The sequence below is a fragment of the Lissotriton helveticus genome, chromosome 5_1 (genome assembly GCF_964261635.1).
Source record: "Lissotriton helveticus chromosome 5_1, aLisHel1.1, whole genome shotgun sequence".
Lineage (NCBI taxonomy): Eukaryota > Metazoa > Chordata > Amphibia > Caudata > Salamandridae > Lissotriton > Lissotriton helveticus.
This window is the reverse complement of record NC_136065.1, coordinates 330,940,269-332,093,701: the sequence shown is the minus strand read 5'-3', so window position 1 is coordinate 332,093,701 and position 1,153,433 is coordinate 330,940,269. Positions and strand designations below refer to the sequence as shown.

The window sequence follows — 1,153,433 nt, the reverse complement described above, 5'->3', positions numbered from 1 at the left end:
GTAAAGAAATACATACGCACAAGAACAATAAGAATAAAATCGGTAAATGTCCTTGAAAAAGCAGAGGATTTGGGGGCATATTATCAATCATGGCGACAAAATTATCGCCGCTTTAGCTGCAGGAAACTGCCGCTAAAACGGCGATAATGGGCTTGATAATATGTCCTTGTGAATTCCCATAGCAGTCCAGGTTCTGATGTTAACTAATGCGGCGATAATTGTATCACAGTTCTTGATAATATGCCCCTCAGTCCCCAAAAAAGCAGAAAAACGCATGTCTCAAATAAGCAACTGTGCAAGTAAATACTCTGGTGATTCTATTTTAACTTCATTATTAGAACGTATTACATTTGGGACGCAAACAAGCCAAGCTAAACGTATTCAAGGCCACCCTTCAAACATCACCTTTAATTAAGAGTAGTTCTGGAGGAAGGGGGGATAACTCCACGTAGAAAGTGTGTACAACAAAATGAACTAAGCACAGGGCTATTATCAACTTCTAATAGGGTGAGCGGCCTCGGATGGCAAATCATCTCAACTTTACACATAATTTTGTAGAATCTGCAAAGATTTCTATACGACTTCTGGAAGTTTGGGATAAACGACCTGGAAATAAAAACACACACCTTGCAATACCTAGGGCCCAAATTGTGAACACACACTTGTAGAGATACTTCTACACAAAGGTGTAACTATATGATTTAGTAGTATTCATAACAGTCCCATGAGTGCAGGTAGAAAGCTGCATAATTCGGCCCTTACCAGGCATCTGCTTGGAATGTCACAATTCGCAGCTTTCCGGGCAATCTACTCGGAACGTCGCATGACTTTGCTCTTTCCAAAAAGTGGGGAAATGCACCCGAATACACAAATGGTTTGTCTTGGGAAAACCTAGTTTCCATTGATAAATCTATATCCTAAACATCACCTATACATCACCACTGAGGGCCTGATTCACAAATGTAAATTGACACCTTTGTATAAGTTTACTATTTTTTTATTCACACACTACGAGTTAATTGTAAGGCCGGCTGACACTGGCAGTTGGGGCGGTGAACTCTGGACATAAAAAGATAGGCCTTTTCTATCTTTTTATGTGCAGACTTCTCCCTAAACTTACCATTAACTCGTAGTTTTGGAATTAAACTTTCACAAAAGTGTAAGTTTACTTTTGAGAATCAGTCACTGAGTTTGTGGCTACTTCCTTTTCCCTTCCCATCCTTGAAGGGGAGATACTCCAGCCAACAATTTCCGAGGTGCCACGGAATCACAAAGTTTTTCAGAAGTTTGTGGGTGTTCACAAAATCTCAAAACAAATCATACCTTAATCTGATCACTGCCTACCAATGTATAGCATTTAGTACTACATAATTGTACTCAGGCGTCACTTTCAATGCCAAATTACTGAAGTCATTTACACCTGACTAATATACCTTTTTGCATAGCTGTCAGGCAAAGATGGGGCCATTGTCATGCATAAACGCAGGGTTACAAAAGTAAAAGGCTTTGTGAGTCATGTCCATTGTCTTTCAGATTGTACCCTTATGCTAAAAAAAGTGTACATTCTTCTGGAGGAAATGTGGAATGTAGTGTGTGTTTTTGTACTGTATCGAATTAATGACAAGCTTTCTGTGAGTTTGACGGATGCTAACATCTGTAATGAACAAACATAATGAATTTCTGCACTTGGTGCCAGGATAGTGTCTCAAGAAGTGGGAAGATTCTGTGTGTGTTGATTTTGTATTGCCGTTTTGGACGAGGCTGGTTTCTACAGACTACCATTCTGTTTCTGTTGCAGATCAATAAATGGAATATGTCCAAATTCTGTTTTAGCTTCAGTGACAGTACATTTTCAAACTGAGCTACTTGTATACATAAGAACCACCTGGCATCCTTTAAAATATCTAAAATGCACTCTTATGATACTAGGAAAAAATATATCAGTACTTTAGTCACAATTTTTGTATGGTAGAGGGTTTGCTAATGACATCTTGGGGACATTCGGAAACCTTCCATGGGAATGCATTCGGCCTGTTGTTTACCATTGGCATTGTAACTCACATTTGCTTGCTTTCTGTTTGCCCACTCTATTTTATTTAGGCTGTCCAGCTCGAGTCCTTCCCATGTCCGAACCCTATTTACTGCATATTTCCACCAGTGCTCGATTTCTGTAAACAGTCCTTTAAATCCTGTTCTTATCTTGCCACATTTGCTGTGCATTCAAAAACACAGGTCAAATGTCAGACTCTGTCCTCCAGGGAACTTGGTGTTTACTTTTCTTTCTCTGACTTTAAAGTGAGAGGATTTATTTGACAATCATGCTGTCTCCAGGGGAGTGCCTGAGGACAGCTGAAGATGCTATTTTTTTTCTAGCACACAACAAAATGTGGGATTCAGGAGACAGTTGTTAGACTCCAGGAAATTGGATAGCTGCTTCTGGACATCCTTCACAAGAATTTTGTCCGGTGCTGGCAGAAGGGAGATAGGCCTAAAATGTTTGGGCTCTGCTGGATCTGCGTCTGGTTTCTTAAGAATAGGCTGGACATAGGCCAATTTCCAGGTGGCTGGATAGGTGCCCGTTATCAGAGAGGAGTTCCAAATTGGGTTCAGCTGTGAGTTGAGCCATGGGGCAAGTAATTTAAAGAACTTAGCGGGGCAGGGGTCACCAGGCGAATCTGATTTACAATTGTACAATACTATCAGGGATGCCTCTTGGCAAAACGGGCGGAATTCGGACCAGATGCCAGGAGGGTCCGAAGTGGAATTTAGCGTAGCTGATGTCCCAGCCGATGGGAAAGAAGAATAGATAAGTTGGACTTTCTCCTGGAAGAAGACTGATAAGTTCTCACAGAGGGTAGCCGAAGGGGCTATGGTACTGTCCAGAGCCTTCGGTTTGATAAAACCTTGAACGATCTTAAAGACTTCTTTGACTGAGTTATCAGAAGAATTGATGTGGTTAGCAAAGTAGTCCCTATTGGTGTGGAGCCGCACTGTAGGCGCACTTGGCCATGGATTGAAAGATTTACACCAAGCACGTTCCAGCTTCTTGAATATGCTTTTCCAGTTCCTAGTTCTATAGTGAACCATGGGGCAGAGGGTTTTTTCCTGGCAGATTTTGCTGTTCTAAGGGGGGCCACTCTATCAAGGGTTGAGGTGACCCAGCAGTTGAAAGTAGATACATCGCTGCTAGGGTCACCCGTCAGCTGAGGGGGGTCGGGGGGGGGGGGGGGGTGATTTGTAACTCGGGTCCCAAAGTATCAGGGGAGACCTTCCTCCAGTTTCTCCTTTCCTCGTAAGTTGGCCCGGCGCTATTGCCCGAGGATTTGCCAGTCAAACTGAAAGGAATTAACAGATGGTCAGACCAGGTTAGAGGTATTGAGCCTCTACTTTCAAGTTGGGGTCATTAGTGAAAATGAGACACTCTACTCCAATCTATGCCACTCCACACTACAACACTCAACTCTACTCTATGCATCTCTACAACACTACTCCACTCTACCTCGCTCTACCAAACTCCATCTATGCCACTCCATGCTACTTTTCTCCACTCTATTTTACGACACAGTACTCCACCCTACTCCAATTCAATACTCCACTGTATGCCACTCCACTCTTTGACACTCATATCCATTCCACTCTGCTCTATGCCACTCGACTCGACAACTCTCTATTCCACTCTATGCTATTCCACTCTCATATATTGCTCCACTCTGATAATCTACTCTACCCTACAGCCCTCTATTCCACTCAAAGCAACACCCTCCACACTTCTCTACACCACTCCATGACACTCTATGCCACTCCATTTTATAACACTCTACTCCACTCTACACCCTTCCAATCTACCAGACTTTACTCCCTCCATGATGCTCCACAACCCTGTACACCACTCCACGACACTCCATGACACTCCAATTCACTCCTCTCCACTTCACACCACTCAACTGTACTCTACACCCCTCCACGCCACTCCATAACACTCCACTCTGCTCCACTTTACAACAGTCCACTCGACTCCGTGACACTCTCTTTCACCCCACTAACATGTAACCAAGCTGAACAGCATCCACACTGGCTAAAACATATTGGCAACGTTTAATGAGTTGGGGGTGAATCCATCCTACTTCCTGTTGGACAGCCAGCCCTGGGTTTGGGCTTATCCGCACTGTTAGTATTGAGAATGTACTTGTTCCTTCTTGGGAGCATATCTACAAGGAGGTATAAGCACCTTACAACTGTCATGTTTGTTTGATTGACTACGATAGGTACTCAACATCTAGTGTTGGACCAAGCACAGATTGAATAATCTCAATCAGTGTCCGTCCACTTCTTGCATTTTCATTGAGATATATTTCTTCTTCCCCTCCCATGTCCCTTGTCTTAGTTGCTTCTTCACCCTCTTACCCACCCCTTCTCTGGGTTGCTTCATCCCCTCCCAGCCCTACTCCCAACATGTGAGAGAGGCATCATAGAGCTCCCGAATTTTCAACTCTGGAATATCTTAGGTTTAAACCTCTGACAGTCTGTCCTGTTTGCCTTTTCTCACAGGAAGGTGATTTGTACTCCTAACATTCTCTATCATGATGGAGTACTGAGAACATTTGCTACTTCTATTTGGAAAAGGCTTTTGACTAGGCCTGGGCAGAGCTCGCGGAATTCTGGGTAGTTGCCAAAAAACTCAGCTGTATCCCACGAAGTTCAGCGAGTGGGCAAAATTCTGCTTGGCACTGTCCCTATGGTAGTTCTTATGATTGGGTGATTAACACGGATGGAGAATAGGTGATAGGTAATTTAGGATTTAATTTTAGAGCATTTCCTTTTATTGTGCTGATAAATCCCAGGAAGCAGGAAGCACCAAAGATCAGCATTCAGCATCAGTAAGAGGCAATGCGTGCAGGGAGCTGTACAGCTTGAGAGTGGAGCGAGCAGCATAGGACGGCAGCAGTACCCGGAATCTGTGGTCAGAGGGCAGCAGCAGTGCTCCCTGCAGCCCAGAGTCTCACAGAGCAGACAGGTCCCTTAGAAATGAGAGAGTTGTCTGAGAGAGCCATGCTACGGGTTCTCAAAGCTGTCAATTTACAGACTCTGATTCGATAACGTTGGAGTACTGGCTGACTCCACGTATGACTCCAAGGAGAGGGACCACCTGAACGAGAGTCATGAGACTCTACTGCAGGGGCTGCTGGGTGCCCACTTCGACACAGTTTATAGTCAATCATGCTGCCAGAGGACTGGCAGCAGTTGGTGGAGGACTTGGGGGATCTGGACAGGATGTATGACATTACAACGCATGCTTTTACCATGCATGCCTTTACAACGCTGTTTTTACAACGCATGCCTTTAGAGCGCATAGTGCTTTGGGGCGCTGGATAGTGAATAATTTAATTTACTATTCCAACTCCAGTCCCCGTGGATAGTAGGGAAGGTGTTGGATAGTAAATTAAACCTATTCCCTATCCTAGAGCCCCCCCCCCCCAGCGCAATGCGTTGTAATGGTTTACCTTGTAAAAGTTGTGTCGTAAAGGCACTGCGTGGTAAAAGTTGCGTTGTAAAGGATGTTTCCCATCTGGACATGCTGCTGCGGCAGAAGCCCTCGGGTCCATGCCCGGGGAGATCAAGGCCCAGTAGCTAGAGTTCCACGAGGGGGCACTGCTAAAGCTGCAACAGGAGCAGGGAAAGAGGCAGAGATGGAGACTCAGCAAAAAGCAGCACATGAAGCTGCAGATGTGGTTTTGGTCAGAGGCCGCTTCTGCCTTATGCTCCAGTAGTCACAAAGACATCTGCAGTCCTTTACCCTGGTCAAAAAGGAAGATCATCCTGGAGTGATTCTGAAGTCATTGGATGACTTCAGCCAGCAATTATCTGGGGACGTCATCCCAAACCATCCTGAAGTCTGTCCACAGGGGAAAAAATGTAAATGGGATGACTCTTACTGTAATCACAAAAACTATTCCAGGATGGTGTTCTGATGACTTCCACTGGCAGGGAGTGATTACCTTTTACAACTCCACGAATACTAATTGACTACTTCAGGATGAGGGAGAATTACTTCAGGATGGGCTCTAGACAATTTAAGGATGATTGTGGATTATTCCTGGATGATCCTATTACCGCTTTAGGATGGAAGTGGATTACTCTGGAATGATCCCATGATAATTCCAGGATGATTTAATGATAACTCAAAAATGAGCATAGATTATTTAGGATTATATTAGGACAACTACAGCATGAGTGTAGATTACTAGGCAATGACTACATAAGGTCTTTAAGATGGCTATGAAATACTCTTGCAGGATTTTATGCCAACGGCAGGCCAAGTGTAGATAGCTCCCAGGTGATTTTTTTTGCAGAGTTTTATATAGCGCGAACTAGAACCGAACCGAATCAGTTATCAGAGCGCTTTACATAGCACCAGTTACATGAGGACACACTTTCATTTCAGGCACGGGGAGATTAAGTGATTTGCCCAGAATCACAGTTTTTTGGTTTTTTTTGGCATCGTTACCGAGACTCGAACCCAGATCCCCAGGTCCGAGGTCGAGCGCCTTAGCTGTTAGGCCAACCCCTCTCCCCTAATGAATAACTTAGAGTGGCTGTGGATCACTAATAAATCATTACGGGCTGGATTACACCTTAAAAATTCCATGTTACAAGCACATTAGCCGACTGCCAGTATTCCCTTGCAGGGTCCCACTATTAGTTTAGGAATATGGATTTGCTGGTAGGGAAATATTTAGAAGATCACCTCCTCAATGAACCTTCCCGTCAAAAACAGGCCTCTTGGATGCAATATGCCTTCTTTATACAATACCATGAATTATTTGCAATGCCATGAGTTCTAAAGTAAGGCCTAGATTTACAAAAGTGTCACTTAACGCAGCGCGACACCCAAATTTGCTGCGTTGCATCACAGGGTGAGAGCAGGAAAGTGCCATGTCTACCACTCTCCCTCACACCACTGTACCATTAGGCGGTCGAGCACCATGCACACACATTTGCACTATGGTGCAAAGGTGTCTGCAAGACTCTAGCTTAGGTTTTGTACTGGAAGGGCCCCCTTGCAGTACAAAAAAAATACTATGCCTAGAAAAACCTGAACACTTTTCCCATTGTGGATGAGGGTTGTAACAAATACCAATTTGCTCTGGTTTATAAATCCTGAAAAGATTTTGCGTCAAGTCTGCATTATAAAACTTAAGCAAACCAAAAACAAAACTTCCATAAATCTGGTCCCAATTATAAGATCAATATTCTCCTTCTCTGGAAAGATTACTTTTTAAACTCTACTGTGAGATGGGGCACTGTACAAAATAAAATTCAGAAACAGTCCTTTTGGCTCGCTTTGTGCTGTAGAAATACCATATGCATACAAAAGTAGTGGCTTCAAAAATGTTATACATTGCATTCAGATAAGATTAACAACTTGTGCAGCTACTCTCATACTCCTGACTCACTGGGACTTGCCTTACTTTGAGGTACAGAGCATTATCTGAAGCTGTTTAATGAGGTAGCAGTGACAATACTGAAAAAAGTAATGGTTAAATGAAAAAGCATCAAAGGGGATGTGTTAATATGTAATTTTATTGATCTAACACACACCTTTGGCCCCATAGGAGCCAGGATACTGAACAAGAGTACATAGTGAAAGTCCAGGACACTGTTCAAGGGGGGGGGGGGATGCCAGAATACTACAAAAAGGCTTAATGAAAGCCAGCAACTTCAATTTTTGTTTTTAGAGTCAGAGTTTTCTTTAGTCCTCTTCCAGTACTGCAAATCTTTACAGCTAGCATCCTTCTCATAGTTCTGTTGTCCAGTGATGGCCAGCCTTCATCCCAGCACATAGACTTCATAGAGTCTGGAGGAAAAAGAAATAAACATACATCAGAATCATGTTAACATCACTATTTTAGGTTTTTAATAGGACTGAGCTGCCTTTAAAATGTTCCAATCCTTTTATTTCATATAGTGTGCCCAATGAGATATGGTTACAGGGGTTCATAAGTTTAACATTAAGGTTACTTGGTCAAAGAGGTAATGGGGAGAGCAAGGCAATGATTAAGAGGTAGGCAGGAGGTAAAGAAGACTCACCTGAAAAGTGAAGAAACCGCCGCTGTTGACCAGACGCTGTCACGCTTCCTCTGCAAACAGAAAACAATCAATACCAGATTTCAATTACAAAACCATCATGGAGGCAGCCATGTTGAGCCTGAACTCTACTTACAGTATTCTTATTTGAAAAACAGTCTAAAAAAATCACCATACTGACCAGTAATCCAAATAGGAGCTTACAACCAAATGCTAGGAACAGGGCACCCGATCTAATTATTGGGAGAGTGGCAATTAAATTCTAACTCAAGGCTATGCGCCAGATTTGCATGCCATTTGTAGCGCAAATTCTCAATGAGTTACGACCCCTCGCCAATTGCTCTTTTGCAGACAGCTGTTAGTTAAGAGAGAAGTCCTTGTACAATAATATGATCTAGGACCACATATGCAAACATTGGGCCCAATTCACAGAACTAACTAAAGACAAAATCCTAAACTTATTACCATTTTGGTATTCACAGAAGGCACTTACTCATTTCGGTATTTACAGAAGTTAGAACTCCTAACTTTAGGACTCCTAAATGCCTTCTGTGAATGACGAAAGTCTTAAAGTTAGGACTTTCGGTATTCACAGAAGGCATTTAGGAGTACGAAAGTTAGGACTCCTAACTTCTGTGAATACCGAAATGAGTAAGTGCCTTCTGTGAATATCAAAATGGTAGTAAGCTTAGGATTTTGTCTTACGTTAGTTCTGTGAAACGGGCCCATATATTTTGACACTGTATGTATAGACATTTATTTTCATAGTCCTAAATCAATCAGAGTGGAAATTGTGCCAGTAGTGGCTGGGTGTGGTTCTGCTTGGGCAACAGAATCCCCCAATACCAGTGTACAAGTGCAAACAGAGCCATGAGGCCATGCTTGATAAGAACAAAGCAAGGCAAGTATGCTCCATGGCACGGTTCACCACCATGCGGAATGGGGCACTGACCACATAACCTAATGGACTTATGATTATAAGGAACAGGGCACAACTTTGTGTTCCAGACCATGGTCAATGGCTATATAATGTCAGGTCACCAGTTGCTATTTCTTTTTTCAGGTTGTAAGTTGCTTAGTCTTACTGGCTGAGAAAAACTTAGGGTTCACTATGTATTAGCACATGGACATACTTTAATATTTTTGCCAAGGTAGCATGAGAAAGGTAATATTATCGCTGCAAGGGTTCAAACGTTTTTGTAAGACTGAATCTCAATGCACAGCCACGGTTGCAGTGGCTTTCACATGGCCAAGTGATGGTGCAGGTTAGAAATATACATCTAAGACATCCAGAGACAGGAGAGAGACATCCTGTGTGTTCTTTTCCAGCTAGGGGAAGTGACAAGTTTGGCATTTAACATTTGACTGATTCAATGTTGTCCCTTTACAGTTGCATGACTGTGGCACCAAACCCCTTCACCACTAATTCAAACAAATATGCCTCTGGAAATACTATCAGGGCAGAGAGACGGCTTTCCAGGATACCAGTGATTTATCCGTTCCATAACTATCAAAGCATTTGAAATTCGTTTAACAAGGATCCATTCTACATCCTCCTTTCAGTATCTAAAACAGGTAATACTGAAGATGGCCATAATCTATAACACAAAAGCTGGTTCCCAAAAAACAAGGCCCTAAACACCCAGTATTAGACAGAACAAAGCTCAAGGAGAGCAGGGTGCAGGCATTGTCAGTCATGCCCGCTCCTGTTGCAGACAGGGAGCTGGGTGGAGTCAAGTGTGGATAAATTGGACGGTCCGTGACAAGAACGTGGTTGGCATTCAGTCACAGAAATGCCTAGCATTTCCCGCACTAAATTTTCGTTGTCGACTTACCTGCTCGGGTCCTGTTGTCCTGTAGTCGGGAATTCGTGGCACTTTGATTGGACGTCTCTGACATGTTACGGCTCCGACACATGGGTCTTCCTTTTACAGGTCGTTGATCTCTTCTTCCAGGTTCCTGTCCGCATCCATGTTCCCTCGCCGGAGGTACCTGAGTGTGTAGCTCTGTTTCTTCGCGCCTGAGTTTCTTCAGCCTCTCGTCCTGTACAGAATACAATGAGAGAAGAAAGATATACTTAACCAAAGAATCCTCGTCTATCAGGTATATGGTAGGATGATAATGGTATATATGGTTAGAAGGACATAGTTACTTATCTGATTTATCTAATCCAGAGAAAGTGGAAAAATAGTTAATCTTTCGTTTCCCCTATTTAACACGGGCTGGATATAAAGAGAAAATAGATGTAAGTTAGTTTCCTGATTTCTTAAGGAGACGGTATATTCTTATCTGACCCAGCACCGTTTTGTGTAGGTTTTTCATATTACATCCTTTCTAGGAAAATGTTTTTTACCTAGTATTAACTAGGGTGTATATTTTTGGGGTCTAATTGAGTGCTACAGTGGCATCTGTTAAGGTTAGTCCATCTCATTGTATTTTGCAATTATACATATAACTTCTTTTACTATAAGGTGAAAAACTAAGCTCACAAAAAAGGGCCACTGCCCATTCTGCAGAACGAGGCAAACAAGGATGTGGGCTCTCAGCCATGCTGCATAACGAGGCTAAGAAAAAGCAGGGCCCTGGTCGAATGTGCACAACATAGGCTCAAATATCATATACCAGTGCTTAGCTGCATAGAACACATTTAATTGATGCTACATACACTAGATAGGGAGCACTGATCTGTGCCAGCCACAAGCGTTCACATTTATAAGGGGTCACTGGTCCGTGCTTCATAATCTGGCTTCACCCACAGAACTAGCCTATGTTACACAGTAACGTTTAGGGGGACAAAAGAACAATAAATAGTGCCACGTTTTTTGGTTTGCGTTCACTGAAGAAGCCCTGATACCAGGAGTAGGGGCTAGTGGCGTTACAGAAGGACAGCATCACAATACAAAGGTTTACTTTTTGCTTTTATACACACTTTTACCAATATAAAAATAATTATTTGGGCCACCACCCTGACTTGCCTCTCCTCTCGTCCAATTTAAAAAGTAACTTTTTTTTCTTTTCGCTTTATCAACATAATTAACTGTGGCGCTGCCACAGCAAATGTCAGTTTTAACTCTGCAACAGCTGAAATGCATGTTTTAATGGTTGCACTGATTATGTTTACCTAATGTGTGCTTGTGAACGGCATGGTCTCTGGACAAGGCCTCTCCCAGAAGCCAGGGTGGGCGTGGCATGCTGTGGGGCGTCTCAATCATACAGGAAAGAAAGGGCTCGGAAAGAAGGAGGCTGTGTCTGCGCTATTGCTGCATTATTTTATTACACACTGATTGACAAATGCCGTCCAAACAGGAAGCATGGCATCATGAAGAGGGTAGAAAGAAAGAAAAATTAACCTAAGCAATGATGGGGAAAAGACGACTGCTGTAGGGGCTGTGTGCGCTCGTGTGGGGGGACGGCTTTGTAATGCGAAGCAGAAGGGGAATCGAAACGGGCAGAAGCAGCGACTGAAGAAAAGCATCAATAAAGATACATACGAAAGTTCTTACACAAAGGCTATAAGGAAGGCAAGCCCTAGTACACTGTACTTTACCAGTGCTCCTGAGTTTTCATAGGAAGTGAAGCATCGGCAGTGGGAACACAACAGGAGGCAGCAAAGAAGTTCAACGCTGGAATAAACCAATTGTAGGCAGGAATAAAGCGATTTTATCGATTACAGAAGATCTTGCTTGCAGTAACGCTTGCGAGCTGCCAAAGCTCAACCTAAAAATGCATATTTGTTAACCATACGAAATTAATACAAACACTTTAGAAAAACATATACAAATGATTTACATTATGTAGAAATATATTGCAGGATTTCCCAAAACCATCGAAGATAACCATTGAGTCCATTTTGTTCTGGTTTGTCACAGCAGTTAAATAGAGGAAGTACGCAGAATAGGGAGATGAATGGTAAGGGTATGTGAAGCACAGAAAGGGAGAAGAGGTGAGGCTAAATAAGACTGGATGTATTAAAAAGGACTACAGGCAGAACAGTCAGAGCTGAGCAGAAGGGGAGAGAAGCGTTGAAGGGAGGGGGAGAAGGGAGGCTGAAGAGGAGATTAAGACCAAAGAATGCTGGCAGGAAACAACTGAGTGGAAGGGAAGGAGCAAGAGGAATGAGGAAGACGAACCCGGTGAAGAGGAATAAGGTATAAGAGGCAAAATGAAGGACATAGTAGGGTTAGGAAGGCCTAACTTGTGAAGTTTGGGGAATTAAGCGTAATAACCTTTTTTTTTTTTTTTTTTTTAAAGAGTTTCATATAGCGCAAACTTGACCCAAAGATTTCAGGTATCAGAGCGATTTACATGAACACCAGCTTTGTTACAGATGGACACATTAATTTTTGTTAGGCACAAGGAGATTAAGTGATTTGCATCAACATTATACATGTTTGGCCTGAAGCTTTATGACTAGAAGAATTGGGCATGTTTTAGCAATTAAAGCACCAGTGTACATGAAGGGCTCCCATTCTGAATCTTATTTACTCTTTACAAGGATGTAAGCTCTCTGGGTGAAAAGGGATTTATCCTGAAATGGCAGCCCTAACATCTTCAAACATGCACTTGTTTTACTTTACACTTGCTATAAAAATAAGTGGTGGTTTGTGATTGGTGATTGACAGCTATACACAACATAAGTAAAGATGATCAAGAACTGGTGAGTTTTATCAAAATTATACTGCCCATGGTTACATTCAGATTCTAACAAAAAGAAAATACAGTAAAAAAATGAACTAGTCACATTTTATGATCCACTGTATAGTTGAGGATGTCTCTCACATTACCGTTCTTGAATTTGTTATGGTAGACAGGATTACTTGAAAATGCTACATGCCCAACTAATGCACATTTCCTTAAGTGCCACATAAACATGCTATAATGAAAAGCAAAATAAGAGTTTTGTTTAAGGTGGCCCATTTGGTTAACAGACAACAAGAGGAATAATGGGGGGGGGGGGAAATAGTCGTAGGATTAAGTTCTGTAGGTTATATGGCCAAGAAAAATCCTGGCTTTTAATATATTATCAATCACTTACCTTTCAAAGAATCATCCGCAACTTAAAAAGCTCTCACTTCTGCCTGAAACAATGTGCTTTCATTCGGGGATCCAGCAGTGCAATCGATTCAATAGCTGTCATTTCTACTAATAAAGGACAGTGAATTCCTTGAGGGTCAAAGAAAATAATTATTAAGCATATGCATGAGGAAATTAAGCCAAAAAAAAAAGAAAACAGGAATATGTGTAACTGTTACTACAGTGGTGTAAGATCTGTGTTTTACCCACCTACAAGTAGCTGTTTAATGGTAGATGAATTAGAAGTTCTGTTTTTGTAGACTGTTATTGGCAATGGCAAACCAAAGAGGAAATCCATATCAATGCTGATGGAGCGAAATGAAATTCATTGCAGACATGTTGTAGGGTTGACTATTTTAACTCTGAATATTAAACCTCTGTGTGTAGAGACAAAGCATGGAGCATAGTATGCCCTTGCAGACAGGTTCAGCGTGAATAGTCAGTTCTCGAGTATGATCCCATTTGCCATATTAAGTTGCTTGTTTTGACATAGGCTTCTGCTTGTGTCGTGGTATGATGGCGGATAAGTTGTCAGAAGATGCTGGTTGTGCATACCTATAATGGTGAATGTGTTGGATAAGGACATAGGGAGTGTGGACATGACAGTGGGTGAACCTTACCGAAGTGGGTTGATTTGATGTACGATTATGGTAGCTCGCAAATATAGTGGTGGTTGTGTTGGCATATGTCAGTGGTTCTTTGGATAATCTAATCACAGTGAGAATTGTATTAGCTGCAGACTGAGCTGTAAACAGCAGGAAAATAGGCAGAACAGACGGGCCAATACACATGCTTTATTTAGTACATGAAATGTATTTGTAGGCAGGGCAAAGACCCACTTCTGTAACTTCTTTAGCTGAAATCATTAAAATATGAACATTAGGACAGTGATCGAGAATAAGCATAACCTGAAAGATTACAGAAGGTATGGAAATGGACATTTGGGCAGATGCTGACAGGCACAATGGGAGTCAGACACATGGCCTTCTCGTGGCACTTACATCAAATGGAGAACGGCAAAACATTCTCCTTCCAAAAGCCTGTGCTGATCTGGCACTCTGAAGGAAGTGGCAGCTCTTCAGATGCAAATCTAGGCTCCCACGAGGGACAGCAAATCAGGTTGGACCTGGTTTTGGTCACAACAGAAGGCCTCAGCAATCAGCATTTTCATGGAGGGCCTGGCTTCTCAGCACCAAGCCAGCAGTCTCATATTAAAATCACTGTGAAAAAACAGGAGCCTCGTTGAGTACACACTAGCACAAGCATGCCGCCATAAAGGTGTTAGTGAAAGTATTTAACTAAAGCCACAGCATGAAAAACAGTGCTCCTTAAAAGAAGAGGCCAGCGAGTATTGAAGACAGCTGGAGTGTGCTGTGACCGCGTTTGCTTTGCTCTATCCCTTACGCTTTAAGCAAAAGTTTATTTGCCCAAATTATCTGCAGAACCGTATATCTCTTCTTTTCTAAGACGTCACTACTTGAAACTAAGCTTTTATGTGACCATTTTGCATGTACTCGATCCCCCTTCCCAAAACTGAAAGGAAACGGGTATTTTATCTCTGACCCCAATAAAGATCATCCCAACATCTGAATCCAAACACATAGAAAAGTGTAAACAGCTCTTGCCTGCACAAACGTGCAGATTACTTACGCCACATCCTGCTGGAGGCACTACTGGGCTCGTGAGACTACAACAAAGTAATGCCTTTTAAAACACCAAAATACATTACGCGCTATATAGCCTTGGACACGGGGTAATAAAACCCATTCATGGAGAGGATGTGGCCTAACGGCCAGAGCTGCGTATTTGGAGCTGGTGAACCAGGTTCGGATCTCGTCTGCTTCACATCCTGTAATTATGGGCAAATCACTTGTCTTCCGATGCCTACCAACCAATGAATGTGTGTCTGTAACATGATTTTAAAGCGCCCTGATACTTTCGGGACGAGTTCGCGCTATATAAAACTACCCGCAAAAAAAGGCAATCCCAGAACCGAGCCCCGCAATCAATACCTGATACCCCCTGCTAGATAAACAATCTCCAATAATTTCGGTTGCAGAATCTTCCCGCAGCAGTCCGGATAACCAATTTGCAGAAACCAAAAAGCAATCGCCATCGCTCAACTCCCAAAAATCTCGACGGCTCTCACTTTCCCCCGCCATCACAACGTTCACCAAACATGGAAGTGCAGAACTTCCGGCGTGACCGGAAGTGCGTCGTAAAAAAAATCTGACCAGTCCCTATTCTAGTCCGATTGCACTTTTACAGACAAGCGTGTGTGAAAGGATGAGCAATTCTACATCTGAAACGGTAGGAAATATGGATTTGGGCATTTGGCTTTGTCTGAAGTGCTTGTTTGAGCTGCATCTCTGGCACCAACAAGCTTCACACTGCCTCTTTCTTCTTCTGCTTCTCCGTATTGCATTATGGGACATGTAGTTTCAGCTCTAGTACCACGTAACCAATACATATGCATGAAAAACGGCAGCGGAAAAGGTCAGATGGAAATAACATAATTATTATTATTATTATTATTTTTTTACAGAGTTTTATATAGCGCGAACTTGACCCGAATCGGGTATCAGAGCGCTTTACATGAGCACCAGTTGCATTACATGAGGACACCTCCCCGTGCAAACCTTTTTTCCAAACAAGTAGGTGGAAGGCACTCAGTATAATTCTTCCAGGAATTGAAAGACTGCAACAAAATCTGGCAAAAATATATATATATATAAATACTTTTTTGTGCTTGTGCACTAGACACGTCTCACTTCACACGCGAGTGTCAAATTTCTCACGCCCTCCTTCACTGATGCATGCGAGAAAAAACAAACACTACAACAAAAGAAAGCAAGGATCCCTGGCCATGTATAAAGACAGCTCCCCCGGAAAGTAAAAATTTCGGCATTCTCTTCTATTATCGAGAAACGCGCACAAAATTCCACAATTCATAACCTATGTCTATACACAGACAAAAGAAAATCTGGTCCGCGTTCGGTGCTTCCACGCTAAACAGCCCACCGCCTCTCCGACTTCGTCCTGCAAGCAACTTTTATGTGGTCACTTTAAAAAAAGATTTGGCGAACAACCTCACGCATCTTCTAGACCCCGGGGTGTAAGGATCAAATACAAAAAGTGCCCGGAATAACGGATCACATTCTTTACACGCAGTCCTCATGAAGCACGGGCCTGCGCCGACCCCTTCCCTTGAACCCCCCGCCATCAGTGGATGGCTGTTTTGGAGATGTACAGCATTGCGCTGGCAGTTGGGAAAACAGAGCGCTATAGGTCCGTTGCGTGCACAGCCTCACTTGGGTCTGAGCAGGACTTCAGGCGTGCTTTTAAATTCGTTGATCGCTGTAGAGGGTTCGTGTTATGAACTAAGCCAATCCCAGTTTAACCTAGAATGTCTTTTTAAAGACCACTGCCGATTGAATCACACTCACACGGGTTCAAGAGTTGGTAAATATTTTTGAATCTTATGCCAAAAATTGATGTTGCTAGTTTTTAAAGTATGTGCAAGCTTTCTTTTCTGCACATTTTATGCAGCGAAAACTTGCTTTACATGGGCACCAGATTAAATCACCCAAGGTCAGATCTTTTCTCTAGGCATAGGGATATTAAATGATTTGCTCAGAACAGTAGAATGTTAACGTAACGCCTGGATTCAAACCCAGTCCGGTTTGGCTTTAGTGCTGGTGGTGCGACACTCTTTGTTGGCTCCCATCACCAAGGAGAGTTTCTACGAAGTCCCTCATTTTAATATCTACTCAGTGATTCATGTTTTGGAAGTGGGAAATTAAGCGTCTTGGAAGCAGTATGTGTCAGCATCTGAATGTTTCCGCAAAGAGGATTCCTGACAGCACCAGCGCTCTCAGTGCTACCTAGGGTGCTTCTGTAATTTTATTTAGCAGTTTTGCCTAATAAATTGACTTAAAATAATGTACATTGTTAGGGCCCTCAAAATGGAGATGCACATATAGCTGGTCACCTGATTCTACCTACTTTACTAAGCTTTTCCATTTAGCCAAATTGTTTAATCTTATGAAAATCACTTTACTCCACTGTGCATTATTTTAATTGAAAACCAAATCTGATACCACTAAATACATTCACTTCAGTTATACAAAAAAATCACAGAAGTGAGATTTAGCAGGCAACAGTGTTGCTCCAGATACAAAAAATCATTTGCAATGCAATATGTCTCGCATTAGCGAAACTTTGAGCTATTGGTGTTGCAAATGCTCAGATTTGCTTAATGAACTATTTTTGGGCCCGTACTGCTTTCATTTGCTTAGTGTGTTTTTGGGGATCACTTCGGGCAATGTCTTAATTTAATTGGTGCACTACCATGCACATTTACATATCCATTTTTGCCACTTGGGTGCTTCTGGAAGAGAATGAAACCATACCGGAAATTTGCATACAGTTTATTATGTCTAGTAATGAATTCTTCACATTGTGTCTTTGCTGTAACTTACCCAGTGTATGTTTTCTAAATTTTTTTGTCTACTTCCTTTCTGCTCGGAGCGCATAAAAATGTTGCCCAGTTCCAATTCACCAAAATGTGTCTCTTTACATACACCAAATTAAAGTGTCAAGAAAATTTGGTAACATAAACGTGCTGTCTAGTCTAGTTTGCCTTTTTTTCTTATAAAATGTGCTCACACCCTCACACCTAATTTAGTAAACCTACCCGCTAATTTCACAGTTCTTTGCCATTTAATTTGAGTAACTCTGCCCACAATGTTCGATTTTTATCAATATCAGTATCATGCATTGATCTTTTTAACACCCAATGTTTGCTTCTACCCGTTAATATCAGTTCAAATGGTTTAAAAGTCAATAAAGACCAAAAAATAGTATCTAGGGTTGAGCAGAATTTCCATAAATTGCTTTCACGTAATAACATGAAATTTAATGTAATTGTGCGAAGTGGACATCTGTCGTTTCATGCTATATTTTAGCATGAAATTCACCCCAGCATCAATTTTCGGTATTTTGGATCAAGGACACATTTAAACAAAAGAACAGTAAGCAACAGGTGCTAACATTATTATTAGTTCTGTGCATTAGCGGTAAATGTTAACCACAAATGGCACGGTTTGCTTTAAATTTTAAAATGAATGGCACATAATTACACATACTGGCAAAATAGCATAATTTTGGGATCATTCCCAGCATTAAAAAGATCATACCAGCATAATGCAAATTTCCCCCATTCCTAATTAACCAGTGACTGACTCTACACATATTTCTTAATCAGACGTAATGCATATGTGCAGATAATTAAAAAAATTATGTAATATCTTAATGGAGTTCATTGTCCAGTAATCTGCAAATAATTGCAAAATCATCCAACTAGTCAACATGTTAAACATAAAAATGGAGCAAAAACGGTGAATTGGCTCTTCAAGGGTTCAACTGTGCTTGTGAAATATTCAGAAACCCAATTTCTAGTCATGCTCAGATCAGCAGGAACAATTTCCTCTTGTCAAGTAATCAAATACTCATCCTGAGATCATCAGGATCAATCACATCTTGTGAAGTCATCGGGTACTTATTTGCAAGTCATCCTCAGGTCACCAGAAACAATTACTTCTTGTGAAGTCATCAGATGCTCATTTTCAAGTCATTCTCGCATCATCAGGCTCAAGTTTCTAAACTCTGCTGATGACTGCAAGAGCTTGATGATGTCTGATGACGTGAAAATGACTTCTAAAGCAGTTGGATGATCATCCAATGACTCTGGGATGGCTTCTACAGTAATCCTGTTTGACCTGGGTAGTTACTTTGCTTTTATAAGGAGCCTATGCTTTAAAATAAAAATGTGTCAGCAACATATTACGCGCTTTTGAAAAGAGTGTTGATGAGCGTGTAGTTTAGGGAGCGCGTCTTGCCTGACTCCAGCTCTCTGCCTGCAGAGGAGGAAGTCTGATATCTGTGTTCTTCTCTCTTCGTCGCATACTACAGAAGAACTGTTGTGGATGGACTGAACTGTGCTCTTCAGAACATTGCTTTGACGCATGTGCACACTGGAGTAAAAAGTCTTTGGTAGCCATTATGGTAAAGGGTGAGGTGGCGGGCTAGGATTAGGAATGGAATTAGAATGACACTCCGGTAAACGCCGCTCTACTCACAGTTGGCTGAGCTTTTTTGCTGAATTCCGCCCTCCATGCAGAGCGTGGAGTGGCTAAAACTATGTGTACCCCGCTGGCAGAGCATAGTTCACTACCAGCCCTTACTTTTAACATTTGTAGGTCTACAAAATTGCTGCCACCAGCCTGCATCTCCTTTATCCCCAAACATGTACAATATATGTTGCTGTCTTGCTCACTTGCCCCTCCTGGTCTAAAGCATATTTATTTGTAAACAAAATAGTCCTCGAAGAAGTGCTGTAGATATTAACAAGCTCCTGCATCAGATCAATGGCATTAAATGTTTAAATGGTAGGGCGAGATAATTGGTAATATATTATATTATAATTGCGTTTATATAGCACAAGGCTTTGCAGCGCTACATGGGAATTCAGTGGCAACTTGAGCAACTTTCCATAACACACTATGCCTCTCCATTTCACACTACACCACACAGTGCCACTCCATGCCACCCGATGCTACTCCACTCCACTCCCCACAATGCCATTCCACCACCCACAATGCCATTCTACTTCCCGCTGCACATTGCCACTCCACGGCACACAATGTTACTGAACTCCATGCCACACAATGCCACTGCACTCCACTCCAGGTACCAGAGTGACACTCCACTCCACTTCATCACCACACAATTCCACTCCATGCAGCACAATGCCAATTCACAAAAAGAACTTCACTTCACTCAACGCTACACAATGCCACTACACTTTGAAGGAAGTGACCCGATTAGGGCCAACTCGGTCACTCGAGAACATCTCTCAGCCTTCCATACAAATGAAGAGTTGGTCAGGCAGTAGAGAATACAAACCAAAGTTATTTCTTAGTCATACACTCAAGCTGAGTCCAATCTGACCAGCCTTCTTAGAATGCTGTAGAGGGACTGACCCCCATCAACATGGTAACACAAGATATGCATTTCCAACACCCCTAAAGACCCACCCAGACTGGTATTTTCCAGCCTCGGCGCTGATGAACAAAGGAGGTACAGAAAGATGAGCTACCATCCTGGGACCGGGTACATACTATCTTAGTTTCAAGGTTACTCAGCCCGTGCCCGTCTCTCTGAGAGTAGGAGCAGGGCCACCTACTGGGAAAGGCATGCAAAATCTGAACAACCTATTCATTAGTGCAGTGAAGCTCCACCTTGCAGATTGGAAGAGAGAAACAATCAAGACAGCTTTCTGCTGAGGCAGACAGTATGGGACAGAAGATTCTTTGCGATCAAAGTACAAAATGGCGGCTGAATACAAAATGGTGCTGCAAATGCTAACTTAAACTTGCACAATGCTAGAAGGAGTCGGCAGGACACATTCTCAGTCCAACAACTTGACTCCATGCCACACAATGCCACTTCAGTCCACTCCAGTCTGCTCCAGACCAGTACAGTCCACTCCACTCCAATCAATGCCTCTCCAATCCACGCAATTCCATGCCCCTGCAATCCACACCATAGAATGACACTCCACTCCATTTCTCACAATGCTGCTCCACACCATGCCACACAATGCCACCCCTCACCACTCCACATAATGCCACTCCCGTCCACATAATTCCTCTTCATTGCACACACAACATGCCACTCCACACTACTTAATGCCACTCTATTCCACACCACAGAATGCCACTCCACACCAAATGCCACTCCGCCACAAAAGCGCTCCACTTCAGTCCACTCCATGCCACACGATGCCACTTTCCTCCATGCCACACAATGCCGCTCCACTTCATTCCATGTCACACCATACCACTCCCCTCCACTCTGATTCACTCCACTCCAATTCACACCGCATAATGCCATCCCACTTAACTCCAGACCACACAATGCCACTCCATGTCACACAATGTCACTCCACTCCACAAAAAACCACTTCACGCCACACAATGCCACTACATTTGACACTATGCCACATAATGCCACACCAATCCACTCAATGCCACTCCACTCTACTCCACGCAATGCCACCCGATCCACACAATGCCACCCCATTCCACGCCACACAACGCCACTCCACCCCACACAATGCCACTCCACACAAACAAAATGTCACTCCACACCACACAATGTCACTGTACTCCACTCCATGCCACTCCACTTCACACTACACAATAACACACTACTCACTTCACACTACACAATACCACTATACTCCACTCAATGCCACTCCTTTGTACTTCATTCCACTCAATGCCACTCCACTCCACACCACACACACACAATGCTGTTCCATTCTAAACAATGCCACCCCACTCCACTCCACTGCACGCCACTCCATACCAATAGATCTCACATAGACGAAACCTATTGGCTTTGCAAATGCTTGTTATTAGTACATTCCGGCTAACGCTTTGTAGTTTTATTACATTTCTAGCGTGGCTTGGAATTTGATCATTTATCCCACTTTTAAGGAGTGGTTTCCTTCAGTTCAAAGTGTCCAAAGAATTTGGCATGAGAGCCATGGCCCCTGCTTTCTGGGCTTTTGACCAACTTTTCGGGTAGCCTTAAGTGGAAAACAAGTTCTAGTCCAATTAACTTCTTAATGCATCTTACGAGGTGGTATTGCCAATTTATTTTAAGGTACTTTGCGACCACATCGTTGAAAATGGAGGCAGGATTCCAGTGCCATGAATCAGAAAGTGTTCTGAAGAAATAGCACAAAAGTAGGTTTAAAGGCTTAAGGAGAGGAGCTGTGGAGCAAAAGGACCATGGAATGTTTCATTTTTCACAATTATTCTGACAGTCCAACTCCTGGAAAGGCTACTGTTAGTGCCAATGGAAAATTAGATGCGTGTTCTTTTATGGCATAAGCCCGTGAGCAAGGCTGAGGGTAGGATAGGAAACATTTTTTCTCTTTTGTCCAAGTAGAAGGTGGGAGCACGAATCCTGAAAAAACTCTTTATGCTAAAAGGATGATTCATCATTGCGGGGTTTCAGTGGCCAGTGGTTTCAAGGGGCCCGGCCAGCCAAGTGCGGGTAGCAGAGCAATGAATCCAGGATTTCAGTCATACTTTAAAAGGTGAATGTCACAAATGTAAGCTCTACCTACAATGTTCAGCATTGCCCATGAAATTAAAATGTGAAGGCTCCAAAACTGATGATGGGTCAGTATGTTTGAAGGTAAGAAGGACAGACATAGCTTTCTTCCCTGCTCACCAGACATGCAAAAATCGTGTAAAATGCACGATCAGCAGTTTCTATGTATTTAACAAGAATATTGGGGGCTTATGTACAAGCCTCTTGCGCTGCTGCGGCGCCACTTTTAACATGGGAAAATTGACGCACGGGCGGCGCGGGGGGCTTGTAAATAAGCCTCTTGGGGGCAGATTTACAAGCCCCTTGAGCCACTTTTGTGTCACTTTTAACAGGGAAAAGTGACGCAAAAGTGGCGCAAGGAGCTTGTAAATCTGCCCCCTGGTATTTAAAGGGCTGCGTTTTGAATGCAATTGTTTACATCAAAGCACAGTAAAGCCATATCACGTAGAGCCAGTGTAAAGCTGGTGCTAACTCTGAATGTGACCATAAAATCATTGGTAAGGATGGTTTTGCTTCTCGTTACCCATGTAATGCTAAAGATAATTTGCCATCAAATCGCAATTAATGGGTGCAGAAACGGTATTTATTTTAAGAGGGAGTATAAATAAGACCCCTCATGTGCTACAAGCCAACTAGTTGGTTAACTAGTGAGGGACTGACTTGAGTTCAACTGACCATAGTGACTGCCGAGAAGTCGAACTCAGCAACACAGCAGGCTCGGGCTGGGACAGAAAATAGCCCAGGCACCAAAATAAAAGTGGCCCTCTTTAGCAAATGAGATAGCTAAAAACAGAAGTAGACCACGTTTGCAAATTGGGGTAGTTTTGAACTTCTAAAGAGGCTTTGTATACATGTTTTGTAGGGTACGGGGAACTCAATGCATTCGAGCTTTCCGTAGGCAATTTGTGCAGTGATATCAGCAAAATCAACAGACAAAACGACCAACAAGACCATAAAACAGGTCAACAAACAGCGAAGCAAGCATTGGCAAAGCCAATAGGTTGCGCCTATGTGAGACCTATTGGCGTTCCCAATGTTTTTTAAAGAAAAGTTTAAAAAAACTGAAGGTCCCTATGGCCAGTGGAAGTACACTGGGCACAGGAAGCAGTACTTGAGCCATGCTCCATGGCAGGAGCGACAGCTAAAGCACAGGAGGAAGCCGGAGATGAGAAGGAGGCGCAGACCAATAGGAAGCAAGGAAACAAGAGTGATATGGGAGCCAAACAATGGTGAGTAAAAGTAAGTAATGACCGGGCTCTAAGTCCCCTTTAAGTTTTTTTTTCTTCACAAGAGAATTTGCAAGCATGGCACAAGTGCTGTGCAGGCAAGACCAAACAATGGCCCAAACAATGACCTCTCTGGCTAGTCCATTGGGCATTGCTAGGTTGCCCTGTAGGCCAGTCTGATACCTGTGCCACAGATGTTGCTATAAACTAATGGGGTCCAAGATATGGCCAGATACTATCCTGTAATACCTAGATGAAAGCATGTGCCTAATGTGTGAATTTTACATATTTTGCAGGATATAATAGAAACGTCACACAGATCTACTTAATATCATGTTCTTGAAGAAAATCCTGCCTTTCATCTGAAATAAATCACCTCTATTATCCGAGAAAAGTTGCCTAGGGAACCCCTTAGGAGCAAGCACACCACTAAACAACGGAATTACATTCCCTGTGTAGGCTCAGATAAGAATTTAACCTCGTATTTCTTGCTGCTCTAGTAAACAATAGTCTATTTCGAATGCGAGACAAGATAACTATACGGTGCAATAAAAACTAAAGCCAGTTTACTCCAAGGACTAAGGCAAGTCACCCAGCTGCACGGCAGCAGCAGTAGTAGGTACATTTTTGTCATTATTTTGTTCCAAATAACACATGCTCTTTCATGATTCTCATTGTATTATCCATGGAAGGCCACCAATATTCAACTCTAACCCTGCACTTAGATAATGTTTGCCTGAGGTGACTCTCATGTCGACTTTGCACGACCCCCATCCTCACACTGTCTGGGGTGCAAAGTGATCAATGTGCACAACAATGACATTTTCACTTGATAACCCTTTGTTAGTCAGGTTGAGCACGCTGACTGATGTTAAAAATTAACACAACACATCGGGAAGCCTAAAGGCCGACCAACGTGTAATGCAAACCAGCACACAGCAAAGCAAAAGAGCAAACGACAATTGTCATTTCGGCAGACCAGGGCTCTTGCTAGAAACAGTCATCTTGAGTTGAGAGCTAAAAACATGTACAATCGACCTAATAAATGTAACATTTCTCTTAATACAAAGCAATATAATATAACTATGTGAAAGAAGGTTGTTTTTCTTAATTTAATTTAAATATTATGCAGGTGTCTCGATCTTGCCGTTAAGGAATCACAGGGCGGCCTTCCAGGGGACATATCATTCATATACACAAAACCAATTGCATTGTTCTCACAAAATCCTGATTCCCTTGCTAGATTAAAAAGATTACTTACGCTACCGGTAAATTTGCAATGTGCTGCTAAATTCTCTAAAAGACTTGCGATGAATACATTGCCATCAGAAGCCTCGTGCAACAAAAAAAAAAACATTATTTGTATCTGATTAACAGTGGATACATTTGTGACTACATATATGGTTGTTAACATTTCTCTTCATAGATGTATGTGGACATAGTACCAACAGATTTTAAGTATGTTTTCAAACTGATAAACGTATCCTGTGGTTAACCATCAATCACAAATCTCTAAACCAATTGCAACAACAATTTTTTTTGTTTGGTTAAAGATCAATTTTATGATAGCAGATTGCTCTCAAACCAAGGTTTGCATCATGTGGGTAATATAGACTAAAAAGGCCATTAGTGAAGTTTGCTTCTCTTCATCAATAATCCTTTCGTAAGTTTGGGAACATGAAATATATTCTGCCTGAGCTCATCTGAGGGGATTTCCAAGGCTTACACATATCTGTCTGGGACTGCATAATTTTCACACCTCCTGGCTAACTGTGATGTAAAACTAGAAGTGGGAAGCCTGAGGAGTCTATTAGGATTGATCATGGCTCTTCTCCAAGGAATGACTGGCTTACCCGCGAAGGGACCCATTGGGAGGAGATATCCTGACTGCAGTTGAAAAGGAGGAAAGATTTCCCTGTCGGCAGCTACATTGAAGAACTCCACTATGTCCACCCGAACAATGGCGAAAATTCCCTCAGGCTCAGCTTTAGAACGTATTGTGCTGCATTTTCTCATGTCTTTTACACTGAGCTTCCTTTGAAGGCTGGCCCAACTCAGGCACGCCACCATTAGGGCGGTCGCGCCAGGCCCCCGTACACAGGGGAAGGCAGGGGCGCCGCGCACAGTTGTGACGCGGCTCCCTGTCTCCCCTGTTAAACATCCACGTGATTGGTTGGCTGGCCATAAACCAAAAGCACTTTAAGTGCTTCCAGTTCACGCGTGGCAACAATGTCGGGCAAGCTGGTTTGAACCATCTTGCCTGGCACCAAACCGATAAAAGGCTGGGGAGCGGAGTGAGCAGTCTCTGTTCACCGCTCCCCAGCCTTTAGAGACAGGACACGCAGGGACAAGAGATCCTCAGGCTGAGGCCCCAACAAAATTATTTTACCCACCCGCCATCCCCTAAGGCAGAGGTTTCCATTTAATAAGTATGTTTTTTCTGTTTACAGGAGGAGTAATGTAAATTAATATGATGGTTTGATGTTGTTTTCTTAATGTTTGTAATAAAAGAGTTGCGTTTTCTCAAATTAAACAGCTAATTTCAATATAACTAATTTGTTGTTTTTTGCATGCGTTTTTCCTTGGTCAAGCGGTAAGGTCATGATTGGTGAGCATAGTTTACGGTCCTTAGTGGGCATCACCATTGTAAAATGTGGACGCCCGAGGGGGAGACAGAGGGTCTCTCATGGAACTCCAGGGGCAGTTACAGCCGGTAGGTTGGAGGAGTGGGGGGAAGGGAAGTCTCACTTACAGTAGACTGGTTGGCCAATCCCCACACGCACATGAACTCAAGGTCGCATGGAGGCATAATTGCTGCACCCCTTTTTATGGAGTTTAAACGTTGAGGGCATAGAGGGGCCCAGGGGAGGTATCAATCCAGTAAGCTAGGCCCCCTACGCAAGGTCAGGCCGGTAAGGAGGTGTGGACCTAGGTGAATCAGGATCTGGGAACGCCAGTCATTGACCTTGCCGTAGGGATACACAGAAAGTTAATATCTTCACCACTTAGATTATGATGGGATTGGCTCTGTATTAGAAATATGTTAAGGTTAGCCAATTGACACCATGTACCTATCAATGTATTGGACTTTCTGCGTATTGTACATAATGTAAATAAATTGATTATTAATCTTTTAAGATTTTATGTAATAAAATATGGCCGGGGTTACTACGACCCCTAATCCAAACAGTTTTGGTGTTTGCATTGTGTAGCCTTGGGGGAAGTGAGGGTCGGTGAACCTCTCAGGGGAGTGGGGAGGGTCCCTCATTTCACCAAGGGTATATGTCTGTTGTATCTTGGTTTTAGTGCAATGCATCGTCCCTGTGTATCTGTCTTGCTGCTCAGCCAGTGTCAGTGAATATTGGAATGTTGGTATGTGTGATGAAATGATAGAATGTTGGGAATGCCTGGTGGATGAATGTCAGTTGAGAGAAAGGGCTGAGCAGCAAGGGGAGCTGCTCCTGGTGGGGCTTTTATGATTCTGTGATTCAGACTTAAAATAATTAATAAACCTACTTAATCATCATACTTCGGCTACATCTATTTCTTATTACATTTGGCGACAATTGGAACGAACCTTCACCTCAAGAAACCTCAAGAAACTTCAAGATTAAGATCTACAAGCAAAATAAAATATTTTCTAAAAAGCAAATCAAGATTACTGGCACCCCAACAAAGCCTCACCAGTGACCTTCCACCGGTCGCCCTCAACTTTGGATGCGCCAGTTACTGCCTGCATACAGCTTAAATGTATAATTACAGTAGATGCCAGTGCTAAAGGTTTGGGTGCAGTCCTTAGCCAAATAGTTGGAGGTCAAGAATGCACTATTGCTTTTGTTTCACGCACATAAAATGTGGCTGAAAAGAACTATAGCACAATTGAACGTGAAGCACTGGCATGGTCTTGGGCATCCGAGAATTTTAAAATGTATATTTGGGGAACGAAATTTGATCTGTACACGGATCACACACCTTTAATATATATGCTGGGTGATAGTTGTTCAAATAAGGCTTCTTCAAGAATTATAAGATTATGGGCCCGGTTACAGGAATTCAATTTTGAGATAAAGTATATTCCAGGAGGAAAAAATGTAAGGGTGGTTTGCTTATCCCGTTTACCCATTGCAGGTGATTGTGTTGATGATAGTGGGAAAACGGATTGGGAAGATGTGGAGTATGTGTTCACAGTTAGTGACATTAATGAACAATTTAAAATATCAGAAAAAGAATGGTTGGAATGTTGTGACAAAGATGATTGCAAGGTTCAGGTAAAGAGATTTCTCATAGATGGTTGGCCAGGTAATAGGTGCATGTCCATAGATCTAAGATGTTTTGCTCAGGTTGCATCAGAATTGTCTCTAGTTAATAATATCTTGGTTAGACAAGACTTATTTGTTCCTCCTGTTAGTCTCAGATCTAAAATTATTTCATTAGCAAACGAGGGTCATTTAGGGATCTCAGCTACATTGAAGATAATCAAACAGATTTATTGGTGGCCAGGAATTGACGGTCAGGTCAAGAGATATGTGGAAACATGTGCTGAATTTTTATGCTTGGATAAGCATTGGAAAACTTCTACAGCTCCTTTATGCCCTGTTAATTGCCCAAATAATGCTTGGGCAAGAATTGCCCTTGATTTTATATTACAATATACTATGGCGGGAGGGTGTATTAGGCAGCACCAGACGATATGCTGCCTGAGCAGTCTAAAGTAGCCCAAGTCCTCCCATAAAGTCTATTTTTCTATCAGTATCTTCCATCGTGTATGGATGGATAAGGCCTTGAGGATAAAGGCCATTGTTGCCTACTGTTTAGAATGCCATTAGAACAGTTCAGACTTAGGGCCAGATGTAGGTAGAAATGATTTACCGATTCTTAATTACCGAATTTTACCGATTCGGTAATTAAGAATCGGTAAATCAGAGGGGTGGAGATGTAGGTATTCCAGATGTGCTGGAATACCGAATCGGAACAATTCGGTATTTACCGATTCGGTAAATACCGAATCGGTAATGCCCATTCATTCCTATGGGCTTTGAAGCCCATAGGAATGAATGGGCATTACCGATTCGGTATTTACCGAATCGGTAAATACCGATTTTCACAAGGGTGCAGGGGGTGTCACTTTGACACCCTCTGGCCCCCCCAAAACAGGCTCGGGTGCCATGTGGCAGGCATACATGCCCTAAGGGCAGGTCTGCCTGTCATGTGGCATAGGTGTGCATGCACACATGTGCATGCACACCGGAATCGGTATTTTACCATCAAATTGGATTTGATGGTAAAATACCGATTCGGTAAGGCTTGTGGGACTCAGAAGAGTCCCACCTACATCTCAGATTTACCGAATCGGTAAAAATACCGATTCGGTATTTTACAGAATCGGTAAATTTACCGAATCGGTAAATTTACCGATTCTGTAAAATAATGCCCCTACATACCATTTCTGAAATACCGGTCGGTAACGGCCGAAAATACCGATTTTCCGCCGTTACCGACCGACCTACATCTGGCCCTAGATGTTTTAGCTACTGTAACTCAAAACCATGTACTTGGCTCTGAAGAACCAGTTCTGATGGCATTTGGATTTTTTCAGAAGGCATACCTGGTGTAGAATCATTTAAAGAAAAATTGGCGCTTGGAAAAGGCCAATCTTTAAAAGACTGGCACAAAGTACCAAATTTATAAAAAATGTTTTTAGCCTAAATGTTTTTATCTTAACATGTTTTCCCACTGGGAGCCTTTTGTTGAGCAGTTGAAGGTAATAGTGGTAGCACTAACATAACCGACCTTTTCTCCGGGAAGTAGATCAGGAGGCATTCCTTGCTGCTAATAGCTCGGTGACTGCAGAGATGCAAACTAATTTATGCTGAATTAATTTCAAGCATGGAATGGCTGGCAGTGTACACAGTGTTGGTGCAGCATGGTGAATGCATCCCACAACAAACCTCCAAATCCCAAGAATCTTTGAGCGGAAGATGCTTGGAGATGGTGCTAGCCATCTTATAGTATCTGGTATAACTTCCCTCACGTTTTACGGCATCCTTGCTGGCACTCATGCTACAATGTTGCTGCAGCCACTTTGGGAGAACAGCTACTTTCATTAGAGCTTGTTGAAGGACAGTTTGACTACAAAAACTAATTCTGCAATTCAAGTTTGAGTCGCAAAAGCAAATGTACAACAGTATCAGAGACACTGTTAGCGAGTCCCAATGGGGTCGCAAAATGCGAGGCTCATGAATATTTATGCGCCACTCACAATTTGCGACCCCATTGGGCATGTCTGGCCCTCCCAGGAATGGTGGCCTCCTGGGCTCAGCAGACCTTCATGGCTGGGACTGCTTTTAAATAAAGCCGTTTTTTTAAATGCAGCCTATTTTCCTTAAAAGAAAACGGGATGCATTTAAAAAAAAAAAAAAAATGAAACGCTTCACTTTCTAAGGGCAGGCAGTGGTCCCTTGGACCACTACCTGCCCTTAAAAATATTTTCCTATACATTCTCAAAGGTCCCCTGGGGACCCCTTCCGGTTTGCAAATGCTTTATCACCTATTTGAAGTAGGTGGTAAATTGCGACTGTTTTGTGACGGCAATTACGGTTGCAAAACAGTCATACTAGGGGCTCAGACTCGCTATTAGGAAGAGACGTCCTTTAAACACCCCTTCCTAATAGCGAGTCGCAAATCCTAATTAGTGAGTCGCAAATAAATTGTGACTCACTAATTAGGGTTTGAATATGGCCCTTAGGTATTTTTGCATGCTCAAACGGGTCGCACACGTTTGCGCATGCAAAAATACGGCATACATCTGGCCCTTAGCCTTAGAAGGTTTGGACTTTTATGATTGTTTTCAATGTTTTTAACTTTGGGGGTTTGTAATGAAGGAACAGGAAGATTGTAGCATCAGGATTATGATTACTTTTGCTACATATATATGATGTGCATGCAAGGTACATGGGGTGCTTAGTAAGTGATACATAATGTAGTTTAGAAAAGGTCTAATTGAATATTACTGAATGGTAACTACTTTTCAATTGCATAATAGACAAGTTAGATTCAAAAGCAATCAGTAGCAGAAGGTACATATTTTAGACTCAGTTGGGTTTGTTGCCAATAGAGAATGTGGGTTGGAGAGCTTAAAATATTTATTCAATATAATATGCTTGTTTCAGGAAGTCAGCTTCATATCAAGAATACAGTGAGCAGGTTACACAGAGATTGTTTAAGGTGCATCCTTTCATGGATAGGTTATATGAAGAATATTCATAGTAGATTACTAAAATATATTTTGTTATCTTGAAATACCTATTCCGACCTGTAGCCGTCAGTGCATAGCAGAGTGATGAATGAGAGTGGTTATTTCCAGTGTCTCTTTTTTCTCCCCTACCTCATACACCCTTCCAGTTTCTACTGTAGTACTACATTAAGGGGCCGATTACGATATGGCCCGAAAAGGTTTGGAGCCTTTCCGGGCCACATCTTGGTTTAATTTCAGACTGCCGCATTACAATGCTGGTGGTCGGAAATTAAACCGGCCGGTCTGTCCAGCTGGGTCCCGATGGGCTCAAGGAGCCCGTCAGCCAGTCGGAACCAGCTCATAATCCCAAAGGACGGGACTTTCAGCCCTTGAGATTACGATGCATGGTTTCCATGCTGGCCTATCCGCCATAAAAAACATGTTGGAAAGCGTGTTTGGGGGCCCCCAGCAGTGCCCCCTTTTGTGCGCGGCCTACGGTTTGGGCCCGATGGGCCACCTATGGTGCCCCGCTGTTAATCTCTGCACCCCGAGGAAGGCATGCCACGGGTGCAGAGATTAACACCACTTCCCAATTCCCTATAGAAGCATGTACTACGGCCAGTTTACAGCCGTAATACATGCTCCCATAGGGAAATGTTGGAATGTGACCGGTCGCATCCAAATCAGGTGGTCGGGACCTCCAACCGAGGTCGGTCGGTCCCAATTACGAGACGGTGTCGGGTGTAGGCAATTCTGCCCGACATTGTAATCAGCCCCATAATATTGTCTGCTGTCAATGGTGGCTGCTGTGTGAGGAAGAAGAGTGCAATCCTCCCATTGGATTGCAAGGATAGTGCTTCCTTTCTTTTTCTTTTAATATTATTTATTAATTTGTCATCTTATTCAACAGAAAAGAACACATCGCAATAGGTTTTCAGCAGAAGGGTACAATTTCTGTATAAAATATTGCCTTATCACATTTTTACATTCCCAGCTACCTATGTGGTCCAAGCATTATATCAATTTTTTAGCGTTGGTTGTAGGTATTCTTCAAGGATCAATGGGGCCTGTTTCCTCCACACCATTAGGCAAGCCACACTCTCTCCCATCCTGCTGGACATTTTCAATTTCTAGAATAGTTTCGAAGTCCAGGTGTAATAATATTCTGCAGGATCAGCCAGCATAAGTTCCTATATGCAGACAATTTTGAGTTTGCACATAGTTCATGTAGGCCCTAGTTAAATGCATGGAAGACATGTTGTACATTTTAACCTTATATTTTCCACATTAGTTGCATATTTTTATCGGATAACATATATAGTGTGTCCTATTCTTTTTTTATAGAAAATGCAGTATTTCACCTCATGGCTATGTCATAGTTCTATGAAAACACAAGTAGGTGAGGTAGTTACTATTTCACAGTGACCCTATGACAGTGTAAATGGCGGTGGTTCACCTCAACTACTCATGCTTCAACTAAATATTCTGAAGGTCAAACTTGATGGTGTGCTAGACAATATGTTAGAGCTGCTCATCTGGTTTGTAGTTATGGTGTAATCAGATGTGGTGGCCAGGAGCTAGGGGTCTTAATGGACTTGCCTTTTGTTTGATCCATCGGAGATTGTTGTGTATAATGGGGCAGGGTTCATTGAATATGAGCTCTCTAGATAAGCTGCAGAAAGGGACTAGGCATTAAAGGCAGGCCAGAGAGTTTTCCCAGCAGTCTGTGAGAATGGTCTAGTGTAGTCTCCACTTGAGCCAATGGTTATCAAGTCAACGAAGTTCCAGGGGTACCAGGGTTGATCCCATATCTTACCCAAATCAGCATCATGTTTCCTGCTGACTGCAAGGGAGTAGAAACTACAGAAAGTAAACAGGGCTTATAGACCACTTACTTTCTCTTTCTGATGCTCCCTTCCTGGCCTCTGAAACTAGACGTATCAATTGCAGAGTCAGGGGTAATTAGGGGCAAGCCAGGGGTAGTGCCAGCTATCTCTAATTGAAGCACATGCTTGAGCATGTGCTCAGCTCAGAGCAGTGTATGTCCTCCATAAGAGGTAGGGCTTCACTCTGGGACCTAGGTTAGGGGACTAGGAGGGTGTTTTAGGTTACCCCATCTAACAAGATCATCTCTGTTTTTTATATATTGAGTCAGAAGGAGTTGACAGCAGCGGTTGAGTCATGAATGTAGCAAGGTTTTCTTGGGTGGGACCCACTTAAGTTTCTCCTTCAGTCACATGTAAAAAAGTCTGTGTCATTAATAAGATGAGGACCTGCAGAGGGCGCTGTTCAACGATATTTCCAATGGCCATAGGTCTGCACTGAGCATTAACATGAATAGTGCTGAGAGTTTAGGAGCCTCACTCTTCACACACTTTGAGGATAAGGGACTGCAGCCCAATCCAATAGCTTTATCAGCTGTGGTTGGGGAGTGCTTGGTTTGTGGCAGTTTGTACACCGAACAAAATATTTGCAATTTGTTTTTTTTTTGTTAAATTTCCTTTTTTATTTTACCTCTATCCTTCACCATAGGGAGATTCCACGGTCGAGGTGGAGAGCTCCCTGTGCTAAAATAAATGAAAAATGAAAAAATGTAATTAATCTTTATACTAAATTAGCAAGCACGTTTTATATTAAATATTAATGTAAAGTTATTTTATGTTTTTATTTTAAATTAAGAGAAATATAAAAAAACATTACAGCATCATTATTATCTTAATTTTGAATTTTTTAAAATACTTTTCTGAAGTTTACATTAAAAATAAATTCCCACTTAAAGTAAATAAAAAATTGGATTATACATCAATAATTATCAAACGTGATGTATGCAATTAATTAAAAGTAACTTAATTATATTTTAACATAAATTAATGGTACATTTTTTTAATACATTCAAAAAGGATGTTAACATTTTTTATATTTAGATAGTACAAATGCTTTATTTTGGGATTTTTAAACATTAAATTATATTTATGTATATTTGTACCTACTTTAAGTAGTTTAATTGAATTGAATTTACCATTATTTCCAATGTATTTGTATTTTAAGTTCCTACTTCCTTTATTTTCTATGGCGGTTGTTGCAGTAGCAGTGGTTGGCTATGTGTGGTGCCTTTCTCACTACTGTTTCTTTTTGGCAGTAGTGACTTACTCATTCAGCAGGTGGAGCTCATTAAGTTTACACTTCTAAGTAACTTTACACTTTTTAAATAACCACATAATAACATAAACTGCAAACATATTCTGGTGCATATTATCAACATTATAATGGTAAGTATATATATTTCATTGTATTTAACATGGTAATAATTTGAAATGAAGGTTCAATTATGAGTTATACAACTACATTTAAAATAAATAAATATTTATAAAATGAAAGCTCATCTAAACATTAATATAACTTTAAATTTAAAATATATATATGAAAACGTTTACAATTGACTAAAAATAAATGTTAATATTAAATCAGAAAAATGCAATACATTAGTTATACACAGTGACAGTCTTAATTAAAATATATAAAAATTGTAATTTATATTAAAGTATACAATATCATACAGTCGCATGAATTAATAATCATTAAAAAACATATGAAAACATTTTAAATGCATTCAACATTATAAACACATTTTAAGTGTCTAAAAACAATGGACATTTTTAAAATAACAAAAACTAAAGAAAATAGTAAATAAATAAGACAAACCAATAGAAAATAAATGTTAAATATTTTAGACTATAAACAATATATATATCAAATAGGCTAAAAATATTTTAAACTTAATTCCAGGATAAAGTTATATCTAGCAGCCCTACTCCCATCTCAAATGATTTAATACAAGATAAACACAAAACAACGCAAATACATTACTCTAGCCAAAATCCTACAAAATATGAAAAAATGATTACAGTGAGTGGGCAACAATTATGTTTCTAATTCCATTTCAACAAATATTGGGGAATGTGCATACATTGTAGGCAGATTTAATATTCTTACTTCATTATAACAAACATTGGTGAAAGTGCATACATTGGGGGTGGGGGGATTGGGGATCAGATGTCCTATTCTAGCAAACTTTGGAGAAAGTGCATAGATGGGGGTGGGGTTAACTATTGTAACTCCAGTATGAGATACACTGGGCAAAGTGCATACTTGGGGCAGAGTGGGATTGTCATATTTCATACTCTAACTCTAGTCTAAATAATATTGGGTACATTCCATTTATTGGTGTGGTCAACATTTCTAATTCTAACTCCATACTAACAAACACTGAGGAAAAATGCAAAAACTGTCTAGGGGGATCAGAATTAATATGCAGGCTCAAGTCTAACATACACTGATTATTATGCATACTTTAAAGGGTGAGATGTACTTTTTATCTCCAGATCAACATGCATTGCAGAATGAGCAAACATTGGGGGGTCGGGTTCAAATACAACACACAGACATAAAATAGATAAACATTAAACGTTATTTCATAAGTGTAAATACATAATTAAAAAATCTTAAATATAATAAAGCTTAAACATGAAAAGGAGGGGCGTGGCCAAGATGGCGGGCTGAGAAGACGCTCTTACCGCAAGCTCCCGAGACCCTGGAGCCCCTGTGCCGCCCTGTACCGCTGATCTCCCCCGGATCGAGCGGAGGAGGCGCCCGGTGCGGCTGTGAGTGCAGTGGTGCAGCCTGAAAACTTCTGGTGGCCCCACAGACACGGCGCCGCCGCGCCGAAGCAGTCCCCAGGGCGAGTGCCGGCCCCGGAGCCAGCGGAGGCCCGCAGGATCGGAGGCGCGACCCGCCGGAGGTGCCGTAGGGGCTTCGGTGACACAGCGAGGACCGGCAGCTCGAGTGCACATCCATCCCGAGCCACCGGCGAGACCTGGAGGCGGAGGTTCCAGGCGAGACAACGGCGCTCTACCCGAAACGGAGTGGGGGAGGAGCCGGCGGAGTGCTGTCACGCCAGTCCGGGGATCGGGTAGGCCGGGAGGCCTGTCTTTGCGCGCCGACCCCCCGACCCCCTCCCGGAGCCCCTGCAGATAGGTGGGGACGGGCGAAGACCGGGGGGTATCCAAGAGTGCCCCGCTATTCCCATGGACGGTGTAATGGCCCCGCCTGACCCGGTACCGAGGGCACTACGCCAGGCCTGTAACGCGGAGCCAGCACACGAGCCAACGGCCCTGACTGGCGCCGGGCCTTTGCCCCCCCCGGCCCTTCCCTCCGCGGAGCCGGGGCTCAGCAGCAGGGCCGGGATCACCATCGTGGGACCCGTCGAGGACGGGGGGCGCCTCTGGGCCCAACACGAACTTGAGCGGGTGATTGCGGTGGCATGAGCCGACCAGGAGGGGGACCGACCTGTGACGCCTCTCCCTGTGGCGCGGAGGAGTTCGTCCTCGACCCCCGCAGGGGTGCTACAACTCGGGCGTCGGCCCGGAGAAGAGGTTAGTGCCCCAACAACGAGGTGACCTGCCCCTGGACAGAAGGGGGAATACTCTGCTGCCACCGCTACTGGACGTTTGCCATTACCCCACGGTGCAATCGGGCCGACCTGCCGCTGAGGGTGAACTGCTGCACCCTTCCTTGAATCGGCGCCCCTGGGGTCCCGAGGGCTTACCGGTTGGAATTGGTCTGTGAGGTGACACCTGGGGAGGTGCGGTTGCGTGAGTCTTGACCCCTGCACCTCCATATCCTGCTGAACTCTGTAGGTACCCTCCCTCCTGCGGCGCACCCCCACCTCTGAGATGTCGGGCAACAGAGGGGGCAAGAAAGGAGAACGCACCTTACCTGAAATTTTGGGCAGAGGTGCCCCGAGACAGGACAGGAGTCAACCAGCCCCGAGCCCCCCGACTGGCTCTCGGGGTGCGGAGGGGGGAGAGCCTCCAGTAACCAGATCTTTTCTGGAGTCGCTGTTCGGCACCCTCAGGGAGGACTTCCAAACGCTGAAACAGGAGGTGGCCGGGGAGGTCCGGGAGGTGAGAAGAGAGGTCAACTCACTTGGAGAACGAGTATCCACCATAGAAGAAGCTAGCCACTCCCGAGACGAGGAGATTGCACACCTACAGCAGGAGGTCTTGCGGCTCAGAGACCAACAGATTGACCTCCAGGCCCATGCTGAGGATCTCGAGAACAGGTCCAGACGCAATAACATCAGGGTCCGGGGCGTCCCGTCTAAAGAAGAAGGGGAAGATGCAGCTGCCTACCTGAGGGACCTGTTTCGCGACATATTGGGCGAGCCCGGAGACTTCCCGGTGAGAATTGACAGGGCACATAGAGTGGGTCCACCGCGCCGGGCCTCGGCGCCGCCCCCTGACATTCTGGCCTTCCTACCGGACTTCCCTTTGAAGGAGCGGATTTTGCGCGAGGCACGGCGACAGCAGCCAGTGTGTTTCCGGGGACATCAAGTGGCCCTGTTTCAGGACTTATCAACGATCACATTGCAGAAACGCAAGTCCTTCAAGATCGCCACGGACTTTTTGAGAGAACACGACATGCAATACTCCTGGGGCCACCCCTTCAGGCTAATTTTCCGTTGGAACGGGACGCTACATCAGCTTCGGTCCCTCCAGGACACTTGCGGAGTGCTGGGTATCACCGCAACGGATGACGACGCTCCAACGCCTCGCCGCCGATGCAACTCCAGGGAGGGATGGCAGACAGTTCGAAGGCGACGACCCATGCTCCCGCCTCCGTGACCGGATTCTCCCACGATCCGAGCTGAAATGGACAGCGCCATACGGGAGGTATCCAGAGACACGTCGTCTGGTGATATGGCCTTGACGGCCTGAGCATCCTCCGGGGGGAGATCATATTGGCCTCATCGTCATTGCAGGTGCGAGGGTTCTGGGGGGCAGGGGGGGCTCTGGGTGGGCAAAGGTGATGGCTGGACGTCCACTCGAATAACTCTCCACGGACTTGTCCATCATGGACCAGACTGGGACAATGGTGTTCTTTGAACGGTTGGGGTTGGGGTTGAGGGGGGAGGGGGGGGAAGAGGGCAGGCCACTAGACGGGGTGAGGGGAGGCGGGGAGTTGGTTAGTTCGAGGGACGTTCAGAGGGTAGGGGAGGGGGGGATCCGGGGTTTGTACTGTGCTGTATTGTTTTGCTGCTGCACTTGCTTTGTCCTCACACCACTTTTACAGAGCTCCGGATACTGCGCTGTAGTGCTGTTGAGGTGACGCACCTGGGTTGTTGGGGGGGAGCTCAGGGGGGAGGGGAGGGGAGATCTGGGGAGCGCGCTGCTTTGTTGAGTATTGTTGTTGCGTTTGTTTTGCCTTCGCTTCATGCTTGCAGAAGGTTCAGGAACCGCGAAGTCCTGCTGCTACAGTTCCCACACCCCACACCATCCTTCCACGCGTTCCTAGATACTGACGGCCCCTGGGGGCAGGTCAGGCTTGTTCAGCGTTAACCTTACGATTATCATTAATGGCCTTGGAGATAGTTACCCTCAATGTGAAAGGGCTGAACAACCCGGTCAAATGGAGGGCGGTGCTATCCCTCCTTGAAAGCACACAGGCAGACATCTGTCTCCTACAGGAAACACACCTCCTGGCCGGGGATTGTCACAGGCTGCGATCTCCGAAATTCCCAATACAGCTCTTCTCCTCTGGGACTACCAAAACGGCGGGGGTGGCAATCCTGGTGGCTAGGAAATTTAAGGGGGAGGTCCTGCACAAGGTAGCGGCACAGAAAGGGAGACTCCTGGTCTCCCGGATGGGAGGTTTGGTGTTCACTATAGGCACGATATATAGCCCCAATGACCACCAAGATAGGTTCCTGCAATCTGCTTTAGAGGAAGTTGCAACTACCCCTGATAGGCACATAATTATCGGTGGTGACTTGAATATGTCCCTAGATAGGTCGGCACAACGACGTCCACAGGTGGGAGAAATCGCACAGCGGTCCAAATCCTGCTTAGGCGACCACGACCTACATGACTTATGGCGGCGCCTCCACCCTACTGCCCAAACCTACTCCTACTATTCACACGCACATAAAACATACGCGAGGCTAGATCATTTACTAGTAACGGGCCGTTTTGTGCACTTGCGACAGCCTCTGACATAGGCGTTCTTACTTTGTCGGATCACGCCCCGGTAACGGGTACTTTTCAGCTTCCGCCGGTGTCCCTCCCACGAGGGGTCTGGCGCCTCCGAGACACCTTGCTGCACAGGCGATCGGTTGTACAACAAATACGGGACTCGATTGGCGACTACCGACGGCACAATGATAATGGCGATACCGCTAGAGCGACGCAATGGGCCGCCCTGAAGGCAGTGCTTCGCGGCAAATTTATCGCCATCTCCTCAGCTGAAAATAGGGAACGGCAACAAAAAAAGGACGAACTTACGGGCACGGTGAGGGAGCTGGAGCACGTACATCAGAGGACGGGAGCCCCCAGGGTTTGGAGGCAGCTTAAAGCGGCCCGCAAAATGTTGTCCGCTCTGGACGTGGACAGAGCGGAATACGTGGCGTTGCGCCTGAAGCACGCGTACTATACCGGTGGGGACAGGTGCGGCCGGCTCCTAGCGAGCAAGCTTCGTGTTAAACACCAACACCAGCGGGTGAAAGAGCTGTCGGTGCCCAACGGAGCGACAGTCACGGACGATGCTCAGATTGCTGACAGCTTCCGCCAGTACTACGCGGATTTATATGCGGGCAAGCCCTCCTCGTGCAACCCGAGGCTGACTACCTGGCCTCGGTCGATCTCCCCACCCTTGCCAAGGAACAGGCAGACCACCTAGAACGGGACATACGGATTGAGGAGGTAATTACGGCGATTTCCCGCCTCAAGCACGGGAAGGCCCCGGGACCTGATGGGTACACCCCTCTTTTCTATAAAACATTCTGCCAGGAATTGGCGCCGCTGCTGACGCGACTCTTCAACTCCTTTGCGGAGCCGGGAGCTATCCCTCCCGATTTGCTCCGAGCGACAGTGTCGGTTATCCCCAAACCGGGGAAGGACCGGACGGAATGCGGCTCTTATCGGCCGATCTCGCTGTTAAATGTAGACCTCAAGCTGTACACCCAGATCCTGGCAGCGCGGTTAGCACCTCATCTGCCAGGCCTGGTGGATCCAGATCAGGCGGGGTTTATCCCCGGCAGACAAACGGTAGACAACACCAAGAGGGTAGTCCACATTTTGGAAAAAGCTTCCCGTGTTCCTGGGGAACTAATGCTCCTCTTGGTTGACGTGGAGAAAGCGTTCGATCGAGTGCATTGGCCGTACATAGAGAAGGTGCTCTGCAAATTGGGTATCGGTGAGAAATTTCGCACCTTGACATTTAATTGTTATAGATATCCATCCGCAGTGGTCCGAGTGAATGGATGCAGCTCTCGACCATTTGCGATAGAGCGGGGCACCAGACAGGGGTGCCCGTTGTCGCCGCTACTTTTCGCTCTATATATGGAGCCGTTTGGGCAGAGACTTCGGCAGAACCCGGATGCGACTGGGGTCCGGATGGGGAGGTATGTTCACACCGTTAGCTTGTACGCGGACGATGTCATCTTGACGCTTGACGACCCGCGGCGGGCGCTGGCAGCTTGCGTCGCTGAGCTGGAGGTATTCGCCGCGGTGGCGGGTTTTAAAATGAACGTGGGGAAATCGGCGGCCCTTGACATCTCGCTGACCACTGCCACGAGACTCGAGTTGCAGGGCCTCTTTCCCATGCTCTGGTCTAAGGAACTGGTTCCTTATTTAGGCATTCTGCTAGCGCCCTCTTTACCTGTTGTGGTGGCAGCCAACTATGCAGCATTAGGCAAGAAAATTAAGGAAGAGCTGGCCCGCTGGAACAAAGGGACGTTGTCGTTGTTGGGCAGAGTGGCTGCGGTGAAGATGACGCTCTTGCCGCAGGTGCTGTATTTGTTTCGGGCCTTACCTCTGCAGCCCCCAAAGGGATGGATCGGACAGGCCCAGGCGGACATCGCACGTTTCGTGTGGCAGGGCCGCAAACCCAGACTCAAGAGAGCCGTATCCACACTGGCGCCGGAGTCGGGTGGACTCGGCATTCCAGATCTACACAAGTACTTCCAGGCGGCGCAGCTCCGGTATTTAGTGGAGTGGAGCAGGTGGGAATCTGATAAACACTGGTTGTTCCAGGACCAGGCGGTAGCGGGTAGAACCCTACAGGAGATACCCTTCATGAACAGGGCTCATCGTCCCCCCAATCTCTACGCGTCCTTTATCACACGAGTCCGCCGTGAATATTAAGCACGAGCTTACCACCTTTCCGTCTCCGTTCACGCCACTGGTCGAAAACCCGGACTTTCAGCCTGGGATGGAACCTGGAGCCTTCGCGCACTGGCGGGTGGCTAGGTGCAGCGCGCTGTGTCATATATACGGCCCGGAGGGTGCCGTTTCGTTTCAGGATCTCAGCAAGGAATACCGACTGCCTGAGACCGAAGGGATGCGGTACCTGCAGGTGCGACACTGGGCGCTTCAGCCGCAGGTGCGTGAGCTAGCAGATAGGAAACTTACTCCCTATGAGACGTGGCTAGCAACGCGCTCCTTGGACTCCAAACTCATCTCCGACTTATACAAACTCTTGCAGTCACCTCCTTTCCACATTTACAACCCGGGGCGGGAACGCTGGGGAAGGGAGCTGGGTAGAGAGCTGAGTCACAAGGACTGGGAACACATTTCCTACCGCGCACGCCATTCAGCATACCACACCGGGCTCACCGAAACCTATACTAAGATATCCACTGACTGGTACTAATCCCCCGAGAGATTGCACGAAATGAACCGAAACATAGCGAACAGCTGTTGGCGGGAGTGCGGGCAGATTGGTACACTCACACACGTTCTATGGGATTGCCCTCTATTGCGTCCCTACTGGAAGGAGGTCCTGGATGAAATCGATCAGTGCTTTGACATAGAACTCCCTCGCCTCCCGGCCTATGTCCTGTTGGGGTTGCCCTATGGCCTGATGTACCCGCTGTGGTCCAGGAGGGGTAGGCAGATAGCGATCGCCCTGGTCTCGGCGATCCAGAATATACTCATTTACTGGCGCTCCACTACACTCCCCACCATTGTTGGCTGGATACACAGGCTGTGGCACGTTCTAGGGATGGAGAAGTTGTCACTCACGGTAGCGGGGGAGGTGGATAAGTTTGAGGAGCTGTGGCAACCCTTCCATACATTACTACAGTCAGAAATCAAAGAAATCAATTGTCCCCGATATCTCCGTTTACTACGGCTAACGTCCATGACTAACCCGCCCACCTAGCTTGTGCGAGAGGGTTGCTTGACAAAGGGATCGGATGCACTGCAGAGATACAAGGGGTGTGGGACATTCGCACAGCGCGAGAGGGATGGGGGAAGGGAGTTGGGGGTTGGGGGGTGGGGGGAAGTTGGGGAAAGGGGATTGTAACTGTTGAACTTGTCGTCACCGCATATCCACCTGGACTCATGCAATGAAGGTTGTCATCACTGTAGCATCCTGCAAATGGAGGGCGCCCGTGGAGCGGTAGCTTTGCCTTACCCCCTTTATGGCGACTGGTTTTATTTGTTTGTATTGTTTATGCAATGAAGTAATAAAATACTTTAAACCTAAAAATGAAAAGGAATCTTAAAAATAATCCTCCCTCATCTGAAATCCTATAGCGCCAAGAAACTGCCTAGTGAACGTGCGCTTTACAAACAACTCAAAATTCAAATTCAAATAATGGGTAGGTCAGATATGCACAAGATTATTTCTAATTTTAATAATCATATAAATATGAAAATAAACAGTATTCCTCAACTACTTCCCAACATATTCCACAAACATAAAAAAGTAATATCTGTTATTATATATTTTTATATTTAATTATAATTTAACTATTTGGAAAAATAAAAACACTACCCCCACATTCTCTAATAACCCCATGAATAAATAGTTATAAAATAATAAAAAAATATTTGAAGAATGGAACATAAACATTTTAAAATATAAAACATGTAACAATATTTAACATACAGCTTTCAAATATTAATACCCACTGGAAACGGAATACACATCCCTATCAGTACAAAATATTTAAAATAAGTTTATGAACATATTTTCTAACTTTTTTATTGTTAACATGATTTAAAATATAGATATAAATTTAAAAACAACAAAATAGCATTAATAATAAGTTAACACCAATTAAAATAGATTTTAATGGAAATTATCCACCCGGTCCCCAATCAAATCCCACAACCTAAATGTAAAATGTATTAAATAGTTTAAAACTTTTCAAAACAAGTAGACATATAAATACAATTACAAATATTCAGTTAACATTAAATAATAAATGATTTAAAAACACTACGCACTATAAGGATCAATAAACCCCACAACCCCACACTGCCCACCCAATGCCCGTAATAAGCCCAACATCAAATGTTATTAAAAGACAATTAAAAATAACATTCACAATAACATTAAGAAATACAAACATAATAAAATAAAACAAAACAGTACAATTGTAAACTATATTTTAAACTTACCCCTGATACTTTTGCATTCACCATATTTTTAATCATTATAGAATTATCAAACAATTGTTTTAAGTCTATATTTAGGTGAAAGTGCATACATTGGGGGTGGGGGGATTGGGGATCAGATGTCCTATTCTAGCAAACTTTGGAGAAAGTGCATAGATGGGGTGGGGTTAACTATTGTAACTCCAGTATGAGATACACTGGGCAAAGTGCATACTTGGGGCAGAGTGGGATTGTCATATTTCATACTCTAACTCTAGTCTAAATAATATTGGGTACATTCCATTTATTGGTGTGGTCAACATTTCTAATTCTAACTCCATACTAACAAACAATGAGGAAAAATGCAAAAACTGTCTAGGGGGATCAGAATTAATATGCAGGCTCAAGTCTAACATACACTGATTATCATGCATACTTTAAAGGGTGAGATGTACTTTTTATCTCCAGATCAACATGCATTGCAGAATGAGCAAACATTGGGGGGTCGGGTTCAAATACAACACACAGACATAAAATAGATAAACATTAAACGTTATTTCATAAGTGTAAATACATCATTAAAAAATCTTAAATATAATAAAGCTTAAACATGAAAAGGAGGGGCGTGGCCAAGATGGCGGGCTGAGAAGACGCTCTTACCGCAAGCTCCCGAGACCCTGGAGCCCCTGTGCCGCCCTGTACCGATGATCTCCCCCGGATCGAGCGGAGGAGGCGCCCGGTGCGGCTGTGAGTGCAGTGGTGCAGCCTGAAAACTTCTGGTGGCCCCACAGACACGGCGGCGCCGCGCCAAAGCAGTCCCCAGGGCGAGTGCCGGCCCCGGAGCAAGCGGAGGCCCGCAGGATCGGAGGCCGCGACCCGCCGGAGGTGCCGTAGGGGCTTCGGTGACACAGCGAGGACCGGCAGCTCGAGTGCACATCCATCCCGAGCCACCGGCGAGACCTGGAGGCGGAGGTTCCAGGCGAGACAACGGCGCTCTACCCGAAACGGAGTGGGGGAGGAGCCGGCGGAGTGCTGTCACGCCAGTCCGGGGATCGGGTAGGCTGGGAGCCCTGTCTTTGCGCGCCGACCCCCCGACCCCCTCTCGGAGCCCCTGCAGATAGGTGGGGACGGGCGAAGACCGGGGGGTATCCAAGAGTGCCCCGCTATTCCCATGGACGGTGTAACGGCCCCGCCTGACCCGGTACCGAGGGCACTACGCCAGGCCTGTAACGCGGAGCCAGCACACGAGCCAACGGCCCTGACTGGCGCCGGGCCTTTGCCCCCCCCGGCCCTTCCCTCCGCGGAGCCGGGGCTCAGCAGCAGGGCCGGGATCACCATCGGGGGACCCGTCGTGGACGGGGGGCGCCTCTGGGCCCAACACGAACTTGAGCGGGTGATTGCGGTGGCATGAGCCGACCAGGAGGGGGACCGACCTGTGACGCCTCTCCCTGTGGCGCGGAGGAGTTCGTCCTCGACCCCCGCAGGGGTGCTACAACTCGGGCGTCGGCCCGGAGAAGAGGTTAGTGCCCCAACAACGAGGTGACCTGCCCCTGGACAGAAGGGGGAATACTCTGCTGCCACCGCTACTGGACGTTTGCCATTACCCCACGGTGCAATCGGGCCGACCTGCCGCTGAGGGTGAACTGCTGCACCCTTCCTTGAATCGGCGCCCCTGGGGTCCCGAGGGCTTACCGGTTGGAATTGGTCTGTGAGGTGACACCTGGGGAGGTGCGGTTGCGTGAGTCTTGACCCCTGCACCTCCATATCCTGCTGAACTCTGTAGGTACCCTCCCTCCTGCGGCGCACCCCCACCTCTGAGATGTCGCGCAACAGAGGGGGCAAGAAAGGAGAACGCACCTTACCTGAAATTTTGGGCAGAGGTGCCCCGAGACAGGACAGGAGTCAACCAGCCCCGAGCCCCCCGACTGGCTCTCGGGGTGCGGAGGGGGGAGAGCCTCCAGTAACCAGATCTTTTCTGGAGTCGCTGTTTGGCACCCTCAGGGAGGACTTCCAAACGCTGAAACAGGAGGTGGCCGGGGAGGTCCGGGAGGTGAGAAGAGAGGTCAACTCACTTGGAGAACGAGTATCCACCATAGAAGAAGCTAGCCACTCCCGAGACGAGGAGATTGCACACCTACAGCAGGAGGTCTTGCGGCTCAGAGATCAACAGATTGACCTCCAGGCCCATGCTGAGGATCTCGAGAACAGGTCCAGACGCAATAACATCAGGGTCCGGGGCGTCCCGTCTAAAGAAGAAGGGGAAGATGCAGCTGCCTACCTGAGGGACCTGTTTCGCGACATATTGGGCGAGCCCGGAGACTTCCCGGTGAGAATTGACAGGGCACATAGAGTGGGTCCACCGCGCCGGGCCTCGGCGCCGCCCCTTGACATTCTGGCCTTCCTACCGGACTTCCCTTTGAAGGAGCGGATTTTGCGCGAGGCACGGCGACAGCAGCCAGTGTGTTTCCGGGGACATCAAGTGGCCCTGTTTCAGGACTTATCAACGATCACATTGCAGAAACGCAAGTCCTTCAAGATCGCCACGGACTTTTTGAGAGAACACGACATGCAATACTCCTGGGGCCACCCCTTCAGGCTCATTTTCCGTTGGAACGGGACGCTACATCAGCTTCGGTCCCTCCAGGACACTTGCGGAGTGCTGGGTATCACCGCAACGGATGACGACGCTCCAACGCCTCGCCGCCGACGCAACTCCAGGGAGGGATGGCAGACAGTTCGAAGGCGACGACCCACGCTCCCGCCTCCGTGACCGGATTCTCCCACGATCCGACCTGAAATGGACAGCGCCATACGGGAGGTATCCAGAGACACGTCGTCTGGTGATATGGCCTTGACGGCCTGAGCATCCTCCGGGGGGAGATCATATTGGCCTCATCATCATTGCAGGTGCGAGGGTTCTGGGGGGCAGGGGGGGCTCTGGGTGGGCAAAGGTGATGGCTGGACGTCCACTCGAATAACTCTCCACGGACTTGTCCATCATGGACCAAACTGGGACAATGGTGTTCTTTGAACGGTTGGGGTTGGGGTTGAGGGGGGAGGGGGGGGAAGAGGGCAGGCCACTAGACGGGGTGAGGGGAGGCGGGGAGTTGGTTAGTTCGAGGGACGTTCAGAGGGTAGGGGAGGGGGGGATCCGGGGTTTGTACTGTGCTGTATTGTTTTGCTGCTGCACTTGCTTTGTCCTCACACCACTTTTACAGAGCTCCGGGTACTGCGCTGTAGTGCTGTTGAGGTGACGCACCTGGGTTGTTGGGGGGGAGCTCAGGGGGGAGGGGAGGGGAGATCTGGGGAGCGCGCTGCTTTGTTGAGTATTGTTGTTGCCTTTGTTTTGCCTTCGCTTCATGCTTGCAGAAGGTTCAGGAACCGCGAAGTCCTGCTGCTACAGTTCCCACACCCCACACCATCATTCCACGCGTTCCTAGATACTGACGGCCCCTGGGGGCAGGTCAGGCTTGTTCAGCGTTAACCTTAGGATTATCATTAATGGCCTTGGAGATAGTTACCCTCAATGTGAAAGGGCTGAACAACCCGGTCAAACGGAGGGCGGTGCTATCCCTCCTTGAAAGCACACAGGCAGACATCTGTCTCCTACAGGAAACACACCTCCTGGCCGGGGATTGTCACAGGCTGCGATCTCCGAAATTCCCAATACAGCTCTTCTCCTCTGGGACTACCAAAACGGCGGGGGTGGCAATCCTGGTGGCTAGGAAATTTAAGGGGGAGGTCCTGCACAAGGTAGGGGAACAGAAAGGGAGACTCCTGGTCTATAGGGCCCGGATGGGAGGTTTGGTGTTCACGATAGGCACGATATATAGCCCCAATGACCACCAAGATAGGTTCCTGCAATCTGCTTTAGAGGAAGTTGCAACTACCCCAGATAGGCACATAATTATCGGTGGTGACTTGAATATGTCCCTAGATAGGTCGGCACAACGACGTCCACAGGTGGGAGAAATCGCACAGCGGTCCAAATCCTGCTTAGGCGACCACGACCTACATCACTTATGGCGGCGCCTCCACCCTACTGCCCGAGCCTACTCCTACTATTCACACGCACATAAAACATACGTGAGGCTAGATCATTTACTAGTAACGGGGCCGTTTTGTGCACTTGCGACAGCCTCTGACATAGGCGTTCTTACTTTGTCGGATCACGCCCCGGTAACGGGTACTTTTCAGCTTCCGCCGGTGTCCCTCCCACGAGGGGTCTGGCGCCTCCGAAACACCCTGCTGCACAGGCGATCGGTTGTACAACAAATACGGGACTCGATTGGCGACTACCGACGGCACAATGATAATGGCGATACCGCTAGAGCGACGCAATGGGCCGCCCTGAAGGCAGTGCTTCGCGGCAAATTTATCGCCATCTCCTCGGCTGAAAATAGGGAACGGCAACAAAAAAAGGACGAACTTACGGGCACGGTGAGGGAGCTGGAGCACGTACATCAGAGGACGGGAGCCCCCAGGGTTTGGAGGCAGCTTAAACTGGCCCGCAAAATGTTGTCCGCTCTGGACGTGGACAGAGCGGAATACGTGGCGTTGCGCCTGAAGCACGCGTACTATACCGGCGGGGACAGGTGCGGCCGGCTCCTAGCGAGCAAGCTTCGTGTTAAACACCAACACCAGCGGGTGAAAGAGCTGTCGGTGCCCAACGGAGCGACAGTCACGGACGATGCTAAGATTGCTGACAGCTTCCACCAGTACTACGCGGATTTATATGCGGGCGAGCCCTCCTCGGCGCAACCCGAGGCTGACTACCTGGCCTCGGTCGATCTCCCCACCCTTGCCAAGGAACAGGCAGACCACCTAGAACGGGACATACGGATTGAGGAGGTGATTACGGCGATTTCCCGCCTCAAGCACGGGAAGGTCCCGGGACCTGATGGGTACACCCCTCTTTTCTATAAAACATTCTGCCAGGAATTGGCGCCGCTGCTGACGCGACTCTTCAACTCCTTTGCGGAGCCGGGAGCTATCCCTCCCGATTTGCTCCGAGCGACAGTGTCGGTTATCCCCAAACCGGGGAAGGACCGGACGGAATGCGGCTCTTATCGGCCGATCTCGCTGTTAAATGTAGACCTCAAGCTGTACACCAAGATCCTGGCAGCGCGGTTAGCACCTCATCTGCCGGGCCTGGTGGATCCAGATCAGGCGGGGTTTATCCCCGGCAGACAAACGGTAGACAACACCAAGAGGGTAGTCCACATTTTGGAAAAAGCTTCCCGTGTTCCTGGGGAACTAATGCTCCTCTTGGTTGACGCGGAGAAAGCGTTCGATCGAGTGCATTGGTCGTACATAGAGAAGGTGCTCTGCAAATTGGGTATCGGTGAGAAATTTCGCACCTTGATATTTAATTGTTATAGATATCCATCCGCAGTGGTCCGAGTAAATGGATGCAGCTCTCGACCATTTGCGATAGAGCGGGGCACCAGACAGGGGTGCCCGTTGTCGCTGCTACTTTTCGCTCTATATATGGAGCCGTTTGGGCAGAGACTTCGGCAGAACCCGGATGCGACTGGGGTCCGGATGGGGAGGTATGTTCACACCGTTAGCTTGTACGCGGACGATGTCATCTTGACGCTTGACGACCCGCGGCGGGCGCTGGCAGCTTGCGTCGCTGAGCTGGAGGTATTCGCCACGGTGGCGGGTTTTAAAATGAACGTGGGGAAATCGGCGGCCCTTGGCATCTCGCTGACCACTGCCACGAGACTCGAGTTGCAGGGCCTCTTTCCCATGCGCTGGTCTAAGGAACTGGTTCCTTATTTAGGCATTCTGCTAGCGCCCTCTTTACCTGTTATGGTGGCAGCCAACTATGCAGCATTAGGCAAGAAAATTAAGGAAGAGCTGGCCCGCTGGAACAAAGGGACGTTGTCGTTGTTGGGCAGAGTGGCTGCGGTGAAGATGACGCTCTTGCCGCAGGTGCTGTATTTGTTTCGGGCCTTACCTCTGCAGCCCCCAAAGGGATGGATCGGACAGGCCCAGGCGGACATCGCACGTTTCGTGTGGCAGGGCCGCAAACCCAGACTCAAGAGAGCCGTATCCACACTGGCGCCGGAGTCGGGTGGACTCGGCATTCCAGATCTACACAAGTACTTCCAGGCGGCGCAGCTCCGGTATTTAGTGGAGTGGAGCAGGTGGGAATCTGATAAACACTGGTTGTTCCAGGACCAGGCGGTAGCGGGTAGAACCCTACAGGAGATACCCTTCATGAACAGGGCTCATCGTCCCCCCAATCTCTACGCGTCCTTTATCACACGAGTCCCACTGCGTGTTTGGGACGCCGTGAATATTAAGCACGAGCTTACCACCTTTCCGTCTCCGTTCACGCCACTGGTCGAAAACCCGGACTTTCAGCCTGGGATGGAACCTGGAGCCTTCGCGCACTGGCGGGTGGCTAGGTGCAGCGCGCTGTGTCATATATACGGCCCGGAGGGTGCCGTTTCGTTTCAGGATCTCAGCAAGGAATACCGACTGCCTGAGACCGAAGGGATGCGGTACCTTCAGGTGCGACACTGGGCGCTTCAGCCGCAGGTGCGTGACCTAGCAGATAGGAAACGTACTCCCTATGAGACGTGGCTAGCAACGCGCTCCTTGGACTCCAAACTCATCTCCGACTTATACAAACTCTTGCAGTCACCCCCTTTCCACATTTACAACCCGGGGCGGGAACGCTGGGGAAGGGAGCTGGGTAGAGAGCTGAGTCACAAGGACTGGGAACACATTTCCTACCGCGCACGCCATTCAGCATACCACACCGGGCTCACCGAAACCTATACTAAGATATCCACTTACTGGTACTAATCCCCCGAGAGATTGCACGAAATGAACCGAAACATAGCGAACAGCTGTTGGCGGGAGTGCGGGCAGATTGGTACACTCACACACGTTCTATGGGATTGCCCTCTATTGCGTCCCTACTGGAAGGAGGTCCTGGATGAAATCGATCAGTGCTTTGACATAGAACTCCCTCGCCTCCCGGCCTATGTCCTGTTGGGGTTGCCCTATGGCCTGATGTACCCGCTGCGGTCCAGGAGGGGTAGGCAGATAGCGATCGCCCTGGGCTCGGCGATCCAGAATATACTCATTTACTGGCGCTCCACTACACTCCCCACCATTGTTGGCTGGTTACACAGGCTGTGGCACGTTCTAGGGATGGAGAAGTTGTCACTCACGGTAGCGGGGGAGGTGGATAAGTTTGAGGAGCTGTGGCAGCCCTTCCATACATTACTACAGTCAGAATTCAAAGAAATCACTTGTCCCCGATATCTCCGTTTACTACGGCTAACGTCCCTGACTAACCCGCCCACCTAGCTTGTGCGAGAGGGTTGCTTGACAAAGGGATCGGATGCACTGCAGAGATACAAGGGGTGTGGGACATTCGCACAGCGCGAGAGGGAGGGGGATAGGGAGTTGGGGGTTGGGGGGGTGGGGGGAAGTTGGGGAAAGGGGATTGTAACTGTTGAACTTGTCGTCACCGCATATCCACCTGGACTCATGCAATGAAGGTTGTCATCACTGTAGCATCCTGCAAATGGAGGGCGCCCGTGGAGCGGTAGCTTTGCCTTACCCCCTTTATGGCGACTGGTTTTATTTGTTTGTATTGTTTATGCAATGAAGTAATAAAATACTTTAAACCTAAAAATGAAAAGGAATCTTAAAAATAATCCTCCCTCGTCTGAAATCCTATAGCGCCAAGAAACTGCCTAGTGAACGTGCGCTTTACAAACAACTCAAAATTCAAATTCAAATAATGGGTAGGTCAGATATGCACAAGATTATTTCTAATTTTAATAATCATATAAATATGAAAATAAACAGTATTCCTCAACTACTTCCCAACATATTCCACAAACATAAAAAAGTAATATCTGTTATTATATATTTTTATATTTAATTATAATTTAACTATTTGGAAAAATGAAAACACTACCCCCACATTCTCCAATAACCCCATGAATAAATAGTTATAAAATAATAAAAAAATATTTGAAGAATGGAACATAAACATTTTAAAATATAAAACATGTAACGATATTTAACATACACCTTTCAAATATTAATACCCACTGGAAACGGAATACACATCCCTATCAGTACAAAATATTTAAAATAAGTTTATGAACATATTTTCTAACTTTTTTATTGTTAACATGATTTAAAATATAGATATAAATTTAAAAACAACAAAATAGCATTAATAATAAGTTAACACCAATTAAAATAGATTTTAATGGAAATTATCCACCCGGTCCCCAATCAAATCCCACAACCTAAATGTAAAATGTATTAAATAGTTTAAAACTTTTTAAAACAAGTAGACATATAAATACAATTACAAATATTCAGTTAACATTAAATAATAAATGATTTAAAAACACTACGCACTATAAGGATCAATAAACCCCACAACCCCACACTGCCCACCCAATGCCCGTAATAAGCCCAACATCAAATGTTATTAAAAGACAATTAAAAATAACATTCACAATAACATAAAGAAATACAAACATAATAAAATAAAACAAAACAGTACAATTGTAAACTATATTTTAAACTTACCCCTGATACTTTTGCATTCACCATATTTTTAATCATTATAGAATTATCAAACAATTGTTTTAAGTCTATATTTAGGGGTGGAATCACACCAGGTAAAGATGTAAAGGCGAACCTTTTTTATGCGAAAGTGACTGAGTTGGTAGCAGGAAGCATGATGATAGGACATGGTGCTGTTTAAGCAAGGGTGGTAGTGAGGAGTGAGGGAGATGAGGGGTGTAAGTCTTTTTATTGAAGCCCATCACCAAACCTTATTATGAAGGGTAATAGGACAATGTAGCCATCCATGAAATACCATCAGCTTTATGGATAGCTCATCCAACCAATGGCAAGGCACGAGAAACATATAAGGACCAGTGGCTGAAGAGGCTCTCCCAAGTCAACTCACTCGTTCTTTGTACCTCTTATTGTACTGTGTAAATACTTCATGACACGAGGCCTCCCAGAAAGCTGAAGCTGTCAGTAGCAAGAACTGAAAAAGATAGTGAGTTTAGTGGACTGCATGTACTTCATGATTCATGTGCTAAAAACTTGTCAATATATGGTCCTTCATTTGTTAGCTTTTTAGCGTTCTTGCTGGACTGCATTAGACCCACATGTTCTAGTTGAAGGAAAACTAAAACTGAGCTAAAGCCAGCACAGGAGTTCAGTTTCTGTTGTGTGTGCTTCTGCCCAGGAATGTTTTGAAATTCATCCATACTGTGGTTTCTAAATATGTTTAGGTCTGCTTTTTCCTGTTTTCGTTTTAAGGGTTTGGGATGACATACAATCTTCCCCAAAGCAATAAATCTTAGCAGTCCTCCACACTATTAATAGGTGTTCCTGCAAAGGAAGTAAATCAAAGTTACAAAAACATCATCGAAAAATACTGTAAGAATTATTTATGCAGAATCACCAGATGTGCTCGTCTATTTTGAGCTCTGTTTCACATTTGATAGTTGTTTTCCAAATGATCTCCATGAACTTTGTATGTGGGGAAGTTCAACTAATCCTGCATCCGTGCTTAACATATCTGAGTCCTCAGGAGGGGTGTGGAAAGGTGGACTTAAACAGCTTTGGGGATAATTGTTTTTTTTTATTTTGACACTTTGCCATTTTCATCTATTTGGCGAGCTTTTAAAAAAGAGCTGATGAAAATTTTTAAGAAGTACTATTTCTAGCAAAAAAATCTACTTTTGCCATCTGACAGAAAACAATACTTGCAGCATAAACCTACTACACATTTGTTTTGCAGGAAATGTCACCCAAGGACGAACATTTTCAAAGGAGCTATAGGGGCAGATGTATCAACCGTTTTGCGACTCGCAAAGGCCGAAATTCGCAAATGGTTGTTTTGCATGTTTTAGAATGTATCAAAAATTCGCAAATTAAGAAATCGCAAAGATTTGTGATTCCTTAATTTGCCATAGCATTGAAGGAATCGCAAATTTTGCGATTCCTTAATTGCTATGTATGAAGCATTTCTTTTTGTGAATTTTTGTAAAGGAATTGCAAATTACCACCAACTTGTAGTTGATGGTAATTTGCGAAGTCCTCAACAAATGCACAATTTTGCATTTTTAAAGGTGGCATGTGACGCACACACATGCCCATGGGGCATGTATGTGCGCCATATGCACACACCTGTACATTTCAGGGGTGCAGCAGGGTGTCTTTCAGACACCCCTGCACCCCTGAAAAAAATTCTCAAATTGCGATTAGCAAATTGCGAATTGGCAATTTCAGAATTAGTTCAAAATCATTCCTATGGGCCTCCTGGCCCATAGGAATGCATGGGAAATTATTCCTTATTTGCGAATTCGCAAAATGCGAATTCGCAAATAAGGAAGTGTAAGGAATCGCAAAAAAATAGCGATTTTTTTAATACATTCCATTTTCCGATTTCTAAATAGCGATTCCTTAAAAATCGCTATTTAGGAATCGCAAAATTGAATCTTGATACATCTGTCCCATAATCTTGCAGATCGAACATCAACTGCGCACAAATATACTCCCACTAAAGATAGATTTTGTTAATTTTTTGCTTGCAGCAAAACTACTTTTTGATGATGTTTTCCCCAGCTCTTATATTGATTAACTTCACAAACTTTGGAAAGTTCATGATATTTAAAGAGATTAAAAAGAAAGTCATGATGTTGGAGTAAATGAAAATATACAACTCTGTAGGCTCCAAGTCCTAGTCTGTCTCAGAGAATCACTATTTCCCTACTGTTATGGCTACATGGAAATCGTTAGGGGTTCATGCATCAAGAAATGCTTTTGCGAGTCCTTAATTGAGATTATTAAGGAATCACAATTAGGGACTCTCAAAAGCTCATGCATGTAGGAATCACTATTAAAATAACGATTCCTAAACATTCCTTAATTGCGACTAAGCTTCCCATTCATTCCTACGGGCCTACAGGCCCATAGGAATGAATGGGAAATTGCATGCGCAATTTGCGAGTACCAATTGGTACTCGCAAATTGCGCATGCAGTTTCAAGGGTGCAAAGGTGTAAAAATGACACCCTGTTGCACCCCTGAAATGGTGATGTGCACCCATGTGGCGCACACACATGCCCCAAGGGCATGTGTGTGAGTAACCTTAAACCTTGAAAAATGCACTTAGTGCATTTAATTTTTTTTTGGCAAAATACAGACCACGGTAATTTCTCTGTATTTTGTGCCCCCAAATAGCGAATTCGCTATTTCTAAGTGCTTCTAGCATTGCATTTAAGGAATCACAAATTGCGATTCCTTAAATGCAATCGCAATTTAAGAAATTGCAATAAATAACGAGTGCCTAACACTTTCATGCATCGCAAAAGGCGTTTTTGCGGGCGCAAATGGCCGATTTTTGAGAATCGAACCGTTTGCGCTTGCAAAAAGCTTTGATGCATGTGCCTGCTAGAAACATATTCAACTTAGTTAGCGGCCTTAACCTTGCTCAACTTGTTTTAAAAGGCAAAATACGGTGACAACAATGAAAAGTTGTAATACCCTGGCCTGGAACATTTGGCAAACATGCTTCTGAAACACCGAGAAGATCAGGCTCTCTTTTACTAATTTCCCGTCCCAGTACTTGGCTTTAACGGTCTTTCTTTCTTGTAACCGCATCATCTGCACCTCTTGTGTCACTGATAATTTTGGATGGTTGACTATTGGAAGTGCTGGGGCATAAACAGGCATCTGTGCTACCGCGTGCCATGCATTCGATGTACACTGCACAGGCTTGATCGTGTCCCTATGTGTATGAGGTCGTTGGTCAGAGACATATGCCATCAATATGGTGGGCTGTATGCTGTCAGTTTCCACTGCCACGTGTGGAATGTACGCATGTGGTTGTGTCCAGTAGTGTGCGTGTTGTGCTTGGGCACAGTAAAAATACAGTTGTAAATCGGGTGCTCCGAAACAGCCCAGATGATATGGTTTCGTTAATACGGATCAACTAACTCTTGCCGTCTTTCCTGTCCACGTTAGTCGTTGCAGTGCCGACCTTAATTTCCCAAAGAAAGCCTGCGTGAGCCAAATAGGAATACTTATAAATAGATATAAGAAATTGGGTAACACGATTATTTTCTGTAATGCAATCCTGTCAGCTAGCGACAGGGGCATTCGTATCCATTTGGTTATTTGTTCGTCAAGTTTAGTCATTGCCCTTCCATAGTTCTCTCTTATGACTAGTTCCGGGTCCCTATGTATCCACACTCCCAGATATTTCACCGGCTCAGTTTGCCTTTTTAGGGGGTAGTCTAGTGTCGGTCGCGTCGTGGTCAATGTAAGAGGTATGATCACTGACTTGTCCCAGTTTATTCGCAGTCCTGCATACTGTTCAAATTGAATATATTCTCTAATGAGGTTGTTGAGATGTACATCGGGGTGTCCTGTGAAAAGTACCATGTCATCAGCTTAAAGTGAAATGTGAAGGGGCCGAAGTGTGAACTGTAGAGCAGCTTCCCGGTGACACTGTCTAATCCTACAGGCTAGGGGTTCCAAAATCAGTGTAAACAGTTTCGGTGACAGCGGACATCCTTGCCGCGTCCCTCTGCTCACTTCTATGGGGTCAGATATTTGTCCATTTAGCCTAATTCTGGCACTTGGGGCATGATATAGGATCTCTATCCATCGCAAGAATTGCTCCGGAAAGCCTATCTTGCGCACCACTGCAAACATAAATGTCCACTCCACCGAATCGAAAGCTTTCGCAGCATCTAATAAAATCGCTGCAGCCGGCAATTCCGGATCCAGGTGGTGATACAGGGCAAAAATGGTACGTATGTTTTGGGTTGTAGACCTGGTTGGCACAAACCCGGCTTGATCAGGTAATACCAACTTCTCATGTAGAAGCTGTATCCTGGTAGCTGTTACCTTCGCTAAAATCTTTGCATCTATATTTATTAAGGACAAGGGCCGATATGAGTTGCAGCTGGATGAGTCCTTGCCAGGCTTGGGGAGCGTCACTAAGAGTGCTTCCCTCAATGATGCAGGGAGTTTACCCTCCTCGTATGCCTCTTCATATATTGCAGCTAAGTGTGGCACTAGTAGATCTTTATATGTTTTATAGAACTCTCCAAGCAGCCCATCTAGTCCGGGTGCTTTGTTGTTTGGTAATGAATTTATTGCGTCTGTGAATTCATCTTTCGTAATGTGGTGACCTAAGAACTTCCGGTGAGTGTCTGATAGCCACGCGAGAGCTACGTCCTGAAGATAATGGTTGATTTCTTCTGTCGTGGTATGCGTTTGTTTGTCATAGAGTTGTGAGTAATAGTTTCTGAAACAGTTTGATATGGATGTCGTATCATATAACAGTTGGCCTGTATCATCCCTAATCTGTGTGATGTATGCTGTTGTGAGCGAGGGCCAAATTTTGCCCTCCCCATAGTTTTGCGCGATATATCGCCTCGATCTGTATTTTACCTCATCTTCGGCATATTTCTGGTAATCATCCATCCGCTCTCTAATGTCCCCCAGTAGAGTATGGTTGTTTGTACGTAAGTGTTCTGCTTCCAATGTGCTGATATCTCTTTCTATCATACTCAATTGCTACTGAATATCTTTCAGAATCCCTGCGTGTTTGCTGATGCAATGGCCCCTTATCGTTACCTTGAAAGCCTCCCTTAATGTCCCTGCACTCTCCTCAGTTCCAGTGTTTAACTCAAAATGATCAACTATCGCCTTGTGGAGCTTGCTATGGAATACCTGGTCCAACAAGGTGCTACCCCGTAGTCTCCGTGTGAAATGTTGCGGTATGTGTGTGTGGATATCCATTGTGAGGCATAATGGGGAGTGGTCCGACAGTGTCTTAGGTGAATGTTTGACTGTCCTAGTCCACGTACATGCTTCCGCTGTTAACAACCAGTAGTCGATCTGAGACCAAGGGGCCCATTAGGATGGCGGGCGGACTTTGCCCGCCCGCTATCCTGTCGGTGAAAGGGACCGCCTGCCATAAGGGCGGCGTCCCATGGGCAGCATTAGGATGCACCCACCACAGTGGCGGGCGCATCCTGCCTTCCTACCATTGTGGCGGGCGGTGCACTCAGCACCACCCGCCACAATGGCAGGAAGGCAAGCTGTGCACTTCCATGCACAGCATGGAACTGCTGGGGGGTTCCATAGGTACCCCCCATGTGCACCCCCACCCTCCCAGAGACCCTGGGGGCCCGCTACGGGCCCCTGCAGGGAGTCTCCGCATGCCTTTCTGTGGCGGCATTGCCGCCACGGAAAGGCATTGATTAAAGCCCATGCTAATATGGATGGCGGTGTCAAACAGACACCGCCACCATATTAACCATTTTCCGCCCCGGTCGCACCGCGGTGACCACCGCTGGCCTGGCGGGGCCAATCCGCCCGCCATCCTAATGGGCCCCCATCTATTGTGCGTTGTTGATGTACATGAAGTTTTCGATAACATTGAAGCGTGGCAGCTGTGAAAGTAAGAAGCCTGAATGGAAAAAAACAATCACTGAAGCAAAACATGCGAGCGGTGTTGACAACGAGCCAAGGCAAAAGAAAAAGTTGAGCGCTGAAACAAAGAAAAATGGCCAGAAGTGAACTGATTCATGTAATAGGGCCAGTCTCCAGGGCGGGAACAAAACAGCTAAAAGGAAGGACAAATGTAAACTATTAATCAAATAAACCATAGGGATTTTGAAAGGCAGACGAAGGAACGAATGAAAAGCGATCAATGTGCTGAAAGCCCAAAGAGTAGATACAACATGTCTTGAGAGACCATGCATGTGCTGCCTAGGATTGACCTAAACAGACAACAACAGGAAACAGGATGTGAAATCAAGTTATGTACCAAAATAAATTATCAAGTTAATCAAGCATGCATATATTTTCCAGATCGGTCATTGCACCAGTCAACTGTGTTTTCAAGTTTTTCGTTGTTTATTAGGCCTAACATGCATTCTTTTCCTGTGTATAATATGTTATGTTGTTATCTTATACAGATTTGTAGATCACACTATCACCTGGAGGGTATCCTGTTGCTGAACAGTTGTGAGTTTTTGCAAACCTAGGCCCTAGTGGAACTACTAAAAAAGCCAGTTCATCACCTTCTTGCGGTATTCAACAAGTGAGGGGAAGGCTCTTCTATGTAGCGGCAGGTCGTTCCACACTTTAGGTACACTTTAGTACCAGTTGATTCAATGTCCAGATTTGATAAAAAATTTAAGAAGGTGTTAATTAATTTGAAGGGTGATTTGACTGACTGGGTGCTTTTAAAGGGATATTCCTGCAAAGAGAACTTTTACATCTGGGAAATGGAAGTGTCTCATTCATTATGTATATTTATTCCTAAAGGGCATTTTGATTTAGCGCTGCACTTTAGTGTACTAAATGAGTGTGGTACTGATCACTTCCCCTTAAGTGTGGATCTGAGGCCTGCAATAGATAAGCGCTTTAGATCCTAGTTCCCAATTCGGGTGGTATGTTCTAGAAGAGGTGTAGTCAGTTTGGGTGAGAAAGAAGTTGAGCTTGGTGCCCATTTACAAACACAGATAGAAACTGATGGAGTTGGAATGATGTCAGGTAATTTCTGTAATTGATATGAGGAACTTTTCTCAAAGTTTCAGAATAAGAAGATTAATTACAAAACACAAAGGGGCAGATGTAGGTAATCCAAATTTACTGATTCTAAAACACCGAATTTAAATGCCATGTAGGAAAAAATTTGGTAAGTATTACCGAATTGGTACGATTCGGTATTCACCGAATCGGTATTTACCGTTTCCGTAATTCCCATTTATTCCTATTGGCCTGGTGGCCCATAGGAATAAATGGGAATTACCGAATCGGTAAATACCGATTCGGTAATTCCCATTTATTCCTATGGGCCTGGAGGCCCATAGGAATGAATTTGAATTACCGAATCGGTAAATAGCGATTCGGTAAAATAGGGAAACATTCAAGGGTGGCAGGGTGTCACATTGACACCCTGCTGCACCCCTGAATAGTGCTTGTGTGCACATGTGGCACACATACATGCCCTAAGGGCATGTATGTCTGCCACATGGCACTGATGAAAATGCACAGATTTGCATTTTCAAAGGTATCCGGTATTTACCACCAACTAATAGTTGGTGGTAAATAACAAATCCTTAAAGCACATAAGCACTCTTAAAAGTGCTTCCTACATGCCATTTACCGATTCGGTAAATACCGAATCGGTAAATAATGATTCGGTAAATACAGAATCGGTAAATACCGATTCGGTATTTACCGAATCATCCCCTACATCTGAAATGGGTCAATACCGGTCGTTAAGCATGAAATTTACAGAATTTCGGGTTTACCGACCAGTAATAGGCCACCTACATCGGGCCCAAAATCTTACTAGAAAAAGAAAGGTTTAAGATGGTTTGACTCTCAGTGTCAAACATTAAAAAGTAAACTGAGCAGAATGAGTTTGGGGAAAGATGGGCCCTTAGATAGCTACCATATGGAAGAGATAATGAGGACCAAACAGTTACATAGGATCAAACAAGAATATAGATCACTAATTTAGCAGAAAAAGAGAGAATTCTACATGGAAAAATAGCAAACAATGTTTAAGGTGATTCAGTCTAAAAACAGAGGAATTTTGGAAGCTAGTTCAAGATGGAGCAAGCACCGACACGTTGAAAGTAAATTGAATAGTCTCTCAAAATAATTCTTGAACAGAGATGTTGTGGTCAAAAGATCAAAGAGATGATTACTGCGTTATGACTTACTAGAGCAGCCAGCCCAGAAACTTTGCCCACAGTGACTCTATAAGGTCTATAGTGTCAGCGCCAGAATAAACCCATGGGTGATAGTGTGGTTTCCTGTTGTTGTCTGCTTTTTTTATTAGATGCTGTTTCGATAAATCCAAAAACAGATTCCACCTTCTAAATCTGTGCTTCTTTTCGGAAAAGTTATATGCATTCTCAGATAGCTCTACTAGTTATGGCACTTGTAACCAAGGGTTCTTGAGGGTAAATTCATACAGGGAACACTTGGCATTTCAACAATTTACAGGAAGATTGAATGCCGTTTTGAAGAAAGGTAACCACGAAAAATGCCACCACTTATACCTCCGTCAATTATATCCTATGTCCAACACCACCATCTGCACCCAATAAGACAGTATACACCCTAACCCTTCATTTACATTTTTCACTCTACAGAGCCACTGTCCTCAAACACCGACGCGCTAGACGTACCCCATTACCTGTAGCCTACAATTCTACTGTTAACTACATGTAAACCAACAACATTGTATGCCGTACCCAATATTCCGAACAACACCATACAAACATCTATACCCAGTCCCAGACGACGAACTGCACACTTCACCGCCATATACATCCAACAGACCCATATACTATGACCCAACCATAAAACCACCACCTGCATCCAACACCATCACCTACACATCATACTCAAACCACCACTTACATCCTAAACTCTCAAACTCAACGTACACCCCATTCACCATACACCACCACCACATACACTACCAAACTGTGTCCTACACCACCAATTATAAATTACACCCACACAAGACCTACACCATACACTGCCACCTACACCACTACCTACACCTTCCATTTCCTACACCACCACTGGACTGGCATCTATCTACACTCTACATCATTAACTGTGTCCTTTACGCTAATATCATGTGCACTTTATGGTTCTCAATGTATTCTACGTCTCCTGCATCCTTCTGCAGCCCACACCACGGTGCTATAAAACCCCTGCACTCTAGAGAACTGCATACATGCTATACCTCCAGGTGCACATTGTATCACCTATATCTTCCATCTTAAACACCCTCTCATATGCTGCCACCTACACCCTGTGTATCACTCATACCCTGCACTATCTACTTACTAAAGTGCAACCTACACTCCAAACTACAGATATACTATACCCTCCATTCCATGCACCAAACCAACACAGATACCACAAAACCGTAAACCACCTACATGCTATAACACCACTTACACTCTCAGACACCTTCACTTTACTCCCAAACCACTGCCATACACTTGCATGATGATCTACGCCTCACACATACCCTCATAATTAACATGATACAGCCTGAGCAAACTGCACCGAACCTACAATCTGTAAACCCTATAGAGTAGGCACTATTTACATGACTGTGCACACTATACACCCAGTCTGTTCCCCGTATACACCCCAAGAACACCACGAGACAGCCCTACATCATCATTTTTTCAATACATTTTACCCTACACTAAATCTATATATGCCCTGAATATGAAACCACCACCTGCACCACCATCTATACAGTGCACCATCGCCATCGTACACTCATATGCCCTCTGGATAATATATCACCACTTAAATTACCAGATGCACTCTACCCACCCTATGTATAATACACCACATAAATCATCATTTAGAAGACCAATAACAACAGTATCTGAAAATAACACTATCATTTATTAATTATGTTGCATTCTAGGACATTTTGTTAGAGCTTTAGGACCTCCATGTTGATTGCAAACGAGAGATGGTGGGATGTGCGGATCTGGAAATGATGTACTCACAAAGAGGACACAAAAAGGCAAGATGGGGTGTAATGTAGAAGATCAAAAGGCTTTAATCCATTTTTATGACTTAGAATGCCCCTCTCCCTCTCCATAACCAAAGTCACCCCCCCCCCTGTAGCTTTTCCATAACAAATACATGCTTACCAGACTAGCATCTGTAGAGGATAGACTAGAGAGAGAGGGGGGCTGAATACTCATTTCTCTAGGCGCTAAGGGTTCTGGAAGGTCAGAAGCATCAGGCTTTGGGGGGAAGCTCCACAATGTGCAGAAGCTTGTCCCTAGCAATCATTTAACCTGGTGTAGACTTGGCTTTTACTTCAGCGTTCTTGATCTCTCCCTAGGTTGCCAGACGGGTTTCTATAGGGAGATCCCTGTGCTCTGGATAGAAGCATACAAAGGGTGCCAGGGGCCCTCTATTAAGCAAGACAAATGGGCCTCCTGAATATGGTTATTAAGGTGTTAGTGCACATCAGTGTCTAATTTGTAAAAAATAAGTGCTGGTGCTCAACGCTCTGCTCTATTAAATGTCGGCACACCAACTAGCAAGGCATTAAGATCTGTTCATTTACGGTGGGCTCCGAACGCCGCTGCTATTTCTAGAAAAATATCTGTTTGAATTGCTGCCAAGAACGCTGATAATTTTGACACCTTTGTAAAATTTTGAATCTTTTAATTTAAGTAGTGTGCTCTATGTTTTTTCCTTTCACTCCTGGCTCACTCCCAGCGCCCTCACTTCCTGTTTTCTGCACTTCCTGCGAGTTGGCAGTCTAGTGTTTGGGGAATTGACAGCCGCTGTACAGCAGGGCTGAGTGGTGGGTGGAAGGAGTCCTAGGCTTCTTAAGCAGGATGGAGAAAGCATGCGGTAATTAAGATCTGTACCTTCATTTAGGGCTCAGAACGCCGCTGCGCTTTCTAGAAAATTATCTGTTTGAATTGCTGCCAAGAACGCTGCTAATTTTGACACCTTTGTAAAATGTTAACTCTTTTAATTTAAGTAGTGTGCTCTGTGTTTTACCTCTCACTCCTGGCTCACTCCCAGCACCCTCACTTCTGTTTTCTGCACTTCCTGCAAGTTGGCAGTCTAGTGTTTGGGGAATTGACAGCCGCTGCACAGCAGGGATGAGTGGTGGGTGGGAGGAGTCCTAGGCTTCTTAAGCAGGTTGGAGCAAGCACGCTGCGGGTACGCCTAAGGCAAGCCCGGCTGCGCCCGTCGGCGCCCAAAGAGGACCAGGGGCCAGGACCCCTGGCCCTTGCCTCCCATACTCCATAAAGGACCTGTGGTTTCTGAACAAAGGTATGACTCAACTCAATGATGAGGTAGCCACCAAACTGAGGTCTATAGGACTATTAAGACCCTGTACTAACTGCCTAACTCACAAAATGCAACATCTGAGACCTATGCGGATTAATAGCCCTCAGGAACTCAGGATTGCTACCCTGAACACCCGTTCACTACAGAAACACAATCTTGAGGTCTTTTCGTTACTTCAAGGCGACACTCTGGATATTTTAGGCATTACTGAAACTTGGCTTGAAGAATCTTCAACCCCAGACCTAGTTGCAGCCCTACCCCCAAACTATGCAGCACTCTGCCACAATCGACCTGGCAGCTCCAGAGGGAGTGGTGTAGCTTTGCTGTACAACTGTCAACTAAAAGCAGAGGCTCTCTGCGCTGAAAACTTTGAGGGGGCTGAGGTGCTAGGGGCCAAGTTTCACTTCAAAACTGCCTGTATAGCTGTTCTGGTAGTCTACCTTCTGCCACATACGCCACCTAAGTACATTGAACGGTTCACAGAGCCAGCCAACAACATCTGCTCCCGGTACAATGGTGTGGTGGTGATGGGGGATTTCAATCTTCATTGGGATCAGACACCCAAAGATAGCCAGGCTGAACAGTTGGAGGAGGCACTAACTGCCCTAGAACTCCGACAACTAGTACAAGGGCCTACATACAACAAAGGCCACACATTGGACCTGGTCTGGTCCTCCCTCCCTTTCACCAGCCCCATAACGATTAGCCCCTGCCCTTGGTCCGACCACTATTTACTTAGCGGCTGGTTCCAACTTTCTAAGAAAACAGCCAGTCCACCCCCAGACTGGAAAGTGCGGCGGAGTTGGAACCAAAACTGCACCGATGATCTAGTTTCTACTTTACAGGAATCAGCAGCTCCCACACTGACACAGGGAAATCTCGATGCAGTATGGCTCTGACAGAAAGGCTACTGAATGCTATCGATAAGGGAGTTCCGACACACAAGACCAGAATCATGGACAATGGTAAGGGGGGCCCCTTTGTTCAATGACGCCTTAAGAACTCTGACACAAACCCTCCGCCAAAGCGAAAGAGCCTGGTGGAAATCTTATGACCCTTGCGCCGGGCGAGAATATTGTTCTGCGTTCGCAACCTATAAAAAAGCAATTCTATCACGTAAAGCAGAATTTTATGAGACTAAAATCACTGCCGCAGAAAATAAACAAAAAGAGACCTTTCGAATCTTGAAAGAATTGAGACAAATCAAGGAACAGAAACCTCCGTTCTGCCTGGAAGACCGCAATAACTTACAGTCTTTATTTGAAACGAAAGTTAAAGATTTAATAATGGAAATCCACTCCACCCCCAAGTTTCCATGCATTTTGACACCTACACCACCGCCTCGCACTTTCACCAAACCCCTCACCACCTTTCCTACTCTTACGCACGACTCCCTGTCCCACTTAATAGGGAAGGTGAAATCAGGGTCTCCGGCTTACCCTGCCCGCCCAGAATCTTCAAGATTGCACTTCCTGGAATAGAAAACAAGGTACTCTCACTCCTCAATCAATCCCTTGCCACAGGACACGTCCCCTCCAACTTCAAGGATGCACGTGTCATCCCGCTTTTGAAAAAGCCTGGGGCCAGTATGAAAAACTTGACAAATTGTAGGCCAATTTCACAGCTCCCGTTCCTCGCAAATGTACTAGAACAACACGTGCTAAAAACTTTGACCAAACATATCGAAAATAACCATCTCCTACAACCTAACCAGACAGGGTACAGGGCGATTCACAGGACAGAACTGGTGATGCTGTCTGTTCTAGATGAACTCAGACTGAGGGCCGACAAGAAAAAAACATGTGCCTTGGTCCTACTGGACCTATCCGCGGTATTCGACACGGTCAATCATGACCAACTAATGTCGTGGATTTCGGAGATAGGGATCCAGGGCACGGCCCTTACATGGCTTCTCTCTTTCCTTAAAGGCCTCTCCCAGAGAATACAACTGAATGATCATGTGTCCGATTTAGGACTACTTTCGTGTGGGGTCCCGAAGGGATTGGCATTATCACCACTTCTATTCAAAGCCTACCTCCAGCCCCTGGTAGCGGCTCTGAACCATATGGAATGTCAAATATACAACTACGCTGATGACACTCAAATTGTCATTCATATAGACAACTCAACGACAGCCCATACAAGATTCCAAAACATTTTGAAATTTTCTGTTAACTGGATGACGGCCAACTCCCTTAAAATTAACCCGGATAAAACGTAAGTACTGGCCGTCAGGTCAGTCTCTAACCCGTGGAAGGAGCTCTTTTGGCCAGAAGAGCTTGGCACATACCCAGAGTTGGCCGTGCCTGTAAAAAGTCTGGGTATAAAATCGATGCCAAGCTCACTGTGACCCAGCAGGTATTGACAGTTGTGGGAACATGCACAGGCATGCTGAGACAGCTGCGTAAGCTCGCCCCTTTACTCCCCTTCAATACAATCAAAATGGCAGTATCTGCCTTGATACTATCACGCCTTGACTACGGTAACTCCTTGTACATTGGCCTCCCGTGTAACCTTCTGACTAGATTGCAGGTGATTATGAACGACGCTGCTAGGCTTATCTTTAGAGCGTCCAGACGAGCACATGCGTCACCCCTCCTTAAACAATTGCATTGGCTCCCGGTCGGACAGAGAGCAAAATTCAAAGGCCTCTGTATCGCACACAAAGCCATCTACGGCCAAGCCCCCAGCTACATCAAGGACCTTCTTGCCAAATATACTCTGAGCAGTGCACTACGGTACTCCAATGCCAGCCTTTTGGCCTGCCCGCGATTTAACAAGTCCTCGAAAGGAGGAAAAGCATTCTCCTCATCTATCCCCCACATTTGGAAGAACCTGCCGGAGAATATACGCAAAGAATACGCCCTTCTCCCGTTCAGGAGGAAATTTAAAACAGTCCTTTTTGCCGAGGCCTGGGGCGCAATCTGAACTCCCTCTTGCGAAGGTTGGATCTTTGACAGCGCTTAGAGACCTGCTGGCGATAACACGCTTAATAAATAACAATTAACATTAACAATAACAACATGGCTGCGTAGTTTGGAATCCACCTCAAGTCTCTTTAACACACTACCATACATTCCGTGCCCCTTTAGCTCCCTCTTGCAGTTACCTGTTTTCTTCCTTTGTGACAATTTTTCCATCTTTCTCTTCCTCCTTTTTCTCTTTTATGTCTTTTTTCTTCATTTGCTCCCGGGAAGTGTCCAATAAGGAACCATAAGTGCCGTTCCCCCCAAAATGAGTGCCTGTGGGCCTCAAGGGCATCCACCGCCTCAAATTAAGCACTGAATACAGCATACATCCCTAGGCCTCTGGGCCCTTGTGTGATTCCACCCACTGCACAAAGGACAGCTAAATCCCTGACTTCACCACTTGACTCTTAAAGCTCTCATTTGAAACATGAACGGGACTCAGTGTGTGGCCAAATTGACTCAAGGACTCAGTAGGGTAGCCTTTGGGATTGTTGAGTGACTGTTTCATAATATTTAATGTGCTTGGCCTCTCTCGTCTAGATCGGAGTGAATGCGTGAGTGCCTCGTGTCTCTGGCAGACAGTTGGGAGAGGAACAGGCTGGCAGTGGTACCTGAGAGTGCGCAAGGGTCCTAAGCATAAGCCAGTCCTACTGCCAGCTGTTCAAAACACAGCAGTATCCATCTTTGGCCAATAGGAGGCGCCATAGTGGGACAGATGGCATACAGATGCCTTACTTAATCAAAGTGTGGGAATGGATCACTTGTCCTGTACAACCTTCGGTATGCAGGTAAAATACAGGAAATGGGGTGTCCCGATCTAAAATGACCCTCATGCACGTGATGGGTATGTTGACGTTTAAAGCGGTATATCTTGGTTCTCCGCTTTTAGATCACGTGTGTGCATAATCATCAGGTCGATCAAGTTATGCAGCCTCCACCAGGAGGTTCTTACCCAAGGTTGATGCAGTAGTGAGCCAGTGAAAGGGGATTCTAAAATAGTATTAACAGGGGCCACCAAAACCAGGGATTCCTTTATTAGTCTGGTTTTCGGGTCCGGTAACTCTTAGTATGGTGCACGTTGGAACTGGATTATGAGTAGTAAGTGCACTTAGAGTCTGAAGATCATGAATAGTGAGAGGAAAAGTTCTAAAATGGTCGACATGTTTCTGCCATACTGCCTGGTTTAGGACTTACAGGCATTCATCAGGACCGTTAAGTGAATAACGTGAAAGTAATATAAAGTTAGTGCTCAAAAAAGTGATAAATAAAGGTTGTTGACCTGTTATTCTTGTTATGGAGGTCTTAATGTACCTCGCGCATATAATTATTGCGCTCCAGTCGGAATGATTGAGCTTCAGGGGGACTCTTGTGCCCGTCCCTGGCGTCTACTGTGCGCGTTGCTCATGTCATTTTTTTTTTTTCCGGTTTGACATGAGCAACTAAGAGTTACCGGACCCGAAAACCAGACTAATAAAAGAATCCCTGGTTTTGGTGGCCCCTTTTAATACTATTTTAGAATCCCCTTTCACTGGCTCACTACTGCATCAACCTTGGGTAAGTGCATGAGGGTTATTTTAGATCGGGACACCCCATTTCCTGTATTTTACCTGCATACCGAAGGTTGTACAGGACAAGTGATCCATTCCCACACTTTGATTAAGATATTGACTTTGGAAACTGAATGGATCAACATTCTACCTCCCCCCGCACTTGATTAAAAGATACAGATGCCTTACTTCAGTTAACAGAGAGCATACACCAATCTGTACATCAACATACATTGAAACAAGATTTGCCACTTTTCTTAGAACAAACATTTGTTTACTTTTGCTATTCTAGAGCAGCCAAAAGCTGGTAGGTGAAAAGCAACTGGTGTACAATTGCCAGGATTCCTTTGTCACATTGCAATTATCTCTCTGTTTCCTCTAATAAGCATTCAGCTTTCAAATACTTTTTCACTGATTTGTGTATGTATTTGCTGTTTTAGGCATTTGTCTGCAAAGGGAAAAAAAGACTAGATTTCACAGCTTTTTTCAGTATTTTTACCAGTTTGGACTTAAAAATACAGAAAAGGTGCAACCCTAACAGCACCACATTCAATGTGTGATTTAAACAAGTGCTTAATTGCTAAGTTACCTAACAAATTACCTGCCTTTCAGGGGCATTCATTTGTGAGGTTGCCTTGCATTATAACATTGATAGAATGACCATTTCAAGAAGTTCATCTGATTAGTTTCACTGAGGCAAGAGTTAATAAACTGCTAATGATATTTAAGCATCAAACACAACAAGTACATCTGTGGTCGATTCATAAATCAGGACTGTACGTACTGAAGCATGCATCCAATGCGGACAAAGGACGGACTCAGTAGTGGGGGATTGGAGGGGTGAGGGGGTTCGAGAGGAAAAAAAAAGACAACTGAGTGGCCAGCCGGCCGCCGCATCTCCTCCATCCTCATACTTCTTCCGGTCACGGCTGCAAGCAGGAAGCACCCGGGCTCCCAGGCTTCCCTGAGCCAATTGGTCTGAGCTCTGTAGTTCGCCGCTCAGACAGGGCCTGGGTGGCTTTGCATGTTACTCATCAGGCTGTGTAATGTAGCCTGGTGGGGAAGATGAAAAGTGCGCATGACTGTTTGGCAGGCCCAAGAGGGACGGCCAAACAGTCATGTGCACTTAGGGAGTGAAAACTACTCTTACCCCTGCTCTGCCAATCACGCCTCCCCCAACTGACTCTAGGAAAAATAAAATGAAAATAACAATAAGCTACTATCATTTTCTTTTTCCTTTTAAGCAGTGGGGCGACGCTCCTAGCGGAGGAGCAGCCACTGGATGGATGTGTGTGAGAGAGTACGTCAGTAGTCATTAGTTTACAGGGAGATCCTTTTACATATCTTCCATTCTGAACTATTGAGGCCTCAAAATGGAGAGAGACATTTTCAGTGCTATTTCACCCGCCTTGAACATAAATACTAGGGACATCTTTATAAGCCCTGATGCTCTGTCTCACAAGAACTGTGCCGGAAGAACAACGGGGCATATTACCAAGGGTGGCGATAGGCAATTATCGCCGGTTTAGCGGCCGCTAAGCGACGATAATTCTATTGCTCTATTAGCAAGCTGTCGCTAACGGATGTTAGTGACAGCTTTTAGGTGATAGCAAGCAGTTTGGGGCCCGCTTTGCATGTCAGCGATATTTATCGCTATTGACATGTAAAGTGGGCGTCCCCAACCTGTTAGCGACTGAAAGCAGTCGCTAACGTCGCTATCGCCTACTAGCAAGGCAGGCATAGCGATGGAAATATTCCCGCTATCGCCAAAAACCAACGCCTGCTCAGACCAGTTCTTAGCCATGTTATCCAATGGGAGGTGGATAACATGGCTAAGAGCATTTTGTCGCTAATGCGTGAATATCACTGTATTCTCAGCGATATTCACGCATTTCGCCGCTATCGCTGGATATTTTAGCACAATGGAGAAAAACGTTACTAATAGCATGTTTTCTCCGCTAACATATCCAGCGGTAGGCAGCGATAAAAAAAATCGTCGCTAAGCCTATTTAGCGATAAATATCTCTACTTGTTGGTAATATGCCCCAACATTTTCTATTTTTTTTTTACAATATAATATAATTTGTATTTGTAAAACTCAAACATATCACCCCTCAAGGGTTTCAAGGTACTGGAGGTCGTCAGCGACATTCAGTAAGCTGTTGCCCCGAGTTACATGATACTGAGCTGAGCTACCTCCGGCACTGGGGAGCGAACTGTGGGCCCGCCTAGTCAGGCACTCTGGCCCCTGCACCACACCTCTTTTTTTACACCTCTTACAGCCGCACTGTTTTGCATAACGCTGGTAGAATATCAGTTGTAGCACTGATGTAACCTGTGCACCATTTTAGTCACCAACACACTTTTTCTGGTGTGAGAGAAGATTTAAAGGCTGTTGTGGTGCTTTACGTGTTATGTGAGGGAAACACCACTGTGGCCTGAGCTGGAAACGTTTTCCCTGTTCTTGAGGTTTGAGAAAAAATTCACTATACAAGTGGCAAAATAGTTCACTTTGTCAGCGCTTGTCGGGCTTTCTTTTACACTAGTTTGTTTTAAATTAGCTCTCGTGACAGTGATGGATTGACTATATACCAAAGGAGCAGTGCTACTATTTCCATTGGGTCACTTCTTGAGGAAGGGAGGAGGTGGTGCAGTTTATCTTCACTTAGCAGTTTGTTTGCCCAGCCTGTCATGCTGTTTTTGGCTCTCATCCAGGTTTAACTGTGTTTAGGGCCATCTGTGTGGCGGGGCTCAAAAGATATCCATCATTTCACCATCCATCGAACTGTATGTCCCTTTTTACACTGCTGTTTGTCATGATAAGTCACTTACAGTGTGTTCCAGAGGTCATTATGTGGGGCTCACCAGGGACCATTATGTGTGTGGATAGGCCATGCTAAAGATATGCTGGTATTTTGTCTTGTCTTATATTATCTTATTTATTTGATCTTATGTCATCTTACCTTATCTTATCTCAGGGCTGATTTCGAATCACTCCAAATTCTGTAAAGTCTTTGAAAGCAAAACCATGAAAAAAATAACAGGAATTTGTTGAACAAGAACTCATCTATTTTATGACCATCAATCATAATTTAAATCTAAACACTGATTATGAGGTTTTCATCACTGCTGTCACTCAGCGACTAGGCTCTGAGCAGGCATTGTGGATTGCTGCACAGTCCTCTTGTGCCTTGAAGCCCAGCCAGGGCTACTGGATCCAGGGCTGGTGCTACATATGCCAACACCCTTGTTCAGTTGGCTAGAGTGCTCTGTCCCTTATTGAGTTGAGGTTACTTAGTTGGACCCGCACACAATGACGTCTTCTCACCAGTTGATAGTGCTCACTTGGAGCCGATGGTTGCAGGTGGGGACCACCAGCACTCATTTTTGGGGAATGACACTTATTTTCCCTTAAACAACTAAGGGCCAGATGTAGGAGCCCTAATACCGGTCGTAAACGGCCGATTTCGGCCGTTTCCGACCGGTATTAGGGTTTTCTAATGTAGGAGCATGCTTTACAGAATCGGTATTTTACCGAATCTGTATTTACAGATTCGGTAAAATTACCGAATCGGTAAATACAGACTCGGTAAAAATACCGATTCTGTAAAAGCACATGTAGGTAGCACATCTTTGACTGCCACAGGGCTTTAAGAATCGGCATTTTACCACCCAATCCAATTGGGTGGTAAAATACCGAATCCAGGTGTGCATGCACATGTGTGCATGCACACCTGTGCCATGTGACACACAGACATGCCCTTAGGGCATGTCTGGGTGCCACATGGCACACATGCCCCTCTTTGGGGTGCTAGAGGGTGTCAAAGTGACACCCCCTACACCCTTGCTAAAATCGGTATTTACCGAATCTGTAATTACAGATTCGGTATTGCCCATTGATTCCTATGGGCTTCAGGGCCCATAGGAATCAATGGGCAATACCGAATCGGTATTTACAGAATCGGTAAATACCGAATCTTAACGATTCGGTATTTACCGAATCTGAAATACCTACATCTCCCCCCCTCTATTTTACCACTTCTTAAATACCGAATCGGTATGATTCGGTATTTAAGAAGTGGTAAAATAAAATTACCTACATCTGGCCCCTGGATCTGGAGCAAGAGAGAGAAAAGCACTGGTTCGAAAATTGAATGTTCCTTTTATGGCTGTCTGCCGCCTTGGAAGACCACTCTGGGACTTAGAGGCACTCTCGTCTGTCTGTTTGCTGTAGCTGCAGACAACACGAGCAAGCAAAGGACAGCAGTTCACCACTGTAGCCCTACTTCAAGACACCATGTGGAGAAGTGTGGCTCAGGGGTTAGAGGCAGCAGACCCGGAAGCTGAGATCGGTCCTGGACCAGGGTTCAATTCCCCGCCTCGACGGGGTCATGGGCTAAAAATTCCACGGACTCGATAATTCTCGCCCCGGTGCCTCCTCGACTCATGGGTTCACGCTCTGCGACTCTGGGCAATAGCTTGCTTAATCTCCACAACGGCCCCTCGCGGCGGGATGCCTGACTTTCACCTTGTGGATACCCTGCTATCTCACAGGGGAATACCAGGAAGGGTTCCCTAAGCAAGCGCCGGGAAACCCACTGCGGGTAGCTGTGCGCTATATAAGCTCAACTACATTTACATTTAAGGCCCATTTGTGGTCACAATTGGGTTCCCAAATATGTTGTTGCACTATTGGATTTGTTCTCCAAGTGGTCAGAGACCGCAATTTTCTTTACAATGGACTCCTTTGCATGGCGCCCCCACACCCCATGACCGCCTCCTCGATTCTCTCACTGCCACCAGGCAAAGGTGCCCCTAATCTCTCCAATCATAAGTTATTACTAAACAAGGTACCCCCCTCCCCCCGAGGTCAGCCTTCTCCTCCACAGGTCAGCACCCAGTGCAGCCGCACCAGTCGCAGTGCCCTAAAGCAGGACCTGACTGTGGGAAACGAAGTAACCCTCATCTGTTAACCATGGCCACCGAGGGAAAGAAGTTCAACACTGTAGCCCTCCTTCAAGGCACCATTTATATATTATTTATTTATTTAGGTATTTTTATATAGAGCAGACTTTACCCAAAGGTGTCAGAGCGCTTCACAATAGGACCAGTTACGTTACATGAGGAGAATGTGATAAAAGTACATGTTACAGAAGCAAACAAGATACAAGAAGAGGTATAATACAGCAATAGATGGCAGTCACTCCCAAACACACTAGGATGACACTAGTACAGGCATAGAATACAAATTTACAATAGTGAAAGAACTTCCTTGGGGGACTTGAAAGGGCGTGTATTAGTTCTGGACATGTCTCTGTAAGAGAAGAGATTTGAGGTCAGTTTTGAATGTCCGGGTAGAGGTGGTGGTATGGAGCTGTGGCGGAAGCAAGTTCCAGATTATCACCGCATTGCCTGAGAAGAATTGAGCCATCGATCTTTCCCTTTTGAAAGTAGGGGGAGCAAGCAGTAGTTTTTCCGCATTACGAGATGGTCTAGAGCCTCCAGAGATTTTCAGTTTATTCGCCAGGTAGCGAGGGGAGGAAGTGTGCAAGGCTTTGTGGGTGATACAGGCAGTTTTTTTGACCATGCCCAGTTGTGGTGAAGGGAGAGTGCGCCTAACACCTTCCTACAGCATACTAAAAAGAGTGGTTTATCACACTTGCTACCGAACTCTGTACCACCTTTTAATAGCTTTGGTGAAATGAGCATTGTTTCGTTATCAGCCCGGTGATTTCAGTTCCTTAAAAAAGTCAAGAGGATTTCTGAGTGGTGAAATATTGAGAGCCTATAGGGACACAATCGTAGAGTATAGAAGATGAGAGGGAACCCTGGGTCGAGGCCTGATTAGGGTAGCCACATGACCAATATTTTAACTGGCTGGCTAGCATTTTAAGGCAAAGACATGTACAGATATAATGACAATCATTACAATTAGTTTCTAGTTTAACTTTGAAATGAAAACTGAAAGCAGCAAATACACAATGAAAATCTCTAAAATCACTTTCATGCTGTCCGGAATGTTCCTAAGTGTCTTTTCTAAGGTAAACAGAGAAAGAATTGCAGCAATAAAAATGAAATGCAGGGAATGTTACACAAACATTTATTCCAGAATCAGCTCCTGACCCTTTTAAATCCTAAACCATGCAAAAATGGCTTCTTGTCTCACCCTGAACAGGATATACGTAGTAAGAGCCCAGCTTGGGTAGGAAGTGACCAGTGTGGGCTAGTTCGGGAAGAGCTTATTGGATGAAGAACTGAGATTCGTCTCTGATTGGCAAAGGACTGTGGGCACAATTCAGATGATCGTTGTTAACAGCAATGTATGTAAAAGTGGTGTATCAAAGGGAAAATCACATCACACTATAAAAACATAAACAACTAGCAAGTTACTATAACTGGATTCATAGCCAGACAAAACCAGAGACTGGGTATGGCCTGCATGTTGTACAACAGGTGGATTACAGGGTGGACTGGATAAGTTCTGTGTGCTAGCATTTTCACTATCTCTTAAAAAGATATGGAGCTAGATGTACGACCAGTTTTTGGCTGCGCAAATGGGTTTGCGACCCGTTTGCGCATGCAAAAACCTACATAGTCAATGTAGAAACACTATTTCACCAAAAATTTGGACTCACAAAAAACTGGGACTCGCAAAATAGTGTTTTGCGACTTACTATTAGGAAGGAGCATTCCCTGCCTAATAGCGAGTCCCGAGCCATGTATGAATGTTTTGTGACCACAATTGCGGTCGCAAAACAGTTGCAAATTACCACCCTCTTCAAGAGGGTGGTAATGGAGTTGCAAATGAGAAGGGGTCCCCACGGGACCCCTTCCCCTTTGTGACTAGCTCTAAAAATAAATTTCAGGGCAGGCAGTGGTCCCAGGGACCACTACCTGCCCTTAAAAAAATTAAATGAAAGCGTTTCATTTTTCTTTTTAAAAGCATTCTGTTTTCCTTTATGGAAAACGGGCTGCATTAAAAAAAAACAAAAAAAAACAGTTTTATTGAAAAGCAGTCCCAGACATGGTGGTCTGCAGAGCCCAGCAGGTCACCATCCCTGTAAGGGCCAGCCATTCCCAATGGGCTCGCAAATTGCAAGTTGCTCATTAATATTCATGAGCCTCGCTATTTGCGACCCCATTGGGAATTGCAAACAGTGCCTGAGACACTGTTGTACATTGGATTTAGTGCCTCGCAATTTGCAAACTCGCCATTTGTCACAAATTGTGAGGCGCTAAATCCAATGGTCGTACTCTGGCCCATGATGCAGTACAAAATTCTGCGATAATCGGAAAAAAAGTTTTTCAAACTTTTTGCTGAAAAAATAGTAAAGCTTGCTTGGCAAACCAAAGGAATGACAATGAAAAATCATAAGAAAGATTCCTACATCAACGCTAAAAATAAAAAAGTGCTTAAAATTATAATTGTTGGATTATTTTCAACATTCCTAAATGTTTAGAAAGCTAGTTACCTGAAATATGTGTGCATGTCTGTCTCTATCACACGCAACCATTTTTTGTGAATTGTGAGTGTGGATCACCAGGTCTTGACTCCCTCATACACATTTTCTCTCACATATCTCTCAGCAGGCCTTCTCTGTGTTAATGCCACAGTGTCTGCATCTACATACACTTTTTCTACAGCCCACATTAGCATGTTTGCAGACCTAGCAGCATACGTGTGCCTGCAGTATTTTGGCTGGGCGCAAGTGTCCAGGCCTACTACTCTGAATGTCTTGTGGCACAGTCCCCAGGCAGCCATTTCCCCTTTGTGCAATTATACTGTTACGAATAGTCTACAATTATGCAGTGGAAAATGCAGGTGATGTATAATTGCACATTTCTTTTCTTTTTATTTCCTAGGGAAAAAAAGGTTTCTTGGGACCAGCCGCCTGCATCGCCTCCATGTTTGGAGGTGATTCGTTCACCTTCTTCCCCAAAAGGAGAGTTATTTAAGCCCATCGTTGAAGTAAAACTGTAACCATTCTCAGAAGGTGAAGAGTCGGATCAGAGTTTCACGATAGCCACAAAAGTCACTTTGTATGAAGCTGATGTTTTACCCTCATCCTTCATCAAAGCTCTATCTGCGGATGCACTCCCCCCTTATTCACGATTGTCATTACCTCCCTCACTCAAGGCATCCTACCAGAAGCTCTAAAGTTCAACCAGATCCTCCCATTCCTAAATAAACCTACACTACACCCTGTTGACCTCTTCAACCATCGACCAATCACTCACCTACCATTCATTTGCAAGATCATTGAAAAAACAATCTGTGTTCGACTCCAAGGTCTCATTAATGCTAGCCATGTGCAGCACAACTGTTAGTCTGACTTAAAATCACACTGCAGCATGGAGACTGATACTGTACACATTGTAGATGATGCTCTCCTGGCCACAGATGAACATGCCGCATGCTTTCTGATATTATTAGAACTCTCAGCTGCCTTCGGCACTGTCGACCATCCTACTCTCATACGCTCCCTGAAGTCTGGAATGGGATTCACTTGCAATGTCCTTCAATGGTTCTCCTCCTTCTTTTCCACACAATAGATTACTATCACCTGCTGAGCCTGCCAGGATTCTATATAGTCCCCTGTCATCTTCCGCCTCTACATAAAGCCACATGGTGCTCTACTCACAAACAACAGCATCAAGATTCACCAATATGCTGATGAAACACGACTCTCTTTGAAAATATCTCCTTTGCTTTCGGCATCCAACGCCGTAAACAATGCCTGCACGTCATGCTCAAGACCTGGATGTACAGCGTCTACCCAAAGGTCAACCCAAACAAAAAAGAATTTATGCTATTTGCCAAATAACAAAGCTAGAAGTAGTACACCCTGACTCAGTGACATGAACATTGATGGCTTTGAATCCCAACTTTCACTGAATGCCAAGCCTCTTGCATTCACTCTGAACACCAACCTCACCTCCATGGAACATATTGCCAAAACAGACAGCTTGACAATAGCTCTCTCTTCTAAAGAAAGTGAAACTGTTTCTTTCAGAGACTGACTTCAGAAATTCTGTTTAAGTTTTCATACTCTCATATCTGGATGGTGGTAAAGCTTTATGGCCTCCAAGACTCCACATTGGCACCCCTTAAGGGCACCCTACACACCACTGCACTTCTCTGCCTTTTGGCTTGGTTTGTGCTATAGAAATACCACATAGATGCATACTGTGCAATTCTACATACTCGTGGTAGAGAAAAAGCAAAATAGTTTATGCCTTTTGAGAATCCGTTTCTCCATTCCATCTCAGGCAAGCACATGGCACAGCTGAGCTGCTGCTAAAATCAAGAAGTATCTAACTCAGTGCCAGCAGTTTTACTGATGTAGTTAGTTTAGCAGCTGTCACAGCAGTGTTCCTTTCCCTTTTGGATGCTTTTACATTCTTTCTCTCTGCCAGGAGTTCCGGAGCCACTAAAGGCCTGTGGGTAGTTGCAAAAGTGTCCGAAATCTGAAGAACTATTTCAAAACAGGGTCGGACTGGGACAGAAAATAAGCCCAGGCAGCAAAATAAACATGGCCTAACCTTTAGCAAACCTATCAATGTAAGTGTTTTGCAGGGTGTGGGAGAATGCATGCACTTATGCTTGCTGCTGGCAATGTGTGTGGTCATATCACGGAAACCAACTGTAAAAACCGGCCCTCCAGACTATAAAGGCCCATAAACAGTCAAAAAACTGACCCACACAATGACCTGTCAGACCAGCCCTTCTGACACTGCCTGATTTCTCTAAAGGTCAGATAAACCCCAGTGGTATAGTAAAAGTGCCATGAGGCCTTGTACAAGCAAGCAAAATGGGTGCCTCAACCTCAAGTTGGTATTAAGTTACGTCAGTTCAGTGGTCCCCTCAGGAGTCTGGGCACCCATGCCAGTTCACTTGTGCACCATTGATAGCTACACCCTTGTCCAATCCAGCAAATTGTCCAAATTCTACTGTAAATAAGAAATCTGCATCTTCTGAACCTCAGGTTTGGATCGCTCATACGCACTACAGATGCCAAATGTGCCTACTTGCACCATTGTTGTGAGATGCTCTCTGTTGGCTGCAGCTATCTGTATTTTCCATATTCTGCTAACATTATGCTTAATTTATGAATAGCTGCATCAGTGCTTATTATGAGCCGGTGATTATGTTTTTGGACTGGCGCTTATTTTTCCTCATCACACATTTCCTGAGAGCAAGAGAAGGAAAAACACATAGAGGGGAAAGAACAAGAAGGAGAAAGAGATAGACATAACAACATTCAATAAGGGAGAAAGCAGTAACCTGCAAGAGTGAGATAAAGGGACAGGGAGTGTCTGGTATTGATTACAGATGCATGTAAGAAAGTCCACAATGCTGGTGTGAGCCTTATGGCAGTCACCGACAACTGACTGAGCTGGAGTCTTTTCAAACAAAGCTATCCCATAATGTCTGTATGTCCAATAATATATTACATTTTAAGCAGAGTCTCTCAAAGCCTCACATACTATGAAATGTGCATGTTTTGTTGTGATTTTTTGCATTTATTTTTATGAGCCCTCTTAAGCCAGATGTTTCTGGACGTTTTTATTGCTAGGTAAGGTGAATAGAGATTGTAAAGTTTTTTTAATTTTTAAACTAAGTGAAACTTTTGTACAGGTCGTTTCATTGGCAGAGGGATATATAATATTTTGTTTCTAATTTTCAAATCGAAAATAACTTGTATCAGGTCTCTTTTTTCTTTTTTACTTGCAGCACTCCATAAGAGTGCATTTGTTTGCAGACTGTCTTGCTCCCCCATCCCACTTCATGGCGTTGTTACTATATATATACAAATTGACATCTTGTGGTGCTTCTCTTGAATCTAACAGTGACGATGAGGATGTTGAGATAGAACTGTGGAGAGGAGCCTGGGGTCAAGAGATTTCCATTTCACGTCTGTCATGTGCGGCGAGGACGATGAATTTGGACACTGGCAGCAGCGGAGATTCAGGAATTTTGTGTGAGCACTTGCGATTTCCCCGGAGCATTTGGAGTGTTTGGAGGCCCATGTTGAGGAGCCCCCTCTAACTGCTCACCTGGCAAACAATAACATGTGTCCTACCATAAGTCAAACATGCAGATTTTCTAGGGGTAAAAGGTATTTTGCTATAATGTGTAAAAGGAGAGAAGTAAACAAAAACAGGACAAAAGTGGGAGAGAGCCAACAAAACAAAACAGTTGTGGAAAGAAGAACCAAATTTGGTAAGTCAAAATTGGTTATGACAGTCATGTGGAAGAAGAATGTATTCTTGGTGTGTATGAACTTGGTGAAGTAAAGAATGACACTCCATTTTGTGAGGTATTTATTGGGTTATTTATTGGGGACAAGAGTATAAAAATAATGGCCGATTCGGGCGCTAGACTCCCATTGATAGGGCATGATTTATTATCAAAGTTTACTAATACAAAACTGTTACCACCCGACATAAAGTTGGTGGGTTATGGCAACAAGCCTATTGAGGTCTTGGGTTATTTTGAATCAGCACTGAGTTATAGAGGAAAATGTATTGACTCAAAAATATATGTTGTCAAAGAGAATTCACATCTCCTAGGATGTCCACAGCAAAGAGATCTGATAATAACTTTGGATCCTAATTATCCTGACCAGGGTTTAGGTTAGGATTGCAGGTTAATGATCAAAAGGCAGTTGAATGGGCTGTTTTATTTCCTAAAGTTTCAGCCCAGGCTTTGGTTTGTTGAAAACCTTCCTCCACAAGATCATTGTGAATAATAATGTGATCCCCAAGGTTCATATGGTTCAAAATGTACCTTTTGCTATGCATGCTCTATTAACTGAAGAATTACATAGGCTTGGTTAACAGGGTATAATGTAAGGGTGGGCAGAGCTGGCGTAGTGCTTCTATGTGTAGCTCCACAGATTTTTTTAAAAACTATGTGGAGCTCCGCTTTACTCTGCTCTGCTCCATCCTCCCTCCCAAATTCTTTAAAAACGGTTAAAGAAGGCCCTTACCTGAGTGTCTGCCGCCTCCCCTACATGGCCGCTCTTCTTCCTGCTCGTCGCCTCCTTCTTCATTGAATAAAACACTACATTGTACGTCTTCATATGCGCACGTGCTAACTCTAATCTGCCATGGAGACAGAGTTTTGCCTACCTCCGCATTCGCAACGGAGCACATAGTAGACAAATCTCCGCAAACTCAGCTGGTGGAGCAGAGTTACACGCCAAGGTAAGTTTAATCAAGGAAATAGAATTGTCAAAATTGTTATCCCCAGTTGTAGTTGTGCATGAACCCGATGGAAAAAGAAGACTTTGCATAGACCTAAGGGATTTAAATGATTGTATGTGGGTCAATCGCCACCCTCTTCCTAAAATAGGAGAAATGTTTTCGTTGATTGATGGTGCCACAGTTTTTGCACGTTTGATCTATCCAGTGTGTACCATCATATTACATTGCATAATGAAAGCAGACACTAAACTTAATTCATTACTCCGGAGGGTGGATATCATTACAAAAGGATGCTTTTTGGATTCATTTCTACATCTGCAGTTTTTCTAAGGTCAATGCCTGAAATGTTTAATTAAAATAATTAATGTATTAGCAAGATAATATTCTTGTATTTCATAAAATGAAAAAAAACAACACACAGCAATTTTGTACAAGGTCTTATCAATTTTGAAAAAGAATGGCCTAACTCTAAGCATGGATAAATGCAAGTTTGAAATGGACTTAGTAGAATATTTAGGCCATAATAACAGTAAGTATGGCATTTCACCCAAGCAAAGTCTAGTCAAGGTCATAGAAAGTGCTTCGCAACCAGGTGACAAAGATCAACTAAGAACATTTTTGGTCCTTGTTGAATACTATGCGAAGTTCATTCTTTTATTTTCAGATAGAACCAAGCATATGAGGGAATTAATGAAAAAAAAGCAAAACTTTCTGTGGGTTCAACAAATGTACATTACTATTTAATGATCTAAAAAAAGTAATTGACTCGGCTCCAGCATCAGAGACATTTAACACTAAGTATGAATCAGTAATTATGAAGGATGAAAGCAATGTGGGCATTGCTGCGTTTCATTTGACAAAATCACAAGGGAAATTAAGGAGTGTTGCGTTTGCCTCGAGACTTCTGAAATGTGCAGAATTTGAGTATTCCACACTAGAGAAAGAAACATTAGTGTGCTGGTGGGGCATAGAATAATTCAGGAAGTATGTGTATGGAACAAGTTTCAAAGTAATGAAAGACCACCGACCTTTGGTGGATTTATTCACGACTAGTGGTTGTAGAAGAGACACACCAAGAGTTGCTAGATGGCAATACAAGCTCCAAGAATTTTATTTCTATGTAGAATATGTGCCATGAGCTAACAATGTATTAGCAGGCTGTTTGTTACGTTTACCCGTGTCTGAATTGGAAGAGAAAAAGGTTCAAGAAGATGGCATTGAAAAGGCCATATCCATTTTTGAGGTATGGAGTGGATGCATTAGTAATTCTCAGTGGAAAAATGCATGTTTGGAAGATGAGGATATGCAGATGGTGTTAAGGTATATTAAAATTAAATGGCCTAACGGGAGAGATTTGAGTGAGTATGTACTGTCTTATTTTTACATAGCTGAACTGTCAGAAATAAAAGGCTTGTTGTTTTGTGGAGAACAGTTGGTTGTTCCCAAAACTTTAAGAAAAATGGTTTTGAATATGGCTCATGAGGGACATGAGAAGTATGAAGAGAAAGATTGGAAGTGATTTTTGGTGGCCTGTGTAGATAGGTCTGTAGAAAGCAAAGTATGATCATGCATTGAGTGTGCAAGGAGTGATAAGTCTCAAAAGAAAAGTATGACAAGGATCCCATATCAAGACCTAGTAGGGGTTGGAAAAGGATTTCATTGGACATAGACTGATTGTGCACAATATTAAGCTGCCTCACAATATGCGGTCTACCTCAATTCAGCATTCAACAAGGCTACCTCAGGACTCTACCACTACCTCTAGAAGCCTCAGCACTCTTGGACTACCGAATTTGTTTTTTTGCTGAGAACTGTTCTAATATGTTTAACTATCTCGAAACAATGTTGTAAAGCGCTCCGATACCCACGGGTCTGGTCAGCGCTATATAAAATGCCATAAATAAATAAGTAAACATAGCAACTCCCATATGTCTATCAAAATGCCAAGTATATTGTTTAGTGTTAAATGATCAATTATCACAGTGGCTGGAGGTTAAAGTGTGATTGATTTTATGAAAGAAATCTTTGAAAGAGAAGGGTTTCTTAAAAATAATGTGACGGATAATGGTGTTGAGCTAACATCTACAAAAGTGACTTTATTTTTAGATGGGCATGGCATAGAACAAAATAAGACATCAGTATATTATCCCTAAAGCAATGGAATTGTTGAAAGGTGGGTTATGGGTGGGTACTAAAGGAAACTCTACAATTAGCCATTGTTAATGGGAAGAAATGTTGGTTGACTGTTAGACTTGGCATTCTTGGTGTGGTTTCCCTTGACTTTATGGCTCTACCTCCTGCATTTTTTACTTTGTGCTAGATTTTGTTTTTGCTGGCTTAGATGCTTTGGGCACTTTGCCATTGCTGATCAGTGTCAAAGTGCAAGTGCTCCCGGTGTAAATTGTAATTATGATTGATTATCCATGATTGGCATATTTGATTTACCATTAATTCCCTAGTAAAGGCAACTGAAGGTGCCAGGGCCTGTAACTCATCATCATCAAATTACTTTATTCGGTATACAACAATACCATAAAAGTACAATACAATTAAAAAGCACAAGAAATGGAGCCTACTACTGAGTACCTAAACAATTGGTACAAAATGTTAACAAGTAATGGTACAATTCATCATAGATAATGAAGTTAAAAACTGTGCTTACAGTTAGAGAGTCTAAAACTCCTAAACAGTTTACATTCAAAAAGGGACAGTTACGGAACAAGGGAAATGTAAAACCAACATATTAAGGGGAGCCCCCTCGAGTAAAATGCATTTATATAAAAAAGGAAAAGAAATTTAACGACCAACGCCATCCTCCCATATCTTTAATGTTTCTCAGTCTTGCGGCCATCCTTAAGAAATTAACAGTGCAAAAAAGTGTGAAGGCCTCTTGGGACAGTTTCAAAAACAGCATCGCCACCTTTGCGTGATTGAACCTAGCCTTCTTTAAAATACTTTTTAAAAACTACTTCCGTAATAGGGGCACAACAAAACAAAATGGAGCATATCCTGCGGAGACTTATAGTCGCAGCCGCAAGGGTCCCTCAGCTCGTTAGATGTTAAATACCCCGAGGGACGCCCCAGTGTGTGGTGAAGTAGGTTCAACCTAAATCGAGTCATCAGAAATCTGTCCTGAGCATTATAAAAATGAGACAGATAAGGTTCCAAACCTGGGCTAGATTTAGCCAAGAGGTGGGCTCTCACAGACGTTTTTACCATCTCTGTGTCTTCCCTAATGGAGGCCTTGTACTTTAGGAATGCGGACTTGACAATCGCCTTGTCCCAGGCTAACATATTTCTCGGGTTGTTAAAGTAGTCAGTATAACCCAGGCCAGACAGGGTCTCCCTTACATATTTAAGCCAGGGTATATTGTGCCCGTGCTCCCTGGTGATACAATCAGTTATTATCTGCTGGCTCAAAACCGCTTCAGGGTTAGTCCATATTTTGAGCCAGCAGATAAGAGGTTTCAATTGAATCCTATCTCTAATGTAAGTGAGACCTAACTCTTTGTGGATAGAATAGGAAGGAGTGCTCTGGGGGACTCTAAGTAACCATCTAAGGAATTTGTTTTCTTCTATTTGGATCCTTAATGGGTCAATGAAGCCCCAAACCTCGCTGCCATATAGTGTTTTGGCATTACAGATGGCCTTGTACAAGTTCAGGATTTTCTCAGGAGCCCAGCGACCCAACCTGTGTGCAAAATTCATAATTGCCCCAGAAGAGCTAATAAGAGATCTGCATTTCTCATCTGACAGTGTGTTAAACCTGGTGCGGCTATCAAATAAAATTCCCAGTTAAGAAAATGCCTGCACTTTTTCCAAACAGTTGGTGCCGATCCTGAAGTTAAATTTCCTGCCTAGCCTTTTTCCCATCTCCATGAAGTATGATTTGGAGAGATTAGCGGACAGGTCCAGGTTCTCCATGAAGATAACAATGCTATCAATGAGGTGCTGAAGGCCCCGCGCAGTGCGTGACAGAAGCACTGCGTCGTCCCCATAAAGCAGAACAGGGATCCCTCTTCTGCCTATCCTCGGACAGTCCGCCCCTAATGCTCCCAGTGCCTTGTCTAGACCATTAATATATAAAGTAAATGAAAAAGGCGCCAGGATGCAGCCCTGTCTCACTACCCTAGAGCAAAGAAAGGAATCAGAGGTGTCTCCCTCGTCGTTATATCTGACCTGGGCTGAAGTGTACTCGTGCAGGGTACTTAAAATATTAACCAGTCCTAAATCCACTCCCATGGCCCCCAATAGCTCCCACAGTTTCTTACGGTTAACCCGGTCGAATGCTGCTGTGAGGTCCATGAAAGCCAAGTACACCGTCTCATCAATAGCGACAGTGTACTTGGCAACCAGGAGATAAAGGTTGAGACATTGATCAGAGGTTGAGCGACCCGGCCTAAAGCCATACTGTATGTCCGAAATGATGTCGTGTTCGTCTGCCCAGTCCATGAGCCGATTAAGAATAGCTCTCCCATGACTTTCACTGTAACATCGATGAGGGAGATAGGCCTGTAACATTGTGGGTTATCTTTGTTACCCTTTTTGAAGATCTGGACAATTATCGCAGTGGACCAGGAGGAAGGCATGCCTGACTCCACTGCCATGTTGATCACTCTTGTTAAAATAGGTGCCCACAAGTCTACCTCAGTCAATAGGAGATCTGGAGGGATCCCATCCGGACCCGGGGCCTTATTCTGGGTTAAGCCCTCAATTCCTGCTTTTATCTCTCCCAAAGAGAATGGGGTTTCGGCAACCCTTCGATTTCCTATCCCTACTGATGGTACTTGAATGCTTGTACTATCATGATTATAGAGGCCTTGAAAGTGCTCCACCCAGTCCTCTGGCAGGACGTGGCAGACAGGCTTGGATTTATTCTTATCTTGGAAACAAGGTTCATTAATATTTTCCAAAAAGCGGTCAAGTCCCTTGATTCGGCCGCTTCCCTCAAATTCTCCCAAGCCTGGTATTGCAATGAGGTTTTGCAATGTTTTAGTGCCTGTTTGTACCTCCCCCGGCAAGTGGACACCATTGTTTTGTCTTTGGGAACGATCTTTAAGGCTGCCTTCAGTTCCCTCAAGGCGCTAGAGCATTGCTGATCGAACCACCTAGGAATGTCCTCGTCCTCTCTTGGCATTCTACGCCTAAGCAGGCCGTCAATACAATGTGCAACTCCCTCAAATACAGTGATTAGGTCCACCCCCTCTACTGTTGGGTCTAGACACTTCCAGACCTGCTGGTCTTTCTCCATAAACAATGCCCTATAAAATTTATCACAGTTAGTATTTGACCATCTCAGTCTCCTTCCCTGAACGGTGGCTGTAATGGAGCCTCTGATCTGCTTATGGTGAGAATGCTTAACTGAGTCAGGGTCCCTTAAGATCAACACCAGGGGGTTATGGTTACTGAAGGCGCTAAACTCAACATTAAAACTTATAATCCGGCATTTTAAGGAGCTAGGGACAAAAATAAAGTCGATAACAGAGCCCCTTCCCTTTCCTTTAAAGGTTGGGTGGATATGAGGGTCCCCGTCTGCTCCTATCAAATCCATCGTATGAGTAAGGGTGTTTGTGCCCAACAGCTTACTTAACTCATATCCCTCCATGGTATGTTCCATATGCAGTCCCTCTTCCCTTGGGCAAGCGGACCATTTTCCCTCACTGCTAATTAGGTGGGGGCACAAGTGACAATTAAAAATTTCCCAGTAACACCAGTGGAGCCCTTACAACCCCAGTGATTCAATTTATATCAGCCTATATTCCAGCTCTACCATGCTAGCTAAAGTCTGTCCGCCCTTGATGGCATTATAAAAATTAATAAAAATTAGTTTTAGTCCCTTGCTCGCATACCTTGTTCCCTGTGTGCAATCTGAATCCCAGACTAGTGGCCATATGTATCAAGCTAATTAGCATTCGCAAAGGCCGAAATTCGAAGAATTTCGGCCTTTGCGAATGCTAATTAGATAAATGGTATGTATCAAACATGTTTGATGCAAAATAAGGAATAGCAAAATTTGCTATTCCTTATTTTGCGATTGCACTTAAGGAATCGCAAAATTTGCGATTCCTTAAATGCAATGTATCAAACAAAAAATATTCAAAAATTGCCATTAAGATTCGCAAATTCCCACCAACTTCTAGTTGGTGGTAAGTTGCGAATTCTTTTCAAAAAGCTTTTTTACAAAAAACCAAAGGTGCCATATGACGCCCATACATGCCCTTAGGGCATGTATATGTGCCATATTACCCCAAATATCTTTTTCAGGGGTGCAGCAGGGTGTTCTTGAGACACCCCTGCACCCTTGAAAAAATTCCTAATTTGCGATTAGCAAATTGCTATTGGCAAATTGCACTTTCATTCCTATGGGCCTCCTGGCCCATAGAAATGAATGGGTAATTTGCGATTAGCAATTTGCTAATCGCAAATTAGGAATGGTAAGGAATCGCTATTAAAAAGCGATTTTGTACATACATACCGTTTTGTGAATTCCAAATAGTGATTCCTTAAAATTCGCTATTTTGAATTCGCAAAACGGAACTATGATACATATGGCCCTAAGTCCTCCCATTTCCTCTGTAACCTCAGATCCACATAAGTGATTAGGCTACCCTTGGCTCGCCCTGAAGAGAATCTACGCGCTGGGACAAAATACATTTTGTAGCCTTCCAGTGCTAGTGCGCTACAATCTGCCTCCCAGGTTTCTTGCAGACAAATGATGTTAAATCTCCTGATGTATCCTAACCAGTCCTGATTTTTTAGTTTACTGGATAGACCTGCTATATTCCAGGAGATTATATCGATGTTTCCCTGCCCTCCTACTAGTGGGGGGTTAGGCCTTTGATCAATATGCCCAATTAAAGGTGCTGCTAATCTACATGGATTTATCTCTGCATCCAACGTGCCATGGGCTCCAAGACTAAGGGGCGGTGTTGACATCATGGCCATCTCCACAACTATCCCTCCTTTATCCCTGCTGTGGTACACGTCCTCCGGTGCCACCCCTTGTCCTGATGCTGCCCCCCCAGTCAGTCAATCTATTTCGCTTAGGGCGGAAACACTTTGAAGTGGCGGGTAACGATTAAATAACGATACTGGGCGACCCCTCCAGGTCGACCTCAGAGGATTTTGCCTCTAGTCTTCCTACTTAGTACGGTGCATCAGGTCCCTATAAAAGAAACTGATTGGAAGCAATCTGATGCTAGTACCGCCCTCCTCCTGGTAGGTCCCCTTCTGTTGATTGTTCAAGAGTTCTCTGACCATTTCCGGGTGCCTAAAATTTAAAATTACGCAATCTCCCGGGAAACCCTTCCTGCTATTTCCGATCCATGACACTCTTCTGGCCATTAGGATATGTCTATGATTTCTAATTGTAAGTGCTAAATTATTGACCAACCAATGAACTGCTTTGTTGATTAAGGAGCGTGCGGTTTCTTCCCTCTCGTCTCTACATGTCGGGATCCCTGTCAAAACCACTGTATAGGGGCTTGAAACCGGTGGGAGGTCTAGTACGGGTAAATCCCGGGTGTTCGGTACCAGGTCCTCTACTGATGACCCTAGTTCATCAGACTTAGCGGGTCTACCCTCGGGGGGTCTAATTACAGCACAGGTGTTGGGTCTGTGCTCTAGCCTCTCCTCCCTTGTCTGCCCGTTGTCTTCCCTAGAGCTAGGTGGGCCTAGGTCCTTGCTCTTGTTGGTTCCCTCTGTTGGATTCTTCTTTGCCACCTCTTGCCTAGACATGGGTTGGACGTATTCGTTGTTTGCCCCTCCTATGCAATCTTTCAACTGTGCTACCTTGGGGTGTGTGCTAGTCTCAACATCCCCCATCCCATTAGACCATGGCCCCCTCTCCAATGAGGCTGCGGTACTTCCTTGTGTGAGTAGCCGAGAAAGTTGCCCCTCTATGTCGTTCAGTCTCTCGTACTGGGGCCCCAGGTGCGAGGTTAATATTGTATCCAGCTTTTACATTAATTCTCTATCCCTTCCCTGCAACGTCGCTGTCTCTCTGCAGTTCTGACACTGAGTAGATGTTGTGGATACCCCTTCTTCAATGGCCCCCTTCGCTTTCACTCCTCCCCTCTGTCTTGGTTTTATCGGGATGTGTTGTCCCCCTCTCCTTAAGCTATTACCTAGGGCCTTGGCATCAGCTAAAGCGGTGGTCGTAGTTAATGTGCCCTTGGCCTGCAGAGCCTTTTTGGATTGGGTAACCACCTCACCACTGACCCTTGGGGTGAGTTTTTTATCTGACACGTTTGTAGGTATCACATCCTCCTCTTCCCCTGTCCCTACTAAATCAGGTGTCATAGAAATGCGGCCTATAGTGCCCTCCACCTCTTGTGTGGTGTTGTGCGTCTGGTTGAGGTCATCGTCCAATAACTCAATGGCTTGTAGAGATGAGGCCACCCCCAATGATGATGAGATAGTGTGAATTATAGCCTTTGTGGTGGTACTGGCTACCGTGTTGTGTTGGCCATGGGGATCCCAGAAAGGGGGGATGGGCACCTAGCTATGGAGCCCGTGGAAGATCTTTTGTATTATATTAGCTTATCCAACGAGAGTCTCTTTTCAGTTAACTGAATTTCATGGGTTAAAAGGGACTCAGCCCTTGTTAGAAAAGCGTCCAGAGTCCCACTTGCCTCCCCCCACAACTGAGCTTACATCTTTGCGTTTACTCATCTCACAAATAATGGCAACAGTCCCCAAAATATGAAGAGAATTACCCCCTTTAGGAGGACAATGTTCAGTACCTTGTAGTTAGAAAACACTCTGGCATATCTCGGTCCTGCACACCCGCTTTCTGACCACCTCCTGAGTTTTGGCGGTGCAAATCTAGGCCTGTGGATGTTACTAACAAGTCCAATCCCCGACCTTGTTTGAAGTTTCTTCTAATCCTGAGAGTTCTGTTGATCCACAGATAATAATTAACCCCTTCGGGGCTGATGACGAGCTGGGCTCGTCATGGCGTAGCCTCCTCGCACGCTCATGACGAGCCCAGCTCGTCATGAGCCCCACCCTCGGGGGAAGCGCCAGCGCTCCCTCCGAGTCTGCCTGATTTTTTTTGTTTTTGCGGGGATGGCAGGGGAAGACCTTCCCCTGCCTCCCCCCGCCCTCCCCGCCCACGTCATCAATGACGTCAGCGCGCGAGGCGCGCTGACGTCACCGGAGGCTTCCTTTGTTTACAGACGCGCAGGGAAGCCATTTGCTTCCTGCGCGTCGTTGCACAAAGAGGTTAGTTTTGCGGCTGGGGCGGGGGGGATTGTGATGCAACTTGCATCGAGGGAAAGGAAAGGCTTTTCCTTTCCCTCGGTGGCATTTTAGAGGTTTCCTGCTGCACGATCGTGCGATCGTGCAGCAGGAATGTTAGGGATTTTTTTTTTTTTGGTTTTGTGATCAGTTTCTTAGTTCGGGGAGCGGCCCCTTGGGGAAGGGTCGCTCCCCTTGTTGGGGGAACATTATCTATGAAGTCTTTTCTTGGCTGCAATGTTGTGGAAAGGCCGTTTTTTGTACAAAAATGCTGATGGGGGTCATTTATAAAGTAAAATGATAGTGCTCATTGTAATGAAGGATGCAAGTGCCTCTGTCCTTCATTACTTATACTGATGTGTGTTTCTGAAGTGGCTAAAAAACACACCTGTGCTGCCTAGGCAAAGCTCACTAGTGTTTTTGGCCTGATGAATGTTTTTTTTTGTGTGCTGCTTTTCAAACACATGCTTTGTCTCCAGTGACCATGTGTGTGTTACTATGCCATGTGCGAAGGGGTCCCTTGAGTGAGCTGTCCATCATAGTGGGAAGCTCACAAATGTTTTTGGGCTGTTGATTGTTACCTGAATTTGTGCTGCAACTCTAGCGCCATCTTTGTCTCCATTGACCATGTGTGCGTTACTATGCAACTGCACAAATGTGCGCAGGGGTCCCTTGAGTGAGCTGTCCATCATAGTGGGAAGCTCACAAATGTTTTTGTGTTGATGATTGTTTTCCTGAGTTTGTGCCGCAACTCGAGCGCCATCTCCAGTGTCCATGTGTGCGTTACTATGCAATTGCACAGATGTGCGCAGGGGTCCCTTGTGTGAGCTGTCCATCATAGTGCTTGGTGTATGCACGAAACATGTCGACGATAGGAGTTGATAGGTACATCTGGACACATTACGTTTAGGGCAGCCTATCTTTCCACCCCGTTTATTACCACCGAGGCAAGAATAAAGTTTATTGTAAACCTACTGGGCAGGTATTTCACACATCACATAGTCCACTCCTCAAATACACATGCACCACACATAGTCTAATAAAGTGCTCCTACGTAACTTTCGCAAGTCGCAGCACGCCCCAGCCCGTAGAGGACTGGGATGGCCCCAATGATGAAGCATGTCACCGTGGGGCAACCCTGGTGAGTGAGGGGACACCTAAAAGAGGAGCATTTCTCCCCTTTTTTGTACACAATACCATATTTTCACAATCGACCCCAGTGTGTGTTGGTTGTTATCTGAATAAACTAGCAAGGCTCTTAGGTATCTGGAAACAGAGACCATTTGTTCATCATAGTGGGAAGTTCACAAATGTTTTTGGGCTGATGATTGCTTTCCTGAGTTTGTGCTGCAACTCGAGCCCCATCTTTGTCTCCAGTGTCCATGTGTGCGTTACTATGCAATTGCACAGATGTGCGCAGGGGTCCCTTGTGTGAGCTGTGAATCATAGTGGGAAGGTCACAAATGTTTTTGGGCTGATGAATGTTTTCCTGAATTTGTGCTGCAACTCGAGCGCTTGCTTTGTCTCCAGTGTCCGTGTGTGTTACTATGCCATCGCACCAATGTGTGCACAGGTCCCTTGAGTGAGCTGTCCATCATAGTGGGTAAATTTAGGAAAGATGGTGCACTCCGCTAGTTGGTGGGCGTTGCCAATAGGGGATCTTCTGTGTGAGTTCACATGCCTCTTATGTGTATAAATGGTCAGAGACTGTTGAGAGCAGCAGATGGGGAGAAAGAAGCTCCTGGTCATAGGAACTGTTTTAGGATTGCGCTTGTGAAAATCAAGGATGCAAGTGCCTCTGTCCAGCATCGCAGTTAACCACAGTAATTCTGTTGTCCCCCTCCCCATGAGAATCCCTGATGATGTCAGCGCGCACAGCACGCGCCAACATCTTCAGGGATTCCCAGGCGGTCGGGAAGCCATTTGCTTCCTGCGCCTGGAGGTGTTAGGTTGGTTTTGAGATATTTGGGGGGGTTTGCAAAGAGGCTTCAGGGGAGAGGTAAGTGATTTTCCTCTCTTCTGATGTCTCTTTGCAGGGCATTTCTGGCTCACGGTCGCGCACAGCATTGCGATTGTGCGGTGGAAATGCCCTCACTAGCACCAGGGATTTTATTTTAGATTGTAGGAAGTGACCCATTGTGCAAGGGTCGCTTTCAGGTGGGTCGGATTTTAAATTTAGATTTTCTGGCCCCCTCCCCCCCGGTGGGCAAATCAACCCGTACTTTTGTCCGTTTTGCCCTTTTTGATGGCCCATCTGTGTGGATGTGATTTTGGGGGTACATTTGTGTATTGTTTATTCATTTGTTATGTTGTTTGTGAAATGTAGTATTAAATTATTTTTTCTCTTCTTTGTTTTTGATCCAGGCTTTTGCTGTTTGTATTGGTGTAGGTTGTGGTTCGGTTAATGCTGGTTTTGCAGCTTGTGTAGTTGCATGTGCTTGGTAAGTAAATGTTTTTTGTACTATTTTTCCTAGATAAATGTGTTGTTATGAAAAGTGAAGTTATTGCTGTTTGTGTGGCTTTGTGTTTCTTGATTGTTAACTTTTGTTTTGTATTGCTGCTTGATGTGTACTTTGTCTAATCTATACTTGTTTTTTTTTCTTTCCAGTGGGATTTCCTTTCTTTTTGCTGTGTTTCAGCAGAGTAGGTGCTGGTGAGTCTTCTTATATTTGGTTAGATTTGAATTGTTTTTGAGTGTATTGATTTTTGTGTGAAGACTCTACCTTGTTTACTTCTTCCTTTGCACAGTGTAGGTTGTTGTTCACTTGTGTGTGTAGTCTTCTTGATTTGTAAGGATAATGGCTGCTCGCAGGATTACTGCTAAGCAGGTTGTTAGTTTGCTTTTTGAGTCTTCCTCTGACCATGGTCCAGACACTGACTCCGATTCGGAGCTTGAGTTAGGTGCAGAAGATTCAGGCAGTGAGTTTTCTCTTCGCATGGTATCATCGGATGATGATTCTTCTTCTAGTGCTGATGAAGTGCCTGTGGTAGAGAGGGACATTGATGTGCCGGTAGAGAGGGAAGAGCCATGTGAGCGGCAGCCTAGGTCCTCAAGGTTTCCCTTTTTTTCTCGTCAGGAACAGGCAAGTGTGGTAAAGGCTGCGCCCAAAAGGTTTCACATTGCTGTGGTGCGCCAAAGGTTATCTGGTGCTGCTAGTCTTCCTGTTGTTGAGCAGCATGAGGCATCTGGTGCTGCTAGTCTTTCTGTTGTTGTTGAGCAGCAAGTGGCATCTGGGGATGCGAGTTCTTCTGTTGATGTTGAGATGCAAGAGGCAGCTGGGGATGTGAGTTCTTCTGTTGGGGAAGAGATGCAAAATGTATCTGGGGATGCTAGTATTCCTGTTGGTGTAGTGAGGCAAGAGGCATCTGGGGATGCTAGTGTTCCCGTTGATGTAGTGCAGCAAGAGGCATCTGGCCTGCAGGCTAGGGTGGCTTCTTCTCCTCATGTTAGTGATGACGTCTGGGTTGCCCCTGGCATGGTGCAGCCGGAATTGCCAGACTTCACTGGTGTTCCAGGGTGTAGAGTGGATACTGACAATTTTTTGCCAATTCAATATTTTCAATTGTTTTTTGACGATGAGTTTTTGCAGGAGATTGTGGAGCATACTAATTTGTATGCAGAGCAGTATTTGAGGGACCACAGTGCCAGCCTTAAGCCCCATTCCAGAGCTACCCATTGGTCTCCCACATATGTTGAAGAGATGAAGAAGTTTTTGGGATTAACTTTTTTGATGGGCTTGCTAAGGAAGCCATCAATGTCTTCTTATTGGTCCACTAGTCCCTTGATGGCAACATCTATATTTCCAGCAGTTATGACTCGTGATCGATATATGCTTCTTCTTCGCATGATGCATTTTGTTGATAATGATTTAGCGTTGCCACGCGATCACCCTGATTGTGACCGTCTTTTTAAGATTCGGCCTGTCCTTGATCACTTTGTTGATCGTTTTCCTGAGATGTTTGCACCTGGAAGAGAAATAGCTGTGGACGAGTCTTTGGTGTTGTTCAAGGGCCGCTTGGTTTTTAGGCAATACATTCCTAGTAAGAGGGCACGCTATGGCATCAAACTGTATATGCTGTGTGACAGTGAGACTGGATATGTTTATAATTTCAGGGTGTACACCGGTAAGGATTCCAGCATTAACACTTCTGCTTGTCCGTCCACTTTTGGAGTGACTGAGAAAATTGTGTGGGAACTAGGTAGACGATTATTTAACAAAGGCCACCATTTATATGTAGATAACTTCTACACTAGTGTGCGTTTGTTCAAGGAGTTGGCCAAAGTGGGCACTGTTGCATGTGGCACGATGCGCAGTAACCGGAAAGGTTTTCCAATAGAACTTGTTTGCAAAAGGCTTGTGCGGGGACAGTCTACTGCATTGCGATGTGGGAAGCTTCTAGCTGTGAAGTTTTCAGACAGGAGAGATGTTTACATGCTGACTACTATCCATGACGAAAGCACTGAAGCTCTGCCAGTTCGGGGTGAGACTGCTGAAGTGCGTAAACCTGTGTGCATTTTAGACTATAATAGGCACATGGGTGGTGTTGACAGAGTAGATCAGAGGTTGGAACCTTATGCTGCTCTTCGAAAGGCTTACGTTTGGTACAAGAAGTTGGCTATCCATCTTTTCCACTTGGCATCCTTTAATGCTTTTGTTGTTTTCCAGAAATCTTGTCCTGAGTCAAAGATGCCTTTTGTTAAGTTTCAGGAGACTATAATAGGCAGCCTTGTACTAGTGGAACAGGCAAGTGTGCCAAGATTTGGAGTGGTGGAGGAAGTGGCTAGACTGAAAGATCGCCACTTTCCAGAATACATTCCTCCCACAACTGCAAAAGACAAACCCACTAAAAGATGTAGAGTCTGTTGGCGAAGAGAAGTGCGGAGGGAGTCTCGTATGCACTGTCCTGACTGTCCTTCAAATCCTGGATTGTGTGTGCCAGCTTGTTTTAAATCGTACCACACACAAAAGAAGTTTTGGGAGTTTCATTGAGCTTGTAAGTGTACTGTCTGGTTTGTTTTCTGTAATATTTTTTTGTTTGCTTTTAGGTTTGCATTAGTGCAAAGCATTTAGGTTTTGAATTTGTGTTAGCAGATTTGTAGGTTTCTACATTTGATTTGTGGTATTTCTTTAAAAAATTCTAATTTCGATGGTGGTGTGTGCAGGATTGTGCTTGGATTGTTGGTGTGCGTGACAGGCGCTTGGCTGGTGGTGTGCGTGGTCTGGTGCTTGGCTGGAATAGTGCATGGATTGGAGTTGTGCTGGGGGGGTTAGTGGATTTTTGCTTGGCTGGCGGAGTGTATGGTTAGGTGCTTGGCTGGCGGTGTGAGTGGAGTGGTGCTTGGCTGGCGGTGTGTGTGGAGTGGTGCTTGGCTGGCGGCATGTGTGGAGTGGTGCTTGGATGGTGTTGTGTTTGTGGAGTGGCGCTTGGCTGGTGGTGTGCGTGGAGTGATGCTTGGCTGGTGGTGTGTGTGGAGTGGTAGTTGGCTGTCGGTGTGCGCTGAGTGGTGTTTGGCTGGCAGTGTGCATGGTCTGGTGCTTGGATGGTGGTGTGGGTGGACTTGCGCTCGGCAGGCGGTGTGTGAGTAGTTACTTTCTGTTGGTCACTACACACACTGCTAGTTGAGTGACACTCCACACAGTCCATCATTTTGTGTAGTTGCAGTGTCAGAAATGTGGGCGTGTGAAAGTGATGGGCCCTTGAATGGCGCTGTTTGCTGGTGTGAGTGTTGAAATGTGATGGGTCCGCGGCTGGCGGTGTGAATGTTTTGTATGTGTCACGCGTACGAAAGGTGTATGAATGGCCTGTAAAGAGATTGGTGCCTTGACGTGGCTTTACAGCTCACGAGCTGCGAGTCAGTGGTTCAGTTTATCATACTTTCAATTATACGCAGTGTATTTCATTTTTGATGAAATTACTTGCGTATCCAATTGTATGTACTGAATCATCACTCACCCTCGTGCCAAATCCAACCAGTATGTGTGTGTGCTTGCGGATTAGATGGGTGTGCAGTAATAATTGTTTTTTTTCTAATTTCTGCAGTAGGGTGTACCTTGCCCCTTATTGTGATTGTTGTTATGTGTTGCTTTTCCATTCGGATGGTGTCAATGGTCTGGTTTGTATCAGGTATGAAAGGTGCGTGAATGGCCTGTAAAACGGTTGGTGCCTTGTCGTGGCTTTACAGCTCACGAGTTGCGAGTCACTGGTTCAGTTTTTATGCATTTATTTATTGACAGAGCATTTAATTTTTTTGAAATATCTTGTTAATAAAATTTTATGTACTGAACCATCACTCGCCCTCGTGCCAAATCCAACCTGTATGTGTGTGTCTTTGAGGAATAGATAGCCGTGCTTGAATGTTTGACTTTTGAGTAACTCTGTTAAGGTGTGGTATCCTTTTACTTGGGAGAACAAGGGGAGCGCAGGGTGGTAGGACTTTTTTGCCGGCACGGCGATCCCACGCCAAAATGTTTGGAAAAGTGCTATTTTTACCTATTTTTAAGGTTTGCAAGGAGTTCTGGGTAGGAAAACATTGGTGGACCCACACATGCCATACCTCCCTGGACTCTCCCGGGTGTCTAGTTTTCAGAACTGTTTGGGTTTGCTACTTTCCAAAGAATACCACCCACCCCGGGCCAAAAACTCAGGTGCCTCCCCCCCAAAAAATCAAAGTTATATTGCTTCAGGGTATTTTATATTCACCACTGTTAGATTTTGACCTTTTCCTGTTGCAGCCACTATGGCTACCCACGCAAGTGAGGTACCGTTTTTATCGGGAGACCTGGGGGAATGCTGGGTGGGAGGTAATTTGTGTGAGCCCAGTGATGCCACGCTTTCCCAGACTACAACGTGTGAAAAAATTGATTGTTTTCTGCTAAAATTGAGGTTTGCAAGGGATTCTGGGTAAAGGAACGTTGGCGGATCCACGCAAGCCATACCTCCTTGGAAGCGCCCGGGTGTCTAATTTTCAGAAATGTGTGGGTTTGGTAGGTTTCCATAGATGGCTGTCTCGCACGGGGCCAGAAACCCAGGTAACCCCTAAGTCCACCAGCTTTTGCAAGAGGGGTTACCTGGGTTTTTGGCCCCGTGCGAGACAGCCATCTAGGGAAACCTACCAATCCCACACATTTCTGAAAAGTAGACAACCGGGGGCTTCCAAGGAGGTATGGCTTGCGTGGATCCTCCAACGTTCCTTTACCCAGAATCCCTTGCAAACCTCATTTTTTGCATGGTAAAAAATCAGTTTTTTCACACGTTTTAGTGTGGGAAAGCGTGGCATCACTGGGCACACACAAATTACCTCCCACCCAGCGTTCCCCAAGGTCTCCCGATAAAAATGGTACCTCACTTGCGTGGGTAGGCATAGCGGCTGCTTTAGGAAAAGGCCCAATTCATACTGTGGAGACAAAAACTTTACCTTTAGCCAAATAATCTTATTTTTTGAGGGGGTCACCTGAGCTTTTGGCCCGGGGCTTGGCAGGCATCTTTGGAAACTACCAAACCCAAACAGTTCTGAGAACTAGACACCCGGGGGAGTCCAGGGTGGTATGGCATGCGTGGGTCCCCCAATGTTTTCCTACCCAGAAACCCCTGCAAACCTGAAATTTTGGTCAAAAAACCCACTTTTCCATACTTTTTTGGGTGGGATCTCGCTGCCGGAACAAATGTCCTACCACCCAGTGTTTCCCTTGTTCTCCCGAGTAAAATGATACCTCACTTGTGTGGGTGGGCCAAAGGCATGTGACTTAGGCTGGGGTGCTTAATTTGTAAAACGTAAATATGAGTAAAAACTACTTTTTTCAAAATTCATTTTTGGCGTATTCTGCTTTGGGGCACCCACACAAGTGAGGTATCCTTTTACTCGGGAGAACAAGGGGAACGCAGGGTGGTATGACTTTTTTGCCGACCCGGCGATCCCACGCCAAAAAGTTTGGAAAAGTGCAATTTTTACCTAATTTTAAGGTTTGCAGAGAGTTCTGGGTAGGAAAACATTGGGGGACCCATGCATGCCATACCTCCCTGGAGTCCCCCGGGTGTCTAGTTTTCAGAACTGTTTGGGTTTGCTACTTTGCAAAGAATACCACCGAGCCCCGGGCCACAAACTCAGATGCCCCCCCCCCCCCAAAATCAAGGTAGTTTTGCAATAAGGTAATGTAAATTCACCACCGTACAATTTGAACCGTTTCCTGTTGCAGCCACTATGTTTACCCACGCAAGTGAGGTACCGTTTTTTTCGGGAGACCTGGGGGCACGCTGGGTGGGTGGAAATTTGTTGATCCACGCAGATTCCAGAACTTTCCACCACAGAAATGTGAGGAAAATTTGTTTTTTTGGTCAAATTTTTATGTTTGCAAGGGATTCTGGGTAACAAAACCTGGGGGTAGGCAGGCGAGTCACCCCATCCTGAATTCCCCTGGGTGTCTAGTTTTCAAAAATGTATAGGTTTGCTAGGTTTCCCTAGGTGCTGGCAGAGCTACGGCGCAAAAACAAAAGGTAGTCTTTTTGTCCGAATCGTGCTAAATTTCACTGGGAAATTGAGGTGCGACCATGCTGCGTTTTGCGCTGTTTCATGTCGCAGCCACTATGCCTACCCACGCAAGTGAGGTACCGTTTTTTTCGGGAGACCTGGGGGCACGCTGGGTGGGTGGAAATTTGTTGATCCACGCAGATTCCAGAACTTTCCACCACAGAAATGTGAGGAAAATGTGTTTTTTTGGTCAAATTTTTATGTTTGCAAGGGATTCTGGGTAACAAAACCTGGGGGTAGGCAGGCGAGTCACCCCATCCTGAATTCCCCTGGGTGTCTAGTTTTCAAAAATGTATAGGTTTGCTAGGTTTCCCTAGGTGCTGGCAGAGCTACGGCGCAAAAACAAAAGGTAGTCTTTTTGTCCGAATCGTGCTAAATTTCACTGGGAAATTGAGGTGCGACCATGCTGCGTTTTGCGCTGTTTCATGTCGCAGCCACTATGCCTACCCACGCAAGTGAGGTACCGTTTTTTTCGGGAGACCTGGGGGCACGCTGGGTGGGTAGAAATTTGTTGATCCACGCAGATTCCAGAACTTTCCACCACAGAAATGTGAGGAAAATGTGTTTTTTTGGTCAAATTTTTATGTTTGCAAGGGATTCTGGGTAACAAAACCTGGGGGTAGGCAGGCGAGTCACCCCATCCTGAATTCCCCTGGGTGTCTAGTTTTCAAAAATGTATAGGTTTGCTAGGTTTCCCTAGGTGCTGGCAGAGCTACGGCGCAAAAACAAAAGGTAGTCTTTTTGTCCGAATCGTGCTAAATTTCACTGGGAAATTGAGGTGCGACCATGCTGCGTTTTGCGCTGTTTCATGTCGTAGCCACTATGCCTACCCACGCAAGTGAGGTACCGTTTTTTTCGGGAGACCTGGGGGCACGCTGGGTGGGTGGAAATTTGTTGATCCACGCAGATTCCAGAACTTTCCACCACAGAAATGTGAGGAAAATGTGTTTTTTTGGTCAAATTTTTATGTTTGCAAGGGATTCTGGGTAACAAAACCTGGGGGTAGGCAGGCGAGTTACCCCATCCTGAATTCCCCTGGGTGTCTACTTTTCAAACATGTATAGGTTTGCTAGGTTTCCCTAGGTGCTGGCAGAGCTATGGCGCAAAAACAAAAGGTAGTCTTTTTGTCCGAATCGTGCTAAATTTCACTGGGAAATTGAGGTGCGACCATGCTGCGTTTTGCGCTGTTTCATGTCGCAGCCACTATGCCTACCCACGCAAGTGAGGTACCGTTTTTTTCGGGAGACCTGGGGGCACGCTGGGTGGGTGGAAATTTGTTGATCCACGCAGATTCCAGAACTTTCCACCACAGAAATGTGAGGAAAATGTGTTTTTTTGGTCAAATTTTTATGTTTGCAAGGGATTCTGGGTAACAAAACCTGGGGGTAGGCAGGCGAGTCACCCCATCCTAAATTTCCCTGGGTGTCTAGTTTTCAAAAATGTATAGGTTTGCTAGGTTTCCCTAGGTGCTGGCAGAGCTACGACGCAAAAACAAAAGGTAGTCTTTTTGTCCGAATCGTGCTAAATTTCACTGGGAAATTGAGGTGCGACCATGCTGCGTTTTGCGCTGTTTCATGTCGCAGCCACTATGCCTACCCACGCAAGTGAGGTACCGTTTTTTTTGGGAGACCTGGGGGCACGCTGGGTGGGTGGAAATTTGTTGATCCACGCAGATTCCAGAACTTTCCACCACAGAAATGTGAGGAAAATGTGTTTTTTTGGTCAAATTTTTATGTTTGCAAGGGATTCTGGGTAACAAAACCTGGGGGTGGGCGGGCGAGTCACCCCATCCTGAATTCCCCTGGGTGTCTAGTTTTCAAAAATGTATAGGTTTGCTAGGTTTCCCTAGGTGCTGGCAGAGCTACGGCGCAAAAACAAAAGGTAGTCTTTTTGTCCGAATCGTGCTAAATTTCACTGGGAAATTGAGGTGCGACCATGCTGCGTTTTGCGCTGTTTCATGTCGCAGCCACTATGCCTACCCACGCAAGTGAGGTACCGTTTTTTCGGGAGACCTGGGGGCACGCTGGGTGGGTAGAAATTTGTTGATCCACGCAGATTCCAGAACTTTCCACCACAGAAATGTGAGGAAAATGTGTTTTTTTGGTCAAATGTTTATGTTTGCAAGGGATTCTGGGTAACAAAACCTGGGGGTAGGCAGGCGAGTCACCCCATCCTAAATTCCCCTGGGTGTCTAGTTTTCAAAAATGTATAGGTTTGCTAGGTTTCCCTAGGTGCTGGCAGAGCTACGGTGCAAAAACAAAAGGTAGTCTTTTTGTCCGAATCGTGCTAAATTTCACTGGGAAATTGAGGTGCGACCATGCTGCGTTTTGCGCTGTTTCATGTCGCAGCCACTATGCCTACCCACGCAAGTGAGGTACCGTTTTTTTTGGGAGACCTGGGGGCACGCTGGGTGGGTGGAAATTTGTTGATCCACGCAGATTCCAGAACTTTCCACCACAGAAATGTGAGGAAAATGTGTTTTTTTGGTCAAATTTTTATGTTTGCAAGGGATTCTGGGTAACAAAACCTGGGGGTAGGCAGGCGAGTCACCCCATCCTGAATTCCCCTGGGTGTCTACTTTTCAAACATGTATAGGTTTGCTAGGTTTCCCTAGGTTCTGGCAGAGCTATGGCGCAAAAACAAAAGGTAGTCTTTTTGTCCGAATCGTGCTAAATTTCACTGGGAAATTGAGGTGCGACCATGCTGCGTTTTGTGCTGTTTCATGTCGCAGCCACTATGCCTACCCACGCAAGTGAGGTACCGTTCTTTTCGGGAGACCTGGGGGCACGCTGGGTGGGTGGAAATTTGTTGATCCACGCAGATTCCAGAACTTTCCACCACAGAAATGTGAGGAAAATGTGTTTTTTTGGTCAAATTTTTATGTTTGCAAGGGATTCTGGGTAACAAAACCTGGGGGTAGGCAGGCGAGTCACCCCATCCTGAATTCCCCTGGGTGTCTAGTTTTCAAAAATGTATAGGTTTGCTAGGTTTCCCTAGGTGCTGGCAGAGCTACGGCGCAAAAACAAAAGGTAGTCTTTTTGTCCGAATCGTGCTAAATTTCACTGGGAAATTGAGGTGCGACCATGCTGCGTTTTGCGCTGTTTCATGTCGCAGCCACTATGCCTACCCACGCAAGTGAGGTACCGTTTTTTTTGGGAGACCTGGGGGCACGCTGGGTGGGTGGAAATTTGTTGATCCACGCAGATTCCAGAACTTTCCACCACAGAAATGTGAGGAAAATGTGTTTTTTTGGTCAAATTTTTATGTTTGCAAGGGATTCTGGGTAACAAAACCTGGGGGTGGGCAGGCGAGTCACCCCATCCTGAATTCCCCTGGGTGTCTAGTTTTCAAAAATGTATAGGTTTGCTAGGTTTCCCTAGGTGCTGGCAGAGCTACGGCGCAAAAATAAAAGGTAGTCTTTTTGTCCGAATCGTGCTAAATTTCACTGGGAAATTGAGGTGCGACCATGCTGCGTTTTGCGCTGTTTCATGTCGCAGCCACTATGCCTACCCACGCAAGTGAGGTACCGTTTTTTTCCGGAGACCTGGGGGCACGCTGGGTGGGTGGAAATTTGTTGATCCACGCAGATTCCAGAACTTTCCACCACAGAAATGTGAGGAAAATGTGTTTTTTTGGTCAAATTTTTATGTTTGCAAGGGATTCTGGGTAACAAAACCTGGGGGTGGGCAGGCGAGTCACCCCATCCTGAATTTCCCTGGGTGTCTAGTTTTCAAAAATGTATAGGTTTGCTAGGTTTCCCTAGGTGCTGGCAGAGCTACGGCGCAAAAACAAAAGGTAGTCTTTTTGTCCGAATCGTGCTAAATTTCACTGGGAAATTGAGGTGCGACCATGCTGCGTTTTGCGCTGTTTCATGTCGCAGCCACTATGCCTACCCACGCAAGTGAGGTACCGTTTTTTTCGGGAGACCTGGGGGCACGCTGGGTGGGTGGAAATTTGTTGATCCACGCAGATTCCAGAACTTTCCACCACAGAAATGTGAGGAAAATGTGTTTTTTTGGTCAAATTTTTATGTTTGCAAGGGATTCTGGGTAACAAAACCTGGGGGTAGGCAGGCGAGTCACCCCATCCTGAATTTCCCTGGGTGTCTACTTTTCAAAAATGTATAGGTTTGCTAGGTTTCCCTAGGTGCTGGCAGAGCTACGGCGCAAAAACAAAAGGTAGTCTTTTTGTCCGAATCGTGCTAAATTTCACTGGGAAATTGAGGTGCGACCATGCTGCGTTTTGCGCTGTTTCATGTCGCAGCCACTATGCCTACCCACGCAAGTGAGGTACCGTTTTTTTCGGGAGACCTGGGGGCATGCTGGGTGGGTGGAAATTTGTTGATCCACGCAGATTCCAGAACTTTCCACCACAGAAATGTGAGGAAAATGTGTTTTTTTGGTCAAATTTTTATGTTTGCAAGGGATTCTGGGTAACAAAACCTGGGGGTAGGCAGGCGAGTCACCCCATCCTGAATTTCCCTGGGTGTCTAGTTTTCAAAAATGTATAGGTTTGCTAGGTTTCCCTAGGTGCTGGCAGAGCTACGGCGCAAAAACAAAAGGTAGTCTTTTTGTCCGAATCGTGCTAAATTTCACTGGGAAATTGAGGTGCGACCATGCTGCGTTTTGCGCTGTTTCATGTCGCAGCCACTATGCCTACCCACGCAAGTGAGGTACCGTTTTTTTCGGGAGACCTGGGGGCACGCTGGGTGGGTGGAAATTTGTTGATCCACGCAGATTCCAGAACTTTCCACCACAGAAATGTGAGGAAAATGTGTTTTTTTGGTCAAATTTTTATGTTTGCAAGGGATTCTGGGTAACAAAACCTGGGGGTGGGCAGGCGAGTCACCCCATCCTGAATTCCCCTGGGTGTCTAGTTTTCAAAAATGTATAGGTTTGCTAGGTTTCCCTAGGTGCTGGCAGAGCTACGGCGCAAAAACAAAAGGTAGTCTTTTTGTCCGAATCGTGCTAAATTTCACTGGGAAATTGAGGTGCGACCATGCTGCGTTTTGCGCTGTTTCATGTCGCAGCCACTATGCCTACCCACGCAAGTGAGGTACCGTTTTTTTCGGGAGACCTGGGGGCACGCTGGGTGGGTGGAAATTTGTTGATCCACGCAGATTCCAGAACTTTCCACCACAGAAATGTGAGGAAAATGTGTTTTTTTGGTCAAATTTTTATGTTTGCAAGGGATTCTGGGTAACAAAACCTGGGGGTAGGCAGGCAAGTCACCCCATCCTGAATTTCCCTGGGTGTCTAGTTTTCAAAAATGTATAGGTTTGCTAGGTTTCCCTAGGTGCTGGCAGAGCTACGGCGCAAAAACAAAAGGTAGTCTTTTTGTCCGAATCGTGCTAAATTTCACTGGGAAATTGAGGTGCGACCATGCTGCGTTTTGCGCTGTTTCATGTCGCAGCCACTATGCCTACCCACGCAAGTGAGGTACCGTTTTTTTCGGGAGACCTGGGGGCACGCTGGGTGGGTAGAAATTTGTTGATCCACGCAGATTCCAGAACTTTCCACCACAGAAATGTGAGGAAAATGTGTTTTTTTGGTCAAATTTTTATGTTTTCAAGGGATTCTGGGTAACAAAACCTAGGGGTAGGCAGGCGAGTCACCCCATCCTGAATTGCCCTGGGTGTCTAGTTTTCAAAAATGTATAGGTTTGCTAGGTTTCCCTAGGTGCTGGCAGAGCTACGGTGCAAAAACAAAAGGTAGTCTTTTTGTCCGAATCGTGCTAAATTTCACTGGGAAATTGAGGTGCGACCATGCTGCGTTTTGCGCTGTTTCATGTCGCAGCCACTATGCCTACCCACGCAAGTGAGGTACCATTTTTTTCGGGAGACCTGGGGGCACGCTGGGTGGGTGGAAATTTGTTGATCCACGCAGATTCCAGAACTTTCCACCACAGAAATGTGAGGAAAATGTGTTTATTTTGTGAAAAACTTAGCTTTGCAAGGGATTCTGGGTAACAAAACCTGGTGGTAGGCAGTCGAGTCACCCCATCCTGAATTCCCCTGGGTGTCTACTTTTCAAAAATGTATAGGTTTGCAAGGTTTCCCTAGGTGCCGGCAGAGCTAGGGTGCAAACACTACAGGTAGGCACTTTGCCAAAAAAGGGTCAATTTGTAACTGCTAAATTTAGGTGTGACCACGTTGCATTTTCCGCCGTTTCCTGTCGCAGGCACAAGGCCGACCCACACAAGTGAGGTACCGTTTTTATCGGGACACTTGGGGTAATTCAGATTTGTAAATCAACTGTTATTACCAATTGAGCTTTCATGCATTTCTCCCTTTGAATGAAAGACATTGAGTAAAAAAAAAATCTTTATGAAAAATGACCAATAATTCTCATGCTAGTATGAGTATTCCCAACTTTGAAAATGTGCAATTATATACTGTTTCTGAAGTCTATAATTTGTACCCAATTCAGAAATACATAGGTGTCTTTCATACAGATTATTCCATGTATACATTTTCCAAGACAAAGTGCACTATACCCAGTAAATGAAAAAATACCATTGCAAGTTGCTGCTCAGTTTTTGGATCTGGGTTCGTCGGGTTCTTGGTGAAACTACAAGTCCTATATATCCCCACAACCAGGAAGGTCTAACGGATGTAACGGTATATTGCTTTCCAAGAGCTGTCAAAATTAGAAAAAGTTATAGGTGAAAACGTTGAGACAAAAGGCTGTTTTTTTCAACAAAATTTCAAATATTCCAATATCTAACTGTTAGTTTCTATTACGAAACCTTCATGGATTTAGACAAATGACCCCTTTCTGAATTCAGAATGTTGTCTACTTTTCGAAAATGTAAAGCTTTCCAGGATCCATTATTGCTTTCAAACTCATTTCTACCATTAACTGGAAGGAGGTGGAAAGCTCTAAAAATAGCAAAAATAGGCTATGTCCCAGAAAAATGCCAAAACTGAGTGAAAAATTTCGGTTCTCTGACAAAAGTCTGTCATTCCCTGAAAGCTGAGAAAATGGAGATTTCAGCCCCACAAACCTTTTTGTGATACCATTTTCAGGGAAACACCCAGAGGCTTTCATTTGCAGCCCGTTTTTCCCATTTTTCTGAAAAAAACAAAAAAATCACTATATTTTGCTACATTTCTGGGCCCCCTCCAAGGGAATCCACAAACCCAGGGCGCCTTTAGAATCCACATGATGTTGGAAGAAAAGGACGCAAATTTGGCGTGGATACCTTATGTGGTCAAAAAGTTACAAGGGCCTAAGCGCGCACTACTCCAAAACGCCAAAAAAAGCCTCAGCACAGGAGGGGAAAAGGCCTAGCAGCGAAGGGGTTAAGGGGAGTGGCCCAGCCCGGCCTCTTTCGGCCCCTGACAGGCGCGGACGGGCCCACCCTTGGCCCAAGCTTGGCCCGGGCACTCCCGCACCGTGGGAGGTGCAGCGGTGATTTAAGCGCCTCCGGGCGCATTGGGATGACGTCGTCGGTGTGCGTGGCCCAGGGGGTGCTGGGGGATGAAGTCCCTGGTGCCTGTGGCGCCCCTCAGGCAGCTGTCACTTGCGGCAAGAATGCGGGTGGAAGAACAGCCTCCAAGGTGTGGCAGTGCGATGATCAGCTCCCCAGCAGCAGGATAGCCAACAGTAAGTGAGAAATGTGTCCTGTAACTCAAATGCTACTAGTGGGCCTGCAGCACTGGTTGTGCCACCCACACAAGTAGGCTTTTCAAATGTGATTCAGACCTAGCATTGCAGTGTCTGCATGCAGTTTTAACTGCCGTGTCGACCTGGCAAGTGCACCAACTTATTAGGCCCCACCCTTCCCTTTTACTACACATTAGTCATCCCTAGGGTAGGCCTAAGGTACCCCATGGGCAGGGTGTAGTGTATGTGAAAGGTAGGACATATACTGGTGTGTGTTACATGTCCTGATAGTGAAATACTGTGCTTTACGTTCTTCATTATTGCAAGGACTGGTTCTCCCAAAGGCTAATATTGGAGCTGCCTTGTAGAATTTTACATGTGTAACTTTCAATTGGGAACAAGTAGAGATTTGGAGTTTAGGCTCTCTGTACTCAGAATTTAATTACCCACCTTTTAGGAAAGGTAGTTTTTAAATTGTGTGTTTGAAATTTTCACTTTTAGAAAGTGGGTATTTTCTTGTTTAACCATCCGGTGTACCTCTGCCTCTTTGTTTATTCACTATCTGATTTTGGAGTGACAGGAGCTGGGGATGTGCATTCACTCTAGACAGTCACAAGGGGGGTTAAGATGTGCCTGCTTTTCCTGGGTTGCTGATAATCAGGCTGAATAGACCTATCTGCAATTCGAGTGGTGGGAGGAGTTTTCACTAGCACCTGAATAGACTGTAACCGCTCTGCTTAATGCTGTCGCCGCCTCCAGTATTGAAGCTGGACCAGAGAGGACAGAACTGTTTTTACTGAGCTCAGAGACTCTTGAAACAAAGACTACAAAGAGAAAATGGGGTATAAGTATTTGACCTAAAACCCCAGAACTTTAGATCACTTTTGCAACTAAGACGGCCTTGTCAAGAAGACGAGCTGAAGAGCTGCAAGGAGAAGCACTGCTCTTTTGCTGTGCAGTTGCTTCTTCTGTCTGTGGGCAGAGGAAAGGACGGAAACATTTGCCCTGCTGTGGATTCCTGCTTAAACAAGATCTCCAAGAGCTTGATGTTGATCGTGTCTCCTGTTCTGAAGTGTCAGGGACACAAATACCTCACCTGCAGCACTCTTGAACTCCATTGCTGGGAGTTCTGATCTGCTTTGTAGTACCAATTCCAGTTCTGGGCCACTGGAGGAGTTTGCTGGGCTGCAAACTTCAATAAAAGATTCACAACGCCGTCCTGATGCTGCTACCTGCACAGTCATCGTGGTCACTGCTCGCTGAGTGGGCGCAGCACCGACCGCGATGACACCGCAGCCAGACTACTGCCTGCACCCTCTCTGCATCGACTCTGACATCATCTCAAGGTCACTGCCTGCACCCAGACCAAGGGCACCAGTCATGAAGCGCACAAAGCACTGCCCGACCCCTTTCAATGTCAGTGCCTCCCTCGCACCATTCCAAAGCCGGTAACTGACGGTGACTCCCCGAACTCATCTACCTCTTACATTTGTTTGGTTTCGATACCTGCACAAGTGCCACCAGTGCCTACGTAACGTTTGTTCTTGTGCTTGAGTGTCCTCCATATATTGCAGTATTATACCTCTATGTTTACTTTGTACGCTTTTGTAACCGGCACACGTCACTTTTTCCTCCTGTAATGCACCGTTTGCTACCTCTTGAATTTTGTTGGCTCACGATTGTCACTTTTGTAATGCACCGTTTGCTACCTCTTGTTTTTGTTGGCTCACGATTGTCTTTTTTGCTTCATTCAATGTAACGTTTGCTTTTGTATTTTGCTCACTTGTAATGTTCTCATGTATCAGTTCTGTTCCTATTGTGAAGCGCTCTGACACCTTCGGGTAAAGTCCGCGCTATATAAAAATGCATAAATAAATAATAAATCAACACCGCACCTTCATACGGAATCAACGACTCACCGCTGATGCCATCTCACCTCCCCTGCACAGCCCAAACTCGATCCCTCACCTCTCTTGTGTGGACTTGACACCTCACCTCCACTGTGGCAGATAAGGAACCAACGCTGCCTAGTCCCATTGACGTCTCACCTCTGTGACACTGTGCAACATCTTTTGAATTCATAATTTTCCAAGATACTCTTTTAGGGGTCTATGTGACTACGCCGCTGGCCCACGCTCCTCGGTAGGCGCCATACTGTGGGTTTGTACCTATAACAACATCAAGATAGCCCCAGTTGGAGCTATTGTATTCCATGAGCTATATTTTAGCGGCAACCCTTTTAAAAGTCATATTTTTATATATGTATGTTGGATTTTTGTTGTTTTGGTCTTGTTTGGTTTAGATAAAGATATTTTATTTTTCTAAACTAGTGTGGTGCCCATTTGTGGTGTTTTCACTGTGTTACGGTGTGTCTGGGTACAAATACTTTACACATTGTCTTTGTGATAAGCCTGTCTGCTTGTGGCAATCTACCAAGGGGTTGAGTAGGGATTATCTAGAGTGTGTAACTCCTGCATCCTGACTAGAAGGAAGGGTCCCTACTTGGACATCGTGCGGGTCACATCCAGATTGGCTGGTGAGAGATCTAAGTTTGAAAAAATGAGAGGAAGGTCTCCTCTATACAATAAGAAATTGGATGGAGGATTTTAAAGAAGATATAAAAAAAATCTATATATAAAAAAAGATCTAGACAAAAGTTATGGTGGCAAGAGGTTCTCACAAAGAGAGGAGTTGATGTATTTTACAGACAAATCTAGCAAGTATGAGGTTTTAGGAGCCTATGAGAATTGTTAGAGTTGGTAAACAGGTGATAGAATTATCGGATGGTAATGTGTGGAGCATGAGTAAAGTGCTTAGGGATCTAGAATATCACACGGAATGCAAGCATTATTGTCCAAATGTGTTGATTCAGCAGAGGACAAAAACGAAGGGAGCTCATTAGATGCCCAACGTGGTTTCACCAGATATCAAATATGCTGAATATGCTGTCTGTCAACGTTCTCGACTCACTAAACAAAGACCCAAGTGGTTAAAGGACTACCACGTAAAAAATGTTGTTGATCTCAAACAAATGGTGTGTTTCAGGTGTTCAACGGGGGAAACATCCTTTACAACGCAACTTTTACCACGCAGAGCCTTTACGACGCAACTTTTACAACGCAAACCATTACAACGCATTGCGCTGGGGGGCGCTCTAGGATAGGGAATGTGTTTAATGTACTATCCAACACCTTCCCTACTATCCACAGGGACTGGAGTTGAAATAGTAAATTAAACAATTCACTATCCAGCGCCTAAAAGCATTATGCGTTGTAATGGTATGCGTTGTAAAAACAGCGTTGTAAAAGCATGCGATGTAAAAGCATGCGTTGTAATGTCATACATCCTTCAACGGTATCTCATTACAGTACCTTTTTTATGATTTTATTTGTCCATGTGTAAGATTATTTAAGAGGGTTTTCATCAGATAGGTATAAGTAAGGTCAAATGTATTCTCTTGGTGTAAAATATGTTTGGTATGCAACACTGTTTGTTCACTTCTTCATTTGTTAAAAATGGGAGGTGTGTGGCATCTTGGATGGAATCTTGAGGTATAGCCAAGGCGTGGATTGCGCACCAAGATACCAATTAAGACAGTTGTCCCGGGCTCTCTCCGAGTCTCCAACCATGATATGTTTGTTGCACAATAAAAAATAAATAAAATATTTGTATATATATTTATTCAAGAGACGCATCACACAAAGTAATTTATATATATATAGGAATGTGATCAAGGGCTCTTGAAGCCCGAAACGCGTCTTGCTGGCTGTGAAAGAACGAAAATAAAACTTTACCTCGCCTGAATATGCTGTGGTCGGTCTGAGTTCCTGCTTCGCCGTACAAACGGAAGTGGTGTGGAATTGTTGGTGTATATATATATATATATATATATATATATATATATATATATATATATATATATTACCTACTGGCGGTCGCCAGTAGGTATATATAGTTAGGATTTTTTCTCTATGGGTTTTTTGAAAATTCTATGTCTAATAACTTTGGCGTTTGTGGACGGAATCGGCTGAAATTTTCAGGAAAATGGCACATTTTGTTTCTGAGCAGCCCTTGAAAATTTGGGGGGGGTTCGTCCAGTGGGGGCCGAGAAAAAAGGGGGGTCCCAAAACGTGTTTTTAACATTGAGTTTTCCATAGGGCGGTTGGCCTCACTTTTAGCCCGAACGGCTGAATGGATTTGCACGAAACTTGGCAAAATTGTAGGGACTGGTAGCCCGATGTGCCTTTTGTAGGTCTCAATATATGTGCTCCAGTGGATTTTGAGAAATTAACATTTAAAAAAAGATATATATCTGTAACAGCGGACCGGTTAGCGCTCTGGTTCGCGGACTTTTCGCGCAACGGAGCTTTGTGAAGCGAAGCTGATTGGTTCTCCGGCGTCTGTCAACATTCCAAACAGTCCGTAGCGGCCGCCATCTTGTCTCTCGGTAGGATCGAGAGACAAGAGGAGGTCAAAACAAAGGGGGAAATAACTATAAGGGGGCATAGTAGATCCTCGCTGACCCCCTAGGTTTGATGTGGAGGTTTTAAAAGGGCCCCGCGGGGCAAAAAAAAAACAAAATAATAATAATCGAACGGCTGAATGGATTTGCACGAAACTTGGCAAAATATTAGGGACTGGTAGCCCGATGTGCCTTTGCTAGGTCTCAATATATGTGCTCCAGTGGATTTTGAGAAATTAACGTTGAAAAAAAGATATATATCTGTAACAGCGCTCCGCTTCGCGTACTTTTCGCGTTACGGAGCTTTGCGAAGCTGATTGGTTCTCCGGCGTCTGTCAACATTCCAAACAGTCCGTAGCGGCCGCCATCTTGTCCCTCGGTAGGATTGAGAGACAAGAGGAGGCCAAAGCGAAGGGGGAAATGACCATAAGGGGGCATAGTAGATCCTTCCTGACCTCTTAGGTTTGATGTGCCATTTTGCCAAGTTTGGTGTAATTCCGTTCAGCCATTCAGGCTGTAGACGTATGTAAATGTCCTATGGAAAATTGCATGGGGAAAACACATTTGAAAGTGTTGAAATTTAGAACCAATTAAAATGTTACTTTGGTTTTGTATTTGTGTGTGATGAAAGTTAATTGGTTATGTATATATGTCAAATGAGAGGAAACCACAGCCATTTTGTGATACTACTGTCTGAGGTACATTTGTGAGGAATTTTTGGTGGTGAATTTCTGGTGTTTGATTTACAGAGTACTAACACTTCTGCTACTTTTAAAAAGGTGAGTTGTTAATTTGTATGGGGAACTATGTTGTACACTTGAAGATAATTTGAAAAATGTTTTCTGTTATTTATTTGCAGTCCTTCTGTTATACTAAATACTTGATAAAGTTAGTTTTATATTATGTATTACTAAAGACGATAAATGAAAGTGATTATTTTTTTCTGCAATTTACAGCAAGCAATTTCAAAATAAAATGGCTCACAATGAAGAGACCGTGGCAATTTCTTTTGAATTGTCCAACACATTGATTGAAATTGAGAGCACCAATAATGAAATATTGTCACAAGGAGGACATGACTTGTATGATTCCATTAGATTGATTGAAATGGACAGCACCAAGAATGAAATATTGTCACAAGGAGATGACTTGAATGATTCCACTACATTGATTGAAATTGAGAGCACCAATAATGAAATATTGTCACAAGGAGGAGATGGCTTGTATGATTCCATTAGATTGATTGAAATGGACAGCACCAATAATGAAATATTGTCACAAGGAGGAGATGACTTGAATGATTCCACTACATTGATTGAAATTGAGAGCACCAATAATGAAATATTGTCACGAGGAGATGACTTGAATGATTCCACTACATTGATTGAAATTGACAGCACCAATAATGAAATATTGTCAGAAGGAGGAGATGACTTGAATGATTTTTTTGATCAATCTCTTGATGGCGAATTTATCGAGTGTTTGGAGACCATAGAGTTACAAGAATCATCATTGGAGACTTTTAATGAGGACATTGCTGATGAGGACATGTTACTAGTTCTTTCAAATTTAGAAAATTCTGAAGAATAAATTTATATTTAGAAATCAAAAATTGTTTGAGACATTATTCATTTTTATTTTTAATTTATGAGGTTGTAGCGAAGTGATTGTAGTATAAAATGAGACTTATAGTATAGAGTGCAACATTTTTATGTTACATGGTAAGTTTACTCATATTTACTTCCCTTCTGCCACTATATTATCTCCAATGTGTATTTGACATGTCTTCTTCATCTCCGGCCTCCTTTCTCTCACTGTGTGTCTCCGATGCATCTTATCGCTGCTATTTTGTGTAATTACAGAAGAGAGTAAAATAAAATAGTTCGGAACGTGAAAAGGGGGCAAAGTAGAGTACTCCTCACCCCCTAGGCCTTTTTAGGCGGTCCCAAAAGGATCAGTTTCTGCTTTCCTGAGAGATTATGGTATGAGTTCCATATACCACAATAACTTGCATTACAACATGCAAGATATCTATCTCCTATTACCAACTTTTGGAGATATTCGCGCTAAGCGCGAATATCTCCAAAAAGTAACACCTGCCCTGAGCAGTTCTTAGCCATGTTATCCAATGGGAGGTGGATAACATGGCTAAGAGTATTAGCTCGGTAATGCATGAATATCGCTGAGTTTTTAGCGATATTCATGCATTGCGGCCGTTTATTATCGCATTTGCGATAAACCTTGATAATAGTAAGGTTTATCTTCGATAATTTCTGACGATGCTTAGTGGTAAAAAATTGGTTGGTAAGCATCGTTAGCGATAAATATCGCTTAACTTTGGTAATATGCCCCAACGTCTGTTAACGTTCGATTCGAAGGAAATGAGGAAGTGTTGAAAAACATTGTCTGCGCCATCTTGCCTTTTTTGAAATGCCACACTTTTGTCGTGCACGGCAGCCATTTTAGATGTCTTGACCAGACCCACTCTCTGCACGCTGTCGATTCGTAGCATGGCTCCTCACCCTCGTAAGCATCTCCCCCAGGCACTGGTCACCACCGCTCTCTGTCTTATGCATGGGCAATAAACCTTCCCCCATCTGCGCTGCTCTTCCCTGAGAATCACACTCTGTGCCCGCCCGACACCTCCCTTTCGCCCTATTCACTACCGCACCCTCTGACACTCCTCTTCCTCTGTGTCCGATTGTCCAGGCTATCAGCTAGCCCTGCAGATGTAGTTTATGGCTCCAGCTGTAAAGATTCACCCCTCTTCAAAGGAGTTATAGTAGATCAAGGCCCACACCCGATGAGATCCGTCACACCACACGTGTTCCTACTATCTGAAAACCATCCTGTATTGTGATTGGTGAGGGGACCGAGCCTGAAGCGGAAGATTCTAGGAATGACTCTTTGTACATCAAAGTTTTTACAATTATGTGTCACATTAAAAATATATAGCACTCCAACAAAGTAGTAGGAATATAAAACTTTAATAACATATAAATATATACAACAAAACAAAAACAGTAAAAACATTTAAACAACGAAGAGACCGTGGCAATTTCCTTTGAATTCCTGATGAGGACATGTTACTAGTTCTTTCAAATTATGAAAATTCAGAAGATGTTGCCTGGGGGTGGGTCGTCAGTAGCAGTCTGTTGTGCGAATAGTTCCAAGGCAGCAGAACGCGCTGAAATCTAGATGGCACGAAAGTGATGTCTAGTAAGTTGCCGCCCAGCAAATAACGGCGTGGGGCGCCGCGGGGGTGAGTGAGTCCAGTAGGCACCACAGCTATTCTTACCGGCATTGCAGAATTACTGCTGGGGACAATGCCTGTGCTGTAGCAGGGTCACAGCAGAAACAAAAAGGATTCTGTTGAAGATGTTGTTGGTTTTCAATTTGAAAACAGTTCTGGTGTCAACTGCTATGCTAATGTAGTGGTTAATGTTTTGTTTTCTCTAGAAAATGTAAAAGAGGGGGAGGCAGTCCAAAGTTCCGTTAAAAGGGCAAAGGAAAGGATCGGTGGTTTGAACTATCAGTCAAAAAGGGGAGGGGGTGCAATAATTTTTCCTACCGGGTCACACTGTGCTTTCACCGGAAGTGAGGTCTGCAGGATTGTAGTAATTCAAAGTGAGGCTGGCGCCAGCATGGGAGCGCCGACGTCCCGCGGATACAGTTTCGTCACTCCACGGGCGATCATGGCAGTCATTCCCCATCGGGGGTCGGAGACTCCCGCGGCTCCTCTAGAATCTTCAAGGTCGTGGAGGACTGCGGTGGTGGAGTCAACCAGTGACCGGGCCATTTCTTTATGTTGGGCCCGCTCTTGCCAGGTCGACCGCCATTTTGAGAGTTCGGCAGCTACCGGCGATCGCGGGGTCACATGAGCGGACGGGCTCCACCCTGCCGGGCGAGACGTTGCAGCATGGCCACAGTGGAAGAACCGTTATCTAGGTCGTTCCGAAACTGTGCAGCACTGTAGTTGTTAGGATGCCACCGCCTGGAGCGCTGAGGGTGCAGCTGGGAAGCCTCCACCTGGGGAGGCGGGAGAGGCCTGTTCGCACCGTCTCTCCCTCCCAGTGCACCCCACGGCGTCTCGCTTGAGATTTGTTATGGCCGGACCAGGCGATGAGGACGAGGGGGGGGTCGGAGGCATGTGCAAGACATCCCCCTCCAGTGTTGTCGCAGCCATTATAAAAGAAAGAAGTGTCCCGTCCGTCTTCGGGCCGGGCTTCCGGTGGATGTCGGCCGGACGCCCCTGGCTCTGGCCCCATGAACGGGTTTCTTGGTTTATCGGCTGCAGCCGGATCCCGTCGGCCTCTGCCCCCCGACCGTTGGTGGTCGGACCGGAAGAGCATGTGGCGGGACTACCTGCAACTCTCAAGGGCCACCGCGGCCGGACTGGGAGAGAGAGGGGAGGGTCGAGGAGACATTCCCCCCCCCTGCAACTGTTCAGCATTGTAAAGGCAATCCCCTGGCCGGGTCCCGCTGGTCTCGGCCTCTCCTCCGGCTACACCCTACGTTAGGATCTCCTGGCCGAGGCGTGGCAGCAGGACCTGCCTTATATGGGCTGCTCCCGGCTGGGCGTAGCCGGAACCCTGCCCCACCTTGGAAGTTTCCAGAGTGGGGGTGGATGTTCTACTGACTTGCATTTTCCCTAGTCTATCGATTTTTTTGGCGTGGCAGGCGGTGGGACAGCGAGGGGTGATTTGGTTTCTCTTACTGTTTTTCTGGTCTCTCACCACTGGCATATTTTAACGTTTTCTTGTTTCTAGGACATTAATAGGTTTTATCATTACGTTATGTTATCGTTTCTTTGTTCGTTGTTTAATAAAAGTTCATGTTCATCAGTGGCCTACTGATTTTCGTTTTCCTATTTTTTTCTTTCCAGGTTGTTTCATGGTAAAGTTTCTGTTAACAGGATACAGTGATCACTTCGTTATTATTGCATATGTCCTTTTCACTAGGGGTGCTCTCTGGTCGGGCCAGATGACGTATCTCTAGTAAATGGTCCGGGTGAAAAAGGTGCATCAATCAGTGGGGAGTAGATAGGCATGACAGATTACAACGGGGGAGAAAGGTCCGCATTACATACCCTTTCACTACTTGCAAAGATTTTCCTACGTTTATTTGCAAACAGGGAATACCTCCAAAAAGAACTAATTCCCAAACAGTCAATGTTCGGACAATCAATCAATCAATGAGGAATGAAATAGGTACGACGTGTTAAAGGCTTGCGTTACCTACCCTTCACTATCTGCAAAGGGAGATAGAATATTCCTATTCTTCCTCGTTTGCAGGTAGAGAAGATCGTTAAGAGAATTAACTTCGAACAATTCAATGCTCGATTGAAACAATCAACAAGGGGTACTGTGAACACAAATGAACGCCGCTTATATACATACGCATTGCTATTTTCAACAGGTTGTTCCTAATGTTTCTATTTTAGCGAGGTCAAAAGAGATCCCATTAGTGGCCTACTGATTTTGCTCGATTCCTTTTGTTTTTTTACACGATTTTTCGCTATCTGCAAAGAGTAAACAGAGTATTGCGACTCTGTGCTTGTTTGTAAATAGAGAATGAACCAAAGAGAACAATCAATCAAATGGAGAGAGAAGCAGGCACGACGGATTACAAAGGGGGAAAGGGCTGCGTTAACTACCCTTCACTATCTGCAAAGAGAGAGTACTCCTAATAGAAATGAGGGGTGGGGGGCAGCAATCAAAGCAGATCAGTGTGCATAAACACGAAAAAAAAAATTCTTACCACGTACTTGACATTCGACAGCTTATGATATTTGCTATTAAAAAACCATTGAAATTCACTGAAAAAACCATAGGTTATAGACCATATATAGTTAGGAATTAGCATTTACAAAACCTTGAAAATTCACTGAAAAAACCATAGGTTATAGACCATATATAGTTAGGAATTAGCATTTAAAAAACCTTATTTTACTCACACAAAACCATTGAAATTCCATATATAGTTAGTTGCACTAACTATATATTGCGCACCCGCAATCCACTGCTGATGATGTCACATATTACATCATTCATGACATGGTCAGTGACATCACTGATGACATCACTGATGACATCTCAAATGACATCACTGATTACATCACTGATGACATCTCATTTGACATCAATGACCACATCACTGATGATATCATTCATGTGACAATACAATGCATCTCCTCACATTTTAATATAACCTCTGTTTCACCCAGTGTTAAAAACAGAGTATAATTTTTGAAACCATTGACACACCAATACTAGTTACTACATACGTACTCACTGATTCCTACGTCTACACACACATTCACTCATTCACCCATAAAATCATTCATACATACAATCACTCATGTTTACAACACAATCATATGCACTCATACACCTATACAGACACTCACACTCTGCCACTCATCCATGGAGTTACTCACACACCTAGTCAGTCCTGTAAAGAATCAATCACACTTCCATTTTCTACTCTATACAGTTAAACATAGAGCACCTTACGTTTTCAACCATATACTAACACATACTTACTCTCTTATACAATCATTGATACAAGTACACATTGATCTGTACAGAGTCACACACCTCCCAGCCAGCCACACACACACTCAGTCTCCCATGCAAATACTTGGGCAATCAATCAATAACCCATATAGTTACTCATATAGCTACTGATCAACACATGCAGCAGTTTACAGAACAACAGACATAATGATGCACAAATTAAGACAGTTTAGTCACTAACCCATGCACTCAGTGAGACACATTTAATCACTCACTCATACATTCAGTCATGCACCTACTAAATCCTTCGTCCAGACACTTATACATCCACTCATTCTTCAATATGTAAGACATATTTTAACTTTACAGAAACATAGTCACTGGATGTTGTCATCAGTGATGTCATCAGTGATGTCATTTGAGATGTCATCAGTGATGTCATCAGTGATGTCACTGACCATGTCATGAATGATGTAATATGTGACATCATCAGCAGTGGATTGCGGGTGCGCAATATATAGTTAGTGCAACTAACTATATATGGAATTTCAATGGTTTTGTGTGAGTAAAATAAGGTTTTTTAAATGCTAATTCCTAACTATATATGGTCTATAACCTATGGTTTTTTCAGTGAATATATATATATATACTCCTCCAACCGGTTACTGTGCAACAAAACGTCCAATGCACTTTCACCAGTACGCAGACACAAAATCAAGGTCCAAAGCCAGTCTTCAAGTTGTTCTTGTTTTTATTTTTTAAGCATAAAGTGCAGGGGTGCAAAAAAGAACGTCGAACAGACGCGTTTCGGGCGTAACCGCCCTTGCTCACTGTTAGCGGTGATATGGACTGGCTTGCATTTAAATAATACAATGTTGATTTGGAAAAGGGCGCCCAAATGCAATTCATAAACATAATAAAAGGACTTAGCTTGTCATTGGTCACAAAAAGAGATCGTATGTGGAGGCCATATTTGCCTAGTCAAAAATGCTAGTAAACATATTAGTACTGCATGTAAGTATCCACAGATATATACACTTGTTATAAACATGATAAATAGGTGATCTGTTATTTTCAAATGTCAACAATAATAATGTGTTCACTGTGCAAATACACCAATTTAACATTTCTTGTACAAATACGCAATGTTGACAGGCAAGATCAATCTAATTTGCTAACAAACAAGATTTGGTGGAAATCTCATGAGTACGAACAAATTTATCGACCAAAAATTATTCGGTTTACTCTTCATGATTGACATGGTTCATATGAGCACAAATGCTCGGATGTCCTTTAATATGTTAATGCAATTTTTCCAAATGTTTTCTATTGAACCAATTGATCATAGCAGTCACAGTCCATAATAATGAAAACAAAAAAATCACGTTGATAATAGTGAAGGAGTGACTAAATGTCCATAACCAGTTCTGTTTGGACAACTTATGTAGTGTAAGGAAAAATCAAAATGAATAAAACATTAGAAATCAATCTTTCTTCAACAGTTTCGTGGTATTTAAATTCTATTACCTAGGATGTTAAATCACATCCTATTTGCTTTTTAGTTTCACAAAGTGGTTCAAGATCTTATCAATTTATTTGATGATGTTTCATCGGGAGTTACTGACTGTTTGTCTATAAAGTTCTTTGGTTGATACTTAGTACCACAGATTGGAAATTAATGACATATGGAGCATTTAGAGGAAATTACTTAGATCTTCTCCCATGTTCAGACCTCCAGGGATTTTACTGTTGAGTCTGACAATGTACATTGACTCCAACTGCCTTAATTTTTTCTCATAGTCACCACCTTTTTTAGACGTTCTCACGGCGTCTATTACAAAGTAATTAAGCTGGGATAAATTTCTATTGTGATACTTATCAAAATGTCGTGCTACCGGGTAGCTCTGATCACAATTTACTATAGCCCTAAGATGTTGGAGAATGCGTTGATACACAGGCAACTTGGTGCTTCCAACGTATCTCAAGTTGCATGTGCAAGTTAAAACATATACCGCTAATTCTGTTCTGCAGGTATAGTGGGCTTTAATGAAAATAGGTTTGGGGTCAAAGGGGGTAGAATAAGATCTAGTGTTGATGCCAAAATGGCATGCACGACATGAGATGCACCGGTAGAAACCCTTACGGGGTGACAACCAGTCGTCATTTTTTACTATTTCTGGAGAACTGGAAACCAGTTCATTACGCATGCTAAATGCCCTTTTGTATGTCACTGTGGGTTTATTAGGTAAAATGTCCTTAAGTACGGGATCAGTTAGGATCACAGGCCAATGACTCCTTACCAAATTCGAGATTTGGCGAGCTTGTCGACTATAGCCAGTGATTAATCTGATGTCATTACTACTCTTTATTGAGTTAGTCATTTGGGGGTCCATATGGGATACTTCCAACAGCGAGTTCCGATCAAGCTTGTTGGCTTTGATCCTTGCTTTGTTCAAAGTGCTAGTTTTATAGCCCCTAGCCTCTAACCGTTTTTTGGCTTCTTCCTGGTGCTGGTCTCGAAGTTCCACCGTACTACATGTTCTGTGTATTCTAAGGAATTCCCCATAGGGGATTGCCCTGATGGTATGTTGTGGGTGGAAACTTTGCGCATGTAGGATAGTATTTCCTGCCGTGCTTTTCCTGAAAAGGCTCGTAGTAAGAGTGTTATTCACTATTTCCACCAATACATCCAAGAAACTAATGCTGTTTCTACTTATCTCAGCAGTAAACTTTAGGTTAGAGTTATTAACATTGATACTTTCAACAAAAGACTTTGCATCTTCCATACTGCCTCTCCAAATGATAAATATATCATCTATATACCTCATATATTTCACAATGTTGTTATTCCAGAAAACTGAGTGCTCAACCCTGAGGACATGCTCCTCCCACCAGCCCACGTGGAGCCCCGCGTAGCTGGGGGAAAAACATGCCCCCATGGCCACATCCCTCAATTGTTTGTAGACCTTGTTGTCAAAGAGGAAAACATTGTTGTGAAGACAACGTTCCACCATAGTTATTAGCATGGAATTATGTTTGTATAACTCAACAGGTCTTTTATCCAAATAGAACTTAATGGCTCTTAGGCCATCTGAATGTGAAATACTAGTATAAAGACTAGCTATGTCCATTGTCATTAGCAGATAGTCAGCTGACCAAACACACTGGTTGATGTTCCTTAGGAATTCCGTTGAGTCTTTGATATAGGCAGGGAGACTGGTGACAAAATCCTGCAAGTGGTGATCTATATATTTCGAGGTATTCTCAAACAGGCTGTTGATGGCAGAAACTATTGGTCTCCCGGGACCGGTGTTGTTTCTTTATGTACTTTGGGGATGAAATAAATATTAGGCAACACTGGATGGTCTTTGTGCAAGAACTTCATTTCATCCCTAGATAAAAGACCTTCATGCTTCCACCCACTAAGTTCTTTTTGATATGCCTGTTGGATGGATTTGGCGGTCTTAAAGTCAATTTGGGCATAACATACTGTGTCATTTAGATGTCTGTATGCCTCTTCCATATATTGTTTCTTGTCCCAGAGCACGATGTTTCCATGCTTAACGGATTGTTTGACGATTACTGCTTCGTTGGTCTTTAGTTTTCTCATCAATTCATTGTATGGTCTCATGTTGACATTGGTTGAACCTTGTTGTTTTTTGGTTTGAGTATTGAATTTTTTTAGACCATCAGTTATGAGTTCCGCATATATGTCTATGGAGTCTTTGGGCATTGTTGGAATGAAAGTTGATGGCAATTTGAATGGACTGCCCACAGTTTGTCCCAAATCAACATTTTCATCTTCGGCAACATCTTGAGTACTGCTGGTTGATGTTTCATCATTGCTTAATGAATGCATAGTTTTCATTAAAGGAATGTCTTTTGCCTGCAAACCACTTCTCTTTGTGACAGAGACCATAGTTGTGGGTTTTTTCGTTGTTCCAGATCCTTCTTTGATCGCATAATATTTGCGCAATTTAATTTTTCTGATGAATTTAAATACATCCACTCTGGTGTTACCATAGTTAAAGTTACTTTCCGGACAGTAGGAGAGTCCCAAAGTTAAAAGTTGTTTTTCTGCCTGATCAAGTTCGACATCTGTAAGGTTAATAATGGTATTGTCATTTATTGTTTGTTGTTTTTCCAGTTCCTTTTCTTCTGTTGTCGTCCTCTTCCTCTTTGCGCATTTCCTGCGTTGTCTTCGCCTTGCATTCCTGCGTTGCTTGTTTGCACGTTTCTGGAGCGTAGAGTGCTTTTCCGTTGCAATCTCACAAATTCCAATTCTTCTCTCAGGGTTAGTTGACCCAAATCCCCTTCCTCTGTACCTGGGGCTCCACCATCAGAGTCCTCGCTAGTCGGCACCAAACTTTCATTAGATGTTGCAGCGATGGAATCGCCTAAATCCGCAGATGTAGATTGTGTTTGTGGTGGGACTTGTGTTTGCTTGGACATACTCTTTCCTGATGCCCGTTGCTTCCGCAAGTGATCATATTTCCGTGCAAACGTGTATATTTGTCCAAGTTTGTAATCTTGCTCGTCACGGGCAAATTAATATACTTTTCTAGTTTGATTGTATCTTCGTGTTTACTCAAACGCCTTTTGATATCTTTGCGTGTCTGTTCGATTAATGCTTCATCTTTTGCAAAACATTCTTTGGCAAGTTCCTCATTAATACGTTTAATTTCTGAAAGGTCTTTGTCACGATCAATTTTTGCATATTTGACCAATAGGCATAGCAATCTCATAGAGGCTTCTAAGTTGCTCTCTGCCCAATCTTTGAGAAGCATAGGGTTCAGGTTTTCAAAACTAGGAACTAACATGATCCTTAAACCTCGTGGGACCCTGCCTACTTGGTGGTATTTTTCTAGTGAGCGGATCTCCCACCACTTCGTTAGCTCACTCCTCATGTGCTTTTCCAGCTCCTTTAGTAACTTTTTAACATCATTATCTTTATCTGTTCCAATGTTCTTATTTCTGTTTGTATCACCACTTTGTATAACTGTTGGCAAATTCAAAAACAGCTGGTCGAACGCCTCCTCCCGTTCCGGCTCTTCCGACATTCTCTTCTGACCCCAATTAGTTATATATATATGTATGTATGTATGTATGTATGTATGTATGTATGTATGTATATATATATATATATATATATATATAGATATATAGATATAGATATATATATATTACTTTGTGTGACGCATCTCTTGAATGTAACGCCTGACTCTCTGTGCGATTTAGTATAAACACTGGTTCTGTCGGGTATGCAACCTGATTAATTCAAAATATGAATTAATCATTCCAAGTTTGGTTAGTCCTATGGTTACTTAAGACAGAGCTCCAAATGGAGCGTGCTCAAAATGCAAATCCAAACCAAAAAGAGTTCAGGGTAACAATCTGTTTTTAATCTATGAATTAGTTTTTCATTCATAAACACCCTGTTTGTACATAAAGATTAATCAATCAAGACTTATTGACAACTTATATATACTTTATACAGATCGGTGCTTATAGAATTTAGTGAATATAACGTGACATAAAGTGCAATGGTGATATACAAAGGTGATTATTAACAAGTGAGTGAAGGGGGAATGGAGGGAAGCAAACAGTCTTTTTGGCCAGTTCCAGTATTCAATTCTAATTAGTCCAGTATTCCACTTAGGTTGGTCTTGGTTAACTGGATATTCTGTACTGGTCCAATAGTCTTGATATCGTCAATGTTTCGACCCTTTGGGCGCCTTAATTATGGGTCTGAGGCGGCTCTTCTTCAGGACATGGGGCAGGATGTGGCGGTGATATGGCGCCTGTGGGTCAAATGAGTAAGATATCAGGAAAGGATTTGCAAGTGATTAATAAAGGATGCGATGAGTGACATTAGTTAGTTATGCACTCACCGAAGGGCCTTCGTGGGTTAGACCCCAGGATGTTGCTGTGAAAAGGTTCGCCAATTGTAATGACTTTCAGGCTTTGAGGAGATTTGAATCTGTTGAGTCAAATGAGCGAATGGTAATGTATATTACATATCGCTAAGCATTGAAAGTCATTACAATTGGTGATCCTTTCCACAGCAACATCCTGGGGTCTAACCCACGAAGTCCCTTTGGTGAGTGCATAACTAACTAATGTCATTCATCGCATCCTTTATTAATCACTTGCAAATCCTTTCCTGATATCTTACCCATTAGACCCATAGGCGCCATATCACCGCCACATCCTGCCCCATGTCCTGAAGAAGACCTGCCTCAGACCCATAATTAAAGTGTCCAAAGGGTCGAAACGTCGACGATATCAAAACTATTGGACCAGTACAGAATATCCAGTTAACCAAGGCCAACCTATGTGGAATACTGGACTAATTAGAATTGAATACTGGAACTGGCCAAAAAGATGTTTGCTTCCCTCCCTTCCCCCTTCACTCACTTGTTAATAATCACCTTTGTATATCACCATTGCACTTTATGTCACATTATATTCACTCAATTCTATAAGCGCCGAACTGTATAAAGTATATATAAGTTGTGAATAAGTCTTGATTGATTAATCTTTATGTACAAACAGGGTGTTTATGAATGAAAAACTATTTCATAAATTAAAAACAGATTGTTACCCTGAACTCTTTTTGGTTTGGATTTGCATTTTGAGCACGCTCCATTTGGAGCTCTGTCTTAAGTAACCATAGGACTAACCAAACTTGGAATGATTCATTCATATTTTGAAGTAATCAGGTTGCATACCTGACAGAACCATTGTTTATAATAAACTGTATTGCCCAGGTTCTGAGGGATACTAGGTCACCCCATAGTGATTTACATGACTCTCTGTGCGGGCCAGTAGATGCAGAGCTCATGCTTTAATTGAGCCAGGTGCATCTCTTGTTGGTGATGATTAATACAGTTTGGAGTTGCTCTGTTTCTGCTGTGGGATACAATTACTGGCACTCTGTATGATGCCAATCTGTCAAGGTGTTTTGTTGTAAATACTTTTATTTTTAAACCTAGTGGTTTTAAAATGTTGTGTGATGCTGTTATTGCCACTGTTCTCTGTTGAGCTCTTGAAGGTTAATTCAAACGTCAGCTGACTTGTGAGGTAATATAGGGGTATATTTATGTAGGCGTGGCACAAGGGCGACGCAAAACCTAAGTTGGATTTATCAAACCACCTTGCGTGGCCCTGCATGGCTTGATAAATCCAGAGCAATGCAATGCAGCGTAAATCGATGAGTTGAGTTACTCTGCCCCAGGGAGATGTTCCATTGGGGCACGGGGGCATCACACCCATGCCACCGGGGCCCATTTGAAATGAATATTGATTTCTTACTTTATTTGTAATAATACCAAGGTCATTCTATTGTTTTTATTCACCGCAGCAGTGCAAGGCATGCCGGGGCAGTTTGCTGTTTTCAAGTAGTGAGGGTGGGCGGAGTTGGACGTAGGGTGGGGGAGCTTGAATGGTGGTCGTGGCTGAGTGTGACTGAGCTGGGCTTTCTTGGGTTGAAGCGCGCATGTTGGGTTGGACTGCGCATGTTGGGTTGTACTGGTGCCTTGCTCTGTCCAACCCAACATGTGCACTTAAACCCTTACCTGTCTGCACTAAAAGGAGCCTGGGAGGGATTGCATCCACAGCTTCCAAGTCTCCAAAGGAGCGTTAGAAGCCCCTGACCAAGCCAATCCTCGGGCTGCTTCCAGGAAGGGAGCAACGTCCAGATTGGTCTGGAGTCGAGGGGTGGCACTGGAGGACAGTGAACTTTCGTGCAGGCCAGGAATCAAAGTCTCGAGTGCATTCTTCTTTGTGACTGTGAGGGACAGGGCTGGACGGTGAGTGTGCCTGCTTGTTTTTGTTTAAAAAAAATATATGGGGGGGAATGCACTATATTTGATGGGCATATTACCTTATTATTTTTACACTTCAACACTACCTGTTTCTCCCCATCACCGGACACAAAATTGCAACAACAACAAAAAAAACAATGTCTTGCCTAAAGAAGGAAGACTTGTTTTGTGTTTTCCCTTCACAAACCACTTTGTAGATGATTTGTAGGAGCGTTGTAGGAAATTGTGAACATGTAGGGAGACCGAGAGTTTGAGGTAGAACAGACAGTGCGGTGCGACGTGCTCCACGGAGGAGTGGCACCGCATTGGATTAGAATTCAGTCACGTCTGGGGAAGTCAGACTTAACCTCTTGGAAGGATCGACAGATCTAGGGTACACAAAACCACATGTGAGACCCTCCATGCCAGTTCATATGAAAGTTTAGTGGGGCTGTGAATGAGTCATTGTCGTTCCAGGGCACATAGATGGAACTTCCGAGAAAAGGTCAGAAGAGGTGAGGCGTGCTGAGCCACGCCTGACACCCCTCCAAGATCAGCAGAATGAGGACGACGCTGCTAAATGCCTCTGGGTTACTTACTCAGTGAGACGTTCTGTGCTAGGCCCTACCCAGCCCACAGGGTGCAGTCACGTGCATTCGAATGTTTCAATAAATGCACATTTGTACTTACAGAGAGGGGGCAAGGATGGGCTGTTTCATTGCTGCTCGGTTCCTGACACACCCTGGCCTGTTCGGCTCCAGCTGTGAAGCCTCGGATGCTTTTAAAGGCTCTCTTGGCGCAGAGACAGCAACAGAGGGGTATGGAATTCTTAATTTCTTAGTAGCTTCACCCCTTGCCAGCGTCTGTGCTGATGTTTCCATTATGTCAACCTATAGCCCTGTCTAAATACAGCTCAACTAATTTCTGCTCACTGCTGCGTTGCTTTCAGTTCTTTGGATACTGTCCACAAAGCTCTCCTAATGTGTGACATCCATAACTGCATTTTTTCTGTTTATATAGCTCCTAGAAGTTCTAAATAAACCTTCCTGCAGTTCGTTTCCATAATCGAGCTCGTCACAGTACTTACTTTGGTAAGCTGCGGTTGAATCCACAACATAAGACAGGCAATAATAGCCACAAACTGCGAAGAAAGTAGTTGTCACATCAACTCTGTGAAATGTAACCCTTCTTTCACTTCCATTAACTTCTTGCACCATCACTATACCCATAAACCCTCTCTAGTGCAAAAGCCCTCTTCAGTACATACCAAGCTAAGTGGCATGCAGACTATGGGCCTTATTTTGAGCTTGGCGGTGCGGAAGCGTGACTGCCCTGCTTCCGCACCGCCAAACCAGTGTAGGAACTGCCTGTCAGATCAGGAGTTTTCTCCTGTTCTGGCAGGCAGTTCTTTGGCTTTCTCAGGGTGGTGCCTATGAAAAAGGCAAGGCAATGGGAACGTCAAAGGCAGTACCTGCACGGCATGGACTGCAACAGTCCGTGCCTGCATGTACTGGTGTGCATATGTTGTGCCCCCCCTATGTGCATCCACATTGTGTGAGGCACCAGGGGGCCCTGTAGAGCTCCCTTTGTTTCCTCACCACCATGAAAACTGTGGGGGTGAGGAAACTCGTAATATTCTTGGTGGGGCTGCAGCGGCTCCACTAAGCATATTGCTGCCTCAGGGCCGCTGTGCAACTGCCAGGGAACTGTGGTTCCCTGTCAGTGGCAGTGGTTGCAGTGGTCCCAGAGCAGCCCGACCACCCTTGTCATAAAGGGGCTGTCGGGAGACCACCACCGCCTGGCGGTCTGTGGGCCACCAGACTCATAATAAGGCCCTATATCTAGGAACATGATGTGGAAGACCAGAACGAAGAATAATAGATGCCCTAGTTACCGGTAATCTTATTAACTCCTGGAGCTATCTTCCTCAGTCCATTCCTTGCAACATGATTGCATTGTCCCCCCCAAGTCTGTTTCCACTTTCAATTAGAAGGACCCTGTCTCTCTCATTTTACATGATTAAATGGGCACACATCATGTAAATACTAAATTATTCATCCCCAGTCAGAGACCATAAGGTTGGGAGGGTGTAAAGCTAATTTGACCATCGGAGAAGGGAGGATTGCCTGTAAGTAATCCAGCCATTACCTCCTGCAGTCACTTCCTCATTCCTTCCCTCATAACACAAGGATGCGCTAATAAAATTATCCACCGACCGGAAACTATTATAAAGAAATAGGACACCTTTAAAGTCATCACTGCTACCCACTTTTTGCCTATAATGAAGGACGGAATTAGAAGGTACTGCCCAGATGGCTGCCTCGCAGATATCAGTGGCTGCCATGAAGATATCAGCAGGACTGGACCGGCTGTACCGTGTATCGGCCATTTCCCCGGGAGGCTGGAAGGATGGGGGCTGGTTTTGTTACTGGAGGCCGGTTTTGCAGCGGTGCTGCTATATCAGCCCCCAGTAACAAAAGCAGCAGTGCCTCACACTGACAGCAGCCCCAGATTCCAGTTGGCTGGTCTGACAACATTTCCAGGGCTACTTTGTGTTCCCAGGCTACCCTGGATATCAGTGACTAAAGCATCCCAAAATTGTGGCCACGGAGCTGCCTCCCCTCTAGTATATATCCCCTGAAAAAAAAGAAGAAGGGACAGATTCTTCAGCTGAATAAGCAATAGAGATGACTGACCTAATTGAACAGCTTAGGGAGGTAACTGAGGATTTGAGGCCTTTATGACCAGTACCAATATCACAAAAAGAGCATCACAGCATTAAAATTAACAGAAATTGTCCTGAGAACAACCAGGGTGTAAAGGCCTTGTTTTTCCTGAGAAAATGGATTGGGAACAAAATAGGAAGACTTATTTCTTGGTCTAAGCTGCACTGATACAGGACTTTAGGAATAAATTGAGGATCCAATTTAAGAAATGCCCTGGGGGGAGAGGTAAAAGTAATGATCCCTACACTCCAAGATGTTTGGGCAAGGTAATGGTAGCCAGGAAAAATAGGCTGAAAGAAAGAACTCTCAAAGGAACTACTTCCAAATGTTCAATAGGAGAAGATTGTAAATCTGTAAATCAAGAGGAAGGTTCTGAAGAGAAACAGGAAGGTTAAATGATGTGTCTCACTAAAGACATCCTGTAAACAGTTGCAAGGCATAAGGTTCCAGATCCTTTAAATCTCCCTAACGATTTTGGAAGGCTCTAATGGCCGCATATTTCACCCTCAATGTGGACATTGCCACATTCTTGTTGAGGCCCGCTAGATAAAACTCCAGAATAAGGCCCTTTTCACATTTCTAAGGATGAACTCTTTTACTCTGATGTAAAATTCTAAAAGACATATTTAGGATTTCAGAGTAGATTCCCAAAGACATTTTTTAACTTCTCGTGCTCTAGATAAACCTAACACCAAAGGCCTAATTTAAGAGCCGGACTGTCAGGCAAAGCTTCTAAAGAGAAACAACGGGAGGATTGGAAGCTAATAGGAGATGCAGTTGGAATCCATTCACTCTCTTCAGACATTTTCCTGAGTAGACTGAACTACAAAACCCTTGGCTAGAAGAAGGTGATGCCGACAACCCAAGCATTTAAGTAGCGATTCTGCAAGAATGCATTCTTATTAAAGGGATTGCAGTGCTTAATTTGAGCCAGTGGTTTCCGGTGCTGGCACCGGTACTTGATTGTCGACACCAGCACTTTTGACAATATGCCACATGGCAGCGCTGTCTATCTAATTTAGAGATGAGGGCAACAACAGTTGTTTATTTATTCAACATACATTAAAATAGATAATACCTGATGCCCAAACCATTATTATTGCTCTGGGGGCCTGGAATAGTCTGAACTGTCATGCTTGTAGGCGTGTGATGGCAGTAGTTATGTTGATACTGTCATTGGCAGGGCTGGCAGGGGCAATGGGTGGCACAAGCTGTAGTGACCTCCTGACCAAGTCCCTGGCACTTCTTTTTTTTAGAAATTAAGCACTGGGACACCACGTTGGGCACCATGTTGTGTAGTTCCTATAAATCTATATAGGATCTGAGCTTTTAGGCAACATAAACTGTGGGAGTGGTGTCCAGACTGATTCGAGACACCCCCACCGGATATGTTCGCCTGTATACCAGCTAGCTCACAGAGCCACTATGAACTCCTCTTACCAAGGACACAATCGTTTCTGGCAACTATTAAACATGACAACACCGTCCCCTCAGGGATCGTGAAACAGTACAGCAGTTTTCGCTCAGTCACTCATGTTTACTTTGTCTCAGAGAGATACACAAAATACATGGTGGGGACATTTTCAATATGTATTAATTGAACCAGCGTCATGTGTAAAATATGTGTGCTGGAACAACCATAAGGAAGAAACAGAAATAAACAACTATAAGGACTAACAGAATAAATGGATGGTAGGGTTCTGCCATGGTGCTAAAATGATGAAGATATGCAGGCATATAAATACTTTACAGTAATAATGCGTACTCCTATGATGCTAACCCTATCTAGATGTACCTAAATGTCCCTAGCATGTATGTAGGTGTATAGCCAAGAATCCCCCTAGGATATAACCAACCCCATTACCTAGTGTGAGAGAATGAAGGAACCCGTCTTGGTCTGGAGATGGACACCCCGCAAGGGATGTCAGACCACTGCTTGCTGGAGAGTCTGCTTGCAGGAACCTCAGCATCTTGCGTCAGTGTGTCAGTGTGTCAGCTTGGAAGTCTTTCTCCTCTGCCCATCCCAGTAAAGATATGGTGCTTATATACCCAAAGAGGTACCCTCAGGGGTTCTACCTTGCTGTGTCATGTCAGCCAAGGATGACAATGATGATGAACCTTATACACAGTTACAATGCGGAAGATGGTAGTCCTACTGTGATTCTGAGAATCCTCATGCATAATAAATTAGGCTAGTTTTTGGGGAAAACCACACAACATTTATGCAGCACCTAACTAGGTAAAAGGTCAGCACGAACCCATTATGTAGTACAATGGTATGGTAAATGAAGGTGAAAGGTCAGGAGACTACCCAAGCCTATATTGGGGTAGCCTACAAAACATAAAAAACCTCATGCATAACCCTGAGAAGAGATGTGGAATAAACAAAAGTCCAGAGCTGAGGTAAAGAGTCTCCTAAAGAAATCAGCCTGACAGTTATTCAGACCATTGTTATAACCAGACAAGAGACACTTGACATGCTTCTCTGCCCATAGCCCAATTTTGACGATCAGCCCCCTAGATCTGATGTCACTGAGAAAATTGTTACAGGCCTTAATGACAAATTGTCTGCCTGAACCAATACTTCAGAGTTAAGGAGATGGGATTTGTAAGAAATTGGGTTAGTAGTTATGAAGTATGTGAGACCTGCACAAGTAAAAGTTCCACAATTGTCTTCTTACTGGGAAACAAGCACCCCATAGTAGCACTAGACTCTCCCAGGGTAGCGAAGCAGAGAAGTCCAAGGCTTACTCAGGGGAGGTGGCAAGGGGTGGTAATCTTCATCATCCACTAGCACACAACAATAATACTCAATAAATGATTGCCCAATCAGTGCTTTTTCTTTGAAAAAGGCAAAGTACATTTATTACACACACATTACTCAATACTATGCATTCATTTACATGTATGTATGTATATATATATATATATATATATATATATATATATATATATATATATATATATATATATATATATATATACACACACACACACACACACACACACACACACACACACACACAAACTTCAGGCAGAATAAAACAATTTTGGTGACATTCTGAAATCACTTTTGACCTCCCCTACTGGGATATCATAAACCTATAATCACAATACCTCCTCCATTCCAGATTCTACATAAGTGAGCGTCATTTTAATTGAATCAGTCCTTTTGGCTTTTTCAGGGGTACACCACATAAATATACAAGGAAAGCCTAATGGCTTTATCAAAGGGTCACCCACATTATAAGAGAAAAAATCACGTTAGAAATCAAAGTCTTATCACTGGATACAATAACCATGTTTAAGTGCAATCATTAATGTTAGTAAAAGCATTTCAATGTTTATCAAAAATCACTGACAACAATATACTTTAAATAAAGCATTGAAAATCAATACAACATGTGTTTAAGGCTTTTTTTATACACTAAAGCCGTGTTAACTGAAATTATAGGACACATCACTAAGGATCCCTTTCCTCCAAAGGTGTAGAAATCATCCCTGAGTAATTAAATGTATTCCAGATGCCAACCCACAGGAACTGCCCCCCTCCCCTCCCAGGAATAATAATTTAAAAATGCAACGGAGCCCCGCACCCCGTATCACCCACTCTTCCTGTATGGGCAATATAGCTTATTTGGGAGTGCCATAATATTATTTAAAAGGATGGATCAGGCCTGCCAAAGAAGGCTATTTTGACAGGTCGAATGTGCAGTTTCTCCCTGGGTCTCTCCTGAATCTTGCCACTGTGTATTGAGATTCTGAGAGGGCAACGGCCACTTCTTCCAATATAAAACAACTCGTGACCAGCACTGCCCCTTGGATGCTGCATGGACCATCCATTTGTCCAGATATAAAAGAACCATTCTTTCCTCATTGTGTCTACTGAAGGTGCTAACACTTCTGTGAACACCCCCAGGGAGCATTTGAACGCAAAAGGTAGTGCTACAGATTGGAATTTGTAGGCCTGTATTGCAAAACATAGAAACCTTTGATTTTGTGGTCGAATAGGAATGTGAATATCGGCATCCTAATAATGCAGTGAGGCAAAAAAACTCCTGGAGCCGCCATGGTTAGGATTTTCTGCAGATTTTGTATTTGTAATATAACCTGTGGCATGAACTGATTCAAGTCTATGACGTGAAAAAACTCCTAGAATGAGTTTTAACCAAAAGATAATACCCTACTCTATTTCTGATTGAGAATGAGAAACTACGTTCTCCTTGTTGGTCAGCTCCTGAAATTGGCACTAAAGAGCTGATTGCTTTACTCAGTTCTAACTCCTTTATTATTTTAATTTGGAAACTGTAGGCGATCAAAGCAAACTCTGATTGTGGCCTAATCTACAATGCCTACAATGCACTGGACTGTAACAGACTGGGGAATAACACTGTAAAAATGAATGAGAGAGCTTTCTTCCCTGCAGAAGGTTTTGCAAATCCATGATCTTGTCATAGTCAGGATCTGGATGACTTGAAAGAAGGGTGTTAGAGATCTGAAGTATGGCTTGGACACGGTTTGAGCTTCAGTATTTCTCCACAAACAGGCAGGTCTGAGATATGTCCCTAATACCACCTCGGTTCCTGGAATCATGACCATCATGGAATTCCAGGCAGGTACTTAGCGAATTACCTTCCCATAGGCAATGGTTAGGAAGAGAGAACAGGCCATGACGTAGAGGACCTGAAATGATGTTTGAAGAAACCTCTCATATATTGTTGCTTTTCAGTGAATGGACCCGCAAAAGAGGAGCAGGAGTATCCAGAGCTTCAGCCAGAGCAACAAAAAGAACAAAATCTTACAGGATGTAACTTTGGCTTTTCAAGTACTTGCAAATGTTTATGTTGTTTAAAGGCTTTAGAAACCACCTCCTTTCACTGAGAGACAAAAAGTAATTGATCTGTAAATAATAATTTGAATGATCAAGGATGCTTTATGCACAACCTCACCCTTCCAGTTTCTCAAAAGAACTTGAGGGTGCTCAGATATTATAGCTCCAAATCTAGTGCAAAGGCTCTAATCTGGTCGAAGGAGAAATCTAAAAGGAACTTTGCCTGCATTTCCATTACAGCCAGACGATTAGAATTATATTCTTCATTTCACCAAGTAAAGTTTCTTAAAATCCTTGGCTAAAGATTGCTATGCCTGCATGACATATATACCTGTTCTCTCTGCCAAGTTATGAAGCAGTTGCATCATCAGCCATACTAGAGGGTCTTCCCCGATAGATTCCTTACTACGGAGTCCACTTCAACCACCCATGTGGACTCGGTCTCAAATTCCTTAGGGTCATAGGAAAGAAATCTGGGTACTGCAGCCATGGCCATGTCTTTCTATTTCTTTCTTGGCAAATTGGAAGACGAAGATTGGTTTCCAGTGGAAACTGTTCGTACAACAAGGATCTGGCATTAGCAGGCACTCTCCCAATTATGTATTGTTTGTAGGATTACAGTGAGGAAGATATTCTTATCTATGCCCACGGCCAGCTATTCAATAGCACACTATGGCCAAACCCTCCATGCCCACTGGTTTTAAAACAGTTACAAAAAAAGGAAGGAAAAAGTGATGGTCAGTCGGTTCACTAATAACATAGCATACCCCTTCTGTTTAAGAGTATGTGTGCTAGAAAAATATGTGAAGAAAAGAGAAAGTATCTCACGTGCGCACCACCAGAGGAGCTACTGGTTGGTTCTCACCAGCTTGCCCACGTTTTATCATCATCGATAACTTTCTCATAAAGCAAGTGTGATGTGTCCAGTGAAAGAAAACAGTGTATAGAAAGAAATCAAGACCTCATGAAAAAATGAGACTAAAGAAGTCTCTATTAAAATTGGGCTAGACCCACATACAACCTTGTCACTTTTATTTCGAACTGTGAGTCTGCACAAGATTAAAAACACAGCATGTTGTGAAACACTTCAAGGACAGCCAACATGTTTCATTGCCAGTGAAATATTAGCCGCAATTTTGTCAGGGCATAAATAAACCAAGGTCAACAATCACCTCCCTGGACATTAAACATCAAAAAGAGTGACTGACAGACACACAAAAAGAAAAGGATTTGGGTTGGAATAAACACCTCCATCTTTAGGCTACTTTCAGTACAGGTATAAATGAAAAAACGGACGAGAAGCTAAGCATTAGCGACAAGTCCTGTATTTAAATTTGTAGTATTTACCTAGTGGGAGCCATGGGCCCACATACCAGCTCCCACTGAGTCATAGGGATGTATATCATATATACTTCTAGTAGAAACTGGCCAAATAGACCACTGCTACTACTTGACCGGCTCCAGCTCCATGAAACTGAGGTTCCCTAGTAGGCATTCAAAAACTCCAGGCAAGTCATCTTTTGGAAAATATTTGCCTGTGGAATTTTCCTAGTGAACTCCTGATCCGAAGCTGAAGAAGAAGACAGAGAGTATCCCTTATGCTTCTTGCTCTTCTTATACTTAAAATCAGATGATGCAAAAAGCTCCTTCAAACCGGACTCTACATAAGGGCTTTGGGACTAGCTCATTAAGGCCTGCAGCAAACACATATGCTGCCTCATTTCTCCCAGTCCTCCTATAACGCTGAGAATCAGAAGGCACTCGATCAAAGTCTGATATTTCTTCTGACGAAGAGTTCCCATGCTTATGTTTCTTAGAATGCATGCCCTTAGCTAATCGCAGATGACAGAAACAAACAAAAGAAGATGTGTGAATGTTCTTTACGTCGCCTACTAAGAAGGCTGAAGTCCTATAAGGAAAGCCAACAACAGGTCCAGCAAAAGATATAGGAACCCCTGATAAAAAGAAGCATTTAAAAGCAGTTTTACTAAATTGCTTATGAAGAATTAAGCTATAGACCTCAAAACTACAATCCGTTATGTGTTGGTATGTATCATAAAACGTCAGTGGTACAAACGTTTTCCCCTGATAAATCCATTGGTTTCCATGAACAACAGGACACAGGAAAAACTCACTGGAGGGAGACCCTGCCCCAACATACCATCCCTGATCATCAAGGGTGGAGAGCTTGAATCATTACCCAGAGTTCAGACGTGATGACCCATGGCATGAGCTCTCCGGGACAGGTGAGAAAGAAGGCAAGGCGTGCTGTTGTAATCAGAGGCCCTACAGACCAAACCACTTCTCACGCAGTTACACATCTATATAAGGCTCATCAAAGAAGAATTTTCCATCTGCTGGTGAGGCCTCACGGTGATATGTGCGCTATATAAGAACGTTTGACATTTGACATTTGACATTTGACAGGGCGATCCCACATTGAATACTCAACTTCTGAAGTGGGCTGTGGAACCGCAAAGAAGGAAGGAGAATAGTCCAAAGAAACCGGACCAGCAGAAGACAGACCAACAGCAGGAAGTATTTTGTGCACTTGTGCATTTTATCATGTATGTAAAGGTAAAGGATACCTGTCATGCAGTAACAATGCCCTCAGGTTGCAAGGAAGGGGATGAGGAAGTGGTACCAGGAGGAAATGAAGAATAATGGTTAGTATATGGGTAATTATCAAAATCATTCATCCTTAGATACAGATCTCACTTCTAACGAGTTGGACGTCTTTGCTTATTGCTTTTACCTATTTACCTGTATACATTTTCAGCCGCTTTTAGTGTCTGCTGTTTTTTCATTCAGCGAATGGCTAAAACTATTTGTCAACTGTTGGTAGATGTTATCTTTGGTCTTGCGTGTGCAATGCCAGAGTAGCCGCAGACACATAATGGCTTCCAAACAGCAGATTCAAGTATTGGGCAGCTTCTCACCACTTATGCTGGATTCTTATTGGCTAACATGCTTGTTGTGTGAGGGCTCCAGCAGGAGAAAGCTTTAGGAGTGGAAGAACTTCACATGATCACCGAAGGAGCAGGAATGTCAATACTGGATGCAACAGTAGCTCCTCTTTCTGGTACTCCAGATCTGTGAAAGAGGCAGGTGTCTCCAAAGAAGGGTCACGTCGAGGGAAAATTCTGATAGGCATAAAAAAAACTCCTGGAATGATACATTTCAAAAAGATTTACAGGCACTAGTCACCATTGCTTGTAGAGTTGCAGAGGAGCAGCAAATGTCTGAAAAATCCAGACGAGAACCCACAGCAGAATAAACTAGAGGAAAATAATTGGTTCAGAACAGGAAGGTATGGGGTAATGGAAGGCAAGAGAAAAACATAATGTCAGCGAGGAGGCATCAAATAGGAATAGCTCTCATAAAAATTGTATGGTAATTCCAGCAAAAAATACTTTTGAGTACATTGTGACACAGTGATAAGTGAATATCGATGCTTTAAATAGAGATACATAGGATATGAGAAGGGCAGGACCAGGGAGAAAGGACACATGAAGTAGAATCATATTCTTAGTTTGGGAATCCATCATGTGCGTCATTGGAAAAGATTGTGGAGGCATCCATCTTGGGTAGAAAGAAATTCCTTAATGTTTTTTTCTGCCTAGGATGGTGCTAGCCTCGACCGCTCTCCTTTTCTCCTCAAGCTGTGGCCAAAGCCTGACGTTTTCAGAACTCTGAAGACTGCAGGAGTGGGGATAGGACTGATGATCTCAAATCCTGAGCCCCTTCCTCACCAGAGAAATGGAAAGATGCCCAGGGAAGGAAGGCCACTGATGCTAGAACCCAGATCATAGCCACAACTTCCTGCCAGCACTGCAGCCCACACCAGCCACCCGCAGGTGAGCTTCACAGCCCCAGACACCGAAGCCACAAGTCCCTGCCTGAGTGGAAAGCCCGGACTGCCATGACCACAGAGGACAAGTCTGTGCATCCTACCTGGGACACATCATTACTAGTAAAGCCATGACAAAAGGCATGGCCCATGGTTGCAGAACAGAAGAGTCCACACAGGTCTACTTGGAACTGGAGACTGTCCCTAAAATGACGAGAGTTCACATATCTCTTGAACCTCATGGTCAGGAACAGGAAGGCCGTCGACCTATACAGGAGGAGCCAAAGTTTGATGAAAGTATCCAATATGATTTTTTTTGTGCAGTTTTATATATCACAGACTCGACCCAAAGGTATTGGAGCACTTTACATGAGCACCAGTTACTTTACACAAGACCACATTCATTTTGTTTGGCAGGCACAGGGAGATGAAGTGATTTGCCCAGAATCACAGTATGTTGAGCCAACGTCGAGACTCAAACCTGGTTCCACAGTTCCAAAGTCGACAGCCCTGGCTGTTACGCCACATCTTTGAACTGCACAGCTGGAATTTCGGGTGGATTTTGCAACAATAAGGAAGACAAAACAGAAAAGTGACATTCTTTGACGTGTTTGATGACTGGAAAAAGGCAACAATAAAATGATCTCAACTCTTAAGACGGCATCTGTACAGAAATATTTGTGCAGCGAACCAGTCCTTATCACGAGGTGATGAAATGGAAATCAATAGTCTATGAATATATGCATGCATCGCAATTGTATTATTTGCCAAGAGCACGTTTTTGTGCTTATTTGTCTTTGTTCTTTCATGTGCTGTATGAGGTCTGAAGCAGCTGGCACCAAAGGATCAATATGTGGAATCCAAGGAAAGACGTGTAGCTGAAGCCCTTGTAGTGTAGGCAGCAGAAAGGTGACACCTTGGTCACAGAGTGTGTAATTTGATTGTATGCAAATTCTGCTATAGCTCGATATGTCGACCAGTTGTTTTGTCTAGAATGCCTATAGCACTGCAAATACTGCACCAAACACTGATTAATTTTCCTGTTTGGCCACTGGTTTTTTGGAGGTAGAGGAAAGGGCTTGTCTAATACCCGACGTTGTACAAAGGTGTTTCGAAATGTGAGAAATATATTGGTGTTCTACCAGTGCTTAATTTGTAAACAATTAAGTGCCAAGGTTCATGTCATGAAGCTTCTGCAGCTTGTGCCACACATTGCCCCTGCCATGCTACTAATGACAGTAATGTCACAACTACTAACCACCACACTTTTACAAGTGCGACAATTCGCACTATTTTAGGCCCCAAAGCTTTAAGAATGGCTTGAATGGCAGGTAAAAGTCATTTTTTAATGTATATTGAATTAATATTTAACTGTTGCTGTGGTTATCTCTAAATTAGACCTTGTGGCAGACTTTCACAAACACAGGTGTTGACAATTAAGTGCTGGTGCCTAGCATCGGAAACCACCAGCTCAAATTAAGCACTGCCTATGTCTGAAATTATGTTATGCAGCAACCCATACAGTGAAATATGTCTGGGCTTTAGGTGACCAAAGGGTTTGCTTAGTGTTGCCTTTTCTTGATCTGATACTGGAAATGTGGATACATATTTCTCCAGGTCAGTTTGAACTGAAGCACCCCAAAAAGAAAGAAGGACCAATGGCTAGAGTTTGGCAGAACAGTCACTGTTCCTCCGCCATGGTGGAACTAATCCATCCGATAGGCCAGTGGTTAACTGTCTGCTGTATTTAGGGTTTTGACTAAAAGACCGCCATCTGCCATGAAAGAGTAAGGACCCTTGGCTATCCTTCAGTCTTCCATCATTGGTTCCCCATCCTATTTCATTGGACATCCCTCTCTCAACTTTGGTATGGTGGACATTAGTCATCAAACTTAGAGCTATTCGTTGTCAGAGGAACTGAGCAGGACAGCAATGGCAGAAGGGGTTTCTGATGGTGGATGTGTCCATCTATGCTGATGGAGTCATCCGACCCCACGCAACCGCACAAAATCAACACATCAACAACACCTGAGGCTACAACTACAAAAAAGACTCCTTAAACCACAAAAACTATTTACTAGGGGTTGGTGGAATGTTCCATTCTGCCTGCAGAATTTTCGCTATTCCACTTAACTCTGTAATGCAGAGTTCTGGCAGAATTTTCACCCCGTGAGGCTCCAGAATATGTGAGCTGGTGCGCGTGAGTGGGATTTGGCATCCCCTAGCGCGATTTTCTAATGCAGGCAGTCACTGGCATTCGCGAGCGGTCGTGGTCAGTGGGCTGCCGTTCAAGTAGATTTGCTGCAGCTTGAGTAGATTTTCTAATCAAGCGGCAGCAAAATCAACTCAATTGGCTGTGTGCTCTGTGCAACACATGGTGCCATTCACGCTGATTTTCAGTGCTGCTTACCCTACCAGAACCTAATTGCAGCTCGGGCAGCACAAACTGCATATTTTACACCTGTTTGCAGAATTCTGCGGAATCTCACTCAGTTTTTCTGTAACTCCTCGAGCACTGCCTCCCCCGTCATTTAGCACTCATGACACACAGAAGCATCAGAGCCCCTGTGAAACAATATTCAAACATGGTTTGTAGATGACAACCAAGATTCTCAGAAAAGGAGTTAACTGTGATTGTAGATGAGATCATTAAGATTGAGCCCCAGTTGTTTGGAAAACAGGACCAGATAACATACATTAGCTAGGAAGGAAAACATGGGCTAGAATTGTAAAAAAGGTAAGTGCTCTCTTCCAAAACTATGTGCTCACAGGAGAACATCTGCAAGTGGTGGAAAGACCCCCAGAGGAGAGTCTTTCAGAGCATATCAAAAGGCCCTGGAAACTGGCGGTGGTTCTGCCAGTCCAATCAACCTCCCCCTCTGAGGGAAAGGTATTGTTCAATTCCATGCTTAAGGCATTATGTGAATTCCAGTCTTAGTGGAGACTGATAAGGACAAGCACTAGTTTTCTCTCATTAATAAATTCACCTTCTACACGCTCCCACACCATAATCCCTAATGCAAATCTCTCAGTAAAGCCTACCTATTCACACAAGTATGCTACCTGATGTATTTCACAACTCACCAAATTCTCATAGTAGAAACCCATTCAAACAATGGGTAGCATCACCTTTTGGCCACAACTCACACCCTCTCCTATGTGACAGCAACATCTATCAAGTTATTCATCCAACTTTAAGGTGCACTCACACATTTCATATTCAGACGGCATATACTAACTCTCTGGAGCCACATTAATGCCATATAAAAATTAACCAGTAGTATTATGGTGCCCAGATGAATCCATGCCACGAGAACAGAACAGTCTAGTTCTCGATTTTGTTTCACATATCACTGCATTCTTGGCTACTTTTTGTCTTTTCTCTTTAGCCTATTGAACCAACACTCATGCTTATAATAATGCATACAAACCAAGTGAAGGATTGGAAAAAGTGTCACAATGATGTTGTGCATCTGGACAAATAAATAACACACTACTGTGTCACGCGTGATCCTCACCCATAATACTGAGTAGGTTGAATCTATAAGGTAAAAGGGCTTCTCACCTTTAAAAATTCCACATCCACCACCTTATCTACATCAGAGTAGGCATAGAGTGATTTATATATAAGTCCCTCCAGGATATTGCGATGAGTTCTGCGCCTCCTGACCAAAGTGGTACAGCTGTGGCAATCAACTGTGACACACATACCACCGGTAACACTAGACTATGAGTGGAAGGAAAACCTTGGCTAGCTGATTCCCAGAGATTGGGTGAGAGTAGGCAGCAAAAACCTGTCAAAATATTATGTAGGAATTGGAAAGGTTATGCTGCATATTTACTCTGCATTTTGCCTGATAGGGCCAACACTACAAAAGAGGGGAGATTGAGTCAGGGGAATCAGCAGCCCAAGATATATTCCCTCACTCTTGCAAATTGGCTATCTGATTACGTTATCAGTTTGAGCCCTTCTGGGGGCTGTACTTTTGCAACAATTATATTAGCACTCGAGACTGACAAATCGTTAGCTTACACCTCCATCCAGCTACAAAACATAATTGTAGAAAGTAATTCAGACGGTTCACCCAGACCAAATGGCCCTCCCCATGCTTTATTATGTAAAATCCAATCCAGAGTTTTGGTCCAGAAAATGCATTCAATTTTCTAATCATGGTCTGCAAAGTAAGGCTGTGCAAGACTCTTGGAGGGGCGCCAACCTTCATTTTCAAGAGGGCGATAACTCCAATCCTGAAAATGCTAGATGAATTCCTCCCAGATATAGATGCAAAATATTTCGCAGGTCTATTGCTTCAAGATTTGAAATTCTGGGCAACAGACTGAAAGCTAAAATCTATACATCAAACAGGCTTCCATCATGGCAAGGGAGCCGTTTCAAATCTCAGGGCTTTATAAATAATATATCACACATGTCAGGCAGACATAAGTCAAACGCTGCACGCAACACAGTTTGAATGAATTAAGCTCCAACACCAATCTTTGAAAACACAGGTGTGCGTAATCCACACTCTCAACTTTATAAATAAATCCCATGTTAGCCATTCCCAATTATACACATGCTTTGCTGATTTTAAGTCTGCATTTGAGAGAGAGTCCCAAAAAAAACAGAACACCTTTTGGGCAAAACTATTATGTTGGACAATCCAGTCAAGGACATTTTATTATACACTGGCACCTGGATGTATGTGAAAGTTGGTGGCGGCCATTCAGTACCGAGAAAAGTATACAGAAAAGTGATTTTACGTGGGAAGTGTCCTGGGCAAATTATTATTTAATTTGTACACACTGGATTTACCACAGACTTGGATAAGGCAAAAATGCACCATCGAAAACTTGGTGGGAAGTTTTTATCAAGCTTACTATACGTAAATGACGTTTCAATAATGAGCAAACTGAAAATCGCCCCGCAGAAATTACTAAACAAGCTATGACTACGAATCAATCAGGTGAAAATCAATTTGAAAAAAACAAAAGTTGTCATCGTTGGTAAAAAAAAATATTTAAAGAAGGTTCATGACACTTGGCCGGAAAAATGATATCAAGAGATCTAGAATATAAATACTTTGGTGTTCTTTTTTGATAATCCTGGCATTTTCAGACACACAAACAATCGAAATCTCGTGGGTTAGGGCTAGCAGTTCTGTCTCTCTATAAGTATCTATAAAGGCCAACACTTGTGCCCATTTTGAAACTAATAAACGAAAAATTACTTCCAACAATTTCATATAGCTGTAAAGCAGTCTGCAGACATACCGATGCCTACAGATACCGATATTTACTGTATAGTAAAGTGTGTGTAAATGGCACCAGATGCTGTGGAGGGCTTGCACTTCTGGAATGAAGTCAGATAGGGTCATGTGTAAAAAGCATTGTGAATCACACCGTCTCGGCCGTTCAGGTTGTTAATGGCCGATAGCGAATGAAGTCATTTACGAAGTAGTCACAAATTGGCAAAAGACCCAGGGCCTTATTTATGAAAAGTGACGCATCGCTGTGTGAAAACAGCGATGCATCACTTTTCACTGCGCCCTCCTTGCGACACCAATGATGCGTCATATTTACAGTATGACGCATCATGTCGCAGTATTTCTGACATATCTGTAGGCGCAAAAGCGACGCATTGCTGGAGTGTGTCACAAAAGTGACGCAACTCCAGCAATGTGTCCTTTCACATGGGGCAAGCCCCATGTGAAAGGGCCTGCATCAGTCTTACGCCTGCTGTGAGGCAGGCGTAAGATTTTTACGCATTTGAGTCCTAGGAGTGGCGCAGTGAAATCTTATAGATTTCACTGCGTCACTTCCATGACCCTTTCTTGCGTCAAAACGCCCCCATGCATACATTATACCAGGCGCAGGTATAATGTGGCGCAGGGGTTTACAAAGTGACGCATCTACCTAGATGTGTCACTTTGTAAATATGGCACAACAAGGCGCATTTTTTACGTCACTGGTGCGTCACCAAAAGTGACGCACCGGCGGCGTAAAAGTGACGCACTGCCTCATAAATGAGGCCCCAGGTTTCAATTTCAGTTTATTTATTTTGGTATTGTTTTGGGGCGAAGCCCTGTAAGGCAAATAAAGAGAAGTCAACCATTGAAAAACACAACAAAAAAGAATTGAAAGATGTAGAAACTATTTGAAAAATGTGAAAACACAGTAAATGTCAGACAGTGGGGGGAGTTAATATGTAATTAAACAAGCAATGGCAAAGTTGTTAGGTCTGGTGTAGGCTGCCAGTATTATAGCTTTATCAAGGCTTGTTTGTTCCATCATGGTTTGTGTAAAACATTATTTTTGGTGGAGAGTCCAGACCATTACCAAAATAAATAAAACATTTGGCAAAAAGTATACTTTTTTTTCTCTCAAAAACACGTCGACATAGTAGCCCCTGGCACTGAAGGCAACCACTTTGCATGCAGATGTACTCGTTGTGAAAGAGAAGAATGATGTGACTTACATCCAGTGGCTGAAGTGGAATGTCCCATTGCTGTATGCTATAGTGGGTGGGTTTCACTCCGCAGAATTCCGCGAAGTTGCTTAAAAGCTCTGCGAGATTCCATGGAGTTCCACGAGCAGCGGAGTTCAGTATATTGCGCTGCTCATGTTAAATTGTAGCGCCAGGAGCATGTCCTGCCCTTTTAAAATCAGCACAAACAGCGCCACACAGAGCGCAAGAGGGAACTGCTTCTTTCTTCTGCTCGAGTATACTTAAGCGGCAGCTTTCTCAAGACGAGAGGTAGTAACCTGCCATGACCACCAGCATTGAGAACTCTCACGTGGAGGTGGTCTAGCCCTCAATTTTCTGGCTTGCGCTCACCAACTAAATGTTGGCAAGTCCCATGAGAGAACATACTCCGCACACTGCGTTTGGCTGAGTTTTCCTGAAACTCTACGATCCAAGCAAAGAGCTTAGGGCCATATGTATCAAAAAGTCATTTTGAGATTCTCAAATAGCGTTTTTTTGCAAATCGCTACTTGGGAATCGCAAAATGCTTTGTATGTAGGATTAGCAAATAATTTTGCTAATCCTACATATTCCTTAATTGCGAATCGCAAATTGCGATTCGCAATTAAGGAATACCTCCCCATTCATTCCTATGGGCCTGGAGGCCCATAGGAATGAATGGGGAGATATTCGCAATTTTCAATTCTCAATTAGAGAATCGCAAATTGCGAATGCAAAATCAAGGGTGCCAGGGTGCCAAAAGGACACCCTGTTCCACCCCTGAAATGTACATGTGTGCGCATGTGGCACACATATATGCCCTAAGGGCATGTATGTGTGCCACATGGCACTTTGAAAAATGCAAAAAAGTGCATTTTTCAAAGAAATCACAAATTACCACCAACTTGAAGTTGGTGGTAATTTGCGATTCATTATGGCCAAATTGCACATTTTCTGTGCCTCTTACATTGCATTTAAGGAATCGCAATTTGCGATTCCTTAAATGCAATCGCAAAATAGGGAATTGCTATTTTGCGAGGCTGTTACATCCCACTTACCTGAATTGCGATCGCAAACGCCAAAATTCTGCGAATTTAGGTGCTTGCGAACAAAATTTTGTTTCATAGGCCCAAAGTGGGCAAAACTCTGGGAACTCCGCTAGAGGAGCGGAGTCTACCGTCCACCGCTAATGAAAAGTACACAAGGGAGACAGAAGGGAAACACATGCACTCTCATGGAGTGGTTGAAGAAAAATCAAAAAGTAGTTTCCTAAAAGTGAGCGCTGGAAGCATAGAAACCAACCATTCAAAGAGATGGTAAAGAGTCTATGCTCAGTGGGAGAGGCAAACACAAGATGCACAGGCAAGGAAAGCCATTTAAACGAAAGCAGGTAAATAAGAGTAAGAATAAGACAAGCCAGTAGGAAGTGATGGGCAGGCTGTAAACCCATGTAAGTTATTGGTCTGCCCATAATATGTCGTTCTTGCAATTCTGAACCACAGAGAAGACAATACACTGTGATCCACGCATTTGCCTGCCCTTCTACTGAATACAGTCATCACAAGCGACTTCCACTACTCAGCTTATAAAAGAAACTGAACAAAGTATGCTCTTGTAATAAGAATAAATACTGCTGTTTCAAATTCAATTCAGCAGTTGTGGTGTTTACACTATAGGGTGTAAGTAGTGCACACTGGGCAACATCACAGAGAAAACTGGCGCTATTACTAAATTTCTAACTTCTCGCTTCAGTTGAGACTGCTCTCCACACCAATGTGTCCCTAAAAGACATGTTGTGCAGAGGATGTGGCATCACGGCCGGAGCAGCCGACTTTGAAACTGAGGAACTAGTTTCTAGTCCCTGCCTCGGTTCAACCTGTGGTTCTTGGCAAATCGCTAAATCTCGTCATGCTTAAAACATAAATGTGACCTTGTGTAATGTCACTAGTGGTAATGCAAAGTGCTCCAAAACCTTAGGATCGAGTGCGGTGCATAAAAGTAAAGGAAAAAAAAGTTAGACAAGAGCTGATATGAGGCTATACGTAAACCTAAAATTCCGTCCAGAAGCAAAAAAAGTTGCAAGCATTTCTATCACCTCTGACTAGGTGGTTAGTAAGTGCAAAATATATCAGGCACACCCATGATGCGACACACAACTTCACAAATTCAGCCTTATTCGAAATGGGGAGAGTGAGGCGAATTTTGAGAACGTGACAGAGGAGAAGGGGGAGGATTTTCACAACAAAGGAAACCATTTTTTTAGGGGGTGTGAGGAGGATGGTATGCTTCATGCTAAGGAAAAACACGCAGCGCACACAGCACAGTTAAGCTCTGTAAGGTGCAATGTTAACTGCACCTTATGTCCTCTGACAGCGACCAATCAACAATTGCCATGGCAGGTAGAGTATCTAAAAGAATTATGTCGTAGGCATTTTATATTTTAGATGTCATGCTCTTGAGAATTTAAACAAACCTACATTAAACGTCCCTGCAATACCTGAAAAGCTGCAGCAAGCCAAGGAGCAATTTATGGCAGAACGTTTTAAGAAATGATTGGCAGTATTGTCACAAATCATATTTTGATATGCCCTCTGGCTGTAAATGGTCTTTGTCTTACAGACCTTAGCTGCAAACTGTTATAGGCTTAAGATTTAGAGTGCTGTTAATGATTATAGCTTTTATAGATTGAATTTTATGGGGACATGAATTTTCAGAGGGTAAATTGTATTGTCTTAAAAGTCTATAACATATTATGTTTTTTACTTTTTTTAATAGGTTTTATTGTATTGTTTTTATTGTATTGTCTTTTATGGCTTTTTAGCCGAATAAAGATTTTTAAATGACTGAGTCATTTTTCAGAAAGAGAAATGGGCAGCACTCATAGAACATCTTTGTGGTCGGCAATCCAAAAATGTTGTCACAAACTTCGATGCATTTCACCATTAGCTCGTGATTGACACCTACATGCTCGGCCACAGTCCCCTTTGTTCTGACCTTGCCAGAGGTGACCTTATAGATGGGTAATTGGTGGGAGATATTTCACAGCATTCTCTTTCCCAATTCAAACCTGATTCACCTCCTAGGACATGCTGTTCTCCACACGAGTGACAGTGTATCTGCCACCCTTACCTACAGCTATAATGTAGCCCACTTGCAAACCTGTGACTGAGCAGACATTTTGACACCTTAAATGAAGACACATTTTTATATAAAGACTGCATCCATACACGAGCTGCACCATCAGCACTCAGAGCAAGCTTAGCTATAAGTGAGTCACTAGGAGTAGCCGGTATCTAGAAGTAAATGAGGATGACTCAGATGACGGTACACCCTCCTTATCTGCACAAAGGATGGAGTAAAGCTATTCAGGGATTGGATCATAGAACATTAGTGACCAATAACTTCTTTCCTGGTGAGTCATCTATCACATCTAAATGATACAATGTGCAAGTAAAGATATGGCATAATCTCTGTGTTTCTCAGGTGTAGTATGAATGTGATACAAATGACAGAACCATTACCCTGTTGAGCAAGTACTAACACCATGATCAACAAAAATGTAAGTGCACATTAATATGTGGCAACAAAAAGCATCATGTGACAACTATGGCCACCTATTGTGCACTTGGACACATGGAGTACAACTCCCACCCAGCAACAGAAAACACATCTTCGAACATGTGGGCTTACACTCTGCCCTAAAGTTTCTCTACTGCTGATACAAGTGCATCTGCAAGCGGTTGCATCTGTGAGTGATAATGATACGCTGCTTTGGCTGAAGGCCTTCAGGATCTGTACATGGAGGTTGGGAGTCACCAAAGGACACTGCCTGTGACTAATCTAGAGCAAATGTGACCCTGACCAAGCCACTTGACATGTCAGAACGAGAGAACACCATCTTCATTAGTAGATCGGCTGTGCAATTACCCAACATGGAGGACACCAGTGAATCTACTGAGCTGCTGAATTTGTGTTTGTTTGATTAGCTACAGGTGCTTGGTCTTGGTCTGCCTCTCTCTGACAGGGCTGAAGTAACTCAGCAATAGATTTACAGCTTGGTAAACATCTCCAGTCCTTTGCTTTTCTAACATTACCTGTGACACGTTCCATGTGCAATTTTAAGTCACTGCATTCCTCTGCACTAATCAGGGCTCGAGTCGGGGTACCACGCGGGTGGACGGCGTCCCCCCACTTATTTTAAAGGGTCTTACCGGGTGGACGCCGTCCCCCTGCACAAAAGCTGGGCTTTAAATTATAGCGTTATTCCCGACTCGAGCCCTGCTCTTGCCTCCGTTAGATGCGCTGTTTAATACAATGAATAGGAAGGAGCCAGGACTGCCAGACAAGCACCCCATCCCCCTGTCCTAATAACTCTGCGATCTTATCGGCGCTGCTGCGTTAATGGAGTATGTGAGCGCCATCACGTATTTGAGCGTCCCCCCACTTCATTTTTTTCTTTTCGTGATGTCACTTCCTGTCAGGTGGACGCCGTCCCCCCTGCGCAAAAGCTGGGCTTTAAATTATAGTGTTATTCCCGACTCGAGCCCTCCTCTTGCCTCCGTTAGATGCGCTGTTTAATACAATGAATAGGAAGGAGCCAGCCCAGCCAGGACTGCCAGACAAGCACCCCAGCCCCCTGTCCTAATAACTCTGCGATCTTATCGGCGCTGCTGCGTTAATGGAGTATGTGAGCGCTATCATGTATTTGAGCGTCCCCCCACTTCGTTTTTTTTCTTTTCGTGATGTCACTTCCTGTTGGGTGGACGCCGTCCCCCTGTGCAAAAGCTGGGCTTTAAATTATAGTGTTATTCCCGACTCGAGCCCTGCTCTTGCCCCCGTTAGGCACGCTGTTTAATACAATGAATAGGAAGGAGCCAGGACTGCCAGACAAGCACCCCAGCCCCCTGTCCTAATAACTCTGTGATCTTATCGGCGCTGCTGCGTTAATGGAGTATGTGAGCGCTATTACGTATTTGAGCGTCCCCCCACTTCTAGGGTTTTTTCCTTTTCGTGACGTCACTTCCGGTCGTGCCGTCACTTCATGTATTTGAACGTCCCCCCACCTCTAGGGTTTTTTCCTTTCGTGACGTCACTTCCGGTCGTGACGTCACTTCCTGTCTGTGAGCGTCCCCCCACCTCTAGAGTTTTTCCTTTCGTGACGTCACTTCCGGTCGTGACGTCACTTCCTGTCTGTGGGCGTCCACCACTTCTTTATTTAGGACTTGTGCCCTGGCACTAATGGTACGATTTTGGCACTCAAGGTTTTATCAAGTTGACCCCAGTGTTTAGTTGACTGTTGTGGGCCAGATGGCCCGGTATAGCCGCTTTTGCCTAGGAGGACAGTAAGAGGCATTTGATATTTATTAATTTAAAAAGCGCCTGAATCCTCCTGCCCGGGGTATCTCTGCACTATAGGGTTACTAAAGCTAGCCACAGAAAAGGAGCGAATCAGAACAATGAGGTTTTTAGAAGTCTTCTGAACTTCAAATGATCTGGGCATTGTCGAAAGTGAATGGGAAGTTGGTTCCAATAAAAAGCGGCTAGGTGGGAGAAACCTTTACCACGCAGGTGAGCTTTTTTATAGCGTGGAGTAAGAAGTAAATATTTGGTCCTTGATCGAAGGGACCTAAGTGGCAGATATTTGGTAAATGTATCTGCAAGGTAACTGGGACCTAGGCCATAAAAAAATTTGTGGACAATGCAGCAGATCTTAAATCTGATCCGCTTCCGCACCGGAAGCCAATACAATTGTTGCAGAAGAGGGAGGGAGGCCGTTCGGAGAGGGGCATTGGCAACCAAACAAGCAGTGGTGTTCTGGACTACTTGCAATCTATTTAAGGAGGCTTCATTAGCTGAGATCAGCAAAGCGTTGCAGTAGTCCAGGCGGCTTAGTACTAGTGCATGGATAAGAGTTTTTTGAGTGGTTAAAGGTAAGAAAGGGAATACTCTTCAGAGAAGACTTAGCACATGGAAGCATGCGCCAACAGTAGTTGTGGCGTGCTCCTTCATTATTAGTTTCTGATCCAGATGGACTCCCAGATTTTTAACCACCTATTTGGGAGTCGCGCAGAGCCCAATTCCTCTGGCCACCATCTTGGGGACCAACTCACCGATGCATCTCCAAACAACATGATCTCAGTTTTCCCCGCTTTAAGCTGGAGGAAGTTATCCCTCATCCAGCCAGCGATGGCCGTCATGCCCTCCGAAAAAGTAGACTGGACATTGAGATTGTTTTTATCGAAGGAAAGTAGGAGCTGAGTATCATCGGCATAAGATATTGGGACGAATCCTAATTCCTCAGTAATCCAGATGAGGGAGTAACATATATGTTAAATAAGGTAGGGCTTAGACAGGTGATTTGAGGTACTCCCTTAGTCAGTCTTGTAGTCTTAGAGTGGAAAGGGCCTCAATTAATGGTCTGAGTTCTGTCAGACAGAAAACTCAACATCCATTGTAGAACATTCCCTTGGAGGCCAATTTCTCTAAGTCTCCTGAGCAGAGTCTGATGAGAAATCATGTTGAAGGCTGCTAGTAGAAGGTACTTTGGTCCTTGCTGGTGGAGGGTTGTTATCCAGACATATGAGGGTGACTGTGTCTTCATCGCTAGAGTTAGTCAGATAGGAAGTATCTTAGCAGGAGACAGAGGGCTACCTACAGTGAATGGTGAGACTTAGCATGACTAGTAATGTGTGTGAGCTATGTATTGTCGCATGGTTCAACTTTGACATATGGCCTTATTCACTCTTTTATGTCAGAAGGAAAGGTGTGCAAAGTTCACTCACTGGTAGCCTAGCATGCTCACAGCTTTCAACATTGCATGCTTACTATGTTGTTTAGGTAGACAACTGCATTTTCATTAGGAGTCCCAGAATGCATTGTGTTGTAGGATAGCTTATTTCAAGTGAAATTGTGCTTGTTGTCACATTGTCCTTCATCTCCTGTGTGCCTTACATGTACTAGCCATTGCTTCCACGTGTTAAGCACACATTTGGAAAGAGGATTACTTCCGTTGGGGAGCCTCATGGGGGTTGTACATGGTTTACTTATCCAAGCTCCAAGTGCAGAATTCTCCAGTCTGTGTAACACCCCTTTACAGTCTCTGGTGTTGGGATGCTCCAAGGTACTTCTTCTCCTGGCCCGGTGGTTGATGTAATACCAGTGTTTTCAATGCACTTGTACAGTACAATATTTGTTCCCTCTTTTTTTGTTGTGGCCATGTTTGTCTTTGTGGCTACAAATAGTGTTTTTTTGTCAAACAGGTTGTTATGTTTTGTGACACATTTCTTTCTTGGGATGCCCAGTCTAGAATCTTTTTTATGCCTGTCTACATCATCTGCTTTATCTTGGCTTGCCATGCAGTACTTTTATCTGTAGCGTCCAGGACTCTCACCCATGCTAAAGTACCTCTATTTTTACTCCGCGATGCTGCAAATGATGCTCGGATTTTCTGTGATGTGAACAAAGCTCGCTGCTTTGATGATTCGCTTTTTCAGCAATTTGTGAAGCACTAGTGATGATTACAGCAGTGATTGTTTGTGATTGCAGGCAAGTCAGTGTTTTGTTATGTGCACTCAAATTTGCAATTTATTATTAGCAATTCACAAAATGTCCTGTTTTTTGCTATAACTACCTAGCTTGACATATCTTGCAACTTTCTTCTGTCGTTCAGCTAACCACTGGCAAGAGCATCTGCCCAGGTACTAAAAGCCCCAAGTTGGTGGCTCAGCTGCAGAGACCAGATGCTCTAGAATCAGGTGCTCTGGGCTCTAAGATTAACCAAAAACTCTTTGGCCAGGTCTAACAAAAATACAATAAGCAATAGGAGAGACGGAGTGGAAAATTAAGGTTATCAAAGGTCCGAGGCTCCTATGTCCATACTTTAGATGTCAAGATTGTCTCTAACTCTCTCTTTCAACCAATACCTGCTTTTGCCTCTCATCCTCTCACCTGCATCTTTTTCACCCTACCCTCTATAGTGTTGTGTGAATTAGCCATGATGGAACCCATTTGGCTCCTGATGGTCTCTGTAGAACTGTGATTTAAGTGTTAGAGCATAGTGAAGTGAATGCAGGTTTAGAATGTTGAGTTCACAGTTACACGCAGATTAATAATGACGTGTTATACTAAGCTCCACGTGTGGCGTAGTCATTAGCAGGTAACCAGGATGGGGAGGATGATGCGCCCTCACCACTTCTCTTGTTCCTACTTACTATCTCTCAATACTCCCTCATGTCTACAATGTCTACCACTTGGGTCTCACATAGCTAGAATACCCCTCAAAACAATCCTCTAATTTCAACAGACTAAGGGCCTAATGTAGCAGCTGGCATTTCAGGTGACTTCCGGTTGGGGTAGGGGATGCACAGCCTCCATTGACAGCTAAGCCTAGCCCGATATGTTTGCAGTTTCTCTTTCTATCAACGGTTTCCCTTCCCGGAAGCAACTCCCTACTCATGGCGAAGGTAGCTCTGGTAGAAAAAAAAGTGCCAGCAAGTTTAGCTTACCATGGAGGAATGGAAGACCTTTCTGCACTTCTGAAGATGAACCCCAAAGTGGGAGTTTGTCTCCCAACTAGCTCTGCTACATTCCCTTGCACACAGTTTAGTAGCCCTAAAGGTCAACCTACTGGCAATGTTCATGCTTAATCCTCTGTTAGTGTGCGATTTGGCTCTTTCATTTGTAGGGGTGCATTATAATCATGGGTAGTTCACGCCCGCATATAATCCTATATCGTGCTAACATTGGGTCATTAGATCGTGTATTGTAATAACGTGAAAAGTGAAGTGCTAGGTGTATTTCAGTGTAAACGTGAAAAAATCAACACTGCAATTATATCTGGCTAGACGAAAACACTTCATGTCCAGAGTTCATATAGGTAGCGAACAAATATTTTTGCAATCACCGTGCTTATGTAATGTATTAATTTGATTGTGTTCATTAATAATGTTCATTTATATGTGTGCTTTACAAAATTATTTGCCATATCTCCTTTTGGCCGATTCTGTAGGCCTGAATTGTAATTCTCCCTAGATGCTCTTGTATTAGACTCGCTAGTGAATTAAGTATGCATGTGGAATTAGTTCTTTCTCACGTTTCTGTTGCAGGTGGAGAAATTCATCCTTGTTAGTTAGAATAATGTCTTTGTTTTAGGAGTTAGGCTTAGGAAGGAGAAGATACATTGAATGGCGATACTGATAATGATGGACAACGTTCTTTCTCATTGGAGAGAGCCTGGGAATCAAGGTCATCGAGATGAGGCCTGAGAGCATAACTGCCACGTGTAAAATTACCTATGAGGAAGTGGCTTGCTTGAATGGGGTGATGCCTCAATACCTGAAGTTCCTGTATTGAAGTTAGGGACAGAGTCTGGGGACTTCTGCCTTGCCTTGATAGAAAGCGCATTTTAGAACGAGCTCTGTAGCTTTATGCTACTTGACCCATTCCAATGTGAATGGACTTCTTAGGAAGCCTTCACGTGCTGACACCTTTACCAAGCTTAATTAATGAAAGAAGGGGGTTCCCCAGTGGGTTTTTAAGGATGTAGGCAGGCCGTAAGGGGGAGAAAACAGAAAATAGAACAAGGAACGTAACCCCGCCTAATGATGTAATGGTCCTAACAATAGGATCCCAATATATATGGGGTGATTAGCCTAGGAGTTTAGCAGTGCACATGACAAAATTTAGTCAATCCAATTATACTCAACAAAAGGTATTTAGAAAATATATATATATTTTTATTTTTTTATATATTCTTTGGATTGATGTAAAAAAGGTTGTACAAAAATAGATAACATTTCAAATCCACAAGATATCAAACAACATACATTAGTGCAAAAAGGGGATAAAAATAAGAGAGATTCGTTTTACTTTAGAGCCTACCCAGTAACAAAACATACTTCACTCATACTCTCATGTTCACAAATTTCCAAAATAACCTACCTAATATTCTCTCATTCAACTTTCATTCTTCCATGCATTTATTCATCCCTATCGTCCTGGAATATGTAACACAAAGATGGTAAATTTGTTACATAAATCAGAATGTTATTCCAGATAGATGACATTAATACGGCTTTTGATGATTATAAAACAGTACGCCGTATTTCTGGAAACACAAGCCGACGCGCGTTTCGGTGACAGGCCTGAAGGGCCACACCTTCGTCAGGGCTGGGGGTTGTTAACTGGGAGGGAAATGAACAAAGATCTATTATACAATTGTAGTTGTAACGATACAGAAACTTGAGACCAGTAATCCTATGTGCAGTAGAAGGTAGTTTCTATTTCCGCTCACACTGGGTACCGCGAAAAAGAACCTGAGATAATCTTTAAATGGTTCTTTCGTAGTAATGGAAATTTAAGGTGTCACCAAATGCTGGCAATCTTATAGATCCTAAAATAGATGGTCATCAGGTGGCAAAGAATAAGGGAACCGGTTCCAAAATTCAGCAATCTATGATGTGAATTCGCCACACTTCCGGCTATCCGAGTAGGTAAGAGCGGGTAGGAAACTATCAGTCAAAAATCCCATCAGCTTAATGAAGCAGGGTTCACGGGTGATATAGATGTGGATCCGCCGTTTTTCGTCGCTATTGAAATAAGTTGATGGCGTTATTGGGTGATGCGAAATGCCACTGTCTTTTCCGCTGTAGGGAGGGTACAGAGCTGCGCATAAGGCTACCTTCGAAAATAGCGGATCAGTCTGTAGAGGGGGTTCCGCCGATGGACCGCATCGACCTTCCGGCGCCGGAGATAGGACTATATATAATAGCCTTATGCGCAGCTCTGTACCCTCCCTACAGCGGAAAAGACAGTGGCATTTCGCATCACCCAATAACGCCATCAACTTATTTCAATAGCGACGAAAAACGGCGGATCCACATCTATATCACCCGTGAACCCTGCTTCATTAAGCTGATGGGATTTTTGACTGATAGTTTCCTACCCGCTCTTACCTACTCGGATAGCCGGAAGTGTGGCGAATTCACATCATAGATTGCTGAATTTTGGAACCGGTTCCCTTATTCTTTGCCACCTGATTACCATCTATTTTAGGATCTATAAGATTGCCAGCATTTGGTGACACCTTAAATTTCCATTACTACGAAAGAACCATTTAAAGATTATCTCAGGTTCTTTTTCGCGGTACCCAGTGTGAGCGGAAATAGAAACTACCTTCTACTGCACATAGGATTACTGGTCTCAAGTTTCTGTATCGTTACGACTACAATTTTATAATAGATCTTTGTTCATTTCCCTCCCAGTTAACAACCCCCAGCCCTGACGAAGGTGTGGCCCTTCAGGCCTGTCACCGAAACGCGCGTCGGCTTGTGTTTCCAGAAATACGGCGTACTGTTTTATAATCATCAAAAGCCGTATTAATGTCATCTATCTGGAATAACATTCTGATTTATGTAACAAATTTACCATCTTTGTGGTACATATTCCAGGACGATAGGGATGAATAAATGCATGGAAGAATGAAAGTTGAATGAGAGAATATTAGGTAGGTTATTTTGGAAATTTGTGAACATGAGAGTATGAGTGAAGTATGTTTTGTTACTGGGTAGGCTCTAAAGTAAAACGAATCTCTCTTATTTTTATCCCCTTTTTGCACTAATGTATGTTGTTTGATATCTTGTGGATTTGAAATGTTATCTATTTTTGTACAACCTTTTTTACATCAATCCAAAGAATATATAAAAAAATAAAAATATATATATATTTTCTAAATACCTTTTGTTGAGTATAATTGGATTGACTAAATTTTGTCATGTGCACTGCTAAACTCCTAGGCTAATCACCCCATATATATTGGGATCCTATTGTTTGGACCATTACATCATTAGGCGAAGTTACGTTCCTTGTTCTATTTTCCACCTTTACCAAGCTTGCCTGGGAAATGCTAAGTAGGGATGTCACGTTGGTGGTAGAGTAGGGACAGACTAATGCTTTTCACTTACGAACCCCCAATGAAGGGAAATTTTGACGTCGGAGCTATTCTTTTCTGTATCTTGATTCTGGAACAGATTATTTTGTGCATGTTGCACCATCTCAACTTCACTCGTAGGTTTGGCTTTGTATTAGTTCCAATATATTTCTACACCCTCGTCTTGAGGTGCTTGTATGTCCAATTGTTCTCGGCTTCGTAATAAATCTACTAAACTTGAATGGAGTCTGTGATTCTTTGGAGTCATTGTACATTGGAACAGTAATGATTGTTTGGCCAAAGATTTTCCTCCCCTCTGCACTTTCATGCAGACAAAAAGAGACGACCTAGGGTTTGTGAGTAAATCTAGAACGTGGAAGCCAGCTCTTTCTCCTCCATACATTTTTGTCCACATAAGATATCCAAGCCAAATTTGTGTTTTTTTCTAACATCCTGGGGATTCTAAAGATACCCAGGGTTTGTGGATTCCCCTGGAGGGGACTGAGTTAAAAGTCAAAATATAGCCAATTTTTTAATTTTGGGGGGAAAAATAGGAAAAAAGTGCTCTGCATAAAAGTGTATGTTTTTTCATAAAAATGCTATCAACAAACGGTTTGCTGTGCTAAAGTCACCATCTTCTCAGCTTTCAGAGCTGAATCAAAAAACATTTTTTTACAATTTTTCTAAGAGGTAGCCAATTTTTCATATTTTTTTGATTTCAACCTACTTCCAGGTTGTGGTCGATTTCAGTGTGAAACTTAGGGGTGATGAAGAAAAGCTATACATTTTTAATAAGTGGACAAAATTCCAAATTTATTAAGGGGTATAATGTGTAGAGCCGTCAAGGCTTTCCCAAATAAACTAAGTTTTGAAATAAAGAAATATTGAAAACAAGTAGGAAAAAACATCCATTTGTGACAATGTTTTTATCTGTAAATTTTTTCCCAATGGTCGATTTACAAAAACGATGTGCCATTACGTTTGCTAGACAATTTTAGTTGTGGGGATATGTAAGGTTTGTAGGTTCTCCAAGAATCCGAGGTACACAGAGCCAACAACTGAGCTGCACCGTGCAATGGTTTTACATTGTGTATTAAGTATAGACCAATTCATATGGTGAAAAATATAGAGTGAAAAATAAGCATCAAGGTAACCTATGAATTTCTAAAATGGTCACAAGATATGGAATTTAGGAGAAGTGGGTTTTTGTACATCACTGAATTTTTGGGTACCCATAGGAGCATATGATTTAGAGGGTATTTTTTCAAAATGTCTTCTTGCTTGCACACTGGCTTACATTTGGAAGGCACAAATGCAATGAAATCCAATTGGCAACAATAAATATCCTACTATGCAATGCTCATACATGTCTTCTGAAACATATGCCACCTCACTTGCATTGATAGGCCTAGTGCCCCGCAACATGAAACTGCCCAAAACACAACATGGATACATCACATTTTTCCACTCAGAAATGTATACATTTTTTGTAAAGTAGGTAACTGTGGATTTTGCCCACTAGCTCAGCCCACACGTCGGGAAACCTAGCACACCGGTACATTCCTGAAAACTAGACACCTAGGGGGATCTAGAATGGGTTGTCTTCTGTTGCTCTCCCTAGGTTGTTTGACCCAGATTCCCTTGCAAACCTCAAACTAAAAAAACAAATTGTCCTCACATTTCGGTGATGGAAAGTTCTGGACCCTGTGGAGAGCCACAAACTTCCATCCACTCAGCATTCCCCTCTGTCTTCTGATAAAGACTGTTGCCCCATTTGGGGTCGATTATGATGTTGTTTGGAAACTCTCCCGACCGAATCTGGTACGGAATCGTTTCCAACCGACTCATGTTCTGCGAGTCCGACCGACTGATTACGATGCTTCCCAACATCGTTCGGTCGGACTCGTATTGACTTCAATAGGAGCCTGTGTTCCGAACGAAAACACAGGTTCCCATTGAAAAAAGGGGTGGTTGGGGGAAACCATGCACCCTGTGACGGGCACCCCATGGTGCCTGCCACACTCTGCATGAGTGGTAAGAGGCGTCCCTTGGATACCGCCACAGGCCCCAACCAGAGGACTACGAGTGAAGGGGGCCCTGCTACGGGCCCCCAAAGTCATATTCCGATAGCTATTTCATGTCAGGCAGGCCGAATCAGACCATCTGTCTGAATTAGTCATCGTAATCGCTCGTTCGGAAACCGTGTCCAGCTGTAGGAATTAGCCTCGAACGCCTTGGGTTGTCAGAATGCCTTTCGGAACCGATTCGAACAGCCCGAATCCTTGCATTGTACTTGGTTATCAGTAGAGTCGTCCCATTCGGTTGGAAACATAGGCGCCTAATCCCACAGGCAGCCACCACCTATATATATATATGTATATATACTAGCAGCCCGCCCCAGCGTTGCCTGGGGAAGAAAGGGGCTGGGGGCACCATTTGAGGCTTGCGTGCACTCCCGTCCCCGGCCCCCTCCCGCCCCGGCCCCCTCCTGCCCGTGTCCCGGAGAGCCTGATCTTTACCTCAGCCGCCGGTCCCGCTCCAGGCGCCCCGTCCGCACAGGCCGCCACTCTCCAGGCGCCCCGCCCGCACAGGCCGCCACTTCGCCCAGCAGCAAGCAGGGCCGCGGCAGTCCTCCCAGCAGATCGCGATCTTCGGCGCCATTTCCGGAAGTGTTGCCAGGGAGCGCAAACGCAAATGAGGTCATCACGCAGAAGTCGCGGCCGGCGCTACTTGCAAGGGACTACTTTAATTTTATTTCGAAATTTTTTAAACAACGTATATTTTTTATTTTTAATAGCCTATGTCCTTCTGCTTGCCCTGAGGTTTTCAAAGATGTCTTGGGTGTTTTGATTGGTGGTGTACTTTTCGAGTTTACCTGGCTCAAAGGTTTGTGTTCTCTCTTTATAATAGTAGTATAGATATATATATTGATCTGTGATCAAGGGCATCCGCCCGAAACGCGTCAGTTTTTGCTTCTGTTCAGCCTTGCTCAATAAAGTCACCTGCCTTAGAACGGATTCCTTTGAGTCATCTGTTTGGCCCTGGGGACCCGGGGCTGCAGCCTGGCTTTTATTTTGAAGATATATATATATATATATATATATATATATATATATATATATATATATATATATATATATATATATATATATATATATATATATATACATACACACACAAACACACACACACACACATATATATATATGAACACAAGAACCAGCTCCCACAGAAACATCCTTGGAAGAAGGCACGAACTCGAGGCAGTCAGGATACGGCATCTGTTTATTAAATCAGGTCCCCTGCAATCCCAGAGGAAAAAGAGAGACGCGTAAACAAAATCTCCTCCCATCCGAGCAGATCAAGGGACACAGAGGGGCTTCAAAGACAATGTATTAAAACATTTCTGCATGATGCGTTTCGGCGATTAGCCTTCCTCAAATGCCGCAGTTTGCACCAGGTTCGCTTGGTTAGTCTCCTTTTATGTTGCTCCCTCCTTATTAGTGAGGTGCACACCTGAACCGCATTACCCTGCAGAGTGTTCCGGTAGCTCAGTGTTGGAAACTACTGGTCGCCTCATGCAGTATGTCAGTGGCAGAATGTGATTTGCCTAGGCAAGTACTGGATTTCTTGCGTGGTTCAGGAAGAGAACTTGGCAAAAATTTCGGTTAATAAATCGTCTTTGGCCCCTACTTCCAGCCAACCCATTCCGATGCAACGGAGTCTGGAAACGCCTGTACAATGACTGGACCTCACCATGCAGTCATGGTCCGTCTGATAGCAGCAATTTCTCCACTTCCAGAAGTCGAGCGGCGGGTCGCGGCAATCCGATACCTCAGCAGAATTGCATCCACTCATTGCCAATGTGTACCACGATCTCTTTATGGAAGGGTCCTTTGTGCGTGTCACTGGCAGCACGCACCATATGTAAACAAAATCTCCTCCCATCCGAGCAGATCAAGGGACACAGCGGGGCTTCAAAGACAATTTATTAAAAGATATATATATGATACTCGTATCTTGTGCTTTCCCTTCACAGTCAACTCCACCATAAGGAAGGGCACAGTACCACACCGTAAGAAAGCACTCCAGGGTTTGTAGCTTCTTTTTGTGATTTTTATTCTTTTTTCATCTCATTTTCTGAATCAGCAAAATGCACGTGCATTTGGGAAATAGACCTACGTGTTTTGGCTAGAGGTGTTCATCCAGGTCATAGAGTACAAAGTGTACAGTGTTACTTAAAAATGTGTGGGGGGAATCAGGGGTAATTACTAAGCATGGGCGTAAAATCCGCTCCGCTCGCGGATTTTTCGGATTTTCGGCAAATCCGCAATCCGCGAACTCTCGCGAATTTGTCGAAAATCCGTGAATCCGCTCGCGGCGGATTTTTTGCTTGGTTGCGGCGCGCGGCGTGGTGCACGGCGTTCACTTTCCGTCATTTTAGCGTTTGCCGAGTTGTTTTTCTTTGCGAGTGACGCGCCATTTTAGATCTTGCTGCGTGTTCCCGCGGGAGTTTGTCGCCCGCGAATACGTACTCGCGGCTTGCCACCTTGCACAGCACACCTCGCGAGAGTTCGCAATTGCGAACACGTAGTTGCGGCGGAAAGGAACAATCTCGCACTTGCGAAATAGAGATTTTGCAATTTCGCACAAGAAAATCACCAGCAAACAGGATAAACCTTCAGAAAATTATGATTTTTATCAGAATCACTCCTCAGGTTGACATTTGCATGGCCTTTTTTTTTGCAAGGAGTCCATTTTGGGGGGGGGGGAGGAAGGAAGTGCCCCACAGTCTCCAACTTCCTGTTCCTGTCCAGCAGGCTCCTCCCAGTGCTTTGTCCATCTCCTGGTCACTTTCATTTGGATCTGGAGCTGGAAGGATTACTTTTTGTGGGTGCTGCTGGATATTTGGATTTGAGGCCTTTTTGACTGTCTTTGGATCACTTTTGGATTAGAAATCAACTTTCACAAGTAAGTTTGTTTGGGGCATTACAGTTGCTGCAAGTACAATTTTGGAACTTTTTCAGAAAATTAAATAAATTATATTGTGGGTAGCCACAGTATCCAGTAGGACCAGGGTTGGTTATGGGTGCATGATACAACTGTTTTGTTGAATTTAAACACCATTGAGGCCATGGATGGGCTGGGATTGTGCAGATTTTATTGTTTTTTGTCGTTTTTTTGGGCCTGCTGGTGTGGCCCTTTGCCCAGGGGTGGTGAGTGTTGCATGGGCCTAGTCTTTCTGTGGGGTGTCTTCTTGAATTTAAACATAATTGAGGCCATGGATGGGCTGGGATTGTGCTTATTTTATTGTTTTTTGTCGTTTTTGGGGGGCTGCTGGTGTGGCCTTTTGCTTGCCCAGGGGTGGTGGTGGTGCATGGACTGAGTGTGCCTGTGGTGTTGTCTCACTCTCTTTGATGTAAACATCATGGATGGCATTGGATTGTGGTGATTTCTGGCTGTTTTTCTGTTTTTGGGGGGTGTACTGTTGATGTGGTCTGGCCATGTGGGTGGTGGTGGTGGCCATCTTGAGTGCTGGCTGGTACAGGCAACATGTGCTTGGGGTGTAAGGGGGCCATTTTGAGGAGAGGCAGTGTCTGAGGCCTGCACTTATTTTGCCTACTTTTCATCCCTTATGCCCAGGGGTAGTGAGTGTTGCATGGGCCTAGTGTTTCTGAGGGGTGTCTTCTTGAATTTAAACACCATTGAGGCCATGGATGGGCTGGGATTGTGCAGATTTTATTGTTTTTTGTCGTTTTTTTGGGCCTGCTGGTGTGGCCCTTTGCCCAGGGGTGGTGAGTGTTGCATGGGCCTAGTCTTTCTGTGGGGTGTCTTCTTGAATTTAAACATAATTGAGGCCATGGATGGGCTGGGATTGTGCTTATTTTATTGTTTTTTGTCGTTTTTGGGGGGCTGCTGGTGTGGCCTTTTGCTTGCCCAGGGGTGGTGGTGGTGCATGGACTGAGTGTGCCTGTGGTGTTGTCTCACTCTCTTTGATGTAAACATCATGGATGGCATTGGATTGTGGTGATTTCTGGCTGTTTTTCTGTTTTTTGGGGGTGTACTGTTGATGTGGACTGGCCATGTGGGTGGTGGTGGTGGCCATCTTGAGTGCTGGCTGGTACAGGCAACATGTGCTTGGGGTGTAAGGGGGCCATTTTGAGGAGAGGCAGTGTCTGAGGCCTGCACTTATTTTGCCTACTTTTCATCCCTTATGCCCAGGGGTAGTGAGTGTTGCATGGGCCTAGTGTTTCTGAGGGGTGTCTTCTTGAATTTAAACACCATTGAGGCCATGGATGGACTGGGATTGTGCAGATTTTATTGTTTTTTGTCGTTTTTTTGGGCCTGCTGGTGTGGCCCTTTGCCCAGGGGTGGTGAGTGTTGCATGGGCCTAGTCTTTCTGTGGGGTGTCTTCTTGAATTTAAACATAATTGAGGCCATGGATGGGCTGGGATTGTGCTTATTTTATTGTTTTTTGTCGTTTTTGGGGGGCTGCTGGTGTGGCCTTTTGCTTGCCCAGGGGTGGTGGTGGTGCATGGACTGAGTGTGCCTGTGGTGTTGTCTCACTCTCTTTGATGTAAACATCATGGATGGCATTGGATTGTGGTGATTTCTGGCTGTTTTTCTGTTTTTTGGGGGTGTACTGTTGATGTGGACTGGCCATGTGGGTGGTGGTGGTGGCCATCTTGAGTGCTGGCTGGTACAGGCAACATGTGCTTGGGGTGTAAGGGGGCCATTTTGAGGAGAGGCAGTGTCTGAGGCCTGCACTTATTTTGCCTACTTTTCATCCCTTATGCCCAGGGGTAGTGAGTGTTGCATGGGCCTAGTGTTTCTGAGGGGTGTCTTCTTGAATTTAAACACCATTGAGGCCATGGATGGACTGGGATTGTGCAGATTTTATTTTTTTTTGTCGTTTTTTTGGGCCTGCTGGTGTGGCCCTTTGCCCAGGGGTGGTGAGTGTTGCATGGGCCTAGTCTTTCTGTGGGGTGTCTTCTTGAATTTAAACACCATTGAGGCCATGGATGGGCTGGGATTGTGCAGATTTTATTGTTTTTTGTCGTTTTTGGGGGGCTGCTGGTGTGGCCCTTTGCCCAGGGGTGGTGAGTGTTGCATGGGCCTAGTCTTTCTGTGGGGTGTCTTCTTGAATTTAAACATAATTGAGGCCATGGATGGGCTGGGATTGTGCTTATTTTATTGTTTTTTGTCGTTTTTGGGGGGCTGCTGGTGTGGCCTTTTGCTTGCCCAGGGGTGGTGGTGGTGCATGGACTGAGTGTGCCTGTGGTGTTGTCTCACTCTCTTTGATGTAAACATCATGGATGGCATTGGATTGTGGTGATTTCTGGCTGTTTTTCTGTTTTTTGGGGGTGTACTGTTGATGTGGACTGGCCATGTGGGTGGTGGTGGTGGCCATCTTGAGTGCTGGCTGGTACAGGCAACATGTGCTTGGGGTGTAAGGGGGCCATTTTGAGGAGAGGCAGTGTCTGAGGCCTGCACTTATTTTGCCTACTTTTCATCCCTTATGCCCAGGGGTAGTGAGTGTTGCATACTTGCATGTCCCTAGTCTTTCTGTGGGGTGTCTTCAATGTAAACATCATGGATGGCATGGGATTGTGCTAATTTTTCTGTGTTTTGTCGATTTTTTGGGGTGTATAACTGAACTGATGTTCCTCTGTCTTCCATTGCTTTTAGGTGCACAAGAAGACTCAATAGAACCACCAGTGCCAGGAAGAAGTCCTGCAGCGGTGTGTGCAGCATAACGTCACGCGACGTCACGTCTGGACACAGAACCCTCTGCAACTCGTGCAACTGCTGCCTGCTGACCTGCTCTGAAGAAGATGGCCCCAAAAAAAGTAACCCGTAGCTCCTCTAGCAAGAAAGGTGCCAGTAAGGAGCAGAAGAAGCAAGTTACCAAGGACACTGGTGTGCCGCCCGCCCCTTTTTTTGTGAGTAAAAAAAAAAGTATGCCTGCAGCAGCTGCAGCGGGATCTGCTGGGGACCAAGCTGGCAGCAGCACCCCCGCTCCATTGGGCTCAGTGCCACCACCACCACCACGCCAACTTAAGTCCAAGCCCTTGAGTGCTGCAGAGGCAGCCAGTATACTTCTTCAATCACCATCGACCAGTGATGTTGGCTCATCGCAAGAAAGCAGCAGCAATGTCCCTCAATCAACACAGGTTGTTGTAGCTCATCTGACGAGTGTTGAACAACCACAGCGGCAACAACAATCACATGTGCAAGTACAAGCCCAAGTACATGTGGAAGGAGAGGCAGCGCAAGGAGATGCGCATGCAGAGGTGCATGGAGGGTCACAACAAGTGCCCACAATAGTTGTTCCTCCCGAAGTAGGGGCACATCAGGAAATCGACAATCAAGGCGAGGTATCATTTGAGGAAGCCACTCCTCCTGATGATCCTTCATTGTCTTCCACAACCCTAGCAAGGAAGAGATCAAGGGTGGTGTCTACATCCTCTTCAAGCACACCTCCTTCTGATGATACGGATCAAACTTGGGAACCAGCACCACAGCCGTCTGAGAGTGAGGCACACCATGATCCAACAAAGGTACTTAAGCGTAAAAGGAAGCTCGTCCAAAGTCTCAGACTTATGGAGTGTGATGAGGCTCAACAAGAAGTGGCGGATACTGCTGCTGATGAAGACTCTGCCAACGACGACCCAGTCATCATAAAGGTCACTGCAGCCCCAGCAGGCATGCAGCAAACAGACATTTTGACCCTAGCCCGAAGAGCTGCTGCGCGTGATGATGATGATGATGATGTTGTCGATGAGGAGGCAGTGGAAACACCACAATCATTGGAGTTAAGTAGTACACCAACTCGTCCCGCTTCCATATTTCTTTCTGGCAAGAAGAGACCTGCGTCAACCTCGACCTTAATTAGTGGCGGTGAAAGTGGAAAACGTACAAAAGTTGGCCAATCCAGATCCTCCACTTCATCTGGCATTAGCTTCATGACCACCACCAGTATCGCCGCCTCCTCCAGGTCCCACAGACACTTCAAGTCCCCAGTTTGGGACTTCTTTACTGTTTGTCCCAAAAATCCAAGGTTTGCCATTTGTACCCTTTGTAAGCTTGCAGTTAGTCGTGGTAAGCCAGGTAGCAACTATGGTACCGGCGGCCAGAGTGGTCATCTTGACAGAAAGCACGCTGTCCAATGGTTTGCGCACCTAGCTGCGATCAAGAAAGGCCAAAATCAAGGAAACGTTGATGTTTCATCTGATGTTGACGAGCAGGAAGAAGACGTGTCAAACACTTCCCTTACACCCAGTACCCCTCTCAGCAGCACACCCAATGTGAGGCACACTAAGAGTGTTGGAGCGAGTGAGACACCAACGCACAAAAGTTCACCAGCGAGCAAAATTGGGTCAACGAAGTCATTATCAGCCCGTAAATGCTTGGTCCAGGGCAACATTAGAACAATGCTTACTTCAGAGGTGCCATATGAACGCAACCACCCACTGACGCGTCTGTATAACACTAAGCTGGCTAAAATGCTAGCTGTGGACCTTCTACCTTTTTCTTTTGTAGAAGCGGTAGGTTTTCTTGAATTAGTTGCAACGCTCTGCCCTAAATGGAAGGTTCCGAGCCGGTTCTATTTTGCCAGAGTTGCGGTTCCAGCACTACATGAAGATGTGCTGCAGGCGATTGGGGCAGCTTTGCAGAAGAGTGCTGTTCACACAATACATCTGACAACAGACATGTGGACCAGTGGCCCAGGCGATGATTACATGTGCATCACTGCACACTGGGTCTCTTTTTCAGGTGTTATAGCAAAGCTAAACGCAGGTGTTGACCCGGACCAAGTTTTCAAAGCTGCTCGGAAACATGCAACACTAGCCATGTTTGCCTTGGAGAAAAGTCACACAGCAGAAAACCTTTTGGAAGAGTTTGACAAAAAGGTGTTGTCAATGCTATCCCCCCTAAAACGCAAGATTGGTTATGTTTCCACGGATAATGGCGCCAATGTAGTTAAGGCCATGTTACAGGGTCACCATGTTAGAGTGCCGTGTTTGGCGCACTGTATCAACCTGGTAGTTCAAAAATTCTTGAGTGATAAAGAGAGTCCAGCGTTCGAGGTAATGGCCACCTGCCGCAAAATGTGCAACCATTTCAGCCATTCTTTTAAGGCCCGGAAGCATCTGCGGAGACTGCTACTTCAACGTGGAATGCCAGTGAAAGCACTCATCCAGGAGGTGGCAACACGTTGGAACTCAACCTTCTACATGCTTGAGCGTCTGCATGAGCAGTATACGGTACTCGATCACTATTTCTTGACAGAGGCTACATCTCAGAAGGAGGACCTGCGGATGAGTAAGGCGCAATGGGCCATAGTTAAAAGCCTGACAGACATGCTTCGTCCTTTTGAGTTCTTCACGCGTGCAGTCAGCCAGGAGGACTGTAATTTGGGAAAAGCTATCCCATTGTTGTGCATACTGGAGCACCAACTGATGGCGGTTTCTTCTGAGTTTGAAAAAGATGAAAAAAAAACAAACCATTTCATTTTGTCTGAGAAATTATTACATCGCCTACGTGGTGATGAACGTCTTAAAAACATCAACTCAGATCAGCATTACATTTGTGCTACTATTCTGGATCCACGCTACAAAAAGGCGCTGGCAGACAACGCATTCTTTCCTTTCGCTGATGCAGATGTTCAAAAGTACAAACATTGGTTAGCCTGGTCAGCCAAGAGGTTTGAAAAAGAACGGCAGGTTATTGAAGGAGAAGCCAGTACATCAGCATCAGCATCAGCAGGCCATCCGCAGTCACAAGAATCCACTTCTGCACCTGTGGCTGGGGCACAAGTGACCTCTCAGCCGTTAAAGACACCGGCAACTGGATCATCTGCACCACACACAATGACAACACTAACAGTGGCTGGGGAGGAGGATTGGCTAAGTTTGATGGGGTATGGTTCTCGAAAAAATGTCACAGGCACAGCAAAAAGTAAGCAAAGTGGAAGAACAGTTGATGACCTTGAGTCGATGGTGCAGGACTATCTGAATGACTCAACAGTGGTCTTTCTTAATGAGGAGCCATTGCAGTATTGGCATGGCAAAAAACAATTGTGGCCACAGCTCTACAACCTGGCTATAAACTATTTGTCTTGCCCACTCGCAAGTGTGTCTTCTGAACGTGTTTTCAGTGCTGCTGGTGGCATTGTAACTGCCAAACGGAGCCGCCTATCGCCCAAAAATGTGGAGCGGCTGACAATGATCAAGATGAATCAGCACCTCATACCACCAGATTACAAAGTGCGAGAAAGCACGCCACATGAAGACGATGAGGACAGCAACGTAGATGAGGGGATTTTTTCTCTGTTCGGTGCCACTGACCTCATCCAGCCTGAATTCGCAGAGTATGATGACGAAATCTTGTTCTTATTCCCTGACACCGAGCCCTGAAAATGAGACAATCAATCAAGAACTTTCTTTTTCGTCCTTATTCACTTTTATTCCTGTGTGCTTTGTGTCTCTCTTTCTTTGTTTTGCACAGTTAATTTAATTCAAACTTTAATCACCTAATCCCAAAAACAAGACCATCATCAGAACTGTCTTCACTTGTTTGCTTATTGATTTGAAGGTGCCGCAGTCTACATTCCTCAGGTTCACAAGTTCTGAAGAACATGCTCCTCTATCCTCCTCCTCCAGACTGCGATTTCCCTCCAAGCAGAGTGCTGGATTACGCACAATGAAGAAAGACTCAGCACTTGTGGGGGTGTTGTACTTCTTTGCGGGTGAGTTGACGGTTTTGGGCCCATTGCTGTGAAGCTCTAATAATGGACAAAAGTGTTTTGGACCAAATATGAGGTGGAAATTTCTTGCCGTTTTTGCTGACTTGCTTGCCTTTGAGGTGCTCTTTGGCGGGGTTCCGGGGGTTTGTGTGTAATTTTTGGTGTCTGTCGAAGCACTGCTGCGACAGTCTAATCTTGATTGCATTTGCTTTTCAGGAAATCCGTGGTGGAAAACAGGAGTTATGATGATTGATGATGATGACCTAGCTGAACAGCGCGGCATTTGGAACGAAGGCCGAGAGATATTGTAAGTATGAGATTTAGCTTTTTCGCTGTTTGGGGGTGTTGTCGGGTGTTTTTTTGCGGGTGGGTTGGCGCCGGCGGGTCTTGCCTGGGGCATTCCTGGGAAGGTCTAATACCGGATACAAGTGTTTTGGACAAAATCCATAAGGAACAGCCTTTTTTTTGCCATTTCTTCAGACATCTTGCTCAATGTAGCGTTTTGGGGGGCTTCCTGCTGTTCGTGGGTGGGTTGCGGCCGGGGTCTCTGTCGAAGCACTGCTGCGACAGTCTAATCTTGATTGCATTTGCTTTTCAGGAAATCCGTGGTGGAAAACAGGAGTTATGATGATTGATGATGACCTAGCTGCACAGCGCGTTACTTTGGACCGAAGGCCGAGAGATATTGTAAGTATGAGATTTAGCTTTTTCGCTGTTTGGGGGTGTTGTCGCGTGTTTTTTTGCGGGTGGGTTGGCGGGTCTTGGCTGGGGCATTCCTGGGAAGGTCTAATGCCGGATAGAAGTGTTTTGGACAAAATCCTTAAGGAAAAGCCTTTTTTTTGCCATTTCTTCAGACATCTTGCTCAATGTAGCGTTTTGGGGGGCTTCCTGCTGTTCGTGGGTGGGTTGCGGCCGGGGTCTCTGTCGAAGCACTGCTGCGACAGTCTAATCTTGATTGCATTTGCTTTTCAGGAAATCCGTGGTGGAAAACAGGAGTTATGATGATTGATGATGATGACGACCTAGCTGCACAGCGCCGCGTTTGGACCGAAGGCCGAGAGACATTGTAAGTATGAGATTTAGCTTTTTCGCTGTTTGGTGGTGTTGTGTCGCGTGTTTTTTTGCGGGTGGGTTGGCGGGTCTTGCCTGGGGCATTCCTGGGAAGGTCTAATACCGGCTAGAAGTTTGTTGGACAAAATCCATAAGGAAACACCAGTTTTTGCACTTTTTGTAAGTTAGGGTTCGTTAGGGTTAGCCCTAGCAGCAGGATTGCATGTGTTTAGGGGGGTTCTATTGCAACGCGGTTCTGTTGTTGTAGAGCACTGTTGGAGCGATGCTGGCTATGGATACTTTTGCTTGCAGGCAAGTGGTTTGAATACAATCCACGGTCTGTATTTGGGTCTACTGTTACTTTCAAAGTACGTTTTGTAACCATTTTTCTGCTAGGCATCGTTTTTGGAGATATGATTGGGTTCTTCTACATTTTTGCGACTGGCTTTAGTAAGGGTCTTGGTGGGAGCATTGCTGGGAAGGTCAAATTTTGTTCTAAAACACAGTAGTACACCCACCTTGAGGGGAAAGATCCGCTATAATATTTTGGCCATACTTATTGATCCTTAAAAAGGTGACTCAGACAGAGCACGCAATTTCAAAAATATTGTACTGTCTATTAGGGAAATCAAAGTGTCACTTTTTGAACCACACAGCGTACATACCTTTTATTTATTTATCAGTGGTATTGTAATAGCACTTCCTGTTTTCCGTTCAATAATTACAGGCCGGGTTTCAGTCAACATCCGCCAGGCAGGCAGTGGACAGGGTGTCTCTTCTGTCAGTGTTCACCACCACATTGATGGACGAAGCGTCAGCTGGAATGGAGGAGTGCCGCCAATAAGAGGAATTGTTTGCTGCATGCAACTTACTTACCAATTTCAACAGGACAACTCCAACAACATACGCAATACAGATACAGTATCCATTGTTGTCTTTTATTCTATGAGTGTGACTGCTGCATGTGCTTACCTTTACTTTGTAACCAAAGATTGTCTGTAAACTCTGTATCTTCAATTATTGTTTGTCCATGCTCTGCTTTTTTTTTCTTCTCTCAACAAAACCTACCCAAAAAGAAACCCCCATTCCCATCCATTTTACAAACCCTAACCCTCTTCCCCCGGGCTGTGTTGTTTTGCTTGATGTCTGACTAAAATGACATCAATAATTCCACACACTTGCTGGGGAGGATAAGGTGATAGCAGCAACAGGCTGGTGAAGGAATACGAGGATATCTTCTAGACTTACTCAGCTTCAGTACTATATCTTCTAGTAGTAGTAGCCAATGTCAAATAAATTCAACGCAAGTACTAGTTATACTTGCAATACTTTACCATTTGTTAGGCTACATTATGGCACTGTTCTAGTGTACTGTCACCTGCTATTTTCTCGATCGTACCGTAACCGTTGTAATGCTACAGTAAGGAGTACAAACAAGGTTTCGTTTTCTTTTTTTCCATAGGCATGCAACTGCCACTGTGTCACACCACTAGTAACACCGCAATGAGGAAATGTCACCCGCCCAGGAATGACAACGTTAATCCCCATTTCACCTGGAGCCAGCCCTGGGCCTAGCCCTAATTTCTAACACAAATTACAGGTAAGATAAGCGTTTGGTGGGAGGTAGTATAATGGAGTATTATTTCGGAGTAGACAAGAGATTGACGGTTGTACTACTAAAGTCCTACGACTGTTCATGAAAACAAAGTTACTGTTACACCCCCGCCCCCCACCCACCAGACTGAAAAGCAGTAAAAAACAGGTATGGTCAGATAAAGTTGAAAAATATATTTATTTATCCCTAACAAAATAATCTCCCTCACCCACCCTAACCCCAACGATTGTCTCTGAAACGTCCCAAAACGATCCCAACTCCCAAATCCCACCCCCCAAAAGTCTATAAAAAAAGGGCAAGGGACACTCCACTACTGGAGGGTGCTGGTGCTGGTGCATGATGCGGCATGGGCATCATACTCCTTGCGGAGGGTGGCAAGCTCGGAGCGGAGGCCCTTAACCAAGGTCTTATACCTCAGGACCTCCTGCTCCAGGTTGGACATGCGGACTCGTAGGCGGCGTTGGCGTTCCTTGCAGCTCCTGTGGGGGGCAGCTGGTATTTCGGGTGCTTGGCGGTGGCGGTCGGCTTTCTTAGCCCGGCTCGGTCCCGCTGGTTTAGTCACGGAGGAGGATGCAGTGGTCACAGTCGAAGATGTTGCCCCGCTCGACTGCGTGTCCTCCTCCTCCTCCAGGGCCACCAGCCGCCGATACTCGGCGACTGTGGCCTCCAGCCTCCGTTGCCGGGCCAATCTAGCCTGCTCCCTCCTTGTTGTTGATTTGGAAGGAGCAACTATATGAAGAAAGAAAGACATAGTCTGTAACCAATGCTCCTTATTAATAACACAAAGTGATTGAGCCGAAAGTTGGGTCACAGAGTACAAGTAGCAAATTGAAAGCACAGTACATAACTATTGAGGACAGTATCTATGTAACCTCCCACTTCTGCATCCTTGCTCTAACAGTAGTGGTAGTTTAATGAACTAATTCTACGACCACTATGGACTTCCATTACAGTCGACTATGACAGTACACCAGTCTTATTCTTCTTCTTCTCTCTTGTTTAGGGAAATGGGTACGTTATCTTATGCAAGCCGGCAGAATGACATGGACACAGCACAGTGAAGTTGCACCCGAGAAAAAAAGTTGCACACCATGATGATGGAGACAGACTTGCGTTACTGTACCGGTCCAGTACATGCAGGTGGTGAAGCTATTACTTTTCTATTACGGGTGGCACTGAGAATACTCTGTTACAAGGGCTACTGCTTAATTAATTTACCTTTCACCCTACAGTGCAAATGAGTACTAGAAAAGGAAACTGAAGAAGCTAACTAATTTGATTATCTATCACTTCACATGGGACGTATTTAATGACAGATGAGATGACTTTAGGTGCTTTGCTTAATATTGAGTGAACACAGTGATACACCCACACATGAATGACGTACTACAAGTAAACTAAAGTTATTAAGAGAGGTACGGAGTGTCCACCGTAATAACCAGATATATGCTGTGAATGCAAACGCAATACAAAGTACTGCTACTATTCATGGTAGTATTGGACACATTTACAATTTCTTTTCCTTGCCTTCCCTGCACTGGGACGGACGTGCGGGTGCGGTGGTACATGCTCTTCAAGGTAACACTTACTTCACCTGGCGACCATCTACTCTCTCTAGATACACATTTGCTATGTAAGAGTCAGAGAATACCATGCTCCAGGCATCCATTCATTCAAAGTATACGCACACATACAGTTTCTGTTTCACCCACCCAGGCTGCTGTCCTTCCACCCATCCTTGCTTCATCATTGACCCAGCCATGCACCATACCATATTCTTTCCTTCCCAGCCACCTCTGGGTCCAAGCAAACACATATCGTTCTTCTTTGCCAGCCATCATACAAGTTCGCGTCCCACTTACTTACACCCTTCTTTCGCTTTTCATTCATCCCATCCATCACGTTCGTCTAAGAACTTATTGGGATTCTTCTCACCAAAAACTTCACAGCTAAGTCGAAGTACATTTCGAGGAGGCTACTACCTGGTTGATTTGTAATTGTAATACACCCGTGCAGAAAGCACACTATGCAGTCTTCAATCTCAATAAGTAAGGAATATATAGCTTACCTGTTTCCGCCACCACCGTTTGATCCCCCACAGGAACGGCCACCAGCTCTTCTAACGCCGCATCCTCCCCAGAGGCCTCCGAGTCCAAGTCCAACACAGCCACCTCCGCGCTGGCCCCGTCACCAGATGTTACACCTACAAAGTACATTTAAGAAAGTTAGAATACACCACTCACTACTATATAATATTTGGTCTAGGAGAAATGTTAAAAAAACAGAATACAATGTAATAATTTGTGACTGTCTACTCCATAGTAAAAATGTCCCATTTTCCAGGGAAGGCTGTTGTCTTGCTGCACTTTTATGCACAACTGATGAATGCTTGCTTTTGATTTTTAACACGCACCACTTTTTCTCCTAACAGACAGAAGCTTGACTCCTGAGTCCTAAGAACACGACCAGGATCAAGTTCAAAGTAGGTGAGAGTTCGGCTCGACCACAAGAAATGTGTCCAATTAATCGTCAGCACTAACCACTTTTCCGTTTACAGTTAAATAGTTTTATGACAAAGTAGATTTTAATAAATGTGTTTACTTTTAATAAAGCTTTTACACTTAAATAGACTCTGTGGTTTTTGTTCCTCTAGACTAGAGTGGATGAGCTAAAGGTTTTGGAATTTTTGCAAGCATGAGTGCCTCTGACACTTCTTGACTGTGCTGTGACTCCGTACTACTCTCTTGTCCTGCGTACGATAATCTAGAGATCATTGGGGATCTATAATCGGTGACTTCGGGAGCTGAATGACTCTGCCACACTATCTAGTCAGTAAGGAGACAGTGCATAGAGGTATTGCTGAATATAATGGGAGTCCAATGGAATTGCCAAATGTCCAATCTTAGTTAGCTACACAGACAGACTAATAAGAATAGTCTAGTAATACCACAGGGAGTCATATTCGAGGCAGGATAAGAATTTATATCCAGTCTACAAGAAGATCAAAGACGATTTAGAAAAAATCGAATGAGGAACGCTAGGAAAAAATAGGTACTGTTTAGTAAAATGTAAACTTACTGGGGCCAGCAAAGGAGCCCTCGCCTGCCCGATCCTGGCCTGCATCCTCAGCACCCTCCTCCTGTGTCCTCTTGCCCTTGGGGGGAGCTGATGTACAACATGAAAGAAAGAAAAACCATAAAACATGGATGAGATTTTTCAACCAAATCAAACATTTCAAAAGAACAATAACAACATATTTTGGAAAAATAGCAAATAGATAGACAACTATTCCACGGGATCTATCTCATGTGGTATACTACGTTATTCGTATTGCCTGATTTGCGGAACGTTGACTTAGAAAGTTCCTATGTAACTCAATAAACAGACTACTAAAGAGGTTTGCCTAGGCCTGGCACTGCAGGCAGTAGTGCGCAACACGTGACAGACAAAGTCCATCCTGCTTGCAGATCAGTGAATACTCAAACTATCAATCCACCCGCCACCACCGCCACTATTTCTTCTGATAGCCATGTGACTGTCTAAAGGAAGGACACTGGACTTCAGTCTGTTGGGGCTGATTTATAAGTCCCTTGCGGAAGTTGCGGCTGATTTTCCTCCATTGTTGCGTGCCTTTTCTGACGCAGCGGCAGAACAAAAGACTCGCCATGGTGTTGGTGCGGCGTATATATTAAAAAAAAAAACACATATGGGCATATGGGCGATGCATCACGTTGTAAAGCCCTGCGCCATCAGGGGGCGTTCCGGCGCAAGGGAGGGCGTACCTGCGCAGGAACGAATCCTAAAAGTGGCTGAGGGAAATCTACAAGATGTCAATCAGTCATTTTTAGGACAATGATGCATGACTCAAACCCTGCGCGCTTGAAGCCGACGTACGGCTTGATGCAGCATTGGGGAGATAGGGTACCCCAGAGCATTGCTGGAGCTGCGCCATCGTTGGCACGCAACTCCAACAATGCGCTGCCTTTACGGCACAGATGCGTAAGGCTTCTGTGACGTTTTGGGCCAATGGGTGGTGGTGGCATGGCACACAATTACTGCCGCATCCCTGCTACTTTGCAGGGATGCGCCGGTAATTGAAAATATGACCCTTACTGTCTAGCATTACGCAGTTCTTTTCTTTACAGTACACTGATACATAATTTCTCAGGCCAATGAAATGCTTCTGAACACAACATACAAAACAAAGAAGCATAGTAGCAAGCAAGGCTACTGAGAAGGAGAGCAGTGCACCTGAAAATGAAATGCATAGAAGATTTTGAAATATAATTTACCTCAATGTAATCGGCAGCATTATTGCTCTTGGTAAAGAACAAAGATTTGCAAATAACAGAGCAGGATAAAACAGAGTAGTAAATGTACTACTACTACTACTCACCAAGCCCGGGGACCTCTACGCCGAGCGCGTCCAGCAAGTCCCGCTCCCGGTCCATGACATCGGTCCAGCGGTGGGTGGCCTGGTTATATGTGCGCCGGACCCCAGAGATCTTGTACATGGCCCGGCACACCTTCTCCCACCGCTGGCGGCGCTCCCGGATGCCATAGCCGGTCGCGATCTTGCCGCCTCCCAGGATCGTCTTGGGGAGGCGGCGCTGGACATGGAAGATCAGTGCCGCCACTTCCTCCGCGCTGAAGATCTCCCTCGGGACCACTTGCTCCCCCCTTAAACGCCCGCACGGGAGCCGGGCACGGGGTGCGGGACCCTTCCCCTTCTCAGGGTGCTTCCCGGCTCCCTTTACCATGGTCTGGGCAGAAATAAACTTAAATGATAAAGAAGAAATAGAATAGTGAAGAAGAAAAGAAAAGAGTTTAAAAAAGTAGTTTAAAAGTAAATAAAAGCTGCAGAAAACACAAAAATATAGAGCTAGAAAAATAGAGGGTTAGATAATAAGTAAAATTAGATCAAAAAAACTTCAAACAAGCAAAGGATGGCAGAGATTGAGAGAGGATACAGAAAGCATGCCCAGAACCATAGCAATGAATGAGAAACAAGATGGCCGCGCCCGTTCACGACCGCGTGGGTAAGTTCGCGCGAGATTTTCCTTGCGAGTACGCGCGAAATTGTACTCGCGAGCAGCACACTTTGCGAGATTACACATAGCGGGCGGAAACGGAATTACGTCACGCCAACAAGATGGCCGCGCCCGTGTACGACCGATAGGGTAACTTGGCAAACGAATAGCTAGAAGCGCCTCGCGAACACGCGCAAGATCACGCGAACATACACGTCGCAACAAAAACTATTTTGTATTCGCACGTATTCGCGGCTTCCGAAATCGATCTCGCACGGATTCGCGCCCCAAATATCGCGCGAAATTGCAAAAAAAACGATTTTAGCTAAAATGAAAGCAATGAGCAGGTGCAAAAGTTCAAACTTAACATTAGTAACATTCAAGGTAGTGCTTCCTGATGGGCCCCTCCAGAGTTTGCAACAATTCTATGACCCTGCTATGACCCAAACAGCAGGCTCATAGAATAGCACCATAAAGGTCCTGTAAAAAAAAAATTTCACTGCAACAAAAAGCAAATTACAGATAAGGAAGGAAGCAGGTGCCAGCCAGACTGGAACTTTCAAAATTACTGACACATTAATGAAACACAAATTAATTGATGGCAGTTGAAGAAGGGCAGGTGTGCTAGCTTTTTTCAACCACCATAATCTACAGTAATAAATAAACCTAATAGGTGCCTGTGAGGATGTACTAGAGGGTGGCATGGGTGTCCCAGAGGGTGGCAGTGGTGAAACAGAGGGTGCTGTGAACCTGTGATGATAAACCAGACGTAGAAACAACATAGTCGCGGCTGTTGCAAGCCGAAAAGTAAGTTCGCAATTGCGAACTTGTCCCAAAATCGGCGCGAACACGCGCCAACACAAAAAACGGAAAAATCCGCAAATCCGCTAGAGTTCGCGGATCTTCGCGGATTGCGAATCCGTAAATACGCAAGTTCGCGGATTGCCAATCCGCAAAATCCGCCCATGCTTAGTAATTACCCCCATCTGCCCCCTGGGCGGGCAGAAAGACTTTCCCACATTTACTTGTGGTGGGGGCATAGCCATGTCCATGCTGGACAACACCCACACCTACATGTTATCATGCTATGAGATGTAGTAACAGAATTATCATGGTGATAAGGGTACACTATTAACTATAGATTTACCATTCTTAACATCATATCTATGTTTCTTGAAGATATATATTGTCAAGGTACTTATATGTGAAGCTAAACATAACAAATCTCTACTTACCTACAAGTACTTACTTTCTAGTTATCTTAGTCTTCAATATTTTTTACTATGATATTCTTGCAGCATGATATTTCAAGTTCAATGTTGTCTATTATACCTCTGGGCAATAGAAATGTAGAAAACATTGAAAGAAAGAGGAAGCGAAAGAAAGGAAAGAGAAACATTGAAAAAGTGAGATAAAGAGACCGAAATCGATGGGTGGCAGAAGAAAGAGGTGTGAGGTGGAATTGGGGTCAAGCCGCATTGATATTTTTGGGAACCCTATCATTTAGCTACTAAGGCTGTGACTTCAAAGGAAAACTTTTCCACTCCAGTAATGTTTTTTAATTTACTCTTTTTATATTTATTTATTTTTTTACAAATTAAGCCCTACATTGCTGGTTTTGCAAGGGAACATTGTCATGTAAACTGAGTCCCTGGATCAGTTCTACAATGTTTGGTTTCACAACCACAGGTGACACGGGTGAACTTAGTTTAATGCACCAACGCTTGAATGGGTATGCCAGGTTTTTGTAGCCCACAGAACCCCACCCAATGCATAGTTGAAGTGGCGTCAATGCTTTTGGGTTACTAACAGTCCCTAAACAGGGATCCAGGAACACTGTAGTGATCAGATACAAACCTTTTTTGATTCTTGTCAATACCACACACACAAGATGCACTAAGAAAAAGATACTTAAACTAAAAAGGGAGTTCATTTCAACTGGTGGAACCTGTTTCTCAACACATTTAAAATAACCACACAGAATAAGAATAAAACAGTACAAATGCACGTTGTGAACAATACAAATAAAATGAATAGTTCTACTATGGTTGAAATGTCATATAAAATCCTAACATCCTAAAACCTACTTCCATGCAGGAGTAGAATAACTTGCAGCTAGATCTTCTTAGGGAACATGAGCACACTGCATACCTGTTTACAGCAAAGCTCTGTCATTGTCAGGAGTTCAAGGAGACTGTCTTCCCTGTGAAATGCAAACCTGGGTGGCAGCAGAATCTGCTCCTCCCGTACTTGGGGGACGATTATGATGGCGGACGGACCTAAGTCCGTCTGCCACCATAGAGTAGGAGGGACCGTCTGCAGGGGCAGCGGCGGTCCCTCTGTGCAAATTAGGATGTGACCGCCACCCCGTCGGTCACATCCTGTATTTTTATCATTGTGGCGGGTGCTGCTTGAAGCAGCAACCGCCGCAATGATAAAAATGTAAGTTGTGCATTTGCATGCACAAAGCAGCAGGCACCGCGCGGTGCCTGCTGCTTTGTGCAGGCAAATGCAGGGGGGTGCCATAGGTACCCCCCATGTGCACCCCCCACCCCTCCTTCACCCCTGGGGGCCCGCAACGGGCCCCCAAACAAAAATCCGTATTCCTATGCACGGCGGAAATGCCGCCGTGTAAAGGCATGTTCCTCCAGACATCCTAATATGGCTGGCGGTGTCTGATAGACACCGCCAGCCATGTTAGTGCTTTTCCGCCACGGACGGGAGGCGACCGCGGCGGAAAAGTTGCGGACTGAAAAAGGATCCCCCAGCCATCCTAATCTGGCGGGGGGTCTTTTTCAGTCCGCTGCGGTTTTCCCGCATGGCCCGGAGGATGCGGGAAAACCGCCATCATAATCGGGCCCTAGGTATCAACTGTCAGTAGAATGTGCAATATGGCAGCATCTCCTGCAGGCAAGATCTTCTTCTGGAAGTATCTTGCTTACGATAATCTAGGGCAGAGGACCTCTCCAAACAAGGGGTCAGATGGCAGTCCTTGTATACTATATCTTATCCGAGATCTAATCTAAGGATCACCTTAAGAATCTTTGCTATAAACAATGAGCATCAAGATGCTAGACTCAGGTGCATCCTTAAACAATTAAGGTTAAAATACGGCAATTAAGACAGCAATATTTTCGCTATTTTTCCTGCTTGACCTTGTAATTGTGATAACAGGACACTTATTCCTGACTGGTGCCTCATCTGGTGTCTTGTATGATGTCTATATCCAAATGACTTGACACTTTCGCATTTCTTGGAAAAATAAGGATAGACAAAATCTGTGCCAAAGGTCGACATATTGATGATTCTACAAAAATACAGAAAATGGAGCCTTTGCCTACTGAAAATGGATGCAGGCTCTATGTCTTTATATCAGCATTTCTAAAGCCCTCTCTGTTGCCAGGTGCTGCTTCTGCATAACATAATAAGGCAGTATACTCTCATACTTCTCATTGATGCCCCTGCACATTCTTAACCCCTCCAACATTACAAACATTTAAAAATATGAAAGAAACAATGCCCCTTTTGCCATGGGAGTCATCTCTCATGTCAAGGGAAGCATTTTTACTTTTTTACTGCCCCTGACTGCCAGAGTTTTTCGGGAGGTGATGGGCAGTAAGAAATGCTGTATATCCACCCATATAAATTAGGTGGGTGGACATATAGCTAATTCTTAGACGGCCCTTACTTACTCCATCTGAGAAGTTTAGCCACTGTGGAGACAGAGAGTCTCTGACATCGCCAAACTATGGTCTGCTCACTTTTAAATTTCGCAGGTCGACCATTATGTTGGCAGGAAGGGTCCTCCGTTGCCATTACAATGGCACTCTGTTCCTTTTGTGCCAACATGTAAAATGGCACCTAAGTCGCATTGATTAATGATCACATATAACTTGAGACCTACAACACATTCTATATGGTGCCACGTGGGAGTAGCTGTCGGTGAATTTCCCTTCAAACACCATGTTAATATATTGAGACTTTAAAATTTAATTTAATTTAATGATGTGCTTGGCTATAAACTCTGTGAGGCATTGCACAATCACAGATTCTGACTGTGTTCTCATTGCAAGTGACACCAGTCAATCAACACCTGCAGGGCTCAATGTACTATGGGGCAGATTTACAATCCCCTTGCGCCACTTTTGCGTCACTTTTCCCATGTTAAAAATGACGCAAAAGTGGCGCATGGGCCTTGTAAATCTGCAACAAGGAGACAGAACCTCTTGGAGGGCCTATATTTCTTTCAACATTGAATATATCCTAAATGTTTAGTCAAAAGATGCCAAAAAAAGATCTTTGAAATGTTATTCAAACATGGAACATTTTTATTAGACTATTTTGTCATTTTTTTTTATAATAAAATTTTTTTTAAAGACTCATATATAAAAAATACATTGCATTATCATTTCACAAATCAACATTTTACATACATTTGGTGATAGTCCTATCATACCAAAAATTAAACCAGCATTATTAATATAACACCCTTTGGCCCATAAAACTACAGAAACTCTCTGTACTTTAACTTTCAGCACACACTTCAAAAAAGTCCAGCAAGAATCTTAAACATTTATATATGCAGCCTCTTCAAAACATAGGTAACCCCTATACTTATATATATATATATTTCTCAAATAAGGGTAACAGCGCACTACCACAGACCCTAAAAGCACTGCATGCTTTAGGCATTTTGCCAATCACTCTAGGTGCTTTAGACCTAGTGGGTTCATTGTTTCTGATTTCTTCTCTTTCTTCTATCCTCTTATTATGTGGACTAACCTTGTTCTTAGGTCTACCTAACCATACTTAGCAAGAGTGCTAGCTAGCTATGAGTTTTCAGCAAACTCCTAAAATATGTAAAGCATATGTGTGTATTTACATGATGCCAAAAACTAAGATGTAAAAATGTAAAAAGTAAAAGAGTTCATGATACTTATATATTTTTCCTATTTTTTGTTTTTTCAGAATTTTGTATGTTGCCCTCATATTTTAAAGATTTTGTGTCACTTGCCTGTTAGTCTTTTGTCTTTGGCCCTGAGGAAGGTGGCTTTCCACCGAAACGTACGTCGGCCCAACACCCCTGTCTTGGATACGCTTTGGTCAAGTACATCATAACCAACAGAACCACTCCATCTAGGTTCCTATACGTACCCTCTCAAATACACCTTAGAGCTACCACTTATGTTAGTCAATGTCTTGTATAATTTTGTTTAGCTGTATTTGTTAGGTATGTTCATTATTATATTTTGATATTGTGTGACAAATGTGTGTTTTTGTGTCTCTGATCAATAGGATCAATTGTTACTAGAGGGCATTTTTGGTATGATAGGACTATCACCAAATGTATGTAAAATGTTGATTTGTGAAATGATAATGCAATGTATTTTTTATATATGAGTCTTTAAAAAAAAAATTTTATTATAAAAAAAAAAAGAAAAATGACAATATAGTCTAATAAAAATGTTCCATGTTTGAATAACATTTCAAAGATCTTTTTTTGGCATCTTTTGACTAAACATTTAGGATATATTCAATGTTGAAAGAAATATAGGCCCTCCAAGAGGTTCTGTCTCCTTGTTGCATGGTTTGTCTCCCCCCTCTGGGCCTCAAAATATTTGGGAGTACTCTCTTTTTTCATCCTTGTAAATCTGCAGCTATGTGTATTTCATGGAAGTGTTAGTTTCCTGTTTTTTCTTAATTGTTATAACTCTGAGGTTATCGAAGGACAGTAGTGGTATTCAACAGTCTAACAGGTGCAGCACCAACAACTGACCAGGTACAACACCAAAGTAATACTTTAATTTTAAGCTGAACCAGCAGCCTGGAGGTGGTTTGTGGGGTAAGTGTCAACATACAGGCTGCTAAGAGGCAATCTGGCTGTGCTAAAATTCCTTTAACAACAACAACAACAACAGCAATAACAATAATAATAATTATGATAATTATCACTGGTGACTCAACCTGCACCCCAGGCATGACTGCATAGCATCACAGTCTGTGCTTTATTTCTGTTTTTAAAGAGTTTTTCATCATTTTTATCAATAGAGTAATTACACAGAATTCTCTGTCAGGTTTTGCTGCCAGAGAATAAATGTGTTACTTACCAGAGGAAGAAATGTTGATGCCAATTGTGATTATATTACCAAACTGAGATACAAATATTGCAGAAATAACTGCCAGAAATTATCTTACTGTCTCAGACTTTTCTTCTGTGTTTATTGACTACATACTCAATGCCATAGTTAGCTGTCAGGATCCCCAATAGAACTTAATCCCAAGAAGCGGATTACACAAATTTACAACACAATACAGGAACAGAGCATAAATCACAATCACCAACTGGCCACATACATAGCAACAGCATGCTTAGACTATGGACATCTTCCAACCAGAAGGCATGTACACCAACTTACAAAATGGGTAAGAATTGGTAAAACATTCCAGCTTCATTTCTGACATGAAATCATACACCCTCAACACTGTGAATATGAAAATTATCAAACAGTGGTATGAAAAGAACACAGTACACATGACACATCATTACAAGCTCAATCAGTCTATGATCTGTGATGGAGACTTCAGAACTGTTTGGAACTTCTAAAAGCACTGCCAGGCGAATGGCTGACTGTACTACACTATACTATAGTAATTCCATTAAGATAACATATTAAGATGTCCTTTTCGGTGCAACAGATGCAGCACTTTCTTCAGACCTCTCATGGGATCTTTTTATTTTGGGCTGACACCATAAACCTTTCACTGAAAGCTACTAGGTAATGTCCTGGCTACCCACCAGCGGATGTATGACATTACAACACATGCTTTTACCACGCATGCCTTTACAACGCGGTTTTTACAACGCAAATCTTTACAACGCATAGCGCTTTGGGGTGCTGGATAGTGAATAGTTTAATTTACTATTCCAACTCCAGTCCCCGTGGATACTAGGGAAGGTGTTGGATAGTAAATTAAACGTATTCCCTATCCTAGAGCGCCCCCCCAGCGCAATGCGTTGTAATGGTTTGCGTTGCAAAAGTTGCGTCGTAAAGGCACTGCGTGGTAAAAGTTGCGTTATAAAGGATGTTCCCCCCACCAGCACCACTTGAACCAAGCTGCACCTGGCCCAGAAGGTCTAACTAGGCTGCAACTAGTCTTGTAATGCTTGTGTTCTGGTTCAGAGAGGAGCTGGCTTGGCAGGCCAGGCTGGAATGTTCCAGACCAAAGCTAAAATGCACATTGGTGGGTCTATTCACATTGGTGGGTCTATTCACATTGGTGGGTCTATTCTTAAGTGGTGTCGTGGTCAAAAGAAAATTGGTTGGAATGCTACCCCGAGCGGCTGACAGTGGTTAGACTATTTTCAAGTATTCTTCCATCATTTTTTGTGTGTTTTATAGCCACCAGTGACGCCGATTGATTAGGTGCAGCAAATATTGCACTTGAGGCAACAGTGGAGCCTTCAGTGTCTCTGGTGTTATTGTTAAGTCTTCTGAGATGTCATCAGTAATGTATTTTCCTGCAGGACCCAAAAAGACCTGATAAGTTCTGGAAAGGTGTTTCTCTAGTCATTACAAAATGTTTGGCTGGAATTACCTTCTGGACGCCTTCTGAATGGAGCTCATTCAGCACTGTCATCAATACATTGCACATTCTCTCATGCCTCAATGTCTAGCCAGGTCTGATGGCTTTGGTTCACTAATCCACCCTCTGCACGGATCTGGGTTGCACCCAATTGACCCAGATTCAAACACTGGTGACGTTTCATCCTCCCTGTGCCTATAAAATGAGTACCAATACATTTGGCAACAATAATCATCTCCTATACAGTGACAAGATTCCCGAATGAATGTGTCTTTTAACAATACACATTAGATAATATACACTTAGGTTAATTTTGACAGGGATCAATAATATGTTGCTGAAAAGTTCAGCAAAAGTGGCAAACCATTACCAAGCAGCGAATTTAGTGCCTGGTGCAACAGCGCAGAATTCAAGGTTGGATTGGGGAGGTTTAGTCTCCATTAGTTCAGAACATTTGAGTAAAAACACCTTGCCTCTGTGCAACAGAAATACATGTAAAAATGTGTCAGCACCCTTCTATATTCTAATCCATACTGCCACCTCGATGTCACTGTTTCTCCACCACATCCTGAAAGGTGCCGGTTGTCATACTAGAAGCACAAGATTGAATAAACTAGCTGAACCCATCTTTTGGTTTTTTTCATTGAGATGTGTACGTAAGTTCAATATCTCACTGTGTCTAGGAGTAAAGCTGCTCAACACTGATGAGGCCCAGTAAGTAAACAGGAGTAGAAGGTTGCCAATGTTCCGGCTCAGGGGGAGCAGAGTACTGGGATTTCATGCGTCACTGTTCCTAGTACAGTTTCAAAGCTGTTTTGCATGTGGATGGTGGTCCTTTTACGCAGTGGCATGATGAACATCTATGAACTGCAATGGCGCCCCGCCCCAAGTGATTACCAAAATTGGTATATACTTGTGAAGTTTCAGAACTGCTGTTCAAGACCTTTTACTCTTGCATCTGGATGGTGGTAGTAACCGCACTCTAAGGTCTCCCAGACTCCACATTGGCACCCTTTTGGGGCATCCAGCATGTCTCATCCAGGGCCTAGAGTAAAATGATCACATCATTCCCCACCCTGATGGAACTCCCTTGGCTCCCCTTTTCTGCCCGCACCATCTTCAAGATGATCTGCATCATTTACAAAGGCAGCACAACAGCCCCCCACCCCCATTTATCTTACAGGCAAGCTCATCATATCTGGTGGCTCTACACACACCCACAGCCAGGGCACCAGCAGACTGCAGACTAGGAAGTGTAAAAAAAGTAAAAACAAGACAACAGTCCTTTCCCATCAATGCACCCTGGGTCTTGAACAACATTCCTCGATTTGAAACAACATCTGGGACTCAGCCTTGTTGCTTCTACATAGAAAAGTGATGAGAACTCACCTGTTTAAAGAACACCACATCACAATACATTAACCATCCACAAATCAGCTCCCTCTCCTATGACTCGCTGACTTTAAGTTTGCCTGTTACCGTTGACGGTGCTACGCTACCTTTTTTCTAGGTTTGCGCTATAGAAATACCATATACATCCATACGCCAATGGCTAAAATAATTCCATCATTCTACACGTTCTTGTTTTTCCAAATGAGCTTTGCAGCACTATGCTGCCGCGTTCATTCTCAAGGCTCAGCGGCTGGGCCTGCCGCCAGTGAGATAATCAGTTAATTAAAATGCCACGGCATCGTCCCGCCAAGGGCAGCGGGCCTCCAGGGCATGAACGGTGTGTCTCTGCCCTCACTCCTCCTTCATACCCGTCAGTCCTCAGCAGCATTCCCCAGCAGAAGGGCCTATTGTGAGCAAACGGATGACAAACCCCTCCAGCTATGTCTGCTGAATGGGATGCTGTCATCTGAAGGACCTTTGTAAACAGGCGAAGCACTTGGTCTGGAGAGAAAGGAGCCGAGCTTCCTGGAAGCTGCAGCCCACACCCACGCTTTCCCCGGGCTATCGCTGTCAAGCACCCCGTGTGTCTCCTCTATACAGTCCCTAAATGTTGGTTCTTAGCTGAATTAACCTTTGCCCTGCGCGTGAAGCCTCACTCGTCATCTGGTGTCTGCCAAGGGGCTCCTCGTGCGTAACTGCTGCGCGCGCAGAGCGCGGAACAAGGGGAATGGGTACTCGGTGTTCTCGAGCGCCAGCACAATGCAGTCCTTGATCAGACAGTGAAAATGTCCGCCCCTACACACAGCAAGAGTAAACACATAAATGCCCCTTAAAAGTTTATCACAAGCATTCCAGCTCAGACTCCTAAACCCACGCATTGTTTGATGTATCAACTGAGCTTTAAAAAAAAAACATATTCTGCCTGTGCCTGGATTTCGTGGGATGATGCTAAATGCTAGTACCGCAGAAATCCTTGTTTGTGCGGGGGACAGGGATTCAGCCCCCCTTCGTCGCATTTTCTGTGTGGAGTAGTTATCGGGTGCCTAAATATTACACCCCCACAATTTTACCCGCTCAGTTTCTGGAGGTTAAACCTACCAAAATTTACACCTGTGGAAACACGCCTGGTAAATAACGAGGCATGGAGAATTCACAGCAGTAGGCACAAAACAAAATTCCGCAAGTTTTGCTCCATTTCTGAGCTAATTTGAGAAAAGGAAGGGGCAGATTTCCAAGCCCCTTGTGCCGCCGGTGCATCACGTTGCGTAATGCACCGGTGGCGGGTTGTATGATGCTACAGCGATAACTTTTTCATCGCGCGGCTTTACATCGCGGCTTTACATCGCCACCAATACATCGCATATAGCGTTACACCACCATGTTTCACATCGAACGTCGTTGCGACGGTACTGCGATGAATCCTATTGGCAGCATAGCACATCGCATTCCTTTAAATCGCTCGTCAGTACAACGCGTGATCCCGTATCTGATGGGGTGGGGGGTTATATAATGTGTGCGCCCACCGTGCCTGCATCCATTGTGTCTGTACGCGATCCCCCGATGTTGGCCTTAAGTCATTGGAATGCGAGTGAGGTGGTTTCTTAATGCGTTACTGCGTGCAGGGGCGGCTCTAGGCTCATGGCGGCCCTGGGCAGGGAGCGTAGGTAGGGGGCCCCGGAAGAGGGGGTCCGGGCAGGGCGGAGCGCGGAGGCCAGTGAAGAGGGGGGCAGTCAGGGTGTTTGGAAGTGGAATAGAGCTGGAGGCCGCCAAATCCCTGCCAGGGGCCGCCACACAAATATGTATCCATCCTCAGAGGATTATTATATTAAGGATGTATATTGGCGTGGTGGCCCCTGGGGTTTGGTGGCCCTGTGCAGGTGCACAGCTTGCACATGCCTAAAGCCGCCCCTGCTGCGTGTGTGCACGGAAGTTGCAGTCCCGCAATTTGAGTATTCTATCCTTGCGTTTTGTCTCATTGCTGGTGTATCTATAGCCTGGGAGGGTTGGAAAGCCAGTCGCTACCTGAATGGCACTTTACTTCTCCCACCGTCCGCCCTCTGATGCTTCGATGCGAACATTTTAAGTCCGTTCCTGATGTTGTGAGCAGTGCAGCGTGTTGGAAATGTTCCATGGGTACAGAGGATTAAATATTTAAAGCAGTTTAAAGCAAATTTGTGTTCTAAGGGCCCCTCCAAGCTCTGTCTCGGAGGAGGGCCTCCGTTGTTAGAGATTCCCTAGAGGTTTCCAGACTCAGCTCACAAAGCCCTGCGCAGACACTGCTCTGCTTGCAGACGGTAAGATCTGCCCAAGATCAGAAGGCGCGCACAGCTGGGAGGACGACCGCAGATTTGTTAGTTAGAAGGCGGTGAAGGCACGCTATCCCACATGAGATCATTGTGTCTCTCGTCCTAGCGCTTATGTAAATATCTTAACGAAGCTGCTAAAATAATTGGAACACTACTTTAAGAGAACTTTATATTGAATTGTGAAAAGCGTGACACGAGATCACTGCATTTCTCGTCCTAGCGCTTTGAGAAAACACCTTCACGAAGTTGCTACAATAATTCGAACATCACTTTAAATAGAGCTTTGTATTGATTTGTGAAAACGTGACAGCTTGTGATCTGATAATCAAAAATTCTGTTGAAAATCACATGATAACTTGTTTGAGATCGCCGCATTTGTCGAGTTATGGGTGTGAATGATATTTATCCCTGTCGTTCGATAAGACAAGAATAACAAATGGGAGTGCCTGAAAAAGGTTTTTATCGATCATGCAAGATAACTACTCGTTCTAGATCACCATAAGTAGCCAAAATGCTTGTAAATAAAAATACAAACAAATAAAAGAAAATATCTCGTTGTTGGCGTGATAAGTGAACATAAATGCCAAAAAATCCACAGATGACGATTAGTCTTCCAATTGTTCGGACATCTATGGAGGTAAAGGTGTAAACCTAGACTGTGATGGGACCAATGAATTTCTGTGTTTCATTTTGTGTCTAATTCAGAGCGGTGCTCCTCTAATCCTGAGCTGCAGCCAGGTGGGGTGAAGTGCCATCACCACTACAAATGGGTGAGTGGCCTAGATGTATGGAATATCAATAAGCATGAAATGTCATGATTGTGATATCCAGTGATGTTCATCACGATGCACTGATCATATGGATGTGTCTAGAATGTGACATAATTCATGCAATTTGTTTTCTTTGTTCTTTCCATGTTTCTCCTGTGGATGTCGGGTCTATAACACGATACGAAGTAGTACGTGGTGGATTATGAAACCTGAACATTGCAGGTGATATTGATTTTAACTTTCACTTTATAAGCAGTAGTTACAACAGGTCCTGAAGAAGGCATATGAACTATTTCATTCTAAATGCCGAAACATGTTGACCAATATTGCTGACAGATATTTTGTTAAATCTGTACTCTCACTTTGTTTTTAGATTTGGACAATTGAGAAATACTATTAAAAATTACCATTTACTCAATTTATCCAATTTTATTTGCATTCACTTTCTTTTCACTTATATACACACTGCTTATTCAGTAACCTCACATATATTCATATATCCTACATATACCACCCTTATTGATAACACTTCTTTAAAATAACTACACATAGCCTTGATACCATCATTAGGCTGTGTTGTGTTGTCTTGTCTCCTGGGCAAGGAGAACCCAAATGATGTTAAAAAGGGCGGTACAGGACGGTTACTGATGGGAATATTTGCCCATTTGTTTGAGTTGCCATTTGGTAATCACATGTCACACTTATTGCACTTTCGGGTATCCACTATTCTTTTCGTGATGTGTTAGTGTCCGTGTCCACAGTTGAGTTACATGGTCATCTGACCCCTAGATACTGTTTGTATGTATATTTATATATAACCTTGAGTGGAGTTTCTTTTGTGGTGGTCCTAGGGTGTTGTTGCTGTGTGCGCGCGCTAACGCTTTACACATTTCCTCTGGGATAAGCCTGACTGCTCGTGCCAAGCAACCAAGGGGATGAGCAGGGTTATCTTTGGCGTGTAACTCCCCAGCCCTGACTTAGAGTGGTGGTCTCTGCATGCCTTTGGCGCAAGCCTTAGTCAACCAGAGATCCCATTTCTAACATTGGATGGATGGATTGATGGATGGTTGTGTGGATGGATGGCGCATGAATAATAGCTATTTTGTCTCTTAAAATAGGCCATCCCCATTGTCAAGCTTTGTCTCGATATCCAAACACTACCCACAAAGTCAACCCAAGTTGACAACAACGATACAGGTACATGAATGTTATTTTGTAGTGGCTATTCTGGGGTTGGCCGTTATGTCAAAGGATTGGTTGGTGGGTGGATGGGTTGGTGGATGGATGGGTTGGTGGATGTGTTGGTGGATGGATGGATGGGTTGGTGGATTTGTTGGTGGATGGATGGATGGGTTGGTGGGTGGTTGGTTGGATGGGTTGGTGGATGGATGGGTGTTGATGGATTTCCTGGATATACCCTACGTTTGAATAATCTCTATTTTGTCTCTTAAAATAGGGCATCACCATCGTCAAGCTTTGTCAGTATATCCAAACACTACCCACAAAGTAATTCAAACATCCAAAGTTGAGAACAACGATACAGGTACATTAATGGTATTTCCTAATGACTATTACGACACAGAATTGTGTCCGGAAGCAATGGGTTGCATAGTACCAAGTACCTACTCAAACACAGTGGTTATATATTGTAAGAAGAGAAATACGGAGCCATGGGGTCATTGGAAGTGTGTGCAATACACACACTTCCAATGACCCCGTGGCTCCGAATTTCTCTCCTCATAATATATATAACCACTGTGTTTGAGTAGGCGGTTTCCTCTGCTTGAGGTGAGGTAGTTCGCCATCTTTGGATCAGACATATGCTGTAGGGACAAAACAAAAACATGCATTATAAAGATGATATGAAAGACACCTTTTAGCTAATGCCGGTTAAAACGTGTAGCTCTTTAGGGGATCGACTGACTGAGGTTGAGGCCAGAACCCTGGCTAACGAGACCGAAGTGGTTGCTATTCATGAGCGAGTAGAGGCAAATGAAGCACAGTTAGGGGATATCAGATGGAAATTGGAGGATTTTGAGAACCGCCAGCGCAGAAACAACTTGCGCATTTTGGGGGTTCCTGAAAAAAGCGAGGGAGAAGACACCCGTACCTTTATGATAAGCCTCTTCCGGGACTCCCTCCCTGAGCTTTCCAACTGGAACTGGGACGTCGAAGTCCAGTGAGCCCATCGTATGCCTCTAACCCTAAGAACCCCCGCCAAACCTGGAGCATACCCGAGGGCTATTTTAGTGTACTTTGGCAACTTTTTGCTCAGACAGGCGGTGTTCGAGAAGGCCAGGCCCGAAGCAAAGCGCACCTCCAAAGGTGTTACATGCTTTTCACGTCCGGATTTCTGTCAAACCACCGTCGAGATAAGGTGGAGGCTGCGCCAACTAATAAAACCTTTTCAGGACAAAAAAGCGACGGTGTATCTCAACAATCCTGCACGCCTCAAGGTTATCTACGAGGGTCAGACAAAGTTTTTTGTCTCTGAGATTGTGGCACGGGAATACCTTGACAGCCTGAAATAATCCTATTAATGAAAGAAGAGGAATAATATCCTTTTCTCTAAACTGAAGAACAGATGAAGTGATCTAACTTCAGCCTGACTACTTGTGACTATTGAACGATAGGGATGCTGTCCGCCAGTATTAAAGGGGACATTTTGACATTTTGTGGGGTTGGTGGGTCACTTAATGTATAGCATAGCACGAGGTGTTGGTCACGGACACAGGGTTAGCCAGGTAGGCACTCTGAATGATAGCGCGTAGGATTACCTACTATAGCGTACGATATTAACTCGACGAAAGAGCTCTCTTGTTTATTTTTCTTTTTTTTCTCTTAAATCTTTTTCTTTTGCATATTGGTTGGGACCTGATAGTGTGTTGCACCCCCATCACAGTTTTTGCCTTAATTTGGGAGTAAGGGGGGAGGGAACGGGTGGGCTGCATAAGGGGAGGCTGGGTGGGAAGGGGAACAGAACAACAAAAATGAAAACAACTCCATGTCAAAAAATTCGCACTGCGGGAATATCTAGTTTGATGAGCCACAACAAAGCAAATACAAATATCAGTACAAAATGTATGGGTACAGAAATGTTATGGAAAGGAAGTAATATGTTGTTTGAAAGACTAAAGGGATTAAACTATTTAGATTCATGGGGAGGATAACCATCTGTAGTTGGAACATAGCAGGGCTGCATGACAGAGATAAGCGGGGGTGGTTGTTTGAGATAATTAAGCGGAACTCTTCAGACATTATATGTCTTCAAGAAACCCACCTGTCCTGGGAGAAGCGAAACTTACTCAAAATGCAGGGGTACAGTGTTCTGGCAACCACTACCCAAATGACAAATATCAGGGGGGTAGCCATATTAGGCAAGAACCATCTAGGGAAACCTATACGCCAAGCCCTAGATCAATATGGTAGATGGGTGATCGTAGAGCTTTCTCTCGGGGTAACCATCTGTTCAGTGTATGGCTCAAACCTAGACGATCCCTCGGTGTTTGAGAGTCTGGAACTGGAGCTGGCTGGTTGGTCCGGACCACTTATTTTTGCCGGAGATTTTAATATTGCATTTGTCTCTTCCCATAATGACCTAACCAAGCATAACTACTCCGGTCAGAAGCCTAGAGTATTCAAGGCGTTCAGCTCACTCACAATCAGCCACAATCTTGTCGATATTTGGTCCCTTAAACATCAGGGGGATCCAGGTTACACATTCTTTTCACACACCCATAACAAATATACTAGAATTGACTATATATTTACTACTAGAGATATCGCGGGATTAGCAAATATTATTAAACATCCAAAGCTAATCTCGGTTCACAACACCCTGGTTCTCACTATCAATATAACCTGCAATACCAAAAAACCATTTATCTGGACGTTTGATAGGAAGTTATTGGTCAATAGAGACTATATTAATTTTATCAGAAAATGGGCTCAGGGCTACTTTGATACAAACCGCTATGGCGCTCCCAGAAATATCGTATGGGATTGTTTTAAAGCGGCTCTTAGGGGGAAACTCTAAGTTATGTAGCAAGAATTAAGAAGCAACAGACCGTTGATTATACCAAGAAAATAGGGGAACTAGCCAGATTAGAAGCGGCTCACACAACTCTAATTGCACAAAAAACAGATGGGTCAAGCTTATTCTGCCAGATCTTAATTCTTAAAACTGATCTGAACAAGGGATTAACTCAGAAGTCCGCTGAAACTTTTAAAACACATCAAAAAAACCTTTATGAAAATGGTGAAAAAGTTGGTAAACAACTAGCTCTACGAACAAGACGAAGGGCCTCCTGCAACGCAATCTCATCTATAAAGGTAAATGAGCAAGAATATACCCAAACAGAAGATATAGTGGAGGTATTTCAACGCCATTATCAAATTTTTTTTATCAAAATGACATTGCTCCCACTAGGGAAGATAGAAATTTCTGAATGACTTTCTAACCTGTACAGACAATAGTCTAGATAATACCACCAAGGACGATCTTGAAAAAGAGATTTCACTAGCAGAGATTGAACTTGCACTCGCAGAATTAGCATCGGGGAAAGCAGCAGGTCCCGACAAAATACCACTGGAGGTATACAGAATTCTAGGCAAATTTACACTACCTCTGTTACTAGATTTATTTCTGGGGATACAATGGAGCGAAATACACCCGCATCTTGGAAAGTTACCAATATTATTATTTTTGCCAAAAAGGGCAAACCCACTGACTCCCCGTCATCCTACCGCCCAATCACACTGATTAACTCCGATTCAAAACTATATTAAAAAATGTTGGCCAATCGGCTTAGGGAAGTCGTTGCTCAACTGGTCAGCTCGTGGCAACGCGGCTTTATCCCAGGGAAGGGTACCACTGATCATATCCGTAGAACAATCTCATTATTTGATATTATGTCAGTGACGGGTGGCCAGATGTCAATGATTCTTCTCGACGCCAAGAAGGCATATGACAGAGTATCGTAGGAATTCATGTGGGCCATTTTAGATCATTATAACTTTGGGTATTGCTTCATTAAATCAGTTAAAGCAATGTTTGCCGACCCGAAGGCTAAACTTCCAAATTATGGGCTACGAATCGGGCACTATTAACATATCAAGAGGGACTAGGCAGGGCTGCCCGTGCTCCCTGATATTGTTTGCCCTATACATCAACCCTCTGATACTAAAACTTCTAGATAACACCAGAATTAAACCAGTGGTGACAGGACTATTTGAAACTAAAGTTTTAGCCTACGCCGATGACGTCGCCGTTCTAACACCAGACCCCGATGTAGGCATTGCTGAGATTGAGGCGATTACGCATCCATTCGGATCCCATTCAGGATACTCCCTCAATAAAAGCAAAACGGTCATACTATGTACAGGAAATATACAATGTATGGACACCAGAAGAACCGAAAAAGCCACATATTTAGGGGTTTGCATAACCGCTGAGGTTCAAAACATTACCAAAATCAATTATGAACCACTTATTAACTCAATCAAAAGGGACTTAACAAGAGTAAATAGTCTTCATTTATCTATTATAGGGAGGGGGAACTATATCAAAATGACTATTTTTCCTGAGCTATTGTATCTTTTCCGTGCGATCCCTCTATTAGTTGAAGATAATTTTATTTAAATTCTGGACTTCCAGATTTCCAAATTTGTCTGGCAATACGGCAAGATTAGGAGGTCACTTAAATTCTTATCCCTACCATATGATAGAGGGGGACTTGCAATTCCGCAATTACTAATATATTTTTGGGCAGCCTTTCTTCAACAACTCGCGCCAATGATTAACCCAGTATGCAATTTGGATGAGTCGGGCATACCATCAGTATATGAACTAGCCCTTGGCCACAGAGCCAGAGGATCACTTTTAAGGCAACTTGAGCCAAGTTACTACAAAAAAGTTAAATTCAAAATTATCATTGGTGCATGGAAAGTCTGGTCAAAAACTGTAAAGCATATGCAAATCCCTAAACTGAACCGCTATACCCCGCTCTGGAACTCATCTCTGCTTCCACAAAATATGAACAATATGATTTCTGCTAGCTGGGAAAACAAGGGAATAATCTCCCTTCTAGATTTCTTAGGTGCGGATATGAAGTCTAGCTTTTCCACCTTTCAAAATCAGTTTAATATACCTATGACGGACTATCTAAAATTCTATCAAGTAAGAACTGCTGTAAATTCTAAAATGTCTAGTATAAGCTGGGGCAGAGTGCCTCTTATCGAGAACATCCTCAGGCCTTCCACCAGAATTGGCACAATATACACCCTCCTTCATGAAAAAACACCTGACAATATAGACCACACTGAAAATCTATGGGCAAATAAACTCGATAATCCAGACGTTGACATCGATAAGGCCTTAGCATTGACATCACAATTGCTACTTTCCACGAGTCTAAAAGCACAACTTTATAAAACAATATACAATCTTTATTATACTCCAGCGAAGTTGTACTCGTGGGGGAAAAGAGCCAATGATCACTGCCCAAGGTGTAATTGTGGACCTGCCACCCTTCTCCATATGTTTTATGAAAGTGATAAGCTGACACTATTTAAGAAAATGATATGGGAATTTTGGGGGGAGGTTTTTGGGCGAGAACTGCCTGAGTCACTCACTATTTGCATGCTTGGGTATGATAGCACGCTAAAGCTAAATCCGAATGTCGAGGCTATTCTTTTCTTAGGAAACGCGGTATACAGAATTATACTTGCCGCACGATGGAAAGATAGTGATTCTCCGAGCTTCCAAATGTGGCTAACCCGCTTCCTCGGTATATATAATCATGAGACAGCAATATATGCCACCAGGGGGCTGAAATACAAAAGACGAGGTGATAACATTTGGTCCCCTTTCACTGCGTGGAGCAACGCAGTAATCTCAAACTGAAAGTCCTAAACCTCATTTAATATGCTTTATGTGTGGCAGTATATGATCCCTTCTCTTTCTCTTTTTGTCTTGGTTTTTTTTTATATTCAGAAAGTATTTGTTACTGAAGATTTCTGTGCCTTTTTCTTTCTTTCTTTCTTTCTTTTTTTTCAGGCTCTCATTTTTATATTTTTATATTTTAACTCTGTTGCTATTATTATGCGTAACGTATATCTCTTGCTGTATTGGAGTTGTTTTAAGATAAAAAAAAAGGAAGTGTGTGCAATACTACTCCAGCCATTGCAGAGGACGAGCGGTTACTCTGGGTGACTCTGTTTTAAGAAGCACAGACCATAACCACTCGGCCTCTGCAACTGCTATTGAAGTCAGAGAATCGATACATGAAATGAAAGTGATTGCGGGCAATTCCAATGACCCTTGTGGTGCCATTTTAAGGGAGGTATCCCAACACATTCCTGACCATGTGGCTAGTAGTATGCCTGCCATCCCAAATTTACGTCGAATGATCCAACGCAAGAAACACGCGAATCACCCTAAACGCGTGGCACCACACACTTTTGGGGATATTACAATTCCTGTTGAACTCTGTGTTACCGTTTCAAAGGAACAGTTTCTTATGTATGACAATGACAATTGTCATAAGGGCATTTTAATATTTAGCACCCCCCGTAATCTCAATCGCTTGGAGAACAGTGATGTGTGGATGATAGATGGGACCTTTAAAATTACGCCTACCCCTTTCACCCAAATCTACACCATTGACGGGTACGTCAACGACATTGTAGTTCCTTTAGTCTACAGTTTACTACCAGACAAACCATCCTCAACGTACACTGAGTTTTTGTCAGTACTAAAATCCAAAATCCCAAACAAAAGTCAGAGAAAAGTAATCATGGACTTTGAATTACCCATGATAAATACCATAAAGAAATTGTACATGGATACCCAAATCCAAGGATATTTTTTCCACTTTTCTCAGGTGATTTGGCGCAAAATAAAAAAAAATCCCTTATTGAGGATTATGTGTCAGATAGTAAACTATAGTTTGAGCTTAAAAAACTCTCTGGACTTTGCTTTGTTCCTCCTAATAGTGTAGACGAGTACTACACATCGATTACAGAGTCTGAATACTTTGTGGGAAACGAAGATAAATTGTCACCAATATTAAATTATTTCGAAGACACATGGATTGGCCATCTAAGCAGGTTGGGTTGCTGGAGGAAACCACGTTTTCTTGTGGACTGGTGGAACTGCTACTCCACCTGCTTAGAGGGAGGAGCAAAGACAAACAATGCCATAGAGGGTTGGCACAACTCTTTAAACAAAAGTATTGGCAAACCGCACCCTAATTTCTACAATTTTCTTGAGATTTTGCAAAAGGAGCAAAGCTACCAGGAAATGCGCATGTCACAATCTTTAGTAGGCAATCTACATCCACGTGTTTCCCACCGTTCAAAGGAAATGTCTGAACGACTTTTGGAAGTATTAAAACTTTTCACCTTGTCTGTTCCTTCTGACTACCTAGTTTCCATTGCACATGTACCTTATTCCTTTTCGTAAAAAAGTTTGTACTTGTCTATGTTGTATTTCATTTTCTGAATTCTTACTGTAGTGTACCATAATCCTATCTGTAAAAATGTGCACTTTTTTTGTAACTATTTTTTGGGATATGTACCACCGTTAAATTGTTAATGCATTGTGTTATTTTTTTGGGTTGTAACATTTTCTTTGCAATGAAATCCCTAGTAAGTATTTAAGTATTTGATATCAATCCAATGTAAAGATAATAAAAATTGTCCAAAAGTGTTAATTGTGTTTTTTTGTTTGTGACATAACATATCACCTTCATTTATTTGTGTATGCGCCCAGCACCCATCCATCCATTCACCCATACATCATGCACCCATCCATTTAGTCCATATATTATGACATTATTAACCATCCGGGAGCGGTGTTCATGTTCATGTGAATGCGCATTTTATTTCATTGCATAATTTCACTCTGGGACGATGTCCAATCGCGGACATTCAATGTATTTACAGACATCCATCTTGGAGCGATGTTCATGCCAATGTTCAATTTCTTACTGATTCTCATTTCATTTGCATACTTTCACTCTGCAATTTATTGGCATAATTTTATTATTAGTACAGACACCCAGCGAAGTCCATGTCAATGTCCAACTGTAAACGCGCATTTCACTAGGCAATCTATTATTACTATTTGCGACACATGTATTATTTCAGACACCAATTATTCCAGACACATTTATTCTTATTTCAGACACCAATTTTTTCAGACACATTTATTCTTCGCTCATCCATCCGCTCATCCATCCGACATTCATCCTTCAATCCATCCACCATCTACTCATCCATCCATACACCCACTCATTCAGCCACCATCCATCCGCTCATCCATCCGACATTCACCCTTCCATCCATCCACCATCTACTCATCCATACACCCACTCATTCAGCCACCATCCATCTGCTCATCCATCCGACATTCACCCTTCCATCCATCCACCATCTACTCATCCATCCATACACCCACTCATTCAGCCACCATCCATCCGCTCATCCATCCGACATTCACCCTTCCATCCATCCACCATCTACTCATCCATCCATACACCCACTCATTCAGCCACCATCCAACCGCTCATTCATCCGACATTCACCCTTCCATCCATCCACCATCTACTCATCCATACACCCACTCATTCAGCCACCATCCATCCGCTCATCCATCCAACATTCACCCTTCCATCCATCCACCATCTACTCATCCATCCATACACCCACTCATTCAGCCACCATCCATCCGCTCATCCATCCGACATTCACCCTTCCATCCATCCACCATCTACTCATCCATCCATATACCCACTCATTCAGCCACCATCCAACCGCTCATTCATCCGACATTCACCCTTCCATCCATCCACCATCTACTCATCCATACACCCACTCATTCAGCCACCATCCATCCGCTCATCCATCCGACATTCACCCTTCCATCCATCCACCATCTACTCATCCATCCATACACCCACTCATTCAGCCACCATCCATCCGACATTCACCCTTCCATCCATCCACCATCTACTCATCCATACACCCACTCATTCAGCCACCATCCATCCGCTCATCCATCCGACATTCACCCTTCCATCCATCCACCATCTACTCATCCATCCATACACCCACTCATTCAGCCACCATCCATCCGACATTCACCCTTCCATCCATCCACCATCTACTCATCCATCCATACACCCACTCATTCAGCCACCATCCATCTGCTCATCCATCCGACATTCACCCTTCCATCCATCTACCATCTACTCATCCATCCATACACCCACTCATTCAGCCACCATCCATCCGCTCATCCATCCGACATTCACCCTTCCATCCATCCACCATCTACTCATCCATACACCCACTCATTCAGCCACCATCCATCCGCTCATCCATCCGACATTCACCCTTTCATCCATCCACCATCTACTCATCCATCCATACACCCACTCATTCAGCCACCATCCATCCGCTCATCCTTCCGACATTCACCCTTCCATCCATCCACCATCCACTCATCCATCCATACACCCACTCATTATTCCACCATCCATCCGCTCATCCATCCGCTCATCCACCCTTGGACTAAGAAGAAGAGATTTAAGTATTTTTATTAAAAAATTACTTTACAGTAATCCCCCAAATTGTTTAATCAGGTTGGGGTTGGATCACTCCCTCACCAAAATAGTACAGCTGATGTGGGGCTTTACTCCCTAGTAATATATAGAGAGCTGTGGGGTGAAACAATAGTGCCCATGAAAGAGTTTTTGGAATTATTTCGGAGAGGGTATTCTCAGGCTTTTTATCTAATTTTAGGGCTTGTGAGAAGCAGGGCTTATCTCCAATTTGCAGTGGTTGGGGCAGGGCTCAGAGCAAAGTAATATGGTCAGCCTTAGGCAGGGCATATGTTCAAAAAGGAATGGTGGTCTCCTTATGTATAAGATATAAATGAACATCCAGGACATACTCTTAATGGTGAATGGAAAAAAACAGCACCTCCTATGATGCACGAAACCATTCCAACTACTGACACCCACCGGAACAAACTAGATTGACTTGCAGAATGTTTTCGAATTCAAATTTTTATGGATGCAGGTGTCACAACAGTAATTAAAATAAACATTTCTTTTAGTGCCATAAAAGGGAATTAAGGAGCATGAGTGGTGTGTAACTGTCCAACACCAGGCCACTGATACCATTCGAACTAGGACAGAGCATTAGAAACAGCCTCCGTGTCATCTTAGAGTCCTATGGCCGCCGTGAATCCCCGTTTACCTAGAACAGCTTTCTGGAGCACCTTCCACATCTCACATTTCCACAAAGTCTTTGTTTTACTGTTATTGTTACTAATTTGTATAGCATATAATCTACCATTAGTAAGGCATTGTAATGCAATTTAATAGTTCAGGGTATGACTTTTTGCAAATTTCCTCTGCATACTAGAGTTGGGGTTGGTTTGGTAGATATGCCACCAGTAAGCTGAATAAGACAGTTTTAACAAGTTGAGAGAATTTGTTGAGCATATGCAACTCCGACAATTACCACCTAATATTCCATAGTTATGCACAGCAAATAGTTTCCTCTAATGTCACTCATTTGTTCCTGAATAAGATGGATAGCTTGCAAGAAGAAAGTTAGCTACTGTTTTGCCATTAGGTATAATTGGATATTCCTCACAGCCTGACAAAGAAGTGTCACCATGTTCTAAAAGTCAACGCAAATGCACTTAGCAAGTTGGCTGTGTTGACTCACAATGCAAACATTGAAAAGGAACTTGCCAATATATACTACGGAAAACTCAACAATTTCTTGGTGTTTTTTTATGTTTGCTACACATTCACTAAAAAAGAACAATTTCTTGGTGTTTTGTTATAGTATTTGCTACACAGTTTTCATTAACAGATACACAATGAAAGAATAGTTTACACTACAATTGGGCGACATTCATCTTTCAATCCATCCACCATCTACTCATCTGTCCATACATCCACTCATTCAGCCACCATCCATCCGCTCATCCATTCAATCATTCATCCGCTCATCCATCAGACATTCACCCTTCAATCCATCCCCATCCACTCGTCCATCCATACATCCACTCATTCAGCCACCATCCACTCATTTCAGACACAAATGCCTTCCGTTTTCACTCGGCCTTCCATCATTTACTTCGCATTGCCGTCCAAACGCTCGGCACCTATAATTTCATTTTCCGACACAAATGCCTTCCGTTCAAATGCATTACATTTCAGTAATTTCATCTCCCGACACAAATGCCTTCCGTTCAAATGCTCGGCACCATGTACAATAATTTCACTTTCCCGACACAAATGCACAATAATTTCACTTTTCCGACACAAATGCCTTCCGTTCAAATGTATTCCAGAGACAAATGCATTCCATCATCGCATTGCCGTCCAAATGCTCGGCACCCAATTCATTTACATCGTAAAGCCGTCCAAATGCTTTGCGATCTAACAGTAAACGCTATCTCATCGCTTGCGTTGAGATAGCATGCGATGTAACCGCCCCCGCGATGCAAAGGTTGCGATGCGATGGCAGCGCGACATAACACTGTTGGTGTTATGGGTTTTCCCCCCGATGGCGCAGCCTGCTGAGTGATATTTACAAACACAGGTAAAGTCACTATGCGTGACTTAACCCTGTGCTTTTAAATATCGCCCCTGTTCACGCAACACTTTGGGGCTTTATTTACAAGGCCCTTGTGCCAATTTTCCGTAATTTTTAACATGGGAAAAGTGACTCAAAAGTGGCGCAAGGGGCTTGTAAATCTGCCCCTTTGCGTGTTAGGGGTGTGACATGGGTGTTGCTTTGGGTGTTTCCACACTACACCCATGTCTCGTAAATCTGGAAATGCGTCAGAATGCTACGCCACCCTAGGGGTAGCGTAGCGTAGCGAGGTTCAAAGAGGAGAAATGTTTTTGTTTCTCCTCGATTTTTCCTCTTTCACTGCGTGCAATTGGAAGAGCAAACCACCTCAATTGATTGTTTTTGTGCAGGAAGGTGCCCATTCCTGCAAAAAAACAATCTTCCCATGACACACACATCCTTGCACTATGGGTGCCGGCGCATGGCTCCAGTTTGTGCACCAGCGCAGGGGGAAGCACAGATATGCAACTTTGGAACTAACGCAGCGCGGCACAGCAAAATGACTTGCTGCATCGCGCTGCATTCGTTTCTTGTAGATATGCCCTGAAGTGTTTACTGGACTGTGAAAAAGCAAGATCTATTGGGTTTTTCAACCCTTGTGTTTTTTTAATCATATTCAAAATAATGAAGTGGGCAACAAGTTTAAAAAAGCCGAAAGCAAGTGCATCTGCGCCCGTCCGCTCCTTGACTGCACCCAGACCAGAAATCCTGGTCCTGCTCCCATCCACCATTACTTCGCTACTCTCTGGTGTGCTCTGAACCCCGCTTGCCGTACCACTCACTGCTGGCTCCTCATACTGCAGGGGGCTTTCATCTGCTTCTAATTCCGCCTCACCTGCATCGCCAATCCCACAACTCCAACATCCACTAAGAACATACCCCGGCGCCCAACACCACACCCACTCGAACACCTACCAACAGACACACTCACACCCCGACACACTTATATTATGCATGCTTCTTAAGACTCACTTGCCCAACAAGCAAGCCGCGGAGCTCTGGGTACTGCTGGATGACGACGCACCGGACTTCCTCTTTGTCAGGGAAACATGCCTGATCCAACATTAACACGGATATCGCTGCTGCAATCCCCGCTGGGCACAAGATAACCAGGCAAGACCATCCAAACAGACCTGGAGGAGGAATCATCATCTTTTAAAAGGACACTTTTGTAGCGACCTGACGAGTGGGAAGTGGACACTAGGACCCTGTGGGTCATGAGGGAGGTGACCAGGTCACCGGACACCACATCCGGTCAGGGGACAGGAAGAGGACAATATAGATCAGGACGAGCACGGGGACGGATGCGTGTGACCAGCTGCACCGAGTACAAGAATAAAGGATATTGAATATACCGACCTGTGTCCTGCGTGTGATTCTTTGTATGGTGCCCACTGCGTGGACACGACAACTGGCGACGAAGGCGGGATCCGAGCCGACGTACACCTCGACAAAAAGGACGAAGCCATCAGGAAGAACCAGGTGCCCACCCTGGATGTGCACGAAAAGCGGAAAGAAGCGACATCGGAGCCCACCGACCGCCTCTGAGGAAGCACCGGCAAACTGCGGTAAGCGCTAAGGAAAGGCGCGATCTTGAAAGAGAGGCGCGAGCTCTCGCGAGAGTCTCGGCGGCCATTTTAGGATCAGGCGGCTGGGCCAATCAGAGGCGATATCGGGGAAGCGGCCATTTTTGAGTCAGGCGAGCGAGATTTCGATCGCGAAATCTCGCGAGAAAAGGGCGGCCATTTTGGAAAAAAGGACAATAGAAAGAAGGGCCATAGGAATCAACAGAGCGGCCATTTTTAGAGTCAGGCAAAGAAGAAAAAGGCAGAAAAACACAAGAAAAGTTCAAGGAAAGCCTGGAAAAGGCTAAAACAAAGCAGAAAAATAGAAGAAGAAGAAGAAAAGAACAAAAACAAAAGAGACAAAATAGAAAAGAAAATAGAACAGGTTAAAATAAAGTAAAAGAAAAAAAAGAAGAAGAAGAAGAAAAGAAGAAAATAAAAGAGACAAAAGAGAAAAGAAGAAAAGGTAAAAAAAAAAAAGAAAAAAAAAAAGAGCAGATAAAGGGAAGAAGGCAAGAATGGCGGATCCAAAGCCCAGCGCACAATACAGGAGTCCACTACCGTTCAACTTATCGGAGCCACAAGCAGGAATAAGGTGGGAGAAGTGGATCAGACGGTTTGAAAGATATGTAGAAGATACAGATGTAGCAGACGGAAAGAAACTAGGGCTACTGCTGAATTTAGCAGGGGATGACATCGAAGAACTTCTGGTGACACTGCCTACAGAAGAAACAAAAACATATGAAAAACTAAAGAAATGCCTAACAGCCAAATTCGACCCACAACGAAACATTGACTTCGAACGATATACATTTACCGTTGCGTGTCAACAAGTCAGCGAAACACTAGATGACTTTGCGACAAGGCTGAGAAAATTGGTGACACATTGTGAGTTCGACAAATTCGATAACGAGCAAGCAATAAGGTTAAGGATCATAGAAGGCTGTCGCGACACGGGATTCAGGGCGAGAATACTCAAGGAACCGACCTCATTGGAGAACATCCTGTCACTAGCGAGAGCAGAGGCGAGAGCAACGGAACATGCCAAGGAAATGGAAAGAGGGAAGAGCGTTGAAATCGAAAACGCACACTTTACGACACACAGATATCGCACAGACCGAGGGAAGAATGACTGGAGGGAACAAAAAGAGAGGAGACAACTTGAAGGAACATGCTACAAGTGCGGAATGGGATTTCCACACAGAGGCACATGCCCAGCGTTTGGCCAGACGTGCAGAAGATGTGGTGGAAGAAATCACTACGCCAGTATGTGCCAAAGCGCACAATTCAGAGACGACAAGGGAAGAACAGGAAGACAACAAGAGTCGACGGGAAGAACAGGAAGACAACAAGAGTCGACAACAAGGTACGTCAGGTATGTTGACAACGAAAGGAGAAGTTTGTCACGAGAGTCAGGCGAAGAAGAGGAAGAAGAGAAAGTAGAAAGACTATACCACATGTCGGAGGTGCACACAGAACGGAGTGAGGAAGACGAAGCAGGAGAAACAACACAGCCAGCAGACAGAAATACCAGAGGAAAGACGGAGTATGCAAAGATAAGAGTAGGAGCGCATGAAGCAGACTTTGTACTGGACAGTGGTGCAACATGCAACGTCATGTGTGTATCAGAGTACGAGAGAATGGAAGTAAAGCCGACTCTGAGAGCATCCACGGCAAAGGTCTTTACCTGGGGGGCAAAGAAAGAGGTAACCAACCTGGGAAAGTTCACAGAGGAACTGAGGTACAAGGACAAAATAAACAAGGAGGACATTCATGTTCTAAAAGGTGATGTTCCAGGACCATGCCTGATGAGCAACAGCACCGCTCAAACGATGGGCCTCATAACGATGACATATGAAGAAGACAAAAGAGGTACTGAGAGCAAGCGCAGAGAAGACACAGGGACCAGAGAAAGAGGAAGAGAACAAAAAAGAATCATTGAGGGAACAAACACAACAAAGTGCGGCCGTAGAAAGAGAGGAGCAAGAAGCAAAACGCAGGGAGCAGAACAACGATCAAGACGAAGAGAGGGTGGAATAAAGGGAGCAGACGGAGGACAACGGAAAAGCAGAAGCAAAGACGATGGCAGAAAACGATCAAGGAAGGGATGCAAGGGGACAAAGAGACTAAGCAGAAAAACGTAGGAGACAGAGACTGAGGAGAAGGGTCGACGAAACTGACAGACTCTCTCTCTCTCTCTCTCTCTCTCTCTCTCTCTCTCCATCTTTCTTTCTTTCTTTCTTTTCTCACCACGACAACAGGCAAATGCGGTCAAGGGTTGAAGGGGCGGAAATGATCAGGAGAACAGCATCATGAACATTTGTTTGCAACAAAGGGGGAGATGTAGCGACCTGACGAGTGGGAAGTGGACACTAGGACCCTGTGGGTCATGAGGGAGGTGACCAGGTCACCGGACACCACATCCGGTCAGGGGACAGGAAGAGGACAATATAGATCAGGACGAGCACTGGGACGGATGTGTGTGACCAGCTGCACCGAGTACAAGAATAAAGGATATTGAATATACCGACATGTGTCCTGCGTGTGATTCTTTGTATGGTGCCCACTGCGTGGACACGACAACTTTCAACTGCATCACCAAGTCGGAACAAACTACATGAAACAGTTCATCTTTAAAATACAAATCACAGCAAATTTCAACCTGTGCAGAACCCTGGCCTACTACCCACGAGGCCCCTAAGCCCAAATATGCTAGCAACATTAGGCAATTAGTTGTCCTGCTAGCCCTCAACACCAGCACATTCACCCTCGTAGGAGACCTCAATTCCCATTTAGAAGACAAGACCAACCGCAACTCAGGCGCATTCCTTGACAGCCTCGGAAACGTGTGCTCACCCAACAAATCACAGATCACACACATGCTGCCAGACACATCCTAGACTCTTTCTTCACATCCTTCAAAAACATCACAACCAACACACCCAGGCCCATCACCTCGACCGACCACCCCACAATCAGTTTCACAATCAACATCCATCAACAACGAAGAACTACTACAGGGGACTCATAGTGCCAACAGTGGAACTAGCAGAAGCAGATTGGACGCCCGCCCTTCACAAGAACAAACTGGAACTCACAGACGTCCCAGTATGCTACATTGTAAACTTCAACCAGTGGACCACAAACAGCACCGACAACCTGTCCCCACCCCCCTCCCCTATCCACCCACTGAAACAAAGCCAAGGAAGACCTCAGAATGACCAAGGTACACTGCAAACAAAAGGAACAAAAATGGATAACCAGACAAAGGGAAGTGAAAAAAGGCACTTTCAAATCCACCCTGAAAAGATACTACCATCTAATTTGAGAATCCAAACGAAATGCCCTAGACAAACAAACACTAGTTCTAACAGCAGCAAAGAAATCTTCGCAATCATGAAGGATTCCACCACACCCGCAGCAGCCATCGGCAATATCAGTCCAAAATTAAGATCTGTGCAATGACCTCTCAAACTTCTTGTGCAGCAAGATCACAACCACATACAGTAACTTCATCCCACAACTGTCTCATCTGACTCTCACCAGAAGTCTCCAGTGATGAACAAAGGCAACACATTAACCACACAGAACACCATAGATACTGGTTATAGTATTGAGTTCACACAGAAAAATCCTTGGGTACTCTTCTCCATCAGTAAGGAGTAAAATCATGGAATTAATCAAAAGTGGCAAAATGGATGGTAGGCTTACTAAAAAAGAATTCTTGAGCAATAAAAACACTCAAACACCAGTTATATAATCTTACCCAGGATCCGACAAATCCACCTAGACACCCCATAATATCCGGCATGAACTCAATATAGTCTAGAACCCAGAAAAAATAGCCTCAAAATCCCTCACCTTCCACAAAGCATCCTTCTGAGAAAGCCGTCTCGCTCCATTTGCAAATGGAAAAAATGCATCCCCACATAGAGTTTCGTCCTCTGGCTATGCATAGATCTTGCTCTTTTCTGTTTTTCGTGGGATATTACTATGAAGGCCAAGGGGTCCGGACTATCAAGTCTCTGGGTCAGAATGCGACCGTGCTGGTTTGCTCCCTGCCACCGCATCCCTCGACCCACCTGAAAGGACATATGGACAGAACTTGAAGTGGGCAGGACTTACGAAGCTGGCATGCCCATGCTTATTTAATTTTGCAAAAACAGTTCTCATAGATTTTTTGTTAAAAAACAACCATCCCTCAATTTTTAATGTGGACCTTGACATGCCGCTGGATGAAAGTGAAGGAGGGAGGGTGGTAAAGGGCTTGGGGGCCTCCTGTGCTTTGAAGCGGAAGAAGGGACAGAGAGCCAAAGAAGAAACAGGCCATATCACCGCAGAGCCTGCTACCTGAATGAAATGTAAATGATGTAAAAGTATGCACTTGGTTAATTGCCAAATGTAAAGGCTGCATGGGAGACAGTCTAGGCTTTAATCAATGGAGTCACTGAAGTTTTATGGTGACAATAGTTTGTTCTTGAGAATTAATGTAAGGGTGTTATCAGCTAAGTTCTGGAAAGATAGACACACAACAAATGTGCACTATGTACAGTTTGCCTGTTTCTAAAATATATAATTTGAAAGCCCTTGTTTTATCTTAAACAAGATTTTTTTTTGCAGCGCCATATCTTAAAGTATGTGCAATACAATTTTAAAATAATTACTTACATATTCAAAGTGTTTTTTTGTGGGACCTCGCAGCATTATACAGACACTAATCACTAGTGGTTGTATGATGGAACAATGCATTTTATTGCAACACCTGCCTTTACAACGCATGCCTTTACCACATATAACCTTCACCACGTATGCTTTTACAACATATATTGTTGTAAAGCATAGATATATACTGTTGTAAAGACCTATGCATGATAAAAGTTTTCCCTAACCCTTGCCCTCAGTCCTCAAGCTGGTTCCTGGTCCACCTCCACCCCATCCCTTTTTAAAAAAATTCCAGAGCCCTGCCCTAATCCCTAAAAATAGTTTCCTGCACGACACACACTGCCCCCTCCTTTTTAAAAATTACCTGACTCTTCCCTAAACCCTAATTCTAGACCCCATTGTGACCCTCGCCCTGTTAAAAATTACCCAACCCTTCCCTAAACCCTAAATCTAGACCCCCCAGCATTACCCTCTCCCTGTTAAAAAATGCCTGACCCTTCCCTAATCCCAAATGTACAACCATGTACGACCCCCTCCTAGCCTCCAGCCATTTAAAAAAATACCAGGCCCTTGCCTTGAACCCTAAATCTGTCCCCTTGCCCCCAGTTCCTTTAAAAAATAATCACATCAGTCCCAAAAACAATCCCCCTTACCTTTACAGGATGAGGCAACTCTTGTGAGGCACTGCACACACAGGTCATCAAGAGGAAGCGGAAGGATCTCTTTGCTCCTCTAATGACGCCGATAACCTTTACTAGGCAAGTGCAGTTACCAGCATATGACCTCATTGTAATGCCTCGATCATACCAACCCATTGTTAACTTGGACAGGGTTATACATGTTGGGGCCCCACTCCAGAGGAGTATTCGCACCTCATCCTCAATTGCCTTGAAGTAGGAGCTGGGCAACTTATAGGTAGTGTTTTGCGGAGAATAGAGGAAGCGGGTTAGCGTCATCATTTTGAACACAGCAGCTCTGCCCAATAACAAGAGTGGCAATGACTTCCAGTGCTTCATGTCTTGTCTCAGTCGGTCTAACACTGGGGTCAGATTTTTCTGTAGGAAAAGAGAGGCGTCCGAGGTGACTTGGATCCCCTAGTACAAGAAGCCTGTAGGATCTACTGCCACCTCACAGTCTGGCGTCAAGAGCGGTATTGGCTCCTTCAGGGGGTATAATATGGATTTGTGCCAATTCATAGTATAGCCTGAGTGTTTTTCCAAATGTCATGGCTGAAGTAATTTATGGGTCAGTCACATACAGTAGCACATCGTCTGCATATGATGATATTTTCCCCTCCCATTGTCCTTCCCATTGTATGGCCCTCACCAACAGGTCTTGCCTTATCCAAGCCCCCATCAGCTTTAGGGTCAGGGTGAATATTAATGGGGATAGGGGGCAACCTTGGGGGTGCCCTCAAAAGTTTGAACTCTCTAGAGGATTGCTGTCCACTTTGGTCTGTGCCATAGGGTCAGTGTATAGAAGTAGAACCTAGTGCATACATTTAGGGTCCAATCCCAGTTTGGTCAGCACTGCAGAAATGTAGAGCCATCACACTGTACCGAATGCCATCTTGGCTTCTAGTGAGAACACCGACGCTGGCTCTCTCAGTTTAGCCGAGTGCCCCAGCACCCCATAAAGGCGACAGAGGTTGAGAGTAGTACTACAGTGAGGCATAAATCCCGATTGATATGGGTGGACCAGTAATTGAATCACTTTGACCAAGTGACGTGCTAATAGCTTTGCCAATATCTTCATCATTGCACTGAGGACAGATATTGGCCTATACTAGGCACAGTCCTCATGTGGCAAGTCTTTGATCATGCGGCAGCTCCCCTCGTGTCCTACTTTCTTGTTACATAGCTAAGAGATGAGGGACAGATTAGGACTCATCATCTTGTGCAACTCGACTGGTATCACGTGGGCCTTATGGCCATGACTGATTGAAGCTTCCTCATATCAACCCGGCTTTCCTCCTCTGCAGTATCTTCCTCTAAGGGCGCTCTGTCTGTCACTGACAGACAGGGTAGGTGTATGTTGTAGAGGAAGGCCCGAGCATCCTCAGCCGTTGTAGTACCCGCTGGTGAATAGATGTGGGCATAGTACTCAACAAAAGTATTGGCTATACTGCTGCTGTTTCACACTAGCCAACCCCCCTTCGTCTTGATCTTAAAACAACCAGTGTCTGAGCTGTTCCCTCTTATTGAGCCATGCCAAAAGCATACTACCTTTGTTTCCCACCTCATCGAGGCGGTTTTGTGTGGCCCACTGCAGTGCCTTGGCAGCCTCTGTTGCAAAGTTGTCATATTCTCTGCGTTTCAGCACCAGTGTGTGTCTAGCTTCTGGGGTATTTATTTCTGGGAGGAGGCATTCCTGGGTCATCACTTTACGTTCAAATTCCTCAAAATGTCTTTGTTTTTCTTGTTAACATCACACCATATGAGAGATCTGCTGTGCTCTTTGTTTCTGCAGACTTGACCAAGAGCAGGTTTTCGGTAAAGAAATGTTGTGTGCTAGCTAGCAGCCCTTCTAATGTAGTGCATTGCTCCAGATATCAGGGATTGACCGGTGGAACTCCCCCCTCCTCTTCCATTCCAGAACATACCTGGCCTATATCGATGAGTGGTCAGTTATCCCCCTATCTAGGCACTGGACCTCAGAGTAAAACTGTGCATATAGATGCTGCATGAAGAGGTAGTCTATCCTAGATCGGTTCCCATGTGCTCCAGAGTGGATGATTATTGCTGCTCATTGGGATTGTGTGTGTGCCAGAGATCCTCGAGCCCCAGACGTCCCGAAATTCCCCAAGGGGGCTATGGGCTACCTCTTCCAGTCTGGGATGCCATCAGTCTCACTCGTGTTAGGTTAAAGTCGCTGCTCATGACTATCATGCCCTCCGGCAGATGTAGCAAAAGTGTGCTTAGGTCGGAGAAGGTGGTGTGGTGTAAGTGTGGCAGCACATAAATTGTAGAAATATTGAGTATCCAACCCTTCCATGTACCGGATAGGGCCACATATCTGCCCTGCGGGTCCTCCCACATGCGTTGGATCAGGAGTGGGAGCGATCGCTTCACTAAAATACCAATTCCCCTCGAGATGGACGTGTAGCCTGCCACCATTTTGAACCCCCCTCTATCCAGTGCCCGGTAGTTGCTACTCAACATGTAGGCGCACCACGTCAGGCACATGCCGTTTGAGATATTGGAGCACTATCCCTCTTGTGTTCTTGTCCAGGATCCTGTTCACGTTTCATGACAAGATCTTTATGTCAAAATCTCCTGTCATCTCACCCATGGCATATCTCTCATCAGGGCCTCCAGGGGGCCGATCTGATTTCTTGTGTGTCGTGGGGGTCAGGCTACAGGGGTGCGGAATGTCTCAACAGTCAATTTGCATATAAAGTGTCTGCAGACAACCCCACACACTGACAAAACCACAATAAAAAAGTAACATTCCTACTATAATTCCCCCTCCCTGCATCCCTGCTTGGCGGATTTAGAACTGCCCAACCCCCAACATTGCAGCGTGCCTGTTGCCCCAATTAACTTTACCCTAGTTGGGTTTAGTGGTCACAGTATCTCCTTCGTCCCTTGCTCCAAAATCCCTTAAATGTCTTACTGTACATCTTCACCAGAGCAGGGTTTCTTACGCCAGCGAGCCCACTGCCAGTGTCGGTGGATGTGATTATTGTTGCTTACGCTCATTATGGACTGGTTGTGGTCTCATGCACAGGTAAATGTCAATCGTCATCGGAGTTAACCCAGGAAGTTAAACCAGCCTCCCTCAGTCACATCCTCAGCCCCATTCTGTGAACCGCCTTAGCGTGGTGAGCGATGATGTCCCTCACCTCCATCTTCAGTAGTCCATCGATCAAGGTCCGTCCTCTCCGATTGTTGCTGCCGGGGATGATTGTGAGTCTTTGTTTACTTTGCTGTTCTCCATCCCCCTATCCAGTTCCAGGCCTTGTCCGGGGAACCAAACTACCATGTTTTAGCCTCTGCTCAACTTGGCTGGGAACATCATGGAGTACTTCAGATCACGTTGATGCAGTGTTTTATTCACTTTGGCAAAGCGGCGTCAGAGCCACTGGGCCCTAAGCATGAAATGTGGGAAGAAGCTCATGGCCGCTTCTTTGTATCTCAAAGGTGGGCTGTTACATGCAGCCGGCAGGATGGCGTTGTGGTCTCTATGATTAAAGATGCAGGCGATGATGATCAGTGGCACTGAGACCAGCCTCGGGGAGGACCCCGGCACCTTGTGTGCCCATTCAACCAAGAGTTTGATAGCCCTCAGGCGTTCATGATCAGATCCTCTAAAAAAAGGTCAGCACTGGGGCGCTCGCCTCTTTCTGGTACCCCAACCACTGTTGTATTGTTCCTTCTAAGACGACCTTCATAATCTTTCAGTCTCACCTCTGTTTCTGCAGCTTTGGCCCATCGCTCTTCGACTCAGGTTCTTGGTCTTCACCTTGAAGTCCACAATGAAGCCCTCCGCTTCTTTCACTTTGTCTCCCATTTAGCCAAGATCAGCAAGTATCAGAGTGATTTCCGTGCTGCCTGACCTATTTTCGGCTCTATGACTCCACAGACCCCCTGAATGAACTCCATACAGTCACATCCCCCTGGAACTCCCCCTCACGGTGTGTCCTCTTCTGCGGCCCTGGTCTCCTCCTTTGCCTGGCCCCGCATTGTGTCTTTTGAGAGGATATATTTTTCCAAATTAGTTTGTTGGGAGGAACAGGTGCCTTTACCTCCTGTCATAGTGGACCGGAATGTGGTGATCGGCCTTTCGTGGCACTGGGGGTGTACTCACCACTGACATCCTTTCTAGCTATGGAGTCCACATATCAGCCTCTTGGCTTTCCTCCCTTGGTCATCTGCGTGTCGCCACTTGCTGGATGGGGCCCCCCTGGGGCTAAATGCTCCTCTGTTCCTCTACCCACCGGATTACTCATGTACCAGGTGCCTCAAGGTGTGCTGCAGGAGGCCTTACGCCTCCTTGTGAGGCTGGCGCTTCCCCACACCCTCCGCCACTCAGTCACTGGTGGCTAAAGTTCACATGGTTCTCTAGGACCACCACTGTTCACCCGGGGCCCCCTGGTCAAATGCCTTACAGTTCTTCACTGCAGCTCAGCTGCAGGGTCATCTATTCCTGTCTGGCCAGTGGTCCCAGGTCAGGCCCCAACCAAAGGTGCTTGTCTTAGGCCGCACCTTGTTTCTTGGACCACAAGGACTTGTTTCCTACCTCTCTCCACCTGACATGTCCTGGGGGTGGCGATCGAGTCTTGCTCTAGCCCAATGCCTCCCACTCTGTTCACAGCCCCGGGTGGGAGCCGCTGATCCAATGTGGTAGGCAGCACCAGCTCTTGATATCTTAAGCAGCCCACGGTCACAATGGGTCCCAAAGGAGGGTGGAGGTTACCCAAAGTCCTGATGATCAGGCAAGAGTGCGCGTCCACTGCTTTCCTCGTGTCTTGCGCATCACTGCACAATGGAGCAATCTGTTTCGCCTCTGAACGCGAGATTGAGTTCACAGGCTCCCTTAACCGGTAGCATTGCTTCTCGCTCCCGGTGCACAGAGTTAGGAGATTGCGACAGATTTTGCGGGATTTTGAAGTTTGGGGCTCAGAGCCACTTTAGCAATCAGCCATTATGTTCGGTGGTTGGCCATGTCCCCTCACTCTTTGAACCCTTAAGTGTTGCTCATTGTGTGCTGCGGCCCTATCCTCAGTGCCAGATGCTGTTTGCTCTTGTGGTCTTGTCTGTCATTGTGCTTATCTGTTCTGTCACCCACACTATGCAGACGATCCATCAGAGTGTCATGTTTAAGCATGGGCGGATTTTGCGGATTCGCAATCCGCGAATTTGCGGATTTGCGTATTTGCGGATTGCGACAATACGCAAAATCCGCGAATTCTCGCGGATTTGCGGATTTTTTTGGGGGGTGTATGTTCGCACGGGTTTCTGCAAGTTCGCGAGGGTTTTGTACAATTTCGCAAATTGCCCACTTACTTGTCGGGTCGCCAGTTTTGCGAACTTGTTGTTTCTACGTGCCCAGCCTGTTTGCAAGGCTTTCTTCATCACTGCCACCCTCTGTCACCACTGGCACTCTCTTTGGTCACCCATGCCACCCTCTGGCTCACCCATGTCACCCTCTGTGTCATCACAGCACACTCTGGTTCACCAGTGTACATTATTGGGGCAAAGCAAAGCACTGCCATCCTCTGTCAACACTGGCACTCTGGTTCACCCATGCCACCCTCTGGTTGGCACACCCATGCCACCCTCGGTGTCATCACAGCACCCTCTGATTGACCAGTGAGTGTACATTATTGTGGCAAAGCCAAGCACACCTGCTAAGTGCTTTAAGTTTTGCAAACAACAACACCTGCCCTGCCCCAACTGACATTAATGAAGGCTGGCACCTGCTTGTCTGCTCCCTTTCCTTTTTGTTGCAATGTAAAAAAATTTTAACAGGATGCAATGGCATACTTGTAACTATTCTGTGACTGTCAGAGCAGGGTCACACAATAGTTGCAAGTAGGCAACCGGATTCTGGAGGGCCCCTTCAGGAAGCACTACAGGTAAATGGTTACAAATGATGAGCTCGAACTTTTGCACCTGCTCGTTGGTTTTGCTTTTGCAAAACTCGTTTTTCGGTAATTTCGCCCTATTCGCGAGGCGCGGCGTCGTGCAAAATCGACCGTGGAAGCCGCGAACTCGTGCGAGTTACCCCAAGGTTGAGTATGGGCGCCGCCATTTTGTTTGCGTGACGTATTTCCGTTTCCGCCCGCTATGTGTAATCTCGCGCAATGAGCGCCTTGCGAATGCAAGTTCGCACGAGTTCGCGAGAGAAATCGCGTGCAAACTTACTTACATGCACGTGTTCGGGCCGCCATCTTGTTTTTCATTCATTCCTATGTGTCTGGGCATGGTGTTTCTATCCTCTGTATATCTCTGCCATCCTTTGCTTGTTTTAATATTTTTTTGATCTATTTAACTTTTTTTCTATTCTTCTAGTTTTCTAGGTCTATATTTTTGTGTTTTAGGCTACTTTTGTTTACTTTTCAGCTACTTTTTGAAACTTTTATTTCCTTCTTCCCTACTCTTATTCTTTTTCATTTTGTCTCCTTTCTGCTAACACCTGCCCAGAACATGGTGAAGACAGCTGTCAAGCTGCCCAAGACGGGCACCGCAGCCCGTGCCCGGCTCCCATGTGGCCGTTTGAGGGCGGAAATGGTGGTGCCCAGGGAGATCTTCAGCCCTGAGGAGGTGGGCTCACTCGTTTTTTATGTGCAGCGCCGTCTCCCCAGGACCATCGCGGCAGGCGGCAGGATCGCTGCTGGTTATACCAACAGCCAGGAGCGACGGAAGCGGTGGGGGCAGGTGTGCCGGGCCCTTTTTGACATCACGGGGGTCCAGCGCACCTACAATCAAGTGACCCACCGCTGGACCGATATCCTGGACCGGGAGCGCGACCTGCTAGACCTGCTGGGAGTGGAGGTCCCCGGGCTTGGTGAGTAGTAGTAGCAATTTTTTCATCACTCACTACTCTGTTTTTTCTCCTGCTCTGTGTGACTGTGTAATATTGCAAATGTTTGCTTTAACTTTTTTACAAAGAGCAATAATGCTGCTGATTACATTGATAGGAGAGGTAAATTAATATTTCAAAATCTTCTGTGCATTTCAGGTGCACTGTTCTCCTTCTCTGTGGCGGTGCCACTGCTTATTTGTTTTCTATTTTGTGTTCATTTAATTGGGCTGAGTAATGTATGAGTGTACTTTACAGAACTGCGTAATGCTAGACACAAAGGGGCAGATTTACAAGCCCCTTGGGCCACGTTTACGCTGCCTTACCTGACGCACAGCGACGTAAACGTGGCGAATCCATGCGAGTCATGTACAACGAGATGCATCTAAGGAGATGCGCCACGTTAAGGCCTGGGCCTGCGCCACAATGGGTGCGTTCCCACGCAGGGGGGGGGGAGGGGTGGGGGGTGGCGGTCAGGCAGCTGTGCGCCTCGCAAAAGTGCCTGCGTGAAATCTACAAGATTTAACGCAGGCACTTCCGCGACGCTGCTACGTCAATTCTTTATGCCTGCTTGCTTGAAGCAGGCGTAAGGACTGATGCGGTATGTTGAGTATTGGGCAGCCCTGAGCATTGCTATAGTTGCATCGCGCCTGCGACGTGACTCTAGAGATGCGCCCCTCTTTCGTCACGAGATGCGTCACGCATCTGCCTACCCTTGTGCCAGGGTTTGCCGCATTGTAATTGCGGCGCATCTGCCGTGACGCAAGGTTAGTTTTGCGTTACGCATTTGTTCTGGTGCACATCTGGAGGTGTCCAGCTCAGAACTCATAAGTATGCCCCTAAGTGTCAGATTAGCAATTACCTGCGCATCCCTGCAAAGTGTGCGGCACGCCAGCACCACCCATGGTGCGCCGTATTTACAATGCGGCACACCATGGTCCCAAAACGTCACCGAAGCGTTACGCATCGGTGCCGTAAAGGCGGCTCATTGATGGAGTTGCGTTGCAACGATGGCGCAGCTCCAGCAATGCTGCGTCAAGCCGTAAGTCTGCTTCATGCAGGCGCAGGGTTTCAGTGACGCATCATTGTCCTAAATGACTGATTGAAATTTTATATATTCCCCATAGCCACTTTTAGCATGCGTTCCTGCACAGGAACGCCCTCCCTTGCGCTGGAACGCTCCCTTATGGCGCAGGGCTTTAGAATGGGATGCATCTCCCATATGCGTCACGTTGTTAATATACGCCACACCATGGCGCCTCTCTTGTTGTGGCGCTGCGTCACAAAAGTGACGCAAGAACGGAGCCAAAGAGCTGCAAGGGGCTTGTAAATCTGCCCCTAGAGTAGAGGCTCAGGTGCAGTCCTTCCTTTGTAGCCCTCTTTTTGGCTGAAATAGTTGGTTCTTGTTCTTTCTAAATGTTTGATTTGGTTGACAAGGACATCGACAAGCAGCAATCATCAATGTTTTCTGTTCATTCTTTCATGTTGTACGTCAGGTCCGCCCAGGGGCAAGCGGACAGAAAAAGCGGATGCAGTGGCTCCAAAGGAGGAGGATGCAGGCCAGGGCGGCGAGTGCTCCTTTGCTGGCCCCAGTAAGTTTTCATTTAAATATAGAGGACCTATTGTTGTCCAAGCGTTCCTAATTTAATTTTTTCGAAATAGTGTTTAGATAGGAGCAAAATCAATAATACTACTGTTGCAGGGACAATTCTCCACAAACCAAACTATGGACACCAAAGACCAGAGTAATAATATTTCAGAGTGGCGTGTTTGGCACACTGTATAAACCTGGTAGTGTCAGCGGCACGGACTCCTCCTTGCAAAAATTGCAAAACCTTTCGCTCAGTCACTCTAGTCTGGAGGACCAAAAACCACAGAGTCTATTCAAGTTTAAAAGCTTTATTAAAAGTAAAAGTAAACACATATATTAAAATAAAGTTAGCTGGAAATGGAAAAGTGCTTGGTGCTGAGTTGATGAGTAATGGAACACATTTCTTGTGGTCGAGCCGAGCTTTCACCTGGTTTGAAGTTGATGTTGCTCTTGTCCTTAGAAGTCCAGCTTCTGTCTGTTCAGAGAAAAATGGTGTGTGTTAAAATTAAGCAAGCATTCAACAATTGTGACAAAAAAGTGAAGCAAGACAACAGCCTTCCCTGGAAGGAGGGACATTTTTACTTTAGACTAGAGTAGACAGTCAATTAATTTTTCTGTTGTTTTCACATTTCTTCATTCCTAGACCAAATACTAGTGAGTGGTGTAATCTAACAGTCTTAAATCTACTTTGTAGGTGGAACATCTGGTGGCGGGGCCAGCTCGGATGTGGTGGTGATCATTGACTCTGAGTCCGAGGACAGCTCTGGGGAGAATGAGGTGCAAGTGGCCAACGAACAGACTGTGAGGAAGCAGACAGTGGCGGTGGCGAGTACAGGTAAGCTGGATCATGGTACTATCTGACTCTTAGATAGGATATGATGTGTATCCAGTGCTGGCCCAGTGACAAATTACAATATGGTAATTACAGCAGGCGGGGACCGACAGACAGATAGAGGCAGAGACAGAGAGAGAGGAAGACAGAAGGAGAGAGAGAGAGGGAGGGAGCCAGAGGGAGGGTGAGGGAGGGAGACAGAGAGAGAGAGACAGCGAGGTAGAGGGAGACACAGGGAGACAGAAAGAGGGAGACAGAGAGAGAGAGAGGGAGGGAAACAGACATATCGCCTGGGCCTGGTGCAGATGATACGGTTGCTGGTGTGGTTAACGGCTAAGAGGAAAAGTCACTCACTTCTGCCAGATCTCTTTCATATGAAAGAGCACCAAACTAAGGATACAAGTGAGTTGTGGGAAGGGAAATGGTGATTCAAGCGCCCCCCCTTGCCCCTCCCTGCGGACGCCCATGATACTGGCCTGAATAGTTTTGTACTGCGCTGGCTAGTTGCTAGTTGTACTGTGACACAACTTCCTGCTGAATCATTTTGTGTTAATCATATTCTTAAAGAGCATTGGTTACAGATTATGTCTTTCTTTCTTCATATAGTTGGTAATACTAAAACCTCAAAACCGACGAGGAGTATGCTGGCTGTACTGGCCCGGCAACGGAGGCTGGATGCTACTGTTGCCCAATATCGGCGGCTGGTGGAACTGGAGGGGGACGACACGCAGTCCAGTGCATCAAATGTGACATCTGCATCCTCCTCCGTGACCCCACGTTCTGCCGGTAAGCGCAGTGCTCCAGCCAAACGGAGCCGTGCTGGCAGACGCCACCGCCAAGCAGCAAAGGCTGCACCTCACAGTACTGTAAAGGCTCGCTTGCGCCGTGCACTCTGCAGAGTGTCCGACCTAGAGGCGGAGGTCCAGAAATGGAAAGACTATCAGAATGTGGTGGAGGGCCTCCGCTTAGATCACGCCACCCTCCAGGAGAAGTACGATGCCCTGGCCCTAAGGCATGATGCCCTGGAGGCCAAACTCAACTCCGTGCATCCCTAGAGTGTCCCTTGCCCCTTTTTTAGAGACTTTTGGGGGGTGGGAATTGGGAGTTGGGTTTTTGGGGGACTTTTGAGGGACTATTATTTGTTGGGGTTAGGGAGGGTCTTGCGGGAGATTATTTTGTTAGGGATATAAAAATATACTTTTTCAAACTTTTTCTGAGCATACCTGTTTTTTTACTACTTTTGAGCTTGGTAGGTGGTGGTTTTGCAGTAAGTTCATTTAACTGAACACTGTCATCGTGTTGGTTGACGTGTAATAGGCCAAATGTTTTCCAAAGTAAATGCCTGTCACAGAGTTTGTTAATTCAAGAGCCCTAGGACTTTACTACTAGTACCACTGTCACTCTCTCGCCTCTCCGAATACTCCATTATACTACCTCCCATCCAAACGCTTATCTTACCTGTAATTTGTGTTTGAGGGCTGGCTCCACCTGGAAATCACAGTGTCCTAAGGCGTTCTGCAGCAGGGCCCCAACTGGAGTTTCCCGGCGTGGATTTTCTGCAAAACAAAAGCAATCAACATTAGAAATGTGGCAGCGGTGCTCACAGACCCCAAAATCCTAGAAGCCCCACAGACAGCACCCCTTAGACAGGCAAGCGAGCAATAATAACGCCTAAACGTTCATGTGTAATAGGCCAAATGTTTTCCAAAGTAAATGCCTAACCAATTTCATCCCTTAATAGACCTTGCAAGCACTGGCCCAGCCAAGACCCCTGAACCCAAACGCAAAAAAGTAACACTTAGCAAAATGTATTTAAATGAGGACTCACTACTTCCAGACAGTCCCTCTTAAGGGGACTCGTCAACGTAAGTTTCTTCATTGTGCAGAATCCAGGCATCAGCATTACGGGAAATGGATAGGGTGAGTCTGGGGGAGGAGGATAGACGACCAGGACTGAGTTCTTGTCAACTAACTGTTGTGAACCTGAGGAATGCTGCGGTATCAAAATCAAGACAGTTCTGTTGATGGGCTTGTTGTTTGATTGGGTGATTATAGTTTTGTTGTGAATGTGATGAAGCACTTGCTAAAAAAAGAAAGACAGACACACAGGAATAAAAGTGAATAAGGACTAATGTTAAAGTTAATGAATAATTGACTCATTTTCAGAACTCGCTGTCAGGGAAGCAGAATTCGTCCTCATACTCTGCAAATCCAGTCGGTAGTACTTCTGGTAACTGAGGAGAACTCTCCTCAGGTAGGTCGGTGTCCTCTTCTTCCTGCGTGCATTCTCGTACTTTGCAATCTGGTGGTATGAAGTGCTGGTTCATCTTTATCATGGTGAGCCGCTTCACATTTGCGGGCAAGAGGCGGGACCTTTTGCAAGTCACAATGCCACCAGCAGAACTAAAAACACGTTCTGAAGACACGCTTGCGAGTGGGCAAGACAAGTAATTGATAGCCAGGTTGGTGAGCTCTCGCCATATGTTTCTTTTCCCATGCCAATACGCCAATGGGTCTTCAGTAATATTGACCGCTGTTGAGTCATCCAGATAGGCCTGCACCATTGAAAGAATGTCCTCCCGGATTCCTGTACTTTGCACTTCTGTGTCCTTTCTGGGACAAGGAAACCCTAGCTCACTTAGCCAATCCGCTTCAGACATATCGCCTGGGCCTGGTGCAGATGATACGGTTGCTGGTGTGGTTAACGGCTCAGAGGAAAAGTCACTCACTTCTGCCACAGGCACAGATGCAGAAGTGCTTTTTTGGGACGCCTGATGGCCTGCTGATTCACTAGTAGTACTGTCTTCTCCTACAGTTTCCTTCCGCTCTCTTTCAAAACGAATGGCTGACTGAGCTAGCCAACCTTTGTACTCTGTAACATCTGATGTTTCAAAAGGAATTATTACTTTGCCAAACAATGGCTTTTTGTAACGTGGATCCAGAATAGTAGCACAAATGTAGTGCTGTTGTTTCTTGATATTTACAAGCCGTTTATTGCTAACTAGGCGTTGTAATAATCTCTGCGCCAACTCATATGCTTCATTCTTTCCAGCATCTTTCAATTCTGAAGACACCACCTTGACTTGGTGCTCGAGCTTCAGCAACAATGGGATAGCTTTGCTCAAAGAACAGTCCTCCCTGCTGACGTCACGCGTGAAGACCTCAAAAGGACGAAGCATGTCTGTCAGGCTTTTAACTAGCTGCCATTGCTCCACCGCTAGCATCATTTCTGTCGTATCACCACCCAGGTTGTAGAAATACTCATTGACTACTGGAAACAGCTCATGCAGACGCTCAAGCATGTAGAAGGTTGAGTTCCAACGTGTTGCCACCTCCTGGATAAGTGCTTTCACTGGCATTCTACGTTCATTTTGCTGGCGCCTCAGCTCCTTCCGGGCCTTAAAAGAATGGTTGAAATGTGTGCATATTCTTCTGCAGATGGTCAGTATTTTGTCGACTGCAAGTTCTTTTTTCAAGAACTTTTGCACGACAAGGTTCATACAGTGCGCCAAACACGGCACTCTGAAATAGTAACCGTCCTCCATGGCCCTAACTACATTGCTGCCATTATCAGTTGAAACATAACCAACCTTGCAATTTCTTGGGGGCAGCCATTGCGAGACCTTTTTGTTAAAGTCATCCAAAATGTTGGCTGCAGTATGACTTTTCTCCATGCCAAACATGGCTAATGTTGCATGTTTACGAGCACCCTTAAAAATCTCGACCAAATCACCACCTGCATTTATCTGTTTTGCAACCCCTGAAAAAGAGACCCAGTGTGCAGTGATGCACATGTAATCAAGGGCTTGGCAACTGGTCCACATGTCTGTTGTCAGGTGTATAGTGTGAACAGCACTCTTCTGCAAAGCTGCCCCAACCAACTCAAGCACCTCTTTATGTAGTGCTGGAACAGCAACCCTGGCAAAATAGAACCGGCTAGGAACCTTCCATTTAGGGGCAGTGTTGCCACGAGTTCAAGAAAACCCACACCTTCGACAAACGAAAAAGGGAGAAGGTCCACCGCTAGCATTTTAGCCAGCTTAGTGTTATACAGGCGTACAGTTGGGTGGTTGCGTTGAAATTGCGCATCTGAGGAGAACATGGCTGAAATGGTGCGCTGGACAAATTTACTGGATGATGCTGATGCCTTCTTCGACCCACTTTTGCTCAGTGTTGACATTTTCCGCATTGGTGTGTCTCCCAGACTCTCAGTGTGCCTCCTATGTGTTCCGGAGGGTGTGGTGCTGCCAGGGGTACTGAGTGCAACCGGACAAATGTCTGACGCTTCTTCTACCTCCCCGTCATCTTCAGATGAAACACCTAGTATGGGTATATTTTGGCCACTTGCCCTTTGGGTTTGCTTTCCCTTGATGTTTGCTAGGTGCGCAAACCATTCAACAGCGTGCCTTCTTTTAAGATGACCTATCTGGCCTCCGGTTCCATAGTTGGTACCAGTCTTACCACGGCTAACTCTAGTCTTACAAATGCAACAAACGACTATGTTATCATACTTTGCATGGACACTAAAAAAGTTCCAAACTGGGGACTGGAAACTTCTGGTTTTGCCGCACGACATGATACTGGCAATGCCAGATGAAGCAGTGGTGGATGAGCCTTGCAGACATCTACTGGGTTGTGCAATTATTGCAGCAACCCTACTTGAGGGGGTCGAGCTGGATGGAGTCCCCCTCTGGGGAGAAAATATGGGAGCTGTAGGTTTTGTTGAACTTGTAGTACTACTTGACTGCGTTGGTGGTGCTACCAGTGCCACGTCGCCAGGGTCACGCTCAGCATGACGTCGGGATAGGGTATAAATGTCTGTCTGCTGCATGGCCGGTGTGGCAGGAATGACGTGTGTGATGACTAGGTCATTGCTGTCATCCTGTTCAACAACATCAGAATGCACCACTTCATCAAGTCCGACGTTCGGATCCATAAGTATGAGCTTTCCGGGGCCCTTCCTTTTAACATTTGATACCTTTCGCAGCTCATGGTGTGCCTCCCTCTCAGACGTCGGAGATGGGTGCCAATCTAGATCCAGATCATCATCTGATGGAGCGGGGCTTGAAGAGGAACTTCTACACACACTCCTTGATCTTTTCCTTGGTGGGGAGCTGGGAGAAAATGAATCATCAGGAGGAATGCCTTCGTCTTCCTGACATGATACCCCGGCTCCAAAGTCAATTTCCTCCTGTGCCCCTACTTCTGGAAGAACAACCATTGTGGGCACTTGCACCGCTCCATGCGCCGCTACATGGGCCTCTTCACTGACCTCTACTTGCAACTCTCCATGGACCTCTCCTTCTCCGCCTTCTCCTTCTCGGCCTTCTCCTTCTCGGCCTTCTCCTTCTCGGCCAGCTCCTTCTCGGCCAGCTCCTTGCGCATGTACTTGTGCTTGTACTAGTAGCCCATGCAGTTGTTGTTGCTGCTTTGGTTGTTGAATAGTACTTGTGAGATGAGTTACAACCTGTGTTGATGGTGTGCTGCTACTTTCTTGCGATGAGCCAACATCACTGGTCGTTGGTGATTGAACCACTAAACAGGCTACCTGTGCAGCACTCATGGTGGGCCTTTCTTTTTTCCACAAAAATTTAGTGGTGGAGCAACCAGTCTCCTTGGTAAGTGGTGCCACTTGTTTCTTCTTCTCCTTAGTAGAGACATCTTTCTTGCTAGAGGACCTACGGGCACCTCTTTTTGGAGCCATCTTCTTCAGATGTCGGAACAACAGGCCGCAGCAGGACTTCTTCCTGGCACTGATGCTCAACGATGATGCGGAGTTATTGACTTTGTGCACCTAAAAGCAAACAAAGACAGAGGAACATCAGTAAATATATGTTGCATATGTAGCGATTCAATAAATAGTTTGCAAGTAGGCATTTATGAATACACACGTGCACACCACACAATATGGAAATTTCAAAATTAGGAATTGCTAAATTTTTGGGAAACAGGAATTTAACATTGATCCAAGAGAGCACACACAGAGAGGGTTATAGTTTCATGTACCACTGACTCCCCCTGGGCACAATGGGTGAAAGCAAGGCAAAATGGGTGCAGGCCTATGGCACAAAGCTCACTGCCTGCCTTCAAAATGGCCGCTTGACCCCCATCCACATGGCCAGGACCATGCCCCAAAATGGCCCCCACCAACATAGCCAGCCCCCAACCCCTACTCCAAAAAGTCAAAAAACACAACACCAATCAAATCACCACAATGCAATGCCATCCATCAAGTTTCAGAAGGTTTATGCTGCCTGCTGGTGGTTTTCTGGTGCAGAATTGCAATTTTTGCAATTTCGCGAGTGCGAGGTTGTTGCTTCACGACGCGAACGTGGCGAAAAACCAGCAAAATCCGCGAACAGACCGATTCTGGGCCCCCTGGGCATGATAAAATCACAGCACACTGGGTGCAGGCCTATGGCCTAAAGCACACAAACTGCCTTAAAAATGGCCCCTAGACCCCCACCCACACGGGACCAGGCAATAAAATGGCCCCCACCCACATAGCAAGCCCCCAACACCACCCCAAAAAGTCGTAAAACATACAAATATCACCCATCCATGCCCTGGCCAGAATCATGTTAAAATTCAACAAAACAGTTGTATCATGCATGCACCCATAACTAAGCCTGGTAGTTTTCAACTCATGTGCAGAATTGTAATTTTTACAATTTCGCGAGTGCGAGATTGTTGCTGCGCGGGACACGAGCAGTGCGAACACAGGCAAATTTTTTTTTAAAAATCCGATTTTCGCCTGGGCATAATGAAAAAAATCAGAGCAGACTGGGTAGCCCCCCTAGGGCACAAAGCACACTGCCTGACTTCAAAATGGCCGCTTGACCCCCATCCACATGGCCACAAAAAACACACAAAAATCATCACAAACAAACAACATCAACTTATCAACTTACTTGTGAAAACAAATTTCGAATCCAAAAGTAATCCAAAAAGCCTCAAAGCCAAATCTCCAGCAGCATCCACAAAAAGTAATCCTTCCCAGTCAAGATCGAATTCAAAGTGGCCAGGAAATGGACTAGCAGATAAAAGGCAAGTGGACGTTATGGAGTGAATTATGAGCTCCTACGTCCTGTGTAGAATCCCCCTCTAACACGTATAGCACCTTAGCGAGTGCGACACTTTCTTAACACACACCAACCACTTAATATAGTTATTTATTTATTTTTTCACCCACACATACTCATTGGTCCTGCGGAAAGCCAGATGTAAACAAAAGGCCTGGCTGAAACATGTAGACCACACAGGACGTAGGAGCTCATAATTCACTCCATAACGTCCACTTGCCTTTTATCTGCTAGCAGGGGCCCAGACATTAAAATTATCCTTATACCCTCGGGAACTGGGACCCACTGCATAGCTTTTAAACATCACGTTCACACCCACTAATCACAGCACACTCAGTAAGTATACCAGCTCCTCAGTAATCTGGAGTCGCAGCACACCCGGGACACATTCGGTGTCACTGTGGTGGGCCCGATGATGAAGCATGCCACCAACTAGGTTGGTGGGTGAGGGCTTTATGATCAAACCAAATGGTTTGCCCACAGACGTACCCTCTGAGTCTCGCCAACACAACTAAGCTAGTCCTTCCAAGTTAGATGAATAGCATTGGGTAAAAACCACTTTGACAACTAGAGCGGTTTTGGTGTCTTTATTACACCATCATATTCAATTAATTTTGAAAATACACGGTCACTATTTAAATCATGTCAAACAAAGAAGAACAATCAATTTGGTAATTCTTCAGAACATCAATAGCAAAAAAACATTTAACGATTGACAGTTACAAAACCATTAAAATGACAATACATGACAATACAAACATGACCACTCCTTAAATTGTAAAAGAAACAATGGCGGCATAGATTATTTAATGTGTTTAAAGCTGCAGCCTGCCACAACAAGCTAGTCAAAACAATACAATCACAACTGACTAAGTGCCCTGTTTGTGCACTGAGTTACTCTGTGGTTCAATGTGAGTTGCGACTCGCTGGATCAGGTCCTGGATCAGGTCGACGCGTTTCGGAACCCTTATTTTCTTTGGGGTTCTCCTCAGGACCAGGACTTGGTCAGGCACTATAACATATATTAAAATATGGAAATATGGATCAGATTTGTGTCCAAAAATGTAACACCCCTACCAATCTTATTTTTGCAAGTGGGTATGTTCTTACCATTTATGATTGTAGAAAGAACACAGTGGCGGTTACCAATTAATGGAACTTAAGACTGCATGAGTAATGACGTTTTCTACAGAGGGTAGATACAAACTAAGGGCATTGATATGAGTCATTCAGCTTATTTAGTGGTGCACTCTATTAAATAGCAGCAAGTGACTTCAAATGAACTGTACACGGCGCAATAGCAAGTGTTTGTGATTAAAATACCTTAACGGGTAACGTTGCATAAAATTACATGCCTCATGTGTGGCAAAAGTGTGCCAAAGTGGTTTTCACCCAAATGCTATTCATCTAACTTGCACACCCACATTTTATTTTGTTTAAAACTATTTTTGAGGCCTAGTTTGGGTGGTTGTACAGGGCCATCCCCTTCTTGTGTATATGATAAAGAGGGCATCAAGCCTGTGAAAGATTATGAAGTCTGTGATGTCTGGTGTATGGAGTAATGCAGAGCGAGCATTAATGAATATGAGTTGAATGTGTGTTTTGTAAGTTGAGGTTGTGTGGTAGTTAGGGAGATTTCTGTGAGGTTGGGTCAATGTGTTGTGCGAAAGTTATGTCAGTCTCTGAGTTATCTACAACTGTTTGTGATCATGGGGATTGGCAGTATGGGATGCTGAGTGAGGCATATGGTGCTAATGTTGCCTTGTAGGTTTCACTGGAACAGGGGTTTGGCCCAAGGCACTTCGAGGCCCTAACAGGCTCAAACAGGCAATGCTCTTGTCTGTGTCTGCACTTTGCCAGGGCACCAAGGCAATGGTAGAAGAGTTTATTGAAGTAGAATGAAGGCAAAAAATGATGTCAGTTGCTGTGCAGATAGATGATGGGACATCCAATGATATAATTTCCTTGGCAGGTGGATGATGGGAAATTAAATCCTCTTACTTGGGTTCTTCTTTTAGAGATGGTTTTGGCAGGAAACCAGTGAATGCATAAGCAGTGAGTTATACGTTTAAGATACACAAGATTTGCAGCATGTCAAGATAGTAAAGTATGTCTCAAAGCAATTAAATGAGAGGGGTATGCTATGGCATGGTGAAAAATCACAAATATGTACACAAACAGCTGTCTGTGTATTCTGAAGGCAAGAAGGTTGGAATGATTTCTGATGGGTATGTAAAACTGGCAGATGGTACGCAATGGGATGAAGTTAAATTAGTCAAAGTGGATGGAAAGTTCACAGTGAATGGTGAAAATAACAAAAAAGATAGAAAATAAAAGTGAAAAGTCAAATTATAGAGGAAAATTCCTAAACAGTTTTAGGGATATGAAATGCTACATGATGGATTTGCAATTTTTTGCATCTTTACCAATAGCTATTGCCTTACAAGAAGAGACGTGCTGCAGTTTATATGTATTTGCTTCCCTAGAATTTATTACAGATTATCTGTGATTTTATTTACTAAAGGTACTTTGCTTTAAATGTTTGAATATTTAGTATGTAATCGTTCCTTTTGTATTTCAGCATCAGATGCTGATCCAAGACCAGAAACTTGTCTTCTTGTTCGTGATTATAGGTCTTATATTTCTGTAAATACCAATTATCTTATTTGTTCATTTGTTTATTTCTTTAAAAAGTAATGATTACTTTAAAAAAACATAAAGAATATTCCAACCTTTCTGGTGTGCCTGCAGAGGTAGGTTTATTCAGATGCTACAACATGCAAAGGTTAACTTGTTCTGAGATAATTTTCCCATTATACTGGATTTTAATCAGCTCCTGTCTTTCATAATATAAGAAACTCCTAACCTATCTGAGCCTGGACATTAGTAGGAGCAGATGCTCTGTTATCTTTGTCGCTGTAATATCTGTGCAAACTTATGGCTGCCACAAAGAGCATGCAAGATGGAATAGTGAGTGTTAGAAACGGGACCCCCGGCCGGCCAACGCTAACGCTAAGGTCATTCAGGGATCGCCATTTCTAAGGTCAGGGCAAGGGAGTTACACACCAAGATAACCCCTGCTCACCCTCTAGGTAACGTGACGCGAGCAGCAAGGCTAATCTCGGAGGCGATGTGTAAAGCGTTTGCGCGCGCACCCCAGCGACAACACCCTAGGCCCACCACAAAGGAAACTCCACACAAGGTTATATCAAAAATAGCCTTTGTATTATAATAAAAACCCATTAGATAAGACACACACTTTACAATGTGCCAACAGGCACGGGCAAGATTTACAAGGGTTTATGTACAGGACAGGGCCTCCTGGACCACTGTCAGGGGTATGCACTTTTTAGAAATAATACTTGTAGGTATAACACTAGCACATAAACATATAATGAATGTAGCACACAAAATAGTAAATGTAGCACACAACTAGGACTTCCTGGTAAAGGGTAAATACCTCCCACGCAACCCTAAACACTGTAGGAAAATCACGCAGGGAACTAGGACCTTAATATCAGGACCTAAAGGAGGAAAACCATCACCTAAGCAGGTCACTTTTAGCAAAGGGAAGGAAACCTAAACAAATACCTAAGCAGGTCACATTTAGCAAAGGTAATGGGACATCAACAATCCTCTAAGCAGGTCACTTTTAGCAAAGGGGATAAAACATAAAATACCTAAGCAGGTCACTTTTAGCAAAGGTAATGGGACATCAACAATCCTCTAAGCAGGTCACTTTTAGCAAAGGTAATGGGACATCAACAATCCTCTAAGCAGGTCACTTTTAGCAAAGGGGATAAAACATAAACACATTGCACATGAGGCATTAAAACACATTCAGAGGTGCAGGTAGAACATTTGCGCAAGAATCACATCAGCAAGGAAATTACAATGCGCAGGGTACACATAGCACAACACTAGAACTGTCCCTCAGGCCAACTGGCCTCGTAAGGGCTTAAATGCCCTGAGTCTCAATGTCAGGGAAGCTGCGCAGGCAGCACAGCACACAAAGCCTAAACGTAGCAACTGTCCACTAAGTGCTGGACAGTTGTGAATCACAGCTAGGCAAACGTTGGAGCCTCGTGGGCTCAAGAACCACCACTGTGGCACTGCTGAGCCTCTCTGGGCTCTGGGCAAGAACGGGCGCCCTGAGCCTCTCTCAGGCTCTCAACAGGACTGGGCACTCGAGCCTCTCTGGGCTCGCAAAGCAACTGGCACCCTCAGAGCCTCTCAGGGCTTGAAGAACAATGGGGCCGGTTCTGAGCCTCGCAGGCTCGTGGAAATCAAGGTGCCCCCTCGAGCCTCGGGGCTCGTAAATATAGTTAGGGCGGGAGCCTCTCGGGCTCTAAATAACCAAATTGCCCCCAGGAGCCTCCGGGCTCCTAATCACACTGTGGGCTTCATTGGAGTCCCCCACGGGGGACTCAGGATCAAGTAATGCCCCCAGAGCCTCAATCGGCTCTTCACCCTGACGGGGAGGGGCGGGCACCGGCAATGTGCCCCGATGCCCTCCTCCCCGACTCTGCACTCCCGGGGCCCCACTCTGCACTCACCGGGTCTCCTGGGCCGGATGTGTCTCCTCTGCGGGTCGGCGCGGGGCTCTCCTTCACTCGGGGAGCCTCGAGGACGGGGCCGGCTGCTTCCTTCGTCTCCCGCCTGGCCTTGTCTCGCTGCCCTCCGCCTGACTTCCGCTGGGGCCGCAAATGGCAGCGCGGCCCTGGGGGTCAGGAGGCGGGACTTCCGGGTCGCACTAGGCAGCAGCCCGGCAACGGTTTTCAATGCTCCTGGGCTGCGGCGGTGATCACGGGGCAATGCCGGGTGGGCTCCGGCTTTAAATAATAAAATAACAACAGGGCAATGCCGGGTGGGCACCGGCGTCCAAAATAAATATAAAGCGAGGTAGGCACTCGCGATGCGCCGCAAATTCAGGCAAATGCCGGGTGGCACCGGCTCGCACAGAAAGCGCTCCCCAGCGCTTAGGGACTAAGCACATGGCAAAAATGCGGCGTGGGCAGCCGTGAAAGTCAAATAAAGCGCTCCACAGCGCTAGCAGGCAATTAAGCGCTCCCAAGCGCTAGGGGCATGAAAGCAAAGCTCCAGCAGGGTCTGGAGGCAGGCAGGGGGGCAAGGCTGGGCCAGAGCCAGCACACTGGGTCTCCAGGCAGGGAGACAAACCAAGTGGCGGTCCACCTGGCCCCAGCAGCAGCAACAGCCCCCTCAGCTAGGATCCACAAGCAGAACAGAACCAAATGGTATGGGGACACATCCCCTTCTTATACTGTAAATTCTTTGTTTCAGGGTGCAGGGTGGGGGGAAACCAGTTGCAGCTGGCTTGGGAGTACCCTTGATGGCCCAACCACCCCTTTCATTCACTGGGGAGGCTAGGGTCATCAGTTGCACTACAGGGGGGCGGAGCCAGCATTGTGTGGGGAAAAACCCAGCCCATCAAGGAACCAGGTGCAGCCCTCCCCAGCCATCAACATGCTGATCTCACACTCACCACTGGGCAGACCCATCCAGACTTCCTGGAGCCTGGCATGCCAGCCAGCTCCAGCCAATCACACTCCAGCACCCTTACTGCACACATACATCAATGTCCAGAAGTAGCACTTCCCTTCTAGACACATACAAGCCGCACATACCATCGCGCAGCATTCATTCTCACGAGTTCACACATACCAAACTCGAGCCTGCACTCCCCACGCATCAGGAACTAACATGGACACACACATTCCCCATGCATTCCTATGGGAGGACAGGCCAGCCATACTACACGCACGCACTTTACTCTGGGACACAGGGAAAAAGTGCGCAGAGACCCAAAAATCACTAACGCTGGGTCACAAATAAAAGCAAAAAGATTAGGGGTGAACCTGCCCTAAGGGCCAAGTCCAACAGTGAGGAAAAAAGGACAAAGAGAAGAAATGAGGCAACATATCTTCTGCCAGAAAGGAGGGGCTGCTCACATAAGGTACCTGTAAATATCTTTTAAGTTTACGTTAAACTCATGGGACCCTCTTTTCTTTCATGGGCACATTTTACCACCCTGAAGTATACCCCCTTTTTAAGCTCCCTTAAGTCCCACTGCTCATGAGGTATACAATTGATGGGGCAGGGTTGAGATCAAAGTTATGTCAAGATCAATGCTGGATTCCAAGGTTATGACTGAAGGTAGAGGCCAAATAGAAATAATATTCTGTGACTGGAAATTAATTATATTTCGTTTAATAAATTATTATATTTTATATTAACTAGAGCGAAGCCGAAAGTTCCCTAATTTTACATTCTGATCTAAGTAAATTCAACAGCAAGACTCCTTTGTTATTCAGTGATATTTGTGGTTCGAGACTGCTTAAAGAGCACTGGTACTTTAGCCTGAGAAGTTAAAGGGTTAATTGGTGGAACTCCCAAACCTTCTTTCATTAGGGGACAGGACACCTAAGAAGACTAGAACACGAAGGATACATTTTAAAGATGTATTTTTAAATCAAATCCTAGTGAACACAAAATAATTGGTAACCACAATGAAAAGAAAGAAAGAAAACGGCAGCAACAGCATTCACCAAAAGCATAAATAAGAGAAACCGCATTAATTACTTGCTGTTATAAATCTATAACAACCCCACCCTCATTCTGCTACTTCTAAGACTTAATCTCATCGCGCAGCAGAAAATAAAACCTATTTCGAGTTTCATAGATGGTACATACTTGTGTACCTGTTCAAACAATGTAGTCCTATGTCCAATGAAATAGCACTGGCTGCTTTTCTCGTCTCACAAGGCCAGCTGTAATGAAAAGTCAGTGAGTGAAGGCTAAGTGCCTCCTGCCTCAGTAGCCTTCAAGTGAGAATGGAGATATGATTCTGTATGGTCTGACCCAGTGTCTCTCGGTGTGAAGATTTCCCTTTCCCTTCAGTCTGTGTGCTCAATTTTAATAACATAATCTCATTGCTGTTAGAAACTCTTAGCAAAAACAATTAACAGAAAGTGGCCTGTTGCCCTTTCAATTATTTCCATTCTACTAGACTGTGTTATTTTGAATTACAAAAATTAAATGAGAAATGTAGTTGGCAACCTTCTAGAAACTCTTAGAAATCAATAACAAGCTAATGTAAAATGAAGCAGTTATAATTTTTGATTGAATACTGCACATATAAGCTTGATTATCACAATGCAGAACATAATAATTAAACTAAATATGTTTCATATTATTCAGACATATTGAGCATTTTGATTGATTGACTCATAAATGTAACATAAGCAGGGGAATGCCCCAAATGGAAAAGACAAAATACTCATAACAATTTCTTCTATTGTCCGGCACGACCTTTTGGTTTTCATTTCATGATGCTCTCTCGCTTTTGTGCCTCAGTGGATGGAGCAGTGGAGGAATAAATTGGTCCACCAAATGAATTTAATAAAATGGGACAGAGACCACAAATTATGTTTAAGTGTAAATGTCATGTCTGACCTTGTTCTCTATTTACAAATGTTGTTGTCAGTGGCGTGGCCGAAAACATCCAAGTTTTTATTTTATATTTTTTATTTGTACAGCGACCAGCAATGCAGACTGCTGCTTCAGATTGCTTTTAGGTCAGCAAAGAGAGGGATTATGCGGACAAGAAGTTGATTGCCCACAAACCATAGTTCTTAGATGAAAGACCAGTCAGATTATTGAGGTCGTTCCACTGTGGTGCAGAGCATAGGTCTATTGGAACAGGTAGGTCTATACGTTTTCATTGAACTTCCCATGGTCTTTTCGTGCATAAATGATAGGGGTGACAATCTGAGAGGGACTATCCTTGAACAGGTAGTTGCATGTCAAAAACAATTTCCTTTGCTGGCCTACTCTTTGTGTTTCACCATTGAACTTGCACAATTGAAATGCCTTGTGATCTTTTGGCTTCTGGAGCAGAGCACAGAGCTGTGCTGGATGGGTTACTCCCAAATTGTGCCCTCACAGATGTTGCAGTTGATTATTGTTCTTGACCAGCGGCTTGCTGGTGATAGTGACTATTGGTGGTGGCTAGTCAACAGATTAAAACTATGGACCAGTCTCCATCTAACTCTGTGCGTGTACGTTATGGGTTTCAGAAAACGGTCTGCTGTCCTGGATGTCCACGTGCGGTCTAAACGGTGCCCTTTGTGAAGACACCACGAAGGGAGCTCATGATGGGTGTTCCCCTCCGGATTGTCATTGTCTATTTGGAAGTTTATTTGAGAAAGTTGTTTCTACAAAAACAGTTCTAAGCAGAACTTCGGGCAGTGGGCTGTTCTAAACATCACTCCAAGTATAAAGGTTGCACCTTGTTTTTTTTGCAAAAATGTATTTTCGATTGTCTTATTTCGAATTTTATGCTGACATGTTTTACTTCTTTTAATCTTTACTTTGGTTTACGTTTACTTTATTTCCTCTTTTTCCTCGTCCTCTTGCTCTCCGTTGTGCTTGATAGTTTATTTGGTCATTCTTTCTTACCTGTTCACTTTTTCCAATTTGTCTTTTACCAAATGTTTTAACTTTAAATTTTCAGTAGGTAATAATCTGGGAAGTAAAAATGTAGAATGTTTCAAGCATTAGTAGATAAAATGTCAAAATGGGTCCTATCTCTCCACCAGGAGCTCTTGTTGTGCCATCAGAAGAGAATTAGATGTACCTCTCCTGAGCCTATTAGCAGGGGGTGCAATGCAGCCCCCTGCAGCCCCTGTAGTTTCTGGGGATCCACAAGCATTCAGACAACCAACCCATCAGAGAGGGCCCTATTCAGCCCAAGCCTAATGAATATCTGTGAGATATGGTAGACTCAGGGGAACCACTTTGCATTCTGCATAGATGGACCATGATTTTGCATTACACCACTGCCTATTAGCCAATAAATATATTAGGACTGTTATTAGACCCGTTATTTGAAGGTTTATTCTCCTTTAGCTTTTGCAGGGGCATAGCTTGGTCTATAAGATTAGGTGGTTGTGAACACCAGAATTCCCAGAAATCAAGATGGAATATCTTGTTAAAACACTTTATATGGGAAGCAGCTGAACATTTGTTTTTCTTTTAGAAAGAATATACTATCTGGGTAAGGAGAGATTAATTGAGATTGTTTAACCGAGGTAAGGTCAAAATGTTAGGGAGCTATACCGGGGAATCCACCGAAACTTTTTTTACTTTTGTGATCAGAAAGTTTGAGGACTTTATCCCATGTTGTCCTTTTTTGACCAAGGTTAACATTTTTCTGTGCCAAAATGTTAAGTTATTAGATAAATTCAAGCAAGTACTCAAATGAAGATACGGTGAACGTTTTATTTGCAGTAGCCACGGATGGATTGACTTTTATTTGTATTGTTTTAATTTAATTATTATAGCAGCATTACATTTTACTTTTCTTGGTGATGTATGTAATGTATGAACTATAACAAACATAAATATATATGAATCCATGGAATATTGTAAGATCCTGTAAACTATGCAATAAAATATTTAATATGGAAAAGGAAAAGTACTCTTTCGCTCACTATGCTACAGTTTCTATTTACATTTTTTCTTTTTCATTCCTTTTACTTCTATACATCATCAAATGTCCCTGCTGTTGGGGACAGAAATGAGGAAAACTTTTGTCATTCTGAATTTGCTCTGGTCATACTTGATGAAGTTCAACTCCTGGGCGTTGCATTGGAACAGCAAATATTGGTGTACATGGTTCAATGCACATGGTCAAATTGTGTTGAATGTGTTTCAGGGGCCATATTATACATAGTGCCCACATGGACACTACAGGCGTGAGTGCCTGCTTTGTGTGCGCTTCGGGGGACAATACCCGCTCATAGGGCCACTTCTGTAACGCTGATAGCGCTGGCATAGAACTAGCACTTGTGTTATCTCGAGAGGGTGTTTCCTCGTTGGCAGTGCTTTAAATGGGCCGATGAATTTTTGGGCCGTCAGTTCCGGCACTTCTCTGTAGATCGGGAGAGTACCGGTATCCTGATCGACGGCAGGCTCAGGTTATGCCTCTCCTCCACCTCTGGGCAGGGCAGGGCAGGGCTTCCAAGCAGCTTGCAAGTAAATGAGGCGTGAAGTAGCCACCCTTTTGCAGAGTTGCTGCTGAAGATTAGCAGCACCCATTTCAGTGTTCCCAAACTACAGGGGTTTGAGTGGGCTCTTGTCACACTGTGTGATTAACAGGGCATGGTCTCTAGGCAGACCCTGCACTGTCAATCTGGTGTGCCTCGATGAAAGTGCTTTAGCGCCCCTACCCCCACCCCTCTGTCAGGTGTGTGAAATGAGTTGGGGCCTCCAGTCACTAATCCAGTCCCATTTACGGTATGGCACTGGCCCTACCTAGTAAAGTGAGCGGCAGCATGACATCCTCCACCTTCGGCAACGTCAGGGTTTTTTCTTTTCACGTTTTTGTTCAGCACTGTAGCTGCTTCCCTTTGTGTGCCCCTCCAACACTAATTGCTGCATTTAGATTATAACCGCGGCTGCCCTGGGTAATGCGTTCATGGTGCAAAGTTAGCCTTGCCCTAGGGTAATGAATAGCAGAGACCTGCAGTACTCCAGGAATGAGCTCCATGACAACTGGAGATGTATTTGGTTTGAGGAAATACAAGGTGAACGTAGAAGGAAGGGGGAGGGAGGAATGTAAAGAAGTGAGGTGACAGGTGAAGTTAGGATTGCCACTTTTTCAGATACAAATGGCAGATATTTGTTGAGTTCTGAAATCATAAATGGGCTTGGAAATTGTATTTTAACCCACATTTGTGTAAAGTCAAAACTCTGGAGATATATATATATATTCCATCACCAAAGTTTCCTTGCTTGAGAACGCCAAAACACAGTGGGAAGTATATCCTCTCTTTATTGCAGGTAAGTAGAAAGCAGCGCGTTACTTCCCCCATATCCAAATGCGCCAAACATGTTTCGGGCCAACCGCCCTTGATCACTGGTCTCAACACAGGCACCAACAGCTGCACAATTTAAAACGTTCTCTCCGCCCTTTTTCTGACAATGCATTCTGGGCAACAGAGTTCTTTACTATAGTGGAATTCTTTTTCAAAAGTGATGGCAGCCGGTTCTGTGTCGCTATACTGTATTGCCCTTAGTGGGCTGGAATGGGGAAAAAAACTGCAGCGTTCCACTTAATCACCACGCCTGCAACTGGCGGAACTTCCAACTCCACGAACCCTGTGTGCATAGGTCCGCGGCCAGCGAAGTATGCGGGGGGCATTCTCGCGACGAAGAGCGCCGCATTACATAATCCATCACCAAAGTTTCCTTGCTTGAGAACGCCAAAACACAGTGGGAAGTATATCCTCTCTTTATTGCAGGCAAGTAGAAAGCAGCGCGTTACTTCCCCCATATCCAAATGCGCCAAACATGTTTCGGCCCACCGCCCTTGATCACTGGTCTCAACACAGGCACCAACAGCTGCACAATTTAAAACGTTCTCTCCGCCCTTTTTCCGACAATGCATTCTGGGCAACAGAATTCTTTACCATAGTGGAATTCTTTTTCAAAAGTGATGGCAGCCGGTTCTGTGTCGCTATACTGTATTCCCCTTGGTGGGCTGGAATGGGGAAAAAAACTGCAGCGTTCCACTTAATCACCACGCCTGCAACTGGCGGAACTTCCAACTCCACGAACCCTGTGTGCATAGGTGCGTGGCCAGCGAAGTATGCGGGGGGCATTCTCGCGACGAGGAGCGCCGCATTACATAATCCATCACCAAAGTTTCCTTGCTTGAGAACGCCAAAACACAGTGGGGAGTATATCCTCTCTTTATTGCAGGTAAGTAGAAAGCAGTGCGTTACTTCCCCCATATCCAAATGCGCCAAACATGTTTCGGGCCAACCGCCCTTGATCACTGGTCTCAACACAGGCACCAACAGCTGCACAATTTAAAACGTTCTCTCCGCCCTTTTTCCGGCGCTGCTTTCTACTTACCTGCAATAAAGAGAGGATATACTTCCCACTGTGTTTTGGCGTTCTCAAGCAAGGAAACTTTGGTGATGGAATATATATATATATATATATATATATATATATATATATATATATATATATATATATATATACATATATATCCTCGCAGCTTCTGTAAACGGCGTTTTGGACCACAGAATAACGGACCACCAAGCAGCAGGTAAGTATTCCAGGATTCTATATATTCTATATATAGGCAAACTTGGGGGATGAGTACAGCATGGAGGGGAGAACTGGAGGCTAGTAGGGAACAAAACAGTGAGAAAATGTAAGAGACTTGTGGAGAGAGTAAGGCAGAAGTGGCAGTAAGGGAGACAGAAATAGTGAGAGAAGGTTAGAGGCTGGGTAAAGATGAGAGGCAAGCAGAGCAGACATGTGGATATCAAAACACAGAACCAGCAAGAGACAGGAAGGGCCTGGGCGTAGGGAAAAGTGCAGTGGCAGTGCTTTAAATGGCCAGCACTCACAGGTACTGACTTCCAGCACTTCTTATTTGTATCACTATAAGTACTGCTCTTCTCTATTGTGATGAGAGTACCGGTACTCACGAAAGGTAGGCGGATAAGCTGCAAGTGCTAGTGAGCACTAGGGTGTCAGCGTTGGAACCTATCTGACACCCAAGGCCCACTGTATTCCTGAGCTGAGCTGCATCTGAACTATTCAGCGTGGTCTTTTTTTGCATGATGTCCCTTGTTCACCATCACATTGTGTTTGACAGTGGAGGCCCCATTTAGGCCCTGTGCTGTTAATCACATTCACACTATTGTGTGGATTTGTGAAAACTCAGGTATGGAGGCAGCAGGCTGACAGCAGCTATTAAAAAGCTGAGGGAAGTAAGGAGTTTAAAATGGCTTTAATCCCACCTGAGAGTTTGTGTGAGTGTTTGCATATGGCTATGTGCTTGCCTGCTTGTGTCTGCCTGCTTGTGTGTGCCTGTTCTTCTGTGAGAGAAAGAGGGAGAAAATCAGGACACTCTCAGGAGATTTTTTAAGGGGACTGTGTGGAATGCTTTTTTGTCGATGTGTACTTGTTGCTTTCTGTGTTTGTGCACGCTTGAAGAATTTATAGTATTGTGCCAAACAACAACAAATAACAGGATCAATCAATCACTACATTTATAAAGCGCTCTACATACCCGTGAGGGTCTCAAGGCGCTGGGGGGGGCTGCTATTGGTCGAAGAGCCAGGTCTTGAGAAGTCCTCTGAAGGCCAGCAGGTCCTGGGTCTGTCGTAGGCTAGTAGGAAGAGCGTTCCAGGTCTTGCCGGCGAGGTAGGAGAAGGATCTGCCGCCGGCGGTGGTTTTCCGGATACGAGGAACTGAGGCGAGGCTGGCCGAGCGGAGGCTGCGGGTGGTGTGTGTGGAAGCTGAGTCGGTCGTTGAGGTATGTGGGTCCGGTGTTGTGCGGCGCTTTGTGTGCGTGGATGAGGATTTTGAGGGTGATCCTCTTGTTGACGGGGAGCCAGTGAAGGCTTCTCAGATGGGGTGTGATGTGGCTGCGTCAGGGGGTGTCGAGGATCAGTCGTGCAGAGGATAGTATTAAGAAGCAGCAAAAACTACAAAACAAGGAAATGTTAACATATCACTGTTTGGCTTTCATTTTGTGTAATGGGGTAATCTGTTTTGTTGACAAACACATTGTTCATGTGTTTTGATATGTGCTACAACTCGTACAGAAGTCATCATTTATGATCATATCTTCCCATAGCCCCGCCCCTAGCCCCGTCCACTTGCCACACCTCTAGCTCATTTTAATGAGTACCTGCACTTATTGTTTTCCATTTAAAGCACTGCTCATTGGAATGTAGGTGGGATTCCATGAAAATCAGGGAACCACATTTCGTCTTAGCCTGCACCATACTACGGATGTGGGAACAGAGGCAAACAAGTCTTTAGGAGGCGCACTGATCGCGCCCCACAAAAAAGTCATCAACATGCAATTTTTGGGAGCCCGGACCAGGGCAACTGAGAGAAAACCAGAACGGATAAAAGGGCAGAAGAGATGGAAAGCGAACAGTAACAACATTAGAAAGAATGGATGCAAAATAACCTGCCAGAGTGACGCAAAGAGCCAGGAAGTGTAGGGTGGTGGAAGAAGGAGACATGAGGTAAAATCCAGAGGAGCCAGCTGTGGTATTGGATACCCCAGCATTTGGCAACGCCAGCGGCGGGCTTATAAGAAACACTTCGAGCCCCTGTACTTATTTTTTGTATTCACAAATTAAGCTTTCTATATGAGAGATAAACATTTCCAGCACCTTTAGCTCGCATGCTCCGCCCCTGCCCAATGATGCTCTCGAACACGAACTCAGGTTCTCCAACAGGTGGCAAAATGCACACGTTTACTCTCTATACTTCCACAGCTCCAGGCAGGGACCCTTTTCCCAAGCCGCATAGCCAGGCTCTGCTATCATTACATAACACAATACCTCTGTCTCTTCCAATATTGACCTAAGTGTCTGCAAAGAGTTTTCTTTTTTCGCTTAAGGAGAATGGGAATGTGTTAGTTCACGGATGCCACTCGCCTGGAATGTGGGGGCGTGCTCTGTTTGTGTTTATGTTGAAGGTGGGGCGCACCTGGGCTGCAGGGTGCAGTGTGTAGAGGCGAGTCCTTTTCTCAGTTTGCAGTGGAAAAATCCTAGCTTTGAGTTGCAACCTACCACTGATATTCTGTGTGATCTCGGACGTGTCACTCATCACATTCGTGCCAAAAGTCACATCATTTGACACTCGATTCAGTGTTAATAAGTGTACTCCCCTCACACCTGTTGGAGGCATCATGAAGGTGATTTGTGTGCACGGCAGGACTTGAATTGGGAGACAGTACTTAAAAAAAAATATATATATATTTTTTTTTTCTTCCGAAGACAGTAATGAAATGCGAAAAGGGAGCTCTATAACGGAAACACATTTACCAACTAAGGGGCATATTCACAAGCCCCTATCGCCACCACAACGTCACTTTTAGTGATGTTGTGGTGGCGATAGGGACCTCGCCTTATTCACAAGGCAGCGTTAAGCCACTTAACATGGCTTAATGCTGCCTTGTGAATAGGCCTCCTTTCACGCCGTGTTTAGTGTGAAAGGGACATGCAGTGGGGGTTGTGGTGGGCGTTCCACCGCAACACCCATTGATATTTACGCTGCCGCCTATTCACAAGGGCAGCGTAAATAGGAGCTAACACCAAACGTAAGACCAGGAAAACCCTGGTCTTAAATTGGCGATACGAGGAGGAATGCTTTATTTCTCCTCGTTTTGTATTTTCCATGTACACGGAAAATGCAAAATGCCATGGCTTGTTTATGTACAGGAAGGTGTCCCTTTCTGTACATAAACAAACCTTTTTAAAAAAATGCAGTTTTGTAACTTACATGTGTGCTGCTTGAAGCAGCACACATGTAATTCACAAACTGGCATTTTAGGTTTGTTTATGTGCAGGAAGGGACACCTTCTTGTACATAAACAAACCTCCCTGCTTGCAGACACCCTTGCACTCTGGTGCAAGGGTGCCTGCGTTGGCGCTAAGTTATGAAACTTAGCTCCATCGCAGGGGGAAAAGCAAGGCTGCACCATGTCCTTGTGAATATGGTGCAGCCTTGCGTTTCCCGAAGTGGCGGAGAGAGGCGTGAAGCCAAGAAGGCTAACGCCTCTCTGCGCCACTTCCTTGTGAATATCCCCTTCAGTATTTGAAGTTTTCACGAGAAATATTTTGAAAATGAACATATTTATTTAGGCTAGGACCAACCAGTGCTTAAATGACTATCAGCCTGATTCATGTACATGCCGTTTTGCGTGTCCCTAATAGCGAATCATAGCGATTCGCTATTGAGGACACGCAAAACGGCATTCATGTAGGAATTGCTACTTAAATAGCGATTCCTACATGTTCTTTATTTGCGAGTAGCAATTTGCTACTCGCAAATACTCCCCATTCATTCCTATGGGCCAAGAGGCCCATAGGAATGAATGGGGATTTGCGAGTAGCAATTTGCTACTCGCAACTGAGATAGCGATTTTAGGGGTGCCAGGGGTGTCCAAAGGACGCCCTGTAGCACCCCTAAAATGCACTTTTGGACAGGTGTTGCGCACACACATGTCCAAAGGACATGTGTGTGTGCTACATGCAACTTTGAAAAATGCTTTTAAAAGCATTTTTCTGAGTTTTTGCTATTTACCGACAGGTCTGACCTGTCGGTAAATAGCGGCCCCAAAAGTCCAAAATCGCTATTTTGTTTTGTGTCATGAATAGCATTTGAGGAATCTCTATTAGAGATTCCTTAAATGCCATTCCACGCAAATATGCGAATTCTTACATAGCGATTTTTGCATTTGGTATCATGAATACCAAATGCAAAAATCGCACTCGCAAAGGGCCAGATTCTCAGAATCTGGCCCTTTGCGAGTGCAATTTACCTACATGAATCAGGCTGTATATGCTGGGGCCCAGCATTTTGCTCAGAAGCCGATGGCCGGAGATTGTCTGGGTGCCGAGTACCAAGGTTGCTTAGTCTTGATATCACTTTATTCCTCTTTCATCCACCACTCGTTATCCTTTTTTTCTCATCCTTTTTTTCTCATTCATACCGGTTCTTTTTTATCACAGATTTCTCCTTTGTTTCTGCGTTTCCCTCTTTCTGCTTCTGCTTCTTTCCCCCTTTTGAGTTTTTCTCGCCCTCTTGGTCTGGCCAAAGTCTGTTGAGTTAAAATAAGTGTCACATTCACTAAAAATTAGAAAAGAGGCCCCACCTCAGGGGTTTAATGGAGGCCCCTGCAGCCCCTGCGGAGCAGGGGGGGCAACTTTTCATGGGTCCCCAAACCCTTCAGAGGGGCCCAATTCCTCTCAAGGCCAATGAATATCTGTGAGATATCTGAAACTCAGGGGCAACTTTTGACATTTTGCAGGGGTCCCCATCATTTAACATTAGGCCACTTCCCCACCTGCAACCACCAGCTTAACAAAAGCACTGATCGCAATCATTGAGACTCCCAAAGTTCACACCAGAAAGCTGGGTTATATTCATATCACATTTAATAGTGAGTGTCCACCTAGTGTTTGCTTCTCTATTAATTTATGTTATCTGGCATTTGTACAGTGTACAACCACGACCAATGAGGCTTGCATCACAGCACTTTAACAGTCAGAGGGATTACGGGGTTACCTGTATAGTTGGGTGTAGAAGTGTGTGGTTGGATGACCTATGAAGGAAGAGTTGTGGGGCGTACCTGAGCTCTGGTCATGTCGCAGTGCCGTTTAAACTGCTGATGTGGTTGCCAATGTCTACAGAAATTCATGAGTTGAATCGAGCACGCTTCCTGCAGCATTTATTTTATGTACCGTATGAAAAAACAGCAGCATGGTGGGTTTGCTAGGATGGTGGTGCATCATGATGGAATACATTTTAATTGATTTACCTATGCGGTCCACCCACAATTGGTGAGGGTACATGCATGGAAATCCAAACATACCTCAGACAAAGGTCTCAATGGGATCCATTCAGAAATTGTGAGGGAACAGCCCGAGGGGATCCAAGCATAACTGTGCAACCCACGGGGGGGGGGGTGATGTGAGTGCGTGTGTGTGTATATATATTTGGCATTGGAGAGTTATAGGGCATCAGACTGTCAACATGTGGAAGGATGCAGGTAGATCACAGAAAGAGATAAGGGATATGGGGGGTAGATGCGTAAGGGTTCTAGCCTCAAACATGCTCAACTAGGGAAGTCACCTTAGGAAGACACTTTTAAGCTTTGTATCTTTAAGCTGGGTATCCGTAATGGACACCCTGAGACAAGAGGTTAAGAATGGAATTCCAGTAGTAGACGTCTATCCTATTTTAGGATTACATGGCCTGAAGGGGAGCAAGCGAGTCTGGTTGTGCAAGTCCAGGCATACCAGGAAAGGGGGAGGGGTGCAAAAGCAAAGCATAAAATAACAGAGAAGCAGATCTTACAAATCAGCACAAAGGTAATCATCACACAGAGTAGCCTCACACAACAATGGCATGTAATTTGCACCCAAACGCTTCCCAAATATGAATAATCCTATGGTGCACAACAAATGGCACTGAGGAGATAAATAAACAAAGAAAATTCTGCAACAATACTATGTACTTCAACTGGATGACCAATGCTCCTTTTTGGACACTTGCCTTTCTCATGGTATGGTTGAGTGGACAGTGCTTACTCCAGGAGGTTATGTGAGGTTAGACCCTCAAAACAACATGACATGGGCACTAAACTGTAATAACTTCACGTCTGTATAGACAGTGCTTATCTTTCTAAAAGAAGAATTTTATCTACTGGTAAGTACATTGTTCAAAACGTAAAATACAGATAGGAATTGGAAGCCAGAAGTGCCTAGAACCTTCCAAGCCAGAGGACCATGCCTAGACAGTTTTAAAACCCATGTGGGCTATACATTTATTTACCAACGAGCCCTAAAGCCTTGCTGTCCTATTAGAGAAGGGGCAGCTGTGCTTGTTTTTTTTTAAAGTTCTAGTATCTGATTCACTTAAAAGTTCTTTCAAATTGCAGAGCAAAGACCAAAACTAAAGGTAAAGTTAGTTTCAATATCCACAAGTTGCATTTCAGTTTCAGGTCATGGAATTTTCTTAAGGCTCTTGCCGCAAACTGTAAATGATGTTCAAAGGTGTCCAAAGACTCACCACTGAAGGTAATGAAGAGCCCAACCTTCAAATAAAAGAAATTATCTTTTCGGGAGTCTTCATTATGTCTGTGGGAAGATGTGGTCTCGGATCTAGTCACCAGTGTTCAGGAGTCAGTAGGCACTGCTGCTGAAGTTACTGGCTAAGGGTACCAGATTCTCCTAGGTGTTTCTAAAAGAGGTAATAAAGGTATGGGGATGTATCAGGAAAGTGACTAGTTCTGGTAGAGATTTTCCATTGGCCTGGATACCTACAGATTGGGGCGCACTCACAATGGACAACGGGGAGTCTAAGAGTTACTGGACTGCTCAATTGTACAAGTTATTACAGACCCGTGACTTCCACAGGCCATATGTCCATAGCCATTCAAACTAGGAAGAGGTGTCTCATTGTTCTGGAATCAGGGAGAGTCTTCCAGACTGTGGGATGCGGCCACACACCATGAGTCGAAGTTACTTCCTAAGAATGACAAGAAAGGTAAGTACAGATGCCGTATGGAAAGGCGAGAGCAGGGGATAGACCAGCTTCATTCTTTTTATGGGTGAAGGCAATATGTTATCATTCTAATTTGCTTTTTTTCTTCCAAGATCATCTCAGTCCATCAAGGCTTGTCCATACATGTTCTTCCAGGAACTGAACTTTGGTGATCTTTGAGGGCAGTTACCTCCTTTTGTCAAGGACACTAAGGGTCCAATTATGAGTTTCGGTGGTGCAAGGTTGGGCGGTACTCCACTGCCATGCCCCCACACCTCTGAGACTGGCCTCCACCCGCGCACCAGAATACAAGTTATTTGTAGTCCGGCATGGTATTCCCAGGGCGGTGAGAAAAAGGCACAACAATGGGAACACCTCACAAGGTTCCTGCATGCCATGGAGTTAAAAGTCCATGCCGTGCAGGAACTTTTGTGCAGCCACACAGGGGGGCACATTTTATGCCCCCCTGGGTGCATGCACAAGCGAAGGAGGCACAAGCGGCCCTATAGGGCCCCCTTTTTTTCCTCTCTTTTTTTGTTGCCGTTTTATATAGCGCGAACTTGACTCAAATCGGGTATCAGAGCCTTTACATAGCACCTGTTATGTTACATGAGGGCCCACATTCATTTTTGTTAGGCATGGTTGACATGTTTTTTTTTTTTTTGTAAGACCTTTATTGATCTCAGTTAAATATACACGGCCAGAAGCCTACAACCCTGAGGGCCGGCTGCGAGTTATTTCGTCGATTGACGTTGAATTCACATAGCCCTGTAGCCGACAACACTAGGTCCGGCGGCGTAATGCAGTGTTTGAAGTCTTACATTTTATGATATTTGTAGATTACAACAACAAACATAGGACCATAACTTGGAAATCAAAAATACATATCAGTACAGTTATCAGCGTTAACAACTCAAACCTATCGATTCCTGTGTTGTCTTCTCGACTGGGCTTTACGGCACACTACCCACACAATATCCCACCTCACCACTCAGTAAGCATAGGTGGTTCATACATCCGAGTTTGTTTGCAATGTACTCATGTAGTCTGTGAAAAAACTCCAAATGTCCTTGGGTCTTGATTTCGCTGGTAGTTCTTCCTCATAAGTTAATAACTTATCTCTACAACCTGACATGGCTTTCATCCAACCAGATGTCTGTGGTATTTTCCTGCTGTGCCAGCATTGCGCAATCTGTCTTTTGGCCAACAGCAGGGACACTACACAAAATTTGCGTTTGGTGGCTCTTAATTGCGGTACTATTCCCAGCAGACAGGTTCTTATTGTGCATTCTACCTCCACCTCTATCATAGTTGAGACCTTAGTGGTTATATCTGCCCAATATTCCCGTATCTTAGGACAAGACCAGGCCAAGTGTACGAAATCTGCGCCCTCTGTACCACATCTCTTACATCTGTCGTCCTCATGTAGGCCAAATTTAAGCATACGCGCAGGCGTGTAGCAAGCTTGGTGTATAAACGTAAAGTGTATAATTCTTAGGTTACCATTAGGAGTGAGTATTTGTGTTAGTGCACATGTTTGCTGCCATTCTAGATCTGTCAATGGCTCATCCAAAACCATGTCCCATCTAGCTCTAGCTTTATCAGTGTTGTGTGATATTTCGGCCTGTGCTGAGGAGTATAGCCTTGACACTAAGTGCGAGAGATCCTGGGTGGTAATGATCATCTGCAGCGTGCATAGACTCTCAGGTTCGTCGGGAAATGACGGATAGAGTACTTGCAGCGCACGCTTCAATCTGTAATACGTGAATAAGAACATCAGTGATTTATTTTGGATATATGTTAGATTCTCAATGTCTAAGAATTTGCCCTCATGGAATAGATCTCCCATCCGAATTATCCCTGCACGCTGCAGTAGCGACATGCCCACTTTTTCGCTTGTTACCGATAGCGCCTGATGGTAGTGCAATGGCATTGCAGGCGCATACAGTGGTGTTTTGTGTGCAAGGTGCCCCAGTTTCTGCCAGGCTTTGACTGTGGTGTCTATAGTGTTGATGTCTTGAGCGTTTAGGGGTTGTCTGACATGAGATAAAATTGCCGTCAATGGGACGGGTTCTGCATCGCCCTCTTCGATAGCAGTATGTGTGAGATATGGTATCTCATGATACCAATAAGCCGCGTATTGTGCCTGAGCACATAAATAATACAATAAAAAATCTGGCACTCCGAAGCCACCGCGTATGTATGGAAGAGTCAGTGTTTGAAGATCTACGCGGGCCTGTTTGCCTGCCCAAATGAGCTTCAGTACAAGCGATTTTATGCGGCGGAAAACCTCTCCAGGGGGTGTGATAGGAATGTTATAAAAAAGGTACAATAGTTTAGGCAACACGCTCATCTTTACAATCGCTATACGGTCTGCCAAGGACAGTGGAAGTTGTATCCAGCGATGTATTTTATCTTCCAATTTGGAGATGCTGAGCCATAGTTCGACCTTATTACCTCCGCGGGGTCTCTATGGAACATTACTCCCAGGTATCATATGGGGTCATGCTGCCATTCCAGCGGGTATTTAAGGGCAATAGGAGTCGTCGCATCCGTTAGAGGGATGACGGAGGATTTGGACCAGTTTATGGCCAATCCCGAGTGACCCCCAAATTTGATGTGTTCCCTGAGCAGACTATTGAGGTGTGTGTCTGGGTCGCGAACATATAGTAACATGCCGTCTGCGTATAACGAGATATGAAGAGGTCTGGAATTGAAGCGCAGAGCCGATTCTTTGTAGTTTTGTCTTATGAGGCAGGCTAGTGGTTCTAGGGCAAGAGCGAAGAGTAAGGGCGACAAAGGGCATCCCTGTCTCGTGCCTCGCTCTATAGTGAAGACGTCAGACACATAACCATTCACGCGAACCCGGGCGCACGGTTTGGTGTATATCAATGCCACCCATTGTACGAAGCGTTTGGGAAAGCCCATTCTATTCAAAATGGTAAGCAGATAGCTCCATTCAATAGAGTCAAAAGCCTGGCGGCATCAAGCATGACCGCCGCCGCTTTCATGGAGGGCTGGAGGTAGTGCAATAGGGCAAATAGCGGCCTAGTGTTGTGTGATGTCGTTCTAGTAGGGATAAAACCTGCCTGGTCTGGGAGGACCAGTTTAGTCATCAGTGGAGTCAGCCGAACCGCAAGCAGTTTGGCAAGTATCTTGGAATCCACGTTTATAAGCGATAACGGTCTGTAGGAGTCACACATCTCCGGGTCTTTGGAAGGTTTCAGAAGGGCGATTATCACTGCCTCTCGAAGCGTGGGGGGTAGTTCTGATTGGTCGAAAGACGCACCGTACATTTTCACCTTATAAGGCGCCAGGATGTCCGCGTATTGTTTATAAAATTTGTTTGTGTACCCATTGGGCCCAGGTGCCTTTCCATTAGGAAGTGATTTAATTACGTCAGTCACCTCCTCCACCGTGATAGGCAGTGCTAGCCATTCCCTCTGTCCATCTGATAGCCAGCCTATTGCCACATCAGTCAAATAGCTGAGTATTTCCCCCTCTGATCGTATTGGCTGTGATTTGTATAATGTTCCATATGTGTCCACAAAGCTATTCAGTATGTCTATAGCGTGCGTCTGTGGAGTACCATCTTTTGGTTTTAAGCGCAGTATAGCTGTGTGTCCTTTACCCTCGCAGATTTTGTTTGCCAGTACGCTGCCAGGTCGACCTCCCTCACCGAATAATCTGACTGTGTGTTTCCTGCCTAGGTATTTTATTTCATCTTCGACAAATGCTTGATGTTCTGTATGTATGTGGCGTAATTCCCCCAGTAACGCCGCATCTTGGGTGGACTCATAGGCCACCTCCAATTCTGACATACGCGTCTCGCAACGCTTTATCTGTTGTCTAATGTCCTTTAATACTCCTATTGTAGTGCTAATGCACACAACCCTGATCGTGGCTTTAAAGGCCTCCCATAGGAGGCCTGGGTCTTTGATCTCTGGCGTGTTTATCTGAAAGTATTATTTAATTGCAGTACTGATGGTGTCAGCGTAAACAGTGTCAGTCAGAGCACGAGAATTGAATCTCCAGTGAAACGGGGGTGGTGTGTAGTTCGGTATCGTGAGCTTGAGCAGCACAGGGTTATGATCTGACAGTGTCCTTGGTAGGACGCATATATCCAGTGCCCACAATGTAATGCTATCTGTGCCTAGCCAGTAATCCAGACGCGACCAACTATTGTGGATCGCAGTAATGTGAGTGGCTCCCAGTGTGTGAGTATGTCTATGTCCAAAACACATACAGTAAGGGGGGACCCATGGGCAGTTTAATGACCAGCTCTGAATACAAGCCCAACTAACAGTATTCACAACAGAGTACCAGAGGGTCAATAAAAAGACAGGCTAGTTAGTGAAGACAGAACGGGTGTAGCGCTCCCACTATCCATATGATTTCGGGGTAAATGCTAAAGAACATATATATGTGTATATATGTATATATCTCTATGCCAGATCAAAATAAGTATCTGGTCTCTGGCTCCCATCAGTCACCACTCGGAACCGCCCTTCATCATTTGGGGCCCCGAGGACCAACACTGTACCAGATCTCGGTGTATTGACAGAAAGAAGAGATCTTCCTGTAAGTCTGTATGTGTTGGTATTATGGTGCAAACCATATGTGTTGGTAAGGTAGCTGATGGGGTTGAAGAGAAATCTACAGTGCAGTGCAAGAAAAACCAGGAAAAGAATAGGGGTGAATAAAATTGGTTTAAGGAGCAATAATTAATTTATTAGGGTTTAACTCCTAGCACCAATGTTAAAAAATAGCTCAGACAGGGTGAAATTATAACCTGCCTAGTGGTGTGACGTGGTCGACATGTTTCAGCAAACCTGGCTATTAGCCTTGCTTTCTTCAGGACCTATTAGTTACAGCTACTGCAAACAAAACAAACCCAACGTGACAGATAAGTAAAAGAGTAAAAGGTAGTGTAGGAACGACACAGAAAAGTCACCTGAACCTCCAGGTTGTGTCTGTTCCAGACCTCTTCTTACACTCAGCGGCGGGCTGAAAATACAAAGCATGGCGTGAGCTAATCTCCCCATAGCTGTCTACAACAAGCCTTTCTAATACACCTCGTGCAAATTTATCCACATAGGTGTAGTCCAGAACCTGAACTCTTAAAAAGGCACACTGACCAAGTGTAAATAAAAACGTGATGAATGAAATATTTCAAGTCTCACAGGGTACCCCTTACCTGATCAGTAAGAGATAAACACCTCACCTCGCCTGGCTGCGGCTCAGGACTGGTGAAGCACCGCTCTATAAAAAAGGGAGGTGAATAAATTCAAAGTCAAGAATCCTTCACCGTGTAGAGCCTGAATTTAATCAATGAGAGCACTACTTATAGTAAGATGTTAGCATATGATGAGGAGTAATGTCATAGCCATTTTAGCATCAAATGCATGTATCTGATGTTGCAAAATGTGTTTTAATTGGACCCAAATATCAAGTGTGCAAAGCCAGGTAGTGTAAAGCCAGGTAGTGTATGGCGGTGGGTGTCACGTCACCGCTAGATTATAGAATATGCCCAATGTTGCAGGACTCAAATGCCAGAAACGCTCGTATCACAGCGTACGACCCGCCAGGTTCAAATGTTACTTGCAGCAGTAACACATTCCCCAACCATTACAGGGCTGTGAGCGCGTGGGACAACAAAAGACCCAGAAGACCCGTTTTCTATCTGCTTGTCAATTAAGGACTCTATGCTGAGGCTCAGAACTGCGCGCTATTGCCAGGGAGCGTAGCGCGCACTCACCTATCCGTCGGTACTTCCTCGCGGCATCTGTGCCGTCTGGGGAGGTACCGGCGGGATGTTTACACCATGATTATGTAGCGTGTTGACTCATTGGTCCGTTCAGCTCACGTGACGCGCCAAACAGAGCGTCACGCGTCAGCAAAGGAACGGAGCCCCTGATTGGGGCTACGTCCCGGCTAGGTAACCAATAGTATGCCCAGTCAAGGACAATAATAACAAAAAGCTCTGGATAGAGCGCAACAGTTAATGACAATTGACAGAGTGCCCACCGCTTTGCGCGATCTATGTCAGAAAACGATCAAGACACTCCCGGTGGTTGCACTTTGCAGAATCTGACGTGATGCACAGTCATCTAGAATGTTATCTATTGAATGACACAAGTGTCAAAAAGGGCCTTAAAAAAAAAGGGCCTTAAAAAAACAAGCAGTGGCATAAAACAGTATATAATGGCCATGAGGGCACCTATGACTAAGTCTAATCACTACATTGAGATAGTAACTTTGGGATGAGACGAGTGTCATTAGGGCTTTAAGAAAAACAAGCATAGGCAAAGAATAGCCATGAGGGCACCTTAGATACTGTTAGATCACTATACTGAATGGACACATAACACTATACTGAGTCGGGTACACCATACTGGAAAGACTCAAAACGAGGACCAGGGGATATCATCATTCAGCCCCGTTCGGTCGGTCCCCAACTTCAACACCCATTTCTGTTCCTTCTTGTGTAAGAAATCGCTCACATTGGTGATATGAGACGGAATGAATGGTTTCTCCAGAACTGTCCACTTGAAGGACGTGGGTGTATGATTCTGCGTGATGAAATGATTGGTGAGTTTGGTGGCCTGTCGCCTGCAGTTAATAGTACTTCTGTGCTCAGATAGCCGCACCTTTATTTTGCGGGTGGTCATCCCGACATACCTGAGTTGACACGGACAGGTTATGAGATAAATTAATTTGTCACTATTACAATTCGTGAACTTTAGTTGTTTCCAGGGTTTGGAAGTCCCGATGTCTATCTCATTTGTCCTGGAAGTTTGGGCACATGATTGGCAAGTGCCACAGGGGTGGTGGCCGGTCACAGGAGGTAGATCCCAAAGGGTGCCTACAGCTCTTGGCGTCTCACCGAGGGGTCTGGTGTGTACCATCCTATCCCGCAGATTGGGACCCCTTTTGAAGGAGAACAGTGGTTGTGGAATAGAATGAGGGCCTGAGTTCAAGATGGGCCAGCGTTTCTTAACCGCTTTCTTGATATTATGGGATAGTGTGCCAAAGGTGTGTACAAAGGTTAGCCTCTCAAGGGGTGCTTTAGGGGTAGTAGGTTCTAACAGTGCTTCCCTGTTGTTGTTCTTAGCACGTTTTAAAGCTCGGTTGACCAAGCGGGGTGGATATTTCCTTGCAACAAGCTGGTTTTTGAGTGCAGTGGAGTGCGTTCCGAAGGAAATGTCAGTGGAACAGTTCCTTTGGACTCGCAGGAACTGTCCAAACGGAAGATTGTCGCGCATGGACTTGGGATGGTGGCTGTCATATAACAACAGAGAGTTCCTGGACATAGGCTTCCTGTACAACTCGGATTCCAAACCCGTAGATGTGGCTTTAATCAAAAGATCCAGAAAGGCTAGTTTATCCACGCCAATCTCAATGGTGAAGCGTAAAAAGGCATTCCTGCTATTCAACCAGCCAAGGAAATCTCGACAACTGTCTTCAGAGCCACGCCACACCACCAGGACGTCATCAATGTATCGTCTCCATGTTCTTATATGATCACGATAAGGGTTGGACTCATTGAGGACAAACCTCTGTTCGAAATAATGCACGTAGAGATTAGCCAAGCTGGGGGCATAAACGCTCCCCATGCTTGTTCCAGACACTTGTAAGTAGATGTTATTTTCGAACTGGAAGAAGTTCTTCTTCATGGCTAGAGTAGCACAAGCCATGATAAAATGTGTCGGAGTAATGGTATCTATCTCAGTGGAGTCCAATAGTGAATGAATAACCTCCAGGGTTTCGTCCTGGGGTATAGAGGTGTATAATGCCTCTACATCAAACGAAACCAACAGGTCCGTGTTGATGTTGAAATCGAGATCAGGTAATATACGTAAGACATCGGTTGTGTCCTTAAGGTAAGTCGGCATGGTTTGGACCATCGGGCGTAGGAAGTGATCGACAAACGTGGACAAGGGTTCCAGAACGGACCCAATGCCCGAGATGATAGGTCTGCCGGGTGGTGGGCGTTTCTCCTTATGTACTTTAGGTAGTATATAGAAGTAGGGAGTCACCGGATGTTCAGTATTAAGGAAACGGGCCTCTGACTCCGTTACCCATCCTTCGCTCACTGCTTCCTCTGTCATGTTCCGAATCGTCCTTTGAAGATCTGCTGTGGGGTCTTGATCCAGGAGGCGGTAAGATCTGACATCACTTAATTGGCGAAGGCACTCGGCCCTGTATGTCTCGGTGTCAAGAATGACGATTGCTCCCCCCTTATCGGCCGGCTTAATTGTTATAGATTCATCAGCCGACAAGGACTTGAGGGCTTGGTGCTCAGCCTTGGGGAGGTTGCAGAAGGTTTTATTGTCATGTTCAAAGAGCTCATCGATATCCCTTTCAATGGCCTGCTCAAAAGCCAGGACGTTTGCTGGCATTAGGTGAGTGGGGGGATTAAACGTCGATTTAGGTCTAAGTCCAGTGTTGGTCATAGTTTCATCTTGGGCCGGTATCTCTTTGTCCTTAAAGAAGAAGTGCAACCGCACTTTCCTAATGAATTTGGACAGTTCCACACGAGTTTCGAAATGTTCGTTCTTGTGTGTTGGAACGAAGCCCAGTCCTCTGTTAAGAGCCGTTTGCTCAATCTGGGTGAGTGTGCGACTACTCAGATTGATCACGATGTTGTCTCCGTTGGAGTCTGATCTTTGTTCTTGGCCGTGGCACTCCGTAGATTTCGAGTCGTACTCGTTGTCGGCGGAGAGTTGAAGTGTACTTGAGGTTGTGGTTGTGCTGGTGTTTGGGACTGCCCTCTCTTTCTGCCCCGTGACCTGCCACGGCCATACCCTAAAAAAGGCTGCCCATTAAAGTTGGTTTGGAAGGCTGGTGGGAAATTCGGAGGAAAGGGTCCCATGGGAGGTTGGAAGGGGATCTGTTGGTTGGGAGGAAAATTCGGAGGCCCATACTGCCACGGATGTGGTGGCCACCATTGTTGGGGACCCTGACTGTGTTGGTTGCCTCTCCACGATTGGTTGAAATTCCTTCTACCTCGACCTCTGTTAGGTCTAGATTGGTTGTCACTGCCCGAATCGCTACCATTGGAACTGCCATCTGAGTCAGAAGTACCATAGTTGGAGCTAGTTTTGCGGCTATTAGAGTTGTATACTGGTGGAATATATGAATTGCTGGTGTAAGGATACACTCTTTCGAGTTGAAACTTCTCAAGATCTTTCTTGAATTTCTCCATTTTGGTAAATAGGATATGGTCTTTGTAATCACTATTACTTTTGTCAGACTCCTCCTTCTTCTTCCGAAAGATTTTATCTGAGAGGGTAGTTTTAATTTTAGATTCGGTGATCTGTATTTCAATCAGAATAGCATCAGCTGCTGATTTGGAAGTCTTGATAATCAAGATCAGCCAGTCCCTCGTGCAGCGCCAGGCTATCATCGCCCAATTTTTCAGAAACTCTTTGTCATTTAAAAATAGTCTGGGGACATTAGTAACTATGAGCCCAGTAGGGGCGCAATCCTTGCGTAGGTACTGGGCCATGATGGTTCCATGTAGAGATGTTCTGGTCATGGACTTCTTTAGGGCTAACAGCTTTCCCCATTCCTCCTCACTAGTCACAACTGTTTGGGGTGTGACGTCTAATAAATCCGGGAAATCGGCTAAGGCCAATTGAAGGTCTGCGTCATCAAATGACAGACCATGATTCTCCGCCATCATAGCCGCACTACGTGTGCTCAAAGAGACACAAAATACAGGCACTATATAGAGCAAAAAACCACCCACTTGAGGGTGGAGAAAGTGTAGTCTATTTAAGATCCAAACACTCAGACAAACAAAGGGTCCGCAGTCAGGCGACTGCTCATAAACATTCAAAACACATACAGTAAGGGGGGACCCATGGGCAGTTTAATGACCAGCTCTGAATACAAGCCCAACTAACAGTATTCACAACAGAGTACCAGAGGGTCAATAAAAAGACAGGCTAGTTAGTGAAGACAGAACGGGTGTAGCGCTCCCACTATCCATATGATTTCGGGGTAAATGCTAAAGAACATATATATGTGTATATATGTATATATCTCTATGCCAGATCAAAATAAGTATCTGGTCTCTGGCTCCCATCAGTCACCACTCGGAACCGCCCTTCATCATTTGGGGCCCCGAGGACCAACACTGTACCAGATCTCGGTGTATTGACAGAAAGAAGAGATCTTCCTGTAAGTCTGTATGTGTTGGTATTATGGTGCAAACCATATGTGTTGGTAAGGTAGCTGATGGGGTTGAAGAGAAATCTACAGTGCAGTGCAAGAAAAACCAGGAAAAGAATAGGGGTGAATAAAATTGGTTTAAGGAGCAATAATTAATTTATTAGGGTTTAACTCCTAGCACCAATGTTAAAAAATAGCTCAGACAGGGTGAAATTATAACCTGCCTAGTGGTGTGACCACACATACAGACTTACAGGAAGATCTCTTCTTTCTGTCAATACACCGAGATCTGGTACAGTGTTGGTCCTCGGGGCCCCAAATGATGAAGGGCGGTTCCGAGTGGTGACTGATGGGAGCCAGAGACCAGATACTTATTTTGATCTGGCATAGAGATATATACATATATACACATATATATGTTCTTTAGCATTTACCCCGAAATCATATGGATAGTGGGAGCGCTACACCCGTTCTGTCTTCACTAACTAGCCTGTCTTTTTATTGACCCTCTGGTACTCTGTTGTGAATACTGTTAGTTGGGCTTGTATTCAGAGCTGGTCATTAAACTGCCCATGGGTCCCCCCTTACTGTATGTGTTTTGAATGTTTATGAGCAGTCGCCTGACTGCGGACCCTTTGTTTGTCTGAGTGTTTGGATCTTAAATAGACTACACTTTCTCCACCCTCAAGTGGGTGGTTTTTTGCTCTATATAGTGCCTGTATTTTGTGTCTCTTTGAGCACACGTAGTGCGGCTATGATGGCGGAGAATCATGGTCTGTCATTTGATGACGCAGACCTTCAATTGGCCTTAGCCGATTTCCCGGATTTATTAGACGTCACACCCCAAACAGTTGTGACTAGTGAGGAGGAATGGGGAAAGCTGTTAGCCCTAAAGAAGTCCATGACCAGAACATCTCTACATGGAACCATCATGGCCCAGTACCTACGCAAGGATTGCGCCCCTACTGGGCTCATAGTTACTAATGTCCCCAGACTATTTTTAAATGACAAAGAGTTTCTGAAAAATTGGGCGATGATAGCCTGGCGCTGCACGAGGGACTGGCTGATCTTGATTATCAAGACTTCCAAATCAGCAGCTGATGCTATTCTGATTGAAATACAGATCACCGAATCTAAAATTAAAACTACCCTCTCAGATAAAATCTTTCGGAAGAAGAAGGAGGAGTCTGACAAAAGTAATAGTGATTACAAAGACCATATCCTATTTACCAAAATGGAGAAATTCAAGAAAGATCTTGAGAAGTTTCAACTCGAAAGAGTGTATCCTTACACCAGCAATTCATATATTCCACCAGTATACAACTCTAATAGCCGCAAAACTAGCTCCAACTATGGTACTTCTGACTCAGATGGCAGTTCCAATGGTAGCGATTCGGGCAGTGACAACCAATCTAGACCTAACAGAGGTCGAGGTAGAAGGAATTTCAACCAATCGTGGAGAGGCAACCAACACAGTCAGGGTCCCCAACAATGGTGGCCACCACATCCGTGGCAGTATGGGCCTCCGAATTTTCCTCCCAACCAACAGATCCCCTTCCAACCTCCCATGGGACCCTTTCCTCCGAATTTCCCACCAGCCTTCCAAACCAACTTTAATGGGCAGCCTTTTTTAGGGTATGGCCGTGGCAGGTCACGGGGCAGAAAGAGAGGGCAGTCCCAAACACCAGCACAACCACAACCTCAAGTACACTTCAACTCTCCGCCGACAACGAGTACGACTCGAAATCTACGGAGTGCCACGGCCAAGAACAAAGATCAGACTCCAACGGAGACAACATCGTGATCAATCTGAGTAGTCGCACACTCACCCAGATTGAGCAAACGGCTCTTAACAGAGGACTGGGCTTCGTTCCAACACACAAGAACGAACATTTCGAAACTCGTGTGGAACTGTCCAAATTCATTAGGAAAGTGCGGTTGCACTTCTTCTTTAAGGACAAAGAGATACCGGCCCAAGATGAAACTATGACCAACACTGGACTTAGACCTAAATCGACGTTTAATCCCCCCACTCACCTAATGCCAGCAAACGTCCTGGCTTTTGAGCAGGCCATTGAAAGGGATATCGATGAGCTCTTTGAACATGACAATAAAACCTTCTGCAACCTCCCCAAGGCTGAGCACCAAGCCCTCAAGTCCTTGTCGGCTGATGAATCTATAACAATTAAGCCGGCCGATAAGGGGGGAGCAATCGTCATTCTTGACACCGAGACATACAGGGCCGAGTGCCTTCGCCAATTAAGTGATGTCAGATCTTACCGCCTCCTGGATCAAGACCCCACAGCAGATCTTCAAAGGACGATTCGGAACATGACAGAGGAAGCAGTGAGCGAAGGATGGGTAACGGAGTCAGAGGCCCGTTTCCTTAATACTGAACATCCGGTGACTCCCTACTTCTATATACTACCTAAAGTACATAAGGAGAAACGCCCACCACCCGGCAGACCTATCATCTCGGGCATTGGGTCCGTTCTGGAACCCTTGTCCACGTTTGTCGATCACTTCCTACGCCCGATGGTCCAAACCATGCCGACTTACCTTAAGGACACAACCGATGTCTTACGTATATTACCTGATCTCGATTTCAACATCAACACGGACCTGTTGGTTTCGTTTGATGTAGAGGCATTATACACCTCTATACCCCAGGACGAAACCCTGGAGGTTATTCATTCACTATTGGACTCCACTGAGATAGATACCATTACTCCGACACATTTTATCATGGCTTGTGCTACTCTAGCCATGAAGAAGAACTTCTTCCAGTTCGAAAATAACATCTACTTACAAGTGTCTGGAACAAGCATGGGGAGCGTTTATGCCCCCAGCTTGGCTAATCTCTACGTGCATTATTTCGAACAGAGGTTTGTCCTCAATGAGTCCAACCCTTATCGTGATCATATAAGAACATGGAGACGATACATTGATGACGTCCTGGTGGTGTGGCGTGGCTCTGAAGACAGTTGTCGAGATTTCCTTGGCTGGTTGAATAGCAGGAATGCCTTTTTACGCTTCACCATTGAGATTGGCGTGGATAAACTAGCCTTTCTGGATCTTTTGATTAAAGCCACATCTACGGGTTTGGAATCCGAGTTGTACAGGAAGCCTATGTCCAGGAACTCTCTGTTGTTATATGACAGCCACCATCCCAAGTCCATGCGCGACAATCTTCCGTTTGGACAGTTCCTGCGAGTCCAAAGGAACTGTTCCACTGACATTTCCTTCGGAACGCACTCCACTGCACTCAAAAACCAGCTTGTTGCAAGGAAATATCCACCCCGCTTGGTCAACCGAGCTTTAAAACGTGCTAAGAACAACAACAGGGAAGCACTGTTAGAACCTACTACCCCTAAAGCACCCCTTGAGAGGCTAACCTTTGTACACACCTTTGGCACACTATCCCATAATATCAAGAAAGCGGTTAAGAAACGCTGGCCCATCTTGAACTCAGGCCCTCATTCTATTCCACAACCACTGTTCTCCTTCAAAAGGGGTCCCAATCTGCGGGATAGGATGGTACACACCAGACCCCTCGGTGAGACGCCAAGAGCTGTAGGCACCCTTTGGGATCTACCTCCTGTGACCGGCCACCACCCCTGTGGCACTTGCCAATCATGTGCCCAAACTTCCAGGACAAATGAGATAGACATCGGGACTTCCAAACCCTGGAAACAACTAAAGTTCACGAATTGTAATAGTGACAAATTAATTTATCTCATAACCTGTCCGTGTCAACTCAGGTATGTCGGGATGACCACCCGCAAAATAAAGGTGCGGCTATCTGAGCACAGAAGTACTATTAACTGCAGGCGACAGGCCACCAAACTCACCAATCATTTCATCACGCAGAATCATACACCCACGTCCTTCAAGTGGACAGTTCTGGAGAAACCATTCATTCCGTCTCATATCACCAATGTGAGCGATTTCTTACACAAGAAGGAACAGAAATGGGTGTTGAAGTTGGGGACCGACCGAACGGGGCTGAATGATGATATCCCCTGGTCCTCGTTTTGAGTCTTTCCAGTATGGTGTACCCGACTCAGTATAGTGTTATGTGTCCATTCAGTATAGTGATCTAACAGTATCTAAGGTGCCCTCATGGCTATTCTTTGCCTATGCTTGTTTTTCTTAAAGCCCTAATGACACTCGTCTCATCCCAAAGTTACTATCTCAATGTAGTGATTAGACTTAGTCATAGGTGCCCTCATGGCCATTATATACTGTTTTATGCCACTGCTTGTTTTTTTAAGGCCCTTTTTTTTTAAGGCCCTTTTTGACACTTGTGTCATTCAATAGATAACATTCTAGATGACTGTGCATCACGTCAGATTCTGCAAAGTGCAACCACCGGGAGTGTCTTGATCGTTTTCTGACATAGATCGCGCAAAGCGGTGGGCACTCTGTCAATTGTCATTAACTGTTGCGCTCTATCCAGAGCTTTTTGTTATTATTGTCCTTGACTGGGCATACTATTGGTTACCTAGCCGGGACGTAGCCCCAATCAGGGGCTCCGTTCCTTTGCTGACGCGTGACGCTCTGTTTGGCGCGTCACGTGAGCTGAACGGACCAATGAGTCAACACGCTACATAATCATGGTGTAAACATCCCGCCGGTACCTCCCCAGACGGCACAGATGCCGCGAGGAAGTACCGACGGATAGGTGAGTGCGCGCTACGCTCCCTGGCAATAGCGCGCAGTTCTGAGCCTCAGCATAGAGTCCTTAATTGACAAGCAGATAGAAAACGGGTCTTCTGGGTCTTTTGTTGTCCCACGCGCTCACAGCCCTGTAATGGTTGGGGAATGTGTTACTGCTGCAAGTAACATTTGAACCTGGCGGGTCGTACGCTGTGATACGAGCGTTTCTGGCATTTGAGTCCTGCAACATTGGGCATATTCTATAATCTAGCGGTGACGTGACACCCACCGCCATACACTACCTGGCTTTACACTACCTGGCTTTGCACACTTGATATTTGGGTCCAATTAAAACACATTTTGCAACATCAGATACATGCATTTGATGCTAAAATGGCTATGACATTACTCCTCATCATATGCTAACATCTTACTATAAGTAGTGCTCTCATTGATTAAATTCAGGCTCTACACGGTGAAGGATTCTTGACTTTGAATTTATTCACCTCCCTTTTTTATAGAGCGGTGCTTCACCAGTCCTGAGCCGCAGCCAGGCGAGGTGAGGTGTTTATCTCTTACTGATCAGGTAAGGGGTACCCTGTGAGACTTGAAATATTTCATTCATCACGTTTTTATTTACACTTGGTCAGTGTGCCTTTTTAAGAGTTCAGGTTCTGGACTACACCTATGTGGATAAATTTGCACGAGGTGTATTAGAAAGGCTTGTTGTAGACAGCTATGGGGAGATTAGCTCACGCCATGCTTTGTATTTTCAGCCCGCCGCTGAGTGTAAGAAGAGGTCTGGAACAGACACAACCTGGAGGTTCAGGTGACTTTTCTGTGTCGTTCCTACACTACCTTTTACTCTTTTACTTATCTGTCACGTTGGGTTTGTTTTGTTTGCAGTAGCTGTAACTAATAGGTCCTGAAGAAAGCAAGGCTAATAGCCAGGTTTGCTGAAACATGTCGACCACGTCACACCACTAGGCAGGTTATAATTTCACCCTGTCTGAGCTATTTTTTAACATTGGTGCTAGGAGTTAAACCCTAATAAATTAATTATTGCTCCTTAAACCAATTTTATTCACCCCTATTCTTTTCCTGGTTTTTCTTGCACTGCACTGTAGATTTCTCTTCAACCCCATCAGCTACCTTACCAACACATATGGTTTGCACCATAATACCAACACATACAGACTTACAGGAAGATCTCTTCTTTCTGTCAATACACCGAGATCTGGTACAGTGTTGGTCCTCGGGGCCCCAAATGATGAAGGGCGGTTCCGAGTGGTGACTGATGGGAGCCAGAGACCAGATACTTATTTTGATCTGGCATAGAGATATATACATATATACACATATATATGTTCTTTAGCATTTACCCCGAAATCATATGGATAGTGGGAGCGCTACACCCGTTCTGTCTTCACTAACTAGCCTGTCTTTTTATTGACCCTCTGGTACTCTGTTGTGAATACAGTATGTCTATGTCGCCACATATCTGTTAACGACAGGTCCTCCAGCATATGATCTAATTTCGTCCTAGCTTGTTTGTGTTGTTCCGATGAGTGTAAGGAACGATCTGCCCCATCCACCCTGGTCACGTTCCAGTCTCCCCCGCATATGATATGCGTGTCAGTGAATGTCTGTAAGTGACCCCAACCTTCTTGAAAGAATTCCGGCGCATCTACATTTGGACCGTATATATTGAGGAGTGTTATCCGTTGTCCACGTAACACACCGGACACTATGACATATCTCCCGTTAGGGTCCCTAAGTGTATTGTGAAATTCACGCCCCTATGGATAAGTGTTATCACCCCCCTCGAATAAGAGGAGTACGTGGCCGTGTAAGATGATTCCGCCCATCGTTTGCCTATATGTTGATGTGTGTTAGGCGCGATGTGGGTTTCCTGCAGTATAGCCACATCTACATCCCACCTGTTCAGATAAGCAAATACCTGCCTAATTTTCTTAGGTTGTGTAAAGCCTCTAATATTCCACGTTAGGAAATTTAGGTGTGTTCTACCGGTAGTTATATGTGCCGGAGTCATCGAAACGGCCATTCAGTACATGTCAGGAGCTGATAACAAACAGGATCAGAGTCCAAACTCACTGCAGTGTGTGGGGCTACTCGTGGTCGATCAGCCCTTTGCCAAGCAATGCACAGGATCGCAACAGTGTATAAATTTCGAGGTCCCGTAACATGAACAACATCCCTACTCCCCCCCCCACCCACTCCAGCAACCCAACTCTGCCGAAGCCATATTCCCATTTGAGACACACCCTTCAAACTAGCGAGCTTCAGGTCAGTGCCTGTCATAAACCAAAACATATTCGGGGAATACCCTCGTGGAGGTCCGCTTGGGGCACATCACAGCACCCATCCGAATGGGTGTGGATGACTCACTTGACTATGTATGCATACACGTTTGGTGTGGTAGGCTGCCCTTACCCCATGTACCTCCAAATAGAAACTCGAGTTAGGTCAGAGAACAGCAGCACCAATACCCATGCAAATAAGGCACCCATGGCGACAAGCGACCACCGACTCAGGAGCGTCCGCCCTCCGGTGGTGCCCACCAGGTGTTCCAACCCATGCTTTAGTTTGGTAATAAATTGTGCGGCTTATAATTACATGTAATATTTACACTTGTAATATTGCAGTTCGAGGGTATCAGTGATAGTACAGATGACACAAACTGTATATATCGGCGCCTCTGACAAACCCAGGAACAAGGCACTAGTAACATGCGTCGATAGACCGGACAAAGTGTCTTATTTTACCACTCTCCCAGTGTATCACATCACAATAAATGTTCTCTGTAAGGTCCTGGATCAGTGAGTTAATGTCTCCTTGAACGGGGCTTTGATCACATAATAGAAGGCAGGCCGCGTCGTAGATTAATGCCATGTACAGTGACTCAAACGCTACATTAGTTCCACGTCACCAAGGAAACAGGTGGTTTAATTGGTGGGCATAAGAATCATACAGTGTGCCTTGCAGTGCATGGGCCTCCACCCCGGTGTGGGAGGCATCATGAACCTATTGTCAATGTATCTTGCAAGGACCTCACCAAACCCCTAAAGCACTCATTTAAAATCTTACCGCAGTTCACCAGTGATCCTTATCAGCATCATCATTCCGAGCCCTGTTGCTGCTCAACCCTAGCATTAGTCTTGTTGTGTTTCAACGCTTTTTTTACAAAATCCTGCGCCGCTTTAGGAGACGACAACAGCACCGCCTTGCCTTCCCATGTCACACGCAGTCTGGCCGGATACAACATGGAATAGTTGATGTTAAGCTCTCTGAGTTTGGCTTTCACGGATGCGAATTCCCTCCTCGCCTGTTGTACTGCTACGGTGTGGTCCGGGTAGAATTCGAGAGTGGTACCTTGGTATGTGATCGTTCCTTTTTCACGAGCCAGACGTAAGATGGTATCTCTGTCGCGATAATTTAATATTCGCGCTACAATTGGTCTAGGCGTAGCTCCAGGTGGTGGACGAGGCGCAAGAGACCTGTGTGCGCGTTCCACTATGAAGATCTGGGAGAGCGCCTCTTCACCGAATATATCCCTGCATAGTTTCTCCACATATACTTCCATCCTCCCGGTGTTGGTCGACTCTGAAAGGCCTGTGATGCGCACATTGTTGCATCTCGGGCGCGCTTCCAATTCCTCCTCCTTCGCTTTTATCACATCCAGGACGCGTTCCATGCCGGCGCATTTGGTAGTCGTTATGCGCGACTCATCCTCTACTGCTGAGATGCGATTTTCAGCCGTTTCCAGTCTCTCGCCATGCTTTTCTTGTTTGGCAGCCATGCTGTCCATCCTGCAGGTCAGATTATCCAGTTTACCGTTGATGTCTTGCAGGTTTGCCTGGATAGACAACAACATTTTTTCCATGTTGCTGCTTGGCATTGGATCCGCCGGACCGTCGCTGGTTGCTATTTGCTCTGAGGGTTTGGGTGTTTTTTTGCTCTCGAAGGATATCTTCTGCTGTTGCCTGTCAGGTTTCACCATCGTTACTGGCTGCGACGTTGGTGGTTTCGCAGTTTGATTTGAAGACCTGGTGACCCTGCTGGACGCCGTAGTCCTGATGCCCGGGTCGGGGTGTACGCCTGGAGGCTACGTGCGGGATGCCCTTCTTGCTATATTCCGGTAATAGCGCCCTGTGAGTGGATGCACGGAACAATCCGATTGATCCCCTCACTCGTTACTGGGGTCCCGCATGCGATGCTTGTGCTCCCCAGTCCTCGGTGCATGCATCGGGGAGAACGTTGGGCAGTCTCAGCAAAGAGTAAAGGAGCTCCAGACTGGTGTAGTAGTGCCCGGTTGACGCTCGTAGTGACCCCTCCTCGGTCCGAACATAAGCAATGTGCACACGCCCCCTCCCTCTCATGCAGGGCGTTCCATCAGATCTATTCGGCGTTGCGGGGCTGCCGATAGATGCGGTAACTGTTTTCGCGCCGTTTTACCAGCCGCTCATCTGAAGCAGTACCAACCATTCACACCATGGAGTCGCTGTCACGTGGACAAAACCAATGCGCACTACTGACCGCACAGTCATTGGTGAGTAATGTACTGCTTCTAATGCACTTGCATGCCGTTGAGGATGATAATAAAGAATGCGCTCTTTCGCCGGGCACCGGTCACTCGGGCGCCGCCATCTTGTTCCCATATGTAGTCGGTTGCCGAGCGGCCATCGCACTGCGGTCCCCGTGTATCAGACACGCTTTTTGTAAGTATTGTGCGGGGCCCTAGGAATGCAGCATTTTCAGCCCCTCCAGTGTCCTCCGTGATTTTGAGCCACGCTTTACTCACTGTTGCGCTGCGGCGGCAGTTGCGGTGTTATTGTGGACGGTAGCCGCGTCCTCCGCCATCTTGGACTCCGGGTCTCCGCGCTCGCAGACTCAGGCTGTTTTCTTCGAGTTGCGTGTAGTGTCGCAGTCCATTTCTGACCCCAACACGCACGGTGTGTTCATACACCTTGGGGAGCAGTTTTCCGGTGCTTTGGAGGGGTTAGAGGCAGGTACAGGCCATAACGCTATCGGCCGTCCGGCGGAGCTGCGGATCACCCAGCCATTCCACTGTGCACCCCCTAGCGCCTCATGGTTGACATGGTTGACATGGAGTAGAAACCCCCATGTCACCATCAGTGGAGAGGAAACTCATATTATGCTTGGCAGGACCACAGCAGTCCAGCGAAGCATTTTACAGCCTCTGACCTCTGCGCCACCTCCAGGGACCGCCCAACTCGTATTGGGGCGGTCAGACTGCCGGTGTGGCAGTGGCTGGTCTGCCACCGACACACCCACGTGAATCTGGCGGAATTGTAATAGGGCCCTAGATCTTCAGCAGGCAGATAGTTTTCCTTTCTCTACAGCTACAGCAAGTTTGGTTCCACAAATGCCTTTGAAACGTAGACCCAGTTTGGAACAAAAAATAGTGAAGTGGCTATTCTGTGTTCTGCTCATCCAGGGCTGGTGCACACTTCTTCCATGGATGTAGAGACCAATGAAATATTTGCTGGAGAGACCAGTGCTTATCTTCTCCGCACTACTGTCACAAGGGGTGGGGGTGCTGCCAGGACTAATTGCTCTGGGCCTTAGGCCCACTCTAAATAGAACCCTTCACTTTAGCTCAGAGCAAAAGATGAACGAAAGATGTACGGCTCGCATTAGGAAAGAAAGGCTTGGAAGTTTTACCTGTCCTGTTGAGGCAAGTTTGAGGGGGGGTTTTTCCAAACAGAAAGCATCCTGCAAGACATGTGCAGGTTGGCATTCACAGTGCATTGTGTCACTGCCACTTCTATTGTTTAAAAAATATATAATTAACAAATATATATTTTCAATAGCCGTGCTGCACAAATAGGTTTTTATTGTAGAATGAGATGTATATATATTTAAATTCTGAGAATCACTTCTAAATTGACCTTCATTATAAAGCCCTATCAAATATCTATGATGGATCGTATGGGGTAATTCATGTAAGAGTTGACGTGCAATGGCAGAGTTTTGCGTGAGTGTCTGGTGTGGTACTGCAAATGTGCTACCTATAATGACCTAGGTACACTGGCAGACATTTGTGTATGAGTTAATACTGGAATAGCAGGGGATGATGTATATCAGGGTAGGGGGGCACTTAGCGTGTAGGTCCAAGTACACACATAGCTGGATTTCAGCAGGCAGGCCAGGCTTTGCTGCATTGAATGCTGAAAGTATCATCTATCTTAAGTACAACCAAAGAGTCTTGCAGCTCCCCGAAGATATTGTTATTGGAGTGCTGAAAAGAGGAGGGGGCATTGCAGAGGCTGAACGGTTTTACTGGATATTCATAGTGGCCATAATGGATGTTTTAAGCCTTATTTCATTCGTCACCTTCCCAGATGCCCACTAGACAATATGCACACCGTAGATCTTACTTGGTATAGATCATGCCATCCTTCAATTGATCTAACAATACTAAAATGTGGGTAGTGAATATTGATTTCTGATGGTAATTTAGTTCAATTCACAGTAATCTACATATGGGCATAATTCCCTTCTTTGTTTTAAAACAAAGAAAGGTGTTCTTGCGAGTGGCGTGGAATGTCTAAAGAACTCACTCATCAGATTGTTATCGATGTAATTTCAAAACACAGGAGCCCCTTTGGGACTTGCATAATAAATTCTTTCATGCAGTATCTTGGCATCTGAGAGCAGATCGATGGCACAGTCATAGGATCGATGTAGCAGTAAAATATTGTCCCTTTTGTGCTAAACACATCCAGATAATCTCGATGAGCAGTAGGAATCTGCATTGCATCTTTCAAAGGATGTGGAATAAGGCATATCAAGTAAAATTGCATCCTAAAATAAGCATGGGGTAAGCTGTTGTGCAGTAAGGATCTATACATTGAAGGGCCTCTTTTGCCAGTCTGTTTGCGGATTATGCTTGTGCACCCACGAAGTTCCTAATACAATTGTGGAAGCAGGGGCACCAGTCAAATAAAAAACGAACGATTCTACGTGTCTATGTAAGACAGCCATGGTTACCTATACTGTTTCCCAAACAATATCTCCAGAAGTCAATTCTGTACTATCAATACCTCTAATAAGTTCAATTTGTTGAAAGGTTTTGAAATTTGTACTCTTTCTTGAAAGGTCTGGTCCATAAAACATCCTGAAGCACCCAAGTCAAGAAGCTCCAACATTGAGCGTGGGCATGAAGGAATAGACAATTCGACCAGCAAAAAGTAATATCCTTTAGCACTGACAAACTTTCTTTTGGAAGTCTGCACGTTCTGGGTTTGCCCTTCAAGATCAAGCAGTGGTGTTTTCTGGCAGACTGGGATAGTTCTCTAGGAAATGCCTAGATTTTTCCATGATACGGAAACAGGCCTTTTTTCATCTTGTATCTCCTTCCTAGGCTTTAAGGTGTTTCTGTAATTGCCCAATCTGCATAGAATCTTCTGACATTTCTGTAGACTTAGATTCTCATGTTGGAACCAGAGGTATGCTACGAGCCATTCCCTTTTTCTCTTTGCGTCATCGTTTTTTCTACAAGTCTACTTTTAGTGCTAAGCCTATGAGACCTTTGGAATTGCCCACCCCATGGCAACAAGAGGTCAACAGATTACAACAAATGGCGTACAAAGGTATTTTTCGCAGGAGAAAGGAAGCATTCAAAAGACAAACAATCATTTTGCTGGGCTTCCTGAAAAAACCTTTCAATTTGGGTCCTCTATGTAATGTTCAGCTGGACATGGGACAGTCATTAGGGTGTTAGGGAACAATTGTTCAGGAGATAGTCAGGATATATATGAGCAGTGTAGTAAAGAGCCAAGAGGTAAAGGTGGGAGTGGAAAGTACAAAAACAGGAGGTAAATAGAAGGAAAGTGAGGTAGAGAGGGGAGAGGAGGGTGCTCAATGTAAACACGAGAGATGCTGGGTCCTGAAATGTAGATGACATGAAATAATAAACAGGGCATGGAAAGTGGGGAGTGCTTGAAGAGTATGGTTGGAAAGATAAAAAAAAGAATTTTAAGAAATTAAAGAACTCACCTTATATCCTGCACAAAATTGGCAGTGGGTGCCCCACCAAATATTTCTACCTCAGGACCCACAAAAGTCTGTGGGAGCCCTCCTTCCTCAGATGGCTTGACGTGGTCAATCCGGTGGTCTGCACTGGTGATGAATGAAACCAAACAAATTGGTTGCACCATGATCCAGTAATAAATCTTTAAAAAACATCCAAACTACAGAACCTGTCAAAATATAATTAGCTATCGTTCTGTTTTGCTTGGCCTACCCTGTACATCTGGCTGTGACTCCTACTCCAGAGCAAAACCACAAAGTTGACATTTGCTGTCTAATTACTTTCCTGCCTTCACAGAGCATGTGAACAAGGCAGGAGCAATGAAATATCATTATATGCATGAAAACTCTCCAGAAAGGCACAGTTCCACAATTTCACTTCTGCTTCCATCATCGTAATCATTAATAAATAAATTAATGTTTTATTAATTTGTGTATTTCGAGCTTTATGGAATGCTGCATGTCTCATGTTGGTAATTTCAGAGAACTCAAATTCTTGGAATTAACACTCTTGTGCAGTTTCATTACTGGGTAAAAACCTTGTTGAATGTTTCTCAGAGAACATTAGGACCAGATGTATGTCCGTTTTATGGGGTCTCAAAGGGGATTTCACCCACTTTGCGACCGCAAAACAGCTCAGCCCTATGTACAACCCCTATTTTGCGAGTCGCTAACCAATTAGCAACTCACTAAATAGGATTAGCTACTCGATATTAGGAAGGGGCGTGCCAAGGGCGTCCCTCCCTAATAGCGACTCCTAAACCTATGTATGAATGTTTTGCGACCATCATTGTGGTCGCAAAACACTCGCAGTTTACCACCCTTCAGAGAGCAAAATGCTAAAAGGTTGATGAGAGACAATATAGATAAATACAATGATAAGCCAATGTGCAATAAGAGTTCTTTCACAGGTTCTGTTAGTTGTGCGTTGTAGATTCTTTATTTCATATATATTTAATACATTTAAGTACAGCCAACGCGTTTCACCCTTGAAAGGGCTTCTTCAGGACAAAAATTAATTAAAGCAGGGAAGGTTCACATGTCCAAATTAAGAAACACCAATGGAGAGATGCGTCAAACAACTTCCCTTGCTCAGTCCGATACTTCCAGAGTTCCTATAGCCTTAGCAGGTTGGGTATGTTGCAATAACCTCAGTTGTCCTGTTAAGCTTCTGGCATTTCTAAACGTCTGCAAATAGCATTCCGTTAAGTTCGATCTTCAACCCATGTACAGCCCAAAGTGTGCTGTGATAAGGCAATCGCAAACGGGCGCAAATATTTTTTAAGAGTAGGCAGTGGTCCCAGGGACCCTTCAAAAATGAAACTGAAAAGTTTCATTTTTATTTTTTAAATGCATCCTGTTTTCCTTTAAGGAAAACGGGCTGCATTAAAAACAAACTGCTTAATTGACAAAGCATTCCCAGACATGGTGGTCTGCGGACCCCAGCAGGCCACCATCCCTGGGATTACCAGCCATTCCCAATGGGGTCGCAAATTGCGACAGCCTCTTTAATATTCATGAGGCATGTTATGTTATGTTATGTTATAATTTTGTTAAGCGCACAGCTGCCCCAGCGAAGAGGCATCCCGGCGCTGTTAGACTAATTGTACAGATTAAACAGAAGCTGGCCAAAGAAATAACAATCCCTAAGACAATGGAAAGAGGAAGGTCTTAATGGCATGCCGGAAGGTTAATGTGTCCTCTATGCCATGAATAGAGACTGGCAGGGAGTTCCACAACTTAGCTGCCAGGAGCCAAAATGAACGGCCCCCGGCACGGCACAGTTTAATCCTAGGTATGATTACCAGATGTTGTCCCAGTGAGCGCAAGCTACGTTGGGGAATGTACTAGGTTAGAAGAGGCCGCAACAACTCAGGACTTTTACATTTCAAGATTTTAAATGCCATACAGAGTGCTTTAAACTGGATCCGTGCGCCAGTCGGAAGCCAGTGTAAGCCTCTGATTGTGGCTCTGGCAGAGCATCTACGGGGAAGTCCGACCAGTGCTCTAGCTGCCGAGTTTTGGACTCGTTGGAGTCGTAGGATCTCGGCTTTGTTTGCGCCCAGGAGCACGCTCGCATAGTCCAGGCACGATAAAATCGTAGCCTGGACAATAAGCTGCCGTACTGGCGCATTGAAGAACTTCAGGATGGGGTGGAGACCTCTCAACAGGCCCACGCAGGTCGCAGCCACCTTCTTCGTGTGGGTCTGAAAATTGAGAGCCGCATCCATCCACACTCCCAAGTTCTTAACCACTGGTTTTGGAGTAGGCATGGTACCCAGCGAGGCCGGCCACCAGTGCTCATTCCAGAGGGAGGTGTTTTTCCCTACCAGCATCACTTCCGTTTTGCTAGCATTCAGCTGCAAACAATTGTCAGCCATCCACTGAGCAACTGCTGCCATCCAATCTCTGAACCTAGTGGCTTATATAGAAGGCCCTTCAGCATGCAATTTGCGACCCCATTGGGAATCGCAAACAATGTCTGAGACACTGGTGTACATTGGATTTTGCGACTCGCAATTTGCGACTTGCAATTTGTCGCAAATTGCGAGTCGCAAAGTCCAATGGTTGTACATCTGGCCCTTGATGTATAAAAGCTGAGTTATCTTAGTCAAAAGCAACTTTGAAGAGATTCATTTCCAGTATTCTCCTGAACAATGAGTAGTTTGGTTTGGTGCTCATGTTAGGATTCAAAGAGGACCAAAGCCTAGGGCCTTGGTCTTTCTGGGATCGATCCAGAGCTGGACTGGCTGTAGAGGGCATCGGGCATTTCCTCGGGAGGCTGGAAGGGTGGGGGCCAGTTTTGCAACTGTGGAGGCTGCTTTTGTTACAGGGGGCCGGTTTTGCAGCAGTGCTGCAATATCGCCCCCCAGTAACAAAAGGCATAAATCACCCTCCCCACCAGCTCACAGTGGGGTCAAGCAGGAGGGTCTGGGACGACAAAATTGCTAGGGCTGCTTTGAGGGTCCCAGTCCGGCCCTGGGTCGACCTCTGTGTTGTAGTCGTTTTTAGGATCCCTGGGAGATGGGGTGAGCCACCGCTGAGCAGAGATTTCTGACTGGTGCACGGAGGGACCCAGTGCATGCAGATACTTCAGACATTTCTCCAGTGAGCTTTTGTGAGCAGTGTAGCTACCCTTGAACCTGAGCCATGCATCCACCAGCAGCCAGTGAAGCAGGGTTCGACTGTGGCAAAAAATCGACCCAGGAACTAAATTAAAAGTGGCTTCCCATTAGCGAATCAGAGATCTAAAAAAGTGCCCCACATTTGCAAATCAGGCCAGTTTTGAACTTGTGGAGTCAAGCTGTATGGGTATTTTGCAAGTTATGGGAGATTGCATGCATTTGTGTTAACTGCAAGCAATATTTGTGGTAAAATCAGGGCAATCAATAGTGAAAACCTGGCCATAAAACTGGCCTACAAATTGCCCAAAAACTGGTACACACTGATCTGTCAGGCCAACCCATCAAGCACTGCCCGATTGCCCTATGGGCCAGTCACACCCTGCAGTGATATGCTTTTCATGCTGGTCTTTCAGTCCTGGGCAACAAGTACGCATGTTATTTCAGCATTTAAGTAATTATGTTATGTTATTCCAGTTACTCTCCAACCTATCTGTACCAGGCGATGCAGTTTAAAATCAGTTCTTCAGCCTGTGTTTCAGTCTCTTTGATTCTGGTAAAGACTAGCGGCTATGGGAATGGTTGAATAAAAAGTGATGCAAGCTTTGTCGGTGGAGATTTTGAAAACCTGGTGCACATTTTGTGCTACTGCACAAACGCTTCCAAAGAAAGGAAATCATTTTACACGCATCATTCAAGAATTCCAGAATTAATTCCAAATTTGTAAAGCGCATCTTAACACCCCTAAGGGTATCCAAACGCTGGGGGCCGTCGGGGAGTTTAAGTGAGCTTTTGCCTAGAGTCACGTGATTCTGAGCTGAGCTTGAGGATTGAACTGCAAGCCCCTTGCTCTGGAGTCAGCCGCTCTGGCCACTCCGCCACACTTATCCCTCATTGATCTTAAAAATAGAAAATGTAGTAATGCCGTAATCCACTATTTTATCAGCCTGAACATGCAGTTTGCTAATGGCTTGGTAAAGTTATTGAACTTGAAACTTGAAACCAGTTACTCACGAGTCTGCCCATTGAACACACAGTAAACATTAAACCCTTCATTCTTATTAGAATCCAGATGCATGCATCCTGGATTAACATGTTTCTAGTTTGTGCATCTAGGATGGGTGAGCATCTTCAGTTTGTTAAATGCTGAACGTGACTCGTCCAAAAGGTATGGCTGTTTAGCACTTAGTGACTGCCTGGAATTGCACTCTTCTAGCTTCTCTAGGGCAATTGTGGCCATTTAAAGACATTTTATGTGAAGGACTGGCTTAAGAACGAAGCTGTTGGTAGACCTTACGTGATCAAAAGAAGAACTTTCAGGGGCACTACAAAGAGGGACTGTGACTCTGCTCAAAAGTTGGTTCATCTGAGTAAAGCTTTTGATTTGTCAAAAGCTGTGTGCTTCCAGAGAAGGAGTCCATATCCAGCAGGCACATATGATGTTTATCCAGAGGCTTGAGCCAGGCTCTTTATCAGGCAAAGTTAATGTCTATGACCTTTTCAGACGCACACATGCCACTGGGACTGATCGACCTTCCCCACAAAGGTCACACAAATGTCACTGTGATGCTAATATATAGCTAGCTCTCACATACCCTCATCCATCCCACTCCCAGGGGCTGCGTCCTAAAACATGATAACCAAACCTCAGTGGTTATTATGCTTGACATGACAGCGACACTTTTCATGTAGGTTAAAAAAATAATAACACCCTCTGAACCACACACCATACATGGTGTAGCTTGCTATCTGCGTAGGTAGGTGCTTCAGAGCCCCAAATAGGGGTAGTAAGAGCTATACAAATGCAGCAATACGTCACAATACAACTTCTTATAGATTATTAGATAATTATGTTGGTTGCTCAAGTTACGATAGTCAGTGAGATCTCATAGTTTGCTTTGCCAACTATAATGTTGTTTACATTTCTAATTTTGTGACTACATGCCTGATGGCCAACTTGCTGGAAAGGTTATGCCCATAGAGTATGCCTGAGTTGTTTATGGTGACAAACCAAGATTAAAGGTACAGGTCTAATTGGTTCACTGGTAAAATATATGCCCGAAGCCATAGATATAAGCACTTTATTCCAACATATTAAGAAAAAGGTGGTAGGGTTAGCTTATTTTTGTGTGAAAAGCATTTGTTAACGGCAGATCACTGACACAATATTGTGGTAAACAATATTGTTGGCAAATATATTGTGTCAAAAATATTGTTTCACACAATATTGTGTTCCAATAGGTATAATTGCAAGTACAAAAATATCAGAAAAAAAATCTTTGCCATTAATACTGTCCAGAAATAGGCAAAAATATAGATTTTTAATATAAATAAAGTTTAAATTAGTAAATGGTAAATATTTTAATATATAAATTGTATATATATAATATAAATTAAAAATATTCCAATAACATTTAACACTATGGGCCTTATTACAAGTACAGTGGTCAGAGGACTGCCAAAATAGCAGTGGTAGTCCAACCATCAACACCTGGGTGGGTCCGGCCACTGTATTATGAGAGTGGGGGTGGGACTACCACAAGGTCGCCGCCTCGACCGGGATCAAGGATCCCGCTGCGGCAGCGGTCTGCAAATGCCTCAATATGCTGGAGGAGCCGATGCCAGTACAACAAGCATAGTACGACCTGCATATCCTCTGCCCTTTTCATGGCGGAACCCCGACAGACATGCAGGTATTAGGGCCCCCAGTCGAATTTGGGCCAAGGGGTGTGTGCAGGGGAGACAAATGTTGTGCCCCCCTTGAATTGCGCCCTTTTTCCTGCAAGGTTTGGCATGCATGACATGGTGCATGCCATGCCATGCAGGAACGTGCAGTAGGCACTCTTGCGGGGGCAGTCTGCTTGTTAAGCTCCCCTATGAACCTAACAGACTGCTGAAGTGATACCACTGCTGCGCTGCCTGCCACCCCTGGATTTAAGTCATAATCTGGTAGGTGGGCTCATGACGGGCTTTGCAGTCTTCATGGGACCGCCGCAGTGGCCGTCCCATTAGAAGACCGCCAAGCTCATAATAATAGTGTAACATAACTACTCAAATATTTATTTTACATTATATTGTTTTACATTTTAAATGTATTACTATGAACATATTTATATCAGATAACTGCAACAAAAAGTATTGTACATTACATTATGTTTTTTAATAGTCACAATGTTTTAATATGAAAATATAGATGTGTAGATATATAACAATATATTTAAAAGAAAAAAAATAAAACAATGCAAAATAAACATTTATATTAGTTATGTAACAGACTCTCTCTCATGTGTATATATATATATATATATATATTTATATACTGCTCAAGGTTTCCACCAAGTTGAATATAGAAACCACGCACTCCGGGGATAGTTCTTAGATGTTTAATTCAAGTATTTGCAACAGACGCGTTTCGGCGCTCCGCCTTCCTCAATGTTACAAACATTGATGGAAGACGCCATGTTTTAACAGCGATCTCTGCGTGCATAAGTGGTGAAAACAAACAAGGGACTACAATCATGCGCCATATTGGATGTTGTTCACATTGTATGTCACATTTTGTTCAAGTACATAAATAATTACATAATAGCTCATTTACTTCGTTACGCCACGGAAATGCTCAAATTATTTCATAATCAAAGAAAAAGGCTTTTTACGCGCATAATGTAAATTATATGCGCATTACTAGGATCACGTTTACATGCCGTGTATCGGCTAGTTTACACAGCAAAGCCTGGGTTGCCTGTTTACCTATACGCTCCCATCACAGTTCATTATTTCAGCATATATGCATGTCACATTCATAGAACCATTTCGGAATACTATCCCATTTTCTATTTGCAGTGTCCTTTACGGGCAGAGCCATCTTGGTATTCCAACCCAGATTACGATATACCATTTTGCCGTGTATCAGCATGATCATCTGTACTTAACCATAATATGTGACATTTTTAGTTAATAAAGCCGTGAATCGTAATTTGGGAGCACCGCCACGCTGATAACGAGGAGACGACACCGACGCTTGTTGGACTGAAGCAGTGCTTCGGCTGGAGGACTGTGAACAGACCACGTAGCGGTGAGGAGACGACGTGTTTTCTTTTGTATTGAACAGCATACTGGGCAAGACAAAGGGATTAAGAAGTTCTTAATGTATGAAATATAAGCGCAAATTAACACAATGGATGGCGCTATGTTTAACGAAGCGTCACGGCATGAAGCCGTCAAAGGAATGTTCAAAAAGCACAAGGAAGGAACACAACCCTCCAAACCAAGCCCGCCAAACAAACTGACTGATTTGCTAACCACTCAGGAAAGACTGTATGAGAGAGAGGTCAGAAAATGGTGGGAAGCAACCAGTCTGCAACATTATTTGGATGAACGAATGGTACCTCGGGGGTTGAGAGTGTATACGGTTCCGTCATACGAGAACCCCGATCCACAACTGTTGACGGATTGGGAAGAACTGACATCACACTACTGTAAAGGTACCCTGGGGCTCCTGATAAAATACGCCTGGAGTGATCGGGAAAAGGCGTTGATGGAGATAAAAACAATGGAAGAAGAATTGGCGAAGATGGAGGAAAATAAGGAAATGATTGAGACCACGAGGATACAGATGAAAATAAGACTTGGCAAATACGAACAGAAAATCAAAATGCGGAAACAAGAAAAATTTGACCGCGATGAAAGAGACTACTCCCAAGGCAGGATTCTAACATTTGCACGCAAATTCGATGCCCCTAGGAAAGAACTGAACAAGAAAAGTGGGCAGGGAACAACAAGGAGAGTGGAAACCTCGGAATCCAGTGCAACAGAAAATGAATCTGCAGATGAAACAGCAACAAGGGATAGAGGCCAAGCAAGTACATCTACGATGACACCTTTTCAGGACGAATTTCAGGTTATCCAACAGGCATGGCTACGGGGAGGGAAGAACAAACCCCCAGAACGAGAAGAAGCTCGTGTTTTCACCACTTATGCACGCAGAGATCGCTGTTAAAACATGGCGTCTTCCATCAATGTTTGTAACATTGAGGAAGGCGGAGCGCCGAAACGCGTCTGTTGCAAATACTTGAATTAAACATCTAAGAACTATCCCCGGAGTGCGTGGTTTCTATATTCAACTTGGTGGAAACCTTGAGCAGTATATTTTTGCGGGTCCTGTAACCGCATCGCGCACCCGTCTGGGAGTGCTCCCGGAACTTGCAGGGGATTGAGCGTGAAATATATATTTATATATATATTTTTTTACAATTTGTAATATTGTATTTAATGTCTACAGCTATTAATATATTTTTTCTTTTTCTGTTTTCAGTTGTTCATATATTTAAGGTATACATATTGTAATATTTTATTTAATGTCTATATCCCTTATTATATTTTTTTAATTCAGTTTTTAGTTGTTTATATTTTGATGGTAATATATATATATATATATATATATATATATATATATATATATATATATATATATATATGCAGCTCCTTCCTGTACCTCCTTTCGGCGGACACGGAAATCAGTGGACCACCAGAAGTCGCAGGTACGTTTTTTGACCTTTTCTCCTCACTCCTCGCATGACGCAAGTGCCCTTGATCACATAGTGAGCCTGAAGTACGGTGTAGTTTTTATATACAATTGTTTTTTTGAAATGCTATACCATGTGACCACAAACAGTGAAGAAATACTTAGTGCAACAAATATTCATGTAATTCTGGTATTGCGAGGTTGTTGGTTATAAATTGCAGCTTAAATGCCCAAAAATGTGCAAATTTCGCTAATATTATGTGCAAATTCCGCAATTAAAGTACACATCATCTAAAAAACACTAATTATGTGCAAAATACGCAAATATGGCTTGTACAAACATTACAAACCTGAGTGCAAATCACTGCCTAAATGCAGAAACATTTGTGCAAATTCTGCAAAGATGAATGTGAACATTAGCTGCCTAAATGCATTAATGGTATCAAAAGGATCTTGTTTGACCCCTAATATGTATTTACATACCGTAACCAAAAGTAGTATCCATACCTATTTGTCTAATTCTAAAATTAACATGAGAAATTACATATAGAAACCTGTAAAATGACATTTAGGTCTACGAGAAAATGGCCCCTTATCATGCTAGTCATATCTATCTATCTATCTATCTATCTATCTATCTATCTATCTATCTATCTATCTATCTATCTATCTATCTATCTATCTATCTATCTATCTATCTATCTATCTTTCTATCTATATATATATATATATATATATATATATATATATATATCCAAAACACAGAAGGTTGCCCTCAAAAGGAGACGCCACACATGCGGAGATTTAAACCCTTTAATCGAGGATTTCAGGATAGCCATCTTCCACTTTCAAATCCATAATTTGAGCCCAACGCATTTCAAACATCGTGTGTTCTTGGTCATGGGCTGAAGGAAAAAAGGAGGTAGCGGCAGGTATTGCGCTGAACACCTGATAATCACACAAAGTCCCGCCCAGTGGGTGTGAGCTGAACCAGCCTGCTGGGACTTGTAGTTCTGCACAATTCTTACCCCAGTGGGTGCCGACTTGCCCCTCGTAGTAGTTCCAATTAAATCCCCAGTGGGTGGGCAAGAGCGTAGTGAGATTGCCACACTGTTCGTTTTACATCCATCGACACGGACTCCACATTCCATTGGCGCTTGGTATTACCAAACGCGGGATGTGGAATGTGGAGTCCGTGTTGATGGATGTAAAACGAACAGTGTGGCAATCTCACTACGCTCTTGTCCACCCACTGGGGATTTAATTGGAACTACTATGAGGGGCAAGTCTGCCCAACTTTAAATAAACCAGACCAAGCCCCCGCCCCACTTAAATCAACCCCCCTCCACCCTCAGCCCACAAAACAACCCAGATCCCCTACCCCACTTAAAAAAAACCCGACCCCCTCCAGCCCCACTGACCTCCCCACGATCTCTTCTTGCTTCTGCCTGTCGGCAAGCCCTACCACGCATATGCTTTAACCACGCACATATATATATATATATATATATATACCATCAAAATATAAACCTAAAAATATATTAATGGGTGTATACAGTAAATAAAATATTACATTTAAAAAAATCCCCAAACCAGATTTACAAAAAATACTATCAACATGAAAATAAATTATTACTTAATTTACTTCCCACCCCCTATGCCCCTACAAACCTAGCATCCAAACATAAATCAGTACTCCATATTTTAATTAATTAAGCATCAATTAACTAATTAATTAATAATTAGTAATACAGTGTTAACTAATTATTACTTAATTACACAACTACAAACCTAGCAGCCCATAGCAAAAATATTAGTAAAATAAATAATTATTCCACGAATTACATAATTAAAAATGACAGACATAACAGCCTACAAATAACATATAACAAAATAAATCAGTATTAGATATAAAATGCTAAATAATTATTAATCATATAATTAAATTAAATGTATTAAATGATTCTTAATGAGTTAAAATCTAATTAACTTCCCATCTTATCCGCCTACATACCCAACAACTCACTACACCACTATGGGGTCGTTTCCGATTCGGGAAAAACCGCTCCGAATAGCCGTTCGGAGTGTTTTTCCCGTACGAATCGTACCCTGCAACGTCCCCCGTACGTACGACGAAGTACGATTCGTACCAGGAACTGGACTCCGTATGAATCGTACAGAGACCGTACGACTCAAATCCCCATACGAATCTCCCTCGGAACCCGCTGTACGCGACATCCGTATGGTTCGCGGCTAGTTTTTCCGACCCAGCAAGTACGATTCGTGTCGGGTACGCACCGTAAGACCCTTTTTCTACGGGAGCTGAAAACAGCTGTAAAAGCAGAGTTCGCCTCGAAACAGGTACGGAACACCCCCCCGGGTACGGTGCGTACACCCCATGATCGCAGGGGTACGGTGTGTACACCTGCGATCATAAGGTGTATGCACCGTACCCCGCGATCATGGGGTGTATGCACCGTACCCCATGTTCGCTGGGTGTACGCTGCGTACACCCTGCGATCGCGGGGTACGGTGCGAACACCCCATGATCGCAGGGGTACGCACTGTACCCCTGCGATCATGGGGTGTACCCACCGTACGGTGTGTATGTGAGTGTAAGCTTTTCCGTACGAATCGCCCTTACCTGACGTGGACCGTACAAATCGTGTCCTCATCTCCCGGTCCGGATCGTACTCGTCGGTTCGTACGGCATGTGTACGATTTGTACGGAGAGAGCTCCGGATACGAATCGTACGGATGAATTTTTCCAGGATCGGAATCGGCCCCTATATAAATTACTAATAAAATTAATTTAAAAATTCTAAATGATTTAAAATTATAAGCTATATATTAAAAACAATCAATAACATTTATAGAAACAATAGTAACACATAACATTAATATATCAACTAACATATTAAAATAATTAAAAAACATTCTTTTTAACAATTATAGTAGCAAAAACGATATTAAAAGCATCAACGATAATACTTACCACATAAATCCATATTCATGTCAACCATATTTGGGCCGTCAAAATCAATGGTGAATGGATCACGTGTACCTGCAATCAGGGTTCAGGAATTCCACCCGTCATTACTTAAAAATCCCTCATTCACATAGACAGGTCGGTAGGTGGTATAGATTGATTCCGCCTACCGCCTACCGACCTGTCTATGTGAATGAGGGATTTTTAAGTAATAACGGGTCGAATTCCTGAACCCTGGTTGCAGGTACAAGTGATCCATTCCCCATTGATTTTGACTGTCTACCAGGAAGCTGAATGGTTCCTCGATTCTTCTATCTCCACCCACCCTTGATTTCAAAAAACATATTTGTGCATCATGATATTTGTGTCTCACGATATTTAATTTCTTATATTTCTGTCACCTGATATTTTCCAAACAATATTTTGTACAAACACTATTAAAACTAATAGGCCTTTAACAGTGGGTTGTCATCATGCTCTGTTTTAGGCTGTAGGCTGGTAATTTATACATGAAATCCTACAACTGACCAGTAGGCAAGGGGTTTGGTGTTTGTCATCCCCTGTGACAACTCCTTGGGGTAGAATATTTTAATTGCAATAATTATTGTTATGCCCTTTTGAGAGGTGTTGTATATTGTTTTGCCACCTATGAATGTATACATATTTGTAATGTTTTAACTGTATGCATGAGGGTTGCTAACATACACACACTTCAGTAAGCCTCTGCAGGTTTTGAAGTTAAACCAATGGTGACTTCTATCCCTCTTACTGGTTCATTGGGAAACATTATATCAGATGTCATAGGTTTGATCTGTTTATTGTGATGAGTTGGTAGAAAGTTAGATATTTACCCAGAAAGTGTGTTTTTTGTGCTTTTGTGTAAATCAGTTCAGTTGTTTTTGAGAAATCAAGGATCAACATTTGTAGATATCTAGAAGAGAGGTATGATAGTGGGACTGGCAGGTCAAAAGAAAAGATCTGATTGGCTGCCTCACATAATAAAGATGCTTGGCAGCCATTTTATAACTCAGAGAATGAGTCTCTGTGTTCTAATCTCTAGGTCCTGAGGGGGTTTCCAAGAAGGAGCCCCCTGGGGCTAAAAACAAGTATTTTAGTCTGGTATCATGGTAGTACCACGTTACTGTGTTAAAATGACAAATAAAACAGGATGAGTCATTTTATCACTCCTGGGTTCACCAGTGCCTTGGAGTTCTAAGCAAGTTAGCAACTTTTAATGTTAATATCTAGGGAGGCGGGCTTGTATAGGGCCCCCTCCACAACGTAAAAAAGCCCCCATAACTCTATTTTCCTAGGGATGGAGGTATGTTTAGTGGGATCCTGGGACCCCAACGCCAGAACCCCAACTGAACATGAAGGGGGGTATCTTCATGCACCCCCTGCATTGTTAAAGAGTCCCTGGGGGCTTCAAACTCCTTAGTTGCCAATGCTTTGTTTGCGGGGTCCTGAGAATCCGATATGAAGAGGAGGGGCATGCGTCTTTTCTGTGAACCTCTTAGACAGTGCTTATTCTAATGTTGGCCGCAGAGCAATTCAGGGAAACAAATGTGACATGGGGCCAGTAAGTGTAACTATTCATTTGCCTGAATGGTTTTAGGATCAATCTTGGACTATGTTCTACATTATAATAAAAAGATTCAGTGCACCAGCTGTGTTACAGCCACCACTATTTATTTGAGAACTAGACTGACACAAAAGACTCTTTTTTTAAATGTTTTTTTTATTTTTATCAACAGTAAAAACAGGGAACTCTTGGATATACAAGATGTACAGAAGGCATAACATTATTACAATGCTGAGGACATGGAGTGCCATGACAGAGACAATTAAACCAATATCCATGCTGTTACAATATTTGAGGGTTATGTGCGAACAAAGTATGATCATTTGTGGGGTACCTGGTTTTAGAGTCTATTGTGGCCCTTTCTCTGGCTCTTCTCTCGTTAGGTCCAGTTCATCCTTGACACACAAGACTCTTGATCAGGGCACCCTGGTGAATACAACACTATTTATGGAGTCTTTAAAAGAGTATGACAGGCAGACTGGACACAGGTATCAAATCCATTATGTAGATATACAGCCGTATGTCAAAAGACAACAGCCATGTGGCTCAGTATTGCTCCAGGGTGGCCGTTGGTATGATAATCAATCAGTTGCATATGTCTGTAAAATAGCACTGCCACACAGTTAGACAAAAAATGTCCACCTTTCTGTTATATCACAGGAAACAAGAAGTAGCACAAGAAGGAAAGGATGCTTATGGGCTAATTATGAGTCTGGCGGCCAGAGGATCGCCAGACTCGTGGTGGCGCGGCGGTGGCAGTCCAGCCACCACCACATCGGCAGTCCGACCGCCCTATTACGAGGTGGGTAGTCGGACCGCTGGCTCCACCAGAGAACCGCCATTCCCTGGAGGTGGCGTGTCAGTCATTGCCATTGTAAGATAAAAGTGGGGCCTCTGTGGTACTGCCACGCATGTAACAATTTTCAGGACTGCCAGCGTTTTCAACATATGCCCCCCTGTGTGCATGTGCCCCTGTGTTTGCACCGCATTGACTTTACGGTCCATGCCGTGCAGGAACCTGTGTGGTGTTCCCATTGCGGTGACTTTTTCAAAGGAACTGCCGCTTTTGAAAGAGGCATTGTTGCTGGAGCCGCCACGCCGTCTGCCCCCCAGACCACAAAATTACTTGTAATCTGATTGGCGGTATCGACTCTTGGTGGTGCTGGGCACTGCAATGGCAGGCCACCCGTCCCCTTTGCTGTCTCAGAGGCAAGACTTTCTTCCCTTCAGCGCCTGATACTGTGCACGAGGTGAATGGATATCACATGAGTGTCAGAGGTAGACTGAATGTGGGGTTGCAGCTCCAGCCCGGCCAGTTTCGTGTATCACTAAAAAGCTTGGTGCCTGCAGAACCTGTGAGCATGTCTCACTTGAGATGATATGAGTGTTCAAAACACAGCCCTCTGTGAATGGGCAGACGATTCCTACTACCACCGCCATCTTGTAACGTGACACATGCATGTTTGAGTGACCTTACGTCTATGTGATTCCCCTTTCATGTATAACCTAAGCATCACCAATAAAGCTATACAGCAACTGATGGTTAAACAAACAATGAGCTGCATGTCAGTGGGAGTCAGTTTCATACACCCTGAGGGGTGGACCATGATGATACGACTTGGCTCTACAAAACAGCGAACTCAAAAAGATGGCAAAAAAAGTTACACGGTACATGCATCAATTTTAAAGTCCAATAGAGCAGGTAATATACATCACAAATTGTCAGGGAAAAAAGATAAAAAATGATTAAATAAAAATAGGATAAAATATAAGCCTCAACCATTTGCAGATGACCTCTAAAGTACACTAAAGTCTGTATTCATATTTAGAAGGTGACAATGATTCTATAGTTTCCATACCAGTGCTCGTACAATTCAAAGGAAGACTTCACCTATCCCGCATATCATCAGAAAATGCAAACAGGAAACAATGTTACAGTTTTACACCACTGCTTAGCTTCTTATCAATTACCATATCTCATCATGTTCATTTAACCCATCAATAAAAGTATTACATTTCTTAATATATTTTGCTTCATTACATCATAGTTATGACGTATTGAAGCGAATAGATTTTGCTACTTGGATTTACATATGGATGATTACAGAATTTTCCGACTACGCGCGATGGAACTTATTATGGCTCCACAACCATTGAGAACATAGAGGACCTGAACATTTATATATTATGTGCACGAATGGGTGTCAAAAATCTACGGTGAATCTTACATGAAGTATTTCGAACGCTGGAAACCTGTGCTTTTGTGACTATTGTGCTCAATACATTGTGAATAAGCCTTGAGGAAGCCCGCATACGGCGAAATGCACGTCGGCTGTGGAACATTGTGTTTCAAAAGAAATAAAGTCTGAATGGTCTACGCCACGTGAATTTCTTGGATTGAAAAAAAGTTATCCTGCAAGTATATTGATTGGAGAAGAGTGCTGATTGCACAAAGGACAAAAGTTACTCATATGTGATGTGCTCTGGTATTTTTCTTGTTAATGTGATATCTGTTGCACTCCTAGTGGACACCGAGTTTTGATGCCTTAGGTGGATGAGCGTCAAACACCAAAGTTGCACTCATTACTTGATTTTATGTATTTAGTTTTTGAAATCTTTACAATAAGGGGACACTATTTGATGTGCAGGTCACCAATAGCAAATCCACCTTCTTTTGTATGTTGAATGGTTCTATTGTAATGGCTCAATAGAAACATGGTTATTCGTCACATATTAGATCACTCATGACATGTTCTATGACGTCCTTGATAACGTCACTGATTACATTTGAAATGACATCATTATTGACAACACTGGGCATGGCAGGGGCATGGCTTACAGTTGCCTCACCTAACTATAACTGGTGAATTTCACAGTTTTTTGGGGTTTGAATGTTATGCTTCTACTGAAGATTTCATCTAACTATAATGTCCTTTAACCTTAGTTTTCCCCCTACATATATGTGGAGGAGAAGCAGATTTTTAAAAAATGCTGTTACTCACCGGGCAATAGAGTCAATGGCTGAACCTCTCCATTTGCATCCATGATAACTTTCAGCATGGGGAGAAGGGACATCTGCTTCAGGCATTGTTCATATTGCCCTATGAATGACATTATTATTGTGATCACCTGCTCATCCTCCTGAAATTGAGGTCACCTCAGAATCAGGACTGGTGGGCTAGTCCTTCAGTTTCTACTTTTTCCTCTAATTTCTTTCCTCTTGCATGTTTGTAATTTTAGAGCATACTATAGCTCCCCAAACAGTGCAAACAGGTGACTTGCTGTTTATTTCATCAACAGTGCTTCGTATGCCTTAAGGCCACAACCTCTACAACGGGCGGCTGTCATGGAGTTGTATTGTCCATAGTTTCACTGTTTTACCATTCCAAGATGTTTGTTCATGGTTTAGGGATTTTTAATTCCTATATGTGAGAATAATTGTAATTGTTTTTCCATCCAAGCAGTAATGTGTAGTTCCAATGCTAGTCTGATGTGGGCTTGTTTGCAGGGGTTCAGGCAGCAACTGTTTGGTGGTGCATCTTGAATAGGCTAGCAATATGTTTCATTTGGACACCAGATAAGAAAACATTTCAGCAGTCAAGGTGTGCATGACCAGTCCTCATGAGCTGGACGAGTGATCTCTTTGGATGAGGAGAAGAATTCCTTACAGGCATCGGGGCTACATGTGAACCCCTTTTACCGCGGTGAAACTTCAGCGTCAAATATCATGAGTAGATTTTTCACTTTTGGGGAAGTGGCTAGTGGTGATCCCAGGCCAGAGGAACACAAGATGTGCAAAGACTCAGGTTCAGCCCCCACCCATACCCCTCCCCAGTAGACACAATTAGTGGTTTACCTTTGTTCATGCAGGACAGAGGAAGTTCTCCTTCTTTTAGCAGCATACCTGACATGAATGATCCAAACAGATGAAATGAGTAACCTGTTGTACTATTGATCCAGCGGGCTATAGAAAATATATCATAAACTACGCTACCCAACTTCATAACCTATAAACAAAATTCTATACTAAATATGGACCCATTTATAAACCTGATATATTTTGGGCCTACTGAATCAGGTGGTCAGAATAAATCTATATACACATTATCTACACACTATATACATATTTATACATTTGCAGAAAGAATATTGTCATTAGAATAAAACTCAACCATTTAAACGACCACCATAGGCGACGTGATCTAGCTAAAGGTAACCTATACTTCTAAATAATCAAGACCAGCTTGTTTGTCAAAAGTAAGATTTTATTTTCTAAATTATGGTATATATGTTGTAAGTTTTATAAATGAAATTTATTTGCAATAAAGCAAGCATGATGGTAAGGAATATGAGAAAAATACAATTTAAGCAATTGAATCAATTTAAAAGAAATTATATAAAGTTTAGCATTTCTAAAACCTATTTCCCTAACTGAGCTAAATAAACAGAAATTAAAGTAAAGATTTTTGAGGATTCTTACGTGCTCCACGCAAAGTCCAGCAGCACATCACCCTCATCGGAAAGTCAGAAAGCAGCAGCCAGCCCAACCCTAAGGGCATGACTTTTTATACCTTTCTACGCTAACTAAACTAGCAAAGGAAAGTTTTCAGAATTACTCGACGTCCCATTGGCTGAGAGTGACAAGTGACATGTCACCCGTTTCTTAAAAAGTTCCACAAAATCATGTCTTACAAAGACCATTGTCTCTTCCACGTGAAGCCAGAGGCTTCCTGCGATTGCAACTTTGTATTAAGTCATCCTCGCAGCTTCCATAGTCTTTCAGTGCAACTTCCGCGGATGCCAAGTTAAGGACTGACAAAAAGTTCACTTTCGACCTTGGCCATGTCCGACAGAATGATGTCAGCTCATCAGTTTTTGCTTTGTGAATGCAGCTTCAATAAACGTTTTAATTCAGAATGGGCGTCTGTGACTTTCTGCAGAATTATGGATCAGCTCTTTTTGTGCGGCACAATTAGCTAGGCCCAAAAGCAGGCAACTTATGTTTTCTAGTATAAAACAAACACAAGAAAAGTATTAATGTAAGAAATAATGTAGATTCTGTATCCACCCCATGGTTTACTAATTAATTAACCCACCCGATTAATCAAAATGTTACCTAGCCATTGCAAACAAATAAAGCAGCGTTTATATTTACCAGTCTCCGTTTATCTATGAGACCCATATGCACCTAGAATAGTAGAAATGACATCACACAGACAAGGAAAAGCAAAACAAGCACATGCTTATTTTAAGTTTGCAGCAGTTAGTAATGACAAAAACGAAAACAATAATTTATTTTATTATTTTGCACGAACAAAAAGATGCAACAAATATGCACGTTTATGAGCACACATGTTAGTCCCCCCGCGTGTAAAGTTTAATCTAAGTTGTATTAGCACAACATATCACAAATCATTAATATTTTTATTCATGTTATGGAAATGTGACTTTGCGAGTTTAAACAAAATTTTGTTTTCTATCTCGCTCCATCAACTCCCTCATCTGGTGATTAACAAATCACCACACCAGCACTCAAAATTTTGGTAAATTAAATTTTAAGAAATCGATTCAAATTCATTTGTATTAGTAAACCTAAAAATCTGTCTCAGCATAATCTTTGCAATTAACATGACGCTCTCTATGTAACTCCTGCAACTCGATCTCCCTTTCCTCTTCTTTTCTGAGTTTATAGATTCTCTTCTTTTCCTTCATATGCTTCTTTCTTTTATGTAACAAACAACCTACTTTAGTCAAAATAAAAATGAATACTATTATAATCAAAGGTGCCAGAATCTTGCCAAGAATTGAACTTCCGATATTATGAAACCAGTTTTTAATTGCTTGAAACCTTTTTGAAAGTTTCTCTGTAAAATCTTCTTCTTCTAAAGGAATTATTTCTGAATGCATTTGTGTAATATTCTTAATATACATTTCAATATTCTTACTTTCATCCGGTATATATGTACAGCAATGTTGGACATGTAAAATGCCACAGACTCCTCCCTCTTTTGCTAGGAGTATGTCTAAAGCAAGGCGATCTTGAATTACCATGGATCTAATTGCAATAACTTCAACATTCACTAATTGAAATCCATCAGCAGTGTCAGTTGATAATCTATCAACTATAGTGGACAATTTTCTAATTCTCCCTGCATTTAGGGTTATACCAACAAAAGGTATTACAGCTTGAAAAATATCTCCCAGAACTTCAGTAAAAGTTTCTCTTTTAGCTCTATTTACATAATTATGAATTTTAAATAATCCTTCTGAATCTCTGTCAACATGAAACACTTTAGGAAAAACAATTCCCACATAACAAGTTCCATACCAATGGTCTGGAAGGTTGTAGTAGGCTTTGTCACCACAAACAAAATAAATTCCAGGAAAGATAGGATCTTTTCCACCTTTAAATCCCCAACCTCCCATTATCAGATAAGTATCTTCACAGTTGCTTGCACCTACAAAATAATTATCAAAAAGTGTGTTATCTCTTCTAATGCAAAGCTTTCCACTAACTGGCTTGTCTATGTGAATTGCAATATTTTCAAGCATTTTGCCATTTAATTTCTCATCCTCTTTTTGCCAGAAGGATGACTTAGTCTGCTTGACTAATTCATTTCTCTTATAAATTGCTCTTCTCTCCTCAACCATATTCAGAAATTTCTTTCCTTCAGCACTTAATTTACATGTTAGATTATTCTTATAAGCATACTCATAAGTGAGTTCGTTAGTAACAAGGAAATATTCTCTCAATTGTTTTGCTTTCTTATGCTTATTTAAAGCATTATCAATCTTAATATTAGCAAAAATTTCATCATAATTAGAATAGTAATATTCTAAACGACCAGTTTGATAAAATAAACTAGTTAATACACTACATGTAACAGCATAAGTGAGAGGAAGCATATTATATGTTACTCCCTCAGAAACAGAAGCAGGTAACTTAACACAGACGTAACAGTCCTTTGCATCCATTACCTTTACATATTCACTCAAAAGCTTTGTGAATGTATTGCTTGAAAAATCACCTATTGATTTATCTTGATGAATGTTAGGCTGATGATCGATTACTTTTGCAGATGCACTATGTTTAGTTTGGCTAACCAGAGCTTTACTTGTTATGTTAACTTTGTGTAATTCTCTATTCATTTCTAAAGGTATAATCACAGCTAGTACCAACCAGAGCAGAACTAAAATGAGCAGACATACCAGAGTCATCTTACAGCATCTTTTAAAAACAGAACATTTTGAAGTGCTCTCCTTAACGTAAGGCATTTTTAGGTTAGTTTTAGCCTCAAAAATAAAAATAAATTTTAAAATTTATATACACCCCCCTTTTAAAATATATTTTTCTTTTATAACCCTAAACAAGATTTCTTCGACCTTATGTCATACATAAGTTTCCTTTAACTAAACAGTTTTTCTTCGACCTTTTGTCAACTAACAGGATTTCTTCAGCCTTTTGCCAAATTAATAATTCTGTACTTTAATCATTGTCACTAATTTCTTGGATTTCGTTTTCTTCTTCACTACTATCATATATGTCAATAACGGGTGGAATTACTAAGTAAGTCCACTCAGGAGACTTGTATTTCTGGTTTGGTCTAATTATTCTCTTCCCTTTTCTCGATATTACTTCAATCTTTCTTCCAACTCCAATTTCTTTTCCTGGACTCTTTTGACTACTGATTTCTTCAACTTGTTCTATTGGCTTTTTAATCAATCTGACTCTCAATCTTCCACCAGGCCAGTAGTCTGCTTTTCTCACGTACTTCTTCTTTGGTTCAGAATTATTTGATTCTAACTTCCAAGTCCTTTTCTTTCCGTTTTCACTTCCACCTTCCACGTCACTTTCTTCAGTTTCGTAGTCTGAAATTTCAATTGACTCAGGAACTTCTCTATTCGGCAATTTCACTCCTTCAGGAACTTCACTTTGTCTTCCATCACTGGTACTCGGTAATTCATTCTCCTCCTCTTCCTCAATTACCTTTAGCTTCCCAGATTTCGGATTTTTGTTCCTTACTTCAGAGCTTGTTCTCTGCCTTTCGATACTCTCCTGGTCTGAAACTTCTTTCGGTTCAGCTTCTTTGTCTTCAATATAGACAACTGAATCCTCAGTTATCTTTCCTTTTAACAGATTCTCTTCACCTTCAGAATCTATTTCAATTATTTCTAAGTCTTTTCTTGTCAGATTTCCATTCACTGGCACAGTTTCCAGATGTCGACTTTCTTGTCGATCTTCAGAATCTGGAATTACTTCACCTTCTGTTCTGTCTTCTGCTTCAGAATCAGAGTCATCTGTGGTATCACTTTCAACATCAGAATTCTCAGGAGTTGGTATTGGAATAGTATGACTTGGATGAATCCAGCGCTTCAATCCTCTGCACTTCACAGCATTAGTAGTGATCAAGATTACCTGCCTAGGTTTCTGCCATCTAGGAGATAGACAATTCCTCCTCCGATGTACTTTCGTTCTGACCCAGTCTCCAGGTCTCAGATCATGTGTCAAAACTTTGTCATTTGATTGAGCTTCAGTTCCCACCTGATTAGACACAGAAGTTACCATATCAGATAACCTTTTACAGTAATCCAAAATCGCACTGTCATTTATGCTCAACAATTTACCTACAGGTACAAAAGCTTGCCTCATAACTCTTCCCATTAAAATTTCATGAGGACTCAAACCTGTCTTTTTATCTGGTGTACTTCTTAATGACATCAAAACAAGTGGAAGAGCATCAGTCCACTTAACTCCTGTTTCTAGACACATTTTTCCAATTCTGTTTTTGATAGTTCCATTTATTTGTTCAACTACACCTGATGCCTCTGGTCTGTATGCACAGTGTATTTTCTGCTCAATGCTCATAGCTTCACAAATTAATTTCAACAGTTTGTTATCAAAATGGCTTCCTCCATCACTCTCAATAGTGACTGGAAAACCGTACCTTGGGATGATTTCTCTGAGCATTAGTTTTGCTACTGTAATTGAATCACAATGTCGTGTAGGGAAAGCCTCTACCCATCTTGAGAATAAGCATACAATTACAAGTACATATTTCAAACAGTTGTGTAAGGGCATTTCAATGAAATCTATTTGTAACCTGGTAAAGGGACCACCCTCTCGACCAATTATTCCTGTCCCCACCACTGATTTTCTGTTTGGATTCATTTGTTGGCATGACAAACACCTTTGACAAAAAGATTCTGCAATGGTTCTAAATTTGGTATTGAACCATGTTTCTCTAAAAAGTCTGACCATAGAATCTCTTCCCAAATGTGCAGGACCATGATATAATCTGGCCATGTCAGAAATCAAACAATTTGGTAAAACTACTCTGCCATCTTTGTAAACCCACACTCCATCTTCATCACGTGGTCTACAATCTGATCTTAACCATAGGTCTTTTTCTTCATCTTCTGCTTCGTTTTGTAAATCTCTAATCTCATTCCATGTTTCTACAACAGTTGTTAGCATTAATGAATTTGAATCAGTTTCTGTACTTCTATTCCGATTGTAAGAATAATTTTTCCTTGCGCAGTACTTTGCTGTTTCGTCTGCGAAGGCATTTCCTTTGGAAATATAATCAGTTCCTCTAGTGTGCGCTGCACACTTGACTATAGCAATTTCTTTTGGCAATTGTATTGCTTCAATTAATCTTCTAATGAAAACTGCATTTTTAATTGGTGATCCTGTTGATGTCATGTATCCTCTCTGTGACCAGAGTTGTCCATAATCATGCACAACTCCGTATCCATACTGACTATCAGTAATGATGGTAACTCTTATATCTTTTGATATTTCACATGCACGAATTAAAGCAATCAATTCAGCCACTTGTGCTGAACGAACTCCTTCAAGACATGATGCTTCTTCAACATTTTCGACTGTACAAACTGAGTATGAAGCTTTCAAGACACCACCTTCGGATCTTAAGCATGAGCCATCTACAAAGTAGACAAAATCCGATTCAGGCAAAGGTCTGTCTTTGATATCTTTTCTGGGTTTAGTGCAGAATTCCATGACATCTAAACATTCGTGTTCAGTTTCAATGTCATCAACAATTTCAGAATCAGGCAGTAATGTAGAAGGATTCAGATTCAAACATCTTGAAATCGAAACATTATCTGCTCCCAGTATGATTTTCTCATACTTTGTCAATCTGCTACTTGTTAAATGTTGAGTCTTACCTCTTGTCAGTAATATTTCAACTGAATGAGGCACAAAAACTTTCACAGGAAATCCCATAATGATTCCTTCACTTTGTTCTAGGCTAATACTTGTAGCTGCAACTGCTTTCAAACAACCTGGTAATGCTTTTGCAATTGGATCAAGAACTGCAGAGAAGTATGCAATAGGTTTCTTTAAATTTCCATGTCTCTGAATTAACACAGATAATGCACATCCTTCTCTCTCACTGCAATACAGTTCAAAATCTTTCTCATAATTTGGCATACCCAAAGCAGGAGCTTGGCATAAGCTCTTTTTCAGGTTCTCAAAAGATTCCATCTCAACATCATTGAGAATAATTGGATCCTTTACATCTGATTTGGTCAGTCTTTGTAGTGGTTTCGCAATTACTGAAAATCCACTTATCCATTGTCGACAGTAACCTACCATTCCTAGGAACATTCTGACCTGTCTTTGTGTTCTTGGCGGTAACATTGCTTGAATCATTTTTATTCTCTCTATAGTTACTTGTCTTTTTCCTTTTGCAATTCTGTGACCAAGATATTTTACTTCTTGTTTGCAAAACTGTAGTTTTGCTGGGGACACTTTATGTCCTTCTTCTGCAAGGCGATTTAACAGAATTATTGTGTCTGTTACACAATTTTCTCTTGTCTTTGCAGCTATTAACAAATCATCAATATACTGCACCAGTGTAGACCTACCTGGTAAGTCTAAATCTTCTAATGATCTTTTTAACAGTTCGTTAAAGATTGAAGGACTTTCTGTATAGCCCTGAGGGATTCTTGTCCATCCAAGGGTCTTACCTTGGAATCTGAAAGCAAAGATTTCATAACTGTCTGGGTGTAAAGGAACAGTAAAGAATGCATTGCAAAGGTCAATGACTGTATACCATTCAGCATCATATGGAATCTGAAATAGAATTACTGCTGGATTTGGAACCACAGGACAACATGGAATAACAATTTGATTAACCTTTCTCAAATCTTGTACGATCCTAAATGTTCCGTTAGCCTTTTTAACTCCCATAATTGGTGAATTACAAGAGCTACTCTTCATTTCCTCTAATACACCTTGCTTGATTAATTTTTCAATTACAGGTGTAATACCTTCAATTGTCTCTGACTTCATTTTATACTGTGGAGTGTTTGGAAATTCTATTCCCTGCTTCAATGCAATTTTAACAGGATCTACGTTTTTCATCAGACCCATCTCATTCCCAGTAAAATCCCATATTTCAGATTTCACTGTTTCCTTTAGCTCTTCAGGTAAATCCTTTTCTTCAAATGCAGGAAACAATTTTGTTTCTTCTGCTTCCATCATCATCATTGTCATTCTATACAAACCATCTTCCTCCATTGTTTGTAACTCAACTCCTTCAGGAGAACAATATATTCTACAATTCATTTTACATAGGATGTCTCTACCTAATAGATTTACTGGACTACTATTACAAACCACAAATCTGTGTTTGTCTCTGTAATTTCCAATTTCAACTGGTACTGGATCAGTTAAGTCTGTTTTAATTTGCTGATTACTTACTCCGACAACTTGGATGGTATCCCCAGAGAGAGGTAGGTTTTCAATTTCCACTGATCTAACAGTAGAACGGGTAGCACCAGTGTCCACTAGAAAAGTGATGTCTACATCATTAACTTTCCCGTTTACATAAGGACCGGACTGGTCAACCTCAAGAGTGGCTCCAACAACACACTCTTCCTCCTCTCTCGGGCACCGTCAGCAATAATCATCAGAATCACTGTCTTGGCTTTCTGTTAATAAAAATTGTTGTGAAGCATTTTGCATTTGAACCTTTTGCTGCTTTTGCTGTTTTTGTGGTTTTATTACCTGTTCACAACCCTGAAATCCCACGTTTGGATTATATTTTTGAACTCCCCCACAATTCGGAAAAGGTGGTTGTGGCAATTGGTCTTGACGATTATTCACCTGTTGTTGTTGCTGTTGTTGTAACTGTCGCTGAATATTAAATTCATTTAACCCCTGTTGCATCTGTAGCTGTTGCTGCACGTTAACACCATTCTGCATCTGTGGATTCAATAAGGGATTCTTTAAGTTTCTAGGAGGATGAGGACACTCGTCCCTCCAATGTCCAATTTCGCCACAATTAAAACAAGGTAATCTTTGTTTCAGCTCTTCTATCTTTGGGCTAAATTTCTTTTGGAAATTATTACCTTTAAACTTTCCTTGTATTTGGTTTGTATTTCCAGTTTGAACAAAATTAGTGTTTTTATTTCCCATGCTGGCAATCTGTTGCTCAGCCACCTTTACCTGAGCCCACATGGCTTTCTCCTTCAGCTTCTTCTGTTTTACTTCTAATTCATCACTACAATATTTTGCTTTTCTCAGAATATCATCTATAGATAGTGCTTGCCATCCGACAATACTAGTTCTGATCATTTCTCCAATTTCAGGTTTTAATCCATAAACAAATCTATAGATAAAATGACTCATGTCTTTTTCATCTAATTTTTCATAACCACTGTATTGTTTAAAGATTAACAGTAGTCTTTCATAAAAAGAATGAACTGATTCTTTTGTTTCCTGCTCTGTTCTTTCTATTTTAACCCAATCAACTTCTTTGGGTGGAATTTTGTTTTTCATCCAAACAATTACTTTCTCATAAAAATCCATTACAAGTGGATTTGGGGCACCTGTTTCTTTAATTCGCTCAGGTTCTGCTTTTGGCCAACTAATAGATATTTTGCATTCTGTCCAAAGATCAGATGGAACAACAATGTCAAAAAATCCATCCAAATCAATCCACAGAACTTTTGACACTTTGATAAATCTATCGACTTGCCTGTACCACTCAACAGGTTTCTCTCTTAATTTTGGAAAGTCATTTGTGAATAACAGAATGTCCTGTCTTGACCATGGGACATGAACATATCCTCCACCTGCAACTTCCCTCATTGGAAATTGTTTTGACAATTTTTCCAATCTTTCATCTTCCTTCCTTTTGGTCCATTTCACTCTCCATTTGTTCAGTTCTCCTAGCTTTTTGATATAGACAATCAAATCTTTAATGTGAACTATTCTTCCCATTGAGTTCAAACTCTCAATGTCACTTTCTGAGAAATCTAATCTGTAATGCTTTGCAAAATTCTTTTGTTTACTTACATCGATTTCAAGTTCTGCAGCTAAATCCTCTAATTGATCATATTTATTTTTCGTTTTCCACTGAATACTTTTGCAAATGAATAGTAGTTCATCATCTCGATAGTAATTTAAACTATCTGGGCCAATTGTTCCAATTATTAATTCTTCTATATTCGCTTTTAATTTGGCCACATCAAGTTTTGGTGTGGTTACCCTAACTTCAGGACTTCCTACATCTGACATAGCACCCATTGGTGTTTTTGGAGATAAATCCTCATTAAACGTTAAATCAGGCATTCTCGATCTAGAAGTGTTTAATTCAGTCAAGTCTGAATAAAATTTTTCAGCAGGCTTTTGAATTTCTGTATTTAAAGGAATAGTTAATCCAGTTTTGTTTGTATTTCTTTGATCAAATACAGGCTGAACAGGACCTATTGTTACTGGAACTGTGACAGCTTCCATGCCTTTTGTCATTCTTTTAATTAATTCTTCTTTAGACCTTAAATATTCATTATAATCATCATCCTCAACATTTCTTGTCTCTCTTGTAAAATCTTTTGGAGGTTCCCTTGCTCTTGGAGTCATTGAAAAATGTCTACCCTCATTTCGAGCATTCTCGAATTCTGGTCTTCTAGGAGTTTCAGTGATTTCACAATTATTTGGATAAAGTTTAGGAGCTTCACTAATTGGAGGTGCACTCGGTGAAGTTTCAGTAGAAACCACCGGAGTAGACCATGATCTAGGAGATCTCAAAGGCTGATTAGGCTGTTTATTTCTAGCAGTTGTATATATTTCTTCCATAATTGCATCCTCAGATTCACTTTCCATAGATTTTCCTGTAGGAGAACCCATTACCATTTCATGAATTAAATATAATCCTTCACTCATGTTTCCCTGTCTCCACATTCGCAATCTATCTTCATGAGTTTCTCTTTTCCATGATGGATTTTTAGAAGGTCTTTTAATTCCACTAGCTTCTCTTTGTAACTGATACATCTCGTCTTCCCATTCAACTAAAGCTTCAAATTGAGTTGGTCTCGGTTTTGGAACAAGAGCATTCATTTTCTCTCGTAAATTTCTTAAAACCCTTACATTAAATGAACCATCATCAGGCCAAGCCAAAACACCATCGTTTTTAGTATAGCGTTTCCAACTGTCGAACCATAAGACAGTATGATATCCGTATTCACCTTCCATGTACGCTGCAGGTGTTTTATACTTATGAAGTAGTTTACCACCTCGCGTTTCGATTTTCTTGTCAGGTGAAAATAAATTCTTAAATTTCTGAAATAATGTTGTCTTTTTCTCAACATGTTTAAAATGATAACTCATTTTCAAAAGTAAAATTTAATTCACAAAATCGTTCGTAAAATATTTCCGGGATGTTCCGCAAAACAACCAATCCGTGCGCGAAACACACCAACAAACCAATGGCAGTTGAGCTACGTCAGTTTCTTGCTCAACCAATAAATTTGGAGATTTTCCCAACGACCAATCTGCTCACAGGCCGTCAGAGACTCAAGAGCCAATCAGAATACAGTTTGTGACGTAGGTCACCCAATCCCAGCGCGGCTCTGTGACGTACACAGCAGCTGCGGTTTCTCGCTTCTCACTCTTGGCGCTTACCCCTCCTTCACAAAATCTTTTCACAGCGCCATTTTAAGAACACTTTTCAGTGTAAATTAATTCTTAACAATGACTTATAAAGACAACATCTGTTCGTTTCACTAATTAGGATAGTTTACATACATTCAAGTATCCACACTTCGGAATAGACGGCGCTATTCACACTAAGGATAATATTCAATTGTCAGTAGAGTAACCTTACCCCACCCTTCTATCGCGTATAATTATGAACTCGCTTTGCTCTGAACCCACCGCGAAGTGAAAGTTCTAAGAGTTCCACTTGAACATAAAATACAATTCAAACTCGCACTTTTACACGGAAAATTCCCTAAATTCAAACACACATGAAATCCGTACAGGACTCTCACCTGTTTATAGAAATCATGCACCGTTAGCAAAATAACGACGTTATCCGTACAGGGCTCTCACCTGTTTATAGATATGAAACATGTACCCGTACAGGACTCTAACCTGTTTATAGATAATCATGTACCGACGCTAATTTTACCCTTCACTCAAGCTCGGATATAACTAATACTCTCATCACAGTGAGTTTTATGGAAGGCGCTTTGTCCCTATTCTCATGCTGTTTTGATTTCTTAGAAAATCTTCACTATACAAGATTCAGACCTAGCCCTAAAACTGTGCTGCTCGGCGACAACACTATGGTACACGGCGATACCTCTTGTGATACTCGGCGATATCACTACAAACTGAACAGATGGCTTGCGTGACTAATTTCTCGCCACACAATCTATACCGGTATAGCTTACAGATAGGCACGAAAAACGAACTTAACAAGTGTTAAAACATTGATCCTATTTGCATACCATGACTCAACCCTTAGCAACCAACATGTTACCTTGGTTACCCCTTAGCAACCATCAATTTCTGCTACCAGAGAATTGATCCAGCGGGCTATAGAAAATATATCATAAACTACGCTACCCAACTTCATAACCTATAAACAAAATTCTATACTAAATATGGACCCATTTATAAACCTGATATATTTTGGGCCTACTGAATCAGGTGGTCAGAATAAATCTATATACACATTATCTACACACTATATACATATTTATACATTTGCAGAAAGAATATTGTCATTAGAATAAAACTCAACCATTTAAACGACCACCATAGGCGACGTGATCTAGCTAAAGGTAACCTATACTTCTAAATAATCAAGACCAGCTTGTTTGTCAAAAGTAAGATTTTATTTTCTAAATTATGGTATATATGTTGTAAGTTTTATAAATGAAATTTATTTGCAATAAAGCAAGCATGATGGTAAGGAATATGAGAAAAATACAATTTAAGCAATTGAATCAATTTAAAAGAAATTATATAAAGTTTAGCATTTCTAAAACCTATTTCCCTAACTGAGCTAAATAAACAGAAATTAAAGTAAAGATTTTTGAGGATTCTTACGTGCTCCACGCAAAGTCCAGCAGCACATCACCCTCATCGGAAAGTCAGAAAGCAGCAGCCAGCCCAACCCTAAGGGCATGACTTTTTATACCTTTCTACGCTAACTAAACTAGCAAAGGAAAGTTTTCAGAATTACTCGATGTCCCATTGGCTGAGAGTGACAAGTGACATGTCACCCGTTTCTTAAAAAGTTCCACAAAATCATGTCTTACAAAGACCATTGTCTCTTCCACGTGAAGCCAGAGGCTTCCTGCGATTGCAACTTTGTATTAAGTCATCCTCGCAGCTTCCATAGTCTTTCAGTGCAACTTCCGCGGATGCCAAGTTAAGGACTGACAAAAAGTTCACTTTCGACCTTGGCCATGTCCGACAGAATGATGTCAGCTCATCAGTTTTTGCTTTGTGAATGCAGCTTCAATAAACGTTTTAATTCAGAATGGGCGTCTGTGACTTTCTGCAGAATTATGGATCAGCTCTTTTTGTGCGGCACAATTAGCTAGGCCCAAAAGCAGGCAACTTATGTTTTCTAGTATAAAACAAACACAAGAAAAGTATTAATGTAAGAAATAATGTAGATTCTGTATCCACCCCATGGTTTACTAATTAATTAACCCACCCGATTAATCAAAATGTTACCTAGCCATTGCAAACAAATAAAGCAGCGTTTATATTTACCAGTCTCCGTTTATCTATGAGACCCATATGCACCTAGAATAGTAGAAATGACATCACACAGACAAGGAAAAGCAAAACAAGCACATGCTTATTTTAAGTTTGCAGCAGTTAGTAATGACAAAAACGAAAACAATAATTTATTTTATTATTTTGCACGAACAAAAAGATGCAACAAATATGCACGTTTATGAGCACACATGTTAGTCCCCCCGCGTGTAAAGTTTAATCTAAGTTGTATTAGCACAACATATCACAAATCATTAATATTTTTATTCATGTTATGGAAATGTGACTTTGCGAGTTTAAACAAAATTTTGTTTTCTATCTCGCTCCATCAACTATGTATTTTTCTTTTGCTGCCTACTGCGGCCCTAAATACTCCCTATCCCTTGTTGCACATTGCAATCTACGCATGCGCAGCTACAAGCCTCGTACCAAAACCCCATAACAAAAACATCAATTTCCCACTGCTGGAGAAATTGGTCTTTATCAAATGTAACCTTTAAAAACAAGCAAAAGGGCAAAAATCCTGTGCATACAAAATGGAAATTGAGTCACTGGGGCCCTCAAATCCTCTGCTTGAAAGATCTTGTCTCACTTTCACCACAATGGCTCCGTTTGTGCTTTTTTCTATCTCACCAGAAAGAAAATAAAACTTTTTTCTGGAAAGGGCAGTTTTAGCAGAGGGAATCTTTAGGCCCATTGTTGTTGTTCCCATCGTATTTGGCCACCATTCAACGGAGAAACTGCACCGCCGAAGCAAGATGGTGGCTCAGTCCCCGCATAGCCTTCGCCTTATCGCAAAATCAGGCTCGCTGCCGGAGCGCTGTGTACTTGTTAGACAACAACAGTCCCGGGTCTTGGAAAACGTGACAAATGTACAGCAGCGAGAGTGGGCATTTTGCACAACAATTATTTTTTTTTTTTGCAGTCTATAGTGCGAACTCGTCCTAAAAGTATTGTAGTGTTTTCATGCTTGAGCACCAGTTGCATTACAAAAGGACACTTTCATATTCATAGGCACAGGAAGATTATGTGATATGCCCAGAATCACAGGATTTTGAGCCAGTGCCAAGACACAAACCAGGTTCCCCAGTTCCAATGTCGGAAGCTCTGGTCGTTACGCCGCATGCCACTTTGGTAAGGGCCCATAGTATAGACAGGGTGAACTCTCTTTTGGGGCAGTGCATTAGTGAGCGACACGTCTGTCTTTTCTGTGCAGACAGCAACCTGTCTGAACTTCGAAGAGGGGCAGAGATCGCCCTGCAGTTAGGTGCAGTGAGTGGCTGCACTCGCCTGCAGGCAGGAGTGGCCGGCACCAATCAAGGGTGGCGGGGTGGGGGTAAGTTGGTGTAAAAAAATAAACCAAAATGTACCCCCTTGTCACGCCTCTCCGCAGTTGTCCCGCCGTCTTCTCTCCTGGCCGGTGTTCCAAACAGGAGGCACCCAGGCTGAGGCTCTCCTGAGCCAATCACAACTCTGCAATAAAGGCTTGTGATTGGTTGCCCTAAGCCAATCACAATGCTGCAATGCAGCCTTGTGATTGGTCTAAGTATCATGGTACGTTGCTCAGACAGGGGCTGAGGTGCTGGGCATGTTCTCCATGCAGGCTGTAATGCAGTACGCCGACAGGGCTGGCCAAGCAGTCATGCACACTTGGAGTAGGCAAACCACTCCTTCCCTTCTCTTTTGTCATCGGGGCTCCTCTGCTGCCCCACCCACAAAGCTGCCGGCAGCAGAAAAAAATAAAATGATATTAACCGTGAGTTATTATCATTTTATTTTGCCTTTCTTTCACTGCTGAAAAGCAGTGGGGCGACGCTGAGCAGAGGAGCTGCCACTTTCTTCAGAGGAATGTCTGGGAAGTCCATGGGACCTTATTTAATCACTCTAGAAAGCATCCTTCAGTGGGTGCACTGACTGTATGCCACCTCTTTGTGGCACACAGTCAGTGCACTTCATGATCGCTTCTTTTCATCTGCCACCACATCCATAAACAAGCATTTACAATGCAATAGGTCTCGCAGTTACACGAGTTAAAGCTATTGGCATTGTAAATGACAATGCCTTTTATTTATGTTTTAAAAAGAAATCAAATATAAAAGGCATTGTTATTTGCAATGTGAATAGCTCAGCCTCGCGTAAATGCGAGACCTATTGCATTGCAAATTATTGTTTTGTATGTAATCCTAAAGTTGTCAGTTAAAAAGAATGGAATAAAATGGGGTGAACCTATATGCTCAGGATCACACATATTGCAGAGCAGACAAATTAGAATTTGATGCAGTTTTCCAAGACACACATTTCACAACACTCTTTATTCTTCTCGATTGACAGAGCAGATCAATGCTTTTGCATAGCTGTGTTTCATAATGACAACAATACACCTGTATAGAAAGAACACGATTTCAAATCTTAACATTCTACAGATATATTTCTACAAATGAATTACGCAAACCGAGTGCAATTCAATAGCTCGATCATCAAAAGTAGAAACGCGTATAAAGATCTTCAGAATGAGTATGTGAGGGGATTAGATTGCAATGCACCTCTCCAAAGAACATTAATCAGTGCAAGAAAATATCGCACTTTACTGCCCTGTCAACAGCGCTGCCCTCCAATGACTCAGCAGCACAATGACTTCACAATATGTGCTCAGGAGCTATTTCCTCCAGGTAGTCAATAAAATAAATGAAAGAATCAGTGCAGACACAGAAGGCTATGAAGAATGAAGGTCAGCTTTGGTGCTTGACACGCGCACCTTCTGTGAAACATTTGTTTAAAATGCTATATCAGTGGTAGCATGCAGTGCACATTTCAGAACAAGAAACCTAGACTGTGTTACAGCAGCCCTATTTCACCTAGCAGGTTGTTGTACTTTTGGGGGGAAATTCACAAGAGAGACAGAGTGGAGAGGGTGTAATGAGGTGGAGACCGAGTATGCTTGAGATCAAAAGGCAAGTTCACGCATCCTGCGATCGGACAGACAGGATCTCAATCCAGAAATGCCTCAGCTGAAGTTGGAATCCACACTCACCGCTCGCAGGGCACACAAGACACATTTATATGTACACACAACGAAGTAACTATAAAACTACCTACGCTTCTGTGGCTAGGCACCGAAACATGGACCACAGGATAGGTGCGCTATATATGAGCTTAGTACAGAAGGTCTACGGCCTTTCAAACAAGCTGTCTCCGAGGAGCCGACGGGGGGAGGGAAAGTGAAAGAGCGCGGCGCGCGCTGTGTAACACTACTCTCCGGGGACAGGAGATGTGCACGCGTACGGAGTGCACATCTACTGTCCGTACGCGTGCACATCCCCTGTTTGCGCGTGCCATCTCCTCTCTCCCTTAGGTGAGACCTAAAAATATAGGTATGGCCATCTAGTAACAAGCCGCGCTGTGGGCTGAATGACAGCGGAGTGAAAACAGGCGTCTTCATTAGGCATGAGTCCAAAGACACATGAGGAGGCGCGGCTGCTGCGGTCACTGTCTCGGGGTTTATTAAAGAGCCACATGTGAAGACCCAGCTGCGGGCCCTTTTCAAGCTCAGCGACAGAGTTTGAAGGCAGCAGCTGCAAATTAGAAATGTCTATTTTTTTATTTACATGTGTCTGGGGATGCATGTAATTTATTTGCAAAACAAAACCTAGTAACCGGAAGTTCGGCAGCGTGAAGCCGGTCGTGGGGCGGGACTTCCGCCTTCTGCGTGAAGCCCGCATCCACGGAGTGCCAGACAGCAGCATTGGTAACGCGGACGGGGTTCCCATGCCTGAGGGAGAGCCCTGCGGTGGCTGCCGAAGTCAGGAGGGGCGGCGATGCGGTGAGTAGGGCTTAGTTGTAAGGGGGGCGGGGTGTGTGTCTGTGTGTGTGTGTGCTGGGGGGGTTGGGGGCTGCGGCGGGTGTATGCGTGCGTGTCTGTGTGTGCGTGTCCGTATGTGTGTGTGTGCAGGGGGGTGGAGGGCGGCAGCGTGTGTATGTGTGCGCGCGCCTGTGTGTGTGTGCAGGGGTGTTGGCTGACTGGGTGTGTGTGCGCCGTGTTTGCAAGCCAAGCGAAAGCAGGGGCTGTGAGTGCGTCTGCGCAAGCGCGTCTCAGAGGTGCGCTCCCGCGGTGAAAACTGAGAATGGAAAAGCGCGCGTCAGACTCGTGTCTACATTCCCAGATACGGGCAGCAATAGGTCTCGAGCCGACTCTGCTCGACCTAAAAACTAAGGGTGCACATCAGGCATGCCTCACACCTTATTGTCTCTGGAAGGCCAGGGTGTGCCAATCGCCTACATGTCCACGCTGCTTGGAGCCCAGAGGGAACTTCTATCACATGATATGGGCCAGCTCGATTTTACAGCACTTTTGGTCATGTGTTCTCTCCATACTATCTAGGTTGGTGGGGCAACAAATCAAGTCAAAACCTAGGCTTGCTGTGCTGGGTATACTTGATGACATGGGATAGGACATTGGTGGGGTTAGGGACGATGCTGGCCAAGCGGTATATAGCCAAATCCTGGAGGTCCCCTACCGCACCATTTCTGACCGCCTGGAGGAAAGACATGGACTGGTACGCAAAGCTGGAGGAGACGATTTATGCAGCATTTGGAAGTCTTCACAAATATGACAGAGTGTAGGGCAAATGGTGGGCCTATTGCAAGCTAGGAGAACAAGGTTGAGTAAAGTACTAGTGGCCACGCCAGACATGGAAATTGGGGGCCGGGCCGGCAGATCTGCATAGAAGGCTTTGTTACTACTGTGTTGATTTGGTGAGAGCAATGCTTGTTGTATTAAAACATCTATAAAAAAAATTCTTATTTTTTTATTTGCATTTTCATTACGAGAAGGTAGAATACAAGAACATATACAAAATAGAAACTGAGTAGAGTCCAATTCATCTTCAGCGTTCGACACGGTCTGCCACCGCACCCTAGTTCAACGCCTCAGCAACATCGGCATCCAAGAGAAAGCACTGGAGTGGATCATCTCGTTCCTTGCCGGAAGAACACAGAGAGTCCGCCTTCCCCCGTTTCGATCCGAGGCCACCGAAGTCATCTGCGGCGTACCACAAGGATCATCACTCAGCCCCACCCTCTTCAACGTTTACATGAGACCTCTTGCAGCCATCGCACGCCAACACAACCTCAACATCATCACCTATGCCGACGACACCCAGCTGATCCTCTCCCTCACCAGAGACCCCGACACCTCCAGAACCAGCCTACAGGAAGGGATGAAAGACGTCGCCGAGTGGATGAAGAACAGCCGCCTGAAACTGAACTCGGACAAGACGGAAGTCCTCATCCTGGGACCATCGCCCTCCGCCTGGGACGACGCCTGGTGGCCCCCCGCCCTGGGCACCACTCCCAAGCCAACATACCACGCACACAACCTGGGCTTCATCCTGGACTCCTCCCTCTCGATGACCAGACAAGTCAACGCCGTCTCCTCATCGTGCTTTCACACCCTTCGCATGCTCCGCAAGATCTTCCGATGGATCCCGACCGAAACAAGGAAGACAGTCACCCAGGCACTCGTCACCAGCCGACTGGACTACGGAAACACCCTCTACGCCGAAACCACAGCCAAGCTACAGAAAAGACTCCAACGCATCCAGAACGCCTCCGCCCGACTAATCCTGGATATCCCCCGACGCAGCCACATCTCCGGCCACCTGAGGGTCCTGCACTGGCGCCCCGTCAACAAGAGGATCACGTTCAGGCTCCTCACCCACGCACACAAGTCTCTCCACGACCTGGGCCCCAAATACCTCAACGACCGCCTGACCTTCTACACGCCCACCCGCCAGCTACGATCTACTAGCCTCGCCCTCGCCACCGTGCCACGCATCCGAAGAGCCACCGCCGGAGGCAGATCCTTCTCCTACCTGGCGGCCAAGACATGGAACTCCCTCCCCATCCACCTTCGGCTGACCCAGGACCATCTCGCCTTCAAGAGACAACTCAAGACCTGGCTGTTCGAGCAGTAACGGACCCCCTCCCCCAAGCGCCTTGAGTAGTGCGCTATACAAGTGTTATGATTGATTGATAGATTGATCTGTTTCCACAAGACTAGGTAATGGATATCTAAATGATCAATATAATGGTGGCAAGCATACAAAAATATGAATACACAGATAAAATACTTTTGATCTTAATTCCTACTGCCAAACAAAAAATAGTTGAAGATTTGAAGATTAACTAGCTAGCATGGGCAAAACCCCTTCCTTAGGCATTGATTAAATAATACTTCAATTAACGTGCATTTGGAGAGAGAAAACCACTTTGTTTGCTACGGGGATTCATAATTACTCCCAAAAACGTCTTAATTCGTATTAAATGATTAAAAAAAAAGAAAATTGTAATTGACATTATATGATTTGAATAGACGGATCGTTAACTAAACCCCAAGTGCCATGCTGCGTCCTTGCCTGAACCCTTATTTCATAATTGGCCCTAAAGGTGGTCACAATTAGCCTCAGATGCTGCCCCTTCCCATATTTTACAAAATGTGAAAATCGCCTCCACCCCATAATCATAGAGCTCTTTCCATGTTTGTACCTGCTGCATCTTTAACACCCACTGCCCATAAGAGGGTACTTCTCTTGATTTCCATTTCTGGAGAATCAATGATTTGGGCGCTAAGGTTGAGATAAAATATAGCTGTTTCTGATGCACCGTGAGGTTTACTACGTTGGATATCCCAAAGAGGGCCCCCAATGATTCTGGTGGTATTTGAATTTGGAGTTTAGCCCCTATTTATTGAAAACCTTTGCTCCAAAATATTAACAGAACTGGTCAGATAGAAATCATATGGAGCCAGTCACCCTTATCCACCTCACTTATGAAGCACAGACCTGATAAAGTTGGAAAATTATTCTTATTAAAAAGGAAAGTCTCAGAGGGCGCAGAGGCAAAGTGATTCCCTCATTTACACATGGCCACACCTCCATGCAAATGAGGAAACGCTGTCTGAAGATAGCACTGGTGCTACATGTGTGCCAGGGCTATCAGTTTTACAGAAGGGGTTGCACACGTTTCTACGGTCCCTTCTGTAATACTACAGTGGCATGAGGACATCCCTGGGACATTGTATGCAACACATCTCCAGAATGGATGAAGTCGAAGGACAGTCATTGGATGTAAGCAACTTCACCTTCATACAGGTGCCATTGAACTCTAGGTTCTCATTCCAATTACATCAGAATAGGGGATGGGTTTTCTTACAATAAGTTTTACTGGGTACACCTAGTGAAATCTATCAGACTAAAAGAGCAGACTATGATAATTATCCCACAACTGGGACGTGTGATTCCTGCACAAACACCTGCTCGCATAAGGATCGGAATTTAAAGCTCCTATAACAAATTAGAGCCTTCCAAGGCAAGAATTATCCTTAGCTCTGACAACACAGCTGAATGGCCTATGTTTGTAGTGTTCTTAGAATTTTATCATTTTTTAAAACTCATTTTTTTATTATGTGTTTTTATCAAAAAGCAAGCATACAAAATACAAGTTAAAGTAATATGCTGAAAAGGTATTGTCTAGGCCATAAAAGAAAAGAAGGCACTGTCATTTAAGCAGATCCAGGAACCTGTTTTTACTAATTACACTAATTACAGTTTTTTCTTTCCTAACTATCTTCGGAGGACCCGTCCACTCCATTCACTTTTTTCAGCTGGTCAAGTTTTCTTTTGGCTGAGATGGTGAGCCAGTAGAACAAATGGGAGTGCCACGGCTGAGCTTTGACCTGCAAGCTCTCAGAATCTACATCAGTGGACTAATCGCAGGTCACAAAAAATGTTTTTTAATTCATTAGAATCGAAACCTACATCTCAGATTTGCTCCTGATTTCTATGCTTCATCTTTGTGAAACTGTGCTTGGCCAAAATCCCATCCGTTATTAGCATTGCCTCCCTTCCCTCCCAGCCCTCAGCCAGTCGTGGCTGGCATGATTCACTGGTGGGGGGCATTCAGGGTCTACAGCATTGGGCAAGCCACTCCTCCCCTTCTTTCGAGCAGAACCGCCAACCCATCCGCCCCAACCAAACGCTTCTGCTTTCTCGCAGTGCAGGAATCAGAAACATAAAATGGTAGTTTTACATTTTATGTTTCTGCTTCTCGCACTGCGAGACAGCAGTGGGGCGATGCTCCTCCAACCTAATGGAGGAGCCGCCCCTGCCCTCAGCTACTTACCTTGTCCTCCCAAGACACCCAGGCGACCAATAGAGATGTTGAAGGCTTTTTGCAGAAGCTTCCTGTTTGTGGCTGTTAAGCCAGGCAGGGCCTAGGACCAGATCTTCTGCCCATGACCCTCCAGAAGCCCTTGCTCAATGACCTCCTCTTGCCACTTCCTTACATCTTCTCTAATCTAACGATAGCCGTCCACAAGATTAGCCGCCGTCTCACTGTACCCTGGCCTTTTCTCACCTGCTTCAGTGGGTTGAAATTATCAGCTCCTGGGTGGACTCCTCAGGCTTAAACTATGTCTGATTATATATGTTATGTTATGTTATGTTAAAACCACACTTTTTGAGCGCACGGCTACCCAGGAAGGGTGTCCCGGAACCAGGAATTGGTTCCTTCTCTACAAATGCTGGGTTGGCTTTTCAGACCATGTTACATGGTGATTTGTATGAAGTCGATTCCAATGCATTGCTCAACTTCTACTCCCTGGTGTACTCCTCAGGCTTACTCTATGGCTGTTTGCATATTGACTCCTCCTCTGACACTCCTGGGTGGACTACTGAGAGCATATACTATGGTGGGTTGTATAATGGCCGTACCTACTCAAACTACTGAAGCATATGCTTTAGCTTGTTCAATAATACCCATTCTTATGTGCAGCTTCTAAAATGTCCCTTCCTTTGGGTTCTCCTCTGCCACTCCTAGCTAGATTCTGCACGCTTATATCAGGGCTGGGCGTAAAATGTAACCCTGCTGCTGCTCCTGGATAGACCCCACAAAGCATGTACCATGATGGGGTGTGTAATGCTCATTCCTTTGAGTTGCTCCCCTGCACCTGTAGCTTTAGGGAGTGTTTGATGTATAACAATACCGAAATAAATGCATTTCTGTCTTGGTAGTTGGGTCTGAGGGCCCAGAGTAGGGTCTGCTATGTCTGTGTTGGTTTTTCAAACTTGTATAGTTGGGAAATTTGAAATTCACACTCCCTGAATCTCACTGACGAAGCTACGCCCCTGCTCATAGGTGAACCCTTCCCAGCAAGTGCTGTCACTGTGTTTGCATAATGTACTTTTCTATTGGTTGCATGGTGTCACTCCTGGCTAGACTTCCATGGAGCATATACTATGGCTGGTTGTATAGTGTTCCCTCCGGTGGGTTGCTCCTGGCATCTGGAATCGCTGATTGTTTAATGGTTGCTCCGCTGTTCCTCACCAATGGACCAATCAGAGCATACACTGTGGCTGGTTGCATATTTCCTTTCCTCTGGGTTGCACCCTCTGACTCTTGGTGAATTCCTCAGAGCTTCTACCATGGCTTGTTGCATAATACTCATTCCTATGGGCTGGCCCGCTATTGTGTGAATCCTATCATATATTGTCGTTCTAGAAGATTACACCTCCCAATGGAGTACCTTTCACTTATCTGCGCTCTTGTGTACTCCATATTCAATGTGGTTTAACTATATGATGCAAACCATGCCAAACATGTAGCTAGCTGCAGGCGTGGTCCGTGCAGGTAAGAGCGGTGGGGCGGGCCCCCCGCCCTACCACTCTTACCTGCACGGGCCACGTCTGGCTAGCTGTATGCCGAACGGTGTCTATTTTCACACTTTCTTGTTTACACCCATGCATATTAGGTGCCATACCCTTTGACACAATTTGTGCAATCACTGTCATGCTCACACGACGTGAACACTTCGCTCACAGGGCACACTGTACTCACATACTTTGGCCTGTATTCACAAAGGTACATTTGGTTGTAAAGCGGTTTGCCACTTATGTGAATTACAGGCCTTCCACAGGGGTAATGAATGCCCACTCACTCCGTTATAGGACAGCTCTCAATCCTGGGATTTAGCACCAAGAACTGACAGGTGCCCCAGAAACGAATGGGGATAGGGATGAAGAGAGATATGACTACACTCCTCTGTCTATTGGCACTTGCTCACCCTTGGTCAGATGGACTGGCATGTCTTTCTTTAGGCTGCCTATGCTTCCTGGCCAGGCTTCCTGATTCAGTGTGTAGCAGATGGATGTCAAAAATATGACATTAGGGTGATTAGTCTCAATCTTGCCTTAAATAAAAGAAAGACATTATGCATTTCTATTCAAAACATAACTATACAGACACACACGTTTTGCATCTCTTCTTTCTGATTGCTTCTCAGAAATTTGTAAATATTCTCCTTTCAGAGCCTTTTCTTTTGTTCTCTTTTGTACACAGGATCAGGGTTCTATTGTTCAATACTCAAGATTGTATTTAAAGTTTCTTGGTTCGAAGTGTCTTTTTCTGAATGGACTTCCTTCAGACCAGAGTCAAGGGACACAACCTCAGGAAAAATTATTCACCATAGTGTTTTAGGGAAATGCAATTTACGTGTTCGTCAAAAGAATTTGAAAATATCTAACTTACTCTTCATCTGGAGAATTAGGATAATCCTACATTTTCCAGTTTCAAGATTGGGTCCCAGAATTGATATGCGCTGGTGTTTTGTTAGTACCAGTACCATTTTTCAAGAAATTCGCTCCCAAAAAAGTTCACAGCTTATTCTTGCTTCTAACTCTCTCTCTTTCTTTCAGAGGTCTCGTGAGCCTTGGAGAGGCGTGAAGGGCCATCACAAAGGTCCAACATATCAACAGGAAAGGAACACAGAGAACCGCACTCTTGCAGGTAAGAAACCAAGCTTGGGTCTCAGGCGTGGTATCTATACCCTGCCCCGAGTTAAGGTGGCCGTGATCATGTGATTTGCCCAAAGTTTTGCGTATTGATGTGAGACTTTGACTTGTGTAAAGATCCAGATGGGAAGTCAGCTCCGGGGCTTCAGCTGCACAGTAAGCCACAATTAGGAGGCCTTTTACATACAATTGGACTGTCAAGCAGTGCCTAATTTGAGCCTGTTGGTTTCTCTTCTTGGTAAAAAAAAGTAAACAAAAAAAAAGAGCATTTGTGCAGCCTATTCTCGCAGAACAGCAATAGGTTCCTGCTGGAAATGTTACACGACCCCTTAGCAATACGTATAGGAAACTGCGCTTGATACAGCTTCCCCTGCATATTCCTTAGAATGTGAATCCCAGAAAGTAGTACATTTACCAGTCTCTGCCGGCATGACGCGCGTGGGGGGGGGGGAGGGGTTGTGCGGGGCGCGTGGGGAGGGAGATAGGTGTAATTTAAAAATGAAACACATTTTTTTAGAGTGAATTTACCTTCACCGGACCGGTCCCGCGTCGTGTCTGCTCCTCTCCTGGAGAAGGAAGCCTCCCTTCCCTCCCGTTTAGCATGCATCCTACATGGAGAAAAGGCAGAGTGCGCATGACTGGCTTGGTCTATGAAAGTAATAGGACCCTCTCTAAATGTATGTGTCTTGTAAAGCGCACTGCTGCCCTGAGGTGTCGTGGCGCTGTAGACCGCTGGGGAAACCCGTCCTGGCAAACCCTGTGAGATGGTCCCTACTGGGTATCTCCAAGGTAAAACCAGGTATCCCCGGCGAATGTGGGGGGCCATTGTAGAGATGAGGCAAGCTAATGCCCAGAGTTGCCGAGTGTGATCCCTGGTTAGAGTAGGCACCGAGGCGAGAAATATCGAGTCTGCTGTCCCTGGTCCACGACCCTGCCACGTCGGGAATTGAACCCTGGTCCCGGGCCCGTTCTCTGCTTCCGGGTCTGCCGCCTCTAACCAGTGAGCCACACCACTCCACTACAAGTATTAATTCACAGGTCAGGGAGAAGAGGGGAAAGAAATATAATGTAGCAACTACTCAAAGCACAAACTCCCTCATCACCTCTATTTATTTGAGGGTTTTAGCCTCTTACATTCTATCATGGGCAAAACAAAACACAAATTTTACAGTTACTTATTTCCATTCTCTTTTTTATCTGTCCTTTGAATTATTTTTTTCCTTTGTTATATCTTTTACTGGTTTGGTCCCAAATGGGCAGTGGGGCGAGAAAGCAGTGGGGCGACGTATGTGTAAAACTGTGAACGCAGATTTACTACTTTCTGTGTGAACTAGGTTCTGTCTATCCATGTATTCACTAATATGTAATACTTCTTTCTCTTCAATTCATGTCAAGTATCAGTGACAGACCAGGATAAGTGCTCAACCTTGGTCCTCTCGCATGACATTGAAACACTACCCAGGTAGGTCACATGACAGAGACTCTTCCATCGAAAGCACTCCTGTGGGGTAGTGTGCCTTCTATCCCCAAATGCACCTCATCAAGGGCATGACCTTTGTATAAATGCATTTACACCACAATGCAACACAGTTCTGTTGTAGTTCTCAAGTTTATGCAAAGACTCAGCAATACTAGATGGTGGCTACCTTCGGCGCCACTAGCAGTGGGCTCCAGATTGGTCCTAGAAGCAGCAAACATGGCGCCATTGACACATGAGGTGGCCTATGAAAAGAAATCTTGCTTCGGGTGACAAAAAACTTTGCTTTGTTTTGGTTTTCCTTGTAAATGACCTGTCAGTGTCTGGTTTGCATCTAAAATATTATGACAACTTTTCTTTCACATATGTCTTACACATACCCTCAGATTCATCATGCTCCTCTTTTGCGAGTCCTTAATAGCGATTATTAAGGAATCGATATTAAAGACTCGTAAAACGGGATGCATGTAGAAATCGCTAAATTTATAGCCATTTCTACATCTTCCTTATTTGCGATTCGCTAACTGCTAATCGCAAATAAGGAATGACTCCCCATTCATTCGCCCATAGGAATGAATGGGGAGTCAATCCTTATTTGCGATTAGCAATTAGCGAATCGCAAATAAGGAAGCGATTTCAAGGGTGCCAGGGTGTCCAAAGGACACCCTGTAGCACCCCAGAAATGGTGATTTACACTGGTGTTGCGCACACACATGTCCAAAGGACATGTGTGTGTGTAACATCCAACTTAGAAAAATGCACTAAAGTGCATTTTTGTAAGTTTTCGCTATTTACCACGAAGTCAGACTTCGCGATAAATAGCGGCCAAAAATTGCGAATTCTAATTCTAAAATGGTTCATGAATTGCATTTAAGGAATCTCAAATAGAGATTCCTTAAATGCAATTCTTCGCAATATAGCGATTTTAGAATTTGCGAATTTTGCATTTGGGATGATGAATCCCAAATGCAAAAAAAGCGCTCGCCCTTTGCGAGCCGATTTTTCCTTCATGAATCTGGCTGCAAGTTCTTTACAGGGCCGGACTGGCCGCAGCGGGCCCCGGGCAATCCCCCGGTGTGCCGCACGGTTGGGGGGCGGTTTTGGGCACCTGGGGGCCGTTTTTGTTACAGGGCCGTTTTTGCAGCATAGCTGCAAAATCGGCCCTGTAACAAAATCGGCAAAAAACCGGCCCCCGGCAAAGAGCTCGGCGCCACCCCCAACCCCCCGCGGGGGAGGGGCGAGCACTTTGCCAGGGCCGGTTTTGGTTCCCAGTCCGGCCCTGATTCTTTATACATCACGCCATGGGTATTTATACTCACACTTTACTAGTACTCATTCTACTGACATCATATCGACGGAAGGTTGGATCGACTTTGCTGGAATTCTAACGCATGCCTGCCGAGCACTACATGCTTTCAGTCGTCAGGGTTCAACTCGCTGAGCCCTACTGCCGACCTTCAGTCAGTATGACTCATTTTTGGTGTTCTTTTCTATCAAGACTCCACTCTGTTCTGGATGTGACCAAACTAAATACATAATAAGGGCAGGTTAACGTTTAATTCCGCCGACGATCTGATGCAGGCAATCTCTATTTTGAAAAAATGTGCACTTTGCCTAGGAGTTAATTTTTTCAGCACTAACATTTTCTTAATGCACAGGAAGTCTATAAAGCTTTTTCAGAAGTTTGTGAAGGAAATGTACACAACTTTCCCCACTCACATTGTTATTGAATTTCTGATGGGTGAAGAGCAGAACGTTTGCAAAGTTAAAAGATTAGGAGACATGAATGCACACAGTTTCGCCTACTCCTATTACAACTGAATTACAGAGTCTAGGTGGTTCATTCTAAATTTCTTTATTGATTTTTAAGATTATCAGGAAATAGACAAAATGTGGACTGCAGGTCCCTGGGGCATGCAGTACATACCAGGAAAACATTCTTATTTTGCACGCCAGGCTTGGTTTGGTCGGCTCATATGTGTGATGGAAGCAATCTGATAAAAATCTAATTTACTCAAAATTGTAGCAGCATATATTGCTTGTTAATAATCACCTTCACTGAGCTATCAAGGGCAATCTAAGATTGGGTAGAATGGCATCGGAGACTTTAACAACATAGGGCCTGATTACGATGTCTGACGGACTGGAGTCCTTCCGACATCGTTTGAGAACTGGAACCGAACGATCTCCCGTCGTCGGTTCCAGCCCATCAAGCAGGATGTGACGGAACCCTATACGGTCACAATCCTATACTCTACAATGGGAGCATACATTCTGAATGGAATGCATTCTCTCATTGTAAAGAACAGAGTTGCAGTTCATCCCTGCACCCCGTGGCAAGCACCACACGGTGCCAGCTACTGGGTGCTGGGTTCAACAGGGGTGCACCAAAGGTGCCGCCTAGGCCGCCATGTTTAGCAGCCTTGCACCCATGAGGGCCCTGCTGAGGGCACCCAAAGACAGATTCCCAAAGCCTTTCTGTGTCAGAAAGACCAGCAGAGAAAGGCTGTGAGAATGTGCCATTGTAATCCCTCGGCCGGAAAGAGCTGGCCGAGCTCGTCGGTGGCAATTCAGAAACCGAATTCGGATTCCCTTCTCACTGACCCCTATCAAAATAGGTCGGTTGGAAAGGAATCCGACCAGCCGATTACGATGAGGTTTGTTGGGCTCCGACCGATGGTCGGAGCCGTTTCAGCCCGTATCGTAATCGGACCCTTAGTGTGAAAGTCGTTGTGGGGATCAATGCAATTCAACGCTGTGTTTAAGACTGCTCAAGAGGAGGCTCTGAAGTGAGAGACTAAAATAGGCACCTTGAGGCATGCGTTATGTAGTTCTGAGTTGGACGATGGAGACCTTTTTGTGAATTGACCAGAAGAAGGCTAAAAGTCCTACCACTGATGCGTTTATAGTGCCCATGTTATTCTTTCACTTTCCTCCTTGATTTACTTTGTGATGTGAGCCGTAGAGTTCCAAAGCCTCTGCTGGCTGGGGCTGCCCCTATGACCACTTTCTTGTCAAAGTGCACCTAGAAGCTTTGTCTTGTAAGGAAGTCACCTGATGAGAGGCAATTATGTGTTTGTGTCTTTGCCACATCCCATGTATTTTTGGGGAGTGATGTGAAATACGTAATGGATTTCATGAGAGCCGAACCTCCACATACAAGCTGGAAACCGACTCCGAGTAGGGGTTTTCAGCTCACCATGTGATATTTGCTGTTTACCATGTGACTGTGTGAAGAGAGTCGATCTTGTGACATATGGTGGTATCATGTGAATAGGCAGGGTGTCTGCACACATTTGTGTCTTCATGTGTCTTTGTCAACATGTACAATCCATGATAGGGTGTTTATCAACACTCATAATGTTGGTAAACTCTGATTAAGCTTGACAACCCCAACTGGTGTGAGAATAGCGCCGCTAGTGGAACTGGCCCCTGTAGTATGTTTAATTGTTTTAGAGCCAGTGTTTTTAAAACATGAATGTTCAGAAACATGCACTTTACCATCTGAACAACTACTCGCTTGTATGGAAGTGCTTGTGGCATTAGAACAGTCAGATCACACTTTGAGTGTGTGCTTGTGTTGTATGCATACTTGTGTGTTAGATGGAGACTGAATGTGTCATACATGGGCTCCACCCCTCTTGGGGCTGGCTTTTATCCAAGCAGTTGATGGATGGAGGTTTTGTTCTACATAGAAAGTCCCTGATAGACTTTTTAGCCAAATTCAGAAACCCTTTCTCACCATCAACATTGGAGGGGAGGAGAGGTTACACTGCAGAACAAAATGGGCACTGTTCTCCATGTACAGTATTGAAGTGCCACAGTATAATATGGAACATTTGACTATAAAATGACTGTCATAGATAACATTGGGCCCATTGTTTCCTGTGGTCATGGTAGCCTTGTTTTGGGTACCAATCTGTTTAAGGGTATAACTCTGGAATGGTTATGGTTGAAAATCGTCTAGCGAACTCATTTTAACAGTTTGCAGTGTATTAAAATAGACAACATTTTCCCAAGAAAATCATGTTTATTTGGGTAGTCAACATTTGGGTTACACTGTGTTTAGCACCATCTCTCAGACTGCCTCTTCTAGAGTAGAAGGCTTGGTTGCACAACCACGGTGGCTCTCAAGGAGCCAATTGGGTTCCATAGCTTACTTCTTGATTAGCAGAACACAGCAGCCAGTGCTGAAGGGAAGCATTGGAAAACAACCTGTGGAATGCTGAGGTTTCCCTGCTTGCTTTCAGGATCGGAAGAATGTTGTGATAACGGTTTAATTAAAGGCCACTCCGCAAATGTATGGGTTGAAATCAGAACAAAGGTAACAGGTTTGGTGAAAATGACTTAATCAATGCAAAAAGAGTGGAGGAGAATCAGTGGCATAGGTGAGGCGGTGGGAGGGGTGGTCGCCTCGGGTGGCACTCTTTTTGGGGCAGCCAAGGTGAACAAGTCATCTGTTGACTACCACCCCTCGAAAACAAGTCCTATGTCAACCGCCGCCACCCCACCCCATGCTTACATGCACCATGTGGCAAACTCAGGGACCCCCTGACTGGCAATAGATCTAGCTACGTCAGTGAAGAGAGTGTCGATGCCTGGGACTATTAAGGTGATTATGCGTACTCTTTTATTTTTGTATGTCTCAACCATTCTGGCAATGTCAGGCACAATGCACACCATCAGTAGGGTTGAGGTTTGACAGTGGGTTTTCCTTCATGTTAGGAGTTACAAAGATTATTTTTTCAAATAAACAAAACTCTGTTGCTTGCCTGATTTACGACTCTCGCCATTTTGACCATGCCCCTCTTCTTGGTGGCAACCTGTAGTACAGAAGATAATATTTATTGTGCATACATCTCGTCCTTTCATTTTCCTCACACTCCCGTCGATTCATTTAGATTTTTCCCTCTACTCCGGCTCAAAGTCCCACATAGAATTTAGAAAAGAACATAAGAGGGTGTAGTCCCCCAGAACTGGCTCTTCTCCCACCCTTTGAAACCTATACCCTTTAAATCTTTGAACTATCACAAAGTATCTGCGGATCCACCAGCAAATTTAGACACAGCCTTTTGGTCACTCAGGTACCCATCTGCCTTCAGTTAGTTGTCGGTGGTAAGTGTTTTAATTGTTAATGCTATCTTTGTGTTTCTTAAAGCCAAGAAGACACATAAGGCCTGATTATGACTTTTGGTGGTGCGGGAGCGGGCGGCATATAACAAGTATTTTTGTGGTCTGGTGGGCAGGCGGCATGGTGGACACACAGCAGTGCAGTTTAAAGGCTCAAAGTGTGCCTTAAATTGCACCGCTGCTGGACCGTCAGTTCCCGTTCCTGCACGGGAAGGAATGCACCATGTTGTTCATTCCTTCCCGTGCAGGCAGTGGGGGTGAAAAATACAGTTGGGCACAGGGATTGCCCCCTTTATGTACCCCTGTGCCCAGGGAAAAGTGGGGGCCCTGTAGGGCCTCCTTTCTTACCTCTCTGCCAGCAGTTTCATAGAGGGAGAACCTCCATGAGATAGATGGAGTAGAGGAAAGTTGTAATATGCTTGGTGGTGCTTCAGGGCACCCACTAAGCAAATTACAGCCCTCAGACCGCCGTGCCATCAGCAGGGATCTCTAATCCCTGGTGGTTGGGATGGTGCAATGGCGGTCTGACTGCCCTCGTTGTGATTGGCGGTCAGACTGCCGGTGCGGCGGTGGCCGGGTCGCCACTGCCGCGCCACCGTGAGTCTGGCGGTCCAATCAGGCCCATAGTGTTGATGCTAGTGCTTCAAGCAATTTAAATTAAACTAGACATTAATAAGTGCATGGTTGTATACACACACACACACGCACACTTTTCTCCATTCAGCATGCCTCCCAGAGCATGACCTCCATTTTACCTAAAATGTTCCTCCTTTGAAGTCTCTTTTGCAGGCAGGGGTGGGATAATGTGCATTGACATGAACAGAGAGCAGAGTGTCTACCTAGTAAGGCAAAGTTGAAAACAGATTACAGAAGAATGAAAGCCACTGTTTCAGCCTCTCTCCTTCATTTCCTGACATTCCGGAAGAATTCTTGTGCTGGTCAAATTCAAGAAGAAGAACAATGGCCTAAAGATAGAAACTGAAACAATTTATACCTTTTAATCACTCACAAAAAGCTCATACTTCCTGGAATTCCAACATCCTTGCCAAGTCTGCATAGAGGAGTCCAAGGAGCTCAAAGTGTTCTGTGGTTGTGGGGAAAGGGCCAACTTTAAGAAAAGGTTCTCGCTACTAAATCCTGAAGCCACTTATAGAGCTGCTGAATGTGAATGTACCAGTAAAATAAAAACGCTATGGGTGGAATGCTAAAATTAATCTCGGCCACTGGTGATTTCACAATGCTGCATCCAATCCATTGTTTTTGTCCACTAATGGCGATTATAGGAGACCTACTAAATTGTGGTTTGTGCATGGATCGCAGTTATAAGGGGTGCAATGCATATCACACGCAGAAATTACCAGGTGCAATAAACTTCACACCTATTGTTACATTTCACTAGGTCAAACCTGCCAGAATTTAACAGGAAAAAAAGGCCTGGGGCCTCATTTATGAAAAGTGTTGTATCGCTGGACAAAAACAGAGATGCAACACTTTTCAGTGCGCCCTCCAGCAATGTGTCATTACACATGGACGAGTCCCATGTAAAAGGGCCTGCATCACTCTTTACGCCTGCTCTGCAGCAGGCATAAGGGTTTGACACAGTGAAGTCATGGAAGTGGCACAGTAAAATCTCATCGATTTGACTGTGCCACTTCTGCTAGCCTTGTTTGCGTGGGAATGCCCACCCAACATACATTATACCTGATGCAGGTATATTGTAGCGCAGAGCTTTACAAAGTGACACATTTGCCTAGATGCGTCACTTTGGAACTAGGGTGCAGTGTGGCACATTGGTTACGCCGCTGCAGCATCACAAACAATTGACACAACAGCGGCGTAAGGCCTCTTTAATAGGGCCCCTGGTGTTTACTGACACATGCAGATTTTGGTGCAGTATGCTCCAAAAACCGCACCAAAATATGAATGTAATTCCCAAAATTCAGATTAGGCAATAATAATTGCACATCTCAGTATCCGATTTTATTAGGTACAGTAATAATTGCCTCCAAAATGGACCACTTGTAATCAAGCCGAATGCCCTGACTCATGGGAGCATCGTACAATTACTACATCCATGCAAACTCCTATTTACAAAGGTGTTGGAATTATGAACAAATTGGAAAAATCTATTTGGGCCCACAAGGGGGGGCAGCACAGACCACAGACCAGCTTGTTGGTGTGAAAAAGGCTGCTTTATTGGAAGCTGGTGCATCTTACAAATAAGTTCCCTTGGCCTGTACCGTACAAAACTAAACCTCGCTAAATATAGTCTTCCTAACATACCCCCACCCCCTCCCCTAAACATGGTTCCCGCCGCAATAATTATAAACACAAACTTGCAATTCCTAACTTTCCTACCTACCTAACTAGATAACTTCTTATATTTATCCCAACTGTAAACCACACCTCATTAAATCCCCCAGGACCTAGGAAAAAATGCCACCCCAAAAGCCTGTCGAAACACACCAGCACCTGCTCCAGCGACAAACCCCCATACAATTGCACCCCCCGATGCACCTGCTCCCAACAAGACCCGTTCAGAATTGCAGCAAACTTGCCAAAACCCAACTGACAAGAGAAGATCACAGCCAAGAAAAGAAACTACCTCAAAAAAAGAGGGTGGGAGGGCGGGAAAAGACAAAAAACCCCAGGATCACCCTGCAACTGGCTGATGGGTCACTACCACCAAAATGGTGGGTTGCTCCCTGAAATGGCCGGTTATAAAGGCCCCAGCCCAAAGCTAGCCCAACCAAAGCCCAAGGAGTCCAAAGCCCGCTGGTCGGCCGCCTCTCCCAAAGCCCTATTGGGCCCACAAGGGGGGGAGCACAGACCACAGACCAGCTTGTTGGCATTAAAAAGGCCGCTTTATTGGAAACAGGTGCATCTTACAAATAACTTTCCTTGGCCTGTGCAGTACAAAACTAAACATAGTTAAATATAGTCTTCCTAACATGCCCCCCAACCCCTCCCCTAAACATGATTCCCCCTGAAACAATTCTAAACACTAACTTGCAATTCCTAACTTTCCTACCTACCTAACTAGATAACTTCTTATATTTATCCCAATGGTAAACCACACCTCATTAAATCCCCCGGACCTAGGAAAAAACGCCACTCGAAAGTCAGCCTCATGGCTTTTGACCCCCCCCTAGGCACCTGATGTTTCGAATATCTACGTACCCCTATGACTTTGTCCAGAGCCTCCTTCAGTTGCACGATGTTCAATTCCATCCCATACCGAGAGAGGTGGACCCCATCCTCTCTAAAAAAAAGTACGCTGCCGCATAGCGTAGTTCTGGGTGTTCCATCCTGCCAAAACCTTCCTTCTCGCAGAAAATCCTCATATCCCTATTAATCTTCCTACACGCCCTATCTATGGCCGCCGGCCGCTCTTCTCCTCTCCAAATCCTCCTGGGAATAAACTCTGACCATATTATATGGCAACCTGCCCACTGCCGCATTACCTCCAGCAAATCCTGCTTCATCTGCTTCACCAAAGCCAGGCCCTTGCATTGTACTAGGTCGTTCTCTCCCAGGTGAATGACTAAAAAATCCAGACAAACTCCCCTCCTGACCACTTTACTCAAGGCTGGCAACAACTCATGCCACCTCATGCCCCCTTTTCCCTGCCAATGACAGGCGAAAAGCCTATGGTCTAATTCCAGATTTATAAGTGAAAAGGGAGGTCTCCTCACAATCCGATAGGGGACGAGGAGAAAAACAATTGTTACAACGAACAAGTAGTCCCTAGCTGGCCTATAGTTCAGGCAGAGAAGGAAAATTTCCTCAGTTAAAGAGATGATGAGGTGGGGGGGAGGGGGGGGAAAGCCAATTGGCCAGCAAATACCATAACCACATGCAAAATAAATCACAGATGTTGAGGGAAATTTCAGAGACACAATTCAAAACACAAGATGTATGTAATTGTACAATTTTTAATTCATAGTATACAAAAATTAATATATAATGCCAGTTTAAAAAACATAAAAATGTACTTTGAAATGTACATGGGTACAAAGAAATAATTTAAAAACACAAGAACACAAGTTGTCGACGCAGCGTTTCGGTATCTAGGATTTGACCTTCATCAGGACAGGGTTTCTAAAAGAAGAAACATCTTATTAAGAAATGGCTCTGTTACATTTTGATTAGCATTTTGTTCACATGTTCACATCATTGAGAAAAAGACCCACGTTATCAAGCGTGATTGACTGACAAATACAGTGTCGTGATTTTCATTTAACAAAGATGGGCACATTTTCGCCTCTTTTATTAAGCATGTGGTATGGACTTGGAAAGGGTGGGGGACAGGTTGGCCAGAATATATACTTTTTACGCCAGCCCTGGGGACTTGGGTGGGAATATTGGCCTTGATTCTCACAGAGTAGCCCATCTCTACAGGGAAATTACGGCCAGTGTGTTTAGTACTGGATCACGTGAGGGTTTGTTAATCCCCTGTAGCTACAGCCCCAATTTGATGGAATTACACAAGTACCTTGAAATGGAGAAGACGAGATCCTCTCTGTTGGGTTCTATGTTAGTATTGTGACATCCAACCTTGTGGTGGCACGTTCCTTTAGATGATAGGGTAATTCTAAATGATTTAGAAAGTATTTATATTATTAATATCAAGCTGTAATGGGGATTGTTACTTAGACATAAATGCAATATGCGAAATTACCTTAAAAATTAGTATTCTTGGTGTATGCTTGAATCTTAACACCGCTGAGATGGTTCAGTTGGATCTCTATGTAGGCTACCTTCATCAATTGGTAATTCTCTATGAGAGTCCTGTGTTATGGAAAAACAGTATATCCAATATATGATGTCTCTATTAAAATCTTAAGAGTATCTGATGGATGCAATTTATGGAATTACCTTAAAAAATTGGTATTCTTGGTGTATGCTTGAATATTTAACACCGCTGAGATTGTTCAGATAGGTCTCTATGGAGGTTACCTTCGTCAATTAGTAATTCTCTATGGGGGTCCTCTAACGTCCTATGTTGTGAAAAGACAGTATATACAATGTATGATGTCCCTATTAGAATCATATGAGCATCTCAATAGCCCTAGATTGTTCTTATAGTTACCTTATTCAATTAGGAAACAAAGTGGGAGAGTGCAGGTAGCCACCGATTATTCATTGCTAACTGGTAATTTCTAGGAAAAGGTGAAGGACATTCATTTAGTGAATTCTATTATATCACATTTTCATAAAAATACGGTCCTGGTGGTTAAATACTTACCAAGGCGTATATATTATGATATATTTCTTGAAATAGTGGTCCAATCTCTGATGTCTCAACGCAGGGAATAAATTGCTGCGAGGGACTGTTTTGTCTCCACAATGGGTAAGTTGTATCACCAGGCTAGAGAGAGAGTTGCATAATGTCAATTTACGCTTTTTTATTTACAAGCTACTAGTGATCTCTGCAGGTTTTAGTCTCTTTTTGAGTATTATTGCGCACTATTTATCATCACAGTTCATAGCCTACCATTATTTACAAGTATTTACAAGTCAGGTTAGGTAGAGCCGGTGGTAGATTATTTACTTCACATCCAACCTCTAGTGAGAGCATACTGATCGTAACTTAAATTATTTGTACCGCTCATGACATACTGAAGGCCCTCAGCCGAGGGCGGCGCAACAGTGCTGTTATTTACTATTACTGGTCGGCCGTGTCCAATTCAATGCTGAGGGCCTTCAGTATGACAGGAAGTGAGGCATTATTTAAGGAAGTAAGATAATAAAAACTACACGAGCAGTCCTTTTTATCTGAACTACTCGAGTAGTCCAATGTGCGACAGAAAACGCGCGGCAATCAATTATCTCAAACAAGCGCCAGCTGAGTTAATTGACTTGGTGGTTTATAAGGAGTGTCTGCCACCACCCTATTGCATTCATGATCGGAGAGACGCGAGGTAGCAGGGAGGCCGCAGTACACTTGTAAGGTAAGCGATTCCGCTGGTAGGGCTAAACTATTGAATCCGCTGCAGTTCAGACGCCCTATGCGTCACTCAGCTGTCCCACAACAGAGCTCTCTAAAAATCTAAAACTATAAATATCGAGGCTCTTATGAGCGATTTGATTCATGAGCGGTACAAATAATTTAAGTTACGATCAGTATGCTCTCACTAGAGGTTGGATGTGAAGTAAATAATCTACCACCGGCTCTACCTAACCTGACTTGTAAATACTTGTAAATAATGGTAGGCTATGAACTGTGATGATAAATAGTGCGCAATAATACTCAAAAAGAGACTAAAACCTGCAGAGATCACTAGTAGCTTGTAAATAAAAAAGCGTAAATTGACATTATGCAACTCTCTCTCTAGCCTGGTGATACAACTTACCCAGTGTGGAGACAAAACAGTCCCTCGCAGCAATTTATTCCCTGCGTTGAGACATCAGAGATTGGACCACTATTTCAAGAAATATATCATAATATATACGCCTTGGTAAGTATTTAACCACCAGGACCGTATTTTTATGAAAATGTGATATAATAGAATTCACTAAATGAATGTCCTTCACCTTTTCCTAGAAATTACCAGTTAGCAATGAATAATCGGTGGCTACCTGCACTCTCCCACTTTGTTTCCTAATTGAATAAGGTAACTATAAGAACAATCTAGGGCTATTGAGATGCTCATATGATTCTAATAGGGACATCATACATTGTATATACTGTCTTTTCACAACATAGGACGTTAGAGGACCCCCATAGAGAATTACTAATTGACAAAGGTAACCTCCATAGAGACCTATCTGAACAATCTCAGCGGTGTTAAATATTCAAGCATACACCAAGAATACCAATTTTTTAAGGTAATTCCATAAATTGCATCCATCAGATACTCTTAAGATTTTAATAGAGACATCATATATTGGATATACTGTTTTTCCATAACACAGGACTCTCATAGAGAATTACCAATTGATGAAGGTAGCCTACATAGAGATCCAACTGAACCATCTCAGCGGTGTTAAGATTCAAGCATACACCAAGAATACTAATTTTTAAGGTAATTTCGCATATTGCATTTATGTCTAAGTAACAATCCCCATTACAGCTTGATATTAATAATATAAATACTTTCTAAATCATTTAGAATTACCCTATCATCTAAAGGAACGTGCCACCACAAGGTTGGATGTCACAATACTAACATAGAACCCAACAGAGAGGATCTCGTCTTCTCCATTTCAAGGTACTTGTGTAATTCCATCAAATTGGGGCTGTAGCTACAGGGGATTAACAAACCCTCACGTGATCCAGTACTAAACACACTGGCCGTAATTTCCCTGTAGAGATGGGCTACTCTGTAAGAATCAAGGCCAATATTCCCACCCAAGTCCCCAGGGCTGGCGTAAAAAGTATATATTCTGGCCAACCTGTCCCCCACCCTTTCCAAGTCATACCACATGCTTAATAAAAGAGGCGAAAATGTGCCCATCTTTGTTAAATGAAAATCACGACACTGTATTTGTCAGTCAATCACGCTTGATAACGTGGGTCTTTTTCTCAATGATGTGAACATGTGAACAAAATGCTAATCAAAATGTAACAGAGCCATTTCTTAATAAGATGTTTCTTCTTTTAGAAACCCTGTCCTGATGAAGGTCAACTCCTAGATACCGAAACGCTGCGTCGACAACTTGTGTTCTTGTGTTTTTAAATTATTTCTTTGTACCCATGTACATTTCAAAGTACATTTTTATGTTTTTTAAACTGGCATTATATATTAATTTTTGTATACTATGAATTAAAAATTGTACAATTACATACATCTTGTGTTTTGAATTGTGTCTCTGAAATTTCCCTCAACATCTGTGATTTATTTTGCATGTGGTTATGGTATTTGCTGGCCAATTGGCTTTCCCCCCCTCCCCCCCACCTCATCATCTCTTTAACTGAGGAAATTTTCCTTCTCTGCCTGAACTATAGGCCAGCTAGGGACTACTTGTTCGTTGTACCAATTCCAGATTTAGACTCCTGTTCTTAGCCCACTCAGCACGTCCTGCTCGCTTCACAAAGGAGTGTCCCACAATGAGGATAGACAGGACTGCTTCGTCTAGCCCCGCCACCGCACCTGAAAAGACACACATGTAAGACAAGGAACCGCAATTCAAACTTGATCCTCCAACCCTACACCCCTCAACCTGATGTATGTCTTGTAGCAGACGGATTTCCAACGCCCCAAGTGCATGAGCTCCTCCCTCCCCCAAACCTTTTTGGCTGCATCCGTCGCCGCACCTATGCAGAAAGAATGTGTCCCAAAAACCCTTGTGTCCTCACCCATGGCGTGCAAGGCGTGCCGAAGGACACATAGCAGCTGAGCCGCCGTCACCCTTCCCTTGTCGACCCGGCAAAACACTTCCCCTGTCGTCGATCTCCTCCCGAATGCCAAACCCCCCCCCCACCCTGCTGGGCATACCACACTTTCCCCCACCGGACCCATGACAACCCACTTCCCCGCTCCCCGTTGGTCGGTCTTCGATCGCCGTAACAGAACCGCCACCTCCTGAGACATCAATTCCACCTCCTCCCAACGGACCCCTGGCCGCCCTCTGGGCCCCACAAATTCTGACACTCGAAAAGACCCAAAATACATCCACGGCATGACTGTAGAAAACAGAATGGTCTCCTCTTGGTTGCGGCAAATCGTCGGCAAAAGCTGTATCAAGCCGACAAGCGTAAAAGCCGTGATGGGCCAGCGCTGACTAACCTTGGCGCCCCTCTCCCGCACCCAACCTTCCAAAAGACGCGTGCCCAATTCTCCCGCGGACGGCACGTAACCCCACCACAACTTCCCCATGAAAGCGACGGCTGACAACTTGCTGGCAATCGTCGCTTTCGACATCCCCTTGTCCATCATCTGCAGCATAAACTGCACTACCTGTTCGCTCCGCAGCCAGCGATTGTCCTGCCGCACTGCAACCACCTTCCAAAAATTCCTGCAATGCCTGCTTGTACGCTCTCTGGGTAGTAATTGCCACCGACGCTCTTACCAGTTGTATGACCCGGTTTCTCCTACTAACCACAATCCCAACTACACCGGCGTCTTGCGTTCGTCCGCCTCCGTGGCTAGCCCATGGAACTCTGCCACTGTGAATGAGACAAAGCATCTGCAATGTCATTTTCCACCCCTGACACATGTCGGGCTTGAAACAAAATGTCATGTTCCAAACATTGCAGAACAAACACCCTCATCAACTTGAGCACCTGTGGGTCCCTTGCCAATTGCCTATTGACGACCTGCACTACCGACATGTTGTCCACTTTGAAAATCACCCATTTGTGTGCCAGCTCTTGCGCCCACACAGTCACTGCCACCACCAGCGGGAAACGTTCCAAGAACGCAGTGCTCCTCCCCCCGCCATGCCAATGCGGCGGCCAAGCCTCTGCGCACCACTTCCCCCGCCAGTACAGACCGAAACCACCCACACCTGCCGCATCCGATTAGATGGTAACGTCCCATTCTCAGTCCTCGGGAGGCGCCATGGGTATACCATTGAAGCGTTCCAAAAAGGCCCGCCACATGCGCAGGTCCTCCGTCGTACCCGCCGAGAATCGCAGATGATGATGTGGCAGCGACAGTCTGGACAATGCAAGGCACAGCCGTCTGCAGAATGTACAACCCGCCCATACGACGTGGCATGCAAAGTTCAAATGCCCTAGAAGAACCTGCACCTCACGAACTGTCACCTTCTGTTTCCTCAACATGTTGTCCACCAAAGACAGCATGTACACCTTCTTGTCCCCCGGCAGGCGTTCTTCCATGGCCACGGAGTCAAGCTCTATTCCCAGAAATGACAGCACCGTGCTGGGTCCCTGCGTCTTCTCTGGCGCCAGGGGCATACCCAGGTAGGCCATGAGTTCCGTAAAACCGTCTAGCTGCTGCTGGCAGTCCGCTGAACCAGGCAGTCCCATCAAGAAGAAGTCATCCAGGTAGTGCTTCACCGTCTCTTTGCCTGGGTGCCAGGAAAAAGCCCACTGCAAGAATGTACTAAAAGGCTCAAACAATGCGCACGAGATCAAGCACCCCACGGGTAACACTTTGTCTACAAATATGGCTCCGTCAAACTGGATCCCCAACAGCTAATTGTTATTGTTATTGTTAATTTAGATTTATATCGTGCCAATCACCTGCAGGTCTCTAGGCGCTCCGGGTGTACCGGTACCAGTAGTCATCCGGGTGTACCGGTACCAGCCGAAAGGGCGACTTAATGTCGCATTTCACCATGAGGGCGCCCGTCTCCACCGATGCCACCAACTGTCGTGCCACATCGACGGAAGAGTAAGACACCGATGATAGTTCTGCTGATATATAATCATTTATCAACGTCCCTTCCGGCCACGACAGATGCTAAATCAGGCGATATTGACCCGGCTCCTTCTTCGGCACTACTTGGATAGGAGAGATAATCAGATCCCGAATGGGGGCCTCCCGAAAGGGGCCCGCCATCCACCCTTCCCGCACCTCCTTGACCAATTTGTCCCATACCACTGTCTTGTGTGCATTGACCGATTTCAGATTTTCGGCCCACCTGGCAATTCTCGGACCCTCGTAGCCCAGCCGGAAACCCTCCAGAAACCCTTGCCGTAACACACTCGCGTCTTCGCTCTGTGGATAAGACGCTAGAAGGGTCTCCAGCCCGTCCTGTTTAGCTGGCATATGAGCCTTTTCTCAGTGTCCCTTGACCGCCCTTTCCTCCCCCGCCCCCGGTCTGTGGCCCTGTCATCGCGGACTGCTGACTATGAGTGCCGCCCCCAACTCCCCAGCATTGCACCACCGGGTGTCGCTTCCCGCATTTGAAGCACTCATGCCAAAATCTACAATACTGTCTGGCATACACACCTTTGTTATAGTCGCAACATGCCCCCACCGTGGTACCAGCGACACCCTCTCCTTGCCCCACCCCCCACGGGTGGGGCGGGTAGGAAAGGGGCGAGACGCGAGCGGTAGACCGCTGCCCGTGTAAATTGTTTACCCAAACTTCGCCCCCCCCCCATGGTATGCTGATACAGATCCGAGTTGAGTTTCCCCCACTTCGCCTCCGGGTCCGCAGCCAAGCGTGCTAGAAACTCCTCATCATAATGCGACCACGCATTACCCCCATACATGACCTGCGCCCGCCATTTCACGTCCGTATATTTAAAAAGCGCGAGCGACCGGTCTGGGTACTTTTCGCAATACACGCTGGCGAATATCAAAAACCCCGCTGACCAATTTTCTATGGTCAGGGGGACCTTCGGCCGCTTGGCCAACTCCTGTTCCTCCTCCTTCTACCCCTCCTTTGCCGTCAGCTCACGGTGCAGGAGCTTTAAGATATCCACATAGTCCCCTTTCCAAATCTTCTTGGTGGCCAGCGACAAGTGCGCCCCCAGGGATTTCGTAATGCCCATATAGGGTAGCTTGCGCACCTGTATATCGTGCCTCTCTTTCCCCTCCTCACCCTCCTTGGTCCCCTCATCCTTCTTTGTATCCGCGGATCCGCCCTCACTGGCACCCGCCTCGTCGGGTCCCACCCCGTGCCCCACACATATGGTCCTTTACTTAGGCGCACCCCTTCTTCCCCTCCTTTAGCATCTGTGCCGACCGACACCTTGTCCCGTTGGGCCCCGCCCAACCCACTCCCGGTTCCGCACCTTTCCTCACCTGGCGTCAAGGTTGGCATTCGCACCGGCGGATCCCGCAGCCTAAACAGGGAAGCAGGGGGGCCGCCACTCTATCCGCTCTGCACCTCTTTTGTGCCTGCAAAATACTAGAAACAACATTACTCCGATCCCCCCCATCCTTTCCATCCCCCAGCCCCTCCTGGATTTCCCTCTCCTCCATGCTGTCATGATCATAGTCTAGCTGGGCCATCTCACCCTTCTCGTTGTACATTCCTGCAAGACCCATCCTGTCCTGCCATCGGCCACCCTACGCGGGCTCCAGCCTACTCAGTCCTGCCCTTTCCCTACAAGTACGGAGCAGTTCCCCCAAATCCACACTCTCCCTCCTCCTCTCCGCATGATACTCTTCGGGGTCCCGATCTGTAATGACGGACCTCCGCCCCATCCCCCGGCGGCCGTCTCGACCCTTCGGGGTGGTGCTGGCGGGGACTTACCGCCCCGCCACCCGTAGGACGCCATTGTCAGGTCCCTCGTGGGAGCGCAACCACCCGCATAAGGCAGAGCTGGCCAATCCCCTCGGTGGATTGGAGCCGCATGTTGCTCTCCCGAGCACCTCACCACACGTTCCTGTTGAAAGAAATAAGTGGAGTCCAACATGCCGGGGTTAAAATGGTCCCCCACTCCGCCAGATCCCAAGTGTCCCACGCACTCCCCCCGCACCCCTACCCACTCACGATGAATGACCCACTCGATGCGAAGGGGTAGACCGCCATGCCTCAAATTCCCCTCCTGTGCCCAGCGAGTCCCACCCCCATCCCCCCAGCCGCCCATCTCCTCCTCCCCGACGCTCCACACTAGAGACTCCAACTCCCGGCGCACGGAACTGTCCTCTCCCCCCCAAAAAAAACCCAGGCCCCCTCCCCTCCCCTGGTGTTCCCAACGCCTCCTCCCAAACCCCCCGGCCGCCCTGGCCCTCCAGCACCCCCCCAGTCCTCTTCGCCGTATTTAGCGCCAGCTAGGGACCCAAAATCCGTCAACCAGCACCCACCCCCCTGTCCCTCTTCAGCCAACCCCCTCCCCCCACTCCCCTCACGCAACACCACTTGCTCTACCTCAACTGGCCCCACCCCGGGCTCTGCGGCCTGCTTGGTACCCCCCAAGGCCCTACCCCCCCTGTACCCATGAACCCCCCCAAACCCCTCTTTCCCTCCCCCTCCCCCACCTCCGAGCTATCAATGAGCTGGGGCGATGCCCCCCTGTCGCATTCCGGTGCAGGGACGTCCCCCCCACCTGCCCCCACGTCAGTACCGTTTCGCGCCCTCTCTGGCCCGCCCCGATGCCGTGCGCCGCCCCCCCTCCCGTTGAGATTCCCTCGGTGCAGGCCTGTCCCTCGCCCACGTTGCCCCCCCAGCACCCTCCTTAAAATTCAACGCGGGCCTTGGCGCCGCGACCCGCCTCCCCCCCGACGCGTTCCCGGTGCTGACGCCTGTGTCATGCGGCCACTCCCTCCTCCTTCCGCTGCCATCCACCCGCGCCCCCCTCTCACCACCTCTATTCTCGGCCGTACATGAGGCAGCTAGCATGCGAGCACCGCTGCTGCGGCGTCACTCGCCTCGCGTCGCGGCGGTCTCACCTTCACGTCGGGCCACAAAATATCCATGCGGCCCGCGTCTTCGAGGAGGCTGATGGCCTCCAAAACCCTCGGATCCTCCATACGCGCCATCACCCCCTTTTGTACCGCTTTGTTCGCCATAAGTTGGCAGGGTATGCTCAAACGTGAGTCCCTTGCTCACTTTGACGCTGGATTCAAGCAAACCTGGCTGAAGACGGCAGAAATGCCAGAAACCGGTCCTAGTAAGCTTGTTTCCAGTCCAGGGAAGGCATGGCTTGACAGTTCGGGCAGGACTGTTCCCATGAGGCACAGGGTCAGACTGATTTGCATATGGCCATGTCTGAACTAGGGTTGCAGAGTGGGCTAAAGAATGGTGATGGATTAAACCCATATCTGTTGACAGGGTGTGAGTGTTTGATTGGTTCAGATGCTCCGTCTATCACTACCCCCTTTTGTACCACATCATCCCAGGAAAGGCACATGAGCGGTAATCCGACAGCCGCAAACCGCCACACCAACACTGCCCCCAGGAAAGGTTCCGACAGCGCGACACAAACAGCACAGGAAAGGCAACCACAAGGCAAACCAAAGGCCAGACTAAAAGGCAAAAACCCCCAGGATCACCCCGCAACCGGCTGATGGGTCACTACCCCCAAAATGGTGGGTTGCTCCCTGAAATGCCCGGTTATAGAGGCCCCCAGCCCAAAGCTAGCCCAACCAAAGCCCAAGGAGCCCAAAGGGAGCCCAAACAGCCCAACCAGCCCAAAACGGAGGTACTGGCTGCCCCCCGGCCCAAAACCCCCCTGGGAGGTGCGGACCTCCCGCTGGTCGGCCGCCCCTCCCAAAGCCCTAATGTTTGATTTTCACCCAGTGAATTTCAGCTGGTCAAACTTGGAAAATATTCTGAGCAAAAAAGACCAGCACCAAAATATGCAAATTATGTCCCATTGTGCCCTTATTTATCACATGGTATCAGTATTCATTGGCTGTGATAAATAATGATGCAATCACAAATAACTTGCACCTGAGGCCTTTGATTCTATACAAAGACTAACCATAGGAAACTCAGACTTGGTCAGGCTCCACCAGTGGTGGCTGGCAGGGAACGGGGGGGACACAAAATATATTTAAAAAAAGAAACCACTTTTTTTTTTTTTTTTGCAGAGTTTTATATAGCGCGAACTAGAACCGAACCGAATCAGTTATCAGAGCGCTTTACATAGCACCAGTTACGTTACATGAGGACACACTTTCATTTTAGGCACGGGGAGATTAAGTGATTTGCCCAGAATCACAGGGGTTTTTTGGCGTTGTTACCGAGACTCGAACCCAGATCCCCAGGTCCGAGGTCGAGCGCCTTAGCCGTTAGGCAAACCCCTCTCCCCTGCTTGCGGCTGCCTCCGCCTCTCCTCCATTGCTGACGAGTCCCAGACGCACCCAGGCCCCTCTAAGCCAATCACAATGCTGCGATGCAGCGTTGTGATTGGTCTGAGCACCATAGTTTGGCACTCACATGGGACAGGGAGCCTGCGCATGTTCCCCACCAGGCTATATTTTACAGCCTAGTGGGGAATAGGCAAAGTGCGCATCACTGTTTAGCTGGGCCTAGACAGCCGGCCAAGCAGTCATGTGCACTTAGTGTTCATGAACCACTCCTCTTCCCTGTGCCACCAGTCCGCCCCGCCAAAACCCGTCCTGCAGCAACAAAAAGTAAAATAATAGTAACGCTGCCTTAGTGGAGGAGCCGCCCCTGATCTTCACTAGGAACAGGGCCACGTGAATTGACAAGCCATGTCCGCTCTAGCCAGGAACAGAATCAACCCCAGATCTTCATTGGTAAGAGCACAATACACTTAGGCTCCATGTGGACGGCACATGGACATGCAGTTTTTCATCAGTGATGCCTTATGGTGTGCACGCTTTACTCAGCGCACGAAAACTGCTTCTAGGCACTACTAGATGATAGAATGCAAAGGTGAATTTTAGTAGCATCTAGTGCAATTGTGCAGGGAAAGGAGGAGCTGGAGATGAAGTACAGCTTCCCAGGCTCAACTTGGAGACCATACACTGCAGCGTTAATATTGTTACAGCTCGGCAGTACCTTCAGAATGTGTCTTTTGCTCAAATGGATTACGAGTAATATGTTGTAAAAATTTTTACCACGCCTTTCTTTGCATCTCTGAATATTATAATCACCTGTCTTTTGGTAGGGGAAAGTGACATGTCAGCAGCAGGAGCGGCCCATGCAGGTAAGAGCAGTGGGTGGTGGAGGGGGTGGGGACAACTCGACAGACGACGTCGAGGGAAAATTAAATATTTATTTAATTTTCCTCTTTGTCGTCTGTCAAATCCCTCCCACCCCACCACTTTTACCTGCACGGGCCGCTCCTGGACAGCAGACTTTCCATGCTGTGACACTGTATTACCCGTGACTGTGGAGTATTTTAGTATCACACAGGTGTTTTACCACATGCACCAAAATCAAACAGGAAGCAGGCAATGGTTGGGTCACCACGCCTTTCTCTATATGTGAAAAACTCTAAACTGTAACTTTAAGGTATTGGTGAGCATTCCACAGACAATGCTTGTTCCAAAGGTCACTAACATCAAATGCCCCATGGGCTAGAAAGCATTGGCAATGGCAATAGATCTAGCCCTTATAATGCGAGTGCTGAGCTGATGGCTTTGCCAATGTTTGTCTGTAAACTATTGCTTACAAGAAAACAAAAGGAAGACATAATTTCAAAAGACTGTAGGCAAAGCAAACATATCTTATGGTATTTCAAAACTGCAGCTTAAATTAGATTTTTAAATCTTTATCGATTGCATTTATTCATCTTTCATACACTTTTCACTCGGGAAACTCTGAACAGAATTCACAAAGGATAGGCAAGTGGCACAATAAAAGGTGTATGCTTGTTAGGGTCCAATTTACCTTCCACAGGATTCAGTCATTTGTTTCTCTGTAGTAGCCTAGGGATCAGATTTGTGGGCCTCAAGGAGCAGTCAGGCTAAGTAAATCTTGTGCCAGGCCCATAAAGGAAGCAGTATACAAGTAAGGGAGAAAGAAAACACAGATCACTTCCTTTGAGGGCTGTATGAAAAAGAAATAAAGTAGTTCACTAAGGGTGAGCAGTGGAAGGTTAAAAGTCACCCAATGAAAAGCACCGTAAAGAAGCTGTGCGCCGGAAGAGAGAGAGAAAAACACAAGCATAGTAAGGCAAGTCACTGAATAAGAAGAACGCAAATGAGAGTGAGAATAAAGCCAACCAGTGGTAAGAAAATGGGCAGCTGTAAGTCCACTGTAAGTTCACAATAGGCCTTTCACACCCAGACAGCATGCACTGTCTGGATGGCAAGACCTAACAATAATGGTTTGGGGACACTTTCAGCAAAGGGAAGAGCTCTGTGCTTGGGGTACTTTGTGCCATTCTTTATATACTCATTTTTGCCAGCCTAATCATTTAGGGGCCAGATGTAGGTAACTTCAATTTACCCACTCATAAATACCGAATTTTACCGATTCGGTATTTATGAATCGGTAAATATGAAGGAGGGAGATGTAGGTAATTTTTCAAATTGAATTACCGAATCGGTAACATTCGGTATTTACCGATTCGGTAAATACCGAATCGGTATTTCCCAGTGATTGCTATGGGCTGTGAAGCCCATAGGAATCAATGGGAAATACAGAATCGGTAATTACGGAATCGGTAAATACCGAATGTTGCAAGGGTGCAGGGGGTGTCACTTTGACACCCTCTAGCACCCCAAGTAAAGGCATGTGTGACATGTGGCATACATACATGCCCTAAGGGCATGTCTGTGTGTCACATTGCACAGTGTGAATGCACAGATGTGCATGCACACCTGGATTCGGTATTTTACCACACAATAGGATTGTGTGGTAAAATACCGACACTTAAGGGCCTGTGGCACTCTCAGGAGTGTCACCTACATTTGGATTTACAGAATCGGTAAAATTACCGATTCGGTATTTTACAGATTCGGTAAATTTACCGAATCGGTAAATTTACCGATTCTGTAAAATAATGGCCCCTACATCGGAAAATCCAAATACCGGTCGGTAACGGCCGAATTCGGTCGTTACCGACCGGTATTAGGGCTCCTACATCTGGCCCCTAGGTCTTATATTTCCATAAATCACTTTTCATATGACTTATTTCTGTTCCCTGTATCCTCTTTTAGTCTTGCAGCCACGGTGCCCTCTCTGGTGGCCCAAGACAGTGAAGATCATATCTCATGACGCTCTTCATAAAACTTGAATAGGACTTGTCAAATGGACCTTTTAAGACTGATTTCTTTATAGCTAGAGCGAGAGAGATCAGGCGAGGTGAACACAGTAATTTTGACAGAAACCACAGGTAAATTGGAAAAGAGACAGGGGCATGTTAAAACACCCACTTTGGCAGCTACAGCAGGGCTGGGTTCTTTGTGGGCCCTTGTGTCTGCAACTCAACAGACAAAAGCTCATAAATAATCTTACAAGTAGTAGTGAAAGATGAGGTGACAGAAAAGAGGAAGAATGATGGAGGGATGAAAGGAAGAAAAGTTGTAAGTAAGAAGTGGTGAAAGAAAGTAGGAAGCAGCCGCGGTCCGTGCAAGTAACAGCAGTGGGGCAGGGTTAAGGGGCCATTTCGAGGGACGATGCAGAGGGAAAATTAATTATTTATTTAATTTTCCTTCAACATCGTCCCTCAAAATCCCCTCTTACCCTGCCCCATTGCCCCACCGCTGTTACCTTCACGCACCGACTCTGGTAGGGAGGATGGATGGATGAGTGGGTTGACGGATGAGGTTGATTGGTGGAAGGGTGGGTGACAGGATGGGTGAATGGCTAGGTGGATGGGTGGGTGAAAGGAAAATGGAAGTTAGAGGTTCAATTGATGGATGAAAGCCTTTATTGATGGATGGATAAGTCAATGGATTGATGTATTGGTAGATGGATGCATGCATAGATAATGGATGTGTGTATGGATGGATGGATGGATGGAATGGCTGATGGATGGATAGCAAAGGTTTGAATGACAGATGAAAGAATGAATGGGTGACAGTATATAAAGGTAAAATGTATAGAACAATTACCCTATGCACACACAATAGAAAGTACAAACAATGGTCATATCATTGGATAAAAACAAAATTTGCAAAGGGTAAGGTAGCAGAATGACGAAGGAGTCTTGTGTGGACTGAAATCCTCAGTTCTTTATTTTCATGACAAAGAGACAGCAGCCAGCCGACATGTGTTTCATTGCTCGTGCCAATCTTCATTGCTGGGAATAACAGAAAAATCACTTACAGAGACATAACTACCCATATGGAATGTCTGCATTGCATGCACAACAGTCGTGCAGCCAGTGGCATGATTACTAAGTCATAGACAAGTTCATCCATTAGGTGAGACTCAAGTAAAAAAGGTGAGTGATCGTGAATCATTAGTATACCATAGGTAGCCATAATTATTCCAAAATTATATGTCAAAGGATGACAACCATAGAGTGTTGATTCAAAACGGAAAGTGGAGAGTGAGAGTGAGTATTGCGTGCTCCAATAGAAGAGGGTGTACAACGAAAGTGACAAAGGTGATTCAACCAATCCAGAAACATGCCAGCCAAGAGCATAGTGTATGGATATAAACATTTTAAATGTGTTGGAGAGGAAGATGGTGCTAGCAAAGTGATTGCCACTTACACCAGTGGTATTACTTGAGACATACCTTGAACGCTACTGTATACGCAAGGGAGGTCTAAGGGTACAGAATCAGAAAATAGGGAAAAGGAAGAAAGACAAAGGAAGCGGAAAAAGGGGAAGAAAAGCGGAAACGATCCATAAGAAACCAGTCTAATTGCAAAATCGCAACTCCAAATATTGTAGTTCTTGGATAATGGATAACGTAATGCTCACCGCTCTGCCGTTTATACTTCCGACCCGGTAGGGCCCTTGACCAATATAAGTGAAAAGTAGAACTGTAAGGAAGGTCACTAGGATAAAATTGAAAGAAAAAGAGAAAGAAAGTGAGAGGGTGTAATCACCTCTTACTGAACGTAGTGTGAATATGCTCAATTCAGAAAGTAGGGATCAACCTATTTGTGTCTCAGTTACAAGAGAGTGAGAAAATGATTTTAGATTTAATAGGACAAAAATAGTATATGCTCCAATTGTCTAACTGGATTAAAAATAGTCACCTTAAAGGTCCATCTATTCCAGTAAGGATATACTATTATAGGTATAATCAATAGATAGAAACAATTGCTGATAGACTACATGCTAAAGCTGCCAAGGCAGGTGCATGACTGCGGAGCAGAAATATGCCGATCTATTTCTCGAGTTAAAAGTAATCCCCGAGAAAGAATTGAAAACAACAGTCAGCTACTTGTTACAATCCATATAAGTTACTCTGCCTACATCCATTTAACAAACAAGAATCTTACCCTCCGACTGAGTTGCATCGGACAGTAACGATGAGAAATATATTATGTGGGGATCATAGCGATGCCAGAATGTTGCAAAAGTATGCCCACTATCTGTAAAGTAACAATTGTTTATTACCATAGACATTGTGGCCGTAAGTACCATGATAAACAAAGCGATCAAATTAGATACAACCTTCAGCTTAAAAACTCACCGAGTGTCGTGAGCCCAATCCGTCCCAATTCTTGTTTAAAATTGGAGAATCCCCAATTAGTAGTGTAGGCAGACGCGATAAAAAACTAGAGGGAATAAGCAGGAAAGCGTGTCAAAAACATCCATTTGGATGTGGTAGAGATTGCAAATAATCGGTTCGTGATTATAAACTCAATGGCGGCCGTGCCGCGAAAAACGGGGAATCCTAATAACTAGAGTAGTAGACTTACGAAGGAGACGCGAAGTGCGCGCCGGTATCAAGATCTCCCGGGTCACAGAGTTCCTGGTGTCGCGGAATATGTGGATCTCTTTCTTGGTCCTCAAGTACAAAATCTTCCATTATACATACAAGATACTAAGCATATACTTAGCACTCTAACGGATATTCAATGGCAACCTGGCACTATCTTGGTCACCATGGATGTGGTGGCCCTTTACACCAGTATCAACATGGACTTAGGCATAGAAGCTATTAATAAGATCTTGTATAACCGACCAGCTTCACTCTGGCAGCATACCACTATGCTTTCGTCTATGATGGAGTTGGTATTAAGAAACAACTTTTTCATCTTTGAACAAACCTGGTATCGCCAAAAGAGGGGGTGGCGATGGGGTCAAAATTTTCCCCCTCTTTTGCTAACTTATTCATGGGCACACTAGAGGTGGACATGATCTGGGGACCGAAAGGCTCTGAATTTATCGACTCCATTATTTTTTGGGGTCGTTATATTGACGATTGTATACTCTTATGGTCAGGCACCGAGGAACACTTGGCGAGATTCTTTGAACACTTGAATAACAACCCATGGGAAATTAATTTCACCATGAAATTCAGCAAAACTAACATTGAATTCCTTGATGTAGAGTTTTATGTTAAGCAGGACACACTACACAGCAAACTCTTTAGAAAAACCACTGCCTGCAATGCAGTGCTTCACGCCTCCAGTTCACACCCTCCTCACCAGGTCAATTCGATACCATATGGCAAGTTCCTACGAGCGAGACGCAACTGTAGTGAGGACAATGAATTTAGAAGCTGCCTACATTGCATGAAAGACAGGTTTTCCAAGAGGGCTACACCGATACCACCATTAAGAAGGCAGAAAAAAGGATTATTAAAGTCAAGAGACCCAACACACTAATAAGTGGCATACCTAAAAAACCCACTGTTAACATTGTCAGGCTGGTCACAGACTATAACTCCTTAAACCAGGCTCTACGGAAGAGCCTTACTAAACATTGGGGGATCCTGAGAACTGAAAAAACGATTTTAGAAAATATCACCACGAGACACCAAATTACTTTCAGAAGAGGAAACACACTTAGAAACAGATTGAGCCCCACAGTACCTCATGGCACCACTTCTACAACATAGTTGACCCAACATAGCATTGGCTTCTATAAATGCGGACTATGCTCAATGTGCAGATGGGCTAAACATGGCACCAAGAACTTCACTAGTCCCAAAGGTGATCAGTACAAGATCAAATTGAACATTAATTGTACCACAAGATATGTTGTCTACATTATAGAATGTAACTGCGGAAAACAATATGTAGGCAGCACTATCCAGCCTTTGAAGGACAGAATGAGTGAACACATGCGGGCCATCAATAAACAAGACCCTAGATATCCTGTAGCGTTACATGTCGCGAATTGCCAAACTGACGAATCAGACCGAAAGGTGCAATTTTTTGGCATAGACGTAATCGCTATGGGAGTCAGAGGTGGCAACAGAGAATTGAAATTGAGAAGGGCTGAGGCAATGTGGATAATGCGCTTGCATGCTGTGGGACATCGTCATAATTATGATTCAGAACTACAGTTTTTTCTGGGAGACTAACTATGCTGAACTAAGTATCCTCTTTGTGATACTCAATATGGGTCTCAATGGCAACTATTTGTGCCATGATTGACCCCTAAAATGAAATCACAACTATTTAATCGATTTGTGTAAGACATATGATAGAACATATACATTGATTTACGTCTGATGTTATTGTACAAAAGAATGTCCCCTAACCAATTGCATTCGAACATGTTTATATATTGAACGTAATTCCTATCATATAAATGTAGTTCCTACGTTGTTTCATCTAGAATGCAGAAACACACTCTCCATTGCTGTTATTCCAATTTTCTCATGTCTTTAAATGGCTTTGATATGAACTTCTCTACATGTACCTAATCATCCAGTTTTGCGGAAATGGTCTCATGTAATCCTAATTTTTGAACATTCACGAATGTATTCTCTAATTTTATAATCGACATATAATGATTTTTACCACTGGATGTCATACACAAAGATACCCAGTGATGCACTGCGGGACAGACATTACAGAAAATGTTGCACAATTTTTTCAAATAAGAAAATAGAATATGCAATATTTTCCACTGTACTGTCACTAGAAACACAATTTCTTTATTTGCATGTGCATGATACACGCAGTAGGGCTTCATCTTTCTACAGGCACTACGAGCTTTGTCTGTTACGAACGGTGCATGATTTCGGATTTATTGCATTACTGTCGCAATTTTGAAAATACTAACGTTAAACCTTAGTCCAAACACCCTATCCTTCCAAGACTGTTTTTCACTTCTGCCAGTCTTTGGATTATTTTGATAGGTGTTAGCGGGTTGGCGGTGTTTCTGATATATTACTAAATCCATCCAATTTCGAATCTTCTAGGAGATGCCATTACATGCATCTAGTGTGTCAACAACTGTTATAATTTTCAGCTTTTATATGCCCGTGATGTAATATCCACGTCCAGTTCAGATCACGCACATACGTACGTAGTATTTCGTCTTTTTGTATGGATTTAATTAACTATAGTTGAGTCAGCGGTCTAGTGGTTACAAACTGAGTTGCTCATGCATAATCCGGAACCACTATTTAACATATGCCACTTCCGGGTCACGTGTCCGACACCAGGAACACTGTGACCCGGGAGATCTTGATACCGGAGCGCACTTCGCTTCTCCTTCGTAAGTCTACTACTCTAGTTATTAGGATTCCCCGTTTTTCGCGGCACGGCCGCCATTGAGTTTATAATCACGAACCGATTATTTGCAATCTCTACCACATCCAAATGGATGTTTTTTTACACGCTTTCCCGCTTATTCCCTCTAGTTTTTTATCGCGTCTGCCTACACTACTAATTGGGGATTCTCCAATTTTAAACAAGAATTGGGACGGATTGGGCTCACGACACTCGGTGAGTTTTTAAACTGAAGGTTGTATCTAATTTGACCGTTTTGTTTATCATGGTACTTACGGCCACAATGTCTATGGTAATAAACAATTGTTACTCTACAGATAGTGGGCATACTTTTGCAACATTCTGGCATCGCTATGGTCCCCACATAATATATTTCTCATCGTTACTGTCCGATGCAACTCAGTCGGAGGGTTAGATTCTTGTTTGTTTCATGGATGTAGGCAGAGTAACTTATATGGATTGTAACAAGTAGCTGACTGTTGTTTTCAATTCTTTCTCGGGGATTACTTTTAACTCGAGAAATGGATCGGCATATTTCTGCTCCGCAGTCATGCACCTGCCTTGGCAGCTTTAGCATGTAGTCTATCAGCAATTGTTTCTATCTATTGATTATACCTATAATAGTATATCCTTACCGGAATAGATGGACCTTTAAGGTGACTATTTTTAATCCAATTAGACAATTGGAGCATATACTATTTTTGTCCTATTAAATCTAAAATCATTTTCCCACTCTCTTGTAACTGAGACACAAATAGGTTGATCCCTACTTTTTGAATTGAGCATATTCACACTGCGTTTAGTAAGAGGTGATTACACCCTCTCACTTTCTTTCTCTTTTTCTTTCAATTTTATTCTAGTGACCTTCCTTACAGTTCTACTTTTCACTTATATTGGTCAAGGGCCCTACCGGGTCGGAAGTATCACCGGCAGAGCGGTGAGCATTACGTTATCCATTATCCAAGAACTACAATACTTGGAGTTGCGATTTTGCAATTAGATTGGTTTCTTATGGATCTTTTCCGTTTTTCTTCCCCTTTTTCCGCTTCCTTTGTCTTTCTTCCTTTTCCCTATTTTCTGATTCTGTACCCTTAGTCCTCCCTTGCGTATACAGTAGCGTTCAAGGTATGTCTCAAATTATACCACTGGTGTAAGTGGCAATCACTTTGCTAGCACCATCTTCCTCTCCAACACATTTAAAATGTTTATATCCATACACTATGCTCTTGGCTAGCATGTTTCTAAATTGGTTGAATCACCTTTGTCACTTTCGTTGTACACCCTCTTCTATTGGAGCACGCAATACTCACTCTCACTCTCCACTTTCCGTTTTGAATCAACACTTTATGGTTGTCATCCTTTGACATATCATTTTGGAATAATTATGACTACCTGTGGTATACTAATGATTCACGATAACTCACCTTTTTTACTTGAGTCTCACCTAATGGATGAACTTGTCTATGACTTAGTAATCATGCCACTGGCTGCACGACTGTTGTGCATGCAATGCAGACATTCCATATGGGTAGTGATGTCTCTGTAAGTGATTTTTCTGTTATTCCCAGCCCTGAAGATTCACGCGAGCGATGAAACACGTTCCCGGCTGGCTGCTGTCTCTTTGTCATGAAAATAAAGAACTGAGGAATTCAGTCCACACAAGACTCCTTCGTCATTCTGCTACCTTACCCTTTGCAAATTTTGTTTTTATCCAATGATATGACCATTGTTTGTACTTTCTATTGTGTGTGCATAGGGTAATTGTTCTATATGTTTAGGGTCTCGCCGGCTTACTGGTTAGACCATTGAGAGGTTTCACAGGTTTTCCACTCACCCAGTTGCACCACCAATTTACGATTGATAATCTGTGTACTCATGCGTGTTTGATCTCAAGCAGTGCGCCCATTTTTACTGACATCTAAATCTTTCTCTGTTTTATATAAAGGTAAAATGGTGGATATCAGCAGAGCGGATGGAAGGGTGAAGGCATGAATGGATACCTGCCTGCATTGGAGAGACACTGGATCTTTCTAGGTATGATTGGGCTCACTTGCTACGCTTGCTTGGTGCCATCAGAGTTTTGGTTCAAAGTAGGGGCTATTCTAATTTTATGTCTACCTACTTGAAAAGAGGAAAAGTCAAGTTGTTCCATTTCTAGGCAAGAGGACCAATTCAGAAACTGACAGTAGACTTATTTAAGGAGATAGAGACAGACTTGTCAGTGGCACCCTTGTAAACTTACTTTCTGCCGCTCCGCCTTTCAAAATGAAATGCTGGCTAATTAAATTTAGTTTCATACTCTCAGAGTTTTTCTCCAAATGTTGAACAACCACTGACACAGACTTTTTTATTGTTTTGTTTTCATACTAGAGTACAAGTAACAGTAATATGTTAAAAATATTGCGGATGTAGCAGGACAAATGCTATTGCAGTAGGCCAAGGCATAATTCAAATTAGGATGGATGGGCTTCTGATGTCGTTCACTGAGTTAGCACACCCATACTTGTCATTGGATGGATCGGCCGCCTTGATAATGAAACACCTCTGGTGTAGTCTTTAAGACAGATCCGTAACTTAGGGATAAATATTGGCTCTAAGGACTGGGATAGCGGGCTATGTGTGTGTAGTGGCTAGATGAGGCATCGCCTTCCGGGCTTAGCAGCTGTCGTAACACACTGTGAGAGGCCAGCAGGGCACGTTTTTTTAACCTGAGTGGCATGCTCCCCGCAGGCCTGGCTCCAGCCCCCGGGCAGGGCAGCCTTCTATACCTGGGCCAGGTCTGTGCTGGACTGGGGTGGAGTCTGTGGCTCTTGCTGGCTGAATAGCTCCTGTAATCCCCAGTGAGAAGCCTGTACCTGCAGGTTGGTGGTGCCAGCCAGCAGACAGAGCCACGTACTCTACCACGGGAAGGGTGGTGTTTCACCTGCTGGGTTTGCCAGGTGTTAAGATTTCCACCAGTTAGCTTGTCACCTATTACGTTTCATCCTCAAGGCCATTCCAGCCAATTGACTAACATGGATGTGTCAACTAAGTGAACCACGTCACCAACATAGCCTTTCTAGTTTGAATTACAACCAGGCCTAGGGCTAAATTCATTAACCAGCCACAGTCTTTATCTTCTTTCCCAGAGGGTATATATTGTGGGACTGTAAAGAACCCCCAATCTGCCCATGATATCCACTAGTATGTGAGTTTTCCTCACATCACTTTGTATCTCGGGCATGCACAATCCCTGTTTAAGGGCAGGAAATTTATCAACAACTCTAGGTATCTCGGTGACTTATGTCAATTTATGTAGCTGCTGAGCCACGTTGTAACTCTATGCAATATCCTGATATGCAATTAAGCATTCTCCTGTGTCTGTCTGTTACTGTGTCAACTTTGGATTACTTTAGCAAATCTTTTCGTGATCCAGCTACACTTTAAATCTTTGTAAATAAGTCTATCATTGATAAGTTGTACAGGCAGCAGTCTTTGTTTTTTTACTGAGTAAGGTCTAGACGAAGCAGCCTTCTTAATCCTTGAGATTTGTGGAAGGAGACTGATTGCACAGAGATTGCGGTTTTGTTTTGTCACGGCTCAAAGCATGATCCAGTCTCCGGATCTTCCCGAGCTTGAGACGTAGAGAGGGCTGGACCATCACTGGTGTTCCAGCAGGCAGGGACATGGTACATAATACGAGTCTAGTGATTGTATTACTCTGTTAATTTCACATTGTGCAGCAGGGTATTTAAGTGCCTAGGTACTGTGACTTTTGTGACATGTGCTGCAAACATTTTCAGTATTTTAAAAACATATTTATATGTATGAATGGTCAATAGCTTTAAGAATATTTCTACACTATACTTGTTATCTGTGTTGTGAACATTTATTGTTGTAAAGGGCGGGCTCTGACTCAGATACTCTGTATATTATTGACTTTTTATATTCGATATGAACATTTACTGTTGTAAAGCGCTCTAATACCTTCAGGTCTAGCTAGCGCTATATAAAACTTTCAAATAAATAAATACATAAACTGTAGGCCTGATAACGTGCTTGCCAATCGTGGGCATGCATGGTGTACATGCTAATTACTGCTAGCACGGGATATGGAACATAGCAGGTGGAAATTGCATATGCGCTAATTCCGGCTACCGCAGGTGTGGTGCTGGTGCTGATTATTTGGGAAGGTTGTCAGTACAGGATGAAACAGTGATTAGTTATGAGTTGGAGATGAGTGTGTGTTGGCTGCTGTAGAAGACGTTGCAATGGAGAGATTTTCTAGAGAGGAGTGGGCGGAAGTCTTTAAGAAATATGTTGTTTTACAGAAGGTAATAGATTGTATGAGGGGGAAGACATAGTCAAAGAAGTCTGGGCATAGAAGTTCAGGCATATTTTGGAGCCACAAATGAGTTTTCTTTGTGGGCTGGGGCCTTATATGGCGCGGAACTCTAGATTTGTTCAATGTCATTTTTGAAATTGAGTTTAATGTTACCCCAAGAACAGCCTGCAATGAGAGTTTTTGGTCACCCGGAATAGACATATGAGCAGAGAGTTTGGTGAAGTCATGTAACGTGTGCATGGATGGCAACTCTCTGAAATTGATAAGTGTGAAAAGAGTAGAACAATCAGATGGACCGTGGAGGAAAATTGCTTTAGACATTTCTGGATCTTAAGAACGGTTTAGGTGATGTAGCAACATGCCTTGGTCATAGTTAACTATGTTTCTCATACCCCAGAAGTGAACATGGTAGTCAACCAACCACAAGGTTTGTGATTGGCCTTTTAGAAGGATTTATGAAAGAAGGAACACCCGATGCCCATGTGACTGACAACGGTGTTCAGTTGACCTGAAGAGGGATGGTAGCATTCTTGAAACAGAAGGGATGGAGAACAGTTGTATTTCCATATATTATCCCTAACATCATAGTGTCAAATTCAGCATTGGAACTGAGTATTGAAAGAAGGAATTCAGTTGGCAGTGCAAGAAGATTGTGATTAGAGAGTGATATTGCATGATATTGATATCATTGCTCCCCATTTGGTACAGTGGAAAAAAAAACGTTTTAGTTGATGAGGGGAAGGAAACTGAGTGTTGCACTCGGGCAGGTTTGGATGTTGAAGTCCAAAGCAGATATGTGGAATGTAAACACAAAAAGGACATCATTAAAAACGGCGGAAGTAGCAAAGTTAGATTGGGGAATTGGGTGAGAACAAAATCTGGAAGATTGAAAAGAAAGGGATATTCAACCATTTCTGATCCCCGTTAAGTTGTAAGAGGTGGGTGCAATGTTGTTGAAGTGAAACATACCTGCCAACTCACACAGTGCCACCGTGTGACACACAATATTGGCTCCCATCACATGGTCTCCCAGTGAGGAGCAGATATCACACAGTGAAAACGAGCTGAAAACCACTGCAAATAGTGAATTTGTAGCTCGTTTTCCAAGACTTTGAGCCGCTGACGTCCATTAAGGGGTGTGAAAGCACCGCAGGACACCAGCACCAGCCTTAGCAAACATATTTTTTAGGTTTCGCCTGGCGATCCGCTGCGCAGCAGCGTTCGCACAGGCGAAAAACTTTTGTTTACAGTATGGGGAACTTGAACCCGCCCCTTCTTCCATTGGCTAGCTCCATAAATGGAGGTTAGCCATTGGAAGACATCGTTGTCAATCACTCTTTCCCCGTGAGAACGCGATTCGGGGGCGTTTCTGGGTCTTTTTTTAAGTCCCGCCCCTTTTGTCGTCATGCCTTTCTGGGCGTCCCGCCCCTTTTGTCGTCATGCCTTTCTGGGCGTTTTTTGTTGCCGGGACTTCATACTACCGGTAAGCATTTTTTAAATTTATTTAGTTATTTTCCGGGAGCTGTCTTAGTGGAAGGGGCAGAACGGAACAGTTGCCGGCCTGGAATTAAAGAAACACAGACAGTAAAAGGGACACAGGCGCATCAAGGTCCATTGAAGTCACGGATTTGCAGGGGGCGTGTGACGTCACGCGGGACCTGCCGCCTCAGCTGCCGCCGCCATGGGGAACCGCGGGATGGAGGAGCTGATCCCATTGGTGAATAGGCTGCAGGATGCTTTCAGTTCCCTGGGCCAGTCCTGCCACCTAGACCTGCCACAGATCGCCGTGGTGGGCGGGCAGAGCACCGGCAAGAGCTCAGTTCTCGAGAACTTCGTGGGCAGGTGAGTACGCATGTGCCACGCTGGCTGCGCTGTCCTCTACCCCATGCATTGGCCTGCGCAGCTCTTTCAGAGCACCTGGAGACGTGAATAGTGGGTAGTAGTGGAACAGCTGAGCAAGACACTTAATGACCCCAATTAGTATAGCACTAGCCTACGTTGTCCACAGACAGTAAAAGGGACACCGGCGCATCAAGGTCCATTGAAGTCACGGGTTATGTGGTAAATAAATAATTAATTACCGGTACTATTTTTGACTATAATAAATAAACGGTTTAGCTCAATAAATAAGAGTCAAGATACGAGGTAGCTGGAGTATACAGGCTTTAATTAAGCATAAAAGGACTGGAACAAGACAGCCTGCATGGGAATGGGATGGCAGGGCCCGGCAGCTGCCGGGGCAGGATCTGGGAATGGCTAGCAAACTTTAATAACAGTGCACAACATTTATAGTTAAACAAAATACATTATATTCAATACAGGGGGCGTAGCAGTAGGCGGAGTTTGTAGCAGTCGCGAAAGATAAGGCATAAAGTGGGTGTAACAAGAGGTGTGTACAGGGCGTATACATAGACATGTGATGCAAACGTAACAGAATATGTCATAAATGGGGCGGAAACATGGAGGGGGCTACCTGAGCAGCTGGGACCTCTAACCTAGTGGTGCGCACAAACTGGCAATGACGTGTTACTAGGGAGAACTGGGGGGCTATGACTTCTGCGCTAGAAGAGGAGACGAAAGTCTGGAGTGTCAGAGCGACTTGTACCTAAAGCCTATCTAGTATCTCGTGTTTAGAGAACATGTTGATAGAATCCAAAAGTTATCAGGGTAAAGGCTAACAGACACTAAGACTGGGGCATGCATTATTCTACATATAGTGTGTGTGCGAGGAATATTAAATGAATATTAATACAGTATTTCTCTTACATGGAGACATAAAGGCTAGACCATGACGGAGACTATTGATGCGATTCAGTAGCTTAGGAATGCAGAGAAGGAGGGCTGGACTGATAACTAGAATCATAACATACTCTTGGCAGACTGGGAGGCAGAGCCAGGCCGAGCCGGGCACTGCGAGGCATGAAGTAAGCTAAGGGTCAGGGATACAGGTGGGGGCTGTATCGCTCCTCGGAGAGGGTTCAGGAGACAGGAGCTGAATCTGAGTCCGGGCCCTTTTGAGGCCTAGAAACGGGGATAATTCAATGAATTAACGTGCACACTGTAAAATGTGGCAACGTAGCTTTACATAGGCCTGATATTCGTTGTTTTCACGAAGACTGGAAACTGGCATACTAGAGATGGACACAACTGTAATTGCGTCTTTAATCGATCAGAAGGGAATACATGCATATCGATCATGCACATATAACATAACATGGGGAACACGTAGGCACATATAACATGGCAAAATTTACTTTTCCACATTCCCTCCTTGTGCCCTACGTTTCCATCAGGAAACATCTATATTCATGATACCATCTATCATTTCATATAGCATCATTTGCTCGTCTCGAATTGTCTTGGAACGGGACTTAGGACTAGGAATACAAGAGGTAGCACAAATGCCGCAAATCGCAGGGCCACATTGTATACAGAGGCAGCAACTGAATATGATCGCTACTGCAATACCTAGAAATGACAATACTTTCCATCCCCAAGCAGATATAATACTCCAGAGCCAACTGGACCATGTCCAGGTGCCTGGATTCTGGTGTAACTGATGGGCAATTTTATGAAGTCTGGTTATAGCTGAATAAACAGACGGCGCGTTATTAGGAATGAAAATGCAGCAACTAGATCCGATGACTCTACATGCTCCTCCTCTATCGGCCAGTATGACGTCAAGAACGAGACGATTTTGGAGCACGACAAATCTCATAGCAGATTGCTCTTCGGTTAAGTTACCTAGAGCAGAAGTAGTCTCATTCACTACTGCTTCAAGGGTTCTGGTTAACCTACGGATTAACTTACTATTCTGGATAGGTCCTATAAAGAAGAAGAAACCTTTATTGAAATCTTGATATTGTTCTAGAGTAGTTTCAGTTTGATCGACAATTGGGGACTCGATCTCCCTTCTATGTCTGACGTGTACTAGATGTGTGTTTCTATGATAATCAGATGGGGCTAGAAAAACAGGTGGCAGTAGGAAGGCAATGTAACAGGTTCCATCCCAATCGAGGGGCAGACGAATATATGCGGTCTGACCACAAACAAAATAAGAATGACGTGAGGCTTTGAAAATAGATTTCCCACTGTCACTATACTCGACAGTAGTAGTACAATCACTATGTCCTACATGTGCAGAACCATTATTTCGGACACATAATTCGCCTTTGACTGGTAGTACTGAAATAGCAGGTAAGTCTGGAGTAGTATCAGACTGAACATTCAGGACCATAAAATTCGAAGAATAATTACCTAAATTATATACTTCATTTTCTAGATCTAACCCTGTTCTATGGGAGAGACCTTGCTTGTCTGGGAAACATGTTCTATTCAGAAGGGACATATCAGTTGAGGATGACGTTAAAGTGGACCATGCTCCACACGAACCATTATGTGAAAATGGATAGGGAAAGAGTGGCAGAACTCCCTTCGGTGTCTGGAAAGGGGGGAGTCAACCACACACCCAACAATTAGTGGTATTGCTGGTCTGGTGTGAATAGTGTAACATTCTGATGAATGTATTATTACGCATAGCAAGACGATAGGATAACTCGTGAGGAGGCAGATCACTAAATGTGTGCTCTACTGTAGCATTAGAAAACTTATTTACATGAGAAATTGGAAAACATAAATGCAATGCATAACTTGTGCAGGTAACCATCAAACTTAGAAACAATAGAAAACTTAGAAAAATGATACATCTTATAGAGTTTTGACTAACTCTCTCACTATGGGGGTCTATCTCATACATGTCAGATACCTGTCTAACCGTTTCACCCGAGAGGGACTTAGACAATTAAACTGGCTGACTTATTTTACTAGACCGGAGCTTCTTTTTATACTCCTGCTGCGGAGTTTCCTCTAACAGGGGAGGCTTGGACTCAAAGTTTGTAGCGGGACAGTCCTTGAAAATAGGGCAGTCTTTAGAATTCTGGCAGTCCTTAGAAATGGAACAGTCCAATGTTTTTATGCGACATCCATGGAATTTCTTGACGTGGGACAGGTGCACCCAGCCTTTGCGGCCTTCCAACTTCACGGCCGTGCGGGTGGTCAGAAGGACTAGTTGAGGTTGCTTCCAACGGGGCTCCAGCGGACTTGAACGATCAAAGTTCCTCACAAGTACAAAACATCCTGGAACGATTTCATGCGGTTTCACCTCGGTATTGTCTGGAAATGCGGCGGCAACCTGTGAACGACAAGAGTGTAGGGCAGACATCAAGGAAGCTAGGTAATCTGTCAGCATATTACTTGAAACATCTGTAATACTGCGGGGTCTAGGTGTACCCCACATGTTTGGGGGGCGGCCGAATACGACCTCATAAGGAGACAGACCTGATCTGGAATGTGCAACCATGCGCATAAAGAATAAAGCGACTGGCAGGGCAACTAGCCAGTCTACACCTTTCTCTTTACATGTCTTAGCAATACGGATTTTCAGGGTCTGATTATGTCTCTCTACGAGACCGGCTGCTTCAGGATGGCGTACACAATGGAACTTCCACTGGTACCCTAACAAAAGGGAAACATGTTTCATCAACTCAGATGATAATGGCTGGCCGTTATCAGAATACACGACCCTAGGGAGTCCATAACGGGGGAAGAATTCACGAACCAACTGCCTGGCAGTGGTCGCTGCTGTATAATCTGGAACTGGATATGCTTCTGTCCACCTGGACAAAGCGCATACCACTACGAGGACATACTTGAAACCTCGACATCGCTCCATCTGAATATAATCCATCTGGAGGACTTCAAAAGGGTGGTCAGGGGGCTGGAATCCACCTTGTTCCACCGGGACACTTTTACCTGGATTGAACTGGCAACATATCATACAGGTACGGACTATCTACTTGGCTGCAGCTCGTAAGTGCTTGTTGAACCAAAGGTTCTGTATACTGTCTAACATAGCTTTTTCTCCTAGATGTGCTGGACTATGTGCGGTATTGATAATGACTTGAACCATAGAGTCGGGGAGAAACCATGTGGCTTTTCCCTTCGTCACCCATCCCTGATCTGTCTGGACCCCTCCTTGTTCGGACCATTTCTTGATTTCTTCGGGAGTAGCATGTAACTGTATGTCTATGACATCTTGTGTAGGGTCCTTGACTGTCATACAAGTAGTCTGTTCTGGAGTGGATGTCTGTGTCTTGTTAACTGGAATGTCTGGTGTCTGAGCTGTAAGCTTGGCTGTTCGATCTGCTAGATCATTACCTTGGGAAATGATGTCAGTAACTTTCGTATGTGCCTTGCACTTCATGATAGCGATAGCTGTCGGTAAATGTATTGCATCTAACAGAGCTTGAATGAGGAGACCATGCTGAATCTTGGTTCCATGAGAAGTCATGAAACCTCTCTCCTGCCAGAGCACTCCGAAGTCATGTACAACTCCGAATGCGTAACGTGAATCTGTATATATGTTTACTTTCAGGTTCTTGGCACGTATGCAGGCTTGGGTCAGAGCAACTAGCTCTGCTGCTTGAGCAGACAGGGTGTCAATACGGTGTGTTTCAATAACTTCAGTTTCAGTAGTCACTGCATACGCGGCTACTAGATCTCCTGTACTTGTTCTCATACATGAACCATCCACATAAAGTGTAAGGTCGGGATTAGGTAATGCAATGTCTGTCAGGTCTTGTCTTGGCTTAGTCATGGTGTTAACAACTTCCACACAGTCATGTGTGACAGGATTTGAAGTAACTGACGGTAACAGAGTAGCAGGATTTAAAACGTTGCAGCGTCTGATTTCTATGTGTGGCTGGAACAGTGTCAGTTCATAACCTGTTAAACGTGCAATGGTCAAGTGCTGAGTCTGTGTTCGGTTTAAAAGAACTTCCACGGAGTGTGGAACTTGTACTGTCAGGGAGTGTCCTAACACTATGGAATCGCTTTGTCTGATTGCTAGAGCTGTTGCTGCAACTGACTTGAGGCACGCAGGCAGAGCCTGGGCTACTGGATCTAATGTGCTCAAAAAATAAGCACAAGGCTTGTACTGTCCGGCTTGATCTTGTGTGAGAACAGATAATGCAGTACCATCACGTTCTGTGACAAAAAGTGTAAAAGGCTTACTGTAGTTCGGTGTAGCTAGAACAGGTGCTTGGCATAAAGCTTTCTTTAATTCATTGAAACTAAGTGTATGTTCAGATGTCCAAGGGAGGACAGTCGATACGGCTGCCTCCTGTGTCGTTAACTGTATCAGTGGCTTGGCTAGAAATGCATACTGAGGAATCCATTGTCTGCAGTAAGAAGTGAGGCCAATAAAAGCACGTACCTCCTTCTGTGTCTTGGGCTGTGGAAGACTCGCTATTAACTGGATACGGTCTGGTGTCAACTGCCTACCCCACTTGGACAGTAAGTGGCCTAAGTAGATCACTTGCTGGACACAGAACTGGAGCTTTGAAGGGGACACCTTGTGCCTCATCTCGGCTAGGAAATACAGAACGGTAAGTGATGCTCGCTCGCAGTCACGTTCAGAACGGGCTGTGATCAATAGATCATCGACATACTGGAGCAGGGCAGTGTCTGTTGGCATGTGAATGTTGTCTAGTTGTCTTTTAAGTGCTTGACTGTAAATACTAGGACTTTCTGTGAAACCTTGAGGAGCTCGTGTGAATTTATAGCTCCTTCCATTTAAACAAAAACCAAAAAGGTACTGGCTGTCTGGATGAATCGGAACACTGAAAAATGCATTCTTGAGGTCGATTACAGTAAAAAATATGGCTTCAGAATCAATGGCTGTCAATAGGGATGAAATATCTGGGACTACTGGATACTGAGGTATGATACATTTATTAAGTTCTCGAAGGTCAATCACTAATCGATATACTGGAGGTGCATTTGGATCAGTACGTTTCATGACTGGAATGATAGGAGAATTACATACATTGGAGTCAGTTTCTACAACCACTCCTTGAGCAATGAGCTCGTCAATAATTTTGGATAAGGCTGCTACAGCCTCAGGTGGCAATCTGTACTGTCTGATCCGTGGCAAGACTATACCTTGCTTGAGGGTCACACGATGGGGTGTGATTTGCATAAAACCTACATCAGTTGGACCTTGCGCCCACAAATGCTGCGGTACATTGGATAATCTTGGATCAAAATCGCGTAATACATAGTGACCTTTAAAGTCCCTTAAAAACAAACGAATTCCTTCTGGGGAACAGCAAATAACTGCACCTAATTCTTTTAATGTCTTGATGCCTAACAAATTTTCTGGACATGACTTCGTAAGTAACAAATCAGTAGTTCGGGACAATGGACCAACTTCTAGAGAAACTGGTTTGGAAATCTCGTTAACAATGGGTTTTCCTGAAAATCCAAGGGAAACATTTTTAGAGCCTGAGAGCGGAGCCCCTGGAACCTCGTCATGACTGATAGTAGTCCTACTTGCCCCTGTATCAATCAGAAACTTTCTGTCTTTCACTAATACTTGACTGTGTACATAGGGACCCTCTTGATCTACAGGTATCTCGATGAGAGGCAAGCCTACCTCCCTCTCTAGGCTGTTTCATGAATACTGTTGATACTCTGGATACTCTGTCTGGGCATACTGGTACATCTGCTGTGTAACATGCTGTGTTGCAGCTATAGGCTGTGATGCTGGAACTGGCTGTGGTGCATTCTGTGGTGACTGAGAAGTCTGCGAAACTTGTTCTTGTCTAGGCGGACGTGGTCTTTCTTTAGTCTTACCAGTTGCTATGTTGTGTTTCAGAACTGCACACTCGTTTATAAAATGACCTGGCTGTTTACAATAATTGCATGTCCCTTTAACGGGAGCTGCAGGATGACTGGCTTGATTCGGACCCCTCTTCTGACTGTCTTGTGGAACAGATTGTGCAACTAATACTTTCATTTTCGTATCTTTCATAGGTTTCCTTTCGTGTTCTTGCTCTTCCCTGATTCTATTCTGGTGATACTGGAGCATCTGGAGCATTTGTGACGGGGTATTAGCTTGCCAGGTACTTTCGACTTTCAAAACTCGATTTTTAACTTGTGGGCTTGAATTCTCGACTAGTTTAGTAACAAAAAGATGAGGGTATGACTCGCTACCTGTCTTCAAACCACTGTTAATTATAAAACATTTTTCGAATCTAGAATAAAAATCACTAGTATCTTCGTCTGGTTTCTGTTTACAAGCTGAGATGGCATCCCAGTCTTCCTTTTTCGTGGCTAATAACCTAGGCAAAACCTGAATCAATAACTCTGGTAATTCTTTACATTTATCTCCAAGACCGGTACCTGGTACACGTGCATTATCTTCAGCTTCTAGAGCTGTCCAATCTATCTTTTTCTCTCCCACCTCCCATTCCTTTTCCTTGAGTTTCTCATATACCCCTGCGGGCAACAGGACTTTTAGCATTTTAATAATATCTGGATACGTATATTCTCCCATACGGAGCATGTCTTTTAATTCTCGATGGAACCCTGCTGGATCTTTGTCATGACAGGGAATTAATTTCTTCATCTCTAAGAGTTCCATCTTGGTAACTGGGGTGTAAACAAATACTCGTTGCATTTCACCATCCGGTGTCCTAACTGGGTGTACTTCTCGTAACGGATGCTGTCTATCTATGTAAAACGGTTTACTTTCCGGAGGTGAGACGTGAACGAAATGCGGATTCAGAAACGTTCTATATTTGTGGCGCTGTTCTAGAATGACACTAATTAAATCGGTACCTAAACCTTTCCATTTATACTGGAGTAACTCGTTCAGAACGTCATGTAACGGACCTGGATCAGAATGTTGACCCTCATACAGTGTAATGAGGTGCTGGATCATATACATACCCACCAGTCGCTGCTCGGCTGGGGGCAGTTTCAGAAACATTTGTGCCACTATTTCGTCTGGAAAAGTGGTAGAATCAGTAGTCCATCGGACTGCTGATCGGGCTAGTTCTTGTTCATGCATGGTACTGAGTTCACTATAACCGATACGTGATTTCAGAATGTGATCGGTAGCTTGAAATACTTGTTCCAGAGAACCTTGTTCTGGTGCTAGAGGATGAAAAACTTTCTTGTGTTCTAGGCGTGAATGTCGGTCGGGAAGTCTAGTTCTACCTACATACGCTATTCTGGTGGGATTCTCGTCGTCTACCTCTTCAGTAGAAGAGTTGTCTTCTTTCTCACTTACTTGTGCTGCTTTACGATTGCCGTGTAACCTTATTATTTCCTTACGAATTTTCTTGTACATACTTTCTATACTTCTGAGTGTCCTGTGTCTTCCCTCGGCTATATTATCACTCCACCTTGTCAGAACTTTCATTTCGGTCGGATCTTTAGTCGGACAATCTTGTTCCCTTATTAAACAATTGATTAGAAACTTTAATAGCATGAGCTGGGTCTCAGCTTTCCTTAGAGACATGATTTCGCCAATACTTTCTGGATCGTCTCCTGTACGGATGAAACGATATATTCTGTCTAGATCTTCTTTCATATTCGGTAGGGTGTCCAAATACTCGGTCACCCGTCTTACACGCAATGAATATATAACCATATTATCATCGCCTGGGACTGGATCATAACGGCATTCGGTAAGAGCTCGTCTGATATCTGCGACGGACTGATATTTGGGCGTACGCTGTAACGCACGTTCATGTAACTCGACTAATGTTACACGTTTGTGTGGCGGCGGGGTACCAGGAGGACCTCCCCCCGCGGCCCCTAAACTGGAATCGTCGACTGATACTCTTTGTGCTGGCAGAGTGACCGATGTAGCGGGAATTTGTACTATGGGCTGGACCGGGGGTACCGTAACAGGTGCTGTAACAGGTGCCCCGGTGGCTGGACGAACAGGAACTACATTATTTACAGGAGCTGGCGGAGCGGGATTTGCATATTCTGGGACTGTGTCGTCCAAATAGGACGAGAGAAAAATATCAGCTGCGGTCGGTTTGTGACGTAGCTTAATCGGAACTAATGGTGGCGGGAAATTACATGGTGCTTCCGGGGTTGCTTTTGGCAAGCCCTCGGCAACAAGGGGATACATACCCTTAATGAGGGCATTTCTCTGTCTGTCTGACTGTTCGGCTTTAACTCGTTCACCTACTTCGATTAATTCCCTTTCCTGGGCTCTTTCTAAGGATTCTCTACTTAACTCTGACTTTCTGATTTCTTTCTCTGTTCTCCTGTGAGATTCTTTGCGCCATAACTCGATGGCATCTTTCTGTGACTGTCTGGCTTTCTTTTTCCATAATGCTTCTTCTACTCGCATGATGCACTCGGCATCCCATGTACCTGATACAGGCCATCTATATTTCTCTTCTAGATCTTTAGTATACTCGACCCATAAGTCTAGATATAATATGGCACTTATGCCATGCTTATGATACATAAAATGACCTGGACTGTCCCTAGGCGGGACAGGAACTGCTTCTTCGAGCAGACCTTTTCTAGTTTTTAACTGACGTAACTTTGAGAACAGAGGCATAACTAGGCTAGAGTCTGGACACAGTACAATACACGATAAACACAATAATAACTTGAAAACAGGTCATTCATACCACGACATTGAAAACACATGGAATAACATTTAAAATAACAGTTCGGACAAAATACTACCTGGAATACTGAGAACAGAACACATGAATTTCTCGAGAACAGAACTTACTAGAACAGACTAGATGCACTGCTAAAACAGTACGAAACTTACCGGTCTCATAAAGAGACACGTCAGGACCCGCATCCACCTAGATGGACACTTCGTGTTGGATCTGTGTACCCAAACCCACGGACCAGAGACAAATTAATTGACCCTGTCTAGATACTACCCCAGCAACGGTACTCACCGGGCAGCAAGAACGGAAGGCCTCGGACTGGACTGGACTGCTACGACGACGGACGGACGAACTTCGAACTTCAGTTACAGGTGGGCCTCCGGATACCTCGGACCTTGGACTCTCGGCTTGGGCTCTGGTCGGGACTCGCCGCGTTCCTCCACCGCCTCGTCTGGACGCTGGACCGCAACCCCCGTCTCCTCCGTGGGCCTGAGGGATACTTGAAGCAGAAATATCTGCACGTGCACGGTATGGTTCCGTCACGGCTGCAGAGGATCAGGGGGCCTGCGTGGCTTCTCCGGCGCGTGGGGAAAGGTCAAGTCCCTATTCGGGCGCCATTATGTGGTAAATAAATAATTAATTACCGGTACTATTTTTGACTATAATAAATAAACGGTTTAGCTCAATAAATAAGAGTCAAGATACGAGGTAGCTGGAGTATACAGGCTTTAATTAAGCATAAAAGGACTGGAACAAGACAGCCTGCATGGGAATGGGATGGCAGGGCCCGGCAGCTGCCGGGGCAGGATCTGGGAATGGCTAGCAAACTTTAATAACAGTGCACAACATTTATAGTTAAACAAAATACATTATATTCAATACAGGGGGCGTAGCAGTAGGCGGAGTTTGTAGCAGTCGCGAAAGATAAGGCATAAAGTGGGTGTAACAAGAGGTGTGTACAGGGCGTATACATAGACATGTGATGCAAACGTAACAGAATATGTCATAAATGGGGCGGAAACATGGAGGGGGCTACCTGAGCAGCTGGGACCTCTAACCTAGTGGTGCGCACAAACTGGCAATGACGTGTTACTAGGGAGAACTGGGGGGCTATGACTTCTGCGCTAGAAGAGGAGACGAAAGTCTGGAGTGTCAGAGCGACTTGTACCTAAAGCCTATCTAGTATCTCGTGTTTAGAGAACATGTTGATAGAATCCAAAAGTTATCAGGGTAAAGGCTAACAGACACTAAGACTGGGGCATGCATTATTCTACATATAGTGTGTGTGCAAGGAATATTAAATGAATATTAATACAGTATTTCTCTTACATGGAGACATAAAGGCTAGACCATGACGGAGACTATTGATGCGATTCAGTAGCTTAGGAATGCAGAGAAGGAGGGCTGGACTGATAACTAGAATCATAACATACTCTTGGCAGACTGGGAGGCAGAGCCAGGCCGAGCCGGGCACTGCGAGGCATGAAGTAAGCTAAGGGTCAGGGATACAGGTGGGGGCTGTATCGCTCCTCGGAGAGGGTTCAGGAGACAGGAGCTGAATCTGAGTCCGGGCCCTTTTGAGGCCTAGAAACGGGGATAATTCAATGAATTAACGTGCACACTGTAAAATGTGGCAACGTAGCTTTACATAGGCCTGATATTCGTTGTTTTCACGAAGACTGGAAACTGGCATACTAGAGATGGACACAACTGTAATTGCGTCTTTAATCGATCAGAAGGGAATACATGCATATCGATCATGCACATATAACATAACATGGGGAACACGTAGGCACATATAACATGGCAAAATTTACTTTTCCACAGTTTGCAGGGGGCGTGTGACGTCGCGCGGGACCTGCCGCCACCATGGGGAACCACGGGATGGAGGAGCTGATCCCGTTGGTGAATAGGCTGCAGGATGCTTTCAGTTCCCTGGGCCAGTCCTGCCACCTAGACCTGCCACAGATCGCTGTGGTGGGCGGGCAGAGCGCCGGCAAGAGCTCAGTTCTTGAGAACTTCGTGGGCAGGTGAGTACGCATGTGCCACGCTGGCTGCGCTGTCCTCTACCCCATGCATTGGCCTGCGCAGTGCTTTCGGAGCCCCTGGGGACGTGAATAGTGGGTGGTAGTAGAACAGCTGAGCAAGACACTTAATGACCCCAATTAGTCACTAGCCTACGTTGTTTCCTTAGCTGTTCTTTGTGAACTTAGGCTGAGTATCAACCCACCCCAGTAGATGATCTTGATGAAGATGATCAGTTTTCGAAGATATATAAGTGCTTTCCACATTGTCACCTCTAAGTACAGACGGGGAAGCAGTTGTCACCTTCCAATTCACAAACTAAATTCACGCAGTTGGCGTACAGTTTCTAAAAGGCAATGAATGGAACCAATTGCGTTGTTTACGTGAATCGTGAAAAGTGTGAAAAAAATGATAACCCGGCGACGGACCCCAAGCCCCTTTTATGAAAGGCCTATTGGTTATAGAGACACGAAACAAGAGATGCTTCTGGAGGAGTGACATAATATTCACCCTTGAATGATGAAGTGCTACGCCGGGAGCTCTTGACTGATAAAGTGGTACTGTGTTGGGGGCCCATTTAATGGAGTGATGCTGTACAGGAGCCACGCCGCTCGAAGGACCATAACAAAAGCCCAGCCGGCGTCATATTTGGCACTTAATTGAGTGGTATTTATTAGTAGTGATAATTTCCAGACATTAGCGCATTCAATCATACCCCCTAACGACCATTCTATTGGTGATTCAAGCGTAAATCCGTTGTCCTGTAGCTTATGTGGCCTAGGTTGTTACTATAGGTGGAGCAATATTAAAGTCTACTAAAATGTAGACACAAGCTTTTTGTACAGCACACTTCCTGGTCTTGCATATTTCAATGGCTCTGAAACATAATGATAAAGGAAAAACAGGCACAGTGATGTAAGATAACTGACTTGGCTCATACAATTTGGTCAAGGAGGAAGCCGGAATTGATCCCAAGTTTCCTGGTTGTGCATTCAAACCACTAGAATGCTATCTTTTTCCATAAATATGGTTTAATGTCAGCAGAGCCCTGTCACGTTAAATAATAATATTAATGCGGGATGATGAAGTGTGTGTGTGTGGCTGTGTGTGTGTGTGTGTCTGTCTGTCTGTAGCTGTGTGTGTGTGTCTGTAGCTGTGTGTGTGTCTGTGTATGTGGCTCTGTGTATGTGTGTGTGTGGCTCTGTATGTGTGTGTGGCTGTGCGTGTGGCTCTGTAGGTATGTATGTGTGTGGGTCTGTGTGTTTGTGTGTGGCATTTGCAAGAGATTAAGAGATTAAGCTATTGGCATTGTAAATGACAGTACCATTTATTTATCTGTTTTCAAAACCAACACATAAATAAAAATGTTGTCATTTACAATGCCAATAGCTCTAACTTTTTCAAAGGCGAAACCGTTGCATTGTAAATGCTTGTTTTCTTAGGGAGGAGGGGGCTTGAGGCCGTGGTGGGGTTCAAAAGTGCCTCATAGGTTCTTCTCGGCACGAGGCCCCGCCCCATTCAAGGCCCCGCCACTCCTCACGCTGAGATTGTTCTTCAAGTTGGTAGTTATGCTGAAAGGAGGGAAAGCGTGAAAGAAATCCAAAGTGGTTTCTGTTCCTGTGCCTTGAAAAAAATGTGCAATGGTAGGATTTGTGCTACAAAAACATAAGCTTATGAAGAGAATTTAGAAAACAAAGGGATAGTGTGCAAAAGATGAGCCTAACTATGAAGGTTAGTCCTGCATGGATGGATGATTACGTGAAGGGCCTAACAGATTCCAGATTTACTTAATGAAAGTCATAGAATAATGTTTGTATTATGTAAAACTGTTGCCTAAGTAATTCTTTCAATCAGTTGAATTCCCTGAGCTTTATTTCATTCATAATTTATGAGGATTTTTCTTTTTACATTTTTTTTAAGGGAAAGGGATGTGCAGTATCCTGCATACTTCAGCTCTCAGTGTCATTGCTCCTCTTGGGAATTCTCTTAGATGGAAAGTTCTTATTCTGTGTTCTGGGGCTGGAATTGTTTCTGTTTTTCCAAGGGAGGCACCAGGACCTCCTCCTTTTATGAAGCAGGTGTCTTCTCTGCAAATAATCAATCCCTTAACTCCGCTAATCGTGTGCAAAAGCTATATTTATCACATTACTCACCCTCGGGATGTTGTGAGTTGACTCACAAATGGTCCATACATTGGTGCTTCCTGCTTCCCACTATGCACGCTGCAACGGATTTGTTGCAAGAATGGTACTGCACCTGGAAACACCACCGTAAGACTGCTACTACACCTCAATCCAAGGGAACACATAACACCAGTGCTTCAGGCATTACTCTGGATACCAATAGTGAAACTCTCTGCACTCAAAGCACTTTGTGTCGCATAAGAGCCAGCCAAAGCCGCAGTTCCAACAAGATAAATCCCAAGAGTACTCCCAGAAGAGGGAATTTCTCAAGGCTAGCACCAACAGGAGGGGTTCACCAAGCACTACTGCTGTGAAGGGAGAGGGCTACTGGTGCTACTGGAAACCAGGTCTGGTGGCTCACTGAACTAATGCATCCATTGCATAGGCCTGTGTTCGACCTCATGGACACAGGTTCAAATCCCGGATGGTCCACTCAAACCTCTCATCCATCTGTGGTCGATGAAATGAGTCCCATTGAGTTAGGTAACAATAAACATCTGTTATTCAGCACCAAGATACCCCGGTTGGGGTGAAATTGCGCTTTTCAAATACACATGGTATGTTATGCTGCTGCCCTTAACTGGAGTTAAATGGCATGAGTGCTGTGGTAGTAGCATCCCCGTTTTGTGTTCATTAGACTTAGTAATGTGATCATTCTTTTTTACCTGTGTGACTGGAGTGGGGCCTACTGGCCAAACATATATAAAGTTCCTTGGCTGTGTACTAAACGCACCCATGGACTACATGGATTGTATGTAGTGCTGGGCAGCATGTGATATATGTGCGTGCTGGGTTGCATGTGTATGCTTGTGGATGGTATATAATGTGGAGTCCTGTGTATTTCATTTTGGTAGCCCAGGGACTGCAAAGGCTGGAGAGGTGAAGATGGCACCTGTCCGCTGGGGTGGGACACACACACAAGGGAGAGAAGCAGAGCTACCTCTGTGCACATCAAAGGACTCTTTGATTTCAAGAAGAGTTATTGTCAGAGAGATGGAGGGACTGATAAGTTTGGCATTACCAGGGATGTTTGATAGAGAGGAAGGGGGTCACTGTGACTCTTGAGGCTGTTGCTCAGAGGATCAAACCTAAGTAGGACTGTTGCCTGTATCTATGACCCCCTGTATGCCAGGAGGGGGCCTCAAGGACTGTTGGAGCCGTCGCTGTATCAATGGAGTCCCTGCGACCATTGAAGGGACTCAGGAAGAAGTCTATAAACTACCTGCTGAGGTGCCGCAGCTCCACCGACTTACCCGCAGGAACCGTGAAGAAGGAGATGCTACACCAGCAAGCCATTGCCTTAGCCACACTGACCCCGCTGACCACAGGAAGAATGCAGTGTGAGCTGCACATTATGGGAGAAAAGCATCCTGACCCCTAGACTCTTCTAAAAGCTGCCATTGGTGCAGTGTGGAAACAGTGCCTCAGGCCTGTGTGGGACTTGCTCGAGCTCAGTGGTTTACCACCTATAGAGCTCACAATTTGGAAGACCAAAGTCAGACTTGATGTGCAACGCTAGTGCAGACAGCACAAGGGGCCACTCTTAAAATATGCCAGGTACACTGAATATAGCTTGAAGGAGGATTTGGGGGAATGAGGAGGCCTACAGAGGGGATCATGGCCCTTGCAAACATGGAAGCTCTAATCTTGAGAGACTACTTCAGTGGAATGTTTAGTATGCTGTGTTTAGAATGTGTACTAAATACGGCTTTGTACACTTAATATCAGTATTGGACTCGACAGTCATCTTATTGAGGTCACTGTGGGTATTTTGAGTTATGAGCCCTCGCATATCGTGCAGCTACTTCCGTCTGAAGAGCCTTTGACTGCTCGACCCATGCTCAAACTGAGAGTCAAGTGCTGAAGGGGTAGTAAAAGGCCCATTTACTCTGGATGCATAGTAGGCAGTAGCGGCTCCTGGTGGGAGTGCTACCGGGCGGTGAAGTGGGGCAGGGGAGGGCCTGGTGGGGGGTATTAAACACCGGAATGCAGATGAATGCAGGCAAGTAGACAATTAAATCAATAAAACAAATTTTGTTGCGCGCGCTGCATCGCCAAATGCGATGCAGTGCGCACAACCATACTTGTTTTATTGATTTAATTGTCTATTTACCTGCATTAATCCAAATTCCGGTGTTTACTACCCCCCACCAGCCCCTCCACTAGCCCACTTCACCACCCCGTAGCACTCCCACCAGGAGCCGCTACTGATAGTAGGTCGGGCCCAGGGACATCAGGAGTAAAAGGCCATAAACACTAAGTAGTTCCTGCTTGCGTCATGGCCACCTGACAATGAGGGATCCTGAGATCCCTACTGGCCAAGATGCTGGAGAAAAGGATCGGCCTCCTGGGCCGCCTTGACTCTTCTGGATCACATGGCAAGCAGCCAAATCCTGGCTCATGGAAGGTGGTGTGAATTTTAGCCTGATTTGTCTTACCACAATTATTATTCATCCGTTTATGGTTAAATAATTAAAAAACAAATAGCACTGTAATTAAGACTCTAGGATAATAGTACAATACATTTAGGAAGAATGGAAGAAGTCTGTACTTTTAATAATTTCAAAGATATTTAGAAAATAGACTTATGTCTCAGAGGTGTTCTAAAGTCAGAGTACATCCACAGATTGTTCTGTGGTTTGTTCCGTGGGTCTACTTTTTTTTAAATCTATAAATATCTCTATTGAGCTTTTAAAGTCTACTTGCAATGCAGTACAATCATTGGAGCATTGACAGCAATACTTCCTTACTCCCAAAAATCTTCTTGTATTTGAGTACCAGACAAAGTTCCATAGAAAGTGTACAGCATGATAGAGCACTGTATATAACACGGTGCCCGTTGCAAGAAGCAGCCTATTTGCAGTTCATCATTGGGATGAATTATTCAAGTTTTCCGTCCCCTGACCGCAGATCTGCATGTGTTTCAGCTTGCATGCCCTGACTTGGCAGGTGGGTGCTCCCATCAACATACATCTATCTTTGGGACAAACCCCCTTCCCTATCATGGATGGCTCTTTGCTTCTCCAACAATGAACAATTTCTCATTTGGCCTGGAGCAGCCCCATGTTTCCTTGGTGTTCTTTACAAACTCAATGTCTCCCACCAAACAGAGGAGTGCGCCCTGAGGGGTCTATGTCCACCATCAACCCTCCATCCTGGAAAAATCATCAGCCTCTTCCTCCCTGAAGCCTTGGAAAACTCTGGAGTCCTGAATGAGTGCAATAGGTCCATCTTCTGCGTAAGGCATCTTAATTGTGAGAGTTCCATCATTGTGTTAGTATCACAAGAACAATGATTAAAAGGGAACACCGGAGACCTCGCAGTGACAGCCACCATTGTAGCATCTCGTCATTCCTCCTCTGCCATCTGTCTCGGCTTGCCTACTAGGTCTCTGTTGGTTTACAAGATAAGTTCAGTGGGCTGGCCTGCTGAGTCACTCACACCCATGAGACCTTGTTATGTGGTGGTCTATCCATTGTAAACTTTGGGGCTTTTTTATGAGCCCTTGCGTCACTTTTGAGCCGCTGGTGCGCCACTTTTTGTGATGCAGCAGTGGCGTAAAAAATGCACTATGTTGTGTCATATTTACAAAGAGACACCTCTAGGTAGATGCGTCACTTTGTAAACCCCTGCGCCTCATTATACCTGCTCCACGTATAATGTATGCAGGGTGGTGAGGTTCCGTGGTTTTCGGGACCGGACTCCATTTTGTTTTACGTTGTTTGAGACGCCATTTTGTGTTGCCCTCACGTAGGCCGTGGAAGTAAACGAACGAACGAAGTTGCATGGGCCTCGTTGTTCATGTACATATTAACGTGGGCCTTTTCGACTTGCGAGTAAAATGCAAGATGCTGACCCCTTCACCTGTAATTGACCCTTCTACGAAACTAGTTTCGTTAGCTGATAGTAATCTGGAAATCCAATCATTGTTCAGGATATCGTTAGTCTTTAGTTTCTTGCACATATCTTATCCCACTCTATATCTGAATTGCTCTTTTCTTCATGTCTTTTCATTACATGGGTAGTGCTTTCAATTATGGGTTTGTCCGGCTTTTGGTAATCGAATTTGGGACAGTCCTAATAATTAACTTGTGGGTTGGTACAATGTAAAGTGAGCTTTTTGGAATGTGATAATGTATAGAAATGTGTTTCTATTGGTCAGAATTTGCCGCAATGGGTGTGTATTTGTAATGGGTTGAAACTGTGGATAAAAGAAGATGTCTTGCTCTATGAAAATTGAGCAGGTTCCTGAGTTGTACACCGTGTTGTATTGCTTGGTTCACTGTTACTAGCTGCAGCTAATAAAATTTATCTCTGACGCCACCTAGAAGTATTCCGTGTCTCTGTTTGCCAGGACAGGAGAACTCGAAGACATCGGGCGCATCCCTGACGCCGCCGGTTCTGAAAAAGACCCGGTTCTTCAGTGGGTGTTCTGACGCAAGTAAGCCTCGTAGAAGTGATGCCGTGAAATCTATGAGATTTCACTGCGGCACTTCTAGGACTCAAAGCAGGTGTAAGACTGACGCAGGCACATTTGAAATGGGCCCATGTGAAATGACGCATTGCTGGAGTTGCGTCACTTTTGTGACACACTCCAACAATGTGTCATTGTTGCGCCTACAGATATGTCAGAAATACTGACGTATCTGTAACTCCTTGCGACATGATGCGTCATACTGTAAATATGACGCATCCAGCATGTCGCAAGGAGGGTGCAATGAAAAGTGATGCATCGCTGTTTTCACGCAGCAATGCGTCACTTTTTCATAAATGAGGCCCCTTGCGTTTAGTGGTCCAACTCCATCAGGATTATGAACTGACATCTTTTTACACGGTCACTAACATGGCGGTCTTGTGCTTAGGCCCTGTTGCGCCTCAAAACACAACTTAAATGGAGATTCAGTGCAATAATATCCCCTACCTAATTTGAACCAGTGGTTTCAGGTAGGGCGCATCGGCAATCATTTTATGGGGACCGGCACTTATTTTATCTTACCAAACTTTGACTCCGAACAAGAGAATGACAAGAATATATGGATAAAAGAAGGAGGAAGAGAAAGATGGAAAAAACGTGACATAGGGAGAAAGCAGGAATCTTCAAGAGAGATAAATGGCGGGGAGTGGCAGGTCATGGACAAGACTACGCAGCCTTAGTATTCGGCCTGAGAACATTCAGTAGTGACAGTTGTGAGTTTGTGAGTCAAATGCGACTCGACACATTAAGCATTGTATAATAATACACTCTTGTACACATTAAGCACTGTATTATAATACACTTCAGTCTGACCCGTTTTATCCACCAATGGTAGGCGTTTTTTCCCCCAAACCATACATAAGACAAAGCCTCACCCATTGTACCTAACATTAGTATGTTCCACAGAGTGTGACGTAACCAGACTGCAGAGGCGGGAGACTGCAGGCTCAGTGTTTCCGCGGCCAGCAATCTTGAGAAACAGAGGTCTTTTTTGTGCAAGACAGAGGAACAGTTGTCCGGCAATGGTGTCACCGTCCCGCCTGTGATGCAGGCCTTAGTTTGGTACATGGCGCTGCTCTGGAGGCCGTGGAAAAGTCTTACTCACAGTCTGATATGGTGCGTAAACAAGGAATACTCTTCAACGTCTTACTTTTAGCAATGCTTATTTCCAGATAGCAGCACTGCCCTAAATCCCTCAGTGTGGCGGAGTGTTTTGTCCTTGAGTCAGAGAGCCAGACACTTGCAGGTCACCAATCACAGAACGAGCTGCGTCGGAGTATTTAACAAAGGTCAAAGCGCTGAAAGGGGTAGATTGGCTCGTAGGAAAACCCGGGGATTTCCTACCAACCCTGCCCTTATCAAAGGCCCGTAGCGCTGGAATAGAGTTTGTCAGATGATAACAGCTTGAGGTGTGTGCCAACTTCATATAATTTATTTTTTTCCCACGAGAAATAAAGAGCGTAATTGAACTTCACTGAAGTGGACACTGAGTATGTATTGACTTTTCATTCACTCCGCATGTGTCAGTTATTAAAAAGCAATGGTCTGCCTCGTTAAACCTGCTATATCTTTTTAATCATATGCAACAGAATTAAAAGTGTAAAAGTAAATGCAAATAAAATACTGCTATCTAGAGAGGGCATGCATAATTTGACGAAAAATAACAAAATAATACAAAGTCACAAAAATACATTTAAAAATCTTAAATGAAAGCAGCGATTTGCCCTCAAACACTGACTGACACTGAAGTGGATTTTTCTAGACAAATGTGCACAAGCAAAATGCTGTTACTCAAGAAGAGAGAAACGCTAAAGTGGGCTGACAATGCTTTATAATCAGGGTCACTGGAATCATGTGGCATGAGAGGGCCTAATTATGCATCAGGGTTGGCTTCATTATCCAGAAAGAAAAGGCAAATTATGCGGCATAATGCGATTATTTTGTATTAGTATTACTTCATTATTTTTATCTTTTTCTCACCAGTTTAACACCCAAATATAGCAACAAGCAACAGAAAGGTGACCAGTCATCCACTGCACAAGACCTTCCATGGCACAGCAACACATGACGCTGCATTTTTAGTAACTTTTGACCCATTTGAGCTGGAAACATGTTTTTGCTCGTTAAAATCCGCAATTTAGGCCGCATTATGTGTCAAATGCGTTGAATCAATAACTACGCGAAAAACGCTGAAACTGCACTATCACATAATTCCAGTTGACCTGGCTATACTGTACGCTGTGCTGTATGGAAGCATATTATAAATGACCCCCATACAGGCCACTGGATGAATAAAGCAGATTAAAAGGCCCTTAAGTGTGCGTCTATATGTATGTATGTTAAAAAGCTGTCTTTAGATCACACTTCAAAATAAAAATGCTCACAAAAAATGGAATACCATACTTAGACCGAATTAGTACAGTGCCATAGGGCCCCACCTGACAAACTACTCCACAAAGAGTAACTAACTGTCTCTACCACTCCCATTATTCAGCAACAAAAGGTGGTGCAAAGAAACCTATTTAAAAGCACATTACTAATGACAGTGTCAAAATTTGGTACAGAACAAACACAGTTGGGGTCCATCGGGGAGAGGGGGGAGGAGGCAAAAGCACCGACCAGAGACTCAAAATTAGGTGTGATAAAGGCCGCTTTATTGGAAGCAGGTGCATATTATACAATGCGCTGTACAAAACTATACCTCACTAAATATGCATTTTCCTAACAAAACCCCCCCACCCCCTCCCCTAACTGGTTCCCCCAATCCACAAACAGTAAACAATTAGCAGAAACGTCAATTTGCCTCTTCACCTGGCTAAATCCTTTATTATGCTTGACCTACCCCCCGCTAATCCAACAACAGATCTCCTACACTTCCCCATATATTAGGAAGAACCGCCACTCGAAAGGCGTGCTAACGGCTTTTGACCCCCCCCCCCAGGACTTCTGCCCTTCCTGATATCTGCGCCCCAATGTCCCGCTCCAGTGCCTCCCTCAAGTGTAGCAGATAACTCCATTCGTACCCACAATTGAACCCCAACCCCTGCAATCCACTGCCCCGTACCTCAGCTCTGGGTGCTCCATCCTTCCCACCTTCTATCTCCCCTGAAACCTTCACTTCCTTGGAAATTCCCTACGGGCCCTAACCATGGCCGCCGGCCTATCAGCCCCCCTTCACCCACCCGGGACCGAACTCTGACCAAATGACCTGACACCCCCCCCGCCTGCGCCGTATCTCTAACAGATCCCCCTTCACTTGCTTAACCCAACGCTAACACTTTGCTCTGTACCAAGCCCACGTCATGCACGCTCTCCCCTATTCCACTGCACACAAAGTCTGCAACAACGCTGGCCAGCTCATGCCCCTTTTTCTTGCCGCTGACAATGACACAACCTGTCGTCCGGCTCCAACCACTGGTCCCGGTGCTGTACCCAGTCCCCATTTCCGCCTGCTTTACAAATAAGTGTGCACCAACATAATTCTCCAGCGCTGCTCCAGTTGGCCCCTCCCCTCCACCTGAAAAGACACACATGTGAGATGCGAGAAATGTCCTTCATGTCGTACGTACACTTTCCCCCCCGCAGCCTGACAGCTGCCCGCTAACAGTCGTACCTCCCGGGCCCGAGGCCGTCCCCAACCTTGACGCGCCGCCTCCGTTGCCGCCCCCACTCCGACGTAATGCCTCCATAACACCCATGGGTCCTCACCCATACCATAGGGCGTGCCGCAGGACCCCTAACCTTGTGCCGCATACACTCTGCCACCTCCTTCTCGATCAAACCCCCGCCCCACCTTCCAACAGCTGCGTCCCCCCATTACCCCGCCGAAGCGAATCGTCCCCACGAAAACCCCCCCGTCTATCAACTTCCACCCGAACCACAAGACCCGCTCCTGTGGCAGCCGCCTATCCCCCTGCCCCCACTGCTCCCGACCGCCGCAATTCCTCCCGTGTCCGCTCATATGCACACCATGGACATGCCCCGAGAACGCCCGTCCCAAACCAATCCCCCTTTACTCCCCACTGACAACGTACGCGAGGATGCTGCTGCGCCAAATCGTACCACGTCAGACCCAAACGACGCTGTTGCCGTCCCTTCGGCCTCCGGCAAGAGTGCTTCCATGGCCACGGAGTCGAGCTCTCTACCAAGGAATGACAGCGCCGAACTGGGACCGTGCGTCTTCTCTGGCACCCGGGGCACCCCCAGGTAAGCCGCAGGCCCGGAAAATAGTCCAGCTCCGCTGGCAGTCCGTCGAAACCCGGCCGTCCTACCAGCAAGAAGTCAACCAGATAGTGCGCCACCGACCAGAGCCTGTCCGCCAGGAAAAACCCACTACAAACTTCACCGGACGGCGCAACCAGCGCACCCAACTTTGAACAACCCATGGGCAGTGCTGTCGCCCCCATGCCAAACTTGCCGCCCCCTCGTCCTCTGGCAGGCGTGCTTCCATGGCCCGGAGTCGAGCTCTATACCAAAACAAGGACAGCACCGTACTGGGACCGTACACCTTCTCTGGCGCCAGGGGCGCCCCCAGGCAAACCACGAGGCCCATAACTGACCAGCAACCGCCGGCAGTCCGCTGAACCCGGCCGTCCCGCCAGCAAGAAGTCCTCCAGAACGTGCGTCTGTCTCAGAGCCTGTCCGCCAGGAAAAAGCCCACTGCAACAAGGAACTGAAACGCCCAAAATGCGCACGCGAAATCGAACCCCATGCTATGGTCCCCCACAAGCGCCCCCCGGTCAAACCAGGTCCCCACTGACCAGTGATCCCCCGGATGCCTCCGAACCACCAGGACGCCAACCTAACTTCGCACTTCGCCTACAACCTTCACCCACCGCCCCAGGGCTCCCCCGCGCCACGTCCTTGGTTGTATATGACACCCCCGGGAGCTCCGCCGCCAAAGTCACCGACCGACTTTCCCCCTCCCGACTCCGCACGCTGCTGGGACAACCGAGACTGCCGGGCTCCCTCCTGAGTCCCCCCCCCCCCCCCGATAGGGGAAACACTAAAAAAAAACGCTGCGCGGCTCCAAACAAAAAGAGGGGGGGGGACCCCATCCCTGCCCCGCTCTCCTCCTTCCCCGCCTGCCCCGCGCTGGCCCCGTGATCGCATTGCGGCTCAACTCCTCCACCCTCACTGGCGACGAGCCTATGCCCAGAACCTTGAACCCCTTTTCCCCCCTCCCCGTACCCCCCCTGGCACCCCCTCCAACCGTGCCATTCCCCGGCGCCCCCCCAGGATCCCCGGTATCCGCACCAACCGACAGCCGAGGATTACTCAAACCACTCCCCTACTCCACACCATCCTTACCTGGCGTCAAGGCCGGCGTCACCACTGGATCCCGCCGCCTAACCAGCGGAGGCGGGGAGGGGGCCGTCACACTCGGCGCACCTTGCCGTGGGCATTCCTGAAACACACTACCAACACTGTTACTGTGCTCTCCCCCCCCCGTTCCGCATCTCCCCCTCCTCCTCTGAATCCTCCACATTGTTCAATTGCCCCATGGCCTCAACCCTTATCCGCATCTCCCCCTCCTCTTCAGTATCCTCCACCAGTTGCCAACGGCCCATGGCCTCCTGCCCAGCACTGGGCCCATCCCTTCCCTTTCTCTTGCAACACCTTGTTTGCTACCCCTCACATTTTGTTTGCTTTAGATACTTGCACAAGTGCCACCATGGCCTACGTAACGCCTGTTCATGACCATTTATTGCATTACTATACCTCTACTGGTCTTTGTACGTTTTCTAATCTGCACACATATCCCTTCTTACTCCTGTACGCCCTGATCGCTACCTCATGTATTTTGTTGCGCCCTATTGTCACCTTTGACCCATGTAACCCAACATTTGCTTTTGCAATTTGTTCATGTGCAATTGTTTCCTCTGGTATCATTACTGGTCCTATTGTGAAGCGCTCTGACACCTTCGGGAAAGCCCGCGCTCTATAAAAGCGCATAAATAAATAAATAAACTCGTCCCCCAATCCCCCCCTGCATGGCTCCGTCCTACTCCACCCTGCCACCTGCTAACACAACTACACCGAAATCCCCCGTTCCAACTCCTCTCTCCTCTCGCCTCCTCCTCCACGCCCCCTTACTGACTCCCCCCACTGGTGCAATCATGGATGGACCAGCCGAATCTATGAAACGACACTCCCATCATTGTCGACAGCGCAAAAACCCTGGAGTCCGAATCGGCACCCATCAAAACCATCCCCTTTTGACTACCATTGCCAAGCCTGCTCGACACCACTGTGCCCTCTTATTGGGATCCATCGCGTCTTCCCGCAGCATGGCCTCAACACCTTGGTCCCCTCGCTGGTCCTCACCAAGCTGGACCCTGCAAGTCTCCACCCCCCAAACCTTCCACTCCTCCTCCCCCGCTAACTAGCGACCCAACCAGCTCCTCCCCAGCTTTCCAAACTGACCTCAAAGTTCCCCTCCCTCAAAAGCCCTTCCAAAATTAAATCACGCCCCAGTATTACCTGCCTGCCGACCCTTTTGTACAGAAAATTCCTTGTCCCCCCCAACTATGGAAGAGCCGTTCCAGTGGGTACCCGTGGTCCGTCAGACCGCCATTACGCAGTCCCACTCAGCCCCCGATATTGGGATTCTTGCTAACATGCACACGTCACGGGGCCAATGTAACACCCCATGTGCCCCCCCTACATTTGTTCGTTTCCAAAACCTTCAAAGGGGCCACCATGCCCACGTAACTCTCCCTCTTGTGTTCGAGTGTCCTCCATTAACTGCAGTATTACTCTACCAACACATCGCTTTATAACCCGCACCCATGCCACAATCCCCCCGTGCGCAACGATTGCTACCTCCGTATTTCGTTTGCACAACCTTGTCACTCCTGCCTCATGTACTGTACTGTAACCTTGCCTAAGCAATTCATTCACTGTTAATGCTCCTGTATCCGGTCTGCTCTTATTATAAAATGCATAAATAAATAAATTATAATCGCATCCGATCAATAGTCTTATGCCTTCCTCCCCAACCTCCGGCGGCCGTCCAGACCCTTCGGGGTGGGAGTGGCGGGGGCGCACCGCCCGCTACCCCTCACGGTCCAAGAATGGTCCCTCGTGGGAGCACGACCGCCCGTATCAGGCAGAGCTGGCCCATCCCCTCGGTCGAGTGGAGCCGCATGCTGCTCTCCCGAGCGCCGCTCTCAGCGTCCCTGTCCAGAACAAGAGGTGTGGTACAGCATGCCGGGGAACAAAACCCCCCCTACCCCTGCCCCCCGACCGCACCCAACACCCCACCGAAACCACCCCCCTCCGCGCTCGCCGTGCCTCCAAACCCCCCCACACCCGCCCAACCTCCGTTCTCCGCCAGACACCCTCCCCCCACTCGAAGGCCTCCCCCCACCCAGGCCCTCCCACTGCCCCCACTCGCCCCGCACCCCTCCCCTCAACCCCGTCCTCCCCCCCATCGCACACGCACCGCAGCACACTCCCCCGTCGTCACGCACCAAGCAAATGGGGCTGATAAGGCTGTCCGACATTGCTCCGAGGTCAGCCATTGCAATATACAATCCACGTGTTCAAAATTGACATACATATGCCCGGCGGACACAAAGAAATAGTTCGCACTTCCCCTTGCAAATAGTGTTTAATCTAATGCGAGCCCCTTGAGTCCATGATACATGGGAGCTGCCTGGGTTTCACCCACGTTTGGTCGTGTCATCAACTTTAATCTTAGCCAAGCATATGAAGGCGACTTGGAGAATTGTCGGCCCAACTGTCAAGACTGGTTTGAAGAACGGAAGTAGAGACAGGCTCGCCGCGCGCCCGGCGATCTTAAAGTGCAAGTGCCCAGGACTGCATCGATGGTGCTATGCCGCCCCCTACCGAAAAGCAGCCAACCCGCCTCTCCGCCTGACGCCATGGCCACGGAACCTCAATGGCAGAACTCGCTGCTTTAGCACAGTGTGTGCGAGTTCTAAACTGCACTGGCGTGTAAGCGCGTGCTCTGCCTACTTCACACATGTCCTGAATTGTGATTGAAGAGAGCTACTCTGAAAGCGTGTACATATTAAATGCCTAAAAAACCGCTCATGCCGTTTACTAACACGGCGTCACGCAGCACGAAAACCGAAGGCTATGGGGTATAGGACCAGCGGCGAGGCCGCACGGCGAAATCACGCTCCAGAGCCAGGGCACTCCCAGACGAAGTAACCGAGGCTGAGCCCCCCGGCATCTCATCCATCCCGCCGCCGCTGACCGGAGCCACCATTTTCCACCCGCCCCGCCACAAACATCACCACCGCGCCTCCCCCCGCACGAACACAACGCCGCAAGCCTAAACTGCTCATGCGCCCCCGCAAATATGAATCCGCCTTACCCGACACCAACAATTAATGTACCAGCGTAACCATCGCGCTTATCGCGCACCCAACGGACAAGCCAAGTATCACTCTCGATCGTCACAAGTACACGACGCACGCATCCTCCATAAATGCACAATTATCATGCAGTAACCTTACGGCCGAAAATAATCACCAAATTTATTACCTCCTCCAGACCCCCACCCGGCTGCTGTGTCACCCGCCACCAAATGGTGTCCTATGTCTCAAAATGTCCGGTTTTAAGGAGACAGCCCAAAACCAGCCCAAAACCAGCCCAAGGCTACCAGGTAGCCCAAAACCAGCCCAAGTAGGGTGCTGGCTCTACCTCCCCCCTTCCCCCGGCCCCAAAACCTCCCGGGGGTGACAGACCTCCCGCTGGTCAGCCGCCCCCCCAATGCCCTATTTTGAACACATCCCCAAAACTGCTTTTTTGAGAGACAATTAGAAACTAAGGGGTTGATTTAATTCTCAGCAGATGGTCCTTAGTTCCAGGGTACATTTCTCCGTCTCCATGGTGAAGAGGCCACACACCTAATTTATAAATGACATATATGAAAGCATTTCTAGAAACTGCAGAGATGGCTGTAAATGGCAATGCATATTATTCTGTGCTACAGGGCTGCGGCAACAAGACACAGCCTTGTTGCACAGAGTAAATCTTTTTTCATTTCAAAGAGAAAATCCTGAAACTGGATTTTCTATTTGAAAAGAAAAAATATAATGCTCCCCTCACCATGGAAGTCTTCTCCCAGAGTAGGGGGAGCATTATGATGTTTTTACAGTTCCTTACCGCCAGTTAAAACCTGGTGGTAATGATCAGTAAAAAATTACTAAATGTCCACCCATCCCAATTAGGCTGCCGGACATGTAGCCTTTTCTCCAATGGGCCTTAATTCACAAGGCTGTCGGAGTAGTTTGGCCATGGCAGAGTAGTCTCCGCTGTGGCCAAACTGAAGGTCCACCCTCATATAAATTGGGCGGGCGGATCTTCATGTTAGTGGTGTGTATGCTCCATCGCTGTTGTGGCGGAGAATACATACTGCCAATATATAAATCGGACCCTAAATGGTGTTTTAATCCTACAGGATACCAGGTTATGGCAGGGCCCAATCATAGAGGGTTCAGGTGCTATGAGTGAACAAGCTTGCTTGAGCAAAGGGGATATATATGTTGGAATTCTCTTAATCTTAGCATTCTCCCAAGCTGGTAAATGTTTTAAAAGTCTAAATCAGCTAGATTACTGCCTGTATGGTGCTCGTGTATTTGCTTAAATCACCTATAGATATGATTTTGATAAATACTTATATTAATATTTTAGGTCTTATTCCTGCACATGTCTTTTTTAAACTTAGGAAAAGGATATCCATCATATTTGATATTCAATTTCCAACTTCTCTGATCATTATTGAATGTGATTTTAACATCCATTGAGACTGCTCTGCTGTGGACTTTACTAAGATTTTTCCATTAGAGTCAAATAATATTCCACTTGCTCAATCCAAATTTCCTCCAGATTCTGTATCTAAAGAAGCCTATTCGTTGTGCAATAGGCTGGCCTCACCTGGAGTGACCTGTCTGAATCTCAAAAATTGTTTGTGATCTCAACCGAATAGACCTTTTGAAATGGTTATAAAATCTCCCCCATTGATCATAATCATATTTTTGTACAAGCTTTTACCTTCTACTTGTTTACACATGTTATGGGACAAATTTGTTTTCATTGACCTGTAAGGAATTATGAGTCCGATTACGATGTCAGTCTTAAAGCCTCCGACCGACAGTCGAATTCTCCTAGACTGTGTCAGAACCCATCCACCCGACTCAGTCTGAAACAATTTCGACCGACTGATTATGATATTCGCGGGTGGAAGGGGAACCATTTGGTCATTCTGAATCAGTTCTAATCCGCCCTCGGAGAATCTATGTCAGTCGGAACCGATTCATACAGCTCTACGAACAGCGTTTCTGACCGACTGATTACGATGTTGGATTCTGACAGCCTTTCGGATTCGGTCTGTCCGACACGAAAAGGCTGTTGGAAACTGACTTTGAGGGCCACTAGCAGGCCCCCCTTCATCCTGAGGCCTCCAGTAGGGTGCCATGGGGGTACCTAAAGGGCCCCCTTGTAAAACCATGCACTGTTTGGTAGGCACCATGGGGTGCCCGCAACAGGGCGCAAGGTTTTCCGCAAACACACATTTTCCCCATAGGAGCCTGTGTTGTCGGTTGGAACACAGGCTCCCATTAAAGTCAAAGTGAGTCTTTCTGAACGGTGTATGGAAGCATCTGAATCGGTCACGAGGAACCACCGACTGCGAGTCAATTGGTCCTGATTCTGTCAGTCCTGATTCAATTAGTTGAACACTTAGAGGCTGATTACGATAATGGTTAGGATGAAACTCCAACCAACATCATAATCAGTCCCTAAGTGTTCAACTAATCGAGTTTCTAACTGATATTTCTCCCACATCATCTCCATCTCACAACCGTCACCAGACTTAGCGTGTTCAAGCCTGATACTTATTTTTTGTTTGCTGTTTTATTTAGCAAAAGCTTATCTCAGGGGTATCAGAGTGCTTTACAAAGGAACAAGGGGTTACATATTTCTAGGAAAAATAAGATTTAGTGAGTTACCAAAAATCACAGGATGTTGAGCAAAGACAGGGCTTCAAACCCAGTTCCATCGTTACAAAGTTGGTAACTCTAGCTGCTTGATCACATCTCCTCCCCATTCATCTAAGTAGCTCTTGTAGAGTGGTACTAACCTGCCCTGGGAAGGTGAGTCTATTATGCTCTGCTCTCTGCTTCTCCCTCAATTCTGAGTACTTTTTAGTTGTTAAAAAGCGTAGGAATTGTGTCGTAGACCTGTACCCTCCCCAAGTAAGTGACAGTGATTTTTTTACATGCCTAGTAGGTTCCATAGTCTGTTGAGACAGTCTCTCATGTCCAGCAGTATGTCTTTCCTCCATCTTGCTGTGATAGTCCCTTTGAGGTGCAAGGTCCTCTCAATATCAACTTCACTCGTCTAACAGTGTAGAAGATTAGGCTGCTTATTGGACAGGCAGAGTAATATATTTGTTGGAAACCTTGGGATATCTGAGTCAAATGTATTGTCCATGGCGCTGTGCAATGCATCCTCATACATCTGGAGTTTAGGGCAGAGCAAAATAAATGTAGCAATATGCTGCCTCTATCCCCACATCACCGCTGGCATTTTCCAATGCCTCATTTGCCCAGTTCCCAAAGTTTCATTTGGGTTTGATACTGCTGTGTAGGGATTTTAGCTAGGGCTTATGTAGCTGTAGCAGTTTTTAGATCAAATCATTCCAGACAGCACCGTTGTCTGGGTTGCTGAAGACATCTTGGGGACATTCAGAAAGCTTCCCTGGGAATGCATTCTGCCCATTGTATGTATGTATGTATGTATGTATTTGAGCTTGTAAAGCGCACTGCTACCCGTCCATAGGTTTCCTGGCGCTGTGCTTACCATTGGCTATGTGGTTTGTAATTATAACTCACATTTTCTTGCTTTCTATTTGCTGGCTCGACTTGTTTTAGGATGTTCAGCATGATTTTGTCCCTTCCCTTGCCCAAACCTTGTTTGCTGTATCTTTCTGAAACTCACTTCAGGCACATACATTTTGTTCTTATTTTGTCACATTTGCTGTGTATTTAAAAACAAAGGTCAAATGTCAGGATCCTTCTGAGGGAGCTTGGTGTTTAGTTTTCTTTCTCTGACTTCAAAGTGAGAGTGTTAATAGGAAAGCAAGAGGAATGCAGATTACGCTTATGATGGAGCCCCCTCATTCCCCTCCTGTTCTCCAGTTTACGAGGTTGTAAAATGTCTAGTGATCTTTCTGTTTACAGACAGTGAGTCAGAGCACCAAACCCTGTTAACGATAACAAGCATTGGCAAGCCAAAAGGTGTAGCCTGCACAACTACACTTCATGAGCAATAGCTTCAGTATGTGCAACTAGTGCAGAAGCACCATGCCATAAAAATGTAGACATATATTGAACAAGGGATCCCACGCATCCCAGTAATATATACTCTTCCCAAAATTCACAAAAATGCAGTGAACCCGCCAGGCAGACCTATAGTCTCAGCATGCGGTTCCATACTGGAGCCCCTTGGCTCATATGTAGACTATTTCATTAAGGATTTTGTCCCAAAAACACAATGTTTTATTAGGGACTCAATGGACATGATCAATATGGTTGAAAACCACCCTTTTGATCCAGTAGTAGAGACTCTATGTACAATGGACGTAGAGTCTCTCTACACGAACATACCCCAGACAGCAGCCCTACTTGTGATCCAACGAGTCCTCGACTCAAGACCTCGACCTCACCCTGTTCCAACCACCTTTATTCTCCAACTTCTAGAGGTCTGCCTCACAAAGAACTTCTTTATGTTCAAAAATGATTTTTTTGAACAGATCAAAGGGACCTCTATGGGGGCCATTTTTGCTCCAAACCTGGCAGTACTCTTCATGGACCAGCTTGAAACCAATGTCATTCTTACACCGTCCAATCCTTTCTTCACAAATATTGGATTTTGGCGCAGGTACATTGATGACATTTTCATCATTTGGAAAGAGGATGTCAATTACCTGCGCCAATTTCTACACTGGATGAATAATAATTGTTCCGGCCTGACTTTCACCATAACCAATGACAATAACTCTGTGGCTTTTTTAGACCTTACCATCTTTCATCACGAAGGCCACTTACTCACGCGGCTTTACCGCAAACCCACAGAAAAGAATACCATGTTGTCATACAGCAGTAACCACCCCAGAGCGCTACGTGACTCCTTGCCCTATTCTCAATTTTTGAGAATACGACGCAATTGTTCATGTAAAACTGACTATTTTCAAGAAGCAGCTGTTCTAGCTTCTAAACTAAAAGAAAGAGGGTACCCCAAAAAAATTGTGAAGAATGCATCCAAACGCGCTTGGTTCTGTCCAAGAGAGGTCTTGCTAACACCCCAGCCCAAAAAAGACATGAAACGCATTGCATGTGTTACAACATTTTCACCCGTCTCACACAAATTAAGAAAAACAATACTGAGACAATGGCCAATTATCAACTCTGGCATTCTTGAGATCGACAAACCTCTGTTTGCTTTTAAGAAAAGCAAGAATCTCAAAGACCATCTGGTTAGAGCAGCGTTACCCTGCACACCCTCAGCTTCCACCCTTGATGTCGTATGGGGTCTGTCCCCCATTGTTGGTCATTCAAAATGTGGGGGGGTAATAACTGCAGCTCGACAATGGAGGGCAAAAGTTTTACATTTGATAACATTACTGTCCATAGTCATGCTTTCTCAAATTGTAACACCCAAAATGTGATATATCTCATCCAATGTCCCTGTCCGAAAATATATATAGGACAGACCACCCAGAGAGTCCGTACCAGGATTGGCCAACACAAGAGCCGCATTCGATGCGGCACAATGAACGCCCCGTTGGTTGAACACTATGCCACTATGGGACACAATGAACACGACCTTAAATGGACAGTCCTCAAAGTACTGAAATTACCACCGCGGGGTGGCAACATGACACTACTTCTGAACAAAGAAGAACTTAAGTCAATTATACAGTTCAATTCCATCCAAAATGGACTAAATAGATCGGAAGACTGGACTAATCTCCTTTAGCACAACTCACGATGGTACTGCATGATGACCCAATGAACTCCTGAAACCAAACCACCGGCTTGGTCATTGTCAGTTACCAGGAACGATGTACTGTGTCTTCACTTGTCCACACAGATAATGCAAAACCAACGTCTCTTGCAAATACATTTTGTATATACAGTCTTATAATGAATTGCTCTCGCGTCCTGAACCTTGTACAAACAATGTAAATACTTTTAGTAACCATAGTTGCTGTGTATATATATTGTATATATAAGTCTGTATATATAGTCATGTTATTGATTGCCAACCAGGCACTTGCACTTTCACTCTGCATGTCACTGCGTAGATCGTCCCTTCACTCAGCCACTCCCCGATACTGGTCCAAAATGGCACCTCCATAACCTGGACGCCCACACTGTTCCAACATGGCACCCATCCTGTGGTCCCTCAAACAGAACTAGTCCTACTCCCATTTCCATGAACGGCACCACTGACGCAACTATACAAGCGCCGGCGCCGTGCAGCCACTCCTCCACCATCGTGTGTGACAGACGGGACCCGGCTTTCAACTGAACCCTCGCAAGGTAATCCTTCCCTCCCTCGGGCATGATATGACGGTTGCCCATTCTCTCTGGTTTCTGATTGCGATTCGCCTCCTGTTTTCATAGGTTCGGAAGCCAGCGTACTGCCCTATTTTGATAGACGCCAACTCCCCATTCCTTAGGACCGCTTCAATTCCTCGAGTCCGACCTAAGGTAAACCTTCCCAATTCACCCACCTCCCAACGTGCATGATTCACCACAGGACAGGGCTGAATGCCTGTCCTTATTTTATTTTACAGGCAGCCGCGCCCTCGGATGAGGCTTTTTAACACCGATCTGCCGTCCCGTCCCACTGGCTGTATCTCCCACTGAGGTAACTCGCCCTCCCCACGTCCCCTCGCCTGAAGCTTGGTTCCGCTTCAGCACTTTTGTTCACTTTTGTGTTTTTACCCACAGGTGCCAGACAGTTCAGAATACCGCGTTCTCCTTGCATACCCCGCAGGAGTTCACTCGCCTATTAGGCTTGGTGAGTCTGGTCAAAATTTCGGCACCACCAGTCGCTGTTCCTTGCACGCCTCCACTCCCGACCACGGTCGCGATTCTCACTCACATGGTTCACATCGACCCGCCTCGATATATGTAGATGTCTCCCAGTAGGGACACACCAATTGCCCACCACCACAATCCTTCCGGGCACCACTAATGATATTTTTCGAACCCCATCACTGGGTACCATCACGCCATGCCTGCAACGTGCTTGACTGCTCACAGCCGACTTCAGCCCACCACAACCACTTCCAAGTCCGTTCCCATCACTCGCCGCAGTTCACAGGAATACTAGTAATCATAAGTGTTGCACGAACGCGTATACGGATGACATGTGCAATATCTACCTGAAAATGTTTTTCGCCTTTTCTTCCCCTGTTTATTCTTGCAGGCTCAAAACAACTCAGTCAATAGCAATTGTATTAGTCCTGAAGATGATCCCAATACACAATTGGAGCTAGGGATCGAAACGTTACGTCGACTGTAATAACAGATCTGCATGTCTTTAACCTATATATTAAGTGCAGTCGCTGTTTGTGCATGCTTATACAAGATTGCATTGTATTATAAGCTGCCAGTTGCTCCACCCTTTGCCTGTCAAAAATCTTCATTCTTTCTATTCTTCTCTTGACTCGGTACAGGCTTGTGCCCAGTCTTCTTGATTCATGTTTTATTACTCTATTTTTCCAAAACTTTTCAAAAATAAATCCTTGTCCGGCTGGACATGTGAAATCACGCCATAGTTCCTATTTAAGTCTATGTTTGACATTGCTTTGAAAGTATTTGATAAGCCCAGGACCGCTGTTCTTGTTAAAATAAAATGTAGACAACACAGATTACTGCTTTCCAGAAATCATCAAACTGAAGCCCAGAAACAACTACATTATTACACTACTGCCTTAAACTTACTAGCAATGACAAAACATAGTTTTTATGCTATTTGGATGATGCATGTGTTGTCATCAATGAAATAGGTGAACATGTTCCACAGAAACAACAACGGCCTACCACCAGGGCCGCCATTAGTACTGCTGGTGTCTGACATAACACTCTGCACCACTTTATTCTATGCCAATGTCTACTCTTCTCTGCACCACTATACTCTTTGCCAGTGCACTCTACCCCACTACACTATGCACCACTGGTTTCTTTATCACTGCACTATACACCAGTCTATTCTAGGCCACTCCACTCTACTCTGCACCACTCCACTTTATGCCAATCCACTCTATGACACTCTGCTCTACAACACTGCAGTCCCTGCCACTGTACTCTATGACACTACACTTCACGCCACTACTCTATACTACTCAGCTCTACTCTGCGACACTTCAGACCACTCTAAAAACTATACACAGGATCTACAGCCGACGTGTTTCGTCCTCAAGGGACTTCTTCAGGGCTGTTACAAAAAAGACAATATACAAAAACATACAGTTAAAACTTACATTTAAAAAAAGGGGAAGCAACTAAGCTCATGCAAAGAATGACAGACTTCATCAACAGTACATCACAAAATTGAATCTCGTACAGATCCTATATAAAAAATGCCAACAAATTATGATATTTCTTAAATTAACTTGATTGTATTTATACAGAGCATTTGTTAACACAGTTTTGTTGCTGTCTGTAATTGCAAACAAAATAAACGTCATTTGTTGAGCTCTTCTGTTAAGTTTAGAAGTGGCACATCTCAATTGTAATCCTCAATTACAACATTATCGTTTTATATCATTACTATGAGAGAAGAAAGTGCTACTTTAGATGACGAACTACTACTGGTTTTTGCATATTGTTCTCCATATAGGCATGTCCCTCTATATTCAGTTGCCCCCATATCATAAAATTGTGGGTCACCATGGATATTAGGAGCTGAGAGCCCCAACTTCTAAAAGTCAAAAGAAAGGATAGTGGGGAGCTAACAAAAATGTATTTAACACAAGAAAGCAATCATACCAATATAGTCACTAAAGATGATGTTCTTGGATCTTCTCCCGTTGTTAAAGGATGCGTAAGTGTATCCGTAAAATTGAACTGTGGTACAAGTGGTATCTAGGGGTGATTAACGAAAGATCATTAATGAAAGGGTGACTAGAAGACAGTGGATAAAAGAGCACTCAAAGAGCCACTGGTGATTCCATTGACTGGAGTTAGTTACAAAAAAATCCTATAACCTACCACGTTTCTCAGACAATTGTCCGTTAAGGGTTCTGTTCCGGCAGATCAATTCTTATTAATAGGCGGCGTATGTCTATTCATAGTCGAGTTCAACCGAATCACACCCGTGATAAGAAGTGTTTCAATATTATGCGTACAAGCCACCTATGGTATAAACAGAAGTTTTAGAAATTCTCCTAAGTGACGGCTAATAACAGCTAGCACCTTCTTAATTACCAGGGGGAAATTGCCGGTTATTTAAATATATGCAACGGGCACGATCATGACACTTACATCAAAATGAAGATAATAATCCAATAGTAATGGAACCAGGGTAGAAAAAGTGGAAGGGGAATTCCGTCTGTCGTCTATGAAAAACAGGGAAACGGACAATATAAACATTATTTTGTCCTAAATGTAAGAATGAGCGACCTAAAATTACATCACATGGCCGCCCCTATTTAAGAATGCCATTGTGTGGCAAACCAACTGAGGTATATATCTACATCTCAGTTAATGTATACTGTACAGCATGCATGTCTTACCTACTCTTATTTTCTTGTCGTTGGAGGAATATATAATGATCCTATTACTTAGACACTCTAAGGGAATCAAGAGAAGAGAGAAAAAAATTTCAATAAATAAAAAGCGTCCTTAAAAAGCTTCCTGTTTAAATATATCTCATTACAAAAAATTCACCTATATCTACATAAGTTAAGGGAAAGTGGGATAAACGTAAATATCCATTATATTAATTTGATAAAAGTACCACTCTTGTTTACCCAAAAAAGTATTATAAGAAAAAGGGGCTGAATATGCTTCCTTAGGTCGATGTTGCTTATGTAGGGAACCCCAGAGAGGGAACGAACTATACTAGATTCAATCGGATAATATAGAAAGAGAAAAACATCGACCTAAGGAAGCATATTCAGCCCCTTTTTCTTATAATATTTTTTTGCCCAAACCAAGATGTCCGCCGAGGGTGGATAACAACATTGAGGATCGTCGCTTTAAAAGCGTTTAATTCACCTAGATCCGATTAACAGGCTAAGTTCTGCTCGGATTTAGGGTGTACGCGTGTAAACTTCTTTTACTCACAGTAGAACGAGTAATACTATCTCTGAGCCTGAACGGGATTCCTTTCAGACACAACATGGCGGCCGCAAAGCTTCGTTTGATGGTGTAACACTCAAACCTAGCACCTACACAATATGGCCACTGCGGTTTTCGCCGTTTTCATTGACAGATTGAAACCAGGTGTAGGGAATAAAAGATAGTTTAGGCTAGTATATAAACCGAAATAAATTCATCAGTATTCTGCCGGTACTTGACGGAGGAGGACGTCGCTTTGCACGCTGACTCATCAGGCCACGTAGGAACCAGGGGATGCTGCAGTTCACTTTATCAAGGTAAAAAGGAGACTCACATAGATTAGACAAAGGATTTTTAGAGATCTTGAGCCCCATAGATAGTTTTGGGTAAACAAGAGTGGTACTTTTATCAAGTTAATATAATGGATATTTACGTTTATCCCACTTTCCCTTAACTTATGTAGATATAGGTGAATTTTTTGTAATGAGATATATTTAAACAGGAAGCTTTTTAAGGACGCTTTTTATTTATTGAATTTTTTTTCTCTCTTCTCTTGATTCCCTTAGAGTGTCTAAGTAATAGGATCATTATATATTCCTCCAACGACAAGAAAATAAGAGTAGGTAAGACATGCATGCTGTACAGTATACATTAACTGAGATGTAGATATATACCTCAGTTGGTTTGCCACACAATGGCATTCTTAAATAGGGGCGGCCATGTGATGTAATTTTAGGTCGCTCATTCTTACATTTAGGACAAAATAATGTTTATATTGTCCGTTTCCCTGTATTTTATAGACGACAGACGGAATTCCCCTTCCACTTTTTCTACCCTGGTTCCATTACTATTGGATTATTATCTTCATTTTGATGTAAGTGTCATGATCGTGCCCGTTGCATATATTTAAATAACCGGCAATTTCCCCCTGGTAATTAAGAATGTGCTAGCTGTTATTAGCCGTCACTTAGGAGAATTTCTAAAACTTCTGTTTATACCATAGGTGGCTTGTACGCATAATATTGAAACACTTCTTATCACGGGTGTGATTCGGTTGAACTCGACTATGAATAGACATACGCCGCCTATTAATAAGAATTGATCTGCCGGAACAGAACCCTTAACGGACAATTGTCTGAGAAACGGGGTAGGTTATAGGATTTTTTTGTAACTAACTCCAGTCAATGGAATCACCAGTGGCTCTTTGAGTGGCCTTTTATCCACTGTCTTCTAGTCACCCTTTCATTAATGATCTTTCGTTAATCACCCCTAGATACCACTTGTACCACAGTTCAATTTTACGGATACACTTACGCATCCTTTAACAACGGGAGAAGATCCAAGAACATCATCTTTAGTGACTATATTGGTATGATTGCTTTCTTGTGTTAAATACATTTTTGTTAGCTCCCCACTATCCTTTCTTTTGACTTTTAGAAGTTGGGTCTCTCAGCTCCTAATATCCATGTTGACCCACAATTTTATGATATGGGGGCAACTGAATATAGAGGGACATGCCTATATGGAGAACAATATGCAAAAACCAGTAGTAGTTCGTCATCTAAAGTAGCACTTTCTTCTCTCATAGTAATGATATAAAACGATAATGTTGTAATTGAGGATTACAATTGAGATGTTGTGCCACTTCTAAACTTAACAGAAGAGCTCAACAAATGACGTTTATTTCGTTTGCAATTACAGACAGCAACAAAACTGTGTTAACAAATGCTCTGTTTAAATACAATCAAGTTAATTTAAGAAATATCATAATTTGTTGGCATTTTTGATATAGGATCTGTACGAGATTCAATTTTGTGATGTACTGTTGATGAAGTGTGGCATTCTTTGCATGAGCTTAGTTGCTTCCCCTTTTTTTAAATGTAAGTTTTAACTGTATGTTTTTGTATATTATCTTTTTTGTAACAGCCCTGAAGAAGTCCCTTGAGGACGAAACGCGTCGGCTGTAGATCCTGTGTATAGTTTTTCTTTTCAACTGAACTGAATAAAGAACTGTCAAGATTACAAGAAATAGCTGATGTGATCATTTCTGTTTACCTTATCAGAGTTAACAGTTTCTAAAAACGTTGAAGTGGTGCACCTTGACCTTTTTTTAAAAGCCTTTCATAGTTCATGTTTTGAACCTACACTGTAACGGTGGGTGTTTTGAAGTGTGCACACAGACTGCCCCATGTACTAGAGGGTGGGCCCAAAAGAAAAAACTTTTTGGAGAATCTTTGACTAGGTGCTGTTCCTTTGGGAATCTTCCACTGTTATTCTTCCCTCTAAACTTCAGACCACTCTACTCTGCAACACTCTGCCTCACTCCGTAGCACTCTACTCTGCACCACTCTGAGCTACTCTACACCACCCTACTCTGCACCACTCAACTCTACGCTACTCTACACTGCTACACTCTACATCAATCCTTCAGGCAAAGCCCATGCAGGTAAGAGTGGTGGAGCGGGGAGGAGTAGACAGACGATGATGTTGTGACCACTCGTATTGAGAATCCTTCCATTCAAGTTGAGATAGCTGCCTTTCGAGTAGAAAATCTACTCAAGCAGCAGAAAGGAAGCTGTGCCCTCTTGCCCTACGCATGTTTCAGTTCACAATGATTTTACAGCAGGGGACAAATACTCGACGCTCAAAATCACGCTATGACCCTAACACATTCCACCACTCGCAGAACACTGTGGCGGAGGTTTTTTGTCACTTTGTGGAGCTCAGCGTAATTCCTCAAAGTCCGGCCAGGCTTAGTACTTAGGGCCCCATTACGATGGTGGGCGAACTTTGTCCACCCGCCGACGTGCCCGGAAAACAGGAATGCCCACAAGAGGTCAGGCGGTCCCGCGGGGCCAATTAGGATGTGACCGCCACCCTGGCGGTCGCATCCCGCATCTTTTACATTGCGACGGGCGGTGCTGTAAGCAATACCGGCCGCAATGTAAAATGTACATGTTGTGCATTGGCATACACAACGTGACAGGCACCGTGCGGTGTCTGCCACTTCATGCATGCCAATGTAGGGGGGTACCATGAGTACCCCCCCAAGTGCAGCCACCCACCACCCATTTACTGTATGCCTTTCCATGGCGGGGTCTCCGCCATGGAAAGGCATAAGCACCGCAGACATCATAATATGGATGGCGGTGCTTACAAGGCACTGCCCCCATATTGTGTGCCTTTTCCTCCCGACCGACTTTCCATCCGCCTCGGTACCCACTGCCATGCTAATGTGGCTAAATGGGTTTTGGATGGCAGGCGGATCGCCAATACCGCAGGCGGATCGAAGTCACCCATCCGGCAGTGGCGATCCGCCCGCGATCGTAATGGGGCCCTAAGTCTCGGTCAACTGCAATGAGTCTATTAGTAGGAAGGTGATAAAAGAATGTGTCCATTGGGTGAGGCCATAACTTGTTAACACTAATCAATACTTTTTTTATTAGATTAAATTATATTATTATTGCATGCCGATTGAGTACATTTTATCAGTCTTTTTGTCTAAATAAACATACCTGATTAAATAAAATAATAACTCTTACAATTAATTTGCACAAAAAACAATAAAATGCAGATAAACATACAAAATAGATTGCGAACTTTTTTCTAGTCATCCAGACTTGTACATTGGTTGCATGTAACTATTTTGACATCTTTAAATCCGTATTGTCATTATGTTGGATCTTTAATTTCAGGGTACCATTATGTCCGGACATTGCTTGGGGATGAAACACCACCTGTTGTAGTAGCCACTAAGGCCCAGTAAAGGTGTGTTCTACATATGGATGGCGCTGTGTTGCACGACTCTAGACCAGTTCAGAATGCCTTGTTGTCCTAAATATGTTCTTACCTGATGCTACGCTTGGGAGGGCACTTTGCATCAGTTGTGTATTTTACTTGACAGAGGACTTTACAACAAAGAATCTGTGAGTGCCTGCGCTTATTATTGGAGGGAAGGCAATGGAGGTTCCTCCCAATTAAAATCCAGGAGAATGATTTCTGTTTACTGGGGACACCACTCCACACCTCACGCTTCCATTGTCAACACTGTGGCATGGGAGGACTACTTCTTAGTTCTGTTCCAAGGGGACAACATACTACACCCTTTCTTGCGGCCCTCATTCCATTTATGGGAACTTGGGTTGCATGAGTAATAACAGGCCACAAAAACAAGATATATTTGGGAGTAGCAGTTCTCAGTGGTAAACACTGGAAGAGGAGAGCATGCGCTTGAACTGGTGTGATCCTAGCTAGAACACCTAACAATCAGTTTTGTGAGTGGAGATGTAGTACAAGGCTAGGAACTGGGTCGGTGGAATATAATAAGACATTTTACTTCACAGAACATAAGGTGACTGCCTTGAACAGCCTGAAAGATCCTTTGCATTCACAAGTTCCCAATCTACATGGCGTCAACCATGTTGTGAAAAAAGCACACTTATTACTACTCAGGTGTGAGGGCGACAACAGCCCCTTAAACGCAGTGGGCTTGCTTTACAAAGGTCAGAAATGGATGCCGTAGGTTAAAAAGGGATTGTGTTGAAGCAGGCTATGCTACACATTAGTTCCAATTTTATTATGGGAGTAATGAGGCAAATAAACCCTGCGGACATGAAATCACATGAGTGCATTGCACTTTACATATCAGTTTCTAACAACCCCACTGGAGTGGTGTGGCTCACTGGTTAGAGGCGGCAGGCCTGGAAGCAGAAGTCAGCCTGGGACCAGGGTTCGATTCCTGACATGGCAGGGTCGTGGACCAGGGTCAGCGGACTCGATAATTCTCGCCTCGGTGCCTACTCTAACCAGGGGTCGTACTCGGCAACTCTGTGCATTAGCTTGCCTAATCTCCACAACGGCCCCATCAACGCCGGGGATGCCTGGCTCCACCTTGGGGATTCCCAGCAGGGACCATCCCACAGTAAAGCCAGGACAGGTTCCCCAGCGGTATACAGCGCCAGGACGCCAGCTGGCAACAGTGCGCTTTACAAGTATACACATTACATTACATTACACTACACTCTCTACAGGAAGGCAGTGAGGGTTAAGGAACACACCCAAGGTTTTGACAGAAACTGTAGGGTGACGAAAAATCATCTATTGGAAGTCATGAAAACTAAAAGCTGGAATTTCTAGGGTCTAACGTTATCTAGATCCTGGTTGAAAAAAGAAGAATGGAAAAATGCCATATGCTTGGACCTGGTAATGCAGTTACAGCAAAGGGTCTTCTGGCATCACAGACAGTAAAAGAGATACTGTTAAACCAGAACATGCCTTACAGAAGGTTGTTGGTTTAAGCATTTTTCTTTCCTGCACTATGAGTAGGGGGATCAAAGCATGAAGGGATCACGTTGTGATGATATGTACCCTCGAAATTTGGAACCTTTTACTCTTTGCGAGGTTTTGTTAGCAATCAGTAAGCAAAACAAGAAAAAAGGCCATGAGTTGGGATAAAATCTCAGAGGATGAATAAAAATATGAGCTTGTACTATGGAGAAATTACATCTCACTTGTTAGTAATGCAATCTAAGAAGGAGCCCCAATACGAAAATCATGCTTCAGTGCATAGTGAAGCTGCATAGAAAAGGGTGCAGAAATGTCTTTTGAAAACTATCATCCATTAGGTTTTCTGGATAGCATTAAAAAATATTTACAAGTGTCATACTGTTTATATTGGAATCCTGGGTGCAGCAACATAATGGAAAAATATGCAGTACTGAGGCAGACCACTTTCTGTGGCATTTGTTGACTTTCAATCTGCTTTCGCCAACATTGCAAGATGCTTACTTTAGAAAGCACTGTGTGAAGTGGGTGTACCACTAGGATTATTGAATAGTTTGGAAAAACGACAACACGACAAATTCAAAGCCTTTTCCTGTAAACAAAGGAGTGCAGCAGGGTTGCTTATTGCACCATTGCTTTGCTATCTTTACATCAAACAAGTGGTAGAGCTTGTGAGCATTGAAATCTGTGACTCACAGCACTGGGTGGCTCCAGAATGTCTATATCACCCAGCGCAGGTGATGCTCTATTAATCACAAAGATATCAAAAGGCTACAGAGTCTCCTTGACAAATTCAAGAAACTCTGCTGTCTCACTGGCTTTACTTATAGATACCTCTAAAACTATTGATGCTGTTTAAGCTTCCTTATTTTGCGATTGCATTTAAGAAATCGCAAATTACCACCAACTTCTAGTTGGTGGTAAGTTGCGAATTCTTTAAAAAAAGCGTTTTTTTAAAAATCAAAAGGTGCCATGTGACGCTCATACATGCCCTTAGGGCATGTATGTGCGCCATATGCGCACACATGTCATTTTCAGGGGTGCAGCAGGGTGTTCTTGAGACACCCCTGCACCCTTGAAATTATTCTCAATTTGCGATTAGCAAATTGTAAATCGCAAATTGAGAATAATTTCACATTCATTTCTATGGGCCTCCTGGCCCAAAGAAATGAATGGGAAATTATTCCTTAATTGCGATTAGCAATTTGCTAATCGCAATTAAGGAATTTTAAGGAATCACTAAAAAATAGCGATTTTCTTCGTACATACCATTTTGCGATTTCTAAATAGCGATTCCTTAAAAATCGCTATTTAGAAATCGCAAAAGGGTATGTTGATACATATGGCCCTAAGTCTATGTTTAACGAATACAAGCAATGGCACAATGAGATGTTTTAAACTTTTACTTTTACAATGATCAATGTTATTCTTAAAATGTGTTATATCATATTTTACGGTTAATTGGTTGTAATTCGAAATAAACTAATTTGACTGGCTGAGTAGTAAACCTCACTGAAGGGGCTGAGTGTTGGTGTTGTGTGCCTCATAAATCTTGACTATCCACACACTTGTGAGCTTGTATCTAAACTCTGATCTAACCTTATCTTAGCTTGGAAATGCAGAGAGTACTACCCATGTACCATACTAGCAAAATGTTGGAGTAATACCCCATCCAGGGTGGGAAGGGGAACAGATCACCTCCAGACTTGGAAGGAATGCATGAAAGGGTCTTGTCTGCAGAGAAAATAAATTCCTTGTACGGAAAAAAGAATGCACATTTGCACATTAGGCTGTATTTACCCAGTAACTGTAATGTATGCCACACATTCGAGAAATAGGAAAATGGTATTATGTATCATCACATTCCCAGGAGAATGTATGGAAAAACTGTGCCTCTTCCATCTTTTAAGGCGTGCTACTAAGAATGTTCGTGAATTGAAAGGAAGTGTGCATCCAAACTGAGATGTAAATGATGTACCCACATTTACATAATTCTTGTGAATCTGTCCTACAATGAAGAATAGGAGTTCTACCTGCCATGAGAAAATATTCGGATGTTGAATGGGAATCTTCAATACCAAAGGGGATGATGGACGGAGCGTTTGAGCAAATCAAACACTCACCCCCAGTCAACTGATCTGGGTTTAATCCATCACCATTCTTTAGCTCACTCCACCACCCCAGTTCAGACATGGCCATATGCAAATCAGTCTGACCCTGTGCCTCATGGGAACAGTTCAGCCCGAACTTCCAAGCCATGTCTTCCCTGGACCGGAAACAAGCATCCTGGGACCGGTTTTTGATTCATAATCCTCATCAGCCAGGCTATCTTGAATCCAGTGGAAGAGTGAGCAAGAGACCCACGTCTGGGCATACCCTGCCAATTTAGGGCGAACAAAGCAATACCAAAGGGGAGATGGACGGAGCGTTTGAGCAAATCAAACACTCACCCCCAGTCAACTGAACTGGGTTTAATCCATCACCATTCTTTAGCACACTCCACCACCCCAGTTCAGACATGGCCATATGCAAATCAGTTTTACCTAAAAATCAGGAACTGTTCGTACAGCGTCAAGCTTTCTTAGGCCGTGGACATGTTGTCCTAAATATCAGTTCATCAAATCATGTGAACTAAACTTTTCATTTATAAGGCACCTTGTATGCTCTCCCTTAACAGGAAGCGGTACCACAGGGCAGGATGTCAAGGAAAGCTGAATCGATCCCTGCTCTCGTCAAGATTACTTATAGTGCTGTGCAGGGTTTTGCAGGGCACACTAGTCTAAGCATGACATTTTTATGGAAAGTGGTGCTTTACAAAAATAAAATGCTATGGCTTTTTTGCAGCATAAATAATATTTTAAGAACAGGAGTGACTGTTGTTGCCAATTATTTTGGACGGGTGTCGTCACAAAATCCGAAAATGATATTGTTGAAATGGTAAATAATGCAAGAAAACAAACACTTACACACCAGTGAAGCAGTTTAATATTTAATTGATAGCAGTTGTATAAAACATCAGCGATACCTCATAATAGCACATTTGTAGTAGCATATGTTACATGAACGTAGAAATAACTATAAAAAATATGTTAGGAAGCTACCTTGCGTTTACTTAATTAATATTTTCAATTTATATCATTTTTTTATAATCAATTTTATTAATTTCAGAACCACTTCATATCATTTTTTATAGTAAGTACATTCATTCATTTCCCTTATGTTCATCTGATTTGTTTATTCTCTTATTCAAATTCAATGAATGAGCTTTATGATTTCCAACACGTGTTAGTGTGACAATGATTGGTTTCATCAAGGCTTCAAATCCGTTAAACATAAAAATTCAAAGTTATTCGCATAACCTACGAGATCAAATGCATTCATTTGCTTTCACCCAGGCATGATGACTCATCCACTCTAAGAGAAGCTCTTGTTAACTATATGGAGAAACCTCTGCCAGTCCATGTTGCTTACTTTCACACTCTGTGGCAGCTTACATCACTTATACTAATATAAAGGTTAAACCTTTAAAAGGCTAATTATGCATACACATCAACTGAGCTAGTTAACTCTTGTGATGTCAAAATAATAAAGGTTATACGTTTAAAAGTCAAATTATGCATACACATCAACTGAGCTACCTAACTCTTGTGATGTCAAGATATTTATTTATAATTCTATTCCCTTGGTGCACAAGGGAGGTGTAAAGACCGTGATCAGATGCTGCAAATGCCCTTTTAGGGCTGTGGCAGGTTGGTTGCTTAGCCTTGCTGGTCGTTGGAGTGGCAAAGTCCTGCAAACATATGATACTCTTTTATATGCCATCTTCACCCATTCCCATCTCACTATTGTAATTCCTGATATTCTTTGGCAGCATTTGTCAGTTTCGTTTTTAAAACACCCATAACAATTTACATCTGGTCATTTGTCGTACTCATATTCTCATTTTTGTACTGAATACCCTAATATGCTTTTTCTATTATCTTCTTTTCTTTCTCTAATGTCATCTTTCACAATGCTTGTATCAGGTAAGAAACCATTTCCTGTGCTGGATATGAGCTCAGTCTGGACCTCACTATCTCATCACCAGGAATTACAAAGATCATTCGATTGGGTTCCTTGATAATTTCCATTCATCCCGGCCACTGCATTTTTCAATGTTTCCTCAACAATTATATGAATCAGTTGCCTTTCAGATCCCAGTTAACTGACAAATAACTCTTCTTTGTAAGGCTTTCGCTCATCTTCTTTATCTGGTGCTGTATCTTTGAATTTGCGGATATCTCCTCCCTTTTGTTTTAACTGTTTGTTGCTACTTCTCATGGTCCACCCTATCAGGTAATGGGTTACAAGATCTCATAATTCCAGCACAGATTTGCTCTCAAACTTGCCTTCCACTCTTTGGCGTGCCTTCTGGGGTCCTGAACCTTCCTCATTATGATCACCATCACTGTGGCCTCTTCCTGGCAATTCCACATGTGTTTTAAAAAGAAAAGAGAGAGAGCTAGGACTGGTGGTGGGCCGCCCTTGTCCCTGGGTGGTTGTTTTCAAAAACAAGTTGGACGGACCTGTCTAGCAGAATGTCAGACACTGCAGTGTCCGGCACCCCAGGAGTTTGTTAGAAGAACCCTCACACACCAACCTAGTTGGTGTCATGCTTCATCAGCGGGTTCCCAGCTGAGTAGCCGAATGCTACTCAACTGTGCTGTGACACCTGGTTGCAGTGGAGCTGGTTTTTCGTGAAAGTGTGATGAAGTGGTTATTAAAAATATCTCTGGGACTCTGACTGATTAAGTGTTTTATTCCCAGTGGCCCAGGATAAGATAAAAACAAGTGGGTAACTACAAGAGACCTTTTTAGTTGAGTCTCAGTTATCTGTTAGGTCAACATGTTTCAGCCCTTATAAAACTGTGTAGAGCTTTCTTCAGGGCTTTAGTCAAAGTGAATTAAAATTGTGGTGTAGGTGAAAAGAGTGAAGGTGAGTGGCAAAAAGTAATTACGCCACATGTATATGCATTTTAAGCAGCACACACGCATGCGCGCTTGTCCCAGGACTCCGGCACCAGAATTAGCATTCTAGTGTGTGAATAGGGCATTCTTGCGCATGCGCGCTAGCTGCGCCACTCCGGTACTCTAGTGAGCGCAATACATTATTTCGTATGCGACACACCAGCAGTACCCAGATTGCTCCACAATTCCAAGGTGTACGCAGCCCGCCACGCTAGAGAAACCGACAGTCTAGTGTCTGGGCGCCACTTCCACAAACCGGGAAACGCATGACACCAACTAGGTTGGTGTGTGAGGGTTCTTCTAACAAATCCCTGCGGTGCCAGACACTGCAGTGTCGGATATTCTGCTAGACAGGTCGGTCCAACTTGTTTTTGAAAAAATTCCACTTGTGTGTCATGTTGTTGGCTTCCGCAGTCTGCCGCCTGATGCTTATCCTCATACTTAGATGTAACTCACCTCGCCTAGTACCTGCAGCCAGTGCCCTACAGTACAGAAAGCCTGAAAGGCCGATCCTGTTGATCCCATAGTGTGCCTCCCCATAGATCTTACTCCCCGCCTTCAGGTCCTGTAGCATGAACCCCCAGCTTCTTCCATCTGACTCCTCTGGATCTGGCTCCAGTAGCCTGCCTCCATCTGCTTTTTGCACTGTGGGCCGTAATTTTTTGTGGCCTGCTTACTGCAACCTCGCTTACCTGCCCCTCCATGTAGCCCAAAGCCTGCTCTTCCAGAAGCCAACCTTCTCAAGCTACTACCTTGTGCATCATTCTACCCATGGAGTCTGCTTCCTCCAATGCCTGGCATCCTGACTACTCCAGTTCCGGCAGCCTGTTTCCTCCAGCCACTGCAGCACGTCAGTGGTGTATCATAAAATAACGGGCCCCCCAGCAAAATGTGACGAGTGGCCCCTGAGCTTCCCATATCTCACACATATTCATTGACCTTAGAATGAATTGGACCCCCCCTGAAGAATTGGGGGACACTCTGAAGGGTTGGCGGCACTCCTGCGCTGCAGGGGCCAGTGTTACACACCTGGCATGCATCTTTTTGCCTTTGCAGTCAGCTTCATCCATTACCATGTAGCCAGCCTCTCCAGTTCCTACTGTCTATTGTGTTCAATTCCTGCTGCAAGCATTATTCTGCCTCTACAGTCTGTATTCTCTGATTCCTGATGCATGCATCGTCCTGCCTCTGCAGTCTGTTTTCTCCAGTACCTGCTGCATGCTTCATTCTGTCTCTGAAGTCTGTTTTCTGCAATTCCTGCTGCCAGCATCATTCCGCCTCTATTTGATTTGATTTGATTTATTAAGCGCCTGACTCACCCCCCAAGGGGTCTCTCTATAGCTAGTTTCCTCCTGGCCCTGCGGCACCCAACTCTTCCTAACCTAAGCCGCAGAGTTCACACCGATGGTTTCACGATGCATGATGTGGTGTCACCGTGTCTCCACAGTGCTGGGATGTGGTACCACATTGATATCAGGTCCAGGATGTAGCTATTATTAGTGCAGCAGGTGCAGTGCTAAAGGGCTAATGGGCACATGCATCATTGTAGGATTTTGCACTTCCTAAATTGCGAAAATTAAGGAATCGCAATTTAGGAATTGCAAAATCCTATGCATCAAGAAATCCTAAAAGTTTTTAGGATTTCTTAATTTTCGGAAATTGCGATTCCTTAATTGCAAATCGCAATTAAGGAATGGCATTACATTGATTCCTATGGGCCTAGAGGCCCATAGGAATCAATGCCGTTTTGCATTTTTTTTTTTGCACTCGCAATTTGTTGATGCATTGCAAGGGTGCAGAGGGGGTCCAAAGGACCCCCCCCCCTGCACCCCTGAAATGTATTTTAAAGTGCATGTTTCACACACACATGTCCTAAGGACATGTGTGTCTGTAACATGAAAGTTTAAAAAATTCATTTTTTTGCTTTTTTAAAGATTTTCGCAAATTAACACGAGGGTGAACCTCGTGTTAATTTGCACTTCCTATTTCAAAATTTGCAATTTTTTAAAAATTGATGCATTGCATTTAAGGAATCGCACAAATGCGATTGCTTAAATGCATTCGCATTTTGAAGAAATGCAAAAAATAGCGAATTTAGGCCCACATGCATCATTGTGTCTTTTTGCATTTCTTAATTTGCGAAAAATAAGGAATCGCAAATTAAGAAATGCAAAATGATATGCATCAATATTTTCGGTATTCTTGTGGGATTCGGTAAAAATCGCATTTTTTACCGAATCCCAAAGAAATACCGATTTCTTAACTTAATTTTCGCAATTCCCATTGATTCCTATGGGCCAAAAGGCCCATAGGAGTCAATGGAAATTGCGAGTGGCACTTAGAAAATTTCATGGGTGCAGGGGGGGGTCCAAAGGACCCCCCCATGCACCCCTGAAATGTACTTTTTAGCATAAGTTACATACACACATGTCCTAAGGACATGTGTGTGTGTAACTTTACAGTTTGAAAAATGCATTTTTGTGCATTTTGAATCAATTTCGCAATTTACCACGAAGTTGAACTTCGTGGTAAATTGCACTTCCAATTTAAATAAACGCATATTTTTCTTTAATGATGCATAGCATTTAAGAAATCGCACAATTGCGATTTCTTAAATGCTAACGCAATTTTAGAAATCGTAAAAAAGATGCGACTTCTAAAATGGCATGATGCATCCCAACAAGCACTTTTGCATTCGCAAACGGCCGATTTTAAGGAATCGCACCGTCTGCGACTGCAAAAATGCTTGATGCATGTGGGCCTTTGAAACACTGTTTCATGCATCCCAAAAACGTATTTAGGAAGCGCAAACGGCCGAATTTACCGATTCGCACCGTTTGCACTTCCTAAATAGGTTGATGCATGTGCCCATAAGTGTTTAAGGAGGCCTCTCCAAATGATCTTTTACTGCCCATCAGGGAAGCAGGGAGCCATGTTCCTTGCTTGAATCATGGCTCTAGCATTCTTGCTGCACCACTGAGTGTGCTGCCCTGTCATACTCCTCAGCCTGCTAAAGTCTAGTAAAGGTTCAGTCTGATTGGTGCCAGAAACAATACACACCCTTTATTTCTACAGCAATGTGCTGCCTCCATAGCTCCTGCTCTCACTACAGAGGAGTCAAGTCCATGTCTAGCCTTTGCCAGGTGGTCAGCACTGTCGTCTGATCCCTTTATTTGACTGTGTCTGGCTTAGTGCCAGATTACCAAGGCGTGGATACAGTCTGACTAGTATTATATTTAACTGACAGCAGCAGTGTTATAAAAGCAGCAATAAAATCACCATACAGCAGATTTGCGGTTGCAGAAGTCGCCAAAATCTGGATAATAAAAATTCTGTATTGTAAGATGCAGAAAATAGAGATCAAAACATTTACCTCCGTAAGAAGAATGGCAGCAACCGCTTCGTATATAAAGCAGCAGGAGGCAGAGAATGAGCGAAGACTTTCTGGCGTCCAAGAGCCACAATCTTATACAGCTATTAAGTTGGCAATCTCTCTCGGTGATCATCTGAGCTTCTTTGGCTTGGTCATCCTATTGGCTCCAAACTCCTCCAAGATCATTCAAGGCTGCGGCTGGATTTCATTGTGCACTAGGGCCAGATTTACTAAGGGTTTGCGTTGCCCTTGAGTGGCACAAGTCATTGGATGGCAACGCAAGGCCTTTAGTGGCATTTACTAAGCCACGCAAAGCCACCTCGCGTGGCTCTACATGGTTTAGTAAATTACAAAGTTAAACAAGACAGTACATATTGTTGTATTGCATGACCTTGCGGCAGGGAGGTGTTCCACGGGTGAAGCATGAGTGTCCCCACCCAGGGCCGGCTTTAGCACTGGTGGCGCCCAGTGCGACAATTACTTTTAGTGCCCCTACAACCTATGACCGCCTCCTCGGATTCTCTCACTACCACATGCAAAAGTGCCCCTCACCTCTCCTATCATAAGATGTTGCTAAACACAGCGCACCCCCCTGAGATCACAGCGCCCCCTTCCACAGGTCAGCGCCCAGTGCGGCCGCACCAGTCGCACTGCCCTAAAGCCGGCCTTGTCCCCACCCTCCAACCATGGATTTGGGCTCATTCCCAGATTTAGATAGAATGGTAAACCTGTGACTGCGTCAAAATGGCACGCCTCCCAGACCCAGGCGTAACGAGGAGAATGGGAAACATCCTTTACGACGCAACTTTTACCACGCAGTGCCTTTACAACGCAGGTTTTTCAACGTAAGTCATTACAACAAATTGCACTGGGGGGTGCTCTAGGATAGGTAATAGTTTAATTTACTATCCAACACCTTCCCTACTATCCACGGGGACTGGAGTTGGAATAGTAAATTAAACTATTCACTATCCAGCACCCCCCAACGCAAGTCGTTGTAACGACTTGCGTTGAAAAACCTGTGTTGTAAAAGCATGCGTGGTAAAAGTATGCGTTGTAACAACGTACATCCGAGGAGAAATATCTTTATTTATCCTGGCTATTTTCTTTTTCTATGTGTGATGCAGTCTGCATCGCACATACAAAACGGAAAATGCTTTTAAGGATTGTTTTTGTGCAGGAAGGGGCCGCTTCCTGCGCAAAAAACAATACATGCTGCAAGGGTGCCTGCTTTGGCACTGGTCATCACACTGTGCGCCAGCGCAAGGAGGCAGATGAAATGTGCCATATCTTTGTAAATATGGCACATTTCTGATGTCTCAGGTCCCAGGTGTCTTCTCTCAATCCTTCTTAAAACTGTATCACAATGTCGCTCCCATCATATGGATGCATATGTCGACAGTTCTTTGCTGTGAAGTCATGAATCCAGGTCTTGTTCCAACCTTCCTCGCGTCCTTCCGTTCTTAGCACCGTATGCATATCTCTACTGGGTCTCAGTGCACTGCTCTACAATGTATATTCATGAACTCTGGGTAACTATCTTATGATAACTGGAGCTGCTTATTTTGCTCACTGTCAAAATCTTTGGCAGTTTATATAAGCGCAAAGGTCATATGCATAAAAATCTCTAGAAAACTGCAGCATCTTCTATTATCAACCATGCTTGCTAACCCTAGTGCGATCGAGATAGGAATGCAGGGCAACAACATCAATTATTCTTCCCAAACATACAAAAGTGCACAAACTGCATTGTGAAAGTAAGATTAGAAAACGAACACACAAAAGTGTAAATACAATCGGCATTGTGAAAGTAAAATTTGAAAGCAAACACACAAAAGTGTAGAAACAAACTGCTTTGTGAAAGTACAGTTACAAAGCAAACACACAAAAGTGTAGAAACAAACTGCATTCTGAAAGTAAAATTAGAAAGCAAATACGCAAAAATGTACAAACAAAATGCATTGTGAAACTATTTTTTACTAATTTACGCATGTTTCACTTAGTGATTCTAAAACTTTTATTGACTCTCTGAAATGTTGACTGGTAAAAAAATTTATATTTTCTATTGCTGATCATCATTACTGTAAAATTCGATCCAGAGGTAGGGGACAGAAAAGAGAGGCACTTACATCAGTGTCATCGAATTCCCTAGCAGAGCATTGAAGTTTTCTGGGACTGGAAAGAATTTAGATGTAGAAATGGACACTAAGGACCGACAGCGGAAACGCGTCCTTCAGGAATTACGTGCCGGTTCCGACTGGCCAATGAGCTCCATGTGCCCGTCGGAAGCCAGCCACTGACTAGCTGGTTTCACTTCGACCACCCTCATTGTAATACGGCGGTCGAAAGTGAAACCGGAAATGTCGGTCGGAAAGCCTCTGACTGCAGGTCAGAGGCTTTCAGACCAACATCATAATAGGGCACCAAAGGTCAGCGTTTTGGGGTATTGTGTTGGTCAAAGATAGACCTAGTCTGTCTGGATGTGAAAGACCTTTCATGGGCTTGCAAAAACTTAAAGTAGACTTACATTCTGCCTACTGATTTCCATTTATTGGCTTTAGTGTCACTGAGAGAGCGCCATTTACAGTGAAATTTGTAGGGGTGCAGCATATGTACAAGTAGTCAGCACCCGTATATATAGAGGACTTTTTAACCATGTTTAGATGCAATGTATGACAAAGTACTAATGTAAATTGGTATCAGAGAATGTGCAGAGCCAACGTTACAAGGTGCAAATTCATATTTGCGGTAATAAGAGAGATGCTTTGAAAGGAAACTTTCACTATTAATAAGAATGTTTAATTGATTCGCTAATGTGCCTTCAGATGGACTGATTGAAATGTAATCATGCTTTATGTACTCAATAATTAGTCGAACATAGAGAAAAATGCATTTGTCGTTAAGGTTGAAGGCCCAGTGAACCCAGAGAATTGCTCATTTAAACTTAAGGCCTAAATTCTAGCCTAGGCCTAGTTCATGGAAATGGCGCAGGCCTATATGAAAATGGTTGCTTTACATATAATGAAATGAAATGAAATGAAATGAAATTGGGTTTATAGAGCGCATGGCTGCCCTAGAGCGTCCCAGCGCTAAAACAGTTAATAACAGAACACCTGAGGAAGAAACAAAATTAGGGGGCCTTGGGGAAAAGAAAGGTTTTAAGTGATTTTCTAAACTTCAAGTAGGAGGGTTCCTTCCGTAGGTCCCTGGGCAGGGCATTCCACTTTTTTGCTGCATTCAGCGAGAACCGACGACCTCCAGTGCGGGCTTTCCTCACTCTAGGTGTTATGGCCAGGTTTTCTCCGTCAGATCGAAGTGCCCGAGTCGATTTATAAGGGCAGATCAATCCCCTAAGGGCTGGAGGGCCATTACCTTGGAGGGATTTGTAGGCAATACATAGTGACTTGAAGGAGATTCGCTCCTGGATTGGGAGCCAATGTAGAGCTCTGAGCAAGGGTTTAGCTGAAGCCCATCTGGGAGCTCCCATAAGGAGCCTAGCTGCGGCGTTCTGTACTCGCTGTAAGATGTTGATCGAGGCCTGAGGCGCCGCCAGAAGAAGGGCGTTGCCATAGTCTAGTCTGGCCAAAATTAGGCCCTGAATTAGAAGTTTTCTCGATTCGAAAGGAAGAAGGGGGAGGACCTTCCTTGCAGCCCGCAGTAATCCAAAGCATCCTCCTGCCACCTTCTGTGCATGGGTCTTGAATGTAAGTTGGGGTTCAAACCAAACCCCGAGGCTTTTAACTTTCTCCTTTGGGGATGGTAAGTCCCCCATACAAGGAGGCCAATGATCAGAGGACAAGGATGGGAGTGGGTGGCCCATAACCATAATCTCGGTCTTAGCTCCATTGAGTTTGAGTTTGGAGTCAGTCATCCATGAGAAGATAGCTGTTAGGCATCTTGATAGGTCGGATGGGTGTCCCCTTTGTTGTGACAGCGAGACGATAAGTTGAGTGTCGTCTGCGTAACTAATAGATTTGATCCCAAAGGGGGCTACTGCCTCCTCTAACGGGGCCATATAGACATTGAACAGTGTGGGGCTCAGGGAGGAGCCCTGAGGCACCCCACACTGAAGGGGAATGGGTTTAGACATCGAGCCATTTTCCCAGATCCTAAACGATCTTCTCTCGAGGAAGGACTCCAGCCATCTGAGGGCTGACCCCGTGATGCCCAATTTGGCGAGGCGCTGGACCAAGGTTGGATGGTCAACGGTGTCAAATGCAGCGCTTAGATCCAGGAGGATCAGGGCTGCTGATCCCCCTGAATCTAAGATGCATCTTGCCTCTTCGGTAGCAACTAGAAGGGCAGTATCTGTGCTCTGACCTGGGCGAAAACCCGTTTGGGAGTCGCTCAGGAGGCCGTTCTTTTCCAGATATTCTGAGAACTGCTTGTTCACCACCTTCTCAGCCACTTTGCCCATTCCTGGAAGTAAGGAGATTGGACGGAAGTTGGCCTGAGGGGTCTAGGCCTGGTTTCTTAAGGAGTGTTTTGATTTTAGCTTGCTTCCAGCTTGGGGGGACTATGCCTGTGGCGAATGAGGCGTTTAACAGCTCTGTGGCCGTAAATGAAATCGTGCTCAAAATTTGTTTGAGGATGTGCATAGGGGCTGGGTCGGATGGAGAGCCACTTTTTATGATGGCTAGCGTGCTACAGAAGTCTTCCCTAGTGATGGCACTAAAGGCCTTGAGTTGGGGGCTGGGAGAAACGGGAGGAGGGGCTTCTCTCAATAGTATATTGGGCATTTGGGGGAGGCTATCCAGAATTTTTTGTATTTTGCTATCAAAGAACTCCGCTAGCTGGTCACATCTTAATTCGGGGTCCTTATGTATAGTTATAGGAGCTGGAATTTTGAGCAACTGTTTGACAATTTTAAACGTTTCCCTGGAGGAGTTAGCTGATGTTTTGATTTTCTCCTTAAAGAAATCTGCCTTAGATTTCTGCCGTGCAGCTTTGTAGAGTCTCAGAGCGGCCTGGTAGGAGGTTTTGCTGAAAGTTGACCAATCTTTCCTCCACTTACGTTCTGATTAATTGCAGGCTTTTCTGAGATCTCTCAATTCAGTCGTAAACCAGGGGGATTTGAAGGTACTGCTCTTTTTTATTTTTTATTTAAGAGGAAGAACCGTGTCCAGGGAGTTGGTAAGCCAATTATTGAAGTTTTCATCCGCCAGCAGTACATCAGGTTCTGTATCAGGAGTAGATTGTTCAAGGGCAAGGGTGAGGTCTTCCACCGATAACCTCGGCCAGTCTCTCTGAAGTATACGGGGACGGATGGCCCGGTCTGTTTCAGGGTGGATTTCCCAGGAAAAAGGGACTAAGAAATGGTCGGTCCAAGGTAGGGGCAGAGGAGATTGAGCTCTCAGCTGGTGAATATTTGAAAAAATGGGGTCTAACAAATGGCCTTTATTATTGGTAGATTCCCTATTTATGAGATCTAATTCAAAGGCTTTGAGATTTGAAATAAGATCAGCCGCTATTTTATCGTTGGGATCGTCTAAGTGCAGGTTCAGATCTCCCAAAACCAAGAAGTTGGAGGCCCGAACTGCTGCTGCTAAGGTAGTTTCTAAAAGGGAATCTAAGAATTGTTTTAGGTTACCCGGCGGGCGGTAAATGAGGAATCCCGAGAGGGAGGATGTAGGTGTCAATTGAATATTGAAACCCGTACTCTCCGTATCTAAGATTCCGCTTTCCTCAAATCTACAGGTCAGAGATTCTCTGTAGATTATAGCAAGACCCCTCCCTTTCCCCTCGTCGCGGTTAAGAGTCTGAATATTAAAACCGCAAGGTAGGGCAGAAATGGTATCGAAATCTGTATAAGGGGTTAACCATGTTTCCGTGAGGAAAAGCAGATCGAGGTTGCTGTCTTCGATCAACATATAAACGGTATAAATGCTTATGAAAGAGGCTTTGGAAAATATTGCAACATTGATAGAATGTGAGCCTATTGCGTATATTCTTTTGCAGGTGCATCATCCAGTAGATTGTAGAGTAGAAGGGCCCATTGTGTGTGAGAGCTAGAAATGCTAGACTCAGACATGGAGGAGTAAACCAGGAATTTGAAGATACAACTGGAAGCGACAGAGAGTCTGAGACCCAAGGACGTTTAACGGACAAGGATGGAAGAAGGCCAAAGTGGAAAACTTCATGTAATCGACACCTTGGAGAGGGCGTACCTGAAGGCGTGTCGTTCACATTTTGGGGTTTCGTATTAGGGACAGCACCCCGAGGGTGGAGGCAGAGCAGATGGGCTGAGGAGTCAGAGAGAGTGGTTGCTCTTGGTAAATAGCTTAGAGATGACTGAGGATTCTCTAGTCTTGGAGAGAAGTGAGTGAACTTCATTGAAGTCACCACTGCTGACACCTTTGATTAGGTTGGGCTATTGTTGAGTAGGGATGTCACTTAGAGTAGTGTAGGGACAGATTAACCTGGATTTATGTCCTTTATTCTGATGAGTACCAGAACCCAGGTTATAGCTATTCTGTTCAGTCTGATGGTCCTAGAATTGATCCTGGTATTGTTCATCAGTCGCCTGAGACTTTTCCGTAGGATTATGTTTGTATTAGTGCCTGTTTACCTTTTGAACCTCTTGCTGAGGTGTTTGTACCTGCAGTTATTTTTGGTTATGTAATAAATCTTTCAAACTTAGTTTGGTCAGTGGTTCTTGGGGGAAGCAATTGGGATTTCCAAATCGTTTATCTTCTTATGACAGATTGCCTAATTCACTCTATGGCAGGTAAAAAGGTCTAGTCGACCTGTGACGGGATTCAGGAGAATGACAAGCAGACTCTAGAGGTAAAATCCCGCCTTTCCATCACTTTCGTCTGTTGTCTTTTATTCAATAACTTGCCTTCCTCTTCTTGTGTGTCCCTCCCCTGAAGCACAGCCTCTTTACCGTTTGTGATAGACTAACTCGTATCCTTACACTGGCTGTTGAGACAAACGTTTGAGTCAATAATGTCGACTGACACAAATATCGAGTTGGAAATATTGTGACACAGAAATATCATGATAAACTAAGGGGGTAACCCAAGAAGCCCTAGTACCTAGGTAATGCTCATCAGGTGTCAGTTGGGGTCAGACGACCTGAGGAGTTATGATTGATTCGGGATCATTCAGTCTTTACAGTTATTGTGTTCCATTAATTGGAGAAGGAGACAGGTCTTAATAAGGCCGTTCCATTCTGTTAGAATTGGTGGACACCAGCGATATCGCCATGACTAGCTTTCCTTAGCAAGACTGTCTTTGGAGTACTCACTGTTTATTGAGCATTGGGTCAAGATAGAAGGTTACATCTGAGAGGAACACCTACGGTGCAGCTGCACCATTATAGGTTACCCTACTCCTTTCGCTTAACAGTCCTGATGAAGACCCGCATGCAAGGGCCAAATTCACCTCATGCAGTAGTCGGGTGAAAACCTCAACACTTCTATTTCTAGCCTGGATGGAATATACATATCCGAAAGAAGGCTGTGCTAGGATTTGGCCGCCACTTTCTCTTGAATAGGGACATGTGCCATTGCTGATTCAGTTCTTAGGAGTCACTGTTGAAAAATATTTCCAGTAGCTTCCGAACGCAATAAGTTGTGCTAAGGCAAACCCGCGCACAACCACCTTCATCGCTTCCCACTCCATGCCCCGCGACGTCGCCGAGCCCCAGTTAATCTTGCAATAAGAAATAAGTTCCTCCTCCAGCTTCCCAGCGACTGGTGGATCGGGAAGCGCCACCGCTTGAAGCAGCCATGTAGGGATTACTGCTCTGGGCCTGGCCATACTCAGTGTCGCCAGCAGTGGGGAGTGGTCCGAGATATGCCTCGGAAGGTGCGTTACCTCTTACACCTTGGGCATCAAAGTCTGCAATACCAAAAACTGATCCAGTCTACTGTGTGTGTTGAATGCCGGGGTGTAACAGGAGAACACCTGTGATGCCAGACGCCAGGTCTGCCATACATCAATCAAGCCCTTCTCCCTCATCACATCTGTCCCATCCAGAACACAGTTAACGTTCCCCAGAAATATAACGTTGCCCCCCAAGTATGGCGTCGCTACCTTCATCACGTCATAGAAAAAGGCGGGTGCGTCCACATTAGGGGCATACACATTTATCAGGCACATTTCCTGGCCATTCAGCCTCCCATGTAATACTACATAACCTACCCCTCAGGATCCAGAGCATGATGTAAATGTTGGAAAGGGGTCTGAGGAGCCACCCAGGTCAATGCCCCCAGTGCAAGTCCCGAGAACGAGGTGGCATACATCTGTCCGCGCCACGTACGTCTAATGAAGGGTTATTTCTCCCCCCAAAGATGTGTCTCCTGTAATCCTGTATGGCTATTTTATATCTCCTTCGGAATGAATGTACCCTTCTCCATTTTTCTAGCGATAGCGAGGCCATTCCCCGCATATTCCATGTAAGTAGTTTTGTCATGGAGGGAGCCATAAGCCCATACATCTGGCGGCCCGATTCTGTTCCCATCCTGCCAGGACATTCTCAAACTGATCATTATGTGGTAAGTTTCGACCTAGACATGGATCCCCTTTTTGTACCCAACAAACAAAAAAAACAACTACAACACTGCAAACACCCTGATCCACCCCCTCCCCCTGGGCAGTAGGACAATACCTTCCCCCCGCTAACATAGCGAGTGAGCCATTCTATCCCCCGCCCTACACCACCCCCTCCACCTCATCCAGAAAAAAGTAGGATCTCTCCCGACATTCCTTCCCCTGAGACGCAGAGCATGTCCTATAGGGACACACTCCGACCCACTTTGACCTTCGGTGCCAAGCAAGTGACTGGCTCCCAAACCAGGCATGAGGACTGGGCCTCCAGCTCCCGAGATAGGATCCAGCCGCTGGTGAGGGGCGTGTCCCACTCCCCTGCAGCTTGCTTATACATTCAAAACTCCCCCCAACTTAGAACAAGCATAATATAACTTTTGGTGTCACAAGTGGTAAGATACAGGCACTTATCTATGTATCCAGTGTCCCAGCCATCGTCCTCATTCCCCACCATATATTAAATCCACATTTATGTCCCGGATAACCTTCGGTGAGGCTAGTATTGAGTCCTGCGAACCCTATACCACCTGCAAAGGTCCATCTGCGCACACCTGAACCCTCCCAGAATCGTTCCTTCAGACATTCGGCGGCGCCATCCTTTCCGGTCTAATGACATTGTGCACTGTCCCGACTGTGTCTGTTTCCTCTTCTGACGCTCCCGGTCTCCTGCACTGTCCATCCAGTCAGAGGCCTCCTCCGCTGATCCAAACAGAGTCTTGTTCTTGTCCTCCACCCGGAGCTTGGCCGGATACAGAAGGCTGTATTACAACCCTGCTTCCCTCATGCGCCGTTTTACAGCTAGAAAAGTTTGTCGTTGGTCCTGCTCCCTCTGCAATGTGATGTCCCTCAAATTGTAGGTTGGGCTTGGTGTGGGTAAACTGTAGGAGGTTGTCCCGGTCCTCAATACTTAAAGAAACGGGCTACAATGGCCGGTGGTGACGCCCCTGGCCTCGGCGGGAGAACCAATGCATTGAGGGCCCTTTCAATGTTAAAAAATGTGGACGGTTTACCAGGAGCCAGGATCTTCGTTATCCAGCATTTCAAGAACAAGTACGCAGATGGCCCTTCCGCCCGCTCAGTAAACCCCACGAACCTCAGATTATTCCTTAGGGAGCGGCCCTCCTGATCTTCGCCGCGCTCGTCCAGCTGAATCGTCTTCCTCTGGAGGTCTATAACTGTGTTCCGTAGAGCCTTTGCCTCCGTTTGAAAAGCATCCACATTCTGCTCTGCAGATGTGACCCTGTCCAAGATCTTACGCAGATCACATCGCAGAAGGCCCACATCGATTGTAACAGTGTCAATTCTGGTCACCATCTCATTCCTGGTCGTCTGCACCGCTGCCGGTATGTTTCTCAGGGAGGGATCTTGTGCATCCTTCACCTGTGCCCTCTCCTCGTCAGCCTCCTCTCACACGTCGTTCTGCTGTAGCCCCTGGGGTAGGGACTGCGTATAATTCAGAATTTTATTTGTTTGTGCCTTACCCCCCTTATCCTTCCCCATGATGGGTGGCGATCTGTCACCTCCACCACGCTGACCGGTGCAAACGCACCCAAGGGGTCCCACTCTGCTGTCCTCGTCCCACCTTGACAATCTGGCTCCCAGGATCTTGGGCACGCACAGTGAGTGGGGCCCCACCATGTTCACCACCGGCCCCAGTTGATGTCGTGTATGGGGGCAGGTGGGTCGCATGCCTGGGCAACTGGGAAAATGCAAGTCTTCGCCCGGTTTACTCTCAAACCGGAGATGTCTCCGAATCTGCAAAGGAGTGCCCACGCTCCCTCCAATGCATCACTATTGTCTTTTAAAAACATCAAGAGATCATCTGCATATAATGAATTAAAATGCATCTGACCACGGAGTCGTAGGCCCTGGAATGCCCTCCCCAGTCTGGCACTGGCTGCTATTGGTTCTATGGCTAGGGCATATAATAACGGGGAAAGCGGGCCTCCCTGCCGAGTACCACGCCCCACTGGATACGAGGACGAGATTGACCGCTCCCACTCTCACTCTGGCGCTCGCCGATGAGTACAATATTTCAGTCCAGCGGACATATCCCTCTCCCAGTCCAAAGGCTCTCATAACAAAAAACAAGTAGGGCCATTCCAAGCTATCAAACGCTTTTGCAATATCCACGGAAAGGATTGCCGCTTGGCTATCTTCATCATGGTCCCAGTATGCGTATCATTCGGCGTATGCTGCCGGCGGTGTTACGAGTAGGAATGAAGCCGGCCTGATCTGGATGAACCAAACGTACCATATGCGAGAGGAGTCGGGTGGCCAGAATACGACTCAGAATTTTATAGTCAGTGGTGAGCATGGATAATGGTTGATACGCAGAAGGATCAGTAGGGGCCTTCCCCGGTTTAAGTAGAGGGATGATGGCCGCTTCCCTAGTTGAGGACGGCAGCACACCCAACCGCCTGGCTTCTCTGAAAACCAACAGTAACCTATCGGCAAGGATATCTACATAGGCCGAGTAAAACTCGATGGGCAGGCCATCGATTCCCGGTGTTTTGTTATGTGCCAGTTGTTTGATAGCGCATCGAATTTCAGAGAGCGTAATATCCTGGCCGAGGGAGTCCACCTGCTCCGCATCCACGGAGGGCAGTTCTAAATCTTTCAGAAAAACACGCATGTCAGCTTCACCGGCCTGCAACTGACTATCATACAAGTCTACGTAATAGTTACAGAATCGAGTATTTATCTGAAGCAGAGTGTACTCTATCTGTCCTGCCGGGGAGGCCAGCGCCAAAATAGGAGCGCATCTAGGGAGGGGGTTGGCCAACCACACCAGCAAAGTACCCACCTTGTCCCTTTCAGCGTGTGCACGGGCCAAATAAGCCCTATAGTCAAAGCACCTCAGGCGCTCTACGACTACCGCCACAGCCTCCTTAGCACTCAGAACTAGGTCCCGCGCCCCAGAGTTGGTTAAGTGGGCTCACTCAGCCTCCCTAAGGTTCCTCTCTGCAGAGTCTATTTCTTGTAACAGCAGCTTCCGCACTCCCGCCCATTTAGCTATACAGAAACCGCGGATCACCACTTTGAAGGCATCCCACTCTAGTGCGGTCGTCGTAGCTGTACCTTCATTATCGCTAAAGTACCCCTTCTATCCCCGCCTCCAGCTCAGCGCAGAAGACCGGGTCTTCTAGCAACTCCGGCTGCAATCGCCAGGACGGTACTGCTGGGCGCTCCAGGGCCCATCAGAAACTCACCAGCAACGGATTATGATCCGAGATGGTGCGTGATAAGTATTTACTACAAGCTACCATAGTAGCGAGACCAGCGCCACACAGAACCGCATCAAGCCTCACATGTAAATCATGCAAGGACGAAAAGTAGGAGTAATCGCGTTCTCCAGGGTGTTGCGTGTGCCATACATCTACAATTCCCCAGCTATCCTGCCACTGGGTTCTAATCTTCAATAATTTATGAATTGGAGCATCAGGCAACGGGGGATGGGATCTATCCATGGTGACGTCTGCTATGGAATTAAAGTCCCCCCCTAATAGAACCGGGTTCGTGAAATAACCGGCCAGGGTGACAGACATATGAGCAAAGAAAGTTGCCTGTTCCACATTAGGGGCGTAAATACTGCAGAGGGTCACATCCCGCCCGTGAAGGCGCCCCTTAACTGCCACATAGCGCCCCTCAGGGTCAATCAACTGGTCCGTCATCTGGATAGGGACCCCAGCCCTGACCCAAATCAACACCCCTCTCGGAAAAGCTGAATAGGTAGTATAATAAAGCTGCCCATGCCATCTGCGCTGCAATGCTAACCCTTCAGTCCTGGTTAGATATGTCTCCTGTAGGAAAAATATATGCGCGCCCCTGCGTACTAGATAAGAATGGAATTTGTATCTTCGTTGCATAGAGTGTAACCCCCGCACATTCCAAGTCATACATTTTACATCAGGTAATGGACCCATATTCCAATTGTAAGAAACACAAGAAGTCTCTCCTCCCTCCTAGACACGCCGGTGAGTACCATTTCCCGATCAAAGTTCCCCACATCCCCAACGAACCAAACCCACCCTCAACATCGCCCTCCCTCCCAGAACAGGCACTAACATAGTGAATCCCATCCAAACTGACCCCAACAATCGCCCGAAAGGCGTCAAGGCGTACTAACTGGGAACCATCCAGTGGGGGTGGGATAGGACCTAGCACTCCAACAACCACTAGCCAAAGCATCCAGCACCAACCCTCCAGTAGGGACCGAGCCCTCATTAATGAAGAGGATAGCGCCCCCAACCAATAAGATAGAGTCGTTCCAGCAATCAGGTGACCCCACCGGCCTCCCAGGCGTCCCGGCCACCCCAGACCCAAGCAGCACACCACATTGAAACCCACAGAGTTCAGAGCTGCATCACCTACAGCAAGAGTCACAGAGTCTACCTTGCCTGTCATGGAGCGTCCACCATGTCATCTGCTGTACCCGGCGTCACCTTGGGTAAAATCTGGCTGCCAGATTCGGAGAGCTCGGCCTCAGTATCCTCAGCTTCTTTTTCCGAGCCCGTGGACGCCACCTGCAAGGACGTCTCAGACCCAGCAATCTGCGCAACCGCCTGCAGCGCCGCCAAGCGTTCCGCCTCCGTATGAGATATCGAGGGGCCCCAAGGCACCGATCGCCGTCTCCTATTTCGGCGGGGACGACGAAGTCTCTGTTCCTTTGCTGGTCGCTGCGGGGGTAGGCCAGCCACCCCCCTGCCGGTTCGGTATTCCTCCAACCACGCCCAGGGATCGTCAGGGCTATTGCTAAAATGAGTCTTGCCGTCTAGTGCAATTCGTAAACGTCCTGGGAACATCAAAGAATATTGTAAGCCTTCATCGCGAAGCGTACGTTTGAACGCCAGAAAAGATGCACTGGCCCGTTGTACTTCAAGCATATAATCTGGTAACAGCGTGACATTGGTATTGTCCACAGCATAGGGGCCCGAGGTCCTGGCATTATGAAGAAGCAGGTCTCTGTCTCTATAGTGTAATAAATGAGCTACCACTGGTGGAGGTGGGTGTGCCGGATCCGGTGGGCGCGCAGGCACTCTGTGGGCCCTTTCCAATGCATAGAACTGCGACAGGCCCTCCGGTGCAACCACAATCCCGAAACCAGTGCTCTAAATAGGCCACCATATCAGATCCCTCGATTCGTTCAGGCAGGCCCACCACGCGGACATTATTTCTCCTATTGCGGCCTTCCGCATCGTCAGCCCGCTTCTCCAGGGTCCGCATCCGGGATAGAACGTCTCCCATTTGAGCATCCAACTTGCGCTGTTCAGGCCCTATTTCTTCCAATTTAATCTCCGTCTGTCGCACCCTGTCGGACAACTTAGCATGATCAGCTCTCAAGAGTCCCAATCCAGTTGCCACTCGTGCAATATCCTGTTGAAGGGCCGTTCTAAAGTCCGCTATGGCCTGTAGGATTTGTTCCACTTGATGCTGCGGGAGTAATCCAGGAGAATTAGGCGCCCGGTCACGTGGGCCCCGCTCCGCTTCGGATTCAACGCTGTCCTGGGCTGGACCCCCTTGTTTCCCTCGGGGTTTCCCCATGGTCAAACTCCACAGGCTCTGGTCTGCACAGGAGGGGGCCCGAGCGAGCACGGCAACAATTCGCCAGCACCACCAGGCAGGAAGAGCAAAGTTAGGGAAAGTCCCTCCTGACAAATTAGCAAAGGCAAGGGTCCCCGAGAACAAAGATTCCAGGGGCTGCCAACACAAGTAATGGTCCCGCTTATAAGGACAGCATGAGCAGCTGTTACACAGGGAGACACTCCCACCAAAGGAGGCTCTTTATTTCCTAGCTGCACCGTTCCTGCTCAACAGTGATAAAGCGTGTATGGGGCACCAGTTATCAAGTCTGTGTGTCACAAGGTGTGGGGCGCCCAACTGGGGAATCGAATGGCCATAGCAAGAAAAGTCGCCAAGCTGTGCCTCCCAGCGCAGATGCCGCTGCCGTAGCCCGCTCCGTGATACTCCAAGAAGGGCGACAGGTAGTCTTATCAGCTGGGCCCTGCAGGTAGCCAATCCAGCGGCCCACTAAGTCCTTCCCACAGGCCCCCGCAGTAAACCCCACAGTGTCGTCCGGAGTAGGGGGGAGGAGGAGGGAGGGGGAAGAGGGCACAGCCAGCAGCGCCACCCTCACACACCCCCCTCCGCGGCTCACCTCAGGGGTAGACTCCAGGTCCCCGGTAGCAGCTCCACTCAAGTCAGCTGAAATCCCACGCTGTCTCTCCACGAAGTGGCTCCCGGAGGGTGGCGATCAAACCCACCCCCACATGCTCCGTGCGGCTCCCGCTTCCCAATCCTGTGGGTCCAAATGAGCAATCCGCTGGCTTCCTCAGCTCTCGCGTCCTCCTTCGCTTCGCCACCCGGGGGGGGGGAAAGAAAGAGCAAAGTCACTCGGCTGGCAGCGCCGCTCCCCCACAGTCCCCTCACCGCAGTCCGCCGTGATCTGCTATGTCACCGCCCGCAGCATCAGCCAGCAAAGCTCGGGTCTGCATCCTTCCCCCAGTCAGCAGGCCAAAGTCCTGGTACCCCGCAGTCAGCAGGCCAAAGTCCCCTGCACACAGCTTTCAGCCAGGTCCAGCCCCGGTGCTTCGCCTCAGCTTGCTCCGCCTAGGGCAGTCCGCGGGGGGCCTCCACGCAGTCTTCAGCGCCGGCAGGTCAGTCGCTGCGCTTCCCAGATCGCCAGGCAGGCCGCTCAGTATTCGGCAAAGGTCTGCCGAGCGGGCAGCAATACAGGCGCCGCCATTTTGGATAGCTGCCGGGTCCGGGAACTTTATCGGGACCCCAGAGCACCGATGGGGCACCGTTCGTTTCAGGGTGTATAGGCTCCGCCGCCACTATGCTGCTACACGGGCAGGAGAAACCTGGGGACCCAGAGCAGCCCCCAGAGCAGGATAAATTACAGGGTTGGTGCAGAGCTACAGGCTCACGCTTCCTCTGCCATCGGCTCCGAAGCCACGCCCCCTCCTTGAAGGTGATTCTCTTGTTGACGGGAAGCCAGTGCAGGTCTCTCAGGTAGGGATTGATGTGGCTGTTGCGAGGGATGTCGAGGATCAGGCGTGCAGAGGCGCTCTGTATGCGTTGAAGTTGTTTCAGGAGTTTGGCCAAGGGTCCTGCGTAGAGGGCATTTCCGTAGTCCAGCCTGCTGCTGACGAGGGCCTGGGTAACCATTTTTCTTGTTCCAGTGGGGATCCACCTGTAGATCTTGCGCAGCATTCGGAGGGTGTTGAAGCAGGAGGATGAGATGGCATTGACTTGCTTGGTCATAGAGAGAGTTGAGTCAAGGACGAACCCCAGATTGCATGCATGGTCGGTGGATGTTGGTGCTGCTCCCAGTGTGCACGGCCACCAGGAGTCGTCCCAGGCTGAGGGGGTGGAACCGAGGATGAGGACCTCCGTCTTGTCCCTGTTCAGCTTCAGACGGCTGTTCTTCATCCACACGGCGACAATTTCATTCCTTTGCGGAGGTTGGTTTTGGCAGTGAGGGGGTACTTGGTGAGGGAGAGGATCAGCTGGGTGTCGTCGGCGTAAGAGATGATGTTGAGGTCGTGCAGTCAGGCGACGTGGGCGAGCGGTGCCATGTAGACGTTGAACAAAGTCAGGCTGTAGGATGATCGTTGGGGTATGCCGCAGATGATCTCGGAGGCTACGGACCGGAAAAGGGGCAGGCGGGCGCTCTGGGTTCTACCGGAGAGGAAGGAGGTGGTCCACTCCAGAGCTTTATCTCGGATCCCTGCATTGTGGAGGCGTGTGCATAGGGTGCAGAGATAGACAGACTCGAAGGGGGCTGATAGGTCCAGGATGATAAGGGCTGTGGTTTCGCTGTTGTCCAGCAGGGCCCTGATGTCATCGGTGGTGGTGATGAGGGCCGTTTCGGTACTGTGGTTGCTGTGGAACAGGGACTGGGACGGGTCCAGGATGTTGTTCTCCTCGAGGTAGCGGGACAGTTGTCCATTGACAGTCTTCTCGATGACCTTCGCCGGGAACGGGAGCAGGGAGATGGGCCGGAAGTTCTTGAGGTCCTTCGAGTCTGCCTTGGGTTTCTTGAGGAAGGCATTGATCTCGGCGTGCTTCCAGCTCTCCGGGAAGGTCGGGGTCTCAAAGGAGATGTTGATGGCCTTGAGAGGTGGGGTGCGATAGTGGCGCTAGCTTTGCTGAAGATATGGTGAGGGCATGGGCCTAACAGAGAGCCGGAGTGGATGGTGTTCATGATTTTGATGGTGTCGTTGTCGTTTACGTTGGTCCAGGAGGGCAGGGGAGCAAAGCGAGTGGTGGCCGTGGAGTCTGAGGTGTCGGTGGCTGTCGGAGTGGCCCCGTTGTTGAAGCTGTCGTGGATGTCTGCAATCTTGCGATGGAAGGAGGTGGCAAAGGAGTCGCACATATAGTTGCAAAGGTGGGATGTCGTTGGTGTTGGAGCTGGGGTTGGAGAGTTCTTTCTCGATGTTGATGAGCTCTTTGCTGTTGTGCATGATGTTGTCGAGGAGGGCCTTGAAGGAGGCCCTTTTGGCAGACCTGATGAGGTGATAGTGTATGCAGATGGCGTTCTTGTGGGCTGCCTAGTTGTCTGGTGTTTGTTCGCGGTGCCATTTCTTCTCTAGTTTTCGGCAGGTTTGCTTGGAGGCCTGGAGGTCCACGGTGAACCAGCTGGCTTTCTTAGTGCATTTGTTGGAGGGTATCTTGATCAGACGAGAGTGTTGGCGCAGTCGTCCATCCATCTCCTGAGGTTGCGGGCGGCGGTGTCGGGGTTGGTAGGGTCGGCGGGTGGGCTTCGGGCGAGGGTGGTGTTTAGCTGGTCTTCGGTGACTTTGCTCTAGCTGCGGCGGAGGATCTGTTGGGTGCGGTGGTGCGTGGTGGGTTTCTGGAAGGTGAAGCGGATGCAGAGATGGTCAGTTTGTATATATCAATCCTAGGCAATCACAATAACAGCAAAGGAACCAAGGTTGCAAGAAAAGGACATGAACGTAAACACTCTATTAAAAAACTATGGGCCAGATGTAGGACGGCGAATACCGGTCGGTAACGGCCGATTTCGGCCGTTACCGACCGGTAATTGGGAATTGACATGTAGGGGGCCATTGATTTACCAAATCGGTAGTTTTAACGATTCGGTAAATATACAGAGTCGGTAAAATACCGAATCGGTACAATTACCGATTCTGTAAATCAATATGTAGGTGGCACTGTAATCAGTGCCACAGGCCCTTACCGAATCGTTATTTACCATGGAATACTATTCCATGGTAAATAACAAATTCCTGTGTACATGCACATCTGTGCATGTACACCTGTGCCATGTGGCACACAGACATGCCCTAAGGGCATGTATGTTTGTCACATGGCACACAACCCAGAAACAGGGGTGCAACAGGGTGTCAAAGTGACACCCTGTCCCCCTTGTGAATTCGGTATTTTTACTGATTCGGTAATTAACGAATCGGTATCTGCCATTGAATCCTATGGGCTTCAAGGCCCATAGGAATTAATGACAAATACCGATTCTGTAATTACAGAATCGGTAAATACCGAAACATACCGATTCGATATTTTTACCGATTAATTTACCTACATAGCAATTACCGAATTGTAAATACCGAATCGGTAAAATTCTGTATTTACCATTCGGTAAATTGCTATTACCTACATCTGGGCCTATATTCTTTTTTAATAAACAATCATATTAAAATCATGAATCATACACAACATCAAGTATGGTAATAAATACACAGTAAAAATAAAACCATTACTATTTGAAATGACAAAATTACAAATCAATTAAAAAATACACAATTAAATGTCAAACAGTGACAATTAATGTAATCGACGCGCGTTTCGGAGTAAAGAGAACGCCTTCTTCAGGAGCCACACAAAAAATTCTGAAATACATAATAGAAAACAAGAGACAAATAAGACTTCCATATGTCAATTATACATAGTCCATCATAAAAACCAAAAATGTATACACAATTCATGAAATTCATTAAATCACACTTGTAATTATTAGAGGCAACTTTTAAAGCAAACCTGTCCCTTAATTGCTGGAATAATAAGTACATGATAAACATATAGCTAGACATACAGATAACGTATCAGAGCAATTGCATTATGTATAGTCCATAATAAGCTATTCCACAGGGTGGGGGGGGGGGAGGGGAAAAAAAATAAAGGACCCTCATCATATAACCAAATATAATATGATGACGGGTCATAGGTCACGAAGGATAGAAGATACATGATATTGGGGTATTAATCATTTATGACAATGCATGCAGAGCAACCCCTAATGTGTCCATGATAACCATATCTCAATTTAAGTGATTGAAATTCATAATAGCTAAGAGGTGATATATATACTGGCAGTCATAGACTTACTTAAAAGTAGGAATTCCCAAACTTATTGTGCTCGATCTCACAATAAAGAGAGCATCAGACCACAAGCACTTCTCTGAGCTAGGTATGATAAGTCCTTAAAATCCCTCAATAGTCGCCTAACTGTTGGATAAAGATATATAAAGGCACATATGAAAATACAACTTTGCTGTATAGAGCTTATGATACAGTTTGAAAACATCAATTTAACATTGACAAGATGAAATGACCTAGTCTGCTCACCTTTTTGGGAACTAATAGAGGTATTCCAATGATAATCCCTCCACAAACACTCGATAAAAAGATGACCGTGTGAATGTTTCCCAAGAGAACGTGCTTCAAAATGCCACACATGTAGTATCTATAACAAGAGTACAGCACAGATTGATATATAACTGCGTGTGTCTGCGATAAAATAGGGCATATCCTAACCTATTAATTAATTAATAAACGGAGGAATAAATATCACTCACCAAAAGGGGTTAAAGATAAATCCCCACATGCAAAAATGGTTGCTCAACGTGTTCAGAGTAGGACGCACAGCGGCGCACACTTTAAATAATGAGTCACAATCAATACTGTGGTAATCAGAAGGATTCTGAAATACGAGGCTCTAAATATTTGTGTCTGAAAAATAAAAGAACACATCAGATAACTTCATTAAGAAATGCAATCGCTTAAATCATTCCGACAGAGCGCTATAAAATCGGCTGATGGTCGAAAACCCGTTTCAGTGATAGAAAGCACTTACCAAGTTAAAACCGCTAGAGATGGTCAGTCCAGTGGAGTTCGGTGGTGTGGTTGAAGGTGAAGTGGGTGCTTGCGCAGAAGATGGGGTCAAGCTTGTGATCGGCGGAGTGGGTGGGCATCGTGACAAGTTGTCTGAGTTCGAGGTTGACGAGGTTGTCAATCAGGGTGGTGGAGTTGGTGTTGTTGTTCTCGAGGTGGAAGTTCAGGTCTCCGAGGAGGGTGTAATCTCTGGAGACAAGGGCGTGTGTGCTGATGAAGTTGGCGATGGAGTCGCTGTACTGAGGCCTGGGTCCTGGGGGTCTGTAGACGAGAGTTCCTCTGAGGGTGGGGTTGGGGTCAGTGTGGATCTGGAAGTGCAGGTGTTCGGCGGTGTTGAGGGTGTCATCGGTGCTGGTTGAGACCCTGAGGGTGTTCTAGTGGACGACGGCAATTCCACCTCCTATTCCGTTGGTGCAGTCTCTATGGGTGATCTTGCAGCTGTCCTGGATGGCTGTGGCTATGTCAGGTGCTGAGGAGGCGTTCACCCAGGTCTCTGTCAGAAAGGCGACGTCCGGGGAGGATGTGTCGAGTAGGTCCCAGAGTTCAACGGCGTGTTTGTGTGAGGAGCGGGTGTTCAGTAGTATGCATCTGAGGTGGTTGCGTTCCGTTGCGGTGGGCAGTTTGGCGGCTCGGAGGCTGGTGAAGCTGCAGCTATGGCAGGAGAAGGGTCCTTTGAGGTGCTTTGGGCGGCCAGGAAGCAGGTGTGTGGTCGTCCGGTGTTGAGTGCGTGGAGGATGCTGGCGGTGTAGTGGCGGCGGTCAGTGTGGCGTTCGCGGGGACCAGGGGTCTGGCTCTGGGCACGGTCCAGGCGCGGACGGGTGCAGACAGGCTTGCCTTAGGCATGCCAGCGGCGCGCGCGCTGCGCCCACCATAATGAGGGAAGGTGGGAGGAAGGAGCAGCTGGGAGGCGGGAGCGGGCAGCGAATGGGCATGTGGGGGGGAAGGGCCGCAGGGGATGCAGCGGTGTGAAAAAACGGGGCACTGATGGAAGAAAACATAAGGGCACAAACTGAACAGAGAATTAAAAAATAAAAGGCAAACAGAGCAACAGAGTAACAAAAGGGCACAAACTGAACAGATAATCAAAAAATAAAGGCAGAACAGAGCAGCAGAGTCAAATGGCAAAAACAGAGCAACAGAGTCAAGAGGCAAAAAGGCACCAACAGAGCAGGGGGACACGTTCACACAGGCGGTGCTGTGTGTCATGGGGGAGTGTCCTACCCGAGGACAGGGTCAAGGGTCGCTCCCACTGGGTATTGATTTTCTATTAATATCTCCTACAGGTGATAAATTTTAAAACGATATTTATGACACCATATTTATTCCTGGTGATAATCTGACTATGATATTCTGGTACCATAATACTAAAGAGACTGAAAAGTTTATTAAGCATTACATTGTTGCAAAATGTAAGGAAACGATGTTCAAGAATAACTACAATGTCCAGATTTTTCATTCATGCTTCTGAATTTTTGCCAATCAAAACTGCAGATCTGATGTGGACCAACCTCAAGGACCACAATGTAATGGGAAACTTAATAGAGATGATGCATTCTTAAAACCAAGGCACACGGCTGGAAAGACATTGTTGATCTTTTCAGAGGTACTGGAAGAATTTGCAGAGTGGGGGTGCTGCCATCAGTGTTACATCACTGAAGTCATAGGGGTGGTAACATTTCCAATACCACACAAACAACACGTATAGCAAAAGTATTTAGCTGGCCAGTGGTGAGGGGGTAGTATGCAGCTGGTGGTGCTTTTCGGAGAACACCGTAGCAAATATATTACTAAAGGATGGTAGCACAGCACATTTTCCTTTGAAACGGTCATTAAATTAGCTCAGACAGACAGTTTTTAATAATTAAAAAGCACACAAACATAATGTGAGGAAATTCGGTTTCAAGAAATAAATATGTCTTGATTTATTTTGATCCAATTAAAATCTTTGTTTCCATCTCACGTCATAATTACAAAACATTGGGCCATATGTACAAGAACTGCCACAAACTAACACTAAAGCTAGTTAGTGGCAGTTTTCTCAACACGGCACCAGTGGCAGCTCATCTGCTATGGCGGAAGAGCGTCGCTCCACTGCTTTCAAGCACTGCAAGAAGAGGAAACTTAACATGATGATACCTTTCTGAGGTACTCATGCTATGTTTTCTTTGTGGGCGGGAGAGTGGGTGGGGCTGCTCTACTCACGGAGCAGGGCAGTCTCAGGCCGCCCAAAGCAGTCACTTCCCTGTTTGCAATGCAGGCTCATTACAGCCTGCATGGAGTATATGTCCACCCCTCCAGCCCCTGGCTGATCGCCTTGTCATGGAGCTCAAGAAAAATCACAACACCGCATTGCAGCGTTCTGATTGGTTGAGGGGAGGGAGCCTGGCTGCCTGCTTCCTGGAAGCAGACTCAGAAGAGTAGGAGCACAGAAGACACGGGACACGGCCTCAAGGTAAGAATTATTTTGAAATATATTTACAACCCCCACTGCGCCCACGTCCCCACCCCCTCCAGTGTCTTTTTCCATGTTTCCTGCCTCCCATATCCAGTCTCCCACACAGCACTACTTAATGGTGGCGGACCATTGGTGCACCAAAGGCAAGCGTGTCTGCGTCCGTCTGCCCCTGGACCACGCCCACCCCGAGGACCCTTCCTGTCGGACACTCCACCACTACGATGCCAGCTCCCTCCTCGCCATCAACCCTGGACACCACACCGCCTGCCATCTAGCAACACTGTAGAAATCTATTGCACCCTGAGCCTGTCAAAACTGCAAATGCACCTTCTGCCACATCAGAACACCAGTGTCTCCTGCCGCCCAGCCATCTGACAGTGCAGCCGACCGGCTCAAACGCATCCTTCTCAACGTGCGGTCCCTCCACAAATATGCAGCAGAAATCTTAGACCTCCTCAACGCCACCTCTTCACACATCGCCTTCTTCACAGAATACCTCTGCTCCAGACCATACATCGCCATCACCACCCACGATGGCTACAAATTCACCTGCACGGACCACCCCAAGCGGCCAGGAGGAGGCATTGCCATTGTCTAAAAAAGGCACACTACGACTGACCACACACTCTAATAACCCGATGGTGACCATAAAACACCTCCACTTCCACTTCCAGATCCAGCCCAACCCTAACACCACCCTACGCGGCACCTTCATCTACCCCCCCGGGCCATGAACCCCCATTCACTGATGTCATTGTAGACCTCATCGCACCCTAGGCTCCCCCATCCAGTGACTACCTCCCTGTTGGAGACCTCAAGTTCTACCTTGACAACCACAGTGACCAGACCACCTCCCTCCTGGGGAACTTCACCAACATCGGACTCAAGCAGCTAGTCACCACACCAATCCACATTGCCTTGGCACATGCTCGAGCCCGTCATCTCCACCAGCGGGAACTTCAACGACAGCCACATCATAGGACTCTCCTGTACCGACCATCATTGTTTACATCACACCATCACCACGCCCACCTTTCACCATCGCCATCATTGTCCTCCCTCGTCATAGCTGGATCAAGGCCACCAAAGAACTTCCTGTCAACTCCCTCAGCACCACTACTCTGCCAATGCTTACAGACACCAACACCGCAGCGCACAACCTCCACCGATGGATCCCCAACTGCGCCAACACCCTGGCACCCCTCATGAACAGACCAGGCAAACAACACTCCAAGAAGGTCAACTGGTTCAATCCCGCCCTCCACTAGTCCAGCCCCACCTGCAGACGTCTCAAGAAGAGATGGAGCCACAGTATCAATCAACTCCGCAACACAGTCACCCTTGAACTACGATGTAAGGGTGCCTGCGTTGGCACATGACAGCCATTGCGCAGCAAAATAGGGAAAATAGACAGGGGGGTTTATTCATGAGCCTCTTCTGACAGTTTCACCCTGCCAGTGTGTCATTTTCTTGACGTACTTGCAGCGTGATTCTTGCACCACATTGCGCCGTATTTACAAAGTGACGCATCTAGGCATATGTGTGAACTTGTGAAGCCCTGTACCACATTATACCTGCATCAGGTATGATGTGTGCAGGAAGGGTGTCCCACGCTACAAAGCCTCATAAGAGTGGTACAGTGAGATCCGTCATATTTCACCACAACAATTGCATGACGCCACTGCGTCAGTACCTTATACCTGCCTCCTGGCAGGCTTAAGGGTGTTGCAGTGCCACAGGGACAGGTTAACTCCATGCATTGCTGGAGTTGCATCATACTTGTGACCCAACTGCAGCAATGCGTGACTTTAGCGCTGACAGATACTTCAGGATTCCAACGTATCTGTCATTAATTGCTACAATTGTGACATAGAGCGCTGTACAGTAAATACATCGCATCCATGATATCGCAAGAAGGGCATAGTGAAAGGTGTTGCAATGCTGTTTTGTCACAGTGATGCAACACTTTTCATGAATGAGGTCCAGGAATGCACCCTATCTTATTGATGGGGCACATTCCTACCCTGTAGTTTTGTCGCAGGGTAGCGCCGCAACATTCCTTGCAGCGCTGTCCAGCACCAAAACCTTCTGAAATGAGGCTCCACATGTTTGCACCATTTTTAAGACCAGCTATTTTCTGGTCAAAAAAAGTTGCCTCTAACTGGAGTTAGAGGCAGTTTTTGTGGTTTTGCACCATACAAGGAATTCCTTGTAAATATCGCAAAGTGGGGTTAGTGTCAGTTTTTGCACAGGAACGCCCACCTTGCATCTCATTTTCGATAACTCCCGCAAACAAAAGTGGCAAACTTAAAAATTCACGTTTACACCGGAAAAGTGCCACTAACAGTTAGCGGAACTTTGTAAATAAGGCGATAAAAACAAGACGCCATAGCGACAAAAAATTGGCGCTACGGCGGCGTAAAGTCCTAGTTCATATGCACTACTGTGCTTCAGTTGTGCTTTTGGAACTGCTGATACAGTGTGACACATTTGTACAGCTAATTTACAGGTATTTAAATGTTGTTATGTACTGCGCCCTGCGAACTTGTCTGTAGCTCACTTTACAAAACCATCGCGCTTTGCAGTTGGAGGAGGTAAACACCAATCTCCAGGTTAAAAGAATAAACAGCAGTTTGCCAGACCAGAAGTTATTGCCTGACATTTGACTTGTCTCTTTGAAGCGCAGCAAATTTTACCAGGGAAAATAAAATTTAAAGTTATCTTTATTGTTCATTCACCTTCTGAGGTCCAGCATGGTTAATGAGGGGTGCTGCAGCACCCCAGCTTCCAGCGCCCATGGTTGTTTTATAGGAGTCAGGCCACAATCCATTTTTTTATTGACATTTCGGCTTCCCAGGGGCTGGTTCTGATGCACTGGGGGAAATGTTCCCTTGCAGCACTGACTTCTATGTGAACCGATGCTGAAGCATTATGCTGTATAAATATTCAAAGGCTTACAATGCGATACTGCCACACTCCTCTGAAGAGCTGCAACGAGAGCAAAATGTGTACTAGGCCTTGCATCAAACAAATCAAAGCAACTGCAATAACCATAAAGCTTTAGGACAGGAACATTTTGCCTACTGAAACTTGCTATATTGATCTAATGGATGACCTGTGAAATGTGTGCAAGCTCTACAATAAAATGGAAGCACTGAAAGAGAGCAAAGATTATGAATGCAAAGCACACACTAGAAAGGCACTGGTGCAGTCTGTTGGAAGGAAGCCACAAGCCCACAACACACTGCTTTGGGTTCCTGTTTTCACCTCCTTGAGTTTGGTACATGGTGGATGTGCACTAGGAAATCGTTCCCTTACAGCACGCACTGTTAATGAAACATGGAAAGGAACATGACAACGCATAAATATTTAACTCCTTACAAACCGACACTTCTCACCTCTACTGCTAAGCTCCAGGGTGCAAGGTGCATAGTTTTCTGAGGGAAGTATTACCAATGAATACCCAGAATTACACTAATGCAGCGGAACATGAGCATTTGGGTCAGCGAAGCATGCATTTGCTATGTAGATGAACTCGGACTTGTCCTGCTTCAAGTTCCATAATGCAATGGGAGAACAGAAATAGAGGAAAGACCTCTAAAGGCAAGGTACTCACTTCATAAACATAGATGCTGGTTTGTTGTAGTGTGCTCAAACAACTTATAAAATGGTTGTGGATATAGTGTAGATAAGTGTATTTTCTGAAGCCATCGATTGAAATATATCCTATGTATAGTGGTGGTTCGATGACCTTGTCCTTCACAAGCCTCCAACTAGCATTCAGTTCTATTAATAGGGCTCCTTTGTGAAAGAGTTATCTTTGCATGTAAAGAGGTATACCCAGGTATAGGCTTTTTGTAATATATACACCTACCTCGGCAAGAGTGCGGTATTTCAGAGAAGGTGAATTGACAGGTTATTTTTCCATGCAGCAAGGGGAGAGGTGAGGTAGCAGAGTAGAGTGTTTAGTCTTATCATTTTCTCTTATTGACACAGAATATCATACTTATGATTAAGTTATATCGGGCTTGGCTTGAATCAGGCCTAGATGTACTCTAGAGTCAATTTACATAATTAATAATGCTACATCAGCAACTACCTCCTGATTAGTACCACCAAGCTGACGGACTTCTGCAAAAAAAAGATTAACACAAGTACATTGAAGGATCTTTTTCCTCAAGGAGTGGATGGTAAGAGCAGACAGGCAAGAGTACGGCACTTCTGGTAGGATGTTGCACTTTAATTGGAGTGCTGTGGCAACAAATGAAGGAAGGAAAACTGAAAGAATCAAACATTCACCCCAGTCAGGAGGCCTGGGTAAAATCCATTGTTCTTAACCATCCAAATTTGGACCCACCCATATACAAATCAGTCTCTACCATGCTCCTCAAAGGAACAGTCCAGCCCGAGCTGCCAAGCTGGGTCCCTCCCGGACCAGAAAAAAGCATCCTGGGACCAGTTTGGAGTATCCCCCTCATCAGCCAGGCTAGCTTTAATCCAGTGGTCCAGCGAGCAAGGGACCCAAGTCTGGGCATACCCATCCCACTTAGGGTGAAAAATGCAGTGGCAACAAATGATGGATGTAATTCTGAATAAATCAAACATTCACCCCCAGTCAAGAGATCTGGGTTAAATCAATCATTCTTTTGCTCACTACACCACCCCAGTTTGGACCCAGCCATATGCGAAACGGTCTTGACCCTGCTCCTCGTGGGAACAGTCCAGCCCGAACTGCCAAGCTGGTTCCTCTCTGGACAGGAAACAATAATCCTAGGACTGGTTTTGGGACATCACCCCTCATCAGTCAGGTTAGCTTGAATCCAGTGGCACAGGAAGCAAGGGACCCACATCTGGGCATACCTGTCACATTTAGGGTGAAAGGTTCTTCAGCAACAAATGATGGCTGGGTTTAAACGAGGGTGGCATGGTGAGCAAAAGAACAATGGATTTAACCCAGATCGCTTGACTGTGGGTGAAGTTTTGATTTGTTCAGCATTACGTCCATCATTTGTTGCCACAGCACTTTTTGCCCTAAGTGGGATGCAGTTTTTTATTTCCCCTTATAGATGTTTTTGAAGGAGCTGACTTAGCCCTCTCCGAAACAAGAGTAGTGTTAGGAAGGAGCAGAATTAACCCTCCATTTAAAATGAGTGGTACTATGAGTGCAAAGGATCTATGAACCTCTCTGCGGACACCTCTGTTTAAGGGTACTTGTTTTTGCAGTGCTAGATTTCCACAGTTTGCTGAGCTCCAGCCTCTTCTGAGGGTAGTTAAGCTCCAGCCTGTTCCAGACTCCAGGCTACTGTTCCCTGACACAGGGAAGATACTGGCGAGTGTTTTATCCACTCCTAATTAGATGGCCGAAAACTCACTTCTTTCTCTCCACACACAAAAAGAGTGGTCATTGTGTGAAAAGAGGAGGTAAACAAGAGTCCCACCTGTCTGTCAAACTTGCTTCTCTTATCACACTATGCTATCAGGGCGAGCTACATTTGAAAAACAGAGATATTTTAGAGAGGTAGTGTAGCTGTCAGGACTGACGATCTTATAAATTATAGAAAAAAGTGATGGATGAAATGCTTGAATTAATCTCAGCCGCTGGTAATTACTTGAGCTGTTAATAACAGTTTTCATTAATAGGCACTTAAATATGGTCAATGCACTAGAGACCATTTATAATGATGATTTCACAGTGAGTGCTGCCATTAAAGTCCATCAGATTATTATAGATAATCCTGATATTAGTAAAAAGGGGTAAGGGCAGGGCTTTAAGTGGGACAGATCCTGCCGGTACTCAGCAGTTCTAATAAGTAGGTGCTGAGATGGGTCTCTATCGGACTCTCAATTTTTGCCCTCACCCTCAGGGTGAAAAAAAATATCTGAACTCTGGACAGGACCACCCTTCACTGCCTTTGATGTAACTTCAAAGAGATTCTGTATAGTTCTTTCACAGTCTCATCATTTCAGAACTGAAGCATTTTCAATATAATATATAAAAAAGTCATAGATGTTGCTTATTTATCTTAATGCATCTAACAACCATTGGCAAAGCCATTAGTCCTGGCTTGTAGGTATAATGGTACTTGCTGTATTATTAATCTGGATGCAAAAACAGAAACAGCAAAATACCAATCGGGTGGCACACAATGCTAATCACTACTTTTTAGCTTTGGTGTCTGTAAGCCATGCCTTAATTACATAGGCCACACGACTTTCAGAGACCCCCAGTTTTTTTATTCCACCTAAAGCCCTGGGTTAGGGACAAAAGGGTCCTCATCATGTCATCAAAGTGTCTAAGGTAATACACTTTGGGCCAGATGTAGGTGGCAAATACCGGTCGGAAACGGCCGAATTCGGCCGTTTCCGACCGGTATTTGGCATCTTGAGATGTAGGGGGCCAGATTTTACAGATTCTGTATATTTACCGAATCGGTAAATTTACAGAATCTGTAAAATACCGAATCGGTATTTTTACCGATTCAGGGCCTTCCAGATGTAGGTGGGACTCTTCTGAGTCCCAAAGGCCCTACAAATTCGGTATTTTAACACACAATCCAATTGGGTGTTAAAATACCGAATTCAGGTGTGCATGCACATGTGTGCATGCACACCTAGCCATGTGACAGACAGACATGCCCTTAGGGCATGTCTGTGTGCCACATGGCGCACATGCCTATTTTTGGGGTGCCAGAGGGTGTCAAAGTGACACCCCCTGCACCCTTGCCAAATTCGGTATTTACTGATTCTGTAATTACAGAAACGGTATTGCCCATTGATTCCTATGGGCTTAAAGGCCCATAGGAATCAATGGGCAATAACGATTCGGTATTTACAGATTCGGTAAATACCGAATCTTAACGATTCGGTATTTACAGAATCTGTAATACCTACATCTCCCCCCTTCATATTTACCGACTCTTAAATACCGAATCGGTAAAATTCGGTATTTAAGAGTAGGTAAATATGAATTACCTACATCTGGCCCTTTGGCCCTTATTATGAGTGACCTGGTAAATGGATTAGCTTTTCCCCACACCCCGAGTTTCCAATACGCTGGGGTACCATTAGCTGAAGGGGTGGGGGAAATTCAGTCCATTACGAGCTGGGCCCCAAGCGTCCACTAAGAAGTGGGAAATTACGGGGGAAACCGCTAATTCAGGGTCTGATTCCAACCATAATTCCTCATTTTCAGTCAGACCTTTACCCGGAGATCTAGGCTGATTTTAGCTGTCGAAAGCTCTGAAGAAATGTAAGAGTTCTCAGAGCCCGGGCTCGCGAAGGCAAAGCCAGAGCCAATGGGGGCCTGGAACAAACTCCGCCTGGAGGCAGAAAGCCCTCCCCTCCCTCCCACAGGGCAAGAGCCCGCGAAAGGAGGAGTGACCAGGATTGGTCCCCCAATCAGGGGGCTCAATAGTAAGCAGCTGCGAGGGGGTTAAGAAGGGAGCGAAAGTGCACCCTAGGCACGTACTCCCCCTCGCTGAAGGATGGTCTGTTCATCTAAAATCAACACCAGTAAAACTCAGCTAATAGAGCTTTTGCGAATATTCCTTTGCATATGTATAATTTTCCTAGGCTAATGGCAATGCGCAGGTTGACAATATCTAAAATATTTGAATTTAAGACCTTCACACCTGCCTACAAAACCATATTTGGTCATCAAAAATTCCCCTATGGCCTTGGCAGATTCATGATATTGAATAGCAAAGTTCTAATTAAGGGTCCCAATTTTGAATAGGCTTGACTAGGTGAGAGAAATGGAACAGCACAAAACATTAGGAAGAATTTATAAACCTGGCATTTCTATTAATGTTACCCTCAGCTGCAGATGAAAGGTGTGTCGACGCAAAGCAAAGATAACACTGCAAAGATAACACTGCAATCCAGATACAGTAGGCCTCCTACTGAGTAAATGCTGTTACCATAGTCTGAGTAGAGGTACATATACACAGTTACAACCAGGTGGGTCTGCAGGGAAGGCCGAATTCCACATAGAGCATTAATATGATAGTACCAGGCGCTGCTCACCTCTGCAATCTGTTTATTTCAAACAGACTGTTGCCCAGATCCACATCATCAGTAACAGGCGTGCAACGCCCATTGGACTCACAGGGCTTCAGCCCCCCCCCCCCCCCGTCGTGTGTGGCTGCCTGGGCTGAGACAGCTTTCCGGGCACACACAGCCGCACCCGAGCACTTACAGGTCTTTTAAAGACATTTTGCTTATTAATGAGGCTTTGATGTTCATCCCCTGCTTAGAGCCCCTGCAGCTCCACTCTGCCTTTTGCTTAAAGAATCAGCCCCCCCTGAAGTTTTTTCTTAGACCACCGCCCCCCCCCCCCGAAATTTGACTCTAATTGTGCCTTTGTTCAGTAATAAGTACTAGAATTCCACGCCATGGAGTAAGCATGAATGCATCTTAGCTGGGAGCTACAGCTCAGGGGGTAAAGCCTTGCCTGTGGCTTTACACACTCTTAGGGGGCAAAATGTTTGAATCTGGCTGGGGTTGAGCGGAAGCCAGACCATGGAGTATTCCCCCATCCTCCACTACGAAAACGGCTTTCAGTCCGGCCCCTCGTATGATAGGAGTGGAGTTATGGCAAAACAAAAGGTTCCTAAAAACTCCTGGGAACATTTCAGGTACCCTCTTTGTTTGCAGCATCATTTAATAACATGGGTCGATGCATGTTGGTATTTCCCCAATATAGTCATTATTGTAAATCAGTGAAACCAGTTTCAACAAGATTACGGGGAACACAGATAAGCAAGCCTTGGCAAAGCAAGTTCTGAAGTAGGGGTCATCATTGGCGAGGGAGCCTCAGGGCTCTCACCATGATAACAAACATGGACAGTAAGTAAAATGGGTTTTGGTCTCAAAAGCCAGTCAGCCACAGTAGTTACTGGCACTGATCTGCAAATATTTGTGTCAAATCAGAGCGCATCCAGGAAGCATGATACATAACGTCATATTGCTAAACATTGAAAACATGGGTACACAATTGTTTATACCTGAACCACTGGCCATAATGTAGGCAGAGCTAGCCACAGTCCTTAGAGCGCTCGCCCTAATACTAAAGAATTTCAATTAACGAACCACAAATACAGGTTGGAACAGCAATAACATATGGACAAGTCTATTTACTGTAACTGCAGACAGTGCCCATACCCTAATCCGTGACATGGCACTGCAACTGGCAGCCAAAGGGCTTTGTCAGCAAGGGTTTGGGGACTAGATGGCCCAAGGATAAAATGCACATGAAAACTTGTTGCCCTGACCCCAAACAATTTGTACGGGCACCGTGCTATAGGAATTCCGCTTCTCAGAATTAAACAATTTCAGCCAATATAGTACCTGTCCCGCAGTGGTGGCACAAGGGCACAGTCTTGAGCATGCATGCGGCTAGAATGAAAGGATTTCCCCAGTTATTCCTTAGACCAACGCTGCAAAAGCGGGAACTGGGGTGGGGTTTATGGTCTAACGCGGTATGTGCGAGTCCTAGAGCAGAGGGGTTTCTCTCGAAGAAGGAGGGTAAGGGAGAGCAGGGGGGGAGCTCCCTCCGATCGGAAAACCGTAGGTAGTGTGACAGAGAAAACCCTAGAATGAGAGAAAGAAGGAGAACAGTTGCTAGAGGTAGGTGGAAGGCTCACACAGTGTCCTTGGGATGCCTCACGGCAGGGGCACTGAGGAGCCAGTGGTGGCAATCAGCCACAGACAGAGTAGATGTGATGCTCCCGCTGGGCCCTTGTGATGCCTCACAGCAGGGTTACCAGAGGGACCGAGATGTCACAGCTCAGCACTAGGCTGAATAGATGAAATGCTCACAGTGTCCTTGGGATGCCTCTTGGCAGGGGCACTGAGGAAGCCAGTGGTGGCAATCAGCCACAGACAGAGTAGATGTGATGCTCCCGCTGGGCCCTTGGGATGCCTCACAGCAGGGGTACCAGAAGGAGCGAGATGTCAGAGCTTAGTACCAGGCTGAATAGATGAAGTGCTCACAGTGTCCTTGGGATGCCTCTTGGCAGGGGCACTGAGGAAGCCATTGGTGGCAATCAGCCACAGAGAGAGTAGATGGGAGGCACCCGCTTGGCCCTTGGGATGCCTTCTGGCAAGGGTACCAGAGGGAGCGAGATGTCAGAACTCAGCACCAGGCTGAATAGATGAAGTGCTCACACAGGGTCCTTGGGATGCCACAGGGGAGGGACCCGGAAGAGCAGGGAGGGGCCAAGAAGGGGGGTCGAAGGCAAGCGGGACGGCACTTGCAGCCCTGGCTGGTCCTGTCGGACACCCACCGAATCGGTAGCAAGTTGAAGCCTAACACCGCGTAAAACAAATGGCCCAGGTGGCTGGGCCCCTCCCCAGAAATTGGCCTGCCCGAAGGCAGACAATGAACAAGAATGGACTAGAAGGACTATAATTGTATGTGTTAACAGAATGTTATTCACGAGCCAGAAATTTGCAATGTTTATAAATGTTATATTATATTAAACTGCGATCTTTTAAGGCACCAAGCATTGTGGTCACTGGTGCATGTCAGAGGTTAAGAGGGACGCAGTTGGAAATAAAGATTGGAGGATGGGGAGGGTACTCGCCGTCTGGGAGGAGTTTGTGTTTCCACAGATCATATAATTAAGAAGGAATCTAATTTCTAATAAATGCTGTTGTAGTGATTCACGTTTTTGCTTTCTAGGGGCTGTCGCCTACTGAGGTGATGTTTCCATCAGAACAGAATGTTACTTGGACAGGCACTGAAGCATTATATTAAATGAATATTTTACTACATATAACCTCGCAGTGCTGCACTCCTCGGCTGAGCACCAAACAAAACAGTATATGCAATACAAGTCACTTAAAGCAAACTGTGAGGAAACGATTCCCATATGAGCAACTCAAATTACCTTCATTAATTTGAACACATGGACATTTTAATTTTACATATACATTTGCAATTTGGTCTATTGAAACATGCAAATGTGATGTAACAGATGAGTTGTGAAAAATACAACTACAAGATGCACAAAGAAATCGGAAAGCAAAAAAAAATGGAGAGTTATTAAAATAAAGTTGTGCACCTGATAGACTTTGTGGTTACTTTAGTGCAGTGTTTTGAATTGCTATTTGACCAGTCTTCCTTCGAAAGAAGAGTCCTCTGGTGTCTGGGTTGTGTAAGGAGGAAGATGCCATCCTATGGTCTATTACCATTTGTACAGTGCACACCTGCAATTAATGTGGACGCTGCTGCACCTCGGGCGCGTGCTGTGAGCCTCTGTATATGCTGTGGCCTGCATGTCTGTAAGTATTTTGTACATCCGGCAGATGGAGAAAGGAAGAGACTGGGATATAGCATCAAATACATCTACTTTCCGGGGGGCGTGGCCAAGCAGCATGGCCGACAGGACGTGAGCTCCACCAGCTCCGTCCCGAGGACCCGTTTATCCTGCGAAAAGATCCTGCCTGGGCTGTCTATTCGAGAGAAGATGTGCCGGAAGCTTCCCTAAGACGGACGAGACCCCCACACTGGAGGGGCGACTCATGAACCCCCCGCAAACAACGCCGGTGACCCTGTCGGCGATATGAGCGCTCCAAACCGAGCTACGCAAGGCCGTGGTCTGGGCCTGCTGAGGAGTGTGACGTGCGGGTGACCCGCCCGGGCGAGGCATCTCATTGATCCGGGCGGGTCCTCGACGGGCCTCCCTTTGCCGGGGACTGCGCCTGCCAAACATCGAGGAGCGACTGGCGGCTACCGTGAGGCCTCGGAGATCCGCGCTGGCCCGTGAAGGAGGACCGCAGCGCCCGCCCCTCCCCCTGATGACTTGCTGAAGCGGACCGACGGATCGGGGAGCGTTGCCCCTGGTGAGTGCCTGACTGATTCCTGGGATCCTGGGGGACCCACGGAGGGCCGAGACGGGCAGCGGTGCTGCGATCCGGAGGACACCTCTGCCCTCGTCGGAGGCGGTGGCCGCTAGAAGCCGATCCGAGACTGCGAGTTGCCGGGTGGCCTAGCTGGGCTGGTCCGACTTGCCTCCGTGTGAAGAGGTCGCGGCGACCGCCCCCCCCCCCCGGAACAATTGACTGCAGCGGACCTTCTGCTGGGGGGCCGCTGTGGCTGTGGGACCTGTGGCAGTCCACGGTGCTGCGCTTCAGGGGACACGAGTGGATTGGCGCCCCTCCCCCACTCGCCCACCATCTTGTCCGGGTGCCGAGGCGCTTTCTTCCCCACGCCGTAGCAACATACAGACTGGAAGACCCCTGACCCACATTACGCTGTAGTCGTGTGCTTCTCTGCAGGGGCGCCCTTGGTACCTTGGGGGACGTGCTGCTGACTCTTGGAGGTGGGGGGCGCCGCTCTGGGCGCCCTGGTTGGCGGGGGAGCCTGCTTGCCTACATCGGCCAGACCACCGGAGATCCCACCGCCTGACCCGGTGGGTGCGCTGTGGGCTGCTGGCCGCCGGTTCATTCGTCACCGTTGGGGTACCGGACTCCTGCCTCTATAAGTACATCTACATCGAGAGAAGGGGACTGCCTCTCTGCCTTTGCTTGCCCCAACTAGTCCCCTGCTTGGGTTGGACGCCTTCCGGATCGCAGTTGCCTGAGGCTGCCTAGTGCACTGCCATTTCACCTGCTATTCCTGTCTTTGGACCGCCCTTGCGCTCCATACATTGCCAGTGGTGTTTGGGGGGTACCCCCTGGAACATATTGGGAGGGTGCACGTTCTACCCCTCCCGATGGCGACCCGCAAGGATAGGTCCTCGAAGTCCTCCCAACCCAACACCATAGTGCAGTATACTACTCCACGTCTGCCCTCACAGAGGATTACATCGGCAGACGGGTCCGGAGGACGGTGGGGATGGTCCACCGGAGCCATCCCGAGCAGAGATCTTGAAGGCTATCCAGGGATCCCATTCTGCCTTGGAGAGGCAGATAGAAACTGTATCCATAGATGTTAATCTGCTCCGGACGGATCTCCGTAAGGTGGCGGACAAAGTTTCAGACGCGGAGGGTAACATTACCCATTTACAAAGTGAGGTGGCCTCCTTGCAAAAGTCAGTCGCATACCTTACGTCCACTACTCGTGCCCTGGGGAGAAGAGCGGAGGACGCGGAAGGTAGGGCCCGACGAAGTAACATCAGGGTCCTGGGAATACCGGAACGCTTGGAGGCGGGAAATGCTGAGCCCTTCCTGGAGACCTGGATCCGCACTCAGCTGTGCCCGACCGGACTGTCCAGTGCTTTTGTCATTGAGCGGGCGCATAGGGCCCTTGTCCCTCCTCCGCGCCCGGGCGAGCCCCCTAGAGCCCTAATCAGAAAGATCCTGAACTATAAAGATCGTGATTGTATCCTGAGGGCCGCAAGGGAGTCGGAGTCCCTCACACTCCGCATGAGAACATCGTCGACGGGGGCCTCCCCGGAGTCCCCTGGGGCGTCCGCCCCTGGTGAGGTTTTGGTCCCAGATACCTTGCAGGAAACTTTGCCGGATACGGACTCTACAGCTCCAGTGATCCCGGAAACTGGCCTTTCTGAACCACGGCTGGAGTAGGCTCTGACTTGAGGTACTGTTTTGTTGATGGTTTGTTGTCCTCCGAGTTTGGGGGGCCTCCTATTGGATCTTATTGGTCCAATGTTATCCCTAACTGGTACTGGAGACCCTGGATGGCTGGCTGAAGCGGAGGACTTGCATTCCGCTGGACGGAGGTACGGGGTGAGGGGTCCACATTTTCTGGGCGGATCCCCGCCCAGACTAGAAACTGTATTCAGTAGACATGCCCTGCAACACTGGGTCCCTCGGGGAGCTGGGGGGAGGGTGGGTGGGTCTGGTTGGTTGGGTGTGAGTGTGTGCTGAGTGTGTTGAATGGGGTGGCTGTGTACGTCCTGGCACTGGCAGGGGAAGGGTGGGGTAGCGTTTTTGGTTGTTGCTGTCCTCTTGCTCGCGGGTGGGGGTGGGGAGTATGTTTTTGAAGGGGTTCTGAGTTCTGGAGTTTTTGGAGGGAGGGGTAGGGTTAGTGCGGAAAATGTTATGGGCATTAAATGTATGATGAATCGGATTTATGTGTGGCTCATTGGGTGGGCTGGTCCTTCCGGTCCGACTGGAGCGGGGGCCCGGAGGTGGCAGTTCACAATGTATGTATGCTATGGCCCGGCTGGGCGCAATCACTGACCATGGGTTTTAAATTCTTAACTTGGAATGTGCGCGGTTTGGGTACTTGCACCAAGAGGCACAGGGTCCTTTCCTTCCTTAAACGACATGGGGTCTCTGTGGCATGCCTACAGGAGACCCATTTAGATGAAGAGGGCGCCCAGCGGCTGTCTAAGAAATGGAGAGGTCAGATCTTCCACTCCTCCTTCTCCACATATGCCAGGGGGGTCCTCATTTGGGTGGCGCCTGGGATCCCTTGCGCAGTCCAGTATGTTGAAGCAGACGTTGAAGGCAGGTATCTGCTGGTGCGGATTAGGCTAGCTGACAGGGAATTTTTACTCCTGAACTCCTATGCACCAAATATCGATGATCCGACCTTTTTCTCTCATCTTCAAGATCTTGTTGTTTCGGATCTGGATGCCCCTTTCCTCTGGTTTGGAGATTTCAATTGCGTATTAAACCCTGATTTGGACCGACATCCCCCTAGGTCCGGCACGAAGCCCCGTATGACGGCGCGGCTTCAGGAAGTAATGCACAACTTAGGGGCGCTGGATGTGTGGCAAACTTGTCATCCCACTCAGAAGCTATATATCTGTTATACCCCGACGCATGGCACCCATAGTAGATTGGACCGCGTACTTGCGGCTAATCTCACACCGTCTCTCGCCTTGACGGTTACGCATCAGGCCCGATACTTGTCAGATCATGCCCCAGTGACATGCATGGCACAATGGGCTGATCAAGCTGCCCGTCCCCGCTCCTGGCGGATGCCGTCGGACATCCTTCAAGACCAGGTGGGTAAGGACCATGTGGCGACTGCCCTATCGGACTACATAGATCTGAACTGGGGGAGCGGTGATCTACCCTACTCCACTAAGTGGGAGGCCTTGAAGGCAGTGGTACGTGGAGCCTGTATGGGCCTCACTTACGGGGTCCGAAAACAGCTACTGTCTGAGTTGCGAGATGCGGAGGTTGTGCTTCAGCGCACCCAGATTCGTCCAGATCCTAACGCTTCGGACCGGGAAGTGGAGAAGGCGGCTCATGTGTCGGTACATGACATCCTAACCCGCCTTGATAAATATACATTAGGCCAATACAGACAGCGTCTTCACCGCGCAGGCGACAAATCTGGCCGATTACTGGCCTGGATCCTTCGACGTGAATTTGCGCCTGAGAGGATAGTTGCCCTGCGAGACCCAGGTGGTGATATGGTGCACTCGGAATCTGCTATTCTTGAGGTCCTCCGATCCCACCTGCGGACCGTATATGCGGCTGACCCCTCGGTCACGGAGGAGTCCTACCGGCCCTATCTTCGGGACTTGTACCTCCAGACCCTCTCGGAGGGAGCGGCGAAGGAACTTGATGCGAGGTTGACACTGAGCGAGATCGGCGCTGCGCTGGCCGCCCTCCCACGAGCTAAGACCCCGGGCAGGGACGGTTTCCCACCTGAATTTTACCACTCGTTCTGGCAAGTTCTGGCCCCCCTCTTATTGCAGGTTTATAATGAAGCCCTGGAGTCTGGCGCTCTTCCACCCACCATGAACCAGGGTGAAGTCTCCATGATCTTGAAACCGGGTGGGGACGGTTACGACCCCGCAGCATTTAGGCCTATCACCCTGATCAATACAGATGCATAGATCCTCACTAAACTATTAGCCATTCGCCTAGCCCCGCACATGACCCACTTGATCCACCCGGACCAGTGCGGGTTTATCCCTGGCCGTAATACAGCGATAAATTTGCGGCGCCTGAATCATATCCTCCACGAGGTACGCGGGAGGGAGGGTCCTCACGTGCTTTAGTCAATCGACCTGGCTAAGGCCTTTGACACGGTAAACTGGGGGTATCTGATGGAGATGCTCCAGAGGACGGGGTTCGGACCGGTGTTTTGCAATTGGATCCAAATGCTCTACGGGGCACCCCGTGCTAGAGTTCGGCTGGGGTCGGCCCGTTCCGAGGACTGGTCCTTGGGGAGGGGCACTCGCCAGGGGTGCCCTCTCTCCCCTCTCCTGTTTGCTCTAGCAATAGAACCCCTGGCGGTTTCTGTTCGCGCCGAGTTGGAACAATGGGGAATTAAGGTAGGTGATACCGCGAACATGATCTCTCTCTATGCTGACGACGCTTTATTCTACTTAACGTCCCCCGGAGAATCCCTTCCCGCGTTGATGCGGATTCTGGACCGCTTTGGCACGGCCTCTGGGCTACTTATTAATCTAAGTAAATCTTTGATTTTCCCACTGGCAATCTGTGCTCCTGACCCGAACACAGATCTCCCGTGCCTGGGCCTCAGGTGGGAGCGAGAGGCGTTCCGCTATCTCTGCATACAGGTGGCCTCAACTGACGAGGCCCTACTGACTTACAACGTAGACCGAGTGCTCCGGGCTCTCCACAAGTCTGTCACTTTCTGGAACACGCTTCCTCTCTCCCTCATGGGGCGATTGGCGATCGCCAAGATGGTGATGCTCCCTAGGATTTTGTACCTTTTGCAGAATACCCTGTGTCCGCTTCGTCCCCGAGTGTTTCGCACACTCGACTCGCTCCTCACGTCTCTACTCTGGGCAGGCGGGCGTAGCAGAGTCACGCTGCGCACGGTGACCCGATCTTGGGAGGAGGGAGGCCTTGAGGCCCCGAGATTCGACTTATATTATTATGCGGCACAGCTCCTCCCAGCCGCAAGGTGGTTCGCAGATGAGGAGAACTGGGAACTGACACTACTGGCGGGCACGGCAAACAAAAAGGCTCTAAGGGAGGCCCTGATGCAGGGAAGGGGCGCAGATGAGGCTTTACCCTATGTGGTACGACACACGGCGGGAATTTGGCAGCGATTCGTTGAGAAGGTATTACGGCGGGCCCCCTTCCATAGGGAGCTGCCGGTGTGGATCTTGGCCCCGGTGCTCCGGATGGAGGAGAATATGTCCTAACGAGAGTGGCGCTGTGGCGGATGTGAGACGTTGGCGGACCTCTATCCGGATGACTCTTTTGTGTCCTTTGAACGGGCTACGGAGTTCTTTGGATTGGGTAGGGGGCAGTACCTCCACTATAGAGGGCTCCAGGACATAGCTAGAACGACGTGGCCTCAGTTCCCGGAGGCACCTCGACTGACCCACACCCTCGACATCATTTTATCATGTGGTAGAGGTAGAAGGCTGATTTCACTGCTGTACTCGGCCATGCGTCGAGATTCGACCCATCCGACCGTGCCGTCCTGGGCGGCCTGGGAGGCAGACTTGGGGGTGGATTTAGAGCCGGGACAGCGTAAACGAATTGGGCTTCTGACCCGGAAAGTCTCGTGTAATGCCCGTTTCAAGCTGATACATTATAACTTTGTCCACCGTACCTATATGACCTCGGTCTCCCTGAATCGCATTTCTGCAGATAGGAGACACAACTGCCCTAGGTGTGGAGCGCAGAAAGCGGGATTTTTCCATCTAGCATGGGAGTGTCCTCAGGTTAGTACCTTTTAGAGGGAGGTGGTGGACCATATTGGTCGTGTTACAAGACTCAGGATTGCGATGGATCCGCTCCATTGTCTTTTGGCCCTGGTACCCAAACCTAAAAAGAGGAATTTGTCCTATATGTTTTTACAATTATTACTAGTCTTGGCAAGGCGGCGCGTAGCTATAACTTGGATGGTTCAGAAAAGGGGGTGGTGATGAACAGAGTGTCTGAATTAAGCAGACCACTCTTACCCAGTCCAAAGATCAGGGCTTGATCCATCACCGTTATTTAGCTCACTGCCCCATCCCAGCTCAGAACCTGGCTATATGCAAATTAGTCTGTCCCTGGCCCAGGACTCGTCTCCCGATGCGTAGTACAAGCCGTTTTTCGTATCCCGGGGAATTGTATATTGCCATGCAAGCTAAATCATTTAGATTTATTACTATTATGAAAACGCATATGTCCTCACTACAAAATAATTAATTAATTAAGGGCCTATTCTAGCGCAATTAATTTAGTCGCAGAATAGGAAAATATTAAGCATCCAACAATGTTATTAGTAATTCATAAATGAGCTAATCTGATAATATGCCCGGGTCGTGATTGGTAAAATTATACGGGAGGCAGCAATTTAGGACCAATCCACCAGTAATTCACACTACATGGTAAACATCGAAAAAGGACTAGTGCGTGAACATTTCAAAAAAAAATTTGGGAGGGGTAAACAGTCAAAAATTCTTGGACTTCAGGAAAACATTGAGGTGAACCCATACCACACTTTCATCATAATATGATACATCAAAGCAGTAGATAAAACATTCATAACAGAATCATAGGCAATTGAAAAGAGCTTCTAAATCGGTAGAAACAAAAAAATATGAGTCTAGGAAAACTCAACCATACTGCTGTGTATCGACAGAGGTGGTATACATATATACATTATTATATGATTAATCCTAATCATATACAGTTTTTTACAGTGGGTACAGATCTAACAACCATCTATTCAGTAAAGGTTCCAGTTTTTAACCACCAACATTAATTAATGTCCAAGCACATTCATATACCCAATAGGGCGACTTGTTTATTCATCTCCTCAAGTTCATTGAGTCCCGAGTTCACAGTGTTAAGAGTATATATCCATTTACACTCCCTTCTATTGAGGATGTTGTACAAATCTCCACCTCGTTGATTCTCTGTAATTTTCTCTATGACCCACCATCTCAGGCTGTGTTCTGGGTGTTCAAATCTGCTGAAATGGTCCACCAATACATCTACTTTCCTGAAAGAGAGTAAATACTGTTCTTGTGTGTACATGAGAGTGGAGGCCACTTTGCAACAAAAATCGAATTCTTTACTGTAAATGTATGCAGTCACTTGGGGAAAATTAGCCTAATTTTTACAAAGGAATGCACACAAATATATACGAATTTCCATTATAAGACATGAAACACTTGTCCAGCATTTTGCACTACTTTGCACGAAATGTGTTACGTAATGATGCATTTTTACCCTAGAAAAGCATACAATTGCATATGCTGTTTGCGTTCTGTCTGGCCTCATACTCTTGTTCTCTCGCAATAAGATTTTTACCCGAATGGAATCTTGAAATCGCATGATGCTGTAATCTCATTTCATAACGAGCCTAACACGAAATGCCAGCAATTACACGAGATTAAGCAAGCATAATCAGAAACTTCGCCTGACACTAATGTCGATTCAAGTGTGCACTCGGCCTGCGAACCTTGCCACGGCCTTGCAGTAGATATTGATTTTGGGACTTGTTTTGCACCCAGATTTGGGATATTTGCTGAAGGCATGCCCTGAAAGGAGGGTCAGGCTAAAAAAAAGTGTCTGACACATATGTATCTGCCTCCAGGATAAGTAATTATCCTAGCAATTAAAAAATAAATGAGTTTTCTGGAGAAGCCCCCACACTTCTCTTGAGCCCCGCCTGCTTCTGAAGGGTGGCAGAGGCCCAGCCTGCTTCTGACGCAGTAGCTCTTAGCCCAGGCGCGCGCGCAAGGTGGGTCTTCTCACAGGAAGACGTCGAGTGTTTACCGACACAGCCTCGACAGTGGCGAGCACTCTTAAAATACACACACCCTGGAACTCCCCTAACCGCCGGAGCCTCCCCGGGAGTGTTTGGACTATCCTTGTTTGGAGTGAGAAACGCGGAGGGGAGGCCGCGCTGGCGAGCACTGAGACTGTCATGGGCTGGGTTGGCACTGGGCCCGGTGAAAAGCTCTCACATCACAAACACCGTAAAAGGTACCTCCGTCTAGGCAGTGGAGGTAAAAGGGCCGCAGGCCTCAGAAACGAATTTCACTGTTCTGTGAGGGAGGGGGGCCCTTGTTGGAAGCGTTCTTTAAAGAGCAGGGTTCCCTAATGCGAAACGATGAACTCTGACAAGATTCACATGTCCACCACTCAAATGAATTTCATTTTTCCCTATAGTAATTCACTTCTAATCCTGTTTAGGTTCCGGAGAAGCGTGCTACTTGCCCAAAAGCGCTTTGACGCATCATCAGGAATACTAAGCTCCAGCCGCGGCCGGCAGTGGGAGTAAATGCAGGGCGATGACGTGGGTAGGGGGAGTGCGCGCAACGAAATTCGTTTTATTTATTTAAATGTTTACTTACCTGTAAAACTCCGTAATCCATACATTACTACCCCCACCCTGCCCCTCCCCCTCCCCCCATCACCGCCCTGCATTTACTCCCACTGCCGGCCGCGGCTGCTAAGCGCTATATAAATACACACTTGTCCCTCTTCTATCCCTGCACTATCCTTTTTCAATCCAACTTACAGACTCACATGTCTACTGCTCAAATTAATTTCATATTTCCCAATAGTAATTCATCACTAATCCTTTTGGGTTCCAGAGTAGCGTGCTATTCACCGAAAAGAGCTTCAACGCCTCGTCAGGGGTAGTAAGCGCTATATAAATGCAATTACAATTACAAGTGTGGACCTCACCTACCAAAGCAGAGATGATGGAATGGGGTGATATGCTACCCTGCTAGTTTGCTACCATTCTGTTCGCCACAAAAGCTTAAGTGGAGTGCAGGTGCATGACGCATACTCCAGATTGTGCACAACAAATTTTTAGAGAAGGGGGTCCTGGGGAAACAATATTTAGAGACCAGGCTGTGTCCTATCCCCAATCCACAACTGAAACAACAACAAGGAAACTACCGGTCTGTGAGCGTCAAGACAAAGAAAGGCAAATACACGTAGTTTCAGAGTCAATGCAAACCCATAGTCACTGAGGCAAAATAAGTCCCATCAGCCTACCACAGTGGTGGAGCATCGTCATCTGGGAGTGGTTGTAGACTATATGACTGGTGTGGCCTATCCAGGGGGACAGCTACACTTCAGTCATTACTAGTTATTACTCCAACCACAGTTATATTGCATTCAGTGGTGCTGATGATTTGCAGTGCAGAAGTCCAGATTGACCTCCTCCCATGTGCTGTTCAGTGGCAGTAAAAAATGAAACAGATGTTTTGATGAATGTCAGGATGGCATTAATTGCCTTTCTTTGTTTTCTTCTTAATGTCCAGCACCCCTCTTGCACTAATTAAAAAATAAAAGTGATGTATGAAGCTATGCCAGGTGCACTGCACCGCACACAGGCACACACCAACCGTGTGCAGATGGAGAAGTCATTGGACATGCATGTCTATATGTAAGCATCATTGTCTCACAGCCGTTTACCAGCACCCACACAAATGGACACACCAGATGCAGCGCATTTATACAGGGACACCAGGGAAGGTAGTCAATGTGTAGTGTGTATCACCACTACACTTGACAACATGAGAGGAATACTGTCACCTCTCTTCTTCAGGGATCTGACTCCAAGTGAACCAAATGGACAGACCTAATGAAACCTAGTGGTGTGGCTCACTGGTTAGAGGCGGCAGACCCGTAAGCAGAGAATGGCCCGGGACCAGGGTTCAATTCCCGACGCGGCAGGGTCGTGGACCAGGGTCAAATTGGACTCGATAATTCTCGCCTCGGTGCCTACTCTAACCAGGGAACACACTCGGAAACTCTGGGCATTAAGCTTGCCTCATCTCTACAACGGCCCCCCACAGATGGCGGGGATGCCTGGTTTCCCCTTTGGAGATACCCAGAAAGGGACCATCTCACAGGGAAAACCAGGACGGGTTCCCCAGCGGTCTTCAGCGCCAGGATACTCCTTGGAGTCGCAGTGCGCTTTACAAGTACACCCACATTTACATTTTAATGTATAGCTTCCTCACTCACCGAAGTGACATGCTTCATAACTGGACCTCTCCTCAACGTGGTGACACCCACTTCTAGGAGATTGGTTTACCCTGGATCTGTTTTTGAGAAGTGAGGTAGATAGGCCTAAAGTCGAAAGGAGGACGAGATAAAAAATGTTTCATTGAGAGGAAATATCTGAACACATTTTAATGCCCCTTCCCTATCACATGGTTAAAAACAGCATACTTGAGGGACTGTATAATGCAAACCTCTGCTCTGTATCAATATGGAATGCCCAGGATGTGAGGGCCAGCTAGCCAAATGTTCATGGCCTGGAGGACATACATGTACATACATTATGTTCAGGAAATAAGTAGTGTGAGGTTAACTCTCAAAATGAATGCACTGCTATAGCAATACATAAGGACATGGCTGTAGACCAGGTACAGTTGGTCGTAAGAAAAGTGTCTCCAATACTTAATAACAAGTAACCACCCAGCACAGAAGCAGACTAAAGACAAGTTTTTTTTTTACTCCAGAGTGGTGTCTTGGCATGATTCAAGGTCCACAGAATGATGTGCTTTTGAAATCACTGCATTTTATGCAAAATTACGGATATATCGCACTTGCCGTGTAATCCACCATCTCGTCTATCATTTGCAAATTTCAAAAAATGGTTTCTAACTGTAGCACATCAAAGGTGACTAAAGAACATGAAGAACATTTAGGGGTTGCAGCTGAGACCCTCTGGGTTTCCTCTTGGCGACCCCTGGGTCTGCCTTTGCGGCCCCTGGCATCAGAGGTGGCAAAATCAGTGCCTGTAACAAAGGGGCAGCTTGTTATAATGGACGTTGGTTGGAGTGCTTCTTTCCTGGTTTTCTCTTAGGTTTTTTATTACACAAATAGTGAATAATATTAGTCACTAATAATGTAATAAAATAGAATTAGCTGGAATATGACTCTATCTGGTAGTTAAGGTAAGTGAAAATGCTTTTAAATGTATGTTGTGTGCATGCTTGCAGGTGAAAGTGTGCTTATGCGGGAGAGAGAGTGGGTGAATGTGTGTGTATGTGTAAGCATGTGTGCTTGTGAGTCAAAGTAAAGGTCAAATGGCATGCAATGTCACTTCTGCTACCCCAAGCACTTTAGTGAATTGATGCCCATGCTAAAATAGCTCCACTCCTATTATCGGTGGTGACAGACTTTGCAAAGGTTAATCGTTCACCTTTTACTTTCTGATTGCTTTATGCAGGTGTTTAAGGTGCTTTTCAAGATATGGGATTGCATGGGATGGCCTGTATTAGTGCTTGCTGCTGGCAATGTTTGTGCTAATATCAAAGAGTATACACCGGCCCACCCGACCATAAAACAGGCCCACAAATACACTGACCTGTCAGGCCAGCCCTTCGTGCTCAGCTACATTGCCCTATAGGTCAGTCAGACCCTGGTCGAACCAGCCTAATGATGAATAAATAATCAATAATGCACTACTGGAAACTGGGATAAGAAACTTGAGAACATTGGGGCAGATTTACAATAACTGGCTCATTCCTGCAGATCAGCAGGGATGCACCAGTTATTTTGTGTGAGGTTAGGAACCCCTTGTGCCACCATGGATGCACCGCATTTACAATGCGGTGCACTGTGGCGCATGGAGAGACAGATGCGTGACGCATCTGTCAGCGTATAGGTGACGCATTGCTGAAGTCGTGAAGCAAGCGTGACGCAACTCCAGCACTGCTCAGGGGCATCCTATACTTGCAATGCTGCATCACTTGTTAAGCCTACTACAAGTAGGTGTGAGGTTTTGATGCAGCATGGACGTAAAAGTGACTCAGTGAAATCTTGTAGATTTCACTGTGTCACTTTTACGGGGCTTCCTTGCGACGGAACGCCCACCCTGCGTACATTATACCTGATGCAGGTATAATGTAGTGCAGGGCTTTACAACGTGACGCATCTCACTAGATGCGTCACGTTGTAAATCTGTTGCTTAGTGGGGCTTGGTTTACGACGCCGCTGCGTCACAGAAGTGGCGCAACGGTGTTGTACAGATGACGCAAGGGCTTGCAAATCTGCTCCATTGTTTTCAATGTACTATAGGAAGTGCTGCTGACTCATACATTGCTTTTAGAATCTCTCCTAACTAGGCAGGAGGACCAAACTCAGACGACCCCGAGTACCTACACTGCAACCAAACATTCAGACTGCTTCATCACACAAAGGCAGCTGCACCACCGAATCCTCCAGGGCCCTTACTCTCTCAGAGGATCGAGGAGCACTGGAAGAGCTGTGTGTGAGTCTTAGTTCTTGGAAGACTGGGGATGCTGCAGGTCATCATGGAGGTCCACCCGCATGGTTCTGTGTTGCTCCACTGTTGAAGTATCAGGGGATTCTGTTGGTCAGTGTTGAGGTCAGGAGCGTAGCTTCCATTGGTGCAGCAGGTGTAGTGCACAGGGGCCCAGAGGCTTGAAGGGTCCACTGAACCCTGATTATAGCTGTATTTCAAAATTCATACATCAGTCAGAGGGCCCATTTGCTACTTTGCACTAGGACCTATAACACACTGGTTACACTACTATCTGAGATACATTTGGAGCGTTATCTATAGATACCAGAATGAGAAAAGCTGTGTGAGCCACACGTCCTGCTTTCATTGCATTACTGCAGCTGCATATTTTTTCCATTATACACTTAGGCCCTGATTATAAGTTGTACAGTACTAAGGTGATAGTAAAAACGCATGCAATTTTATCAATATAGTGTGGTCATTTGAAACCACTACTGTGGAATTATGAGTAGATCCCAGCGGAATGGGGAATTACCATATAGGGTGGTTTTTCCGGATGTAAAATAAAATTTCCATGGGGCTTTACCACATATACTTACCTCCTGCTCTGAGCAGGTGGTAAATGTACAGGCACGCCTGTGGATGGAGTTGAGGTGAGCAAAGGAGGAACAGAGGAGGGAAGCGGAAAGCATTTTCTGGCAGTGGGAGCTTTGTATGCTCCACCATCAGAAAATAAACACAGTAATGATACTTGGCTACTGCTGCATCAAAGTGTCATTCAAAAAAGGAGTCTGGTTCTCCCACACACGGAAACCCAGGGTATGCAAAATCCTAGTTTCTCGGAATCAGGCGGAGCTGAATTGCATTAGGTACTTATGTTCTGCCTGACTCATAATCAGACCCATAGTAGGGCTACTTTTGGCGAGGATTGAGGTCCATTAGTAGATAGGTGTGTGGCAGTTCCTGTAAAAGCAGCGTGGTAGTGGAAACTTAAGATTAAGTTGCTCTGGAACATCTTCATGTGGAGACATGTACTGATGTTGCAGGGATGCTGTAGGTGATACTGATGTACAGTGACAGAGGTGCTGTATCTGTATCTTTGTATTGAAAAGCAGAGATCACTGCAGGTTAGGAATGTGGAACTTTGGGAAAGATGTATATGGAATTGTAAGAGTAATGCAGGTGGGGTGCCAAATACACTGGTTTCTTTGTCTGATCTGCCAAACATCTGGCTTCACCAATGAGCTTTATCTTGATTTCGGTCTTTTTGCTGTGTAGGCCACCATCACTGGAAATCTCTTGCCCTGACCTACAGGGCCAGTACCCATATTGAGGAGTTTAAATGTACCCTGACGATTCATAACACTAGAAGACAAAGTGTGAATTAGGCCTCTTATACGAAGCATACAGTGAAAGTATTGGTTGGCACAGGAATGTCCACTGCATAGAATACAGGTATGTTCTTGTGCCCTGAGTGCCTGACTGCATGTGTATCTGTCATCTGGACTTTTATTGTGGTCCAAGCACCACACTATTCTAAACATGAGTGGAGAGGCCTAGGTCTGTTCCTGACTATGCAAGGTCCTGGACCAGTTCCGTGACCTGAAGAGGTGCACCAAGCATGCCCCGTAATCGTCAGATTACTGTTTCGGTCCTAGGTATATCACACAACTCGGTGGTGGCAGCATACCATGTTTCGAGATGGAATGACTGATCAGTTTTTTTATGTGCCACTGAAAGATCAGCTGTTGTGTGAATGCTCAGCATGTGGCACATGTGTGGCAGTAGGACTCTGTATGTGAGTGTGTTTGAGTACTGAAGTCTGTGGGATCCATTTTGGATGACCCAGGCTTGATATGGCACAGGGTGAAGGATAAGGACAGCTTCTCCAGACAGCGGAAGGGTATTGCCTGCATTCTTGTGGCAGAAGGTGGAGATATAGATACTGAAGGCAGAAGACTGAAGACATTATCATCTTTAAAAATTCCATGAAGACTTTTGTAAGAAGTGGCTGCTGATTAATTTTCCTGAGCACTCTACATGGTTGATGGTACAGTTGAGGGTGGGACTGCAGTTGTTGTTTCACAAGGTGAGGACATTTCTGGGTCAGGACTGTCCTTTTGTCTGCTTAGACAGGCTGATGATGACATCCAGATGCAGAAACCTCACATTTGATTGTGCCCATACTGCAGGTCTTCCAGTTTGACGACAGCCGCACTACTATGTGCTGTAAAAGCATCACCATACACAAAGGCTGTGTCTGCAGAACAGCCTGAGAAAGACACTTGAAAAGAGTAGCACTCCAAACAGTTCTGAAGTTTGAGGCAGTAGATCAACACCCTCTTTCTAGAAAACGTGTATAAAAACGGGATCCAAGCCACCCTACATTGCTCCATTTTCAAGTCCTTAATGACCAAGGAAGAGAGTGTTCTGCAGAGTACTTGAAGGACTATTGTGTGACTAGAGCTGATGTGTGCCTGACATCCAGTTTCCTAGAGGTGAGGAGATGTCACTTCAAGTATGCAGTTTCTGGCAGAGAAATTGAGGTTCTGCTATTGACTAGGCACCTGCCTATGAAAGAGCGTGCCTGGCCCCTGCAGGTGGAGATACTGTCCAGGAGGAGAAATATAGCATCTCCATGAAAAAGGGACTCTCAGAGAAATCAGACTTCCAGAGAGTGGAGGCAGGTAGTGACCTGTGCTGCAAAGAGTTCCTGGCTTTCAGGGCCGGACTGGATTTAGTGGGCATTAGGCGTTTCTTCAGGAGGTTTGAAGGGTGGCGGACGGTCTTGCTGTTGTTGGGGCTGGTTTTGTTACTTGGGGCCGGTTTTGTAGCAGTGCTGAAATATTGGCCCCCAGTACAACAAGTAGCAGTGGTTCACACTTGCACCCCCTTGTTCCCCGGTGGCTGGTCCGACAAAATTGACAGGGCTGCTTTGGATTCCCAGACTGGCCCTGCTGGCTTCTCAAAAATTTCCTGGAAGGAACTGCAAAAAGCCTCCATGAATTCAATAGCCCATTTGGAACTGGAACTTCCTTTATTCATGTGTCAGCCCAGTTAGGGCATGCCTGCATTCGTAACTTCTTTGGCTCGATCGGTGCTGCAGCTGTTGTTGTGATTGTGTCATCTGAGCCAGGCTGCAACTCCTACCATGAATGGGTCAACTCATTCAGGCCTGCAAGTGCCTTTGTGAAAGTATCAGCTTTGCAGAGGCTATAACAGAATTAGTCCAATAAGTGCCCATACCTGCTTCAACAATGGCGAACAGCCATTCTCAATAGCTGGAATTGGTAACCGCAGCCAGGTAAGCACCCTTGTTTAAAAACCAGGTGACTGATCAATGCTGAACTAAACCTTGAGAAGAGATGCGGGCCAGGCCCGGCTTTCTCAGTAGCTTCTGAGGACTGCCTGCAAAAACTGGGTCCTCTACTTACAGGGGAAAGACAAACGTCTTATTCACTGAACCGCTGATTGCACATTTCACTTCTGCAGCACAGAATCTGTATCTGAGGCAGATTAATGTTTCTTCTATATTTGCTTGTGGTACAAACGTATCATGTGTCACCCTGGTGTCTGACAGCACGTGGAGAAATTAGCAAGTGTAGCACCATAAGGGAGAATGATGCCCAGGATCAGTGCCATATGTATGCTGGATTTAATTGTCTAGTATTTAATATTGCAGTGAGATTAAAAAGTACTTTCCTTTCTGAAACAACAAGCACTTGTATGGACATTGAAGTTATTGTCTTTGCTGATTGATTGTTGAGTTCTGAGCTCATGTCCCCACTCTACCTCCCTGAGAAGCCTGTGACTCATTTCCTCTTAAGGATTTTGGGGGCCCTGGTCCTAATGTATTTTGTGGGCCCCTGTTTGTAAGAGCTTTACTTTTATGATCTAATTTCAGCTCTTTAATGCCCACTTTGGGCAGGTCACTGACAGTGCACGGGCACACTCCTCCAAATACTAACTGTGTTTGTATTAACCCTGGGAAAAGTACTAGGCTATGCTCATGTAGTTTGCGAAGTTTGCGCTATTTCACACTACGCAAATTGCATGTAGCACAGTGCAAACACGTGTAGCGTAGCGGTAATCTTTTGCTTGCTTGCGGTCCTCAACATCAAGTTGGCGACCGCGAGCGAGCAAAATGACATCCCAGCGAGACTTTTTCCTCGTTTGTGATCAGCAACATCAAGTTGCCAATTGCAAGCGTGGAAAATAAACCTTCCGGGTCGATTCTTAACGCGGGGAGGTCAGGTTTCTCATTGCGAGTGGTCGCATATGCTCACGACCGCTCGCGATAAAAAACTACCTGTCCGTGTTGAGAAAGCTGCCGCTCGAGTAGAAATCTACTCGAGCAGCAGAAAACGACCACTTCCACTGTGCAAGATGCGGTTTGCACTGATTGCACAGTGCGGACAAGCATCCGGCACTGTGTAATCAGTGCAAACAGCATTTTGCAAAGTGCACTACGCAGTTCCCGTAGCTATGCGTAGCTCGCGTAGAGTGAAGTACACTTCCCGTAGCTACGCGCATCGCTACTACGCGAACTACGCCCAGGGTTAGTTTATATCATATATGTAGGGATAGTGATGTGTGATTTAATGATCATAACACCGCAGCAGCTCACTAATATTACTGCAACTAATCTGTGTAACACCCTCTCATTTCTCATATTTGATGTTTTGTTTTGAATTTTAAAAAATCTGTTTTTATGGATGTTGCATGATGTTGAAAAATAAACATTTCTCAGTAATAGACTCTATTGTATCATCCTATTAAAAATAAATCAGTTAAGAATCATCAAGGTCATCAGGGCAAGAACATTTCTGGCTCTATCAGGGGGAACTCTGAAAGTCTGGGGCCCTGGGCCAGGGCCCACTTTGCCCATGCCTTAAAACGTCTCTGCTTCCCTTATTACACTGAGAGTCAAGAGCGGAAAGGGTTGTGCTTGGCGTAGTTTGCAGAGCCGCCGTAGGATAGACAGCAGGGCATCAGGGAAACAGAACCTCAACCACCGCTGTTGGGGCGCAGCAATACAGTCTGCCCTGCTAACCCCCAAATGGGGTCAGACAGTTTCGAAACCTTGTTCATCTTTTTGTTTCTAGCTGGGTACAGTACCTCTATTTGTATTATATTACTTTTAATGTGCAACAACTGTGTTCATTACCACCACCACAAACTCTCAATCTGGTGTGTGTATATCATCTATACATCTGAGCTTCTATGTACTGTGAACTGTTGCTTTGTAAAACATTTCTATATGAAATGTTGAACCCACCGAAATAAGGATTCGACAAAAAGTAACCAATACCGCTTTTGTTGTGAGTCAGACGCAAACAGCTCAGTTCTCTGGGAAGGCAGGTGCAGATGCCAGCAAGCACCAACTGCACCAATCTCTACATCCGCGCTGTCGCACTCCCTGGGTTGAGATGAATCAAGAGGAGGTGAGTGAAGAAGGAAAATACAATAGTTCCTTGAGCTGCTATTCAATGGAGGAGTTTCTTTGCATAGGGATGCAGGAGCAGGTGGAACTTGCAAGGATGGACTAGCCTAATGGAGGAGAAGATTTGTGTAGGGATGCAGGAGCAGGTGGAACATAAAAGGATGGACTATCCTAATGGAGAAGATTATTTGGGTAGGGATGCAGGAGAAGGTGGAACTTGCCAGGATGGACTAACCTAATGGAGGTGAGGATTTTGGTAGGGATGCAGGAGCAGGTGGAACTCACAAGGATGGACTATCCTAATGGAGGAGATGATTTGGGTAGGGATGCAGGAGCAGGTGGAACTTGCAAGGATGGACTATCCTATCATGTGGAACTGCACAGGTATCTTGTAATGTGTACGGCTTTCCCGCTGTGACCGGTTGCAAGGGAACACTTATGCTCAAGCTAGCGCTTGCTGCTGTTCACGTAAAAACGTTGTTTACAACACGGTGTTTACACCGCACGACCTTTACCACGCTGCCATTACAACGCAAGTCGTTACTACGACTTGCGCTGGATGGCGCTGTTGGTTAAGGAATATTGTAATTTTATATTCCAACACCTTCCCTACTGTTACGTGGACTGGTGTTGGAATATAAAATTATAAAAATCCACAATCAGCGCCCTCCAACCCAAGTCGTTGTAACGACTTGCGCTGTAAAATCCGCGGCGATGTAAAGTACCGCTATCAAAATGATCGCGTTGTACTATCATACATCCCTGTTCACTGGCAGGGCGACACTCTCATACTGAGGGTAAGAGGACAAGACAGGCAGCTACATCTTTCCCACACAGACACATTTACTAGACAGATTTGGGGAAGCCAGGAACAGCACTACGAAAACCAATGCTCTGGTGTGATGTCACGCTCACAGTGTGATTAATGGCCCTGCAGCTTTGGCCTCCTCTGGTTTCTGCAGGGCAGCCCTGCTTCATGCCAGAGAGCCGCTGTTTAATCTGGAGAAGGGAGAGATGAGTAATTACAGAGCATTAACTTCATAATCATAACATATACAAAAGATGCAATTCGAACATTCCTCGCACAGCTGTCATGTTATTTACATTAAAAGTAGGAATTATAGCTGCAACGTTCCCCTCCTAGTTGTCAGGTTTCTTTCCAAATGTATGATGTGATAATTAAGCCTTTTTTATTTGATTGAAGAGAAGAACCAGTGCTACATTTTCCAGGATGACTTTGAATGCAGATTTGATCAGCCACATCGCCTCACTGTATCTTCTTAAATAAGAAAAACAAAAAAGTGATGGATGGAATGCTTGAATGATTCTCAGCCACTGGTAAAATCACAAAACCACATTCCAGTCTATCATTTTTTTTGCTCACTGTGCCACTCTAGACAGCCCGAAAGAGGCCTAGCCTGCTAGTTTGAGCTTTGTACTGTACCTATTTGTGCTTGGCCATGTCGGATGTAGATATGACTGGTCTCTTTTTAAAGTGGAGCAGGAGTGCGGTCCTGAGTTATTACCAGTGGCTGAGATTACATTGAGCATTCTACCCATTTTACTTTTGTTTTTCACTTATAAATGAGCCATTATCTTTGTAAAAGGGGCCATAGAAAACCAGAAAACATCTGTGCATGCTTTAGACTGAGACTCTACTTTTCTTTTACACTCTCACACATGCCCCTGCTCATGTTTGCTTCTGTACAGCTGTAGAATTTCCATCTGCAGTTGTTTCTTAAGTTAATACTGAATTTGTTTGTCAACACCAATACTATCACACTCCACTTAGATGACCAGGTTACTCATTTGGGTACCAGGGATATCACAGAGGAGCAGGTTGAGCGCTTAAAGATTACTCTAAATGGTGGTAGAGGTTAGAAACCCAGATACTTAATGACACGAAAGGTAACAGTCAATAAACTATGAGCTGGATTCACAACAGCATTTTCCAGTACTACAGCAGTTCTACAACTATACTACAAAATGAAATCAGAAACCTGCGAGTGGAGATCACCATACCTATTTTCTCCTATTTATCTTATTTAAAGTTTAAGTATTGATTTATTTCATTTTTTTATTTACAATATAATAATACTCTTAATTTCAACAAAAAATGAAATTAAACTTTTTAATGTATTCTTAAAACTATATGAAGTATGTAAATTAATTACATACATCAATTTAACTATGTTTAGTATGAATTAAATAAAAATAAAAATGTTAGTGAGGGTGGCTCTTTTTAATAATTATTTTATTTGTTTCACATTAATATTGAATATTGGAAATAATTTACATTGAAACAAGGAATGGTTAGAATTCTAAATTTTTTTTTTCCCATAGAGCTTAAAGACTTAATATCGGATGACTTAGATATGGTTGAATTCAAACAAGATCCCAACAATTCCACTAAAGAGGTGTCTTTTACGACATGGCACTGTGGTAAGGCAGTTTCTGAAATTCTAGATAACAGCTCACTATTTGAGATATGGTGCATCGAACTACGGAATTGTAACGAAGACCATTATCCAACTTTATTGATTCCAAAGCCAATAACAAACAAGCATTTACAATGCAATAGGTCTCGCATTTGTCAGAGTTGGAGCTATTGGCATTGTAAAAGGCAATGGTTTTTTTGCAGTGGAGTGATTATTTAAAGAAACAAGTTGGACCATTTGGCAGTGCCAGACTGCCTGACAAGCCAGTCTAACTTTTCTCAATCCAAGTAAGCAAACTGCGGAACTACAGCCACATGCACATAAGGAAACCAGAAAACCACCTGGCTGTGTGGAAGGCTGTTAAAAATGTGTCTTTTCTTTATTTTTGGAACTAAGTGAGGTCCGAGCATCCACCAGGGAACCACCAGATCACCAAAAAACTAATGAACCACAACACGAAAATTGATAATACATCTTCCAGGAGAGAGCTCAACAACATCTGGCAAAATAAACTGCATGCCACATATTCTATCATGCGTCAAACATGCCTTTTAACCATGAGCCACCAAACAGCAGGGCACTTCCACTGCAACTCGGTCAGATCACTTCAGAATGTCTTGATTCTCACCCAGTCTTTTCCCACAACATAATTCATCCCAAAATCACACACTTCTCCAACCAAATAAGTTGGTACACCTGCCATTCTAGAGGCAAAGGGGCCGTAGAAAACCAGAAAACATCTGTGCATGCTTTAGACTGAGACTCTATTTTTCTTTTACACTCTCACTCATGCCCCTGCTCATGTTTTCTTTTGTACAGCTGTAAAATTTCCATCTGCTGTTGTTTCTTAAGTTAATACTGAATTTGTTTGTCAACACCAATACTATCACACTCCACTTAGATGACCAGGTTACTCATTTGGTTACCAGGAGTATCACAGAGGAGCAGGTTGAGCGCTTAAAGATTACTCTAAATGCTGGTAACGGTTAGAAACCCAGATACTACATGACACGAAAGGTAACAGTCAATAAACTATGAGCTGGATTCACAACATCATTTTCCAGTACTACAGCAGTTTTACAACTATACTACAAAATGAAATCAGAAACCTGCGATTGGAGATCACCTTTCCTATTCTCTCATATTTATCTTTTTTTAAAGTTCAAGTATTGATTTATTTCATTTTTTTATTTAAAATATAATAATACTCTTAATTTCAACAAAAAATGAAATTAAACGTTTTAATGTATTCTTAAAACTATATGAAGTATGTAAATTAATTACATACATCACTTTTAACTATGTTTAGTATGAATTAAATAAAAATAAAAATGTTAGGGAGGGTGGCTCTTTTGAATTAATATTTTATTTGTTTCACATTAATATTGAATATTGGAAATAATTTACATTGAAACAAGGAATGGTTAGAATTCTAAAAATGTTTTTTTTACCCATAGAGCTTAAAGACTTAATATCGAATGACTTAGATTTGGTTGAATTCAAGCAAGAGCCCAACAATCCCGCTAAAGAGGTGTGTTTTACGACATGGCACTGAGGTAAGGCCGTTTCTAAAATTCTACATAACAGCTCACTATTTGAGAAATGGTGCATCGAACTACGGAAATGTAATGAAAACCATTATCCAACTTTATTGATTCCAAAGCCAATAACAAACGAGCATTTGCAATGTAATAGGTCTAGCTTTTGTCAGAGTTGGAGCTATTGGCATTTTTTTGTTGTTGCAGTGGAGTGATTATTTAAAGAAACAAGTTGAACCATTTGGCAGTGCCATACTGCCTGACAAGCCAGTCCAACTCTTCTCAATCCAAGTAAGCAAACTGCGGAACTACAGCCACATGCACATAAGGAAACCAGAAAACCACTTGGCTGTGTGGAAGGCTGTTAAAAACGTGTCTTTTCTTTATTTTTGGAACTAAGTGATGTCCCAGCATCCACCAGGGAACCACCAAAACCACCTAAAAACTAATGAACCACAACACGAAAAATGATAATACATCTTCCAGGAGAAAGCTCAACAACATCAGGCAAAATAAACTGCATGCCACATATTCTATCATGCGCCAAAAATGCCGTTTAACCATGAGCCACCAACCAGCAGGGCACTTCCACCGCAACTCGCTCAGATCACTTCATAATGTCTTGATTCTCACCCAGTCTTTTCCCACAACATAATTCATCCCAAATTCACACACTTCTCAAACCAAATTAGTTGGTCCACCTGCCATTCTAGAGGAAGAGTGCCACACTAGTACCAGCTACTAGTACAATGAAAGTACCAGATAACCTGACATAACTTCATACATATCTCTACATCTTCTAGCCATGTGGACTTCTTAGAATGTGTCCTATAAAAACAACTTCAAAGAAGATTGATAATGCACACATGTCATCTAACAACTGTCTGACTCCTTCACAAGGTCTCCTTTAGCCACATTTTATAGCCACCAAACTATCCACGCCTATGATGCATTTGTTGAGACCATGAGTGGTACATTTTTGCACAGGCTTCAGAAAGACCAGAACGGCTGGCTTTCTAGTGCTGATCACAATATTTTAATATACTAAAGAGTTAAAAAATGACAGTTCCAAAATTGTTCCTCTTACTCAAACTATGTCACTCAAGTAATAGAGCTTGTGTTGCAGAACCATTGTACCAGAGAACTCAGTAAGAAGCTCTATCAGAGCAAAGGAGCACAGCAAACGATAACATACAACATAACACACATTAAGTAACATCATATGTGCAGTCCCACATTTATAGCAGCGATTCCAGAGAACTACTTTACAGCTATCAAAATGCAAAGTGAAAACCAAACCTGGATAAACTACTCACAGTTGATATGTGGCTGCATTAGATTTATTTACTTTTAAATTTTGCAGGGCAGTAAGAGACAATCATTGTAAGCTATGTAACACAGGACAAAAAAACGTAAATGAGTCCAAGTCTTCTCTGAACTGTCCAAAATCTATATTGAACAACACGTTCCACTATTCTTAGATTGTGGCATCAAATGGTGGTAGGTAGGTATCAGGGGCATAGCTATAAATGGTGCAGCAGGTGCAGTGGCACCAGGTCCCTTTACGCTGAGGGGCCCCTTACAGCCCTGCTATTGCAGTCCTCACCAGCATTTCGGCTTGCTAAGCCACTGGCAGGTAGCGTGCATGAGGGCTTGCATAGTTGCATAACGCACTTCTTAAGCTTCAGTATGCTATATCTCACTCCTGCATAGGTGCCACGAGCCACAACAACAAGAGCAGAACTTTTGTCCACGTGGACAATATCAACTCTACCCTTGCGAGCCATTTGGCAGACATAGTTTTCCAACTAAGTCAGTGAGTAGCGTGCTACCCAGTACCCATCCAGAAAACGGTCCAGCACCTCGTCACGGCTAAGAGGCACTATATAAATGCAGTTACAATGCAATATTAGTCTGTGTCAACCAAACATGGGCAGCTGCGATGAATTTGGTTGTTCTGTCATACCTTTCTTACCTTAATAAGAAGCTCCAAATCTTTCAGCTGCAGACAGGTAAAACTGCTCAGGAAGGCGAGTTTGTGGTGGCTGGTCCTGTGTTTAACCTCCGTCTCTGCTCCCTGCTCCAGTCACTGAAACACCCCCACTCCCGAACAGCAGGTAAAACAGGTACCCGATGGACAGGAGGACGCGTTTCCCAACTTGGCAGTGCACATGGTGCAGGGCTGCTACGCTTAAAATCTCCTAAGTGAAGAACGGCGGCGAATACGTCCCTCCTGGTCGGATGCCCGAGCTAATAATGAAAGGCAGGAAAGAGAGAGGCCACTTCTGATGAGACATGAGTGGGAACACGAGGGCTGCTTCGGACTTTGGGTCAGTACGGCGACATACTGGACGAGGCACACTTCTGACAGCGGCTGTCCCTAGGAGGCTGGGCTGGGTGAAAGTGTAAAGTTGTAAACAGGGAGGGACGTGGAAAGGCCAGCACTGCCACTGACTGCTTCTTTGCTCAAGCCGGCTTCGCTTTGAAGTACTGTATGTACAAAAAGATGCTGCAGAGTTTATTTGTATTAGTTTTGCCTCCTTGATTGTACCATACTGTTGTAGTCTCTTTTGTGCTGTATTCGGGTTTCGTCCTCGGCAGTGTGCAGCTGAGCATTTTGTTGTTTACTCAATATATAGCAAACCTGCTAGGTAGCTGAACCGGTCAAGTGTACGCCTTTGCTACAGACACATGTTGTATGTGCACCATGGTTTACACTTACCAACATTTTTGACCAACGAGAGGTTTGGTTTAAGGGTTCAAAACCGTTAATTGGGATAATGGTGATATCACCAGAAATGACACCACAGAATCGCAGTTCCCACCATGATATCATATCTTGATATAACTAGAAGAAGAAGAAACAAGCTATGGTCGAGGTGCACACCTTTCTTCCTTAAGAAACTTGCATGTTATGCGTTGTGCTGGAATAGTAAGCAAACACTGCTTCGACAAGCGGCAGTGAAAGTGATCACGTGCAAAACAAAGAAGACCGCGATTGGTGCACGCACACGTGCCACAGTGAGCCATGTGGTTTCAATTATTGCGCCCATGTCTAATTGAAACCACATGGCAGCGGTGCGCATAATAGACACCAATAGGCCATGGGTGGAGCAATGCGCCCGCCTTTGGCCAATTGCGTGCTGTCTTTGATAAAAAGACACACTCAAAAGACAATAGCGTGGGCCAAAAGGAAAAGCACAAGCATAAGCGTGTGCGATTCCTAGGTCCATTTTCAAACCCCCTACATGAGGTCTCTCGCTGCTCTGGCAGTGCTGCGCACTGTAACGCTAGGCGCGAGACCTAAAAACCCTGTTACAACAATTGCTACAACATCTATAACATCAGGAGGTCACAACTGGGTTTTAAAAGGAGCCTTAGGTCCATCATTTAATCCGACTTTGCCATTTGGGATCAAAGTAACAAGCTGCAGCCCGGGTACCAGAGTTTGCAAGGAACAAAAGAAAAATACAGCACTAAGTGATGACTGGGCCTGGCTCCCAGAAATACTCACAAAAGGGAATGCTAGAGAGCAGGACTGATGCTCAAAAAGTTCAACAAATTAATTTAAAACGTTTTACATTTGCTCCTAGAACACCAATGGCCTTAAATCCTTAATTGAGGACCAAGATACAGTAACATTTTAAAGGGATTTTGACGTCTTAATGTTTCAGGAAACATGGAATATGAATAAAGAATCTCTCATTGGATATTATGAGTACTCAAATTTCGCACTTCTCCTTTTGGTTGGGCAAGCTGCGGCTTAGCTAACTATGTGTCATTAAACCTGGATATCAAGCATTATAAAATTGAATTTCAGCTAGCATGGCTTCTGTGTATGGAAATAGATTTCAAGCAACCAATAATTTTTATAAATATTTATCTCAGTTCGAAAACCACGGTTAAAACATCCCAATTTACTATACTTTGGAAAGTGGTAAAAATCTTGTATCATGAATTTGCAGCAACTATGATAATCATCTCACACCTGCTTGCCAAAAATCGCGCTAACAAACCCAGTAGAGCGCTAATACAGATGTGCCATAACCAGCTTAACAAATACAATCTCTGGTTACTACATGCAGGGCCGGCTTTAGCGCTGGTGGCGCCTGGTGCAACATTAACTTTGGCACCCCCTCACACCCGATGACCACCTCTTCTGATTCTATCACTACCACCAGGCAAAAGTGCCCATCATCTCTCCATTCATAAGTTATTACTAAACACAGCGCCCCCCCCTGAGGTCAGTGCCCTCCTCCGCAGGTCTGCGCCCTGTGCGGGCGCACCAGTCGCACTGCCCTAAAGCCAGCCCTGACTACATGAAGATATGCAAAACTTCAAAAAGAGTGTGACTACATTCAAAAAGTCGGGTCAACTCTCTATTATCGATTATTCCATCATTTCAAAGAAGTTGGCATCTTCTCTTCACGATTACCACCTGATTCCCAGGGTAGAAAGTGACCATAATCCACAAACAATTTCTTTGGTCTTATCATTCGCTCATTTGCCCAACCCAAATTTAATGGAAACAGCACCAACGGCCTTTAGCCTGAAAAGGCTAGTGTGTGACTTGAGAAATCAAATGGAAATATGGGAATTTTTAGAACCTGCTATAGCTAAGGCGCTAACATAGAAAGGGCAAGGGAAGTCAATGGTGGATATCTGGCATTGTCTTTGTGCTTCCCTTTTGAATCGCTTTCCTATTTCAACTACATCAAGAAGGTCCATTATGAGGCCCAAAAGATCAGAATGGTATACAAATAAGCTACTACAACAAAAGAACTTAACAAAGCAGTAAGGGCCACCTATAGAAAAGCAAATTGAGTCCTAAATCATTTGGCATTCCATAAACTAAAAATTCTGAGAAATTCATGTAAAAACAAAGTATTGAAAGCCAAACATGCATATTACGAGGGAATCTGGACCAAGTTGCACCTTGTCTGAATTTTGGGGCATAATAAATAATCTTGAAAATGGTAATGAAAGTGCAATTGTGCTGATATCTCTGAATCATGCTGGATGTCTCTTATTTTTAACCTATATGGGGCCTATGCAGATACAGCCTCTACCAATAGCATTGTTTTTTAATGGTTACGGTTAACCCCCGATCATTAACGGAGGTGGAACACTCTGGAATGAACAACATCATATTGAAGCCGAACCACAAGTCAATGAGACATGGCAAATAGATCAAGTAAGATCGGCAATAAGTAGGATAAGATCGAATGGTGCGCCAGGTCCAATCGGACTTCTGAATTCAATTTCTGAAGCAAAGATTGATCTTTGGACAGAGATTTTAACACCTTTGTTTAATGACATCTTTAGAACTAAAAAGGTCCCCAAGTCATGGCAGTGAAGCATAATACTGCCAATTTACAAAAGTGGTTCTCAAGAAAATTCAGCAAATTATAGGTTGATCGCATTAAGAGATGTGGAGGCAAAATTCTTCTCTAGCTGTCTGCTGAGTGACTTGGAAGAATGGGCCACAAAGGAAGATCTTATCCCAACATTCCAAACTGGGTTTCGAAGGGGCGAGTCAATCACCATGAATTTAACTGTATTGACTTTACTTGCTGAAAGAGCAAAGTATAAAAAGCAAAAGTTATACATTTGTTTCGCTGACCTTAAGGCCGCTTTTAATTCTGTCCCCCGAAATTTACTGTGGGCTAAGTTATCTGCAGGAGTATTTTGAATCAGCTGCTTTATATGATTAAATTGTTGTATACTAATACATGGGTCCAGGTTAAAGTAGGAGACGGTAGATGTACAACCCATCGACTTGAAAGTAGTAGCGGTCTTAAACAGGGTTGCGTTTTGGCGCCTTGTCTTTTTTATCTTTTTATGGCCAACTGATTGTCACATCTGAAAGATGTCAATGCTCACTCGCCTATCTTCTCAGGTCAAGAAATTAAATACTTACAGTAGGCAGATGATACCATACTGCTAAGTCACACTGCTATAGGTCTTAGAACATTAGTTGATTATTTAATATCTATATATCTGTTAATGATTTACAAATGAATACCAAGAAGACAAAAATAATGGCGATTGGTGGTACAAAACAAGATAAGAGTGCATGGAAGATTAACGGTTTTCATATTGAAACTGTGAAATTTTATAAATACTTGGGTATTACATTTGACGACAGATTGTCTTTTGAACAACATTTTATTAACCAAAAAGCAAAAGCTACGGCCCTGTCCTTTGCATTTAGAAAGCTGAGAGATATGTTGGCATGTCCAAATCATGAGCATTTACTTGAGATAATGAAAGCGAAATTAATTCCCTCTTTGACTTATGGCTCAGTTATTTTTTGAGGCAAAGACTCAAAATCTGTTGACAACCTACATATAAATGTTTTTAAATCTGTTTTTAAGGTCCCAAAGTATATCGGGCATGCCAATGTCAGATTGGAATTTGGTCTTAAAAGACAAACTATGACAAGCCAATCTGCTTTTTTTGTCTTTTAAAACAGATTTTATTTGTCAAAATAGCACATATAATGCAGATCTCTGAATCCCAGAGACAACTGGTGCATAAAAGATACAAAAAAAATTACTTTGACCCTTTTGCATAGTTAAGAATAGGAAAATATGAAAGACAATACAAATAAAATCAATTCCTTTAACCAACCAACCTCCCACCTCCCTCCCCACCTCCCAGTGCACTGTCTCCATATTCCAGAACAACATATAACTGACCCAGGCTGCCATCAGTCCACACAAGAACTCAACAGCCATAGTACCATTGTCAATTGAGGAATCGCGAGCCACACATAGGGGAATGCAAGGAACGGGAGAGGCCAAATGGCTACTCTGGGTCACGACCCCGGTCCCCCTCGGCGGCTCCAGCTTCAAGCCTTGATAATCTGCCCAGCGCCTCCAGATCTTATAGTGCTTCCTAGGGCACCCTCTAGCCTCAAAAATGGGGAGCTCGAGGCCCATACTAAAGTCTAGGCCATCTTTCCAGGTCGAGACCGATGGGGCAACCACCGCCTTCCAGGCTCTAGCTATATCTCTCTTCGCTAATGTAAAGCCTAGGAGCATGACATGTCGCTTATAGATGTTGCCCCCGATCCCTTCCATCACATGGAGGAGAACTAGTTTCGGTGAGTGCGGAAGCTCCCACCCCAGAACCTCAGAGAGACAAGCTAGCACCCCCCTCCAAAAGCGAGCCAGCGCTGTGCAGTGCCATATGGTATGTATCAGGGTCCCCTCTTCATGCCCACTTCAGAGACACTCCGGGGAAGCCACCAAGCCCGCCCTCCAGAGCCTAGCCCTGGTTAAATAAACCCGGTGAAGGTATTTAAATTGGATAAGTCGCAGAGATTGATACATTTTGGAGATCTTGAGATCAAGGAGGTCCCCGATAAAGACCTTTGTTTCCACCAGACTAAACTCCTGCATTGAGTCCAGACCCTCCAAGCTGGGAGCAATGGCATGCCAAAATTGTAAATATTAAAAAAAAAATGAGTTTTTGGCATCTGAAAAGCCCTCTGGATGTCTTGGAAAGATTTCAATACCGTGTCACGCATAACGTCCCCCAGAGTAGATATCCCGATGTTATCCCAATCGCGGAACCCAGAGAGACCCAGCAATTGGGGAAAACGGCATTGTGCCATAGGGGGGGGGGTCTCTTTAGTCAGTCTGTTCCACCAGCCCATCTTTTGCAATGCCTGCCTCCAAAACTGAACCACAATCTGCGTGGCAGACGGAAGAAGAAGCCTCAACGGGGCAGAGAAAAGAATAGTGTGCAGGGAGTGGTCCCCCACACAGCGCCGCTCCACGGCGTAGTGCTGGGCCAGCCTTGTCTCCATACCACCACTTGTTAAGGACAAGTAGATGCGATGCAGCATAATAGGACCAGATATCAGAGGTTGCCAGTCCCCCACAATACGTAGAGAGGAAGCACTTCCGGATAGCCACCCTAACCGCGCCACCCTCCCAAAGGAACTGTCTGAGAACCAAATTCACCTGCTGAAACCACCGCTGGGGAATCGGATAGGGATGGTTTTGTAGTTGATACAATAGCCGCGGGAGCGACACCATCGTGAAAATGGCTGACCGGCCGTAGATGGACAGGGGCATATGGGACCAGGTGTTAATGTCCTCGCGCACCCGCTCCTGTACAGGTGCAAATTTACGCTCCCAGGCCATGGCGGGAGAATCGGACAGGTACACCCCCAGATATTTAATGCCACCTTGTACTACCGGTACAGACGACACCCTGAGAACCTAGCTCGCCCCGACCTCCCACCACCCACAGAGTGGACTTCTGGGGGTTCATGTATAAACCAGAAATTTCCCCAAAAACCTGCATGATACACAACAGCCGCTGCCCGTTCATTCCAGGTTGGTAAGAAAGAACAAAACATCGTCGTGTAGAGGCCATGCGCCCATTCAAACTCGACACCTGAGCATCCATCCGAACCCATGCAGCCAAGGGTTCCATTGCGAAGGTGAAAAGGTGTGGGGATAATGGACAGCCCTGCCTGGTGCCCGCTCAATGGAGAACGCAGAAGAGACGAAGCCCGCCACTCGCACTGATGCCATCAAATCAGTATATAGCCAGGTGAGGTAGGAAAGGAAACGCGGTCCGAAATTCAGCGGCCGTAGGAGCCCAAATAAATAGACCCAACTCAGGAAATCGAACTCCCTGTCCATATCTGCAGGAGAAGCACAGCCCATTCCCCAAAGACCCTGAATTGTCGAGACTGCCACATGCAATATTGTGGTGGATTGCACGCTGGGGCATGAACCCGGCTTGGTCTCGGTGAACCAGCAAAGCTATATGATGGCGGAGATGATTCACCAAAGCCTTGGCCAATATCTTGGCCTCCACGTTCAGGAGGGAGATAGGGCTGTTCGAGGCATGATGTTCCGGCGATCTACCGGACTTATAAAAAACGACTATCTCCGCATGTCGCCAATCACTGGGATGACGCCCCCAGTCCCTGGCCTCCTCCACCACCTTGCAATAGTGTGGCCCCAGCTGGAAAACATATTTTTTAAAGAATTCGCATGGAAAGTCATTATGGCCTGGGGCCTTGCCAGAATTAAGATCTCCCAGGGCCGCCTCCAGCTCCTCTTCAGTAAGCAGGTCTTCTAGTTCCTCCCAAACTGCATCCGAGAGTGCCCTCGGAGGGAGATCATCCAAAAAACGATCAATGACCTCCGCGGGAAGGTACTCCGCAGGGGCATACAGCTGAGCATAATACTCTGCAAAACTACTTGCGATAGCCGATGTGCCTGACACAGGGAGCCCATCCAACCCCATCACACCCTGGAGGACCTCAAGCCGAAGCAAACCCTGACACAATCGGTGCAGCATTTTACCAGATTTGTCACCCAATTGGCAGATCCTACTACGAGTAGCAAGCCAGGCTTGACGAGCCTCGTCTAGAAGGATATGATAATAGTCCTGCTGCTCTAGCAGTAGCCGATGACGAGCAAGCCGCCCTCCCTCCTCCCTGCCGCACACCTCCAACTCAAGAATAACTGCCTCCACTCGAACCAGGGCCTCTTTAAGTTGTCTTCGGGTAGCGGCACAGAATGAGATGTCCACGCACCGAATGGTGGGCTTCAAAGCCTCCTATAGAGACTCAGCCCTCGACACCGAGCCCATGTTAATGGCCAAATATTGATCAAGGGCATCTCCCATTCGTTCCCTGTAGTACTCCTTCTGAAGATTCCAGACTGAGCGACGCCATCGGAATGGCCCACCGGCTCCCCCTGCTTGTATAGTAAGTGTCACTGGGGAGTGGTCAGAGAGTCCGCACGGCAGTATTTCGGCCGCCACCACTCTGCTGTCAAAGACCGTGGAATGAACAGATAATCCAGGCGGGAGAAGGAACCATGAACTGCCGAAAGATACGTATAGCCCTGTGCACTACCATGCATCCTGTGCCAGGGGTCAACCCAATCAAGACTCGTCACTAAGGAAAGCAGCTTGGTAGGATGACGGGCCTCAGATAAACCCCCCGACCTCCATCTATCCCAGGCCACATCCATCACATCATTCCAATCCCCTCCCACCACGTGAGGCTCTCAGTTATATCTATCCACAGGGTCAGATTCTTTTCCGCTAACCCCCAGGAAAGAGGCGGGGGCATAGATGCTCCCCTGTATAAAGATCTCACCCCCTACCATGCCTTGTATGAACAGGTACCTGCCCTGCAGATCCCTCCAAGTCTTAACATGTGTGTATGCAATCCTACGATGTATTCAAATAGCAATCCCTCTGGAACCCCTCAGAAACCCAGAATGAAAGACCTGTATAAATCCGAAGCGCTGGAAGCATACTGCCTTAGTACCCTTGCGGTGGGTCTCTTGCAACAATAAGGGAGTGCAGGAACCACCTGCACTGTTTCCAAAGGCACTCCGATGGGAAAATTAATTCCTGTGTTATATATTCATCGCAGGGTATTAGAAATTTAAAGCAGACGTAATCAAAAGGTATTCCTTTTTGGAAGTTTATTTGATCGATGAGTCACATATTACATCATAGTGACTAGGTTGCAAAATGTTAAATTAATTTCACTGGTTAATGACATCCATTGATCAATGCATCATCCCTATGCATTTCGGGCAGGGCCCTTCTTCAGGGATAGCGAGAGATCTAAAAATAAACAAACTGGTATCAGGAAGGAGAGCTCGCACCCACGAGGTGTATAAAGAGGTCAGGAGGGTGAAACAAAACAGAGCATGCGCATTCCATTGTAAAAAGGGAAACACGGAGTTAAAGGGTCTCTGAAGAGTTAAGTCTGGGATAGCAAAAATAAATGGCCGATAACGTGAGGGTTAAAAAAACGTTGGGTGCATGAAAAAATGAATGGTCGATGACGTGAGGGTTGGAAAACACCCGTTAAGTGCTTAATAAAATATGTGAAGGTCAGGGCTAGCCAGCTAGTGTGATCGATCGTCCGTATATGTTACCCACCGATTATGTGCACTAAAGAAAAAGCAAATAAGCACAGCATTAAACAACGTGAGTGTGACGGTCAAAAAAGTGTCTAAAAGCTTACCGGATAGTCAAATGTAACGGCACGCGACATGCAAGGCTGCCGAGAGTCGGTAGTCAGTTGGGTAAATGCGGAAGTAAGTACGCGATTAAGGAAATAGAAAAAAGACTACCGCGGATGTTAGTAACAGTGAGGGTTTACCGGTGATGAACCGGGCTTCGAGTTGAAAACAAAAAACATAACAGCGGCCGTGGCCTAGTGTGGTGATAAACGTTGAAAAATTAAATGAATGTAATAATCAGACAACGTGAAACGATATACATATATGCACATGAGGACATAAACAGTATTAGTCGATAACGGCGGCCATCTTGAAATGGTCAATCTCGATATTCACTAAGCAATCACAAACATGAAGACAATACAAAATAGTGTGCATCGTAGGGGTAAACCAAGAATGAAGGCTGGAAAAGGTTAGACTGAATAGGACGGAGAGTAAAAACGTGGAAAACTGCTGAATAAGGAGGAAATACAAGGTAAAAATGAAAAGTGATGGAAGAAACAGCAGACAGTTGTGGAGGGTAGGAAGGGAAACAATATGTGAAAGCAGGATAGACAGGTGGAAATGAGTGTGATAATAAATGCAAAACAGAAATGGGTGAGATGATAAATGTAAAACAAAAAGATGGAATGTTAACGCATGGGATAGAACATTCGAGTGTTGAAAACAGGATTAGAAGATATGTACATTGAGACAACAGTTCATTATAGGAAACAGCTGTATTCGAGTCTGTCATTGAGGCCCTTAGGCTGGCATGCATCAAGTCTCTTGATCCAGACGGTTTCCCTCTGGAGTAATACTTTTCTGTTATCAACGCCAGATCTCAGTGGGACAACCTCTAAAACAAGGAACCTCAGTTGACTCACGTTATGTTGATGTGTAGTGAAGTGAGCCGCCAAAGGTGCTTTGATAGATTTGTTTCTGATTGTACTTTTATGTTCGGTCAAGCGAACTTTGATTTTTCTTTCGGTTTTGCCTACATAAGGCAAACCACATGGACACTTAAGGAGATATACCACATTCTTGGAGTCGCAGGTAGCGTTAGTCCGTAGTTTAATTGCTTTCCCTGATGCTGGATGGTTCATGGTATTTCCTGAGATGATGTTATGACAATGGCTACAGTTGAGACACGGTATGGTGCCTGAGTATTTTGTGGAAGGGTTCATAGGTTCAGTTTCCAGAATGTTCTTAATGTTTTTTGCTCTCTGGTATGCAAAAAGTGGTCTACAGTTAAAGATGCCCAGAAAGTCTGGTTCAAAACGGATCATGTCCCAGCTTTTTAGGATAATGTTCTTAATCATCTTGCTTCTAGTTGAATATTTGGATACGAAGACCGGTCTCTGTTCCCCAGTTGGTTTGATGTGTGGAGATAACAGGTCTAGCCGGGTTTTTGTGGATACACGATTTTTTGCTGCTTGCAGTGTAACCTCAGGGTATTTCCGGTCTCTGTATCTTTGAAGTATCTTTTCTTCCGATGTTTCATAAGCTTCTGATTCTGAACAAATCCTTTTGGCCCTTAATAGCTGCGAGAATGGCAAATGCGTTTTAAGGGGAGTAGGATGACAGCTGGTAAAGAATAGAGCATTGTTTCTGTCCGTAGTTTTGACAAATAGGTTAGTTGTGAGTTTGTTCTCGAGTAGTGTCACCTGTACATCCAGAAATGGTAAGCTGTGGGGACTGATGGTGTGTGTAAACTTTATGTGATCGTCCAAGTCGTTTATGTATTTCAGGAATTCAAGAATTTCATCCGGTTGACCAATCCAGATAAGGAAAATGTCGTCGATGTATCTCCATAGGCTCAAAATATTGTCTGACCATTTGTTGTGATTCAAGATGTGATCAAGTTCCATGCGGTGCATAAATAGGTTCGCATAGCTGGGGGCTGCACAATTTCCCATTGACGTTCCAACAAGTTGGAGATAGTAATCATTATTGAAGGAAAAGTAACTATGGTATAGGGTGAACTGTATAAGTTCAAGTATCAGAACTTTCAAATCATCATCGATCGGATGGTTGAGTAAAAAAGACTCAATGGCTTCAATGCCCCTGTTATGTGGAATCGATGTATATAGAGCACATACGTCGATGGTTACTAGAGTATGTAGCTTGCCAGGCTCCAGTGTAACATGTTGGAGACGGTTCAGGAAGTCAGTTGTATCACGCAGGTAGGTTGACATGGATTTGACAATGTCTTGCAGGTATAGATCAATGAACTTACCAGTGGGTTCATGGATGGAGTTTTTGGTCGAAACAATGGGACGGAACGGTGGATTATTCAAATTTTTATGAATTTTTGGAAGCATGTGGATGCTTGGACATTTAGGATGTGCTTGTGTGAGATATTTGTAATCTTTGTCCGTGATCGTTCCCATTGACAATGCTTTATCAAGAATACATTTGAGTATATTAGAAAAAGCTTCAGTCGGATCGCTTGGTAATTTCATGTACAAGTTTTTGTCACTGACATGGTCACTCACGCTTTTGTTGTAGAAATCGCTGTCCATAACTACAAGCGCACCCCCCTTATCAGCTTTACTACAAGTGATGTTTGGATTGTTAACAATTTGATTGAGTGCTCTTGATTCCCTGCGCTTGAAATTGTTGTACTTGGGGTTCGGTTTTTTGAAATCTTCTCTGATGGAGTTCAAAGTGATCGTTTCAAAAGAGTCAAATATTTTGTGACTGACTGGAGCCACAAATGTACTTTTGCTTCTTAGGTCTTTACATGCATGTTGTACAGGAGTACTAGTGGGGGGACACACGTTGGTGAAAAAGTGTCGAAGTCTTAAGGTCCGCATGAATTTGTATAGGCTTGTATAGGCTGGATTGGTCAACCGGATGAAATTCTTGAATTCCTGAAATACATAAACGACTTGGACGATCACATAAAGTTTACACACACCATCAGTCCCCACAGCTTACCATTTCTGGATGTACAGGTGACACTACTCGAGAACAAACTCACAACTAACCTATTTGTCAAAACTACGGACAGAAACAATGCTCTATTCTTTACCAGCTGTCATCCTACTCCCCTTAAAACGCATTTGCCATACTCGCAGCTATTAAGGGCCAAAAGGATTTGTTCAGAATCAGAAGCTTATGAAACATCGGAAGAAAAGATACTTCAAAGATACAGAGACCGGAAATACCCTGAGGTTACACTGCAAGCAGCAAAAAATCGTGTATCCACAAAAACCCGGCTAGACCTGTTATCTCCACACATCAAACCAACTGGGGAACAGAGACCGGTCTTCGTATCCAAATATTCAACTAGAAGCAAGATGATTAAGAACATTATCCTAAAAAGCTGGGACATGATCCGTTTTGAACCAGACTTTCAGGGCATCTTTAACTGTAGACCCCTTTTTGCATACCAGAGAGCAAAAAACATTAAGAACATTCTGGAAACTGAACCTATGAACCCTTCCACAAAATACTCAGGCACCATACCGTGTCTCAACTGTAGCCATTGTCATAACATCATCTCAGGAAATACCATGAACCATCCAGCATCAGGGAAAGCAATTAAACTACGGACTAACGCTACCTGCGACTCCAAGAATGTGGTATATCTCCTTAAGTGTCCATGTGGTTTGCCTTATGTAGGCAAAACCGAAAGAAAAATCAAAGTTCGCTTGACCGAACATAAAAGTACAATCAGAAACAAATCTATCAAAGCACCTTTGGCGGCTCACTTCACTACACATCAACATAACGTGAGTCAACTGAGGTTCCTTGTTTTAGAGGTTGTCCCACTGAGATCCGGCGTTGATAACAGAAAAGTATTACTCCAGAGGGAAACCGTCTGGATCAAGAGACTTGATGCATGCCAGCCTAAGGGCCTCAATGACAGACTCGAATACAGCTGTTTCCTATAATGAACTGTTGTCTCAATGTACATATCTTCTAATTCTGTTTTCAACACTCGAATGTTCTATCCCATGCGTTAACATTCCATCTTTTTGTTTTACATTTATCATCTCACCCATTTCTGTTTTGCATTTATTATCACACTCATTTCCACCTGTCTATCCTGCTTTCACATATTGTTTCCCTTCCTACCCTCCACAACTGTCTGCTGTTTCTTCCATCACTTTTCATTTTTACCTTGTATTTCCTCCTTATTCAGCAGTTTTCCACGTTTTTACTCTCCGTCCTATTCAGTCTAACCTTTTCCAGCCTTCATTCTTGGTTTACCCCTACGATGCACACTATTTTGTATTGTCTTCATGTTTGTGATTGCTTAGTGAATATCGAGATTGACCATTTCAAGATGGCCGCCGTTATCGACTAATACTGTTTATGTCCTCATGTGCATATATGTATATCGTTTCACGTTGTCTGATTATTACATTCATTTAATTTTTCAACGTTTATCACCACACTAGGCCACGGCCGCTGTTATGTTTTTTGTTTTCAACTCGAAGCCCGGTTCATCACCGGTAAACCCTCACTGTTACTAACATCCGCGGTAGTCTTTTTTCTATTTCCTTAATCGCGTACTTACTTCCGCATTTACCCAACTGACTACCGACTCTCGGCAGCCTTGCATGTCGCGTGCCGTTACATTTGACTATCCGGTAAGCTTTTAGACACTTTTTTGACCGTCACACTCACGTTGTTTAATGCTGTGCTTATTTGCTTTTTCTTTAGTGCACATAATCGGTGGGTAACATATACGGACGATCGATCACACTAGCTGGCTAGCCCTGACCTTCACATATTTTATTAAGCACTTAACGGGTGTTTTCCAACCCTCACGTCATCGACCATTCATTTTTTCATGCACCCAACGGTTTTTTAACCCTCACGTTATCGACCATTTATTTTTGCTATCCCAGACTTAACTCTTCAGAGACCCTTTAACTCTGTGTTTCCCTTTTTACAATGGAATGCGCATGCTCTGTTTTGTTTCACCCTCCTGACCTCTTTATACACCTCGTGGGTGCGAGCTCTCCTTCCTGATACCAGTTTGTTTATTTTTAGATCTCTCGCTATCCCTGAAGAAGGGCCCTGCCCGAACTGCATAGGGATGATGCATTGATCAATGGATGTCATTAACCAGTGAAATTAATTTAACATTTTGCAACCTAGTCACTATGATGTAATATGTGACTCATCGATCAAATAAACTTCCAAAAAGGAATACCTTTTGATTACGTCTGCTTTACATTTCTAATACCCTGCGATGAATATATAACACAGGAATTAATTTTCCCATCGGAGTGCCTTTGGAAACAGTGCAGGTGGTTCCTGCACTCCCTTATTGTTCAGCACAATTACTAGTCCCTACCGGCCGGAAGGGACCATTTCCTGGCACCCAAAAAGTATAACCCATTTTACACCTCTTTACATTTGTGAACATTTTCTACCACGAGTGCCGCCATCTCTTCACAGCTTTTGATCTCTTGCAACAATAACACATCTTTGCGAGCACGTTTGGCTGACTTCAAAATAGCCCCCGCTTGATCTTGTCTAGCGCCTCCCTAACATTCCAGCTAAGAACCCTAATAAGACCAGGGGCCTCCTGTGAACTAACAGCCATTCCTAGTCTGTGCAGATCCTATACAGTACCATGACAGCAGCAAGAATCTTCCATAAGACATAATAGAGTCCGGAACACATGCAGACAGTGCAGCAACCCCACAAACCCCCCAAAACACAACACCCCCTATCCTGTGCCTCCAAACAATGAAGTACCTGTCACGGCAGGCGGAGCAGGCTGACCCCAACAGGAGGTCCCACCCCTCACCCACCAACAAAACCCCACATCACAGCCCATTGTCTACAGGCCCCCTCTCCTTCTATGGAGCCCCACGGAGAGACTGGCCCCCACACACGCCCCTTCGGCCTGTATAGAGTGCTCAATGTCTGAAAGCGACATGTTCATCCTGGTGTCAGTCCGCTGAGATATGTGGCCGAGACACGGAGCCCTCCCGGGCCGTGGGACCCGCAGAATGTGAGCGGCGTCTGGACTTGGAGCGTCTGCCCTCTCTCCCCTTCGACCCGTGCTGGTTGCGGGCAGGCCCTCCTGAGGAAGAGTCGGATTCCCTTCCCGGGGAGAGTGACGAAGTAACCGCAGTTTCATCGGTCCAGTGCAACACGTCCTCCGGTGTGTCAAAGAAGTGGGTGCGGGACCGGTATACTACACGCAGCCTGGCTGGAAAAAGCAGAGCATAAGGGAGCTTAAGTTCACGGAGGCGGGCCTTGGCGGCCAGGAACGACTGCCACTGCTGCTGCACTAATTTAGTATAGTCCAGTAAAATTAAGATGCGTGAATTATCCTTAGCTCGGGCCTGTTTCAGGATAGTGTCCCTGTTGCACTAATTGATGAGCTTGGCGATGACACGCCGCGGAATGCGTGCCTGGGAGGCGGGCTTCTGCATCAGAGCTTTGTGTGCATGTTCCACAACAAAGCAAGTCGAAAGTTCCCCAGCGGGGAGCCATCTCTCAAGCCAGTCCGTGAAAAATCGTTCCATTTTCCCCTTCTCGGAGTCCTCTGGAAAATCAACAGAGCGCAGGTTATTGCATCGCGCTCTCCCCTCTGCGTCTTCAACTCTCAATGGTAGGCCCCATTGGGTGGTCTCTAGTGACGCAACTTTCTGCTGAAGTGTGGCGACCACATCCTCCACGCCTGAGATCCTTCTCTCTGTCTCAATAATGTGGGCTACCGCATTCCTCAGGTCCTGATGTAGGAGCATCACATCGGAGCCAACCACAACGATCTTGGCTTCCAAGGTGTCTCTAGATTGCGTAATGGCGGCCATGAGGGCCTCATTATCTGTTACAGCAGTTTGAGACCCCCCAGGGCCACCGGAGCCCCTTGGCCAGTGAATTTGTCCATGGTACTCTGTTTAGATGAGCCACCACCGGGTTGGTCTCTAGTCATAATGGCCCATCTCTACCCATGACCCCGGCCGTAAACCCCCCCCAGGTGGGAAATGCGTAGCTGTTCAGATGGAGGTCGAGGTCTCACTCCTGTGTGTAGTTTGGGCCGGCCGCCTCCCAAGTCGACTTCGGCCTTGCTTAACCTCCGAATCGTTGTACCCCCCTGCGGCCCGACACTGCCACCAAACCCCCAGTGGTACTGCCCCGAAAGAGATCACCAAAGGGGGGAGAAAGCGCCAGGGCCCCAACGAGGATCAAGGGGCGCCGGCCCCACCGATGCTCCCCACTGTGACCCGACCTGGCCGCTGATGTCTCCAACACGCCACTCTGATCGCAGCAATGTCAGGCAGATTGCCTCAACCCCAAGAGCTCTCACTGTTCTGCCGACAGCCGGCCAAAGCAACTGGACAGTCCGTAGGGGTTGGGAAAAAAGGGGGCGCAGCGGACCGCCCCAACGTGACCAACCGGCAGGGTATTCCCCCGCTCACCACCATTTGCACCTGGGTCTGCCCTTGTGGCCCGATAAGACCACGAAACCCCCAAGAGATACAAACCCCTAAGGAAGGGGAGGAGGGGGAATGGCGTGGCGGGAGGCGCTGGACCACCCTCCTAGGCAGGTCAGCGGTACTCATTTCATTTCATAAACTTTATTCGATTCGCGTAAGAATCATAAAAGTCAATTAATACATTTCAGAACATACTTTAAAATTCATTTAGAGCAGTTTTTGAGTTTGTACAATAAATTAATAACATACATTGATTAGTAGGGATAGTTTTGGCCCATTGCTTATGCGATCAGATTCAAATAATCATAAAAAAAAGAAATATAAAGCAACAGTATACATAAACAAAAAATGATACTGGGAGCCAAGAATTAGGTATACCGTTTTCTGATCATAAGTGACACACGTATAAAATTTAACATTGCACAACAAACGTCAGGTGTAGACAAAGCTAACAAATGGTTATAGCCCTCTTTATAATGGCAGAGTTGTTTTTCCTTAAGGATCGGCTTAATAAACCTTGTTCTCGGATCCTTATATAAGGAACAGAAAAGAACAACATGCAGCGTGCTTTGGCTATCTTGGTTGTTACAGGGACAGGGGGGCAGTCTCTCACACCAGCTCCCCTGTCTAGGAAACGCAAAAAGAAAATGTAGAATGTGTAACCTAAACCTTGTCAAATAGAATCGCCATTGCACATGATTTATGAAGGTTAAATAAAACTGACAATATAAAGTAACCTTAAATTCTTCAGGGCTAGCCAAAGGGTGCACAAGTGAGGATTTCAAATAACTTTTTTTGATAACAGATTTGATATCCCCCTGGATGTTTTCAGGACTATCAAAGATATTACCCAGCCCTATTTTATGAAATGTTTCATTTACATAAGACAACCATGGGATCTTGTTCATGTGTGTCAGTTTTAGACAGTCCCGAAGGATGTCTCTAGACAATTGTAAATCCTCTGACAGCCATATTTTACCCCATAATAAGAGGGGAGAAAGACGGATTGTGTCACTCACATAACTCAAACCTACCTCATCATGGGCAAATCTATTTGAGGAGCTTAGTGGAATAGCCAATACACGTTTTAAAAACTTGTTCTCCATAATTTGTATTGCATCAGGGCTTTCAGTTCCCCAGACCCCTGCCCCATAAGTAACTACTGACAAGCATTTTGCTTTATACAGGGTTTTTAAATGCTTGACGGGTTTTTGGCCTAACTTCCCACAGAAACGAAACAGTCCTTCAATAGAGCGGCTAGCACTCTGGACTCGAGTCTTAATTACCGGGGCCCAACTTAATTTGTTGTTAAAAAGATTTCCCAGATAGTTGAAGTTTTCCACTTTTTCAATGGTGCAGTTGTTAACTACAAACTTTCTGGTTTTGGTCCCCTTTGGGCCACAGACCATTACAAAGGATTTGGTGAAATTTACCTTCAGGTCTAGGTCCAACATGAAAGTGTAAAAGGCATCAAGACAATGCTGCAAACTATTTCCTGTGAGAGTCATTAATACCGTATCGTCGGCATAAGAGAGCATCGGTACACTCCTGCCATTAACCCTTGGAAAATCATGGCAGTGGTCCAACAGGTATTTTTCCAGCCCATTTGTGTAAACTAAGAACAGGAAGGGGGCTAAAATACATCCTTGACGGACGCCCTCAGTCGAGGGAATAGACTTTGTTTTCTCTCCCCCTGGCCCGAACCTTATGGCTACAGTGGTTGCTTCATGGAGTCTACGGAGCAGAAGAACCAAAGGTTCCTCGAAACCCATATCCTCCATCATCTTCCACAGCTTATTTCGGCAAACGGTGTCGAATGCACTTGAGAGATCCATGAAGGCAAGATGGATGGAAGAATTCATTGCCTTCATGTATTTCCCTATAATCAATGCCAGGTTTAGGCACTGTTCGACAGTACCTTTGCCTTTCCTGAACCCATATTGCGAGTTTACAATAAGGCCCACCGAATCTGCCCATGTTTCCAATCTGGCCAAAATAACCCTACCCAGTATCTTACATGATGCATCAATTAGTGAGATTGGGCGATAGCAACGCGGGTCAGATCTATTGCCCTTCTTAAAAATTGGCACCACTACTGCCTCCTTCCATGATGATGGAATACGACTAATAACAACTGCTCTAAATACATTTAATAAAAGAGGGGCCCAAATCTTGAGATTGTGCTTGAAAAAATCCAATGGCACTAGATCAGGGCCGGGAGCTTTTAATGACATACCTTTCAACAGGGCGTCTTCTACTTCCTGCAAGGTGAGTGATAGGCTCAGGGACAAAGTTGATTGCAAAACCACTAATTCCCTAGGGTCTCCCAATAACAATTCATTAGGTGGAGATCCGTGTGGGTTAAAAATAGCCCCAAAATGTGATTCCCATGTTTCACAAGGAATCTGCATCACAATATTATCCTTACCATTACTTATAAAAAGAGGGCGATTAATTACTTCCCAAAATAGCCTTCCGTCCTTCAAATCAGAGGCTTTTTCTAGATCTTCCCAAGCCAGATTTTTTAGATCCAGCTTCCTTATTCCTATTGCTTCTTTATAGGCCTTTCTAGATGCCCTAACCAATTCTATATCCCTAGGTTTTTGATTTAGTGCCACTTTCAGGGATCTATGTGTGGCCGAGCAAGCAGCATCGAACCATCTGGGCCCTGACCTTTTGTTTTTCCCAGTTGGTTTTGTAAGGCATTTGGCTACATGCCCACACAATATTTCAAAATTCTCTATAACCTTTTCGGGATTAGATGTCGGTGATAGGCATACATCATATTCCGAACTATGTTCAGTTATGATCTCTGCCTCAAGACCTGCTGCATCTATTTTACCCCATTTAAGAGTAATGCCTTGATTCCTGTTACATTTTATGGGTTGATCCCAAATAGAATGTTTAAGTTTAACAGGACAAAAAAGGGATAGGATTAAGGGATTGTGGTCACTGGCAGCATTGGCAACTACTTCCAATTTATCAACATAATGAAAATACCCATTGGAAATAATTACAAAATCAATAAAACTCATCGTGCCTCTACTTCCCTGAAATGTCGGTATCGGGGCCAAGTCTGGACTAACCCAGGGTTCCACTATAGCTAAGTCATTCAAGATGATGATATTATTTAAAGCGTCCCCCTGGGGTGTATGTTTGAAATGTGTCAAAGGAAGGTCGTGAGAATCTCTCAATCCACACACCTTCGAGTCCCCATGGGCACACAAAGAGCAGTTAAAATCCCCCACCCAGATGACAAAAAGTAGGGGATACTCATGACGTGCCCTGGTCACTGCCTCCTCCAACTTCAACATTACAGTTGTCTCGTTAATATCAAAAATGTTGTAGTACCAATTAATCAATAACAACGGTTCGGGAAACAAGTTAACCAGCATAAGCACTTGAAACCATGCAGTGTCAACTATCTTGGTAATTACGAGTTTACACAGTTTTAATGAGGTTGCTGTCATTAGACCACCTTTTGCCCTACCAGCCTGCGAGGCTACAGCAGGGGTATTAAGGGCTTGGAAGCCATCAATATCCTGTGTACAACAACTCCATGTTTCCTGGAGACACAAAATATCACAAACACCCACAAAATCTAACCATGCCTCATCCTCCAGTCTTTGAGCAAGCCCAGCAATATTCCATGAAATTAGGCAGATCCTTTGTTCGCTTTGGGTCTTTGTGACTGGCTTAAGTGATACTTCCGGAACATGCCTTTCAATAATTGCACTTGACACACTTTCTGTATTGATACCAGCCACAGGAACTTGGGGTTTGGAAGCACAACCGTCACCGATGGGAACTTTCACCCATGGGTTGTTGTTGCAACTTTCACCCTTCAGCCTCTGGCTGGCATCTTCTGTTGTGAGGGCATTACCAGGAGAATAGTGTGGTGGTCAATCTTGTTCGTCCATACCCATAAGTGGTTCAAAACGATTTCTTAGCGGGATATTATTTGGGAACCATCCTGCCACCTCCTGCAAAGGACCAAACATGTTGGTCATCGGGGCCCCTTGCCACCAATTTTGCTGGCTATGTCCATCGAACCTATTTGGTTTCCGTCCAGCATTCTGGACAATAGTCCAGGAACCTTCTTTCGCATAGTGAGTTCTTGGAGGATAAAAGAAGGTAAGGGGTCTCAAAACTATTGTAGGGTTAACTTCATACGATGGCCGCACACATATATTCTGTGCTGTGTAAGGATCAGCAAAAGAAACAATTATACAGTCGCCAACCAAGGACTTAGGTGTCGGGCCTATCCATGGCACTCTACGGACCATTAAAATGCTGGTTCTATGATGAACAGGGAGCTGTGTGTTAGAATTGAGCCAGTGAGTGACTTTATTTTTCAATGATTGAGGATTCTCCTGGGAATTCTGATCCAGCTCTGGGACTCCAGCAAGTATAGTCACATAGGGCCCTGCTTCTGGTGGAAGATCAATGAAGCCACCACGAAAATTAGGGCGACTAATCGGCCGCTGGAAATTATTCAGAGGATTTTGCATTTTCCTATGCTGTGGGGCAGCTCCAGAATTAGAATTCTGCCTATGGGGTGGATTAGGCAAGGGACATAATTTTGGTGCAACAACGATTGGAGTTGATGCAATCTGGTTTGCAACAGTAGTGCGTGGCTTCGGTATAGGTTTTACTAACGGTGAGGGCATAGGAATATTTTGGGGTAATTTTATAGGTAATGGTGCGGATACTAGTTCTTTTATTTTGGGGGCTAAATCAGTCTCACTAGCACGTTTAGCTTCCATCTCCTTTAGGCTCAGGCTGGCCAAAGTAACTATGGTCTTATCCATTTCCAACAGATTATTCTCTATACGAGACAGCCTTAATTCCAAGGGAGTAAGTAGCTGTTTTAAAGTACCCCAAACTAAATTAAGAAATTCTTCATCACCCCGTCTATCATTTGGTGATCCACCCACTTGAACCATCGGAGGATCAGTTCTAATTGTCTCTGGGGAGGCAACCGGGATGCTATCATCTACGGAGCTATTTAAATCAGAAACAGTTTCCACTCCCAGAGTGCCCGGATTAATTTTTAAACTACCATCCGTTATCCCAAGGGATCCTAATGCCCTTCTACTATCGAAAAATTTTGATCTAGCAGTTTTCGCCTTTTTTCTAGCATGGATAGCCCTGGCAATACATTTCTTTTTACGTATTGCCGCTTTCCTGGCCCTAGCTGTATTCATAAGTGAATTAGTTTTAGGGGGAAGCATGGTACCTAACATGGGAGTTAATGGCACGGGATCCTTAGTTATTACCAATGGAGTAGGTGAATGGATCGAAGGGGATGTTTGGGAAGGATCAAAAGGTGCTGGATGAATGACAGCCACTGTCAGTAGTGGCTGTGGACCTACTGTACGCTCGGGTGTACGGGCAGAGGCAATATTCCCCATTGAAGACTTTCTAGTAGTGGCTAAGTGCTCGGATAGTCTTCGTGCAGCTTCAAGATCTAAAGAGACCCTGTGCTGCATTTTACTGATTTCCTCGTCAATAGCCAAATTGGTTTTGACTAGGAAATCATCCAATGTCCGATTAGAGTTCGATTTACTTACAGCCATAAGGGTTTTACTCCTACTACCCCGCGTGCACATTATACAGATTTAAGAAATAAATAACAATAAATAAGTAAAAAAATTTTCACCAATAAGACTGTATAATGCACCGACCAACCAAGGGGCATGGCCCAGCCCAGTCCTCTTTAGTCCTCGAACGGCCTCAAACGGCCCAGTCTTTGCCCTGTCTTCGCCCGGGCTGCGTCCCGCGCTGCGGGAAGACAGGAAGAGGAAATAGAGAGCGTGGAGGGGAGGGGCGGGGCCAGCAGGGAGAGCGGACCGGAAGGTGGTAAACGGTCTCGCAGGGACTCCTGGCTCCTGGAGTCCCTGCACGCTCGCAGCCCCGCTAGCGCCTCTCACCCTCGGCCAAACAACAGTGACCAAGCCCTCCTCACAGTGTCTTTGATCCCTCTGCGCGACGCGGCACCCGCGAAGCGGGTGCGGCGAGCTGTGGGCGTTGAGGCGGTGAAGAATGGGAGCCGCTGTCGTCCTATTCAAATCAGGTGAGAAAGCTCCGTGGAAATGCTCCGTGTAATCAAGGGGAACCCACAGGGAAGGCAGTGGCGGGAGATTTAATAATCCTCAGAAGGGGAGGGGCGGGGCCAGCAGGGAGAGCGGACCGGAAGGTGGTAAACGGTCTCGCAGGGACTCCTGGCTCCTGGAGTCCCTGCACGCTCGCAGCCCCGCTAGCGCCTCTCACCCTCGGCCAAACAACAGTGACCAAGCCCTCCTCACAGTGTCTTTGATCCCTCTGCGCGACGCGGCACCCGCGAAGCGGGTGCGGCGAGCTGTGGGCGTTGAGGCGGTGAAGAATGGGAGCCGCTGTCGTCCTATTCAAATCAGGTGAGAAAGCTCCGTGGAAATGCTCCGTGTAATCAAGGGGAACCCACAGGGAAGGCAGTGGCGGGAGATTTAATAATCCTCAGAAGGGGAGGGGCGGGGCCAGCAGGGAGAGCGGACCGGAAGGTGGTAAACGGTCTCGCAGGGACTCCTGGCTCCTGGAGTCCCTGCACGCTCGCAGCCCCGCTAGCGCCTCTCACCCTCGGCCAAACAACAGTGACCAAGCCCTCCTCACAGTGTCTTTGATCCCTCTGCGCGACGCGGCACCCGCGAAGCGGGTGCGGCGAGCTGTGGGCGTTGAGGCGGTGAAGAATGGGAGCCGCTGTCGTCCTATTCAAATCAGGTGAGAAAGCTCCGTGGAAATGCTCCGTGTAATCAAGGGGAACCCACAGGGAAGGCAGTGGCGGGAGATTTAATAATCCTCAGAAGGGGAGGGGCGGGGCCAGCAGGGAGAGCGGACCGGAAGGTGGTAAACGGTCTCGCAGGGACTCCTGGCTCCTGGAGTCCCTGCACGCTCGCAGCCCCGCTAGCGCCTCTCACCCTCGGCCAAACAACAGTGACCAAGCCCTCCTCACAGTGTCTTTGATCCCTCTGCGCGACGCGGCACCCGCGAAGCGGGTGCGGCGAGCTGTGGGCGTTGAGGCGGTGAAGAATGGGAGCCGCTGTCGTCCTATTCAAATCAGGTGAGAAAGCTCCGTGGAAATGCTCCGTGTAATCAAGGGGAACCTGTTAAATTTTATACGTGTGTCACTTATGATCAGAAAACGGTATACCTAATTCTTGGCTCCCAGTATCATTTTTTGTTTATGTATACTGTTGCTTTATATTTCTTTTTTTTATGATTATTTGAATCTGATCGCATAAGCAATGGGCCAAAACTATCCCTACTAATCAATGTATGTTATTAATTTATTGTACAAACTCAAAAACTGCTCTAAATGAATTTTAAAGTATGTTCTGAAATGTATTAATTGACTTTTATGATTCTTACGCGAATCGAATAAAGTTTATGAAATGAAAAATGAAAATGCAAAAAATAGGAAAGTTGTAATTTAAAAGTTTGTGATAGAGGACATCCTCTCCTTCCCTCTGATGATCAGGGCAGGAACCCACAGGGAAGGCAGTGGCGGGAGATTTAATAATCCTCAGAAGGGGAGGGGCGGGGCCAGCAGGGAGAGCGGACCGGAAGGTGGTAAGCGGTACTCCAATCTGCTTTTTTTAATTCATTATATTATTTTTTCTGTTCATACAAGGGTTCTCTCGAAAACCAATGTTCGCAGGAGATAATGAGTTATGAATATGCTAAGAGTTGGAGAGCTTATTTAACTGAGAGTTTAAACAATTTTAAGTCTCTGCCCTTTGAAGATGAGACCAGAAGTAAAGTGGTGTTTAAACGGACACTAAATTGCTCCGTTAATTTCTTATTGAATCTTCTGGATAAGGATGAGTTCGCTAAAAAGAGACACTCTTGGTCAGTTATTAACTCATTTATTAAATTGGCACCACAATCGCACCACACAACTCATTTAAAACAATCTTTAAGAAATAGATTTATGCAGCTAAGTTTTGGGAGATACCCCACAAAGGATGTAATTCCCAAATGGGAATCAAATTGGCCCACAAACAGTTGTCGATTATGTGGTTTTTATAATGAATCTCTTATGCATATTGTATCCACTTGTCCGCAACTACTAGAACAGAGTTTTTTTTAATTAAAGTCCATCTTTAATGAATTAGGGGTGAGAACATATCGTCAAGCCATTATAACTTGTCTCTCTGGGAACTCGCTTCGCCTGACTACCCAGTTTGTACATCCTTGACGCAGAAAAAAAGCTTTCCTCACAGTGTGACATCTGATGTTAGATGCTTGCCTAGCGAATTAATGATTGGTCTAACAGGATTATTTATTTTAATCTCAAAGGAAAAAAAGGAAAAGGAGGAAAAAAAGGGGAAGAAAAGGGGGAGAAGAAAAGAAAAAAATGCTAAACTTCCATCTCTTTCTGTTAGATGCTATTGCACAAGTGCACTTTGTTAGACCTAGATTACCCAAGCCTACATATGGTAGCTTGGCACAGTAGTGGTCTACAGCTAACTCGAGGCGTTGGCTAAGTACTTCCAAGTCTCACCCACAGTAACACAGTGATGAGCCACTAAAATAAAGACACAACACCTCTGTTTGTAAAAATACCGTTACCTTTTATAAAAAATAATATGGCTCTTTGGATTTGAAATCATACAGATTACAACATCAATTGCTTTTAGGAATAAACATTACACTTTTTACTATAGAGATTACTTTTCACTCCTCCAGCTGTGGAAAAAGGGCAGAAAACCACATTCAAATAACAAGGTTTCAGTAAGGTATAAAAGTAACTCGTTTGATAATTTACGGGAAACCCTTTAGTTTCACCCTATGCAGGATTACTTACATTAGTACACCATGTCAGCAATACTTCATCAATACACCCTGCCAATTCACTGGTTAATTTACAACATTCAGGGCTATGCCCTTTATACTTTTATCTGCACCTTAACTTTGTGTTAGCTTACACACACAGAGTGGCTTGTAAGAATACCACTGGTTTTACAGCTTCTCACAACAATTGCTAGGAGTTTCTGAAGGAAGCTCCCTTCCAACAAGACCTGTCAGCGCTCTACTGGTATTAGTTTAAGTTCCCCACTAATTTCTAGCTTAATAGCCGCTTGTCAGAAGCCTACAGAAGTGAAGTTGGGGTCATGTGACTCTTTTTCCCCCCCCCCTTTTCTTATTCTGACACAGTTCAGGACTTAACGTTGCTGGGATATCAGGTCACTCGATTAAGCGCTGTGATTTGTGATACTAGCGCTACACCAAGGACGATTTAGCCCGTTCCTTTCTCAACCCCCCTCTCTCCTTACTGTCTTGGCGGCCGGTGCGCCACAGTTCACAGATCTTTACTTGGCGCCCGCCTCCGAGTCTTTGTTGCAGTTCAGCACAATGCTCCGTTTACCAACAGGACGCTAGGGCTGGCCGGTCAGACTTCGCCTTAAGCGCTGGCCTCGTAGAGAGCGCTCGCACGCAGGGGGGTAACTGTGGACGAGGCGGCGCTCTTGGAGATCTTCCGGCGTCTCCTCAGTTAAGCCGGCAGTCGCGCTGAACCTCCGGGCATGCGCGGACGCTCTCGTACCTCTTCCGCCTCCGCACTCGCTCACAGGAAGGACGCTGCTCTTCACGTCGACGCTGATCTCTTGGGCCTGCCCGACCCTAGGCCCTTCCTGCTTTCGATAGCGGGCGCGCTGAGGGCATGCGCGGAAGCACTACCTGCTCTGCTTGACGCGGCTGGTGCCCCCGGGGTCCCGCAATCCACAGCGCCGCTACTCTTCCTCAGACACCTTCAGCTCCGGCCTCTCAGGAAGGATGTGCACACACGGCGCCCTCGCTCTTTAGGGCGCTAAGTTGCCACAGACGCCCACCTTCACTACAGCTGATCCACAACACCGGTGAGCACAGCGCTGGGTATGGTCAGTCAGGAATGCCTTCAATTAAGGGTGATCTGAGTGGTTTTACTGGGGCTCTGAGATAAAAGGATCTTCTTCCTCCAGTAACTCGATTTCCTTATCAATAGTTGTTGTCTTGAGAGAGGGATCGGTCAAAGGCTGAAGGGGGAACAATCCTCTGAAGTAACTGTCAGCCTCAGTGACAAACTAGCTGCTCTCAGTGTGTCCACCTCCTCTCACCACTGCCTCACTCCTCTACTCTGGGGTCAGCACAAAATGGCTGCTGGTCACTGGCCTTATATAGGGTGGCCTGAGACCTGCAGAAGTCTCTAGTCAATTCTAGAAAGTTCCCTAATGTTATCCTATGGACCTGTCCTCCAGTAGTGTCCGTTATGGCAGTTGGTGGACACCATCTTAGGTTTCTGGAGATCCCTAGATTTTCAAGGGGGCTGACTAGGCCTCACAGGTTATGAGGGAAAAATGGCGTCATCGCCAAGGAACACCTAGCCCCCTGACAGCATTAAAAAATTCCTGATGGACATATGTAAAAATAAAAATAGAAACTCTGGGAGGCTAAGGGGGACAAAAATAAATCACGATGGTTAGAGTCTTCCCAGAAGCAGACAGGTCTAACACGCGTCCCCCCCAGCTGAAAGTGGGGAGAACTACCCAACCCCTTGGGAGTCCTCATCACTAAGGCGGAAATACCTGGATAGACCGTCTGCGTTGGCATGGTCTGCCCCAGGTCGGTGTTCCACCCTAAAGTCCATTCCCTGTAGGGAGATGGACCACCTTAACAACTTGGGATTCTCCCCCTTCATTTGCATCAGCCAACGAAGGGGGCGATGGTCAGTCTGAACTAGGAAGTGCGAACCAAACAGGTATGGTCGCAGCTTCTTCAGAGCCCAAACCACCGCAAAGGCTTCTCTCTCAATTGTACTCCATCTCCTTTCCCTGGGGAGTAGCCTTCTGGACAGGAAGACCACGGGTTGATCCAAGCCCTCATCATTTAGCTGCGATAACACTGCCCCAATGCCATGTTCTGACGCATCTGTTTGGACAATGAATTCTCTAGCAAAATTAGGGGCCTTGAGAATGGGAGCGGAACACAATGCTTGTTTCAAGGTCATGAAGGCTCGCTGGCAAGCCTCTGTCCAGACTACCCGTCGGGGTTGCTTCTTGGAAGTAAGTTCAGTGAGGGGGGCCACGATAGTGCCATACCCCTTCACGAAGCGACGGTAGTATCCAGTGAGGCCCAGGAAGGCTCGGACCTCGGTTTGAGTCTTGGGGGGCTCCCAGGCGATAATGGTCTCAATCTTTGCTTGGAGGGGCTGCACCGTCCCTCTGCCCACCAAGTGACCTAGGTACACCACCGACCCTTGTCCGATCTGACACTTGCTGGCCTTGATGGTCAAGCCAGCCTGTTGCAGGGCATGAAGAACAGCTTGCAGGTGCTGCAAATGGTCCTCCCAGCTGCTGCTGAAGACAGCAATGTCGTCCAGGTATGCATCAGAAAAAGCTTCCATTCCCGAAAGGACCCTGTTCACCAGCCGCTGAAAAGTGGCAGGGGCATTCTTGAGCCCAAAGGGCATCACACGAAATTGGTAGTGTCCCTCAGGTGTAGAGAAGGCTGACCTTTCCTTCGCCTCCTCGGTAAGGGAAATCTGCCAGTACCCTGAAGTTAGGTCAAAGGTACTTAAGTATTGGGCAGCTCCCAGCCGGTCAATAAGCTCATCCGCCCGTGGGATAGGATGTGCATCAGTTTTAGTCACTGAGTTCAAGCCTCGGTAGTCCACACAGAATCTCAATTCAGGTGTGGTGCCTGGTGGGGCAGCTTTTGGTACCAAAACCACCGGGCTAGACCAAGGGCTACCAGAAGGTTCAATCACCCCTAGCTCCAGCATCTTGGCGACTTCACTTTTGATGTTGGCCTTCACCTTGTCCGACAGCCGGTAGATTTTAGATTTCACAGGTGGGCTGTCTCCTGTGTCCACGTCATGGGTACACAGGTGGGTCCTACCTGGGACAAGGGAGAACAGGGGAGAAAATTGCTCCAGGATCTGGCGGCAATCACGTTGCTGTACAGAAGTCAGGGATGGCGAGAGAATCACTCCCTCCACTGATCCATCCTTTTCTTTGTACGAGAGAAGATCAGGGAGACGTTCACTTTCTTCTTCCTCTGCTCCATCGGTCACCAGCATTAAGACAACCTCGGGCCTCTCATGATGTGGCTTGAGACGATTGGCATGCAGCACCCTGAGGGGCTGCCTCGGGGTCTTAAGATCCACCAAATAGGTAGACTTCCCCTTTTTCTCCAAAACCTCAAAGGGGCCTGTCCAACGGTCCTGGAGGGCATTTAGCTCTCCAGGTTCCATTACCCACACTTTCTGTCCAGGCTCCAGTTCCACTGGGTGAGCGTTGTGGTCATACCACTCTTTCATAACTGCTTGGCTGGCCTCCAAGTTGTCTGAAGCCTGCTTCCACAACTTAGCCATTTGGCTCCGGAAGGCCAGCATGTAGCTCACCACGTCCTGGGGAAGCTTCCTGGGAGTCTGTTCCCATCCGTCTTTCACCAGGCTGAGAGGTCCCCTTACAGGGTGCCCATACAAAAGTTCGAAGGGGCTGAAGCCCACTCCCTTCTGTGGCACTTCCCTGTAGGAAAACAAGAGACAGGGTAGGAGGATGTCCCATTTCTTCCGTAGGCTCTCAGGTAGACTCCGTATCATACCTTTCAAGGTTTTGTTAAACCTTTCCACAAGACCATTGGTTTGTGGGTGATAGGGAGTAGTAAACCGATAGGTAACGCCGCACTCCTTCCACATGGCCCGCATGTATGCTGAAAGGAAGTTAGTCCACCTGTCGGAAATGACCTCCTTGGGGAAACCCACTCTGGTGAAGATCCCCATCAGGGCCCTTGCCACTGCAGGTGCAGTGATGGTCCTCAGAGGTATTGCCTCTGGGTACCGGGTGGCATGATCCACCAAAACCAGTATGAACCGGTGTCCAGCTGAAGTTGGTGGATCCAATGGCCCTACAATGTCGATGCCCACCCTCTCAAAGGGGGTGCTAACGACAGGTAGTGGTTCCAGGGGAGCTTTTAGCTTCACCCCAGTTTTCCCACTGGCTTGGCAAGACACACACGTCCGACAATATGTATCCGACGCCACTTTCATTCGAGGCCAGTAGAAATGGGGGACAAGCCGGGCAAAGGTCTTGTCCTGTCCTAGGTGTCCTGCCAATGGTATCTCATGAGCCAGTTCCAGTAGAAAGGCTCTAAAGCATTGAGGGACCACCAAGGCTCTGGCTGAACCGTGGCCAGGTGCCTTGGGCTCACTGTAGAGGAGTCCATCCTCCCAGTAAATCCGGTAGCTCCCTTCAATGTTTCCCGCTGCCTGGGCGTTGGCCTGTTGCCGCAGCCCCTCGAGAGTAGGACACTCTTTCTGAGCTTTGCAGAACTCTTCCCGGGAAGGACCTCCCTCCACATGCCATTCAGTTGGGATGGGTAGGTTTTCCAGGGAAGCAACATTCTCCCCGGTGGACTCCAGATCCACCTCCGCAGGTGGTCCAGTTGTCTCACGAGGTGGAGATGTCGAGGCAGGGTCCTCCGGCCTCCTGTCCTTCTCCTCTCTGGCAGCTGGCTGGGCCATTGTTCCAGGCTCCAGCGTCAATGAACTCCCCCTTCGGGCAGTCGCGGACCTTGTGCTGACACAAGTCCAGTCAGGGGGTCCCAGCATCTCAGAGTGAGTCTGGTACTCCACCCTCCTCCAAGCATTGTGCTCCATATCATTCCCTAACAGGCAGTCAACAGGCACGGCAGGGCTTACGGCAACTCGAAGTGGACCTGCAACCCCTCCCCACTCAAAGGGAACCTCAGCCACAGGATAGTGGCCCAATCTGCCGTCAGCCATTACGGCGGGATGGAGTACATCTGGGATGACCTGCTCTGGAGACACCAGCTGACTCCTTACCATAGTCATGCTGGCTCCTGTGTCTCTCAGAGCCTCCCCTCTTCGGCCATTGATGGTGACCCACTGCTCATACTTAGTAGTATTAGAGGGCAGCTGGGTCTTGGGAACCATCTCTTTATCTCCCAGGGACACTAAGGTGACACCCGCCCGCTCCCCTCCCTTAACCAAAGGTATCTCCTCCCCGAGCACTACACTAGTGATTCCCGGGGCTTTTCCTCCAGTGGAAGGGGGTGGTCTTTTTGGGCACCTCACATCTCCTTTATAGTGTCCCACACCACCACACTCAAAACAATGAACAACCCTTGGCTGCTGGCTTTGGCCAGGGGTAGGGTTGCGAGGGGGGTTACTCTTGGGGATGAATCCTCTGCCCCTTCCTTGCGAAGTATTTTGTGGCCCTTTTGAGAACTCCCTCTTAGTTTCCCCTCCCTCTTTCCTCTGGGGGGCGCCCTGTCCTTGCTTCTGGGAATTCCCTCCAGTCCCCTTAGTCGACACCCGGGTACTAACCCAGATGTCTGCCTCCTCAGCAAGCTTCCTGGGGCTGGTCAGCTTGCTGTCCACCAGATGCTGTCTTAGTTCGGGAAGACACTTCTCGAGTAGGTGTTCCTTGAGTATGAGGTCATATAGTCCCTCATAGTCTCCTACTTCGCTGCCTCTTACCCAACCCTCCAGGGCCTTCCTGGAGTAGTCCAAGAAATCTACCCAGTTTTGCGTGCCCAGCTTGTAGCTACCCCGGAACTTTTGCCTATATTTCTCAGGGGTCAACCCAAACTTCTTGAGCAGCGCTGATTTCATAGCCGGATAGTAGGTCTGTTCACTCTGGTCAAGAGCCAACAAAGTATCCCTGCCAGTGGGGGGCATGTATTTGTATAACCCACCTCCCCAGTGGACTTCCAGAATCCCATGGGCCCTTAGCGAGACCTCGTAGGCGGCTAGCCACTTAGCAATGTCGTCACTGGGTACATAACAAGCCATAATATCTTTTGGTAGGTACGGTCTAGGTTCTTTGATGTTGGTCTGGGTATCGCTGCCACCATTCTCTGATTTGGGGGATCCTCGGTTTAGGGCTTGTAAATCCATCTCTTTGATGGTTCGCTCATGCGCCAACCTCCTATCCTCCCTTTCCATGTCCATCCTGGCTAGTTCTATTTTCAACCTCCTCTCCTCCCTCCTATCTTCCAGCTCGGCTTCGGTTAAGCCCCTGTCTGAAACACTGCTGCTTGCCCTTGAAGGTAGCCTGGGACCTGTCAGAAGATTCCCTCTCCCCATTTGGTTCAGCAATGCAGCCTCAGCAGCAGTGTCCCCATCACCCACTTCCGTTTCTGGTTCCTCCCTTAGGCGAGCTTCTAACCATGCCCTTATGCTTGTCAGCAACTCTCCTTTCTTGGCACCTTTATTAAAAAATACCCCGTTCTGCTGACACCAATCCCTGAGTTGGGCCACAGTATTGGCTTCTAACTCTTTAAGATTCACCTCCAGCTTTGCCATGGTATAAAATTACTCACAGGAGAAAACCACGAAGTGACTTGAGGTTAACCTCCACCCACCACCAGAAGTAAATTTAGAAGAATCAAAAATATAAATTAGGAGGGCCGCAGGGAGAAAACTCCAGGTGAGGTCTTGTGGTTAGCACTGCGTTACTAATAAGTGAGTGTAAGTACAAATCCGTGATCCCACCGCTGAAACACCAATTATGTTAGACCTAGATTACCCAAGCCTACATATGGTAGCTTGGCACAGTAGTGGTCTACAGCTAACTCGAGGCGTTGGCTAAGTACTTACAAGTCTCACCCACAGTAACACAGTGATGAGCCACTAAAATAAAGACACAACACCTCTGTTTGTAAAAATACCGTTACCTTTTATAAAAAATAATATGGCTCTTTGGATTTGAAATCATACAGATTACAACATCAATTGCTTTTAGGAATAAACATTACACTTTTTACTATAGAGATTACTTTTCACTCCTCCAGCTGTGGAAAAAGGGCAGAAAACCACATTCAAATAACAAGGTTTCAGTAAGGTATAAAAGTAACTCGTTTGATAATTTACGGGAAACCCTTTAGTTTCACCCTATGCAGGATTACTTACATTAGTACACCATGTCAGCAATACTTCATCAATACACCCTGCCAATTCACTGGTTAATTTACAACATTCAGGGCTATGCCCTTTATACTTTTATCTGCACCTTAACTTTGTGTTAGCTTACACACACAGAGTGGCTTGTAAGAATACCACTGGTTTTACAGCTTCTCACAACAATTGCTAGGAGTTTCTGAAGGAAGCTCCCTTCCAACAAGACCTGTCAGCGCTCTACTGGTATTAGTTTAAGTTCCCCACTAATTTCTAGCTTAATAGCCGCTTGTCAGAAGCCTACAGAAGTGAAGTTGGGGTCATGTGACTCTTTTTCCCCCCCCCCTTTTCTTATTCTGACACAGTTCAGGACTTAACGTTGCTGGGATATCAGGTCACTCGATTAAGCGCTGTGATTTGTGATACTAGCGCTACACCAAGGACGATTTAGCCCGTTCCTTTCTCAACCCCCCTCTCTCCTTACTGTCTTGGCGGCCGGTGCGCCACAGTTCACAGATCTTTACTTGGCGCCCGCCTCCGAGGCTTTGTTGCAGTTCAGCACAATGCTCCGTTTACCAACAGGACGCTAGGGCTGGCCGGTCAGACTTCGCCTTAAGCGCTGGCCTCGTAGAGAGCGCTCGCACGCAGGGGGGTAACTGTGGACGAGGCGGCGCTCTTGGAGATCTTCCGGCGTCTCCTCAGTTAAGCCGGCAGTCGCGCTGAACCTCCGGGCATGCGCGGACGCTCTCGTACCTCTTCCGCCTCCGCACTCGCTCACAGGAAGGACGCTGCTCTTCACGTCGACGCTGATCTCTTGGGCCTGCCCGACCCTAGGCCCTTCCTGCTTTCGATAGCGGGCGCGCTGAGGGCATGCGCGGAAGCACTACCTGCTCTGCTTGACGCGGCTGGTGCCCCCGGGGTCCCGCAATCCACAGCGCCGCTACTCTTCCTCAGACACCTTCAGCTCCGGCCTCTCAGGAAGGATGTGCACACACGGCGCCCTCGCTCTTTAGGGCGCTAAGTTGCCACAGACGCCCACCTTCACTACAGCTGATCCACAACACCTATGAGCACAGCGCTGGGTATGGTCAGTCAGGAATGCCTTCAATTAAGGGTGATCTGAGTGGTTTTACTGGGGCTCTGAGATAAAAGGATCTTCTTCCTCCAGTAACTCGATTTCCTTATCAATAGTTGTTGTCTTGAGAGAGGGATCGGTCAAAGGCTGAAGGGGGAACAATCCTCTGAAGTAACTGTCAGCCTCAGTGACAAACTAGCTGCTCTCAGTGTGTCCACCTCCTCTCACCACTGCCTCACTCCTCTACTCTGGGGTCAGCACAAAATGGCTGCTGGTCACTGGCCTTATATAGGGTGGCCTGAGACCTGCAGAAGTCTCTAGTCAATTCTAGAAAGTTCCCTAATGTTATCCTATGGACCTGTCCTCCAGTAGTGTCCGTTATGGCAGTTGGTGGACACCATCTTAGGTTTCTGGAGATCCCTAGATTTTCAAGGGGGCTGACTAGGCCTCACAGGTTATGAGGGAAAAATGGCGTCATCGCCAAGGAACACCTAGCCCCCTGACAGCATTAAAAAATTCCTGATGGACATATGTAAAAATAAAAATAGAAACTCTGGGAGGCTAAGGGGGACAAAAATAAATCACGATGGTTAGAGTCTTCCCAGAAGCAGACAGGTCTAACACACTTTTATTATCGTTGCTAGATGTAAGTCATCGCATAAGAGCACTTTAATAATTGCTCCTAGATGCAAAAGATTGCACAGATACGCTGTATTCTCTCACAAGAGCACTTTAACAATTGCTGCTAGATGTAAAGCACTGTACAAGTTTTTTGTTTTTTTTCCCCTTTTCATTCGTCGGAAATTGTCTCTCTCGGAACATGTAAAGTTTATATTTATTACAGGAAAAAAACTATTTTCCGAATGTGACTTTTGATATTAGATGCTTGCCCAAGAAATTGCACAAGTGCACTTTAATTATTGTTTCTAGCTGTAAGCAACCGCACAAGTGCACTTTGGTAATTGCTGCTAGATGTAAAAAATTGCAGTTCTATTGTAAAAATTTCCATTTTAATAAGGTATTTTAAATTTGGATTTTAAATTAGGGGGTATTGTAGGTGGGTAGCTGTTATCAAAAATGTCCCATTAGATGGAACGGATTGGTATAACCAAGTGGACTATAACCATTGCTGCTAAATGTAAGTCATTGTACTAGTGCACCTTAAGTATTATAATTTAATTATGATATGAACTTTATAATTTGGGGAAGTTTAGGTTGTTCTATTGAGATCATTTAAAAAAATGATTCCCAATTTGAAGTGATGTCTTATGTAATTGTCATGAAATATTGAACCGAAATATAATGTACCTTATTAATATTTTCAACTTAATGCATTATATATGTTATGATATGAAAATACATGATTTTAGCTAGATCAAATTGGTATAATTAAGCTTTGTAGCAACCCAAAGGATTTTTTTTCTCCTCTCTTTGTTTCTTTGTAATTGTTTTTATAAATCAACAATAAAGAATTTCTCTTCTCTCTCTCTTCTCTTCTCAACTATGTTTAGTATGAATTAAATACAAATAAAAATGTTAGTGAGGGTGGCTATTTTTTATTATTATTTTATTTATTTCACATTAATATTGAAGATTGGAAATAATTTACATTGAAAGAAGGAATGGTTAGAATTCTAAAAATGTTCTTCCCCATAGAGAAATTAAGTAAATATACTACTTTTAACAAGTTTACTACAACTTTAATAATGATAAAAACATTAATGAGGGCAAGTAATTCTATTTAAAATTATTGTGTAAAAAATAATATTTATAAATTAAAATACTTAAAGTATTGCATTTATAATTGGACTTTTAATTTGATTGAATTTAATTTGAAAAGTAAATGAGCTGTAACTTTTTTATATTATTAATTTCAGGATACTGTTAAATATTTGAGATTTTGTACATTTATATTTTTATTTTTGTTAATAATTATTATTAAATTTCCCTATACTTCCCCATAGTTAGATCTCTCCCCTTATGCCGGAGATCTCAACCAACAGATGAAAAGTTACATGCAGTAACTTAACCCTAACAAATTAATTTATAGAAGGATACGTGGTCTCATTTGAGGAGGGTGGAGGCATGTAAGCAGGTGTAATTCTCAACTGAGAAATAGTGAACAGCAAAAAAGTGGAGCGTAACACAGAGATGTAGGAGAAGATCTCCATATGACCAGATCTACACATGTAAATTCACTTTGCGAATAGGGCCCAACATGTCCAGCAAGAGCTATAGCTTTGAAGAAGAATATGATATATATTTACAGGTAAGTTAAAAGAAACGTCACAATTATGATGCAGAAAGAAAACCCGAAGGTTCATTTGTTTCTGGCGCCCAGATAGGACTCAAAACATCTTCACACTGTTTACTCACTCGATTTTCCTAATATCAGCACTTCAGCCAGTGTTAGCCTATGGCTGTGGGATTGTTCTAGGGTCAATGTGGTGGACCTTAAGACTATTTGCTAAAACATTCATTATCAGATTTGACAAAGGTGTCAGACAAAAGGAAGTCAATATAGCAACCTTGCTTTTATATATGGATGGAGATCTGTTTTCATGGTCTCTTATCCTGCGTCCGCCATTGGAAAACTCAGTCTAACAAACTAAAAATCCCTTCACCCAGGCAACAACGCTTTCGGCAAAGTAGAGTCAATTGTGAAGTCTTTATTGTTTCAACAGTGTCGGTGTCCACTTCCAGTGGCTACCAGTGATCGAGTAAACATGGCTTACCCATAACGTAACTGAGTTTAGAGACCTCTTGAAGAAGCATCTTTTCTCAAGGTAATGGTAAAGTAGAGAATTAGCATTGGGGTGGATGGTAAACGACACTCCTCCAATAGAGTTTGAAGAATTTTGCCCACTCACTTCTGGCAAAACTCCACCAACCATCACGTGGCTGCACGACAACATTAATTTTGTGAGCGTGAGCAAGAAAATTGAGCTCTAGAGTGATATCTCAATGCAGGCAGGTCGCTACTGCTCTGGTGAGGGGATTCATGCTTAGGCAGTAACACATATAACCCTTGCCTTAGCTCTAGGGTGTGACTGGACATTGTTTCTTGCACTGCAGACTATTATGGTCTGCTGGGAGACACCCCAAGTACCCTGTCAGTGGAGCCGGGGCGACAACAGTAACTGGATGGTAACCCCAGAAATTACTGGTAAGCCGAAAGTCCACCAAATGGAAGACGCAATGGACACTGGAGCCAGAGTGACCACCACAGGCGGCATCCCCCCACCGGATGCCCTGAAGCTCAAGCCCCAATCCCCTGGGGAGGGCGGCAGAGAGGCAAGTAAGGCTGCACCTCCAGAACCAAGCTCCAGGGCTGGGAAGGTTGGTGCCCAGAAGGACACAGGGCCTAAGGCAGGTGCATCTGAAAACTCTACTGCTGCCAAACCAGGTAGCAAGAGGATAGGTGAAGAGGGGACCAGGCAAGGGATCGCCTGAACCCTTCAATGGGTACAATCTCACCCATAGACATGCCCAGGTTATGCGGTGGGACTTGAAAAGCAAGAAAGAACCCAAGCTAGACCAAGACCTGTTCTTTAGCGAGGTCATCAAGACAGCTGGGATCCCAAGGCAAGATGTGCTGAGCTGCCAGGCCTCGGCATCAGGGTAGATTATCCATCTCAACTTTGTCACCCAAGTCCTCTACAGGAAGTACTGGGAGTTCTTCCAGGGGAAGAAGGACGAGAAACACTATGCTGACTTTGCCATCTCGGCAGGATGAGAACCAGCATCGACGGAGAAGACTATCACAATTGAGATGACCAACCACCCACCCCCCCCCCATTTCCCAGACTGAGCTCCTTGCTAGACATGAGCAGTGTGATGGCTGATCCAAGCAGGCCAGTGGGCAAGGAGAGAGTGAGAATGTCGTCCCCCGGTGGAAGCAAAGTTGCAGACTAGTCTTCCCCCGGGGATCTTCGCGTGGCTGGATGGACGAGGTGGGGTGGGAAATTGAAGGGGTGGGATTGGAGGCGGACCGGTGGTGATTATAATGGTGCTGGGGTGGGAGGTTTGGGCCTCTTTCCCAGCACCTCGCACCACCGAGATAGGGAGGTTAGGTAGTTTTGTTTAATTGATTGTTAGTGAGGAGTGGGTAGGTTCATGTGGAGAGGCCCTTTGAGGCAGGGAACAGTTTCGAGATCCAGTGCGTAATAGGAGCGCCTACCGCGAGGGATAGCCGGCGCGGATTCCGACGAGGCGCGCGAAGCACCTCATGTCCTTGGAAGGGCGGGCCGGGTGGATTTACAACATCCCGGTGTATTGGCAGAGGCGTGGGTCGGCATGGTCCGGCCCACACGGTTCGCATCTGCGGGCATAGCTGCGGCGATCGCGGAATGTCTTGACGAATCGCTGACAACAGAGAGACCCCCTGGGCCCAGGGGGCAGGGCATGTCCAGAAGGAGGCGCGAGGGAAGGAGGCAGAGCCTGCCTGCGCACCTGACCGGCTCTGCAGTAACCGGTGAGGGGGGTGAGGAGGGGGCGGGTTGCAGCGCGAGGCAGTCATAGTGTCTGTGGGAAGTGATGACAATGGGGGAGAGAGGGGGGGGCTGAGGAGGATGCCAGCATGCATTCAGACCTGACTACTAGGCCCAAAATGGCTACAGGGGACAGGAAAGCTCCAACAGCTCAGGCCCCTGCAAAAAAGAAGGCGAAGACAGCAGGGCTGCAGGGGGAGCCCTCGTGGGACCTTCGTGCTCCAGGGAACAGGGCAAAGTGGGGGCTGAGCTAAGGGATGGGGTTACGATTGCCGCCGAGTTTGCCAAGGAGGGCAGGGCTCTGCTTTGAGGACAGGATCAAGGAGCAGAGACGACTGATGCAGTAGAGAGAGGACAGGTGGGCTGCCATCGGTGACGCCAGGGACCGGGTGGGCTGGGGAGACATGGAGGGGGAAGTGGGTGGGGCGGGGCCGAGTTTGCTTCAGGACACAGAATCGTCGAAGTAGTCAGTGGGTATGAGTCCCTGTCGAACGGCAGGTAGATGGTGGGTCAGGGACAGCCTGCACAGCGGTGAGGCCCGGTGGTGCTGAGGACCCCTCAGGTTGGAGCAGTCTGGGGGGGGTTTACCCAGCAGCATCAACTGGGTGGGGGAGGGGAGGGCCGGCGGGGCACAACACGGCTTCAGCACATTAGCCAGAAGTACCAAGGGGGGTCCGCGGCAGCCAACCTGCCACCGAGGGAGCACGCTAAGCAGAGAGGCGCAGCAAGAAACATGAGAGAGGTGCATGAGCAAAAGAGAGTTATGCAGGAGAGAGTGAATGAGCAAACGGAGAGCGTGACGGAGTTGGTGTTGGACTATGAGGACGAGAGTGATGAATGGGAGAATGATGAGTTGCTTGAAGAGGACGAAGGGGATAGGGTCTTGCTAGGGGTCTCTGGCAGGGCAAACAAGAAATTGGTGTCTTGCAGGAAAAGGTGGTGACTAAAGGGAAGGCTGTGCACCAGCGGAAGACCGGTGGCCGAGTCAGCGACATGGGAACCCAAGGAGGACCCTCAGGTACGGGGGAGTGGTGGTCGGCCTGGCGGGAGGTGAGGGTGGGTGCGAAAGGGAAATCCTGCCAGTTGGTAGGTGTGAGGGATGGGAAGATACTGGATGAGGGCCTCCAGGTAAAGGCTGCGTTGGTCCAGAAAACCAATGAGACAGGTGGGGGGCAGGTGTGTCTGGTGGGGACGGGGGTTCAGACTGTCAATGTAGTGGGGACCGGGGTCCAGACAGACGCACCAGTGGGGACGGACAATAAGGAGGATAAGTCGGGTGATAAGCACCAGAAGAAGATTCCGTACATGGGTTACCGATGCCAGTAGGTTCCCATCTCTCGGATAAAACCATGGCCAGGATATGGAAACACGAATATGTCGATATTTTCAAATAACTACATCTGGAATTACAGTCCAAGGAGGGTTCCAAGGAGGAGGAATGGGAACTGACTAGAGGGCTGAGGGTCCCCATTACGATGGAGAATTGGACCACGGCATTTCTGATTTTTGCAGGTATATACTGCGAAAAATATCTGGACAGAGCGATAGCTTTGGTAAAATACATGGACATAATTAGGAAAGCTCAGATGCACTTCGGTGGCTCAGCGTGGCTGAGTTACGACAAAGAGTCTTGGGCGCGAGTTAGTATTAACCCCGAGAAGCCTTGGGGGGAGGTGGATCAGGAGTTGTGGATGCAGTGGATGTCATCCACGCATTTGACAGCATCCACTCCTACGGAGAGCAGGTTGCCGGTGACCTACCGGTCCTTTCAGGCATGTCCCGCCCAGTATGGGGTGGGTGGGAACAGTGTGGGAGCGGGGAGCATGGGCAGGCCATCCAAACCATCAGGGGAAAATACAGGGTTCTGCTGGAATTTCAACAAAGGGTCCTGCACGAGGCACCCTTGTAAGTTTAAGCACAAATGCTCCAAGTGCGGGAGTAGACACCCCCTTGTCCAGTGCTTCACCCTGGTAACCCCCAGTGAGCAGTGGTGGGCAACAAAAGGGAGAGGGCAGGATGCCATGGGTTGCAATGGGGTTTTCAAGAGGGTTTTCAGGTGGGGTATAAGGGTTCTAGGGTCAGGCACTGGGTGGACAACCTGAAATCAGCTAAGCAACTGCCTGCAATTGTGGCACCAAAATTGGAGAAAGAAGTGTCAGAAGGGAGGATGGTGGGCTCCTTTACGGACTGGCCATTGGAGGACTTGATCGTGTCACCATTGGGGGTGGTGCCCAAAAAAGACCCTGGGGAGTTCCGAATGATTCATCACCTTTCCTGGCCGGAGGGGAACTCAGTGAATGATTTTATCGCGGAGAGTGTCTCTGGGATGCTGTATGCCGCAGTGGACGATCCGATCCGTCTGGTGAAGGCGTGCGGCTGCGAGCAGAAATGGCCAAGTGTGATGTCAAATCTGCCTTCCACCTGTTGCCTATTCATCGGATGGATTTCCCGCTGCTGGGGTTGCAGTTCAATGGGGCCTTCTATGTGGACAAGGTCTTGCCTATGGGGTGTGCCATATCCTGTTCGCTATTTGAGATTTTCAGTACATTCTTAGAATGGGTGTTCATCAGAATAGCAGGCATGAGGCCGTGACACACTATCTGGACGATTTCCTGTTCGTGGGGAATGGTGACTCGGGTCACGGTGGACGAGCGCTCCAGCAGTTTGAGGAGATGGTGCGGACGTTCGCGGTGCCCTTAGCCCCGGAAAAGAAGGCTGGGCCCAGCTGTAGCCTGACATTCCTGGGCATTGAGCTAGACTCTGTGCATTGGATGGCGCGGCTCCCACAGGACAAAGTGACTAGCGTTCAGGGATTTCTGGAAACAGTGATGGGGGAAAAGAAGATCGAGTTGAGGATGGTGCAGAAGTTGCTGGGTTTCTTGAACTTTGCGTGCATGGTGGTGAGAGTGGGGAGGACATCTTGCAAGCGGCTTGGCATGGCCATGTCAGGCGCCATGTTATCGCATCACAGGGTCTGGATCTCAATGGGAAATGTTTTTGAAAGACATCAATGGTGTCTCATTGATCTTTGTGGAGGAAAACATGATCTGGCAAGTGCAGATCTTTTCGGATGCTGCTGGGGCATGGAGATTTGTCCTGTTTTGGGACGGGCGGTGGTGTGCGGAAAGATAGCTGGCACATTTGTTGACCCAAGGCCGCAGCAATGCCTTTTTGGAGTTCTTTCCGTTGCTCGTGGCACTGGTGGTGTGGGGCAGGGACTGGTCAATGGGCTGAAGGCGAGGGACCTGAGAGTGTTGAGAATGTTGCATAGGTTTATGTTGAACTATTTATGGTTGAATATTGTTTTCCGTGCCAAGCACATGCCTGGGGCAGGCAATGACGTGGCGGATGTTTTGTCTCGTTTTCAGTGGCTGCGCTTTCGGACGTTGGCACCGGGTGCGGAGCAATGCAAACGCAGTTGCCGAACGACATCTGTGCCTGGGGGGATGAAGCTGACAGGTCTGGCTGTAAAATGCTTGGCAGATTCAACGTGGCGCAGTTACAAGCTGGCTTGATCAGAGTTCAGAGAGTCTCTGGGGTTCGGGAGGGGCATCCCAAATCATCGCACATCCAGTGGCTGAGCAGGGAGTCATGAATTTTGTGTTGCGTTATATAGATAGGGGACAGTCGCTAACAAACCATAGCGGGGAAGTTGGCTGGGATCTCCTTCAACTCTAAATTGTATATGGACATTGATCCGACGAAGGATGAACTTCTGAGCAGAGCACTGAAGGGTTAGGGAGGGAGAGAGGGGCGGGGGCAGTGAGGGGATCATTACTTTTGAGTTGTTGAGGGACTTGTTAGAGGTGTTGTTATGATGCGGGGGAGGTGCAGTTATTCAGGTTTTGCATGATTTTGATGTTTTTTGGAGCCTTACGGGTGTTGGAATTGCTGGGTACCTCATGAAGGCCTGGTTTGTTGTACAGTGAGGTGGATATGGCTGACGGAAACCTTGGAATTTGGCTGAGGCAATCAAAGAAAGATCAGGCAGGGAGGGGTAAGTGGGTTTGGTTGCAAGAAAGTGGGTTTGCTGAAGTTTGCCTGGTCCGGGAATGGCAAAGTGCTGCATTGGGGGGGGTCAACAGGGGAGTAGGGAGATAGTCTGCCACGTTTCTGGAGGAAGGGTTTCGTCTTTTCAATTGCTGGCAGTGCTGTGCAGGACCCTCAGGAGGGTGCGGAGGAAGCCCGCTGAGTATGGAACACATTCCTTCAGGATAGGTACGGCAACTTCAGCGGCGCGTCTGGAGTGGTCATGGGGTCAGATCCGTCGGATAGGACGTTGGCGTTCACATTGTTGCGAGAACTATGTGAGGAAATAACTTGAAAGGGGAGCAAAGGGGGCTACAGAGTTCTGTCATTGAAACGGGGGTTTGTAGGGACATGAGGTTGTTTTTCTAGTGTTAATTCTGCTTTCTTTTGCTGTAGGGTGCATGAGCGGCCCAGGAACTAAGAAGGTCACCTGGATTATAGGACACTCGTTTGTGCACTGGACAGCCAAGTACTCGGACCAGCAACTCTGTGGACGTAATTTGGGCCTTAAAAGCAGCCATCACGAAGTGAGCTGGTGGGGAAAGGGGGAATGCAAAGGGGTGCACTGCTGCCCTGGCTTACCAAGATGGTTGCTCAGAGGGGCTGCCCAGACATGCTAGTCATCCATTTGGGGGAGAATGACTTGGTGCAGCTGTCAGGCTTGGCATTGCTGCACGACATGCGAAGGGATTTGGAGGTTCTGAGGAAAAACCTTGCGGGGACTTGCCTAGTGTGGACAGAACAGGAACCAAGAAGGGATTGGAGAGGAGCTGTAAACCATGCAGCTATTGATAAAGCACGGAGGAAACTGAATCGGTTAATGAGAGTTTTTTGTCAACCAAGGAACATTAAGTTGATTGCTCATGGGGGTTTGAGGCTTGAAGATTCGGTCCTATTCATGGACGATGGAGTGCACCTTCCGAGGATGGGTAATGCTTATTACATGATGGAAATGAGGGATACGATCAGCAAGCTTTGGAATGAATCCATCTGGTGCAGCAGGTTTTAGTGAACAAAAGGTGCACCGAGCAGTGTGGGGCAGGTAACCTGGGTGGTGGTGCTTTGGAGGGGTGGTGAGTCATGGACGGGAAGAGCCACCCCTCGGGGAGTGGAGAGGATGCTTATGAGGGCTGTGAAGGTGAAGAATGGAAGGATGGAAAAGTTTACAGCAGGAACAGGAATGAGTGAAAGTGGTGAGATGGATAGAGAATGGATGGATGAGGGGGATGGGCTTGTTTATTGGTGATTAAAGTTATTGGAATTAAATTATTATGTTAATAAAGTTGAGAGTTTTTGATAACCTTGTGCTAAAAAATGGCCTTTTACGCTTCAAACTAGCGTGGAGTGTAGTTACTGCGCGATGTCGGCCCCTGGGAGAAGCAAAGTCGCAGATTAGTCTTCCGCCGGGGATCTTCGCGTGGCTGGAAGGACAAGGGGGGGTGGGAGTTCAAAGGGGTGGGATTGGGGGCGGACCGGTGGTAATTATAAAGGTGCTGGGGAGGGAGTTTCCGGCCACTTTCCCAGCACCTCGCACCACCGGGATAGGGAGGTTAGGTAGTTTTGTTTAATTGATCCACCGCCCACCCTAGTTATTGGGGCGAGGTAGTGGGACCGAGGAGTGCCAGTTTAGGACAGGTTATGCAGTTCTAATGGGTTACGGAGCTCTGCAGGGGTGGTGAGTCATGGACGGGTGGAGTCACCCCTGGGGGGGAGGTGCACAGGTGAAGGACAGTGGAGCGCAGGATGCAAGGTGCAGCAGAGGGAATGAAAGAAAGGATGCTTATGAGGGTTTTGAAGGGGAAGAAGAGATGGATGGAAAATTTTACAGCAGGAATGGGAAGGAGTGAAAGTGGTGGGACGGATGGAGAATGGATGGATGAGGGGGATGGGCTTGTTTATTGGTGATTAAAGTTATTGGAGTTAAATTGTTATGTTAATAAAGTTGAGAGTTTTTGATAACCTTGTCCTAATAAACGCCCTTTTATGCTTCAAACCAGCGTGGAGTGTAGTTAATGCGCGAAGCTCCCTGCACGCTACAGTGACAGTAGCGAGGCAAAGGTGGCAACAGCTAGAGGGCAAATGGGAAAAGCGACAAAAAGAAACAACCCAGAGGCAGAATTGGATGAAGACCTGGAGGAGCTGTTAATGAGAGCAAGGGGTCTGCTGACCAGACAACGCAGAGGCTTGGGAAATAAAGAGAATCTAAGACCACCTGAGCAGGGCCTGGCAAAAATGCAGAGGAGGGGCGGCAGGTGAAACAACTCGGACAAGGAGAACAGTGCCCCCCCCATGGGCTCAGGGGCAGGGCAGCTGTAGCCAGAACGGCGCCCCCTGTCAAGTGGACAGCTTCCCAGGGTCTAAAAAGGGGTGCAGGTGCCGCAAGAGCCTGGCCCACCAACGTGGGGTCACACCACAATGGGGTGGACAGGGGGGACGACCCGTCTACCCCTCTGAAAGAGGAAGGAACAAGTGAGGTGTGCAGCAATGATGACTTGAAGGGGACCGGATTGGGGAGCCTGAAGCTAGTACAGCGGCAACCACGGGATCGGTTAAGGATCAGCTGTCGGCACAGAAGAGTGAGCAACCAGCGCAGCGCTAAACCTGCATGCAGTGCAGCGCGGGGGTGTCTAATGGGAGCATAGTGAACATTGGCAAGCAGGTGGGGGCAGTGAACACCGCACAACAGGACCTCCCTGGGTGGCAAGGTATCCTCAATCATGCTCACCCTAGCCAAACAGGCCCATGTCCAGGGGGGGGAGTGTTTGTGGCCCCAGCAAGCACCTCTTCTGACACTTCCCGTGGGCAACCAGTGGTGGGCTTGGCCAGGCTCGGCAGCTACCTATTTCCTGGGCTATCCACCATTTTGCTGGCCAGGTATGGTCCCCTGGCAGGCCAGGTTGCAGTAGTGGCCACCACTAGGCAAGACCCAAGAGTGGACAGGCACAAGGGGACAGAATCAGGGGTGTCCAATGCAAATAGCAAGAAGGACAGGCACCCGAGGACAAGCAAGACAAGGCCAAGGAAGACGGAAGGGAGGACGGTCAGGCAACAGTTCAGGATGACCCCCCCTCAAAGAGGACTGACCCCACGAAGGTCTGGGCAGGAGGGGCAACCCAGAGGAAGGGGTTAGGGAAGCCAGCAAGTGAGTACAGTAGACCATCCCCGGGGGACTCACCCAAACCGGCCAGAGAAACGGGCCTTGCTAGCTTCATCCCACTGGCTGTGAAAGAAATAATATGGCGAAAGGAGACCATAGATCTATTCTCCCACCTCGAGGTATGACAGGTTGGGTTAGACTTAATCATACATTGCAAAAAAGATGAGGATAGACAGGAGAGGCGCAGACTGAGGGTTGAGAGATCTACTGACAACTGGCTGTGGGCATTCTGAACCTTAGCCTGCGTGCTTGCAGAAAAGTTCCTTGAGAGTGCAGCGGCGCTGTTCCTTCACGAGCAAAGAGTGCACGCAGCAAAGTTGAAGTACCAAGGTGGCACATGGATAGTTTTGCAAAGGGTTCCATGAAAAAAATCAGACTTGGCCCGTTATTGAGTGGGACCAGCAGGACACTGAGGGTTTCACCAATCACATGGTGGCAGCCAGGGAGGACGTGAGCACACTGGAACATACTTTTCACTCTTACAGCGGGCACAGAAAGGGTACACCATGGTGGCAGGGCAAGGAATCAGCTGGGGAGCAAGCAGGGCAAGCCTCGCATGACAGTGTGTTGGAAATACGATAAAGGCGAATGGAAGTGGGGGCAGGCCTGCAAATTCAAACATAGCTGCAGTAATTGCGGAGGGACACAGCCTGCAATTAATTGCAGAAAGGCCAGAGGTACTGGCAAAGGGAAGGATAGAAGCAACAAGAAATACGTCACGCGAGGTGGAGGGGGAAACAGGGTGATCCCCGCAGGCAGCCCTTTGGCCAGTCGTTTAGCTTGGTTAAGCAAAGGGCTCAAAGAGAAGCACCACAGGGTATGCCTCACTCAAGGAGTCAGGAGATACTTAAAGCTATGGCTGGTTTCCTAACCAGTGGAACACTGATTTGGAGGGAACACTGGGTATCCTCACGGCAACTCATCATTTCAGGGATGCAGGCAGGGGCGAGGGATGTGGGGCAGCCTGAACAGCGGCACCCTGGTCCGAATCATGGCATGCAGGTGGGGTCATCAGGAACATCACGGTGTTAAAACTCTTCCTCATAGTCGTTTCCTTCACCATTTGGAGGGACAGACTGGCTAACAGGCAGATCAAGCTATGGTCAGACAATCACTCAGTAGTGCAATCTCTGAACCCCGGGACAGCCCGATGCCCCCTGATAGTGCACCTATTAAGCCACCGAAAGGAATATCAATGAGGGACAACATTGCAGTGCGAGCTAGGCATATTTTGGGTTGCGAATACTCAGTAGCTGATGCAATTCAGCGCCAGAGGTTCAGAGAGGTGGCACCTCAGGTGGACCCACATGGCTCTGGTGCCCAGACACCTGTGGGGACTAGTGGACCAGTCCTGATGATGCTGGTGGACAACGTGTAAGCCCCGAAGACAGCAGTAAGATACAGTAAGTGCTGGGAGGTCTTCGAGAAGGTCGCCAGCGCAAGGGGTGGGTCAAGGTTACTATGGAGGGAATACAAAAGTTCATACACTGGGTTTTCACAGGGGATAGGAGCAAGGTATGAGCACAGGCCCACCTAAGCGCAGTCTCATACTATGCGAAATTGTTCTCGGGAACAGACCCTGCCAATTCCTTCTACTGAAGGGCAGCGCCATGAAAGGGTGGGGAAGGCTATAACCCTAGTGCTAAGATCAGTGCCTACTCATTGAATTTTCTTTGTTAGGAAAGCTAATAGCAGGACTACCCGAGGTATGCGGAGCAGGGCACAAAAGTGTGCTGTTCAAGGCAGATCTCACGCTGGCCTTCTTCAGGGCTTATTGTGTCAGTGAGTTTGTTGCACCCTCCAGGACAAACCCAAGGGAGGCATGCTTCCAAGGCCAGGATGTGCTCATGGACACAGGACACAGGTATATGACAATCCACCTGCAGAGGTCAAAGACTGACCCTGTGGTGCGGGGGCCCCCATCCTGCGGCCTGGTGAGGATCCGGGTGCCCGTGACGGGGTCCATCGGGCCAAGCGAGGATCCTCCAACCTGCCTGGGATCAGAAGCAGGGACCGGGCCAGGTGGGGGGGTTGCTGGCTAAGTCCTTTCCACTGCGTAGTAAGAGTTTGAGACCAAGAGGGAAAAGGGAAATATTCACACCTTGACTGCTTAGACGAGTGCACTCTCTGCCCAATGTGCAGCATAAAGGATTACATGGGGTCAGGAGTCCAGGAGGGCTTAATGCTTTTCGGGCATGAGGATGTCTCCTACCTCAGCCATTTTCAATTCATAGCAGTGCTCAAAATGGCCATCAACAAAGCCGGGCTTCCACCTGACAGTTTCGGGTCCCACTCCTTCCGCCTAGGCACGGCCACGACAGTGGCGGCAAGTGGCTAAGTGAGGAATGGATGAAAAAGTTGGGCCGCTGGGCATAGGGCGCATTCAAGGTTTTCACCCGGCCTGTGGGCCCCTGAGTCTTATTTCCTTTTTCTTACAACTGGGCCCCTGGCTCTGGGCACAGAATATAGATTGTTGGCTGCTAGTATGTCAAGCGTGCACAGTGGTGGCTGTTAACGCGAAAGGACTACACATCTGTGTTCCTACCATGTGGAGCACCTTGCTTCGGAAGGGGAGGCCGGACGCTGTGGTAATACACCTGGGGTGAAACGACCTAACCTGCCTCGGGAGGAAGGACTTATTGGGGGTGATGGTATTGAGACTCACAGCAGTATCACGGATGCTACGTCCCGCCGACATCCTGTTGTCCGAAGTCATAGCGAGGCCAGAGTGGAGAGGGGCTATGGAATCACAGGACAGTGTAGACATCCAGGAGAAAAACGGAAAACATGCATGGCGAAAGTTTAAAGGGCAAACTCTTGGGGTTTTGTGAGGCACAGGTTCATCAACCTTTGGACACTTGGGTATTTTGAGTCCGATGGTATTCACTTGACCGGGGTAGGCATGGAAATGTTCTTATTCAACATAGTAGGAGCTCTGGAACAAATAGGTTTCTCATAGACTGAGCTACAAGGGGGGGAGTTGCATGTGGTCAGGTGGCTACGGGCAGCGTGGCGGACGCAAAACACAGACAGTCAAATAGCACAATAGCCTAGAGAAGAAAAGATGCTCAGGTAGTGACCTCTGAATGCTTCACGGCAGGGACACAGGGGAGAAAACAAGGGCTAGCAATGGTTAGCAGTGGACGGACACAATACTTGCACGTTGGGCAAGGCTAGGGAACCACCCACTGTGTTTTGTTAGCAAGGGAAGCCTAGTCCCCAAACGCTGACTACCCGACTTAAGGGCCGAAGTGATAAAGGCTGTACAGGAACACTGGTAATCACTAGCTAAACAAGAAAAATCAGGATAACCTGAAGGACTCAGAATCCCTACACTGTGAATTCAACTTGTATGACCAGAAATTGCGATGTTTGTTTTATGTGCCTTGGGACCATATGTATGAAGCCAATTTGCCATCGCAAACGCTGAAATTCGCAGAATTTCAGCGTTTGCGATCGCAAATTAGCAGTGTGCAATGTAGCACACGAAAACCCCCTCGCAAAATAGGGAATAGCAAATTTTGATATTCCCTATTTTACAATTAAATTTAAGGAATCACAAATTGCGATTCCTTAAATGCAATGTAAGAAGCACATAAGAAAGTGCGATTTGGCGTTAAGAAATTGCAAATTACCACCAACTTCAAGTTGGTGGTAATTTGAGATTTCACTTAAAAATGCACTATTTTTCATTTTTGAAAGTGCCATGTGGCGCACATACATGCCCTTAGGGCATGTATGTGTGCCACATGTGCTGACATGCACATTTTAGGGGTGCAACAGGGTGTCCTTTTGACACCCTGGCACTCTTGAAATTGCATTCTCAATTTGCAATACTCTATTTGCAAATCGCAAATTGAGAATGCCTTCCCATTCATTCCTATGGGCCTCTTAACCCTTAGGAATGAATGGGAAGGTATTCCTTATTTGCGAATCTCAATTTTCGATTCACAAATAAGGAATATGTGGGATTCGCAAAATTATTAGCAAATTCCACATACATTGCATTTTGCGATTCTCAAATTGCGATTAGCTGAAAATCGCAATTTGAGAATCGCAAAAGTCTACTTTCATACATATGGCCAACGGTGATGTACAATGTACTAAACTATTACTGTTTATATCCAAGTTATATACCCTCCTATTTGTTGTGTTCACTGGGAGAGAGGGGAGGGGGGGGGGGGAGTCAACGGCGGAGAGGCGGTCGTTGATCTAACGCACATCTGGGAGGGGTTGTGCGCATGGGCGCTGGGGGGTTAAAACGGCCACAATTGTTGATGGGGTTCCTGGCTCCACCACCGTCTTTAGTGAAGCACAGTAAGGAATCTTTTCAATCGCCCTTTCTTTTCAGACGAATAGGCGGTGCCAACGTGCCCTTTTTGGTGAAGAATCTCCTTTTTAAGAGATGCACACTGCGGTAGTGACAAACCACAATCTCTCTTTGCATTCAGTACTCACTGTTCTCAGTTACATAATGATCCTGCGGGGGTGGACTGGGCTCAGGTCCCAGACCGTGGGCAAATGTCATCTTCCCCAGACAGAGCGTTCCGCGAACCAAACCATTTTTTAAACAAGTTTAATCTCCACAATTTCTTTTAAAGACTATGGAGCATATTAACAAGGGTTTATCTCTGCTTTTTTGGCTTTAAAAGCCAAAGAAGCGGAGATAAAAATATCGCCCTATCAACAACAGGGTGCTAACATGCAAAATCGCATGTTAGCACCCTTTTTCACTGCGCTTCCATTTGCATCCGTAATGAGATGCAAAGTGGGCGTTCCAGAGCAAAATAATAGGAGAAATGTCGCTAAACGACATTTCTCCTATTATCACGCTTCATGCTAACCCTGTTAGAGACAAAAAAAGCAGCGCTAACCTCGGTTAACGCTGCTTTTTTCATCTGCTAATTTTCAGACATATGTCAACACAATCTTGGGCAAAAGTTCCTCAGGGGGAGTCTTCCTAACTGTAGGATGCTCCAATAGATCAGTTAGAAAATCAAAAGTAAATAAATGGAAATGGTTTACCTCTAATGCCAAACAAAAAGGCGGGGTTGTAGGAAGTGCGTGCAGTGAAGAAAGTGCTTCTCCTTTGTGACCTAGTGCCCTCAGACAACCATGCGGTCGCCCTAGATCATCATTGGGCGTTGCTCCTCGTGTGGGTGGCGCTGCAGTCCCTCACGGGCCCCGCAAGGGGGCTCTTTAGTGGAGTTCTTTTTGGAGATGCCGCAGTTGTGCATGGGAGTCTGGGGGCCTAGCTAGAGTGTGTGGTGGAAGTGAAACAATAAAAAAAACCTGAACAGTACCCTCAAACTAGTTTATTCAGGGGTCTGTGAGGTTTGCTTAAAAACGGGGGAGTGGACCCTGGAGAACCCTATGTATTAAATAATAGAGGCGAATGTGTAACTAAACGCTACTCTCAGGGTAAGTGCTAAAGTGAAAGAATAACAAAGAATTAGGTCAACATGTTTCGCGCATCTGGTGGTCCCTTATGGATCCAATTGCGCTTCTTTAGGACCATACTGTATGCAAAAAACAATCTGAGTTTCTTGTTGCTGGTGCCAGGCCTATTGCCCGTGAACCAGCAGTACCTTCGTCGTCAAGGTCAACAGCGTGTTGTCGCTGGCTGGTACAATCACTGGTGGTACCTTAACCCAACCTAAAAAAAGAGAATCTTATGAGGCAAAGGAAAACCAACTCCAAAAGATACATAACTGTTCAGAGGCAACAATATCATGTCATACTGCAGCATTGTTATGACTCGGCCCTATATCGGTATTGCGTAGACCACACAATGTACAATTTGCAACGTGGGATTCGTGCGTGGGCTTCCTGATGTACAATGCTAAATGAAAAAGGCTAAATATAAAGGATCTACACAAATGCCTTGGTAAAAAGGCAGGCGTGAATATGGAAACGCAGAGCGTGCAGTTAAGGACTGGGTGAGCTGTCATGGTAACTACAGGCATGGCCAAAGTAAATGAAATCAAATAATGCGTTGGTCCCACCAGATGACATGTGTATGGGGTTATAAAGTCAGAGCAATGAGCCCAAGTCGGTCAAGGTTCGAAATGACAGATTATGGAAGTCTCCGTCTGTAGCTTGTGGACACTCACTAAGCCTCTAGATCTAATAAGCTCGTGCCACTCCTTAATAGTGCACCACTCATACTAACCATAACACCCAAGAGTCTTGTAAATAACGTAGCCTCGAAATGGTTAGGGGCATGCATGCTGTAACAACATATTCATGAAAAACATACCCAATCAGTATGAGGTCTGGGCCCCATCAACGTCGGCTTGCCAACTTGGCGAGGGAGCACTGTGGATACAAGGCAAAAGTCAAAAGCGGGTTCCCAGAATCAATATATCTGTGGGGCCACTTTGAAACAAAAACGGAGTATCTGTGATGTTGAGGATAGCGGCCATAACATAACCGAAATAACTGTAACGTTTAGAATAACGGCACGTCCCAACTCCATTAATGAATCGAGTCGCAATTGAACATGAGGAGAGCAACTACGGTATCTACATCGTTTATGACAGACATCACGTTGTGGGTACTTACAATTGTCTCACTCGGCGGGCGTCCTTTGGTCCTACCCACAGCAAGCACGACGTCGGAAAGGAGCAGAACTCTCTCCTGCCCGTGTATTTGTAAGTGTTGGTGCCGTTCTAACCCCATGTCAGCTGGTCTAGGGGATGGATTACAGCAGTACCCGGAAGTTAATCGGGCTGGTGTCAGAGATGGAAAAACGTGGCGGCCATCTTGAGAGGGGTCCCGAGGGAGGTACATTAGTGTTATTCATATCTAGGGAGTCCCGTTAATTACTTAGTTGATGTTCAATGCGTGAATACTCGATTCAAAATAGATGCTACTTCTTAAGAAAGGAGTGATAGTATTAAATCTCCCGTTCTGGAGTTCCGTACTCCACTCTCCCATCGAGTATGCACGCCATATTAAAGATGGGTAACTAGAACGTCTAGCAAAGTAACGTAGTGTGTCATATACTTAGAGAGATGCCTCCCCGAGTTGTATAAAAGAGGAAGGAACAAAATCAGTGCAGGGGGAATCTGATTATATTCTGATGTATTGTTCTTACTCAGTGAGTCTATATTCGATTAGATTCCACCCATAAAAGACACCAAGGAGTGAAACAGACAGTGTCTCTTAATTCGATCAGAGGGGTTTCACCCAGGGAATTCCTTCAATCAACACCTCAAAATCACATTTCAGTCTAGATTAGACTAGATACCACCCACAATGGACAGAAAGAAAGATGTAGATCAGACAGTGTCTCTTGACTCGATCAGAGGAGTTCCACCCAGGGAATTTCTTCATTCAACCCCTCCTTATCACATTTCAAACGATGGACCCACCTTTGTTCGTACCTAAACAGAGTTTTCGGAGACCGAAGTGGGTTGGAATCGCAAGGGTGATGCCAACCACTGGGGGTAGATTCTATAAGGTAGCCCTCTCTGGTGTAATTTGTTTGGGGCGTGTGTGAATGAGGATATCTTTGAGGTTCTGTGTGCGTTTGAACGCAAAAAGTGGTGTTGGTCCTGCCGAGAAAGTGCCGGTCTTGAGAATGCCAAACCTACAACGGATATTATGACTTGTGTGACAACGTTTACAACCAGTTCCAACGCGGTACAAAAGATAGTGAAAAAACATTGGGACATTCTCAAGACCAGCACTTTCTCGGCAGGACCACCACCACTTTTTGCGTTCAAACGCACAGAGAACCTCAAAGATATCCTCATTTACACACGCCCCAAACAAATTACACCAGAGAGGGCTACCTTATGGAATCTACCCCCAGTGGTTGGGCATCGCCCTTGCGGCACATGTACTTCTTGTACTGAGACATTGACAATGAAAGAGATAGATCTAGGGTTGATGACACCATGGCGCCTAACGAAACATACAACTGCAACACCGTTAACTGTATTTACATGATCCAATGGCCGTGTAAGCTCAGGTACATTGGTATGACTATACGCCAGGTTAAAGTACGGATAAAAGCCGCATACGTACAGGTAAAACCAACACAAAGGTGCTATCCCACTTTGCTGAGAAGAAACACCCAGCCACTAGTATTAGATGGATAGTGATTGATTCCAACCCACTTTGGGCTCCGAAAACTCTGTTTAGGTACGTACAAAGGTGGGTCCATCGTTTGAAATGTGATAAGGAGGGGTTGAATGAAGAAATTCCCTGGGTGGAACTCCTCTGATCGAGTCAAGAGACACTGTCTAATCTACATCTTTCTGTCCATTGTGGGTGGTATCTAGTCTAATCTAGACTGAAATGTGATTTTGAGGTGTTGATTGAAGGAATTCCCTGGGTGAAACCCCTCTGATCGAATTAAGAGACACTGTCTGTTTCACTCCTTGGTGTCTTTTATGGGTGGAATCTAATCGAATATAGACTCACTGAGTAAGAACAATACATCAGAATATAATCAGATTCCCCCTGCACTGATTTGTTCCTTCCTCTTTTATACAACTCGGGGAGGCATCCCTCTAAGTATATGACACTAAGTTACTTTGCTAGACGTTCTAGTTACCCATCTTTAATATGGCGTGCATACTCGATGGGAGAGTGGAGTACGGATCTATCCCAGAACTGGAGATTTAATACAATCACTCCTTTCTTAAGAAGTAGCCTCTATTTTTAATCGAGTATTCACGCATTGAACATCAACTAAGTAATTAACGGGACTCCCTAGATATGAATAACACTAATGTACCTCCCTCGGGACCCCTCTCAAGATGGCCGCCTCGTTTTTCCATCTCTGACACCAGCCCGATTAACTTCCGGGTACTGCTGTAATCCATCCCCTAGACCAGCTGACATGGGGTTAGAACGGCACCAACACTTACAAATACACGGGCAGGAGAGAGTTCTGCTCCTTTCCGACGTCGTGCTTGCTGTGGGTAGGACCAAAGGACGCCCGCCAAGCGAGACAATTGTAAGTACCCACAACGTGATGTCTGTCATAAACGATGTAGATACCGTAGTTGCTCTCCTCATGTTCAATTGCGACTCGATTCATTAATGGAGTTGGGACCTGCCGTTATTCTAAACGTTACAGTTATTTCGGTTATGTTATGGCCGCTATCCTCAACATCACAGATACTCCGTTTTTGTTTCAAAGTGGCCCCACAGATATATTGATTCTGGGAACCCGCTTTTGACTTTTGCCTTGTATCCACAGTGCTCCCTCGCCAAGTTGGCAAGCCAACGTTGATGGGGCCCAGACCTCATACTGATTGGGTATGTTTTTCATGAATATGTTTTTACAGCATGCATGCCCCTAACCATTTCGAGGCTACGTTATTTACAAGACTCTTGGGTGTTACGGTTAGTATGAGTAGTGCACTATTAATGAGTGACACGAGCTTATTAGATCTAGAGGCTTAGTGAGTGTCCACAAGCTACAGACGGAGACTTCCATAATCTGTCATTTCTAACCTTGACCGACTTGGGCTCATTGCTCTGACTTTATAACCCCATACACATGTCATCTGGTGGGACCAAGGCATTATTTGATTTCATTTACTTTGGCCATGCCTGTAGTTACCATGACAGCTCACGCAGTCCTTAACTGCACGCTCTGCGTTTCCATATTCACGCCTGCCTTTTTATCAAGGCATTTGTGTAGATCCTTTATATTTAGCCTTTTTCATTTAGCATTGTACATCAGGAAGCCCACGCACGAATCACACGTTGCAAATTGTACATTGTGTGGTCTACGCAATACCGATATAGGGCCGAGTCATAACAATGCTGCAGTATGACATGATATTGTTGCCTCTGAACAGTTATGTATCTTTTGGAGTTGGTTTTCCTTTGCCTCATAAGATTCTCTTTTTTTAGGTTGGGTTAAGGTACCACCAGTGATTGTACCAGCCAGCGACAACACGCTGTTGACCTTGACAACGAAGGTACTGCTGGTTCACGGGCAATAGGCCTGGCACCAGCAACAAGAAACTCAGATTGTTTTTTGCATATAGTATGGTCCTGAAGAAGCGCAATTGGATCCATTAGGGACCACCAGATGCGCGAAACATGTTGACCTAATTCTTTGTTATTCTTTCACTTTAGCACTTACCCTGAGAGTAGCGTTTAGTTACACATTCGCCTCTATTATTTAATACATAGGGTTCTCCAGGTTCCACTCCCCCGTTTTTAAGCAAACCTCACAGACCCCTGAATAAACTAGTTTGAGGGTACTGTTCAGGTTTTTTATTGTTTCACTTCCACCACACACTCTAGCTAGGCCCCCAGACTCCCATGCACAACTGCGGCATCTCCAAAAAGAACTCTGCTAAAGAGCCCCCTTGCGGGGCCCGTGAGGGACTGCAGCGCCAACCACACGAGGAGCAACGCTCAATGATGATCTAGGGGGACCGCATGGTTGCCTGAGGGCACTAGGTCACAAAGGAGAAGCACTTTCTTCACTGCACGCACTTCCTACAACCCCGCCTTTTTGTTTGGCATTAGAGGTAAACCATTTCCATTTACTTACTTTTGATTTTCTAACTGATCTATTGGAGCATCCTACAGTTAGGAAGACTTCCCCTGAGGAAGTTTTGCCCAAGATTGTGTTGACATATTTGACTTTGGGAGCAAGGGCACTGGACCTCATTTTTTCTGTTCTAAGTTTCCTATTTCAGCTCCTAGTCCCCCCCTCTTTTAGTGTATACAACACAATTTTCAGACATAGCAATGTAATCCAATGGGAGGTGGATTACATGGCTAAGTCCACCATGGGTTATCAACAAGGACATCCCTATCCTTGAAGTTTTATCGCTGCATTACCAGCGATAACCTCCCAAAATGCCGCTATCGCCGGATTTTTTATCGCCTAGGCGGTTAGCGTAGTTAATAACGCGACAACCAGGCGATATTATCCAGCGATAGCGGGCGTTAAAAAAATTTAACGCTAAGCACCCTTAGCGTTAAATTTCCCTGTTCCTTGTTAATATGCCCCTATGACTGTTCGAGTTCTCAAAATTTCTCAAGTGACAGAAAACTACAATGAAGATATGCCTTAGGAAAAGCAATATTATTTGTAAGAATTCCGTGAAGATTGTTGTGTGTGTTAAATGCTCACCGCGTGACATGTTCAAGACCTGCATATCTTGAGGGCGAATCACGGGGAGGCCAGTTCAACCATTCTCCCTTCCTAAAGTGAAATGATACTGGGACCACTGCCTACTAGCATTCACAATCCTCAAATATGGCAAGCATTTGGTGAGAAGCAATACAATCTACAAATATGTTTTTATTTTTTATATTCAGTGAGTGACAAAGAGAGCAGAAAAGGACAGGGCCAGACAGTAGTACAAGAAGCGTATGACGTCATGGGGACCATGGCTAACGCAAGATATGGAAAATATTGTGGAGCTTAACAGAGAGATAAGGAAAGGAAGTCACTGGGAAACTAGGAGAGACAGGAAGAGAAGGGAATCAACCAGGGTGCAGTAACTGAGAAAGTGAGAAGGGAAGGCTGGAATTGCCAAGTGCCACATTCAAAGACAGTAGACGCCATGAGCTGGAGGAGCGGTACCAATATTTATCTGTATCATACTGGAACATGTCTTACCATGGAGTACCATTGACTCTACTCAACAACTACAGTCCATTCTAGAACTTCTTCTCCTCGCTTCTGCCACACAACACAGACCCACACCAGTCAAATTCACAGCCATCCTTCAGAACAGGATGTCACACACATATACACCTAACTATACAATTACACATTTCTCCATTCTTTCCCTAAACCAGGACTCCCCTTCATCACGTAAGACTCTACTCATAACCACACCCAACACCCAACATTCACATCACATTCATACTAATCACAGGCAATGCTGTTTTATAAAATGATGTTCAAGTTAGGTAACCTCAAATGCACTTTCCCTCTATTACTCCCAGGGTTAGACTGACCTATAGGGCAATCAGCCAGTGCTCACTTGGCTGGTCTGACAGATCAGGGTGTGGTTCTTTTTGGGTGTGGGCCTGGGTTATGGTCTGGTGAGCCGATTTTTACTTTTGATTTCCCCTATATTACCATAAACATTGCCTGCAGCAAACACAAATTCATATTGTCTCCTGTACTTTACAAATACCCCAGCAGTGTGTCTTTACAAGTCCAAAACAGGCCTGATTTGCAAAAGTGGGCCGCTTTTTTAGCTGTCAGTGGTTCGCTAATGGGGGCCACTTTTATTTTGGTGCCCAGACTTAATTTTTATCCCAGTCCAACACTGATTGCTCCAAACCCACCCCCTCCACCTTCAGACTTAACACCACTATTTACGTTTGGCTTTTCATTATCTCTGTCTCTTTGACTAGCTCCAAGCATGAGTGGCCCACAAAACTGGCCATTCCTGCATGGAATAACCAGGAACCATCCGATTTTCTAAGCAAACCTAACAAACATTGAAATCTTAATAGCTCACCAATTCACCGTTAAACTTAATTCTATTCAAACCCCTATTTTAACTCATTTTCTGAAAAGTATCTTAGGAGGGAGTAGCCTGCAACACACCATGGGAGGGTCAGCCTTATTTCGTATACCATGAATGCATTGGAATATTTCATGTATGCCCTTTTAAAGCATATTGTTTTTTAGGAAAATCATGTGAAAATGTGATTTAAATTCACTATTTGACAATTTTTTTCAAAATATCCTCCCCACCCCCAAGATCTCTTATTGATATGGGTGTGTTGGTGGCATTCGCAACAGGTATTGGGCCTCGTTGCTTTCAAAGATCACCAGGTACCAACAGTCCCATCTCCACTGCGGTTTGTTCTTGCAGCCCAGTGATGGTGCATCTGTGAATACTCATGTGATGATGTGCTACATCATCGTCACAGGATTGGACTGCAGCATTGGCCTAAATACAAGATTTGTGTTACTGCTGCCTGGGATGGCTCCACCTCCATTCGGTAAGTGGGTTGGGCTGGTCAAGTGAGTAGCCTGCAGGTTTATCTATGCCTCCCCTGTGTATCAGGGCCATCTAGTATGCAGAATACCCCTCCCAGCCGGTTACTGTGAGATCCCGGGTGGACTCAAGAACAGGTCTCAGAGGTAGAACCTCTATCTATCAATATCTGCCTGTGTCTTTAAGGAGGAGAGAGAGAACAAAGTAAGGGAACAGAGGTGAAAGCAGCAGAAAGGAAAAGGGAGACAAGAAGATGTATGGTGTGAAAGGGAGACTTGGAAGATGGAAGTGGAAGATGGTGACAACAAGAAAGGAGAAAGAAAAGAATTGCAGAAAGACTGATATAGAGGTAGAAAGAAAGCTGTTCAGGGGATTACCCAGAGTAGAAAATGATTAAGACAATTTGGGGAGCAAGGAAAAAATGGTAAGAGAGAAGAGGGAGGGGGCAAGGAAGAAACTGGGTATAGGTACGAAGGGGAAAACAGATCTATTGGAAGAACAAAGCAGGAGACGTGAGAGAAATTCAGGAATACTATGGTTTCAGAAAGGAGGAGACATGGGGTTGACGGAAAACATGTGAGAGAAGGAGAAAGGATGAGTAGTAATAGGACATGGAAAATAAGTATAAGTAGAAAAATGTGTATAAAAGACACAATTTTCCTCCATTTTGTTCCAAATAATGGGGAGAACTGCCAAACCTACACTCCAAGCATTCTTTGGCCCAGTCCATGCAGCAGGAGAAAGAGTGTGATGAAAGGGCAGCTTATAGTTCCTAGTGAAACCCTGGACACCAAGCCAATCTGTGAACTGGATTGATGTGAAGGTCAGACTTGAAGGTTAAGAACCAATGACATTAAACAATGATATAAATTTAACCCTAGGCTTTTAGAAAGATAGTTAAAACTGTTTCAGCATCAGAGCAACTTTTGGTGGTGGAAACCTTGAGGTTGCTGTGGAACTGGAACGTGCTGGGACAGCTAGAGACGTGGGGCAAGCCAAAGGCAGTGCAAGCTCTCCAGTTAAATTGTAGGAATCCATTTCTGCAGCTCCACCACTCAGGTGATGGTTGTTGGTGGCCTTTCTCTTGCTTCCAGGCCGGCTGGTAGACAGAGAACTCATGGCTCATGTGGGGCCTCGATTTCCTAAGTTATCTCCCATGCATCCCGTCAGTCAACTGGTTCTTGGACAGGTCTTCAGTGGTCTATGCATCTACTTAAAGGAATATATTTCTGGTCCCTCGCAAGTCAACAAAATTAAGGTTTTACAGGAATTTAGGCTTGCACCTAGTTTGAGGGGAAGTAACCACAAGCAAATGTTCCTTTTCTGGAATTGTGTTTGCTCAATATTAATGTGGAAAGCCCCAGCAATGACCAGACCATATACACGAGTACTGTTTCTAGAGGTTTACTTGTCGCGTAATCCATCCCACTTTGGAGACATGTGCTGGAATCTTGGACCAACCACATTGATGCTTGTGTTAAATACAAAAGGGCCATACGTAGGAAGCCAGATTGCGATCGCAAACGCTGAAATTCGCAGACTTTCAGCGTTTGTGATCGCAGTTTGGGCAGTGTGCTATGTAGCAGACAAAAACCCACTCGCAAAATAAGGAATTGCAAAATTTGCGATTCCCTATTTTGCAAATATAGTTAAGGAATCCCAAATTGCGATACCTTAAATGCAATGTAGGAAGCACCCAGGTTGTGCGATTTTGGCTTAAGAAATCGCAAATTACTACCAACTTCAGGTTGGTGGTAATTTACGATTGTCTTCCCATTCATTCCTATGGGCCTTCTATCCCATAGGAATGAATGGGAAGGTATTCCTTATTTGCAAATCTCAATTTGTGATTCGCAAATAAGGAATATGTAGGATTTGCAAAATATTTTGCAAATCCTACCTATATTGCGTTTTGCGATTCTCTAATTGCGATTCCCTAAAAATCGCAATTTGAGAATCGCAAAAAACGTTTTACCTACATATGGCCCAAAGTCTTTTACTATTTCCTGAGAAAGGCATCTTACTCCTTTGTCCGTCTCAGACTCAGATTCTGGAGCAAGGAGAACAAGGCCAGACTACTTTGGACTGGTCAAGCTGTCAATATGGATCGGCCCCAAATAAAGCCTAATAGAATGCCCCAGTTGAAAGGTGTCAGCCAGCAACTAAATATGAGGTGGAGGTGTGGGTATCAGAGAAACCCTAAATTAAATGAAGTAAAGAGGTTGCACTTGTAAGGAACAGTTTTTGGAATTGAGGTAGCAAGGATACCATTGGATGAGTGCAAGCAAAGCAACTAGACCCCCTTACTACTGGAAGGCAGAGAAAATACAACAATAAACTCAGTGAATAATGGCGCCACTACACCTGCTGCACAACTGGTAGCTACTCTCCTAGTTTCTGGGTGGAGGTTTTGACCCAAGGAATGTTCAGGCTTCTATTTCTAACCTGGACAAAGGATAACCAGAAGCAGATGGAGGCATATGCAATTTTAAAGGTGCCATCCAAGTATATGTGTACCTACCTGTGCAGGCACACGCATGCACACACACCTTCACCCGCACAAATTTCTCTCCAAACACACACGTCCTACATTTTGAGTCTTGGAAAGGACCCACCGCTGTGGTGACCCGGATCAACTGTTGCCAGTAGAAGACAAAAGACAGTTTCTCTACCGAGAGTCAAGGCCTATATCCCTGAGCTAGAAATGTTAATACCACTGCCAGTCATTTCATTGCCAGAGGAGAAAGTGCAGTAAACTCTAGGGGTGGGCATAAATCACGTAGTTTACTGTAATGTAGTCATGCAAAATTACAACAAAATGACACAAGATTACATGGAATTATGAGAAGAGCGTAACCCATCATTTAGCTCTATTTTCTTAAAACAAAATTAACCCTCTAGTCCAAAATGCATCAGAGGATGCATGTTGCCCTACGAAAATAGCGCTAAATGCAATAGGACACGAATAGCAGTGGCTAGAGGCCGCTCACGCTTGCTAAGTTTATTGTTCCAGTGGTAGACAATTTGTGCCAGATTACTCATAATTATGTGAACAAGTGTAATCACGTAAATTTTGGTAATTGTGTGTCAAAAGAGTAACACGTTAATACTTAGATTATTCTGTCATAATTGAATTTTCGCCAAGGCCTAAGAAACACCATTACGCAGGCTGGAGCTTCACTCTGAGTGACACTATAACAACATAGTAATAGATGGAGCTCCTCTAGTGCACTTCCAGATTGTCATGTTCAGTGGACCTACAATGGAAGGCTAGAAAACACATACTGATTAGGATAGCACAGCTTTTCCCAACTGCACAGATGACATTATTCCCATAGTAGGCATTTGTAAATGGCTGATCACTCTGATCACTTTTGCAAGCATACATAGAGTGTGGTGAGCTTTTTCTGGCACCCATAGAGAGTGGTAATCTTCCTGATTTTGTCATCAGCTGTTGGTCACCGTTGTCTCCGAATGGCTCCAGATGGTTCAGGTATTCCTCCTGCAACTTTATCTATCCCAGGCAATTAATATTTCTCTTGAGCTTTGTGTGACTGTGTGTACATTCTAGATCCGTTCTAGAACCTGAAGTTGATGGTACTTTTTCTCAGCATGAAAGCGTGGAGAGAAGTCGTTAGCAATGTTAATCCATTTAATCGCAGTTTCTCTAGACCCATAGCAACCGCAGACTGCCAACTAAGGTTAGTTGATTTATTACAAAGCCTAAAGTAAGTGAACATACAGGCACCTCAAGACGAGGGTGTAGAAATACATTGGAGCCAACATAAAGCCAAATCTGCGAATAAAGTTATGTCGGTTCAACATGCACAAGACAATGAATTCAAGAGTTAGGATGCAGAAAATCTGAAAGCATAAGCATAAGTTACCCTGCATTGAGGGTTGGTGTAGATAAAGCATTAATCTACCGCTACACCGGCACTAGCGTGACATCCCAACACAAGCATTCTTCAGGGCAAGATATGTAAAGGTGTCACCATGTGGAGTCTTCCTTAGAAGTCTCTCCACTTCAATGGGCCAGGCACCATAAAGCTACAGAGTCAGAGCTTGTTCTAAGATGCTCTCTCTCCGAGGGCAAAGAAGAAGTGGGGCTCTCTCACTACTTGCAATATCCCAATTTCACAGTTGTCTTCACAGGATTTCTTTCAGGTCACGCCATCCGATCAGACCACATTCTTATTGGTAGTTTTCCACGGGATGGCAATGTTAGCGAACAGTGACAAGATAACCTTGATTCTAAGGGTGGGTTGGCGAAATCTGCTCCGCCAGTGGAGTTTGTGGAATTTTGCCAACTCCGTAATCCACTGGGAACGCTGAGTTCAGCAAAACCTTTGATTCCGTGGCGTGGTGGAGTTTGCCACTGCTGCCCTCCCTGTGGAGAGAGTTAAGGGGCGAGGACTGAGGAGGACCACGTCTTACCTGGGTCTGGCGTTCTTCGGTGTGCCTGGGCTGTCCTCATCCTGGTCTCCTCGGGGCAAAAGCAAATCTCCTATGCTGCGCAGTCCTCCCAGACGTACAATACTATCAGATACGATTCTATCTTAAAAATAGAAATCGTGGAGGGACTTACCGCGTTCATATTTAATGGGTATGTCACAATTGCACTCATAACAATTTGAGGCCATCACAGGTGGCCTGCTGAGGTCAGCAGAAAACATTTGTGATTTCTTTTCAATAAATGATTTATTTTAAAATTCAGACCATTTTGCAGGAAAAGTTGTTAGTGGTTCCTTTGCCTACTCTGTGACCAGATTTTGTTGCAAAACATTGATACATTTCATACCGATTTGGTATTGGAATTGATGACAATAACATGCTTGTTTAAGATATCTAGGAGTTAAAAAACATTTCTGACTCCTAAAATGGAGTTGGAACATGAGAAAAACATTTTCACAGTCGCAAGTGCCAAAATGGAGAGTTTGAGACTGTTAAAAATGAATAGTATATCTGGCCTTATGAACATCTGGTGGCCAGCCCCATACCTGAAACGAGAACATAACCATACTTGAGACCAAAAGCTGCAAGAAGGAAAAACAATGGAAGAAGGGCCGTCTCCATCTATGCTCCCTGGTTCTGGAACAATCTTCTCAGTGATAGCAGAACTGCTCCAATCCCAGTGGCAGCTAGTAAGATTTGGAGGGAGGGGCGGGCGGGACACACACACACACACACACGGACACACGGACACACACACACACCACTCACAACCATGCATTCACACACGCGTGCACACACACACAGAAACACATTCAGTCACAACACTCTTTCCCAAACATTCAAACATGCACGCACACACCAAACAATTTAAAACGAAAACAAAACACACTTACCTTCAGAAACACACTTACCTTCACACACTTGCCTTCCCTCATTGAGGGAAGGCAGCAGTCCAAACGTCATCACAGAGTGGGATGGAGTCAGTGAGACTACTGACCTCACCCCACGCTGTGATGACGTGTCACTGATTGACACTCGAGCCTGGGCGCTTCAGGGCTTAAAACTGAAGAGCCCAGGCGCGAGGCAATCAGTGACGCTACCAATCATAACTGAGGGGATGGCCTCAGCAACTTGTGCTGAGCTGAGAACGTCACGCCCAACGGAGCTGTGACTTTCTCAGCTCAGCAAAGTTCAGTTCAGGCAACAAGAAGCCAGTGCTAAATGCACATGTCTGGCTCCTTGCTGCTTAAACTGAAAGGGAACAGTGTCTGTCAGGCTGACCTTTTTTCAGCCTGACAGACACTGTTCATACGGGGCAAAAGGTGGGCGTGGCCCCTCCGCCCAAATGGACCGGCCGTGCCTGTCCAATCCTCATGTAATTTGGAATGATGCACAAGACACATTTCTTCATGGAATGCTGCCTACTGCCTGAATATGCTTGCACCGCTCCTTGGGCACTCATGTTCAGCCTTCTGGTGCTTCCAAGCTAGTTTATAATATAATGCTGATGTAAGTGAGCTACAGATCACTATTAGGAAGAATATTCTTCAAAGACTTTCTATGTCTCTGACCAATTAGAAAAAGAGCAATTTAGTTGGCTTATTCAGGAGAAACCTGAAGGGGGCTAACTTTATTGTGGTAATTTTGTATTCTTATCCAGCTCTACATCAATAAAACACAAGACCATATTTTGTTATTATAAAACTGATCTTTATTCAGTACAAAAATTATGCATGAATCCAGTCTTTAGCAAAGTCCGCTGTGTTTTACACATGCCTGGGTAACAAATGAGGGAACATGATAAAAGGGGCATGTCGAAATATCGACTACAGAAACATTGTGCTGCCAAACAAAATATTGTGGCCAGGTATATCAAAGACCAAAATATTGAGAAGGTAAGTATATATAGATAAGTATAGATTTGCTATGCTTTAATATATATATATATCCATATCCATACTAATATAAAAAAGAGAGAGCCCAAACCTTTGAGGCGGGTAATCTCAGGAACCACAGCACCAATCACAACACCTAATACAACGTTGGAAAGGGCAGTTGCAGCAGAAGGACATAGGCTATGCAACGCCCACCATATACATTTAAAAGGTAAAAGAACCGTGACAGGAAAGTAGTCCCTTGTGGGCGTGTCTGCGTTGTGCTGTGGGCGTGTGCTGGGGGTGTGACAAACGCTGGGGGCGTGTGGTACGTTCCGCCCTCCATGCCATGTCTCATATAGTGTGTTAATCCCACCCTGCTCCCTTTAAATACCCCTGCACCCCATAATCATACCCTTAAACACTAACCCATCTTAACCCTATAAATATACCCTGTACCCCAAAATCCAAACCTATCCCTAAACCCTAAAAATACCCACTACCCCAAAACCCAAACCTACCCCTGAACCCTATAAATACCCCTGTACCTCAAAACCCAAACCTACCCCTGAACCCTAAAAATACCCCTGTACCCCAAAACCCAAACCTAGCCCTGAACCCTAAAAATACCACTGTACCCCAAAACCCAAACCTACCCCTGAACCCTAAAATACCCCTGTACCCCAAAACCCAAACCTAGCCCTGAACCCTTAAAATACCCCTGTACCCCAAAACCCAAACCTACCCCTGAACCCTAAAAATACCCCTGTACCCCAAAACCCAAACCTAGCCCTGAACCCTAAAAATAACCCTGTAACCCCAAACCTACCCCTGAACCCTAAAATACCCCTGTACCCCAAAACCCAAACCTAGCCCTGAACCCTAAAAATACCCCTGTACCCCAAAACCCAAACCTAGCCCTGAACCCTTAAAATACCCCTGTACCCCAAAACCCATACCTATCCCTAAACCCTGAAACTTCCCCTGTACCCCAGAACCCGAAACTATATCTGAACCCTTAAAATACCCAAACACCCCCAAACATATACCTCAGTACCCCAAAACATATCCCCCTATACCCATACTTACCTTATCCAAACATAAAAAAATAAAACATGCTTTTACCATTCATGCATTTACAATGAATTTCGTTGTAAATGTATGCGTGGTAAAAGCATATAAAATGTAATGCCATGTGTTATAATGGCATTGCGGAGTCATGGTACTCCCGTAATGAAAGTATGCGGAGTGATAGTATGCGGAAAGAAAGTTGCGGAATAATGGGTGTTTACGGCGGCCCACATCTCCAGCAACATACTCATATTTTTTCACCACCCATTTGAAAAATGCACAGGTCTCTCTCATTGATGGCCAGCACCGACATACAGTTTTAGACACACCTCCCGCCACAAGTTCTAGAATTGCGAACTTTAGAGCTGGGGAGCTACGTTTGAATCTTGGCATCAGCTCAACATCCTGTGATTCCAGGCAAATCGCTTTGTCTCCCCGTGCCTACCACAAATGAATGTGTTCTTCTGTAATGTAAATTGTGCTCATGCCATGTTGTCGAGTTTGCGCTATATAATATTGCAAGGAAAACTAAAGTAGGGAAACTCGAGTTCACACACTACTGAACGCGCACTCTTAAGTGCATCAGCAGTGCACTGTGAATCGGAGCGTTTCACAGGCCTGTCCCAGATAAGAAATGCTATCTAAACGAAATCCTACAAAACAATATACTACTGGCCGGCAGCAATTCATACCCGGACAACGTCGGGATGGGCTGCTAGTATATATATATATATATGAAAAGCTCCAAAAATGAAAGCCAGCACTCGCAGGGGGTTAAACCCCAGTAGGATTTATTTGGCACAAAAGAAATATGTACAAGCGCGTTTCAGCGCTACGCCTCCGTCAGTGTATATACATATATATATCTATACTAATATAATAAAGAGAGAGCCCAAACCTTTGAGGCGGGTAATCTCAGGAACCACAGCACCAATCACAACACCCAATACAGCATTGGAAAGGACAGTTGCAGCAGATGGACATAGGCTATACAGCTGGCCACCATATACATTTGAAGGGTAAAAGAACCTTAGGGGCAAAGTAGTCCCTTGTGGTCGTGGGCGTTCTGCTGGGGGCGGGAGTGTGTGCGTTGTGCTGGGGGCGTGGCCATACAGCGATGGGCGCGGCATTCGCTACGTGTTAGTACTTCCTTGTGGCCGTGTGCGTTGTGTTGGGGCCGGAAATCAGGTAAAACAAGCGTTTACAGGGCTCCGTTGTGGGCATGTGGGGGCGTGGCAAACGCGACGTGTTAGTACTTCCTTGTGGCCGTGTGCGTTGTGCTGGGGGCGGAAATCTGGGGGCGGAAATCAGGTAAAACAAGCGTGTGCGTTGTGCTGGGGGCGGAAATCTGGGGGTGGAAATCAAGTAAAACAAGCGTGTGCATTGTGCTGGGGGCGTAAATCACGTGTGCGTTGTGCTGGGGGTGGAGATCTGGGTGCGGAAATCGGGTAAAACAAGCTTGTGCGTTGTGCTGGGGGCGGAAATCAGGTAAAACAAGCGTTTACAGGGCTCCGTTGTGGGCATGTGGGGCCGTGGCCATACAGCAATCGGCGCGGCATTCAACGGGGCTCCATGGCGGGCATGTGGGGGCGTGGCCATACAGCAATCAGCGCGGCATTCAACGGGCATTCGGCAAAAAGGGGGCGCGGAAATCCTGCAAAACAAGCGTTCACAAGACTCCGTTGTGGTCGTGTCTATACCCGGACAACGTCGGGACGGGCTGCTAGTATATATATATATATATATTCACTGAAAAAACCATAGGTTATAGACCATATATAGTTAGGAATTAGCATTTACAAAACCTTGAAAATTCACTGAAAAAACCATAGGTTATACACCATATATAGTTAGGAATTAGCATTTAAAAAACCTTATTTTACTCACACAAAACCATTGAAATTCCATATATAGTTAGTTGTACTAACTATATATCGCGCACCCGCAATCCACTGCTGATCATGTCACATATTACATCATTCATGACATGGTCAGTGACATCACTGATGACATCACTGATGACATCTCAAATGACATCACTGATGACATCACTGATGACATCTCAAATGACATCACTGATGACAACATCCAGTGACTGTATTTTTCTGTAAAGTTAAAATATGTCTTACATATTGAAGATTGAGTGGATGTATAAGTGTCTGGATGAATGATTTAGTAGGTGCATGACTGACTGTATGAATGAGTGATTAAATGTGTCTCACTGAGTGCATGGGTTAGTGACTAAACTGTCTTAATTTGTGCATCATTATGTCTGTTGTTCTGAAAACTGCTGCATGTGTTGTTCAGTAGCTATATGAGTAACTATATGGGTTATTGATTGGTTGCCCAAGTATTTGTATGGGAGACTGAGTGTGTGTGTGGGTGGCTGGGAGGTGTATGACTCTGTGCATAGATGTGTGAGCAGTTGATTCACTAGATGTATGGGTTCAAAAGTGCATGTGGAAACAGCTGTATGGGCGGTTGACTGTGTGCATGAGTGTATTGGTGAGTGAATGGATATCTCAGTGCTACATGTCAAAGTAAGTACATATGTAAAACACAGTACATGTGAGAGTTGACATATATAAATAACTGTGCAAAAGAGCCAGTGAATGTGTGAGTGGCTGTATGGATCATTGTGAACTTGTATCAGGGATTGTATAAGAGAGTAAATATGTGTTAGTATATGTTTGAATAAGTAAGGTGTGTATAACTGTATAGTTGAGGAAATGGAGGTGTGATTGATTCTTTGCATGACTGACTAGGTGTGTGAGTAACTCCATGGATGAGTGACAGTCTGTGAGTGTCTGTTTACACTGAGTGTATCTAAGGTTATATTAGAGTCTGAAGAGCTTCATCGTATTATCACATGAATGATGTCATCAGTGATGTGATCAGTAATGTCAAATGAGATGTCATCAGTGATGTCATCAGTGATGTTATTTGAGATGTCATCAGTGATGTCATCAGTGATGTCACTGACCATGTCATGAATGATGTAATATGTGACATGATCAGCAGTGGATTGCGGGTGCGCGATATATAGTTAGTACAACTAACTATATATGGAATTTCAATGGTTTTGTGTGAGTAAAATAAGGTTTTTAAATGCTAATTCCTAACTATATATGGTGTATAACCTATGGTTTTTTCAGTGAATTTTCAAGGTTTTGTAAATGCTAATTCCTAACTATATATGGTCTATAACCTATGGTTTTTTCAGTGAATTTCATTGGTTTTTTAAAAGCTAATATCTATAGCTGTAAAATGTATTCTTCTTTAAATCCAAAAATATATTTTATATGTTTATTAATAATTTTTTTTTTATATATTTTTTGTTTCGCTCCCGGTCCGCGAACCGGAAAGCTTTCCGTTAGCTTAAATTGATGCCGCGACCCGGTCCGCGAACCGGTAAACGTTCCGTTTGCGCAACTGCCGCTTTAGAAATCAACATCGTGACGCGTCGCAAAAGCGCGACGTATCGCGTTGCCGCGTAATGCGTCTTATGACGTACCGCGTTAGCGCACCCGGAAGTGCCCCGGGGCGCGGACCGAGGCGCGAAGCGCAGCGACCCGGAAGCTATCCGGGGCGCGGACCGGAGCGCGTAACGTAAGCATAACAGGTCATGTGACTTGTTAATAACACTTTTCATTGGTTCATTTCACTTTTGGTTTCATAATCATGTACGGCTAGGTCAGGTGACCTAAAAATAACACTTTTCATTGGTTGAGAACTATTGTTTTTCCCAAATGATGAAAACCCCTCCTTCTTTCCTCACTCTGACTTTCATCATTGTGAGAGGAAGACCTTTATTAATACTTGAGAAATGGCTTCAGTAGTTGCTTCAGCTGGTGCACCCCCACCACCACCTCCACCTCCTCATGGGAAGAGAGGACCACCTCCCCAGGTCATGACCAACACAGAGGAGGAAGAAGAAGAAATAGAGGAAGAGGAGAGAGAAGAACCACAGTTCTTGGAAGAGATGCCCCGGGTTTCCCATAGGAAAGCCAGTTTCATCTGGCAGTTTTATTCAATCCCTCCAGGGCAAAAGAAAGTGAATGCGAGGTATGTCACCTGCCTCATCTGCAAAGATAAATTATCAAGAGGGACTGATAAAAAGTATAGTTATGGGAACTATACCATGCATAGGCACATGACCAGGAGGCATCCACTCAATTACAGCCGGGCGGAAATACGGGATATGGAACAAAATCCAACATCAACTCCTGTGGCCAGGTCAAGATCGTCAATATCATTGACACCAGCAGAGGCACGGGAAACTGTGCCAAACATCCAAGAGAATTTTGGCCACATGAAACATACTTGTATGCACTGTGGTGCGTTGATAGCATGTGGCAACATGAGTATCAATTCAATAAACCTAGCTTACAACAATCATAATTGCCCTAACCGCCCCCAGTAATTTTTTTTTTGCTCCTGTTGAGCCCTTTTCAATGCCTGTTTTTTGTTGTTCCCCCCCCCAAAAAAAACCAAAAAATATATAAAATCGTTCAAAAAATACAAAAAAACCTAAAAATTTTAAAAAAATAACAAAAAAATATAAAACAACAAAAACATTAAAAAAAAAGTTCTTTTCAGAACTACCTCCCCTTTCAAAAAAAATTGCTAGAATGTTTAGCACTCTGGCAAGCTCTATTTCTTTTGGTTCGCTTCCCGGTTAGCTTCCCGGTACGCGGACCGGGAGCTAACCAAAAAAATAAAAAAAATAAAAAAGAGTAAGTATAAGGAAAGTAAACAGAGAGTGATGTTAAAAGAAAGACAGCTATAGGGAGTAAAGAAGAGATACTGTTTAATAGATCTATTTACCGAAGAAAAGACGGAAGAGGGTATAATTGTGAAAAACAAAATAGATAAGGAAGTGAAAGAAAAAAAAAGAGAGTAGAACAATAACAAAGAAGAGTTTCTTGGAGAATGTGAGTGAATGTTCAAAATAAGATTAAAACATGGGGAATAACAGAGAGAAAAAATAGAAAACAGAAAACAAAAAATAACAGAAAAAGATTAATTGAAACAGCAAAGAAATGTAAGTAAAATAGAGCCATATCATCAACATAGGCAATAAAAGTTTTGCAGCTTTTATCGGCAGAAATGTGTCGCTAAAGCCGCTTTTGCGGCAGAAAACTGCCGCTAAAACCACTTTTGCACCAGTTTTCTGCCAATAAAAACAGCAATAATTTTATTGGCTGTGTTCATAATATGCCCCTTAGTGTGCTTCAACTACACAGAGAAAGCATTATGAACAAGTAGTGATAGAGTGATCAGTCAAAGACACTAAGAGTAATAGAGACGGAGTGAGTGAACAAGAGTGAGGAACTATGAGAAGAGAGGGACTGAGAAAAAGAGTGGAAGGAGTTGAGTAAGTAGGTAATAGAGAAAGGAATGAGGGAAGTAGCAAAGGCAGGAAACTGAGGGTTAAAGAAATGAAGCAGTGGAACTAATAGAAGTTAAATGTGATAGAAATGTAACGAAAAGAGTACAAAACATTTACCTTATAATTGTCGTTAAATTACTCACTTTTTGTTTTTATACTTTCAATCTGTGAAAGAGAGAACAAACATTTGAAAAATATTAAAACATGTATTTAAAAATTACAAAAGACAAGGGAAAAGATTGAAGGACAAACAGTTTTTCAACAACTTTGACACTTACAGAAGCTTCTGCTTCTCCAGGCCCCCTACACAGTCCTAAAGATATACATTTTAAACTAACAGTATCTTGTTGCAGATGAAGTGAGGCCTATCTTAAAACATGGTGCATCTTTTGCATTGCTGTTGTCTCAGAAAAGTGTTGCAAGACACTAAAATTTTAAATGATTGCTTCAGGATGCCAATAAGATGTGTCCTATCCAGAGGTTTGTTTGAGGTGAGGCCTACTCAGGGTTGCAGATGAAATTTAGAGTTGTTGAAGAGTACAGAGAAGATAATACATTTGCAGGCCTACCAATGAAGTGAGTCATGTCCACTGCACTCTTGAACAAAGGCCAAACCTCCTCTGTTTCCCTGGACAGACCTAAACTTGATCTGCACAATGTGATTCGTAATGATAGGAAACACAGGTGATGTAATTGAAATACGTGCAATTTCTTTTGCTCATTTCACAATCACATCACTTGTGTTTCCTTTGCTTAGGTATCTCATTGTGCCGATGTAGTCCAGCATATGAAAGAGTACGCAGAAGTGCAGCACTGCATGCAAGAACTTTGACACTTACAGAAGCCTCTCCTTCTCCATGCCTCCTACACAGTTCTACATATACATCATAAATGCAAACAGTACAGAATTAATTATACATGTTAAATGGTTTATTTTTGCTGTTCTCAGAATGTATCAAAATTCACTAAAAACAGTGACTTGAAGGTATTCATCATATAACAGCGGGGAAAAAAAAACACAATCAAAATGATTGTGTTTAAAAAACCCATACAACATAACAAATCAGAATTCAGAACTCCTTAAAGTTAACTTACTTTCCATGACGTCAAAGGATGTCCTATGAACAGCTTACACTCGGTTGTGCTGTTATTACTTTCAGCCCGCCACTTTCTGAAAGAAAACCTCCATCGTTTTTAAAAACATGTTACATGCAATAAATGACTTCTTGCTCTCTACCACAAGTTTCCACAAGGCCAAATCTTGTCAGAGCCATTTATAACTCTTGGATTTCTTGTAAGCCAATCCCGTCATTTGGCATTTCTGCAACTTTCAGAATTAAAATGTTGAAGATCATTTTCACAATCCTGGAATAGTAATATCTTCCCCTTCTTGCTCAGTCATGTTCTACATTTCCTATGACACTGATACTGCTTACTATGAATCAGACTTACACTACCTCTATGACTACTACAATTATTTAATTCTCTACATCACTTTTAATCACAAAGCAATGTAAAACAGTAGACAGCATTGCAGACTTACATTCCCTCTACTCTATGTTTTGATTGGCTGCTTCAATTAGCTTATAAAAAGAAATAGTTTTTCTGAACTCATTCAAAGTGCACTTATTTCTCCATGACGTCCAGTCTTATGGTTAGAAGTTATGTCTCTGAACTACACTTATCCTCAAGGCCAAATCGTGTAGGAGCCATTAGAACTTCTTGAAATTCCACAGAGCACATCCCGAGATTCTTTCCCTAAAATTTTGGTTTTAAAAACACCAGGTAAGAGTTTTTAAGGTCATACGGCAATTTTTTTTTGAAAATTAAAACAGAATCATTGCAGAATGACCAGCCATTTCTAGACTTTAAATAAGCTGTGTAATGTCCTGATGTTATTGAAGGACCGTCATGATATATAATTGCTGCAGTTACAAAAGTCCTTCCTGATATTGACAACTGCAAAGCCACAACATTTTTAATTAAAGTTGTCAATTTTGTTCCATCAGGCCTACATCGTTGGAACATTAAAATGACATACTGGCCATATGTTCGTATAAATAATGTGGACATCATTTCAGATTTACATTGGCTACACTCCATGTTGTGATCAGCTGCTTTTACTAGCTTATTAAAGGAGACTGATTTACTGTCTGGCAAAGTTAAATATATAAATCTTTCTGAGTCTACACTAGTAGTACTTGATACCATACAGTTCTCGCAGTCATGCTGCCATTGATAAGAAAGCCCAAACAGCTGATCTACATCTACACCTTCAGCATGCAATACATCAAGCATATACATTAAAAACTCCTGACAATCTTGCTGAATATTTTGAGAGAATTGTGTTTGGCCTGAACATCTGTCTAACAGATTTCGAATTTCAGACACACTTTCTATGTTTGTTCTATCAGTGCTACATTTCTCTAACACAGAATTTAACAAACTGCAAAATCTTTGATCAGAATTGACCACAATCTCTTCTTTTACATTTTCTAGAGAAAACAAAACATTAACCACTACATTAGCATAGCAGTTGACACCAGAACTGTTTTCAAATTGAAAACCAACAACATCTTCAACAGAATCCTTTTTGTTTCTGCTTATAATTTCAGGTTCATCGACTTTACGTCTTTTTGCTACAACCTCCCCAGTATTGGTCACATTTCTTTGTTTCCGGCCTACCACACGTTTCTCAAACAAAGGATATTGAGGCAAATGTGGCGCATACTCTCTTCTTAACCTATTGTATTCCTTAACACAATCTAGATCCGCACAAATGCTTGTGACATCACACTCAATCAAGTACAATCCCGATAAAGTTCTAACTCGTGACAATGCCACATATGCCATACCCTCCTTGAACACAGAACTGCCAATATTCACCAATGCACTGTCTACACTTAAACCTTGCGATTTATGGATTGTCACCGCATATGCCAAGCAAACAGGAAACTGCTTACGGCGAACATATAAGTCTTTTACAAGCAAAAATCTAGCAGAACAATGACCAATTAGCTGTACTTCCTCAATGCCATCAAATTTAATTTTTAAAAATTCAATTCCATCTCTATTTCTGTATTTTACAAAATCAACAACATTACCCATTGATCCATTTACCAGACCTCTTTCAACATGTAAATTCCTTCTTAAAATTATACGACAGTTCAAGCACACATTCAGAGTCTTTTCAAAACCTGCAGTTTTAGATATACTCTTCTCTAATGAATCCAATTTTGTTTTCAGATTCTCAGACAAAATAATTGTTGATCCCATATGCTCTACTCTGTCAATAGCTTCCAGTTTCACAATCTCTTGCTTTTCTAAATGCAACATTTTGTTGTTGAATTTGGCACATTCTGCAAGAGTTGGCATCAAACATGTTCCAGATTTCTTCTCAGTAATTTTCTGAAAAATATTCTCAGGCACAACATCTTGTTCTGGATATAAATTTGACAGTAATCGTGCATGTAAAGCTTCTTTCCCATGCTCGGTCACTTTTCCAATTCTAACATCTTGTAGAATAGTCTTGTAAACTTCATCCTTCGCCTGACGCATATTTTCATGCAGTTCAGCATAATTGAAGTTTAACCATATATTGACGTTGCCAATGCTGCCTAGGCACTTCCTGGTATCTTCATGCGTGAGCATTTTGAACACAGGTTGCCCTTTCACTGGTGTCAGCTGCAGAAGATCTCCGAAAACAATGATGTGTTTGCCACCAAATAACACATCATACTCTGTTTTGAGAACTTCTTGCATTCTCAAATGCACAAAGGCAAGCATGACATTGGAAACCATGCTTACTTCGTCAATGATAAGAAGTTTCATTTTCCTCAAGATTCTTGAAACTTCAAAACAAGCATCTCCAGATAGCTTGTGATATTGTAATTTGTTGTCATGCTCCACTGGCAGCATCAGTAAACGATGTAAAGTAATCCCTTTAATGTTATGTGCTGCCAGTCCAGTTGGAGCGGTGACAACACAAGACAGCGATGACTCTGTCCTTTCCTGCAAATAGCATGAAATTGCTTTAATGAGGAAACTTTTTCCAGTTCCCGCTTCTCCACTCACGTACAGTCGGACAGGCTTCAACGACGTACATGAGCACTCTTTCTTGTCATGACTTAATCCATGATCAATTTGCATGGTAACTTCGTCATATATTTTCCTCTGCTCAACGTTGAGTTGTCTTTCCAACTCTTCTAAGTTAACCGCATCCTCCTGAGCATGTGCCATGGCTCTTTCCACTTCATTCATAGCAGTGGCAGCTTCATTTTCGATAACAGGTCCTCCTAGTGGATCCTGACTCAATGAAGCAGAACTCTGACTGTCCTGAGAACTGTCTCTGGCAATCTCGGCTGCAATCATTGCTTCCTGCTCAATTTCCGCATTCAACATTTGTACATATTTGGGAAAAGCAGGACATTCTATGGTCTCCTTGGCGGCATTGAAAGAGTCTTCGTAACAGAGAAAATCTCCAAGCAGTTCCTCTTCTGCACGCCAAGGCTTGAAAAGTTGCAAAAGTGCTAAATAGAAAAACTCCTTTTTTTCAGGAGATTCGCCACTCAATTTTCGATGGTTTACCAAGTGGCATTTTCTTTGCTTGACCAGACATCCCTCACTTCCTATTACAGCATACACTCCTTTCTCAGTATCTTCTTTGATGTTCCTCTTGAATATGTAATTTTGAAGAACCTCATACAGACAAACATTCTCGAGGTGAATGCTTCGATTTGGATAATATGTATCCAACATGTTGGTCTTCAAAATGTCGGTACTGTTTGGCTCCTTTTCCGCCAAATACTCAATTTCCCGCACAGGTTTGAGAACTCGATTACGCGTTGCAGCAAGACCAAGACTCGCCCAAATGATACTCCTGGACTTGGCATAGAGACTTGCTGAAGACAACCGGTCAGAACATTCGTACGCTCCGATTTCTCGATGCGACAACATCTTCAGACTGAAACTGTACAACTTCTTGCTGAGGCTCTTTTCATGGGAAATGTCCTCCCACATATCCTTCAATTCTGTCTTCTCTTTTTTGGTGATGTAAGACGTCACATACCGAGCCACAGCCATACAGTTATCAGCCACAAACTGTATATCCATGTTAGCATTCCACATGGACAAAATCACCGGGTTGTAGTCGTTGATGTACTTGGAGTCTTCGTTCCTCTTCAAATTGTATGTGTTTTTAGGTGATTTCTTCATCACATTATGTCGCAGCGAAGACATCAAACTGTTTACTCTTCCTTTAGAAATCACCGGTCGTGGAAAGCCGAAACGACATTTGGTGTAGAACTTGTCCTTGTTTCGGAATTTACGACGACAGTACTTTCCACATCGATGGCTTTGGAAACGCAGAACTTTTTCTCTTAGGCTTTTCTTCTCCTTTGCGTTTGGAACAGCACACGTAGAATACTGTTGTATAAAACTCATCACTGAGTCTTCTGGATCCGTTCCAAATTTAGGTGCATCCTTGATCCACAGCAACATATGTATATGAGGAGCACCTCTTGCTTGGTACTCCTTTCTCCAGAAGAAATCCAACACCTCTTATTCATGATGAAAGACATCATAGCTTCAAATCTATGATTGAAGTACCTACATACATTGACTGGATCCAAAGAGCACAGTTCTCCGGGTGTCTTGAATTCGATGTTTTCTACGTTAGCATTTGCCTCTCGTAGAAATTCAAGTAAGTCTTCCCAGCCATACTCGGCACAGCTCAGAGTGAGGAACCATGTGGGAGTACCTAAGTTCCTCAGCATATATTTTAAATCACCATGACGATGGTACCAGTACTCATTAGTACCACGCTGACACGCCATGAGATTAATCAGGTGAGAATCCAAAATACTGTCTTGGACATTGACTTTATCCATAAAGTCACTTGCCGAGATGTTTTGCATGTGTATACCACTTTTCAAGATGTGGTTCACTGCATATGACAGTCCAGACAGATCGCTTTCAAACAGGAGATGAAACAAATAAGGAATGCATTGTCGAAACCTAGCATCTCCTGCATACAATCGCAAAGTCCGGTATTCAGAAGCAGGAATTTGATGAGGTCGCTCATCATATCTTCCTCCCTGACCTGTTGGAAAAAGCTGTGGGAAACACCGAGCTTCCAAACTTTCCTCCCAAACACTAATGGGACTCCCTTTGGCTTGTTTCATTTGAAACAACTCAATAGCATTCCCCATGACTTCCTTGGAATGCAAAGGATGAACACTATAATGTTCATATATTTCTTCACTAGTAGAAGTTTCTACTTTCTCAATTTGACCAGCACACAAATCGCTATCCTCTTCCTCACTTACTTCCTCTTCTGCAACATATACATTCTTATAGTATTTTTTTTTTTTTTCAAATACAATGTTGCCTTTTTAACTTTCCTAACATCTACTAAATCTTGCCATATTTTCTTATTCTTTGTCGCAACCCCATTAACTAAGATAACCAGAGGTTCCTCGTCCACTTTTTCTACTCCAATTGTGTTAATGTTTTTCTTCAAATCTAGAGGCAAATAAACAACTCTTCCCTTTAATCCTCTCTGTAAATCTGATGGAGGCAATTTCCCTGTCTTTGGCTCCATTCTTACAATAGCCTGAAAGGGATGGATACTTTGAATCAAAATAGATTCATAAGTATTTAAATCCTTCAATTCAGAAGGAATCTCAACCAATTCCAGATTATTATGAACTGCTCTAGCAGGCATCTGGTTTTGATTTAATTTGCAACAACAATAAGTACACACACGTTGATCCAATCCCAAATCAAAACAATTTTCTACCATCAAGTATGTTGCGAAATCCTTCCATTCACTATTATTTTCCCTTTCACTTTTTGCATATAAATCCACTAACTTAGTCTGATTCTTATAATAAGTGCGTCGACAACACACACAAGTGAAATTTGGCCTCTCACTTGATTTGACCTGAAACGTGGCAATTTCCCTCTGGACATTATCTGTACTGGAAACCTGTACACTATCTTCCACATCACCTGCTTCTTCTTGGTCAATTTCAACATTCTCCTCTTTACTTCCAAAGTAACAAAACTCAATTTCTTCACATATATTCTTCACATCTATTTCAGAACCATGCAAAAGAGCAGCACATAATTTTTTAAGCATAATTGCTGGACTCTTAGCATAATACAACATTCTAACTAATTTCCTCACTTTATTATGATGCACTGCTAGCATCCTGAAATGATGAAAAACACTCTGGCATACTCTCCTGGAAAGACAAGCCAGTGAATGACCATGCAAACCTGTCACTTCTCTCACTCTGCAAGGATCTAATTCTTGCAACAACCTTATTTTCTGCTTCAAACTTTTCTTATTAAATGACCGTACAAAATCACAAAGCAAATTGATGGAATCCTGTCGCACACTGCAAATACTACTACACTTCCAGGTGTACACAGGACCCTTAGCACGTCTTCCTAAAACCTCATTACCTAACACCTCTTCTGCCTCTGTTGTCACAAGTTTTTCTTTTTCAACTGGACAACCATCTTTCACTTCATAAGCACGACCACTGGTGTCAACTGCATGCACCAAATCATTATCCTGGAAATAACTCTCCTCATTAAAAAATGCCTCACAGCTTGAACTATGCATCCATTCTCCAGAAAAAACTTCACAAAAATTACTACGATTAACTATTCTCTTCCATCTACTATTTCTTTTGAAATCATAAATTGCCTTGTTTAGCTTCCTAATTCTATTGATTATCAAAATAAATAACTTACGTTTAATTTCAAATGCCTGATCAATAACTTTCTCAACTTTTTTTTTTCTCTTATAAAAAACCACTTTCTGTTGACCTTTCTTAATATTTTTTAACAAATTGCCAATTATCCTGTTGCGGAACATTCGTTTACGAATGTCCCTAAACTGTTGTTTCCTTCTACTATCATGCACAGAGTTATCTCTTGCTCTAGCAGTAACATTTTTGATTGGCCTTTCCTTTCCATTTGAATTGCTTCTCTTTTTCTGGACTGAAACATTTTCTGTAGTAATATTTTTTTTACTGCAAATATTTCTTATGAATGTTTTTGTACTCTTACCCGGTGCTTTCTTGTTGACTTGACAAATCTTTTTGTTAGAGGACTGCTGCTTTTTTTCAATCACCTGCTGTCTTTGACGTTTTGCAGCCTTTCTCAGTCTTTCTTTCGTTGGCATGGTGAAATGTTGAAATGATCTGCAGTTGAATCTGTGGTAAAATATATTAAAAAATGTTATTAACCACTATTACCCAACAGTACATCAATAACAGTAATCAAAAACTTAAAACACTACTTTACATTTTTACATATAAGATTTTTTAGTGCATGGCAATTTTAGAATACAGAAATAGCAGAAAAGAAATGGAATTTATATTCATGTTACCTGTGCTATCTTATATGTGAATCTGATCTAATTTTATGAGCATATTTTAATATTTTATTGAAGACACTACACATAACCTGTTTTTGAAGGTGTCTTTATTTTTAAATTAAACGGTTTACATTTTTACTTTTTATTTATTTTAAATTTTAAAAATAAATGTTTATAGTTCCATAGGATCAAGCAGGTCAGCTTCCCACCCTATGTCATATAATTCGGACAAATCTGCATCCTCATCACGTTCTTCTTCATCCTCAGGATTTAAATCATCCAAGGGATCAACATCCACTGATGTTTCAATTACAAGTTCAATGATGAGGTCAAAATCAACTGATTGCAGATTATCGCTCATGTTGATGTTGTCTTTATCTTTAAAGAAAGATAACAACAATGAGATGTTGCAGAGTAAGAGACAAATCTCAGAGATTATAATAGTAAAATTGTTTAACAAGAGTAACATTTTGCAGCTATTATTTAGCCATGTCCAGCGATGCTGAGCAGGTGAAGCCTATGTCTAATTTTTCAGTGAACAGGACTCATCTCTTCTTAACCTTGGATAAGCCTCACCGACTCTGTGTCCCCTGCACATACTTAAATGTAAAGGGGCAGATTTATGTTAAATGGCACATCCCCAGGCATGCACCAGTTAACGTGCACCGCTGCTCTGCCACCCATGGTGTGCCGCATTTACAATCAGATAGGAGAAAGCTGCGTCAAAACCCTGCGCCTGCTTTAAGCAGGCATAGGTCTTGATGCAACATTGTGGAGATGGGGCACCCCTGAGCCTTGCTGGAGCTGCATCGCACTTGCGATACAACTCCAGCAATGCGCCACCTTTACAGCACAGATACGTCACGCATCTGTGCCATTTTTGCCCCATGCTGCGCCGCATTGTAAATGCAGCACACCATGGGTGGCGGAACAGCGGCGCAGGATGACTGGCACATCCCTGGTGATGCGCCAGTCATCATAAATCTATCCCTAAGCTTCTTATCTTGTTACAGATGAACCGCCATATGTATCATCAAACTATTTTGCATTTCCTAAATAGCGAATTTTAAGGAATAAATAGCAATTCTTTACCATTCCTAATTTGCAATGAGCAAATTGCTAATTGCAAATTACCCATTCATTTCCATGGGCTAGGAGGCTCATAGGAATGAAGGTGCAATTTGCGATTAGCAATTAGCTCATCGCAAATTAGGAATTTTTTCAAGGGTGCAGGGGTGTCTCAAGAACACCCTGCTGCACCCCTGAAAAAGAAATTTGGGGGCATATGGCGCACATACATGCCCTAAGGGCATGTATTGGCGTCATATGGCACCTTTTGTTTTTTGGAAAAAAAGCTTTTTGAAAAGAATTCGCAAATTACCACAAACTAGAAGTTGGTGGTAGTTTCCAAATCCTTAATGTCATTTTTTACATATTTTTTGTTTGATACATTGCATTTAAGGAATCGCAAAATTTGCAAATCCTTCAGTGCAATCGCAAAATAAGGAATAGCAAATTTTGAATTAAGGACATTTTAAGTCATTTCCACATGTGCAGTGTTTTCAAATTATGATTTGAAAATCGTTTTTAGGGAAAAGGAATGGTTTGTAAATTTATGACAAGGACATAATGGTGTATGCTTCTTTATAAGGCATTTCAGTGTCTCTGATGTCATTTTTCCCATATTACATTATAAGACCTTTCCCCATGGAGCACATTCCTTGTAAATATGCTCCCACCTGTGCATGGTAAATTTAGATTTTGACTGTTTGAGTCACATAGCCATGTTAAAAGTGACCCAAAAAAATTGCAAAGGCTTTAAAAAAACACTTTCATGTGTCTTAAGGACATTTTAAGTCATTTCCCCGTGGGCAGTGTTTTGTAAGTGGCGCAAAAGAGGCATACACCTATCATAAATCTGTCCCTAGCATTTTAAATGATTAATTCATGATGACGATAAGGTGTGGCCTATCCAGAGGTTTGTTTAAGGTGAGGCCTACTCAGGATTGCAGATTAAAGTTACGCTTGATGAAGAATACAGAGGAGATAATACATGTAAAGCTCTACCAATGAAGTAAGTGATGTCCACTTCATTGCGCCAGTCATCATAAATGTATCCCTAAGCTTCTTATCTTGTTAGAGATCAACCGCCATATGTATCATCAAACTATTTTGCATTTCCAAAATAGCGAATTTTAAGGAATAAATAGCGATTCTTTACCATTCCTAATTTGCGATGAGCAAATTGCTAATTGCAAATTACCCATTCATTTCCAGGGGCCAGGATGCCCATAGGAATGAAGGTGCAATTTGCGATTAGCAATTAGCTCATCACAAATTACGAATTTTTCCAAAGGTGCAGGGGTGTCTCAAGAACACCCTGCTGCACCCCTGAAAAAGAAATTTGGGGGCATATGGCGCACATAAATTTTAACAACATTCCTTTACCTCAAAAACGATTTTCAAGTCATAATTTGAAAACACTGCCCACAGGGAAATGACTTAAAATGTCCTTAAGACACATGAAAGTGTTTTTTGAAAGCCTTTGCAATTTTTTTGGGTCACTTTTAACATGGTTATGTGACTCAAACAGTCAAAATCTAAATTTACCATGCACAAGTGTGACCATATTTACAAGGAATGTGCCCCACGGAGAAAGGTCTTTTAATGTAATATAGGAAAAATGACATCAGAGACACTGAAATGCCTTATAAAGAAGCATACACCATTATATCCTTGTCATAAATTTACAAACCATTCCTTTTCCCCAAAAATAATTTTCAAATCATAATTTGAAAACATTGCACATGAGGAAATGACTTAAAATGTCCTTAAGACACATGAAAGTGTTTTTGATTGCCTTTCCAGCATGGTTGGGTCACTTTTAACATGGCTATGTAACACAAACATTCAAAATCTAAATTTGCCATGCACAGGTGGGAGCATATTTACAAGCAATTTGCGCCACAGAGAAAGGTCTTACATTAAAATGGGAAAAATAACATCAGAGACAGTCAATTGCCTTATAAAGAAGCATACACCATTATGTCCTTGTCATAAATTTAAAAACAATTCCTTTTCCCCAAAAACGATTTTCAAATCATAATTTCAAAACACTGCACATGGGAAAATGACTTAAAATGTCCTTAAGACACATAAAAGCGTTTTTTGATTGCCTTTGCAGCATGTTTGTATCACTTTTAACATGGCTATGTAACACAAACATTCAAAATCTAAATTTGCCATGCACAGGTGGGAGCATATTTACAAGCAATTTGCGCCACAGAGAAAGGTCTTACATTAAAATGGGAAAAATAACATCAGAGATAGTCAATTGCCTTATAAAGAAGCATACACCATTATGTCCTTGTCAGAAATATTATAACCATTCATTTTCCTCAAAAACGATTTTCAAGTCATAATTTGAAAAGACTCCACAGCTCCTATGCAGAAAAACACCCTGTCAGTACTAATACTTCACATTTTCTCCAATTACATTTTCTCAAAGAAACAAAATCTATTTGTAAAACACTTGAGACAAAGCAACATTTGAAAAACACAACTTTCTTCATAATTTTCTCCTTAAAGCACACTATTCTCTATCTAAATTAAAGAAATATTTTCTCACCTTAGCAAATACTTTGAGTTTCAAAACAGTCTCAGAAACACACCAATTTGTCTTCAGCAGAGCAAAAGGTATGCACTCCAGAGTCTGCAGCTATCAAAAGCACAGAAATGCTGTAATTCTTCACACATATCTCTCATGTCACCCAATCAAAACTCTTCCCTCACTTTTTTTCAAATGAAAACCCTTCCCCCCTCTGCCATTTCATGCCTTTTCTGCATGGCAACCACCTCTTGGAAGACTTCTGGTGTTTGCAAGTTCACACAACAATGTTGCAATTGAACTCTGAACTCTCAGTGCACCTCATATCCAGTGCATTCTTTCATTTAATGATTTTTTCTTGACCACTCAAAATACATCTTTCAAACAACTCATCCATGCACCCTAACTTTCTGTTTTCAGCAATCAAAATCCACCAATCACTGTTACTACTTCATTAATACAGAAACTCCACAGTTTTTTTCATTTTAAACTCTTATTTTTTCAACTGCCATTTCATTGCCACACTTCATCTGACTGCAGGAGAACCTTCTCTCACCATGTTTTCTGTCTGGATTGTTGGACATAGTTACATCTACTGGGCTCAGAGGTATGCCGAGAACAGGAATTTACCTAACCTCAATTTACAAGATGTGGAAATTAAGTGGTTTGGCCACAGAGGATTAAAATGTCACCAATTGATACCATTGGTGAAAACCTTTATGCATTTGCCAAAACCTGACCTGTTAATTGTGCACTGTGGAGGTAATGATTTGGGCACTTTGACTGGGGTAGGTCTGGAAATGCTTTTAAAGGACACCTTTGAGCAATTGATGGCACTTTTTCCTCAAACTGCCTTGGTATATTCAAATATATGCCAAAGACAGAAATGGAGGTGGTCAAACCAATTTTGTCCACAAATTGAGAAGTCGAGGAAGCATGTAAACAAATCTGTTTCAGATTACATGAGACACCATGGAATGGGCTCCCTGTACAACAATAACTTGCGTTACTACATGCAAGATATCTACAGAGGAGATGGAGTTCACTTCTCAGATGAGGGCAACAGAATTTTCATTCTGAATTTAAGACTGTGCATTGGTACCTACTTATAAGTACCTAAATGTACCATAAACCCAAAAGCTCTTCTCAGAGCTACCCTACATCTGATCACTCACAATTATTATTTTACTCTAACATTTTTCACTAATTTTCAACAAAGTACGCTCCCTGGGGCGCTTCCCGGTACGCAAACCGGGAGCTAACCTCGCGAAATTTTAAAAAAAAATGTTTTTTTTTCGCACATATAAGCCTCCTCAGCCACCCTCAGAAAACCTAGGGGGTCAAAATAAGTCTACCGTGCCCCCTTCTACCCATTCTGAACATTATTTGCCCTCCATCTTGTATCTTAATTCGACCGAAACACAAAATGGTGGACTCCCGTAACGCTTAAGGTTCGCAAACCGGGGCGCTCAACAGTTCGCGTACCGGGTCGCTCCCTGGGAAGCGCACCATCAAAAAAAGTGGGAAAGTAGTTTACAGAAAAGCGACTGGAGACAATTTCACCAAATATAGATTAGCTCATACTACATACCAATCCCTACCATTTTCACAAATTTGATTGGAATTCCATTTAGCCATTTAGCCTGTAGACCTCTCTAAATACCCTGAGGTAAATTACTTCTCAAAACACATCTGAAGTGTTGGAATTGACAACCAATTAAAATGTTACTTTCATTTTCTACTTTTTTTACCTGACATTTGATTGGTTATGTACCTGAATATATATAAAGAAAGAGAGAGAAACACAGCCATTTTGACTACTACTTCCTGAACTACATTGCAAGATCATTTTCACTCACAACTTAAACTTGTTTTTAGAAGGTGAGATATTATTTTATAAATTTGAAAACATTTTCAGATAGTTATATACTATCCCTCTGTAAGAGTTAGACATTGAGAAAGGCTTCTTTATTATAATTATGGATTGATTTAGGTTTCTGTGGTATAATTATGAATTTACTTAGGCTTCTTCACAGGCACTTTTTAATAGTACTACTTCACGCCTGAAACCATACAGTGCCCATAGATTACTTCTCTGTTATAAACTCACAAGTACCTGTCTGAACTTAAACCCAACAGTGCCCTATCTCTACTGATATATTTATTTTTTATGCAAATTACAGCAATAAAATGGAAGGTGAGCAGAATGTTTCCTTCGAAATTGTTCTGGACAGCAACAATGAACAAGTTATGGAACCCATTGATGACTTAGAATTCATGGATGAGTCACGGGACTATGAATTACTTCAATGTGTAGAATCTGTCGATCATTTACTCCATTATGATGACGGTCAAATGTGGGAACTTATGTTCAATCAACAAGAGGACATATCGGACAGTCAAATGCTAGACGTTCTATTAAATTTTGAAAAACAATCCGAAAAATAAAATTGTATGTAATATTAAAAAATTGTTTGAGTCTTTAATCATTTTTATATGTAATTCATAAACTAGTTAAATGTTAGAAATGTTATTAAATTTTGAAACACAATCACAATAATAAATAATTGCTTAAAAAATTAAAAAATTAAAAAATAATCAACAAAACCAACAATCAATTAACATACAGTATTTGAAAAGTCTATCATTCATTTTTCATTATAGTACGCTGCCCAGAACGCTTCCCGGTTCGCGAACCGGGCGCTACCCACGCAAAAAAACAATTTTTTTTTTTTTTTTTTTTTGCCCCGCGGGGCCCTTTTAAAGCCTCCACATTAAACCTAGGGGGTCAGGGAGGATATACTATGCCCCCTTATGGTCATTTCCCCCTTTGTTTTGGCCTCCTCTTGTCTCTCGATCCTACCGAGAGACAAGATGGCGGCCGCTCCGGACTGTTTAGAATGTTGACAGGCACCGGAGAGCCAATCAGCTTCGCTACGCGAAGTTCCGGTACGCGTAAAGTCCGCGAACCGGAGTGCTGCCCGGAGCGCGCTTACAGATATATATCTTTTTTTAAACGTTAATTTCTCAAAATCCACTGAAGCACATATATTGAGACCTAGCAAAGGCACATCGGGCTACCAGTCCCTACAATTTTGCCAAGTTTCGTGCAAATCCATTCAGCCGTTCGGGCTAAAAGTGAGGCCAACCGCCCTATGGAAAACTCAATGTTAAAAACACGTTTTGGGACCCCCCTTTTTTCTCGGCCCCCCCTTGACGAACCCCCCCCAAATTTCCAGGGGCTGCTCAGAAACAAAATGTTCCATTTTCCTGAAAATTTCAGCCAATTCTGTCCTCAAATGCCAAAGTTATTAGACATAGAATTTTCAAAAATCCCATAGGGAAAAAATCCTAACTATATATACCTACTGGCGACCGCCAGTAGGTAATATAGTCACAGTAGATCTATAACATATAAGTAATCCTATACTTGCCAATGCATGCTTACCTTCTCAATAACTTGGTCCGCAATATTGTTTCCAAGATATCTGCTAGCACATTTTCTGGAATTAACATTAAGGTGAATAAAGTAGCTTGCCACTGCTGGCACTTAATTTTTCTTCTTCATACTGTAGCGTAGGAAGAACTTGTGCCTCTTTCTCATTGAATTAATGCATCTGTGAATCATTCATTTTACTCTCTACCTTTAGTATGTGAGACTCACCCTTTCCATCAAAGATGCACCACCAACATAATCTTGAAACAATTTTTCTAAACTTCAAAAAGTCAGAGCTTCCTCACCAGCCTGCATCTCTTTGCTTTCCCCTTTGTACATCTCTGTTACAGAGTTTTTCACCAAGTGGTAAATGAGTCAGAGGCCATCATGTGCCGGCCATGAGGTATTGCCAGGCAGAGTTAGAGTCTTTCTGGAGGTATCTTCTCCCTGGAGGGCTAGGATTGAATTTCTTGTTGGTGGTAGTGTAAATTTAATAGTAGGTGTCTAACCATTTTCCTTATCCAGTCGGTGTGGTAAATGACTGCCTTGTAAATGTGGTGTGATCGCTCTTATGACACTCTATCGCCAAGTACTATATGTGTGTGTGGTAAAATGTAGTCTCCTTCATTTTATAACTACCTCCAGGGATTTGTGCATGAGTGTTCCATGCTATGGGCGATCCATGTAGGGAAATCTTCTGGGAGTTTCTCTCTGGGGGTAAATATTCTATGTGGCTCCACTCACATGTCAGGAAGTGCACTTTTTTTCCTTGTTCTCCTGTGATTGTCTCTCCTTTTAAGATGGCACCCACAAAGTAATCCAAAAAACAACCAGGGAACCCAGGGAAAATCCTTTCCAGAATAGTAAGTAGTTCTCTCTCTGCTTCCTTATATTAGGACTAGCAGCCCGTCCCGACGTTGTCCGGGTATGAATTGCTGCCGACCAGTAGTATATTGTTTTGTAGGATTTCGTTTTGATAGCATTTCTTATCTGTGACAGGCCTGTGAAATGCTTCGATTCACAGTGCACTGCTGATGCACTTAAGAGTGCGCGTTCAGTAGTGTGTGAACTCGAGTTTCCCTACTTTATTTTTCCTTGCAATATTATATAGCGCGAGCTCGACAACATGGCAAGAGCACAATTTACATTACAGAAGAACACATTCATTTGTGGTAGGCACGGGGAGACAAAGCGATTTGCCTAGAATCACAGGATGTTGAGCTGATGCCGAGATTTGAACGTAGCTCCCCAGCTCTAAAGTTCGCAATTCAAGAACTTGTGGCGGGAGGTGTGTCTAAAAGTGTATGTCGGTGCTGGCCATCAATGAGTGAGACCTGTGCATTTTTCAAATCGGTGGTGAAAAAATATGAGTATGTTGCTGGAGATGTGGGCCGCCGTGCCACCAATGTACTTACCGGGGGAGGGTAAACACCCATTATTCCGCAACTTTCTTTCCGCATACCATCACTCCGCATACTTTCTTTACGAAAGTACCATGACTCCGCAATGCCATTATAACGCATGGCATTACATTTTATATACTTTTACCACGCATACATTTACAACGAAATTCGTTGTAAATGCATGAATGGTAAAAGCATGGTTTTTTTTATGTTTGGATAAGGTAAGTATGGGTATAGGAGTATATGTTTTGGGGGAATCTCTGACTGAATATCGAGGCTGAAAATATCGACAGACAAAATATCGACGCTGGAATATCGAAGGCAAGTATATCGACACCCTATCTACAACATGGTAAGTACAAAAATATCGAAACTAAAATATCGATGTTAAAAATATCGTAATTAAAAATATCGTTTTTTTTCTGTTAAAAAAAGGTAAAATTAAGTAAATAATACTTATATATAATTTCAACTTATGTTAAAATGTGTTATAATGTTTAAAATGAATAAATAATACATATTTAATATTAAACATTTAATTAAAATTAAAAATACAATATATAATATATACTTAATTAATTATAATATATACATAATTTTTTAAATAATAAAAAAATATTAACAAATACTACAAATTAAAAATACATCAATACTCATAAAATAATAACATAAATAATAATAAATAATTATATATAATAAATAACAACAATTAAATATACTTTCAATATTTTTAAAATTAATTAAATACAACATTATGTAACATCTTATATACATAAATAAATACAAATAATATTGAATAGCATAAGGGTAAACATTACTAATCAAACTCCAGAGGGTGCAACAGTAGATAAAGCGTTGGATAGCGTAAGGGTAAAAATTATTATCCCAACTCCAGCGAGTGCAACAGTAGGGAAAGCGTTGGATCGCGGGTATGTAAAAATGACTATTCCCACTCCAATGAGTACAACATTAGGGAAAGCGTTGGATAGCGTAAGAGTAAAAATTACTATTTCCACTCCAGAGAGTGCAACAGTAGGGAAAGCGTTGGATAGCGGGTGGGTACAAATTACTATTCCAACTCCAGTGAGTGGAACAGTAGGGAAAGCGTTGGATAGCGGGTATGTAAAAATTACTATTCCCACTCCAATGAGTGCAACATTAGGGAAAGCGTTGGATAGCGTAAGAGTAAAAATTACTATTCCCACTCCAGAGAGTGCAACAGTAGGGAAAATGTTGGATAGCGGGTGGGTAAAAATTACTATTCCCACTCCAGTGAGTGGAACAGTAGGGAAAGCGTTGGATAGCGTATGGGTAAAAATTACTATGCCAACTCCAAAGGGTGCAACAGTAAGAAAAGCGTTGGATAGCGTAAAAATAATAATTAATATTCCAACTCCAAAGGGTGCAACAGTATGGAAAGCGTTGGATAGCGTAGGTTGGCAAATTACTATTCCAACTCCAGAGGGTGCAACAGTAGGGAAAACGTTGGATAGCGTAGGGGGAAGAAATTACTATTCCCACTCCAGAGAGTGCAACAGTAGGGAAAGCGTTGGATAGCGTAGGGAGAAAAATTACTATTCCCACTCCAATGAGTGCAACATTAGGGAAAGTGTTGGATAGCGTAAGGGTAAAAATTACTATTCCAACTCCAAAGGGTGCAACAGTAGGGAAAGCTTTGGATAGCGTAGGGGGAAAAATGACTATTCCCACTCCACAGACTTCAACAGTAGGGAAAGCGTTGGATAGCGTAGGGGGAAAAATTACTATTCCCACTTCAGTGAGTGCTACAGTAGGGAAAGCGTTGGATAGCGTACAGGTATAAATTACTATTCCAACTCCAGAGGGTGCAACAGTAGTGAAAGCGCTGGATAGCGTACGGGTGAAAATTACTATTCCAACTCCAGAGGGTGCAACAGTAGGGAAATGGTTAGATAGCGTAGGGGGAAAAATAACTATTCCAACTCCAAAGAGTGCAACAGTAGGGAAAGCTTTGGATAGCGTAGGGGGAAAAATTACTATTCCAACTCCAAAGGATGCAACAGTAGGGAAAGCGTTAGATAGCCTAGAGGGAACAATTACTATTCCAACTCCAAAAGATGCAACAGTATGCATAGCGTTGGATAGCGTAAAGGGAAAAATTACTATTCCCACTCCAGAGAGTGCAATAGTATGGATAGCGTAGAGGAAAAAATTACTATTCCCACTCCAGTGAGTGCAACAGTAGGGAAAGCGTTGGATCACAGGTATGTAAAAATAACTATTCCCACTCCAATGACTGCAACATTAGGGAAAGCGTTGGATAGCGTAAGAGTGAAAATTACTATTCCCACTCCAGAGAGTGCAACAGTATGGAAAGCGTTGGATAGCAGGTGGGTAAAAATTATTATTCCCACTCCAGTGAGTGGAACAGTAGGGAAAGCGTTGGATAGCGTATGGGTGAAAATTACTATTCCAACTCCAAAGGGTGCAACAGTATTGAAAGCGTTGGATAGCGTAGGTGGGAAAATTACTATTCCAACTCCAGAGGGTGCAACAGTAGGGAAAACTTTGGATCGCGTTGGGGGAAAAATTACTATTCCCACTCCAGAGAGTGCAACAGTAGGGAGAGCGTTGGATAGCGTAGGGAGAAAAATTACTATTCCAACTCCAAAGGGTGCAACAGTAGGGAAAGCGTTTAATAGCGTAGGATTTTATTTTAACATACTTATAAATATTGTTTTAATTTGAAATAATGTATTAATCATTTTTAAATACATCAACATCTATAATAAACAATTAATAATTAATAAAACCAATTACATTTGAATAATTAATTGACAATAAATTAACAACAAACACAAATAAGTAATAGTTATTAAATATTAGTCACCAAATAATAACTATAAAAAATAAAATATTTATCATAAAAACAAATTTTGTTGTAAATTTAAATCACAATTAAAATTTAAGAAGCAATATACTAAATATTTTAAAAAAAGAAATGTTAACAATTAATTAAAGAATTTTTCTAGTTAATAAAAAATAACTACGAATTAAAAATATTAATTGCCAATTAAAAAAATTAATTATGTTTAAATAAATTATTTGCAAAGTAATAATTAATTAACACATTAATTATCCATAACAAAAAATGTATAAATAATTAAATATTTACAATTAAATTACTTCCCACCCAATACCCCTATAAACCCACAACACGCTCCGGTACTAAAACATAACATTTAATAAAAATTAGCATTAATTACCAATTAAATAATTAATTTATCAATTAAAATAATTAATTGCCAATTAATAAATATTTTCAAAATATATTATACATAAACAAATGTAATTAATTACAATTAAATTAATTCCCACCCTATTCCCCTATAAACCCACAACCCACTCTGGTACTAAAACATAACATTTAATAAAAATTAACATTAATTACCAATTAAATAATTAATCTATCAATTACAATAATTAATTGGCAATTAATAAATATTTACTAAATATATTATACATAACATTTTTTAATTCATTACAATTAAATTACTTCCCACCCTATTCCCCTATAAATCCACAACCCGCTCTGGTACTAAAACATAACATTTAATAAAAATTAACATTAATTACCAATTAAATAATTAATTAATCAATTAAAATAATTAATTGCCAATTATTAATTAAATAAAAAATTATTTAATTACAATTAAATTACTTCCCACCCTATTCCCCTATAAACCCACAACCCGCTCCGGTACTAAAACATATAATTTACTTAAAAATAAATTTATTAATATATAAAAATAATACACATTTTATATAAATTAATTTAAATACTTAACAAAAACATATAACACATACATAATAAAAATCAAAAAATAATACAAATATCGATATAAGTAACATCGAAATTAGTTACATCGATATATATGTTAGCGATATTACTAACTTCGATATTACTTACATCGATATAAATGAATTCGATATTACTTACCTTAGAGTCGATATTCTGTCCTACGATATTCTTGACATCGATATTCTGTACCTTCGAAATTTTAAACACGATATTTTGGTAGGTCGAAATTTTCAACTCGATATTTTGACTGTGCACCGTTTTGGGGTACTGAGGTATATGTTTTGGGGTGTTTGGGTATTTTAAGGGTTCAGATATAGTTTGGGTTTTCGGGTACAGGGGTATTTTTAGGGTTCAGGGCTAGGTTTGGGTTTTGGGGTACAGGGGTAATTTAGGGTTCAGGGGTAGGATTGGGTTTTGGGGTACAGGGTTATTGTTATGGTTCAGGGCTAGGTTTGGGTTTTGAGGTACAGGGGTATTTTTAGGGTTATGGGGTAGGTTTGGGTTTTGGGGTACAGGGGTATTTTAAGGGTTCAGGGCTAGGTTTGGGTTTTGGTGTACAGAGGTATTTTAGGGTTCAGGGGTAGGTTTGGGTTTTGGGGTACAGGGGTATTTTTAGGGTTCAGGGCTAGATTTGGGTTTTGGGGTACAGGGGTATTTTTAGAGTTCAGGGGTAGGTTTGGGTTTTGAGGTACAGGGGTATTTATAGGGTTCAGGGCTAGGTTTGGGTTTTGGGGTACAGGGTATATTTATAGGGTTGAGATGGGTTAGTGTTTAAGGATGTTGGGGTATTTTAAGGAGTAAGGGTGGGTTATGATTATGGGGTGCAGGGGTATTTAAAGGGAGCAGGGTGGACACCCGGACCTGGAATGTACAGAACCTGGGAAGAAAAAACAATGAATTATTTAGGCGCAATGCTCGCTTTTTTTTCCGTAATCCCGCGCCCCGCCCACGCCCACGCCCCCAGCACACGCCCACAGCACACGATATGAGACATGGCACGAAGGGTGGAATGTACCACACGCCCCCAGCGTTTGTCACGCCCCCAGCACACGCCCACAGCACAACGCAGACACGCCCACAAGGGACTACTTTGCTGGCACGGTTCTTTTACCTTTTAAATGTATATGGTGGGCATCTGCACAGCCTATGTCCTTCTGCTGCAACTGCCCTTTCCAACGTTGTATTGGGTGTTGTGATTGGTGCTGTGGTTCCTGAGATTACCCGCCTCAAAGGTTTGGGCTCTCTCTTTATTATATTAGTATAGATGAAAGGAGATTTGTGCTACACGTCCTTGTGATGCAAGTTAGATCTCAGGTTCGTGTGCTTTTCGTCCAATTTTTCCTGATTTCTTTTTCTAGGGTGCATGCTTGTGGTTGCTTTGGAATCCTCCTAAATCTTTATTTAAATGGGTTTACACCTGACAATCAAGGAGGGCCTTTACATTTTGAAAACAACTGATTTTACTGCTGACACTATCTCTAAACTGAATAATCAAGATGTGTATGAATTGTCAGAGCATGATCTGACTTTGGAATCCATAAATCCGGCAGACGGCATATTATATTTTTCTGCTGATACAAAATGGTGCATTGTTGATCATTCTAATTGCATTCATGCTGCCTAAAATCCTTATGAATCAGGAGAAACTATCTAGAAGACACCAAAGGATTGGATTCTTCCACCATTATCAATTTATGATGATTTTGCTCCTTAGCTTTTGTTCAATTGGGTAGTAAACATTTAAATGTGCACAGATTTTTGACAAATACGATGATTACATAGTTTACGGGGGAGGTGGGCTTTTGTCAATACATGCACTCAGGTTTTACATGAACATATGTTTGTTGAAGAAATTAATTTTGGTCAACAGGGCAGCACGTTGAGAAGGAAGCAACAAAAATCCATATGGAATTCCTGATGTCACTATTAGGAATCAACCTCAGGCTTTTGGGACATGCTTTACAGACAATGTGTTGGCCAGACAGGAAGTCTAATTTTGATACTAGCTAAGAATAATTTGCTTGAGCATTATTTAGACCAAACAATGTGCACAGGATGTGGCCTTTTTGTATTTTTTTATAGATTAAACCTAGGGCTCCCAGTTTTATTGTGTTTAATTTTTTTTAATATTTCCATCTACATTTAACCATATTTATTTTCGGCCGTTTTATTGGTATTTGTCCATATGTATTTTGTGAATACATTAAGTTGTAAAATGGTATATTTTTGCATTAATTTAACGATCTCTGTGCACTCATATGTTGATGCCTGACATATTTTAGCAAACTAAGCAGCCTAAATTAAAATAACAATGCATCCACAGGTAAATATTATCATTGTACTATAAATTAATGCTGACATATGACATTATTAAAGTAATTGCATTCCGCTTTTTTTTAACTCCCCATGCTGTCTATCTGATCAGCTTTTGGCATGGAATTAATATATGACAGCATGGAAAGTCACTCAAAAGAAGCCCAAGTTTCCGTGTTATTCTAGTTCTAAAAATAAATTCAGCCAGTAAACAGTTGTTTTCTGTCTGTATTTATCTGTACAAATCAGTAAAAACAGAAAACTGGGAGCCTTAATTATATCTTATTTGGCTGCAGTAGTACAGACCTGATACTGAATTAATTTGATATGTAACTGAGTCATTCCAAAAAAACAAATACATTGACAGAGACTGTGGATAACTAAATATGTAACTTTATAGCCCCTAGTATATATTACTGAAAGGCAAATATTCCTTTGATTTACATATTAAACCATTTGAACACCCTTTTGTTTCCCCATAGGCAAGGACCGAAAGTGGATTCATTGCAGAGAGATTAATTACTTCCTAAAAAAATTCCTCAAAGAAAGACTTAGAACTTGTTTCTGTGAATAGTAGCATGTCAAGATTTATTGGGGGAGGGGTCATGGAGACACCAGGTTTGGTAGAAATTTGCTGTCTTCATTCCCTCCTCACCACGTTATTAGGGGTTCCAACGTAACAGTTTTTTGGGGTTTTTTTTTTTGGGGGGGGCACTGGTGATGTTCAACAGGACATCGATGTTGATTTTTTGTCCACATGCTCTCTGCCTTTTTCAAGGTTAGAGTTCTGCCGGATTCAACCACTATGTCCATTATGAGTACTGTTTCTGCAATGGCTGATTTCCCATGTCTTTTACATTAAGTTTCATACCACACGGTGGCATTTCTAGGCTTGGTACGTAAAAGGCGTTACTATTGCACAATTGAATGGTACCCACCAGGATGATCACGTGACCTGCAGATCACCACATGGTTCAGTGGTAAGCCCTTAACTCACAACCGAGATATTCTACTGTAACCTTTTTATTTGTGGTTTTAGAAACTCTGCCAAAACATCCGAGTGGACTTAGAACGCTGTATTAATTCACAGAAAGGCATTTGGGATTTCTGTCTGAACAGCTCGGAACCCCATGCCCTGAATGAATCATTTGAGTACAATTGCTCTCTGTGATGGATTTGTGTTGGAGCAACATTATTTTGTTATATTTTCTTGCTTCAAACCAATTTATTGTGGACTCAATAAACCTTTCAAAATGAGGCCATTTCACTGAATCACAGGCGATGCAAAGGAAGAAGTGTGTGCGGGGACCCACTGAACGACATTTAGGGTGGCAATTCAGGGTAATGGACAGTGAGTCAGAGTGCCCTCCCAAGTATATGTAAGAGCCACTTTAGTGCTTAATTAAAGCCAGAGATTGTATATTATTTTGTTTGTGTTGCAGCTCAGTGTCTGGGCACAGGAAGGAAGGTAATGACTGGTGTAAACCAATTCATTCATTAACAGTGGCGTAGTAAGAGAGCCAAGTGCTTAATATGTAAAGAAATTAAAAACATAAGTGCCAGGGCCCTCGTCAAGAGGCCACTGCAGCTTGCATCACCCATTGCCACCGCCGCGCTGCCAATGACAGTAACAACATGACTACTAACCATCACACTGCTACAAGTATGACAGTTTAGACTTTAAAAATATCAGAAGTCCCTGATAACTAATTCTTGGAGAAATATGTAACTCCCAATTAGTCAAACCAGACCAATCCAGTGTCTCCTAATGGATCATGTGCTATTGAACAGCCCTTGGACAAAACATTATGAATCTAAATGAAAAAACACATTATAAAAGAAAGAAATTCTTTATTGTATATTTAATAAAAACTGTTACAATATACAATGCAATATAACAAAAAGTAAAAATACTTTCCTGTGCGGTCTATTGTACAAAAAAAAATACAAATTTTAAAACAGCTGTTAATTAAAATGATAAAAGCACAGGTATCCGCAAATCTCTTAAGACCTATCTTTTTGGCGCATAGGTCCTAGTGTATGCCCTTCTGTTACTTGTTCTATTAGCGCCGGGACACCCCATTGGGGCAGCTGCGCGCTTTACAAAACACACAAATAAATAAACACACAAATAAATTCTTGGTATCCTAATGATTTCGGAAACAGATTCTAAATTAGCCAGTACAAATTCAAGGTTCAAAAAGTTCAGGCTAGTGTTAGCTTTTCAGTAAGTTTTTTTTTTCAAAGTTAATGACATATTTCATTATTCGACAAATTAATTGTCGATCTGCTGAGTCCAACGCATATAATATCGCTGAGAGGCATGTGCGAATTCCTTTTTACCCTTAGTAGGCTCCGGCGATCACAATCCAATGCTGGACAAATGCAGATCAAGTGGATGATATCTTGTACTGCAGCACCGCATAGGTTACAATCCTTCGGGCCCGGTCTCCTCCAGCCAGGTTGCTCCGCGTTTGTTGGCAGTTTGCCCATGCGTAGCTTTAGGTATTTTAGTTTTAAATGCGATGGAAAAGCAAGGCCTAAATAGGCTGCAGGTGCCGGCCTTTTGTAGTATTGTATTGGATCACTGAAATATTATCGACGGTCACATTATCGACTAGCAATAATATCGTTGAATAATTATCGACTACAAAAATATCGACTTTGTATACTTATTTCACAAAATACAAAAATATCGACTACAAAATATCGAGTACTTTTAATATCGAGTACATAAATATCGTCTTATTAAATATCGACTACTAATATATCTTTGTTCATGAAATTACACCTAACACTACCAAAATATCGACTACTAAAATATAGAGTACAAAAATATTGTTTCTAAACAAATATCGAGTAATTTTTTGTACCCTTTTATGTCTAAAATAACATATTACTCGTCTATAAAAGTCATTGCTGTATACAAAAAACATTTTACATGTAATACCTGTTACTTTTATAACATTACTATTTATCATCATTTCCTATACATTATATTAAAATCGTTATATCATTAGAAAAAGAATCTTTACATGTAACTAAAATTTTCATAATATTTTTATACTTACACATCTATTTTATTTAACAACTAACCTGCTTTAATGCGGAAACCACCACATACCACCATTCTCACATCAACAAACACACCAATTAACTTAAAAAAATTCAAACTAGCCTATACAATTCTTCCTTTCATCCTACAACCAATCAATATATTTTATTCACAGATATTCATCGAATTTCCGATTTCAACCCTACAAATTTATAGAACTACACGAATTAAACATGTAAGTATATATGTTTTTGTTATTAAACAACCAAAATTAAAAAATGCTAGTTTCTAAACAACATATCTTGCATATTACATCTTCCCTACAGATCCAATATAAACATCCAACATCAACTATACCAAAAGACAAGACTACCCTTGTTAAAAATGTAAGTATACATCAATTAGTCTAAAACTTCAAAAAAAACAAGAACTATATTCTTAACACCATGTTATGTATTTTATATTTCCTCTACAGATATTGTGAATACATCATACATCTATTCTACCTACAGCAAAGAAAAGTACATATTTAGAAGTTAGTATACTTTTAAATATTTCCAATTTCCCAATGGTTAAAAATAAATTTTATAATATGTGACATGTATTTATTCTATCTTCTCTACAGATCTAAACTTGACTACCTTGATGTACTCCACCAAATACTACAACTCAACTATTTAAACAAGTAAGTATATGTAATGTTCACATCAAATGTAGTACTAAGCAATTTAAAAAACTGCTTTCTCCTAGTAAAAACGTGTATTATGTATAAACATTAACTTAGCATTTCTATATTTTCATACCAACAGTAAATAAAGAAATACATACAAGAAAGTCCTTCAAAATACAGTTCTGCATTTGTGATTACTACTTTTAGTAAACGTAAGTATAAATTCAACATTAATTATGTTTGCACCACTAAGTGAAATATATGTTATTTGATTTTGTTTCTTTCTACTCTTTCCTAGAACAAGTAAAACAAAATGACAGAAGGTGCAGAATTTGTAATGTCACAGAAAAATAAATTACTGTTATGTTATATGGGTTATGTTTATAGTCAGGAAAGACAAAGTGGTAGAAAAGTTTTCTGGAAATGTACTAAATATTACTCTAACAAATGTTATGGAAGGGCTACTACAGAGGAAACTAATGTGCTATTTACCAGGGAACACAATCATCCCCCCAATGTCACAGAAATTGAAATAAGAGATGCTTTAGAAAGTATAAAGACTGCTAGCACACAAAGTGATAAACCAACAACACAAATCCTTAAAGAGGAGCTGTTAAAAGTCCCAGCCCATGCTTCAGGTCAACTACCCTCTATTGACTCACTAAAACGCACAATTGCATACACTAAAAGACGCACTTCCACAACCCCACCCAACCCTACTACTTTTGAGGAAATTATTATTTCACCAGAAATGTCCATCACACACAATAAAGACAAATTTATCCTTTTTGACAATGAAAGCAGTACAAACAGAATCATAATGTTTGCAACTGCAAGTAATTTAAGAAAAATCCAACAGTGTCCCCAATGGATGATGGATGGCACATTTAAACCATGCCCAAAACCTTTTTATCAACTATATTCCATCCACGGGTTATACCATAACTATAACATCCCTTTCATTTACTGTTTGCTACCAAACAAACAGCAAAACACTTACACAGAAATATTAAATGTTCTCAACAATGAAATCAATAATAATTTTCCAGAAAAAATGATTATTGATTTCGAATTAGCTATGATTAATAGCATTTTGAAAATATTTCCCCACACAGCAATACAGGGTTGTTACTATCATTTCAATCAGAGCATATGGAGACATCTCCAAAAATCTACTTTAAGTATTTTGTACTCAACAGATAGCACCTTTGCCTATCAAATTAAAAAATTGATAGCACTGGCCTACGTTCCTGTTACCGATGTAGCGGAACACTATAATTTATTAATTGACAGCACATATTACAAGAGAAATGAAGAGAACTAACCCCATTACTGGATTATTTCGAAGATACTTGGGTGGGAAGATTGCACAGATCTGGACATCGACGCCAACCCAAATTCCAAATCCCTTGGTGTAATGTCTATCTTAGTACTTTAAACCAAGAGGCAAAAACCAACAACAGTGTAGAAGGGTGGCATAATGCTTTCCAAGCTACCACAAGCAGAACCAGACCCACTTTCCATAACCTACTACAAGCTTTGATAAAAGAACAAAGCTATCAAGAACTAAGAATGGAACAATCATTGACCCAAATTGGTCCAAAACTAAGTAAACAAACTAAACAAATGTTCCGACTACTGCAAAGTCAAGTCACACTATACCCTACAACTAGAGGATTAGAATATCTGTCAATAATAGCTAAAACCCTACTATAAAAATGTCTACAAAATATACTAATATCTTCTTACAATAATGGTACATATAACAATCATAAACATTTCTAAACAATTATAAATAATACATATTTGTTTTACAAACGTATCAAAAAATTGAACATTATTTCAGAACAAATATGCAATATTTATAATTACATCACACATACAAATTACATAAAGATGGACATTTCCCACCCAATAAATAGAAATATAAAATTACTTACAATTGTTGTAGATGACAGAGACGTAATGAAGCAAAATACAATCCATACAATCCATTACAAAGTAAGAGAAATCCAATATGGGAAACCATCAAAAACCCGAAAATAATGTTAAAATAAAATAAACGCTCCAGGAAATCCCGAAAACAGTAGTGTGGACACTTTATGATTTAAAGTGATATACACACAATTTAAAAAAAAACCTTGACGCATACCAATGTAACAATCCAATACGAAACCCTCAAAAAACCCGAAAAAAGGTAAAAATGATTAAAATCCGCTCCTGGCAAACACGAAAAATAGGAGATACACGTAAAAATATAACCATAAAAAGTCATACACTAGTATCTCAGAAAAAAAACACGCTTCCTTCCATGTAGTTTTCATGCGAGGAACCGGAACCTGTAAAAAAACATACATAACGAAACCCACCCACAAATAGCACATAAAATTTGTAAATACACTCACAATTAACATTAACCATTTAAGAAGACATTTCCTAACAATTCAAATAACACTAGAACTAAAACATACACGACGCATCTATAACGACGACATTACACCTAAACGCTACATAAACAATTCATACATACACTCAAAAACACAACACAGTTCGAATATACCCTCAAACATTACCACTCAGTCATAAATAGTATATAAAATTTACCTTACCTCTCTCCACACGAAGCAACACCCAACCGCGAGCTTCTCCAGTCCTGAATGAAGCTCAATAACCTTACGCGGTAAAAAAGTAGTCCCCTTAAACCAATTTTGAGAAGGTATCATTGAAAATACAATGTTATAGTCAAAAAATATAATACATACACATTGTTATTGAACCAAATTAATACAGTATACTCATTATAATTTAAACAGTTTAAAAAAATATAAATGTATTTAATATTAATTAATATATAGTAATTAATATATATTAATAATATTAAATAATTATGTAACACTAGAAATAATATATGTAAAGAAATTATTTTTGTGTACATTTATATGAAAAAATGTGTGTTTCTTTATAACTAAACATGATTAATTGTTTTGTTAATAATTATTAATAATAAATAATATAACTTATTTATTATTATTAATATAAAATTTATATCCATTTACTATATTAATAATTGCCTTAAATAAAGTATTTTTATTTCTCTGAATGTATGTATTTCTGAAAAGAAAAGATAAATGTTTAAGTGAACTAATTAATAATAATAATAATAATAAATATATTTGTTATTATTTTTATTAATTAATTATAAATTTGTAATAATAATGTCAAAGTATTAGAAAAGTATATAATTGCATAAATAATCTTTTACCAATACCAGATATTATTATTATACATATTATTCCCCTTTACAGTTATAAAGTTGACAACATAATATATTTATATGTATAATTTAAAAACAACATTGTCAGAAATATGTGTAAAAAAATGTCTTTATTTGTATTTCCATATCTTGAGCAAAAATAATATATGTCATGTTACTTTATACAAATGTAAATATTAAACTTAAATATTTAATAATATTAATATATAATATTAACATTATTAAATATAAATGGAAGAAACAGAAAAAAACTGGTATATTATTTATTTCAATATAAATACTTGTAACAGAAAGTGATTGATAATAAGAATTTGTTTAGACATAAAAAATGTTGTGAAAAATTTTTGTGTCACAAATTAAAACATGTACATAAATGATAATGTGTTATTCTACAAATACAACATTTCCAAAAATGTTAATGTTATATTTGATAGTGATTGTATTGTATTACACATGAAAAAAAAAAATTGTAATAAAGATTTGTGAAAACATCCATTTTGCATTGTCTTGTAATATAATAACACACTAAATAAATTGATATGCAAATGTGCTGGACACTGACCAATTAATAATTGCTATTCCTACTCCAGTCAAAGTATTATCAGAGAAGTTGCTGGACACTGACCAATTATTATTTCATATTCCTACTCAAGTAAAAATAATATTCGGAAAGGTGCTGAAGACTGACCATGTATACATTAGAATAGCTACTTTAGTATAATGTTAATGTGTAAAAATTGTCTAATATTTATATATATTGTATAAATATAATAAACATAATTTTGTAGTATATTTTTTGCTGAGTAGTACAAAAAAAGTTAATATTAGCATAAAAAATAGCAGCTAATTGTCACTCAAAAAATTCAAATATTTGTAATATTTAGAAAAAAATTCCTCACACTTCATATACCCAAACAGACCCTGAACCCTAAAAATACCCCTTTACCCTAAAATTAAAAAGTGTCCATGAACTCAAAAATATACTCCTATACCCAAGAACTGGAAACTGACCCTGAACCCTAAAAATACCCCTTTACCCAAAAACTAAAAACTGACCCTGAACCCAAAAAAATCTCCTTTAGCCAAAAACTGAAAACTGACCCTGAACCCTAAAAAATACCCCTTTATCCAAAAACCCAAAACTGACCCTGAACCCTAAAAATTCCCCTTTAGCCAAAAACTAAAAACTGACCCTGAACCCAAAAAAGACCCCTTTACCCAAGAACTAAAAACTGACCCTGAACCCAAAAAATACCCCTTTACCCAAGAATTGAAAACTGACCCTGAACCCAAAAATATAGCCCTTTACCCAAAAACTGAAAACTGACCCTGAACCCTAAAAATAAACTTTAACCCAAAAACTGAAAACTGACCCTGAACCTTAAATATACCCCTTTACCCACAAACTGAAAACTGACCCTGAACTCTTAAAATACCCCTTTACCCAAAAACTGAAAACTGACCCTGAACCTAAAAATATAGCCCTTTACCCAAAAACTGAAAACTGACCCTGAAGCGTAAATAAACCCCTTTCCCCAAAAACAGAAAACTAACCCTGAACCTTAAATATACCCCTTTACCCACAAACTGAAAACTGACCCTGAACCCTAAAAATACCCCTTTACCCAAAAACTGCAAACTGACCCATAACCTTAAATATACCCCTTTACCCACAAACTGAAAACTTACCCTGAACACTAAAAATACCCCTTTACCCAAAGACTGAAAACTGACACTGAACATTAATTATACCCCTTTCCCCAAAAACTGAAAACTGACCCTGAACCTTACATATACCCCTTTACCCACAAACTGAAAACTGACCCTGAACCCTAAAAATACCCCTTTACCCAAAAACTGAAAACTGACCCTGAACATTAATTATACCCCTTTCCCCAAAAACTGAAAACTGCCCCTGAACCTTACATATACCCCTTTACCCACAAACTGAAAACTGACCCTGAACTCTTAAAATACCCCTTTACCCTAAAACTGAAAACTGTGCCTGAAAAAAAAAAATACCCCTTTACCTAAAGAGAGAAAACTGACCCTGAACACAAAAATGTCCTCCTGTACCCAAATGTAATTGATATTATTTCATTAACTATTAATGAATTATTAATTATAAATAATAAGTTAATATATTAGCAAATTAGCTGTAATTAATTGAATGTAATTATTTATAATATTTATTCCCAAACAAATATTTAATAATAACAAATTATTAAATAAAACATTTGTATAAATAATAATTTAATTAACTAATTAATATTAATTAATTACTAATTATTTACTAATGATAAATATGTACAAAATTATATGAATTATTTAAGAAAATTATATTTAATCGTTACCAATTAATTGATAATATAAATTTATAAGAAACATATCATAATTATTTATTTATTTTAAATTACTCCCCACCCTTATCCCCTATTAACCCAACATCCCGCTCCTAAACATTAAGTACAATTTATAACAATAACAACGATGAAAATATTTTAGCACATTAACTGGAAATAATTTCATTTAATTATTAATGATTTTTTCCCCAATTATATAACAAACTATAACAACTTTTATATATATATATAACAATTACTCTAAATAATGTAATTAACTAATTAATATTAAATCTTTACCAATGAATTAGTAATACAAAATAAAACACATTTAAAATAATTAATTAACTAATTAAGAATATTTATTTTCCAATTAACTAATTAATAATAATTATTTACCAATTAATTACTACTTAAAATTATATTACCAATTATATTAATAAAATAACTATTTAATATTATTCAATTTCCAATTTACTAATTAATAATAATTAATTAACAATTAATGACTACTTAAAATTTTATTACCAATTATATTAATTAATTAACTAATTAATAATATTCTATTTCCAATTAACTAATTAATATTAATTAATTACCAATTAATTACTACTTAAATTTATATTTCCAATTATATTAATTAATTAACTAATTAACATTATTTATTTTCCAATTAACTAATTAAGATTATTTAATTACCAATTAATTACTAATTAAAATTTTATAGAAATTTATATAAATTATTTCTGTAATTATTATTAATTATTTCCCAATTAATTAAATAATAAAAATATTTACAAACATATATAAATGAATTATTTATTTTAAATTACTCCCCACCCTTATCCCCTATTAACCCAACATCCCGCTCCTAAACATTAACTACAATTTATATTACTATAAAAAATTATTTATATTTTTTACCTTTTTTCAACATAATATCGATATTTTTTCCTTTCACTATTAATCGATATTTTGTCATGTCGATATTTTTGAGTCAATATTTTTTTACTCGATATTTTATTGTCATTATTTTAATCGATATTTTAAACAACGATATTTTTGTTTTCGATATTTTATCATATTCGATATTTTTTACTCGATATTTTGTCCATTCGATATTGTGGAGTCGATATTATGTCTGTGCACCATTGTATTATCATCCAAGCGTGTGCACGGTGTCTTAGGGTTGTTTTGTCTTCGATCAACGAATGAATGTTGACTGCCTTTTTTACGGTCTGCTTAAATGATGATACAGGTAACTTCCTTTTCCACACTGACGCCATCTCCGTAATTTTAAGGGAGGAGTTTAGGTACTTCGCGTACTGGGAATTGGAATTGCTTTGCAGAGCTACCCAAATAGCAGAGTTAATTTCTATTTCGCGATTGAGCCAGATGTTGCACCAAAATTTGACTGTCTCGTATTTTTTATGCAATATTTGGGACTGCAAACCAAATTCAAGGCGAACCTGTGCGGGTGAAGCATCACATGGTAAGCTGAATACACGTTTGTATACTCTTGTTTGGATTTTATCTAATAGTGGTGCACTCCTTCCACTATGTACCACACTGCCGTAAGATATCGTTGGGAGTAGCTTGGCTTTGATAACTGTGAGGAGGGGAGTGAACAGAGGGCCTTTTAGCTGCTTGGATAAGCTGCAAAATGCATGCAGTAAGGCTGTTCCTTTCTTTTCGATAGCATCAAAGTGCGTGGAGAAGGTGAACCGTCTATCCAGATGTATCCTCAGGTATTTGTAGCTATCCACTACTTCCAAGTTCTTGTTATCAATTGTGAAATTCAGCTGTTTTATACGACGATGCGTTATGATCATGACCTTGGTTTTTGTAATGTTTATTTCCATTAGGTTCTGTTTAGTATATTCAGCCAGTTCATGCATGAGACGTTGCAGTCCTATTTTCGTTTGACTAAGGAGGACAACATCGTCTGCGTAGGATAGATGCGTGAGGGGCAATGTTCCTAGCCGTGGAGGATGTGCATTGATCCCATCTAGCCTTGGTGACAAATCAGCCATGAATAAATTAAACAAATGGGGAGCCAAGACACAGCCTTGTTTTAATCCTTCACTGGTTGTGATCTTCCGTGTTAGCCTTCGGCCGTTGTCAATCTTAACCTGCAGGTATTGGTGTAAAGATCCATTATTGGGTTTAAGATTGTGTCCGGCAGGCCCTGCTGATTAAGTTTGCCCATAATGTTTGTCGGCTGACATGATCGAAGGCCGCCTTGAAATCCACAAAACATAGATGTAATGCTTGACGCTCTTGTAGGCTTTTTTCAGCTATCAGACTTATTGCTATGGCATTTGCCATGGTGCCTATGCCGCGGCGAAACCCTGACTGATTTACAGGGATTTTGTTGTTATCGTCGGACCATTTTGCGAGGTCAGTTAGCACCAGTGAGGCATAATATTTAGCCTCGGCATCGATCAGCGCGATCAGGCGGCAATTTGCTGGATTTTTTCGATCACCGCGCTTGTATATTGGGTTGATGATCGCGCCTCTCCAGCTTTCCGGAATCTGACTGATGACATTGATCGTCCAGAACAGATTGTTAATGTTACTGGCCCACATTATAAAAGGATTGCAGCAAAGTAAAAATGTAATCACTATTTAAGTGAACAATATATTGTATCATATAATAATTTTTTTGTGCAATAAGCATGAGTACAAACCTCATCACATGGAGAAGTCTACTTTGTTGCACTCCTTTTATAATGTGTTTTTCATTTAGATTCACAATGTTTTGTCCAAGGGCAGTTCAATAGCACATGATCCATTAGGAGACACTGGATTGGTCTGGTTTGACTAATTGGGAGTTACATATTTCTCCAAGAATTAGTTATCAGGGACTTCTTAAAATATTCTTAGATTTGTTACCCTGTCCCTATTATCACAAATAGGGTAAACTCCCTTCCTTTTGACAATTCAGACTTTTCCAGGCCCCCAAAGCTATAAGAAAAGCTTAGGTGGTAGGTAATAGTCATTTGTAATATTTATTGAATTAATAAACAGCTATTATTATGCTGATCACTAACTTAGACAAACAGCACAAGACTTTCATAAGTACTGGTGTTAACAATTAAGTGCCGGTGCCGAGCACATGAAACCACAGACGCTAATTAAGCACCAATGAGGGCCATGGGCCACTATGGCAAAAAGCAAAATGGCCACGAAGCCATCTCCGGTTGAGCAGTATAAGGTAGTAATAAACCAGGTAAGCCCACTGCAACTTTGAGCCCTGCTAACGCTGCACTTACTAAACTAAACATAGAAATCCCACTGCTCCACAATAACGACAAAGAAAACCGTAAAGAACTACACACCATGGTCGAAAAAGTACAACCTTAGGAGCAATGTTCTACACATATGAAAAGACAACATATATTGTCTCCTTAGATTCCAATAAACAGTCAACTGGCAGTGGCGGCTCCTCCGCTAGGGCGGAGGAACATTGCCCCCACAACGCAAAAAGTAAAAATAAAATTGTTATAACGTATCGTTATTATGATTTTATTTTTCCTATTGTATGCAGTCAGTGGCCTTGTTCAATGTGGGGCGGGACTGGGCTAGCCAGAGCAGGGGAGGAATGGTTTGCACTCCCTAAATGCGGATGATCTTTTTGGCCGGCTCTCTTGGGCCGACCAAACAGTTCATGGGCACTTTGCATGCTCCCCACCAGGCTGCATTACACAGCCTAGTAAGAAACATGCACAGGTTCCCTGTTCCTATCTGAGCACCGAACCACAGCACTCAGACCAATCATCATGCTGTATTGCACGCAGGGGTGGCAACGTTCCTGTCCGGTAGCAGCCGCTACTGTTAGCTGGGCAAGTCTGTGAATAGTTCATGCACTAGGAATGCCTCCTCTCCCAAGAATCCTGACCCCATATTCCATGTGCCTCTTCTGGTCTCCTCCCTTCCAAAGGAATATGAGGTCTTCTTGATGACTAAGTCTATGGACAGAGGCGCATCAGTCTATTATAAAATGGAACACTTAACTGGTGTTTCTGAAAGGCTGGTTCAGAGTCACAAACCAGGATACTCTAGAAGTGTGACTTCATGAATCTCTCAACTTGTTAGCAAGATGGTGTGCATTCTAGGAAGGAAAGACTTCGCTACACACTGACTCACTTTATGCATTTACTGACATGACCAAAAGCTTCCACTTCATCCAACCAACTGGTGTCTATGAGGGTCAGTAAAGGAAAGCTATGTCTGGTATAGGACTGATTCTGCCCCAGCCATTCTGACATAGCTGAAACAAGAAACAAGAGATCCATGTCTAAATGTCCCTAGAGGAGAGACTGTCTCTATATTAGTGATGTGTGTATTGTCCGAGGGGGAGCTCTGTATTAGAAAAACCACGCAAACATACACAATTGTCTCCCTCAACCAAATATACACATGGTACAACACCTTGTTGTTTCTTCCTAAATGATTGCTTGACCAGGCGTGCAACAGAACTTTTCAAGAGGCAGAACCCGTTTCTAGGTGTGGAGCTCCTAAGCAGAAGAGAAGAAACCTCAAGTTCATCTGGTTTCATTCGATTGCCCCTTGTCTACAAAGTAGTGCATGAATGTGCAGAGCCACGTGACATCCAGCCTCCACTGAGATCTTCCTACATTTTGATACTGAGCAGGAGATATTGCCTCCAAACATAGGGACAAGTTAGATGAAAACTTCAATAACTGAAGACTTGCACTTGAATCCCTGCTTCCCCATTTAACCAAACTTTGTGATCCTGGACACAACGCTTAGGGGGTCATCACGATGTCGGGCGGACTGCCCCCCATAGGGCATCGGCAACAGTCCGTCTGACATCCTGGGAATCGGTCCAACCGCCGAATTACAATACAGGCAGTTCAAACACAGAGGTTGGGGGGTAGGACCACTGCCTCTGACAGTTTCAAAGATCCAGTCGGGACAGAGGTCTGATTCTTAACCCTACAGTGGGGGCGGTGCATGCGCAGGCACCGCCGTAGGTATTAAGATATCCTTTTCTGACTGCCTTTTAATGGCGGTCCTGCCGCCATGAAAACGCAGTGGGAAAGGGACTTTGGGGGCCACAAACAGGGCCCTGTCCCCTGTAGGCCACTGCTAAATGGCTTGGTTGGTGCATGTAGTGCCCCTCCACACATCCATGCACCATGTGCCAGGCAACAGATGGTGCATGGCACACAGTACCTGGATGTGCACAAACCGCCCTTTTCCACTGGGGCTTGTGCTGAGGCCCTATTTCCTGGGCCACAGCACAAGCCACAGTAGAAAAGGCAGTTTATGACCACCTACACGGTGGTCTAATCGTTATGTGGCGGGTGGGACCACCGACACTTTGTCAGCAGCCCTTTATTGGAAGTACTTATGTGCAAATAATTTATATGAGGATATTTATAAAGACAAACATGAACTTTAGTATTAAATGTTTTATTGACCATTGTAAAAGACAAAATACAGTAGAGCTACAAAAGGGTCGCGAGTCAGTCTTTAGGCTGAAGTTAGAGAAGCATGAGGGACTAGAGCATGTGCAAGATTATATTGCCTTTATTAGAAGTACGTGTGTGCAATTAATTTAGCAGTATATGCTTTATATGGAATTTATAAGGACTGAATTGTTGTCTAAGCATGATGGACAAAAACATATTCAAGAAGGAAGGCAACAGAAATCATCAATACCTGCTTTGCAATATTATTGCTAGGTTACGAGTTTGAATAGCAGTGTGTGTATGAATCATTTCATTATATGTAAGTATAGGTCACTGAATGGAGATTGACGTGTTTTATTTTTCTCCCCACATTGATTGTGAAATACAATTGGAGTACTTATTTTCTTAGAGGTAGTTAAACGTTTTGATGTTGCATTTTTTCTGGGAGGTCACTGGCATGAGATTAAATGGAATTTCAATTTGTAAGTTTGTAGATGTATTTATACTTTTTTGCTACTTAGCAGGTCTTTTATACCGTAAACACATACTGGGACCAGTCATAAGCTCATGGTATCATATCCATGAGACAAGGGTACAGTGAGGCTACAAATTGGGGGCTTAGTAATGCTGAGTACCTGAGACTGACATAAGTGAGGGAAGGAACTTCACTGCAAATAATCAAGCACTTCATCATTTAGCACAAGCTTGTGTAATGTCTCAAAAACAGAGTACTTGAGTGTAATTAATGACCATTATAGATAACATATAGAATTATAGATGGGCTAACAGTGTACTACTAGGGTGTTTTTCTTCGATGGGTCCTGAGGGGAAACAACCATCGCAACGAAGTGATCGCTTCGCCAACACAATACAACGCAATTAACACATCGCAGTAACGTTTACATCGCATGCCATAGCAACGCTTCGATGTTTACATCGAAAGGCATTGCAACATAAGCAACAACAACGCAATTTGCAAACGAGCGCTATGTAACCATGTTGAATGTCAATCAAACTTGGCCCGTTTACATTTTGAAAGTCATAAAATGTGACTCAAACTTGAAGTGAAGCCCGTCATAAAATGTCAAGCCCGTTTAGACAGTTTACATTTGGGGAGTCATAAAATGTCAATGTCAAGCCCATGTCAATGTCGAAGCCCGTTTCAATTTTGCAATCGCATGTTGAATGTCACTCAAACTAGGAACGTTTACATTTGGAAAGTCAAGCCCCTCGACCGCGATGTCACTCAAACTGGAAGCTTGTTGAGCGCGATGTAATAAATGAAAACGTGGAAGTTTACATTTTACGTTTTCAAAGTCATACGCGCGATACCAGTCAAACATGCAGCTAGATGAAATAAAAACGTGGGAATCAAAAAAAGCGAAGCCCATCTAGCGCGATGTCACTCAAACTTGAAGCTTGATGAGCGCAATGTAATCATGTGGAAAGTCATAAATGTCAAGCCCGTTTCTATCTTGAAATCGCAATGTAATCAGCGCGATGTCACTCACACTTGAACCTTGATGGAATAAAAACGTTGAATAGGGGGGGGGGGTGGATGAATGATGAATGGGTGGATTGATGTAGGTTCCAAAAGGTGGGTGGATGAATGAAGAATGGGTGGATGGATGGATTAAAGTAGGGATGTAAGGGTGGATGGATGATAGGGTTGATGGGTGGATGGATGTAGGTGCAAAAAATGTGAGTGGATGAACGTGTGTGTAATAGAAATAACCAATAACAAATGATAACGTCAGAAAATGTCTTTGAACGTATCCATTGATTTGTAAGTTTGCCTCATAAAGCATTCAAGGGCTGAGTCAGCTCCCCGGGGATCAGGATATTATGGTCGCCCCTCCAAGCCAAGGTCTACTCGGGAGTTTTACACGTTCTTATATCCTATATTTTCCCTACTTAATTTTCATTGTTGTACGGACTGAAATCTTCTGATTCCATCAAATATTTCACGTGATCTGAAATGTATATTCAAATATAGGCAACTGTTCATACCAATAATAGTATCACAAAGCGATACGTATACGACATTAATTAGCCTTTAATCGGCGTCACAGTGCATATCATAGGCTGCTCCTGACTGGACCGCTAGCATCCTTTTTTAAAAAAAAAAGAAAATATAGCGCGAAGGAACTGGAGAGCTTCACATGAGCACCAGTTACATTACACATTCATATTTTGGTAGGAACATGCCCAGAATAACAGGAGCCGAGACTCGAACCTGGTTTCCCACCTCCAAAGTCGGCAGCTCTGCCCGTTAGCCCACATCTTCATCCATATCTTTAGCAACACATACCACTAGGAGAAGGATGAAGTGGTTTTGTCACAATCACAAGAATATATTTTAGGAGCTGCAAGCGGGAGGAATGTTCTAGTGCAAACTAGCTCCTAAGAAGAGGACATGCATTTTTAAATTAACTAATTAAGCACTGCCATCACCAACTCTCTATCACAAAACAAGTATCGCACACACTATGTCTCACACACTCACTCTGCCACACAGTCCCACGCACTTTTATACCCCCATACGTTTTTGCCAAATTGAATGGTAGCATTTTAATAATGCAGTAATTTCTAGTGCACAATATATTGCCAAAAAATAAAGAAAAAAAAGAAAAAAGGAAAATAGAAAGGGAAGAATTATCGGGCCCAGGAGGGGTGGGGGGGGGGGGGGGGTCGTGGGTGCACGGCATTAGAGGCGGGATCAGGCATTCCGACTAAAGAATGCAAAAACTGGGGTAGGACAACACAAATCGCGTTGTAAAGGAGTGCGATTTCGGAGCCTGCAGAGTAAAGTACTAGCCCATACACATGAACGCATTTGCGAGGCAACAACGTCCGATGTCAAAGTTGCCGATGTTGTGGATCTTACGAAGTAATAACCACGTGGTAAATGCACGCGATGAAATGGTGCGCGATGTGGCGACATACAACCGTTCTGAGTGACATCAAATAGACAACGAGAGTGAAGATCGAATTGTCTATAATGTCACTGAGACCCAGAGTTGAAAAACATCTTGTAATTCACCCATCTATAATTTTATGTTATTTAAGACCCCCTCCCCTACCTCCCCCCCAATCATCTGCCAATCCTTTCCAGAGGGAGAGGAGTAATGAAAAAAGCCATACATACCCTGGTCTCTCTTCCCTGATGCACATGTGCACAGAAATACCGTACCTGCCATCCTTAACTAACCCCATCACATTCCCTGCCTTTCTCCCCTCTCCTGCAGCTGTGCTTTCTGCTTTCAGTCAAAGCAGACCAGCAGCACTGCGCTGACAGGCTCTGAGGGAGCCCTCTCAGCCTGGCCTGGAAAGCCTTTATGAAGTAGCAACTATGGGAAACAAGTTTTGTTATCAACTGTTGCTACATCATAGCAGATTTAGAATCTGACATACAGGATAGAGACTTCCGAGAGAAGCCATACATTAGCACATTTCCCTGACCTTTGTCATCCTCCTTTACTTATTTCCAAGCTGCTAAGGTATTGAAATAATAACATAAGATGGAAAGGTCAGTGGAGTTTGTTACAACTGTCAGTGATACCACTTTTATCAACTCTCACTATTGTCTGGATGAATTGGTTTTGTTAGGGATCAACTGTAGGCCTGTGTGTAATTTTAATTACCCTGGAGTAATCAGAGTAATTTTGGCAATTCCACGTTACTCTTTGATGTGGAATTACCAATAATAACATTATTACTCCTGCTCGCATAAGGAAGAGCAATTTTGCCAAAAACAATCCTATTGCAAGCCCACATTTAGTCGCTGCAAGAGGCCATTTACACTCGCTATTTGTGTTCTGCCGCCTTAAGCACAATTTTTTAGCGCAAAGTACATCCTCGCTTCCATTTTGCATACAAGGGTGCATTTTGCACTATGAAAATGTTGTTAAATGCTGGACTAAGTTAGGGGTAAATCTTACCCCAAGAGCACATTTGACGTTATTTCTTAGCGCAAAATGCATTCTCATGCCTAATTTGGATCCGAAGGGGGCATTTTGTACTAAGAAAATATTGCTAAATGTGAGGTTTGAGTTGGAGGAGAATCTTTACACAGAAGCACATTTAGCGGGTGTGACTGGCTGCTTGCCCTCACTATTTGCAATTAGCGCTATTCTTTTAGCGCAAAATGCATTCTCGCACCCATTTTGTATGTGAGGGGCAATTTTGTGTTAACAAAAAATGCTAAATGCAGAATTACTATTCTCGCATAATTATGCGTAATTCTACTACACGGTGGGGACTGCAATTACCATCATGCAATGGGCCGGGGATTCCTAGAGCATTTAACACACCTGCCTGTGGGGGGAGGAGCCAAGAGACTACTTCTCTGGGAGTGGTTTCTGGAGCCCATGATAAATCAACAGCCTGTGGGACTGGCACTGATGACGGCCATTCCGGCCAGAAACACGTCACTGACTGCAGGAAATCGTTTTGAATTATGCCTGAATAAATCCTTTTTTGTGCCCGGAGCATGTGTCCCGCTGACTTTGTTACTGAGGTCAGCAATTGGTGTGATATATATATATATATATATATATATATATATATATATATAATACAATTTTAATGTCTAGTTGGAGATAGTCTCCAATTCCGTGTTGCTCCGCACTGCAGACCCACTTTCAAGGCTGCTGCGGAACCATGCCAAATTCCAGTATCTGGCAGCGTCCGTTACCCAAGGTTCTATATTCACGAGTCACTAAGGTGGTCCAAGGCTGGGTAATGGCGGCGCACTTACTGGCGGTGTGTAGCTCTGGGGCAGGACCAAGCCGCTACACATTACAACACTTTCTCCCCCTTCAAGGAAACGATGAGCCGCACACACAACACGGTGCTTTCAAAGCATTTATTCGAGCAATTTTGGGCGATCCTGACGCGTTTCATTCCATCTTGGAACTTCTTCTGAGGTGAGCCCTGGCAAAAAGAAACTGATTGTGAGTCTCCACAGGTGCAGATCAATAACCATTCTCGGGCCTCTAGTGGGCATCAACATGATAATATTTTACAGTGCATGATGGTATGTGTGGTTTTCACAATTCAGTCCAAACATTACGAACCCTCCAGTAGGCTGCCTTTTTACAATTTTAATGTCTCGATGGAGATAGTCTCCAATTCCGTATTGCTCCGCACTGTAGACCCACTATCAAGGCTGCTGCGGAACCATGCCAAATTCCAGTATCTGGCAGCGTCCGTTACCCAAGGTTCGATATTCACGAGTCACAAAGGTGGTCGACGGCTGGGTAATGGCGGCGGACTTACTGGCGGTGCGTAGCTCTACGGCAGGACCAAGCCGCTACACATTACAACACTTTCTCTCCCTTTTATATATATATATATACATAATACCCTTTCAGGCATAGAGTGATGCATAAATATTTAAAAAAAGAACCAGAGAACTGTGGGTAGTTCTCAAGTTTAGGTGGAAAGCAGCTCCTGTACTGAGCACCCTCAACACCAGCGACACTCTAGATCTGCTCACCTCAAATGTCTGCTTTTCTATCAAAGTCTTTAAGCATAGGATTAGCACAGTGCCATCCACGCCCGAGATAGAATGGGACAAAGTCTTTTGCTAATTCTACAGCAAAGTCTTTAAGCACAGAACTAGCAGAGTGCTGTCCATGCTCAGCTGTAAAATGACAAAAGCCACTTACCACGCCATGCGCAGTATTACAGCTTTGAATTGGTAAAATGCCAACCAAGCCAACCTGAAATGAGTAAAAGCAACCCCTGACACAGTGTTTCACTCCCGTTAGAGCTCTACAGAGAGGTATAGCTTTGTCCAGAAACAAGGTAGCACACATTATAAGTCAAAACAATGCCCATTCAGGCATAGAGTGAGGCATAAATTATGCAAAAAGAGAAGCAGTGAACTCTGGGTAGTTCTCAAGATTTGGTGGAAAGCAGCTCTTGTATAGAGCACCCTCAACACCAGTGACACTCTAGATCTTCTCATCTCAAATGCCTGCTTTTCTATCAAAGTCTTTAGCACAGTGCCATCCATGCTGAGATAGGAAGGGACAAAGTATTTTGCAATTTCCACAGCAAAGTCTTTAGGCATAGAACTTGCACAGTGCTGTCCATGCCGAGCGGTAAAATGACAAAAGCCATTTACCACTCCAGACATATATGTGTATGTTACCTACTGGCGGTCGCCAGTAGGTAGTTATAGTTAGAACCTATTTTCCATAGGAAGAGCGTTTTTTTGATTTGCCAATGTCTTTGGCGCGGTTTGACAAATCAATCTTCGCGAAGTTTTCAAAACTAATGGGGCGGCTCGGTCAGCTCCTATCTTGAACGTTTTGGGGTGATTCGTCAAGCGGGGCAGAGAAAAAAGGGTGCCCCAAAACGCGTTTTCCCCATGTTAATATCATAGTAAACTTTAGACACGGCTACAGCCCGAACTGCTGAACGGAATTACACCAAATTTGGCAAAAAGGTAGCTCTTGGTTCAGAAAGGGCCTCATTTTTTCTAAATGGTGTAAATCCGTTCAGTAGTTCCTGAGAAATTTAAAAAAAAGAAAACGTTCGATACCTGAGCACCGAGGAGGAGTCACGACTCCTCCCGAGCACGAGCTGACTTCGGATTGGCTGCCAACACTCCAAATCAGGAAGTGTTGGCAGCCATCTGGTGAGTCCCGCGCTTCCTTGTACTTAAGCCCCCGAGTCGGCTAGGTCCTGGGGGCAATTCATAATAAATTTGCGGGGGCCTTCAGCCCCGGGCCCGCCACCTCCCCAGGGCTTAGTTAATAGTGTGCGGGGATGCACATGGCCCCCCACAGCTCCGGGGACCACCACATCCCCAGGGCTTCAATAATAAATGCACGGGGGTCCCAACCCCCCACGCTGCCCCGGGGACCACCACCTCCCCGGGTTTTTTTATAATAGGGGTGGGGGACCCCCCAAGCCCTGGGGACCACCACCTCCCCAGGGCTTCCTTGATTAGTGGGGGGCCTTGTGGGCCCCCAAAGTCCCGAGGACCACCACCTCCCCGGAGCGTCTGATATTAATCAGAGGGGCCTCGCGGGCCCCCCAAGTCCCGGGGACCACCACCTCCCTGGGGCTTTGAAATGTAGGGAGGGGTGCCGTTCAGCCCCTCTCCAAGAGCCCTTACTGGCCGTGGGGACACACAGCCCCCAGGGCCGGCTCCTGCTATGTCCCGGTGTGCCCACCTCTGGGACATTGCTGTTTGCTATTGCAGGGCAGGAGCACTGGGGGCCAACTAGCCCACCAGGTACCTCCAGTAAGAGCGAAAAAGCTGGATTGCAGCGAGGTGGTCCGAATCCATGCCCCATTTTACACCACTCTGCAAACGCGCCTCTTGGCACACTGCTGGTGGGGTGATGAGGTCCTCTTGTGTCCTAAGGACTTCAGGACACAAGTGGACTTCACCCCCGAGCAGTAGTGCGCCAGGAGCTGCGATTGCAGAGTGGTGTAAAAAGGGGGAATTGCCTCGGACCAATCTCAGCAATTCAGGTGTGTGGGACTTACTGGAGGTACTTGGTGGGCTAGTTGGCCCCCAGAACCCTCAGATTTCAAGGGGACTTAATCCCCCAATTTAGAATGCTCCAGGAGGGGCATTTGCAGAGGGGTGGAGAAAGGGGGAGTGGCCTGTGTCCAGCTTTCAGCAATCCCACTATCTGGGACATACTGGAGGTATCAGATAGGCTAATTGGTCCTTAAGGGCCCCCAACAGCGTAGGGGACTTTAATCCCCATCCAAGAGCGTGACAGGAAGTGCGTTTGCAGAGTGGTGGGGAAAGGGGCACGGCCTGCTATGACAACTTAGCAATCCTGCTGTGTGGGACTTACTAGAGGTAATAGGAGGGGTAGTTGTCCCCCAAGGGGCCAACTACCTCTCTTGTTACCTCCAGTAAGTCCCACACAGTGGGATTGCTAAGACGTATTCGGAGGTCATGCCCCCTTTCTCCACCACTCTGCAAACCTGCCTCTTGGCAGACTACGGGATGGGGGATGAAGTCCAATTTAATCCTGAGGGACTTTGGGAGCCAATAAGCTCTCCTGGTACCTCCTGTAAGTCCTATGCAGAGGAATTCCGGAGCGCTGGGAGGAAGCCCAGCACCCTTTCTCCACCACTCTGCAAAAGTGACTACTACCTAAAGAAGCAGCTTTCTGCACCACTGACATAGAGGTATTTTTAATCCCACTGCCCTATTGTGTACTAGGGCTTTACAGAGGAGGTCATGCAAATCACTGGGGTACCCCAACACATAGTGTTCCCTAGTGTATGTAGGTGTTTTCACTGTATTCTGAGTGTCTTTTAGCATCGCACTGGCTCTAGGCCTGATTAGTCAGAGTCAGTTGCCACCAGTAACCGTCAGCAAAAAGTTGGGGGCACAGGATTACTTTGCAACAAGCCTCTTTCAGCTCCTCTGCTGGTTCTTTGTGAACATATCTTGCTTGTTTCTGCACCTTTCTTCGTCTTTCTGGTCTTCTGTTGCCTCTTTCTGCATTTCTCTTTCTTCTTTCTGCGCCTTTCTTCCTCTTTCTGCACATGTCCTACCTCTGTAGGCATAGTTAGAAATTAGCATTTAAAAAACCTTTGAAATTCACTGAAAAAACCATAGGTTTCAGGGATGTTATAGTTAGCTGGACATTTCACTCTTACAAAACCAGAGAAATTCAGCCGATATAGTTAGTTCAGCTAACTATAACTCGCGCCCCCGCAATGCACTGCTGATTACGTCGCATATTACATCATTCATGATAACTATAACGTCCCAGAATCCCATGTTGTTTTCAGTGAATATATATATATAGCTATACTTATATAGAGAGAGAGATATAGATATAAATATACATATGTTTAATGAAAAACAAAGGTTTAAGATTAGTTATAGTTAGGAAAACTTCATTTAATATTTCTATAGAAAACCAACTTAAATTACACAAACCCTTAGAAATTCAAAACATAAGTTATAACTCAAAGTTATGATTTGCACCCATCCCAAAACTTACTGTAGCCCAAATTCCGCTGTAGTGTTTTCATCTCGCAGGTCAGACTAAATTAACTACAACTCAACTTTCTAACATGCACACTCTTCTCATACGTGATGTCATTTGAGATGTCATGAGTACAGGTGTGAATCTGGCTAGCGAGTTGATAACATTCTGTATGAAGGAGTGCGAGTTCTAGTGAGTCCTGGAAGTAGAGATTTTATTAATAGATTCAGTATTACATTGAATTTCTGCATTAATACTGTTTTCTTCTTCTATTTCTTGATTGAGCATTTGTAAGTATGTCTCAAATTTAGACAATGCATTATCATTTTTGTAAACATTCTAAACATTAAATCCAGCTTCACAGCATTCATAGGGAAATATAAGTTGATATTGTCTGTCATATTGTTTCTATATGTACAAACTTAGCTACATTATAGAGAAATAGTTTTTCCTAACAATGTGTCCAACATATTTGTTTTCGAAATGTCTTTGTTTGTCAGATCAAAATGAGTAAGGTATTCAGTTTTGGGGAGACTTTTCAGAAGTTGTTAACGTAATGATGACAGTACTTCTTAATTTTATTTCTCATGTAGTTTCTTATAGTTTTCATTGTGATGTGATGTGACCACAAGTTGCATGTTAAATGCCTTTAAAATGCTGCCGACTAGTTTATTTTCTTGCCTGATTTTGGATTTTGGTAGTATTGTGCTACATTAGTAGGCTATAGACCAAATTGTAATTAAGCCAATAATTGTCTTACTTTCAAAATTAAAATGTTGGTTAGATGTAGATTCCTAATGACCAATCATCTAACTCTTTCTATATTTATATTTCTGCCTATGTGTTCTTTATTCTTGTATGTCAGTGTATGTGCAAGGTGTTTAGGCTTTGGTTAGTCAGGTACAGTTATATTTTTTGGGCCAGACTGCCTGCTAAGAAAGTACGTTTTGAAACTGATTTATTTTTTAAAGGAGTTGAGCTAACATAGATTGGTTAAAGAGGTTCAAAATAGAACCAGTTAATCCCACTACTTTCTTCTGTTAGCAAATGTGTATATCCCCACAACAATATAGGATACTTAACTGGATTTAGATTGGAAATTGAGATGAAGGAGACATGTTCCTTCTTAATATCTATGTTTCTGAACGCACATGTTGTGTTCTCTAATATTTGTCAGAGATAAAAGTGGAAGTGGTCTACTGTAAATGCTCCTAAGTTTGAAAATACTTAACCCCCACCAGTAGAATATGCTGCAGGACACACCACATAAGTTATACTACACTGTATGCACTGTACCGGAACACCTCCAGATACACCCCTAGCAGAGAGTGCGAATCCGCATGCTAAGCAGCTATGTCTACATATACACTTCATATAGAACTGTGCTCCACACCAATATATGCGTGGTCTGAAGTGATTCAGGCACAGAGGGAGGGGATGGGGAGGGGGTGAAGAGATAGGGGGAAGGTTGGGGAATTTTGTTTTGATAAGCAGACTGATACCATGAACCACTCAGTATGCGCTGTGTATGTGTTACTTCTACATTTACTTTACAGCCTTTATTTCTAGTGCAACTACAGTTAATATGTAACACATTGTTGCTGGTTCCCCCCCTTGGGGCTAAAGGTATGTACCTTCTGACAGTATATCCTTGATATGTTATGTTGTCCGTAACGAAAATCAATAAAGTATGTTTCAAAAAAAGTTTGAAAATAGTCAAAGACGTAAAAAAGTGAGTGTCAGTATTCCTTTGCAATCATATAATTGTATCCATTTTTCATTTAAATACAGAATATGGTAATGCAGTACAGTATTTTCATGATGGTATACATTTTTTAACTTATGGAAACCCTATTTTCATTTCAAACCTAAAAATGTGGCTTGAAAAACAGATAAAATATGTCTATTTTTTTTAAAGGTTCTTTTGAGAGCCATACTATATAATGTCTATTTTTCTCATTTTTTATTATGTATTCATTTCATAAAGAAGGAAGTCGAGAGGTACCCCTTGAGGAACCAAGGGAAATGGGTTATACAACCAAAAGAAGAGACGTTTCCCTTGAGACAATGCTAAGTGAACTCAACGATCAGAAGCACCCAATCCTGGCTGGCCGATAATCATCTCAAACTCAATGCCCTGAAAACAGAGTTCCTTCTGATCTCACCTCCAGCGAAGGTCTCCACCACTCAAATTTGGCTTAAAGACCTAACTGCACTCAATGTCCAACCCACCATCGTGGACTCAGCAAAATCCCTAGGCATAACACTTGACACCAATCTGAACATGCAGCAACATATCAGCAAGGCAACAAAGGGAGCAAACTTCCAGATCAACACTTTGAGGAAACTTAAACCTCTCCTCCCAGCCAAAGACTTCCAAACCGCAGTACAAGCACTAGTCATCCGTCGAATTGAATACGGCAGCATCGCCCTCTGAGGACTCCCCCTAACTACAACAGCACCCCTAAGAGCTTCTCTAAACGCTGCAGCGAGACTCATCACTGGGTCAAAGAAACACTCCCATATTACCCCTGACTTGAAATCCCTGAACTGGCTGCCATTTGAAGCTAGAATACATCTGAAAATCGCCTGCATGACACACAAGGCGGTACATCTAAACGCACCTGGATACCTCGCTCAGAAACTGACAATCTCTGGAGGAGCTAGAAACACCAGAGACACAAACAATCTTCTGCTGAAACCTCGAAGATTCCGGAAGGAAAAAACATATAAGCGCTCCTTCTCGGGAATGGCGCCTAGGATCTGGAATTCTCTCCCGACCGAAACCAGGCTTATCTCTTCCACCACACTCTTTAAAAAGGAAGTAAAAGCTATCCTCATGGCTAAATACACCTGAACTACTATCTTGATCACTGTTAGTACTCTGTACCGATCTATACTACATGTTTGACCCTTTTGATTATTTGTATTAACTGTTTATTACTCACAGGTCTGGCTCTGTACCGCCTATTTGTACTACTTTGTACTCATGTTTGGGCTTAGTTGCCACCAATTTGTACTTATTGACCTATTGCTTTATCTGTTTAACCATGCTCCCTCATGTACTTCTCTTTGTAAAGCGCTCTGATATCTGCAAGGATCTTGTCCGCGCTATATAAAACTTTCAAATAAATAATAAATAAATAAATAAATAAATGGGGTTATACAACCAAAAGAAGAGACGTTTCCCTTGAGACAATGCTAAGTGAAGGTTACGATACCAAGCCTCACAATGTCATAAGTACATACAATAGAAACATATAGGTAGTTAAAAATTCATTTATTTTGAATAACTTAAAAACACAGGAGTAAATTTCACTAATCTAGATTCCTAGTCTTAAAATACGGTTAAAACAATACACACAATTGCGACCTGCACAATTGAGAAGAAAAGACAGAACAGGTACAACATGCAATTGTTGAATACAGTTTGTATATTCTGGCTCTGTTGTGATAACACCAATATTGTATTGCTATGACATCAGCATATCAACTCTGGTGTTGGAGACTTGAATTATACCACTCTGTGCGTCGACGCGCTTCGGTGGGTTCTCCTTATAGTTACCACCTTTATCAAGACCAATGGTAAGCTGTCACAATCAGGGGGTATATGTAATTGCCCCTGGATTCTTGATGATGATCACTTCTTATAGTGAGTACTCTGTTTGTGATCCGAACGATGGTTTCTAGTCGAGATATGGGTAGTATGTTGCTGCCAGTTGTCTAGCCTGTTTAAACTTATACGACTTATTATATTATCCCACTTTAGATGCGTGATCCACTTCAATTTGTAAAAAACCCTTATTATTGATCTGTTTCTAGGCCACACATGTCTTGAGTGATTGCCTTGCGGTCCTTGTTTCTTCCGATAGTCTAGGATGTATTTTGGTTTAAAAACAGTGCCTCTTCTTCAGCCCTTTCTTTGTAAAATCAGGAGGAAGGATATCCTGAAGGGTAGTACGTAGTTCCACTGTCAACAGTACTTCTTTATTGGCGTGTTGCGAAGACTACCTGAAGAACGTTGCATCGATCCGCTGTCTCTGGGGTTCTGCGTCGGGATCTAGATTAGTGAAGTTTACTCCTGTGTTTTTAAGTTATTCAAAATAAATGAATTTTTAACTACCTATATGTTTCTATTGTATGTACTTATGACATTGTGAGGCTTGGTATCGTAACCTTCACTTAGCATTGTCTCAAGGGAAACTTCTCTTCTTTTCATTTCATAAATACATAAATACTGCGGTACATTCTAGGTAATTTCATGAAAGTAACGTGGCACTCCATAAACTTTAAAAAATATATATATAAATCAATCAAAAATACTTTCCACTAACTCTGCAGAATTTGATAAACTGCCTTCACTTCATTCTATACAATGCAAAAAGAATAATAAGCTACATTCAGGTGAAAACAAAGTGAAAAGACAAAGTGTGGCCTAAACAATATTGCTGCCTTTTTTATTTTGCAGGGCTATTATAAACGAACAATAACCTGTTTTCATGATTGCCATGTACAGCTGTATCCGGCGACGTACTGCTGTAAACCACAGCCCAATATATCACTATGTTTTGTCCCTTAGTACTTAAAACAAATGGAGAAGTGTGGCTCACTGGTTAGAGGAGGCAGACCCTGATGCAGAGATCAGACCCGGGACCACGGTTCAATTCCCGACGCGGCAGGGTCTTGAGCTCATAATGTCCATGGACTCGATAATTCTCGCCTCGGTGCCTACTCGAATCGTGGGTTCACACTCTGCAACTCGGGGCAATAGCTTCCTTAATCTCCATTACGGCCCCACTGCGATGGGATGCCTGGTCTTCACCTTGGGGATGCCCAGTGTAGCATCCAGCTACAAAGAACCACAGACACAGGTTCTACCTTTAAGGAACTTTATTTTCTGCTTCTTGTCTGTACCCTGTCCCTACTCTAACTGCCTCTCCCTCGTCGGTCCCCTCCTCTTCCTGTCCACCCCCTAAGCTCCACCCACAACCACTAGCCTGCTAACCTCACAACATCTCCCCCCTTTGTAACAAAACAAATGAACATACTGACTTTTTAGTCCATTTCTGCAATAAGTCTTTTTGGTGGACGTATGTCACGACGAGGTCGTGGTGACCTTGCTCTTAGATTAGTGTCACTCTGTGTTTCATTTATTTGACCAGTGTTCTCACAATTGACCGAAGGTGGTTCTTCCGAACCAGGAGTGTCCATGTCACTCATTGAGATCTCAGTGGCATCGTGTGGTAGTTTCTTGAAATGCGAGATATTTCTTGTGATTCGTCTCTGTTCTGATTCAGCAGTCACCATAGTTCCTTTCCTTTTCGTGACCAATAACGGTTCGTCCTTGAACAGGCAGTCGGTCTTTTTCTGTTGTTCTTGCTTAACAAGCACTCGGTCTCCTTCATGTAACGAGAGTGACCTCGCTCTTCTCCTGTGATCTGCATATGACTTCATTTTGTCTTTTCGGCGCTGGTCTGTCTCCATCATTTCTTGATGATCTTGAGTGGGTGACAATGATGGTCGTAAGGCCCCTTCCCACGTTGGGATGCGATTCCTCATAGGACGCCCCAGCATGAGTGTTGCCGGGCATTTTCCTGTGGTAGCGTGGGGAGTTGTCCGGTAGGCTCGTAGGACCTCGTTGAGGGCGACTTGTAGATCTTTCCCTTCCGCTGTCGCATGTTGAAAAGTCTTTTTGAGCGTGGCCATGAATCTTTCGATTGTTCCATTGGCCTGTGGCCAGAGGGGCGTAATCTTACGATGATGGAAATCCAGGTGTTTCGCAAATGCTGCAAAGTCATGTCCATTAAATGGGGGTCCATTATCTGTCTTAACCTTGGAAGGAACTCCCCAGGCCGCAAAGACTTCATCTAATACCTTGAGAGTGCTTACGGCATTTGTAGATGACACAAAGCGTGCAATGGGGTATCTAGAGTGTTCATCAATGATGGCCAGCACATACTTGCCCGATGCCAAGGGTCCATAGAAATCAATGGCAATTTCTTGCCACACTCCAGGCGGTAGAGGGGTCATGTTTAGGGGTGCTGGAGGGTCACTTTTGCTCGTAAGTTGACACAGATGACAGTCCTTCAAGGTGGCTTCTACCATTTGGTCGAGATACGGAAACCACACTCGCTCTCTCAGTGCGCATTTGGTTGACACAATACCCCGATGTCCTTCATGGGCAAGGGCAACCACTCCTTGTCTTAGTTGAGTGGGAATCACGATTCTCTGGTCTCGCAGTATTATGCCATCCGTGGTGGCTGACAGCTCACTGCACACATGTCGAAATGCCTGCATTTCTTGTTTAAGGAGAGGATCAGTCTCTTCATCCTGAGAATCATGCCTCCACCTGTTGTGTCGAATCCGGCGCAGGACCTTCTGCAGGATGATGTCTTGTGCTGTGCATTCTCTGATGGTGTCCATTGGGATAGCGGGAGGAAGAGCATGATCGGTCACGAAATGTATGTACTCTTCCGCAATGGACGATTTAGAGACTGATGATGTGTCCGGGTGTCTGGACATATAGTCAGCCGGGTTTTCTGACTTCCCTGGCTTGTGGATGATGGTGAATGTGTACTCCTGTAGTCTTAGGCCCCACCTTTCGATTCTTGGGGGCATCTTGGATCGTGGGTTTCCGTAAATGGTGACAAGAGCCTGGTGATCTGTAATTAAAGTGAAGTGTTTTCCATATATGAAGACATGAAAATGTTCACATGCCCACACTACGGCAAGACTTTCTTTTTCAGGCTGCGAGTAGGCCCGCTCCGGGTCGGTCAAGCTACGACTCGCATATGCAATTATTCGACGTGGATCTGAATCGTTGTCATACTGTGCCAAGATGGCACCAAGGCCCACGGGGCTGGCATCCACAGTTATTTCAGTTTTTCTTTTTGGGTTGAAATAGGACAGGTGATCCGCAGATGCTACTGCCTTCTTGATCTCCTTGAAGGATTTCTCACATTGGGGAGTCCACTCAAACGGCTGGCCTTGTTTGGTCAGCAGGCGAAGGGGATGGCTGATTGTTGCGTAGTCTCTGATATAGCGAGCACAATAACTGGCCATACCGAGAAACGACCTGAGCTCACTGACGTCTTGGGGGCTCTTGGTGTTGTTTAGAGTCCCAATCTTATCGGGGTCAGGTTTCATGCCAGCGCCTGAGAAGATATGACCAAAGAATTTAAGTGTGTCTTGATGGAATTCGCACTTCTCTTTGTTGAGGGTCAGGTTTGCTTCTAGTAGTGCGTGGCAAACACGATTGAGTGCAATGTCATGTTCTCGCAGATCTGAACCATAGACGAGGATGTCGTCGCTATAGTTGAAGGTATTGGGAATGTTTTGAATGACCTGTAGAATGGCTTCCTGGAATATTTCGGCTGCAGAGGAAACCCCAAAACTGAGTCTCTTATATCTGAACAACCCCAGGTGGGTTGCAAACGTGGTGATGTATCTCGATTTTGCCTCTAATTCTAGCTGGTGGTACCCCTTATTTAAGTCCAACTTGGAGAAGATCTTTGCTCCGTTTAGAGCCGAAATCATATCACTCAAGTGTGGCCCCGGATGTCGTTCTCTTTCAATTGCAGTGTTGGGCAGGCGCATGTCCACACAGAGTCTGACTTTGTTGGCCGTGCCCTTTTTGGGAACGATGACAACCGGGGACACCCACGGTGTTGGACCCTCAGTGCGCTCGATGATGTCAGCTGCTAGCAAGTCCTGGAGTTCTTCTTCTACAGCGGCTTGGAGATGGAAGGGTACCCGTCGAGGGTGTTGAGCGACAGGTCTGATCTGTTCATTAATATGTAATCGTACTTGGCAGTCTTTTAGCTTGCCTAGGCCTTGAAATAATCTGGGAAACTGGCGGGTCACATCTTGGTTTCCACTGACCTTGAAAAGGATTTCTACTAGGTGAAGACGTTCCGCTGTCGGGAGGCTCAGCAGACAGTCCGCCTCCGGGCCTTTAATGACATGGATGACCGCTGGAATGATTGTGTCCTCATGTTGGAGGGTCGTCGAAAACTTCCCAAGGCAAGGAAGTGGCTTCTTAGCCATCCATGTAAAGACTCTGACTGGTGCAAAGGTCAGCGGAGGACGTGGCTTCATTCTTTCATATTCCGTAACTGGAATATAGTTCAGGGACGCACCTGAATCTAGTACAAATTGTGTGTCATGATTGCCCACTTTGATGTCCAGCCGGGGATACGTCTTCAGTTGGTCTGGATCTGCGGCTAAGTTCAGATATTCAATGGTGTATGTTGAGTCTCTGGATGACGGTCTAGATTCCTGGGATGGTGACCTCCGTTCCCACCTGGACCGACGCGACTCTCGGCTGGAGTGTGACGACCCAGAAGACTGTTCAGCTTGGCCTTGGACGGCTCGTGCATGATGTCTTCGGGTGCCGGATCGGGACGTTCTCGGGGCACTTCTTCGTGAGTCAGGCTGAGCTGTCTTTGTGGCACCGCTCCGTCTCTCCTTATTGTATTCTCCACACATCGCTTCAAAATGATTTGTCCTACCACACTTCCGACATCTTTGACCCATGGCAGGACAGCTGTCTACATGGGGGTAGTCATATCCACACCGGAAACATTTTCTCACTTTCTCTGATCTCCTTTCCTTCTTCCACGGTTCTCGCCGCTGATGTCTTGATTGCTCTCGACACGGTGACGGGCGTGACCTCCAGTGTTTGTCACTCGAGCGTCTTCGATTCTCATCCTTGGCCTGCACACGTCGCACTTGTTCGCGACTTCCTTTGTGTCCTGTTTCGATGTCTGCCGCATACTCTTCTGCTTGGTCAAATATCCGTGTCATCTCCTCTATATCGTCAAGGCTATGCTCCTTTCTCAATAGTCGTCTCCTCAGTTGGTCGGAGTGACACCCATCAATTATTTGAGACTTGATTGCCGCATCCGTTGAGAAATTATCAAAGGCACAATGCTTGGCTAGTCTCCTCAGGCGCATCATGAAAACACTCATTGGCTCCTCCTTCCCTTGCCGAGCCGAGTGAAACGTATGGCGTTCATAGTCGACGTTCTTTTTGTGGAGGAATCTCTTATTTAATGCGTCACGCACTTTATCATAGGTGTCCGCCTCTGTGTCAGGAAGGTCTTTGATTATTTTGACTATCTCCCGCCCCGCCAAGTTGCGCAGGGCAATCAATTTCTTTTTATCCTCAGTCACTTCTGACCCTTCGATATAATCTTCGAATTCTTCGAACCATTCTTGCCATTTGGGACCCATGGTTCCCCCAGTGGTCACTTTGAGGGGTTCGGGTGCTCGCAGATGTGACCTACCCGGGACCTTAGGCTTGGCATCCGGCGGATTTCTATCGTCATCAGACATCGTTGCAGTGTTTGTTGTGGTTTTTGGCACACTCACTTGGTCTCACCAATGCTTGTTTATTTTCAGATGCCAATGCTTGTTTCTTTGCCAATGCTTGTTTATTTTCAGGTACCAATGCTTGTTACTTTTCCAATGCCTGACTTCAAAATGGCCGCCTACAGTTGGCACAGGGAAGGTGTCCCGAAAGTTGCCTGACTCAAAGATGGCCGCCGTGATCATCCACAGGCACTACTTTCTCTCTCTGCATTCAACTCTTTTCCTCCACCCAGGACTCACCGGCAATCGTCTTCAGGAGCAGTATTCTCAAGATTCAGCTCCCTCAAGTTACTGCTGTCGTCAGGTGAGGTTGGGGTGGGCTCCCGCCTCACTTTGCAGGGTTCTCCGCGGTGGCTTGCCAAATCTCACGCATCGGGCGTGAGATTCTCCGACGTCGGAGTCACTGAAGCTCCGGTTATCTCGCGCTCAGCAGCGCTCAGCAGCAGGCCTTTTGTGGGGCGATCTACCCCACAATTCACTCTCCCCCGACCACAGCAGACCTCAGGTTGGGTTGGGGTAGGCTCCCAGCTCACTTTCGACGGTCCCGCTTCCTCAGTGCCGATAGCGTGCCGAAGCTCACGCATCAGGCGGAGCTCGCGCTTTCGGCGCGAAAACCTCTTCTTGGCTCGAGCGTTCCAACGCTTGTGGTAGTGGCTCCCTCAGACTCCCACGCTCACAGGAGGGGCAGGGTCACCTACTCTTGCTCTCCTTTTCGGCTGGCAGCCTCACACAGCAGCGGACCCTTCTCTTCAACGCTGCAGGGGACAGGGTGCTTCCATTCAATGCTGTGGGCTGCAGTCCATGCTTATCCCACCCTCGTCGCCAGTTGTAGCATCCAGCTACAAAGAACCACAGACACAGGTTCTACCTTTAAGGAACTTTATTTTCTGCTTCTTGTCTGTACCCTGTCCCTACTCTAACTGCCTCTCCCTCGTCGGTCCCCTCCTCTTCCTGTCCACCCCCTAAGCTCCACCCACAACCACTAGCCTGCTAACCTCACAACACCCAGTAGGGGTAATCTCGCAGGGAAAGACCAGGACGGGTTCCCAAAGCAAGTGCCTTGAGACCTTACGGTGATAAGGTGCTGTACAAGAGCGTATGATTACGATTTACAAATGAACAAATTCAGATCAAATAACAGAAAGACCCTTTCCACATCTTAATCTATATTCCATCCAAATGTCATGTTAATCTGTTCAACTGTTTTGCTGCTCCCTTTGTTTAAAAAGTCTATGTAAAAAAATGTGTCTTGAGAACCCCTTTTTTACTGTGAACCCCCTTAACTGATCACCACGGGAATTTGCATCACCAGCCAATATAGAAAATTTTAGAGGTTTGTGGAGATTCATCAAACAGTCAAATGGCTCCTTCCTGGAAGGTTTAAGGGTGATTTGTTAAGCAGGAGGTGTTACAAAGGTAGTTTCCCAAAATGCTTATTCTTCATGCAATTTCCGTTTGAAGTTTTAGTAATTGATAAAGAAAAATTACACGAAAGTTGGCAGAAAGCTAGATTTTTATGTGCTTTTTCTAATTTTGAGCAAATCCACTCAGTGTTTTTTAAAGAAATTAAGGTTCAAAATATAGTGATACAAAGCCAGTTGGCTCCGATGGAGTTCCCTGGAACTAAAATAAAAAATTAGAGCATTCTCATTGTCAGAGAAGGCCTTTTTCCCATTGAGCATCTCGGTCCAGCGCAGCCGTTCCTGATCCCGCCAGGACCAAGCGATCTGATTAACGGTCATTTCTATTTGATCCCCTTGTCCCGAGTTTGTTTTAAGAAACAACACCCTAAGACCCTGGCCCTTGTGGCCTTTGTGGGGATCCCAGAGGCACCACCGGTGGACACATTTTTATTTTTAATTTAGGCACTCTAGTTCCACGGTCCTCTCCCACAGGACCCAACTCAGTATTCACCTGTGGTTCAGCAGGAGCAATTTAAAAATAAATACTTTATGTGGGGTGTGCGTTGTGCCTAGTTGACAGAATGCGGTGAGCTGGCTGGCCATGGTTGGTTAGGCTAGGCCCTGTTACCAGGCTTTGCATCCAACCACTTAATGCACATGGTCAAAGTTGTACTCAGTGAGGAAGTTGGGCAAATATGATAAACTCGCCCCATAAATTCTAAGAAAAAAATAACAAAGATTAAAATGACGTTATAGTTAGGCGAGGTACTAAGATCTTACTTTACGATTAAAAAAACTGAATTCACTGGAAAAACCCAAAGGTTAAAGTGGCATTATAATTAGCTTTGGTAAAAAAATCTTACTTTATGTTAAGAGAAAGCCCTAGAAACTTGCTAATTTTTTTAAGAGTTGATAATATAAAAATTATTGTTTTAAAACACCAAAAACAGATATTCACTAGCTATATTTCATCAGGCAAACTATAAATTCAGACAAACAAGTCCATAATCCAGCCTTTCATCTGGGCTTCACCTATCTTAAATCTATCACACATGACACTGAACTTCTCCCAGTGATCCAACCAAAACACATGCGTGGCTTGTTTTCAAACAAAGTCCAAATGTTTAAAAGCTTCCAAGGCCTAGATTTTGTATAATTGACAGCCTACACATAATACCTTTTTACTATACAAAGTGTACATTTAAACCTTTGTATTAATTACACCATACATACATCATACATACATGTAACAAACACTTCAAAATTCACTGTACACAATTAAATATATTATGGTGCAGCTTTCCATGCAAATACCTGGGGAAGTTTTAGCAATCCCAGAAATGAGTAAATCTGAATCGAATACTTCGTATTGTATTGATATTTTTATAGCACCTTGCATACCTCTTGCAAGGATTAAACCAATATCTGGGTGGCCTTGTTGAATTTTTTTTAATACAGCTACACACCCCAGGTGAGGTGTTTGAGGGGAACATCAAGTAGTAGGGGTAAGCCAAGACTTTCTAGCCTGCAATCTACTTCCAGGCTCCAACTCCAACAAAAACGTTTTACCTCTTATTTCATATTTTGGATGGAGGCATTCCATGCTCCCTTGTGTAGGACCGTTTCGATGGCAGTTTTAGAAGTTATATGTTTTGACTGGATAGCATGGTAATGGGTGTGATAGTAACTTGAGTGAAAGATTGAGGAAAGCCACTGTCAGTTGAAGAGGAAAGCTTGAAGGCAAAACCGCTAGCCATAGGTCCAGTCCTCAAGCATTTTACAGACAATCACTCTTTGTTTCTAGGTTTTTCCTGCTCTTTGAAAAGTTTTCTAGGTTCCTCTGAGTGTGGCTTCCCTTTTGCACTTGCCTCTAGCTGCCTCGAAACAGTGATGCTCCAAACAAAGGATTTCCATCGCAAGCAGACTTCTAAATCTCGTAGCACCTCTGAAGGTGCCCTGTAGACTCCCCATACTTCTTCCTGAAATATACAATGGGTACAAGTTACACTGAAATAGACTAGACATCTTCCAAAACCAACCCCAAAATCGGGATCAGGTGAGCTCTCAAGGTTCCTAGGGCCATATGCGAGTAGCTCAGATATTTTCTTTACATTTTGGCATTTGTAGTCCTGTTTATCCCATTATGAAATAATGACCACAAGATAAAATGGACTGGAATGGCTACTCATGCATTGACCTGGGAAATTTGAGAGCTGTGAATTTGGCCAGACTGTAATACATAATACTGCATATTTGTAATAGATGCATCAATAAATCATGTGTTTTTGCTTTTTGTTATGTGGAAATAAAAATACATCGGTTGGCAAAGATTCATGGGTCCTACTTCCACAGTATGTCTCTCACGTACTCACTATATTCAGCATCAAGATCAAGACACTCTATGTCAATGGCTCTGAACAGAGGGAGAGAGTGAAAGTGCATAATGTCATAATAGAACATCTGTGAACCCCAGAGCACAGCAAGGTATCAAAACCCCACCCAACTAGCAAACTACCAACCAATCTCTCTTCTATCCTAACCAGTTACGGTCATGGAGAAAGCAATCAACAAGCAATTTGCTCACCTCATTGACATACACCAACTCCGAGACACCACGTAATCTGGCTTCAGACCCATTCATAATACCAAGACTGCCCTCATCACCACTAATGACGACATCGGGATGATCCTCGACAGACAAGAAACAGCGACCTCATCCTGCTCGTCCTCCCAGCATCATTCAACATGGTTTCCCACTCCACCCGGACCAGAAGTCTAAATAAAAAAGGCATCTAAGTACTCAACCTCAACTGGATTTGCTCTTTCCTCACAGAAAAAACACAAAAAGTAAGCATGCCACCTTACAGCTCAGAAGCCAAGAACCTCATCTGCGGAATGCCCCAAGGATCATCTGTCAGTCCAACCCTATTCAACATCTACACTACCCCAATGGCCGAATTCATAAGATCACAAGACATCAACATACTGTCCTATGCTTACAAAACCCAACTGATACATTTTCTGTCAGACAAGATCTCCGCGACAAAAAACAACTTCAACACCTGCGTGACACCGGTAGCCACCTGGAAGAGATCCAACTGCCTCAAGTTCAACTCAGACAAAACGGAAGTGGCGATCTTCTGAAGGAAAGCCTCTGCTTGGGACTCCACCTAGTGCCCAGCAGACCTCATCTCCATACCTACCCCATCGCCCATGCAAGAAACCTTGGAATCATCCTAAATGACAAGCTCGACATGACAGCCCAATGAAACGTGGTGACTTCCAGCTGATTTCACATCCTGTGGGTGCTGCAAAAAATCTTCAAGCGGCTACTAGACAATACCAGGAAAACAGTTACACAGGCCCTGATAACCAGCAGACTTGACTATGGTACTCACTCTATGCAGGAAACACCAAATAGCTCATGAACAGGCTCCAAAACACAGCCACAAGACTCACCCCCAACCTACCTCTCTGCACCCACATCACCCACACCTCAAGGAGCTTCACTGGCTCCATATGCACAAACACACTCAGCTCAAACTCCTCACACACACACATACAAAGCATTACACAACACAGGCCCCACCTACCTCAACTGCCACATTCCTTTCCACTAACCTTCCTGGCTTTTATGTTCAGCCAGACTCTCACTAGCTCATGCACCCCTCATACACAAAAATAGAGCCACACGTCACGCGTTCACAAACATTTCTCCTAAAATATGGAATGACCTCCCACATCACATCAGAGCCTCCTGCTCGCTTCTTGAGTTCCGCAAGAAGCTAAAGACCTGGCTCTTCGAATAATCTCACTTGGGAGACAGCCACCTATCCACCTGCGAAGCACCTGGATACTCTCACATGTGATTGGCACGCTATACAAATTGACATAACATAACAGAAGCCTTGGACATCCGCTAACCGTATTGAACAACATAATGTCCAGAATTTGTAAAGCGCAAACAATTACCCGAAGGTGTCAAGGCGCTGGGGGCCGTCGGGAAGATTAAGCGAGCTATTGCCCAGAGTCACATGGTGCTGGGCAGATCCCTGCCACCAGAGCCGGGGATCAAAACCGTGAACCCCAGCGTCAGTCGCCCTGGCCGCTGCGCCGCACCCCTTCCTATACAGAGTCTGAGTCCTGCATGAGATGAGTGCACCATGTATATAGTGTTTCTCTAAAAGAAATATAATAGCCTCTCTATTTTACCCTTACTCAGCAATCACCGTGAATTGTCACCATTGCCATCTTCAGAAAGCCCATATTTAAGCCATTGTTGGTTAAAAAGCCACACCTGAGTGAATTTAGTCCCATATTTAGAGGCCAGAGGACAGCTCTGACCACATTCTCTCTGTGCCATGAATTGAGGCCATCTCATTTAGACTGTTTGCTTTCAGATGCCAGTAATATGCTATTTTTGCAATGAAGCCATATTGCAATTTCTTTGAACTGGATATACAACTAAACGAGAGTGATAGTAACAGAATCTGTCACATAGATATTTAGCCCCTTGCAAAGGATATTTTATGTAGGATTATTGGGGCATTTTACCTAGAAGTGCATTAGAAAACGCACAACGCACATTCCCATATCGCTGGCTATCGCAGGATTTCTTCGCCGTGATAGCGCGCAATTATCTATGCGCATCACGTAGGCGAAATGAAATCCGGCGATAGTCGGCGATACGGCACATTAGCACATGAAAACAAATGTTGTTTTCACGCGCTAATGTGTTCCTTGATAATATGGGGGGGTGGAATCAGCGTTATGATCCACACCCCCATGTTATCAATGCCCTAACACCTGGTCAGACCAGGCATTGGGATACCTGCGATAAACGAGTTTATCGCAGGTCTCCCTCTCCCAACGCCTGCCTTGGTAATAGGGTGTTCCCACCTCCAACCACATTTTACATGTGGTTGGACGTGGGAACGCCCACTTTGCATGTCATTAGCGATATTTGTCGCCGACATGCAAAGTGGGCTTGAGCCAGGCGTTAAATTGCCCTTGTGGATAGGGCTCTAGAAGTATCGCCGCTTTCTCGGCACAAATCGCAGAAAAAGCGGCAATAATTCCCCTTGCTAATATGCCCCATTGTTCCTAATTTGTAATAGAAACTCATTCCTTAAACCAAACGAAGATGAAAGGTTGAGTTGACCTTGTCAGAAATATTTTTTTGTTTATTTGTAGATTTATATAGTGTAGCTTACTACCCTTGAGGGTATCCAGGTGCTGTCAATGGGCACAGCAAGATTAACTGATTTGCCCAAAATCATAGGATGTTTAGCTGACGCTGAGACTCAAACCCAGATCCCCTGCTCCCGAGTCGGCAGCTCTCAAACTTGCAACCTTCAGGTCAAGAACACATACCGCAAGTGCATGAATTACTGAGTTATCTTACCAACCTTACGGAAGGAAACCCAACGTAAGCCCCTGAGGGCTATGTAGGACCCTCTGGCATTATCAGCAAATTACAACAGACATTCCAAAAGTCAACTAAAAGTACTGAAGGCCTACTGAAAAGTATAGAAGTGCCAAATGCAAACAGGATCATCGCGCTGCCGTGCTGGTACTTTTCATGAAAAAACCAGCAGCCCTGGAGAGAAGTGTTGTTCCTGCCAGTGAGAGTATAGCAACCTTCCTGTGAATCTGGGAAGACTCATTGAGACAGCCAGTGAGAAGGAGTGCCCAGCAGTGCACGTCGCAGAAGATCAATAAACCTAGAGGACTGTGTGTGGATCAAGCGAATGCTTAGCAAGCTCCTGTGATGTGAAAGAGTGTTACAGTCAGTGTTCATGAACCTGGCTCAAGATCTGCTGTGAGCCCTGCCAAGTTCACAAAATTCATGCACCTTTCCTCATAGCCTGCCCTGTTGCCAGTCATCTTTAAAAGCTTCAGGAAATGTATATATTTTTGGACAATTCAGGGTGGTGGGTTATTTTCCCTCCATTTTTATTTTTTTTGTTAAAACAGTTTTTATTGCAGACATATGAAATACAAAGTACATTTATCTTGGCACTGCCTCTCAGACGCCAATTCTAGTCATCAATTGTTCATCTTCATACACGGCCTTTGAGCCCACAACCAGGAGGTCGGGCGGCGTTGAACAGTTGCACCCCCGTTCCAGTGACGCATGATCAGGCACAGCCATCTCGTCAAATATGCACTTGTCCGCTTTTGTTTTACTCCCCCCTAAACTCCCCCCGCAACTAGGTTACCCCCCAACTCCCCCCTCCCCCCTTGAGTCCCTCCACCTGCGCCTGAGTTTGGTTAGTTCGCATCCATGAGTGCTGTCAGGGGTAAATATGTGTCTAGAGATGTGATGTGTCCTGGGTGTTTCTGGGGGCATCTACGTCTGAGTTCGGAGGGTCCTCCTCTCCCAGCGCTGTGCTATCTCGCAAAGCATGCACTAGCCTCCCACTCTGTCGCTGCGTCTAATGCCTTGTCGTCCGACTTGCGGCGAGCCAATTGGTATCTAAGTGTACTGTCACTAGCTGCTCATTTCAGGAACTCATTGGTCCACCGCCTATGTGTGGGGCCCTTTCTGGATTTCCAGTTCCTCGTTATTTCTCTTTTGGCCAAAAGGAGACCCATATCGATAAATTTGCTGGTGATCTTATTTTTGGGCGTATGAGGGAACCAATGCAGTATACTAATGTCCATGTCGTATTGCAACCCTCTGTCCGTGACGTCGTTTAGTGTCTCGCCAATCTCCCGCCAGTAATCCCGCAGGTGAGGGCAGGACCACAACATATGGCCCAATTCCACCCCTCCCGCAGTGCATCTGGGGCACGCCGCTTCCGCCACTCCAAAATATTTCTTAATTTTGCCGGATGTTAAATAAGCTCTGTGGAGGACATAAAAGTGTATAAGCTGGAAGCGTGCGTTTCTCGTGCTTTTCCGTGCCCGCCGCACTATCTGCGCCCATGTTGTGTCAGGGATGTTATTTTCCCTCCATGTAGTTGTCTTTACTGGAGACCATGCCCGCCAAAAGTTTAAACCACAGGCCTGAATGCATCTGATCCCTGGTTTCCGCTCCTATATATAGCTGTGCTATCCCATTGTGCAAGTTAGAACCAGTCTCTGGAACCAATGTTAACAATATTCTGACTTCTCTCAAAACTCTTCTCTTCCTTTGAGGACCTGAATTGCCAAGCAGTTCGGTGGTCGACCATTTCAGGACAGCTCCCTGTGAAGCTCTCTGTCATTGCAACTGAGACTTGAGGATGACTTTACCAAGTTCAGGAAATATTTAAAGCTCCCCGTGAAGCTCTCTCATTACAATTGAGACTTGAGGATTACTTTACCAAGTTCAGGAAATATTTAAAAACTCATCTATTCTTAATTGCATTTGAGTAATTCTGCTCTCTTCATGACTTTCCTCCTGAGTTTGCTGACAAAGTCCTGGCTGGTCAGACACCTAATAACTTCTTGTTTTCATTCAATTGTGGCTTTCAGGACAGTGTACCTTTAAGGCTTTGTCCTTTAAGGCATTGTCCTGTTTTTAGGTATTGAAAGGGCGAGATTTTGATCGATACCTTATATCTATTGATCCAAACCTCGATCTGGTCGACTGAACCTTTGTTGCCTGTCTGTGAGGAAAGAAAGTGCACCTATTTCCAAGTTAGTCTACCCAATAAAGGACTCTGCTCCCAAAGATCACAGACAACTTCTAGCTTTCAAAAGTTTATTGTAAAGATATGATAAGCTGCAAATACAAGCATCTCAGAATGAGATTAACGAGATACACAGGTCCAATTACATACATGTGCTCTCGGAAAGCCCTCAGACGAGCAACAGAAATCACTAACACAAGTTCTAAGAATAATAAAGCTATCAGCATAGACGCATATCTCTCCTTCATTTAGGTTGGAGGAAAACGCAAAGGTTAGGCTGTCCCTACCCTGCTCTAGATGGTATCCCTACTTAACCAAATCCCAACCTAACAAAGGTGTCAGCAGTGAATGACCCCCAAGGGAAGTCACTCACTCTAAGTCTCTTGGTGAAAACCTATAGTTCTCCAGTCATGACCCCTCTCTGCCTACCCATCCGCTCTCTAAAGGGTCCTCAGGTATCTGCTCTAACTCCACCCAGGGGTGCTGTCCCTAATACAAAACAGTCAACAACATTTGAGACGCCCCTTGCGAGACGCCTCTCACGTGGTGTAGCTTCTGGCTTTTTCCATGATGCTTTGTATTGGGCCTCATACGTTAGAGTTGACCTTGCTTCTCAGACTCTTCTCCGGCCCGCTGATACCCCTCAAACATTCCGGAACCCTCCTCCATGTCTAGGCCGTCCACTGAACAGACCTCTATTCATTCATTTATAATTGGATCCCCCCTTATCCTTTGCAGACAGATATCTGCAGCCAAGAACCCAACTCTCATAGACTTCTAAAAAGAAAAAGCTTGCAACATTTCTCAGCCCAGACATGTACGTATAAATCAATGCTAAAACATTTCAGGCCTACAATATTTCTCATTATGACTATAGCATTCAACTTCTTCATTAATTAAAGCATGTTAATATTCTTATTCTATTATTTAGTAAACATCTCTATAAATCATGGCCTATTTAATGCAATGACCAAAACATTAATACAATCTGTGTCGTGAAAAGAAACACCTTCCCTTTAGCTCTGGCCCTGAGGCCTACCACATTCTGCGTTTAACCGCATACCATCTTATGTTTTAACAGCTACACGACATGGATTCAGAAATAATCACATCTACTAAAATCATATAATGTCACACATTTCTGTATTAGTTCCACTTCTACTTAAATCTCTATATTAGCTATACATTTAGAATATAATTGCAGATACTATTAGCACTCATGGCATTTCTCCTCATGATTTGTGCTTACTACTGGTAAGTGTGATGTACTCATACATTTAAGTCAGTTTGCGCTCTCTCAGTTCCCCCCTTTGATGACCTCTCGGGGTCATCACTAACATTTAGACTGCAGTTATTGCTGGCATTCTCTGCGCTTCCAGAGCCCTCAGGCTCCTGTACTGATTATCTTGTATGGCAGCCAATCTCTGCAGCTGTTCTCTTTGGGCCCTTTCTGACCTTCTTGCTCTGTACCATTTGAATACTCTCACCAATCCCCACAATATTATCCCACAGATCAATATTATGATGATAGGTTTTAGAATGTACCAAACAAAGCTTTTGCCTAAGGTGGAAAACCACCCTCCAACTGTACTCATTCCGTGGCCCACCTTTTCCCAGACATTTTCTCTACTCAAGTCTTCGATCTCCTTGTGAATATTAGTTATGTTCTTAATAACTTTCTCAAGGGGCTTCGAATTGTCTGGAATGTAAGTGCAGCATTCCTGGACCTTCAAAGCCTTACAGACTCCGCCCTCTTTTGCTAATAGGACATCTAATGCAAGACGGTTCTGAAGAACCATAGCCCTTATCGATTGCATCTCTCCTTCTACCAGCATTAAGGACTGAGCAGTGCTGGCAGACAACCTGTCGACAACTGTTGCCAGTCGTCTAATTTTAACATCATTAAGGATTACTCCCAAAAGAGGGAACATAGCTCCAAAGACATCTCCAACCATTTCTGCATCGCCTACATCTCTCCTTCCCCTCGAAGATGCCTTGCCCTCAATGATCACTAAGTCTTGTGCATGATATATTTTGGGGAAGACAATTGCCAAGTAACATGATCCATACCAGTTGTCAGGTAGTCTCACGTAAGCATTTCTTCCACATACAAAATACACATTTGGAATCACTTGCATTCCCTTCAGGAAATCCTTAGTGTAGTACTCTAAATTAAAAGCATGCTCACAGTCAACTTCACCCACGTATACATTTTCATAATACGTTTTGGCTCGGTGAAGACATAGCTTTCCTCTCTGCGTTTTATCTAAAGCTATTGGACCACTACTACCCTTTCTCTTGTGTGCCTTCTCTTCCTCGGTCCAATCTGTTTTCCATTGTCCTGATTTTTTCAAAATCTTTTGTCTCCTGTAACGATCATCCACCTGCCCTATGAACTTCTTCTCGACTTCTGACACCTTGCATGTCAGGTTATTTCTACGGGCATGTGAAGTGTCTAAGGTAATCCAAGGAATGAAGAACTTGGCCAATCTGTCTTCACTCTTCCAGTAGTCCCATTTGTTCATCTGCTTATAATTTGGGACTTCTGGCAACACTGAATCATAATTGGAGAAATAGTATTCAAAACTATCTCTCTCATAAAATATACTAAGCAATAAGCTACATGTAATGCCATATGTCAGAGGGAGGTGATGGTATCTAATACCCTCATCTACAGATGCCGGCAATTGCATGCAGACATAACAATCCTTAACCTCCATGGCATCCACGTATTCATATAAAAGTTTAGCATAAGCATTTGACCTAAAGTCTCCTTGGGACTCGTCTACGTGTAACCTGCGGGCTTCTGCAGCCAATAACGCTTTCTCTTGAGTGTTTTCCCTTTTCTCACCAGCAACAGTAGGTGTAAGCGTCACTACAGAATTCACATCAGTTACCTTTACCTCTTCTTCATGTCCCTTTACATAAGAAATTGTTACCACTAAAGCTATTAATATTATCACTCCTACTATTAGTGTACCTATTATACATTTAGCTCTTCGGTTCTGGGTGCCGGCCTCCATTTCGTCAGACAATATGGCTCTCTCTTATCTTAGAAAAAAGTTCTTTTCCTCTCGTTCCTTTACAGTCTCTTTTCAATCCTTTTGTCTTTAGAATCCACACAACTGGAGGCTGACAACCTTCTTCGCAAAAGTCCTTTAACAGTTCAATAAAGACAACCCTAGCCCTTCTCCATCAACTCAAGGGAAGTTCCCTATTATTCTCTGCTTCCTGGGCGCTAGGTAATCTTCTTTTTCTGCTTGCTTTATTTACAAAGTTCTTTAACAGTCTACTATCAGGTTTGTGGTTGCAGCTTCAATAGCATAGTTCAGTATTTCCAAACGAAGATTGTGCTCTTCATGTGCTGTTATCGTTGTACCAAAGTCGGGGAATTGCAATTCTGAAAGGAACATGTGTTTTAACTTGCTGAGGCGGGGAGGTCTGGGGAGCATGAATGTTAGTGACCCTTCTTGTTCGACACCGGGTACCAACAGTCTTATTTCCACGGTGATAATGGGCTCAGAACTGGACACCACCACCGCTCGGATCCTCCCTGTCTCCGGTTTCACAGACATTTGTCGCCAGATATGTCCACTCAGGTGTGGAGTATCTTCTGTTAGGCACACGCACTCTTCTTGACCTTCTTCGGTCCGGTGCTTCAGCGCCCTGAGCACCTTCTTCCGGGTCTGAGTCTTCTGATATCGGAGGAAGGGTTACTTCTGGAGTTGACCTCAGGCTAGAGCTCCTTCTTTGCGGCCAATTAGCTTCTCCACGTGCCCTTCTACTCCTTCTCCTTCTTGTCTGTTCTCGCTCTCTCTCAGACCTGTCAGGGTCTGACTCGTACTCCCAGCTACTTTCTCCTTCTGTAGCGTCTTCTGTTTCGCTGTTGTACTGACCGTCCTCAGCTTGGTCAGACTCGTTCCCTGCTTCCGCTGGCACCTCTACAGCTTGGCTAGCCCCCTCTATGGCTTCTCGGTCCTCTGCTGGACGTCTATCCGAGAGAGGAGCTGTTTCTTCCAGAGGTGCTGGAACCCTTCGCGTATGTGACGCGTGGATCCAATTGGGCAGGCCTCCCACCTTCACAGCTGTGTTCGTGATCAGGATGATCTGGAAGGGCCCACGCCAACGAACATCCAGACAGCTTCTTCTCACGTGTTTCTTCACCAGGACCCAGTCCCCAGGATACAGGTCATGGCACGGGCCCTGGCACGCTGGAACCTCGGCAGCCTGCACCTGAAGGGACACAGAACGAATGGCGTCAGACAGCCCCTTACAATAGTCCAGGATCATATCATCTGTGATATTTAACAGTGCAGTAGCTGGGACAGATGGCAGCCTCATTGCTCTCCCCATTAACACCTCATGTGGTGATAACCCCGTTCTTCTGTCTGGGGTACTACGAAGGCTCATGAGAACCAATGGCAGGGCATCAGGCCAACTCAGGGTCGTTGAGGAACAAACTTTGGCTATTCTGGACTTGATCGTGCCATTGATCTGCTCCACAATTCCTGAGGCTTCTGGTCGGTAACTGCAATGCAACTTTTGGTCGATATTTAACGCTACACAGACCATCTTCACAAGCTCGCTGTTAAAATGTGTTCCCCTATCTGATTCCAAAAAGGCCGGCACCCCGAAGCGAGGAATGATTTCCCTGAGCAGTAACTTGGCCACTGTGAGGGTGTCGCACCTACGTGTAGGGTATGCCTCAACCCATCTGGAGAACACACAAACAATCACCAGGACATAGCGGAGGCGGTTGCACCTTGGCATTTCAATGAAATCTATCTGCATTCGATTGAATGGACCTCCAGACCTCCCTATGTGACTTAGTGCAACTGGTGTTCTTTTCCCTACGTTCAGCTGCTGGCAGGTCACACAACGCTGGCACACTGCTTCTGCGGCTATTCTAAACTTAGGATTGTACCAAGTTTGTCTAAACACTCTCAGCATAGCATCTCTCCCTAAGTGTACGGGACCATGTATGAGTCTAGCCATTGGACTCACCATCTCATTGGGCAACACTGCTCTGCCGTCTGCTGAGACCCAAAAATGGGTCTCACCCATTACACATCCTGCCTTCTCCCATGTTTCTTTTTCAGAATCAGGAGCATTTTCTTGCATGGTTGACAGTTCATCCCAAGTATCAACAGTTTCCAGTATCATGGCTAATTCAGTTCTTACATTTATTCCACCCACTTCCACCCCTGTGAAAGAGTAACCTTGTTCCGCGCAATACCGCGCAACTTCATCAGCATATCTATTGCCTTTCGAAACAAAGTCCTCATTTCTGGTATGTGCGGTGCACTTTACAACTGCGATACTTGCTGGGCATTGCAACGCCTCTAACAACAAGCGCACAAACTCTCCATTGCGAATGGGAGAGCCTGAAGAGGTCATGAAACCTCTTTGAGACCATAACTGCCCGTAATCATGAACTACCCCATACCCATACTGGCTGTCGGTGTATATGGTGACTCGAATTTGATTGCTTGCTAAGCAAGCACGTGTCAGGGCAATAATCTCGGCTACCTGAGCGGAGTGTACTCCTTCCAGGCACCCAGCTTCCACAACTCCAGTAATTGTACAAACAGCATAAGCTGCTCTCAACTGCCCAACTTCGTCTCTTACACATGAGCCATCGACAAAGAAAATTTCATCTGGGTCAGTCAGTGGCTCATCTACGATGTCGGGTCTGGGTTTGGTGCATAGTTCAGTCACATCAAGACAGTCATGGTCTGTATATTCATCATCATCCTCGATATCATTAGGAAGTGGCATCAAGGTAGCAGGGTTCAAAACAGAGCATCTCTTGAGGGTCACATTCTCTGCAGCAAGAATAACTTGCTCATAGCGCGTGAGCCTGCTGTTGGTCAGATGCTGTGTTTTGGTCCTGGTCATCAACAGTTCAACAGAATGTGGCACGCACACCTCTAACGGGTGTCCCATGACGATATTTTCACATCTCTCAATGCTGACACCTGTTGCAGCAACGGATTTGAGACATCCGGGCAACGCTGCGGCTACTGGGTCTAAAGTAGCCGAGAAATAAGCAACTGGTCTACGGGCATTCCCATGGATTTGGACCAACACAGACAACGCGCAACCTTCTCTCTCACAACAGTAAAGAAAAAATTGTTTATTGTAATCAGGCATTCCCAATGCCGGAGCACGACACAGGTCCTCTCGCAGCTGTAGGAACGCCATCAAACAGTCTTTGTCCCATGGTACCGGATCACTCACCTCTTTGTGCGTCAGTTTTTGCAAGGGCTTTGCTTTCAGTGAAAAGTTCACGATCCACTGTCGGCAATAACCCACCATCCCTAGGAACATCCTGACCTCTCTCTGTGTCTTAGGCGCATTCATTTTCATGATCGCCTCTATCCTGTCTGGTGACACTTTTCGTTTGCCTTTCTCTATTCTGTGTCCCAAATACTGCACTTCTGTCAGGCAGTACTGCAATTTTCCCGGGGACACCTTGTGCCCATTGGCAGCTAGGTGATTTAACAAAGCAATGGAGTCTTCCCTGCAAGCTTCTTCTGTTTCTGACGCCACAAGGAGGTCGTCTATGTACTGGACCAGAACTGACTTCTGGGGCAGCACTAGACTTTCAAGATTTTTCTTTAAAAGCTGGTTAAAGATCGATGGGCTCTCTGTATACCCCTGAGGGATACGACACCATGTTAGGACGCGATTTTCCAGCTTAAATGCGAAAAGAAAATGGCTTTCTTCGTCCAAAGGGATCGAAAAGAAGGCCTGACAAAGATCGATCACAGTGAACCACTCAGCTTGGAATGGAATCTGAAACAGTATCACGGATGGATTCGGTACCACTGGACAACACGAAACGACTATGTTATTAATCTTTCGAAGGTCCTGCACTATCCGAAATTTCCCATTTGGTTTCTGCAGACCCATAATCGGGGAGTTGCATGGACTACCCACGATTTCTTTCAGTATTCCCTGTTTAATCATGGACTCGATCACGGGTTTTATGCCTGCAATCGTTTCTGGAGTCAATTTATATTGGGGTGTTCTTGGGAACTCAGCATGCGGTTTCACTACAATTTTCACTGGGTCCACCCCTTTGACCAATCCAATCTCTTCCCCAGTGAAATCCCATACTTCTGGTGCCACTGTCTCTCTCAAGTCCCAGGGGAGCTCATCTACTGTCAAAGTAGGGTACAGCTCCACGCATATTCTTGAGTTTGCAACTTTGAAATCTGCATCATCATCATTGGTCAATACCTCCACTCCCTGAGGTGTACAATATATAGTACAATTCAATTTACACAACAGGTCTCTTCCTAGCAGACACACAGGACTTGAATCGCAAACCACAAACTGGTGCTCATCGCTGTACTTCCCTATTTTCACCTGTACCGGTTCTGTCAATTGGCTGGTTATTCTCCTGTTTGCGACCCCTACCACCTGTATGGTCTCTCCAGACATGGGCAGGTCTGGAACTGCAGCTGATCTGATCGTGGATCTAGTGGCTCCTGTGTCCACCAGAAATGTCGTAGGGCACCCTGCTACTTCTGCTTCAACATAGGGTCCCCTCTGATCCACTTCCAAGGCTGCCCCGAGGGTGCAGTCTTCTCTTTCCACTCTCTGTCCGGTTAATGGGTCCACATAATAGCACTCTTCCCCTTCCACAAACAGGGGCATTTGTCTATAGGTCTTACCCATACTCCCTACTCGAGGAGGTTGCGGGAACTGGGCTCGGGGAGGAGCCCCCCCCCCTTTGAGCACCTTTCCTTGGTATGGCGTTACCCCTCTTGTAGGCGCGCTCTGGACCTCTTCCTCCTCCATCTCTTGTTCTCCTATCTCTACATTGTAGGGGCACTCGCGTTTCCAATGCCCCACCTCGTTACACTGGTGGCACCTTGTCGTTTTCTTCAAGGCAGCTATATCTATTCTGGGTCTAAAGGTGGAACTCTCCTCATTGCCCTTGTTCTGGCTGTACTGCTTCTTTCCTCCTGTACCTGTCCCTTGCTGCTGTTGCTGTTGTCCCCCCTTTCCTGCTGCCTGCATCTGTACCACCATCAACTTTTCTTTTAGTTTCTTAGCCTTAGAGTCTATCTCATCACAGCAGTACCTGGCATATCTCAGTATTTCGTCTAGGGGTTTAGTTTGCCAACAAATCGAGTGTTGCTGAATCATTAAACTAATATCCGGTCTCAGTCCCAGGACGAACTTGGACACAAATTGCCCTATGTCTTTTGGATCCATTACATCCAAGCCGCTATACTGTTTAAACGCCTTCAGCAATCTCTCGTAATACTCGTGGACTGTCTCTTTGGGTTCCTGTCTTGTTCGATCTATTCTGACCCAATCTATGTCTTGCATTGGCACTTTCTCTTTCAGCCAATTCATCACTCTCTCGAATTTTGCCATCACAATCTCGGACGGCCCATTAGTCTTGGCATCTCTCTCTGGCTCCGTTGTGGGCCACTCAGCGCTAACCTTGCATGCTGTCCACAGATCGCCTGGTACTACAATGTCAAACAGCGTGTTCAGATCTATCCAAAGGACCTTTGAGATTTTTACAAATCTCTCCACTTGCTTGTACCACTCCACTGGGTTTTCACGTAATTTGGGGAAAGAGGTGGTAAAAGCAGCTAAATCTCCCCTACTCCAAGGGACATGTACATAGTTCCCATTTGCCACTTCCCGCAAAGGGTAAGCTTCTATTCCCTGCTGTCCTGGTGTCATACCAATCATGCTTCTCCTGCCGGTCCCTTTCTTGGACCACCTCTCTTCCCACTTATCCAGTGCCCTCCATGTCCTTATTCCAGCAATCAGTTCCCTTATGTGCGTTTTCAGCCCAATCGTTCTCCTCTCATCTAGGTCTCGATCTGTATAATGTAGCCTGTGGTTACCCTGTAATGCTTTGGTTCTTGACAAGTCCACCATATATTTGCCTGCTAGTTCGACTAACTTCTCATGGACTGCTCTCGCTTTTCGAGTAATGTCTTTTGCCATATACAGTATTTCATCCTGTTCATACATTTCCATTCTTTCTAAAGGCAGGGTACCATCTACCATGTCATCCAGGTCTGACCTTAAACTGGAGACATCGAGTCTCTTGGCTTTTATCTCAGCTCGCAATATGTCCTTCGAAGGGGGCTCACTGGTCTCCCTACCATCCCAACTTCGAGCTCTACGTTTGGGCTCGGGAGAGTTAATGGGTGGTCTCCCTCGCTCCCATCTCTCCAGGTCCCATGCTCGGCCATCCGATCTAGGAAGGTGATGGAACACGGGCCTGTTACCCCCACTCTTGCTCTGCCCACTCTCTTCTTCTTCTCTCCTCTCCCCGCACACCTCTCTGTTATTCTCCCTCTGCTCTCTACTCTCTCTTTGCCTAGTATCGCTCAGTATCTGATACGATCCTTCCTGGTTCCCCATATTCCCTGGGCTGCGCTCATTTCCGTCATCACAGGGACTATGGTGCGACCTCTCACAACTCCCATTCAGTTCTCTGGTGCCAGGTACACAGTGTGGACACTTAAAGCTGTTCCTGTACTCTTGCGCTCTCCTCTCCCCTTCACTGAGTATTGGGCACGCCACCCCTCCACTCCCGGGGCCCCCGTTTTCCAGGTCTGTTCTACCTCCACTCCGGGCCCAATGGGTGACTCCCCTACTCCCTCTACAGTCCCACTCCGGGCTACTCTCCCCAGCCCCGCAGTGAGTCCGTGCTCTGCTGTCCTGACTTTCTCTTTCAGCTTCCGCAGCATTGATGCTCTTTTGAGCCTTCACTGCCTCATCCCACTGCTTCATGTACTCATTTAGCTCTTGAAAGGATTTTCGTCCAGATCCCCTCAGATCCATTGGCCATCTAGGGCCCCCAGGATCTCCTCCTGGGTCCCCTGCTGTGTGCATCGGGGTGCTCCACTCTCTGGGTATCGGCATCTGACTTGGGGAATTGATCGTATCGTTCCTTCTTGCCTTCTCTGCTCTTTCTCTGTCCTTCCGTACCCGTTCTTCCCCTCTTGCTCTCTCTTGGTCATATATCGATATTATAGGACCTATGGTAACAGGTACCTGTAGTGCATCTGGCAATGGGTAGGATGTGGCGCTTTCCGTTTCCGGCGCTCTTTGTACCACAAACCTCCCGACTACCTGTTGCACCTGACTAAGCTGGGACAGCTCTTTCTTTGGCTCAGGATCCCACTCTGAACTGGGAAGCGGTCTGTGCTCTCCTGCATTGCCCCCCTTTTCTCCTTCATTATTCTCGACCTCCCCCCCTGCTCTATTATACGGGGGTGGCCTGTCTGTCAATAATCTGTTTATCAGGCTATCCTCTGTTTCGCTCTCCTCATCTTCTTCTAGGGGGCTTTTATTTACTGGCGCCTCTAACACTGGGTACAGTTTATTTACTTCCATGTTATGCACTCTCCATCTTTTAGCATCCGCATCCCACCTGGCATCCTGTACTGCCCTTACCGATCGTTTCACCCTTTCCTGTCGTCTGTTCATATTCTTTTCATGCGCTGCCCTAATCCATGCATCAAGAGCTTCAAACTGGGTTGGTCTAGGCAAGGGTCTCATTGAGGTCATGACTGATTTTAATCGATGTAACACCTCTAATCTGAACGTCCCGTACTTCGGGAACGTCAGTTCCTCATTTCCTTCAGTAATCTTACTCCACTCTGATATCCAAAGGATCGTATGCAGCCCAACATTCACTGCCATATAACGAGCTGGCGTACCCTCCGGCGGGGCTTCTTCCCCTTCATACGATCCCCGCTTCTCTTTTTTAAACACTGCTTTCAGCCATTTAAAACACTTCATAATTATGCGCACAAAATCCAGCCTCGCTATTCTGTTTACTTCCTGATGACAATCCACCAATCCTGTCGCGGCTTTGCTAGCTTGGCCTATCGCAGCGCGGTCTTTCTCCAGTCGGCCAATCACGTCGCGACCCTGTCTGACGTCTTCGCTAGCTGGCCTATCACAGCGCGGTCTTTCTCCGGTCGGCCAATCACTGCGCGACACCACCTGACGTCACTTTTCTCCGCTTCGCAGCAGCACCCCTCCTTTCTCAACTCGTCTCCCGGTTATGCATGCGTCCCATTCATACACCGAAAAATGACTACTTCCGACCAAGCGGTCACTTCTCTCGACTGTACGTCCACAGTCTATCTGTAATTGTCAACACAACTGACGAGATGTCTATCGTCTCTCTGATAGGTTGCTTACACACACAGTAACTTCCGACCAGCGTCCGTTACTCACGCACTCACTCTTACGTTCCCCCTATCTCGGTCTCTCGGGTGATCAATGGTACCTCATGACCCCCTTCACACTAGTTGACAATTACTCTGGGTGTCCGATACACCCGAACCACTTAAGCTCTCCTTGAACTTAAGATTTCCACCGGTTGCGCGCGCTCACAACCTGTTCCACAGTCACTCTACAGACATTCAACTCCGCCAGACATTACAACATAGATACAATACAAAACACCGCAATCTAACACGCATAACCCTTTATACTCACTCTCGACCGATACTGCTGCTTTTTCTGTCTCACGTCATCCGGATCTTCTCCAGCGGCCTGTTCTTCCGATCATCGATCTCTAGGGGCCTTGGGGTAAGCTAACCTGGCCTAGGTCACCGTCCTCAAGAAGGCAACCATCCTCTGCTACCAACTGAAAGGGCGAGATTTTGATCGATACCTTATATCTATTGATCCAAACCTCGATCTGGTCGACTGAACCTTTGTTGCCTGTCTGTGAGGAAAGAAAGTGCACCTATTTCCAAGTTAGTCTACCCAATAAAGGACTCTGCTCCCAAAGATCACAGACAACTTCTAGCTTTCAAAAGATTATTGTAAAGATATGATAAGCTGCAAATACAAGCATCTCAGAATGAGATTAACGAGATACACAGGTCCAATTACATACATGTGCTCTCGGAAAGCCCTCAGACGAGCAACAGAAATCACTAACACAAGTTCTAAGAATAATAAAGCTATCAGCATAGACGCATATCTCTCCTTCATTTAGGTTGGAGGAAAACGCAAAGGTTAGGCTGTCCCTACCCTGCTCTAGATGGTATCCCTACTTAACCAAATCCCAACCTAACAAAGGTGTCAGCAGTGAATGACCCCCAAGGGAAGTCACTCACTCTAAGTCTCTTGGTGAAAACCTATAGTTCTCCAGTCATGACCCCTCTCTGCCTACCCATCCGCTCTCTAAAGGGTCCTCAGGTATCTGCTCTAACTCCACCCAGGGGTGCTGTCCCTGATACAAAACAGTCAACAACATTTGAGACGCCCCTTGCGAGACGCCTCTCACGTGGTGTAGCTTCTGGCTTTTTCCATGATGCTTTGTATTGGGCCTCATACGTTAGAGTTGACCTTGCTTCTCAGACTCTTCTCCGGCCCGCTGATACCCCTCAAACATTCCGGAACCCTCCTCCATGTCTAGGCCGTCCACTGAACAGACCTCTATTCATTCATTTATAATTGGATCCCCCCTTATCCTTTGCAGACAGATATCTGCAGCCAAGAACCCAACTCTCATAGACTTCTAAAAAGAAAAAGCTTGCAACATTTCTCAGCCCAGACATGTACGTATAAATCAATGCTAAAACATTTCAGGCCTACAATATTTCTCATTATGACTATAGCATTCAACTTCTTCATTAATTAAAGCATGTTAATATTCTTATTCTATTATTTAGTAAACATCTCTATAAATCATGGCCTATTTAATGCAATGACCAAAACATTAATACAATCTGTGTCGTGAAAAGAAACACCTTCCCTTTAGCTCTGGCCCTGAGGCCTACCACATTCTGCGTTTAACCGCATACCATCTTATGTTTTAACAGCTACACGACATGGATTCAGAAATAATCACATCTACTAAAATCATATAATGTCACACATTTCTGTATTAGTTCCACTTCTACTTAAATCTCTATATTAGCTATACATTTAGAATATAATTGCAGATACTATTAGCACTCATGGCATTTCTCCTCATGATTTGTGCTTACTACTGGTAAGTGTGATGTACTCATACATTTAAGTCAGTTTGCGCTCTCTCAGTATTATTAAATGGCGGGTGCCGTCGGTATGCCTCGCCTAGACCTATATGCCTCTAAATCTCCATATTTTGCAGACCATTATTCACACTTTAAATGTACCTACAATCTAAAGCACTTTAAGGCAACTGGAGGGTGCTTGAGACACTTTACAAAAGCCCTAAATAAATTAAACAAATAAAGAAGTTATGGAGAACTGAACAGATTGTGACAAAAGGGACAGAACACAGCGTTTTCCCTGCAATAGTGGTAAAAAGGCTCGTGCATATGCGGTGCCAATCACCTGCCACATAACCCCAGCCTCCCCGTGTCCTGATGAGTGGACAGCTGTCACTCATCACTATGGCTAAGACAAGCCACAGCGCTTCCGTGAGAGTGTTTTCATTCAAAGGTTGGTCCAGGGAGACACTGTCAGGAAACAAAATGACATCGCTCAAGCTGATGAACTCCAGAGTGTGCTGCCGCAGTTTTCGTGTTGTTTCTGGGGGGAAGGAGGAGTGAGTGTGTATGTAATTGAATCGACTTTAAATGGACTGCGGAGGGAAACATCTGTTCTATCACTCCCACGTGAAATCCCCCAGCTTCGCTATTCACGGATGCAGTCCAGCACCTGCCGCCGCTCCCGCTGGGAAATGTTATCGCTCACAGACACAGAGTCAGTGGAGAGGAATGCCAGATTGAACGTTTACTCATGAGGAGGCGCAGAGCCAGCCGCATCACAGCTGCTTATCAAAAATATCACGCTCTCTGAATGGGATACTTCCGCGTTTACACGCTAAGATGGATGTCAGAGGACCGGTGGATTGTGGGTAGCCTCTGTGCACAAAACAGTACCAACTCTACCGGCGCTGGTGGAGCTCACTGTACAAGGGGCGCTGGCACTGGTAGGCGTGACAGTGATGGTAGAAGTAACACTGGCATTTCTAGGCGTGACACTCAGTACCAGCCTGAGACAGTGCTCTGGTAAGAATGGCAGTGTTGGGAGAGGCAACACAAGCACAGGTGGAAGTGCTGTGACTGGCATTGGCAGGATGGAGTGCTGTGACTGATGACACTGACAGAGAGAGTGCTGTTACTGATGCCACTGACACAGAGAGTGCTGTGACTGGAGACACTGGCATTGGTCGATAGTGCTGCCACTGATGACACTGACACAGAGAGTAATAAGTGAGGTCTCAGTGTGGTATTGGGCAATTGAAGAGGCAGTGGATGGGGTATTTAAGCTCGCAGATGAGTTATGGGGGGAGGAGATCATGGACATACAGTGTGATCTTCTGTGGCAGGACTCCTTTAAAACTCTTTTCAGATTAGTTAAAACTGCCTGGCTGAAGCGGAACCATCTGTTCACTGCTCATAGAGCGTACCTATCCCCTCTCAGACTATCAAAATTCTTGAAAGGGAAAGTGTGTAACAAGTGTGGGATGGCAGAAGCATCAGATATACATATGTTTAAGGACTGCCCCTCCATTTCTTCTTTCTGGGAAGATGTGCGGAAGACTCTCGAGAGTATCTTAAAAGTACCAATCCATATAGACCTGTCCCTGATAATCTTCGGCCTCAATAGCAACATCGTTGGCCCTGCCAGATCTATGTTATTCTACGCAATTTTAATGGATAGGAGGCACATTTGCAAACATTGGATAGATCCAGTTCCACCTGACCACTCAGATTGGTTGACCTCACTATACGAAGTATCCAAGATGTACATGTCTAGAAGATGTAGTCAGAAAAAAATCGCATATTGGGACGTGTTGATTCAATGGAGGTAGCTGTTTTTTTTCCGGGTCCTATTATTATGCCCTTTGGATACTTCTTGGACTATTCTAAGCTTCTAGGCTATCAATAAAGTCCATCAGGTTTGCATAAGACCTAGCTGGAGTAAACCCAACCCCCCCCCCTCTCATGGCAGGGGAAGCAACCTTCCTACCTAAAACGTACCCTTACAGGCTGATGTATCAAGAGATTCTATATAAGAAGCCAAAGACATTCAAGGTCAATAAGTAAGGCTACGAATAGGTGGCGGGGTCTATCAAGGTGGGTGAAGGCGAATGAGGGACACTGACACAGAGAGTGCTGTGACTGGAGACACTGGCATTGGTAGAGAGTGCTGTCACTGATGACACTGACACAGAGAGTGCTGTAACTGGAGACACTGGGATTGTTAGAGAAGAGTGCTGTGACCAGTGGCGGCCAGCACAGATAAGGGCGGTAGGGCGGAGGGGCTGGGCGGGGTGGGAGTGGGGGGAAGTCAACAGATGACAGAATTGGTATAATGAAATAAATAATACCTATTCTGTCATCTGCCGACTCCCCGCCCCCTCCACGGTGCCCCACCCCACCGTGCTTACCTGTGGCGCCTGTGACTGGGGATGCCGGCATTGGTAGAGAGTGCTATGGCTGATGACTCTGACAGAGAGTGCGGTGACTGGTGACACTCCTCGCTTTGGTAGAGAGTATGGGCCCGATACACAGAACTAACTTAAGACAAAATCCTAAACTTACTACCATTTTGATATTCACAGAAGGCACTTACTCATTTTGGTATTCACAGAAGGCACTTACTCATTATGGTATTCATTCCAAAATTAGTAAGTGCCTTCTGTGAATACCAAAATGGGTAAGTTACTAAAAATGAGTAAGTTACTCATAATGAGTAAGTTACTCATTTTGGTATTCACAGAAGGCAATTACTCATCAATGAGTAAGTGCCTTCTGTGAATGCCAAAATGAGTAAGTGCCTTCTGTGAATACCAAAATGGTAGTAAGTTTAGGTTTTTGTCTTAAGTTAGTTCTGTGAATCGGGCCTGAGTGACAGTACTTTTTAAATCAACACACAGCTTGATGGGAGTGGCAGTGCTGAGTGAGATTGCGGTGACTGGTCACACTCGCATTGGTAGAGAGTATGGGCCCGATTCACAGAACTAACTTAAGACCAAATCCTAAACTTACTACCATTTTGATATTCACAGAAGCCACTTACTCATTTTGGTATTCACAGAGGGCACTTACTCATTATGTATTTCACAGAAAGTACTTACTCATCAATGAGTAAGTGCCTTCTGTGAATACCAAAATGAGTAAGTGCCTTCTGTGAATACCAAAATGAGTAAGTTACTAAAAATGAGTAAGTTACTCAAAATGAGTAAGTTACTCATTTTGGTATTCAAAGAAGGAACTTCCTCATCAATGAGTAAGCGCCTTCTGTGAATACCAAAATGAGTAAGTGCCTGCACAAAGCTTGGGCAACTGCTCAAATCTCAAAGTCCATACGTAAAACGGGCACTCTAAAAAATCACATGGAGAGGTGCACACAGTAATATTTCTCAGAAGAGGGCACATGCAAGTGACACACAAACTGCTTTCAAAACATGTCTGCTTCAATTGTGAAGTGCGAAAAAATACACTTCATTTATGTTTTAAAAAAAAAGTAAATGATGGAATCCCGATCAAGACCACTGCACCTGCTGAACACATTAGAAGTATCAGTTTCATACATTGCAATATGTTCAGCACTGGGCAGAAACAGCAGTGCCGGGGCCAGGTATGCCCTACACATACTTCAAACACATGCAATCGATACAGAGCTAGAAATGCCCCATAACCAATGAAATATTACAAATTATACAGCAGTAGCCATCCATGCACAAAGAGGCTTCCTATGCATTCCATGTCCAGTGTCCCCTCTGTGGGAAAGTAGGGGTGAGCCGTGAGCCCTGGTAAACTCCTCTACGTGGAGGTTGGCGGAACGTTGGCTGAACTCAGTGAACTGTGCCGGTGGAGCAGAATTAATCTACCGCATCTAGAAAAAGGGGGGTCCCAAAATGCAAAATCCCCATGAATTTTCCATAGACATCTTTAAGAAGGGCTACTGCAAAAAATATGGAACAGAATTACACCAAATTTGGCAGGAAGCTAGATCTTGTTCTGCAGATTGTGTGTGTGTGTAACAAGAGCCTCCTGGTGCTCTGCTGGTTGGGGGATGAAGTCTCATTAACAGCTGAGGGTCGTTGGAGGCCAAAACCCCTATTGTTGCCAAAAGTAAGTCCCCCACAGCTGGATTGTAGAGAAATCATAGGAGGCCCCACCCTCTTTCTCAACCACTCCGCACAGGGGCCTCCCGGTGCACTACTGGTTGGGGGATTAAGTCCCCATGGCTGCTGAGGGTCATTGGGGCCCAAGAACTCTGATTGTTGCCACAAGTAAGTTCCCCACAGATGGATTGCTGAAACTTCATTGGAGGCCACACCCCGTTTCTCAACCACTCTGCACAGGGGCATCCTGGCATACTACTGCTTGGGGGATAAAGTCCCCTTGGCTGCTGAGGGTCATTGGGGCCCAAAGCCCCTATTGTGACAAGTGAGTCCCCCACCAGGGTATTGCTGCGACGTGGTCAGAGGCCCGCTCCCTTTCTTAACCACTCTGTATAGGGGCCTCCTGGCACACTACTGGTTGGAGGAGGAAGTCCCCTTGGCTGCTGAGGGTTGTTGGGGGCCAAGAACCCCTATTGTTGCCACAAGTAAGTCCCCCACAGCCAGACTACTGAGACATCATCTAAAACCCCACTTCCTTTCTTAACCACTCTGTCCAGGGGCCTCCTGGCATTCTACTGGTTGGCAGATGAAGTCCCCTTGACTGCTGAGGGTCATTTGGAGGCCAAGAACCCCAATTATTACAAAAAGTAAGTGCCCCACAGCAGGATTGCTAGGATGTCGTTTGAGGCCCTGCCCACTTTCTCAACCACTCTGCACAGGGGCCTCCTGGTGCACTACTGGTTGGGGGATGAAGTCCCCTTGGCTGCTGAGGGTCATTGGAGCTAAGTACTCTTATTGTTGCCACAGGAAAGTCCCCCACAAGCTGGATTGCTAAAATGTCATCAGAGGCCCCGCCCCTTTCTCCTCTATACTGAAAAAGGCTCGGGCATCCTGGTGCACTACAGGTTGCAGTCGCAGTCACTCATGCTCGATCATGCTCACCTAAGGCACAAAAGAATTTGACTCTGTTGTGGAGTGTGGAGTTTATTGGTAACTCTGTGTTATCCATGGAACATGGAGTTGCTGAATTCTGCAAATTCTATGAGTGGAGCAGAAGTTTACGTGCAGGCCTAGTTACCATTCACAGACCCACTCAGAGACTCATGCACCTACTCACAGATCCACTCAGAGACTCATGTACCCACTCCTAGACCCCCATCAGACTCTTACCAACCCACTCAGAGACTCACACAACCACTCACAGGCTCTCTCAGACATTCACCCACTCACTCACCCACTCAGAGATTCACACACCCACTAACCAACCAACACAGCCACTCACATCCCCACTCTCAAAGGTTATAGGTTACAGTTAGGAAAAAGAATTAAAAATCATAGATATTCAATGAAAAAAATAGAGGTTACAGGGATGTTATAGTTAGGAAATGTAATGTTTTTTAAACGTAAAAATTCACTAAAAAAACAACAAAAGTTACAGGGGCGTTATAGTTAGGCTTACATTTCACTCCTATAAAACCAGAGAATTTCAGAAGTTATAGTACCTGAGCTAACTATAACTTACGCCCCCACAATACCCTACTTATCATCTCACATATTACATCACTCATGACATGGTCAGTGACATTACTGATGACATCACTGATGACATCCCAAATGACTTCACTGATGACATATTCCACGCAATCACTCACACATCCATTCACACCCATATTCAACCTATCACATACCCATTCACAGACCAACAGACCACTTGCATACCCATTCACAGACCCATACAAGTACTTACACAACTACTCACTGAACCATAGAACAACTCACGAACCCACTCACTCACCTATATAGGTACTCACATGCCCCCTCACTCACTCAGCTACTCAGACAACCACTCACTCACCCACACAGCTACTCATACAACCGCTCACTCATCTATACAGCCACTCATACAGCCACACACTCACCAATACAACTACTCACACACCCACTTATTCACCTATACATCCACTCACTCACCCATACAGCCTCTCAATACAACCACTCACTCACCCATACAAGCATTTAGACACACTGACTCACACACCCACACAACCACTAACATACCCATTCACACATCCATACAAGCTCTCCCACATCTGCTCACTCACCCATACAGCCTTTCACACAGAGGAACACTCTCCAGTACAGCCAGTCACACACAAACTCACTTACCCAAACACCCACTCAAGCAGCCACTGACTTGCCCATACAGCCACTTACAAATTGCCACTCACTCATACAGCCATTCAGACACCCATCCACACACCCATACAACCGCTGACACACACACTCACTCACTCACACACACAGATACTTACACACCCACTTATATACACATACAGCCAATCACACACCTATACAGTCCCTCAGGCACCCACTCACGCACAGATCCAGACATTCACACTACCTTTCACATAATATATGTTAGAAATAGTATCACTCATTATTTTTACACCTACTATACTAATTTCCCTTTTGAGGTAGCTTATTATATATGTTTAACAAATATAAACTATTAGCAAAAACTTACACTCACTGAATGATGTCATCAGTGATGTCATTTGAGATTGCATCAGTGATGTCAATGACCATGTCATGAGTGATGTAATATGTGCGGTCATAAGCAGTGCATTGTGGGGGCATAAGTTATAATTAGCTCAGGTAGCTATAACTGCTGAATTTCTCTAGTTTTATACAAGTGAAAGGTGAGCCTAACTATACCATCCATGTAACCTTGTTTTTTTTAAGTGAATATGTATTAACCCTGGGCAGTGAACTCTGCTTCGTTCGTGGATTTTGCAAAGTTTTTTACACTTCACGCTCTGGTAAGTTGGCAAGCGTGAGCGATGAAAAGCCAACACTCGACCACTTCCCAGTGAGACTTCTTAACACGGGTAGTCGTGGATGGTCGCTATCGCTCATGTTGAGAAACCTTCCATTCTCATTTAGGAAGCTGCAGCTCGAGTAAAACTTCTACTTGAGTGGTAGAAAGAAATGGCACCGTCTTGCACTGTATGAGATGCAGTTCACACTGATTTCACTGTGTGGGACAAACACCTGGCACAAAAAATCAGTGCGAACGGCACGATGTAACCTACTCAGCAGCTTGCGAAACTCTTTGTAGCTCAGCAGAGTTTTTGTTATTCCACCCAGGCTTAATATATTTATGTGTGCATGTGTAGGGACCCCTGAGCCCAGGGTCTGAAAAATAGCAGTGTCCTTGAGAGCCCACTCTCTCCTGGGCAGGGATCAGGCCTTTGCTGTCACCCAGCGGGAGCAGTAAAAAATTGCTACTCCCACCGGTGTGAGAGCAAAGGAAAGGTGTCACCTCCTGCCAGCACCCAGCATGGTGCTGGCTGGAGAGCTGGCTGGGGTTGCGGGACATTGGGGCTCCCCTACAGCCCCCAGTGGCACCAGCTGTATGGGTGCCCTCAGTGGGCACAGGGGCACACACCAAATATCTTTTTTAATGGCTGTCTTCCACCAGGGGAGTCGGCTGGGGCTGCAGGGCACTGGGGCTCACCACACAGCCCCCAAAAGAATTTGAGCTTTGGGTGCCTCGGGATGACACAACGGCACCCACTTATGAAAAGAAATGCTGGTGCCCACTATGGATGTCGGCTGGGTTGCTGACTGGGGCAGTGGGGGATCTGGGGCTCCATACGTGGCCCCAAGCAAAATTTAAAATGTGGGTGTCCCAGGTGGGCATGGAGACACCCACAAAAATATATTTTTTTAAGGTGAATAATAAATGAGCTCCAGAATCTGCTCATTCATTATTATTTGCTCCTTTAAAGAGCACCCATAATGCCCTGCGAGGGCTCATAACATTTCATTTTGCAGCTTATTGATGTCTCTACCAACAATCATTTTTGTTTCATCTTCTTGTGGTTGTTTTTTGTGATTGACCTTTATGATCTGAAAAATGTTAAAAGAAAGATTTGGAGACATGTTTTTTTAAAACATCTCTCTGAATCTCTCTTTTAACATTTTACAATCCGCAAAATGCAATCATTAAAGTTATGTTAAAAGAAAGATACACAGAGGTGTTGGTTTTATTTATTTTAATTTAAACTTATCATACATTTTTAGAATAATCACTTTTGTTAAACATACATTGTGTGAGTTATTGAAACATACATTTGATAAAAAATATTGGATTTTTTGGAGAAAGATAACAGACCTGCTATCTATATATATATATATATATATATACTATCAGCACGTCCCGACGTTGTCCGGGTTGAAATAGAATGTGTGTAATGTTTGTATTTGGCAAGGGCAATTTGTTTTAAAATCTCGCGGTAGACAACATTTTTTGTTTCATTAGAATAGGGACGGAGAAGGCCCAGCTGCAGCCCTGGTTGATGTTAGCAGGCGCGTGTAATTGGTGTAGTGATCCGCCGCCTGAGCCCGGCTACAGCCCTGGTTGATGTTAGCAGGCGTGTGTAATGTCGTTGAATGAGAGAGTTACCGGCCGAGGGTAAATCAGTTTAATGAGAGAGTTGAGTGACTGCGAGTAGGAGAGGCTGCAGTAATTGTCCCCGCAGAACCGCTCATTTGCGTGTTCCCCCGCTTGAGGCCCAGATGCAGGCCTGTTTGATGTTAGCAGGCGCATGTTCCCCCGCTTAAGGCCCAGCTGCAGCCCTGGTTGATGTTATCAGGCGAGTGTAATTAGTGTACTGATCCGCCGCCTGTTCAGTAACAGCGCGCAGGAGAGGCTGCAGTAACGTACTTACCAGGCCTCCAGGTGAACGCGTTTGTCATGCCCCCAGCACACGGCCACAGCAGACGATCTTCTGATTAATGTATGACCCACATGGCATGAAGGGTGGAACGTAGCACACGCCCCGGAATGTAGCACACGCCCCCAGCATTTCTCACGCCCCCAGCGTGCCCCTTGATGCGGCGCAATTGCGTTCACATGGCATGAAGGCCGGACACAGGCCCCCAGCGTTTCTCACGCTGCCAGCGTGCCCCTTGATGCTGCGCAGCAACGTAATTGGCGCTTGTATGTACGACTCACATGGCATGAAGGGCGGACACACGCCCCCAGCGTTTGTCGCGCCCCTAGCGTTTGTCATGTCCCCAGCACACGCCCACAGCCCACGATGTGATGGCCGTACCACGTGCCCCCAGCGTTAGTCACGCCCCCAGCCCACGGCCACAGCACAACACAGACACGCCCACAAGGGCCTACTTTGCTGGCACGGTTCTTTTACCTTTTAAATGTATAGAGGAGTTGGCCTAACGGCTAAGGTGCTTGAACTCGGACCTGGGGATCTGGGTTCGAGTCTTGGTAACGACGCCAAACATCCTGTGATTCTGGGCAAATCACTTACTCTTCCCCGTGCCTAACAAAAATGAATGTGTGTCCTCATGTAACGTAACTGGTGCTATGTAAAGCGCTCTGATACCTGATTTAGTTCGGGTCAAGTTCGTGCTATATAAAACTCTGCAAAAAAATATATATATATGGTGGCCGTCTGCATAGCCTATGTCCTTCTGCTGCAACTGCCCTTTCCAACGCTGTATTGGGTGTTGTGATTGGTGCTATGGTTACTGAGATTACCCGCCTCAAAGGTTTGGGCTCTCTCTTTATAATATTAGTATATATATATATATATATATATATATATATATATATATATATATATATATCAATTCAACTTTATTTGGTTAAAAAACACCATAACAGCAATCTAAAACATGACGTACCGGGCAAAATACATCAGTTTTGCTGAGACATTATAAAGAACAATCGAATCTTAAAATCAGTAAATTACAGGATATGAATAAAAGAAGGGCTAAAGAGATAACAATACATATAGTAGCAGCATATGATTAGTAGAAGTAAATCATCATGTGAGTATGTATCGTATTTTAGTTTCATCTGATATGACCACTGATTATAATTTATCTTTCCTATTTGTCATTTAATTATACGAGAGAAACTGCAGCATTATTTATAGCTCAAATCCCAGACCGCATAATATTAAAACCGACTTTAGATGGGTATAGTACTCTACCACCAACTAGACAATAATACATAATGAATAGCAACTTAATAATAATATAGTTTCTATAATAAATGAAGCGATAAAGTACATAAAAAGTAGCAGTATGTAGTGAAAATAAATCCTGAAATAAAGATACAATATAACAAGCATCTTTTATACGTGTATAACCTATGTAATTTCATAAGTTAGGGCCTCAAGATGCGAATTTTCTTTCCTTCTTTTGATCAATAATTGTATGTATAAGGCCGTAGCATAACATGCACCCTCATTTTCCAAGCTACAAATAAAATTATAGACTGCTTTATAAAAATATAAATTTTCGCTATGGAAAAGGGGACATAAAATATTTTTCCTTATATCCTTATAAAAGTTGCAATAAAGAATAAAATGTAGAGTTGACTGTTTTGACTTTGTCACACGGGCAGAGTGGTAGTTTTGGTTTCCGTTTACCTATCTCAGGTAAGGCTACTAAAAAAGTGGAGAGTACCCAATCTAAGTCTTGTAAGGTAGAATCTATGATGCAGGTTTGGTACCCAGTAAAGATATCGTTGCATACCTTTCTCTTGTTATCCCTCGTTGTATTCCTTAATTGTCGATTTTTCGTTCTCCCTGAGTTTCCTCCTGAGTTTCCTAGCCCCAACAAGCCACGTTTTCAGATCCTTTTTACTATAATATAGGATTTGTACAGGGTCATGAAGATCTGGCATCTCGTACTACGGGTCGATTTTTTACTAACGGTTTTGATCGTGCAGGGAGCGCCACACCTGCGCAATAATTTATAATAATGACCCGACGCACGCTCCCTTATGTATAGAAGCGTCAAAGACGGGCAACTTTACTCACTATTAAATAATCCTATAGGAAGTGGATCTTTCACAATTGTTCTGTCATCACTTATCTCACTTTTTTTAAATATATGCAGCCTTGTACTGAGTCCCGTAGTTATAGCTTTTCAAGGAATTTTTTGCAACTCCTCTTTGGAATTTTATAGATGAAATTCAGAAATAGATTTTTGCTAAAGAATTTTTAACAAACACATTTTTTTTTCCAAGAACTCACTTAATTTCTAAGCACCCTGTTCTCACTCTTTGGGGGCAACTGTTCTTATGCTCATTACTTCTTACAGTGTACCCTATTTCTGTTACAGCCTTGAGAAAGCCCTGGCGCTACTCGCCACACAGGGTGAAACACGTGTCGGCTGTCCTTTTTCCCTGTGCCTAATAAAGTCTTGAAATTCTACAATAAGAGTGACATGGGCTCTCTAAGAAGATGAATGAATGTAACAAGCAGTAATTGAGTTTGCCACTAAAAAACAAAGACAAAAAGGATTCATCCGTGCTATATGAATAAACCAGCCATCTGAAAGTAAGGAACGTATGCTCACACCTAACCTCAATTACTTTATGAAGCTTTTATGGTCCAGAGCTTTGAGAAAGGTTCCTTAGCTGTTTGAATTTTTAAAGAAGCAAGATATAGACCTGGGGCCCCTGGACCTTACACCCCTGTTGAAACTCATGAACACCAAAGTCCTTGTCAACCTCTTTTAGGAGTTTATTGATATATGCCAGCCACAGGATTTTAAGGCTGTGTTTAATACCCAGGCAATCAATTATAATGTCCTGGGTGAATCTGGTTCCGATTTTACTCCATATCCCGTGCCAGGCAATTAAAGGGGCTGTACTGATGCAATCATCGTTATAGGGAAATGCAAGCTCCTTAGGTGCTATGTAAGAGGGAGTAGAATTAGGGACTGCCAATATTCTCCTCAGAAATATGTTTTCCTAAGTTTGAAGTGCAGCGCAATTAGCCGTTCCCCATAGAGCAGCGCCATATCAAGTCCTGACCATTTAATACTTATACCATTTTCTCTTTGGGTTTCTATGTCTGTTACTAAATGAGCCCTTTTCTGCTGTATGGTGGGCAAACCCATGGGGAGAAAAGGCGGATGGTGGTTGCTAAATATGCTTTCGATAGCCTGAAAGTTTTTTAATCATACCCAGACCGTTTTCTGAGATCAAAATGTGATCAATAGTTGAGGAATGGTTATGATTTTCGTATGTTGGTACCTCGGTGTTCCCCTCTATGACCAGTACTAAAAGCTCCAGGTTATACTTATGCATTACTCTAGTAATTGACTCTCCATAGGAATTATCAGGAAAATGGGGACAAACTTCACTGTGTACATCCCTGAACCCGCAATTTTCTCTAGCTAAAACATTGCATTTTCTACAATTGAAATCACCAGCCCAGATACAATCATAATCATTTTTGAGACATTTTGTAAAGTTATCTAGTTCCTTTTCAAGGTTCAACACAACTTAATTTCTAGTATTATCAAAGATGTCATTATAAAAGTTGATTAGCACTATACTCTGGTCTCTGTTAGACTAGAGCCATAATAATTGAAAAAATTGCGAGTTTGTAAAAGACTTACTCAGAGTTAATGAAGATGTGACTGCAATTAGAGTAGCTAGGCCTCCTTTTGACCTGCTGGTGCGAGAGGGAATTGCTGTTGTTATTACTGGAGTATCCCTCAATATAGAAGGCTGTAGTGTCCCATGTCTCATGTAAAAGGATTAATTGACAACTTTTAATTGTATCTATCCATGCTTCATCCTTTAATTTATTTCTAATCCCAGCAATATTCCAAGTTGGCAGGACCAAATCCTATATATGGTTGTGGCTCTTTTAGTACTGTTCCGGCATTTGGTTTAAATATTCGTGGTGTGTAGGGTTTATCAGTTGTATGCAGGTCTTGCTTTGAGTACTTAGGTAGTCAGTCAAGATCACTACATCTTCTTAGTGGGGTGAATCTGTTGTTATTGGCAATGGCGTATGCCTATCTATAGATGAATCAATGTAACTATTACACGGAAATTGTTCTCCTTCTGGTTTATAGAAAAGCCCAGGAGGTACTGTTATGACACCATCTGGCCGTGTCGCCCTCATCCTTTGGCTGTCTCTAAGAAGTTGTCTGGCCAGATCTGATGAGCAAATGTTTACAACAACACAGTCCCCTTGTCCGATTTTCCTTGAAGGGGCAACCCAGTTCACTCTTTGTAACTTAATAATTCTTTGTGAAAGAATATTTCTCTACAATTGCTAATTTTAGTAAACCAATGAACAACCTTGTTTTTTAGCTCCATCCATGTTTCAGTGGTGGCCCCTCTACCAACGTTGGGGCGTCTTTCAATATGATAGTGTATGGTGTTGCTTCAGGTGGCAAGTGCCGGGTATCGTGAGGATTTCTTAGAAAACTAGAGGTTCTATTGCCTGTGATGCTTTTACTGTTATTAATGGTATTGCTAGTTATACGCATGTGGTGACTGTTTCCTAAGAATGTGTTTGTGTTATCCTTTGCTTGGTCGGATTCAGGGGGGCAAAGGGGACTTTGTAGCTCACATTTTGCGAAGGATGGCTCTGTAGTTCCATGTTTGGAATCTTAATATTGTTGAAAAGGATGGATATTTTTTCTGGTGATGTTATGTCCTTAATCATTTTCCCAATAGATTCAACATCATGCCTAACAGTTTTTATCTCCGCCATTAGCCTTCTTTCTATAGTGTCTATTTTCGTGTGTAACTTCTTGATTAAGCTTTCACGACTTTTCGGGATGCTAGGTGCCAAATCCCCTTCTGTTCTATGTGCTTTACTCATCTTTAAGACTTTGGTCTTTTTCTTGGATCTAGTTGGCTTGGCTTTGTTGGGTTGCTTACTTTTTTTGCAGGGGGGAAATAATTTCAGTGCTCCCTGATAGTACAGATATCTCTAGTGAAGTTGTCAATAAACAGGATGCTTTATTTGCATTAGATAGGATAGGTGCATTTCCCCCTGAGCATAATCAGTTATTGGTTCCGCTTTCTAAAATCGCTGTTTTAAATCTAGCTTCTTCTAATGCAGTGTTCAAGGCTGTTTTAGTAACAGCAATGCATTTCTCAGCATTGGCTATTTCATTATAATTAGACCCATCGCGTTAGTTAAGTAATTAGTTATTGGTGTATTTGTACCAGAGTTAAATTTTCCCTTTCCTTTTTAGGTCAAGGGTCCGTAGGCTGGCTTGCCAGCCGGAAGTCCGGAGAATTAATGTGTCTTAGTGTGGCAGCTTAAACCCGCCTCTCTCCTCGTCTCTCCTCCATTGGCTGGCTTCCTAAACGGAGGCCAGCCATTGGAGGAGAGAGGCGTCCCTCGAAAGAAGCTCCGTCTCTTTCAGATTCGGGGGCGTACATTTTGCTGTTCTTTCGCCAGTGACATCACCCGTCACTCAAAACAACAAATACACGCCCCCGAATCCGAAAATGGTCGGAAGCTTGTGGCCGCCATTTTTTTTTTCTCGTCTGCCGGTGAGGATCATCTTGGTCTTGTTTTACTTGTTATCTTATATGGTTGCTCGACTGATGAGGAACGTTGGGTTTCTCGGTCCTTGTAATTTTTATTTAACCGCGTAAGGTTAACTGTGGCGTGTATTATGGCCATGTGGTTACTGTGACCTGCTTGTTAACTTATGATTGTGTTGAGGTCTTTGTTTGATCTCCGCGGGTCACCCGTTCTGATCGATGCGATTCTGTCTGCCACTTTGATCGCTACTTTGATCTGCGCAATTATCTGGGTGGATTCGCATTGGAGGCAGCCTTTATGAATCGTTCGGGTTTTGATTCTTTTTTTATTTTTATTTGATGGTTCGATTATTTATTAATTTTGCTTGGGAGGAATTTTGGGGCACATTGGTGGTTGGATAGTTAGTAACCACGTCTACTATTTTTAAAATGGTGGTTGGATAGTTAGTAACCACGTCTACTATTTTTAAAATTTCCACACCCAACACAAGAAACAGAATAAATGTATATATCTGTGTTGTTGGTGTGTGTGTTTTTATATGTTGTTTCCCTCCTTTTCACTGCATATCTTTACACAACCTTCTTGTGGTTTTTCGGACACCTTATTATTTTTTCCTAAGCTTGAAGGCGCCAATGATGAGAACAGGGCAATCCTGGTGAGTACCTGCCAGGTTCCCGTTGGTGGTGCGCCCGTGAGGTGCCTTCTCGCTTTCACTCACTTTTTTTGTCTATGTATCACGGTTTGACACTAAAGTGTATATGTATGTTGTCTCACAATTGAATTTTACTGTGTTTGGAACGGGCGATTATTAAAGGAGGCACAATCCAGGGTTATACCGAGTACCCCAAGAACTAATGATAGGGGAGTAATTTTTTTGCAACAGTATTGCAATGACTGGTATCCCCTTAATAGAAGGATGGAATCTATAAGTGCCTATAAAGTCTAGGTCTTGTTTGTATATGTTGATAACCTTCGCCCAAAAATATGTTGCAAATGGGATGTTATTCAGACCCTTGTATTCCACTAAGTGATTTATTCAACTTTTCTATCTGAACCGGTGTGTGGTCCAATCGCAGCAACAGATACCAAAATATTTTAGGTGGTCCTTCATTTCCTTGGAATCACTCGGTAATTTTGTGCCCCAGAGTACAGCTTGTGTGGTATGATAGCCACAGTGATTTAATGCCACAGTATAGTTATTAGACCCTAAGCCATATCAAGAATATAGCCAATGGCTTTCTCATCGGGCAATCCTGCACCACCTCGTGATTGGCGTTCTCCTGCCGCAGGGCAAAAAGTTTTGATCTGGTGGCCCCTGGTAACAGGGGAGTGCTCTTGGACAGGGGGCACTTTTGGAGATTTTGCGCACAAGAATTCACTTTTGTTTTTGAAGAATCTGATTTGGTAATTGGATTGGATTGGTGCCTGACTGGTGGCCCATTTGGTCCACTGTCCTTTTTTGTGTGTCCAGAAGCATATACATATTGTTATGCTCACCCCTTGATAAAACTGGGAGGCCTGCTGTTAATATCTTGTGACTCTTTGACAAACTCAGTAAGTCTGCCTAAGTGTGGTCAGGACTTGCAAGACCAGCCGCTTTCTGCACATGTTAGAAGGCAGTTTGCTGCGTGAGGTAGGGGGGTTGGGCACAGAGGAGGACTGGATACGACCGTGATGGCTGTAGGAACTATTAATGGCAGATCCTGAGTGCCAGTAAAAGGCAACAAGTGACCCAAACTAGTGAGACCGGGAGCCCAAAGTACAATGCATCGGCAGGAAGGCCCCTTTCTGGGCAGAGAACAGTGGGGCACCTGCTCCAGACACGGCTTCTGAGCTCAAGGACAGCGGATTGGCCTACCTCGTGGCCGCGTTGATTAAAGAAAAGCGAAATGGTGACCCTGTTGTAAATTATATGCTGAACTGAGATACTGCAGAACACCTGGTGCTGCAGGGGGATCCATCTGGTGCTGAGACACTCTAGAGGGGTGATGCCAAAGGAGAGCCTGGGAGGGGAGACTGGACTTGAGCACCCCTCTCCGAGACACAATGCTGCGACTGAACCACAAGCCCCTCTGAGAAACTGGTGGCTGGGGATTGTGCATGAACTGCAGCTTCAAAGAAATCAGATGAGCTCCCCCATGCGAATAGGATATCCTAAGGACGAAATCACTCGATCCCTTCAGGGGTGTGGTCCCCCTACCATGGGTAAAGATAAGACATCCAGGAACTACCAGGGCAACACCACTATGCAATATACAACCCACAGAGTCCTACCCCATGGATACTACACAGACAGGACCCCAAGACATATGATCCTGATCCGTCATTGAGTTCTATCCTAGATGCCATAGCCAGCTCACACACAGCCTTGGAGGAAAAAAATAGATGCATTCTCTATTGAAGTCTGCTTACTGCCCACAGATGTATGCAAGTTAGCCGACATAGTTCCAACAATAGATCATGTGCACAGTGAAGCCGAAAGGATTATCGGCCATGTTTGCTGTCGACAAGATGCACAAGGTCTTGACACTAAGACTGCTTCTGGGGCCCCGCCAAGGGCAATGATAGTCAGCATCTATCATTATAGAGACCTGTAGTATTGTGGTTTTGTTCACATCCTTACCTTGTTTACTCTATTGGCATCATTATTGGATTTGTTCTAATTCTTAGGAATTAAGAATCAGAACAATGTGTGTGTTTAGAACAATTTGTGTGTTCCTAAGTATTTATTGTTGCATGCTAGAATGTTGACATTCCTAACACGGCTTCTCGGTCTGGTTGGTACTCGTAGTGGGGTTGCCAAATAAAGAAGAAGATTACCTTTACAACTGTTTTCAGTGTCTTTACTTCAAGACCAAGGCAGCATCTTAAGAGACGCCCGCGAGGCATTAGGCGGGGGATGCACAGTAAGAAAATAATAAAATGACTGTCTTCCTGGACTAAAGTGCAGACACAGAGGAAATCCTTTTTGGACTTTAAGCAGAAACTCGCAGCCTGGAACCTCTCACACATGCTGATGTATACCGCCTGACTCTAGTCATCACCAACTAAAAAATATATTTTTTAAGAAACAGAGGAAGTAGGGTCCTAGCTGGACCTGTGGGACCAACTACCCCCTTACAAACAGGAATACCCAAAATAGATGCAGCGGGAGAAGCATGTAAGCCCTGAACACTATAAATGAGATGTCTCAAGGTTCGGAGAACCTACATGGCCGGCTCACACCCTTCCATAGTGTTCCGGGAGGATGGCACACCTGAGAGAGAACCTGAGGTCTAACGGGAGTAAGAGCAGTGGAAAAAATAACGGATATACATCGGGTGACCACCAAATGGCCGGAGATGATGAACAAATATAGTAACACAAACACCAGAATGGCTGCAAGATATCTTGTCACCACAAACGTTGTATGCAACTGACAAAGAGAATGGGTGGGAAGGAAAGAGGGTTATGGGCTTAGTTGATGCGACAAGTGAGTAATAATGGATCTAAAATTAGCAGAATCATGTTCTGCATGCATCAGATGGACTCATTGGGTATATTGGATACGGACTTACAGTGCAGCATGAGTGAGGTTCTTAGTGGTGCCTCACCCCCACGGGATTTGAGACCTGCTGGGGATTGCCCTGGTCCTGCGCATTACAACAGTTACCTAGTGTGTAGGCATTTTCTGAGCTCAAATTTGTAAGTATTGTGGGACTGGATGGGATAGGTCTGGAAATTACTTCTGACCACACAGGATGGGCAAAAACAATGTTTTGTTGTTACCTAGTGTTTACTCGGCGAGGATCATGGGAGGAGGGAGGTTTCAACAAGCAAGTTCTGTTTAGTTACTGTTGAAAGGTGCAGAAAGGTAGAGCATAATCACAGACTGCTCACTGATGCTTGATATACACACTGCAAGAAGACCAGAGAGGGGAGAAGAATCTATGACGTTACAACGCAAACATTTACAATGCATGCCTTTACAACACAGTTTTTACATCGCATCATCCATTACAACGCATGATTTTACATCGCATGCCATCACAACGCATTTTTAGAAATTACATTTACAACGCAGTCCATTACAACGCATATCATTACAACACATACCATTACAACGCATATTACTTTTAGGGCAGCAGTAGGGTAAGTGTTGGATAGTAGAGGAATAAAAAATACTATTCCCACTCCAGTGAGGGCAATAGTAGAGTAAGTGTTGGATAGTGTAGGTGTAAAAATTACTATTCTCACTCCAGGGAGTGCAACAGTAGGGTAAGTGTTGGATAGTGTAGGGGTATAAATTACTATTCCCATTCCAGTGAGTGCAACTTTAGGGTAAGGGTTGGATAGTGTAGGGGTAAAAATTACTATTCCCCATAACTTACCTCATATTGCGTTGTAATGGCATGCGTTATAGTGACAGGCGTTGTAATGACATGCGTTGTAGTGACATGCGATGTAATGGCTGTGTTGTAATGGCATGCGATGCAAAGGATGTTGCGTAGTGATGACTGCGTTGTAAAGGTAGTGCAATGTAATGACTGCGTTGTAAAGGTTCTTTCCCGGGGAGAAGTTATCCTCTTGGGGGGAGATCACGATGAGAACCCTGAGGGGTAACTTGCATGCCGATATGACTCATGGATACAAGTTTCTAAAGTGGAATATCAGAGGTCTTGGAGGATATGTGAAGAAACATAGAGTGATGTCCCTCCTGTGAAGACAGGGGGTAAGCATAGCCTGTGTGGTGGAAACACACCTATTAACAAGGAAGACACCAAACTAAAAAAGAGAGAGGATAGTTGTACTTGTCAACATACTCTGCATATGCCTGAGGGTTTTCAATCTAGTTGGGGCCTGCTGTTCTCCTAAAACTGCTCTACTCAAAGGCAAACCCTGCCAGTCGATATGTCCTTGGGCAGGGAAAGCTAAATGTTGGAAACATTTGCATTCTAAAGGTCTAATAGTGATGACAAAAACATTTATCTTAGGATGCATGCTCTACTGACTGACAGTATGGCCTCAAAGATACTGTGTATTGGGGTTTTTAACTGTGTGCCGAATGGAGAAATGGATAGGTCACCCCTAAACAAAAGAATAAATCAAAGTTTTACCCACAGGCTTCAACTATCCCCATTGAGTTACTCACTTTCAAGCAGGCAGTATTCAACGAGGTGGAACAAATACAAGAGAAGGATACCTACCACAACATATGGAAGGAAGATACTAGAGCACTCACAAAATTAAAAGCTGATCAAACCTTCATCATAAAACAAAAGATAATGGGGAGGTTTTGTATTGCAGAATAAAGAGGATTACAGGATCGAGTGTAAACATCTCTTGGAAGATGGAAAGAATTACAAGATTCTACTCTTAGATCCTTCATGACAATTGGGCAGCAAGATCAAAAATCTCATGGAAGAAGTCGAATCAAAAGGGGCCATCAAGAGGCTGATATCTTTTGCATAAAGAACCCCAAAATAGCCTGTTTCTACACACTTCCAAAAATTCACAAAACAGAACTCCACATCCTGGCTACCCGATCAGGTTGGGTATTGGCTCCCTCCGGGGTCACTATCAAGCTTCTGTGACTTCTTCCTCACATGTGAGCCTAATAATGAAGGAACTTCCTCTACGGACTGCACATAGCACATGTACTGTAATATTGAAGGCCTTTAGAAAAATGGGAATGCACAAATAAACACTGCACGGGGAAAGGTTGAAATGGCTATAAAGTTTATTTAATGTTTATAATGGTTATACGAGATAATATTGTTTATGTCAACAAATGTGAAATTAAACATAATCAAATTCTTAAAAAAATAAATACTAGCAGCATATAATCTTGTCTCCAAGTGTGGATAGAAAAACCTGTCTTAAGTGGAAGGGTAAATGTGTTTATTTGCCACATGTCTGCATACACATGGCGGAGAAAAATACTAAAGCAGGATGAGCACACTTGCATGATTTTAACTATATATCATTTTCGCTAATGAATGAAAGGAATATTATTTTGGCCTGGTATGCGTCGTGTGGTAGGATAGAACTGCTTGTTTACCACATGCATGCTGAAATGATGGAAAAACCGGTGTTCACACTTGATGAACATGTTAGCATGAAATGCGTGCACAGTGCTGGCTCTGCACAGATTCCATCAACGATATGATACCATGATTTTATGCATAATGTCTTTTTCATGATATCCACTCTGGAATCAATAAGAAGATTGGTGAAAATCATAGGTTACAAATTACTCCAAACCTTATACGTATGCCTCAGTGTGTATGCATCTATTGACTAGGGTTCCTATTATCCCAGAAGCGCTATTGATACTTACCATAATCACTATATACATCATGGAGCCCTCCATATATCGTAGAAGCATTTTCCACTAATCGTCATCCCATATGTGAAGGTACACGAGAAGTTTTTAATGTAGAGATTTCACATACTCTAAACATCTCCATATGTCCTATAGATATTCTATCGTTAAAAGTATATGTCTATTATTATCTCTCTCCCATTAGGACATCCATCTCCCACATATTTTACTTTATCTGTGATAATCATCGACTTCTGGTAAGTATCAATAGCGCTTCTGGGATAATCACTATCACTCTTTGTAGCTTAACAATGCACTTTGTGGTATATGGGTATACTATTCACTATTTTTTATTTTCTCATTAGCCACTAAGCTATGGTTAACCTTTGTCAAATAGGTCGGTCTATCTATTTGACATCACATCCCCATGTCTTTACATCTTTCTTTGGAGTTACTGCTAGTCTGCCGTTCTCCACAACTTTTTATCCTCCTCTTATCATACACAGGAATACAAGGCTCTGACGATCTGCATGCTTTTAAGCCAGCATTTCCTCATATCTTGAGCTACCTACATATGTAAGTACTATAGGGATTTCATGTACACACTGCCTTTCAAGATCATATTCATAAATCAGGAAATTAGGTGGTATCTATGTGCTTTCATTCAAGTAGAGCCTCACAATTAAGGTTACTGTGACTTACAATGTATTGTTTCTCTATATATACTGTTCATTAAGTATTATCAATTAAATTATTCTGACAATGTTTGAACATTATTAACTGGGATGTCATATATACCGAATGGAATATGTGGAACAAAGTTTTGTGGAACAAAGTGGTGGTTTAGGAATGACAAATGAAAGTCTTCTTTTCTTTTCTTCTGTGTAGCATACTTGCGGATAGGACTTATTAATACAAAGTTGTTTTGATAGGGTCCAAAATCCTTGTACTATTGTACATCTCATTCTCTGATGATGTTGCAATGAACATGCAATGTATGTCTATCAGATGTGGCTTTGGAAATATCAGACCATTGGACTTTTACAGGATACATTACTATGTTTTTATTTGTATATAAGTAAATAATAATTGTTTGGACTTAATACCTATAAATGGATTTAAGAAATATATATGCCCACTACAGTAATGTTCTCTTGTCTGTATGTTTGACTGTCACCTATGTTTTTTAAATTGTAGTGCCAAAGACGGGTCACCTGATGAAGGCTTCCAAGCCGAAACGCGCGTAGTGTGTTACCCACCGCTTTGTCTGTGTGTTACCTACCGCTTTGCCTCCATCATTTTTTGTCTTATGCTCATCTATATGTGTGTTATGTAATTTTAAGATTTGTATGAGAAATTCCATAGAAATATCAATTTACCATGAAATATATTGGAATGTATCCACAAAATGTATATCTATTTTCTAAAAAAAGCAAAAAAATATATATTTGAATAATAAAATTGAAAAAACACTCTTATATAGTTGGTGACAAGTCTATATGTAGTGGGGTATAAGATATAGATGTATCTATCCATTTAGGTTCATTCACTAGTGATAGACCTTTTCAAACTAGCTATAATGCATTGTGTCTCTGAAGCATGTACATTTACTTTCCACACTGGACCTTTGCTCTGTGTTCCTAATATGCATGTTTTGAGACACGCTTTTTTTACAGCATATGAAATTTACTAGTGCATATTTATTTATTTATGTATTTATTTATTTTATGCGTTTTTATATAGCGCTGACTTTACCCGAAGGTGTCAGAGCGCTTCACAATAGGAACAGTAATGATACATGAGGACAAAATTACAAGTGAACAAAGTACAAAAGCAAACGTTAAGTTAGATGAGGCAAAAGTGACAATTGTGAGCAAACAAAATACAAGAGGTAGGAAGCGGTACATTACAGGAGGAAAAAGTGACTTGTGTGGAAGTTACAAACGCGTACAAAGTACAAGTAGAGGTATAATGAGAGAGTACAGCAGCAACATACATTTTTCACACATTATCAGTAATTTTGAACAGTTGTAGCTGCTGTCATGGCATTCGGCTGCACAAGGATTCCTTCGGGTGGACAGTGCCACATAGTATATGAATTATGTTTTATTTACTCTCTCCACATGCTTTTGTGACCTTTTGTTCGTTACACAATAGCGCCCATGTTACAACAGCAATGCCCTTTGTTTTTGTAGTCCTTTATTTATTTTCACATTTTTGCTGTATATACACTGTGTGATTATCTCAATTTGTACATGGGATCAAGGCCAATATTGGCTGAAACGCGTCTTGTTGGGAGTAAATCTTCATCACATTGACCTGAGTGAGCGTCTACTTTGATTGAATTGTTGGGACAATTTTCCAACTGCTGGCTCGCTCGGCTCCGACGCTCTACCCCTAGTGAGCTATTGACTCATCTTCTAGAGTTGAGTGGTGGTGTTTTACATGCACACACCGCGTGCACACACACATATATATATTTATTCATAAATTTAAAACATAAACAATAATATAATGACAAATAAATATTTTATTGATTACGTATATATATATATATAAATAGTGATATATTAAAAAAAATAAAAAAATAGTAACATTTAAATATTTTTTGATTATGTTATCTAGATATATATTCATATAAATACAAACACATATATATGTATATGTGTGTTTAAATAAGTATATGTTTATGTATAGAATTTGATTTTATTGGAATATATTTCATTATATGAAAATTATTTTAAAATATGTAACATTTACTACTTTAAACTCTATGTTTAAAAAATCAATACTTGTATCTATTTTTCAGCAATATTTGTGTCAACAGTATTTTTTCCCAATTTTTTTATTTACCATTATAAGTAAAGGAGCATGATATTGTGGTAAATGATACTTTTGCACAATATTTTTGTCAATGATATTGTTGACGATGATATTGTGTCAGTGATCCCCAGTGTAGCTTCATTCCGGGCCATTGTATAGCTTTGTATTTGTGTAGATTGGCACATGTCCTGCATTCGGTAGAAGATAGACAAGAGGATCTTGTGTTGGTCTCTGTAGATATTGCGAAGGCATTCGATACACATGATGCAGGTCCTGAGACAACTGGGGTTTGGACCAATCTTTTGTGGTTGGTTACAGCTTCTCTACAGTACCCCTAGGACCAGTGTTAGAAGTGAACAGAACAGAACAGAAGGACAGAGCTGTCATAACACAGATAGGATGCTGGAGGGCCTAGATTGTTCCACAAATTTCTAGAACATGTTACTGCTCTTAGTGGCGGGTTGATCACCTGGCCACAAGCCTCTATATAGTTGAGAACTTGCTGAATACACTTACTTGAGATATCTCCAAAACGTTGGATAGGGAACAGTAACGGCTCATCCGCTAAGGCGGAGGAGCATTGCCCCCCTGCTCCTTGAGCAGTGCAACATTTAAAAAAAATGATAATAACAAGAAGATACTATCATTTTTGTTTTCTTTGCTCCAGCCAGGTCTGACGGTGCAGGCTGGCTCGCCGCAGAGGGAGCAGGAGTGGTTTGCACTCCCTCGCTATGTGCGCATGATGACTAGAGGGCTGGTGAAACAGTCATGCGCACTCGGCATGTTCTCCATTGGGCTGTGGTGCACAGCCCGTCGTGAACATCCCCAGCCTCCCCAGGCACTGCCTGAGCGGCCAAACAGGACATTCAAACCAATCACGATGTTGTTCCGGCAGCGTTGTGATTGGCTGGGAGAGTCTGGAAGCCTGGGTGCTTCCGATGCTGCCAGCAGACGGAGGAGAGGCGTGCGGCGGAGGGCGAGTTGTGCGGAGAAGGTAAGTTAATTTTTTTTTTTTCATCTGCCATCTCCCGCCCCACTACCCCTGTTAAGATTTAGTGGCCACTGATAGGGAACGGCCTCCTTGACACAGAAGGCATGCCCGAGGAATGGATATGTGTTAGCACATGGGACATGCATAATTCTAGGGAATTAGTGCAGGAACTGAGTAATGCTTTTGTGCCATAGCCCCTGCGGGGTCCTAGGCTGTAGGTATAATGAGCATTACAGGTACACATATTTGAAATTGGACTGGTCACAATCTGTGTTAGGGTAAATTTGGTTATGATTAACCCTGGGTGAAGCACTACGCTACGCTCGCGTAGTTTGCGAAGTTTGCGCAACTTCGCACTACGCAAACTGCACGTAGCACAGTGCAAACATGCGTAGCGCAGCGTAGCGTAGTGCAGCGGTAATTTTTTGCTTGCTCGCGGTTCTCAACGTCAAGTTGGGGACTGCGAGCAAGCAAAATGACATCCTTGCAAGATTTTTTCCTTGTTCGCGATCAGCAACATCAAGTTGCTGATCGCGAGCATGGAAAATAAACCTCCCGGCGAGATTCTCAACACGGGGAGGTCAGGTTTCTCATTGCGGGTGGTCGCACTTGCTCGCGACCGCTCACGTTGATAAACTACCAGTCCGCTTTGAGAAAGCTGCAGCTCGAGTAAAAATCTACTCGAGCGGCAGAAAAGAACAGCTCGCACTGTGCAAGATGCTGCTTTCAATGATTTCACAGTGCCGGATGCTTGTCCGCACTGTGCAATCATTGAAAACGACATCTTGCACAGTGCGAACATGCTACTACGCAGCTCGCGTAGTGCGAAGTGCACTTCGTGTAGCTACGCGTAGCGCTATTTCACGAACTACGCCCACCCCTAGTTATGATCATGCATTGTGGGAGTCATTTAATGCTTAGCATTTTGATTGTACCTGCTGTAGGTCGATGCAAAGTTGTTGGGATGTTACATGGTTTCACCATTTTAGTACATTTCATTTGCAGTTCACTAAATGTAGTGTGCTGTGTTTGCCTTGAGAATTTATTTCTCCATTGGCAGCTCTAAAGTCAGTTACTGAGGCGAAAATCTTTTCTCTAAAGCGTTGCAACCTTCTTGTTGAAATGCAAATTATGTACTGTACTCCTATTATGCCTTAAGAGCGTCTTTTGTATTTGTGCGATGTGCTTTGCGACTGGCTAGTAATTTGCATGTACTTCGGGAGCAGTATCTGCAATGCAACAAGCATTCATTTTCACATAGAAAAGAGCACAAAACTTTCAGATTAAAAAAATACATTAGGTCTTTTTTACTTGTGCATCTCCAATAATGTTATACTATGCCAGCTTGAAGATGACACATTCGAAAATGGCTGTCTTGTCAGACTGCTGGTATGTTCTTTCAATCAGAGGTCGAATAGCATAAAAAATATGGAACTATGATAGTGCAATGAGGGTGCAGTCAGGGAATATGGGGGGGGGTGGGGAAACAAGATGTATAGGAGCTCTTAGTGTACAATTAGAAAATATTTGGAATGCTATTCCTAATAGATCTCATCCGCTTCAACCACTGGATTAAGTGAACTGAAGCACCAGGTGCTGTCCCAGGGCCTGATTTACAATATTTTGACGCATGGCAGTGCAGCAAGCCTTCCTGCTGTGCAGCTGCGCATCGAAAGAAAAGGGCAGGAATGCTCTGTCTCTACAAGATACAGTCAGTTGCTGTCCTTCTCCTCTACACTGGTGCAGAAACAGCAGCCGTGCACCACCGCAGATACCCTTGCATCATTTTACAAGGGTGCCTGAGCTGAGGGGATGATTGTTGTTGTGTAGGAAGGGACACCTGCACAAAAACAATCATTAAAGGCATTTTCCTCTTTCTACGCGTAGAAAAAAACAATAAAAAGTATTTCTCCTCGTTGCAACTCCTTACGCCTCCCCTGGGGAGGCATAGGATTTTGAGGCATTCCTGGGTTCCCGGGTTTACAAGATGCCGGGAATGCGTCAAGTTACATGGATGTTGTTTGGGAACAGCAACACCCATGGAACGCCCCTTTTAACACAGAGCTATGTGTGAAAAGGAAACTGTTGGAAGGCGTGGGTTCGAATCCCACCGCTGCCACCAATGTTAGAAATGGGATCCCTGGCTGGAACACTTAACTCATATTGCCTCCGAGTTTAGCCTTACTGCTCATGCTACGTTACCAAGGGGGTGAGCAGGGGTTATCTTGGCATGTAACTCCCTTGCCCTGACGTGGAAGTGGTGGTCTCTGACTGACTTTGGCGCAAGCCCTGGCCAGCCAGGGGGCCCATTTCTAACATTGGCTGGCAGCGGAAAGGATCCGGATTTGTGTTTGCGTTGTACCACAGCTGCAACTGGTCGCACTACAAAACTCTGCATTTTAGATGACCGCATTTTGGGGATTATTGTTTTTTTTGAAGTTCCATATTTTCTTCTCCTAAAGGTATCATTGTGTAATTGTGTCAAGTACATTTGTTCCCCGCCCTGCGCCCAGAGTTTGGTACCTGTGTCACGTGTGGTCAGGTTGAGGAATCAGGGGTGGTAGCAACTGCCTTACCAGTCCGAGGGGGGGGTTGTGTGTGGATGAATGGTGTGTTGCTCTGGACAAGTGAGCGTGAGTTCTCTGGGATAGGTAAATTACTGAATACCTTTGTGAATTGTGTACTCCTGTGTTAAGCTCAGACCCCTAGGTTCCCTGTGTAAACTTTTTTCTGGAACGTCCGCCAAAATGGAGCCTGCTTTTGATTTCTGTGCTCTGTTTAGATACAGTATGGGAGAGTTGGTAAGGTTCTGTGAAGAGAGAGACATAGGGGTGGATGTGTCAGACACTCAGTCCGAACTTAGAAGCAGCCTGATCCTATGGCAAAAGGTTCAATGGGATCTTGAGTGCAGTGAGGAAAGGGCCCGGGCCTCACGCCATGAGGGTGGTGGGTCTGTGGGGAGCCCTGAAGAGTCTGAAGAAGAGGGAGAAGATGACAATGAATGGGCACCAGCAGATAGAGAAGACCCCAGAGATAGGGAGTCCCTTGCTGGTTCCAGTAGCGGAGGCAGCGCCTCATCCCCTTCCCTGTCCCCAGAGGAGGATAGGAAGTTAGCCTTAGAGGAGAAAATGGCATTATGGGCTCATGAGTTGAGTCTTAGGATGTTGACCCTTGAGCAACAAAAGCTAGAGACTGAGAGGGTCTTAGCGCTGGAGAGGATAGAGGAGGATGAGAGGGCCTTCACCAGAGAGAAGTTAGCTCTGGAGGGTAGACTATCCCCTGCGCGCAGTTTTAATTTTCTGGACTCCCCAGGGCGGGTTGAGTCCAGTGGTGGCAGCTATATAGAGTCCCATGCGAGCAGTCCCATTCCTAGTTCCCCAAGTATGGAACCTGTTTCCCAAGAGGAGGAGTTAAGGTTGAAGTTCAGGGACAGTAAGAAACTGTCTCACCAGTCTTGGGAGGAGTTTGAGGATGAATGTCATGGAGCACTGTTTGATTGGGTACAGGTTCACACGGAAGATGATTTTGACGTATTGTTCGGAATGATTGTCAAAGAGCATCTGCTCAGTTGTTGTTCACCAGGGTTGCGCCAACACCTGTTGGAATGTGGGTTTACTGATCCAGAGCTCCTTGCAGAGGAAGCAGAGCGCTGGGAAAGGGCTAGAGGTTCTCTAGAGTCATTAGGGAGTGATTCCAAAAGTAGTGGTTCAGGTATCTTCCAGCCCAGCGTGGTGGAAGAGGCTCAGTGTAGCCCAGCTAGGTCCCAGGATAGCAAGGAGGGTGTAGGGGCTTACTGCCTGGCTCAGTGGAGCAGGAGTAAGTGGGTGACCGAGGGTCCCCAGACGCACGAAGCCCTGCCTCAGGACTTGGATGGTTTCTGTAGGGAACACCAGGTTGGGGACCTAGGCTGTCCTGTTACTCCATTTGAGGAGGATCTCCTAGTGAGTAGAGGACCTGGAGCGTCTGTAACCAGAGCTCCTGTGGTTCTAGAGTCTGGCAATGCCGCTCCGGTAGGGAGGGTACAGGAGTCCAGCGTGAGAAGTGATTGGGGGATGAGTTCCCCAGTGGAAGAACCAGCGGGTCAGGGACTACCCAGTTGGGCAAGGTTCCCTTGTAGTGACCATGGTGACACCACTTCTGTTCTGGGGGATCTTCGCGCACTGTCAGGTGGAAAGGGGACGGGAGATCTGCGCCAGACAGACAGTCACACAACATATGTGTCATTTGTTAGCCTCAGGGGGATGGTGTGTAAATCCCCAGAAGTCCTGGAGTGCCAGGCAATTATCCCACCAAAGGTTTTAGACCAGAGGTTGGGAGGCCAGGTTCAGGATCAGCCTGACCTAAAGGGTAGGACGACTGTAACCAGTGTCCTGACTGGGTCTTCTTCCAGAGGAACCTCTCCAGTTGGGAGAGTGCAGACCTCTGGAAGGGGGTGCAGAGGGTGGGAGAGCCCCCCTCTGACCCCGGTGCGACCTGAGGGGTTAAACCCTGGGTTGGAATGGCGTTCTAGGTGTACCCCTCGCCGGAGGAGGAGGAAACCTAGGAGAAGAGGTAGGGGTAGGAGAGCCTTCCCTGAGACTCCTGGTCCGCCTAAGGGTGTAGACCCTTGGCTTGAGAACCAGTGGCAGTCTAGTCCTGTCTTGCAGACAGGAAGAGTGGAAAATGGCTACTATGTGCCAGGGATTACTACCCCCCGCTCTGCGAATAGGCAAGGACCAGTGGCACCTGAGAGACCCAGGGCCTGGTCCTGGCCGCGGACAGCTCGGGAGTACCAGTGGGGTAGCCCAGTTGGTCCAGGCATTGTTTTGAGAAGGAACCCCATGGCTTCACCGTGGCGTAGAACCGCAGGGTGTCCCTGCAGTTGCGGGCCCGCGTCTGTGTTCAATCGCCCCAAGCAGGGAAGTCCATCACGGTGGTGATTGGTCTACCCTGCGTTTTGGCTGGAAGGGGGTTGTGTTGAACTTGGCCCTTCTGGCAGGTTCACCCCTAAACTTTTTGCTTTTAATGGTGACCTGGTGATGGTGATTTTTGGTTTCTGCGCACTTTCACTGTGTCCCAGTGGAAAGTGCGTGCGCACTCTGAGTGCGTGGAGTAAGGTTGGCCTGCCCTCCCAGAGGAATGCATGGGGAATGTATGTGTCCCTGGTAGTTCCTGATGCGTGGGGGCTCGAGTCTGGTATGTGCGGACTCGTGTGATTGAATGCTGCAAAATGATGTATGCGGCGTGTATGTGTCTAGTGTGGAAGTGCCACTTCTAGACATGGCTGTGCGTGTGCTGTAAAGGTGCTGGCGTGTGATTGGCTGAAGCTGGCTGGGGTGCCAAGCTCCATGAGTCATGATGGGTCTGCCCGGTGGTGAGTGTGGAGATTAGCATGCTGATGGCTGGGGATGAGTGCACCTGGGTCCTGAATAGGGCTGGGCTTTCCCCACACAATGCTGGCTCCGCCCCCTGTGGTGCGTCTAACGACCCTAGCCCTGCCAGTCAGTGAATAGAGTGAGGGGCTGAGCACATCAAGAGTGCTCACAAACCAGCTGCAACTGTTTTTTCCCCTTACCCTGAAGCCAGACAAAGGAATTCAATGTATAAAAAGGGGCTGTGTCCCCTTACAAATTGTTCTGTTCCTGATCCTACTGAGGGGGGTGCTGCTGCTGCGGGGCGCCAGGAGGAACCGCCACTTGGGACTGCCTTCCTGTCTGGAGGGCCCAGTGAGCTGGCCCCTGGCAGGCCCAGCCTTGCCCCCCCATCTTGCTGCATTTCCTGGAGAACTGTTGCTGTCTTTTGGGCCAACTAGCGCCTGGGAGCGCTTTATTTTGGCCTCCAGCGCTTAATAGCGCTTTACTTTGCTTCTAGCGCCTGGAAGCGCTTTGTCTGCTGTCGTAGCGCTTGGAGCGCTTTATTTGTCACAGCCGTTGCGCACCCGGCATTTGCCCCGCATACTTGCCGATTTTAAAGTCCCCTGGCAGGTGCCCACCCCGCTAGGGACCTTGCCGCTATTTCTTGTGGCCCCCCCAGCGAGTGCCCACCTCGCAGTATATTTAAATTAGAGGGAGGTCACCCCTCGTAGCACCGAGTTCACCGCCCCAGCCCAGGAGTGCTTGAAATGTTGCCGGGCCGCTGCCTAGTGCGACCCGGAAGTGCCCGCCTCCACATCCCCTGGCCGCGCTGTGATTGGATCCGCAGCCGCGACCCGGAAGTACAGTAGGCCAGGCAGGAAGCGGACGGGAGGCCACCCCGCGCTCCTGCCCGGCAAAGAGAAGAGCCCCGCAGAGAACAGTCGAAGCCGCGAGGAGACGCCGCCTCCCCAAGTACCGGTGCCCCGGGTCGCTCCTCTGCTGGGGGCATTGGCTGCCTAGATCTTGGAGAGCCCTGAGGGGCTCAAGAGCATTCCCCATCTTGGTGACAGCGAGTCCCCCGAGAGGGATCCCCAACGAGAGGAGGCAGTCTTGTGGTGCGCGGAGCGGCCCCGGTTGGCAGCGGGCCGCTCCCACGTTAAAGGGGCCATTGTTGTTGTAAAGCCCACAAGGGCTTCAGGGGCATTTCCGGTGGTTGGAGCCCAGAGAGGCTCTAGGGGGCATTTCTTTGTCAGAGCCCAGAGAGGCTCCGGGGGCATCACCTTGTTTTGCGAGCCCAGAGAGGCTCGTGGGGGCACAGTTGTTTCATTAGAGCCCAGAGAGGCTCAGAGGCATTTTTGGGTCACGAGTCCCCGGAGGGGGGACTCCAATGTCGGGGGCATTGTTGTTCAGAGCCCAGGAGGCTCCCACGTTGTTCTTGGGCCCCAGTCATTTGCTCAGAGCCTGCGAGGCTCCAACATTGGCCCCATCATTGTATCTCCAGCTGCCCAGCACTTAGTGGGCAGCTGCTCCGTTTAGGCCCCTGACTTTGGGACACAGGGCGTCCTAGCCCCCACAAGGCCAGTTGGCCTAAGGACAGTCACAGGTGGTGACTTATGTGAGTTTGGCACAATTTTTCTCTTGCTGCACCTCTGAATATTGTTTATGCGTCATGTGCCTTGTTCTTACACCTCTGAATGTGTTGGTTATACATCATGTGTTTTCCTTCCCTACACCTCTGAATGTTGTGATGCATCATGTGTAATGTTCCTATGCTTATACCCCTACAGATATTGTGATACTTAGGTGGTTGTTTTTCTCCTAGTACAGGTGTTGCTAGTGAGGTCCTAGTTCCCTGCGTGACATTTTCCTAAGGTGGTTAGGGTTTTGTAGGGGGTACTTACCTGGTACCAGTAGTTACTGGTTGTGTGCTAAAGTGATTATTATTCTATGATCTACAACGTGCTATTTCTAACAGTATTTCTAGTTCTAAAAGTGCTGATTCCTGACAGTGGTCCAGGTGGCGCTGTCTTGTAAATATCCCCTGTAAATTCTGCCCGTGCCTGTGCCTGTTGGCACATTGTAAAGTGTGTGTTTTTAATCTAATGTGTTTTGGTGTAATACAAAGGCTATTTTAATACATAACCTTGTGTGGAGTTTCCTTTGTGGCGGGCCTTGGGTGTTGTTGCTGGGGGTGCGTGCGTAAACACTTAACTCACATTGCCTCCGAGTTTAGCCTTACTGCTTGTGCTACGTTACCAAGGGGGTGAGCAGGGGTTATCTTGGCGTGTAACTCCCTTGCACTGACGTGGACGTGGTGGTCTCTGACTGACTTTGGCGCAAGCCCTGGCCAGCCAGCGATCCCATTTCTAACAGAAACATATTTACAAGGCCATGAAAAGTCATGCAGGGTGCCTTTACATGGCCTTGTAAATATGAGGAAGTCTATTGCGCTGCCAGTGCGTCCATGTTAGTGGCTCCCCAGTCTTGTAAAAAAAAAAACACAGAGCGGTGGTAATGCATATTAGATCCGCAAATGTCTGGCAGAGGCATGTGGGAGCAGACAACTCAGTGACAGCATGCTCTGTTCTGGCCCCGCCCCCTTCGGTTCACTTTCCCGCCCTTCTCCGTAGAAAGGAAGATTAAGAGGAAATGTCTCCATGTCGGGTGAGTGACACGGCTGTGTAAATACAGGGAGTCACCAACTCCGCGCCGAGTCTGATCTTGATGCATATTTGCCAGCGCTGATTGCATCTCTCTCTGCCTTCAGCATCCTTATAAATGAGCTGTCGCATTCAATATTCATCGCCTCCACAGCTCTTGACTAGAAGCTAGGGAGGCACCCAAAACAGAAAAGAAATCAACTGACTCTCATCGCAGGAAACTCATTTCCTCAAAAGGACTTCCTTTTTCAAAACAAAATGCGCCTCCCTGGCAGGAGCGGCGTCGGCCATTCTTGGAGTGGAAGGGATTGTTACACTGAGTGCTGGAAATGGAAAATACACTTGGGGAGCTCACCTTCTCACGGAAGCCGGGGTGGGGAGCTGCGACAGGAGAGCACAGAAAAGGTGCACAGAGGTCAGGCTATGGGTGGGCACCAAGAGACTTCCATGGTGAGATACAGAATCTGCCAATTGTGTTGCATGCAGCTGTCACAAGTGTGGCATGGTAGCACTCAAACTGTTTAAAGTGGTTACAAGCAGAAAGTGCTGGATTAAACCCTGTGTAGGCCCCTAGGTAGTTGCCATGTCTGCCCCCCTTGCCAATTATCTCCTAATACCCAAGGCACAGGATTTGTTTTACAAACTGACAGCTGCCAGAAGATGAGCTTTTAAGAGACAAACTGTTATGTGAATCTGATATTTCTGGTTTATGTACTTTAATTTGTTAATAGGTACATTACATTAATACAGTATTTTTTCTATGGAGTCTTTAATGCAAAGTCTTCGTTTCTTTGAGTTAATTCATTGTATTCTATCTTTTGGAAACAATATTTAATAAAGCTTGAATGTAATTTTCTTTCAAAATCAAATCAATATTATTTTTATCGTTGTCGGGGGGGGGGCCTAAAAGTAGTGGGGCCCATAGGCCAGTGCCTACTTTCCCTAATTGGTAATCTGGCACTGCAAGCAGATGTGTTTGCTTGGCGGGGTGTTTGGTTACTGTGACATATGTGAGAAAAGTTGGGTGAAGTGTGTGACGTCCTGGAATATGGGGACACATTTACAAATTATTCAAGCAACAGAACGCAGGATCCAAATTTGAGGCACTGGATTGCACACGTGAAAAAACACAGCACAGAGCCATATCTACCAGCATTGGCCTGCTGGTATAGTCATCTATTGCACTGGCACTCTAATAAGGCAGCTTCTTACTAGGCACACTAAGAGGTGCAGAGGTGAGTGTGCACAGTTTAGCATAGGTTTTGAGTTGCCAGTATACCCTTCCAGTACACTTTTCAATGCCTAACAGGATCCCATGCATTGGATCTGTGCATCACACTTCACCACACTTGCAACACATTAATTGTTCTTTTTTTATATGTGTATTTATTTCCCCTTATCAGTGCCTTTATTCAAAGTGGCATTTTTTAATGCAAAACCTGGTCTGGCAAACTCAGTAGATCAGGCTTTGTGTTAAAACATATAAAGGTTTTGGCACTGAACTGCCAACGTAATGCCCAAGTCTCGCTTCTTTGATGCAAAGCAACAGAAAGCAGCACAAAATGCTTTTTGCACACTGAAAAGGGCACATTTTCCAGTGCAATATACATTTTGCACTGCAAAGAAAATACCTATGTATCAATTTGAATTACTTTGGAGGCGCGGCGGTTCAGGTAAGAGTGGTAGGGCGGGAACTCGACAGAATAGGTAAAATAAAAACAATAAAAAATAAAACTACTTACTTTGCGCTCGCCGCATCGCCGGCGATGCAGTGAGCGCAAGGTATGAGGTTTTATTATTTTTTACCTATTCCATCGTCTGTCGACTTCCCCGCCCCGCCCTGCCCACCCCACCCCACTGCTCTTACCTGAACTGACCGCACCTGTTACTTTACAGCAATTTGCATGCCAATGTTGTAGTTTTATGTGAGAGGACTAGAGTGTGCGTCATGAAGTATTTATTCCACGTACCTGATCAAAGAATAGTTGCATGGTGGAAGTGCTAACCCATCAATGATGTTGGAGATGGTTCGTGAATACCAACAACATACCTCAAAATATAAGAGTGCCTGGGGTGGACCAAGACGTTGCCAAGGTGCAACTTGCGCAAATCAGCTTCAGTGGTTTTGAAACCATGCATACCAAACAGCACCCTTACATACTCTGCAGTGATTACAACTTTTCATCACTGCAGAGTATGTAAGAACACCAAGTAATATGTAGTGGTTTCTAAAGTTTAGAAACTACTGCATACCACTTGGCTCCCATACATACTCTAGTATGTATTTTCTAAGGCAAACGGCATCCTCACATTCATTTTTGGACAGAAGGGTGCATTGTGCGCTACGAAAATAACACCAAATGCCCACTCCACCTCGCTGCAGAATTCTGTGGAATCTGCTGGAATTTTAATGTTATTCCATGTGATTCCATGGAATCAAACTCCGCGAATTCCACCTACCCCTAAACTTAATGCCGAAATTATAGCAGTTATTTAATTTCTTTGCCTCATCCAATTTGCCTAAAGGCATTTTTCAAGAAGCTACTATATGTCACACACATAAAGATGGTAAAGATCCTGCCTGTTGTAAAAATTATCAGTCAATGTCTTTTGTCAATATTGATTACAAAATGTTTGCAAAAATATTAGCCTTGCACCTAGATTCCTTTTTACCTAAACTGATTAGGACAAACCAATCGGGTTTTAGTAAAGGTAGACTTCCGTAAGACTATACTCGCTTATTTTTTAATGTTCTTGGCAAAGTCTCCCAAAAAGTAATCTAGATAAATACTTAGATAGGCTGAGTTGGGATTTCATGCTTGCCATGGTGCTGGACACAAAACCATCTCCCTTATATCCTTATTATACAATCCCCATATGGCTTTTGTGGTAATGAATGGGAAGGCATCCTCTTCATTCACACTCCAAAAAGCTGTACATCAAGGTTGTCCCTGATCCTGCATCTATCTTTCTTGTGCTGGAACCTTTCTAAGGTTGGATCTGGAATACATTTTTTATCCTGGGTTTTCCCTAAGGAGATAGAATTTGAAATTAGAATCTAATGCAGATTATATTCTTCTTTTTGTCTCCAACCCTGAACTCTCAATACCAGCTTTACTAAATGAATTCTCATTGTTTGCATCCATATCGGTTATAAAATTAACACTGATAAAACTGAAATTCTTACTTTGAATACATTCTGTGCTAAACACTTGTTCTAGTCTACTGGTTTCATCCGGAATTCTCCCACAATCAAATACTTGGGTCTTCTAACTCAATCAATTAGAAAGTTCATATCAATCTTAGGTAATTTCTGTTCAAATCTAAAACCCTACTTTCAAGTGGAACCATTTATTTTTATCTTGGTGGGGTCACTTAGACTCTGAACCACTCCCCAGATAAAATTATCCCACAGAATATAGTTACGTAAAAATATAAAAATAAGTCACCCCCTTGTAAAATATCAGACATCTACAGCTCCTTTCAAGAGGCAGAGGAAAGCCTAATTTCCAGTCCTTCCAGTAAAAGTCAGGAGACCACCTTATCCATCCTCTCAGAATTCCCTGCTTACCTTGGAAACCTTTGCTGAACTTTTAAGCAAAATCAAATCTTGATCCCCACTTGATTCTGCTCCATTCCCCCTCCACCCCAGAATTCTTGCCCTTGGAGCAGAAATAATTTTCCCCACCCTGCTCAAGATGGTCAATCTCTCTTTGAAGAAAGGATTTGTTCCTCAGCCATGGAAACACTCCAATGGTTAAAACCATCCTAAAAAAGCCTCCTCTTGATGCCTCATGCCCGGGGAATTTTTGCAAAGTATCCGTGCTTCCAGGCATTAGTAAAGTAGCAGAGAAATATGTCAATAAGCATCTCTCTGAATTTATTGAGGCCCTCTCCCTCCTGCATCACACCCAAACCGGTTTTCGTCCCAAACACAGTACCGAAACCACGCTCTTATCAGTGGTAGAGAAGGCTAAAAAGAGACTAGATCAAGGGGGCATGCCTAACATTGATACCGTTGGTCATACTACTCTCTTTCATAGGATCCATACGGCCGGTGTCGCAGGGAAAGCTCTGACCTGGCTAGGCTCCTCCCTAGTCTTTGATAAGGCCTGCTCCTCTGAGACTCTTCTGGTTACCTTTGGAGTTCTGCAGGGTTCATCTCTTAGCCCCACGTTATTTAACGTGTATTTGCAACCCCTGGCTGACAGTGTAACTCCCTTTGGGATTTCCAGAGTCTTCTATGTGGATGACAAACAGATGGTTTTTTTGCTCATCCCTGAATCAGACCACGTAGCTTCAATCCGGGTCCATGTCTGGAGCGAGTAGCCAGCTGGATGAATAAATCCAGTTTCAAATTGAACAGAACTAAAACTGAGCTTATGATCCTCTGGAACAATCCCTCTCCTCACTGGTCCTGGGCTGGCCAGCATGTCTCAGTCTCTCTCTAGGCCCCAAAATGGCAATACAACGTCTGGGGGTCTGGTTGGACTATTCCTTGTTCATAGAAACCCAGGCTACCAAACTTTCAGCCAGTTGCTTCGGAATCTTGTGCATGCTGCACAAGATTCTCCCTCTTCTTCCTCAGTCCTCGAGGAAGCTGGTAATCCAGGCATTGATTCTTTCCCTCCCAGACTATGGCAACTCGCTCTACCTAGCAGCCCCCAAGGCAGTTACCCGGAAATTACAAGTCTTGCAGAATGCAGCAGCTACCATGCCTCTGGGGATCCCTAAATATGAGTCAGACAGTCTAGGTCTGGTGGATCTTCACTGACATCCAGTTGCCCAAAGATTTGAGTTCAAAGCTCTGCGCATTGCACAGAGCCCTACATGTATGTTGACCTCCCATCCTACACCAGCTTGTTGTTCCCTATATTTCTAAAAAGATACTTAGATCCACCAATTCCCACCTGCCCACTGTACCCACCATCAGAAGAACCGGAAGTGGATGACAATCTTTTTGCCTTAATGTGGCCAAACTTTGGAATTCCCTCCGCTTGGCCATCCGATCCATGGACAATGAGCTGTGCTTTTGGAAACAACTTTAGACCTGGCTTTTTAAGATATGACCCTCCCAGTGCCACTTCTGGCTTTAGTAGAACAGCTCTCTCTCTTAACTAGCCCTGGGAAGCCTATGGGTCGCCATGCGCTCCATACATCCCATAGTATAGCATAGCATTAGGTTGATGATCTCATCCATTATATTCCATACAATTTCCATAATACTGGTAAAAATTCCTCACTTTTATTTCAAGAAACTTGATTCAATTCTCTCAACTTTTTTTATGGTAGAAGAAGAAATCTTGATTCTCTGAGCAAACTCAAAAAAGTCAAAAGGGAAGGTGAAGATAACTTTCCATATTTTCACCAATATCATAAGTGTTGGACCCGGTCCTTTGGGCAGGTTCACCCCGTGACTTTTTGCTTTTTCCTAGCCTGTTTTTGGAACCTGGGTTGGTGATTTTAGGCCTCTGCGCACTTTTTCACTGTGGTACAGTGTAAAGTGCGTGTGCTTTCTGTGTATGGATGGTGAGCGCCCTGCCCTCCCATAGGAATGAATGGGAAATATGTATGCCCATGGTAGATTCCTGATGCGTGGGGAGTGCAGGGGCGAGTTTGATATGTATGAACTCGTGAGAATGAATGCTGCAGAATGGTGTATGCGGCATGGCTGTATCTAGTCCAGAAGCGCCACTTTTAGAAGTTGGCATAATTGTGTAGTGAGTCTGCTAGCACGTGATTGGCTGATGGGCCTGGCCCAGGCATGCCTGGGCCTGTTGGTAGATGGACTGTCTGGAGGAGGGGGTCTGAGTCAAGCCGTAGATGAAAGGCCCCCCATCTGCTGTTAGGGGGGAGTGGAAAGAGCTCTGGTGGTGCCAGGCTGTGTCTGTCGGCCCACCCTGGATGACTCTCCCTCCCGATGGCCCCCTGTCACCTCTGACCTGAGGCTGACAGGAGAGGGAAACCAGATACTCCCAGAGCTTAGGGCTCGCCTACACAAAGACTTCTAAAGACTTCAAAGCTTTTTCTGTGGATAAGAAGGGGCTCTGCCCCTTCCAAAATGTTCTTGTCTTGTTCTTGTTTGCTGGACTAGAATCTATCAGGGGTGGGCGCTGCCCAGCCCCTGGATGCCTAGACTCCTGGAGGGGACCCCTCTGCCCTGCCTGGGCTGATGGGGAGACTTAGCTTTGCCCCCCTGGGAAGCTCTGGGGCTTTGGCAGCATGGAGGAGCTGCATTTTCCTGGGGAGGAGCGCTGGAGCTGTACTCCTAGCGCCTGGAAGCGCTCTGCCTGTTGTCTAGCGCTTTGGAGCGCTTCATTTTCCCCAAGCGCTTAAGAGCGCTTTGTCTGGACTTTTCCTAGCGCTGAGGAACGCGTCATTTCGATTATAGCGCTGGTAGCGCTCTGCTCCTCATCCCTAGCGCTTAGAAGCGCTCTATTCCTGCGGCCAGTGCCCCCGGTATCTGGCCTGTAGAAAAGAATCCGCCCCCGCCTGCCAGCCTAAGGATCGGGCCGCCGCGCTGCCCGCGGCGACCCGGAAGTACCTGGCCGGCCGGCCAATCCCAGCGCGGCCGGCCGGAAGTCCCGCCCCGCAGCCCGGGTGCCGAGGAATGGCGACCGCGAGCCCGGGGAAGGAAGGGAGAGAAGAGGACGCATGGCGGCAGGTCGGCCGGGCTCCCGTGAGCTGAGGGAGCCCGGTGGCATCTGAGGAGGAGGCGCGCCGAGTGAGGAGAGGAGCGGCAGGCGGAGACTTGCGGCGGGGGCGCGAGGCACATTGTCGGTGCCTGCCCCCACCGCGAGCAAAGAGGAGCCCCCGCCGAGTACAGTCCGGTGAGTCAAGAGGGCTGGGGGGGGCTCCGTGATGTGGCTGGCGGTGCCGGTAGAGGCAGCAGGGCAAGAGCGGTCCCGTGTGACAGTGGACTGCGCCGACGTGGCGAAGAGTAGTGCGGGAAGGGCGGCCCCGGTTGGCAGCGGGTCGCCCCAACGTAGTAAAGCCCAGAGAGGCCCGGGGGCCATTATCGATTGAGAGGCTCCCGAGTCGGCCGCATTGTTGTTGGAGAGCAAGAGGGCTCGGGGCATATCGGGGCAGATTGTCGTTGCCCGTCCCCAAGGGGCCCAGTTGTGTCTAAAGCCACGAGGGCTTCAAGGGCGGCCCCGGTTGGCAGTGGGTCGCCCCAACGCTTGGAGAGTCCAGGAAGGCTCGAGGGGGCATTGTCTGCTGAGCCTGAGAGCTCCAACGTTTGGCTATTTACAGTAGCAGAGCCTGTGTGGCTCCAACGTCTGGGGCATGTGCGATGTGCCCAGAGCCTGTGTGGCTCCAGCAGTGGCGCAGTTGGCGCCTAAGGGCCAGTGAGGGCCTTGGCGCAGTTTTGTTGTTTTCCAGCTGTCCAGCACTTTGTGGGCAGCTGCCACGTTTAGGCTTTTTGTACTTTGAGACTGGCGCTGCATGGCAACGCACCCTGACACTGAGACTCAGGGCGTCTGAGCCCCAACAAGGCCAGTTGGCCTAGGGACTGCCACAGGTGGTGGCTTTTGTGAGTCTTTGCGCAGTGATATGGTTATTGCACCTCTGAATGTGTTCTCTTGCATCATGTGTTATTCCTGCACCTCTGAATGTTTTTAGACATCATGTGATTCTTGCGCTATTGTATTGCTCTGGCACCTCTGAATGTTTTTATGCATTATGTGTCTTTATTTTCCTGCGCTGCACCTCTGAATGTTTAGTCCTCATGTGTCTTCTTGCGCTGCACCCCTGAGTGTATTTTATTGCATCATGTGCCTTATTCTTAACCCCGCTGAATGTGTAGGTTTATACATCATGTGTTTCTCTTTATTACTCCTCTGAATGTGTTTTATGCATCATGGGTAACGTGTTCTTTCTTAGACCCCTAAATGCTGTGTGATACTTAGGTGGTTGTTCTTTTAGTACAGGTGGTCCTAGTGAGGTCCTGGTCCCCTGCGTGACAGTCTCCCAAGGAGTTTAGGGTTGCGTAGGTGGTACTTACCTGTTCCCAGTAGTTACTGGATGTGATCTATAACTGTTACTTTGTGTTACAGTGAAGTTTATATACTTTTATTCTAATTTCTGACAAGTATTTCTATATCTGCAAAGTGTTGATTCAGACAGTGGCCCATGTGGCCCTGTCTTGTAAATAATCCCTTGTGAATATTGCCGTGCCAGTTGGCACAATGTACATGTGTAATTTCTATCTGATATGTTTTGACAATACAAAAGTTATTTTACTATAACCTTGTGTGGAGTCTCTTTTGTGGTGTACCTAGTATGTTGTTGCTGTTGTGCGCTGACGCAAATGCTTTACACATCGCCTCCGAGTTTAGCCTAGACTGCTCGCGCCATGCTACCTAGAGGGTGAGCAGGGGTTATCTTGGCGTGTGACTTCCTTGCCCTGACTGGAATGGTGGTTTCTGCCTGGCTTTGGCATCAGCCTTAGCCTACCAGAAATAGCCGGTTTCCAACAATAAGGCTTTTTGTCTCTACCAGACTTCTCTTTGGTTACAAAAATAGTTTCCCCATTTTCCCCATTATGACTTGATGTTGAGAAAACCTTACTAAGGCCTTTCTCTTTTCAAGTGGCTACTTCCTTTTACTTGCAGCCCTCTATTGTTGCTCCCTCCGTTTTTAAACATACCTATTCACTGTTATCCTCAAGGTTTCGTTCAGGATCCTCTTCAGGGCTTTTCGTAACATGCCCTTATGGCATAGTAAACATATTAAACTTAATAATAGTTTGATTTATTGGAAGACATGCAGAGAACAAGACACTATGTGGGTATCAAATCTCTTTCAGGATAATGGTTCCATCTTCTTTCCCCAATTTCAGTTGCAATTCCAATTGGCCCTCTTTATTTCAGTCTAGGTTCTCTCTGCTATTAAATATGGTTGGATATGTTTTATTCCCTAAATGACTCTCAAGACACATCTCCTACTATCAGTGAGTTGCCTCATATCCCAACCTCCCATTAGAGTTTCTCTTATACATACAATTATTTCATCTTCACCTATATTAAGTCCCAAATCTAAAATTAAACTTCTATGGGAGAAGGATTTTGGTCTTATTTGGCCGATCTGGCAAAAGATTCATAAAACATTTAGGACAGCCAATACTACTCAGACATAGTTCTTTATTTATAATAGGCTTTATAGCCCTCCCTCAATGTCAGCTAAAAAGATTCAGGTGCCACTACCAATTGCTGATTGGTGATTAAACCCAGTAGTGATTTATTGCACGTATTATTTTGGTGCCAGCATACTTTGGCCTTTTGGCATAGCGTGTGGAAACACATTAGGGTGGTTATCCATACTCCATCTTCTTCTGGTACTACTAATGTATTTCTTGGAAATCCTGCTGACCCCAGTGATGCAAACTTATTTCCAACAAACAACAATCAATTGGAATGACTCTTCAAATATTTCATTTAAAGCTCGGTGGTATGCAGTTAGATACCATCATAGATAGGACCGGGCTTTTATGAGTTCCTCGATTGTTACTGTAAATAGAGAAGCATTTTGACTCCAAATAACAACTTATTTAAATACTGTCAGTAGAAATGTTTTGTAGATCTGTATTGTTACATCAGAGCATTTTTAAACTACCTTGATCATATGCTGACTCTCTTCTTATGTATTATTTCCCTTGTTAATCATTACTTAACTAAAGCCTTTCTCTATTACGTACTATTACTATTTCTCACTATTTTTACCACCACTACTTTCTTCCCCATCTTCATAATTCAGCTTGTTTTATGATTATTTTCTTGATTTTTTCCATTTTTTGTTTTCCTAAATTATGTCTTCATGTTACACATCTATCTTTATCAATGTAAAACAAAGCTTTATCATGTTACTGATATGGTTTCATTATCCTGTATTCTCTTTAAGTTTTTGATTCTTTAATAGAACATTACTTATATTGTAAAATTTACACCCATAGTTCCAATGCTCTAATACATTTCTGTATGTTTTCCCTAAACTTCTTTTCCATGTTCTATTTATTTTATAAAAGTTTTCAAATACAAAAAACATGGCTGCTATATTATTGTTTATGTGATTCACAGCTTGCTTTATAGAGCACGATGTAGAGACTACACCAGAGGGTTCAGAGATCTCTACAGTAATGGTAGTAAGAAGGACACCTTGTCAATCATAGATTATAATTGTGTATGGTAACTAGCGATGAGCCAGAACAGAATATTCATCAATCATAGAACAACAATTGGCAAAGCCAAAAGATCTGGTCTTGGAAAGGGGTTATAATGGATATTTATTTTAATGTTATTGCAAGCATATACCAGAAAAATAAAAAGTCGAAAAAACAGAAAACATGCTGCTGCTCGACTGTGGCACCCATAGGCTTTGCATAAAACATCCAATTAAAAAAAATGAAAAAGTGTACATAAATTTAATAGAAAACGGTTTGTACTTCGTAGCAGGGAGGTGTACTTAGAACAGGTATAGGAAACCATTTAAGTTTCAATACAAATCACAGGAAAATATGCTACATATTAGCACAAAGAAAAGGCACTATTCACCTTGAATTACTCAACACTGAAGGCATAGTTTATCATAGTAGTATGACTAAAACAATGAAATTGGATAAAGAGGATAGAATCTGCATTCTCTCTCCAGCCCTGGCACTTTTTAGGTGGTTGTGCACACTTGGTCAGTCAGGAATGCTGCCCTCACTATCCAGGAAATCCTGTAGCTGAAGTCTCATACTATATGCTGTGGAGAGCAGAAGCAAAATCTGAATGAGTGAAACAGACACAAAGCTCTCGTCTCTGTGTACATATGGGTCTGTGGTGGCGTCCGGGCTCCATGCTCTTTGTTTTCTCCTCCAAAATAGTTTTCTTTTTAGGTTTTAAAAAGATGATTAGAAAAATATATTCCTTCATATGCTGGCATAGCAGCACTAATAGTACTCACCTGCAGTCACACTTGCTTCCTTTTCCAGTCTTTATAATGCGCAGCCATCTCAGGTTGCGGTCATCGATCAACATTTGCTGGGCTGACAATCTCACAGGCCTGAGGCTTATGTTAGTCCAGCAGAGTTAGAGCCTCCTGGACTACGCTCCATCCCCTGATGACAAGTAGGTAAAGCTATCCCCGGAGCTGGAAGCTGAAGCTCTGCAGTGCTGGGGCCTACACATAAACCACTGTCTGTAGCCACAATACCCTTTCACCAATTGTCTAGAGCTGAGGTGGGGCTAGTAAGCCTCACTGACCCCACTCTACCTTGTGATGAGTTGTAAAATGTTGGGGGCTAGAGGTTGCAGGTGTGAAGCCGAGCACCTGAGCCTGTGCAGTACCGGCACGTTTTATAACAGTGCGCAGTTTAGTTTTCAGCTTCATGCTCTGTACTTAGAGTGTTCAGTCATACCCTGACTAGACGGACACTGGAGAGAGGTGAGCAATGCGAAGCAAAGCCGCTTACTTAGCTTTCGGTCTCGTGCCTCTACACTGTTTGTCGAGGTTTGTATGACACAACCACGCTTTCCTTTGCCATGTCTTCCTTAACAATGTAGGTGGAACTACAAATGCGCCTAAACAACGCATTCCATTTACAACACATGTCGTTACAATGACTTGCTTTGGAGGGGGCGCTGGACTTTGGAATAGTGTAATTTACTAATCCAAATCCTGTCCCTTCAATAGTAGGGAAAGCGTTGAACTTTAAAGTCCAACGCCGTTTTACCTAACACTTGTTCGGTAGTCCTGGTATTTGCTGTTTCCCTTCGTTGAGTAAGCCCAGATAGAAGAGGAAAAGGTGCAGGTAACTATTTATTTAAAAGGTGAAGCAAGTTGGCAACATCCTCTTTGCCACTGACACTGGACCAGTACCATGGTCAACCATCTGTGACTCAAATAAACAAGAAATATGAATACTGTGTTAAAGGTTTCACTGGAAAAATCCTTAACAGAAGACGAGACACAAATTGCTACTTCAAATCTGGCAAACTATAACACCCCAGGTCGCTTTACATTTACTCCCAGGAGCTACAGACTGTGAGGAGACTGGCTCTGTGGCCCACGATCAAGATGTGCAGGCACAGAGCCAACCTAAGGAAAGATTCTATGAACTTGTGCTGCTTGGGAATATTTAATTGCTACATGTGGGCTTTTTATGACAAGTTTTATGGGTCTGTAGCACACCTCTCTGTGCAGAGTCAAAGGGAACAAGATAAAACCTGTATTATAGGATGTGCAGAATGATGCTCCTTTTTAGTCTGATTTTAAATGGTGGCTGGTATTAATTCATGTTTTTACCTGTTCTTCCCTTTCACCAGATACAGTTGCACCTTCAAACTTCACCAGCCGCCACTGATATGTGTGCCTTTTTATTTAATATGTTTTCTTTACATGAGGCTAGTGAAAACATTAAAGCTATTTATACGCCAGACCTAAAAGAAGAGCTAGTCAATCAGAGGCACTGATGGGCACTCAGGATGACAGACAAATTATTACAATTCAATACATAATAAGAACAAGCAGTGGAGTTACAATCAAATGGAGACGGTGACACTAGGGAGTAGGAGCTAGCAAGAAGGAAGTAATAGAAACAAGAGTGGAAGGGAATGTCAAACATTATACAATGTCCGCTTAGCATGTGGTTACAGTGCTAAAAATCTATAGAGGAAATAGTGGAAATTAATAAAATAAAATAGAATGGACCCTCTTCACGAAGGTGCATATAAATGTGCACAAGGGCGGAATCTCTGCATTTGGGGTGGAATCTCCGGACTGCAGTTTACAGTGTGGAAACTCGGACTCATAACCTTACTTTACACGTAAGTACCTGAATTGGGCCCAGTGTTACTTAGGAGTAAAGATGTGAATGTAGGCGGTCGATGGGGACATGCTGTGGAATACATTTGTGGAAGGTATAAGGAGATGCTTGCTGAGGAATAAGAGGAGAAGAAGGGGTCAGGGCTTTAAGTGGGCCGGGTCCTGCTGGTGCTGAGCACCGGCAGTTCTTAAAAGCAGGTGCTGAAAAGTCAACTCAGCAGCTCTACCTCCCTTCACTGCCTTTGTAACTTCACAGTTTCATAATTTCAGAACTGGAGCATTTTCAGTATTATATACAACAGAGCCATAGTTGCTGCCTATTTAACTAATGCAAATAACAATCATTGGCAAAGCCAATAGTCCTGGTTTGTTGACGGTGTAATGTTACTTGTTCTATAATTCATCTGGATGCAATAGCAGAAGCAGCAAAATACCAGTCAGGTGGCAAACTATGCTAAGCACAGGTTTTTTGCGTATGCACTCTTAAGCCACGCCCTTAATTACATCAGCAACACCCCTTTGAGCTCCCTCCCACACACCGCAGTTTTTTCATCCCACTTAAAGCCCTGGAAATGGTTATTGTCTGTCGCAGATAGTTAGAACATGTTAGTATATGTAATAGAAAATACCCTGCACCTTTCAGCCAGGATGTTGATATACTATTGATAGACAGCACCAATACTTCTCAGCGAGCTACCATACCTTTAGAGGGGGCAGCAGCAGAACTCCTGTGCAGGACACATACATTTACTGAAAAAGAAATGGTATAGGACCCCACGATTAGCACTTACAACAGTCAAACATACACAGGTATTAAAAAAATTGAGTATTATTATATGTAACAATTGAAACTTTGAGAGTAGAAGATATGCGTTGTAGGCATCCCACTTTTAAAGCCAAAGCACATTCGTTCATACTTGATAACACTGCCATAGAAAAAACAGCATACACATAATACGGCACTGTTCCCATTCTTAGTCCACCCCTTTTGCATTCAATATACTGAATTCATCTTGTAGGGTTGATAAAGCAAATAGGTTTTACCTTTTTGACTTCGCCAATGTAGCCCTGTTGGCGTTGCCAATGGTAATGAAAGCTATGGTTACCACCATGTTTTCGATGTTGAACAGCATCAATAAAAATTACAAAAATATTGATGATGCATAAATATGCATCTGTCATGCATATGTAAGTTATGATGTACAGTGGCTCCAGTCGCCCATCCATTGACATGCATTCATCACCAAGCATGTGGATGCATGCGTAATGAAGCTAAGAACATTTTGTTTTTTGCTTGTATTTATTGCTCCAAGATTGCAGACAATCATCTTGAAATTGGAAGATATAAAAACATTAAAAAATGCAAAACACATTTTTATTCTCGATAGAAATGAGGGCTGACAGCATATAACAGCTACTGAGAGCTCAAATTGTTTTTAAAAAAAATAACCTAATACTAGGGAGAGGGAAGGGAAACTATGATGGAGTGGGTGGGTGAATAGAGCAGTTGTCTTCTGATCGCCAGGAGCAGCCGCAGGATAAACTGAGGAAGGGGTGTAAAAAAAATGACATAACTGAGTGAGGGGGGACAATCTGGAGAAGCAATACAGAAAGGGCAGGCAGTGGGAATATCGGTCTGGAAGCAGCACATGAGGGAGAGAGCAAGAAAACACATACAGTTACATGGAGTGTTGTAAGTAACAGAAATAAGTTGGTTCCAGATGTGGCGCTGTGGTAGGATACGAGCCATCAAATCAAATGGATGGTAAAAAAATCTATTCTCCAAGTAAGGGAGAAACACAGGAAGAGAAAGAGAGAGCATTGAATAAAAAGCAAGCGAATGAGACTGACAAGAAAGCAAACCAATAGTAAGCAATTGGCTGAACTAAAAGCAACTGTGTCAGTATTGTCTTCAATGAGTTTCGATAAGAGACAACCAAAAGCTGTCTTAGGCAAGAATAACAAGCATTTACAATGCAACGGTCTCGCCTTTGCCAAAATTAGAGCTATTGGCATTGTAAGTGACAACATTTTTATTTATGTGTTGGTTTTGAAAACAGATAAATAAATGGCATATCATTTACAATGTCAATAGCTTAAATCTCTAGCAAATGTGAGATCTATTGCATTTGCACCCACAACACACACAGAGACACACACACAGAGCCACACACACAGAGCCCCCCACACACACAGAGCCCCCCACACACACAGAGCCCCCCACACACACAGAGCCCCCACACACACAGAGCCTCCCACACACAGAGTCCTCCCACGCACACAGAGCCCCCCACACACACACAGAGCACCCCACACACACAGAGCCAGCACACACACACACACACACAGAGCCCCCCTACACACACACAGAGCCCCCCCACGCACAGAGCCCACACACACACAGAGAGGCCCACACACACACACAGAGCCCCTCACACACACACAGAGCCCCACACACACACAGAGAGCTCCCCCACACACACAGAGAGCCCCACACACACACACTGAGCCCCACACACACAGAGAGCCCCCCCCCACACACACACAGAGCCACACACACACACACACAGAGCCCCCCACACACACAGAGCCACACACACACACAGAGCCCCCCCACACACACACAGAGCCCCCCCACACACAGAGAGCCCCACAGACACAGAGAGCCCCACACACACACACAGAGCCACACACACATACAGAGCCCCCCACACACACACAGAGCCCCTCACACACACACACAGAGCCCCCCCCACACACACACACAGAGCCCCCCACACACAGAGAGCCCCCCACACACAGAGAGAGCCACACACACACACAGAGCCACACACAGGGAACAGAGGCCAGAAAAAACGATCACAACGAGTGAACAGGGGGGCAGAATAGCAAGCACAATGAGGGAACAGGGGGGGGGCAGAAAAGCACGCACAATGAGGGAACAGGGGGGCAGAAAAGCACGCACAACGAGGGAACAGGGGGGGCAGAAAAGCAAGCACAACGAGGGAACAGGGGGCAGAAAAGCACGCTCAACAAGGGAGCGGCGGGCAGAAAAGGACGCACAAAGAGGGAACAGGGGGGGCAGAAAAGAACACACAACGAGGGAACAGGGGGGCAGAAAAGCACGCACAACGAGGGAACGGGGGGGCAGAAAAGCACGCACAACGAGAGAATAGGGGGGCAGAAAAGCACGCACAACGAGGGAACAGGGGGGGCAGAAAAGCACCCACAACGAGGGAACAGGGGGGGCAGAAAAGCATATTGGGTACCTGGGTATCATGTAAACCCTGTCCCATGGTGGGCTCTATGATGGCACAGCCACCGTTATGCTGCTGGGTTCCCCTTTCCCACCCTCCTCCCAGCTTGTTGATGCGTCTGGCCCCTCCTACCACTGAATTCCTATGTGCTTCTCTTTAAATCACTTTGGCCTCCGCAACCTGGACTTCCTTGCACCCACTCTACCTGCGGAGGCCAGATGCATGCTCTGCACGTGCCACACTGCCTCTGAAAGCAATGGGGCCTCCCCTGGACACGCAGCCTCGCTGCACGCTGTTAGCGCGAGCCATGCAGGTGTACAACAGCCCACCCCATGCACTCCCGGGGCCGCTCACCGCACTAGGACCAGCCCCGCCTGGTTACCGCATCTCTCGCCCTACATTGCGGTGTGGTGGTGCACACGCCAGCCTAGCTACTTCCACACTATTGGAGGCACGTCGTATCGGGTGGCCTCTCGACACTGCTCCCGCACATAACAAATCAGTGTGCTCCTCCCTCTCCGGCAACCGCAATGCAAATGCCACCTTATCCTCTGCCATTCTGACAAATAGCAAACACCGCACATCCGCAATTACTACAAAACACAAAATTCTCACAAACCCTACACCAGGCACGGTGTCACCTAAGACGAAATGGTGACCAGTGAGCAAAATGGCCTCGAGGGAAGGGGGGCAGAAAACCACGCACAACGAGGGAATGGGGAGGCAGAAAAGCACGCACAACAAGGGAACAGGGGGGCAGAAAAGCAGCACAACGAGGGAACAGGGGGGGCAAAAAAGCACGCACTCACCGGCTGGGGCAGAGGACTCAGCAGCTTCTCTACTTCTTCTGGCGGCGGTCCAGCAGAAATGGCTCTCTGATTAACCCCGACATTTTCGGACTGGGGGGGCGTGTTTTTCTTTCTCTCCTCTTTCCATTGGCTGGAAGGTAAAATTCCAGCCAATGGGAAGAGGAGAGAAAGAAAAGAGAAAGAAAGTAAAAAACACCCCCCCGAATCCGGCTTAAACTGAGTGATGCCCCTCTCCTCCAATGGCTGGCCTCCGTTTAGGAAGCCAGCCAATGGAGAAGAAAGGCGGGTTCAAGCCCCACTCTGTAAACATAAGATCTCCCCAGCGAGACTGCGCAAGCGCAGCCTTCGCTAGGCGGAGACCTAAAATGAACAACCCCATGAATACCATTCTTTGAACCGGCAAACTCTTTACTGGGCAGTGGAAACCTAAAGGTAGCCACAGTGTACATTTCCTGTTGTGGGCCTGGTGTGAATGAAGGCAATTAACATTTCTCAAAGGGCCTGGGGTTTCCAATCGGCGACGCAGGCCGTCAGTGTCGGAGAACACTCTACTGATGCAAGGGAGTCTTATCTACACTAGCAAAACGAAACTTGAGGGGGGGCCCTTGCGAACTACATGGAGGGGCCCTCCTCAGGACTCAGTCAAGGAACTCCCGGGCCAGGCGACTATGGTGAGGGGGGCTGCAGGGGGCCTATGTTACACCACTGCTAAGCTGTCTGCAGATAGCTCTGCTCCAAAGTCCTTGTGTGATGCCTAAACTTTCCACTTGAGTAGAAATAAGCAAATTTTAAGGAGTGCGTCCTTAGCCTCCTACACAGTTTAAGTTATAGGTTTCCAGTTTAAGCTTTTGGATTTGAACTATATACTCAATGACTCCAGGCATAGTCGGTGAGGGCTTGGCAGTACAAGTTAAAGTGTCTAAGCGCCCAACAGGGACAGTGGTCTGAGAGGTAATGTGAGCGGCACTATCATAAAACATGAAAAATAAAGGCGAAACAACGTATAAACTGTTGGGACAGTACCAACAATAACACCAAAAGGGGTGTGACCAATGTTTGGGGTCTGTTGCCCTGTGCATGGCTCCTGGTGCACTTTTTATTAATTTATTGATGCATGCGTGACACTCACACCAAAAGGAGGTGAATAAGGTGCACCGTTTGATAGTTTTGAAACAGCATGTGATAAAACGATGATTTCCAGCTTAGTTATACCTTAAAGAGGTGCCATAAAATGAATATATCACTGACTTCATGGGGCTTTAACTTTGGATGTTTCCTTCAATCGCCTTTCGTTTTCGTGATTAGTTAAAACCTCATTACTTGTCTGCTACTGCGGTCCCCCCAGACTTGCTATTGTTCATGGATCCAGATGCTCTGTTGTATATTTCCAAGAGTCAAGTTTGGATTTATGGCTTCTCTCCCAATACATTAAAATGAGTTTCAGTGCCATTCATAGCCTGGAGCTCTTTACCAGGCAGCCAATCACTGGTGGTCCCTAATGCTGTCATTTTAGATTAATTTCTTCATTATCAGTGTTTTGTTGTAAAGCTTAATCCGAATTTACTTTTGTTACTATTTTTTTAGGAAGACAATTTTTTACCATTTTTCAGTAACAACTTTCACTAAGAATTTTAAGGGTACGTGGCATGTGAGATTCCTGTAGTCGTTGGATGGCAATCTACGCCTCTCTTTGTGGAGTCCAGGGGTTCATAAAAGGATTTGCCCATGAGACATCCTCAAGCTAGGGAAGGCAATAAAATATTTGTCAAATTTGTAAAAAAAGACTATCCATACCAAACTTGGTACCCAGGGTCAACACCTTTCACAGTGTGTACCTTAGAAGTGTGTGCACACGAGCCACCTTCTTTGTCACGCGAACGTGTAGACAAGTGGGCTCATTATTGCCTGAGACACAACCTCATCCCACCTAACAGCGGTGCTCGCAGATGCTTGCGTTGCTAGGAGACAGAAGGCAATTTCCTTGAATACTAGTTTACCAGCTTAAAAGATTGACATTGGCGACCCTTTATTTAAGGATCTAAAAATGTTAACAATGCTTTATGCGTTTTGTAAGAGCCAGCGCGTCTTCAGTATGAAGGCTCTGTAAAGGCAATTGTCAAAGTATCTGAATTGAAAAGAAAGCCATCACACTTGATATCAGGAGCCCTAAGGGCAAAAGGACCTCAAAGAAATGTAGCAAGGGTAAGCTGAATCATAGCGATGACAAAGGCATACAGATTGAAAGCCGTAAGACACCGCGATACCCAACAAACCAAGGCATAAATATAACGCAGATGCGGGTCTTGTCGTGCCGTGGCATAGAGACTCGAGCTGTACCTCAACAATGAGGACCAACAAGACTGACAAACTTCCGGGTTGTCTTTGTTTCAAATCATAAGTGATGTTGTGGACTACATTTCATTCTGGAAAGCTCCTCTTGTATGTGCCAAGACTTGTTTGATTATGGGTGTTCCACTTCTGAATTGGCAACTCTAAAATCAATTGAATGGAATGCCACCCAGACCATTTCGAATCGGTTAAGATTTAGTGGGGCGTCTGTATAGATGCGTCAGTTTCCCTGCGCCTGCGTGAAAAACCCTTGCACCACCATAGATGCGCCGTATTTGCAATACGGCGCACTATGGCGCAAGGATTGACAGATGCGTCCACCGCGGTCCCCCCCGCCATACTAATATTGCGGGGGGTCATTTATGTGAGGATGGCGGGTGGATTGCCCCCGCTAGGCCGGCGGTGGCTACCGAGCATCAACTTAACCACGCATATGCGTTGTTAAGGCATATGCATCGTTAGGACAACCGTTGTTCGGTTTGCAGGGAAATGGCACACATGGCTGAGCCCTTGTTGTTAAGGCCATTTCCCATTTGCATGCAGGGAAAGAGAGGAAGGGAAACAGGATGATACTGTCCTGTTTACCTGAAGATTGAAGGACAAATTGTTGTCCACCAGAATTACAAGGTTTTTTGTGGAGCCAACAGGGTTGGGAAGTTGACCCAACATTACTGGCCACCAAGATTGGGTCTAGGTGAATGGTTGACTACCAAAGATCAAAACCTCACTTTTATCACCATTGAGTCTGAGGTCGTTTTTTGCCATCCAGATGGCCACAGCCTGCATGCAGTTCTTTAAGTTGGCAGCAGATGCCTCTCTGTTTTTCGTGTTAGACACAATTATATGTATGTCGTCAGCATGGGATAAGGCTTGTAACCCAAAACATCTAATAAGTTTGGCCATAGGGAAATATATAGGTTGAAAAGTGTGGGGCTCAGGGAGGAGCCCTGAGGAACCACACATGAGTAGCTATGGGTTCAGAGAATACCTGGTCCATCAACACAGTCTATTCGTCAGAAAGGACGAGTGGAGCTTCAGGGCTGAGTCTGAGATCCTAATTTGCTGCAAGCGATTGACCAGCCGAGTGGGAGAGATGGCGCCACACAGTTCAGCAAGACCATATCATGATTCCACAAGACGACAACATCTCCTTTGGGAGACTAGATCACCAACTCATTAGGCTAATCAAACTTCCCGTTAGAGTACATCACCTCTGCTGCTGATCACTGAAGAGTCAGGTAGCACGTGCTGTAGTGCAGAGGGTCATACAGCACTAACCTGGAGGGCAATGCAGATGTAGGAAGTACCAAGGACACGGAGATAGCCAAGTCCCTTCACCTTGAACAACTAATTGCTCACCTGTGCTATTTGAGGGGTGCTTTTGTCAATTTATTTAGCTTTAACCCCTTCGGTGCTCATGACAAGGTCAGCTCGTCATGGGCGTAACCTGCGCTACGCGGATGACGAGCTGACCTTGCACGTAACGCGGGATTTTTGAAATCGCAGCGCGCAGCCGGAAAACCGCTAGCGCGCATGCGGTTAAGCATGCAGATTCTTTTACCTAGTAGAAAACGTGCAACAATACATTCTATGCCTTTAAGTATGCCAGGAAATCACTGACATCTACGATTGTTATGCATTTCCTTGAGTATTCCTTTCCTTGTACCATTTGTGAATCCTATAAAAGACTGAAAATTGCTCCAACGTCAGAAGGAATTGTGCACAAGGTTATATGTCCCTGTGGCTTATGGCCAAGCTTATTCTTGGAGTGGAACTGACAAGTAGGAAGAAAAGCTGCAAAAATAATTTAAAGGCCCAGTAACTTTCTTCTCTGCTGGGTATATTATCAAGGGGGTTTATCTCCGCTTTTTTGGCTTTAAAAGCCAAGAAAGCGGAGATAAAATTATCTCCCTATTACCTAGCTGTCGCTAACACCAGTTAGCGACCGCTAGTAGGAGATAGCGACCATCTTGTGCCCCACTTTGCATGTCAGTGATATTTATCACTAATGACATGCAAAGTGGGCGTGCCAAGATGTTAGCGACTGGAAACAGTCGCTAACATCGCTATCTCCTATTACCAACTTTTGGAGATATTCGCGCTAAGCGCGAATATCTCCAAAAACTAACACCTGCCCTGACCAGTTCTTAGCCATGTTATCCAATGGGAGTTGGATAACATGGCTAAGAGCATTAGCTCGGTAATGCATGAATATCGCTGACTTTTCAGCGATATTCATGCATTGCGGCCGTTTTTTATCGCATTTGCGATAAACCTTGATAATAGCAAGGTTTATCTGCGATAATTTCTGACGATGCTTAGCAGTAAAAAATTCGTTGCTAAGCATCGTTAGCGATAAATATCGCTTAACGCTGGTAATATGCCCCTGCGTTCGTGACTTGATCCCTTTTAAACTTCCACATACTGAATGAGAGGTGGTGTCTGGCAGCGGCACACTTCCTGCCTACAAGAACACGGACAGAGGTGCGCGAGTCCTCCTTTGTCTCACCCCTACCACAGAAGGCGAAGTCTCTGAACGAAGATCTGAACGCTGACGTCACCTATCCCTTTCTGAAGTGCGCAGAAATGAGAATACCGGGAACGTCTCCAAAGAACGTGCTGTGTTCTGGCCCGAGACTAAGCAAGGCATTTCCTGCGCGGTTGCAGGATTTTTGGCCGGCGTTGTGCGACGGATCACGCTCTCGAGGCGTCGGGCCTTCGGTCTCGGTGTCCAGCTGAATGACGCAGACGAATAAAACGCGCCAATTCCACCAGCCACACATCCTACTTTATACAATGTCAGGGGAGAATAACATACTACTGGTTAGGCACCATTTGACAGTTCGCATAACTGCCAGTGATCGCTAATGAGTGAAGCTTTTTTTCATAATCAGCCTTTTTTTACCAAGAAAAATTCGACAATAGAATGTATTATGAGTGATGATATGTAAAAGTCACTGGTGCCCAATTCCTGACTTTTGTTCAGAGTCTCCAACTTTACCGTTATCATTGCTTTTGCAGTACCGTTGCTACATGTTTTGAATGCAAGTCTTTTAAAATGCATACACTGTTTTTGGTTGCTCCTGCTCTACTGGGCAGCTCTATCAGTCTTTTTTTTACCTCCATGACTTACCGCCCTTTCTCCATTACTGACATCGAGAGGGCACACCACAGAAACCCAAACAGGAGCAAGGCATGTCCATATACAAGAAGACCTTCGATGGGTCATGCAATGCACAGCAAACCTTACTGACCACCTACCATAAAGTAACATAAGAACCTGCAGCTAGCACAGCCCAGCCAACGGCAACTGGTGCAGCATCTGACAATTTAAGATGATAACGCAGCACAAAACTAGCCTCCTCATCCTAAGTAGTGGAAAGAAAAACATCCAACAGTAGCATACCTGAAGCAGAGGCCCAGATAGCAGCCACCAATCAGATTAGTGTTAATCGCGGCCTCCCCAATTGGCTAAATTGTGTGCTCTTGAGCAATCACCTTTTGAACTTATTCCGCTATCGCCATTTTTTGCTCAAAAGTGGGAGTATTTAGAATCAATCTAACTGTTAGTGTGTGGTAAAACAAAATGGACTCATATTACCTTGTGGGAGAGTGGGTAGACAGTGCCGACTCATATGTTCTAGTCATTCAAATGAAATATGGTGGTAAAGTAATAGCCATTGGAGCAAGCAGTACTGCATTACAATCTGGGGACTCCAACTTCAGAAACTGATTGGACGTGGGCAGATTATACTCTCCTTATGTTATACTCTTCCTATGACAATATGTGTGCACCAGGAAGCTTAATGGAAGAAATACCCACCAAGGGTATATTGCCAACACATGTCCAATGCATGGTTTTCATTCCCACAATTAGGGTAGTTTAACTGCAGGTCTCCGCATTCCCTTTTGGCATCTCTAAAGGCAACCATCCCTGGAGCTGCATTGTGCAGGGCCCCTCCTTTGCTGCAGCTCCTCGTGCACCACTTTGACAGCTTTAGATTGTTGAAAAGGTGAGTTGTGGACACCCTTCCAGGTGCATGGTTGGAATGCCTGTTTACTCCATCGGCCATTTCCCTGGTGGGCTGGAGCCACTGGATACCAGGTTTTGAAAGTAGGGAACCTCTTGGAGGGTCGCTGCTGGCTTCTTGTCTCTACCTCCCCCGTGTGAGCACAGCAGGTGCAATGGGTGTTTTAGGCAAGAGGAAAGAGAGACAAAAGAGAGAAAAGGAGAGAGATGAGGAAGGAGTAAGGTAGTGGGGCTGTTTTGAACATTTTTGCCAGAGCTGCTTCTGGTCCCAGTCCGGCCCTAGTCTGGAGGCAGTAAGGGAGCAAGCTGTGAGTAGCAAAAAGCGGTAATTTGGGGGCAGCAGACAGACCAACCAAATGTGGGACAAATATGCAGAAAAAGAGGACAGTTGGACACCCCAGGAGTTTGTTTTTCAGAAAGAGATTTGCATCAATAAGGTGCCTCTGACCATCAACCACCCATCCGGGTCAAACACAGAAGCCACTCCTTCCACCCCACGTACACTATCCCAAATTGTTTCCCGAAACCCTTGATGTAGAATTCTCCATTTGGCCCCAGGTTTGAACTATCCAAATGCCAAAGCATAGAATAAAAACTTTTCGAAAGAAGTGAAATTTCAAAGATGCAAATAGCAAATAACGGAAGGTTTTGGTTATTAGGTTAGAAAGTCAAGCAATAAAGATCCACACGTTAGCTAGAGGAATGCAGCAGTTCTCAGGCACCGTGAGCCCAATAAAGCAATTTACACAATATTGTATAGTGCCTTTCATTGGGTTAGCAAGTTCTCATGCCTTTTAATTGTGGCAGATTCGAAAACTAAAATTAGGCAGTTAAGGAGATTTATCCCAGGTCACGCAAAGTGGCCAAATGGGGATGTTAAGATCAAAACTCTTTCCTTCCAAAGATGAACAATGTAAGCACTGACAGTAGATGCTTGACACTGTACTGAGTTCAGTGGTATTAACCTGCAATATATTTCCATCCACTACTACTTCAGATAGGGCTCTCCAAATGCTACGCCTGCTTACCCAAACCTACCTTGGGATGTAGTGCTTAGGTTGATGTAGTGGATGATGAACTAATTTTGTCTTGCAATATAATGTGCATTATATAGTTGAGGTACACCCTAGACAGCACCTCATCCAGTTGCAGCACACTAGGAAGTTTATATGACTTGTGCACAGCTTATATGGAGCTAAACCAAACCCCCTCTCTAACAGCCATGTTTCTGCTATAGGACACCAGGGATGGCCACTGACCATAGAAATGTCTCTTCAGTGTATACCCGGTACTAGAACCATCCCGGTAAGTGGCAAGAGACCATGATACTCCGAATGAGGCTGCTGGCATATGACGGATTGCTCTGTTGATGCTCAAGGTATCCACAAAACACATCACGACGCCAGTCCACATTACTATCACACTGTAATATTAGCAACAAAACGATCACCTAGATAGGGGACCATAATCTGAATTGGCAATTGGCGCTGAAATAGCTGGCGCAATCAATGTATATATTCAATGGTTCTTGCTGAAAAGATCTTCGATGAATGAAAGGCGGAGCTGGTCCTGTCTTCAGTCATCACTCCAAGCCTGGACCACTCACCCCAGTTCATTAGTGCCTCTGTAATGCACTCTACCATCAGCTGTTCTTCTCTTCCTGTGGGCAGTCGTGAACACTTTTCCAAGTAGCACACACGTGGAGCTCAGCCTCTGTCCCTTGTTTGATAAAATTCAGGAAAGGTCACCTATCGCGACTGTTTATCCAATAGCTATGTTTTCGTCTTTACCTCAATTGTCACCCCTTGCCTGTGAGTCACAAGCTCAGGTAATAAGCGGCGCTGCAGAACCGTGTAGCGTCAAGAATTTATCTTCAAGTTTGAAGTGTGCCCAGATCTTGACAAGACTAGCCATGAGAAAACAGAGGAGCAGACCCTCCCCCATCTCCGGTTCTGTGTGGTTAGGATCTCGGAGCAGCTGCAGATTTTCCGGGAAGGTGTCATGGCTGCCAAAAACAAGCACAATCTCAAGTGGCCACGTTTGGAATCCAAGTTTGAAGAAATTGAGGAATTTTGCAAGATTGAAGGCAGCTGGGCTTGTGTCACAGGCACATTTGTGAGTTCCTGAGTGACCAATCATCGGCCTAGGAATGGTGTGGGATTATCGCCAAGGGAAGCCACTGCCAATAGGAGGTGTGTGCCAGAGGGAGGTCACTCAAGATCCGTACACCCCATTTGTGGTATTCTGACCTAGGATCTCATATTACCTTTAGCTCGTCTTCCTCAATATGTGCTTGATATTGTGAAATAAGAACCTCTGCTTCTGGGTTTCATTTTATTTGCATTTGTTTTTTCTACACCCTTTGGTACTCAGCTAAATAACTTATCAGAATCTTGGAATGGAAAAAGATCTGATGATTTCAGAAAGCTGAATCAAAGTTTTTCCTCACAACTATGCATCCGATCCCCTGTCCGCACTTAAAATAAAGAAAATACCAACTGACTAAAACTTCAACCTGTGTGAGTAACTTCGTTTATCATCTCAAAATGTCCCATAACCAGATGAAGCACAAGACAGTTAAAATAGAACCATTATGACATGACACTAAGTACGTTTCAGGTCCTAGGCTCCCATTTTACAAATCGGTGTATACTGGGATTTGTAGTTTTTGCATCCTTGATTTGAGTCAAATGGACTAAGGCTCCTGATAGCAATAACATGTAAATTATCCAGCCTTGGATTACATTATAGAGTCCTACTAACTATTCCATTCATCCTCTTGCCTCTATCTCGGCTTGTCACCTTTCCTCCTGCACAGATTCAAGCATGTGCAAAACTCTATAGTCTGACTACCATTCCTTGTCCACCCTGGAGGATGTGCATCTTCAGAGATGCAATTACCACAGTGACAGTTCTGTCACAGGTACCAACCCCTTGAAAGCCCTTTGCTCTACACATGGGTCGTTCCACAGAACTATCTCGAACTTCAGCCCTCTTGGGCAACTTTAATTTCAATGGAAATAATTATGTTGACACTGGTGTGGACCAACTCCTAATGGACATGGAGATGATCGGGCTTCAACAAATAGTGACAGGCCCCACGCATAAGACAGGTCACACCTTATCTTTACCAACTCTCCGAGAATTAGGGGGAACCTCCACTACCCCTTACATGGTCAGATCACTACTTGATCAAACTACAGATCCCTAGAGAAAATGAACCTGCCGAGCCCAGTAAAGGGGCCAGCAAAGTAAGGAGACAATGGCAGGCTGTCTCACCTGACTCCTTTTCTAAAATATTTGTGCCTATTGTGACCACACCGCCCAAGGACATAAACTCAGCCTTAGCTGTGTACTACAATTCCCTTACTCGAGCTTTTGACAAAATTGCACCTTTTTTTGCGAATATTATTATTGATTTTTCTTAGAACAAAACCCTCTGTACGTCAATATAGAGCTTCATGAAATCAGTAGACAGAGTCAAGATATGCAACACATCACCACCAAGGGGCATGAGCAAGAATCCGCTTACAAATAAAGGATACAAACATGCGCTATATTATGTAACAGTGATTCCTCGTAGGTTTAGTGGAATAAACACGGGAATAAGCCCATATTGAGAGCTCCTCTGAGGCCCAACGAGCCACATCTGTCTGCCTTGCTGTGATTGAGGGGGCAGGTGCTGTCTTCCAGGACATGGCACTACAACGCTTCAGAAGGACAAGTGCCAGACCCTGGAAGCTCATCATTTGTTTTGTCTTTTTCATTACCATCCCTGTGTTGAAGATGCAACAAGAGGGGTCACAGGGTAGGATGGAATATGTACTAGCAGAAATACAAGAGGTCACTGATTGCCTGTGATCTGCGATCACTGGGCATACCCACATCATATGAAGAAAGTCTGCCCCGACCTGTTGGCATCTGAGACATTCTGTGCTTGCACCTGGGTACATTTTGCATACTTTCTCTGGGTAGAGGTACGTGTGCTGCAGATAGTTGAATTGTGTAAAGGGGAATCGAAAGTTCTGTGTACTCGATTTGACCGACCCCAGTCATCTCTGCCAAGCAGCGTCCGTCAGCTACATAGACAATCTATGTTCCCACCCCTCTCTAAGGGTCTGGAAGCAATGATTGGAAGGATCCTGTCTCAAAGTTCCATAAAAACTGATATTGCCCATCTCAAGCTTCTTGTAGGCAGTATCAATTGTACTGGTCCAGCCACTCTTGACAACTCTCTCTTGGAGTCCCACATTCTAACAGTCACCTCACTGAGGGATGAATACTACAGATACTGTCCCAAACCTCCGTCAGGTCCTCGAATGTGCATAGACTAACTTCTACCACCACATCTTCCCACATCGTGTACCCCACCTACATATGGGCATTAATCTATTGAGGTGCTGTCAGGGCCCTACATGTTTGAGGTACCGAAAATTCTCTACCACCTCCCAATTACAGTTACAGTAAACCCCAATTACCAATAATTAGTCAGTTGGCAGTGTAGAAGGTCCAAGCATTTATTACGACAAACAAAACTCTGCCAGAGGAGCTTCCTGCGACCTCTCCCCACAAGGTCCGCCAAGAAGACTGCTGGCACATTGTCAGTAAATCACATATATACAATTGCATTGGCATCATCATATCCTAACATGGAAAAGTACAAATTGGTACAAGCTGGCACAGACTGAAAGGAAAGCCCATATATGGCACACAATGCGCTCCTGGCTTCACTCATCCTAGATTTAGCAAGGTCGAACGGGTGACTCCCTTCTGCCGTCTCCGAGACAGTCCACCCCGCACCCCTCCCGGAATGTGCTTATCGGTCCTTCTTCTGCTACCTATAACCTTGACAGGCCTAACGAGCTGAAACAGCAGTTTTAGCAACAGTTGGGTTATTTCGCAAGAGGACGACTCTGGTGCAGGGAATGAATGGGGCTTGTTAATGCAATGCTTTCAGCAAGGCCACAATATGGCGTTAGCACGTGAGGTGGTGCAAAGCTATAACGCGTAAGGCTAATGTGTACGCACATAAACGAAAGTGTTTAGTGACATCATGCTAATCATAACATATCGATAATTAGTATTACTGATCATAACGTATTGACTAATAGGAAATCGATTCCAGTTCCTCAAACCCTCCTTTTAGCGTGATGTAGCTAAATGCAAAGACAAGCAGTCAATCTTCAAAAATCTCTTCATTAATGGTCATTAGTTCATGTATTCCTTGTTGCAGCATTTGGTGTTTAGTAGGGACAGTGTTAGGCACGCAAAGCGTAGTCACTCGGGAAGCACAATAAGAGCAACACGCTGGACCACATTGTATCAGGACATAACAGGTAAAGATGATACCGGCTGCCCCGCCCAGGATCAATAATAATTTCCATCCCCAAGTGGACAAGAGGCCCCAGAACCAACCCGATAGTGACCAGGACCCATTTTCGGTGTGCATTTCAGAAGCAATGCGGTGCAGTTTCTGGATGGCCAGATGAACAGAGGGGGCGGAGTCAGGGATATGTACGCAGCAAGAACTGCCAATCACGCGGCATGCTCCGCCCCGATCAGCCAAGATAACGCCTAAAACCATACGGTTTTGGAGCGCCACAAGTCTCGTCGCCTGAAGCTCCACAGTGAGGTTGGCTAGGATGTCAGTTGTTATGTTAATGACATTTTCCACTATTCTGGATAATCTCCTTATTTCCCTGCTATTAAATATGGGACCCCAGAACGGTGTCGAGCCCTTGCTAAAATCCGTGAATTGCTGCAAAGAGGTGTCCGTTTGATTAACTTCGGTCATATCAAGTTGCCTGCGCTGTCTATTGGGTAATGCAGTGGAGGCAGTACTGACAGGGAGTGACCGTACAGGGTGTAGCTGATGTGTCTTGTGATAGTCAGATGGAGCTATGTATACAGGTGGGTAGAGGAAAGACAAATAACAACGTCCTGCCCAATTGCGAGGTAACCATGTATATGCATTCTCCCCACAGACGAAATACACATTGGGTGGAGTTATCAAAGGGAGGCTAATGCGTTTCTTCAGACGATAGGTGTAATTGCAGATACTATCTCCAACCTGTATCCGACCCACCCCTTGCACACAGAATGCAGAAGAGACATTCAAAATAGGAAGAGGTACAACACGGTCTCTGGTAACATTGCGTTCAATAAAAAGCTGGAAATATTGCGTGGCATTGAATTCTCTAAAATCATAAAGTTCGTTCTGCAACCAAGTTTTGTTCATTGCTACCAAATACAGCTGTATACATGCCTGTGGGACTATCCTTCCCCGTCCCCCGTTTCCTGTTTGGTTGAAACCATAGTGTGTGCCAACATAGTCTAGAATTATATTATGCTCATTAACATCGAAATCCCTGCGATGTTCACCCCAATGTCGGTATATGGCAGAGAACAATTTGTACCAAGCCTCTCAGCTGCCCAGATAGGACAAGGGTAGTGAGAGAAACAGATCATGATTGTGTACTGCAGATGGTAGAAGCCCGCAAACCCAGCAATCAGTAGTGTTGGTGACACTGTGTGTCTGATGAAGCATTTCAACAAATACATTTTTAGCATATTTCTGACGGTGTCGTTCTTTGTGGGGTGCCAAAGTGAACAGCAAATGCTCAGGGGGTGCAGTGGTGGAAGGTAGGAACTTCTGCAAAGGGTATTCATACTCTAAGTATACGAACAAGCCCATGAACACCGCTACAATAACAGCTATAACCACTACAAATGCTACTTTGACCTTCGTGGTCCATGTGGAAAACATTGGTTCATAAAAGGGTACGTGTTGTGGGGCAATTGGGAATTCTTCTTCTAAAACAATACGGCCAAAAGGGTACATTCCTAGCTAAAAGTCCAAAAGTAAGCCTAGCAGTCCGTCCTGCCAGAGGGTTCTTCTTCCCTGTGTCCGTTAGAGTCTCACAGTCAGACTCCCAGTGTTCATCCCAAAGAAAACCAACAAACAGTGGTCCGAAACTTCTCCGTTGCACAACCTAGGCCTTTTGCAGAGTTGAGTCTTCTTTCTGAACAGAGCACAACATTCAAAGTTCCAGCTCTCAACGAGTTCAGTCCAGTGTCTTGCTCAGCACCTCAGACCAAGAAGCTAGCAAACCCTGTCTTATGCAACTGAGTCTTTCCCTATCTCCTGAGGATGGGGTCTGAGGCGCCGTGTTTTGGCTTTCTTGGCCGCAGGTTGTATCGCACATTACCCGGCACCTCCTGATCAGAAAAGAGCGTGCCAGGGACTTTCCGCACATATGAACTTTCACTTGCCGGGGTACTGAAAGCAGGATTTAAAGCATTTGCAAATCTAGTAGAGACCAAATCATCCGGTCTCGCTTCTCCCTCCTCTAGCCTTGGTTCAATCTCACAGGCGTCAGAAAAGGGTACAAATGCAGCGGCTTTCTCTGTTTCCTGCGTCAGAATTCCCCCTGGGCGTTGCTGATCATAAGGAAGCGGAAAAGGCAGCTTCTTTAGATGGGAGACGTGGATCCAATGCTTTCTCCCGTCCACTTTAACCGCCGTCCGCTTAGCCAGGAGAATCTGTCGTGGCTCGGACCACCTTGGAGCCAAGCTGGTGTCTCCTTCAAATTTCTTCACCAATACCCACTGGCCGGGTTGCAGTCGATGACCGGGGCCCTCTGGCAGTGGCTGCAGTACAGAAGTTACCTGCTGATGAACAGAACGAAGGTCTTTAGTCAAAGCATAAAGGTAATCAATCAACATAGGATATTCAATGTCCGCAAAGGATCGTGGGCTGGGTACCCCCCACACGTTAGCAGGCCTACCAAATATTATCTCATACGGGGAGAGACCAGAACGAGAGTGTGGGGTAACACGTAATGACAATAGGGCTAAAGGCAAGGTGTCAGGCCATTTTAACCCAGTGCTTTCCTGTATCTTGGCCATTTTAAGTTTAAGGATGCCATTATATTTTTCCCCGAGCCCTGCTGATTGCGGATGTCGGGCAGCTTGGAACCTTTGCTTAATGTGCAGACCTTCGCAGATATGCTTGACAAGGGCCCCATGGAAGTGGCCCCCATTGTCCGACCAGATCAAACGGGGCAATCCAAAGAGGGGCATAAACTCTTTTAGGAGGGCTTTAGCTGTGGCCATGGCAGTATTTTCCTTGGTGGGGTAGGCTTCAACCCATTTGCTAAATGCACAAACCACCAGGACGTATTTCAGGTTATTGACGCGCTCCATATGAATGTAATCCATCTGGAGCACTTCAAACGGCAATGTAGGAGGTGCAAAATTCCCGCTTAAGACACTTTCCCCTTTCCCTGGATTGTGTTGCAAGCAGACCATACAGTATTGGACCAAGCGGACAGCCGTCCTTTGGATGTTCGGGTTGTTCCAAACTGGGTCCAGGAGCCCGCAAATACCTTTTGCTCCTATGTGTGCAGGTCCGTGTGCCATAGTCACCACAGCCTGTACTAGTGCATTGGGTAATAGCCATCTTTGTCTTTCTGTCAGATCAATCCAACAATTATTTTCATCCAGTCTTCCTACCTCCGTTTCCCATCTCTCTAACTCCTCAGGGGTAGCCTCTTTCTGCAACTCTCTCACACTCTCCATTGTATTATCAAACAATTCAGAATCCTCCACCCATCTTGCAGAGGAGTTAACGAACATAGCGGACATTGTGGTTTGTGCTGTCTGTTTGGCCACCTGGTCCGCAAAAGCATTTCCCTCCCCCACCTCATCCACTATTGCTTTGTGTGCACTGCATTTGATGATAGCTACCTTCTTGGGTAGGGTAAGGGCCTGTAACAGCAGTAAGACCAAGGGACTGTTCTGTATTTTCTGGCCATGGGAAGTAAGGAAACCCCGCTCCCTCCACAACCGCCCGAAACTATGGGCCACGCCAAAGGCGTATTGGCTGTCCGTGTAAATGTTGACTTCCAATCCCTCACTCAACTCACAGGCCCGCAACAGGGCCATAAGTTCGGCAGCCCGAGCTGACCGGTGAGGTATTTGGAATGTTTTGACAACTGTCTTCAAAGTCGTAATTGCATATGCAGCTGTTGTTGTCCCATCTGCCAGTTTAAAACAAGATCCATCCACATATAACTCCCCTTGAGGGTCATCTAAAGGGGTGTCAGTAAGGTCAACTCTGCCTTTTGTTTCTTCTTCAGTGCGATAAATGCAGTCATGGAGATCTGTATTATGTTCACTCTTGGGGAGTGGTAGCAATGTGGTAGGGTTCAATGTTGCACATCGAATTATCGTAATATGTGGTGCAAACAATGTCAGTTCATATCCAGTGAGACGTGCACTTGTAAGGTGTTGCGTTTTGGTTTTATTTAGTAGGGTGTCCACTGCGTGCGGCACCATAACGGTCAAATTGGAATTTAGAACGAGCCCTTCCGACTGCCGGATTGCCACCGCAACAGGTGCTGTGGCCCTCAGACAGCTAGGAAGTGCTCTTGCAACATTATCCAATGTGGCTGACAAATAAGCGCACGGTCTTTGCTTACCACCAAAGTCCTGCGTTAACACTGAAAGTGAGCAACCGTCGACCTCGTGTACGTATAGTACAAAAGGTTTACGATAGTCAGGAGTGCCTAAGACAGGAGCGGAACACAAAGCAGTTTTTAAAGAATCAAAAGAGTGCTGGCATTCATCCGTCCAGGGTAGGAGTTCATGCACATCTTTAGTTGTTAGGTGCAACAGAGGCTTAGCAAGCAAGGAAAAGTTAGGTATCCATTGGCGACAGTAAGAAGTAATGCCAAGAAAAGCGCGAACTTCACGCTGCGTGCAAGGTACAGACATGTTAGAAATGGTAGTAATACGTTCAGGTGTTAGTCGTCTACCCTCCTTCGATAGTAGATGACCAAGGTAGGTCACCTCCTGTCGACAGTATTGGAATTTTGATAATGATACCTTGTTCCCTTTAGCAGCCAGATGGTGCAACAATTTAACTGTGGCCGCTTTACAGCCGTCTTTTGTGTCAGAGGCAATGAGCAAGTCATCCACATATTGCAAGAGGACATTGCCATCCGGCAGGTCTAAATCGTCCAGCAAAGCCTTAAGGGCTTGGCTATATATACTCGGGCTTTCAGTATAGCCTTGAGGTGTGCGACAGAAGCGGAAGCTTCGACCAGATAACGAGAATCCGAAAATCTGCCTGTTATCAGGATGAATGGGAATGCTGAAGAAAGCATTTTTCAGGTCAATGACCGAAAAATATTGGGCAGTTGGTGGGATCATTGTGAGAATCGTGGTGATGTCGGTCACCACGGGATATTGTGGCACCACTATTTTGTTAACAGCTCTCAGATCAATCACAAAACGGTAAGCAGCACCCTGCTCACCAACCTCAGAGTTCCTTTTCAAAATCGGGAGGATCGGACTATTGCAAATATTAGCAGCAGTTTCTTCTACCACTCCTTTATCGACCAGGTCCTGAATAATGCGCAGCAAAGCCCGTTCTCCGGCTGGTGCTATTTTATACTGCGGGATGCGCGGTAATTTTGCGCCTTGTTGCAATGTAATGTGAACCGGAGGAATATCCAACGTACCCACATCCGCATCCCCCGTTGCCCAAAGTGTGGCGGGAATGCCATCGAACTCAGACGGAAGGCGTTCACCCTTAGCGAAACATTGTTTCACATGATCAGCATAGGGTTGGATTGTTAAATAAACCCCGTCCGCAGAGCAATGAATTGTTGCATTCAATTTCTTTAGCATATCTAATCCTAACAAATTTTCCCCGCAATGCGAAGTCAGTAGTAGAGGAGTGTCAATGGTGGCATGACCGATCGTGAAAGGGAGAGGTCTAGAGATGGGGCTGACAACTGGGACTCCCGAGAATCCCACCAAAACATTATTTTGCCCGGACAGAGCCGCCCCTGGAACCAATGATCGAGCAACGGAACTATTCATTGCCCCCGTGTCAATTAGGAAATTCTCAGAAGTCCCCAACACTTCCCCTTTTACATAAGGTCCCCTTTGATTGACCGGGATGGACACTTGGCCCCCACTCTGTCCTTGGCTGTCCTATGCTGTCACGTATGCGTCTTGGTCCTCGTATTCATGGCCATCATGATAGTACTGCCTGCATTGGTGACCGTCAAAATGGTTCTTTTCTGACTTGCCTGATCTCTCTTCTCTGTGCATGTCACTTCGGTCGGAACCGCCTCGTCCTCGCCCTCGGACCGCTCCGTTCTGGGCAAGCAGAAACGGACACTGTGCTTTCCAGTGCCCCTCCTCTCTGCAATAGGAACACTGGTTCAGACCTATTGTCGGGGCTCCTCCTGCACCTCTGCCTGTACCCGCCCCTCTGGACATAGTTCCTCGTCCTCCTCTCCCCCCTCCCTGTCCCCGAACTACTTGCTGCAGTAATACTCGAGTTTTGAGATCTTTGGTCTTCTTCTCCACCTTCTCTTTATTCTCGTTCTCCCTATGCTCATAGTACTGGGCCATGCTTAGAATTACAGACGGGGTAGAGGTGGTCCATGTACTTTCCGCTGCCTCTAATCGAGCAGAAATTTCCGGAGCCAAGTTCGTAACGAATCTGTTAACGAACAACCTAGTTCCACCTTCAGTTGCCAAATCTTGCCCACTAAAATCAATGAAAACTTCCTCAAACCTCGTGAAGAAGTCCGACACGCTTTCATCCTTCTTCTGCCGACAGGCAGACAAATTATGACAGTCAACCTTTCTTGGCGGTAGCAAAGCATGCATGAAGGCTATAATTTTTGCTGGCAAGGACGTTATTTCAACTCTTGGTTTGTCTCCTGGCTTACGATCCTGGTCCCAACCCTTTATCTCCTCCCATGACCCCCCTAGTTCAACATGATCTGAATCATGCACCTGTCGCCATATGTCAACAGGTACTAATAACCCAAAGAACAACTTGACATCTGCTAGTGTCATTACAGCGGATGCAGCTGCTTGAATCAGTTATTTACAATATGCAGTAGGATTCTTTCGGGGGTCGGGTAGTTGGGATTTGGCGAGCCCAGTATAATTCAGAAGCCAAGCTCGAATACAGGAATATGGTCAAAACTTACCATCGAGCGATTCTGGTTGAGAAGAAAAGCTATTTTGCCAGGAGGATCGAGGATGCTTCGAACTCCGGCAAGGAGATCTTCTCGATCGTTAGGGAATATATCACCCCGCGATCGAATGGGACTCGGTCCGCTTCTAGTCAGAAGTGGGCCTCGGATCTGGCTGGCTTCTTTACTACAAAGATCAAGACGATACAGGAGTCATTTCCATCGCGGCCGGAGGCTGCTCTGTCTGGCCTTGATGCTGGCTCTGTCCCATCGATTTTCGCGGGACCTATTCTTTCTGATTTCCCGCCTTTATCTATGGCCTCCTCCTTTGCTCTGCTCGCCAATCTTAAATCTGGGTCACCGCTCGATCCATGCCCGGCCAAATTCTTGGCGAGGATGGCGGAGGTAGTTAACCCGTTGGTTAACCCTCTCCTGAATCGCTCCCTTAGCCTAGGTGAGGTTCCTGTGGCGTGGAAGCGGGCTATGGTCATTCCTTTGATTAAAAAGCCCGGTCTGGCTCCTGAGGTCTTGGCCAATTATAGGCCGATTTCTCTTCTTCCGGCCTTAGCCAAGACCCTGGAGAAGCATGTTCACAGCGTGCTTTCCAACTTTCTGGAAGCCAACGACTTGCTTCACCCTACTCAGTCGGGCTTTTGCCCTAATTTGAGTACGGAGACGGCGCTGTTGGAGGTTTCTGAGGCCATCAAGGAGACGCTAGATCTGGGTGGTAGAGCGATGTTGATCATGCTCCATCTGTCGGCGGCCTTCGACACCGTTCCCCATGGGGGTCTCCTCTTAAGACTTCATGAAATCGGTCTGAGGGGGACGGTGTTGAGATGGTTTACATCTTTTCTAGCTGGTCGCCGACAGTCGGTCTGGGTTTCCTCGGCTTCCGCCGAGATGCCGCCATTGGGAGTCGGAGTCCCGCAGGGCTCGGTATTGAGCCCGACTCTGTGTAACATCTTTATGACCCCATTGGCGGCTCTGGCGGAGTCCTATGGAGCCCAGATCGTATCCTACCCGGATGACACCCAGCTGCTCTTCACCTGCCGGAAAGGGGAGGATTTTGACGGAGAGAGTATCTGTGAGTGCCTTGGGGCTGTTTTCAAATAGCTCCAACTGAACAGCCTCAAGTGCAACTCAGATAAATCGGAGGTACTCTTCTTCGGTTGTCAATCCGACCCGGACTGGCAGATGTGGTGGCCGATGGACATGTCTCCACCGAGCCTGTCGTCACAGGTGGCAAAGAATCTGGGGGTCAAAATTGACAACGGCTTGACCCTCAGATCTCAGATTCTCACTCTTACAGGCTCGTGTTTTGGACTTCTCCGCATGCTGCGGAAGTTCTTTCCGCTGCTCTCAGAAGATCACAGGAGGATTGCGGTGCAGGCCTTGATCGGTTCAAGATTGGACTATGTTAACATCCTATATCTGGGCCTGCCCGAATACCTCTTGCAGCGGATGCAGGTGGTCCAAAATGCGGCGGCTCGCGCCATTTTTGGCTTGCACAGGTGAGCGCATGTCTCTGGCCTATTACAGGCACTTCATTGGCTGCCTATCCGACAGCGGATAGTTTTTAAAACTCTGACTCTTGCCCATAAGGCCTTTTACTCAACTGGGGCTAAATACCTGCAGAGGAGGTTCAAGCAATATTGCCCGGCGTAATCTTTGAGATCAGGATCACAGTTTCTTGCCGTTGTGCCCCGTGTGAGGAAGGCTCGACTGGGAGGTCGTTCCTTTATGCTTCGGGCTCCTCAGCTTTGGAACTCTCTGCCTTTTCTGTTACGAAGCAACTCTAATTTGCTATCCTTTAGAAAGGCCCTCAAAACCTGGCTGTTTGCCTCTTAGATTTTACAAATAATTAAAATTCTTTTTTTTCTGCTTCTCTCTTTATTCTTTATGTGTTATGTTTGCTTTTAGGGTGTCAATAAAGCGCCGGGACACTCATTGAGTAGCCGTGCGCTATAAAAGTCACAAATTAACATAACATAACATAACATTTCAGGGCCAGAACCTCACTTCTTTCCCACGGGGTGTAAACCCATTGTTCCTAAAACCTAGCGGCCGTTCCTGCTCGTGTGATTGCCTGGTTACCATCCCGCAGTTCAGGGACCTCGGGATGGTAAATGGGATAACCCTCCCCGATGGGATGCTGTGAAGTCCACTGAGGACTCTTCAAGAACAGCCTTCCTCGGTACTGAACTAGGGTATCTATATTCTTGAACACCTCCCTAGGGGTCAGACTAAATTTATGGGACCAGTCCCGGATATTATACAATATCTGAGGGGCAGTCCCATCCTTGAAGTTGACCTCCCAAGAACAAATGAGTGAATTAGACATCTGGTATATCACGTGTTGCTGCATTACCGGCTCTAAATCTTTGACCGTACTCCATATGTCAGTCACGGTGTAAGCATCGCTTCTTATCCACCTAATGGCCTGATCTTCTAACACTTCCTTCTCGCCATATCCCACGGACGATCTGGTAAACAGACGTTTGCCTTCCATTCCTCCGGCTGCCCCTCTGGGAGTCTGCTCCGAGACACCGGAGGTGGCGTCGGCCGAGGAAGGAACCTGCTCGGGAGTCGGGGTACTTAGTTGTATACCTAGGGGTGCTAGCGCCTGCATGGAATCGGGGACAAGGGTGGCCAGATGACCTGGGCTGCTAGTAGCCCGCCCAGAGGTGACCGAGCCCCTTTCCTCTGGTGCGGATGCTCGAGGTGCGGCCGCTGGCTGGACAGGTATTGCGGGATATACACGCTGTGGGGCATATGGCGGCGGGGGTCTCGCATCCAGCAGTTCCTCTATCTCATCTTCAGCTCCTTCTCGAGTTACATAGCTTTTGTCCACCTGCAGTCTAAATTGTCTGTCTGCAATTTCAATATTCTTTTCTATTCTATTTTTGTCGTGTGCAATAGCTTTCTGAGTTATAGTCTGTCCTTGCTGTACCTTGAGGAGCTTCTCCGATCGAATGCGCCTCCTTTTTGTCTCTTTCTGCCATTTGTTAAGCGTATCGAACATAGACTGTCGATTTAATAAAGAGGCGCTCTTGTAAAAACTGAAGCTTCTTTTCGTCAAAATACCCTGTTTTTGGCCACTGCAATTCTACGTTGTCCTTAGTGTATTTGTGCCATAAGGAATTAAAAATAAGGGGGCCAATATCGTGTTTGCAATACATATCATGGCTAGGTGTCCCTTCCGGAGTGGCGGGCTGACTCTTGTCCAGCCTTACACTATCGCTATGGACACAGCCGAAGCATAACTTGCTAAGACACGGCATTTCCCTTTCCTTTGTTTTATTTCCGCTGAAAAGGAATACGTTTTTAATTACAAAGTAACCGAACCATATGTCATTCAATCACGGTGCTCTCATTCACATGGCCATGTCTTCACTTAAAACCATACACACCTTGCATTATGCGGCTTCGTGATATCATGACATGAAAACACAAAACGTACCAACAGGAATACAAATATTTGCAATCAAAAAGTGGAGCCCGTCGACTCCCACCTATGGAGAACCCTTTTTCTACTATTCAAAGCTGCAAAGAACAATTTCCAACAACAGTCTCGTCCTCAGACTGCCTGGAGATAGTTACACAGGTTTTAAACCACAGACCGGCCTACAGGCCATCCGACAGTATTCATGGTTCACCTCCCGAACTATTCTGGCTGAGCCCGCATTTTAAGCGTCGCTCCAGATTTGTCCGGGTGCTACCCAATCTCAACCATCGGCTTTCCCGAGAACAGTCTGGCCGAGCGAGAACCGCAGTTCCCCTGAGGCGTGCAATCCTTATCTCCAGTATTCTACACCAAACACACCAGGGGTGTCCGCACGTGCAATCTCATCATTGCCCCCGTCGGACCCCCTAGTCAGAGTTTCTTCGTGACCACAAGTCACCAAATGCTGAGTACCAAATCTATTTCAGAGTTTCTCCGTGACCACAGGTCACTAAATGCTGAGTACCAATATCCAGATCTGCAGACTTAGTCCAACACAAAACGAGACACAACACTCACCTGGTGCACGCAGGTCTGATTGAACGTTCTCCACTGCCAACTCTCGATAAGGCCAACGTGGCTGGTTCTCGGGTCACGCCTGAAGGACTCCGGCGTGGGGTTACGAGCAGCCGAGGTCCCCTGGATCGGGAGAGCGGAGCAAACCCCAAATTCTTGCTGGTCTATTCTGAACCCCCCCGATCGAGAGCACCCCTTTCAATGTCCCTTCGATCGTCTGTGAATACACAGGTACAGCCCCAACGCGGAGTCCCGGCGGAGTCGCCAACTGAGGTACCGAAAATTCTCTACCACCTCCCAATTACAGTTACAGTAAACCCCAATTACCAATAATTAGTCAGTTGGCAGTGTAGAAGGTCCAAGCATTTATTACGACAAACAAAACTCTGCCAGAGGAGCTTCCTGCGACCTCTCCCCACGAGGTCCGCCAAGAAGACTGCTGGCACATTGTCAGTACATCACATATATACAATTGCATTGGCATCATCATATCCTAACATGGAAAAGTACAAATTGGTACAAGCTGGCACAGACAGAAAGGAAAGCCCATATATGGCACACAATGCGCTCCTGGCTTCGCTCATCCTAGATTTAGCAAGGTCGAACGGGTGACTCCCTTCTGCCGTCTCCGAGACAGTCCACCCCGCACCCCTCCCGGAATGTGCTTATCGGTCCTTCAGCAAGGCCACAATATGGCGTTAGCACGTGAGGTGGTGCAAAGCTATAATGCGTAAGGCTAATGTGTACGCACATAAACGAAAGTGTTTAGTGACATCATGCTAAGCATAACATATCGATTATTAGTATTACTGATCATAACGTATTGACTAATAGGAAATCGATTCCGGTTCCTCATGTTGAGGGCTTCCACAAGGGCAAAGTGGGTGTGTATGGTACTCACCTGTGTCCACTATATATATATATATATTTTGTCCAACAACATGCTGCAACCGGCACCAAAACATTTGGCATTGTGCAGTAGGAGGGACATGTCAGGAACCACTCCTAGAGGGAGCCATCTTTAAGATCTAGACCCAGAATATCTCTTTAGGGACACGATATGTCATGTAGCCCGCAAGATTGCACTATTTAAGGAAAATTCATCCATCTCAACCAGAGGTCAAGGCCCCTGGTACTCCGATGAATTGTGCTTGTAGAAATCCAAGTGGAAACGGCTGAAACGTAGATGGCGTCTGATCAAATGTTGCTTTGACAGAGAGGCTCATAGTTATGCTTTACAGGTATCATAAAAAGATTAAAGCAAGCCGCAAACACAATATAACTGATAAAATGAAATAAACAGGAAATTCTACAAAAGAACTGTTGAAAGCGCTGAAAGAATTTGTGAAACCTTGAGCGTACAATTGCTCTATTCCGGCCTCTCAAGCTTTATGTGATGCACAGGCAGACTTTTCCAAAGGAAAGATTAACACTGTCTATGATAAGTTTCTGTAGAGTCGCTGTCTAGTGCTCACGCTACGTGATGACGTAGCGTGAGCGGCAGCCATTTTGGATGGTGCGAAAGACGTGATTCGAGTGCCGGAGCCCGAGCAGTCAAGCTGCACGCTCGGCGCTCTCTGGGAATAATAATAATATAAAATAAACACCTATACCCTAACCTTCCAGTTTCCTGTGGTCATTACAGGTGACTGCAACTTTACAGTTTCCTATCGACTTCAGCCTGCAACCCCCCACCGAATATCACTTTTGCTTCAGATAAATGTGAGCCATGCTCCCTGGAGCAGGTACAGGAGATGATGGCCCGTGCCAAATCGGGCTCCCTACAGGATGTATGCCCCGCCATGATCACTTCCTACCTATCCAACGCCATTGTGCCATCAGTTAGGGTTCTATACAACCTCTCTTTGGTCTCAGCTAAACTTCCGGCAGAGTGGACGTCTGCCCCAGTGTCTCCAATCCTAAAACAAGCATTAAAAATGCAATAGGTCTCGCCTTTAATTTAGTTAAAGCCATTTGCTTTGCTATACAATGCCATTAGCAAAGCAAATGGCTGTAACTTAATGAAATGCAAGATCTATTGCATTTGGGAGAGAGTTGAAGCAGCAACGGGGTGGGTGGAGGAGCGAGATAAAAGCGGGTGTTTTAGAAGTGGTGATACGAATACTGAGCTCCACACAAACTTGTCTGAGTTTAGCCTGCAAATATAACAAGGGGGAGTGGGAGGGGTGCAATGATTTGAATGCTCAGCAGCACTCCATGGAAGCCTGTCGGAGCGCAGGCTGCATTGTAACAAAAGTAATCAAATAACAAGCTGTCACCAATGCGCGAATACAGCCGCGTGTGTATAATTGTACAGCAATGAAGTAGAAAAACAATGAATAATAAATACACTTCCTATTAACAGGACAAAATATATTAGGCGTGTTTAAAAGCGATAAAAAGAGCTACTTGTCACCCTAAAGTGAATAAATGAATACATAAAGTAAATGACAACCTTTGAATTTTGTGCATTATAAACTTGGAACATTAGTGAACTCCAGTAGATTACGGTGCAGTGCCAAACTTGTAGCTGGCAGACAGCTTTGTGGAGGGGGGGGGGGGGGGCACCGGCGTGTCTGGCCATGTAATACAATGGGCCTGCGGATAACACGTGTGTGGGGCGCACATTTTGCACATGTCACGGGCCCGCCCCACTGTATTGCCTGCAGGATGTAAGTCACTCTACTCACTGTATCTATATGAGGCCCGGGACAGACTGAGCGGGATCCGTGTAAGGGAGACCATGGAAGGAGCGTAACGGGACGGGTGCTCTGAGCAACCATGGATATCTCACTAGAAGCAGCCCACAGGGATGTTAGCATTTATTCGGCATCAGACAAAATTGGCAACTAGTTAGAAAATAAAAAATGCAAAGAACATCAGGACAGAAAAACAACCATCTAAAAAATAATAATATGATCTCTTATTAAAACTACAGCCCAGAATACAATGTTATGACTTAATCAGCCTGTCAAGAGACAGGATTTGGGAAGCTCAATTGCAGTTTTAACTGAGAAGGGGGCTGACACAACCAGCCCCTTCCATGGCTACGGCAGCGCCGTTAGCAGGTGCGGCTCACCGTATATGCTAGGCGAGTGATGAATCTATGACAGAATATCGACAGTCAAAATATCGACCTACAGAAACATCAACGCTGGAATATCGAAGGCAAGTATATCAACATCCTATCTACAACATGGTAAGTACAAAAATAGCGAAACATAAATATCGATGTTAAAAAAATCGAAATTAAAAAATATCGTTTTTTTATCTGTTAAAAAATAATGTGTAAAATAAAGTAAATAATACTTTTAAATAAAATATACATGATTAAAAATATTTAGTAATGTTTAAAATTAATACAATATAATAATAGAACATTAATTAAACATATACATAAAATATATAATATATACTTACTTCAAAATGAAAAGGGGGGGGCCCTCGGCCCCCCCGCACGCATGGCGGCGCGGCGACCGTCGCCCCCCCTTTCCCCGTTGTGGTCATTCGGCGGTGGGGGCGTGCCCTGGGGGTGCGGCCCACCGCCGATTGGCCGGCGGCCTTCCTGACCCGGATCCAATTTAGTGGGTCCGGGTCAGGGGGGGCGGGCGATAGGAGGGGCCGACCGGCCCCTCGGGAATAAGAGGTGGGGAGCGCCCAGGAGACCCCCTTGTCCCTGGACGCTCCCTCGCTGAACGTTGTGCCCCGCGTTCGGGGCTTCTTTGTTTTAGGCCCGCTCACAACATCAGCCGAGTTGGGCCTATGGACTGATGCGGCCGGTAGTGTGGGCTTTGGCGCCATCCTAGGGAACAGGTGGGTCGCTCAACAGTGGCCGGAAGAATGGAAGACATGGGGTCTGACCAGCAACATTGGCTTCCTTGAACTCTTCCCAATATGGGTGGCACTGATGGTCTGGCCCGAACACCTATGTAACCAATCAGTGGTGTTTTGGTCAGATAACATGACAGTGGTAGAATGTATCAACCAGCAGGGGGCGCGGTGTCCTTTCATACTTCGTCTGGTCAAAGAAATTGTTCTGCGGTGCCTTAAGCTGAATGCTAATTTTAGGGCCAAACATGTCCCTGGTGTTCTAAACAATGCAGCTGACTCCCTCTCTCGCTTCAAAATGCAGGTTTTCAGGGAGCATCTCCCCACAGCAGACCCCTCGCCAGCACACTTCCCAGCAGTACTTTGGCAGATTGGTGCCCCAGATTACAGGACCTCGTAGTCGCTAGCCTAGCCCCCAGGACCAGGACGGCTTACGAAGGGGCGTTTCTGTCTTATTGTTCTTTTTTGGGGCCACAGTGGGAAGTGCTTTGGGCGGAGGAGGATGGCTTTGCAGCCTATTTAGAATGGATGCATAGGGAGGGGCGCTCGGTGGCAGCTGCGAACAGACATAGGGCAGCGGTGTCATTCTTCGCTCAAGCTAGGGGCTTGCGGGATCCCACTAATACCTTTATGATACGTAAGGCTTTAAGGGGATGGCGCCGTATTCAGGGACACCAGAAGGATAAGAGAAAGCCCATTGGATTGGCCCGGCTGACAGCCTTACTGGGCACGCTGGAGACTGTTTGTAGCTCGGAGTGGGAGGTGCTTCTTTTTAGGGCGGCGTTCTCTTTGGCATTTTATGGGGCACTGAGAATTAGCGAACTTGTGGCGGGTTCCAAGTCGGACCTACTGGGCGGCTTGCAAAAGGCTAGTGTGACGATAAAGGAGGACACCATGTGGGTGATTATCCAGAAGTCAAAGACCGACCAGGAGGCTAGGGGTCACACCATAGTTCTGCAACGGGCCCCCGCCAACCCGTGCTGCCCGGTGAGGCACGTGGAATTATTCCACGGACTGTTGGTAGGCTCAGCGGGCAGGGCATTGCTCTGTCACGCCGACGGGAGCCCCTTGACCAGGTATCAATTCAGGAAAGTATTGGAGATGGGGGTTAGGAAAGCAGGTCTTGACCCTAAAGAGTTTGGCTCTCATTCCTTCAGGATTGGGGCAGCAACTGAGGCGGTGGCGGGGGGCCTCCCAGTGGAAAGAGTGAAGACAATTGGGAGATGGTCTTCAGAATGCTATAAACGTTATGTTCGGATTGACATGCTATGATTACATGTCACTCACGCTTGGTTTCTTTCCGCTCTCTTACAGTTTCTCAGACCTGTTACGCAGGGGAGGAATTTGTCGTCGGGCACCGGCAACATACATCAGCGCGGATCGGCGACCAGGAAACAATGAAGAACAATGTCTGGATTGTTGGTCATTCATATGTGAAGCGAGCGGAATGTGTCTTTATGTCAGGTGACAAGAGGAAAAGGGCGGCACAACTAGGGTTGGACATCACGTTCTTTGGCAGAGGGGGGTTGTGTCTTCACGAGTTTAGGGGATTCTCCCAAGGGCTTTTAACACTCCAGCAATCTCCACCGTCAGTGGTGATACTTCACCTTGGGGAGAATGATTTGGCAACACTGGGTAGGCGCATTCTGATTGAGGAGATTATCTCAACGGCGGGTTGGATGGCTAGGACCTGCCCCGGTTGCACACTAGTATGGTCACAACTCATACCTCGACTACAGTGGCGGGGGGGACATTCGGTCAGGGCGTTGAATCACTCGGTAAAGAGGATCAACACACGGTTGGATAGGTTGTTTCGAGCCCCCTTGTTACAGTCAATACCTCATGGGTGCATCTGGGGCGACAAGTATTACTTGAAGGACGGGGTTCATTTAACAGAGGAGGGTAATGTCCTATGGTCTGACAATATCTGGGCCTGGCTAGAGGGTTTTGAAAGTAGGAGGGTGTCCTTAGGCAGGGGCTAGAGGGGGGAGGCCAGATCGTCGGTTAACAATGCTGGCCTGTGGCGGTAAGGTCATTATCGGTGAGCACATATTTGAGGTCTGAGGGGGCGGGCATCATCCTATGGAGGTTCCCGCCCAGGGGGAGGGGCCTGCGGGCCACTCCCAGAACTCCAGGGGCAAGGTAATAGGCAAAGGAGCGCGGGTAGGAGTAGTTCACGCTTTCCTTAGGCTGGTAGCCACCCCGCGCGCGTGGACTCTCCTTTAGTGGGTAAATGGAGTTTAGGGCGTAGACCGGGCAATTCCCGGGGTAACACTGCGCATGCGCACTTCTATGGGGGAGGCGCAGCTTGTAGGACCTGACACCGGTAGTGACCCTGCCATATGGCCCGAAATGTACAAAAATCAAGTTTAGGATGTTTAGTCTAAGTTAGGAAACAACATGTATTAGAGTTTTGTTAAGGTCAGGCTCTCAAACTTGTTGATAAGGATTGTGAAACTAAATGTCCTGCTGATTTTTGTATTCATTGTTGATTATGCAATTAAAACCCTTTTTTAATTTCATATTTTAATAAATACGGCCGGGCGACTAGCGCCCGCCTTCCAAAAAGTAAAGACGTCTCGTGTCCACGTTCCTGGGTGTTGGGTGCCGGATTGGGGGGGAGGCGGCAGTTAGTCGCTGACCATGTACGTTTTAATAATTACTTTAATTACTTATAAATTATTTAAAAATATTATAAATTACAAATACATCTGCACACATAAAATAATAACATAAACAAAGAAATAATTATGTTAAATAAATTAAAAAAATTAAATATACTTTCAATATTTTTTGAATGAATAAAATACTACATCATGTAAAATCATTAAAAAAATATTAAATAGAAAAATAAATAAAACTACTATTTAAAGTCCAAAAAAACTACAGTATTAAAAACATTGGATAGTGTAAGACGTAAAATTACTATTCCCACTCCAGAGAGTAAAACAGTAGAGAAAACGTTGGATAGCGTAGGGGTAACAATTACTATTCCAACTCCATAGAGTGAAACAGTAGGGAAAGCGTTGGATAGCGTAGGGGGTAAAAATTACTATTCCAACTCCAGAGAGTGAAACAGTAGGGAAAGCATTGGATAGCATAGGATTAAAAATTACTATTCCCACTGCAAAGAGTGCAACAGTAGGGAAAACGTTGGATAGCGTAGGGGTAAAAATTACTATTTCAACTCCAGAGAGTGCAACAGTAGGGAAGGCGTTGGATAGAGTAGGGGTAAAAATTACTATTCCAACTCCAGAGAAGTGTTACTCAATGGTTAGAGCGGCAGACCCTGATGCAGAAGTCTAGCCTGGGACCAGGATTCAATTCCCGCCTCGGCGGGTCTTGGGCCCAATTTCCTCGGACCTGATATTTCTCGCCTCGGTGCCTATTCTAATCATGGGTTCCACTCTGCAACTCTGGGCAATAGTTTGCTTAATGTCCACAACGGCCCCAACAACACTAGGATGCCTGAGTTCACCTTGGGGGTGCCCAGGAGTGGACACTTCACAGGGAAAAGCCAGGAAGGGTTCCACAGCGGTATTCGTACAAGTGCCGAGATACCCTCATGGGTGATTCGTGCACTATACAAGTACTACTACTACTACTACTACAAAGAGTGAAACAGTAGGGAAAGCATTGAATACCATAACAATTTAATATAACATACTTATAAAGCAGTTTTTTATTTAAAATTATTAATAATTTAAATTTTAAATAAGTAAACATCATTTAGAAATACCCATTAATAATTAAAAAAACTGAATTACAATTGAATAATTAATTAACAATAAATTAACAACTAATACCAATAAATATTAATTAATAAATATTAGTTACCAAATTATAAATATTGAACAATAAAATATTAAAAAATATATACATATATTCATTATTAAAAATGGATTAGCAATTAAAAAACATTAAACAATAAAATTATTTGTATACCAAAAAAGACATTTTTATAAGATATTAATTACCAATTATTAAAAAATTAATTTCCAATAAAAAAAACCCCAAATAAATAAATTAATTACCAATTACAAACATTAATTACCAATTACAAACATTATTAACAATTAGATAAATTAATTACCAATTACAAACATTAATTACCCATTACAAACATTAATTACCAATTAAATAAATATATTAACAATTACAAACATTAATTACCAATTAAAACAATTAATTAACAATTAAAATAATTAATTGCCAATTAATAATGAATTAATACATTAATTATCAATAACAATAAATAAAAATAAAACATTACTTTATTACAATTAAAATACGTCCCACCCTATTCCCCAATAAACCCACTACCCGCTACAGAACTTAAACTCAAAAATTAATTAAAATTAATTTATAATTCCTAAAAAGTAATAATTAATTTAGTATAATTAAATTACTTCCCACCCTATTCCCCTATAAACCCACAACCCGCTCCGGTACTAAAACATAAAATTGACTTAAAAGTAACATTATAAATATATGAAATTAGTTCACATATAATTTAAAACAAGTAAAATACTTAACAAAAAACATATAACACATACATATTAAATACATATTAAAATACATAACAATAATACAAATATCGATATTAGTAACATTGAAATTAGTAACATCGATATATTTGATATCGATATTACTGACTTCGATATTACTTACATCGATATAAAAAAATTCGATATTACTTACCTTAGGGTCGATATTCTGTCCAACGATATTTTTGACATCGATATTCTTTACCTTCGATATTTCAAACTCGATATTTCTGTAGGTCGATATTTACAACTCGATATTTTGACTGTGTACCGCGAGTGATGCCACCATGCACAAGGGCAGCCCGGACGAAGCCGCCACTGCCAGCTACCATATGTGTTCTGGGGCTGAGGACGTGCTCGCGATAATAACAGAGGCGCTAGTTTATACTCGCTCTGCAGGGATTAAAAAATAACGCTTCCAAGCTCCGTCCTTCCCTTTGGCTGCGAAGGGGTTAACAAACACAAACAAGCACAGCCGAAGCATACCCCGCTTGTTTGGCTCCTGACGGTGGACTCAGCATAAACCTTACGTTTTTATGCATGAGGGCTCAGCTTCAAAGATAAGCTTTTGATGATATCTTACATGTGGGAAGCTTTTTTGTTTTCTTTATTTTTTGCCGCTATTGCTGCTACTTTGTTACTACGAACTACAGACTTTCGTCCTCTGCCCCTGCCCCCCCTACCATGTGTGGTGAGATTTGGACCAGGGCGGCTAAGGCTCATGGCGGCCCTGGGCAGGGAGCGTAGGTAGGGGGCCCCGAAAGAGGGGGTCCGGGGCCGGGCGGCCCACGGCCCTTGTGCATTGTACCCGTTGCACTGTTGATAGTGACTCCCTGATGCGCGCTATTCCCATGCACAAGCAGCGTGGTGGCATTCTGCACTGTGGATCCCTGCACTGCCCATGACGACACAGCCCTGGGGAAATGTTACAGCAGAGTTCTCCAAGTGGGCAGAGGATGTGATCCGTTGGCTAGACTGCCGACTTTGGTGCTGGTAACCAGGATTCGAGCCTCGGGGTCGCGTCTACATCCTGTGATTCTGGGCATATCACTTAAGGGAGTAGGGCCCCAGGCAGTTTCATTTCCAAAGCACCGGCACAAATTTGTGGCGGCCCCTGGGGTTTGTCAGCCCTGTGCAGGTGCACAGCTTGCACATGCCTAAGGTCACCCCTGTTTGGACTCACTCATCACACTTGTTTCCAAATGCTGGAAGCTGCTGCGACAGCGCTCAGAAATTACTTTACTTCACAGCCAATATTGTCTTTTTTTCCCAGACTGGGTCTCTGCAAACAACCACAGCGATAGGTCACATGAAATGGGAAAATGGTAGGAAGCGGTTAATAATTCAGTAAATACAGGTGATACGTTCCCAATGCTTCTACACAGCTCACACACCACCCTTCCCTGAAGCCTTTTCTGAAATGCTTTCACCCGATTGTCAAGCCACAGTAAAAGCATGGTGTTGGCATTTCGGAAACTCCCTTTACAGATCACAAGGATTGAACGACTCAGAGTAGCACCAGTTCAATGGTAAATAAAACATCTGTGATTCCCAAAGCTCTTGGCAAAAAATTGACGTGATTTTTGACCCTTTCTTTGGTACACAAAGCCTCGCTGAGACTGGTGCTTGTTTGGTAAAATAATTAATTAAAAACACACGCGTGTCCGAAGTGGACCATGCTCGTGTGATTACATAATTAATTAAATACACAAGCGCGGCCGAATCGGACCGCGCAGCTGAGATTAAATAATTAATTAAATACACGCACTGCAGAGATTAAATAATTATTAAATACACAAACACGGCAGAAACGGACCACGCTTGTGCGATGGCCATTACAAGCGTGTGGACGGCACTGCAAATGAAAAAAAAGTGCTTACTGTCCTTTAAAGGAAAAAGTGTAAATCCACCCATAAAAGATCCAATCCCGGTGGGCGGGGCCAAACGCGGACAGGGTGGTAACCAGGAGGGACTAAAAAGCTTCCTGGACAATCAGTACACCCCGTTTAGCATAATTGGCGATGTCAAATGACGCACACCAATGAAAATTACAGCAGGAACCGAAAGTGAACTTCGCAAACCGATTCCAAAAAGGCTCGCATGGCGTGATCCGCGCATGCGCTGCTAATGCCAGGCGAGACCTAAAAAGCTCACTATCTACCCAGGAATTCTAACCAACTGTTAATCTATTTTGCTGCTTCCTTTGTTAGGAAAAAGTCTAGAAAGCCACATAAATAAACAAGTAGCTGCTTTCCTTGAAGAGCATAAGTTCTAAGACTCCTCACAATTAGGTTTTATAGTGACGCATAGTACTGAGGCTGCACTAGTGGCAGTCATTGACACCATCAGACTGTCACTAGATGCTGGCACACCGGTCATGTTGGTACTGCTGGATATTTCTGTGACTTTCGATATGGTCTCTCAAATGATCCTAATCCGCAGACTATATGATGCAGGCATGTATGAGAGCGATATAATGGCTCATGGACTTCCTTGATAACCGAACCCAAATAATCTCTCTAGAATACTTCAAGTCTTGAACGATGCTCGTCAACAAAGGTGTCCTGCAGGGTTTCCCCCGAAGCCTGACACTAATTTAATATCTATGTAACCCCCCTCGCACAAATCGTCAGGTTGTGCAGATTCGAGATCATATCATGCGCTGACAATACCCAACTCATCATCTCCTCTAGGCAGGCCCGGGGTAAGGTTACATTTCGGTTTGTAGGCTGCAGGAGGAAAATCGCCAACTGGATAACAAGCAACTGTTTTCAATTAAACAGTGATAAGACCAAATAGTGCTATTTGGAAAGGCTCATGAGCTTTGCTCAACAGACTGGTGGTCGGCTGAATTAGGACCAGCCCCATGTCCAAAACAGGTGTTAAAAAACCTCAGCATCAAACTGGTTCAGACGCTATTCATGAAAGACCAGGTTAGCGCGACCTGTGGCTCTTGCTTTGCCACAATGCGCCCACCAAAAAACTGAAAGGCTTTTCCTTGGCTCCCCTCCACCTCGAAAAAACCCTAGTCCCGGTCTTGATCACGAGTTGGCTGGACTATGGTTATGCACTGCTAGTGGAGCAAATGACACACTGCTGTATAAGCTCCAAGTTGTGCAGAATACATCGGCTCGGCTGACTTGTAATCTCCTGTTACACACCTCTTCTACACCCATCTTGAAAGCCTTGCACTTGCAGCTAGTCCAGAAACACACCATTTTTAAGCTGTGTTGCTTAACTCACAAAGCACTAACCAACTCATTACCATCTTACCTGTACTTCAGACTATACCTTCACCAGCCCAATAGACTGCTCAGGTCCGCAGACAGCTTTATTAACCCCTTCCCTGTGGATCTAATTTCCCCATGGTGCGGGGGGCGGGGGTGAGCGCGGCGCCGCGGTGCTCGTGACGAGACCAGGTCGTCATGAGTCACGGTGGAGCTGTGCTCATGACGGCCTGGTCTCGTCACGACCCCGCCCACTCATTCATTCGCCCCCACAGGCGGGGAATTAACCACGCTTGGGCGGAGCGGCGGCGTTATGACAAGACCAGGCCATCATGAGCACAGCTCAACTGTGACTCATGACGGCCTGGTCTCGTCATGAGCACACAAGGGGTTAAGGATCCCTCTCATCCAAACTTCCAGATTTGGACGTAGATCCTTCTAATATGTTGCCCCACTGCACTGGAATAAATGTCTGCTCCAAATTCGTATCTGCCCAGAACCTGCCAAGTTCAAAAGACTCCTAAAGACGTAGTTGTTCTAATTGCATTACACCGACTTAGAGTAGCAAAGCGCCTAGATACACTTCTGGGTGTGAGTCGTAGCACTATAGTAAGTGCCCATAACATAACATAGCATAGCTTAACATAACATAACATATGGTGACCTTTGTGGATACTTTGTAGTCGTAATACTGCCCATTTTCAGAGGTAAAAGTACATTTACGACCTGAAATACCTGTGTGATTTGGGGCCTGTGGGTTGTGCTCTCTTTTGCACTTATGAATATTAGAGTCAGAGTTCTAATAGTGATTTCTAAACCTGACCATATTACTTGACAAACCACTTTACCAACCTTCATTCCTTTAATCATCCTCTGTGGGAGAGCTTAGAAGCAAGACAGAGTTTCGTATGCAAACAGAGAAAAGGTTACAGTGAGTTCTACATTTTTTTCCAATCTAGTATGGTCCCTTATTGCAGACGTGGACAGCCCTTTCTGAAAAGAGCCTCTTCCGTTTTACTGCAGCATATCAACAAGGTTTCTATTTTTTATTTTTTTATGATGAGCAGATTTTTTATTTCGGACTATTTTGAGTTAACCAACCCTATTTCCCATCATGAACATTTCATCTCATTTAGGATACAGACTCTGGATGTGGATTCTGTGACTTTATTACTCTTATTGGGAACATAAGGTACAATGTTCTTGCTTGTCATAATCCTGCAGCTTTATAGGGCTGTATATAACATGGATTCTCTTACTGCCTCTTCTATTAACGTTCATTTTATGTACCTCAGAAGATTGACTAGCTGGAATGGCTCAGCCTGGATTTAGACCTGTAGTGTGCAAGATAAAGACAGATATATCCAATGTTGCCATTTTACAAACTGCATTACTAACATCTGCCCTTTATCTGACCTTGGGATGCTTAGCCATGGTTTCTGACACAGGCTTTCAGCCAACTTCCACTGGCCAGCTGTGTATAGGCCCTGTGTCTGCCCGGAGCTTCTTCACCAGAGCACAATCCTTGAGGCAGGGGAGGAGGAGGCCTCGGCACTCAGTGAGTACTAGATTAGAGCAAACACCTGTCCCATTGGGACCAGATCCAGGTGCCCGTCAATGATAAGTGAGGAGTTACTGCTGGGAAAAGAATGCCTCTCAAAAGACAATTACTCCCAGAAACCTCCTGCGGCAGTCTTATACACAGAATACTACAACCCCAGCTGGAGATTATAAGCACACTTTAAACTACTGATGTGTTTGGGCCATAAAGCTTACTGTGCACGCTGGCTGCTGAGTGATTTTGAGCAGCCTAAAGCTAGACATGGAATTGCATATGCTCTACATTTAAACAATAGAAGAGGCTACCAGACTCAACGGCTTCTGCCGTAGGTGAGACAAGTATTAATGCCTTAATTGCTGCCCCCCCCCCCAGTGCTGAGCCCCTTTTTGGCTATTTGGGATAGTTCGTGCTTAAGGCTCTATAACTTTCTTTCCACATAAGGAATTCATGCCAAATGTTTGTTATTTATTTCCAACATCCTGGAGATTCCAAAGGCACCCGAGATGTGTGTATTATCCTGAAGGGGACCGAGAAAATAGGCAAAATATACCTAACTTTTGAGTTTTTTGGGAGAAATAGCAAAAAGGTGCTCTGGATAAAAGTGTCTGTTTTCCCCCCTAAAAACTGCATCAACAAATGCTTTGCTGTTACCATCTTTGCATCTTTCAGGAACATGCAGAGCTGTATTAAAAAAAAAAAGTACTTTTTCACCACAGTTTTAGCATTTTTCAAAGAGGTTGCTCAATTTTCAGTTTGTGGTGGAAACCAGTGGGAGACCCATGGGTGATCCAGAAAACTGTAGATTTCTGAAAAGTAGAAACAATTCCAAATTCAGCAAAGGGTCATATGTTTAGACCCCTTAATGTTTCCCCAAAGTAACCAAGGGGCATATTTATACGTTCCTATTGCCACTTTTCTTGATGCTCCGGCGGCGTAGCGTACTGCCACTTCCCATATTTAAAAGATGGCCCCACCTTGTAAATATGCCCCTTTCCACCAAAACGCTCTGCGGCAAAGTGTCATGCAGTGGGTGTTGCTGTGGGCATTCCACTGCAACACCCATTGCTTTTTGACCCTGTCCCACATTTACAAGGCCAAGGCAGCGCCAGAAACTAACACCATGGAATTCCAGGTGTTAGAATGGCGAAACAAAGAAAAATAATTAACTTCTCCTTGTTTTTTGCTCTTTCCATATGTGCTGCGTTCCACAGCACACATAGAAAGAACAAATCATCATTATTGATTGTTTATGTTCAGGGAGGTGTCCCTTCCTGCACATAAACAATCGTCATTGTAGCGCAGGCACCCTTGCTACATGGTGGCAGGGTGCCTGCGCTGGCGCTAGGCAACTTGTTTTGCACCAGCGCTAGGGGAAACACAGCGGTGTGCCATATTCTTATGAATACAGTGCATCCTTGCGTTTTCAACATGACGGAGCACAGCAATGCCAAATTTGGCGCAGCTCCGTGCTCCAACGTTTTTTGAGAAATATGCCCCTAACTGTTGAAATAAAGATATTTTAAAAATAAATAGGAAAAACCAGCCATTTGTGACAACATTTTCATCTATAACTTTTTGTCTCAATGGCTGATTTACATAAGCATTATATAATGACATCCGCTAGACCATTCTGGTTGTAGGGATATAGAGGATTTGTAGGTTCTTCAGAAACACAAGGGACCCAGAGCCAAGAACTGAGCTGCACCATACAATGTTTTTTCATTTAGTTCCTAGTGTAGACCAATTCATATGGAGAAATATATAGGGTGAAAATGAATATCAAGGAAACCTATGCACAGGACCGGCTCCAGGGCGGTGCAACCGGTGCCACCGCACTGAATGCTGGCTTACTGGGGGCGCTGTGTTTACAAGTTTATTATGATTTTAAAGCACCTGCAGCAGCATTCCTTTCCTTGGCAATTACTAGGCTTCACAAAAATGTCAAGATAACTCCTGTGATTAATGTTCTTCCTGGGGAAAGATCAGAGTTTTGTATAGTTGAGGTTTTAACTTCTGTGAAGTTAGTGCAGAGGGTTACTATGCCTGCTGCAAAGAACGTGTACCAAGTAGATTACAGAGTACATATAGTGTAAACATATCAGAAGGTTACTGCTTTTAAAAGAGGCATCCTTTTGTTACTTGCAATTTATAACTTAAAGTCCTAATATAGAACAGTGAGCGATTAACTTTCATAATAGAACTGCATACACACTGCAAAGTATACATTAGAACATTGATTAATGTTGCAAAAAGGGTTAATTTGGCTAGAAATTGATTCTTATTATTAAAGAAAACTCCCAACTATGCTGTTTCTTTTTCAACTCTGAGTTTGTGCTTCTCTACACAAAGCACTCTTAAACTATACTGCCTTTCAACATGGATGGCATGTGACTCCTACACTTTTAGGGCCAGATGTACAAATACATGTTTCCATAGACACAGAATGGGTAAAAACTGTTTGATACATCTGGCCCATAGTCCTTTGGCGTATGTAACATTTCCTATACACTGATTTACACACATATAATTGATTGTCTCTGTGTAATGTGTGTGTGATGCAAAGTGCTCTGACACACTACACTGGTATGAGTGGCTCTAGATAACTAATTCAATACATCTAAGAGAGAGTGGTTATGGAGACTTGGTCACCGTTAAAGGGTTATAGTGAGAGAATCTGTGGTGGAGATGTTCACTTGCCTCCTCGAGGCTTCAAGACTATTTATTGACCCCTCTACCTCTTTGCTTCATCTCGGATCCCTCGACCTCTCTACCTCTTCGACACACCTTTGACACTCAGCAGAACTGCAAACTTGAACTCTTCTATATTTACCATCCTTGTCACTGTTATGTATTTTACCTCCTCTTCATCATGTTGTAAAGCTCTCCGATACCTTCGGGTCTGGCTAGCGCTACAGAAAACTTCTAAAAGAAATTAAAATAAACATGGGGGGGGGGCGTGCCAACAAACATTGTCGCACAGGGCACCACCAGCGCTAAAGCCGGCCCTGTCTATCCATTTCTGAAATGCGCACAAGATGTGGAATTTAAGAGCAGTGATTATATGCACATCTCTGAATATTGGGGTGCCCGTGCAAGCATATGATTTAAAGTTTTTTTTTTACAATGTCTTCTTTATTACACACTGGCTTGCATCCGGAAGGCACAAATGCAGCGAAATCCAATTGGTAATTACAATTGTTCTACTATTATGAGCTCCCATGTCTTCTGATATAAATGGCACCTCCATTTGTGTGGGTAGGCCTAGTGCCTGCGACAGGAAACAGCCGAAAAGGCAACATGGATACATATAATTTTACCACTCAAAATTGACCCTTTTTTATCAAATGGGTAGCTGTGGATTTTGGGCCCTGGCTCAGGTATACCTAACACACTTTCACAGATTTTGAAAATAGACACGTGGGGGAATCCAGGGTGGGGTGACTTGTGTGGCTCTCACCAGTGTTTGTACCAAAATCCCTTGCAATCCTCAAACTATCATGGTCTCCAAATGGTATCTTATGCAGATGATACGCAACTGGTTATCTCCCTGTCGCATGCGACCTGTCTTGCTGCGGATGGCTTCCGATCGTGCATGAAAGATCTTGCCGATTGGATGGCCATGAATTGTTTAAAACTCAACGGTAGCAAGACGGAGGTGCTGGTGGTGGGGAGAGCCCAGTCGGCTTGGTCGTCGGCATGGTGGCCGTCCTGTTTGGGATCAATTCCCACCCCTTGTCAGGAGGTAAAAAATCTAGGAGTATGGTTCGACGCGGGCCTCACTTTTGGACCCCAGATCAACCGTGTGGTTGGCGTGTGTTTTGGGGTCTTGAAGAGGCTGAGGAAAGTTCTCAACTTACTGCCGATGGAAGCCCGTCAAACCCTAGTACATGCTCTGGTGACCGCAAGGCTGGACTATACGAACCAGCTGTGCTTGGGGGCACCGGGGAAAGCTGTTGGGCGACTTCAAGTGCTGCAAAATGCGGCAGCACGCTTGATCCTCAGGCTGCCCAAAAGGGCGCCCTCGAAGGTGGCCCTGCAGAAGCTACATTGGCTCCCTGTGAAGAGCAGAGTCGAGTACAAGGCTCTTTGCACCTGTCATCGTATTTTGAATGACAGGGCACCTCGACCACTACAGAAACTAATTGAAGCCTACGAACCTGCCCGAGCGCTTAGATCTACGGGTGGGGGACTGCTGAGGATCCCTATGGTGAAGAAAGCTCGTATGGGAGGTAGATCTTTTAGGTATTTGGCGACAAAGTACTGGAACAAACTCCCAGTAGACCTTCGCTTGGAACCAGCAGAAACGAGGTTTCGAGCTAAATTAAAAACCTTCCTCTTTGCCAGATAATAGTCTGCCTGGTAGCTATCCCCTGTTTTCTGCCTCTCCCACTGTCAGCGCGGGGACACGCCGGTGTCCGTAACTCAGCGCTCTATAAATGCCCCTATTATTATTATTATTTATTATTATTATTATTACTGTAAAAAACATTTCCCTCACATTTCTGTGATGGAAAGTTCTGGAATCTGCGGGGAGCCACAATCTTCCTTCTACCAATAGTCCACCAAGTCTCCCAATTAAAAAGGTAGTTCACGTGCGTGTGTAGGTCTAGTGCCCACAACAGGAAACAGCCCAAAATGCAACATGGATAGATCAAAATTAACCCCTCAAAACAGCCTTTTTTGCAAAGAGAGTAGCTGTGGATTGTCGGCTGAAGCTCAGCTGGCACCTAGGGAAGCCTAGCAACACTGTACATTTTCTTAAATAGACAACTAGAGGAGTATACAGGTGCATGAGTTGCGTGGCTCTCACTAGGTAATTTTACCCAGAATCCCTTGCACACCTGAAACTTTGACTATAATAACTAATTTTCTTCCCATTTCTTTGATGGAAAGTTCTGGAATCTGTGAGTAGCCACATATTTCCTACCACCCTGAGTTCCCACTTGTTCCCCAATAAGATGGTACCCAACCTTTGTTCATGGTCTACAAGACCACAACACATAAAGGCCCTAAAACTCTACATTGAGAGGGATGCATTTGGGCTAGCTGCAGAATCGGAGGGTGTGCTGTAGTGCCACTCATGCAAACCTATGAACCACAGACATTTTTTAAAACTTCACAAAAAGAAGAATCCGAGGTGGTGTGCTTCACATGGATCCCATGAGGTTTTTCTTAACCACAATGCCCCGCAAACCTCAAATTTTGCCTAAAATCATGCATTTTCTTTTAATTTCTGTCATGGGAATTTCAGAAATCTGCAATAATCCACAAAATCCCTACACCGCTGCACCTTTTGTGAGGATGGGACTACTGCCTGCAACAGGAACTGATCAAACTATGGTCAATGGGAGTCCTTGCGAGGGGACTCCCATCAACATCAGTTTGATCCCTTCTTGTCGTGGGCACTAGGCCCAGCCACACACATGGAGTAACATTCCCCAGGGGCAAATTGGAGGCAAACCTCCTGTCTGCTCCTGGGAAGGCCAATGACAGAGCTCAACACCTGCACCACTTTCCTTTGCCCCAAAGGCAAAATCCCTGGTGTTAGGTGGACCTTCTACCCTCCACCCCCTGGGACAGATTTGTGGCAATTACCCCAATTGGGACAAACCTATTTGCCTCCAGGTGGGCAGAAAGATACTATTGCCCTCTTCTGGAGTGGGGTATGGCTTGATGCTAGAGTGGGTTGCCCCCTCCTTTTGTTTGTTTTGGTGCTGTTTTGATATGCCTACTGCTCAGTTAGCTTTCTCCCACCTGGGGGGGGGGAGGGCAGATTGGGGATGATCACTCTCATCTGCCCCCTAGAGGAGACAGAAAGACTGTCAGCATATTTTATAGCGACTGAGGGCATGACCATGCCCATAGGGGACAGCTCGACCTTTATAAAAAAAATTATAAGTCCATGGGGTCTAGTGGGCTTTTTTGTCCCCAGGAGGTAGATAGGGGGTAAGAACTGCCATCGGCCCCCTGAGAGGCAGAAAGACTGGCAGAATATTTTTGGGGGTTGGGGGTATAGCTATGCCCATGATGGAAAGCCCCCACTCCTGTATTTATTTTATATGTCCCTGATGTCTAGTTGTCTTTCTGCTCTCTGGTGGCAAATTGGGGGTAATCGTCCTCATATGCTCCCTCGGGGGGGGGGGCAGAAAGACTGCCATCATAGTTCTTAGGTGGGGTGGGCGAATGGCCATACGCATGATGGACAAACCTCAATCCTATTTTACTTATATGTCCTTGTTGTCTAGTAGGCTTTCTGCCCCCCCACCCCCTCCGGGAGGGCAGATTGTGGGTAATCACCTCAGTGGGGGCAGAAAGACTACCAGCATATTTTGTTTGGTGGGATGGGACAATGGGCATGCCCATGACAGGCAGCCCAAACTCCTCTATTTTGTTCGCTAAGTCCTGGGTGTCTACGGGCTATCTGCCCCCCCCCCAGGGTGCAGATTGGGGTAATCACCCCCATCTGGCTCCCGGGGGGCAGAAAGACTGGCACTATATTTTGTTGGGGGTGGGGGCATGGCCATGCCCATTATGGACAGACCCCACACCTATAATTTTTATTAATTAATCCCAGGGGGCTAGTGGGTTTTCTGGGAGGGGTTATTACCCCTGTCTGCCCTCCGGGGGGGGGAAGAAAGAGTGTACTCATCAGATGTAATGGGAAAGCACAACATTCTTTCCTATGGGGCCGCTCACTCCATCCATGGTGTCTAGTGGTTGAATCCCTGCTTGGGTATCACTCTCCTGTGGCGATACCCCAAGCATCTATCCACTGGGCAGAGATACCACTGGCAAAGGGAGATTCTCCCCTTTCCAACAGTTCCCCTCTCACCCCAATCAGTGCTCGGGGGGCTATGATATGCCCTGATGCAGTTAAAGTAAAATGAGCGCATTGGCTTGGTTTCCTTTCACTTTAGTGTAATTACTTCATGTGTGCTGATCGTCATTACACTAAAGCCTAAAATAAGACTCAGACTGCCCTTGGAAGCTCTTCCTGAGCAGCCTGAGTTTTAAATATTGTAAAGGAATTCCTCTGGTGCTCTGCACCAAAGGGACTTTTATTTTCCTCGTCAGTGTCGGCCAATGGCCAACAGACACACTGGGGAGGTAGTGCGGGTGTCAGCGATTGGCCGACACTGTCACTCAAAGGGTTAAAGCCAATCAGCGACAATGCTACAGCTTGTTGAACAACTCCTGAAACCATGTTGTAACTTTACAGTGGTCGAGTTGGACAAATAATGCCTGGTCTAATGAAAAGGGTTTCTGACATGCCTGTGCAGTTCTTGTTACCATCCATGCAATGTTGGAGACACTGAGGTCTAGCAGGATAAGTCCCGCCTGTTTGTCAATATCTTCCGCCAGTATACGTTATTCATGTCACGGCTCGTACACTGCGCTCTCATGCCCACCACCAGGGGGCTGAATTGCGGGACTCTCCACTGTTCTAATAAGCTTCCGGACCTTCCCCTGTATGCATGTACTTACTCCCAGCCATTTGGCACTATCTGGAAATTGCCATCCATTCCCAATCCATCCCAGGTTTTGTGGAAGCCAGTCTGTTCATGCTTGAAACTCCATTACCTATAATCTCCTGCTCACGGCTTTGTCTCCACCCCTGCAGGCCAAGAATGGGTGGAGGAATGCTCACACCTGATGCATGTGATCACTGTGAGCTTTTCTAAGCCCCAGCTCCCTTCAGTCCAACGTTAGTCATTGTAGATATGTTCCTCTGAGACCGACCCTTGTTTCCTGAGCTTTTGCTATCATTGTTTCCAGATTCCTGAGCTATATTTATTCCTTGGTTCCTGATCTAAAGCTATCATTGTTTCTGAACTAGCGCTGCCTGCAATATTACCTTGATTCATGAGCTATAGTTATACTTGTTCCTGAACTAACAGTGCTATCTTGACTCCTGAGCCTTAGCTGTACCTTGTTTCCTTGTTTCCTTGATTCCTGAACCAGGATAATTTGGTGCACCCTTGAAGTCTCTTTCCTTCTGCATTTACCTGTTTCCAGTCCCTGCTTCCTTTTCCATTTTCCTTTGTACCAGTTTCTACTTGTTCCTGCAGTCTTTGCTTCTAGTATCCTTGTGTGTTTTGTGACTGACCTTCTGCAAAGTGTGCTGTTGTGTTTCTATTATATTGCTAGGTTGCGTTTCCTAAAGTATTCGGTCTCCCACGAGCCTTGTACTGTAAAGTTCTATATTCTTTGCTGGAGCTCTGGGAAGTCAGTTGCTTTTGAGACATGTTCCTGGTAAGTTGTCCCTTCTGCTATGCTGTTGCGACAAAAAAGCTCCTTTATTACTGCTAATGGAAACATCATACGTGCCCTTTATTTTCCTTCTTTCCTGTTAAGCCTTCCTCCTTGCTAGCTCCTTGTCTAATGTGGCTGTGTATTTAGTTCTACACCCTTGCTCTTACCACCTTGCATGTTGCTGTTTGATCGCCAGGATCCGAGACCACAGCTGACAACCTAGGTGGTGATTCTTGTTCACTGTGAGTATTGTCTTTGAGTTACATTTATAATATCACCATAGGCATGAGCTGCACAGCCCCTGCCTTTGCATTTATATCCTATACATGGGTATTTGCAATCAGTATCTTTAACAGCAATTCTGGATGAGGAACTTACTGAGCTTCAGTCTTACCGTGTGGAGCTTTCGATTTTTTACCCCACCTTCCTTTTATTGTGAATGTTGCTATATATATGTCTTTGATATCAGTCCTGGGTGTTAGTTATTCTGAATGCTAAATTGTCTCTTGAGTGTCTGACCTTTCTGAGTCTTAAACATCTTGTTCCTTAACGCAGGCTTCCCATTTGGATCCCTTTTCTTCTTTGACTCCCTGTGTGGTCCGTAGCGGCTCCGTTGGAATACTCTCATAAATTTAGATAGCTACAGAGGAAGGTCATTAGTCAAAACAGGAGAATAGATTTCTAACATTTATAAACTGATCAGACAAATATTTTTCACTTAATGAATATTTTTAATTAAAAAAGGGCCATATACATAATCATTATATCCACACAATATGAAAGTTAAAAACCAAGTCCTAGACATTAATATTTAAACTCAAAATGACAACAACTACCTATTACATACATATAAATTCACAATAAATGATAAGCAATCATATTTCCTCTATGGCATTAAATTAAAACATAACTTGAAATATTGACAAAACAGAATATAATCTTTCAAAACATATCATTAAAAAAGTGGCATGACATAATACAGTCTCTCGACGCGCGTTTCGGCGTTCCAACAAACGCCTTCTTCAGGAGCCACAAAACTACACTGAAATATATATAAAAAAGAGAGAACATTTATGAGCAGGCATTTTATTCTAGTTATCTTCCAGTTATCAAACCTAGTTTCGACTTGGCTTCAAACTTATAAAAAATTTTAATCAATACAAACATATCACATTTAGTATCAAGTTATCAAAAAGAATTCCTTAAAAATCTATCAGACTTATAAATTGAACATTCAAAACTTTATACTATCGTACATATTTTCCTATCCTCATTGGTCTGTAGCTATCGATATACAACAACTAATAAATACGATAAAGAAACATAGAATAGTATTGTCTATTAATATTTGAGCAGTTGCTAGATGAAGTAATTTAAAGAGGGAAAGGGGGGGAAAAAACAGAAAGCAGGGAGACTGGGTAATCTTAGATTAAATATTATGAGCAATTATTAATGGGATTTCATGTGAAAGGATCGATGCATGAAATAATACAGTTTTATATATCTTATAGTTAAGTACATATCTCCTGATAGTGCCTTCATTGTTTATTATTTTAATCAAAATAGTCATTTCTTGTTATTGATGTTTACCTATCTTTGAAATAGTATACTTACTCGATTCAAAACTTGTTTATTCAGATAGTATAGATACCTTGGGTTCCCTTATTGTATAATGGCGGAGAAGCATCGCCCCACTGCTTTATGCAGTGTAAATAAAGGAAAAATACAATGATAATAACACAAGGTTATTATCATTTTATTTTTTCCCCTTGTGGCGTCTTTGTGGGGGGGGGGGGGGGCTGCTCTCAGAGCAGGGGGAGGATTGGTTTGCACTCCCTATGTGAGCATGAGTGATTGGCTGGCCCCCTCAGGCCGGCAAAACAGTCATGCACACATAGCATGTTTTCCATGCAGGCTACATTACAGCCTGCGTGGAGAACATGCCCACCCCTCAAGCCCCTGTCTGAGCCGTTGCACGGCGCTCAGACCAATCACAGCGCTGCATTGCAGCATTGTGGTTGGCTGCGGGGAGCGTGGGAGCCCTGGTGCTTCCTGCTTCCTTTTTCCTCCAAGAAGCCAGGAAGTAAGTGATTATTATTTTTTTTAACTGGATCTCCCCCATCACTTCCCCTCCACCACGATCCCAGAGGGCCAGTCAAACAGTCAGGTGCACTCAGGACTGGCAAAACCACTCCTCATCTGCCCTGATCTGAGAGCTGAGCAGGCCCACCCACACGCCCAACCGTAAGGCAGCATGGAAACATAAAATGATTGAAACTCAAAGTTATTAGCATTTTATGTTTCCTTTATTTGCACTGCTTAACAGCAGTGGGGCGACCACTCCACCATAGCAGAGGAGCTGCCACTGCATGCTGAAGTGGTGCTTTACTGAGGTGAGAAACCTTTCCTGGTCCACCCGCCCTGCTCAAACTATCCGCTTTCAGGTAGCTTGATGGCCCAATTAGCAACCCCTCCACACTGTTCCTTTTTGGTGGTTGTCAGTTATATAACCCCACTCTTGCAACCCCTTAACCATGGACATCATTTAGGGCTTGCTAGGGGTCACAGCTGCGACCTCTGCCTTGCCCCTTGCAATCCCTGGCAATGCCTTTGCGACCCTTGGCCTCAGAGTTGGCACAATCAGTATCAGGTACACAGGGGCATCTTTTTCAGACATACATTGGTTGTGGTTCCACTCTCCTTGTTTTCTGTCAATGTTTTATGACACTAATAGTGAATAATCTATTATTTACTATTGGTGAAATAAAGAATGAAGTACAATTAGCTGGAATATGAACCTCATTGTAAGCTATGGTAAGTAAAAAATACTTTTAAATGTATGTTTAGTTAGTGCTTGTGGGTTCGAGTCTGTTTTTGTGAGAGCAAGTATGTGTATGTGTGAATATGTGTGTTCGCGAGTGAAAGTAAAGGTCAAATGGCGTGTGATGTCATTGCCATTGCCCCTGGTATTTTGGTTAGTTGACGTTCTTGACCTTAACAGTTCTCTTTGCACACCCTTGGTGCCTCCTGATCTTTTGCTGCCACTCTATCACACCTCAAGGTGTATCCCCACACAAGGCAGTGGTTACAGCCCCCACTGGAGATACTGTGGTAGGAAATGCAGCCTTTCTGCCATTGCAGGCAAGTTTAACATTGCTTTGCGTAATTGGGCAAAGTCAGGAATCTTCCACCAGAATTTGGCTTTTGCTAAGGATGCAAAAGCCCTTGTTCATGTTAAACCTCGATGTTCATGCAGAAGATGGGTCAAATGTGCTTCAACAGGGTCTTGTAATTTGTAGTTATCACCAGATCCCTGAGAATGGAGAGAGCACATCAACTGATTAGGGAGACAGGACATGGATGATCCGGTTTTGTAATGCTTTTGAGACCTTTCATTATTTTAAGGACTTGTGCTTGGCTTGTAGGCGAGAAGTGATCCAAGGTACATGGGCATAGGGTCCGTGGAATCATAAAACCATGTGTCATTATGGCTGCAAATTAGGGACCAAATGTACAAAGAATTGATTTGCAAAAAGAAGTGGCAAATTGTGTACTGACTTCTTGTGAATCCATTTTGAATTTGCAAATCAACTTGTGTACGTCAGTCTACCAAAGTACCTTTGAGGTGGCTTGTAATTCGACCTACCTCATTACCATTAATTAGGTAGGTAGCAAATTGCGACTCACTCCGACTGGATGACATCACAGGAACGGGGGGCCTGCTGGGGTCAGCAGCTTGGCCGGTGATTGAATTCATATAAAGTATTTTTTTAATGCAGCCCATTTCCTTAAACGAAACAGGGTTTTATTAAAAATATATTGTTTTTTTAAAAATGTTTGCATCAAAGTTGGTAGTGGTCCTCTGCCACACACAAACAAACTTTTTTTCTGAATCATAAAGAGGAATGGATCGCAAGGGAATGCATTCCCATTTGCAAATTGGTTGCCATCTTCTTTTGAAAGTCGAAATCCTGCCAATGGTTTGTGACTAAAACTGCGGTCGCAGACCATTAAAACATGGCATAACAAATCACTAGCTGTCAAGGACACTCTAAACATGCTCTTTCTAAATCACAACAATTTTTTATGCCTTTCTGAACCCATTTTGTGATTCAGTAACCTGCTATCAGATCACAACATGAGTTTAGTACAATAAAAAACATTTTACCGTCACAAACCTTGAGATTTTGTGAATTACAGGATTTGTAACATCAAAATTGCTTTGTACAGCTGGGCCAAGGGTCCTAGCATTTTTGGCTATTTGCTATCGAAAAAGTTGATTGTGTTGCTACAAAGTAATTGTGTGTGGGCTGTGCTTGGGTTGGAATTAGGGAATGGAAAATAAACATGATGGCAAAGATGACAAGCTTCACAATTGTATGATGCTGAAAATCTGTTACAAAAGTAAAACATCTCAAGTGGGTGCAATTTTTCACAAAGAAATCTGTACTCACTTTTTAAAAAAACGATTATCAGCTTTAAGAAGTTTGTAAAGTTGCTAAAGTTATGGAAATACATACAGAAGTCGACAAATCCCAACTTCTCCAACTTTGAGCATCCCTGGCTTGAGTGAGGGCCAATCAGCATCTTGAAGATGGTGCATAGTTCATTAGGTTTGTTTATCTGCCTCGCTCATTTTCAGTGTTGTCCATTATTTGCTCTGTAGAAGAATCTGGCGCGGTTATTATTATATTTGTGAACCATTTGTTGTCAAATTGGTATTAGCTCTAGTCTTTTGCATAACAACCTGTAGGACTTCATTAAGAGATCATTGGCTTTCTTCTAAAGATTGAAATCGGTATTGTGCATTAAGCCTTATAAAATTGTGAAACCAGTGAAGAAGTTCGGATTTAGGTTTGAGACTTTTTGGAAAGTTGGAAGATAGCAAATATCAAAGAAAGTAATTGTGTGACCAAATACTGAGTTAAGGCATTATGTTGATTACAGGAAGTAATGAGGGCTGCTGTATTTATGCTGGCCTCCAGCATCAAGTGTTACATACAATTATGGATTTATGGCAATTGCAATTTAATTCACATTTTGCTGCAAAATCTGCAGATTTGAACCAAATTTCTAGCTGTAGCAATTAAACCTAAGAAAGCTGCATTTGGAATGCAATGGTGTTCCTGACACTTTTAAAGGTCAATTGGTCACCGTCCGCCTGCTCAGTGTGTTTTTTATCCACTAAATATATGAGCTTAGCCCAGATGGTGTTAATATCCCAATCTTTTGACTAGAGCAGCAAACAAAAAAAAATACTAGTTCAAATGTAATCCGAGCAAGGAATGACTCATTCTTTGTCGTCTCAGTGGTTTGTTTTATTGTTGGACATGGGTATTTAATTCACAGTTTTCATAAACAAACACCTAATTTAAAAGGGAACTCGGAATGTAAGAATCTCAAACCTTTGTATCTCTTTTTAAAACCTGATGCCTTGAATCTGAAAGTGACTCCTAGTGAGAAACTTCAATAATAAATAAGCAATGTGCTACACTTCTGCAGGGCCCTCTCTCATTGGAAAAAGGAGATGCCAGAAACCCTTTCAATTGTGAATTCACAGAATATGCTGAGAGCGAGCTCTAGAACTTATGTCTTAAAAAATAGCTGGGTGTACAGGATAAAAAGGTATCCCTTTTATTTCAAGAAGTGAGTATATGTGGTGTGCTTAGTGCTACAGTGTACTTGCTTTTCGCATCCTCTGTCAGAGGGAGAGCTGAGCTTACTGGAACATGCTGGGCAGGAAGACATCTCTTCTTAAACTGAAGTTACCCTTGAGAAGGCCTTTGTTTGATAAACTGAGCAGTTGACCTATGAGTCGAGTAAGTTTATTCTTGAAACCACAACCACGGACTCGACTGTTGATGAAATATTAAATCCTATTTGATATGGTGTAACACACCCAATATTGCGTAAACATGTGCTGAACTAAATGCTGGAGCGAATCATACTTTTCATTTTATATGCACATTTCACAGAGGAGAAACAGCTATATTGTTTTGCCCATTCACAGATTGGCCTCTTTGCTGGGAATTTGAAGCCGAAATCCGTTTTCAGCAAACCATGATTGCACTATGAGAGGAATGTGTTATAGTCATAAGTACTTGGTCTGTGTGCTTTAATGTGCTGCTGTGTATGCACTGCACTTGAACAACCTCTTTGCCACCATTCCAACCTTCACGCATCTAGTAGCCAGTGATAGACGTTAGTATGCAGAATACATTTTGAAATGAGTGTGTCTAAAAAAGGACAGGGTTATGTTAAAAGCACACTAAATAAGTTCTGCCAGCAACCATTCACATGTGTTGTGGCCTACAGGAGCATGATGAGAGTTCTTGAGAACCTGGTGCCTTATGGAGACAGTGACCGGGAGATCTGTGGGAGCCAGTTGCAACCAGGGCACAAGTCCTATAAAAAGAAGTGGGGGGACGATGAAGTCATAACAGGAAGTGACGTCATGAAAAATGGCTTGCACCATCAGACTCATTGCCTCCCCTCGCTCACCCCTTAGATGCTATTGCATCAGAGAAGCTAGCGCGTGAGCAGCTTTCTGAATGAGCTCCGATCTCGCCCCAGAGAGGTCAAAGCGTGAGTGTGTGGCTCCATTTGCTCTAGTTATCGAGCTCCCGGTAAAATAAGTGGGGGGACGCCGTCCACCCACGTGGTACCCCGATGCGAGCCCTGGTTGCACCACTTGACGTGAATTACCAATGTCGGAGTAAAGTAGGTGTGGCCTGTTCTAGAGTCTGGCAGATGGCTTACTCCGTCATTACCCTCTTTACACATGCATTATATCCTAAGGAACTTGTAATAAGGCGGATAGAATGGCCTTCACGCTTGTCATGGAGTTCCCATCCTCCAAACTCTAAATCAGGCCGCTGGGCTTTATTTGGAACTCGGATCTCAGCATTAAAACATACATCAACACAATAACCAGACAGAAACCCCATCAGCTGCGCAGGGTGCTTTGTTTCCTGCCCGTGGAGACTCCTAGGGTGGTGTTGGTTCTGGCACTGCTTACCTCCACTCCGGATTGTGGGATGTCTTTTATGGGACCTCCTTGAAGTGCAGCTGCAGCGTCTGCAAAGAGCCCAGGATGCAGAAATCCACCTCATCTGTGGACTGAGGAACATGGCTCTCCTCTGCTAACAGTGGGCGCAAGGTTAGTTTTGAAATCCTGACCCTTGTTTTGAAGGTCATACAAGGTAAGAGATGGTTCCACTTAGCGCATGAACGGTGTTGGTGATGCCCTGCTGTCAGCTGATCTAGACGACCATGTTCTCCCATCCCAGAAGCTTGGCGGCTCTTTGCCCAAGGCTCTGAAACTCCTGCCAACCCATTTCAAGCTGAATTATATCGGCATGTGTGTGGCACAACAAGGGCACTAAGGCTTGCGTGGCCCCTTCTGAAACACCCACATAAATACAGCGGGCATATTTACAATGTCTGGCGCATCTCTGCAAATCAGCAGGGATGCGCCAGAACAGAAGTGTCACGCAATCCCCCCTTGCGCCACCATGGATGCGTCACATTTACAATGTGGTGCACCATGGTGCAAGGAGGGGCAGATGCGTGACGCATCATGTTGCGTACGGGTGGCGCATTGCTGAAGTCGCATCGCATGCACGACGCAACTCCTGCAATGCACAGGGGCCGCCCATACTTAACGTGGTGCATCACTCCTTACGCCTGCTTCAAGCAGGTGTAAGGGTTTCACGCAGCAGCTTCGTAAAACTGACTCAGTGAAATCTTGTAGATTTCACTGCGTCAGTTTTACGGGGCTTTTCTGCGAGGGAACGCCCACCCTGCGACAGTACGCCCACATGAAACCTGACGCAGGTTTCATGTGGCGCAGGGCTTTACAACGTGACGTATCTGCCTAGATGCGTCACGTTGTAAATAAGTCGCAACGTGACGCATGGTGTACGCTGCCACTGAGTCACAAAAGTGATGCAATGGTGGCGTAAACGTGTCCAAGGGGCTTGTAAATCTGCCCCCGCATATTTTGCACCAGGTAATGGGAAGGGGACATTCTATCATTTGCATGGGGGCAGGTCTTGTGCAAATGAGGAAAGGCCTTGCAATTGTGTCCGTGCCCTAAGCGGAGGGCACACTGGCTATCGGTAGGTGCACTGGCTGTGCACTACTTAGGAAGTGGCTCAGTGTAAGTGTGCCAAGGATATGAGTAAAGTCATTTCCTGCTCTCAAAAGGCAGACTGGTCCACCATGCCGTCACTAATGTACTCTCTCTAGCGTGGTCGGAAATTTAGGAATTTGTCCTTGCGATGGAATAAACAGATACTTCCGGTCTCCCCTCCTGGGGCCTTGCAGTCAGGGCCTTGGGACAGCTCAGTGAAACAGAGAGCAGGCTACTCCACTGCCTAAATATGGTTATGTGTCACTTAAGAAATCTATACACATTTTTATCGCCATGGTAATGACCAGGTTTTGTATTCTTACCGGAATACACAAATACGTTCCTCACAGGAGGAATGTATAATTTTTTCTTGCTCTAGATAACAGCGCGTTTTGAATTGTTTCTTCCCTGCTTTAAATTCAACCCTATCTACCTGCAGAGTTTAAATCATAGTTGAGGGCAAAACCATCATAGACAGGGGCTTGCGGCAGGCAGGAATTTTAATGCTTCACACAAGCTTTTAAAAGCCTATAAACGGCTCTAGCGAGTAGGCAGGAAATTAAAACACCCATAGGGCTTTAAGTGGGCCGGGTCCCTTCTGGTCTCTGATCTGGTCGTCTCTAAAAACGGACAATGAAACGGGTCCCTATTTGGTCCGTTTTTCGTGCCCCTAACTATACTTGTTAAAACACTGACGTTTTCTGATCAGTGAATAAAAAAAATGTCATTCCGCGTCTGAGAATTAGTTGGTTTATATTTCACGTTTTACTTAAGTCTGCATTCCCTTCTATTTCCAGGCTGTTGTATTTCTGTATTTTGTTCCCCTGTAGCATATAACTCGTGTATATATCATACTTTGAACTGAGTCACACCTAGGTGTGCACAATGGCCACGATTGAGAGCGCTGAGGCTGAAGGCTGTGTGAGTGTCTCTCTGTGCCTGCCAGTGGGTCAGAAAGGTGTTCAGAATGCATGTTCATCCAATCCTTGGCCTCTCTGCAGAGCTCACACAGCAATGGTCACATATTTCAGTTTCAATTGTGATACTTTGCAGGATTCGGAGTGTGAAGGAGGTACACAGTTGTCATAATTTTGGCAAGGCAAAAGTAAAATAAAATGCAGTGTTTACAGCTGAGTGGGTGCATTGTGTTTGTGGGGGGGGGGGGTGAAGTGAAGGAGATGCATTCGAGAAGGAACGAAAAGAGGGCGCTGAAGTGCACAGAAATGTGGTGCAAGATTCACACAGCTAACGAGGATGAACAAACCCAATAGTCCTGGCTGGTTTTATGTGTAAGTTGTTGTGTTATATACCTGGTTGTAGCAACAGAAAGCTGAGAGAGACACCAAAATACTGGTTTGGTGGCACACTAAGGAAATCACAGAAATTTCTTTGACATGTTTAAAGCCATGCTCTTAATTACATAGACCGTGTTTCTTTTTAAACCATCCTCTTTTTCATCCCACTTAAAGCCCTGATAAACACCCACTTTGAACCAAAGCTCTGATGGCACCAAGCAAGCGAAGCAGGTGAGCCCAGCCCTCCCTAGGACTCCCTTGTCTCTTCCATCCAAGCATCTATCTATTCATTCTTTCACCCTTCCTTCCACCTGCTGAAATCCACAATTTCACCTTTACATTGTGTCATATGTTCATTCTTTCATCGACCATTCAATTTTTCACCATTGCATCCATCCATGGTATTCTTCATTCATCCATCCATCCATCAACTACGTGCGCACACATCCATCCCTATATCCATCCATCCAACCACACATCTATCATTTAACTTACTCCTCCATAAATAAAGCCTTTCATCCATCAATTGATCTTTTTGTCCATCAACCAATCCACCCATCCTCTCAGATTTCCATTTACTCTGCCATCCATCCATCCATCCATCCATCCATCCATCCATCCATCCATCCACCCACCCACCAATCTCTTAGATTTGTATTCACTAGGCTATCCTTTCACACAGTCATCCACCCATCATTTTACCCACTAATCTATCCATCCTTTCATCAACCCATCACTTTACCCACACTATCCTTTTACCCATCCATCTTTCACCCACCCATCTACCCATACTGTCACCCACTCATCCATCCATCCTCTCCTTCACTCTTCCACACACTCATCTATCCCCTCATCCACAGTTCTTTCCCTTTCCTATCAACCCATATTTCTTCCTCCCTTCCTTCCAGAGCGATAATGAGATTTTGTCTGACAAGCTGCAGACAGAAGAAGGCCATAGACAACTCTACTCCAGCTCCTAAAGCGGGATGTTCAGGATGTCTCGGGTTCTTTTCAAAATTTCATACGCATCCCACTGAGCTCTCACTTAGGGCCCAATGTGTGCGAAGTGGAGTTCTACTCAACCCTTAAATTACTCAACACAGCCTGTTTTCAAGTTTTGGGGCACTTACCACTTGGTAAGTACCATTACCGCAAGGTGAGGTATTTTCTACACTATGGGCCCAGGCTGGCACGGGGTGCCCCCCCACCCCAACATCCATGCACTATGTGCCAGGCACCACAAGAGGCCTGGCACACAGTCCATGGATGTTTGAGAACTGCTGGTTTGCACTGCGGCGTGCACTGCAGCACTTCCTAGGGCCGCAGTAGAAGCCGCAATGGAAAAGAGCAGTTTTCCAACCACCTGCAGGGCAGTCACATTGTAATCAGGCAGGTGAGGCCGCCGAAATATAGTCGGTCGGACACCTGCCTGAGGCAATAGAGCACCATTGTAATGAGGCCCTTAATGTTTACTATTTCAATTTTCCTTTTTGAAGATAGCCCATTACTAGCTACATCCAAAACCTTCAAGTCAACATTAAAGGCCACATGTATACAAACTATAAATTGAGATTTCCACATTTTATTCCAAGACCAGCGGCTCCTATTATGCTTCTCTTTTTATTAGACAGCAGCAGTCAAGAACTTAAAATAGTACAAGACCCATGAGGCTTAACCCCTTCCATGCTGATGACGGCCCCCAGCTGTCATGCATCACTTTGGGCATGTGCTGATGACGACTGGGGGCCGTCATGAACCCGCCCACTCATTAAAACGGCCGCACAGGCGCAGAATCGCAGCCGCGCCCAAGGGGTTAAAGAACACTAGCCACTGGGAAAAGGAAACACAGTATGCTTCAAGACCAATAGAATGCCGCTGTCCGCGCGACCCGCAGGGGAGCATGGGCGGGGCAGCGCCCTAGTCCCACACGACGCGCAAACTCAGCTTGGCAACGCCCCTCCTGGCGCCCACCTCCAGATTCTAACAAGGGGAGGTCTCAATTGGGAGGAGGGGCGCCCCTCTGGTATTTAGGTTCCCAGCACCAGTGCTCGGCCTCTTTCCCGTCCTTCGGCTCTCCTGGCTCTGCGCTGTTCCCACCCTGAACCCTGACCCAGCAGCAGAGCGGCGGTGCGAATTGGTGAATAATTTAATGGTCTAGTTTTGTGTTGCAGGCGGAGTCACAGGGCGATCTGGAAGCAGACGGACAGTAAGGGTACCTCTGTGGCAGAATGGTACAGTAAGGGTACCTCTGCCTGGCACAGTAAGGGTGCCTGAGCCAAGGACCTGGAGCCGAAGGAGGTTCCGGGAAACCGCGACGGCGCCCCGTTAGTCCTTCGGGCGGTCGGGGGGCCTGAACCGACCGGGGGTGTGCCCCATCGCCCCGCCCTGACAGGGGGGGCGGGGCGGGAGTATAACAAAGTGGAATAAAGGCACCGTCAGAGCATCGTCTCGCCGTGCAAGATGGCTCCTTAGGCAAGCGGGACAGCGAGGGGCTGCCTGCTTTGGATCGCCTGTAAGATGACCCACCATAATAAACATCATACCATACTTGTGTTGTATGAAATAAACCTGCAGCAGTTCTTTCCCATAAACATGCCTCCTGAGTTTCTGTTGGGAAATGTAAGTGTGTATTGCAAGCGGGGTGAGCGCATGGCGGTGTGGGCACTATGACTTTATCATGTAAATCCCATTAGCTTAACAGCGCACAGCCCTCTGTTCTTGCTGCTTGCAGTCAAGATAAGTACTCCATATTTATTAATTCTAGAACATAACATGGTATTGCTCGATACGAATAAGCTTATGTTTGGATAATTTATTCTTACTGTTTGGTGTTTCTTTCTATGCAACTGTATTCTGTTTTGCTGGTGTCTAAGCACCCGTGGCAGCGCTCTATGTCGTGCGTGGCTCGCGACCGCTATTTTGTGGCACACTTCTTCTTAATCTCATCAGCGCTCCTTCATTGCTGCCATCTGACAGTTAATTTGCAGTATATCTTCCGCTTGCTTCTTGAAATATTTTTAGAACCCCACCCGTATTACATGTTGCTCCGGGCATCGTCTCTGCGCCAGACACAGAGTTGAGCCACTCCCAGGGGACGCAGCCTTTGTTCCCGCCTCTTCGGGTTTCTCTCAGCTCCTGATTTAAAGTGCCCATGCCCTATGGGAGGGAATCTTTTTCTCATCCTCCCACTGTGAAATAAACACATTTTCTGGCTAATTCTTTTTTTTAAAATTAATATTGGGAACTTGTTTTCCCTAATGATGGAGATAGATAGCTCTCCATTATTCTTTGGTAATGAAGAACAAGGGGAATCATTCAAAAATGACCTGAATGATTTTATTAATTCATCTGTTGAACCAGCTGTGGCAGCTTCCATAGATAAAATGTCAAAAAAAGATCAAAAAGTCAGTGGTGAATATAATGTCTAAGACTCTTTCGGCCCATTCTGTGGGGAAAAGAAGAAAACTAAAAACTATGCCATTACCTACATCGTTAAAGAAGTTGCAAGTAGCTACTCCCATTCCTGAGGTTGCACTTCTGACGAGTGAGGTTTCCTCACACAAGGCTGTGGTCATGTATCCTCTCAGGCCTCCTAATAAGGAGGATAATATTAAGACACCTTCCAAATGCAAAGTAAAATCCAAACATATTCAGGGGACGTTATCAAAACTTATCATTTTTCTGATCTTTGATACTGATGACCATATGGGTCATCCAGATGCAGACAATGATAAAGATAATTTTGGGGCCATTGATACTTTTGCTTCCCTTCCACCTAAGAATTCCAAAGTGCTGTCTCCTTGCATGGCCTTTTTGTGGAAAAACTGCCCTTGATGCAGAAGGGATTCCTATGTTTGATCCCAGTCTTTTACACCAACTCAATTCAACAGAATGGTTTCCCACTGATGAGTGGGAGATTACATTTCCTCTAGGATGTGTTTACCTTTGGACAAACAAACCAGGGCCAAACTCAGATATGAATGCCCTGGACCATCGTTATCTTCAAATATTATTTCCAGACCTGGCATTGACCCTACTTTGCTTGCTTTCTTTTGTAAATTTGGCAAAGACCCGCTCAAAGGAGAAGATAAAGCCTGGTCAACTTGCCAGGACAAGTTACTTGACATTATTGGTCCCCCGGCCCATATTTTTGATATAGCAGAAGAAGCTAGACTAGACAACAACACAATTGATCCAGAGGACGTCTTTGTGGGTCCAGAAGGCATTTTGCTTACTGGGAAATACAAATGCTGCTATCACCCACGAGCGGAGAAAAGCCCTCCTACTGAAATTAGATTCTAAATTGGTGAATCTTGCTACCTTGGATCCTGGCATCAAGGCAGAGGAACTTTGGTTTTGGAACTCGTTCATTAAAGAACTAAGAAAATATGTAATAACTTTCACTTCCATAGACAAGGCTCAACAATCTCTTTAAAAAGTGTTTCACAATGGGTTTTTGCCAGGGTTGGTAGAGGCAGGTGCCGCTTTACAGGCCAAAACGATCACAGCCATGGATCCATAAGCTCCTGCAATTCCAACTCCTATTCCAGTTACCAAGAACACACACCTCAGTTTTACCCCCAGAGAAGCTGAGGCTGTCAAGTTTGTGGACAAAAGATCTTCAGAGCCAACATACAGTCAGGTGAGTCATTTTTCTGGCCAACCTCCTATAGGAGGCAGCCTCTGATATTTTCACGAAAAGTGGGAAACTATAACTGCAGATCCTTGGGTTTTAAATACAATACATGGGTATGTTATAGAGCTTTAAGCAACGCCTTCCCAGACTGTGTTCCCTTCTCCTCCAAAGTTTTCTTCAAGAAAGTCCAACTTGATGTCTCAGAAAATTCAGTCTCTCTTACAAAAGCAAGCAATTAAAAGTTCTAACCCAGATCCCCTAGTTTTCCCGAGTTCTCTTTTCCTAGTACAAAAGAAAAAAAAATGAGACCTGTTATCAATCTCAGACTTTCAATCAGTTTGTTGTTTACTGTCATTTCAAGATGGAAACAATATTACATCTCAGGGATTCTTTGCTTCAACATGACTGGATGGTAAAACTCCATTTGCAAAATGCATATCTCTCAATTCCCATTCATCGAAGTCACAGGAATTTTCTTTAGTTCCAAAGGCAGGGTCAGACATTTCAGTTTTCCTCTCTCCTCTTCGGACTCTCTTCAGCACTGTGGTGCTTCAGAGAACTGATGAAACCAATAGTCATACATCTCAGAGCTCAAGCTATCAGACTTAATATTTACCTAGATGATATTCTTTTAATATGCCAAAACTGTCAGACTCTAATATATCATCTGCAAATCACCTGTTCTTTTCTTTCAGAGTTAGGTTTTCTTATCAGCACAGAGAAATCAGTACTTCTGCCATCAAATCAGATAACCGCAGCACCAATCACAACACTCAATACAGCGTTGGAAAGGGCAGTTGCAGCAGAAGGACATAGGCTAGGCAGACGCCCACCATATACATTTAAAAGGTAAAAGAACCGTGCCAGCAAAGTAGTCCCTTGTGGGCGTGTCTGCGTTGTGCTGTGGGCGTGTGCTGGGGGCGTAACAAACGCTGGGGGCGTGTGGTACCTTCCGCCCTTCATGCCATGTCTCATATCGTGTGCTAATCCCACCCTGCTCACTTTAAATACCCCTGCACCCCATAATCATAACCCACCCGTACTCCTTAAAATACCCCAAACAACCTTAAACACTAACCCATCTTAACCCTATAAATATACCCGGTACCCCAAAACCCAAACCTATCCCTAAACCCTATAAATACCCCTGTACCTCAAAACCCAAACCTACCCCTGAACCCTATAAATACCCCTGTACCCCAAAACCCAAACCTAGCCCTGAACCCTAAAAATACCACTGTACCCCAAAACCCAAACCTATCCCTGAACCCTAAAATACCCCTGTACCCCAAAACCCAAACCTAGCGCTGAACCCTTAAAACACCCCTGTACCCCAAAACCCAAACCTACCCCTGAACCCTAAAAATACCCCTGTACCCCAAAACCCAAACCTAGCCCTGAACCCTTAAAATACCCCTGTACCCCAAAACCCAAACCTACCCCTGGACCCTAAAAATACCCCTATACCCCAAAACCCAAACCTACCCCTGAACCCTAAAAATACCCCTGTACCCCAAAACTCATACCTATCCCTAAACCCTAAAACTACCCATGTACCCCATAACCCAAAACTATATCTGAACCCTTAAAATACCCAAGCACCCCAAAACATATACCTCAGTACCCCAAAACATATACCCCTAAACCCATACTTACCTTATCCAAAGATTTAAAAAAACATGCTTTTACCATTCATGCATTTACAACAAATATAGTTGTAAATGTATGCGTGGTTAAAGCATATAAAATGTAATGCCATGCGTTATAATGGCATTGCGGAGTCATGGTTCTTTCGTAATGAAAGCATGTGGAGTGATGGTATGCGGAAAGAAAGTTGCGGAATAATGGGTGTTTACCCTCCCCCGGTAAGTACATTGGTGGCACGGCGGCCCACATCTCCAGCATCATACTCATATTTTTTCACCACCCATTTGAAAAATGCACAGGTCTCTCTCATTGATGTCTAAACAAAAAGAGAGGTAGGGAGAGTAGAATGACACTCTTATTCCCCGGTAATAGCTAACAAACAAAAGAAGAGTGTCCAATGCTTTATATTATATATAGGCTGTCCGGAATTCGGTTTAAACCGAATGTACTCGAAAATACCCTACCGGCTGAAAATCAGCTGACCTTGTTTAAACCGAGTGTCACTGATGGATGTATGACGTTACAACGCAGGCTATTACAATGCCTGCCTTTACAACGCGGTTTTTACATCGCAGTCCTTTACAACGCATAGCGCTTTGGGGTGCTGGATAGTGAATAGTTTAATTTACTATTCCAACTCCAGTCCCCGTGGACACTAGGGAAGGTTATTGGATAGTAAATTAACCTATTCCCTATCCTAGAGCGCCCCCCAGAACAATGCGTTGTAATGGTTTGCGTTGTAAAAGTTGCGTTGTAATGGTAGTTCGTTGTAAAAGTTTAGTTGTAAAGGCTGTTTACCATCACTGATTTTCTTATTTGTTGCACCATTTGTTGCACCTTTTGGCCACTTGGTGGAGCCAAAGCAGTACAATGGACCCCCGATTGAAGTTCACATGGCAGCAGCAGTGGAGTTATGTGCAGGAGAGGGGGTAACGACGTGTGATAATGGTAGGGCGGAACTGTTGTCTGGGGCTGGCTTGATGGGGGTTATAAATGGGCAGAGAAGTGGGAAGGGCACAGCGGGGATTCAAGTGCCATTCATAGGTGTGGGATGGGTACTTAATACGGCAGGGGGGCGAGAAACGTTTGGGGTAGGTGTAACGCTCGTGAGGGAGAATATTTCTCGGGATGCTGGAGGCTCAGTGCAGATCAATGGGGCCCGCTGTACAACAGCAGGCAATAGCGGAGACCAAGGGGAAAAGCGATGCGGCCCTATGCGCAGAGCGGCTCAACATAGTGATCCTGGGCAGATAGGTTAATGTCCTCAGGCGATCACAAACGAGGTCTTTGGCCTGGGGGTCAAGCACTGACTGGTGGGGGGAGAGCTTCAGTGTGGAGTCGAGTTACAATTTCAGAATCGGATTGATGGGCTGACAGAGCGGGTGCGAATGAGAGCAGCGAGAGGGGATGCAGGAGGCCCATTTTAGGAGTTGTGCACATCGTAATTGGGCACAGGAGCACAAGGTGGTTACGCAAGGCAATAGTAGTAAATGAGGGAGGCGAGGGGGGCCGGGGCTCAGACCTGCTGACTCAGGAGCAGGTGAGTTAAGTTTGAATCTCGATGTAGCTCAACATCCTGTGAGCCTGGGGGGATGATATATATCCCAGAGTACTGCAAAGGATGTATTTGTAATGGGGTGACGCAACAGGGGCAGCAAAACACTTCAATATCAGAGGCGGGTTGGAGGGAGACAAAGCGTGTAAGTGGGGGTGGCTCGTTTCACCGGGTTAAGACAGGGCAGATAGGGGTCTAATTACTAAGTTAATGCAGGGAACCAGGTTTCCACGGGGAGGTTTTTGTAAGGTAAGAAGAATGGAGTCTGGCCGGTTCGGATCCATTACACCTACAATGAGCCAGGGCTATTGGCTTAGTCAAATGGTTGTCAGTAGCAAAAGATAAATAAGCAGCAACCACGGCTTTGTTTATATAATATTGAAAATGCTTCCATGATAAATTGATGAGACACTGAAAGATCTAGAACGAGTCTCGTTGAAGTTACATTAAATGCTTTGAGCAGTGGCACTGATGCAGAGATAAAAAAAAAAATCGCCATGAGGGTGAGAGCCCAATAGAGAGGCGCCTGAGCACCTGATTTAAGAATTGCCTGTGCCCTCTGGATGTAGCCCTCTGGCAGTGTTATCTACTTGCCGGGCATGGGGAGGTCATGAAATTGCCATGTTGAAAGCACTGAAGTGCAAACTTCCCACGCTGCTCTTCACTGTGCGTTAAAACTGATTTGTAGGGCAGATTCAGTGCTTGGGTGTTTTTTCTCAGATTTCCAAAAAATGCTATCACTGAGTAGAGAAGATAGGCTCCTGTTTTTAAATAAAAAGGGCATGTCGTGCTGACTTCCCCATTCAGAATATATCTCGAAGGAGCGGCGCAAGCCTCTCACGGTGGCCACAGCTGTGCTTGCATACCTGCTAAGTAAGGTAAAGGTGAGCATGGACCCATAGCCTTTTTCTTTTTCACTCCAGATTTTCCGGGAATTCACTTTACACAAACATCAAATATCACCCATCGGTTTCAAACTCCGAAAGGTAAAAAATACTTTTGAAGGTGCATTTATTTTTGTTCCAGAGAATTAGATTACATTTTTAACTCCTGACAGGAGCAGATTTCTCAATTAATCGCCAAAGGCCACCTTCATTAAAAAAAAACTTGTTTTTAGGTCGGAAGGCCGTGGCAGAGCAGGGTAAGACGATGGGAGGGAGGGTAACGAAGATACAGTGCCATCAGATGAGGAGGGAGGGTGATGGTGGGGGGGATCGGCGCTTCATAGCAGGCACAATGATGGGCAGGAGGGACCATAGGGCAAGGTTGTCTGTTCTCCGCCCTCGAATCGACTGCTGGGCTGGCTCCAACTCGGATGCAGGGTGGATTCAAGGAGCCGCTGGTTTCCTTGGATAGCGGTTTCGGGTCCAGCCTTTATTCCCCAGCTTTCATCCTTCTGAGACTAATTATATAAGTTACAACTCGTTGCCAATAACCACAGTGCCTACGGTGGCGCGCAAGGGGACTTGTCTGGGGAGGGATGAAGGGGCGCACTACAGGGAGAAATGCAAAGGAGGCTGGAGGTAGTTTGCGCAGGTGGTGGGGGAGCGGGTGGTCACCTTCATGAAAGGGGGGGGGTCTCCTGTCACGAGGCAGTAAGGACACAGGGGGATGATGCTGGAGATGGAAGGAACAGTCGGTGGTACGCTGGTGGGCACACAGGTGGCGGAGCGTGCAATAATTTGAGTGTCTGGCATGGCAGCAGCGAAAAGATTACATATGGCTAATTGTGCCCCCTCTGTTGACAGACAAGGAGCAAGGAAGATTGTCTGGGTGGTGCCAGTGCTACACAGGGAGAGTGGGGGTGTAATGTTGGGCTGCATAAGAGGCTAATTTGGCCTATTGGCGGCACCGTTCATTGGGGGTACACGTACAAGGAGACCAGCAGTTAGGCCAGGGTCCGCGATAACGTAGATAGTTCTCCTCCCGCAATAAATCAAAGGTTGCACACATCCCAAAAAAAATAAAATATGCAGCAAAAAGCAACTGTTAAACCTTACTCTGGTTATGCAGAAGTTGCCTTAATGAAGCGCCAAAGTGTTAGACATTCCAAATTATATTTGATATTTTATAAAATATTTTAACTCTAAACATTTCTGCTCTAGTGTCAACCCCAATCCCCATGCGTTTTCAAATGCAGCAGGCTGCTAATACATGTAGGACTACTGTGCTGGTTTTGTTAGACCTGCATTTGTTAGGTAAAATGCACCTCATCACTATTATTGATGGGAAAACAAGCAACTTCTGGACTCTTTGTTGTGGCAGAAATTGTATGATCACATTTTTCAATTCAGTTTGCTCTTGTCTTTCGTTATTGTGAATCGTCTGTCTTCCAAAGATTGACTGAAGAAGTATTGCATAGTGTACTACAATAAGTTTGACTTGTAAAAATATATTTGAACCTCATATACACTGTACGTACACTGTCTACATACCATGCATCAGTGAAGAAAGCAAGTAATAATAAAAGCAAAGCGTTCCATAAACACCGGTAAAACACTGTTTCTGCTGTTTTTTATGGTGCAAAAATGGGTAACCACTGAAAAGCACTGTTTTTGTAAGGTATTGAAATCACTGGAAAACACTGAAAAAACACCACCAGAATTTTCCAAAAATAGAAACTGAAAACAGGAAAGCCTAATTATATAAGATCACAAGAAGGAGCAAACAAACGGCTTCACTTGAGTGGGTTGGTGAGTTCAGGTAGTGTTGTGTAAAGAAAAATAACTAGTGAGTGGTGAATGGTTAAAAAATAGTCCGTAGTGTATCAAAATAACTTTATTTAAATGATCACTAAGGATAGGATTTAAATTTATGTGTTGGAAATTTTGTCCACAATTAGTTGAGTGGTAGTTTCCTAAATATCAGTCGACATGTTTCAGCCACGAAACGGTGTAATTTTACCTGGCATTCATCAGGACTCTGCGTGTGCTAAACCCTGGTGGAATGGACGCGCTAAGGCCCACCCTTACCTAGGGGCGTGAAAGTGAAAATTAACAAAAAGGTGAAAAGTGCAAAAAAATTAGGAAGGGAAGAATGTCTTCCTAATTACTCCTGGTTTAGGAGACTTCCAGCTTAAGGGTTTCTGCACCTGTAAATGAAAATGACAAGGACATACAGAAAGGACATGTGTACTGGGGGTTGGTGCGGACCGGAATAACAGGCTTGGAGGCCGTATATACTTGGCTATGTTAGCGGTTTTATTGAAAGTACACAAACAGGATGCTGAAGATGGTAGGTGACCGGAATCCGTAGAGCCTCTCCAGTCTCTTCCCAGGTCAAAGGGGTCTTCTGGGCGTCTTCGGGTCGTCAGGGAGGGGTCCGGTGTAGTCTCGGAGGGAAACAGAGAGACAGGGCGGTTAGTCCTTTTTGGCTAGGACCGTCAGAGCACTCTCACCAACACCCGGGTTGTGATGGGACGAAGATGACTGTGAGGACGGGGACAGAAAAAGGTAGGCTCAGAGGGAAGGGGGAAGAGAAGGGAACGGGGAAGAGCGTGCCACAGTGAGTGAAGGGGGGGGACTATGGTACAAGCTATGGGTGCAGGAACACTACTAAATATATATATATACAGTGAATGAGTGAACTATCGGTGCTCAGGGCTTCTATACAGGTATTTACATATAACTACAGAGGGGCACGGAGAAAGGTGACAGTGTACTCACGTGCCCCGCCGCAACTCTCCAGTGAGTCGCGGCCGCTCTCCAGCCACCTCCTGAGGACTCCACCACTCCTCGGTCCAGACGTCCTCCGCTTCCTCATCGTCGCTCCTCACACTCCTTCCGCTCTCCGTCTCTGGTCCACTACGTGCTGTCTCCTGCCACGAGTCCGCTACCTGGAACGCTCTCCTCTCTTTGTCGCCGGCTTTTCTGCTCCTCTGGCTGATGACGGGGCGGGACTTCCGGGTTCACTGGAAGCCGCTTCCGGGTTCACGCTCTGTCTTGCCGGTCTGTCAGGTACCTGCAGGGAGAAAAAGAAAGGAGGAGTCCTGGTCGTCAGGGACGCAGGAGGGTTAGTGTTCGTGGATCCCCTGCCCGGGCGCCGCCCGGCCGAGGTGAGTGGTGCTCCCCTTCCACATCCCCTTTCCCTAGCTGTCTTTCTTGTAGGGGAGGTAGGTGGGGGATATCGAGAGAGATAGTCTGCGTTGCCCTGTTCGACCCCTTTCCGGTGTAATGTCTTGAAGCGGTATGGTTGCAGGGATAGGAACCACCGGAGCACACGGTCATTATGTCCCCGGTTTCGTGCCATCCACTCAAGGGGGGCGTGATCTGTATAGAGGATGAATTCGCGCCCCTCCAGATAATAACGAAGGCTCTCTATGGCCCATTTAATGGCCAGTGCTTCTTTTTCCACTACCGCGTAATTCATTTCCCGCGGAAAGAGCTTTCGGCTGAGGTAGAGGATAGGCCTCTCGATCCCTTCTTGGTCTTTTTGGGACAGAACAGCTCCCAGTCTCTGCTCTGAGGCGTCTGTTTGCAGGATAAAGGGTTGGTTGTAATCGGGGCTGATCAGAACGGGCTCTGATACCAGAGATCGTTTGAGGTCCTGAAAGGCCTGCCACATCTGCGGAGTGGGGTGTTGTAGCATGGCCTCTGTTCGGGTGTTTTTCTTCAGGAGGTCGGTCAAGGGGACTGCGGTTTGGGAAAAGTTGGGGATGAACCTCCGATAATACCCTAATAGTCCAAGGAAGGCACGGAGGTCTTTTTTGGTTTGGGGGAAGGGGATGGTTTGGATGGCTTTTATTTTGTTGTCCTGAGGTCGGATTACGCCCTCCCCCAGTAAGTACCCTAGGTATTGCACGGATTGGGCAGCTAGAGTGGTCTTAGCGGGATTAATGGTAAACCCGAATTCCCCCAGGGAGGTGATGACTCTTTTTAGGTGGGGCAGGTGCTCTTGCCAGTTGTTGCTATATATGACGATGTCGTCCAGGTAGGCTCCTGCGTATTGGGCATGGGGTTGTAGGACAATGTTCATGGCCCGCTGGAATGTCGCAGGGGCCCCATGAAGCCCAAAGGGCATGACTCTAAATTGGAACAGGCCGTCCGGTGTGGAGAATTCTGTTTTCTTCTTCTCCTCGCTTTTCAGGGGGATCTGCCAGTATCCCTTGCAGAGATCCAAGGTGCTAATGTAGCTGGCTCTGCCTATCCGTTCGATCATCTCGTCTACTCTTGGTAACGGATAAGTGTCAAAGCTTGAGACTTTATTGACCTCTCGGAAGTCAATACAGAATCTCGTGGAGCCATCGGGTTTGGGGACGAGGACGATGGGCGAGTTCCAACTACTGATCGATGGCTCTATGATGCCCATTTGCAACATTTGTTTCGTCTCTTCCCGGATGATGGTTCGGCGGGCTTCGGGTATTCGGTAGGGCCGTTGTCTCACGGTCTTTCCGGGTTCTGTGTGTATTGCATGTTCTATGACTGTTGTGTGCCCAGGCAGAGAGGAAAATACCACTTGTATCGGAGACAGGGTGGTCCGCAGCTCCTGTCGTTTGTTTTCGGGTAGATCCGGGTCCACACAACCCTCGAACAGTAGGGTTTCTTGGCCACGTATACTGGCTAGTACCGGTTGGGGGCCCTCCCACCTCTTTAAAAGGTTAATGTGGTATATTTGGGTTTGGTTGCGGGTGTGGTCCAATTCGATTTCGTAGGTGACCGGAGTCACTTGTCTCGTTACCGGATACGGCCCTTGCCACTGTCCTAGCAACTTGTGATCGGAAGAGGGGATAAGGAGCAGTACCAGGTCACCGGGAACAAAGGATCTCGCCTTGGCTCCTCGGTCGTACTGACGTTTTTGGGTAGCTTGGGCAGTCAGCAGGTTTTGCCTCACTATTTCCCGGATCTGACCCTGGTGGGTTTTAAGATTAGCGACATATTCTGGTAGGGGTCGTGTACGATCAGGCTCGGCCTCCCATGCCTCCCGGGCCATGTCTAAGAGGGTCCTGGGGGCCCTCCCGTATAGGAGTTCGTAGGGGGAATATCCGGTACTGCTCTGGACCTTACATCGAATGGCAAAGAGGGCTAAGGGCAACATTTCCTCCCAGCGACGACTCTCCAACCCCAGCAGCTTCTTGAGGGTGGTTTTCAGGGTGGCATTATAACGCTCCACCAGCCCGTCGGTCTGAGGGTGGTAGGCCGAGGTCCTTATTTGTTTGTTGCCCAATTGGGTACACACTTGGCGCATGAGGGATGAGACAAACGGGGTGCCCTGGTCTGTCAATATCTCACGGGGAAAGCCCACCCTAGTAAAGATGGTGATGAGAGCCTTTGCTATATTCTGGGTGGTCGGGTGGCGTAAGGGAATGGCCTCAGGGAAACGGGTGGCATAATCCACGAGGACAAGGGCATATCTACACCCGCTCCTAGAGAGTAACATGGGGCCTATAAGGTCCATCCCGACCCTACTGAAAGGGACATCAATGAGAGGGAGGGGTTGGAGGGGTACTCTTGGGGGCTGGTACCGACTGTTCTTTTGACATACCGGGCACTCACGGCAGTACTGGCTCACTTGTTTGTACACCCACGGCCAGTAAAATTTATCCAGAATGGTCTGTCCTGTTTTCTCATCCCCAAAGTGACCCCCTAACAAATGGCTATGAGCCAGGAACAGTACTTTCTCGCGAAAGGGACCGGGAACGAGTAGCTGAGGGTCTTGTTGGGGTCCACCTTTCCTGTACAACAGCCCGTTCCTTTTGAAGAAATAAGGACATACGTGTAAAGGGTCTTCGTTATCCAGTGCATGCCCCCAGGCGTCCTGTAGAACCGGGTCCTCTTGTTGCGCAGCACGAAATTCACGGTCGGATTCCCATGGATGGTTGTCAGCCTGGACAGGATAGGCTGTGGTGTGAGACCTTTTTTCTTTCTTCTTTTGTCCTCTGGTCTTCATTGTTTTGGTTGTTGGTTCCAGTGGGGGAGGGTTCCGAGAAAAGGGTGCCTCGGACCACCATCTTTCCAGGGAGTCCGTAGCGTCTTGTAACAGACGTGGGAGACCACTATAGTCACTACCCAGGATCACTTGTTCCGGTAGGTTTGGCACCAGTCCAACAGTAAGGGGTCTTCCTTTTTCCGAGGTGTGCTGTACTTGGACACATGTGGTGGGATACCTCTTTGTATCCCCATGTACGCATTGAATGTCCACGATACCGGTCACAGGCCCTACAGGGTTGGGCAGCTCCTGTGGTCTTAGAACGCTTTGTCTGCAACCGGAATCGGCAAGGGCCATCATAGGGTGGCCGTCGATCCTCACCGGACACCGGAAAGGAGGAGGAGTGGCATCCGTGGTAAGACATACGTAGTTCCTTGCCAGACCAACCTCCATGGGTTCTTCCTTCTGTGGACAGAAACGGGCGATATGTCCATGCCCTCCACAGTGGTAGCATTGGGGACCAGGGGGACTGGGTCTTGATAACACCGGGTATGGAAACAAGGGAACGGGTTCCGGTTTTCGGGGCACGACAGGCCTTTGGGGCCGAGGATGACTTCCGTGGGGCATCCGGGTAGGGTGTTCGTCTTTCTTCTGGAAGTCCTGTGCTCGGCTGTAGGCACTCGCGATCTCCACGGCGGTGTCTAGGGTTAGACGGGCGTGCTGACGTACCCACTTCTGGGTGGCGGGGTGGAGTGAGGCCAGGAACTGTTCCAAATAGATTTTGGAAAGGATTTCCTCCTTAGAGGCCGTGGCAGGCTTCAGCCAGCGGTTGGTCAGATCCTGGATGCGGAATGATAATGCTCGGGGAGTTTCTTGGGGTCCTTCGCGAGCTTGCCGCAGTCGTACTCTGTAGGTCTCATCGTCGATCCCTAGCCTCTCCAAGATACAAGTTTTTATGTCTTGATAAGGGGTCTGGCCCTGTACGTTGGCCTGTTGGTAGGCCGCCTGCAGTTCTCCCGTCAGCAGAGGCCCCAGGTAGTGACCCCAGCGATCAACCGGCCATGCCGCTGCTTGGGCCAGATGCTCGAAGTTCGTAAAGAAGAAATCCGGGTCTTCCCCCGGGACATATTTTTGTAGGACTACGGAGGGCAAGGAGGTCGCTGGTCTCTGCTGTCCCATGACGTCGGCTAGCTTCCCAATGGCCCGATCCTGCACGGAGCCCTGGTCCTTTAGGACGTCGTAGAGCTGGCGTCGATCGTCTTCAGCCGTTTTCAGGAAGCGCTCCATCATCTTCCCTAGAAGCTCCTGGCTTTCAGCTAGCTGTTTTACCGCGGCCTCCATGCTTCCGGATCCCACTTCTGACACCAACTGTGTACTGGGGGTTGGTGCGGACCGGAATAACAGGCTTGGAGGCCGTATATACTTGGCTATGTTAGCGGTTTTATTGAAAGTACACAAACAGGATGCTGAAGATGGTAGGTGACCGGAATCCGTAGAGCCTCTCCAGTCTCTTCCCAGGTCAAAGGGGTCTTCGGGGCGTCTTCGGGTCGTCAGGGAGGGGTCCGGTGTAGTCTCGGAGGGAAACAGAGAGACAGGACGGTTAGTCCTTTTTGGCTAGGACCGTCAGAGCACTCTCACCAACACCCGGGTTGTGATGGGACGAAGATGACTGTGAGGACGGGGACAGAAAAAGGTAGGCTCAGAGGGAAGGGGGAAGAGAAGGGAACGGGGAAGAGCGTGCCACAGTGAGTGAAGGGGGGGGGACTATGGTACAAGCTATGGGTGCAGGAACACTACTAAATATATATATATATATATACAGTGAATGAGTGAACTATCGGTGCTCAGGGCTTCTATACAGGTATTTACATATAACTACAGAGGGGCACGGAGAAAGGTGACAGTGTGCTCACGTGCCCCGCCGCAACTCTCCAGCGAGTCGCGGCCGCTCTCCAGCCACCTCCTGAGGACTCCACCACTCCTCGGTCCAGACGTCCTCCGCTTCCTCGTCGTCGCTCCTCACACTCCTTCCGCTCTCCGTCTCTGGTCCACTACGCGCTGTCTCCTGCCACGAGTCCGCTACCTGGAATGCTCTCCTCTCTTCGTCGCCGGCTTTTCTGCTCCTCTGGCTGATGACGGGGGCGGGACTTCTGGGCTCACGGGAGGTCGCTTCCGGGTCGGGACTTCCGGGATCTCTGGGGTCACTGGAAGCCGCTTCCGGGTTCATGCTCTGTCTTGCCGGTCTGTCAGGTACCTGCAGGGAGAAAAAGAAAGGAGGAGTCCTGGTCGTCAGGGACGCAGGAGGGTTAGTGTTCGTGGATCCCCTGCCCGGGCGCCGCCCGGCCGAGGTGAGTGGCGCTCCCCTTCCACAGGACAAAACATACATTCAGTAATTATGTTGAACACTTGTGTACATCGCAAGTGCTCCAGTGCGTGGTTTGAGAGACATTTGTGGTAAAATAACGATATAGTTATCACCACCGTAGTCCCTGGGCTTATAGATGCTAAACAGTGGGTAGTGCTGTGTACTACTCGTGCTATGCAAAAGTATGGTTGATTAAAAAGAAGGTATTAGCCTTATAGCTATCAAAATAAAATGCAGGCACGATTGTGCTAACAGGTTAAAAATATATCTCACTTTCGTGGTGTTAGGAATTCGCACCATGGGTCTCAGGAGGGGGGTGGGAACGTAATTGGCACACCCTGCGGTTTTGTAAACTGTACGTTTGCTTCCTTTGTTTTACAAAACCGCAGGGTGTGCCAATGTGTGCCAGGGACTACGGTGGTGATAACTATATCGTTATTTTACCACGAATGTCTCTCAAACCACGCACTGGAGCACTTGCGATGTACACAAGTGTTCAACATCATTACTGAATGTATGTTTTGTCCTTTCTGTATGTCCTTGTCATTTTCATTTACAGGTGCAGAAACCCTTAAGCTGGAAGCCTCCTAAACCAGGAGTAATTAGGAAGACATTCTTCCCTTCCTAATTTATTTGCACTTTTCACCTTTTTGTTAATTTTCACTTTCACGCCCCTAGGTAAGGGTGGGCCTTAGCGCGTCCATTCCACCAGGGTTTAGCACACGCAGAGTCCTGATGAATGCCAGGTAAAATTACACCGTTTCGTGGCTGAAACATGCCGACTGATATTTAGGAAACTACCACTCAACTAATTGTGGACAAAATTTCCAACACATAATTTTAAATCCTATCCTTAGTGATCATTTAAATAAAGTTATTTTGATACACTACGGACTATTTTTTAACCATTCACCACTCACTAGTTATTTTTCTTTACACAACGCTGCCTGAACTCACCAACCCACTCCGCAGTAAATCTGGCGTTGCAGCACACCAAAGAGACACTCGGTCTCTTTGGTGGGGCCCGATGATGAAGCATGTCATCACTAGGTGGTGAGTGAGGGCTTTCTAAAAACGTCTCAAGTGAAGCCGTTTGTTTGCTCCTTCTTGTGGTCTTATATAATATAAAGCATTGGACACTCTCTCATTGATGGCCAGCACCGACATACACTTTTAGACACACCTCCCGCCACAAGTTCTAGAATTGCGAACTTTAGAGCTGGGGAGCTAAGTTCGAATCTCGGCATCAGCTCAACATCCTGTGATTCCAGGCAAATCGCTTTGTCTCCCTGTGCCTACCACAAATGAATGTGTTTTTCTGTAATGTAAATTGTGCTCATGCCATGTTGTGGAGTTTGCACTATATAATATTGCAAGGAAAAATAAAGTAGGGAACCTCGAGTTCACACACTACTGAATGCGCACTCTTAAGTGCAACAGTAGTGCACTGTGAATCGGAGCATTTCACAGGCCAGTCACAGATAAGAAATGCTATCAAAACGAAATCCTACAAAACAATATACTACTGGCCGGCAGCAATTCATACCCGGACAACGTCGGGACGGGCTGCTAGTTTCTGATAAATGAATCCTCTGCCACTCTTCATCTTCCTCCGAGAAAAGTAAAAGCAATAAAATCCGAGATTCTTCAAACACTTCATAGTTCTTGCATTTCCCTCAGGTCTCTGGCAAGAATTGTGGGTCTCCTGCCTTCTACCATACAGGCCTTATTTCTGGGTCCGTTTCATATCAGGTCCTTGAAAGGCTAAAGATCTCTCATTTATGCAGAGGTCCCACCAACACCATCAGTATAGACACAGAATCTCAGCTAGAGCTTCAATGGTAGATCGACCATTTAGAGGACTGGAATGGCAGAACTATCTTTGCCTCAGCCCATGATCTTGTGTTAGAATGTGATGCAAGCCGGACGGTTTGGGGTGCTCGATGTGGACCAATCTTGACTGGGTGTACATGGTCTCTCGATGAGACCAGATTGCATATAAACTGTTTAGAAATGCTTGCAGCTTTCTTTGCAATCAAAACCCTAGAAAAGTACAGGGTGTATTGTTCCATTCTTCTTCGTATGGACAATATTACTGCAATTCGATATATCAATCATCTGGGCAGCACAAGATATAGACCAATAGCAGAATTGGCAAAGAGCTTTTTGGAATTTTGTCTTCTGAACAAGATTTCAGATCGGGAAGAATACTTGCCAGGAGAACTAAAAACCATAAGAGAGTGGCACTCCCGTTATCTCCACGACTCAAGCGATTGGAAACTTCCTCATTCAGTATTCAATTTACTCCTTAACAAATGGGATCCTTTCGACATAGACCTATTTGCCTCCAGACTCACGCCCTCATTATGATGTCGGTGGGACCATCACCGATAGGCCATCGTTGGCGGTCTCATTGACATCCAGGATAGCAGTCTGACCACCACATTACGTTTCAGTCAGTGACGCCACTGACAGGCTCAAGGAACCCATCAGGGCGTTGATCAGACCGTAATCCCTACAATGAACACGGGGCCTGCGCAGGCAGTGCTGTTGGGATTACGATGTCCCTTTCTGAAAGCCTTTTCATGGCAGTCCCACGACCATGGAATTGCTGTTGGAAGGGCTTTGGGGGCCCCAAGCAGGGCTCCGTCCCCCGTGGGCCATTGAAAGGCAGCCGTGGGGGCACATGTAGTGCCCCCACACACATTCATGCAAAGTGTGCATGGCACCACATGGTGCCTGGCATACGGTGCATGAATGTGCACAAAGTACTCACTAACACTGCGGTTTGTGCTGCAACCCTGTTCCAGGTCCGCAGCATAAGCAGTCTTATTGAGCACTTTTCCGACTGCCATGCTGGCAGTCCCAATTTAGTTCGGCTGGTGGGACCTCTGACTCCTTGTCAGACAGTCCCATTCACGCTACGATGCTATTGTAATATGCCTATCAAGTCCCAACTTCGTCTTTTCTTAATTTAGCGTCCAGATTCCCTAACTCTAGCCACATATGCTTTCTTACAAGATTGTGATGTTCCTAGAATCTGAATCCGTTCCATGAAGGTTGTCATATCATGACGATTTTGATGTCAGCGGACCGAAAATAGCGAGTATATTATGTAGGAGTGTTTTCGTCATGTTCGCGTGATGGATTCACTACGAACTATGGGATTCCGTTCTGAACCCTCGGGTTCCATTTTGTGTACGGCAGCCATTTTGTGGTTGCCCTCACATAGGCCGATGACTGTGGCCGAACGAGTCTTCAAGCACACGTACACTTTAGCTGACTTCTGAATGACCTGAGCGAGCGACCCTCTTGCTCGAAGCCAAAACTTGTTAGGCCAGTTCCTTCCAGTAGCTGATCAAGATTACGAAGCAAGGCACAGGGCACCATAAACCTTTTCATTGCACACAACTATGTCTTATCCTGCTCACACCTGTCTCTGCTCCTTTCTTTATGGTCCATTTACGATGGGGATGTGCCCGTTTTTATTATGGGTTCGATCGACCTGTCTGATGAAGAATGTTGGGTTTGACCAATAATTGATTATGGGCTGGACAAACTGAAAAATGGGCTTGTCATCATGCTCCTACTGTTTCTTTGTCGTGAAAATATGTGAGTGGTCAACTGTAAATAAGGAATGTTTGCCTGAAGCAAAATATTTGGTATAAAAAGGGATGACTCGCTTTGTAAATTCGAGCAGTCTCCTGAGAACATACACCGTGTTGTACTTCTAGGATATCTGTTACTGGCTGCAGCTAATAAAATTGATCTTTGACGTCACCAAGAAGTATCCCATGCCTCTGTACTCTAAGACAGGTGGACCCGGAGACTAGGGCGTTTCCCCTGGCGCCGCTGGGTCTTAAATAACCCAGTTCATCATTTGGCGCCCAGCGTGGGGCGACTACAGCGGTACCGGTCCAAGCCTGAGGTTCGTGAGGAGCTTCGTGTGAAAATTCTGGAGGAAGGCCAGCCACTTCATCGACCCCTGTATGTCGTCGTGGTCCGAAAGACTTTTGCTACGAGGTTCCCCGCTTTCCGACGGCTACGAAGGACTGCTGCCCTGACTGTCGCCCTGTCTTAGACTCTTTGATGATTTGTAAAGCGAGACGATAGACGGGTCTTCTGGGGCCGACATCGATACCTCAGTTAAGTATAAGTGGAGCGTCTCCCAGTCCTTAGTTTTTGGGTATCCCTTGGGATCTTTGATTTGGAACTTGCAAGTACCAAAGCCGAGGGACTCGTGTATTCACGAGACTATCGTTTTTTGATATTCCCTTGAAGTTTGAAGCTAGACTAGCGAGCGAAGATGCCTGGTCTTAGCAGACTTGGAAATTTGTTTTGTTGTGGTCGAAATAAGGATTCTCGATTGGAGGACTCGTGTCCGCTTCCTCCGATTGGAACTCCAACCTATGAGCTTTATGTGAAACATGGCGTGGGCCCCATCACATATAACGAAGTATGGATTCGTTACACGAGAAAGGACGGTGTCCTAAAGTGGCCCCAATATGGTAGTTACGACACAGAAATTTTAGATAATCTAGAGGTTAGACTTTTTTAAGAAGAAAGCCCAGCCGGCGATGTTTGACTCTTTCAGCCTATGGCGAAAGGAAGCCAAACAGAAAGAAATTAAATTAGCGAAGAAAAATAAAAGAGATAAGGGTATCTCGATAATGCAAGCTGCTGTGCAGTATAAAGATAACGAAGAAGAACAAGCGAGTGAGCAGTTGCACAGGCAATGTAAAATGGCAATTGATAAATGCTATCCAGTTCTGCCGCTATTTCAGCAAGATGCTGCGAAGGAACTTGAGAAAGATCCTTTAATGTCACATTTGTTGAGCTCGCCACCCCCTAATGCGCAGAGTGCTACAGCACCTTCGCAACCTTTAGTGGCGCAACCTCTGGTTGCTTTGACTCTTGCTATTGCACAGCCGCCAGCTCCTCTTCAGTTGGCTCCTACTCCTCTGGTGCAGCCTTCTCAAGGGCCGTCGACTTTACTACCTGCTCCGTCTTTAATTCCTACAACTTTTCCACCTGTTCTTGCTGCCTCCTCTGCTACTGCTCCTACATTAGCTTCCTCTCAATCCGCTTTATCTCCTGTCCTATCAACTTCTCCTTCTGTCCGACAGAGAATGACGGATACTGTGACTAGTCTTTTGTCTCCTTTCTTTGGGTCATTGAGCACGACCCCCGTTTCAGAGCGTAAACAGTTGCGTAGCCAACTGCCTGATTCTAGAGAGAAGGAAGTATTGGATCATTTGGCGCATAAATGGGTTACTGACCCTACAACAGATATGAGTTAGAGTCTGTAATGGATGTCTTCCGTCAATGGGAAGCACCGAAGCAGAGATATGTTTTCGACAAAATGTGTGTTTTTCTTTGTGAAGAACTGGAAGATGGTGATTTGGGACCCAATCCGCCTGAGTTGTGCCGTGTATGATTTGAGTTTGCGAAAGGCACGATTGTGGGTCTCGGCGTTGAAAGAGCGGTGGCAACACTGCTTTCATTCAGGAGCGAGTCTCCTGTTCGGTCGTTGTTTGAGCCTGACCCTTCTGTTAGAAGGAAAGCGAGACAGTACCCAATGAGAGAGGTTCCTCCGGTGTGGAAGGAAGCAGTTCAAGCTGATGCTGTTAATAATATTGTAGCTGCACCGGCTCACTTTCAGCGTGTTTGGGTACATGTTCCGTGGAAGAGAGCTGAAGTCTTGGCTCTTAAACAGACCTTACCTGACCCCCGTAAAAATCCTGCAGGGTATTATAAGGAATTATCACAGACCGCAGACTCATGTGTTATGAATTTAGCTGATATAGACATGTTGTTTGGAAATGTGGTCCCACAGCCTTTATGGGGTTTGATTCGTCACACGGATCATGCGCAAGAGTTAGGTGATACCTGGGTTAATATTGCTGCTGCGGATGGTCGACAAGTTGGTGGTGCTAAACCTGAGCCTGTAGTTGCAGAACTCTCTGGTAAGATCGTTACTTACATGAAGACTTTAATGCCTGTGAAAAGGCGGGATTTTCATTCTAGAACCTGCTTACCATTCTCCAGAATCCCGTCACAGGTCGACTAGACCTTTTTATCTGTCATGGAATGAATTAGGCAATCTATGCACCACTAATCAATCAAATTTCTCCGTTTCCCAATTATATCCCCAAAGAACCACTGACTAAGAACTAAGTTTGAAGATTTATTACATAACCGAAAACAACTGAAGATACAAACACCTCAACACGAGGTTCAGAAGATAAACAGGCACTAATACAAACATAATCCTACGGAAAAGTCTTAGACGGCTTATGAATAATACGAGAATCAATTCAAGAATCATCAGGCTAACAAAAATTGCTGTAACCTGAGTTCTGGTATGCATTGGAAAGAAAATTAAATTCAGGTTAATCTGTCCCTACATACTAAGTAACATCCCTACTCAGCAATCGCCCAACCTAACAAAAGGTGTCAGCCGTGGTGACTCCCAAGGAAGTTCACTCACGTTCTCCTTTAGTCTAGAGAATCCTCAGTCATACCTAAGCTCTCTGCCTATCAACCGCTCCCTCTCGCCTCCAAGCCCATCTGCCTACCTCCACCCTCGGGGTGCTGTCCCTAAGATGAAACCCCACAATTTCAGACGACACGCCCTCAGGTACGCCCCTCTAGAAGGTGTTGGTTTTCGGGATTTTCCATCATGGCATTTCTCCATCCTTGTCCGTTAAGACGTCCTTGAGTCTCAGGCTCGTCTTCACTTCAAGTTGCTTTCTTGAATTCCTGGGCTACTCCTCCATGTCTGGGTCTAGCATCCTAACTCTCATACACAATGGGCCCTTCTACTCTACTGTCTACTTGATACTGCACCTACAAAGAAATACATGCAAATCGGCACACACATTCTCAAATGTTGCAATGGCTAACTAAAGGCAGCTTTCTTCATGAAATAATTCCACGATTTAATGCTATGCAAATAATTCTTTTCCAGGCCTACACGATTTCCACAAACTAGGCCTCTGCTTGATTTATAGGCCCAACATTCTAACATGAACCATCCTTTCGTTCTTTAGGCCTCCAACTTAGAAGCAAAATACATTTCCCTACTTCAAGCAAGTTTATCACGTATAAAAATGCAACTATGAATTTTAATAAAGCAGACCTAAACATACAATGGTAATCTATTAAAACGACATCAGTAGTGTTTCAAAAACCTTAACATTAGTTCTGCATGTAGTTCAAACATCAAATACTTCGGTTCTCAACCCTACATGGCATTTGAACATGATTAGTAAACCCTTTATATATGCGGGGGCTGACTACTTGTACATATGATGCACCCCTACAATTTTCACTTCTGCTGGGCGCTCTCTCAGTTCCCCCCTTTGATGACCTGTGTCATCACTACTATCATACTATTTCTGAGGATAAGAACTGAGCTAAACAGAGCTTGTAGCCCCTTTCCCTCGCTTGAGCATCTCCAACGCACTCAAGCTCCGATATTGACTGTCCTGCAGTCTCTCCATTCTTTGATCTTGCACTCTCATCGACCTTTCCAGTCTCCTTGACTTATACCACTTGTACATTCTTACCAAACCCCACAATCCAATTACACATGCCACCACTATGATGAGGGGTTTCAGTACAAACCCAAGGAAACTCCTTCCCAGGTTTGCAAACCAGTTACCAACCTTTCCAAATCCCTTTCCAACCGTTTTCCACGCATTCTCTTGAGTTAAGTCTTCAATTTCATAATGGATTGCGGTAATGTTACTTATATATTTCTCCAGATCCTTAGAATGATCTGGAATATATGTGCAACATTCTTGGACCTTCAAAAGTTTACAGACTCCTCCCTCTTTCGCCAGAAGGACGTCTAAAGCAAGACGATTCTGTAAAACCATCGTCCTTATCGACAACATCTCACCCTCAACCAACACTAATGACTTTGCTGTATTCATTGACAGTTCATCCACTACAGTTGCCAAACGCGTATCTTCACATCGTTTAAAATGACCCCCAGCATGGGTATCACTGCTCCAAACACATCGCCAACTATTGCACCAGCGCTTTCCCCTCGCTTCATCCTCCTCTGAAGTCCTCCCTCTAGGAGAGCAAAATCCTCAGTATGGTAAATCTTGGGAAAAATAATCGCTAGATAACACGTTCCATACCACTTCTCTGGCAATTTCACATACGCATTCTTTCCGCAGACAAAGTACACAGTGGGAATCACCTGCACCACACTCTTCAAGAAATCTTTCGTATAATACTCCAGTGTGAAAGTATGCTCACATGTAGTATGACCCACATACACATTTTCATAATACGTTTGTGGCCTGTGAATGCACAGCTTCCCTTTCTGCACTTCATCTAGAGCTATCGGGCCATAACTCCCCCTGGACTTGTGCTGCTTCTCCTCATCTGTCCAGTCCACTCTACCTTGCCCTGATTCTTGCAGCTGTTTCTGCCTTTTGTACCTGTCCTCTACTTGCTCTATGAACCTTTTCTCTGTCTCTGATAGCAAACATGTCAAATTGTGTCGGTGTGCATATGAGGTGTCAATCTCTTGTGTCGGAATGAAAAAATATCCAAGTCTGTCCTCTGACTTATAATAATCAAACTTGTTTATATGCTTATAAGCAGGGACTTCTGGAAGCACAGCATCATAATTCGAAAAGAAATGGTTTCGCCCATAAAATATGCTAAGCAGCAAACTACATGAAATTCCATATGTCAATGGAAGGTGATGGTATCTAATACCCTCATCCACTGAAGCTGGCAATTGCATACACACATAGCAGTCTTTCGCATCCATCGCATCAATATATTCATACAACAACTTAGCATATGCATTCTGTCCAAAATTGCCTTTAGACAGGTCGGTATGTAACCTACTACTTTCTTCTGCTAGTAAAGCTCTCTCTACTCCTGCTTTGACCTCTTTCCTGCTAGAAATGGTAGGAGTCGGTGTTCCCTCAATCTTCACTGCCTGCTCATGTGGTACTAAATAGGAAACTAAAACTACTAAAGTAATAAGGAGTATCACTCCTCCTAAAAAGGGTGCCTACAATGCACTTAGCTCTACAAGTCGGGTTTCCAGCCTCCATGGTCTCCAGACAATGTGGTTCGTTCTCGGCAACAGTCCAAAGTCTCTCTCTTTGTTGTTTGAGTCTCTCGAACCACACCTCTGAAAGCAGAAATCCCCGTTTCAGTTCTTCAATTGCGTCAGCATCAGACAGCCCTAACCCTTCTCCGTCCTCTGTGGAAAGTCCCTAACTTTGTTCTTCTTCCACTCGGCTCTAGGTTAGTTTCAACAGCTATTTACAAAGTCTTTAATAATCAATGATCACACTTGCTCCGATTGCCTGTAACACATAGTCTAAAAGTTCCATGCGGAGCACAACCGCTTCGTAAGATGGTATTTCCGGACCAAATGTAGGAAAAATCAGTCTATCCAGGATTAAATCACGTATCTTGCTTAGGTAAGGGGGATTAGGAATGGTGAGTGTCAGTAAGCCTTCGATCTCCAGTCCAGGTACCAGCAGCATCACTTCCAACTTAACATTAGGGATCGTGCTGGTCACCGCCACAGACCTCACCCTCCCTGATCTCAGTACACCGGGCATTTGTCAGAGGGTAGATCCACTCAGGAGTGGCGTATCTTCGACAAGGTACTCTCACCCTCCTTGACCTCCTCGGGCCTCTTTGCTCAGTCTCTCGCTCTCCCTCTTCCTGGTCTGATTCTTTGGATACAGAGGCAAGATTTCTCTCGGAAGTCAACCTCACATTCAATCGCCTCCGTCTCTCAGGCCAATGAGCTTCTGCGCTTCTCACTCTTCTGCTTCTCCTTTGCACACCCCGCTCATCACTTCTTTCAGCTTGCTCTGCACTCAAATCACCTTCACAGCCACTTTCCCATTCGGAGGCAGTCTCAGTGTCACTGTTGTCGTGATTTTCTTCAGCTAGATCAGATGAGTTTCCGACTTCTTCTGACACCCCCACAGCTTGGCTTGTCCCCTCATGTGGACCTTCTTCAACATCCGGATTTTCATCTACGAGGGGAGCTGTTTCCTCCAAGGGTGCTGGAACTCGTCGGGTGTGAGAAGCATGGACCCAGTTTGGCAATCCACCGCACTTCACAGCAGTGTTCGTCACCAGGATAACTTGAAACGGTCCTCTCCAGCGCACATCCAAGCAGCTTTTTCTCACGTGCTTCCGCACCAGGACCCAGTCACCTGGGCACAGGTCATGACAAAGGTCTCTAGAAGCCGGAATTTCAGCAGCCTGCACCTGAAGGGACACAGAACGGATGACATCAAACAGTCCTTTGCAATAATCAAGAATCAGATCATCTGTGATATTTATCAAGGCTGTTGAAGGGATAGACGGTAGCCTCATAGCCCTCCCCATCAAGACTTCGTGAGGTGAGAGTCCTGTCCTCCTGTCTGGCGTACTACGCATGCTCATTAACACCAGTGGCAGTGCGTCTGGCCACTTCAGGGACGTAGACGAGCACACTTTCGCCATCCGGGCCTTGAGAGTCCCATTTATCTGTTCCACTATGCCAGAAGCCTCTGGCCGGTAACTACAATGCAGTCTCTGGTCAATGTTCAGTGCAGAGCAGAGCATCTTCACAATTTCGCTGTTAAAATGTGTTCCTCTGTCCGATTCCAAGGAGGTCGGAACCCCGAAACGTGGCACCAGTTCCCTCAACAATATCTTTGCTACTGTGAGTGTATCGCACCTACGACTTGGGTATGCCTCAACCCACCTGGAAAACACACACGATCACCAAGACATACCTCAGGCGATTGCACCTCGGCATTTCGATGAAATCCAGTTGCATCCTATAGAAAGGTCCGCCCGACCTCCCAATGTGACCCAATGCGACTGGTGTTCTTTTCCCAACGTTCAATTGTTGACATGTAACACACCTCTGACATACTGCTTCTGCAGCCGCCCTGAATTTTGGATTGCACCAAGTTGCCTGAACACTCGCATCATCGCATCTCTTCCTAGATGTACAGGACCATGTATCAGTCGTGCCATCGGACTCACCAATTCATTCGGCAACACCGCTCTTCCATCAGCTGAAATCCACATATCCAACTCTCCTTTGACACAACCAGCTGTCTCCCACACTCTATTCTCATAATCTGAAGCCTGCTCCTGCATCCTCTTCAACTCCTCCCAAGTATCTGCTTCCTCAAGCATCATGTTGAACTCAGTTCTTTCCTGTGCCCCTTCGACAGTTTGTTCAGTAAACAAATATCCCTGCTCGGCACAGTAACGTGCGACTTCATCAGCATAACGATTACCCAGGGACACAAAGTCATTGTTTTTGCTATGTGCGGTACATTTTACAACAGCTATCTCTGCCGGGCCCTGCAAAGCCTCCAGCAGTAATCTGATGAATTCTCCATTCCTGATAGGGGAACCCGATGATATCATGTAACCCCTTTGAGACCACAACTGACCAAAGTCATGAACCACACCAAACCCATATTGGCTGTCTGTATAAATGGTGATCCGAGTCTTGTTGGCTGCCAAACAGGCACGCGTCAATGCAACTATCTCCGCCACCTGAGCGGAGTGTACTCCTTCCAGGCAGGCTGCTTCAACTATTCCAGAAATAGTACACACAGCAAAGGCTGCTCTCAACTGACCAGTATTGTCCCTTACACATGAGCCATCAACAAAGAAAATTTCATCTGGGTCTACCAGTGGCTCATCAACAATATCTGATCTGGGTTTGGTGCACAGTTCAGTCACATCAAGGCAATCATGGTCTTCCCAATCATCATCTAAAGCATTTGGTAATGGCATCAAAGTAGCAGGGTTCAAGACCGAGCACCTCCTGAGGGTCACATTCTCCGCAGCAAGTATAACCTGCTCGTAGCGTGTGAGCCTGCTGTTGGTCAAGTGCTGTGTCTTGGTCCTGGTCATCAACAATTCTACTGAATGAGGAACATGTACCGTCAGTGGATAACCCATAACAATGCTTTCACACCTTTCAATGCTGACACCTGTTGCAGCAACGGATTTGAGACATCCGGGCAACGCTGCGGCTACTGGGTCTAAGGAAGCCGAAAAGTAAGCAACTGGTCTACGGACTCCTCCATGATCTTGTGCTAGAACTGCCAAAGCACACCCTTCCCTCTCGCAACAGAACAGTGAAAATGGCTTGGTGTAATCAGGCATTCCCAGAGCCGGAGCACGACACAAGTCCTCTCGCAATTCAAGGAAAGCCATCATACAATCCTTGTCCCATGGTACCGGATCACTTACATCCTTGTGCATCAGTTTCTGCAATGGTTTCGCTTTCAGGGAAAAGTTTGCAATCCACTGGCGACAGTAGCCAACCATCCCCAGGAACATCCTAACCTCTCTCTGGGTCGAAGGCACCATCATTTTCATGATTGCCTCAATCCTGCCAGGCGACACCTTTCTCTTTCCCTTCTCTATCCTGTGACCCAGATACTGTACTTCTGACAAACAGTACTGTAACTTGTTGGGAGATACCTTGTGTCCATTCTCTGCCAGATGGTTCAACAAAGCAATGGTGTCAATCCTACACGCATCTTCGTTTTCTGACGCCACAAGGAGATCGTCTATGTACTGCACGAGAACGGAGTTCTGCGGCAGTACCAGACCCTCGAGATTCTTCTTCAGCAGCTGATTAAAGATCGATGGGCTCTCAGTATGAGGCATACGACACCATGTTAGAACGCGACTCTCCAGCTTAAAAGCAAAAAGAAATTGGCTCTCCTCATGCAATGGGATCGAAAAGAAAGCCTGACATAGATCAATCACGGAAAACTATTCAGCATGGAACAGTATCTGAAACAGTATCACTGATGGATTCGGTACCACTGGACAGCATGGAACAACTATGTTGTTTACTTTCCGCAAATCCTGCACTATCCTAAATTTCCCGCTAGGCTTCTGTAAACCCTTGATCGGGGAATTGCATGGACTGCCCATGATTTCCTTCAATATTCCCTGTCTAATCATGGATTCAATCACAGGTTTTATTCCTTCAATAGTTTCTGGAGTCAACTTGTATTGGGGTGTTCTTGGGAACTCAGCATTTGGTCTTACTTGAATCTTAACTGGCTCTACTCCTTTAATCAGACCTATCTCTTCTCCTGTAAAATCCCACAATTCCTGTCTGACTGTATCCCTCAAATCAAGAGGGAGTTCCTCAACAGTTAAAGCAGGGTACAACTCAATGCACACATGCGTATTTGCTATCTTAAAGGCGGCATCATCATCATTTGTCTGCAACTCTACTCCCCGGGGGGTACAATAGATGGTACAATTGAGTTTACACAGGAGGTCTCTCCCCAACAGACACACAGGACTGGAATCACACACTACAAATTGGTGCTTGTCCCTGAAACTTCCAATTTTCACTGGGACTGGCTCAGTCAGTGGGTTTGTCATCCTTCTATTTGCAACGCCTACAACTTGAATGGTCTGTCCTGAAAGGGGTAAATTAGGGACCACTGCAGACCTACAGTAGAACGGGTAGCTCCAGTATCCACCAAGAAGGTGGTTGGATGTCCAGCCACATCAGCCTCTACGAATGGTCCCCTCTGGTCCACCTCCAGGACTGCCCCGAGGTTACAGTCCTCCTCTCCACTCAGGCATCGTCCTGTCACTGGGTCAAAGTAATAGTACTCCTCCCCCTCTATCATGAAAGGCATCTGCTTGTAAACCTTGTTCCCTGTCAGGATCTTCGGTGGCTGGGGAACCGGAGCCCTAGGGGCTGAAGTCCCCCCTTTTGTCGTCTTGAACTTCGCTACTGTTACTTTCTGTACCGGAGGGGCTTGGACCTCCTCCTCTTCTTCTCCCTGTACTTGGTTTTCTGGGTTATGGGGACACTCGCGTCACCAATGTCCAACCTCATGACACTGATGGCACTTGGTCGTCTTTTTCAGAGTCGCCAGATCTATCCTAGGTCTTGGGCCTTCCTCGTTGTCCCTCTTCTGTCCCCCTTGCTTGCGTCCCAATGTCCCATTTCCTGACTGACCCTGTCCTCCCATTTGGACTAACATCGGTTTATCCTTAAGCTTCTTTGTCTTGGAGTCTATTTCGCCACTGCAATACCTCGCATACTTCAAGATCTCGTCCAGAGGCTTGTTCTGCCAACAAATCAAATGTTGTTGTATCATGAGACAGATATCAGGCCTCAGTCCCAGAACAAACGTAGACACAAACTGCCCCATGTCCTTTGGATCCATCACTTCCAATCCACTGTACTGCTTAAAGATCTATAGTAACTGCTCATAGTACTCATGTACTGTCTCCTTCGGTTCCTGCCTAGTCCGATCTATCTTCACCCAGTCAATGTCCTGTGGTGGTACCTTACTCTTCAACCACGTGATCACCTGCTCATACTTTATCATTACCTTGGGTGAGGGTCCATTTGTGGCCGCATCTCTTTCCGGCTCCACTGTGGGCCATTCAACACTGACCTTACATGCTATCCACAGATCCCCTGGGAGTACAATTTCAAACAGTGTGTTCAAATCTATCCACAGTACCTTTGAGATTTTAACGAACCTCTCTACCTGTTTGTACCATTCCACTGGACTCTCTCACAACTTTGGAAAGGAGTTCGTAAAGGCAGCCAAGTCTCCCCTACTCCAGGGTACATGTACATATACCCCGTGGGCCACTTCCCGCAAGGGGTACGCTTCCACATTCATCAACCCTCCTCCCGGGGAAGTCTCAATTGCACTTCGCCTAACACTCTTTTTCTTTGACCACCTTTCCTCCCATTTCGCCAATTGATTCCATGTTCGGCGTCCCACAACCAGTTCTCTGATGTGGGTTTTTAATCCGATCACCCTTTTTTCTTCTAGGTCTTGGTCTGAGTATTGCAGCCTATGGCCACCCTGTAATGCTTTTGTCTTTGTCAAATCCACAACGTACTTGTTCGCTAATTCAGACAATTTCTCATGAGCTGTCCTAGCCATTTGTGTTACATCCTTTGCCACAAACAACAGTTCATCTGGCTCATAAAGTTCTATTCTTTCTAGTGGCAAAGTGCCCTCCACTATTTCCTCCACTTCCGATTTAAGTCTCAACACATCGATCCTTCTTGCTTTTATCGCCTCCCTCAATGTACCTTGGCTAGAATTTCCATTAGAGTCCCTCCCGCCACCATCCTGACTCACTCGTCTGTCCTCTTCAGGTATGTTAGGGGGAACCCTCCTGTTCGCCCAACCTTCCTGGTCCCACTCCTGTCTATGATCGCTGGAGGGGTGGTGTGATGCCCCCCTACTTCCCACACCTCCGCAGTTCCATTCCTGCCTGCCTTCGCTAGGCGCACAGTGAGACACCCCTCTATTCTCCTGGTTTCCGTTCTCAAAATCATTCCTTGACCGGTTGCTCTGGTTATCCACTATCGTATCCCAAGTTCTCAGATCTGGCCTTAATTCTCTAATTGACCTTGGCCGTGGACCTCTCAAGTCCATCGGTCCTCTCAGGCTCCCCTGTTCTCCAGAGGAGTCTGCCGCCGCCGCCAAAGGGGTGCTCCTTTCTACAGGCCTTGGAAATTGGCTCCATCCGTCCACCACATTACTCCTCCCTTCACTGACACTTCTCTCTCTCTCATGTTGTGGCGGACCCTCACTCTGTGTCTGTTCTGGATTGTATACTGATACTATGGGACCTATAGTAACAGGTACCGTAAGAGCGTCTGGCAGTTTCCGAGACGCGACACCCTCTTCTACTCGTACCTTTTGCACTGTAAACCTTCCCACTACTCTCGTTGTCGGGGAAGATTGAGGTGCCTTTTCTCCCTCTATCGAGCCGAACTTGTCCCCTAAGGAGCTCAAGCCGCTCTCCCTCGGGACGCCACCATCCGTGACAGAAGCCTCCCTGCTCACCGTTGGGGCTGACCCTCCTACCATCTCAGGATTATATGGAGGTGGTCTCTCCGACAGCAGTCTCTCTATCAAGCTGTCGTCTGTCTCACTGTCCTCCTCCTCTTCTCTGCGCATGCCCTGTATTGACAAACAACGGATTCAACCGATCTCCTTCAATGGTCTGCACTCTCCACCTCTTGGCCATGGCATCCCATCTCGCATCCTGTACCGCCCTAACTGATCTCTTCACTCTTTCTTGTCTCCTATCCCTGTTCCTTTCGTGGGCAGCCCTGATCCACGCATTTAGCGCTTCAAACTGTGTTGGTCTGGGCAGAGGCCGCAGTGCAGTCATAATCGCCTTTAACTGATACAACACCTCCAATCTAAACGTTCCATATCTAGGAAAAGTCAGTTCCTCGTTCCCATCTGTCATCTTACATCAATTCTCCAACCACAATATGGTGTGCAACCCAACATTCGTAGCCATGTAATGGGCTGGGGTATCCTCGGGTGGAGCCTCTTCCCCACCCCGAGGTTCTAATTTCTTTTCACCCCTGAAACAATCTCGCAACACTTTTAAACATTTCATGATGAAAACCACAACGTTTCTTTGTTTACAGCGCTCTTTTACTTCTCGATGGCAATCTACCAATCACAGCGCGGTTCCACACTAACCGACCAATCCCAGCGCGGCTCCACGCTAACCGACCAATCCCAGCGTGGCTCTTTCTGACGTCACTTGCCTCCGTTTCGCAGCAGTTCCCCTCCTTTCTGCTCTCGTCTCGCGGTCACGCATGCAACCCAATCATACACTGGAAATGATCACTTCCTACCAAGCAACCACTTCCTTGACTGTACGTCCACAGTCTAATTGTAATTGTCACCGAACTGGCAAATGTCTGTCCACAAAACGACCGGACAATCGCCTCACTGATAGGTTACAAAAACACGGCAACTTCCGACCAGCGTCCGTTACCCACGCACTCACACATTCGTTCCCCCTATCTCGGTCCTGCGGGCGGTCAATGGTACCTCATGACCCCTTTTACAATGGTCGACAATTACTATGGGTGTTCGATACACCCGAACCACTTAGACTCCCCTTGAGCCTAAGATTTTCACCGGTTGTGCGCGCTCACAACCTGTTCTCCTTTCACGCTACAGGCACTCAACTCCGCAAGACAATACAACACCCCATACAACATAACACCGCAATCTAGCAACGCATGACCCTTTTCATACTCACTCTCTTACGACCTGCTGCTTTCTGCCGCACCGTCACTCTCCGTCAGTTTCCATGGAACGCCATCCTCCGTCCACGACTCTCCGGAGCCTCGTCATGGGTTCTCTATGGGCCTCGGGGAAATCTTAACCTACTCTAGATTACCCTCACTCCAGAAGATAAACCATCCTACTCTGCTACCAACTGAAAAGGCGGGATTTTCATTCTAGAACCTGCTTACCATTCTCCAGAATCCCGTCACAGGTCGACTAGACCTTTTTATCTGTCATGGAATGAATTAGGCAATCTATGCACCACTAATCAATCAAATTTCTCCGTTTCCCAATTATATCCCCAAAGAACCACTGACTAAGAACTAAGTTTGAAGATTTATTACATAACTGAAAACAACTGAAGATACAAACACCTCAACACGAGGTTCAGAAGATAAACAGGCACTAATACAAACATAATCCTACGGAAAAGTCTTAGACGGCTTATGAATAATACGAGAATCAATTCAAGAATCATCAGGCTAACAAAAATTGCTGTAACCTGAGTTCTGGTATGCATTGGAAAGAAAATTAAATTCAGGTTAATCTGTCCCTACACTATACTAAGTGACATCCCTAGTTAGCAATCGCCCAACCTAACAAAAGGTGTCAGCCGTGGTGACTCCCAAGGAAGTTCACTCACGTTCTCCTGTAGTCTAGAGAATCCTCAGTCATACATAAGCTCTCTGCCTACCAACCACTCCCTCTCGCCTCCAAACCCATCTGCCTACCTCCACCCTCCGGGTGCTGTCCCTAAAACGAAACCCCACAATTTCGGACGACACGCCCTCAGGTACGCCCCTCTAGAAGGTGTTGGTTTTCGGGATTTTCCATCATGGCATCTCTCCAGCCTGTCCGTTAAGACGTCCTTGAGTCTCAGGCTCGTCTTCGCTTCAAGTTGCTTTCTTGAATTCCTGGGCTGCTCCTCCATGTCTGGGTCTAGCATCCTAACTCTCATACACAATGGGCCCTTCTACTCTACTGTCTACTTGATACTGCACCTGCAAAGAAATACATGCAAATCGGCACACACATTCTCAAATGTTGGAATGGCTAACTAAAGGCAGCTTTCTTCATGAAATAATTCCACGATTTAATGCTAAGCAAATAATTATTTTCCAGGCCTACACGATTTCCACAAACTAGGCCTCTGCTTGATTTATCGGCCCAACATTCTAACATGAACCATCCTTTCGTTCTTTAGGCCTCCAACTTAGAAGCAAAATACATTTCCCTACTTCAAGCAAGTTTATCACGTATAAAAATGCAACTATGAATTTTAATAAAGCAGACCTAAACATAAAATGGTAATCTATTAAAACGGCATCAGTAGTGTTTCAAAAACCTTAACATTAGTTCTGCATGTAGTTCTAACATCAAATACTTTGGTTCTCAACCCTACATGGCATTTGAACATGATTAGTAAACCCTTTATATATGCGGGTGCTGACTACTTGTACATATGATGCACCAATACAATTTTCACTTCTGCTCGGCGCTCTCTCACCTGCGATGCGTGTAAATTGGGATAAACTGTCTGCATGTAAGCAGAAGAAAGATGAAGGGGTGTCTGATTTCTTCACCAGGTTTGAAGAAACATTCATTGACCACAGTCGTCAAGACATGAGTACTGAAGGTGGTCAACGGTTGTCTGTTGATAAGTTTGTGCATAATTTGCTTCCCGAGTTATGTACCAAGTTGAAGGATTCCGAGAGTTCGTGGGCTGTTTCCTCATCAGCACAGATATTGGCTACTGCGCAGTACTATGAAAATAGGGATAGGATGTGAAGGATAGAGCAGACAAGAAGACTAAAGAGCTGAAGACGAAGGTTCTTTTACAGCAGGCGTATTCGCCCCGTAGTAACCAGCGTGATTATCAACAACCTCAGCAGTTTCAGAGAAACTCGCAAAGGTTCGAGTCTTCTCAAACACGTTTTCCTGTAGGCCCTAAAAAATGTGCATATTGCAAAGAAGAGGGTCATTTTAAAAGTAGCTGCCCTGTTTTGTTACAGTGTATGAATGGTGTTTCTACCGCAAGAGGTTGGGGTGTTCTACAAGCACCTAGAGGTAGAGGACATGGAGGGTTCCCCCAGAACGCGCGTTCCTTTCCTCCACAAAATTCAATGAATAGTTTTGATCAGCAGAATACTGCGTCTGGTAGGACAACTCAGTACTATACTGATGACTACTATGTTGAAGGTGAGAATATGGAGGGTAATGATTGCTAGGACAGCCACAGACAAAGAGAGGGAGTTGTTTCAGTTTCAGTAGATCAGAGTGGACCTTATGTTGAGGTGATTACATCAGGTGTGTCAGAGCCTTTTCTGTTGGATACTGGTGCTACGAAGAGTTCTATTATGCACTCTAAACTCCCTGGCGCACCTTTGTCTGGCGAGACAAATGTTTTAGTAGGTTTTTGTGGCGCCTAGGTTAGGAACCCGATTTCTAGTCCTATGCCTCTTTCTGTTGGACCTTGTGAATTCGAAGCACCCCTTATTCTGACGACAGGTTGTGGTGAGAACTTGTTGGGATTGGATCTGTTGAAAAGATTGTACGCGACATTGTATTGTTCTCCCTCGGGAGTACAACTTACATTGGGTAAGAAAGTGGTCTCCCAGATGTATTTGTCGAAGGATAAACTTCCGACAGAATTGTCGTCCCTTCCTGATATTCTGTGGGCTACTGGTCCTAATGATGTGGGTCTTTTGGAAATACTGCCATATGTTGTGACGTTGAAAGCGAACGTAAAAATGCCACGCATTCCCCAATACAAGATCTCTAGTGAAGGTGAAAGAGCGTTGCTAGTGATCATTCATGACCTGATTGAGAAAGATGTAATTGAATAAACGAGAGGTAATGTGTGCAATAGTCCGGTTTTGCCTGTTCTAAAAAGGACCGATTCCTCACAACCACCTGTATATAGGTTCGTGATCGATCTTCGCGAGGTGAATAAGATTGTAGTGCCGCAATTTCCTGTCGTTCCAGATATCACTGCCTTACTGACCATGATTCCAGCTTCAGCCACTTGGTTTTCGGTGATTGATTTGAAGAATGCTTTCTTCAGCATCCCGATTGCCGAGGAGAGTAGGGATATTTTCGGCTTCTCTTTAGAAGGTCGAAGCTTCCGGTTCAAGTGCGCTCCTCAAGGCTATTGTGAGAGTCCATCAATATATAGTCAGGCTTTGAAAACACAGCTTGACACTATTGTTTTACCTGATGGTGCTGCTCCTATTCAGTACGTCGATGATTTGTTAGTCGCTGCAGATACTGAGGAGATTTGTAAAGAAGCCACCTTGTCGTTGTTGCGTCATTTGTCTGATTTGCATTATAAGGTGTCTCTTTCAAAGTTGCAGTATTGTCGACAAGAAGTGACCTACTTAGGTCACCTCTTATCGAAGGAGGGAAGAAGATTGACCCCAGAACGAATTCAAGCGATTGCAAAATTGAGTGTGCCAATTACACAGAGAGAAGTGCGTGCTTTCTTGGGTATCACGTCATATTGCAGACAATGGATACCGATTTTTTCTCTGCTGGCCAAACCTTTGTTGGCATTGACTTGTAAAGATACACCAAATCCCCTCCCGTGGTCTGATGATTGTCAGAAGAGTTTTTCGGAATTACGCAATGCACTGTGTTCGGCTCCTGTGTTGGGTACCCCCGACTACAGTAAGCCCTTTACACTGTATGTCCACGAGAGAGAAGGATGTGCATTGTCAGTGTTGACACAATCTTTTGGGGACAAGCAGCGTCCATGCGCGTATTTTTCGTCGACTTTGGATCCGGTAGCTAGAGCGTTGCCGAGTTGCTTGAGAGCCACGGCGGCAGCAGCTGTTTCTATTCGACAGTCTGCTGGGTTGGTGATGAATAATACGTTGGTTATGATGGTTCCACATGCAGTGGATACTTTGCTAAACAGGACCAAGACACAGCACTTAACTAGTGCTCGATTGTCAGGTTATGAGTTGACACTTTTAGCGAGTCATGTGCACATAAAGAGATGCACCACGTTGAATCCAGCTACGTTGTTGCCGATTGTAACAGAGACAGATGTTTCTGAACAGCATGATTGTTTTCTCAGGACAGAAGAGGAAACGAAAGGGAGAGTAGATCTTAGGGACACTCCTCTTGTGAAATGTGATGGTACCTTATGGGTGGATGGTTCATGCTTCAAGCTTCCAAATGGTGATACGACTGCGGCATATGCTGTTACGACTTTGCATACGATTGTTGAAGCTGCATGTATCCCACATAATTCAGATCAAGCAGCAGAGTTGATTGCACTTACGAGAGCGTGTGTATTATCAAAAGGAAAGAAAGTGACCATATATACTGACAGCCAGTATGCGTTTGGTGTGGCTCATAGTTTTGGACGATTGTGGAAGGAACGTGGGTTCCTCACTTCTCATGGAACTAAAATTCAGCATGGTCAGTTGGTGAATGAGCTTCTTGAGTCACTTACTTTGCCGTTGCAAGTTGCGATTGTGAAATGCAGTGCACATAAGAAGGTTACTGATGACGTTGGTCACGGTAATGCGTTTGCTGATGAAGTTGTGAAAGAAACGGCAAGAGATGTGATGAGTCGAATGTATGTTGCGGGCCCTGCAAGATGGATAGGTGACGTTGGAATGTGTGAAGATACGATAGAGAGTGTGAAGTCTATTCAAGCTGAAGCTACAGAGAAAGAGTTGAGTGTGTGGAGAGAGAGTACAGGTAAATTAGACGCGAATGGTTGTTGGGTTGAGTTGTCAGAGCATCAGCGATGGTTTTTACCCGATGCGTACGTGCTTGCAGTGGTTACGATGGCGCATGGAATGGCTCACATCAGCGCGAAAGGGATCTGTACGTTTTTGGCTCCAGTATGGCAAAATACTGGAATTCCTAAGTGTGCAGAGAATGTGGTCAGGAATTGTATGGTTTGCCTGAAGTGCAATCCTGGCAAGGGAACTCCAACTCCAGCTGGTCATTTTGCTCCTCCGACGTATCCGATTGAGGTTCTGCAGTTAGATTTCATTCACATGGAGAGATGCAACAAACTGAAATACGTACTAGTAGTTGTTTGTGCCTTCTCAAGATGGGTAGAAGCATATCCCCTAAAAGATAATACTGCCTTGTCCACAGCTAAAGCCCTTGTCAAAGAAACACCGGTAAAACCACAGCCAGTCACCTCGGTCCGCAACCTGGGGGTCATGCTCAACAACAAGCTGAGTATGGAAACCCAGGTTGCAAAAACAGTGGGGACTTGCGCTGCCCTATTGCGATCATTACGCAAAATCATGCCACTCCTTCCCGCACAAGCTCGGGCGTTGATAGTCAGATGCACTATCCTTAGTCGCCTTGACTACTGTAACGCAGTGTTACTTGAGTCTCCAGCTGTGCTGCTGGATCGACTCCAAAGAATTCAGTCGGCCGCCGCCAAGCTAGCTCTTGGCTGGACCAGGAGGTCCTCTGCCACAGCGGCCTTAGCCGAGCTACACTGGCTCCCTCTAAAGCAGCGAGTGGCATTCAAGGCCCTTTGCCTTGTCTTTAAGGCTCTGCACGGAATTGGGCCCAGACCTCTGCTAGCCTTGTTTTCCTGGTACACCCCCAACAGAACTCTTCGATCTGCCTCAGCCTGTCTGGTAACAGTTCCTAGATATAACAAAGTCAGGACTGGGGGTAGATCCTTTAGAGTCGCAGCGGCTAAACTGTGGAACAGTCTGCCCCTTGACATCCGCCAAATATCACAACTCCTTCCCTTTCGGAAACGCATTAAAACCTGGCTATTTCCTTAACTCAAATTGCTTGCTACTCGCTCTCAGTGTCCTCAGTTAATGAGTTTTCTCCAGCGGCAGGAAACCTGCAAGGTGTTAGTTGCGCTTTATAAATATTTTAAATAAATAAAATAAATAAAACAAAGAGTTTTTCCCTAGGTTTGGTTTGCCGAGAATGATCTGGAGTGATAATGGGAGTGAATTTGTGGGTCAAGTGATGAAGAGAGTGTGAAGGGTTAGGAATCCGCCAAAAGTTCCACGCTACAAATCACCCCCAATCAGCTGGCCTAGTGGAGTGCTATAATGGCACCCTCAAATTGAAGTTGGCCAAGATACAAGTGAGCTCTGGTTTTAAATGGCCTGATGCTTTACCATTAGCACTCTTGTCGACTAGGATGACTGTGCATTCACGAGTGGGACTTAGTCCTTATGAAATAATTTTTGGTCGCCCGGCAAACATATGGGGAGTACCGAGGCCGACAAAATTTAGCGAGATTGAACACCCTGTATTGCTTGACTATTTGTATGATTTGACGGCTAAATTGCGTGTCTTACACCAACAGGTTCATGATACACTGCCTCAGGCTCCTGAAGATCCAGGGCATGCAATCGATCCTGGATCGTGGACACTGATTAAGAACTTTCAGCGGACAAAGAACGATCAGCCCCGCTGGATTGGCCCCTACTTGGTGCTTTTATCCACGAGAACTGCAGTACGAGTGCAAGGGAAGAAAAACTGGATCCACGGCGTACATTGTAAGAGGGTTCCTTTGCCTCTACCGTACGACCAGTGGGTCCAGAAGGGCATTCCTGATTCTGAGACTAAAACTGTGCCTCGTTTTCTGCCCTTTAGTGATGCAAGTTTAATGGGGACAAGTTCTGAGCGTGAAAGCGACGATCTTTTGCAAGAAGCCGTGCCACCATCAGTTCGACTGGACACTACCGAGCCTGAACTCTTATTCTGCGAGCCCACAGGGCCCGGCAAAAGCCGTTATAATTTGCGACCAAGAGTCATGGGACTAATAAAATAAAAATCCTTTTCTTTACTATTTTTGAAAATTCAGCTCTCCCATCTGAGAAACTGTTTTGATCGATTTTTGTTTTTCGAGCCGCCATCCGGGCTCAGCTGTAGGGTCGTGCCGTCAAGTCTTTAGAGTGCAAGCCGAAGACACAAGGTCGACGGTTCTGGTTGGTCCTAGGGCGTTCCCTGGACTGACAGACGCATTCCTTAGCACGGAACACCCTACCTCCGCGAGCAGCAAGGTTAGAGGATGGAGTTTTTCGAGATGGAGAGACCTGTCGAAGAAGAGAGTTTCAAAAGCAGAATGTGTAAAGTTATGAGCAGAAAATGTTTTTTAATATTGTGCCTTTTCATGTTGCTTAGCCTAATGATGTTTTTAATGGGATATGTTATATTCTCTTTTCAAGTGACGTTTGCACCCACTACACAGCCCATACCTTCTTCTACTGTTTCTTCGCATTCTTTTCATCCTCTGCCTAAACATGAGTCCATTAGGAGATTGGAATTCGCTAATAACTCTTTCATTCAGCTTCATACTACTGATAAAGGCATTCCTTATCTGGTCCTGCCATTCAGCTACAATGGTTCTGTGTGGGCATTCAGAACGATGTTTATCCATGCTCGTGAAGTCCACCCCCTACGTTCTGTGAAGGATAATCCAAAGAATAGTGCTCTAGTTAAGGGAATAGTCGATATGATTAAGGGAGCTAGTTCCTATGAGACTATCCCGAAAGATGAGACACTAGCGTATATTGGATGGAACGTGACTGGATATGGAGCGAGTCTGAACGAGAACCAGCGAGCAAAAAGATCCTCTCCGATTTGGATTGTACCCCATCAGGGTCATCTATGTCTGCAAGGCAAAGGCAAGAATCCGAGAGCTCAGTTAGGGAAGAGTATCTGCACTCAGATGTATGTTTTTGCGTCCCAGACTTCCCCATCGTTCCTGGCAGCTAAGGGTACCTATTTCATCTGTAATGATAGAGCATACACATGGTTGCCCCCTGATTTCTCGGGCACATGTTTTGTCTCGTTCCTGTTGCCTCCCACCTACACAGCTGCGGCAGATTACCACAAGACAAGAGTAGTTAGAGGAGTCTTCAGTAAGGAAGATACTGCAGGACAAGAATTAGGAGATTTCTTGAAGGGTTTTCTGCCGTTTTGGGGACCTATGGTTAACAGCAGGAACATACGGCAATTGACGAGAGTGGTTGAGTCCACCGTAGTTGAAACTGCCGGTGCCCTTAGTAACTTGACTGCTGAGCTCCAGTCGGATCGTCTTATGACTCTCCAGAACAGAGTTGCGTTAGATGTCATACTTGCAGATCGAGGTGGGGTATGTAAAGTGATCCAATCGAGTTGCTGTGTTTTCATTCCAGACAATGCTCCGACAGTGTACCATGCCATTTCCAAGCTGCACAAGATCTCCGAGTCTATACATGTGGACGAAGGGGATTGGTCGTTGATGGGATGGTTCTGAGGATTGTTATCCACTTGGGGATGGAAGGTTCTGATGGTCATTGGGATGATCTTAGCCATCCTTTTCCTGTTCTGTCTTTGTGTACAGTGTGCTCCTCCTATATGTGGTCTCTGTGCTACATCGTGTGTAAGGAAACCTGTGTCAAGAGACGTGCTAAGTAATAGGATGATGCTACAGCAACATCTTGATGATCTGATGAGTATAGACCAGGACTCAGACTGACATGGGTTTAGGTTATTGCCTATGTAAGGGAAAAAGGAGGGTCTGAGGTTCCTAGAATCTGAACCTGTCCCATGAAGGTTGTCATATCGTGACGATTTTGATGTCAGCGGACCGAAAATAGCGAGTATATTATGTACGAGTGTTTTCGTCATGTTCGCGTGATGGATTCACTACGAACTATGGGATTCCGTTCTGAACCCTCGGGTTCCATTTTGTGTACGGCAGCCATTTTGTGGTTGCCCTCACATAGGCCGATGACTGTGGCCGAACGAGTCTTCAAGCACACGTACACTTTAGCTGACTTCTGAATGACCTGAGCGAGCGACCCTCTTGCCCGAAGCCAAAACTTGTTAGGCCAGTTCCTTCCAGTAGCTGATCAAGATTACGAAGCAAGGCACAGGGCACCATAAACCTTTTCATTGCACACAACTATGTCTTATCTTGCTCACACCTGTCTCTGCTCCTTTCTTTATGGGCCATTTACAATGAGGATGTGCCCGTTTTTATTATGGGTTCGATCGACCTGTCTGATGAAGAATGTTGGATTTGACCAATAATTGATTATGGGCTGGACAAACTGTAAAATGGGCTTGGCATCATGCTCCTACTGTTTCTTTGTCGTGAAAATATGTGAGTGGTTAACTGTAAATAAGGAATGTTTGCCTGAAGCAAAATATTTGGTATGAAAAGGGATGACTGGCTTTGTAAATTCGAGCAGTCTCCTGAGAACATACACCGTGTTGTACTTCTAGGATATCTGTTACTGGCTGCAGCTAATAACATTGATCTTTGACGTCAACAAGAAGTATCCCGTGTCTCTGTACTCTAAGACAGGTGGACCCGAAGACTAGGGCGTTTCCCCTGGCGCTGCTGGGTCTTAAATAACCCGGTTCTTCAATTGGGCCCACTCAGTCAACAATTTTTCCTTGTTTCCTGATGATTAACAGGGTTCTAGCTCAGGCCAGACATTAAAACGCAACCCTGGTACTAGTGGTTCAATTTTGGCAGTCTCAGGTGTGGTTTCCTGCTCTTTTGTAACTGATGAATGACTTTCCAGTACTTCTACCGTCCTTTCCCAACATTCTTTTGGACCCATGGGGCCTTCCTAAGAAACTTAGGGGCCAATTACAATGTTGTGTGGAAACTTTCCACCCAACTCCTTGTCGGAATCGGTTCCAACCAACTCGGGATTGGCGGTTCCGTATGACCGATTATGATGTTTCCGAACACCGTTCGGTCGGATTACCACTGACTTCTATGTGAGCCTGTGTTTAGACCGACAGCACTGGCTCCTATAGGGAAATGGGGTGGTTGCAGAAAAACTTGCACCCAGTCTAGGGCACCCTATGGTGCCTGCCCCACAGATCATGGTTTTACAGGGGGGACCCTTGGGTACCCCCATAACCCCCAAACGGAGGCCTGAAGATGAAGGGGGGTTTGCTAATGGCCCGCAAAGTCAGGTTTCTGACTGCCTTTTACTGTCTGACAGTTTGAGTCAGAAAGGCTGTTGGAATCTGACATCGTAATCACTTGGTCGGAAATGTTTTCCGTAGAGCTAACCGACAGGGATTCTCCGAAAGCCAGTCGGAACTGATTCGGAATGTTTGAATGGTTTCCCTTCCGACCGTGATCATTGTAATCGGTCGGGCTGGTTGGATTCCGACCGAATGGGGCAGATGGGTTCTGACACGTCTAGTAGAATCTGGCTGTCGGTCGGAGGCTTTACACCCAACATCGTAATCGGCCCCTTAGTGTTAGACAATTCCCTCAGTCATTCTGTTTGGAAAATAGCGGGATCTCCCACTCAGGTTCTTTCATTTCGCCAGAAGCTTCATAATGTGTCAACAAATCTTGGGCCCCTGGTACCACTAAGGCTTACAAATCAGCAAGATCCTATGGGCATGCTGGTGTTTGGGAAAATCTACCAATCCGTTTTCAGCAGATATAGTTTACATTGTTAACATCCATGCAGCTGAGGCTATTGGAGGCAAGACTATTTCAATTAATCATCCCTACATCAATGGGAAACCGGTGAGAGAACATTCCCTCATCTGTCGAGTGTTAAAGGGAGTGACATTTTATGATCCTCCTATTGCAAAATAAAGCAAATTGTGGGATATGACTATTGTCTTAATTTTTTTTTATTACCTGGCCTGGTAATAATGATATCTCATTGAAAATGTTAACTGCAAAACTTACTATGCTATTATGCCTTTATTTACATCAAACATCTATATGATATTAAAGCACTGGATATTACATATCGCCAATTTACCCCTAAATGTGCTCTTTTCTGAGTCCACGGGCATACAAAGACAAATATAACTTCTGTAATTACCCTTATTTTCCTGATCAACCCAAACTTTGTGTAGGACAATGCCTTAAAGTGTACAAACACAAAACTTCTCTGTTCTTATAATGTTCTTGCACTCCCAACTCCTCATCTCCTTTAGAAACCCCCACAAACCCGTTTCCTCTCTTACCCTGGCTTGCTGGGTGAAGTGAGTGATGTCTTTGGCAGGCAGTGATACTTTTATTTTTGGTGCACATTATTCCAGATGAGCTATGGCTTCCAAAGTTTTCTGGGCAGGTTCCCATCTTGTGGCCATTCTGAGATCGGCTAATTAGAATAATGATAATGTTTATCACACGTTTTATGTAAATCTGCTCTGCTTTTTCTGCTGTAATTAACATGCTTTGAATAAGCATAATAGGAGTCACCGGTCTTGCAATGAAATGTAGATTTACCCAGCAGTCTATGAGGGAAAGTCTTAATTTTATTAAAAACACGAAGGCGAGTATTATCCTGCCTCAACACTTCAATAACCTGGTGGTTTTTGTTCCCATCCTAACAGGTCCAGCATTGCCACCTTTTTCCTAAAGATATTCCAGCACCTTTTGGATACTGACTGACAAGTTCTTCAAATTCTTTTTTTTTTTTTTTATTGTTTTATTGGCAGTGGAAGATTGCACAATTTACACATGAAATATCAAAAAAATATTTACAAATAATACAGTGCCATGATACGTCAAAAAGGCAAAAAGACAAATATGATAAGAGAAAAGAAAATAGAAACCTATTATATCCAGTTTGTAATTGGTAACCATAATTTTTGGCCGAATGCCTTTTTTTCCCGACCCTTAACTTTGTAAACAGCAATTTCCAGTTGATATATGCTTAACAGTTTAGATAACCATTGATGGAATACCGGTGGATCAGTATCTAACCAGCGAGAAGTTATACAGTTTCGGTAAGATGACATAGCAATAAATAAGAATCCTTCTTCTGCAATTGTCTTAATGCCAATTTGGTCAGATTGGATTCCTAGTATCACTAGTTCGGCTGTTAGAGTGACAGTTGAATCCAGGATGTTATTTAAAAAACCTTGCACTTGTGTGATAAATTGATTTAATTTCAAGCAACCGAAAAACATATGACTTGAATCAGCAGCAGAATGTCCACAACGGCTACAACTGGTACCCTTTTGTGCGTTCCATTTCATTAGTTTAGATAGGGTGTAATATAAGTCGAATATGGACATAAAATGTTGGCTTTTGAGTGATCCGTTAAAAATAACAATGCTGCAGACTTCTAGAGATCTGGATAAGTCGATACTTTCAGCACCAAAACATCTTTGCCATTTATCTGTATATATATCTAAATTGTCCTGGATTCTTTCTAGCATCATTTGATAGATTACACCAATTTTTTTTTTTTTACGACAGCTTTCCAATAAATCTATTTTATTCATAGCTTCAGTATCGATTAAGTTCTTTGACTCTAAAAAGCTGCGAATCTGTAAATATTTGAAGAAATCACCTCTGTTAAGGCCGAATTCCCTCTGCAAATCATAATATGAAGTGAGTTGCCCGTCACAGTATAGTATACCAAGTGAGCTTATTTTAGAATTGATCCATCTATATATGACGTGGTCATTAAAAATCTCAGGCAGTAGGGGATTCTTTAGAAAAGGTGTATAATAATTCAAATTAGGCAGGAGATGGAATTTCTTATTAATTTGTTTCCAGGTCTGAAATGCAGCCATCATAATTTTAAATTTAGTTTTTTTATAATAGCTAGGTTCTATTATCTTAAACAAACATTGTCGAGCTTCCGCTCCAAGTAACATTTCGTAAATTGATGGTTTCATGGCATCTTCTAGGCTAAAGTCTTGATACATTAAGGGACCCATTAGTCTTAATGTAACTGCCCAATAGTAAATTCGGAAACTTGGAATCCCTAATCCACCCCTCAGTTTTGGAAGGATACACCATTTGAGAGATCTTCTGGCTCTCCGATAACCCCATAAGAACCTAGAAATACTTCGATCTAATTTATTGAAAAAAAACGAAGAAAACAAAAGAGGAATAGTACGAAATAAATAAAGAAATTTCGGTAATATAAGCATTTTAATTACGTTAGTACGGCCACATAGAGATAGGTGCAGATTGTTTATTCTCTCTAAAGTCCTATTGGTAGATGATAATAAAGAATCTGTGTTGAGCCCTACGATGTCATCGACAGTTGAGGAAATCGTAACACCAAGATATGACGCGGTAGGAGTAAATACCACACCCTCAGGTTTGCCTTCAGATGAATGAATTAGCTGGGTTTTAGATATATTAAGCTTATATCCCGATATCTTTCCGAATTCCTGAGCAAGTTCTATGATCTTAGGGAAAGATATGCATACATCAGGGGTTACGACGGCAACGTCATCAGCGTATGCAAAAATATTATGTTTTATTTGATGTAGTATCACTGGAGGAATTCCCTCTTCCGTTGCGATTTTGTTCAGGTAAGGATCGATATATAGAGCGAACAGCAGGGGAGAGCAGGGACAACCCTGTCTTGTCCCCCTGGTGATCGGAAACGGACAAGATATTTCCGTGCCTATCCGGATTACTGCTTTCGAATCCTGATAGAGCGCCTTAATGGCCAAAATATACTCATTAGGGAATCCCTTCCATGCTAGAACAGACCAAAGGAACCCCCAGTCGACCCTGTCAAACGCTTTTTCTGCGTCCAGCAGGATGACGCCGACTGGGGATCCCGTGGCCTGCGCACAATCTAATAGAGTAATGATGCGTCTAACATGATCTGTAGTGTCCCTTTTTTTAATAAATCCGTGCTGGATCTTAGAAACCAGCGTAGGCATCATATCATAAAGTCTGTTGGCAAGTATTTTAGAAAAGATTTTACTATCAGATGTGATAAGGGATATAGGCCGATACGACCCTAATTCAGTGCCATCCTTGTCTTTCTTTTTAAATACTATAATCGTGGCAAAAGACCACGAAGCAGGTGGATGCCCTTGAAATGCTAACTGAAAAATCTTAAGTAGCTCAGGTTTTAACATGTTCCTAAAAGTCCGGTAAAATTCGAGGGGGATTTGGTCAGGCCCCATAGCTTTCCCCGGAGCTAAGCTGAGGATAGCTATTTCAATCTCCTCCCAGGTGATAGGGGCAGCGAGGAGCACCGAATCCCCCTCAGCAATAGGTACGTTACCGATTTCTCTAAGATACTCGAGTGGATCCTTACCTACATCGACCTCATCGGTCTCATCCCCAAATTTATTATATAAGAGTTTGTAAAAGCCATTAAAAGCCTTCAGGATTCCAGCCTTAGATTCTTGGGATACTCCGTCTAAATCAGTTATTTTGGTAATATCATTTAGCGTAGCTTTTTGTCTAATCCTTTGAGCTAATATTCTCCCGGTTTGTTCATTCAGCTCGTAGCACTCAGCTTTGTGTTGTTTATATTGCACTGCTACTTGGTCTGCTAAGAAGGAGTATGAAGAAGCTCGTTCAATAATTAGTAGTCGTTGGGCTTCATCAATATCAGCATCCCTGCCATTCTTAATATGTGCAGCTAATTTTAACTCTGCCTCCCTAACGTTATCAAGTTTGTTCCTAAACTCTAGTTTTGCCTTCTTACGCAAATAGTTAGAATAACAGATTGTTTCCCCTCTAACAATCGATTTAAAAGTGTCCCAGACAACTTGGACTGAGGCGGTATCATTATTATGAACAAAGAAATCCTTAATAATTTTAGCCATATGTCTAAGATAATTATCATCAAGAAGAAGGCTCCTTTGAAATGACCAATGGCGATTGAAATTGTAGTTATTTAAAGGTAATGATATTTCTAGTATTAAAGGATTATGATCAGAGACAAGTTGTGGTAGGATCTCTATTACTAAGTAATCCAGAAAAAAAGAAGAGGTAAAAAAGTAGTCTAAACGAACAAACTTTTTATGCGGGACTGAGAAAAAAGTAAAACCAGGATCAGTAGGTTTATATTTATTCCAAACATCGTACAGCCCGTTGCTAACGACTAATTCCCTTAAAGCTCTATAGGTCCTCGTCTTGCGGCCGTTATAATTCCCGGAGGTTCGAATATTACTGCTGGCTTCAATATGAACATTCATATCTCCACATACGATTAAGGGCTGACACCATACCGCCAATTCTGTATTGACTATGTTAAACACCTCACCATCATCCAGACAAGTTCTTCAAATTCTAATGTTCCTGACATTCATCTCTTCCGTTCTTCAGCTAGATATTTGGGGCTCAGTCTCATGGATTTTTGCAAAGAACTGTTTACTTTTGCTTTAGCTTTTGCTATTGTTTTATCTATATTTCTTTTGTTCTTTGATTATCGTTAACTTCTTGCACAAGAAAGGAGGGCTGCTCATAGTCAAGCTAATGGGTTATACATGTTAAGGTAATTCTACTGTGCATCGTTTTCTTATTGGCTAGCGTGTTCTAACCCTCATTGGACTTTGCTGGACTTGGCCCTTTTTTCAGGGTCATCCCTGAACTTTTTGCCTTACTCCTGTATTTTTTCTGACCTGCTGTTGGCTGTTTTATGACTCTGGGCACTTTACCACTGCTGATCAGTGCTAAAGTGCATATGCTCTCTATTGTAAATTGATGTGTGGATTAGTGACTCCATGATTGGATTATTTGATTTACTGGTCAGTCCCTAGTACAGTGCACCATGGGTGCCCAGGGCTTCTAAATCAAATGCTGCTGGTGGGCTTGCAGCACTGGTTGTGCCACCCACAGAAGCAGCCTGTAAAAGTGTGTCTAAGGCTTGCCATTGCAGAGCCTGTGTGCAGTCAAGTACTGCCATGCTGACTGGGTAAGTGCACCCACTTGCCAGTCCCTAAACCTTCCCTTTCCTTCATATCAGACACTTGATGGTAGGCCCAATGGCAGGGTGCATTGTAGGTAAAAGGTAGGACAACCCTGATGTGTGTGGTATGTCCTAATAGTGAATTACAGCCATTTCCGTTTTTCACTATTGCAAGGCTACCTGTTCCCCATAGGCCAGAAGAGCAGTTTGATTATTACATCTTATAATCCTCACTGACTCATGGAATCAGGAAGAAATTCGAGTTTAGTATGCCTGAACTAAGAATGAAAAGATACATCTCTTAGTGACGTTGGTTTTAACATTCTGTGTTTGAAAATACCACTTTTAGAAAGTAGGTATTTTCTTATCTAACCATCCAAGCCTGCTTCTGCTAGGTTGTGTATTCCTTGTCTGGAGTTTAAGTGACAGGGGCAGGGGGATTCCTGGAGACAGGGTGAGTCAGCACAAGGCTGAATAGAGAGATCTACATGCACATGGGTGGGAGGAGTTGCACCTGGGACCTGAATAGGGCTGTGCCTTCCCTCCACAATGCTGGCTCCACCTCCTGTGGTGTGTCCGATGTCCCTGCCCTGCACTGTGAATGAAAGGAAGGAGTCATGTAAACAGAGTGCTCCAACACTGACCAGAACTGGTTTGGACCAGGCACAGGCCTCTCTGCCTTCAGAGAACAAAGAGAAACTGTGTATAAAAAGGGGGACCCAGACCCCAGAGAATTAGATCACTTTTGGGAAACAAGAAGAAACCTTTGCTGAGGAGAGGAACCAGAGAGACTGAGGAGAGACTATCCCTAAGCTGGAGTGCTGCCTGGGGGATTGGCCTGCAGTGGTTGCCTAACTGCCAAAGAGAGAAACTTTGTGTGTACTTTCATCAACTTGTGAAGGATCTCGAAGGGCTTGAGAAAGAGCTTGCCTCCTACTGAAGTTTCAGGGACAATAGACTTTACCCACCAGCTCCCCAAGCATTCTTTGGAAGTGCTTGCAGTTGTGATGGGCTTTCTGAGGGACTGTGTGTCGCAAATTGCTGGAAGCGCGACACACGAAGAAGAAGCGTGTTGCCGCCACAGCCGCTGTCCTCGCATCGTCGGAGAAGAAGATTGACGTCGCATCAGACGCCGCCACATCAATGGAGAAGCGCACCCCCATCCCCGCAGCTGTAGCATCACCGCCGAAGCGCCTCGCATCGCTGGAGAAGAGGATCGACGTCGCATCCTAGGCTGCCACATCACCGGAAAGCGTGCCACAGGGCCTGTCACGGCTCAGAAGAATCGCTGAGTCGCTGCACGGCCATCGGGCATGCACGCATCGTGTCGCATCAAGATGAAGACGCCATCCTTGTCGCTTTGTACCGGATCTTCAGCGCATCACAGCGTTGCGGGCCACATCGCCACCTACCCTCGCAGACAAGAACCAACGCATCCCTTATGCATCAGTAGGGACCCGACCCATCACCGTTTTTGCGTGTAAGGAACCGATGCATCACCTTCCCTGCAACACTTTCGTTGTATAGCGTTACGTATCCTAAGGTACATTGAACTCAAAGTTTCGCATTTTAACATCTAAAGAGAACTAAGCTATTTCTACCATTTTAAGTACAGTATTATGGATTTTTTGTCATTTGTGGTCTTGTGTTAAATGTACATAAAAATACTTATTTTTATACTACAACCTGTGTGGTGTCATCTGTAGTGTTATCACTGGGTTACTGTATGTGTTCACAAATGCTTTACACACTGCCTCTGAGATAAGCCTGCCTGCTCATGCCAAGCTACCAAGGGGGTGAGCAGGGGCTATTTTAGGAGTGTACCCCCTTACACTGACTAGACGCAAGGGTCCCCATTTGTCAAAGGTACCTAACTCTGCCAACTAGAAACCCCCAAATCTAACAGACATATAGTGTTTCAAGTTCTTGACTGTTGCTATCTAATAAAAGCAAGATCAGAGAATCATAATACTCGCCTTCATGTCTTTAATATAATTGAGACTTTCCTTCATAAATTACTAGGAAAATCTACTTTGCAATCTTAATGAATCACAACTAGGAAATTGCAAATTCGAATGTACAAAAGAATATATTTAAACATATTTATTCCTATTGGGGTTGCATATTGACCTACCTCATGAATATTAATGATGTAGGATGCAATCTTTTGACTTAGTAGGAAACATTGTCATCACAAGGATGGTGGCCTGCTGAGGTCAGCAGACTACCATGTCTGTGATTGCTTTTAAATAAAGCAAGATTTTTTTTTTAAAAAAGTGCAGCCAATTTTCCTTAAAGTAAAACGGGATGTATTTAAAAAAAAAAAAAAGAATATTAAACTTTTAAGATTCATTTTTTAAGCGTAGGTAGCGATCCGTAGGACCACTGCCTGCTCTTAAAAATATATTTTGTATATTTTCAAATTGGGTGGGTTACTGAGGGGACCCTTTCCCATTTGGGATTGGGTTACCAACTCATTGAAAGAGGTGGTAAAATATTAATATTTTACAACTGGAATTTGTTCTCATAGCATTAATACATACATATCAATGTGATTCAGTATTTGGAAGGGACGCCCTAAATATGCATCATCTAAATACCGAATAGCTAAACAAAATTGCGATTCGGTAACAAGTTACTGAATCGCAAGTTAGCATTTGTACATTACAAAATGTTTTTTTGCAATTGCAAACTGCCCAATTCTGTAAATTGGGCTATTTGCAACCTCAAAAAAGATTTGTACATATGGTCATAACTTATGCTAGTAAAAGGGTGACCCAGGGAGCGCGGGGCCCGAGCCGGTCTCTCCCTGGGTAGGTTCGCGCGAGGGCTGGCCACGAGAGGCAGGTGGTTAGGAGCTTAATTAGCGGGAGGGAGGCTTATACATAAGGGTTAAAGGGCGGGAAGGTAACTGTACCGGCGGGAGGCGGGTAGAGGAGTTTTGTTTTGCAGGCTCTCCTGCTCTTGCGGGCTGCAGGTAGGGAAGGCCTTCTGATGCCGGGTGTTACTGAGGGGGAGTGGTGGGGCTGGAGCGCCCCACCAGGACGGCGGCCGGAGGCGTAGCGACGGCGGTGTCTGCCTGACACTGCCATGCCGGCGGAGGACTTGTCCAGTGCGGTGGCGTCGGTGACCCCCCCCCCCCGCGTTTCCAGGCGGCCCGGCGAAGTCACGCAAGTCCCCCTTTGTGAACCGATTGTGTGGCTGGGGCCGGCCGGTGGAGGGCGGGGGGAGGGCTTGGGGGCTTGCCGCGAGGTCCAGGGGCAGGGCCCTGGCAGTTCAACGCTCGGTGCTGTATCTGGTGGGAGGGGGTGGAGGGATCTGAATGCCGGAGTGGTGAGCGGGTCTGTTTATTTATTTAGTTGTTTGTGCATTTTATATAGCGTGGACTTTGCCCAAAGGGTCAGAGCGCGTCACAATAGGACATGTGGAGAAATTTACACTTGAACAAGGTACAACAGCAAACATTCAGTTACATGAGGCAAATGAGACAAATATGAGCACCGACGTACAAGGGGTAGCAAATGATACCATTATAGGAGGAAAAGTGACATCTATGCAGGTTACAGAGGTATATGAAGTGCGAGTAGTGGTACAATGCTGCAATAAATGGTAGACACTAAACACAAGGACACACGGTATAATACTACAATAAATGGTAGACACATACGCAAGAACGATCGTTCCGTAGGCCACTTGTGCAGGTGTCTCTAGCAAACACAATGTAAGGGGTAGCAAACAGTGTGTTATAGGAGAAAAGAAAGGTGTGCATGTTACATAAGAGTACCAAAAACAGCTAGAAGGTCTGTCTGTTGCTCCACGGAGGGGGAGTATGCAAGCCTCTGTGGCCCTGAAGGATGTTGCGCGGGTGCTGGACCGGGCCCAATTTATACAGGTTGCGGGGAGGCTTTATGTCGTGAGTCCTGCCCCTGTGGCTCACAGTCAGGTAGCCTCTGTTGTGCCCAGGGTGGCTGCGGAGTCTGGGCTCTGGTGCAGCCCCCCCTTTTTGGTGGACGTGGGTTGTATGTTGTGAGGCCACGGCATTAGGACCAACCTGTAGTGGCGCAGCGCATTTGGAAAAAGGGACAGCCTTCCCCACCAGACGTTACAAGCTACTGGCCCCCCGGGCATGGTTGTGGGTGTGGATAACCGAGGACCTGAGATGACATTGCGGTGGGTAATGGTGCCGGGCCCCGGTGGAGGGGTGGTGGCTCAGCCTATGGTCCCGGCGTCCCAGGTTGGTCATGTTGGTGTGGGTGGGCCCAGGTTCTGATTCTGGGTCACTTTTGGATGGTACAGTGGGGATGTGGGGTTTTTTGGGTCCGGCGCAGTCTGGTTTGAGCGGCCGCACGGGCGGGTTTACACCTACAGTGAGTGAGTCATCGGATGGCAAGGGGAAATTGCGGGTTGAACACCCTGCGGTTCAGTCTGGGGGGGTGCACAGGAAAGGGATCTGGAGCGGATTTCTTTTCTGCGCCGTGCGATGGAGTGGTTACTAATTATATTCAATGGCAATTTTATGAAGAAGAAGTTGGGGTTGGGGAGATGCCGAGTGGCGGTGGGGATTATTTGAACTTGGTGATGACATAACGTTGGATATTGATGGTGATGAACTTGAGGAGGGTTAATTATGTGATGGGGATTTTGGAAAAGTTACAGTACAAGGCCAGAAGGGTGTTTTTGGGGCAATCCTGTATGTTTAGTGTTTTGCAGGAGTCAAGTGCGCACCAAGCAAACGGGCGAGTCGCTTCGGATATCAAGTCCCAGCAGGAGGACCCTGGCTGTGTTTTAACAAGGAGCGTCACAGTTTCCAAAAGTAAGACAGGATGGTGGTCTGTTTGGCAACAGGGGGAGGGCGTTCCTGCTCAGCGTGCCAGGTCTATTGGAGTTGGGGATGAGTTGATTATGGAGCAAGTTGCTGCAAGAACGCTGCTGGTGCGGAAGGCTAATGAGAAGAAAGCATTGTTGATGAAGTTCCTATAGGGGAGGTTTCTACATCAAAGGAGCATGTGGTTGAGGATGAGAACATACATGAGAACTTTGCCTTACGTGGGAATTGGCATGCCTTTGGGTTCCCATTTTGGAAGAACAGACTAAGTTCAGATTTTGGCGTCCTGAGTTTGTTGATGTTTTTACAATTTACTTCAGCGGGATATCCATGCCAAAGAGGGGTCTAAGGAGAAGGGGTGGGAGTTAGCTCGACGTCCTAGGGTCCCGAAGTCGGTTGAGACTTGGACCTCTGCCTTCCTTATATTCGCCAGTGTTAATTGCGAACAACGTCAGGATAAGGCAGTAGCGATTTTCAAATACATGGGCATTATTAGGAAGGCGCACAGTTATTTTGGGGGCTATGCCTGGCTCTCTTTTCTGATGAAGAATTCCGGGCTAGGATGAGTCTGTTTCCTGAGCATTCTTGGGGTGCCGTGGATTCGGAGCTATGGTTGCAATGGATGGCTTTGGGCCAGCCGACGGCTACTACACGCACTGCGAGTGGGTTACCTGTGACGTATCGGCCCTTTCAATTTCATCCCGCCTATTTTGGCAGCAGCATCTGGGGCCTGTTGGCATTATAAAAAAGGACTTTGCACCTGGCAGTATTGTACATATCAACACGAGTGTTCGCAATGTGGGTAGACTCCCTATCACGCACTGTTTCCCCGGGCAGCGTTTTGGAGATCAAGGGAGGGGTCAAGGGGGAAGAGGCCAGTCTTCTCAGTTTGTCTCCAAAGGCTCCTACGCCTGTTAAAGTGGAGGTTTTGGACCATTGATTGGAGGACTATCCAGACACTGATGCAGCAAAGCATTTGTTTTGGGGTTTTCAGGTGGGTTGCAAGATTGGGTATCGGGGCCCCCGTCAAGGAAGGTGGTCGGACAACTTGAAATCTGCCGAAGAATGTTCCCAGGTGGTGCAGAAGATGTTGAGGGCTGAGGTTGAGGCAGGCAGGTTTGCTGGTCCTTTTGTGCACTGCCCGCTGCCTGATTGGATTGTTTCTCCCCTGGGGGTGGTGCCCAAAAAGACAGCTGTTGATTTCCGTTTGATACAACACTTGTCCTGGCCTGAGGGATCCTCAATCAATGATTTTATTGCGCAGGAAGATTCTTGTGTGTTTTACGCTTCAGTGGACGATGCCTTACTTTTGGTCAGATCTGCGGGAAGGGGGCACAGTTGGCGAAGAGTGACATCCAGTCTGCAGTCCGTCTTTTGTCAATTCATCCTTCTGATTTTGGTCTACTGGGGATGCACTTTCAAGGGGATTTCTAGGTAGACAAGGTTTTGCCCATGGGGTGTTGGTATCATGTGCTTTTTTCAAAACTTTTAGCGCCTTTTTACAGTGGCGTTTCGCTTTCATCAGCGGGCATGGGTTGTTTTGTCACTATTGGCATTCCGCAGACTGGCTCCTGGGGCAGATCTCTGCCTTTTTTCCAGGACAGATCAGTTCGGAAGGGGCAAGTGGGTTTTTCTTGGGCAGGAGTAGTTTGGATTTCCTGTTGCCCGGTTCGGGAATGGGAGGTTTTCAGGGTCTCTCCCTTTTTAGGCATAGTTTTTATTCTGTCATGTTGACGGAAGTCCAATTTCCATTACCCAGCTGTTGGCCGTTTTACGGGTGGCTTTGTGACTTTGGGGGAGAATCCTTTGCTCTTTGGTACACATTCCATCCGTATCGGGCGGCGACTGAGGCTGACAGGTTGGGGTGGGACTGGTCACAATTGCGCGGGATTGGGAAGTGGAGGTCTATATGCTGCAACACCTATGTTAGGATGTAGTTTCTTTTATTTTTGGTTGATAACTGTTTTTCTGCCCTGATCTGCTGGTAATCCACCTTGGTGAGAACGGTCTGGTGCAGCTATCGGCCCTGACTTTAATAAAACTGATGAAATTGGATCTGGCGGCCATCAAGGACACCTGGGTGAGCACCATTGGTGATTTGGTCGGACTTTATACAGGGGCTGCACTGGAGAGAAGCCCGGACTCAAGCAGCCATGGACAGAACACGGAGACAACTGTATAGATCTATGAGTCTTTTTGTAAAGGGATTGGTTTTCACATTTTAGCTCACCCTAAGTTACAGCTTACAGAACGGCACTTTTTCCGAGAGGATGGGGTCCACCTTTCTCAGATGCGGCAGTCTTTCTATCTATTGGAGTTGCGGGATTTGATCGCTATGATACTGGATGTTCAGCTGTGGGCTCTAAGGAGCGGGTTTGATTCCTTTGGTGGGGCAGGAAAACTCTATTCGGTTTTCCTGGTAGGTGGTTTTTATGGGGGGGTGGGCAGCCTGGAGCGGGTTGGTCCATCCTCAAAGGGCAGTTAAAGGAAAGGAGGGGGTATCAACAATAGTCAGGTTGCTTCTGGGGTTTGTTTGGGTTAACTTGGTGGGGGGTTTCCTCTTTAGTAAGGATGATAAGATAAGCTGAAGGAATTTTTGGTTATTATATAATTGATTGGAAAAATGTTTGATCAGATTTTTATTTGCACCTGTCTTAATAAAGTGGCCTTTCTTGCTAAACTAAGAAGTTGTGGACAGTGAGTTCTTGCGCGAGGGGGGGGGGCCCAGGGAGAGCCGTACGTGTGCCGGTCTCTCCCTGGGTAGGTTCGCGCGAGGGCTGGCCACAAGAGGCAGGTGGTTAGGATCTTAATTAGCGGGAGGGAGGCTATATATAAAGGTTAAAGGGCGGGAAGGTAACTGTACCGGCGGGAGGCGGGTAGAGGAGTTTTGTTTTGCCCCACCCACCCTTCCCTCTCTTTTTCTATTTTTAGCCCTTCCGCTCCCTTTTTTTAGGTTTCGGTGCTTTAGGTACGGTCAAGGAGGTTCGGTTGCCACGCTAAGACAGGTTAGTTTCAGATTTTCAGTTGGTAGGCGGTTATATGGGGGGTGGGCAGCCTGGAGCGGGTTGGTCCATCCTCAAAGGGCAGTTAAAGGAAAGGAGGGGGTATCAACTAGAGTCAGGTTGCTTCTGGGTTGTGTTTGGGTTAACTTGGTGGGGGGTTTCCTCTTTAGTAAGGACTAGCAGCCCGTCCCGACGTTGTCCGGGTATGAATTGCTGCCGGCCAGTAGTATATTGTTTTGTAGGATTTCGTTTAGATAGCATTTCTTATCAGTGACAGGCCTGTGAAAGGCTCCGATTCACAGTGCACTGCTGATGCACTTAAGAGTGCGCGTTCAGTAGTGTGTGAACTCGAGTTTCCCTACTTTATTTTTCCTTGCAATAATATGTAGCGCGAACTTGACAACATGGCATGAGCACAATTTACATTACAGAAGAACACATTCATTTGTGGTAGGCACGGGGAGACAAAGCGATTTGCCTGGAATCACAGGATGTTGAGCTGATGCCGAGATTTGAACGTAGCTCCCCAGCTCTAAAGTTCGCAATTCTAGAACTTGTGGCGGGGGGTGTGTCTAAAAGTGTATGTCGGTGCTGGCCATCAATGAGAGAGACCTGTGCATTTTTCAAATGGGTGGTGAAAAAATATGAGTATGTTGCTGGAGATGTGGGCTGCCGTAAACACCCATTATTCCGCAACTTTCTTTCGGCATACCATCACTCCGCATACTTTCATTACGAAAGTACCATGACTCCGCAATGCCATTATAACGCATGGCATTACATTTTATATGCTTTTACCACGCATACATTTACAACGAAATTCGTTGTAAATGCATGAATGGTAAAAGCATGTTTTTTTTAATGTTTGGATAAGGTAAGTATGGGTATAGGGGTATATGTTTTGGGGTACTGAGGTATATGTTTTGGGGTGTTTGGGTATTTTAAGGGTTCAGATATAGTTTTGGGCTATGGGGTACAGGGGTAGTTTTAGGGTTTAGGGATAGGTATGGGTTTTGGGGTACAGGGGCATTTTTAGGGTTCAGGGCTAGGTTTGGGTTTTGGGGTATAGGAGTATTTTTAAGGTTCAGGGGTAGGTTTGGGTTTTGGGGTAATGGGGCATTTTAAGGGTTCAGGGCTAGGTTCGGGTTTTGGGGTACAGGGGTATTTTTAGGGTTCAGGTCTAGGTTTGGGTTTTGGGGTACAGGGGTATTTAAGGGTTCAGGGGTAGGTTTGGTTTTGGGATACAGGGTTATTTTTAGGGTTCAGGGCTAGGTTTGGGTTTTGGGGTACAGGGGTATTTTTAGGGTTCAGGGGTAGGTTTGGGTTTTGGGGTACAGGGGTATTTTAAGGGTTCAGGGCTAGGTTTGGGTTTTGGGATACAGGGGTATTTTAGGGTTCAGGAGTAGTTTTGGGTTTTGGGGTACAGTGGTATTTTTAGGGTTCAGGGCTAGGTTTGGGTTTTGGGTACAGGGGTATTTTTAGCGTTCAGGGGTAGGTTTAGATTTTGAGGTACCGGGGTATTTATAGGGTTCAGGGCTAGGTTTGGGTTTTGGGGTAAAGGGGTATTTTTAGGTTTTAGGGATAGGTTTGGGTTTTGGGGTACAGGGTATATTTATAGGGTTAAGATGGGTTAGTGTTTAAGGGTGTTGGGGTATTTTAAGGAGAAGGGTGGGTTATGATTATGGGGTGCAGGGGTATTTAAAGGGAGCAGGGTGGGATTAGCACACAATAGGAGACATGGCATGAAGGGCGGAACGTGCCACACGCCCCCAGCGTTTGTCACGCCCCCAGCACACCCCCACAGCACAACGCAGACACGCCCACAAGGGACTACTTTGCTGGCACGGTTCTTTTACCTTTTAAATGTATATGGTGGGCGTCTGCATAGCCTATGTCCTTCTGCTGCAACTGCCCTTTCCAACGCTGTATTGGGTGTTGAGATTGGTGCTGTGGTTCCTGAGATTACCCGCCTCAAAGATTTGGGCTCTCTCTTTATTATATTAGTATGGATGATAAGATAAGCTGAAGGAATTTTTGGTTATTAAATAATTAATTGGAAAAATGTTTGATCAGATTTTTATTTGCACCTGTCTTAATAAAGTGGCCTTTCTTGCTAAACTAAGAAGTTGTGGACAGTGAGTTCTTGCGCGAAAGCTCAGTTAGTTAAACAGTCAGCCCTAACATATACAGGTCACTGTTTTGAATAATGCTGGGGTGCACCCATCCTTCTGAAGCCACAAATAGGGTACCATCAAATTGGGTAACAGGAACATTAGTTATTTACAGTTCTAAACAAGCATTTACAATGCAACGGTTTCGCCTTTGGAAAAGTTTGAGCTATTGGCATTGTAAATGACAAAATTTGTATTTATGTGTTGGTTTTGAAAACAGATAAATAAATGGAATTGTCCTTTACATTGCCAATAGCTCTAACTTTTCCAAAGGCGAAACCGTTGCATTGTAAATGCTTGTTTTAAGTAGCAGGAAAAATAAATGGGTAACAGCCAAAAACCCATTTCATTAGCTGGCACTCCATTACTAATGCCACCTACGATGGAGCACAAGTGTAAGGCAGACACAGAAAAACAGGAAAACTGCTGAAGGGGAGTAAGAAGGGAGCTGTTATGTAATTTGTAACAGAAAAGTGGAGTAGACTTAGCTGATAGTGAAGTACGAACCAAGGACGGGGACAGAGTGACAAGGAATAAGCAGGTGTGCCAGAGAAACAGAAGGGGGCATCAAGTATGTAAGTAATGAAGAGGACTACCCTTACCACTAGTTCTCGATCATGGATATCTAAGGTAATCACAGGAACAATATTACACTCTCTCATTATTGGGAGAGGAATTCTTAAACTGCACATTTTCCATGCGGCCTGACTTGCATTGCTGGGCACTCGTCCTGTGCTCATGGCTCTGTTTCCAATTTATAAATAGCGTTGCACACATACATACACAAATCAAAGGCAGGACTCAAACATGCATGCAAGAATAGGACTCAAGAAAGATAAATCTTACACATAGGTACAGAACTACTGAGCAGTAGGGCAAAGAACACACCTACACTGAATTTACTATACAGGACTTCTGTAACTGTGTTGCAAGCTCTGTAGGGAGATCTAGCTCATGACTGTGTCTACGTTATTAGCATACAGCTCCCCTTCAGAGCAGAGAGGTCACCTCACTCGCTTCTGGTATTACTGGAAGTTCAGTATGGAGCTATTCCACCCAGTGTCTGTATGCCTACGGTTACTTTAAGCTCGATAGAGCTGCATCTCAGTACCGGGATAACTAGTGCGATTGGATGTCCGCTTTCACGCCGGTTCTGTACATTACTCTAAACATCGAAGGACGCTACTTCTTAGTACCTGGGGGGGCAATTTACATGTCTCTTCCATCAGGGTGTCTTATTCCTCTGAAATTCAAGAGTAAGGCTTCTGTACCTTGCATTACTATGAGCTTTACATATCGATCTGTGCCTGGCCTGTGCTGAATGACATTCTTGTGAGATCTGCGGAGCTGCCAATCACACCCCTGGTCTCTCTAGCGTGTGTTAGTGTAAGGTGTGTGGGCACTCGCTTTGTGCCTGCTTTTGACAAGGAGCGCTACAATGGATCACATGTTCATGAATTTCCACCGCATCTAAATATGTTAAGTACAGACAAGAGGCTGTATGCCCCCCTTTCAAGGACTTACCTGTTAGGTCTGAGGGGACCTATTCGAGCCTTCGGCGCCTTCTCCACTATCACCTGTGAACAGAAGCAAAAGCTTGGCTCAGGTTCTGGGAAGAGCTGGGAAAGCAGGCTAATCCTCCCCCTCCTGCTGGCCAGACGTGATCTAATGCCAGAGCAGGGTGCTGAGGAGCGGGCATTGGACCTGCCACCCCTCGCGCGCCAGCATTGCTCAAACACACGCTGCTGCCGCATTTTCTATCGGGCTGAGTCATGGCGGCGTGCGGGCTGTTCTTGGAGCACATTCAGTGCTCGATGGAAGAGAATCAACGGGTGGGAGCAGAGCAGACCACAGGAGGATGACGCCTCAGTCCAGTGCCAAGCCGGTGCGGGCCAAGCCGCACGTTGACAATCTGGACCGAACAAGAACTGCTTCCACAGGGAGGCACAGGCTGGGGTTCTGAGGAGATGTCTTTCCAGTTTCACCTCCCGCGATCGCCACGTGCATAACGAAGGCTGTAGTTTTATACCTATCGAGAAAGAAGTGAGTGAAGTGAAGGTGCCCTAAAGTTATGCTCACCCCCTTGCACACATACAAACATTATGCTTTTACCGACTGTTGAGGCAGTCCAGGAAAGGCACAGCAGAAAAAGACAGATGCCATTTCCTCCGGCTTTAAAGCCACTAAACTGGCTTCCTATATGGTTAGAACTGCATGCATCCTTCACAAAGTTCTGCACGGAAGCTCTTGGTGTAACTAGGACGAAAATGACTTTTACAAGCGTAAAACATAGCACTCACTTTGACTTAATTTTCGTCAGCAGAGAGTAAAAAGACTCACCCAGTGTGATTTTCGGAGGCTGAATACCTGATCCGGTGTGGTGAGAGGGGGCCTCGGCATACGGGAGAAGCATCAGCCTGGAGTTTGGTGTTCTGAATGAAAAAAACATGGCGACGAAAACAAACAAAACAAGTCAGGTCGCGGGCCGGCCAGCCAATCACAGCGCGGCCCGGGGAATGACGTCACGGGGTGTCCCGGGCCGGCAGCCAATGACAGCGCGGCCCAGGACAAAGGGGCGGGGCTTAAAAAAAGCCAGAGAAACGCCCCCGAATCGCGTTTTCGTGAGAAAGCGTGATTGACAGCCTCTGTCTCCCAATGGCTAGCCTCCATTTATGGAGCTACCCAATGAGAGGCAGAGGCGGGTCATCCATCACATATACATCTCAAGAGGTTTTGCTAGCGCATGCGTACTTCGTACGCATTGGCAGGCAAAACCTAAAAACGTCAAAAGTGCAGCATGAAGCACTGTACATTAAACCAAGTTAGTCCTTTTGCTGCAAGGACGTGCACGACGTCTCCCCCTAGTGGGAACACGTGAAACAACAGCAGTAGGTCTGACGATCTCAGTGCAGCAACTAGCTAGCCTGGACAACTTTAACTAAGCACGCCTATTGGGTGGTATAGCTTGTTTTTATATAGAAAAGCGAGAACATTATTAACCTATTGACCACAGGTCAGTAAAATCTGCTTAAATTTCTACCGAGGAAAGCGAAACTACTATATTTCACACAGTAATGATAATTCGAGCTGTGCAGGAAGATAAGAAAAGAGAGAGGTCGTTGCTGGTAATGTGGCAATTTGTGAATAATTGACCTTTTACATCTTACGTTCTCAAGCTGTGGCTCGTTGGCTTTCCAGAAATGCCTGTTGTTAGGAGCCAGCTCCGTCGAAGAGTGACGGAAGCTAGAGGCTTGAACCCTTCCGCTGAGTGGCCTTTTAGAGTCTTAGGGCAGAGCAAGTGCAGCGGCAATACTGGGGTCATTGAAGGGACCACAAACGCGTGGCAAGTCTGAAGTACTGTCGGCTGGCAAGGGCCAGCTGCAGCTTGTCATAGTCACAGCACCATTACGTAACACAAGGCACATCCCGTTATTCACAAGGGGGGAACCGAACTCCACATGGGACGTTCCAAACTCAGAGAATATCCTTCACGACAGTTCCCAACGAGATATCAAGTAGTGCGGAATTAAACAGGCATGTCATCGCATATATTGGACATAGATACAATGCCAGTGAAGTGCGTAGTCTTTCAAGGATGGTGTGGGAAGGGCCATAGTGAGTGATAGAGGTTCAGATGTATCCTGACGATCACCAGTGGGCCCAATAGTCGTATTGGTCCTTTCACTCAGATCCAACCCATTCTCAGGTTAACAACCCTGGACGTGTTCTGGAAAACACTAAGGGGTATATTTACAATAACTGGCGCATCCCTGCAAATCAGCAGGGAGGCGCCAGTTATTGTGCGCCACAGCTCCCCCATCATGGATGCGTCGCATTTACAATGCGGCGCACCAAGGGGCAAAAAAGGTACAGATGCGTGATGCATCTGTGCCGTAAAAGTGGCGCATTGCTGGAGGTGCGTCGCAAGCGCGATGCAGCTCCAGCAATACTCTAGGGGCCCTATCTAGTTAATGCTGGGTCAATCCTTACTCCTGCTTCAGGCAGGCACAGGGTTTTAACACAGCATGGGCCTAAAAGTGACTGAGTGAAATCTTGTAGATTTCACTCAGCCACTTTTAGGAGGCGTTCCTGCGCCGTAACGACCCCCTGCGCAGGAACGCCTACATGTGGCGCAGGGCCTTACAACGTGACGCATCTCCCAGATGCGTCACGTTGTAAGTACCCCGCACCATGGCGCAGGATTCGCGCCACCGCTGCGTCACAAAAGTGACGCAACAGTGGCGTAAATGAGGCGCAAGGCACTTGTAAATCTGCCCATCAGCCTCCCCATAATCCCCACCTCCAGTGTCTTCTTGATTCTTCCTGAGTTCTCCCTTGAGCCACGCACATTCTTTATTCAAATACAACACATTGCAAGATACTTTTCTTTTTTTTTGGGAAAATCCTTTCAGGAGGTTATGATAGGAGCACGAATGAAATAACTTTTAATTCCAGAGGTTTAAAAGGAAGGTGGTATTTGATACCAGGATAGCAGTCTTACTAAAACTAAATTCCCAGTCTTAAGGACACTCCTTTGTTTTTTTCTTCGAGTTGAATTTACACCTTCTTTGCATTCTGCAGCACAGGATAGCATCATGTTCCGTGAACACAGGTGACGACAAAGAATGGTGAGGTATGGAATCCAGAACTGTATTACCTATGCACTTGGGCACCATCCTGTCTGTGGGGGCGTGAGGGTATTATAGAATTTTTTGAGAAATTTACAGATTGATTTTTCCATGTTGCAGTCATTGGCGTGTATAATTTATATTGCTGGCCCAGGTTTACTAATTTTTAATGCAATGCAGCGCAAGAAGCTCTCTTACATACCAAAACCTGCCTCCAAATCATGTTTTATTTCTTAACCACTTTTGAAGTGAGAAGCTGAGTGTTTTTTTTTCCCTTGAGAACATTGGCATCAAGGTGTTTGGCTCCAGCTAGGTTCCAGACAGGACGAGACACAAACAAAGTGAGTGCTGATAGCCCTTTAAGTGAGGCATTTGCTTTGAGCAAAGCTGGAACTGAAAATAAGAGACTTCTCACCACGCAGTGCCGGCTTCGCGATACTTCCCCAGTGTCTTCAAATTGCACAGGGACACAGAACATTTCAGTGAGGTCAGCCTGGATCGAGGATCTAGATCCGTGGTACTCATAGTACGGCCCACGGACCGCCAGGGGCCCGGCAGGCCTTCCTTGGCGGCCTGTGGAACTTGCAGGTAATGTACCCATGGTCCCCAGAGAAAGAGATTGCAGAGAGAGAGAGAGAGTGGAGAGTGAGAGTGGAGAGAGAAAGTGGAGAGAGAGAGAGAGAGAGAGACTGGAGAGATAGAAAGTGGAGAGAGAGGGTGGAGAGAGAGAGAGAGTGGAGAGAGAGGGTGGAGAGGGTGGAGAGAAAGGGAGACGGAGAGAGGGTGGAGAGAGAGACTGACTGACTGAGAGACTTAGATACTGACTGACTGAGATTGACTGATTGAGAGCGAGACTGACTGACTGACAGAGAGAGAGACTGACTGACTGACTGACAGAGAGAGAGAGACTGACTGAATGAGAGAGAGAGCGAGACTAACTGACTGACAGAGAGAGAGACTGACTGACTGAGAGAGAGAGACTGACTGACTGAGAGAGAGACTGACTGACTGAGAGAGAGAGAGAGACTGACTGACTGAGGGAGAGAGAGTCTGACTGACAGAGAAAGAGACTGACTGGGAGAGAGACTGACTGACTGACTAAGAGAGACTGACTGACACAGAGAGAGAGAGACTGACTGACAGAGAGAGAGCTAGAGAGAGAGAGACTGACTGACAGAGAGAGTGTCTGCGAGAGAGAGAGACTGGCTGACAGAGAGAGACTGACTGACAGAGAGAGAGAGAGAGAGAGAGAGAGAGAGAGAGAGAGAGAGAGAGAGAGAGAGAGAGAGACTGACTGACAGAGAGAGAGTCTGTCTGAGAGAGAGAGTGACTGGCTGACTGAGAGAGAAAGAGAGACTGTGATGGAATTGGAGTCAAAGTGTGCATGAAGCTATGCAATGCCTCTTCAGATTGCTATTGTCTGCTAATAAAAATGTATTATCAAAATGTGCTCTTTGTAGTTACATCTGCTTTTGAAATACAGCATTGTTGCATTATCTAATGTTTTGGAACAGGTTTGATTTTTTTTACTCTAGCCCAGCACCCCCACTGACCCCGCACCCCACTGACCCCACCACTACCGGTGCCGCCCTCGGCCACAAACCACACTGTTATTTTGGGCTCCGACAGAAAGTTTGGGAGTACCCATGGTCTAGATCAATAATGCCTGCTTGATCAAGGCCCTGCTGGATGCCTCGCTTTCCAGCACAAAGTATGTGTCAGGAAGACTTACATCTGTGATAGTCGATGATTGGGGTGTGAAGGTCCTCCAATACAACAGATTGGCGTCTGTAATACTGACTCACCAGTTCTACTACTAAAGTTCAAAGATGGGGAACCAGACCTTCCACCAGAAACCGTTATAATGGGATCATTTAAGGTTTGGTGGAGTGTGGGACAAAAACCTGTGGCTCTCATGTCTCATTTAGTGAGGAAGGAACTGTTATGTTTTGGAAAGTGAAGCCCCAGCAAGCCCCACTGTCGAAAACCATGGTAGACCACCAACCACAGAACGTCTGGTGTATGGGATGAAGGCTGGACTGGCAGTACCGGGTATCGGGCGGTTCCCCCGGAGGCTAAAAGGGTGGTGGGCCGCTTTTGTTACTAGGGGGCCTGTTTTGTAGCAGTGCAGCGGTTTTAAAAGTACTGCAGAGTTCCTTATATATCCAACAGTTTTCAGGAAACAATAAAAGTGCCACTATAACTCTAGTGATTATTGGACCTGCTGATCAGAGTTTTGTCTAGTGGCAGCTTTGACTTATCTAATGTAGCGTAGAAGGTTAATTTGCCTGCTGCAAAGAGGATGCACTACGCACATCAGAGAACAGTATTTTATGTGCATAGCTTAGTGATTTAATGCTTTTGTCACAGAGATCCTTTTGTTAATGTGTTCATAAGTTACAATTGTAATCTAGGTTAGGAAGTTATGTTTTCCAAGTCTTTCATTTAGCTAAAAAGGGTTTGCTTGGGTAGAAATAAATTCCTATTAGTAAAGTAAACCCTAACCACTCTCTTACGTTCTGAATTCTGAGGTTCTGCTTCCCCAGACCAAGGAATCTTAGAAAATACCTACCAGGATGGATGACTTGTGAATCCTACACCTTGTAGTCTGTCCTCTTTGTCTTATGTAACATTTTCTATACACTGAATTGCCCACATATAATTCTTTGTCTCTGTATATGTGTGTGTGTGATATAAAATGCTTCAACGCTCTACAATGGTAATGTAGGCGCTGTAAAACAAATTAAATACATGTGAGAGAGGGGCTAGGGAGAGATAAGAGGCACTGTTGGACGGTGAAAGTGAGGGAATAATTGAAGAGCCCCAATTAAGATTGCTGTAGCCGGTGCACTGTAAGGTCATTTACTATGCTTTAAAAGTGAATACAATTGAATATATAATGAAAAATGTGTTATAGAATGCATAATATTTGCCATTGTTACCCAAACACTTTGGGGGGAGAACCCCTCAACCTTCCCTGTAGTTAGTGGTCAGGCTCACTGACTGCGCTCGCTGTGCACTGTCTGGGGACTGGTCTGACAAAATTTGCCAGCGCTGCTTTGGTTTCTCAGTCCGGCCCTAATGGGATGGAAGGAGTACACTACTTTGGGTGGGCCTTCCATTTCAAATTTATTGTGTCAAGGAGCACCATGCAAGGTATAGTCCCAGGCAGAAAATCAATGACCATCATGCACCGTTAGAAGATTTCCTATGCACAGGGTCACACTGGGACAGAAAATAAAAGTGGCCTCTATTAGCGAATCATATAAAAAGAAAGTGGTCCACATTTGCAAAACAGGGCAATTTTATGAACTGTAAAGTCACACTTTCACAGTTTTTTTCATGGTATGGGAGAGTGCCTGTGTTTGCGCTTGCTAAAGCCAGAGTTTGTGATAATGCTAGGGAAATCAAAAGTAAAAACCGGCCCACCAGGCCAACAAACAGTCAACACCCTGACCTATCACATGAGCCCATAAGGCACTTTCTGATTGTCCAATAGGGCAGTTCGACCCTGCCTGTGCATCAATGCCATTTATCGCTATGTTAATGAAAGCACTTCCATCATAAATTCACCAGTGTGGTGGTAGAGAAACATAGATATGGTATGTTGCGGGTAGGTGGGGCCTTCACTGCCTGGGGACCTGGCAGACCACACGCACAGGTTACCCCCTTAGTCATTACTATTCTATGAGGTCCAGCATGAGCAAGTTCAGGTGCTCTTGGAATCAAAGATGGTGGAAGGACAAGTGGTAAACCCCGCAGAAGCAGGCCATTACTGGTGATGGTCACTTCATGTTGTACATCATGTAATGCTGTTAGGATGCTGCAAGCTTCCATATGTAGCACTGATTGCTATTTGAACGACATTCATCATTTGAGACTCCTTCTTTGACTTCCTAAAGGGACAGTGTGGTGTGTTTACATTAATGATGTGTTTACATTAATGGGCTTTATAAAGTTTATTGAAATTGTGTTCTCTTTCATGTTACCATGGTTCCTGCTCGTTCCATGGAATCTTTTGTCATTAAGAATGTTTCTATGTCATGGGTTGGAACGGGAGGGAGAAGCGGTTGGAGTTGGTGGCAGCTGGACGTTTGATCCTGATGCACCAGCGGGTCTTTTATTGGTTTATAAATAAACCTTTTTATTCTACAAAATTACTGACTCCTTCGCCTCTTTACAGATAGTGAGAGTGGCCGAGCACTGTGCAAGCTGTCAGGTGGACTCTTCAGTCTCTTTGACCTGAATAAACTGTTGTTGTTAAGATGGCCGAGACTGTTGTAAAAGATAATCCACCGGATTGTGTGTGCCTGGCTTGTAGAAAACTCAGAAGTAATATTCTTGCAATTGTCAAATTTATTTCGCAATCCATGGTGAGGATTGGATGAGGATCACCTGTAACCTGCGACTAATGATTAGTGAACACTTGAAACTCTTATAAAGGTGTAGATGAAAATGGTGGCATCACAAGAATACAGCAAGATCCTCCTTTACTAAATAAGAATACATTTGCTGAGTTTTCTCTAATGGCTACTGCTGTTTGCAGCTGGAGCCCACCCATCTTTGTTTTATTCTTGAAGTAACAACTCTCCAACTTCATGACTGGAGTCTATGTCAAACTTCAGCTGTCAATTCTGATCATAGTGTTTAATGGTAGAATGTTTAAAGAAGGCATCTTTTGTGACTTTTTCTGGTTTTCTGTTCCCTGCCCTTCTGGAGGTTGGCTTTGACAAGATACCTCAGGATTACATTATTTGTTCATGTGTCAACCATAGTTGTACAGGCGAGATCTTACCTCTAACACAGACTGGGGAGTGGCTACGGTTTTAACATCAGCAACCTTTTTTTGACATAGGACCATACCTTCTACCAGAAACAAATTCAGTAGTAGATTGTAGAAATTAGTACTTCTGGTAATGGAGGGTCAGATCCCTTTCTTGCAATCTTGCCATTGCATCGAGCAGTCAGTGTGCTCATTGACTGATGCTTCATGAACCAGAATATAATTTTCCACATCTAAAATTCTAAACAAGCCAGTTATAACCTCTTTGGTGGATTACTGAAATGCCACAGAGACACTGGATCCCCTCAAATGAGGCATTTGAATGAATGGTATGGTCCAAATAGAATATCACTTGCTTGTCGCTGAGGAACCATACCCCGGTGCTTAACCACTAGAAGTCTTCTAACAATCTGTCCAATTCAAACACCTGACCACTGAGTGCTCTGCATGTGTTCTGGCTTTAGACCTCTGAAGAGTGTGGCAGTGGCTATCCTTGTCGCGGAAATGTTGACCCTCACGCTTTACGTGTCAAGACATCTCAGTTGGAAAGTGTCTACCAGTAGCAAAGATCTTTACTTCAGTGGCTTGTGGAGGAGAAGAGGGTCAGAAGTCTTCATTGGCTCCAATGTCACATTTTTTTATCTAGTCTGGTATTTGCATCAATTAAGTGACTCATTCACCATGGGTGGTGTCATCTCTTTTGTCAGTGTCTATGTCCTTTGCTGTTCTCCTTTGATCGTCTGGTTGAGTCTCTCAGATCGTGTGCAGCTACCTGTCGGCAGCCTGTGGTGTTGAGGTGAATCATTAGAATGACACATTTGGGTCAAACGATTAATTTTGCTGCAAGTAGAGGGCATTCTTTTAGTCATTGGTAGTTTCCTCCCAGAACACCCACACTGACATAGAGGCAGGGCAGCAACTCACCCTGCTTGAAAGCTAGATAACACCCACCATAATCCAGGGTCTTAGTGATATCCTCACCAACCTCACCGCACCCCTAAAGCCACTCTGTTTACCTTCCTTCCCCTCTTTCGCTCAACAAAGGCTTCCCAATTCTCCCCTCTCGAAAGGGATCTTCACCCTCCTCTCTAATTAGACGCAGAGACTGAAAAGAACTAGAGATGAAACGTCTGTGAGGGAAGCGGCAGCTCTCGCTTCCTTTTGCGACAATCCTGTTACTGCCACCCTCCAATCCAAAATACAGGTGATCACTGGACTGGGGTGAGAACAGGCACCTCCGAAATCCACGCACTAATATCCCAGTGGTCCCCCAAACGAAAAAACCCCACAACAGAGACATCCCCCACAAACTGCATGCTCATAAACTGCAGATCAGCCACCACCAAACATATCACAGAGCTAGCGGAATCCATCCTCACTCACAACATAGACATAGCATAGCATTCATCACTGAGACATGGCTTAATGACTCCTCATTTCCACTCATGTATACTCTTGTCCCCCCGGCTTTGTAATCACCAACAAAGATAGAAAAGATCAAAGAGGTGGAGGCATAGCTATCATCCACAAAAACAATATTTCTGTGACGGAAATAGACTCCTTCAACTACAACACCTTTGAGTACCTAACTGCCAATATCAATACCAGCAACAACAAAAAACGTATCTGCCACCTTATTTACCACCCCCAGGCAACACCACCACCTTCACTGAACACCTGTCCGACCTGATTGCCCACTGCTGTCTCCGGGACACGAACAACCTTATTCTGGGCGACCTCAATCTACACTGAAATGAAGCAAACAACCTGCTAATCCAGAACCTGAAGGAGCTGCTTCACAGCAACAACCTTACCTAACACTGCTTAGAGGAAACCCACAACAAAGGAGCGATCCTAGACGCCATCATCACCCAGCACGACACTCTCACGAAAGACCGTACCCTGCCCGTGGACTGGTCCGACCACCACTAAATCCTTTTCCACCTCACTCAGCCAATCACACTTAAACCCCCCACCCAAGACCCTCCAAAATGGACTAGAAACTTCACTCAAATTAACATGACTGGCCTAGAGGGAAGGGTTAATGCTCTCCTCACTGCCTCCATGGATGATCTTTCCACACAGAACTCACCTCGCACTACAACACAAACATGACATCTAGTCTAAATCAAGTAGCCCTCTTGAAACTCAACAAAAACAGGAACATCCCTTCCAAATCTTGGTTCAACACAGACATTAACAATGAAAGAAGACAACTAAGAGCTTCAGAGAGACTATGGAGGAGAAACCCCTCATCAAGCCTACTCGAACAACTCAAAGCAGCCCGAAGGAATTACGGAAAACACATCAGCAGAGAAAAATCTGCTGCCCTGGACAACGCAAAAAACAGGCCCAACGAACTGTTCAAAATCATCATACAACAAACCTCCAAACCCCGGAATCCTCCCTACAGGCCTCCAAGGACTTGTGTGAAAACTTCGCCAACTTCTTCGATAAAAAATTAATCAAGATTGAGCTCTCACTGGGCATCAGCGTCAACCCCGTCTGCAAAAGCCAGCCCCCAGTTACAGTAGATAGCACGCCCAGGCTCCCCACAGAAACCTCGAAGTCCTTCAACCCCATCCCAGAAACTGAGATCCTCAAACTGATCTCCAAACCAGCCTATCACATTCTTGACCCGATACCCACCGAACTAACCAAAAAACTGAAACTCTCCATAGCCCCGTTCTGGTGCAAGATCATAAACAGCTCCCTGAGATCCGTCATCATACCTGAATGCCTCAAAGTTGGCCAAGTCACGCCACTACTAAAAAAGCCAGGCCTTGACTCCAAGGAACAGAATAACTTCAGACCCGTCTCCTATCTCCCCCTCCTATCCAAAATCCTTGAAAAATGCATCCTCCAATAACTGACTCAGCACATGGATAGCATCAACCTTCTAGACCCCCACCAATCGGGTTTCAGAAAAGGCTATAGCACCGAGACCGCGATCCTTAACATCACAGACGACATCCACAAGTCCCTCGATACCGACCAATGTTGCCTCCTCATTCTCCTAGACCTATCGGCAGCCTTTGACATGGTTGATCACCAACTTCTCATCAAGGCTTTACAAGAAAGTGTAGGAGCTGAAGCGGTGGTCCTCCGATGGTTCGCCTCCTTCTTACACAGCTGCTCACAAAGGATACAAATAAAAAACTCTACCTCCGAACCTACACCCAGTCAACAGGGGTGTCCCCCATAGTTCAGTGCTCTCACCTCAACTCTTCAACATATACATAGTGCCCCTTACCACCCTACTCAAAAATGCCAACATCCCTTTCCACCTCTATGCAGATGAGACCCAGATCTATCAAGAAACCTCCTCCATTGATGTCATTCACGGACTAAATGTCACTCTTAAAGAAATCCAACATTGGCTGTCACTTAACCACTTAAAACTCAACCAAGACAAAACTGAAATACTCCTCATCTCCAACAAAGAAGAGAACCCTCATATTGCAGAATGGCTAAAAGCTTTGGATGCTCTTAACAGCAATCACACTCTGTCCCACTGCGTTTAATCATTAGGAATCACCCTAGACTCAAAACTTGACATGGCCAAACACATCAAGAACCCGGCAAAGAGTGCCTTCCTCAACCTGAAGCAACTTAAAAAAATAAAACCATTCATCCCATTCAATGACCTCAAACAAGCCACACAAACACTGTTGCTATCCAGAATCAACTATGGGAATGCCACCCTCACTGGTACAACAAAATCTCACCTTGCTCCCCTTAAAACTACTCTCAACGCAGCAGCTGGAATGGTCACTGGAACCAGGAAATATGACCACATCTCACCGGCACTCAGAGAACTAAAATGACTCCCAGTCGAACTGCGTGCTAATTTTCAGAACTGCCTGCCTCACACACAAAGCCCTGCACACAGGAAAACATGAGTATTTGGCTGCTAAACTCAAGAGGGCTGGCCAGACAAGGAACCTCAGGAGCTCTAGCACCCTACTTCTCATCCCTATGAAAACACGCAAACAAAAAACTGCCACACGGTCCTTCGTCGGAAACGCGCCCAAAATCTTGAACACCATCCCAGCCAATATCAGGACTATCTCGTCCTTCACAAAATAAAAAAGCTTCTAAAAGTCCTTGCCTCAACCTCAACCTCTCCCTCGCCATCTAAACGCAAATCCCTGCTCGTCGTCTCTCCCAGTCATTGTAGCTCTAAGACTTACCTCCTCCCTGCTATTTGACTCCTATCTGCTCCCCCCCAAGTCGTTCTACCCCAAGACAACGTCCTCTCTATGGGCCCGATTCACAGAACTAACTTAAGACAAACTCCTACACTTACTACTTTTGGTATTCACATAAGGCATTTAGTAGTAGTAATGTTAGGATTGACTTAAAACAAACTTAAGACAGACTTAAGACAGACTTAAGTTAGAATTTTGTCTTCAGTCTGTCTTAAGTCTGTCTTATGTCTGTCTTAAGTTTGTCTTAAGTCTGTCTTAAGTCTGTCTTAAGTCTGTCAGTTTGCCTTAAGTCAAACTTAAGACAAAATCCTAACTTTACTACTACTAAATGCCTTCTGTGAATACCAAAAGTAGTAAGTTTAGGATTTTGTCTTAAATTAGTTCTGTGAACTGGCCCCTATGAGGTTATCTCAGGACTCAAGGACTACCTCAATGCTGCTCAGCACACTTGGACTTCCGAACCTATGTAGAATACTGCTTTATTAGATCAGCCCCAAGAAAACGGGTACTCTATGAGGTTATCTCAGGACTCACATTCTACCTCAATGCTGCTCAGCACACTTGAACTTTCCGTACCTATATAGAATACTGCTTTATTGTATGAATCTTGCTCAAAATCTGTTGTGAAGCGCTCCAATACCCTCGGGTCAGGCTAGCACTAAATAAAACTCCTTAATAAATAAATAAAAAATAACATTTCCTCCAAAGAACCCTCAGATACAGCTCTTGCTGCCTTTAGGCCTTGGAGGTCTGTGTTACTAGCTTTGAAATCTGATCTCGGGGTCCACAGCTGATTGCCTGGGCAGCAATGGCTGATTCCTTGTGAGATGCTGTTACGCCAGATAGTTTTTAATATAAACCTTTTCATTCGGTAAATATGACCAAATTATGTATAACAAACATATAGGACCCAAATTATGTATAACAGACATATAGGGCCATAATTATGTATAACAAACATATAGGGTCGAAATTATGTATAACAAGCATATAGGACCTTTCACAAAGGTAAACATACACTTTTGTTATGGTTTTTTTGTATTCACAAATTAAGGGTTAATAGTAACGTACTCCTAGTTTCTGCATACCACCAAGAAAAACGTAAACTTACAGAAAAATGTAAGTTTACCCTTTTGAGTGTGGCCCACAGTGCTTCCGAACCTCTCATTGACATAACACATCAAACTGTAGATTTGGGAGCATTATATTTATCCTCTAGTAGGTCTCCAAAGTTGAGCGGTATCGTGTCAAAGCACAGCCGAGCTGCTGATATTGATCAAACTGTGACGGAAGAAGTCCATATTCCACCTGTAGAGCCACATATGATATAATGTGAGTTTGTGAAACTACTGCTCCTACAGTTGAGATCCCCAGTGCAGCCCATCTACCAAACCTGTGGTAAGCTCCGGCCGACCCAGAGCAGAGTCTGACCACCAATCCAATACTTTCAGGGTGTTGATCCACATGTGGAAAACCACCCTTGTGGTTTGGGTAGAACCCTTAAATACATTACAGGTATACATAATGGAGGGACGTGCATTCGCCCATTGCCCACAGTTCACGTCTGTATGCTTATTCCATAATTGGTCCAAATGGCTATTCATTTAACTACAATTAACTTAGGGACATGAGGGCAAAGAACATCTTCCTACTGCAAAACCTAATTTAAAGTGAACTTGTAACGCTTGGTCATCACTACATGTGAGTTTATGTTTTTCCAAATGAAAAAGCAAAGGGGTGAGATTACTTGTTAGAAAAAATGCATTAGGATCCCATATGGGCAGTATGTGTTATGCATAGAAAAAGCTACTTTGGTCTTGAACAAGGGACCAATAACAAGTGCTAAATTAGTGAATACTTTTTCAAGATTTTTGCCTCATCGTTAATTAAGGCTATTGAGTGAGATGACTTGCATATATCAGACACACACCACATTTTCTGGACACTAATCACAGCTTCACCTAATCTTGAAGCAGCTTTCTTTTGGATTTCAATGCAGATATATATTATGATGATATGGGGTCAGAAGACCTGAGAAACACTTGAAGAACTGTACAGGAACCTGTTAGGTCCAGGAATCTTACCTTATTTGTGCTGGCCTATTGCCTCAACTCTTTCCTCTATAGACTGTTCTAGAGAGTCCATGTCAATATCAGCTAATCTAGTTGGTCAAGTCAAGTCAAGTCAATACAAGCTTTATTCGATTAATTAAAATCATAAAAGCATTTCCAACAAAATATACAAATAACAATTTCGTATGGTAAAAACATTTCATATAAACAATTTAGTTAAAAAAGAGGAGCATATAAGAGAACAATTTCATATAATTACATGGGATAGTACAGTAGTGCAATTCATCAGATCAGCTAATGGTCAGTTGATTAAAATGCATATCATGGAACAATTAACTTCAATTGTTTAGATTTAATACGTGTAGCTGCAACCAAAAAGCTTGCTACCCCGAATATTACTTTAGTGCTACTTAGAAGCTGTAGGTAACGGAGAGCGGGACGAACTTGTATAAACCCTGCTTCTCTCAGAATAGGTAGTAAAAACAGTTTTCTACATTCCTCGTAGTAGCTACAAAACATAATAAAGTGCATCAGGGTTTGTTCAGAAAAATTATCGCAGCTACAGGGGATAGAAGGATCTAATTTACCCCATACTGGGTAATTCCCCAAGGAATATTGAATAATATTCAGTCTAAATCTTACAAGGAGATTACGATGGAAGGGTCGAGACACAATGGACAAGTAGGGTTCCAATTTCGGGGTAGTCTGCAGTATGTAATTAGCTCTTACTCCCGGTTTTTGGAGCTCTACTTCCTCCTGTTCCATCTCCCTACGTTCCAGAAAATTATTCTTAATCCATAGCACATCACCTCTCTTGATGGTATTCGGGGCAAAATATAGTTCAGGCCTACCCAATTTGTAAAACATATTTTTAATATAGACCAACCATGGATTTTTGTTCGCTTTATCCAGTGCTAAACAGTCTGTTAGAAAGGAGTGATTTAGATTGATTTCTGCGTTCAGCCAGGTCTTGGCCCAACAGATCAGAGGTGCTAGCTGTAATTGATCACTGATGAAGCCAGGACCCAACTCTGTATGGACTGAGAGTACTGGAGTTGATTGTGGGACCACTAAGAGGGATCTAAGAACCTTATTTTCTACCACCTGGAGTTTGTCTTGCGGTAGGTAGCCCCATAATGAAGCACCATACCTGGCGATAGAAAGACTTTTTGACTTGTAAACTGTCAGTAGTGCTTCTACTGGACGTGAACCTAACCGTTTCGCGAAGCCCAGTAGAGCAGAAGTGGATCTAGTGACAGCTAGGCCTTTAGCGTTTAGTTGTGGCCTCCAAGTACCCTTTTCGTCGAACAAGATCCCCAAATATGTAAAGACTGGAACTTTGATGATTTTTTCATCATTACATAGAAACTTTTTTACCTTTAAACTTTTTAAACGTTTCCCTGCAATCATTACATGCAATTTTTTATTGTTAATCTGTAGATCAAGGGAAGACATGAACACCCCAAAATCATCCAGGAGTCTCTGTAGCCCCATCCCAGTACGGGCTAGCAATACTGCGTCGTCCGCGTAGAGGAGCACCGGAACTGTGTACTCCCCCACGCGGGGGACATCAGATGTGGACTCCTTCAGGGCGGATTCGAGGGAATTTATGTACAAGGTAAATAGGAGGGGTGCCAAAATGCACCCCTGCCTTCCTCCCCGTTTTGATCTAAAAAAGCTAGTAGTATCTCCTTCTCTATTAGTTCTGATAGAGGCACAGAGATCTTGGTGCAGGGTCGCTAGGTAATTTATCAAAGGTGGGTCTATCCCTATGTTAGTTAAAATCACCCAAAGTTTAGATCGATTGACCAAGTCGAAATCCGACGATAAATCCATGAATGCCATATATAAATGACCCTCCTTAGCCAAGGTGTATTTACTTATTAACATATGAAGGTTTAGGCATTGATCTAGGGTGCCCCTTCCAGCCCTAAACCCATATTGTAAATCAGAAAGGACCCTCCTCTCTTCCAGATGGACACTGAGTCTCTGCAGAATGACTCTGCCCAAGATTTTAACGGCAGAGTCAATCAGAGAGATCGGCCTGTAACAGGCAGGGTCGTTTCTTGAACCTTTTTTAAAGACGGGTATTATAGATGAAGTGGCCCAAGAAGAGGGGAATCCAGAGATGACTGTGGAGTTAAATATGTTTGTGAGTGTTTTAGTCCACAACTCCACAGGGGACCTGTAAAGGTCTGCGGGCACACCATCTGGGCCCGGGGCCTTATTTTTAGTCATCTCTGTAATAGCCCTATGTACCTCCAATTCATTGAAGCTTAAAGAAGGGGCTGCTCCATTTTCTATGGGATTAACTATTGAGATATACTCCTCAGCACTGTCATAAATTTTGCTGAAGTGTGCAACCCATGCCTCATCAGGGATCACGGAGTCCAGCACCTTGTTGTTTGTATCAGTAAAGTAAGGGTGGTTAATTACAGCCCAAAATTTTGAGCTGTCTCTAAGTACATCAGTTGAGATCAGGTCTTCCCAAGCCTCCTTTTTAATGCATTTTTTGCGGTTATCCGTGGCTAATTTGTAGTTTTTCCTGAGTGCAGCCACCAGCTCCCTATTTCTTGGATTTTCTTTTAATGCATAAAGAAGTGCTTTATGGGCTTTTGAGCACGTCTCATCAAACCACCTTGGCTGGACAAGGCCATCCCCCTTCTTCTTACATTTCAATTGGAGTTTAACTTGAGCACAAATATTGGAAAAAGAATTTAAAACCACCTTGCCATCCGCCTGATTGTCTAGGCAAATTGCCATATCTTCCTTTACATTGTTCTCTAGTTCCAGCATAAAAGTGTCTGGGACCACCTTGGCCCAATTTAATCTTCTCCCCTGTTCTTTAGGAATAATTTTATCAGAGTTACTTTCCTCAATGTCCCTTTGATTATCTGACTCCCAACCCTTATATAGGGACATAATCAAAGGATTATGATCACTAAAAACTGAGGTTGCAACCTCAATAGAGGAACACACATAAAATATGCCAGGGGAAACGAAAAAATAATCGATTACAGTCTCCACCTCTCTTCCTACGAAGGTCGGGGCCCTTTCCTCCCCTCCGCTACCTTCCACTTCGTATAAATTGATATTAGCAAGGAGTTCTTCCAACAACTCACCCTGGGGCGAGTGTTCGAAGTGGGTAGAGATTGAACCAGGTGGACCTGTATTTAGTTTAGCCAAGCAGTCCCAGGCACAGGGGTGTATATTAAAATCTCCCATTAGGATTACTTCGAATAAAGCATTTTGTGTTATTTTATAATGTTCTAAAAAAGCGGCCAGTATATTCAAGTGTGTATGTTGTGTGTCCTTTTCAGGCGCGTTATAAAAATTCAGAAGTAGAATCTTTGGGTGTTTGGGACGACTCCATTCTAGACCTTGTAGGCTGGCTGAAAGCAGTCCTAAATCAGTAAATGAACCTGGAAGTCTGAGTGAAGTTAGAATATATAGACCACCTTTAGGTCTCCTACCCAGTCCGGGGGTAGCCTTGACTTGATAGCTACAGTACCCATCTAGCTAAAAGAGATCGCTTGTGGCCCAGGTCTCTTGTAGGGCTATGATTTCATGTTGTTTCACATATTGTAGCCAACTGTCATCCTTAACTTTCTTACTTAACCCAGCCACATTCCAACTAATTATTTTGAACAGGCCAGAGGTTTTAGGTTGAGTGATCTGGGTATTTCTAGGCATGTCCACATTACCATGGGGTAGTTGTCAATCATTTATATCTAAACTAGATAGAGCAGAAAATCTGTTAGATAGTGTTATATCTGGATTGACTCCTGTACCACTTTTGTTGACCGTGCCTAATTCCGCTACCCTTAGGGATGCCTGATGTGATTGATACAAATGATTTTTGGTTTTATTGTCATTTAGTATAGGACCACATATCGGGGGAGCTATGTATCGAACTTCAGTGGTTTGTGGGGGAGAAGGTGGATAAAAATAACCCAAAGGTAGTGGCCTGATGCCTAATCCATCAAGCTCTGAACCGTCCCACAGCAGGGTGTCCCCAATGTTTGGTTTACTGAAATTTACAACCACACAATCTCCTGGGATGGACTTTTTCCGTTTCCCCACCCACTCAACCCTTCTGGCAGCAATTATACTCGTGGAAATATCAGCGCTCCCAGTACTGAACTGCGAGCACCACCTTTTGGTTCTGTGTAAGAGATCTTTCTCATTTTCCTCAGTGCCATTTTTTAAGGTGGGGATACCAGACAAAACCACCACTAGGGGGGCAGCTTGTGGGGGAAGGTGTAATCTGTGTAATTTTGAGGTATGTCGATCTTTGGCTAGAGTCTTTAAATGCTTAACCTCATTTGGCAAGGGATGGCATTGAACCCCCAGGGTAGGATCTGGCATCACTACTTGTTTATTAGGACATCCTATATTATTCTGCAGGTCCTCTCCCGAGGGATTATCGTTATCTGTATCCTGTCTGGGCAACCTAGTTTGTTCTACACATAAGGCATTGCCATGATTGGGACCTATCAAGTTAGCCCTTAAATCCTTCAGGAAATTGTCTATATTTTCACATTTCTTAACAATATTTGCCACACAAAGGTTCAGGGAGTCCACAATGTCCTTGCCAATGTTCACAAGCACAGTCTCTAGATGAGATTCAATCAAGTCCTCCATCAATTCCAAAACATTATTTGGTAACCCAAGGTCCGGGTTATTAGCCATTCCCCCTTTAGTCTGTGTTGATGATTTGTTCCTTTTGGTGTCTATCTTGATATTTTTAATACTTTCATCATGTGGCCTTATCAACCCCGAACTATTTGTTTCAGAAGTGTCCACAGCAACCGGGGTATCCTGGGCACCCTGGAGCGTATTGACTACAATGATGTTTGGCTCTAAAGGAGTGTGGGCTACGGTACTTAGTGACAGTTCAGCATTCAGAGTGGGCACAGTGTTTGTGAGTAAATCTAGTCCCAGTTCCTTCTCAACGTTTGCTATTTGGTCGTTTAAAGCCCCTACTGCAGAGGTTAGGTAAGAAATGATCGACTCCGACTTTCGGGGCACCTTAGCCTTCTTACCTTCCTCTTGTCTGGCATTTAGTTTACGCTTGCCCATCCTGGATTCAAGGGGGGTGGCCCGACCCGACCACTGCTGACCCCTGATGGCCACAGATGGCCCGCCCTCTGCCCGGGCTCAGCCCGGCGTCGCCCGCGTGCGTACCGCGACGGAAGTGTCCTGATTATGTAGCGCCTCCGGGCGCGCAGCGGCAGGAAGTGGGCGCTAGGCTCCCTGGGAGCTGTAGTCTCCAGCCGCCAGCCGCCAGCCGCGAGGTGGAGTGAAGCGGCAGCGGCGAGACCACAGCGTTTGGGCCCCAGGAGCTAGCGAGCGTCCAGCAGGTAGGTCTCCTGGTCTGGTCTGGATTGGAATTGCCCCCCGCTCCATTGAGGGAGCGTCCTGATTATGTAGCGCCTCCGGGCGCGCAGCGGCAGGAAGTGGGCGCTAGGCTCCCTCGGAGCTGTAGTCTCCAGCCGCCAGCCGCAAGGTGGAGTGAAGCGGCAGCGGCGAGACCACAGCGTTTGGGCCCCAGGAGCTAGCGAGCGTCCAGCAGGTAGGTCTCCCGGTCTGGTCTGGATTGGAATTGCCCCCCCCTAATCTAGTTATCTAAATAGTTTCTATAAATTATAAAAGTGCCTCAGGGCTCGCTGGCCACCACTGGCCATTGGGCCACGATAAAAAGTTGCAAATGACCTCTGGTTCTGTCTGATACTGTCTGATACAGGATAAAGGCGAATGGGCATATATGCTCATAATCGTGAGTGTCTGGCCCTCTTACAGACCAGTCACCTTCAGGTATCTGCCTGAAGATCATTCCAAGCTCAGTAATCTGACAGAGAACGTGTCTGCGTATCAGAACTACCACCCAACTTGAGCACCTTGCAAACACTACTTGCCGCATGTTTTCAAGGAATGTATAGTTAGTACCTAAGAGATGTGTCTCCTGGAGCACTAGCATGTCTGGACCTTAATGTTTTGCTGCTTAAGCTTCGCTCCATTCTCAATGCTATTAATTATACCATTGAAGCTTGAGGAAATAATCTTCACCCGAAGTAGGGACCAATTTTGTATGGAATCAGCTAAGTCATATCCAACCAGGTCCAGTAGCATTGACATAGTTAGCTAAAGGAAATATGACAAAAACATCACAACTAAAGAACTTATCTAACAACTCCCAGGTTGCCCCTCATTCCCTATACTTCCATCCGTGAAGCATTTGCTAAATAATCCAGGGTAGGAGTATTGCCCTTGAGTTGGAGCATTAGTCGTCTCAATTAGCCAAGCATTGAAACCCCAAAGTCCTACGCCCAACATTGCAACTCATTATTGTAATTGTGGGTTATTCTGACAAACCTATGTAGAGTGCTACACTCATAGATATAGACCTATTGTTTGACCCACGTTTAGAACACCCCCATATGCTCTTATTTGAACCCCACAGGTTGACAATATTTAGACACAATGAAGTGCCGAAGCTCTTCTGTATTCTGTTGTACCGAGGAAAGGGTAAAACATTATAGTTGGATTATGATTAAGCAGGGTTGAACTGGCCTATAGGATAATCATACAGTGCCAGATGGGCTGGCTGACAAATCAGTTTTTGAGTCAGTGTTTTGGCTGTTTGTGGGCCTGTTTTATGGTCTGGTGGGCCTGTGTTTACTGTTGATTTTCCTAATATTAAAACAAACATTGCCTTCAGAAACCTCAAATCCATGCAGTCTTCAATACATTGCAAAACACTTATGCAGTGTGTCTTTACAAGTTTACAAGGGCCACTTTTTTACCTATCTAATTCACTTTTATTTTGGTGATTGCCTGGCCCTTTTTTCTGGCCATGTTCAACCCCTCCACAATTGACGAACATTTGAAGAATACCTCCCAGCATGTCTCAGAGGAGTCCACTACTCATGCACAGAGCTGTAGGGGCAGCTGGTGTTAACGGGCGAAGTGGTGTTGCCCTGCCTCCTTGGGGGCAGGCAGCAGAGGATGAAAAGAAAACCGAACAGCTGGAAGCAAATTGCAGTTGTTGCTCAGTCCCAAACCAATTGAGTCTGTGTTCTTTTATGGGGAGGAGAAGGGGTTGAGGGAATACCATGAGACTGCTATGTGGGCAGATCATGGCTGTTCGAGGCCTTCCTCGCCCTTGAGGCATAAGCCTGGCCACTGACGACAAGTTAAGGGCATGGTGGATTTTGCCTTCTAGGCATAGGTTTTCATATGGGCGTTATTTATAATGGCTCAGAGTAGGATTGTAACACTTCCATTAAACTAAATTAGCAAGGGCGGGGCTGGCTCATGGAAACAATGAAGGGGTGGCTGTATCACTGACCTCTGCCTCCATTGCTATCCTGCAACTGCTGTTTTTCCTTTCCACCTTAGATTATGATAGGTGGGCTGGAGGAGGAATCCATCTCAGCTTTCATCGAGGCTCTGGGTCAGTGCAGGAAGGTGTTTTACTAGTGCTCTATCTCCCTTTTCCCTCTCCATGCTGGTTTTTCCAAGGGTTCCAAATAGTGCCCACACCGTCATCTGCTCCCCCCTTCCATTTTACATTTGCCCATATAATGATTACACCGGACACATTGTTTATGGGAAAAGAACTGCTGCAGGTTTTCCAAAATACTGAGCCTGAGACCACATGGGCAAATCAGCAATCCACATCAGCAAACACGTCTGCTTCTAATCTTTGTGACTGCTGCCTGGGCTGACTTTGCTGCTCTCTGCCAGGCCAGGCCTGCCTCTTAGCAGCCTGGGCCAGCACTGCAGCCACAGAGGAAGAACCTCAGTTTCACGGTATGTAACCTAGGGGTTTGGCCTTTATCCTCCCCTTTTGCCTCAGGTAAGCACTGGCAATTGCTTTTGTGTATTTCTAAACTATTTACCCTTGGCTGCCCGTTGTGAAGTACTGTTGTGTACTTCTGCACGGTTCGTGCAATTTAAACTGCCTAAAAATAAAGCAAGCTTTTTGTCACCTATAAACTCAACCTACAGTAGTTTCAAAAAGCATTATCTTTGATGCCATACAGAGATACGCATATAGTGGCTGAATTGTGAAATCTAAAAGAGGAAAATCAAGGCTCAACCCAAAGTTCCCTGCTAGACCATATTGTGTGATCTTAGGCATAGGCAATACCGTATTTTACCATCTTTTATTTGTTCATTATCACATGCAAGACCACCTTCAAATATGTGAGTTAAGGATGTGCACCGAACAAAAACCTCTCTTGTGAATAATTTAATAGCCTAGTACTAAGTTGCTCCATGTATGTTAAGAATCTAGGCCAAAATGGGGGGTCGCGCGCAACGCAACCTAAAATGGCCACCTAACGTCAGAGCTACGCATCGTGCCGGACTTCACGATTCTTTTTTAAGCAGTTCCAGCGCTTCTTTAAATAAAAATGGGCATATTCCTGAATCGGAATGCGTGCCCTACAGGTTGCTGCCTTCTACATCCCTCATTTCCATGGAGACACAACAGAAATTGCAGGTGACTCTTTAGCTGCCTGGCGGCCTCCATTTTGAGTTCCTCCTTCTGCTTTTTCTCTTCAGATCTCCTCACATGACACTCTGGAGGACATGTTTTGATGTTTTCTTTATTTTGTGCACATTTCCTTTAAATGAATTTTTTTTATCATTGGTGGTTCTAACTATTTATCGGAATTGCTGTTATTTGTGAGGTAATTTTGCCCGCTTTCGTGTATGATGCCAAGTTTCATAGCCTCTTCCTGATCTTCTCATTCCACGTTTCATGGGTAGAAGCAAATACTTACTCCATAATACTAAGAGACAGAAGTCCAACACTCCTGCAGCCTGTAGTACCAACAATTCTGCTTCAAACGATTCCTCACACCCACTTGAGGTTTTGACACAAGAGCGCTTTCCATTGCAGAGGCTGCGGTGAGGGAAACTGCCATTATCCAGACTTCACTGCCCCATATACCGCCCTTACCTTGTCCTGCTCAACGCCGTTAGGGAAAAGGCTACCTGGGACTTACCCGCTTCACCGTCTCGCCCAACCGCCATGAGGGGAACGGCAAGGTGACTACAACTCCCAGGGGGCCTTCCGTTGCGCCAGAGAAACACGTCACCGGAGGGCGCCAGAGGCCCTCATTGCCGGTGCGGCCCTCCCGCTGCGCGGGATGAACTTTCCATTGCAGAGGCTGCCGTGAGGGATACGGCCATTATCCAGACTTCACTGCCCCATATACCGCCCTTACCTTGTCCTGCTCGATGCCGTGAGGGGAACAGCTACCTGGGACTTACCCGCTTCACCAGCTCGCCCAACCGCCGTGAGGGGAATGGCAAGGTGACTACAACTCCCAGGGGGCCTTGCGTGGCACCAGAGAGACACGTCACCGGAGGGCGCCGGAGGCCCTTATAGCCGGAGCGGCCCTCCCACAGCACGGGATGCGCTTTCCATTGCAGAGGCTGTTGTGAGGGAAACGACCATTATCCGGACTTCACTGCCCCACATACCACCCTTACCTTGTCCTGCTCAACGCCATGAGGGGAACGGCTACCTGGGACTTAACCACTTCACCATCTTGCCCAACCGCTGTGAGGGGAACGGCAAGGCAACTACAATTCCCAGGGGGCCTTGCATGGTGCCAGAGAGACACGTCACCGGAGGGCGTCGGAGGCCCTCATAGCCGGTGCGCCCCTCCTGCAGCACAGGACATGCATGGGCATGCCCGGGCGCTGCCTGGGCAAAGGCCGGGCCAAGAGTGGGCCCGTCCGCACCTGTCAGAGCCTGACAGAGGCTGGGCTGGACCCACCAACATCTGCCAAATGGGTAAGCGCAAACATGTGGGTAATGTGGAACAGGAGGGTTTAAAGGCCAAATTCCCCAGAAAGACTCCCTTAATAATCTCGAATTTGACTTCTGCTGTGGGAGAACTGAACAAAGAGATTGCTAATGCTGAAAAGGAGTTGGGGCTCCCGACAACTGAACATCAATTATCTGTCCCTGTTGCATTGGAACCGGTGGTCTTGATTAATGCCTCAAATACAAGGAGGGAAGCCCAAACCCCCGAGACTATCTTGTCAGAGATTATTGTTGTGGAGACCCCTCTGGTGTTAAGGACCGTCCTATAACAGGTTTGATTGGGGCCCCCGAGGAGAAAAAGGGCTTCAATAGTGAAACTGGTAAGCGGCAAAAACTCTCTAAACCCTCTAAACTGACGCTCAAGCTAGATGAAAATATTGAACTGACTTTACGGACTTTGATAGAGGAGATCTTTAGTGAGTCCATACTAACGGGTATTGCCAAAGATATTATTGACACTCTTCATAAATGTGTTGATGACCTCAAGAAGAAATGTGAGAGGCTTGATTCATTTTTAATGGACAAAAAACATACCATGGAAGTTATCCCCAATGTCGGTTTGTTGCCTAATCCCTCTGTAGTAAAAAGTATTAACCCTGATGAGAAATATCTCGGTAATCAACTACATCCACCTTTAGGAGAAGGGGTAAAATCTAACCTTGAGGTGGAAGTGGGGGGAAACCAAAAATTAGTGAAGTTTCGCCAAATCACCCGTAGTTCAAATAATCTATTGTCCTCTGGCCTGATGGTGACAGGCACTGAGAAATGTGCACCCCAATTTATTAATGCAAATAACAAAGGAGGTAGAATTAATCTTCCACCTGAAGCAACCCCATTGGTTGCGGTTCTTGTTTTGGTTCCTCTTCTTAGGGACCCCGACAGTGAATCCACGATGGCCCTTATACGAAAAATGAAACATTGGTGTGATCAATATTGCCCTGGTCAATCTGAGATCTCGACACATAGGCAAGGCAAGGAGGGTGTCCTGGGTTGGAAATCAGTGGCATAATGAAACTCGAGGGGGCCCCCCTGCAAACAACATGGAGGGTTCCCCCTCCCCATTCTCCGTGCCATTCTAGAGCTCTTAGGCCAGCGACCTGCCATACGGCAGGGGATGCGGGGCTATTGTTACGCCACTGTCACTAATACAGCCGTAATAAGTAACACTGGATGGTGGAGTTAAAGGTTGGGCTTAGTCTGCCAGCAGGCTATCATAGCTGGTGGTCCATTCATTACAGGGTCCCTACCATCAGTAGGCCGGGGAAGTTTGCCCAATCTTAGGTGGGTTTCCTGATGCAGACACCTGTCATGATATACAACATCGGGCCCACTCATCGTTCAGTTTTGACAAAAGTGCATCCACTTCTCCTTCTCGTTTCCATTTTAAAACATTAGACAATGCGACAATGCAGTATTTCAAAAGCAGATTTATTTTTATTTATTTATTTTTTGCATTTGTAATGCGCACAGATACCCACAAAGGGTTTCCCGGCGCCGTGGCTAAGAGAGCAAAACACAGAAAGCAACTGCTGTCAACAGATCAACAACCATTTATTTAAACAATTATTTATTAAACAGCCAGGTTTTAACTTGTTTCTTAAAACTGACGAAGTTCTCCTCTTTGCGCAAGGCTAAAGGGAGGGAGTTCCAAAGAACTGGTCCCAGGTGGGAAAAGGATTTACCTCCCATTCGGGCCAGTTTGAATCTGGGAACCATGAAAGTTGCTCCATTTGAAGAACGGAGATTCCGTACAGGAACATGGGGCCTAACCAATTTCTGCAGATACCGTGGTGCGGTTCCTGCTCTGATCTTGAACATGTAGGTCAAGGCCTTAAACCGGACCCGGTTCTCAACTTTCAACCAGTGTAGGTCTCTAAGGTGCTTCGAGATCCTTGCTGTCCTAGGAATCTTACACAACAGCCTGGCTGCGGAGTTCTGGACCAGTTGTAGCCGCCTGGTTACGGTTAAATTGGAGCCCAGATATAGAATGTTACCGTAGTCAAGCCTAGATGTTATTAGCGCATTGACTACGGTCTTCTGGGTATCCACAGGCTGCATCCAGATAATCTTCCGCAGCCATTTAATGATCGTGAAACAAGTACCAGCCACTTTATTAGCCTGCTGTTTCATCGATAAAGAATCATCGATACACACCCCTAAGTTTCTAACCTGGGTAGCCGGGCTAGGGAAAGCGCCCAAAGATGGCGGCCAATGCCTATCCTGCCACAGATCACGATTTTTTCCCAGGAGAAGAATCTCCGTCTTCTCCCCGTTAAGCTTCAGCTGGTTTGTTGACATCCAGCTGAAGACCTCCTGAAGACCAAGTTTCAGAACTGAAGGGGATGAAGACTCTGAGTTGGTAAGGGAAAAAATAATCTGCGAGTCGTCCGCGTAGGACATAAGTTCAAGACCTACCCGCTCTGCTAGATCAGCGAGGGGGCGGAGATATAGGTTGAAAAATAACGGACTTAAAATTGAGCCCTGGGGGACGCCATGGGGTGACAGAAAGATGTCTGACTGGGCGTATAAGGACGAGATCTGAAACGTCCGGTTGCTCAAATAGGATCTAATCCAGTCCAGTGCGGTCCCTCCGACACCATCCCCACTCAGCCTGGCAAGCAGTCTGTTGTGCGAGATGGTGTCGAAAGCCGCGCTCAGATCAAGCAGGACGAGAGCCACCGTTTGTCCGTCGTCCAAAAGTCCCCTGATTTTCTCCGTGACTCCCAGGAGGGCAGATTCGGTGGAATGGCCTGCCCTGAAACCCGACTGGGAATAATGGAGCAAGTTGTTGTTCTCCGTGTACGATGAAAGTACGCCATGGATGTGCTTCTCCAATATTTTTGAGAAGGCAGGCAGCAAAGATATTGGGCGATAGTTTGCAAGGACCTCTGGATCAGCAGATGGCTTCTTCAACAGAGGGCTGACCATAGCGTGCTTCCAGGACGCCGGGACAGTTGCCAGACGGATGGAAGCATTGAGTGTCTCGGCAATAGTTCCTAAAGCACCGTCATCCAGTTGGCACAGAATGTTAATAGGGAGGGGATCACACGGAGAGCCTGATTTAATAGAGGTAGCCAAGGATTTTAAGGTGCAACTACAAAGAGCACATTTTGATAATACATTTTTATTAGTAGACAATAGCAATCGTAAGAGGCATTGCATAGCTTCATACACACTTTGACCCCAATTTCATCACAGTCTCTCTCTCTCTCTCAGTCAGTCAGACTCTCTCTCTCAGTCAGTCAGTCTATCTCTCTCTGTCATTCAGTCTCTCTCAGTCAGTCAGTCTCTCTCAGTCAGTCAGTCTGTCAGTCAGTCAGTCTAACTCTCTCTCTGTCAGTCTGTCTGTCAGTTGGTCTCTCTCTCTCTCTCTGTCAGTCTCTCTATCTCTCTCTTTCTGTCAGTCTGTCAGTCAATCAGTCTCTCTCCCAGTCAGTCTCTCTCTCTCAGTCAGTGAGTCTATCTCTCTCTGTCATTCAGGCTCTCTTAGCCAGTCGGTCTGTCTGTCAGTCAGTCTCTATTTCTCTCTCTCTGTCAGTCTGTCAGTCAGTCAGTCCCTCTCTCTGTCAGTCTCTCTCTTAGTCTCTCTCTCTCAGTCAGTCTCCCTCCCTGTCAGTCCTTCTGTCGGTCAGTCCCTTTGTATGTCAGTCTCTCTCTCTCTGTCAGTCTCTCTATCTCTGTCTCTTTCTGTCAGTCTCTCTCAGTCAGTCAGTCTCTCTCTCAGTCAGTCTCTCTCTGTCAGTCAGTCTCTCACAGTCTCTCTCTGTCAGTTTCTCTCAGTCAGTCAGTCTCTCTCTCTCAGTCAGCCAGTCTCTCTCTCTCAGTCAGTCTCTCTCTCTCGCTCTCTCTCTCTCTGTCAGTCAGTCTCTCTCTGTCAGTCTCTCTCTCTCTCTTATTCTCTCTCTCTCTCTGTCAGTCTCTCTCTCTTCATAGTCCCAGTCTCTCTCTCTCTCTGTCAGTCTCTCGCTCAGTCAGTCTTTCTCTCATTCAGTCTCTCTCAATCAGTCTCTCTCAGTCAGTCAGTCTCTCTCTCTTAGTCAGTCAGTCTCTCTCTTAGTCAGTCTTGCTCTCTGTCAGTCCCCTCTCTGTCAGTTTCTCTCTCAGTCTCTCTCTCTCAGTCAGTCTCTCTCCCTGTCAGTCCCTCTGTCTGTCAGTCTCTTTGTCAGTCTCTCTCTCTCAGCCTCTCTCTCTTAGTCTCCCTCTCTCTCAGTCAGTCAGTCTTCCAGACAGTCTCTCTCTCCCTCTGTCAGTCTCTCTCAGGCAGTCCTTCTCTCTCTCTCTTGCAGTCAACCAGTCTCTCTCAGTCAGTCTCTCTCTTTCTCTCAGTCAGTGACTCTCTCTGTCAGTCTCTCTCTCTGTCAGTCAGTCTCTCTCTCTGTCAGTCAGTCTCTCTCTGTGAGTCTCTCTCAGTCAGTCTTTCTCTGTCAGTCAGTCTCTCTCTCTGTCGGTCAATCTCTCTTTCTCTGTCAGACTCTCAGTCTCTCTCTCTCTCTCTCTCTCTCTGTCAGTCTCAGTCAGTCAGTCTCTCTCTCAGTCAATCTCACTCTCTCTGTCAGTCTCTCTCTCTGTCATTCTCTCTCTCAGCCAGTCAGTCTCTCAGGCCCTCTCTCTCTCTTAGTCTCTCTCTCTGCCAGTCAGTCTCTCTCTTGCCTAGTCAGTCAGTCTCTCTCCGTCAGTCATTCTTCCCCTACCTCAGTCAGTCTCTCAATCTCTCTGTCAGTCTCTCTCTCAGTCAGTCTCTCTCAGTCAGTCTCTCTCGCAGTCAATCAGTCTATCTCTCTCTGTCAGTCAGTCTCTCTCTCTGTCAGTCAGTATCTCTCTACCTCAGTCAGTCAGTCCCTGTCAGTCAGTCAGTCTCTCTCTCTCTATCAGTCAGTCTCACTCTCAATCAGTCTCTCTCTCTCCCTCTGTCAGTCAGTCAGTCACTCTCTCAGTCAGTCAGTCTCACTCTCAATCAGTCTCTCTCTCTCCCTCTGTCAGTCAGTCAGTCACTCTCTCAGTCAGTCAGTCAGTCTCTCTCTCTCTCTCTCTCTCTCTCAGTCAGTTTCTCAGCCAGTCAGTCTCTCGGTCAGTCAGTATTCAGTCTCTGAGTCAGTCAGTCAGTCTCTACTCTCTCTCCACTCTCTCTCCCTCTCCATTCTCTCTCTCAACTCTGTCCACTCTTTCTCAACTATCTGTCTCTCCACGGTCTCTCCACGGTCTCTCTCTCCACTTTCTCTCTCCTCTGCCTTGCACCCTTCTCCCCTCCGCATTGCACCCTTCTCCCCTTCCCTGTTGCACCATTCTCCCCTCTGCCTTGCACCCTTCTCCTCTTCACCTTGCACCCTTCTCCCCTCCACCTTGCACCCTTCTCCCCCTCCCTGTTGCACCATTCCCCCCTCTGCCTTTCACCTTTCTCCTCTCTACCTTGCACCCTTCTCCCCTCTGCCTTGCACCCTTCTTCCCTCTGCCTTGCACCCTTCTCCTCTCTGCCTTGCACCCTTCTCCCCTCTGCCTTGCACCCTTCTCCCCCTCCGCCTTGCACCCTTCTCTACCTTGCACCCTTGTCCTCTCTGCCTTGCACCCTTCTCTACCTTGCACCCTTCTCCCCTCTGCCTTGCACCCTTCTCCCCGCTGCCTTGCACCATTCTCCCCTCCCCGTTGCACCCTTCTCCCCTCCCTGTTGCACCCTTCTCCCCTCTGCCTTGCATCCTTCTCCCCTCTGCCTTGTACCCTTCTCCCCTCCGCCTTGCACCCTTCTCCCCCTCCCCATTGCACCCTTCTACCTTCTGCCTTGCACCCTTCTCTACCTTGCACCCTTCTCCTCTCTGCCTTGCACCCTTCTCCCTCTGCCTTGCACCCTTCTCCTCTCTACCATGCACCCATCGCCCCTCTGCCTTGCACCCTTCTCCTCTCTGCCTTGCACCCTTCCCCCCTCCGACTTGCACCCTTTTCCTCTCTGCCTTTCACCCTTCTCCTCTCAGCTTTGCACCCTTCTCCTCTATGCCTTGCACTCTTCTCCTCTCTACCTTGCACCCTTCTCCCCTCTGCCTTGCACCCTTCTCGGCCACCCCCTAGCACCCCTGCAGACGCCATGGTGCGTTCTAACAAGAGTGCTTACCTGAGGGCACCATTTTGCTGCCTCAACCCTTCTCATATGAGCATTGCCCTGGAGTATGCTGTCTCTGGGGCCCCCACCCCATCCTTGTCCTTGTCTCTTCTCAGAGGAGCAGAGCCCTGTGGGGAATGCTGTCTCTGGGCCCCCACCCCCATCCTTTTTCCGGGCGGGGCTCTGACTGAAGAGAAACAATGCAAGTTATTACATTGTTTCCCTTCAGTCAGCGCGAGCGGCTCAGAGCAGGCTGCAGACAGTCTGCACCTGCTTTAGCGGTAGAGAGGCTTGCTTTAGCACAAGCCTCTCTCACAGCTCTCACCGAAGAGCTGAGTGGGCCCCTTCATTAACTGAAGAGAGTGGGCCCCCCCGCACCACGGGGTCTGCGGGGCCTTTGTTATGCCCCTGTTGAAAATGGTCCCAAACAAGTACCTGGTGACTGTATTATAGCCAATTTTAACAAACGGGATGTTGTAGACAGGCTGTTTTGGGATTCCTCCACCGTATTTGGGGATGACATTAGGGCACGTCCTTTGGGTTTCTTCCACCCCCCTATAAAAAACTTTACAAGAGTAGTAGATGGAGTAAGGGTTGCGGACCTAAGGAGTTGTCCTCAGCCATCAACAAGTCACCCTATTAGAAGATGTGCCATGCCAGGTCTAGAGAACAATACTAGGGAGCCATGTGTACCTTCACAATTGGCCCATTGTCTGCCCCAGATGGTGGAGGGGAATTTACCCCTCTCAAACGGATTTTTACCTTAAGCACAATTGGATGAGATCGATTGACTGAATGAGAAGGTGGGTGGTAATGCTGCCTCTTTTCCGAAGGGTCCTGTCATTATTGACTCTTGAGGCGAAATTTTACGAAACTGTAGCTTAATCAGTTGGAATATTGCGGGCTAGAGGTCAAAAAGAGATGACCCTATTTGGCGGGACTTTATTATGTCTCATGATATAATAGCGCTACAGGAAACATGGGATACGGGGACAAACTTCTGGGTTGATGGGTATAGGTCATTTTTTCAACCTGCTCGCCCTGCTGTAGTAGGAAGAGCAATAGGAGGTTTAGTCCTCCTCCTTTCTCTCAGATTAGAGGGCTCTTTAAAAATGTTAGAGGTTGACTCTCCAAATTGTCTGGCAGTAGAAGTAACTATTTCTAGTCATACAAAGTTACTATTGGTACATTTTTATAACTCTGGGGAATCGGACTTCAGGAGCCAACACTTGTATTTTCTTAAATCTTTTTTAGAAGAATATAGGCTAAACAATCCACGGTTTATTATATATTATTAATGGGCGATTTTAATGTACATCTTTGTGATGTTTTATGGATGACCACTTAGGCCACAGTAACTCGGAGACTCCTCATTTTGAACATTTCACCCTGGGGGGAGGCCTTGGAGGATCTCTTGGCCGAAGCAGATCTTTTTGAACCCGGCTTTTTTAGCCAGTCAGAGCTGTGTCCCAAGTTTACATCTAAGAATAAAGAAACCGTCATTGATTATATATTCTGTCCCCCAGGTGGTTAGATAAAGTAGTCTCTTATAACGCCAGGTTGTCACCATATAGTGACCATAACCCTGTTATTTTAGTACTGGATAGCGGGGCTGGCATCTTGGGCCTGGGGGGAAATTGTGGAGTAAAAAGTTTGGTAATACGTGATGAGGGGAGGAGACTTAAATGGTTTAAAGTAACGCCCGATGCATTTTTCGCAGATTTTTGTTTAAAGGCTGAAAGGAATCTCGCTATGTGTGCAGACTCCTCCAATCCAATGGACCTGATCCTTAAAGCCTTTGAGGGTATATGTAGTCAGATTGCAGAAGATCTGACGTTCGACTCCAAGACTAAAGGGTTCCGTGGTACTGGGTGGTTTGATGATACCTGCTCGAGAGCCCATCGTCTAATAATTCTAGCGCTGAAAAGTGTACCACGAGATAGGATGTTGGTAGCGAGCCTCCATAAGCAGTATAAACTAGCAGTGCATTCTTGGAAATCAAAAATTAAGTCAGAGGCTTTGAATGCACTTTTATCTGTAGAGATTGTAAAAGACAGCTCCAAATTTTGGTCCAATATAAATGCCCTATTTTCTTCCTCAGTTGAGAATGATGTGCAGGAGTGTAATATAACAGAGGCACAGTGGTTAGCTCATTTTGGGGCAATTTATGAGTCTACTGGTACAGTGACTCCTATTGCTAGCCCACCTCCTCGATTGGGAGCAGTCCCTTTTGTGTTTAGTGAGATGGACATTGAGAAAGCTATAAAGGAGACCTTGACCAATAAAGCCCCTGGTCCCGATGGGGTTCCAGTAGATCTTTATAAATGTGACCCTAAATTTTGGTCAAAAAAATACTGGCTAATGTTTTTAATGCCTGTCGTACGCGGTAAAACACGCTTACAACGCAACTTTATTTCCGCATACCTTCACTCCGCATACCATTACAACTAAACTACCATTACTCCGCAATACTTTTATAACGCATACCATTATATCTTTTATGCTTTTACCACGCATGCTTTTACAACGAAATTCTTACCACGCAAGCTTTTACAACGAAATTCGTTGTAAAAGCATTACTGGTAAAAGTATATGTTTTAATATTTAAGTTTAAGGTGAGTATATGGTTTTATTTTGGGGGTGTTATTGTATATTTTTTAGGGGTTTAGGGGTATTTTAAGGGTGGGTTTGGGTGATTGGTTGCATATTGGGGTATTTTTAGGGTTAATGGGGTAGGTTTAGGTTTTGGGGTGTAGGGGGTTTTATTAGGGTTCAGGGTGGGTTTTACGTTATGGCATTCAGGGGTATTTTTAGGGTTCAGGGATAGGTTTTGGTTTTGGGGTACAGGGGTATTTTAAGGGTTCAGGGATAGGTTTGAGTTTTGGGGTACAGGGGTATTTTTAGGGTTCAGGGCTAGGTTTGGGGTACAGGGGTATTTTTAAGGTTCAGGGATAGGTTTGGGTTTTGGGGTACAGGGGTATTTTTAAGGTTCAGGGCTAGGTTTGGGTTTTAGGGTACAGGGGTATTTTTAGGTTTGGGTTTTGGGGTACAGAGGTATTTTTTAAGGGTGGCCGTAGTTCGCGAAGTAGCGCTTACCGAAGCTACGCGAAGTGCATTTCGCACTACGCGAACTTCACGTAGCACTACGCGAGCTGCGTAGTAGCATGTTCGCATTGTGCAAGATGCGTTTTCAATGATTGCACAGTGCGGACAAGCATCCGGCACTGTGCAAGCATTGAAAATGGCATCTTGCACAGTGCGAGCTGTAGTTTTCTGCTGCTCGAGTAGATTATTACTCGAGCGGCAGCTTTCTCAATGCGAACAGGTAGTTTCTCATTGAGAGCGCTCGCGAGCATGCGCAACCACTCACAATGAGAAACCTGACCTCCTCGCGTTGAGAATCTAGCCGGTATGTCATTCTGCTTGCTCGCGGTCGCGAACATGACGTTCAGGACCGCGAACACTGTGCTACGTGCAGCTCGCGTAGTGCGAAGTTGCAAAAACTTCGCAAACTCCGCGAGCGTAGCGTAGTGCTTCGCCCAGGGTTAGTATTTTTAGGATTCAGGGCTAGGTTTGGGTTTTGGGGTACAGGGGTATTTTTAGGGTTCAGGGCTAGGTTTAGGTTTTGGGGTACAGGGGTATTTCAGGGTTCAGGTCTAGGTTTGGGTTTTGGGGTACAGGGGTATTTTTACGGTTAGGTTTGGGTTTTGGGGTACAGGGTATTTTTAGGGTTCAGGGTTAGGTTTGGGTTTTGGGGTAGAGGTATGGGTTTTGGGGTACATGGGTATTTTTAGGGTTCAGGGATAGGTTTGGGGTACAGGGTTATTTTAAGGGTTCAGGGCTACGTTTGGGTTTTGGGGTACAGGGGTATTTTTAGGGTTCAGGGCTAGGTTTGGGTTTTGGGGTACAGGGGTATTTTAGGGTTCAGGGGTAGGTTTGGGTCTTGGGGTACAGGGTTATTTTTAGGGTTCAGGGCTAGGTTTGGGTTTTGGGGTAATTTGGGGTTTTGGGTATAGGGGTATTTTAAGGGTTCAGGGCTAGGTTTGGGTTTTGGGGTGCAGGGGTATTTTAGGGTTCAGGGTTTGTTTTGGGGTACAGTGGTATTTTTAGGGTTCAGGGCTACGTTTGCGTTTTGGGGTACAGGGGTATTTTAGGGTTCAGGGGTAGGTTTGGGTTTTGAGGTACAGGGTATTTATAGGGTTCAGGGCTAGGTTTGGGTTTTGGGGTACAGGGGTATTTTTAGGGTTTAGGGATAGGTTTGGGTTTTGGGGTACAGGGTATATTTATAGGGTTAAATGGGTTAGTGTTTAAGGGTGTTGGGGTATTTTAAGGAGTAAGGGTGGGTTATGATTATGGGATGCAGGGGTATTTAAAGGGAGCAGGGTGGGATTAGCACACATATGAGACATGGCATGAAAGGCGGAATGTACCACACGCCCCCAGCGTTTGTCACGCCCCCAGCACAATGCAGACACGCCCACAAGGGACTACTTTGCTGGCACGGTTCTTTTACCTTTTAAATGTATATGGTGGGTGTCTGCATAGCCTATGTCCTTCTGCTGCAACTGCCCTTTCCACCACTGTATTGGGTGTTGTGATTGGTGCTGTGGTTCCTGAGATTACCCGCCTCAATGGTTTGGGCTCTCTCTTTATTATATTAGTATAGATATATATATATATATATATATATATATATATATATATATATATTACCTACTGGCGGTCGCCAGTAGGTATATATAGTTAGGATTTTTTCTCTATGGGTTTTTTGAAAATTCTATGTCTAATAACTTTGGCGTTTGTGGACGGAATTGGCTGAAATTTTCAGGAAAATGGCACATTTTGTTTCTGAGCAGCCCTTGAAAATTTGGGGGGGTTCGTCAAGGGGGGGCCGAGAAAAAAGGGGGGTCCCAAAACGTGTTTTTAACATTGAGTTTTCCATAGGGCGGTTGGCCTCACTTTTAGCCCGAACGGCTGAATGGATTTGCACGAAACTTGGCAAAATTGTAGGGACTGGTAGCCCGATGTGCCTTTTGTAGGTCTCAATATATGTGCTCCAGTGGATTTTGAGAAATTAACGTTTAAAAAAATATATATATCTGTAACAGCGGACCGGGCAGCGCTCTGGTTCGCGGACTTTTCGCGCAACGGAGCTTTGTGAAGCGAAGCTGATTGGTTCTCCGGCGTCTGTCAACATTCCAAACAGTCCGTAGCGGCCGCCATCTTGTCTCTCGGTAGGATCGAGAGACAAGAGGAGGCCAAAGCGAAGGGGCAAATGACCATAAGGGGGAATAGTAGATCCTCGCTGACCCCCTACGTTTGATGTGGAGGTTTTAAAAGGGCTCCGCGGGGCAAAAAAATAAATAAAATAATAATAATCGAACGGCTGAATGGATTTGCACGAAACTTGGCAAAATATTAGGGACTGGTAGCCCGATGTGCCTTTGCTAGGTCTCAATATATGTGCTGCAGTGGATTTTGAGAAATTAACGTTCAAAAAAAGATATATATCTGTAACAGCGCTCCGCTTCGCGTACTTTTCGCGTTACGGAGCTTTGCGAAGCTGATTGGTTCTCCGGCGTCTGTCAACATTCCAAACAGTCCGTAGCGGCCGCCATCTTGTCTCTCGGTAGGATTGAGAGACAAGAGGAGGCCAAAGCGAAGGGGGAAATGACCATAAGGGGGCATAGTAGATCCTTCCTGACCTCTTAGGTTTGATGTACCATTTTGTCAAGTTTGGTGTAATTCCGTTCAGCCATTCAGGCTGTAGACGTATGTAAATGTCCTATGGAAAATTGCATGGGGAAAACACATTTGAAAGTGTTGAAATTTAGAACCAATTAAAATGTTACTTTGGTTTTGTATTTGTGTGTGATGAAAGTTAATTGGTTATGTATATATGTCAAATGAGAGGAAACCACAGCCATTTTGTGATACTACTGTCTGAGGTACATTTGTGAGGAATTTTTGGTGGTGAATTTCTGGTGTTTGATTTACACAGTACTAACACTTCTGCTACTTTTAAAAAGGTGAGTTGTTAATTTGTAAGGGGAACTATGTTGTACACTTGAAGATAATTTGAAAAATGTTTTCTGTTATTTATTTGCAGTCCTTCTGTTATACTAAATACTTGATAAAGTTAGTTTTATATTATGTATTACTAAAAACGATAAATGAAAGTGATTATTTTTTTCTGCAATTTACAGCAAGCAATTTCAAAATAAAATGGCTCACAATGAAGAGACCGTGGCAATTTCTTTTGAATTGTCCACTACATTGATTGAAATTGAGAGCACCAATAATGAAATATTGTCACAAGGAGGACATGACTTGTATGATTCCATTAGATTGATTGAAATGGACAGCACCAAGAATGAAATATTGTCACAAGGAGATGACTTGAATGATTCCACTACATTGATTGAAATTGAGAGCACCAATAATGAAATATTGTCACAAGGAGGAGATGACTTGTATGATTCCATTAGATTGATTGAAATTGAGAGCACCAATAATGAAATATTGTCACAAGGAGGACATGACTTGTATGATTCCATTAGATTGATTGAAATGGACAGCACCAAGAATGAAATATTGTCACAAGGAGATGACTTGAATGATTCCACTACATTGATTGAAATTGAGAGCACCAATAATGAAATATTGTCACAAGGAGGAGATGACTTGTATGATTCCATTAGATTGATTGAAATGGACAGCACCAAGAATGAAATATTGTCACAAGGAGATGACTTGAATGATTCCACTACATTGATTGAAATTGAGAGCACCAATAATGAAATATTGTCACAAGGAGGAGATGACTTGAATGATTCCACTACATTGATTGAAATTGAGAGCACCAATAATGAAATATTGTCACGAGGAGATGACTTGAATGATTCCACTACATTGATTGAAATTGACAGCACCAATAATGAAATATTGTCACAAGGAGGAGATGACTTGAATGATTTTTTTGATCAATCTCTTGATGGCGAATTTATCGAGTGTTTGGAGACCATAGAGTTACAAGAATCATCATTGGAGACTTTTAATGAGGACATTGCTGATGAGGACATGTTACTAGTTCTTTCAAATTTAGAAAATTCTGAAGAATAAATTTATATTTAGAAATCAAAAATTGTTTGAGACATTATTCATTTTTATTTTTAATTTATGAGGTTGTAGCGAAGTGATTGTAGTATAAAATGAGACTTATAGTATAGAGTGCAACATTTTTATGTTACATGGTAAGTTTACTCATATTTACTTCCCTTCTGCCACTATATTATCTCCAATGTGTATTTGACATCTCTTCTTCATCTCCGGCCTCCTTTCTCTCACTGTGTGTCTCCGATGCATCTTATCGCTGCTATTTTGTGTAATTACAGAAGAGAGTAAAATAAAATAGTTCGGAACGTGAAAAGGGGGCAAAGTAGAGTACTCCTCACCCCCTAGGCCTTTTTAGGCGGTCCCAAAAGGATCAGTTTCTGCTTTCCTGAGAGATTATGGTATGAGTTCCATATACCACAATAACTTGCATTACAACATGCAAGATATCTATCTCCTATTACCAACTTTTGGAGATATTCGCGCTAAGCGCGAATATCTCCAAAAAGTAACACCTGCCCTGAGCAGTTCTTAGCCATGTTATCCAATGGGAGGTGGATAACATGGCTAAGAGCATTAGCTCGGTAATGCATGAATATCGCTGAGTTTTTAGCGATATTCATGCATTGCGGCCGTTTATTATCGCATTTGCGATAAACCTTGATAATAGCAAGGTTTATCTTCGATAATTTCTGACGATGCTTAGTGGTAAAAAATTGGTTGGTAAGCATCGTTAGCGATAAATATCGCTTAACTTTGGTAATATGCCCCAACGTCTGTTAACGTTCGATTCGAAGGAAATGAGGAAGTGTTGAAAAACATTGTCTGCGCCATCTTGCCTTTTTTGAAATGCCACACTTTTGTCGTGCACGGCAGCCATTTTAGATGTCTTGACCAGACCCACTCTCTGCACGCTGTCGATTCGTAGCATGGCTCCTCACCCACGCAAGCATCTTCCCTAGGCACTGGTCACCACCGCTCTCTGTCTTATGCATGGGCAATAAACCTCCCCCCATCTGCGCTGCTCTTCCCTGAGAATCACACTCTGTGCCCGCCCGACACCTCCCTTTCGCCCTATTCACTACCGCACCCTCTGACACTCCTCTTTCTCTGTGTCCGATTGTCCAGGCTATCAGCTAGCCCTGCAGATGTAGTTTATGGCCCCAGCTGTAAAGAATCACCCCTCTTCAAAGGAGTTATAGTAGATCAAGGCCCACACCCGATGAGATCCGTCACACCACACGTGTTCCTACTATCTGAAAACCATCCTGTATTGTGATTGGGGAGGGGACCGAGCCTGAAGCGGAAGATTCCAGGAATGACTCTTTGTACATCAAAGTTTTTACAATTATGTGTCACATTAAAAATATATAGCACTCCAACAAAGTAGTAGGAATATAAAACTTTAATAACATATAAATATATACAAGAAAACAAAAACAGTAAAAACATTTAAACAACGAAGAGACCGTGGCAATTTCTTTTGAATTATCCAATAGATTTATTGAAATTGACAGCACCAATAATGAAATATTCTTGTCAGTAGCGGTCTGTTGTGCGAATAGTTCCAAGGCAGCAGAACGCGCTGAAATCTAGATGGCACAAAAGTGATGTCTAGTAAGTTGCCGCCCAGCAAATAACGGCGTGGGGCGCCGCGGGGGTGAGTGAGTCTAGTAGGCACCACAGCTATTCTTACCGGCATTGCAGAATTACTGCTGGGGACAATGCCTGTGCTGTAGCAGGGTCACAGCAGAAACAAAAAGGATTCTGTTGAAGATGTTGTTGGTTTTCAATTTGAAAACAGTTCTGGTGTCAACTGCTATGCTAATGTAGTGGTTAATGTTTTGTTTTCTCTAGAAAATGTAAAAGAGGGGGAGGCAGTCCAAAGTTCCGTTAAAAGGGCAAAGGAAAGGATCGGTGGTTTGAACTATCAGTCAAAAAGGGGAGGGGGTGCAATAATTTTTCCTACCGGGTCACACTGTGCTTTCACCGGAAGTGAGGTCTGCAGGATTCTAGTAATTCAAAGTGAGGCTGGCGCTAGCATGGGAGCGCCGACGTCCCGCGGATACAGTTTCGTCACTCCACGGGCGATCATGGCAGTCATTCCCCATCGGGGGTCAGAGACTCCCGCGGCTCCTCTAGAATCTTCAAGGTCGTGGAGGACTACGGTGGTGGAGTCAACCAGTGACCGGGCCATTTCTTTATGCTGGGCCCGCTCTTGCCAGGTCGACCGCCATTTTGAGAGTTCGGCAGCTACCGGCGATCGCGGGGTCACATGAGCGGACGGGCTCCACCCTGCCGGGCGAGACGTTGCAGCATGGCCACAGTGGAAGAACCCTTTTCCGGGCGCCTGGAGCGCTGAGGGTGCAGCTGGGAAGCCTCCACCTGGGGAGGCGGGAGAGGCCTGTTCGCACCGTCTCTCCCTCCCAGTGCACCCCACGGCGTCTCGCTTGAGATTTGTTATGGCCGGACCAGGCGATGAGGACGAGGGGGGGGGGGGTCGGAGGCATGTGCAAGACATCCCCCCCCAGTGTTGTCGCAGCCATTATAAAAGAAAGAAGTGTCCCGTCCGTCTTCGGGCCGGGCTTCCGGTGGATGTCGGCCGGACGCCCCTGGCTCTGGCCCCATGAACGGGTTTCTTGGTTTATCGGCTGCAGCCGGATCCCGTCGGCCTCGGCCCCCCGACCGTTGGTGGCCGGACCGGAAGAGCATGTGGCCGGACTACCTGCAACTCTCAAGGGCCACCGCGGCCGGACTGGGAGAGAGAGGGGAGGGTCGAGGAGACATTCCCCCCCCCTGCAACTGTTCAGCGTTGTAAAGGCAATCCCCTGGCCGGGTCCCGCTGGCCTCGGCCTCTCCTCCGGCTACACCCTACGTTAGGATCTCCTGGCCGAGGCGTGGCAGCAGGACCTGCCTTATATGGGCTGCTCCCGGCTGGGTGTAGCCGGAACCCTTCCCCACCTTGGAAGTTTCCAGAGTGGGGGCGGATGTTCTACTGACTTGCATTTTCCCTAGTCTATCGATTTTTTTGGCGTGGCAGGCGGTGGGACAGCGAGGGGTGATTTGGTTTCTCTTATTGTTTTTCTGGTCTCTCACCACTGGCATATTTTAACGTTTTCTTGTTTCTAGGACATTAATAGGTTTTATCATTACGTTATGTTATCGTTTCTTTGTTCGTTGTTTAATAAAAGTTCATGTTCATCAGTGGCCTACTGATTTTCATTTTCCTATTTTTTTCTTTCCAGGTTGTTTCATGGTAAAGTTTCTGTTAACAGGATACAGTGATCACTTCGTTATTATTGCATATGTCCTTTTCACTAGGGGTGCTCTCTGGTCGGGCTAGATGACGTATCTCTAGTAAATGGTCCGGGTGAAAAAGGTGCATCAATCAGTGGGGAGTAGATAGGCATGACAGATTACAACGGGGGAGAAAGGTCCGCATTACGTACCCTTTCACTACTTGCAAAGATTTTCCTACGTTTATTTGCAAACAGGGAATACCTCCAAAAAGAACTAATTCCCAAACAGTCAATGTTCGGACAATCAATCAATCAATGAGGAATGAAATAGGTACGACGTGTTAAAGGCTTGCGTTACCTACCCTTCACTATCTGCAAAGGGAGAGAGAATATTCCTATTCTTCCTCGTTTGCAGGTAGAGAAGATCCTTAAGAGAATTAACTTCGAACAATTCAATGCTCGATTGAAACAATCAACAAGGGGTACTGTGAACACAAATGAACGCCGCTTATGTACATACGCATTGCTATTTTCAACAGGTTGTTCCTAATGTTTCTATTTTAGCGAGGTCAAAAAGAGATCCCATTAGTGGCCTACTGATTTTGCTCGATTCCTTTTGTTTTTTTACACGATTTTTCGCTATCTGCAAAGACTAAACAGAGTATTGCGACTCTGTGCTTGTTTGTAAATAGAGAATGAACCAAAGAGAACAATCAATCAAATGGAGTGAGAAGCAGGCACGACTGATTACAAAGGGGGCAAAGGGCTGCGTTAACTACCCTTCACTATCTGCAAAGAGAGAGTACTCCTAATAGAAATGAGGGGTGGGGGGCAGCATTCAAAGCAGATCAGTGTGCATAAACACGAAAATGTTTTTACTTACCACGTACTTGACATTCGACAGCTTATGATATTTGCTATTAAAAAACCATTGAAATTCACTGAAAAAACCATAGGTTATAGACCATATATAGTTAGGAATTAGCATTTACAAAACCTTGAAAATTCACTGAAAAAACCATAGGTTATACACCATATATAGTTAGGAATTAGCATTTAAAAAACCTTATTTTACTCACACAAAACCATTGAAATTCCATATATAGTTAGTTGCACTAACTATATATCGCGCACCCGCAATCCACTGCTGATGATGTCACATATTACATCATTCATGACATGGTCAGTGACATCACTGATGACATCACTGATGACATCTCAAATGACATCACTGATGACATCACTGATGACATCTCAAATGACATCACTGATGACATCATGACACACCAATACCAGTTACTACATACGCACTCACTGATTCCTACGTCTACACACACATTCACTCATTCACCCATACAATAACTCATACATACAGTCACTTATTATTACAACACTATCATATGCACTCATACACCTATGCAGACAGTCACACACTGCCACTCATCCATGGAGTTACTCACACACCAAGTCAGTCCTGTAAAGAATCACACTTCCATTTCTTCATCTATACAGTTAAACACAGAACACCATACTTCAGTGACATCACTGATGACATCACTAATGACATCTGAAATGACATCACTGATGACATCTCAAATGACATCACTGATGACATCATGACACACCAATACCAGTTACTACATACGCACTCACTGATTCGTACGTCTACACACACATTCACTCATTCACCCATACAATTACTCATACATACAGTCAGTTATTATTAGAACACTATCATATGCACTCATACACCTAGTCAGTCCTGTGAAGAATCAATCACACTTCGATTTCCTCATCTATAGTTAAACACAGAACACCATACTTTTCACACATATACTAACACATACTTACTCTCTTATACAATCACTGATACAAGTACACATTGATATGCACAGAGTCACACACCTCCCAGCCAGCCACACACACACTCAGTCTTCCATACATCCAGTCATTCTTCAATATGTAAAACGTATTTAAACTTTACAAAAACACACAGACACAAGATGATGTCATCAGTGATGTCATTTGAGATGTCATCAGTGATGTCATCAGTGATGTCATTTGAGATGTCATCAGTGATGTCATCAGTGATGTCACTGACCATGTCATGAATGATGTAATATGTGACATCATCAGCAGTGGATTGCGGGTGCGCGATATATAGTTAGTGCAACTAACTATATATGGAATTTCAATGGTTTTGTGTGAGTAAAATAAGGTTTATTAAATGCTAATTCCTAACTATATATGGTGTATAACCTATGGTTTTTTCAGTGAATTTTCAAGGTTTTGTAAATGCTAATTCCTAACTATATATGGTCTATAACCTATGGTTTTTTCAGTGAATACATATATATATATATATATATATATATATATATATATCAAGTCAAGAAGGTTGTCCCCTCGAAAAAAGCCTGCACACTGGTAGGTATATTTCAGCGTTTTAATGTTTGCAGGTTAGCAGCAAAGTCAAAGGACAGATCTCCCAAATTCTTTAGCCTGACGCGTTTCGTGCTTCCATCACACTTTTTCGAAGGCTGTAGTGGAGATTCTGCGCCGAGCATGAGAGCACCTGATTAAAATCATAAATTACCCAAGTGGGCGTAGGCGCCATCTCGCGCTGCCTGCTGGTATCAGTAGTGCTCAAAATTAAACTTCAGTAAGCTGCTCGGCGTGAATACAATGTCCCAATTATTACCTCAGTGGGTGGGCGGAAAAGTCACTTTCCCTTCGATGCACAGTGACCCCACAAACACGCACCTCCAGTCCAGGAAAATGCTGCCTGCCCAAACATGCAGCAACTGGTCCGCTTTGTTGCGGCGGGGCTTCTTCCACGGCAGGACTGGCCGTAAATACATCAAGTCAAGAAGGTTGTCCCCTCGAAAAAAGCCAGCACACTGGTAGGTATATTTCAGCGTTTTAATGTTTGCAGGTTAGCAGCAAAGTCAAAGGACAGATCTCCCAAATTCTTTAGCCTGACGCGTTTCGTGCTTCCATCACACTTTTTCGAAGGCTGTAGTGGAGATTCTGCGCCGAGCATGAGAGCACCTGATTAAAATCATAAATTACCCAAGTGGGCGTAGGCGCCATCTCGCGCTGCCTGCTGGTATCAGTAGTGCTCAAAATTAAACTTCAGTAAGCTGCTCGGCGTGAATACAATGTCCCAATTATTACCTCAGTGGGTGGGCTGAAAAGTCACTTTCCCTTCGATGCACAGTGACCCCACAAACACGCACCTCCAGTCCAGGAAAATGCTGCCTGCCCAAACATGCAGCAACTGGTCCGCTTTGTTGCGGCGGGGCTTCTTCCACGGCAGGACTGGCCGTAAATACATCAAGTCAAGAAGGTTGTCCCCTCGAAAAAAGCCAGCACACTGGTAGGTATATTTCAGCGTTTTAATGTTTGCAGGTTAGCAGCAAAGTCAAAGGACAGATCTCCCAAATTCTTTAGCCTGACGCGTTTCATGCTTCCATCACACTTTTTCGAAGGCTGTAGTGGAGATTCTGCGCCGAGCATGAGAGCACCTGATTAAAATCATAAATTACCCAAGTGGGCGTAGGCGCCATCTTGCGCTGCCTGCTGGTATCAGTAGTGCTCAAAATTAAACTTCAGTAAGCTGCTCGGCGTGAATACAATGTCCCAATTATTACCTCAGTGGGTGGGCTGAAAAGTCACTTTCCCTTCGATGCACAGTGACCCCACAAACACGCACCTCCAGTCCAGGAAAATGCTGCCTGCCCAAACATGCAGCAACTGGTCCGCTTTGTTGCGGCGGGGCTTCTTCCACGGCAGGACTGGCCGTAAATACATCAAGTCAAGAAGGTTGTCCCCTCGAAAAAAGCCAGCACACTGGTAGGTATATTTCAGCGTTTTAATGTTTGCAGGTTAGCAGCAAAGTCAAAGGACAGATCTCCCAAATTCTTTAGCCTGACGCGTTTCGTGCTTCCATCACACTTTTTCGAAGGCTGTAGTGGAGATTCTGCGCCGAGCATGAGAGCACCTGATTAAAATCATAAATTACCCAATTGGGCGTAGGCGCCATCTCGCGCTGCCTGCTGGTATCAGTAGTGCTCAAAATTAAACTTCAGTAAGCTGCTCGGCGTGAATACAATGTCCCAATTATTACCTCAGTGGGTGGGCTGAAAAGTCACTTTCCCTTCGATGCACAGTGACCCCACAAACACGCACCTCCAGTCCAGGAAAATGCTGCCTGCCCAAACATGCAGCAACTGGTCCGCTTTGTTGCGGCGGGGCTTCTTCCACGGCAGGACTGGCCGTAAATACATCAAGTCAAGAAGGTTGTCACCTCGAAAAAAGCCAGCACACTGGTAGGTATATTTCAGCGTTTTAATGTTTGCAGGTTAGCAGCAAAGTCAAAGGACAGATCTCCCAAATTCTTTAGCCTGACGCGTTTCGTGCTTCCATCACACTTTTTCGAAGGCTGTAGTGGAGATTCTGCGCCGAGCATGAGAGCACCTGATTAAAATCATAAATTACCCAAGTGGGCGTAGGCGCCATCTCGCGCTGCCTGCTGGTATCAGTAGTGCTCAAAATTAAACTTCAGTAAGCTGCTCGGCGTGAATACAATGTCCCAATTATTACCTCAGTGGGTGGGCTGAAAAGTCACTTTCCCTTCGATGCACAGTGACCCCACAAACACGCACCTCCAGTCCAGGAAAATGCTGCCTGCCCAAACATGCAGCAACTGGTCCGCTTTGTTACGGCGGGGCTTCTTCCACGGCAGGACTGGCCGTAAATACATCAAGTCAAGAAGGTTGTCCCCTCGAAAAAAGCCAGCACACTGGTAGGTATATTTCAGCGTTTTAATGTTTGCAGGTTAGCAGCAAAGTCAAAGGACAGATCTCCCAAATTCTTTAGCCTGACGCGTTTCGTGCTTCCATCACACTTTTTCGAAGGCTGTAGTGGAGATTCTGCGCCGAGCATGAGAGCACCTGATTAAAATCATAAATTACCCAAGTGGGCGTAGGCGCCATCTCGCGCTGCCTGCTGGTATCAGTAGTGCTAAAAATTAAACTTCAGTAAGCTGCTCGGCGTGAATACAATGTCCCAATTATTACCTCAGTGGGTGGGCTGAAAAGTCACTTTCCCTTCGATGCACAGTGACCCCACAAACACGCACCTCCAGTCCAGGAAAATGCTGCCTGCCCAAACATGCAGCAACTGGTCCGCTTTGTTGCGGCGGGGCTTCTTCCACGGCAGGACTGGCCGTAAATACATCAAGTCAAGAAGGTTGTCCCCTCGAAAAAAGCCAGCACACTGGTAGGTATATTTCAGCGTTTTAATGTTTGCAGGTTAGCAGCAAAGTCAAAGGACAGATCTCCCAAATTCTTTAGCCTGACGCGTTTCGTGCTTCCATCACACTTTTTCGAAGGCTGTAGTGGAGATTCTGCGCCGAGCATGAGAGCACCTGATTAAAATCATAAATTACCCAAGTGGGCGTAGGCGCCATCTCGCGCTGCCTGCTGGTATCAGTAGTGCTCAAAATTAAACTTCAGTAAGCTGCTCGGCGTGAATACAATGTCCCAATTATTACCTCAGTGGGTGGGCTGAAAAGTCACTTTCCCTTCGATGCACAGTGACCCCACAAACACGCTCCTCCAGTCCAGGAAAATGCTGCCTGCCCAAACATGCAGCAACTGGTCCGCTTTGTTGCGGCGGGGCTTCTTCCACGGCAGGACTGGCCATAAATACATCAAGTCAAGAAGGTTGTCCCCTCGAAAAAAGCCAGCACACTGGTAGGTATATTTCAGCGTTTTAATGTTTGCAGGTTAGCAGCAAAGTCAAAGGACAGATCTCCCAAATTCTTTAGCCTGACGCGTTTCATGCTTCCATCACACTTTTTCGAAGGCTGTAGTGGAGATTCTGCGCCGAGCATGAGAGCACCTGATTAAAATCATAAATTACCCAAGTGGGCGTAGGCGCCATCTCGCGCTGCCTGCTGGTATCAGTAGTGCTCAAAATTAAACTTCAGTAAGCTGCTCGGCGTGAATACAATGTCCCAATTATTACCTCAGAGGGTGGGCTGAAAAGTCACTTTCCCTTCGATGCACAGTGACCCCACAAACACGCACCTCCAGTCCAGGAAAATACTGCCTGCCCAAACATGCAGCAACTGGTCCGCTTTGTTGCGGCGGGGCTTCTTCCACGGCAGGACTGGCCGTAAATACATCAAATCAAGAAGGTTGTCCCCTCGAAAAAAGCCAGCACACTGGTAGGTATATTTCAGCGTTTTAATGTTTGCAGGTTAGCAGCAAAGTCAAAGGACAGATCTCCCAAATTCTTTAGCCTGACGCGTTTCGTGCTTCCATCACACTTTTTCGAAGGCTGTAGTGGAGATTCTGCGCCGAGCATGAGAGCACCTGATTAAAATCATAAATTACCCAAGTGGGCGTAGGCGCCATCTCGCGCTGCCTGCTGGTATCAGTAGTGCTCAAAATTAAACTTCAGTAAGCTGCTCGGCGTGAATACAATGTCCCAATTATTACCTCAGTGGGTGGGCTGAAAAGTCACTTTCCCTTCGATGCACAGTGACCCCACAAACACGCACCTCCAGTCCAGGAAAATGCTGCCTGCCCAAACATGCAGCAACTGGTCCGCTTTGTTGCGGCGGGGCTTCTTCCACGGCAGGACTGGCCGTAAATACATCAAGTCAAGAAGGTTGTTCCCTCGAAAAAAGCCAGCACACTGGTAGGTATATTTCAGCGTTTTAATGTTTGCAGGTTAGCAGCAAAGTCAAAGGACAGATCTCCCAAATTCTTTAGCCTGACGCGTTTCGTGCTTCCATCACACTTTTTCGAAGGCTGTAGTGGAGATTCTGCGCCGAGCATGAGAGCACCTGATTAAAATCATAAATTACCCAAGTGGGCGTAGGCGCCATCTCGCGCTGCCTGCTGGTATCAGTAGTGCTCAAAATTAAACTTTAGTAAGCTGCTCGGCGTGAATACAATGTCCCAATTATTACCTCAGTGGGTGGGCTGAAAAGTCACTTTCCCTTCGATGCACAGTGACCCCACAAACACGCACCTCCAGTCCAGTAAAATGCTGCCTGCCCAAACATGCAGCAACTGGTACGCTTTGTTGCGGCGGGGCTTCTTCCACGGCAGGACTGGCCTTATATACATCAAGTCAAGAAGGTTGTCCCCTCGAAAAAAGCCAGCACACTGGTAGGTATATTTCAGCGTTTTAATGTTTGCAGGTTAGCAGCAAAGTCAAAGGACAGATCTCCCAAATTCTTTAGCCTGACGCGTTTCGTGCTTCCAGCACACTTTTTCGAAGGCTGTAGTGGAGATTCTGCGCCGAGCATGAGAGCACCTGATTAAAATCATAAATTACCCAAGTGGGCGTAGGCGCCATCTCGCGCTGCCTGCTGGTATCAGTAGTGCTCAAAATTAAACTTCAGTAAGCTGCTCGGCGTGAATACAATGTCCCAATTATTACCTCAGTGGGTGGGCTGAAAAGTCACTTTCCCTTCGATGCACAGTGACCCCACAAACACGCACCTCCAGTCCAGGAAAATGCTGCCTGCCCAAACATGCAGCAACTGGTCCGCTTTGTTGCGGCGGGGCTTCTTCCACGGCAGGACTGGCCGTAAATACATCAAGTCAAGAAGGTTGTCCCCTCGAAAAAAGCCAGCACACTGGTAGGTATATTTCAGCGTTTTAATGTTTGCAGGTTAGCAGCAAAGTCAAAGGACAGATCTCCCAAATTCTTTAGCCTGACGCGTTTCGTGCTTCCATCACACTTTTTCGAAGGCTGTAGTGGAGATTCTGCGCCGAGCATGAGAGCACCTGATTAAAATCATAAATTACCCAAGTGGGCGTAGGCGCCATCTCGCGCTGCCTGCTGGTATCAGTAGTGCTCAAAATAAAACTTCAGTAAGCTGCTCGGCGTGAATACAATGTCCCAATTATTACCTCAGTGGGTGGGCTGAAAAGTCACCTTCCCTTCGATGCACAGTGACCCCACAAACACGCACCTCCAGTCCAGGAAAATGCTGCCTGCCCAAACATGCAGCAACTGGTCCGCTTTGTTGCGGCGGGGCTTCTTCCACGGCAGGACTGGCCGTAAATACATCAAGTCAAGAAGGTTGTCCCCTCGAAAAAAGCCAGCACACTGGTAGGTATATTTCAGAGTTTTAATGTTTGCAGGTTAGCAGCAAAGTCAAAGGACAGATCTCCCAAATTCTTTAGCCTGACGCGTTTCGTGCTTCCATCACACTTTTTCGAAGGCTGTAGTGGAGATTCTGCGCCGAGCATGAGAGCACCTGATTAAAATCATAAATTACCCAAGTGGGCGTAGGCGCCATCTCGCGCTGCCTGCTGGTATCAGTAGTGCTCAAAATTAAACTTCAGTAAGCTGCTCGGCGTGAATACAATGTCCCAATTATTACCTCAGTGGGTGGGCTGAAAAGTCACTTTCCCTTCGATGCACAATGACCCCACAAACACGCACCTCCAGTCCAGGAAAATGCTGCCTGCCCAAACATGCAGCAACTGGTCCGCTTTGTTGCGGCGGGGCTTCTTCCACGGCAGGACTGGCCGTAAATACATCAAGTCAAGAAGGTTGTCCACTCGAAAAAAGCCAGCACACTGGTAGGTATATTTCAGCGTTTTAATGTTTGCAGGTTAGCAGCAAAGTCAAAGGACAGATCTCCCAAATTCTTTAGCCTGACGCGTTTCGTGCTTCCATCACACTTTTTCGAAGGCTGTAGTGGAGATTCTGCGCCGAGCATGAGAGCACCTGATTAAAATCATAAATTACCCAAGTGGGCGTAGGCGCCATCTCGCGCTGCCTGCTGGTATCAGTAGTGCTCAAAATTAAACTTCAGTAAGCTGCTCGGCGTGAATACAATGTCCCAATTATTACCTCAGTGGGTGGGCTGAAAAGTCACTTTCCCTTCGATGCACAGTGACCCCACAAACACGCACCTCCAGTCCAGGAAAATGCTGCCTGCCCAAACATGCAGCAACTGGTCCGCTTTGTTGCGGCGGGGCTTCTTCCACGGCAGGACTGGCCGTAAATACATCAAGTCAAGAAGGTTGTCCCCTCGAAAAAAGCCAGCACACTGGTAGGTATATTTCAGCGTTTTAATGTTTGCAGGTTAGCAGCAAAGTCAAAGGACAGATCTCCCAAATTCTTTAGCCTGACGCGTTTCGTGCTTCCATCACACTTTTTCGAAGGCTGTAGTGGAGATTCTGCGCCGAGCATGAGAGCACCTGATTAAAATCATAAATTACCCAAGTGGGCGTAGGCGCCATCTCGCGCTGCCTGCTGGTCTCAGTAGTGCTCAAAATTAAACTTCAGTAAGCTGCTCGGCGTGAGTACAATGTCCCAATTATTACCTCAGTGGGTGGGCTGAAAAGTCACTTTCCCTTCGATGCACAGTGACCCCACAAACACGCACCTCCAGTCCAGGAAAATGCTGCCTGCCCAAACATGCAGCAACTGGTCCGCTTTGTTGCGGCAGGGCTTCTTCCACGGCAGGACTGGCCGTAAATACATCAAGTCAAGAAGGTTGTCCCCTTGAAAAAAGCCAGCACACTGGTAGGTATATTTCAGCGTTTTAATGTTTGCAGGTTAGCAGCAAAGTCAAAGGACAGATCTCCCAAATTCTTTAGCCTGACGCGTTTCGTGCTTCCATCACACTTTTTCGAAGGCTGTAGTGGAGATTCTGCGCCGAGCATGAGAGCACCTGATTAAAATCATAAATTACCCAAGTGGGCGTAGGCGCCATCTCGCGCTGCCTGCTGGTATCAGTAGTGCTCAAAATTAAACTTCAGTAAGCTGCTCGGCGTGAATACAATGTCCCAATTATTACCTCAGTGGGTGGGCTGAAAAGTCACTTTCCCTTCGATGCACAGTGACCCCACAAACACGCACCTCCAGTCCAGGAAAATGCTGCCTGCCCAAACATGCAGCAACTGGTCCGCTTTGTTGCGGCGGGGCTTCTTCCACGGCAGGACTGGCCGTAAATACATCAAGTCAAGAAGGTTGTCCCCTTGAAAAAAACCAGCACACTGGTAGGTATATTTCAGCGATTTAATGTTTGCAGGTTAGCAGCAAAGTCAAAGGACAGATCTCCCAAATTCTTTAGCCTGACGCGTTTCGTGCTTCCATCACACTTTTTCGAAGGCTGTAGTGGAGATTCTGCGCCGAGCATGAGAGCACCTGATTAAAATCATAAATTACCCAAGTGGGCGTAGGCGCCATCTCGCGCTGCCTGCTGGTATCAGTAGTGCTCAAAATTAAACTTCAGTAAGCTGCTCGGCGTGAATACAATGTCCCAATTATTACCTCAGTGGGTGGGCTGAAAAGTCACTTTCCCTTCGATGCACAGTGACCCCACAAACACGCACCTCCAGTCCAGGAAAATGCTGCCTGCCCAAACATGCAGCAACTGGTCCGCTTTGTTGCGGCGGGGCTTCTTCCACGGCAGGACTGGCCGTAAATACATCAAGTCAAGAAGGTTGTCCCCTCGAAAAAAGCCAGCACACTGGTAGGTATATTTCAGCGTTTTAATGTTTGCAGGTTAGCAGCAAAGTCAAAGGACAGATCTCCCAAATTCTTTAGCCTGACGCGTTTCGTGCTTCCATCACACTTTTTCGAAGGCTGTAGTGGAGATTCTGCGCCGAGCATGAGAGCACCTGATTAAAATCATAAATTACCCAAGTGGGCGTAGGCGCCATCTCGCGCTGCCTGCTGGTATCAGTAGTGCTCAAAATTAAACTTCAGTAAGCTGCTCGGCGTGAATACAATGTCCCAATTATTACCTCAGTGGGTGGGCTGAAAAGTCACTTTCCCTTCGATGCACAGTGACCCCACAAACACGCACCTCCAGTCCAGGAAAATGCTGCCTGCCCAAACATGCAGCAACTGGTCCGCTTTGTTGCGGCGGGGCTTCTTCCACGGCAGGACTGGCCGTAAATACATCAAGTCAAGAAGGTTGTCCCCTCGAAAAAAGCCAGCACACTGGTAGGTATATTTCAGCGTTTTAATGTTTGCAGGTTAGCAGCAAAGTCAAAGGACAGATCTCCCAAATTCTTTAGCCTGACGCGTTTCGTGCTTCCATCACACTTTTTCGAAGGCTGTAGTGGAGATTCTGCGCCGAGCATGAGAGCACCTGATTAAAATCATAAATTACCCAAGTGGGCGTAGGCGCCATCTCGCGCTGCCTGCTGGTATCAGTAGTGCTCAAAATTAAACTTCAGTAAGCTGCTCGGCGTGAATACAATGTCCCAATTATTACCTCAGTGGGTGGGCTGAAAAGTCACTTTCCCTTCGATGCACAGTGACCCCACAAACACGCACCTCCAGTCCAGGAAAATGCTGCCTGCCCAAACATGCAGCAACTGGTCCGCTTTGTTGCGGCGGGGCTTCTTCCACGGCAGGACTGGCCGTAAATACATCAAGTCAAGAAGGTTGTCCCCTCGAAAAAAGCCAGCACACTGGTAGGTATATTTCAGCGTTTTAATGTTTGCAGGTTAGCAGCAAAGTCAAAGGACAGATCTCCCAAATTCTTTAGCCTGACGCGTTTCGTTCTTCCATCACACTTTTTCGTAGGCTGTAGTGGAGATTCTGCGCCGAGCATGAGAGCACCTGATTAAAATCATAAATTAGCCAAGTGGGCATAGGCGCCATCTCGCGCTGCCTGCTGGTATCAGTAGTGCTCAAAATTAAACTTCAGTAAGCTGCTCGGCGTGAATACAATGTCCCAATTATTACCTCAGTGGGTGGGCTGAAAAGTCACTTTCCCTTCGATGCACAGTGACCCCACAAACACGCACCTCCAGTCCAGGAAAATGCTGCCTGCCCAAACATGCAGCAACTGGTCCGCTTTGTTGCGGCGGGGCTTCTTCCACGGCAGGACTGGCCGTAAATACATCAAGTCAAGAAGGTTGTCCCCTCGAAAAAAGCCAGCACACTGGTAGGTATATTTCAGCGTTTTAATGTTTGCAGGTTAGCAGCAAAGTCAAAGGACAGATCTCCCAAATTCTTTAGCCTGATGCGTTTCGTGCTTCCATCACACTTTTTCGAAGGCTGTAGTGGAGATTCTGCGCCGAGCATGAGAGCACCTGATTAAAATCATAAATTACCCAAGTGGGGGTAGGCGCCATCTCGCGCTGCCTGCTGGTATCAGTAGTGCTCAAAATTAAACTTCAGTAAGCTGCTTGGCGTGAATACAATGTCCCAATTATTACCTCAGTGGGTGGGCTGAAAAGTCACTTTCCCTTCGATGCACAGTGACCCCACAAACACGCACCTCCAGTCCAGGAAAATGCTGCCTGCCCAAACATGCAGCAACTGGTCCGCTTTGTTGCGGCGGGGCTTCTTCCACGGCAGGACTGGCCGTAAATACATCAAGTCAAGAAGGTTGTCCCCTCGAAAAAAGCCAGCACACTGGTAGGTATATTTCAGCGTTTTAATGTTTGCAGGTTAGCAGCAAAGTCAAAGGACAGATCTCCCAAATTCTTTAGCCTGACGCGTTTCGTTCTTCCATCACACTTTTTCGTAGGCTGTAGTGGAGATTCTGCGCCGAGCATGAGAGCACCTGATTAAAATCATAAATTACCCAAGTGGGCATAGGCGCCATCTCGCGCTGCCTGCTGGTATCAGTAGTGCTCAAAATTAAACTTCAGTAAGCTGCTCGGCGTGAATACAATGTCCCAATTATTACCTCAGTGGGTGGGCTGAAAAGTCACTTTCCCTTCGATGCACAGTGACCCCACAAACACGCACCTCCAGTCCAGGAAAATGCTGCCTGCCCAAACATGCAGCAACTGGTCCGCTTTGTTGCGGCGGGGCTTCTTCCACGGCAGGACTGGCCGTAAATACATCAAGTCAAGAAGGTTGTCCCCTCGAAAAAAGCCAGCACACTGGTAGGTATATTTCAGCGTTTTAATGTTTGCAGGTTAGCAGCAAAGTCAAAGGACAGATCTCCCAAATTCTTTAGCCTGACGCGTTTCGTGCTTCCATCACACTTTTTCGAAGGCTGTAGTGGAGATTCTGCGCCGAGCATGAGAGCACCTGATTAAAATCATAAATTACCCAAGTGGGGGTAGGCGCCATCTCGCGCTGCCTGCTGGTATCAGTAGTGCTCAAAATTAAACTTCAGTAAGCTGCTTGGCGTGAATACAATGTCCCAATTATTACCTCAGTGGGTGGGCTGAAAAGTCACTTTCCCTTCGATGCACAGTGACCCCACAAACACGCACCTCCAGTCCAGGAAAATGCTGCCTGCCCAAACATGCAGCAACTGGTCCGCTTTGTTGCGGCGGGGCTTCTTCCACGGCAGGACTGGCCGTAAATACATCAAGTCAAGAAGGTTGTCCCCTCGAAAAAAGCCAGCACACTGGTAGGTATATTTCAGCGTTTTAATGTTTGCAGGTTAGCAGCAAAGTCAAAGGACAGATCTCCCAAATTCTTTAGCCTGACGCGTTTCGTTCTTCCATCACACTTTTTCGTAGGCTGTAGTGGAGATTCTGCGCCGAGCATGAGAGCACCTGATTAAAATCATAAATTACCCAAGTGGGCGTAGGCGCCATCTCGCCCTGCCTGCTGGTATCAGTAGTGATCAAAATTAAACTTCAGTAAGCTGCTCGGCGTGAATACAATGTCCCAATTATTACCTCAGTGGGTGGGCTGAAAAGTCACTTTCCCTTCGATGCACAGTGACCCCACAAACACGCACCTCCAGTCCAGGAAAATGCTGCCTGCCCAAACATGCAGCAACTGGTCCGCTTTGTTGCGGCGGGGCTTCTTCAAAGGCAGGACTGGCCGTAAATACATCAAGTCAAGAAGGTTGTCCCCTCAAAAAAAGCCAGCACACTGGTAGGTATATTTCAGCGTTTTAATGTTTGCAGGTTAGCAGCAAAGTCAAAGGACAGATCTCCCAAATTCTTTAGCCTGACGCGTTTCGTGCTTCCATCACACTTTTTCGAAGGCTGTAGTGGAGATTCTGCGCCGAGCATGAGAGCACCTGATTAAAATCATAAATTACCCAAGTGGGCGTACTCGCCATCTCGCGCTGCCTGCTGGTATCAGTAGTGCTCAAAATTAAACCTCACTAAGCTGCTTGGCGTGAATACAATGTCCCAATTATTACCTCAGTGGGTGGGCTGAAAAGTCACTTTCCCTTCGATGCACAGTGACCCCACAAACACGCACCTCCAGTCCAGGAAAATGCTGCCTGCCCAAACATGCAGCAACTGGTCCGCTTTGTTGCGGCGGGGCTTCTTCCACGGCAGGACTGGCCGTAAATACATCAAGTCAAGAAGGTTGTCCCCTCGAAAAAAGCCAGCACACTGGTAGGTATATTTCAGCGTTTTAATGTTTGCAGGTTAGCAGCAAAGTCAAAGGACAGATCTCCCAAATTCTTTAGCCTGACGTGTTTCGTGCTTCCATCACACTTTTTCGAAGGCTGTAGTGGAGATTCTGCGCCGAGCATGAGAGCACCTGATTAAAATCATAAATTACCCAAGTGGGCGTAGGCGCCATCTCGCGCTGCCTGCTGGTATCAGTAGTGCTCAAAATTAAACTTCAGTAAGCTGCTCGGCGTGAATACAATGTCCCAATTATTACCTCAGTGGGTGGGCTGAAAAGTCACTTTCCCTTCGATGCACAGTGACCCCACAAACACGCACCTCCAGTCCAGGAAAATGCTGCCTGCCCAAACATGCAGCAACTGGTCCGCTTTGTTGCGGCGGGGCTTCTTCCACGGCAGGACTGGCCGTAAATACATCAAGTCAAGAAGGTTGTCCCCTCGAAAAAAGCCAGCACACTGGTAGGTATATTTCAGCGTTTTAATGTTTGCAGGTTAGCAGCAAAGTCAAAGGACAGATCTCCCAAATTCTTTAGCCTGACGCGTTTCGTGCTTCCATCACACTTTTTCGAAGGCTGTAGTGGAGATTCTGCGCCGAGCATGAGAGCACCTGATTAAAATCATAAATTACCCAAGTGGGCGTAGGCGCCATCTCGCGCTGCCTGCTGGTATCAGTAGTGCTCAAAATTAAACTTCAGTAAGCTGCTCGGCGTGAATACAATGTCCCAATTATTACCTCAGTGGGTGGGCTGAAAAGTCACTTTCCCTTCGATGCACAGTGACCCCACAAACACGCACCTCCAGTCCAGGAAAATGCTGCCTGCCCAAACATGCAGCAACTGGTCCGCTTTGTTGCGGCGGGGCTTCTTCCACGGCAGGACTGGCCGTAAATACATCAAGTCAAGAAGGTTGTCCCCTCGAAAAAAGCCAGCACACTGGTAGGTATATTTCAGCGATTTAATGTTTGCAGGTTAGCAGCAAAGTCAAAGGACAGATCTCCCAAATTCTTTAGCCTGACGCGTTTCGTGCTTCCATCACACTTTTTCGAAGGCTGTAGTGGAGATTCTGCGCCGAGCATGAGAGCACCTGATTAAAATCATAAATTACCCAAGTGGGCGTAGGCGCCATCTCGCGCTGCCTGCTGGTATCAGTAGTGCTCAAAATTAAACTTCAGTAAGCTGCTCGGCGTGAATACAATGTCCCAATTATTACCTCAGTGGGTGGGCTGAAAAGTCACTTTCCCTTCGATGCACAGTGACCCCACAAACACGCACCTCCAGTCCAGGAAAATGCTGCCTGCCCAAACATGCAGCAACTGGTCCGCTTTGTTGCGGCGGGGCTTCTTCCACGGCAGGACTGGCCGTAAATACATCAAGTCAAGAAGGTTGTCCCCTCGAAAAAAGCCAGCACACTGGTAGGTATATTTCAGCGTTTTAATGTTTGCAGGTTAGCAGCAAAGTCAAAGGACAGATCTCCCAAATTCTTTAGCCTGACGCGTTTCGTGCTTCCATCACACTTTTTCGAAGGCTGTAGTGGAGATTCTGCGCCGAGCATGAGAGCACCTGATTAAAATCATAAATTACCCAAGTGGGCGTAGGCGCCATCTCGCGCTGCCTGCTGGTATCAGTAGTGCTCAAAATTAAACTTCAGTAAGCTGCTCGGCGTGAATACAATGTCCCAATTATTACCTCAGTGGGTGGGCTGAAAAGTCACTTTCCCTTCGATGCACAGTGACCCCACAAACACGCACCTCCAGTCCAGGAAAATGCTGCCTGCCCAAACATGCAGCAACTGGTCCGCTTTGTTGCGGCGGGGCTTCTTCCACGGCAGGACTGGCCGTAAATACATCAAGTCAAGAAGGTTGTCCCCTCGAAAAAAGCCAGCACACTGGTAGGTATATTTCAGCGTTTTAATGTTTGCAGGTTAGCAGCAAAGTCAAAGGACAGATCTCCCAAATTCTTTAGCCTGACGCGTTTCGTTCTTCCATCACACTTTTTCGTAGGCTGTAGTGGAGATTCTGCGCCGAGCATGAGAGCACCTGATTAAAATCATAAATTACCCAAGTGGGCATAGGCGCCATCTCGCGCTGCCTGCTGGTATCAGTAGTGCTCAAAATTAAACTTCAGTAAGCTGCTCGGCGTGAATACAATGTCCCAATTATTACCTCAGTGGGTGGGCTGAAAAGTCACTTTCCCTTCGATGCACAGTGACCCCACAAACACGCACCTCCAGTCCAGGAAAATGCTGCCTGCCCAAACATGCAGCAACTGGTCCGCTTTGTTGCGGCGGGGCTTCTTCCACGGCAGGACTGGCCGTAAATACATCAAGTCAAGAAGGTTGTCCCCTCGAAAAAAGCCAGCACACTGGTAGGTATATTTCAGCGTTTTAATGTTTGCAGGTTAGCAGCAAAGTCAAAGGACAGATCTCCCAAATTCTTTAGCCTGACGCGTTTCGTGCTTCCATCACACTTTTTCGAAGGCTGTAGTGGAGATTCTGCGCCGAGCATGAGAGCGCCTGATTAAAATCATAAATTACCCAAGTGGGGGTAGGCGCCATCTCGCGCTGCCTGCTGGTATCAGTAGTGCTCAAAATTAAACTTCAGTAAGCTGCTTGGCGTGAATACAATGTCCCAATTATTACCTCAGTGGGTGGGCTGAAAAGTCACTTTCCCTTCGATGCACAGTGACCCCACAAACACGCACCTCCAGTCCAGGAAAATGCTGCCTGCCCAAACATGCAGCAACTGGTCCGCTTTGTTGCGGCGGGGCTTCTTCCACGGCAGGACTGGCCGTAAATACATCAAGTCAAGAAGGTTGTCCCCTCGAAAAAAGCCAGCACACTGGTAGGTATATTTCAGCGTTTTAATGTTTGCAGGTTAGCAGCAAAGTCAAAGGACAGATCTCCCAAATTCTTTAGCCTGACGCGTTTCGTTCTTCCATCACAATTTTTCGTAGGCTGTAGTGGAGATTCTGCGCCGAGCATGAGAGCACCTGATTAAAATCATAAATTACCCAAGTGGGCATAGGCGCCATCTCGCGCTGCCTGCTGGTATCAGTAGTGCTCAAAATTAAACTTCAGTAAGCTGCTCGGCGTGAATACAATGTCCCAATTATTACCTCAGTGGGTGGGCTGAAAAGTCACTTTCCCTTCGATGCACAGTGACCCCACAAACACGCACCTCCAGTCCAGGAAAATGCTGCCTGCCCAAACATGCAGCAACTGGTCCGCTTTGTTGCGGCGGGGCTTCTTCCACGGCAGGACTGGCCGTAAATACATCAAGTCAAGAAGGTTGTCCCCTCGAAAAAAGCCAGCACACTGGTAGGTATATTTCAGCGTTTTAATGTTTGCAGGTTAGCAGCAAAGTCAAAGGACAGATCTCCCAAATTCTTTAGCCTGACGCGTTTCGTGCTTCCATCACACTTTTTCGAAGGCTGTAGTGGAGATTCTGCGCCGAGCATGAGAGCACCTGATTAAAATCATAAATTACCCAAGTGGGAGTAGGCGCCATCTCGCGCTGCCTGCTGGTATCAGTAGTGCTCAAAATTAAACTTCAGTAAGCTGCTTGGCGTGAATACAATGTCCCAATTATTACCTCAGTGGGTGGGCTGAAAAGTCACTTTCCCTTCGATGCACAGTGACCCCACAAACACGCACCTCCAGTCCAGGAAAATGCTGCCTGCCCAAACATGCAGCAACTGGTCCGCTTTGTTGCGGCGGGGCTTCTTCCACGGCAGGACTGGCCGTAAATACATCAAGTCAAGAAGGTTGTCCCCTCGAAAAAAGCCAGCACACTGGTAGGTATATTTCAGCGTTTTCATGTTTGCAGGTTAGCAGCAAAGTCAAAGGACAGATCTCCCAAATTCTTTAGCCTGACGCGTTTCGTGCTTCCATCACACTTTTTCGAAGGCTGTAGTGGAGATTCTGCGCCGAGCATGAGAGCACCTGATTAAAATCATAAATTACCCAAGTGGGCGTAGGCGCCATCTCGCGCTGCCTGCTGTTATCAGTAGTGCTCAAAATTAAACTTCAGTAAGCTGCTCGGCGTGAATACAATGTCCCAATTATTACCTCAGTGGGTGGGCTGAAAAGTCACTTTCCCTTCGATGCACAGTGACCCCACAAACACGCACCTCCAGTCCAGGAAAATGCTGCCTGCCCAAACATGCAACAACTGGTCCGCTTTGTTGCGGCGGGGCTTCTTCCACGGCAGGACTGGCCGTAAATACATCAAGTCAAGAAGGTTGTCCCCTCGAAAAAAGCCAGCACACTGGTAGGTATATTTCAGCGTTTTAATGTTTGCAGGTTAGCAGCAAAGTCAAAGGACAGATCTCCCAAATTCTTTAGCCAGACGCGTTTCGTGCTTCCATCACACTTTTTCGAAGGCTCTAGTGGAGATTCTGCGCCGAGCATGAGAGCACCTGATTAAAATCATAAATTACCCAAGTGGGCGTAGGCGCCATCTCGCGCTGCCTGCTGGTATCATTAGTGCTCAAAATTAAACTTCAGTAAGCTGCTCGGCGTGAATACAATGTCCCAATTATTACCTCAGTGGGTGGGCTGAAAAGTCACTTTCCCTTCGATGCACAGTGACCCCACAAACACGCACCTCCAGTCCAGGAAAATGCTGCCTGCCCAAACATGCAGCAACTGGTCCGCTTTGTTGCGGCGGGGCTTCTTCCACGGCAGGACTGGCCGTAAATACATCAAGTCAAGAAGGTTGTCCCCTCGAAAAAAGCCAGCACACTGGTAGGTATATTTCAGCGTTTTAATGTTTGCAGGTTAGCAGCAAAGTCAAAGGACAGATCTCCCAAATTCTTTAGCCTGACGCGTTTCGTTCTTCCATCACACTTTTTCGTAGGCTGTAGTGGAGATTCTGCGCCGAGCATGAGAGCACCTGATTAAAATCATAAATTACCCAAGTGGGCGTAGGCGCCATCTCGCCCTGCCTGCTGGTATCAGTAGTGATCAAAATTAAACTTCAGTAAGCTGCTCGGCGTGAATACAATGTCCCAATTATTACCTCAGTGGGTGGGCTGAAAAGTCACTTTCCCTTCGATGCACAGTGACCCCACAAACACGCACCTCCAGTCCAGGAAAATGCTGCCTGCCCAAACATGCAGCAACTGGTCCGCTTTGTTGCGGCGGGGCTTCTTCAAAGGCAGGACTGGCCGTAAATACATCAAGTCAAGAAGGTTGTCCCCTCAAAAAAAGCCAGCACACTGGTAGGTATATTTCAGCGTTTTAATGTTTGCAGGTTAGCAGCAAAGTCAAAGGACAGATCTCCCAAATTCTTTAGCCTGACGCGTTTCGTGCTTCCATCACACTTTTTCGAAGGCTGTAGTGGAGATTCTGCGCCGAGCATGAGAGCACCTGATTAAAATCATAAATTACCCAAGTGGGCGTACTCGCCATCTCGCGCTGCCTGCTGGTATCAGTAGTGCTCAAAATTAAACTTCAGTAAGCTGCTTGGCGTGAATACAATGTCCCAATTATTACCTCAGTGGGTGGGCTGAAAAGTCACTTTCCCTTCGATGCACAGTGACCCCACAAACACGCACCTCCAGTCCAGGAAAATGCTGCCTGCCCAAACATGCAGCAACTGGTCCGCTTTGTTGCGGCGGGGCTTCTTCCACGGCAGGACTGGCCGTAAATACATCAAGTCAAGAAGGTTGTCCCCTCGAAAAAAGCCAGCACACTGGTAGGTATATTTCAGCGTTTTAATGTTTGCAGGTTAGCAGCAAAGTCAAAGGACAGATCTCCCAAATTCTTTAGCCTGACGCGTTTCGTGCTTCCATCACACTTTTTCGAAGGCTGTAGTGGAGATTCTGCGCCGAGCATGAGAGCACCTGATTAAAATCATAAATTACCCAAGTGGGCGTAGGCGCCATCTCGCGCTGCCTGCTGGTATCAGTAGTGCTCAAAATTAAACTTCAGTAAGCTGCTCGGCGTGAATACAATGTCCCAGTTATTACCTCAGTGGGTGGGCTGAAAAGTCACTTTCCCTTCGATGCACAGTGACCCCACAAACACGCACCTCCAGTCCAGGAAAATGCTGCCTGCCCAAACATGCAACAACTGGTCCGCTTTGTTGCGGCGGGGCTTCTTCCACGGCAGGACTGGCCGTAAATACATCAAGTCAAGAAGGTTGTCCCCTCGAAAAAAGCCAGCACACTGGTAGGTATATTTCAGCGTTTTAATGTTTGCAGGTTAGCAGCAAAGTCAAAGGACAGATCTCCCAAATTCTTTAGCCTGACGCGTTTCGTGCTTCCATCACACTTTTTCGAAGGCTGTAGTGGAGATTCTGCGCCGAGCATGAGAGCACCTGATTAAAATCATAAATTACCCAAGTGGGCGTAGGCGCCATCTCGCGCTGCCTGCTGGTATCATTAGTGCTCAAAATTAAACTTCAGTAAGCTGCTCGGCGTGAATACAATGTCCCAATTATTACCTCAGTGGGTGGGCTGAAAAGTCACTTTCCCTTCGATGCACAGTGACCCCACAAACACGCACCTCCAGTCCAGGAAAATGCTGCCTGCCCAAACATGCAGCAACTGGTCCGCTTTGTTGCGGCGGGGCTTCTTCCACGGCAGGACTGGCCGTAAATACATCAAGTCAAGAAGGCTGTCCCCTCGAAAAAAGCCAGCACACTGGTAGGTATATTTCAGCGTTTTAATGTTTGCAGGTTAGCAGCAAAGTCAAAGGACAGATCTCCCAAATTCTTTAGCCTGACGCGTTTCGTGCTTCCATCACACTTTTTCGAAGGCTGTAGTGGAGATTCTGCGCCGAGCATGAGAGCACCTGATTAAAATCATAAATTACCCAAGTGGGCGTAGGCGCCATCTCGCGCTGCCTGCTGGTATCAGTAGTGCTCAAAATTAAACTTCAGTAAGCTGCTCGGCGTGAATACAATGTCCCAATTATTACCTCAGTGGGTGGGCTGAAAAGTCACTTTCCCTTCGATGCACAGTGACCCCACAAACACGCACCTCCAGTCCAGGAAAATGCTGCCTGCCCAAACATGCAGCAACTGGTCCGCTTTGTTGCGGCGGGGCTTCTTCCACGGCAGGACTGGCCGTAAATACATCAAGTCAAGAAGGTTGTCCCCTCGAAAAAAGCCAGCACACTGGTAGGTATATTTCAGCGTTTTAATGTTTGCAGGTTAGCAGCAAAGTCAAAGGACAGATCTCCCAAATTCTTTAGCCTGACGCGTTTCGTGCTTCCATCACACTTTTTCGAAGGCTGTAGTGGAGATTCTGCGCCGAGCATGAGAGCACCTGATTAAAATCATAAATTACCCAAGTGGGCGTAGGCGCCATCTCGCGCTGCCTGCTGGTATCAGTAGTGCTCAAAATTAAACTTCAGTAAGCTGCTCGGCGTGAATACAATGTCCCAATTATTACCTCAGTGGGTGGGCTGAAAAGTCACTTTCCCTTCGATGCACAGTGACCCCACAAACACGCACCTCCAGTCCAGGAAAATGCTGCCTGCCCAAACATGCAGCAACTGGTCCGCTTTGTTGCGGCGGGGCTTCTTCCACGGCAGGACTGGCCGTAAATACATCAAGTCAAGAAGGTTGTCCCCTCGAAAAAAGCCAGCACACTGGTAGGTATATTTCAGCGTTTTAATGTTTGCAGGTTAGCAGCAAAGTCAAAGGACAGATCTCCCAAATTCTTTAGCCTGACGCGTTTCGTGCTTCCATCACACTTTTTCGAAGGCTGTAGTGGAGATTCTGCGCCGAGCATGAGAGCACCTGATTAAAATCATAAATTACCCAAGTGGGCGTAGGCGCCATCTCGCGCTGCCTGCTGGTATCAGTAGTGCTCAAAATTAAACTTCAGTAAGCTGCTCGGCGTGAATACAATGTCCCAATTATTACCTCAGTGGGTGGGCTGAAAAGTCACTTTCCCTTCGATGCACAGTGACCCCACAAACACGCACCTCCAGTCCAGGAAAATGCTGCCTGCCCAAACATGCAGCAACTGGTCCGCTTTGTTGCGGCGGGGCTTCTTCCACGGCAGGACTGGCCGTAAATACATCAAGTCAAGAAGGTTGTCCCCTCGAAAAAAGCCAGCACACTGGTAGGTATATTTCAGCGTTTTAATGTTTGCAGGTTAGCAGCAAAGTCAAAGGACAGATCTCCCAAATTCTTTAGCCTGACGCGTTTCGTGCTTCCATCACACTTTTTCGAAGGCTGTAGTGGAGATTCTGCGCCGAGCATGAGAGCACCTGATTAAAATCATAAATTACCCAAGTGGGCGTAGGCGCCATCTCGCGCTGCCTGCTGGTATCAGTAGTGTTAAAAATTACACTTCAGTAAGCTGCTCGGCGTGAATACAATGTCCCAATTATTACCGCAGTGGGTGGGCTGAAAAGTCACTTTCCCTTGTGGGGTCACTGTGCATCGAAGGGAAAGTGACTTTTCAGCCCACCCACTGAGGTAATAATTGGGACATTGTATTCACGCCGAGCAGCTTACTGAAGTTTAATTTTGAGCACTACTGATACCAGCAGGCAGCGCGAGATGGCGCCTACGCCCACTTGGGTAATTTATGATTTTAATCAGGTGCTCTCATGCTCGGCGCAGAATCTCCACTACAGCCTTCGAAAAAGTGTGATGGAAGCACGAAACGCGTCAGGCTAAAGAATTTGGGAGATCTGTCCTTTGACTTTGCTGCTAACCTGCAAACATTAAAACGCTGAAATATACCTACCAGTGTGCTGGCTTTTTTCGAGGGGACAACCTTCTTGACTTGATGTATTTACGGCCAGTCCTGCCGTGGAAGAAGCCCCGCCGCAACAAAGCGGACCAGTTGCTGCATGTTTGGGCAGGCAGCATTTTCCTGGACTGGAGGTGCGTGTTTGTGGGGTCACTGTGCATCGAAGGGAAAGTGACTTTTCAGCCCACCCACTGAGGTAATAATTGGGACATTGTATTCACGCCGAGCAGCTTACTGAAGTTTAATTTTGAGCACTACTGATACCAGCAGGCAGCGCGAGATGGCGCCTACGCCCACTTGGGTAATTTATGATTTTAATCAGGTGCTCTCATGCTCGGCGCAGAATCTCCACTACAGCCTTCAAAAAAGTGTGATGGAAGCACGAAACGCGTCAGGCTAAAGAATTTGGGAGATCTGTCCTTTGACTTTGCTGCTAACCTGCAAACATTAAAACGCTGAAATATACCTACCAGTGTGCTGGCTTTTTTCGAGGGGACAACCTTCTTGACTTGATGTATTTACGGCCAGTCCTGCCGTGGAAGAAGCCCCGCCGCAACAAAGCGGACCAGTTGCTGCATGTTTGGGCAGGCAGCATTTTCCTGGACTGGAGGTGCGTGTTTGTGGGGTCACTGTGCATCGAAGGGAAAGTGACTTTTCAGCCCACCCACTGAGGTAATAATTGGGACATTGTATTCACGCCGAGCAGCTTACTGAAGTTTAATTTTGAGCACTACTGATACCAGCAGGCAGCGCGAGATGGCGCCTACGCCCACTTGGGTAATTTATGATTTTAATCAGGTGCTCTCATGCTCGGCGCAGAATCTCCACTACAGCCTTCGAAAAAGTGTGATGGAAGCACGAAACGCGTCAGGCTAAAGAATTTGGGAGATCTGTCCTTTGACTTTGCTGCTAACCTGCAAACATTAAAACGCTGAAATATACCTACCAGTGTGCTGGCTTTTTTCGAGGGGACAACCTTCTTGACTTGATATATATATATATATATATATATATATATATATATATATATATATATATATATATATATATATATATATATATATATATATATATATATGTATATATATTTAAATATGTATATATATTTAAATAATGTACTTTTACAAAGTATATGCCTTCACCACGCATGCCTTTGCGTTGTGATGGCATGCGTGGTAAAGGCATATGCGGAGTAAATGTTTGCGGGGTCATGGTATTTAGTTGTAAACGCACTTGCGTTATAAAAAATGCGAAGTAATGGTATGCGGGATATTATCCCGCGGAGTAGGATCATATATTCGTTGTACGCAGGGTTTCCCTGTAGCCTGGAGTCATTGTATTATTATTCCAGTTTTTAAGAAAGGTCAGAGAGGGGACCCGCAATGCTGAAGACCTATATCGCTGATCGATTCAGCGGTTAAAATTTTGGGTAAAGTGGTCTTAGCTAAGATTACAGACTGGATTAATGAACACAAGATTTTATCAGACCTGCAGTATGGCTTTAGGCATGGAAGAAGCACTATGGACCAGTGCCTCAATTTGCATTTATTAATTGGCAAGTATACTCTGGTCAAAGAAGGCTCACTGCACATGGCATTCATGGATTTGTCCTCAGCCCTTGACCTGGTTAACAGGTCTAAGCTGTGGAACATCCTGCTGGAAATGAGCATTGAGCCACGTTTAGTTTATTTCCTGGCTGATCTCCATCGGGACCTTTATGCGTCAGTTAGGACTTCCCAGGACGGTAGATGTATCAGGTCTTTTAAATCTTATCGGGGCGTTCGCCACGGGTGTATACTGGCGCCCCTATTGTTCACTCTTTATATTAACGCCCTGGACAAATCTCTAAAGGAGGCTAGCTTGGACATTCTGCGTGTAGGAGAATATTTAATACCTGTTCTCCTATACGTGGATGATTCCGTTCTTTTAGCACATACTGCGTTGGGTCTCCAGAAACTCTTGTATGCTTTTGGATCCTATATGCAGTGCCAGGATCTGGTTGTGAATAATCAGAAGTCGCATAGTATGTTTACTGGTAAAAAATCTAGGAAATTGAAGTCATCTTTTTGTAACGTAGTGGAAGTGTCCAGGGTTACCTCCTTTGCATATTTAGGGGTGTTATTCGATGACAAAGGCTCATGGGTCCCCCAAGACAAAGTTAAAAGATTGGCTGTTACTAGGTCGACGACAGCTTTATTAAGGTTTGCTCAGCGCCTGGGGGCTAAGCCAGTAGGGGTAATCACCAAAATATATAGATCAAAGTGCCTGGCTATTGCTGCATACGGCTCCTCTATTTGGGGTTTTAAACAACAGCCAGGGGTTCAGATAGCTCAAAATGGATTTTTGCGTAGCCTTCTGTCTGTCCCTCAATCAACGCCTACTTATGCAATTCATCAGGAACTAGGACAGGGCTACGTATCGGATATTATGAGTTTAGCTCCACTTCTGTGCTGGCTCAAAACTTGGCTTAACCCAGAATTGTCACTGAATCATTTGATTCTGCAAGATATCATAAATGTGGATAAAGCCAATGGTATTAAGTGTCTGACACATGTTAAACGTATGCTTTTTAAAATAGGATGGCCAGAATTATTTGAATCCCCTGATAGGATCAGAAAATGAATTTTCTGATTACTCTAATGATGGAAAAGGGAAGAGCAGGAGCTACAGAAACCATCAGCTAGGACGCACTGTTTGACTAAAACTACCTTGTTAATTGAACCTTACATGATAACGGTTACCAAACCTTTTCACCGCTGGCTCCTGACAAGGTTCCGTTTCAACTTGATCCACTTCCTGTTGGGTGATTTCCAGGGATGGTGTAAGCCAGAGGATGCTGAACCCTGCCATTGTGACAATTTTTCTGTACAGAGTACGTTACATTTTATGATGTTCTGTGATCATTACAATGATATTAGGAGGAAGTATATAATTCCGTTATTGAGGGGCAAGGGTTTCGTACAAGTTAGACTGGCTTTACTCTATCTCTAAATGCTGAGTAACCCCTGTGATACTTTTAATGTTGCCTGCTTTCTTGTGCTGCTGTCCGATTGAGGAAAAAAAGATGTCCTGGTCTAGATTGTGTATAAATCGCAATGCTACTGTTTTATGAATTAGTAATTTGGGTATTTGCCTTTTTTTAAAAATTATTTCAGAATTTCCATATTCCGAAATGTCTAAATGTTTTTTAAGGATGTGTTTTTGTCTCTGTATTTGTCTTTTTGTACTTTTATGATTTTTAAAAAATCGAATAAAGTGGATTGACTTGACTTGACTTGACACAAGAGGCTTGTTCTAATAACACAGCGGGTCTTACGAACATGGCATCTAAAACCCAATTACCTTAAACTACCGGTAAGAGACTCAAACAAGATCCAATCCCCCTCCTAAGTCTGTCTCTCTGGTTTCTTTGGATATTGTTTTGGAGGAAATCCACGCTCTTTGACCCTTCATTGATGAAACTAACTCTTGCCTACAGACCTTGGATAACAAATGATCATCTATGGAGTCCTGCCTCACTGTGGTGGAGCACAAAAAAGGAGACCAGATAGATATGTTTCATATTTTTTGTGTGCCACACCTAGCCAATGATCCTAAGCGGGCAACATCATCATTTCAATCGTATTTACTTATTTGCATTTTTTTGGGAAAACATCTTTTACATATGACCAAGAACATAACACAATTGTCACGACTTTTTACACCATTACTACAAAAACACATTACATACAATCAAATAATGAAAAACATTCATGTAGACACCATATACACAAGTGGGGAAGGGGTGGGGATGCCTCAATTAATTTCATTTATGGGGCACCAGTCCTAATGTGAAATACACAAACAAGCGGCCAATTTCTACTTCATACAGGCTAGCTTGTTAATAGTGCTGGAAACAGTTTTTTTGGGGGGTGTGCTTGCAGGAGATTTTATCCTAAACTACATTACTGTAGCACCCAATACAGTTCACATTCCAGCACAGAGTCAACGCGTTTCGAACCCAGATTTTATTTTGGGGTTCTCCTCAGGACAATGACTGGAGATGGCCTTCACTGTGAAACATAAAACAATATAGATTGGTGTCAGTCAATTGGGACTTCTTTATAATACATCTTTAAACTGAGACCAGACTCTTATTACCACTAGCTATACCTGTGTGTCTTTTTCTGTTCCGAAACTACTATAGTTCAAGGAAAGGCAGGGACTCTATAAATTGAATGAGGGGATAATCAGTATCTTATTTCTGACAATGTTTGTATTTCGAGATGACATATATAAACGTGGACTCATACCTTGGACCAGTTTTTCATGTAAGAAGTCACTTTTTCAAGCCAAGAGGTGCACTGAAGTACGTGGTGATTCGTACCACGCTGTAAATAACATTGAATATTTTGTAAGCTTCAGCCACCTAATTGATTCACTCTTTGTGCATATTTAAGTGATTAAATGCATGTACCTCGGGGCTTCTCGGCGTTCTCCTAACCACGGCACCACTTCTTAGGCAACCGCGCGATTAATGCTGTTTTTTGTCTTTCTTCTAATCAGTTCTAAAGTTAACAAGGAATGCGGACTTCATGTTAAAAACAGCTTTTCATCGCTACTGCCCAACATATTGTGTGAATAATGCTCTCGGATTTGAATGAAAAATTTCCTAGCTAACGTAACGGAAAGTTTCAATTCTATTAAGGACTAGGAGGCAAGGATTATGCAGTTCTTTCTTCTCTTTATTAAAATAGCCATTCAAAGAAAAAACCAATCAGCACATAACAAGTGAACCACAACTCCCATGAGCACATGGGGCACAGTGTCCATAGTAACCATCAGCCAATAACGATGCCGTCCGTCGTATAACTATCTATGATGTCCCTTCCTCTTCCTCTTCTTCTCTGTGAGGAAAGAGCCCTAGGAACGCTCTTCAATCCTTCTGGTCTTGTCCTAAATCAAACAAGACAACCGTTATCCAGCTTTTCTATCCCGAAGGAGTCAAAGAGGCAGTATACAGCATTGACAAGAAGCAAAGGCATGCAATGTTAACGACCTTGACTTCCAGAACATGTACACAAGTCGTATCCTGTTCCAACAAATCTCTTTGCATCAGCATAACAGTGAAATAAATCGTAAACCAATACTTACTGAAGTACGAGGTTGTTCAGGTGGGTCGAGACCAGCGAGTCTCGGGAGGGATAATCCTCTCCTCCTAGTCCTTAATAGAATTGAAACTTTCCGTTACGTTAGCTAGGAAATTTTTCATTCTATGTCAGGACGGAGGCGAGGATTATGCAGTTTCAAAGCTTATTCACCACCAATTCCGCTGCGCCATAGATGGGCTTGAAGTAAAACTTTTTGAACGTGGACTCCGAGGACCAATCCGCTGCTGCCATGATGTCCTCTAGCCTACCGCCCACCTGAATGGCTTTAGAAGCCATTGCGCCTCTCGTGGAGTGTGCTCCAAATCTAGTCACATCCACCCCCGCTTTAGTCATGATCCAACGGACCCACCTAGCGATGGATGGAGCCGAAACCGCCTTAAACGGTTTCTGCAAAGCAATGAGAAGCTGCCGTTCACCCGGAGGGCGGTACTCCGCCGTCATGTCCTCATACGCCTTGAGGCAGCGCACCACACACAGTTTTGGTTGCTCCGAAAACGTCGGATAGGACACCGATCTGATATTAGTTTTGGTCCTTCTAGCCACCGTGAAAGTAACTCCCTCCGGAGTGAACATGCGTGCCGTGATATCTAGTGCTCGCACGTCGGAGACGCGTTTGCACGAAACCAAACATAAAAGGATCGCCAACTTAGACGACAATTCCTTCTTGTTCAGATACTGGTTGTCGCGCCATGAACACAGGAAGCGCAGGATGATGTTGACATCCCAGAGGTTTTGGTATCTGGGTTCCGGGGGTTTGGAAAGCCTAGCCCCTTTCATGAGCTTGCAAACCCAAGGGTGTTCCCCCGCCGGTTTCCCATCAATGTGGGCATGCCCGGCCGAAATAGCGGATCTGAAAGAGTTGACAGACCGATAGGCCAAACCCGATTGAGCCAACTCAGCCAGAAAATTTAGAATGTGGATAACGTCGCCGCCCACGGGATCGGCGTGTCTTCCCAGACACCAACGACGCCATCGCTGCCAAGCCGAGCGGTACCTTTTGACCGTACCCGGGGCCCAAGCTCTGCTGATGAGTTCCTCAGCGCCCGCCGAAAGGCGTCCGTCTTGCCAGCGTCCCCTGAAATCCTCCACGCCATGAGGTGTAAGGTCCCTTGAAGTACCAGCGGGTGACCCTCTCCCAAGGGTCCCGAAAGTAACGACGGGAACAAGGGCAGTCGGATCGGACAATCCCACGATAGTTCTAACAGTGGGGGAAACCAGGCCTGAGCCCGCCAGAAAGGGGTCACCAGGACCAGCGATGCTTGCTGCCGGCGAACTTGCGCCGCTACTCGAGGAATCATAAGAAAGGGAGGGAACGCGTAAGCCTGTTCCAGCGACCAGTTCTGTAGAAAAGCATCTACCGCCGTCGCCTCTGGGTCCGGCCTCCAGCTCACGAACCTCGGGAGTTGACGGTTGAGTCGGGAAGCGAACAGGTCCACTGAGAACGGCCCCCAACTGGTCATTAAAGTCCGAAAGACGGCCGGGTGCAGACGCCAGTCGCTGAAATCCTGGAAATTCCTGGAAGGCCAATCTGCAATCGAGTTCTGCGGACCCGGGAGATACTCCGCCGCCACCGAAATCTGTTTCTCCAGGCAATAGTGCCAGAAATATTTTGCCAGGTTTGCTAGGGCCCGGGACCGAGGTCCCCCCAGACGATTGATGTATTGAACCGCTGACACATTGTCCATGCGCAGCAGGATGCAACACGACACCTGGTTCTGGGTAAGAGACTTCACCGTGAAGGAGCCCGCCAGGAGCTCCAGGCAGTTGATATGAAACTGAAGTTCCTCCTCCGACCAACGGCCCCCCATCGTGATCTTGCCGCAGCGGGCTCCCCAGCCCGCTCTGCTGGCATCCGATTCGATGATCAGATCCGGGCTCGATCCGAAGATCACTCTCCCGTTCCACGCACTCATGTGTTCTATCCACCAGCGCAACTCCGTCCTCGTTTCCTCCGTGAGGGAGATGAGTTCGGAGTACGTGAGGCCTTTCCGGAGGTGCTGTGCCTTCAATCGTTGGAGGGCCCTGTAATGCAACGGGCCCGGAAAAATAGCCTGAATCGAGGAAGATAGGAGACCTACGATCCGTGCCAGGTGGCGCAGGGAGATTCTGTCTCTCCGAAGAGTCTGTGAGAGTTCTTTGCGAATCTTGGTTACCTTTTGCTGTGGAAGGCTGAGGGAAGCCGTCTCCGAATCTATGAGGAAACCCAGAAAGGTCATCTGCCTCCTCGGAAGAAGTTCGGACTTCTGCGCGTTCACCACAAACCCCAGATCCTGGAGCAAGGCAATAGTCATGTTCAAATTGGAACGAAGCCGGTCCGGCGACTGATCCAAGATCAGGATGTCATCGAGATAGATGATCAACCGGACGCCTCTCTCGCGGAGAGTCTCCACCACAGGCCGCAGGAGCTTCGTGAAGCACCATGGGGCCGACGAGAGGCCGAAGGGGAGAGCTTGAAACTCGAAGACTTCCCCCTTCCATAAGAACTGTAGAAAGCGCCTATGAGGCGGGAAGATCGGCACCGTAAGGTACGCGTCTTTCAAGTCCAGGCGAACCATCCAGTCCCCCTGGAGGAGAATGCCGCGTAACAGATGGATTCCCTCCATCTTGAAGTGGCGGTAGACTAGCCACTCGCTGAATTCCCGTAAGTTGATAACCGGGCGAAAGCCTTTGTCCTTTTTCTGGACTAGGAAAATGTTGCTCAAGAATCCTGACGGGTGAAGGTGTGTCTTGTGGATCGCTCCTTTCCTGAGGAGTTCCGATACCTCGTTGTCGATTACGGGGGGTGCCGTAGAATTCTATCCGGAAGCCCCTGACCGTCTGAAGTACCCAAGGATCTGAGGAGATTTTGCACCAGTTGTGGAGATGACCCCGTAACCTCCCCCCCAGAGCGGATGGGGAAAAAAGGGTAACACTCCCCGGATGGGCCTCCAGGTGCATTGGCTCCACCGTGATAGCCTCTTCCACGCCCTTTGCCGGCGCCTCGACTAGGGTAGAAGTTCCCTTGGCGGCCGTCGTTCCAGCCGTTGTTACGGCGCTGCTGGTTCTTGTTATTAGGGCCTTGCTGGAACTGGTGGCCGGAGGAGCGACCCCGCCCTCTTCCGGCCCCAGCAAAAACCCGTCCGGGAAAAATCTTCTTAATGGAAGTCTGCGCTCTGTCTAGAGCCGAAAAGGTAGTGACAAACTTATTCAACTCCTTTATGAAGGGTTCACCGAACAACTTGCCTTGTGCAATAGGCCCTGCTTCCGCGGTGGCCAGGTCTCCCAGCTTAGGATCAATCTTAATGAGGAGAGACCTCCTCCGTTCCGCTGCCAACGCACAACTGGCGTTGCCCAGGAAGCACAGAGCCCGCTGAGCCCAACCTGCCACGACCTCCGTGGACATCGCCGTCCCCGATTCTTTGGCCCTCTCGGCCAACTGGATGATTTGGGTCACGGGGCCCACGGCGTCCACAAGCTTGTCCTGGCAGTTGCGCCAGGAACGATCTATGCCCTTCCTAGGGTCCTTCATAATTTTTGCGAAGAACGCATAAAGCTTGTCATCGATGTCCGGGGTGGCCGCCACTCTGCCTTCCAGCTTTGGGCGAGGACACTCCCCCCGCATGCGGGTCCGAACCTCCTTCTCCAGGGGCTGGCGAACCTTTCCCACCACATACATTGCAACCTTGGGGTCAGGGATCCATTCCGACGATCGTGGATGGTAGATTTTTGTCGGATCAAACATATCCGAAGTTTTGTCATCCCCTTCCATGGACCCCGAAGACTGAGACGCCGGACACCAGGGCCGCCCGGTATACTCATTGTCTTCTTCCGAGGAGGCATCATCCTCGGTAACACCCTCTCCCTCCACAGGGAAACCATCCTCATGGTCTGAGTCCGGGGCGACCTCGTCGCCATCCTCTCCGGGGTAGAAACCCTCCCGGCAGGGTACATGTTTGAGCGTTCGCGCACTCTTGCGGAAAGAGTCCCTCAAGCGGTCGAACTCTTCCAGGTGCCCCGCGTGACGCTTAGCTGACTTTTTCCCTTCCCCTTGCGCACCTTTGGGTCCGCGATTAACAGGCACCGCGTCACCGAACACCCCGGGTATACTTTGGGTGAGGGCATCCACTCTCTCCCGCAGGGGCTCCAGTACCGTGTCTAATGCCTGGGAAAGCGCGCGACCAACCGCCGGTGGCAAGGGCTGGGAGCAGCAGATTTCCTCCCCCTCCTGAATAGGGGCGCTTGACTGCTCAGCAGACTGCATTTTGGGAGGGTGTGAGCACACAAACACCTTATTTCCTAAAATACAAAAGGTAGCCCCCTCGCCGGTGCTCGCACAGTCTAAATGACAGAAACCGCGTGCGGTAACTGCAAACCGCCACCAGGTGGCGCCGCGCACAGCTCGTCCGGGAAGCACCGAAACCGGTGTCAAATGCGAGGGTTGGTGAGGCCGTAAATCACTTGCCTCAGCGCGCACACCGGAGGCCGAGAGGAACCGCGAGCGCAGCTCTCTCACCCCGGTGGCACCTCACAGAGCCAAGGAAGCGCGCGAGCGCGCTTCGCATAGTCCGCGCTAAATCAGCGGTGACAGCGCAGGCAGAGCCCATCGCACGTCGATTGCTGAAGGGCAAAGCTGAAAGAAAAGCATCCTTTAGAAACAGCGCTACTGCACAGGCAAATATTAACACTCGAAAAAACAGTACGTCAGAGAGGAAAATAAAGTGACTTATCTGACGAGCAGAGAAGAAAGAGGAAGAGGTAGGGACGTCATGGATAGTTATACGACGGACGGCATCGTTATTGGCTGATGGTTACTATGGACACTGTGCCCCATGTGCTCATGGGAGTTGTGGTTCACTTGTTATGTGCTGATTGTTTTTTTCTTTGAATGGCTATTTTAATAAAGAGAAGAAAGGACTGCATAATCCTCGCCTCCGTCCTGACATAGAATTTACTTCATCAAATGTTGTACTCTCCGACTTCGGTCTCTTTCCATTAATCCGAATTGCAACGCTGGCGCGCATCACGTAATCATACGTGCACACGGCTGCGTACATTTAAAGGGGCAGTAAGAGCGGTAAATGCGGAACTTTCTCAATGGCTCATGGTATTTAGAATTCTACTTTTCCAAGTTGTGCCGCATCTTGGCTTAAAGAATAATACATGGTTAATTCATGGGGCAGATCTCAATGCTGGAGCTTCCACTAATGTACACCCACTGTATAAATTATACTCGCAGTGCAGATTGCAATTCTTATTCAATTTTGAGGTGCAATCTCTGATGATACTCGGGGCAATTTCGAATGAACTTGTATTCCGTGGTGACTGCCCTCCAGTGGCATAAAACCGTGTGTGCATGTTACCACAAGTTGCTTGATTCCGAAAGTTCATTTAATCCGGTCGTTGCTGTATCAAATTTCATGATCAGAAAGGCTTCTTTTAGCACCAGTTGTAAATCAGGGTCTCCTCCCACATCTACAGAGATCCTTATTACTGCTAAAATTGTCCACTTCAGATCATTTTGACTGTGGTTTAATTGTAGAAAATGAGAGACCAATGGGGCTGTTAAAACTTTATACTTGATCCTTGACGATACTGGATGATTCGCTGACGTACTTCTTGTGTCGTTTTTCCAATGTAAATCTTTTGGCATGGACACAATATTGCGTAAGTTGCATATTTGGATTTGCAATTAGTAAATTGATCATGACGCCAGAATTTTCTACCATCAGTAAATAATGAGCCTTATATTGTAATGTTGCATACTGAGCAAGTTTCACATTTGTGGTGTCCTTTGACTGGACTGAGCCCAAACAATGTACTTTGAGTATCTTTTTTCGGCGGAGGCTGGGTGGAAGTAATCTGCTGCCCTATACTTCGGGTTTTTTTAAGAGCAAATAGTGGTGGTCCAATATTGGGTATTACATCCTCTAACAAATGCCAGTGACTGCGAATGATTTTTTGCACAGGATGCGTGTGGGCTCCAAACGTTGAAACGCACACTATCCGATCTGTAGGTGTTTTTTTGTTTTTCTCTAGCAAATGTTCTCTGGGAGTCCAGGTTGCCCTTTTCATAGAATGCTTTACCAGCTTGCGTGTATATCCTCTGTCTTGTAATTTCTTACATAAGGCTTCTCCATGTGTCTCAAAGTCTTGCACCCTAGAACAATTCTGTCTCACCCGCAGGAACTGTTCATAGGGGAGATTATTTTTCAGGTTTCTCGGATGGTAACTTTTATAATGCTAAGCATTATTTGTATCCGTCTTCTTTAGGTGCAGGGAGGACATCAGCCCTTCGGGCTTATGTTTCATCTCAACGTCCAGAAATGGAAGTGATTTGCGATTATGTGTCAGACTGAACTGGATGTCAGGACTCCGGTTGTTTAGCCATTTCATGGAATTCTTCTAAGGCCATAGTAGATCCTTCCCAGATGCACCACACGTCATCTATGTACCTTAGCCATTGTTTGATGTGAACACTGTATGGGTTGTTATTGTGGATATATTTTTCTTCATACTGGGCCATGTACAGCACCGCCATCTCCGGCGCAAAGGGACATCCCATTGCTGTACCCGTCACCTAAAGGAACAGCTCTTCTTCAAATTTGAGGAAATTTCTTTTTTTGAGTGCTAGATGCTCGAGAGGCAAGATGGCGTCTGACTAGTGGCGTTCGAGAGCGCGCCCGATGCCTAAGGCATAAACAATAACGAAATGGTGTATTAAGGCTACATACCCCCATGGAAGCAGCCCTCAGGAACGGCAATCTCATATCTGCGGCCGAGGGGTTGATCTTTGGACTCCTGGCGACGGCAGTAGCAGTGCTCACAGAGCTGCGAGAGCAGTGGGAGCAGCGAGTCGGGCAGACCTTGGGCAGAGTCGGCTTAGCTAGCGGAGCCGGCGTAATCACTCTCGAAGAGCAGCGATCCGGGCTAGACTTGGGGCGGAAACTGCTCAGTTAGCGGAGCCGGCGGAATCACCCGCGTAGCCGGCTGGATCGGAGACAGAGCTACCGCGGGAGCCAGGGATGCCAGGGAGCTGGGTGGAGCAGCGAAAAATCGTCGCAGAGACGACCTGCAGAGTCCAGGCTCCGGTGGAGATAGCAGGGACGGTGCTGGAGGCAGTCACAATCGACACACATTGGAGTACAGCGGGAGCAGCTTGGAAAATTTTGGGAGGGCTCCAAAAACTACTCGAGGAGGAAAAGGAAAAGCTCCTGATGTGGAGCAAGTGGCTTCTAAGCAACCTGTGCCCCAGAAGGTCCCCGGGAAGAGCAAGGATATTGAAGATGCCCCAGGTGAGAGGGGGGGTGCGATAAATGATGCTGAGGCCTGGAGCAACACTAGGGGGAAGAAAGTTGTAGCGCTGTATCCTGGGTCTACGGCAAACGCTACTAGCATGACTAATGTTGCGAACTCTGGGGGGAACACAGGGGGCACTAAGACTATCACAGGTTATTTCTCCCCCGCTAGTCAAGACATTGCAGCTAATGTGGCTAAAGCAGCTAGCGTCGTCGAAAAACCCGCATTTGCCCTGGAAAAGAGAAGGGAAAAAACGCAGTTACACGTAAGGGCAAGGCAAATACACAGGAAAACCCGCGGATGGTGTCTGAGGCACAGGATGCTAATCCTGAGATACAATAGGGGGAGACCATAGAGGCCCAGGAACACGACAAAGGAACTAGAGAGCCAGATCTAGTAGATCCGGCAGATCTATCACAAGTTCAAAGGAACCCCCCAGGAGCCGGAGGAGTGGGATTCGAAGGATTTAAACTGCTGGTCGCAACAGGCACAGAGGCACTGGTAACCCAAACGCTGGTTCAGGAGATCATTGCAAGCAGCTGTCCAAGCGGCGCCGAGGACAATTTAGACGTAGCGGAAAATTTCTTCTCAGTCACCGATGGGTCTGAGGATACTCCTTCTGGGCTGGATGGGAGTGAGGGGGAGAACTCAACAGATGTCAGCCTTGGATTCAGCTCAGGAGGAAACAGCAGAGTGTCTCCTAATGAGAGGGATATAGCCACTAGGAGAAAAAGGTTGTCAAGACGACAAAGAGACGCACAGTCACAGGCAAATGCATCGATCGGGCAATGGTGCGCTAGCGGAGGTAAGAACGCAACAGCTCTAAAATGGGATTATTCAGCCACTCGGGGTACTTACCCAGAGCAATTGTTGCAGGGAGGTACAGAGAGGCCAGAAGCCAAAACACCTCCATTGCAGCTGATATTAGACTCAATAAAATAGCTGCAAGATGCAACAAAGATCGAGGGGAGGAAAAATTGGCTCGCAACCAGGAATTTACAAAGTTCAGTTAAGAAAATCGCTAAGATTTGTACAGACACAAAAGTCAGAGTATCTCACCTGGAGGACCGTACAAGTACCCTGGAAGACCAACAAGTAAAGGACACAGCCAAGGTTAAGGGACATGAGCAGCAGCTTGTTGATATTCAATGGAAACTGGAAGATTTAGAGAATCGCCAGCGGCGGAATAACCTTAGGGTTCTGGGTATTGAGGAAGGGAAGGAGGGGGACGATGTGAGAGCTTATGTTCTGAAGCTGTTGAAGGGGGAATTCCCAGAGTTGAGCCACTGGGAGTGGGACAAGGAAGTCCAAAGAGTGCATCGGTTCCCAATGACTTTGAAGAAAAATGTAATTCAAGCCCAGGGAGGAACCCAGAGACCACAGAGGCCACGAGCTATATTGATATTCTTTGGGAACTTCTTATTGAGGGAGGAAGTATACGCTAAAGCCCGACCTAATGCTAAGCGCTCGTTTGACAATCAGTCCTTTTTTACAACCCCAGACTATTGTCATATGACAGTGGAAAGACGATGGAGATTGCGAGAACTGTTGGATCCATGCCATCAAATGGGACTGCAGGCGTATCTAATGAACCCTGCCAGGTTGAAGATCATATATAAATCCACGGTCAGAGTCTTTACTTTCGAAGTGCAAGCAAAGGCGTATATGGACACACTAAAGACAAGCGGTTTAGATAACACCACAGTATGAAGGGGTTGTTAGATTGGAAATATTATTGACGTATGCAGATAAGGCCACTTATATAGATATTCATGTATTTACGTATTCGCGTAGGGGGGGGCATGGTGTGCACGGGGGCACGGTGGCAGCATAGAAGACCCAAGGGGACTGCATGAATAGTAAATAAGCAGTAAGTCTGACTCACCAAAAAAGAAAAAGAAAAAAGGGGGGGATTGGAAAGGGGGGCAGGAGATGAATAAGTTATATAAGTGATAATATAGTGGCATAATGCACCAGAATTATTAGTCAAAGGATGCAAGGTGGAGGGAGGTCGATGGTCAGACTCCATCACAGAGACCTTAGGTCTACTTGCCTCAATAGGCGGGGGGAAGGGAGGGGGGTCACAGGGGGGTTCATGTAGAAGGGGGGGAAAGGGAGGGTGACTAGGGGGAGTAAAAAGGAAAAATCATCATCATCATCAAGAAATCATAGGGGAAGAGAAAGGGGGAAAGTAAGGGGGAAAGGAAAAAATTTTATGCGGATAGTTGCAATTAATATTTGCAGCTTGAAGGATGTAAAAAAACAAAGGGAGGTGAAGGGATATTTAAGGATAACATACGCTGATATTGTATGCATACAGGAAACCCATGTTGAGATATCTCGTAAATTTCTGCTGGAATAACTTGGTTATCAGCTGTTAACCCCTTTTGGGGCTGATGACGACCTCCGCTCGTCATGAGCGTAACCTGGCGTGCGCTCATGACCAGCTGAGCTCGCCATGTAACGTGGTAATTTCAAAATTGCCGCGTACAGCGGGAAAAGCCGCCGCATTGATGCGGTTAATATGTACAACTCAAGGGTCTAGGACTCGGGGAGTGGCTATATTAGCACGGGGTAGGATGTTAACAGTATATAAACAGAAGGCAGACCCCTATGGTCGATGGGCCATGGTTGAATGCAAGGCATATGGCTTTAGGTTCACCCTCTGCTCAATTTATGCTCCCACAGTAGATGATCCGGAGGTCCTAAACCATATCAATGTACAAATGTCTAATTGGCCTATGCCTATTATAGTGTGTGGCGATCTTAATATTAACAGCCTGCACGGCCTCTGGAAAAACGATCCAGCCAGGTTTCTAGGTCGAAAGAAGAAAAGCCATAGGGCCTTGATACAAATTATGCAGGATAATGGGCTGATTGATATATGGGAACAGCAAAATATGGGTGGAGGGGGGAGCATGTATTACTCTGCGCCACATAAATCTTTAGCTAGATTGGATTATTTTCTGATTTCACCTGCGCTGATAACTATTTCTAAAGTTAGAAAATTGCCGCGGGTGATGTCAGATCATAGCCCTCTGGTATTAGATATCTCTATTCCTAACTATCAAAAATAAAAATCTAACTGGACCTTTGAGAGAGCCCTGTTACAGGATCCTAAGTATGTCACCCAGATGGACAGTTGGCTAAAAGAATATCTAACGATAAATCGAGGGTCTGCCTCCCCCATAATAGTCTGGGACGCTATGAAGGCTGGCATAAGGGGGGAAACCGTTAGCTTCTCGATAAAACGAAATAAATCAGAGAATGAGGAAATGGAGAGCAAGTTAAGAGCAGTTGCTGTCATCGAAGAGGAATTAACTGAAGTAATTAGGGTTAAACATGATGTAGCAGGGATATTACAAAAGCTGACTATAGCAAAGGCAGCTGTAGGCGAGTCACTTGCAGTTAAGGCAGCAGGAAAATATCTGGCGTGGAGACAGGATCAATATGAGTTTAGTGAGCAGATAGGTCGCATATTAGCTATTAGAACCCGACAGACGGCTACTAAAGGGGAAATTTCACAGGTCAACTCAGCTGCAGGGTTGTCAGCCACAACACCAAGGGGGATCTGCTCAGTATTTCAGGATTTTTATCAGAATTTATACGATTCGGATAGTGGTGCCGATAGCAGCGAAATAGAGAGCTATTTAGAGAGTGCGCAAGTAGAAGAGCTGACAATGGAGGATAGAGCGGGGCTGGAAACAAATTTTATGCTGGAAGAGATACAGGCAGCAATTAAAGACCTACCTGCTGGGAAAGCTGTGGGCCCGATCTTATTCCGCTGGAGTTTTATAAAAAATGTCTTCCTAGTTTAGAAGAGGATATTTTCCAGCTTATGGTATAAACACAAAGAGGAGCGGCACCTCCTGAGTCTTGGGGGGAGGCCACCATGGTGGTATTTCTGAAAAAGAACAAACCCCCAACTGATCCTGGGTCTTATAGACCTATAAGCTTGATGAATAGTGATACGAAGATTTATTCCAAGATTCTGGCCAATCGACTTAGCTCTGTTATAGGCAAGATCATCTCCCCCCGACAGCATGGGTTTATCCCTGGCAGAGGTACTGTAGACCATATTAGAAGAGTATGTACATTGTTTGATGGGACGGCAGCCTCACGAGACCCTATGGCGCTAATATTGTTAGACGCTGAAAAAGCATTTGATAGGGTCTCGTGGGGCTTCCTTTAGGCTGCACTAGTGAAGGCAAATATAAGCAATGTCTTTATCGGGGTTCTGAGTGCTCTATACAAGAATCCTACGATAAGACTAAGGATCATGGAAGAATTGAGCGGGACAATAAATATTGGACGGGGAACAAGGCAATGGTGCCCCTGCTCTCCGCTGCTCTTCGCTTTCTACATAGACACCTTCATAAGAAAGATAGAGCTGAACAAAAACATCTCAACTATTGTTTTGAATGGATTCGAAACAAAAATCCTAGGATATGCCGATGGCCTTGCTATAACATCTATGGACCCGGCAGCAGCCCTATTGGAAATAAAAAGGGAAGCGAACTTGTATGGGGCACTCTCGGGCTATAAATTAAATCAGAGTAAAACTCAAATTGTAATTAACACAAAGGTAACAATGGTGGATCAAAGAATAACAGACTCAGCAGTTTACCTAGGGATAACAATAACATCAGATCTCTCAAAGGTAGTGGAAATGAATTTGGGGCCGGTGATCAAAAAAGTTAAAGGGGACCTAGATAGATTGAATAACCTGCATTTCACAACAATCTGCCGATGTAATTTAATAAAAATGATATTTTTGCCTAAGATATTATATTTGTTTCGCACTATCGCGTTAAAATTCAACAGCAACTGGTTCAGTGAAATAGAGGGAGTCGCAAACCGTTTTATATGGGCCAAAGGCAGAACACGACGAGCATTAAAAATGTTGTCATTACCAAGGGAACGAGGGGGTCTAGCGGCTCCAGACTTCAAGGCCTATTATTGGGCGACCGTCTTACAATACATCAGAGGGCTAGTGGGTGGGAGCATGGAGGACCGGTGGAGAGCGGGTGAGAGTGTCCCTGATATAGACGAGTTATTAGTTAAGAATTCTAGCAAGTGGCTCCTCCTGTACAATGAAGGTAGCTTTTATAAAAAAGTCAAGTTCAAGATCCTCGGAGCGGCAATATCAGTTTGGTCAGCTTTTAGGAAGAAAATCAAAATGGGGAGGATGAACTATTATACGCCCTTATTCAAGAATCAGCTGCTACCAGCGATATTTCATGATCAAGTAATGAAGAGGTGGGATACGCTGGGGGAAAAAACTATTAGGGACCTTATGAACATGACTGATCTTATGACATTTGAGCAAGCACAGCAGCTACACAATTTAGATCGCAGAGATTTTTTCAAATATTTACAAATAAGATCAGCATTGGTAAAAAAACAGGGAGGGGACATTAATTATAAAAGAGAGGAAATCATGGAATTCCTAAGGGATAAAAATGGCTGTTCGATATCCCAGGTATATGGGGAACTGAGTCAGTATAAGGAGGATGATTGTGGAAGAGTCATTGAAAAATGGAACACCAAGCTAAGTTTATCTGGTATTGAAGTAGAAAAATCGTTTAAGCTCTTAAATTCAGTGTTAAGGGTAGCCAGCTTACAAGTCCAGCAATATAAGACCATGTATGAGCTCTATTACACACCACACAGAATAGCTCAATGGGGTGGAACAACGGAGGTAGTTTGTCCTAGATGTCAAGCAACACAGGCGGATACCATACACATGTTCGCGGCATGTCCAGCCCTGGACTTATTTAAAAGCTCATTAGAGCAGTTTCTTGATAGAGCATTAGGGATTAAAATTAGTATAACTAACAAAGCTATGGTTCTACGGGTAACCAGGGATGATGTAGAAATGCCTCAACATGAGTTTATATACCTAGCGATGACTCTAAGCCGGCTATGCATCGCAACACTGTGGAAAGATCCAAAACCGCCAACATTTCAACAATGGCTATCACGGTTATTAGTGGTATATGTACTAGAGAAAGCGCTGTATGACAAAAAGAGCTGGAAGTCAAAGCAACTGGGGAAATGGATATGGGCCCCTATCGCAGATTAGAAACATAGGGTAGAAAATGGCTGAAGGAGCAAACCTTCTTCTGGTTTCCTTTTTTTAATTTTTATATATTATTCGGGGGTAATTGGATAGCCTTGCCGGTGATCAATGTATGTTGTCCAATCATGTTGAGATTTATTGTATATTTTCCTCTATTTTCCTTTCTCTTATCGTTGCAAGATTGGGTTGTATAAGTCATTTGAAGTAATGTCAAAATGAAATGTATCACTTGATGATGATGAATAAAAAAATAAAATAAAATAAATAAATTTCTTTTTAATGCCAACGCTGCCAGCCTCAGGGTCATTTCTGTTGGTACTCTGTTGGGACGGGGTCTTTTTTACAGGTAGACTTCTATGGCCTCTAAACCGTCCTGTTGAGGGATTTGCGTATATAATGACGCGACATCCATTGTCACAAGAATCTGTGTTATGGGGTCAAATTGAAAACCCTCCACCTTATTGATAAACTCCATTGTGTCGTGTAAATATGAAGGAACATACAAAGACTCATTTCAGACCACACTTTGTTTTCATCAATTACCTTGAGCAATACAGCCAAACAACAGAATGTTTCAGATAATTTGTTTCGGTTACAAAAGAAACACGTAAGAACTGAATTACATGGTCATTTTCTACTTGCAAATTTAAAGGCTGGGAAATTTGAAGACGAGCTGTTCCTTCAGGTGAAGGGTACAGCAATGGGATGTCCCTTTGCGCCGGAGATGGCGGTGCTGTACATGGCCCAGTATGAAGAAAAATATATCTACAATAACAACCCATACAGTGTTCACATCAAACAATGGCTAAGGTACATAGATGACGTGTGGTGCATCTGGGAAGGATCTACTATGGCCTTAGAAGATTTCCATGAAATGGCTAAACAACCGGAGTCCTGACATCCAGTTCAGTCTGACCCATAATCGCAAATCACTTCCATTTCTGGACGTTGAGATGAAACATACGCCCGAAGGGTTGATGTCCTACCTGTACCTAAAGAAGACGGATAAAAATAATGCTTTGCATTATAAAAGTTACCATCCGAGAAACCTGAAAAATAATCTCCCCTATGGACAGTTCCTGCGGGTGAGACGGAATTGTTCTAGGGTGCAAGACTTTGAGACACATGGAGAAGCCTTATGTAAGAAATTACAAGACAGAGGATATCCACGCAAACTGGTAAAGCATTCTATGAAAAGAGCACGCTGGACTCCCAGAGAACATTTACTTGAGAAAAACAAAAAACCACCTACAGATCGGATAGTGTGCGTTTCGACGTTTGGAGCCCACACGCATCCTGTGCAAAAAATCATTCACAGTCACTGGCATTTGGTAGAGGATGCAATACCCAATATTGGACCACCACTATTTGTTCTTAAAAAAAACGAAGTATAGGGCAGCAGAGTACTTCCACCCGGCCTCCGCCGAAAAAAGATACTCAAAGTACATTGTTTGGCCTCAGTCCAGTCACAGGATACCACAAATGTGGAACTTGCTCAGTATGCAACATTACAATAGAAGGCTCATTATTTACTGATGGTAGAAAATTCTGGCGTCATGATCAATTTACTAATTGCAAATCGAAATATGCAATTTACGCAATATTGTGTCCATGCCAAAAGATTTACATTGGAAAAACGACACAAGAAGTACGTCAGCGAATCATCCAGCATTGCTCAAGGATAAAGAATATAGTTTTAACAGCCCCATTGGTCTCTCATTTTCTACAATTAAATCACAGTCAAAATGATCTGAAGTGGACAATTTTAGCAGTAATAAGGATCTCTGTAGATGTGGGAGGAGACCCTGATTTACAACTGGCGCAAAAAGAAGCCTTTCTGATCATGAAATTTGATACAGAAACGACCGGATTAAATGAACTTTCGAAATCAAGCAACTTGTGGTAACATGCACACAAGGTTTTATGCCACTGGAGGGCAGTCACCACGGAATACAAGTGCATTCGAAATTGCCCCGAGTATCATCAGAGATTGCACCTCAAAATTGAATAAGAATTGAAATCTGCACTGCGAGTATAATTTATACAGTGGGTGTACATTAGTGGAAGCTCCAGCATTGAGAACTGCCCCATGAATTAACCATGTATTATTCTTTAAGCCAAGATGCGGCACAACTTGGAAAAGTAGAACTCTAAATACCATGAGCCATTGAGAAAGTTCCGCATTTACCGCTCCTACTGCCCCTTTAAATGTACGCAGCCGTGTACACGTTTGCTTACGTGATGCGCGCCAGCTTTGCAATTCGGATTAATGGAAAGAGACCAAAGTCGGAGAGTACAACATTTGATGAAGTAAGTTCAACATCCGAGAGCATCATTCACACAATATGTTGGGCAGTAGCGATGAAAAGCTGTTTTTAAGATGAAGTCCGCATGCCTTGTTAACTTTAGAACTGATTAGAAGAAAGACAAAAAACAGCATTGATCGCGCGGTTGCCGAAGAAGCGGTGCCGCGGTTAGGAGAACGCCGATAAGTCCCGAGGTACATGCATTTACTCACTTAAATATGCACAAAGAGTGAATCAATTAGGTGGCTGAAGCTTACAAAATATTCAATGTTATTTACAGCGTGGTACAAATCCCCACGTACTTCAGTGCACCTCTTGGCTTGAAAAAGTGACTTCTTACATGAAAAACTGGTCCAAGGTATGAGTCCACGTTTATCATATATCATCTCGAAATACAAACATTGTCAGAAATAAGATACTGATTGTCCCCTCATTTAATTTATAGAGTCCCTGCCTTTCCTTGAACTATAAACAGTAGTTTCGGAACAGAAAAAGACACACAGGTATGGCTAGTGGTAATAAGAGTCTGGTCTCAGTTTAAAGAAGTACTATAGAGAAGTCCCAATTGACTGACACCAATCTATATTGTTTTATGTTTCACAGTGAAGGCCATCTCCAGTCCCTGTCCTGAGGAGAACCCCAAAATAAAATCTGGGTTCGAAACGCGTTGACTCTGTGCTGGAACGTGAACTGTATTGGGTGCTACAGTAATGTAGTTTAGGATAAAATCTCTCCTGCAAGCACACCCCCCAAAAAAACTGTTTCCAGCACTATTAACAAGCTAGCAATAACTTACGCATTTATGGTTTCCTGAAGGCCTTGAAAAGGGACGACCCTGTTGAATACTTTACTTCCTTTCTGCCACAGTTCTTGGGTATCCCTTCTTCGACCAAATTGTACATACAGCGAGCTCATAGACTGGGTCCACGCTTATCCTCCTCAGTCGCTCCATCTAAACCTTGGAGATTAATTCTTTTATTTCTACAATTCGTAGACCATCTGCAGGTGCTGAGTGCTGTTAAGTCCAAAAAGCAACTGTCTTGGCATGGTTCAAAAGTATTTATTTCTCAGGATGTTTCTTCGGCCACCGCCAAACGACAAAAATAATTCCTGGATCTTCGTCCGGCTCTTCGCTCCTTGGGCAACGTATGAATTGTTCCACCAAGCCTGTTTAAGGTTACCTTCTTAAACGATCTGGCTGATCTCAGAAGGTTTATTCAGTTTCATTCTACTGCTTCGATGGAGATTGTTGCTCCTCCTTTTGGAACTTGACTGTAGTATTTCTTTTGTTGTGCTATTTCTTTGATTCTGTTGTTATAGGTTTATGTTATTTGATTCCATTGTTCTTTTTTCTATCATCTATATAACTCTTTGTTTCCTTTTACAGGTTATTGAAAGTTTACTATGTTCCTCTCCATGTTTCCGCTCCTGTTCATGTTTAATTGATGTCCTGGTGTGGTGTGTTGCCCTTTGTTGGGTGTGCTGTTTTCATTGTCTGTTGCTGCCTCTCATCCTTCCCTTTGTTTCCCGTAAGGTACTTACCACAGTCCTCATTTTTGACATGTACTGTCCTCTCTTATTCCTATTCTTTCTCCCCTCCCATTCTTTCCTCTTTTTTTGTATCATTCCCCTTTCTTTTCTTGGTTGTTTTCAATCTTTTTCTTATATGTTTCTTTCTTCATATGACCTCTTCTTTACATCATTTCCTTGCTCCTTGACTCTTCTCCCATTTCTCTCTCTTTCAGGCACATGCATCAATGTAGGCTTTTGCGATTCCTTAATTGCGATTATTAAGGAATCCCAATAAGGGAATTGCAAAAGCCTATGCATGTAGGAATCACTATAAAATTAGCGATTCCAAAACATTCTTTAATTGGGATTCGCAAATTGAGAGTCGCAATTAAGGAAGGCCTTCCCATTCATTCCTATGGGCCGACAGGTTGATTCATCGCAGAAACCCGTTTTCGGGCGCAAACGGCCGATTTGTGCAAATCGCACCGTTTGTGCTCACAAAAATGGTTGATGCATGTGCCTGTTTATCTCTTACTTCATTATTTCATTGTTGAATATATTGTTCTTTATTTAGCATCAATGGTATTGCATTCAGAGTCATTTCCTGGAATGTGAAAGGTTTCATTAACCCAAGTAAAAGACATATTATCACAACCTTGCCTCTTACAATACTGATTTGGTTCACTCACCTTACAGAATCTGAGGCACTAAAATTAAAAAAAAGGTTGGGTTGGGTTGGTTCAGTTTTAGTCTCTCCTACTTCCACTAAGAAAATTGGTGTTATAATTTTATGCCACAAGAAATTGAATTGTAAAGTTATATTGCAAGAAACTGATACTGATGGGAGATGGTTGCTTGCTAAATTGTTAATTAATGATGTTTCTTTGACCGTATTCAATGTTTATAGCCCTACTCTTCCTGACTATTCCTTTTGGCCGTAGATCACCCAGAAATGTATTCAGTTTAGAGATGATCTCTTTATCCTAGGAGGTGACTGCAATCAAGTTGTTGATCCCTTTATTGACCGTCAATCTCAGGTATGCTTCATTCCTCATAAAGCCCATAAGCAATTTCTTGACACTATTTCTCAAACACATCTTGTAGATGCTTGGAGACTGACTCACCCCGATTCTCTTGACTTTTCTTTCCTCTCTCCTCCTCACAACTCCCTTTCCCGTTTAGACTATATTTTTCTCTCTCAGTCTTTATCTCAAAATCTTTTATCTTCATCTATCGAATCCATTGTCATTTCCGACCATGCACCAATTGTGGTTGACTTTGATCTGCCCCTCCACATCCCAGATACTCCAGATGGCCTTTAAACAATTCTCTTCTTCTTGACTCTCTTTTCTCTTCTTCTTTTACCACTTTTTCTAACAAATATTTTAACTAAATAATGATCCTAACTCCCTCCCCATATACTATGGGACTACATTAATGCTACTGCGAGGGGTTTTATCATGGACTTTTTCTCACAAAAGAAGAAAAGCTTCCTTTAACAACACAAAGCTACTCTAGCAAATATTAAGGCCTTAGAACACCAATTCTATACTTTGTCTACAGACTCGGTTTTACAAGCTCATGCCTGTGCCAAATTAGGCTTTAACAAAACTGCGACTGATAATGCGTCTTCCATACTTCTACGTAGCAGTACCCAATATTACGGAGGACGCAATAAAATTGACAAACGTTTGGCGAATTATCTCAAAACTTGTAAAGAACATACTTTAATCAACACTATCTATTCCTCAGATGCTCAGACATTCATAAGGAGCAGGACATTCTCAATGAATTTATGTTATTTTATGAAAGACCTTTATTCCCCAGAATCTTCTCCTTCCACTTCTCTCATTCAATCTGATCTTAACAACCTTCTGACCCCGTCTAATGATCACCTTAACTTTTCTACGCTTGAAACAGACCTTTCCCTTAATGAATTATCCAATGCTTTAAATGTTTTAAACAAAGGGACCCCCCCAAGATGGCTTTTCAGTTGAATTTTATTTACACTTTTCCAAATTATTACTTCCGAAACTCTTACAATTTTTTCATTCATTTTTTCTTTCTGGTAAGACAGACGGCACCTTTCAAGTGGCCCCGATTTGCTTGATATATAAAGGCGGTCGCGATCCAATGTTTTGTAAAAACTTATCGGCCGATTTCCTTGGTCAATGTAGACTATAAATTATTCGCCAAAACACTTGCTTTACGCCTAGACCCTCTGATGCCTCATTTGGTTGGTAAGGAGCAATGTGACTTCACCAAGGGTAGATTAACTTCAGACAACTCTCGTCTTTTTCTTAATGTCTTGAACAAAGTTCCTTCCCTCTCCACATCCTTAGCGACTGTGAGAAGTTGGCCTGATATATAATGTTCACTATTCTAGTGAGCACTTTGTATCAGTCCAAACAACCCTTATTGATGATTGGTTGTAAGTCAACCTTATAGACCAGCTATCCTAGTAGCATGGATACGAGCAGTCTAAGGCTAAACTCTAGAGGGCGTGTTAAGCCAGCTGTTTTACCATCACATATACCCCTTGAACACCAAGTGAAAGGACACCACACAAGTTGTTATGAAAATAAACGTATATTTATTTATAACAAGACTACCCTGGCTCTTTATGAGACAGGGATCTAAGCACACAACAAAACTCTTAAAGAAATACTGAAAGTCGCACAATTTACACAAATGCCCGAGGGGCACGAAAAACCATATACTATACAAGTGGAATGCGAAATTACTAGCAGGTAAGTACTACTCTCATAGACTGTAGAAACGCTAGGCCTACAATGCTGAACCCTTAGATTAGAAGCAGGAGGCCCAGGGACGTCGTGTGCAGAGTGGGAACTCTCACGCGTAATGCGGGACAAAGTCTATGGATCCTAGTAAATGCAAAGTTAGTGTTCTCGGGCGAACCCGACTAGGTAGGTCAAAAACGAAAGTGGATCTAGACACTTAGAGAGTTGGTCTACGCTGGAGCACCAGGGTACTCGGTTTACCTAGCCCAGGGGCTGCGGCCGCATAGGGTTCAAGTGTCGTCGGGTTTCTTCGTTGATGAACCAGGAGCCTGAAGTGGAAGTTGCTGGCAGGCGACCAGTGGAGATGCTCCGGGCTGATCCAAGGGCTGGATCAGCTGAAGAAGGATACCTGTAAGCAGAGGGGACCAAGTTCTGAATCACTAGCCAGTGATTGGGTGGGCACCAGGATGGCACCGGACGAGGTCACTCAGCCAGGTGAAGAGGTGACACTGGATTCTGCTGCTGCACGGACCAGGGCGCTGATGTCGACCAGGCTGGAGGTCTGCAAGCTGTCCCACGTCGGATGTCTGCTGCTGGCGATGCTGGATCCGGTGAAGGAGGCAACAAGCCTTGGCTAAGGCAAGCCCACGCGGTGACACAAAATGGCATCTGGGGTGGACCAGGAGGGTCCTAGGAAGTTCCCCTTCAAGAGGAGACCAGGGCCAGTCCAGAGGAGCTAGACCAGCGGTGAAACAAACGTAGGACGTCGTCTGGAGGGTCACTAGCCAACGGGCAAGTGACCTGGACAACGCGGTGAGCAGCAAAAAGCAGAAGGGCCCCACGCAGATCTCGTGGATGCAAGGGGGCTGGACTTCGGTGCTGGAGCTGCTCAGGGTCGGGGCTTCTCTTACCCCAAAGCACTCAGTCGAGGGTCACTCGGTGGTCGTGCTGGACAAGCGTCGTGCAGTCTTGAAGATGGCCGGTCCCTCGAGGTCTCGTCACACCCACGAATCTCAGCTGGGCTGATGATGCAGGTAGAGGTCAGAGGTGCCAGGGAAGCCGGTTCTCGTCGAGCTGGGCAGTCTTGATCCGGTGGAGAGACTTACAGCAGACCGCGATGCTTGGATGGTGCCTGCTGCTGCAGGGTGACTACTCCTTAGTCACAAGGGAGAAATCTTAGGAAGAAGTCTTGAGTTCCTTTCGTGGAAAGTAGTTTCAGGATTCAAAGATGATCTAATTTGGAAGGGGGCCTGCTCCTACCTTTATCCTGAAAAAGGGGGCTGGCACGCGACTAAGTCCTGCCCTATGGGTGGGACTAGGAGGGGGGTGGTTACACCCCTCTCCTTTGGCGGGCTTTTCCCCAGATCAGGGGCTGGAGTGCCCCTGGAACTGGTTCAAGCCGGCCTATGCACAGTGAGCACCGGGGTGCCACTTGCAGTCACCTTCCTCTAAAGCCCTGCCTACCTGGGATACACAAAATCCTGTCTGGGACGGTGCTGGCACCGCCCCTGACAGGAAACCCTTTGTCCAGGCCTCCGTTTGCTGGAAGGACTCCCAGCAGCTGGAGGGCAGACTTGTGTCTCGGTGGCAGAATCCATTTTGTGGAGCTGAGGCTATGTCTGACTTTAACCGGGGTTACAGGTTACCAACATGTCTTCTCCCTCTAGAGGGGTGGAATGCTACCCCCGTCGCCAGAACTGGTGAGGGGGTAGTATTCCAAAGCGTATGACACCTTACACGACATGTTTAGATAATGTCAGTCCAAAGTTACCATAACCGCGAGGATTATAAGGCACTTAAGAGTATATGGTCTGACGCTATCATGGAAACGGCTAAGGGATAGATCCCGAAAGCCGCAGACAGGCTCAGCTCGTGCCAGAGCACCATCTCACACGATTCCAAGCACTCTGCCTTCAGGATTGTTAAGGCCTGCCATAGGAGTGACTGATAGGAGATCTGTGTGTCCATTTGAGGGTTAGATATAGGTATACTATATCTAAAGCAAAGGGTGAGTACACCACCTTGCCCCCAGCTGTCAAGCAGCCAGTTGTGTCTGTTCAGTTAGTCAGCCCAGGGGTGGCATAATACATGCTGCAGCCCCTGGGAGACTTCTGGGTGCACCTCAGCCCTGGGTACAGGGACTTGGAGAGGGCCCAGTGCCAATTCAGTACCTGGGTACAATTTGGAATAGAGAGAACAGCTAGGCTGTGGGTCTGATTAGCAGGCCCACAGCCAGGGAAAGTCGGTAACCAGTGAAGCAAAAATCTGGGTGATCATAAAATTGCAGACCCTACTCTCCTACATGACCCCCCCAAACATTGGGACAATAAGCTAACCTTGACCAGGTGAGTCTTCTTGCTCTAAGTGGAAATACCTGGAGAGCCCATCAGCATTGCCATGATCAGTACCAGGTCTATGCTCCACTGTAAAATCCATCCCCTGTAGGGAAATGGACCACCTAAGTAGTTTGGGGTTTTCACCCTTCATCTTATTTAGCCGCAAGAGGGGCTTATGGTCGGTCTGAATCTTGAAGTGAGTGCCAAACAAGTATGACCTCAACTTCTTCAGGGCCCACACCACAGCAAAGGCCTCCCTCTCAATAGCTGACCAATTTTTCTCTCTGGGGGTCAGCCTTCTGATAATAAAAGCAATGGGCTGGTTGTTACCATCAAAATTCAGCTGAGATAGAACAGCTCCCACACCCAACTCAGAAGCATCTGTTTGGACAATGAATGTTTTGGAGTAGTCTGGACTCTTTAGGATAGGTGCTGTGCACATGGCCTGCTTTAGGTCATTGAATGCTTTCTGACAGCTTGCTGTCCACTGAACTTTCTTTGGCATCTTCTTGCTTGTCAGGTCATTAAGTGGAGTCACAATGGACCCATAATTCTTGACAAATGTTCTATAGTAACCAGTCAGGCCCAAGAAAGCTCGAACTTGAGTCTGGGGGGTTGGAGGAGCCCAGTCCTGGATGGCCTGTATCTTGCTCTCCAAGGGTCGAACCCGGCCTCCACCTACAAGGTGGCCCAGGTTTACAACCTGTGTCTGCCCTATCTGGCACTTGGTGGCCTTGATAGTGAGACCTGCCTTTTGCAGAGCCTCTAGCACTTTCCTCAGGTGGACCAGGTGATCCTCCCAGGTGGAGCTAAAGACAGCTATATCATCAAGATATGCTGCACAGAAGTCATCCAACCCAGTGAGGACTTGATTCACCAGCCTTTGGAAGGTGGCAGGTGCATTTTTCAAACCAAAGGGCATTACCACAAATTGATAATGCCCACCAGGGGTAGAAAATGCTGTCTTGGGGTTGGCCTCCTCAGCTAACCTGATTTGCCAATACCCAGCTGTCAGGTCAAATGTACTTAAGTAGTTGGCAGAAGCCAATCTATCTATAAGTTCATCTGCTCTTGGTATTGGGTGGGCATCAGTCTTAGTGACTGCATTGAGGCCTCTGTAGTCTACGCAAAACCTCATCTCTTTCTTACCACCCTGGGTGTGAGGCTTTGGCACTAGAACTACTGGGCTAGCCCAAGGGCTATCTGAGGGCTCAATGACTCCCAGCTCCAACATTTTCTGCACTTCTGTCTTGATGCAGTCTCTGACATGATCAGGCTGTCTGTAGATTTTACTCTTGACAGGCAGACTGTCTCCAGTGTCAACCTCATGGGTACACCAATCAGTTTGGCTGGGTGTCAGAGAGAACCTATGTCTGAAGGATTGCAGAACCTGTCTACAATCCTGTTGCTGATGTTCAGAGAGGCTGCCACAAAAGACAACACCATCTACTGATCCATCATCAGGATTCTGAGTGAGCAGGTCTGGGAGAGGGTCACTCTCTTCCTCCTGTCCCTCATCTGTGGCCATGAGCAAGCCCATGTCCTTCCTGTTGACATATGCCTTGAGCCTGTTTACATGGAGCACCCTGAGGGGGCTCCTGGGAGTTCCAAGGTCCACCAGGTAGGTGACTTCTCCCTTTTGCTCAATGATTGTGTGGGGCCCAGAACATTTGTCTTTGAGTGCTGCTGGGGCCACTGGCTCCAGCACCCACACCTTCTGTCCAGGCTTGTACACAGTCAGGACAGCCTTTTGGTCATGCCAAGCTTTTTGGAATTCTTGGCTTGCCTCAAGGTTTTTAGATGCCTTTTCCATATACTCAGCCATCCTGGAGCGGAGACCAAGTACATAGTCCACAATGTTTGTTCCAGGCTTTTTGAGAGGTCTCTCCCATCCTTCCTTTACCAAACAAAGGGGTCCTCTTACAGGATGCCCAAACAGAAGCTCAAAAGGGCTGTAGCCAACCCCCTTCTGTGGGACCTCTCTGTAAGCAAACAAGAGGCTGGGTATCAGGACATCCCATCTCCTCCTAAGAGGTTCAGGTAGTCCATGAATCATCCCTTTTAGGGTCCTGTTGAATCTCTCAACAAGCCCATTGCACTGTGGGTGATAGGGTGTAGTGAACTTGTAGTTGACACCACATTCCTTCCACATGGCAGTCAGATATCCTGACATGAAGTTTGCACCTCTGTCAGAGACAGCCTCCTTAGGGAAGCCCACTCTGGAGAACACTCCAATTAGGGCTCTTGCCACCACAGGTGCTGTAGTGGTCCTAAGGGGAATAGCTTCAGGGTACCTGGTGGCATGGTCCACTATCACCAGTATAAACTTGTGCCCTGATGCTGTCTGGGGTTCCATTGGACCAACAATGTCAATCCCCACTCTCTCAAAGGGTACCCCCACCACAGGTAGTGGTATGAGGGGGGCCTTTGTTGTGCCACCTGACTTGCCACTGGCTTGGCAAGTGACACAGGAGCGACAAAACTCCTTGGTATCTTCACTCATGTGAGGCCAGTGAAAGTGTGTGACAAGCCTGTCCCACGTCTTGTTCTGGCCTAAGTGACCTGCAAGGGGAATTTCATGGGCCAAGGTAAGAAGGAAACCTCTCTGAGACAAGGGGATGACCAGCCTCCTGATCGTACCAGGCTTGGGGTCTCTTGACTCAGAGTAGAGGAGTCCATCATCCCAGTATACCTTGTGGGTACCTGTGGCATTCCCTGCAGCCTCAGCAGCAGCCTGCTGTCTGAGGGGTTCTAGTGAGGGGCAGTCTAACTGTGCCTTCCCCAGGTCTGCTCTGGAGGGTCCCCCTGAGCCCAGAAACTCAACCTGATCAGGTTCAAGCTCTTTAGGCTCAGTTTCCCTCAGTTCCTTGAGATCAGCCTCCTCAGAGACTTGATCCACAACCTGGGGCAAGGGGGAAGGCAATGCCTTAACCCTACTGCTCCTTCTCTTGGGAGGTGTCTGGTCCATTGTTCCAGGATCCAGCACCTGTTCAGTGGGGCATCTTTTGGCCTGTGACCTAGTCACAGCAAGGACATGTGCTGGCAAGCCTAACATTTCCATGTGAGTCCTCTGCTCCACTTCTGACCATAGGGATGTTTCCAAATCATTGCCCAACAGACATTCTACTGGGAGGTCTGAACTAACCACAACCTTCTTTGGGCCACTTACCCCTCCCCAGGAGAAATCAACAATTGCCATACTGTGATTAGTAGTGACATTGCTGGCATTGGTCACCAGGTAATCTGCACCTGGCATGATCTGTCCAGGGAACACAAAGTTAGGTGTCACCATTGTGACACTGGCACAAGTGTCCCTGTAGGCCTGAGCCATCTTTCCATTAATTAAAGGTGTCTGCCTGTATTTGCCCAATGTATTGGGACTTGCATCAGGGGATATATCTACATCCCCTGTACAGACAAGGACAGCCTGAGTGAGTGTGCCAACTAAGTTGTCAGACCCCTCAGTTCCCACGGTTAACCCAACTAGTCCCTTGGGAGGAGCACTACCACTACTGACTGTACTAGGGGGTGCAGTTGCCTTAGGGGCTGTAGTGGTAGGCGGTTGCCCTCCTCTTTTGGTGCACTCACTAAACCAGTGAGACTTACTTTTACAGTATTGGCACCACCTTTTTGACCGGCCTTCTTGAGTCTTCTTTTTCTGCTGTGAAGCCTGACCCCCACCCTCTTTGGTTTGTTGGGGACATGTTGAAGACTTCTGGTCATTTTGTTCACTCTTGTTACTACCCTTTTGGTCTGCTTTCTTCTGACCACCCTGGTTCTGAGTTTGGTTCTGCTTGACCCTTGTTCTGACCCATCTGTCTGCCTTCTTTCCCAATTCTTGGGGAGAGGTCAGATCTGAATCAACAAGGTGCTGATGCAACAACTGGTTCTGACAATTATTTAAAATCTGTTCTCTCATGATCAGATTATACAACCCTGTGTAATCAGTAACCTTGCTACCCAGCAATCAGCCTTCCAAAGCCTTAGTGGCACAATCAACAAAGTCATTCCAATCCTGAGACTGAGTTTTCTGGGTGTCTCTGAACAGCAACCTGTACTGTTCAGTGGTTAAGCCAACCCCATCAACCAGTGTGTTCTTCAGGACTTGGTAGTTGTTAGCATCCTCAACTCTAGTAGTGAGGAGCTTATCTCGACCTTTGCCTTCAAAGGAGAGCCACAGTATAGCTGCCCACTGACTTTGGGGGATGCACTGGACAGTGCAGGCCCTCTCCAAAGCAGCCATCCACTTGTGGATGTCATCCCCTTGTTTAAAGGGGGGCACTATCTTAGTCAGGTGTTTAGTATCTAAACTCCTTTCCTTATCTCTAGGGAGATTGCTGCCACCAGTGGGAACTATCCCACTCATCTGCTGCTCTCTAGCAAAGGCAAGCTTCTCTTTGGCCAGGGCAAGTTCTTCCCTTTCAATCCTCAGATTAGCCTGTCTCATCTTTGCTTCATGCTCTATTCTCTGAGGGGAAGTCAATCTCCTCTGGGGAGAAATCCTCCTCCTCTGAGAAGAGGCATTAGAGTGCAGAGATCTATTGGAGTCCCTAGAAGTAGATCTATCTCTTCTAACTCCAAGGTTAGGCCTTATAAGGGTCAGTACTGGGGGCCCCCCAGATCCCTGCCTAAGTAGGTCTAAGTTGGCCCTAGTGAGTCTGCTGACTAACTCAGGATCCTTGTCTGCCTCATCCCCAGAGACTTCCTCTTCTTCCTCCTCCTCAACTGTATCCTCAGTGTTGAGGAGGTCTGGATCACCAAGGGTACCCTCTAAGGCTGGCATATTCCCATCTAACTGAGAAGCTTTTCTAGCAACATATGTCTCTAAGAGACCTATCAGAAAGGGAATGGTGGGGTTAGACCCCTGTTTCAGTTTCCTGGAGGTACACACTTGTCTCATCTCCTGGAAACTGAGAGCTGCATATCTTGATTTGACCTGTGGAGGGTCAAGAACCACTAGGGGAGTCTCTGAAGACTCTCCATGGGTAGACATGCTTTTCTAGTGAGGTGTAAGTGGTGCACTTACCTACACTATTTGTTTGCCTACTGATCCCTTGCTAGAGTTGTAGTTTAGGGTGTGCTAAGCCCTAGGAGCTACAACAGCTAGTTCAGTAGAACTCAGAGTATTCTAAGCTAAGTTATATGTACCTTAGTACTTATGTGATCTTTCAAATGATATTCTTAGGATACGTGTGGTAAAACAACAGCAAGCTCAAATCCCAACCGCTGCTCACCAATGTGAGAAGTTGGCCTGATATATAATGTTCACTATTCTAGTGAGCACTTTGTATCAGTCCAAACAACCCTTATTGATGATTGGTTGTAAGTCAACCTTATAGACCAGCTATCCTAGTAGCATGGATACGAGCAGTCTAAGGCTAAACTCTAGAGGGCGTGTTAAGCCAGCTGTTTTACCATCACATATACCCCTTGAACACCAAGTGAAAGGACACCACACAAGTTGTTATGAAAATAAACGTATATTTATTTATAACAAGACTACCCTGGCTCTTTATGAGACAGGGAGCTAAGCACACAACAAAACTCTTAAAGAAATACTGAAAGTCGCACAATTTACGCAAATGCCCGAGGGGCATGAAAAACCATATACTATACAAGTGGAATGCGAAATTACTAGCAGGTAAGTACTACTCTCATAGACTGTAGAAACGCTAGGCCTACAATGCTGAACCCTTAGATTAGAAGCAGGAGGCCCAGGGACGTCGTGTGCAGAGTGGGAACTCTCACGCGTAATGCGGGACAAAGTCTATGGATCCTAGTAAATGCAAAGTTAGTGTTCTCGGGCGAACCCGACTAGGTAGGTCAAAAACGAAAGTGGATCTAGACACTTAGAGAGTTGGTCTACGCTGGAGCACGGGGGTACTCGGTTTACCTAGCCCAGGGGCTGCGGCTGCATAGCGTTCAAGTGTCGTCGGGTTTCTTTGTTGATGAACCAGGAGCCTGAAGTGGAAGTTGCTGGCAGGCGACCAGTGGAGATGTTCCGGGCTGATCCAAGGGCTGGATCAGCTGAAGAAGGATACCTGTAAGCAGAGGGGACCAAGTTCTGAATCACTAGCCAGTGATTGGGTGGGCACCAGGATGGCACCGGACGAGGTCACTCAGCTAGGTGAAGAGGTGACACTGGATTCTGCTGCTGCACGGACCAGGGCGCTGATGTCGACCAGGCTGGAGGTCTGCGAGCTGTCCCACGTCGGATGTCTGCTGCTGGCGATGCTGGATCCGGTGAAGGAGGCAACAAGCCTTGGCTAAGGCAAGCCCACGCGGTGACACAAAATGGCGTCTGGGGTGGACCAGGAGGGTCCTAGGAAGTTCCCCTTCAAGAGGAGACCAGGGCCAGTCCAGAGGAGCTAGACCAGCGGTGAAACAAACGTAGGACGTCGTCTGGAGGGTCACTAGCCAACGGGCAAGTGACCTGGACAACGCAGTGAGCAGCAAAAAGCAGAAGGGCCCCACGCAGATCTCGTGGATGCAAGGGGGCTGGACTTCGGTGCTGGAGCTGCTTAGGGTCGGGGCTTCTCTTACCCCAAAGCACTCAGTCGAGGGTCACTCGGTGGTCGTGCTGGACAAGCGTCGTGCAGTCTTGAAGATGGCCGGTCCCTCGAGGTCTCGTCACACACTCACGAATCTCAGCTGGGCTGATGATGCAGGTAGAGGTCAGAGGTGCCAGGGAAGCCGGTTCTCGTCGAGCTGGACAGTCTTGATCTGGAGGAGAGACTTACAGCAGACCGCGATGCTTGGATGGTGCCTGCTGCTGCAGGGTGACTACTCCTTAGTCACAAGGGAGAAATCTTAGGAAGAAGTCTGGAGTTCCTTTCGTGGAAAGTAGTTTCAGGATTCAAAGATGATCTAATTTGGAAGGGGGCCTGCTCCTACCTTTATCCTGAAAAAGGGGGTTGGCACGCGACTAAGTCCTGCCCTATGGGTGGGACTAGGAGGGGGGGTGGTTACACCCCTCTCCTTTGGCGGGCTTTTCCCCAGATCAGGGGCTGGAGTGCCCCTGGAACTGGTTCAAGCCGGCCTATGCACAGTGAGCACCGGGGTGCCACTTGCAGTCACCTTCCTCTAAAGCCCTGCCTACCTGGGATACACAAAATCCTGTCTGGGACGGTGCTGGCACCGCCCCTGACAGGAAACCCTTTGTCCAGGCCTCCGTTTGCTGGAAGTACTCCCAGCAGCAGGAGGGCAGACTTGTGTCTCGGTGGCAGCATCCATTTTGTGGAGCTGAGGCTATGTCTGACTTTAACCGGGGTTACAGGTTACCAACATGTCTTCTCCCTCTAGAGGGGTGGAATGCTACCCCCGTCACCAGAACTGGCGAGGGGGTAGTATTCCAAAGCGTATGACACCTTACACGACATGTTTAGATAATGTCAGTCCAAAGTTACCATAACCGCGAGGATTATAAGACACTTAAGAGTATATGGTCTGACGCTATCATGGAAACGGCTAAGGGATAGATCCCGAAACCCGCAGACAGGCTCAGCTCGTGCCAGAGCACCATCTCACACGATTCCAAGCACTCTGCCTTCAGGATTGTTAAGGCCTGCCATAGGAGTGACTGATAGGAGATCTGTGTGTCCATTTGAGGGTTAGATATAGGTATACTATATCTAAAGCAAAGGGTGAGTACACCACCTTGCCCCCAGCTGTCAAGCAGCCAGTTGTGTCTGTTTAGTTAGTCAGCCCAGGGGCGGCATAATACATGCTGCAGCCCCTGGGAGACTTCTGGGTGCACCTCAGCCCAGGGTACAGGGACTTGGAGAGGGCCCAGTGCCAATTCAGTACCTGGGTACAATTTGGAATAGAGAGAACAGCTAGGCTGTGGGTCTGATTAGCAGGCCCACAGCCAGGGAAAGTCGTAAACCAGTGAAGCAAAAAGCAAAAATCTGGGTGATCATAGGATTGCAGACCCTACTCTCCTACAGCGACCATTTCTGTCTTTGCTGAAAAAGCATTTGATAGAGTTGACTGGTCCTTTTTATTTGAATCTTAGAAGTGGCATGGTTTTGGTCCCAAGTTGATTTCACTTATCTCTTTACTGTATTCTGCCCCAGATATAAAACTTTATAAATAAATAAAATAAGAGCCTCGGTGTTAGTCAATGGCTGCGTATCTTCCTACTTTGACCTTCAACGTGGAGTTCGTTATGGCTGCCCTCTCTCCCCTCTTCTCTTTATCTTACCTCTTGAACCCTTTTTATCATCAATCCGTAATAATGAATCTATATCTAGTTTCTCTTATGGTGAACAACATTTAACCCCTTCGCTGCAGGGGTTATTTTCCCGCTGTGCTGGGGGTGAGGGGGGAGCGCACTGCGCCCGCATGCTCATGGCGAGCTGAGCTTGTCATGAGGCACGGCGCTCCTGTGCTCATGACGAGCTCAGCTCGTCACAGGTGTATTACCTGCCGTGGAACGCTCAGCACAGCAGGGGAATTATCCCCGCATGCGAGCGCTCCACGGCTCATGATGAGCTTGAGGTACTGAAATTCTGAACCCGTTTCATAATAGTCGTCGTACCATGACGATTTTGGTAGCATCAGACCGAAAATGGCGAGTGTAAGGTGTACAAGTATTTTCGTCACATTCGAGTGACGAGATCACCGTAAAATCAGAGTTTCCGTTCTGAACCCTCGGGTTCCATTTTGTGTACGGCAGCCATTTTGTGGTTGCCCTCACATAGGCCGATGACAGTGGCCGAATGAGTCTCCAAGCACACGTACACTTTAGCTGACTTCAGAATGACCTGAGCGAGCGACCCTCTTGCCTGAAGCCAAACTCGTTAAGCCAGTTCCTTTCCCAGTAGCTGATCAAGACACAAGACACCATCAAACCTTTTATTACGCACAGCTATGCCTTATCTTGCTCACACCTGTCTCTGCTCCTTTCTTTATGGTCCGTTTACAATGGGGATGAGCCCGTTTTTATGGTGGGTTCGATCGACCTGTCTGATGAAGAATGTTGGGTTTGACTAAAAATTGATTGTGGGCTGGACAAACTGAAAAATGGGCTTGTCATCATGATTCTGCGTTTTTGTCGTGAAAACATGTGAATGGCCAACTGTAAAATAAGGAATGTTTGCCTGAAGCATAATATTTGGTATAAAAAGGGATGACCAGCTTTGTAAAGTTGAGCAGTCTCCTGAGAACATACACCGTGTTGTACTTCTAGGATACCTGTTACTGGCTGCAGCCAATAAATCTGATCTTTGACGTCACCAAGAAGTTTCTGTGTTTCCGTAGTCTGAGACAGGAGAATCCGAAGTCTTCGGGTGTGTCCCCTGGCACCGCTGGGTTCTAAATAACCCGGTACTTCAAGCTGAGCTCGTCATGAGCACCGGAGCGCCGTGGCTCATGACGAGCTCAGCTCGTCATGCGCATGGAAGAGGGTAAAGCTTTCCGCATATACAGATGAAATTCTTCTTTTTATTTCTGACCCTGAATTTTCTATTCCTCCGTTATTACATCAATTCTCTTCATTTTCCCTAGTCTCTGGCTGCAAACTAATTCAGACAAAACAGAGATTCTCCCTCTCACAAATTGTGCTTTCAACTTTCCTTCTCTTCTACTGGTTTTGCATGGAATAGCTCTAAAATCAAATACCTAGGTATGTGGTTCTCCAACTCCATCGCCTCTTCTGCTAAACTAAATATGACTGAGACCTTATCTCGGATTGATAAATTATTCTCATCCTGAAATCCTCTTTTTCTTTCGTGGTGGGGTCGGTTTGACTCAATTAAAATGATGGTTACTCCTATCTTAATTTATACTCTTTCCATGCTCCCTGTCCATATTCCTGCCTATTACTTTAAAAAGATTGGTTCTCGCTTCTCCAACTTTCTTTGGAAAAATAAAATAGCTAGAATATCCCTATCTTTTCTTCGCAAGGCAATATCTAATGGGGGTGTGAATTTTCCTGATTTTTGTATTTACCATAAATCATTCTGTCTCCGTCAGGCTTTGCAATGACTCCTATCAGAACCCTCCCCCTTTACCCCGCTATGGTCTTCTATTGAATGTGCTTTGATTTTACCCTTCTCTTTAAAGGAAGTTCTGGCCTTTTCTGCCAAGACTCCCCAAACTTCTCCTCCCTTGTTTAAACACACTTGCCTCCTGTTGAAACCTTTAACTCAATCAAAATTTGTTTCTAAGGATTCCTTTTTGGAATCTCAAAGTTGGCACAATTCCCTTATTACCATTAACAAAAGAACTATTTTTTGGAAATCCTAGCGATTAAGGGGAATAATTTTGGTCAAGAACCTATTTGATGGTTTGTCTCCCTGCTCCATTCCCCAATTCCCGGCTACCTTACATTGTCCCCGTACTTTTCTACAGAAGTTCTCTACTTTTTAATGGCAGTTATTCTTGATACCTTTTACTCTCTTCCTTCTGTTCCTCTTCTCTGTGAACAAAACTCTCTTCTAAAAATAATTTTTCTCTACCTAAGGCCTCTCTCATCTACAAATACTCCTTAGCTCCTTATCCATATTGTCCTAAAAGTAAAATTGAATGTGCATGGGAGTTAGACCTGGGATGTACATAGACTTTCAACTTTTGGGACAAACTCTGGTCCCTTTAGTTTGTCCCTCTTAAAATGTCTATATCTGCTTCTCTCACTCAATCTATGTTTGTCCTTTACCATAGACTTTATTTCGCCCCTATTTCTATAGCTAAATTCACCCATTCTACTGACACAAACTGTGGATCTCCTATCGCTGATCTCATGTACCTTCTTTTTCTTTGCCCTTCCGTTTCTCTTTTTTGGGGAAAAAATGTGGTCCTATATTTCCCGCTTATTCAACATTTTCCTTCCTTTTCTATCCCTATTCTTTTATCTGGGGGTCTATTTCCAACTCTAGAGCTCCCTTCTCACAAACATGGCATTTTTGACCTTGTGTTAGCTTTAGCTTTTCAACAAATAACTTCTAATTGGAAAACTCTTACAAAACTTTCTGTCCAACACTGGTGGAATAGCCTCTGTCATCGTCATCGACTTGATATTGCTTTTGCCTCTGCTTGTGGATGGGCTCATAGACCTAGAGACAACCCTTGGCTTAGCTCTCCTTATGAATTTGTTGGCTTGCCCACCTCTCATCAGACAAGCATTGGCAAAGACAATAGTGCTTGCCTATGTGACATCTTTTGGCTTTAGCATGGCTTTTTTAGTTATCTTGTATAGTATGGTATGGCCCATCATTGTATTGTATGGCATGGTATGATGTTGTCTGTCGTTGCATAGCATGATATGATGTGATATGTCATTGTATGTTGTATGCATTGTATATGGGTGGCGGTGGTGTTAGCGTGCAGGTATAAGAAGAAAAGGAAGGAAGTGGACAGTTCAGGCTTGCTCGCTACGCTTGTACATTATAGTTTGTTCCCAAATTTGTGCCCTACCACTTATAAAATCGACATGCAGCTACTGCAGAGCTCACTATAGGAACCCCGCCTGCTGTGGCATTTTTGCCATTTCTTTGCATTTCTTGTATGAGCACAAGCTCAGTTTCAAAGTCCTCTGACCAAAGAATTGAGTCTCCCTCTGCCTGCAACCACTCTCCAAAATCCTCCAGAGGTAGAACCAGACTTCCCCGTTTCCTGTATCTCCATCTGTGGGCCTTATGTGGCTCCCATAAAGAATGTGGACGCTGATCACCGCCTTGTGATTGGTTTGGCCTCAGAGAACAGTCCTTCTTTTCTGTCACCCAGCCCCAGGCTGCCTCGTGCATCTTAAAGAAGGGTGAGCTGGATTGTAACTGAACCTTCAACTTGGCCAGTAATAGGAGCATTTAATGGAGAACAATAGCTCTTTGGTCCTGTTTTACCCCTTTAAATGGATTTTCGTTTTTGCTATACTTCAATGTCAATGCACGGTCTAGATGTAGAGAGGATGGGCGGGTACAGGAAGACAGGAAGAGGATGGATCGGGAGAGGTCGAAGTGAAGTAAGTGGTGCTGGGACCAGGTCTTGGAGGTGTGAGGGAGTAGTTTTTCAGTGTGGGAGTAGTTCTTTGGGGTGGGGGTAATTTTTAGGGTTGGGGCTTATCGGCAGGGAGCAGTTTTAGGGCTCAAGGCAGGGGGGCTAGGTCGGGGTACTTTACAGGTGTGGGGACAGGTTTTAGGGCTCAGGGCGGGGGGACTGGGGTCGTTTTTAGGGCAATGGGGTCAGTTTGTAGAGCTCATAGCAGAATGGTGGAAAGGGGACAGTTTTAAGGGCTGGGGTCAATTTTAAACCACAACAAAATATCTGCGGGTCTGATGAGCCTACTAAAGCTCTAGAGACAAATAACACTAGCAGAGCCCTTTAATTATACTTAGGGAAATTCCTTTAAAAAGGACGGAATCCCATCACCCACCGGAGTGGCATGCTTTATTATCTGGGATCTCCTCTTGTTTGCAAAACCTAGTGCAGCCAAAGGCTAGAACCCCTTCACAGTGAGGGAGGAGCTCAGGGATGTTTTTATGATGTTTTTCAGTAGTAGGATTTCCTAAAATCCATCAGATATGAAGAGTTTAAATTTAAAGAGTGATGGGCGCAGTGCACTAATGTGGAAAGTGATAGAGGATCTAAAATTGGCTACTGACACACTGTAATCAATTGAGAACCGAAAGACAGCAAGTTTTGTAGATTGTATATGTTTTAACCAACAAATTTTGATAAACACTTCACTGTTTCACAAATACGCAGTAGCATTACACATCTAGGTCACGAGGAAGGCCACAATCCCACAGTGATCAAAATGGCCAAAACATGTAGATCTTGTTTCTGGACAAATGCAGTCAAAATTTCGCAACTGCATCTGCACTGTTTTTAATTTTGACACCAGGAGATAATGAATACAAGTTTTTTCCTCTCATGTTAGCCAATTTTAGATCACATATCACTTTCTACATTAGTGCACTGTGCCCATCACTCTTAAAATTAAAATTCTTCACATAGGAAATCCCTCTACTGAATAACATCATAAAAACATCCATGAGCTCCTCCCTCACAGTGAGAGGGTTGTAGCCCTTGGCTGCACTAGGTTTTGCAACCAAGAGGAGATCCCAGATGATGAAGCATGCCACTCCGGTGGGTGATGGGATTCCGTTCTTTTTAAAGGATTTTTCCTAAGTATAATGAAAGGCCTATGCTTGAGCTACATGTCTGTAGAGCTTTCATAGGCTCGTCAGACCAGCGGATTTTTTGTTTTGATGTAATAGTTGTGTTTGGGGAATATATCTGCGCCTGTCTTAAAAACTTTCCCTTAGACCCCCTATCATCTTTTGTGTATACTCTGGTAGTTTTAGACCTCAGGGCGGAGAGCTGGGTTGGAGCACTTTAAGGATGTAGTGGGCAGGTTTTAGGGCTCAGGGTGGGGGGCTGAGGTCGTTCTGAGGGCGTGGGACCGTTTTTTAAAGCTCAAGCAGTGCAAAAGGAAAATTTTTAACGGCAGGGGCAGTTTTAGGCCTCAGGCCGGGGGGCTGGGTTGGGGAACTTTAGGGCAGCCGCGGTCTGTACAGGTAACAGTGGTGAGACAGTGTGGCTGGGTAAGTGGGGATTTCAAGGGACGATGCAGAGGGGAAATTAATTATTTATTTAATTTTCCCTCTGCATCGTCCCTTGAAATCCCCCTTTACCCAGCCCCACCGCTGTTCCCTGCACGGACCACGGCTGCTTTAGGGATGTAGGGGACCGTTTTTAGGGCTCAGAGCGAGGGGAGCTGCAGTCAGGGTAGTTTTGAGGGCATGGGGTTAATTTGTAGAGCTCAGGGCGGGGGGAAGGGGACAGTTTTGAGGGTTGGGGGCAGGGGTATGATTTTTAGCACAAGTCCCTTTAAAAAACATGTCTTTACCACTAAACTGCATAGTAAAGGCATGCGTGGTAAAGACGCAGTCATGGTTGAGACCGATTGGTTCAGGCATGCGTTGTTACATCATACAACCAAAGCTGCCTAGCATAGTCTGGAAACACCATGATTTAAGATGCCTTGTACTTGACTGATTCTAGATTCTCTGCTTCTTTAGTATTAAGTTGATAAAGTTGAAATTAATAATTTTGAAAAATCTCCCTTATTTAAGTAGATTTAGAAAAAATTGATTTGCGGTGCTGCTCTGCCCAATTCCTAATGAGGGCCAGTGAGGGAGTGGATTACCCGACGGACCGCATCGGCTACTGGATCCGGACTGACGTAAAACATCTGAAACCATTTACCTATACATTCACATTACCACCCTTTCTCTTACATATTTAGGGAGCTAATTATCTCACTCTTGAATATCAAAAACAAGTCTGGTGTCTAGGCTTTTTTCTCAGAGCGCCAGGCAACTCTTGACAAGTTTTCTCAGGACGCAAATTAATAGTTTTATATTTGAGTCAGAGTAAAATAGAACATCTTTCTCTAATAAAAACTTGGCTTTGGAATAGTTTTGGACACCACCCAATAAGACATTTTTATTAATACCTGAAGTGGAGACAGCTGGCTCTTTTGTTGCCATCTAAGGAAGAAATAAAAATATGATTAAAGTGTATAAATCAGCACAGCACCGTCTGCTGGCTTCCCACTTAGGATGCTGTGCTGTAGGCGCACATTCGAAGGGACATTTTTAAGTTTAATAATCCGATCATTATTAACGCATGTGTCTTGCAAAATTTATATTGAAATTGTGTTTTGCTGGTTACAAAAACGTGCAAATAATTTGTAAGCTTATATCATTGCTTTCATAGGGTGTCAGTATTGTGAACTGCACATGGCTGAAGTCAGCCACATTTACAAAATATATCGGTATAAATATGAACATGGGGACTTTGAAACACCTAATTGGAACCTTGATCATTACCTATAAAGTAGAACAATGTTCCTGTCGGCCTCTTTTAGAAAAATTCATAATTTTCCATGCATAATTAATGAAGGAGCCGCATCCAGATCATTTAGATTAAATTCATTTAAAATTGCAAAAAGATCATAAAAGAAATAGAGTGCTCAGTGTTGCAAAGTGAAAGTGTGTATAGACTTAATTTGTGAGAGAAAGTGTAAGTGACTAAGTGGCAAATAAATCGACAGAAGTGGCAAATGGCCCTCACACACTATCAAAAAATATTTTATATTAGTTTACCTAGTCTAATTTCAGCAGAATTGGAGGCGTGGCCACACAAGAGCCCAAGATGCCCGCTTGTTGCTGAAGCTCCGTCTACCGGCCCAGCTTTTTTACATCATCCCGGAGCTACGAGCTGCAAATGCCTCATACTCAACAGCGCCGGAGCACTGAAGCTGTCCATAACACAGCGTGCTAACCCCCGGGCCAAGCAGTGCCTCCCTAGTTACAATATGGCACGAGAGAATTGAAGGGCTGGTGGCTGTCTGGATCCGTGGGACCGGGAAAAGAACAACGGGAGCCAGCGGTGCGTTAGGGCACATCTCAGCGGCAGGGAGGTGAAGTACTAGGCGGCGTTGAAGATCCCCCCCCTCATTACACCACGATACAGTTCAGAGTGCGGTCGCGCCTGGCCGCTCCATTGCCTACAGATGCCTATTCATTTTTGTGGCCTCGTGAGGGATGGGGCTTGCGGTGGGCCTGCGAGGCGCCCAACTGAGGGCAGCACAGCATTGGCAACAGATGGGGGAAATGAACTGCTAACTGCCCTCTGAGCAACCCGACCAGCCTCATCTACAAGCGGTCTGGATCAGCCAACAGGTGCTGAAACGCCACCTGACACCTTGGGCGGTTCGAGGCCTGCAATTGCCTGTGACTGTTCCCAGCCGGGTCCTGGTGCCAGCAGAGTCCCATTCCACCTCTAGGTCCCTACCTTCTGGCTGCTTCCGGCCCACTTACGGCAGCTGGACACCTGCGCATCATCTGCAGGGGCACATATCCTCACAACACAGGCACTGACTTGGGGCGCTAACCAGGCCTTGGCAGCAGGGTCTATCATCTGACCCTGAGGAGACTGGTCCTGGAATTTGGGCCCTCCCGACATAGGGCAAAGACACAGCTCTTTGGAAAGATGCCGGGGCTGGCATGCGGTCCTGTTTTAGACACTAGTCCCTGATTACACTTTTCCTGGTGCCTGGCACCCTCCTGCTCACACTGCCGCCACCAACCATGCTGAGTGTGGCCCAGGTTACTGCGCTTCCCAGTGCCTTGCTGGCTCACCCCTTTGAACCCAATCCAAAACCAGCACAATCCTTGCCCGTACTGAACCTCCCCACGGTTCGCCTACACTACGGATCAGCAGTATGGGCCAAAAAGTCCCGAAACAAAAGACCATGCCTTTTGAGAAGGTCATAGACAGGACCACTGAAGAGTGCTCTGGAATGGCGGACAATGCGCAGGGTGCAGAACACATGGACAAAATCCCGGCACTATCCATGGCAATGCTTCAGGAGATGAGGGCTGGCTTCAAGGCCCTGGATGGACGGTTCAACGCGCTAGACAGGAGCCTGGCAGACATGGGGGTCAAAATCCAAGTGCACGGCCGGCGCCTTGAGTTGCAGAGGCATGCATCTCATATATCAAAGATAGCACCGCTCAGTCCTCGAAACATCTGGAAAGCGTCGAGCACATTCTAAAAGAGGTGGCTGTAAAGAATGAGGACCTAGAGTTGCACAGTAGGCACAATAACATTCGCATTTTGGGAGTCCCTGAGTCCACAGCCACTGGCTGATTGGATGTCTTTGTCGAGACCCGGTTGTTCGACCTGTTTGGGAGGGAGTCCTTCACCCCTAGGTTTGTGATTAAACAGGCGCACCGGTCCTTGGGTCTCCGGCCCAATCCAGGATGCCCTCCCAGACCCATCATTGCATGTGTTATGAACTTCAGGGACTGTGACACTGCATTGTGCCTAGCTAGGGAGTGTGGGGGCAAAATCTGGCAGGGTTCTAAAGTATCTCTATATCTGGACTTCACTGCAATGGTGCAGGATGCCCGCCAGAAGTACAAATGGGTGAAGGCTGCCCTCATAAACCTGGGTTTAAAATATGGCATGTTATACCCCGCCAGGTTGAGGACTGAAGTGGGTGGCCAAGCCTTCATATTTGACACTCCTACGGAGGCACAAGAATTCTGCCATACGTATAAGCAAAATAATAATAGGGTGGGGGCGGGGGCGGGGGTGGGGGGACCATCTTCACCGCACAGCAGATCAGATGCAAGTGTCGAACTCTTCTCAAGTTCTGGTACTGGTTTATTAGGCAGTGATGGTCATTTGTAACTTTTGTGCATTTAAACGGGGATAATGTACTTGATACTTCAGTTATGCTTCAGATAGCTGGTCGACAGGTGTGGCATTGCCACCCCTCAAGGTGTATACCTAGGGTTTGTATTTGTTCTTTAGGATGAACCATTCTCAGGTTTTTCATTTAAATGTAAAGTGAATTGGTACTTCATGTTTTGTTTTTCATTCTGGTTTTGCCTCGCCCTGAGTGTAGTGAGGTTGGGTGGGGGAAGGTTATTTTTTATTGGCTGAATGTTTCCAGCAATTTCTCAGTTATGGTCATTGTCACAGTTCCTTATTATGCACTGTTATTTGAATTCATTATGTCAGGCACGTACAATAGATGGCCCAGTTAGGACACATTGAAGGTCCTTCTGGCTTGTCCGTAATGTCCTGGAATGTTCAAGGTCTCAATGACAACTGTAAATAAAGGCAGGTGGTCCACTATTAATTGAGACACAAAGTTGACATTGCATATTGCAGGAAACATACTTACCCAAATCAGATACGGCCCGCTTTGCTGCTTGTTGGAGAACACATAGGTATTTAGCCAATTACAGCAATTACGCGAGGGATACAGCCAGCCTTATTCATAAGAGGGTCCCTTTACGCTTTGGCTCCGTGGTCGGGGATGAAGAGGGGAAACACGTCATTGTTACAGGTACTACATGGCGCTGGTATGTGTATATGGCCCGAACACTGACATGGCTCGGATTGCATTTTCTTTCTTTCTTTGTTTCTGAAACTGTTACTGAGTGCAGCTTGGCTACATTACTTTATGCGGGCAAAGTGTGATGACTTTGTTTTCTATTATCCTACATTTTAAATTGTTTATATTTATTTAGTGTGTCCCACTGCACCTCGATCATGTATGTATTTATGTTTCCTAAACTAGAAATAAAGGCAGCATAGGCGACTCGGGTATCAAGACCAGCTGTTTTACAGCGGCAGCCCACGGGTTAGGCTATTTCTTTTCAGGAATGTTTGGATGAAAGTTAGCCTGCTTTCACTAAAGGGAAAGGCTGGGATTGTATTTCTCATCTCTAAATTGGCACTGAAGTAATTGTCAAGTTGAGATTTTTTTTCCTTACAAACACACACAGCAGAACACGAACAAGAGCTCCATTTTTTCAAAAGCTACATGAAGATTTGACGAGAATCACAGGATGGTGAACCGGCGCCAGGACTCGAACCTGGTTTCCCATTTCCAAAGTTGGCTGCTCTGGCCATTAGCCACCTCCTCTGCCATTTACGCCATGCAGATATACACTGAACCAGCTACGATTGCACGTTTAGTTTTTTAAAAAAAATTGTATATAATCAGGGCAAACCAGTGCAGTGATACTGTAACGTAGGACAGATATGTGTTTCTCTTTATTGTAAGCAAAAGTACGGCAAGGTAGGACAGTCCATTTTGGGTGTTCTTTATTACATGCTTTTAGAGCAGAAGATATTATTTATGCCACCCAATGGCAGACATGTCTTGGGTGTTCTTTATTGCTCCTACCTGGCCGCCAAGACCTGGAACTCCCTCCCTCCCGACCTGCGCCTGACCCAAGACCACCTCTCCTTCAGGAAGAAGCTCAAGACCTGGCTGTTCGAGCAGTAACGGCACCCCCCCCTCCTAGCGCCTTGAGACCCTACGGGTGAGTAGTGCGCTCTATAAATGTCTTGATTGATTGATTGATTGGGTGTATGGCAGAATGAAAGATTGGTTGTTATTTATTCCGTACAATTACAAAGGATGACATATATAGTTGGAGAGTGTTCTTTAATCCATGCAGTGATACAGACTCTAATCCACTCCACTGTGATCCATTGTTACCCACTCCACTCCACTGTAGTCCTCCATAATCCACTCCACTCTATTGTAATCTAATCCACTGCACAGTCATCCACTTCAATCCCCTGTAAACCACTTCATCCCATCGTAGTCCACTTTAATGCATTGTAATCCTCTCCACTCCACTGTAATCCACTTCAATCAACTCCACTCCAATCCACTATAATCCTCTCCACTCTATTCCACTGTAATACAGCTCACTGTAATACACTCAAATCCGCTGTAATCCACTCCACTCAAATCAAGTCCAGTGCACTGTAATCCACTTCACTTAAATCCACTGCACTCTGCTCCACTGTAATCAACTCCACTATAATTAACTTCACTGCAATCTACTACACTGTAATCCACTCCACTGTAGCCCACTCCATTGTAATCCACTGTAATATACTCCAATGTAATCCACTCTACTGTAATCCACTGTAATCCACTCCAATCTACTCGAATCCACCATACTTCACTGTATTCCACTCCACTCTAATCCACTGCAATCCACTATAATATACTTCACTGTAATCTGCTCTAATCCACTGCAATCTGCTGTAGTCCACTCCATTCCACTTTATTCAACTCCACTCCACACCACTTTAATCCACTGTAACCCACTCCAATGAAATCCACTTCAATCTAATGCACTGTAATCCAATACACTGTAATTCACTCCACATAATCCACTCGACTTCACTGTAATCCATTCCACTGCAGTCCACTCCACTGCAATCCACTCCAATACATGGTTATCCACTCCACTGTGATCCAGCCCAGTGTAAGCCACAGTATTCCACTCCACACAAATTCACTCCACTGTAGTCCACTGTAATCCATTGCAATCCACTCCACTGTAATCCACTATAATCCATTCAAATCCACTGTAATCCACCACACACTGTAATTCTCTGTAATGCACTTTATTGTAATCCACTGTAATCCACCTGATTCTAATCCACTGTAATCCACTTCATTCTAATCCACCGTAATCTACTCCAATCCACTGTAATTCAGTCCACTGTAAGTCACTTTACTCCACTCCACTATAATACACTGTAGTTCACTCCAATCCACTCCACTGTAATCTACTCCACTCCACTGTAATCCACTCCACTCCACTGTAACCTTCTGTAATGCACTCCATTGCAATCCACTGTAAACCACTGTAATCCACTCCAATCCACTCAACTGTAATCCACTATAATCCCCTCCAATCCACTGTAACCCCCTCCACTGTAATCTACTGTAATCCACTGTAATTCATTCCACTCCAATCCACTCCACTGTAATTCACTGTAACCCACTGCAATCCACTCCACTGCAAGCTGCTCCACTCCACTTTAATCCACTCCACTCCATAGTATCTCCTCCACTGTAATCCATTCCACTGCAATCTATTTCACGATAATCCACTCCACTCCTATCCACATCACTCTAATCCACTCCACCCCACTCTAATCCACTCCCCGCCACTCCACTCTAATCTACTCCACTTCACTCTGTGCCACTCTAGGACACGCTACGCTACTCTCTGACACTAACTTTTAGTGGTGTAAAACATGGCTAAAGCACATTGCCAAAAGACAATAATTCTTGAATAAGCAAGACCCATTGGCTTTGCCAATGGTTGTTTATTTCTATCTGCTGGTCCAACTCAGATCAGCACAAAAAAAGAAAAAGAATTGGCCACGTCATTTGTAGGCACACCTTTTTTAGGTCCGAGCCTACAGTCAGCGTGCATGCGCTGCTCTGCGAGACTTGCTGCACTGGAGTATTGAATAGAAGGCCTTCCCACTCTCCATGGTTATTTTTAATTGGCTTGTGTCTTTGTCCTTCGTAAATGCTGGCTTCTGATTCAGTAATCGGCTTGTTAGTCCCTCCTTAGTACAGTCTTGTCTTCATTTGTAACTTCCCATGGCTACTGGCCCTTTTACTTCCGTTGTTACACAGTATGTGTTATTTAGTCTGTAAACACTACTTTCTTTAATGAGTTTTTCCTACTGCAGGCACGACATGCATTCAGCATGCCATGTGCGCTTTAACTTTCCTTTCAGCACGTCACTTGTTTTACTTGATATTACCGCCGCTTGCACTTTTAGCCAGGGAGCCTTTATTTAATTAAAAATACCGCCACTTTCACTTTTGGCCGGGCGCCTTTATTTATGTAGCAATACCGCCTCTTTCACTTTTCACCGGGCACCTTTATTTATTTGTTTAATGATACCGCCGCTTTCACTTTTGGCCGGACGCATTTATTTCTTTTTCAACAGCGCCGCTTTCCCTTTTACATTTAAGGGACAGTGCAGAGCTTAAACACACTCTGCTTTATTACTCCTTAATTATTCTGGGTGATACATTAATAACATTCAAAGGGGGATGTCACCCTCGCCAGCATCCCATGCAAACAAACCGCAGCCTGGGGTTCTGCTTGCTGCTGCTCTGCGCCCAGCACATAGCTACCGGTAAGTGCAGGACATTATGACTTCCACGCAGCCCCAGCTGCCACCCTCACCACTGTGTGCATAGAGTGCACATCCTGGCAGTGCTTTGTGCTGCCTCATACAGCTCACCCCGTCAGCTTGCGTTGCGCCTCCAGCATTAACACGGGCAGCCTCCAAATCCAACACTATAAAATTGGCCATCTGGGCTTCTATATGTACGTGTATTTCATTGACAATGTTTCACTTTCAATTACATTCTACGTAGACTGCATATGCCTATGTCTTCCCTTCAAAGAATTTGGGGGCATATTATCAGGAACTGCGATAAAATTATCGCCGCGCTAAAACTGCGATAATGGGCTTGATAATATATTCTTGTGAATTCCCATAGCAGCCAAGGTTAAAACCAGAACCTGGGCTACTATGAACGGCAATCATTAGGCGCCTGTAAATGGTTCCGCTGTGAAAGCCACAGGCCCAATTTCCTTTCTAATTAGCAGCGCTTAACTTGATATCTAAAGAACAACCCTCCATTAAACTCCCCCAGTGATTAAGCCACAGGGATTCATATCCACCAAACTTTTTAGTTTAAGTTAGCTTTGCCTGCTACTCCAAGGCCATAACCTCTAACATTCAGGGTGAAACATTCCTGACACTTCCAGCAAGATCAATCCCTTTCAGGCAGTTGTCCCCCTGCGCAAACCCCTTGGTTATGTGTGCAGGAGTTCTTTTCAGGAACGAGCAAACCAGTGACTGGCTGCAGTGGAGAAGTGCTCTAAAATGATGACAGGACCAAGAATGCATAAACGAGGTATTAAACATCCTGAAGTGCCTTGACTTTATTACATTCCTTAAAAATTGAATAGTCTACACAGCAGCTGTCACACTATACACGTCAGTGTCTCCCTTGGGTGTCTCCCTTGGGAAGTAGCTTCTCAACTTAAACAGTGGTGGAATGTTTTTTTATCTGCTGTCCACTAATTTGCTTTCAGAGCAGAGCTATCCCTTTGGGTCAAAAAGGGATTCATGAGTGTTTTTTCGCTGTTTCTTCTCTACCCCCTCCCCCTTCCTATCTCTTTAGATGGGTTAAATAATCACTCCACTGCACACAAAAAAAACACAAAAAAAACATTATCATTTGCAACGCCAATAACTCTAGCTTTCATGAATGCGAGACCAATTGCATTGCAAATGCTTGTTTTCTTATTTAGCCATACAGAACATCATTGGGGATACTGCAAAACTCTTTGAAATGTTTGTAACTAATGTACTTTGCTTGCTGGCAGGGCTGATGCCCCACTCTTTCTTTTTAGGTCTCGCCTAGCGAAAGCAGTGCATGCGTAGCTCCGCCTTGGTGCGACTATTGTTGTGGGTTTTTGTAGCGTAGGGAGACAAACCATGTGCGCGCAAGGACAGGCAATGTGCACGCGCATGGTGTCTCCTCTTAGCTTTCAGCTCATGTGCGCGTGCACTGCGCGGCGTCTCTTTTGCTTGCTGGCTTGTTCTATGTCTCCAATGGAATTGTCTGGTCTCAAGATGACGGAGGCTCCACAGGGTTTACCGCCCAGGCACGAGGTGTCGTTGGTCCCTGGGTCGGACAGGCCACTGGCAGCCATGGCGCCCCCTCTTTGCCGCCTCGAGCATAAAACGTCCCTTTGCCCCGCTACTCCGGTAGGTGAATCGGCGCACAGTGGAACCAAGTTGTACTTGACCCCATGCCTTTATTAGCGCTTCAGTGTTTGCCTAAAACAAAATAGGGCCTGACAAGGCAGCCTGCTACCTTATGACAAGGCCCATTCAGTCTATTTGTTAGCTCTTGTTTGAATTTGCGGTCATAACTTTCAAAGATATTCTGAGTCTTTCAAATTGTTTTGAACAACAGTAATCTACACGATTCAGCAGTCTGTGTAGGGGGAAGCATATCTAGCAAGAAAACCTCTTTGGGTCACTCCAATTAATTTGGCTCCTTGCGTTCGCATTATTAATGTTTCAGAATCATTGAGCTAAGTCTGAAAGTTAGCAAAGCTTGCTCAGTGGTACCTCTGGAGAACACGTTGTATACCGTTCCACCGTCTCTTCTCTCAATCCAGTTATAGGTGGAATAAATAGTTACACTGTTTACTGCAATAGGAACTCCCACTAACATGGCTTTACATATAGATGCTCGCTGCATTTCAATAATGGGGTGCATTAAAATACCCTCTGACTTATCAAATAAACGAAATATGGTCCGACTTTTATGTAATGCCAGCCTCAAGATCATAATGCATGCTGGAGCTTTCAAAGTACCTTTTTGTGTTGCCACGTTTCTTTTTTAATTGATCTGCCTTTTTGTCTGAGTAGTAAAGAAATAGTTGCTACACTCGTTATTCAATAACAAGCCACGAGAAACATCTTATATTAAGGTATTATTATGACATACCGGAGTTGTACATTTATGGAGACTTTTTTTGTTCTTAATAATATCAGTCAAAGCAGAGCAGAACTAACTGTAAAATATTTTCAAAACAATACTTAATGTGAGAGCTAGGAGTGTGAAGAATGATGTTCACCATGCTCATACCTCAGTAGTGTGTGCTTCTTTTTTATTTAATTTATATAAATGTGTTTGTCCTGTTGGTGGCCAGGTACGCTGTTTAGTGGTGATGATGAGATGTCCTGTATATTAGCACAGTTTGCTGCTTGAATGTTACACATCCTACGCACATTTTCTGAGCTCCTATGTCCGTGCCAGTTTAGAAAGATGTGCTCTGGTTAAGACTCATGAAACCAGCCTTTGGTAGAAGCTGCTTCGTGGAAGAAGGCTCTTCTTCAGGTCCGAGAGGGTATTTCTACTAGACAATCAAAGACCTCCACCCGCCATTTGGTAACGCTTTTTTTACTTGCAGTAAACCTTGCTGCATTAGCAGTGATTAATTTTGAGTGAAATTCGTCCCATAGTGCTATTTATAGGGGCAACACTGGCTTTTGGAGATTAACTGGGGAGTCTGTACATATTAATGAACCTGGGAGATATACTAACATTTTGGTAATTTTGGGCCATATGTAGGTGGCCAAATACCGGTCGGTAACGGACGATTTTGGCCGTTACCGACCGGTATTTTGAGTTTCAGATGTAGGTGGCCAAAATATTACCGATTCTGTAAATTTACCAAATCGGTAAATTTACCGATTCTGTAAATTACTGAATCTGTAAATTTACAGAATCGGTAATATGGGATGTAGGTGGCACTGGAAACAGTGCCACAGGCCCTTAGGAATTCGTTATTTACCATGAAATACAATTGCATGGTAAATAACGAATTCCTGTGTACATGCACATCTGTGCATGTACACCTGTGCCATGTGGCACACATACATGCCCTAAGCGCATGTATGTGTGTCACATGGCACACAAGCCAGAATCAGGGGTGCAACAGGGTGTCAAAGTGACACCCTGTCCCCCTTGACAAATCGGTAATTTTACCGAATCGGTATTTAGCGATTCGGTAATTGCCATTGATTCCTATGGGCCTCAAGGCCCATAGGAATCAATGGCAATTACCGAATCGCTAAATACCAATTCGGTAATTACCGAATCTTACCGATTTGGTAATTGTTACCGAATAACTACCTACATGGCATTTACCGATTTGTAAATACCGAATCGGTAAAATTCTGTATTTACGATTCGGTAAATGCCTAATTTCCTTCATATGGCCCTTAGTTATGTATGTCTGAAAACGTCTTCATTATTTTCTGTTACACCCCCGCGGTTGTTACACATTGATTTAAAAATTCTTAAAAAATGCTTCCCAGCATTGCATCATTTTCCTCATTCTAGGGGCGACTAAGCGGCATTTAATGTGAAAAACAAATGTTAACTTCTTTCTTGGAGGAGGGGTGCTTGCCTGCAACTCTTTAAAGGTTGTTGCAGGTCAGCCGTGTGCAGTGATGTTTCTGCGAGGCCAGACTAAGACTGGGTGCATGTGAGGGACAAAACTGGGTCTATGCAGTTTAAGAAATGCACGCACGTCGTTTCTTAGTGTTTACACATAGTGATTAGGTTGTTAAAATAGAAACGCGCAATAAAGGTGAAAATATGTGAGCGGCTGTGTAATACAGTGATATTAAATTTCTTTCTTAATTCAAATACTTAAAACTAGTTTTTTTTATCTAAATAGTAAGATTTCACTTGCATATTTTGCTGAACTTAGATCACCCAGTGTCCTACAGCCCCTTCCCAAAAAGGGCTCCAATACAGACCATCTGTAACTGGTTAACTAGAATTGACGCCACGGTTTGTGTGGCTGTGCAAACAAGCGCTTAGAAAAGGTTTTATAGATCTTGCTGAATGCCCCCTTTGACATAATTTCACTGCATGTATATTTTCTTGTTGGTGACCATGCCGTTATGGTAAAGTGTAGATTCTCATAGCTGGAAACATTTGCAATTCTGAGTGAAATGTAACCATCTTACACTCTCATTCTTTGAAGCTGTCTGTCTGCAATTGATGAGCTTTGAGACTGCTCAACTTTAAAATTAGTAGGTTCCAACAGTATACAAAGATTTTGTGTTTGTAAAACTTGTGTTATAATAACAGAGAGCACCATGTATGGCTAAAGAGTACAGTTTGAGACTCTACACTCTTTATGCACAGAGCACAGCCTGCATGTACTGCACATGGTTTGGTGTCCTGTGTTACCTGTATACATTAACGTCCCCAATTATGGGAGTCCCTGATGTTTTGCAAGTTCACAAGTGCAATGGGGTGAAGTTGTAGGTGCACTGGTTACCATACCTGCTGAATTTCAGCAGTCTTGAAGGCAAACTTAACTTCCATTGCACTGCAGTTTTTCAAGGAACATACATCAAACGATGGCGTTAGTGCAGGCTTCTTCAACAAGTAGCTTGTGAGCCACTGGTAGCTCTCAACCTACCTGCAAGTATCTTTCATCTCTGCAGCCCAGCCTATTAAATTAGAAGCTTTTACTTTACTGAATTAATATATGCATAATATAATTGAGAGTGTGAGTTCAAGACTAAAATGTGTGGATTTTCAGAACTGGTAAATTGACATTTGGAGAAAAATGGCTCTATTTCCATATTATATGTAGAGCTGGTATTTGAGTGATACATCATGTGTCATTTGGCACATTAGCAATGCAATAGGCCCCTCATTTTAGAAACTTAGACCTATTGCAAATGACAATGCCTAATATTGTAGGTATTTAAACACATACATAATAGGCATTGCTATTTACAAAAACAATAGCTAAAAATCTTGCAATTGCGAGACCTATTGCATTGCAAATGCTTGTTATATCATAGGCCCTATTTTTAAACATGCATGCACGTGTACAACAGATATACAAAGTCAAATAACCTGTGTGTGAGCTGATGGTTCTTTTAAATCGAGTCAGCATACATTTTCAAACGTGACACAAGAAAACAGTTTCTAGCAAAATGGTGGTTTTTCAAGGGTGTGGCTTACAAATGGCTGGAGTCAAATTTCAGGGATGTGACTGACAAACAAAAATACTGACCATGAGGCACAACAAAAAATGTGTACACATGCCAGGGGGTTTCTTGGCTCCATTTTCGTGGCTGACAGAAGCAGACAAATGGTAATTAAGCTCAAAGAACATGTTGGTCTTCAACCTCTTGTGATGCTATCAGTGGTGGTTGGCAAACTGGGAGAGGTGAAATGCTTCATGCTAAAGGGGACAATGCTGAACAGAATTGCCCTGCTTTAATGATGGAAAGTCATATGAAACCATAAGAAAGTGCAGAATTTAACTTAAGACAGTGGCTGCCCATTTATCTCCTGATTTTCAACAACTACCGTGGGGTATGCCTCCATCTGCCTGCAGGCCAAATCATAAGTGTGCGATTTGTTCCCCTCCAGCCCTAGCTCCTTCCACATGCCCTGGAGTGTCAGGAAGGCTCTTGATTTCTCTATTAAGCCCTCTGTGCCCTGACATTACTAACTTCTGGTGGCTGAAATGCACAGACATGGAGACTAGGGAAGAAAGTTAGGAAAAGACTGAGGCTTGCAATACATTCAGAGTCTGGGAGGAGCCTGCAGTTCTGGCTCTGGTGTTGTATTCATAATATTGATCGTTTGTGTTGTTTGTTTTCAGGAACATTGAAAAACGAGATGGTGCTGAGGTCCCCATTTAATATAAATTTGTTGCATTCTCTAGGTAGTCCCCCGTCTGCTACAGAATTTTCAGATTCAAAGAAAAAGCAAATTTGTTTTTAGCTCTGGTAGACCAAACACATATTACTATTCCATCACATATTGTGCAGGGTCGCCCCAGGCACTTTGTAAAAGTTAGCTTGCCATTTTCAGCTGTTAATCCGGTGATTTGGCAGTGATGATGCTGCAGAGACATTGCAAGCATCCCCCGCCGGATGGAAGGGGGTGTAGCGTCTTTCCAGCCTGGGTATCCGCCAATGACTATGCCACACACAGAGCTTAATAATACACGTCTTTATTTGTGTGCATGTAATTGTAATCGCAACATTATAAAGCAAATTTTCATTACATTATGCCCTGACACCTATGTCACAGCTCTACTTAGTCCGTCAGGAGCCAAAGGGGTTCCGTCCTAAAACTCACAAGACACTACACCTACACTTCTGCATTTTTTTTTTTTTACAAATTACCATATACATATATATATATATATATATAATATATATATTTTTTTACAAATTACCATATACACACACATATATATATCCCAAACAACAGTTTTCCGTTTCTAGAGCCCAAGACTCTTCAGGGCGGCCTCATTAGGTATGGGCACGGAACATCCCACAAGAGCATTTGCCATGCAAAAACAAAATTATGAGGCCCAATACTGCAACTCAAGCTAATGCACAGTCCTGCAGCGCCATCTTCCCTTTTCCCTAACGTTTCGGCTGGGTAGTCTTGATCACAGGAGGAAGGAGACACTGACATGCGCTTTGGCGTGCTATTTCAAAGTTATTTTTAATACACATGACTCAGCTTGAAAACATCAACTCCCATAGTGCAATGTAGTCACAGGATATAAAAACCGGAAGTCCTTACTTCAGAGACTTGTTGGACATATATGCTCGATACTGCACTGATGTTCAAGTGGCTTTAAAATGTACAAGCAGTCAGGTGAAATATGCAGCAGTGTTTTTATTCTGCTTGCGACCAGCAGAAACCCTTTGTTGCAGCACGATATTTGCAGGAGTAATCCTGCTCGAATCCCTTCCACACGCATCCCATTTTCGCTGATTTAGCATAACCTCCGTAGGTAGGGAGCGTGAGTGAGTCAGGCTCCTCAATTAATATCCCAAACAACAGTTTTCCGTTTCTGGAGCCCAAGATATATATATATATATATATATATATATATATATATATATATATATATATATTCCACAAGTTGTTGCTTCTGGTAGACCAAGGGCTCACCTTCAGTATTCCACAACAAAGAGCCGACCCAAAGATTGCTGGTGCAAAGAAAAGTTTATTCCAATAAAGCCAGCGCTGCCGCCATGACGCGTTTCGCCTCCAGGGAGGCTTGATCACATGACAAACTACACAAGCTTGATGAAGCTATTTAAAGTGACAGTGCAATTAATGAAATCATAGGCATAGACAAAATACTAAACAATGGAAACGCTGCTGCTGTGCAAAAATAGTCGAAAAGTGCATACAATGAAGCAAGAATATAAATGACAGATTGCACACTCTAAAAAATCATGTAAACCGATTCCTTAGAAAGAAGAGCATGTTAATGGGGGAAAAATTCATATGAAAAAAAGGACAAACAAAATGATATATTTACATGACAATCAACATTATCTATGTACAACTATTGTTTGCTTTCATAGAAGAAAACCCTCTTTAAAAACATATATATATATATATATATATATATATATATATATATATATATATATATATGTACATATACATATATATACATATATACATACATATATACATATATATATATATATATATATATATATATATATATATATATCAGGGCCGGACTGGGAACTGAAAGCAGCCCTGGCAAATTTTGGTAAACCAGCCCCCGTCCGGCGCGCAGCGAGCGAGCGGAGCAAGCGAGCCCTACTGCCACCAGGGGGGTTTGGCGGGGTTCTCCCCCGAAGAAAATTTTGGAAAACGACAAACCAAAATGGTGAATTTTACAGCACATTTTTGATTACATATTCAAATTGTATCAACTTTCAAAGCACAGAAAATAGTAGATGACCTTAAAGAACATCAGGTTACCCACCCAGTCATATGTACCCATAGGCATTCTTTCAGAGCGCACCAAAAACAGACACAAGTAGTGAATCAGAGAGAACAAAGTGAGACCAGCTCCCACACGGTGTGTAGCGAGCAAGCGCAGTGAGCAACCACTACTAGGGGGAGTTTGGGGAGTTGAACTTCTCCCCCCCAAGAAAATTTGGGAACGAAGGGCTCTAGCCTACATTCTAGTGCTGGAAAGAGTAAGGTGCATACAAACATAAAGTTCATGAGGTCTTTATTAGGGGATTGCTCACAATGGGACTACTTTCTATGCACTATTGTTGACATGCTGTTACAAGTTGCACCCGAGTTGTAGAATAGGCTGTGGTTGGTTGCCTCTTGCCTGTGTGTCTGTGTGTGTGTAAGGGGGCGGTTTTTTCTGGAGTTGTGGGCAAAGAAATGTCCAAGGTGATTATAACAGGTGTGTATATCATGCGGGGGCATCATGTTTGGCCAAGGGAGATGGAAAGTAGGGATCAGGTCAGTGGCAATAGGTATACATGGAAGACCGTTACACATAATGTCAAGGCCACGAATAGCTACACAAAAAGGCACAAGGTGCAATATTACCAGAAAACAAAAGGAATCGTAATCCCATGAGAACATACCTCTAGCGGAAATAGATAAAGTGCGCAAAAAATGGGAACATTTAGTGTATGTTGGTGCTTTCTCTAGTTAAGCATATGGTGTGCTTACATGTGGCTGCCCTAGTTTCGCTGCAGATGAGAGAGGGTAAGGTAGACACAAAGAGAAAATATCTACTGGGATTCTAGGCGGTCAGGAAATAAGTCTCATTAAGTTGTACGTGCCGAATGTCGATGCTAGCCTTTTTGGGAATCAATTCTAGATTATACTGTTTTATATAGAAACAAAACTGGTGTAGGTGGGAAATACAAGTTTTGTTCTGGACAGACATGGGGCTGGAATATTCCACCAAGAGACAGCGCTAAGCCAGGGGTGGTGACTCCTTTGTAGCAGAATATGGATAAAATAAGTGTGATACACTACTGGAGGGTACAACAACCTGTTAATATTTGTGAATAGATGGCACTCCTAATTACCTGGAATACATCATTATTACAAAGGACTTCCTATTTAAATATGAAGAGTCTGCATATTAGGCCAAATACCTGCTGTCCCATTCCAGACCAGAGGTATGGTAAAATCGGGTACAAGGCAGAACTAAGATCCCAACATGGAGATTCACTGTTCGGGCCTTATTGAGAAGGTTGAAGGAGAATGCTAAATAATACAGCGCAAATAAATAGGAGCTATTCAAAGTGATGATCTGAGGAGAGTGCATGGCCAAAAAGTATAGTAACAAACAATAACTGGGACTGAAGAAATAGAAAGAAATTGCAGTTAAGAGAAGCAGCATCTACAATGCAACCGAAAAATGCTAGACTTGTTATATGTATGGGAAACACATGGGATACCCTTGATAAATTCACTATTGCTACATATAGACAAACCAGCACAGTGACCATATAAATAGACCATGAACATATGAAATACCACAGAAGACTTGCACATTTGCTCAAAGTTGCGTGAAAAACTTTGAAATCCACAATTGTCTCAACCTTATACAAACATATTTTGACTTGAACTTATGTAGGTTGTCTATTTACTTATATATTATTGCGGGACCTCCTCTGATGTGTATGTAAAACGTACCTTTTGCCCCAAAGATTTGTACTGAATTTTGACATCCTGTCCTGAATTTTAACCCTTTGTCCCGAATTTTTACACTCACCGTCCTGAATTTGCACCCATGCCAGTTGGTCACCCTAATCATGCTGGTTGCGAGGATCATCATGAAGAAGGTTGGCTTGGCGCGGTGAGTGCAGGGGATGGGACAGGTGTGAATACTGATGGCGATGGTTTGGCACAGATGTATTAAGGGGTTGTATTGTGCCGTGCGAGTGGGCGATATCTGAGGGTTACTGTTTGGTGTTTGTCCGTGTTTTGCCTACGTTCAGGGTCCCTTTGAACTGCGATGCTGCTGTGGGATGGATCCTCCAGAGCTGAGACCCGGAGCCGCAGTTGTAGCATTGTAGCTTGTTTCATACGGTTGGTTGCCCATCCTTGAATCTATCCCCTGCTGCCAGCCCACAGTCCTCCCTTTATGGGGTACAAATATCAAGCGGCAGCGCTCTGATTGCACATCATAAAAACGTCTTATTTATCCCTAGTTAAGTCTTTCACAGCAGCACTTTCATAATAATAACCGAATTGGGGTGATGTGACTTGTGGGCACCCTTGATCAGGACAGCACGGGACGTACTGAACAAAGGAGGCAGGCGCCACAGTGGCTCATTACCTGAGCCTTCCTTCCAGAGTACATGACACTGCAGGCTCATTGTTGTTGCTCCATGCCTCCAATATTCTAATCCTCCGCACCTCACAGAGTCTAAAGCCTCTTGCCGTGGTTTAAACTGCTAGCGCCGGTTTTCTCCACTTACTGCATTTCAGGGGCACCTCTGCAGGCACAGTGTCTTGGGCCACATCATGGTGAAGTTATAAGACGGGAAGACACACCAGAAGCAGACGTGGGAGAGCTCAAATGTCCAGCACAGAGGTATGTTTGTATGGCCCAAACCACGGTGGCATCCTTTTCATTTAACACACAAAAGGCTTGGCAGTTCTGAGCAGCTGCAGTGCCTGCATGCCCTATGTAAGGACTGCAGTCACGCAGTCTTTCTCTGATTAATGTATTTCAATTTCTGGAGCTTTGCAACAGTTTAAAGCTATTAGAGTTTCTTGTTGCTCAAATGAGTGGTATAACTTCTCATATTTATATGTTTCCCGTGTCTTCATTGCTTGGTTTTGCTTCCGAGAAATTGTCACTCATAGTAGTTGAAATAAGGGGTCAAACCCAAACAGAGAGATCTAGGCCTCAAATAAGATCTACTCTTCCCCCCTAAACTAAGAGCGATCTGAGATAATAACCTTTCATCCTTGAAGAGCTGTCTGACACTTGGGACTGGTTGGAAGCTTTAATACCTAACTCAATCGAGCTGACCGACCGGCAAGGATCTTGTGGGTACTGAAGGGGATGCCCCTGAAGCCAGCGAGAGGGCCACACTAGGCAGGCACTGGCATCGGGACACCTTCTCCTGAGCAAGCACAGGACAGCAGCCAATCAGCTCTGGATGACCACCCAGATACCTTGTCGGTCCTGTTGGGGATCGGAATCTCCCAAGCCCTCTCCCTGCCAGACCCGAGCACACCTCCATGAGCGACCCCCCCAGATGGCAGACAAGGTCATATAAGATAATGAATCATATTGGACATGAGCCCTCCGCTGGGATTCAACTCAAGCATTCTGGCCTCACTTACTCCTGAGCCTAGATATTTCTCGACATGGGACAGGGACTGCCCAGTCCTTCTGTCCACCTGACCAGGACTCTGACCACATGTAGATTCAAGACACTCCTCTTTTTGTCCTGCTCCTCAGGATGCACTGGTTACTTGGTTTGGGCGAAGGGCCACTGCCATGCTGTACACAGGATTGCTGTCCTTTGTTGAATGTAGTTGTGTGGTCCTCTGATCCACAGATGTTACAGATTGCATTAGTATTCTCTCCATTCCTTGGTGGGGTCCTCTCTTGCATCCATCTCTTCTCCCCTGACCACTGCCATGAATTCTCCTCCATGGGACCAGAGGGTAGGGGATATCACATGGGGCCTATGACTATACAAACGTATAATGTCTTATCTTGGAACATTTGTGGAATGCAAACCTGGACAGGCACTATCAAAACCACATATTACTCAAGGAAAAGGGAGTACACATACCACTTTGCAGGAGTTGCTTGCAAAACACCCAAGCTGAGGGGGTCCGGCTGCTGAAAAGGATAAAGGGCCATGTTTATGCTACTAACTTTTCTGCTTATGCCAGAGGCACACTCAACAGGGTGAAAGCTGGGACCCCCATCAAGGCCCCATCATACGGGGAGAACACGAAGGGCAGATTTGTCCTCCTTGAGACTCCATTGAATAGCATCCACTTCCTTATAGCATAGCATATATGCCCCAAACACAGTACAATTTAAATTCCTGCAATGGCTACCCCTTAGCTTAGCTGAGTGAGCACACATATCCCGTAGCTCCTGGGGCATGGCTGATGGCTGGACTGGCCAGACTAGCAAGATACTTAGAGGCAGGGTTTGCCCTCCTGGAGTGGTGGTGCATGTTACGGGATTCGACTGCAACTTAAGAGATGCTTTGGTTCAAGCGCGCATTAGCAGATCTGCACATGATGAGGGCTGAATGTCTGATTTTTGCCTGGGCATCTGGCTCGCTGTTTTAAGTTTTCAGTCCGGCCCTTAATGCCACTCAAAGTTTCTCTGAAATTACAGTCACTCGTACGTACCAATCTGAAACCTTGGCACTTGGCACTGCAGCTATGTTTGGGAGTATTATATATTTATTTATTTTATTTTTGAGTTTATACCGCGCTAGAATCAGACTCCCGGTGTGCGCATTTCCACAAGGTCGTTGTGTTCATAATCGTATGGTGGCAGTGCTTCCGTTTTTTCTGCTTACAGGCAGCTTGTGTGGGATTTGGGCTGCGATCCGAAATTGCATTTCGAATTGAAAGAAGCAGCGCGACTTGACTATGTAACATAGTCACGTCGTACTGCTTCTTTCAATTACAAATGCAATTAGCGGATCGCAGATAAAATCCCAATGTACCTGATATAACCTCTAGTCGCGGGCCGGCCCGGGGCGGAAAAACTGACTCATTTCAGGCCTGCTGATGATGACTGCTGTTGTTGGTGGCAATGGTGGCAGACACAGCACACAGGGGGGTCGGGCCGCAGACCGCGCGCCAGCCAGTAGAATAAAAAAATGATGGCCACTTACCCACTTCAACTACCGTGCGGTGCGCTAGTATGCTCCTCTCGTCGTCACTCACTCCTGTAGGCAGCCAGTCACGCGCATTTAATGCCCAATGCGCATGCGCCAGGAATTACACCCGCACGCTAGAGAGGCGCGCAGACGCGGCAGAGGAGGGGACAGGGCTTGCTTAATACTGCGTGCTGCGCACAGGCACCTCCTCCTCCGCCTCCCTGAAACGTCTGTTGTTAGCCTGGGGTCATAGGTTGCACATTCAACACTGCACGCACCGGTCAATCAGGCTTGCTAGCGCTTCGGGGGCGGCAGACCTGCTTCGGAAGTAACTTGGAAGTCTGAGAGACGAGTGAGAGTCTCAGTCTCTCAGACATGATGATGAGTGAGTGCACGACACCTGTACCTGTCCTGGACGTGACTTAATCGAGTTCTCCATGAACTAAGTGAGTGTCGCTGTTGTGGCTGGGGGCCGATTTTCAGTCCGACCGTCACAGGCTGTGACGGTCGGACTGAAAATCGGCCCCCAGGCAAAAAAACGGCCCCCTTTCCGAAAACCGGCCCCCACCCCCTCCAGCCGACCGGGGTATTGCCCGGTGCCCGGACTAACCAGTCCGGCCCTGAGATATATATATATGCGTGTGTGTGTGTGTGTGTGTGTGTACAATTACATCTCTTCAATCAACCTTCTTGGCATTTTGAATTATCCAACCCAATCTGGTTACTGGAAGCTGGAAGTTGTCCTCTTCAGTGTCAGAGATTTTCGAAGACAGTGAAGAGGGAACAGCAGTCACTGAGTTTTTAGGTTCAGTCTTTCCTTCGCCATATCGATCAGAAGACCAATCAATCAAATACCGAAAGTAAGAAAAGGCTCTGGTGACAGACTTTCCAGAATGTTTAGCAGTCACCATGTGTCCCATGGTGGACACTATGTGGAAAGGTTGAGCATTGTAGGAAGATCAGATTTTCTCCTTCGCATTTGTCAGGCGATCACCAAATCTCCTCTCTTGAACTGGATGTACATTGCATGTCACCTTTGTCCGCATAGGTTTTCATTTTCTGCTTGTTAACCAAGTCCTTCATATGAATTGTGTTCTTATGTCCTTCTCTCTGGCTGGTTCATTAAGCTAACTTGATTTTCATTGCTCTCCCAAACATCAAAGTCACAGGACTTTCGCCTGTGGCCGAGTGAGGTGTTAAACTATTAGCTCAGAAGAAAGAATTCAATGCAGTTTTTTAACTGAGCCTCATAAGAGTTGCATGCTGTACTGCTTTCTTTAGTGTACTGAAAAAATGCTCAATTAGGCCATTGGCCTGTGGCCATAAAGACGTACTCTTCTAATGCTTTATGTTCAGATGCTCCTAGAAATCCTTGAAATTCTCGACTGTTAAAGGGAGGGCCATTATTAAACTTCAAAATGGCTGGAACGCCCAATTCGGCAAAGATGCCATCAAACCTCTCAATGACTCACTCATAAATTGTAGATGAGACATCTTTGACTAATGCAAAACGTGAGTACTCGTACCTCAATTACCATTAGATGATGTCCATTATCCAAGTTTTTTTTATTTTTGGTATTCACCATCACTGGTGATAGGTTGAGTGTGTCAGCTCCATGACTGATGTGTAATTATGTCTTTTACATTTCAGCATGTCACTCTCATGGCTTGTGACAGTAATGATCTGGGCTGACGATCTAGCAGCTGATAAATTAGATTTTACAATTAAATTAATGTAGGCTTCAGCTGTCTTGGCGGGAGTGCCCTGACCTAGTATAGGCAGTCTAGAAAAGTAGTCAGCAGGGTTTTTATCCTTCACTTGATGAAGCACAATGGTATTATTGTACTCTAGTAATCGTAGTCCCCACCATTCAATGCGAGAACGCATCTTGGAATTTGGATTGCCAAAGATAGTCAGTAAAGCTTGATGATCATGTACAAGGGTAAAAGGCTTTCCACGCAGGAATACATGGAAATGTTCACAAGCCCTTACCTAAATTTTCTTTTTCAGGTTGTGAGTAAGCACATACTGTCTGGGACAAACGTCTATTGTTATGTGCCACAATATGCCTTCAAGTATTTGGCTATCTGCTGTGCAAGGATAGCGCCTAACTCAACTAAGCTAGCATAAACAACAACCTATGTATGAAGCTTTGGATTGAAGTAGGCCATTTTTGCAGCAGTTTCAATGGCTTGTTTGGTTTTCTTGAAACTTCTCTCACACTCTTGTGACCACTTTAATGAAACATTTTTCTTCGTTTACACTCTCATAAGGGAGTACTTATAGGAGCAAAGTCTTGTATGTATCTTGAAGCGTAACTGGCCATGCCAAGAAATGAACGGATCACTGAACCATCTTGAGGGGGGATCATCATTTGAAAGGGCTTGTACTTTTGCATGATCAGGTGTCATAGCCCATCTGAAAAATATTGTGAAAGTATTTTTACTTTGTCTTATGGAACTCACACTTGTCTGCATTCAAAGTCAAACCAGCATCAGCAAGTAAACTACATACTTGTGTAAAAGCTTTATCATGCTCCTGTGTAGCTCCAATAATCAATATGTCATTGCTATAATTGAATGCATTCACAGCAGGCGGTATGATACATCAAATGACTTCTTGGAAAAAGTCTGAAGCTGATAACACACCAAACCTGAGTCTCTTGTATTGAAACAGACCAACATGTGTAGTAAAGGTTGTAATGTCCCTGCAATCTTCTTTGACTTCTAACTGATGATTACCTTTGTTTAAATCAAGGCGAGAGAAGACCTTTGCTCCATTTAATTTCATTATCATGTCAACACTGTGTGCACCTGGATGTCGTTCTCATTCAATAGCCTTGTTTGCTTGTTGCATGTCTCCGTATATGTCTACAGCTCCTTCACTGTCCTTTTTGGGCACTACCACTAAGCAAGAAACCCATGGTGTCGGACCATTTGAATGCTCAATAATGTCATGCTAAAGTAGCAATTGAATGTTTCTTTTCAACAGCTTCTAGTAAATAAAAATAAAAAAATCCATGTCTCTGAGCGACAGGGCAGACATCTTTATTAAGATGTGACTTTACTTTCATAGTCTAGCCCAGATGGATCAGCAGCCTCTGCCCCCCCCCCCCCTCATTAGTAGAGCCAGGGGCCTCCTTTCTAAACATTCATTCCCTTCTACTTTGATTAAATGATCTTGAAATGCTGCCGGTGTTCAGCCCCCTGGCATCGCAACTAAATGCATCCCAATTGTAGGTGCAATAAGGGTATACGGAACACATCCAGGTTTACCGTTTTTTAATAGCCTGGTGCACAAACCCAATTTTGAAGTTGTCTTTTGAAACAGTGTGACACTTTCACACATATGGGAATCCAAATGCCATAAAGGGTGGTAAGTGGGCAGTGGCAGTGTCCCTACCACTTTTATTGAAGCGCTTCCAGCGTATCAGTGAGCAATACTTGTATGCTGATTTAGCGCGTACGCTATTTTAAAAATTTTAAACTTTCTTCCTCACCTGGCACTGTGGTGAGCCAGCGCGTGCAAGCCTTTTCGCACTGCGTGTTGTTTGGTCATTTGCATTCTGCTCGGCTGAGCTCCTGAAAGCAGATTAGCGGTGGCCGCTACCTAGCAACGGAGTGCTGGACTCGCCCCTCCCTCCCGCCTCGTTCTGATGCCGGTGACTAGCACCGTTCGAGCAGAGGGCGTGGAGGGTCCGAGCCAGACACTTCTGGCAGATACCTGCAGCGCTCTAGTTGTTGGGACGCTGGGGGGGATATAAGGCACTGGATTCTGGAGCCTCGTGTGGTAAGTGGGCAGTGGCAGTGTCCCTACCGCTTTTATTGAAGCGCTTCCAGCGTATCAGTGAGCAATACTTGTATGCTGATTTAGCGCGTACGCTATTTTAAAAAATTTAAACTTTCTTCCTCACCTGGCACTGTGGTGAGCCAGCGCGTGCAAGCCTTTTCGCACTGCGTGTGGTTTGGTCATTTGCATTCTGCTCGGCTGAGCTCCTGAAAGCAGATTAGCGGTGGCCGCTACCTAGCAACGGAGTGCTGGACTCGCCCCTCCCTCCCGCCTCGTTCTGACGCCGGTGACTAGCACCGTTCGAGCAGAGGGCGTGGAGGATCCGAGCCAGACACTTCCGGCAGATACCTGCAGCGCTCTAGTTGTTGGGACGCTGGGGGGGATATAAGGCACTGGATTCTGGAGCCTCGTGTGGTAAGTGGGCAGTGGCAGTGTCCCTACCGCTTTTATTGAAGCGCTTCCAGCGTATCAGTGAGCAATACTTGTATGCTGATTTAGCACGTACGCTATTTTAAAAATTTTAAACTTTCTTCCTCACCTGGCACTGTGGTGAGCCAGCGCGTGCAAGCCTTTTCGCACTGCGTGTTGTTTAGTCATTTGCATTCTGCTCGGCTGAGCTCCTGAAAGCAGATTAGCGGTGGCCGCTACCTAGCAACGGAGTGCTGGACTCGCCCCTCCCTCCCGCCTCGTTCTGACGCCGGTGACTAGCACCGTTCGAGCAGAGGGCGTGGAGGGTCCGAGCCAGACACTTCCGGCAGATACCTGCAGCGCTCTAGTTGTTGGGACGCTGGGGGGGATATAATGGCACTGGATTCTGGAGCCTCGTGTGGTAAGTGGGCAGTGGCAGTGTCCCTACCGCTTTTATTGAAGCGCTTCCAGCGTATCAGTGAGCAATACTTGTATGCTGATTTAGCGCGTACGCTATTTTAAAAATTTTAAACTTTCTTCCTCACCTGGCACTGTGGTGAGCCAGCGCGTGCAAGCCTTTTCGCACTGCGTGTTGTTTGGTCATTTGCATTCTGCTCGGCTGAGCTCCTGAAAGCAGATTAGCGGTGGCCGCTACCTAGCAACGGAGTGCTGGACTCGCCCCTCCCTCCCGCCTCGTTCTGAGGCCGGTGACTAGCACCGTTCGAGCAGAGGGCGTGGAGGGTCCGAGCCAGACACTTCCGGCAGATACCTGCAGCGCTCTAGTTGTTGGGACGCTGGGGGGGATATAAGGCACTGGATTCTGGAGCCTCGTGTGGTAAGTGGGCAGTGGCAGTGTCCCTACCGCTTTTATTGAAGCGCTTCCAGCGTATCAGTGAGCAATACTTGTATGCTGATTTAGCGCGTACGCTATTTTAAAAATTTTAAACTTTCTTCCTCACCTGGCACTGTGGTGAGCCAGCGTGTGCAAGCCTTTTCGCACTGCGTGTTGTTTGGTCATTTGCATTCTGCTCGGCTGAGCTCCTGAAAGCAGATTAGCGGTGGCCGCTACCTAGCAACGGAGTGCTGGACTCGCCCCTCCCTCCCGCCTCGTTCTGACGCCGGTGACTAGCACCGTTCGAGCAGAGGGCGTGGAGGGTCCGAGCCAGACACTTCCGGCAGATACCTGCAGCGCTCTAGTTGTTGGGACGCTGGGGGGGATATAAGGCGGATGTGTTGTAGGCAGCGCAGCGGACGAGCGCAGCGGGCGCGACGAAGGCGCGCCGGAGTTGCGCCTGAGTTAAGCCCGTTTGCGCCCGTCCGCGGCCGATTGTGGCTCAGGGCCAGACCCCCTGCCCCTCCTGCAGTCCATGTCAGCTGGAGTCGAGAGGATCTTCTTCTCCTCCGTAGTAACCCTTCTGGACCTTGCTTACACAGTATGGAGGCAGAAAACAACGTTGGCTGCAACTACTGCAACTTCGCTTACCATACAGGGGAGGCGGAACTCAGAGACCAACACTCCCTGGTCTGTGGCCTGCTGAACGTACGCTCCCTACGTAAACACAGTCTTGACATCCATGACCTCCTTAGCGGGAAGGAATTGGATCTGCTTTTCCTTACGGAAACTTGGCTTGAACAAGACTCCATGCCGGAGATCATTGAAGCCATCCCAGAGGGCTACTGCCTGCAGAGGCTAGATAGACCACTAGGGAGAGGGGGTGGCATAGCTATTGCTGCTAAACAGGACTATCAATGTCTGTTACAACGCACCATCATTGAGGACAGTGAAGCCGGGGCTTTCTCTGTCTCGATTAACGGCAACTTCACCCTGAGAGGCCTTCTGATCTACCGTCCACCTGGCTCCTCTACAGCCTTTATCGAGAAGCTAGTCGAAGGAGTCACAGAGGCCGCACTAAGTACTGATAAATATCTAGTCTTAGGCGACCTAAATCTACACTTAGATACTCCCGCTGACAAGGCGGCAGGTGAATTCTGTCAAACTATGGCAGATCTACAGTTTGATCAGAAAGTACAGCACCCCACCCACAAGATGGGCCACCTTCTCGACCCGGTTTTTGCAAACTGGAGCCAAGTGGAAGCTCAGACTCCGATCCCCATTCCATGGTCCGATCATCATCTTATCCCATTCACCATTAAGATGCAGGGAGCGAGTCCGACCGAACCTCCTGCTGATAAACACCCTAGGCGGAGATGGGCGGCTTTCTCCCAAGCCAAATTCAATCAAGCACTAACTGTGAAGGGTCATCCTGGGGGTGATGGGGTTGAAGAAATCAACTCTAACCTCTCCCAACGTATCACAGAGGCCTTGGACCTGGTGGCTCCGCTTGGTGTGGCAAAAATGGGGGGCCGAGTCCAGAGATCGGCTCCATGGTACAACGAGGACATGCGGGTGGCTAAAGCAGCGTGTAAACGTGCTGAAAGGCAATGGAGGATTGCCTACTCGTCCCATGCCAAAGCAGAATACACTGAATGTAGGCGCAATTATCATAAACTGATAAAAAAGGGCAAATCTCTATACTACTGCAACAAGATTGAAGAAGCTGAACAGTCCACCAAGGAACTCTTCTCAATCTACAAATCTATTGCAGTAGGGAAGCCCACGGTGGTGCCCAAGAAACTTTGCACCCCAGAGGGTTGTGACCGGATTGCAGAGTTCTTTGCAAGTAAGGTTACCAACATATACAATTCCTTCCCTCAGAAAGCAGACAATAGTCCTTTATACCAGGAGACCATTACAACCCAAGGGGAACAGCGATTAACCATCTTCGTCACCCCTCCTGCGGAGGAACTCCTCCGCATCTGTGGGTCGATAAAATCTGGTTCCCCGAGAGACCCGACCACCCCTGGTCGACTGAAGGGTAGCCTACAAGTACTTGAACCCTATATTCGCCACCTATTAGATACCTCCTTCAAGTCCCAGCGTGTTCCCAATGCCTGGAAGCAGGCAGTTGTACTACCCCTGCAAAAGAAAGCCAATGTCAGTTTCGAAAAACTCGACAATCTGCGCCCTATTTCCCTCCTGCCCTATATGGCCAAAGTGGCGGAAAAAATAGCCAACCTACAACTGATGAAGTTCGTGGAGGTGACCTCTATACTCCATGACTCTCAATTTGGCTTCCGCCCCCGTCACTCGACGGAATCAGCGCTTCTGGTGGCGGTTGAAGCACTACGCCAGGGCGCAGATGAGGCCAAACAATGGCCTTGATCTTACTTGATCTAAGTGCAGCATTCGACACTGTAGCACATTCCACCTTGCTGCAGTGTCTGAATGAAGGTGGGGTCACTGGAGAAGCGCTTGGCTGGATCGGGTCCTTCCTGTCCGACAGGCGTTTCCAGGTTCGCCTGGGTGATAGCTGCTCGAGGGAGATTGAGTTGGGCCAGGGCGTGCCTCAGGGCTCGTCCCTGAGCCCAACCTTATTCAATATCTATGTCTCCCCCCTAGCAGCTATCGTGGAGGGCCGCGGCCTTCGCCTGGTGTCCTACGCTGATGACACGCAGCTGGTCATCTCCCTATCGCGTGCTCCCGGCCTTGCAGCGGACATCTTCAGGAATTGCATGCAAGATCTAGCAATCTGGATGTCCGCAAACTGTTTAAAGTTGAACGGTAGCAAGACTGAGGTGCTCGTGGTGGGGGGAGGTCCGTCTGCGTGGTCATCAGCGTGGTGGCCACCCTGCCTGGGTGAGGTCCCCGTTCCCTGCCATGAGGCTAGGAACCTTGGCTTGTGGTTGGACAAGGACCTTGCCTTTGGCCCCCAGATTAGCCGCGTGACGGGGGGGTGTTTCGGTGTCCTGAGAACCTTAAGGAAAGTTTTAGATCTTCTCCCTATTTCTGCTCGAAGGACGCTGGTGCACGCCCTGGTCACGTCGCGGCTCGATTACGGGAATCTGCTATATCTGGGGGCCGCGAAAAAGGTCCTGGGTCGCCTGCAAGTGCTCCAGAATGCCGCGGCACGGCTTGTCCTCAGGCTCCCCAGGAGGTCACCCTCCAAACCAGCTTTACAAGCCCTCCACTGGCTCCCCGTGGAGAAGAGGATAGAGTTCAAAGCTCTCTCCACATGCCACCGCATTTTAAGCGGTAAAGCCCCCGTTCCGCTTCAGAGTCTGGTGACCCATTATGAACCTACACGTAGTCTACGGTCTTCTCAAACGGGACTGCTAAAGATCCCCAGAGTTAGGAAAGCACGTATGGGGGGTAGATCTTTCAGACACCTTGCCCCTGGTTGCTGGAATGCTCTACCGTTAGAACTGCGACTTGAACCTTCTGAAGTTCTTTTTAGGAAAAAGCTTAAAACCCATCTCTTCAGCAAGTAGTCTTCCTTGGGAGAGGGGGGGACAGTCACCTCACTTACTACAGCGCGGGGACACGCCAGTGGCGTAACCAGGCGCTTTACAAATGCCCAATAATAATAATAATAATAAACTCTGGGCATGCCAATGTTCACTTGGAAGTTGGTTCAGAACAAACTGTCTGAGATTCATTTAATTGAGGGAATATTTGCCCCAATCCTTTGTCTCAGTTTTAGATAGTTTTCATTCTGATGATGACCTCACTCTAAATTCTAATGTTAAGATGTTGTCGAAACGTTGACAAATAGCATGTGTGGACTGGGTTTTTAAGAATTTTTGATGGTGGATGGTATATATGCTGTACATAGCACAAAGGCACTTTTTATTCACTATATAGCACCTTGTATAAGTACTTCATTATACTGTGTACATTGAACAATATATTCCTAAATGAAGTATGTGTAAATAAATGCACTAAATGCATAACTGGAACTTACTCATTGGAGTAGTTTTTTCCTCTTTCCCTAATATAACACTGTTGCTGTGAAAGTCAAGGGCTACACTACCTCCACTGGGACCACTTCACTGTAAGTTTATGTATGGCCTGACCAACAGGCTCGAGACCATCAACGTGTAGATTCTTTGCAATGTTTCTGTTGTCTGTGCCTGCTTTACCGCAGCTGGAGTTGCGCTTTGACTCTACAAGCAGGAAGCGCCAATTCTGTTCTTTGACAGTGACGCACATAGCACGCACAAGCAGTTTGCTTGGACCAATGGCAAACCCTCTGGGAGAGCACTGTTGTTCTTCGGGTTACTTATCGCCTATCTTGCGCAGATGTAGCATCTTCCCCAGCGTGGGTACATGCCAATGACTACGCCATACCTGGAGCTTAATAATAAACATCACTATTCTTGTGTGTGTAACTGCAAACTCAAAATTCTAAAACAAGACTTTAATGCATTCCATTCTGACACCTTTACCACATCTCTAGGGCATCCGTTAGAAGCCAAAAATGTTCTGTCCTAAAACTTGCAAGTACTACAGGGGGCAGGGAGAGTTCTTGCCTGTGGTTGCCAGTAGACACAGATCTTAAATATTTGTTTTTTTTCAAACAGTGGAAAGAATTAAATCCTTTGTCTTGAATGCTTTGTTTCACTTGCTCTTCACACAGATACAAATTGAAATCACAGGCAGGGTGTTCAAAGCACCAGTTATTTCAAGACAGCACTGTGGTTTAAAAAGGTCCACAACCACGCTGCATTTCTTTTGAAGGCCATGTCCCTTTAACTCTAACGTTTCTTCTTGTTAAGCATCTACGCAATGAATATGAAATGCATTATGCCGATTTACAAAGGCAGCTATGGCATCAAAACCGCATTTCCTGGGTCACACAAATTTATATTAACACAAAGTGCCCTCTTCCATGAGCAGCTGCCCACAGCTGGTAAATCAACCACATAATTGCAATAGTAGAGACACTAGATCAGGGTTCTCCAAACAGTAGCTCACCAGTTACCAGTTACATGTAAGTAGCTCTCCTTTGTGCAGCCCAGCATACTAAATTAGAATCTTTTGTTTCATTGAATGAATATATGTATTCAGAAATTGAAAATGGTTTATTCAATACAAAAATGTTGGAAAAATGGTTGACTTTCCTAAATATATTTAAAGCTGGTATTTGAATGACATGAAATGAATGAATAATCATCTGGTGTTCATCAGACCTAATATTCTTTTTATGAACTTGATGCCAGGAGCATTGTAACTATTGCTGTTTCGTATTACCCTTAAAGAGGCATGCCACATTGATAAAGCACGTTTTACATTACTGATGCAACCACACCTGATGTACTGACGTGAACACTCCTGGCAATCTTGCATATGGTGGCCACTAATGTAATCCTGGCTGAAGTGGACACTATTACAACTCTCATAATGTAAGTAGCTCAGGTAGATTTAATTGAACATAAGTAGCTCTCATTACAGAAAAGGTTGGCAACCCCTGCACTAGACAAATATCAATTCATTTGAACCCAAAAGTTTGTCATATATTCAATTGGGAATGTTTTTTCAGGTTGAAGTTTTTATGTTGTTTTGAAACACAAAGAACTTGATTCAAAGGTAAACTTACACTTTTGTGTAAGTTTACTACTTTTAGGCATTCAAATACTACATGCTGAGTTTTACGACTCTAAAGTTATGTGTATGCAGTTCTCCGCACCAGGAGACTCCGCATTCGGGGTGTAGAACGCTGCACACATGAGTATAGGAAATTCTGAGTAGTGAAACTCTGCACATAGTTTGTAAATACCTAAAAGTAGAAAATGTATACAAAATTGTAAGTTTGCTTTTGTGAATCAGGTCAAAGTTCTCAGTCGTTTGTTCCATTTTTTAATGTTTGTTGCACATTAAAAAGGAACAGTCAACATGTTGTGTTCCGCCTTCAGGCTTGTAGATCAAATAGTCACATTGCAACTTTGTGAGCATATATGTTTCTGCTTCCGGGTTTATGCCCACGGTTCTGCGAGTGTGTGATATTTAAACCCATTGCAAAATGGGCAGGACTAACAAGCAGCATTATTGTTTACCTCAGACACTAAAGGTATACAAGTATTCTTTTCTGTTCCTGTTTTGAATTTGAAGCTAAATTCACACTAATTAATTTTTACATTCTAACCTTTTGATTTACTGTGGTCTTAATGCATAGCCTACGTTTGACTAAATAACATTTTGCTCTCTTTCAATTATGAATAACTCTTGTTCACAGTGGGCAAATGCTAACATATCATTCAATAAACAGGTATTTAGAATTATCTGCCCTACCATGTTGTTGACTTTATTGGTGTTATTTGCTCTATTTCACTTTGCTTTATTATATTCTGATATAATTAGTCCATGACATATAAACTTCTAGAATTAGCTGCTCTATCATGTTGGCTTTGTAGGTGTTAATCGCTCTATCTCATTTCCTTGCTTCATTTTATCAAATGGCTAGTCCAACCATTTCAAGATGCACTTGCAGATCTGTAACTTCCAACTAAAATGGTAGGTTTAAAGTCCGACCGGCATATTATGATGAAGGAGTTTAAATTGGCGTGGTAATCCGATGCGGCTCCGATGGGGTAAAGGAGGCTGTCGGCATTCGGAAAGCGATCATAATCCCTTAAGGACGCCGTTTCCGCTGTCAGGATTATGATGTTGGTTTCCGACAGCCAATCCATGTTGGCCTTTCTGACATTGAATTGGCTGTTGGAAATTGACCTAGCAGGGCCCCCTTCCCCATGGCCCTCCACATGTGGGCCTTAATATCCCTGCACTGTATAGCAGGCACCATGAGGTGCCTTCTCACAGTGCAGGGATGTTTACAAACTTCCATTTTTCAGTGGGCGCTTGTATTTTGGCCCTCAGCACAGGCTCCTACTGAAAAATGGAAGTTTGCGACTGCACCGGGCGGTTCCTTCCCCGAAACGGTGTTGGTTGGAGGTAACTCAGAACGACATCGTAATTAGGCCCAAAATATCTACACAAACGACCCGATTCACAAACTGGACTTTGAACTACTTAAAGCAGTGCTATATTACTACCACTTACTTATAACAAAATGCAATTCACAAAACTAAAATAATCGATGTTTGTGGACCATTTCCAGCAGCTCATTTTACATAGTATGAGCCATATAAATTTCAATACTTTTCCAACGCAAAATGGGTGAAGGGAGAACAAAGACGCATGTTTTACTACAACACTTGCGATTTCGATTCAGGCTGAAACTAAAGTTTGTGCTTCTTTTTCCAGAGTCCTTAGATATGAACACGTTTCACTGTTACTGCTGCTTTATTAACTTTAATACATAACAGTTATGTGCAATTATAGGGTCACACCCCATTTATTTTTCTCTGTTAGGCGGATGATACAAACTTTAAATTAAATTAACTTGCTTTCGTCTGAGTAGAAGCCTACTGCTATGACCCACGGTACCACAGAAGGCGCATTAATGATTGTGATCCACGTCCTGTGACCAGTTAACTGTTGCGCTACCCATGACCAATAATACAAAAAATAAAATGCCCAGGAATGCACAGAATAACTGGTGGTGGAAGGAAGTGTTCCAGATATTTTGGTGCTTCTCACGGCTAGTGTCATTTGGCGTGGCAAAATCTCATTTCCGCCACAGTACTCAGTTTATCAACCTCAGAAGAATGAAATGCCTTGTCAACTCCTCTTAGATTGGAACATGAATGCTGCAGGCTATATACAGGTCCTGCAGCAGGCCTGCAGGTCATAGGGGTTCATTCTCGCTTCTTATATATTTATCTGATGTTTATGTCTCAGGGAAAAGACAGAACTGTCCTGCTCTCGTTGGATAAAATTAGATTGAGAATGATTTCGAAAAATGTTTGACTGGCACAATGCAGGTTAGGGAGAAGAGAGCATGCTAGGGAGAGAAAGAAAACAGCAGCAAACAAAAAAAACAGACATACAATAGTGCTGTACCACAATTTCACAAGTACCTAAAAAAAATGTGTTGTTTATAAAGATGTTTCCGCACAACATTACGAAAAATGTTGGCCTAGTTCATACTGCTAAATAAAACAGATTTTAGAGGAATTAAAGGAACAAAATGCATTTTACATTTGGGTTTACCTACTTGTTTTGAATTGTAGAGTTTATATAGCGGGAAACATCATTTACCCTGCATGCGAAACAACACATGCCATTACAACTTGGTAATTACAACTACCACGTTGTTACATCGCATGCCATTACAACGCAAGCCATTACAATGACTTGTTGTAGGTTGCAGAAGGTGTTGGATTTTAAATCCAACACCTTCCCTACTGTTGCACAAAGTGGAGTTGGAATAGTAAATTATGCTATTCCAACATCCAGCACCCCCTACAGCAAGTTGTTATAATGAATTATGTTGTAATGGTATGTGATGTAACAAAGTGGTCGTTGTAATGACCACGTTGTAATGGCATGCATTCTAAACGCATGCGGTGTAACATGGCCTATTCTTATATAGCACTTCATACCCCAGTGGAGGCTGTGAAGCACTGCAATTCAAAACAGGATTCTTTGGGAACTTTTTTATGGTTGGTTTTGGGTGGGTTCTAGTGTAGACTATATGAGTGAAGTCTGGTCTGGCGAGTGAGAGTTAGAGATGTACTCTAGTGATGCTATGACAAACTGATAGCTGCACATGAGTGTGAGGCATTGCAGAGAGGTGTAAGAATGAATAGGGTACAGCATGCGGATGCCAGAAGTCTTCTTCGCAGTGATCAGTGTCATATACCAAAGAGGAAACTGTAGATATCTGGTTGCACCAGACTAGGACAAAGTCACAAGTGCAGGCTGACCGCTATGGAGCGCGTCAAGGATGCAGTCGATAAGATTTGCGAGGGCCTGCCTTGAGGATTGTGTCGCACAGTGGTGGTTCCAAAGGTGATGTGTGCTGTGGCAGTGATGCAGGTCTTTCAACGGGTCCTGCCCCCATGTGTCTTTTCTGCTCGGGGTTGAGCTGCACATCAGAGGATATGCTCTGGTTCTGCTGGATCCACAGAGAGCACCTTAATTCCACTTCCAAGGGTCCAAAACTGGGGTGGCACCAACACCAGGATATCTGGATAGACTTACAGATGGCAGAGTTCAGGTACAGATGCAAGGTTGTTGAAAGCCTGTTATGTCCCTGAGGCTTAAGATCAGAAGGCCAGCCAACTAGCCCTTGGAGTCACATTGAGTTCCGGGTTCAAGAGATTTAGGACCAGTCCTTCTCACCCAGGCAAGAGGATAGCAGGCAGTAGGTCAGCACAGCAGGGAAGTATTTTCTTCAGAGCAGCAGTCCAGCAGAGTGGCAGTCCTTTCAGCAGCACAGCAGTTCTTCTTTCTGGCAGAATATTGACAGGACCCGAGGCGTAATGAAGTGGTGGTGTCTGGGGTCCTTCTTTTATACCAAGTTGTGCCTTTGATGTTAGGAAATGCTTCTAAAGGCATGCCTTTGAAGTATACAGATGCCATGCCTTCCCAATCCTGGCTCCAGAGTGACGGCATGGGGTATGCAACCCCTTTGTGGGGAGACAAGACATAGCCTATTCAGGTGTAAGTGAGGCTGGGCCCAGCTCCTCTCTCCCGTCCTGCCAGTGATGGCCCATCAAGTCGCATCTAAGCTCTCATTTGGTGTGGCTGTCTAAGAGGTAGACAAAAAAGCCCAACTTCCAACTACAAACAGTCATGTGACCAGAGACAGGCTGCTGGTACCAAATGGCTTAGGCAAGAAAATGCCAACGTTTTAAAATGCCATTTTCAGAATTGTAATTTAAAATCTTTACCATAAGTTATGATTTTAAATTAGGATTCCAGAAATGTATTTATTTATTTATTTATTTTTACAATTTATAAAGCACAACAAATGCCCGTGGGCGTCTTGGCGCTGTGATTTCAGTTTAAGTCTCAGCAGGGGAAGATGGAACAGCTGTCGGGAGTGATAGGGGCAGACAGATTACTAGTCAAACAGCCATGTCTTCAGCAATTTCCTGAATTGGAACAAAGAATGACTTGATCTAATCAGTAATGGAAGCGAGCTCCAAAGTCTTGCTGCAGTAACTGTAAAACGTCTGTCTCCCCATGTGACAGTCCTACTACGCGGTACCACAAGTTGAAGCTGTGTCAAAGATCTTAGCTGTCTGGTTGGATGGTAGGCAAAGAACTGCTCTCTGAGAATCTCTGGCCCTTGTTTATGGAATGCTTTAAAAGTTAGGCAGAGAGTTTTAAATTGTATCAGATTTCTGATTGTCAACCAATGGTAATTCCTGATTGTTTGGCTGATCGGGTTAAATTTGGAACCAGAGAGCAGTCTTGCCGCAGCGTTCTGAATTGTTTGTAGTTTGGCAACCACCCGGGCTTGAGCATTGGCAAATAGGCCATTACAATAGTCCAGTGAGGAGAGCACCAATGAGCTCACCACAGATTTTTTTACACTCTCTGGGAGAAACGGGACTATTTTCCTTATAAGCCTAAGTTTGTGGAATGCAGAGGATACAGTTTGATTTGCATGGGTGACAAAATTGAGCTTTTCGTCAAAAATGACTCCCAAGTTCCTGACCTTTCGGACGGGACTTCGTAGAGTTCCCAGTGACGGAGGCCACCATACTGACGACCATAATACTATATATATATATATATATTATACTATAATACATAAGACTTTTCTTTTTAATTAATTAGACCCTGTTTTTTCTTTTTTTCTTGAAGGCACGCTTTTTAGTCTTAGCGCCTGGACGCCTCAGGAAGCTGTAGCGCTTAATAAAACCCTTTTTCATTTCATTTCATTTAATTTCATAATGGGGAAATTTTTCCAAAGATGACCACCTCCGTCTTCTCAGTATTAAGCCTGAGGCAGTTATTGCTCATCCAGTCTTTGATCGCTAACATGCCTTCTTGAAAGCGAGCAGCTACCTCTGTTCCATCATTATTTACGGCCAGCACCAGTTGGGTGTCGTCAGCGTAGGAGGTAAGGCTCATCCGGTAGGTTTTAATTACTCTTGCTAAGTCCGACACATAGATGTTAAAAAGTGTCGGACTTAGGGATGAGCCTTGGGGGACCCCACAGGGTAACGCCAAATCGGCCGATTTAAAGGGCCCTAGCGTTACCGCCTGTGTCCTATCAGATAGAAAGGAAGCAAGCAGGTCCTTCGCTTTGGAATGGATGCCCAGATTTCCGACACGGTCAATCAAAGTAGAGTGATTGACCGTGTCGAAAGCCACAGATAAGTCCAGCAGTATTAACACTGCTGTCCCCCCTGGTCCCTGATGGTTCTAATATCATCAGCGGCTTTAATAAGGGCAGTCTCTGTACCATGTAATTTGCGAAACCCAAACTGTGAGTCATCCAGCAAGTTGTTTTGTTCGATGTATTCGGAAAGTTGACGATTCATTGCCCTCTCCACCACCTTCGCTAGGAACGGCAAGCTAGCTATTGATCGGTAGTTCTTCAACAGGTCTTTGTCCAGACATGGTTTTTTGAGAAGTGGTTTCAAAAGGGTGTTCTTCAACATGTCCGCATAGATTCCTGATTTAAACATCACATTAAAGATTTGTGTAATGACTTCACTTATGAAGTCCATTACCGGAGGAAAAACTTTAGGCGGACAGGGGTCGAGCTGCGACCTTGTTTTTATGAGTTTCATAATGTCCGTTATCTGTTCTTCCTTCATTTCTGTAAATTGGATTAGTGAACAGTCAGGGGGCGTGAAATTGGTTGTGGAGGTAGAAGACTTGTTCTTAGCAGAGAAATCTGAATAGATGTCTTGTACTTTATCAAAAAAGAAATTGGCTAACGAGTCACAGAGGGCCTGAGAGGGCATAGGAGCTAAGTCAGAAGATTTTCCGGCCAGTTGTTTCACCACCTCATACAGTTGTTTACTGGAGTTCTTAGCGTTGTTAATTTGTTCACTAAAGAACTTCTTTTTCGCCTCGATGATCATTTTTTTGTAACTAACTAATGTCTCCCCAAATCGCAATTTACTATCCAAGTCGTAGGATCTACGCCAGTATCGTTCGTGTTTCCTGCAAACTTGCTTTTGTGTTCTTAGCTCTTCCATGAACCAGGGTGCTGATTGTCGTGTCCTGTTTCTCGATATGGTGTTGGATGGCACCAGTAGGTCCATCGCACTGCCTATCCAAACGGAAAATTGTTTCGCGGCTGTGTTTGCGTCAGCAGAAATAATTGGGTGAGTTCTGGCCTGTAGCGTTCTTAATGCCACAATATCTATGTCCTTCCAAACTTTGAAAGGCTCTTGACTTAAAGGAATCTGTTCAAGAATGGGAACATCTGTAATCAAGATGGTACTAAAGATAGCAGCATGATCAGACCATGTAAGAGGCAGGGTGTTTTGTATAGTTAGTTCTTTTATATTCGAGAAGATGCCATCCAAGGTGTGTCCGGCTTCGTGTGTGGGTACTTTTATTAATTGAACGAGCCCTAAAGTTTCTAAGTCGGCCATTAAGGCTTGAGTTTCAGTGTCATCCGTTTTTTCTAAATGAAAATTCAGATCACCCAGGACCATGAAGGAGTCTTCTATTGCCAGCGATTCAAGCAGTGAATTGAGATTAGATAGAAATTCAGAACGAGGGTCAGGTGGTCTATATATAAGTGGTCCTTTTAGATTATAAGAGGTGGTCAGCATGATGGCAAATTGGAGAGCTTCGCAGGCGGTAGAGGGTATAGGAAAAATTCTTACAGAGAAGCTATTTCGAGTGATTATTGCCAAACCGCCTCCTTTCTTTCCCTGTCTGTCCAGTCGGTATATCTTGTAACCCTGCGGAACTGCGACCACTAAATCTGGATCTGATGTATCGTCCATCCAGGTCTCTGTGATGAATAGTATATCTATGTTCCAATCTTGGATTAGATCTGCTATATCCTGCCTATGCCTGCCCAGAGAGCGGGCATTAATAAGTGTAGATATAATTTTCTTGGTTTTGTTGTTCGTGCCTTGTGAGACATTAACTTTGTTATTAAAAAGGGGAAGGACAGATTTACAGCTAGGACAACTAAGAATTCTGGTGCGCAGTAAGGTCTCCTGCTCATACTGATGGCAGGTGCCACAGTGGGCAGACCTCAGCTGGATAAGTTCCAGGTGAGAGTAAGTCATCTTGGTAGTCACATTGCCTGGAGCAGGGGTCGTGGCCCTGAGCCCGGTCCTGGCGCGTCGGGCGCAGACGGGCTTGCCTTTGGCGCGCCCGCCCGCTGCGCGGGCGAGATGACAACATCCTTATATCCGGTATAGAGGAGGGTGGGAGGCGGCCAGCAGCTGGACCGCTACCCTTTCCTCCCCCTAATATGGCGTCTGAATTAACTCTCTCCCGCAGCGTCAGCATGTAATCTGCAGCGCTGGGAGCGGCGTAATGCAAGGTGAGGCTTACAATTCTTTTAAAATGTCACATAAAACAAATTAAATGCGGCCAAACAATTGATAAATGCGGTCTTTTAAAATACTCGCGAACTGAGCCCCCGGCTTTCCCCCTCAGGGGTGAGACAAACTAGAGTCAGCGCGTTCGCACTACGATATTCTTTAAATACCCTCGGAGGGTGGGAGGCGGCCAGCAGCTGGACCGCTACCCTTTCCTCCCCCTAATATGGCGTCTGAATTAACTCTCTCCCGCAGCGTCAGCATGTAATCTGCAGTGCTGGGAGCGGCGTAATCCAAGGTGAGGCTTACAATTCTTTTAAAAAGTCACATAAAACAAATTAAATGCGGCCAAACAATTGATAAATGCGGTCTTTTAAAATACTCGCGAACTGAGCCCCCGGATTTCCGCCTCAGGGGTGAGACAAACTAGAGCCTCACCAAACACCAAACGTGAGCCAGTCATCTCTTCTCATTTGGAAATATTACTTATAAACTGTACTGAAGCAACTCCAATGTTATCCTATGGGTGAGATAGGCCTCGCAGTAGTGAAGAATACATTTAAGAGTCTTTTCACTCCCAGGACATGTCAAACTTAAAAGTACATGTTTAACGTTTTAGATACACTGCACCCTGCCCTTGAGGCTGTCTAGGGCCTACATTAGGCAGGACCTACATTTATTAAAAAGGAAGGTTTGGACCTGGCAAAAGGTTTATTTTGCCAGGTTGAATTGGCAATTTAAACTGCACAACCAGGTTCTGCAATGGCAGGCCTGAGACATACTTAAATGTCTACTTAAATGGATGTTACAATCATTGCTGCAGGTCCCCTAGTAGCATTTAATTTACAGGTCCTGGGCACATGTAGTGCCACTTTACAAGGGACTTACAAGCAAATTAAATATGCCAGTTGGGTATTAGCTATTGTTGCAATGTTTTAGAGAAAGAGCACAAGCCAGTCAAGAATTCTTTATTTCGATTAATAAAAATCATAAAAGAAAACAGTACAAGAAAGACAATCCTCTGCACAATACAATATAAAATGGTAGTACACATTCGATTCTTAAAATTCATATGTATACACAAAATTGCATTATTTAAAATACATCATATATGATATCAAAATTTAAAAGTTTAAAAAGGAACCCTTGTTCAATGGCTTTCCGGACAATATAAGAGCATCATACAGTATAACAATTTGTAACCATGGACCTCTGTAGACCCTCCGGGGTGAATGCAGTTAAGAGGGTCTTTTTTATTTATCCGGGCTGCGGCCACCAGGAAGCTAGCTACACTATATGTGACCCGGACAGAGCTGAGCATTTGTAGGTGCATAAGGGCGGGCCTTACTTGTACAAATCCAATTTCCCGCAGGATTGGTTTTAAAAATTTGTTACGGACCTCCAAGTAGCGCTCACAGAACATTACCAAATGGAGTGTGTCCTGAACAGAGAAACTGTCACAGCAGCAGGGTGGGGCATCTTCTGGTTTCCCCCACTTAGGGAATATACCCAGCGTGAGGTGGATGAGGTTAAACCGGAATCTCACCATCAGAAAGCGATGGAAAGGTTTGGTAACATACAACAAATAAGGTTCAGTGGATGGAGAAATTAATAAACCATAAATCCTTCTGACAAGTGGTTTTCTAAGTTCCTCCTCCTCCCTCTCGGCCACCAACAACCTGAGAAAGCTATGTTTAATCCACCCTATGTCCTCCCTCTTGATGCCCTGTGGCGAAGAATACAAATCTGGTCGGCCCAACCTGTCGCATGCCGCTCTAACATACGAAACCCATGGGACCCTCTCCGCCTTCTCCAGGGCAACACAATCCTTCAGAATCAGGTGGTTAAGACTAATCTCCTCATTCAGCCAAGTTTTTGCACAACAAATCAATGGTGCCATCTTTAATTGGTCCGAGATATAGCCCTGGCCCAGTTCAGAGTGTATTGAAAATGTGGGGGACGATTGCGGGAGTGATAGGAGGGATCTAAAAAACCTAATTTCTGCAATTTGTATGTTGGTCGTAGCTGCATAAGCCCAAATTGACGCTCCATAGGACGCAATCGCAAGACACTTTGATTTATAAATCTTAAGTATGGCATCCATGGGTCTTGCTCCCAGTCTCTTAGAGAAGTTCAAAAGAGCTGTGGTGGATCTCACTACTACATTGCTCCTTAGCTTCATCTGCTGCCCCAATTACCCTTCTCGGCAGAAAGAACTCCCAGATAGGGGAAAGAGGGCACCCTCGTCAGGACCGTCCCATTACACCTGAAGCTTTTCACCTTCATGTTCTTACTCCACGCTCCGGCCACCATTACATGGGATTTAGTGGTGTTAACTTTTAGATCCAGGGCCTCCATGAAGCTGCCAAAATGGTCCAGCAGCCTGTGTAGGCCCAGGCCTGTGCGTGCCAGAAGAACGGCATAATCCGCTAAATTTCCCGGTGCACCGGCCTTCCCTCGTAACCCTGACAGAGACTGAGAGGTCCTGGTGAAGGTAGCCTAGAAAGTTACCCAATGCTTCATCCAGGCCTAACTCACGTAAAATCCTCCATAATTTCGAGCGATTGACTAGGTGAAATGCTGCAGAAAGGTCCATAAAACCCAGATATAAATAACCATCCTTTGCAACTGTATATTTGCTTATAAGGAGGTGTACATTTAGGCATTGATCCATGGTACCCCTTCCCTGCCAGCCAATCCCCCACTCTCTTGAGTATGACTCTGCCCATGATCTTAACGGCAGAGTCGAGCAGTGAGATTGGCCTATAACAGGCCGGGTCCCCTCTGCACCCTTTCTTGAAAATAGGGACTATAACGGAAGAGCTCCAGGATGGTGGGAAACCAGCTGTGGGCACCGCGTTAAACACATTGGTCAGGATTTTGGACCAAAATTGTGGATACAAGATATACAAATCTGCGGGGACACCATCCGGACCCGTTGCCTTGTGTCTAGTAGTCTCTCTGATCGCCCTTTCTACCTCAGCCAAGTGAAACCTAACTGGCGTGTTATTCCCAAAAGGAGCTTCGCCGCCCAATAAAGGGCCCCCCTGATCAATTTCATAGATACCTTTAAAATGTAAAAGCCAACTGTCATCAGGGATAACACAGTCCATGTCCAGATTCTCCTGGTCCGAGAGGAATGGCTGGTTTATAATAGCCCAAAACTTTCTGCTGTCCCTCAACACATCCATGGATTGCAGATTTTCCCAGGCTTCCTCCTTAATTTGACGTTTGCGCGTAGCAATGGCAGATTTATACTCCTTGCGGAGTTGTGCCACTAGTGCCCTATTCCTCGGCCTATGTTTTAGTGCCTCAAGCAGAGCACCATGGGTCTTAGAACAGTTTTTATCAAACCCTTTGTGAGCCCTCATAATATGTGTACTTTTCCCACCCTCTAGGTTCTTGGCGATCTGCTTGCACACCGCTACATAAGCTGCAACAACGTCGGCTCCTGCAGCGGTGTCATCCAAGCAGACAGCCAAATTGGCCTCAGTTTTATTCGCTAATTCCTCAAAGAAAGCCTCTGGGACAACCCTATTCCATTTGATACGTCTCCCTTGATCAGTGGATGACAAATCCTTGGGCACCCCTCCCCTTAGCTCCTTCTGGTGCCTACCAATGCAGAGGTCAGCTACCAGGAGAACCGGGTATGGTCACTGAAAGTTGAGATCACTGCACCGTAGGCTGAGATTTTGTCCAAGAGACCAGGGGATAAAAAAATGTAATCGATAACCGAGTTTGCTCCTCGCTCTATAAAGGTGGGGACTCTCTCCTCTCTGTTGCCAACACCTGGTTCAAATAAATTCATATAGGAGAGAAGGGCCTCAAGGGCCTCTCCCATCTTACTGTGCTCAAAATGGGGTACCCCCTCGGGTGGTAGCCCTCCATGAATATCATTATAGCACTCCCAGGGGCAAGGATGTATATTAAAATCACCCAGAAGCACCAAATCTGGGGCAGAAGATTGTTCCTGTGTGTATACTGAAAAATTGCTCTAGGGTGATAAGGTGCTCATTCTGTAAAGAGCCCTCCCTCGAGTTATAAAAATTAATTATTAAGAATTTGTGCTGATCAGAAACAGTCCATTCAATTATTAAAAAGTTCATAGAATCAGTTTCTAGTTTTCTACAGGCCCCTGCTAGGTTTAGAGAAAAGATGACAAGCAGACCCTCTTTAGGTCTTCCCGCTGTCCCATGAACAGCAGAGATAGCAAAGCTAACATATCCATCCAGTAAAACACTGGGCGAGGTATCCCAAGTTTCCTGGAGGGCAATAATCTTGTGGTGCCTGATGTACTCCAACCATATAGGGTCATTGATTTTAGATCTGATACCCGCCACGTTCAAGGTCAGAATTTTACAGATATGCCTCTGTTCTCCTACCTCAGCCCTCATCCCTGCCAAACAGGGAGATAGTCAATCGTTCGACTCCATTGGGGACAGGGGAGAAAAACGATTAGCGATACTTATCTCTACTAAGGGTGGACCGCGCTGCTGTGCATTTGAAGGTATGCTCGATAGACCCCCTAACCACCCTCCCAGGGAGCTCCCGTGTAGGCCTTTGTGCGATGTTATTAGCCTGATGACACGGCATCTGCAGAATGGTACGGGGAGGCCCATCCTGATATTGCACCAGGGGACGGCCAGGTGGCGCGGTGGACCTGGCTGGGGTTTAGAAAAACCCAAGGAGAAGAGGTCTAATGCCCTTGTCCGTCAGGTCGGAGGCATCCCAGAACAGTCTTTGAGCGCTGGCCTGGTCATTAAAATTAACCACCACACAATCCCCTGGAATGCATTTTTGGCGACACCCAACCCAACTAACCCTTCTTGCCATAATCACACTACTTGTGATATCTGTGCCTCCACTGCAAAACTGCGAACACCATTGCCTAGCCAGGAACATAATATCTTGTGTTGTTTCGTTGTGGCCCATCGTTACGGAGGGAACCCCCGTAAAAACGGCCACTAACGGGGCGGCCTCTGGCGGTAACTTAAGGGGGCGGTCCCTATGACGGCCCTGCCTAAGACCATCTATACTGTTATCACTCCTATTACTAGCTCCAGAGTTGGAGCTCACTATCCCCTCCCTTTTTGGGCCCCCCACACATAACTTCCACTCTAGCTGGGCTTTTATCCCTTAAAACTTCCCGGTCCTTGTTCCTAGTGCTATCACGGGGGTCACTGACGATTGGGTTCTGAGGGATGACCATGTTTAATTTTGGATCAGCCTGTTGTTTGAGAAAAGCGTCAATTTTCTCACATTTGCCCAATAACCCCGCTACACATACATTCGATGTGTCCACAATGTCTTTTGCAATGGCCACCAAGGCGGGCTCCAGTCTTGAACAGGTCCTCTACGATATTACTGACAAGGTCCCTTAGGCTACCATCCTGATAGGTAGCCATCCCTGGTGGATATTTCCTCCTAGACGGTTTTGTTATAGTCCTTCTCTTTCGGGTGTGCTTGGGTGGGGCGATCGTGGGGGTTAAGTCCTTGAAATTAGGGGAAGGGTGGGGAAGACTTGGGGAACAGCCAGCACCTTGTCTGTGGGTAGGGGATTTGTTATCACGATTGTGGGTTCAAGTGGGACACTCGAGGTATGAGCAGGTTCTAGTGCCAGATCGATAGAAGCAGAAGCCAACTCCAGTTCCTTTTCCGCGCTAGCAATTTCGTTTGTCAGTACCCCCACAGCAGAGGTTAAATAAGAAATAATTGATTCCGATTTTCTGGGAATCTTGCCATGTTTACCTTCATGTTCACTACGGCAAAGCTGCTTTCTCTTCCCCATGACAGATATCAGTGGGGTGGCCCAGCCCGGCCTCAACCGACCTCGGACGGCCGCAGACGGTCCCGCCCTTGTCCCGGGCTTCTCCCAGGACACTCCCGTGCGTTCCCGCGACGCGGGGAGTGATGTCGATTTTTAAGCGCCTCCTGGCGCGATTCTCCCGTGTGCGGCTTCCGGCCGCGAGGGCTGCTGTGAATTGTAGTCTCTTGTCCCTGGCGCTCTCCCCCACACAGCGGCTGCAATGTGATTGAAAGATGTGGCGGCGGGGGGTGAGCGGGCAAGCAGCGTGAGGCGGCGTTACAAATCAAGGGCGACCCCCAGGAAGGCAGGTAGGTTGTCACGGAAGTTAGCAGAGTTTTTGAATGAGTTTTAGAGAAAGAGCACAAGCACTTTAGCACTGGTTAGCAGTGGTGAAGGGTGCAGAGTCCTAAGGTCAGGAATAACCGGAGGTCTAAAGTCAAAATATTAGGGGGAAACCACGCCAATGAGGCCAGGTCTAACAAGTGTCCCCTCCAGCTATAAGTAGGCAGAACTACCCAACTCCTTGGAAGTTCTCTTTAGTAAGGCGGAAGAACCTGGAGAGACCATCTGCATTGGCATGGTATGTTCGAGGGCGTGTTCCAACGCAAAGGCCATTCCCTCTAGGGATATGGGCCACTTTAACAGTTTGGTATTCTCGCCCCTCATCTGCATTAACCATATGAGGGGTTTGGGGTCTGTATGAACCCGGAAGTGAGCGCCAAACAGATATGGTCTCAGCTTTTTTGGTGCTCAGACGACAGCAAAGGCTTCCCTTTATATTGCACCCCATGTCTGTTCCAGGAGAAGAAACCTCCTAATGATAAAGGCTGCAGGTTGGTTCAGGCCCTTTTCATTTAGCTGCAAGCATGGCCCCTATTCCATGCTCTGAGGCATGTGTCTGCACAATGAATTCTTGGTAGCAGTCAGGGTCCTTGAGCACGAATGCTGTGCACATGGCCTCCTTCAGGGTGTCAAAAGTTTATTGTCACGCCTCTGTCGACATCAACTGACAAAGCTGCGTCTTGGAAGTCAGCTCCATTAAGGGTCCAACAATGGTGCCATACTCCTTGACAATTCTCCTGTAGTGGCCGATGAGGCTTAAAAAGGCTCTCTCCTCTGTCTAGGGCTTAAGGGGTTCCCAAGCCAGAATGGCTTTCACCTTGACTCGGAGGGGCTACACCTTGTCTCATCCCTCTTGGTGACCCAAGTAGACCATTGAACCCTGCCCTATATGGCAATTACTGGCCTTGATATTCAGGCCTGCCCTCTGCAGAGCCTGAAACACTTATCTGAGGTGGCACAGGTAGTCCTCCCACCTAGAACTGAAGACCGCAATGTCCTCTAGTTAGGTGGCACTGAAATTCTTCAACCTAGCCACGACATGTCTTACCAACCTCTGGAAGGTGGTAGAGCCATTATTCAACCCGAAAGGCATGAGCCAGAACTGGAAATGCCCTTCTGCGGTAGAAAATCCAGACCTCCCTTCGGCCCCTCGATCAAGGCAATCTGCCAGTACCCAGGTGTTAAATCAAACATGCTGAGCAACTAAGCAGCTCCCAGCCGATCTATGAGCTCATCAGAGCTGGGGATAGGGTGCACATAAGTCTTGGTGATTGCATTGAGTCTCCTGTAGTCAACACAGAACCTAAGTACTGGAGTGACATCTGAAGAGGCAGCCTTGGGTACCAACACCACCCACTGGGCTGAACCAAGGGCTGTTTGAGGGCTCAGTTACCCCTAACTCCAGCATCCTGGAGACCTCTTCCTTAATGCTGACTCTCATCTTATCAGGTATCCTGCAAAGTTTATTCTTCAGAGGCATGCTGTCCCCAGTATCAATATCATGCGTGCACCATGCAGTGAGTACTGGAGTAAGGGATAAGAGTGAGGCAAACTGCCCCAACAACAGTTGGCAGTCTCTTTTGCTCAAGGGTCAGTGTACGGGGGAGGCTGATATCCTCCACTGCTACATCCTGCTTCTTTGAAGACAGGAGGTCCGGGAAAGGTTCACTGTCCTCTTCCACCCCACCATCTGTGACTAGGAGCATGGATAATTCAGACTTCTCACAGTGGAGCTTGAGGCGGCTGACATGTAGGGCCCTTAAATGGTTCGTAGGAGTCTTGAGGTCCACCAAGTAGGTGACATCACTCTTATGCTCCTTCACCTCATAAAGCCCTGAGCAGTGGTCTTGTAGGGCCCTAAGCTCCCTGGGCTTCATAACCCACACTTTTTGGCCAGACTGAAACTCGACCAAAGTGGCTTTCTGGTCATACCACCGTTTCATGCCCTCCTGGTTGACTTTTAGATTCTCTTGTGCTTGCTCCCAGAAGTGCTTCATCTGGTTATGGAGTGCCAGCATGTAGCTGACCACATCAAAAGGTGCCTTCCCTGGAGCTTGCACCTAGCCCTACTTCATCAGATCAAGCGATCCCCTCACAGGGTGCCCGTATAGAAGTTCAAAGCGGCTTGAGTCAACCCCATTCTGCAGTACTTCCCTGTAGGCAAATAGAAGGCATGGAAGAAAGACGTTCCACTTCTGCCTCATGGGATCTGATTGGCCCATTATCATGCTTTTTACGGTGAGGTTGAACCTTCCGACAAGCCCATTGGTGTGAGGGTGGCAAAGAGTGGAGAACTTGTAATTTACGAACAAGGGTAAAAAAATTAGCGTGAGTGGACCAAGTAAGCAGAATGTATGTCAACAGGTTAGGATACCAACCACCTCATTGAGAGAGGAGAGAACTGAATTGCCCAAAACCCATCATTCACAAATCGTGAGTTGTCATCATTTGGGTCTGGCCTCCTCTCGTTCGGGTACTCAGTCTAGGAAAATGACTGAGATATCCACGGCTGTTTACCAATAAGAGGATGGCTGGTGACTCCACAGAGCACACCATGAAACCCATAGGCATAGACTCTTGCCAAGTGAAGAGGGTTCTTGAAACAAAGAATAACCGGTGCAGCGCTAAATCATACGAAAAAGGTGTGTTAAAAATGACTCAGGGAACTCCATACCAATTTTATTCTCAGAGTGCCCCTGTCATGGTTAAAAAGCAGACCGCTAACAATTGAAACTCAAAAGTTAGACAATGGAAAAGGTCGACATGTTTCTGCCCTCTCAAGGATCTACAAGTATCGGGGCATTCCTCAGGACCAATTAGCTAGAAAAAATAATTAGCCGCTGCTATGAAGTGAAGAACCAAAAAAGTGCTAAATTACAAAATAAACAGTTCATATACTCCACCGACATTATCCAACTTGGCAGCAGTGGAACAAATTGTCGGTCACCCACAAAAGTTGGGTGTCACCCTCACCTCTACCTGGTAATTACTCAGGGAAGGGGGCCCTGCTCTGTCCGTCGGTACCCAAGGGCGGTCAATGAGCAATGGGGTATCGACAGACAGAGCGGGGATATTCACCATATCGCTGTATGACACTGCACAGATACAAATCCTATCCCACCGCTGCCACCAATGTTAGAAATTGGGTTGCTGGTTGACTAGGGTGTGAGCCCTGGTCTCGCACCAACCACAATCCTAGTCAGGGTAAAACTCAAATTAACTTGAGCTCAAATTCCTGATAGCTTGGCACAGAGCAGTCAGGTTTAACTTAGAGGCAATGAGTAAAGTATTTATATGACACTTCAAATAGCAAAACAGTGAAAACACCACACAAAAAAGAATCCCACACCAGGTTAGAAAAATAGCGCTTAGTTTAATAATAAAACAATACTAAAACGTCAAAACTGGAGATATTAAATTGTACATTTTTAGGACAAAATATTGTGAAAAACTGCCAACTGTAGACTCCAAAAGTAGCCTCTGAACCTCCTGGGCTCTCTGCCGCACACTCAGCTGCCGCTGTCCAGCTTACTGTGACTGCAGCCCACCCACCCCGACAGACCACACCTGGAACCTTGGCATCATGTTCAACTCCTCCCTCACCATGAATCGCCAGATCAACGCTGTCACCTCCACCTGTTTCAACTCCCTCCGCATTCGCCGCAAGACCTCTAAGTGGATCCTCCCAAAGCCAGAAAAACCGTCACCCATGCACTCATAACTTGCAGACTGGACTATGGAAACGCCTTCCCTGCTACACAAACTCCAAACTGTCCAGAAAACTGCAGCCAGACTTGTCCTAGGCATCCCACAACATGAGCACATGACCCAACACCTGCGACACTTCCACTGACTCCCTGTCGAGAAGAGAGCAACCTTCAAGCTACTCACCCATGCCTCCAAATCCTTCCACAAATTCGGACCCAAATACTTCAACAAAAGAATCTCTTTTCACGTACCCAAAAGAAATCTTCACTCTGCCGTTCTCGCCCTAGCAAAGACCCCGCACATCCGCAGACCCAGAGCAGGTGGAGAGCCTTCTCATATGTCGCAGCCAAAGCCTGGAACAAGCTCCCAGTCAACATCAGATGCACCCTTAACTGCATACCATAAGGAAGAGCCTCAAGACCTAGTTTTGGGCTGACCCAGAGCTGCACAGCCCCCTCCTGGCGCCTTGAGACCCTCACGGGTGAGTAGCGCACTTTAAAAGCTCCTCATTGATTGATTGATTGCTTCCCTGTGCACAGCCCTCAAGGTCACCAGTTCGGCACTACAGTCCCACTGACTCTTAGCCCACTTTACATTACTGGTATTTAGCCCTTTGCATGTATTTTTTTTTTGTTCAAAGTCTGTTTTATTTTTGAACAAAAGAGGAAGAAAATGAACATAGGTCCACATGAACACTCATGTATTTATTTTTTGCATTTATTACCCCAGTGCCTGTGTTTTCACTGTCCATCCATTGTAATTAGCCCATTGCACTTCTTACTATTTTTATTGTATTTCCCCCAGTGCTTGTGTCTTCACTGTATTTGACCCATTTGTGCCTGTTTAGTGCTTTTTACGTGTATCTACCTTAGTGTTTGTGTTGACATTTCGAGCCCCCCTGTTCCTGCCATTCACCACTGTTTTTAACCCGCTGCAGCTGTATTTTGTCCTGATCGCCGCCCTTCCACCTCCCTGTCAGACTTCCCAGGACTACTTATGGATGTTGCTGCGCTGCTGTTCTGCCAGCACGCTAAAGGCACGCCAAATGCAAGTCTGTCTGCGCCGGTCCATGCCTGGACCGTGCCCAGTGGCAGGAACCCTGGCCCTCCACTCTCCCACAGATACTCCGCCGCAGACCTCTGTGCCCTAGTCCCTGGATGCAACAACTGCTGCCTCTTATCGCCCTGCTCCACAGTGGGACCTTTCACCTGCATCCACTGTGGTACACCTCCACTCCTGGGGTGACTGCCATCACAGCAACCAGCCCCGCCAGCCGGGACAGCCCTCGAACAACTCATCTGCCTCTTGATCAATGCCAAATCACTCTGCAAACAAGCCACCAAAGTCTGGGACACCATCATCACCCTCGCCCTGGACATGACCTACATTTACAGAGACCTGACTCACTACCACTTTGGCTCCTGACATCGCCACTGCAATACCCATTGGATTCAAAGGTGGTATTGCCATTATACACAAAGAATCAATCGCCTGCACCACCACTGATGACTAAACCACGCGATCAAGGAACATATGAACTTCCAACTTTGCACTGATAATAAAACACTCAAAGGCACCCCACTCACCAACCACCAGGACCACGAACTTGACTAAGTGACGCCATCGCGGAATACATCACCCCGCTCACCATTAAATCCGAACACTACTTCTTCCTAGAATACTTCAACTTCCACATGGATGACACAACGGACATCAATTCCACCAACCCCCAGGAAAGAATGGACAACACTAGGCTCAAGCAGCTGGCCACGAACCTCACCCACAAAGCAGAACACATACTAGACCACATCTGCTAAGCCCACTTTACATCCAACATCAGAATCAGATACATCCACACCATGGAACTCACCTGGTAGAACCACTCCTTCATACACACCGCCCTCACCGGGCCTCCCCACACCATCCCCAACCACCACAGCACCCCATTCCACAGCTGGACCAGGGTCACCCAGCACCAATGGACTGACGCCCACAGCATCACACAGCTCACCATCACCACCAACCTGAACCAGGCTGTGCCGAACTTCAACGCCTCGATCATTAGTGCCGCCGACCGTGTCGCTCACACCAAACCAGCCAAAACGCACAGATTCACCAAACTAGCCAGCTGGTACACCATGGAACTCAGCATGTCGAAGTGCAGATGTAATCAACTGGAAAGAACATGGTGCACCAGCAAGAACAACACCGACCAAGCCACCTTCATGGCAGCCCTCAAAAAATACAAACTCCCCTCAGACCTAGTCACAATTATAGAGCCCCAAAACAATTGTATTGGAGACCCTCAACTATACATTCACTGTAAGTGGTTTATATTTATTCTCTGCTCTTGTGGTTTGGTGGATAGTATCATGACTGGGTCTATCACGTGAGTGTTCTGTCCTCCACGTGGTCTACTATCCTCCACCAGGAGGGAGACTGTGTGGATAAGTGACAGTAGTGATGAGAGTAAAAATTATCTTCTTTCCTGTATGCAATAGTTTATTTAACCAGGAAAGGGAAAAGGTTAAAAGAAACGGCGGTGTTGGAGTGGATGAGTTATTAATTCACAACACCTAGTGATAGGTTGACATGTTTTGGCCAGGGAATGCCCCTACAGGTCCGGTGGCCTTCATCACGACTGATAAGGAAGAGGTCTAGAATTTAGAACGCTTTGTACGTAGTGTAGGTAAGTTGACTCAATTACCACTCTTCGTCAGTGAGCACAATTACATGTATCTGACTTAATGCTATAGGGACAGAAATTTGCCCATAACTGTACAGAAAACATAGTAAATAATATGCTCAATTACTACATTAATGTGCAAGTTTCCCTATATTAAGGCCAACGTGACACTTAGTGCAGACTTTGTGAATACAAATAGTGATGTGTAAATAGTTTATCTTGAAAAAAGAGAATGGTCAGGAGAACGTGCTTACAAAATATGTGCCAGATTGGCCAAAAAAAGCTCTGCTATCTATCATAAATGTATGTAACTATCTAAGCCATACCGTAATTATAAGGTATGTATGATTACTGTGGTGATGTTAAATTGTGAAGTCCAGGCGGGGTAGGTGTACACTTCCAGGGAAAGGTGATAAGGAGAGCATCTATTCCCTTTTGACTGCTAGCGAAAAGTTGCTCGCCTTGGAAAGTGTTTTTTTTTTTAAGAAAAAGTGTTTTTTTACTTGGGTAGATCGTACATTTTATGCGCAACACGTGTAGTCCGTAATCTAAGGAAGCTTTAGTAAACGCCAACTCAAGGAGAAAATTAACAAAACAGTTTACGCCTGACTGTACATTTTATGCAGAATGTGTTTTAAAAAATCTGGTAGAGTATTTATGAAAGACTTTGTTATTGTGCACGAGCTTGCATAATCACAGGAGGAAATTAACAGGCAGTTTACGCATGACCATGCATTTTGCTTAAAAAATCTAGTGGACCGTTCATAAAATATTTTGTTATTGCGCACGAGCTGGGAATAAACAAGCAGTGTTCTTCTGACGTCCCTGTGCCACACGAGATGATAGTTTGTTTGCGTTCTAACAAAAGCGGCGACACTTGGAGTAATAACGGGTGTCATCAAAGTTTAAAAAAATCATAAAACATAGAGATAACTTAAGGGCTCAGCACTCGCGATGAGTTTCTGAACTTTACATACACGGCTCATGAAAGTACACCAGATTTCTTGGATGCCACCATCTTTGTCGAAGACAACAGCCTGAAAACACAAGTCTACCACAAACCCACCGCCCAAAACACTCTCGGGCAGATTTACAATAACTGGCGCATCCCCAGGGATGCGCCAGTTATTGTGCGCCACATTTACAATGCGGCGCACCATGGGGGAAAAACGGCACAGATGCGTGACGCATCTGTGCCGTAAAAGTGGTGCATTGCTGGAGTTGCGACGCAGCTCCAGCAATGCTCTGGGGGCCCTATCTGTCCAATGCTGCATCAAGCCTTTACGCCTGCTTCAAGCAGGCACAGGGTTTTGACGCAGCATTGGCCTAAAAGTTTTAGGAGGCGTTCCTGCGTAGGAACACCCCCCCCCCTGCGCCGGAACGCCTCCTTATGGCGCAGGGCTTTAATTTAAAACGTGACGTATCTCCCAGATGCGTCACGTTGTAAATACCCCGCACAATGGCGCATCTTTTGCGCCGCTACTGTGTCACAAAAGTGATGCAACGGCGGCGTAAAAGAGGTGCAAGGGGCTTGTAAATCTGTCCCTCCATTTCATTTAACAGTTTCCGTCCCGGACTCCTGAGGGAAAAACTCTACTATAGTCAGTTTTTACGCATATGACGCAACTGTAGCACCACAAAAGACTACAGAAAACAAGTTCTTGACCTAATTAATTGAGAGAAAGAGATAACTCAACCAGAATTATTAGAAAATGCCAAAAGACCAAAACAGGCTTGGAAATTGCACATGGGACCTAGTGTGGAAAGTAACATGAGTGACTGACGTCACGCACTGACTGAGGACAGGGCGTTACAAATAGACGAAGCAAGAGGTGTCCATCACAGACCTATTGACCCTCTCTGGAGGGAAGTGGTTTATGAATGGGTGTCCCCTGGGACTGCAGTTGACTCTGAGGAGGGGCAAACTGGGGGGCCATGTCCTGGCTGCGAAAATAAGCCGAACCCTGATAGGACTCAGGTGGATTGCTCTTCCTTGCCCCCCTTTAACCCCTTCACTGTGGCGGCTATTCCGCCGCAGTGCTAAGGGGGCGGGGCGGCCGCGCGGCGGCCGCATGCTGGAGACGGACGCTCCGTCACCAGCGTCGGTTGAGCTATGCTGGTGACGGAGCGGTTCCGTCATGGCCCGCCCCGCTCAATAGAACCCTCAGCGCAGGCGCGGAATTCGCGCCGCGCATGAGCGTTCTATCGAGCGGGGCGGGCCATGACGGAACTGCTCCGTCATCAGCACAGCGCACCCGCAGCTGATGACGGAGCAGTTCCGTCATCAGCGCCGAAGGGGTTAATCCCCTCTCCTTTGCAAATGATGTTCTTCACACATTCTGTGACAAGCCTTAGACAAGCATGGACACAGTTATAGTTTGTTTACTAAATGAGTATTATTGTTTTCTTATAGCATCTGATCCTCCTACAAGTGCGACCATAACCCCATCTCTTGTGGGTGTTCACTTGTTAACATTGTGCTGGACTGCTTGAAATGCCAATAAACAAAAGTGTTAATTATCACAATATCTCAGCTTTTGAAATGTTTAGCCTACGTTTGTTTATTATCGTCAAGTGGTCAACCACTGGGAGCCAATGGGTGATATCAGAGGAGCTCACAGCTGATAGATTTTCAATCTATAGAATGATTTGCCTCTCATCAGCTTACTTGTAATAGTTTAAGGTGAAGAAGAAGAGGAGAGCCCATATTTAATTCATGCAACTCAGAAGAGCAAACAGATTTGCTGTCTGCATTGCTCAAGAGGGGAAGCACAGCACAGAGCCATAATTATAATATTGTACTGCTGTTGCTGTCCTCCCTTTCAATGGCACTCTAAAAGGCTGCCTTGTGTGAAGCCCAACTTTGCAGGGGTCAATGTCTGATTTCTAGCATAACAATTGTACTGGGAGCACACTTTCTCAGTACATAATCCTATGTTTAGACAAACATAGAAGGATGCCACATGTTGGATGTGTGATGTGAGCATAAGTACACATGCAGTGTGTGGGTTTCTTTCGGCAAAATTAATACATTGCTCCTTGGTAGCACCTGCTACAAGAGTGTTTTAATCTTTAAAGCAGAGCCTGGTCTAGTTGTCTCAGCATTGGGTTTTATGTCCAAACTATGGGTATTTGTGCTGATCTACCCAAGTAATACCCAGTGATGACCCCCCTGATGAAGTGCAAAGTGCTTTTGCACTGAAAAAGGACACCTTTCCAATGTAAAATGCCTTTTTCATTAAGAAGTATATAGCATGCACTACTTTGCATTGCTATGCATCACTTTGTGCAGAGCATTAGTAAATCTGGAGCAAGGTCAGTTTGAAGTCAAGTACATATTAAAAGGAAAGGGTCATTAGTGCAGCCAGAACTGTGGAAGGGAATGATGCAGAACAGATGGATGTGATATATTAAGTTATCTATTAGTTAGTGATGGAGTGTGGGTAGCTGAGCCTCAAACTCTTAGTAAAAACAGAAAACAAATTTCCCCATTGGCCGTGTGGACCTTTGTTAGTTGACTTGAAGCGGTGTGAGGGTGTTAGCATCAGGAACACATTTCTATCCCTGTTAAACCAATGCAGCTCTACAAGAATCAGTTATCTCAAACATAAAGGTTTATTTTAGAATATTAATCCAACCAGTATATATGCATTTCAGGAACAGATTTAAAAGATACAGTGCAACATCTGAAAACTGAAATGTGCCAGTACGTTAAGTTGTAATAAAACGAGATATAAAATAGTGACAGCGGCAATGCAGAGGAAAGAAATCAGATGTTCCATTAAGAAACGTTCCCTCTCCAGTCTTAACATAAGCTAGGACGCCAAACTCTAAAGGGTTTCCAAAGGGAGAGCGTAAAAGGTGTCAGCAAGGTTCAAATGGTCAATAGAAGCTTGAAGAAAACAAAAGTGCTCAGCATGAAGGTCAGCAGAGAGAGAGCTGCTCCCTTTCGAAGTCAGGATGAAATCTCTGTAACTATGAAACACCAATTAAAAGTACATCCAGCAGCTTCCAGAACTTCCATATCTCGGTCCCCCTCATGTGAACCAGTCAACTAACCGCATTTGAGGAGAGTCAACTTACCCCTTAAGTTCACATCTCCATAAAATGAGACACACATCTTTTGAACTTGGATGCTGTGTCCTCATGGTACACTGTGAACCGGAGGCTTTCTTTCATCATTATGGCTCCACATTTGTTGCCAACGTTTCTCTCCCAGGACTCACTATCAGCAGTTCAATACATAACAATAAGCCTTTCTCTAGCTAACCAGGATCATGATAACACACCTGAGAGAAGAGAAAACAGTATGCTTGGCAGAATTAAAGCAAACAGTTTCCTCTAAGGTCTACAATCAGGCTAAGTTAACTAAAGGTTCAAAATGAATGCACATTACAACATCATAATCAGAAGAAAGCAAACAATCATTATTTAATGTGAATCGGTCATATATGTAGCTATATCAGTTTATTATTACACTTAATACACTTATTGTGTAGACTCCTAGTGAACGAAATGATTGCACACTATTAATTCATTTAAATGTGCCACATATGTTAGTAAAGTTAAATCCCACTTCGAATATAAATGTCTTATATGGATGCATAAATGTGTATACATGATGTATGTAGACTGGAGCCAGGATTACGCTGCTCCATTAGAAAGAAACATGACACACAATAAACACAAAATATCCAAGTCTCCAAATATGTCCTTATTGGTGCCCCAAAAAGTTGCTGTTTAGTCCCACAGTATACAAACATTTACACTCAGTGCCAAATAATTTGGTTATCTGTCCTATAATACATCGTCCAATAACAGCTCCTGACACCTATGTTGAATTTTATCAACCTAAGAGATTTAACTGTGGAACTAGTTAGATAATCAGACAATCTCAGCCTCTTTAAACTCATAGGAGTTTCTCTTATTTGTTAGCAATCCCACTCGTACCAATTTTTTCCCTTAGCTTTACCTGCAAGACATCGGAAACATTAAAATAACCCCAGACCTTAATGAAGTGACAGAAATCGATGAAAATATTTAAAATGACAAACTCCTTTTGACCTGCATTCAGTATTTAAAATAGTTAAGAGCTCTTGTTTGGAATGAACTGCCGAAAATGAATTTTCAAAGCAGCAAAGATAAAAGCCTGTGCCCCACTGAAGGTGGAACTCGTGATCATATGGGTCAGATATAGATGGCTGCTGTGTACCACACGAAAATAGAATTCTAGTGGGGGTAAGCTTACCAGTATTTTTATTGAAAGTTTATCTTTTTGCAGTGCTCAATTTGAATACGTATTGGTGCCAATTGAATGGGTACATGCCAAATACCAAAGCTGCTTAGTCTTGATTCCACCTCGTGCCTCTTTGAACAACTACCAGACATTCCCTGCCTTTTTTTTTTATCTCTCTCTTACAGGGTCTTCCTTTCTCCCTTTATCACGGGATTCCGCCTTTCTCTTCCTCCTTGTATCCTCCAATTTGTCGAAGCTTAAAAAAAACCAAGCATTTGCAATGCAATAGGTCTCACATTAGGAAAGTTTGAGCTATTGGTATTGTAAATGACACATTTTTTATTTATGTGTTGGTTTTGAAAATAGCGAAATTAATAGCTTTGTCATTTACAATGCCAATAGTTTAAATTTTGCAAATGTGAAACCTATAGCATTTGTAATGCAATATGTGTTGTATTTACGTGACTTTGATGTATTGATATTACAAATAACGATGGTTTTTAAATTTTTTAATAATTAATACTTAAATAAAAGTTATTGTAATTTATAATGGCAATAGCTTAAACTTTTGTAAATATTTTTTGTGAAGATTTTGTTAATTGTATTTTATTGTGACGAAAATCCAAGCACAGAAGTGAACTAACATCTTTTTGTGACATTTGTAATAAAGCTTGAAACATTGAGAGAACATATTTGAATCAGTTGTTGATTGGTTGCACAGATTGATGCTGTGGTGGTGCTGAGTGATGTTGTGGCGGCGACGAGTGATGCTGTGGCGTTCAGTGATGCTGTGGTAGCGCCTAGTAATGTTGTATTTCCCCTGAGTGATGCTGTGGTGGTGCTGAGTGATGCTGTGGTGAAGCGATAGATAGAGTGAGTGCAATAGATAGACAGAGAGGGCTATAGATAGATAGAGTGAGGGCGATAGATAGATAGAGTGAGGGCGATAGATAGATAGAGTGAGGGCGATGGATAGATAGAGTGAGGGCGATAGATAGATAGAGTGAGGGCGATAGATAGAGTGAGGGCGATAGATAGAGTGACGGCGATAGATAGATAGAGTGAGTGAGGGCGATAGATAGATAGAGTGAGTATGGGCGATAGATAGATAGAGTGAGTATGGGCGATAGATAGAGGGAGGGCGATAGATAGAGGAAGGGTGATAGATAGAGGGAGGGCGATAGAGGGAGGGCGATAGATAGAGGGAGGGCGATAGATAGATCGAGGGAGGGCGATAGATAGATCGAGGGAGGGCAATAGATAGATCGAGGGAGGGCGATGGATAGATCGAGGGAGGGCGATAGATAGATCGAGGGAGGGCGATAGATAGAGGGAGGGCCTATAGATGTTTTGTTATGCTATGTTTTGTTATGGTATGCTATGTTATGCTATGTTTTGTTATGCTATGCTAAGCTTTGTTTTGTTATGCTATGCTGTGTTTTGTTAAGCTATGCTATGTTTTGTTGTGTTTTGCTATGTTTTGTTATGCTATGTGTTGTTGTGTTTTGTTATGCTATGTTTTGTTATGTTATGTTATGTTATGTTATGCTATGGTTTGTTTTGCTATCCTATGCTTTTTTGTAATGCTATGCTATGTTTAGTTTTGCTATCCTATGCTTTGTTTTGTTATGCTATGCTATGTTTTGTTATGCTATGTTTTGTTGTGTTTTGCTATGCTATGCTTTGTTTTGTTATGCTATGCTATGTTGTGTTTTGTTATGCTATGTTTTGTTGTGTTTGTTATGCTAAGTTATGTTATGTTTTGATATGCTTTGTTATGCTATGTTTTGTTATGTATGCTGTGTTTTGTTATACTATGCTTTGTGTTTTGCTATGTTTTGTTATGCAATGCTTTGTTTTGTTATGCTATGTTTTATCTGTAATGCTATGCTATGTTTAGTTTTGCTATCCTATGCTTTGTTTTGTTATGCTATGCTATGTTTTGTTATGCTATGTTTTGTTGTGTTTTGCTATGCTATGCTTTGTTATGCTATGCTATGTTTTGTTGTGCTATGCAATGTTTTGTTGGGTTTTATTATGCTATGCTTTGTTTTGCTATGCTATGTTTTGTTATGCTATGTTTTGTTATGCTATGCTATGCTATGTTTTGTTATGCTATGCTTTGTTTTGTTATGCTATGCTATATTGTGTTTTGTTATGCTATGTTTTGTTGTGTTTGTTATGCTAAGTTATGTTATGTTTTGATATGCTTTGTTATGCTATGTTTTGTTATGTATGCTGTGTTTTGTTATACTATGCTTTGTGTTTTGCTATGTTTTGTTATGCAATGCTTTGTTTTGTTATGCTATGTTTTATCTTATGATATGTTTTGTTGTGTGTTGTTATGCTATGCTTTGTTTTGCTATGCTTTGTTATGTTTTGTTATGCTATGTTTTGTTGTGTTTTGTTATGCTATGCTTTGTTGTGTTTTGCTATGCTATTTCTTGTTTTGTTATGCTAGGTTTGGTTTTGCTATCCTATGCTTTGTTTTGTTATGCCATGCTATGTTTTGCTATGCTATGCTAGGTTTTGTTATGCTATGCTGGTGAGGGTGTGTGAGGGTGAGTGAGGGTGTGTGAGGGTTAGGGGGTGTAAGGGTGAGGGTGAGAGGGTCGTGAGGGTGAGTGAGGGTGGGTGAGGGTGTGAGGGTGAGGGGGTGTGAGGGTGAGGGGTGTGAGGGTGAGGGGTGTGAGGGTGAGGGGTGTGAGGGTGAGGGGGTGTGAGGGTGAAGGGGTGTGAGGGTGAGGGTGTGTGAGGGTGAGTGGGTGTGTGAGGGGGTGTGAAGGTGTGTGAGGGTGGGTGAGGGTGAGTGAGGGGGTGTGAGGGGGTGTGAGGGGGTGTGAGGGCGTGTGAGGGTGAGTGAGGGTGAGGGGGTGTGAGGGTGAGGGTGTGTGAGGGTGAGAGGGTCGTGAGGGTGAGGGGTGTGAGGGTGAGGGGTGTGAGGGTGAGGGGTGTGAGGGTGAGGGGTGTGAGGGTGTGAGGGTGAGGGTGTGTGAAGGTGTGTGAGGGTGGGTGAGGGTGAGTGAGGGGGTGTGAGGGTGAGTGAGGGTGTGTGAGGGTGAGTGAGGGTGTGTGAGGGGTGAGGGTGAGGGTGTGAGGGTGAGGGCGTGTGAGGGTGAGGGTGTGAGGGTGACTGAGGGTGAGGGTGTGAGGGTAAGGCTGTGTGAGGGTGAGGGGGGTGAGGGGGTGTGAGGGTGAGGGGGTGTGAGGGTGAGGGTTGGTGAGTGTGAGAGGGTTGTGAGGGTGTGAGGGTGTGAGGGTGAGTGAGGGTGTATGAGGATGAGGGGGTGTGTGAGGGGGTGTGAAGGTGTGTGAGGGTGGGTGAGGGTGAGTGAGGGGGTGTGAGGGGGTGTGAGGGCGTGTGAGGGTGAGTGAGGGTGAGGGGGTGTGAGGGTGAGGGTGTGTGAGGATGAGAGGGTCGTGAGGGTGAGAGGTGTGAGGGTGAGGGGTGTGTGGGTGAGGGGTGTGAGGGTGTGAGGGTAAGGGTGTGTGAAGGTGTGTGAGGGTGTGTGAGGGTGGGTGAGGGTGAGTGAGGGGGTGTGAGGGTGAGTGAGGGTGTGTGAGGGTGAGTGAGGGTGTGTGAGGGGTGAGGGTGAGGGTGTGAGGGTGAGGGGGTGTGAGGGTGAGGGTGTGAGGGTGACTGAGGGTGAGGGTGTGAGGGTAAGGGTGTGTGAGGGTGAGGGGGGTGAGGGGGTGTGAGGGTGAGGGTTGGTGAGGGTGAGAGGGTTGTGAGGGTGTGAGGGTGTGAGGGTGAGTGAGGGTGTATGAGGATGAGGGGGTGAGGGTGAGTGAGGGTGTGAGGGTGTGTGAGGGTGAGGGGGTGTGAGGGTGGGTGAGGGTGTGAGGGTGGGTGAGGGTGAGTGAGGGTGTGTGAGGGTGAGAGGATGTGAGGGTATGTGATGGTGAGGAGGGGTGAGGGTGGGTGAAGGTGAGGGGGTGTGAGGGTGAGGGGTGTGAGGGTGAGGGGGTGTGAGGGTGAGTGAGGATGAGAGAGTTGTGAGGGTGTGAGGGTGAGTGAGGGTGTGTGAGGATGAGGGGGTGAGGGGGTGTGAGGGTGAGGGGGTTTGAGGCTGTGAGGGTGAGGGGGTGTGAGGGTGGGTGAGGGTGTGAGGGTGGGTGAGGGTGAGGGTGTGAGGGTGAGTGGATGTGAGGGTGTGTGATGGTGAGGAGGGGTGACCAGAGACAGACAGAGGCCACTGGAGACAGTCAGAGAGCAGCCTAGACAGGGGAGAGAGAGCGGAGAGAGGGAAGAGAGAGCGGAGAGTGAGAGGGAAGAGAGAGTGGAGAGTGAGAGGGGAGAGAGACTGGAGAGTGAGAGGGGAGAGAGAGCGTAGAGTGAGAGGGGAGAGTGAGAGGGAGAGAGAGCGGAGAGTGAGAGGGGAGGAGAGAGTGGAGAGTGAGAGGGGAGAGAGAGTGCAGAGTGAGAGGGGAGAGAGAGTGGAGAGTGAGAGGGGAGAGAGAGCGGAGAGAGGGAAGAGAGCGCGGAGAGTGAGAGGGAAGAGAGAGTGGAGAGTGAGAGGGGAGAGAGCGGAGAGTGAGAGGGAAGAGAGAGCGGAGAGTGAGAGGGGAGAGAGGTCTGACACTGAGATGAGAGCGGAGAGTAAGGGGGGAGGTCTGACACACACTGAGACGAGAGTAAGAGAGGTCTGACACTGAGACGAGAGTGCAGGGACGGTGACAGCAGAGTGCGCTCTGACACAGAGGTGACAGGCGGGTGAGTGCGCCGGAGGTCGAGTCTCCGGCGATGGTCGGGGTCCGAGATGAGACAGAGGCCGGGACTCAGCAGTGCTGCGCTCTACCTGTTGCCATCTTCATATGAAAATGCCAATAAAGCGATTTAAACTGTAACATCAAATCCAAAGTATTACAAAGAAAGGCTGAGGATGATCACAATTTTTTTCCCAAATAAAGGCAGCAAGAATCATTACCAGTCTTATCAGTCTGATTATATAGTTGTGGCAAGAAGACATTGGGCTCATATAGGTATTATGATGCCATGATTAATTACAAAAACACTGACTTTCACTAGCGGTTGATGTGGGGGAGAGAGATCAAAGCAAGCCTCGATCTCGGGTTTTTTCTGGGAGGGAGCATGAGCAGTATGGCTGCGTCATATGAAATGGACTATACAGGAACACGTGACTACTACTATTATGACTGAGATGAATCTGTATGGCATCTTCTGTCAATGGCCACATTCCTTAACAGTTTAATAGTCCAGAAGGCAAACCACTGAATCAAAGAACATAAGAACATAATTAGAAAAAGCATCAAAGCAGCTCTTCTAACAGACGGTCCTAGAAAACTATGTGCTGGTAAAAATCACATGGGAAATGTATTTCTAGTAAAACCTACATCACTAAGCAGGGGCAGAAGTGTCAAGTGTTCTTCCTAAGTGAGTGGGGGGGGGGAACACAAGCTGCTTCACTGCACGATGGGAGTGAGCAACGTGCGGAGTTCTTAAGTGGCAGGGTCGAAGTTCATTGTTTTAGCAAAAAGTACTGAAACACCACACCACGTTTCCTTCTTTCTTTTACAATCCTGTTCTCAAAGTGGCGTTTTCAGTAACATGTATCCCAGAACGACTCATCTGGTAGACTGGATTCTGCATAATAAAGGATGAAATGAAACCATGCATATTTAAAAATGTATTCCGTGAGAACACGCATGGCAGGAAACACTACCATTTATGAATTCAGATACAATTCCACTATGCCAAACTAAACCTGCTGGCTTTACAGCTCTCTGAGCAGGATTCACTGGCCAACATGTATCTAAACAGGCAGCTCTCAGGTGTGAACAAGCATTTACAATGCAGGGGAGGTGCTGGAGCTGGGGAACAGGTGGCTGGGCAGAAATGCAAGTCACATGGAGAACGCGAGGGGAGGCAATAGCGACAAATGATTGCCACCAATTAGTTACTGAAGTGTTACTTAGAGCTGAGTAATGGGCGCAGCAGGCTTCATGGTAGCTACAGCCAGAGAGAGCAAACTCCTAACCCAGCAGGTAGCCAGGAAGGAGGTCGTGTCAGCGCAGCCGCTGCAGCACTTATGGAGCCTGCCAGGGTGAGTCTCCTGCGCTACCAATGCTGTCCTACCACCAGAGAAGTGGGACCCTCAGCATAGACTGTGTCAGGGGCTACTCACTGCCCTGTAAACACACACACAGTCCGTAACTGTAAAAAAAAACATACAAATTCCTTTTAAAAAGAAGGCTCGCACACGCTCTGCTGAGGAAGGGGAGAAAAGTAGAGGAAGCACAGCAACCGCGGGTTGGTGGTGGTGGGGGGGGAGGAGCGGGGGTGGAGTCATGACATAGAAGGGGCGCCAAGCTAAAAAACACGAACAGAGCATAAAGCATGCCACTGAAATGTTAGTTAGAGGTTAGTGATGGGCACGGCAGGCTCGATGGTAGCACCCAGCAGAAAAGTGGGCGCTGTGTTGATTAAAAAAAATACGGCACAAGCCTGCTGAAGCGGCCAGCATGTTACATGGCATTTCTTCCCCGCAACCTCTTAGGAGGTGCTGTGAAATACAGGCAGCGGGAAGGAGAAATGGAGAATGTGGGTGGAAAACAAGGAGAAAATATTAGCTATTGAGGAAAGCACCATAAGGGAGAATTAGAGGAGGAAGAAAAAGGGGGGATATGAAAATTTCAAAGTGAGCAGGAAGAGGAAAGATAAGAGAAGAGTGCAGGAAGCAAGAAAACAAGAGAAACCATCGAAGAACACGAAAAGGAACAGGGAGGGGGGAAAGAGGGCAGAAGTTAAGGAGCCAAAGAGGACGTGGGGGGGGGAGGGGGAAGCCTGTGGGAGGCTGATGCCTTTGATGTGAGACCAGGGGGGAGTAGAGATGCGAGTCATGGCCGCAGTGGGCGGGGAGGCAGGAGCAAATGGTAAGGGGAGCCTTTCAAGAGCAAGGCAGGGGGATAGAAGCGCGGTCACGAGCAGGTGCACTTCTACAAATCCGGGTCGTAAAAAGTCAGTTTTGGGGATGGGTGGCATTAGGTCTCTCTGCGAGATCTAAAAAGTAAAGAAATTGCCACTCAACCTACTTTTGTCGAGAGAATTCTCGAATGGGAAATTTCAGCTGCAGGCAAAATTGTGTGTATGACTTTCTGACGCACTTTGCAAATCTTCACCTGCGGAATTATACTTTTTCACCCCATGCATACACTATCATTGCTAAATAGATGCTGTCTGTGCTTCAAGATTTAGAACAGGGCACACATGTGATAAGTGTTATTATCCACAGCTGCCCACATTCCAAGCGTTTCTCTCTCTTCTCTTGAAAATCCTAATTTTCAATGTATTTTACAGAACCAGGGACCAGATGAACAAAGCTTTTTTGAGGTCGTTAGCCACAAAAAAAGTATTTTTTAATGTATGAACGCCCAATTTGCGATTTGGTCACCTATTACTGAATCACAAAATGGGTTTGTGATTGAGTGTTAGAAAGGAGTGTGTTTAGGGCATCCCTTTCTAATAGCGACTCGCAGTGGTATGTGTGATTGTTTTGCGATCGAAATGTGGTCGCAAAACATTTGCGTTTTACCACCAACTCCAAATTGGTGGTAACCCATTCGCAAATAAGAGGTCTCTAAGGGACCCCTTCTCCTATGTGAATGTTGGTGACCAATACCTACTCTTAAAAAATGAAAAAAAACCTTTTCATTTTTCATTTGAAACACATGCCGTTTTCCTTTAAGGAAAACGGGCTGCATTTTAAAAACAAAAAATGCTTTATTGAAAGGCAATCACAGACAAGGTGGTATGCTGACCCCAGCAGGACACCCTCCCTGTGATTTTTGCGATTCCCACGGGGTCACAATCCGAGACCTACCTCATGAATATTAATGGGGTAGGTCTATTTGCGATCCATTAGGAATGACTAAGGGCCCGATGTAGGTAAATCTTTTTTACCACTTCTTAAATACCGATTCATACCGAATCGGTATTTAACCCCTTCCACGCTCATGACGAGCTGGGCTCGTCATGAAGTAGCCTCCTCGCACGCTCATGACGAGCCCAGCTCGTCATGTAACATGCACTTTACGGATTCTCAGCATAGCAGGGGAATATGCTGAGCATCCATGGGATTAAGAAGTGGTAAAAAAGAGGAGGGGAGATGTAGGTATTTCAGATACGGTAAATACCGAATCGTTAAGATTCGGTATTTACCGATTCTGTAAATACCGAATCGGTAATGCCCATTGATTCCTATGGGCATTGAAGCCCATAGGAATCAATGGGCATTACCGAATCGGTATTTACAGATTCGGTAAATACCGATTTCAGCAAGGGTGCAGGGGGTGTCAGTTTGACACCCTCTAGCACCCCCAATACAGGCATGTGTGCCATGTGGCACACAGACATGCCCTAAGGGCATGTCAGAGTGCCACAGGTCTTCAGAATTCGATATTTTCCCAGGATTGGGTGGTAAAATACCGAATTCTGAAGGCCTGTGGCACTCTGACATGTGCCAGCTACATCTGCATTTACAGAATCGGTATTTTACCGAGTCTGTATTTACCGATTCGGTAATTTTACCGAATCGGTAAATACAGAATTGGTAAAATACCGATTCTGTAAATGCATGCCCTACATCTGAAAACCCTAATACCGGTCGGAAACGGCCAAAATCGGCCGTTTCCGACCGGTATTAGGGCTCCTACATCTGGCCCTAAATGTGTTAAACACACATTTGCACTTTGCCATTTGTGATTACCAAATAGCAAATTGCAACTATTCGCTATTTGTTAATCGCAAACACTAACCTTAGCATATATGGCCCCTGGTTTTCATTCTGCTCGCTTCGTATATCCTTTCAGCCATCATATTGAGAGTGATAAATATTTAGCCCTCATCTCTGCCTTTTAATTCTCCACCGCACTCAAGCATATTCGTCATTTATGAGCACAATAAACTGAAGTAACCACAGATCATTGCAAACTGTTCCCTATTCCTGCAAAGTCCTCAAGGGCATAAAGAGCATGCTCCGGTATAATGAATTAAAATGCATTTTCTCTGTTGTGTCTAGTAACTGATCCTTTCGCGAGTGTGAGATTTACACAAAAGATAAGGCTAATCTAATGACCTCCTTTCTAGACACCCCCAGTCCACCTTTACAAAGATAACTGTAGTGTTGTGTTACTCAAATGGCAAAACATTGTGCAGCATCGTATTTACTGGATGGGCAGAACTTGTGGAGTTTCTCTCCGCGGAATTCTGCAGAGTTACAGAAAAACTATGAGAGAGTCTGAGGAATTCCATCAATAGCAGAAAATATACTGCTCGAATTGCAATTTAGTGCATATAGACCGAGCTATGCTAAAAATTAGCATGAAGGGCACCATACATCCGCAAGAGCTCACACCCATTGAAGTTGATTTTGCTGCCACTTGAGTGGGAAATCTACTTGAGCGGCAGCAAATCTACTCAAATGGCAGCCCTCTCTGACCGTGACTGCTCGCATCTGCCAGTGTTATAAAATGGTACCAGAAGCCTCTGTAGTAAATGGAAATCACGCCAGAGCCCAGCAAATCTTGCACGCAAGCGCTCATTGTGGAGACGCTCACAACACCCACTCTTTTCTCCCTTCTCACACCCTACTAAGTACAGACTTGTAATTCTTACCTCCACATCTAAATACCATGAAGCTATACATAAGTTCAAGGTGCAGCTATGTGAGTTAAATTTAGTAAAATTATACTTCCCAATATATACTTACATTGTCAATATTTTGGTCATCCATATTTTTGCTGAAACATTAAAGTAGCACAATATCATAGACTGTATATGTATTCACTGAAAAGATGAGATGTAATCAGTGCTTTCATAAATGATGTCATGGAACATGATATGAGATGTGAGGTCTTAAGCAGTACATGGCAGGGGCACAAGTTATAGTTAGCTCTACTAACTATAACTGGTGAATTTCTGTGATTTTTTCCATTCAAAACACTAATGTTGTCACTCACAAATTCACAAGTTTATAACATCACTTTAACCATTGTGTTTTTCAGTGAATGTCTAAGGATTTATTTTAAACAAAAACCAATCTTGTTATCATACCTAACTATAACGTTACTTTATCCATTGTTTTTTCATTGAATTTCTAACCTTTTTTTTAGCGTAAAGTAATATTTTATTACCATATGTAAAGCCATAATCTGTCAATCCGACGTTTGGCTGTGCACAGCACTGGGTAGGCGACAGAGCTTGGGGCCAGGTTTTGATGCCAACCCACCTGAAGACAGCCAATACCCCCATCCTGCAGGTAGCCAAATCCATGCTGCAGGCAGCCTTTCGTCCTGCTCAGCGTGCGGTTGGCTGCAGGGCCTGGCTTTCAGCCAGGACCTGCATCTAAATCCCTGCAGAGAGCAAACCCTTATTGAGCAATATCATGCTCTGGGAAATCCATCCCCATGGTCAAATGTATTTAAAAAGGGGAAGTGGCTGTGTAGCCCCTCCTTCCCAAGCCTTATCAGGACCCAGAGACCCCATCCCCTGGGGCCACATGTTACTAGTAAGGGGAAGATGGGGTCTTCTCAGCCCATCTCCTGAGGCCAAATACACTCAAAAAAGGGGAGTGGGGTCTCACAGGCCCCCTTCCTCATTAGACCCTGGGGAACTCATCCCCTGGATCTGTATCTAATTTAAACGGCACAGGGACTTCTCAGGACCTTCTCAGGACATGTGGAATATGGGTGCCCCATATTCCACATGTTCCTCACGGACCCAACCAGCTACCCGCATGGTGCAGAAGCTGGCAATGGTCTCAACTAGCAGGAAAAAAAACTCCCTGGACTAATCAGAATGTTCTATTTTGAAATTGGCGCTCCAGTGACACTCTCGCGAGAGTCCCATGGCCCCAACCATCTAGATATAAAAATATCTTTGTACCTTCATTTTTCAAAAACGACAGAACAGAATTACACCAAATCACAAAAGCACAATCTGCGTACCAAGATCTATCATCCGACCAAATGTGGTATAACTCTATTCAGTAGTTTTTGCAATATCGCTCTTGAAAATGATTTTAGAAAATGCATAGGCAAATTTGCTTTTGGGACCCTCCTTTTTTCTCAGCCCCCGCATGACGAGTCACAACAAAACATTCCTTAAAGGAGCTTTTGCATGTTTTTTGAAAGTTTCACAAAAATTTGTCAAATGACGTCAAGGTTTATAGCAAACCAAAAAATGCATTGTCTATGGAAATGGTAATCTAACTATAACTACCCAGTGGCAACAACCATATATAATTAAAACAGGTAATAGCATTAACAATGCGGTCAGAACCACATGTGCTGTTACAACAAGCGTTGCCACGCTTGCCGTTACCATGTATATGCCTTTACCATGCATATTCCTTTACCATTCATACATTTGCAACGAGTTCCATTGTAAAGGCTGGTAAGGCATATGCTTGTTACAGGCAGTCAGTGCTCCAGATGAAAGTGGAATTGATGGGGGGTGGAAGGTGTTTGAGAGGTATTTCCTGCCCGACATGATTGGGAGGAGCGGGAAGGATCGGGGGACAGCTTGGTGAGTAATTTCCTGTTTTTAGGGCTGGGGTCTGAGTAGTTTCCAGGACTGGGGCCAGTTTTAGGGCTCAGGGCGGGGGGCTGAAGTGTTTTTAGGGCTGGGGTCAAGGTCGTTTTCGGGCTCAGGACGGAGAGCTGACATGTGATATTTACCACGTATTAGACCCGGTATCCCTGGTTGGCTGAGGTAGGTACCTTAGGCCAAATAGGGACCCTTGTTTCCATGTCAGGGAACGGAAGGACAACCCCGCTCACTCCCTTGGTAGTTTGGCACGAGCAGCCAGGCTTATCTTCAAGGCAAATGTGTAAAGTATTTGCAACCACGCTCACAGCAACCCAATGATGACACCACAAATGGACTCCACACCAGTTTCATAAAAACGAGTATAAATTTATGTAAAAAGATAAACGATAAGACTGCACGATATAAATCCAACATATGCGTATTTGTAATATTCCTCCTGACCAGTTGTTAGGCCAGCCAGTCCTTGTAAGTTATGACGATATTAATGAGCACTTCTTAACGTTCCACTGCAGTCCTAATACAATGTTAGGCAGTTCATAATGCTAGAATCAGGCACTTTGCAATGTAACAATAATGCAATGCAGAATGCAACAATCAGGCACTTTGTTGTGCAGAAATAATGCAATGCGTAATACACTAACTAGGTAGATCCTTATGCAGGAATAATGCAATGCGCAATACGCTAATCAGGTACTACGTTATGCAGAAATAATGCAACGCGTAATACACTCCTTCACCGATCACGGTGCCTTACGCGGTCTCTCTCTGCTATTCCTTCTGACTCTCAGTCAGCCTCTGTCAACAGTTGCCCACAACAAGGGTATGGTGTAACAAAAAGTGCAGCTCTCCACTCCAGCCCCGGTAATGCCACTCCCTTGGCCAGTACAGGCCGCAATATGAGCCGAAGCAGAGGCTCGCGCTGATGAAATGAGAGAAACCAAGAGCATCTCCCTCTGAGCCCGCACCCCACCCCAGGCGTCGACACACGTTACCTGGGGGGCTCAACCTCGCTCTCCTCTCTGCTTCTAGCAACTTGGGCCTCCAATGCAATCTTTGTGAATTCCTGGCAGTGGGACTCAGATCCTCCCTCGATGAGGTTGGCTCGAGGTTCTGCTCTGGCAATGGCGGGCTCGGGCCGGTAACTCAGCTCCTCCGGGGCTGCCGGTCCGGGCCTCTACTGCTACGAAAGTCTCAGGCTGCCACAAGGCACACGTACACAGCGTCACTGAGACTCACTTGAGCTTCGGTTGCACGATCACCGAGCACTCCTTACGAAGGTCTCAGGCTGCACAAAGCACACACACACACAGCGTCGCTAAGATTCACTTGGACTCCGGTTCACACGATAACTAGACAATCCTCACGAAGGGCTCAGGCGGCAAAAAGCACACGCACACAGCTTTGCTAATCCTCACTTGATCTCCATGTGCCCACGAACACAGGACACTTCTTACAAGGGTCTCAGGTTGCAACAAGCACACGCACACAGCGCCACTGAGACTCTACTGGAAACTTTTGTGTTCCTGAGTTCCCGCAACAGGGAGCCAGCTCACCTCAGGCCCTTGGGGATAAGTTACTTCAGGACACAGCACAGCAAAGTCCTTTCAAGCGGGGGGACACTGCACACAGCAAAATCCTGCTAGCCTCTCCTTGATTAAAACAGCAAACTGCAGGCCAGCCCCAGAACACACAGCAAGGGTCAGTCCTTTCCTTCAGTCTCTTCAGTTGTTTCTTCCTTGGCAAAGGTTCCTCTTGACCACGAAGTAGCTTCAGTCTTGCTCAATCTTGATCAATCCATTTCTTCAAAGTTCAGGGGCTTCAGCTCTCATAGTTATACCCCCTAAATGTCTTTGAAGTCTTTCTGTTCAGGGGCGCACTGACCCCTGTTCAAACCAGTTCTGTGTGCCTCCTTGCCAGTGACACCTTCTTCCTTTGATTAGTGGGGGTTTGGATTCTCCATCACTCAGCAGGAGATGGGAGAATTGTTTTATAGCAGCAACCCAGGCCTCTCCGCCTCTAGGGGCTACTCCTCACCCTACACTCCAGATGCAGGTTAGCCTGTTGCTGTCCCACCTCCTCCCTTGGGTCAAGACATTCCCCTGATCCTATCGCTTTCCAATCCAGACAGTCAATCCACAACCAGGCAGAGACACACAGAACTTTTAGAGCACAAAAACCCAGCCACTTCTAAAAGAACGGCTTCTAAACACACAATGCAAAAACCACCTTCATAAAAAGATGTGGTATTAGATTGTGAGTTCAGGCACACTAAACTTCACATCTCCATCTTAAGCCTTTGGGAAGACAGGCTGGAAAACATATTGCACCGCCTCCCCATTTTATCCTATGGGCAAGATGGCCTTTCAACAGTGAAAAACGAAATGGAGATTATTTCACGTTCAGGACATGGTACACACCTTAGTACATGCCCTGCCTTTCACATGCACTGCAACCTGCCCAGGGGGTACCCTGGACCTCCCAAAGGGGTGTCTGATGTGCATAGAAAGGAAAGGGTAAGGTCTGGCAAGTGAGTGCACTTGTCAGATCAACATGACAGTTTAAGAAACTGCGTGCAGGCACTGCAATGGCAGGCCTGAGTTCCCTCTTTAAGGCTGCTTGTTTGGGTGGCACAATTAGTGCTGCAGGCCCACTAGTAGCATTTGCATTACCAGCCCTGGCACACATAGTAGACTTTACTAGAGACTTTACAAGTAGGCCTGAGTTCCCTCTTTAAGGCTACGTGTTTGGGTGGCACAATTAGTGCTGCAGGCCCACTAGTAGCATTTGCATTACCAGCCCTGGCACACATAGTAGACTTTACTAGGGACTTTACAAGTAAGGCAAACATACCAATCATGGACAATCAGTTACCATTACACTTTACACAGGGAGCACTTGCACTTTTACACTGATTAGCAGTGGCAAAGTGTCCCAAACATCTAAGTTGGCAACACCATGTCAGAAAAAAGGTCTAGGGGGAAAGCAAAATGTTTAGGGAACTTTAGCCAAAAAGAGCCAAGTCCAACACCACGCATATGCCTTTACCAATGGTGCCATTACAACGAAATCTGTTGTAAAGGCATGCGTGGTAAAGACATGGTCATGGTAAAGACTGCTTAAGGCATGCAATGTATTGCATGCGTTGCTCCATCATATAACCAATTAAAACAATTCAAAGCAGATAAAATGGTGCTCGTCCTTACATTAATCTGGGAATAAAACAACCTTCTATAAAAATACATGTTAAAAAACATTAAAATGTAATAAGTCCTAAACCACACAGTGAACATGCTTGTTGGGGTTCATCAGCATTATAATGTCCCTAATGCTGGGGTATCTTGTTTTGGCCAAATTTTATCTCAATATACTTGAACCACTCTGTCTTTTTATAAGATTGGGCTCCAGAGTTTGAGCATGCTGCTTCATCAGGCCATAAACACCTTCTGCTTCTGCAGCTACATAGCACTTGCGCAGCGGCTTGCTAAGATGAAAGAGGGTGGTCGATGGGATTAAATTGAGGGGAGACTATATAAAGGGGGTTTTAAATCGCTATCATTTTAGAGAGAGCTTCACCAAACACGATAAAGCATTTTAGGGGCATATTTACAAGGCCCTACTGAAACCGGAACGTCAATTTTAAGGACATTCCTGTGGCGATAGGGGTTCACTTTGGTTACATGGCGGCACCTAATGTGGCTTAAACTGCCTTGTAAATAAGGCACCCTTGCATACTATACTTAGAGTGAAAGGGGTGGGCAATGGGTGTTGCGGTAGGTGTTCCGCTGCAAAGTCTGTGATTTTGACACTGCCCCCTGCATTTTGTGCTTAATGCCACGCTCCACCATCCCATTGTAAATGTGCTCCTTAGTCCTTACAAGTAGAAGAAAAATACTATACCAAAGGGATAGTAGTTTCACAAAAAGGCAGAATGAGGCCAGCAGAGCTGGGTGAGACAACTGTTGTCTTTCCACTCAATGTGAGGGTTTTGTGCCAAGGGCTTCATTGGATGTTCTACTAAAACATCAGTTTCCTACATTGTCCTATGCTTACATCAACTCCACAACATCAGCTGCCAACATATAATTGAGATAATTTGATGTGAGAGTAATGAATGGTAAATCTTTGTATGCTTATCTTGACAATAACGGCTGATGTTGGCAGTCAATATTATTCAGTTTATATTAATGCAGTTCTATATTATTGACTTTGGTATTTTGGCATACAACCCTTTAATGATTACACCCTATTAAGAAGTCATTATTTCAATATATTTCTTCACCATATAATAAAAGAAGGCTACACAGGTCATAGTGTTGGAAGGCAGCCTGGTAGCTATGGCATTAGGAGTTTGCACCAATGGCTTCATCATACATCACTACATTTAGAAAACTTATTTAACCAGTGCTGTAAGCACTGGCAAGAAACATCCTTTGTGGCCAGACATCAAAAGAGTTGGCGATGGCAAGGTAACTCAAGCCAGTTTACGGCAGAAACTGCAGCAAGTGTTGGGCATTCCTAAACTGTGTGTGGTAGAGTGTGGCTAGCAACCATAAGGAACCCACTGACTGCAGGTGCATTGACCATTGAAATGCCAATTGTGATAACTAATTGATCAAATGTCATCACTCTCCTGACTGTGTCAGATACGTCACTGTAGCCACCTCCGAGGGCACCTTTTCTGACAGGCAGCGGACACACTTGCACATTCAAGCCTTGGGCTCTGGTTGTCACCCGGAGATGATAAGATGAAGTATTCCTTGACAACATGTGCTTGAGGCCTCAGAGTTGGATGTCCATGCAGCAGGCCAGGACTAGGGTGAATCACAAATTGTAGTGGAACACAGTGTTTCTCTCCCTACGCAATCATTCATCCCCCACAACTTCCAGTTCCATGGAGCATGATTTTGATATTGACAATGATGGGGAAGATGACAAAGATAAACTACATGCTTCTGAATGTCTTAAGACAACAAAGGGCAATGTATTTTATACCACCAATGGTACTGATCCCAACACCTGCAAGCCAAAGGGTTGGTGCTAGAAAAGCAGAGTAAAACGTTCAGCAACAAAAACTTGATACATTAGAAAACAAGAAGTTGTACGTTAGGAGAAAGAGTTAGATTCTTGTGCCAGTGTGGTTAGAGAAGATCAAGAATGTATATTTAGCAATATAAACCAAGCCGCGGATCAATCAATCAATCAATCAGAGCATTTGTATAGCGCACTACTCACCCGGAGGGTCTCAAGGCGCTGGGGGGGGGGGGTCCGCTACTGCTCGAATAGCCAGGTCTTGAGCTGCTTCCTGAAGGCGAGGTGGTCCTGGTTCAGGCGGAGGTGGGTCGGAAGGGAGTTCCAAGTCTTGGCGGCCAGGTAGGAGAAGGACCTTCCTCCTGTGGTGGCTCTTCGGATGCGGGGGACGGCGGCGAGGGCGTGGCTGGTCGATCGAAGCTGGCGCGTGGGAGCGTAGAAGTTGAGGCGGCTGTTGAGGTATCCTGGTCCTTGGTTGTGTAGGGCTTTGTGTGCGTGGGTGAGGAGCCGGAAGGTGATTCTCTTGTTGACCGGGAGCCAGTGCAGGTCTCTCAGGTGTCCGGAGATGTGGCTTCGGCGGGGGATGTCCAGGATGAGTCGTGCTGAGGTGTTCTGGATCCGCTGGAGTCTCTTCTGGAGTTTGGCGGTGGTTCCAGCGTAGAGGGAGTTGCCGTAGTCCAGACGGCTGGTAACGAGGGCCTGGGTGACCGTCTTCCTGGTCTCGGTGGGGATCCATCGGAAGATCTTGCGTAGCATTCGCAGGATGTGGAAGCACGACGAGGAGACGGCGTTGACTTGTCTGGTCATGGAGAGGGAGGAGTCCAGGATGAAGCCCAGGTTGCGTGCGTGGTCAGTTGGTTTGGGTGCGCTGCCCAGGGCGGGGGGCCACCAGGAGTCGTCCCAGGCGGAGGGTGAGGATCCCAGGATGAGGACTTCCGTCTTGTCTGAGTTCAGTTTCAGGCGGCTGTTCGACATCCATTTGGCTACTTCTGTCATCCCTTCGTGCAGGTTGGCTCTGGCGGTGGCGGGGTCGTTAGTGAGGGAGAGGATCAGCTGGGTGTCGTCGGCGTAGGAGATGATGTTCAGGTTGTGCTGGCGTGCGATGGCTGCGAGGGGGCTCATGTAGACGTTGAAGAGAGTTGGGCTGAGCGAGGAGCCTTGAGGAACGCCGCAGATGACTTCGGTGGCCTCGGATCTGAACGGGGGGAGGCGGACTCTCTGTGTCCTTCCGGTGAGGAAGGAGGTGATCCACTCCAGTGCCTTCTCCTGGATTCCGACGTTGCTGAGGCGCTGCACTAGGGTGCGGTGGCAGACAGTGTCGAAGGCCGCGGAGAGGTCCAGGAGGATGAGGGCCGCTGTTTCTCCGTTGTCGAGCAGGGCTCGGATGTCGTCTGTGGCTGCGATCAGGGCGGTCTCGGTGCTGTGGTTGGCCCGGAAGCCAGACTGCGAGAGGTCGAGGGATCCGTTCGTCTCGAGGAAGGCGGCCAGTTGCTTGTTGACGGTCTTCTCGATGACTTTGGCCGGAAACGGGAGCAGCGAGATGGGGCGGTAGTTCTTGAGGTCGGTGGGGTCTGCTGATGGTTTCTTGAGTAGAGCGCTGAGTTCGGCGTGCTTCCAGCTCTCCGGGAAGGTGGCGATGTCGAAGGAGGTGTTGATGATGTCCCGCAGGTGGGGTGCGATGACAGCGTCGGCCTTGTTGAAGACGTGGTGAGGGCAGGGGTCTGTCGGAGATCCGGAGTGGATGGAGTTCATCGTGCGGATGGTGTCTTCGGTGCTGATCGGGGTCCAGGCGCGGAGGGTGGTGGTGGGGGGCGGTGGTTCGGTCGTGGCGTGCGTTGGTTGAGTGCTGAAGCTGTTGTGTATGTCCGCGATCTTGTTGTGGAAGTAGGAGGCGAGGGAGTTGCAGAGGTCTTGCGAAGGGGTGATGTCGTTGTTTCCAGCGTTGGGGTTGGAGAGCTCTTTCACGATGTTGAAGAGTTCCTTGCTGTTGTGTGCGTTGTTGTCCAGTCGTTCCTTGAATGCGGTTTTCTTGGTGGCGCGGATCAGCTGGTGGTGTTTTCGGGTGGCGAGCTTGAGGGCAGTCATGTTGTCTGGTGTTGGGTCTGTGCGCCAGGTTTTCTCGAGGGCTCTGCAGTTCTTCTTGGAGCTCTTGAGTTCGTCGTTAAACCATGGGGCTTTCTTGCTGCCGGGTCTGCTCGGCGGGGTCTTCAGCGGGGCGAGTTCGTCTGCGCAGTCGCTGATCCATTTCGTGAGGTTGGTGGCTGCTTGACTGGGGTTCGTTGTGCTGGTGGGAGGGTTCTTGCTCAAGGACGTAGTGAGCTGGTCTGCCGTGATCTTGTTCCAGCTTCTGCGGGGAGCCTGTTGCTGGTGATGGTGGAGCGTGGTCCTTCTGAAGCTGAAGTGGACGCAGCTGTGGTCCGTCCATTGGAGTCCCGTGGTGTGGCTGAAGGCGATGTCCTTGCTGGAGGAGAAGACGGGGTCGAGAGTGTGTCCGGCGTAGTGGGTGGGGGTGGTCACCAGCTGCTTGAGTCCCAGGTTTGCGAGGTTTTCCAGCAGGGTGGTGGTGTTGCGGTCGTCGTTGTTCTCCAGGTGGAAGTTGAGGTCCCAGAGGAGGATGTAGTCGGCTGAGGGGAGGGCGAGCGGGCTGATGAAGTCGGCGATGTCCTCGCTGAATTGTGTTCGTGGTCCCGGGGGTCTGTAGATGAGGGTGCCTCTGAGGGTGGTCTTGGGGTTGACGTGGATCTGGAAGTGCAGGTGTTCGGCGGGTGCGATGGTGTCGTCGGTGTTGGTCGTGATGCGGATGGTGTTCCTGTGGATGATGGCGATGCCTCCTCCTGTCTGGTTGACGCGGTCTCTCCGGATGATCTTGTAGCCGTCCGGGATGGCGATGGCGATGTCGGGCGCTGAGGAGGCGTTCATCCAGGTTTCCGTGAGGAAGGCGACGTCTGGGTCTGTGGTGTCGAGCAGGTTCCAGAGCTCGACGGCGTGTCTGTGGACGGAGCGGGTGTTGAGCAGGATGCACTTCAGGTGGTTGCTGCTGGTGTTCTGCTTGGTGGGCGCTGGTGCAGTGCAGGTCCGGATGCAGGAGAACTTGCAGGACTGGCAGATGAAGGGTCCGTGGGTGCGTCTCGGGGTGGCTCGGTAGCATCCAGGAGTTCGGCCGGCGTTGAGTGCGTTGAGGGTGGCGGCGTCGTACGTCCGGCGGGTGGGCTGGGGTCTGCGGGGGCCAGGGGTCCCGGCGCTGGGCGCGGTCCAGGCGCGGACGGGCGTAGACGGGCTTACCTTTGGCGCACCTTCGGCGCTCAATCGGTGCTCCCGCTGCGCGCGTCCGCTGCGCGGTCGCTCTGGGGGCGTCATAAGTAGGAGCCGGGTTGGCGGGTCAGCTGGGTGGCGGGAGCGGGGCGGCCAATAGGCTGGTGGTGGGCGGGGCCGCAGGGGGGCAGCGGCGGGAACCTCTGGGCGTCCGGCGGCGGCGGCGGGTCTGTCCCTGGTCAAGCGTGGGAGGCAGGGGGAGAACCGGGCGGCCCAGCGGCGGCTGGGTCGTCCTAGCAGCAGGCAGTAGTCAGGCAGCGGCAGGCGTGGGAGGCGAGGGGGTGACCCGGCCTGGTAAAGGCGCAGTGGTCACTCCCTGGCTGACCCTGCAGGACCCCTTAAGTAGGAGCCGGGTGGGCGGGTCAGCTGGGTGGCGGGAGCGGGGCGGCCAATAGGCTGGTGGTGGGCGGGGCCGCAGGGGGGCAGCGGCAGGAACCTCTGGGCGTCCGGCGGCGGCGGCGGGTCTGTCCCTGGTCAAGCGTGGGAGGCAGGGGGAGAACCGGGCGGCCCAGCGGCGGCTGGGTCGTCCTAGCAGCAGGCAGTAGTCAGGCAGCGGCAGGCGTGGGAGGCGAGGGGGTGACCCGGCCTGGTAAAGGCGCAGTGGTCACTCCCTGGCTGACCCTGCAGGACCCCTTAAGTAGGAGCCGGGTGGGCGGGTCAGCTGGGTGGCGGGAGCGGGGCGGCCAATAGGCTGGTGGTGGGCGGGGCCGCAGGGGGGCAGCGGCGGGAACCTCTGGGCGTCCGGCGGCGGCGGCGGGTCTGTCCCTGGTCAAGCGTGGGAGGCAGGGGGAGAACCGGGCGGCCCAGCGGCGGCTGGGTCGTCCTAGCAGCAGGCAGTAGTCAGGCAGCGGCAGGCGTGGGAGGCGAGGGGGTGACCCGGCCTGGTAAAGGCGCAGTGGTCACTCCCTGGCTGACCCTGCAGGACCCCTTAAGTAGGAGCCGGGTGGGCGGGTCAGCTGGGTGGCGGGAGCGGGGCGGCCAATAGGCTGGTGGTGGGCGGGGCCGCAGGGGGGCAGCGGCGGGAACCTCTGGGCGTCCGGCGGCGGCGGTGGGTCTGTCCCTGGTCAAGCGTGGGAGGCAGGGGGAGAACCGGGCGGCCCAGCGGCGGCTGGGTCGTCCTAGCAGCAGGCAGTAGTCAGGCAGCGGCAGGCGTGGGAGGCGAGGGGGTGACCCGGCCTGGTAAAGGCGCAGTGGTCACTCCCTGGCTGACCCTGCAGGACCCCTTAAGTAGGAGCCGGGTGGGCGGGTCAGCTGGGTGGCGGGAGCGGGGCGGCCAATAGGCTGGTGGTGGGCGGGGCCGCAGGGGGGCAGCGGCGGGAACCTCTGGGCGTCTGGCGGCGGCGGCGGGTCTGTCCCTGGTCAAGCGTGGGAGGCAGGGGGAGAACCGGGCGGCCCAGCGGCGGCTGGGTCGTCCTAGCAGCAGGCAGTAGTCAGGCAGCGGCAGGCGTGGGAGGCGAGGGGGTGACCCGGCCTGGTAAAACAGGCGGATGCGGTCTCGAGTAGGGTTCTGGAACCATGCGTCACAGCAATTCATTGCTGTGACCTACAACACTCATGTCGTGACAAACTGAAGACTGGAGACACATGGTTCCGAAACCCTACTCGAGACCGCATCTGTGGCTTGGTTTATATTGCTAAATGTACATTCTGGATCTTCCCTAACCGCACTGGCACAAGAATCTAACTCGAATCCACACAAGCGGCTTGCTCCAACTTGAACTATCATCATCTTGGAATCCTGCTACCCGGTCTCAGCCTTCCAGTACTTCATCCCTCGTACCTGCACCCAGACCTTTATTTAAATGGTCCCACGCCGGTCATTCTCTATCTTCCCTCCAAAGGCAGCTTGGCCATTAACCCAGGCAATTAGGGCATATGTAAACAGGCATGCTTATTAAAATGTCCTGAAGATGATCCCAGTTTTTTCTTAAGGGAGATCGAAATGCCGTAGACACCTTTTACACCATATACGCTTGTTTAAAATGTCCTAATTTTTGTGTAATGGTGTCTATTGTATATTCTGTTTGTTCTATGAGAAATGTGCTGAAAACAAACATTTTTCCTTGCCTGGACCCTTCACTTAATGTTGTACGTCTTTCTTGCTAAAGTTGGATACAGGCTTGTGTCCCACTTAAAACTGCTTCTTGTTTACTCTTTGTAAAAGATTGAATTGATTGCACATTAAATATCTGTCCGGCTGAACAATTTTCTACAATATAGTACTGATTGGCTTTATTGTCTTTCAACTATTTTTTGTATGGGGACCACTGTCTTTAGAAAAATGTTCAATTACCCAAAGGTCCCTGACCAATTACGAATTGGGTCTCCTTGTCCTTTTACAATATGGAGGGTAGGAGATGGCAAAGGAATGTGACTGAGCTTAAGTGGGTATCCACCTGTAATTAATAAAACCAGGGCACAAGTCCTAAAAAAAAGAAGTGGGGGCACTAACCTAATTAATCAGTATGCAAGTGGCATCACGGTGCGTGACATCACGGTGCGTGACATCGCGGCACGTGAGGTGCGTGAAATTGCGGCACGTAACATCACAGCGCGTGACAATACAGGAAGTAGCATCACAAGAAGTGACATCAGATTTTAAGCCCTCACATATATGTTTAGCAGGTCTATCATGGGTGTATTTGAGCACATTTCGAGTAGGCAAGGCAAGGCAAGGAAAGCTTTATTCAACAGTTTTTTAACAGTCATAAAAGCACATAAAATAGGCCAGTTTTACATTTAATTTCATACGTTAAAAACCGTAAACAAAAACAATTTATAAATATAAGATAAAATACATTACTATAATAAAACCATCAAAAATAAAGGGGGGTTCCCATACAGTTAAAGTTCATCAGTTATAAAACTTTTTCTTAGGTGGAGTACTACATAGCTAGCCTCCATGCTATGTGTTCATTCTCCAGGAACTGAAGTTTGATTAGTGCTGGGTGACATTGCCTCAATCCCTGAGATTTTAAATGTGGAATTAACCACACTTTCCTTGGCTCTGAATAAAGTTTACAGAAAAAACCTAAATGAATAGTGGATTGGGCAGAATGATTGTCACAAGGACACAACTGCAGCAATCGAGACCAGTCATTTATTTTAGGAAAGGTCATGAGTCTATGGACAGTATTGAGCCTAAGCCTGGTCAATAATAATCTATCAAAAGCGCCAGGTACAAATGACAGATATGGCTCCATTCCTAAGGTAGTCGATATTAACTGGTGCTGATTAACACTGGGTTTTAAAAGTTCCCCTGACAATCTTACAGTGTCCAGCAACCGGAGACCCTCCTTTTCTAGGACCTTTCTAGGGATCGCCTGCATGGACCTTGGGTCGGTGAAATATTCTAAATGACCCAAATCATTCACAAAATAATGAACAAACCTAACCCAAGGAATCTTTAAAGCCCCACCCAATTTAAAACTGTCCTGCAAAATCTCCCTGTTTAGCTTGGTCCACTCCTTTGACCAGATACTATGCCACAATAGTATCGGTTCCATTTTAATGAGATCAGAGGTAAAAGGGAGAGCCAACTCCTCATGACAAACATAGGAAGATTTGCTGGGTGGGATGGATAAAATATATCTTCAAAAGGAGTTTTCAACAACTCACAGCGGAAGAGTATTGACAAAACCCTACACCCCAGCCACCTACATGGCAAAATTAATGCACTTGGGTTTATAGATTTGTAGGAGCTCCCCTTGGGGTTTCTTGCCTAATTTCTTTGAGAATGTTGCAAGGCCAGTGGATGACCAAATGAACACCAGTTTTTTGTGTGGATATTGTTTAGGCCCATGCATCGTGTGCTTAAATAAAATACCACGGTATGAGAAGCTCTTAGTCGAGGCTAGCTTCTGACCATCCACAAATATATATTTTAACCTCTGACTCCCTTGGCCATTTCGAGTATACTTGCAAACCCTCCTAATTTAGGCAGAAGATTCACATTTTTGTAAGCTTCACATAAATCAATGGTGCCTTTTGTCAGTGTAAAGCGTCCTCTACCTATGATGCTTTAAAAGGAAAAAAAAGTGATATATAAATTATTACAACGCCTCCTCAGGGGTAGTAAGAGGTATAAAAATGCTATTTTTTTTTAATAAATACTGGAAAGATCAACACATCTGACATTCTTACAGTGCATGCATATCTCCTAAACAGAGCCTGAACAAAGTGAAAAGCAGCCTCTCTTAAGTATGTGTGAAGTGCTAACAAGGTGTGAGCCTTTGTTTCCCCTCTGCTTCATCTGCTTCTAGGTGTGTGCCTCCAGACTGCTGCCAGCAAGGAGACTTGAACAAAAGGAGGCGTGATGACCCCTCAGATTCGGCCTTGGTAATGGGCCCAGCAGGATACAGAAATAAGAGAGCCCCATTCCGTCCCCGCCTGCAAGTTGTTGTTAATTGAAAGCAGATTACAACGTGCAGGCCCTGCTGAAAGGGGAAACAGCGTTTATAACGCAGTTTCCACAACGCATGACCTTACAACGCGGTTGTTACAACAACTGTGTTGTTACCACTCGTGCTCGTACAAAGGACTTGCTGTAGGGGGCGTGCAACACCAGTGAATGTGTTGGATTTTAAATCAAACACCTTCCCTGCTGTTGCACAAACTGGAGTAGGAATAGTCATTAATACTATTCCTAAGTCCAGCGTGCCCCCTACAGCAAGTCATTGTTACGACTTACGATGTAATGGCAAGTGTGGTAACAACGCGGTCGTTGTAACGACCGCGTTATAAAGCCATGCATGGTGAACGTATGCGTAGAAACGTCATATATTCTGCTGAAAGTGTCCCAGTGTTTGGAAATTGAAATTACACCAGGATGAATTCAACATCTTTTTCAGTGAAGACCAACTTCTTGGCAGGGTGGACGGCATCCACCCTGTGAAAAAAGTGGGTGGACCCCGTCCACCCGTGTGTACCCCCGGCTCGTGCCCTGAATAAAACACAAGAATTGAGAAAGAAAGAGTTCAGTATGGGGGAAAAGGCGCTATAAAGGAGATAAAGAGAAAAAAGAAAATGGTCTGTGCAGCGAGAATATCTCTTGAACACATTTAGATAAAATGAAAAAGGAGACATAACTGGAAGAGTTGGACAATACCTTCCAAATACTAAATACACCGAGGCAAAAGGAGACAACTGAAAGGGATTGGTACAAAATGTGACTTTTTGACACTACATTTAAAAAATATATATAGAAATACACCTTTACTGTGCTGTTTTTTTATAAGATTTTTTTATGCGACGACGCAAACATGCTCATAAGACGACATAAACATGCGGTACGTGACGCAAGCAGTGCAAACAACAACGCCAATCAAAGTTCACAGGCAAAAATAATTTTGCGACAACAGTTGACACAAGTGTGAAAACAGCATTGTGCCACCTAGGACAAAACCACTTATAATTGATCTAAAATGGTTGCAATGTGTTGTGAACAGTGTACACAGCCATCCTTATTAAAGCAAATCTGGTCAACTTAAGTCACGCAAGGTCACAAGAGATGGCTTTCCCTGCAAAGGGCTAATGAAAACAGACTTCAGCAATTTATGATAGAAAAATCGAGTTATATTTCCACACATAACGCATGTAATTTCTGCAAAATTACACATGTATTGAGCGAATCTGGGTCATAGTCTTTGGAGACAAGGTCCTGCGATATTATACTTATCTTTTATACACATCTCACATTATACATGGAGCAATTCTGGTAATTATGAATGTAGGAAAAGATTGAGCATCGAGACACAACAGAGAAAATGATGTAATTTTATTCATTAGGCCTCACAGCTCTCTCTTTTGTACCCAAATCTGAATTGCAATCGGGAGCAATTTGCAACGCTCCTTTGTTACTTACGTGTATTGTGCTGGCAATGCGAAATATGTTTAAGTGAGTTGGAGAACAGGGCCTAAATCCTTACCACTCAGTATATGATAGTCGAAAGGATGGATGTTGTGGGTAGAATTTAAGGCAGGTTCTATCATAACATTGAAAATTAAGTTTTTCAAGATAAGGATTCGAGAAAGATACATCACATATGTGTCCTTTTGTAGTTTCCGAAATACAGACTGCCCCTCTTCAGAAATAAAGGTGTGAAAAATTGTAATTTTTGGGCAAATTTTGTGAAAATTCTATAAACGTCATCTTTCCAATATCTTGCGTGCAAAATGAATGTGACCGCATACTTTACATTCAGAAGTCATGTGAGATACCAATAGGAGATTGGCTTTGGGGAAAAAATTCTTCTGAAAGACATTTTCTGCTCAAACCAGACACCTACGGGCAAGAATTATCAGCAACATTTAATTGAATTTCATGAAATTCTCGTAATGTGAAATTCACACATTTGATGCATATCCCAGGCATCCTTAAATGTTGGCACACGCGTAGTTAACAGTGGGGTGTGTAACTGTGGCGTAACGAAACTTGAGGCCCCCCCAAGCAAAGTACATAGATGGGGTCCCCCCATGCCCGGCCCACCACCTACCACTTTTGCTGAGGGGGCCCACCTCACTGCAAGGGCTGCGGGGGCTCATGTAAAATTTTAATTCTGCAAGTGAAGTTTCTCAAATGTAATAGGTTTTACTGTTTCCAAAAGTTCAAAATGTATCACCTTTGCAAAATTACATCTGTGGGTGAGAGTCCCCATAATTCCTTTCTTTTGCAAACAATGTCCAACCAAATGTAGGTTGTGTGGGAATATTTAACTCAGTGTTTATTTTTTACAACTTGATGAAATCCAAGTTCACCAACCTCAGACACCTACAGGAGGAAGCATATTGAGGGATTGGAAAAACTAAAAATGTTTTAACACTCTGCATGTTCTGTGCAATATCATACAGTACTCCATTAATTTGGTACACATGAACTCACAATGAAAAAACACCTTCATTTTTTGCAACTACTAGGATGCTAACTGTTTTTGTGTGATATTTTACTTGTATAAAATAATTCATTTTTCTAGGCAAGCTTGTTTTAAAAATTAATTTTGGAAAAATCAACCTGGGGTACAGCTTTTGTCTATTTAAAGAAAAACTATTTCCAAGAGTAATTCCAAGTTAATTAAATGATTTTATTTTTTCTAGCAGATAAAATGGAGTTAATTTCAAGATTAGCGTTTATGAGTCAGGGCTGCTAGAAAGCCCACGGCAAGATGGCCGCACCTTAGTGAAGCTTCGCCGGCTGGGGAAGTGATCGATGTTTGGCAGTGCTGCGGCGCCTTTTAAACCGGGGGCCTGTGGGTGTACGGGGGAATCCTGGGATCGCACCAACAACCTCTGTGTGACGCCTGCTGTCTCCAATGGGTTAAATGGACAGGACCCAATCGCGATTCACATTCGAGGCACGACGGTCCACCAGGCCCCCACAAACTGTGGCCGCAGATCAAGATATGGACACACCGAACCAGGGTCCTTTGGAACTTGAAGCCATACTACTTGCCATGCAGCAGAGTTTACAGTCTATTGACTGCAAGATTGACACGCTGAATCTGTACATGGATCATCTGATCACCAAGGTCGATAAGCAAATGGTGTGCATAACGGCCGATGAAAAACAGAAGATGACATGCAAGCGATGAGCACGAAATGCTTGAATATGGAAAAGGTTCTGTCGGTAATCCAAGCCAAGAATGAAGATTTAGAGGCACACTCCATATGTAATAATCTCCGTATCACGGGAGTCCTGGAGTGGATGAACATTGGCAAGATGGAACTGTATGTAGAAACCATGCTAACTGACATTATTGGCTCTGATAACCAATTGCGCATGCTGGTGGTGGAGGGGGCACACAGGTCTCGTGTACTGAGGCCGTCACTATGGGCCCCTACACATCCCATAAAAGCCAAGCTGCTCAACTACAGGGATCGCAACACAGTACTCTGACTGGCACGTGAAAAGCAGGCCATCAACTATCAAGGGAACTGTGTGGCATTCTTCCTGGACTTTATGGTGTCGGTTCAGGTGACCCGCAAGGAATTCTTTCCAGTAAAAAAGAGACTTCAAAAGGCAGAAATACCTACACAATGCTGAATCTGGACCACCTGCATGTAGAGCATCATGGGTTCACAAAGATCTTCACAACATCTAAGGAGCAATGGAGTTCCTTAAAACATTATCCCTGCACTGCAGAGAGCGGCCAGATGCCGAGATCGACAATGAGAACGACTGAGCTACTAATTCTCAGGGCAAAACTGCACTCATAGCCTGTTTACCATCTGCACCTGGAGTTCTAGGTTGCCCAAAGAAATACTGCGACATGAGATTTCCCAAAACGTGGCCTAGGTGGTGGAGTAGGTGGATGTGGGAAAACTGACTTTGACCCCACCTGCCCAACCAAAATAATCTGTACTGCCTCTTGCATGGCCTGCTACCGACTTGGCCCCTGACTGCATACCCCAAACTTTTCCCTCATGCTGCATGGTTCTATGACCCAACAATGTAGACCTGCAATAGCCAGCACATCATGTGTCTCCCGACCACCCAGTCTACCAGGAGAGTACTGGGAATCTGGCCACCCCCACGAGGGTACACAACACATGATTTCACACTGTGTCATGCCAGGAGATGCTGGAGATTGTTTTTTTATTATTTACAGTTACATGCTTGTTCCTTTCAAGTTTGAGGCAGTCTTTGGCATAACTGGGACGCTGAAGTGGGAAGGGGTTGGGCTTGATGCTTTTTGTCTTTGTTGCCACAGATGCACCATTTTTGAACATCAATATTTGCACTACCACATGTTGCATAACGTGCCGTACGGCAAGAATCGTACTTACATCACGCTACTATGGCCGAAAACATCCGGATGTATAGCACTTTTAAATTGGAATTTAAGAGGGCTCAATAGCCCCATAAAAAACAAATCAGGCACTAGCCTACCAGGACAGGCACCACACTCACATTGCCCTCCTCCAAGACACACATTTGACAAAACAAACAGAGAACCCTGAGGACGCCAGCTGGGCCGTGGTCCAGCTGGCCTCTTCCTACTCCTCATATTCTAGGGGTGTGTTGATACTAATTAAAAAAGGGGTGGCAATTCCTGTCACTCACACTGAGACTGATGACCGAGGCAGATGCGCAATAATATGGAGAAACCTGTGTGGCAAATTAGTGCCCCAGTGAACACTTATGGGCCCTACACTGATGACCCCGACTTTTACACACAACTATGGAGCAGATTGCACTCCCTGCATCCTCCTGCCATCATATGGGGCGGTGAACTAAATACATACACTGCGGGATAGATCAGCACAAGCCTATAGTGATGCAAAAACAATCCAATAGGATCCTGGGTGAGGGCATGGAGCAGCATGGACTAGTAGACATATGGAGATTACATAACCCTGACAGGTGGGAGGGCACATTCCCCTCACCGGTGCATGGCTTCAGAGTGAGCTGCAACATCTCACTAGGCACCATGTGGTGAGGCCATATGGGGAGGGAGGCTTCCCGGGACATAGCCTGGCCACTAGACAGAAGTCCAACTGGGCACCTAGCCACGTTGTCAAAAATACTGACTTTGTGGGGGAAGACAGACATAGCACGCCAGCAATTTTATCCACCTTCTCAGACTTCTACATGAGTCTCTACGCCACCTGTGGCTTGGCCACAATGGCAGAGATCACTGAGTAGCTGGACGATGTGGTCCAGGCATGGCTGTCCTTAGGCCGGCAAGAATAGCTTGTACAGCCTGCCACAGAACAAGAGGTACGGGAGGTTATGCACTCATTTCTCAATGGCAAGGCACCAGGCCAAGGCGGCCTGATGGGCAAATTTTATGAACAATATGCCGACCTGCTGGTACTGCACCTTCATGCAATATATGAAGAGGCATATATTAGGCATGTACTTCCCCCATCTCTCCATGAAGCCCTCATTATCACATTAATAAAACCCGACAAGCAACTTGAGTACTGTGAGTCCTACCTGCTGCTACCATTGATGAACATTGGCCACTAGGCTCCAACCACTGTTGACGAATCTGGTCCTGCCGGACCAATCTGGCTTTATATCTACTCGCTCCATAACACACAATTTGCTAATACTGTAATCGCTGCTACACCAGCTTGACTCATCCATGGCGATACAGAAAAGGGGGTGGTGATGAACAGAGTGTCTGAATTAAGCAGACCACTCTTACCCAGTCCAAAGATCAGGGCTTGATCCATCACCGTTATTTATCTCACTGCCCCATCCCAGCTCAGAACCTGGCTATATGCAAATTAGTCTGTCCCTGGCCCAGTGCATCATGGGAACAGGGTAGACCAAACTACCAAGCCAATTCTTCACCAGAAAGGAGACAAGCTACCGGGGACCGGTTTCTGGCATTTCAGCCTCTTCGGCCCGGCTTGCTTGAATCCTGATGGAGCAGTGAGAAAGGGACTCATGTCTGAGTATACCCTGCCACACCTATAGTGGCCAAAAACGATACAGAAAAGGGGGTGGTGATGAACAGAGTGTCTGAATTAAGCAGACCACTCTTACCCAGTCCAAAGATCAGGGCTTGATCCATCACCGTTATTTATCTCACTGCCCCATCCCAGCTCAGAACCTGGCTATATGCAAATTAGTCTGTCCCTGGCCCAGTGCATCATGGGAACAGGGTAGACCAAACTACCAAGCCAATTCTTCACCAGAAAGGAGACAAGCTACCGGGGACCGGTTTCTGGCATTTAAGCCTCTTCGGCCCGGCTTGCTTGAATCCTGATGGAGCAGTGAGAAAGGGACTCATGTCTGAGTATACCCTGCCACACCTATAGTGGCCAAAAACGATACAGAAAAGGGGGTGGTGATGAACAGAGTGTCTGAATTAAGCAGACCACTCTTACCCAGTCCAAAGATCAGGGCTTGATCCATCACCGTTATTTATCTCACTGCCCCATCCCAGCTCAGAACCTGGCTATATGCAAATTAGTCTGTCCCTGGCCCAGTGCATCATGGGAACAGGGCAGACCAAACTACCAAGCCAATTCTTCACCAGAAAGGAGACAAGCTACCGGGGACCGGTTTCTGGCATTTCAGCCTCTTCGGCCCGGCTTGCTTGAATCCTGATGGAGCAGTGAGAAAGGGACTCATGTCTGAGTATACCCTGCCACACCTATAGTGGCCAAAAACGATACAGAAAAGGGGGTGGTGATGAACAGAGTGTCTGAATTAAGCAGACCACTCTTACCCAGTCCAAAGATCAGGGCTTGATCCATCACCGTTATTTATCTCACTGCCCCATCCCAGCTCAGAACCTGGCTATATGCAAATTAGTCTGTCCCTGGCCCAGTGCATCATGGGAATAGGGCAGACCAAACTACCAAGCCAATTCTTCACCAGAAAGGAGACAAGCTACCGGGGACCGGTTTCTGGCATTTCAGCCTCTTCGGCCCGGCTTGCTTGAATCCTGATGGAGCAGTGAGAAAGGGACTCATGTCTGAGTATACCCTGCCACACCTATAGTGGCCAAAAACGATACAGAAAAGGGGGTGGTGATGAACAGAGTGTCTGAATTAAGCAGACCACTCTTACCCAGTCCAAAGATCAGGGCTTGATCCATCACCGTTATTTATCTCACTGCCCCATCCCAGCTCAGAACCTGGCTATATGCAAATTAGTCTGTCCCTGGCCCAGTGCATCATGGGAACAGGGCAGACCAAACTACCAAGCCAATTCTTCACCAGAAAGGAGACAAGCTACCGGGGACCGGTTTCTGGCATTTCAGCCTCTTCGGCCCGGCTTGCTTGAATCCTGATGAATCCCTTGCTCATTGCACCATCAGGATTCAAGCAAGCCGGGCCGACGACGCCTGAAATGGCAGAAACCGGTCCCCGGAAGCTTGTTTCCTTCCCAGTACAAGAATTGGCTTGGTAGTTTGGTTTGCCCTGTTCCCATCATGCACTGGGACAGGAACAGACTAATTTGCATATAGCCAAGTTCTGAGCTGGGATGGTGCAGTGAGCTAAAAAACGGTGATGGATCAAGCCCTGATCTTTGGACTGGGTAAGAGTGGTCTGCTTAATTCAGGCACTCTGTTCATCACCACCCCCTTTTCTGAATCATTTTGTCCACCATAAGCGTGGAAGGGTATACTCAGATGTGAGTCCCTTGCTCATTGCACCATCAGGATTCAAGCAAGCCGGGCCGACGACGCCTGAAATGGCAGAAACCGGTCCCCGGAAGCTTGTTTCCTTCCCAGTACAAGAATTGGCTTGGTAGTTTGGTTTGCCCTGTTCCCATCATGCACTGGGACAGGAACAGACTAATTTGCATATAGCCAAGTTCTGAGCTGGGATGGTGCAGTGAGCTAAAAAACGGTGATGGATCAAGCCCTGATCTTTGGACTGGGTAAGAGTGGTCTGCTTAATTCAGGCACTCTGTTCATCACCACCCCCTTTTCTGAATCATTTTGTCCACCATAAGCGTGGAAGGGTATACTCAGATGTGAGTCCCTTGCTCATTGCACCATCAGGATTCAAGCAAGCCGGGCCGACGACGCCTGAAATGGCAGAAACCGGTCCCCGGAAGCTTGTTTCCTTCCCAGTACAAGAATTGGCTTGGTAGTTTGGTTTGCCCTGTTCCCATCATGCACTGGGACAGGAACAGACTAATTTGCATATAGCCAAGTTCTGAGCTGGGATGGTGCAGTGAGCTAAAAAACGGTGATGGATCAAGCCCTGATCTTTGGACTGGGTAAGAGTGGTCTGCTTAATTCAGGCACTCTGTTCATCACCACCCCCTTTTCTGAATCATTTTGTCCACCATAAGCGTGGAAGGGTATACTCAGATGTGAGTCCCTTGCTCATTGCACCATCAGGATTCAAGCAAGCCGGGCCGACGACGCCTGAAATGGCAGAAACCGGTCCCCGGAAGCTTGTTTCCTTCCCAGTACAAGAATTGGCTTGGTAGTTTGGTTTGCCCTGTTCCCATCATGCACTGGGACAGGAACAGACTAATTTGCATATAGCCAAGTTCTGAGCTGGGATGGTGCAGTGAGCTAAAAAACGGTGATGGATCAAGCCCTGATCTTTGGACTGGGTAAGAGTGGTCTGCTTAATTCAGGCACTCTGTTCATCACCACCCCCTTTTCTGAATCATTTTGTCCACCATAAGCGTGGAAGGGTATACTCAGATGTGAGTCCCTTGCTCATTGCACCATCAGGATTCAAGCAAGCCGGGCCGACGACGCCTGAAATGGCAGAAACCGGTCCCCGGAAGCTTGTTTCCTTCCCAGTACAAGAATTGGCTTGGTAGTTTGGTTTGCCCTGTTCCCATCATGCACTGGGACAGGAACAGACTAATTTGCATATAGCCAAGTTCTGAGCTGGGATGGTGCAGTGAGCTAAAAAACGGTGATGGATCAAACCCTGATCTTTGGACTGGGTAAGAGTGGTCTGCTTAATTCAGGCACTCTGTTCATCACCACCCCCTTTTCTGAATCATTTTGTCCACCATAAGCGTGGAAGGGTATACTCAGATGTGAGTCCCTTGCTCATTGCACCATCAGGATTCAAGCAAGCCGGGCCGACGACGCCTGAAATGGCAGAAACCGGTCCCCGGAAGCTTGTTTCCTTCCCAGTACAAGAATTGGCTTGGTAGTTTGGTTTGCCCTGTTCCCATCATGCACTGGGACAGGAACAGACTAATTTGCATATAGCCAAGTTCTGAGCTGGGATGGTGCAGTGAGCTAAAAAACGGTGATGGATCAAGCCCTGATCTTTGGACTGGGTAAGAGTGGTCTGCTTAATTCAGGCACTCTGTTCATCACCACCCCCTTTTCTGAATCATTTTGTCCACCATAAGCGTGGAAGGGTATACTCAGATGTGAGTCCCTTGCTCATTGCACCATCAGGATTCAAGCAAGCCGGGCCGACGACGCCTGAAATGGCAGAAACCGGTCCCCGGAAGCTTGTTTCCTTCCCAGTACAAGAATTGGCTTGGTAGTTTGGTTTGCCCTGTTCCCATCATGCACTGGGACAGGAACAGACTAATTTGCATATAGCCAAGTTCTGAGCTGGGATGGTGCAGTGAGCTAAAAAACGGTGATGGATCAAACCCTGATCTTTGGACTGGGTAAGAGTGGTCTGCTTAATTCAGGCACTCTGTTCATCACCACCCCCTTTTCTGAATCATTTTGTCCACCATAAGCGTGGAAGGGTATACTCAGATGTGAGTCCCTTGCTCATTGCACCATCAGGATTCAAGCAAGCCGGGCCGACGACGCCTGAAATGGCAGAAACCGGTCCCCGGAAGCTTGTTTCCTTCCCAGTACAAGAATTGGCTTGGTAGTTTGGTTTGCCCTGTTCCCATCATGCACTGGGACAGGAACAGACTAATTTGCATATAGCCAAGTTCTGAGCTGGGATGGTGCAGTGAGCTAAAAAACGGTGATGGATCAAGCCCTGATCTTTGGACTGGGTAAGAGTGGTCTGCTTAATTCAGGCACTCTGTTCATCACCACCCCCTTTTCTGAATCATTTTGCCCACCATAAGCGTGGAAGGGTATACTCAGATGTGAGTCCCTTGCTCATTGCACCATCAGGATTCAAGCAAGCCGGGCCGACGACGCCTGAAATGGCAGAAACCGGTCCCCGGAAGCTTGTTTCCTTCCCAGTACAAGAATTGGCTTGGTAGTTTGGTTTGCCCTGTTCCCATCATGCACTGGGACAGGAACAGACTAATTTGCATATAGCCAAGTTCTGAGCTGGGATGGTGCAGTGAGCTAAAAAACGGTGATGGATCAAGCCCTGATCTTTGGACTGGGTAAGAGTGGTCTGCTTAATTCAGGCACTCTGTTCATCACCACCCCCTTTTCTGAATCATTTTGTCCACCATAAGCGTGGAAGGGTATACTCAGATGTGAGTCCCTTGCTCATTGCACCATCAGGATTCAAGCAAGCCGGGCCGACGACGCCTGAAATGGCAGAAACCGGTCCCCGGAAGCTTGTTTCCTTCCCAGTACAAGAATTGGCTTGGTAGTTTGGTTTGCCCTGTTCCCATCATGCACTGGGACAGGAACAGACTAATTTGCATATAGCCAAGTTCTGAGCTGGGATGGTGCAGTGAGCTAAAAAACGGTGATGGATCAAGCCCTGATCTTTGGACTGGGTAAGAGTGGTCTGCTTAATTCAGGCACTCTGTTCATCACCACCCCCTTTTCTGAATCATTTTGTCCACCATAAGCGTGGAAGGGTATACTCAGATGTGAGTCCCTTGCTCATTGCACCATCAGGATTCAAGCAAGCCGGGCCGACGACGCCTGAAATGGCAGAAACCGGTCCCCGGAAGCTTGTTTCCTTCCCAGTACAAGAATTGGCTTGGTAGATTGGTTTGCCCTGTTCCCATCATGCACTGGGACAGGAACAGACTAATTTGCATATAGCCAAGTTCTGAGCTGGGATGGTGCAGTGAGCTAAAAAACGGTGATGGATCAAGCCCTGATCTTTGGACTGGGTAAGAGTGGTCTGCTTAATTCAGGCACTCTGTTCATCACCACCCCCTTTTCTGAATCATTTTGTCCACCATAAGCGTGGAAGGGTATACTCAGATGTGAGTCCCTTGCTCATTGCACCATCAGGATTCAAGCAAGCCGGGCCGACGACGCCTGAAATGGCAGAAACCGGTCCCCGGAAGCTTGTTTCCTTCCCAGTACAAGAATTGGCTTGGTAGTTTGGTTTGCCCTGTTCCCATCATGCACTGGGACAGGAACAGACTAATTTGCATATAGCCAAGTTCTGAGCTGGGATGGTGCAGTGAGCTAAAAAACGGTGATGGATCAAGCCCTGATCTTTGGACTGGGTAAGAGTGGTCTGCTTAATTCAGGCACTCTGTTCATCACCACCCCCTTTTCTGACTCATCCATGGCGGCAGCAGTGATACTACTGGATGCCACTAAAGCCTTTGACTCCATCGAGTGAACGCATATGTTCATAGTTCTGAGTTGCCTGGGGATGCCCGAGGCTTTTCTCAGATGGGTGAGCTTGCTGTACACCGACCCAGTGGCAAGGGTATGTGTCAATGGGCACATGTTGTAGTTGCTGCCTGTGCACAGGGGCACGCGACAGGGATGCCCCTTGTCATGCATGCTACATCAGATTCACGTGGATTCTGCACTGAACTTTCGGCTGCCTTCCATCAGTGTCTCCATCTACGAGGAATATATGGTGTTGGTCATCTGCAACCCCACACTACACTAGCACCCATACTTCCCCATGGAATGAAGTACAGACACTGTTAAATATTTAGGCGTCTGGATCAACACAGACTCAGACCTGGTGATCTGTGAGAACTATGGGAGGGCAGTGATGAAGCTTGAGGAGCAGGTGACCAGATGGTCCAGGACACCGTTCCCTCCGGCAGACAGAACGGCGATCATGGAGATGATAGTGCTCCCAGATTCCTATACCTTTTTACTAACATTCCCATAGTGCTGCTGTATCACTTCTTCAAAGCTGTCCAGTTGCACATGATCACATTAGCTTCGGCAGTAAAACAGCCTAGGGTCAGTTGGGACATACTGTCACTCCCATATGCACAAGGAGGTTTCGGTCCACTAGACTTATATCTCTATTACCGGTGTGCCCAGGCACAATTTGCATATTATTGGTATAGTCCACATGCGTACACACCACAATTGGCAGTAGAGGCCAATGACGCACATTGCACTCCAGTCAATGCCACCTTGCTGCACTGACGTGCATACGTGCGTAGAGGGGACAGTAATACTATTAACTGCATCACAAATGCATGGAGAACATTAGGCACACAAGACAAGAAGCTACCTTTGTATGCTCCCGCGCTCCCCGTGTATTTCCACCTGGCCATATCAGACCCTACAAAGTAGGTGCACTTGCCATTTTTGTAAAAAGATGGCTACAGAACTCCGGGGATGTGTCCCAGAAGAACCATTCATTTCTTTGGTACGCATCTAATGTACACAACACCTGACACCGCTGCTGACATTCGCATACTATCGCCGCATGGCAGTGTAGCAAATAATGTTCTTGAATCCAGTAAGTATAAATAGGTATGATTTATTGTTAATTAATCCAAGTTATAAGATCAATAGATATAATAATAAAAGTCCCACCAGGAGCAGATCTTCTCTCGCTCAGCCTGTCTGCCATCAACTGTCCCTACCTAGAGCAGTCAGGTACTTAGGATTCTAATATGACATCAGACATTCTATTTCATGCAGTGGCTAAGCAATGGGGAAATTAAGTAAGGGAAATGTAAAGCATGAGCAAGATGTAACACATCCCCTTTCCTTATAAAACAATAAATAAATATATTAGAATTAAATTGCATTGTATTCATAAAATTATAACAATTGAAATATAATTATAACAATTGAAATATAAGATGTAATGATCAAAGGAACACATTACATTGGATTCTCAATTAACAGTTGAAATGTAAGAAGGATTTCATTTTCATATTTAATGACCTTTCAAATCTAAAGGCCCCATCCCCTTACCAAAGAGAAAATTTGTATCTAGTAGAATGAAAATATGGATCACAATTATAACTTAATAAAATCCACTAGGATGGAAAATGTGGAATAAAAACACAATAACATCCATAAGATTGAGATGGATGGGTTAGATAATTAAAAACATAAAAGCCAGATAGAGTAACTTGCGGCTCTTCATAACAAAATAATTACAATATGAACACCTCTTAATATAGAGCACTTTAGTGGTTTATAATGGCCAATAGAATAACTTGTGGCTTTAGCAACATTGCAAAATGGAACTCCTCAGAGTCCATAACAAGAACATTGAGTAACTATTGCTCTCCAAAACAATAGAACAATTGAACTCCTCAGAGTTCATATCAAATAAATGGAGCACCTCATAATGAGCACAGATGTGGCTCGGCAAACTACACATACAATAAATCCAAACTCCTCAGAGTTTATATCAAGAAAATAGAGCAACAACCTACTGCTCTTCACAGCCCAAAACTAGGAAAATGGAGCACCTCAATTAGAGTATAGAAGTGGCTTCCTAGAAAGTACATATTTATAGTGGAGTGCCTCAAACATGAGCACCGAAGTGATTCCAGCAAAATTTCATATTCAATAAATCCAACATTGGGATAACTAATTTCTTAAAATGAAAACATCATAATAATTAAAGCACATAGTGGTTCACATCAGCATATCAGAATCAAAATTATTAGCAATTAACACGAGAAATAAAAAAAACAAATTGAGCACCGCAACCAAAAGTAGAGTATAATAATGTTTCACTCCATAAATAACTAAATCAGAAATTTGAATAAGATTGATAGGGCACCTCAACATCCGTTGAGCATAAACATGGCTCCCACATTCAAAATACATGAGAAGAATTACATTGCAATTTAAAATGAAGTGGTGTCATCCCAATAAATTCATAAATGAACCTTCCCTCTGAAAACGGGTTATATTAAAATTTTAATTTCCAGAAACACCGGTGAACGATTTATCACCCGAGTACATCTCAGAATGGCTTCCTTTAAATAAGTATAAAGAATTGCAGTATAAAGAAATACGTTGAAATTTCCTCCTTGAAAACAGTGTAAAGGTTATGAATGAAGTACCCGGAAATTCCCAGCTGAAAACTTCAAAAGCATCACCCATTCGACTTTCCTCACAGTTGACAATAGTTCATTATGTCAATTTACACTGCAAAAGCGGCTCCAAAATTGACGAAAATACATGTGTGCAAAACAGTAATTCGTCCGTTGAGTTTAATGGGCCAGGGTTCCTCAATGAAGTCTACCATACTGCAAAGATCAACAAAAGAGAAGAAAATATCATCCAAATACCTTCGGACTTTAGGAATATCAAGTTATCGGAACAGGAAATAACTTCCGGTTTAAGGACAAAGTGAAATGAACTTGCCGATGACATAATAACGTTGCGTTGGGTCGCGTACGTCTCATTGCGTATGCAGCTTCCATGGACGGAGAGAAGACAAACAAACTCTGCGTTGTCAAGGTGATGACCACGCTCAAAGACCGTTGTGAGCGCATGAAGCATTTCACACGTAAGCTGTCGTTTTTCTTAGTTTTAAAAATCGCCCCAATAGTTGAAAAGTAGCAAGCATGTATAAAAGAAGCATCAAAACTGTGCCAGAAAACTTCGGCTTCTATATACCATAACAGTCGAATTTTTGATGTTCCTTCAGACACCGCAGTCAGTAATCTGTTCAGTAATGACAGAATATCGCCTTCAGGGGCCATGGCAAAATAAAATGTCATTTTCCGATTTCTCAAATACTGTTCATTTCCCAAACGTGGTAAAACTATAAGTACTGGGGCACTCATCCAGAAAGTCCATATGCAGAACGCATTAATTAGTGATCATTTAACTCTACACTTCACTGCAGCTTGCCTTCGCGCTGTCTTTCAGATTGAAATAAAAACGTTGTTTAGACGAAATTAACTTGCAGCTGTTTAGAGATTCTTTTGAATGCTGTCAACAATTCACGCAGTCTGAAATCATATACTCTGGGATGGCAGGCTGTTCTCAGGCCAAATCACGCAGTCTGAAATCAAACACCCTGGGATGGGAGGCTGTCTAGATGACTGGGGACACTGGTGGGGCTAACCAGGGCGTTTCAATGAATTTACCTTTTCTTTTCAGCTTTAAAAGGTTCCTTAGTTGCAGTAGTAATATATTAAATCCGTCTTCCTTCCACGCATAAGTTCAGTTCTGTCCCTCGTCGCCAATTTGTAGCAAATAATGTTCTTGAATCCAGTAAGTATAAATAGGTATGATTTATTGTTAATTAATCCAAGTTATAAGATCAATAGATATAATAATAAAAGTCCCACCAGGAGCAGATCTTCTCTCGCTCAGCCTGTCTGCCATCAACTGTCCCTACCTAGAGCAGTCAGGTACTTAGGATTCTAATATGACATCAGACATTCTATTTCATGCAGTGGCTAAGCAATGGGGAAATTAAGTAAGGGAAATGTAAAGCATGAGCAAGATGTAACAGGCAGCTATGAGGAAGCTATATTCTTCTTTCCTGGCAGAACCTCTTGCACTAGAAGCACTCCAAATTTTGCTAGGTAGCCTCACATGCAGAAAGCTCATTATGAGATTGTATAATCCCTCTCAAAGGGATAGAGAGTCAGCCCAAAACCCGGCTTTGAACAGATGGAATGCTGTCCTTGATGTACACTCATTTATCTGCACGCTGACAAGAATACTTATATCCAATTGCAATTTGCATATCATCCACTTCAAATACTTGCAGCAGATGTATCACACTAATGTTAGACTATTTCGATATGGGCCGTGGGGAGACACAAACTGTTTGAGATGTGCGGCACTAGAAGCGGACTTCATGCATTTGGCCTGGCTGTGCGCCCTGGTTCAGCAGTTCTGGATACGGGTGGCAATAGACCTGGAACACATAGCCTGCACCCCCCAGATATGTTAACTTGGCTTAGTTAAACAGCTACGACCTACACATTGTAAATTCATAGTGAAGGCACTGCTATTGGTAAAACGTAGAGTGGCGTACACTGGGGTAAGAGATCAGTGCCTAAGCTCAAACAATGGCTACTGGGTATGTCTTACTGTAAGGAACAATTAGACATATTTGCTGAGGAACTGCCGCTGACGTTGAGCCCAAGGGACATTTGGGATCCACTCACAACCTATCTAACCTCTACACCAGACGTGATGTAAAATATAGTGCTAAATAGGAGGCGATGCAGGGTGCCAAATATTATAAGAAGGACATCTTTCTTCTATGTTCCACCTGTACTGACAGTAAAAACTTACACTTGTTGTTTTCACTGTAGCAAGTCTGCTAGTCCCATTGGCTAACATGGATTCTCACAAGCCTGACTGCCAAGTGCTAATTTCCCTTTAAGACCACCAAGTATAGTACTCCAATGTAGCAAATCAATTGGTAAATTAAACCCGGCTTAATGCTTCAGTCAGATTTAAAGTAACTTTTAATGTAAAGGTCAGAATTGCGGTTGTCACCTGAGACAGGCCCGCTGCCCTCCTGCCAGGAGGTGTGAATGGCTCACAGAAAAGGAGAACAAAAGGTCTGCTGGAGAGAGGAGGTGTGACCTCCTCCTGACAGGACGGCCAGAGAGTGGCGACCGCTGGCCACAGATGTTCCAGCTTCAAAGGAGCTACTGCCTCTGCGAGGCAAATGCAGAACACACCTGAGCTTGCCCACTCCTTTGCGTAGGTAGACAGACTGGCATCTTTTCAAAAGGGCGAAACGCACTACAGAACCGTTTTTACAGGATGCGTGTCTAATTGTACTGGACACATTTCAGCATAGATCTTACCCAGGGAGGAAGGGTTCCAACATTTTGTATTTTGGCAGAGAGATGCACTGTGTGATTGTTTAGTACCATCTCCATAGGAAATTATTTAAGAGTGGGGAGGGTTGGCCCGTGGGAATTGTAGCCCCACTATCCTCCCCACCCAAAAACTCAAAATTGGCATAAAAGTGGCAACCCTTGCTTCCACCCTCAGAACACCACTGTCCTCAGAGTGAATCGAAAAAGGTCTGCACCTGCTGAACATATGGACCTCAGAAAGAAAGGGTGCACTAAGAAAGACTGAGCCTGGTGAACCAAGACAGGACTTCAGAAAAGAGAATGTCTGCAGTTGCGGTTGACTTTGTGGAGAGAGAGACCCAAAGGGCTGGACCTGCTCCCACTCATGTCAAGGACCAGTGAGAGGACTCCATCGGCTAGTTGATTAGCCTCCTGTTGAGCTTCAGGGACATAAAAGGTCAAGAGGCCTGCACCTGCAAAGTACCCAACTGATCTGAATCCTTTGGACTTGCCCTGGACTCTAGTAGTGTAGCCGTGTGATCGAATCCTAGCCCCCAAGAGGTACCTCCCAGGTCCTTGATCCCTGGCTGGTGATAGAACACACTCTTTCTCACCCCAGAACTACAACTTGCAAGCCAAAGGCAAAAGGTGACTTTTTTTAGCACAGAGTCTGATGCTCATAGACTATTGGTACTTGCCGGTTTGTTGATAGCCTTGAATGTTGTTGAAAACCACGACTTTACCAGACCGCGTAACTACGCCAGGCCATCAACGATGAGCCCAACGCTGGCCTCAAGCTACTAAGGACCCTGTCAATCTCACTGTTGCCAAGCAAAAGAACCAGAAAAGATTCTATGAGCAATCGTGGTCGACCTGAAACTTTGACTTTTCAATGGCCCCTCATGTTTGAGCTGAGAGTGAAAAGTAGTGATTTGTAAATGTTTTTAAAAAATTTGAAGAGATAAGCATTGATTTATAAAAATCTTGCAAAAATCAGATCTTTGATCCCCTTCATCAGATTATTGTCGTTTCTGAATTTATTTAATGATACACATTTATACCACCTTTTAAAATTGGAGTGGGATTGTAAAAGTGTTATGTTACTTACGTATTGACTGTAATGCACTTATAAATGCTTTACACTTGGTTTCCTTTTAAATTAGGCCGACTGCTACCCAGGACTGAGCAAAGGAGCTGATACAGAAAAGTGACAATATTACTTGGCGGGGTTTCCCAATTACCCCAACACCCCAACCAATAATCCAATTCCTCACAATTTTTTATCAAATTTTGCAAAAGACAGATTGTTAAAAAAATACATTTAAGATTCCTTTGAGTTTTAGGAGACTTGATCTATTTATTTTTTGTAATAGTTATCCTGCAACTTAATCTGTGATTCCAATTTAGGTATTGTTCATTAAAGATATGCCATAGGGGTATAGTACAGAATACTGCATCTGAAACATCACACTATGAAAAGTTTCATACGCAGGTCATCAATTTCAAAAAATATCGTGAAGGTAAGTGTATCTAGGTAATTTGCTATACTTAGCTCCACATCTATGTATCTCGGTGATAAGATATATAGATTTATAGTTTTGACTTGTATATCCACACTTACCTAGATAGCAACATTTTTGTAGTGGATATTCTGGCAACAGTATTTTTATAGCACAATATTTTAGTCCTCAATATTCTGGCATATAACCCTTAACGTAGAGATAACCAAAATTGACCATCACTGAGAGTGTCTGTGGTAAAATTGACGGGAAATATTCTCTGACATCCTTAGGGGAATAGTTTGTGACTTTGACATCTTGTATTGTTTGTGGTACACATTCATATGCCTAATTGATAGGCTCCTCATTTTGTCATCATTATCGCCATCCCTTCACCTCTGCAACATTCCCCTCCACAGCTGGAGTCCATTAATGCTGCACCATCCCCTCCCTTCTCTTCAAAATGTACTTGAGCCCTCTAACTGATGTCATCTTCACCCTAAACTGCTAAAACTTCACTGATGACAAACAAATCATTCTACAGCTTGCAAATCCAGCAGATCACAACTCCTGTGCCATCATCCAGTGCTTACAATGGTTGACCACTTGGTGATAACTACCTACTTCAAGTAAAGCATGCGGAAGATTGAGGTATTGACACGCAGGAAATGGACCAACTATCAAACCTCCCCCATCTGCCTACAACAAGTAGGCCGACATCATACCCTTCAACACAGCTAAGGAATATGAGACAATTATGAACTACAATATTTCCCTTAAACCACATTTATATCAATTTACCCTAAGTACTCGCTACATCATGCAAATCTTTCCTTAAACAGGCTTCTGTGAAGGAGTATACACTACCATTGCCACAGTGCTTTGTAGCCTAGAGTATGTTAATGGTCTGTACTTCGGAAACCTTTCTATTGGCATTAGAGGGTACATTGAGTCCTAAATGCAGCTGCAACACAACTGCAACACAACACCTGTATATCTGGACTCATACACCCACATGAATCAAACGGAATTGCATTCACAAACGGTGCGAATCGCAAAATTCGGCCGTTTGCGAATGCAATTCTTTGTTTTGGGATGCATTAACCTTTTTTGTTTTTTCGCAATTTAAGAAATCACAATTTTTTCGCGATTTCTTAAATTGCGATTGCATTTAAGAAATCGCAAATTTGCAATTTCTTAAATGCAATGCATCATTGAAAAAAAATGGCGATTTCGCAAATTGGAAGTGTTAAATTAGCATGAAGTCAACCTTCATGGTAATTTAGGAAAAGTTTCAAAAATGCACAAAAGTGCATTTTTGACACTTTCATTTTACACACATACATGCTCTTGGGCATGTATGTTGAAAAATGGACTGTATGTTACATTTCAGGGGGTGCAGGACCCCCCTGCACCCTAGAAATTGCATTCTCATTTTGCGATTCCTTAATTGCGAATCGCAAAATGAGAATGCCTTCCCATTGATTCCTTCGCGCCTCTAGGCCCATAGGAATCAATGTAAGGGATTCCTTATTTGCGATTCGCAAAATTGGGAATCGCAAATAAGGAAAAATTAGAAATCGCAAAAATATATGCGAATTTTTGATGCATAGGTATTTGCGATTTCTAAATTGCGATTCCTTAATTTTCGCAATTTAGGAATCGCAAATACCTACAATGATGCATGTGGCCGTATATTTCATCAGCTTTGCAGTCTTTGCAACGGCAGCCTATTGCGAGATATAGCACCATAAAAGCATTGTGTTTCGCTCATCAAACCATCCACAGCACTGGACCACACAATCATTCAACATAATCTCCACACCTACGCACATACTAGATTTTTACACCCCATGTTATTCCCTCTCTTGATCAACACGTCACTCAAAAATTCTTGCACTGGCGGAAGATTTTTCTCAGTCCAGGATGCCAAGCCTGAAACCATATTTCTCCATGAAAAATATTGAATGACAACCAACTTGAATTTCAGAGAGCATTAAAAACCTGGCTCTTTTCAAACACAAAACTGTGTGGTGCAGTCCACTCCGAAACAGATGGTGGGTACCAGCAAGGACAAACATTGTTGTTCTCACACTTTCATGCAGCACTTCAGGCTAAAGTGCTGCTAAGAATTCAGTGCTTTGTGACTGGAGCACACCTCCAACACTCACATGCCATACCAACATCTCTCTTACATTGTAAACTATAGTCCACAACGAATCATCAAATGCCCTCTGAATGGCATACAGTACAGCAAAATGCAGTACCATTAGTAATATGCTTTTCATTCATTTGATTCTAATGATGCACCTCTTCTTCTATATCCCCATGACATTTGTCTCTAAAATCTGTTTGTATTCTACCAGTGTGAACTAGGCCAGCATTTAAAGAAATTTCTTAAATCGAGCAGAGAAATCTGTCTATAACTACAACATTTTGTCTGGTATTTGAAATAACATGGCTGCAACATACATGATCAAATGTATGTTTTTTAAACAAACATTTTTGAGTGGATGACGTTCTCTGTCACCCTAACTTTCCTTGCATCAATGTAATACCTTCTGAAATCTTTCTCAAGCTGTGTGTAACCTGAAAGGACAGTTAATGGGCACATTTTGGGCATTAGGGAGTGGTTTACTTGGGTGATCTGGTGTCAGCCAGGGGCGCAACTAGACCCGAACTTTGGAGGGGGCTAACACTTCCACCAATAGGGCAGGACAAGCATTTCCAAAAATGGGGTCAGAGCTATCCTCATAGACAATATTAGAGAAAGAAGTGACAAACTGCAATTCAAACAAATTGGATACACCTGATATTATAACAAACATGTTTTTGAAGATATGACACCTTTCCTAGGTTACTAACAGTACGCTTTAAAAAGCATATTAACAATACCGCTTTTATCAATTCACTGATTCATTTTGTGGCAGGACTATCAGCTTCTGAAATATTTGTCATTTCAAGTGCAGGAAATGCTCTTGATCCATTGTCGACTGAAGTTACAATTTTAGTTACACAATGAGATACTGCAAAATATTCATGGGTGCGTCTGCTCTTATATACAGCTCTCCACATATTAGGCTTGCTGTCTGTGCTTAATTAGAGCTGGTGATTGTAAGTGGAACCTACTTTCACTCGTTTTTGATGTCCTGTGCTTATTTTTCCTTATTAGACATTGTTTCAGAACAAAAGGCTGAAAAACACAAAAGGGGGAAGAGAAAGATGGAAAGTTGTGACAAAGTGAGAACGCAAATACGGAAAGAAACCTGCAGGAGCGAAATAAAGAAAGAGCTTCAAAGAAGCACGCCTGAGGGAGTGGCTTTGTCTCCTCCCACATGTTGGTTACCTTGAGTACAGTATTTTATTTGGTAGTTGGTGTGTGCCTCGCTCCTAGCTCCTCCCCCAAAGCATCAGCCTCCCCCCGCCCCCTTAATGCGTCATCCGACATCCATTGTGGCAGCAAATGTTATTTACATTTAGAAGGAATATGCAGAGTGGGGACGCAAGGGATATGGGAAGAAAACAAAGACTCGGCTAACAGGTAAATGGTGTTATCATTAAAGACCTGTGAAATACTAAAATGAGGCCGCGTTAAGGTGTCAGGTGTCCGCCCAGCCGAGCCCACAGTGCTCACGAATGTTGTGTGTGCCTGGAAGCGGAATTAGCCCGGGCTGAGGCACGACGGGGGTCTTGAGAGAGCACTAGTCTGAGAAAAATGTATAAGTGCACCATATTTACAAGCACGTAGTTAGTTAACATATACCTTGCACCAGAATGTCTTATATTCAGTAGTGAAATGTATAGAGTGTTCAAGTAGGGTAACAATAATCATAGCAGTGTGAGACTAATGTAGAAATGTTGGAATGAATATGAAAACCTCACGTTCTCATGTTAAAGGAATCATGTAAGAGTTAAGTGGAACCTTGCAAACCAGTTACATTGTGTAGGCCTCATGGCAATTCACAGAAAATCTAAACGTGCTGCTAAAGTAATGTGGTTCTTCCAAAATGTATTATCGAATTTAGTATTGAAATATATGTTTTATAGATGTGTTGCCTTTTAGAAACGTGTGTTAGTTAAGAATGCTGTTTAAATCAAGTTAAATGTTTTCAGAGTGCAGGGACCCGCTTCATGTAAATCAAGTAGGCTCGAACTGATAGTGATGTTCCTTTGATCTGCAATGTGCTCGTTAGAGAAGAAGTCGAGAGGCGCCAAGTACAGAGCTTTACATATGCTTTACGACCTATAGATATGGTGGAGCCTGGAATTTGAGGCCCACTGTAGGACGGCCTGTATGCAGGTGCGAGGGGTCCTAATCAGTCGAAATGAATGGAGCTTTGTTCAGTGGCGCTTGGCGCAGGCCTGTAGGAGTCTTCAGGAATTTCAGGGGGTACCGGCGCACTGAAGAAGAAGCCTGGGAACCAAGGTCAACTTTAACGAGGGTCTTGAAGAGTACCATCATGGAGTTTACCGCGCAAAGATGTACCACGTGAGGGGCGTCCCAAGGGGCGTTCCTATCGGAAATGTGATTTTGTATTAGGGAAAGCGACCCGGGAGGAGAGCAGAGCAGATGATTTTGGGAGCCTAAGGAAGCGGATGGGTAGGCAGATAGGCTGATCAGGAAAGACCCATTATCAGAGAAGAGACAAAGAGAAGTGTGTGATCTTCTTAGGAAGTCACCACGGCTGACACCTTTTTGGGGTAAAGATCTTGTTAAGTAGGGATGTCACTTAGTCTAGTGCAGGGACAGACTAACCGGAATTTTCTTTTCTGTAATGACTCTTAAGTTGCAACTTGTATCCATTTTGGCAACACTAATGATTTTTGAACTTGTACTTATTATTCTGTTTTGTAGACTCAGACTATTCAAAGAATTTATGTTTATAGTGATACCAGTATACCTTTTAAACCTTATCTTGAGAAGTTTGTATCTTCAGTTATCTTTGGCTTTATATTAAATCTTTAAACTTTATCACTGGTCAGTGGTTATTTAGAGTGGTGTAAGTTCTTAATTGACTAACCTAGTAGTAGATTATCTTTTACTCAATGACAGGTACCAACGATTCAGTCGACTTGATTTGGGATCTGGTAAGGTAATTAGAAACCAGAAACCCCGCGTTAACAGTTGGTAGCAGTTTAGGATGGTTATCTTCTTGAGGAAGGTAATCTAGAGAGGTTAGTTTACCCCAAGGCCCCTAGACATCGAGAGACGAGCAGCGGAAGAATCGTGAGCCGAAGGTGCAGACGGTGCGAGAAAAGCAGCAGTATCGGAGGAGAGTGAGTATAACAAGGGTCATGCGTGAACAGATTGCGGTGTTTTGTGTTGTATTTGTATTGTAATGTCTTGCGGAGTTGAATGCCTGTAGTGTGAATGAGAGAAGGTTGTGAGCGCGCGCAACCTGGTGAACTGGTAAACCTGGCAAACGGGTGAACTGGTGAATCTTAAGTTCAGTCCAGAGCTTAAGTGGTTTTGGATGTATCGAACATCCAGAGTAGTTGTCGACCATAGTACGGAGGTCACGAGGTACCATTGACCGCCGTGGGACCGAGATAGGGGGAGTGTAAGAGTGAGCGTATGAGTAACGGACGCTGGTCGGAAGTTACTGTGTGTGAGTAACCTATCAGAGAGGCGATTGTCTGGAAGGAAACGGAAAAGACATTTCGTCAAGTTAAGGTGACAACTACAGAAAAGACTGTGGGCGTACAGTCAAGAAAGGTGATCGCTTGGACGGAAGTAATCATTTTTCAGAGTATGAATGGGACGCATGCATGACCGAGGAGACGAGCTGAGAAAGGAGGGGAACTGCTGCAAAGGGGGACGAGTGACGTCAGAAAGAGCCGCGCTGAGATAGGGTGGCGAGTGAAGAGCCGCGACGTGATAGGACCGTTGGTGTGACGTCGGCAAGAGCCGCGACGCGATTGGGCGGCTGGTGCGACGTCAGTGAAAAGTCGCGCTCGGATAGGCCAGTTAGCGGGAACAGAGCGGCGATTGGTAGATTGTCATTAGGAAGTAAACAAACGCGGAGAAAAGAGAAATCATGAAGTGCTTTAAGTGTTTGAAAGGGATTTTTAAAAGAAAAAGAAGTGAACATTATTACGGGGAAGAGGCACCGCCGGAGGGTACACCAGCTCATTATATGGCAACGAATGTGGGGCTGCATACAATATTATGGATTGGGGCTTGGAATAAGCTTACGGAAGGGAATGAGGAAATGCAGTTCCCGAAGTATGGGACGTTTAAGTTAGAGGTGTTGCATCGGCTGAAAGCAACCATGTCCTCATTGAAACCCTCGCCTAGACCAACACAGTTTGAGGCCCTTAATGCATGGATTAGGGCTGCACAAGACAGGAATTTGAACAGGCGTCAACAAAGACTGACGCGATCGGTAAGAGCAGTGCGAGATTCCAAATGGGACGAGGAGGCAAAGAGATGGAGGGTACAGGCTATTGAAGTAGAGAAATTGTATCCCATGAGGGAGGTGGGAGGAGGAGGAAACCTCATGGAAGAGGACGAAGAAAGTGAGTCGGAAGACAACCTGATAAACAGGTTGCTGTTAGATAGACCACCTCCGAGAGGTGGGGAGATTGAAAATAGTGGGACTGTAATAGAGGGGTATACACCACTCCCCGTATCAGAATGGACACCTATTAAAGGCAAGGAGACACCTCACAACAACACTGTGCAGAGTGTAGTGGGAAGGTTTGTGGTGCAGAAAACGCCAACCACCGAAAGGGTTGAGTCTTTTGGATTGCCAGACGCTCTTCAAGTGCCTGTTACCATAGGACCTATAGTATCGATCTATAACCCTGAGAGAGATAGAGAGGAAGAACAGAGGCAATTGGATAGAGAAAGGATTGAGATGGAAAGGAGGAATAACGTGACAAATGCATGGAAGCAATTGCCAGGTTCGGTAACGTGGAACACCCCATTAGATACAACGGTAGGTCCCAACTCAGGACAAGGAGGTCAGAGAGGACCGATGGACCTAAGGGGACCGCGGCCAAAGTCCTATACAGAATTAAGAGCTGATTTGAGGGAATGGGATGGGTCCGCAGTAACCCCGAGTAACAGGCCAAGAACAGAACCAGAGTGGGAAAACAGAGGTAACGGGACTGTATCTCATTGTGGGGCCAGCGAAAGCAGTCAGGGGCGGGAAGGTCAAAGTCAGGAGAATAGAGGAGTTACACGTCCTACGGATGAGAGGGAACAGCAGGAGCAAAATAGTAGGAGTGTAGAGTGTGAGGAGATGTCCCGTATCTGGGAGAAAGGTGGAGACCAAATGGTACATGCTTTTCAGAATAGGTTTAGGTGCCTTCATCATGCACTCGGAGAAGACGTCCAACATTGGAGAAAGAAGAACAGTGATAGGTCCCGCCATGCCTCGAGTAATCAGGAATCACAGGGAAATAGTGAGGAAAGGGGGAGCAATGGAATGCCTTACTATACATCCAGAGAAAACAGGCAGAACGGGGAAGGTGGGAATATGAGAAGCAATGGAGTATTTCACCATCCACCCCGAGAGGATGGAAAAGCCTGGGATCTAGAGAGGTGAGAGCATGGGAAGACTCCGCATAACTCACCGGAGCCTAAACGTAGATCTCGGAGCTGGGATGGGAGAGATGCGGATGGAGTAACTAAATTTAGTGTGTTGAAAGCTGCAATTAAGGCAAAGAGACTTGATGTCACCAGTTTAAAATCAGATGTCGATGAGATAATTGATGGTACATTGCCTTTAGAAAGGATAGAATTGTATGAACAGGATGAGCTGTTGTTCATGGCAAAGGATATTACTAGGAAAGCTAGAGCGTTTCATGAGAAACTGACCAATTTGGCAGACAGGTACGCCATAGATTTATCTAGGACAAGGGCATTGCAGAGTAACCACAGATTGCAGTACTCGGACCAAGACCTAGATGAGAAGAGAACTACCGGATTAAAAACACACATAAGAGAATTGGTATCAGGAATAAGGGTGTGGAGAGAACTGGACAAATGGGAAGAGAGGTGGTCGAAGAAGGGCACTGTTAGGCGGAGTACAAGTGTGATGACCCCAGAGGGAAGGGTAATGCAGATGGAGGCATTCCCTTTGCGAGAAATATCAAACGGAAATTATGTACATGTGCCCTGGAGTAGAGGAGACTTAGCTGCATTTACCAACTCATTTCCGAAGTTAAGGGACAATCCAGTAGAGTGGTATAAGCAGGTAGAAAGGTTTGTAAAGATCTCGAAGGTATTGTGGATTGATTTGAACACGTTGTTTGACATCGTGGTTCCATCTGATTTATGGACATCATGCAAGACTAGTGTTGAATGGCCAAATACTGAACCAGTGAGGGATGCTCGGACTAATGGACCGTCCGAGATTGTCATGCAAAAGTATGAAAGGGTAATAGCTTGGCTGAAAGATAAGGTACCACCACAGGACATAGATTGGGTAAAAATAGACCGAACGAGACAAGAACCAAAGGAGACCGTTCATGAGTTTTATGAGAGGTTGTTGAAAACATTCAAGCAATACAGTGGACTCGATGTAATGGATCCCAAAGATATAGGGCAGTTTGTGTCAAAGTTTGTTTTGGGGTTGAGACCTGATATTTGTTTGATGATTCAGCAACATTTAATATGTTGGCAAAACAAACCACTAGATGAGATCCTGCGATATGCGAGATACTGTAGTGACGAAATAGATTCTAAAGCCAAGAATCTAAAGGAGAAATTGATGGTGGTGCAAATGCAGTCAGCCGGGAAGGGCGGACAGCAGAAAGAAGGAAGTCAAGGAAGTCAAGGATGTCAAGGAAGTCAAGGAAGTTAAGGGAGTGTCAACACAGAGAACAATCACTGTTAATCATAAGGGAAACATCAATGATAAAGACAAGGCTTTGTTAGACGCGGAAATTAAGAGGTTGCATACAGATGAATCACAGGGGAACTTCAGGTCAAATGCTTATGCCAAATTGCTTTACGAATACATTGATGTCATGGAGGCGAAGAATTGCTACGTTTGTATGCAATTACCAGCTTCGGTGGAGGAGGGTATCAGATACCATCATCTTCCATTGACATATGGAATTACATGTAGTTTATTGTTAAGCATATTCTATGGACGAGAGGGGTTCGAGTATTATTTCTGGAACTTTGACTCAACATTGCCAGAGGTCCCAAATTACAAGCATCTGAACAAGTGGGACTATTACAAGAGCGAAGACAGATTACACAAATGGTTCATTCCATGGAAAACGTTAGATACTTCACATGCCCGAAAAAATAATCTGACTTGTCAAGTGTCAGAAATTGAGAAAAAGTTTATAGGGCAGGTAGATACTAGATACAGGAGGCAAAATATTCTAAAGGCTTCAGGACAATGGGAAACAGATTGGACCAAGGAAGAAAGGATACATCAAAGAAAGGGTAGCTTTGGTCCAATTGCTTTAGACAAGGAGAAATGGGGGAAACTGTGCATTCACAGGAGTTACTCCTATTATGAGAATCTGTATGTAGGTCAAGTCAGTTGTGAACATGCTTTTCAATTGGAGTACTACTCCAAAGATTTTCTGAAAGAGATGCAAGCAATTCCAAATGTATATTTTGTATGTGGAAGAAATGCCTATGTGAAGCTACCAGATAATTGGTACGGATCATGCTATCTAGCAATTGTCTTCCCCAAAATATATCATGTTGAGAATTTAGAAACGACAAAGAGAGAAATACCAACTAGAGGGAAGAGAGGGCTAGGTGCAGCAGAAGTAATTGGGGATGTATTCGGTGCTGCATTCCCTATCTTGGGAGTGATACTGAATGACATCAAAATTAGGAGATTGGCTACAGTCGTAGATAGGTTATCTGCCAGTACTGCTAGATCATTAATGCTGGTGGAGGGTGAGATGCAATCGATAAGGGCAATGGTTCTTCAGAACCGACTTGCTCTAGACGTTCTGTTAGCCAAAGAGGGCGGAGTCTGTAAGGCTTTGAAGGTCCAGGAATGCTGCACTTACATTCCGGACAATTCAAAACCTCTAGAAAAATACATACGAAACATCTCTGCGATACACCACGAAATTGAGGATCTGACAAAGATAAACGTGTGGGAAAAAGTAGGTCATGGAATGGGTAAAGTTGGAGGTTGGTTTGCCAACCTAGGAAAGGGTATCGTTTGGTACATACTGAAACCCATCATCATAATTGTGATTTGTGTAATCACTTTGTGGGGATTGGTGCGTTTGTATCAGTGGTATAAAGCAAACAGATTGCAGAGATCTATGAGAGAACAGGAGAAAAGGTTGACAGCGATGCAAGATACACAATATAAGAGTCTGAAGGCATTGGAGACAATGAAAAGAAGTGGTACTGCCACGACTTCACTTTGAAGGGTCCTACATTTTTTTGTGATGGTGTTTGATGGTGATGACCCCTGACGGTCATCAAAGGGGGGACTGAGAGAGCACTAGTCTGAGAAAAATGTATAAGTGCACCATATTTACAAGCACGTAGTTAGTTAACATATACCTTGCACCAGAATGTCTTATATTCAGTAGTGAAATGTATAGAGTGTTCAAGTAGGGTAACAATAATCATAGCAGTATGAGACTAATGTAGAAATGTTGGAATGAATATGAAAACCTCACGTTCTCATGTTAAAGGAATCATGTAAGAGTTAAGTGGAACCTTGCAAACCAGTTACATTGTGTAGGCCTCATGGCAATTCACAGAAAATCTAAACGTGCTGCTAAAGTAATGTGAGGTGGGGTTAACGTGGTTCTTCCAAAATGTATTATCGAATTTAGTATTGAAATATATGTTTTATAGATGTGTTGCCTTTTAGAAACGTGTGTTAGTTAAGAATGCTGTTTAAATCAAGTTAAATGTTTTCAGAGTGCAGGGACCCGCTTCATGTAAATCAAGTAGGCTCGAACTGATAGTGATGTTCCTTTGATCTGCAATGTGCTCGTTAGAGAAGAAGTCGAGAGGCGCCAAGTACAGAGCTTTACATATGCTTTACGACCTATAGATATGGTGGAGCCTGGAATTTGAGGCCCACTGTAGGACGGCCTGTATGCAGGTGCGAGGGGTCCTAATCAGTCGAAATGAATGGAGCTTTGTTCAGTGGCGCTTGGCGCAGGCCTGTAGGAGTCTTCAGGAATTTCAGGGGGTACCGGCGCACTGAAGAAGAAGCCTGGGAACCAAGGTCAACTTTAACGAGGGTCTTGAAGAGTACCATCATGGAGTTTACCGCGCAAAGATGTACCACGTGAGGGGCGTCCCAAGGGGCGTTCCTATCGGAAATGTGATTTTGTATTAGGGAAAGCGACCCGGGAGGAGAGCAGAGCAGATGATTTTGGGAGCCTAAGGAAGCGGATGGATAGACAGATAGGCTGATCAGGAAAGACCCATTATCAGAGAAGAGACAAAGAGAAGTGTGTGATCTTCTTAGGAAGTCACCACGGCTGACACCTTTTTGGGGTAAAGATCTTGTTAAGTAGGGATGTCACTTAGTCTAGTGCAGGGACAGACTAACCGGAATTTTCTTTTCTGTAATGACTCTTAAGTTGCAACTTGTATCCATTTTGGCAACACTAATGATTTTTGAACTTGTACTTATTATTCTGTTTTGTAGACTCAGACTATTCAAAGAATTTATGTTTATAGTGATACCAGTATACCTTTTAAACCTTATCTTGAGAAGTTTGTATCTTCAGTTATCTTTGGCTTTATATTAAATCTTTAAACTTTATCACTGGTCAGTGGTTATTTAGAGTGGTGTAAGTTCTTAATTGACTAACCTAGTAGTAGATTATCTTTTACTCAATGACAGGTACCAACGATTCAGTCGACTTGATTTGGGATCTGGTAAGGTAATTAGAAACCAGAAACCCCGCGTTAACAGTCTAAAGCCCTTTCAGCCCATGGACGTTGCCCCCTGGTGTCAGCTGAAGATCCAGCTGAGCCCTAAGGGTCACAGTTGTTCCCAGACATTCTTGAGACAATAAACATCACATTTGCCAAATTACATTATGCTTGAGAAGCATAGATTATCGTATACACAGTGCTTAATTTGTAAACAAATAAGTGCCAGGGCCCAAAGTTTTGTTTAGAAGCCTGTGGTTGGTGCTGCCAAAGGCAAGGGTGCCTAAAACTAAGGCTGTGTAGTCTTGATTTTAACTCATGCCTCTTTAACCCCTTGGCTGCGGCGGTAATTCCGCCGCAGCGCTAGGGGGGAGAGGAGGCCGCGCGGCGCCGCCATGCGTGTGACGGAACCACTCAGTCACAAGCCTCGGGCGCGCTGTGCTTGTGACGGAGTGGTTCCGTCACGGCCCCGCCCGCTCAATAGAACGCGCCGCGCAGGCGCGGCGGCCGGGCCGTGACGGAACCACTCCGTCACCAGCACAGCGCGTCCGTGGCTGGTGACGGAGTGGTTCCGTCACCAGCATCGATGGTGTTAATCCACTCCAAACACTCCCAGCCTCTTTATCTCACTCTCGATGATTCTTTTTCATTCCTGCTTTCTCCCTTTGTCACTATTTTTGCCTCTTTCTCTTCCTGCTTCTTTTCGCCTTTTGTTTTGTGGTCTTCTTTCTCTTACTCTGGATCAAAGTTTGTTGAATCAAAATCAATGCCAGTCACCAAGAATGAGTCCTGGTGGTGGTGGGTCCCACTGGCAACCACTGGCTCAAATTTAGCAGTCCTTGGGGAACACTGTAACTTCTTTAAATGTGTGAATAGCGCAATTAAGAGGTGATAGCAACAAAGTCACTTTTGTAAAGTATCTGGTGTAGTGCTGCATACTTTGAGCATCAAACTTACTAATAACATTGGATCAGGAAACAAAATGTATAGATCGTCAAAGATATGCATTTTAGCATGGGAATTCTTTATGTTAACATGTTTTTTATAGGGGATTTTCTACATACAGTCCAACGAAGATGGGAGAGGCGGATTTCAAAGCAAACTCTGGCATCAACAATAACTTTCTATGTGCACGCTCTGTTTGCAGCACCTGGATGATCTCAAAATGACAGTACGGAGTGCACACAAATCAATCTGTGTAAGGACCACCCAGGCCATCTTCATCATCATGACAGCCAATGAAAATCATCCTTGAGGCACGCTGAACCGCCATTTTGCTCACCCTGGCCATAGTCAATAGCACGTGCAGACCGAGAATCAGGTCTACTGTGTGGAATATCTGTGTGCAGAGAGATGAAGTGCTGCTCCTAACCTCTATGCACCCCACACATGTGGCCCCAGCAGGTCCTGGGGCCACCCTGACCATACTTAATCTCTACATTATCCAAAAATACATGAGTGAACAACCAGCAACGTGCAAGCACTTCTCACTTAACAGCACTACAGGAAGTGTTGTGTGGCATTAAAATGTACTTGTAGCCAGCTGGACCACCAGCAGAGGAATCAGCAGTTACCCTTCCATGCACAAGTGCACACCCATTATAACATTTGAGCCAGTCAGAAATATCACTAGAAAAATGATCGGGTACATCAGCTCAATGACAAATGGGTAATGTTGGCACTTGGAGTAGAGCTTCCATTTCGGATTTAAGATAAGGAAATAACATTTATGCATCAAACTTCCTCACCAAATTCTTCTTATTCACTTGAGATTGGACTACGTCAATATCCACCTCATACAGCCATATATTAAAAAAAATATTTAAAAATACAGAATTACCAACAAAGAGCAGAAGCACTGAATCCTGAAAAAGAATAGATAAATACAAATGGAAATTAATATAAAAACAAACAAAAAGAACCTCAACTCACAGAATGTAACTTAAAAAAGCTCAATATTTTGGGTCTGATATAGGGTTTGGAAGATGGTGTACAGTGAGTCAGGGTTGCAGAGGACATTACATCGGCCACTCTGATGGACTACCATCTGCCACATTTAGAGATTCCCGTCGACCCAGGATGATCTCTGTAGGTTGAAAGGACCACAACTATGGAATCTCCTGTCAAGGCACAAAAAGTTTGATGGATTGCCACCATTTATTTTGATGCCTTTTCACCTAACTTTACTAAAGCTTTTGTTTTTCAAAAGCAAACTCCGAAAGTAAGAGTTTGCTGTTGAAAAACAGGCAACTAATGACTTCCACGCCGAGAGCGTTTTTCCTCTGGATGTGCAGGGTCATTTTTTGTTTTTTCTTTCCCTCACTGCCAGATTTGTTGCATCCATACAGCTATCCGAACCATCTCCGAATTCATGTGAAATTTTCGAGTAAAAAAAATAACCTCCAGTTTACTACAACCTTGCCTGAATCTGCTGGTGAGCCCGGTGAGCATGCAAGATGCACTGCTTGGATCTGAAAAAGTTCACCAAGGCTCAAACCTGATCCTCGAGATTTTGAGACAGTTACATTTTGTAGAAAATTGATGTTTGAGCATTTTAATTTAACAAACTGACATTGAGTGGCGATGCCCCACCTATGGTCTATCCCCAGGCTACTAACACTGATAAAGCCTTCCTCCAACCAAGGATGTGCCTGTCTGCATTACAGATTTTTCCAAAATTATGTATGGAAAATGTGAGTACCTCGTGATCTGCGCTTTTTAGGTCTAGCCTAGCGCAGCGCGCAAGTGCTGCTCTAGGAGATGACCTTTTGGAATTAGTCTGCACTTTTGCTGCACTTGTGCTTGTAATGGCATCCACCTTGCGGTAGCGAACAGCGGCACGCAGGGGCCATATGTTTCCAATTAGCGTGACTGCGCGCACTTGTTGACATTCCTCTACTCTCACTCCCCCTGCCTGTCTCACCCTCGCCCTCCCTCGTTTTTTAATAAGCACAGCTCTCTTGCCGGGCTTCCCTTCCCTATTACAAATTATTCAGTTTAGCATCCCTTTCAAAGTGATTCACATTTCACGCGACGGGGACACCACATCTCCGAAGAACATATTGGATGCTATTGCTTAATATTGGTGATGTATAACTTTGAGGAGCGCTTTTTTCATGACCGGCTGCTTTTCAATTTTTTTCCTCTTTCCGGCAAGCATTTGGATAACATGAAAGAAACAAAAAAGTATGCATGGATTTCGTCTCTGGCTGCTGGGCTTCAGCCACCCATTTAATGCCCTGTCGCCCAACAAAATAAATTGATACTGCTCAGGTGGATCTCTGTACTGCCCAGTTGCGCAGCCAATTACTGATTGATTTTTCATGATAAATTCTTCTGGCTGTTAATAAACTCCCGTTTTGGATCATTGTCCTCTGGAACTACCCAGCTAATAACGGGTTGTTTTCCTTAAACACAAATTGCTTCGGACCAAGGTTCATTCCTTCCCTTTATTCTGACTTACTGCCAGTGCCCTAGCTAACTAGCTAACTAGCTCACCATTGCCCTGAAGATGAACCACAATAATTGGGTTCGAAATGCCGTCGACCACCCTACAACATGAACTCCTCATAACTTGAATAAATCATTTAGGGAGTTCAACTATATTGTTGTCAATGCGATGTCTTTTTAAAATTCACTATCACTATTTCACCCCACGCTTTCTCTTACATATTGTGTGAGCACCCTAAAACTAAACTTTGTGCAAATAAATATCTGTCATCCTGTGACCTACATGACCCTTTACAGACTCTTTTTCTCGCTCCCTATTACATTAATTTCATTTGTAAAAAACAGTGCCACTCTCTGGGTCACCCCTTTTGCTTTTGGACCTTTTACGCCGCACCTGAACCATTGTTCTTAAAATATCCATTAACACCCCAGGTTCACATATCGGGGTCTCCTTGTCTCCCAAAAACCTTTTTAATATTTAGTCATTAACTTTGTGTTCAATTTCCTCCATTCTTATCAGCTTCTCTGTAGTAATAGAAAATGTAGGGGCCTAATAGCAAGAAATAGCGATATTTATCGCTAAACGTGGTTAGCGACTTTTTTTATCGCTGGCTATCACTGAATATTTTAGCAGAGAAAACATGCTATTAGCAACGTTTTTCTCCATTGTGCTAAAATATCCAGCGATAGCGACGAAATGCGAGAATATCGCTCTAAATCCAGCGATATTCTCGCATTAAGGCCAATGGGGGCTTAACCTGATAATCCACCCCCATTGACTATACAGGTAAGTCACTTTTTAGCAGGCGTTAGTTTATAGCGATAATCGCACGTAACACGATTTTTTTTATCGCTTCGCCTGCCTTGCTAATAGACGATAGCTGTGTTAGCGACTGTTTTCAGTCGCTAACAGTTTGGGTACGCCCACTTTGCATATCATTAGCGATAAATATCGCTGACATGCAAAGCGGGCCCCAAACCTGTAGCTATCCCCTAAAAGCCCTATTAGCAAGCTGTCGCTAACAGCAGTTAGCGACAGCTTGCTAATAGGGCGATAAAAATATCGCCGCTTTAGCGGGAAAAAGTCCCGCTAAAGAGGAGATATTGCGCTTGCTAATATGCCCCGTAATTCTTCATTTATTAGCAATATATTGATATAAGGAATGTTAATCTTTTTTTTAAATTCCACCAGAACACTTCAAACATGTACTCCAAACGGTGTAATCAAAACTTACTCCTAGCCTCCTTCTGGGTGCAGTGGAACACTTTTATTACGGAAAAACAATGTTTGTGCCCAACCCTGGTATTCTTGAATTGTGTGGTAATGTTGCTCACCCACAATTTATTCCTGCCCACAATTTGCCAGTTAATACCTGGTGAAAACGACATCAGAAAAACAGTTAAGAAAGAGGGCAGGACGGCAGGTGTAGAGAACGTGGGTATGGTAACTCTGATTCCACATTCGGAGCTTGAAAACTCAGAATGGGGTGATACATTTCTCCAGGGGTTGGTGCGTGAACAGATTCTTCCTGGGGTGAATTTACCGCTTGTGAATCATAATTAAGGCCTAAATCCTGAGATGGAGACTCTGATTTGATTCATCTACCTGCTGTTCTGGCTTCTACCCAAGCAGAAGATTACATAAATTGCCCGGTTGGGGCCACTTTTCACCTATGGTCTCTTTAGCATTTATTACATATCCTAAGAGCGCCTGGTGTGTTTTCGTGTCTTTCAGGCATTCAAAACACAAAGGTTTGTGTAAACTGACCTCAAGTGCTCATTTCTCAAGACGTCTGCCCAGAAGTTTGAAGTGAGAGAAACATTTTAAAATACACAAAAAAGAGAGCACGGATCCTTTCTGTCTACCACAATAGCACATTTTCTGTACCTAAAATAACATATCAAAGAGCGAAGACTTCCTGAATGACGTAAGACACACCTATCGTGTCCCAAATCACATGGACGAGCCACAGGGTGCCTTGAGTAACGAAGACACATGCTGGGCGCTGCATCTAACCCTCTGCAGGAGAATCGGGAAGTGAATGAACGCTAAAATGTGCTCATGGACGGCTGCATATGTGGGAACCTGCTGCGCGAGACAAGTAGTGCTCACGAGACAATGCGCCTTTTGTCAGACTGGAAGCAAAACCTTTAGATGGGGTTTATCCTGAAAGCATCTCCGTTGGTTCCGAGAGGCACCTCACAAGCCCTCGGTACATTTTCCTTTGTGACATGCGAAGAAAAGGCTTGGGATAATGCCTGGAGCCCGGAACCAATCAGCAGCGCCTTGTCTTTCAGCGGCAGCAGCTCATTATCTGACAGCGTCTGCCTCGTGGTAGGAGTTTTGTGATCCATCCTTTCTTTGTAAAGTCCCTGTGAATCCTTGTTAAGCTACACTCTGTTTATTGAGTCTGTGCTCTGAGGCCCATGGAGCAACACTTAGCAGTTATGAAGCTCACACAGGAAGGATGCCTTGCACATTGTTTGGGAAAAGCTGGTGTGCCCTGGTGTGAACTTAATCTTGGTATGAGCGTGCCTTTTCACCCAACACATAGAGCATCAGACGAACAAACCTTTCTAGCACGACTAGATACTTTTGACTTCCATGGATGCAAAAGCAATTGTATGTCACAGTCACAGCAAAATGTTTGGGAGTCGGGCCCAGGGTTTGTAAGAAACCGCTAAATCATTAAGCACACCAATTTTATGAGCAAGCCAAGCTTCCCCTTGGTTGCCTGAAGATAAGTAAAGGACTGGGGTGGTTTCCACCACGAAAAGACGTCTGAAGGAATAGGGCTAGACAATGTCATGTACAATGCTATTTCCTAGATATATTTGTCAAGAAGCTTATTGGTATAGAATCAGTACCGATGGGTGACAGGGGAAGGGGGGGGGGGGGCACATGCAGGCCCGGCTGTGGGCAGTGGGGCATGGCGGGGCGGGGCAGGGGGGAAGTCGACAGATGAGGGAATAGGGAAACTAAAATAAAAAAAGAAATAAAACCACTTCCCTTGCGCTAGCCACGTCGACTTGGCGATGAGGCGAGTGCAAGGAAAGTGGGGTTATTAATATTTTCATTTTAGTTTGTCATATTCCATGGTCCGTCGACTTCCCACCCGCCCCTCCGCCTCACCACTCTTATTTGTACCAGCCACACCTGGGCACATGCTGTATAGTTCAATACCTGAAGGTGCATGATGATGAAACAGGAAATATATTTATGTGCCTTTCAGAAAATGTTGTAACATTAGATGCACATCAGAAATATGCTTGTTCCATATGAGAAATACTAGTTGTTTGATACAACAGCTCACTAAGGCCACCAGAGGGCTCAGAGAGTGAACACTAGGGGTGGGATGAACTCATTGAGTTTCACTTGGCGGAATTCTGCAGAGTTACAGAAAAACTCTGCAATATTCCACAGAATCCCACCAATTGGTGGAAAATATCCAGCAATGCTAGAGCTATTGGCATTGTGTTAAAAAGTGATAGACACCAGAAGATCTGTCCAAAAGAAGATTTATTCAGCATAACATCACCAACAGTCTCCACAGATGCCTCTAACTCCTTCCAGCTCCAATGCCACTCTGACTACAGTAGAAGCATGCAGAGAAGGCATGTAGAAGGCATAGAACACTAAGTATGTCACAGTACCAGTCATATAAATAAGTGAGATGCACATTACAACACATCCCCTATACTAAAGAAATTAAGAAAATAAGAATAAAACCTGTACTAAAAAAACCTAAATATTCTAAAATATAAGAATTAAGCAAAGTTACAAAAAAGTATTAAACATAGTCTCTGAAACGTACAGGGGCATGGTGATTTCTCTGAGGAAACCTCTTTGAAAGAACTTCACCACGACAAGATGAGGAAAAAGAAGGTGAAGTACAATCAAGATCAGATGAAGATGACGGTTTGATATCAGAAAATGTAACCAGCCTAGACATGCTCCATTTACAACCATTTTGCATTGTAACCACATTCTTGTATATGCAAGTGATCATGAAAGGACCCATAAACTCAGAAACACCCTTCTTGGAAATCCTTGGTTTTCTTACAAGAACCCATTCTCCAACGCTCCACAATTTCTCTCTTGTAGAATTCTTTAAATCATAACGTTCTTTATATTTTTGTTGATAAGACTGAATTCTACCATCCACATTCCCTTTATCCACAGGGACAACAGTTTGAGGAGGAAGCCAAGTAGGATTCAATTTAGAACAAGCTTGTCTTCCACGCAACAAAAAGAAAGGAGAAGATTTTGAAACACAATTAATTGTGGTGCGATGAGCCCACCAAGTATCCCTCAACACATCCTTAAGAGGGATCTTCATATCAAGAGCTCTCTGAACACACCCCTTCACCACACGATTCATACGCTCCGCAAGACCATTGGCCTGAAGTGCATAAAGTGCAGTTTTAAGATGTAATATACCGTGGTCTTTCAAAAAGGTCTCCATCTCAGTGGAGACACATTGTACACCATTATCCGTTATGATGCATTTAGGAATTCCTTCACTCACAAACTCATCACGCAAAAAAACCACCACCACTTTAGTGTTAACAGAACCCACACATTTGGGAGAAACCCACTTAGACGTGTAATCTACAAGAAGAATTACAAATCTTTCAGACGGCAGTAATAAATCAAATGGACTCATTATATCCAAACCTAATTTAGACCAAGGTTGACTAGGAACATTAACCTGAGACAGTGGAGCCTTACTAACCACTTTATACTTGTCGTTAACAGAACACTGGTAACAGTCCTTGACCACACACTCAACTTCAGCATCCATATTGGGCCACCAATATCTCTCTCTTAAACGTGACTTAGTAAAGCTCCTGCCCATATGTCCATCATGGGCAAGGTTGATCAACTTAAATCTCATTAACAGAGGAGGAATCAACCTTTCACCTCTCATCAGGACATCATCAATAATGGTCAACTCATCTCTCACAGACCAAAAAGGCAAAAGATCAGAATCAATACCTCTGCTGCTATCAGGCCAACCATTAATAACCAAATCCTTCACCAGAGGAAAAATCTGATCACCCGATTGAGCACCGACCCATTCATCCAGAGAAATAGCCCTTTCACACACCCATGAAACATTGACAGAACCAACCTCCAAATGTTCAGTTTGATCTTGTAATGGTAATCTCGAGAGACAATCAGCTGCTTTATTCAAAGATCCAGGTAAATACTGTACTTGGAAATTAAACTCCTCCAATCCTTCACTCCAACATTTAAGTCGTGGGGTTAATCTTTCACTCTCCATACAAGAAAACACTTGTACAAGGGGTCTATGATCAGATTTCACTATGAACGGAATACCCCACAGATAAAATTTGAAGTGTTTGACAGCCCAAACAATAGCAAGAGCTTCTCTCTCTATACACGAATATTGTCCTTCAGCCTTCTTCAAGGCCCTTGAAGCAAAAGCTACTACTCTTTCTTCACCATTATCATACTGAGAAAGAACAGCTCCCAATCCAGATAGACTAGCATCCGTAGTTAAAAAAAGTCTTTTTCTTGGTATCAAAATGACCCAAACTAGGCAATTGACTGATAGTCCTCTTAACAACCAGAAAGGCATCATTACATCCAGTATTCCATTCAAAATGTACCCCTTTTCTCAAAAGATTCCTAATAGGCTCAACAACAGATGCAAAATGTTGTATTAAGTTCGCATAAAATTCAGCCAAACCAAGGAAAGACCGCACTTGATCTTTGTCAATAGGAGTAGGAGCATCCACAATACTCTTAGCTAACTCCAACTTAGGCTGTATTCCCTCGCCAGAGATCACATGACCAAGGTAGGTTACCGAGGTCACACCAATTTTACATTTTGCTTTATTCACAGTCAAACCTTTGTCAGCCAATTTACTTAAAACTGTTCTCAACCTAGTGTCATGCTCATTGTCGTCCTTGCCAAAAACAAGAATGTCATCCTGAAAAAAAAAAATATTAGAGACATCACCAACTACCAACTTCATGATTCTTTGAAAACATGCAGCGGCCGATGCCAACCCAAAAGGCATTCTTACAAAACGAAACGCCTCAAGAGGTGTAACAAAAGAGGTAAGATGTTTAGAATCATGATGAAGTGGTACTTGGTGGTAAGACGAGGATAAGGCTAACACAGAAACATTTTTTGCACCTGACAACATAGTAATGGATTCAGCAATATTCGGGAGCGGTTGGCGATCCACCCATTTGTTTAACCCCCATTTGCATTTGGTTAACCCCCTGAGGTCCACACACATGTGGATGCTCTTCCCACCATCCTTTGGGGCCAAAACCACCGGGGCCAACCATTCTGAAGACTCAATTTCTTCTATGACATTCAATTCAATAAGTCTAGCCAGTTCTTGTTTGAGTGGAGTCAGCATCATATTCAGAACTTTTCTTACTTTATATACACAAGGGATAGCATTTTTATTTAAGATAATACGATGCTCAAAACCTTTTAATAAGCCTAACTTGTCAGAAAAAACATGAGGAAAATCATCAAAAAACTTGTTTGATGAAGAAATTTGATCAATAAGCATAACTTGGTCGGAAGGTTTGAGAGCATTAGGATTGAGAATAATTCCTAAATCCCTCTGATGTCTCCATCCTAATAAATTATCACCTCTGTAAGCAACATAAATTTTGCCTACGGTTTCACGACCTTAGAAATGAATTCTCATCACTGTGTAACCTGAAACATCAATACGGGAACCATTGTAGCTAACTGGGTTAATATCAGGTTTGATCAATTCCACTTTGGGAAAAGTTTTGTTCCAGTTTTCATTTCCTATTAGTGTGAAAGGCGAACCAGAGTCAGCTAAAACTACAAAGTTTTCTCCCCCAATCACTACATTACACTCAGGCATAGTAATAGGATCAGCATCAATGACACCATCACTGGTAACACAAGAAATAACTAATCTAGGATTGCCTTGTACAAATTCTGCATTTTCTACACAATGTACTTTTCCAGCAGATTTACAAACTCTGGCATAGTGTCCTTTTATGCCACATTTAAGACATGTTGCTGATTTTGCATAACAATTGGGAAAAGAAGAAGAATGATTGGAACTACCACAACGATAACACTTGATCTTACTACGATCAAATGGAGGTTTAATTTTAGAGTGCTGATTAACTTTACAAATGCTGTCTTCTGAAGCAATTGGTTGAATACTACTGTGAGGACTGGACGCAATGGATTGGCTGACTTCATGGATACTGCTGGAAGAGGGAGAACAATCAGTAGAAACTTTATGCTACTTCATTTCCTTAGCCCAACCAGAAGTGTTCTCAATAGCTTCCACAATGGATATAGCTTTTCTCAAAGAAGGATTCTTTGATAGAAGTTTCTCTTGTACTCTTGAACTATTGGTACATCTTACTAGCTGATCGCGAATCAAAGATTCAGTAAGAGCACCAAACTCACAAGTTCTTGCTAGAGTTTTCAATGAAGCTACATAGTTTCCAACTTTCTCTTTAGGCTCTTGTGCTCTCATAAAGAATTTATGTCGTTCAAGAACCACATTAATTCTGGGTCCAAAATAATCCTCTAACATTTTTAACGACATTTGGAAAATATCAGCGGGAGAATCCCCAGAACCATTACCTAAAGGTATTTTGTCAATACTGTCATAAATGTTACGACCTTCCATTCCTAAATTATGAAGTAAAATGGCTTGCTTTCTTAATGCAGAGAATTTCTCCCCCCCAATAGCTACTAAATATGAATCAAATACATTTTTCCATCTTTTCAATGGAAGTAGGGGTTCACCTTTTTCACATAAAAAGGCTGGAGGTTGAGTCATAGAAGTGGAGCTCATGTTAACTAAGTTATAAGCACAACAATAAATAAAGAAGTTAAAATACCAGAACGAAAAAATTCAAAAACAACTGAGGAAATGTCAATAAAAATCCAAAAAGTGTGTGTATCACAGAGGTAATACACAGTAAAATGAAAAGAGAAGAAGGAAGAAAAAAAAATGAGTCACTGCGATCACTGCAGATATCCTTTCTGTTGAGTTTGCAAGAGAAATCCAAAGTAAGTCCCAAAATAGTCCAAAACGTAGATAGTCTGGACGAAGTAACGCTTTAATAAACAGACGCTAAAAAACCGAAAACAAACCTTGAAGTTCTCCGTGAACGATGTTGTGACAGAGTCCGGTAACTAAGGATACTTAAAATGGCGGCTTGCGTGCTTAAATGACGTTTAAGCGCGATGACGTCACACGCATAACGCACAGCCAGCCAGTCAGTAAAATTCCAAAGCGTGAGGAAGAAGAATGGCCGAACGTAGTGGAACCGGAGCAGCGCGAGTGAGGAGAGAGCGAGGCAGCAGGCAAGGCACGCTCCATAACGGTAAGGGGAACCATTATAAATCAAGAGTAAACAGAGGCTTAGTTTTGCTCAATTAGCTCGGTTTCTTCCACAAAAAAAACGTTACTTTGGTTGCTTTCAGAATCGATGCCACAAAGTTCACGGAGGTGTTGATAAAATAAGGATTACTAAAAAAATCCGATTTTCATGAAATCTCTTGAAAGTCAAAATTCACCCAAATAATCCAAACAAAGTGAAATACTCCAAACGAGGTGAAATAATCCAAACGAGGTCACATATCCAATTCGCTCGAAGTAATCCAAACAAAGTCATATATTCAGTATTATAAAATCCAGTAGTTCTTGTCTATAATGAAGACTTCCTTAGAAAAAAACGGTGTAAGTAGGTTCAGGGTTAAGTGGTGATGTGGCTTGTCCCTTCCAAGCTTCCAATCGTCGCCAGTGTTAAAAAGTGATAGACACCAGAAGATCTGTCCAAAAGAAGATTTATTCAGCATAACATCACCAACAGTCTCCACAGATGCCTCTAACTCCTTCCAGCTCCAATGCCACTCTGACTACAGTAGAAGCATGCAGAGAAGAAATGTAGAAGGCAGAGAACACTAAGTATGTCACAGTACCAGTCATATAAATAAGTGAGATGCACATTACAACACATTGTCAATGTGAATGTCATTTAGCTATTTTGTCTAGCAACACATCTGCTGTTCAGCATGGTTGAAAGTCACTGAAAACCCAGAATCACAGGATATTGAGCTGACGCTGAGTCTCTTCGCCCCCCATGTTGAGTTTTTTGTCTTGCCCCTCCAAACTCAAAAAAGCGGTATGATGTGGCCTGCACTGGCTGCACCATAGCACTTTTTTCAGTCACTTTCAGCCATGCTCAACAGCAGGGCCGGACTGGCTACCGGGCAGTTAGGAATGCTGCTGAGCTGGGGGGTGATTTCGTTAATCGGGACCTGCGTGAGCTAAACGAAATTCGTTTTGCTTTCAGTATTTCGCAGCACACACAGGTCTCCATGGACGAAATCAGCCTCCACTGCAGTAAAATCAGGCAGCAGCTCGGCAGCATTCCTAACTGCCTGGTAGCCAGTCCGGCCCTGCTGAAAAGCGGATGTGCTGCTAGACAACATAGCTAAAAGACACTCACATTGACAAGTCCCATCACTTGGGCATTGCCGAGACCTATTGCCTTTGCCAATGCTTGTTTGGTATTAACAGGGGCTTGCTGAACAAATGTGGAAGTGATAATGAGAAACAGTTGTGGAGCTTTGAAGTGAAGTGGGGATATGGTGTAGCGCCCAGAGCTGCCGACAGGGGAACTGGGTAACCAGGCTCGAATCTCAGGGTAGACTGAACACTTTGTGAATCTGGGCAAATCACTTACGCTCCCCCCCTGCCTACAACAATCAATTTGTGTGATTGTGTAATGTAATTGGTGAACATTTAAATCACTCCAATACCATCGGCTGGTGTTAGCATGATGGCAAGATGGAGGACAGAAAAAGTGCTCCATTACCATCAGATCATGCAAAAAAACACAAAGCAGCAGCGACAAGGGAGGTCGTGGGGGGACGGGTCAAGCAGTAAAGCAGAAGGCGATGGGCACGCAACAATGGGGAATTTTGTTTTTTTAATTGAAGCAGGATCAACGTCAAAAATGTATGTGTCATTGTTTAATGTAACTGATGAGCACTTAAAGCGCTATAGACAACTTTTAAAGAAATTCATTTGTTTATGTACATGTGCATGCATTTTTGTGGTATGTGTGTATGTATACAAGGGAGATGGCCTGAAAACACAAGTACTACCATGGAGTGCTTGAAAACAAAGACAAAAATAGCTCCGCAAACTGGGAGCAGTGTAAGGAGATAGGTACTTGGTTCATACACTTTGGGAGGGCCAAATACAAGAAGAGGGCCTGACGCCTGCATGCCATGATGAATGGCATCAAAGAAAATGAGAGCGACGCAGAAGTTCACCAATGATAGGAGATGGGGTGCATGCGTTGTCTAGCCGAGACTTGAAAACGACCTTCACAAATCAGTTTTGCCTTAAGTATTTCTACTGCATTTCATAGTTGCTTCATGGTGTGCGCGCATATTTGCAATGGATCATTATGGAGAAAAGCTAAAATGACATGAAATGTTGTGATTCATGCAATGGTTTTGGTGCCTCTCCCCACCCCCTGTTTTGTGGAATGTGGATGCAGCTATTTTTTAGTACATTCAGCAAAACAATAAAACACATTTCCTTAGTCATACTTATGATTACTCGGAGAACAGACAAGCTTTCTTTAAACTAAAACATTCTCCTGATTAGGACCTCATCTTTATTTCAATCCACATTTCAGCTACCGAAATTTAAACCAATAATTACTTGTTGAGCCTCACCAAATCAAAAACAAAGTTTTATTATCAGGAGGTAAGCAACATTCTGATATGAAAAACAGCTTGGAAAATATAGTATTCCTCAATGGACTGCAATTAAATCTCTAGAAGTGATCTCTTCACTGCTTGTTCTATGGCTAGTGATGGAGCGAGGTTCAGAATGACATTTTGTTCTGACTCGCAAAGTAAAGCTTCCATAAAACAATAACTGTATTAACTGGTGTGTGAAGAATTAATAATCAACATAGTTTAAAAATGCATTCACACAACACGAGGGACTAACTTGTGTGCTCTATGTTGCAAAAGCAAGTGCGTATAAAATAATAAACTAACCTTGTCTATTGTCTTTGTCAGTATTAAATGCGGCTGTTTAATTAATGGCATGAGCTTATTTTGTGTGCTTATGTTATGTCTTTTCGTCTTTTATGTGGCATAAGCTCGTGGAAAATCCTGCGGCCTATAAGAAGAAGGTTGATATGAAATGCAGCTTTGTGTGCACAGATAGGTAACATAGATTAATGAGTTAATAATTAGCAAAGGGGGTGGGTAACAGAATGGCTCTCAATTCTCTAATTAATTGATGTCTTGTGTTTGTTTAAATAATAGTTTCGAGAGAGGCCTAAGGCCTGGAAAAGAAATGGCAGTGGTCAGTGAAATCTGTCCAGAGTGGAGCCTTGTATTCGCACAGCAGTGGAAACTTTTACCACGTTGTTGATTTTGACAGAAAATGCAAACTATTAACTGTGCAGAGCGTACTCTCAGTGAAGATGGCTGAAGGACAGGAAGCCAGGCGACATTGCCAAGGTTAGGAAGTCGAAGACTGTATCTTGAAAGAAATGTTTCTCTTTTGAGGAAGCCAAAAGTCGCGTGAACAGAAAGACAATAGAGCTTAAGAAAAGGCTCGATTTTGGTGTGGAGATGCGATGACACGTAATGGACTGACATAAGTCAACCAATAAGGACACTGGATGGCAAAGAAAATTATACATTTGAGTGAGATTAGCTAGACAGAAAAGGTATAAAACTTGACCTCATGGGCAGGAGGGCGCTTCTCGCTTTCCGATTCCTGAAGGGCGTGTCGCGCTGTTGGACTCTTTGGCACACGTAAGGATAATAGGCTTAAATGATTTTCCTTTTCAGGTGAAGCAAAGAATAGTTAGGGAAATAGCTTGAGGGAATGGAAACTGTCATATTACTTTAATTCATGCTTACTGATTTGCTTTGATGATGTCAGTCTAATAAATCATTTTCCTTGAAATGCTGCTTTAATTGCTAATAAAAAGATTTCTTATTAAAATGCTCTTTCTTGAATATTAAAGTTAATAAAATTAGATTTTGAAACGACAAGCTGGTCTTGTTTATTCATGGTCTAGTTACCATTAGCTGATCCATTTACCTTAGTGACTTAATTATATGATAAATGTTTGAAAAACCATGATAAGAAATGATAAACTGCAGATGTATATAGATATGTAAATAGTTTGTGAATAGTTCTGATTAATTAGGTCACATGATTCAGTTGCCCAAAAATTGTCTTGTTGGTTTATGGGCCTTGTGAGTGATTTATGATAAATGGTGAGTATCATGGTGTTGGGTAGCGTTGTTGAGAAAGTTTTTCTATAGGGGCGCTGGATCACTAGTTATTCCAATTCTGCTGTATCCTTGCCAAGCTATTATTTCGAACAACACCAAATACAGATACCACAAGTTTTACAGCGCATTGATTCGATTCTCATACTACCAAGAGAGAACATTGCTGTCCGACCCTTAGGAGGTTAATGTAGCCTCCTTTGTTACCTAGCAAGAAGTTTAAGGTTAAAACTTTGACCTTGACTAGCAAAACTGGCTATAAAAATCACAGAGTTTTTTTTACATCCGCTGTAAATTTATAGTCAGGGCCACTGGAATTATGCAATTGCACGGCTGTGGCGTTTTTCCGCATAATTATGGTTCTGCCGCATTTGCTACATAATCCATCACCTGCTGCATAATCTTCTGATTTTAACAATAATAATTCTAGCTCAAATGGTTCAAAAGTTACAAAGAACACAGGGACGCATGTTGCCACAGAGTGAAATGCCCTTTGCAAGATCCCTTTTCTGTTGCATATTTCTATGTTTGGGTGTTAAACTTCCACTAATGAGGTGCAACTTGTGCCCCGACAGTGTTAACAATTGTAAAAATGGCAATATAATGAAGTGATACTATCAGAAACTGTGCCGCATTACGTGACATAATTTGCCTTTTCTGGCTTCATAATTTAGTCAACACTACCACATAATTTCACCCTCTCCTGCTGTATAATTCGAGGGATCCTGCCTATAGTCCTACTCTGAAATCGCGCAATGAAAAACCTTTGCATTAGGGTGGAAGAATATCTTTCGGTTGACATGTTCACATCTGTGGCTCATGCCCTGAAGATCTCTTTTGAAAGGCTGGAGAAAACCTCTTATGTGACTTTGTCATGAATTCTGAGTGTATGCAGTGCTCCAATGTCTGTGGTTAGTGGCAGGCTATAAGTTCCATCATGATGAATCCTACCAACTGAGAAGAAATTGTATGTGTTTGAGACATGTGAAATTGTACATACTGTGATGAGAATTAAAGGACCTCTGAATCTATCGCGAGTTTCTCAAAGGTTTGATACAACAACTAGCATTCCGTTGTTAGGTCGAGCCTAGGCAGCGCGCATGCGCTGCCTCTCAAAATGCTGTATCTACTTCTGTGGGCTTTCACAGCGCCCATCAAATGCCCATCACTTTCATTAATTCCCTGGCCTGCCTTTAAAAATTTCTTTGGATTCTTAGGTAAATGCTTTACATTTGTCCTGCTTTTTGACTGTGTTGTTCCCGCCCTTGAGACTGGCCCTTTTACCCAGATCAGTTCAGTTCTGGCCATTTAGTTTTGGTGCACTACTTTTCTTTTGACTCAGCTTGTGGTGCCCCCCCCCCCCCCACCACCACCACCTTCCACCTGTTGCTGGCTCCATTTCCTATTTGTGTCAGCACTGTCGCAATTCAGTTAATCTCCCTGTGCGGCGCCATCCACCCACCACCTCCTGTCCCTCGTTCTATTTGCTATTTATATTTTCGTGCAGTGATTTATGATTTTTTTCTATTTAGTTTAACTGCAGACTGCCCTTTGTGCACGCACAGCGCCGGATGACATCTGCTGCTTCTTCCTATAGACGGTTGGGTCATTTCCACTTGCTTAACATAACTGCTTCCTTGTCGAAGAGGCTAGCAGGTAACTCATCTTCACCCACACCTAATGGAACGTGTGCATAGTTATTAGGGATGCAGAAACAACCTGACCATTTTTATCAAGAATTAAATGCTACAGTCTTCAAACTGCTATTCGCTCACCTTGGTTTGGTATGCGGCTCGAACAGTGTCTACAGACTACAGCGACTTCACAACCAATCAGTGAATTGAAATTCTATGCAACGTCCTAGGATTGGTTGAGGTGACGACAATGCGCCAATCCTACATCCCCTAAATTGTCACGAGTTCTGCCCACACCCACACATTTCCTTCAAATGTTCAGCTGTGGGATAGGCTGTCAAGAGATCCGGAAGTACTAAAATAACAAATGTTGCCTGTTGAAAGACGAAAAATAATAGGCAATAGACTTTGGTTTAAGTTTGTGGATGGTTCTTGTGAGTAACGCTCATCTTATGCATGCCTAATGATCTCGCTCTCCAGCTGAACGTGACCTATGTTACAATACAACTAACTAATCCCTGAGAAAGGGCTCTTGAAAACTGTAACTTTCGATTCTTCAATTGTTTTTACTTTTCTTCTTAATTTATATATCGTGTTTGGAGAAATATCATTAGACCTGTTAAAGGTGTCTGTTCACACTTTCCTTCTGTTATGACAATTGAAGTAATTTTTTTTTGCTTACCTTATTCATAACTGTTTGCTTCTGCTTGATTTCTTCATTCACCATTTGTTTGCCTACCTCAGTAATTTTGTCTGAATTACGTGTTGTATTACGACTTGTATATTTTATATCACCTGGACCTGTTTGGGAGTTGTTTGATGGCCTTTATTGAATACTGTGTGACAGCTATCAACATTCTGAACAGGTGAACCACAGAGCATGGGATTTTACAGCGCCTGGAGCGCCTGCATTCAACACCTTTTTGAAGGGGTGGCACCTGTGTGATTGTCATGAACAAAGTTACTTCATCTGTCACTTGAGGGACGGCAACAGGTGCGCATGCTGTAGGCAGGAAGGGGCAGGATTCCTATGCCTAGCTTGGGAATCCCCGACTGTCAATGAATATTGGCAACAAGTTTTCAGTGCTCTGGAACAAATGGTGGGATCTCCCCTACAGGCCTCCCCGGTTACAGCTATACTGGGATACTCCGATGGGGCTGAAACTACACATAAGAAGTTTCTAGCATTAGGTCTACTGATAGCAAAACGCAAAGTCGCGTGCAGGTGGGGCAGAGGCAGAGCTCCTAAATTCAAAGATTGGTTCTTGGATATGACAACATGGCAGGAACAAGCCCTTATATATGCAAAGTTGCTCCCACCCACGACAAAACCTAAGGACATATGGGAACCTCTTAAAACTTATCTTCTTTCTATTCCAGAAACTGCATCAAACATTAAAGAGAGGGAGGAGATGGAGGGGCACTGATAGACACAGCCCAGGGCGCAAACAGATCAAAACCCCCACAAGGTCGCAGCAGGGACCGAGTCCCGATTAAGCTCAATAGTAGCATGCAGATCGGATGCGTAGCGCTGTTAGACAACATTCTAATTAGTCTCATAAGGTTATCATATGCCCGTGACTGTAGTACAAAGTGCAGGCCTTTATATAGACAACCAGGATATGACTTACATTCAATGCTGTCACTTATTTGTCTCATTAGCTCAACCCTATGATGAAAACTGTAACACACCCTTGTTAACATGCACTGATTGTAATATGTAATGTAGAGACTGTGAACTTTTTTGTTGTTGACATTTTTGTTCTTCATGTTGTATATTTACTGGATGCAGAAGTCCTGTAAGAGTTGCACCAATTATATGCAAATACCACAAATAAATAATATATATATATTTTTTTAAGTTACTTCATCTGTGGCTGAGTGCACCAGTTAACGATGACCTGCTATGTGAAATAAGTACCTCTAAATACATGGTAAACCAAAGAACCAACACATTCTGGCTAACTGCTTCGTGGTCATAACAAAAAATACTTATCTCTGTATACTTTATAGTTGATAACAATTTTTAAAAACTTTGGAGTTCGAAGTGGCTTGCTGACCTGTTTAGAGGACTTCAACGCCTCTTCAGGGGCAGTGCATGTGACATGAATGAAATTATAGATCTGATACCTAGCTGTTGTTTTAATAATACATATTTTTTTATGTTGGTGACATGCACCCCCAGTAGTTGGCTCCCATGGCACAGATGACATTTGCTGTGTAGCCCGTAGCACTCCTAACTCCCACCCCTGTCAGCTACTACCCTGGAAGCCATTGCCCGATGTAAGCGGGCCCAACCAAATTAAAGGTGAACACAAAACAAAAGGCTGATTGACTGGCACCAATTTCCTAGAATGGAGCACCTCTGGTGTCAGGCTTCCACAATGTATTATCACCTTTTGCCTTCACGATAAGTGGCATTTGTGGCTCAAATCTAAGACTCTGAAACGTGTTTCCCATAAGTGATATGTTGTAACTAATACGTGCCAACATGGCAATCCTTTTTGGACAGCCCCCAAAGCTTGCGCAGCATTAGGATAATCCTTATATCTTTTGTGCTCATTATGCCTAACCCACAAAAATTGGCACTCTTGCTCTCAAGGTAAGTGCCACCCTATTTATCCACAACATGGTAAGTCAAGCCTCTCTTTTCAGACCCACAATAAGTCACCTCGTGCCCTAAACCCTTAGCCAATAGCTCTGACTAATACTTATAAGGTCCCAATAACAAGACATATTGGCTATGCCAATGCTTGTTTTAAAATGTCTTTATTAAGCTTTGTATCAAGAATGACAATAGAACAGGGGGGCATATTACCAACGTTAAGCGATATTTATCGCTAAAGATGCTTAGCAACTAATTTTTTAACGCTAAGCATCGTCAGAAATTATCGCAGATAAACCTTGCTATTATCAAGGTTTATCGCAAATGCGATAAAAAACGGCCGCAATGCATGAATATCGCTGAAAAGTCAGCGATATTCATGCATTACCGAGCTAATGCTCTTAGCCATGTTATCCACCTCCCATTGCATAACATGGCTAAGAACTGCTCAGGGCAGGTGTTAGTTTTTGGAGATATTCGCGCTTAGCGCGAATATCTCCAAAAGTTGGTAATAGGAGATAGCGATGTTAGCGACTGTTTCCAGTCGCTAACATCTTGGCACGCCCACTTTGCATGTCATTAGTGATAAATATCACTGACATGCAAAGTGGGGCCCAAGATGGTCGCTATCTCCTACTAGCTGTCGCTAACTGGTGTTAGAGACAGCTAGGTAATAGGGAGATAATTTTATCTCCGCTTTCTTGGCTTTTAAAGCCAAAAAAGCGGAGATAAACCCCCTTGATAATATGCCCCAAAGTGTTGCCAATACCATAGCTGAGTACATCGCTAAACTCTTAACATTGGCAGCAAACAAGGCAAACCTCAAAATAACGAACTGAGGTAAAAGGGAAAACAAGGGGTTTAAGGTGCAGAAACGACAACAGAGCAGGCTGTTTGGGCATAGGCATGAAGCTGAAGGTAAAGCATCCAACAGTTTTCTTAAGCATTATCCGAATGGCGAGGAAGAGGAGGAGGTCCGCCCGGGGACGCCATGGTAAAGATGTGAGTGTTTTTTAATTGTTTTAAATTACTGTTAACGTATATCTTAAATAGGGAGGTGGAGGTGGACGGCGTAGCGGAGCTACCCGGAGTGCCACGGAGTTTGTTGTCAACTCCGTGGAACTCCGCGTAGCCCCGCTACGCACACTACGCCCAGGGTTACCTGCAGCACCATGGTCATGAACCTTTGCAAGCAATGATTACATGTGAAACCGAGGGCAGCGCTCACGTGTACCCTGGGTCAAGCCAATGGGTGCCACCATGTGCAACATAAAATAGCTTGTGAAATGGCTTAATTCACAATTAAGGGCTCGATAGCCCATTGGCACATTACCCGGTAGTGACACTTGATTTAGATGCCACTGGAAACCAAGTTAAAAAAACAGACCCAGTCTGTGTTGTACCACTACATGGTTTATAGAGAATGTCGACTTAAAAGTGTCTTTTCAAGTAGTAAATTCCAATTAATGAGCGTATAAGGATAGTACAAGTGCAATTCTGTTAAGAATTCTGGGGCATATTATCAAGCACGTCGTTAACATTATAGCCGTTTTAGCGGCAGAAAACTGCCGCTAAAGCGGCGATAATGGGCTGGATAATACGCCGTAGAGACTTCCCATAGAAGCCATGTTCACACCAGAACATGGGCTTCTATGGGAATTCACAAGGGCGTATTATCAAGCCCATTATCGCCGTTTTAGCAGCAGTTTTCTGCCACTAAAGCGGCGATAATGTTAACGCCGTTTCTTAATAATATGCCCCCCTGTTTTTCACAGACCTACAATAAAGGCACTGCCACCTTGCCCTCACCACATATCTGTGATAACTGTATTTCAATTTACCCTGTTGAAAGAAACAGGACATCGGCCGGAGCAGCCACGAGAGGTGCAATAGAAGAGCTTTTAGGCAACGCGTGCCAGTATATAGCCAGGGTCAGGTCATGGCTAGGGTGCCACCTGATCTAATAGGCACTACCAGTATTATGGTGTTCCGGTGGGTTAAAAAATAAACAAAATCACCTAAAGCCGTGTTTTATTCCCTTATCTGTACATGATTCATATAGCAAATATAAAGAGAAAGCATTTTTAAATGTGTGCTATAGCTGAATTAAAGATTCATGACTTATAATTAAAATAAACAAAGACAGAGAGTCATGTTACCAATGAATACATACGATGTCCTTTACATTCCTATTCAGATTCACGTCTGGGCCTTTGCAGACTCTTAAAACATCAACTAACGGACAGTGTTGTTCTCTTAGAAAGGTGGCAACCCTAGTAATGCTGGAGGGGTGAACTGCAAAGGTGTGTCTTTTTACGACATGAAAACGTGTAACAAAACAGTGCGAGTGTCATTCGATGAAAATGAAAGTGGCCCAATGAGTATGTGTTTTGAACTAGTTCACGAGTAAATATGCTTTTACTCTTTTATTGTGTGGTGCAAAAATCATATTCCATGTTATCATCAAAGCACATTTAAAGCAAATCAATAAAGGTTCTGCTTGAGTTGAGTCCTCACAGCCTGCAACACCGAGTGAGCTGATGACACTGTATGAGGGCTCTGAGAGGCGACGGTCCACCCCTGTGCACCTCATGGGCCTCCTTTCCCCCACCTTCTCCCTTTGTTTTTTGAGAAAATGATTACCCAGAATTGGACCTGTGTTTCTTCTCTACCGGAAAATGTGGCAGCAAATATCGCAATGATCCATTTAATGTCACTATGCATCTCTTTTACGGCGCTGTACTGCAGCGTGTGTTAAAACTTGCTGCTCACAGCACTTTGGGGCACATTATCAAGCACGGCGATAACATTATCGATGCTTTAGCTGCAGAAAACTGCCGCTAAAGAGGCGATAATGGGCTTGATAATATGCCCTTGAGAATTCAAATAGAAGCCCATGTTCACACCAGAACATGGGCTTCTATTGGAATTCTCAAGGGCATATTATAAAGCCCAACTGCCGCTAAAGCAGCGATAATTTTAACGCCCGCCCTTGATAACATGCCCCTGTGTTATTTTATTAACAACTCCTGCGGGCGGGTGGGGGCAGAAAATGGGCACTGGGCAGTGGCAAGCAGTTAAAGGTGGAAGGTCAAGCAAAAAGTACGAGGGAGGACAGGTAGGTGCAAGCACACGGGTGAGGGAAGTCGGGAGGAACACAGAGGGGGGAGGAGTACACAAAGGAGTCAGCTGAGAAAACACGCCATGTCATACACCAGGCGCTGGAGCAAGCTTTCCTTGAAATAATGAAAAAGCATAAAAATATCTCAGAACATAATTGCGATGCACTTGGAAACACTTTAAAAAAAACTCAGTTACACTGCAGGATGTTTTAGAGCTTTAATAAAAAGGAAAATAAACACATGACATGCTGCCGGTTTAAGAAACACAAGCAAGATGCGTTCACAAACACTTCCTCAAATAAAACAAAAAGTAGTGCCCCAAAAAAATGGAAGGTCACAAGTATTTGGGCCATGCTCCTTAGGAGGGAACTGCAAATACAACAGTTGATGGACAAAATGCAGAACAATGTCATACATTCACCCCAGTATAGAGATCTGGGCCTAAATCCATCATTCTTTTGCACTCCACACCACCCCACTTCAGACATGGCCATATGCAAATCAGCCTTGACCCTGTGCCTCATGGGAACAGTCCAGCCCGAACTGCCAAGCCAAGTCTTGCCTGGACCAGAATCAAGCATCCTAGGACCGGTTTCTGGCTATCAGCCGTCTTCAGCCAGGATAGCGTGACTCCAGTGGTGTGGAGAAAATGGGACTCACGTCTGAGTATACCCATCCCACTCGGGGTGACAAATGCAAATACAACAGTTGATGGACAGAATGCAGAACAATGTCATACATTCACCCCAGTACAGAGATCTGGGCCTAAATCCATCGTTTTTTGCACTCCACACCACCCCAGTTCAGACATGGCCATATGCAAATCAGCCTTGACCCTGTGCCTCATGGGAACAGTCCAGCCCGAACTGCCAAGCCATGTCTTTCCTGGACCGGAATCAAGCATCCTAGGACTGGTTTCTGGCTATCAGCCGTCTTCAGCCAGGATAGCGTGACTCCAGTGGTGTGGAGAGCATGGGACTCACGTCTGAGCATACCCATCCCACTCGGGGTGACAAATGCAAATACAACAGTTGATAGACAAAATGCAGAACCATGTCATACATTCACCCCAGTACAGAGATCTGGGCCTAAATCCATCGTTTTTTTGCACTCCACACCTCCCCAGTTCAGACATGGCCATATGCAAATCAGCCTAGACCCTGTGCCTCATGGGAACAGTCCAGCCCGAACTGCCAAGCCATGTCTTTCCTGGACCGGAATCAAGCATCCTAGGACCGATTTCTGGCTATCAGCCGTCTTCAGCCAGGATAGCGTGACTCCAGTGGTGTGGAGAGCATGGGACTCACGTCTGAGCATACCCATCCCACTCGGGGTGACAAATGCAAATACAACAGTTGATGGACAGAATGCAGAACAATGTCATACATTCACCCCAGTACAGAGATCTGGGCCTAAATCCATCGTTTTTCTGCACTCCACACCACCCCAGTTCAGACAAGGCCATATGCAAATCAGCCTAGACCCTGTGCCTCATGGGAACAGTCCAGCCCGAACTGCCAAGCCATGTCTTTCCTAGACCGGAATCAAGCATCCTAGGACCGGTTTCTGGCTATCAGCCGTCTTCAGCCAGGATAGGGTGACTCCAGTGGTGTGGAGAGCATGGGACTCACGTCTGAGCATACCCATCCCACTCTGGGTGACAAATGCAAATACAGCAGTTGATGGAGGGAATGCAAAACAATGTCATACATTCACCCCAGTACAGAGATCTGGGCCTAAATCCATCGTTTTTTTGCACTCCACACCACCCCAGTTCAGACATGGCCATATGCAAATCAGCCTTGACCCTGTGCCTCATGGGAACAGTCCAGCCCGAAATGCCAAGCCATGTCTTTCCTGGACCGGAATCAAGCATCCTAGGACCGGTTTCTGGCTATCAGCCGTCTTCAGCCAGGATAGCGTGACTCCAGTGGTGTGGAGAGCATGGGACTCACGTCTGAGCATACCCATCCCACTCGGGGTGACAAATGCAAATACAACAGTTGATGGACAGAATGCAGAACAATGTCATACATTCACCCCAGTACAGAGATCTGGGCCTAAATCCATCGTTTTTTTGCACTCCACACCACCCCAGTTCAGACATGGCCATATGCAAATCAGCCTTGACCCTGTGCCTCATGGGAACAGTCCAGCCCGAACTGCCAAGCCATGTCTTTCCTGGACCGGAATCAAGAATCCTAGGACCGGTTTCTGGGTATCAGCCGTCTTCAGCCAGGATAGCGTGACTCCAGTGGTGTGGAGAGCATGGGACTCATGTCTGAGCATACCCATCCCACTCGGGGTGACAAATGCAAATACAACAGTTGATGGACAGAATGCAGAACAATGTCATACATTCACCCCAGTCCAGAGATCTGGGCCTAAATCCATCGTTTTTCTGCACTCCACACCACCCCAGTTCAGACATGGCCATATGCAAATCAGCCTAGACCCTGTGCCTCATGGGAACAGTCCAGCCCGAACTGCCAAGCCATGTCTTTCCTAGACCGGAATCAAGCATCCTACGACCGGTTTCTGGCTATCAGCCGTCTTCAGCCAGGATAGGGTGACTCCAGTGGTGTGGAGAGCATGGGACTCACGTCTGAGCATACCCATCCCACTCGGGGTGACAAATGGAAATACAACAGTTGATGGACAGAATGCAGAACAATGTCATACATTCACCCCAGTACAGAGATCTGGGCCTAAATCCATCGTTTTTTTGCACTCCACACCACCCCAGTTCAGACATGGCCATATGCAAATCAGCCTTGACCCTGTGCCTCATGGGAACAGTCCAGCCCGAACTGCCAAGCCATGTCTTTCCTGGACTGGAATCAAGCATCCTAGGACCGGTTTCTGGCTATCAGCCGTCTTCAGCCAGGATAGCGTGACTCCAGTGGTGTGGAGAGCATGGGACTCATGTCTGAGCATACCCATCCCACTCGGGGTGACAAATGCAAATACAACAGTTGATGGACAGAATGCAGAACAATGCCATACATTCATCCCAGTACAGAGATCTGGGCCTAAATCCATCGTTTTGTTTGCACTCCACATCACCCCAGTGCAGACATGGACATATGCAAATCAGCCTTGACCCTGTGCCTCATGGGAACAGTCCAGCCCGAACTGCCAAGCCATGTCTTTCCTGGACCGGAATCAAGCATCCTAGGGCTGATTTCTGGCTATCAGCCGTCTTCAGCCAGGATAGCGTGACTCCAGTGGTGTGGAGAGCATGGGACTCACGTCTGAGCATACCCATCACACTCGGGGTGACAAATGCAAATACAACAGTTGATGGACAGAATGCAGAACAATGTCATACATTCACCCCATTACAGAGATCTGGGCCTAAATCCAACTTTTTTTTGCACTCCACACCACCCCAGTTCAGACACGGCCATATGCAAATCAGCCTAGACCCTGTGCCTCATGGGAACAGTCCAGCCCGAGCTGCCAAGCCATGTCTTTCCTGGACTGGAATCAAGCATCCTAGGACTGGTTTCTGGCTATCAGCCGTCTTCAGCCAGGATAGCGTGACTCCAGTGGTGTGGAGAGCATGGGACTCACGTCTGAGCATACCCATCCCACTCGGGGTGACAAATGCAAATACAACAGTTGATGGACGGAATGCAAAACAATGTCATACATTCACCCCAGTACAGAGATCTGGGCCTAAATCCATCTTTTTTTGCACTCCACACCACCCCAGTTCAGACATGGCCATATGCAAATCAGCCTTGACCCTGTGCCTCATGGGAACAGTCCAGCCCGAACTGCCAAGCCATGTCTTTCCTGGACCGGAATCAAGCATCCTAGGACCGGTTTCTGGCTATCAGCCGTCTTCAGCCAGGATAGCGTGACTCCAGTGGTGTGGAGAGCATGGGACTCACGTCTGAGCATACCCATCCCACTCGGGGTGACAAATGGAAATACAACAGTTGATGGACAGAATGCAGAACAATGTCATACATTCACCCCAGTACAGAGATCTGGGCCTAAATCCATCGTTTTTTTGCACTCCACACCACCCCAGTTCAGACATGGCCATATGCAAATTTGCCTTGACCCTGTGCCTCATGGGAACAGTCCAGCCCGAACTGCCAAGCCATGTCTTTCCTGGACCGGAATCAAGCATCCTAGGACCGGTTTCTGGCTATCAGCCGTCTTCAGCCAGGGTAGCGTGACTCCAGTGGTGTGGAGAGCATGGGACTCATGTCTGAGCATACCCATCCCACTCGGGGTGACAAATGCAAACACAACAGTTGATGGACAGAATGCAGAACAATGTCATACATTCACCCAAATACAGAGATCTGGGCCTAAATCCATCGTTTTGTTTGCACTCCACACCACCCCAGTGCAGACATGGACATATGCAAATCAGCCTTGACCCTGTGTCTCATGGGAACAGTCCAGCCCGAACTGCCAAGCCATGTCTTTCCTGGACCGGAATCAAGCATCCTAGGACTGATTTCTGGCTATCAGCCGTCTTAGGCCAGGATAGCGTGACTCCAGTGGTGTGGAGAGCATGGGACTCATGTCTGAGCATACCCATCCCACTCGGGGTGACAAATGCAAATCCAACAGTTGATGGACAGAATGCAGAACAATGCCATACATTCACCCAAATACAGAGATCTGGGCCTAAATCCATCGTTTTGTTTGCACTCCACACCACCCCAGTTCAGACATGGCCATATGCAAATCAGCCTTGACCCTGTGCCTCATGGGAACAGTCCAGCCCGAACTGCCAAGCCATGTCTTTCCTGGACCGGAATCAAGCATCCTAGGACCGGTTTCTGGGTATCAGCCGTCTTCAGCCAGGATAGCGTGACTCCAGTGGTGTGGAGAGCATGGGACTCATGTCTGAGCATACCCATCCCACTCGGGGTGACAAATGCAAATACAACAGTTGATGGACAGAATGCAGAACAATGTCATACATTCACCCCAGTCCAGAGATCTGGGCCTAAATCCATCGTTTTTCTGCACTCCACACCACCCCAGTTCAGACATGGCCATATGCAAATCAGCCTAGACCCTGTGCCTCATGGGAACAGTCCAGCCCGAACTGCCAAGCCATGTCTTTCCTAGACCGGAATCAAGCATCCTACGACCGGTTTCTGGCTATCAGCCGTCTTCAGCCAGGATAGGGTGACTCCAGTGGTGTGGAGAGCATGGGACTCACGTCTGAGCATACCCATCCCACTCGGGGTGACAAATGGAAATACAACAGTTGATGGACAGAATGCAGAACAATGTCATACATTCACCCCAGTACAGAGATCTGGGCCTAAATCCATCGTTTTTTTGCACTCCACACCACCCCAGTTCAGACATGGCCATATGCAAATCAGCCTTGACCCTGTGCCTCATGGGAACAGTCCAGCCCGAACTGCCAAGCCATGTCTTTCCTGGACTGGAATCAAGCATCCTAGGACCGGTTTCTGGCTATCAGCCGTCTTCAGCCAGGATAGCGTGACTCCAGTGGTGTGGAGAGCATGGGACTCATGTCTGAGCATACCCATCCCACTCGGGGTGACAAATGCAAATACAACAGTTGATGGACAGAATGCAGAACAATGCCATACATTCATCCCAGTACAGAGATCTGGGCCTAAATCCATCGTTTTGTTTGCACTCCACATCACCCCAGTGCAGACATGGACATATGCAAATCAGCCTTGACCCTGTGCCTCATGGGAACAGTCCAGCCCGAACTGCCAAGCCATGTCTTTCCTGGACCGGAATCAAGCATCCTAGGGCTGATTTCTGGCTATCAGCCGTCTTCAGCCAGGATAGCGTGACTCCAGTGGTGTGGAGAGCATGGGACTCACGTCTGAGCATACCCATCACACTCGGGGTGACAAATGCAAATACAACAGTTGATGGACAGAATGCAGAACAATGTCATACATTCACCCCATTACAGAGATCTGGGCCTAAATCCAACTTTTTTTTGCACTCCACACCACCCCAGTTCAGACACGGCCATATGCAAATCAGCCTAGACCCTGTGCCTCATGGGAACAGTCCAGCCCGAGCTGCCAAGCCATGTCTTTCCTGGACTGGAATCAAGCATCCTAGGACTGGTTTCTGGCTATCAGCCGTCTTCAGCCAGGATAGCGTGACTCCAGTGGTGTGGAGAGCATGGGACTCACATCTGAGCATACCCATCCCACTCGGGGTGACAAATGCAAATACAACAGTTGATGGACGGAATGCAAAACAATGTCATACATTCACCCCAGTACAGAGATCTGGGCCTAAATCCATCGTTTTTTTGCACTCCACACCACCCCAGTTCAGACATGGCCATATGCAAATCAGCCTTGACCCTGTGCCTCATGGGAACAGTCCAGCCCGAACTGCCAAGCCATGTCTTTCCTGGACCGGAATCAAGCATCCTAGGACCGGTTTCTGGCTATCAGCCGTCTTCAGCCAGGATAGCGTGACTCCAGTGGTGTGGAGAGCATGGGACTCACGTCTGAGCATACCCATCCCACTCGGGGTGACAAATGGAAATACAACAGTTGATGGACAGAATGCAGAACAATGTCATACATTCACCCCAGTACAGAGATCTGGGCCTAAATCCATCGTTTTTTTGCACTCCACACCACCCCAGTTCAGACATGGCCATATGCAAATTTGCCTTGACCCTGTGCCTCATGGGAACAGTCCAGCCCGAACTGCCAAGCCATGTCTTTCCTGGACCGGAATCAAGCATCCTAGGACCGGTTTCTGGCTATCAGCCGTCTTCAGCCAGGGTAGCGTGACTCCAGTGGTGTGGAGAGCATGGGACTCATGTCTGAGCATACCCATCCCACTCGGGGTGACAAATGCAAACACAACAGTTGATGGACAGAATGCAGAACAATGTCATACATTCACCCAAATACAGAGATCTGGGCCTAAATCCATCGTTTTGTTTGCACTCCACACCACCCCAGTGCAGACATGGACATATGCAAATCAGCCTTGACCCTGTGTCTCATGGGAACAGTCCAGCCCGAACTGCCAAGCCATGTCTTTCCTGGACCGGAATCAAGCATCCTAGGACTGATTTCTGGCTATCAGCCGTCTTAGGCCAGGATAGCGTGACTCCAGTGGTGTGGAGAGCATGGGACTCATGTCTGAGCATACCCATCCCACTCGGGGTGACAAATGCAAATCCAACAGTTGATGGACAGAATGCAGAACAATGCCATACATTCACCCAAATACAGAGATCTGGGCCTAAATCCATCGTTTTGTTTGCACTCCACACCACCCCAGTTCAGACATGGCCATATGCAAATCAGCCTTGACCCTGTGCCTCATGGGAACAGTCCAGCCCGAACTGCCAAGCCATGTCTTTCCTGGACCGGAATCAAGCATCCTAGGACCGGTTTCTGGGTATCAGCCGTCTTCAGCCAGGATAGCGTGACTCCAGTGGTGTGGAGAGCATGGGACTCATGTCTGAGCATACCCATCCCACTCGGGGTGACAAATGCAAATACAACAGTTGATGGACAGAATGCAGAACAATGTCATACATTCACCCCAGTCCAGAGATCTGGGCCTAAATCCATCGTTTTTCTGCACTCCACACCACCCCAGTTCAGACATGGCCATATGCAAATCAGCCTAGACCCTGTGCCTCATGGGAACAGTCCAGCCCGAACTGCCAAGCCATGTCTTTCCTAGACCGGAATCAAGCATCCTACGACCGGTTTCTGGCTATCAGCCGTCTTCAGCCAGGATAGGGTGACTCCAGTGGTGTGGAGAGCATGGGACTCACGTCTGAGCATACCCATCCCACTCGGGGTGACAAATGGAAATACAACAGTTGATGGACAGAATGCAGAACAATGTCATACATTCACCCCAGTACAGAGATCTGGGCCTAAATCCATCGTTTTTTTGCACTCCACACCACCCCAGTTCAGACATGGCCATATGCAAATCAGCCTTGACCCTGTGCCTCATGGGAACAGTCCAGCCCGAACTGCCAAGCCATGTCTTTCCTGGACTGGAATCAAGCATCCTAGGACCGGTTTCTGGCTATCAGCCGTCTTCAGCCAGGATAGCGTGACTCCAGTGGTGTGGAGAGCATGGGACTCATGTCTGAGCATACCCATCCCACTCGGGGTGACAAATGCAAATACAACAGTTGATGGACAGAATGCAGAACAATGCCATACATTCATCCCAGTACAGAGATCTGGGCCTAAATCCATCGTTTTGTTTGCACTCCACATCACCCCAGTGCAGACATGGACATATGCAAATCAGCCTTGACCCTGTGCCTCATGGGAACAGTCCAGCCCGAACTGCCAAGCCATGTCTTTCCTGGACCGGAATCAAGCATCCTAGGGCTGATTTCTGGCTATCAGCCGTCTTCAGCCAGGATAGCGTGACTCCAGTGGTGTGGAGAGCATGGGACTCACGTCTGAGCATACCCATCACACTCGGGGTGACAAATGCAAATACAACAGTTGATGGACAGAATGCAGAACAATGTCATACATTCACCCCATTACAGAGATCTGGGCCTAAATCCAACTTTTTTTTGCACTCCACACCACCCCAGTTCAGACACGGCCATATGCAAATCAGCCTAGACCCTGTGCCTCATGGGAACAGTCCAGCCCGAGCTGCCAAGCCATGTCTTTCCTGGACTGGAATCAAGCATCCTAGGACTGGTTTCTGGCTATCAGCCGTCTTCAGCCAGGATAGCGTGACTCCAGTGGTGTGGAGAGCATGGGACTCACGTCTGAGCATACCCATCCCACTCGGGGTGACAAATGCAAATACAACAGTTGATGGACGGAATGCAAAACAATGTCATACATTCACCCCAGTACAGAGATCTGGGCCTAAATCCATCGTTTTTTTGCACTCCACACCACCCCAGTTCAGACATGGCCATATGCAAATCAGCCTTGACCCTGTGCCTCATGGGAACAGTCCAGCCCGAACTGCCAAGCCATGTCTTTCCTGGACCGGAATCAAGCATCCTAGGACCGGTTTCTGGCTATCAGCCGTCTTCAGCCAGGATAGCGTGACTCCAGTGGTGTGGAGAGCATGGGACTCACGTCTGAGCATACCCATCCCACTCGGGGTGACAAATGGAAATACAACAGTTGATGGACAGAATGCAGAACAATGTCATACATTCACCCCAGTACAGAGATCTGGGCCTAAATCCATCGTTTTTTTGCACTCCACACCACCCCAGTTCAGACATGGCCATATGCAAATTTGCCTTGACCCTGTGCCTCATGGGAACAGTCCAGCCCGAACTGCCAAGCCATGTCTTTCCTGGACCGGAATCAAGCATCCTAGGACCGGTTTCTGGCTATCAGCCGTCTTCAGCCAGGGTAGCGTGACTCCAGTGGTGTGGAGAGCATGGGACTCATGTCTGAGCATACCCATCCCACTCGGGGTGACAAATGCAAACACAACAGTTGATGGACAGAATGCAGAACAATGTCATACATTCACCCAAATACAGAGATCTGGGCCTAAATCCATCGTTTTGTTTGCACTCCACACCACCCCAGTGCAGACATGGACATATGCAAATCAGCCTTGACCCTGTGTCTCATGGGAACAGTCCAGCCCGAACTGCCAAGCCATGTCTTTCCTGGACCGGAATCAAGCATCCTAGGACTGATTTCTGGCTATCAGCCGTCTTAGGCCAGGATAGCGTGACTCCAGTGGTGTGGAGAGCATGGGACTCATGTCTGAGCATACCCATCCCACTCGGGGTGACAAATGCAAATCCAACAGTTGATGGACAGAATGCAGAACAATGCCATACATTCACCCAAATACAGAGATCTGGGCCTAAATCCATCGTTTTGTTTGCACTCCACACCACCCCAGTGCAGACATGGACATATGCAAATCAGCCTTGACCCTGTGTCTCATGGGAACAGTCCAGCCCGAACTGCCAAGCCATGTCTTTCCTGGACCGGAATCAAGCATCCTAGGACTGATTTCTGGCTATCAGCCGTCTTAGGCCAGGATAGCGTGACTCCAGTGGTGTGGAGAGCATGGGACTCACGTCTGAGCATACCCATCCCACTCGGGGTGACAAATGCAAATCCAACAGTTGATGGACAGAATGCAGAACAATGTCATACATTCACCCCATTACAGAGATCTGGGCCTAAATCCAACGTTTTTTTGCACTCCACACCACCCCAGTTCAGACATGGCCATATGCAAATCAGCCTTGACCCTGTGCCTCATGGGAACAGTCCAGCCTGAACTGCCAAGCCATGTCTTTCCTGGACCAGAATCAAGCATCCTAGGACCGGTTTCTGGCAATCAGCCGTCTTCAGCCAGGATAGCGTGACTCCAGTGGTGTGGAGAGTATGGGACTCATATCTGAGCATACCCATCCCACTCGGGGTGACAAATGCAAATACAACAGTTGATGGAGAGAATGCAGAACAATGTCATACATTCACCCCAGTACAGAGATCTGGGCCTAAATCCATCGTTTTTTTGCACTCCACACCACCCTAGTTCAGACATGGCCATATGCAAATCAGCCTTGACCCTGTGCCTCATGGGAACAGTCCAGCCAGAACTGCCAAGCCATATCTTTCCTGGACCGGAATCAAGCATCCTAGGACCGGTTTCTGGCTATCAGCCTTCTTCAGCCAGGATAGCGTGACTCCAGTGGTGTGGAGAGCATGGGACTCACGTCTGAGCATAGCCATCCCACTCGGGGTGACAAATGCAAATACAACAGTTGATGGACAGAATGCAGAACAATGTCATACATTCACCCCAGTACAGAGATCTGGGCCTAAATCCAATGTTTTTTTGCACTCCACACCACCCCAGTTCAGACATGGCCATATGCAAATCAGCCTAGACCCTGTGCCTCATGGGAACAGTCCAGCCCGAACTGCCAAGCCATGTCTTTCCTGGACCGGAATCAAGCATCCTAGGACCGGTTTCTGGCTATCAGCCGTCTTCAGCCAGGATAGCATGACTCCAGTGGTGTGGAGAGCATGGGACTCACATCTGAGCATACCCATCCCACTCGGGGTGACAAATGCAAATACAACAGTTGATGGACAGAATGCAGAACAATGTCATACATTCACCCCAGTACAGAGATCTGGGCCTAAATCCATCGTTTTTTTGCACTCCACAACACCCCAGTTCAGACATGGCCATATGCAAATCAGCCTTGACCCTGTGCCTCATGGGAACAGTCCAGCCCGAACTGCCAAGCCATGTCTTTCCTGGACCGGAATCAAGCATCCTAGGACCGGTTTCTGGCTATCAGCCGTCTTCAGCCAGGATAGCGTAACTCCAGTGGTGTGGAGAGCATGGGACTCACGTCTGAGCATACCCATCCTACTCGGGGTGACAAATGCAAATACAACAGTTGATGGACAGAATGCAGAACAATGTCATACATTCACCGCAGTACATAGATCTGGGCCTAAATCCATCGTTTTTGTGCACTCCACACCACCCCAGTGCAGACATGGACATATGCAAATCAGCCTTGACCCTGTGTCTCATGGGAACAGTCCAGCCCGAACTGCCAAGCCATGTCTTTCCTGGACCGGAATCAAGCATCCTAGGACTGATTTCTGGCTATCAGCCGTCTTCAGCCAGGATAGCGTGACTCCAGTGGTGTGGCGAGCATGGGACTCACGTCCGAGCATACCCATCCCACTCGGGGTGACAAATGCAAATACAACAGTTGATGGACAGAATGCAGAACAATGTCATACATTCACCCCATTACAGAGATCTGGGCCTAAATCCAACGTTTTTTTGCACTCCAAACCACCCCAGTTCAGACATGGCCATATGCAAATCAGCCTTGACCCTGTGCCTCATGGGAACAGTCCAGCCTGAACTGCCAAGTCATGTCTTTCCTGGACCAGAATGAAGCATCCTAGGACCGGTGTAGTGTAGTTCCTATCATCCCAATATGCTCTGCGCATTGGAATAATATCTTCAATAGGATAGACCTAGGGCAGAGGTTAACTAGGTCTTCTACCGACGATATTAGACTTAAAGTTTTGTGTTTGCCAGCTAGCTCAGAGTTCACTAGAAACTTTCTCGAATAGGCAAGGAGGATTTTAACCTCCCTGGATAGACAAGAAGGGATTTAGTTTCTGACAACCATAGAACATGACAACTTTGCTCTCCCCTAATCAAGAGTGTATCTCTAGAGTCGTGTGAAAACAAAAGACAACTTATTTTACTCAGTCAGTTCAGTGCATTCTTAGTTTCACCAGATTGTAGAGAAAAGGAAGAGACGGGCGTGTTCAATAAAAGATGGTATTTATTGATCAGTCTCTTTTCTCGTACAAGAGAAATGGATCGCTATTATTGCAATACTTATAGTTAAGTAAAGTGCATACAGTAAAGACAGAATGATAAAATAATACTGAAAAACCATTGATATGGTTTCTGAGCCATATGATACTTTAAAATGGATAAAATAGATACATACATATATACATTTGACTAATCGTACTCAACTGGTGCTTCTAACCACGCCTACCCCAGTGTACCTGACCTAAGCCTAATACGTGGGCGGGAGTAGATAAGTAGCAGTTTAAGTTAAGTTTGTTTTGCCAAGGGACTGACTCAAGAATTCTCTGCAAGGGGTTATTCAGTTCTGTACCTGAGATCTAGAATGGTGGAGGGCTGGTATCTCTTATCCCAGGTCTTGATATTCCAGCTGCCTGCGAGGGCTGCTTGGAAGCGCCGGAGCTGGATTTCTCTGCAGGAGAAAGGCAGCGTCTCGTTCTCAGCGTGTCAGGAAGGCAGGGCAGCGCCTGTGGGCTTCGCTCTCTGCTGGGCTCCTCGGCAAGTCTCGCTGCTCCAATCTCGTCACCACCGCGTGTGTTTGCTTAAGGCAATGTCGGTAATATTTATACCTTAAAGGTGCCGAGATTGACGTAAGGATGGACATATATACGTCAATAAGGATGTCATACGAACGGGTTCGTTCGCACATTCTTTTACTGAAGTTCTCGGTGAAATCAAAACAATGGCTACGGGAATTTCCCAGGTCGCTGTAGGTTTGATTTGTTTTGAGAACTCCGTATTCCTTATCAGGGGCTGGAGGAATATCGCTTGTCTAATTAGATGGCATGCGTTATGACCTAATCAGATAACGCGCTTCTGTGCCGTGGTGTGGCTTAATCAGATAACGTTTTTTGCACCGTTGGATGGCCGCTAGTTAATTATTAACCAAACCAGGGTCAGGAATAGGGGAATCGATACAGTACCTATAGAAATACATCACACCCACTCCACGTAGACTATGTCCATATTTACAAATCTAGGCATAGTGAAACTAATAGCGTTTGTGTATACCGTACCACCCCAAAATACATTCATATGCATTCTGAAAATTTGGAATTATGAAATATACGAAACATAATCACATGTACTGTATGCATAAGCAGTATAATAATGCTAAACATATAACGCATATTTCAAACTCAGCATGAATAAATGCGAAAACTACACATGAAATGGCTCTTAATACAGAAGAAAAGTGCGAGACCATTTCATCACAATCATAAAGTTTTGTATGAAAATGCTAGAAGGTAGCTAATGTCTCTTGACTACCTAAAATAGAAATTCAGTTCTCTAAGAATAATGTCTACTTTAAGCAGAAGATAAGTGTCCCAAAAAATTGTAAATATTTTGGAATTGAGGGAGGTGAGAGGAAAAAAATTTGTTCCATTTCATTGCTCTATTTTTAAAGTTGAAGGCCAAATTCAAGTCTGCAGGGAACTCCGTGTGCTAGCTCGCTCAAAGTCATTCCTTCTGCTCTGGTGAAAACATCATATCATTTAGACTGTTGAAAAAACTGTCAACAGCTTCTTGCGAAAGTTCCACTAAGTCTGAAAAAGTTGTTACCATGCATTCATGAGCATGATTGCCTTCAGTGATGTTTTGATCAGCATAGCTGACTGAAGGTCGTACCTGATCGATGCTGCTTTCATCTCGTACTTCACTACCCCTCAATCGTAGTGGTGAAGTCTCCACGAATGCCATCATCAGGATAGGTAGCCGCTGGGGGCAGCACAATGCATGAGCCGTTACCGGACCCAACAAGGTTTCTGCGTCCAATGGCACATCCGATTGTAGTGTCAAACAGGTGTCCAGCACGCATTCTTCGCCGCATAGCAAGCACCTTAATACAGGCATAACACAACGTTGCCACATTGGTCTGAATGAAAGAAACCAAGTCATGTTCAAGTCCCGTAGCCGTGCTAGTCCAAGGACTCTAGTTATGCGGTCCCGGTAGCCAATGGCTAGGATCGTTTCTTCCCTTGTCGCAGGTGTTTTGTCTGTGACATGGTTTGCCATAGCGAAATAACAGGATCAAAAATAGGATGCCTGCCACTAGTCCCAAAAGGAGAGGAAGTCCGCCAAAGATGGAATTGACAAAGTCTGGAAAAATACCCAGGATGGCTTTGAATGGTGTCAAAATTCCTGAAAACACTGTCTTAAATACACTTGAGACACCACTGGTATCAGAAATATTTAAGATTTCGTTCAGTATTTCTGCGAAATGTATGGGGGAATTTGTTGATAACAATAAATGAATCTCTGCCGTTGTCCTTGCAACTTGGAGATCATACGTTTCTTTTGATGACGTTAGCCTGGTCGGCGTCTGTAGGAGCACTGACTTCATTCTGCTTAAAGTATCAATTCGAATAGAAGCAATTTTCAAATCGGGCCATAACCTTGCCTCCCTGTCTGGGGAATCGTTCGGGAACAATACCCGTTCACAGCACATGACCTTCCTAGTCACGGTTATGAGATAAGGTTTTCCGGGCAGCAAACTACAACATCTGCGATCTACAATTAGAATGTAACTCCCGTTCGAGAGTCTCCTAAAGAATGGTTCTATTTGTGTTGCAGGTGTGCCTAGCTGGTAACATGAAAGGTTATTTGAAGTCCCTTCACAGGCTCCATGCAAGCTAATACCCTGACACAGAAGTGTACCGCTTAGTGATCTTGCACAATTATCGCCACTAAGAAACACTTTCTGGCCTTTATTACTGACACATTCGTGTGTATAGGGCAAGTTCCATGTTGACTTAATGTACCCTTTACCCAACCTTTCATACTGGCCTGCCTGTATATATTTTTGGCATATTGAAACTGGAAAGTAGTTATCGGAATATTTATTATTCCATGTATTATCCATTCAATGACAGGTCGTTCTGACATTGTCAATGGTATCTCTCAAGTTTTTTCAATGCTCAGAATTGTATAGTCAGCACCCTTCTATGCCAAACTGATTTGTTTATCAGTAAGGTTAAAGATATTAACTAATGACGTTGTGTTGATTAAACGCCAAGGCACATAGCCTGAACGCAGATTTTGTAACGTCCAGCCAAGCTGTACAATAGAACGCAACTGGGACTGACCGTGTTGTAACAACAGTAAGTCTTGCGATATTATATCGATTGCTGAAGACACAATGCTGTCCAGAGAATATATTCTGGAGGACAGAGTCATTAACCCATTGTCCACCACAGAAAGTGATTTTTCCAAATTAATACGGTCAATTTCCCGTATTTTCTCTGCTGTCTCAATTTGAGTCTCTTTCCAGGCTTCGTTATAAGCTGCATATATAGAGGCCGCTATGAAACGTTTTTGACGCTGTTTGCGTGGTCCCATAATGAAATCACGCAAGTCAGCACCTTCTGTAAGTAAAGTTAGGTGTTGCTTAATTTCTGCCAGTGTGGACGTTTGTAGCCATTGAAGGCAGAGCTTGCCCACGCTGTAGGTGGTTACTATCCCTGGATGTTGTCTTTGGAAATATCTAGGGTCTGGCCTGGTCAATGTGAACCCCTGTATTTTTTTCAGGAATCTGTCTTGACAGTTATTTGTATCTGTGGGCCAGATCAACCATTCTTTCCATTCAGGATGTGTTCTGTTTTGGTTTAATATATGGTTTACGTCTATCTCAACATCTATAGAGCTATTATCATTCACTGTTGGCTTTGGAATAGACGGTTTGTTTAAATCTTTGATTTTGGCTAAGCCAAGACAGGTAGTTTGTTGAATAGTGTCATTCAAAAATATAATTTGTTCTGGGATCATACAGGCTCTAAACAATGATTCTATACCTTGTACTTGCCAATCTCTTGTACCCCAAACAGTTTTTGCTTCAATATTATTGTTCCAGAAATCAAAACCAAATGTATTCATTTGCTCAAAAAATGAATCTGAATATATCAATTTTGTGTTTGTAAGCATGGTCTTCATACCTGTCTTATTTGACAATTTGAAATAAAATGTTTCTGCATTACTTGTGTTAAACCCTGAAAAGTATTAATATTTATCATAAAATGTTTTCGAGCTACCTTTTGGAGGAGTAGCACAATGTTCCCATTGGTTATAATTTAAAACATTTCTAGGTTGTGCAGATTTGTGTAGATAATGGTTACCATAGTGGTTGTAGCAGAACATTTGATCATAATTAGACGAACCCTGCAAATAATCATGTTCTGTAAATTTAGCAGACATCACAAGATCAGACATCATATCATTAATACTTTCAAAGTCCCAATCATCAGCAAATGTACTTGGTTTTACAAAGTCACTCAATGAAATCTTGAATTGGTGTGGGTACTTCAGGATTTCAACCGGACCATAGATTTCATAATCAGTTTTGTCCCATGCTACACAGCCTGGTATAGGATTGGCTGTGAAGTTCACTGAAGAAAGTTCTCTTTTCTCGACGTGTGAAGATGTGTGTGGTTTAAGGACCAAGTTGATTTTCTGGATTGCTGTGTCCATTTTAGCATATTTTCCTTCAATGAAATGTCCCAAGCATAGTACCATGATGAGCCAAAGTATGAGGATAAATGCACCTAAGGCCACCCAAAATTCAATCCATGGTGAAATCAGATAGGTATCTTTCAGCTGTTGGCTAAGTTCCTTAGCTTTATCTTTAAAAGTTTTTGTTGATGGCTGTTTCTTAGATTCCCTCAGATCTTCAGATGAATCATCGAAGTTGATGAAGTAGCCGGATGCTGTTCTGTCAATTGTTCCAATTGCTTCTGGATTACTTTTTGTTCTAGAAGCTTCCTTTGTTTTATCAGCATACTCATATGTTACTTCATTGTAGGTTGGTGTGTCTCGACTAAATGTTTTTATTTGGGTTTTTAGAGGTTCAAGTTCCATTGCTTTGTTGCATATTCCTTGTTGATGTTCTGTGGGCGTTTCGAATGTGATTAGCCTCTTAGTTTGAACCTCTGGATTTGTAGCAAACATCGGTGTTCTACTACTTCTTGGGAGTCCACTTGGCCTACTGTTTGTTATCGGCCACATGATTGTGGTTTTACAAAGTCGATGGATACAACTCTGTTCTCCTTTTTACCAGCAAGGGGCGGTAGTACTACTGATCTTGTCCCGTTGATAGACAAGACAGGAACTGCTTTCCTGTAAGAAGGCCCAAATTCCTTCTTTACCGCGATCTTCTCTCTGACTAGATCCCCGACTTTTGGAATCCAGACAGGTCTTGCTGGGACAGGTGGTTTCTCTTCAGTGGTTGTTGGCTGTTGTTTCAACTTTATGTTGCTCAGGTCTTTTCTTGTTTCATTTAAGTCCTGCAAAATAGCCAAACGATCTTTGATGTCAAAGCATTTATCTTTAACCACTGAAGTCTGACTGTCAAGATCTTGGATCATCATTCTAGTCCCGAACAGTAGTTCGTACGGACTGAATCCCCTCAGAGAATCTCTTGGCAGGTTATTTAGACTACGTTGGACACTTATTGGATGTGTGACCCACCCAGCTCCCGAACCTAATACCTTTTCCATTATAGATATCTTTATGCCTTGGTTTTTTCTTTACACCATCCCGTATCCCTCAGGAAGGAAGTGAGAAGAGTCCCGCTATGCAATGCTCATTTGGCCATGCTTCCCCATAAGCTTCAGGGCTAAAGGGAAATTTATTAGTCAAAACGTAGCATGCTCCTAGCGTATATGCCATTATAGACTCGCAAATCTTTTTATAACCGTCCAGACGTCAGCCGAGCGCTGGGGTCTACATTATAAGTGAAAGTTAGTATTTTTATGTTAATCTGACGCTTTTTTTTTTTTTTTGTTGGTTTTATTGACTATTGTCTAGCCCGTCTGGAGTGAAACGCCATGGTAATACACCGTTTCTCTCGCCGCTGCGATCTCTGTTGCAGTCTGGGCAGTTTTTTACAAAAATGTGGTGATGCAGGCTCATGCCTGGCCACCAGTACACTGATTGTAATTCTTCCAGAGAATCTTTAAGCTTGAGGTGACTAAGACCCTCACCCATGTGTGCGTCCGCTATTAACAAGCTTCTCCTTTCCGTGTTTGGAATTACTCTATCCCCCACTCCAGGGATTCGAGCAAAAGGAACGGAGTTTGCATCGATTATGTATGTATAGTTGAGTGGGTAATTGATCGGTAGCGCTGAGCAGTCGCCCTTTGATGACGTTTTCACCGCCAGCACTGTTTCACCGTCAATGTTTTTTACTGTACGCTTTTTTGTAGCTACGGAAGCCGGTTTAGTTTCTCCCGCTGTGGCTGTCTCAGCCAATGAATTCCCTGCAACGTGAACGCCATCACGCTGATGACTCACTGAATGTATCACGTGAGTTTTTGGTAGTTCTTTCTTTAAAAGAACTACCTGTTCCCAAAGCGCTTTCTGCTTTATTGTGGCACCTGTGTCATCTTTGTAACCATTCAGAATCCATTTCTGCAAATCGTTATTGTATGATTTGACGCAGTAATGCGAATCGGACACTATAAGTGTCGGGAATTCGCGATCGGCATTATCTAGCGCCATTTTCAATGCTATTATTTCAGTCTGTTGTTCTGAATTAGTTTCTACTGAGTGTGTTTTTATTAATAGAGGTCTCAGTTTTCCTCCACGCCATACTTCTTTTGTAATTTCACATGTGGGGTTGTACGCTTGTTCTCCCCACCCAGGTGGTTGAGCATGGCCGTCTGTATAAATTACACAGGCGTACTGTTGTAAGGGCAGAATGTTGATTGGCAGAGGGTATTGTCTCTCATATTCTAGATATTTTAATTCTTTCAGTTCTGGATCAAAATAGTATTTTATCTTGTCCGTAGCAATTGAATTTACCCATTGTATCCATTCTGGATGCAATGCTGTAGTCGGTAAATTACATGGGGTTGTTAATGCCTCAAAGGCTGATTCTGCTGTTCTGACTGTAATACGTCTACCGTCCGCTTTGTCTTTTTCTCTTGCTACAGCCGTTTGAACTGCATGAACAATGTTTTCTTTTATGCTGAACGTTTTTTTCAGCTTCTGTGTACAAGTGTGATTTGTATGCAATTGGTACCTTTTCTCCCTCATTAGAGGTCAGGTATGTGAATCCGCATCTTCCTGGGATGACTCGAATCACAAGGTTGCGTGTGTTATCACGTGTTTGTAATTTTGTTTTAATTAACAAGTCTGTTTGTAAAGATCTCAAAATTTCTGTGTGTTTTTGAGTCCAATTGATTCTTTTAAAATCTGGTTTTATTAGATCATAAAGGGGTTTGACCCTTTCTGCGTAATTTATAATGTAAGTTCTTCCGAAATTTAGGAAGCCTAGAATTGATTGTAGGTTTTTTAGTGTTCTAGGTGCTTGGATTACAGCACATTTCTCTAGGAAATTGTCAGCCAGGCTTTTGCCTTCACTTGATAGTTCATATCCTAAAACAGGACTGTTAGATGGGCTATTCTTGATTTTTTAAAGTTGAATTTGTAACCCTCTGCTGCGAACCCAAGTATTATGGTGTTCACTCTCTTCAAGTGAGTATCCAAGTCATCGTCTGTTAGATAGATGTCGTTGACATAAGATAATGCCTCGTCATCATATGTTTGTAGTAATTCTGTTACTCTCGCTGAGAATAATCCTGGGCTGTTCTTGAACCCCTGGGGCAAACGACAGAAATTTTTTGCGCGCCATTTATTGAGAACACCGTCAAATATCTGCTCTCTGGTGCTATATTTTGACAAAAGAATCCATTAGAGATGTCTAATGTTGTTTTGTATTTTTTGCGCACTATGTTATTCATTAGTGCAGCACTATGCGAGTTTTGTACTGCAAAGGTTTTGCAACATGAGTTAAGGTGTCTGTAGTCCAAAACAAGACGATATGAGTTGTCTGGTTTGGAGACAGGAAACAAAGGGTTGTTCATGTGTGAGGTGCAAGTTTCAATCACCCCCTGGTATTCAAGTTGATCTAGGATCTCTTTTACCTGTTTTTTAGCTTCTTGCTTAATTGGGTACTGCCTCTGTGCAGTAGGTTGTGATTTTAACTGGATTTTGTGAGGAGGAGAGTCCTCATCCCATCCCACATGATTTTTATATAAGGCAGGTGCTTGAGCTACTGCCCACTTTCTTGCAAGTGTATATTTTTTATGAATTGGGATATGATTTGAGAAGGCAGGCATAATTATTTCTTCGCCATGTGGGCACTCCCTGACAAACTCGGGTGGCCAGTCTCGTTCAGCTAGAAGGATGTCATAGCCCTTGGAGAGATTATCCCAAAATAGACCCCTTATTTTTCTAGTCTTATCCCCCTCTATACGCAATGTTATTTCATATATTTTATGAGGTTTGCTAACTCTGGTATCTGCAGTTTCCACTTGAATGTATTCATTCGTGTCCACTGTCTCCAGATGATTCATAAGGACTTTGCGAGCTATGCTCACTTCTGCTGCGCTGTCTAGCATTGTCTGAGCCCATTCTCCGTTTTTCAGCTGTGTCCTCAGTATTCTCGGCATTGTTGATTACTTTAATACTGGCTACCTTCTTTTTTGGAAATTGTAATTTTTTATTCAGATGAGCAGGTTCCTTGTCCTTGGACTTGACGTGCTCTTCCCTGTGTACTGATTGTCCTTTTCTTTCCGATTTCTGCGAGGAAGTCTGAAAAGATTGAGAGGGACGTGTATCAATATCTTGATATCTATCAGGTTTTTTTATATTATCCCTATTTCTAAGGTTGTATTTTTTCACAGAGGGCTCCCTCTGGGGAGACTTGCGTCCTTGGTCCGGAGATCTTTCTCTCCGCCGAGGAGACCTTCCTCTGGACTGGAATCTTTTTTCTTTAGGATTGGCTTGTTTATTTCCATCCCAGCTCTTTTTTTGAGTGTTCAGATTATTTTTGATAAATACCTTTTCAGGACTTTCAACTAGTTGGGGTTTCACTGGTATTCCACTCAAACTATCTCTTCCTAGTTCTTCATAGGATTTTTCTATGATTCTGGCAATTTCAGATGGTTGGTCTGCTATATTTGTCTCTTTTAACCTCTGGGGGATCGCCACATTTGCTGCTTCTCCCTTTATGTTGGCTAGTAATATTGCCGAGACCTGCTTGAAGTCTTTCAGTAATTTCATACCGAGAGTTAAAGCGGGTTCTGGACCATATTCATCTTGAATTTGTTTTAGCACATCTGGAATTACTGACATGGATGGTACACCATGTGTTTTTGTGTAAATGGAAGCAAAGACTGTTCCCCAAGTGTCACAGTCCTCCACGTGTGGTGCGATTCCCATTGTAAGACAGATAGTCAGAATCCTGTGTTTCTCAACAGAGGTGGTATCTGGGAACACAGCCTCTATTTGAGTGATTTTTTGTGCTAGCCAGAAAGGTATTTGTTCCCATTTTGCGGGTACTTTACCTAGACAGGACTGTATGTTCTGTGGTGTAATTTTATTTGTGTTCCCCTGAGTAGGGGTCGGCTGTGGAATTTTAATTGCTGGTTGAACTGTTGAAGTCCGCATTACATATTGGACTAATTGTCTATGTATTTTAATTAGTTGTTTTAGTTGTGCTAAAAGCTCTGGTGCAGGCATTTCTTCAATGTCTGGATGTGGTGTGTATCCGGCTAGGACCGGCCACGTTGCTCCTGGTCTACCTAGTGGACCGAGCCTGGCGATGTGATTATTATGTTTTAGGGCGCCATTAAACAAGAGCAGGTGCTCTTGGAATTTGAGTGGTATTTCCACCTCCTCAAAAGGAATGTACTCATCAGGAGGTTCCTCTGTTTTGTAATAGTGGAAGACCTTTGTTACAGCGTTTGCTGCTGGAAAATGTATCCATGAATAGAATACCTCTGTCTGCCGATATTCGTGTGCCTCAATTACGAATAAGACTGTACCACCTCTCGGTGTCAGTCCATTTTCTATAAGTTTTAAAGTTATAGATTTTCTTATGTTGACCGGGATGAGTATTATATCCGGGTCATTTCCCTGCATAGTAGTATCAGCTGCTAGTAGTTCAGCTGCTATTCTAACTGTCTCTCTTTCTTCTTCACTGTCTGTCATTTTACCGACAGGAAGGTTCTTTTTGTTTGTTTGCAGATCAGGTTTCTATGGAAACAAAGATTAGATGCACAATATTTTGGAACAGTGTATCCTTCAACGTTGAATAAACCAAGAACCATACATAGGAGTCTCCTCCTGCGAAGTTTGGGGGATATGACCTTTCACCCACTCCAGACGTCTTTGGAGTATTATGGGAAAAAAGGGGCTCTGTGTGAAAAAGCACGACTGAGTTACTCTAATGTCTTGCGTTAGTTTTATCGCCTATCCAAACCGTTGGGCGCCATGTAGTGTAGTTCCTATCATCCCAATAGGCTCTGCGCATTGGAATAATATCTTCAATAGGATAGACCTAGGGCAGAGGTTAACTAGGTCTTCTACCGACGATATTAGACTTAAAGTTTTGTGTTTGCCAGCTAGCTCAGAGTTCACTAGAAACTTTCTCGAATAGGCAAGGAGGATTTTAACCTCCCTGGATAGACAAGAAGGGATTTCGTTTCTGACAACCATAGAACATGACAACTTTGCTCTCCCCTAATCAAGAGTGTATCTCTAGAGTCGTGTGAAAACAAAAGACAACTTATTTTACTGAGTCAGTTCAGTGCATTCTTAGTTTCACCAGATTGTAGAGAAAAGGAAGAGACGGGCGTGTTCAATAAAAGATGGTATTTATTGATCAGTCTCTTTTCTCGTACAAGAGAAATGGATCGCTATTATTGCAATACTTATAGTTAAGTAAAGTGCATACAGTAAAGACAGAATGATAAAATATTACTGAAAAAGCATTGATATGGTTTCTGAGCCATATGATACTTTAAAATGGATAAAATAGATACATACATATATACATTTGACTAATCGTACTCAACTGGTGCTTCTAACCACGCCTACCCCAGTGTACCTGACCTAAGCCTAATACGTGGGCGGGAGTAGATAAGTAGCAGTTTAAGTTAAGTTTGTTTTGCCAAGGGACTGACTCAAGAATTCTCTGCAAGGGGTTATTCAGTTCTGTACCTGAGATCTAGAATGGTGGAGGGCTGGTATCTCTTATCCCAGGTCTTGATATTCCAGCTGCCTGCGAGGGCTGCTTGGAAGCGCCGGAGCTGGATTTCTCCGCAGGAGAAAGGCAGCGTCTCGTTCTCAGCACGTCAGGAAGGCGGGGCAGCGCCTGTGGGCTTCGCTCTCTGCTGGGCTCCTCGGCAAGTCTCGCTGCTCCAATCTCGCCACCACCGCGTGTGTTTGCTTAAGGCAATGTCGGTAATATTTATACCTTAAAGGTGCCGAGATTGACGTAAGGATGGACATATATACGTCAATAAGGATGTCATACGAACGGGTTCGTTCGCACATTCTTTTACTGAAGTTCTCGGTGAAATCAAAACAATGGCTACGGGAATTTCCCAGGTCACTGTAGGTTTGATTTGTTTTGAGAACTCCGTATTCCTTATCAGGGGCTGGAGGAATATCGCTTGTCTAATTAGATGGCATGCGTTATGACCTAATCAGATAACGCGCTTCTGTGCCGTGGTGTGGCTTAATCAGATAACGGTTTTTGCACCGTTGGATGGCCGCTAGTTAATTATTAACCAAACCAGGGTCAGGAATAGGGGAATCGATACAGTACCTATAGAAATACATCACACCGGTTTCTGGCTATCAGCCGTCTTCAGCCAGGATAGCGTGACTCCAGTGGTGTGGAGAGCATGGGACTCATATCTGAGCATACCCATCCCACTCGGGGTGACAAATGCAAATACAACAGTTGATGGAGAGAATGCAGAGCAATGTCATACATTCACCCCAGTTCAGAGATCTGGGCCTAAATCCATCGTTTTTTTGCACTCCACACCACCCTAGTTCAGACATGGCCATATGCAAATCAGCCTTGACCCTGTGCCTCATGGGAACAGTCCAGCCCGAACTGCCAAGCCATATCTTTCCTGGACCGGAATCAAGCATCCTAGGACCGGTTTCTGGCTATCAGCCGTCTTCAGCCAGGATAGCGTGACTCCAGTGGTGTGGAGAGCATGGGACTCACGTCTGAGCATACCCATCCCACTCGGGGTGACAAATGCAAATACAACAGTTGATGGACAGAATGCAGAACAATGTCATACTTTCACCCCAGTACAGAGATCTGGGCCTAAATCCAATGTTTTTTTGCACTCCACACCACCCCAGTTCAGACATGGCCATATGGAAATCAGCCTAGATCCTGTGCCTCATGGGAACAGTCCAGCCCGAACTGCCAAGCCATGTCTTTCCTGGACCGGAATCAAGCATCCTAGGACCGGTTTCTGGCTATCAGCCGTCTTCAGCCAGGATAGCATGACTCCAGTGGTGTGGAGAGCATGGGACTCACGTCTAAGCATACCCATCCCACTCGGGGTGACAAATGCAAATACAACAGTTGATGGACAGAATGCAGAACAATGTCATACATTCACCCCAGTACAGAGATCTGGGCCTAAATCCATCGTTTTTTTGCACTCCACAACACCCCAGTTCAGACATGGCCATATGCAAATCAGCCTTGACCCTGTGCCTCATGGGAACAGTCCAGCCCGAACTGCCAAGCCATGTCTTTCCTGGACCGGAATCAAGCATCCTAGGACCGGTTTCTGGCTATCAGCCGTCTTCAGCCAGGATAGCGTGACTCCAGTGGTGTGGAGAGCATGGGACTCACGTCTGAGCATACCCATCCTACTCGGGGTGACAAATGCAAATACAACAGTTGATGGACAGAATGCAGAACAATGTCATACATTCACCGCAGTACAGAGATCTGGGCCTAAATCCATCGTTTTTGTGCACTCCACACCCCCCCAGTTCAGACATGGCCATATGCAAATCAGCCTTGACCCTGTGCCTCATGGGAACAGTCCAGCCCGAACTGCCAAGCCATGTCTTTCCTGGACCAGAATCAAGCATCCTAGGACCGGTTTCTGGCTATCAGCCGTCTTCAGCCAGGATAGTGTGACTCCAGTGGTGTGGGGAGCATGGGACTCACATCTGAGCATACCCATCCCGCTCGGGGTGACAAATGCAAATACAACAGTTGATGGACAGAATGCAGAAAAATGTCATACATTCACCCCAGTACAGAGATCTGGGCCTAAATTCATCGTTTTTTTGCACTCCACACCACCCCAGTTTAGACGTGGCCATATGCAAATCAGCCTTGACCCTGTGCCTCATGGGAACAGTCCAGCCCGAACTGCCAAGCCATGTCTTTCCTGGACCGGAATCAAGCATCCTAGGACGGGTTTCTGGCTATCAGCCGTCTTCAGCCAGGGTAGCGTGACTCCAGTGGCGTGGAGAGCATGGGACTCTTGTCTGAGCATACCCATCCCACTCGGGGTGACAAACGCAAATACAACAGTTGATGGACAGAATGCAGAACAATGTCATACATTCACCCCAGTACAGAGATCTGGGCCTAAATCCATCGTTTTGTTTGCACTCCACACCACCCCAGTTCAGACATGGCCATATGCAAATCAGCCTTGACCCTGTGCCTCATGGGAACAGTCCAGCCTGAACTGCCAAGCCATGTCTTTCCTGGACTAGAATCAAGCATCCTAGGACTGATATCTGGCTATCAGCCGTCTTCAGCCAGGATAGCGTGACTCCAGTGGTGTGGAGAGCATGGGACTCATATCTGAGCATACCCATCCCACTCGGGGTGACAAATGCAAATACAACAGTTGATGGACAGAATGCAGAACAATGTCATACATTCACCCCAGTACAGAGATCTGGGCCTAAATCCAACGTTTTTTTGCACTCCACACCACCCCAGTTCAGACATGGCCATTGCAAATCAGCCTTGATCCTGTGCCTCATGGGAGCACTCCAGCCCGAACTGCCAAGCCATGTCTTTCCTGGACCAGAATCAAGCATCCTAGGACCGGTTTCCGGCTATCAGCCATCTTCAGCCAGGATAGCGTGACTCCAGTGGTGTGGAGAGCATGGGACTCACATCTGAGCATACCCATCCCACTCGGGGTGACAAATGCAAATACAACAGTTGATGAACAGAATGCAGAACAATGTCATACATTCACCCCAGTACAGAGATCTGGGCCTAAATCCATCGTTTTTTTGCACTCCACACCACCCCAGTTCAGACATGGCCATATGCAAATCAGCCTTGACCCTGTGCCTCATGGGAACAGTCCAGCCCGAACTGCCAAGCCATGTCTTTCCTGGACCGGAATCAAGCATCCTAGGACTGGTTTCTGGCTATCAGCCGTCTTCAGCCAGGATAGCGTGACTCCAGTGGTGTGGAGAGCATGGGACTCATGTCTGAGCATACCCATCCCACTCGGGGTGACCAATGCAAATACAACAGTTGATGGACAGAATGCAGAACAATGTCATACATTCACCCCAGTACAGAGATCTGGGCCTAAATCCAACGTTTTTTTGCACTCCACACCACCCCAGTTCAGACATGGCCATTGCAAATCAGCCTTGATCCTGTGCCTCATGGGAACAGTCCAGCCCGAACTGCCAAGCCATGTCTTTCCTGGACCAGAATCAAGCATCTTAGGACCGGTTTCTGGCTATCAGCCATCTTCAGCCAGGATAGCGTGACTCCAGTGGTGTGGAGAGCATGGGACTCACATCTGAGCATACCCATCCCACTCGGGGTGACAAATGCAAATACAACAGTTGATGGACAGAATGCAGAACAATGTCATACATTCACCCCAGTACAGAGATCTGGGCCTAAATCCATCGTTTTCTTGCACTCCACACCACTACAGTTCAGACATGGCCATATGCAAATCAGCCTTGACCCTGTGCCTCATGGGAACCGTCCAGCCCGAACTGCCAAGCCATGTCTTTCCTGGACCGGAATCAAGCATCCTAGGACCGGTTTCTGGCTATCAGCCGTATTAAGCCAGGATACCGTGACTCCAGTGGTGTGGAGAGCATGGGACTCACGTCTGAGCATACCCCTCCCACTCGGGGTGACAAATGCAAATACAACAGTTGATGGACAGAATGCAGAACAATGTCATACATTCACCCCAGTACAGAGATCTGGGCCTAAATCCATCGTTTTTTTGCACTCCACACCACCCCAGTTCAGACATGGCCATATGCAAATCAGCCTTGACCCTGTGCCTCATGGGAACAGTCCAGCCCGAATTGCCAAGCCATATCTTTCCTGGACCGGAATCAAGCATCCTAGGACCGGTTTCTGGCTATCATCCGTCTTCAGCCAGGATAGTGTGACTCCAGTGGTGTGGAGAGCATGGGACTCACGTCTGAGCATACCCATCAAACTCGGGGTGACAAATGCAAATACAACAGTTGATGGACAGAATGCAGAACAATGTCATACATTCACCCCAGTACAGAGATCTGGGCTTAAATCCATCGTTTTTTTGCACTCCACACCACCCCAGTTCAGACATGGCCATATGCAAATCAGCCTTGACCCTGTGCCTCATGGGAACAGTCCAGCCCGAACTGCCAAGCCAAGGCTTTCTTAGACCGGAATCAAGCATCCTAGGACCGGTTGCTGGCTATCAGCCATCTTCAGCCAGGATAGCGTGACTCCAGTGGTGTGGAGAGCATGGGACTCACGTCTGAGCATACCCATCCCACTCGGGGTGACAAATGCAAATACAACAGTTGATGGACAGAATGCAGAACAATGTCATACATTCACCCCAGTACAGAGATATGGGCCTAAATCCATTGGTCTTTTGCACTCCACACCACCCCAGTGATGGATTAAACCCAGATCTGTTGACTGGATGTGAGTGTTTGATTGGTTCAGATGCTCCGTCCATCACCACCCCCTTTTGTACCACTTTGTTCGCCATAAGTTGGCAGGGTATGCTCAGACGTGAGTCCCTTGCTCACTTTGCCACTGGATTCAAACAAGCCGGGCTGAAGACGGCTGAAATGCCAGAAACCGGTCCTCGGAAGCTTGTTTCCGGTCCAGGGAAGGCATGGCTTGGCAGTTCGGGCTGGACTATTCCCATGAGGTACAGGGTAAGACTGATTTGCATATGGCCATGTCTGAACTGGGGTGGCAGAGTGGGCTAAAGAACGGTGATAGATTAAACCCAGATCTGTTGACTGGGTGTGAGTGTTTGATTGGTTCAGATGCTCCGTCCATCACCACCCCCTTTTGTACCACTTTGTTCGCCATAAGTTGGCAGGGTATGCTCAGACGTGAGTCCCTTGCTCACTTTGCCACTGGATTCAAGCAAACAGGGCTGAAGACGGGTGAAGTGCCAGAAACCGGTCCCCGGAAGCTTGTTTCCGGTCCAGGGAAGGCATGGCTTGGCAGTTTGGGCTGGACTGTTTCCATGAGGCACAGGGTCAGACTGATTTGCATATGGCCATGTCTGAACTGGGGTGGCAGAGTGGGCTAAAGAACGGTGATGGATTAAACCCAGATCTGTTGACTGGGTGTGAGTGTTTGATTGGTTCAGATGCTCCGTCCATCACCACCCCCTTTTGTACCACCTTAGGAGGGAACAACACACGAAAAGGAGGACCATGTAACAAACGATAAGCACATAAAAGCTAGCATTTCAATCTGACATTCAGCACAACCAGTGTCATAAGTGAGGGGGGATGGGGGAGTGCTCCACTCTCGAATCACTTCCTTGGGGGTGTCGGCTAGCTGCAACTGGAAGGTAGTTTTGTATTTTATTTATTTTTGCCCGCACCCTCAACCCGCCCTCTTGTCGGCAGCTTTGACCAGCACTCCCCTCCCCCGTTCTTACGGCACTAACAGGCAAACTATGGGTTTGCCCTTTGCGTCCAAAGCTGTAGCTACGCCACTGAGCACATCACATAAGAAGTAATGGGTGGGCTGTAAGCCCACTAACTGTAAACAAAATGTTTTGATGCGCTGTCTGTGTGAGACCTAAAAAAAATAACTGCTTTATTGCTTTATTAAAAGCAGTCACAGTCGTGGTGGTCTCCTGACCTCAGCAATCTACCATCCCTGTGATGGCTATGATTCCTAATGGGTTGCAAATTGTGACCTACTTCATTAATAATCATGAGGTAGGTCGTTTTGTGAATTACGAGGAATCACTATTTGGGAATAAAGCATTTCATACATTAGGAATTTCTGATTTCCTAATTGCAATTCAGAGTTAATCACAATTGGGAAGTCAGTATTCCAAATTGGTTTCTTGGTGCCCCTTTGAAGCAATAAAACTCACTGCTCCATGACATTGTGTGAATATGCTGTTTTATAAACTGGAGCGGCTAGGAACCTTAGAAATGGTGTGGGGAGCGAAGTGCCTCACCGCTTCCTAAAAAACGAAATAAAACTTCCTTTCCCTCCAAAAACCCTTAGCAAAATACCCCCTCCCTTCAAAAGCCCAAAATAAAATACCCCTCCCTCCAAAAGCACTCAATAACAAGCCCTCCCTCCAAAACCCCTTAAAAAACTGCACAAACATTACAATAAATAAAATTAAAATAAACATTACTTATCCACTGCAGCACGTTTACCTCTGTGTTTTGAAACTGCAATCTGCTGTGGAGCCCCCCAACCAATCCAGACAGTGCTCTCATGCAGCATGAGAGAAGCTCCAAGATTAGATGGAGCCGGTTGGCTAGACTCTCCTTCAGGCCCTGGAGGCCTGTGCTTGCTCTCCACCTAGCTGTCTAAGACCGCTCGTGATGGAGAGCTTCAAAGTTCGCATGTCAGGCTTGCAAGACAGCTGGCCAAACTGACAAACGTACTTGGGAGCATCCATCCAGCTACTTCTCCTGTCCTGCATGCCGCCAATCGGCATCAGGGGACAAGAGCATTGTCTTTTGGTTCCGAGGCACTTCTGTGCGCACACCAGTAACAAAATTAAATGGCGACGAAATCAGTTAATTGGCATTTTAGTTTTTCACCCATGGCACGTGACGGTGGGGCACACCCCCACCCGTGTTGAGAAATCGCCACTGTTTATTAAACATTACACAATAGTGCAAGTAATCTGAAATAGTGTTGTATGAGGTAGTGTCTGATTCAAACAATACTGGCATCCTGCTGTTGCTGTCCTGGTCGTGGCAATAAAGCAAATACTCCCTCAAAATGACCTATTTTGCTCAATTTTACTTGGGCAGTAGTTATGTGCGTGACTTTTGGCTGCAACTTGACGGGAAAATTACATTTAATTTGTTTTGGGCTCTTCGGACATGATTTGCACCTGCTCTAGACAGGAGGAAAACGTTGATGCTAATTCCTTATGTAGAAATTGTTACTACCCACCTTCTAAGTGCAGGTTTCCATTTTCTGCATGTCATTTTAAAGCTTTGCTAATTCCAGGTAAGTGTGTTTCCGCATGCAAATATTTAGCATGCAATTTTACCACCCACTTTTCCCTACACAGAAGCCTCACGTAGCATGTTACTGATCGGTAGATCCGGGTGGAATTAATCTGCATGCGTAAAAACTTGTAATCGCACTGAGTAAAATTAACGCATTAAACCATGCAGTAACTTCGCCTTTGCTCAAAATTGGGGCCAAAGAAGGATATCTCAATAATATTTTCGAAAGAACCTATTGCCAAGACCGTGGATCACATCCAGGCAGTGCCTCCTCACTTCAAAACCCAACAAATGTTGTTTGCATTCGTCGCTCTGAATGTTGCATATAATTCTGGTAATCACCCTCTGTTCGTTATTTTGGGCCTTTACAAAACACACATTGACAGTGGGTGTCTTGACTTTGGACTGGCACCGGAACCATATCCATGGCAACCAACATTTAAAAATCAAAACAGGTGTAGGACAGCCAGCGTGTATTGTTTGACTGAGCGCTTGCGAACAGCTGGTGTATGTATCTTAAATGCTTCATGTAATTTGTGTGTGTGAGAGAGAAATGTACCTGAGAAGATATTTGAGTTATTTTGCCCTACCCGGAAGGCAGCCATCTGCTACTGGTGGGATATAACTAAGCTTGGGAGAGGATGTGGCCTAACGGCTAGGGCGTCGACCTCGGAGCAGGGGAACCGCATCCGAGTCTGGGCAAATCACGTAATCTCCCTGTGCCTAACAAAAATGAATGTGTCCGTCCGTCTACCACGCAACTCGTGCTCAGGTAAAGTGCTCTGGTACCTTCGGGTCTAGTTCGCGCAATATAAAACAACAACAAAAAAGCAAATTGAGGTAGGCTTTGGTGCAACGGCCAGAGGTGCCGACTTTGGAACTTGAAACCCAGGTCTCGTTTATGAAGGACTTGCGCCACTGGTACCTCACTTTTTCCCATTTTAAAAGTGACGCTCCTAGCGGGCCCTCTGCGCATGCGCACTTTGACAGAAGGGCGTGGTTAATAGGGCGTATGGGGGTAATCGGGGAGGGGGTGTGCCCCCACGGTAAACGGGCCCTCTGTGCGTGCGCACTCCAACAGGAGGGTGTGGTTAATAGGGCATACCGTGGGTAACCGGGAAGGGCGTGTAACCCCACGGTAAACAGGCCCCCCTGCGCATGCGCACTCCATTCTGGAGGGCGTGGTTTAGTGATAAGGATCTGACACCAGTTATTGACCTTGCCGTAGGCCCAAATAGGTACCCAGAAAATAAAGATGGTAGAATGTGATTGATATGTTAGTTTTTGGATAGGAAATACCTTGTACTAAAATATCTTAAGGGTAGCCATCTGAATACCTGTATATATCAATTGTAACATTTTCTGCATAATTGTGTAAATATTGTTTATTTCAATTTTGATTTATTTTGTATGTTTTAATAAATACGGCCGGGGGGTCAAAAGATCCCCTGCCTTCCAAAGAAAGCCCTCTCACGTCCTGTTAATAATGTTATGTTGGTTAACGGAAGGGTGGGGGTCCTCCGGCAGTCCCTGACCATATTATCAAAGTCAAAAGTTTTTATTTGTAAAGGTACTCAACAGAGGACCACAAATTTACATTTACAACAATCAAAATAGAAAAAAAGAGAATTTTTTAAAGAAATAATTTCACATATCAATCAATACAATATTAAAAAAGATTTAAGAAATTTATAAAAGTTATAGCAAACAAATTCATTTGGAGGCTGTTTACACAAATCCATGAATTTGCTCACTCGAGTAATTCTACAAGATCGATAGATCGGAGCGAGGTATCTTTTCCGTGCAGTAGTTACCATTGAACTAGGGCATACGTACAACAGGTGCTCTAAGGTTTGGTCTCCCCCCTCACACAGGGGACAAATCGTGGATCCCCCTGGCTGCCATTTTACTGTGTAAGTTAGTGTGGGTAAAGTGCCCAGTCTTAACAAAGTAATCGTCCTCCTTGGGCCGTGTGACAATGAAAACCCAATATATGGTCGTTTTTGTTTGTATTCCAGGGAGTCTACAAAAGATTTGTATGTAGACAATTTTTTACAATGTTGGTAGTCTAGTTGATAGCTTAGCTTCGGAGTGAAGCATTTCAAGAAAAGTTTCATTTGAGCATTTGACCAACCTTTTAGCATTTCCGGGGTAATCTCTGCCATTTGAAAAATGATTTTCATATTTTTTAAAAACGTTTGATTTTTTGATGCATCCTCCAACATTTCCTGGCCCAGCAGATATCTTAATGTGCCTTCTTTTGCATGGAGTAGATTGTAGCTCCATCTAATTACATTTGCTACCGCCGTGGCGTAGGAGCTCGTGATCGAAAGTTCCATACGTAATGCTTGAACTGGTGTAGAGTCGGAGACTTTCATTATCCTTTTTAAAAATTTTCCCTCCTTACGATCCATATAGGACCACTGTGTCATTGGAATGTATTCTGTTGCATATGACAAAACGGGAGGAATTTTTGTTTTATATATTTTTATTAAAGAAGAGAAATGCCGATTCCCAGTTGTCTGATATAGCCTTAAAAGGGCCTCAGTATGCACCTCTGACTTCCTCGTTAGATTTTCTATATGACTTTGATTAGAGTTATTTTTTGTGAGGATCCTGCCTAAGTATGGATATTCGTTTACTGTTTCTATCTCCTCTCCACCTATACTCCATCTATATTTAACAATAGATTTCTTCCTTGAGAAAACCACAATTTTTGTTTTGTTTAAATTGGGGACTAAAAAGTTAGTTTTAGAGTAGTCATGAAGAATGTCCAAGGATTGTTGCAGACCATAAGGAGTAAGGTCGAACATCACGATGTCATCGGCATATAGTAGCACTTGTATATTTTGTTTAGCAATTTTAGGGGACAGGTTTGAACCTTGAAGTAATTGTTTAGGTAAATCGCTGAGGTATAAGGAAAATAATAGTGGGGCCAAGAGACACCCTTGCTTTAGGCCATTAGATGTTTTTATCCTTTCTGTTAATCCCTGTTCGCCTCCCATTTGGACCTGACTCCAGGTATCAGTGTGGAGGTTCACTATTGTTCGGAGCAGTAAATCAGGGATGCCAAGTTCCTTAAGTTTATACCATAGAGTAGGGCGGTCTACTCGATCGAATGCCGTTGAGTAATCTACAAACACCGCATATACCGCCTGGGATTTACCAATTACATATTTATCTATTATTGTTTGTATTATAGCGATGTTGTCCGTTACTGAATGTTTTGGCCGAAAGCCAGCTTGAAACATAGGAATTTTATTCAATGAGAAAGCCCATTCTTTTAATCTTTGTAATACCTCTGCTGCGAATATTTTTCCAGCAGCATCCATTAAGGCGATTTGGCGATAGTTTCCTGCGGTTGTCCTGCTTCCCTTTTTGTATATTGGAATAATGGTACTTCCCTGCCAAGATATAGGAATCTGTCCAGTGTTAAAAATATGATTGAATAGATTTGTTAACAATTTACTCCATTCCATTATGTTTGCCTGATAGATCTTTATTGGGATCTGGTCTGGTCCAGAAGCTGCTGTTTTCCTAGCTTTTCTTATGTGCCGTTCCACTGAGATAGTTGTAACTCTGTATACGTATGGGTCAACGTCATCACTACCTTGTTCTGTACTTTTCCCCTCAAAGTTAACCGGGTTTGCTTTATATAAGTCTATTAAGTAGGATTCCCAGTCCTTTGGAGTAACAGGTATTGCTTGTAACTTTTTTTTTGTACCAGTTAGTTTTGCTACAAGAGACCAGTATTTCCGGGAATTCAGATCTTTTGCCGCTTCTTGAATATCCACCCAATTACGATCTTGATTTTCTTTCTTTATTTTTTGCTTGTTTCTTCTAAGTTTATTTTTAGTTTATTTATTTCCTTCTTAGTTGACATAGAGTAGTTCAAATATTGAGCACGTACTAGTCTGTTCAACTTTTTCTTAATTATAGATGATTGGGTATTTTGTGTGTTATTTTTGTTGCGGTTATTGATCTCATTATTCACACTTTTAGGGGCGCATTGCAGTTTGTCCAATAGTAAATTTTTTAGCTTATTGATAATGAGCTCGAAATTTTCTATTGGATCATCCAAGATAATTTCTGTTAGGAGATCTTTCTGTTCGATCAACATCGATATTCTGTCCAACACTTTCGAGCTCCAAAAAATTCTTCTTCGAGCACTATTTACCACAACAGTGCTTCTATGAAATGTTAGCTGCCTACTGGTAGCTGTTTGAGTCCTCCATTCTGTTTTTAAAATTAACAGAGCATGGTCGCTCTCTTGGCTTATCTGAATTTTTAGGTGGGTAACACTCTCTTTTAAATTCATATTACAGATAATATAGTCAATAATGGATGGATTTCCATTGCCCTGTCTGGTATTTGATGCAGGAATGTCTCCTTCTATATTTCCATTCAGAATTACACCTCTTATGGAAGGAAGTGTCGATAATAATAACTTTCCTCTTTTATCACATTTTGATCCCTTTGGGAATTGTGGGACTAAGGACTCAGCAAGAATGTCATCGTAAAGTAGCATCCATTTTCTAATTTCTGCGTTTGAAATTTTGCCATTTAAATCACCTGCTATTAAATATGGAATACATAATTGATCTCCGATAATTTGGATGATAGATTCCATGGTTGCTAAAAAGATATTGTCATAGTTCTTGCCCGGAGGGGCGTATATATTAAATAGCAGAAATGATTGTTTCGTTGCTTCCTCATATATTTTTAGATGGATTTTTAGGCATTGCAGATTTTGTGATTTGGTCTGGATGATTTCCTGGGCCCACATATAATCCTCTTTCAGTAATATGGCCAGGCCACCCTTTGCGTGGCCACGAGTGGATGCTATAGCGGGGATATCATATACATAATAACTATTTTGCGAAAATGATTGTGTTTCCCAGGTTTCCTGTAACATTATGAGGTCCGGGAGGTTACTTACAGCTTCAGTTAGTTTGTTCTTAGTTATCCCCGCTATATTCCATGATAGAATTTTGAGACCATTGCTAAACAGGTTGTCCCAAGTATGATGTACATTTATTACTGTTCAAATTCTCAGATACCCATGACCAAGATCTGATGCTTTCTCTATATTCCTTTCCCTTTAAATCTTGTTGCCAAACTAACCTTTCACCATTTTCCAGTTTTACCTTCAAAAAGTCTTTCCCAGAATACTTAGTTCCTGAATGCGTTACACATCTGTTTCTCCCAGTGGGTTTTTGGGGTGCGAGTTAGAGATTTTCCATATTTGATCGTCGTATCTAGGAGGAAGTCTATTGTCTTTCAGATCCCTTCTTAAATAGACGTCGTAACCATGTTTGTGTAGTGTTTCCTTTTCACTAATTATGATTCCAGGTATGACGTTTGACCAGAAGGTTACTGTAGCTATTTTGTTGTTATCTTTTTGTGGAAAGGTTACTAGATCGATCTCATTGCTAGTCATCGATTTCAGGGGTTTAATATGGTGGAGAAGATTAATAATTCTTCTTCTGTTTAATGGTGCTAAGTCCGTTGGGAAGAGTTCTTCCAATTGAAGTGTTCTGGAGTATGATGTTCCTGCTCCGTGGTGATTTTCTCCTTTGTTCTCACTTTTGATCATACTTTGGAGTTGTAGTGCTTCAGGGACATTATGCGAGACAAAAGCCTTTGCAGCCGGATCTAGATGTTTCAATTTGTCTTCTCTTTTTTTTGGACTAATTTCCATATTAACCATGGCTCCAGGCTTAGATGGTTCAATTTCTGGTGCTTCTTGATTATTGTTAGGAGTTATAAACTTTTGGAATTTTAGCTTGCGATTATTTTTCCTATGTATGCGTCTTATTGGTCTCTTCCTTTTTCTTTTTCCTTCTACTCTGTCGGTATTTATAGACTTATTTGTTTTTTCTACTTTTTCCTTTCCCGATGTTTTATTAAAAATAGCTTTTTTGTTATTTTCATCCAAGTCTTCTTCCTTCGGTGTATCCGATTTCGTTACCTTTGTGAACATTGGATAATGTTTATCTTTAATAGATTTTTCTTTGAAGAGACTTTTCAGGGAGAATATCGGTGTTTCGTGTTGTCGTATTAGCTTCTCCTTTTTTTGTTTCGGGATTACTGATGTTTGTGTACCACAGTCATTTTTTCCTAGATCTTTAACAACGTTTTTGTGGCTAGTGTAATTCCTTTGATCATTATCATTATACTTCATTAGGTTTTCCCCTAGTTCATGGGGTTCTTTCCGTTTCTTTTTTTCCTCAACCAAGTGCTTAAGGATTCCGATTTGTACGTCCAGTGTTTGGTCTGAGTTTTCTAGTATGTTCCCTAGAAAGGAAAGAACCGACTCAAGTATGTCATGTAGGGAAATCAAGGCTTTTGACATTGGTGTAACTATGTTAGCTGTATAATTGGTATTTATAAGAAAAGGATCTACCGACGATTCGTGAGTTTGTAGATTCGTTAAATTTTCTTGCAAAGGGCAACTATTAGATATTTTTGTCTCTTGTTGGTTTTGTATTATCTTTGAATTATTTGCACAAAGATCTTCTAGATCGCAGGTATTTCCTGGGCATTTTTTTGGAGTTGACGATATTAAGTGATTTTCCTCATGTCCCTGGATTTGTAAGTTGTTGGAATTATTAAAGGACTTTTGCAATTTGTCAAAAACAGTGTCACTTAAAATCAGTGTTGGAGCTGGCCCAAGTTTGGATAGCACTCGTACTTCTGACCCTGTGACCAATAGTGAGTTTAGTATTTCTTCTTCCAGGAGTAATTTTTTATCAATTTCGTCTTTAGATATCAAAGAAGAGAAGTATTCAGTGATCGCCGGGGTCCGTGTAATGCGACCTTGTTTTATCGACTTATCGGTTGATTTACGAACAGCGTCCTCCGTACCCATGCGTTTCATAAATATAGTCCTAGATCGTAATTTTTTTATACCCATGTCTTTAGCTACCACTATTTCTGTTATTAATTACTTACTGCAAGTCACTCGTTAAATTAGAGTGAGTATATTACACTGATGGGGGAACAGGTATAATGACGATCAGGCTTACCAGGAGCAGGTGGTTAATGAGGTGGCCCGTCCCGTCCTAGTGCGTCCTCGGACGGCCTCAGACGGCCCGCCCTTTGCCCGGGCTTCGCCCCGGGCTGCGACCCGCGCGCGTCCCGCGAGGCGCGTTCCGGGGTCAGATTAAAAGATGAAGCTGATGGTGGGGGCGTGGCTCTGGGAGGGGGCGCGGCTGCACACGGGAAGAGGACCAGCTGTAGTTGGTGTATGCTGGTCCTCGCAGTCCCGGGGCCGGCGCCTCACCCTCCTCTGCGGCCACGAGCTCTTCTCCGGTTCTCAGGTCTCAGCACAGCAAGGCGGGATAATCAGCGACTCCGGTCGCGGTAAAAGCTCAGAAGGCTGGAAAACAGGAGACACTTAGCAAACGAGTGGCACCCGCGCAGCGGGTGCCGCGAGAAGTTAAGGGCTCAGCTGGAGGCGCGGCTCTGGGAGGGGGCGCGGCTGCACACGGGAAGAGGACCAGCTGTAGTTGGTGTATGCTGGTCCTCGCAGTCCCGGGGCCGGCGCCTCACCCTCCTCTGCGGCCACGAGCTCTTCTCCGGTTCTCAGGTCTCAGCACAGCAAGGCGGGATAATCAGCGACTCCGGTCGCGGTAAAAGCTCAGAAGGCTGGAAAACAGGAGACACTTAGCAAACGAGTGGCACCCGCGCAGCGGGTGCCGCGAGAAGTTAAGGGCTCAGCTGGAGGCGCGGCTCTGGGAGGGGGCGCGGCTGCACACGGGAAGAGGACCAGCTGTAGTTGGTGTATGCTGGTCCTCGCAGTCCCGGGGCCGGCGCCTCACCCTCCTCTGCGGCCACGAGCTCTTCTCCGGTTCTCAGGTCTCAGCACAGCAAGGCGGGATAATCAGCGACTCCGGTCGCGGTAAAAGCTCAGAAGGCTGGAAAACAGGAGACACTTAGCAAACGAGTGGCACCCGCGCAGCGGGTGCCGCGAGAAGTTAAGGGCTCAGCTGGAGGCGCGGCTCTGGGAGGGGGCGCGGCTGCACACGGGAAGAGGACCAGCTGTAGTTGGTGTATGCTGGTCCTCGCAGTCCCGGGGCCGGCGCCTCACCCTCCTCTGCGGCCACGAGCTCTTCTCCGGTTCTCAGGTCTCAGCACAGCAAGGCGGGATAATCAGCGACTCCGGTCGCGGTAAAAGCTCAGAAGGCTGGAAAACAGGAGACACTTAGCAAACGAGTGGCACCCGCGCAGCGGGTGCCGCGAGAAGTTAAGGGCTCAGCTGGAGGCGCGGCTCTGGGAGGGGGCGCGGCTGCACACGGGAAGAGGACCAGCTGTAGTTGGTGTATGCTGGTCCTCGCAGTCCCGGGGCCGGCGCCTCACCCTCCTCTGCGGCCACGAGCTCTTCTCCGGTTCTCAGGTCTCAGCACAGCAAGGCGGGATAATCAGCGACTCCGGTCGCGGTAAAAGCTCAGAAGGCTGGAAAACAGGAGACACTTAGCAAACGAGTGGCCATGTTGACCATATTATGATTCTTGGCACAATTGATTAATCTCCTTGTGCCTGAAATTTGAAAATAATTTAACTGCGGCTCACCCAAACCTCTCCCCTACCTTCAGGATGGGGTTTGCACTATAAAAAACTCCAACAAATAAAACAAATTCAACTTGTTACTAGACCCTGTTAGGGCTAGCGGCCGATTCCGTTGGGGAGGATGTGAAAGCATATTTTTTTTTCAAAGGAGCTAATTAAAGCAACAGCACACCAGAGCCGTGCCTTTGATTCATCAGACTCATCAGGAGAAGAAGCAGAAACTTCCATCCACAGCTCCCAATGCTGGTCCCACAAAGAGCGCATCACCTCATCATCTCGCATCTGATGTCAGCATCAATGCACGGCTGTTTACTGGAGCCAGGCTGTGCTTGGCGCAGATCTTGACCGTTGTACTTTAACGTGCCCTCCAAATGCGTGGTTAAGGAAAATGGTACACAGTGAAGTAAACCATGGGCTAGTGTGAAGCGCGCAATTTGGTCAAGTGGGGAAGCTGGGATTTGAGTGCAGGACTCCATATTGTGCAGTTCAGAGACTAGGGGGTGTCTTCCCTTTCCCTTGTGTTTGACACCAAAGGTCCTGCTTTGTTTTCAGTTGTCCAATTATTGCTATTTATTTCAAAATGTTTTTATTGGTTTTGGTTTTCGAACCGTACAAGACAAATAATGTTGGGAGTCACCAGTTTAGCTTGCAGATCAAGAGTTACAGGAATCTCAAATAAAATACTAATCTTGTGTACTAGGTATCAACCTGAATTGACATCAGACTTTCATGTACCCCGCTGGTTGCTTCTAAAGTTGCCATGTACCACATCTCACATATATCCCATTGTGGGTCATATTGTTATTTGGCACTTGTGTCTCTCACCCAAACCCTATCTTTCAGAAAAACGAAAAGATAAACAAATATAAACAAACACATGCATCACAACAGTAAAAGTTCAAAATTGGTCATATGTGAAAACGGTCTGATGAGGGCCAGGCACAAATCAAGTCCATCTAGCCCCCTGACCCAGGAGTAGTGGACCTTTGAACTATTAAATATGAAAGAAGTTGAGAACTCTCAGTCTGGGACCTTAAGCAAATAGGGGCAAACCCTCCGACAAGTATTCTACCAGGGGGGCCCAGATGTAGTTGAACCCTTTTCTTGAGTCTTCTACTATATCCGCCACTCTTTCCATTGCCAGTGCTCGCCATAACCTGGCATGCCATTGTGTGAGGGAGGGGGCCTCCGCCTTCTTCCATGCTGCAGCCATCTTGGTGCCCCCAAGCACAGCCATATTACAGAGCGATCCCCTTCCGTTTGACGTTTCAAACTGGGATCCCAAATCCCCAGGAGAGTGTGATCCATTGTTGCTGGAATTGGATAACCCAAGATCAGTTTAATTTGGAACTAGATTTCTTTCCAAAAGGGCTGGATTGAGGGGCAGTCCTACCAAATATGTCTGAAGTCCCCCAGGAGCCCACAGCCCCATCAACATCTACCTGAAGTGTTAGGGAATATTTTTGTGCAATTTCTGGGGATGCAAATACCACTCATACATAATTTTATAATGAGCCTCTCTCAGGAACATGGAACAGTTGTATTTGGAAATGTCCTTGTATGAGGAGCCCCATTCTTTTTCCCCCAGAGGAGTAGCAAGAATGGAATCCCAAAACTTTTGGTGTCTTGGAGTTGAGTGTGGACTCAAAGCCCGTATGAGTGAGTCAAGGAAGGAAATGGTCCCCTTTGTAGATACCCCTGATTGTACGAACTTCTCAATTGGGAGTAAGTCTCTATTTGTGGCCGATCGTACCTGAGGTTGCTGTACCCAGTGTCTATGTTGTATATAGTCTAATTTTTCAGAAGTTTGAAGCTTGAATGTTTTAGGGCACCACTCATATGTCATTAACTTCCCTTTTTAGGTCTCAGGCGCAGTGTCGCGCAGCGCGAGCCTGTTCTGGGGGATTTGAAAGTGGGCCTTGCATTCCACAACGCTCGTGCCATTGTGGAATCCAAGGTCCAATTTCATTGGCCTTCGGGTGCGTGCTGTTTTTAAACAGAACACGCAATAGGCCATAGGCGGTCGCGCACCTCCGCCTATGGCCTATTGGTGTCTGTTACGTGCACCAGAGGCCATATGTTTTGAATTATCGCGGCTTGACAGCCGCGATAATTCAAAACATATGCTCGCAGTGGCGCGTGCGAGCGCACCACTGCGTTTTATTTTTACAATTGGATCGCTTTCGCGATCCGTTAAAGTGCCGATTGTTCATTTAGGTCGGAATTGTTTTTTACGTGCACGTCCTGAAAATCTGTCACTGATCGGCCCTCCTAGACCTAGATTGAACTCCCTCCCACAATACATATCTTCGTTCACTGACACTTTGCAAAGAACTGCTTTTAAATCATCCTCACTTTTCTGTTGTCTCTATGATTTCCTTTTCCGTGCAAAACTCAGGACGGATGAGTGCCTAATAAAACGTAAATACTTTTAAAAATTAAAGTTTGTAAACCAACTTCTGTGACGTATACACTTGTGGGTGCAGAGTGAGTGCAGAGTGAGTGCAGAGTGAGAGTGAGCGCAGAGTGAGTGCAGAGTGAGTGCAGAGTGAGTGCATAGTGTGAGTACAGAATGTGAGTGAGTGCAGAGTGAGTACAGAGTGAGTGCAGAGTGAGAGTGAGTGCAGAGTGAGTGCAGAGTGAGAGTGAGTGCAGAGTGAGAGTGAGTGCAGAGTGAGAATGAGAATGAGTGCAGAGTGAGAGTGAGTGCAGAGTGAGTGCAGAGTGAGAGTGAGTGCAGAGTGAGAGTGAGTGCAGAGTGAGAGTGACTGCAGAGTGAGAGTGAGTGCAGAGTGAGAGTGAGTGCCGAGTGAGTGCAGAGTGAGAGTGAGTGCAGAGTGAGAGTGAGTGCAGAGTGAGAGTGAGTACAGAGTGAGTGCAGAGTGAGTGCAGAGTGAGAGTGAGTGCAGAGTGAGAGTGAGTGCAGAGTGAGAGTGAGTGCAGAGTGAGTGCAGAGTGAGTGTGAGTGCAACTCCACCCTCCAAATCCACTCTCCAACTCCAACTCCATCCTCATTAATCTGCTGCTCTCTTCCAACAGCCTCGTTCTTTAACTCCATGTTCTATTCGGCTGTACTGTTATGCTACTCTCTTCGACTCGCCTCCTTCTCTACCTCCCTGTTCTCTTCTCCGGTGCTATTCTGTGTTTTCTTCTCCTATGCTAATCTGCTGTTCTCTTCCGCCCACCTCTTTCTCTAACTCCCTGTTCTCTTCTCCTGTGCTAATCTGCTGCTCTCTTCCACCCTCTGCTTCTTTAACTCCATTTTATCTTCTGATGTGCTGTTATGCTGCTCTCTTCCACCCACCTCCTTCTCTAACTCCCTGTTCACTTCTCTTCGCCACAGCTAATCTGCAGCTCTCTTCCACTCTGCCTCCTTCTTTAACAACCTCTTCTCTTCTAGTGTGCTGTTATGCTGCTCTCTTTCACCCACCTCCTTCTCTAACTCCCTGTTCTCTTCTTTTCTACCTCTGCTAATGTGCTGCTCCCTTCCACCCCGCCTCCTTTAACTCACTGTTCTCTTCTGAAAATCTGCTGCTCTCTTCCATCTAGCCTCCTTCTCTAACTCCCTCTTATTTTCTCTTGTACTAATCTACTTATCTCTTCCACCCCACCTCCTTCTTTAACTCCCTGTTCTCTTCTGCTGTGCTAATCTGCTCCTCTCTTCCACCCACCTCCTTCTCTAACTCACTGTTCTCTTCTCTTCTCTTCTCCCGTGCTAATCTGCTGCTCCCTTCAACTCTGCCTCCTTCTCTAATCCCCTGTTCTCTTCTCTTCTACTGTGCTCATCTGCTGTTCTCTTCCACCCCCTCATTCTCTAAATCCCTGTTCTCTTCTCCTGTGCCAAAAAGCTGTACTCTTCCATCACTCACTCACTCACTCTATCTATCTATCTATCTATCTATCTATCTATCTATCTATCTATCTATCTATCTATCTATCTATCTATCTATCTATCTATCTATCTATCTATCTATCTATCTATCTATCTATCTATCTATCTATCTATCTATCTATCTATCTATCTATCTATCTATCTATCTCCCTCCCTCACTCTATCTATCTATCGTCTCTCACTCTATCTATCGCCCTCCCTTTATTTATCACCCTCCCTCTATCTGTCACCCTCCCTCTACCTATCTAACGCCCTCCCTCTACCTATCTATCACCCTCCCCTCTTTCTATCTATAACCCTCACGCTATCGCCCTCCCTCTATCGCCCTCCCTCTATTCCACGCATTTCGTTCTCTAAATACTGTTCTCTTCTCTTCTCCCGTGCTGATGTGCTGCTCTTTTCCATCCTGTCTCCTTCTCTAACTCCCTGTTCTCTTCTCTTCTCCTGTGCTAAATCTGCTGCTCTCTTTCACCCCGCCTCCTTCTTTAACTCCCTATTCTCTTCTCCTGTGCTCATCTGCTGCTCTCTTCCACCTGCCTCCTTCTTTAACTCCATGTTCTCTTCTACTGTGCTGTTATGCTGCTCTCTTCCACCCACCTCCTTCTCTAACTCCATGTTCACTTCTCATCTCCAAATCTCATCTGCTGCTATCTTCAACCCGCCTCCTTCTCTAGCTACCTGATCTCTTCTCCTCTGCTAATCTGCTCCTCTCTTTCACCACACCTCCTTCTCTAGCTCCCTGTTCTCTTCTCTTCTCCTGTGCTGATCTGCTACTCTCTTCCACCCGCCTTCTTCTTTATCTCCCTGTTCTATTCTCCCGTGCTAATCTGCTGCTCTCTTCCACCCGCACCCTTCTGTAACTCCCTCTTCTCTTCTCCTGTGCTCATCTGCTCTTATCTTCCACCCGCCTCATTCTCTAACTCCTTGTTGCCTTCTCCTGTGATGATCTTTTTGCTCTTATAACCATGCTACACACATTCCCTTCATCTACCTCCAACAAGCCAACAGCAAAAAAATAAATTACACCAGTTTTGCTATCTTATTTACAACTCTCCCTACATCTTTGCATTCTGCTGCACTAGCTCTGCTCCCTCCTGTTGCAACAGTCCTTCTACCTTTCAGCGCTTTTCTACTATCACTTCTACTGAACTCCACTGCATTTGTTCATTTAATGTTAAACACAATATCCTTGTTTAACCCTCTCAATATACTTATCCCACAATACTTGCAACTACAGCACCTATTCCACATCCTGCTACAACTGCCTTACGATACTTTTCTTATGCAGCACCTGTTCTCTTTCGTCCAACTGCAGCCCTGTCTTTACTATCAAATAATACAATATCAATGTTTTTAAACCTGCTGCTACTTTACCTTTAACACTACTGTGCCTCTTCTCCTCTTTTCTGCTGCACCTTCCTCATTCCTCTTAAATACTACAACAAAAGTTCTCCCTCTGCAGTTCCTTATCCATGTTTCTCCTGTTGTACTCATTCCTAATCCAAGTTTTTCTATACTACTTTTAAACATAATCATCTAAAGCTCAGCATGCTACCATTGCTACAATTCCAATCCAAACCACGTAATTCCATTACACACTACATACATACACTCCATAAGACATGGCGAAAAGACATTGCCATTTACAATGCCATTTCCTCTAACTCAAACAAATCCGAGACCTATTGCATTTCTAATGCTTGTTTGTATAGGTTGGATTTCATAAGGCAACCCCCCTCCCTACAGCCTTCGAACAGCCTCTCTTGGTGAGCCGGTGGGAACTCGGGTATGAAGTGACTGGGAGTGTGGGGAGAAGGGAAAGTAGCTAGGGGCAACGACCTGGTGAGGTCATCCCATACCTGCAGGGTGGTAGCTGTGGGGGTGCGAATATAAGCATTTAAAGGCCAATTTTGTTTCTGCTTCCACAAGAGATCCCATATTGTCCTGCCCACTATTTGTTGGTCCATATGGAGCCAACGTTTTTCAGATTCTTGGAGGGACCAATCTGTGAGCACACAGAGTTGGGGTGCCCTGTAGTACCCCAGGAAGTCCGGTACGGCCAACCCTCCCCCCTCCATGTGTGCCTTGGTTAACAAATGGTGGGACAATCCCGCCCTCTGACCCTGCCAGATAAACTTAGTGATAATCTTTTACAGGTCGACGAAAAGACCCCTTTCAATCGGTATTGGTTGGCCTTGAAAGAGATAGACCAGCCTAGGAAGGAGATTAATTTTGATGGCATTGATATGTCCTATCCAGGAAGTGTAGGAGGTTCTCCATCTGGCCAAGTCTGCTTTAAGCTGTCGCAAGAAGAGAGTGCAGTTAGCCCCATAAATATTCGATAGCTTAGGTGTAAGTTTAATGCCCAGATATGTAATGTCTTTGTGTGTGCTTTGAAAAGGGGACGCCTCTTCTATGATCCTCATAGTCTCCTTGGGCAATGTCAGATTGAGGAGATAGGACTTCGATAGGTTTACTTTAAACCCCAAGGCTTTTTCGAAGGAGTTAAGTTCTGTTTGGATGGCCGAAAGAGAAATCAGCGGCTTTGTGACTGGACTCAAAACATCATCTGCAAAGAGAGAGATGTTGTGCTCGTTTGCCCCTAAAGGAACACCTCTTATATCTGGATTGGCCCTGATTTGCTCTGCTAGGGGCTCAATGCTGAGGGCAAAAAGCAGGGGGGACAGCGGGTACCCCTGCCTAGTTCTCCGCAATAGACCAAAGGAATCCGAAGCCACTCCGTTCATTAGAACCCGGGATTTAGGAGAGTAATAGTTCACCTTCCCCATAACTATAAAGGTCTCATTTAACCCAAAATGCTTCATTGTTTGAGACAAAAAGGCTCAATCTACCCAATCAAAAGTCTTCTCCACATCTAGCGAAAGAAGGGGCATCTACTGAAAGAAGGGCCACTGAGATGCCTTTTTTCTGCACTTTTTCGATAATGTGTACCACCCTCCTCAAATTATCATGGTTTTGCCTACCCTTAATGAAACCCACTTGATCTGCCTTAATGAGAGATGGCATGACATTTTCTAGGTGAGTGGCCAGTATTTTAGAGTATAATTTGGCGTCTAGGTTCAGGAGCACAATAGGCCTGTGGGAGGCGCACCTTTTAGGATCTTTTCCCGGTTTGGGGATGATGGTAATCAGAGCCTCCCCCATGGATGGAATCACCCATTGTGTGATCTCTTTATCATTAAACAGGTCAGTAAGCAGGGAACCAGCTCGGCACAAAAGTACGATAGAATTGAGCATTCAACCCATCTGGGCCAGGATCCTTCTGCGATTTGAGTGCCTATTGCCCCCTGCACCTCCTCACAAGAAATAGGTCTGCTGAGGTCATCATTCGTGGAGGCTGATATCTGTGGCAGATCAAGTTTCTTTAAGTATCTCTCCTGATCCTGGGCTTCTAATGGGTCAGCGGTATATAGGGTGCTTTAGAATTCCCCAAAGGCTTTGGCTGTCACCGGCATTATCCAATATATGTGTAATATATTCTTTTTCTTGCCTAGCTATGAGTTGATGCGCCAGTAGGGTAGCGGCTTTATTTCCCCCCTTGAAACTTCGGATTTGCAGGATAGTTTTTATTTTTCCCCAATAGTATAGATGGCTTGCAACTTCCCTTTTAGCTGTGTGACTTTCCGTAGGAACTGGACCGAGGGATTGGCCTTGTGTGCATTTTTGGCTTTTGTATCTCCCCTTCTAAAAGCAGTCTCTCCCCCTTGCGTTGGTTTTTAAGCATGGTGGCTAATTCGATGCATTTCCCCCTTTTGACCGCCTTGAAGGCTTCCCAATTATTCGCAGCAGAAGTCAGTGCGGGATTGTTATTGTCAAAAAACTCCTTGATTGCTTTTCTTAATTCGTCCCTGAGAAGTCAATCCCTACTGAGAAAGTTGGGGAAATACCACCTAGCATGTTTAGAGTGCAGGGCCGGCCAATCCAGGACCAACTCTAAAGGGGCATGATCTGAGAGGCAAATCGGGTGTAACTGGTTTCCTGAGAGTGTATGAAACAGAGACTGGCTAATGAAGGCATGGTCAATTCTGGAGTAGGTCCTGTGAGAGTGATAGAAAAAGGAATAGTCTTGCGTTGAGGGGTGAAGACCCTTCCACGCATCTAAGAGACCCAACCCTTGTAAAGCAGCTTTAAGATTCTTGCTGACCCCCCCCCCGGTGCTCTATGCGGGTGGGTTGTGTCTAGTGTCGGGTCCCATATTGAATTAAAATCTCCCAGAAGCAATATGTTGCCCATGGCGATCCCCTCCAGTGCAGATAGAAATGAGCTCAGGAAGTCTTGTTGCCCCACATTTGGTGCATAGACCATAGTTATTGTACATGACCTTCCTCTTATCTCACCCCTGACTATCAGGAATCTCCCTACATTATCTGATTTGGTAGCCTGGAGGAGAAATGGGAAGGAGGAATGGAAAAGTATAGCCACCCCATTGTGCTTCATGTGAAATGAGGGCGAAAGGCTTGTGGGAAGGCCCTATGTTTCAGCTGCTGCTCATCCCTTTTTTGAAGATGGGTTTCCTGCAGGGCAGCTATTTTAACATGATGATCCCACAGAAATGTCCACATGCTGTGTCTCTTATTGGGGGAGTTAAGTCTGGGCCTTCGCAGCCTTCTTCCAGGCCTCTTACCCGAATGTTGTTTTGCCTGGAGCGGTTCTCGAGATCTTCACACTTGAGTATTGTGTATTGTGGCCCTTAGTTGATTGTGCAGGTCAGTAGAATTGTACTCCAGAGGCTGCACACAGTCAGCCAGTTCCTCACATTTCACCTCGAGGTACAGGGTGCGAGCCCCAATCGAGTCCAAGTCTGCTTGCAGGTCCACCAACTTTCCCCCCACTTCTACTTTAAATGCATTGAATGAGGCCTCCATATCTGCCTTGATGTCGTCTTGAAGTTTCTTAGCGACACTATCAAGTACTCCCTTGTAAGCCCCATGTCACCGCTGGGCTGAGCTCTCCCCTTTTTGTCCGCCACCATGCATGCAGGGTGAAGTAGCTGGAGACTGTGGTGGATAGTGCTTTCTTTTGTGGCATAGGGACCAGGGCGTGAAAACAGCCTGAAGCCTCCCTGCAGTGAAGTGACATAAAGCTGCATGGTGCCTCCCAGGGAGAGCACTGAGATCCTGCCCCTGTGAGCTAAAGTAAGGGGCCCCTCTGCGTAGCGCTTGGGACTCTTAGTGCCTTGGCTGCACCAACTTCTCTTTCCCTGGCCCCCTCTCGAGCTTGTGGATGGCACACTTGGGCTGCACTCTATAAAGATATACAGGGCACCTGGCTGGAGGCCCAGACACGAGGCGGCATTCAAATAAGAAGGTGCCTGGCTGGCGCCATTTTAAGGTCAGGCATTTCAGTCCCAGAGCTCATCGGTGTAATCAGCAGGCTCGAGGCCCCCTGGGTGTTCAAGTAAACCATACTGCATGTGACGCCCCCAAGGCCCTCTTCTTTACAAAGCGGACCCCGCACCTCTCCTGGGGGTCAACGCAGCTTCACGCACCCTTCCGCGATCACTCAAAGGCAGTGGGCGCGTATATCAGACGGTAAGACGGCACCCCTGGTCATCGCAATCTGTGGGCTGATGTCCCTCGTTTCAGCTCCGCCCGGCATGCTGAGCGCCGCCTCCGATTCATCGCCTTCTAGAATCCACCATTTTGCATCAAGCCTCACGACTCTGGGCTCCACCAAATCAGGCCCTCACAGGCATCTACAGCACAGCCAGAAGTGCCCACCTGGGACCCCTTGGGCCTGGGCAAATAAACTTCTTGGGCAACTTACTTTTTGGGTGCCATTTGCGCCAAAATTGGCTGTATTTTCCGGGCCTGGAGCTGACCCCAGCCGAGCGGGATCCCGTCCATTCGGCCATGATGGTTGGCCACGCCCAGCAATTATTGTTATTTAATTATTGTTAGAACATGGAGTTCAATAAATACTCTTATCACATCTTATCACAGCTTATCACATCTTAAATCAAACTGACACTATATGCGCAAGATTTAAATGTATAATTTTCTGTCCGGAATGATTCTAATCTAATCTATCAGGATTTCTACAGCACGAGGCTACCAGAAGGCTTCCCAGCGCTAGCATCCACAACATTATTGACAACTATACTTACCCACGACCCTTCTCAAGATAACGACTACCCTAAATAGAGTCATGCTTTTAAATGCTTCCTAAACATGAGTTCACTCCGCATCATACTCAGGCAAATGGACATAGAGTACCACAGCTTGGGAACAAGATAAGAGAAAGAGTGCCCATGCCATCGTGTCCAGCGTATTTGAGGCACTTTCAGTGCCCTGCTCAGTATGTAAAGGGCCCGTAGGAAAGAAGTCAGTGGTGTAGCAAGCACTTTGGCTGTCCATGGCGGACCCAGTGGTGGCCGCATCAAAGAGCAGGGGGGTGTAGGTGGCGGGATGTTCTGCATTTGCTGCCCTTCACAGCTGATTGAAGAGCAGGGGGGCGATTGCCGCTCCCAAAACTCGGGCCACCCAGGACGCACCGCCACAAACACCACCTTGATATGCCACTGTAAGGAGGACCTTTGACATGAAGTACTCTATATGCTAGTGTTAGAAATTGGGGGCCTCATTTATGAGGCCCTGCATCACTTTTACGCCGCCAGTGCGTCACTTTTTGTGACGCACCAGCAGCGTAAAAATGTTTCCTTGTTGCACCATATTTACAAAGTGACGCATCTAGGTAGATGCGTCACTTTGTAAACCCCTGCGCCACATTATACCTGCGCCAGGTGTAATGTATGCAGGGATGGCGTTCTGGCGCAAGAAAGGGTCGTAGAAGTAACGCAGTGAAATCTATAAGATTTCACTGCCCCACTTCTAGGACACAAATGTGTCAATATCTTACACCTGCCTCACAGCAGGCGTAAGACTGACGCAGGCCCTTTCACATGGGGCTTGCCCCATGTGAAAGGATGCATTGCTGGAGTTGCCTCACTTTTGTGACACACTCCAGCAATGCGTCACTTTTGCGCCATACAGATACATCAGAAATACTGACGTATCTGTAACTCCTTGCGACATGATGCGTCATACACTAAATATGACGCATCAATCATGTCGCAAGGAGGGCGCACTGAGAAGTGACGCATCGCTGCTTTCATGCAGCGATGCGTCACTTTTCATGAATGAGGCCCTGGGTTTCTGGTTGGCAGAGGTATGCACCCTGTCCAAGCTGAACCACAATCCTTGTCAGGGTAAGTATAGTACACACTAAAAGATTACCTGTGCTCACCCTATGGTAGCTTGGCACAGAGCAGTCAGGCTCAACTAATTTGTGCACACACGCACACAGAGTAAAACAGTGAAAATACCACAAAAGTACTCCACACCAGTTTAGAAAAGTAGCCAATATTTATCTGAGTAAAACAAGACCAAAACGCTAAAAATCCAACATACACAAATCAAGTTATGAATTTTGCAAGATTACATCCAAATGCAGTGCTTAGAAGTCAATAACTCCAACTGGGGCTATCTGGTCGAGCTTGACCGGGGCAAATCCAAAAGTTTTGTCTGATCGCGATGTGCGGGCTGGATACAAGAGTCATGCAGACCCGCTTACAGCACCTTGGATGCATCAAAACTCGGGACGATGCATTGAACAAGAAGGGGATGTGTCATTGTCAAAGGCGAAGTGTTGTTTAAAAAATCCTGCAATTTTATTGATGTGTGGATGCCAAAAGCGTTGTACGTGGGGCCAAGATGTCGATGCCGAACTGCTGGGCTGTAGGTGATTTGTTGGCACATATCTGCACAGGGTCAGGAATGCATCAGAGATGTCGGTGATCGGGTGTCCTAGACTCATGAAGCATTTATGATTTGGAGGCGCTGCATTGGCAAAGTCAGGGCTGCATTGTAAATGGAGATCGTTGTGCATCGCGCAGTTGACAAGCCGTGTCCAAGGCTTTGGTGCAGGCAGTGGCGATGCAGCGATGTCACAGAGAAATGCACCAGTTTCGATCGACGCTTCGGTGTTGATGCACTGGTTCTCGTAGGTTGCAGCACAAACCACTCACTTCCAAGGACCCAGGACTGGATTTGGCACCACTTGGCAGAGCAGGACTCACAGCGGAGGAGCCCAGGTGCTAGCAGCAAGATTCAGATGACGTTTTTGATGTCCCTGGGACTTCAGAAAGAGGAGGCAAGCTCAACAAGCCCTTGGAGAACCTTTAGATATGCAGGATGTAGAGAGTCAAGTCCAGTCCTCTCTCTCTTAGGCAAGAAGCAGCAAGCAGCAGCCCAAGACAGCAAAGCAAGCAGCAAAGCGGCATTCCCTCGTAGCAGCACAACAACTCTTTTTCCTGGTAGAATGTCCTTAGTTCCAGAAGTGTTCTGAGTCTATGGTGTCAGAGGTCCAGTACTTGTAGCCACTTTAGCCTTTGAAGTAGGGAGACTTCAAAGAAAGGTGTTTCCAGTGCACAAGACCCTGACCTTCCTTGCCCTGGCTCCAAACACACTGCAGGGGGGCATGCAACTCTTTGTGTGGGGACAGGCACAACCCTATTCAGTTGCAAGTTTCAGCTCCTTCCTCTCAATCAAGCTCAGGAAGACCCATCAGCCTATTGATGAGCCATCAGGATATGCAGGGCACACCTTAGCTCCCTTTATGCGAGACTGTCTAGAGGGAATGTACAAACCCCAGCTGTCACCCAACCCCAACATGTATTCCAGAGACAGGCAGAGGCACAGAATGATTAAAGTAAGAAAATGTAAACTAAAAGTGGCATTTTCAGACCTGTAATTTAAAAACCAACCTCATTAAATTGCGAGTCTAGAGACATCAAACTTCCTCTTCATATTTTTTCCCAATTGGAAGTTACACTTGTAAAGTGTTACAAGGCAACTCAAATGATAACCTATGGGAGAGATAGGCCTTGCTCTAGTGAAATACAAATTTGAGAGTATTTCACTACCAGGACATTAAAAGGACAGGTTCTATCTTTTGAATACACTGCACCCTGCCCATGGAGCTACCTTGGGCCTGTCTTAGGTGTGACTTATATGTAATAAAACGGAGGGTTTGGGGCCTGGCAAGTAGGCAAACTTGTCAGATCAAAATGGCAGTTCAAAACTGCACACACAGGCTCTGCAGTGAGACATATTTGAAGGTCTACACATGTGGGTGGCACAATCCGTGCTACAGTCCCACTAAAAGCATTTGATTTACAGGCCCTGGGCACATGTAGTGCACTGTACTAGTAACCTATCAGTAAATCAAATATGCTAATTATGGAGAAACCAAGTGCCATTATATTTTAGACACAGAGCACATCCACGTCATCAATGGTCAGCAGTGAAAAAGTACACAGAGTCATAAAGCCAGTAAAAACGAAGTTCAGCCCACAGTCAAAAGCATGGGGTCAGAATGCAAAAATTCAGGGGAAACCATGCCAAAAGATGCCAGGTCCAACAGCTAGCAAAACAGACAAGATGATGGACGGAATGTTGCACAATGGCAAAACATTCACTCCCAGTTACAGATCTGGGTTTAATCCATCGTTATTTTGCTCACCAAGCCACCCCAGTTCAGACATGGCCATATGCAAATCAGTCTTGACCCTGTGCCTCATTGCAACAGTCCAGCCCGAACTGCCAAGCCATGTCTTCCCTGGACCGGAATCCAGCATCCTAGGACCGGTTTCTGGCTATCAGCCGTCTTCAGCCAGGATAGCTTGACTCCAGTGGCTTAGTAAGCACGGGACCCACGTCTGGGTATACCCTTCCCACATAGGGTGAACAGCAAAACAGACAAGATGATGGACGGAATGTTGCACAATGGCAAAACATTCACCCCCAGTCACAGATCTGGGTTTAATCCATCGGTATTTTGCTCACCAAGCCACCCCAGTTCAGACATGGCCATATGCAAATCAGTCTTGACCCTGTGCCTCATGGGAACAGTCCAGCCTGAACTGCCAAGCCATGTCTTCCCTCGACCGGAATCCAGCATCCTAGGACCGGTTTCTGGCTATCAGCCGTCTTCAGCCAGGATAGCTTGACTCCAGTGGCTTAGTGAGCACGGGACCCACGTCTGGGCATACCCTTCCCACATACGGTGAACAGCAAAACAGACAAGATGATGGGCAGAATGTTGCACAATGGCAAAACATTCATCCCCAGTCACAGATCTGGGTTTAGTCCATCGTTATTTTGCTCACCAAGCAACCCCAGTTCAGACATGGCCATAAGCAAATCAGTCTTGACCCTGTGCCTCATGGGAACAGTCCAGCCCGAACTGCCAAGCCATGTCTTCTCTGGACCGGAATCCAGCATCCTAGGACCGGTTTCTGGCTATCAGCCGTCTTCAGCCAGGATAGCTTGACTCCAGTGGCTTAGTGAGCACGGGACCCACGTCTGGGCAAACCCTTCCCACATAGGGTGAACAGCAAAACAGACAAGATGATGGACGGAATGTTGCACATCACCCATTGAGCAAAGAGAACGGGTAAAGAGACACCAGGATATTGTTAGCAGAGGTGGCTCCTCTACGTGGGCGGAGGAGGATCGCCCCACTGCTTTCTCACTGCGAGAAGTAGAAACATAAAATGGTATAACTACCATTTTCTGTTTCTGTTTCTTGCACTGCAAGAATGCAGAAGAAGGGTTTTGGTTGGGGACGGGTGAGTGGGCATGTCAGGGAGGAGTGGCTAGCCCAATGTTGTGGGCACTGACTGTTTGGTCGGCCCCAGGGCCGACCAAACCAGTCATGCACTCTCTCCCATTTTTTCCATGTAGGCTGCATGCAGCTTGCATGGAGAAAACGGCCTCCCCATACATGCCTGTACAGTCAGCGTCCCAGCCAATCACAACGCTGTCATTACAGTGTTGTGATTGGCTTGAGGAAAGAGAGGGAGGCTGCCTGCTTCTGCTTCCTGTTATCAGAGAGAGGAGAGGAGACACGACGTGGGACCGGGGGCGAAGGTAAGTTTTAATTTAATTTTAAAAAAAAGTAAATTAACCCCTCCTATCTGCGTGACCCCCAACACCGTGCGACCCCCGCCCCCCCACCCGCGAGTCATGGTGACCGCAACTGAATGTTGGCAGAGATGTGTACTGAAACCTTAAGCAGAAGCTGAGCCACTGCGTTTTGACTTGTAAGCTTCTGGTCACCTGTCGGAGGGCGACTAAAATCCACAGTGCTTCTAGAGAGAAGGGGGAGCAGATCTAACATTTTTCAGAGTGTTCTAAGGAGACCATAGCAGCTCGTAGCAAGTTTCCATGTTTGTGCTTCCATAGAAAGAGATTTGTCAAGCCACATCCCCAAGATTTTTATGGGGGTATTTGGAGTTGGGGCTGTACCTAGACAGTCAGGTCATCCTAACATCAACTGGAAGTTAGAGTTATTGCCCAGCACCATAATCTCTGTTTTATCCCCATTGAGCTGAGGCAGCAGCTTGACATCCTACTAGCTCCCGATCATGTTGGCATTCATGCTGGCTTTATTTTTTCACTGGAAGAAAAATTAGAATTTTAGAACCAGCTATCATCAGAGTAGGTGAAAGCTCCAATGCTTTTAAAGACTTAAGTTGCTCCTGCTGTCTTTGATAAATGTTCAATTGTGTGCAATAAGTCAATAAGATGGGCTAAAAACTGCATCTGCAGAAGTCTTTGGATTTAAGATGTAGACCAGGCTGTTTGCAAAGCAAAAGTTTCTTTCTCAGAGTTTAAAGGCAACTCTTACTATGCTAATATTGCCAAAAGTCTATTTAACTTATCAAAGCACATACTTAACATGTCTATTTTTGGCCATGGAATACTTTTAAAGATTTTTCTTTGAGGAGGATACAACATAACACCACAATAGTTTAATATGTTCTAAGACCATTAAATCTTCTTTCAGAAAATTAAGGGCTGAAGAAATGATAGTTGAGTTTGTGTACACTCATTTGAGAGTACCTGGAAGCCATTATGTATGACCTTTAATCTGGTCTGCGTTATTTCTTTGCTAGTTTACCTAATTATTTCTGCTGCTTCTCTTTCTGGATTTGCCTGCTATTCTTAAATAATGGCATATATTAAAGTGGACACACATCATTTATTTTTCACAGGATGTGGACCCAGGAAAAATCCATTAAAATCCATGCCCTCATTAATTTTCGAATGGTGTTCTTTTACAGCCTTCAAACTTGAATGAGCCAGCCCCCACTGACACAGATTACCAACACTGTATATAAGTTACCCACTTTGGGATTTTTTTTTCATATTGAGGGTCTATTGTCTTTGCTAAGGGACCAGCAGCTTTATAATGAATCCTGTTTATACACACATCAGTATGTATAGGCCATAAACAAGTCCATTTTAATCAAATACAATCAAATTATGGGTACTGTTTTTAATTATATAATTAAGTTATACGTCTGTTATATTTTCTTTCCATTGCCCAGTTTGTGAATTGTGCCAAATTAGCAATTGCAATGGATGTTGTCTTCAAATGTCTAGTAGGTGCAAACCCCATACATGTAGTCTGCTGAACCGTCTTGTTCAAAATTATAATTTCTCTGGAAATAATGCATGCTCTGAATAAAGCCATTGGATTCAAGCTTGTCTGGCTGATGAAGGATGATATCCCAAAACCCGTTCCAGGATGCTTGTTTCCGGTCCAGGGAGGATCTGGCCTGGCAGACCTACTAGGTGTACTACTACTGAATGATACTACTTCTAACATATATTTAGTGAGTGGTTATGTGACTCTATGTATCCTTGTGTGCATGGGTGTGTAAGTGGCTGTATGGGTGTATAAGTGGGTGTGTGAGTATCTCTGTGAATGAGTGAGATGGTGTGTGAATGGCTTCATTGGTGAGTGAGTGGGTGTATCTATGGCTGTATGGGTGAGTGAGGAGCGATGTGAGTGGATCTACGGGTGGGTAACAGGGTGTGTAATGACTCTATGGGTGAGTGAGTGGGTGTCTGAATGGCTGTATGAGTGAGTGCCTGGGTGTGGAAGTGGCTGTATGGGTGTGTGGCTCATTGAATGGGTGTTTGGGTAAGTGAGTTAGTGTGTGATTGGCTGTATTGGACAATGAGTGTCTGTGTGAATGGCTGTATGGGTAAGTGAGCGGATGTGTGAGTGCTTATATGGATGTGTGAATGGGTATGTAAGTGGTTGTGTGGGTGTGTGTGAGTACTTGTATGAGTAAGTAAGTGGCTGTGTTGAGAGGTTGTATGGGTGAGTGAGCAAATGGGTGTGTCAGTGACTGTATGGGTAAATAAGTGGGTGTGTGAGTAACTGTATAGGTGAGTGTGACTATGTGACTGGCTGTACGGGCGAGTAACTGGCTGCATATGTGGTTGTATGGGTTAGAAAAATAGTTGTGTGAGTGGCTGTATGAGTGATTGAGTGCGTGAGTACTGGTATGGGTCTGTGAGTGGGTAGATGAGTAGTTGTGCAGGTATGTGAGTGGGGGTACGAAAGGTTATATGGGGTGTGAGTGGGTATGTCAGTGGTTCTGTGGATGATTTAATCAGTGATGCCATCAGTGGTCATTTGAGATGTCATCAGTGATGTCATCAGTAATGTCACTGACCATGTCGTGATTGATGTAATATGTGAGGTCATAAGCAGTGCCCCTTATGCAAGTGCATTGCAGGGGCATAAGTTATAGTTAGCTCAGGCAACTATAACAACTGAATTTTACTGGATTTGTATGCGTGACATGTGAGCCTAACTATAACGTCCCTGTAATCTTTTGGGTTTTTTCAGCGAATTTCCAATCTTTTACAATTCTATTTCCTAACTATAACGACCCTAAAACCTTTGTTTTTTTAAGTGAATTTCTAAGGTTTTTCAAATTCTATTTCCTAACTATAACGTCCCTTTAACCTTTAGATTTTTAGGTGAATTCCTATGGTTTTTTAACTAGTAGTCGAGTTTGCAGAGTGGTGGAGAAAAGGAGCGAGCATCCGAGCACCTCCCAGAAATCCTGCTGTGTAGGCTTTACTGGAGTTAACAGGAGAGCTTCTGGGCTGCCAAGCACCCTCAGCATCAAAGAGGACTTCATCCCCAAAATAGCAGTGCTCCAGGATGCACCTTTGCTGAGTGATGGAAAAAGGAGGCATGGCCTCCGAATACCTCTCAGCAATTGCGCTGTGTAGGAGTGTAGGACTTACTGGTGGTAAGAGGAGGGCTTCTTGGCCCTCAGGGACCCTCTGGAGCCAAGGGGACTTTATCTCCCAATTAGCAGTACGCCAGGACATGCGTTTGATGAGTGGTGAAGAAAGGGGATGGAGCCTCCGGCAACTTGCCAGTCTTAATGAACATTTATTTACATTTTTAATTTGCGGCCCCCTTTCCTTGGGCCAATTAATGCCGCGGGGACCTCATCCCTCAGGGTCAGGTCTATTTTGAATAGGGGAGTGGGGCCACGTCACCCCCCTCTCCTGGATGATTCCAGCCCTGGGGACTCCATCCCCCGAGGGCTGGCGTTTAAAAAAAGTGTTTTTATACATTTAAAGGGAGGGGGATTGTGCAGCTGCCCTCCCAAACCAATTCGTGCTCCAGGGACCCCATCCCCCTGGGCCCGCCTCAATTTTGAGTGCCCTGGTCCCACGCAGGTCACCCACTCTGTTGGGGACTGCGTGGGGAGACTCAAGGTCCATGACCCCCCGCATTGTTTAACCCCTTCCATGCTCATGACGAGCTCAGCTCGTCATGCAGTACACTGCTTGTGTGCTCATGACGAGCTGAGCTCGTCATGAACAATGGAAATAATGGATCTGCAGCACAGAGGATGAATTTCTGTAGCATTCATGTGGTTAAAACACAAAGCCCCAGAGAAGTGGTGGTCCCCTGGGCTGGGGTGATCTAAGAGTCCCCAATTTAAAAAAAAAAATCCCCGGGGATGTGATGGCCACCCTGGCAACAGGGGAGGCGGTACAGGCCTCCCTGCATTTTTTTAAAGAAGCCCCGGGAAGGTGGTGGTCCCAGGGGTGGGGGGCGTGCACCCCCCCCCCCCTATAATTATAAATGCCCGTGTAACCTGGTCCACCCGGAGGCTATTTAATAACGACTCGCAGGAGCCCGCACATCTTTTTAAAAGAAATTCAGCTGGAGTTGCGGATTCAGCGCGACTCCCACCGAATATATATATATTTTTTTAAAGGCTGTTTTGGTTCTGCAGGGTCCCTGTGGGACCCCACCCACCCCAAAGAGGCCTAGGAGGTCAGGGTGGGTCTACCCTGCCTTTTTGTATACATTTTATCTGTGATTCAGTTTAACCGAGTTACAAGATGGCTGCCTATCAGATCCCAGCACGAGTTCAGGAGGGGTCGCGGATCCTCTGCGGTCAGGGTGGGTCTACCCTGCCTTTTTGTATACATTTTATCTGTGATTCAGTTTAACCGAGTTACAAGATGGCTGCCTATCAGATCCCAGCACGAGTTCAGGAGGGGTCGCGGATCCTCTGCATCCCTAGATATACAACTGGAAATTTCTCTAAATAACTTCAAAACTACTGAATGGATTTACACCAAATCACAAAAAGCACTTCCCTGGACCAGCATGTACCTACCTGCTAAATTTGGTGTAATTCAGTTCAGCTATTTGAGCTGTAGCCGTGTCTAAAGATCCCATAGAAATTAACATGGGAAAATTAAAAAAAATGTACACCCCTTTTTCTCGGACCCTGCTTGGCCGATCACTCCAAAACTTTCCTTATACAACAAGAATCACTAGACACTTTTTTGGGAAAATTTTGTGAAGATTCGTCAATCGAGAACAAGGATATAGAAAGTCAAATAACACATCCTACCTATAACTACCTACTGGCGACCACCAGTGGTATATTATATATAAACCCACATCAAAGATAACGACACAGGAAGACTCACACTCCAAGATTCAAATTTCATAGGAATTTATTCGCCAATATGTTTCACCCACACAGAGGCTTCATCACAGCTTGATACAAACACAGTGTGACCAATCACCCTTAAAAATAAAACAAGTCTATAAACATAGAAGACATTTGAAGATTGGAGGTAGTCCTGGAGCGTTAAAACTTGTCATAAGTGTTACACATCATTTAAACTTCACATAAACATCAAAATTGTCAAATATATTCTGAAAAAAAGCAATTTGAATTAAAATGTATTTCAAATTGAAGCAGAGCTAAATCACTTGTCACATTGCAAGTGCATCATGCCAGTTGCCGGGAAGTATATGTTTATCAGCATAAATAATTTCATTTACCTCAAGTGCAGAAACTGATTGCAGAAATAATAACCAAAGCATATCCAAAACCAAGTTACATATGCAATATCTATATTGGTTTGCGCACATTTCTGCACCATTTCAATATTATTACGAGTAAACCCTTAATGCACATGCCACCGCCAAGTGGCTCACGGTACAACCAATAAATGCCCTGCTCACGTGTTTAGAATAAGCAAAGCGATTAAAAAAAGATTATGTGTAGACAAATTAAATAACATACTCTTGATATAGCAATACTGACATCTTTCACAAGTGCATATCATGAATATTCCACAAGGGGATGTGCATGAAAAAAGCAAAATAACATAATTATGATATGGCAGTAAAGGAATGTTTCACAAGTGCATTTCTCAAATAGTTTTTTAAAACAAAATTAAAACTAAGTGGCTGTGTGGTACACCACATCCCCACATCTCCTACCCACTCCTGTAGGAAAAAATTATGTTATTAACACTCACACAAACCGCATATTTGCTCACACCGATCGTGAAAAGCAGCAAAAAATCTCACACACAACAAGTAGCATCCATAACAGCACATTAAGAAAAATTGCTGCTACTGGAAAAGCACGAGGTGCTAACAGTGTCATAAAGTTAAAGAATGTAGAATGCTATCTGACATGAGAGATCAGGGAAAGGGAGAGCAGTCCCAAGGCCTTCATTTCTCACAGCCACATTCTGATAAATCTCAGGCCACACTATACTAGCCCCAACCAACTCCTCTCCCCACTCCTGCTCAACCCCAAGACCCCACATGGCTCTCCCCTGACTCCTCTACGTCAACCCCTCCACACAATCACTCCAAACCTCAATGGCAGACCCCTCTCACTGAACACCATGCTACCATACTCTCCTGTCCTCACCCCACAGATCTCACCTAAATCAGTCTCCACTTCTCAAATCACCTTGTCCACTAATGCTTGTCTCTCCTTAACCCCTTTTCATACCCCAACCGTCCCCTCTCACCCCCAACGCTGCCCCTGTCCACACCCTTGACCCCGACCTCAACCCTTCCTCCATCTCAACAAACACGTTCACACACTCTCCCCCTACTCCACCCCTAGCCCCAATCATGATCCCCATCTTAGCCCTTCTTCCATCCCAACATACACCATCTCACTCACCCCCTAGCCTCTACACTCCCTCCTTCCCTTCCTCCTTCCCACAGAACCCCTCCCCAAACCCCAACCCTCTTACTATTTCTCCTCACTCACCATCCCCCATTTTCCCAAACCAGGCCTCCCCTCCTCAAGCTCAGCATCACCCCTATGCCCCACCCCTCACCCTCTCTGACCTCCTCTCCGCCTCCCACAGAAAACTCTCACCCCACCCCTTCCCCTGCTCTTGCCCCAACACCATCTGCTCCCTTTCTCGACCCTAAACCTACCCCCAGCCAATTATTACCATACTCCCTCCCCTATCTCATCCCACTTTTCATTTTTAACTCAGACTCTTTGTAACATTGAACACAATCTCTTCACCTTGACTACTGAATTTATCAGACTTAGGGAAGAGTTCAAAAGCTTCAAATCCCCTAAACATAGAACCACCTCATGGTGCTTTTTATACTACGGCCCTAGCAAATACCTGTATCCTAAACGGTGGAAATCCACCCCCCTTCTCAACCGCTCACACAGACCTCATCGCACCTCAAATGACTACTCCGCCTCCAACCTAGATGACATCTGCGACTCATACCGTAATAAGCACACACTCAAAGATTCTTCCGTCCATCAATCAAACATCCCTATTATAGGGATCAGCAGAATCCACTCTCCTCCTGAATACAACCAAACTGACATCTGTGCCATTTACCCTAATAAACCCTCTCGCAAGGATTCTACCTCCCCTCAATCAAACATCCCTGTTATTATGGGGAGCAGCAGAATCCACTCAACCCCCGAATCTCCTAGACCACCCCCCAACTTACCCCCATCCCTCCATGCCCTCCCCTAACTCTAACCCTAACCCCCTATCCTGCATGCTCATGAACTTCCGCTCAGCTGTCAGACACGCGACCGAAATATCCGAAACCATCCTTTGTGAAGATATAGGCATCGCCTTCCTCACAGAAACCTGGCTTAAGGACCCCTCAACCCCCTTCCTTGACCTACTAACCCCCCTGGTTACTCCATTATAAGAAAAGACAGATCTAAACGAATAGGAGGTGGTCTAGCAATCATTTTCAAAAAAGAACTCCAAATCTCCCAATCCAAGACCACTGACTACACAACCTTTGAATATCATTGGAGCAGAACTTAATTTAAAGGGCTCACCTCCAATACGACTTCACAATATCTACCACCCCCCTGGCGAACCTCTGCCCTACGCTGAAGAACTATCTGACCTCCTTACGCAATCACTACTTTCTAACTCCAAAAATCTATTTCTTGGTGACTTTAACCTTCACTGGAATGAACCTGATGATCCCACTATTAGCCTTCTCTCTAATCTTCTAGAGATTAGTGACCTCAAGCAACTCTGCCACTCCCCGACACACACCAAAGGGGCCACTCTCGACGCTATCATCGTAAATGAGTACTTAGCCTCCCTATCCAACATTATCCCCACTGATTGGTCTGACCACCACCACATATTGTTCAAAATCTCCCCCCCCCCACCCCCCACCCCGATCAGGAATAACAAAACTATGATTACGACTAGGAATCTTAAGCAAATCTCTCCAGGTACACTTGAATCTAAACTCCAAGCCCAATTCCGTCTAACCCCACCCTCTCTCAAAGCAAATGAACTCACAGAGCACTACAACATATCAGCCTCTGAGGTCTTAGACCAACTCACCCCTCTCACAACTAAAACACTGAAAAATATTCCCTCCAAATCCTGGCTTACCTCTGACCTCAACAATGAAAGACGCTCACTTAGACTCGCTGAAAGAACATGGAAACATCACCCCTCCCCTGCCCACCTAATCCTCCTTAGAAACGCTAGAGCTACAAACAAAAAACACATTTTCTCTGAAAAGACTTCCTTCTTCCGCGCACAACTCTCCCGGGCAAAAAACCGTCCCAGAGAATTATTCAACATTGTTAGAAACCAAACATCCACACCCCACCCAAACCTTCTTGTATCCACCAACAAATGCGCTGAAATTGCAAGCTTTTTTAGCAAAATAATTTCCAAAATTGATAAATCCTTCCTGATTACACAGCCCCCCAACCTCCCAATGTCCTCCCGATGCAACTCTAATTCCACTCTCCCTCATACCCTCACCCCTCGCACTGTCCCTTTTCCCGATCTCATCCACACTACCTGAAGCTAACCCCACTAAACCTCTGCTTAAAAACAATGCCTCTAGGCATAATTTTAATCCCGTATCTGAACTAGAAGCCTTTAACATCATATCCAAACTTAAACCATTGTCACATACAAAAGACCCACTGCCATCCCACCTCGTCCATGAACTAAAACACATCATCGCCCCCCCTGTACCAATATCATCAATTCCTCTCTTTCCACAGGGTGCGTTCCTGTTTCCCTCCAGCTTGGCCAGATCACACCCATCCCTAAAAACCCCAAAGCCAACCCTAATGACCCTAATAACCTCCGCCCGATCTCTAACCCCCCCTTCCTCTCCAAAGCCCTCGAAAAATGTGCCCTCCTCCAATTAGATAAACACATTGACTCCTTCAACCTACTAGATACTCTTCAATCTGGTTTCCGCAAAGGTTGCAGCACTGAAACAGCATTGCTCAATATAGTTGATGATCTCCACCTTGCCCTAGATAAGGGAGAGTCCAGTATACTCATTCTTCTCGATCTTACTACTGTATTTGACATAGTAAACCACTCAACCCGACTTAAGGTACTCCAAGATCGTTTTGGCTTAAATGGTGCTGTCCTTAATTGGTTTACCTCCTAGTTTACCTCCTACTTCCAACCTAGAACCCAACAAGTTAAAATACAAAACCACCTCTCCTCCCCCACACCTGTATCCCTTGGTGTCCCACAAGGACCAATTCTCTCTCCAGCACTCTTCAACCTCTTTATGGAACCCCTGACCCTTATACTCCAGCAATCTGGAATAAATTACCACCTATATGCTGATGACACCCAACTGTACTATAACATTAAATCACACGCTGATATTCTCCACCTCAACTCTGCCCTAATCAAGATTCAAGCTTGGTTCTCCTCCAATCACCTTAAACTCAACCCCAGCAAGACTGAAATTATCCTCTTCACTCCTAAGAACAATCCTTTCCCCATTCAGTCTTGGATCTCTGACCTTAATGCCCTCAACTGCTCTCTTTCCCTTGAAAGACGAACACGGACCCAGCAAATTACGTGCAAAAAGGTATTTTATTCCGTAATAACACCACGCACCGCCATGATGCGTTTCGGCCCCAGAAAGGCCTTGATCACATGACGCTGTCAGTGAAAGCCACCACATTTGAAGTGCAAGTACTGTGTATCACGTGGCCAAGGGGCCAAAGGATATAGAAAACATACTTTGATGCAGTTATACATGTGTGTATATAACAAACACAATTCAATTAAACTTTGGTGGATTAGAAATGCCATTTAGTTCAGATGGATGTGCAAAAACCTGGTAAATTGCTTTTGAGGATCATGCGCAACTTGTTATGTTTTCGGCTGTATGTAGTAATTGATCTGGGTGGTTCCATAGTGGTATTAGGGCTCTTTATCACTCTACTGCTTTGGGCTGCAGCCCAGTGCAACAGAGCGATGAACAATATTGGCTTTTCTAATCGCTGTATCAAGCATACTAGCAGAATAGCTTCTGGCTAAAAATGTAAGCTTACTTTCATTTTGAGCCTTCACACATTCAGAATCCACACTGCAGATGCGTCTGATGCGCAGCATCTCCTCATTTGGGATGCTACGCATCAGATGGTCAGGGTGGTGGCAGGTGGCGTGTAGAACCGTGTTACCTGCTGTAGCTTTGCGATGTATCCGGGTCTCCAGACAATTATTTTTAATGTACACCTCTACATCCAAAAAATTAACGGAAACCTTGCTAACATGTGCTGTGAATTCAAGGTTGAGGTTATTTACATTGATTTCCTCAATAAACACATTTGCCGCTGACTCTGACCTTTTCCAAATGAGAAATAGATCGTTGATGTAACGATACCAGGTCACTATATGGTTGCTCAAAATATGACCAAACCCGGCCCGAGGGCCTGCTCCTCCCACAGTCCCATGTGTAAACAGATGTAACTGGGGAGAAGCAAGCCCCAGGGGCGTAACAAACGCCCCCGCAGCCCCCGCAGTGCGGGGGGGCCTCACTCTCTACAGTTACTGAAGGGGGCCCCAGGGGGCCCGGTCCCTTCAGCTCTTCTGGGAGCTGTGAGGGAGGCTTGCGCTGAAGCAAGCCTCTCTCCCTCTGAGTCTGAAGCAGGTGCAGGCTGAGACCCTCACCCCCTCCCTCTTACTGACTGACAAGAGAAACAAAGTATCAATATACATTGTTTCTCTTAAGTCAGAGCCAGGCAGGCCCGGAAAGAGGGTGGGGGTGGGGGCCCAGAGACAGCAGTCTCCACGGCTCCTCTGAGGCAGCACAGAGCCCGGCCCCCACTCTGGCACTCTCTCCTCTCATAAGCAAAGCCCACCCCACAAGAGAAGAGGAGAGACAGGGCCAAGGATGGGGTGGGGGCCCCACCCCACAAGAGAAGAGGAGAGGCAGGGCCAAGGATGGGGTGGGGGCCCAGAAACAGCAGTCTCCACGGCTCCTCTGAGGCAGCACAGAGCCCACCCCACAAGAGAAGAGGAGAGACAGGGCCAAAGATGGGGTGGGGGCCCCACCCCACAAGAGAAGAGGAGAGACAGGGCCAAGGATGGGGTGGGGGCCCCACCCCACAAGAGAAGAGAAGAGACAGGGACAAGGTTGGGGTGGGGCCCCAGAGAGCAGAAGGCAGCACATAGCAGTGCTCGGGACAAGGGTGGGAATGGGGGCCCCCAGAGAGAGCAATCTCCAGGGCAAAGCTCACATGAGAAGGGATGAGGCAGCAAAATGGTGCCCTCAGGTAAGCACTCTTGTTTGAAGCACCATGTGGGCGTCTGCAGGGAGAGGGGAAGGGGGGCCGAGGAGGGTGCAAGGCAGGGGGGAATAAGGGTGCAAGGTAGAGAGGAGAAGAGTGCAAGGCAGAGGGGAGAAGGGTGCAAGGTAGAGAGGAGATGGGTGCAAGGCAGAGGGGGAGAAGGGTGCAAGGCAGAGAGGGAAAGGGTGCAAGGCAGAGGGGAGAAGGGTGCAAGGCAGAGGGGGAGAAGGATGCAAGGCAGAGGGGGAGAAGGGTGCAAGGCAGATGGGGAGAAGGGTGCAAGGCAGAGGGGAGAAGGGTGCAAGGTGGAGGGGAGAAGTGGCAAGGCAGAGGGGAGAAGGGTGCAATGCAGAGGGGAGAAGGGTGCAAGGCAGAGGGGAGAAGGGTGCAAGGTAGAGAGGAGATGGGTGCAAGGCAGAGGGGGAGAAGGGTGCAAGGCAGAGGGGGAGAAGGGTGCAAGGCGGAGGGAGGGAGAAGGGTGCAAGGCAGAGGGGGAGAAGGGTGCAAGGCGGAGGGAGAAGGGTGCAAGGCGGAGGGGAGAAGGGTGCAAGGCAGAGGGGGAGAAGGGTGCAAGGGGGGGAGAAGGGTGCAAGGCAGAGGGGAGAAGGGTGCAAGGCAGAGGGGAGAAGGGTGCAAGGCAGAGGGGAGAAGGGTGCAAGGTAGAGAGGAGATGGGTGCAAGGCAGAGGGGGAGAAGGGTGAAAGGCAGAGGGGGAGAAGGGTGCAAGGCGGAGGGAGAAGGGTGCAAGGCGGAGGGGAGAAGGGTGCAAGGCAGAGGGGGAGAAGGGTGCAAGGTGGAGGGGAGAAGTGTGCAAGGCAGAGGGGAGAAGTGTGCAAGGCAGAGGGGGAGAAGGGTGCAAGGCAGAGGGGGAGAAGGGTGCAAGTCAGAGGGGGAGAAGGGTGCAAGGCAGAGGGGGAGAAGGGTGCAAGGCAGAGGGGGAGAAGGGTGCAAGGCAGAGGGGAGAAGGGTGCAAGGTAGAGAGGAGATGGGTGCAAGGCAGAGGGGGAGAAGGGTGCAAGGCAGAGGGGGAGAAGGGTGCAAGGCGGAGGGAGAAGGGTGCAAGGCGGAGGGGAGAAGGGTGCAAGGCAGAGGGGGAGAAGGGTGCAAGGTGGAGGGGAGAAGTGTGCAAGGCAGAGGGGAGAAGTATGCAAGGCAGAGGGGGAGAAGGGTGCAAGGCAGAGGGGGAGAAGGGTGCAAGGCAGAGGGGAGAAGGGTGCAAGGCAGAGGGGGAGAAGGGTGCAAGGCAGAGGGGGAGAAGGGTGCAAGGCAGAGGGGAGAAGGGTGCAAGGTGGAAGGAGAAGTGTGCAAGGCAGAGGGGGAGAAGGATGCAAGGCAGAGGGGAGAAGGGTACAAGGCAGAGAGGAGAAGGGTGCAAGGTAGAGGGGAAAAGTGTGCAAGGCAGAGAAGAGAACGGTGCAAGGCAAAGAGGAGAAGGGTGCAAGAGAGGAGAAGGGTAAAAGGTAGAGAAGGGTGCAAGGCGGAGGGGGAGAAGGGTGCAAGGCAGAGGGGAGAAGGGTGCAAGGCGTAGGGGGGGAAGGGTGCAAGGCAGAGGGGAGAAGTGTGCTAGGCAGAGAAGAGAAGGGTGCAAGGCAGAGAAGAGAAGGGTGCAAGGCGGAGGGGAGAAGGGTGCAAGGTAGAGAGGAGATGGGTGCAAGGCAGAGGGGGCGAAGGGTGCAAGGCAGAGGGGGAAAAGGGTGCAAGGCAGAGGGGAGAAGGGTGCAAGGCAGAGGGGGAGAAGGATGCAAGGCAGAGGGGGAGAAGGGTGCAAGGCAGATGGGGAGAAGGGTGCAAGGCAGATGGGGAGAGGGGTGCAAGGCAGAGGGGAGAAGGGTGCAAGGCAGAGGGGAGAAGGGTGCAAGGTAGAGAGGAGATGGGTGCAAGGCAGAGGGGGAGAAGGGTGCAAGGCGTAGGGGGAGAAGGGTGCAAGGCAGAGGGGAGAAGTGTGCAAGGCAGAGAAGAGAAGGGTGCAAGGCAGAGAAGAGAAGGGTGCAAGGCGGAGGGGAGAAGGGTGCAAGGTAGAGAGGAGATGGGTGCAAGGCAGAGGGGGAGAAGGGTGCAAGGCAGAGGGGGAAAAGGGTGCAAGGCAGAGGGGAGAAGGGTGCAAGGCAGAGGGGGAGAAGGATGCAAGGCAGAGGGGGAGAAGGGTGCAAGGCAGATGGGGAGAAGGGTGCAAGGCAGATGGGGAGAAGGGTGCAAGGTGGAGGGGAGAAGTGGCAAGGCAGAGGGGAGAAGGGTGCAAGGCAGAGGGGAGAAGGGTGCAAGGTAGAGAGGAGATGGGTGCAAGGCAGAGGGGGAGAAGGGTACAAGGCGTAGGGGGAGAAGGGTGCAAGGCAGAGGGGAGAAGTGTGCAAGGCAGAGAAGAGAAGGGTGCAAGGCAGAGAAGAGAAGGGTGCAAGGCGGAGGGGAGAAGGGTGCAAGGTGGTGGGGAGAAGGGTGCAAGGTGGAGGGGAGAAGGGTGCAAGGCAGAGGGGAGAAGGGTGCAAGGTAGAGGGGAGAAGGGTGCAAGGCAGAGAGGAGAAGGGTGCAAGGCAGAGAGGAGAAGGGTGCAAGGCAGAGAGGAGAAGGGTGCAAGGTGGTGGGGAGAAGGGTGCAAGGTGGAGGGGAGAAGGGTGCAAGGTGGAGGGGAGAAGGGTGCAAGGCAGAGGGGAGAAGGGTACAAGGCAGAGGGGAGAAGGGTGCCAGGCAGAGGGGAGAAGGGTGCAAGGCAGAGAGTAGAAGGGTGCAAGGAAGAGAGGAGAAGGGTGCAAGGCAGAGGGGAGATGGGTGCAAGGCAGAGGGGAGATGGGTGCAAGGCAGAGGGGAGAAGGGTGCAAGGCAGAGGGGAGAATGGTGCAAGGTAGAAAAGGGTGCAAGGCGGAGGTGGACTAGGGTACAAGGGGAAGGAGAGAAGGTTGCAAGGCAGAGGGGAGAAGGGTGCAAGGGGGATGGGGATGAAGTTAAAAATGTGCCCCCCCTGGAAACATTTCTGCGGATGCCCATGTGAGGGAGAGTGGGAGAGAGTGGAGAGAGAGAGAGTAGAGAGAGAGAGTGGAGAGAGAGAGTGGAGAGAAACAGTGGAGAGAAACAGTGGAGAGAGAGAGAGAGTGGAGAGAGGCAGTGGAGAGAGAGTAGACAGTGGAGAGAAGGTGGAGATAGACAGTGGAGAGAGAGACAGTGGAGAGAGAGTGGAGAGAGAGAGTGGAGAGAAACAGTAGAGAGAGAGAGTGGAGAGAGACAGTGGAGAGAGAGTAGACAGTGGAGAGAGAGTGGAGAGAGACAGTGGAGAGAGAGTGGAGAGAGCATGGCGAGACACTGGAGAGAGAGAGAGTGTGGAGGGAGAGACAGAAGAGAGAGCGGAGAAAGAGACCGTTGAGAGAGCGTGGAGAGAGAGAGAGTGGAGAGATTGGACAGAGAGAGTGGCGAGAGAGAGAGAATAGAGAGAGGGTGGAGGGAGACAGTGGAGAGAGAGTGGAGAGAGAGTGAGTGAAGAGAGAGAGAGAGTGGAGAGAGAGTAAAGAGAGGGTGAAGAGAGAGTAGAGAGAGTGGAGAGAGTGGAGAGGGAGAGTTGAGAGGGAGTGGAGAGAGAGTGGAGAGAGAGTGGAGAGAGAGAAGGGAGAGAGGGTGGAGAGAGAGAGATAGTGAGAGAGTGGAGAGAGAAAGGAGATAGAGAAAGTGGAGAGAGAGACAGAGGAGAGACAGTGGATAGAGAGACAGTAGAGATAGAGTGGGCAGAGTTGAGAGAGAGAATGGAGAGAGCGAATGGAGAGAGTGTAGAGGGAGTAGAGACTGACTGACTGACTCAGAGACTAAATACTGACTGACTGACTGAGAAACTGACTGAGAGAGAGAGACTGGCTGACTGAGAGAGTGACTGACTGACTGACAGAGAGAGAGAGACTGATTGAGAGTGAGACTGACTGACAGAGAGAGACTGACTGACTGAGACTGACTGAGGTAGAGAGAAACTGACTGAGAGAGAGACTGAGAGAGAGAGGCAGAGACTGACTGACCAAGAGATAGACTGATTGACTGTGAGAGAGACTGACAGAGAGAGACTGACTGAAAGAGAGACTGACTGAAAGAAAGACTGACGGAGAGAGAGACTGACTGAGTGCGAGAGTCTGACTGACAGAGACTGACTGACAGAGAGAGAGAGACTGACTGACTGAGGTAGAGAGAGAATGACTGACTGAGAGAGACTGACTGACTGGGAGAGAGAGAGAATGACTGGGAGAGAAAGAGTCTGACTGACAGAGAGAGAGACTGACTGAGAGAGAGACTGACTGACAGAGAGAGAGACTGACTGCCAGAGACTGAGAGAGAAAAAGAGACTGACAGACTGACAGAGAAAGAGAGACTGACCAACAGAGAGAGAGAGAGAGAGAGAGAGACTGACTGACAGAGAGTGACTCACAGAGAGAGACTGACAGAGAGAGAGACTGACTGACAGAGAGGGTCACTGACTGACAGAGAGAAGAGAGACTGACTGAGAGAGAATGACTGACTGAGAGAGACTGACAGAGGGAGAGAAAGACTGTCTGGAAGACTGACTGACAGAGAGAGAGACTGAGAGAGAGAGACTGAGAGAGAGAGCCTGACAGAGAGACTGACAGTGAGAGGGACTGACAATGAGAGGGACTGACTGACTAAGAGAGAGACTAACTGACTAAGAGAGAGACTGACTGACTGACAGACTGAGAGAGAGAGAGAGAGAGAGAGAGACTGACTGACTGACTGACTGACTAAGAGAGACTGAATGACCGAGAGAGATAGACTGACTGACTGAAAGAGAGATACTGACTGACAGAGAGAGAGAGAGACTGTGATGGAATTGGGGTCAAAGTATGAAGCTATGCAATGCCTCTTGCTATTGTCTAATAAAAATAAAAATGTATTATCAAAATGTGCTCTTTGTGGTTACATCTGCTTTTGAAATACAGCATTGTCACATTGTCTAATGTTTTAAAACGGAAATGAGAAGGATCAGTGGATGCACTTTTGTCAAAACTGAACGATGAGTGGGCCCGATGTTGTATATCATGACAGGAGGCTGCATCAGGAAACCCACCTAACATTGGGCAAACTTCCCCGAGCTACTGATGGCAGGGACCCTGTAATGAATGGACCACCACCTATGATAGCCTGCTGGCAGTCTAAGCCCAACCTTTGACTTCACCATCCAGTGTTACTTATAATGGCTGGATTGGTACCAGTGGCATAACAATCGCCCCGCATCCCCTGCAGTACGGCGGGTCGCTGGCCTGAGAGCTCTAGACTGGCACGGAGAATGGGAGGGGGGCCCCCTCCATGTAGTTTGCAGGGGGGCCCCCTCATGTTTCGTTACGCCACTGGCAAGCCCCCATCGCCACACCCCTCATTTGTTGGAACACCTGACTTTGAAACAGAAAGTAGTTGTTGTTTAAGCAAGTCAGGATCATATCAGGCGGCATTTTGTTGTGCTTCAGCATGTAGAATGGTTGTGTCCGTAAAAAGTGTTGAACTGCTCTAACACCATCCATGTGATGAATACTGGTGTATAGAGCGGTGACGTCAAGAGTTATTAGCAGATAGTCGTCCTGCCACGTTATTGTTTCAATCTTTCTCAGGAAGTCCCCTGTATCCTGCAGATACGACGGTAGATTTTTGACGTGTTCCTGAAGGAAGAAGTCGATGTACCTACCTTGAAGTGTTCTCCATCATGCTGTACTTTGCGGAGATTATAGGTCTCCCAGGAGGTCGGTTGGGGTCTTTGTGTACTTTTGGAATGGCCGGATGGTTCACTTTGAGGAATTTAAATTCATCACTGCTGAGCAGTCCAGCACTTTTCCATGATAACAGTTTGGTATTGAAATCATTCCAAGCAACGTTTACCGTCTGCCAATCACCCCGCCTATAACATTGTCGGTCATTTAAGTGAAGAAGTGCCTCCTCCATATATAAAGCCCTCGGCCAAAGGACAATGTTGCCCCCCTTGTCCGATTGGCGTACGACCACTTTGTTATTGTTCTGAAGCTTCTTCATTAGGCTGCCATAACAGTTGTTTTGTTTGCAACATTTTTGTTGCATCTGAAGTGTAGATACATGCAGCCTTTTGAGTTTGGTAGTCACTAAATCATTGTAAATGTCGATGTTGTCATGCAACATTATGGGATTAAATGTAGACCTTGATTTAAATCCTGTTAGCCCCGGCATGTTCCGTCTGGGCAGAGTGTTGGTGCTGGTAAACGTACCATCCAGTTTGCCTTCCCTATTCAGTTCTTGTAGCTCACACATTAACTCATACTCATTCACTGTCATAAGAGATGGGCTCACACTTCCCCTGTAGCAACATCTTGTATCACAGGTTGTTTAGATGTGTTGAGCAGAAAGAACTTACGCAGTTTGAGTTTTCAAGTGTACTTATACATGTCGATGCGAGTTTACGCATATTTAAAATTGTTCGGAGGACAGTATGATAGTCCTAGTAAGAGTATTTTGTTTTCATTGGCAGTGAGATGCATATCTGTCAGATTCATTATGGAGAGAGATTCACTGGTTAATTTACTCATTTTCGATTCCATTTCCTCTGTGGTTTTTTGTAAATGGGCTTCCCGACGCTGTCTGCTTTTGTGGCACTGTCTGCGTTTGCGGCATTTGCTGGTTGCTCTTTGTGTTGTTTTTGGTTCGGGGCGCGTGGTCTGAGGGTTTGTCTGCGATCCTAGCACAGGCAGTCCACCTCCTGTGCCAGTGAAAATTTTGTAAACTCCAACCGTGAACTAGTGGAAGCTTGTTCGCTTTCAGATTCGCTCCCTGGTACCGAGCTTAAGTCCAACATAGAGGTTGATGATTGGGCTGCATCATTTACATTCGCTGGTGTTGACCGTTGTTTTTGCCCTTTTTAAAGAATCAAAGTTTTTTGCAAAGGTAAAGATTTGCCCATTTTGGTAATCTAATTTGTCTCTCTGAAACTTAAACGCCTTGCGTTTTTTTATAATGTCCTCTTCCTTAGCAAGGCGGACATGCATTTTTTCACGATGTTTTTTCTCCAATTCAGAACCTCCCATCTTGGATTTTTGTTCATTTAACTCATCAATTTTGATTTGTAGGGAAGCACGATCACTCTACCCATACTTAATCAGTATTTTAACTAATCTGCATGAGGAGTCCAAGTTACACTCTGCCCATTCGGCCTGCATTTTTGGGTCAGGGTTCTCGTAACTAGGGGCCAGCATGATGCGGAGACCGCGAGGGATGCGCCCCACCTCCAAATAGCGTGAGAGAGACCTATGCTCCCACCACTTTGATTGCTCTGTGCGCATTGCTTTCTCCAGTAGTTTAAATGTGTCTTTTGACTCTGTACTCCCAGTCTTGACAGTATTAGCAGGTGCCCTACTAGACACATCAGTAAGCGGTAAATCATCGGTATATATATATATATATATATATATATATATATATATATATATATATATATATATATATATATATATATATATATATATATATATATATATATATATATATATATATATATATTCAACAATAGGTAGTTATAGTAAGGATGCAGTTTCCGTAGGAAGTGTTTTTTGAGTTGCCAATAACTTTGGTGTCGCTTGACAAATTTTCGTGACATTTTCAAACCTACTGGACACTCACTTCAACTGCTTTCTTGAAAATTTTGGGGTGATCCGTCAAGTGAGGGCTGAGAACAAGGGGGGTCCCATAATTTTTCCCATGTTCATTTCCGTAGGAGACCTTAGATACGACTACAGCCCAAACTACTGAGTGGAATTACGCCAAATTTGGCAGAAAGGTATCTCTTGGTCCAGAAAGTACTCTTTTTGTTAAGTGGTGTAAATCCATTCAGTAGTTGCTGAGAAATTTAAAGATTTCTCAGATATACAACTGAGGGCACAGTGGATTTGCGACCCCTCCCGATCTCGTGCCTGAGAACCAGGAAGTGCTGGAAGCCATCTTGTAACTCGGTTGAACCGAGTCACAAGATAAAACTTTTTAAAAAGTGATAAGGAGGCATGGTAGGAACACCCCGACCCGCTATGCCTCTTGGGGAGGGAATGCCACAGGGACCCTTCAGTGCCAAAAAAGCATTTTTTTAAAACAATACAGTGGTTGTAACGTTGGATAAGCGACTCCCACCGAAATGTTTTTTAAACGAAGTACGGTCTCCTGTGCTTCATTAAATAAAGGCCCCTGAGTGGGCCAGGTCTGGGGGGCAGTTTTTGAGTTAATGCGGGGGTACCTATGTGGCACTCCGGGGACCGCCACCTCCCCAGGGCAAACATAAATAAAGAGGTGCGGGGTACGGAAGGCCCTCCCTGTTCCTGGGACCACCACCTCCCCGAGGCTTTAACATTTTAAAATGTGGGGCCTCATGGACTCCCCCACCCCATGGACCACCACCTTTAAATGTTTAATGTGGGGGGGCTTAATGGGCCGTCTGGTCTTGAGGACCACCACCTCCTGGCTCCCAATGAGGTGGCCTGGCCCCAGGGGATGGGATACCTGGGACCGAAAATGGCCCCCCTCCGTTTAAGGATTTCTTTTTAAAAAGATCGAAATTGGCCTCAGGAGGGGGACTGTGCAACCCCCCTTCCTTTTAAAAAAATAAATAAAAAAGAAAAGGGGCAGGCCCCAGGGGATGGTGTCCCCAGTACCAAAAATGGCCCAAGGAAGGAGGGCCACACAGCCCCCCTTCATCTGTTTTATTTAAAAAATAATGAAAGGCCGGGCCCGGGGTATGGGGTCCCCGGGGACAAAATCGGCTTGGTAAAGGGGGCCACTCGGCCCCTCTCTGCTTTTATTTTATTTTTTAAATGAAAGGCCCAGGGGGTATGGTCCACGGGACCCAAAATGGTCCAGGAAAGGGGGCATGCAATTCCCTTTCCTAGAACCTCATTTATTCACCACAGGCCTTGCCACCTTTCTCTGGTACTCTGCATATATTTATATATATATATATTACCTACTGGCGGTCGCCAGTAGGTAGTGATAGTTAGGATCGTTTTCCATAGGATATCCGCAACATTCTATTGGGAATAACTTTGGCGCCGAATGAGGGATCTGCCTGTAAATTTCCTTAACTTTGCCTCGCTGCGCTCGGCTCCTTCCCTGAAAGTTTCGAGGGGATCCGTCAAGCGGGGGCCGAGATAAAAGGGGGGTCCCAAAACATGTTTTTCCCATGTTAATTTCCATAGGGCGGTTGGACTCACTTTTAGCCCGAACGGCTGAATGGATTTCCACCAAACTTGGCAAAATTGTAAGGACTGGTACCCCGATGTGCCTTTGCTATGTCTCAAGATATATGCTCCAGTGGTTTTTACGAAAATTAACTTTGAAAAAATATATATTGGGCTACATTGGGCTATATATATGTTAGAGCCCAAATGTAGCCCAATGTAGCCCAATGTAGCCCAAAGATGGCCACCAGAGACAAAAAAAACAAATGTAGCCCAAATATCAGCCAGATGTAGCCCAACTATAGCCCAATGACAGAATGTACCAGTGTTCTAAAGAACAACTAGAGCGCTAACAGTCTTACTTATGACAAAAGTATGGCACATCTGAAGTCATCTTGATTGGAATAAAGTGTTAACACTTAAAACATTTAATTTGCAAAGGAACAAAATGAGGGGGTTCATTTTGCCATAGAAATTATGATTAGTGCTTTAGAAAGAAAAATTAGGGCACATTTTGAGTGACTTCTCAAATCCTCTTATATTTCATTAAAAAAATTCTGATATGCAGTCTCCCAAGATGGCCACCAGAGACAAAAGAGCCCAAATGTAGCCCAAATATCAGCCAGATGTAGCCAGATGTAGCCCAACTATAGCCCAATGACAGAATGTCCCAGAGTGTTCTAAAGAACATTTAATTTGAAAAGGAACAAAATGAGGGGTTTCATTTTGCCATAGAAATTTTATATATATATATATATATATATACATTGTGCTTCGAGGCAGGCCACTCACCGGAGAAGGACAGGACTTTGGACTTCAGGTACCACGAAGCCCTGCGAGCGGCCACGCCCACCTGGGCGGGTACCAGTGATGTCAATTGGCCTAAATAAGTGTCTGCCTTTGAAGCCCAGTCATTGCCTCTGATGAAGTATGAACTACGAAACGCGTTAGGCTGACTCTCATTGTTTGCTGTTTTTTGGATCCATTTCGCAAGCTGCGCTCCTTCCAAGAATAAAAGCTGAATTTCTCACCTTGCTCATGGGCTCCCTCTTTTCCTTCGGGCGAACTAAGTTTGGATATATATATATATATATGTATAACATTGTAAATATTGTATAAATAATTGCTCTCTCTATTGAAGTTGAGCCGCTTTGATTACGAGTATTATATTGACCACTCTAACATTGCATTATTTGTTGTATAAAATTGTTGGCTTATTTACCACTGTAAGATGGCGCCCACATATTTGAGTTTGCAGTCCATTGTTTGTTTCAATGGACGCTGCTTTAATTTGCTTCCGCTTTGCTGCCGCCAGCTGACACTGACGAAGGCAATAGCTGAAACGCGTTTGTTTATTTTGCGCAATAAACTTTCAAACGGAGTTAACCTGCTGCGAGTGCTTCTTCTGGGGGTTTTGAACCACGGAGCTCGGGACATATGAAACGGCACGCCGCCGTTTGAAGAAGCACCCACTCGGCTGAGTGCGGTCTCCATGTGGCGAGTTTGGAGCAGCGAGAACTAGAAGAGGAGAACGCACCGCCAGGAGAAGTCATTATTACCCGGACTGGTCCTGAGGGTTACGGACTGCTGAAGCGGCTCTACCCAGACGGTCAGCGCGAGGTAGGAGATACCCGACTTTCTCTAAGACATTTGGCACGATTGAAGCAGGCAGCGCAATATCAATCTTACAAAGGGATTTAATAAACTTTTAAATGTTCAGCGATACAGCGCGCCGTGAGGCGGCAAGTGGCATTTTTGGGGGACGTCCGGGGCAACAGGCACGTGACACCTCACAGGGATCAGACACAGCCCAATCGGCACTCAAAAGTAAATACCAACTGTTGGAGCGACTATATGAGCGAGAAACGCGAAAGTGGTGGGAGGCCACTTCGCTGCAACACTACGTGGAGGTTAAGAGGGTCCCACGCGGTCTCCGCATCTATACAATTCCGGCATATGAGAATCCGGACCCGGAACTGTTGAGCCAATGGGATGAATACATAGCGCACTCATGCGAGGGGATGCTCGTATTGCTCATCAAGTTTGCCTGGAAAGATAGGGAGCGAGCATTACAAGATATTGATGCACTGGAGAAAGAGATTGTGGAACTGACGGATCAAGAGCAACTAGACAAAGAAAAGGAGCTCATGAAAAAAAGACTCACGAGTTATGAGAAGAAAATCCAATTGAGAAAACAACAAAAGTTTGAACGCGACGCTCGCGACTACGAACAAGGAAGGATACTGACTTTCGCACGAAAGTATGATGCGCCCCGTCGAGATCTGAGGGCAAGACAACAGAAACCACCTGTATCTAGAGAGACCTCCGAATCCGAAGCCACCAGTGCAGAACAATCGGAAGAGGAGAGAACAGGTGCGGAGCAAGAAACCAGAGCAAGGCGCGAGCCGCCTTCTTTTCGCGAGGAATGCGATTTAATCCGCCAGACTTGGCTGAGGGATGGAAAGAAGCGCCCCCCGGACCAGTCTTCATTCGTAAGCGGAGACGCATCACAAGGCGCGGAGGGAGGAGACAGAGGGCGAGGCACCAGAAGGCTGAGAAGTCGGCAGACCAAGGCCAAGAAGAACTAAATGAAAATCTGAACATCATTAACTTATCATCACGGGTCCTCACAGAAAATGAGCAAAGTGTCCTGAAACTAGGACTCACGTTCTGTCCAACAGGTCGATATGAATATGCACAAACTCGGATAGACCTTTTTCTATTCGTTCGCAAACTAAAACTTTGGAAATATTTCAAACAGAAAGCCCTGAGAGAGAATGTGACCCCATCAAGGGCAACAGGTACAACTGCAGGTCCAACAACTGAGATGAATATTAATGATCTTGAAAGCATGGCTGTACTAGAGGACCTTTTGGAAGAAAGTGGTTCCCAGCCTACATTACCTATGAATGTGACTGAAAGAGGTATCACCTTAGGCATAAGTCAAGTAGGGGAACCAAGCACCTTCAGGCCGACCTCTCGCTTCCTCCCGCAAACGCCCACGGATGCTATGGATATTTTCTCTGAAGCGGTCATCCAAGACTTGCGAAATTTGTCTAGACTCGAAGAAGATCAAAAGAGCAGAATTAGATGGAACCTCTCATTCCAACAGAGGGAGGCCATCACTAACCTTGAACAGGACGACTCAATAGTAATTAAGCCGTCGGACAAAGGCGGCAACGTGGTGATTCAGAGTCGAGTGGATTACTGCAAGGAGGCACTCCGCCAGTTACAGGACAAAACGAACTACATGCCAGCGACTGAGAAGGAATACTTGGATAGTATCCATGGCTATCATTCTCTTATAGATAAATGGTATGGAAAAGGCATCTTGGGGAGAGAGGAGTATATCTTCTTACAAAACAAACAGCCCAGGCTTCCAAGCTTCTACCATCTCCCAAAGATACACAAAGACTCCACAGCACCACCAGGGAGGCCGATAGTGTCATCCATAGGAGGATTGACGGAAAGGATGTCGCGATTCATTGACTCTTTTCTGGCCCCATGGGTAGCTCAGTTGAGCTCATATACCAAGGACACGAAGGACTTCCTTAGGCAGATACAGGACGTGGAGTGGGAAGAGGATTTTGTAATGATAACTATGGACATTTCAAGTCTCTATACGAGCATCAGTCACCAAGATGGAATTGCAGCTACGAAAACTTTTCTAAATCTACGCCCGGCATGCCACCTGGAGCACAGCAAAATGCTTTTGGAATTTATGTCCTTTTGCCTAATGAATAACATTTTTGTCTTTCAGAACCAACGCTATAGACAAATTAGGGGGACTGCCATGGGTACCTGCTTCGCCCCCAGCTACGCGAATTTATTCGTGGGCTGGTGGGAGAAGCAGGTAGCCTGGGCTGATGACAAAACTGATTTTGTTGAGAAGATAATATGTTGGAGAAGGTACATCGATGACCTTTTCCTGATTTGGAGAGGGTCAGAGTCTTCTGCTTTAGAGTACATACATATACTCAATCAGAACAATTTAAATCTGCATTTTACCCATCATATCAGTAAATCTGAAGTTAATTTCCTGGACCTTCGGGTCTTTGTGGAATCTGGCGTGCTCCATACATCTCTATTCAGAAAGGAGACGGCGGGCAACTCTGTACTCCACGGGCGGAGCAGCCATCCGGCCTCCCTAATCAAAAGTATCCCCTATGGGGAGCTGTTGAGGATTAAGCGCAACAGCTCACTAAATAGGGATTTTACTGAAGCCGCTGACAGAAGCTTTTTACGCTTCAAAATTCGCGGCTACTCAGAAAAAACACTCCAACTAGCTGAACACAAAGTGCAAACCATTGACAGGCGAACTCTGCTGATTGACAAAAAGACAGGAACCCATAGAGGTGGGAGTGGTATCATCAGGCTGATAACGAACTATTCGGTGGCAGCGAATAGAGTTCGAGCCATCATGTCCAAAAATTGGGGCATTTTGAGATCCGACCCCGTAATAGGGAAGGACCTACAAAGACATCCCATGATCACCTTTAGAAGGATCAGGTCACTAAAAGACAGGTTGGTCACAAGTCACCTTGAGAAAGAGAAGCCCAAGGGAGATTTACGTGCCATGCATGGGTCATACCCGTGTGGGAAATGCAAGGCATGTCACAACAGCCAGAGAGTACTGTCGTACGAGGTTCCACACAGAAAGAGCAAGATTAAGATCAGCAAGTTTATCACTTGCTCGACTGCATTTGTAGTCTACTGTTTAACATGCCCCTGCGGACTCAGATACGTGGGGAGCACCACGAAAGCAGTTAAATTACGTGTTTTGGAACACCAACGGGCCATCGCTAACAGAGATGAAAGCTACCCGATGGCCCGGCATTTTGCCTTGTGTCACAATAGTGATAGGAACCTTCTCAGTTTTTTCAGCCTAGATTGTGTCCCACAAAACATAAGGGGCGGGGATCTGAAAATGAAATTAAGGCGACTCGAGTCTAGATATATTGTGGATCTTCAGACAAAATCACCTGGGGGCCTTAATGCAGGAGAAGAACTCCTATCACACCTTTGAGTTGCAGTATCTGTTATGATGGATCCGAATTGGACTGTGTCTTCCCTAAGAATTGTTTGTTTGTTTTAGGAATTAACTTGGAATTTCTTTTGGAGTAGGGGCTAGTATTGACACGTAGTGTTTAGTAAGAATAGGTACGAGGATGCATGTCATCATTGGTACACAGTATTTCTGTTGATTATAATAATTCTAGGCTATATGTATTATTCAGCCTAGATATGTCCCTTCCATTTTGAGAACCTGTATTGATCTATTGCAATCAGGATGAGGTCGATATACACCGAAAGGATTGTGTATATACAAGATGGACTAGCCCATCCAGGGCTTAATTGTGTATAACATTGTAAATATTGTATAAATAATTGCTCTCTCTATTGAAGTTGAGCCGCTTTGATTACGAGTATTATATTGACCACTCTAACATTGCATTATTTGTTGTATAAAATTGTTGGGTTATTTACCACTGTAAGATGGCGCCCACATATTTGAGTTTGCAGTCCATTGTTTGTTTCAATGGACGCTGCTTTAATTTGCTTCCGCTTTGCTGCCGCCAGCTGACACTGACGAAGGCAATAGCTGAAACGCGTTTGTTTATTTTGCGCAATAAACTTTCAAACGGAGTTAACCTGCTGCGAGTGCTTCTTCTGGGGGTTTTGAACCACGGAGCTCGGGATATATATATATATATATATATATATATATATATGAAAACACGATTTTGCCCTTGAGCTTGGGGGGTCACACAGTTTGGAGTTGGCCATCCGGCATTCTCGTCATTCTCCCCGCATGGTGCCTCAGTTCGTTGTTCTAGCCTGACGCGTTTCGATGCTCCTGCATCGTTTCATGCTCGAGAATGCCGGATGGCCAACTCCAAACTGTGTGACCCCCCAAGCTCAAGGGCAAAATCGTGTTTTCATGTGAAGCGGCGGCCTGCGCCGCGGGTGGAGCACCATCTCTTAACCTGGAAAAAGAGAGGCTGGGCCAACAAACTTTTCCATGGCCGAACAGCATTTGGGGTTCGTCGAATGCAACTCTCCACACTGTGCTGAATTCAACAAAGAAAAATAATAAGCTTTAATGACTTCACAATGGGATACCCACTTAGGGATAACGAAAAAGCTCTCTTGTAACTCGAGCATGAAACGATGTGACTCAAGTTCCCAGCATGCATCAAAACAAGAACATGAATGGCTAAAACGAAAAGCACATGCATAAAAGAATGGAAATAAAAGAGGGCCTATCCAGAATGTGAAGTACAAGCTGCCTCTGATGAGATGCAGGAGCATCGAAACGCGTCAGGCTAGAACAACGAACTGAGGCACCATGCGGGGAGAATGACGAGAATGCCGGATGGCCAACTCCAAACTGTGTGACCCCCCAAGCTCAAGGGCAAAATCGTGTTTTCATATATATATATATATATATATATTCAGATCCAAGGATTCCAAACACAAGGAATTCAGGCGAGCCCACAGCAGTTGCAGTAAGTTAGATTTTTATTTTTCTTGGCAGATAGGACAACGCGTTTCGACCACGTCCGTGGTCTTGATCACATGACCTACGTCTCCAATTGCATACATTTATATAGGTGCTCAAGTGCATAGTCATAGTCATAGACATAGTAAAAAGGCTTTCTTGGATTTACAGCTTTTGTAAAAGACATTTTGACTTTAAAGGTGCAGTACTTTATTATGTCAAAGCTTAATTAAGTGTTATATCACACAAAAACATATATATATATATATTCACTGAAAAAACCATAGGTTTCACACCAGTTATAGTTAGGAATTAGCATTTAAAAAACCTATTAAATTCACTGAAAAAAACCATAGGTTTCACACCAGTTATAGTTAGGTGGAAATTTTACTCGCATAAAACCATTGAAATTCCCACGTTATAGTTAGTTGGACTCACTATAACTTTTTTATGCCAAAGCTTAATTAAGTGTTATATCACACAAAAAACAATTGTCATGACATGAGACTATTTAAAAGAAAAAGGTGCTGTTAGAATGTATTTATACAGCACCTTTATGTATTTATATGTTCAGTACATTTTTTCAATCATCATATTTGTTGATTCACAAACATGAATAGTTCCATCGGTCGTTTGCATCAATAGGGGGTGCAATATGGTTCAGGTGTAGTACCTTAAAGTGCCGGTGTAGTACCCGGATATCTTAATTCATTGCAGTGACTAAGAGTTTGGACTGTGTCCATGACTCCAGTGCTCTTATGTTTGCCAGGAATGGTGAAATTTGCGCAGCCCCATGCAGGTGGTGTGATCCTGCGGAATTAGAGACAAATCATTAGTACTTAGGAACATATTGATAAAACATATTTCAGTTTTTGATATGCTAGTATAGAAAACAGTACCTAAGTTTAAAAGGTGTGCAGTGAGGGAGAGGTTAGGGGTGTGTTTGATTAAAAGAAAGGAGTGAAGGAGAAATCGGTAAGTTTCATGCGATGCATAAAAAGTATATAAGTACTCGGAACACAGGTATTCTACAGATGACTGTACATTTCCTCATCCTGATTCAAACCAAAAGGAAATGTGGTGCCTGCCTGTAATATAAAGCACGATTCACGCTTTCTCAGTGCTGCTAGGCGATTGCCACCTCTTGGATTCACGCTGAGGCTGTCCAAGGCAAAGAATTTTGCTTTGGTTCAGTCTGCATCATGTTCCCTAGCGAAGTGTCTGGCTGTGCTATAGCTGTTATCTCTGTTTGTGATCGCTCGCCAGTGCTCGAGAATGCATTTCTTAACAGCAAATGTGGTTGACCCAATGTACTATAAGCCAGAGGGGCATGTGATCACGTAAATTACATACTCAGTGTTGCAATTAATGAGAGTTGGAATTTTCCATGTGGTTTTAGTTCTTTCTAGGGTGACCTCCTTGACATTGGAGCTGTGTTTGCACGCCTTGCAATTTCCACATTTGTAAAAGCCTTTGGTTATTTGAAACCGATTCGGCTTTTTGTTCTGGAAATGGCTTTGTACCAGCATATCTTTAAGGGACTCATTTCTTTCATATGTCACTGAAGGTCTTGCCCCTATCTCATTTCTTAGAATAGGGTCTTGCCTGAGGATGTCCCACCTATTTCTGAGGATATTGCGTATCTGGTTGGAATGGCTACAGAATTTTGTGATGAATCTGATTTGTTTGGTGTTTTGTCCTTGTGTATCATTGGTGTGGGTGGGGTTACCTCCCAGTGCCTGCTCCCTGTTTTGGGTTTCTACTCTTCTCTCTGCTTGGTGCAATGCTTTGCTGGAATATCCTCTTTCTTTAAATCTGAGTTTCATTTCACTAACGGTCTGTTGGTATGCCCCCTCAGAGCTGCAGTTCCTTTTTGCTCTGAGGAACTCGCTGTAGGGGATACCCCATCTGAAACTAGGAGGATGTCCACTCGTAGAGTGTAGGATGGAATTCCCTGCTGTGGCTTTTCGGAAAAGATTGGTACTGATTTTCCCTCCTTCTATGCTGAGTCTGAGATCGAGGAAATCAATCTGGGATTGGCTGTAGTGTCTGGTAAAACGCAGGTTCACATTGTTAACATTGATACAATCAATAAATAGATTCAATTCGTTTTCTGATCCATTCCACACAAAGAAAATGTCGTCTATATAGCGCAGCCATTGTTTGACGTTCAGTGCCCATTTTTCTGTGTGGTCGTTCCAGAGCACCTGCTTCTCCCACCAGCCTACCAAGAGATTGGCGTAGCTGGGGGCAAAGCAGGTGCCCATGGAAGTCCCCTGCAGTTGTTTATAGTGCGCATTTTCAAACATGAATACATTCTCTTTGAGACATACAGAAATCATGTCAAGTAACATCATTGTATGTGGAGATACTCCACTTTTCGGTCCCTAAGGAAATATTTGCAGGCTTTCATCCCATCTGCATGTCTTATGCTCGTATATAATGCTTCCACGTCTAAGCAAACAAGCCAATCACCCTCCTCCATTGTCGTGTTTCTGATTTTTTGTAAAAAATCTGTCGTATCCCGTAAGTATGAGTTGAGACCCTTAACATACGGAAATAGGAAATGATCCACAAACATACTGTTTTTTTCCATCAGACTATTTTTTGAGGACACTATGGGTCGTCCTGGTGGGTTGGTGTCATTTTTGTGTATTTTGGGTAGGAGGTACAGGGTGGGTGTGGTTGGTGTACTGTTGGTGAGGAATTGTTTTTCGTCCCAGCTCAGGAGCCCCTGTTCATGCCAGGTTTTAAGTTTGTCATGGTAGGTATCTTTCAGTGAAAGGAGGTATTTCCTATCTATCTTGGTGTAACAGGTGGGGTCAGTCAGTTGGCGGTTGGCTTCTTTGAGATACATCTCTTTCGTCAGTAAGACAATGTTACCCCCCTTGTCTGAGGGTTTTATGACCGTGTTACCATCTTTCTGGAGGTCATTGATCGCTTCCCATTGGGCCTTGGTCAGATTTTTACTCTTCGGTGAATTCCCTATCAAGGTGAGTAGGTCGTTGGCGACTAATTCACTAAAGATGTCTATGTTGTCCCTGGGTAGTACCGGGATGTATTTGGATTTACCTCTAAAGTTAGTGTGGGGGGTTTCCCCTGTTTCCACCCCTAGGTTGTCTGGGATGTCTCTTGACATCATGGGATCTAATGGGTCTATGTCATAGCTGGCAGTGTCATGTGATATTTGTGCAGCTAGGTCGGTGATTGCTTGTAGTGCCGGGACATCCCTAATGTTTATGCCTATTCTTTGAGTGGGGGTGGGCTGTGCGGTGGATTCTATTCTTTTCTTTTTGCAAGCATGCATTTTACACAGTTTTAATTTCCGCTCGAATTTATACAAATCAACCCTTACTTGTGCATAGTCTATGCCTTTGTCTGGGCAGAATGATAGGCCTAGTTCAAGTACTTCTTATTCAGCATTAGCAATGTTCTATTACTGAGATTTATTACCGTGAGTTTCTGGGTGTTGGACTCCATCATTGTTTTTTCGCTGTCTGGCCTCTGGTTCCCATGCCAGTTGTTCTTAAGCTGCCTGCGCCTTGTGTTTCTTCTCCAGTTTTGCTTGCGTTTGCTGCTCCTTTTCCTTTTGGCCGCCCTCTCCCAGAATGTTCTCTCTCTTTTTGTATTAGGAGGTGCTCCCGAGAAAAAGACTGCTGCTCTGGGGTTCCCGATGTTACATTGTCCAGTGAGTCCTGGTCAGAACTTGCATCAGTTGCTGATCCGTCTTTGTTTGGTTCGAGTAATTCCAAAGTTTTATCCTTTTTGAGATCTGTTCCGACTTTATCATATTTTCTGGCGAATGTTAGAATGCGCCCTGCTGCATAATCACGTTCATCTCGCAAGAATTTTCTTTGCTTTCTGTCTACCACATCTTTCTCGAAGTCCAGCATTTTGTCCTCCACATTTTTGAATATTCTTGTTACTTCCTGTTGATCTTTCTCTTGTTTCAGGTCGTCTAGGACATCTTGTATTTGAGTGATGAGAAGTTTCTGTTCTTCCCATGCATTGTTAATTAGGATCTCTAACATGCGTTTGGAGCATGCTGTTGTGTTTTCTACCCAGTCCTGTAGTAACTTTTGACTTGGTCTTGCCAGTGTGGGGGTGACAAAAATACGTAGTCCTCTTGGGATGCGGTTCACCTCCAAGTAGTTAGCCAATGACGTCGCCTCCCACCATCTGCTAATCTCCCTGCGCCTCTGGCGCTCCAGGTTATTTCCCTTTTGGCGTAGATTGGATGTTGGTGTACTTGTAGTTGCTGCCCCTGTTTGTTGGGGGTTTCTCTGTGCTTTTGAAAAAATCACTTTTGCCGATTCCTCCCGTCCTTTAACATATTCTGCCATTGTTTTAGAAGGTTTCCGTTTGGTTTGTGCAGTGCTTGTTTGCACTGTGTACTGTCTTATGCTGCTCACGTCTAGAGCTGCCTGGCTCACGCGAACTCTGGGCTGCCACACACTCCGGTCGTTGTTCTCTTCCTGGATGCAGACAGGTCAGGCGGAATTGCCCTTGTGCTCGGCTTCCGCGTTCCTGTTTCAGTTCCGGGTCAGTTTTAACCTGGCGCTTCGTCTGATTCAGGCGCGCCGATGATGCCGCAAAATACAGTAATCGTCCGAAGGACGCTCCGCACTTGGGCCTCACAGTTGCGACCTGGATGCTTGAAGATATGCTGTTCTTTCCGGTTTTCGTTTCTTTTGACCTCATGTGTTTGTGGCTGCCCGGCGGGTACTCGGTACGACAAGGAAGCCAGATGCGAGGTGGGCGGAAATGGAGACCCTTCCAGACGAGTCGGTGCTTCGCCAGCGGACGCCGCCGCTAATATATTCGGATCCAAGGATTCCAAACACAAGGAATTCATGCGAGCCCACAGCAGTTGCAGTAAGTTAGATTTTTATTTTTCTTGGCAGATAGGACGACGCGTTTCGACCACGTCCGTGGTCTTGGTCACATGACCTACGTCTCCAATTGCATACATTTATATAGGTGCTCAAGTGCATAGTCATAGTCATAGACATAGTAAAAAGGCTTTCTTTGATTTACAGCTTTTGTAAAAGACATTTTGACTTTAAAGGTGCAGTACTTTTTTATGTCAAAGCTTAATTAAGTGTTATATCACACAAAAAACATATATATATATATATTCACTGAAAAAAACATAGGTTTCACACCAGTTATAGTTAGGAATTAGCATTTAAAAAACCTATTAAATTCACTGAAAAAAACCATAGGTTTCACACCAGTTATAGTTAGGTGGAAATTTTACTCGCATAAAACCATTGAAATTCCCACGTTATAGTTAGTTGGACTCACTATAACTTGCGCGTGCAATGCACTGCTGATGACGTCACATATTACATCACTCATGACATGGTCAGTGACATCACTCATGACATCACTGATGACATCTCAAATGACATCACTGATGACATCATCCAGTGAATGTGTATCTTTCTGAAAAATAAATATTTTTTATATATGTATATCTAAAGGTTGATGGAAGAATAAATGGGTAAATAAATGTCTAAATGGATTTTTTTTGTGTAAAATTGATTGGTTAACTGACTTATTAAATGTATCTTAGTGAATACATATATTAGCGAGTAATGTTTAAATATTTAAATAGCTGTATCTGTGTCTCACTTTGTGTATAAGTGGCTGCATGGGTTGGTGAGTAGCTACATGAGTGTGTATATGGGTTATTAGTTGTTTTTTTGAGTATCAGTATCAGTGTCTGTATGGTTCGGTGGGGGATATTACTTAGAGCACAGATGCATGAATGAGTGACTCACTATTTGTATGTATTTTGAAGACAGCATGTGTGCAAGACTGTATGGGTGGATGATTGTGTGTATGGGTGGGTTAGTGAGTATGTGTTTTTATAATTGATTGTTTAAGAGAGTAAATATGTTTCCGTTTCTGTAGAAGTATGTGTAGTGGTGTGTATATAGCAGTGTAATCAAGTAAATGGTTTTTTGATAGTTTATTTGCATGTGTGAATTTGTGTGTGAGTAACTATATGGATGAGTATTAGTGTGTAACAGGATGTATAGGTGTATGAGTACATATGATGAGTAAGTACATGCATGAGTGACTATATGGAACTGTTGGTGAATGAGTAGATGTGTATGTAGATGTTGGAATTACCTAATAAGTTGTTGTAATTGGTATTGGTTTCTCCTTTTTTAAGAAAATGTTAGTTTCTATTTTTGAATGTGTGTGTCAAAGGTTATTTTATGCTGATAGGAGGTCTGCCACTTTGTCACAAGGATGTTGTCATCATTGATGTCATTATGGATGTCATCAGTGATGTCATGAGTGATGTCACTGACCATGTCATGAGTGATGTAATATGTGACGTCATCAGCAGTGCATTGCACGCGCAAGTTATAGTGAGTCCAACTAACTATAACGTGGGAATTTCAATGGTTTTATGCGAGTAAAATTTCCACCTAACTATAACTGGTGTGAAACCTATGGTTTTTCCAGTGAATATATATATATATATATATATATATATATATATATATATATATATCCAAAGAAACCCTCCTGGAAGAAAGGCAGAGGCCACAACAGGGAACAGTATGAAGGCTTTCTTTATTGCAAAGTTGGACGGCACTCCGGGCGTATGCATTTCCGCTGTGTAGCTTCGTCAGCGCCCAGCGTGGTACTCTGGAGGATGGTCGAGTGCCTGTTAATAAAAATGAGAGTTCATTCACTGCCACATTTGTAGATCGCTCCGCCTTTGGTGATGCCTGACAGCACCAATCACAGCGTCTCAAGAGTGCAAAGCACTTCATCTCCCAGCATGCAGTGTTAAACTAGGAAAGGGCAGCCAGATGGTAGTGCGACCCACAAAGTAGCACTCGATCACTTCTCTCACTGTTGCCGTGTCCCCTGCAACGTACAGCCTCCTCGGGTCCCCAACTGCACAACCTTCGACATCGGGGATCAATTTCACGGGGGTAAGTCCGACAGTGCGTCTCTCCCAATGCGGAGTTGATAACTCCGACACCGCTGTGTTTTTCCCTGTTGGCTGGGGTGGGCCTGATCTATTTCAATAACTTGAAGAGAAAAGTTTCTCGCCGGGGCAAGAAAGGACGCCATTATGGATCAGGCCAACTTGCATGCAGGGGCCTCTGTAAATTGCCGCTGGCTGGCAATTGTCAATATCCAAAGAAACCCTCCTGGAAGAAAGGCAGAGGCCACAACGGGGAACAGTATGAAGGCTTTCTTTATTGCAAAGTTGGACGGCACTCCGGGCGTATGCATTTCCGCTGTGTAGCTTCGTCAGCGCCCAGCGTGGTACTCTGGAGGATGGTCGAGTGCCTGTTAATAAAAATGAGAGTTCATTCACTGCCACATTTGTAGATCGCTCCGCCCTTGGTGATGCCTGACAGCACCAATCACAGCGTCTCAAGAGTGCAAAGCACTTCATCTCCCAGCATGCAGTGTTAAACTAGGAAAGGGCAGCCAGATGGTAGTGCGACCCACAAAGTAGCACTCGATCACTTCTCTCACTGTTGCCGTGTCCCCTGCAACGTACAGCCTCCTCGGGTCCCCAACTGCACAACCTTCGACATCAGGGATCAATTTCACGGGGGTAAGTCCGACAGTGCGTCTCTCCCAATGCGGAGTTGATAACTCCGACACCGCTGTGTTTTTCCCTGTTGGCTGGGGTGGGCCTGATCTATTTCAATAACTTGAAGAGAAAAGTTTCTCGCCGGGGCAAGAAAGGACGCCAGTATGGATCAGGCCAACTTGCATGCAGGGGCCTCTGTAAATTGCCGCTGGCTGGCAATTGTCAATATCCAAAGAAACCCTCCTGGAAGAAAGGCAGAGGCCACAACGGGGAACAGTATGAAGGCTTTCTTTATTGCAAAGTTGGACGGCACTCCGGGCGTATGCATTTCCGCTGTGTAGCTTCGTCAGCGCCCAGCGTGGTACTCTGGAGGATGGTCGAGTGCCTGTTAATAAAAATGAGAGTTCATTCACTGCCACATTTGTAGATCGCTCCGCCCTTGGTGATGCCTGACAGCACCAATCACAGCGTCTCAAGAGTGCAAAGCACTTCATCTCCCAGCATGCAGTGTTAAACTAGGAAAGGGCAGCCAGATGGTAGTGCGACCCACAAAGTAGCACTCGATCACTTCTCTCACTGTTGCCGTGTCCCCTGCAACGTACAGCCTCCTCGGGTCCCCAACTGCACAACCTTCGACATCAGGGATCAATTTCACGGGGGTAAGTCCGACAGTGCGTCTCTCCCAATGCGGAGTTGATAACTCCGACACCGCGGTGTTTTTCCCTGTTGGCTGGGGTGGGCCTGATCTATTTCAATAACTTGAAGAGAAAAGTTTCTCGCCGGGGCAAGAAAGGACGCCAGTATGGATCAGGCCAACTTGCATGCAGGGGCCTCTGTAAATTGCCGCTGGCTGGCAATTGTCAATATCCAAAGAAACCCTCCTGGAAGAAAGGCAGAGGCCACAACGGGGAACAGTATGAAGGCTTTCTTTATTGCAAAGTTGGACGGCACTCCGGGCGTATGCATTTCCGCTGTGTAGCTTCGTATATATATATATATATATATATATATATATATATATATATATATATATATATATATATATATATATATATATATATATATATGAGAACAGGAACCCTGACGCGATGCAGATCACGCACAATCAGGTACAGACCACACGTGTGAGATGAAGGGCGAAAAGGGCTTTATTCCTACATTATATATATATATATATATATATATATATATATATATATATATATATATATATATATATATATATATATACATACCTGCAAAATACTTACAGTTTCGTTGTAAAGTCATCCGTGGTAAAGCATTTTTATGGTACATGTGTGTGTGGTAAAGGGATATATGTTTTAATGGATGTGTGGCAACGGTCGCGTTGTAAAAGCTGTTTACTGTGGTATATATGACCACCAGTATCGTTGCTGTAGCACTGATACAGCAGAGCTAATGCAAGCATGGGCAGATACTATCCCCTCAGGAGATGCCTGATCTAACCTAGCTCACTTATTAGGAATGTCTATCCCGTACTCCAGATACAAATACCATCTTTAGTTAGGGTGTTGGAGCATTTAAAAGGCAAACCACCTTTCCACGTTGTTTGTATTACTTACTAGCAAAATATCGGCATCGGTCTTGGTTTAAGATCAGGTTACTTCAGCCAACTCAAAGGTTTGCACTGCTGTTTTCACATCCAAATCTGCTGCACAGTTCACTTCAGTGTAAATTCCTTCCTTTTTATGAACAATTGTGTGCTGTATATGGACCAAAGGCAATATGTCCTGTAGAACAGCTACCGTTATCCAAAGTTGTTTTCTTTTTATTGACCTCCCTTTTCAATCTCTGAATGCAATCAGCGTGGCACATTTACACAGTAGCTTTGCACACAGAATGCTGAATCCAGCTCAATAAGTGTGGTGCCTTTTGTAAGGTAAGCAACAGGACATATATTTCTGCAAGCTGTGCAGTGGAATCATACACAACTTTACTGTGTGTGTGTAGCACCTTTAAGTCACCATCTTCAAAAATGATATGCATTGCAGCACATGCCGCAGAATATTTCCTCTTAGTACCAACAGCAGACTGAGCAGAGCCATGTGTGTAGAGTACGCTCTTATACTCATGTATTGATAAAACGTTTGGAGTTTATGATACATTCTGTGTCTATTGCAAAACTTCTTGCATGTGCAGTCTAGGCTCATACTTAATTTTTACATCAGCAGCATTTAAAGTAGCAGCACGCTGTGCCCAATTCAAATGTGGAGCACAAGTATTAGGAATATTTGTTTTGATTGCTTCTTCTAGTGTTGGTATATGGGAGACCTGTGACGGCTGGAGCAGGTAAGAGGAGTAGGACGGTGGGGCAGGAGGAGTCGACAGATGATGGAAAATAGAAAATTTTAAAAAAGAAACACACTTACCTTGCACTCACAGCATCACCAATTCGCCGATCTGGCAAACGCAAGGTTAGTGGTTTTCTTTTTTTTTAAATTTTATTTTCCCTCGTCATTGTCTGTTGACTACTCCACTCCCCCGCCCCCCACCTAACCACTCATACCTGCATCACCCATCACTGGGGGAGACTATGTTAAGTTATTTCCCCTACGACAAAGTGCGGGTTTTCAATATGCTGTCTGTACTGCAGTAGGCCTGGGCTGTGAACTACGCTCCATTTGTAGAGTTTTCCACCCTCCACAGAGCATGCAGAGTTCTGAAAAACTGTGCTCCGTGAAGCTGAGCAGAGTTTTTTCCTCGCTTGTGCTCACCAACGCTAAGTTGGTGAGTGTGACCGAGGGAAATCCAAAGCTAGACCACCTCCCAGAGAGATTATTCAACACACGCTGGACCCCATCTTCTCCGCATGTCCCCAACTATCCTTCAACCACACCACCGAACCCCACTGGACCAACCACAGATGCATCCACTTCACCTTCAGGAAACCCACCACACACCACCGCACCCAACAGTTGCCACGCCGCTGCTGGGGCAAGGTCACCAAGGACCAACTGACCACCACCCTCGCCCTGAGACCACCCGCCGACCCCATCGACCCCGACACCGCCGCTACCAACCTCAAACAGTGGATCAATGAGTGCGCTAACACCCTCGCCCCACTCAAGACCTCCACAACCAACCACACCACCAAGAAAGCCGCCTGGTTCACCGAAGACCTCTGGACCTCCAAGCGCACCTGTCGGAAGCTGGAGAAGAAATGGCTACGTGACCGAACACCAGACAGCCACACAGCCCACAAGAACGCCACCCGCAGACACCACCAACTCATCTGGACCGCCAAGAGGACCGCCTTCAAGGACCGCCTAGACAACAACGCACACAACACCAATGAGCTCTTCAGCATCGTGAAAGAACTCTCTAACCCCAGCTCCAACACCAACGACATTAAACCATCACAAGGCCTGTGCGACTCACTGGCCACCTTCTTTCACTGCAAGATCACCGACATCCACGACAGCTTCAACTCTGACACCCCCGCACCCACCGCCGAGACCACCACCCCTGCGACCTCCACCCGCACCAGTCGCCTGACCGCCTGGTCCAACGTCAGCGACGAAGACACCATCAAAACCATGAACTCCATCCACTCCAGATCCCCATCTGACCCTTGCCCTCACCACGTTTTCAACAAAGCCAGCACAACCATCGTGCCCCACCTCCGGAAAACAATCAACATCTCCTTCGAGACAGCAACCATCCCGGAAAGCTGAAAGCACGCCGAGATCAACGCCCTACTGAAGAAACCCAAGGCGGACCCCAAGGACCTCAAGAACTTCCGGACCATCTCTATGCTCCCATTCCCGGCGAACGTCACGAAGAAGATTGTCAACAAACAGCTAACCCGCTACCTCGAAGACAACAACATCCTGGACCCTTCCCAATCCGGTTTCCGCAGCAACCACAGCACCGAGACCGCCCTCATTGCCGCCACCGACGACATCAGGATCCTGATGGACAAAGGAGAAACAGCCACCCTCATCGTCCTGGACCTATCAGCAGCCTTCGACACAGTCTGCCACCACACCCTATCAGCACACCTCCATGACGCCGGAATCCAAGAGAAGGCCCTGGCTTGGACCACATCCTTCCTCTCCAGCAGAACCCACAGTGTCCGCCTCCCACCCTTCCGCTCTAAAACCACCGAGATCATCTGCGGCGTCCCACAGGGATCTTCCCTCAGCCCGTCTCTGTTCAATATCTACATGGCACTACTCGCCCACGTCGCACAACAACATAACCTCAACGTCATCTCCTACTCCGACGACACCCAGCTGATCACCTCCCTCACCGAAGACCCCCACACCGCCAAAGTCAACCTCCACAGAGGATCCTTCTCCTACCTCGCCGCCAAGACCTGGAACACTCTCTCTACCAACCTACGACAGACCCAGGACCTGCTGGCCTTCAGAAGACTTCTCAAGACCTGGCTCTTCGATCAGTAGCAGCCCCCCCCAGCGTCTTGAGACCCTCACGGGTATGTAGGGCACTTTAGAAATGCATTGATTGATTGATTGATTATTTATCGCATGTGATGAATAATGATACAATGTGGTATGTTATTGATTGGGTGCAATAAATTACACCTGTGATGAATTGGTAGGGAATAACATGCGTATTTTGATGTTTAGAGAACCAAAATCCACATGGTGTGGGAAGTACAGCATGATATTCCAATGTTAAATTTTGACAAGTTTGGCCTGTCGATTTTGAATGGCAGTTGTAGTATTTAAAACATCTAATAACTATCGGATGTGTTAAATACCTACCAACTCGTAATTCCCACCCATGCTTCAACAGGTGTTTACGCATGGGTCAGAGTATACCGACCACCTCATAATCAGAGCTTTACTCTTTAGCATGCCTGCTTGTAGTCCATGTAAAATAGTTGTGTGTGTTTTATCCAATGTTTTTCAGAAAATGTGCAAGTAATTGAATCATTCAAGGACTTCACTCGCTCAGCCTAGTGTGGCACATAAACTCTACGGAAGTTCTAAAACACCGTCAGGGCTTCTGACTTCCTTAATATATTTGGAGGCTGTGAAGAAGCATGCCTCTGTAGGAATACAGGTGTCAAGGCTTTACCCTCTCTGGATGACTTGTATCAAAGTAAAATCACATCCAAATATAACATTTTTTTATTTCAGTTGATTCCATACATATGTAGGTTCAAAAGAGTCACTATCCTTGCCATCCTAGCCGTGTGTTCAATCAAGTCATCATTTGTAAGGTCTCCATGATTCTTGCAGCAAAAAGCCCAGGGCTATTTTCATACCCTATGGTTAATCTTGTCTATGCATACTGATAACCATAAAATAAAAAGTGGTTACTGAGAGTCAGATGCTATATTTTGGCTGAAGAAGCCAACCATTGGCTAAGTAGAAAGTTGTTTTATATTTCTTTATCACTAGATTTATCATTAGTCCAATACTAGGAGCATTTTGTACTGCTTGTTTGCGTGTATGTGAAGTTAAATTTCTATAATTCAAGTCTATTCTGTATGGACCATCAGGCTTCCTTCCTTCCATATAAATAGGGGTGTTCATTGTAGAACTACAAGGCCCTATCATACCTTGATATTGTAGCTGATCTAAAACAGACTTTATATTTCGCTTAGCTTATGGGTTCAAAGGGTAACTGAGCCAGCACCTGGGGGCTCACTCCTTAAGGGAATTACATGTGTATCAGATTCCTTGTCCCACCCTACTTGGTTTCTATATAAAGCAGGAACTTGCTTTAGAGCCCATGTGTGTGTCTATTTTTGCATGAGTTCTTCGGGTACTAAGAAGGAAAATGTCTGCATCATCACCGCCTCCCCTCGAGTTGAATCCCTTGCATAAACTGAAAAACAGTCATGATCTGTAAGAAATGTATTCAAAGGAAGGGAAAGGAGGGCTTTTATATCCAGGTCCAGCATACATGCCCGTTAATATGTCTTTACAGTAGTGGTACGCAGTTCCTTATGTGTTTTGCAAGTAGTTGTATGTGATTTGAGGGTTGTACATTGAGATGTATAATCAATAGACAGGAGAAGAGTTTCCTCCTTTCTGAAAAAGACCATCACACACCCAGCCAGCTAGATGTCTTGCTTCATCATCTGATCTGCTCCTTGTCGGGTTGGTGCTGCAATACCTGATCGGCACCCATGATGGGCCTTCTTAGCGGATATCTTTATTCCTTATGCCGTAGGGTGTAGTGCGTGTGAGGGCCTTAGGACAGTGTAGGTGATAATGATGTGTAGGGATGTGAACTTAAAACAGGAAATGGTGGTCCACTCACAACAATTTTAATGAATTGTGTTCACCACCCTGATTAAAACCAAAAAAGACGCGCACTCTCACTCTAAGGTTGTGAGGTTATACACTTGTGATATGGGTCAACATGTTTCTTGCCTATTATCAATTTGATGGCAATTCTTCAGGACCAAACTTTGATCTACCTACACTTTTTGGTGGTGGTCAGAAACTAAGAGAAGTGAAATTTTGACCACCCATACAGCACCCTAAAAAAGTGGTACCTGTAGATCTACAACAAAACCCTATTTGGGTCAAGAACGCACGGCATCGTGTACCGGCAGGTGTAGACACTAAGGTGTAGTGTCAGTTTCGAAGACGAAGAATCGGCGGATGTCCTACCCCTAACTCTACCGGTCCGGGTGGACCGGTAGAGGTGGACCTGTAGAGTGAGGGGTAGGACATCCGCCGATTCTTCGTCTACGAAAAGATTTTTATTGGAGTTTTGCTAGGAAAAAAAATACAAACAAATTCAAAAACAAAATGCAAGCATAAAATACCAAAATATACAGAGAATAATATATGAAACACAACTAAATAAAATAGCATAGCGATAAGGTAGAAAGATAAAAGAAAGGAAAAGAGAAAGAAAGAAAAAAAAAGAGACAGACAAGAAGGGAAAGGAAAAAGCAAAGTAAAAAGAAGGAAAGGGGGAAGGGAAACTATAAAGCAGGAGGAGAAGTAGAAAGATACGAAGTGAAAGGCAACCATAGAAGGTCTGATTTAATTTTTTGAGAAAGGGGGATAGAAGAAACAGTAGAAATCCTATGTTCATCGCAAACAAAATTTCACCGAGTGAGTAAAGCTATTTAAGAAGTATCTTTCCAGGAAGATAAAATGACTTTAAATGCAATTGCAATAAAAAGGTCAAACAACAGGGAAATAGGAGCTGTAACAACAATATCAGGAGATAAAGAGCCTAAAAAAACATTTTGCAAAGATAATGGAAGATCACATTGAAAACCTTTCATGCAAATATTCCAAACCGATTGCCAGAACAAGTGAACTTTAGAACATTCATATAATTGATGAACTAGTGTACCTATAGTAGTAGAACATGACCAACACATTGGAGATGAGGATGGAAAAAATCTAGAAATACCAACAGGAGTACTAACGGCCCTGTTATAAATAAAATACAAGGATTGTGTAATACGTGCAGCAGGAGAAACTTTGAACAGTTTAGACCACAAATTATCCCAAGTCACAATAGAGAAAGAAACAGATAAGTCAGTTTCCCTTGCGGTTTCAAGGGGACTTGGGCCTTTCATCCACAGAAGACATCAGTAATTTATATACAAGGGCAGTCTTAGGTTTGTGAGAAGGAAAGAGCGAAAATAGAGGAGAGGAAGGGGTAAGAGTAGGTGTAACCTCAGGTATAACAAGAGTGGTTAAGTGAGATTGCAGAGCAGAGGAAATAATAGTATACTGAGCAAGGCTGGAGTCTGGTAGTTGATATTGAGCTTGTAAGGCTAGAAAAGGGCTCACAAAACCATGATGTACCAGCTGATGTACGTAGAGGATATCCTTTTCTTTCCAGTATTTGAAATAGAAAGATTTACCCTTATACTTGAGAAATTTATTAAACCATAGGGAGGAATATAGGAAACATTGGAGCGGTGTAAAACCAGTAGAAAAGGTAGTGAATAACAGGTTACGGGAGTACTTTAAGATGGGGTTAGCAGATAAAAAAGTACTATTGGACATGAAAATGACATCCTGAAAGGAAAAATCCTTAAGGAGGGAGCGTTCAAAAATAATCCAAGTGGGAGGAGGAGTAGCGCCAAAATCATAGGCTAATGCAAAGGATTGTTTGAGTAAGAAAGCAGAGTGATATAATTTGAAGTTAGGAAAACGAACCCCGCCTTCACCCTTAGGACGTATAAGCTTAGAAAGGGCAATACGAGGGTGTTTGTTATTCCACAAGAATTTTATACATGTAGAGGTAATTTGGGAAATATATGAAAGGGGAATTTTAACAGGAAGCATAGAAAGAGTGTAACGACTTCAAACAGGCTGTACAAGTGCTAGTTATGCCCCGCGTGGATTATGGTATTGTCTCTCTATGCGGCCTCCCAAAAACGACTACAGCCCCCCTAAGAGCATCAATAAACTCTGCAGCAAGACTCATCACTGGTTCGAAAAGAAGTTCCCACATCTCCCCTGACCTAAAATCCCTGAATTGGCTCTTGCTCGAAGCAAGAATTCAGCTAAAAATTGCTTGCATGACACATAAGGCCTTACACCACAAGGCACCCATTTATCTCGCTCAGAAATTGACAGTCTCCGGTGGCTCAAGGTCCTCTAGGGGTGCAGATAACCTTCTTCTGAAACCTCAAAGATTCAATAAAAAAAACATATAAACGAACCTTCTCTGGAATGGCGCCTAGGATTTGGAATACTCTTCCCCCTGAAACCAGATTGAATTCTTCTTTCGTATCCTTCAAAAAGGAAGTAAAAGCGATTCTCATGACAAAATTTACTTGACCACTCTTCCCTGCCCCGAACCTTTTTTATCCAAGACTCGCTGTCTATGTTCTGGGAACTCTCTGTTTATGTGCTTGGAGCAACTATGATCCCATGCTTTGTTATTTTTACTACTTTTTCTGTATGTTTTATTTTATTTATCCTATGCTTGTTCTATATATTGTGGCTTGTTATTCATTTGTTATAATCATCTTTGTTCATTGTAAAGCGCTCTGATATCCGCAAGGATCTTGTTCGCGCTCTATAAAACCTTCTAAATAAATAAATAAATAAATAACATCATCATTTTTATGGTATCCAACCTACCCCGACCTACAACAAAAGATCCTGTCAAACGGACGTCCACATATGTCAGTTACTGAGAAATAGAACAGTCTATGTGTACTGATACCTACTCCACTCCCCTGCAATTTATGAGGGGACAATTCACTGCACTGCGCCCAAGTGTACGTTAAGAAAGGCCCATCTTCCTTGACAGATACACAGAACAACAAGTACAAGTTGTCTGACCCTTCTAGGTCAATAACATCTATCCACACCAACAATGTTGGACAAATATCTGCTTAGAAAAAATGTGCGAGGACCAAGCGACACCACGAAAGCTAAAAGCTAGGTGAAGGCGAGAACTCACGTTTGGAGTACTCCTGCATCCCTTTCAACCCCTGGGCGGCCGGTATGAGCAACTAGGCTGACTCTGGTTAACACGGAACAAGTGTCCAAGAGTGGAGTGGCAGCATATAGTGCAGCCCTGATGAAACTGCCAAAATTGATGTGGCAGTGAAACATGTCGGCATTTGTAATAGGTAATGGTATGCATGAATAGCTACCAGCCTTTTTATATGTACAGCATACACTCATTTCCCTATGAAAAAAGTTGGTTAAGGGAAGTGGATGCTGTGTTTTATGCACTTATCTATGTTGTGTGTTTGTCACTAGCAGATGCTTCTGCTTTCCACTGTTTGTTACACGTTTTTGGTTGTTTGTTTTGGACACTTTCCTTCTACTTTCTTTGAGAATCAAGTGACTACCGATGATGAGACAGGGGCTTGTCTGGAAATTACATACCAGTTACCCCGTTGGTGATGTTTCCGTGAGGTGTCACTTGGTCCTCGCACATTTTTTCTAAGCAGATATTTGTCCAACATTGTTGGTGTGGATAGATGTTATTGACCTAGAAGGGTCAGACAACTTTTACTTGTTGTTCTGTGTATCTGTCAAGGAAGATGGGCCTTTTTTAACGTACACTTGGGCGCAGTGCAGTGAATTGTCCCCTCATAAATTGCAGGGGAGTGGAGTAGGTATCAGTACACATAGACTGTTCTATTTCTCAGTAACTGACATATGTGGACGTCCGTTTCACAGGGTCTTTTGTTGTAGGTCTATGTTTGAGTGGAGGGCGACCCTGTCCTATTCCCTCTGAGCTCCCTTTGAGAGTTTGATCCAACCTACCCCACCAGGATAGAAATAAAGGTGACCAATTAAGTAGGAGTGATTGTATTTTGGAAATTGAAGCATTAAGCGTGAGTTTAATTGTGGTATGTAGGGAGGAGGAAAACCAGATTCCCAAATATTTAATTTTAGAAGGACACCAAGCAAAATCAGTATTGTCAAACATGAATTGGTAACAGATGGGATTTAGTGGCAGGACTTCCATTTTAGAAAGATTTAATTTATAACCAGAAATACTGGAATATAATTGAACTTCGTTTAAAAAAGGAGGAAGGGAGTCAATGGGGTTGGACATATACATTAAGATGTCATCAGCATATGCAGAAATCTTTGTTTCAATAGAATTATGCATAAAACCCTTAATTTGTGAGTTGACCCGGATACGTTCTAAAAAAGGTTCAAGGCAGAGGATAAAAAGTAAGGGGGAGAGAGGGCATCCCTGACGGGTGCCTCTGGACAATGGGAAATATTTAGAAAAGTGATTGTTAACAAAAATACTGGCTCTGGGAACTGAGTATAATAATTTAACAAAAGAAATAAAGGAGGGCCCAAAACCAAACCATTGAAGAGTTGCAAACATAAATTGCCAATTGATACGGTCAAAGGCTTTCTCAGCATCTAAAGAAAGGGCGGCTAGTGGAGATTTGTATTTTTTGGCATAGGAGATAATATTAGCAAACATTCTTGCATTATCCGATGCCAACCTGCCTTTGACAAAACCTACTTGGTTAGTTTTAATTAATAGGGGGATAATATTTTCAAGACGAGTGGTAAGAATTTTTGCGAAAATTTTACAATCATAATTAATTAAAAATTGGACGAACATTTTTACAATAGGAGTGATCTTTATCAGGTTTAGGAATTATAATAATCAAAGCATACATAAAGAATCCGGAAGCCTTTGCATCTGAAATGAAGGAATTAAAGAGCGCCAAAAGCTTAGGGACAAAAAATAGAAGTGAAAGTGGTATAAAACTCAGCGGTAAGGCCATCAGGTCCTGGGGCTTTGGATTTCTTTAGTGATTTTATAGCATTAATTATCTCTTGAGAAGAAATATCATCTTCTAATGCAAGAAATTCGTCTGATAGGGAAGGTGGAGGCGGGAGACCAGAAAAATATGTGTCTAAATTTTGAGTAGAAGGGAAGGTGTCATCAGTATAGAGAGATTGGTAATATTTATGAAAAACATCTGCAATATCTTCCTCGGAGGAAACCAATTTATTAGACGATTCATCCATGATAGGTCCAATTGTTTTGCGTTCTGATTTGATCTTTAGATAATTAGCTAACATTCGACCAGCTTTGTTTTGACCGCCATGGTATTTAGATTTCATTTTAAGTAAAATGTTACAGGCCTCAATTGTGGCCAATTGGTTGAGTTCCAACTTAGTTTTAATCAACTCGTGAAGGGCAGAGGACGATTTGGAGGTGAAATAAGTGTGTTCTAAATCTTTAAGGTGACGTAGCTTATCCTCATATTTTTTCCGTGTCTCTTTCTTCTTGCTAGAAACATAAGAAATGGTAAATGCACGAAAAGATGCATTGAAGGCATCCCAATTATTAGGAATAGAGGTATCTACAGGATTATTAAAAGTAAAAAATTCATTAAGATAAATAGTAGCTTTTTTAACAAAAACAGGATCAGATAATAGAAAATTGTTACATTTCCATCGACTATATTGAGAGGATGTAAGGGAGAGATCTAACGTAGCATGTACTGGGGCATGGTCAGAAATGAAAATGGTACCAATGGCAGAAGCTTGTATAGACGGCAACAATGATTTACTAACCAGAATATAATCAATTCTATACCTCGTGCAGTGCACATTTGAGTAAAAGGTGTATTCAAGCAAATCAGGATTGCAAGTCTTCCAAACGTCATGCATAGGACGAGAGGTGATGGCAGATTGAAAAGCTTTGTGTGTTTTGTCCGGATTAAATTTACATTTCGATAATCTATCAGAAAAGGGATCTAACCATTCATTAAAATCACCAGCAACAATAACATTGGGACAATCAAATGAGGAAAGTAAAACTTTAATTTCAGTCCAAAATTGAGGGTCAGGTTTAACCGGGCCATAAATATTTAATAAGGTTAAAGTTTTATTGTGTACTACAATCTTTGCCATCACCCAACGACCATCCTTATCATGTTGAGTAGATAAAATATTTACAGATAATGAATTATGAAACAGTATAGCTACACTACCTTTTTTGTTGGACGTAGAAGAGTGGACAATCTGACCAACCCATTGTTTTTCAAACTTAAGAGATTCAACTTCAGTACAATGTGTTTCTTGAAGAAAAAAAATATGAGATTCAAGTTTAGAGAGATGAGACAATACCTTTTGACGTTTAATCGAGTTCCCGATACCACGAACATTCCACGTAACAAATTTACACATAGTGGAGGGTAAGGAAGGTAATGCACGAGGGAGTGAGAAACACTTCAGGAGAGCTTCTGAAAAAGAAAGCAAAACATGTAAATAAAAAATATACAAATAATGATACACAAATTACCAAAACATGCAAAAAATCCAGGCAACAGCCAAACATCATTACAAAACAAGAAACAATACATTGGGAAAAAGACCAATTAATAAAAAAACATGTCATTGTAGAGGAAGAACAAAGAATGAAAAAAGGAAGAGCAGGAAAGGAAGAGATGACAGGAAGGACGAAAAGAAGAAAGGAGAAAGAAAAGAAGGCAAGGAAGAAAAAGTAAAAACACAGATCAAGGCCAAATGGCCAGGACTGTGAGAAAAAGGGACAACTGAGCAATGGGAACATGGAGATGCCACAGGAACACGGACCTCAGCGAGTAATAGAAAGGATGAAAGACAAAAAGAAAGAACCTCATAATATGAAAAGGAGATAGCAAGGAGAGAAGATCATGGGATAAAGGGACAATTGACGAAAAAAAAAAAAAATGAGCCGAGAGAAATAAGAGGGAGACCAAGGGCCAGATGTAGGTGGCCATTTACCGACCGGTAACGGCCGATTTTGGCCGTTACCGACCGGTAAATGGGTTTTTGTGATGTAGGAGGCCAATTTTACCGATTCGGTAAATTTACTGATTCAGTAAATTTACCGAATCGGTAAAATACAGAATCTGTATTTTTACCGATTCGGTAACTTCCAGATGTAGGTGGGACTCTTCTGAGTCCCAAAGGCCATTCAGACTCGGTATTTTATCACCCAATCCAATTGGGTGGTAAAATACCGAATCCAGGTGTGCATGCACACCTATGCCATGTGACAGACAGACATGCCCTTAGGGCATGTCTGTGTGCCACATGGCACACATGCCTGTATTCGGGGTGCTAGAGGGTGTCAAAGTGACACCCCCTGCACCCTTGCTGGAATCGGTATTTACCGAATCGGTAAATACCGCTTCGGTAATGCCCATTGATTCCTATGGGCTTCAATGCCCATAGGAATCAATGGGCATTACTGAATCGGTATTTACCGAATCGGTAAATACCGATTTTTATAGATTCGGTAATTCAATTACCGAATTTACCTACATCTCCCTCCTTCTATTTTACCGATTCATAAATACCGAATCGGTAAAATTCGGTATTTATGAGTCGGTAAAATAGAATTACCTACATCTGGCCCCAAGAGAGAAAACAATGATTAATTATTAGTGTCCATTCCAGAAGGTGAAAATGTGTTGAGATATGAAGCAAGCTTCTTCGGGTCATCAAAGGAGCGAGTGCGACCATTGTGGGTAATCTTGCACAGACAGGGATGGTGGATTCCATATTGGATTTGCAGCTGCCTCATTTGAGGACGAAGAGCTAGAAAGTCTTTACGATGAGCATTAGTGGCATTAGAGACATCTTGGGAGATGTAGAGATTATGTCCAGACCAAATAAGACGACGTTTAAGTTTGGCGGCCTTCAGCCCATGCATCAGTTCTGGAAATAAGAAATAGCATAATAATGCCACGTGGTTTAGTGGCATTAGGATGAAGTCGACCCAGGCGGTGAGCTCTTTGTATGTTAAGAGGGCTATTTGTAGATTGAAGGTCCAAAAGTTCAGGTAGAAATTTCTGTAAGAAAGATATCATATCAGACCCCTCAATATTTTCTGGAAGACCATATAGGCGTAGGTTATTTCTACGGTTCCGATTTTCAAGGTCCTCAGTGTGCAGCTTCAGGGCATGAATTTCTTGTTCTAGTAAAGGAATTTTGGATGAGATATCTTCTATGCCGCTGACACGTTGTTCCAAGTCCAGAACTTTGGTTTCCATAGCTGGCCGTCTTTCCTCAATTTGACTTAGTTTTTCATTTGTTGCAGTCATAAAAGGCTGGAGGCCGCGGACTTCATCTAGAATAGAGTCCAGAACTAGATTTTGGGATCAGAGTATGGGAGATGGCGGATCATTTTTGGGTCTCTTTTGTTTCGCCCCAGTGACTAAAGCCTTCGCATTGTGGGAATCATGCGCCATAATGAAAAAATATTTTTTTTTAAAAAGGACACAATATAGGAAATAGAAGTGTCAAAATACGAAGAAATCCACCACAGATCTGCAGACAAGCGAATCACACTTCAGTAGCGAAAGAGATCCCACAAAAAATGTGAAGAAGCGCAAAGGAAACAAAACACAAGGAGCAACTGAATTAAATGAAGAGTCCTTCACACAATACAAAGTACTTCATGAGTAGGACCAGACCTGGAGAATATGAGCTCAACAGCAAAGCAAATGGGAGAAGCTCCGGCATAAAATATGAAAATGGCTGAATTGCACCTCAAAAGGACATCAGTCAGCAAAGAGAAGCATAACAAATAAAGGGCAGAGCAAGTAAAAACTGCGTCTTAAGCCAGGACATGCAGATAAAATGAGACTGATAGGGCAGCGCAGCATAAAAACGGCTCCATTCTGATGCCCTAAAATGGAGGACATTCACCTCAGATGCAAAAAATTATATAAGACTGCGACTTATGCCATTACAAGCAGAGGCAGAAGCAATAGTAAGGCAGCGCAGAAGGAAGGAAGCAAAACAAACATACCAGGGGCTTGTGAGGATGCAGGAGAGGTCGCGGGCTCAGCGGCACAAAATGGCGGCCGCCCGCGACCCGTGTGAGGCAGGAATCACCGGAACGAAGAAGTGCAGAAAAAGGGCAAAAATCTGCACTCGCGGCATATCAGAAGCCGCACCACATCTTCCGCCGTGGGATACGGCGAATTCCGGGTCCCACAATCGATCCTGAGGCTCAGGAATACCGAAAAGGCTCCGTGCCGGCTCGGAGCTCACGCCGGGTCTGCCATGTTCGAACGGCGTTCAAGCCACGCCCCCTTTAATTTCTTTTTAATGTGGGTGTTTGTGTGAGTCTATTACAAACATTTTGCAGATAAATCTTGTGTTAAGGTTTAATACAACATCCATAAAAAAAGATTCTTTTAGATCAAAACAGGACCTCACATACGAGAAATAGGAGGGTGTCACAGAGATTATTCACATCAATATTACATGTCGCAATCCCTGAATATTAGATGTAAACACATTTGAAAACTTGGATGAGTGTGCCTGTGCATTGTCAGTGACCTGGCCAAAGAGTGCATGAAAGATCTGAAATTATATCATAAATTCAAAGCTATTCTGAGCAGGGGCCCCCAAAATATGTTTGGCCCAGGGCCCCCAAAATCCTTAAGATGCCCCTGTCCGTACCATCACCTCACTTCCGGAATTCCGAATGGCCCTCAAGACCTGCCTGTTCTAATAAGCTTCCACGGCCTGCAAGCGCCTGGATACCCTATTGGGTGATTACCGAGCTTTATAAATCCTGATTTATTGATTGATATGTTGATAATTGTATCAGTAAACGGTAAAGAGGAGTCGAAAATGTTATTTAACTTTGTCCAGGCTACTTGTGGAAATCACGCAGCATCACTTCTACGATCCATTGCTTTGGGTGAAAATTAATCAATGCACATTAGGAAATGATGTAACAGCCATGAGGGATTTCCTTTGTGTGTGCTAATGAATGAGCCACTGCGATGGATGCGGTCAGCTAAATGGTACAAGTGATGCAGTAGAAAGGGAGGAGTGCGTCTCTCTTTGTGCATTAACAACAGTTATGAGTACAGAACTTTCAAAACAGAGCTGTAAATTTCACCAATACACCAAGCATCCAAGAACAAGAAAACAAAAATACATACTATTGCCCTCAGCTATGGCGCTCACTCAAACCTCTGTGTCAACCAGTTATTCCGAAATGGCAATGAAGCCCAGAAAGAGAAATACTTGCCCAAGCAGATCAACGGAGAACATGTTGGTGCTCTTGCAATGAGCGAAGCAAATGCTGGCTCAGACGTTGTTTCCATGAGATTGAAGGCAGGAAAAAAAGGTGATTATTATGTTTTGAATGGTAACAAATTCTGGATTACCAATGGGCCGGATGTCAATGTTCTGATTGTTTATGCCAAAATAGACAATAATCCTGAACAGTCAGCTCGTGGAATTTCTGCATTCATTGTTGAAAAGTCAGTCCTTTCTAATTGACTTTTTTAAAACACCCGTTTGAATCACCCAAAGGGAGGCCCCTGACCGTGGAGACCTAGGGGCTCATTAGGATGACGGGCGGACCTGTCATGTGTAGGGACCGCCCGCCAAAAGGGCGGGGGTCCCGTTGGGGGTATTAGGATGTGCTCGCCACAGTGGCGGTTGCATCCTGTATCTTTAGCATTGCGGCGGGCGGTGCTTCAGCCTTCCGCAATGCTAAAGATACATGTTGTGCATTACATAGCACAAAGTGACAGGCACTGCGCGGTGCCTGCCACAATGTACTTTGCAATCTGGGGGGTACCATAGGTACCCCACATGTGTGACCCCTACGCCCCCGGAGTCCTTGGGGGCCCTCAAAGGGCCCCCGCAGGGTGTCTCCCGCCACGGAAAGGCCTTGGAAAATGCCCATGCTAATATGGCTGGCGGTGTCTGATAGACACCGCCACCATATTACACCTTTTCCGCCCCGGCCGCAAGGCGACAGGGGCGGAAACGCGGCAGACGGTCTTTCCGTCCGCCGCGGTCCCCGCGCCATACTAATATGGCGGGGGGTCATTCCGGGTGGAATGGTGGGTGGATCGCCCCCGCCAGGCCGGCGGTGGCTACCGCCAGCCTTGCGGGGGCGATCCGCCCGCCATCCTAATGGGCCCCCTAGTTTTTTGGCTGATGCCTGGTGGAGCTCCTTGATAGCTAAAGAGGAGATGGGCTGTGGACTACCCATTCGGCCGTCACCTATTCAGCCGGACTTTGGGCAGACCTTACTTCGTCTCTCCATTGTATTCTCATCATATTCTCCCTCTTACCCCTTTACTCCACCCACTTTCTCCTTTAAGATCCATTTATCCCTCCTCTTTGCTCTTTAATTGTTTTCCTGTTGAGACCTAGCTGTTTGGCTGATGCCCCGTGGAGCTACCTGATAACTATAGAGGAGATGAGCTGCGGACTTCCCTCTCAGTTGTCACCTACCCAGCCAGACTTTGGGCAGACTCTCCTTCGTCTCTCCATCCTATCTCCCTCCTACCCCTTTACCCCACCCCTTTACCCTTCTAAGCTCCATTTATTTCATCTTCTACGCTCTTGAAATGTTTTTCTAGTAACTGATGTAACTTGTAACTGATGTAATTTTGTAATTCCGTGGAACCTTATGTAAAGCGCTCTGATACCTCCGGGTCTAGCCAGCGCTATATAAAACTCAAATAAATAAATAAAATAAACATACACAATAAATGTTGACACACCTTTGCCCATAGTTAGTGTTTAAAGTTCTGGACGCAAGAAAAGAAAACTAGTAAATATGTTTGTATATACTTTGCAAAACAGCTGTATTACTGGAGAAGAGGAAGGCTGCAAATATGTCCACAGCACCTCATGCTTATGCACAATGACGTGAGGTGCATCATTTATTTATTTATTTATAAAGTTATCTATGATGTTTGAATCACATGTTTGAACCGTATGCACCTCACACAACACCTTCCTTATAGGACGTACCTCACCCAACATTCTTCCGACAACCCAATTAGAAAGGATGCCATGTAACCTGAGGCACTACGGAGCGCCTCGAGTCCTCATCCGAAGTATACAGTGCTACATACATTCTTCAAAACAATGCAGAGCAATACTTCCCAAAGGAGCCACACAGAAGCGTGTAGATTCTATTACGCAGGTGGACGAGAGCGAAAATAAAGTCTCAGGACAGAGGGGTGTTAAGGGTCAAGGAACTAGAGAGTATAGCCAGCAGTTACTCGTTTCACCAATTAAACGCAAAAAAATGCAATCAGTCACGCTCTGGCAGCGTATCCGAGCAGCCCTCCGCTGGAGATTTTAATGAGATATTTGTATTTTTAGTGAACAGCTGCTGTCAGCAGAAGCGACAAGAAAAACATGAAAGACTGTTCCGAAATAACATGAAAAGGAGCAAGCGGAGAACATGACTGCCAACTTGGGAAATACAAGGAGTGATCCCCTGCGTGGACATAACAGGAATGAAATATGATTGTCTGAAGGCAGGCGCGTGCCTGAGCAGCAAAGCAGCACTTCAGTTCTGGCCTGAAAGACTTGTATTTTACTATAGGGATTAGGGGCCTTATTTATGAAGGCCTTGCGCCACCGGTGCGTCACTTTTAACATGGGAAAAAGTGACGCACCGGTGGCGCAAGGCCTTCATAAATAAGGCCCCTAGGTTTCTTGTGTTATTTTGTACGATTTGCACGCATTCGCCGCACGTGTGTTGCACCACTGCACTGATGCAAAAACCCACTGCAATTGGGTGGGTCACACTCACGTGCAATGTTCCTCCTTTTGCCAAGGTTAGTTCCACTAAAAGGTAGTGATCGTGTTTTTTTTCCGCATCAAGCTCAGAGGTGTCCAAATATGACCATAGGTAGGAGGAAAATCTTACTCCAGACCACCTCCCCATGAGATTTCTCAATGCGGGGGGTCGTCGGTGGTTGCTGCACCTCGCTCGTTTAAAAACGTTACGCTCGTGTTGAGGAAGCTGCCACCTGAGTACAACATCTACTCGAGCGGCAGAAAAAAGCAGCGCCCTCTTGGGCTGCACGTGGTGCCTTTCGTGCATATTTTACAAATCGATAAAAACGCCCGGAGCTAAAAATCAGAATGACATAATTCACTCTGCCTCTGCGGAACTCCGCAAAGAGCTGAGGAGTTTTTTGGTCACTACGCCTAAACATCGCGAACTCCGCCCAGGCCTAGCACCAACCCCATGGGTTGCGGTTTGGTCGATGGAAGATGGCCACCGGTTGACTCTGTTCTGTGGCTCGGAGAGGCATGTCGGCCTCCTGATGGTGCATTAACACCTCCGCTGCTGGGCATATTCCCCCACTGTGCTGGGGGGAAATGGGGCGCACACAGCGCCCCCGTGCTCATGACGAGCTCAGCTCATCATGCAGCACAGTGCTCGTGTGCTCAGGACGAGCTGAGCTCGTCATGACCACACCCGTTTTCATAGAACGCTCGCACAGCAGGGGAATTAGCCCAGCATGCGAGCATTCTAACGGTCATGACGAGCTCAGCTTGTCATGAGCACACAAGCACTGTGGCTCATGACTTGCTGAGCATCGAAGGAGTTATACACATTGCCTCTTCCAAGTAAGGCCGATTGTTTCTAAAGCTTTTCTTATCCTTCCAGGCTGCTTTTTAAACCACGCTTTGTCCCAGCTGCACATATGTTTGCCATGAAAGCATGTTTGTTTATGGGAGAAGTCCTGCCTGACATTTAGCTTCAAATTCATCCGACAAGCACTGGAGGAATATTTACTGCCTACCCCCCCCCCCCCCCCAGCAAGTGGCTTTTACTGCATTACTGTTATAAAGAGGTATGTACACTATTTACCTAAATTACATTTTATGACTGGTGGTGACCTCTTTCTGTGAGCCTTTTAAAATCAGATTCCTTTGACAGGATTACTCTGGCATTCTTTTCTCAGATTGTTTGAGCATATTAAGACCATTTTCAAGGAGAAGCTTAAGACCTGGCTCTTCTAATTTGCTTTAAGATTGCTGGTTTGAGAAACCCAGGTTGGACAGCCAAGTGGTCTTTAAATTCTTCAGATGTAAACATATTTCATAGCTGTGTTTTGAAACTTTAACTTTTAGGTATGTTAAATACCGTTAGACTAAATTCAGCTGTTGTTCTATGGGGAAAACAAAGAACCTGAAACTCGTTCCTTCAACAGGTTATAGTTAGTTGGACATTTCACTCATACAAAACCATTAAAATTCCCCCGTTATAGTTAGTTCAGCTAACTATAACTCGCGCGCCCGCAATCCACTGCTGATGATGTCACATATTACATCACTCATGACATGGTCAGTGACATCACTCATGACATCACTGATGACATCACTGATGACATCATCCAGTGAATGTGTGTCTTTCTGAAAAATAAATATTTTTATGTATTTATATCTAAAGGTCGATGGATGAATAAATGGGTAAATACGTGTCTAAATGGATTTTGTTTTGTAAAATTGATTGTATAACTGACTTATTAAGTGTATCTTAGTGAATACATGTATTCGCGAGTAATGTTTAAATATTGAAATATCTCTATCAGTGTCTCACTTTGTGTATAACTGGCTGCATGGGTTGGTGAGTAGCTACATGAGTGTGTATATGAGTTATTAGTTGTTTTTTTGAGTATCAGTATGACTGTCTGTATGGTTCGCTGTGGGATATTACTTAGTGCATAGATGCATGAATAAGTGACTCACTGTTTGTATGTGTTTTGAAGACAGCATGTGTGCAGGACTGTATGGGTGGATGAGTGTGTGTATGGGTGTGTTAGTGAGTGAATGACTGTCTCAATAGTGTCTTTATGAGTAAGTACATATGTTTTAAACTAGTATATGTGAGCATTAATGTATATAAGTGAGCATGTATGAGAGTGAAAGATTAGAAGAGTTGCTGTATAAATAAGTATGTGTTTCTATAAGTGATTGTTTAAGAGAGTAAGTATGTGAAGGTTTCTGTAGAAGTAAGTGTTGTGGTGTATGTATAGCTGTATATGCAAGTAAATGGATGTTTGATAGTTTTTTTAATGTGTGAGTATGTGTGTGAGTAACCCTATGGATGACTATTAGTGTGTAACAGGATGTATAGGTGTATGAGTACATATGATGAGTGACTACATGTATGAGTGACTATATAGAACTGTTGGTGAATGAGTGGATATGTATGTAGATTTTGGAATTACTTCTAACTGGTATAGGTATCTCCATTGTTTTGAACATTTTAGTTTCTATTTTTCAATCTGTTTATCAAAGGTTATATTAGGGTGAGAGTTGGTCTGCCACTCTTTCACAAGGATGATGTCATCAGTGATGTCATTTGAGATGTCATGAGTGATGTCATGAGTGATGTCACTGACCATGTAATGAGTGATGTAATATGTGACGTCATCAGCAGTGGATTGCGGACGCGCGAGTTATAGTTAGCTGAACTAACTATAACAGAGGAATTTCAATGGTTTTGTATGAGTGAAATGTCCAGCTAACTATAACATGTGTGAAACCTATGTTTTTTTCAGTGAATATCTAAGGTTTTTTAAATGCTAATTCCTAACTATAACGTGGCGAAAACCTATGGTTTTTTCAGTGAATTTGCAAGGTTTTAAAATGCTAATTCCTAACTATAACGTGCCTAAAACCTATAGTGAATATATATATATATATATATATATATATATATATATATATATATATATATATATATATATATATATATATATATATATATGCACTGGAAAATTAAACACCCACTTCCCTTACAAAGAAATGGAAAGTTTGCATCTCTGCAGCCTCTCTTATTTTTCACCTTATTCATCTTCCGCTCAATCAACACATCATCCACAAATACACACACCTACTTGCTGCCTTTCTTGGCTGGGCTTATCAATTATTCTTCTTTAATTCAAATTCAAAGTACAGGCCCTTTATTCAGCATTCTTGGTAACTAATACCCGTGAATAGCAGTGGGTAATTTGCACACTTCCGTCCTTTCTTGCGTCCTTTCTACCGCACACTGTGTGTACTTTATGCACTAGCTTGCTTCCTTAGATGTAGTACTCGTTTCTCTTGCTCCCACTGCGGAATCCAAAACCCTATCTGTGTAATGAGCTGGAAATCTAAAGATCCACTTCACTGACAAGGCAGTGGATAGTTTGCGTGTCTCCAGCCTTTCTTATTTTTCACCTTTTTCATCTTCCACTCAATCAACACATCATACACACATACACACAACTACTTGCTGCATTCCTTAGCTGTGATTATCAACTATTCCTCTATTTCATATTCCTATTCAAAGTGCAGGCCTTTATCGAGCCTTTTTATTGTAACACCTACCCCGGCCGAAGGCACTGTAAATTTGCACACCTGCTCCCTTTCTTGGCTGGGGTTATCAATTATTATTCAATTTCATATTCTGATTCTTCAAACTCAAGGCCCTTTATCGAGCCTTTTTGTTGTAACTACTGTTGCAGGAATTCTGCTCCTACACAGACTGTGCATAAAGACTTAGGACCTCAGTGAATTACGGTGTACCAAAACCCACCTTAGTACTCAAACCCCCTACCAGACCAGCAATCAGTGACTCATTGGTTCTTCGTCCTATAGAAAAAACACCAATGACTAGTCAACCCAGAACATGTGACTTAAATTACCTCAAGTAAGGTGGATAACAAGAGCACTCTTTCGTTATAGTCATACACCAGTCCAAAACAAGGAGTAAATAAACACATGTGCAAGTTTGAAATGTTTATTTCTAACGCCATAATCTCATGCGCAGTACCTTAGATAATACAACCAAACATATAATCAGAAACAAGGTTGTCAGCATTGTTACTATTCCATAAAATACAAAAGGAGAAAGCATCCTATAATGCTAAAGGGAAACAGATTAAATATACCTACATTTCACCCTCCCTACCTACCAGGTTAGTTCATAACTACAGAAGGTCTCATAGGATTACATGGGCGGACCCATACCTCTGATACTCAGCAGTAGTGGATCACATTGAGTTCTGCACATACTGTCAGGATACAAATGTTCTCCAACTGTGTGTAATTATGCCTCCACAATACATTATTAAACGCACCAGTATCAGAGGTGACCACAGCTGCATATGTGTTATGGGTCGAACGTGCGAGGATTATTCCGAATAACAGACACAGTATTCAAGATAACCTTGATGTTCCATGCTCTCACTATACACACTAAACTAGCGAGGCAGTCTAGAAATGTAGCATAACAAATTATTCTCATGTGAAGCAAAATACTCAGCCTTCTCTAAACAATATCACAAGTGCGTGTCGTGTGCAAGGCAGAGCAGGAAAGCAAAAATGGCGATTAAGCTTCTAATAAACCCATGCTATTTTAGCACGGTGTGAGTGCAAGGCTCAGCCCACGACACCCTCCCTCGATCGAAGCACGTGATATAAACGTTGGTGAATTAGGAAGGCAGAGTCCAAGAATGAAAAGCAGAGTCAAGTTCAAATTTGCAAAAAAAAGAATTTGTTGTTTGATAGAAAACAGTAACTAAATAATTAAGAATAGGTAGAAAAATCAAAGAGTCTTAATCCAACAGCGTATAAGCACAGTATGTAGCAACAGCCTCCAAGAGGAAGTCATTGTTCTCATCTGAAAACATTTCTGCCATCCAATTCAATAGTGAGAATGAACATACATGTTCCTCAACGACCGGAGCCTCTATCACCATCGCAGGAAAACTTGGGTTATCTTCAATGTAACTGCGTGCCAAGAAGTCATGCGCCGCTGCAAAAACATTCCAACGTCCCAATATTCCATGTATCGCAGCTAAGGCCATAATCCCGCCGCCAGAACAGAGCAAGTCATGAACAACTAAGGGGCTCAACAGCTGGTCATAATCCGCATTGGGAGGCACCGTACAGCAGAGACACAAATCCAGGGCCCAGTCGAAATCGCAGCTCAGGCAATGGAAGACAGGTTGAACGCATGTGAAAAAGGAGAATCGAAACGATAATCCATAAACTGCACTCAATGTAGCCAGAGGCAGCGCTCCATAAGAACTAAGCATTCGGTTGCGGACCAGCAACAGCCGGGACATATTCTCGTGTGCTGCAGGATGTGCATCCATATTTAAGTAAACAAATTAATAGAAGCACATCGGCAACTAATGCGAGTATTAAGGGGAATCCACCAAAGATGCTGGAAAACATTGATTGAAAAAATGCAGAGAAGACACCAAATATAGTTTGAAAAGAAGTCACAAGGCCACTGCTTCTAACTTTAAAAAAGTATGGTAACCCCGTAGTCAAGGACGCATTAAAGATATTCTGAATTAACTCCCCAAAATGCAGGGGCACGTCTGTATTTAATAAATCATACACTTCTGTGCGTGTGTTTGCTACATGAAGGAGAAATGTTTCTCTAGCAGATGTAAGAGCGACCTCTTTTTGAGACAATAGCGCTTTTATACGGCTCATTTGGTTGACTCTTCTTTCAAGGTCGGAATCGACGGCCAGATGGAAACATCCAGCTTCCCATGCAGAGGAGTAAACACAACTTTTTTTATAGCAAACCACACGCTCAGTTACCGTAACCATGTAAGTGATGCCTGCTAACGTTGCACAACAATCTTCATTATTTCAAATTAAATAACTCACATTTCCAGTAAACGTTGGTATGATAGCAGGTGTCCGAGTGCCTTTCAAAACTCAGGCCATATTAGGCGCATCTTGATTACAAGAGCCATGCAATTGTATGTGTCTACAAATTAAGGAGTGATCTGGTGCTATTGTGCAATCCTCGCCATTCACATACACTTCTTTTCCCTCCCTCAGGCACCTATATGTAAATGATAATAACCAAGCTTCATGGAGATAGGCGCTGCATAAAGATCCATATGTGCCTATAGCATAGTATTTCATGCAAACCTCAAATTAAACAGGCTAAAAAGTAACATTATGATACCATGGATAAGCCACACAGCTGAATCGGATCTCCAATGAGTGACCACTTCTAACCCTTCTCATAGCGCGCCCTGTGCTCTGATTTGACAGTGAGAGAGTGATCGCACCATAGTTTGTACTGCTAATCATTCTCAGCATACGCTACGAATACGCTTTCACGTTACACGTCGCATCAAAGCTTCCATGTGACGTATGTACGGTGCCTCGTACGCAAAGATGCAAATGTTTTTAATTGTTTAAAAACATATATTTATGTATGTAATGAACATACTAACAGAAGACATTATCTAGGATAATTATGAAAACATTTTCTTTAAAGTTCAAATAATCCTATATTACTTTTAAAAGCAATTACACAAATCGCGGTGGAACGTCATGCGTACTCGCATCGTAAGAGTACCGTAATCATAGCGTAAGCGTACACAAAGCCATTTGACTTTAAAAGAAGAGATTTGATTGGTTTATAACACTTCCTATTACAACTGTTGAAACTTCTGTCCCATTTTAATAATTCTATTTTGACTTTTTAAGAAGAAGCATCTCTTCTGAGAATCTTGTCAAATAGAACGAAGTTTACCATAGTAACAGCAATGGACTCATCTTCCAGCCATTCTTCAGAGGAATATTTAATTCCTGAAGAACCTCCAAAGAAGAGGAAAGAAGCTCTATTTGGCAGTTTTTTACTTTTCCAGAAGGGCAAAAAAAGGTTAATGCTCCAAAAGTAACCTGTAAAATTTTCCAAACTCTTTCAAGGGGTGATCCATCTCAAAAATACTCCTTTGGCACAGCAAATATGGAGCGACACTTGTAGAACTTACACCCTAACAACTTTGCTCAAGCTGCAACACAGAGGTTGAAGGACAACCCACCTGCTGCTGCACCAAGCACATCAACTGCTGCACCGGCATTTTCAGCAAGCAGTCCACACCCATAAATTGATCCTGATTTTGCTAAAGTTAAAATTCTATGCATTTATTGCAATAAACTTTTGTGTTATGGGAAACAGTCTATTGACCTGATAAAACGCAGGAATCAGGAAGCAGGAGCTTTTGCTCCTGTTGGACACTTCCAAGCCCCCCATTATAGAAAATATTGCCCCTGGGATTTAGCCCCCCGGGAGCTAATTAAGAATAAAACGGACTTCTAGTTTTTTTGTCCTTTTCCACCGCGTACGAGTACCATACGCGTACCCCGCGTTTTTTTCATTTTTAATAATTAATTTTGCGCCTAAAGATCTATGTGGGACCCCCTGAGCAGGCCTAATGGGTCAACATGTTTCTACCCTGCTCCCTTTCCATATTTTTCAACTTTGTTTTACTGTTTTCTTGTGACTCGGTGCTACAGAGGCACAAGATGGCTGCCAACACTTCCTGGTTTAGAGTGTTGACAGACAGTTGAGATCCAATCAGCATGCAGCTCGTGCTCGTCATTGTACGGATTTCGGTACGCGTGCAGTAATTCGTCTCTAGATATCACTATGATTTTACTTTTGATTTTCTCAGGAACTACTGAACGGATTTACACCATTTAACAAAAAGCACAATCTGCGAACCAAACTCTACCTCTCTGCCAATATATATATACATATATATATATATATATATATATATATATATATATATATGTATATATATTACCTATTCCCGGTCGGCAGTAGGTAGGTATAGTTCGGACCTATTATCCATAAGAAAAGCGTTTTTTGATTTGCTAATATCTTTGCCGCCATTTGACGAATCTTCGTATAATGTTCAAAACTAATGGGGCTCTCCGTTCAGCTCCTGTCTTATAAGTTTCGGGATGATTCGTTAAGCGGGGGCTGAGAAAAATGGGGGTCCCAAAACGCGTTTTCTCCATGTTCATTTTCATAGGAATTTTGAAACAGGTTACAGCCCGAAGTGCTGAACGGAATTACACCAAATGTGGCAAAAAGGTAGGTGTTGGTCCAGGAAGCAACCTTTTATTTAAATGGTGTAAATCCGTTCAGTAGTTGCTGAGAAATAAAAAAAGGAAAATATCGATATATGAGAACCGAGGAGGAGTCGCGACTCCTCCCGAGCACAAGCTTCACTCTGATTGGCTGCCAACACTCTAAACCAGGAAGAGTTGGCAGCCATCCTGTGACTCAGTAACCAAGTCACAAGAAAAAGGGGGAAAAAAGAAAAACTGACAAAAAGGGGGCAGGGTGGAAACACCCTTACCCCCTAGGCCTGCTCAGAGACCAAAAAAGCATTAAAAAAGAAAATCGGGCAAATTCGTGCTGGGTTCGCGAATCAGGACAAAATAAAACCCAAAAATTAAACGCGGGCTACCGAGCTTCATTTTGTATAAGCCCCCAGCCAGGCCCGGGGTCAATGTGCAGTTCATTAGCGGGGTCCCGCGGGGTCTCCGCAGCCCCAGGGACTGTCACCTCACTGGGGTTTCTAAAAAATGCGTGGGGGGGCTCCTGCCCCCCCACACTGTCCCAGGGACCACCACCTCCCCGGGTAATTCATTAATACGGCAGGGGCCTCACAGGCCACCCCAAGCCCCGGTGACCGCCACCTCCCCGGGAATTACATTGATTTTTAAAAGTGTGTGGGGGGTTCCTGCCCCCCCCACACTGCCCCGGGGAGCACCACAACCCGGGGCACTAAATATTCAAAAACTGGGCCCCGGGAACCTCCATCTCCCCAGGGCTTTTAACACTTGGGAGGGGGCCCTCTTCCTGCAGCCCTTGATGGCCCTGGGGACCGCCTCCCCCCCAGGGCCGGAACTTGCAATGTCCGGGGGGCCCACCTACGGGACATTGCCATTTGCTATGCCTGCCCTGTGATAGCAAACTCTGCTTTGGTTTTTGGAAGCGAGAATAGGAAACCTGCTGTCGCTTCCAAAAATCAAAGCAGAATTGCTTTTGCACTAGGGGAGCTGCATGTCAGCAGCTCCCCTTGTGCAAAAACAATGCCGGCTTCCGCAGGAGGCGAGGAGTCGGCGGGAGCGTGGGGCCTTGGTCCCCCCCCCCCTTTTAGTTAAAGTTTTGTTTTTTTTACAGAAAAGCCGTCCCCGGGAGAAGGGGACATAATTGGCCTCTGGTGGGGGCCACGTGCCCCCCCTCCCCAAAATGAAAAAAAAAGGCTGCCAGGCCCCGGGAGATGGGGTCCCCAGGGCCAAAAGTGGCACAGGGAAGGAGGGCCACGTGGCCCCCCGTCCATAAAATAAGAAAAAAGAAATCAGCAACTCCCTTGAGGCCCGCCCCCTCCCTACACGACTCTGCAAACGTGCCCCCTGGTGCGTTCTAAGTTGGGGAATTAAGTCCCCTTGATTACTGAGGGTCCCTGGGGGCCAACTAGCCCACCAGGTACCTCCAGTAAGCGCCACACAGCTGGATTGAAGAGAGGTGGTCCGAGGCCACGCTCCTTTTCACACCACTCTGCAAACGCACCTCGTGGCACACTGCTGGTGGGTCGATGTGGTCCACTTGTGTCCTGAGGACTACAGGACACAAGTGGACTTCTTCCCTTGAGAAGCATTGCGCTGGTAGCCGCATTTGCAGAGTGGTGTAACAAGGGTTGTAGTTGACTGAAGGAGACAGAAATGAGTGTGCAGCCATAATCCTTCAATTATGTTGATTAGAAGGAGGTGGTCCCACCGCCAAGGTCGGCTCATCAGAAAGCCAACTCTTAATTTGGTTGGGGGTGAACTTCCCTGTGCCGCCATAGGACTTTTCGCTGACCGCCGTCGAGGTGGTTGGAAAATGGCTTGTGGTATTGGCAGTGCTCCAGCGGTCTTTCGTGCAGCAAAATGCCAAACTCGTAATACAGTGGGCAGACCGCCTAGTCGGCGGCAGTGAACACGCCGCTGCCGCAGTGGCAGTCTGAAGAGCACCAAACTCATAATCAGACCCTTAGTCTTTTTCATCCTTGTCTTTTTTAAGTTACCTATAAAAATAAGATCATGACTTATGAAGTGTTTGGGTAGTTGCAGAGAGGAAGAAATGGATACCTCAAGAATTTCTGCTTTCTGACTGTCTTACTCATCATTTTGTCTTGAATTTGCTTCACATTTTGTGATTTTATAGTTTAATTACTAGTCCTTTTCTTCTCCAAATGTATGGCCAACTTAGGTTTTAGCTTATGTTTTAACCTTCATTTTGCTAGTGTTTACCCATGCCCGTCTGTATAATTTGGTCTCCCTCTGCGACTTGTCCTGGAGTCCAGTTGTGTCATATTATTCATGTGGTCTCACTACCTTCAACTATTTATTTGTTATTTACGTATGTCGTTTATGTTATTTTATTGCACGTGTTGTTAGTTCATCTCTATCTTTTCCTCTCTCTCTTCTTTTTGACAGATTTCCTTTATTTCTCCTCATTTTACTTTTTTCTTTCTTTTTTTAGATATAGGCCGATTTAATTGTTGCTGTAAGCATACTCCATCGCAATGGTAACAGAGCATGCTTAACATCAAGGTAATGGTCCTTCCCTCGATTTAAATGCAGGTAGGATGTTTGGTTTAATCATGGTGGTGATTACTGCTTCTCCACCGTGATTAAACCCCTCCAACTGCCCGACAGAGTAAGGGCCGCCAGAGATTGACCTTTAATTTTGCCCACCTAATTTAGATGGGTGGAAATAGAGGTCAGTATTCACTGCTCTTCACTGCCAAGAAAACCCAGACAGTAAGGGGCAGTGAAAATGCTAAATGCTCCCTTTGCCATGGTAGATAGCTCCCTAGGCGAGTGGAGCAATATGTTTTTATTTTCAAAAAGAAAATCCTGCTTTGGGAATTTCTTTTTGAAAATACCAACAAAATAAAAGTTTGATGGAGGGCTCAGTCATGTTGACAGAGCTGTGCACCAAACGGCATTGACAGGAACCACCATGACGGAGGTTCCTGCCAATGCTTTAAAAATGGCTGTTGGCTTTTTTATTGTGGCCTGACGGACATTGAGTTCTCCGTCAAGCCAACTGAGATTACCACAAAATATAACTCGGGCTCAAAGATTGTTAACATGTTTGAAAAGTAACACATTTGTGGTATTATTCTTTTTACATCTTATTCCTATGTGTAGATGTTTTTGACAATAACAGTCACTTATAAATGGCTTTACTTGTAATCTCTTGTAATGTTAAGGGTTGGGGTTCATCTATTAAAAGGCAGAGAGTTTTATATCACTTATCTGAATTAAAAACTGTTGTTGTGCCTTTACAAAAGGCACAAGTTGTGGCTACAGAAGATAAAAAACTTAAATAGCACTGAGTTGGTAATGTTTTTTCTTGCCAGTTTCAGTTATGACGAATAGTTTAATTATTCTTTGCAATAAAACTCTGGAAGTTACATTTATTTCTCCTGATCCAGACACAGAGTTGAGATGGGTATAAATTAACTATTAACAAAATACCTTTTTCTATTTTTAATATTTATGCCCCTACTCAACCAGAAAAACTTTTCTGGACTGCTATTTCATCACAAGTGTATGTCCATTTCAGAGGATTATTTAATCTTTAGTGGTGATTGCAACCTGGTAATGAACACCTTCATAGATTGATATTCTAAGGTTACACGTTTCGCCTTCTGCTCTGCATAAACAATGTACTACTGCTATAGAACAAAGGGCTCATTTGGATGCTTGAGAGCACTGTAATCCTTCACTGAGAGCAGTGGTGCTTGAACAATTTTCAGAGTGGGGGTACTACCATTAATGTTATATCACTGAAGTAATAGGGATTGTGAAAAATCCAAACGTCATACAATCAACAAGACTAGCAAATGTGTCACACCCATCCATCAGGAGAGTGGCAAGGGTGTGCTATGTAGCCGGTGGTGCAATTTGGAGCACTGATGAAATAGCACACTGTCATTTACAGACAGCACATTTTCTATTGAAATGGTGACTAAATTTGCATAGATATGCAATTTCATTGGTAAAACTATATAGCACAACAATGACAATGTGTGGAAATCAGGTTTTAGCGAATATATAATTTGTGCATCACCAAGTAAAGTGTGTTGATTTGTTTTGATCCTAATACAATCTTTGTATCCATCACAATTCAGAATTACAAAAAATGTGTTCCATTTGTGCTTTCCTAATTGGTGATATATTTTGAAATATGTAAATAGTTAATTTACAGGTATTTAAATGTTGTTTTATTGGTAGAAAAAACCAGACATCGTATATCCTTTCGTTCACTAACTGTAGCACAGCAATATGGTCACCTAGGTCACTTTTACAATATCCTTTCACTTTGCAGTCAGAGAAATAAAAGTAAACACCAGTTTCTGAATAAATAGCAATTTTTCAGAAGACAGAGCCTAACATTTGACCTTTCTTTGAATGCACAGCAAACGTGACAATATAAACACAAAATTTAAAGGCATCTTTATTGCTCGTTCAACTTCTGAACTCCAGTATGGTTATGTTTGGGGATGCAGAAACACCCTCCACACCCTTACTTCCAGGACCTATGACTGAGAGAATATACCTATTTCTCCCTTGTATATGCTTCCCAATTTAGGACCTATTACTTATTTGTTTCAAAATATTTATCCAAACATATTTGAAATGCATGTATTGGCATAATACTGATCTCTGATCAGGTTTCTGTTACTTTAGATTTAGATCTTCTTCTGGTCACTGAAGGAAACAGAAGATGGTGATTTAATAATTCCCTTTTGTTGGATACCTCTCTTACATAGGGTTTTGAATCATTCATAAATGATACTTTTCTAATAAACAATTCCTCAGATATTTCAGCCCAGGCAATTTGGGACTCTTTTAAGGGCGCTGTCAGGGGTTTTATCATAATTTATGCTTCAGAGAAAAATAAATTATATTCTAAAAGAAACACTAGAAGTTATGAAAAATATAAAGAAGTTAGAGAATTTATACTTAATTTCCAAATCCATTTTTTTTAGATGATTTAATCAAGGGTATATTTCAGTTTAACAAATGTTCTACAGAAGATACAACCTCTTACCTACTTCTATCCAATGCCAAACATAAAGGGTACAGAACTGAGCAAGCAAACCTTTTTTTCAATCATCTCAGTATTACAAAGGATCATGCTAAAACAGAATCCATTTTACAGGATACTGCACCTCATATAAAGCATTTGCCCATTCTTTTGCCCTTACCCGCCTGGAAATTTCATTTGTTTTTAGCTGGTGAAATATATGTGGGGACAAGAAGAAGGAATGGGAACTTTCTGCATCCTTTATAATTCCCAGTTTAGCCAAAAACTGTTTTCCAATGAACTGAGAATTCCATGGACCGCATACCACGGACAATACACTGATCTACATTGATGTAGGGAGGGTTTTATTACAAAGAATACATTTTTTAAACACTCCAAGTCTACCTAGGTATCACTCTACCCCATAGAAAATCTGCCAGTGGTGATGGACCCACTTATGGAAGACCAAAGGACTGGAGTTCTGGACTTTTTGGTTCCGTCCAGAGGTGTCAGGGACAACACCCGAAGACCCCGGAGTTCAACCTGTCTTGGTACACAAATAAACAGAAACACGGGCTTCTCGATGGTGGCGTCAAAGACCAAAGGTTTATTACTGCAGGGACACAGAAGTCACAGAAACTACACATGGGCAGTATCTAGGAGCCTGTTCGATTTGTACAAAGAGGGTTGTTCCTTATATACTAAATATTGGGCTTCAGGCAAATTCTTTACATGTTACCACAGTTCTAAACATTCGTGTCTTATACAATAAATATTTGGCGTTGCACAGGAATCGTCAACAGTATCTGATGTCAAAACATTACAAATGAGGGGTTCCCACTAGTCCATCATAATCCCATGTCAATTCTTCATTCAAGACCCGGACCGCCTCATCGTAAATTTCGTTACCACCCCCTACTAAAGGCCCAGAAGGAAAGGAGCAGAGCCAGGTGTGGAAGATAGAAAGACAGGATAAGAAATGTTTGTGGGTCGTAAATGGGCACGGTTACCAGCTTCGGCCGCCTAATCATGATCAGGCCAACGAACACAAGAACCAGTATAGCAGGACTGGCCTCAGGCTGGGGAGGCAGCTCTTGCCGAGTCATGCTGCCACAGCGTTGCTGGCCTAAGGTGCACGTGTCACTTGCAAGGTGAATCGCCGGCCAAAGCCTACGTGTCCTTTAAATGAAAAGAGGTCAGTGCGTGTCCATTGACTATGTGAGGGCAAGGAATACAAAATGGCTTCCGTGTTCTAAGATGGATGCCATGGGTAGATCACAAATGTGTTGGTAACAGGAGTGCTCTTGCTCGTAGCATAGCGAAAACACCAGGATATACTAAATGGATCATTTGCGGTTCACCGATACCAAAATTATGTATTTACGACAATGTTACAAACACGAGTAAAATCGTCACGGAACCTCAGACCCTCCTTTTGCCCTTACATAGGCAATTACTCAGTCTATATCAGAGTCAGAGTCCATTTCTATGCTCATTAGGTCAGCGACATGTCGTTGTATCATCATCCTGCCTCGTGCCTTTTCTCCTAATGCAGGTGGTTTCCTGAAACAGGTTGCAGCGCAGAGACTACACAGAGCGGGACCACACTGGATAATAAGACAGCACGAGAACAGAAATACTAGGATGACACCAATAACCATCAGAACCTTCCATCCCCACGCTGATACCAGAGTCCAAAACCACTCCATGAAGGACCAGTTTCCCTTATCTACGTGTATAGAGTCGGAAATCTTGTGTAGCTTAGAGATTGCTTCATAGACTGTTGGAGCATTATTAGGAATAAAGACACAGCAGCTCGATTGGATCATTCTGCATACCCCACCTCGATCTGCAAGTATTACGTCTAGAACCATACGATTCTGCAACATCATGAGACGATCCGCCTGAAGCTCAGCTGTTAAGTTACTAAGGGCACCTGCAGTTTCCGTAATAGTAGATTCAACTACCCGTGTTAGTTGGCGAAGATTTCTACTATTGGCCATAGGCCCCCAAAACGGAAGGAAACCTTTGAAGAAGTCTCCAGCTTCTTGACCAGCGGTATCTTCCTTGCTGAAGACACCTCTTGCTAATCTGGGTTTATGATAATCTGAAGAAGCAGTGTATGTCGGGGGTAACAATCGAGCAATATAACATGAACCTGAAAAGTCAGCAGGCAGCCATGTATATGCTCTGTCCTGACAAATGAAGTAGGTACCCCTAGCAGTCAGAAAGGCAGGGGAGGAGTTAGACGGAAATACGTAAGTCTCAACGCACTCACTCTTCCCTAGCTGAGCTCTCGGATTTCTCCCATTTCCTTGCAAACAGACCTGACCTCGGTGAGGCACGACCCAAACTGAAGTGGAGCTTTTACGCTTGCTTTCTCCCAAACTAAGGCGATACTCTGTAGAGTTCCAACTCAGATACACCAGTAATTCATCTCTAGGATAAGATGGAGTATTATTGACGTCTTTAATCATATCAATAATTCCCTGGACTAAAGCTTTGTTGGCTGAGTTGTATTTAGTGGACCGTGGTGGACGCGGAGGATAGGTCTCAAGGGCATATGAAAAAATGGTCTGAAAGGCCTGAAATGATCCATTATAGCTAAAAGGCAAGACTAGATAGGGAATGCCTTTATCCATAGTGTGAGGTATCAAGCCACACACCCAGCAGTTTGTAGTATTAACTATCAGTTGGTGTTGATGCAAGAGCTGTACAAATGTATTATTAATAAATTCTGAGCGTCGAGCTTGTTCGTGTTCAGGAAATGAGTGAAAAGAATGCATAGAAGAAACCGTAGAAGTAGTAGGATCAAGGGGAGGTACTGTAGCTATTGGCACAAAAATCAAATGTACGCCAAAGACGATTCCACCCACCAGCGTCATCAAAACAATTAAAAATGTAACTGCACATTGCATTAAAAAGCATTTGCTGTGTAGTATTCTGTACAGTCTGTTTCTGCGAACATAAATTACATTTTCTCGTTGTAGCTCAGGAAGCTCCATCTTCTACGACCGTTCGCGACCACTGATGATGTGTACGTAGATGAAAATGCCTCTATCAGCCCTGGGAGTTCCCAGAACTAACAGAAAGATCGACCTTGTGTCAGACCCCTGCAGATTCAACTAGGCACACAGCCACGACCCTACGGCTACCCAGACGGCAAGGCAATTTTAAAACAAAAAGAAACAATACAAAGTATTAGCAAACTTCCTGGCTGGAGGCAATGTATAGAAAATGCAAATCTGAAAATAGGCAGTTTTCTGCTTTATTTGTCCATATCGCGAGAACGTAAGTTGTATCTCAGTTTTGCAGGAGCTGTCTGATCTGGAAACAATGTATTTTCAGCTGGCGTTGCAATGTTCACGTTCGCAGATGGCAAATGTTCTTTTGGTGCAGAAGGCAAATGTTCAGGGTTCAAAAGAGCAGTTTCAGGAGGAGAGTCAGAATTTGGTGAATCCGTGATCAGTTCTGCATCGCTGAAAGGTATGAACCTGGGGACTCGTTCCGTTTCAGAGGCACCGATTCCTTTCTTTACCCAGTTGTCGTAAGGAAGTGGCAGAGGCACACGTTTAGCGTGTGTCGTGTGGATCCAATGTTTCCTTCCGGCCACACGAATAGCAGTTCTCGTTGCTAACAGGACCTGGAAAGGGCCAATAAATCTGGGCTGAAGATTTTTCGTTCTTGCAAAATTTCGGATGACCACCTGATCACCCGGTTTCAGCTGATGGCCTGGACTCTCCGGTGGCTTTGGCAATGCGTCGAAAACCTGTTGGTGAATAAGACTCAATTTAGCAGTCAAGTCGAAAAGGTAATCAATTAACATTGGGTATTCCAGCTGCTTAAATTCTTTCGGTCTAGGTACCCCCCAAACATTTGCAGGACGACCGAAAACTATTTCGTAAGGACTAAGCCCTACTCTAGAATGTACAGTTGCTCTTGTTCATAGCAAAGCCAAAGGCAATGCATCTGGCCAGGACAAACCCGTGGATGCTTGTATCTTAGCGAGTTTCAGTTTAAGGGTGCCATTGTAACCCTCGACTAAACCCGCGGACTGGGGATGATTCGCACTATGGAATTTTTGCCTAATCCCTAGGCCGGCACACACACTCTGCATAACTTTCCCTACGAACTCACTTCCGTTATCTGACCATACAATCCGTGGCATTCCGTATCGGGGGAAGTATTCTTTAAGAAGAATTTTGGCAGTGGATAAGGCAGTATTGTCCTTCAGTGGGTATGCTTCGATCCATCTGGAAAAAGCACAAACTACCACTAGGACGTATTTCAGGTTATTACAACGGTCCATGTGAATGAAGTCTAGCTGGATCACTTCAAAAGGGCAGGAAGGAGGAGCGAAGTGACCTGCAGGTGTGGGGATTCCCTTGCCAGGATTATGCATCAAGCATACCATACAATTTCTTACCACTCTCTCTGCACACTTACTAATTCCGTCATTCTTCCAGACCGGAGCCAACATCTTACAAATCCCTTTTGAACTGATGTGCGCTGTTCCATGCGCCATCGTCACTACTGCAAGCACATACGCATCAGGCAACATCCAACGCTGTTGTTCCGACAAATCAATCCAACACCCACTCGAGTCCAATTTACCCGTGCTCTCTCTCCATGCACGTTTTTCCTCCTCAGTCGCCTCTTTCTGAATTTCCTTCACGCTTTCCACTGTGTCTTCACACATTCCAGACTCAGAAATCCATCTTGCAGACGTTGCAACATACATTCTACTCATCATATTTCTAGCTGTCTGTTTTGCGATCTCATCAGCAAAAGCATTCCCACGACCAACATCATCCGTGATTGCTTTATGAGCACTGCATTTCACAATCGCAACTTCAGTCGGTAAGGTTAGAGATTCCAACAAGTCATTAACTAGCTGACCATGTTGAATCTTAGTCCCATGGGACGTAATGAAACCTCTTTCTTTCCACAAACGGCCAAAACTATGGGCCACGCCGAACGCGTACTGACTATCTGTGAACACATTCACTCTCTTTCCCTTAGCTAAAACGCACGCTCTTGTTAGCGCGATCAATTCTGCAGCCTGGGCAGAATTCTGACTCACTCTTGCAGTCTCCACAATCGTACTCAAAGTCGTTACGGCATAGGCAGCAGTCACATCACCATTCTCCAATTTGAAGCAAGACCCATCAACATACAACGTGCCATCTGGATCTGACAACGGAGTATTTTTTAGATCGATTCGTCCTTTTGTTTCTTCCTCAGTTCTGAAACAACAGTCGTGTGGTTCGGAATCACTCGACTCTTGGCTAGTCGGCAACAATGTTGCTGGATTCAATACATTGCATCTTTTGATCTGAATATGACTAGCTAATAGTGTCAGTTCATAGCCTGATAATCTAGCACTGGTAAGGTGTTGCGTCTTGGTTCGGTTCATGAGTGTATCCACAGCATGAGGAACCATAACTACTAGCATGTTGTTCATTACTAAACCAGCAGATTGTCGAATGGAAGCTGCAGCTGCGGCTGTAGCTCTCAAGCAACTAGGCAATGCTCTAGCTACTGGATCTAATGTTGACGAAAAATACGCACAAGGGCGTTGTTTATCACCAAATTTCTGCGTCAAAACACTCAATGCACAACCTTCTCTCTCGTGGACATAGAGCGTAAATGGCTTACTGTAGTCGGGTGTACCCAATACAGGTGCTGAACACAGTGCATTTCGTAACTCAGAAAAACTCTGCTGACATTCAACAGACCATGGTACCGGACTCGGAACACCTTTCTTAGTCAAGGCTACTAATGGTTTTGCTAAAAGAGAAAAATTTGGGATCCATTGCCTACAATAGGAGGTAATACCCAAAAAGGCACGCACTTCTCTCTGCGTGCTAGGAACATTCATCTGTGTAATTGCTTTTATTCTCTCTGGGGTCAACTTCCTTCCCTCCTTTGACAAGAGATGACCTAGGTAGGTCACTTCTTGGCAGCAGTATTGCATTTTTGAAGGTGACACCTTGTGATTTAAATCTGACAAGTGATGCAATAAAGAAATCGTAGCTGTTTTGCAAGTTTCCTTGTCATCGGCAGCCACTAGAAGATCATCGACATACTGTACTAAAGCAGAACCACGAGGAAGTACGAAGGAATCTAACTGACTTTTTAATGCTTGACTGTAAATGGATGGGCTTTCACAATAACCTTGTGGAGCGCGTTTAAATCTAAAACTTCGTCCTCCTAGAGAAAAACCGAAAATATCTCTGCTTTCCTCGGCTATCGGAATGCTGAAAAAGGCATTTTTCAAGTCGACAACTGAAAACCATGCTGCTGTAGCGGGAATCAACGTTAACAATGCAGTAATGTCTGGTACCACAGGAAACTGTGGGATCACAATTTTATTAACCTCTCTAAGATCAATTACGAACCTATATACTGGAGGCTTTGTAGGGTCAGTTCGTTTCAAAATAGGCAGTACCGGACTATTACAGACATTACCTCTAGTCTCTTCTACAACATCTTTCTTGATCAGGTCTTGTACTATCAGTAGGAGCGCACGCTCACCTTCACTAGAGATTCTGTATTGTGGAATTCGTGGAAGTTTGACATTTGCTTTCAAAGTTACTGCATAGGGTGGAATTTCCAATAGACCTACATCATTAGGACCAGTCGCCCAAAGAGTATCAGGGAGTGAACGCAGCTCTGGTGGGAGCGCATCCATCGACAAGTACATCGGGGAGATGATTCTTTTACCCAACGTAAGCTGTACTCCCGCTGGAGAACAGTACAATGTCGCGTACAGGCGTTTTAACAAGTCTAAACCAAGCAGATTTTCGTTACAACCTGTAGTCAAAATCAGGGGTGCTTTCAATTGACGGGGTCCAACAGAAATAGACAAAGGACCAGAAACAGGGTTGTGAACAGGGGCGCCCGAAAAACCTACTGAAACGTTTGTTGAGCCAGACAAAGGTGCGCCAGAGAGTTTTGCATGTATGATAGAGCCTTTTTCCGGCACCAGTATCCAACAGAAACGGTTCGACTATACCTGATGTTGCTACTGCGACATAAGGCCCACTCTGATCTACTGGTACGGATACTACTCCCTCTCTTTGTCCATGGCTGTCCTAGTATTCACTTTGCTGACCTTCCTCACTAGCTTCATAATAGTCTTCAACATGATACTGTGGAGACCTATTCTGTTGGGCAGATTGTCCATTTCGCTGGTCGAAATAATTAGAGGGGCGATCACTTGTCTGTGGAGGCATAGCACCTCGTCCTCGACCTCTAGAGTTTTGCATAGAACTACCACGACCTCTCTGAGCTGCCGCATCATTATTTTGTGTTCGAACTGGACACTCACTTTTGTAATGACCTTCCTTTTTGCAATAAGCACATTGATTCCACTGGTATTGTGGCCTTTGAAAGTTATAATCCGTTCTTTGATATGACCCCTGCTGCATATTAGTTTGATTCATGCGAGGCGGATAAGCTTGTTGTAAAAGTACTTTAGTTTTTAAATCTTTCGTCTTTTTATCTGATTTTTCCTTCTCTTCTTTATCCCTATTTTCATAGTACTGAGCAGTCGCAAGTATTTGCGCAGTCGTAGAGACAGCCCACGCACTTTCAGAATTCTTTAATTTACTACTAAGTTCTGGCAACAGATTGTGCACAAATTTATCGACAAATAATCTCTGGCCTCCTTCTGTGCTCATATCCTGACCACTATGATCCACGAAAGTCTCCTCGAATCTTGTGAAAAAGTCGGAGACGCTTTCGTCTTTCTTTTGTTTGCACGCGGACAATTTGTCCCAGTTAACGCGCAATGCTGGCATCAAGGTTTTCATTAAATCGATTATTCTACCAGGCAAATTAGCAATTAAAGGTTCAGGTTTGGAACCACCTATTTGTTGACCATCCGCTGCAATTATAGCTGCCCAGTCACCACCTAGGGCAACTGGATGATTCTCTTTACGAATTTTAGCCCAAATTGGTTGCGGTACTACATTCCCAACAGCAGATCTATGTCAGTTAAATTTAATACACAAGCGTCAACTGTTTCAGCTAACTCTTTGTAGTACCCTGCAGGATTTTTACGCGGATCTGGCAAAGCCTGTTTTACTGCTAATACTTCAGCTCGCTTCCATGGAATATGTATCCATACTCTCTGGAATTGGGCCGGAGCGGCTGCAATACCAAGCGGTGCATTAGCTTGCACAGCTTCGCGCCAAATTGGTGGAACCTCTCTCATTGGATATTGACGATTTCGTTTCGTACTACGTTTCTCTAACTCTCTCGGTGAAAGAAGGGATGAGTCGGATCTATAACTTAGAACCAGTTCCATCGCTTCTTTTATATTTTGTCCAACTATCATACCTGTAGCAAACTCTTTCTGAACATTAATTAATTCTCCTAGATTTGATTCAGGGTCATCCTCTTCCAATTCCTCACGTAGAAGGAAACACATTTCATCGAACACATATCGTTGTGTCGGTTCGTTCCATTGCATAAATGTATCTAATACATTTTGTACATTATATCTTCCAACTTTCGAAACCCATCTAAGAGCAGTGGAATCTAGTATTCCTCTTTCTTCAGTACTGGGAAGCTGACTACGTCTCTGCACAGAGTCAAAGGTAGGAGTCTTAATCAGAGTTTTATAGAAGGGAGATAGAATATTAGAGACAGAATCAGTGATTCTTCGACAAACAGAAAGCGGAGTCATAATATTAGCAGAGGCAGTGAATAGAGTAGCAGTTGGAACAGATAGATCAGGAACAGTAGGAGTAGCTTGAAAATTAGCTTGTGAAGTAGCAGGTGTGAGCGACACAGGCATAGGTAAAGAAGTCGGCAACCCTAGAAGAGGGGTTGTCGAAGGAACATTAATATTGACCACAGGAGGTACAGGAACTTGATTCAGGGGAGCGAGAACAGGGACACCAGGTTGTCCAGCAACCGGTAATTGAACATTCGGTATAGGTGGAGCCGTAGCACCTTGTGCATACGGTGGGGGTGATCGTAACAAGTAAGACAACAGGGGATCCTTTTCAGGGTCCTCTACTATCTTAGCCGTACTCGATGGTAAAGCAGGATAGCACTTGTCTATCGCTAAATTACGCTCTCTATCGGCCACCTCCATCGCTTTCTCAGACTCGTTGAGTTGCAGCTGCCTAGCAGACTGTTCTAAAGTCAACTCTTGCTCTTTCTGTTCTTTCTTCAACTTTTTAATTTCTCTCTGTTTAGATTCTTTTCGCCAATAACGGAAAGAATCAAACATTGCCGGCCGGGCTTTCTTCTTAAACAACCTTCTTTCTAGATTATCGAGAATTTCAGGTTCAAAACTACCATGTAGTGGCCAACTAAGGACACCATCTTTTTCTGTATAGCGGCTCCATATCTCGTTATAAGAGATAGGGCCCACACCAAATTTGCAATATAGATCATAAAGGGGAGTTCCAATCGGAGGAACCAAACACGAGTCCTCCAACTGGGAATCACTGTTGCAACTAAAACAAGACAACATACAATTTTTCTGACTTACCATTTTATAATCCGGAACACAAGACAAACAAAACACAAAAAGATGCGCACTTGAACCGAGAACTTAGGCCTACCAGAACTGACAATTGTATCGATACCTGAACTGAACAGAATGATTATCGTAACTAGAATAACCAGTGATAACCTTACAGAACTGAACTGAACTGAGAACTAAAAGGATTATCCAAATAGGAGCAACCCTCACAAAATAACCAACTAGCAACCACTAAATACTTAACTGAGGCACTGAAGACGTCACCAAGGAGAAACCCGTCACGTTTCGCCGTACTGAGGACTGCACCTCGGGTCCAAGACAGGGCGACGGTCAAGGCAACGGACCACTGCAGCCGTCTGAACGGGAACCCTCGTGGAAGAGGACGTCGGGGCCACTTTTGCGATATGCCGGGATCGATGAAGTGGGGCGCCTCCCTCTGAAATCTTCACACGAAGCTCCTCGAATTCTTCAGGCTTTTGGACCGGTACCGAATGACGTCGCCCCGAGTTGGGCGCCAATTGGAGTTCTGGACTTTTTGGTTCCGTCCAGAGGTGTCAGGGACAACACCCGAAGACCCCGGAGTTCAACCTGTCTTGGTACACAAATAAACAGAAACACGGGCTTCTCGATGGTGGCGTCAAAGACCAAAGGTTTATTACTGCAGGGACACTAGTCCATCATAATCCCATGTCAATTCTTCATTCAAGACCCGGACCGCCTCATCGTAAATTTCGTTACCACCCCCTACTAAAGGCCCAGAAGGAAAGGAGCAGAGCCAGGTGTGGAAGATAGAAAGACAGGATAAGAAATGTTTGTGGGTCGTAAATGGGCACGGTTACCAGCTTCGGCCGCCTAATCATGATCAGGCCAACGAACACAAGAACCAGTATAGCAGGACTGGCCTCAGGCTGGGGAGGCAGCTCTTGCCGAGTCATGCTGCCACAGCGTTGCTGGCCTAAGGTGCACGTGTCACTTGCAAGGTGAATCGCCGGCCAAAGCCTACGTGTCCTTTAAATGAAAAGAGGTCAGTGCGTGTCCATTGACTATGTGAGGGCAAGGAATACAAAATGGCTTCCGTGTTCTAAGATGGATGCCATGGGTAGATCACAAATGTGTTGGTAACAGGAGTGCTCTTGCTCGTAGCATAGCGAAAACACCAGGATATACTAAATGGATCATTTGCGGTTCACCGATACCAAAATTATGTATTTACGACAATGTTACAAACACGAGTAAAATCGTCACGGAACCTCAGGACGTAAACTCAGCGTATAGATCACGTCTGATATACAGTTGGAATATTGGTAACAATAGGCTGATTCAGAGGGTAACAGGTGCCACTGAACTGGCGTTCGACCACAATGTACAGACTTCCGATTCCCAAATGTCCCCTAAAATGCCTGGTGACTAATATGTTGCTTTGACATACTGTACATTAGCCCTGATCAGCAGCAGGGTAGTCACCCATCCTGATTTCCCCTTCCCTTGAAGCCAAAGGGGCATATTCTCAAGGAGTTATCACCGAGTTAACGGTACTGAATAGCAGCCAAGGTGGCGATAAAGTTATCGCCCCATTCACAAGCTGGTGCTAACAGCCCATACCACCAGTTTACTCGCGATAGCAGCTGCAAAAAACATTGCCATAGATAACCCCTGCAACGGTCGCGATAACACCATTCCGCAACAGTCTCAACGACCAGCCTGATCAGCGATAAGATCACAAAACAGGCGATAAGGCGCGTTAGCAGCAGGAAATTAACACCTGCCCTGCCCTGGTGTAAAGTCAGACGACATCCTGCACCAGACAAGGGAGCCCAGCCCAGAGCCACACCTGAAGACAAACAGAAGCCATGGAGCTACTTATCATGCAGCTCGGAGCCCCAACAGGCCCACAACACCCACCACCCCCAGGCCCGCCACCCCCCGGACCTCACCTCAGACCATCACAGAGGCAGCGCAGACACAGACCGCGGACCTTCAGAAAATGCACCAGCCTCACAGACTTAAAACCAGAGTATGTCATTGCCCACTACAGGCTCAAAAGGACAACCATCCTCCGCAACCTGAACATCATTGCCCACAGGCTGACGGTACCAACACAGCGGACAGCCAACATCCCTCTGTGGACAAAGCTGCTAGCTGTGCTGCATCTGTTGGCCTCTGGGAGCTTCCAACCAACAACTGCCAGAGTTGGAGGAGTCTCACAGCCAGCCCTATAAAAATTCCTCAAACCTGTCCTGGATGTCATCATCAGCTTGGTTCCCCAGTATCTATACTTCCCCCACACTATGCAGGAACAGCTGGAGACCAAGCAAGGCTTCTACGCCATAGCTGGCTTCCAGCACGTCTTGGGGGCAATTGGCTGCACACTTGTGCCCCCTGCTGACACTGCACACAATTACTGCAACCGAAAGCACATGCATTCCATCAATATGGAGGCAATAGTGGGCCACCGGGGACTCTTCATCAATGTCGTCTCCAACTACCCAGGCAGCGTGCATGATTCATACATCTTCCGACAGTCCATCATCAACCAGCTCTTCCAGGCTGGCACCTACGGAAATGCAATGCTCGTTGGTAAGTACCAAATGAACACACCACACAACTCAAATACACAATCATGCAATTCACAACTCTGGTAATGCACACGTCACAATGTCACATACAGCATGCAAAACAAAATGCATACCCACCAGACACGTCAGCACAACTTACTGTGGGAACCTGGGCTAGCCATGTACACGAGCCAACAACGGCATGGCACCTCAGCCACACATTAGCAGTGTGGCGTGGATGTGCTGGACAGACTGCAGGATGCAGACCACAGACATATCAAGGTTGACATACACTGCTGGTGGTGGTAGTGTTGTGGACAGTGGACACAACCAGGTCACCCCAGCCAGTGGGGGAGAGTAGGGAAATGTAGCTTGTTAGTTCCACCTGAAAGCGTGTGCAGAGTGGGCTGGCCTGGCGTACGCCAGGCTAGCGTAGGGGTGTGAATAAAAAGCCCGTAGCCCTGGGCGTGGTTCTCCAAAATAGCCAACATCCCTGCCAGGGTGGTGCCTCTCACCCCGCCATGAGGCCGAAGCCGTAAGCGTTGGTGCCTGCGATCCTGTGTGCCTGCTGCACTCCGGGCCGCTGGTCCCCAAAGCCGTCATGCCTGCCCTTGCGCATCGAGGCATCACTGCTCCCCTGCCGACACCGACGTGTGTCAAAGAGGGCCCACCTTGTGCCATTGCAAGCTCCAAGCCCGAGGCCCCTGACCTTGGCAGCCTCCTCAGCCTCCTCAGACCATCACAGTCTCTTCCACACAGGCCCGCAGTACTCCCTTCTTGTTGACGCACTCCACCGGCTGACACAGCGAACTAGTAGGTCACACATTTGGAACTGAGTCTTGATTACACTATGGCAGAGTACTAATTGTATAGCAGAGTTCATATCAATATACTCCCTCAATGTGGTGCCACCAACTCTGTGCATAGCATTCCACCCACACGTGTCTGTGGGCACTTGCTGACTGCGGCCTTCGGTCCTGGTCCTGCAGGCCTCGCACCAATCCAATGCAGTCAGTATTAGGCAGGACATGGCATCGTCGCAGGCTGCTCACCAGCTCAGCTCTGGTAACACTACTTCAGTCAGCCACAAACCTTATCCACATGCCATTCCAACGTAGTGTGTTAGAGATCCAGGAGGAATTGGCTGGACAGTGGTTAACCCGCGCTGACCGCTGCCTCTGGCCTACACTGTTGTCAACTACGTAGCACTTTAGGAACTGAGTCTTGATTTCTTCATGGCAGTGTTCATGTCACAGTACGCAAGAGTAAGTGGAAGACGCGCTTCAGTCCGGGGGAGTAAAGGCTCAACTTTACAGAGGTGATGGGACACTACCAACGATTCATAAAGGGGGTGGTGATGGACAGAGTATCTGAATTAAGCAGAACACTCCTACCCAGTCAAAAGATCAGGGCTTGATCCATCACCGTTTTTTAGCTCACTGCACCATCCCAGCTCAGAACCTGGCTACATGCAAATTAGTCTGACCCTGGCCCAGTGCATCATGGGAACAGGGCAGACCAAACTACCAAGCCAATTCTTTACTGGAAAGGAAACAAGCTTCCGGGGACCGGTTTCTGGCATTACAGCCGTCTTCGGCCCGGCTTGCTTGAATCCTGATGGTGCAGTGAGCAAGGGACTCACATCTGAGCATACCCTTCCACACTTGTGGTGGCCAAAACGATTCATAAAGGGGGTGGTGATGGACAGAGTATCTGAATTAAGCAGAACACTCCTACCCAGTCAAAAGATCAGGGCTTGATCCATCACCGTTTTTTAGCTCACTGCACCATCCCAGCTCAGAACCTGGCTACATGCAAATTAGTCTGACCCTGGCCCAGTGCATCATGGGAACAGGGCAGACCAAACTACCAAGCCAATTCTTTACTGGAAAGGAAACAAGCTTCCGGGGACCGGTTTCTGGCATTACAGCCGTCTTCGGCCCGGCTTGCTTGAATCCTGATGGTGCAGTGAGCAAGGGACTCACATCTGAGCATACCCTTCCACACTTGTGGTGGCCAAAACGATTCATAAAGGGGGTGGTGATGGACAGAGTATCTGAATTAAGCAGAACACTCCTACCCAGTCAAAAGATCAGGGCTTGATCCATCACCGTTTTTTAGCTCACTGCACCATCCCAGCTCAGAACCTGGCTACATGCAAATTAGTCTGACCCTGGCCCAGTGCATCATGGGAACAGGGCAGACCAAACTACCAAGCCAATTCTTTACTGGAAAGGAAACAAGCTTCCGGGGACCGGTTTCTGGCATTACAGCCGTCTTCGGCCCGGCTTGCTTGAATCCTGATGGTGCAGTGAGCAAGGGACTCACATCTGAGCATACCCTTCCACACTTGTGGTGGCCAAAACGATTCATAAAGGGGGTGGTGATGGACAGAGTATCTGAATTAAGCAGAACACTCCTACCCAGTCAAAAGATCAGGGCTTGATCCATCACCGTTTTTTAGCTCACTGCACCATCCCAGCTCAGAACCTGGCTACATGCAAATTAGTCTGACCCTGGCCCAGTGCATCATGGGAACAGGGCAGACCAAACTACCAAGCCAATTCTTTACTGGAAAGGAAACAAGCTTCCGGGGACCGGTTTCTGGCATTACAGCCGTCTTCGGCCCGGCTTGCTTGAATCCTGATGGTGCAGTGAGCAAGGGACTCACATCTGAGCATACCCTTCCACACTTGTGGTGGCCAAAATGATTCATAAAGGGGGTGGTGATGGACAGAGTATCTGAATTAAGCAGAACACTCCTACCCAGTCAAAAGATCAGGGCTTGATCCATCACCGTTTTTTAGCTCACTGCACCATCCCAGCTCAGAACCTGGCTACATGCAAATTAGTCTGACCCTGGCCCAGTGCATCATGGGAACAGGGCAGACCAAACTACCAAGCCAATTCTTTACTGGAAAGGAAACAAGCTTCCGGGGACCGGTTTCTGGCATTACAGCCGTCTTCGGCCCGGCTTGCTTGAATCCTGATGGTGCAGTGAGCAAGGGACTCACATCTGAGCATACCCTTCCACACTTGTGGTGGCCAAAACGATTCATAAAGGGGGTGGTGATGGACAGAGTATCTGAATTAAGCAGAACACTCCTACCCAGTCAAAAGATCAGGGCTTGATCCATCACCGTTTTTTAGCTCACTGCACCATCCCAGCTCAGAACCTGGCTACATGCAAATTAGTCTGACCCTGGCCCAGTGCATCATGGGAACAGGGCAGACCAAACTACCAAGCCAATTCTTTACTGGAAAGGAAACAAGCTTCCGGGGACCGGTTTCTGGCATTACAGCCGTCTTCGGCCCGGCTTGCTTGAATCCTGATGGTGCAGTGAGCAAGGGACTCACATGTGAGCATACCCTTCCACACTTGTGGTGGCCAAAACGATTCATAAAGGGGGTGGTGATGGACAGAGTATCTGAATTAAGCAGAACACTCCTACCCAGTCAAAAGATCAGGGCTTGATCCATCACCGTTTTTTAGCTCACTGCACCATCCCAGCTCAGAACCTGGCTACATGCAAATTAGTCTGACCCTGGCCCAGTGCATCATGGGAACAGGGCAGACCAAACTACCAAGCCAATTCTTTACTGGAAAGGAAACAAGCTTCCGGGGACCGGTTTCTGGCATTACAGCCGTCTTCGGCCCGGCTTGCTTGAATCCTGATGGTGCAGTGAGCAAGGGACTCTCACTGCTCCATCAGGATTCAAGCAAGCCGGGCCGAAGAGGCTGAAATGCCAGAAACCGGTCCCCGGTAGCTTGTCTCCTTTCTGGTGAAGAATTGGCTTGGTAGTTTGGTCTGCCCTGTTCCCATGATGCACTGGGCCAGGGACAGACTAATTTGCATATAGCCAGGTTCTGAGCTGGGATGGGGCAGTGAGATAAATAACGGTGATGGATCAAGCCCTGATCTTTGGACTGGGTAAGAGTGGTCTGCTTAATTCAGACACTCTGTTCATCACCACCCCCTTTTCTGTATCGTTTTTGGCCACTATAGGTGTGGCAGGGTATACTCAGACATGAGTCCCTTTCTCACTGCTCCATCAGGATTCAAGCAAGCCGGGCCGAAGAGGCTGAAATGCCAGAAACCGGTCCCCGGTAGCTTGTCTCCTTTCTGGTGAAGAATTGGCTTGGTAGTTTGGTCTGCCCTGTTCCCATGATGCACTGGGCCAGGGACAGACTAATTTGCATATAGCCAGGTTCTGAGCTGGGATGGGGCAGTGAGATAAATAACGGTGATGGATCAAGCCCTGATCTTTGGACTGGGTAAGAGTGGTCTGCTTAATTCAGACACTCTGTTCATCACCACCCCCTTTTCTGTATCGTTTTTGGCCACTATAGGTGTGGCAGGGTATACTCAGACATGAGTCCCTTTCTCACTGCTCCATCAGGATTCAAGCAAGCCGGGCCGAAGAGGCTGAAATGCCAGAAACCGGTCCCCGGTAGCTTGTCTCCTTTCTGGTGAAGAATTGGCTTGGTAGTTTGGTCTGCCCTGTTCCCATGATGCACTGGGCCAGGGACAGACTAATTTGCATATAGCCAGGTTCTGAGCTGGGATGGGGCAGTGAGATAAATAACGGTGATGGATCAAGCCCTGATCTTTGGACTGGGTAAGAGTGGTCTGCTTAATTCAGACACTCTGTTCATCACCACCCCCTTTTCTGTATCGTTTTTGGCCACTATAGGTGTGGCAGGGTATACTCAGACATGAGTCCCTTTCTCACTGCTCCATCAGGATTCAAGCAAGCCGGGCCGAAGAGGCTGAAATGCCAGAAACCGGTCCCCGGTAGCTTGTCTCCTTTCTGGTGAAGAATTGGCTTGGTAGTTTGGTCTGCCCTGTTCCCATGATGCACTGGGCCAGGGACAGACTAATTTGCATATAGCCAGGTTCTGAGCTGGGATGGGGCAGTGAGATAAATAACGGTGATGGATCAAGCCCTGATCTTTGGACTGGGTAAGAGTGGTCTACTTAATTCAGACACTCTGTTCATCACCACCCCCTTTTCTGTATCGTTTTTGGCCACTATAGGTGTGGCAGGGTATACTCAGACATGAGTCCCTTTCTCACTGCTCCATCAGGATTCAAGCAAGCCGGGCCGAAGAGGCTGAAATGCCAGAAACCGGTCCCCGGTAGCTTGTCTCCTTTCTGGTGAAGAATTGGCTTGGTAGTTTGGTCTGCCCTGTTCCCATGATGCACTGGGCCAGGGACAGACTAATTTGCATATAGCCAGGTTCTGAGCTGGGATGGGGCAGTGAGATAAATAACGGTGATGGATCAAGCCCTGATCTTTGGACTGGGTAAGAGTGGTCTGCTTAATTCAGACACTCTGTTCATCACCACCCCCTTTTCTGTATCGTTTTTGGCCACTATAGGTGTGGCAGGGTATACTCAGACATGAGTCCCTTTCTCACTGCTCCATCAGGATTCAAGCAAGCCGGGCCGAAGAGGCTGAAATGCCAGAAACCGGTCCCCGGTAGCTTGTCTCCTTTCTGGTGAAGAATTGGCTTGGTAGTTTGGTCTGCCCTGTTCCCATGATGCACTGGGCCAGGGACAGACTAATTTGCATATAGCCAGGTTCTGAGCTGGGATGGGGCAGTGAGATAAATAACGGTGATGGATCAAGCCCTGATCTTTGGACTGGGTAAGAGTGGTCTGCTTAATTCAGACACTCTGTTCATCACCACCCCCTTTTCTGTATCGTTTTTGGCCACTATAGGTGTGGCAGGGTATACTCAGACATGAGTCCCTTTCTCACTGCTCCATCAGGATTCAAGCAAGCCGGGCCGAAGAGGCTGAAATGCCAGAAACCGGTCCCCGGTAGCTTGTCTCCTTTCTGGTGAAGAATTGGCTTGGTAGTTTGGTCTGCCCTGTTCCCATGATGCACTGGGCCAGGGACAGACTAATTTGCATATAGCCAGGTTCTGAGCTGGGATGGGGCAGTGAGATAAATAACGGTGATGGATCAAGCCCTGATCTTTGGACTGGGTAAGAGTGGTCTGCTTAATTCAGACACTCTGTTCATCACCACCCCCTTTTCTGTATCGTTTTTGGCCACTATAGGTGTGGCAGGGTATACTCAGACATGAGTCCCTTTCTCACTGCTCCATCAGGATTCAAGCAAGCCGGGCCGAAGAGGCTGAAATGCCAGAAACCGGTCCCCGGTAGCTTGTCTCCTTTCTGGTGAAGAATTGGCTTGGTAGTTTGGTCTGCCCTGTTCCCATGATGCACTGGGCCAGGGACAGACTAATTTGCATATAGCCAGGTTCTGAGCTGGGATGGGGCAGTGAGATAAATAACGGTGATGGATCAAGCCCTGATCTTTGGACTGGGTAAGAGTGGTCTGCTTAATTCAGACACTCTGTTCATCACCACCCCCTTTTCTGTATTGGGACACTACCAACAACTGCACTGGTGCCACTGACTCTGTGCATCGCAGGCCTACCACACGTGGCTGTGGGCCACTGCTGACCGCTGCCTCCGGCTCACACTGCGGTGGAGGAGTTCACACATTTTAAACTGAGTCTTGCTGTCTTCATGGCAGAGTTCATGTCATTGTACAGGCCTCATCGCAGACTGCATCCCCTTTCAGATCTGTTACCACTGAGTATGTGCCCTGAAATTCATGGGCAATCTCTGGTTGAACTTTGGTGGCGTCTGAGTCCATGGACTTCATCATCATGTAGCTGATACATGGTGGTAAAGAGGAGTCAGTAGCAATCAACTCCACCATTTGCCTGTTTCTTCTTGCTTCTGTCCTCTGCATCATGCCCTGGAAGGATACCTTCCACAGTCACCCGCAACCCTCCATGACATTCTCCTTGGACATCGACGAGGACCCGCTCAGTTCGTGTGGCCATACCTCAGTGCAATGCAAGTCACCGTCCCGTGGCAGTGGGCCTGTGCCGGCCGCAGTGCATAAGGGGCTACTAACTCTGTGCTGCTCAAGTCAGGGACCCTTGCTGTTCAAACCTCGTACTGCTGATTGTCTGATCACTGTTGTGGTTGTTGCCAGCACCAAACTACTCCTGAGGGGTGGCTTAACTACCCAACACCCATCCAGCACAGGCGTCACTGGACATGTGATGTGACCCTGACAATAAAACGGGGCCGGGCGCATGTGCCCGTAGCCAGTGCCACAAACTAACTCAGTGTGTCCGCGTGGTCATTATGTATGTATGAGGGACCGGGTCCATACCACATTACATTATGCTGTGTACAGCGGGTGCAACCATGTCACCACAGGCAGTGGTGTAGACCTGGGACATGTAACCATGTCGTACCTTCCTGTGAGCGTAAGTGGAGTGGAAAGGCGTACGACAGTACAGTGTAGGGGTGTGGCTCCTCCACACGTGGATCTGGGTGTGGTTACGTTTAGGCCTTGCCAAGGATGTGACTGATGTGTGTGTCTCTGTTGTAGTGTCTGTGCCACCCATCCCACAATGGACAATTTTGCTTTGTGGCATGCCCCCGATGTGCGTGCTCGGCCGAAGGGGTACATGGGGGAGGGCATGCCCGCTCGGGGTCATGGATCACACATGCCAACTGCTATGTGTGTCGCTATTAGTCCAGCATTAGCCAAAGATCTACCCACAACTGCTTGGCGCACATCATCACTGTGTCGTGTTCAGGATTGTGGACATGCGCAGTAGGCATGACAATGGTGTGCCGTAGGGGTGCAAGTGATGCAACCACGCTGCACACACTAGTGACTATGCTCGGGGGGCAGGAGGAGCAGCAGTGAGGCTACTGTAAAAAGTTCATTCGGGTCGGGGACAATCGATATTTGCCCGGCAGTATTTCCTCTGTGACCCTCTAGTTATTTAAATCAATGAAGAGGCAGGCGCTGGAGACTGGAAAGCATGAAACAAGGGTTTTTATTCTCTCCGGAGGAGAACACAACGAAACGGACAGAAGGTATCGTTCTGAGGTGCTCTAACTGTATTCCTGAGGCCTGGCCTCTTATACACACATTTATGACTTTATTGTAGATTACACATACATGTTAAAGCTTTGATGTACGGAAAAGACATTCTCGGAACTCCCCTTTGGGCCCGTTCCCACACACATTTACAGTTGAAGTCCCCACCCTAGTCACAACAGGTGATGAGCATCGCGCAGCTGGATAATCCGCCGATTCACGGAATGTGGGGGGTTTGATCGGATCTCATGGGGTGGGGGCTTTGATCAACCCGGGGATTCTTTGATGGGGGAAGCTTTCTATTGTACGGGGAGGGGCAAGGATGGTATCGGCAGAGCTGGGTGTCGGCTTGGGAACGGGGAAGACAAAACGGGCACACGGGGAAAAAGGGTTTTGCATCTAAGGGCCGGAGATCATGAAAGGAAAGCAGGGAGGTGTCGCGCTGGGAACAGGATGAGGGCCTGGGGCAGAGCAGCGCCGAAGAGGGGTTTATGACTCAAGGCAGGTGCAAGCAGGGGGTGGATAGCGTGCAGGCTTAGTGAAGGCGAAGGGCTATGTCAGGGGCCAGCGGCATGCAAAAGGGTTCGTTCTGATCGGGGCATCTTAGAAAATGGCGGGCGCGCACGACAAAAGTGTGGCATCGGGGGAAGAGGCAAGATGGCGCAGATAATGTTCACCAAAACGTACTAATTTTCAACAGTCCTCCCTTTAACATATTCAAGACATCTTGCTGGTTCATTTTCTACTCGGTTCTATTGTGGTGGGCATGAGAAGGAAAATGGTAGGAACCCTAGATAAAAAGAGTTGTAAACGATACATTTTAGCTTTTCTAGTTTTCAGGAGGCGGGCCTATTTGATAAACTTTGATAAACTTGTTCAGCAGGAAAGTCATAGGAATGTAATACAAAAACGGCGAGCAGCAAGTACATATCATAACGTGAACTGGCAGGTTAATACATATTTCAGATTCGGATTGGAGCAGGATCAATACAATGGCGGCTGGGAGAGAAATGAGGCATAAAAAAACGGTGATTGAGGATGTCAAATGTTCGAAGTTTTACGAGTTCTCATTGTTCTTTGTGGTCTTTCGTTGGCGCTGTTGAGCACCGGCGGTGGAGCTACAAGTCCAGCTCTGTTCTAAGTTCTGCGTTGCAGGGCACGACCCTTTCCTCGCGTTTCTGGTCGGAAAGGTCCTTTTCGCCCTGTGTCCTTTGAGGTGATTGTCAGAAAGTTCGGATGGAAGAAGAGCGTACAAAACAGTCCATAGGGTAGGTCAGAGGGAAAGGGGGATGGAGCAAGGCCAAATTAGGAACAAACTAGGGGAACGAGAGACTTCAAATAGGCGGGCGTGTGACCGAATTCAGAGAGCGGGGACTTGTCGACAGGCATTGGACATCGAGCAGGGGCATCAGGTCGACCCTTTCTTCTCATGTTGTCGAAAACAGTGCCTCGTCCTGCAGCTCTTTTCAGTCGTGGTCTCGCCTTGGCTAATGTCGCAGGTGTTCCTTAGTCTGCAGTCGGGCCTCGTGCTCCCACATCCGGTCCTTTTCTCCTCCAACAGCGGTACCCTTAAACAAGTTTGAAAAGACAGTCTTTAGAAAATTTGCAGATGAAGATAATCAAAAAGTCTATTTCTCTCCCAGCTCCAGGCAAAGAATGAAAAATGCCCGTTATTTTAGTGTTCACAACTGGCATATGAATGACCGGTGACGGGTTCTGTTGGATTTACTATGACTTTCCTTCATAATTATTTATTACAGGCATGGCGGTTCATCTGATGGTAACCCACCCTTGTGAGACAAATCTGGCGAAGATATGCCGTTCTCTAGAGTTTTACATTTACAAAAGGGTGCAGTGAGTCGTCAACATGGTACTACACAGGTATTTTGCTGAGAGACGAACATGGCTAAACATTTCCTTTCTATCGGTGCATCCTGTTTTGCAACTACTGCGGGGTTCATTTCGATGATTTCTTTACCTTGAACTAGTCTGTTAACCTTGTAAAACATCATTCTGGGTCCTACGTAACCTTTTACAGCCCGATTACTTAATTAGGAAGGACAGGGGTTTTATGGGAAACAACCAGGGACATATACAGGGGAGGTAACGGGGGTGGTCATTTTTCCGGTTTGGGTATTGCGACAATTCGGGGAGGGGAGGGTCGCGTATTCTGAGGTCCTTGTCTTATACTATAGGAGCCGTTGACATGTAGTTCCCTTATTTTCGGGTCAGATTAGGGAACCTCTGTCGTTTTACCTGTCCTTTCCCTTACGGCCCAACCTGGGTTCATTGACTTCTAGCGGAAAAGGAGAGGTAATGACGCGGTCTCAGGGTGATTGTATTAAAGACAAGTTTTTGTGCAAATACTGACGGTATTTGAAGCCAATTAGGTGGGGTGCTAGGGGTGGCAGTCTGCCAATTTCGGGGCTAACCACTCGGAAGAGTGGGAGTGCAAAAATAGAGGGAGAGAGAGAGAGAGAGAGTGCAACGGCAGGCTAAATAGTACACGTGCAACAGAGAGGGTGGCAGTGTATTCAAGAAAGGCTATTTAGTGCATTACACAGTAAAGGGCATTCACGAGTCTGCGTTAGAATCTTGTAATCATGCAGTTTGAGCATTAGACAGGGTAGAGGGGACGTGCCTTGAGAAAAAGGAAAGAAGAAAGGAGGTACCATGTTGTCGCACTTTCTCGCATTCTCGGTCCTTCGACCAGTTGGGCCAACGCCTCAGTCACACACACACACATTCCCTCATAGTTTCGCATCATACGTGACATGGGTTCATTCGTCCGGTCTGGTTTAAGGGTGATCACTTTTTATCAGGTTGTGCTAATTTTTCGGGTTTGTTCGGTACGTGAGTAGTCTGCAGGCGTGCTTAGACACCACCTTGCGGCGCTAGTCCGCTTCGTGTATTAGACGTGGCAAGGCTTCAGATCTTCGCCACACCTCGGCTGTAATCTCTGGTGTAACCTGCAGAAGGAGGGAAAAAGGGGGGGGGTGGGGGAGACAGCATTCGCGCGCATTCAAATACATGGATTCATAAGTCCTTTACTTACCTCTTACTCGTCTTTCCTCCTTGGGGCAGGGTCCCCGGGGATATGGTTTCTGGAGTCGGGGGGGGGGTAGTGTGTTCATGTAGGGCGTGTGCGGGGAAACATAAAAAGGAAACCAGAGGTGCCTAGTGCGAGGTATCTAGTCAAAGGATGTATCTCACTATCGGGGTCCTTAAACCTCTTTCAACGCTGTGGCGTTCTAAGGTTCTTCGGTTCTTGGGTCCCTGCTACTTTGGAACGTTGTACTTTATAATATTTACATTATTTCATTTCACCCTCCTTTTACATTCCCTCATTTACACCATTCGTTTTACCCATCCTTGGAAGTCAAGGTCTTCCTCTACGCGAGAGTTCATGAGTCAGTCGCGTACCTTGAAGGCGGAGTGTCGTGTTGTCGATCCGATCCGTCCTCCAGGGCTGGGCAACCATCTTCTTTTAACCTTAAAGAGAGAGCAGAGTAGGGTGCACAGAAAAGAACTTTCCCACCCATCCCATATTTTTTTAAAATAAAACATGCAATACCCGTCCATAGTTTCAAAGACTTTATTTTGCAAAATCATTTCAGCATATGGATTATGAGGGTGCGGTCGTATTTGGCCGGTCGTGGCAATGGCTAAAGTGCGTACAGTGGGGGGTGTCGTTTGCAGCAATAAAAACATCGGAAAGTTTTACTCATTCATTTGTAAGAGACTAAAACGTCTATTAATTGGCTGGGGGTTCGGGGGCATATATTTTCATAATTTAGAAGCATAATCATAACAGTTGTAATCAGATTTCCTATATGCATACCGTACGTGTGCGTCGTAAATGGGGTTTACATCAGTTATAAAAATATAATACATTGTACATTCGTAATCAACATTTGTAACGGGAATCTTTTCATACTGTTCGTCGAGTAAGTTCTCCTTGTCTTTTCTAGCCGAGTGTACAAAGGATCATATAAAATCTCAGAACATCAAGTTTATATTAGTGCGAAGGAACACCACGAGGTGTTCGTAAGTTCCGATTGATACCAGCGCCATTTTGGGCGGGGCCGGCTCAGTCCGGAAGCAGCATCAGGGGGAAATGTTTCCATTACTGGCAGTTTGGACCAGAGTCCTTTTCGGCAGTTCTAGAATTCACGCTAACAGAAGGTGTGGCAATGTCATGTTTGTTTCGTTGGCGATCAAGGCAGCCGTCCCTTACCGGAAACCTGCAAAGGCCGAAGGTTCCGCCGGGGACCCTTGTAGGATCTTCAAGGCTGCGGAGATGCTGTCGGAGATGGGGGCTCGTGCTCCAGAGGGCAAATGTTCGAGTTATATTGCTGGTCAAAGTTACTCTAGTGGCCGGGGCCCACCTTCCAGCGGACCCAGACGCCATTTTGAGGCCCTACCGGGGCCACTCTCGTCGAGTTTGCAAGAGTGGAAGAGACCCTTCGGAGTGAAAGGAAGAGGTCCCTGTTTTGTGAAAGCGGGACGTTCGGCTGGGGTGCGGCTGTGATGCCCCCACCTGGGGGCAAGGGAGACTCGTTCGCATCGTCTCCTTCTCCCGGTGTACTCCATGCCGCTCCTTTTCATCGCCCCGCATGAAGGCCTCTCCACATCCGGTGTTCCCCAAGTGCCACCATTGTACGTTCGGTGCTGCGCAAGTACTGGGGTGCCACCATTGTACGTTCGGTGCTGCGCAAGTACTGGGGTGCCACCATTGTACGTTCGGTGCTGTGGAAGTATTGGCACCATCGCCTGACTGGGGGTGTTCGGCGTCGGGCTGGGGGCTGGGAAACCTCCTACCGGTGGAGGTGGGAGAGGCTCGTCCGCGTCGCCTCTCCCTCCCAGCCCAACTTGGACAAATTGTTGTGGAGGTACGTGCAGGACATCCCGCCATCCAGGACTGCTGCGGCTGTGACGGAAGAGAAAAGGAAGAGGTGCCTCGTTCTCCTCTGGACATGTGGCGGGACTACCTTAGTCTTTCCAGGCCCGTTGCGGCCAGCCAAGGAGACATGTGGCGGGACTACCTGCAAATGCCCAGGCTGCGGGCTCCTGCCTCTCCTCCGGCTCCCCCATACGTTAAGATTTCCTGACCAAGAGTTGGCGGCCGGGCTCGCCTTATATGGGTTGCCGTTGGTTGGGCGTAGCCGTAACCCTGCCCTACTTTGGAAGGTTCCAGAATGGGGGGGGGGCGAATGTTCTGTTTGACTTTCATTTTCTACAGTTTATCGTTATTATTCCTTGTTTGTTGTGTTAAATTAAAAGTTCAAGTTCATTAATGGTCTACGGATTTTGTTTTACCATTTCTTTCTTTCCAGGTTGCTTTTATGCTAAGTTTCTGCTAACAGAGGTCGAGTAACACGGAAACACGTGTAGAGGGATGACGCAGATTTGCACATTACATACACACAAACTCAGACGGGGGACAGTACAAGTACGACATACAAAGACCCAAGACAAATATAAAAACAGTTATTGGTCATAATTATCTCTTTCCGTCTGTGAATTTTAAACGAGGCTGGGTTCCCGTCTTGACATTGCCCGACCTAGGAGAACGTGAGCATGCCGCTGAGATTTTCCTGGCGAAATCTGTGCCATCGGGCATAATCAAACGTGGTGGTTCTGTCTGGTCTGTCTATGTAAGTCGGGTTCTTCTTTGTCTCGCGCCTTTTCTCGTACTGTCGGTCTGTCGTTCTTGTCGGCCCTTTGCCTTTACTCACGCTCAGTAGAGTCGGGCATTGGGCTTTCCAGTGTCCGACATACCTACAAAAAGCGCATTGGTCTGACCCTAAGTCTGGTCGTCCTTTGCATAGTGTCGGGGGATAAGTTGTGGGTAGCGGTGTCCTGGGGTTGTCCTGTCGGTATATTTCCCTACTTGGTTTATCCTCGTCTTTTCTCTGTCGTTTCGTAGCCTCTCTGCGCCACATACCGAGACTGTCGAGCATAATTGGCGTTGTCTTATTATTTCGAAGGGCTATTTCTGACGTTTCTATTTTATCAAGGTCAAAGGATCCTGCCAGTGGCCACTGTTTGTCTTGACTCTCTTCAGTATACCTGTGCCATAATTTATTATAGGCTATGGTGACTAACCCATAGTTTATGAACATGTCCTTATTAGGGGTGCCTTCTAATGGAGCTATATGGTCCACCTCTAATACGCGGTCCGGACTAAACAGGCTATTTATCAGTGGGGAGAAGACAGACATGACGGCTCGTAACGAGGGACTAAAAAGTCAGCACTGCCTATCTTATCACTAGGTGCAAAGACCGTACAGAATATTTCTATTCAACGTTGTTTGCAGGCAGTGAATAACTCATGGATCAAAAAAATATAAAACCAAACGACCAATAAATAACAATGGGGAGAATGAGTAGGTCCGCAAAGATCTGCGTTACCTACCCTTTTCACTATCTGCAAAAAGGGTGGTCTCTTCCCTGTTTGCAGACAGGGAATCTCCAGGAAACAATAGTTTTGCGAACAACAGTTCAGTTTCAAGCAATTATTGGGTGGGGGAGAAAAAAATAAGCACGGCTGCTACCCTACCTATCCTCCACTGCTTGCAAAGAGAGAGCCCGTTGTTTCTCCGTTTGCAGACAGCGAATCCCTCATAGATCAAGATAACAAAAGACCGATAAATAACAATGGGGAGAATGAGTAGGTCCGCAAAGATCTGCGTTACCTACCCTTTTCACTATCTGCAAAAAGGGTGGTCTCTTCCCTGTTTGCAGACAGGGAATCTCCAGGAAACAATAGTTTGTGAACAACAGTTCAGTTTCAGGTGATTATTGAGTGGGGGAGAAAAATAAGCACGGTTGTCTGCCCTACCTATCCTCCACTGCTTGCAAAGAGAGAGCCTGTTGTTTCTCCGTTTGCAGACAGTGAATCTCCAAATAAACAAAAAGAGCAATACTAGTATTTAACAAACAAGCAATCAAGCAATTTTTTCGCAACTTGTCGTGGTAACACGACCTTACCCGGACCGCATGGACAGTTTCCTGACTTCCGAATCCAGCGCCCGATCGTCCTCTCTTCTTCGTTATCCTCGCGGCACTCCTGATGGTTCCCAGTCAGGACCGTAGATCACTCGAGAGAGGTCTGTTCGGAACCAGTGAAGTTCGGATGATCGGCTGTCAGACGAGGGTCTATCGGACAGACGCGTTCCCGATCGTTGCAGTCGTTCACTTTGTCGTCAGGACCTCTCCCACTGGATCCATGGGTCGCTGATGGGCCCCACGCTTGGGACGCCAATTGTAAAAAGTTCATTCGGGTCGGGGACAATCGATATTTGCCCGGCAGTATTTCCTCTGTGACCCTCTAGTTATTTAAATCAATGAAGAGGCAGGCGCTGGAGACTGGAAAGCATGAAACAAGGGTTTTTATTCTCTCCGGAGGAGAACACAACGAAACGGACAGAAGGTATCGTTCTGAGGTGCTCTAACTGTATTCCTGAGGCCTGGCCTCTTATACACACATTTATGACTTTATTGTAGATTACACATACATGTTAAAGCTTTGATGTACGGAAAAGACATTCTCGGAACTCCCCTTTGGGCCCGTTCCCACACACATTTACAGTTGAAGTCCCCACCCTAGTCACAACAGGTGATGAGCATCGCGCAGCTGGATAATCCGCCGATTCACGGAATGTGGGGGGTTTGATCGGATCTCATGGGGTGGGGGCTTTGATCAACCCGGGGATTCTTTGATGGGGGAAGCTTTCTATTGTACGGGGAGGGGCAAGGATGGTATCGGCAGAGCTGGGTGTCGGCTTGGGAACGGGGAAGACAAAACGGGCACACGGGGAAAAAGGGTTTTGCATCTAAGGGCCGGAGATCATGAAAGGAAAGCAGGGAGGTGTCGCGCTGGGAACAGGATGAGGGCCTGGGGCAGAGCAGCGCCGAAGAGGGGTTTATGACTCAAGGCAGGTGCAAGCAGGGGGTGGATAGCGTGCAGGCTTAGTGAAGGCGAAGGGCTATGTCAGGGGCCAGCGGCATGCAAAAGGGTTCGTTCTGATCGGGGCATCTTAGAAAATGGCGGGCGCGCACGACAAAAGTGTGGCATCGGGGGAAGAGGCAAGATGGCGCAGATAATGTTCACCAAAACGTACTAATTTTCAACACTACGTAAGACACATTGATGCCGCTCATTTGCAACAAACAGTTCATGTCATACAGGAATCACTAATTCACACATATCACACACACCAATGAACCAGTGAGCCTGCCAACATATCGTGCAGTACGTAGGCTTGACTCATGTCTCTCTGCACTGTCACAGGTGACCAAGGATATTCATTCTGCGCTTGGACGATGACACCCCTCCGAGCCCCGAACACACAGGCCCAGAAGCAGTACAATTTGGCCCACAAATGCACCAGGGGCATCGTGGAGCGAACATTTGGCAAGTTGAAGTCACGTTTCAGGTGCCTGGACGTCACAGGTGGAAGACTCCTGTGCAGCCCAGACATTGTGTGCAAGATGAGCACTGCATGCTGTGTGATGCACAACATATGTGTACGCAGCAAAGCCCCATGGATACGAGTGCCAGATGAACCGGACGATGATGATGAAGATGAGGCAGGTGGACCACACCCCACTGCAGCCTCAGCAGGAGTAGCCCGTAGGGACAAAATTCTTGACAATTTTTTCTCAGGTTGACGTCACATTGTGACATTCCTTAGCAATCATGGGACAGTACGATGAATGACCAAAGGCACAGCATGTGCAAATAAATGCTCTCCAAAACACATTTCCTGCGTGCATGTCACTCTTCTGTACAGGACCTTCACTCAGACAAGTGTGGGTGCAACACGTAGTACTGACAATTTTGGAATTTGTTAATGGATTGTGGGTGTGTCACCTCTGTGCAGTGAGGCTGTTTAGGGTGTCACGTATTCGAACTGCCAGTTCTGTGTGTCACAGTTATTACGGTATCCCAACCTTCGGCATTTCACGTGTTGCATTTCATTCTGTTTTGGCTGTCATTTGTGGCCTACAAGTGACAAAAGGGCTTCTTTTGGGCTCTGATATGTGCCGCCATGATGCAGGGATGTACCCTGTGACTCAAGTCCCACGACATGGGCAACATGAACGTAAGGGGGAGTCACTGCCCCTGCATTAGTCCATGCTTTCATTATTGTTTTATCATGGACATGGCACGTCTGTGTTCAGGGGGTGTTGATTGTCCCTCTGCAATGTGAAGAGGAGATGCGGTTTCACAGTGTGTTCCATGTACGTTTCCGCATTGGCGCTGGTTACATACTGAATGCATGTCAATGTACTTTGTAGCTGCTTGTGAGGAAATGCCTATCTGATGTGGGACGATGGTCATTTGTTCTATGTCACATCTGTGGGGTTGTGCTCGTACGTTGTCATCTCACCGTTTTTTTTACTCTGCTTTTATGGAGCATTTTCCCACATGACGCTTGGGATTTGCAGGCCTGTCGCTGGTTATCGCTACTTTTTGTATTGCGTTTGGCCTCATCGCAACTTTTTTTGTGTTCGTGTTTCGCATTTTTGCACCATCGCGTTGACTTTATCGCAGACATTTGATGTGTTATCGTAGGCCTATCGCACGGTGCCTCTGTGTTGTGAATACTTAGTTAACAAGGCGTTATTTTCCCGCGATAGGCTGCGATGGTGAAAGTTGCGTCAAGCTCTTTGTGATGGTTATCATACGTTCTTGAGAATATTCTCCAAAGTTGTTTGATTTCACATTTTTGTCATTGTGTTTCGTTCAGTTGTAAACCACATTTTAATATTTTACACTGTTAATGCTTTTTCTGAAACGTTATTAATTTTGACACGAAATATATATTATATGTGAATATGTAATTACATCAAATAAAATGAGTCTAACTTTATTTGCACATGTAAACTGTAAATCAATTTCTGTAGCTCATCCAAGTGGTATGCTCTTCCAGTTGCCACCCCAGTCAGACCTTCCCTCAATCCTATGGCTCAAACTGTGAAGACTGTCATCTGGGTCACAATATGAATGCAGAAAAAGGGTGGAGCAGGGTTCAGGAAATCAATGACAACACGTAAAGGGGGAGGCTAATAAGATAATAACAAATAAATACAGTGAGCGACAACCTTACCTATCTACCTGCAGTCAGTCGCCCTTGTAATTGTAGTGCCTTCCCTGTACTCTTTTCACTGGTATATTCCCTGGTGTGGTCTGGAACTGCTTTATGTCATTGGAATGTATTATTTGAATGACCAGGAAGGCGATTGCAGGCGTACTAACTGGAGGATGTGCTGGTGCCCTGTGGACCACATTAGTGTTTGTTACAGTGTTGGGCTATTGCTACAGTAAATCTTTTTGGAGTTCCCAGCTCATAGACAACGCTTATTTAAACAACAGTGACTATTAAAGATTTTCCTCCAGCTGAATGCATTTTATTGGAATGTTCCAGTTGGATAATTATTACAATATCAAAAGGAGCTCATTACAACTTTAGCAAGTTGAAATGCACGTGATAATACTGTACAATGAAACATTAAAAGGCACAATGTCAAGTATGTATATATGTGTAGTTAATAAGGCAATGGAGCAGTGTACAGAATCAAAGGCAAACATAATTGACATGCGAGGTAGCTCATTATCTAATTTTTACTTCATTGTGATGTAGCGTTCTTTAAAGGGCTGGGCCTTCAACTGGTTTCTAAATCGGAGCAATGTGGGGGTGGTCCTCACAAGGTGGCCTTGCTGAAGGTGTGCAGAGAGCCACAAGAAATGGTAAGGTTGCCCACAAGGAAAGCAGGGTGCTAGTCATGAAGGTTTTGAAAATGATGCAGCTGGTTTTGAAGATGGTGTAGGCCAGCAAGGGGAGCCAATGGAGTTACATCAAGGTAAGGGTGATGGATGTATGTCAGTACACCGCGGTTGTTTTCAACGCGGTACTTTACATCGCAGTTTTTACAACGCAAGTCGTTACAACGACTTGCGTTGGAGGGTGCGGATTTCGGAATCTTATAATTTTATATTCCAACACCAGTTCCCGTAACAGTAGGGAAGGTGTTGGAATATAAAATTACAAGATTCCTTATCCCACAGCGCCATCCAGCGCAAGTCGTATTAACGACTTGCGTTGTAAAAGACGCGTCGTAACTGCACTGCGGGGTAACATCCGCGTTGTAAAGGATGTTCCCCGAGGGGGATATGATCATATTTCTTCCAGACCTGCATTGGACACCCTCTGGTGTGTAAGATGTCCTCAAGGGGTGGAAGTTAGAGTCTGGGAAGCCATGGAGCATGGATTTATAGTCATCCAGATGTGAGATGACGAGGTCCTGGATAGCAGTTCTGCAGTTGCTTTCTGGATAAAACTATTTCACTTTCTTTAGAAGGAAGATCTGGTGCTAAACTATCTTTTTTGGCAATGCATTTCTTTTGGATGAAGTTTGTGTCCTGGGTGAATCAAAGTGACTCAGCATTTGGTAAAAGTTTGTGTTTGAAGCATTCAAGATTCATGTAATTGAGCCTAGTTTGTACTATATTTTGCTTTTTTATTCTTGGCAATAACACAAATTCTGTTTCTGTCGAGTTAAGGGTTCAGGTATGCGCTGGTTTATCCTGGGCTGGTTGAGGATATTGGTGAATCTTAGTGCTGTTATCTGTAAACTGGGCTGAAAGTGGCTCCATGTAGAAGTTACAGATGGTAGAAGACTGTGTGAAAGCCTGGGGATCTCTGCTGAGACTAGAATGTTTATGGACCTGGACGTGTGCTGTGAACAAACTGGTGTTTAAAGGTAGGAGGCGAACCACTAAAGGGCACTGCCAGTGAATCCCATTTGAGACTCCAGGTTGTGGATGAGGGTTGAATGGTCAAATGTGTTGAATGCAGCTGTGAGGTTTGGGTATAACAGGAGGCAGGGGTCAACTTAATCTGTGGTTAGGAGGGCATCATCTACGATGTGTAAGTTATTGGTCTCCATGCTGCAGCATGATCTGAAGTCCTATTGGTAGACATGCAGGAGATTATTAGGATTAATATGATCTTGAGGTTGAGCATAGACTGTTTTTCAAAGATCTTGCTGTTGAAGGGTAGGTTTGTGAGGGGCTAGTAGTTGGCAAGGTTATCAGGGGTTATTGTAGGTTTCTCTAGCTGTGGGCGGTTATGGCCTTTTTTGAAGGCTTCTGGAAATAGGCTTTGAGTGAGGGAGGTGTTGATAATATAGAGTGTGGG

At 45.1% G+C, this 1,153,433-nt stretch overlaps 1 long non-coding RNA gene across 1 annotated transcript; it reads right to left on the bottom strand.

The window, feature by feature from the left end:
- Positions 1 to 7,660: 7,660 nt before the first annotated feature.
- On the bottom strand, positions 7,661 to 10,123 carry LOC144753141 (uncharacterized). Its single transcript, XR_013594219.1, has 3 exons — positions 9,921 to 10,123; positions 8,089 to 8,138; positions 7,661 to 7,855 (listed from the first exon to the last, which is right to left on the bottom strand). It is a non-coding gene; the product is annotated as an uncharacterized LOC144753141 (long non-coding RNA).
- Positions 10,124 to 1,153,433: the final 1,143,310 nt, after the last annotated feature.